This window comes from Hemicordylus capensis, chromosome 2 (assembly GCF_027244095.1).
Source record: "Hemicordylus capensis ecotype Gifberg chromosome 2, rHemCap1.1.pri, whole genome shotgun sequence".
NCBI lineage: Eukaryota > Metazoa > Chordata > Lepidosauria > Squamata > Cordylidae > Hemicordylus > Hemicordylus capensis.
The window spans coordinates 366300940-367454372 of NC_069658.1; the positions used below are offsets into that span (position 1 = coordinate 366300940).

The 1153433-nt window shown below is 43.2% G+C and overlaps 6 protein-coding genes and 1 long non-coding RNA gene across 18 annotated transcripts; 3 read left to right on the forward strand and 4 right to left on the reverse strand.

The window, feature by feature from the left end:
* Positions 1–13349: 13349 nt before the first annotated feature.
* On the reverse strand, positions 13350–66085 carry FBXO38 (F-box protein 38). 6 transcript variants are annotated; one of them, XM_053300398.1, is made up of 22 exons: positions 65975–66085; positions 65148–65327; positions 63645–63778; positions 59265–59428; positions 56870–57035; positions 56473–56610; positions 55776–55913; positions 53158–53251; positions 50567–50697; positions 49070–49240; positions 36415–36557; positions 34198–34423; positions 33379–33498; positions 31497–31676; positions 27299–28003; positions 23927–24027; positions 23287–23389; positions 22472–22638; positions 20524–20669; positions 16955–17058; positions 15897–16010; positions 13350–15006 (listed from the first exon to the last, which is right to left on the reverse strand). In XM_053300398.1, the coding sequence occupies exons 2-22, from the start codon at positions 65273–65275 to the stop codon at positions 14828–14830; spliced, it is 3552 nt and encodes a 1183-aa protein (XP_053156373.1). In that variant the 5' UTR covers positions 65276–65327; positions 65975–66085; the 3' UTR covers positions 13350–14827. The 6 variants fall into 6 exon arrangements, with proteins under 6 accessions (XP_053156373.1, XP_053156368.1, XP_053156371.1 ...); XM_053300393.1 differs by having other exon boundaries at positions 27299–28000; positions 65736–66056; XM_053300396.1 differs by having other exon boundaries at positions 27299–28000; positions 34204–34423; positions 65736–66055.
* Positions 66086–83815: 17730 nt separating this feature from the next.
* On the forward strand, positions 83816–127645 carry LOC128347843 (serine protease inhibitor Kazal-type 12-like). The gene is made up of 4 exons (XM_053303029.1): positions 83816–83927; positions 123878–123897; positions 125157–125278; positions 127479–127645. The coding sequence occupies exons 1-4, from the start codon at positions 83846–83848 to the stop codon at positions 127540–127542; spliced, it is 288 nt and encodes a 95-aa protein (XP_053159004.1). The 5' UTR covers positions 83816–83845; the 3' UTR covers positions 127543–127645.
* On the reverse strand, positions 95807–101098 carry LOC128347844 (uncharacterized). Its single transcript, XR_008317767.1, has 6 exons — positions 101030–101098; positions 100146–100197; positions 97590–97717; positions 97263–97314; positions 96699–96750; positions 95807–95940 (listed from the first exon to the last, which is right to left on the reverse strand). It is a non-coding gene; the product is annotated as an uncharacterized LOC128347844 (long non-coding RNA).
* Positions 127646–132534: 4889 nt separating the features above from the next.
* On the reverse strand, positions 132535–144822 carry IL12B (interleukin 12B). The gene is made up of 8 exons (XM_053293446.1): positions 144738–144822; positions 144015–144104; positions 143582–143869; positions 140719–140830; positions 138102–138310; positions 135498–135631; positions 134671–134822; positions 132535–132622 (listed from the first exon to the last, which is right to left on the reverse strand). The coding sequence occupies exons 1-8, from the start codon at positions 144820–144822 to the stop codon at positions 132535–132537; spliced, it is 1158 nt and encodes a 385-aa protein (XP_053149421.1).
* An 81420-nt stretch (positions 144823–226242) lies between these two features.
* On the reverse strand, positions 226243–765413 carry KCNIP1 (potassium voltage-gated channel interacting protein 1). 7 transcript variants are annotated; one of them, XM_053295925.1, is made up of 9 exons: positions 765170–765413; positions 286323–286355; positions 266333–266457; positions 246539–246608; positions 244698–244768; positions 244045–244152; positions 241469–241573; positions 241201–241263; positions 226243–233089 (listed from the first exon to the last, which is right to left on the reverse strand). In XM_053295925.1, exons 1-9 carry the CDS (start codon positions 765228–765230, stop codon positions 233042–233044), a joined length of 684 nt encoding a protein of 227 aa, XP_053151900.1. In that variant the 5' UTR covers positions 765231–765413; the 3' UTR covers positions 226243–233041. The 7 variants fall into 7 exon arrangements, with proteins under 7 accessions (XP_053151900.1, XP_053151902.1, XP_053151906.1 ...); XM_053295927.1 differs by lacking the exon at positions 286323–286355; XM_053295931.1 differs by lacking the exons at positions 286323–286355; positions 765170–765413 and adding an exon at positions 478937–478957.
* An 83562-nt stretch (positions 765414–848975) lies between these two features.
* On the forward strand, positions 848976–855660 carry LOC128345939 (uncharacterized). Its single transcript, XM_053298639.1, has 2 exons — positions 848976–852777; positions 853780–855660. The coding sequence occupies exons 1-2, from the start codon at positions 851071–851073 to the stop codon at positions 854167–854169; spliced, it is 2097 nt and encodes a 698-aa protein (XP_053154614.1). The 5' UTR covers positions 848976–851070; the 3' UTR covers positions 854170–855660.
* A 139727-nt stretch (positions 855661–995387) lies between these two features.
* Positions 995388–1022758, forward strand: KCNMB1 (potassium calcium-activated channel subfamily M regulatory beta subunit 1). Its single transcript, XM_053298641.1, has 4 exons — positions 995388–995519; positions 1008099–1008267; positions 1017440–1017632; positions 1020432–1022758. Exons 2-4 carry the CDS (start codon positions 1008131–1008133, stop codon positions 1020714–1020716), a joined length of 615 nt encoding a protein of 204 aa, XP_053154616.1. The 5' UTR covers positions 995388–995519; positions 1008099–1008130; the 3' UTR covers positions 1020717–1022758.
* Positions 1022759–1153433: the final 130675 nt, after the last annotated feature.

Sequence of the window (1153433 nt, forward strand, 5' to 3'; positions counted from 1 at the left end):
CTTCTTTTATTTTTAGACTATTAAGCTTTATAAAGCAGCTACATCTAGTGGTTGAGTATGACAGTGCTCTGACAGGTAATTCTCTTCTTTCTTTTGGAATTTAATATGCAATTGGTGGTGGAGCTCAGCATCCAGATAAAGAAAATACTGATATTTGTTGCTTGAGATACTTGTGTGTGCAAGGAAGAGATCTAATAGGCTTTCAAACATAGGAATGTGAAAATGTGTTAGATATCACTCTGTGGTTGGAATGTAGAAAGTTCACTACCATAGTCATGAGTATTAAACAGAACTTTAAAAAGTAAACCAATCAGTAAGAGCGACAAATTGCATGCCTTGTCGACTGGGGCTTGAATTTCCTTGATAATTTGAAATCAGTTATATGATCATCTAACTGATTTCAAATCAGCACTATTAGTGCTGATAAATGGTCTTCAGCAATTGGATTATTGCATTCAGAAGTTGGAATCCCTAGATTCCCCTTTTTTATAGCACCAGGATGGGTGTTCTTCCAAACAGTGCTTTAACCAATTGTGTTCATAACAATCATGGAAAGAATTGCTGAGTGAGAAGAGGAAACCCTTATAATTATCATGCCAGTTTGGACCAGTTTTCTCTCTAATTTTGTTCATCTGTGTGTGGAATGAGTTTTGTTCTGGGCAGTAGTATCAAGGCAGTGTGTGTGTGCATGTGCATTCAGAATGGGGCTTTCCTGATTCAACCTGAGCAGGATCTAATATTAACTGAGCAGACATCCAAAAACTTGTGAGTGGGCGCACATGCACACGCCTTAGAGGGAACATTGAGAAGGACTCCGGAATCCAGCTTCTCACAACTATCACAGAACTGAATACCGGTTCCTATAGGAAGAAGAAAACAAACACGCTTCTGCTTTTGACCCAAGACTAACCTAAAAGTCTCAGATGGACCCAATTTTCCCCCACAGCTGGGAGCATTCTGTTTTGTTGGTTTTTAAAATCAAAGTTCTGCACAAAGGTAATCTAAATTCTGCATCAAGCATAATGTTTCAGCCTCTGATATAGATCCTTAAGGTTAATCACATCTTTATATATTTGCTTCTTGTGGGAGGAGGAAAGAAAGAGTACTGTGAAGGCTGACCATCTGGAGATCCTGCTAACCTACACACAGAGGTGTGTGTGGGTGAATCCAAGATTCACTAGACAATACCTACACTTCCAAAATCTCTTTTCATTTTTAATAATAATGTATAGCAACAAAGACTTTCAGCATATATAAATATTCAAAGGAGAAATATAAAGGAAAGTGGGGAGAGGAAAGTACAAATGTACTTTGAGAGGGGTTATAGGAGTCAATGAAATAAAATGTCTTTCCTAGGTAAACGGATATCCCTGGCAACTTGGCAAAGAGACATCTTTTTAAATGGTGGTTTCATTTCTAGCAGGAAAGATAGAAACAGATTCTTACCTGCAAGAGATGATCTTTCTTGTGATCTATATTCACTCACAACTTATGTTCTGCACCTGCCCAGTAAGCCCCGTGAAAGAATTCCAAGTTCCATGAGGTGCAGTTCGGTTCTGCTGAATCATGCACATGGCGCACCAGTTATTTTCGGCAGGAGAGCACCTTCTCCTCAGCTCTTGATCAGCCACTGCGATGAGTGAAGAATGTGGACACACAGAGTCAGGTAATACTGTGGAAGTATCTTAGCAGTGGGGTAGGCCGGCTGGGTGTTGTGAGTGAACATGGATCACCAGAAAGATCACCTGTTACAGGTAAGCAACCTGTAACAGAATCTTTGAGATGATCCATGTTCCCTCACAAATAGCGAGCTCACTGAGATGATAGTGGATGCGAGGACACAGTGAGAGCACCTGTTTTAAGACCGCCCAACCAAAGTTAGCTTCTGGAGAGCTGAGGGTTGTCCACAGAATGCTTGATGAAGGGCAATTCTCCTTTGCAGATGGCTTTCTTGATGATGCCCAACATGCGGGCCGCTGATGTGGCCATAGTCCTAGTAGAATGTGCTTTGACCTGTGAGAGGCGCTTTATCCCCTGCTGGTGATAACACATGAAGACAAGCTCTACAAGCCAGAGTGACAGTCTCTGTCTTGAAATAGGTTGTCTTTCGGTCTCTCCTTTATAAGACACAAACAGTTTATTGGTCTGTTTGAACCGCTCTGTCCTAAATGAAATACTATTCATGTAGTACTAGCCAACCCCACACAGATAATCTGTGCGCTATTTGGGTCACACACACCCCACGCTGGCATGCCTGGCTTTCTGGCTGGCCCAGCAGCCATGGCCCCCCCCCCCACCGCCCAGTTTGCCCCCCGACTCGCCACTGCGGCCAGGCCCCAAACCGCTGCCGCCTCGTCACTGGAGCTGAGCGTGCCGCCTCCCTGTTGCCACCTCCCTGCCCGTTCCCTCCTGCCACCTCCACCGCTGCCTGATTCCTTGGAGTGGCTGGGCCCTCCTCCTGACCGCCGCCGCTTCCCCCAGCAGCAGCCAACGGCCTCCTGCAAGCCTCTGTCGCCCAGCCAATCTGGAAAGCTTCCACTGCCCAGCCAATCCGCTGGGTTGCTGGGACACATCCCCATGGGCAGGTCTATGAGGATTAATATTATAGATAAAAGAGATCTCCTGACATCCTAGAAGTGCATGAATTTTTTCAGGAGGAGGAGAAGGGTTTAAGAATGTAGGTGATACAATGTCCTAGTTTAGATGGAATTCAGAGACTACTTTTGATATGAACGATGGATCTGTCCTCAAAATAGAATTTGGGTAGAATATAGTGTAAGGGGAGTCAGCCCAAAGAGCTGTTAGCTTGCTGACACGCCTCGCCAATGTAATGCAACCAAGAACGCAGCCTTTGGACATAGGGACTTCAGGGAAGTAGAGGTGAGAGGTTCGAACGGCGCCTCTGTTAGGTTAAAACTTATGAAAGACTCCAAGTTTCGATGGGCTCCCTGACTGTTGGGAACAGGTTATTTATTCCTTTAAGGGATCTCTTTGAATTGGGTTGGGAGAACACAGTTCGTCCATCCCAGCCCAGAGAGTGTGGCTATGTGAACTTTGATAGAAGTTTCTGAAAGTCCCAATTGTTTTAGACTTCTCGAGTGTAAAAGGATTTGATGGACTGAAGCATTGTAAGGATCAAATCCTTTGGATGTAGCATATTGTGTGAATCACTTCCATTTGCATGTATAGTTCCTTCTGGTTGACTCCTTTCTTTCATTCACATCTAATAGTTGAGCCTCCAAACTGTTAGGTTCAATACCTGGAGATTGGAATGGAAGAAGTGGCCTGGCCCCTGTGACAGAAGATTTTAGCAGTGTGGAAGACGTTGGCTTGACCCTGAAACAGACATAGAAGGATGGGAAACCATGGCTGCCTGGGCCACCAAGGGGTGAGTAGAATGCACCGAGTCCTTTCTTGCAGTATTTTGTTCATGATCTTGGGAGGGAGGGAACAGGTAGTACAAGTGTTTCATCTGGGGCATCTGGAAATCATTTCCCATGAAGTTCTTCCCTGGAGGAGAAGAGTTTGAATTTATTGTTGTCCCGTGTTGCAAACAGGTCAATTGGTGGGGTTTCCCAGGTCTGAGAGATGTTTCAAAGAACCTCCAGATTTATCTCCAACTAGTGCTGCTGGGAGAGGTTTAAGTCCATGTTCAGGGCATCTGCCAGCATGTTGTCTGTGCCCTTGAAGTGTAGAGCAATTGGGTGCACATGGTAGTTTACGCACCATTCCCGCAACTATAGTGCTACGTTACAGAGGGACCAGTGGATTGTACCACCTTGGTGGTTGATGTAGGCAATTGCTGTTGTGTTGTCTAGGAGAACCTAGACAACTCAACCACTTGATTTTTCAACAGGGGTAGGGAGGATTTTAGGGCATGTAGCGCCAGTAGTTCCAGAAGGTTTATGTGCAGGGATTGTTGTTGCAGTGTCCATTTGCCTTGGGCATGGAACCCTCCACAGTGGGCTCCCCAGCCCTGTAGGGAGGCATCTGTTGTCACTGTGAGTGATGGGGTTGGAAGCTCTAAGGGCACACCCACGGAGAGGGAGTCCATCCTGGTCCACCACTGCAAGGATCATAGCACAGGTGGTGGAAGAGTCAGCCACATGTTCTGGCTGTTGGAATTCGGTCTGAATACTGATAGAAGCCAGCTTTGGAGCCTGTGCATTTGGAATTTTGAGTGAGTCACGGTAGATGAGCATGAGGCCATTAGACCTAGCAGTCTTTGCAGGGCTCGGGTTGTTTTTGTGTCAGGTTAAGAGTGAAGGAGGAGATCAGTTCTATGATCAACTGTCTCCTGTCCTCTGGAAAATATGTTCTCTTTGTCTCTGAGTGCAAAACTGCTACAAATGAACTGAATTCATTTTTGTGGTGTTAGGACCAATTTCTTCCAGTTGGGTCTTGTGGTTTCGCTCTTTGCTGCTGTCTTTGTTTTGGGTTGTATGGTCTCTTCAGGTTGTATTTCAAATACCTTTTGTAATCTCTTTTGTCAGATTATATAAATTAATATTTTTGCCTGCTGTAGAGCTTGTACTTTTGAGACTAAATCTGCTGTTGAAGGTTCAAAGTGAAAGTCCTCACCGTGTGGTAGGACCTTTCCAGTCTTTCATCAGTCTGTGTGCTGAACAAGCCTTCCTCCTCAAATAGCAGGTTATCAATTTTATCTTTCATGTCATTTTGAAGGGATGTTGACTGTAGCCAAGTATGACTAAGGGAGACAGCCCCCACGATTGTACAGGACTCTGTCTCGGTTAGGTGTTTGGCTGTGCTTGAAATGCTGGCTAGTGATATCAGCAGATTTGTTGAGGACTGCTTTAAATTTGTCATGGAACTCATCTGGAATATCTTTCATATCTTCTTTGAGATTATCCCAGACAGAGTAGTGGTATTTAGCCATGCAGGTCATGTAGTTGGCAATTTTAATGGCTAAACTAGATGTAGAATAAAATTGTCATCCCATAGTGTCCAGTTTCCTCCCTTCCTTATCTACTGGGGCTGAGTGTGTCTTGCCTGACCTGCTAACATCCCATTCATCCCTGGTGGCACAGTGGTAAAACTGCCGCCCTGTAACCAGAAGGTTACAAGTTCGATCCTGACCAGGGGCTCAAGGTTGACTCAGCCTTCCATCCTTCCGAGGTCGGTAAAATGAGTACCCAGAATGTTGGGGGCAATATGCTAAAATCATTGTAAACCGCTTAGAGAGCTCCGGCTATAGAGCGGTATATAAATGTAAGTGCTATTGCTATTGCTATTCAACCTCCAGCAAATTTGGAGAAGGATGCTTGAAGAGGAAAGGGCAGGAGTCCTTTGGGATTCTATAGATGCTTAGATGTTGCTGTGGAGGCCAATGGTGTAATCCCAAGATACTTTGGCAGAGTTGGCTAGAACTGGTAGCATCGGAAGAGATGCTGACGAACTGGCCATGAAGTCATAAACTGGGTCCTTGACTCCTTATGTTGGAGCTTTCAGTTCAAATCCCAATTCCTTTGCCATGTCACTTGTTTTCTGTAAGATTTGGTCTTCTGTGGAGGCAAACTGGAGGAAGGATTCGCTATAGTCTCATATGTGGAAGGGTCTGATGGATTCTCTGACTGAATGGATTCCCATTTGGAAGACAAGCTAGACTCATTTTCACCTTCAGAGTGCTCCTCTCGTCTGTATGGTGATTTCTCCAGTGCTGGAGAGTAGTGGACAATCTCTAGATCAGGGTAAGTGTGAGGAGTAGAAATGAGAGATGAGTGATTTCCTTATCAGAAGCTGCATCTGGAATCCTTGGCCTTTTGAAGGAAGAGTAAGTTGTAGAATGGTGCAAGTCCTCTCTCCCTGGCAGGTCTTTTTTTTGCAAGATCTCCCCTAAGTTTAATTGATTTCTACATTCTATAGTCATCACAATTATATGGTAGTTCAGGCAATGTATGATAGTAAGGATCTCTGTATTGTCAGAGACCTCTCATGTAGATGAGTCCAGGGCTCCTGGAGATCTCCAGTAAGTCCATAGGACAAGACATGGAGGAATAATGTGGAGCAGAGTGATTGTATCTTTCTCTCCAGGGGTAGGAAAGAGAATGAGTTGACCCCCTTACTGAGGATGCTGAAGGGGTTTTAGGAACTGGGACAGATTTAGGATCTTCATTATCTAGTCCATGTAGAGAAAAACCCTGGGAAGTAGAGCCTGATGGGGTGGTGGTAGTGGATCCCATCAGAGGAGGTTTTTTCTTGCAAAGTTGTGGATGCCTCTTTAGAAAAGAAGTTTCTTCCCTTACTGGAGTCTAAACGGATGATATGAACAGGAGACATGTCCAATGAAAAGTCTGTTCTGAGTGGTGACAGTGTCACTGATTTTGGCAATGTCGTCATGGAAATTTAAGTCAGTCCGACTATCGTCTGTGGTGTTGTAGCCATCACTGTCAAGTGATTTCTCAATAGGGAGGCAAAAGAAGTGTCAAGGTCAACCTGATGTCGGCAGCTGGTGTCAACATCGGCAATGTTCTCTATGTCAAGGGCTTGGTAGACTGCAGAGTGCTGTTACGCTCCAATGGTCCCCTTGTGCCGATGGCAAAGGGGTGTGCTGAGACACTTTCAATGCCAACATTGCTGCCAATGTCGATGGTTGAGTTGAGGTGTTGACAACATTGATAGATGGCAGTGCTTGGAGCTCAATGAGCCTGGTGAGTCCTTTCTTGCGATTCATTTTTTTTTAATGGTGTCTGCATCCATCGTCCTTACTTAGTGGCTCTGGTTTTTTTTGAAAGCTGAGTCTCCTTGTCCTACATCCAGGGGAAGGAGTTTGGGATCCAGATTTGGACAAATCCCCCAAAGTCTCCCTCGAGCCCAAGGGGAAATGGTCAGTCGATATTGATACCATCAATGTTGATGGAAGTGGTGACCTTGGTTATGGAGCTGGGGTTCGGAGTGTGGTTTCATATAGTGCAGCCTGGAGATGTAGTTTCCTGCTCTCTCGTTTGTTTTGAGAAAGCCAAACAAATCTTGCAGGACTGCACATTGTTTCCCCCCAAAGCAAATTAGGCACTCAGTGTGCCTGTCAAAAGGAAGGTAGTGTTCCCCTATAGGAGGCACACTTTAAAGCTACCATTAGAACATATGTCAAAACCTAGGGCGACAGAGAAAACAGAAAACAGACCATAGTTCAAAGCCAGAAAAGTCACTGATAGAGAATGAAGTCAGAACAGAGAAAACTGTCTGTAGTCAAAGCCAGAATAATGAAGCACAATGTTTTCTTCTTACAGGAATGGGAACAGAGCAAATCTTTCACAATGTAACAGCGGTCAAGAAGAAGAAGGTGCTCTCATGCGCAAACTGGTGAAACCGAAGAGCACCTCATTTCCAAGAGCTTGGAATTCTTCTGTGGGGCTTACTGTGCATTTGCAGAATGCAGGTTGTGAGGATACATGGATCACCTCAAAAATCCACTGTTCCTTTCCAACCCAAGGACAGCATCTCTCCAGTGCTACTTGCTGATGTCTACTGTGCGTATGTGTGCATAAACCCATTTGAGACATGCAACTATCTTATTCTTTTTTCTGTGTAAACCACAGGAAACTTTTGGTTGAAAAGCAGTATACAAAAATAATGATGCATTTTCTAATTTTTCCCCATGCATTTGCTTTGTAAACGAACATAGAAAATGTAGGAAGACTGAAATGGTATTTAGTCTAAACAGAAAGTTCTGTAAATAAAGACCAACAGGTAAGTATCTTCTGATATTACTGCATGTTCATCATGTGCTATTGAACATGCAGGCAGTATGTCAATCAATGGCAAATCTATGAATTTCAAACCCTTAATATATGTCAGTTTGCAATTAGTGCAGCATATTGCTTTAGGAACCATATCACTGCAACCTTTCTGCAAAAGGGAGAATGTTCAGTTCCTCAAAGTGAATTCCAGTCCATCTAGATGTGTCAAACTACGAACAGATATTTCATATTTACTGGATTTGTCCTAAGACCATGCATTTTGGGGAAATGATTCTTGACCTCCTGGATTCATTTTATATTTTACTGGAAATCTAGAAGTTCTTCTTGAGGATATAAAGATGATCATCTACCTTTTAAGAGCAGCAAGCCCTTTAAGATATAGATTTTATTATTTATTTAATGTATTTATTCGATGTCTATACTGCCCTTCCACAAATGGCTCGGGGCGGTTTACACAGAGAAATAATAAATAAATAAGATGGCTTATTTATCCATCAGAACCCCGAAGGGCTCACAATGGAACAACTTTGTTCACAGCCTGGTAGGGATGTGCCTGAATTGGTTCATTAGGGAAGCGCCAAACCAGTTTAGGCACCTGCATCCAAACTGTTTCAGCAGGGCAGAGATTGGTTCCTTTAAAAACCAGGTCCATACCTGCTCTCCACTGCCCCACTGCTTTTCTGGGCATGGCACTCATTTTCCAAAAGGCGACGCGCAGTTGCAGTGCTTTCTGGCAGCCATGTGTGCACAGATGCTGTGCACAGGTTGCTGGGAGCAGTGCTGCATTATTTTGAGGCTTTTTGGAAAGTGAGCACCACACCCAGAAATATAGTGGTAGGGTGGCAGCAGAGCAGGTAAGGACCTGCTTGCCTGGTTTTTAAATGCTGGTTCGGGCACATCTCTACAGCTTGGTTTCTGGAGGGTGTGGAAGTGATCTATATGGGATTACATTAACTATCATTAGGGCTAAAGGCAGGCAAGTGAACATCTGCTTTGAGAAACTGAGTATTTTCCTAATGCATTGGAACAAGAAGGTTCAAGATACTGTGCAAGCATATATTTTGCTTGGAAAAGCCTAAGAATTGCTGTTGCAGTAAAAAGAGGCTGATACTTTGCTATATAGAAAAGAATTGGATGTGTTAATGGATTATTACTATTATATTGCTTATCTTGTATCACTATTGAATAAAGAGAAGAGTTACTTTTAGCAAGTACCTCACTTCTGAACTGGAAGACCAAAGGGCAGGGCTGCACAACTTTGACATTCCTGTAGATGTTGGACTACAATTTCAACCATCCCAGACTACTGGTCAATATGGCTGGGGACAATGGGAGTGGTAGTCCAAAAACAACTGGGAGAGTTGATGTTGTGCAGCCCAGCCATAGGGCAACTGCACATCATATATGTTCTAAATGATGGTCTGGGAGGGTAACTGCATGTCCTGGGTATGCCTTGTGCTCTTTGCATACTTCTACTTAGCACCTATTACATCTTCAAACAAGTCAAACCTGCGAAAGCCCCGGGAAGTGATTGTACTAACATTGAGATTATATGCCAAAATTTGGATTGGTGGGTGTCTGTCCTAGCTTCCCTGTTTACATTCATAGGGAGTACTGCCAAAGTCCTCTCAGACTGGGGCGTAGCAATAGTCCCCATCTATAAAAAAGGGTGTCGAACTGATCCATCAAATTATAGACCCATAGGTTTACGAAGCATTATTGCAAAATTATATGCTAGACACACCTCTTCGCTAAGCTTATTGACTGGGTGGAAGCTCATAATGTTCTTGCTCCTGAACAAGTGGGCTTTTGCCAAGGGCAGTCCACTTCGGAGCAAGCATTCATATTACAGCATCTAGTAGAGAAATACTCCAGCAAGCCAGGCTCTGCCCTATATGCGGCATTCATAGACCTGAAAGCTGCTTTTGATTCGATCTCCAGAGATAGACTATGGGCAAAACTGCATGAGTTATCTCTGGATAAACACCTATTATTGCTGATTTATAGCTACATGAGAACTCCCGTTTAAGGGTCCGTTTGGGTGCACGGGGCCAAGTCTTGGCTGAAGTTCCCACTTCAGGGGTGAGGCAGGGCTGTATTCTGGCCCCTATTTTATTTAATCTGTCTGTCTGTCTACTGTTTCTATCATGAATATCCCCTCGATCCATTCTCCCAAACTGGCACATAAACATCTCACCATTTTGATGTATGCCGATGATATGGTCCTTATGTCCCTGACAGCTGTAGGCTTGAGACGGGCCCTTTCATTGCTTAGCTCCTACTGTGCTAATCGAAGTAAGAGCTTATCGAAGAGCTTATCGAAGTAAACTATCAAAAAACTAAAGTGTTAGTTTTTGCCAAGTGCCCCCAAACTCCCTATATGGTGAATGAATGGTCATCACTTGGAACAAGTCAAACTCTTTAAGTACCTTGGTGTGGTCTTTCATTTTTCGGGCCATTGTCAGGCACACTGAAATTACATTGTGCAGAACACTCAATCTTCAGCGCATTCAATTAGATCTTTCTATATTACAAAGGGGGCACTTTATATTCCAGCTGCTCTTAAATTATTTCGCGCCAAGGTTTATCCACAATTATTATATGGTTTCAGCTTGGCCCTTTTGGTAATTTTGTCACTCTGGAAGTTATCCAAACTAAATTCATTAGATCTATATTACAGCTTCCTAGATGTGTTCCTAATGCTGTCATTAGGCATGAGGTGGGCCTTGGCTCTCTGGAAGCAGAATATTGGAAATAAATTTTTGCATTTTGGCTGAAATTAGTCTTTTCCCAATCTGGATTTGCCCCCTTGGTATTAATTGATAATTTCAATTCTACTTGGAAGCAACTTGTTGGGTTTTCGCTAGAGATGGGCCTGGACCGGTCCAGAGGCCATTTAAAAAGCCTCCGGACCAGTCCAGACCTGGGCGGTTCGGTTCGGGTGGGGGGGGCTTCTTTAAGAGCGGCGGGAGGGCTTACTTACCCCTCCCGCCGCTTTCCTGCTCTTTCGCCGTAATCTCTAGATTAATTGGGGCGGCAGGACACCAGCTGCCCCCCCGCCCCCGGATTAGGGGCCAAATTGGCCCAAACTACTGCCGCCGCCGCCGACCACCCAACTGCCCAACACAAGGCCCTATTTCGGGCCAAGGTAGCCACAGGGGGCGACCTGATTAGGGGCCAAATTGGCAAAAACTACAACCGCCGCCGCCCGCCCGCCCGAGTCCTCACCATAAGAAGGCCCGCGTCAGTCGGGCCGATCAGGGCCCCACAATTCTAAAAGGAGAGGAGCTCGCAAACAGAGCTCCCCTCTCTGCAAAGTCTCAGCCTGAACTGGGGCTTTAGGCACAAAGGACGCCTGCACATCATATACGTTTTAAATGATGGTCTGGATAACTGCATGTCCTGGGCATGCCTTGTACTCTTTGCATACTTCTACTTAGCACCCATTACATCTTGTACACTAAATTTCTATTGTATATATGACCAAGCTACTTTGAGTAATTTCCCTCATGTCAGCCATATGGATAAAGTATGTGTGAATAGATTAGGTTAGATTAATTAGAATTAAGATAAATGAAAAAAAATTCTGTGTTTTTATCTCTAGAACTTGAATAAACCATTTAAACTCCCCTGCTTTGCTCTACTTAAAATTATGCATGGAGTGGAGAGGATGGATAGAGAGAAATTTTTCTCCCTCTCTCACAACACTAGAACCAGGGGTCACCCCATGAAACTGAAGGTCAAGAAATTTAGGACTGACAGGAGGAAGCACTTTTTCCACACAGTGCATAATTAATCTATGGAATTCTTTGCCATGGGATGTAGTGATGACCACCAGCTTGGATGGCTTTAAAAGGGGCTTAGACCGATTCATGGTGGACAGGTCTATCAATGGCTACTAGTCTGTTGGCTGTGGGCCACCTCCAGCCTCAGAGGCACGATGCCTCTTAATACCAGTAGCAGGGGAGCAAAAGCAGGAGAGAGGGCATGCACATACCTCTTTCCTGTGGGCTCCCCAGAGGCATCGGGTGGGCTTCTGTGTGAAACAAGATGCTGGACTAGATGGGTCTTGTGCCTGATCCAGCAGGGCTGTTCGTATCACTCTCCCCATACGCCAGGTGACTGGCATAATAAAATCAGCAGTTCTAAGCAAAATACCTGTGACTAAGAATAAGCAGAGAGACAGCAGGACAGCAAAATCTGAGCCATCCCCTCATGGTAATGGGGTCAGAAGGGAGCTACTGTACAAGTGTCTCGGTTGTGCTAAGAACTGCTAGTCCAGTCTCACAAAGTAGACCTTTGGGTTAAAGGTACTGTCAGTAGACCTTTTGGAACACATTACATGCAACCAGTGTTCCCTCTAACAGGGATTCCCAAATGTTGTTGACTACAACTCCCAGAACCCCCAAGCAAAAGTCAATATAGCTGGGGATTCTGGGAGTTGTAGTCAACAACATCTGGGAATCCCTGTTAGAGGGAACACTGCATGCAACCTGAAGGGATTCAAGACTTCACAACTAATAATCAAAGTTTTAGGCAGTTTAATGAAGAACTACTCTCTCTCAGCTCATTCATATCAGCGAAACCTTTTCGCTCTCAATCTTTAACATCACACTTTTCCAAGTTGTAAGCTTCTCATGCAAGTAGGGATCAAAGGCAAGCTGCTATCCTAATTCTAAACATGTGTCTAGCAGCAATTATTCTGGGGATATTCATGACCTGCCTTGGCAAATAGACTGGCCCCAATTGTCATTGAGCATTCTTAATATGAGTCATTGAGCATTCTTAATATGAGGTTCACTTACTTATAGGCTACTTTGGGACTTGAGAGGCATGGGTACTACACCAGTAATGTCTTATAATAGTGTCTCAGGTCCAAGAAATAAAAACCTGCTTCCTCATCTGGAAGTTGCCATTTACCCTTTTCCCCCAGTGTGCAAGTTATAGCAAAAATGGAGTCGTGTGCAGGGACGAGACCCCTATGTATGTATTCATACACTCACCTAAAAGGGATGTGCATGGAACCAGTTTCGTGCACTCCTGGAAGGGTGGGGTTCCGTGAAAGGGGCAGGGGAGGCACTGCCTACCTGCCAGCCCCCACCCCACTGTTCTTTCCCCATGCCAGAAAAGGAGCGCCGTACCAGTTCTGTGCACATCCCTATCATCTAATGCTTACACACTTATTTGCTTTAGTTTAAAAAAAAATGCAAGTAGTTTCCTTAAGTACTGAATCCTGTAACGCCAGAGAATGCACAACCTTGAGTGTATGCCCTTCACTCCTACCATTTAGTTACACTAATTAATGTATAAAATATAGTTATTACTTCAGACTGTCACCCAAAGCAGAGAGAAGAGCTCTCTAGAGACACAAATAATGGGAAAACATGATGGAAGTCAAATCATTCGCTGTTTCTATCTGCTAAAAAAAAATATTCAATCATTAGCCACTGGACCTTTTTATTTGAACCTTGATTATTTAAAAACTCCTTTGTCAATATATAACTCCTTATCACTAGCACAATATATAACTCCTTATCACTAGCATTCTTGTCTACGCAAATATGTGATTACAGAAGCATTTTGGATATCTCAATGCTATTGAGACAAAAAGAGATGTACTATACTATAATATCCATCTTCTGGGATTACAACATCCCAAATTACTTTTATTCACAGAATAGCACAACAATGGGATAGAAATGCATTTCCCATCACACTTTTTTTGGTTTTCATTTATAGCAACACACACACCTAGCCAATACAGTTGATAAAAAAATTGCTCATAGCCATGAACATAAAAATACGAATTAAATCAGTTGAGGTGTTAAATGGATTCAGTGTAGCAAATTAACATGACTCACCTGAACCAAGTATCCCAACTATATGATCTATTACCAAACCAAGAAACTGTGTAATAATTGCTGGCATCCAATGCTACTAAATTTATTTCACTGCTGTGGTTTTAGATAGAAAAAGCTACTACATGGTGATTGCCATTATTTAATCTATATATCCCAATCTTAATTTATCTTTTATTAGCTATTCATGATTATGACTTCACAATCCTAGGAACAGAGTCCTCTAACAAGCACTGTGCAGATCAGACTTGTGAAAACAAAAGGATAACTGTGAATTCAGGCAGAAGTAACATGAGCAGCCCCACATGGAAAACAAGTGGACCGACTTTATCTTGAATGGTTTAGGGATGTGCATGAACATTTCGGCAGGGAGCAGTACGTTTAAGCATGAAGCAGTTCCTTACCTGCTGCTCCACTGCTCAAAAGTCTGTGCGTGGCCGCAAGGCAATACCCAGCAGCCTGCGCATGATGGCGGGATGCTCATGGCTGCCTATTAGATGCGCCAAATCATTTTGTGAACATCTCTAGAATTTTTCATAATGTACTTGCATATTTTTTAGAGGACACTATACTCCAGAAAGAAGAAACAGTGACAACTTATTTTTAAATGTATTGCTTTTTATTAAGCTTGTACACACTTTATATTAAATTCTGAAATCTGATTGGTCTTAATTTGCATTCTTTATTTATATAAAGAATAAATCATTGGCTGTTTTTTTTTTAAATAGGTCACTTGCATGGCTGCTCTTCCCACTTCTGTCATTCTTCACTGCTTAAGTTCATCCAATTTAGTTCCCTTTGAAAAACGCACATGACTCAAAGACTGTTCAACAGATTTACTCGGACTGAAGGCACAGATTAAAAAAGACTCCTGAACATAGCATGTGGGGCTTTGCTTGTGGCAAACAAAAATACTGCTATGAATCATATGGGCTAAGAAATACAAACTTTTTCTCCCTTGCCATAATTAGTTGCCTTCATTAAAATGGAACTTAAATTAAATGTCATTATATAAACATATGAAATAAAGTCAACTTTAGGAAGATTCTTTTCCGATGCAGAGTCCTCAGCATACAACGCAACTTTTCATTATACATGAACTACAAACGCTATTCCAGTAGGCATTGGGGCAATAGCGAAGCACACAAGTTCCAAGACTCCTCAGTGCACTAAAACAGTGGAAGGAACCCACTTGTTTTCTTTGCTGGCAAGGCCAGTCAAAAGGTAGGAAAGGCTGGAAGCCTGATCCATTCAGATGTAATCATCCTCTACTGGCTCCCCATTAACATCGCAGTAATGGATGAAGATAGCTACCACCCGCTGAAATACTCCTTTCTTCATCTGACGGAGCTCAGAGATCTCCTCGCCAATTGTTTCCATGCAGATGTCTGCTGACAACTGTCCTTTCCTCCGGGGAGCATAAATTGTAGCTAAAAATATAAAAAGGAAGAACAGTAGCAAGAGGAATTCCCACTGGATTATACACTGGGGATTTAAAGTAAATAACAAACTTTATTCTTGGTCATATCAATCAAACATTCAGATCTATGTTAATACAGAGAGATTTTAAAATACAGAAATTCCATTGAAAAAACCAGCCTACCTGTCCATATTATTGGCTTTAAAAAATCCTTCCCTTAATTTAAAGCAGATGTCGCAAGCAAGCTGTATAATGGTCCTCAACTTTGGTCCCAGCAAATACTGCTACTGCCTTATACTACTCTTTGTCGTTTTGATTTTATTTCCCTCTTTCAAACTACCAAAAAACCCTTTCCCATTACTTTCAGGAAATATGGCAAAGTAAAATTTTACTTTTTTTTTTTTTTAAATAAAGCAATATTTATATGCACATTCTCTGAAACACTGGCACCCAAAGCAGCCATCAGATGCTAAAAACAAGACTTAAATTTGAACTGGAACACTAATCAATGTACTATCTAAACATGTAAAGCTGATACAAATCACAGAACACTGACATAAAATCACCACTTCGGCTGCCAAAAGATATTAACAGAACTCATTCAAGAGTCAGCAAGTTCCCTTGTACACAAAGATATCTTAACCTAAAACTACACAGCAGCAAAGTCACCCCATGAGCCTCACAATGAACAAGCGGCTGAGCAAGCAGCTACTGTAGTTCTCCCCATGGAGGTGACTGGGGAAAACAGTGGCAGCATTGTTTGGACATCCACTCATTCAGAGGGGCGGCAAAGGTTGTTTAGGAGTCCGCAGCAGCCCTGGGACAGATCGTTACACCTCCACAACACTGTGCATCATGTAAGCCACTCTCTATTAAAAAATAAGATTTACATCCACTTACTTTTTTCATCATCCTCAAAGTCGTATCTGGCATAGCCATTAGGCTCTGCTGTTCTGAGTGACCTCAACCAAGGGAAATCAGTAATCATGGAGTAGGGGGCACCATCAACAACACCTACAATAGTAACAATCAGAGAAAATAAGGACCTAAATGTGCTTCCTTTTTAGCTGTAATCCTCTTTCCTCATCCACAATTGCATTAAAATCCTTATGAACATGCCTGTACAAAAAACAAAAGCCCCAGGCAGATGCTTGATTGGAAAATGTTCTCATGGGGTGGGGGGAGTCAGTGATTGTACCCAGTGGCTCTTCCCCCTTGCACACCCAACGTCCACACATTATAGGCCATTATATGGCCTGCACATGAAAGCTCCCATTAGGCAATTAGTACCCTGCATTTGTATAGCTTTCTTGTTAGGCCACTATGCAGGCATCACCTCTAAAACTTGTAGCGCCTGGGAATACAGAGGAAATGGGACGAATGATCATGATTCCTTCCTCCACATGCATAAAACCTATTTCTTGTCAATTACCTGCAGAGTACTAAAGAAAGCTTCTTTAGGGAGTCAACACACAACACTTGTGTAACTCCAAGTTATTTTTGCACCCACACCAAAATCTCTCTTCTGACAGACAATGCATCTCTCTCTAAAGCCTTAGTCACATGTTACGTTCAACACACATACTGTGTACAAGTGTAAGTATGTACAGATCTGTAAACATGTAGATATTCATGTTACATTCCACAACAGTATGGTAGTACACTTCCTATCTGCATTTAGGCAGACTTGTAGCCATGTTCATTTTAAAAATGAACACATGTATAGTCACTCACACAAGAACATGTACATGTGTACAGACATCTGTATGCATATACAGCATAACATCTGGATAGGGTTTAAGTGTCTACAGCTATATACACTTTCATACTAGTTTATTTCCAAGTGAAAAGTCAGAAGGTACATTTTTTTGCTAACTCAGTATCTAACTTCTCGACAAAACGAATAGTTTTCTTGAGAAGTATATACATAGTTCTTTTCTAGCTCTCCAGAGTCTTACCTTCTAGAGTATAAATGTCTCTTCCCCAGGGGTACTTTGTATATTTTTTCAAGTCATCTTCTGTTCTCGTGGCTTCGGGGAAAAACTCATATTTAATGAGCTCTCTGAAGGACAAAAGAAAAAAGTATCACATTAATGGGAAATCTATAAAAAATTCACCCTGGAAAGTTGTGTTTACAGAATACAGGGACAACATTTCCTCAATTTAGATCAAATCTGCATTCCACGAGCTCACAAAGAAGGCCCCACACAGCCGAGGACTAGACTAAATCACTTAGATTCACACAATATACAAAAATGATAAGCACTCTTGATGTTGGAAGGGACAGCACTGAAACCATTCTCAAAAATTATCCTCAAGCTATATACAGTAAATTCTCACTATATATGGATCCAGCATCCACGGTTCCACGTATCCACAGTCAGGTAACTGACACCTGACCTTGGCATATGTGTGTGTGTGGGGGGGGGGGGGGCGGGAACCAGCAAGAAACATGTTAATTCCACATATCCATGGGTCGTGTAGCTGGAAATGACCTCTGAGCTTTCCGGCTGCCATTTTGTGGAGAAGAGCCATTTTGTGGCTTGTTTGTTAAAATGAAACCACCATAATCTTTCATGGAATTTCACTAATTTGGGACTGTGGGTAGGGGGCATCCTTGGACTCCTGAAGGCCCACAGAGCATGGTAGGGCACTTTATTTAGCCTATTTACATGTTTTTGGTGCCATCTTGCTTAAAAAAAAATAAAATCTGGGAACCTAAACCCAGATCCCATGGACTCAATGCCTCATTATCCAGGGTTTTGTTATGCATGGTAATAGGCAGAAACAGAACCCCTGGAGATAATGAGGTCCTCTTGTATGGGTGAACTCTGTTATATGTGGGGGTTCCGTTCTGTGGGGAACCACAGATAGCAGAGCCACGGATAACAGGGCATTAAAATCAATGGGATGGGGGAGCGGCTTAAGTTCCTGGGAGCTGGAAAATGGTGGGGGGTGCCCTACCATGCTCCATGGGTCTCCAGCTGTCCAGGAATCCCCCCCCCCAATCCCAAATTCCCCATTTTCCCACAAGCGGTCATGGGAAGAAATGAGTTAAAAAAACAAAAAACAAATTAGCCATAAAATGGCTCCTCTTTACAAAACAGAGGCCGTAAATAACCTCTGAGGTACAGTGGGTATAGGAAAGAATCACCCCCTTTGATAGACCTTAAATTCTGGTTCCCTTACATCCTGAAATGAAAACACAAAGAAAATTCCCTTCACCAGCTGTACTTATCCAATGCAACCTATAACATCCAACTGAAAAACATCACAATTACAGTCCAGAAAAAGTGTCAGAAATAAAAAACAAGAATTACTGAGATTGAAAAAGGATCACCCCCCCCAATGTCAATATTCTGTTGAACCACCTTTTGCTTTAATAACAGCCTTGAGTCTGTTGGGATACTTCTCTATCAACCTTGCACATCTAGACGGAGCAATATTTGCCCACTCCTCCATACAGAACTGTTCAAGTTCGGTCACATTGGATGGTAGGTGTTGGTGGACTGCTATCCTCCCTGGATCCGGTCGGCCCTCCAAACTGGATGGAAGAGCAAGGAGGAAACTGGTAAGAGAGGTTACCAAGAGGCCAATGGCCACTCTGAAGGAGTTAAAGGACTTCATGGCAAAGAGTGGTTGTTCTGTGCATGTGACAACAATTTCACGAGCGCTGCACAGATGTGGCTTGTTCGGGAGGGTCGCAAGGAGAAAGCCACTTCTCAAGCTCGTTTGAGCTTTGCCAGAAGGCACCTTGAAGATTCTGATGCCAAATGGAAAAAGGTCTTATGGTCAGATGAGACCAAGATTGAACTATTTGGCCTCAACACCAAACAGTACACCTGGTGTAAATCCAACGCAGCTCACCATCCACAACACACCATACCTACAGTGAAGCATGGAGGTGGCAGCATCCTGTTGTGGGGGTGTTTCTCTGCCTTGGGGACTGGGGCTCTCGTTGGGGTAGAAGGAAAAATGGATGGGGCAAAATACCGTCAGATTCTCGAAGAAAACCTGCTACCCTCTGCCAGACAGTTGAGGATGGGCAGAAGATTCACCTTTCAACATGACAACGATCCGAAGAACACAGCAAAATTGACCACACAGTGGCTGAAGGAGAAAAAAGTGAACGTCCTCATGTGGCCCAGTCAGAGCCCAGACCTAAATCCCATAGAAAATCTGTGGAGAGATTTGAAGATAGCAGTCCACCAACACCTACCATCCAATGTGACCGAACTTGAACAGTTCTGTATGGAGGAGTGGGCAAATATTGCTCCGTCTAGATGTGCAAGGTTGATAGAGAAGTATCCCAACAGACTCAAGGCTGTTCTTAAAGCAAAAGGTGGTTCAACAAAATATTGACATTGAGGGGGTGATCCTTTTTCAATCTCAGTAATTCTTGTTTTTTATTTCTGACACTTTTTCTGGACTGTAATTGTGATGTTTTTCAGTTGGATGTTATTTATAGGTTGCATTGGATAAGTACAGCTGGTGAAGGGAATTTTCTTTGTGTTTTCATTTCAGGATGTAAGGGAACCAGAATTTAAGGTCTATCAAAGGGGGTGATTCTTTCCTATACCCACTGTAATTTCTGGCCACTGAGGAACTGCAGATACATGACTTTTAACCCTTTTGTATCTGTGGATAATGAGGTTGGGTGTTAATTAGGCAAATAAATAGGGAGGTCCACCTGTAACCATATCAGTATCACCTTGAGTCAAAGAAAATAAACAAGTTCAGGGTTGCAGAATAGACTATCAATGGAGACTTTTAAGAGCCATATTAATCATCAGAATAGGTATAAATACTACCACATTTCAAACAGAGCTGAGGAACAGGGCATATTGGATACATCAGATTGCCACAATGTTGCTCACATTTTCTACTAATCAAAGTATCCTTAGAGTAACAGCAGGCCAGGCAGCTTGGCAAATTTGACAGACCAGCACGTTAGTCTTAACACTTGGGCAGCAAATCTGCTTGGAATGCAAGTAAGTTCAGTAAATCTGGAGTCACAACAGCTCTTTGATGAAAGGATGTGCATGAACAGCAGTTCGTGCACTCGTTCAGCTCCACGGAAAGGCATACAGGGACAGGGATCTTTATTTTAAAGGAAAGGAGCCCCTTACTTGCTCTCCGCTATGCAGCTTCCTGCTGCAGCAGTGCTTCTCCCAAGAACCCGTGCACAATGCCAGCATGTACATGGAATCCACACATGTGCAGGCATGATTCAGCATGCTGTTGCTAGCCATGTAAATTATGCCTGTGGATGCCATGTGCGTGTCTGCTCCACACGTGGGTTTTGGGAAGAAGTGCTGCATGCAGCAGCAGGAAGCTGCATGCAGCAGCAAGCAGGTAAAGGCCTGCTCTCACTCACTCTTTTTTTTTAAAAAAAGATGATGCTCCCTGCTCCTCTCTGCCACACTGACCCAGTGCACCTCAGTTTGTGCACATCCCTACCTTGACCTGCATATCTGAGCTATCTATATAATCCATTACAGATCTATTGATAAAGTGACAGACTTACTGATTAATATTTGCTATTGTGTCCATCCAGCTACGAATGCGCACCTTGTTGCGAACATTTGGAGGATTGCTGAATTCATGAATTATACAGATGTGGTATGGGTAAGGGCCACTAAATATCTTTTGTTCTAGAGTCAGTGTGTCAACCTGTGCAAAAAAGAAGACAGAGTAGCTTGTAACCAAGGGAAAAGAACAAAGTACTTCCACATAAGCTAAAGACCATATACAACCATCACTCCTACTTTGCTGATGAGGAGGGCCACACTTTGAATATCTTTGAAGGAAACAGTGAAGGGCAAAATGGCATGAACACGCTAGAGAATTTCAGAGCCATGAAGAAGATTAAGAGATTCTGCACAAAGTTTTCCAATAAAGCAATGACACTTCTGAAAAGCACAGTAAAATTTAAGGACTAATGGGGGGATGGGACTTAAGTTTACAGCAATATTTGAGCACAAGATACATTCTCTTTCCTGTTAATTTTTTTGTTTTTTTATACAGAGTACAATACTACTTCCTCTTTGGGGAATTAAATACCATACATGCCACATGTTTTACATCCCACCCACCCAGTATACCGCCCCCTGGTGGCAGCTCACAAATTATTGTGCTGTTATACAATATAATATATCTAGAGACTCTAGTTAATTCCAGCTCATTGCAGACCTTTCTGCTATAATTGATCTTATAACTGATCTTCATAAGTTAGCTTACAAAATAGAACCACCACAAAAGCATTATACATCTTTAAAACCTTAGTTAATTTGATTTTTTATCCAATTAACTAAGGTTTTAAAGATGTATAATGGTTTTATGGTTATTCTGTTCTGTATGCTAACTTAGAATAATCATTACCATCCTCATCTGCAGAAGCAGTTTGATAAGATCAGAGTTACTCAATTTAGCTTTTCATGTGTTTTCTGAGCAAGTGAACTTCTGTTGTATCCACAGGTGCTGTACAGGTGTTGTTCAGAGAAATGAGTAGGGATGTGCACGAAAGGCTTGTGCAGCTAGCCCTAGAACAATTCAAGAGATGTTCTACAAACACTGTTAATGCTATTGAGTTTAAAACAAAGTTTTTAACCTTCAGCAGGTGTTGGTTTCTTTAAGAAGCAGGTAAGCAGGACTTTACCTGCTCCTTCGCCACCCCACCGCTTTTCCAGGCACAGCACTCGCTGTTCAAAAGGCTGGGAGCATTGCTGCAACCACACACAACCTTTTCAACAGCTAGCGCCGCACCCAAAAAAGCTGTGGGGCAGCAGAGGAGCAGGTAAGGTCCTGCTTACCTGCTTTTTAAAGGAACCGATCCCCCACCCCACCGAACCGGTTCAAATGCTAGTGCCCGAACCGGTTTGGTGCTTCCCTAAGGAGACGCTGAACTGGTTCAGGCACATCCTTAGAAACAAGCATCACAAAGAACTGAAACAGCATTAATGCCATTAAGGGCACAACATGACAAATATCAGTATCATTATTATCAGTATTATACTGCATTGTATGACAACTGCAGAGAGTATTACTCTTCAGCCATGAATTTCACTGGGTGATAGGCCAATCACTCTCAGTCTAACCCTTACAATAAGCCTTACACTCTAACCCTTACAATATCCTGCAAGGATAAAAATGCAGATGTGTCAGGGTGGGCTGTGGGAACATGCACTGCCCTGAGTCCACTGGAAGAATAAACAGCAAACAAATATTCCAATGCTCTTGTTAAGTACATCATACTTAAACCTAAACACAACCAGTATATAGCATATTTCAAGACTGGTCAGAACAGCATCAAAATGACTGAAGCTAGCAACAATGGGGTCTGGCTTCAGAAGTCAGCCTTAACCTCATATTTGCAACTTTCTGCCATTTGGGTTTTGTATTTTAAAGAATGGCAGAAAGAGAAGTGAACAAACACAAGCAGCTTCATTCTGGTTACACGAATGCCATCTGAGTACCTGCTGCATTGGACGAAGGTAGATTATCCTGTTTCTCTCTGGTGGCATCCGCAGTATCTGATCCAGAACCTGATCCATATTTAATTTCTTACACTGAGCATAGTCAAATCGATTGACAATTGGTGCATTCTCTACTTTTAGGTGCTTTAGGACACGACATCTTGTGGCTACAAGTTTACAGAAAAACAAATGTCAGCAATATATACAAGACAATGCATGTGCACATTTATAATCAGATTTAGCCATACAGGTATCCAAAAATTGACCTATCCCATTACAAACACATTACATACAGCTAAGATTGTGCTGTCAGATTCCCAATCTGCATCAGCATTTAGGAAAGATTTCAACAATAATATCTGTTGAGCTTATTTTCATTTCCTTGCTTTGGTAAAAACAAAAATTAGGAAATAGCACAGTGTTCTCATGATTTCCCTAATTGAATTGGTTCATACCCTAACCCAGAAAGACCAGAGACAGAAAGTGCTTTTAGCCCATGAAGTGGCTAAAGGGAACATGGCTAGTTTAACAGGCAGCAATAGAATCATCTTTTGGGAGCAAAAGAAACACAGTAGTTTCAACTGCTCTCACATTATCTGCTTCTGTCTCAGTGATAGATCCATCTGGTCATGGAGGTCAAGTATGGAACTTTTTCAGAACTCATTAGTGCAGCTTTTATTTTCCACTACAAGTGTTCTTCACAGAATTAACCAAGAAGAAACCCTATGATGCAGCTAGTTTGGAAGAGGGATGGTCAAGTCTGGCCAAAGACAATTTTAAAACGGTGTCATGCTCTGACAATCAAGCACACATACCATGAATGAACATCATTTTTGGGCAGTCTTTCAGCACCAGATCTGTTATACCACAGTTTGTCAAGGTGATTCCAACAAGGTTTTTTGATTTCAGTGTCAGAACCTATGGAATTGATTTTTAAAATTAAAAGTCATTACATGAAGCACATGCACACACACACAAATGAACTAAAAGAAACCCAACTCTAAAACCTGGGCAGCAAAAGTCCTGTGACAGAGTGGGAGCAGAATTATTAACCAATACTGAAAAGGATGGGGAAATATTTGACAACATAGAGCTCTACAAATCTGCAGGCAGGACTGGTTAAACGGGGATTATCAGACATTTCATTCTCTTTTACTTCTTCCTCCTAGTCTCTTGATATTTGCAAGTCTTATCAGAAAGGAAGACACTGACTGCATATTTTGCTTGCAATCAGAGCTATTTTATCCAAAGAGCTTAGCAGTAAAATATGCAGAGAAGAAAAAAAAACAGAAAATAATTTGCTTCATATCCTTGTAAGTCAGAATATGATTTCTTTTCAGGTTGACAATGTTCTTGACCTTAAACCAAAACAGTTTGAAGTACTGAAAAGCACGCTTCCATTTAGACTCTCAGTGAAGTGATACAGGATGCAATTTGGAGCTAAAAAGGCTTTACCTGGACATGGTCATCCTCAATCACAGGGTCACTAGTGCTTGTGGACTTATCAGCTGTCCGTTTTCGCTTCACTGCATGCCTGGGCTTTGGTTTGGTCACTTCTGGGGGGCCAAAAGGAAATAAAAAGATTGAAATCTGTTTCCAATTTGAGCACAACTGTAGCAACATGACAAGAGCAAATCCTGAATGGTTTCTTAGAAAGTACTGTAGAGAATAAAACCCTCCGGAAGTATAATTCTAGAATGGTGGGGAAAGATCATTGGGGCTTGCAACTGGATGTTGGGAATAAGACAGCACCAAAGAGACAAGTGGTTTCACTCTTAACATTCCACTAGTTCAGGGGAAGGCATCATCCCCAGCCACAATAATTTGTGGCTGGGGATGATGGGAGTTGTAGTTCAACAACAAATGGAGCCAAGGTTGCCTATCTCTACACTAGTGGGTCCTATAATAAAAACTTAGGAATGACAATTCCAAGATCACCATTTTAAGTATATTTACTAAAAAGTGATGTATTGAGTCACATCCATCCAATTACACATTAAACACCAAGCGATATGGGGGGGAAATGCACTGCACAAGTGCTTAACAATAATACTCTCAACCCTGATATTTTCAGGTCTGAGCGTGCCTAACACAAAAGAGACAAGTACAAAACCTAGTCTGAAAAACTTAGGCTGGTGTAATAGACCACCAACACAAAATACTGGGCAGAGTATCATGTAATACCACATTAGTTTAGTCTGCTGGGGACAACATGAAGAGCAAGTGCCATATAACATTTTACAGATATGAGGAGACTCCTATGATGCGGAGTACTTGTGCACTGCATAGTCCAGTCACATGTCACAGACCCTGATACAAAATGGATAGCGGGGTGTTCTTATCAAGCAATCTTCTAGAAATCTGTGACCTATTCACCAAACAGATCTGCATCTGTTCCAGTCACAGAAACCAGTCTAGGATGTAAACTTATTGATAACTGAAGGAAAGGCAATCTCCTTTTGTTCAGTTATCCCCTGCTAACTGAAGAAGAGGGGCACCTTTTTAAAGTGGTGATTCTCTTTATTGAGCAGAGGGAGAGCAGCTGGTCCTATCCATCCCCAGCACAGTACCTCCAGTGACTGTTGCTGGTGTCTATCTTACATTTCTTTTTAGAGTGTGAGCCCTTTAGGGACAGGGAGCCATTTTATTTATTTATATCTATGTAGACTGCTTTGGGAACTATTGTTGAATATAAATATTTGTCATATTCATATTCCTTGTCAGTAGCACTTTTTACCTTAAAATATGGAATTATAAAAGAAGAGTGATAAAACAGAAATTCCAATACGTTGTGAGCAACACCTCCCATCGAAGGATTTTAAGGTTCCTTCCCACATTGCATTCCTATGACAAGAACACCCTACAAACATGAGTAAGTTCTGCCTTGCAAGGCCAGAGTTACACATATCAGGTATAGAGCCTAGCAAAGCTGAAGCATCTTTTGATATTTTGTAAATGGCTGGATAGTACCATCTGAAAATGGGAAGTTCAGTATCAAGGCCTGTGTATCCTTTTTGTTCAGAGTCACATCTAATTCATCTTTTCCCTGAGCCCACACACCTGCAGGGAAGTGACATTTACAAGAGCTCTGCTCTCTGAAGCAGACAACGGAACAGGATATGCAGTACAAATATCACCTCACTGTCTGAATGCAGCAGTGAAGCAAAGAGGATCTGAAGATGGCAATGCCTGAAAAAAAGAAGTTGCTGTCCTTCGAGCAATTACAAGGAAAAACTCATTTTTTTTAAAAAAAGGTCAAAACTACTCTGAATTCCTAAGGGCATTAAAACTACAATGCAACCTATATTTAGGGAGTAAGGAGGCACACAAACATGGCACTTGGGTACTAAGTTTGATGAACCTTTAGAGGTTATCTCAAACAAGAAAATGTGCTGTGAGACAAGGCTGACAATGTGTGTGTGAGTGTTCTTTGTCTGCTCACCATAATGAGAACTCAGCATTGTCAGACTTCCCAAGCAGCCTGTGCTAAAAGTTCTATGAATGTCATATTAGGATGGCCAGAGGAGGTAAGTAAAGAGCCATACTGCTGTTACTCATGTTAGACGTGAATATTCTAAAGTATTACTCTTAACACACTGCAGTCACCTCTCCTGGCCAGTAGAGGCATGATGAGCCATATTAATAGGTCTCTTGGTCAGTTAAGAGTTAGTTAGAACTGTTCAGTTGTCATTGAAGGCTAGTGCCTTTTTGGGAATGTTGTTCTATGTCTCTCTCAGTATGTGCTGTTTTAGTTTCATAATACATCTTTATTTGTTTTTGAACTCAACCTACTGTCTCCAGATAATCTCTTGGGCTAAACTTGCTTGCTGTGTGAGGACTTTAACATTTCTCCTCACACCCCTCAATGACTATATACTACACACTGTTGTAAAGAGTTACATGTGGGAAACTAAAAAAATTTGTGTTTGGTTTTAAAGCAGAACTACACAGAGAAATGCAGCTTCTTTTCTTCCCTTTACTAGAATTAGCTTTTAGCACTTAGCAATAGCAATAGCACTTACATTTATATACCGCTCTATAGCCGAAGCTCTCTAAGCGGTTTACAATGATTTAGCATATTGCCCCCAACATTCTGGGTACTCATTTTACCGACCTCGGAAGGATAGAAGGCTGAGTCAACCTTGAGCCCCTGGTCAGGATCGAACTTGTAACCTTCTGGTTACAGGGCGGCAGTTTTACCACTGCGCCGCCAGGGGCTCATTTTACAAGAAGACGACTGTTTTAAGATGCTATTAAGCATGGGGGTGGGGGGGAGACTGATGGAACTGCAATTTTACACTGGCAATGATTTGTTGCAGTGGCAGCTATGGCAATTTATAACTGCAAATTAATCCCACATATTGAGAATGACAGTAGTAACTAACTTACAGTAATTAATGCTGTGCATTTACTTAATAATTAAATAAATGCAGCACGCGCACATAGCATGAATTCCAGGTTTTTCATGAAAAGGCTAGTTAAGGAATAGCACAGTTTTATCCTGATTTGTTTTAATAAACCACAGTTCCCTGAAGCAACTGGAAAATGTGATTAGTTCAAAACTAGCAGCTTTTGATTTCCTCCTCTGGCATAAAGAGAAGGAAGGGCAGAGTCTGAGGAGGAAAGGCTAATTCATGAACTGAGCCACTGTCCCATATGCATACACAAATCAGGCTAACAATGAAGAGAGGCATTTCTGCTCTGACAATATATGCCTTTTGTGTCATGCACTGCTACAGAGCAAGAGTGTCATTACTTTAATATATCTGTCCCTTCCCCTAACACAAGTGTTAATGCAAAATGAGGAGTATGTAGATACAGCCATACCTGATTGAGACACCAGAGGCACATGAGTCAGTCTGCTTCTGGCTCTTGTTAGGGGCCGGCGGGGGTAATCTTCATTATATTCCATTTCCAGTCTCCCTTGCTGTGATCTCCCTTGCTGTTCCTCATCAGCAGTCCCACAGTCTGCCTCATTAGTCCTTTCATTGCTGGTCTCCCCAGGAGAACTACAGTTTGGTAATGTTCTCAGTGAGAATTCTGCCCCTCCCACTCTAGGCCCGTTCATACCACAAGCTCCACTGGTAGAAGGGCATTCACCATCCAAAACTCCACTAGTCCTCCTTTGCTGGCTCTGGGGCACATAGCACGAACACCTGGAGCATAAGGAGTTCTCTTCATTGTCCGCCTCACTGGAGCCTTCATTCTTGCAGAGACACTTCCCAGAGTCCTCTGCAGCTGCAGAAGGGACATCACTAGGGCTATTGGCTGTCCTTTCACCATCAGAGTTTTGAGAAGCAGTAGTGCCCGAGGTTCCTGGAGGTCCTGTGCCGCTGCCGCCACAATCCGGATAACCATCTTTGTTTTTATTCCTGTCAGTTGTTACATCACTGGCAGCTTTCATGTCTGCCTTAATCTGCTCACTGGTGACTTGACAGCCCTTTTCACAGCTGCTCTCCTCAGAAAGAAACAGCTTCACCCGGCTAGCATTGCATCTCTTCCGCAGTGGAGCTTTGCCTTTACCACTCACTGCTACAAACATCATTGGACAAAAGGAAAGAGTACTGTGAGGTGATGGTAAAAGCATACAACCGTTACAGCTATCAACATATATATATAATTACCTTGTAGGATACCTAAGAGAGCTTATCACTGCATCATGTTCCAGATAGAAAGTCCAGGATAAGACATCAGGCCACCCTGAAGTTACATCACCGGCTAAAGACTCATGTCCTGAACGTGTCTGCTAAACTAAGGTAGGAACCAGGACTTTGAAATTTATAGTTCAAAGCAAAGTTCTTCAAGGAGAAACATCTGGGGATTTTCAAGGGAAGCCAAACAAATTTCTGCAAGTCAAGGGATATTTTTCAGGGGGTGGGGGAGGGTTCTGCACATAAATAAGTAGTATTGCGCATAGTCAAACAGCTTAGAAGGCTCAAATTAATTAGAGGTACCTGACATTTTCTTACTGTAGCTACCTGGTTAGCAGTAACATCCTGCATAATAATATAAACTGCCTGCATAATAATATAAACCCTGCATTTATTTAAGGGAGAAATGCAATTATCTAGGCACTTCTTGTAACAGGTGGTATATTCTGGTAGGCCCATCTGCCTCTTATGCACTCACCTATAGGTATATATACACCTTTCAGACATTTATCTGGCCACCAGATATGAACCCAAAATGCTTACAGAAATGCACCTCCCCCCAATTTGAAAATACAGATACAGAGGGGTATTTTTAATGGGGCTTGCCCCCATTTTAGGTTGTATACCACAGTGGAACACCATAATCATAATGGAAACTGGAGAAAAGTTTTAAGTCCAAAAATTCAGGAAAGAGTAATAGATAATAAAAACACAGGAAGTGGTTTTCTCCTGATTAACAACATTGGTCCATCTAGTTCAGTATTATCTGCACTGACTGATAGCAGCTTCTCCAAAGTTTAAAGGTAGGAGTCTTTACCAGCCCTACCTGGAGATGGCAAGGATTGAACCTGGGACCTTCTGCATGCAAAGCAGATGCTCTGCGAATGAGTTACATCCTCAACATATGTGGTAAGAAATGAGAGGAGCTAAGAAATTTTAGAAGAGAATACTAATAAAAACCTAGACAAACGAGACGCCAAAACCAAACAGAAATAGAGAGAAAACAATGATATAGCTTAAGTATCTGGTAATCACAGAAATTTCCAAAAGATTCATGATCAAACTTGCAAGGTGACATACCAGATTCATCAGAAATAATAATAAACCTAATGTATTAATTATTGGTCAACATCTTAACACTGCACTTCTACAATGAACAAGCACAACATTGGGACAGCTGTCAGCTATCAACTGTGAGTTGGCAATGTAAAGGTCAATTCCGAAAAGAAAAGATAAAAGGCATCTGGGGCCGATCTGGGAAGATCACCTGTGTACTTGTATGCAGAAGGTTCCAAATTCCCTCCCTGGCATCTCCAAGATAGGGCTGAGAGAGACTCCTGCCTGCAACCTTAGAGAAGTCACTGCCTGTCTATGTAGACAATAATGAGCTAGATGGACCAATGGTCTGACTCAGCTTCCTCAGACTAAAAAAAAGTCATACAACCATATCTGCAGACTTGAAACATGGCATCATTGTTTCAAATCACCACAGAGAATTGATACGAGTGATGTGGACTGAAAAAATTTTGACTATCAAGTTTTCCCATTGCAACCGTTCTACTAAATTTTCTGCAAAAAACCCCAACCAAAACATTTCTAATATTTACTGCAAGAGAAAGAAAAACAAAACTAACGCTGTGTGATTTTCAGAGCGCTGAAAATTAAACCCGAGGTACATTGCAGTGCGCCTCATTTCTTTTCTTGAGCTGTGCAGGTTTGAATAAAAAATGGTGTTTAGGGAATACTTTTTTGTTTGTGGTTTATTTTGATAATGCCAAACCTGAAGAAAAAGAGTTTTGATTGGGATCACCATAGTGAATCCATTGAAGGAAAGTAGTTGCCAAATATCATGGAAAGATGTTTGAATTAAAGAATGAAAAGAGATTTGGCAATATTATGCCAAAATCATCCAGATTACATTTAACGCACTTTGTATGTGTATTTCCCCCCGTAATCAAATATTTCAGCTACTATGCTACTTGGGGGGGAAAGTTGAGATATTTACGCAACATATAAATATAGTATACTTTCGGTCTTTAAAAAACACAAACCTAAATAGCCAAACATGTCAAATGAGATTATATTATATTTAGGGCATCAGGCAAGTCTATACAGTAAACATTTTTTGTGGCGGGGGGGATCAATGCAAGTTTTATGAAAATGAGATAATACATGGGAATTTTTTTCTAGATAACCCACATCACTGAGTGCTGTAAAAAGCCAATTTGGGTTGCATCATATTGGATAGTACATGTGAAGCATTAGAAAAGGTAGCTGGAGAGTACAACCACCAGAATTCTGAAAGGAAGAATCATAGACCTATCAGATCACTCAAAAAGGAAATTTTGAGATGTCTGTTTTTACAAATCAGCAAAACTTGTGGCAGTATTCACCCAAAGTCATTACGGAATTCAGATTAAAACTGAAATGGGCAGCATCCAGACTAGTATGCCCAACAGGTGTCCCCAACCCAGCAAGTGAACAGACTACATACCTGGGGTTAATAATGTGGTGGACAAGGGGCGTGTGCATGCGTGCACACACAATAGACAAATGTGGGGGAGGGGGCAGGCAGCTGTGACAGGGAAAAAGGAGTGGAATGAGCTGCACTTGTAGCTCATTCCTAGCCCCCTGCCATTGATCAAGCCACGAACAATTATTGGATTGATGAGTTCCAACTACCCTCTGCATCATTAGTACAATGTGAGAATGGGCAGGACTGGGATCAGCCTGCTAACAGGGCCTGAGCACAGCCCTATCTGCAGTCTCCTTAACCCCTAATACTAGTCTGGATGCTGCCCCCAAAAACCAGAGAACTCAAAATCAACCTGCTCTCTATTGCCATGCTTACTAGTCATATTTGCCTTCTATCTGGTAGGAGGGAAACATATATGTTAAATCATTAACTGCAACAGACAATTCCACTGGTGGGATTAAAATTAACAAACGTATGCCTGCATGTGCGCGCGCGCACGCACACACACACACACACACACACACACACACAAAATCTGCATTTGAATACTCTGGGAACACTCAACAGTTATGGGGGGAAAATTGTGAAGTTCCACTGTAGAATCTAATTAGTCCATTACATATGTTGCAATGGAGTCAATGCTGCACAACAGTGGTTTTTGGGGCAGTAGCCACATCACCACTGTAATACAAGCAGGCATCCTGAGAGAATGATAAAGAAAAACTTAAGGGATCTGAAGAAATATGGGAAAAGAACAGACTTGAGGAAAATCTATCTATGGTTGAACCACAGCTGTTATTAACTACATTCCATAGAAAGCACTTATCTATGCTTTGAAGCACATAATGCATGAATATGACTTTTTTCACTGCACGCATGAAGAAGCAAAAATTCTCACTGGAGGGCTCCCGGATTTCCACTGAATCTCTGACTCTCTCCTCTCCATCTGAACAACTCTGTGCAATGCTGTTTGTAATACCGGATCTTGAGGCAGCCACGTTCTCATCTTCATCCTCACTGTCTGAGTCATGGACAGTTATAGGTGCAAGCTTCACATTAGGCTGAAGACCACTGGGCCCTAACCAAGACAAGAAGGTGCCACCCACAGATTAGTAGAGTTGCCAGAGATAGTGGCCTGCGCCCAAATTAAGAGTTGCATGTAAAAACCTTTCACCGTGCACAAATAGGAGAGCTGATTTCTGGTGAAATTCCCTTCCCTTTGCAGCTACCTGTGCCTGCTGAAAAATATGCTCTACAACCCCAAAATTGACCCTCCCCTCCGGGCACACATGGAAGTGTTCTTCACATGCATTTTTTAGTCTGGATATAGGCTACTGCAGCTTTGATTTTCCTTGGCTAGACTCCTTGTTCCTTGGAATTCTAAGTAAGTGTCCAGACCAGCTGGGATTTGCATCATCTGTTGTCATATCTATCAGGGGAGCTTCTGCAGTTCACACCACAAGACTGACTTTGATCACCTTCAAGGTCCATTCAAAATACCAACACCACACAATATAGAGGAATAGGGAGAAACAAAACATGGTGTATATACTCTATTGGATTTTGATCTGGAGTGACAGATGCTATATTGCCACTTTCCCCTCTCATCAGCTTCATTTTTCCTAATCATCAATGTTGAAACATCAATGTGCCAAATCACATTAAAGAGCAGGGTCTGCTACTTTATATATTCACTGCCCCCTCACACATGTTGTCTTCTAACCACAATTTCTACCATATAAATGCATTTTGCACTTGCAGCCAGTGTATTTGAACAAAAAAGAACCACATATAAATAAAATTAAAGCCACAAAGTATTTCACAGCAGCAGGGATCACCATTATAATTAGAAGGGTGGGTGGAAGGCTATTACAAGGGCTAACAACATTCCTGTTTGGTACATATAGCATGCCCTACCCAGGAAGTCTGTTAGGAGACATGCCATGCATTTCCCACAGAGTGTCTCATCGGGCCCACAAAGACATCTGTAATTTTGCTTCAACAATATTGTGACTAACTTAATGTACTGCCAAAAAGGGGGGGGGGGAGTTTGAGAAGAACCACCAAAAGACAGCTGGTACAATAAACTAACACCAATTCAGCTACAGCTTTCATGAGTGCCCAAAGGTGAAAACTTCATTGTGAGATGGATGCATTGGCCATGAGACCATATGTATATTCAAAGCAAACCAAGGCAGGGCAATCTTATTTCATAAATAAGCTATTCACAAAATGTTTATATGAACATTACATCATAAATAAAGCAAAGAGCTCCAGTCAACAACAATGGCTAGAGGAAGCTTTTGCAACTAGGGTAGAGCTAGCATAGCACAGCAGCCAAGTCTGAGTTTGGCAATCTGTAGAGAAAATTTTAAATCATCTATGAACTCACTAAATGGCCTTAGGGCAAACCACTAAGCCTGCACATCTACAATACTGGGGTAATTACATTGGCCTACCTGATAACAGTACTGTAAAAATTACTGTGATAATGCATGTGGAACTCTTTGAACACTTGAAATGAGCAAAACAGTATCTATGTTATTAATTTAAACCATGATGAGGTGGTGGTTAAAACCCATCAGCAGTTAACAATAGCTAACCAATAGATATGGTTACGTGTAGAGAAACCTTATGGTGTGGGAAGCTGGTTTTTACTATGATATCGCAACACTGTTCTGTAACTGATCTATCTGATTGTAATAAACTGATTGTAAAAAACACACCATTCACAGTGAACCAATGGACCTGCAAGGGAGTAATCCTGACAAAAAAATTACCTGCTTGTTCCTCATCAACCTCCATGGGAAGAAGTGCCCGATTAGTTGCAGAAGCTTCACTTTGGCTTTCTGCCACAGCCACTCCATCTTCCTGTGCCACCTCCTCCATATCATTCAATGCTGCAAAGGGAGAAAGGAATGACCCAGATTAGAAGAATGGAACAACTACTCTCCATAAACAAGCAGAAACAATTCACAAGCAATTGCACAGCAAATGTAGGAAGGCTGCAAATGGCTCCAGCTAGGAGAAGAGCATTCATCTTTGTCCATGAAAAACAAAACTAAAGAGCTCTTGGGTAATCTGGAAGGCACTTTGATCTATTTCTATATTCTAGCTTTTGATTTTGATAAGCCTCTGCCCTACATGAAATCATCTAACCTACTTCACAGGGTGGTTGTGAGGAGAAACTTAAGTATGTAGTACACCATTGTGGGCTCCTTGGAGGAAGAGCGGGATATAAAATGTAAATAATAAGTAATAAATAATCTACAGAGGATTATCAAACAGAAAATGTTTGAGGGAAGGAAAGGAAGAAAAAGGAAAGTATTCACTTTGAAGCAGTAGAACATTTACAGGGGCTACTATGCCAATGGCAATATCAAGTCCTCCTGGGATTGTTAAAGAGATCGCTCCCCCGGCCCCCACACCCACACACCAGAACTTGTTTTATAATCTTCTTGTGGCAAAAATGTATGGTCCGAAACTAGAAAATATTACTACAATAGGACAAGCCGTATACAACTGGGAGAGATCACTCTATCTCCCTAAGAGTTATGGTCTCGTGTTAATTGTTCTTTGTAAGTAAAATTGCTACTTGCATTTACCCTCTGCTGCAATCTGCTGCTCTTCGGCTCGTTCCTCCTGCCGCAACTCATTCTCCTCATTCTGGTCATTTGGCTGCTGGTGGTTGTTATGGTGTATATTGGCATTATTGTTCTGGTGATTATTATTATTGTCATTTTCATTGTTGGAGTTCTGATTGCTGACCAAAGCAGAGGAAACACCAATTCCTGTGCCTGCACTCAGACCTACACGAGCACATCCCTGAAATACATGAAGAGACCATGAGTGGCAACCCACAAGAGGCTCCAAAACAAAACAGTTTCATCACAACATATGGCTCCTTGAACAATGAGATGAGAGGTGGGTTACTGTTGTAATTACATGTCTGATATCTGAACTCTGCATAAGCAGCTTCTAACTCTGCATGGCCATTTCAAAGCTTCTGATCTGAGAAAATGAAGCATTTCGATGAGTCAAACACTTGCGTTCTTAACAATGAAGTGTACAAGCCAGACAATCAAGATGCCTTTAGTTATGCAAACAAGGCACCTCCACTGCCTATTGCTCAATATTTAACTGCTGCTTTTAATCTCCTCTTTTAATTGTTATAAGATTGGGCTTTGTATTTCATGATATTACAATTTAACTATGTTGGTTTTGTTTTTATAAACTGCCTTGAAAATACTGCCGAAGGCAGTAAAGACAGAATCATATAGCCAAGATTGGGAATGTGTTATCAGTCAGCACATAGTTAGGATACAGAAGAACATAATTTTGTGAAATTCATTGTATAAACATATTATATGCAGGCAAATTAAACACCCACAAAATGATGGGACAGTATATGAAAAGCTGATTTGCAGCCAGCTGAGCAAAATGCTAGAAGAGCATCAGTCAACACTTTCCTTCCTAGCTGGCTTTCTTTACCTTGGCTTCTGTCTTTCCCTCTCTCTGTCCCTGGGGAGCCTCACCTATGTTCCTGTTTCACCAAATCCTAGTGTGTCATTCAGTTGTGTGTCCAGACAGTAGCTGTACTGGCTGTTGCTCGCCTCTTTTAAGAACACGCTCACTCTTGACCCTTTATTTCCCAGACTGTTAAGGAAGGCTTTAACCTTCTCCCTAATGAGGGGTGTGCTGGTTGCTGGGCATGCAAATTGGTGTGAGATGAGGGTTGAGTTCAGAGTAGTGGCTCTGAACTACTAAGGCAGAAATGTCTCCCTGAAGCAGAAGACAGGAGCACTAAGCTCCAGCAGTTCTTATGGAGGGAAGGGCATTTGTGGGGCTCTTTTCTGGATGAAAGGCTGTGGATTTCCTAAACACACTGGGTAGGATCTTGAGAGTTTCACATGCACAAGCCATCCCCGCAACCAGCTCTTCATTCCCCTGAGCAACTGTTATCAGCAGCCCCCTGAGCAACTGTTATCAGCCATAGAGCTTGTTAAAGTGCACATGGCTAAAAGGGAAGGGAAATCCCTGGAAACCAAGCCAAGGCACCTTTCTGCAGCCAACTGCACTGCATCCACACCAGTGCTGATGCTGAAAATCTCTCAGTTCTCAGGAAGAATTGCTTGGGTATTTCAGTAAAGAAGGGGTAGATAAAATATTTCTGTTTGCTCTAGTGCACAAGCGATTCTCAGAATGCTACCCACTATTTTCTAACCCTCCCTCCCAGACAGTGAATCTCCCACCTGCGCTGTCAAGCAGTTCAGGAAGGCAAAGCAGACTCACTCACAGAAATGAAGGAGATTAGTTCAGAAGATATACAGAGAAATATGTAAACTAGACTTGGCCTTCTGGTTTCCAATAAGCTTTCAGCATTGTTCACACTTGGTGCAGCCCCACGTTAATAAAGGATGAGATTGCCTGGCATCATGGATCTCTTCTTAAAATTGAAATCAAACCAAGTGAAGGGGAAAGGAAGAAAACAAAATATAAACAACAAAAATTCTGATAAAATGAGATCACTGCAATGAAGCACCATCTTTTTCAGACAGAATATCCTTATAATCAGCACTTACCTGACAGGGCTATTTTAATTTGTAGAACTGAACTATTTTACTTCTCTACATTACTGTGTTCCCTAGCCAGTCACTGAAGTATTTAATTAACTTGAACGTTTAAAGCCAGTCAGCTGCAATACTATTTAGTTAATTAAAAGTGTTTAAAAGTGAGCACCAAATAGGTCTAATGTATTTCATATTTTCTAAGGATGTTTTAACACAGAGAAGTTTTTTGTTGTTGTTTTTAATTACCTTGGGAGGTTCCCGGAACATCTGGTCCAGAGAGATAAACTCCAGGCTTGGCAGTAACTCAATAAACTGACTAAAAGAGTCTAGTTTTATTGCATGACATCGCACTAAGGTGAGATCAAACAGCCGAGTCCATCTTGAATGATCTATGGAAAAAGACAAAATTGGCTCATTGCAGGACTTCTTACCTAATATATCTTCCATTAGCACCTTCTGGATTTGAAACAGTATGTTTCAAGAGCTCTTTGAAGCACTCTTTCAAATTTGCCTTTCTTCACCCCTTCAACCTGCTGGCATTCTAAAAAGCTGTATTTCCTGGTTATTCTGATGTATCTATTTTCTGTTGGGGACCTCCAACTACTTAGAATAGTAAATGCAAGTCATAAAGAGGGCTACTGAATCCTTTCTCCTAATGCAGTGCTCTTCACTACAAGGCCCAAGAGCCAGTGGCCCCCTCAATCCCAAGTGCAGGCCCTAATTGTTTATTCAGCATATGTGAAGCTCTGGCCAAAGCTCAATACTTTGCACAGTTTCCCTGATATCAGATGGAGATGACCATTCCCACTGTTCAGTGTTGTGCTTTGCCCAGTGCCTGGGGGGTGGGATAGCCTCCTTTAAGGGAAGCTGAGCCCTCGAGGCCCTACAGCATTTTGGAAGACGTGCATGGTGCTAGTGTAGCCTTTCCCAGCACTTTCCCTAAGAGCTCTTAAGAGAAGGCTCAATCTTCCATCATGGAACTTCCCAACATGGAGAAATGCACAGTACTGTGCAGAGGTCAGCACAATGGCTCTCACATTGAAGGTCAGTTTTGGGGTTTGTTTGTTTTGGGGGGGGGGTTGCCAAAGCGGCCCCTGCTTGAGAAATAGTGATGATCACTGCCCTAACGTTATAGTCACAAAAATGCCCCCATTGGTATTTGCTAAGTGCGTAATATGTAGTTTGGCTGTAGAACTCAAAAGAACGTAGTTCTCCAAAAATGTATTCTCTCAACTCTAGTAGAGAAAAACATAGCTAAATTCCAAATCAATAATATTGAAAATATTAAAATCTGGAGACTAAATTATATTTAGGTCAGTTATAAAGGTTCTCTCCCCATATTAATTTATTCTAGAAAGGAGCTTTGGTTACTTACTGTGAAGGCTTCCACTTGCTGTTGGATTTGAGGATATCTCATGTGGGTTATCCTTCCCACATGGTCCAGAGGCAAAACTATGCAAAATTGCTAGCAACACTTGAAAAGCCTGGGGAGGATAATCCTGTCCAGTTCTGAATAGCCAAGTCCAAAGATAGAGGAGCCAAGTAACATAAGAAAGGAAGTACATAAAGATTAATGTACACCTGAGTGCACAAAAAACCAAAAAAAAAACCCAATAAGTAAATCCCTGCACTAGACCCAGGTAGCCCAAGCGGGTGGGTCAAGATGTCCTCAAAACCAGCAGAAAGAAAATGCCTTCACAGTAAGTAACCAATGCTCCTTTCTCTTCTGCTAGATGAGGGCATCTCATGTGGGACTTGCCACTGCTGACTATCCATGGTAGAAGTGCCCTGGTATACTGCGGAGGGAGTACCTGTTGTAGCACTCTTCTGCTCTTACCGTATCTCATGAATGTAGATGGAGAAGACCATGTTACTTCTTTACATATTTTGGAAGGTGGAGCATTAGTAGAGAAAGCTGCCATAGCTGTGCAAAAACACGTAATGGAACGAAGCTTTAAAGACTCGTATGCTAACATGATACAGGCCTTAATCCATCTGGCTATGGTGGACAGATGTTTTTTGTCCCATGGACACTGGTGAGTAGGGAGACAAAGAGAGCATTTCAAGAGTGGAAGGAAGCTGTTTGAGATAAACCTTCAAGCAATGACAGACGTCCAACTTGTGCCAGGCACATTCCAAGGGATGAGATTGTTTTGGACAGAAAGATGGAAGAACAATGTCTTGTGAATGATGGAACACTAACGGAACCTTTGGCATGAATGAAAAGTCTGGAATCAGCCATACCAAGTTGGGAGGAAAAAATGCAGATGCTTGTTTACAGACAGAGCTTGTAACTCTGAAACATTTCTTGCTGAGGTTATTGCCACTAGGAAGGCAAGCCTGAATGACAATAAATGAAGTGGTATCGAATACATAGGTTCGAACAGTGGAGCTTGTAAAGCCTGAAGAACTGTGTGCAGATTCTAAGATGAAAAATGGGTAGAATCCTAGGTGGAGAGAGAGGCTGTCCTCCACACTTGCAGAAAGGACCATAGACAAAATAAAAAGCCCTTTTACTCCTTTCATCCCATCAGGCCCCAATTCAGACCAAGGGAAAAGGACAATTGGTCACAGTGCCCCACTGGAACAGAAATCAATTGCGACAGATTGTCAGTTCCCCTTGGCCTGAATTGAGGCCTGAAGGGATGAAAGGAGTAAAAAAGCCTCTTCCCCAAATAACTGAGAACTCTCAAAAGGCACTGGGGATAGATTAGAGTGAGAAGTGGCATCCACCTGCTAATGTTTTAGCCATACACTGAGTCGGGCCACAACTGTGGATGCTGTGGACCGAGCTGCAAAATGGACAGGATCCATGGTGGCATCAGCCATAAAGGCTTGAGCCTTTTGGATCTTTAAGAGGGTTTGTTTTAAACAAACAGGATCCTCAGGTGGGTTCTGAATCAAATCTTCTACCCAGAGAAGAGATGCTCGGGCAATGATTGAGGCTGCTGTTGATGATTGGATAGACAGAGATGAAGCCTCATGTGCTCTCATGAGTGAAACTGCAATCATTTTATCTGATGAATTTCTAAGGGATCTGTCTCCATCTTTGGGGACCACTGCCCCAGATAGGAAAGCCACCACTGGCTCGTCAGTGGGAGGAACCTTGAGAAGGTTTAAGGCCTCCTGAGGCCTTATAAAGTTTGTTAGCCATTGTATTAACCTTTCTGGTAGACGCTGGGTTAGCCCACCCTGTTTAACTGTGTCACTGAAGAATTCGGAAAAAGGGAAATTATTACCTCTATTCCTTTTTTAAAAAAAATTAAAAGAACAAGTGCTCTCTTAGAATTGGATGAAATATCTTGGGAGAGCTGTAATCCCAGAGTTCGCGATGTGCATAGAACCACGAGGGGATGGTTTGAAGGCTGGGCGGGGAGGGGGGCATCTTTAAGGGCGGGGGCAGGTGCACTTACCCCTCCCTCTGCTTTCCCCCCGCTGGCGTTCAGTTTTTGTAAAGTCTTTCAGGGCGGCAGCATACCTCCCTGCCACCCCATCTCCTCTTTGGCTGGAAGTACCTGGTGCGCTTTACAAAAACCAAGCGCCCGTGGGGGGAAAGCAAAGGGAGGGGTAAGTGCACCTTCCCCTGCCCTTAAATACCAACCCACCCATGCCCGCTTATGAACCACCCCCGCCCACTTCCGTGCACATCCTAAACTCAGATTACAGCTCTCCCAACATATTTCATCCAATTCTAAGAGAGCACTTGTTCTCCTAAAAAATAGAAAAAACAGGTTGCTTACCTGTAACAGATGATCTGGTAGTAGTCCTGGACAGTCATAATAGTGGGTTCTGCGCCTGCGCAGACCAGCTTCGGTTAGAATTCTATAGCTCCTCGAGACGCCTGCAACCGCCTACTGCACGTCACTAGCACCATCTAGCGGCGGTTGGTCGTCCTCATATTCAGTTTCTTGATGGCCGACGGCTCAAGGCATTCTCAAGTCCATTCCCTTACTCTCTCTCTCTCTCTCCCCCTCTTTTTATGTTGCTGTTGCAGCGGGGACGGATGGGCGGGTCTTATGACTGTCCAGGACCGCTACCAGATCATCTGTTACAGGTAAGCAACCTGTTTATCTGGATAGTGGTCCTGGACATTCATAATAGTGGGTGAATTACAAGCAACCTTGTTGGAGGAGGGCGCAACAAGCTATTGCAGCACCCTCTTTAGGACTGCCCGTCCAAAGTCTGCCTCTGCTGCATTACGGAAGTCCACAGCATAGTGGCTGATAAAGGTCTGGTGGGATGCCCAGGTGGCTGCAGCGCAGATATCGCTGAGACGTATGCCCGCCAGATGCGCCGCTGAAGCCGCATAAGCCCTCATCGAATGAGTGCGGAGCATGGATGGCGGGGTCATCCCCTGCAAGTTGTATGCCAGTTTAATCATCTCCACAATCCAGTGAGAGAGTTTCTTCCTGCTAGGAGACAAGCCTGTCCATTTACCCTTTTCGCAAACAAACAGGCTGGTAGTACGCCTAATCCTCGTAGCTCGGAGGTAGTACAGAAGGGCCCTTCGCACATCTAGAAAATGCATGGTCTGTTCCAGAGACGTCGCAGGATCCCTGAAGAAGGTCGGTAGCACAATGTTAGCGTTTAGGTGAAAATCTGAGACAATCTTTGTCCTGAACTCCGGATCCAGGTGCATAACAACCCGATCCGGATAGAACACAGTATAGGGCACGTCAATCCGCCGAGCCCGGCGTTCACTGACCTGTTTCGCAGTGGTGACGGCTACCAGAAAGAGGGTCTTCAACATCGTCAGCTTCAGAGAGGCCTTTGCCAATTGTTCAAAGGGAGCCTCCGTGAGAGTAGCCAGCACCAGTGACAAGCTCCAGTTCTCCGCTGGTGGCCTCACTAGTGGGTAGAGATTGTTGATACCTTTCAAAAACGCCTTGCACTTTGGATGGGAGAATAAAGTCGTCCCATCCCAGCCTGCATGTCTTGCTGACAGAGCAGACATATGCACCTTAATGGAGACGTTTGCAAGGCCAGCACTCTTTAATGAGGTAAGATAGAGAAGTACATCCTTGAGAGTAGCGTGCCTAGGTCTGAACCCCCTAGAGGCCGCATGAACACAGAATCTACGCCACTTAGCATTGTAACTACGTCTAGTTGACAGTTTCCTAGTATTCAACAGAATCTTTTTCAGTAACCTATCCTCCATGCAGTTAGGTTCAGAATGGAAAGATCCGGGTGACAGACCTGCCCATGGTTTTGAGTCAGTAAGTCTGGCCACCATGGAAGCCTCCTGTAGTTCCCCCCGCAGAGTCTGAGTAGACGCGTGTACCAAGGTTGCCTTGGCCACCACGGAGCGATCAGGATTGCCCGGGTGTCCTCCTGAAGTAAATTGGCCACAACCTTGGGCAATAGGGGTATTGGTGGAAATGTGTAAAACAGTTCCCCCGTACAACGGAACTGAAAAGTGTCGCCTCGCGACAAATGGCCGGTTCCCATGCGAGAGCAATAACTGTCACATTTCTTGTTCTCTTCTGTTGCAAAAAGATCTACTTGGGCTGGACCCCAAGACTGGAAAAGTTGATGTAAGATCTTTGCGTTCAACTCCCACTCGTGGTGGGGGAGAACAACACTTGTCTGCAGTTCTCTGCTGAGCGAGTCCGCCAGGCAATTGTGGGTCCCCTTGATATGTATCGCGACGATATGGATCGACTGGGGGATACACCAGTCCCAGATCTGCAAGCTGAGGTTGCAGAGCGACCTTGACACCGTCCCACCCTGCTTGTTTATGTAAGCAATGGCGGTTGTGTTGTCCATTTGAAGCAGGACTACCTGACCCGCTATGTGGGGCTGGAAGGCCTGCAGTGCTTTGAAGGCTCCCAGAAGCTCCAGATAATTGATGTGACTGCGGGTCTGCGGAAGAGCCCAGAGACCTTGTGCCGTGTAATGATCCAGGTGGGCACCCCACCCTGTCATCGAGGCATCCGTCGTCACTGTCACGGTGGGCTCTGGTAGCTTGAAAGGCACTCCACGAAGCAAGTTCCCCGTCTCGCCCCACCAGAGCAGGGACCTCAGAACCTGAGAAGGGAGCAACACCAGCTTGCTCTGCGGTTCAGCCCTTGGGAGTTAAGCCCTCAGGAACCACTGCTCCAACACCCTCATCCGTAGGCGCGCATACGGGACTGTCGCTGTGCAGGAAGCCATCAGACCCAGGAGCACCTGAACCTGACGAGTCCTTTGCAAGGGTGTTCCCTGAAAGGTGAGCAACAGAGCCTGTATCCGCTGGATGCGGTCTTCCGGCAGAAAGGCCATCTGTGCCAACATGTCCAGTCATGCCCCAATGTATTGGAGGCCGGTGGACGGGGTTAGGAAGGACTTGTTGTAATTGGCCTGGATGCCAAGGTCTTCCGGCAGGGACGTCACCAACGTCACATGAGCTTGGAGTTCCATCTTCGACTTCGAAGTCAAGAGCCAGTCATCGAGATATGGATAAATCGACAGACCCAGCGTTCTTAGATGGGCAATTACAACTGCAACCACCTTTGTGAAAACTCTTGGGGTGGTCGCCAACCCGAAAGGCAGAACATTGTATTGGTACAGGCATGTCCCCAACGTAAATCGCAGGTATTTGCGATGGGTCTGCCTGATGCCCACGTGAAAATACGCATCTTTCAGATCTAACGTTGCGATCCACTGTTCTCCATGTAGAAGAGAAAGGATGGCCTGCAACGTTGTCATACGAAATTTGCGAACTTCGACGTACAGATTCAGATGTCTCAGGTCCATTATGGGACATATGCCTCCATCCCTTTTCGGGATTTGGAAGTACCGGGAGTAAAATCCCGACTGTCCCTGCACCCACTGCACCAGAGAGATTGCCATCTTTTGCAGCAATTGATGCACTTCTTCCTGTAGCACCAGAGTTACGGGGGTGTACTTTATACCCGAGAAGGGTGGGAGTTCTTTGAACTCGATCGCATATCCCTCGTTCACAATGCGGAGAACCCAGCGATCCGATGTTATGTGGTGCCATGCTGGCAGGTAGCTGGCCAGTTTGATGGTATTCTGAAGTGGAGATATTGGGCCTTGAGATTTTGTTGTGCGCTACATTGTTGAATGTCCTCTCCACGGAGCAACTGTTGGATCTGTTGCTGCCATGTGCTAGTGGGCTGGTGCCCAGATCAAAGCTGCTGTTTAGGTTGCTGTGCAGCCTTATTACGTCATTGTTGGTTTGGCTTGTTTCTATTATAGAAAGGCCATTTGTTGTACCTCTGATATTGGCGCTTGTAGTCCCTGCAGTCTGACTGCTGGTAGAACTATTTGCGCTGGTATTGATGGTACGGTTGATACTTTGGGTTGGTTGCTTTCTGAGTCAAAAACAAACGAGCAGTCAGTCTGGACTTCTTCCACTGCTCCATCATTTCATCTGTCTTGTCAGAAAACAGGCCTTTCCCGTCAAATGGGAGGGTCTCAATATGATCCTTCATGTCCTGATGTAGGCTGGTCGCCCTCAGCCAAGCATGTCTCCGCAAAATAATGGATGATGTCAACATGCGCGATTCAGATTCGGCAAGATACTTTGCGTTTGCCAACTGTTGCCTAGTAGTAGACGTTGTCTTGGCAAAGGTGGTTTCAAACAGTTTTAGGAAATCTGCAGGATCCAGAGTGTTGCACTGTTCAAACAAGGTTTCCCACAACGAATGGGTATACTTGGCTTGGCAGGCAATATAGTTCACTATCTTGATGGAGAGACATGCGGTGGAATAGGTGCGGCGACCTAATCCGTCCAGCTTCCTTCCTTCCTTGTCCGCAGGAGTAGTATGCCTCCTACCCCCTTTTGCAGTGGTCACACAGTCCACCACCAGTGAGTTCGGCGTAGGGTGGCGAACAAGGTACTCGTTACTTTTCTCCTGGACCCGGTAAAGAGCCTCCAGATGCTTAGAGGTTGGGGCTGAGGTCTGTAGGACCTCCCACTCTGACTTTGCTGCCCGTGAGATGTCTAGCAGTATCGGGATGAAGACTGGATGTAAACCTGTGGCAGCTTTCATCATATTATAGACTGGGTCGTCCAACTCCAGTGTGTTCTGTTTCAAATCAAGACCCAAGACCTTAGCCATCTCAGCCACCTGTTGGTGGTAGCCCTTCATCTCCTCATTGGGTGATGCAGAGGGAACCACAGCCACATTAAGTCCTGGATCTGGCAGTTCTGGTTCGTCTGGATCCCCAGGGTCCGGTTCCGTGGTGTCGGACTCATAGGAGTCAGTCCCATCGTCTCCGAGATGGGAATGGGTGAATGTTGTCTAGGAGAATGCTGTACAGGGATGGGCTACTGCCACCTAGGCAAGTGGTGCGCAGGTGTATAACATGTGGGCGAGTCCCCAAGAACTGTGGACACTAGTGGTCTTAGTCTAGGCTGCCTAGTTAGTGTTGCTGAAGTCTGAGTGGCCACTGGTTGAGCTGGTGGCGGCGGTCGCAACGGTGCTCCTGGGAAGTCCGCTTGGAGTGACACTGAGCGGTGTTCTGGATAGCACAAAGAGATCTGGATCGCAGAGTCAGTCTGATGTACCTGACGTGTTGGAAACAGTGACGTTTGAGCGGCAGAGTCAGAGCAGATAAAGTGTGGAGCCCTTTGCTCGCGTTCATGAAGCCACTGAGTAAACAAGGAGTATTGCGCCCTTGGGATGGCGCAGGCATCATTCCAGTCTGTATGTGCCATCATAGGCGTGCCAGTAGCAGAGAAAGAAGGAGTCTTGGGAATAGGACCTTCAAAGACATTGAAGCCTGTAAAGGGTCCTGTGGAGCGCGTGCTCTCCTCTGACTCCAGCAAGCGTGTCAACCTGCGGGCAGATGCCCCACGTTGGAGAGGTGGTGTTTCCTGGTCGAAAGACACAACCTCCTCCATAGGCTCCACATCGGCAGTCTCCGCATCAAGCATGGTGTCCAAGACGACCGACACCTGTGTTGGGTCTTCGATAAGGTCGGCCGTCGTCGATGTTGACGGCTTAGTGTGCGTTGAGGCAGGAGCAGAGTATTCTGTCTGAGTCGATGCCGTCTCGGCTCTCAATGCCAACTGGCCGCCATCTTTCGACATCGAGATGCTCTCTCTATCCCTTTCAGGTGCAGAATGCCGTAGGGACAACGGTGTCGAAGGCGATTGTCGAGGAGTCGACGCCGGGGACAGAGAGAGAGCTCGATGCCATGGCATCGGAACCGTCTGCAACCCCGATGGCGATGGGGTGCAGGTCGAAGCAAGCCTCCGTTCCTTGTGTCTATCTTTGCGCTTTTTCTTCTTCGGGCTGCTACCCGATATCGTGGCAGCGCCTCTCTTAGCGGTTGCAGAAGGATCCGTAGGCTTCTTAAAAGCAACAGCCAGTTTTGCCGATGTCGATGCTGTGGCGCTCGGCGTCGATGCCCTCGATGTCGAGGGACGGCCGATTGAGGCTGTTTTCGGCTTTGCCGGATACTGGACTGCGAATGAGCAGCAGAACCCGGTTTCAATGCCGCGTCTTTCCGAGCCATCAGAGCCTCCTCCATAAGGAATACTTTCAATCGCGCTTCACGATTTTTGAGCGTTTGCTTATCAAATGTTAGGCAAAGGGGGCACTTCGAAGCATCATGAGCCTCGCCCAGACAAAAAAGGCAGAGGTCATGGCCTTCCATAGACGAGAGTTTTCCCCGGCACTCAGAACACCGTTTAAAAGTTGTTTTCTCCTTACCCTGCGGGGCACACATTGCAAAGGTGTCTGTTGGAGTTTGGCAAAGAATAGTCAGGCGTTCCTGGGTCAGAGAGGAGGGTAGCCGAGACTGAGAACACGCCGTGAGGGAAAACAAAAGTAGAGTGGTCAAACAGTCCGCGTCTTTACGAGTTTTTCCTTTGCATTCACGGTTCACCAAGTTGAAAACAATATCCGGAAGAGTAGTCAATTCAGTCCTTAGCTGTAGCCAGGGATTTGTAGGTTATTTAAAGTTTAGTTTTATTAACTGAGGAGCAAGCGTTTCCGAAGTCTGATCCCAACGGCGGTCAGAAAGAAACTGAATATGAGGATGCCCAACCGCTGCTAGATGGTGCTAGTCACGTGCAGTAGGCGGTTGCGGGCGTCTCGAGGAGCTATAGAATTCTAACCGAAGCTGGTCTGCGCAGGCGCAGAACCCACTATTATGAATGTCCAGGACCACTATCCAGATCAGAGATAATAATTTCCCTTTCCCCGAATTTTTCAGTGACACAATTAAACAGGCCAAAGAGGGGATGGGGCAGCAGGGAGGTACGCTGCTGCCCTGAAGGACTTTAAGGGTGGGGGGAAGCAGAGGGAGGGCTAAGTGCACCCTTCCCTGCCCTTAAAGTCTGACACCCCTCCCCAACTTCAAACCTACCAGCAGTGTTGAAACCTGTTCGTTGGCCCATAAAAGGGCCTCCGAAAAGGTTTGTGCACATCCCTAACCAGAGTGTGAAAGGCCTTATTCATCAATGGGGCAAAATCATCAGAGATAAATAACCTATGAGAATTAGAAAAAGAATCAAAGAAGCACTCCCCACCTCTTCGCTATAATCCTGATCTAGGTCCCGGAGGATCTCCTGGGATTATGGGTTGGGGGTTAATAGGTGTGGGGTTGGATCCCTCTTCCACTGGGTCCAGATCCCGGAAGCCAGGGACATGTAGGTGCTTATTCTGGCTGCGTGGATCTGGGGAGTCATAATCTGAGACCTCAGAAGAGTGGAGGGGGCTGGGGGGGGGATTATTCTTGTCCCTATTTCTTCCAGACCTAGCTGATCTTTTCCTTTTCTAGGGCTTGGGCTATCAGAGAAAGATGAGGAGGAAAGAGAGGCAGATACCCTTCTTTCTTTTGTGTTTTCCCCTTTTTATCTGCTGAAGCAATTCGGTGAGCATGTCTTTAAACCAAGCCTGCCACGCAGGTGGTACAGAGGATTGGAAGTCTGAAGGCATGGGAGGAGCGGGGTATTCAATTAAATCTACCAGGATTGTGGGGTGGGGGGCAGTACTCGATCCTGGTCTCACAGGCCCTGGATTGTCCTCCAATGTAATTGAGTGCGATGAATTGCCTGCCGAATGATCCCTCTGACCACCAGATACCCCGCCTGCCTCCTTTGATGTTCTGGATTCTCACACTCTTGTGCTCCTCTCAGCGAGGCCCTGAGGGCCCAATGATGCCACACCAGCCTGCATCGCAACTGTTCTGGTTTCCAGTGTGTGAAGGTTGGGATCGAAACAGGTGTTTTGGGCCTCAGTACTCTGTCCCAACGGCCCGTCCGGGACACTTAAAGACGGTGCCAGAGAGGATGGCTCTGTGATGGCCGCACAATCTGGAGCTGTAGTGGGAGGATTTTCTAGAACCATGGCTGCTGCTGTTGACAGGGCTGTGGGCTGCAATGTCCCTGAAATGTCCTGGCACTCTCGACAGGTCTCACAGCCTACCTGTTGGAGACCGAGAGTATCCTCCTTGTGATTCTCTGTGGTTGTGCAGCTTAGCAATGGCGAGGACCTAGTAGTGCTCAGTGCACTGCTGGAGGGTATGCATGGTTGAAATTGAGCACTGGTCTTCCCCTTAGGGACAAAAATGTTATGGATCTTGTGCCCTGGTTGCTGCATGGTTGAGAGGCAGACCCCAGAGAGAGAGAGTAAAGATTGAGAAGTCAAAGCAATGTTTTGGGTTTTTTTCCTTAAAAATGAAAGAGTAATGTTGAAAATTATGGAATATAGGATGGAAGTAGCAGATGAAATAACCAGTCAGAAGATATAAAGAGCAAGGATTTTGAAAGAGAAAGAGAAAGAGAGAGAAAGGCTCTCTCTGGAGCTGGACATAGGACTAAAGGAACTGGGCAGGATTATCCTTCCCATGTTTTAAGGCATTGCTAGCTATTTTGCATAGTCTTGTCTCTGGAGTACACGGGAAGGATAAACCACATGAGATGTCCTTATCCAGCAGCAGAGAAACAAAAGGTTACTGGGCTATACAGCTCACATTAATGCGTTTAAAACATTATATTACAATTGTTCCAACTCAACAGGCCCCCAAGGCAGTTTACAAAATCACTAAACAAAAAATAAATAAAATTAAAATACAGATTAAACAATACAAAACAACCTAGCAGTAAATCACTAAGGGAATCTATAAACTGGCTCATCAAAGGATTGAGGAAATAAAACCATTTTCAGCTGTGTTGAGCAGACAGGAAAGAGATAGTAACAAAACAGACTCCATTGGGGACAGTGTTCCAGACTTGGCATGCTACCACTGGAAAAGGGTCCTATCCCCACCAAAACTCTGAAAACAAGGGTGCCCAGAAGAGCATCTCTGAAAATATTTCAACAAATGGGCAGGTTCAATTGGAAGAATGTAGTCCTTCAGAGCACTACTTGACGCATATTGTTTGTTAATGCTATTTATCTCTCTAAGAGACATAGGCACGAGTATGGAAGAATTATAGCTTTATAGTACTAGTGCACAACACAGGGTGAAATTTATATTTTCAGTACAACCACAGAGGCCAAAACAGAGCTGGTCTTGTGGTAGCAAGCATGACTTGTCCCCTTAGCTAAGCAGGGTCTGCCCTGATTGCATATGAATGGGAGACTAGAAGTGTGAGCACTGTAAGATATTCCCCTCAAGGGATGGAGCCACCCTGGGAAGGCCAGAAGGTTACAAGTTCCCTCCCTGGCTTCTCCAAGATAGGGCTGAGAGAGATTCCTGCCTACAACCTTGGAGAAGCAGCTGCCAGCCTGTGAAGACAATACTGAGCTGGACAGACCAATGGTCTGACTCAGTATATGGCAGCTTCTTATGTTCCTATATCCAATAAATGGGGAATGCTGATACTAAAGATGTATGTCTATCACAGTACTGTAATGATCACTAACAGTAATCAACATAATTACCTAGAGGGGACTATTTCAATACCTTTACCAGTTGGTATTTTTTATGAACATAATACCTGTAATCCAACTGCTCGGATTATGGAGATGAGGACAGTTGTATATGACAAGGTATTTAATGGAAGAGAAGACTTCATTAACTGCTTTCATTCCAATGTCTGTGATGATTCCTGGATTTTCAACCACATCAGCCAAGCCATACTTCACAAGGTCTGCATTGATCATTTTACCTGGACACAAACAAAAAGATTTTAATAGTCTGCTCCTTTCAAAAATTATCTACCACAGTTTAATCTAGCCACTGGTTACATTTCTGCCAATAGGAATGGTTGTTTATCTGCTGGTCCCAAAAATGGGAACACCAAAGCAGGTGAAACTGAAGGGCTTCCAGAGGTCAAAACCCCACTCCAACTGACACTGGACTGTAAACATAGTTATATTTACTTTGGTTCTCATTTCTATTAAATGAACAGCCTTATCCACCAAAATTCTCCTCTATGCTACCACTACATCAGGAGAGGAGTGCACATTATCTTACAGGCCATACTAGATGTGACAAAATCTAGCTGGCTGGGGAAATCCGTGTGTGTGTGTGTGTTTACACTCTTGATTTGTGGGGGGAGGAGGAGGCTGGGCTCACATGCAGCAGTCACAGGCAGAGAGAAGGGGGAGAGAATGGTAGTTGGGAACCAGAGAAGATAGTCACTAACTGCTATTCAACACTAATTTACAAAGTTGCTTTAGGGCCTGTGAACATATTCTCTTCTTTATTTATAATATTTGAACACTGCCCCAAACTTTGTCTATGGGCAGTTAACAGTCATTATTCACTTTCTAATTATTCCCTACAGCAGAGCTTAATTCTCACACGGGAACTCTGAATGATATTGTGAAGATTCTCAACAGCAACAAATAATCCCCTCAAATCTGATACGGGCACAGTAATGTGCACTGAAACCATTCCAATCAGGGTTTTCTTGTATAAACCCCATGCAGGTCAAGAGAACCGCTGCAGAAAGGTGGGGGCTACTTTTACACTACACAAGTTTGTATCAGCACACCTGTGCTCTCTCCAATGGCCAAACTAAACGTTTGCGGGACTGTGTTAAGAGTAGGCTAAAAGACAGCCATGGAGGTCTGATCCCGATTGGGATTGTGGCATGCAGGGAGGGGGAGGTTAACTCTTTCCCCTCACATTGTTTTGTCACTGAAAACTGCCTGTCCAATGCTACTATTAGCTCCCAAAGTGCCTTCTTCCCACAAATAGTAACTCTGAGGATGTAGCACCATTGAGGCAAGTTTTGGAAGGAAAAGGGCTTCTAGAGAAAGGGTCAGCCCTTCCCTCCCTGGGTGTCTCAACTTGATCAGGGCTGTAGTCTCCCAGCCCTACAGCTGATTTGTGTGTGAAAAAAGGATTCTTGTGCTTGGACGCATGCCCCTTTATATATTCTTGTGGATGTCTCATTTAGCTCCAATGCTTTGAACCACATAAAGTAAAATTCAGATCTATCCTGATAAGTAACAGTAACCCAAAGAAAATCTGAAGGTTTTCATACATTGCAGCAAAAACTCATCAACATATCCAAGATTAAGTGTTTCAAACTGTGGAAATTCCAATTCTGCCATTTTCAATGCAGAGAATACACCATCTTTGGTTAAGGAAGGCTGGATTCGTACTTCATGCAACCTGGAAAGCAATGAAACAAGATGTGAGAAGTTTACATGACTAAGTATTTTCAGCTGTTAACTGTTAATATTTTGAGCTGCATTTGTTTTATAGATGAAAAATGCAGTACAGAATTAGCAGTGATAAAATTAGTAGCAGATCAGAGAAGTGATTAATGTCAGGGTGTAAATTAATATTTTATTTAACCAACATATTTATATACCGCCCACTACCAAAGTCTCTAGGCAGTTTACAATAACAAAACAATTATCACATCATGATCTCTCCCAATGGTTTCATGTAGATGTTAAAAACCATTGACGACAAATGGAGCCCTGAGTGACACCATACAAAAGCTCTCACTTTGGAAAACAGTCTCCAAGCAACACCCTTTGAAATCTGCCCAAGAGGAATGAATGGAACCACTGTAAAACAGTTCCTACACCCATCCCCCTCAGACGGCCCAGAAGGATACCATGGTCAATGGTATCAAAAGCCTCTGAGAGATCCAAAAGGATCAACAGTCACACTCCCTCTGTCAATTCCTAACTGGAGATCATCCATCAGGCCGACCAAAGCAGTCTCCACCCCATAACCTGTCTGAAAGCCAGTTTGAAATGGGTCTAGATAATCTGTTTCATCCAAGACTGCCTGAAGCTGAGAGGCCACCACCCCCTCTCAATCACCTTGGCCAACCATGAGAGATTGGAGACAGGCCTATAATTGCCTAACTCCGAGTGATCTAACGTAGGCTTCTTTAAAAGAGATCTGATAATTGCCTCCTTTAGAAAAGGAGGCATCCTACCTCACCTCAGTGAAGCATTTATGATCTCAACCAGACCCTCTCCAATACTCTCCTTACAAGATAATATAAGCCATGTTAGGCAAGGGTCAAGATAACAAGTGATAGCAAGCACCACTCCAAGCAGCTTGTTCTTGTCCTCAGGAGTCACAAAATGAAACTGGTCCAATACAATTGTGTGTACAATCTACACAAGAGGAGTTACAGGATGGCCCCACAGAAGACTCTGCATGATCAATGGTATCCAGGTCAGCTTAAATAAGAGATTTTGTCCACACAAAGAACTTATTCAAGGCCTCACAGTGGATAACTGATGGTTCCAAAGCCAGGGCAGAAGGGGTACATTTAAGTTCCCTCACCACACTCAACAATTCCGCTGGATGTGAACCCGTGGACGCAATTTGCACAGCAAAGAACTGCTTCTTTGCTGCACATATTGGCAGAGCACAGGTCTTCAGTTGTGTTCTGTGTTGTAGTAATCTAGCAGATTCAAGTCAAGTTCTTCTCAAGTTGTGCTCTAGTCGTCTACCTCGCTGCTTCAGCTCCCACAATGTTCCATATAACATGGAGCTAATTTAGAAGCAGGCCAGAGAAGATGTTTTGGAGTTATTGTGTCTCCTGCCCTGGTGAGCTCATGATTACAGTTCTCCACCAGGGCATCAACAGGGTCACTAGCAGAGCCAATCTTAAAACCCACCAATGTTTCTTGGAATCCTATTCGATCCAATAGCCTCCTTGGCTGGACCATCCTTCATCCCTGCAAAGTTAACTAGCGGCTGCAAGTCGAACCTTTACCAGGTGGCGGTCCGTCCATGACAATGGGGAAATCATAGGAGTCCCCACCCACGGAATACCTCCCTGATCAGAGCAGAAAACCAAATTGAGCATGTGACCCACATCATGTGTTCGTCCTGAGACCAACTGGGAAAGGCCCATAGTTGTCATGGCTGCTATGAACTCCCTAGCTACACCTGACAACTCAGTCCCAAAGTGGACACGGGAGTCACCTACCACCATATGCCTGGGCTTCTCCAATGCCAATTCTACAACCAAAGCAGATAGCTTGGTTAGGGATTCTGTTGGGCAGTGGGGTGATCAGTACACCAATAGAAGTCCTAATCTATCCCTGGTTCCAAGACTCAAATACACACACTCAACATAGGCAGGTGCTCTGACAGGGATCCTGGGAAGGAAGATGTCATTCTTAGAGAGCACAGCCATTCCTTCTCCTCGCCAACATCCCCTCACATGCTCCACAACAGAGTATCCCGTAGGGAAAAGCTGAGACCAAACAGGCCCACCAGCCTCTCCTAATCTGGTCTCTAATGCATACCAGATCAGCCCCCTCACCCACAATCAAGTCATGGATAATTTCTGATTTATTTTGGACTGACCTGCCATTGCAAAGGAGCAAGGTGAGGCTCTGTGGGTAGTTGGCACTGTTCCCCAAGGTCAAAGAACTGGCAGGACAGCTGGAAGGGGAAACAGCTATTAAGTTTCTGTTTTCCCTTCCACCCTGTAATGGCCTGCTGACCTGCCAATGCTCTTTCTTCTTCTGTTACCCACCACAGAAGAGTATGTGGGTAATATGTATTCCTCAAGTATGCAGAATTTACAGGCATAGTGGCAATTCACTGACAGAAAAAGCGAAAAGAAAACTACTCAGACATTGCAAATACCTCCGTGCAGCAGTTATGATGAGGTAACCAAGGTCCACTTCCAGAGCATTCTTGCAAGCTCCCAGAACAATAGTGTGCAAATTCCTAAAGCCCCCTGTTGGACAGAAAAGAATAGAAAAGCTATGGCTTGAATACAAAGACATCTTATGTTATCAGAAAGCACTTTTTGTTTGCAGCTTCACCAATTTTCACCAAATCAGCTTCACCAATTTTCACCAAATCCCTCCAGTCACTTCAGTCCCCTGCCACATTGTATTTGATCCTGGAGGATTCCTCAAACCTCATGGGAAGCTTTTCAGGGGACACAGTGGGCTGCAGCGTTATTAGGGATTTGGCAAAATCAGGGCCCTGCCTTGCAAGAAAGGAAGGACTTTCCACTTGTGCAATGCCATTTTTGGATCCAAGTCAATACATTTATCTGTCTTTATGGAACAAGATTCATCAGAAGAACTGTGTGCATAGCTAAGGGAGAAAAAAAAAACCCAAAGACATCTCCTCAAGATAAGCTATGCTATTGGGTATCAGCAAAGACCATGATGAAAAAGGCATCTCAGATTTGCTTTAACACATTTGTCTGGATTTTCATGAATCTTCATGTTGCAAAAAGCAAATGCTTTCCCATATTTGAAAGGATCTGTGTCTTCTTCAGCTGACCATACACAGATTGTGAAGTAGCTACTTAGATCTTATTTCTGAGTTGTGTGCATGCAGTAAGACAGACACAAACATTTAAATACTGTGAAGTGTGCACAGCTTTCCAACATGGAAATTAATTGCATGGGGTTTGGTGCCAAAGAGTACAAACTGCATTTCCACATCCATTAGAGGGTTAAAGGAACCTCTAGAACAGCAATGGATAGCAATGTGGTAGTAGGAGTCTACAGAAGGGGGCTTCCTTGGAGTGAGAAGAAGTGCCTTTTTGCTCACACAAGGCACCTTTAGAATAACCTTTGTCTTCAATCACCATGAGTCACCCTCCACACTGAACACTGCAGAGTTCCTGGTTGACAAGTGGGTAAAATGTGGGCCACACTGTTAGGTAGATTCACGGCTGGCTAAACAATCATACTCAGTGAGTACTTGTTAATGGTTTTACTTCCTCCTAGAGGGAGGTATCAAGTAGAGGGCAACAGGACTATGACCTGGGCCCTGTGCTGTCCAACATTTTCACAGAGGAGGAGACTTAGAGGAAAGAGAAGAAATGCTCAACAAATGTGCAGCTGGGGTGGGGGAATAACTAACACCTCACAATACAGACTCAAGAGCCAACCCAATCTTGACAGGCCTGAATATTAGGCCAAAACCAACAAGCGGATGTTCAATAGAGACATAAAGTCCAGCATTTGGGCAATAAAAATCAAGTGCACAAGTACTGGGTGGAGGAAAATGGCTTGGCAACAATGCAAAATTATCTTGGTGTCTTTGTAAACAACAAGCTGAATAGTGAGTGAGCAGTACAATGCAGCTGCTAAAAAAGCTAATGTGATCTTAGGCTGCATTAAGAACATAGTGTCCAGATCAGAAGAAGTAGTTGTTCCACTCTATTCTGTGCAGGTCAGACCTCACTGCAGTAAGTTCAGAGGAGAGCAAAGAAGGTGAGGTATCTGGAGTTGGGTATGTTTAGCCTGGAAAAGAGTGGATGGGGAGAGAGGATAGCAGTCTTCAAATGCATGAAGGGCTGTCACACAGGAGGAGGAGCAGACTTCTTATCTGCTGCTCTAGTCCTGAGGGTAGGACTAGAACCTATAGGCTGAAATTACAAGGAAGCAGATTTAGACTAGACATTAAGGAGGATTTCCTAACAACAAGGACTGCAACAGTGCAACAGTCTGTCTCCTGCAGTGGTAAACTCCTCCTCTTTAGATTTTCAAACAGAGGCTAGAAGGAGATGCTGTAGCAGTTTCCTACATTGGGCAGGAGCTCAGACTACAAGACCTCCAAAGTCCATTCCAACTCAACATACTATGATTCTAAGAATTAATATCTTATATAGCATCTTATATTAATCATCAACTTTTAAAAAAGAGATAGACCACTCTTACTTTACCTTAAATGCAATGTACATTTGTACATCAGTTGACCCTACCAGTGTTCCCTCCAACAGGGTTTCCCAGATGTTGTTGACTACAATTCCCATAAACCCCAGCCAAAGGCCACTACAGCTGGGGATGCTGGGACTTGTAGTGAACATCTTCTGGAAATCCCTGTTAGAGGGAACAGTGGACCCTACCATTACTTTTTTTTCAAGTCATAGATCACACAGCAGCAGTCCACCTGTATATGATTGTATGCTTTGGTTCACACACAGGGGTGAAATGGAGAAAGACTGAGGTTTACATCAGAGTGCATGTAGGGTGTACATTCCAAGGTCACAAGTGGACCAGCCCTAAATCTTTCATGTAGCCCTGCCCAAAGCAAAGTATTCAGGACTTATAAATTCAAATATTGGTTAAAGATAAAAGCAGAGCAAAATCTAGATTTAACTATTGTCTTCATCAGTTTTCAAGCAGCAACTGAGGCACATTCTAAGTGACAAGTCTTTGGAGCATTTAATTTTATAAGTGAATGCATGACGAGCTAATGGAGAACAATTCAGTTCCAAATAAGAGGCTGCATACCAGATCTCCAGCTATCTTCTACAACATGCTGAATAAGACCTCCTAGGAAGGGAACTCGAACTAATTCTAGATGTTCCAGGTTACGAGCAGAAGCCAAGCCTGTGACCAAGGGGACATACTTCAAAGAGTTTGTGGGTCCTACAGAAGGAAGAATTTCCCAATAGTCAGTATTCACATGGTAGAAAGGTAGAGGTTTTATGGCATAGCAGCATCTGCAAACATATTGTACTCTTAATGACAGCAGTTTTCTTGTGTGAATACAGATGACTTACCAGTACTAGAAAGAGAATGCAAGACAAAGACCCCTATCCCTTTTTCATCTACATCTCAACATTTTGGTAATCTGCACAAGTGCCACAGAGATTACCTTGGGAAAGGTGATAAACAATCAGAAACTTTCCTTATAATACCAAAAATAAAAATAAAAATCCAGAATTTTGACTTCCTTTACACTACCCACCACCAGTTAAACAAAACTGCCAGCAGATATGCAGTTCAATTATCATAACATTAAGTTGGCAGCAGAACAAATACTTAGCTTAATGACTAGCTTGTTATTTGAATTTGCTGTGAACATACAATTACACTCACTACTGAACATTGAGATGTTTGCACCCCTACTGCATTATGGGCATTTTCTTTCCCCCAGTGCAAATGCATGCCATTAAAAAAAACAAAAAACCCTTTGTCCTTTTACCTGCGCAATTTCTCATGACAAAAGTGCGTAAGCTGATACAAAGGAAATCTTTAAACGGCTGTGGTTTGGTGAGCCTCACCCACTTCAGATACAGGTGCCGCAGCATTGGGATGCAAGGAATGTCAGGGACATTAACTCCTAAAATGTAGGAAAACAAAAGGAGCAAGTCAGGTCCAATAACCAATCACACATTTCAAGGATAAACACAGAATGACAATCAAATTACAACATTGTCTGCAGAATGGTACTTTAGAGTAAAGGAAGCAGTGTTGAACTTAAGAATTCACCTTTTTCACTTGCTGACACTTCAAATACAACAAGCTGTGCAATGAAGCCCAACAACATTTCAAAAATGTTAAGTCTATTAGTAACAAAAGTACTTTACCAAAATTCTTACCTACTAAGTGCAAAGCCTGAATTTTAGCTCCTATTGGTATTTTCAGTTTGTTTTCAGGTGGAATTGGGAAAGCACCATTACGATTACGAAACTTCCCTAGGATGTGAACTTGTGGCATGTATGTCCAAATGGCTTCTACCAGCTCCAAATGGGAAGTCTCTACACCCTAAGCAGAAAAACAGAATGCAGTAAAGGGAAAGCACAAGTCATTATCTTAAACTCCCCCCCCCCCCAAAAAAAAAAGTTTATCTTGATCAGTCATTACTAGAGAAGCAAAAATAATCCTCAACCCATGGAGCTCTTCTGTTTCAAGATGGACAAACTGACCCAACTTGTCACAGGCAGTTATTAGCTGACCAGCCTACACTGGAAGTATTCATTAAAAGTAGGAGAGCTAAAATACATATTCAGTGCTATAAAGAATTTAAAAAGGTCTTTATTTATTTATTTATTTATTTATTTATTGTTAAAGTTGTATACCGCCTTTCATTAAAACAATTCCAAGTTTACACAAAAAATTACGAGGTTTTTTTGCGGTTTACACAAAAATTTAAAACAATTAAAATGTTAAGCTAAAATATAAAACAAATCTGACTAAAAAGATTTAAAATATAAGCATAGAAACTGTACAAAATACAAAGCAACAGCAGTAGAAACAATCATATAAAAGCCTGGGTAAAAAACCACGATTTAACATGCTTCCTAAAAGCTGTGATGGAGACTGAGGAGCAAATAACCACCGGGAGAGCATTCTAGAGTCTGGGAGCAGCAACAGAGAAGGCCCTGTCCCACGTGCATGACAACCAAGCCTCCATCAGTAGGCACCCGGAGCAGAGCCCCCTCAGATGACCTCATCAAGCAGGCAGCAACCCTTGGGAGCAGGTGGTCCCTCAGGTATCCTGGGCTGAAACCGTTAAGGGCTTTAAAGGTCAAAATCAGCATCTTGAATTGGACCCAGAAACAAACTGTACAAGTCAACTCAAACTGTACAGTTTGTTTCTGTACAAACTGTACAGCTCTTTCAAAATGGGTGTGATGTGATCCCAGCGGGCAACTCCAGATAAAATCCTAGCTGCCGCATTTTGCACTAGCTGCAGTTTCCGGATATTCTTCAAGGGCAGCCCCACGTAGAGCACATTACAGTAATCCAGCCATGACGTGACTAAGGCATGGGTAACTGTGGCCAGATCTGCCTTCTCGAGAAAGAAGAGTATCCAAAAGGAGTAAGTAGAAAGAAGCTCATGGAAGGGGACTTACCTGCCTCTCTTTGCCACAGCTATTCCCTGCACCCCATGTGCTCACGCAGTGTCTCTGCCTAGTTTCAGCAGATCCCCACCTCCCTCTACCACATGCCATCCTGTTTCCAAGGGTCCAGCTTTCTGAGGGTAGGTAGAGGGATGAAGTATGGAGACTAAGTGTAAGTCCCCTTTGGGGAGCTCGTATTTCTTCTGCTCATATATCTTTGAATATAATTCTATGGGTTTAAGCTTAGATAAGCTTTTCATGGGCAAAGTATTCCAAAGTGTCATAAACTGAAATCACACCACAGAAAACAAAGTATGGCCTCTAATGGAAAATTTGGAAATGTTGCAGAATGCAAAGAACCTGATTTTTATTTATGTATTAATTATTTTTAATTGGTGTTCGAGCGTTACAATTGACGAGTAAGTGACTGTGTGAGTTGTCAAAGGACAAATGAACATTTTGTAGTTTTCAGTCCCTCTCTACGCCTGAAGAAAATGACTGCCCAGAATTCTGCAGCTACTAACATTCTCCCTGCAATCTGATATACACAATAGACCAAAGAAAGCTTAACTTTGCAAATAAGTGCACAACTCAAATGAACAGTGGTGGCCGGTGCTGCTGGGTTAGACAACAAGCTGCTGCTACTGCTGCTGTCTGTCTGTCTGTCTCTCTCTCTGCTCACCCCACACATGGGCTGGCCAGTCGCCCAGTTGCCAACCGAATGACCAGCCTGCCTGGCTTGGGCAGGATGAGAAGAAAGAGAGGGTGCTGTGGCAGGAAGAGGCATCGAGACATGCAGCTGGGGTCTCCAGTCTTCACTACAGCCCTGGCCACAGTCAGCACTGTTCGCATGAATGGAAGCAGATATACATTGCTTTTTGTAACATATATTCCAGTTACAGAATTTTGACTATCTGGTAGTACTACTTTGGATTTTAGGACAGAATTCCAGTTTTAATTAAAACAGAAAACTGCAAGTAAAATCTAAAATCATTGTTGCTTTAGCTGCTAAAATGAAGAAAATGGAAAGTTAGCAATAAGATAAAACATGATATGTCTTTTTGTGGGAGTGTCTCTCTCTGACCCTAATCATTATCAAGAATCACAACTGTCAAATGAAGTACATTCACATTTTGAACATGACACGTACAAGCAGATTAGGGCAGGCTTGTAAGGCCTCTAGAACTCCAGGAATGCTGAAAGCTTCATAGCCCCGAACTCTACGCCTGTCAAGATGTCTGGGGTGAAGTCCATATAGTTGCTCAACGTCTGGCATCTTCTTCAGTAAGGTCAGGAAGCTGGAATCTGTGAATCCTGGGAAGAGGACAACTTTTAAAATCATCTTTGAGTAAGAAATGCCTTGGTGTGCAAGGAAGACAAGTGGTGCAGCAATTTTAATCCACAGAAAACATGTTCTGGGGCACAGCAAAGCATGTATTTGTTACTTCTATTTTAAAACTATAATATGCTATGCAAATAAGAAAAATGTACATTTAATTTTATAACTCTAGACCTCAAAACTAACAGCTGCAGAATGAAGAAGTTTTCCAACAGCTACGACAGAAAGGCTTGGTTAACATACAAGAAGAGGGTACAAGTGGCTTCTCACTCGTGAATGGAATACTAGTGTCCAAGATGGGGGAATTTAATAGGGAAATGTTCCAGCAAAAGTATGTACTTTTAAACACGTAGCAATTTCAACTGGGAGATTTAAGCACATATTTTATTTTCAGTTTGACAAGATGAAAAACGCTTAGCTTTTTCACCACAAACCTGTTAGACTTTTTTTTTTTTTAAAAAAAATTTTAAATGCTTTTATTAGTAATATAAGTAAAAAACAGAAATGTTATATCTCTGAGATTTCAACAAAAATACAAATTTACAAACAAGAACTTGTCCATCCAAAAGGAAAAAAGAAAAAGAATCCCCAATCATAAGAAAGATACAAAGGTAGTGATATTTTATATAAGATGTAATTAACTAGTCACGCAGAGTCTAAATCTAGGCATCCATATAGAGTTTTTGGCCTCCAAGGGAACCTTTGTTAGACTTTTTAAAAAGCATATTATATCCTTGCTTGTGTGTTTGCACATTGACTACGACCAGTCTTCCTGGTAAGTAAAGCAAGGCTGCTGGCCCACAGTTTCTGGTTCCTCCCCTTTTAAACACAGTCAGCATACTTTCTTTTTTCATATATATGACAACTTCCCGCAGACTCCCTGGCTCTTCAAGAGAACTCCTAAAAGCTAATAATTTTAGTCAGTTCTTGTAGCATTCTAGGGAACAAGTCCCATTGATCCAGAATGGTCTCATTTGAATATGGATGCCTACCTCATCACTACTGCCTGGCCTTGGTTACCTGATCAGTTTGTTTTCTCCTAAAATATAGAGATGAACAAGCATTACATGCTTCTGCCTTCTCTTCACTGTTGATGTCTGAATCAAATGATATGAACACTGGGTTCATATCTCAGTTTATTTCAAGGAAGCTGAACAGAATAAAACAAGACCATCCATTTCATCCAGTGATGAAGAAGCAGAGACACTAAACCCCTTCGTTTCATCTCCATTTTTAGAATAAATCAACAACAACAAATGTTTATATACCGCTTTTCAACAAAAGTTTCCAAAGTAGTTTACATAGAGAAATAATAAATAAATAGAATGGATCCCTGTCTCCAAAGGGCTCTCAGTCTAAAAAGAAACATAAGACTGACACCAGCAACAGTCACTGGAGGTGCTGTGCTGGGGGTGGATAGGCCCAGTTGCTCTCCCTCTGCTCAATAAAGAGAATCATCATGTTAAAAAGGCATCTTTTTGCCCTGTTAGCAAATCAGTTGATTTGGAGATCACAACCAATTTTGGCTTGTTTTTAACTGCAACTGGAAGTAGAATTCTTTGGAAGTTCATGGGGCGGGGAAGCGGGGCTCAGAGATGCTTTCAAGGCAGAATCAGAATTTAACTGTGGTCATATGTGACCCACTGAATCATATGCAACATTTTTGTGTCTTTTCCTTTTGATGTTTCTAACCCAGTAGTTAAAGTCTTTCTTCAAAAAGTCCTTTTCAGGGATGTGCACAGAACTGGCGGAGGGTGGGGCATATCTTTAAGGGCGGGGGAGGGTTTCCTTACCCCTCCTGCTGCGTTTCCTCCACTGGCGCTCCATTTTAAAAGCATCCGTTGGGGCAGCAGCATACCTCCCTGCCGCCCTGTGTCCTCTTCAGCTGGAAGTAACAGGAAATACCTGGTGCGCCTGCTGGGTGCGTGTGCATCACACTTGCACACTCACATGCTCATGTGCACAAGTGAGCACAACATGCAAGCACCCAGCATGCACACACACAAGCCGGGTACTTCCTGTTACTTCTGGCTGAAGAGGACACAGGGTGGCAGGGAGGTATGCTGTTGACCTGATGGACACTTTTAAAATGGAGTGCCAGTAGGCAAAACGTGGTGGGAGGGGTAAGGGCACCCTCCCCCACCCTTAAAGGTATGCCCCCCCATCTTTGAACTGGCCGAACAGCTGTTTGTTCAAACTGGTTCGGAGGCCATTGAAAAAGGGTCTCCAAACAGATTCGTGTACATTCCTAGTCCTTTCCTCAGTTATCCATCTACCAAAAAACCCTAGGTTGTCTTCCATATGTTCTATGTTTTTAGAGCATCTAATGAATTACAAGAAAATCTTCTTCCTGAAGTCTGCAATGCTAGGACAAATGTAGAACAGCACCATAGGATGTCTCTGTGGTCTTGTCTAGAGATTGTTTTGAGTTTCTTTTACTTGTAGGTCAGTGACATGCCAATGGAAAAAAATAGCAATTTTATGTATAATAGGTTCAGTAATGGGCCACAGTCTGCTAAATAATATTCTATGCAGTATATTTTTGCAAGATCTCTTTTTATAGGACATTGATGTCCTATGCAACACGTAAGATTTTATTTTTTGATGTTATTGCATTTAATTTTTTCTTTCTTCTGCCCCCAGTCTTTTGGCTTGTTTTCTTCTTTTTTAATTCAAACATTTTTGTTTAATTTTTTAGACTTCTTCTGTTAGGTTAATAATCTCAGGGCTTTATGTTTAATATTTAAAAAAACGTTCTTGCTTTATGACAAGTTTTAAGATTACTGCAACGCAGTTAAGAATAGTTGTTTCAACATTCTACCATTACAAGCGCAAACATTCCCAAAATGTTCTACTGGTCATAAAACTGAAGTCATCTGTCAAATCTGACTAACCATTTGCAGACTATGAGGTCATTCTCATGACCAACCCTACCCAGGTAGGACAGGACTAGCCCAGGTAGTGATGGCCATGAGAATTGCCGGCATCAATCCTGATCCCACCGCTTCTCAGCTCTGTTTTTGAACCTGGGCTAAAAATGTGGTAGGAGATTGTGCGCCTCCTACCTCACTGCCTAGTCGTGTGCTTGCTTTGGCTGTGGGCAGCAACTCCTGAGCTGCCAGCAGCCATCTGCACCACAGGGGAAGGAGTGTCCTGGCAACAGCCAGAGTTCCCAATGCACTGCACTGCTTGTGGGCTGGCATTGTGGGCTGGCAGCCCAGTGTTCTTCACCCTGCTTCACTGCTCACCACTGCTTGTTTGGGTGTGTGAGCGACAAGAGAACTGTTTGGGATGTGGTTCCTGTGGGGAAAGACAGGTAGGCTCCTGCCTTCCCCAGTCCCATCGTCATGAGAAAAACTTCATTAACTAGATAACAAGAGACACCACTCCTCCAGATATGTATGGTACAGATCTGATGTAAAAAGCCCGTGATACAACAGAGGCATAATTTCCCTTTTAAATTTGTTTAAGAATTCAGGTATATGCTGAAACATAATCCTGTTTTTGGAAGAAGAAAAGATCCATTATTGCCTGAGTCATTTGTCTCTGAAGTCCCTATAAAGACAGGGTAAAATAAAGTCAGAGTGTTTATTGCCTGTTGTGCCCACTGAGAATTCTGAAGCCAAAGCTGCAATAGTGAAGTGCTGACTAGCTGACTAATGCCGGAGAGTGACTTCCTGGTTCTGAACATAGCTGCTTGTTAAGGAGATTCTAGTAGCCCTTTTTAACAAAACAAAACAAAAACCAAGTTCCCTTCCCTCTCCCTTTCCTTGATGGGCTATTCTTTTCTCCCTCCAATGATATGGTGGCAAGGAAGCTTAGGAGCGGGATGCAAAGTGGGATGAGGTGGTAAATGGGCGGGAATGCCAGGTGGCAGAGGGCTTTGCAAGGGCACCCAAGGCACTGGCAGTCTGCTGTTGAACATGAAAGGCATGTATATCTACGGTATAAACTGCCTACGAATAAGGGGACTCCGCCTAGCCAGCATGGGTAAGAGCGATCGTTAAACGATCGCTCCCAATCAGATTCCCCTTCTTGAAAAGGCTGCAAATTCCTGTGCATACACAAAATGTTCAGAAACTAAAAGATAAGCAATGCCAACTTCCTGAGGTCCTTTTAAAAAACTAATTATATCCAAGTACAAAATATACCACAATGTACCATACTATCCAAATTAAGAGCAGCACTCACCAGTGGGCATGTACTCCCACCAGCGGCCTGCACAAAGATCTACAACTTTCACCACTCTCAAGTAAAGAGTCACAGCTTCTTTTAACTTCCGAGAGAGGCATTCCATGCACATGATATCCTGCAGGGGAAGGTACCTTAGAGAAAAAGAGAAAGACCAGGATTAATACTTTGTAAACAGCGTTGTTGCAGCAAATGCTGCTTTTTACTACTCCAGAAAATTAAAGTGGTATTTTTAAAATTAACTACCTTGAAAAAGGTAGACTCTGGAAAACATCAGGTTTTACCAGAACAATACAGGCTTCTCTTTGTTTAGTGTTTCCAAATGTCAACAAGTGTTTCTATAGTGTGTCCAAATGTCAACAATTGCTATGCCTAGCTCATGATGTGTTTGGGATAGCAGGGATTGAGGGAGGGCTTCTTCAGCAGTGCTCTTACCAGAACTTTTCTAAAAAGAGACAGCATTGTCCCCTTCTCAATACTGCATTAATAATCCAGCCATTTGGAAGTTTTCACCTGTGGCATCTTTAGTTAGCTTGGATGGGCATGGTCAAGAGCACACAAGGCTGTAACACTACCATCGATCTTCTCCAAAACCTCAGGCCACATCAAATGAATCTTCTGGAACACAGGGGGACCAGATGGTGCCCCCTGGAATGACAGTAACTGTAGTCACAGCAAACATGAGTAAGTTTATCTACAAAGTGACTTGCAAGCAGGCAAAGCAAATTGTTGAGGGCCTCCTCCCCAGCTCAGGCGGGGAGACTGATGAGCAGCAGAACTCCAATTGGTACACCAAAGCCCCAACCTTAAGGATAAAATCCTTGTATTACTTAAGAGGATATCAGGACAGGGGGATAGAATTCACAGTAAGTGACTGCTGCTCTCCTGGTAGGCCTGCTGCAGGCTCAGGAAACCCAGAAGACAGAGCTGAGAGCAATTCAAACATGCACTCCAGCACATCCAACCAGGTCACTGTCATACATACCAGGTCAGCTTGCTCACCTGGAATGAGATCCTGGATGAGAGATATTTTTGCATTCAATGACCTAGGAATGCTAGGTAATAGGTAGGCATTCTTGGGTTTGCATATAACAGCACTAATCTTACATTACACCTATCACTTGAAATGTTTCTATAAAGAAAAAGGCTCTCTAGTATCAGTACAGTACAAAAGAAAGCCTAACCTCTATTATTTTGACAGACAACCAGGCATTTGTTCCTTAATGCCACACTGAAGTGAAGGCAGCAAATAAGTGATCATTACAAGCCTACCAGAGGTATAGCACGACATAGCTAATAAATCATTACTTTTTGCTGTTTATGTGTACTAGCAATTCCAAAATTAGTAAATGTAAATCTGAAGGAACTGCATAGTCTCTAGTCACCCACATAAACAAGACGACTAAATAAAACCATGTGCACTGACATTTGGGCAGAATCTGATTTTTGTCACTGGGACTAAAGCAAATTATGCAAATAAGGGGGAAAGACCTTCTTGCCTACCTAAAGATATGGCAAAGCACTTCATGTGAAAGTTGGTTCATATAATCCTTCAGCTCAGCAGCTTTGGTACATACAAGGCCTTCCTTGCTTGTAGAACACATCTTCACATATTTTCGCCTCGGTCCCATTGTGGTGATGTCTGCCAGTTCAGTAGTGTCAGTGGAGGCAGGCACAGTGAAACTGAAACAAAAAATGATTACACGGGGCACTATAATCATCTGAATTAATGCACATGAAAAGTAACACAAGGCCAGCCAGTAAGATAACATTAGAGAAACAAAAACAGAAGCTACCATACAAGTATCTTTTTCTGAAGATATACAATATGATCTGTCTCAAGAACAAACTCTCAGAAACAAAAAAAACTTGAAAAAAGCCAATTAAGCAGAACCCAACTAGGCTATTTTGTGTGAAGTTACCAAAAGATTTAGCTAGATATCACTTCCTCAGCAGACAACTTTCAGGAAAACAAATGAAAACGACAAAGTTCAGAGGTACCCTAAAGACTAAAATATTTGCTGTGACGTGAGCTTCTGCAAGTTGCACGAAGTGGCCAGAAAAACTAGCTTGATAACAAGACGTATTTACATGTACATCGGCTAGCAGCTGCGTCCTGACCCACTCGCCTGGCCGTCACAGGCGACCTGGAATTGAGACGAAGCGAAAGAAAACATTGCAGGTGGGGGCGAGCGGTCTTCCGGGCCCCAGTCGCCAACGACGCCGGCGTGCCCCCTTCGTCCTTCCCGCGAAGCGGCCAGCGCTGTTCCCGTCACTCCGACCCGAACTGCCGAGAAACGACGAGGAAAGGGGGCGAAGGGGGCACTCACCCAGACTCTTCTCGGCCGGCTCGGGCTAGCTCCTCCCCTCTTCTCAGGCAGAAGCAGCGCCGTTCCGGACTCTCCTGTCGGCGCAGCCGTGATGACGTACACAAGCGGGCGGGGGAGGGAGAAGAAGGGAGAAGGTGGAAAAGATTCGGCTCAGAGTCCGGATGTCTCGCGAGCCTTAGGCAACCACGTCGCTGTGCTGATCGTCGTGGGCTGCTGACTGTGCGATGGAAGGGAGGGGAGCGAGCGGAATGTTGGTGTCTACTTGCTTGCTTTGGGGTACGGAAAGCAAAGGGAACAGCCTGGGAAGCCTTGAATCTTGGACTGCTTTGTACGTTCATATTGGACGCAAAAAGCATTCCCTTAGGGAATAAAGTTGGTGGTTCTGTGAATCTGCTCCTTCCTTCCGTTTAGGTGGGCTACGGTTGCGGTTCATCCAAGGGAACAAAGTGGGGTGCTCGCTGGTCTGTGAATCTGGGACCTCGTTGCAGGGGGTGGGGCGGAGGGTGGCTACAGAAGTAATTCATCTGCAACAAAGGGGGCATCGGGGGTTGTGCATCTAAGACGTCTTTGCCACTTTGGCTACAAGAAACTATCCATCAAAGGCAGCACTTTTAAAGGAGGGTTTCCTTTAGAGAATTAGATTTACGGTTTGGGGTTTTTGTTGTTGTTGTTTCGGGGTGGAGGTGGGTTTGGCTGTTCTGTGATCTACCAAAAATAGAACAAGCCAACCGAAGCCTCTTCTTTTGGTTAAAAAAAACGTACTAGGTATAAAACCTACAATATTCTCCAATTGCTCTTAGTTTTAAAATTAGGAATAGCATTATTTCCATCAGGATTGTCCGTTGAAGATTTTTTCCTGGCATGTGCCTGCAAATATCACCTATTTCAACTAAAATTCCCACTGGTTGAGCATTATGAGCAAGCTTACTATAATCACATTCTGTGCCCTGCTTCTAGGGATGTGCAGGAATCAATTCTAAACAGCCTGCCGAATCATTTTGGCAGGGTGGAGAGTGCTACCTTTAAGCGTTAATAAAGCAGGTCCTTACCTGCTCCTCTGTCGTGCTGCTGCATTTCCGGGCACTGTGCCACTCAGAAGTCTGCTCCACCCAGCAGCCTGCATGCACATGGCAGGGCGCACATGGCCATATGATTTTAATGCACAGATGATTTTCTGGCATTAAAAATCTGAATCTTCTAGAGCAGGCCTGCTCAACTTCGGCCCTCCTGTAGATGTTGGCCTACAACTCCCATAATCCCTGGCTATTGGCCACTGTGGCTGGGGATTATGGGAGTTGTAGTCCAAAAACAGCTGGAGGGCCACAGTTGAGCAGGCCTGTTCTAGAGTAACTGTTCTGTCTTGCTGAGTATTATGTATAGTCCCCCTGATTAGGGGTTTCCTCCCTCCACATCAACGAAACTTTATTTTAGCCATTTCTACTATTTGTGTGTGGGGGCGTGTCTCTGCAGAATTGTGTGCATGTGAATCTACTATTATCAAGTCTTTTCCATTCAAGTTTCCCCCGTACCTTTAAATATCTACCCTCTTTGCTTTTAATAACTTCCTCTATTTTCAGTTGCACTTGCTTTGTCAGAGGTATCATTACATCTGGCAAAGAGACATCACAGGAAACCCAGCCTGGGTTAAGCTGTCTGTGAGAACCTCTGGGATTGGGCCTGATCCTAGCAAGGCAGTGCCACCTAGCCCAGCTTTTAGTCAGGGTTAAGTGCGCCAGCACACCATTAAACTTGGCTCCCTGATCGTGTGCGAGCTCGGGCTGCTTCTAGCTTTCCCGCTGCCTGCCCAGTCATGTGAATAGCCCCACTAAATCCTTTCAAAAAAACTGGAACATATCCACATGCCTATTTGTATCTATCTTCTATCTATACATGTGGACAAATGTGTTGGTACCCCTCCACGAAAAAAGAAGAACCCACAATTGTCTCTGAAATAACTCAAAACTGACAAAAGTAATTGGCACCCATCATTGTTCTGCATTTAACAAAAATCAGACTTTGTTTTAGAGTTTTGATGCCACAGAATATTTCAAATAATCACACAAATGAAAATGGAAGGACAACAATGATGGGACCCTTAACCTAATATTTTGTTGCACAACCTTTAGAGGCAATCACTGCAAACAAGTGATTCTTGTATCTCTCAATGAGACTTCTGCACCTGTCAACAGATAGTTTGGCCCACTCTTCCTGAGCAAACTGCTCCAGCTGTGTCAGGTTTGAAGGGTGCCTCCTCCAAACTGAATGTTTCAGTTCTTTCCATAGATGTTTGATAGGATTCAAATCAGGGCTCATAGAAGGCCACTTCAGAATAGTCCAATGTTTTGCCCTTAGCCATTCTTGGGTGCTTTTAGCTGTGTGTTTTGGGTCATTATTCTGTTGGAGGATCCATGACCTGCTACTGAGTCAGAGCTTTCTGACAGTGGGCAGTACGTTTCACTCCAGAATGTTTTGATAGTCTTGAGATGTCATTGTTCCCTGCACTGACTCAAGTCACCCCATGCCAGACGCAGCTAAGCAGCCCCAAAACATAACCGAGCCTCCTCCATGTTTCACAGTAGGTATGGTGTTCCTTTCTTTGAAAGCTTCATTTTTTCATCTGTGGACATAGAGCTGATGTGTCTTGCCAAAAAGCTCCAGTTTTGTCGTTAAAAAGCCAGACAGGAATTTGCTAAAATGCATATTGACAAGCCACAATGCTTCTGGGAGAATGTCCTTTGGACAGATGAGACAAAACTGGAGCTTTTTGGCAAGTCACATCAGCTCTATGTCCACAGACAAAAAAATAATACTTTCAAAGAAAAGAACACCATATCTACAGTATAATTACAATTCAAATTACAATTCAAATTTGTCATATATAGTAATGTTTAAGTAAAATGAATAAAGTCTGAAGTTGAAGTCCTACACATTTCAAACTCTTCTTCTACTTCCCTTTTGCAAGCACATGAATAAAAATTCTTTTACGTATATTTAATTTATTGAACTTTTCTAGACATGTGATATACACAAATTGACTTTGCCTGGTCAATGATGGGATTCACCTACACACACATACATGGCATATATTTTGATAATTTTTTTTTAGTTTGCCTTCAAAATTAACTGATATCTTCAGTTCATGATTTATGTTGTTTGGCAGAGTGCTATTTTTATTATCTTTTTAAAATAGTATCACATTTTATGAAAGTATGTTTTAGAAATGGTACTCTTTAAGAACAGCCCTGCTAGATCAGGCCCAAGGCCTATCTAGTCCAGCATCCTGTTTCACACAGTGGCCCACCAGATGCCTCTGAGAAGCCCACAGGCAAAAGGTGAAGGTGTGTCTTTCTCAGCTGTTGCACCCTTTAACTGGTATTTATTAAGCCATTAAGACTAGTAGCAATTGATAGACCTGTCCATGGATTTGTCTAAGCAACTTTTAAAGCCATCCAATCTGATTTTCTGCACCTATCTACTCCCCACCCCCACCCCCATATTTTAAGCCAAAGAAACAAACACCTCTGCATATTGGGTGTACTGCAAGGTCACTGCTATGTCCACTTCTGGGCCCCACATTTTAAAGAAATACATCAATGAACTGGAATAGGTTGGTGAGAAGCTTGGAGACCTATGAAGAATCATTGAAAGAGCTGGGTTTACTTAGCCTGAAGAACAGAAGAGTCTTCAAATATATGAGGATTTGTCACATAGAAGGAGAGGGCTTATTCTCTGTTGCTCTTGAGGGCGTAACTGATAAGCTGAAATTACAAGGAAGCAGATTTAGGCTAGATATTAAGAAGACTTTCCTAACCAGAAGACTTTCAGTGGAATAGATTGCCTCATGCAGTGATGGCTCTCCTGTGCTAGAAGTTTTCAGACAGAGGCTGGGCACCATCTGTCAGGGATGCTGTAGTAATTTGCTGCACTGAGCAGGGGATTTGGTGCTGGGTGTTATCAATATGCTAATGACACCCAAATCTATTTATCCTTGTCATCAATATCAGGAAATACCGTAAATACCTGCCTACAGGCAGTAATGGGCTGGATGAGGGATAGATACACTGAAGCTGAATCCAAGCAAGACAGAGGTGCTCATTGTTGGGAATCATAATCTGCAAGATGCAATAGAACTGTTCTGGATGAGGTTACACTCCTGCGGAAAGAAGAGGTTTCTGGCTTGGGAGAGCTCTTGGACCCAGGTCTTGCCCTGGTGCCTCAGATTGAGGCTGTGGGTGTGCATAAAACTTGTTTGCCTAGTTGGCTTCGAATCCAAACCAGATTTGAACAGGACCGGGCATGTTCAGTTTTGCCCCCTTGAGCCGGCTCAGCTCTAATTAGGACTAGTTTGTGCCCAGTTTAAGGCTGGCAAGTACCGTTAAAATTTGTTTTAAAATAGACTTACTGCTGCCAAGGGCCTTGGTGACTGCAGGGGGTCTCTGGTGGCTCCCCCACCCCCACTGGCCTTGCCCCGAGTCTCCCCGGGCCGGTTAAATTCATTTTGGGGCCATTTCAGCCCTGTTTGTGCATGCAGCAATCACAGCCTGGGACATGCAAATGGCCCACATGCATTCACAGTGGCAAAAAAATGGCCACTGTGCATGCAAACAGGGCCTAACCAGCCCTGAAATAGGCAGGAAGACTTTGTGGGAGGCCGGAGTTGGGAGGAGGAGCTTCCAGAGACTCCCACATGGCAGCCACAGTACTCCCCGAGACTGCCAACAACAATGAGGAGAATGACCTGAAAACAATACTGGTAACCTTCAGGTTGGACTAATGCAATGCGCTCTGTGTAGGGCTGCCTTTCTATATAGATTAGAAACTTCAGTTAGTTTGAAATGCAGCAGCCAGATTTGTCTCTGGAGAGTTCACATTATGTATCCACATTATGTATCCTGGAGAGACCACACTGTGCCTGTTCTTAAACAGTTACACTGGCTGCCAATATGTTTCAGAGCAAAGTACAAGGTGCTGGTTATTACATTTAAAGTCTTGAATGACTGCGGTCTGGGTTACCTGAGATAGTGCCTTTCTCTGCAAGATCCCCAGTGCTCATTATGGTCATCAGGAGGGGTCTGTCTTTGAGTGCTACCAGTTCATCCGGTGGTGACCTGGGATGGGGCCTTCTTAGTTGTTGCCCCTAGGTTGTGGAATGTGCTCCCCGTGGATGTAAGAGGATTTTCTTGCTTGGAGGCCTTCAAAAGAAACTTCAAGAGCCATGTTTTGAGTCTGCCTTTTAATATCTAATTTTAATGAGTTTTAATCTGGTTTAAATGATTTTTTTTTAAAGTAGTTTTATAATGTGTTTTTAATGTAAACTGCCCTAAACCACTTTATAAATAAACAAACAATAAGTAAATAAATTAGAATAGTAGACCCTCAAGGTTGCTTCCAGCTCCAAAATTATATTATTCCTCTGCTCAGTCACATGCTTGGTAGAATAGGTCTTGAAGCTTCAAAGCCAAAAAAGGGACACATCAATCTCTATAGCCTATTTGTTATATCAAAGGCCACATTTATATAGATATCCCCAAAATACACAAATATCAGTCAAAAGGTGACATCCAAATAGAAAGGCCTTTATTCCCAGGGGCATCTGGTGGGCCACTGTGTAAAACAGGATACTGCACAAGATGGGCCTTGGGCCTGATCCAGCAGGGCTGTTCTTATTCCTTACAATCCTGTTTCATTCTCTACTTTGTTGGTTCTAGGAGTCCAAGGTCAGTGGTGCAAAGGAACGAGATCAAGGCAGGAGAGCAGCAGGAGAACAGGACCAAGGCTAGCTTCTAAGGCAGCACTGGGACTTGGAGAGTTCCCAGGAGAGCATTCATCAAAAGATAGGAGAATGTTGCTTCAACGTTTCCTTGTAGGATGTTGCCTGTAGTTTTCAACCGCACGTTAAAGTAGCCTTCCTGTCTGATGCCTGTCTCTAGCTTCACCCCAGGGCGGGATTAAGGGCAACTGATGCCCTAAGCACAGCCCAACAATGGTGCCTCCCCTCAGCCCCCTCCATTGCTTAACTGACAAGACATTAAGACTCAAGCAAATTATTTACTTATACCTTAATATTTATTTAAATTTTTTAAAGTTTTCTTCTAGATTTTTTTAAGGTAAAACACAACAGTTCCACTGCCTATAATTTCATATAAATAGCCACAACAGAAGGAATGGTTGAGAAAAATATTTCATCTTCAAGGTCAGACATCATAACATATGACTATCTTTTATGTGAAGTTTTATCAATATTTTTTACTGCTGTTTACAGTAATCTCACAAATCAATGACTTTTTGCTTCAGATACATAGTTTAGAGGTTTCTTGAAACTTTAGTCACTCACCGAGCCAAAGAAAACTTTTTTAACAATGCAGAGTAAAGTCAAACATGGCAGATAAAAACAATTACAAAAAATCAACTGAAGTTGAGTGTGGCAATGAAATGCAAGGTGACAATAAGGGAGGCAAAAAGAGAGTCTGAGGAACATTTAGCTAAAAGCATCAAGGGGAATAATAAAAACTTCTTAAAATACATCAGAAGCAGGAAACCTGCCAGGGAGGCTGTTGGACCATTAGATAATGAGAGAGTGAAAGGGATTATTAAGGAGGATATGGAGGTTGCAGAGAAGCTCAGTGAGTTCTTTGTGCCCATCTTCATGGCAGAGGATATAGAGCATATACCTGTTCCTGAACCAGACATTTCAGGGATGGAGGCTAAATAACTGAGTGAGACAGAAGTGACTAAAGATGATGTTCTAAACTGTCTGGAAAATCTGAAAACTAACAAATCGCCAGGGCCAGATGGCATCCATCCAAGAGTCCTCAAAGAACTCAAATGTGAAATTGCCAACCTCCTTGCAAAAATTATCCCTGCAATCAGGCTCTGTACTGGAGGACTGGAGAGTAGCAAATGTAACACCGATTTTCAAAAAGGGATCCAGGGGCGATCCGGGAAATTACAGGCCAGTTAGCTTAATGTCCATTCCAGGCAAATTGATGGAAAGCATCCTCAAGGAAAAAATTGAAAAACACATAGAAGAACAGGCCCTGCTGGGGAAGAACCAGCATGGCTTCCGCAAAGGTAAATCTTTCCTCACCAACCTTTTGGAGTTCTTTGAGAGTGTCAACAAGTGTGTGGATCAAGGTGATCCAGTTGACATAATATACCTGGACTTCCACAAAGCTTTTGACAAAGTTCCTCATCAAAGACTCCTGAGGAAACTTAGCAGTCATGGGATAAGAGGACAAGTACAAGTGTGCATTGCTAACTGGTTGAAAGACAGGAAATAGAGGGCAGGGATAAAAAGAGAGTTTTCACAGTGGAGGGAAGTAAGAAGTGAGGTCCCCCAGGAATCGGTACTGGGACCAGTGCTTTTAAATTTATTCATAAATGATCTAGAAGTAAGGGTAAGCAGCGAGGTGGCCAAATTTGCAGATGATACCAAACTCTTTTGGGTAGTGAAATACAAAACCAATTGTGAGGAGCTCCAAAAGGATCTCTCCAAAGTGGATGAGTGAGCTAATGTGGTTCAGTGTTGGCAAATGTAAAGTGATGCACATTGGGATGAAACCCCCCAACTTCAAGTATACACTGAGCTGTTGGTGACTGAACAAGAGAGGGATCTTGGGGTCATTGTGGACAGCTTGTTGAAAGTGTTGACTCAATGTGTGGCAGCTGTGAAAAAGGCCAATTCTGTGCTAGGAATCATTAGAAAGGGGATTGAAAATAAAATGGCTAATATTATAATGCCATTAGACAAAATGATAGTGCGGCCACACCTGGAGTACTGCATACAATTCTGGTCACCACATCTAAAAAAGGACATTGTAGAACTGGAAAAGGTGCAGAAGAGGGCAACCAAGATGCTCAGGGGCCTAGAGCACCTTTCTTATGAGGCAGAGCTACAACACCTGGGGCTTTTTAGTTTAGAAAAAAGACAACTCCAGGGAGACATGATGGAGGCCTATAAAATCATGCATGGTGTGGAGAAAGTGGATAGAGAGAAATTCTTCTCCCTCTCACATAACACTAGAACTAGGGGTCGTCCCATGAAATTGATTGCCTGGAAATCTAGGAACAACAAACAGAGGTACTTTTTCACACAATGCATAATCAACTTATGAAATTTTCTGCCTCAAGATGTGGTGACAGCCAACAACCTGGATGGCTTTAAGAGAGGTTTGGATAACTTCATGGAGGAGAGGTTTATCAACGGCTACTAGTTAGAGGGCTATAGGCCACCTCCAGCCTCAAAGGCAGGATGCCTCTGAGTTCCAGTTTCAGGGGAGTAACAGCAGGAGAGAAGGCATGCCCTCAACTCCTGCCTGTAGGCTCCCAGTGGCACCTGGTGGGCTACTGTGTAAAACAGGATGCTGGACTAGATGGGCCTTGGGCCTCATCAAGCATGGCTGTTCTCATGTTCTTATGTTCAGTGAAAGAGTTAAAGGCATGATAGCTAGGCGGGAAACTCTGTGGTGCCCCACTTCCCTTGATGCCCTAAGCACATGCTTGTTTTGCCTTATGGTTAATCCAGGGCTGCTTCACCCACTTTCCTGCAGGAGTTTAAAAGGGCAATGCACTATTCCACAGGCACTGGAATAGGAAGGTTGGAGAGCCTCTGCCCCAGCAGGCTGTACATTGTTCATGCCCTCCCTCAACTGATGGACTTCAGGACTCAGAGTCCGACACTGTGTCAAACAGTATGTTAAGCCAACATACAGTTGAGAGATCAGTAGTCTGCTGAAGAATCAGTTTAAGTACAGAGATGATAATTTTATTGAAGAATCAACAATTACAATTTTGATTGAAGAGAGTTTGTTTCCTTCTACTTTCCTGTGGGTGTTCTCTAAATTTGATATGGTCAGTGAATTTGACAGAAAAAAATTGATAGGGTCCTGGTCCTCATGTGGCCCACTACATTGTTCAAGCAAAATGCTATAATGTGACCCACCCCACCATTCTCCAACAAATATTTCAGCCATAAATTGAATGGAAATTGGGTTTCATTAACTTTGTTCTTACATTCTTGTGAGTTCAGTTGCTCTTTGTGTCCTCAAGAATCCATGTTCTAATGTTCTAATCTATGTTCAAGAATCCATGTTCTAAGGCTCTCCACACAAGCGGTGTGGAGATCCATAAGGGGTTTGGCAGGAAGAGTGGGCTTGACCCACTCTCCACACACATGAGCACTCAGCTCGCCCTGGCCATGTGACTCCATAATTGCCCCTCCCATTAAGCAAGATTAGCAAAGTGAGCAAATGTGTCATGGTGTGTGTGTGTGTAGGGGGATGATGCTTAACTTGCAGTGGAGGAGGGTATCCAGCGGTGGGGGTGGCTCCAAAATTACCTAGGTACACCCTGTATTCCAGTGTAAAAAGTAGTGCATTCAAATAATTCTTGCCCACATCTCAATGTAAGTTTTCCCTATACCAGATAGGAAGAAACAATTACCAAGGAGTGCATGCCAGCCAGCCAGGAGGGGTGATCTTGGTGTGCATGCCAGCCATCGGAGTGTGGTGGATTCTTTGATAGAGTTGGTGGTGTCGTTCCTCTTCTAGTTCGCTCACCAGTCAGCTGAGGGTGGTGGGGTTGATGGTCATGTTGTTGTTATTGGTCCTCCTGGTCCTCCTCTGCATTGCACACTAGGCAGCTGGGGATGGTGTTGGGGGTAGTCTTCCTCGGGGTTGCACACCAGCCAGCTGGTGGTGGCGGTGGTTCTCCTCCTCCTCAAGGTCTCACGCCAGCTAGCCTGGGGAGGTGGTATTGGTAGTTGTGGTGGTGGTGTCCTCCTCCTCTTCCTGCTTGTCCTCCTAAGAGTTGCATGCCAGCTAGCCGAGGATGGTGGGGTTAGTGGTAATGTTGTTGTTGTTGTTGTTGTTGTTGGTCTTCCTCCTCCTGGTCCTCCTCTGGGTTGTATGCCAGCCAACCAGGTGTGGTGGTCCTCCTCCTGCTCCTCCTGCACATTCTGGTCCCCCTTGGGGTAACACACTAGCCAGCTGGGGTTGGTGGTGGGGGTGGTCATCCTTGGGGTTGCACTCCAGCCAGAGCTGGGGGTGGTAGTGGTGATCCTCCTCCTCCTCCTCCTCCTCCTGCTCCTCCTGGTCGTCCTCAGGGTTGCACACCAGTCAGTCGGGTATAGTCATGTTGGTGGTGGTTTTCCTTCTCATTCTGGGGTCTAATGCCAGCTAGCTGGGTGTGGTGGTGGTGGTGATGTTCCTCCTCCTCCTGGTCCTTCTCCTGGTCTTCCTCTGGGTTGCACTCTAGCCAACCTTGAGGAGTGGTCCTCCTCCTCCTCTTGGTCATCTTCAGGGTCACATGCCAGCCAGCTGGGAGTGGTGCTTGGTGCTCCTCTTCAGGGTTGCCCACCAGCCAGCAAAGGGTGTTGGTGTTGGTGGTCCTCTTTGTCATACCCCAGCCGGTGTTGGTGGTCCTCCTCCTCCTCCTGGTCCTCCTCAGTGTCAGCCAGGAAAGGTGGTCCTCTTCCTCCTCATTGGGTCTTCTACACCAGCCAGCCTGGGCTGGTAGTCCTCCTCCTTTTCAGGGGTTGCAGTCCAGTCAGCAGGGCTGGTGGTCCTCCTCCTTGTGGGTTGCATCCCAGCCAGCTCTGGATCCTCCTTGAGGTTGAAGCATGAGAAAGAAGTTATTTATTATATTTTAATAATACTCCAACAATCTAATTATTTTCTTAAATAAAAATAAGCCAATATCCAAAAATCAACAGCAACCAATGAATGACAAACGTGCACAACTTTCACTTATTAAGCAGAGAACAACTTCTATCCTTACAGACACTTAGAAAACTGTCACTGTTTCTAGGAATCTCACAGACTGTGGTAAGCGTTTAGATTTTCAGACCAACTGCTTAAATAGTATTTTTTAATGGCCCTCAGTTTCAACTGCTTTATTTTCCTTTTGATTTCTTTATCCAGCCCCCCCACAAAGAGCTCTTGCCCCAAATGTGTTGAGTTTGCTTCATAAACACATTTGGTTTTGCACCACTTAATGAAGTGGGTCACGGCACAGAAGAGAAGCCCCTCCCATCATGACTATTACAACTCACCTGGTAGGATGCTGAAGGCATCCAGGAGAGGAAAACTTGCCGGTGTCCTTGAAGCCTTTAATTGAATTTGAAGAATAACCTTTCTGTTAACCCTGGCAGAGAAAAGCAGAGAAGAGAAGGAAGCAGCTACTCTTTCTCTCTCATTCAGTGACAGAAACTGCTTCAGAAACAGCAGAAATCAACCCCCTTTGCTGCCACAAGAAATTTCTGAGCAGTTGACAGTTAAGAGGACAGTTGGTGATGTAACAGAGGGTGCTGTCACAAGGAGAACACAGGGTATTCTGAAAAATCAGCCAGGCTTGGTTGTAAAGCCAGCAATTTCCCAAAATAAAGGAATATAAGAGAGAAGCTTGACTTGATTTTGCTGGCAGAATCTTGATTCTGCCTACTTAGAATTCTGAAGCCAAAGTTGGAAGGAGCAAATCCTGGCAATTTCTAGCAAGTGAATGTTGGAGATGCAGCAACTGATGTCATTGACCCTTAGCACCAGCACCCCTCTTGACCATTAGGGGTAGAGATAGTAAGCAAGGGAATCCCCTCTCTGAGTACACTTTCTCTGCTCTGCTTCCCATTTTGTTAGACTGATAGTCTCAGGTTTCATTCTCTGCTGGAGAGAGAGAGAGACTTCCTTCTTCTCCTTCTCCTGTTTCTGTATGTAGCTAGCAGCAAGGCATGTAGGCCTTATCTATCTCCCTACATAGATGGATTTACTAAATAAACTACTTTATTTAGAACCAGATTCAGTGTGGTGTAGTGTTTAGAGTGCTGAACTAGGACTGTGCTGACCTTATGAGGCACATGGGGAAAAGTTTTGCCAATAACCCTCTAGAACCTGTTAAATCAGACTGAAGCCACTTCTAAGTATCTGAACTTTATTAAGAAACAAGGGTTGCACACAGAATAAGGAATTGGGAGGAAGTCGGTTGAAATTGGAAGTAAAAAAAGGCACACAGAAATTCAAAAGAAAATACAAAAAGCATGTATTAGCACTGAGCTTTACCTTAGTCTATCAGTAGGCAGGTCCTTGCCTGAGAGCGTTAATCTCTACAGCTTCTCCCAGTGGAACATCCATTTGCAAATGAAAAAGGATGAACACTGGCCATGCCATTGACCTCTAGCTTTAAAGCCATGAGGGTGGGGGTGAGCTCACACCTGTCCTAGTTCCAAGAGAGCCAGCATGGTGTAGTGGTTAGAGTGCTGGACTAGGACCGGGGAGACCCTAGTTCAAATCCCCATTCAGACATGATACTAGCTGGGTGACTCTGGGCCAGTCTCTTCTCTCTCAGCCTAACCTACTTCACAGGGTTGTTGTGAGGAGAAACTTAAGTATGTAGTACACTGCTCTGGGCTCCCTGGAGGAAGAGCGGGATATAAAATGTAAAAAATAAAATAAAAATAAACTTTACTTCCATGCTTCCAGATAATATTAATTAGTAGTGCTCTCTGCAGCTGGCATAGATAAAGAAATCTCCTCTCCAAGCTTTCTAACTGTGAGTTCCTAGTTCTGAATATACGGGTTGGTATCTGACAAGGAGTGTTTAAGAGCACTCTGGTACTTGTATAGTTATACAGCCATTACCTTCCACTCTCTTTCCTTTCCTTTCCCTTCTCTGCCCCCTTTCTCTCACCACCACAAAAGGGGGAAGCAAAGCCTCTCAGAAAAATTTGGAATAAATTACTAGGGAAGTAGGTTCATTGATTCCATTAGAGCTTAATTTTGAGTAAGCACACAGAGGAATCAGGACCAGCAGTGATTCTAGGCAAGAATGTGGGTTCTCTTCCCCCCAATTCCTCCAAGCCCCTCAGCAAAGTATAGAAGAGCTCACTGAGGGGGAGGAACCCCATTTATTTAGGCTAGCTTTAATCATAGTTTCCACCAATTTACCTAGGAGAGACATCTGGCTGATTTATCCTGTCATTTTCTGAACATACTAGTCATTAGGCCCGTTACATGAACGGGCGCTAGAAGACCCAGCATCTGTGCTCTCTTTGGGGCCAGCTACCTCTCTCTCCTCCCACCCCCCGTCTCCGGTGGGGCCAAGTGCGGCCACCGCCGCCAGTGGGCCCAGTCCCCCCGCCGCGGCCGCCGCTGCCATCGGACCCAGTCGCCCCGCCGCCAGCGGGCCCAGTCGCCCCGCCACCACCACCACCCCGCCGCCGCCATCGGGCCCGGTCCCCCCGCCGTGGCCGCCACCGCCATCGGGCCCAGTCGCCCCGCCACGCATGCACAGAACAACACGCATGAGCAGAACACCTGCTAGAGACACGGACGCAGGTACCTTAGGGTTTTATTATATAGGATGCATATGAATATACATATGCAGGATAACATTGGTTTTGCAGTGCTGGCCACCTCCCAGTCCTTTGAAAGGGCCATGGCTAATGGGGAGGGCTTGGGAGGGTGATGGGTGACAAGGAAAGGGCAGAATTCACCTTCTGCAGCTGCAACATATGTTACTTTTTGCAATCCAGAAGGTAAAAATTAATACAGTAGTTAGGCCAGCAGGATTGTTGAGGAAATCCATGTTTTCGCAGTCTGCTCTGTGGTATGCGGTTCAATGTAAGCAAGTGTAAAGTGTTACCAAAATTGCTTCAGGGTGCTGGCTAGACACTCCAACTGTGCTTTTGGCTTAGAGTGGGGCAATTAGCTTAGCTTGGGGAGCAGTTCTGCTTCAATATGTCTTTAAGCATGTTTTAGTGTACCTGAAAAGATGAGGAGGCAGGAGTACAGAGCTCCCTGCCGCCCCAAGAAGATCTTTAAACGGAACAGTGCTGGAGGGGGAAGAGCGGCGGGGAGGGGAAGTACCACCCCCCCTTAAAGTAACAGGACCCCCGTGCCGGACCGGGGGACCTCCGGAACTTGCACACCCCTAGTTGGGAGCACATCACCCCCATTCTGAAAGAGTTGCACTGGCTGCCGGTTCATTTCCAGGTCCAATTCAAGGTGCTGGTTTTGACCTTTAAAGCCCTTAATGGTTTGGGCCCGGGGTATTTGAGGGACCTCCTGCTCCCAAGGGTTGCTGCCCGCTTGACGAGGACATCTGAGGGGGCCCTGCTCCGGGTACCGACAATGAGAGATGCCTGGCTGTCATGTACTCGGGACAGGGCCTTCTTTGTTGCCGCTCCCAGACTTTGGAATGCTCTCCCAGTGGCCATTCGCTCCTCGGACTCCATCATGGCTTTTAGAAAGCTTGTTAAAACTTGGCTTTTTACCCAGGCTTTTACATAATCGTGTTTACTGCTGCTTCTGTGTGTTTTTACTTGTTGTATTGTTTTTATGCCTCTTTTAAATATGTTTTTATATTTTTTAGCTTGATGTTTTTATTGCCTTTTTATTGTATGTTTTAACTTTTGTAAACCTCCTTGGCATTGTCTTTTAATGAAAGGCGGTATATAAATGCAACAATAAATAAATAAATAAAAATATTTAAGTAGCATCCTAATTCCAAAGTTTAGACAAGCTCTACCACTTGCCCGTGTAAATGCTCTCCCAACAGTTGTGCTCCATGGGAGATTCCAGGGTATATCATATGCATCAAGATTATGACCTTGTGGATCTGGTAACATTGAAACAACTGCTCATGTTCTTCTGCATTGTGATTATTACAGAGACATAAGACGCCAACTAATTGCCCCACTTTTGATTAATTTTCTGGGTCGTGGAGATGATTTTTATTTAAACTATTTGCTCACTAATCTTAATTCGGATGTTATTCATATTGTGGCCAAATATTGTAATATAATATGCCAAATGCGTATAAATGTAGTCTGATTTTATATGATATTATTATTATTATTATTATTATTATTATTATTATTATTATTATTATTTGTTTTATATTGTATTGCTGGTCTATGACCGAAATAAAGTTTTACTTACTTAGTATATATTTAATTCTCTAAGGCATACCCATGGCTAATCCCATGTGTGGCAGCTCTCACGAGAGTTCATGAGCAAAAGCACCTGACTGGGCAGTGGGGATTCCATATGCAGATAGGGAGGAGGAGCCTGTGAGAGCAGAAGCACCATGGTGATTGGGCAGTGGGGATTCCATATGCATATAGGTGGAGCCTGTGATGGTTAAGGTCAGTTGGAATGCAACTGATACAGGTCGGAAAATATTCTTGATTGTAGAGGAGAGGAATAGATAGATAGATAGATAGATAGATAGATAGATAGATAGATAGATAGTGGGCAGGGGTCATGAGGGAGGAAAGAGCCCCTTCAGGAGAAGGAGGCTGCCATTGTGTTTATTAGATGAGGAAACAAGATGGGAAGAGAGAGAGACAGAGAGAGAGAGAGAGGAAGACAGACAGAGGGGAAAGTGAGCGGTGGAGAGAGAAAGAGAGAGAAAGGGTAGGGAAGATAGAGAAAGAAGGAAGAGTGAAGGATGGGCCCGAGCCTGTCAGTGGCCTGAGGGGAATGAGTGGCCATGGCAGCGGCGGCAGCAAGGAAGGGTCCGGTCAACTGCTGCTGCTGCTCCTGTGGGGAAGAGCAGGAGTGGGGCTCAGGTGAGGGTGGGGAGATCTCTGAGGTGAGGGGGGCTGTGGCAGGGGGTGAGAGGAGCAATCAAGTACTAGTGCACAGATGTTCTGCACAGGTTAAGCTAGTTTATAATTAGATTGCCTCCACTTTTCCTGAAAAAAGAGGAATGTAAAAAAGTTTCACTTAAAGAGACTAAGGGACATAGATTTATAATTTAGGCAATAAAGATTTTTGCATGGTAGCCATCTAAAGATGCTTCAAGGAACTGCCATTTGATTCTGCTGTGTTTTAAAAACTGCTTCTGTATGAGTCTTATTTTTCTTAAATTAAGCAGCATTTCAGTTTAAAATCAATACATGATTTTAAACAAATAAACACACAAAAATGTTCTTCATTTTGACCAACAGCTCTGTGATATCTTATTTATAATATCTCCCATGCACTAGTTAACACAGATATACTCACCATTTTGCATCACAAAACAGACATAGATTGTTGTAGATAAGTGGTAACTTGCATGTGCATGCTGGAGGTTGGCCCTCTAGTGGTACTGGGAACCTACTGCATTCATCCTGTGAAAAAAAGTATGCAATGTTTCACATCTTTTGAAGAAATATATCTATCAAGATTTATAAACCTCATAAGAGTCTTTTAGGCCAATTTTACCATTAACCTCTATTATTTTTAATAAGTATTTGCTGTGTTAGGGTTCTTTTATGTTCCATTTCCAGTTTTCCTAATTCATCCTTCAGTGCTTCTATCTGCCCCCACAACTTCTTATTTAAGAAAGAAAAATACAAGTACAAAAATGATGAATATTTATACACCGCATTTCAGCAAAAGTTCCCAAAGCAGTTAACATAGAAATGAATGAATGAATTAATCAATGAATCAATCAATCAATCAAATGATAAAATGCTTCCCTCTACCCCAAAAGATCACAATCTAAAAAAGAAATGTAAGATAGACACCAGGAACAGCCACTGGAGGGATACTGTGATGGGGTTGGATAGGGCCAATTGCTCTCCCCCTGCTAAATTAAGATACTCACTATTTTAAAAAGATGCCTCCTAAATATAAATAAAAGGTGCCTTAGAAATATGAAATAATTTGTTCTTTCATATAAGCTTTTCTCACTTCCCAAATAATAGATTGGGAGCAATAATTAACTTGATGCATTCTTTAAAAAGATATTAATTCATCCTCACACTTTGTACAAAAATCTGAATCATGTAAAAGAATATCATTCAATCTCCATTGTCTCTCCCTTCTTTTGGTCCAGTCCAAAGTTATCAAAATTGGATTATGATCTGCATATATCTTGGGGGCTACATTTGCCTCTAACACTCTAGATGACAATTCTTTTGATATAAAAACCAAATCAGTCCTAGTACAGGTTTTATGAGATATAGATTTTTTGATTATTATTTTTTTTAAAAACCCTCTCTCTGTAGGATTTATGTCTCTCCAGACGTCTCTTAGGTGACAAAGTTCTAAGTCATCTTCATTTGCTTAGTAATGCATTGCAGAAGTATGCTGTACATAAATACGTAATGTAACATTTATACAAGTAATGGAACTGCCTAATAACCTCCCTATTGTACGAATCCTTCAGTTTTCCCATGTGAGTGATGGTAGAACATAATAAGAACATAAGAACAGCCCTGCTGGATCACGCAGTGGCCCACCAGATGCTGCTGGAAGCCTACAGGCAGGAGTTAAGGGCACGCTCCTCTCCTGCTGTTACTCCCCTGCAACTGGTATAGATATAGAAAGAGATTCACATACAGTTTGGGCAGGTCTGGCACCCCACTGGTGCTACAGATGGGTTTCAACTCCTCAGTGCAGATAAAAGGTTTGCCCTTCACTGACCCAGGATACTCATCACATAAGAAAACAAGCAGAGAGGCTGCAGTGGCCAGGAGCAGCAGCTGCTATTACTAGGGATTTGCGGAACCGGTCCGGCAGTCCACGGTCCGACGGTTTGGTCTGCGGGTTCATGGGTTCGTGATCAAACTGAAACCCCTCCCCCCAGTTCCGTCGGACCAGAACTGGACTGCCAGGTCCAGTCCGGCAGGTCTGCAAACTTTTTAAAAAGTTTTTAAAATGTACAAAGAAGTACCTGTAGCCCCTTTGGGGGGCTTGCTGTAGCCGCGGGGGGGGGTGTCCACACGGGTTCCCTCTCCAAAGAGGCCAAATCTTTGCCTTGGATTTCTGCTGGCCGGCCTCACCGAGGGCATTTGCACATGTGCGGCAGCAGCCAAAATGGCGGCCGCTCGCTTTTACAGAGGCCTGAAAGGGCCCAAAATGCTACACTTACCCGGCCACAGTGGTGATGAGGAAGGCTGGCAGGGGGAGAGGGAACCCGCACGGACCCCCTCCCTGTGGCTACAGCAAGCCCCCAGAAGGGGCTACAGGTACTTCTTTTTACATTTTTTTTTTTTAAAGTCCACAGATGGGGGGGTTTGATGGGGGCCGGATCGAACTGACCCTGTTCTCAAACTGAACCGGGCCAGACGGTTCCATGCACACCCCTAGCTATTACTTCTACTGCGGCCCAAAGGCAGACAACAGGGGAGGAAGCAGGGGTCTAAGAAGCAGTTTACTATAAAAGGTGTACACACCAAAAAGCTATACACACAAGGCATTGCCTCTGAGCATACACAGTGTACATTTCTCCCTTTAAGACCCGGACTTAATGGCTAATGTCTCTTTCTTAATGTGATTACTGGTCATTGACTAATAAAATTCATTCATTCATTCATTCTCTTTCTTAATGTACTGTTTACAAGGCAGAAGAGGAGGCATTATCAGCATTCTTGTTTTAAATATACCGTCAAATCTTATGTCCGTGGGTTGCTGTGGATAACATTATATTCTGTGAGAACAATCCATGTGCTGGGTGGTGGTGGTAACAGAGGTGAATTTACAGTACCAAAATATTACATTGTTTCTCATCCACATTTTTAAAGGGTTGTGTTTATTACCCTTCCTTCAACAACATTTTTATCTGAGGCATTGTTTTACTAATCCCTCATATAGTCCCTATGGGTTTTATGGAGCTTAATGCCTTGTAAGTGTGCATGTAGAATTACAGGCTCATTTATCAAAATGCTGCTTGAAAAGCATGGGTAATTTCGCCCAGCAGTCTCTTTATTAAAGTGCTCAGGCAAATGCTTCCAGAAAACCCCAGTGAAGTACAGCAAATAAACCCCAGAAACCATTTCCACTCAACATTAATAAACTACTATGCTGGTTTAGACTGCCCTTGAACATGAAAGTTCTATTTGATAGACAAACTCCCTGTGAATATAGAGGCTTCATATCCTCAGTATGGTCAAGTGAAGTTTCCATATTCACAGGCTGCTTGTGGTAGAACCTCGGTGTTCAGGAATAGTCTATACCAGATTGTTAGGTTTTTGGTGTTTGGTAGGAATGTGTGTCCTTGCTGTACTTCTAGCATGGGGTGATTGGTGTAAATGTTTACTCAGAAGTACACCCCCCCCACACACACACACACCGTGATTTTCTTTGTGCTTTGCTGAAGGAAGGATAAAAAAAGAGGCCAAATCTTTGCCTTGGATTTCTGCTGGTCCAAATTCCTAAGTGTGTTTACTCAGAAGAAGACACTGCCATTGAGGTGTCCCTATGTGTCACTCACTACAATCATACCAAATTTGGTTTAGATCACTTAGGAGGTCCACAAGTTAGCCCTCTTGTGCCTAAAATATTCACGCATCCACCATCTTGGATTGTGGTGGATGACATCATTAGAAAATACGCCATTGAGGTGTCCCTATGTGTTACTCAGTACAACTGTACCAAATTTGGTTCAAATCAGTTAGACAGTCCACGAGTTAGCCCACTTGCACCTCAAACATTTTGCGTCCACCATCTTGAATCAAGGTGGAGAACACCATCACAAACTGCTCTATTAGGGCATCCCTATGTATCCTTATGCCACCTTAAGTGGCGCAGCAGGGCTTGACTAACAAGCAGAAGGTTGCTGGTTTGAATCCTCGCTGGTACTGTATTGGGCAGCAGAGATATAGGAAGATGCTGAAAGGCATCATCTCATACTGCACGGGAGGAGGCAATGGTAAACTCCTCCTATATTCTACCAACGAAAACCACAGGGCTCTGTGGGTACCAGGAGTCAAAATTGACTTGACAGCACACTTTCTTTAATTTATGTGTCCCTACAGCTGTAGCAAATTTAGTTCAAATCAGTTAGGCAATTCACAAGTTAGCCCACTTGCGACTCAAATGTTTATGCACCTGCCATCTTGAATTGGGGTGGATATCATCACAAACTATGCTGTTGAGGTATCCCTGTGTGTCACTCACAACTGTATCAAATTTGGTTCAAATCGGTTAGACGGTCCACAAGTTAGCCCACTTGCGCCTCAAATGTTCACAAATCTGCCATCTTGAATCAGGGTGGATGGCATAATCACAAACTGCACCATGGAGGCATCCCTATGTGTCCCTTCAGCTGTAGCAGATTTGGTTCAAATCGGTTATGTGGTTCACAAGTTAGCCCACCTGTGCCTCAAGTGTTTATGCATCCACCAACTTGAATCAGGGTGGATGACATCATCATAAACTATACCATTGAGGTGTCCCTATGTATCCCTAAAATTGGACCTGATTTGTTTCAAATTGGACCAGTCACAGTGAAGTTGATGGGGTGGTACACACACGGACACACAATGCTGGGTGATCTCATAAGCCTACTGGAAAGTCAGCTAAAAAAGAAGGCTCTCGGTTTTAGTGGCCCCGTTTCTGAAGTGTGAAGGCTCATGCCAGTGGTGATTTTTGCTGATCCCCTTTTCTGAAGCAATCTCTGTGACCTGGAATCAGGTTGCTGAATTATACTTCCTGTTACTATTACTGTTAAAATACTAGTGGGATCAGACAGGTGTCAGTGCCAGTTGTGGCAGCATAGAGAGCTCAATGAAGAGCTGGAGGCTTTTCACACGCGTGTGCAAAACCGGGCTAAGGAAGCCCAGCCCAGTTTTGCATGTGTGTGTGTGTACCACCAGGGTCGAGGACAATCCTGACAGCACCATGGCAGTGAACCTGCCTATGGAGCCTTCCTCTAAAACAAGGTTAAGGGAGCAAGAGCAGTACTAGTGAACCTCAAGGAGGCAGTGAAACAACCTTTTAAGAACACCCCGTCCCTGATCACTAACCCTCCTCCAACCAGATAAATACAGACGAGTTTCTAATTCTCGGTATTGGGGAAAGTAATAGAGCCTGTGGTAGCATCCCAACGACAAAGAGTCTTGGATTATAATGGATTATATGGATTATTTAGACCTGCACCAAGAATTGGATAGGTGGAATCTGTTTCTATTGATCCTGTCAAACCTCTCAGCAGCAATTTATATTCTATTTATTATTTATTTAACATAATTTTATACTGCCCAAAACCTATGTCTCTGCCTATGTCTCTGCCATTTACAACAAAACAAAACAAATGAAAACAGATAAGGTTAAAACATTAGTTAAAACAAAATAAATGACAACAGAACAAGTTAAAACATTACAACAATTTAAACTTTTAAAACAATATTTTTTAAAAATGTTAAAACTATTAAAATAATATTTAATTAAAAGCCTGGGTGAACAAATGCATCTTTAAAGACTTTTTAAAAGTTGTCAGAATTGGGGAGGCTCTAATTTCATCAGGGAAGCGTGTTCCAAAGCTTTCGGGGCAGCAGCGGAGAAGGCCCATCCCTGAGTAGCCACCAGACAAGCCGGTGGCAACTGCAGACAGACCTCTCCTGATGATCTCAATGGGCAGTGGGGTTCATGACGAAGAAGATGTTCTCTTAAATACCCAAGGCCCAAACAGTTTATAGCTTATAACCTATAAAGGTTATAACCAGCACCTTGTATTTTGCCCAGAAACTTATCGGCAGCAAGTGTAGATCTTTCAATATTAGAGTAACATGGTCTCTCCGAGATGACTCAGAGACCATCCTATCTGCTGCATTCTGGACCAACTGTAGTTTCCAGACTACATACAAGGGCAGCCCCACGTAGAGTGCATTTCAGTAATCCAGTCTGGAGGTTACCAGTATATGTATCACTGTTCTGAGGTTGTTTATCTCAAGAAACAGATGCAGCTAGCGTATCAGCCAAAACTGATAGAAGGCACTTCTTGCCACAGCTTCGGACACCAGGGAGAGGCTTGGATCCAGAAGCAGCCCCAGACTGTGTACCTGTTCCTTCTGGGGAAGTGTTACCCCATCCAGAACAGGCAAATCAAACTCATCAACCCCGCACAATGAGTACCTCCGTCTTATCTGGATTCAGTCTCAGTTTATTATCCATCATCCATCATCACCGCCTCCAGGCAGGCATTTAGGGAGGTTATGCCTTCTCCTGATGATGTTGACATGGAGAAATAGATGTGGGTGTCATCAGCATACTGATACAACCCTGCACCAAATCTTCTGATGATCTCTCCCAGCGGTTTCGTGTAGATGTTAAACAACATTGGAGACAATATGGAGCCCTGTGGTACATCATACGGAAGTTCATATTTTGAAGAACAACAGTCTCCAAGGGACATCCTCTGGAACCTGCCTGAGAGGTAGGAGCGGAACCACCGCAAAGCAGTGCCTCCCACTCCCAACCACCACAGACGCTCCAGAGGATACTATTTTCGATAGTATTGAAAACCACCAAGAGATCCAAAAGGACCAACACACACACTCTGTCAATTTCTAATTGGAGATCATCCATCAGGCCGACCAAGGCAGTCTCCACTCCATAGCCTGCCCGAAAGCCAGTTTGGAATGGGTCTAGATAATCTGTTTCCACAAAGACTGTCTGGAGTTAGGAGGCCACCACCCTCTTGATTTCCTTGCCAAGCCACAGAAGTTTGGAGACAGGTCTGTCGTTGCTCATCTCTGAGGGCTCCAAAGTAGGATTCTTCAGAAGTGGTCTAATAATTGCCTCCTTAAGACAAGGAGGCATCCTGCCTTCCCTCAGAAAAGCATTTATAATCTCTACTAGGCCTTCTACTACAACAACCCCATGCCATATAGTATAAGCCAAGTGTCAAGAAGTAGGGATGTGCGAACGAGTTCAGATCTGAACCGAACCACCCCCGGTTCGGTTCGGATTCGAACCAAATGGGGGGGTTCAATTTGGACCGGTTCTGACCGGTTCTGACCAGTTCAGACACCCCAAAATTGGTAGGAAGGTAGCTGGCACCCAGGGGTACCTGTCACCCAAACCCCAAAGCAATCAGACACTCGTATGATATTTTATGAATTTTTGAAAAAAAAAATTCTCATAGGATATAATGGGACTCGAACCAGGGTATTGCCAACCACCCCCATGGGTTTCTATCCCATGTGGTACAGGGTTCTGTTGTTTGAGTGTGGATTCTATGATAGCATATTAGAGTGGATTCATGGTGTCTCACTGAAAATCTCATTTGCTATCATAGAAGCCACACTCAATACCTCAGAAACAACAGAACCCTGTACCCCATGGGTTAGAAACCCATGGGGGTGGTTGGCACCCTATGTGCACTACACCACCACTCGCTCTGGGCCACCCCAGCACCCCCCAAGTGCTCTTATGGGACTGCTGAAAGCTCCATTATGAGGAAAAACCTTAAAGGTAAACGTCAACAATTCACCAAAAATCAGCCCTCTGCCCAAAATCCTTTGAAAAAATTCAGGTAGCTTCCTTGCCCCTACCTGGCACTACCACCAACCCCACACTGCTCTAGGCCACCCCTTTGCCCCCAGTGACGTGAAGCTATACATTTGCTGACACCTCCATGCTTCTTTATGGAGAAAAACCTTAAAGACGCGTAAACTTCAAAAATCACTTAAAAATCACCCCTTTGCCCAATCCCTTTCAAATAATTCTGATAGCTTCCTTGCCAACCCTAGGAACTACCACCCATCACACTCCACTCTATGACACCCCCTTCCCCCCGACGTGAAGCTCTACATTTGCTGCAATCCTCATTATTCTCTATGAGGAATACAAAAATAATTTAACAATTCTCCAATAATCAGAGGAGTGTCCAATTGCCTTGGGATTTTTTGGGTGGTAGGCACCCCTGTCTGTCTACCACCAACCCCGCTTTTGTGCCCCTAGGTGCTCCACAATAGGGGATATGGACTGGTTTGTGTCCAATTATACTCTATGAGAAAAATAATTAAAAATATTTCAAATATTCATAAAAAATCATAGGGGTGTCTGATTGCTTCAGGGTTTGCATGGTTGTTGGCACCGGGTACTCCACAATAAAGAATAATGGCCTGGTTCGAGTCCCATTATATCCTATGAGAAAAAAATAAAAATAATTTTCAAAAATCCATAAAAAATCTTATGAGTGTCCAATTGCTTTGGGGTTTGGGTGACAGGAACCCCGGGTACCAGCTACCATCCTACCAATTTTTGGGTGTCTGAACTGGTATGAACCGGTTCGGATCCGAACCAGGGGGGTGGTTCAAACAAAACCAAAACCGAACCACCACCTCCTGGTTCAGACCCGGTTAGGATCCGAACCAAACCGGGTGAACTGGTTTTGTGCACATCCCTATTAAGAAGACAGGTGGTAGGCCGCACCGTTCCAATCAGCTCATCCACATCCTCAGGAGTCACAAACTGGAACTGATCCAACCTAACCACGTAAGGGGAGTCTCTGGAGACCTCCACATCACACACTGAAGTACTTCAGGAAATGGAGTCTAAGTTGGCCCAAATTCGAGAGATTTTCCCCACAAAGAATTCATTAAACACGTCACTGCTAGGGCTGTGCACAAAACCGGTTCGCCTGGTTCGGTTCAAATTCAAACTGGGTTTGAACCAGGAGGGGGAGGTTCAGTTTTGGTTTTGCTCGAACCCCCCCACTGATTCGGTTCAAATTGAACCTCCAAAAGTGGGTGGGGTGGGAGCTGGCAAGTGCAGTTATGGGGCTGCTGAAACCTCCATTCTTCCCTATGGAGAAAACTTTCAAAGGCACTTGGGGGATGCTGGGGAGGCCCAGAGTGAGTGGTGGTGTAGTGCACAGAGGGCGCTAACCACCCCCATGGGTTGCTAACCCATGAGGTACTGGGTTTTGTTTTTTCTGAGGTGTTCTGAGTGTAGATTCTTTGGTAGCATATGAGATTTTCAATGACAAAACATGAATCCACTCTCATTTGCTAACCTTAAAGACACGTAAACTTCAAAAATCACTTTAAAATCAGCCCTTTGCCCAATTCCTTTCAAATAATTCTGGTAGCTTCCTTGCCCCCCTTGGTCACTAGCACCCACCACACTCTGCTCTATGCCAGCCCTTTGCCCCCGATGACGTGAAGCTATACATTTGCTGACACCTCCATGCTTCTTTATGGAGAAAAACCTTAAAGACGCGTAAACTTTAAAAATCACTTAAAAATCATCCTTTTGCCCAATTCCTTTCAAATAATTCTGATAGCTTCCTTGCCCCCCTTGGGAACTACCAACCACCACACTCTGCTCTAGGCCACCCCTTTGCCCCCAATGTGAAGCTATACATTTGCTGCAATCCTCATTATTCCCTCTGAGGAATTCAAAAATACTTTTTAAATTCACCAATAATCAGAGGAGTGTCTGATTGCCTTGGGGTTTTGTGGGTGGTAGGCACCCCTGGGTTCCTACCACCCACCCCACTTTTGTGCCCCTAGGTGCTCCACAATATGGGATAATGGGCTAGTTCAGGTCCCATTGTACCCTATGAGAAAAATAATTTTAAAATATCTCAAATATACATTTAAAAAATTCATAGGAGTTTCCAATTGCTTCAGCGTTTGGCTGGTTGTTGGCACCCATGGGTGCTCCACAATAGTGAATAAAGGGCTGGTTTGAATCCCATTATACCCTATGAGAAAAAATAAAAATAATTTTCAAAAATTTATTAAAAATTGTACGAGTGTCCGATTGCTTTGGGGTTTGGGTGGTAGGTACCCCTCGGTGCCAGCTACCACCCCACCCATGTTTGGAGGTTCAAACCACTTTGAACCAGTTGTAACTAGTTCAAATCAAACCCCCCCTGTTTGGTTCGAGTTCAAACATGCAGCTCGAACTTGATGGCTGGTTTGGTTCAAATTCAAACCATCGAACTGACCCAGTTCAAATTCAAACTGGTTCGAGTTCGAACCAGTTTGCACATCCCTAGTCACTGCAGGTAATCAATGGTTCCAGATTCTGATTTGAGGGAGAAGGAGCACATACTTGCCCTCTCACAACCTGAGGAACTCGGCTGGATGTGAACTTGCGGATAGATCTTCAAATGCGCTCCATGTTGCAATCTGTCAGATTTGAGTCAAGTCTTTTTCCACTTCTGCTCTATTTGACTACCTTGCTGCTTTAGCCCCCATAATTCTTCCGTATACCAAGTGGTCAGTTTTGAAGTGGATCGGAGAGGCTGCTTAGGAGCGATCATGTCTACTACCCTGATGAGTTTGTTGTTCCAGTTCTCCACCAGGGCATCAGTAGGATCACCGGCAGAGTCAACACTAAATCCCTCCAGGCTTCTTTAAATCCTATTGCATCCAATAACCTTCTTGGGCGGATTATCCTAATAGGTCCCTCACTCCTGCAAAGGTAGGAGGTGATTGTGAGTCCAACCTTAACCAGATGGTGGTCTGTCCATGACAATGGGGAAATCACCGGAGTCCCCAGCCATGGAATACCACCCTGATCAGAGTGAAAGACCAAATCAAGCGTGTGATCAGCAATGTGCATCAGTCCTGAGACCGCTTGGGATAGGTCCATAGTTGTCATGGCCACTATGAATTCTAGAGCCATCCCAGACAGATTGGTCCCAAAATGAGCATTGAAGTCCCCCAGCACCACAAGCCTGTGCGACTCCAACACCAAGCCTGAGACCAAGTCTGTCAGCTCAGTTAGGGACTCTGTTGAGCAGCAGGGCAATTGATCAGTATACCAACAGAAGTCCCAATCCATCCCTGGTCACAATCTATCCCATAATATGTTATCCTTCTGGGCTGTCTCTTGGGATTTGGGCTTGGATGTTTGGTCTTGGCCAAACGTTTTGGCCAAAGCTTAGTCTTGGGAATTCTGGTCTTACCTCAAGGGGAAAATGCAGAAGATGGTACTGGTGGGATGAAGATGATGGACTATTGCTTAGTCCCTTGGCCTTTGACTTGTGGCATTCCACAGGTTCGATCTTGCCCTCTCCCCTATGTTTATCATCTATATGATACCATTGAGAGAGGTTACTTGGAAATTTGGGCTGTGGTGTTCCAAATGTATGGATATCCAGCTCTATCTCACTATGTCATCTGATTTCAGTGAGTAAGTAAACATCCTGAATCTTGGGCTGGAGGCAGTAATGTTACAGAGAAATAACTTATCCAGGTTTTGGCCATGGCCTGGGGGGCTTATGCCCAGTTTTGGCTGTATCCATTTCTGTCTAAGTCAGATCTGGCCATGATGATCTATAGGTCCTCATTGTGTTTAGATTGGATTACCAGGGCTGGCCCATCCATTAGGAATACCAAGCGCCTAGAATGCTAAGTACAGTAGTAGGCACCTCCACACCCACTCAGGGCCAGACTGGGGCCACTGAGAGGGTGGTGGGATGTATATGGGAAGGGTGCCAGGTTTTGAGCAGAATGGGTACTTAAGGGTGGGAGTACTCACTGCTGACAAGTGTAGCGGGGCTCAGGGGCACCCCGTGGGTGGGGCGCACCAAGAATATGCCCTGTTGCCCTGTGGGCCAGTCCAAGCCTCCACCCACTAGTTGCTTGCTTGCTATGTGGCCGCCTTCAGCCCCACCGCTCACTTGCTCACTTGCCCGTGGCCCCTGCCTCTGCCCTATGGATTACTGTAATTGATGGGAAGGCTTCTATTCAGCCCAAATACAAGAACCTTCATCCTGGTTCTGAAACGCCATTTGAGGTGTGCCTGTGCCTCCCATACTCCGTAACTCTGAGGTGATTCTCACGATCGCCTCAAAGTGGGCTAAGGGAGCCTAGCCCACTTTTGGGCAATCGTGTGCTGCAATGGGAACCACACGGCTCCCGGCAGCTAATGCTCATAAATACCCCTCCCCTAATACAAGGTTAACAGAGCGAGCACTCTGTTAACCTTGTCTTTTTGCTCATGTGTTGCCGCGACACACAGCGACACACAAATATACCCTCAACCGGGAGGCTGCAAGCAGCTTCCCAGGCTCGGGGGTCTCTCCAGGATGCGTGGGGCATCCTGGAACTTCCGGGGGCCGTGCAGCTCCTGATCCCCACAGCCCTCACAGGCTCCATGATGGGTGGCTGATCCGGCCGCCCAGGGCTGCCTTCCGATCATCTGTGAGGAGAGTGGGCTAAGCCCGCTCTCCCTTCAAACCCCCTTACAGCTCTTCTCACTGATTGTGAGAATCGCCTCTCTGTGTGTTTTCCTGTTTGTCACTAAAGAACCATTTAACACTATTTACAAATGAGAAAGCAATCTTCACACTTTTTATCCTGATGGTTGAGGCTATTCAGCAACATTAACATTATCAAGTCCCCTATCGCAATGCAAACCTCTCTTTGATGTTTACTATTTAATAGGATGGGAGAGAAATACACTGTGCACTTCCATGGAGGTCTCTTGACTTTCATACTCCAACTTGCATGCTCCAGCGATGGAGTAGAGTTCTCTTGGAACTTCTGGCTGGGACAGCTTTCAACCATGTCTGAAGCCTAAGATCCTGAGGCTATTCCCACAATCTCCCAAAGGAAGATTCCCACAATCTCCCATAAGGGAGTCCAGCCCACTTTGGGGCAATCATGTGCTGCAATGGGAGCTGTGTGGATCCTGGCAGCTAGCCTCATTAATTCCCCCTCCCCTGAAACAAGATTAATGGAGCGACTGGTCCATTAACCTTGGTTTTTTTTGCTTGTGTGTTGCTGCAGCATGGGGCGACACATGAGTAGACTCCTGACTGGGAGGCTGCAAGCAACCTTCTGGGCTCAGGGGGTCTCTCCAGGATGCCCCGCATGCTTGCTTGGGGCATACTGTAACTTCCAGAGGCCACACGGCCCCCAATCCCTGCAGCCTCCACCGGATCCATGACAGCTAAGCCCTCTCTCCCCACAGAACCCCGCAGAACTCCCTGCAGAACCTCACTAAATCCCAACGTTCTGTAACTAGGTTAATCACCTCCAAGACTCTAAGTATAGGATACAAGTAATAATGCTTTTGCTTTTGAACATTTTCTTTCAATTTTGATTGCCTATAAACGGATCCTTTAATTTTTACTTAATAAACTAGACTTTTAACTTGATTTTACTATAATTCATGTTTGTGCTGGGTTTTATACTACATGCAGTCCTACCAGTGCTGCTTTGGTCATTTTGCTACAGAAAGGTTCTAGGATTTGAGAGGTTTGCCTCTCAAAATTGGTTGCAAGGGGAATTCTTGCATGAACATGCCTGAATAATCCCTTGTGTGATTTGAGAATTAAGGGTCACTTTACAGGCTTTCAGCCTGCCTGGAAAGATTGATGGTGGCAGCAAAAATCCCTTTTTAGGAGGAGTCTTGGGTTGCAGAGGCTGGAAAACTAAGGTCTTGCATGTCCTGTGCTTCCATCCATCCTTCATAGTAACACACTGTATATGGGGCTGCCCTTGAAGACCATTCAAAAGACCGTTTAGATCCAGAATTCAGCCATGAATTCAAAATTCAAAATACAGTTCAAAATCTTATGGATTACATTGCATTGATCCTTCATGATCTGCTCTGATTAGCAGTCTGATTATTACCAGTCTGATTACCAGACTTCAGGGTGTGATTCAAGGTGCTGGTGAGAATTCTCTCACCTAGGAGATCCAGTTTGCCCCTTTTCTTCACATTCTCAAAATGTTTCAGTTTTGACAGGCTTTTGCTATAATTGTTCCCTGATAAACTGAGAGGTTTGTATATACCTTGACTAAATTTTAGATGAGGTGATTAATGCAAGAAACAAATCTTGGCTGGTTTTTAAGGGGGCATGTACATTTTCTAACCAATATCTTCAAGGTATAATGTGTTATGTATGTAATATGCATTGTGTGTATTTTATTCTAATCACAAACTGAAATAATGCCACTGGAAGATTTATGCTGAGATTTTGCTCCACTACATGTGACTGATCAAAGTTATAAAGGATCTTTGAGAAGAAGTCAAGACAAGAGAATGTGACTTCTCAACTGGAAAAGGTAGAAATGATTCTTTAAAGTAACACATAAATGGCTGGGTTGATAAGAAAATGAAGAGAGAGAATTTAGTTCCATTTACTTTATTTCATCAGGAAATCAAAAGAGCCTCTTCTTTACATTAGAAACTACAAAGACAGCATCTTTGCACAGAGGCATCAAACTAGGTCTTTCTTCTTTGATTAGCAATGCTTTCTGCTTTGTCCCAAGTCATCTATCACTTGTCCTGTGGGAGGGGGGAAAACAATACATTGACTTAGAACACTTGACTTAGAACACTTTTGGTTCGTAGAACCACAGTTTGGAAGATTGGGAACTCCCTTCTCCTTTTTCCACCCTCCCTTCATGTGCTCAGAGAGAACAGCAAACCATAAGCCCTACCCAGACATTATATAGAACATGCACACTGGGGGTCCAGTGTGTGCATTATTGAGGACAGGGACCCATTGTGCCACTGCGAGGAGCAGGGGGAGGTGCAGAGCTTTGACTGGACCTCTTGCATCTGGCTATGGCTTGACCAGAGGGAATTAAAGAGCATTTATCTAGACCACACATGGGAGTGAGTCAATAAATGCAGCCCATCTTATTAGCATGTCAGCCTCTATAAAAAATGGATTGCCAACGAGGGCCTTACAGAAAATCTCCTCATTTAGCTTTAGAAAACAGCCTTACTTTACCTTTGTGGCCTCTTTAAAGGAAGGAGGAGACTCATTAAAAGACATCTTGTGTCTTTTGTACTTTGATTTCCTCCCTCTCCCTCCCTCTCGGCCTCTTTCTCTCTCTCCCATGTTCATTGGGTCGGAACTGAATGAAATGGACTGAAACAAAGGTATCTTGTATTTATTTATACCATCTGTTCAGAGCTTGATTGCTATCTTCCATACCAACGAAAGTTTTGTGGATTCTGGCTTTATCATTTAGACTTTAAACAATATTTTAAAGAACACTATATATAAAAAGACTAAGCATAATAACTAGATTTACCTTTTTAACACATTCACCCTTATGATCTATGGTTAGACTGCCTCCACTTTCCCTGAAAGAAAAAACAATGTAATCAGGTTGCACTTCAAAAATATAGAGAACATGGATGCACAATGCAGGCAATACAAACATTTTTAATGTAGCAGCAAAAGATCTATCAAGAGACTGCCTTAATTGATTCTGCTGGTATAAAATGCTTTGATGTGTCTCTCTTTTATCCTTGGATTGGTGTCATATCAAGTGGCATGTTGGTGTTAGGGACCCACCAGGGTTGCTGCATGAGGTGAAAAGCAGCCTTGATGGTGTTGCACAGCAGGGCTGCAATGTGGTGGTTGGAAACAGTGCCCAGGCAGTTGGAAACAATGAAAGTAGTGCTGTGCAACTGCCCAGACACTTGTTTATGTCATTGAATGACTGCCATGTTACACAACACAGTCGGGGCTGCCTGTCATATTGCACAGAAGCCCCAGTGGGTACCTAACCTGATAACCATGGTGGTTATCCGCTGCTGTGCAGTATATGAGCCCTATATATAAAAAGGCTAGGCATAATAACTAGATTTACCTTCTTTTCACATTCGCCCTCATGATCTATGGTTAGATGGCCTCCACTTTCCCTGAAAGAAGAAAATGTAATACAGGTTGCACATCAAGAATGTAGGGAACATGGATGCACAATGCAGGCAATACAAACATGTTTATCAAAACCCCAAAAGATGTATCAAGGAATTGCATTAATTGATTCTGCTAGTTTGAAATGTAATCAACGTAACGTAATCAAGCCTGCCAGCAATCATCTTCAACCAGCAAACAAATATGCTTTATTTCCATCAACAGTTCTATGACCTTATTTATAAAATGACCATGCATTCCTTAACAGAAATGTACTCACCTTTTGGCAGCACAAAACACACATAAGTTGCCATATGTCACACCATTGCTGCCACAGATAGGTGCATACTTGCGTGTACATGCTGGTGGATAGCCTTTTGGTGGCACGGGATACTTACTGCATTCATCCTATGAGACAAGGTAGAGAAGGTTTCCCAAAATATCCAGTTCTTTGCAAGACATGCATCTACTATTGCTGTTGCTGCTGCTAGACTAGTAGTCAAAAGCATAATTTACTTTCCAGGAAAAAATTTTTTGAAGCTGTTTAAATGGGTTTCATAGCTATATATGCTAACAATACAGGAACAGAAGAAACACCTTGCTAGATCAGACCAAATGGCTTTCTAATCCATCATCACCCTATTTTCCTCTGTGGTTCTCTTTTCCACAGGGGCTCTTGGCCCATGGATCCAGGCCAGAAATACTGTCAGGGAGCAACAACATCCACTCCTAGAGCATCTCTAATTGAGTGACAGCAACAATACACACTTCCATCTGCCCTCGGGCCATCCTGGTGTGAGATGGAATACGGGGCTGGTAGGGCAGTAGGGAACAGCAGCGGAATCAGCTTGGCCTGGGAAAGGCCTTCACCTTCAACCCTGATTGAGACCACTTCCAGGCAGTGACTCTTCCCAGAGGCCGTCCCTGAGAGATCCCACAAATTTGAATGCACCGACATTTTCTCCTTTTGGAGCTAGTAGCAATCAGTGAGGAGGGTGACTGCCATTCCTGGGTGGAGAGGGTAGGGTAGGTGCACAGGTGTGAAGCACTATGTTCTGAATAAATCAGCCATGGCGGGAGCACATTTGGGGACTGGGTCTGGAGAGGAGTCCATAAGATTTCTTGATCCTTTGTGAAGTTTACGATCCATGGCAAGGTGGGAAATCTAATTGGTGCTGTGAATGAAGCAGGAGCCTTTGCTGTTGTCTACTGTCACACAGTGAGTTGAGCTAGGCCCAATATGAGGTGGGGGGAACATTCTGGGAGGCAGTGGGCAACCGTGAATGTTCCTTCAGATCCTCCACCCCAAGCCAGAGTGATGCCGGGTAGTGGTGCTGAAGGAATATTTACTTACTTACTTAACTTGTATACCACCCAAACCTTCATCTCTGGGCGGTTAACAATAACATAAAAACAATTAAAACAAATATAAAAGGTTAAAACAGTTTCACAATTTTAAAACAGTATAAAGTTAAAACAGTATAAAATTAAAACTACAAATTCAAAAAGCTGAAAAAGCTTGGGTGAAGAGATGGGTCTTCAGATGTGTTTTAAAAATAGTCAGGGATGGGGAGGATCGTAGTGCCAACTACTTTCCCAGCCACCAAGCGGGGGTGGTGTCCAGTGTGTGCATGATTGAGGGCAGGGACTCATTGTGCAGGGAGGGATTGATGAGGGGGCGGTATGATGAGGGGGCAGTATGATGAGGGGGCGGTATGAGTGAAGAGCTTTGCCTCAGGGCCCTCCCACATGTCGCTCTGACTTACATAGAGAGTTAAAGAGCTGTTTATGCAGACTGCCACGTGGGAGTTAGTTAGTGAATACAGTCCATCTTATTTGTGTGTCAGCCTCCATTAAAAAGGTCATGCCAACCAGGGTTGTACAAAAAAATCCCCTCATTTAGCTCTTATGTCCAACCAGTGAAGAGCCACAGAAATTTACAGAAAGTTATAGCTTAATGAGGTATCTGAATTCTTACATCTTTAAATTTCTGCCCGCCTAAACAATTGCTAAAAATGGAAAGAGAAAATGCTAAAAATGGAAAGAGAAAATGCAGGGCTATAGAAAGTGAGCTGTAGAGACACAGGATGAATTACTTATGCTCACTTATAAGCTTATCCAGAACATGCATAAAGAATATGCATAACTTCATTGTTCAGGTCCACTGAGCCCTTCACCATGATCATTTCCATTCTGTCTGGTTTGATGTACTTGTTTTAACCCTAATTCAGGCTATCACCAACTTACTTACCGTGCAGCTGCCACCCATAGAGGGATGGGGCATGTGCATTGGCCCTGTGTGAGTCCAAACAGCATCCTTATTTCTGCTGAGCTTGCAAAGGCTCTGGCTTTACTAATGACTGCCACATCATTGCAACAATGAGCCTTTCATTATTGCCAATGCAAGGCTTGTCACTGCAGTGATGACACGATCCTTAGACACCACGGAACTCCTTGTCCAATGGTGACTACAGCACTGGTCCATAGTACCAAAGCTGACTAAAAGTTCAAAGTTCATCAACTTATTCTCATGCTCTTCCTATCACCTGGGAAATGTTGTCTACCAGGGTGACCCAAGGGAGAGCCATGAGAATCCATGATACAATCTGTCAACCTCTTTCTATTTACGACAAAGCAACCATAGGGGAAAAGGGTTCTGGTGGACAAGTCCTGCCCCTTCCAACCACCCTGCCCCCCAAATACTATTATTCCCATTATGAAAGAGAAATATAGGCACCTGTATGATCCTTGTATTTCCCCCGCTACTGGGACTAATAGCAGTTTTGGAGAGGAAGGACAATTTCAGACTAAGACTAAGCATAATAACTAGATTTACCTTTTTAACACATTCACCCTCATGATCTATGGTTAGACTGCCACCACTTTCCCTGAAAAAAGAAAAGGAAATAAGGTTACACTTCAAGAATATTGGGAACATGGATGCACAATGCAGGCAATACAAACATTTTAAATGTAGAAGCAAAAGATCTATCAAAGGACTGCTTTAATCGATTCTGCTGGTATAAAATGCTTTGATGTGCCTCTCCTTTATCCTTGGATTGGTGTCATATCAACCAAATCATTTTAAACAAGTAAACAAGTGCTTGGTTTTGTTCAATGCTTCTTTTACTTCATGCACATTTCCATGTACTTGTTCTTACTTGCTACTCTCCAGTCCTCTGGTACAGAGCCTGATTTCAGGGATAAGTTAAATATTTTAGCAAGGAGGTCGGCAATTTCACATTTGAGTTCTTTGAGGACTCTTGGATGGATGCCATCCAGCCCTGGTGATTTGTTAGCTTTCAGTTTTTCCAGACAGTTTAGAACATCATCCCTTGTCACTTCTATCTGACTCAGCTCAGCTTGTTTTCTGCCCTCTCAGCTTTCCTCCACTTATCCTGAAAAAGGGTAATGTAAACAAGTTTCAGTTCACGAGACTAAGGAAAATGGATTCATAACTTAGACAATAAAGATTTTTGCACCGTAACCATCTGAAGATGTTTCAAGGAACTATCAATGTATTCAGTTGGATTTTTTTTAAAAAAACAACTGCTTCTATATGAATATTCTTTTTCCTTGATTAAGCATCTAACCAGTTTAATGGTCATAAAAACCAACCCATGATGTTAAACAAATAAATGCACAAAAATGTTCTTCAATGGCTCTATGACATCCTATTTATAACATTTTCCAAGCATTAGTTACAACAGATATACTTACCTTCGTGCATCACAAAACAGACATAAATTGCCATATGTCTTGCCATCACTGCTACAGACAGGAGCAAACTCCTTTGTGCATGCCGGAAGCTGGCCCTCTGGTGGCACTGGATACCTACTGCACTTATCCTGTGGGGGGAAAGTAGAGGAGGTTTTCCCAAATATTCATTTCTTTTGAGGAAATACATCTCTGAAGGTGTTATATAATTTCCACTCCCACATGATATTTAATTTTTGTGTCTCAGCACATTCCCTTCCTGATCACATGGGCGTGGCTGTTATCATCTGAAATGGTATAACAGTTTCCCAAAATATCCAATTCTTTGCAAGAAATATATTCATGAAGATGTATAAACCTCATGAGACTTTAAGGTCAATTTTACAATTAATCCTTATTATTTTTATATGTATTTGCTGCAGTAGGGTTCTCTTTGTTTTACATTTACATTTTTCCTAATTCTTCTGTCAATGTGTCTATCTTTTCCTCCTTTTTTTATTTAAGAACAATAAATACGAAATAATTTGTCCTCTCATATAAGCTTTGCTCACTTCCCAGATAATAGATTGGGAGCAATAATTAACTCCATCCATTCTTTTAAAAGATATTAATTCATCTTCACACTTTGTACAAAAACCTAAACCATGTAATAAGATATTATTCAGTCTCCATTGTCTCTCCCTTCTTTTGCCCCGAACAAAAGTTATGAGTATTGGATGATGACCTGCGCGTCTCTTAGGGGCTATATTTGCTTTCAGCATTCTAGATGCCAGTTCTTCTGATATCAAAAACAAATCAGTCCTAGTGCATGTTCTGGGTGGTGCAGAATAGAAAATAAAACCTCTCTCGATGGGATGTATGTATCTCCATGCCTCCCAGGTGCAGAATTCCGAAGCCATCTTCAAATACTGTAGGAACAGTTTTTGAAATTTTTTGCAATACTTGAACTATTTAATTTATTATGAATAACTCTGTGGGAAAGAAGTGTGTACCAATATATTACATGTTGACATCCAAAGGATTTATCCTCTTAAATTAATTAGTATTAAAGAACCTTAGAACATAGATTTGCCCGCCTGCATTCAAATGGCGCTATTCAAATCCCACACAGTAACTCATGCGTGGTTATTTCTGATATCTGTATTTACTGGGGGGGGGGGGTCCATGTGTGTGCGGGGTGCAGTTTATGAGCCTTTGGGAACAAGGGGACATATTTTCCTTACTATTATTTTTTTATCTAAACCACTTTAAGACAGTATGCATTTTTTTAGATTATGCCACATCGCTAGTGCCACAGACAGGCATGTAATCAGCCATAAAAGCAAAAATTTTGCCTTTTTCTAATTTGAGGAACTTACTGTGTTCATTCTGCTCAAGAAATTACATATTGCTTCACATTGATAAATAATACGCCTGTGTACATTGACCAAATTCTGATTCAGATTTAACTTGATCCAACTTAGACAATTTCAGATTCAGATTTTATGGGCTCTAGCAAATCAGATATTGAATCAGATTCAAAATTCAAATCTGAATTCTGACTTAAATCCAGATTTTCCCCCAAAGCAGTCAAGGGGAAAATTGGGGGTGGGGGGAATCACCAAATATCACTACTTGATGCTAGAGCCTTAAAACTTGCTTCATACATGGGGAAGGAGGCCTGAGCCCCATTAGTGAATTTTAAGAGAATTGGTAGATTCCCTGATTTTTTTTGAATTTTTGAATTTTTTGTTTAAAATGGCTAAAAGTTGTGTAATCTGGTTTGTTTCAAACCAGAACTTTACAAACACTTTTGAAACTGGATACCCTCCTTGGATCATCATTTCAACAGCGTGTGGAGGAATCTGCCCTTTGCCTTCATGAAAAGAGGTAACAGCATGCCCCTCTGTCCCCTTTTTATATTTCCAGAATGTATGGGCATATAGTTATGAAATCTGGCACACATGAAGTCCACATAGCAGGACTCTGTCTTATTGTTGTTGTTTCAAGCTATGAGTCACTCCTCTGATCTATGGTGAACTTTTCGGGGGGGAATTAAAACATGGCTAAAAATGGTGAAATCTGGCCTGTTTCAAGGCAGAACTTTGCAAAATGTTCTGACTCTGAAGTCCCTCCTTGGACCATCATTCCACCCCCATGTGGAGGAAACAGGTCATTCCTTTGATTTTATATTATGTTGTCTTCTTCCCCATTGCAGGAACAGGAAGACCATTTAAAAGGGATTAAAATGACTCATACCTTTTAATCCCTTAATGTCTAGAAGAGAAAGTGAGAACATCTTTCTAACCACAAAAATAGAAACATTCAAAGTGCTTTCACTTTTACTGACTCTGTGCTTCTGTGCAAAGCAAGCACTTGGAATGTGTCACCCCAGTAGTGCCACAGACAGGTTTCAAATCCTCAGTGCAGATAAAAGGTTTGCCTTTCATTGACCTGGGAATTTTTCACAAAGGGCTCTTAGATCACATCTCCTCTGGAATGGAGGGTGTGAGTTCACATATTGGCCAAATTTACCCTGAAGTCCCCATGAGCTATCCCAGGGAGCATTTAATACACGATTTGAGATTTTCATTGTGCGTTAAGAGTGTAGCTCAATTTATATCCAGGGTAAAATCCACTTTTTGCATCATTTTTAGGGCAAATTCAAACTCTCAGTAAAATCTTGCACTAAGCCACAGTAAACTCTGCTGTGTGGAAAAACCCCTGGTATACTCATATTTGTTCTGTAATCATCATTAAGGACAGTTTTAAGATGACTGACAGAATACTGTATACAGAATAACAGAATTGGCTAGTCCTGCTTTTCAAGCCTATTGATTTCAATGGGAGAGTAAAGCACACAAAAGAGGGGGTTGCTGAATGTATGCAGGTTTGAGGGGCAAGCCAGGATGTACAGGTCACCTGGAACTGCTCTGTGTGGGCCCCCTGCCACCTGGTAGGCTGTCTGCTTTTTTCTTCTCAACTCAACTTGCTTGTCCAGAATATCAGCAAGGGAAGAAAGCAAGCAGAGAGGCTGCAGTGGCCAGGTGCAGCAGCTGCTATTACTTCTACTGTGGCCCAAAGGCAGAGAACAGGGGAGGAAGCAGGCGGTGGCTGCTCTAGCCAGCTGGCTACCTCCTTGAGTGGCCAAGGGAATGACAACAAGAAGGCAGGTGCCACTCTGGGCTGGTGGTACTGATGCTGGTGCTCCTTGCCCCCCCCCCCCGCTTTCTCACCTGGATCACTAGACAAATGAGCAAGGTGAGAGCAGCCCTAGCCAGAGGTCAGGGTTGGCAGGGTGCCTTCCCAGGATGCCTGGGCCTGAATCGCTGCCTAATGATGCTGATTCCTGGCACACAGTTGGATTAGGGCCAATGTGGTTAAGGGAAACAATGAGCTAAGAGGGATTCAGAGTGTGGATGGGTCATGGTACAGCAGGACCAGAGTCAAGACAACTAGCTCTGGAGCTGTTGACCACCCTGCCAGCCCCCACTCCCTGCTTCCTTGCATAGTTGCTGCTGGAAGGCTGAGGGATGCAGACAGAGGGAAAGCTCAAGGAGTAACTCCTCACTTTGTTTGGTGGGGTGGGGAGGAAATACATTTTGGGACGGTGATATGGGTTATTAGGTTTGTCATGGGAAGTTCTGTAAGATGGGTGGGGGACTCTTTAAATGCTTAGTGGTGGAGCCCACCACTTCAGAATCTGGAGTCAAAGATAATAGCAACGTTCAAGGGGTTTCTGATGAGCTTTTATTCCATGGCAGTGTCAGCTATTCTTGACAGACACAAATAATTTGCTCAGAGAAGCAAGGAGCTTGACTCCAGCTCTCTCCTCATCTCTTTTCGTCTCCCTGTGATGTTGTGATCAGTAATCTGATTAGGGCTGCTGCCCAATGTGTGCCTGCATTGGCTCATCTAGCTGGGGAAATGCGAACAGAAACCCCTTGCAGAAATATGGCAATGGTTTTGCCATAGCCAAGCTTTGAGCAAGAGTAAACATTAATAAGTGAAGGCTGATTAATAAGTGAAGGTACTAACCTCAAGTGTCCCTTTACTGGTAGCATCTGAAATGGAAATATAGTATTCATTCATATTAAATTTATATTAGTTACAGGTATCAGCTCAATGAAGACAAGTCCATAAATTCAAAAGTTAAAATACTCGATTGTTTTCTAAAGCCTATTTTCAATAGTTTGAAATATTTTGAACTATTTATTTACTTTAGGTGTTCAAAAGGTTTCTTAGAAGGACCTCAGGTACTGTAATTCAGTTTTAATGGGGGAGAGGTACAAGCTAAGTTTATGCTTAGAAACCAAAATTTCTCTTACACACACAGCACTCTCCCCTCCCACCCCTCTCTCTCTCACACACATGGATCTTAATGGGAAATGTATATACCGTTTTTCAACCAAAAAAGAAGAAGAAGTTTACATACTCTAATTTACTTAAAGTAGTTTAAACTTAAGCTTACTTAAAGCTGTCCCCTTCAGCTGCTAAATGAGCAAAGAGGTACCTTCTAAAGTGGTGATTCTCATATATTTAGTAGGGAGAGATTAACTGGCCGTATTTAACCACAGTACAGCATCCCTCCAGTGGCTGTTGCTTGTGTCTACCATATAAAGTTGTTCATATGACTGGTGTTGGTGGGGCTGGGGAGGGCAGGGGAAGGCAGGATTGGTCCTCCCTCCCTCCCCCAATGATCCAGACTTGACTTTGGCTGTGTCGCTTATGCACCCACAGGAGCCATGCTGCAATAATCAGCACGGCCATCTGGCGGCCGGGAAAATGAAGCCTGGCCTCCAGAAATCCTACAATGCACCATGTGAGGAGAACAGTGCATTGGCTGATTTCCTTGCTGCCCAGTGGTGTAGCTGGGGAATGGGGGCCTGTGTTTGCCCCCAACCTTGGTGTCCCTGCTACTTTTAGGGAGGGGCGCTTATGCCAGCAACACTCCTTGCATGTGACATTGTGCACAAGGGGGCATGGCCAGAGCCCTTGAGGACCTGTGCAAGACCTCCAGAGTTCATTCCCAGCTGACACTTGCTTGCTGGGTAGGTCTATTATCCTTTCTCTCCCTCACAAGACCAGCTCTCCTCGCTCAAACAATCACTTGCTGGGAATGAGCTCCAGAGAGCTTGTGTGAGGAGAGCTGGTCTTGTGGTAGCAAGCATGACTTGTCCCCTTAGCTAAGCAGGGCCCACCCTGGTTGCATATGAATGGGAGACTTGATGTGTGAGCACTGGAAGAGATTCCCCTCAGGGGATGGATCCGCTGCTCTGGGAAGAGCAGAAGGTTTCAAGTTCCCTCCCTGGCTTCTCCAAGATAGGGCTGAGTGAGATTCCTGCCTGCAACCTTGGAGAAGCTGCTGCCAGTCTGTCTAGACAATACTGAGCTAGATAGACCGATGGTCTGACTCAGTATATGGCAGCTTCCTATGTTCCTCTGGGGCTCTGGCCACACACCCTTTCACATGATGTCACACACAAGGGGGTATTGTCAGAGCCCCGGAAGGGCTGTGCAAACCCTCATTTCCTAGTCATGTTCATTGCTGGGTGCACATTTATTTGCAGTGAACACAGCTGGGAAATGGGGACTGGCTGGAGTTTGGGAGGAGGGGCATTTCATGTGCCCCCCCCCAGGAGCTAGGTGGCTCAGATTCTTTGAATCCATCCACCCTATTATAGCTTCACCCCTCCTGTTGCCAGATTCTCTAGCTGCCTGACTCTATGAATGCTCGGGCTCCAGGCAGCTTGAGAGTTCATACAACTGGGGACTAGGGTTGAAGGGTGTGTTTGCACCCATTTACCTCAGTATAAGCCCAACTCAAAAACCCAGGTTACCCCAGTGAAGAGTACCTGGATCAGGCCCAACCCTGGTGCTTCACATGAGCAGCCCAACCCTGGCAGGGCTGTGCAAATCTGGGTAGGGCTGCTTGTAAGAATAACTTATATGTATGGTTTTAGATTTGAGGACAGAGAACCACCTTATTTATTTGCTTTATCTTTCTGTGTAAACCACTTTTAGAACTTCTGTTGGGAAAAAGTATATAATTAGCAGCAGCAGCAGCAATAGTAGTTTACACAGCAAAAGGAATGAGAAGATGGTTCCCTGTCCAGAGGGCTCACAACCTAAATAGAAACACAAAGGAGACACCAGCAAGAGCCACTGGGAGGCTCACTATGCCAGGCTACATAGGGACAGCCACTATAGTCCAGTTCAGGCATTCACAAAATCCCTGCTGATCATATTTACAGGACTTGAAAGGGGTGGGGAGGAATCACTCATCCTTCTGGCCCCACTCGTCACGCTCACTGCAGTATTCATCTGAAGAGACAGATGCTGTAAGAAATGGCACACTTTTTTGTGGTTGGGAGACTGGGGCTCTTGGTCTCCCAATCATGGAAAGGCACACAATCACCCATAAAGTACCTGTCTTTTCAGAGGAACACTGCAGGAAGCCTGAAGAGTGGGGATGGAAAGATGAGTGATGGGCAGGGGGCAGGACATCCGACCCATTACAAGCCCTGTAAGTAGAGTTGCCAGCATTCCATTGCCTGAATACGAGACACAAACTGAGATGTGTGTGTGTCTTGGGGCGGAGTCATCTGTGGGTGAGGTCATCCTAGAAGCCTGAGTAGCAATACATTTGTAAAAACAACAACAAAACAAGCCCCATGATTTCACAAAGCTTCTTGTTCACACAGACCATCCCATATAGACATAGAGCAAGTGTCCGGTGAAAAATTAAGAGAATCCTCCAGGTACACACACACACACACACACACACACACAACATCCCCACACCTTCTCCACAGAAAGCCTCACTGAAAGGCTTTTTTATCTGCCAGAAGTGGTGAGTCTGTTAGCAGGAGTCTGTAGGTCTATTTACATTTGATAAGTAAACAATTAGCAACCTGCAAGATGTAAATAAAACCAGGCAATTACTCCTGCACATTTGCAGAGCAAATGGGGCTTCTTTTGTGAACTTTGCTGTTTCTTTTACATTATAATATGGACTTCACCAAGACTTCAAAGGGCTCAATGCAAACAAACTGAGGGATGAGGGAGAGCCCCAGGCTCTGCCAATAATACAGGGAAAACAGCATCCCTTTTGGACAAAAGATTTCTGCCTCAGATATGGGACTTCCTGTATAATATGGGACTGTTGGGAACACTACCTGTAAGTATGTCCAGTGGGTGTTCTGTGAATGACTGAACAGGGTTTATCTTTCTGCTAAATATTATAAGAGCTAGCACTTTAAAAGATGCCTCTTTGTCCAGTTAGCAGGGGTAAAATAAATCAGAAATATTTCTGAGTCATAACTATTGAGTAACATCCTCAGCTGCATCTTTCAGAATGCAGTCTCTTCCTCAACAGTCTCTTCCTGTTGTGCAAACTGGGCTCAGCTAAACAGCTCATGACCTGCTCATGGCCCTGCCAATATGGCAGAGCCACATACATTGGCTGAATGTATTCAGCCAATAGTGGCAATTGGAGAGACCTATGCATGTCTCTCATTAATGCATGCAGTGGCCTCATTCCTCCCCAGAACTGCACACAGAATACGTGTGCTCTTAAAATCTTTATGATATTGCATCTTTCTTCAAAGGTAGTCTAGAATTTATCTGATGAGTACCATATCTTTGATCTCATCTAATACAGAAAGGGTTTGAAAGGAGCCATCATCAGGCCACTCACCCAAGGAAACCACTTACCTGAGAAGCAGCAGGAAAGCACCAGAATGTTTGCAAGTATGAATACATGTATTGTCTTCATGGTGACAATGCACATTCAGATCTGATGGTGCTAACCTTAGAGTGTGGAACCATGAATCTCCATGTAGTTGTGGCTTATATATATATGCTGATGGTACATCCTTCATCATGGTGACTATCTCCAAAGGCCATCTTTCACGTCAGAAACTAAAAATGGGTTTATTTAAGGGAATGTCCCTCCCAGTGAGAAGTGAAATACTAATTGCATATGTTATGTAACCTATGCCCCTTTATCTTTTTCACATCAAGCATACCTGCAAGTGAATTAGCCTGCCCTCTGGGCATTTTTTAAGCAACTGACCACACTCACTTTGAAAGGTTTCTGAGAATTTTCATCATGATTTCATAACAGCAGTCTGTAAATGACAGCAATCTCCAATGCTTCTATTCCCTGCAACTGGGGACCCCATAGATTTCTTCACATCTCATCAAAGACCATGCAAAATTCTGTCAAAATCCAGTATATGTTTCTGGATAGTTGTCTTTCTCCCATTTGACTCAAGCCCCTTATTACAGAATCTTTATGGGGAATTTCCTTCATAATCCATGCATTTCCCCCCTACCAATTGCTTGCATTTAAGCCTTTTAAAACTTGGAGGCCAGGATCCTATTCTTGAACTAATTGGGAATAATTCAGATAAAGCTAAGCATTTTAAGAAGTCATTTCCAATCTTACAATAGTTCAAAAATATCATAACCCAACGAATAATAATACAGTGATGATGATGATGATGATGAAATTGTCATTATTCTGCTTTTCAACATAAATTTCTTAAAGCAGTTTAGATACGAACAAGAATTTAACAATGGTTCTCTGGCCCAAAGGAGATCATGATCTAAAAGGAAACACAAGAAACACACCACCAGCAGTCACTGAAGGGATATTATGCTGGGCTGAATAGCAACAGTTACTCCCAACACTTGTTAAATATAAGATATCTACTATGTAAAGGTGCCTCTTTGCCCAGTTAGTAGGGATTACAGATAGATTTTGATAGTGAACGACACCAAATCACTGTGATCTCTTAAACTGCTTATGGCCAGAGGTGCTCTTACTATAGGTGTGCACATAACCAGTTGGCCCAGTTCGGTTTGAGTCTGAACCAGACTTGAACCAGACCAGGACAGTTCAGTTTCACACCCCCTCAACCCCACCCCACCCCGGTTCAGTTAGGGGGGCATCTCAATTTTTTTTTTAAAAAAAAATTAAATTAACTTACCCCCTCCAGAGGGTGCTGCTGTGGCCACGCAGGGGGGTGGTGGTCTCCAAAGTATCCCCACTCCCCTGATGGCCTCCTGCCCCAAATCACCCAGTTTCGGCAGTCTTTGGCCCATTCTGGGTTGGTTATCCATTGTGGCAGCCATTTTGCAGACCACCACACATATTCAATGGGCCTTTGCATGGCTGGGTCATGACTTGGTAATGCAGAGATGCCAATTGGGCATGCATGGTGGCCTCCAAAATGGCCACCACAATGGAGGATAGGCATGGAATGGGCCAAAGACTGCCCAAATGACAAGACAATGCTTTGTTTTTCAATGACAAACCATGAATCCTCTCTCATTTGCTACCAGAGAATCTACTCTCAGAATACCTCAGAAACAAAAAAACCCAGTACCCCATGGGCTTGTGGGTATGGGGGTGGTTGGCACCCTATGTGCACTACACTACCACTTGCTCTGGGACACCCCGGTGCCTCCAAGTGGAGTTATGGGGCTGCTGAAACCCCCATTATTCCCTATGGGGGAAAGCTTAAAGACGCACAAACTTCATGAATTCTTTAAAAATCACCCCTTTGCCCAATTTATTTGAAATATGGGTGGTGGCAGGCACCCATTGGGGCACTACCACCCAACCCATTCTTCTTTCCTCAAACCCCCTTTCTGTCTGGGGGGCTTCTGGGAGTGCCTGGAGGAGAGACTTCTTACAACTTTGCCCCCCCCCCTTTTCTTCCTCTTTATTATCTTATGTGTAATGATTAAGATTCCACATGCCCTGTTCTGTTTTCATTTAAAATATTTAAACCCTTGCCAAAACAAAATGCCTGTGGCAAGGACACTGCAAGTCTCTTTCAAGGTATATGGGAGGCACAAGCTTTTATGCTTGGTTAAAGCAAAAAGCATACACTTGCTATTAACACACTGGGAAGTATAAAAGTGGAATATGGGGAGGGTGAGGGTTTGAGAGATAACATGATACAGGAAGACATCCTGATTGACAGATTTTTAAACTTCAGATTTGCATTGGAAAGGAAACTAGTTGCAGTTTAGTAGGGATGTGCGTTTAGTTTCGGATACAAAACATGTTGTGCACAAAACAGGCCATTTTGGCTGTTTTGTAGCCAAAACAAAACACTCAATGCTCAAAACAGAAAATTTTGTAGCCAAAACAAAATGTCCCTGTTTCGGATACAAAATGTTTTGTTGTTTCGGCTGTTTTGGAACTCCATTTTCCAATCGCAAAAAGTCTTTCTCCTTCAGTCTCCATTTTGAGTTTTGACATCTGGTTGAATTTCCAGCCCTTCCAGCCCACAGAACTGCCAATGAAAGAATGGGCTGATCTGCTGGCAATTGCCTCCTTATTCCTTTTAAGCAAATTTAAGGGTAAATTTTACCCTCATTGGCTAGTGGGGCAGTGTGCATTTACCCTCATTGGCCAGTGGGGCAGTGTGCATTTCATTGTTGTTGTTTCATACTGTTGTGTGTAGATCAATTGCATTTCGGGCAGGGGGGATGTGGATGTGCATGACCTTTGGAAATCTGCCTGATTTTTTCCAAAGCTCTTCTGTTGATGTTATTTGGGGTGGATTTGGGGTAGAAAGAGAGCTTTGGGGGCAGAAGTGTGGTTCAGGTAGTAGGTTCATCTCTGATTTGACCGGAATTGGAGATTCTGCCTGTGTTGTGTAATTCTGGCTTCGTATCTGCTAATCTTCTTTGACACTGCTGTTATTTGCTGCTTTATTATTTCCAGGACTTCTCTAATTTTCCTTGAATCTAGGTGGTATTTTTGGATCAGATACTGTTTGGTGTTTTCATTCTTCAGCTTCTTGTCTTTCATGTCTTTCAATTTACTAGCATCTGATCTAAGCCTGGAGATTTTATTTTCTAATCTAATCTTCCATTTAAGTGATGTACTACTTTCTTTTTTTACAGGTCCACTGAACTTATATCCGAGCTCTTGTGTTGTTATTGTTGCTGCACTGTACATCAGTTGGTTTGTTTCTTGCAAATTACTGGTTATTATTTCTGCAAGTGCGGCATTTACATCTTTTAATGCCTGAGCAAGTTGTTTTTTGGCAACTGTTTTTAGAGCTGGAAGTCGAACCCTGGTGGTTGTTTGGTTCATGTGCTCAGTTATTTTTTGCTTTTCTGTTAAACGGCATTTGGGTTTTTGAGGTGAAGGCAAAGGGGTGGTGGCCTGGTTTTGATTTTGAAACAGTTCAGCAACAGAGGCATCCTCTATTTCCAACACCTCCTCCACCTGCACCTGAGCAACTGCTTCAGTTGGTGGTAATTCTTCTTCCATATCTTGAGCCTGTGTTGCTCTTTGCAGTTCTTCCAGCTCAACTTCTGTGAATACTTTATTTCTTATTATGAATCTTCTCTGGTCTGCTAGCCTTTGTTCTGTTATTTCTGTATGTGGATGCTTCTCTTTCCAAATTTGGTACATTATTTAAAAATAACCTCTTCTAGTTGGACTAGACTTTTAATAGCAGATCATTATTTCCTTGTTGGCATTTTTCGTATATTTTTTCCGGTTAAGCAACGTTTCTTCCAGTAACCTTGCAGTCTCCAGCCCTGGTTGCTCAACTGAAGATCCTGAGTCCTGCTGCCCACTTGCCACCAGATGTCCAAGGACTATAGCACCTGGCGCGGTCCTTGTTGACCCGGGCGACGACCGATCCGGTATAGATTTATTAAAGTTACGTCGCACCATATTGTTGATGGGAGAGGCACTCTCTGGCTCCTTTGGTGAGACCTGTCCAGTATGGTTGGACCTCTGGCATAGCTTTCACCTTCCTCAGAGCACACAAGCCGCACAACCACGCCAAGGTAGTGCCTCACTGGGGGCTTATTATTATTATTATTACTACTACTACATTTATATCCCGCTCTTCCTCCAAGGAGCCCAGGGCAGTGTACTACATACTTGAGTTTCTCTTTCACAGCAACCCTGTGAAGTAGGTTAGGCTGAGAGAGAAGTGACTGGTCCAGAGTCACCTAGGTAGTTTCATGGCTGAATGGGGATTTGAACTCGGGTCTCCCTGGTCTCCAATAATGAGGATTGGGTCATTTAGTGAGTTGTTGCATCATCAGAGTTTTTATTGAAATATTTATTGAATCCACAAATGGATGGTGTTGCTGCGTTGGGGTGCCACAGGATCCGAACTGCCGCACAATGCCCAAATAACGGCACCAAAAAATTGAGTGCTTTTGTTCATCAGTTTCACTCTTTCAACTTGTTTATGTGGGAGTATGTTGTTTTGTAGCCTTGCCATTCCCTGCTTCACCCGCATCACATGTTCTGGAAGTCTCAGTCCCTGTCTGTGGATGACAAATACTTGGGTGGGGAAGGGAGGGCAGGGCGCACTTGATGCTGCTGTTGTCTACTAGTCTGCTGCACATATGATGCCTGCTTCGGAAACCTGGCTCTTCGCAAAGCTCTGCTGTTGTTGTTGTCGATGTGTGAGCTGCCTGGTGATGCCCTCTGTGGCAGAATTGGGGAAGAAAGGGGTCTGCTGGGGCAGAACAGTGGGTTGGGTGGAAGTGCCCCAAGGGGTGCCTGCCACAACCCAGGTTCCAAAAGAATAGGGCAAAAGGCTGATTTTTTGTGATTTGGGGAAGTTTGAGTGTCTTTAAGCTTTCCCTGTAGAGGGAATAATGGTGGTTTCAGCAGCCCCATAACTGCACTTGGGGGGCACTGGTGTGGTGCTGAGTGAGTGGTGGTGTAGTGCACAGAGGGTGCCATCCAGCACCCTGGATTGCTAACCCATTGGGGTACTGGGCTTTGTTGTTTCTGAGGTGTTGAGTTTAGATTCTCTGGTAGCAAATGAGCTTTTTAATGAAAAACCATGAATCCACTCTCATATGCTACCAGAGAATCTACACTCAGAACACCTCTAAGCACACAAAACTCAAGAGCTCAGGATAACTGTAGGCATTAAAACAGACCACACAAATGCAGGGGATGCTTCTGAATAGGGGCTTCCTGCCTGACAAAGGACTGAGGGTAGGCATGCTAATAATTTAGGTGATGGTCTGTGTGGAATGAATGGTGAGGCAGGTCAACCTGGTAAGGAAGCAATGCAGATGGGGCTCTGGGTATGCCAGTTCACTCAGTGGCATGGAGGAGTTCTGATTGCATTAGACTGGGGTCAGAATGGTTCATTCATACTCCTCTGTATCCTAGGATCTTTGCTTGCCTGGTCAGCAATTCTCTATTACAGTATGAAGCTAGGAGTGCAGTTCCTGCCTTTCCCTAACTAGTAACTTCAAGACACAAGTTTCTGCCCTACATGACTCTCACGCGTGTCCAAACTGAATGCTTCGATCCAAAATGGGGGCTGCTCCAGGAACAACTCTACAGAGAAATAATACAAATGACTCCCTGAAAACTCCTGAAAGAACACTTTTCACCATGCATGCCCTGCATGGTGAAAGATGCCCTGAATGCAATGTTGGTGCTATCTGATCATTGTTTAGAACTCAAAGAAAATCTGTCTCAGAAACATACTGGTTATTGCTCCATAATTCCATAAAGATAACAATCTGAACCCTGTTATGAATATAAACTGAAACAATGTGGAAGAAACTCGATAATCCGGATGATCTAGTTTGTGAGAGAGAGCAATGAGAAAGATAGTTATGAAGGAGCGGGGTGGGTAGGTGTGTGGAAAGTGGAGATCAAATAATTTGTTAGCCTGGAAAACCAGTTCCTAGAAATTTCTTTTGCAAAACATATGGCAAACACAATAGTATATTGATTCACAACAACTGATTTAGAGAGGGCAAGTTGTATATTCCATGGCCACTGCACATGCAAGTGTGTCCTTGCCTAAAAGATGGTGGTCAGTCTCACCTATTGGCAGGAGTGAGCTAAGATTACCTGGAATGAGCCCCCCCCCAAATACATGTATCAAGCACCTGGTTGTTGTGTGGGACACATTAGCACATGCTCGGACCACTGAGGACTAGGGATGTGCATGGAACCGGTGGGGTGGTGGTTTGAAGGTGGGGGGGCATACCTTTAAGGGTGGGGGGAGGGTGGCCTTACCCCTCCCGCCATGTTTCCACTGCCAGTGCTCCATTTTAAAAGTCTCTGCCAGGGTGGCCCCTGCTGCCCCAGTGTCCTCCTCGGCCGAAAGTAAAAGGAAGTACCCAGCACATACACACGTATGTCACGCTTGCTTGGGCACATCACACGCACCAGGTACTTCCTTTTACTTCCAGTCGAGGAGGACACCCTGGTGGCAGGGAGGTACTCTGCTGCCGTGACAGAGACTTTTTAAATGGAGCATCAGTGGGAGAACATTGCGGGAGTGGTAAGGGCACCCTCCCCCACCCTTAAAGGTATGCCCCCCGCCTTTGAACTGCCAGTTGTTCAAACCAGTTCAGAGGCCCATCCCTAATGAAGACCAAACATGGCAGACCTGTTTCTGCATATAGTTCACTTTTGCTGCATCAGGGCTGCTACTGTATGTTTAAGGACAGAACAACTGCCAGAGTTTATATTTGATAGAAATGGGGGGACATTCCAACATAGTTTCTTTGACCCTGGAGGCATCCTGAGATCTGTCTAGCACCTAGTGAATCTAATCAATTTTGTTCTGTGTGACTCCTCCTGCATTCATTCTTAACTCTATTATTAAAATATCAAAAACCCTTCAGTTTAGGATGAGCTTAAGGGAGGAGAGCTGGTCTTGTGGTAGCAAGCAGGAATTGTCCAATTTGCTAAGCAGAGTCTGCCCTGGTTTGCATTTGAATGGTAAACTACATTTGTGAGTGCTGTGAGATATTCATCTTAGGGGATGGGTCACTCTGGGAAGAGCACCTGCCTCCTTGCATGCAGAAGGTTCCAAGTTTCCTCCCTGGCATCTCCAGATAGGCTTGAGAGAGACTCCTACCTGTAACCTTGGAGAATCTGCTGCCAGTCTGCGTAGACAATACTGAACTAGATGGACCAATGGCAGGGGCGTAACAAGGCTGGAGTGGGCCCAGAGACAAAATTTTAAAATGGGCCCCTCGCTGATACACACACACTTCACAATATATAGTCATGTGACTTGTCTCTGGGGGGCCCCTCAAGGCGTGGGGGCCCCCAGGCAGCTGCCTCCCCTTGCCTAATAGTAGTTACACCCCTGACCAATGGTCTGACTCAGTATAAGGCAGCTCCTATGAGTTAGTTCCTATTAAGAATCCTTTGAGTTAAGGTGCTCACAATTTTAACTAGTGCTCCAAAAAGTGTGGAAGTTACAAATTAAGATTGCCACCTTACTTTCTATGCCATTATGCAGTACATAGGAACATAGGAAGCTGCCCTATACCAAGTCAGACCATTGGTCCATCTAGCTCAGTTTGTCTCCCCAGACTGGCAGCAGCTGTCAAGACTTTGTACAACACAGTCATGTATATTATGCTGGATTTACAATTTAAGAAAAAAACTGGGGGAACGTGGGTAATAGAGGCAAGAACTATATCACAAAACCCATGAACAAGGACAAAGGCAATGATGACAGAGGCACAACGCAGGTAGTGACCAAATTAAACATATAATAACAAATACCCACAGGCACCCATATGATGACAATAAATAAATACAGTGATAAGGGCTAAACAAGCCCCACACAGTAAAGAATGTTGAACTGGCAACAGTCACTGGAATGCTGGTCATAAACGATGATATATATGGTGCTGCTGTGCTGAAAGACAGTCCTCAAGAATGCAAAGAGCTGCACTCTGAACAAAAACCTTTGCCTGAAAGGCTAGGCACAGAATTCTTGAAAGTAGAACTTGAATCTTGACAGACTTCCTAGGTTGTGGTCTGTTTCATAAGTATCTTCATCAGAAGTATGGTAATCTGTGCACCAATGATCATAATAATGAAGCCTCAATCACACAAAATACATGGTGAAAACATGTAATAAATACAAACACACCAACCTTAAATCTGGAAAAGCCTTGTCACTAAAAGCAACATCTCACCACTGTGCCTGCTCAGACATGCTATGCTCCTTAATGAATGATGTTTAAACATAGAGTTAAATATTCTCCCCAACCATCAATCAATTATACAATGAGTGGGAATATTGGACCAGCTGTGCTGATTTTAATATCCCTTTCTTTGTAATTTAATTATTTAAAGGAAACAGGAGAAGTCACAATTAACATTTAACCCATTGGGTATACATGTATTGAACTTGTGAATAAAAAATGATTCTTTTTGAAGAAGGATCCTCTGCTTATCTTGTTTGTCGAAGGACCTTGGTGTAAATTTAAACAGATTATCTATAGACATTGGCATCTTGTTTCTGTTATCCCTGGTTGTAAAAAAAAAAACCCTATAATGGCCTTTAGAAAAACCAAGAGTATAAGAAATTTTTTTACTCACTCAGATTTTACAGTAAGACCACCAGTGAGTAGGGCTGCACAAGGTTTCCACCCCTGTGGGAGTTGTGCAGCTTGTTCATTCAGCCTTCCCACCACTGAATATTGGGACCTGGGTCTGAAGAAACATGTTAGCTTAAAATTTTTTGCTAACTGTAAGATGAAAGGGACTGTTTATGTCATAGTGTGTCCATGTAATCTGTGGTATATTGGGAGCACTATAAGACCTGTGAAGACCCGTGTTCTTGAACACGGATCTAGGCTTAAGCAGGGGCGTATCTAGGGTAGGGCAGGCAGGGCACGTGCCCCGGGCACCACTTGAAGGGGGGGGCGCCATTTTGTAAAATTAAATTTTTAAAAAAATGTCTGCCAAAAACAAAATGGCCACTGTGCATGCTCAAATGGCCTCTGTGAGGCACTAGGTCATGCCAGGCATTGCAGAGGCCATTTGAGCATGAGCAATGGCCATTTTGTTTTCAGTGGCCTTTAAAAAAAAAGATTATTTTTAAAAATGGCCACGGCGTATGCTCAAATGGTACCTGCGAGGCCTTAGAGGCCAGTGGTGGGAGGGGGGACCTTTGCAACCCCCCCAGACTTTAGGAAGCCCCCCCAGGGACTTTGAATCAGTGTCAAATCCTTAATATTAAGGCCCAGTGGGAGTTTCTTGCTCTCTTTCTCTCATTTTAATTGTCTTTCTGAAATACTAGAATATATTCCAAGCAGTGACACAGTTTACTCTGCATATCCTTTAATTATTTACAGAGTATCTGGAAAAAGTCAAATTCTCCATTGATTTTTAAAACTTATGTAATGGCGATGCCACAATGCATAGCAGAGAATTAGACAGACACTTCTGTTTAGTTTTCCAAGTACACCTCCACATAGTATTTGAGTATTTCATGAGCCCCAGCATACTGAAATTTGTAGTTTCCCAGCATTTTTTGGTCTGGCTAAGTCCACTGCTAAATAGTTTTTGAAATATTAAAAGATTAACAAGCCTGACTTGTATTTTTCAGCTGATGTTATGGTAAAGTTTTCTGAAAGATGGGTGTCAGATGCTTGGACAGGGGGGCGCAATTTCAGTGCTTGCCCTAGGCGCTATTTTCCCTTGATACGCCTCTGTCCCCAAGTCTTGTAAATCACTTTCACAGTGTAAAAAATCAAGACTGAAACTCATGTTTATCCTGATTTTTTGGAAACATTCTTGAGTACATGAGAAACCTGTTCTTGGAGAACCTCCTAGCTATTCACTGTACTTGCCACTCCATCATAAAGATTTCATGATATGAGGCACCAGTCTGAGCCTCTGTCTGTATATATATATGCAAACATACTTCGGGTCCAAAAAGAGAAGGAAGCTTTGTCTATACACAAAGGTTAGCCGATCTGTGAGATTTGGTAAGGGAAGGGCACAAACTGAGAATCTACATGCCCATCTACATGCCCATGAAGCTCACAGCGATCTTTGTCTTTCTTGCACTGACAATGTGCTGTTTCTCAGGTATGTATCTGGGTGACCAAATGCCTTGAGGTTTTCTCTGAAAGAGAAGTAGTTCTTTCCCTGTGAGGGCCTGTTTTATTATGGAAAGCTACCTGTTGTCTTTGACCGATAGCATAAGACAATGGCTGCATTTACATGTAACAAAATAGCACTAGCACTAGCAATAGCACTTACATTTATATACCGCTCTATAGCCGGAGCTCTCTAAGCAGTTTACAATGATGTAGCATACTGCCCCCAACATTCTGGGTACTCATTTTACCAACCTCAGAAGGATGGAAGGCTGAGTCAACCTTGAGCCCCTGGTCAGGATCGAACTTGTAACCTTCTGGTTACAGGGCAGCAGTTTTACCACTGCGCCACCAGGGGCTCATTACTGGAGGTACAAAACTGGAGGTCCCTTCACTTCTGGTTTTTGGAATCTGTATGTCTCAATGCAGGCAACTGGAGTTTAGTGAAAAAATAGACCCTTGTTTTCCTTCCTGGACACCAATTTGTACCTTCAGTTATCATTAGTTTTCACTGCCTTCAACTCTGGTTTGACAGTGCCAGAGTTACATCCGAATGCTGGCATCGCAGTTTGCTCCTTCTACAAGTAGTGTTGCGGGAAGAAGCTCCCTCCTTGCTCTGGCTGCTATTCTTTCCTCATAAAAGAAGGAAGCCCCCGGCAGCCAGTTCCTCCTTGAGACTGCAGAGAGGGAGCTCTCCATTTCGTCCAAATGCAGATGGGAGAATGGGGGGAGGGAGCATGGAACCACAGATCCAGCAGACCCATGGTTCCATGTTACATCCAAAGGCGGCCAGTGTATATTTCTATGTTATAGTGAATGTTCAAAATTTGTGGTTGGAGCCTGAGAGAGCAGTGGCTGAATTGTGATTTGAATCAGAGCTCACTGTGCTAGCCGCTTGCCAGAATCACCACTTGCCAGTATATAGTTCTTCCAAGGGTGAATTCTCATTATTTTCTAGATCTACTTACCTGAATAATATGATACAGTATGTGCTTTATAGCTTCTTCCTTATATGCACAAAGCAATCTTATGCTTGTTTAATTAAGCTTCAGATAAAGGTCTGCCAGATAGAATACAACAAGAAGTATGGAGGTGAAGAGAACACAAGCTATGTCTGCCTCTCTGCTGAACTTGTTTGGTGATGATTCTCCCCTTTCTGCTTATCAGTAATCCTGTTCAAATGTTCATTTGGTTACAAACAAGTGTCTCGAAGGGGCTGATTGGAATTGTGCCTGCTGCCCCTGCCCAACATCCTTTTGGGTTCAAATGTATCATTTGTGTAGCATGCACCTGCATACGCTCAAATGCATATAGGATCCTGAACATGTCCTGGAATTCTAGAAAATGGAGGATCCCAAACTGTGCATACAGGAGCATATGTGAATTTGGGTATATACATAGGCTTCGTGCAAATGGTACATTTGAATGGGTGGAGGTTGAGGGAGATCTGATGGGTGCAACTCCAATCAGCTCCTGAAAATATGTAGCAAACCTCCTTGAGGTTTATTTTGTGTAGCAAGCCTCTTGAGGTCTATCCCTGCTAACTTGGCAAAGAGGCACCTTTTAATGTGGTGATTCTCTTTATTTAGCAGGGGGAGAGTAACTGGCCCTCTCCACCCCCAGCACAGTACCTCCAGTGACTGTTACTGGTGTCTGTCTTATGTTTCTTTTTAGATTGTGAGCCCTTTGGGGACAGGGAGCCATCTTATTTATTTATTATTTCTCTGTGTAAACCAACCTGAGCCATTTTTTGAAGGGCGGTGTAGAAATTGAATGAATAAATATGTAAATAAATAAATTTTGAGCAGGCAGACTTCTACAGTACCAAGCAACATGCTAAAAACATAATGAATTTAGTGTGCTACGAGGCTGCGTATCTATTTGTACAGTATTTTGATTAGGATCTGCATTGCTGTGGTAAACAGAAGTGAATGACTGATGGACACAGTGCCCTTCTTCTGATTATACAACTTGTACAATATCTGAGATGAGATGAGATGAGATGAGATGAGATGAGATGAGATGAGATGAGATGAGATGAGATGAGAAGCAGCAGTTCATGGGCTGCAATCTAAAGAAACTTGTTTGTCTAGATTTCTTTAGATTTTATGAATGGAGGTCCCCAGTTATATGCTCAATTGTAAACATATTCACCTAGAAATAAGTTCTATGAAGTTCAGTGGGGCTTCCCATCTGAAGCTGATCTACGTGTTACTCAGGTGGTCCTTACACATATCACTAGACTACAGGTACGGGGTGGGTGAAGCGACACATCAGGGGAGGGCTATGTTACATCTTTCTCTCTAGTATGCTAGTTTATAACATGGAGGTTTACTTGGAGTAATATCAGAAAAATGTCCCATCACTTGTAGTCTTCATTGGTATAGTGGTATAGTCAGGGCTAGCCTTAGGAGTGGGCAGTCACACAGGGCACCTATCTGAAAGAGGTGCTGAGTTGATAAACACTGATAAATTAATCGCGGGGGGAGAACCAAAGGATCTCCTCACCCACGGCACTGTTTTCTTAAGGCCAGTCCTCAGTATAGCTGAGAATTCTATCACTTCAGCCTGCTATCAACGGAGACTGACAGACCGTGCAAGGGTACGTCAGCAAAGTATGCAGCCTGTGCAACTGAGCAAATTGTGCAATCACAACGAGTATGCAAATGAAGTTACAGAAGAATAAGCCCACTGGGAATAATAAATGTTAGCCAGTATGTGGAATGTGTAGATTGGCACAAAATGCAGCAGCTTTGTCTGGGTTATGGAAAGATGTTTTGGAGATTATGATTGCGAGCTGTCTTTTGTATTTTTTTCTAATGTAAAGTCAGGGTAATAAACCTATTTTAAATAAGTAAATAGGCCATTAAAATATCATTTGTGTTCGTTTATTATTCAAAGGATATGTGTCCTGCTGTTTATACAGCACTGTATAATTAATTATACACTGTATCCTTCTTACAGTGGTTAGAAGTAATAAGTAAAAAATAAATAAACAAAGCCCCGCACTTACACACACTCAGAGATTAGCAGCCCTTTGACCAATGGAGGAGGCCATTGCTTCTGCCCAGAGGCGTATCTAGGAAAAATAGCGCCTAGGGCATGTACTGAAATTGTGCCCTCTGTCCAAACATCTGACACCCATCTTTCAGATAACTTTACCATAAAGCAGCTGAAAAATACAAGTCAAGCTCCTTAATCTTTTAATATTTCAAAAACTATTTAGCAGTGGATGTAGCCAGACCAAAAAATGCTGGAAAACTACAAATTTCAGTATGCTGGGGCTCATGAAATACCCAAATACTATGTGGAGGTGTACTTGGAAAACTAAACAGAAGTGTCTGTCTAATTCTCTACTATGCATTGTAGCATCACTATTACATAAGTTTTAAAAATCAATGGAGAATTTGACTATTCCCAGATACTCTGAAAATAATTTAAAGATATGCAGAGTAAACTGTGTCACTGCTTGGAATATATTCAAGTATTTTAGAAAGACAGTTAAAATGAGAGAAAGAGAGCAAGAAACTCCCAGTGGGCCTTAATCCTAAGGATCTCACACTGATTCAAAGACAAACTCCCCATTAATAGCCATATCATTAAGACATCACATTTAACTCACTTAACACAAGAAGCAAAGTAAGAGCAAATGAATACAATCTTAGCTCATAAGCTTCAGCTCAGTATTCACAAGCCCTGATTCTCTGTACATAGTGCCATTCTGAATATGTGTATAGTGATCTATCTATCTATCTATCTATCTATCTATCTATCTATCTATCTATCTATCTATCACCTGTAGCCCCTTCAGGAGGCTTCCTAAAGGCCGTGGGAGGTCTTCAAAGGTTCCCCCTCCCCTCGCTGGCCTCTAGGGCCTCATAGAAACCATTTGAGCATGTGCAGTGGACATTTTTAAAAATATGTTTTTTTAAAAAAAATGGCCGCTGGAAAAAATGGCCACCATGCATGCTCAAATGGCCTCTCTGAGGCCTGGCATGGCATTTCAGTGGCCATTTAAAAAAAAAAATTAATTTTAAAAAATGGCGCCCCCCTTCAAGTGGCTCCCGGGGCATGTGCCCTGCCTGCCCTACCCTAGATACGCCCCTGCTTCTGCCATTCCTGAGCAACTGGCAGTAGGAACAGAGAGTTCATTTCTGGCTGGGTTAGGGTTAGGTGGGCTAGGAAGGTGGGAAGCAGACTCCATGCAATTGCTCCTTTGCTGGCTGATGTATGAAGCTAGGTTGGTTGTCCACTTGCTATAATATACCCTGGGAGGCAGGGAGTGCAACTCCCCACTGGCCTTTAACTCTGACCAATGGGTACTTCTCTAAGATAGGAATCTTTCTCCAAACTTCAGCTGTAGATTTTCTAGAGGAGCTATTTATTTATGTTTACTGTGTGGTCTTGACAATTCTTAATGAGATGTTCCCTACACTTGGAACGAGCAAGGACCCTCAATACTGGGCCAGTTTAGGCTATACTCTTCTTCCTTTGAAGCAGTCCACATGATTTAAAAGGGGAACATGCCAAACACACATACTTCACATATATTTCCTACATGCCTTAACTTCCTCCCAATATGTTTCTATATTGCAAGGGGGCAGAGTCATCCAGACTGCCACTCTACATGCTAGGAGGATGTCAGTATGTGCAGGGAAACTATTTGTCATATTCGTATATATGTTCTTGGCATAACTTCACTTTTAATCATGTGGGCTGATTTTGGGAGGAAATTTATCATCAGAACTGACCTGCCATCCATGACATTCCTGCATTAAAAAAAAACACGCCTCCAAAGAGTACAATATTAATAGCTTCCAAAAATGGAGAATTATATCCCAAGATATCATGTTAGAAAAATGCGTATTGGGACCCTGATCGTGCAAGTTCTGTTTTTAAAAAGCAGAGGAACTTTTTAAATTTAACTTCTCTCTGATATTTATCTTCATGTCATGTTAGTGTTTGTTTTTTAAATTATAGGTATTGTGGAATCTAAAAAGGTAAGTGTTTCTCTTATTTATTGTCATATTTGAATTGAAGTGGTTAAAACCATATGTAGTTATTCACAATATGTTCATTCATGTTTGAAATTTTTATGAATCAGCATAATTTTCTTCAGTTCTTACCTTTCAAATTGACTGAAACTTTTTCAAAGACATTTCAAAGAATGTGAAGATTTTATTTGCTAGTTTTTGCAAATGATTCATCACTGATTTCATCTCTTCAAGACATTCACAGACCAAAATATATTTGCATTTCAAGTGTCCAGCAGTCCATTATGTTAGTATACATGGCAAATGCATGTTAGGAAAGCACCTCTTCATGTGGTGATGGCTACTTCTAACCAGAGGTGTAGCAAGGTTGGAGTGGGCCCAGAGACAAGATTTTAAACCCCCCCCACACTGAAGCTCAGCTCATGAAGTAAAGAAATCTTAAATGAGGCTGAATAGCGGTAACAACAAGCATAGTAAAATTGTGGCACATATAACCTATGTGCCACAATAGAATATCATCCTAAATTATTTTTTTAAAGGTTTTGTAAATTGCGGACGATGCAAGTCATTTAATGGTACTAGAGAAAGACATGCTGTTCTGGTAGCTCCAGGTCTAACACTCACATCAGTTTCAGAGGAAACTGACAGAAGTTTCCTACAACAGAAGGAAGCCCTGGGGGGTGCACAGCTGGGGCAGTCAGTCATGTGACTTACCTCGGGGGGGGCAAGGCAGTGGGCCCCCAGACAACTGTCTCCCCTTGCCCTATTATAGTTACACCCCTGCTTCTAACACCATATGTAATGTAAAAACATGGATTGGTGGTTTGGATGACAGATCAATTGGCGTGTCCTAATCACATGGCAGAAGAGTCTCCCCACATCCAGCGTGCTCTCCTGTTGTCACCTAATCTCATGTGCAGGTATCTGAACTGTCATCAGCACAAATTGTTGTTGCTATCTTAAACAGTGTGTAATGTGTGCAATTATAAGCAAAGGAGTGATGTGCCAGAAAGAGAGGAGATATGCATGCATACAGCCCTCCCCCAGGTGATGAGCATTTGCGAGGAGATGCGTCCTCTGAACTGGATCCTTGTCATGACTAAGATGTGATGGTGGCACATAGCTTCCACTTCTGTCCCTTGAGGAAAACTTGATTGGGGGCAGGGTGGGGGGAGAGTAACTGAGACATCAATTATTCACATAAGCCATAGAGGCAATTGTGTATGACTAGACATGATTAATCTTTTCTCTTGTTTAATGTACAGAAGAAGATTTGTGACAAAAATCCAAGTGAAGATACATTTGTGTGTCCACCAGCTGAGTCGTTTGTTTGTGGCTCAGATGGCAAAACATACAAGAATATTTGCCTCCTTGGCAAAGCAATGAGGTGAGATTGTGGGTTAATCATCCATTAATTGACTTTTTGTAACTGTCCCATCTTGGCTTTGAAAATCAGCATCTGATCATGTATATATCCCAGAGCAATTTTGGCTTTGGAGAATGATGCCACAATGTGGCATTGTTCAAGAGAGCTGGTCTTGTGGTAACAAGCATGACTTGTCCCCTTTGCTAAGCAGGGTCTGCTCTGGTTGCATATGAATGGGAAACTACATGTGTGAGCACTGTAAGATATTCCCCTTAGGCGATGGAACTGCTCTGAGAAGAGCATCTACTTCCATGCATCTACTTCTGTTCATACATGCAGAAGGTTCCAAGTTCTCTCTCTAGCATCTCCAAGATAAGGCTGAGAAAGATTCCTGCCTGCAACCTTGGGGAAGCCACTGCCAGTCTGTGTAGGCAATACTGAGCTAGATGGACCTATGGTCTGACTTGGTATAAGGCAGCTTCCTATGTTCCTATGCAATATTGCAGACACAAATGGAGATTGTAGTAAGTAGTAGGTCTGAGGGACATGTCTAAGGTACATGGAGCAACTTGTGGAGCCATTGATACATACACAGAATCAGTGGGGCCACTGTAGAAATTACCTCACTTGCAGCATCACCGCACTTTCCTCTATTTGCAGTAGTGGGGAGAAATACGGTAATGTTAGTAGTGCTACCATCCTTTCTCTACAACAGTGCTACAGCAGCAGTGGCTTCACAAGTTACTCTATTTCCCACATCACACCAGCCATTATTTTAATAGAAACAACATTCATAGAGTCTTTGGAGGAGGCGGTATATAAGAAAAAATTAAAAACATAAGAACAGCCTGGCTAGATCAGGCCCAAGGCCCATCTAGTCTAGCATCTTGTTTCACACGGTGGCCCACCAGATGCCACTGGAAGCCACAGGCAGGAGTTGAAGGCATGCCCTCTCTCCTGCTGTTACTCCCCTGCAACTGGTACTCAGAGGCATCTGCCTTTGAAGCTGGAGGTGGCCTATAGCCCTCCTACTCGTAGCCAATGATAGACCTCTCCTCCATGAAGTTGTCCAAACCCCTCTTAAAGCCATCCAGGTTGTTGTCTGTCACCACATCTTGTGGCAGAGAATTCCACAAGTTGATTATGTATTGTGTGAAAAGGTACTTCTATTTGTTGGTCCTAGATTTCCTGGCAATCAATTTCATGGGATGACCCCTGGTTCTAGTGTTATGTGAGAGGGAGAAGAATTTCTCTCTCTCCACTTTCTCCACACCATGCATGATTTTATAGACTCATCGATTGTATAGATTTCAATAAAATAAATTAATAATAAATACATTCCCATGACAAATATACATTTTCAGAAATGTTTCTGACATGTTTGAACTGGATGCTTGGAAACCTTCCATATAATTCAGCATGACAAAAAAGGTGACATTCTATGTGGACACTGTTAAAATGCAGCATCAATAAACAAACACAGCTCAATAAGTAAACAGCATCGTTCATAGATGCTACTTTTTTTTCCTGATGAGATCATTTTGGGGTCTCAAGTGGATAATAAAAACCCTAGTGGTAATTCAAATCTCAGATGCTGAAGGCGGCATCTGGCATCAATCATGTGTAAAATGCCACATATTCTCTAATGATATGTCAAATATTTATGCTATAGGTTTATGGAGCTGTTCTTGTTCAATGGTGATGATGAAATAATTCATTATACATTCTGATGAAAAAAAATGTATTAAGATTGTACCCATGTCCATGACTGTGCCAGGGAGGGTGGGTGGGTGGGAAGGCAGGGATGAACCTACCAGAAGTAATGCATGCTGTCTGAGCATTCACACGATCCTGGGTTAAAGGACACACTTGCAACCTTTAACCCAGGTAAAAGCCCAGGTTAAAAGCTTGGGCTACCTAAGCCTAGGTAGTGCTGCTTGTGTGATTCGCTTCATTATGTTCTTCATAACTCAGTATCTATTTGGCATCACGCATGCATAATGACTTCCTAATTCATCCCCAGAGAACCAAAAGGATGTAATATGTTTCTTGTTCCTCACTGTTTTTTTGTTTTTTTTAAGTAATAGAATATTGAAGGGCTACAATCTGACAGAAAATAGGCATCTTGTTGGAGTGGGCTCAAGAATGATTTGTTCTCCCAAAGTTTGTAAAGGAGAATTATGTGTTTAACTCTTTGTTTCTCCACTGATTTCTCTTGCAGGGCATCTTGTGGGAAAATTCGTTATGAACACCTTGGGCAATGTGTTGTCCAAAAAACCTCCTGACTGAAATCTTTACTTCAGGTTTCATTGACTAATACAAGTGAACTACATATATCAAATACTGAAAATGCCCAACCTGTTCCTTCAATAAACTAAAGTCAACACATTTGTTGCCTTTCCTTTTTGTATTCCCATTCCAGTGGCAGTCTCATGGTAACTGTGGCATGTAGCCCAACTCCTGTCTGAATTTAAAAGGATGCTGTAATATGGATAATACCCACAGTTGGATTAGTTGCATTGTAATCTGAGCAGAATAGTAGTGGTAGGAGAGTGAGCCATTAGGGATGTGCACAAAACCGGTTTGGCCTGTTGGTTTGAGTTTGAACCCAATTCAAACCAGAGTGGGTAGGTTTGGTTTTGGTTTTAGTTTTGGTTTTGCTCAACCCGCTCCCCCCCCCGCCACCTTGGTTCGGTTCAAATTTGAACCCAACTTGAACCAGTTCTAAAAGATTCTACATAGGATATAATGGGGACTCAAACCAGCCCATTATTCCCTATGCAGAGTACCTAAGGGCACAAAACTGGGGTGGGTGGCAGGCACCCAGCAATTTGGCACTCCTGCAATTTTTAAAAAATTTTTGGGAAGGTTTTTAAAAATTTTGCATTTTCCCCATAGGGAAAAATGGGGACTCGAAACAGCCCATTATTTCCTATGCAGAGCACCTAGGAGCACAAACCCGGAGTGCGTGGTAGGCACCCCTGTCTGTACCCAGGGGTGCCTACCACCCACCAAACCCCAAAGCAATCAGACACTCCTGCGATTTAAAATTATTTTTTGAATATTTTTTGCATAGGGAATAATAGAGATTAGAGGATGTCATAAGAACATAAGAACAGCCCTGCTGAATCAGGCCCAAGTCCCATCTAGTCCAGCATCCTGTTTCGCACAGTGGCCCACCAGATTCTGCTGGAAGCCACAGACAGGAGTTCAGGGGGTGCCCTCTCTCCTGCCATTGCTCCCCTGCAACTGGTACTCAGAGGCACCCTGCCCTTGAGGCTGGAGGTGGCCCCCCTTGCGGGGTGCCTGGGCGCCTGGGCACCACTATTGAAGATGAAATGAAAGAACATCAACCAATACATTCATTGAAATGTGGGTTTTATTTGGTAATGATTGGAATAATAATATTCAGGATGATTTCCAGCCATACATATTATTTTCACATTTGTAATATTGTTGTAATAATTGCAACTTTATACTTAATCATACAAAAAGTCACATCCCCCACCATGGTCCAAATCCATGCTCCCCCAATCTAGTGACTATTTAATATATATTTTTAAAAAAACAAGTTAAAGTAATAGGCTGACATCCTGCTAAATTACTTCATGGGAGTCCTATTAAAATTAAGTAGTCCTTTGGAAAATAAAACCTGAGTAGTACCATTAATAGTCTGAATGTCAGCCACAATCCATAAGAGGGATAAACTTAAAGAGGGGGAAATGTTAAGAACCGCATCAGTATGGGCACTGATGTTGACATATTCTTCACTAGGAATACATTAAGTTCATCTCTAACTGGAAAACTTAGTATGGCTTTGCAATAACTGCTTTATGGAATCAATCATTACTATTCTGATACTGGTTTATATCAAATATATAATCATTTACATAAAAGACAAATATACATCCTTCAAAAAATTTAAAAGCATACATCAATGAAAGTTATAAATATTATAAATTACAGGTGTAAGAAAGGAAAATATATTACTCTGGAAATATTAAAAAAGAAAATCCATTATTTAAATCTTGCACAATTCATATGAATAAAAACATGGCAATAAATAAGCATCAAGATTTATCTAGTCCTACATTTTGCTCCAAATTACTGTGATTCTTCCTCAGAATTATTATTCTTCAATAGCACCTTTTAAAACTTGGCACCAAACATAAACAAAATAAGACACAAGCCCTGCTTTCATGCTTACATCTAAAAGGCAAGATGCACGGGGCAGGGCTGGTGGTGCATGTGTATGTGTTGGGCTGGGGAAATCAGGATCACAGCTTCTGGCCCTCCATTTATAGACTACACATTCCAGTGTACATATGTAGGCATATGTACGAAGAGTCAGGATATCTTGAATGCATGGTGGATGGGGACAGTGATGGCTGATCCCCCCACCTCCACATGTTAAACTGTATATGCCACAAGACCATCTGCACAAGGCTAAGAGGGAAGGGAAGGGAAGGGAAGGGAAGGGAAATGGAGTCAGAAGAGGGAGATCAGTCAGACAATGCCAGAACATTGGACAAGGGTAAATTCTTAAAAATGCACTTGCATCCAGCCAGAGGTGCTCTTACCCCTGGACTTCCAGGCCAAAGTCCAAGGCCTCCATACCCTCTGGGGCCCCCCAAGTCCTTTTTAGTCTGTTCAGGGTGGTGTGGTCACTTTAAAAATGTGTTTAAAATATTGTTAGTGTGGGTGCAGGGGGCCTCCAAAAGCCTTTAGGTCCAGGCTCCAAAATTATTTCAGCGGGGTGCAAAATTGCACCCAGCTGAGGGGAAAGCTGATCTTGCCTTGCAAGTGTTCTTGCTGGGGATGTGACTACTTGACATTGCCAAGTTGCCTGTCCCTGAGTGGCATTCCCCCAACATCTGCAAGGCAATAGACAACTGGGGCAGAGTTATTTCAGGCAGGGGAATGAGAAGCAGCCTCCCTGCAGCTGCTTGTCTCTGACTGAGAGCTCACAAGCAGCTTGTAGTGATAATGGCCTCCCTCCCGGATCTCTGTTTAGTACTGCCTCTGGTAATCTCCTTCAACAGACTATAGTAACAGAAGTTCAATCTAATCAAACAAATGAAAGCATCTGCTGTCTATTGATGGCAAAGATGGGGGAGATGCATGCAGGCACATGCATAGCCGAAGCTTCATCCCAGGTTTTACTGCAGTTGATCTCCCAGCTCAACAGGCAAGTTGCAGTTTAAATGGAAACACGTGTTATCTGTTCGTCCAGATGGTCAGTTGCTGTAGCAGCTTTCAAAACTTTTCTGGTTGTATGTGGGCTCTCTTCCCTAGCTATGCCCTTGTAGGAAGGATTTCAGTTGTATGTTTCTGCATTCCTTTCTAACTTTTTGCTTATTTTGCTGTGTAATTCCATACAGATTAATAATATTTTATTAATATACTAGTATTTTTAAGCCCGTTATGATAACGGGCGCTAGCTTTCTATCCCGTCTTTTCTGTCTCTCTCTCTCTCTCTCTCTCTGTCTCTTTTTTCCCCCCTTGTCCCCTCTCTCTTTTTGTTTTTGTTGCTGTTGTTGTCTCTGTTTTTGTTCTTCCTTATTTTGCTTATACTTTTTGGGTGTGTGTGTGTGTGGATGAATAACGGCCCAAATGGCCCATGAGAAGGTGGCCGCCCCTGCCTATCGCCCTCCCGTGCACCCAGCTGCCGGAGCCCACCTTACCCGCTCCAGCCCGAAGGAGAAGAGAGGAACTCAGGAACAGAGCTACTCTCTGTGTTAAGCTGCTGCCCATACTGTCGCAATGGACGCAATAGGCGTCCTTTGCGTCCATAGCGGCAGTTTGAGCAGTGACTTAGCACAGAGAGGAGCTCTGCTCGTGAGCTCCTCTCTTTTCCCTTGGGCTGGAGCGGGTAAGGTGGTCTTCGGCAGCTGGGTGGGAGGGAGGGCGATAGGCGGGGGCGGCGATCTTCTCATGGGCCATTTTGGCCCTTAATCTTTTTTGCGGGGGAGCGGGGAAGGTGATTTTGGGCAGCTGGGAGGGCGGGTGAGCAGGCGGGGGCGATGGCTGTGAGCGGGCGGGGGCCTCGTTGGCGGCTTTGCCGCCACCTCGCCCAGCTTCCCTGTCCCCCGTCTCGGTCTTCCCCCGCCACCATTGCCCTCGCCTTTTTCAGGGCGGCCGCTTCTGGTTGCCTCGGCCTCCTCTCGCCGTGCCGCAGCCACTTTCCCCCGCCGCCACACACCAGCTAATGGCCGCCCGTGGCTGTGGGACACTGGTGTCTGCAGTCCTGTGTCCCTTGGGCTCTTCTGGGCCTGCGCTTTGCGCAGGCCCAGAACAGCCCAGGGAGGCAGGGACGCAGATCCCCAACGTTCCAAAGCCATGGCCACTCACTTAGCCTTTTATTATATAGGATTACTCTTAATAAAATGAGCTTGTTATTCCTCTAGCACTGCAGTATTTTTTATGTTGATATGCTTACATCACAACAACTGCGTAGAGAATAGTCGATGAGGAGATTCTCACGATCAGCAAAAAGCAGGCTAAGGGAGCCTAGCCCACTTTTTGCTGATCGTCTGCTGCCACGGGAGCCACATGGCTACCGGCAGAAAACCCTCCTAATTCCCCCTCCCCTTAGCCAAGGTTAGCGGAGTGAGTGTTCTGCTAATCCCATCTCTGCACCATGGCAACACATGTGGAGACCCCTGTCGGGAGGCTGAAACAAGCCTCCCAACCCTGGGGGTCTCTCCAGGATGCCCCGCGCGCTTGCATGGGGCATCCTGGAAATTCTGGGGGCCGTGTGGCCCCTGATCCCCACAGCCCCCACCGGCTCAGTGACAGAGCTGGCAGTTGTGTCGGCGGCTGATCCGGCCACCAAGGCTTCCCTTCCAATCGTCTGCAGGGAGATCAGACTAAGCCCGCTCTCCCCGCAAACCCCCCAAAGGCAAGTCTCACTGATCGTGAGCCTCGCCTCATTGAATGCTCAAATCCTTATCATATTTACTTTGAAAGGTATCATTCCTTTCCATGGAACTTACTCCATTAATGATTGTTAGGATCAGGGTGAAAACTATATCTGAATAGGAGAAATGTGTGCAGTTTGTGTTCATTATGATCAGATAAGAGGAATCTTGCAGTCCAGATTGTGCTAACTCTTGAGAACACTGAGAGCATTTGGGGCCTAGAGTCCCCACTCAGTATTTTAAAAACCTTTTTGTATTCAATCATAAATAGCAAATAATTACCATATTAACTACACGCACACACACACACACACACACACACACACACACACACACATTCACACCAGGTTTTCAGCTTCAATTCTTCTGACACTTGCATTTTACTATTTTTGCTGGGATGTCTTGGCTATGAATGTATGGTTTGCCATTCCTGGGAGATTGTTTCCTGAAAAGTGAAACAAAATGTTGACAGAGGGAAAATGAAACACTCTGCATCCCCACGACATACATGCTTGATAATTATGGGACAACTTCTTGCTGACAACAGGGACCGGATTTTCTCACTATTTGTATTGTGCCTCTGCCAACTCTATATGTTTTCTAACATTTATTCTCATTCTTGGTATGGAGGTGATCATGGAAGAGCAATAGGCTTGGTGAGGATGTGATGCAGTGAATCTTTCTAAAATGGCTGAGCAATTGGGAATGTTCTTTGGGTTTGTATGTTCTCACTTTATGCCAGAAAAAGAAAAGAGTGGGCATAAATTCTATCTCTTTTCACTTGTTAGTTCCAACCATCGTTTAACATTACATTTACACAGATTAAGCAGGCTAACTGCATTCAGCAGGCTAACTGCTGCAGGCTAACTGTAGAAACGCATGATCCGTGTATCTGTGGGCAGAGCTGGCTTAGCCATGCAGCTCTCAGCAGTTAGCCTGTTTAATCCCCCCTCCCCTTTAAAAGAGGTTAGCGGAGTGAGTCGCCACATGAGGAGACCTTCGTGTGAGCGGCCAATCTGGCCACCCAGAGCAAGCTCCCTGCTCATCTGTGGACAGAGCAGGCTAAGCCCATGAACCCGGTGGTTCTGACAATCAGGAGAAAGTGGGCTTTTAGATTCCCTTAGCCCATTTTCTACTGATCGTGGGAATAGCTTCAATATGTTGACAAAAGGAGAAGGGAGAGAGATGAAACCCATGGACTGCACCAAGTCTCTGAGCCATGATTTGAACCAGACTGTACTGTTCTCAGAAAGGGAGTGATAGCCAAGGGAAGCATGTATAATCAGTTTCTAGCATAAAAACAGCACGTACACACTGGAGATGGTCAATATTTTTCAAGGAAGTTGAAGATGACCGTCATGGGTAACTTCTTGTTTTTTGGACTACAACTCACATAAACCTTTGCCACAATGGCCAAAGACTGTGGATGATGGGAGTCATTATCCAAAAACAAAAACAACATGAGAGGATGGTATGATACAGACATCATCATTATTTATAGTGTACACACACATTTCTTTTATCCCATAGTCTTTCCTGGTCAAACAGGTATTGGAGGTTTTTGAAGCACTAGAATTACATGCAAAACCTGTTTGACCAGAGACAATGGTGGAAGGAGTCTATATAGCTTGGGCAATTGCCTGCATTGTTGAAAGATTAGTAATAGAATAAGCACACTTAAGTAGAATATACAAGGAACAGGCAAGAATTAGGTGGAATAAACTAATGTACATAAGAGAGCGTCTTCTGGCCTAAAATAGTTTCAGATTTTACAATTACTGGCTGACATCTTGACTAAATCTACTCAAGGAAGTCCCACTGAGATTAAAAAGATAAGTTAGGCATGCCTAAATTTTTATTTCAATGGGACTTCCTTGAGTAAATGTAGTCAGGATGTTGGCCAATCCATACAATTAATGTTATGTTCACATGTAACACGAAACCAGAGATTCCTTCACCTCTGGTTTCGCAAAACGTACTGAATGCAGGCAACCACAGTTAAAGTAAAAAATGGACCCATGGTTTTCCTTCCCAAACTCTATTTTGTACCTTTGGTTATCTCTTAGTTTTGTTGTGTCTACCTCTGGTTCCATGGTGCCAGAGTTATGTCTGAACGCTGGCACTGCTGTTAGCCTTCTGCAGGCTAAACCAGAGTTGAGGGAGCAAGCTCTTCCCTTGCTCTAGCTGCTATTGGCTGTGCAGACTGTCCTTCATGAAAAAAGGAAGCTCGCACAGCCAGCTCCCCTGCCTCTCTGCAGTCTTGCTGGCTGCAAAGAGGACGCTGTCCAGTATATCTGAATACGAATGGGAGTGTGTGTGTGTGTGCGTGTCGGGGTTGGGTGGGTGGGTGGGTATTATGTCCAAAGGTGGCCAAGGTGTTCACAGAGCCACCAAAATACTCAAGGGGGAAGTGGAGTTGATCTGACTCTGCCACATCGTTCCAGCTAACAAATCTTTTCTGCCCCTGAGATCAACGATGCCATTTAACCATACCTGCAAGGCTTAGACCACTCACTCCAAGCAGAATCATTGTCGCTGTATCGATCCCTGGAGCGAATACTGTACATTTCATTTGAATTCAGTCGAATGTGGCAGCTTAGGATGTTTCCATTTTTAAGTAGCGTAGTGTTATCCACCTCACAAATCTGAGAATAAAAGTACAAGCCACTGTAGTGAACTACAAAAATCAGGGTCCATAAGTGTGCAGACAACCTAGACAAATGCAGTTTGCATGCTGGAGCTGATCTGGGCTCAAAGTTCATGAGGTCATCACAGTACAATAAGAGAGGCTGAAATATTCATAGAGTGATAGCATCTACCTCTAAGTGAAGATTATGGAGGGAATGTTGTATTCTATCTAGTAAGCTTTTATGTTGTGTTGTTGAGAAATTTGTCCCAGTGGGGATCCTGTAGAGAGTGTGGGGCATGGAGTTAGAAAGGAAAATGGAGGGAAAGGTGAAGGAGAAAATGGAGTTATTTCTGAATAAACCCTTAGTTAACTCTGCATAAGATTAATTTGTGTTTATGAGGGAAGCAACTACAGTATAAAACAGGGGACAATGGGGGAATGGCTATCTTCATCAACCATCGGTTGTGATTTTTCCAGAAACACCTAGCTGGCGACCATTGGAAGGGAAACAAAATACTGGACTAAAAGGACCATGACTTAATCCAGGAAGAATATAATTCTGCAGAGAGTTAAAAAGTCTATCTCAGCTCCTCATTTTCGCGCCTTCAATTAATAACTCCTGTCATGTGTTTTCCCATGTGCATTCTAAAAAACCTTAAACTGAAGAACATATACTTACAGACAAGGTTACCCTTCTGTTGTGCTGTCCAACAGTTTTGATCTGGTATGTGAGCCCATAATAAGATTCTGGTGTGCTCCAGGTGTGAGGGAGTGTCCAATTCAGGCCACTATTGGTAATCCAGCACTCAGAAGTGTCAGGTTTAACTATAAGAGAAAAATATTTGAGATAACTGAGGTGGCAAATTGAAGTTAGGGCTGAGATGCAAGTGTGTGTGAACTATGTTCCACCCTGCCACAGAAGAAGCAATGGGGGTCCACTCATTAGGTCTCTAACTTGTAGAATCTATATATTTAAAAGGCTTAGGTCATATGTCGCACATCCCATGGTAAGGGGCACTTCTCATGAGAGTTGTCCAGAGGAGAGAGCAGGCACGGAGTAGGGCTGAATGGCGGATGGAGGGGCAGCGGTGGCGGAGGAGGAGGGAGGACTAAGGAGGAGGAGGCGCTGTGGCAACAAGGAAGAAAGAAGAAGAGACATTGAGCAGTGCCCTCCGGTGCCCTGACGAGTCTCCTCGTGAGGAGTACGGCCGGGGCAGAAGAGTGCACCGAGGGCCATCCGTACAGGCCGGGAGGGAAGTCCTGGCTATGCCGTTCTCCACATGAGGAGACTCAGCAGGCTGATGGAGGCCAGCCCTCAGTGCACTCTCCTGCCCAAATTGGCCATCCTCCTCACGAGGAGACTCGGCATGGCGACGTGACGGAGGCCGGCGGTAGGAGCTGACCTAGGTCATCACGATGCCTCTCTCCCTAGGAAGGTGATGGGATGGGGGGGCTGGGTGAGAGCGAGAGAGAGAGAGAGAGTTGGAGGGGGACAGAGAGAGAGAGTTGTGGGGGGAGAGTTGTGGGGGGAGAGAGTTGAGGGAGGTTTTGCCACTTCCGCTGCCATGCCGGATGGAAAGGTGTGGCTTAAGGAGGGGGAAGGGGGAAGGCAGGGCAGGGAGCCAGATTGTCCGGGGAGGGGTGAGAAATGGAGAACTAGGGTGCAGGTGTTCTGCGCAGGGCCAGCAAGTTACCTTTAAAAGTGCAGTGGAACTGATGGAGGTCTTGCCCATTAAACCCTGATAACCACCAAAGTCTGCTATAAGATTTACTGATCAGAGCGCCTGTCACCCAGGAGAGCTGTCTTGCTTCCTCTTCTCCACCATTTAAGGCAACAATCTCATTGCCTAGCAAGCATGTCATCACATGAGAGTTTTCACAGCTTCCATGAAGTGCAGGTAAATGGTGGCTAGAACCACATATGGCAATAAACACTATGCCTTCCTCATATGGAAAGGCCTTTGCAGTTTGACAGTAATGTGAGCTGACTTAAAGTACCAGGGAAGTTGGACCATCTCACCCTTTCCTTTCACCACCCATACTACTTCCGAGCTTCAAATGCTCCTACCTATAGAAAAAGGCTGCTCTGCAAGCTGCCAGTTCATACATTCCCTTTAGGACTATTTTGGTAACAACAGATGGAAGAGAGGGTGCTTTAAAAAATAAAAAATAAAAGACATTGCCTGAGTGTTCCCTCATACTCTGAGGTTCACATTTAGTACAGGACCACAAATGTTTCAAAAAGAGTCCACAGAGCATTCAGACAATTGCTTCACCATTTCTATTTTTCAATTTGTGGTGATAGAAGTCACCATAGCTGGGAGGGGAAAGAGCTGTCACAGTTTCTTGTATGGCTCATAAAAGAACCTACACTGCCTCCTAGTGTCAATATTGTAAATTACCAACCACTGTGGATAAAAGACAACATTCTTTTCAAATTATTTGATTTAAGTGCCACAATCTCGTAATATATCTTTATTAGGAACAACCAAAATGACATATAATAAGCAGCAGCTAGCTTTTTGAGTTCTTAAGAACCCTTCATTAGGCTAATGAATAGGCAAAAGAAAAAGAAAAAAAAAGAATAGAAGTGAAGGTATGGGCAGCTCCCTGTTGAAAGCCCCAGAAGTTCTGCATTTTATAAAAGCCTCAAGTCGGGAAGAGTTCAGCAAACTCTTATTAATCAGTTGTACTGGATGCTAAGCATGATCACAGGGTTTCTGTCAGGGCTTCTGGGATGAAGCAGAGTAAAAAATGGCTGTACCCCGCCCCACCCTCCCGGTGTGTGTTTGTGTGTGTGTGTGTGTGTGTGTGCACGCACACACATACGCCGGGGGGGGGAGCCATTTTTTACTCTGCTTCATCCCAGAAGCCCTGACAGAAACCCTGTGATCATGCTTAGCATCCAGTACAACTGATTAATAAGAGTTTGTTGAACTCTTCCCGACTTAAGGCTTTATCAAGGCTAAATCAAGCCGTTCAATTTCTAGCACTAGTCAGAGCATATAACTCCTTTTTAAGTACAGAAGTGAATAAGAAATATGCTAGTCTTTTATATTCCTCACCCCCCACAAACACACCTTTTGCATTTCTTATCATGCAGCCTGATGAACGGTTCTTAATAACTTGAAAGATAGCTTCTCAAGATTTTGTGTCATTTTTGCTTGGTATGAAAAATGGCATGGGTTTTTTTGGGTTTTTCTTTCTTTCTTATGTACCAACATGGCTACCTACAATGTTTATTTTCTTTACCAAGCATCTCCTGAAGTGAGAGGGCACTTTCTGTCTTACTCACTGATGTCTTTGATGAAGAAGGTCTGATTATATTCTTCATATGTGAATCCATAGAAAACATCAAGAAACATCATAATTGGCTCGTATTCTTCAGCAGATGAGCAAGAATTTTGTTTTCTGCAGAAAACTGTGTATGTTTCTGGATCCTGTCCAACAGGACTCTTCACAGGCTTCTCACAAATTATGCTTCCTGACGTTTTATCATTATACCTAGATTTAGAAAGACAGAATTGCATGGTAACTTTCCCAAACATTTAGGTGACTGTTAGATCCTGCCCTAGCACCAACTGGATCACCAAACAATTGTGTCTTGCCCTAGCACTCACAATCCCCTGAGCCTTCTGGGTCCTACAAAGTCCTTAAGGGGTAGAAGTGGGGAAGGCACTTATTACAACAGAAGCTTCAACTAGCTCCAGTACTCTGGGATGAGTAAAGAGGGCATCATGCCTGTTGTTTCCTGCAGCCACCCGGGGTAGGGATGGGGAGAAGAATGCAGGAGAAGGGTTTTTGGCGGCCAACTGAATGTTGGAAAATTGTCAGATTTCCCAAGACAATCCAACCAAACCAACAGCTTGCGGGGGGCGGGATGTAATGTCAGTCCCTCTGACAATTTTCCTGTTAGACCAGGTTGTATCAGGTCAGATCCAGCCATTTTGAGTGAATACAGGCCTAAGAGCTGGTATGCACAATACAGAGCCTAGCACATCTGATTACGAAGGGCGTCCACCAAGAACACACCCATGCTCAGTGGACCTTCTGGCGCCCTCCCAGCACATCCATTTATTGTGCGTGGGTTGGTGGGGGTGTTTATCTAAATCACTCCTTTGCATGTGCTCCAGATACCTGTTTAAACAAATATCTCCCCCCTCAACCCAAGTGTTCACAGATGATGTTCATACCTGGCAACTCAGTTAGGGTTAGAGCTGTCCATCACTTTTAAAAAGTTCTAAAGGAGTGCCAAGTAGGACACTTTGAAACAAGAATTTATCTGCAAATTCGAATTATTCATTTGGCATTTAATTAAGACCAGGGATTTGTCTCCTACTATAGTTTTAAATTAGCTTAGCAACAATAGGGAGATATTATTGCAGTAGTAAATAGCCATTGCATTATCAACTGTATACTGGAACTTAGCATTGAGATGTCTTGCATTTCATAGTCCTTTGCCCTCATATATACAATAAATCTACACATCTTTAAGGTACTAAAAGACCCTTTGTTTCAAAAATATTTCATTATTGCTAAACAAATTTTGTTTGTCTCCTGAGCAAATTATATTTTTCAGTTATTTCCAACTACTGTAGGTAATTAATGTGACCATTTGCAGCATACTCAATGCCATGGGAAAATCCAGAAGAGAGGTTTGGAGAGAAAATGATACCCTGTGTGAGTATCCAAGTACACCTTAATAAAATATTAGTACCTAGTTTCCGGAGGGCTCTGACGCTCGCCCGGTGTAATGCCTTAGAAACGGCTGTCCGGGAGGGGAGATACTGTAAGATCCCCTATAAGGAGCATGTCTGCCCTTGTGGTTCTGGGGAAGTGGAATCAACGGCCCATGTTATCTTGAATTGTCAGTTTTAATAGAACTTTGCGGGAGAGATATAGAAGTCCTTTTTTAACAGCATACCCCAGTTGTTCTGAGCAGTTCTATCTGGAATTACTTTTGACGGACCATTGGGATGTAGTATCCTATAAGTGGCGAAGTATTGTTTTCTGGCTAATAAGACTAGGATAAGAAATGTTGAGAAGCGAGATATGGGGTTGGATTGAAATAAATTTTAGATTATTATAATGCATGGAGCCCTCTGTTTTATGTAATGGATGAACTCGGATGTTATGGTTCTGTTTTATGTTTCAATAGTTTATTACTTTATTTGACCAAGATCACTTTTATGTAAAGCTTGCTTTTATGTAAAGCTTTTGTACTTTGTGTTTTGCTGGTCAAATGACCGTAACAATAAAGATTTGATTTGATTTGTATCCAAGCACAATTTCCCCCCTGACAATTTGTTGTAGAGCCAGATTAAGAAGCACAAAGTGACTGTTTGGAATGGGAAGTTTCTTGGCCAATAGATAATGGCCAACATCAAGACTAAGAAAGCACTGGTAGAGTGTTGGTGCATGAGGGCTTCTGAGAAGGGGCAATTTATGTTTATCTTCCCTTATCTCCCCTGTCCTGTGAAGCAGACTGTGACTCTTCAGGGTCAAGCAGCCCACAGGGACATATTTTGGGGAGTCACAGTTGGCTTCAGAGAGACAAAGAAAACAATGAAAATCCCCCCCCCCGAAGCATACACCATAACTTTATCGATCTGTATGTTGGTCAATGTGTGTCTTCATGATGGGCTGCCCTTCTGTACAGCATATGCAGTAATTGCAGTGTGATTCTGTGCTCCCACAGCCTCACCCCAGCTCTCAGTTTTATTACAGGCTTGCAACTGAGAGTGGTGCTTGCCCATTTTCTACCTGCAGCAATATGGTGGTTTGTAAGGTACATTATTATAGGAGCCCTACAGTCTACAGTCTGTGGATGTTTATTTACACACAGAAAGGGATGACCTAGCATTATTCTTTACACAATATTGCTTATAATGTAGAGGGGAAATGGATCTCACTCATTTCTGATTCCAAACTTCAGATCTGAATTCTGGCCAACTGGCTTCCATGAGCATATGAAGTTCCCAGCATAACTATTTGCTGCACATTTGAAGTAGGTCTCTTTTGTTCCTGTAATAAAACAAAAAAATGTACACTTAAAAGCAGTAGTCCTGTTAGACAGGTAGCTGCAAAAAAGACCAGAGGTGATACAGCATAGCAGAGGTTAAATCTAGTATAATTTCATGAGCATTTATAGGCAATAGTGAGGTCATTCACACAACTGAAAACTGGGTAGGTCAAGTATCCTAACCAGGTTTAGGAGCTGTGTGTGCTTCCAATTTTTTGTTGTGTGGGAACGAGCAACTAAGCAGGAGGCAGGAGAAATGATTGTGTGGAATCAAGGTAGGAGGAAAAGCTGGGTAGGACAGTACTGCCTTACCCAGCTTTCATACCCAGCATTTGACCAAGGTCGGAGGAAAAGCTGTCCTACTCAGTTTTTCTTCTTACCTCGATTCCTCACAATCACTATTCCCTCCTACCTAGTTGTTTGTTCCCACGCAGCCATTAATTAGGAGTGTGCACCAGGGATGTGAGAAACGATTTGTGTACAAAATGATTTTTACCCAAATCTGGCTGATTCAGGTGATTTGTAGACAAAACAAGTCACCCTGTCCTCAATTGCCCAGATTCGGGTACAAAAAAAATCATCCCAATTTGGATCCAAAATATACAGAGATTCAGACCTCCATTTTGTGGCCAAAGTGGGTTGGGTGGTAATATCCAATGGGTAGAAGCTACCACCCAAATTTCAAAGAAATTGGGCAAAGGAGTGATTGTAAAAGAATTTTTAATATTTACTGCTTTTTCCCCACAGGGAATAATGGGGATTTCAAAAGCCTTAGTAATAACTCACTGGGTGGGGTGTGGCCCAGAGTGGGTAGTGGTGGGTGGTAGTGCCCAATGGGTGCAAGAAAGCTACCACCCAGATTTCAAAGAAATAGGGCAAAGGGGAGGTTTTTAAATTGTTTTTGAAGTTGGAATGTCTTTGGGGCAGATTTGGAGCAGAAAGGGGGTTTTGAGGGCAGAAGCGTGAGTCAGGTGGTAGTGCCCCAATGGGTGCCTGCTTTCGAATAAATTAGTGAAAGGGGTGGTTTTTAAAGAATTTCTGAAGTTTGCATGTCTTTAAGGTTTCCCCCCATAAGGACTAATGGGGATTTCAGCAGCCTCATAACTCGTGGCGGTGGGGGTGGGGGTTGGGGTGTAAGTGCACTCTCCCCCATCTTTAAAGCCACCGCACCCCTTTAAAAATCACCCCTTTGCCCAATTTCTTTGAAATCTGAGTGGTAGCTTCCTTGCACCCATTGGGCACTACCACCCACCACAACCCATTCTGGGTCACCCTGGTGCCCCCTATGTGGAGCTATAAGGTTGCTGAAATCCTCATTATTCCCTGTGGGGGGAAGCTTAAAGATGTGCCTGCAAAAATTCTTTAAAAATCACCCCTTTGCCCAAAATCTTTGAAATTTGGGCCCATTGGGCACTATCACCCACCCCACTCTTTTGGCCCCAGTAACCTTTTTTTTTTTTTTTAAATCCCAATCAATTTGGATTAGGATTTAGAAAATTTGGGTACAAATCAAATCTGGGTGATTCCACGGATTTGGACCCAAAACAAATTGGGGGTGTTTTGATTTGGGTACAAATCAAAATGAAGAAATTGAATCATGCACAACCCTAGTGTGCACAGCTCTCAAACCTGGGTAGGGCACTAGCTTATGGTTTGGACAGCCTCACTGTATTACATAAAATGCATAACATGCGCTGAGAAGGTGTTATACAAATATGTACATATGGGCTGAGGTGAAGCACAGCATAAAGCACATGAATTGTGGTGGGAACAAACGATATCTGGAATGCAAAACAAAACACACACAACCTGATATAGCTACATGGTTATCAATTTGATAACATTTATGAAGACTAACCAATATCCACAGTGCAACAATGCAGTTTCAAGTCACACGCTTTGTCAAAGACGATCCTTTAAAAAACTTTTGAAAAGAGGAAGATGTTTCTGCAGAACACTGAATTTAGCTCCTCTTTGCAGAGCATATCAAGATGGCAACAAAAGAAGTTCTTGAGAATGTAATTAGAGTAAAATTTTAACTTGTGTCAACATTATGCATTGGCATTTTGGGCCAGAAAACAACAGAGCAGCTCCCTCTAAACATTTAGAGCACATCCAACTACATTTGAAACTGATCTCTAAACCAAAATTGTCTCTATTCTTTAAAAAATAAAAAATAAAAATTAAGAGTACAGCTCAAATCTAAGGAAGAATTCTGTGTAATGACAAAGTTTGCAAATTCATTGTAAGCATTTGTTGATCCTGATACATTTTACTGTCCCTATGAATTTCCCTCTGAATGTCGCTATGAATTTTTAAAGGATCCGGCAGTCAAGAAATATGCCATAGACTAGCACTTGGTAGGGTTGCAATGAAGGCCTTGGAAAGGATATTTAGATGCTGTGACATGTCTACAACTACAAAGATTAGAATTGTTTGGACAATGGTTCTCTCAGTATCTTCCAGATGGCATTTCACACAGTTTAAGTTAGGCAACACTGTTCCAGCTTTCAGAAGCCCTTAAATAATGCTTATAAATCATCCTACAATTCCAACAGAAATTCTGACAGAATAGACATGTATTCTAATAATTCTGACATTATAGAAGCATCCTGCTGTCATGTCTGATTAGATATGAGATAATCTGACATAGGCACTGATCTAACAACTCTGTCGGACCCAACATGACATATAGCCCTAATATTGATTAGAACTCCGTGCGTATCCTTAATCCATAGTCCTCATAGACTTACCTTCAAAAGGACTCAGCATTTGATCAGCGATTTTCCCAGTTGCATCTTTCTTCACAATAAGCACAGTAGCATAACACAGAATCTCATCTGATGTTTTATTCCAACAGGTGTAGTTCCCTGCATCCATGGGATTCTTGACTGTTATTTCCAAATGTGTGCCAGTTCCTTTCTGTTCCTGGTCTTTCATCCAATAAACCAATGCATCCTTCTTCTCAGATGTATTGCAGATAAGTGTTAATTTCTCAGATGATTTATGATCTGGAATCTGTAGTGATTCTACTTTGTAGACTGAACATTGAAAAAGATTTAAAAAAAAACGGTAATGATGAGTTCTGACAACATGCTCTTTAAAAATGCTAATATGATCACTATTTCTGTCAAGCCCTAGAATGTGCATACAGATTCAAAGCCAGGGAGAATGCACAATGCTTACCTTGTGACAGCTCATCAAGCTGGGATGCTCCACCCACTCCAGGAAGTGATACGGAAGATTTGAAGGCTCCAATCACCTGGCAAACAGGACCTGCAGGGAGAGAAAGGCAGGACAAATCAAACAGTGAAGGGAGATGGGAGGCAATAGGCAGAGACAAAAGGGGCAAGTTAAGGAGAGAGGTGCAGGTGGGGTTAGAACAAGCAGAATTTAAAAGACAGACCAGTTATGAGGCTGGCCAGGAAGGCCTACAGTCTTGGTCACAAAGACAGAAGCTAGGTTGGGAGCTGACAGAGTGTGCCAGCTAACAAGGAGGAGAACAAGGGTGCAATAACCCCCTCCCCTTTGTCTCTGAGGCCTCGAGACTGGAAAGAAGACTCCCCAACCAAATCTCCCCTTTTAAAAACTTGACAATAATGATTTCAAGATATGGGGGGAAACCAGACAAAAATAGTGCATGAGTACTAAGAGGCAGTTTCCCTTTAAGCAGCTCTTATCCAAACCAATAGAATTCAAAAAGAATCAAAAGCTTCAAAAGAATCTCAAGAGTTAGTTCTGGTGGGTGTGTGGTTGTGTGCACATGCACTGCTATAACTAACCAATGAGTATACTCAAGAGCAGGGGTTCCCAACTTGAGGTGCTCCAGATGATGCAGAACTTTTACAACGCCCATCATCCTCAGCCACAATAAATACTTTAAGGTATGTTTAAATATAGATGACTTACTCTTGTGCTTGACTTCTGATCTTGCTTCAGAATGAGTACCAATAACCAGTACAGAGATGAGGATGAGCAACAGATGATGTGCCATCTGTAAATGAAATACATTTTGGAATTATTATTTTTTTAAAGGATCCAAGAGTTACCAATGACTTGATTCCACCTGCATGGGATTCTACTTACAGGGCTAGAAATGGGTATGCAATAGGACCTAGGGATGCTCATGGAACCATGGCAGGGGGGCTCGAAGGCGTCAGGGGTCTATCTGTAAGAGCTGGAGTCCAATGGAGTCCATCATTGATGACCTCCATTGGGCAGCGGGGCGATCTGTACACCTACAGAAGTCCCAGTTTATCCCTGCTCCCCAAACTTAGGTACACACATTCCATATGGTCAGACACTTCCACAGGGATCCTGGTCAGGGAGAGATTATTCTTATAGACCACAGCCACTCCACCTCCCCACCCATGTCCCCACACCTGCTCCTCAACAGAGTACCTTGGAGGGAGAAGCTGGGAGCTGACTGGGCCACCAGCCTCCCAGAACCACGTCTCTGTAATACATACCAGGTCTGCCCCTTCATCCAGAATCAAATCATGGATGGTTTCTGACTTATTCTGGACAGACCTGGCATTACAGAGGAGCAAAGTGAGGATCTGTGGGAGGTTAGCACTGCTCCCCAAGGTCAAAGAGCTGGCAGGACAGCTGGAAGGGGAAACAGCTAATAGATTTCTGACTTCCCTTCCCCTATAACGATGTGCTGATCTGCCAACTTTACTTCTTTGAATAGGGTCTTCAAGGTAGCTGGTAGGAAATACAGACAAACCAAAACTGAGGTGATAATGGATTCCAAATCCATTTCAAGTGAAGTCCAACATATAGCACAATACTGTAGTCGTAATATAGGAGGTTTTTTAGAGCACATAGACAGCAGAAAGACAGAATTTGCTGTCAGTTTATTGAATGAAACTGATGACAAACACTCCCTGCTTGCCACCACAATGACTATCTAAGAATCCAACTGCAAGGAGAGATCAAAGAGCACTTTCCGGCATCTAGGATATGTGATCAGTTTCAATGCAAATTACACAGTCGTGTAAAAGAAAAATAAAGCCGGATTTAATCAATGTATGAATGATGCTACATTTCAGAACTGCAAGCAATCTCACCCAGGGGCTGCATAAAGTCCTGGGAACAAGATGGAACACCAAGCAAGACCATTCCCAAAGGGTATAATGGAAATCATTCTGCTTCCTCCAGCACTAACATCTGGCACCAGTTTCTCATATCAGGCAATAATGGGCTGCATGAGGGATAACAAGCTGAAGTTGAATCCAAACCAGACAGCGGTACTGTCTGTAGGGGGTCAGGATCTGAGAGATGGTTCAGTTCTGTCTGTTCTGGATGGGGTTATAATCCCACTAAATGATCAGTTTCATAGTCTGGGAGTGCCATCCGAGTCACACTCTCCCCATCAAGTTTCTGAAATAGGTTATCTGTCAGGAAACTAGTTTTGAAAATTTCAAAACCATTTCAAAACTAGGTCTGAACCACAACTGATGTGGATCCAAGAATTGGGTTTCCTCCAGGAACCCCTGCTCAGGCAATTTGCCTGGAAATTAAGTACAGGCCTATCAGTCCCCTCACCACACACAGACATTTTATAGCGACTTTTTAAAGCACAGGGTTGCTATTGTCTCCTTTAAGGATGTAAACATTTCTCTCTGAAATATAAGGATACAAACATTTAATAAGGATTTAAATATTTCTCTCTGTTCTCTCTTTTTAACAATGACAAATAGTCACTGACAAATAGCTATCTTTTGATTGTATTTTAGAAATCAAGATGACAGAAGTCAAGCAAGCAAGTAGCTAAATGCAGTTCTGAAAGGATCCTGTCAATTTTCCTTGGTATCAATAATTTAAACTGATCCTATATGCCTTAAGACCTATCCACTTAATGCCGCAGTGGGGAAATGACTTAACTAGCAAGCCAGAGGTTGCCAGTTTGAATCCCCACTTGTATGTTTCCCAGACTATGGCAAACACCTATATTGGGCAGCAGTGATATAAGAAGATGCTGAAAGGCATCATCTCATACTGTGCAGGAGGAGGCAATGGCAAACCCCTCCTGTATTCTACCAAAGACAACCACAGAGCTCTGTGGGCGCCAGGAGTCAACATCGACTCAACGGCACGCTTTACCTTTATCTGCCTTAAGAAGCAGACATATCAAGTACTCAATCAATTCTGTTCTAATGGCAGCACCAGGCAGATTACATGTGAACAGTTTTATCAGCAAAGTGCTTAGAAAATTGGTCACACTGGGCCGGTGAGGGCTCCAAATAATTAGAAGGGGTACAAAAATATAGCAAACGTTTCACTAATAGAAACTATGCCACTGGGTGGCAGCTTCCCAGTACAAGATCTCTTCCACATCTTTTTGATTAGTTCTAAGCTGTGTTTGCTCAGAATGAGCCCCAGATCTATGCTTTGATCAGATGATGATCTGTCTATGGCAACTGCAAGATACACATATCACCTAAACCCAGACTACCATTATTATGACAACTGCAGAATGCCAGAAAACATTTCTTTAGAAGGTGTAGAACGGCTTATAAGCAGGAAAAACCTACGGCTGCCGTGAAGGCCGTGAAGTCCTGAGCTGCGCCAGCCAGTGGAGTTAGCTTCACTATTCAGTTCCCTGAGAACAAGAGAACCTGAGAACCTAATCCTCAACACCAGCCTCAAGACCATCTCCATGAATTCAACACAACGTCTGCTGGGCAGTATGGTGGATTATGATTTTTTTTAAAAAAGGCGTTCTTACCTTTTCAGCAGTGATCCGTTGTTGTTACTGGAAGTGTCACCTCTATGAATGTGCTTACTCCTAAGAGTTGCTTGCCTCTTATATCCTTAATTCTGAAACCAAATAGATACTTGGCTTAACCACAGTGCCACAGAATGACAACACATGGAGTAAGTTCCTTATTTATAAGCAATATAATTCATGCAAAACCTCACTAAATGTCTGAGTGTCCCAAGTAATCTCTGAAGAGGAAACTGGATTATTTGATCGACCTTTAGGCTGTGCAACAGGAATTTCCTTTCCTACTTCATTCTTTTAGAGGCCACACACATAATAAAATAAATAAATACCAGGTGTGACCTCACTGGGAATCCAGACTATATTATGAAGAAAAGAATGGGAAAACACTATTACTATGCAAGAGTCAACAAGGAACTTTCTGTTTCAGGATAAAAAGCAAGAGGAAATAAAACTCTTACATAGATATGATGTAACTTGCAAATGTTTTTTCAATCACATAACATGTATGCAATCCAGACAATGTGTAAACATACTGAAGGTATCTACAAATATTCGTTTCTGAAGAGGAAAATAATTTACTTCTTCCTTTCCGGCACTAAAGGAAGCAGTGGCACTAGCTTGATGGAGCATGAGTAGCTGATGATAACTTGCATCTGGTCTAGACAGATACAGGGAGGAAGGGAGGGAGGGAGGAAGGAAATGACAATTACAAAGATAGGTCAATGCTGATGTGAACAGAACTTTGCACTGCCACCATCCCATGAAATGCTACTTAGGCATATATTAGGCCCATGTAGTCCAGTGTTTCTCAACCACTGGTCAGTGGACTGGTTCCTGTCTGCAAGGCACTGTCCATGAGGCATCACTAATAAAAAATCACCCCAAAAAACAATTTTGGGCTAGCGGGGGCCGCCACCAGGCGCTCTCTGGAGCTCATTTCCTGGATAATGTTCATTTCGGGCTCCGTGGATCCCGGACCCCACCCCCTTTACCCAAAATTGGTTTTTGGGGGGTGCCTGGGAGAGGAGTTGGGGATGAGGGAGCAACCCCTTTACTAACTGCTGGTCCAGGAAACTGCGCACAAATAATGTACCAGTCCACGACTCCAAAAACATTGAGAAACACTGGTGTAGTCAGATAAACCCAATATAGATATCAGAACAATATTGGAGATATCTAATTTATCAGAAATACTTCTGATCTTATATTTAGAAGCTTATACTGGATCAGAATGATCAAAATAACTCTACCCTAATACTGAAAATATATTGGGGGAAATATCAGAATATTGGATGACAAAATGGCATCGGAAATACAAAATGGCATCTATTGGTAGTTAGAACACTTCTTTTGCATGGCTGTTTGAAAGATGGCTACAATCTTTTGCCATCTGCAAAAAATTTTTATATCTGCTTGCCTGCCCACCGATGCATTTACCTATGTTCCAGAACGCAGAACAGCCTCTCCTTTCAAATAGCAGCAGCTGGGACTATTGTTCCTTGGAGGGTTTTTTAGTGTTTTTATAAAGGCTTGATAAGGTGTTCTTGTGTGAGAATACCTTGTCAAACCATTATCATTAAAAATTGGGGGAAATCTCTGTGGGAAAACTGAAAAAAATAGGGAATCGGGAATGGCTAAGCAGAGAGCTCTGAAATTAGTCACAAACTGTAGTTCAGGATTACAGCACTTTGTGTACTGTATGTTAAGTAAATCCATCCACCCATCCATTAATTTTTAATGATGTTCTTAAGGCTGATAAGGTGTTCCTGTGCAAGAACACCTTTGGGGTTTGACATAGATGTCTATAGGAATTTTGCCCCACATTTTATCAATTTGCAGAACTGCTATTCGCAGTTCCGCATATCTGTGGAGTGGCTCATTGACACCCTTTTTCAGTATCCATGGATATGGTTAAAAACCATGTATCCGCAGTTCCTAGAGGGCTGGAAGTGACCGCGGGGGTCATTTCTGGCCACCATTTTGTCTCTCAGAGCAAAACACAGACTTTCCCCTGTACTTTTTCACTTTGGGGTGCATTTTGCCCTTTGGAGGGCATTCCTTGACAAATTGGGGACCCGCACAGCATGCCACAGTAAGTTTTGGTCCATTGGGAGGGTCATTTTGTGGCCACTTTGGCACTTAAAAAAATTTCCCTCCACCCTGGACCTAACCCCACTTTCCCCATAGCCTATTATTCGTGGTAGTAGGTGAGGAATGGAACCACCACGAGTAATGCAGCGTGTGTGATGCAAGGTGATTTTGAGCACCTGCACTGGTTTAGTCTGCAAAGCAGTATGCTGAATGCATGCATCATAAGTCTGGATGTTGCCCGCTATTTATTTCACTTTTTACTCCGAGCACACACAGAGTATTTCATTAATTCTTACCATAACTACATAGGAGAGGAGAGCTGGTCTTGTGGTAGCAAACATGACTTGTCCCCTTAGCTAAGCAGGGTCCACCCTGGTTGCATATGAAAGGGAGACTAGAAGTAAAAGCACTATTCCCCTCAGGGGATGGAAATGCTCTGGGAAGAGCATCTAGGTTCCAAGTTCCCTTCCTGGCTTCTCCAAGATAGGGCTGAGAGAGATTCCTGCCTGCAACCTTGGAGAAGCCGCTGCCAGTCTGTGAAGACAATACTGAGCTAAATAGACCAATGGTCTGACTCAGTATATGGCAGCTTCCTATGTTCCTAAGATAGGCCAGTATAGTACCAGATTTGGGAATGGCTGAGATAGTGGCTTACTGAAAGCCACCCAGGTTAGGCTGAGACATGGATTTGAATTGGGGAAGTCCTGGGCCATAACTCATACCTTTTATGGCACTACACCAGCTACTACGTATTGCCCAAGAAAATATATTCTATTAAGTGATCTGGAGAGTTAGTTAAAGCTGATCCTTCAGCATTAAGGGCAGCATATCAATCTTTCAATCAACGCATAAATATGTTTATTATTTTTAAAAATCACATCCTTTTGAATCAATGCAAAAAACAAAAACTGGCTGACGTCCAGACTAAGTCATTCAATAGTACTATTTAGGAGTTACTCTAAAGCGCTACAGAATATTAATAGGAATTATGTTGTTTCAGGGTGGCAGCCACTTACTCCATTTAAAGCATCAATGCTTCTATTCAAACAAATCCTATGACACCATCAAATAACAAGAAGAATCAGCCTTGTCAGCCTGTGTGCTGTGCCAAGAATTGTGCCATGTTCAAATATATGCAGTCTAAAGTTTTAATAAGACTTGCTGCACAAATGAATGGGTGCCATTGACTTTTGGACCAGTACAACTTCAAGGAACATGCGGATACTCCTCGGGAGCACATTCATTAATGCTGCTGTTCAGGATCAGAATGAAGGGGTGAACATGTTGTCATCTAATGTGGTTAGAGAGTGTGTTGCACTAGGGGTCACACCTCCTTTAAATTTAACGGTGTGATCCAGGGAAGATGGATAGGAATGTAATTCATTTGGGTTTTGTTGGCACTGACTTGCAGTGTAATTCCGTGCCACCTCTATTAGTCCATTGGGGCAGCCTAATAATTAAATTTCCCACCTAATAATTAAAATAAAAACACATATATAATCTACACAGAGAGATATGCTTCCACTGGTGTTTTATACAGTGTTTCCTCCTGGAAGTGCTCATCACACATGATCACATGTTGTAAAGAAGCATATTGCTAGTATTTTAAAATGATGTCTTCTTACTATAAGAAAAGATACAACTAGTCTTGCAGATGGAAATGAGACAAACTGAAAGAGGGCTGGAAAGGGGACTGTCAGCCCCAGGTCTTTCTTAGTTTCTTAAGAAGAGTTTAGTTATTTGTTCTGATGATTTTTCTTTTTGGTACCATCATATTCCAGTAATTTGGAAACAAAGCTCTAAGCTTTTTTGCAATATAGATAAAGCAATACTTCTCTTCTCAAACAATGCAAGAGCTGCCTTGCTGGATCAGATTAAAGAGCCACCTGTAATGGTGTGATCCTACTCATGTTATGAGATTTGCCACACAGACCCTTCTTTCTGGCCCACCACTGTCTCAGGTTCAGTTGGTGGTGTCCAGGGACAGGCCCTTTTTAGTGGTGGCACAGTACCTCCAGAACGCCCTCCTCTGGGATATCCACCAGGCACTATAATCGGTGAGCTTGAAGAAATGTGTAAACCCTTCTTATTTCATGAGGCCTTTGATTAATTTGTTCAAGTTAGCCCCCTCAAGTCCAGTGTGCTGTCTGGTATTTTGTCCCTTTGACATTTTTATTAGTTGCTGATTTAGTTCTGCTCTTTGGGCTTTTAAATTTTATTTATTTATTTTGCTGCTGCAGCTGCTGTTGTTCTTGGGTTTTATTCTGTGGGGTGTTTGTGAGTGTGTTTCTCTTTTTTGTAAGCTGACTTGCAAGGCCTTTGGGTTTGAAAAGTGGGAAAGAATTTGAAATCTTTTAAATAATGTAATAATTCATATTTTTAATCCAACATTCTGTTTTCAGGAACAAGATTCAGATGCTTCTGAAAGCTCACAAGGAAGGTATTATCATCCACTGAATGGAATTCAATAAAAAAAAATACATCCAAATGTTCCCTCTAATTATATATTTGGGGGTATACATTATTTAACCTTGGACATGGGCCACCAAAGTCAGAAAACTGGACCTTCAACCATTTATATTCACATAGAGCCAGAACTGTACTACACAGAGGAACAGAGAGATGTTCACTGTTTCTGGATCATGCCTACCGTTTTGATAGAAATATTAAAATCACCTAATAAGTTTACTATTTATATTTATTTATATTTAGTAGTATGCTGTTATTTCAAATCTCTTCTTAAAATTCCTATGTTACTGTGCTCATAAGCTCTCTGGAAGCATCTGGAATGAGGTAGCCAAGACTAGGATTGGCAACACAGTTTTGAAAAAGGTAAAATTCAAAATGAATTCCAGGAGTACAGATCCTCCCCGCAAGCAACTGAGGAGTTCTCTTCCAAGCACTTGAGTACTTCCCCCTCATTTTTCTGAACTCCCCAAAATGTTTTTTCTGCCCCCCAAGTGTTTTCTCTCTCCACCCCAAAATAACTTTTAAGTGAAGAGTTACTCCCCAAGCTTTCCCTCTGACTGCACCCATGAACTTCCTCCCAAGGAGAAGCCTCTAAGAACTTTCAAGGGATGCTAAATGAGTTTCTGTAAGACAAATGAAATTGCTGAAGGGGTTTCTGCACATCTTTAAACATGACTAACCTAACTCCCATTTATTTTAACTGGATTTATAAATAGACAATTTAATCTGGATCAAGGTTTCAGCCTGCGATGTAATCCTTCTTCCAGGATCTGTTAGCAGCAGCAACAAAGGGAGGTTTCATCTTATGAAGAATATGTTGACATGTCTAGTTCTCTCATCTCCTAGATGAGTAGATACTCTTTTCCAACCAACCTGCCATTCTTCCCCTTTTGACACAAAAAAGTTCTGAGCAACACTGAATGACACATATTTCTGGGTTTTTATTTCATATACAGACATTTACGGTGTATTATGATTAATATTATAGCATATAGCAATGCGGTTAATACTTCTAGATTAGCCGGGACTAAATTTCTCAAATATCCTGAGCCACATATAGATGAATAGGCTGTTGGATGAGAGTGGAACTTCTTGAATTCTTAGAAAGTTTGTTGTGATCCAACAAATTCCTGAAAACTTAGAATTTTTACCTATGAAAGTACGGTTCTTATTAATATTTCCATGTGACAGGCTGATTTTCCATTATGATGTCATGAAATGTTATGGGGCAATTTGGAGGAGAGCAGATAAAGAGGAGATTCTCCTAATTCCCTCTCCCCTTAGATGAGGTTAGCAGAGCGAGCACTTGGCTAACCCCATCTATTTGATCATGTATTGCTGTGGCATGGCTCCGCGGTCAGCAATACATGAGGAGACCCCTGCCGGGAGGCTGAAACAAGCCTGGGGGTCTCCCCCCCGCGCTTGTGGAGAAATAAAAGGAAAAAAGGAAATAAAAAGGAAATAAACTTTTAAAATAAATTAAAAAGGAAATAAACCTTTTTAAATTCAACATTCATTGCATGCCAACAGTTATTGTACAAGACACATGGGTGATGTCTCTATCTGGTGGTCTTTTAAGGATGCTGCTATATATTTTAATTGTTATGTATTTCTGGTTTTAGTGCAAACTGCCCTGGGCCACTTTGGGAAGGGCAATATATACATTAAATAAATAAATAAAATATCTGCTGGAAGCGTTCTCAGAATGTAGAATATGATCTAAAAACAAAGTACTAGGAAGGAAGTTTATTTGAATAACTCACAAGCTTCCTAGATCAACAGGAATACACAATCCTTAGAAACATGGAAGCATTGGTAAACTGCCATGTGGATACCTATACATTCTAAGTAACAGAGGCTGGGTTTTCACAATCACAGCAGTCTTGGTTAAAATGTTAATCAGCATCAGCAAGCCTTGCAGAGCTGATGGTGTGAACCCAGAAATTCAGGGCAATCATTCTCAAACTGCTCCGATTAACCAGCATTTAGGTTAACTGGAGCAATTTGACCAGAATTGCCCTGAAATTCTGGGTTCACACAATCAGTTCCATGGGGCTTGCTGATCCTGATTAACTTTTTATTGTGAGAACCCAGCCAGACAAAGATAAAAGTGAAAATGGAACTAATATAGAGAAGCTGCGTTCATGAGATAGGGGATGGTTACCTAGTACCAGATGGAAACTGAATGGATAACCATATCCTGAAAAGGTGGAGGTACTGTTGGTAGGTGTGGTGCTTAGTCTGTCATGGATGGGAATGCACTATCCCTGAAAGATGAGGTTCATAGTACCAGAATGCTGATAAACTCAGCTTTGTTACTGAAGGCCGAAGTTGGTGGCATGGAGTGCCTTCTACCATTTATAGCTGGTGAATTTCAAACTGACCTGGCTAGATATAGCCTGGCCACAATTGCCCATGCTCCAATAACCTTAATATTAGAATGTTACAATGAGTGGTATATGCGGCTGCCTTTCAAGATTGTTCAGAAACTGTGGAGAGTACAGTTTTAGGTTACTAACTGGGGCCAGCCAATGGGAACATATCTTGCCAGTTTCACTGGTCTGTTTGTGAGAGTAATTCATGCCAGCAAGTTGATCACCATTTTTTTGTCTAATTGAATGTCAAGTGAAAGGGAAGTCTGTATAAATAATTAGCCACACATTTCTGCCAGTCAACAGGAAGTTATCTTTACTAATACAGGTTCTCCAGGAAATAGTTCAAGATGTTACAGGAAACTATACAAACTGGATTCCTTTGTGCTAAACATGTCTTGTATTGTTATGTATAGTATGAACTATTAGCTCTACAGGACAAAGAAGGACACTGTTATGAACTTCTGTTACTATACTTCACAGAAAGGTTCCTGCTGTGTCTTCAGGTTTTTCTTTAACACACACACACACACACACACACACACACACTAAAAACAGCATCATTAAAATGAAACAATGTTGATTTATTAGTTTATATTCGCTCTAACATACATAAACAATTGCACTATTTTGCTATTTTGAAATGAAAATTAAAAAATAGTGAGGGAAAAGAGGTACTGTAATCCAAGCCTTCTTTCCCTTTGTGGGGAAAGAAATAGACAGCAAAGTGTAATGGGAGGCTATTAAAAGGGCAGTTCAAAGACTTATCAGCACTAATCCCCCAGTTACACTAAATAGGAAAGCAACACAATTGGCAAAACCTGGAAGGAAGAACTGTCGAAGTTCACAGACTGTCCAAGAACTGTCCACAGAAGCCCTGAAAATTCTCAAAAGTATGTTTTCTCTTCATACTCAGCATGATGATGTGGCAACTGCATTTTATTGCAAAATAATTGCCACTAATTAAACACAAGAGGTAAACCACCACCACCTTAATGTGCGATGGGGATCATGCAGAAGAAGGCACTATCCCAGGTAACCCGGTCTTAAGCCATTTGAGCTTTAAAGGTAATTATGAAGACTTTGTATTTTGCCCAGAAACCTATTGGCAGCCATGCAATTGTTTTAAAGCAGGCATAATATAGTCTCTTTGAGAAACCCCAGAGATCAATCTAGCTGCTGCATATTGGACCAACTGAAGTTTTCAAACTACATACAAAGGCAGCTCCACATAGAACGGATTGCAGTAGTCAAGCCTAGAGGTTACCAGAGAATGCACCACAGTTCTGAAATCATTATCTTCAAGGAACAGACACAGCTGCCATATCAACCAAAGTTGATAAGAAGCGCTCCTGGCCATAGCCTCCACCTGGCATGATGGAGCCACCTGGGAAACCAGAGTGGGACCTGGGTACAGAAGCACTCCCAAGCTACACATCTGTTCCTTTGTGGGGAGAGCAATCCCATCCAGAACATGAAGATCTATCACGTCCCGTGAAGTATCACCCCTTATCATGAGTATCTCCATCTTGTTTGGATTCAGTTTCAATTAACTATACCTCATCCAGTCCATTACTGCCTGTAATGGAAGGTTATGCAATTTCATGATGATGATGTCATAGAGAAATAGATTTGGGTGTCACTAGCATATTGACAACACCCTGCTCCAAATCTCCTGGTGATCTCATCCAGCAGTTTCAGGTAGATGTTAAAAAGCATCAGAGATAGGATGGAGCCCTGAGGGACACCATACAATAGCTCTCATTTCAGAAAGCAAACATCTCCTAGCGACACCATCTGCAATCTACCCAAGAGATAGGAATGGAACCACTGCAAAACAGCACCACCCGTTCCCAGATCCCCCAAATGATCCAGAAAGATAGCATGGTCGATGGCATTGAAAGCCACAGAGAGGTCCAGAAGAACCAACAGAGTCACACTCCCTCTGTCCATTCCTTGGTAGAGATCATCCATCAGGCCAATTAATGCTGTTTCCACCCCATAGCCTGCTCTAAAGTTAGTTTGAAATGGATTTAGATAATCAGTAAAGGTCTCACAAGTCTCACTCTTGGCCTCACAACTGCCTCCTTCAAATATGGAGGCATCCTGCCCTCCCTCAGCAAGGCATTTATGATGTCAACTAGGCCATCACTAACAACCTCCCTGCTAGATGTTATAAGCCTCATTGGGCATGGATCCAAAGGACAAGTGGTAGTCTGAACACCTCCAAGGAGTTTGTCCACATCCTCAGGAGTCACAAATTGAAACTGATCCATTCTAACAGAACTAGAGGAATGACTGGACATCTCTGCAACTGACCTTGCCATAACTGTGGAGTCCAAGTCGGCTCAAATGCAAGAGATTTTATCCGCAAAATAGTTGTTAAAATTATCAGAGAAGGATGATGAAAACATCCAAATTTAAGGAGGAGGAAGTCTGAGTCAACCCACTCACAACTCTGAATATCTCCACTGGACACGAACTTGTGGACGCAATACATGCAGAATAGAATGGCTTCTTCACTGCATGTATTGCCACATAACTTCTATAAAAATTGTAATTTTAAATGTGGTTTTAGCCTGCTCTTTTAACTTGTTTAAATTTATTAGTCTTTTATTTTACATTTATTTTACATTGTATCTATTTTATGAATGTTGTGAGCTGGCCCAAGCAGTAGTCGAGGTTGAGGGGTATAAGTAGTTCAAACAAAGAAACAAACAAGCAAACAAACAAACACACTCTTGAACCCCATTATTCTGATCATTAGAATGTGGCCAGTGTGAAATAAGTGGAGTCAATAAATGTGGAGTCAATATAAGAGATGTATAGTAGGGAGTGACCTTTGGAAGAGTGGGATCCTGAGAGGCACCCTTAGACTCCCCAAAGAGAGATCTGCTAGTTCCTGAAAGACTAAAAAAACTACATTACCTAAAGAAGCACTGCAGCAATAAGAGGAAGACTCAACTAGGCAAGTCTCACGATCAGTAAGACTCGCCTGAATGGGGTTAGCGGGGAGAGTGGGCTTAGCCCACTCTCCCCACAGATGAGCATGCCGGCAGCCCTGGGTGGCTGGATTGGCCACTCACACAACTGCTGGCTCCATCATGGAGCCAACATGGTCTGCGGGGATCGGGGGCCACACGGCCGCCGAAAGTTCCAGGATGCCCCACGTGAGTGTGTGGGGCATCCTGGAGAGACCCCCAGGGCCTGGAGGCTCACTCCAGCCTCCTGGTGGGGGTCTTCTCATGTGTTGCCATGGCATGGAGACACGCTGCAGCAATAAACGATCAAATAGACAGGGTTAGCGGAGCACTCACTCCACTAACCTAATCTAAGAGAAGAGCTACTTAAGCGGGTTACCCGCTTTCAGGAAACCAGGCTTGCCTGCGAGCCCGGTGATTCTCATGCTTGCCCAAAATCAGGCTAGGCTCCCTGAGCCCGCTTTTGGCCGATTGTGAGAATAGCCTCAACATGTCTAATTTCACTCTTCAGTCAGAGTTGTGAAAGAGTAATCTTTCTCTTAATTATCTTTTGGTGTTTGATGTACTTAGTAAAAGCCTATCCTTTTAAATTAAAAAAAACCTCTCTGTGTATGTATTTTCCTTGTAGTCTTGAACATAACTGTTATGCTGGGCTACAAAAAGGAGTCAGGAGGGCATAAAGGAAAATCCAACTTGTTGAGTAACTGCTCAGCTCAAAGGGCTTCCTAGGAGCTGGATTTTTTATCCATGGAAAAAGTGGGGAAGAACTACCAAGGGAAGAATCTATGGGAACTGGGAACTCCACAGTTTCCTTAGTGGGAGATGAAATAAGCATAGGCAATTAACTGGAAGTTCCTCAAGGTCTTTGCCAACTCTGTAATTCTATGTGGCTGGTATTAGTTGCCAGTTGGGTAGTGTGGGCTGGGGCAATCACAGAAGCAGCTGCCATCATGGTTACGGCAGCGGGTGTTATTTTTTTTCAGAATCTTGACTTGACTTGGCAAATGATCCAAATTCAGATAGAGTTAATCTGAGGCAATCAGAAGAGTTCAATCAAGACTATTTTTGTTTAGTATTTTATTAATGTTGAGGAGCTTCAGAAAATGCTGCACAAAAAAGAATCTTGATTCAGTCAAATAGCTAAGGGATTCTCAATGTTGGGTCCCCAGATGTTATTGGACTTCAACTCCCATAATCCCCAGCCCCTGTGGCCTTTGGTTGAGGATTATGGGAGTTGAAGTCTAATATCATCTGGTGACCCAATGTTGAGAATCCCTGATATAGATGATTACACCAAGATTGTTGTTGTTGTTTGTTTGTTTTATGAATATACACAGACACACTGATAACAGAGGAGGAAAAATTGCAAATGAGCTTAAGTAATAGTGACCAGAGCAATGGAGACTTGCTAGTACATCTATTGTACTTTGGAAACAAGACCCGACAATTCAGATCTCCAAGATCCAGAGATGAACAGGATGAGCAGAATTTCTAGAAGCATCTTTGTATATGACATCAATCAGAAGTTGGGTTGACAAGCATTAACACATTGAGATAAACCTTGTCTGCAACAAACCTAATTGGTGTAATTAGTGTAAATAGTTTTTTAAAATCTACTGTTCCGTAATGGTTTTATGTAATGGCTAGGACCTGGAAGCAGGGGGAGTGCTTTCATCCCTACACTATAATAGCTTCCTGGTGTCCTGTGCCTAATATACTACCCCTAACACTTAAGACAAGACATCTAGTCAGATGCTTGTGTAACATCAATTGCACAACTTGTGAACATACACTGTTACTAGGCTGACATACCCTTGCACGGTATGTCAGCCAGTGAAACTGTTAGGATTTTGTGCTGGCAATGTAATGGCTAGGACTAAATCTAGGCCAAAATAGCCTCCCAATTTCACAATCCTTTTACACTTCCTTGTGATAATTTTTGCAAGGATTCCAAAGGGCATGGACATATTTTCAGAGGGGAGCCTATTACATCCTGCCTGATGCTTCTCTTGCACACAGCATGGTAAGACAGGTAGGCCGCATTCACATGTAACATAGAACCATGGGTCTAACGGACCTGTGGTTCTGCAGCTTCCTTCCCCTACTGTCCCATCCACATTCAGATGTACCGGAGAGCATCCTCTCTGCAGTCAGTGAGACTGCAGAGAGGTGGAGGAGCTGGCTGTGTGCACTTGAAGGGCAGTCCACACAGGACAGTTCATGCTTGAAGGACAGTCCACACAGCCAATCAGTCAGGGAGAGAGGGAGGAGCTCAACTCCAGTCTGGTTGAATGCAGCTTCCAGTGCTGCATTCAGATGGAATGGAGGCTCCATGGACCCTTGATTTGGAGCAAACTCACTACAAACTGAGGGTTCAAATTGGAGCCTTCTCAGCACAATCTCAGGTCATGCTAGTGGGATTGCACATGTTTGGACGTAGCAGTGAGGAAACCGCAGGTCCCCCATTACAAGTGAGTGTGGCCGTAATGTGTGTCTGCATTATTACAGAGGCAAACTCGGCTGATGCCTCCTGTTTGATCACATGACCCACATATCTTGGAGCACAGCACAGAGGGACAGGGAATGTGTCTCTCCATTGCTGAGGCAGCTGCACTCATGCCCCTGTTTTGCCACTCTATGCTGAGAGGGCAGGCAGTGAAACTGCTCCAGCACAGCAGAGCAAGTTAGAAAACACTGACTATGGTGCTTCAGCAATGAGGGCACATGCCCTCCAGTTTAGAGCAAAGGCAACATCAAAGGCTTAAGTTGTCCTCACTGGGAAAGAACAGCAGTGAAAAGCTGCAAACAGCTGTGAAGAAAGGTACTGTTTGGGGACTTTTCAGGAAACATTTTGAGCCCTTCAGAAGTCCCCTTTCCTCCATGAAAGTGTTTGCAGATGAAAGTTCAGCATAGCCCAAGCTTGTAAACAGGAAAGTATGAAGGAAGTAAATGACAAAAAAGAAACTTACAAATTTACTGCTGGTAGGCTTGACAGCCAGAGACATCTCCAAGCCTGAAATTCAAGAGGTGTGGCCTGCTGACATCACAAGGCTGCTAACTGTTGAATTACCACTCCCTCCCCCCCAAAGCCTCAATTACGGGGTAGAGTTTTCTCCAGGAGGATGCTGGCGGTGGGGAGGGTCAGGACAATATTTTAATCTTATTTCTGGGAGGAATTTTTTTCCTTGAGAAGACTGAAATGTTTTCTTTTTAAGAATGATGGGGGGGGGATGTTTTAAAGTAGTGCTTTGAAATGATATTGTTGCAGTCAATTACACTGCTGCATTATTCCTAGATCCAGGATTCAAAGGCAATGTTATTGATGATCAAATTGCTGCTGCATTTGTCTGGTTTACAAAATTATACCCTGCAACATTTCACAAATCAAGATAGGAACAGGCTTGTAAGACCACCATTCACTGGCTGATCTTCCCCCTCTACACACACAGTTACAATTACAATTATACATTGCTGAAGGCTCTGCTCCACCTGCTGTATTTGTTTACTCAGAACATGAGTAATTGAATTTTTAATGATTTATGGTCCTCTTTCTCATGTAGTCATATTTTTTTAAATTGTTGTAAGCCATCATGAAGGCTTTTGGGGGGTCAAAATCCTGACATAGCTAACTAGCTTGTGCCTCTCAGATTTAAAGAGACTGTTTGTTCTGGCAGCTGAAGCTATTTTTGAAAGACACAATTACCCAAAATTAAGGCTATTCACACAACCAAAAACTGGGTAGGACAAGTGTCCTACCAGGTTTGGGAACTATGTGTGCTCCCAATTTTTGGTTTTGTGGGAGCAAACAACTAAGTAGGAGGTTGCCTTTTGCCTGTGGGCTCCCCAGAGGCATCTGTGGGCCACGATGTATAACAGGATGCTGGACTAGATTGGCCTTGGACCTGATACAAGAGAGCTGTTCTTATGTTCTTTTGAGGAAGGAGAAGTCTGTGTAGAATCAAGCTAGGAGGAAAAGCTGTGTAGGACAGCTTTCCCTACCTTGGTCAAATGCTGGGTATGAAAACTGTATAGGACAGTGCTATCCTGCCCAGCTTTTCCTCCTACTTTGATTCCACACAATCACTTCCCCCTCCTCCTACCTAGTTGCCTGTTTCCACACAATTGAGAATTGGGAGTACACACCACTCCAAACCTGAGTAGGATACTTCTACCCATTTTTCAGTTGTGTGAATTAACTCAGTATGTTATCAGCAATTCATAAGGAGCCTTCCCAGCATGTGAAATAATGCCTTAGTTTCCATATGCACACATTTACATTCATGTACTAGAGATACTTCCCCATTTATTATTGATTGATTGATTGATTGATTGATTTGATTTGATTTGTATACCGCCCTTCCAAAATGGCTCAGGGCGGTTTACAATTAAAACAAACCACTAAAACAGTAAAGAGCTAAAACAATTTTTTAAAAAATATATAACAATTAACAATTTAAAAACATTTTAAAACAACAATTAAACAATTAGAGTGATTAAAAACCCCGAAATCGGGTTTTGAATTTTAAAATAAACCAGAAATTAAAACCCCCACAATTTAGGAAGCTGAGAAAGCTTGGGTGAAAAGAAGGGTTTTCAGGTATTTTTTAAAAAAATTGCCAGAGATCAGGAGGATCGTATCTCAGCAGGGAGCGCATTCCACAATTTCGGGGCAGCGACCGAGAAGGCCCGTCTCTGTGCAGCCACCAAACAATTTGGCAGTAACTGGAGACGGACCTCCTCAGATGACCTCAATGGGCGGTGGGGCTCATAACAAAGAAGATGCTCTCTTAGGTACTCAGGGCATAAGCCATTTAGGACTTTGTAAGTTATAACTAGCACTTTGTATTTTGCCTGGAAATCTATTGGCAGCCAGTGTAACTCGATCAGTAAAGGAGTAACATGGTCTCTCCGAGATTATCCAGAGACCAACCTCGCTGCCACGTACTGAACCAACTGAAGCTTCCAGACTACATACAAAGGCAGACCCACATAGAGCGCATTACAAAAGTCAAGTCTGGAGGTTACCAGCAGATGTACCACAGTTTTGAGGTCATTGATCTCGAGAAATGGGCGCAGCTGGCATATCAGCCGGAGCTGATAGAAAGCACCCCTGGCCACCGCCTCAACCTGAGAAACCAGGGAGAGGTGTGAATCCAGACCTCCATATGCATGCAGCAGGATTAGATAATAGGATTCAGAGGTGGCAGGGTGGACTGTACCACTGCCAGCAGATGGGGGATACCATGTATGAATGCTCCCATTCATTAAGAAACCTGTGCTCTCTGTAAGCAAAAGCCTAACAGATCTAGGAGAAAGGTCCTACATCAATCACTGTTATTCTAGTTTGCTATGTGCACAGGGATTTTTTTTTTTAACATAAGACTCATTCACATGATTGGAAACTGGATAAGACAAGCATTCTACCAAGTTTCAGGAGCTGTGCATGCTTGCATGTTTTGTTTGTGTGTGAGGAAATAACAAGGTAGGAGGTGAAGGTAATGATTGTCAACTAGCCTTCTGCTGATTGCTGGAGTGACTCTCCAGGGCCTATCCAGGTAGGAAGAGGCCCATGGAGGGCAACATTCTGAGGGCCCCCTGAAACCAGGAGCAGGGTTTGTTTACAGGTGAATTTTTCCTTCCATACAAAATGTGACACAGACAAGATATTTAAACATGTGGATGAGGAAATCCTATGTTTCTTTGTAGATTATTTCTGGCATATGCTAGCAGTAATGATTGCAACTTCCCCTTTGTAATGACTCAGCCTGCCTTTTAGTTAAGAGAACACAAGTGAGTGTCAGAGACATTTCATCTCATTGTCTTTTTTGGGTCTTGAGCTGTACTGAGAATACCCAGAACAGCAAGAGCATGAGATGTGGCCACTTAGGGCCATTGGCTTGTTTTTTATTAGCTGCTGAACTGAGCTGCTCAGCTGAAATGATTATTTTCTTGTTCAGTTCTGATCAAGCTTGCTTATCCACTGCATTTACATGCTACCTTTCTGCCAAGGCATTCAAGGCAGTTTACAATTTTAAAATAGTAAAATAACAGCAGCAAAGTTACCACAAAAAAGCACAGTTGTCTTCAGGAACTGATATTAGACTGGTGAATACAGTCATCTGAATCAAGGTTTAATGTGGGTTACTGACATCAGTTTGATTGTGTGAACCCACACCAAGGCTGGAATCTCAGATTCATCACAGGCCATGAACCATCTTGGTGTGGGTACACACAATTGTGCTATTGTTGGCAACCCACATTAAACCCAGATTCAACCGATTGTATGAACCAGGTCAGTATAGCTCCCTAACCAGGGCTCTGTTCTTCTTCTAATGTTTACATCATTATAACTGAAGGATGGGCTATAACATTTCCCCCCCCCTACATTTTAGTTTTGGTATTACTCTGAGCAGGGCTGACCTACTAATGAGGCATGGTGGGGTGGCTATTTCAGTGCCTTGATGGTGGCAGGGGTGCCCTGCACCCAACTCCACTAGCTGCTTACCTCACCATGTTCCCTCCAATAGCAGCCACTGGGCTGCCCCTACCCTATTTGCAGTGGCAGTGCTAGTGCTGCTGCTGTTGCCACACCACTTCCCTTCCTTCTCCTGTTGCTCATCTTGCTCTGGGGACAAGGAAGAAACCAAGTGGGAAAAGGAAGTGTGGAGGATATCATGTTTCCTTCTGATGCGATCCTCACATAACTTTTCAAAAAGTCAGGGAGCAGGAGGTGTGATAAAAAGAGGAAGTGTGGCAACATTGCTGCAGGGTGAGGAGAGAGGGGATAGAGGTTGGGATCGGGAATGTTTGCTGTGTTGGAAGGTGGGAGGTGAGGTTGGTGGAGGCAGCCAGCGGGCAATCTACTGCCTGAGACAGAAATTAGTGTCATGAACCCCAAGTCTGACCCTGGGGAAAGTGCAGAGGCCTTACAGGATGAAGAAGGGTTTGAGGGGGTCAACAGACACCACCAGGGTCTGACGGGTTCAACATAGGAACATAGGAACCTGCCATGTACAGAGTCAGGCCATTGGTCCATCCAGCTCAGTATTGTCTACACAGACTGGCAGTGGCTCCTCCAAGCTTACAGGGAGAAGTCTCGCTCAGCCTTATCTTGGAGATGCCAGGGAGGGAACTTGGAATATTCTGCACGTTTGCAGAATGTTTGAAGAATGCTCTTCCCAGAGCAGCCCCATCCCTTGAGGGGAATTTTTAGTGCTCACACAAACTAGGGTGGACCCTGCTTAGCAAAGGGATCTCTACTTCTGCCTCCACCCCCAGAATCTCCAGTATCCCCTCAATACACCCTTACTCTTATCCTCTGATTCAGAGGATGAGGCAAAAGCTATACCAGTGGATCCCCAGCTCTGTCACAGCCAAAACCCGGGGAATAGGGCACCAGCACTTTAGAGCTTCTAATGTTCTAGGTTTGGGCAGGGCTGCACTCCTGCCTCTATTCAAGGCTTCAGTTTCCCTTAGCCATTTGCTGATGCAACTTGGTTCTGAGTGTCCTTTGACTTGGTTTCCTGGACCCTGACTCCTAGAGGAGATTCTCATGATTGGCAAACAGCACACTAAGTGAGCCTAGCTCGCTTTTTGCTGACCGTGTGCTGCAATGGGAGCCTCATGGCTCCTGGCAACAAATCTCCTAAAGTACCCCTCCCCTTAACTTTCTCTTTTTGATCATGTGTTGCTGTGGTGCAGCTGTGCACTAGAACAACACATGAGGAGACCCTCTGCTGGGAGGCTGAAACAAGCCTCCTGGCCCTGGGGGTCTCTCCAGGATTCCCCACATGCTCACTCAGGGCATCCTGGAACTTCTGGGGGCCATGTGGCCCCCAATCCCCACAGCCTCCGCCGGCTCCGTGACGGAGTCGACAGTCGTGTAGTCGGCCAATCCAGCTGCCCAGGGTTGTCTGGGGATTGTCTGTGGGGAAATCGGGCTAAGCCTGCTCTCCCTGCAAACCCTCTTAAGGTGCGTCTCATTGATTGGGAGACTCGCCTCCCAGTCTGTTTAATTTTTACTTAGCTTTTGTTATGAATCCCCGTCCCTGTGTTCTTGCTCCTTGATCGTTGCCATGATACTCTGTACTATTCCTACTGCCATAGCTCTGTGTGCTTCCTCACCCACTTCTATGCCAATGTTGTTTATTTCAAGGACTGTGAAAGGAGGAAGATAGCTCAAGAAAAGAGCACACAAGATTCATTGAAAGAGCTTTGAATGACCTTGTGAAATTCCATCTGTGGGTTTCAAAAAGATTCAAATAGAATTTCCTTTCCCTGGTAGTTGCATCCTTGTATTGGGGCCTAGCTTAGAAGAGGCCCTAATTACCATATTATGTATTCTTATGCTACAAATTTATTTTTTTAAATTATTATTATTATTACATAATTTGCATGAATTTGCAAGGCATCCTGTGTATATGAAAGGGCCTTTGTTATTGCTATTGCCCCTTCCCCTCTCCCTCCTTCCTCACCCTCCCACATTGATGACTATGGTAACTGAAATTTGCCAAGGGACTAGGAAGAACAACAAACAATGTTATGGACAGTTATTGCTTATCATTCAAGGCTGAAGACCAAGATGACAACACACAACGGAAATATCCTGCAACAACAGTTGGGCTGCCAAAGATAAAGATTGTAATGCAGAGATTCCACAATATCTGAACCGGAGGGTGAGAACAGGAACACAATAACTTCTGAGACCAAGATCCAGATGATTGGCATCAAAAATGATATATTTGGGAACTGACCACCCCTAAAATCATCAAAGTGAAAGAAGGTATTAGATTTGGGGATCCAAGTCCACTGAGCAGAGGGCAGGTCCAGAAGACATGTCTTCATCTTCTCCAACTCTGCATCATCCCTCACACCCCAGATTCATGCACCCCCATCTTTTCATCGCACCCTAGCATCTGGATCATCAGGAGAACCTGGCACACTATCATAAATTCTAGACTTAACCAGATGCTAGACTTAACCAGATGCTATTAGACAGTCAAAGGTGCTGTACAAATCACTTTAGCTTTTAAGCCATGTTTTCTCAGGATTTTTTGTGTTTGCCACATAAATCAATTAGGCACATAAAGAGCTTTTTAAGTACAGTTCCCCTGCTAACTGGAGCAAAGAGGCACCTTTTTAAAGTGGTGATTTTCTTTCTTGAGCAAGGGGAGAGCAACTGGCCCTATCCAACGCCAGCACTTCATCCATCCAGTGACTGTTGCTGCTGTCTATCTCATGGGTTTTTGTTTGTTTGTTTGTTTAGTTTGTGAGCCCTTTGGGGACAGGGAGCTATTTTATTTATTTCTTTTTATTTCTTTATGTAAACTGCTTTGGGAACTTTTGTTGAAAAGCGGTATATAAATATCCGTTATCATCGTAGTATAGGTAACCCTTCCTCAAATTTCTTCTTCCTAGATTCATCCATTGGGAGTGTATAGCCATTCTAACTAAATATACAGCTTTTTTCCTTGAAGACTATCTGCTTTCCTGATGTAACCCCCATAGCTCTCTATAGAACATTCATCACTAACTGTACTTTAACCACCTGCAGATTAGCTGACTTACTGTTACTGTAAGTCAATAACAAATGTATTGGTCAGTAAAAGGCAAATAAAGGGTTAATTTTGGAGAGACACTCAATTTCCCTTCCCTCCTTTTCTCCTGTCTTTGGATTGGTTACTTCCACTGTAGTGACTGTATTTAATCCTAAGGGTTGCCAGCGGCTTGAAATAGAACACTGATAATGGTGTTGGACACTAAAATGTGTTTGCTTGATTTTGGTAAGATCTGTTGTTTGTTTTATTCTGTTTTATGTATTAAAGAGGTCTAAAATCCTGTTTGAATAATGAAAATATGTGTATATCATTGCCATTATATTGTCTTATTTGATGTTTAATCTTGTATTTTTATTTCTCTCTTTTGAAAAATAATGATTAGAAGAAAAGACAAGAGTTCCTTCTGAAGCAAAGAAAAATCCACAGTGTATTTAAGCAATATGGATAACTAATTATTTTTAAAACTCCTGGGGGGGGGAATGACTCATAACTGAAACTGGAACTTGATCGTTGGTGGTTTGCTTGGGACATAAAAAGTGGATTCTCTGTGAAACAATCACATGGTGCTAAAGCACAAAACTAAGTTTTAAACCTCACTTAACAGCTTAAGCAGTGATTATCTTTTTCCATTCCCCTCCTTTGCCCCTTTCTTAACTTTCCCCTCCTATCTTCAGAAAAAGGAGAACATCTGCAACATGGTTTCCATATATGTAATGTGTTCTTTAAAAATGAAAACTTGTTAAACCACAAATTTTTAGAAGTGTGTAGCTTACTAATCTGGGGTTTTGTTTTGTTTAAAGAAAGAGATTCCTATTTAACTGTCCCCTTGACATATTCCACACAGCTACTTATACAGAACTGATGTTACATTACATATTGATTTAATTTCAGTAGAAGAGTTGAACATGTGTCTAATTTTCAGTGGCTGAAACATGCCCTAACTTCTGAGAGAACTTTCTTATGCAAGAGATTCTGCAGTTTTGGAACTTTGCTCAGTGCTCTCTCTTCCTCACTTTGGAAATCCTTATTTGGGAAGTTGCCTGCCTTTCATAATTACACTGGGGAAAAATTTGCATGGACAAATTAGAGTCAGATGAGCAAGATCCCTTCTAAGCCAGAGGAACCTCATTGCATAGGCGTGCTGTGATGCATTTCTGAAGTTTCTTCTCATTAGGTCTAGCCACATAAAGAGAAGTGTGTGGCATGTGGGCTGTTGATGTAAGGTCTCTCTTTTCTAATGTCAAGGAAGCTCTGAAGCAGAGAAATTTCATTCTGACCTCATCAATTCATACCTATCGTAACTTCAGTTCATGGCAAGTAACTGTTGATGTATGTCAAGGGGATATATGAGGAATTTCAGCACTACAGTAGGAAGTTTTTATTTTAAAACAAAACAAAAAAACACCACCCTAAACCAGCAAAGTACACACATTCAGATTCGGTTTTCAATTGTTAAATGGTTTTTGTGGCTACTATATGTCAGAGCTCCACGCAGAGTTGCCAGTGTTTTAACCATCCCCTATTCCTATGCTTATAACAGCAATGAGATTTGCAGATATTCACAGATGTTAATTTTTACCCATGGAAAGCACCAGTTGTTTTCTCATTATTTCAAGCTATTAAAGGCAGAGGAGCAAGCCAAGACTTTTTTCTGGTGAGTTGGCAGTTACACATACATCCTCTTTTGAGACAACCCAAAATTTGAACTTGGATTTAAAGCTAGATATTCCAAAAAAAATTAACAAAAAAGTAATTTCAGTTACTTTGAGGCTACAACACCTGGGGCTTCTTAGTTTAGAAAAAAGACGGCTGATGGGGAGACATGATAGAAGTCTATAAAACCATGCATGGCATGGAGAAAGTCAATAGAAAGACATTTTTCTCCCTCTCACATAGCACTAGAACCAGGGCTCACCCCATTTCCAAGAAATCTAGGACCAACAAAAGGAAATACTTTTTCACAGACTGCATACTTAACTTATGAAATTCTCTGCTACAAGATGTGGTGGTGACAGCCAACAACCTGGGTGGCTTAAAGAGGGGTTTAGGTAAATTCATGGAGAACAGGTCTGTTAATGGCTACTAGTCTGAGGGCTATAGGCCACCTCCATCCTCAGAGGCAGGATGCCTCTAAATACCAGTTGCAGGGAAGTAACAGCAGGAGAGAGGGCATCCCTTAGCTCTTACCTGTAGGCTTCCAGGGCATCTGGTGGGCCACTGTGTGAAACAGCATGCTGGACTGGATGGGCCTTTGGCATGATCCAGCAGGGCTGTTCTTATGTTCTTGACTAGTTTCAGCCACCCAAAGCCTCCTCTTCAAGAAACATTAAAGTAGGAACATATTGTGGTGATAAGATATATTTTGAATTTGAATATGAGTTGAATTTGAATATGAGTGAAACTACATACTACTAGTTTCTTCCGTAAAACCTCGGGGGGGGGGGGAATCTGCTAAAGTGTGTGTATAAACTACAACAGTTAGAGAAATGAGATTTTCTATTTTAGAACATGTTTGAAAGCATCAGCCTGAAGAGACAGTGTTACAACTAAGGGATGTCTGATTATGTATGCCATTTTTTAGGGATACTATTTCGGAGTTCCACAGGAGTGAAAAGATTTCAATATGGAAGAAGGGACAAGATTCACAGCATAATTCAAAGGTCTGCTCTTGAAACTATATATTCAAAAAATACATCGTACAAAAAATCAGAGAGGTCATTCACATGATCAACCGGTATGGGGAGCTTGGGGGAAGGCAGGATCCTACCTGCCTTCCCCCAGATGATTGGTGCCTCATTGGGCCTCCACCACTCACACAACCGGTTTTTGGAGTTTGTGTTTCAAATGGGGCTTGTGTATAGCAGAGTACAGGTAAAAAGGTTTTGTTAGTAATTTTGTCCAGTGGATTAGAACTTGCAGTTAATCCAGGGACTGATTTAGCAGTGACCACTATTAGCAGGTGTGTGTTGAGATTAACCCATTGCATCAGGTGAACTGTTCTGAATTCTGCCAGATAGTGAGGCTCATTGACTGTGAAACTATTTGCTCACTTTTTTGCTGGTAAAGTCATGTAGATCTGGCCTGCACATTAAGTTGTCAATAGAATCCAGACTGAAGTGTCAGAAGCAGTAGTTTTTCACGGTTGTTTGGGTCATTCAAGGACTTTAAGGGCGCCTGGATGTTGCAAAAGCCCCCACATGGTCTTTAGAAGCTTGCCCACGATCCTGGCTGATCCAGGACAGTTTGAATTGAGCTCTAATGCCTGCTGGCTGAAATAGTAAATATCTCACTTCAGGAGGCAAGAGTCCCTACTCTTTATTGCATTAAAAGAGCATGTTATCTGCCCATTCCTACAGCCTCCTTTAGATATGGATTTCTTAGCCAGCTTTAGGTAATTCTGAACCTTCCATTTGGGGGGAAGATTTGTATATGCGGTTACAGAGAACTATAGGCACATATGGATTAATCCGTCTCTCCTGTGGTGATACTCAAGCTGTAGAAATTGGAGATGTGCAAACTGGTTCAAGTTTGAACCAGTTCGGTTCAAAGGTTCGAATCTGAACCAATCTGTGCATTGCATTGGCAATGCCGGAACGAGTTCAAACCAATCGGGCCTGGTTCAGTTTGAACTGGTTTGAAAGCGCTAACCTCCATTTTGTGGCATGTGTTGCTTGATTCATTTGCCGAGCTCATGCTTCCCTGATTGGCCAGATGAGTCTGGCTTTCTGTAGGCTGTGCAGTGGTGTCACTCCTTGAGAACTGTCACCCTATTGCCCAGCAGGGAAGGCAAAGGTGGAGGCTACAAAAGGAGGGATTTTCAAGTTTTATTTAAAGGAAATCCTCTGGCTTTGCAAAATCACTCTTGCTTCAATCCTTGGCTTGCTGTTAGGGAAGTGCACAAATTGATTTTTTTCAATTCAGTTTGTACCCAAATCAAATCACACCCTATTTGCTTTGGGTCCAAGTCTGTCCCCCAAATCAACCCAGATTCCATTTGTACCTGAATTTTCCAAATCTGAATCCGAATTGATTCAGGGCAAAAAAGGGGTTCTGGGGGCAGAAGAGTGGGGTGGGTGGTAGTGCCCAGTAGGAAGAAGCTACCACCCACATTTCAAAGAAATTGGGCCAAGGGGTGATTTTTAAAGAATTTTTGAATTTGATGCATCTTTAAGCTTTTCTCCACAGGGAATAATGGGGATTTTAGCAGACATAGCTCCATATGGGAGGCACCAGGGTGGCCCAGAGAGGTTGTGGTGGGTGGCAGTGCCCAATGGGTGCAAGGAAGCTATCATCCATATTTCAAAGAAATTGGGCAAGGGGGTGTTTTAAAAATGTTTTATGAAGTTGGCATGTCTTTGTGGCAGATTTGGGGCAGAAAAGGAGTTTCGGGGGCAGAAGAGTGGGTCAGGAGGTAGTGCCCCAATGGGTGCCTGCTACCACCCTGATTTCAAATAGATTGGTGAAAGGAGTAATTTTTAAAAAAAATTCTGAAGTTTGTGTGTCTTTACGTTTCCCCCCCCATAAGGAATAATGGGGAATTTCAGCAACCTTATAGCTCCACTTGGGGGGCACCAGGGTGGCCCAGAGCAGGTTGTTGTGTAGTGCACATAGGGTGTCAACCACCCCACCCCATGGGGCACTGGGTTTTGTTGTTTTCAGTGTCTGAGGTGTTCAGAAAGTAGATTCTCCGGCAGGAAATGAGAGAATCCACCCCTTTCACCAATTTATTTGAAATCTAGGTGGTAACAGGCACCCATTGGGGCACTGCCTCCTAACCCACTCTTCTGTCCATGGAACCCCTTTTCTGCCCCAAATACACGCCAACTTCAACATGGGTTTTTTAAAAATCACCCCTTTGCTCAATTTCTTTGAAATATGGGTGGTTGCTTCCTTGCACCCATTGGACACTACCACCCACCACAACCCACTCTGGGCAACCCTTCATGTGGGGGGCCACATGAAGCTATAAGGCTGCTGAAATCCCCATTATTCCCTATGGGGAAAAGCTCAAAGATGCGCCAACTTCAAAAATTCTTTAAAAATCAGCCCATTGCCCAATTTCTTTGAAATGTGGGTGGTAGCTTCCACCCATTGGACACTATCACCCAACCCACTTTGGCCACAAAATGGAGGTCCAAATCTCCAAATTTTTTAGGTCCGAATATGGGGTGATTTGTTTTGTAACCAAATCCGGGCAATTGAGCACTGGGATGGTTAGTTTTGTCTACAAATCAGCCAGATTTGGGTACAAATCATTTTGTACCCGAATCGATTTGCACATTCCTATTTGCTGTGCTAGCTGCTGCTTCTGCTTGTGAGAGTCTGCCTGCAGACATGTGCTGTGTTTGTTCCCTCCCTTCAACCCCCCTCTGTCTGTTTTAAGCCCCCCCTTTAAACCTTCCCCCCTGGTGTGTGTGTGTGTGTGTGTGTGTGTGTGTGTTTCCGCTGCTGGAATTTCCCCCCACGGAGCGAGTGAGAGACTGTCTCTCTCTCTCCCCCCTTTCCTGCTCTGGGCTGGCGGGGTGGGGAGGCTCTTTGGTCTGAGAGGACTCTTTGGTCCATTTCCCTAACCCCCACTGTCCCCCCACCTTTTTTGCTTCTGTGCTGACTGGTGGCTGCTGCTTTTAATTTTAGGCTGAGCTGAGATTACAGTCTTCAGCTCAGCAGCTGCGAGTTGCTTTATTTTATTTTGGGGTTTTTTTGGTGGGGGGAGGTTCTTGTTTCTCTGCAGCAGGTGCTTTTCTTTTTCAATCCTTTTCTTGCTGTGCTTAGCAGACTGCCTGCTCCAGAGTACTGAGCAGCCCTCTCTCCCACCCATTTCAGTGAGGGAAGTCCGGTTGCCATTTGGGGCCAAGTAGGATTTTTTTGGGCCACACCTGATTGGATTTGTTGTGGCCTTTTTTTTTGCCTACTTCTCACTGGAACCGATTTAGGGTTGTCACCTTTTGATTGGTCACTTGCTGATGAGTGTGGCTTAGTTTAAGTGTATCAATTGGTGTTTGACTGGAGGACCATGTCAGGTAAGTAGGCAAGCCGAGGAACAGCCCTTGCAGGTTTTGCGGCCCTTCGGCTGAGATCTGCTGCTACTCTGGGGCAGGCCGGCACCCAACACTCATAGTTTTGCAACCTAGGTGAGTACGGCTGCCTGACCTCCCCTCAGAGGGGTTTCACTCCATGGCTTATGATGTTCAGATTCATTCCGGGTGGAACTTACATGCAGTCTGCCAACCGGGGTTGGGCGGTCTTCCTTATGAGACAGACCCTTAGTTGGGGTAACCACACTCTGAATTGTTATGCCTCACTTCAGGATTTGTGTTATCTAAATAAAAAAGTGGCCCAAGTTCATCCTGCTATATGTGTCTTGTTATTGGGGCCTGGGTCTGCAATGTATTGTTGTGGGTGGAATGGGTAGGTAGGTTTTTTCAAACCAGGTTTTTTAGACCGCCCCCCCCCCCCATCCCACCGCTCAGTTTAAAAAAAATTCTAAAAGAAATTAAAAGCCCCCAGAGTTTGTGAATGTCTGAGTGCCATGTGGCAAGCAGAGCTCGCAGAAGGGTAGCAGGCAGTGGTAGGAGGAGTCCCCAAGCTGGTACAGGAGGCTGGGGTGGGGGCAGAGAAGACCACATGGGGCCCCACTGGTCCCCATTGCGGTCTTCTTTGCCCCAGGTGAGGCGGTTGTATGAGGGCTCTCCTATCTGGTGGAGTCTGCTGCCACCGAGCCAGGTCCAGGACCAGTGTTGGGTTCATCAGGTGCTGCTGCCCTGTGCAGACCCTGGTGGTGCCCCTGTGAGGCTATCCTGCCAGGGAAGCTGCTTCCATGGCAGGGGTGTTGGCGGCTGGCAGTGCAGTCAGATTTTCCCTCCCTCTTGATGCCCCTCCAACAATCCTCTCAACACTCAGTGGGGGCCATCCTGATGATGCCAAGGTCATGGCAGAGTCCAGTTCTGGGTCCGCCCAGTCTGGCTCCGAGGAGGAAGGGACTACTGTAGAGGTGGAGGTGCCTCCTCCTCCAATGAAGCCAGGCTATCCTTCTCCCATGCAGGGTAGAAGGGGGTGGGTGATGGTTGCAGGTGACCTCCAGCAGCCCCACTAGGTCTGCTCTCACCCAAAAGGCCCAAGACAGCATCCAGGACATTGGAGACCACCAAGAACAGCGATGTTTGGCAGCATTTTGAGATCCTGCTCACTGTGTTCACTGCAGGGCATAGGTCAGTCAGGGCAAGGATGCTAAGCAACTGGAGACAACCTCCATGTGGAGTCACAGCGTCACCTGGATCTCCTTGATTCCAATGGCAGAGCTAGTCGCAGGCGCACCTAATGTGCCTATGACTAGTGCTGACAAGGGCCGTGCACAGGCTTCCATGTAGCAGGACACACTGCCAGTCAAGTGGTGGATGCAATCATCAGGCAAGAAGCGTCCCAGTCATGTGGACCCTCGTCTCCTCACCTGCCTCATAGGGGAGATTATGGCCACTGATGATCAACTGCTTCAGTTGGAGAATGCTGGTTTCTGCCAGATACTTCAGATGCTAGCGCCCAACTACACCATCACCTCAAGGGCCTCATTCAACCAGAATGTGGTCCCCTTCATGTACAGATGATGCAGGGAGCTCGTGTCAGCCATGCTGCATGCAGCACTGGCTGGCACCAATGTGCATTTCACCACTGATCTCTGGAACAGTGTGAGTACAATGCAGTCTGCTTTCCTGGCCCTAACTGCTCACTGGTGAGGCCCAGAGAGCGGGGGGGGGGGGGAGTGTACGGTGCTGCCTTTGGCTCCAGCGCATCCCACATTGCATTTCTTCACAAGTGGGCTGTCTTGCATGTGGAGACCTTGGATGTCAAGTACACCAAGGAGCAGGTGGCACCCGTACTTGGCCGCCAAATTGAGGACTGGATAGGCGTGTTGCCACACCTCACCCAAGGTTTCATTGTCACAGACAATGGGTCCAACGTCTCTGCAGTGGTAGAGTCAGTGTTGGAGTGTGTGAACATCCGCTGCATGGCACACACACTCCACCTTGCTGTGAGGTACACCCTTGGCCTCAAGGAGGCGAAGGCATCCAGGGGACAGGGCCATCCCATGTTAGGTGCTGTTGCTGCCACAGCTGTGCTTGTGGTCAAGGCCTGCAAGATTGCAGCCTACTTCCACAGGAGTGAGAAGTCCAGGTGCCTGCTTCACGAGCTGCAGCATGACCATGACCTTCCTCAAAATCTCATCCTTAAGGAAGTAGATACTCGGTAGAACTCCACCTTCCTCTTGTACCAGTGCCTGCTGGAGAAGGAGGAGGCCCTCGGCGACCTGGAAAGGAATGAATCCTTGGGCGTATGGGACCTATCCAACGCAGAGTGGAAGCTCAAGTCCAAGATGGTGTCAGCACCCGAGCCTTTCCTGTTTGTCACGAAGAGCTTGTGTGGTAATGCCACTCCTCTGAGTCAGGCCCTGGCCCCGACTCTCCTCCTGGAGAAGCTGATGGGTGAGCTCCAGACCTCGCTGGCCATGCCAGAGAGATGTGCTCTGGCTTGAAGGCAGGCTCTGGTTGTCAACAGGCTGGTGGATGAGTTGGGTGACAGGGAGGAGTATGTCCTATCTTGTCTCTGCAACCCAACCTTTTTAAGGGCAATGTGGTTTGCGCGGATGACTTGCCCAGGTGGACGGACCTCCTGGTTAGGGAGCAGGAGGTCATGAGGACTGGCAGAGACCAGGAGGGTGGTGATGGTATGTCCCCCACCCCTTCTTCTTCCCAGTCTAGCAGCACAGCATCCTAGGCAGCGGCACCAATGCAACAGGCAGTTCCTCCCACTAAATCAGCCCAGTGGTTTAAGCGGGTGTGCCTTGGTGTCTTGCCTGGTTTGCGGATGGCTCAGCCTATCAGGCCCACCAAGGCTGCACAATGCATTACTCAAAACTTGGAAGAGCCTGTGGAGGATGACCCAGAGATGGACTGCACACAGTTCTGGGCAAACTACCACCAAGTCTGGATGGACCTGGTGGTGGTTGCTGCGCACCTCCTCTCCTGCCCGCCAACCAGCATCCAGAGTGTGGACCCGGCTGCACCCTGGCTGGTTGAGCAGTTGGTCTTCCTCAAGGTCAGCCTCCTCCTGCTTGGCTACCCTGAGCTGGACGTTGAGCTTGGTGAGTGATTGGCCCATGGTTGGTCCATGGTGTCAGTCACCTGCCTGGCAACAGCTTCCGCTCATCCCTCCCCTCCTTCCTCCTTCAGTCGTGCCATGTCACTGCATGCCTGCTGGTGCTGTGACATGACAACTGGATACCCCCCCCCCCGGCATAACCCAATGCTAAACAAGCCCCTGGTTCCACCTGACCACAGCACTCAGGGGGCCATGGGCGCACACAAAAACACTAGGCGGTTATGCCAGTGTGGCACTGTGTATATTTGTTGTACACATATATACATACTGTGTATGTGTTGGTTTGTAAATATGTAGATTAGTAAGTATGTGAATTTTTGAACGTGTACATAGGTGACTTGGGGGCAAAGGCAGCAGTGGGAACTGTAAAAATGTAGTTTTGTAAACATTTCAAATTGTAAAGGTGCAAATATGTGCTTGTGTAGAATTGTGTGTGTGTGTTTTCCCTTTCCAGTTTAGTTCTCGTACACACACACACACACACACACACACACACACACACACACCAAACATGCATGCACCGGTAATGATGAGTAAGCAGTCTACTGCCACACTACGTCATGTGTGGCCTTCAGTGGACCGGCCTCTGAGCCAGACGTTCCTCTCATTTTAATTTAATTAGTGCCCCCTCTCTTTCCCCTCTCCAGTCTAGCGCACGCACACACACACAAACATGCATACACCAAACACGCATGCTCATCTATGATGACTATGTGGTCTAGTGCCACATGTGCCACCTGGGGCCTGTGTGGCCTCCAGCAAAGATGTAGTGGACCTGCCACTCTGAGGCACTTTCTCCCACAGGCAAAACTCATACACAAAGAGAAGAGCAGAAAACCAAGGTGTGTTACTTTAAGTTCTCCTTCAATGTGGTGTGTTTTTGACTTGCCCCCCTTTCTTTGCAGTTTGCGTGCTGAGTTGGTTTTACTGCCTTGTGCTGTCTTGCTAGGTCTTGTTTGTGGCTGTTGTAATCCGTGGTGTTTGGTTTCAGTTTCCTTGGTTTTGCAGTTGTGCGGGCACAGCAGCAGGTCTGTCTCTGAGGTGGTCTTTTGGTTTTCAGCTTGGTGTCTTTTTAGCTGTGTCACTTCCTGTTGGTATTGAGGCCTGCTGGGGGGAAACCAGGGTGGGTGGTAGGCACCCATGGGTGCCAAGTGCCACCCAAACCCCAAATCAATCGGGCACTCCTGTGATTTTAAGTGATTTTAAAAAAAAGATTTTTGCATTTCTCCCACAGGGGAGAACGGGGATTTGAGGCTGCCCGTCTGGCCCATCCCCCCCCCCTTGGGGCATGCCTGGGCACCCCAAAGTGGGTTTGGAGGTATGGCAGGTTATTCCATAACTCCCCCCAGGGAGCCCCAAGCCGGTGGGGTTTAGGTTCTTCTCCCCCCAAGTTTTTTGTTTGTTTCTGGCCCCTTTAACACACTAACAGTCTATCAGAGTGGAGTGTGTGTGTGTGTGTGTGTGTGTGTGTGTGTGTATGAAAAGTTCTTCATATTAGGAATTCATTGAGATAATTCATATAGCAGCAAGTCCAAACACAAATTGGATTATTGGTTGCTGTATGAGTTCTCTCAATGAATCCCTATAAAGAATCTCTCTCACACACTCACCCAAAGAATCAATTCTGATAAATTGTTACTGTGTTAAAGAGGCCAAAACCAAAAAAATTCCTGGGGAGGACCCATAAACCCTACCAGCTTGGGGCTCCGGGGGGGGGGAGTTGTGGCACAACCTGCCATGCCTGGAAGCCCACTTTGGGGTGCCCAGGCAACCCCCAAGGGGAGTAATGGGTCCACCACAAATCCCCATTATTCCCTATGGGAGAAATGCAAAAACTGGAAAACTCTTCAAAAATCATTAAAAATCACAGGAGTGTCAGATTGCTTTGGGGTTTGGGTGGTAGTTGGCACCTCTGGGTATCTGCCACCCACACCAGTTTTGTGCACCTAGGTGCTCTGAATAGGGACTAATGGGCTGGTCCATGTCCTGATTATATCCTTTTTAGAACTGGTTCAAACCAGGAGAGGAGTTTCGAGCAAAACCAAAGCTACCCATCTTAGTTCAAAGCTTGTTCAAATTCAAACCAGACAGGCCAAGCCAGTTTTGTGCACATCCCTAGTAGAACTACCTCTCTAGAAATGCTCACCTAGCACCTTCTTTGTTTTGTTTCAGGTGTCAGCCAAAGTCAATCCTGTTTACTTGGGCTTTTAATGGCACAAGGTCCCTCTGCTTTGTTTTATTTGGTCTTACTGTGTGCTGTTTGCTGCTTTTATTTTATGATTTCCCCCTTAATCTTTAAGGATGAATACCCCTTTGATTAGACACACTATATCAATGAAAAGTTAGAATTGTATGGGCTGTCAGTAGAATTTCTACTCCCCCTGGGCTATGATAATGCCAGGGTGATCCTTAAGCAGTGCATTATCGATATGAAACACCATATAGATTTAGGCCAGGCATCAAGCTACAGGTGGTTTGGAGTGGTTAATCCCTTGCAAAAACCAGCCAACTACCTCTATAATCTGACATATCCAACCCACAGAATAGCCTTGACACTAGTACGGACCAGATATATGCCTTGCCCTCTGTGGTAGGTTTAGGAGGGCCCCTTATTTGGAGAGATTGTGTCCTTGTGGGAATGGTGATGTTGAAACAATCAGTCATGTGGTTTTCTATTGCTCTTTTTATTGTGATTTATGTCTTAGATTTATTGCTCCTCTTGTTTTTAGATATCCAAATGACTATGATGGGTTATTATTTTCTTATTTCTTATTTCTTTCCAATACATATACCGATGTCTCACATCTGGTGGCCAAATTCTGAATGGCTGCAGTCTCACATAGTGTGTTGGAGATGGTTAATACAGGCTCTTACTTGTTATCTTATTCCATTTTATATTAATTTTATGTAATAGTTCTTAATTGTATATCTTATGTGTACACACACACACTTGTATCGATATTCACTCTAATGGCTGTAATGGTCTGGTTGCGACCGGCAGTTATGTCTTTCTGAGAATAAAGTTTCTCTTAGAGAGAGTGTTGGCAGGGCAGTCTCTGGAAGCACAGACTCTCATCCCATTTCCACCCAAAAGGACTGATAGTCTTGATGGTGCCTATTTTTATTTCAGTTTCATCTTGCAGCTTAACCTCCTCTTGTGCAAGCCTCTTCACCCACAACCGGAAACAAATTAGCTACTTCTATAGTGTTACATAAGCTATGATGAGCCCAATGTGGGCAAGGTTGTTGACACTCATAAATCAAAGGAAGTGCATGCCACCAAGGGAAGTTTCCTGAAGGACACTGTAATTAACTCATCTAGAGTAACAATCCATGGGTTTCCTAAAGCACACACATGTTTCTACAGGAGAGATGATTGTTTCTATTTCCAGTGGAAGTGAAGTGGGAATATTTGCAAATATTAAAGAGACTTGATGAGATAATTCCCTACCGGATGTTTATGACACCATGCATAATGCAATGGGTGAGATCACAAAATCTGTGTCATGGGACTGAAGAAAGATGAAGGTGGGTGGGGCTTGAGATTTTTCCACATGATTTATTTATAATGTAACAAATGCACAGAAGTCAGGGCTGGCCCCAAGGTGAAATGGGCTGTGTTAGGCAGTGAAATTTAGGCACTCTTCAAAAGTAGCATTCTTCTAGGACAACAACAACAAAAGTTTCTCTGGTGGTGGTGGTGGTGGTGGTGGTGGTGGTGTGTGTGAGTGATGACTATCCTGAGGAGAGGGATCTCAGCTATTGCTAGAGTATAGTTGCCCATGTAACTAGTTTGCATGCAACTGGAAATCAGGTTAGTTATGAGGGCAATTGGGATGGTCACTGGGAGCAGTCAAAAGGCATTGATGAGCATTGGCCTGGTGGCAGGAAAAGAAATAGGGCAGCCTGTCTTTTTCAGGGCCTAAGATGAGAATAGTTTGCAAACCACCACCACACCCACAATTAATTACAATAGTTATTTTGCCAGCCAATCTTGATATCGGTTGGGTTAAAAGTTTGAGAACACCGCCTCTGCATGATCCCCACTGCCTATTACGATCATCAGGAAAAGTCTGGTTGTAGTTGCCAGCAGCCCATTTGGTGGCAACCCAAAGCTGGGTTTTCTTTAGGGCTGCACCAGGACTTTGGAATGTGCTCCCAAACCACATTAGTATCTCCCCATCTCTGGATGTTTTAAAGAAGCAGCTGAAGTCATATTTAGGCCTTTAGTTAAACAGTTTTAAAGTTTATATTTATAGTTATATTAAGCTGTTTTTAATGCTTTAATTGTTTTTAAAAAATTTTAGCCTACTTTTCAGTATGCTTATGAGATCACCTGACATTCCGTGTGTGTGTGTGTGTGTGTGTCCGTCCTGGCCCACCATTAACTTTGCAATGCCTGGACCAATATGGACTAAATTAGGTACAGATGTAGGGACACCTCAGCAGAGTAGTTTGTGATGATGTCATCCACCCTGATTCAAGATGGCAGACATGTAAACATGAAGCTCAACTGGGCTAACTTGTGAACTGCTTAATTGATTTAAACCAAATTTGCTACAGCTGAAGGGACACATAGGGATGTCTCAATGGTATAGTCTTTGATGATGTCACCCCAATCCATGATGGTGAACACATGATAGGTGCAATTGGACTAAATTGTGAACCGCCTAACCAATTTGAACCAAATTTGCTAGAGGTGTAGGGATGTATAGGGACAGCTCAAGCGCATAGTTTATAATTATAGTCATCCACCTTGATTCAAGATGGCAGACATGTGAACATTTGAGGTGCAAGTAGGAACTGATTTGGACCAAATTTGGTACAGTTGTAGGGATAGTGAAAGAAAAGTAGACAGACTGGTTCTTACTTGTATTATATGTAAACAGCCCAGAGACATGTTCATTGGGCAGTACAGAAATATGTAAAACTAAATAAATAAATATTAGGTGATGCCCATATAATGAAGACAAACTAGACAATTAATGGATTATATGAAGAATTGTCTTTATTAACAGATCAATATTCAATTGCAAAACAACTTAAAACTGCATATCTGGAAGCAGTGCTGCAAAACTGTGGATACAGTTTTAAGTATTTTCACAACTGCCTACTTGCATAACATTGTTGGAGCTGTCTGTATGTGCTCACTAGGGCCAGCTGATGGCAGCATCGGAGTTGTGCTGTACATCATATCAGCCAATGAAAATACTAGTAAATTGGTGCCTGATGACAGCAAGGTAGTGTGAAAGAGTCTGCATGGAATGGTAGAGAACAAAGAGGTTGAGAGAGACACCCAGGGCCTGCACACACAAACGTGATGCCACTACTTTCCATCAAATACATCCTCTAATCCCACCTATTACATGTGGCCTTTGGCTAGTGACCAACTTGCCTTCCCCTACTAACCATTACACTAAGATAGTGACTTGGGCAAGACCTGGCCACTAGGGCTGTACATAGAATTGGAACAATAGTATCCAATTTGATGCAGCTGCTATCTACAGCATTTCGCAATGCAGAATTGCTAATTTTGGCACCATTCAATATTTTCTGCATCAAATTTGGTCCCCTCAATTTTATTCAGGCAGAGCAGAAATGTGAAGGGGTGTGTGCCTTCTTCTCAGACACCCTGTCAAACATCAACCTGCCCTTTGGGGGACAAGGTCTTTTTGGGAATGCCTTCAAATAAGTGAGTGAATAATGCCTTCAAAGCTAGGATGCAAGTATCTACAGTATTCAAAGAAGAAGTATGAAAAGTGGTGGTGGGGAAGCTTTTTTGATTCTCAGAAACCCTGGTACTTCTGCATGAAATAGGGGGGGGCATCAAGTCCTACACAGTGCCCACCACCAACCCTAATAAGGGTTGTGCACAGCTCCCACAGCTACCAGCCACTCCCATAGTTTACTTCAAGGTTAAAACGAGGCTTTGAATCTCACCCCCCCCCTGCATTCAATACCACAGACAAAGAGTCAGGTGTTGTGGTTAATCCATTGGCTTGGGGAGACCTGCAATCAAACCCTTCCCAATTCAGCCATTAAGCTCACTGGGTTGCCGTAGGCCATTGACACACTTTCACAAGATTGCTATGATGAGCAAAGCAGAGAGGAGGAACCATATATGTCACCCTGTAATGTGTCAGAGGCCACATGTGCCAAAACAGAAGCAGCTCAGACGGCACACATTCTCTTAGCAACACCACAGACAATGGCCATGGAATGCTAGTGTATTATGGACAGAGATCAGATGGTAACAACAACTGCCTGGCTAAAACCCATTACCTATAAAAGTAAAATATCTTTACTTTATGTCTATACTCTCTATCTATCTATCTATCTATCTATCTATCTATCTATGACTTATTTAATCTACCTATAGAATTGAAGAAATTAAACTTTTAATAATAATAATAAAGCAGCCCAGTAGGAGCCTAGCTGTGGCTCTAATTTTGAAAGGAAAAAAAGTTTCAAAAGCTACATGAGAAAAAACTCTAAGGCAGGGGTTGACACTCTTTGTGCAGCACTAGCTGCTTTTAGCTGGCACTGACACTGATGGGTGCCCACCTGTCACTGTGGGGAGCACCACAATGCACCACACACTTGCTCAGTGCATTGCGGGAGCGACAGGGGGCAGGATGATGTGTCCCAACCCCCACACTCCCAGGCGAATGAGGAAACCATCTGGGTATGCAGGATTGCAGCCAGTGAGCTTCTGCTGCCTTCCCTGCCAACCAGCCCTGTTCACTGATTGTGAGAAAGGGCTCTATATAGAGAGACTTTCTAAACATTATGATGCTACATGTAATACATAGTAAAGCTATTCTCAAGCAGCAAAAACCAGGCTAGGGAAGCACAGCCTGGTTTTTGCTGTGCATGAGAACTGCTAGGAGCTCCAGCAGCAAGCCCTATAAAGTAGCCCACCGCTTAACCTGGGTTTGGGGGATCAGTGCACCCCCAAACTGGGCTAACTAACCATGTGTCAGCCGCGACTGCTTGCAGCCATGGTCAGCAGACTCGGGGGGGAGGGGGGGTCCCAGTAACTTATTTATTTATTTAATACATTTCTATACCACCCTAAATTCAAGTCCTCTGCGCCCTTGCATGGTACATTATTGGGGCTCTGGAGGGCACTACATAGCGGCATTTCCCTACGCTCGACCCGTGGACCTGCCAGGCAAGTCACCAGTGGCCTGCAGGATAGCCACCCACCCAGGGAAAGGTAAGGGATCCTCTGTAGCAGGGGTCAGGAAAACCCACTCTCCCCACAGACCTCCTTTTGGCACTTCACACTGCTTGTGTGGACGCCTCCTTAAACCAGAGTGAATGAAGACTTGGCACACTGCTTCTGAAAGGTTGATAAGCCAACTCCTGCTCTAAAGGGAGGGGGGATTTTGCTTTTCAAATGCTCATTTACTTCAAAGGAAAAGTTGACTCTCAGGAGTTGGGACAGCAGATATTCAGTCTCTTAGTTCACATATAATCCCAATTACTAGATTATCAGGACAAACAAGAGGGAATTTATCCTGCCTGTGCGATTACTCACAAGGAATTCAGGGCACTTGTGGGAGAGAGTGAGCTGGATTACCTGCTTGCAACTATGCTGTAAGAGCAGCTGTTCAGACATGTCAACATGATGTCAATGCTAAATATACCACAAACAAGTTAAAAATCAGAAAGGATTGAAACTGGTTCTTCTAGTTCTTCATGAATATTTCTCAAAGTTGGCCATCATTAACCCTACAAACCGACATACTGAAAGCTGCCTAAATTCAGATATTCTCCCCGCCATTCTCTGTCTGCACACCTTAGTGTTTTCATTAGTCCCTTCTGTCCTGGCTCCATCCAGGCTGATTAAAACGGCTTGTGTTTTAATGGGGTAGAATGGGGAACAGGGTGTGTGTGTGCGTGCAATTGAGGACTTAATTTCAGCAGCCAGCTAGTTGACCGGAGCCTAGAGCTCCCAAGCACCAAGCTCCCCTTTCAGCTTGCCTGCGAAGGTTGCTAAAACCTCCTTGCATTCCGTGGCGCCCCTTGCTTTCTAAGCTGGAAACCCATGGCTACGTTCAGAGAGTTTGTAGACTGCCTGGGGCAGAGGAGGGAGCAAGGTAGTGAGGCAGTGTGTCTCCTGTACTTCCTACTGTTGCTCCTATGCCAGTCAAACGACTATTCAGTCTGAGGACAGGAGGAAGGGCAGCCTAACGGAAGCCTAAAGCTTCTTAGAGAAGCTAGCTTGTACAATACATACAATACATTCCCTCTTAATGTATTTAATCTATTATTCAATATGTGGAAGTGGAGTGGATTTTTGTGTGGTGGGGAATGATCTGTGGTTTAGATACACTAACCGCCCTGGACCACTGGCCTCCTTCCCTGTCTTGAAAGTGTGAGGGGTCAGGTTGCTGTACTTGGTAGTGTCAAGCAAAAGGCACTTTGGACATGCTTGTGGGCTAGTTTTGTCTTGTTTGGGTTTTTTGGGGGGGTACATATTACATATTCATATTCCAGGACTTGGACCAGGCACAAATTCAACCTATCTGGAGATGGGGGTGGGTGGGTTATGAACTTTCTGTGGAGACCTTGCTTATTGCAAGGGAAGAGTGAGGAAGGGTCTCAGAAATAATTTTCTCCTTGTCCCCTTCACGTGTTCATGTTGGGAACTTGAGGCTGAGCCTTTAAAATCTGGTTTTGCTCTTCCTCTTCTCCAATATTGTTTTGCTCCTCCTCTTCTCCAAATATTCCCTCCAAGGTGTGGGAAGTTCTGGCTGCTGTTCAAAGAACAGTTTGAATTAAAGAACACCTGAAATATATACTGTCTTTGTAGTAATATGTTATATATAGAGAACGAGGGAGAGCGATCAGGCATTACAAGGCATAGACAACTGCTAGATTCACAGAAATATCAGACTCAGTTCCCACCCCCTCAAAACAACTCTTACTACTTCTGTCACTTGGTATACAATTACCTTCTTATTTTTATCTTAAAACATTGATACACTGCTTTTCTGTACACAATTAACATCCAAAGTGACTAACAAAAAAGAGAATAAAATACTAATTAAACCGATACAAGAAAAATCTAGTCATAGCAGTATCCACAACAGAGAGAGATCAGGAATAAACAAGTATAAATATAAAGCAAACAGACCCCCTGAAACAGATTTTTTTTCTTTTCAGTGCAGGAAAAAGCTAGGACTGGAGGAGGTCTCCACTGCAGGCTCTCCACTGAAACCTTAAGAAAGCAGACTGGCTTGTACAGAAAGAGATGATCCTTTGGACATCATGGTCCTAGACCAGTGATTCTCAACATTGGGTCCCCAGATGTTGTTGGAGTTCAACTCCCATAATCCCCAGCCCCAGTGGCCTTTGGTTGGGGATTATGGGAGTTGAAGTCCAATAACATCTGGGGACCCAACATTGAGAATCCCTGTCCTGGACCATTTAGTGTTTTAATGGTCAACACCAGCACTTTGAACTGGGCATAAAAGCAAGTAGCCAACAAAGTTGGTACAATATTTGTATTGTATGCTCTCTGTTATGTGTTTCAGTTAGAACTCTCATCATCGCATTTTGCACCAGCTGAAGTTTCTGAACATTTTTCAAAGGCAATCTTGCATAAAAGGTGTTACAGTAACTAGATACTAGTAGGGCTTGCATGACTGTAGGTAGATCAGATCTGCACTGGTTCCCAACAGTTGCCCTAGAACTAGATGTAAAGGAGAAAATAAGCTGTAGTTGTCCTCATAATATTGGACTCCTTATCTCTGGATTGCTTCCTCAGCAGTTTAAGCAGATATGGATGCATGAAAACAAAATTAAACCATGGAGAACCCCATAAGTCAAGGACCAAAGGGTAGAGCATGATTTTCTCAGCATGACTTTTTGGTACCTAACCTCCAGGAATGACTGCAGCCACTGCAAAACATCACCCCTAATTCCCAGCCCTCCGGATGACCCAGAAGGATGCCATGGTTATTGCTATCGAAAGCCACTGAGAAGTCCAGAAGAATTAACAGGGACACACTCCCCATGTCTTTCATTGAAAAGGACAACCAAGCCAAAACCAGGCCACATACTAGACTGAAAGAGTTTCGAACAGAAATCAGTTTTGTCTGAAAAACTGTATCATCCCAGATTTGATTCAGATCTGAATTAATCTGAATCTGAATCAATTTGGATAAAGAAAATGGGCCCCAGGGCCAAAATACTAGGTGGGGTGGTAGTGCCTAATGAATGGAGGCTACCACCCAAATTGCAGAGGGATTGGGCAAAGGGCTGATTTTTGGTGAATTGTTGAAGTTTACATGTCTTTAAGCTTTCCCCCCATAAGGTATAATGGAGGTTTCAGCAGCCCCATAACTGCATTTGGGGGGTGCTGGGGTGGCCCAGAGCGAGCGGTGGTGTAGTGCACATAGGGTGCCAACCACCCCCATGGGTTTCTAACCCATGGGGTACAGGGTTCTGTTGTTTCTGAGGTGTTCTGAGTGTAGATTCTTTGGTAGCAAATGAGATATTGCTTGTGTGGAAAAGAGTGGTGGCCATCTTGTGTCTTTTGCAGGACACAGACTGGTTAGGGTGGTCCTTTTAAGAGGATCAGTAGGAAAGAGTTTTGTGTCTACATGTCATGTTATGATGAATAGGCAGAGCCTCAAGAGGAATGTGGCAATGGTGTCTTTTATTTCCCATCGTTTTTGCTTAATCAGTTGTGGCACTAGCCAACAGATGAAGTATTGGATGATGCTTTTAAGGAATAAAGGTAGAACATCTTAAATTCTGTGGTCAGTTTATTCACAGATTATTTGGATCCTAATAACTAAAATATTATTCTTCTATCAACAGACCACAGGTAGATAAATTATTCAAAGTTAGAATTTATATGTATAACATGCATGATGATTTGAGAGCATTACATTTTATTTATTTCTTTTTAATTAAATGAGCAAAAGCATTCATGAGACAAATAGGGTCATTGTTAGAATCGACAAGGGAAATAACTAATTTTAAAAAACTCTTTTAAAAAAGAGATTTCTTGCATTGTTCAAAATTAAACTTGTCATGGTTAATTAGAATTCAAACTATTAAAACATTAGTGTTATTGATATTTTTTTCCTACATAAGAACAGACCTGCTGGGTCAGGCCCAAGGCTTATGTAGTCCAGCGTCTGTGTTTCCCACAGTGGCCCACCAGATGCCTCTGGAAAGCCCGCAAGCAGGAGAAGAAGACATGCCCTCTCTGTCTCCTGCTGTTGCTCCCCTGCAACTAGCATCCTGCCTCTGAGCCTGGGGATAGCCTATAGATGTAAAGGCTAGTAGTACCTGTTAAACCTGTCCTCTGTGAATTTGTCTTAGTCCCTTTTAAAGGCATCCAAGCTGGTGGCCATCACCACATCCCATGGCAGAGAGTTCCATAAATTAATTATGTTCTGTGTGAAAAAGAAATTCCTTTTGTCTGTCCCAATTTTCCTAGCAATCAGTTTCATTGAATGACCCTGGTTCTAGCGTTGTGAGAGAGGGAGAAAAAGTTCTATTTAGAGACCTCTATCATGTCTCCTATTAGTTGCCTTTTTTCTAAACTAAAAATCCCCAGATGCTGTTGTAGCCTTGCCTTGCCAGAAATCAGGGTCCTAGGCCCCTGATCACTTTGGTTGCCCTCTTCCTCACCATTTCCAATTCTAAAATGTTATTTTTTGAAATATGGTGACTAGAACTGTACACAGTACTCCAAATGTGGTTGCATGAATGATTTGTATAAAGGTATTATTATAATTCCTAATTATCCTAGCATGGAATTTGCCTTTTTTTTCTTTCACAGTTGCTGCACATTGAGTCGGCAATTTCAGTTTCACAAAACAGATCCCGCTCCTGTTCAGTCACCAACAGCTAAGACCACCCACCCCTGGAAGTGTGTTTTGTCAAGCTGGTGTGTTTTGCCCCTAAATACCTCACAATTAAAAATAGAGTTGTGGTCCTTGAAAAATTACTCTCCTAAACAGGTAATATGGCAGAATAGTAATGTGTAGCCTTCAGTTTCAAATCCTCATTTGTGAACAACCTTATTTATTCAGGATAAAATATGAAAGCATTTAATACCAGATATTTCACCTTTCTAGGACAACCTTTTTTCACTTCTGAGTTGAAAGCAAAAGAACTTCTTATTTGGGGGAGGAACTGCTTGCATAGGTTTCATAATATATTAATCAACGTCAATATAGTCTCTAAGGACATGTTGCGGTTTGGGGGGAGTTAATAGACAGTTGGTCTCAGGAGGAGGAGAGTCAGTCTTGAATCACCCCCTTTGCTAAGCAGGTCCACTTTGCACAACTACATGTGAGCATTTTAAGATACTCCCTTTAGGAGATGGGGCCACAGTTTAGTGAAAGAGCACCTGTATGCTTGCATGCGGAAGGTCACAGCTACACTTCCCCCCACACAAATGCCTAAACCTTGGAGAGTCATGACAGTGTAGGCATAGACAATACTGAACTGGATGGACCAATGAATGGTCTGACTCAGTATAAGACAGCTTCTGTGTTCCTAAAGGAAAATACCACTATTTTCAAGTTAGAAACTTAATACTAAATTTGAAAATTTCTAAGATGTTGGTTAGAAAACCAATGGATTTTTAGAACTTACAAAAAACAATATTTTCTGTTCTAAAGGCTTAAAATCTAATTTCTATTAAAAATAAATATACATAGATAGAACCAAAAAGGTCATAATTAAATTTAAAAATGGAAGTTGGATTTAAATAGTTTTGGGATCAGAATGCTGGGGTGTGTGGGTGTGTGGAAGCAATGCTATCTTAAATCATGATCTTTGGATATTAGAGAACTAAATGCAAATCTTTTGCTAAAACACCATTCCCATTGTCACACATATTCAGTAGTTGTTCATTCTTACATTGGATAAAATGCAATGACAACAGGCCATACGCCCAGATGAGGTATAGCTGTCCAAGGATTTTCTTTTATTCTTATTATTTCAAGACACAAACTAAACACAGCATCTGCTTTTTCTTTTTCTTTTTAATAATTGTGCTACCTTTTTCCTTTTAATGTTGTTATTTAAACCATTGACATTTTAAGACAAGATGTTTAAAGTCATTGTTATGTTTGTCAATTAGATCTATTCAAAATAAAAATACAAAATATAGTCTTTATAAATTTATTAGTTCTCAAAATCTCTAATAGATATTGCTTGATATCTAGTTTCTGTACCTGCTTTTCAACCCTATCCAAGTCCTTGCCCTGAATTTAAACTATGTCTGTATTAGGGGTCCATTTCCTTCGTTGAAGTTTACTGGGGGATATCTTGAGTCTTCCAATTGGTCGTGCTAGGGCTTGCACCAAAGTTGTTTTTGGATTTACTCTCTGTCTGTCTCTTCCCTCTTCAGGTTCCTTTTTATCTAAAATGGTCAGCCTAAATGCAGCCACTGCCACAGTCATGCCACCAGCCCCCTTTCTCAGCCCCCCTAATCCCACCCGTGACCACCTCCTTATTGACGGCCTCTGTGGTGAATCACTTCTTCTGCCACTGGTTCTCCACATCCTTAACTGGTGGAGGCCACTCTCCTGTTGCCTATCCCTCCCCATCCCCATTTGTAGGGAGGGTAGTTTCAGCCAAAGCGCCTTTTATCAGCTTCGGCTAATACGCCAACTGCAACCTTACCTGGAAAGAGATAGCTTGATCACAATTACTCATGCTCTGCTAACCTCTCACTTGGATTACTGCAATACATTGTATGTGAGGCTGCCTTTGAAAATGGTCCGGAAACTGCAGCTGGTACAAAATAGGGCTGCAATATTATTAACTGGGACTGGACATTTTGAGCATATTATGCCAGTGTATCATCAGCTGCATGGGCTCCCAGTCTGTTTCCAGACCAAATTCAAAGTGCTGGTTTTAACCTTTAAAGCCCTAAATGGCTTGGGACTGGGTTACCTGAGAGAGCACCTTGCCTCATATGTTCTGACTTGGACCTTAAGATCTTCAGAGGCCCTGCTCTGAGTGTCCCTGCCAAATGAGGTGAGGCGGGTGGCTACTAGGGAGAAGGCTTTTTCAGTGATTGCACCCCATTTATGGAACAGCCTCCCTGGAGATGTTTGCCTGGCTTCATCACTTTGTTCTTTTAGACACCAGATAAAGATCTTTTTGTTCATTCAGGCCTTTTAAATTTTGATTTTTAAACTTTTGTATTGTATTTTGTACTAGCTGACCTGACACAGAGCATCTGCTCCCCAGATCTCCCTCTCTCCCCATTCCTTCAGTCGTTCTCCCCACTCCCATCAGCCCCAATTCGTTCTTCCCCAACGGCCCGCCTGGCCACTGCTTGCTCTCCCTGCCCGGCCGTCAGCTGGGCCATTGCTTTCTCTTGCTGGCTGCTCACATTCCTCTCCCTCTCCCCTCACTCACAAAATCTTGCAAGAGCTGCCATGCATGTGATTAGCGGCATGTACACCTTAGAGAGAGAGAGAGAGAGAGAGAGAGAAATAAATAGATAGATAGATAGTGTGTGTGTGTTGTGATTTCATGTGTTATGTGTTTTTACTTGATGTTTTAATGCTGTGTTGTGAGCTGCCCAGAGAATAACTTGTTATGGGGCGGATAACAAATACAGTTTATTATTATTTATCATCCCTATTTTTGCTTGTGGGTCCCTTCTGTTGCAGATGATGATTAAGACTAAGTAATAACACACAGCTGAAATTAACAGAAAATATTTCTCTTTTAAAAAGGGAGCAAGAACACTCAAGATAGCAGCCTAACTGCAGCAACTGAACTGTTGGAAATTCTCTGTGGTGAGAGAATCCCTTTCTCAATATAGCAGAGTGCACAGAGGCACAACACAGCGGTAGATTAGTTAGGCATGCGTGTGTGCTGAGAGTAAAGTAACTTGGAGCCAATTCATAGTTTCAAATCAATATAAAAGGCATTTATTAAGGAACTCCATTCTAGATAGGAAAGTGAGGATTTAGGATCTCTAATCTATCTATCTAAGTGGATGCAGATAGATTCTGCATCCTCTCTGCACATTTGGTGCAGGGAGAGGAACTTGCCATGTTGCAAGGTAAACGGCCAGGTAGCAAGAGAGAGAAGGAGGAAGGAAGTTGAATCCCCTGAGATTAGCAATCTACGTTTCAAAGGGATAGCATGAGAGCAGTGGAGAAGGGATGACAAATATCTTGACCCTCTAGCCCTCTGACTTACTAGTCTGTCCTCCACTGTCTGAGGCAAGAGACAGCGCAAAGTCCTTTAACTTTCCAACATGAACAACAACGCTTTCAAACTGTCACATATTCAGGAAATCCTGAAAATCATCAGCTGACTCTCTTCTATTTATATACGTGGGTGTATGTATATATAATATACATGCACACACAGAGACTCAAACCTAACTCACATACTGTTGTCACTTCCACACCCTTTCGCAACAGTGGCTGTGTTCACACAATCACAAGGATCCTGGTTAAAATTAGTTAGTCCAGTGCAGCTGATTGTGTGAACCCAGCATTACAGGTCAATCCTGGTCAAACTGGTTCAGTTAACCAGCATAGATAACCAGAATGGTTAACTATCCTGTGTGCTTTCCCAACTGCAAGCTCTACAGTGGTTGGAAGTGATTCGGCTTGGCAGGATCGTATTCAAAATGTAAATAAATGCTAAAAACAGTTTGCTGCTTAGTTTATGGAAAAGCTGTAGCCATTCATATTGGCATCCATAACAATGTATTTTCCAGTCAGAGACTCTTCATACTGTTTGTGAGATGTGTTTTCTGTGCCCTCCCACTGCTCCATTTTGAGCCAATGGGATTGCAGAGGGGGTGGGAAGCAATGACACAAAGATGACTTGAAAAAAAAATATTGGTGGCTTTGGGCAAAACTGCTTGCAGGGGGAGCAAATAAATAAAAAGAAGGAATTGAGAAACTAAATGAAAATGAGCTTGCCCCTTTGTGCAAAAACCACGAACAAATTTTTAAAAGATCATTTCAGAAGCTTAGAGGTGACTAAGACATTAACAAATCCAAGGAGCTAGAGAACACATTTTTGAAAAGCCGCTGGCAGAGGGCTATCAGCAGGAGCATGAAGAAGAGAATGGCTGGCTGGGAGTGGGGAGGCCCTGAAAGCCAGCCCAGAAGGTGGGGGGGGGGAAGCTCTTCAGAATGCCCCCTCTTTTCTCTAGTTTGCTGGTTCTTGGGAGGATACAGCCAAGGAGGGACCCAGCTGTCCAGCCTGAGGGGAGGCTGATGAAAGGGCTCAGCCCTCCCTGGAGTTCTGTCAGGGGGCTTCACAATGTAGGGATCCTGATGCCATCCCTGACTCCTTGGGAAGAGGTGGCAAAGCAGCTGTGCTCAGAGAAAGGCCGGGGGCCCATCCTCTGTGGCCTACCAGCCCCACCTTCTGGAACTGCCGCTAGGCCCTGAGCAAAGAGCTGGCCACGGGCTCTCCTGCCATCCCCTCAGGAAGCCAGGAGCCTTTCTCTCCCCACTCCACCACACACACAGCCTGCTACCTCCCCACTGCCTTCCACACATCCTCCACCCGCTGCCACATGGTTCTGCTTCACAGAGGGAGCATTGATCATCGCTGGCCACAGACAAGGGGCGAGGTGGCCAGAGGGAGGGACCCCAGCAGCAGCGGCCAGATGCCACCACCTCCTCTCTCACTGCAGCAGCGGCTTGCCTTTCCCCTCCCGGGCACTGCTTACTTTGGAGCTGACACTCTGCCTGCTGGTTTATGGAAGCACCCACAGCAGATGTGCACAGCCCTTCTTCTCCGAGTCAAAATAAAAAGGAGTTGTGCAAAAACCAGCAAACAAATTTTTAAAAAATCATTTCAAAAGTTGAGAGGAGATTAAGATATTAACAAATTGTCAAGTTGCTGACTGAACTGTCCACCCCACCCTACATTACACCACAGAAACAGCAGAACGGCCCTTCTAAAATGGGAAAATACAGCTTTTTTGTTTTGTTTTGCAATGCATATGCAACATTGGAGGACTGAAATGCAGAGATACTGCAAAACCCAAAAGAAGGCATCAGATATGTGAATGGCACCTTGCTGTCAGCACAGGCAATGGGGTGTCAAAACACAGGCAGTACCGAAGCACACTTAGCAGATACATTGTAGCATGTAATCTGGAAAGCACCATGGTTAAATGCTGGTCATCTGAAGCAATTTGACCAGGATTGCCCTGAAATTCTTGATTCACACAACCAGCTCAGCTGGGCTCACTAATCTTGATTAACTTTTTAACCAGGATCTTTCTGTGAATGCAGTCAGTATGTGACATAATCCACAAATTTTATTTTTGTCTGCAAATGACAATGTTGCTCTCTGGGTATTGGCTTGGCAAGCGCATCTCTAATCATTTCCTCTGATGGGCAGTACTAAAGGTTAACAAATCCCCGATCTTGCATATAATAACATGCAAGATGATACTTTTCATCAATATGTTTCATTTGAGAATTAACTGTTTCAGTATATGCTAGTTTTATATAGCCTTGATTGTCTTCAGAAATTCTTGTAAATTCCATAATATTTAGTCCTAAATCAGAAAACTTTTGGCAAATCCAAATAACTTCTTGACATGCTTGAGCAGCTGCTATATATTTTGCTTCAGTAGAAGAAAGTGCAACAGATGTTTGTTGTTGACTGAACCAATGAACACTTCCTTTTCCATAGTGAAATGCATAGCCTCTAGTCCATTTGCAATCTGAAGCATCCCCAGCTCAGTTGGCATCCACACAAACAACCTTGGATCTGATGATGCTGGAAGTAATAATTTCTTGTGAATAGTTCCTTTTAAATAATGCACCAGCCTTTTCACCGCATTCCAATCTCTTTGACTTGGTGTTGGAATTTTCCTACATAAGATCCCAACTACTGATGTGATACTGTATCTAGTCGTGTCACAGTAGCACTGTATAGCAATTTTCCAATTGTCTCTTGATATTGATCATTATCTTGGTAGTAGAACTTGATTACAGTTGCTCATGTAGCCACCTTCCATAGGGGTTGTTACCTCCTTTGCATCTTTCACCCCCAAACATTCTAACATGTCAGCAATTTTATATTTGATTAAGAAGAATTAATTAATATCTGAATGATTAAGAAGATTACCACTCTCTTCTCTTTCTGTGTGAATATCAAAATTAGTAATGTTTCCTAGATCTTTCACTTCAAAATTGAATGATCACATGAGCGATTCCCTCATTATCCCTTTCTTGTTCAAAACAAGCTACTACATACATCAAGATTTGCATCTATCTACCGTCTTCTTGTCTTTTATCCACCATCAGTTTCCTCCAGGACTGTCTGGAGCCGAGAGGCCACCACCCTCTCAATCACCTTGCCAACCATGGGAGATTAGAGACGGATCTTTAGTTGCCTCTCTGAGGGGGTCCAAGTGCAGGTTTTTTCAAGTATGCTCTAATGATAGCCTCCTTAAGACAAGTTGGCATTCTACACCCATCCCCCCCCACAGGGAAGCATTAATGATGTATCAGATCCTGTCCGATACTCTGATTGCTAGATAAAATAAGCCTAGTTGGGCAAGGGTCAAGAGAGCTGTGAGATGCACAGTCTGAAACAGCTTGTCCACATCCCCAAGAATCACAAACTGAAAATGATCCAGTCTGACCACATAACAGGAATTTCTGGATAACTTCATACCAGACTCTGCCTTAATTGTAGAATCCAGTTCTACCCAAATACAAGATATTTTGTCCATGAAGAAATCATTAAAAGGTGTCACACCAATGGTTCTAAATTTGGATTCAAGGGGGAGGGGCTTGTACTGTTGCTCTCACAACCATAGACAATTCCGCAATGTGAATGCAATGCAGGCCAAAAAAAAATTGCTTCTTTGCTATGCAAATTGATAGAGCATAGATCTTCAGATGTGCTCTATGTTATGACCTGTTGGATTCAAGTTGAGTCATTCTCCATTTGCACTCTAGTTGTCTACTATCAGCCAATTCCATGCTGAAGTCCATCTCTTGCTTTGAGAATTCCTAGTTCTTTGACACTCCAGATGCATCTAAATCTTCATTTTCATACTGGTCTCTTGAAAACTCATAGCAACTTTATTCAGGTGGTTGTAGTGCACAACTCATCAGTGCTCATTGTCTTGGACGAAATGGTATTCCACCGGGGGGGGATGGGACGGGACGACTTAGATTTATGTCTGGAATATGGCTGTGCAACTGTCTTGAATGCCTAATAGATTGTTATACTGATTTGATGGCCAAAAAACCTGTCAAATTAAGACCAGAGTTAAAACTATCTATTTTGGCTCATGCTTCACAAAGCTGGGAAATTGGAACCTAAGGCTGATGCCTTAATAGTTGTGCATGTTCGGTAATGATGTTGTGTGTTATCACAATTTGTGCTCACTTACATATTGCTTTCCATGTGTCTACATGAATGTGGGGCATCTTTTAGGGATGTGCGAACCGGTTCAGAGGTTCGGATCCAAACCGAACCACCCCCCGGTTCAGTTTGAATCCGAACTGAACCGGGGGGTGGTTAGGTTCGAACCAGTTTGGACCGGTTCAGACACCTGAAAATTGGTAGTATGGTAGCTGGCACCCAGGGGTACCTGTCACCCAAACCCCAAAGCAATCGGACACTCGTACGATTTTTTATGAATTTTTGAAAATTATTTTTATTTTTTTCTCATAGGATATAATGGGACTCAAACCAGGACATTATTCCTTATTGTGGAGCACCCATGGGTGCCAACAACCATGCAAACCATGAAGCAATCAGACACCCCTATGATTTTTTATGAATATTTGAGATATTTTTAATTATTTTTCTCATAGAGTATAATGGGACCCAAACCAGTCCATATCCCCTATTGTGGAGCATCTAGGGGCACAAAAGCAGGGTGGGTGGTAGACAGACAGGGGTGCCTACCACCCAAAAAATCCCAAGGCAATTGGACACTCCCCTGATTATTGGTGAATTGTTAAATTATTTTTGAATTCCTCATAGAGAATATGAGGGGTGATTTTTAAGTGATTTTTAAGTGATTTTTGAAGCATATTAGAGTGGATTCATGGTGTCTCATTGAAAATCTCATTTGCTATCATAGAATCCACACTCAATACCTCAGAAACAAGAGAACCCTGTACCCCATGGGTTAGAAACCCATGGGGGTGGTTGGCACCCTATGTGCACTACACCACCACTCGCTCTGGGCCACCCCAGCACCCCCCATGTGAACTTATGGGGCTCTATTATAACTTATTATGAGGAAAAACCTTAAAGACGCGTAAACTTCAACAATTAACCAAAAATCAGCCCTTTGCCCAAATCCTTTCAAATAATTCTGATAGCTTCCTTGCCCCTACCTGGCACTACCACCAACCCCACACCGCTCTAGGCCATCCCTTTCCCCCAACGTGAAGCTATACATTTGCTGACACCTCCATGCTTCTTTATGGAGAAAAACCTTAAAGACGCGTAAACTTCAAAAATCACTTAAAAATCACCCCTTTGCCCAATTCCTTTCAAATAATTCAGGTAGCTTCCTTGCCCACCCTAGGAACTACCAGCCACCACACTGGACTCTACGACACCCCTTTCCCCCCCAACGTGAAGCTATACATTTGCTGCAATCCTCATTATTCTCTATGAGGAATTCAAAAATAATTTAACAATTCACCAATAATCAGAGGAGTGTCCAATTGCCTTGGGATTTTTTGGGTGGTAGGCACCCCTGTCTGTCTACCACCCACCCTGCTTTTGTTCCCCTAGGTGCTCCACAATAGGGGATATGGACTGGTTTGGGTCCCATTATACTCTATGAGAAAAATAATTAAAAATATCTCAAATATTCATAAAACATCATAGGGGTGTCTGATTGCTTCATGGTTTGCATGGTTGTTGGCACCCATAGGTGCTACACAATAAGGAATAATGTCCTGGTTCGAGTCCCATTATATCCTATGAGAAAAAAATAAAAATAATTTTCAAAAATTCACAAAAAATCGTACGAGTGTCCAATTGCTTTGGGGTTTGGGTGACAGGTACCCCTGGGTGCCAGCTACCATACTACCAATGTTCAGGTGTCCAAACAGATCCTAACTGGTCCGAAACGATCCGAACCGGTTCAGATCCGAACCGAACCAGGGGGTGGTTCGGACAAAACCAAAACCGAACCACCCCCTCCTGGTTCGGATACGGTTTGGATCTGAACCGAACCGGGCGAACCGGTTTTGTGCACATCCCTAGCATCTTTCCTGGTACCAGGCACTCTATCCTCCTGTCTGACTACACATCCCTGTCTCCTTTACCCAGCCTGGCTAGGCTTATCGGATCTGGCCTCAGAGCAGGGACAGGGACAGTATAACCCTATGCCTCCTCCATCCCAGGCTGCTTGCTCCTTGTGTCTGCCACTCTCTGGGGGCCCCTGATGCTCTCCACCAGCCAGCCTCTCATCCCTGGCCACATGCCTCCCCTTCAGCCTTACCAGGGCTCTGCTTCACCTCCACTGCAGCTGAGTCCCTGCACTTTGGCAGTCTTTCCTCCATCTCTCCCCAGCTGCCACCCAACCCTGTTGCCACTCTGTCCTCAGGGTTAAGGACAGCCAGCCTCACCAGACACCTCCGCATATAGATTTGTTCTTCAAAGACCAAAGAACAGAGTTGGTTTTTTTCTTTTTCTTTTTAAAAATGGGGAAGGAACAGAAGCACAATTACCCTTCCTTGCGCAGCAGAAACATTCTCTCACTTCATCCATCACATGTTGACTGATGTCATGCCATTTCTTCCAAATTGGCATTTGAAGAACAGTACCGCATAGGCTGTAATGTTATAGGAGCATGCTTTGGACTGGATTGACCAACACCATGTTCACTCTGATTTTTATGCATAGCAAAAATGGCAGGGGATTTTCAACATTTTGGGGGCCCACAAAAAGGTTGTTGACATTCCAAGATGAGGCGTGGGTGTACCTAATTCTGCAGCACGGTGTATTCATGTTTTTGAACTTGAAGAAGTGTTGTCTCTTCAAGTAATGACAGCAACCGCAGCTCTTATTGTGTTCTCCCCCCAACACAATTTCATTCAATAAATTTAACACATAACAATTGTTTGTACTCTTTAAAAAAATATTTTTATTTATTAAGAGAATAAAAAGAAGTAACAGAATTACATTATCATTCATCTTTTAAACTTCCAGCAGTTACATATGACATATTACATATGACAATCTGAGATTCTGCTAGGGGTGTGCACGGAACCGCGGAGCTGCGGTCCGGCACTGGGGTGGGGGGTTCCAATAAGAAATGGGGGGGCGTTACTCACCCCGGAGACAACCACACCGTAATTCACTGAGCAATCGGGAGGCAGGATATCTCCCTGCCGCCTGCTTCATTCCCCGCTCTGAAGAATCGTCCTCCTTAAGCATTTAGACCCTTCAAAGCCCTGCTGGCGCTCAGCTGGCGGGCGCTCGGCTGGCGGCCGCCCCAAGAGGACCCCTGCTGCCCCCAAGAGGACCCCTGCCACCCCCATCCTTAAGAAATCACCTCCCATTGCAAAGGGACGGCAGGAGAGCTGCCTGCCGTCCCCTTCCGCTTTGCCGGTCTGGCTGCAAAGGGCTTCTTAGAAGCCATTTGCAGCCAGACCGGCAAAGCGGACGGCAGGGAGTTCTTCTCCCACCACCCGATTTTTAAGTCGGGCGGCGGGAGAAGAACTCCCTGCCATCCGCTTTGCCGGTCTGGCTGCAAAAGGCTTCTAAGAAGCCCTTTGCAGCCAGACCGGCAAAGCGGAAGGGGACGGCAGGCAGCTCTCCTGCCATCCCCTTGCAATGGGAGGTGATTTCTTAAGGATGGGGGTGGCAGGGGTCCTCTTGGGGGCAGCAGGGGTCCTCTTGGGGCGGCCACCAGCCGAGCGCCCGCCAGCCGAGCACCAGCGGGGCTTTGAAGGGTCTAAATGCTTAAGGAGGACGATTCTTCAGAGTACATGAGGATGGAGCCGCCGAGCGGGGAATGAAGCGGGCGGCAGGGAGATATCCTGCCGCCCGATTGCTCAGTGAATTACGGTGTGGTTGTCTCCGGGGTGAGTAACGCCCCCCCCATTTCTTATTGGAACCCCCCACCCCATCCTCCCGAACCAAAACCACCCCGTGTCCGGACCAGTCTGGAGGCCTTTAGAATGGCCTCCAAACCGGTCCATGCACATGACTAGATTCTGCTTCCACGCTTTGCCAACCTTCACCCTCCCAACAGATATTACAGAAAGATATAAATCATACGCTAGTCAGCCCTCAATATTTAAAAAAACACCAAAATCTTGGGTGTGGATGTTGACCCTGTGCTATGCTGTAATTTATAAAAGGTTCCCAAATTGATACAAATGTTTCATCTGAATTATTCCACAAATAAGCAGTAACCTTAGCCATCAAGGTGTATTCCCATAGCTTTAGTAGCCATCCAAAGTCAGGGTTGCCTGTGATCGCCAGTTGGCAGCATAGAGAATCCTGGCAGCAGTAATCATATACAAGGACAACTCTGTGTGTTTATTAGGTATACAGGAGTTAGTCATATTTAACAAAAAGGTGAATAAGGAAATTTTATATTTAAAATTTGTTGCATCTTAAAGTGAATTTTCCCCAAAAAATTGTTGTGCTTCGCTACAAGTCCACCACATATGATAGAATGTCCCAGCATGAGTCTTACATTTCCAACAGTCTCCCGGGTAATTGCTGTCTATCTTTCTAATGGTGGCAGGAGTAATGTACCAACAAAAATACATTTTGTACCAGTTTTCTCTTAGGGTAAATTTAATATTCACCTTCCATTGATATTCCCATTGTTGAATATTGATTGTCCTGTTTAAATTTTGCATTCACTTAATCATGCAGTCTATAGTCTGTTCTGTTTCTGCATCGTATTTCAGCAACAACTTGTATATCAAACCCAATAAATGATCAACATTTTTTGGTTATTAATACTTCAAATTCTGTTAAGTCTCTGAGCTTACCACCTTGTCTTTGTATTTCTTTCTGCACTATCGAACTAATTTGCAAGTATTGAAACCAGGAAGGTTCCTCGGACCATACCAAAGTAAGAGTTTGAGTAGATTTAGGTTTTGCTTTTCCAGCAGTTAAACTTTGCCTACTATATGCCTTCTCTCTCCAAAGATTAAACTTATTAGATTTTTCTTATTTATGGGGGGAAAATGTTTAAAATGGATGCCAAAGATGATAGATCCAGGCTGATCCTTTTCTTACACATATCCCAGACACTTTGCAGACTGTTTCTGATTGTGTGGGATTTTATTTCCTGGTCATTTCTCTTTATGTTAGTCCATAAAAACGAATGTAGTCCATCTGACAGATCTGATCCCTCCATGTCCATTATTGGACCATATGGTTCTCTGATCCATTCCGAGATCCATGTCAAACAGCTGGCATGGTAGTATAGTTTCAAGTTAGGGACAGCCAATCCTCCCCATTCTTTTGCATTTTGCATAATCCTAAACTTGATTCTTGGCTTCTTGTAAGCCCGAATAAAGGAATTTATATGCCCCTCCCATGTGTTCAACATCTTATCTTCAATCTTAACTGGAATCATTTCAAACAAAAAATTCATTCATGGTAAAATATTCATTTTAACTGATGCTATCTTTCCCAGCCAGGAAAGATTTGGTTTTTCCCCACTTATTTAAGTCTGCTAGGATAAGATTCCACACTGGTAAGTAATTGCTCTTGATCAGGTCTTTATTGTTCCCTGTTAAATTAATCCCCAGGTATTTAACTGGTTTTGCTGTCATCAGAAATCCAGTCTTAACTTTAAAATACAATAATTCCATAGCAGACAGGTTCCATGTGATGATCTGTGTTTTGTTTTTGTTAATCTTGTATCCCGAGATCCTACTGTACTGGTTTATATGCTCCATTATTGCATTTAGGGAGGCCTTTGGCTGCGTAATTGTGAGAACCACATCATCAGCATACAATTTTATTTTATGCTTTTGCTTCGCCATCTTAATTCCATAAATTCTTTGCTCCTGCCGTATTTTCTTTCCCAAAGGTTCAAGAGCCAAAATGAACAAAAGTGGAGAAAGAGGGCACCCTTGTCTGGTATCCTTGTTGATGGCACATTTTTTTGATAGAATCCCATTTACTATTATCTTTGCCAATTGCTCCTGATAGATACTTCGAATCCATGAAAGGAAATTTTGAATTGTTGCTGAGTTTGGTACCTCAGTATAATATATCTACCAGCAGTATCCTGTATTTGTTCTTCTAGGGTCCACAACAAATCCTTGACATAAATCACCACTCCATTTTTGTTTTGTGTCCCCAGAGGCCACATAACTTTGGCCCAAAGATTTGGCCCAACAAACTAACATTACTCGTCATAATATGAGTTTCTTGAAGGCTGATGATATCTGCTTTCTCTTTTTTCAATTTCAATTTTTTCTCTCTCCTTTTGAATTGATTATTCAATCCATTGACATTTACATTGAATATTTTTATTTCATCCATGATTCTAAGTTCTTAAAATTGTTTTTCTTTTTGCGCTCCCCCCCTAAAAAGCTGAGGCTTGAACTCATAGGGTTTTAAAGAGCTCTATGACTTAACTAAATTAATATTATCTCCATATCCACAATAATTTCTGTCACGCTATTCCAAACTATTCCAACCCCCCCAAAAAATTATACAGAAATTTCACAATAATTTCCCTAATTTAACACACCAGTCACTGTGCTGAAATTAATTAGAAACTTAACAGAAGCTTCTATGCTATTGGATTAGAATTCTCTGGACAATAAGCTGATTTATGCTGTTTTAAGAAAACAACAGCTATCAAAAAAGGGAGAAAAAAGATTATCTAAAATCTCTGACAATTGCAGTTCTACAGGAGGCAACAGCTGTCAAAAAGGGGAGAAGAAAGAAAAAATTATCTAACATCTCTACCAATTATAATTTAATTCCATATACACCAGATACTAAAAAGCTCCAAACCAAACTGGAAATTAGAAAACAATAAACCCCAATTAGAAACCAATAAACCCCTCTTTATACAATACAGACATTCAATGGCACTCCAAAGTATTCAAAAAGCCTTGTGAAATGTTTGATACTCATAAAGTGAGATAAATTGTAGTCTGACTTCCTCTTGTGGCAACCAGCTGAGACTGCAACCCGATGAAACAAAAATACTCCAGCGGGAGGGGGAGAAGAGGAGAGGGAGAAGAAGGTCCATGTGAGAAAAATTTATTCTCCACTCACAAAGAGAAGATATCACATCAAGAGAGATTCATGCACTTGTAAGGCTGCTTGTTAGAAATAGTTCCGGATAAAAATAAGTTCCAAGTCTCAAGTTAAAAAGCCTCATTAAAAAAAAGTTGTAATCCATAGTGATTTATATCCCTTAGAGTTCTCCCTTTAAGTCCAATTAAACAGGGTAAGCTCCAGCTCAGCAGATCTTCTCAAAGTCACAGCTGTAAAACTCTTCCTGCAGAGTCATCCGTAATAATCCCAAAAATTTATATTTATAATCCAATCAATAAAAGGAGTGTGGGAATATTCAGAGAGGTGTGTGTGTGTGTGTGTGTGTGTGTGTGTGTGTATTTCCCTGAAAATAAGACAGTGTCTTATATTAATTTTAGCCCCCAAAAATGCACTAGGGCATATAAGCGGTACATCAGAAATTACTGCTAGGTCTTACTTTCGGGGTAGGTCTTACTTTCGGGGAAACAGGGTATATATATATATATATATATATATATATATATATATATATATATATATATATATATATATATATACCACTAAGTCCAGCAATTGTATCCAAAACTCACCAAAAAAAGACAAAGAAGAGAAGGAAGGAACACCTAGCTTTATCAAAAGATGCAGTAGAAGAAACCACCAGATTGTGGCTCCAGGCAGTTAAGCCATAAATCTCATAATTTGCCGCTAACCTCTAGCTTTTTGATATCTAAAAGTCTAAGTGCCTAATTGTAGTAACTCTGTAACAGATCAGCTCAGGAGGTCAGAAAAGCCACTTAGGAATGAACAAGATAAGTATTTTAGTCTTTAAACTTTGATTAAGTCCTGGTTGAAGAGAAAAGGCAGGGGGAAAGGTAGAGGGGAAAGTATTTTAGAAGTTCAAGAGATCAGCAGTTTTAGTCTTGAACTATATAGCAGGCAAATCTCTGTAATGAAGATGTACAGCAAGTCTCTCCCATGATCAGAGTTATGCAGATGGTATTTGCTTGAGTTCCCCTCTGGGATTGCCCGAAACATCCGAGATCCTTGAAGACACAAAATGTCTCTAAAGCAGCCCCCAGTCGGGAAACCAGCTCTTACTTTTGTAGCCAACCTTGACTGGTTGGGAAAATATATCAATCATGAGAGGAGGACTGTTTTTTTTCTTTGTTTGTTTGTTTTGGCCAGGTGGTGCAGCAAGGCACCATTTTGCTTTTTGCAATTGTTTGTACTCTTATTGTGTTCTTAAATCCTACTTGACTACACATTTTATAGGGCGTATAGATAGCTGCAAATCTTGAGTTTCACCATTCACATCCGAAGTAGTTTTCAAACTCTTCATCTGTTTGTAAAGTTCCTCATTGTCAAGTCTAGTTAAAAAAAAAATAAAAATCTATACTTTGCATATGAAACTTAATGTGGTTGGTAAATGGGGATTTTTATCAACACACTTTGAACTTAAAAGGCCTGGCTGGAAAACCATATTCTATATATGAATACGCATTTCACATAATTCCTCTCCAACTAGATAATAATTACCACAGACAGGGTTGTGATAATTAATAATACTTTGCATTTGTATAAACTTAGTGTTCAAAGTCTCTCACATGCTTTCACATGATGCTTTTACCAACTCTTTAGTAAGTATTATCACCATTTTGCAGTTAGGGAGCTGAGGCCAAGAGGAAGTGGCTTGCCTTAAGGCCACTTAATGAGATAACTGCAGAGGTGAGATTCAAGCCAGGGAATTCCTGAACTAGCTTATCCAAAACACTAGTAGAGGGGCTTTCCCAGATGGCGGGTTTAATCATGGGTTTATGTGACTTATTAAGAAGCTGCATAGAAGCTGCAGCCTGAAGCCAAAATAATAATTCTGCTGACATTCACATAGGGCGACTTTGATGTGGTATCCCCTCAGTTCCTTTTGAATTTTCCCCGTAGACCATTCATACTGTTTGCTCCCGGGTCTTCCTCTGGTCAATGGCTTTCTAGAATAGTCTCAATGCCACACCTCCTTTTTAAAAAACTACTATCCATGCATGGTGTGCACTTCTAAAAACTTTCATTTTAATAAATAGAAAACATTTTTTTTAAAAAAAAACTTGTTTTAAGGGGGTCATCCGCTAGATCACCCATCTGGTGGGGCCCCCTCCATCCCCACCCACCTTCCTGGCCAGAAACCAGCTGCAGAGGAGGCAAGGAGAGCAAGCCAAGCCAACTGGGCATGCAGATGGTGTGTGGATCCTTTTTTCTTTCTCTCTTCTCTCCCTCCCACCATTGGTTGGTGGTCTTGTGGAAGACCACTGATTCAGCAAAGATGATGGTCTTGCTGCTGTTCTGCATGGTCCCACCTGTCTGCCCTCCTAGCCAGAAAGCAGCTGCAGTGGAGGTAGGGAAATGAGATATCTGGATGAGCGGAGAAGCACAGAGGTGGGCATGCCGATCTTTCTCTCTCTCTCTTTTATCCCCCCCCCATGTGGTCAGTGGTCCTGTGGAAGACCACTGTCTCAGCAAAGACCCTAAGAACAGCCATGCATCCTGTTTCACACAGTGGCCCACCAGATGCTGCTGGAAGCCTACAGGCAGGAGCTGAAGGCATGCCCTCTCTCCTGCTGTTACGCCCCTGCTATTGGCACTCAGGCATCCTGCCTTTGAGGCTGGAGGTGGCCTATAGCCCTCCAACTAATAGCCATTGATAGACTTCTCCTCCATCAAGTTATCCAAACCCCTCTTAAAGCTACCCAGGTTGTTGGCTGTCACCACATCTTGTGGCAGAGAATTTCAAAAGCTGACTATGTGTTGTGTGAAAAAGTACCTAAAAGTGAAATGTGTTGTGTGAAAAAGTAGGAAAAGTGAAAAGATTTCCTAGATTTCCTGGCAATCAATTTCATGGGATGACCCATGGTTCTAGTGTTACATGAGAGGGAGAAGAATTTCTCTCTTTCTCCTCACCATGCATGATTTTATAGACCTCTATCATGTCTCCCCACAGTTGTCTTTTTTCTAAACTAAATAGCCCCAGGTGTTGTAGCCTTGCTTCATACGAAAGGTGCTCTAGGCCCCTGATCATCTTGGTTGCCCTCTTCTGCATCTTTTCCAGTCTACAATGTCCTTTAGTAGAAGAGGTGTCCACAATTGTACACAGTACTCCAGGTGTGGCTGCACCATAGTTTTGTATAAGGGCATTATAATATTAGCAGTTTTATTTTCAATCCCCTTTCTCATGATCCCTAGCAATGAATTGGCCTTTTTCACAGCTGCTGCACATTGAGTCAACACTCTCAGTGAGCTGTCCACCACGACCCCAACGTCCCTCTCCTGGTCAGTCACTGACAGCTCAGATCCCAGCAGCATATACTTGAAGTTGGGGGTTTTCATCCCGATGTGCATCACTTTACACTTGCCAACACTGAACTGCATTTGCCATTCTGTCACCCACTTGCCCAGTTTGGAGATATCCTTTTGGAGCTCCTCACAGTCTGTTTTGGAAAGAGTTTGGTATCATCTGCAAATTTGGCCACCTCGCTGTTTACCCCTACTTCTAGATCATGTATGAATAAATTAAAAAGCACCGGTCCCAGTACAGATCTCTGGGGGACCCCACTTCTTACTCTCCTCCATTGTGAAAACTCTCCATTTATACCTACCCTCTGTTTCCACAAGATCACTCAGCAAAAATCTTTTTTAAATGCAAAGAAAATTGCTGCTCTATCACTATGGTCACCCATCCAGGCCCTGACCAGACCTTTGTTTCAGCAAGGGGGTTGTACCTTGTGTCCTCAGGCCATTCAGGGACTTAGTTGTAGCAAGCAGCTTGGGTGACTTCCATGTTCTCTTTGTTCACTCTTGCCTAATGTGGGGAAGTGGGGCTGTCATGCATATGCCAACACATACACAATTCTGTTGTAGCTGAGGGGGGAAAGAGAAGATTCACTGATCTGTCTTCTGCATGTACAGAACAAGATGGGATTCCACTGAAAACCAGAACATTCTGTATTGATCAGGAAACAGATCCTCTCCTCTCCTTCCCAAGCTCAAGAGTTAACAAGTGTGTGTGTATGAGTGAGAGAAAACATGCATGCAAAAGCAGGTACATCTCAAGTCAGCTGTCTATTTTGGATCTCAATCATATATACAATTTGATGGTCAAAAATCCTGCCAGTTTAAGACCAGAATTAGGATTCAAGGTCCACAAAGCCAGGAAATTGGAACTTAAGGTTGATGCCTTATGAGACATGCCATGTGATCAGTAATAATGTTGTGCAATGTCACAAAGAGTTTATAACATACCCTCCGTGAACCTACGTACACCATGGGACATCTTTGTTGGTGCCACATACTCCATCCTCCCCATCTTGATTTAGGCGTCAAAGACCAAAGAAAAACTGTAGGTGCATGCGAAGCAAGTTTTTTGCCTTTATGAAAAGAGGGGTTTGAAAGAATATATCCTATATCTTTTTAATTGCACACATTTACACAGAGGTGTGTAAGTGTGCATGTGTGTGCGCACACATAAGCAGTTGTTTTTGTTCTGTGTCCTTGTGTGGTTGTTTGTGCATCTATCCATTCCATCTTTAGCATGCTTTGAAAACTGAAGAAATGGCAGTGGTGGAAAGGGCATCTACCCCCCTTTTCCCATGTCCATTCCCTGATATAAACCCATGATTAGCTCTGCAGCAGGGAAAAAAGCATATAGATGCTATTCCTTGCCTTTTATCCTCCACTCCCCAGCGGCAAAGTTAATAGTTTCAGGGACAGTAAAATCCTCTCCCAGAGAGTCACTTCTAGTCCTCTTCCAGAATGCCACTGCTCTGTAGAGCTGCTGATTGGTAGGTTTTAATGAAGAATCTCCCACATCACATCTCAGGGCTAAAACTAGATTATTGACCCTCACATTTATGACTGATGGAACTAAGACTTGTTAAATAAAAGTATGTTTAAATCAAATCAAAATATTAGCTCAGCAGAATTGCACTGTTAAAAAGGCAAGCCGTCAGATGAATTTTGATAGTGGTGAATAAATCCTCTTACAGGAAGATCAGGCAGATGATTAATCTTTATTTTTGAATATCTTGGCAACGTTACTCAGAAAATTCCAACCTTATTTGTTCGTTATCAGTTCATTCCTCGATTGGCTGCAGCTTTGGCACAGATTTGTGTTTCACACATTTTTGTTCTTCTTGGGAACAGATTTTGCTTCATTATCGTATCAATGAGCAAATGAAACCGATCTAGAGTGAGGGCAATACTTTTGAGTCCCTCTCTGTGTAGAAATAACCCCAAAGGGGGAGCACATTAAGTTAATGCTCACGAAGAGCGGTTCCTCTGCGGGGAGTGACTGTGCTGGGAAGTGTAAGTGAGAGTTGTGCAATGTGCATGGTTTTCAGCTTTGCCTTGGGGAGGAGATTCTGCTGTGTTTAAACTTATCTACCACCATCCATAGAAGGAGAGGCGCTCCCTTTGGAAGCCGCCAAAGGGCACTGCCTGTCTGAAATTTATTCAGAAGTGACCCAGCAAAGATTAGATAAACGTGACTTGCTGTTCTAATATAGGATGAATCCTCTTAGGGGGAAGTATGTTGGGGAAGGGGGACAGACTTCACTGCTGAATTAGTGTTTTTCAATGAAATTGTTCTTACCAGACAGGTATAAGAATATGTGGATCTCTCCTCCCTCTACAAGTATTCTGCCTACAAAATGGAAGTGGCAAATGACAATCTCGCATTTTTCCTCCAGAGAGAGAGAGAGAGAGAGAGAATGCAGAATATAATAAACCTCTCTCAAGCCCTGTTCTAGATTCACCCTTAGATCATACAGTAGATAATCTGTGTACTCCTTGCTGAAAATATAAACTGGTTAGGTGAGCAGGAGAAGCAAAAAGAAAAAAAGAAAAAAGAAAAAAAGAAAAACAGGTCTCTCATATGAGATTTTCAAAACAAACCATAAATCCACTCTCATTTGCTACCAGAGAATCTACACAGAACACCTCAGAAACAACAGAACCCTGTACCCCAGGGGTTAGAAACCCATGGGGGTGGTTGACACCCTATGTGCACAACACCGCCACTCACTCTGGGCCACCCCAGCACCCTCCAAGTGCTGTTACGGGGCTGCTGAAACCTCCATGATTCCCTATGGAGAAAAACCTTAAAGAGATGCGTAAACTTCAACAAATCACCAAAAATCAGCCCTCTGCCCAAATCCTTTGAAAAAATTCTGGTAGCTTCCTTGCCCCCCTTGGGGCAACCAACCCCACACCACTCTAGGCCACCCCTTCCCCACCCGTCGTGAAGCATTACACCTCCATTATACCTTATGGGGGGAAACCTTAAAGACACGTAAACTTCAACAATTCACCAAAAATCAGCCCTTTGCCCAATCCCTCTGCAATTTGGGTGGTAGCCTCCACCCATTAGGCACTACCATCCCACCCCACTCTTCCACCCCATATCCCACTTTATGCCCCAAATCTGCCCCAAAGACACTAAAACTTCAACAATTCACCAAAAACCAGCCCTTTGCCCAATCCCTCTGCAATTTTGGTGGTAGCCTCCAGCCATTAGGCACTACTACCCCAACCCACTCTTTAGGCCCTGGGACCCAAAATTCAAGTAGACATCAGATTGGACCTTTTTGCATTGAAGTCAATGGGAGGCAAAACGGCGGGAAATTCAAATAGATGTCAGAACTCAAAATGGAGAAGGAAGAAGAAGCACTGTATTGGCCACAAAATGGAGGGCCGAAATGACAAATTATTCAGAGCCAAAATGGGGGTGATTTGTTTTTGCTCCAAAACATTTCGGGAGGGCAAGAGGGTAATTCGTTTCGGCAACAAATCACCCAAAACGGGTAGTTTCAGGTACAGATGGTTCTGTACCCGAAACGTTTCGCACATCCCTACTGCATTCTACTGCTGCAGATTGTTTCTCCAACTTCCTGACCTGCAAACCCCCTGAAGGTACTTTTCTCTTATCAATCCTGGACTCTGTTGTTCACTGGATACCCACTGCTGCATGGCTCAGATCTCACCACCACTGTTTTTCTTGTCCTCACCAGGAGAGCCTGCACTTTCCTGGAAACAATGGAGGTCCTATTTCTGCAGTTACCTCCCCACCATACAGACCCCTGCTTTTACTCCAGCAGAGTCTAAGGCTATATTGCTTCACTGCCTTGGCCCTGAAGGCCAAAGAAGATATAGTCATTTGCCCTTTCTTACCAATTTGGAAGGGAATGTCGATTCTTATGTCGATTCTTATGCTCTTCAAGCCTTAGAAGAGGCTTCTCTTCAAGTCTACTTTGAATGAGGTTGCTGAATGTTATGAGTTCTATTCTGCATCTCAACTGCCTGGTGAATCTACTGATCAATAGATGTCACAGCACTGTGTGCCTTAAATGTAAACTATAAATTTGCCAGCTTTACTGATGAACTGATCAGGGATTAGATTGTTATGAAAAACTGCTCCAAACTGCATGAAAAACTGCTACTGGGAGGGAAACCTACCTTGGATAAAGTTACTGAGACTACTAGGAGGGTGGAAAATGCTCTTCACTGTTCCAAATTGCTCTCTTTGGTACCCACCCCAAACCAACTTCCTGAAATCCAGGCTGTACTAGAAGGATGGAAAATGCTAAATCCTTCCAAGCCTGATTTTCTCATATGGTAAAGTTAAGTGTGCCGTCAAGTCGGTGTCGACTCCTGGTGACCACAGAGCCCTGTGGTTGTCTTTGGTAGAATACAGGAGGGGTTTACCAGTGCCTCCCCCCATGCAGTATGAGATTATGCCTTTCAGCATCTTCCTATATCATTGCTGCCCAATATAGGTACTGCCCCAGAAAGTGGCATCACAGGGTAGCACAGGAGGTACCAATGCTACTGGTGTGAAGACTCTGCCCAAAAAGCCAGTTTTGCTCACTGTCCTGGTCACTTGCAGCAGATGCCAAAAAAAAAAAAAAGAAAGAAAGAAAGAAAGAAAGAAAGAAAGAAAGAAAAGAAGAGAAAAGGCACTTTGCTAAAGTTTGTGAAAAATCAGTCCTTTTATTGCCTCAGTAGGCTTTTTGTATGATCAAAGCCCAAAACCAATGACCACACCTTTTAATTCTTTGTTAAAGATTAAATGTTTTATTCAAAGACTTAAGGCATACAAAATGGTAAGTGTGTGGCAGAAGACACATGAAATAGTAAATGTGTGGCAAAAGATAAATTAAAATATAAGCATAACCAAACTATAACATTTTAAGAAGTGTGTGGCATTTGAAACTACTATTAAGAGTGATATTGTGAATAATAAAATCCACCCCAATGTCCTCTAACCCTTTTCATTACTAAATGGATCTCAACCCCTTAACCTATATCCCCAAGATCAATCACATTCACCCTTCTGTAAGCATGAGGTGTTCTCAAGCTTCTCACAAAGAAATCAGAAAAAACTAAACAAAGAATTAGCTACTCAGTGGATAGGTGAGTATATCAGACTATCAGTTCCATGGATGAAGCATATATACTTAGGATACTTGAGTTTTAATAAGAATTATTGCTGTGAAGGAGAGAATAGTTTGAGAGATAAAGCATTTTGGATAGAAAGAGGGAAGTTTCAAAGGGAGAACAAAGGAGAAGATGCGCAAGAAGGGAAAGGGAACACAGGGAGAAAATTCTTGTGTTTTCCTGATGACTTTGCATTTTATACTTTAAAGAATCAAATTCCTCCCCTTTGTCTTCTTAGGCCTTTGATTGGTTTCCATCTGTTGAGCCCAAGATACTCATTGGCTTATTGGGTTCCCTATTTCCATAGTTATTAGAAATCTCAAATTCTGTGTTGACCATGGGAACTGAATCCCATCAGAAATGATGTCCCACTTTTGACAGTGCTTTGTTTACTCCCTCAGCTAACTGCTACCATCAGGCCTTTTAATTCTTCTTCTCCATCCCACAATAAGGTACCAGGAACCATATACCAACTTGACAAGGTGCAGATGGAATGGGTCTTCCAGTTCCTTCCTCACATACATTCCAAGACCTGTAACTGTCAGCTGTACTTTCTGCCTTATCTTCAAGCACTCTTTGGCTAATTAGGACCAAGCTGTGCCTCTCTCTTGCTTGGAGGCTCTTTCTTCATTCAAACAAAGTTAGCCTATATATGGGTTCTCTGCTAAAGTCTTTCATAGTATCAAAACATTAGAGTTCCCCTTTTTTGCCTTCATTTGGTTCAGATTTTGGTCCATTGTTCCTTTTCAATACGAGCTTCCATAGTCCAGCATAGTCCAAAAATAGCCGATAATATAAATCTGCAGTCCACTCAATTACTGATTCACTATATGATGAGGAGGCAGGTGAATTACTTCCTGACATCATTTTAAATGTGACAGATTCAGTGCCTGCTTCTCCACATTGTCAAATAAAACTGGATGGCAATGAAGTGTGGATGATGGCCGATTCTGGTTTTCTGTACACTATCATTTCTCATCTACTTTACAAGAAACTGCTTACTACTACAGAACTGCACCTGTGGTCTTCAGACATCCATTCATGGGGATATGGAGGTTCCCCTATTGCCATAAATGGATACTTCACTGCTGTCCTGGCACATAAAGGATGTACTGCAGAAGGGAAAGTGTATGTGTCACCAAAAGAAGTCTCAATACGGTTCATCTACAGATGAACCTCTGCAGATGACCTAAATGTGTGATGGGGATCATACAGAAGAAATCACTCTCTAAGGTAGCCCGAACCTAAACCATTCCGAGCTTTAAAAGGTAATAGCCAGCCCTTCGTATTTTGCCTGGAATCATATTGCCAGGCAATGCACCTATTTGAAGACAGGCATAATATGGTCTCTCTGGGTTACCCCAGAGATCAGTCTGGCTGCCACATTTTGAACTAACTGAAGTTTCTCAACTATGTACAAAGGCAGCCCCACATAGAGTGCCTTGCAATAGTCAAGCCTGGAGGTTACCAGCTGATGTACCACTGTTTTGAGATCATTCTCTTCAAGGAATGGACGCAGCTGTCAAATCAGCCAAAGCCGATGGAAAGCACTCCTGGCCATAGCCTCCACCTGAGATACCAGGTGAGGCCTGGATTCAAGAGCACGCCCAAGCTGCATACCTGTTCCTTCTGGGGTAGTGTAACCCCATTTAGCACAGGGAGATCTAATTTATCTCTCAAATTCTAATCCCCCACAATGAGTACCTCCATCTTGCTTGGATTCAGCTTCAATTTGATGTCCCTCATTCAGCCCATTACTGCCCCTAGGCAGGGATTTCGGGAGTGAATGCCATTTCCTGACGATGACGATGACGATGATGATGACGGAGGAGGAGGAGGAGGAGGAGGAGGAGGAGGAGGAGGAGGAGGAGGAGGAGGAGGAGGAATAATAGATTTGGGTGTTATCAGAATACTGATAGCTCCTGATGATCTTACCAATTGGTTTTGTGTAGATGTTTAAAAGCATTGATGGCAGAATGGAGCCCTCAGGGACCATATAATAGCTTCCATTTCAAAAAGCAATTGTCACCAAGCTCAACCATCTGGAATCTCTGCCTGAGAGATAGGAGCAGAACCACTGCGGAGCAGAAACTATCCACAACTCCCTCAGGTTATCCAGAAGGATACCATGGTCAATGATATTGAGCACCACTCAGAGATCCAACAGATTCACACACTCTCAGTCAATTCCCTGGTATAGGTCATCCATCAGTCTGACCAAGGCTGTCTCAATCCCATAGCCTGTTCTAGAGCCTGTTTGAAATGAGTCTAGATAATGTTTCCTCAAAAACCTCCTGGAGCTGGTTAGCCACCACTCTCAATCACCTTGATTAGCCATGTAAGATTGGCCTATAACTATCCATCACTGAGAGCTCTAGGGAAGGCTTATTAAGAAGTGTTCTAACAATTGCCTCCTTCAAACAAGGAGGCATCCTACCCTCCCTCAGTGATGAGTTAATGATATTAACTAGGCCATCTCCAACAATTTACCTGCTAGATAGAAGCAGCCAAGTTGGGCATGGATCCAAAGAGCAAGTGGTAGGCAGAACCACCCCAAGTAACTTGTCCACGTCCTCAGGCATCACAGGTTGAAACTGATCCTATCTAATACTGCAAGAGGGATTAATAGACTCTGCCAAAATATTGGAATCCAAGTCAGCCCAAATTCAAGAGATTTTGTCCGCAAGGAATCCATTAAAAGCATTACAGCAGAACATAGTCTCCAGGGACTGGTTTGAAATTGAAGGAGCCTGAACCAAACTCCTCTCCTGAACATGAACCTGCAGAAGCAATGTGTGCAGTATACATGCAGTATGGACGTATTCAGTACGTCTCTGCTAAAACCAAGATTTCCCTCTAAGTAATTGCAACACTAAGTAGTTTAACAAAAGAACTTTGTGGATCAGAAAGTAAGAGGAAGGATCTCCAAGAAAGTAAATTTCAGTTCCACTAATAATGTTTACCAGTACCTTATCTTTAACTTGTCAATTACACTTATCTAAGTCTTCTCTGGCATTCACTTGCAAAGCATGGGCAGCTGATAGTTAAAAACAGACAATTATTTGTCATTTTTAGTACCACTATTTGGAAACAAAACTACATTTCCCAAGCTTGCTCCTGCTGCCAAAGGGAAAGAGGGAGGAAAAGGCCACATGATCAGTGTGTAGAGCCTAAAAGGGTTCTGCGGGGTGAGTGGGTTGCTCTCCCCAGAGACGATCAGAGGGCTAGCCCTGGGTGGCTGGATCAGCCACCCACATGATTACCGGCTCATGGAGCTGGTTTGGGCTGTGTGGATTGGGGGCCACTCACGCCCTGGAAGTCCCAGAATGCGAGTTCCTGCTGATTCCAGCTCCCTCAGCTGGGTCTCTTTCAGGTACTTCTCATTGTTTTGCCAGCTCCTGCTCCTGAAGAAGTAGCGGCAGCAGCCCACTGGGAGAAGCATCAATAGTCTTCCCCAGGCTGTGGGCCATCCTCACAGGCTGAGGGCACAAGACAAGAGCCCTTGAGCTCATGCCACTTCCTCTATGAGATCTTAAATAAGTAGTGCCTGCAGAGCAGGTGGAGAGAAAAACAAACACTGTTCAGGGCCCCATCCAGGCTGTCTCCAACACCTTTCTCCCACCCACACACATTCTGCCGCTAGGAGATATCTATTCTAATAAGTAGTACCTGCAGAAGAGATGCAGCAGAAAACACACTTCAGGGCCCTGTCCAGGCAGTCACCAACACCTGTGTAAGGATTCATTTTAATTGTTTGAACCACACGTTAGAGCAGGCATCCCCAAACTGCGGCCCTCCAGATGTTGCTACATCTACAACTACAACTCCCAGCATCCCTAGACACAATTTTTTGTGGCTGGGTATGATGGAAGTTGTAGTTCAGCAACATCTGGAGGGCTGCAGTTTGGGGATGCCTGCCTTAGAGAGACATATAACTGATTGTTAAGAGAATGCAGACTATTTTGCCATTTTCGGCTTATGCATGTTTTTCCTTCCTTGATGTAGGTGAAAGAAAGTCAAGAGGTTGAACTGAAAGGATGGGGCAATAATAGTGAGTCAGAACATTCAATTGAAGCAAACTGAATCCCATTATAAACTAGTTTAGCTACTTTTAGGTCTGCCAACACAGTTCAGAGACATAAGTTTGGGGCGGTATAAAAATATTCTAAATAAACTAAATAAACTAAATAAACTAAATAAATAAATAAATAAATAAATAAATAAATAAATAAAATAATTTTCCATTGACATAATATCATCATCACAAAGAAACAACTAAATCAGACTTTAAAATTATGCAAAAAGGCACAAATGACAAAAAGGGTTCAGTAAGCGTCTTACTTACAGTTCTGGAAAGCTAGAGGAGGCAACTGGTTTTCCCCTCTGGCATCAAGCTTGGCTATGATGATGTCATCAGTATGCGCATGCACACACACAGCAAGTCAAGCAGAAAGAAAGAAAGAAAGAAAGAAAGAAAGAAAGAAAGAAAGAAAGAAAGAAAGCTCCTTAATAACTAAGACACAACCATAAAATATTAAGTCATATGAATAGTGTTTCCTATGCTTAAATACATCTTCTCCATGAACTCTGTACCTTCAACTAATTTAATAGGGTTTCACTGCAGCAAAGTATGCAGAAAAGGATCCCCCCCCAATAATATTTCAAATAACTTAATATTTACAATGTAATGATCTTTCATCAAATCCATCTCCTCCAAAAAGCTTCAAAACTTAGGAAATAAGGCACATTTGGCACCAGCCCTTTTCTTATTCACCACAGCATGTCCGCAGCATGTCTAATAAAGAAGTCATTCAAACTTACAATTCAGGTGCTAGTGTTCAAGTGATAGATTTTAGCCATGGATATTACAGCTCTCACGTATCAGTTGCATGCAACCATTCCCTGGAAAACACAAAACACTTACCTGAGGCTGGAACTATCCCATAGGTATCAGGAGCAGGAAACTGAAGTTACCAAGTGGATGGAAAATATGAAATATGCACTGCATGAATTTTCTCTTGCTATCGCTTCATCGCTATAGGTGATTCAACCATTCCTGCTCAGACAAACTGGGAGCAAGGGGTGGGTCTCATTTGCAGTGAACAGTCTGTTGACTAATTGCACAACTAGGTCTACCCATAGCGACTGGAAATACAGGCTACTTTGCTAAAGGCACACTACTTATTAGTAGCCTCATAATTCAGAGAGAGAGAGAGAGAGGGCAGCTCCTGATGCTGAGATATGCATATCCTGATGCATATCTAGATATGCTAGTGAGAGATATGCTACCTATAACTCATGGCAAGGGTGAGAGCTGAACTAAGGTAGGGATTTCTTGACTCATGGTTCACACTTCCTGAGGCTCTCCTCACTTGCACCCTAACACAGGCTATGGAAGGCGGTGCATGAGAACTGCTGGGATTGGTCCTGATCCCAGTGGGGCAGCGCTGCATAGCCCCACTTTGAAACCCAGCTCTTAGCTGGCTCCAGGATTATGTGTGTGCTGGGGCTATGTTTAGCCCTAGCAGACACAGAGATGGGTGTCTAGACTGCCCATCTCCTTGGGGGAATTTCCCAATGCATCACATGTGTTGCACAGCACATGGTGGGATATCCGGAGGCTGGGATGCATTGTCCTGACCTCCAGATTTCTGAGCTGCATCTGGGAGCACAGTACACATTCCCAACAATACACTAGCACTTGTCTGGGTGAAAGGTGAGTTCAACCAGCCTTTCCCCCCCCACGCTGCCCACCTGGTCATATGAACCTTCTTCTCTAGGGTAGGGATTTTGTCTTGCCTTCTCTAGGGTAGGGATTTCCTGGCTCATGGTTCACACTTATTGTCTTCTCTTACTCACTTTCTCAAACTCACACAAGCATTTGTAATACTCGATCTCACATGCCCTGACACCCCTAAGTACATCGTCACTTACATAAACTGTGTCACAGGTTCAAGTCCCTGTGAACCACCAAGGGACTTTTTTGTATGGGGCAGTATATAAATGTATTAAACAAACAAACAAACAAACAAAAACAAACAAGCTATATCTTTTTCTTTCAAAAATGCAGGGTTACAGGGTCACAGAGCAGTCTGTGGCTGACCAGTTATTGGAGCAGCTAAGTTCTCTTTGGCTAAGAAATGGCTGAACTAAAGAAGCTCAAATGATACAGAATCATAGAATTGGAGGGGCCATGTAGCAATAGCAATAGCAATAGCACTTACATTTATATACCGCTCTATAGCCGGAGCTCTCTAAGCGGTTTACAATGATTTAGCATATTGCCCCCAACATTCTGGGTACTCATTTTACCGACCTCGGAAGGACGGAAGGCTGAGTCAACCTTGAGCCCCTGGTCAGGATCGAACTTGTAACCTTCTGGTTACAGGGCGGCAGTTTTACCACTGCGCCACCAGGGGCTCTTCCACTGCGCCACCAGGGGCTCTAGATCACCTAATGGATTAGGTGATGTAGATCACCTAATCCAATCTCCACTCAGTGCAGGACATCCAGTTCTAGAGTATCCCCAACCGATGGCTGTCCAACCTCTGCTGGAATACCTCCGAAGCGGGGTAATACCCCTCCGAAGAGGGTTATTACTCCGAAGAGCCCATAAGTAATGGATTCTTCCATTATCAAATTGCTCTTACCATTAAGAAGTTTCTCCTAATGTTCAACCCAAATTTATCCTCCTGCACCTTAAGCCCATTATATCTAGTCTTTACCATCATCATTATGTCCCTCCTCAGCCTCCTCCTTTCCAGGTAAGCATACCCAGGTCCTTCAAACTTTTCTTAAAGGGCTTGCTTTCCATACCCTCCTTGGAATCCATTCCAGTTTGTTTACATCCATCTGAAAGTATGGTGTGTGATTTAGGGAGAAACTGCCTAGGAAAATTCCTTGAAGTTTTTCCTTGGGAGGAAACCAGAAGTACTCTTCAAATTCTACTTTGGAGAAACTTCATTTCCAACCCTAGCCCAGAAGGGGATGCAACTTTGCAATAGTTTCTTCTCTTTGTCACCACATCATTTCACCCTGCTGACAAATTGGAAATCCTGACTGGATAACTGTGTCTGTTACCTTCTAGCAACAGCTGTTGTTATGAGCGGGGTGTGTGTGTGTGTGTGTGGCTACAGTCCTCCCATAAGAAGGAAGTCCTCCCATCAGAAGGAAGTCCTCCCATCAGAACTGACACACACAATTCAGAATCTGAATAAATCATATTGTATTGAATACAGAGAATTAGTATTTAATGATTTGGCCATATGGGGCATTCCCACATGACACTAGACACTTAAGATTAAACACATATCTAGGCACTACATAACCTACATTTTAAATTGACTGAGTGATTGAGTGATTGATTAAGTGCGTCAAGTCAGTGTTGACTCTTAGCGACCACATGGATAGATTCTCCAGGATGATCTGTCTTCAACTTAGCCTTTAAGGTCTCTCAGTGCTGCATTCATTGCTGTTGTAATTGAGTCCATCCACCTTGCTGCTGGTCATCCTCTTCTTCTCTTTCCTTCAACTTTTCCCAGCATTATGGACTTCTCAAGGGAGCTGGGTCTTCACATAATGTGTCCCAAGTATGATAGTTTGAGCCTAGTCATTTGTGCCCTGAGTGAAAATTCTGGACTGATTTGTTCTATGATCCATTTGTTTGTTTTCCTGGCTGCCCAGGATATCCTCAAAAGTCTTCTCCAGCACCAAAGTTCAAAAGCATCATTGCTTTTTCTATCTTGCTTCCTCAAAGTCCAGCTTTCACATCCATAGAGTGTCACGGGAAAAACCATTGTCCAAATGATTCTAATCTTTGTAGGTATAGACAATTAATGGCATCTAAATATCCTTTCCAAGGCCTTCATTGCAACACTACCAAGTGCTAGTCTGAGGCATATTTCTTGACTGTGAGATCCTTTACTGTTGATGGTCGATCCTAAAAGGCAGAAGCTATCCACCGCTTCAATTTCTTCATTATCAGTTCTGAGGCTGGTTACTATACCCATTGCCATTAGTTTAGTATTCTTTACATTTAGTTGTAGTCCCATTTTTTCACTGTGCTCCTTGACTTTAAATTATCTAGCTCATTAAATGAATTTAGCTATTTTGATACATATATGTGCTGGCTATATTTGTACTTATACTACATGCAGTCTATGGGGGGTGGGAGAAGGGCAGCAAACAAGGGGAAGGTGAGGCAGGCAGTGCCGGAGAAAAATTGGGCACACAAGCAAGAAAAGTCAGTGCAGATGTCCAGAAAGACAGTGAGGGAGGCTTGACATTGAACTTGGGTCCCTAAAGTGGCTTAACTTCAGTCAGAAGTCTGGAGTGATCACCTCACTTTGCTTCATGAAAAGGCTGCCTTTACCAAGCATCTTTGATTTAATGAACAAATTGACACAATTTGGGTCATGAAATACCAACAGGGGAAAAATGTAATTGGTTAGCAAATCCTATGTCTTTGAAGTGATTCAAGAGCCAAGCTGGGTCCCAGAGCATGATCTAAGGGCACATGTTACAGCCTCTTTGGTGTGGTCACTGCTTGGATAGGAGACTCATGTATGTCATCTTTAGGGATGGGGCTGTAGCTCAGTGGTAGAGAATATGCAGAAGGCCCCAGGTTCAATCTGTGGCATGTCCAGTTAGGACTGGGAAAGACTCCTATTTGAAACCTTGGAGAGCTGCTGCCAGTCAGTGTAGACAATACTGACCTTTGTGAACATAAGAACAGCCCTGCTGGATCAGGCCCAAGGCCCATCTAGTCCAGCATCCCGTTTCACACAGTGGCCCACCAGATGCTGCTGGAAGCCACAGGCAGGAGCTGAGGGCATGCCCTCTCTCCTGCTGTTACTCCCCCGCAACTGGTACCCAGATGCACCCCGCCCCCAAGGCTGGAGGTGGCCTACAGCCCTCCGACTAGTAGCCGTCTATAGATCTCTCCTCCATGAAGTCATCCAAACCCCTCTTAAAGCCATCCAGGTTGTTGGCTGTCACCACATCTCGTGGCAGAGAATTCCACAAGCTGATTATGCGTTGTATGAAAAATTACTTCAGTTTGCTGGTCCTAGATTTCCTGGAAATCAATTCCATGGGATGACCCCTGGTTCTAGTGTTATGGGAGAGGGAGAAGAATTTCTCTCTCTCCACTTTCTCCACACCATGCATGATTTTATAGATCTCTATCATGTCTCCCTGCAGTAGTCTTTTTTCTAAAGTAAATAGCCCCAGGTGTTGTAGCCTAGCCTCATAAGAAAGGTGCTCTCAGCCCTTGATCATCTTGGTTGCCCTCTTCTGAACCTTTCCCAGTTCTGCAATATCCTTTTTTAGATGTGGTGACCAGAATTGTATGCAGTACTCCAGGTGTGGCTGCACCATAGTTTTGTATAAGGGCATTATAATATTAGCAGTTTTATTTTCAGTCCCCTTCTTAATTATCCCTAGCATGGAATTGGCCTTTTTTTTTTTTTTACAGCTGCTGCACATTAAGTTGACACTTTCAATGAGCTGTCCACCACGAACCCAAGATCCCTCTCCTAGTCAGTCACTGACAGCTCAGATCCCATCAGCATAGACTTGAAGTTGGAGTTCTTCATCCCAATGTACATCACCAATGTGGACCAATGTTTTGATGCAGTCTAAGACAGCTTCCTATGTTCTGTGCTAAAATAAAGAGGAACACACACACCCAGGCCTCAATAACGAAAGGACATGAATAATTTGGAAGAACTAAGGCCACTTTATAGAATAAATTTACAATTAACCTGCAGTGAGGAACATACTAAATAGAGTGTGGGTACCCAGTCATTTGATCAGCCTCATAAGGAGGACTGCTCATGATATAGCAAAGGACTGTGTGTTGATTTAGCCTGGCTCCAGGTCCAGACATCATCACAACAGTGAAGTTTTATCTAGGGGTGTGCACGAAATGATTTTTGTGTTTTGATTTGTACCCAAATTGAAACAACCCCATTTTTTTTTGGGCCCAAATCTGCCCCCCCCATCACCCCTGATTAGTTTTGTACCCAAATTTTTCAGAATCACATTAGAATCAGTTCAGATTTTAAAAAGGGTCCTGGGGCAAAAAGTGTGTGGGGTGGGTGGGGGGGTAGTTCCCAATGAGTGGGAGCTATTACCCAAATTTCAAAGGAATTGGGCAAAGGGTTGATATTTTGTGAATTTTTAAAGTTTACACATCTTTAAGATTTTTCCCTTGGGGAATAATGGGGATTCCAGCAGCCCCATAACTCCATGGTGGGGGGGGGGGGGACCAGGGTGGCCCAGAGCAAGTGGCAGTGTAGTGCACATAGGGTGCCAACCACTTCCATGGGTTCCTACCCCATGGGGTACAGAGATTTGTTGTTTCTGAGGTGTTGTGAGTGTAGATTCTCTGGTAGCATATGAGATTTCCAATGACAAACTATTAATCCACTCTCATATGCTACCAGAGAATCTATACTCAGAACACCTCAGAACTTCTTCCCTGGCAGGGGAGGTCCTCCCCACTAATTGCTGCTTGCCCGCAGGCCCTGGCATATTCATTCATTCATTCATTCATTCATTCATTCAATTTCTATACCACCCCTCCAAAAATGGCTCAGGGCGGTTTACATGGAGAAATAACAAACAAATAAGATGGAACCCCAAAGATAAGAACCCCAAAGGGCTCACAGTCTAAAAAGAAACATAAAATAGACACCAGCAACAGTCACTGGAAGTACTGTGCTGGGGGTCGATAGGGCCAGTTACTCTCCCCCTGCTAAATAAAGAAAATCACCACATTAAAAGGTGCCTCTTTGCCAAGTTAGCAGGGGTCAGGCAGACTAGAGAAGTGCAGCCTGCGCCCCAAAGCAGGGGCGCGGGTGACTTGGGCAATAGGCCCATGCCGCCACCCCCTACCATGACCAGCAGGGAAAATAAGCCTCCCCCTACCTGGCATGCCTCTTCCACCCCTCCCAGCCATCTCTTTTAGAGCTTCTTTTAAACCCTGACTTTAAAAAGAATTTTTTTTTGGAAAGGATTGGGGGCGAGGGGCAGAGTGGGGTGGGGTCAGTGTCTCAGGGCAGGGGACACTCAGTTGGGAGAAGGGCTGATAACAAGGGCTGGGCTGACTTCAGCAGAGTGTGCCCCCCCTCCACACACACCCCAAGTGCCAATGGGTTGTGGTGCTTCTGCTGCAGTGCTGCTTTCTTTAAGGGTGCAGTGCAGGTGGGTGGCGCAGTGGGATGCTTTCACTCCCTCATTCAGTGCTACTTGGTGCCTGTCTGCCTGTAGGGGCTGTGCTGTGCTGGGCCCTGGCAGTAGAACAGAGATAGATAGACAGGCTAGGGAGGGATTCAGGGAATTTAACAGAAGCAGAGAAACAATGTATCAATTATAACTACTAGGAGGAGAGATGGATTTGATACAATGTCAATAACAAGCAGCAGAGCAGATACAGTATAACTAGGGATTGTTGTGGTGTGGGCCTACAAACACAACAAGATACAAATTATGGGCAGAGAGAGAATAATATAGCATATGCGCTTTATAAAATGGGCACAGACAGAGGCAGGCTTCTTTTTTAAAAAACAACAACACAAAAAGTGTGCAAAGCCTAGGCTGCAGAACAACAGCAATATTAATACTATTAGGGCACACTGGAGGACAGGCTCCTTTAAAAGAATGCAAATAAATTATTTGGAAGGGGGAAAAAGAGAATTGTTTTTTTAAAACCACAAGGCTATGCTACTCTCTAACCACCTATTAGTACTATTAGCTAGCTAATGGGGATCCCTATTTAAACTCTAAAGCTAAACAGAACCCCTATTTAAACCTATCCTAAATAACACACAACCTTTTAAATTCAGTTGCCAAACCTCCCAGGAAAAAAACCCCAAGAATACATAATTAAGACACACACACACACACACACACACTGTGTGTGTGTGTGTGTTTGGTGGTGGTGGTGGTGTGTGTGGAAATAATAAATGGGTACTCTCACTCAGTCTCTCGAAGGCTTCTCCAACATTGGGTCTCTGTAGTCCACTTATGTGGGTCTGGTCAGTCTTTCTTCTTCAGTCTTCCTCTTCTTCATATAAGGCAAAAGCCTCAAAAAAACTTTAGAAAATTTAGCGTGGGGGTGGCTGCTGGCTGGCCACAGATGGCCAGCGCTCTGGGGCTGGTATGTCTGGCTGCTTGCACAGGCAGGCAGCAGGGATTCTCTCAGCAGCAGGAAGAAATTTTTAAAAATCCGAAAAATATAAATAAGTAAATAAAATCTATTTTCTTCCAGTTCTTTTTCTCAAAAGAAAGAAAGAAAGAAAGAAAGAAAGAAAGAAAGAAAGAAAGAAAGAAAGACGGGGGAGGGGGGAGAAAAAAATCCAGGAGAGAATGGCACAGGTAGAGGCTGGCAGCAAGGCAGAACAATGTTTGTTTGTTTGTTTGTTTGTTTCTCTCCCAATCCTTTTTTTTCCTCAAAAAAGAAAAGAAAAAAAAAAAGGCTGAAAATGCAGGAGAAAAGGCAGGCTGGCAGCAAGGCTGAGCAATAGTGGCAATGCAGAACAATGGAGGCAATGGTGGGTGATAGGGGCAGCAAGGCTGAGCAATCAGGCAATAGAGCTCTCTCTTCTCCCACACAAGGCAGCAGAAAGGAAGAAATGGCCCCTGCAGCCCCAATAAATGGTTGTGCTGGTTGTGCTGCACAACACCCTGGTTGTGGTGCCCCAATAAATACCCTTCACCCTTGCTATTCTTTGACCCCACGCCCCCAGCCAATGAGGGTAAATTTAACCCTTAAAATTCCTTAAAAGTAATAAGGAGGCAATTGCCTGCAGATCAGCCCATGCTTCACTGACCAATCTACAGCCTGGAAGGGCGGGAAATTCAAACTGCTATCAAAACACAAAATGGAGACTGAAGGAGAAAGACTTGCAGCGATCGCAAAATAGAGGTCTGAAACAACAAAACTTTTGTAGCCAAAACAGGGACGACTAGTTTTCTATACAAAACTTTTGGATCTTGAGAAAGGGTGATTCGTTTTGGCTACAAAATAGCCAAAATGGGCTGTTTCGGGTACAGATCATTCTGTACCCGAAACATTTTGCACATCCCTAGTTTTATCCCTGCTGAGGGGAGGCCAGCCTGCCCCACCTGCCCCTGGCTGCAAAACACTGAGTGGACTGTTCCTTGGCTTGCCTGCTCACCTTAATCAGTCCTCCAGTCCAATATGAGCCGACCTACCCCAAGCCACACACTCCTCCTGCAAGTGGCCAAAACAGCCTAGACAATCAAGAGAATCAGTGAGAAGTAGACCAATAAAAAGGCCACCCCCCACCAATTCTTTCATTGTTTGGTTTAATTGAGTGTGACCCCCAAAAATTCCTACTTGGCCCCCAAAAGGCGACTGGATAACCCTCACAGAAACAGGATGGGCAGATGGGTGCCTCACCCCAGGGCAACCAAGAGCGAAGTGAGCCAGCAGCTTATGCAGCCACTCCCTCACATGCTGGGGAAAAAAATGGCAGCCCCCATGCCTGTTGATGGGGCCGGGTGCACAACTCTGCCCCACCCCCACTTTATTGTGAAGCGCAGCAGCAGAGCAGTCTTATGCCCAGTTTATGGTATTGGAGCAATGGGACTGCTTGGAGAATGAATACTATCATCCGCAGACCAGTAGTGAGGGATATCTTTAGCAAGAAAAGGCTTCTGTATAAACTTTAGGTTTAGTAGAAAAGCAGTAACTTTAAGTAGCCACACTGTGGCACCAAAACAAATAAAAACCCCAGTTTGTGTCTGAACTCTTAATTCGAAAGCAAACACATGAATGTTAACTCTGTAAGATCTGGCTACAGAATAAGGCTGCCACTGGTCATCCTGAAAACAGATTGGTCATTTGCCCCATCCAGTTGGACATTTTTTAATTAGATGCTCCATTCCAGTATGGCTATGGCCATGTTAATATACATGGTCATACAAGAAACACCTGACATTTTCCTTCTGGTCTAACAATAATCACATTATTGAATTACGATTGGGGCAGGTTCTGACTGAGATGTTTATGCAGGTGGAGAACATGGTGTGTGTGTGTGTGTGTGTGTGTATGTATGAACATATGAAACACACACACACACACACACACACACCCTGCATTTTCAAGTGATACAGTCCCAGGAGCCTTATACTATTCTTTTTCTGAATGTTTGAATTGCTATTCTCATATGCACTCACCTTTGAAACATAGCTGGCGCACCCACATCTCAGACTGTAAAGTGCTATATAGCAGTGTCTCCTTAACATTACATGTCCAGTGTGGTGTAGTGGTTAGAGTGCTGGACTAGGACCGGGGAGACCCGAGTTCAAATCCCCATTCAGCCATGATACTAGCTGGGTGACTCTGGGCCAGTCACTTCTCTCTCAGCCTAGCCTACTTCACAGGATTGTTGTGAAAGAGAAACTCAAGTATGTAGTACACCGCTCTGGGCTCATTGGAAGAAGAGCGGGATATAAATGTAAAAAATAATAATAGATAATAATAATAATAATAATATAATTATAATTATAATGTTCTTCCTATTTTTATGAAGCCATAAATGTTAGATGCCATCCCAGACCACTTCCTCCCCCTTTTGAGGAAATGAAGTTTCTTCATTTACCATGGATAGGGACCAGTTATGGTGGTGAACTGTTCTCCAAGAACTGAATTTTCAGAGGATCTACAAACAGGCATTAATTGGGGAATTCAGCATTCCTTTTCAATCTTTCCTGCCTCTGTGGTCCCACATTTGTCCCAACCCAAAAGCCTACCCTACAGACCCACTCAGTCAATAATACCATAAGACATGGGGTGGACTGCTCAGAGATGGAGTGTGTGCTGAGCAGAACCAGTTCGATCATGAACCAGTCCACCATGAACCAGGTTGGTTCAAGTGGTTCTGGTCCATCAGCCCGACTGGCCCAGCCAATGGGTTTGACCAAACCAGTTTGGAGACCCACAGTTTGTTCTGAATTTGGACTGAACTGCAGCAAACGGTTCATGCACATCCCTAGAAGAGAATAACTTCTGCACCAAAGTGCATTAGCTGAGGATGATGCAACTTCTCCTCTTGTTTCAGCTCTAGCACTTTCACTTGCTTATCCTCTCTTACAGAAGATCCATGGGTTCTGATGCCAGCAGGCCTTCCATTGCCATGAAGTTACCTGTTATTCATTCTTGTTAAGACTTTGTGTACACAAAGTGCCAGCCCCACCAACTGATATCAGTATCAATGATCTCTGGTTGCCCAAAAGCATTTGCAGGGGTCTCTTCTTCCCGCCCTTTCCCTGTGTCGAGTGGAGTTGGGCCTAAACATTCAGAAAATCACACATACACATAACTTTATGTACATATTATATTTTTATTATTAAAACCAAAATCTTTGAAAATGTTCAACAAAATATTATACAAATTACAGTTTGATCATAGTATTTGTGAAAGTGAAGCTATGCGTTGCTGCTCCAATAAAATGGCTTTACTTTATCATGAACTGTTGTTTTTTTTCTGATGTCCTTACAAACTATGGTGGCTGTTGCATGAAGAAGGAAAAAGCTGTAACACCACTGCACTCTTATGGATCACATTTCTTATGTCAACACAGTGGGGATGTTTTTCTGCAACATGACAACATTTCAGGGATGCCATTAATTTATCATTCCAACTGAACACTGCAGTATATCTCCAGTAAACCATCACAATTAGCATTATTCATGGTTGCTCATGGCATTGCTATGAGTAACAGGAAAACAAACATCAACAGTAAAAGACACATTAAAGTTTTTTTGCATCATCATTACTGGCATTTCTATTTTTAACAAACTGTTGCCCTTAAATGCAGGTGAACAACATTTGCAAAAAAAAAAAAAAAAAAAAAAAAAAGATATCCCTGACACAGAATAACTCATAACTAATGGAATCAGACAAATATTTTTGACACTGTGGAAACAATTACAATTATGAGCAGATCTGTACAATGGAGAACACTGACATTTCAAAATGGTAACCTAGAAACCAACCCAAAAACTACCTTCCACGTAATGCTGTTAAAATTGAGAATGATGCAAAAACAGTTGATCACAGTATTTCTCTTATTATCATCAAGTCTTCGTCATAAATATTGCAATTATGAACAATTATTAGGCTTCAGAGCACTAAAATGTTGGCGGAGAAATAATCCAGCCAAAATTAAACACTTTTGCATCCCACAGATGTCAATGCACACAACCATAGCTGTCTCCTAATGAAAGGAATAGAAGTTAGATGTAGACTGTAACTTTGGCTGGATCATGCTTATTGTCATAAATAAGCGTGATTACCAATACTATATGTCAACACTATACATGAATTTATTTGTCTTTTTAAACTATTAGTCAGACTACATTCTGTATTCATAGGTTCAGTCCATGGAATCTTCCTAGACAAGACATGGGTTCAGAATAAAACAACAACAACAACCTGGATTACTAAGGTCCCTGACATCATCGCAGTTTGAGTTCACAATTGGAGATAGTAATAAGGGAGCAATGGCTTCAGTCTTAGTATATATTAAAAAAGAAAAGATAACAGTAGGTGTGGGAGATCCTGCTTCCATAGCCTCTAGCAGCCCTCATCGCAGATTAGGAGACACTTATTCCATTTGATTATCAATTGTCCCATGATATTACTGGATAATCCAGCATTTTACTACTGATAAATTTTACTGTTGATTTTTACTACTGATTTCAACAGGATCAGGATCAGAATCATTGTGCTATTCAGTGGCCATGCCACATACAAATCCCCTGGTCCTGGGGGGAACTTCTGAATCCTGCATGAAATATATTCCAGCTGTGACTTGTGGAGTTTGGAATTTCTTGCAGTAGACCATGCTGAACAAGTTAAAGAAGTTGAGCAAACAACCTTAATTGAAAAAAATAGTGGAAGGAGACATTTAATGTTAGTGTTCAATGGGATAGAGCATGTGTGTTCTTGCATACAACAGAGTACTAATGGGAAGGCTGGTCATTGTTGAAAATGAAGAGGAAGTAGCCTAACACATATCTCTGAATTAAAAAATGTACTCATTCTTGCCTGCTACAAATTACTTCTTCAGCACCCAAAAATTTGCATTATAACAATAATGCACATCATAATAGCAGTTTTTAATGACACACAGGAGGTAGCAGGGCAAGTGTGTTATTGCTTTATGTCCTAAATTACTAACTATGGAGACAGATTCCCAAAGAGTATCCATTGTTTGTCCAAATAAGTATGGTAGCAGAAAAGAACTATAAATTTTAGGGATACTAATTGATTTAATGTAGCATAAGTTTTCCGCAGGCTTGGCCTGCTACATCACATGCATTGTGATAAATTCACTGTGACGATTCCACTTGGAATTCATTCAGAAGATAGTGAGCCTGTTCTCACAAGCAGCCAAGAGCAGGCTAAGGCAGCCAAGCAGTGGGAGACAAGTGGCTGCCACCGCTTGCAGAGCCCTCCTGCAAGTAACCTCATTTTTGTGGTCATCTGCCAGCCCAGGGCTGGGAGACTGGGGTCCCCGGCTGGCATTGGGGGAATCCCCACAATGCACTGTGCACTTGGACAGTGCATTAGGGGAGTTTTGGGTGGCAAGAGTTTTGGGCCGCTTCCTTTCCCCTGACCCTCCATGCTGCCGGCAGCTACTGGCAATCATGTGAGTAGGCGATTCACCCGCCCAGGAAGAGAAGCAGGATCATCTGCAGGGATGTAAGTGCTAGCCGCCTTCCTCCCCGCTTTCCTTTGAGCCCTTTCTCTCCGATCATGAGAAAGGGCTCAGTGGATCTCTAAATTGGGAGAGACCTCTTGGAGAACATGGGAAGAACAATGTTCTAGGGAGGATAGGTTCACGACATGTAGCAGGTAAAATCAGTGGGATTTTGTTCTCAGAAGCAAAGACTTAGCATTTCAACCATCCATATTGCGGTGCTAAGCATGGTATGTGTAGAGAGACAGGAGACACGGGGAGTTTTAAGCCACAGAAGTTCTCCCTCCTGCCCGCAATGCTGGGTTTGGATTAGTACTTCCATTGTCTTAAAACAGGGGGGTGGACTAGAGGATCCATACATTCACTTCCTAATAACTGCCCATTATTTGTCCAGATACACATTGAACACCCAAGATGCTATGATACATTGAAGCAGCTGAAAATGGTGAGGCGTTACTTCCAATCCAAATGAGGACTATAGGGTGTGACCCAGTCCCATAGTTTTCCCTGGGAAAGTTAAGCATGTGTTTCACTCCCACTGAAAGTCATTATAATTATAGATATTATTTTATTACGAACCCCCCCAACAATCTGTGATATAATAGTTAGTGCCCGGTAACACTTTTGATTTCCTAATGCCTAACTAGTGAGGGTTGCTGCTCCTGCATTGTTGTTTTGCAATTATTTGCAAAAATGCTGCAGAAGTGTGGAAATCCTGTAGTTTGAGTCTTTCCCATATTCTGAATCTGCAGTCTCTTCAGTGCTATATAGAAGAACACACTGTATGTCACTCAAATCCATATATTCATATTACTAATTTTTCTTTTTAAAAAAGAAAGAAAGAAAGAACTTGTGAAATAGGTGTCTGGCAACAAAGGAGAAAAGGGAGTCCTAAATCCAGCCCCACATTCCTCTCAAGCAGCAAATCATTGAAATTTTAGCTTGAAAAAAGAGATTCATGCACCAAAACTTGCTTGCTGGGTTGGAGCAGGGAACCACATAGGTAACACCTTCCTTTTCCAGGCCTCTGCACATGTAATGCTTTTTCATGGATCAGGGTGCCAGAGTTTACAATACTAGTCTGGGGATCTTTAGAGGTGGGGAGAACTGATCAACAGGTGAGGCTAGAGCCAGGAAGCAGGTGGGGCTATTTGGTACTGGTAAAAAATAAATAAATTTCCAGATCAGTATTTCAAAAGTATATAAAGGGTAGGATCCTTGGAGGACAAACCTTTAACACCACAAATCCAGTTTATGTTAGCATCAGCTATGTAGATCCCTGTACACATTTAGGCTTTACAGTTAATGTGCTTTATAAAATATAGAACTATGAGTGTCTTATTTAAAATATATTTACATTGCCAGTAAAATGTAATCCATTTGTAAAAAATATATGTAGAACCTTGCTGGAGATCTGATGGCCACAGAGGACGTAGTGTAACCTGAGCCACTTGCTGCTGCCCTTCCTTTTAACCAGTCACTGTATAGGCAAGGAGCTTTCCTAGGACATTCTGAATAAACTAGGCTCTTTTAGCTAGCCAGTCAAGATCTTGGCGCTGCTCCGTAAACAAAGCTTCATATTTTGCTTTAAAATGTTTATCTTGTCTTTTTCACTTCTAAAATTAAGAATCGGTTCTTACCTAACTTTCAGGATGGATGCTTTGTTATGTAAAAACCAGCATTGAACACTTAGATAGGGTTACACACATGGTAGCACATTATTCCTATCCCCAACTAAAAATCTCTGTCTGTTAGAATGCTTTCCTCTTATACCAGATGTACTTGACATGAATCCATTTGTATTGACAGTAGTTGTCATTCTTGCCCTCTGAGTCAACCCTACTTCACAGGGTTGTTGTGAAGAGAAACCTCAGTATGTAGTACACTGCTCTGGGCTCCTTGGAGGAAGAGCGGGATATAAAATGTTTTTTAAAAAATGATTATGGCTGTGTGAAGTAATCAAACCACCCTAATCAACCTAAAATTAGTGAAGATTAACTGCTACTGAATGGGATAGGAGGGCTCAATATAGTTGCAAGCCAAAGGTTTCATTGGTTGCAATGGGACCTGTGGTCCAGCCTTAATCAAGTGTACTTGGAATGAAGCCCCAGTAGTATCGACAGAATTTCAAACCATATTGCTTAGGATACCAGGCTTAAGGGCAGCTAATCTTTGTTGGATCAGAGCCATATAGCATAAATGGTAAGTACTAAATAAAATAATAATAATAATAATTCAATTTCTATACCGCCCTTCCAAAAATGGCTCAGGGCGGTTTACAAAGAGAAATAACAAACAATTAAGATGGCTCCCTTTCCCCAAAGGGATCACATTCTAAAAAGAAACTTAAGACACACACCAGCAACAGTCACTGGAAGTACTGTGCTGGGGGTGGATAGGGCCAGGGCCTATATACAATTGGAAACTTTAAAAGGTATATTTGACAGTGGATTAATACAAATCCTTCCTTTGAAATATTTAGAAACAAAATTCACTTTGAAACTGTAATTGTTTTCTTTCAACAGATGTTTCAGAATCAGCCAAAATAGCTGAAAATAATACAGGGACTTTAAAAACACCTCTTGGTATTTTATTTTGAAAATGATGCCCCTCGGGAGTGTTTCATTTGGAGGGAACGTTATCCCTCCAAAATGTTGAAGTTGTTTCAAAACCAATTAAAATGTTTCTTCTAAATACTTCCAGTTGTTCTCCAGCTGTTGCTGAACAACAACTCCCATCATCCCCAGCTGCAATTTATTGTGCCTAGTTATTGTACCTTCACTGTCCTAGTATACAATGAAGTGGGGTCAGTGGACAGCACCGGATATTATTTTGTATAATCAAAACTACCAACATGAACCTCTAGATAGGCCACCAAGCGTTGCTATCAAGCAAAGGCTCCTGTGAAAATGAACTGAGGTCATGTGCAAACAATGCTTTATGTATTGTGCCCTGAGTTTTCAAGTACAAAAAGCATGACACTCTCAATACTGAAACCAAACTCCTCTGACTTACATGAAGGATGAGAAGCTTCTTTGGAATTAGAGAAAAACCAGAGTACAAACTGAAAAGGAAAAAGAAGGATCAAATAATATGCCGGGCCTTTCTAAACAATCAGTTCTAAGCTTGCCCCTATTTGCAGGATTGTCCTGGAAATTGCCACTCAAAACCAGTGGTGCAATATCCAGTCCATATAAAACAGGGGATGTTGCTGCCTTGCTATAGAGCTGGTTGTTCTTGTTGCTATCCCCTTGCATTAAGAAACAAACAACCATGGAATCACATGGGTTCTCTTGCACAGGAAGGAGAGCACGGCCTGCAGAAGGGTTTCAGGAGAGAACTGGAACTGACTAATCTCAAGACAGTGTAAAGAATTCCTTTGTCATTTTCATTTTTTACTTTCCTCTCTCCACGGCAGCAAGTCCACCTTAGTTCAAGTACAAAACCTTGCTGCAGGAGTGATGGTGAGATTGAAGAGTCGCTCGCTTCCCTGTACTTTGCCTTGAGAAGGGTCAGTTTCAGACTCCGTGTGAGTCCCTTCTTGGCATGCAGAGTGCCAATTGTTAACAATATGGCATTGGCGTGTTGCGAGGATGCAGTTGCATTATTCATCATTAGTGAATGATATAATGGATACTAACCAACAGTTGCCATGATACTACTCTTGCAAACAAATTCTGACAGCCCTCCTAATCACAGCAGCTTTGCCAATGGGGAAAATAAATGCATGTTCTCAGCACAATCAGTTGCAGTCTGAATGCTGTGAAAATGCAATATCATTGAATGGCAGACACTTCCTGGAAGAAAGATTACTGAATCTGGTGCAAAATGAGCCACAACTCTGCCTTGGTTGCTCTCTAAGCTGTTTGAGTGGCCAGGCCCTAATTTAATCCACGCCCACAATTCAGCAAGATCTCTTTCAGCAGTGTCTCATTGTCAGTGCAAGGTATTAGCCCAATATTTCACCCTTTGATGATGATAAAAGAGTTTCTGCTCACAAGAGGTGGTTAAGCAAGCTACTGATGCTGTGGTACCATATGTAATCCAGCTTGCTAGAGCAAAAGCAGCAGAAGTTTTGTGATTAGCAAACAGAATGTTGAATATTGTTTTAATCATCATTTAAATTTAACGAATTCATTAAAATTTAAGCAGCAGTCTCTCTGGTCAGGTTTTATTAGCATGCTTCCAAAATGAAATAAATTTTAGTCAGTGTCTCTTGAAGGAGGCGAGATGGAGTTTGTTGCATTCAGAGACACAGCCCAGTTTGCGATGGCATACAAAATTCTTGCACATTGAGCGTGTCCGAGTAGTAAAAAGCTTTCATCGAAAGGTGGCAGGGAGAAAAAATCTTGACTCTTCTTCAGGGTCTCATTTCGTACAAAGTCTCAGATTCCTATGTTGCTCTTCAGCTGTGGTTACATGACATTTTCAAAAAGCTGTAAGGATCTCATGATATTGTCATCCTGGAAGTAACAAGAAAAAAAGCCATGCATATTTATGCAGCATATACAAAGAGTTCTGCCAAATCAGTAATCCTAGAGATGGACTCATTACAAGATCAAAAAGCATAGCCAAAGATAATGATGGCCTGATTCACACTGTGTGGCCTAAATGGAGACTGTGCATGGGAGCAAGCCTCAACATTGTACATTCTTCTCAAATTTGACTGAGCCCCATGGCACATGCCAAATGAGGCCTAAGCGCATAAATGCCTCCATGAGAAGTCTCCTCTCTCAAGCTCCATCCCTTTTAGGATGATTGATCACATTTATAAACTCAGGTCTCTGTTCACACTAGCAGTTCAATACGGGTCGAGAATCCCTTATCTGGACTGCTTGGGACCAGAGGTGTTCCGGATTTTGGATTTTTCCAGATTTCGGAATATTTTCATAAATGAGATATCTTGGGCATGAAAGGTTACTAGTTTTCCCGCCTTCCCTCCTTCCCCTTTCTCAGACCAGCTTGAGAAGCATGTGAGTGGCAGTGCTTGAGAGGCAGTAAACAAAAGGCAGATAGAAAAGCCTGAGGGGGGAGAACTAAAAGGGGAGCTAACGAGCTGAGGAAGCAACAACAGCGAGTTTAGGGGCCATAAGCGATCACTCCTGCAAACTTTGCGTCCCACCTAATCCCATCCCCAATGCTTCCCAGCCAATTACAGAGCCGCTGTAATGTTCTCTCCATGAGTTGAGGGCTTTTTGCTGCTTTGTTATACAATACTATATATTCTGTATATACTCTGTTAGCTGCTGAGTTGGGGCTGGGATTGGTTTTGGGGCTGAGGTTTTTGTGTGTGTGTGAGGGCGGTTGAAGCTACAAGCATGTTTTTTCTTCTTCTCTCGGTGTGGTATCTGGATTTTGGAGCTTTCCAGATTTTGAGAGTCTGGATAAAGGATTCCCGACATGTACATACTGGTGGAGGGAGTGGGCATTCAAGACTCTCACCCATGCCCCACCATGATAGGCGACAGCATAAACCAGGCTCATGTTTTATCTCCAAATGTATGTGTTCATTTCTGCCTTGAGAAGTCCACTGTCTCTCCACTACTCACAGAATCCCCTTGTCTATCACTTCACCTTTTAAGAGACCTTGTCCATCCCAAGGAATCAGCTTGTGCACCCTGCCTGCCATTTAAAAAGTTGCAACTGTCTTCCCCATTCATCAAGACTTTTGTAGGAAGCTGCTTTTCTGGTTGCTCTCCTCCACCTTTCTCCCCATCAGCTCCTCTGCTGCCCCAATCCACTTCACGGCACAGGATCAGGCATGATATCTTGCGAAACTGATTTTAAAGGATTTTAGACATTTTTTAAACCTTGGCTAGGAGTTACTAAGGCCTACTAGTACATGGTTTATAATATGCACCTGTTAATGGATATCTGAACGAGGATCATGCTGAGCATATGCTTAAATGTTTTGTGGAGTTGCAAGTGCAGGTAGCAGGCACTGAGGTAGCGACTGGTAAAAGCTGGAGCGGCATGTTTCCCATTCCACCACCCCTGCTTTGCTTGGTGGCATGTTTCCCATTCCACCACCCCTCCACACCTTTTTGGAGATGGAGGCCATGCTTCCGTACATGCCTTTCGAGCTTATCGAGCTTAGATCAGACTAATGTAGTGTGCTCTATGTGGGACTGCCCTTGAAGATGATACAAAAAGTGCACCTGGTCCAGAATACAGTGGCCACACTTCTTTCGAGAGCTGGTAGAAGGTATCATATTGCACCTGTTCTTAAGCAGGTGCTGCACTGGTTTCAAATAGTTTCTCAGCTCAAGAGAAAGAGTCGTTTTTAATCTTTAAAGCCTCTATTGGTCTTGGTCTTGGTCATCAGAATAAATGCATCATCCCAGATATTTCCCATGCCTAAGACTTCTAAGGAGGTCTTGTTATGAATGCTCCCACTGCCTACTGCCTGAGGGGCAGTGGAAGGTGGTAGGATCGAGGCCTTTCTCAGTGGTGGTGTCCCAGCTATGGCTTCCTGACTAGCTCACATGTTGCTTTCAGGAGGCTGCATCTATTAATCACACTGATATATCCTCTGATATATCAGAGGATTTACCTTCCAGCAGTATGGTGGGATATTATTCTTCCTTATTTGAAATTTAAAAAGACTGCTGCCTTGATAGGCAACAGCAGCTGAGTTTAAAAACTTCACTTTCTTTCCTGGCAGCTGACCCATAACACTCTAGAGAAGAAGGCAACACCATGGCACTGTGTCAATTCCCCAACCCATTATTGGGGAGAAATGGCCACAGAGAAGCTCATGGCACTGCTGGAAGGCAAGGCCCTCAGCAATCCAATCCATTCTGATCCAATCCATTCTGATACAGGGTGTATCAGGCATTCTTTAATCTGGACTGGGCCAGATCAGGCAATTTCTTCAGTGGATCTGGGGGGAAATTGACTGGAGAGGACGAGCATTGATTTGGTCTGATTATGGGTCCTAAAATTTACCAATTTTGCAAATGCTTTCACACAAACCTGGGTAAATGCCCAGTGCTACATACTGTCAGCCATCTGTCTCTTTAATCTGAAACCTTGTTTCTGGGCTGCAATGCAATATTAATAACTTGGGCTGAAGATACAAATGTCAGCAAGTGAACTTTGCTTTGACCTGTGACTGTGAGACTGCAATAGTAAACATGGAGTCAATTAGGCTCAAGCAATATTTTTCCCCTTCCTAATATGAAGTGTTCATATTAGGAAGGGGAAAAATATTGCAAGTGTTGTTTGTACCAAAGACTCCTGTTAATATCTCCTTTGCCATATTTTTCCAGCGTCAGCATCAGAAGGAAATCTAAAATGATATTAACTTCCTAGCACAATAATTTTTTTGATTATGGTAATCATGGTATCTACATTCAGCAAAGATAATTAGAATGTACTAATTGTAAGAAAATAAGAGCTCATCTCAGAGTAAATGATCCAGGTAAATGTTAGAAGAAAGTGCTTGTAATAAAGGCCCGGCAGTCTGCTTTTTTACTGGAAAGCAGTGCAAGGCAGGGATGATTTGGAGCATAGGAACATAGGAAGCTGCCTTATACCATGTCAGACCATCGGTCCATCTAGCTCAGTACTGTCAACACAGACTGGCATTGGCTTCTCCAAGGTTGCAGGTTGGAGTCTGTCTCAGCCCTATCTTGGAGATGCCAAGGAGGGAACTTGGAACCTCCTGCATGCAAGCAGGCAGGTGCTCTTCCCAGAGCAGCTTGATCCCCTGAGGGAAATATCTTACAGTGCTCACATGCAGTCTCCCATTCAAATGCAGACCCTGTTTAACAAAGGGGACAATTCTTGCATGTTAACACAAGACTAGATCTCTTCTCAGAAGCAAAAGAAGCAGAAGAGGAGTTAGGCATCTCCTCTTTCCTTGCCATCTCTGCACTTAACACCCCACCCCCATGCTGGACCAAAGAAGTGGACTGTTACACTTTCCCCACATGTTTGTTTGTTAATACTTAGATTCTAAAGTAACAGGAAAGCAATCCATATCCAGTGAATTGACTTTAATGTATCTGACAAACTATACTCTAGAAGTTCCAATTCTAACCTCTCTTCCATACACCCTCTTTGTTCCCTGTTGAATCTTGACCTTACATGATAATACTGTCCTATTCCTCACACCCATGTTTAGGATGTAGGAGGGAGATGGCACAGCCAGTGAAGGGGAGGGAGCTATAGTGTGGTTATAAAGCCATGAACCATGAGCCTTCTCCAAGTTGGTTCACTCCAGGGGCATAGCAACTATTGAGCAAAGGGGGTCAACTGTCCCCAGGCCTCAAGGGTCTGGGGGCTACCTAAGGTGACCCCTTGCCCCTCCTGCAAAGCGCTCACCAGCTGGGAGCATGAAACACTGGCTGGGGAGGGACTGACTCCCCCGCCCAGGCACTGGCCTCTCCCCCACATCCAAAGTCAGATGCAAGGGGTTGGGGCCAGTGCCGACAATGGGGCTGCGACATCCCCAATAGAGTTTCATTTCCCCTGTAAGTGGCTGGTGGAATCACTGAAAGGGAGCGCCTTTCCTTGGATACTCTCAACCACTAACAGAAAAATGCAACTCTGCCAAAGGGATGTGCAAACAGGTTCAGAACTGAACTGGTTCAAAATCAACTTTGAACTGGTTTGGTTCAAAGGCTTGGGGTCGAGCCGAACCACCTCCAGTTCAGCTCCATTTGGGGGGCTCGCAAACCTTTTTAGGGTAAATGCATTTATTTATTTATTTATTATTTTAAAACTTAGCCCCTCTGGGAGGGTTCTTTGAGGTGGTGGAGCAGTCCACGGGGGTTCCCCCTCCCCCTGCCAGCCTTGCTTCCTTAATAAATGGCCCCGTTTGGCCGTTCTTTGGCCTGTTAAGGCCTTTCCCCTGGTGCGGTGGCCATTTTGGAGGCCACCGCACCTGCACAATGGGTCTCTGTGTGGCCTGGGCATGACCCTGGGCATGACTGTGGGCATGACCCAGGCCACGAAGAGGCCCATTGCACAGGTGCAGTGGACTCCAAAATGGCAGCAGTGCTGGGGGGAAGATTGCATAAATACAAAGATAATGGCTGACATGACCAGCAACCCTCTTTTGATGGAAGAAGGGCTTCATGTCTGAAAGAAGCCTTCATCAGCACCCCTCCAATGAAGTATTTTTGTGCAGCAAATTGAGCACAGAGAGGGAGGAGTAATTTTCATTCTTTCCCCTCCCTCCAAAAGACCTTTCAAAGTGCTTTAATCTGCTTTACTTTTCACCAGAACCTTCTGTACTGAAATGTTAGGTAAAATAGTAGCCCTACCAACTATCATTTAAATATCCATCAAGTGTGTCGAGCTACCCCTAATGTATTTGAAAGAAGCCACAGTGACTACAGAATGGTCTTTTAAGAAAATGGGAATAACTCTGGAGAAGGTGCCAAGTGGTTCTAAAAGGCACTTCAGTTTCATAGGCACTGTAACACTGAAGAGAATGATTACGTGCACAAAGTGACTATTTCACTGTGCATATTTCTATTTTAATAGACAGCAGTGAACATTGCCCCCTTACATTATCATTATATTAGGACCTTCCAACTTCGATTGCAGTCTCTTCTCCATATACAAGAAGAAAGGCAGTAACTCCCTTCCCCCCGCTTTTGAAGGGGAAGGTCTGTTTAGTAGAGAAACAGATGAAACATTAGAGAAATTTTAAAAATCAAAGCTGACTGCTAAAACATTTGTGGGCCTGTTAACTCAACAAAACTATACAACAAAACATAAGCAATCTTACTCCTCCACTCAATCTTATGGGAAATACAGACAGAACTATAAGAGCCAGGATAAGAGAGATGATATGAAAACAGGAAGGAGCCAAGACAGACCTTACGCACTAAGGAACAAACAAAATTCTCCGTGCCAAAAATAAGGGGAGAGCAATAAACAGGGCCTTTGATACCTTGACACGTCAGCAACTGCCACTTCCAGCATAAATACTTTTACTTTCCAAACATTATTGGGCATGGGAAAAGATAACATCAGATGTGGGTACTTTCCATTATGGACTATTATAACTGTCCATAATAGAACAGTTATGCAATAGAATTCCACACAAAACCAATACTTCAAGGTATCAAATATACCCATCCAGATCTAACCTTATCAGATGAAATAAAGATACTCCTGAAGAAAGATGCCATAGAAACAGTTCTCCCACATCAACAGATAGGGGGATTTTATTCCAGATACATTCAAATACCGGGAAAAGATAGGGGTATCCGCCCAATCCTGAACCTCCTTTGAATGAAAAAGTTCATTCAAATGACAACATTCCAAATTATTTTAATACAGGCTATACTACCAATTCTGATAAGAGACAGGTGGTTTGTAGCCATAGATTTGAAAGACACATATTTCCATATAGGAATCTGGCCAGATCACAGAAAATATCCGATATTCACTATATACCAATACAGTGTACTACCCTTCGGCATTTCCACTGCTCCAAGGGTATTTACCGAATGTATGGCAGTCATAGTGAACCAATTTGAGAGGAAGGAGCATGCACCTCTTCCTGTATTGGGATGACTGGCTTCTGACAGCAAGTTCCCCAGACCAATTACAGGTGTACGGGAGGACTTGAAGGAAATGATGCCCTTGTTGCAAAATGTAGGCATAAAAGTCAACCACAAAAAAATCCAAAACACAACCCACAAGATTGATACTTTTCATAGGGTCAGTTCTCAATGCGGAACAGCAGAACACATTCTTACTGGAAGAGAGAGTATCCAAAATAAAACTTCACGTAGACATGGTGCTCCGGTATCCACATCAGACCACAAAGCAAATTCTATTGAGGCTAATGGCCTCATGCACAGCAGTTATTCAACATGCAAAATTAAGAATGTGGCTTCTGCAACTATGGTTTTAAGATGCTCTTAAAAGCCATAGCTGTAGAGAGTGCATTCTTAATTTAATCTCAAACAGGAGGTCAATTACAGACCCTCAGTTAACAAACTGAAATTAACATGGAGTCCTTTTTCACAATCTGTGAAAAAAGGCTTAAAGGGGCAGGAAATGAAGCCTCAAAAATCACCTCATTGCTTTACTGGCCAGGTGGATTGCCCACCCAGACAATTGCTGACTGCTACCGGCAGCAGGGAGCTTTTGGGGCTGGGATGCCCCTAGAACTCCCACAATGCATCACATGAGTGCGCAGTGCATTATGGGGATCCCTCAACACCTGCCTGGAGCCCCGCAGTCTCCCAGTCTCTGCAAGAAGCTGGGGCTGGCGGATGATTACAAAAAATGGGGCTACAGGAGTGCTTGGTGCCATAACCTCATTTTAAAGGTGGGTTCTGGAGGTGGGTTTGCCGCTGGGAGCTGTATGGCTCCCTGTGGTTCTGACTACCAGCCGAGACTGGGCTTGGCTTTCTTAGCCCGGTTTTGGCTGATGGTCAGAACAGCCTCATTATCTCAATCGGGAGATCAATTACAGACCTAACTATTCCAGAGAAATTGAAAAAATCACTCCCATGGTGGAAACCAAATTGTTGGCTAGTTATAGTACTACTATGACAAATATTTCTACACCACTTTTCAACAAACATTCTCAAATCAGTTTACATAGAAAAATAAATAAGATGAAGTACTAGGACCCTCCAGATCTTGCAAAGTCATGTACTACACTCTCTGTGTGGCTCAGAGTAGCACAGCACCTTCTCAAGTAGTGGTGTGCACAGAACCACGTGGCACGGTCTGGCACTGAGGGGGGGGGTCTAGTTTTAAGGGCGGGGGGTAGAACTTACCCCTCCCGCCGCTCTTCCCCCTCCGGCGCTGTGTTTTAAATTGAAGTTTTCGGGGCGGCAGCGTTCCTCCCTGCCACCCCTGCCCCCGTCGTTGCCCGGAAGAAGCAGTAATACAAGCACGCATGCGTGCGTCGTGGCACGCGCATGCCTGTTGCCGCTGTGCACACACGCGCGCCGGTGACAGGCACGTGCGCACCGCGGCGCGCACATGCATGCTTGTATTACTGCTTCTTCCGGGCAACGGCAGGGGCAGGGGCGGAAGGGAGGAATGCTGCCGCCCCGAAAACTTCAATTTAAAACACAGCACCGGAGGGGAAAGAGCGGTGGGAGGGGTAAGTTCTACCCCCCCGCCCTTAAAGGTAGACCCCCCCCTCAGTGCCGGACCGCTGGACTGGTCCGTTTCCAAACCGGTTCGGAGGCCTCCAACATGGCCTCCGAACCGGTTCGTGCACATCCCTAGCAAGCAAGTATTCGTTCGTGCACATCCCTAGCAAGCAAGCATTCCCTTCATTCATGCATCTGCTTTGCATCATGCTCTTCTCTGTGTACATATGTGCAGCCTCATCTCTGCAAACTTCAGCTATGTGCAACACTAGTGTATGGTGCATGTGACTTCTGCACTTTATCTTCCCTCTTTTTCCTCACCAGTAGTAAATGCAGTGTGGAGGTTTGAAGTTCATGAGGAAGGTAAGCCACAATTACCCAAACTGAAACTCCACATCCCAGCACTCACAACATTTGGATGAACTGAAATCTAAGTTTTCTGGCAAGAGACAATCTGTTTACTGGCTTTACTATGGAAGGAAGTCTAGTCTTACCTCCTGACATGACTCAATAAATTCATCCAAGGTTACGACACCATCTTTATTTTTATCCATTTTCTGTAAAATAAAAGAAGCCAACATTTGGCATTCATAACACCAATGCATTTGTAAAACACAGCATAAGCAAAACACAGCATTCAAATGAACTACACAGTTTTGCAGATTTTTACAGTTTTTACTGGCCAAACAAAACATACCTGAAAATATAGTTGCTGTCAGCTTAAACAGCAGGCGAAAAGTGCTGTGAGAAACAGGAAATTACCTGAAAGAATACTTCTACATGCTGCCTTGGAGCATCTTCTTTCAGCACTGGGTAAGTATATTTGCCCATCATGTCATAAATTGCCTTAACTATATCCATCATTTCCTGGAATCATGACAATCAAAATACAAGGGGAACATTAGCTACTGAAATGAAGCTGTGCCAGTGACAAATAGCAGCTTTATCCTTCTCTTCAGTATTGTGTTTCAACAAAGGTAATAAGCTAAATGTTTCATTTTTTTACATAAATGTCTGCTATGCCAGAATACAGGTGAATATTATGCACACCAAAATTAGTGATGAGTGATACACACCCTGCTCATAATCAGACTTGGAATTGGGTTCAGAAAAGAATTAACGATCCCAGCCCAACTCAGGAAAAAAAACAATCAAGAGTTTCAAGGTTCTGTTGTGCCATAATGATGTAACTGGGAGTGCAATTTTAAGTTGCAGGTGGTGCAACTTCCCAGCTGACTTTTCTTGCTGCTCCAGCAGTGGTAGGAGAATGGGGATTCCCCCACCTCCCTTGGATGCCTAACACACTGCAATGGCTGCGTTTCACTCACAAGGAGTGCAGGGGATTGCAGTTTTTCCAGTGCAAGACAAAATAGATATGTACAGACATTTGGCTTTGATTTTGAATAAGAAAATGCAATGTGTCCTCTAAGCCGCTAATGTAGATGGCTAATGCAGTGTTAACGACCATGATCAAATTCAATTCTTTGATGTATACATTAGGCCTTATGAATCTTAGACAATTCCATCTCAACGAAAAGGACACAGATTTCTCGCAAACAGTTCCTGGCACAGCTTGTGGCTCAAAAGAGATAATTAGTTCATTGAACATATTGAGGGGGGTTGTTGCCATGAATATCAGAAAAGTCGTTAGGGACTAAAATGGCCAAGTTGGCATATGGTGTTCCATGCGTTGTGAATTTATCTGTGAGTCTCATTATTACTGTGGCCATAAATGTGCTATGAACTTATTCCTTGTATTCATCTTCTTCCAAGGAAACTGGTTGGCGAGAGACAACGGAGACATTTTGTTCTCTCAAAACCTTGTTTCAGGCAAGACAAATCCAATAATCACATTGCTTCCTGTTGCCTCAAGATACTAGGAAGCCCATTCAGCACATTTGCCTGCAATTCTTTAACATAATCATATCCAACAAATCTTTCTATGCAGGGTGTGATCCAGCAAGACTTAAAAATGCTTCAGTCCGATGGATTTTCTTTGGAAAGAGACAAACTAAGCCCATACAATTGCTGCGAACTAAGCCCTATTCAGGTGTTAAAAAAACTGAATACAGCATGCTATACGTGCTAAACCCCTACATTGACACACTCAAAAGCTCTGCCCCTCCACTCTGTTCACTGTTGCAGCATTTGTCTACAGAGACAAACTCGTAGTAGTGAACAGTTGCTTCCTGTGGTCAGAACTCTGGGATGCCCCAGCCTTCTGCATTATGGGAAGAATCCATCCAAGAGTACAGTGTATGTTTTGGCAGACAAATGCTGTAAATTGTGGGCATTAGGGTTGGGGCTCCTGAGTGCATCAGCAAGCTCCCATTGTAGAAGACATAGTGGCTTTATAAGCTCTGTAGTTTGTAGTTTTATAGTACCCATATTTTATAAATATATAGCACAATTTTATTGTAAGGCAGTAATTGGCTTATAGTGATATTTTAGATTGTGATGTATTTTTAGCATATGATGTTGTTTTTTCCTTGTCCATGCCCTTGTATGTTTTTTATTCTTGTGCTGGTCTAGGGCTGTAATAAAGACCGATTGATTGATTGCAAGCAGAAGGCACTTGTAAGCGGTCTCTTGGGTATGCTGAACATGAGCACAGTGACCCCAGTTTTTATAACATCTGGACAGGACTTTTGTGTCAATGACATTGGTGCTGAGCCATAGCATACTTCTCTTCCTCTCTCTCAGAACCATACAACTTCAAAGCCCTTTAACGCCAGTCTGTAGCATTGCTGTGCCATTTCATGAAATTTTGTAGTTGTGGGTCTGACACACAGCGATTCAATCCTTGACTAAATCACCATAGATGTCCTAGACCAGTGGTTGCCAACCTGGGGGTCTCCAGAACTTAAGCTGCTGAACTACAACTCCCAGCAGCACCAGCTGTAATTTATTGTAGCTGTGGCTGATGAGAGTTGCAGTTCAGCAACATCTGGAGGTCCCTGGTTAAACCTGTGTCCTAGACCAAAGCCATCAAGTTTTTCTTTTTTTTTTTTAAAAAAGCAGAAACCAAGGCACCAAACAATGAAGATAAAGCACTCAAGGGTATTTTCAGATTTAATTTCTATCTGGAAAGACCCTTAAGTTTTAGGTAATCATGCAAATGATTACCTAACAAAAAGATCAAAAGGCAACTACTCATTACTTCCCTAGAAAAGAGGCATGAGTAGAGTTGGCTTTTGCTCAGAGCCCATAGAAGTGGTACAATCATCACTTGCTGATTTGTATTGGCATATTTTCAGTCAGGCATCAATTAAGTTCTGCAACATGGGTAAGGCGGTCTTTTTGTTCTGTCCCTTGTAAAGTTGCATAAAGAACCTCACCTCCTTGTTTATATAGCCATCTTTATTTATGTCATACAGATTAAATGTCCATCGCAGCTTTTCATGAACTGTTCCTCTCAACAGAATGGAAAGTGCCATCACAAAATCCTGTTGGCAGGGGAATACATGGGTATTTTAATGGAGAAAGAGTTTTCCCTGAACTTTTCTTTAGCAGAATATTTAACATCTGTGCGCTAAAGATGCCTTGTTAAAATATTCTCTACTTTCTTATATAATGCTCATTTATATCAGTTATAATCCTCAAACCTCAACAGATGGTTTTGCCTAGCAGGGAGTTTTAAAACTTTCTCCTAAAGGTGTGGGTGCCAAGTGGTTAAGCCACTCACATAAATTATCAAAACATTTGGATATGACTTCAGCCAGATTTTGTACTTGGAACTAAAGGTAGATGTAAAAAGTCACACACACAAAGGGTTCACTCTTCATCACGCATTTCAAATGCATCATCTCCATTCATCTTAATGAGATTTGCATGGCAGGCAAATCCAGTGGGTTTCACCAAGAATGGGAATGGATGCTGTCCTATACTGAATCAATGTCTATTGGTTAAGTGTACGCTGCCAGGCCTACAACATTCAAAGAGAAATGGAAAGGAAAGGGGTCAATAGGTGAGATACTCTTCATTCCTTTACCTCAAACTTCACGGATCCGTTCTGTGCTGTGTCAAATGCATTAAAGAGATAATGGGCATACATACTAGCATCTGAAAAATACAAAGGCAATGAGAGGGTGTATTGTTAAAACACTTTGAAATAACATATACAGAGCCTGAGCCAAATATTCTCCAGATTCACTTTTTCAGTCAAATATGGTGGTTTGGGCAAGTAGAGGTTATTTCCTTAATCATACCATTTTTGTAGCTGTATGTTCATGCCATGCTGTATGCCCATTCAGTACATGAACTATATGTTCATGCAATTCCCCCACCACTTTTTTTAAACTGCTGGCTACTTTTGTAGGCTTTTTTTGTTTTTTGTTTTGTTTAACTCCTCCCCAAGTGATCCCAGTCAGCCAGAGATCATATACTGGATCTCAGGACATTACAATTTTAAGTAACCAGTCAGATGTGCTGATTTGCTAAAGCCTCAAAGGCAAATGAAGACAATTTAGAGTGAGGATAATGTTTCCTGTGCAGGTCACATAGTTGATCGCAGCCAATCGGGATCACAAAATAGAATTTGTCATAGCCTTCTCAATGATTTCCATGCCTCCCCCTTGCTCAAAAGAGAAGGGCTTTACATTGCAAAACAGGCACCCCTTTTGGCTCAGCTCTAAGTGTAAGTACTTCGAAATTTTATCTTGAATGCTTGCAATTGTTCTGATTTTGCCAGATTGATTACTTGCTGGTACATATACAAACAGTGGTACATATGTTGGTGACCTCCAGGCTTGACAACTGTAATGCACTCTATGTGGGGCTGCCTTGGTACATAGTTTGGAAACTACAATTGGTACAGAATACGGCAGAACTTTGGGATAACCCAAAGATATCATTTAACATTGATATTAAAAGAACTGCACTGGCTGCCGAAATGTTTCTGAGTGAAATACAAAGTGCTGGTTATTACCTATAAAGAACAGCTTGGGTCCAGGGTATTTAAGAGAGCATCTCCTGCCTATTAAGATCATCTGGGGAGCTCCAGTTATGGGTACCTCTGGCTCCTTTGGTGGCTACTTGGGACCGGGCCTTCTCTGTGGCTGGGACAGTGCTCATGAATGCACTCCCTGTCAAAATCATAGCTTCACCATATCTGGCTGTTTTAAAAAAGACCCTTAAGTCACACCTGTTTTCTCAGGTTTTTAATTAATTAATTTTAAATAGTCTATTTTATCATTCATTCATTCATTCATTTAACTTATTTGTATACTGCCCACTACCAAAGTCTTTAGGCGGTTTACAACAGTAAAACAAACCAAGAAATGTTAAAATATATAAAATATCAAATTAATAATACCTATAAACACTACCAAATAGCTAAAAAATAGCTTGGTTGAAGAGATGGTATATCATTTAACCAGAGAGAAGAAGCAAAGACTTGAAATCTATTAATAGATTCATACTGCTTGCCCAATAATTCAGATGTAAGGTACGGTAGAAATAAGGGCCCTGATACCCAGGGAGGCAAGGCAGGCTACTGGTTTTGGTAAAGATAGTCTGTAACTATCTGTTCCTCCTGGTTCTTCTGGCAGACCAGAATATGAATTGCTCTGTTGCTCAGACTTGGGTCGAACCAAGTCAGAATAACCCATAACTCATCACTGGATTGAAGGGAACCCTCTGCAAGGTTAAGTCCATGTTCTTCAATATCAGAAACTAGTAGGCACTGAGGCCCCAGGGACCACTTCCAGGCTACAGTGTCACCTGCCTCTTTTTCATATACCTGATCTTTTGTATAATAGGAAATAATAGGAACTATTATTTTTATTTCAGAGAGAAACAATTTGCTTAAAAGACAGAATGTTATCCACTCACCCCCATGTGGGAAAAACTGTGCATAGATCTGTTTGAATGTCTCTTCATTAACAGCTCCACTGGGGCACTCCTATTAGGAAATAAAGAGTAAAAAGAAACTGTTAAGATTTCATTTGCAACACTACCTTTTCTCAAAGACAGCATTCATATCATAACGTTTCTGCCCACTGCGTGCATTTGGTAAAGAAGGGCACGTGCAAGAAGAAAATCATTTGCTTTGTTCCCCCCACCCCACTCAATTCATTTCATTTTATTGTCTCCATTTTTCCATTTGTTTTAATTATTTAAACAGTACTGTCATTCACATGAACGTGCTGGGGAGGGTTGGCAGGGAGGCAGGCTCCTACTCGCCTCCCCGCACATGATATCACATCCCCTCAAAGCTCTGCCATTCACACAGCACATGAACAGCCGAGCTGGGAGCCAGAGGACAAAGACCGGTCCTGGCACTCCACATGAGCAGCTACCAGCCAGAGCTCCACCACGCAGCTGTCTCCTTGTGGTAGTAGCCATTTCTTTATCAGAAGGTAATGTAAGAAAAAGGGTTGCCACTTCGCTGCCATTTTTTAAACTCAGAATACTCTGCAATGATGTAGATGGGTAATTTAAATGGCCACCACAAGGAGATGGCTACACAATGGGGCTCCATCTGAGACCTAGTTGTTAATCCACATTAAGCCTCTGCCAACATGCCAGGATCTCTATTGCACCGGGGGGGGGGGCATGTTTTTGGCAATCCCCCTCCTTCCCTCTGCAGCTGCCTGTGTCTCCCAACATTATGTTGGGGGTCATTCAGATAAATAGTTTCAGGAGGCAGAGGTAGCTGCAGAGAGACTGCCAAAAGTCACCTTCCCCTTCATGCAACAGAAAACCCTGTAAGATTGGTGGAGGGTTATCCTGCATGTTGTCCACTGTTTATTTGTATGAAAAATAACAGAAATGAATCACAGTGAATGATGTTGCAAAAAGGAAGTCCTCGTTTGTTGCATGGCATATTCATTTCAGTACCAATGGATATGGATATGGATATGAATGAGACCTGTTGTATATAGTTCCATTAGTTCTGAAAAAGCATATGCCTACTGTTGAGGATGTAACACTACTAGTAGTTTCAATCTCCCCTTTCTTAGCACCAATATGTGATTATTTTTATTTATTTGCAAATATTGTCCCACCATGCAGAGTTCCATGAGCCATGTCCACACTGCCCATGCTGCTGTGACCATTTAAAATAAAATCCACATCCTTGTACAAGAACCATGTGGTGCAAATCCTGAAAAACGGTGCAAATGCAGTCGCATGGCACTTCAGCTATTATTTCTAATGAATATAGTTTTGTACAACCGCATCTGCATGAGTTTTGGGGATTTGTGCAACAGCACTCTTGTGCAGCAATGTGAAATCAAATGCCCAAAGCAGTGTGGGCAGTGCAGAAATGCCTGTAGGACACTGCATGGCATGTGAGCCATTATAACCTACTTCTCAAGCTGGCTAAAATATCATAAAATACAATAGAACAGAATATCACAGCGACAGAAAAATTAAAGAGACTAGAACACAAGGTAAAACAACGAACAGGATTAAAATACAATGAAGTGGTATTTGGGAAGGCCAGGCCAGTCTGAAGAGGAAAGTGCTTGGGATGCACCAGGAATCTGGTAGGAAGGGTGCCAACTGGACATCCTATGGCAGGAAGTTTCACAAAGTAGAGGGCAGAGAGAACAGAGAAGAGAAGAGAAGAGAAGAGAAGAGAAGAGAAGAGAAGAGAAGAGAAGAGAAGAGAGACCCTCTATCATGTCACTGCTGAAGGAGGTGGAACACACAAGAGGGGCCCCCTAAACAAACCTATGGGATGCACAGGCTTGTTTTTGCACATACTATGTTCAACTTGAAAGGATTTAGTCCATGGGTAACGCCCTGGTCCATGTTCATTGGAGATGCTGCAAAAATCTAATTTGCCAAACAAGCAATCTGTTGCAGAGACCATTATGAATTAGGCTTCCCCCTTCCACCCCAGATACCCTAATTCCATTTGATTCTTACCATGCGGCCACCACAAATATTGTGTTGGGAAGTAACTGGTTGACTGCACATAAGTTTGAGAGACAGCCTTTTTCTTGCAGACAAAGTCTCCATGTTGACATACTATGTCTCTGTTAACCAGATGCTGGGAATAGTCAACATGGGAAGGTCATCAGCCTTATACCCTGTCTGTGAACTCTCAAAGGAATCAACTACCCATTGCTGAAAACTGTATGCTGGACCTTGGTCTGATTCAGTAAAGCAACTCTCATATTCTTATATTACTCCCACGTCAATATTAAGTATAGCACAATTTATCCAGATCTCAAAATGAAGAGTATGCTGTGTGGCTGTGTCTTCAGGATCACAATACAGCCAGAGTCATGTAAACTTAGATGGACATTAGTTGTTGAAAGGTGATGGGCCAGAACTGGCAGTCAAATCTGGGAATTCTACCTTATCATTTTGCTCTTTATCTCTTTTCTCTTCTTTGATTTGACCTTTTTCTAGTGCCACTACAGCACTAGAAAGAGCTCAAGAGCTCAACCAGAAAGCACAAGCAACATACTGGTAAAGAGTGCCTAAGCATTAGCAATACTTTTCATCTTTAGAGATGCAAAACTCCTGGGGAACAATTCAAGAGCAGCATTTTATTTTTCAGATGTTTAAATATCTTTAGGGCAGAAGATGCTTAGACAAAGAATGAAAAGAATGAGAATTAAGAATAATCCCTCACGTGCAGATACCACCTGCTGACAATAACAATGGTAAAAATTGAAGTGCTGAGGAGAGAAAGGCTTTTGAACAAGCAGACAATGAGTTCAATCCTGCCAAAGTTAAGCACTGTTAAGTTCTATTGATTGTACTAGGAGAATTAAGGACATGCTTAACCAGAATCAACAGACGTTCTTCTGAAAAGAGCCGCCTTTATACTGGGAAGCACTGTAGTCAGAAACCACAAAATCATAACCATGTATGAATTACTGGCTGAAAATACATTCCAATATCTGTGATCAATGTCCCCCATATCAAAAAACAAATCAAACCAACAATTCGAAATAAAGGGCCCTTTGTGATTCTGAATTGTTTAGGCGTTGATACAGGAAAAAGGTAATCTGGCCTTTGATTTTTCCTTTTAATTTTCAAGCCAGAAACATAGTACTTGAAGTATGTCATGTGAAGTATTAAAGTTAAAAGTATTCATTTATTTTTTAGCACAGTTAAGCAAGACAGCTTGGGTGATACTGATCTGTTGTCATAGTAGCCTACTTTCCTTAAGGAAAGTAAACTTATGAGACCACCTTATGGGACATCTTGTGTGTCCGTGTGTCCATTCGTCTGTCCGTGTCCTCACTACCAACTTTGCAATGTCTGGGCCAATATTAACTAAATTTGCTACAGCTGTAGGGACGCCTCAGTGATGTAGTTTGTAATGATGTCATCCATGCACCCCAATTCAAGATGGCAGACACAAGTGGGCTAACTTCTGGACCATCTAACTGATTTGAACCAAATTTGGTAGAATTGTAGTGAGTGACACATAGGGACACCTCAATGGTGTAGCTTTTAATGATGGCATCCACCCTGACTCAAGACTACACATTGCTGGAAACTGTATGCTGGACCTTGGTCTGATTCAGTAACGCAACTCTCATATTCTTATATTTGAACAAAGTTGGTACAGTTGTAGTGAGTGACACATAGGGATACCTCAGTGGTCCACCCTAATTCAAGATGGTGGATGCATGAACATTTGGGATGCAAGTGGACTAACTTGTGAACCACCTCACCAATTCTAATAAAATTTGCTACAGCTGTAGGGACACATAGCGATGTCTCAAGGGCATTTGAGGTACAAGTAAGCTGCTTTGTGAATCGCCTAATCAACTCGGACCCAATTCAGTGCAGTTGTAGTGAGTGACACAAAAGTGCACCTTAGCAGTGTAGTTCATAATGACGTTATCTACCCAAATTCAGAAAGTGGACATGCGAACATTTGAAGCACAAGACGACTAACTTGTTAACCACCACCTATTTGTAGCAAATTAGCTACAGTGTAGGGACACCTATCAAGCAACACTTGGTGCTTTCCTGCTCATTTTCCTACTTCTGACACTTCACTGAAATCACTGGCAAGATTCTAAACAAAACCTTATGAAATATCATAAAAAGGCTATGCAGCAATTGATCATCTAGTTTCGTTTGCAGTGACTGGGCTCCTTTTAGATGCATCTGCTAGTTCCAATTAATTTGCACCTAAATGGTCACAATTTTGTTTCATAAGAGACAAAAATGCTCAAGAGGCCTCATTAGTGGTTCAGAATAACAATAAAGCTTACTCGGAACGGTCATTTCTCGTGAAACCAAGCAGGTTTGCTCCTTAGTTTAATTTCTATTGGAGGCAGCATAGCTATGACAACTTAAAACTAGTTTATTAGGAACTTTGATGAATATTCTGTCTGGTTAAAATACATTAACACACATTACTAGAAATCTGTGCACAACAAAGGTAATTAAGGTGCTCCAATACTCTTCTATCATTCTATAATTTAAGTGTTCACAAAGTTGGGATATGAGAGCTTATGGGAAGAAGGTGCCACCTTTACTTTGCTTTGTGCTTTAAATATCCAATAACACCCACCACCCACCAGCATTCTGGCCACTGAAACATCCCATTTAATCCAATTTGCTCCACAACCTGAAGCCATATCCTCTTATCAATCCACGTAGTCTATGTCTAAATATGCTATACCGAAAACCACACAAGTGTTTCCTTAAAAACAACAGTTGATACAGAACTTCTCCAAAGAGAACTTTATGCTCAAATTTGGAAGGGCTGGGAGACAAAAAAATGGTGAAGCCACACCCCTGACTTACCTCATTACCCCTCCTTATTTTGGGATGGCATTCCATCTACCACCGGCTGGCACCCACTATCGTGTTTCCTTCAAACATTCCTCCATAACGATGTTATACAATTTTGTTCTGAGAAGAGGTTATGAAGGGGAAAGGACAACTGTCAGTGGAGAACACCATTTGTTCTCAAAACACTCCTTCGTATGATGCTATGTAATGCTGGCTCATACTGTGGCTCAAAGTGGCATTCTGGGGAAACAGGGGTAGCCACCAGAAGGAACACTGTGCTGCTGGTAGTAAGTTTACTCCCATCCCATAAAATTGCCTCCTCAAATTGCTAAAATACTGCAATTGTATTGCAATTGCAGCAGCCCTTGCAAAGACTGCAAGTTGCTCCTCCAGCTGGTGGATCAGTAAGTGAGCAGAGGAAGATGGTGAGGAGGCTGTCTTGATGATAGAGAGGCTTGTAGGGAGGAGAAGGAAGGATGCAGGATTTTTTGAGCTCAGATTTAAATCTAAGCCAGAGAAGAAATCAGGGCTGAAATGTTCACCTCTTTTAAAAAATGAACTTTTATGATCTCCATGTTTATTTTCAGTGTTGAAACTGGAGAAGTTTGCCAGCCTCATTTATTTATTTATTTATTTATTTATTTAAACATTTTTATACCGCCCAAAACTTACGTCTCTGGGCGGTTTACAACAAAATAAGAACAAAATAAAACATTCGTTAAAACAAAAATGGGGGGGGGGACACGCACATTACAACAATGTAAAAATTTAAAATAATATTTTAAAGCAGCATTAAAAGCTGTCAGAGATGGGGAGGCTCTTATTTCACTAGGGAGCGTATTCCAAAGCCTTGGGGCAGCAACGGAGAAGGCCTGTCCCTGAGTGGCCACCGGACGAGCCGTTGGCAGTTGCAGACGGACCTCTCCAGCAGATCTCAGTGGGTGGTGGGGTTCATGACGAAGAAGGCGTTCTCTTAAATACCCAGGGCCCAAACTATTTAGGGCTTTATAGGTTATAACCACCACCTTGTATTTTGCCCAGAAAATACAGTGTAGCCAGTGTAGCTCCTTCAATACAGGAGTTATATGGTCTTTCCGAGATGACCCAGAGACCAGCCTGGCTGCTGCATTCTGGACCAGCTGTAGTTTCCGGACTATGTACAAGGGCATAGAGCGCATTACAGTAATCCAGTCTGGAGGTTACCAGCTGATGTACCACTGTTTTGAGGTCGTTCACCTCAAGAAACGGATGCAGCTGGCTTATCAGCCGAAGCTGATAGAAGGAACTTCTGGCCACCTCCTCAACCTGGGACACCAGGGAGAGGCTTGGATCCAGAAGGACCCTCAGACTGCGTATCTGTTCCTTCCAGGGAAGTGCGACCCCATCCAGAACAGGCCCACCAAGGCAGTCTCCACCCCATAGACAGCCCGAAAGCCAGTTTGAAATGGGTCAAGATAATCAGTTTCATCCAAGACTGTCTGGAGCTGGGAGGCCACCACCCTCTCAATTACCTTGCCCAGCCATGGAAGGTTGTAGTCGTTCAAGTCCAAGGGATCCTGGGTAGGCTTCTTCAGAAGTGGTCTAATAATTGCCTCCTTAAGACAAGGAGGCATCCTACCTTCCCTCAGAGATGCGTTTATAATCTCTACCAGGCCCTCTACAACAACCCCGCTGCCAGATAATATAAGCCATGTCGGACATGGGTCAAAAGAACAGGTGGTAGGCTGCAAAGACAAAAGTTCCTATTTTAGCAACAGTTTTAGCACACTGAGAATAAAATCTTATAATTAAATCAAACCCAGGAAATAGCCTGCGAGAATGATGAGCAAGTGTTGACAGGGATGGGGTTTTTCTGTGAAATCTGCCTGATTCACTCACAAATACTATTATTACACAAATGTTCACTACAAAAAAACCCAACCCAGCTCACATTTCCTAATTTGAAGGTAATCTGTCCACAGTTGTGCTTCACGGTGATTTGATTTGGTGTTAAGATCTAAGTTTCTAGCAGATTAATGGCTTAGATACAGCATTACCAATTACCCAGGCCATCTGTAAAAAGGCATTTGTACAGTTCTCTCTGTACTGGACCATTTCACATGCTACAGGAAATTACATATTTCAGTGCTCCCCCATAAAACAAAACAAAACAAAACTCTCTGTATGTGGAAAGATGACATGTCAGAGAAAAAGTAATATACACATATATACATATACATTTCCCCTCCTACACAGAGGTTATCCCCATATGGGAAACATGTTGTTTGTGTGGCAGCCTACTGATCAAACCGGTATTTTTTCCTGTTTGTAAAATGGGAATTACAATGTCCAGTCTTAGAATTGTACATTACATTGGAGGCAGCTCTTGAGAAGGCAAGGCTCAGACTAGGGGAGGGAGCAACCTTTTTCTTTCTTTCCAAAATAAGAAAGCAAGCAAATAAATAAATAAATCAATAAACAACCAAATAAGAGGTAAAGGACAAGGTAAGTTTGTTGGGACTAGTCTTTTCTAGGGTTTGATTTCTGGCTGGCCAGGGTTTGTTTTTGACAGGGTAGTTTCAGTTTCAGTTTTGCCTAGAAACTCAGTGGGTGGGGATTAGCTGCAGGTGAGTCATACAGTGTATGGGAGGGGCCACATTCCTGAGGTAACTCCATTTGGAAGCAGCCCTTGAGAAGACATGGCTCAGACCAGGGGAACTTTGCAAACAGGATATATAACTTATATCAAAGGAGTTTTGTGTAGAGTTTAGCAGACAGGTTTGCAGGGTGGTGCACAAGCGGCCCCCCTTTCATCTAAAAGGAGACAGCTAGCACAAGAAGATGAGTACTACACCACTTTTGTAATTTTCTTGGAAGACAGAGCTTAAAATATTTAATGAGCTGACAACTGCAGCTAGGACCAAGCTTCCAAGAACACGAGCTCTACATATTATAAATAGCCAATAGAACTAGTTATGAAGGTAGAATGCCAGTAGGAGAGGGGTGCTTCCCAGAGTATTGCACAAAGTGTCGTATGTATGACTATCTGTCTGAGAGGCAGAGGTTGTGGGCTGTGTGCTTGGTGTAAAGAGCTCCAGGCTCTCAGGGAACAAGTTTATTCCCTCAGAGTCAAGATGGCTAACCTAGAAAAGCTCAGGGAGGCAGAGAGGTATGTGGATGAGACCCTCAGAGGCATCCCAGTCCCAGACTGAAATTTCCTCTGCTGTCATGGAGAATGAAGATCTCAGGGAAGGAGGATATCAGTCTGAGAAAGAGCCAGAGATAAGGAACCTTGGACTTAATCCTGAGTGGTGCCCAGGACCTGGAGCGAGATGTCAGATATGTAGAACCACTGCCAAACAGTGACCACAGCGTGAATCAGTTGAGCTTATATGCAAGTAAAGCATGCCAAGAAAATCTAATACAGATGCCTTAGAATTCAAAAGAGGAAGCTTCTCAAAAATGAAAGGACTGGTAAAAAGGAAGCTGAAAGGGAAATTGGATGGGTCAAATAACTCCAGAAAGCATGGAACTTATTTATAACCACCAAATTAGAAGCTCAGTTAGAATGTATACCAAGAAGGAGGAAAGGTACCACCAGGTACAGGAGTATGCCAGCATGGCTAACAAGCAGAGTCAAGAAAGCTATAAAAGGAAGGAAGACTTCCTTCAGAAAGTGAAAGGCCTGCCCAAATGAAGGGAAAAGAAAGGAACCTAAGCTCTGGCAAAATAAGAGCAAGGAGAATAAGGGATGCAAAAAGAAAGCTTGAGAAGCATACTGCTATAAGTGTCAAGGGGAATAACAAAAACTTCTTAAAATATATCAGAAGCAGAAAACTTGCCAGGGAGGTGGTTGGACCCTTAGATGATGAACAAGATGTAAAAGGGCTTATAATAGCAATAGCAATAGCAATAGCACTTACATTTATATACCGCTTTATAGCCGGAGCTCTCTAAGCGGTTTACAATGATTTAGCATATTGCCCCCAACATTCTGGGTACTCATTTTACCGACCTCGGAAGGATGGAAGGCTGAGTCAACCTTGAGCCCCTGGTCAGGATCGAACTTGTAACCTTCTGGTTACAGGGCGGCAGTTTTACCACTGTGCCACCAGGGGCTATAAAAGAGGATAGGGAAATTGCAGAGAAGCTGAAGAAGTTATTTGCATCTGTCTTCATGATGGAGGGTGCTGACCATATATCTGAGCTTCTTAGACTTGGAGGCTGAAGAACTGGGCCCATTTGAAGTGATGAGAGAGGATGTTCTAAACTGCCTTGAAAAACTAAAAATTAAAAAATTGCCAGGGCCAGATGACATCCTCCCAAGAGTTCTGAAGGAATTCAGATGTGAAATTTCTCATCTCCAAGAAAAAATATGCAACTTGTCCCTATAGTCAGGCTTTGTAATAGAGGACTGCAAAGTAGCTAATATAACTCCATTATTTAAAAAGGGATCCAGGGCGGATCCAGAAAATTACAGTGCAGTTAGCTTAATTTCTGTGCTGGGTAAATTGATGGAAGGCATATTTAAGGACAAAATTATATAGAAGAACAGGCCTTGCTGAAGGAGAACCAGCATGGCTTCTGCAAGGGCAAATCCTGCCTCACCAACCTCTTGGAGTTATTTGAGAGTGTCAACTGGCATGTGGATAAAGGTGATCCAGTTGGCATAATATGCTTGGGCTTCCAAAAAGCTTTTGACAAAATTCTCCACCAAAGGCTCTTGCATAAACTTAGCAGTCATGGGATAAGGGGACAGGTTCATGTGTAGATTGGTAACTGGTTGAAGGCCAAGAAACAGGGTAGGAATAAATGGACAGTTTTCACAATGGAGGGAAGTAAGAAGTGGGGTCCCACAGGGATAATACATGATAACCTGTGTAATCCTTTAGCAGGAAATAGTAAAGGGTGCTGCAATGGTTTGATAAATATTTTATCTCATACCATACATGTTCATAAGACTGGCCATAGCAGGTTTTGCTAGATTTAACAATCAGCAGTTTTATAACAACAACAACAACAACAACAACAACAACAGTAATGGGCTGGATGAGGGAGAATAAACTGAAGCTGAATCCAGATAAGACGGAGGTGCTTATTGTGCAGGGTCAGAACTCTAGAGACGATTTTGATCTCCCTGTTCTAGATGAGGTCACACTTCCCCAAAAGGAACAGGTTCTCAGTCTGGGAGTACTTCTGCATTCACATCTCTCCCTGGTTTCTCAGGTTGAGGCGGTGGCCAGGGGTGCTTTCTATCAGCTCCAGCTGATACGCCAGCTGCGCCAGTTTCTCGAATCAATGACCTCAAAACAGTGGTACATTTGTTGGTAACCTCCAGACTTGACTTTTGTAATGCGCTCCACGTGGGGCTGCCTTTGTACGTAGTCTGGAAACTTCAGTTGGGTCAGAATGCGGCAGCCAGGTTGGTCTCTGGGTCATCTCAGAGAAACTACATTATTCCTCTGTTGATGGAGCTACACTGGCTGCCAATAGATTTCCAGACAAAATACAAAGTGCTAGTTATAACTTATAAAGCCCTAAACAGCTTAGGTCCTGGGTATTTAAGAGAGTGTCTTCTTCACTACGAGCCCCATTGCCCATTGAGGTCATCCGAGGAAGTCCGTCTCCAGTTACCGCCAACTCGTTTGGTGGCTACACACAGGCGGGCCTTCTCGGTTGCTGCCCCGAGATTGTGGAATGTGCTCCCTGCTGAGATACGATCCTCCCCATCTCTGGCAATTTTTTAAAAAAACACACCTGAAAACCCATCTTTTCACCCAAGCTTTCTCAGCTTTTTGCATTTTTTAGGTTTTAATCTCCAGTTTATTTTAAATTGTTAAATAGTTTTAAGTTTTTGTATGTGTTTTTAACTTGTTTTATGCTATTGTTAACCGCCCAGAGATGAAAGTTTGGGGTGGTGTAAAAATTGGAAAAATAAAATAATAAATAAATAAACTTTATTTGTTGGCTGCCACATAACACGTTGTTCTCTGGGCAGCTCACAACACAGCATTAAAACATGAACTAAAAACACAACACATTAAGTCATAACAGACCAACAAAGCGGGGGATACAAAATACAATACAAAGCAATTTAAATCAGTTAAAATCAAAATTAAAAATCAAAATTTAAAAGGCCTAAGTGAACAAAAAAGTCTCTATCTGGTATCTAAAAGAACAAAGGGATAAAGCCCGGCGAACCTCACTGGGGAGGCTATTCCAAAAATGGGTTACAACCACTGAAAAGGCCCTCTCCCTAGTAGCCATCTGCCTCACCTTGTTTGATAATGGCACTCAGAGGAGGACCTCTGAGGAAGATCAAAAGGTAGAAGAACATATGGTCCCAATCTGGACCCTGAGTTCTCCCTGAAAGATCAGGTATGTAACTTGGGAGTGCTCCTGGACCCAAAGCTCTTTTGGTTGCTCAGGTTGAGGCAGTGGCCAGAACTTTTCCATCAGCTTCGGCTGATATGTCAGCCACGTCCATTTCTGGAGGTAAAGGACCTTAAAACAGTGGTACATATGCTGGTAACCTCAAGGCTAGATTACTGTAATACACTCTACATGGGGCTGCCTTTGTACATAGTCTAGAAACTACAATTGGTACAGAATGCGCAGCCAGATTGGTCTCCGGGACAACATGAACGGAGCACCTAGCACTGATTTTAAAAGAATGGCACTGGCTGCTGTTAGGTTTCCAGGTGAAATACAAAGTGTTGGTTATTACCTATAAAGCCCTTAACGGCTTGAGCCCAGGGTTTTAAAGAGAGTGCCTTCTTTGTCATGAACCCTGCCGCCTGCTATGATCATCTGGAGAGGTTCAGTTACAATTGCCGCTGGCTCATCTGGTAGTGACCCAGGACCGGGCTTTCTCTGTGGCTGCGCTGGGGCTTTGGAATATGCTCCCCGCTGAAATAAGAGCTCCTTCTCTGTTTGTTTTCAGGAAGACCCTCAAGACTCACCTATTCTCACAGGCTTTTAATTAGAATTAATTTTAATAATTTGTTTTAATAACAGTTTTATGTGATTGTTTTTATTGTTTTTTGTGGATTTTAATCAGTGATTTTTAAAATATCATTTTAAACTTTGTACACTACCTAGAGAGGTACATATCAGGTGGTATAAAATATGATGATAGATAGATAGACAGACAGATAGATAGATAGATAGATAGATAGATAGATAGATAGATAGATAAGGGGCAAGGCATTCCCTCAGGTAACATCACCCAACCAATTTAGGGCTTTAAAGGGCTTTTTATTATTATTTTAATTAACCCCCCAATTTAAAGCTAGCACTTTAAATTAAGCCCAGAAATTGACTGGGAGCCAGTGCTGCTGGTGTAATATGCTCAAAATGCCCAGTCCAAGTTAAGAATCTTACTGCCCTATTTTGTACCAGCTGCAGTTTCCAGACTGTTTTCAGATTGTATGCAGTCCTACGTACATACATTGAAATAATCGAAGTGAGAAGTTACCAGAGCATGACTAGCAGTAGCCAAGCTATCTCTGTCCAGGTAAGGCCGCAGTTGTTATATCAGCCGAAGCCACTTGAGCCTCTAGTGACAGTGCTGGTTCAATGAGCACCCCCAAACTGGTCCTGCAGGGGGAGTGCAACCCCATCTAGAACAGGCTGAACATCATTCACCCAGGCAGAGGAACCACCGACCAACAGTACTTCTGTCTTGTCTGGATTGAGTCCTAGCTTGTTCACCCTCATCTCGTTTTATATCTATTCCTTAAAAAGCTAGAAATCTGACAATTATTGTGGATGAGTACTGGAGCACCTGTTGGCAAGTGGGAGTTACTGGCAGACTTGGATAACCCCCAGATATGTCAATTTCACAAAACCTTAAGGGGCCAACCCACCCACCCCCTTCCATGTTAGTCAATGGGACAGAATATTTGTGAGCTTAGACAGTTAACAGGTGGGAGGAACAAATGGAACTGAGTAGTTGGATAAGGAAAGGAGGGCTTTAGAAAAAAAGAGCAGGGGATTTCTCAGCTTGAAGTATCCTTGCTCAAGACAGTCACTGCTTTCGCTTCTGAGATGGAAATGTTTTATATCTGCTCCCCTCATACACAGAAATAAAACTAAATAGATTTAACTAGTCGTTTATTCAGCAACAACTCCATTTTCTCCTTCTCCTCCTTTTTCCTTTCTGACTCCAGCCCCCACACAGGATCCCCACTGGGACAAACATTCAAACAACAAAACACAAAAGATAACTAGCAAGAATACAACAGGAAAGCTGTGTAATAATAACAGAAGAACAGAAGAAAATAATAACGGAAGAAAATTCTGAAGTTCTGGGGCTCCCACACCATTCATTTAACCTTATTCTATTTCTGTAAGCGAATAGGTTTGCCATTTAATCTCTGTGTTATAAAGTTACCCCCCCACTCGCCAAGTGCTAGTGAGCAAGTTTTGAAGGAATTTCCTCACAACTCTCCAACTGTACAGATCTGGAGGTTCAGATCAGTAGAAACATACTGTAGATCACGCTATACTATAGCATGTAGAGCCTTGCTTCTTAACATTAACTCTTGAAGCTTTAGGGCTGGTTGAAAAGGCGCTTGGACTGAGCACCAGTGCCACCCTCTCAACAAACAACAACAACAACGAACAATAAAAATTCACACATGACAACAGACTCAATTTAGAATGGGACTCTTGTCTTTGTTGCTAACTTTTTGTTTTGTCACCATGCTCAGCCACAGGCTCAGGAAAGACATGCACACAAGGGATATAGTGCAACATTTTGATGCAGGTCCATACTTCTAGACTTGTACTGCCAGAGAGAATACACGCTCCCTCCCAACAGGAACTTTTTAGGTTAAATTCGGACATCTGGCAAGTTTTCACTAGAGAGCAAACGAGAGAGAAAGAGAGAGAAAAGCCCAGCACTCTCTCATTAATTGAGCTCTACCTACCTCCTGATTTATTTACCTCCCCTCCTCCCTCTAGTCTTGGGAACAATGCTGGGAATCTGGCCTCAGCAATCCAATCAGAGTTTTCCTTAAATAGGATTTGTCTAGCTATATGGCCCTTGGGTGCTCCCACACAGTCCATGAATTCTAAAACAAAAAGCAATTATTATGATAGATTTCTTGTCCTTTTTTTCTTGGCCCATCTGTGGCTCTTCATCTGGGGGCCCACACTTTTCATTTTCAGTAACATACAAAAGGAAATCAGTCTAGGAGTTTACCTAGCTACAGCTACCTATGACCTATCATCTCACTTCTCTTATTCTACTTGACTCTCCCTTCTCCTGTCTGAGCCTACTGTCAAAAAGAAGCTTGTTACTTTCTTGAAGCAGTGGCGGCATGCTATGCTCATGTGATTCTGTAAAGCTGCCAGGCACCCTGGTGGCACTATAACAATAATACATGGGTTAGGGTATTGCATCCCCCAGCCCTCAGGGACATAATTTCAGGAGGCACAGGCAGCTGCACATGGAAGGAGTAATGGCCCCAAATCACACCCACACACCCACATGCAATGGTAAACCCAGCTGCATCAGCAGAGGGCTACTCTGGATGTCCGTCAGTTTTCCAACATGTCAGTGTTCTTTTGAAAGCTGGGCGGGGGGGGGGGGACCCAAACTGAATGCTTAAGAGAAGGTAATTTACAAAACAGTTGGATTTGGATGATTTGGTTCAGTCCTCAAAGATTACACACAGACACAACTTCTCTAACAGAGTTATACTGAGAGGCTGTTCTCAAGCACAGGGAAGCCCAGGCTAACGAAGCCAAGCTCAGTCTTGCCTGCCATGTGAGAACAGACAGGATTGCGCCCGATCCCAGCAGCACCTTGGCAGCAAACCTGCCAAGCCAGTCACCCTCTTAAATGGGGTTAAGGGAGCAAGCACTCCCTTAGCCCCATTTTTTGATTGTCTGCCAGCCCTGGCTGCTTGCTGCTTGCAGCCAGGGATGGGAGACTGTGGAGCGCCTGGCTAGTATAGCAGGAATCCCCATAATGCACCGCACACTCAAGCAGTGCATTATGGGAGTTCCAGGGGTCAGGGTGATGCATCCTCCCCCCCCCCAACTCTCCACATTGCAAGAGAAGGCAGTTGCACATCTGGGCATGCAATCTCCGCACCCAGACCAGAGGCATTCGCCATTTGTGGGGAGGTAAGCTTTTTGAGGCTTCCTCCCTGCTCTCCCTCAAACCCTTTCTTTCCGATCATGTGAAGGGATCAGAGTTCTAACTTCTAACAACAGAATCTTCTAACAACTTAATAATCCACTCCCTGGGCCATCCTTAACATGGGCTGAGGAACACGAGTTCAAAAAAAAATCTGTTTGTCCACAAAATCCTTAGGAGAAACAATGGCCATTCTTCCTCAGCATTGACAAAAATCACAAGGGATGAGTCAGAAAGCTATTTGCTTGCTGTTCATTTGGAATGCATGGATTCAGGCAGGAATCCACTCTGCAGGATGTCAGGGAGATCACACCTCCTTTAGCAACTGTGTGCCCCTCTCTAAGAGGCCCACATCTGACTTTAAGGACCATTCCACAAAACTCCGTTTCAGTATAGATATATCTACTTCCAGGAAAGATTAAGTGTTGAATAAATGTCAGATCCTATAAATTTGAGTGTGTGCACTTCTTAAAAAGAAAATAAAAAAATTAAAGCAAGTGTTGGAGTGTAGAGTTGGTTTTTTCCTTTTTCTTTTTTTCCTCTTCCCCCCTAATCTGATTGATTCATCCAAAACAAGGACATTACGCAACAGATACATCATCTAAATTCCAGAGATTTGAACTGAAAGCAACCATTTCCAAAATGGAAAAACACATTTGAGCACATTTTAAGGGTACTTGCATCTCTCAGAGAGATATGTACTATAATGTAGGGTTTCTGATACTTTGTTAAAGGGGTGCTCATCACTAAAATTTTGAGGGGTGGGAGAAAATATGTTTTTTGGGGACAGAAACTTGAGGGGGAAACTCCTTAAATGCTTGGAGGGATGTATATGCAACCCTGTTTTTTAAAACATGGATACCATTGAATACCAAGTATCCTTTCACTCAGATTGTCAGTTTTGCCCCAGCAAACTTGAGACTGATATAGTTTGAGTAACGTCTCCTGTAGGAGTCCAGAGAAATGGGAATATTTTTTGTTTACCATGCACCAAGATTTGGATCTATCTTGCCAGTGGAAAGCTTTGGAAAACAGATTGAGAGGAAGCATGGCAAAACACATTCCTATGATTTTAAAAAAATCATCAAGGTCTGCATGAGTAATGAAGCAATTGCACGATCACAACTCAACCACCGTATCAATTAACACTTGTAATATGAAATGGCTTGCCTTTCATTTTTAGCCTATTACAGTATACATTTATTTCAGTATTTTAAAGATAAACCTTCCAAGTTCTGTGATGAAGTAGAGATGAGATTAGATAGCCCTGTACTCATTTTGCAGTTTGGATTATTGTTAGTCTTTTATCTCCATGAACAGTGTATACAATGCCTTTAGAGATCAAAATACATATTATGACAAATACAGCATATCTATTTTAAACTAAGATCAAAATTTGGAGTAAATAACATTCAGTTTGTAATTAATTATAAGCACAAATGAAGGGCTTAAGGCTCTGACTTTTCAGCATTTCCAGATCCTCCTTCCTGAAGTTTCAGTGCACTAGGATATAAATCGTGCATAATGTCAAAAAAGCTTACAGTTGTTTTCTTGTTTCTGTCCTTTCTGCTTGCATGGTAAATCATTTGTTATAGTTTCTTCTATCTAATCCACTGATTCTTAAACTCTTGTCCTTGGGTATTAGTGGTCCATAGTTCTTCGGATGGTCCCCCAAACCACAAGCAACATAACAGGAAAAAAATGCTGAGAATCTTTTCCTAAGCAAGGACTAATGAATGCCAAAATAAAACTGCAGCCCTTCAGGACTTCCAAAGCAGCTGCACAGCATGCAGAGGAAATTTAGGCTGAATTTAGATGCCTTTGTGGCCTCCCCCGCAGTTATCATAAGGTAAGAAAAGGTGGTGGGCCTCAAGAAGCAAGAAGGGGGTCCACAATAAAACAAGGTTTAAAAGTCACCAGGTCTGCCACCTTTGTTTTTTCCTGACCTTGCTCCTGTGGCCTGATACACATAAAATAAGCAGGTAAATGTTTCCTACCCCATCCATGCTAAGAGGAACATAGGGAGTTGCCTTATACTGAGTCAGACCATTGGTCCATCTAGCTCAATATTGTCTGCACAGACTGGAAGCAGATTCTCCAAAATTTCAGGCAAGGTTCTCTCTCAGTCCTATTTTGGAGATGCCAGGGAGGGAACTTGGAACCTTCTCTTCCAGGGTGCTCTTGCCAGAACAGCCCCATGCCCTAAGGAGAATCTCTTATAGTGCTCACATGTAGTCTCCCATTCATATGCAACCAGGACAGACCCTGCTTAGAAAAGGGGGCAAATCATGCTTGCTACCACAAGATCAGCTCTCCTCCAATTTCTTAACCATATCTGTCAGCTAGTCTGCAGTGTTACTTGTACAAGATCATTACATTGTACAAGATCATTACTTGTACATGAACCATTAGCAAAGGTGGCAATTGTAAAAGTCACTCCTAGTCAAACCCATCTCAACTCCTATCTTTCAGGATATCAATATTTCATGTGAAGCAGAATAAACTTTGTGGAACACTACTACTGTTCTCAATAAATCCAGAGTGGTGGTATGTTACCACTCATTCTATCATAGATTTTGGCACACATTTGCTTCTGATCTAAGTAGCTTTGCTTGCTACTTAGCAAGATAAAATAGGTGACAAAGCCACCCCAGGGTGATGACACTTGCCCCAGCAGATTTTAATTGTCTATATGAGTTCTATGTCCTGGAAGAAATGCTCCTATCAATGCAACCGGTAACAGCAATTGCCATTTCACAATATTGTCATATTGCTGACTAGTTCTCATTCTGTGGATTCTAGAAAAAATGTTTAGCAGTGAAAGTATCTACTCAGTTCTCCCCATTTTGTATATACCTGTGGCTGAACAGATCCACCTGCCCCTCTGGCTGCAAGGAGAGTCTTTGGGGGTTAGGTCTCAGAAAACTCAGTGGAGGGGGTGGTTCATCACCCTAATCCTCCTCCTGCGTTGGTCTCTGTCACAGCCCCTCTCTGGAGGCCTGTGATTCACTATCTCCTGCCTCCTCCTTATTGGACGCCCCCATTTACATAATCCTGTGCAAATCATACAGCCCCAGCCACCCTTTATTGGCCACACCCCTCTTTATTGCCCCGATCAAGAATATACAAGCCACATCTATGGCATCCCAGTTCCCTCGCTTGGCCACCTCCCCTCTCCCGGAGGCACACCGCTGACATCATCAGACTGCACTGGGTCCCCCTCCCTCACTCCCAGGAGCTTCCTGGACATCTGTGCCTTCCGCAGCTTCTTGAGTGTCACTCACGCAGGTATGCCCCTTCGCCTCCTCCCCCCTGGGGCCTCAGGATGCCTCCAGAGCTTTGCCAGGCCGAGGCAATGCCACTGGGGCGGCCTCAGTAAGGCTGGCGGCTCAGACCACCAGACTTCCTGCAAGTTGTTTTGATTTTCTTGATGTACTACATTTCAATTACCCTTGCAAATTTTTCCAGCTGTTCATCCATTTTACCCATTCACATCCTGTCTTCCATCATTTTGCCATTCTGAGCTGAGCATTCTGTTTCCTACTCTTACATCCAAGCAGTACAGCACCGAGCCTTGAGGAAGCCACATCAAACCCTCTTTTGGTTTGGCATTGATTCTACAGCTGCAACTTCTCTTTTATAGCTTTCCAATCAAACACTACTACCTGCAATTCCTTCTAGCAACATTGTTGTGCCCAGCATAGAACTTTTCCAGTGTGACCAGTAGCACTGATACCTGTGTTACAACCTGTATTTAAAAGGTCCAAATTCTTAGCAATCAGTTTTGAAGCTGAGCACAAACCGCAAAAATCTGGACACAATACACATTCCCTGCTCCAGTCAGGAAATAGAAACAATCATCAAGATGTCAATTCCAAGATACTTCAAACTGGCAGTGCTTCTAATTTTTTACAGTAGGTAGAAATCTAGACCTTTGGCACAGTGATGTGCTGTTGGTAGAAGCATGTTCCGCTTTGTGCAAGGGCCACTTACGTGAACGGACTTCACAGAAGGAGGTTCTGCTCACAGTGTGCTACTGCACTGACTGCAGGTCTGGCATTATGATGGCCAGGCAGTCACAAACTCACTTACCAGCATACCAGTGGTGAGTGTCCCCAGCCTTCTGGCAAGCAGGACCCCTAGCACCACACAGATTTCCTCCCCAGAGCACCACAGAGATCTCTTTCTCATTTCCACTGCCATTTTTGAGAAGGTAAGCAACAGCAGGAATCCTTTCTGAGCAGTAGAAATGAGGCTCCTACTGTTTCATACCTTCCTTGTATTCCAATACAAAAGGAAAAGACTCGCTTCTCTCCTAAGCCCTCTGCCTGTGTGCCAAAAAAGGATCTGAAGGAAGAAAGGGTGGTAGTGGTGGCAGAGAGCACAAATGATGACTGAATAATGAGCTGGTCCTAAATCTGTAGACCCCTGATTTTGACAAAATCAAGGAATAGAAAATAAATACTGCTTTGAAATTTCCAACCACTAATAGTTGTGTGCCATCCATTTTGAACATCAGGTGAGTGGAAAAACAGGTCACAATTGCTGAGTAATTCATGAACTGCATATTTAATATCCAGCTATAGTTTTAAACACATTGTGATGATGTCATGAAAAACATTTATGCAGTTTGAAGCAAGCCTAAGATCTCTTGGCTACTGAAACAAGATATATATATATATGTATATATATATATTCTGTTTAAAAGCACATTAATGCACCACAACAACTTCAAATGCCAGCCACATCACTATAATCATCAATGTTTGTGTTCTTACATTTTTGAATCCTCTGTAAAGCACTTGAAGTTCCCTCTTTGTAAAATTAGTCTGTGTCTCAAGTTGTTCCAGTCCTTCAGGCCGGTAACATACTGTGGTCATTTCTAACTCATCTTCAGTTTTATCTAAAACCAAAGGAAGAAAAAGTTATTTGGTGCACTGTTTATGAAGGTGATGGAAGGAGTTAAATGTAATTCTGATTAATCTTGAAAAAATCCTTAAATGTAAAAAATAAAACACAATTCCAACCAGGTTCTTTTCAAATAAAATCAAAACCAAGAAATAGAAGAATGTCTCAAAATTTCTCTTTAGGATTCACAAGTCACTATTGTACTCAAAAGACTTTTAAGATATTTCCATCCAATAAAGACATTTTTACAGATTATAAAATGCTTCTATTCAACAAATACCTAAATGTATAAACACTGACTTGAAAATGTGGCTCAATTTGGTAATATTTCAAAGCAGTACTGATAACATAGAGTATACTGTAGTTGTTTCTGGGTTTAAGTGTATCGTGAACCAGACATGCTTAAACACAGTGGACAAAAGCTGAGATCCCAAGCACATCTGCATGGCAGTATGTACCATTGAAATCAATGGAACTTACTTCCAAGTAATATGATGTTTAGGATAAGGGTGGACAATGTTGACACTGAGCAGGCATGGAAATTACCCCCTTTCTTTTGCTGTGCAACAAAAGAGTTTGAAGGGTTGAAGACATTATATATTATTAGCAAAGGATCCGTGGAATTCAATGGGGTTAAAGTTTGAACTTCATACAGGTGTTGTTTTTTTAGCAGTGTAAAAAACAGCAGATAAGCAATGGGGTGGAGAAGTGTACAAAGTGCAGAATATTTTCACTGAAGTGAACATTACACAAAAACAAACAGAACATCATTGCACTAAAACATCTGCCTTTTCCTGTAAGTTTGAGTGCTGTTGCTATTTGCTTATTGGTGGTGCTTATCCATGGATGGGACAAAGGGCATCATTTTATTATAATGACCAAGGGGTCATTCACTGTATTAAACTAAGGTTTGTACCTATATATACAATTCAGATATATACCTTTGGTGGCCCAGGGACCTGTAGCAAAACATTCATCATAATTCCCTAGGCAAATGTCATCCATCTGTTGGGAATTTGCTGCTGCAAAAGAAGGGTGCTCAGGGCCTTCTTCAGGCCAACTTCTTCAGTATTCACAAGGTATTAATAACAAACAAGGCAATGTGAAACCATATGGTATCTCACTTCTCTTTTCTTTCTCTCTGTCATACCCACACATACATTGAACTACAACTCTAGCCCTGCTCAGGTGTTAAGAAAGAACACCAGTGGACATGCTTACAAGGCTGAAAGGGGGTTGGAAGTCCCGCCCCCAGACTGTCACTCACTCTCCCATGAATGCTGGGGCACCCCCGTCTCCCAGCCTTCTGATCACAGAAATGGAGGCAGTCATACTTACAGCGTTCACCTCTAAGCATGAAGAGTGGGGTGGGACTTTTGGCCCCCTCCCAGCCTTGTAAGCATGTGTGAGGGAGTCCTCTCTGAACATCTGAACAGGGCTTCTCTGACTGACTTTGCCACCTATGGGGACTATTCTTGGTGCCAAGGCGAATTGCTTCCATTGTGCAGGCACTCTTTGGAGAGGAAATGGTCAGCATCATAGCAATACTAATGGAAACCAGAATTTGCTTCTTCCCATACTCCTCCCTGCAGCCCCTAGAGCTGGCCAAAAAGCAGTTGCTGAAGTCAAAGGATCCTTGGCAATGGTGTGGGATGGGTGGCTGCAGGACCACTAGCTTGGATGGCTTTAAAACAAACTTAGACAAATTCATGGAGGACAGGTCGATCAATGGCTATAAGTCTGGTGGCTATAGGCGATGCCTCTAAATGCCAGTTGCAGGGGAGCAACAGCAGGAGAGAGGGCACACCCTCAGCTCTTACCTGTGGGCTTCTCAGAGGAATCTGATGGGGCACTGTGTGAAACAGAATGCTGGACTAGACAGGCCTTGGGCCTGATCCAGCAGGGCTGTCCTTATGCTCTTAGGGGAGGGATAGATGCACAAAGAGACATCCTGCTAGCAGAAAATATCTTCATGTAGTCTTGAGGGTCTATCTGGGGTTTTCTTCCTCCCCCTTCATCCAGCCATGCCATCTCTACACTAATGTCGAGGATTCCCTAACAACAGCTTTTGAGGCTTCAGGGAGGATGGTGGGAAGGGGACAATTGCTTGTGTGAACTCTGTCTTCCACTAACAGTGCTCTGGATGCTAGCCAATGATTTTAATTGTTAATTCTAGTTTTTTAAAGACATTAGAATATTTTAGAACAACCCTATATTCACTGTTCTCTCTGTCTTTTCCTCTTCAGTAGCATTCCACTAGAAATATTGCTATAATAATAGAAGAGGAGGAAAGAAGTGAGAGGGGCAATGTACATAGCTATTGTGCTTCCACAGTGATTTTCACTGTAGTTTGACATCAGACAAAGTGGGCCAAACCAATCAGAGGCTCCTTTCTGCAGCTGTTGCGGCTGGAGGAAGACAAGAGAAGCACAGGCCAGAGTGAGCTATTACTCAGTCAACACTGACAAATCATTACTCAATAATTAGCAGTCATGAGTACTGGTGGCCATGTGTGAGAGGACTATCAGGGTTCTTTTGGCCAAAGTCCCCAGTAACTGTTAGGTTTTCCCAATACTAAACATACCCCCTCACCCCCCCCCCCAAGAACATCAGACTATTTGGGTGGCAGTTGTAAAACCCAGACTCTTCCAATATTTGAAATGTAGATCCAGGGTTAGCCTACCTCAGACTTTAGCAGCTTCCTGACTGTAAATAACCATCATAAATAGTTACTACTCAAAGTGCTTTCCCTCCAAATTAAGCAGTAACCATTGAATTGGTTAAAAAACAAAACAGTCCAGGACTTCTTTTCATGTTTTCTTCTATATACAATCCTTGGGAAGTATAATATTTTTGTATTGCTATGTCACATTACAAGAAATCTAGACTTCTCAGCAAATGTAGAATTTGAATTCCAGAGTGTAATTCATCATCTTTACCTTGCCTTCTATGGTCAGATTCTTTAGAACTGCCATGGACCAACAACATTTTCCCAAAATGTTTTGCTGTGCAGAAAGACTTTTCTGTATTCACAGTCTATAGACGCATTTTTGTTTTCCAAGTTAGCAAAGTGAAAGAGTTAGTGTTCACACCAACTACCAAATGTAAACATCTTAAGGCTTTCCCCTCTGTGTTGATGTCATTAGAATTAACAAATGCGGCAATTAATTTTGCTGCTGTTCCGTAGCATGGACCTTGGCATTCAGCTCCACAAAGATAGGGCAATTCTGACTTTCCAGTTGAATGAAACATGGAACAAGAAGTCGAGCAATAAGGCCCAGTATTTACAGCCAGCCACCACCAAACTCAGGATACCACCGTCATATGAGCCGGATGTGTGCACTAGAGGGACACACCTTGTGTGTGAGGTTATGGGATATAAAGTGGTCAAGGGCATTCATAGCCAAATTGTTTTGCATTCCAGCTCCACTGGCCATTTGAGGGATACTGTAGCACCCATGACTTCATGCCCAGATGCTGTGGCTTTTGGCTTGACAATAAAAAGCTTGAGCCCTTGGAGAGGGCATTCCAGGATTTGGTGGTTGGCCACAAAGATCAGGCCCCTGTCATTCATCTTGGAGTGTATGCTCCATATTTTACTTGCAGAGTCAGGGCTGACGCTAGGCTAGGGCTGCTTGCTGCAGAACTGAAACAACGGAGCAATAAGAATATAATGAAATTAATTCAGGGTGAGGACGGGGAACCTATAGCTGATTTCATGAGCTGTTTAAATACTGAACACAGCATAAGATGACAGCTCTAGTTTTTCTCTGAAAAACTTAGGTTACTACAAATTTTGCTAACTGATTTCACATATCAAGAATCCAACCCAGAAATATGATATGTGAAGTTTGTGTCGCATCACTGAGTTAATGGTGCAATGTGATTCTGAAACCAGCAAAAATAAAGTGTTATTTTTGTAAAGGGCTTTGCAACCCAATGGGTGATCTAATTGCAACAGCATGTTAATTGCCTGTTTTGATAGGCAGCTCTTTCCAATGGGAGAGAGCAAACTGATGGCTGTATCTTTTAGTTAATTAGCAGAATGCCTGGAAATTATTATTGTATATACCTAGGACTTTGACAGAAACAATACATGCTTTAAATTGTACAGGTTCTCTTTGGTATTTGGAAGTGCCGATGGATTGGTTGGGGGAACACTTATCAGAGACACTTTCAGGGTTGCATATATTTCCTACTGAGATAATATATATCTAACAACATGTCCACTAAATGGTATGATTTACTGGATGTGTAAACATTGGGACTGCCCCCTGCCATGTTCATAATGGAGGGGAGAATAAAAATTCTCAATATGTATCCTAAAAAAGCTCCAAATGTTTGCCCTTTGTCTGTTCATGTATGTTCACTGCCCCACTCAGCGTTGCATTAGCAGCATTAAAAACAAACAAAATATAGAGGCTTCAGCTGGGGTGTGCAGATCAATTTGCCGTCAAATCAATTTGGGTTGAATCGGGGTGATTCGCAATTTTGGCCCCAAATCATATCATCCTCAAAATAGAGGGCCTGATTCAGGGTTGAAAAGAATCACCCCCGATTTGACCCAAATGAATTTGGGTGATTCCGGTGCCATTTTGAGGCCTGTTTTGCTGGGGAAATTGGCCTCAAAATGGCACTTTTCCCCAGGGAGAGCTGGTCTACCAATTTGGATCAGTGGGTATACCAGCCCTCCACTCAAGACTTGGCACATCAGCCCAACTCAGAGGACAGGTCTACGTGGCTGGTGTGCTAGGTCCAGAGTGGAGAGTTGGCCTATCCGATGATCCCAGTTGGTAGACCAGCTCTCTCTGGGAAAGAAACATTATTTTGAGGCCTGTTTTTCCAGCAAAACGGGCCTCAAAATGGCATGTGAATCACCCGATTTGGGTGATTCAGGGCCGATTCATCGATTTCAATGATCGGGGGGGGCCTTCTGTGATTCGATTCAATCTCAAATCAATTCACATATTTCAATTTGTGCAAACCCCTAGTCTCAGCCAATCAGGGATTGTTTACCATGGGAGAAACAACAGGTCACTCACCTGTAACTTTGATTCTTCTAGTGGTCATCTGTACTTTTACACTAATGGGCTATGTGCCAGCGCAGAGACCACATCAGAATCTAACAAGCCCAATTCTCCTGCCCAATTCTCCCAATTCTCCTGCTTTGGGCAAGAACCCCGCTCCCGGCCACTATATGCAGCTGCGCCACTCCTCATCCCCTCAGTCTCAGAGTCCAGCTTCAGTGAACTCCGCGGGAAGGACCAGAGGGCATGTAAAAGTACAGATGACCACTAGAAGAACCAAGGTTACAGGTGAGTAACCTATTGTTCTTTGACGTGGTATCTGTCTTTTACACTAGGAGGAAAGACAGAAACAATATGTAATCTGCCAGAAGAATTTTATTTCAGAACAAGTACATCAACCAAAAATGGATTGCAGGACACTCCTCCCCATCTCTGGCAATTTTCATAAAACACCTGAAAACCCATCTTTTCGCCCAAGCCTTCTCCGTTTCCTTTTTTTTTTTTTTTTAGGTTTTAATCTCTGGTTTATTTCTAAATTGTTAAATTGTTTTAAGTTTTTTGTATATGTTTTTAACTGGTTTTATGTTATTTTTAACCGCCCAGAGATGAAAGTTTGGGCGGTGTACAAATTTGATAAGTAATAAAATAAAATGATCATGATCATGATCATGATAATACAGCATCATTCTGTGCCTTGGCATCAATTGCATAATCACAGATAAATGAATGGGGCAAAGCTGAGGTAGCTGCCTGACATATAACGTCCAACGGAACCGCACGATCAAAGGCCGCAGAGGCCGCCACAGACTGAACAGAGTGTGCCTTAAGCATTGCAGGCAACTGTTTATGAGCCAATTGATAACAAAGCTCAATTGTGGAAACTATCCACCTGGACATGGATTGAGCAGACACTTGGGAGACCTTTACGTGGCCCATTGCACAGAACAAACAAGGCAGGAGATTTCTTCCATTAAGCAGACCTCTGAACATAGAAGGATAATACCCTTCGAATGTCCAAACAATGTAACCTCTCAGCATCCAATGATGGATTTGGAAAAAACTGAGAGGGCAAAGTGAGAGGGGATGAACAGTGAAACATCGACACTACTTTGGGCAGGAACTGGAAATCTGTCTTGAGTATGACCTTGTCCTTATGGAATTGAAGGTATGGTTGGTCAACCCTCAGGGCCCTTAACTTACTTAACCTCCTTGCAGAGGTAATAGCCATCAAAAAGGCAACCTTCCAGGTCAGGAGATGGGGATAAATTGAAGCCAAAGGCTCAAGTGGCGGTCACAACAGACCAACCAAAACCACCGATAGGTCCCATGCTGGTGACATGACAGGATCGTCTGGAAATATATGTGTTAAACCTTTTAGAAAACTTTTCATCACTGGGTCTTTAAACCTTAGGGAGTCTGGTTTAAAACTTTCATCCCTTAAGGTGTATTTGGCTGCCGTTGTGGTGCTTTCCCCGGTTGGTGGGGGAAAGCACCACAACAGCAGCCAAATACACCTTAAGGGATGAAAGTTTTAAACCGGACTCCCTAAGGGACAAAAGATAATTACATATATCTTGTACAGATGGATTACACACATCAAACCCATGCAGGGAAGCGAATGAACAGAAATGAGTCCACTTGTGATCATATGACTTTCATGTGGACTGCTTCCTGGCAGCAACCAAAACTTCCTTAAATCTCAACAGGAAGTTGGCAGGACCTTGCATGCTGCCAGGTGGAGGGACCGAACACCCAGGTGGAGCATCCGTCCCTTCTCCTTTGACAGCAGGTCTGGTACAACAGTAAGGCATTTCCAATCCATTGCCAAGTGTCACAGGGCTGGAAACCAAGGCCTCCTGGTCCACCATGGGGCTATCAGGATTGCCCTGGCCTGATCCACCCTCAATTTGCACAGGACCCTCGGAATGAGGGGAAACAGGGGAAACACATACAGTAGAGGGCCCATCCAAGATTGGGTGAAGGCATCACCTAGAGAACCACGCCCTCCCCTCCCCTGGAGCAATAGAGGGTGCATTGTGCATTGTCTCAGGAAGCAAATCGGTCTAGAGTTGGGACTCCTCAATTCACAAATATGTCCTTGAGAACACCTGGGTGCAATGCCCACTCATGGGAGACCACCATCATTCTTCTTAGAGTGTCCACGGATATTCATGGAACCTTGTATGTGAATCACCTGAGGCGACACTGCCACGCACCAATGCCAAAGGTCCAGAGACAGAAACATGAGACTCCTTGAAGACGTGCTGCCCTGTCGATTGACGTAGGCTTTTGCCGTTGTATTGTCTGTTTGCATTGTCACTGAGTGACCCACAGTCATGGTCAGGAAGCCCCTGAGAGCATTGAAAATGGCCAACAGCTCCAAATAATTGACGTATCAATTCCTCTCCTTGGGGGACCAATGGCCACTCAGATGAAACCCTTCTAGGTGTGCCCCCCAACTGAGCTCTGACCAACCAATCATGCGTCTGTCATGATCTCAAGGGCATCCAGGACTGCACATCTGGTGCTCGCCACAATGAGCCAATCGTCTAAATACGGTAGAACCTGCAACCCTCGCTCCTGCAGAAAAGCCACCACCGGGGCCAGGTATTTCGTAAAAACCCTCGGTGCTGCCATGAGGCCAAATGGCAAGGCCTTGAATTGATAAGGGATCCCCCCTATCTGAAATCGCAGGAAGAGACAATGCTGAGGGTGTATCAAGACGTGGTAATATGCATCTCTTAAGTCCAGGGAAACCATCCACATGATCTTTTCCAGGATGGTCATAATGGTCAGTACCGACAGCATTCGGAATCTTTTGTAGACCAAATGTTTGTTCAGGGCCCTGAGGTCCAGTATGGGGCACTGACCACCATCTGGTTTTGGTACAAAAAATATCGGGAATAGAACCCGGGGCTGTCAGGATTGGTGACCTTCTTGATCACATTCTTTGACAAGAGAGCAGTGACCTCCTGGTCCAACTCACCACAATTCTGGACACTGGCTGTGTTCCGCAAACTCTATGGCATAGCCCAAACGTATGATCATAAGGACCCACTGGTCTATAGTCACTTTGTCCCAGCTCACTGAAAATGGGGCCAGGCAAGCCCTGAAGCGTCCCGAGTCATTGCTTCTTTTAGAAGGTATTTGGGCACTGTTTTTAAAAAGTTGACTTACCGGGCTGGATGCCCGACTTGTATCTTGACTGGGATTTGTTGCCATGAAAGGACCATTCCGAAGGTGACTGTTGCCTTCTGCGGTTGATAAGGTGACCACTTGGCAGTTTTCTGCAGTTTGGTAGCCGACGAAGCATATGACATGGACTGCGCTGTGCTCCTCAATTTCTGAACTTTCTCAATCGTGTCATCAATCTGCTCAGAAAAAAAGGCTAGAGCCTTCAAAGGGCAGGTCCTCAACCCTACCATGGGCCTCATAGTTCAGTCCAGATGGACGCAGTCAAGCATGTCATCTGAGCGCCACGGATGTGGCCATCTCCTTAGCCGCACATTCCACCGAATGGCGGGCCGAATAAAGTTCCTGCTTCGCCACCTGAATAGGCTCGCCAAAAAATGCTTTTGCCTGATTCCTCTTGTCCTGTGGGAGGAGATCCAGGAAAGGACCCATCTTTTCCCACCCAAAGTGGTTATATCAGGCATTATAGGCCTGATAATTGGCCACCCTCAAGTGGAGGGCTGAGGCCAAATAAAGCCTTCTCCCCAAAGAGTCCAATTTTCTGCCCTCTTTGTCACTCGGTGCCGACTGGCTGTAACCCCCTGGTCCTTTGCAAGGATGCCTCCACAACAATTGAATTAGGGGTGGGATGATTTTTCAAAAAGGTCATATCATCCTGCAAATTGCACCCTGTAGAAATTCTCTAAATGCCTGTTAGGCTGGGAAAGAAGTTGCTGGCTTCTTCCAGTGATCCCACATGACCCGCAACTACGCTGGGTTCAGGAGCAAAGAGGCCAGTACTTTGGCCTCCAAATAAATAAGGCTGAATAACGGGTCTAGTTCTCCCTTTAGCTGGGTACCGAGGTTCACTCCCAAGGCTGAAGCCATTCAGGTCACATATGCAGAGTACAGATTGAAGTCCTCTGACGGGGAGACAGTCTTCGGGTCCACTGTATGTTGAGCGGGGACGAGCCCAGGGAAACAACTTCAGAGTCCTGGGAGCTAGCATTGCTCTCATACTCGGGATCCAGGGGAGCCAAAGGATCTTGTGCCATGGGCATCGAACCTGAAGGTGAGCCCAGTTTGCTATCTGGATTGTCCGGTACCGAAGTGGAAAGTCCTGCCGGCAATACTTGGATAGGCACTGTTGCATCACTGGGACCAAAGGGGGCAGTTTGCAACACTTGTTTCAATCCCTTGGGGAGCATTGTGGTGAGTGGGAATGTGGCCTTGCTTCTGAGTGTGAGGGGGGTTCACGCCAACCCCTCATTGTTACGGGCTTCCCATATGCGGGATCATCCGAGTAATGGGACCCATGGTGAGGCCAAGTAGTCCAAGTAGTCCAAGTAGTCAGACCGATAGTCCACCTGGTATTGATTGCACGACCCAAAGTCCCAGCACCAAGCGCCATAAGAAGACTCAACTTCACTTGAGGAGCAATATTCCGCCGCCTGGTATCAATCTGGATATGATTGATCGTGACAGTCACAGGACCAATCCTGTCTATAAGATGAGGAGTGTTCTTCTGAGTCCCAACAGGCACCATGGTCCCTCAGCGGGATACATTCCTGTTGCCTTTGAGGGGGCGACTGAGGCCTAGGCAGCCACGATGCATCTTCTGCGGGCTTGGTGGGGGAACAGGCCTCCTCCAATGAAGCATACCCCAGTTCATCCATCGCCACCGAAAGGTCTCTATTCCTGATAGCCTGATCGTGGGATAAGCCCAATGACTACGCAACCACAGGCAGGCTAGGCTGTGCTGACACCGACGACTTCTGTATGGGATGATCTGAGGCCACTTTAGTCTTCTTGACCACAGGGGCCTCCGATGCAGGAACTTCCTCTGTCTTCTTCCTCTTGGGTATAGGAGGGAGGTGTCGACCTGCTGGCAAGTCACGATGCAACTTCTTCTTCTTCCTCTTCTTCTTCTTCTTATTCTTCTTTATCTTATGTACTGAAGTTACAGGAATTGAAGATGATTTTGATATCAAGGTAGCCAAACACTGCAGAGGATCTTCGGAGCGCACCGGCACACTCAACGTTGTCAAAGGGACAACCTTAGGGGGTGTCGATACCAGTACCGAGCTCAGGTTCTCAGCCTCTACAGGAGTCGACACTGAATGCTCTGATGTCACCAATGAAGCCATTTTCATGGATCGCTTCAATGAAAAGGTTTCCAACGAAAGGAGAGCCAGGTCCCACAGGGCTGCGCACAGGCGAGAAGCCCTATTTTTGCAAGCCTGCATTGTGAACTTATGACTGTGAAGACAGGTCTTGACAATGTGGGATTCCCCCAAACACAAGAGACACTCAGTATGAGCATCTGGGAAAGGGATCTTCGATTCACACCAAACACACTTCTTGAAATTTGTCTTGCCCGGCATAAACGCCGAAGGCCGGGCGGCCACCACATTCCACCCCAGCTGGGATTGGAGCTCCGTAAAAAGGGAAAGACCGTAAAAACCAAAACACCAAACGCCAAGAAAAAAAGGCTATTATGCAATGAAATTTAAAAAACAAAGAAAGAAAACGAAGAAGCAGGGAGAAAAAACAAAAAGTGGATAGATAGATTCTACTCATTGTCAAGCTGCAGACTCCACAATGTTCACTGAAGCACGGACGAAGAAAGACTGAAGGGATGAGGAGCGGTGCAGTGGCTGGGGTTCCTGCCCAAAGCAGGAGAATTGAGCTTGTTAGATTCCGACAAGATCTCTGAGCAGGCACATAGCCCATTAGTGTAAAAGACAGAGACCACGTCAAAGAAAGGTCATAATACCATGTAACCAATCAGATTTGCTTTTCCTCTGAATGTATGAACATCATGACACATGATCATCATGACATTTTTAAAAAAGTTTTGTTGCAGTTTTCATTTTAAGATGTTTAATTATATGTTTTTGTTGTTGTTGTTTTACTTTTTTGAGCTGCCCACAGAACAGTTGTTACGGGGCAGCCAATAAATACAGTTGTTAGTTGATGATGATGATGATGATGATGATGATGATGATGATAATGATACTGCATAGCTAATCAAATTAGGCTACATGACCATGCCACAAAGCCAATTCAGTGTGAAGATACCAATTGAATGGGCAAACATTTTTGCCCCTATTCATAGCCTAGCTTCTGAAATGAAGAGGATGTTCATTTTCTGCGGGTGTTGAAATTCGGTCTTAGAGAAGGGTCATAGCTAAATGGGCTGGTGAGTACAGTGAAATTAGTTTTTCTTCCCTATTCCCAGCTGGCTTTGCACCATCCTCCTCCTGCTGTTCCTCCTTGCTGCTGCCACCTTCAGTTTTCTTGCCTTAGGTCCTACTTCATCCTGTTCATTAATCCCTTGCTTCTTTCCACTATCTGAATTGCTCCTTCTTTCAGGGCTGTGTTACTGCTACCCTGCTTCCCTTGCCTATTGCTTCTTCCTCCTTTCTTAGGTGTATGGCCTGGTTCTGTGCCTGCTCCCTCCCTCCCTCCAATACATTTCCTGTTTGCTTTCTGGTTAAGACAGACTGTCATTCTCAGATACTTTGTCAAGCTGGCTCACATCCAGTGGAGCCCTCTGCTGACAGAAGGCAAGCTGCAGACATGCAAAAAGCCTTTAACTTAGGATCTTCTGCATTAAAGGGTTTTTTTTTTTTTTTTTTTTTTTTGCACTGAGCCAGGCACGGAGGGAGTGAATGATTTTCCCATGTCAGGCTATGGCAGGTTAACGTAGTAGCAAATGTAGCATTTGCTATGGGCCCTGTGTTTTCGAGGGCACGCCCGGCTTCCAACTGGGAATTAAAGTTAAAACTTTACCTGTTTTATTTGGTCCATGTTAGAGAAAATATCCCTTTTCTGCTAAATGTGCCTTTTAAGAGAAGGCCCAGCACAGCATTTGTCCAGTGGCTGTTGCTGGTGCCTACCACATTTTTCTTTTTAGAGTGTGAGCCCTTTGGAGACAGAGAATCATCTATCAACTCTTTATTTTTCTATGTAAACCACTTGAGAATTTTGATTGAAAAACGGTATATAAATGTTCACTGTTGTAGTAAGTGTGAGTTTGTAGCTTGGTCTCCCATACTCCAAAATATAGCAAATGAAAAAATCAAATTACTTTACTAGGCAAGTAAATAATTTATGTTTTATTATTTATGTGCATTATTTTAAATTTAGGGCCCCTTTATAACATATGCTACAGGCCCCGCACTAGCTTAATCCGGCCCTGATGTCAGGGCTGTGGCCAGTCATTTCCCTTAGTATTTGAGAAATGAACTTAGGTCCCAGATACAAGATAGTTAACTGAAGTTCAGGCATTTGATGGTTTAGTGACCTGTTGTTTCAGCTGACTTCTCAGAAATAGGAGCTGGATGTAATTTGCATATTGGCTAGTGATGTCAGGACACTGAAGCTGGTTGTCCCTTGGCTTTCTCTTTCATAGTTCCTCAGAGCACATTCCTGGGGGAAATTTCTTTTTGTAGCAACATAGGAACTGAACCCAGACGATTACTTTCCTTATTACCTGTGTGCTTTTAAAGAGAACCTCTCCTGCTCAGGCTAGCAGTACAGCTCAGGAAAATGAAGCTTGCTCACTTGCAGGACATTATATTGGCAGATTATTTTGATGGTGGTAGGTAGTGCTACCTTGCTTATACCTCCAGACGGAGAGTGCATTTCTTCTGTTCAGTCACAAGGTGCAGCCATGACAAGGATGGTTAATGGCTGCTACCATTTCAGAAAATGTATTAGCTAATTATCTTGGAAAGTGTGAACATCAGCTACATTAGCTAATTTATTCATTTTCATAGCATTCCACTCCTCCTATATATCAACAGCTAAAATTATCAAAGCTTTTGTCTCATCCTAATTTATCTATCTTTAAATTTTTATACTGCCTTTCATTTAAACAATCTCAGGGTGGTTTACAAAACATTTAAAACAGTCTAAGACTATTGAACAGTTACACAATTAAAATATTAAATTGGAATATAAAAATCCAAATCTAATTAAAAGTTTTTAAAACATACACAATAGGACCATAAAATACAGAGCAGCAGCAACAAAAACAACAACAATAAAAGCCTGGGTTAAAAACCATGATTTCACTTGCTTTCTAAAAACTGTAATGGAGACTGAGAAGCGGATGCCCACTGGGAGAGCATTCCAAAGTCTGAGGGCAATAACTGAGAAGGCCCTGTCCCTTGTGCTTGCACCTCCCTCATTGTCGGCACGTGGAGCAGAGCCCCCCACCTGCCATGATTTTGTCAAGTCGGCAGAAACCCTTGGTAGCAGGTGGTCTCTCAGGTATCCAGGGCCCAAGCAATTAAGGGCTTAAAGGTCAAAAACAGCACCTTGAATTTGACTCAGAAACAAATTGACAGGCAATGTAGTTCTTTCAAAATGGTGTAATGGGATTACATTGGGCTACTCTAGATAGAATCCAAGCTGCAACCTTTTTGCATTAGCTGCAGTTTCCAAATATTCTTCAAGGGCAGCCCCATGTTACAATTTTCTAGCTGTGACATGACTAAAGCGTGGATAACTGTGGCCAGATCTGCCTTCTCAAGAAAGGGATGCAGCTGGTGCACTAGCCAAAGCTGTGCAAAAGCACCTCTGGCCACCGCCTCCACCTGAGCTTCCAAAAGCAGAGCTGGGTCCAGCAATACCCCCAAGCTGTGCACCTGCTCTTTCAAGGGGAATGCACTTCTATTTCTATACAAGTATGTAGTTCAACCATTTCACAAATGTAAGGGTCTCTCATTTAATATTGGCTTGGCCTTCTCTCGCAAGAGAGTTGTTAAATCCCTTTTTGGTTCCTTTAGTGGCTTTCATTAATACTAACGGTATGCTTTTCTCCTTTTTAATCCTGGTTTTCCCCATTCATACATCAATTGATTGACATAGTTTTTTCTGGCTTCTTCCAATTTGAGTAATTTGCAACAGCTTACGTGTTCTGCAGGGTAATGCATGGGCTCTAAGACAAGCAGCAACACTGCTGCGCAAGAGGGAAGTACCAGTTTTGATGACTGTTATGCAATCTCACATTGTGTGCTGCTTCCATTATTTCCAATGGAAGTGCTTTTAAAAACATCTTTAGGGCCCCAAATAGCATTCTCTCTGGGGAATCTAAAATAAAATATTCTACCTTATATTTCCCCCATGCTTTGAGATTAGCTGAGGTGGGCATCTCTGCCATCTGAGTTGTGACAAGTGTTTATCTGCTGGACGACTGTGCCGACACCCTTCCTATGAACTCCCTACCTGGGAAGGTCTGGATAGTCAGCACTGTATCTATGGTTAGAAGGGGTGAATCAAAACTTTCCTCTTGGGATTTTTTCAAGAGCTTTTCTTTCCCCTGTCTATTTTGACTAACATTTATTCTAAGAAACTGTTTACTGTTCATTCACAACTGAGTGCTGGAGTTTTCATCCTATGTTGCCTTTGTATTGATCTGGGTTTTGGGTTTTTTATAAACACACCTTGATTTCATTGTAATTGGTTTTTAAAGCTCTGTATATTATGATTGTAAGCCACTCGTGGGGCATTTTTGGCTGATATAAATAATACATAAATAAATCATGCTGTCTTGGAGTCCTTTGCTGTCTCTCTCTGTTTTGAAGCCTATAACTCTTTCAGATTTGGATGCACTAACCATCATTCATGCCTTTGTAGTGTGACTATTTTGCTCTGCTTTCTGACCTCTCAAATATGGTTCATATGTTGTGGCCAGCACGACATGTCCTGAGAGCACAAGGTGATCATTATACTAGTACTTCAGATTTTGCACAGGCTTTGTGTTGTTTACCATGCACAATGCAGGCACAATGTTAAGGTCAACACAATGTTATGTTCTTTACCAGGCACAATGCTAAGGTCCGCACAACCACTTCATGTGGGGCTGGGAAGGGTGGGGGGAAAGGCAGAATTGTTCCTACCTTCCTCCACATGACCTCCAGGTCTGGGCAAGCTGTGCTCCTCACACACCCACACAATAACCACTGTGGTGAGCTGCATGGCAATCTAGAGGCTGGGAAAGTAAAGTCTGACTTCCAGGCATCCCACAATGCACTGCATGAGCAGCACGGTGCATTGTGGGAATCCCTGAGGCCGGGTTGCTCCTTCCCTCAGCCTCTATGGTCACAATGGCTGCCAGCAGCCTGAACGGAGATGCCAGTGGCCCATATGTGCACACAACACGGCTATGCAGTAGGAAGGCACATGTATGCCCTTCTACCTCACTTTTTAGCCTGGGTAAACAAAAAACAGGCTACCTGGAGGAGGAGCGCTGGGATCAGGACCAATCCCAGCGGTTCTCACAACCTGGGTAGGGCTGCACTAGCCAGGGTAGACCTAGTCATGTGAATGACCTCGTTATATTATAAAGACCCAAGGAGATGTATCCCTACATGTTTTAGGACCTACCATCTCTCTGCCCTGTGTTGTGGTGTTCAGGGGATGCCTTTTTACAGTTTGCAGTGTGTGTAACACAAAAATTATAGCTTGTAGGAAGAATTCTCAAAGACTGTGCCCCAATCTTACACCTATGGTGAACTGTTTCTGCTGAGCTAAATCAATGAAGATGAGTGATTATATGAGTTGATTAAAACAGGACTTTAAAAAAAATTTAAACCTTAGAAAAAAATTGTCAGCAATAAAAACAAATTTCTGTGGAAAATTAATCCTGACTCAGGGAACCTTATGATTCTAGAATTCAAGAGCTAACATACTACATTGCTACATTGCCTCTGCCCTGATGATTGACTGTCCTTGCTAAAATTCGTATCTAGTTTCACTATGCATGCATAAAACAGCTCATAATCCATAGCTAGAAGTACAGTGTATTATCTTTAGATCAGTTAAGCTTAAGAGACACATAGGTTTCTATTGGACAAAAGCTGCTAAAACTCTATTACAGTAGTTAACAGTACCAACAAAGACTGTTTTTTAATTTTTCAATTTTTTCAATATCTGATGAAATATTGAAATATTGAAACAAGTGATTGTTTTAATGCAATTTTTTTTCCCATTTCATTGTCTATAGTTTTCTTTGCCTTTCTTTATGAACCACCATAGAGATATTTACATTGAAGGATGGTATAGAAATCTAACTTAGATAATAGTTACTGCTCATATGGACCAGCTTTTATATGACCAAAAAACCCAGCAACAATCAGTTCAACCACATGTAGTGAAAAAATGGGAATAAATTGCACAGGCAGAACATGTGGGTTAGTTAACTGAAGCCAAAGGGTGTCATGGTGAATGTAGTGCCTTAAGCCCCAGAGGTACCTATGGCACGCGCAAGAAATCTAGCCTGCTGTGATGTATGTCAGCACTTTACCTACAGGATTGTGCCAAAATAGGTAGCTTCACAGTGGCCAATATGCCTTTAGGAAGGTGTGTGAGTTATCACCACCTCATCATATATCAACTGCTTGCATGAGCAATTCACCACCTGATGTGATAAAAAATGATCCCACTGATTATTCACTACCGCATCAGGTGGTGATTGCTCATGCTAGCACGTTAGCACAGTGTTCTTCACTGCAAGGCCTAGGAGCCAATGGTGGCTCCTATTGACCCTGCCTGCAGCTCTCTGCCTAATTGTTTTAGGCCTGTCTGAAGCTTAAGCTGAAGTCAAAGACTACTGTTATCTTCATATAGTGCTGTGCTTTGCCCACAGTGCCATCTTGGAAGGCATGCCTGCTGCATTGAGCAGTGAAGTCCATAGAGCTCTATGGGAGGGACTACACTTCCAAATTTATTTACTTACTTACTTGTTTATTATTTATTTATTTAACGCACTTCTATAATGCCCCAAGCCCACATCTCTAGGATGTGGAAACAACAAGTTAAAACATTAGTTAAAATAAATGAAAACAAAAAAAAATTTAAACAGTAGTTAAAACAAAATAAATGACATAGTAAAAGTTAAAACATTACAATTTAAATTTTAAAAAATTTTTTAATGATGATAAAACTGTTAAAACAATTTTTAATTAAAAGCCTGGGTGAATAGGTACATCTTTAAAAACTTTTTAAAAGTTGTCAGAGATGGGAAGGCTCTTACTTCAGCAGGAAGCACGTTCAAAAGCTCTGGGGCAGCAGTAGAGAAGGCCCATCCCGAGTAGCCACCAAACGAACCGGTGGCAACTGCAGACGGACCTCTTCTGATGATCTCAATGAGTGGCGGGGTTCATAACAAAGAAGATATTCTCTCAAATACCCAGGGCCCAAGCCATTTAGGGCTTTATAGATTATAAACAGCACCTTGTATTTTGCCTGGAAACTTATCAGCAGCCAGGGTAGATCTTTCAGTACAGAAGTAATATGGTCTCTCTGAGGTGACCCAGGGACCAACCTGGCTGCCGCATTCTGAACCAGTTGTAGTTTCCGGACTACACACAAGGGCAGCCCCACATAGAGCGTGTTGCACTAATCCAGTCTGGAGGTTACCAGTATATGTACCACTGTTCTGAGGTCGTTCTGAGAGGAGAGCTGGTCTTGTGGTAGCAAGCATGACTTGTCCCCATAGCTAAGCAGTGTCTGCCCTGGTTGCGTATGAATGGGAGACTTGATGTGTGAGCACTGCAAGATATTCCCTTCAGGGGATGAAGCCGCTCTGGGAAGAGCAGAATTTTTCAAGTTCCCTCCCTGGCTTCTCCAAGATAGGGTTGAGAGAGATTCCTGCCTGCAACCTTGGGGAAGCCACTGCCAGTCTGTGAAGACAATACTGAGCTAGATAGACCAATAGTCTGACTCAGTATATGGCAGCTTCCTATGTTCCTATGTCATTTATCTCAAGACTCTTATGTAGCTGGCGTATCAGCCAAAGCTGATAGAAGGTAGTTCTGGCCATCGCCTCAACCTGGGAGACCAGGGAGAGGCTCAGATCCAGAAGCACCCACAGACTGCATACCTGTTCCTTCCAGGGAAGTGTGACCCCATCCAGAACAGGCAGATCAAACTCATCTCCCAAGTGGCCAAACAGTGGCTTACATCTGGATTAACATCTCTTTCAGGATAATAATGTGGGAAAGACATGATTTGGGGCAATTCTCTGTCTGCCAACCCTCAGGGCTATATTGCAGCTGAGCAACACACAGCTGAGCAACACACAGCTGCAAGTGAAGTGTGGATAATTATACTCATTGGCAGCCATTTTTTAACAAACCAGTTATGTTCTGTCAGAAACAAACATTTTTATGGAAAACTTAGCGTTCCTGCTTAGTTTCACTGTCTATAGGCTTTTCAATTCAAATTCCTAAATTTTACAGGAATAAATAATACTTACTGATTATGGGACTAGATAAATGAATGTTACATTATCTATATGATAAATCACTTCTCATCCTGTAATAGTAATTATGTAAAAATGTACTTGAAGTGTCCACCATTAGTTGTAAAACTGCCTTGAACTGTACAGATGGGGCAGATTTATTACTGTATGATAAAGGTTTAGTATAATAGGTGAAATTCGTCTTTCATTTTTATTAGCTACAATTTAAGAAGAACTCTCAGAAAGAATTACTTCCCGTTTGTGACTTAAATTAAGAGGGGTGTTTTTTTTAAAAAGTCCAAGGCTTTGATCCACCATAATTGTATGAGCAGCAGCCAGTGACTTCCTTGAATTTTTCACTGCAGTCACTCACACCACAGAAAAGGCAAACTTTTTTTCAATTTTAAATGCAAGTTGCTTCTTTAGCAGATCAAGGGGCTACTGTAAAATCATTCAAAAGGGCTGTGTATGTGGTTCTTCACAGCATGTACCTGTAGTTCCGTTCAACCACAGCCTTGCTTTTCCTGGCATCAAAGCCTCTCACTGCTGGATCTCGCCCAAATCTTTTGTAAGTTCCTCCAAGGTAATATAGCTTCATTTCTTGTAATCAATTGCAGTCACAGAAATTGTTCCTGGATCACTACCTGTGTAATCTGGTTCATACTAATCTTCCTCCAAGCAGGCTACATCCTATGCAGAATATACTTGGAAGTAAGACCCATTGAATTCAGTGGGCCTTAGATCTGAGTAAGCATGCATAGAATTGCACTACCATTTTATACAGCTTCCCTTATGAGAGTATGGAGGCATTTAGCAGAGCAAACCAGCCCCATATACAATAATCAAAACTGGATCTGTTTGATTTGAATTGTAACATTAAAGTTTGAGAACAAATTGTTGTATTCTTATTTACCACATTTTTAAATAAAAATTGTTATAAACAGCCACAGTTGGTACATTTGGGGGTGAGGGGATGACTGTGGTCACATCTTCAAGATTTGCTACATGGCTTACAAAAATGTTCTCTTAGGTTGTGCTCCCTGATGATGTGCTAAAAATTCCCCCTACGAATTGTGAGGAAATTTCAATAATAGAGCAGAGGGAGAATTTGATTTCGTGACTCTAATATCTTTAACTGTGTTCCAGATTCAGAGACTGTTCACCAGCTGTTGAATCACACAATCTATTCTGTGGCAACTATTAACACATCAAACTCCATATTAAATCGGGGGCATAGTACAGTGTCACAGGTCACTCAGTAAACGCCACCTCAAAGTCTTGACCTAGTTTTCCAGGTTTAAGCAAAAACTTGGCGGTAGGAAAGCTGTCAGAAGCATCTGTGTCATTGTTAGAATAATCAGGGGGGAAACTTCTTTTGAAAGTTAGTCAAATTGATTTAAATGTTACCTCTCTGAGACAGGTAATACCACCGGGCGAAGTCTAGGAAAAAGTAAGAAAACAATTTAACCAAAAAAAGAAAAATAAGACTACATACACTTTAAAATTCTTTTTTTTTTTCATTGTGAAACTGGATGAGTTCTATTCTTAATGTGAAGGGGGCCCTATTTTCTATATGGCAATATGTTTGATTCTCAGTCGCTGGATGTGACATTTCTCATAGCATGGCCCTATCAACTTCCCAAGATGGTGACAACAATTGACAGGCCTCCCTCTTCCCTGCATGGAACCAGATGACAATGAGTGACAAGACACAGCAGAAGGAAGCATGCTACAAGTCATGCAACCATGCAATCAACAACAAATGTTCACAGAGGGAGGACAGATCATAACAGTTCTGAGGACAATAATCCCAGAAATTGTGGCCATAAAGAACTTTCAAGGATGGAAGATACCCTTCATGCCATTTTAAATGTCAGTTAAGGACACAGGAAAGGTTGCCCCTTCCAACAGTGGGAAGGTTTAGTCTTCTGTTTCATGGTCAGCAGACTTGAGCAGCTGTAGGAAGGAAAAGTGATTTGTGCAAAGAAAGCAGCCTTGGGTAGATGTTGTTTTCTCTTATTAAAGTCATCAGAATAGTTGCGCATTGTAATAATAATTGAATGCAATTCCCATGTCCCTGAGGAGAAATAACATTATTAGCAATTCAGGGGTGGGGGTGGGGAGTCACTGGACTAGGATTTCATTGCAGTTAATTCATGTCCATTGTCCATGTTTTCATTTCAAAATCCTGTAGATGAGATTGCAGCCAACTCCAGCAGGAAAAATAGAGTGGGTTAGTGTATTTCAATATATGAATAGCCAAACTCTTTTAGCCTTACATTCATGCTTTAGAAAGAAGTCCTATGCTGGTGAAAATCTATCGCCATCTCTGTCACTTTGCTGATTCACTTTGTGCCATGGGAAACAATGTGTTAAGTGCCTTCCTAAACTCCTTTCTCATCACATTCTCCAGACTACAATGACTTTTATCTGCTTTCAGAAAGTTTCCAAATGGCTCTCCTATGGATTGCTTTTATGCAACACTTCTTCACATACAACCTGTGGTGTTTCATGAACATGTTGCCATTTACATCCATACTAGAACTGGACAAAAATTCTTCTTTTGCCCTGTATCATATCACCTGGCTTGCTTTCTTGAGCATTTCTGGGTGCATTTCTAAATCGATATCTTGTACTCCAGTCAATTCCGTTATGATTTGTAACTGGTACAGCAGAATATTACCATTGACCATTTTATCATCATCAGTCATCATCATCTATTATATGAGAGAAACTATACGGATGATCCTACTTCAGATGCAGAATGTTGGACTATCCAACATTCCAACCCATTCCACCTCTGAAGATGCATGACAGCATGTTCTAGGCAAGTCCTTTTAAAACAGATAATAACCATTCCAAGTGGGATATCTGTAAAAGCTTGTTAGCTTGTTAACAGGTGGATTATGATCCACAGTTTCTGTTTTCTACTGAAATCAGTTACCACAACTGTTTGCCCACCTCTCTGTTTGTCAGCCTCTCTGTCTAATCCAGTTTAGATTCATATTGAAGCAGTGAATTATAGTTATAGAATTCTCCTGGGTGTGCCTTGGAATGTGCGTCCCAGCGCCCAGCTGATTGGCTGGGTGGCAGACGTGCCTGATTGGCTGAAGCACACCCAGGAGGACTGGTTGCCACCACTGTGGCGGGCCCGACCCGGCCACCGAGGCAAGGCCCAGGATGGGGGAAAGAAATGGGAGGGGCGAAGTGGCAGTGGGGAGGAGAGGCGGCTGGGCCTGGAAGTGGAGACTGGGGCAGAAGGTGGCGGGGGGAAGAGGTAACCGCCAGCCGCAAAGAGCGCACAGATGTTCTGTGCAGGGTCGGCTAGCTATAGTTATTGCTTGGAGACATCATCTGAACTAACATCTCCCTATCTAAGAAATTATCATAGATCCTTACTGTAACACCATTTAACTTGCGAGAAGCATTTTACACAGATAGAATGATGGCTATGCAATACTAGTACATTGTCCGGCATGTACAGCCAAACGCAACTAACCAGTGGTTAAAAGGTCGGTGTTTCATGGTGGGAGGACATATACACAAAGGAAATAAGACCATTATAGTTTAGCTGAACTGTACTATAAAGCTGCAGTTCATTCCTTATGCTGCTTGATAAATTGATAAATACTGTTGTGCACTGTTGTATTAACATACTGTATAAAACAGAGATTGCTTTCTGAATCCCTGTGAATAATGCACACTATGGTTGACTTTCCTATCAATACATGCATTTCTTAGTGGGATCTCCCCAGCCGCCCCCCGCTTTGAAGCTGCTAGAATGCAAGGACAAAGACCACCGTTTCTCCTACAGTAATTTTAAGATACAAAAGCCTTTGAGAGTTTTTGGGAATAAGGATGGATGCAAAGATTTCTGATGCTGTCAGATTGCTCTGCCTTTAAGAGGAAAAGCTAACTGCAAATGAATTTTAAAAATGAGCAAACAAAGGTTCTAAGGGGAAAATGCAGAAACATTATTAGAATAGCATTTTACAGAAACAGATTTGTGACTTCAGTATTATAAACTTCTTAACAGATCTCTGCCTCCCTCATCTAATTTCTGTATGAATACCAAATAGGGATTTCTCTCTAGCTCCCTGTAGGATGAAAATGTTCAGGATACATTTTGAAAAACAAATCACGAGATTCAGGGTACATTGAAAATGCTTGTGGGTGCACTTGTTTTACTTCATTTTTTCTTTATTTCCAGGTCATTCATGCACTGCCATACAGGTGATTGAAGGGACATGCCCCCCATCCCCACTGCAATGAATTGAATAGTGGGATCCAGTGTTCAGGGGTTAATCTGAACCTATTTACTGGGTTCATTGAAAACAGATGTTACAAGCAGGGGCGTAACTAGGTTGGAGTGGGCCCTGAGACAAGATTCTTAAATGGGCCCCTCCCACCGTCACCGCTTACCTCTCCTTCCTCTGGCCGTATGTCTCTGCTAACTATCCCAACTAGTTGCAAGGTATAGATAACACGAAAGCAGAACCAACTAATACAACAGATTTATGATGGCGTATTGATACCAATTGCTGTTTGAATCACAATTATCTCCCCCTGCGTAGAAGATCCAACATTTGCAGTTCAAACCCAAACGCTGGGCTCCGTGGTTAGAGTGAATGGGACGATTCTGCTGGTGACGACGAGTGTGCACTAAGAGCCTTGTGGAGTAGGGGAAAGGGAACCCGAGTTGAAGCGGGGAGCTGGGCGGGGGGCAAGGGCAGTGAGGCATACCGGAGAGACTCTTGGCTTTGAAGCTGAGAAGATCACGCTTCAAATCAGATTAGCCTTCATAACAACAACAAAAAGAAGTTATTAGTTTTGAAGCTGCAGCCCAACGCACCCCGACAGCCTGATCCTATGCAGGTTTACTTGGAAGTAAGTCCCAGTGAGTTCAATGGGACTTTCTCACAAGTAAATGCGTATAGGATTGACACTATATGCAACCCTAGCCTATCTTCTTTAAGAGTAAGCCCCATTGCATTGAAGGGAACGTACGTTTGAGGAAACCCTGATAGCAATCGGGTGCTTAGAGACCAGTCTTAATAAGGTTTTACTTAGGAACAAGTCCAATGGATTTCAGTGAGAATTCCTACTAAGCGAGGTGTCTAAGGATTTCAGCCTCACACGCTGAAGTAAGTGCCACTGAGAACCAGGGGACTTGCTTCTGAGGAACACGGTGAGGTCGCTGGGAGCCGAGATTCAAAATGTAAAACCTGAACACGAAGCAATTTCAAAAAGCGGAGGAGATTGTTAATTAGCTTACTTAGAAACGACTTTACCTCTACTGATATTTGCTAGTTTATTCTGAATATTTCCAGTTAATAGAGAGGAGTCCATTCTTTTAACCGTAACTATAGCGAAATCACACCTGCAACAGCTTCCTAACCTGATGTCTAGCAAATAAATGATGTTCTTTTATTGCATCATATACCTCGCAGCAAGTAATGCCCGAGTTCACGCCTCGCCTTTCTCCCCGACATGCCCAAGAACAAGTAGAGCTGGGTGAGTGATTGAGCGAGCGCGGGCAGGCGGCGGGCGGCATCTCTTTCCCCAGACCACTGACTAGCCAGAACAGAAACCGGGCAAGAGATGCAGCAGCAGCAACTGCACGCTGCCACCAGCCCCGGAGCTTCAAAGGGGACCCAGCCAGCCGCGCTCTCACCTCGCATAGCCACCGCCCCCTCACCCACACGCTGAAGAGGAAGCCGCCTTCTGTGCTTCTCCCTGGGCTTGGGCGGGGTGTCTCTCTTGTGCACGCTCCTGTTCTTTGATTTTGAAAACCTGCCGTGAGCTTTCCAGGGCTGCCTCCTCGGCGGCGGAAGATCGGGTAGGTGCTGGGTGGGGGAGAGCCTCTGAGGGCCCCCCCAAGGCGGGGGCCCCCAAGACAACGGCCTCCCCCTGCCTAATTGTAGTTACGCCCCTGGTTACAAGAGCAGACTGTGATCCAAAGAAATCAGGATGAAACAAGAGACCCTGCTAGAAGACAGAAGCCTGACCATAGTCATCCATGGCTTGGAGAATTGTAATCTGCTCTCTGTGGGTCTGCTCAAGGAGATGGTTTGGAAACTTCAGCTTGTGTGCAGAACTTTGCTATGATTAGTGACAGATGAGTTTTGGCTTGAGAAGTCAGAAAGTCTAATGTGGGGAAAGAAAGGAAGGGAGGAAATTTTATTTTTCTAAAAGATTTTAGTTTCTGAATAATCTAAGTAGGTAACTCAATCTCTGAGGAAGTAGCTGCTTGTCCTAAGAGGTTTCAACCAATCTTCATTCTTGCAAAACCAGAACCCATTGCAACACTTGTAAACAATATACAGCAAAACATTCTGTACATCTTTCGACAAACTTCCTTATCAAAGACTCTTGAGGAAACTAAGCAGTCATCGGATAAGGGGACAAGTACATGTGTGGATTGCTAACTGGTTGAAGGACAGGAAACAGAGGGTAGGGATGAATGGAGAGTTTTCACATTGGAGGGAAGTAAAAAGTGGGGTCTCCCAGGGATCTGTACTGGGGCCGGTGCTTTTTAATTTATTCATAAATGATCTAGAAGTAGGGGTAAGCATCAAGGTGGCCATATTTGCAGATGATACCAAACTCTTTCGGGTAGTGAAATCCAAAACATATTGTGAGGAACTCCAAAAGGATCTCTCCAAAGTGGGTGAGTGGGCGACAAAATGGCAAATGCGCTTCAATGTTGGCAAGTGTAAATTGATGCACATTGGGATGAAAAACCCCAACTTCAAGTATACGTTGATGGAATCTGAGCTGTCGGTGACTGACCAGGAGAGGGATGTTGGGGTCGTGGTGGACAGCTTTTTGAAAGTGTTGACTCAGTGTGTGGCAGCTGTGAAAAAGGCCAATTTCATGCTGGGGATCATTAGGAAGGGGATTGAAAATAAAATGGCTATTATTATAATGCCCTTATACAAAACTATGGTGTGGCCACACCTGGAGTACTGTGTACAATTCTGCTCACCACATCTAAAAAAGTCACCCTCCATTTTCAATGTAGAACTGGAAAAGGTGCAGAAGAGGGCAACCAAGAAGATCAGGGGCCTAGAGCAGCTTTCTTATGAGGCAAGACTACAACACCTGGGGCTATTTAGTTTAGAAAAAAGACGACTGTGGAGACACATGATAGAAGTCTATAAAAATCATGCATGGTGTGGAGAAAGTGGATAAAGAGAAATTCTTCTCCCTCTCACATAATACTAGAACCAGGGGTCATCCCATGAAATTGATTGCCAGGAAATTTAGGACCAACAAATGGAAGTACTTTTTCACACAACACATAATCAACCTGTGGAATTCTCTGCCATGCGATGTGGTGACAGCCAACAAACTGGATGCCTTTAAGAGGGGTTTGGATAACTTGATGGAGGAAAGGTCTATCAATGGCTAGTAGTCGGAGGGCTAAAGGCAACCTCCAGCCTCAAAGGCAGGATAGCTCTGAGTACCAGTTTCAGGGGAGTAACAGCAGGAGCGAGGGCATGCCCCTCAACATTTCCAATGCCTTGTTGCAAATTTTTTTGCTTTGATATAGAGCAAGGACGTTGCATATCTGGCATGAAAAAGTTGCTATTTGGGGGGGGGGGGGTTGTTAGTTGCTGCGAGTTTACAGCCTGAATGCGACTTGCCCAAACGGAGACATTTTGCTGCTAATGAGCAGTTGGTCTGGAAAGGGCTCTGGTGGGGCACTGTGTGAAACAGGATGCTGGACTAGTTGGGCCTTGGGCTTGATCCAGCAGGGCTGTTCTTATATTATGTATTTATGTTATGTTATGTATGTTTGTGACTCCTGAGGATATGGACAAGCTGCTTAGATTGGTGAGGCCTACCACTTGTCCTCTTGACCCTTGTCCAACATGGCTTGTTCGATCTAGCATGGAGGTTGTTGTAAACAGCCTGGTGGATATCATAATTGCTTCTCTGAGGGAGGGCAGGATGCCTCCTTGTCTTAAGGAGGAAATCATGAGATCTCTTCTAAAGAAGCCTGCATTAGATGCCTCGGAGTTGAGCAATTATAGGCCTGTTTCCAACCTCCCATGGCTGGGCAAGGTAATTGAGAGGGCGGTGGCCTCTCAGCTCCAGGCGGTCTTGGAGGAAACTGATTATCTAGACCCATTTCAAACTGGTTTTTGGGCGGGCTATGGGGTAGAGACTGCCTTGGTCGGCTTGATGGATGATCTCCAATTGGCACTTGACAGAGGAAGTGTGACTCTGTTGGTCCTTTTGGATATTTCGGCGGCTTTCGATACTATTGACCATAGTATCCTTCTGGAATGTCTGAGGGTGTTGTGGGTGGGAGGCACTGTTTAACAGTGGTTCCGTTCCTACCTCTTGGATAGATTCCAGACAGTGTCTATTGGAGACTGTTGCTCTTCAAAATCTGAGCTTAAGTATGGTGTCCCTCAAGGCTCCGTACTGTCTCCAATGCTTTTTAATATCTACATGAAACCGCTGGGAAAGATCATCAGGGGATTTGGAGCTGGGTGTTACCAGTAAGCTGATGACACCCAGATCTACTTCTCCATGCCAACTTCTTCAGGAGCTGGCATATCCTCCCTAAATGCCTGCCTGGAAGCAGTAATGGGCTGGATGAGGGAGAATAAACTGAAGCTGAATCCAGATAAGACGGAGGCACTTATTGTGCGGGGTCAGAACTCTAGAGACAATTTTGATCTGCCTGTTCTAGAGGGGGTCACACTTCCCCAAAAGGAACAGGTTCGCAGTCTGGGAGTGCTTCTGCATTCACACCTCTCCCTGGTTTCTCAGGTTGAGGCGGTGGCCAGGGGTGCTTTCTATCAGCTCCGGCTGATACGCCAGCTGTGCCAGTTTCTCGAGATCAATGACCTCAAAACTGTGGTACATCTGCTGGTAACCTCCAGACTGGACTTTTGTAATGCGCTCTACGTGGGGCTGCCTTTGTACGTAGTCCAGAAACTTCAATTGGTTCAGAACGCGGCAGCCAGGTTGGTCTCTAGGTCATCTCGGAGAGACCATGTTACGCCTTTACTGATGGAGTTACACTGGCTGCCAATAGATTTCCGGACAAAATACAAAGTGCTAGTTATAACTTACAAAGCCCTAAATGGCTTAGGCCCTGGTACCTAAGAGCGCGTCTTCTTCATTATGAGCCCCACTGCCCATTGAGGTCATCTGAGGAGGTCCGTCTCCAGTTACCGCCAACTCGTTTGGTGGCTACACAGAGACGGGCCTTCTCGGTCGCTGCCCTGAGATTGTGGAATGCGCTCCCTGCTGGGATGCGATCCTCCCCATCTCTGGCAATTTTCAATAAACACCTGAAAACCCTTCTTTTCACCCAAGCTTTCTCAGCTTCCTAAATTGTGGGGGTTTTAATTTTTGGTTTATTTTAAAATTCAAAACCCGATTTCAGGGTTTTTAATCACTGTAATTGTTTAATTGTTGTTTTAAAATGTTTTTAAATTGTTGATTATGTTGTTTTTTATATTTGTTTTAGCTCTTTACTGTTTTAGTGGTGTGTGTTAATTGTAAACCACCCTGAGCCATTTTGGAAGGGCGGTATACAAATCAAATCAAATCAAATCAAATCAATCAATCAATAAAAAATGTACATAGACCAAAAAACAGCTAATAGTAAATATGAACAAATGAGCTCCACCATAAAAATTAAGAAAAACATCAAACAATAATTACAAAATATTATCAAATATTCATTAAGCAAAAGCATTTGAAATAAGTTCAAATTACTGAAGATAATGGTGCTATTCTCACGATCGGGAAAATTCGGGCTAGGAAAGCCTGGTCCAATTTTTTCCAATCGTAAGATCCACCGGGCTCGGCTGCAAGCCTGGTGATTCTCCAGTGGGTAACCCGCTTTGGCAGCCCTCCTCTTTGCCCGGGGTTGCGGAGCGAGTGCTCCACAAACCCAGGCTATCTGGTCATGAGCAGCCATGGCGCGGCTCCGTGCCATGGCTACTCACGAGAAGACCCCCTGGAGGGGAGGTGAAAAGCCGCCTCCCGGCTCCGGGGTTCTCGCCAGCATGCAACATACCCCCACTCCCCCCAGCCCCCGTCGGATCTGTCACGGAGCCGGCAATCATGCCCCGGGTCAGTATCCCGGGCTAATGCCCTGATCGTCTGTGGGGAGAGCGGGCTTAGCCCGCTCTCTCCACAGTATCATCCAAAGTAGGTCTCACTGATCATAAGACCCACCTCAATGTATCATTAGATTTGAAGTTTATTCCACAAACAGTACTTTGAAGATACTGATGATCTCCTTTTGAACTTCATAAGTAAGGGGCATGCCAATATGAGTTACTAGATGTTATCACATTGAAGGAGTAGAGTTATGGAACAGAAGTGGATTCAAAATCTAGCTTGTTAGCAGCCTGAAATGGGTTTTGAGAATTTACAGACTGAAAAATACAAAGTGGATCTGGAGTTCACTTCATTTGATCCATGAGTATTTAAAGTGGTTCTGGAGTCCACCTCAATTGATCCATGAGGATTCATCTGATGTAGAAGATTATGTGCATATTTTTTCATATATTAGAATATTTGATATATTAGAATATTATGCACACACAAACACACACACGGCAGTAGCGGCCAGTGCAGGCAAAAGTGGAGGGGGATTTTCCCTTTGCCTAGTCACACATCTCTCCCTGTAACTACTCCCTCTGCAGCTTTAAAAAAAAATTAATTAAAAGGGGGGAACTTTCCTCTCGCCCCCCTCCCCACAACTACTGCCGCGGCTACTCAAATATTGCCATCATAGGCAGATGCCTCCTCTGCCTCTGTGTTAATCTGTCATTGTTTGCCCCACTCCAGATATTCGTGCTTGCAGCAGCTATCAGAGAACTAGTGATGTTCTTCTCAGCATCAGCACATTACTGTGCATTTTGAGCCCCACTGTTTATCCTCTGGGAAGAGTAGATTTGGCAATGATTGTGTTTGCCTGTAAGAGTAATTTATCAATTTAAGTAGGTGGTAAAGCCAGATCTCAATAGCTTCCTGAGCTCTTAACTGGAGGTTGTTGTTGTTGTTGTTTACATTTTATATCCTGCTCTTCCTCCAGGGAGCCCAGAGCAGTGTACTACATGCATAAGTTTCTCCTCACAACAACCCTATGAAGTAGGTTAGTCTGAGAGAGACCTGACTGGCCCAGAGTCACACAGCAAGTATCATGGCTGAATGGGGATTTGAACTCATGTCTCCCTGGTCCTAGTCCAGCACTCTAACCACTACACCACACTGGTGTAGTTATGGCACACATGTTAATGCATTGGGGAAGGTCCATGGAAAGAAGACTTGCAAATGCAAGCTTGTAAATGCAGCTGTGGGGTGTGTGTGTGTGTGTGTGTGTAAGAGAGAGAGACAGATGTGAGTATGTGCGCGCACACACACACACGCACACGCGCACACACACAACCACTATAGATTGGATTTGGGGGATGTTTGCAATGCTGGAGGAGGGTTTTACTCCTTTCCATCCTGTGCTTGTTTCTCTAAATTGCTCTACCAAAAGTTACTATTTGCTGAGTAAGGGAACATATAAGTACAATATGAGTACCTAAAGCTAAAGTAAACAAGGAAGACTTGCAGTATGTAACTTTACTCATCACAGCTGTGCTGCAAATGTGCATCAAAACAATGGAGACACAAAACACACGAAAGGAAGTGTTCGTTCTGATACCAGAAATTCAGTCACTAAGAACATTAGCATACACAGAAGACATTAGCCAAGAAAGCTGTAATGAGCATTCATAGAAAAGGGTGTGGACTGTGGAGGATTAAGGAATCTAAACTAGCCATGCTTGCTAACCCTTGGGGAAAGAACTATGAAAAGACACCTTGGCGGATTCACCAGAAGGATTAACTCCCACACTCATCACCATAGCTTAGCAATTTTCTTGTGTTCACTATGCATTGACTAGCAAGACGCATGCAGCATGGTTTCCTGCTAACTGAGCAAAGAGGCACCTTTTAAAGTGGCAGTTCTCTTATATTTAGCTGGGGGAAAGGAGCTGGTCCTACCCAACCCCTGCACAGCATCCCTCCAGTGGCTATTTCTGGTGTCAACCTTATGTTTCTTTTTAGATTGTGAGCCCTTTGGGGACAGGGGACCATCTTATTTGTGTATTGTTTATTTTTCTGTGTAAACCACTTTGAGAACTTTGGTTGAAGAACAGTATATAAGTCGTAGTAGTAGTAGTGAGTGAAATCAAAGCTAATAAATTCATTTAAAAACTAGAGAGTATGCCTGGCTCAGTTACTGGTGACACAATGGCTTATATGGTCTAATTGCCAGAATTGAGCTACTATGTTCTGAACTGGCGTAGACAATGTGGCATGCTCTTTACATTGGGGATCTCCCTGATACCATGGGTGGGTGTGGGGGGGCATGTCAAATCCTGTGACACATTTAGTGCAATACCCAGTTAGGCCAACTAAGAAAACAAGAGTTAAGAAATCCCCAAGACAATACAGGGAAATGGGGATTTACAGTTAAGAAGGTGAAAAATGATACAATTTGGGAACAATATACTGAGATCTTCTTATGCATGTGCCCCAGTGAGCATGTATACACAAGAACATGGTAGTATTGCCATTCATTTAAATTGGGCTTGCTCCCAACATGTTGCTGCCACAACCTCCTCAACACAAACGTTTTACCTGTCCCTTTTCCACCAGGTCTTGCAGTTCTAAGTTTTTTCAGGTGCCATCAACCCTCTATGTCAGGGATCCTCAACGTTGGGCCCCCAGATGTTATTGGACTTCAACTCCCATAATCCCCAACCAAAGGCCACTGGGGCTTGGGATTATGGGAGTTGGAGTCCAAGAACATCTGGGGGCCCAACTTTGAGGATCCCTGCTCTATGTCACCAGACTTTCTATTTCCCCAAGGTAGAGGGCATACTTTCAGGGGTTGCTGAAGAAGGTATATTCTCTAGGCAGGGCCTGTGAACCCCAAGTCTCTCTGAAGATGGCATCCCTATGTTCCTCTCTATACCCATTCTGCTTAAATCCGTAATATAGAGGGCACATGGGATGGTTTGAAACCCACAGGACCATGGTGCTCTAAAGCACTTGCATCTAGAAAGGTATTTTTAATTAATAACACATACACAAAGAGAAGCATCAGAGAAAAACAGGGTAATGTAGAAAAAGGAATAAAAGGGTAAAAATAAGCTAACTTCTATAATCTAACTTGACACAGCGGGTAGTACAAATTCATAGGTGGACATATTGCTTTGCTACTTTTGGGTTTTTTTTAAAAAAATGAAATAAAAACATTACCTGTTTTTGATTGGCAGTACAAGTCAATCTGCAGAGTCAAACTAAATTTGATGCTGGATGTGGCCATATTATGACATGCTGAGGCCCTAAACTATGCCAAGCTTAAAAGGCCCCATAGTATTTGAAAATAGTAGCGATGTGCACAAAACAGATTTTGCATTTTATTTCTAACTCAAAACAAAATGTGGATGGCCAAAATGTTTTGACAAAACAGTGGTCAAACCAGTTGTTTTGACGGAACAAAACTCAAAACGTTTCAAAACGAAGTCGGAACACCCCATTGTTCCCCATGAGTAGCTCCAAGGGATACCAAAGTGGGTTGAGTGGTAGGGCATGATGTGTGCTACTTACCATAGGATTCTATGGGAGTTTTGAGAAAATGTTAAAAGTGTGTTTAAAACAGCCCGCTTGCACATTTCTTTTGTGGGTTGGGTAGTAGGTAGCATCCATCATGCCCATGGGGATGTTTTGAATTGGGACCAATGGGGTGTTCTGAATTTCCCCTTGTCCCCTATGGCTGGAAAAAGATGCACTCACAGACTGCACACAGGTTTTGCATTGCAATTTGCAACCCTGCCTTGAAAAGCATTGCCAAATCACACAGTAAAAGGGAATCTCTCCCTCCCAACACAGAACACACATATCAAACACAGTCCAAAAATGGCCAAAAAAGAATCACTGACCCAAAATCGACTGCCAGCCAGTGTCTGCGCTACATCAACATCATTGGCACAAGTTGCTCTCTCACACACAATTATGACTCCTTACTTCCTAGCATTGCAACAGATGCCACAGCAGCATCCTTACATAGCTGCAAGCATAGCCATAAGCTCAACTAGAGCAACTTCAGCCACATTTTGACTGAGTACACCTTAGGCATGTGTATGGACTGATTTTTGCAATTTAGTTAGAATTCAGACCCAATTCAAACCAAACCGCCAGTCCAAAAACTGGTTCAGTTGAACTGACCAGCCGGTCCGTTCAATTGAACTGGCCTGAACCAATCTGACCCAACCCAACAGTTTGAGGGGCTCTGCTTGTAAAGGTGGATCTGGTGAGGATTCTCCTTTACAAGCAAAGGGGAATCCTGACTTTAAAAGGTTTACAAGGGCAGCCGGGGTAGAGTGGGAGTGGCAAGAGGGCACCTTTAAAAGTAGGTGTTTACCAATCCTCTGGCGGTGGTGGCAGCCACTCCTCAAAACCCCTGTGGCTCCCTTCAGCAGCCCGGGCTGGGCTGAGCGCCAGGGTTTCAAGGAGCAGCAGCCACTGGTGGTGGAGAATCAGTAAGCACATACTTTTAAAAGTGCCCTCTTGCTACCCACTCCCCCTAGAAGCCGTTTAAAGGCAGGATTCCCCATTGCTTGTAAAATTCTCACCACATCCCCACTTTACAAGCATAGCCCCTCAGACCATCAAACCAGGCTAAACCGATCCATAATGTACAGGGATCAGTTCGGTTTGATCGTGGACTGGCCGGCCTCTCCTGGAGGCCAGTTTGGTTCACAATCAACCATTGAACTGAACCGGTTCATTGCACACCCCTAGTATACCTTGCAATGCAGATTGCAGAGCAGACCAGAGTAGTAAGTGAAGCACAAGTTAGTCTCAAGGCCAGACATGGAGCTCATCACAGCAATTACCAAGAAAAATTACACACATACACACACACACACAGCTGACATGGTCCATTTCTCACCACAACATTATCTCACAAACAAAACAAACCACATCTCAAGGAAGATAGGCACCCAAGTTCTACTTTTGTCAATCTGCAACCCAGCAAAACCAGATAGGTATAGCAGCAATGGCACAGCATATTATGTTGTGGTGCTGAGGAAACTACAAAGTCAAACCTTCCTTCCTTCCTTCCATCCTCCCTGCCATAAGAGACAGTAGGACAGTTCAGTCATGTCCTGGGCAGCTCAGCTCTGAACAGCTTGGAAGGAGCAGGGAGAAATGTGAGCAGCGCTTTAAGATATTCTCCCTGGGGGATGGGGGCACTCTGGGAAGAGCATCTGCATACTTGTGTATGTACAGAAGTTTCCAGGTTCCCTCCTTGGCATCTCCAGATAGAGGGCCGAGGGAGAGAATCCTGCCTGTAACCTGGGAAAAGTCTGACTCTGTGTACTGTAGAAAATACTGAGCTAGATGGACCAATGGTCCAATAAGAAACAAAGCTTCTAGACTCTTACCATGAGAAGAACTAGAAGGGCTCTCTCTGGCTCCCAGTTCCTTTAAATACATTTTGAAAAATTCCCTCTTTTTGGCTCCCCTGTTCCCCTAGTCAGTGGGGGCACAGTTGCCCATAACAACGCTTGATTTGTATGATAACAAGCCAACCAAGAAGCAAGGAAATCACAAGCCAATCACAAGCCAGTGCCAGAAAACCAACCAGCAATGGAAAAATGGGCCTCCAAAATGGCGCTCAGAATGTTGAAATATTTCAACACAAACTGCCCCCCCCCCCCCGCCGCAGCTTTAAACACTCTAAACAGCCCATTGCAGGTCAAAATGTTTCAATATTGAAATGTTTCGCACATCCCTACAAAACAGGTCAGAAGTCCCAACCCGTACATCTCTCTCTCTCTCTCTCTCTCTCTCTCTCTCTCTCTCTCTCTCTCTCTCACACACACACACACACACACTTGTGCTGTTCACAGTTACAACAGCATTATTCTGAAAAGGTGAATGCTGCCTGTAATTGTGACAGCAGGTGTTGTTCTAGATTTGATCCTGATATAATCAAATTCCAATATAACTTACAGTTTTTTAAATGCAGTATGATAAATAATTATGTAGCCATATAAGTATATTTTTGTTTTATCAGAATACTGTCTGTTTTTTAGTCCCCACCCCTGCTTTCTCCTTTATTTTTCAACCAATTACATAAAACTTTGATCATGTTTAGTATTCAGAGGCGCCTCATAGTGTTAGACCCTAAGCTGTAGCTTACTTAGCTTGTGCCTAAATCTGGCACTGATGCTGGGAGATCTACGAGCAGATCATGGTTATGTGTGTGGTGCAATCAGACCAATGGTTTTTTGAAAAAGGAATGTAGCCAGATGTGGAGGGGAGGTGAACTGGATGGTATGTGGGAAGGTACATTAACTTCCCTCTGCATGCACACACACACACACCATTTGCCCATTTTAAAACATCCACCTCAAAGTTGCTATTTGCCTCACAGGGGAAAATAACACAGGTACACATACAATACTGTATTCTTCCTCACTCAAGAAAAGCAGCCATTTAAAGTCGGGCCATTTAAAGTTAGAAACCAGTACAGGATGGGAAGGGTTAAAACAGAAAACCCTCCAGCACTATAAGCAACCCCATTCTAAAATGTATGCTTGCATACACCACAGTTGCATTTACAAACTCACATTTGCAAGGCTGCCTTTCCATTGACCTTTCCCAGTGCTTTAAATGGCTGCACCATAACCTTCAATCAAGAGCTCAGGAAACTTCCCAGATCTGGCATCACCATTTACTTAAATTGTGAAATTACTCTTACAATGCAAATGCAATCATTTCACCAACTTCATTTCCCAGAGGATCAACAGTGAGGCTCAAAAAGTGCAGTAATGTACTGATGCTGATAAGAAAATAACTGGTTCTCTGAGGGTTGCTGCAAGGAGGGAATATCAATCATTCCTGCTGGGGCAGGGCAAGGCAATTGTGCCCTGTGGGAATTTTTTCACCTAACACATTCCATTGATAGGCAACTGCAGTTGCTAATTTTGGCTATAGGAGGATATATTTAATACAACAGAAAAAAACAAAATTTAGCGGGGGATCTTTGGGCTGGAAATCACACTGCAGTCACTTGAATAGTTCAAACAATGATCACAGATTCAGTCCTGTAAGGAGCCCTACCATGCTGTGAACTGCATCCAGTTCTTCTGAAAAGGACAAGTATCATGGATCAGCCCTCATTGAGCTAGGGCTCCTGGCATTCCAATCTGTGTTAGGAAATTACCCTTGTAACTTTAGCTTTACAAGTACAGGTTGAGTATCCCTAATCCAGACATCCGAAATCTGGAATGCTCCAAAATCTGGAAACCACCACGGCATGCGCCACAGCGCTGACTCAGGTGCAGCTGAGCACCTCGTAAAAAAACAAAGAACAAAATGCCTCAACTCACTCGCTCGCTTTGGTGCTAGAGACTTTAAATAAAACCTAAAAAAATAAAATACAGTGTACAGTAACCTTTCATGTTTAGACTTAGATCTGATGCCCAAGATATCTCATTACAGTATACAAATATTCCAAAATCTGGAAAAGTCAGAAATCTGGAACACTTCTGGTCCCAAGCAGTTCAGATAAGGGATACTCAACCTGTACCATTTTCTGTACCTGACTGACTGTACCAGTTCTAGTGGGGTGCACTAGAACTGTGGCTTGGCCCAGTCTTATCTGGAGTCACTCACCTGAACCCGATATTATGAGATGTGGAGAAATTTCTCCAAAGCCGAAAACGTCTCTGAACTTTAGGGAAACAGAAACTGAAATTCTCTCCAAATTCCAGGGTTCATAGCAAGAAGAAATTCCAGATTTTTCCCCCAGATGTTTTTCTCCACACTCTTGGAAGAGATTGATTTACGAGTAGTTTAAAATGTCAACGCATGGCATTATATTTTATAAGAGAGTTTTCATATGACTACTTTTTCTTACATTTTTGTTCCACAAGTTTAGGCCTCTGAAGGACCTAAACCTTCATTCAATCCTGCACAATAAAAATCTGTTACCTCTATTCTGGAACAAAAAATGTGATTATGCATAACAGAGCTTTTTCAGATCCTTTTGTTCTGGTTTGTCCTGGGTGAATGAAAATGCCCCATTTTTCTGTCTCTCTCATTTCAGTTGAGCTTTCCTAGTAGAATTATGACAATATAATTTGTGGCACTCATGAATCCTCATTTTTGTGCTGCCAATGATAATATGAGCAATATGTTCATTGGGCTATGCCTCTGCATCTAAACCAGGAGTTCTGCACATTTTACATACTGAAATAAAATGACAAAGTAGCAAGTTGGTAATGCATCAGCCACAGCAAAAAGAAAAGAAAAAGAGCATTTGGGTAGATAATATGTGTGCATTTGAATATGTTTCTTACATGCATTATTGAAGTTGCATATGTCTGACAATCAAATATTTCATGTCTGTGGAACGACAAATCACTTTGTGTTTCAGTCTGTTAAAGGGAACAGCTAAATACATTCCGTTACTCCTCTCAAATTCCATTTGATGTTCCACTCTATATAAATGATAGCTCGTCATTCAGCACCGTTGGGCATGGGGGTGGGGGGCAGAATTGTAACAACTGGGAAGCAGGGGCCAAAAGGAGCTCTGCCATTCCTTTGAATAGTTTTTTTTTTAAAGAAAGATAGCAAGCTTGCCATTCTGCCACACTACAGATGAGCCTCTACCATTACAAACAATTAAAAAAGGCAATGAACGAAATAAATGCAATGTATTCTTTCATTCAAAACCTCTCTCCATTTGTTTCAGAATGAATGAAAATTGTATTTAAACTGTGCGGTTAGGAGCAGATGAATGGGTTCAATATGGTTGCATTTTCCATTTGTTGAGAAACAAAGGCACACCGCTAATTCACAGTAACTTAGATAAACAAATGTGTTCTTAATTCTCAGCCTCCCCAATTACATTTGACCTCTACTGATTAACTAACATTTTGTTGATTTATCTCCAGATTAAAGCATACAGTTCTAATAATAATGGGACTTTATCATCTAAGTTGATTTCTCATAGCACAAGTGCTAGCATTTATACAATTTCAGCTTGATACAAGATCATACCATTTACAGCACCAGTAAAATGTATTCAAATTCCAAGGAAATGTTTAGCAGAGACAGTGGCTGACATGCAGACTGGCAGGTGCAACCGTACTGACTTCCAGACTAAGGCTGCGCCACTGTGTGAGTGGGAGAAGGGGCAATTTTCAACAATCCCCTCTTCCCTCTGAAGCCCAGTCGGCATCACGGAAATATGACCATGAGGTTTGTGTGACCTTCGGGGATTATTTGCATGACACACAGTGGGTTTCAGCAGGAATAGAAGATCACTGAAAATTGCCCCTTCATCAGCTTGCACTACAGCACAGCCTTAGTCTGAAGTCAGCACAGTTAACCAGCACAGTGCAAGTCTGGATGCCAGCCAATATATATAAAAATACAAAATATACAAAAATACAATATATACAAAAATATATCAACTAGTATTGTCTATAACACGGTTTCTTAACTTTGGGCTCCCAGATGTTGTTGGACTACAACTCCTAGAATCCCTAGACAGGGCCCAAGGTTAAGAAACCCTGGTCTATAAGGTTTACTGTTCAACTCATCCCTAAAGAACCAATCCATCTTTCTATCCCTCCATTAATCCACTGAGGGGTTTTTTTAAACTCTTCTTATTCTCAATCAGGGTGGACAACACCAGAAGCACTTAAGATATGAAAAGACTTTAAACTTTCCTGGATAATCCTTGATCACTACATTTTTTTGTGCCAACAGAGTTCTGTGTTCTGAAAAAACTTGTCTGTCTCTGAGCTGTTTGGATACTCCAAACAACCCTTTTAAATGTTTGTAGGGGGGAGAGTTGACATGTACATCTCCCCCATTCCACTACAGCCTAATCACAGAAGAGGTGATTTGTCCAAACCACCCCTAAATTTGCAGTCTGTACTACATTAAAATGGCATTAAACTGTGCATTGAGGCTGTTTGGACAAATTGCCCTAATGTGTTGTTTAGACAGTGCTCTGGGTGGAAAGAAGACTTGTGCACCCATGCTTGACTCCCCTGCCCCCTCCACTTATTTAAAAGGGCTAGTTGGAGTATTTCTGGCACTTAATGAAGCCAAACTAGAAAGTCTGTTGGAAATATGGGTCCCATCTCTATCAGTGATGACCTGGAACTTTCTGGCAGTGATGCGCTCCCCCCACCAGAAGTTTGCCAGGCCATTCCTGGAATATATTTTGTCATTCAGTCAATACCTTTTCATGAAGCCAGAGTCTGCCTGCTGATACTGCTATTATTCTGCTTGCTGCTTTCTTGCTTGCTTGCTACTGCTGAGTACGTATTTCGCATGCATATTGTAAATTGTATTTTTTAGCCTACCTTCCTTAAGGAAAGTAACTTCATGAGATCATCCAGCTTTCTCTCTGTGTGTGTTCGTGTATGCGTGGCTTTGTCCCCCTATCAACTTCGCAATGCCTGGACTGATTTGAACCAAATTTGTTACAGGGACATCTCAACCGCATAGTTTGTGATAATGTCATCCATCCAGTTCAAGATGGTGGACACATGAACATTTGGGGTGGAAGTGGGAACCGATATGAACCAAATTTAGTTCAGTTGTAAGGACATATAGGGACACCTCAATGGCATAGTTTGTGATGATGTCATCCACCTCAATTCAAGATAGTGGATGCATAAATGTTTCAGGTGGAAATAGACTGACTTGTGAAGATGGTGATTATCAATTAAGATAATAGTGAAAAGAAAGTAGGCAGATTAGTTCTTACTAGAACTTCTTGTTGCACTTGTAATGGTATACCACCTTAAGCGTGTTTAAGATAGAAAATCAATATAGAAATTCAATAATAAATAGTCTTACTTTTTCAAATTAACCACAGGAGTGGAAAAGCAGGTTATGTTTAAACAATTTCCCTTTTGAGCACTTTTTTTCTGCTCAAAATCGATCCCTCCAAAAAACTGCTTCCCCAGCAGGAAAAAAAGAGGTTGGACTGGGACATTTTGAGTAAACAAACAGCAGGAAGAGAAAGTGTTACGCAGCTCCTCCATATCACTTTCCCATGGAAACTTGCAGCCTCCCATGGCTGCTTTTCAACTTAAACAAAAACAAACCCAGATGTCAGAATGCTCACGCTTCTTCAGCATGTTATCTAGTTTGGTGCACAGATAGCAAGCTAATAGTTAAGCATTTGGAAGAAACTACCTTCTCTCTATTCCGTGTCTTTTATATTATGCCTGACAGCTGTATTCTCTGATTATGTCACAGTGAATGAGATCAGAATCAGACATTCAGTATACAATGCTAAACAGCCATTGGCTCTTCAAAGTGTCTAGACTGCACTCTCAGAGGTTAACAAAGCTGTTCTATTGTCCCCTATTACTGAGACAGCTCAACAAAGAGACTGTATAAATCCTGTAATTCAGAGGCCATATCAGCTAAAACATTTCTATTATGGCCTGGTTGGATGATAAGATCCATTTCAAAAGGCAAGTTTGGAATGCAACACACAGTGGCTAAAGCAAATACAGATGAACAGGTATAAAGTGTGCATGAGTGCTTTGAGTTATTGAAAATGCTTCTCCCACTTAACCCCAAAAGAATGAAAAGAATCAATCCTTTCATTCCTTTCCTTCAAAGCAGGATATAATTTCATCCAACACACGCCTCTCTCACTTATTGCAACTTCCCTTTCCTTTGGCTGCCTGTAGAAGATCCCCCTTGACTAGTTTGTGAATGCAGAATTGTTTATTTGTCCAAGTTACCACTCCGATGGGAAGTGTCAAGAATATAAAATACATTCACCTGCATTTACTCCCAGTACATACGTGAACAGTAGCTGTTCACAGGGCCAGCCTTTCCATGAGGGGAGGTGAAGCAATCACCTCAGACAGCAGGTTATTGGGTACCAGTGAGGCAGCAAGATGCCTTTCTACCGCCCCTTAAAAGAAAATGGGAAAGAGAGCAAGAGTGTGTGCCCCAAGATGGTGGGGGAGCATTTGGTGCCCTGCCTCAGGTACACAGAGGTCTTGAGATGCCACTGGGTCAATATATCACTAAAACACTCTCAGCCTCCAAACATACTTTTCTTAATGAGACAAAAATGCAGTTTCTCCTAAAGACAGACTCCATATTCTTTCCAAGCTGACAGGATCAGTTTCTCTGTATAGCACATATATTTTAAAAATTCACTATGTTAAGAGACTATACAGATCTGGCTGTAGTTGCTGGTCCTTGGTAAATGCAAAGTATAGATTTTTACAGGGATGAATGTCATCAACAGATATATAGACAAATATTTATTTTGCAGTCCATGAAGCATGAAAGAAGATGATGTAGAAATGCATATTGTCTTCAGCTGGAACTTGGAGCCCTTGATAGAGTAATCTAGAAGCTAGTAAATTCACTTACCAGTCCATGAATTTCCTCAGTAGGGTTCAAGATTTAGATAATAAGAACTCCCATTGAAACACCAAGCATATGTCAGCCATATTAATTTAGTCTTTCTAGTTAAAAAGCAGGAAAATGACAACCCATGCTCATATGGCTTGTGCTGAATTTGACATTGCATTATCTTATACATGCACACACAGGGCCAAACTATCATGAGACACTAAACACATAATTATCTCCCGGTGTGTGTTTTTCCCCTTTAACAGCTGCTATTAGAGGCCTAATCCAGATCAAGATTGTGGTGTTGGGTGGGTGGGAGATTTAACCCTTTGCACACACATGCACACACACACACACACACATACACACTGTTTTCCTGCTGAATACCCCAGAATCAGTTCTTCTCACATTTCTGTCTGAATGTGCTACTTGCTACAATCTGCCTCCATTGGCTGTTGGGGGATGTTTTACAGTAGGAAAAAGGTGGGGCTTGGGGAAAGGCAGGATCCTACCTACCTTCCTCCAGATGATGGTCAGTGTCTCTTTGGGGCTCTTCTGCTCATGCACCCACATGACCAAAACAGTGACGGACAATGGAAGTGGGATTGGGAGGAAGAAGTCCCCTGCATCCCACAATGCATCACGTGGGCACCAGAGATAAAGCCCTCTCCGATGCAGAGGGTTCCTCTCCCTGGCAGGGGAGACATCATGATCATGATGGTGGTTTTCCCAGGGTGAGGCTCATCCATTGCATGGGTGTGCTGACCCCTGCAATTGGGACTCTATGGCCGCCACTTCTGGCAGTCATTTTCAGAGCCCCAGTGCTGCATATGACCAGAAAGTGAGGTAGGATTGACTCTGTTCCCCTCCTACATCATCTTTTGCCCAGGTAGCTGATCTGGGCTACCCTCAGGGCCGTCCCTAGTGGGGTGTGGGTCAAAGGAAATCGGCATATGCGGGGCCTCCTTAACATTTCATATCATTCCAGAATCATACCGATTGATGGCATGCAGTGTAAATAGTGTGCGTGAGGTTTTTGGACATGTCAAACCAACTTGGACATATAGTGCATTTCTAAATGAGTAAGTAAGTAAGTAAGTAAGTAAGTAAGTAAGTAAGTAAATGCACAACACATGCTTCACAGTTCTCACTCAGACTTTCTGGGCTATAAACCAAATTGAGCACAGTACACTTATAAATATATATTTATTATATATTGTTTGTTTGTTCCCAAATTTTTTGTAATTTTCTATCATGAAACAAGCCACTTATAGGACTTTCTTGATGGGGTTTTCTAATTTTTTTAAAAATTAAAAACCAACAATTTGTCCAATCCACTTCAATTTAAATATACATATTCCTCCCACCCTGCCCTACATCTCTGCTAAATACCAAAGCCCTATGCCAAGCATTCCAGATGATCTAAAGCCTGGGGCAGAAAGGTGGGTGTTTTACCCTTTTTTTATGTTTTACCCTTTTTTATGAAAGCAAAGGACAGATTCTTCCATATGGAGGTGGAATGATGGTCTAAGGCGGAGCCCCAGTTCCAGATATTTTTGCAATTTTCTGCAATGAAACAAGCCACTTTTAGGACTTTTTAAATGGTGTTTTTTTAAAAATTAAAAACATATTTAAAATCAACAAATTTCCCAATCTGTTTCAAATTAAATATTCAGAGTCTTCCCAATCTGCCCTACATAAGTATGTGCCCGATATCAAAGCCCTATGACAAGCCGTTCCCTAAATATTCAAAGTGTGTGGGGGGGGAATAACCACAAAAAGGAAATCACATTATACCTCCATTACTAAGCCTGAGGAGTCCAGTGGAGACAAAGGCTGGGCTGGGCAGGGCAGAGGGTCTGCCCACAGCGGTGGTGGGCAAGGGCAGCCAGCCCAGCGTTGGCCACTCTGCCTCCTTCCTTGCTTGCTTGAGGCTTCAGTGAGGCCTGCACTAGAGGCCTCTCTGGCAGCCCCGCCCACCCACCGAACAGCTGAGAGGTGGAGAGGGAAGGAGATGTAGCAGCTTGCCTGGAGGGAGCCTTTCAATCGCAGGCAAGCCTGTGCTGTGCGTGCATACACACACACACACACACACACACGGTCAGCTCTCGGGCTGGGCTGCAATTGCTGAGACTGAGACTGGGAGAGAGAGCAGGGCAGGCTGCGGTGTGCCCAGAGTGGGGGCTGTGCCAGCTCGGGGCTGGGGGCGATTGCCCCACCCTAAGGACAGCCCTGGCTATCCAGATCAGCAGCAACTGTGTCAGAAGGCCTCCTGGTCTCCCAGATGACACAGGCTACTTGGGTAAACCCTCTGCTACCCAAGAAGCTTGTGTCATGTGAATGGGCTCAATATCTTAAGGCTGTATCCAGCACTCAAACTACCATATATTAATTTCCTCTCTCTACCAATACACGTTGGTCCTGGCTTTGACTCTAGATTTTGCTCCAGTGTATTGCACTTGTTCCAATAAAGGGGACTTCAGTCCCATCAGTTCATTGCTTCAACTGCAAGTGAAGAGCATGGGTATTTGCTTATCCATCCATGATTCACTTTTCAAATTACTCCCTATAGCCCAAGGAAACCATTAAGCTAATGAGGTAAATAATAAATGGTCATCAAAACAAGAAGATAGTGAATAAGCCCTGCTGCTGTTGCTCATATTTACCCAGCAGGATGTGTTGATCTCTGCACTTCATTAGGAAAGTATATTTGATAATCAAAATTTCAGAAATTTCACCATAAAAGAACAGCAAATGAATAAAGAGTGAATTAACATTTGACGACTTCATGGTTACTACTTCTCTCAGCAGCAGCAGCAGCCGCCTTGGCAGGAGCCCAGGAAGTGTTCAGATTATTCTCTTTGCTAAAATTTATGGTAGAATTTAATGGAGATTTATTCATACTTTGCTGGACTATGATTTATTCCCTCATGCTATCATGCAAGGTGATCTCTCCTGCCAGTTCTCTAGATGACTTGAGTCCCTCTGTCATGCATTCTCTCCCCACTGCAGTTCCTTGTGCATCCCCACAAAACTTACCACTTCCACAAAGTGACTAAAGTCCAACTTCGCACGCACAATTTTGGTAACCCTCCCCAAACCCCTACAAAGTATGTCAGGATTGTTATCCCCAGATGGAAAGTGGCAGGCTGTATTGTAGTGCCTTATCCTTACCAAATGCCAAACATTGGCTGAGATTTGAACTGAGGTGTTCTTGCCTCAAAGCTCACACTTTTAGCAAATGTACTAAACCAGCAGTCAGAATGATAGTGGCTTTGTCTGTTTGTCTCTATGTTTTTATATTTTTTGGCAAGGGCTGTACATTGCTGACACATATTCAGCTTGTTATCGAGAATAACCTACAGGTTCTTTCTGCGCTGCTGCTTCCTAGACAAACATTCCCTAAGTAGTAATTGTGCTGCTAATTGTTCTTACCAAAGTGCAAGACCTTAGAATGCTGCTTATTAAATTTCATGCTGTTTATTTCTGTCTGTTAGCCCCATTGCCTGAGATAACTTTGAATTGTGGCCAAGTCTTCCGGTAAGATAATAAAGGACCTCCCAAGATGGAAAGAAAGTAGGGAAAGGGACTCTGGAAGAATTCCTCTAGAGACCTTTGTGACAGGTACTTCTGCAGTGGAACCTACATGCAGAGAAGACCCTTGGAACACATAAAGGACCTAAATAATAGCATTCATCCAAAGCATAGAGTGAAATTAAACAGAGTTATTGTTCAGTACACAAAGAACTTTTGCTGACAGTGTGGAATCTCCTCAGAACCCAGCATTACTTATGGAAATCAGGCCTAATGAGGTGGGGAATCTCTCTTCTAAATCTACCCCTAAGAGAGAATAATCTCAGAATTTAGAAATAGGCTGGTTCTTGAACAGTTGCTGAACAAGTGGTTCATTTGATCACACTGGCATTAGTTTCCACAGCAGCATTATTGCAAGGTACTGATGACAGGAACACACTAGAACTATGCAGAGCTCTTTTGATACATCTGGAAATTGCTAAGCATATTTTTCAGCTCTGCTGCAACAATACATGATCACTAAAGCACACAAGTCATTAGTAATCCAACTAAGAAAAGTAACAGGGATCATAGTTACATCCTTGTAAGAAGGATGAAGTAAAGTTGACGGTGGCCCTGGGGCAGCCCACTGCCTGCCTTTACAGCAGCCTCCCCCATGCCACATGCCTACATTCTTTGCACCAGCACCCAAACACACCAATGCAGGGGGCATGGCCCGTTCCTCTCCCTTGCTCGGTGGAGGAAAGAGAGAGAAAGGAAGCACCCAGCCAGGCAGCATTCTGCATGCCAGCTCAGAGAAGGTGAAAGGGGCCCTGGGAGAGGGCGAGATTTGTGCCCATCTCCCAAAGCCAGCAAGTCCTTTGTTGGCTAGCTGGGTGCTTCTTTTTACTACCTTGCATAAGTGAAGGAAGGAAGAGAAGCACTCATTTGTCAAACAAAGCCCAGGCTACTGGCTAGGAGAGGGTAAGGGGCCATGCTTCTATCTCTCCCAGCCGGCAAGCACTTCATTCACTGGTTGGGTGTGAGGGGGCACACTAGTGGCCCTGATGCCAGCAGTCCAGGGACATTTGTGTCCCCCCCCCTCGCAATTGTGGCTATGCCACTGGATTGTAAACCTGTCCTACAATTAATACACAGATGTAGCTTATTCTAAACACTTATAACAAGCAATTATTATTGCCAGGCTCCATAGATGACTTGTACTAGGAGCCCTGCAGATCAGAAAGAGATTTCCTGCTGCCTCTGCCAATAGGTCTGGTGGTTGGAGGTGGGACCTGAGGTGGTTCAAGCTGAGGCCCTTACACAACAGGCAAGAATCTCCTGGCTCAGAGAATCAGAGGAACACAAGAAGAAGAAGAGCTAGACAGCTGTTTTACTGCCTGCCCATCAATGGGTCTGAGCACTTGATAATTAAAAGCTCATCGCCAAATACCCCAGGCTTGAACCACACATTGCAACTAAAACAAAACTGCATATAATTATAAGTTAATACATTTAATGGATTTATGTGGTGCAAATGCTAAAGAACTGCCTCCCCACTTGCAAACCTTACTACTGACAACCCCATTCCACTATAAAGGCCCTCCTCTGGTCTCTTCCCCCAACACCAGAGGTACAGCTTCTGTGCACGGTCTCTTTGTGGCTGTAGCTCCATGGCAGAGCAGATGCCCTGCATGCAGAAGGTCCCAGATTCAATTCCTAGTTTCTCCAGGGAGAACTGGGAAAGATCCTTAGATGAAATACTGGAGAGTTCCTGCCAGTGAGTGTAGCAGATAGTACTGATCCCAATGGACCTGTGGCCTGACCTGCTATGTATTCCAAATACTCATATGTGGAATGACCTTCCTAAACTGGTGTGGCTACCCCCCCATTATTGTCCACCTTTAGACAGGCAGTGGAAATTGTTCTCCTTTGGCAAGTCTTTCAGGATGTTGTTGTTTCTGTAAAGAAAATTGTCATTTTATTGTTTTTGATGGAAGGGAGTTAATTAGTGCTGGTCTGAAAGTCCTCTGTTTTTGCCAAAGATATTCTTTTTGGTGAAAATTAAGAACAATCACTTTCGGGGGAGTGGGGAGGGTGGGCATCAGAGTGAGGAAAAGGGTTTGGGGTACCAAGCAACTTACCAGTGGTTCAGAACACCTTCTTCTTTTCTGTCCAAAACTGAAAAACACTGCCATCTCTGCAGAGGTGGCAGCAGCAGCATTTTCCCAGGCATTCTGGTGGGGAAATGGCAGCCAGAAGTTGTTGGGGAGGGGGAATCATTTAAAACACTTTTGCTACACTGTGCACAGAGTTAGCAGAATTTTTTCAGTTTTAAAAGACAGAGGTAAAACCCACCCTTTGTCAATGGTAAGCAGCTCCATCAACTCTGAAACTTTTTCAAATACTTTCATGCCCATCCTCAGACATATTTAACTTTCTCTCTGCTCACCACAGAAAAGGTCCCTTGCACACAACACACTTATTCTGAAAATGCCAGCACTAGTTTTTATTTGACTTTTTTGTAAACCACCATGACTGCATTTTTATACAGAAAAGTGGAGGCAAACATTTTAGTCATGAATAAATAAATAAATACTCAGATTCCCTTTCTCAGAACCTGGATTTTCTGAAGAAGCTCCTAGTTGTCAAAATTCACTAAGTGTTGAATACAAGGGCCTGGGAGATTACATGTTCATCAAGGGAAAGAAAGACTTGGGTGTTCAAAAGCAGTAATTGTCTCTAGTCAGTTGAAAGACTTATCTGATTTATATAATATGTTGCACTTCCTCATGACTAATTCTTGCTTGCTGCATCCAGTTTAGCCAAGTCTGCATGAAGTAATCAAATAAACAATAGTGATAAAGTCAGCTTGAATCAGTTAAACTAAATGATGAACAAATAACTACATCCTATGCAGCCAAGAGGGTATGGGAGCTGCTGATCTTGCTAAGATAGATACTAAACTCTGACCCTGAGCAAAGGAATTCACAGTTGGTACAACTGAGGCAAAAAAATCTTCAGAAATAAGAAACCAACTAGTGGAAATGTCCCGCCTCAATTCCTAGAAGTGCTAACTAATGTGAAGGCTCCTAGGCCTTTGAGCTACTAAGCACTGATACATTTGGAAGATACAGATTTTATTATTTATTTATTTATTTATTTATTTATTTATTATTTGCTTATTTAAAATATTTATATCCCCCTGCCCCTCCAGTACACCACTGCTTGGGATGGCGCACAACAATAAAATAGATACAATATACAATCAAAGTAATAAAATTAACCAAATTGAACAAACAAGTTAAAATATAAAGTTAAAAACAAGATTATATACCAGTTCTGCAACAATTACAGAGATTGAAGGGATAGAATCTAACAAGCTAGAAAACCTAAGTGGACTGGAGTCCTCCACAGAAACCCTGTGGGTGACTATACAAGGCCGGAAAGGAAACGTGCTACTGGGGACGTGCTATTGCCCTCCGGATCAAAATGCCGACAGTGACTGGGAGTTGCAGGAGGAAATCAGGGAGGCGTCAAGGAGAGGCAGGGCTGTAATTATGGGTGATTTCAATTACCCACACATAGACTGGGTAAATTCACATTCAAGTCAGGACAAAGAGGTCAAATTTCTAGATACGCTAAATGACTGTGCCCTAGAACAGTTGGTCATGGAACTGACCAGAGAGAAGGCGACCTTGGATCTAATTCTGAGTGACACCCAGGACCTGGTGCGTGATGTCAGTGTCATCGACCCTTTAGGGACAGTGACCACAGTGCCATCAAATTCAGCATACATGCGGGGAGAGAATCACTAAGGATGTCTAACACAGACATTTTGAATTTCAGAAGAGGTAACTTCTCCAAAATGAGGAGTATGGTGAAAAGAAAGCTGAGGGGGGAAATCAGGAGAGTCACTTTGCTACAGAGTGCATGGAGTTTACTCAAAGCCACAATACTAGAAGCCCAGTTAGACAGTATACCCAAAAGGAGGAAAGGTACCACTAAGTCCAGGAGGATGCCAGCATGGCTAACGGGTACCGTCAAGGAAGCCATAAAAGGGAAGAAGACTTCCTTCCGAAATTGGAAGGCCTGTCCAAATGAAGGGAACACAAACTCTGGCAAAAGAAATGCAAGGTGACAATAAGGAAGGCAAAAAGAGAGTTTGAGGAACATTTAGCCAAAAGTATCAGTTGGACCATTAGACAATGAGGGAGTGAAAGGGATTATTAAGGAGGATATGGAGGTTGCAGAGAAGCTGAATGAGTTCTTTGCATCTGTCTTCACGGCAGAGGATACTGAGCATATACCTGCTCCTGAACCAGGCTTTTTAGGGATGGAGGCTAGAGAGCTGAGTCAGACAGAAGTGACAAGGGATGATGTTCTAAACTGTCTGGAAAAACTGAAAGCTAACAAATCACCAGGGCCGGATGGCATCCATCCAAGAGTCCTCAAAGAACTAAAATGTGAAATTGTCGACCTCCTTGCTAAAATATTTAACTTATCCCTGAAATCGGGCTCTGTACCAGAGGACTGGAGAGTAGCAAATGTAACACCGATTTTCAAAACGGGATCCAGGGGCGATCCGGGAAATTACAGGCCAGTTAGCCTAACGTCCATTCCAGGCAAATTGATGGAAAGCATCCTCAAGGATAAAATTGTAAAGCACCTAGAAGAACAGGCCCTGCTGGGAGTGAGCCAGCATGGCTTCCGCAAAGGTAAATCTTGCCTCACCAACCTTTTGGACTTCTTTGAGAGTGTCAACGAGTGTGTGGATCAAGGTAATCCAGTTGACATAGTCTACCTGGACTTCCAAAAAGCTTTTGACAAAGTTCCTCATCAAAGACTCCTGAGGAAACTTAGTTGTCATGGGATAAAGGGACAAGTACATGTGTGGATTGCAAACTGGTTGAAAGACAGGAAACAGAGGGTAGGTATAAATGGAGAGTTTTCACAATGGAGGGAAGTGAGAATTGGGGTCCCCCAGGGATCTGTACTGGGACCAGTGGTTTTTAATGTATACATAAATGATCTAGAAGTAGGCGTAAGCAGCGATGTGGCCAAATTTGCAGATGATAACAAACTCTTCCGGGTAGTGAAATCCCAAACGGATTGTGAGCAGCTCCAAAAGGATCTCTCCAAACTGGGGGAGTGGGCGACAAAATGGCAAATGCGCTTCAATGTTAGCAAGTGTAAAGTGATGCACATTGGGACAAAAAACCCCAACTTCAAGTATATGCTGATGGGATCCGAGCTGTCGGTGATGGACCAGGAGAGGGATCTTGGGGTTGTGGTGGACAGCTCGTTGAAAGTGTTGACTCAATGTGCGGCAGCTGTGAAAAAGGCAAATTCCATGCTAGGGATCATTAGAAAGGGGATTGAAAATAAAACGGCTAACATTATAATGCCCTTATACAAAACTATGGTGCGACCACACTTGGAGTACTGCGTACAATTCTGGTCACCACATCTTAAAAAGGACATTGTTGAACTGGAGAAGGTACAGAAGAGGGCAACCAAGATGATCAGGGGCCTAGAGCACCTTTCTTATGAGGCAAGACTACAACACCTGGGGCTTTTTAGTTTAGAAAAAAGACGACTGTGGGGAGACATGATAGAGGTCTATAAAATCATGCATGGTGTGGAGAAAGCGGAGAGAAAGAGATTTTTTCCCCACTCACACAACACTGGAACCAGGGGTCACTCCATGAAATTGATTGCCAGGAGGTCTAGGACCAACAAACAGAAGTACTTTTTCACACAACGCGTTCTCCACTTGTGGAACTCTCTGCCACAGGATGTGGTGACAGCCAACAACCTGGATGGCTTTAAGAGGGGTTTGGATGACTTCATGGAGGAGAGGTCTATCAATGGCTACTAGTCGGAGGGCTGTGGGCCACCTCCAGCATCAAGGGCAGGGTGCCTCTGAGTACAGTTGCAGGGGAGTAATGGCAGGAGAGAGGGCACGCCCTCAACTCCTGTCTGTGGCTTCCAGCGGCATCTGGTGGGCCACTGTGCGAAACAGGATGCTGGACTAGATGGGCCTTGGGCCTGATCCAGCAGGGCTGTTCTTATGTTCTTATGTGTCTGCCAGACATCTCCCTCCCATGCTGCTCTTAAAAACACAGTACTTTGACATCAGCATCCCATTGTGCTAAGCCCCGTAGAAGCATGTGTGTCATTAACTAAAGCCAGCTGTCATAGAATGCTGCTTTATACACACGGCTGCAAACAGGTCAGAAGTCCTATCCCTGGCCTGTCACTCACCCTCTGAACCATGCTCTTCACGCTTTCCACAGTTTTTATCTGAAACACCCATTTCCATCATGGAAATTATCGTCACAGGTGATCACAAGCCTTTCCATCACAGGGATGGGCACAATCACACTAACAGCATTTGTCTCTTCATATGAACATTGGGATAAGTATGAAAAGCATGGTTGAGAGAGCGGGTGGTAAGACAAGGGTGGGGGTGGCATGACTTCTGATCCACTTGTGGCCATGAACACCTGAACAAGACTTTTGAGGATTTAACAAACAACTGACCCAAACAATTATTAAGTCATGATACCCCAAATCACATGCCTATAATAGAATGCCACATGGTGCTGCTGGCGGGGATGGTGCTAAGAAATTCGGATTTTGTAAGGTTGGAGTGTGGCTTCAAGAATCTAGGCATTGCCTGGATCAAAACTCACCCAGTCTGTCTTGAATTGTGGTCAGATAGCCTTCAGAAGCAAGCCATGATGTGAATAGGCATCCCTCTTACTTGTTCTCAGCATTTAGATGAATCATGTCCCTAAACACTGAGATTTCATTCCTGCTCTTTATGGTGAGCTACTTTCCTTGAAAGTAATAAGTGTTGCCCCTGGGCAGTGAAACATGTACCCCCTGGTTCATTTATGTTGACGTGAACTCTAAAGGTTGACCCGAGCTCCTCCAGGAATGGATGATTCAATCACTGGGACGGCGGGGGAGAGAATCCAGACTGTAACATTGTGGCTATGAATAAGTGGAGTTGGAAAGTGGTCATCGGGTGCCACAGACTGAGTTTCAGTTTTAAGAGATATTGAAGGGGCCCTCCTCCCACTGCCAGCTTTGCTAGAGATGCAGCAGTAAAAGGTGAAGGCCCTGCTTGAACCGAGCAAGCACCCCAAAGCATTAGACGAGGGTGGCTCAAGCTATGTGATCCAACTGTGATCCCTTTGCACAAGTAGATCTGAGAGACTTTCCACAATGTACTCAATAAATGAAGCCCTCACCGAAGCACTCTGAATTATAAATGAAGTAATTCAGCTTTAATTGTTTTTCTCTTTCTTGGAAAGGTTATGGAAAACTACCTATGTTGAGCCAAGATAATGCATTGCAAACGAACTTATTCTCTGCGGACCTCTTGCAGTTAATAAGGGTTTGACCTCATTGAAAAGCAACTTGGACATGTAGAGTTTCTTGATTTATTAATGCACCGATTTCTGTGTGTCAGCATGTTTTAAGCTTTCAGACAAGAAATGAATGAAGCATCCAGTTGATGGTAAATGGCAAATATAACATGGATTGAACTGAGGCATCAGAAGCAATTGACTAACTGAAGGACAGGCGGGCTTTGCGATATCAGTGCTCTGGGAATGAAGCAATTTAACAAAACATGTGATGAGAAATGTTTCATTTACGTTTCAAAGATGAAGTCAATTTCTGACTCAGGACCGGGCATTTGTATTTTATTTCACTGTGTGTCAGACAGAAGAAAGATGGATGGAATGACAACTCGCCTCTTAGGATTGAAGTCCCCCAGTGATGCATTAAAACTCAGCACAAGTGGACTGAGTATTAAGTCTGCCAGATTTCTTCAGACATTGATCGCCTTTCGATGTAATACATGGTTCTGCACCCCCTCCCACCACTCTCCCATACTCATTCAGAGATACTGGAGAGCATCCTCTCTGCTGTCAGAGAGATGGGGGAGCTGGCTGTGCAGCTTTCATGAAGGACAGCCCACACAGCCAATAGCAGACGGAGTGAGGGAGAAGCTTCCTTCTTCAATTCCGGTTTGAGAGACGGCTAACAATGATGCCAGCATTCGGAAATAATGCTGGCACCTCTGAACTTCAGGTGAAGGACATGAAACATTGAGAGAAATTCTGAGGGTACAATTCTCTGTTTGTGGAGAGAAACCACGGTTCCATTTTTTGCTTTAATGGCAATTTTGTGCTACATGTGAATGCAGCCGTTGTGACATTCCAGGGCGCGCGCACGAGAGAGAGAGGACTACAGATGCTTCTTTTAAACTTTAAATGCCATTTTTACAACAAACAACAACAACAACAAACAAAACATCCCACTGCTCTGTTGATTTATAGATGCAAAAAAGTTACCTTTGAAAGTAACAAAAACAGATGAAACACTTTAAATGAATGTGATTTTAACAAATGAACAGCGAAATAAACAGTGTTTAATGAAAATGAATGGAACAGAAATATGTTTCCCACACCTCTAATTGTGTATCTATGCAAAAACGTCAGCTAACCAGACTTGGGAGAGAGAAGATATCTACTTTGGGGCTCATGCTATAGAGCTATAGGCCACCTCCAGTCTCAAAGGCAGGATGCCTCTGAGTACCAGTTGCAGTGGAGTAACAGCAGGAGAGAGGGCATGCCCTCAACTCCTGCCTGTAGGCTTCCAGTGGCATCTGGTGGGCCACTGTGTGAAACAGGATGCTGGACTAGATGGGCCTTGGGCCTGATCCAGCAGTGCTGTTCTTATGGCAGTGCAGCTGGGAAATGGTTGGGCATTCATGAGCAATGGAAACAAGATCATAGCCTGAGGATGGAGATATAAGTGTGATCCTTACTTGTTACTGAAAGACTGTGTAACATAGTAGCTAGAAGTGTGAACTATGAATCGGATTCATATCTTATGTCAACCACAAACTGTCCAGGAGGCTGTTCTCACAAGCAGCCAAGCTTTGGCTGCCCATGAGAACTGCCAGGATCCAGGAGCTGCCACGGCACCAAATCCAGCTTTCAAGCCCAGCTTTTTAGCTAGATTAACTGAGTGAGCACTCCGTTAACCCAGGCTCCGGGATCATGTGTCAGCGTGGATTGCTTTCAACCCATGCTGACACAGAGATGTGTGCCTAGAGCACTCTCCCCTGGGGGAATCCCCCAATGCACCACGCTCATTGCACAATGCATTGTGGGATTCCCACAACCTCAGGAACGCCACACCGATCACTGCCATAGCAATCATGGGTGCGGCAGCACTGCCCAGATGAGGCCAGTTGAGGATCATCTGTGGGGAAGGTAGGCTTAACCCTGCCTTCCCCCTTACCTGCCCGCACACCCACGCGATTGTGTGAAAAAACCCCAGGTGACCTTAAGCAAGCCACTATTTTTTTCCACTTAGAATTATCATCATTCATCATCTTCCTTGGAATGATATGATCATAAGATAAGAAAAGGTTAGGTCTGCAAAGACTGTTGCGCACTTTTGCTGGCTACTCTAATGATAAGAAACTAACAGTTAACTACAAAAAAAACCAAAGGTTCTGGTTTTCTCTAAATCCAGGCAACTATATACATGGGTTATAAATCAGAACCACATTGAGCAGGTTTACAACTATAAATATTTAGGCATATTATTTCAATATAATCTAAATTGGAAAACCCACAGGCTGTCCTCAATTCATAAAGCCCGCAATACTCTCTGTGCCTTTTTGCGATTTTATTACTCTAAAGGGGGCCAGTTTGTTCCCATGGCATTCCAGGTATTTCATGCTAAGATTGTGGCCCAACTACTTTTTGGAGTCCCGCTATGGATCCAGGGAGTAACAGCTGAACTGGAGAGAGTACAGTCTATTTTTCTAAGAGCAATCTTTGCAATGCCTAGGTGCGTGCCTTATTCTGCTCTATGCTTGGAATCTGGGTCTTTCTCTATTGTCTGTAAAGCCTGGGAGCTTGATTTTGCTAGATGGAGTAAACTCTGTTCAGAGATTCAGGAATTTTCTTTTTTCCAATATTTATGGGTGGATTCTTATCCCAACCCTTGGCTAACTTATGTAAATAATAAAATTATGCAACTGGGCCTTTCTCCTTCAGAACGCCTCACTTGGGAATATAATAAGGTGAAGGAAATATTATTTCTCCAGTTGCACGATATTGAACGGCAGGAACTTATGTCTTCGGCCAATAGGACTTGCTCCCCTTTACATTTTGGGATTTTGCCACTTTGGGGAGATAAAAGTGCTAATTACTTAACAACACTGCATTTTTCTAAATTTTGGGTTTCATTTGCTCGTGCCCGGTTTAATGTGTTGCCCTCTTCTCTTTTGGAATGGAGGTTTGCTAAAGATCATCCTGTTACGGTTTTCTGCCCCTGTGGCGCTGGACTTCTGGAAACTGTCACCCATGTATTGTTATATTGCTCTTTATATTGGGATGCTAGAGAAGAACTTATTTCCCCTCTGTTACTCAAATTTCCCGGAAGATGTGATCTCTTTTATATACATTACTGTCTCGTGGATTCAAGCCCTGGGATTACAACAACTGTAGCTAAATTTTTCTACATTGCCATCAGGTTAAGGTCCCTATTAAGTGCTTAATTGCGAGAGCTGTTTATTGTTTTTAAGAAATTTATTATGAGTGATTGTATTCTGTTTTATTGTGTTTTAGCAATATTTATTGTATTGGGCATATTTGTTACTCCTATTTCTGCTGGCCAAGGGCCGTAATAAAATTGATGATGAGATAAGAAAAGGGTTTTGCTGAGGAAAGACAAGTTTAACGAGAAGGTTGATCACATTAAGGAAGATATGGAGAAGGATGTTGTGGAAGAAAAGGAAGTAGGGTTTTTCCAATAAAATACAGGAAGAATTAACAGAAGGTCTCAGGACTAAAACTTGTGGGGGAAACATTGGATGGTAAAAAGATCTGTCTGCAGCCTAAAAAGCAGATGCATAGGGAACCCAACATTTTTGTCAAAAACAGGAAATTAGCAAATCAGAAATGACCTCCTAAGAGGAAACATGATCTGCTTTCAATCTGACTGGCTTTACCTCTATGCATTCCTAGCTGACCATCTAAGACAAGGATTCTGTCATCATTGGAAGAGATTTACTCAGCCCATATTTCTAGGGATGTGGATGGACCGCAGAGGCATGGTCTGATGCTGGGGTGTGTGTGTGTTGCTTTAAGGGGGTGGGGTTGTACTTACCCCTCCCACCGCTTTTCCCCCTCCGGCACTTCAGTTTTTAGGGAAATCGAGATGCGCATGCGTAGGTGGCAAGTGCATATGCAGAAGTTACTTCCACTTTTAGCAGGCAACAAGGGGGTAGGGGTGGCAGGGAGGAACACTGCTGCCCCGAAGACTTCCCTAAAAACTGGAGCACCAGAGGGGGGAAAGCGGTGGGAGGGGTAAGTACAACCCGCCCTCTTTTAAAGCAACACCCCTCCCCCGGCGTCAGACCACTGGACTGGGCCACCTACAAACCGGTTCACAGGTCTCTAACATGGCCTGCGAACTGGTTCGCACACATCCCTACAGATATTTCTAATGCAGAGGCTAAAAGATGGGCATAATACTAGAGGAGAACAAAGAAAGTCTATGCATAGGGATCTCAGCAGCAGTAAAGGGAAAGTGGTACAGAGGAATAAGTGAGTAAGCAACAGCATACAGGATAGAGGTTAAATGAATTAATGAAATGAGTTGTCTAGGGATGTGCAAACAGGTTTGACATCGAATGTGTTCAATGTTGAACCTGTTCGGTTCAACAGTTTGGGGTAGAACCAAACCATCCCCTGTTTGGTCCGACCCTGGATCGAACACCCACCGACTGTTCACGGGGTTTGTGGATTTTTTTTGTGTTAATTTTTTTTTAAACTTACCTCCTTCGGGGTAGTTGTTGGAGGCGGCTGGGTGTCCGTGTGTTTCCACAGAGGTTCCCCCTCCCCCTGCCAGCCTCCCTTGCAGCCCAAACCGGCCCGTTCGGCCAGCTCTTCAGCCCGTTCGGGCCTCCCCCCTCTGGCGTGGCACCCATTTTGGAGGCTGCTGCACCTGTGCAATTGGCCTCTGCATGGGCTGGGTCATGCACAGGCCAATTGCGCAGGTGCGCTGGCCTCCAAAATGGGTGCTGCACTGGAGGAGGAAGGCCCGAACGGGCTGAAGAACTGGCTGAACGGGCTGGTTTGGGCTGCAAGGGAGGCTGGCGAGGGGAGGGGGAACCTCTGTGGAAACACACACACCTCACCGCCTCCAACAACCACCCCAAGGGAGGTACGTTTTTAAGAAAAGATTCAATTTTTAAAAAGTTCGCAAACACCTCCCCCCCAGACTGAACTGAACCGGGGGGGGGGGGTTTGAGGGGGTGCCAGACCGAACTGACCCGATCCGGTTCAAGTCCGGTCCAGACTCGAACCGGACCAGCCTGTTCCGTGCACACCCCTAGAGTCGTCCCATTTTGTCAATGCAGAACTGAGCTTTAAATCTAATGTGGAGAGAATCTGCAATCCAAGGAAGAAAAAGAGCATAGAGAAGTTAAAAAATACATATGGACAGGCAATTGGACAATAATATCAACATGGATTTCACTTAAGCAATAATCATACACAACTGAAATTGTCAGATGGTATTATTTGCCAGATTTTTATGCAATTAATTCCCCCGCTCTGTTTTTGCTTTGACATGACAACACATTTCTCTTAAAACACATGATCCAGAACACTAGCTCTACTATTGAAACAATGGTGAGCATGCAAAATGTGACTCATGACATATTGGGCATGGCCCAGCCAAGTTAGGCACTTTTTCAGTTCAACTGATTTCAATGAGAGAGAGAAACGTCTTTAAATCTCTCCTGTTGAAAGCAGAGAAGTTTAAAAGTACTGTACTTAGCTTTGGCTGTATCCTGCCCCTTGTCATTTGAAGTGTTTTACATTATATCTCAATTTATTGGTCTCCGTTTATAAAGTAAGAAAGAATGATCACATTAAACAAGCGGGGGGGGGGGATAGGATTGAGAGGAATGACTAAGATTGATAGTATAAGTGAAATTTTAAATTGCCCTGAAAATAGAATACAGCTTAAATGAAACATACTTTAAAGCAGTATCTCCCATGTTCATTTTAAAAATCCTTGTAGGGTAATGTTTGAGAGAATCCTCTTTTTTTTTTTGACCATTTAGTAGGACTGTACTTCAAGCCAAATAATAGGCACCACTCCTTTGGGGGCACACAGAGATGGGCAGTCCCAGCTGCCTGCCTCTGTGCAGCATCACACCTTCCTGGTGCAGGGGAGCGCCTTTTTGGGGAACAGAGCCCCAGACTGCCCCATAGACAGCTGGGAGGTATGTGTGGGCAGCATTTGGAGATGTAGCCCTTTCCCCAGAGAGCTAAGCACATCTCCCAGCCATTGCTGGGGCAGGAAGGAATCTGCTTCCCATAAGGAATCCCCCCCAACACATGACTAAAGTGTGCAGTAGTGGATGGAGACAGGTACACTGGCAGCAACCACCTCTGCATGGCTCCAGAGGGATGGTGTACATTCGTGCATGTTAGTGCAAAAGCTCTGCTTTTGGCTGACACTGTCTTCTTATTCAAACAGGTTTAGTTCCATGGGCTTCCTCTTACATAAGAGCATAGGATTGTAGCTGTAGAAGTGCAGCTTGCTTTTGTGTATGTGTGTGTTGGCTCTGCACTTCTAATTGAAAGAAACACAACGGATATAGAAAGAATGATTTCCCTTTATTGAGAAACAAAAGCCTTTACAGCACATTGCAGCAGGAATTCGTAGGTGGTTTGTGTCTCTTTAAATTTCATGACAGAACAGGGAAGAGAGGGAAGGATGTGGAGGTGGTGCTGAATCTCTGAGAGGTGATTGCTGTCAAACAGAAGTGCTTAACTGCAGTTATGGGCGAGTCAGTGTTGGGGCATAACTCTTTTGCAGCAAAACCGTAGTTATGGGCGGCGAACCATTGAGGAAACCCCAGGTCCCAAACGGAGTTTGTCAGAACAAACTGGAGTTAGCTTTTAAGGCTTAAGAGGAGTGCTGTGCATTCGGGCATACTAGAGTCAAAAGCTCTGGCAGCTTTAACTGCAGATAGTGTACATGTGAACACTTTAGTGAACAGTGTGGCCCACTGACATATTAACAGCAGTGGAGGTGCAGTAAAGCACTCACTAGTAAAAGGGGGCGGGGGGGGGGGGGAGAAGGCATTTGAATGAGCCATTGCTCCCTTTGGGTCCAGTCCTTAGTTGCCCGTTTTTTTCTAATTGGTTTCATTGCTTGCAATCAGATCAAAGATTACCTGACATTCCCATAGCAAGGTAGTGAGATGTCCCCAAATGTCCTCTTCTCGTTTTCAGGCTTACCAGAAGGAAAACAGCTAGGAGAAGCCTTTTAGCACTGAGTCAATCAATCTGACTCAATAAATTAAGTTGCATTAAATTTTGTAGCTGGACATTTCTGCACAAATTCACATTTGGTTTCTTAAGTTGCAAACTTAACCATATTTTACTTTTGAAATTCTGATGTCCCAAAAAAAAAATTGGCATCACAAATGCTGCCACAAAAGTCATTCATACAACTATAAGAAGCAGATTTTTTTTTTTAAAAAAAATGCAGAACTATTAGGTCTCCATATGTTTTGAAATATTCTAGCTCTTCATCAGGGAAATATCTGATGTGTTGAAATGGGAGGTATACCTTTTAAAAACCTACAGTTTAACCTGTGAATGAATTTAAAGCAATAATGTTAACCAATCTGCCAAATTCAGCACGTTTACACTTGAAAAAAGCCCATAAATCCAATAGGAACTTTTGTTCCTGTTCCAAACAGTAGTTAGGAATATGGGGCAGGTGGGCAGAGGCAAATTAAAAGATATAATTTGCAAGAAAATTCAGAGAGTGAGAATTTTGTTTCTCTAAACTTGATTTGTCAATACAAACCCTACCCACAGTTTTCTTCAGTAATACTACTAGAGAGGAATCCTTCCTTATTACCTGCTATCTGATGGAAATGCTGTTCTAAAGGTCAGCCCCTTCTCTGCCCTTGTAGCATAGTGCAGAGGTAAGTAGCTCCCCACACTGGCCATCCACTCACTTGTATTCATATTAAATCACAGCGTGAGTCAAAGGACTCTGGCCTTGTCAACTCTCATGAACTCAAAAGGTCCATTTCACCAGCTTCTAAAACCACAAAAGCTGCCAGTGGCCAAAAATAGTGAGCTCTTGGCTCAGAAGATATTTATTCATGGAAGTTCAGCTTGGGGACAACTAAGATGACACACACACAAATGATAGTGTGATGCCTAAATCGAATAAACTAAAACATGTGGGGGGAAATCATTTTTTCCTCTCTGAGCACCTCAGAGAGTCCATGTTCAATCTCTCCCTCCCCACCCCACTCCTTCCTTGTTTTCATGGGTTGCCTTCCCTTCTTTCCCAGAGATAATTTCCACCAGAGAGAAAGTAATAGGGAAGGATTTCCATCTATATTAGTACTGAAGAAAAATATGTCAGGCACAGAGCGTTCCCATAGAGTGGGTCGGGGGTAGGGGCGGGTTGTGTTTCTGGCACAACAGTGTCACCGCAACTAAGCTGAAGATTTCCAAGCATGTATTCCTCCTAGCCGGCTGAGGAACTGCAAGCACAAATAGGTGTTGTGCCTGAGCATCCTCTCCCAATCCAGCTACCTGGGTTGTGCATGCATACTCCCAGTCAGAACCAGTGGTAGTTCCCAACAGCTATCTGGAAGGTCTGAATGCGGTCCTCTCTGCTCCCTCCTCCACACAATAGCTGATTGACACTATTGCTGTAATCTGACAGAGGGGAGGTAAACACACACAGTCCTGACTCCTGACAGCTGTATATGTGCACTGCTGGATCAGGGTGTACATGTTTTCATGCGTACACAAGTATCCACTGATTGAGCTGAATGTTATCTACAGTGGAAAAGGGAAACCAGCATGTTTACGTTTACTTTTTATTGCCTCTTCTGACAGGCCACCTGCACGTCATTTCCATTCAAATTAAGCCTTCGCATCTCCGCCAGCAACACTGTTTTATCCTTCTCCCCCTTGGTGAGCAGTCAAGCTTGTCCTCATTCCAAAGGCTTCGCGGCTTTTATTCCTGGCATTTTGTTTCTGCTGGAGTATCAACAGCTTCATTGGTGCTCTGCTATTTTACAGAAGCAGCAGACTTTTCTTCAACTCAGTTGACTGAGCTAAGTGGAGCAGATTTTATAGTTATCACATTAGAGGAAACCTAACATATGACAGGCAAGAAATCCCTGCTGCCTGCCACAGCTGCTGTGCTTCATAACTCTCCTGTAGGTAGGCAAACCTGTGCAAAGCGCTGAAGTGGTTTACTGTAGCTCTTCTGGGAGTTGCTGAAGCCAGTGGAGTTAGGATTGATTTGAGGATACTTGTGGGACATACTTCTTACTTAATGGCACATATATTCAGAGATTTATGCCAGAGGCTTAAGGCCGAGATATCTGTCAGACTGTATTCACCCACACAAATCTGCCAGGGCTCTTTGTTCATCATCTTAAGCTCTGCTCGTGGCCCCACCATTGACTGAGATTCGGGGACAAGACACAGGACTTTTTCAGTTGCAGCCCCTTGGCTGTGGAATACCCTCCCTGAAGAACTTTGCCATGCTCCCTACTTTAGGGGTGTTAAAAAAAAAAAAAGAGCTCAAAACCTATCTGTTTAGAGAGGTTTTTAAAATATTTTAATGATAAATGGATGGACTTTATATTTTTTATTTTTGTTAATTTATTTTATTCATTTGATTTTGCTTGCTTGTTTTAGTTGATTTTATTCTATGCTGTGTTTTATTTCATTGTTTTAAAATTTATATTATTTTTACTGTTGTGAGTTGCCCCAAGCAGTAGTGTACTGGAAGAGGTGGTGTATATAAATTTTATTTATTTATTTATTTATTTATTTATTTATTTATTTATTTATTTATTATTTTACATATTTCTATACCACCCAAAACTTATGTCTCTGGGAGGTTTACAACAGATAAAAACAACATTAAAACATTAGATAAAAACAAAGCAAAAAATTTAAAACACAATTTAAAAAAATTTTAAAACAATTTTTTAAAACAATGTTTTTTAAAAACATTAAAAACAATAAAAACAGTATGAGTTAAAAGCCTGGGTGAACAGATGCATCTTAAAAGACTTTTTAAAAACTGTCAGAGATGGGGAGGCTCTTATTTCACTAGGGAGCCCATTCCAAAACCTCGGGGAAGCAACAGAGAAGGCCCATCCCTGAGTAGCCACCAGATGAGCCGGTGGCAAATGCAGACGGACCTCTCCTGATTTTCTCAATGGGCAGTGGGGTTCATAAAGAAGAAGATGTTCTCTTAAATACCCAGGGCCCAAGCTGTTTAGGGCTTCATAGGTTATAACTAACACCTTGTATTTTGCCCAGAAACATATTGGCAGCCAGTGTAACTCCTCCAATACAGGAGTAATATGGTCTCTCCTAGATGACCCAGAGACCAGCCTGGCTGCTGCATTCTGAACCAACTGTAGCTTCCGGACTACATACAAGGGCAGCCCCACATAGAGCGCATAACAGTAATCCAGTCTGGAGGTTACCAGCAGATGTACCACTGTTTTGAGGTCATCTATCTCAAGAAACGGACGCAGCTGGTGTATCAGCCAAAGCTGATAGAAGGCACCTCTGGCCACTGCCTCAACCTGGGACACCAGGGAGAGACTCGGATCCAGAAGCACCCCTAGACTGCATACCTGTTCCTTCTGGGGAAGTGTGACCCCATCCAGAACAGGCAGATCAAAATCGTCTCCAGAGTTTCGACCCCGCACAATGAGTACCTCCGTCTTATCTGGATCCAGTCTTAGTTTGTTAACACTCATCCAGCCCATTACCGACTCCAGGCAGGCATTTAGGGAGGTTATGCCCTCTCCCGACGGTGCTGACATGGAGAAATAGATTTGGATGTCATCAGCATACTGATAGCACCCTGCACCGAATCTCCTGATGATCTCTCCCAGCGGTTTCATGTAGATGTTGAACAACATTGGAGACAATACGGAGCCTTGATAGACACCATATAAAAGTTCAGATTTTGAAGAACAACAGTTTCCAAGGGAAACCATCTGGAACCTGCCTGAGAGGTTGGAGCGGAACCACTGCAGAGCAGTACCTCTCACCCTCAACCCTCTCAGACGCTCCAGAAGGATACTATGGTCGATAGTATCGAAAGCTGCCGAGAGAACCAAAAGGACCAACAGAGTCACACTTCCTCTGTCAATTCCCAGTTGGAGATCATCCATCAGGCCCACCAAGGCAATCTCCACCCCATAGCCAGCTCGGAAGCCAGTTTGAAATGGGTCTAGATCAGAGAATCTCAATGTTGGGTCTCCAACTGTTATTGGACTTCAACTCCCATAATCCCCAGCCCTAAGTGGCCTTTAGTTAAGGATTATGGGAGTTGAAGTCCAATAACATCTGGGGACCCAACACTGAGAATCCCTGGTCTAGATAATCAGTTTCCTCCAAGACTGTCTGGAGCTGGGAGGCCAGACCTGGTTTGGGCAATCTGGTTCATGCCACAGGCAGCGTCCCTAATAGGGCCAGAGATGGCCTCCCTGGTCAGGTGGAAAGCAGAGAATGCTGAGTCACTCCTGGGTCCCGATCCTGCAAAGCTGACACTGCCAGAGGCCACAATCCCACAGGTCAAGCAGGGGGCTGGCAGATGGTCTCACCCTCTCCCTCTCCTGCAAATAATAATAATAATAATTATTATTATTATTATTATTATTATTTTATTATATTATTTGCAGGAGAGGGAGAGGGTGAGACCATCTGCCAGCCCCCTGCTTGACCTGTGGGATTGTGGCCTCTGGCAGTGGCGGATTGATTATTATTATTATTATTATTATTATTATTATTATTATTATTATTATTATTAAATAATAATAATAATAATAATAAATAATTATTAATAATTGTGTAAACAAGAAATAATAATATTAAAAAGCAGCTTTACTGGGAACAGCCTATATTCTGCGACGATATCTATAACAACTGACAATAAAATTCAGCCATCCCAGGTCCTTGGGAAGGACTCGATGTCTGGATAAAACAAACCAGTCAATAACACCTGTCTGACTGTGTAAACAAGAAATAATAATAATAATAATAATAATAATAATAATAATAATAATAATAGAAGAAGAAGAAGAAGAAGAAGAAAGGTGCACAACTTCAGCCCTCCAGCTGTTGTAGGATTAGAACTACCATCATCCCTGACTACTGCCCACTGTGGTTGGGGATGTTGGAAGTTATAGTCCAGCAATAGCTAGAAGGCTGAAGTTGTACACTCCTGGTTTTTGCTTTGCGAGATAGCGGGGTCGGGGGGAGTTGCTTCTAAGGTGGTGTATAATTACATAATTGTATCAGATGTAAATATCATGGCTGAGATCCAAAGAGTCTTGGATGCACATAGTGTGCTTGTGGTGGCAGCAGTTTTCATACTCTACTGCACACACTGTGCTACACTGAATGCCTAGTTGAAGGGTCCCTGGTTCAACTCAAACCAGGCTTGCTTCGGAGGGTTGATCCAAACCAGACCAGACCTGGTTTGGGCAAGCTGGTTCAGCAACGGTAAGGGGCAGCTGGGCAGGGGTGGCAAGAGATGTAATAGACTCATTACCTAGTTGGCGCAGCTGGCAAAGCAGCCACTCACTGCCGCTTGCAATCCTGGTATGGCCCCAAATGTGTTCCTCCCTTCTTTACCAAACTGCCGACTTGGCAGCAGCTTGGCTCTTGGCTCTGGCACATGTGCAGAGACCAGAATGAAGTTGCTTCCAAGCTTATTACCTCTCTCACTGCCCAGCCACCCCTTGTAAAGGGAAATCCTCACCAGATTCCCCTTTATAAGTATATTGGCTGCCCGAACCACCAAACCAGTTCCAACGGACTGGACTGGCCGGTTGGTTCAACTGAACCAGTTCAGAGCAACACAATTCGGTTTGAATTGATTTGAATTCAAACTGAACCGGGTTTTTTGGTTCCATGCACACCTGAAGTTGGAAGGGAACCCCAAAAGACCCAGTGCTCATGGGCCTATAGATCTTGGCCATTATTTCCACATATTATTGGTCAGGCCCAATAATATGGGCCTGAACAATATAATAAGCAAGTTTCCATCCATGGTTCCCATGGTTGGAAAACCCCATCTAGTCAGATACACGGCTACATATTATTCACCTGCTTGGGGACAAGAAATACTGACTGATATCCTGACTAAATTTACTCAAGGAAATCTTACTGAAATTCAATAGTTCTTTGGAGCAACTTCTCAATAGTATTATTGAGTAACTAAGTCTGGATGTCAGGTCCCTTCAGTGTTCAGTGGCGGCTGGTGCAGGCACCGTCGGCAGTGGGAGGCACCTTTAATTGTGAATTAGTAGGTGCTTACCTCCCTTACCACTGCACTTGAAAGCTTACCAGCAGCAATGCGCCACCTAGCACCCGCTGCAGAGAAGGAACTGACTCTGCCACTGAGCTGGCCTCCACACATGCATGAAGTCCATTTGCTGGCCACACAAATGGCCTCTGCCAGCTGAGTGGTAGAGACAATCCTCTGCCACAGTGGGTGCTGGATGGCACACTACTGCTGGTAAAAGCTTTCAGGTGTGGCTCTTACTGTTCCCGTCACTCGTGTGCAGCTCTGGGCTCGATTCCGGCACTGCATATGAGCAGCCCTACCTAATTTTTTTTTCATCTGTGTGCGGAATAAGTTTTGTTCTGAGCGGCAGTATCAAGGCAGTGTGTGCACCCATGCATTCAGAATAGGGCTTTCCTGGTTCAACCTGAGTGGGATCCAAAATTAACTGAGCGGACATCCAAAAACTTGTGAGCAAGCGCACATGCATGTGGCCTTAGAGGGAACACTGAGCCTTATCCAGGTAAGACTTCCTTAACCTGGGTAGGGCTGCTCGTGTGCATAGCCTTATTATCATGTAAGCACTGTTAGTGTTTACAGTGCTAAGGGTATTCTCTAGGTCCTCTGATATTCACTATGCTGAAGTTTTTTGTTTGTTCTTGTCTGTAGTTTAAAGCAAAATTATTTATGCTGTTACAGAGAATTGCATTGTCAATGCTACTATTATTTTGTTCTTTTATAAATGGAAAAAGGAAAAAAATGATAATGTAGGGTTGCCCAGTGGGCATGGCTAACTGGCATGGTGGTGGGCACAATTCTGGTGCACCTCTCATAAGTTTGCTCTCTCTGGAGAGCATAATGCCTAAAGATGGCTGTACTGGTGGCTGGAAATGCAAATGGATGTGCAAGGCATTTGGCTTTTAAGAATGGGGAAGCACATCTGACCAAACACAAAGAATATTTGGATGCACATCCAATTTATGTGTATAGTTCCTAAAAGCAAGGATGTCCAAGACATCCCATGGAGCTTTCATGAATATCTGAGACCATGAAGTAGAAAACCAGAAAAACTGACAGAGATAAAGGATCAGGTTTCACACTTCCTGAATTGTTAACAAGAAACGAGTTGCATGATAAGAGTAAATCCAGAGTTCCAACAGCCCCCAAAGTATTACCTCCCTTATTTGCTTAGTCTTAGTAAAAAAATTCCATTGCAATCCATGAAGAAAAATAACTCTTAGTTTAGCATTTTACAATTACTATGTAGCAGGAAATTCATTAGATTAGAATTTAAGCTGTTTAGTCTCTATCAAACAGATTGCAGGCTGCACAGAACCAGACCTTCCCCTTTATTTGAGAAGAGCCTTTTAGTCTTGGTTTGCATTTAGCATTTTTTGTTGTTGTTCATGCCTCTCATTTTTCATCAGCAAAATTTCTGGATTAAATGTATCAGTCAAGTAGAACTGCACAGAATATTCAATATATATCCCAAGAGCATACAAAGGTAAAAGCCAGAGGGGGAAAACACAATCTTTTGCTGAGTATTAATGCCAGGAAATTGCACAAACTACAAACTATTTGAAGAACATCTTTATTTATTTCAGACTATTTGTTTTTTAATCACTTCAGGTTATATATATTTATATATGCACATTTGGTTTCAGCCTTGGGGAACACAATTTTTGCTTCTCTCTCTCCCTTGTCCTGATTTCTTTTTATACAAATTTGGGCTAAAGCAGGTGTAATCAATTGCTCAAACAGCATGATTTACAATATACTGTACTTGCTTCAATGTATGGTAAAGATAAATTTGAAATAAAGGTTTAACTGCAAGGAAGGCATGATGGAAAGTTTTAATCAATAAACTTATGAAATTATTTACGTTGCTACTGTGGGAATGTAATTGATTTTTGAAACTATTTTCTGCATTCATCCACACTATCTTGTTCTTAGCTCTGGCCAAATCAGCAACTTTGGAGGCTCACATATGTGTTAATAAAACGATTCACATCCCTCAGCCTTTCTCAAAACCAGACATAAAGCAAGAGGCTTCCATTTAATTATGGCTCATTTAGGATTCCAGGGATGTAGCTACCATTAAGTGGTGTTGGAGGGGGGCGGAGGAAAGGTCTCCCAGCCATCAGTGCCTGATGCTGCTGGTGGCCCCACCCTACTCCCAGATTGGATGTTCTTGCACCCCTACACCGGGCACCAGTGCACTCTTTCAGTGCCATGACTGCTTGGTGTCTCTTCTCTTCCTCATGATTGCTGTTGTGGCAAACACGCCCCTTTCAGTCTTCTCTCCAATCACATCCTTTGATAACTGTAGGATCTTTCTCCTCCTGTGCATGTTACTCACGCACTGAGCTGTAGATACAGCAAGGAAGGAGTGGCGTGGAGCAGAAATCAGTGATTTCCTGAAAGCCAGGAGTCAAAAGGGTGCCAAGAAGGGCCAAGCAGGCAACTTTGCCCAACCAGATTGTACCAACTGCAGCCCAGCCATGTTGTCCCCCCACCACACACTTTGCCCAGCTGGGTAGGAAACTGGGTTGGGTTTGTGTTGGGTCTTCAGTCAGAATCAGCAGACAGGTGGCTTGTTGACCCACTCCTCTTTCAGCTATTGCTGGTCTCCAGCCTCAATTGGACCAAGCAATTTTAAACAAAACAGCAAAAATGGGGTGGGAAGAAAAAGGCTGAGCAGAATGTTGAATCTCCCCAATATCTGCCATCAGTAACAGCCTTAAGATGAAGAAGCCACAGACAGCTCATGTTTATACTGGGACCAATTCAAATAGCACACAAAATCATGAGCTAGATTCCAGGTATCACAGAATTCTTTTTCAGGCAGAATGTTAAACAAATTGACATGGGAGAGGGCAGCAGGCATGATGCTGAAGGCCCAAAGTCTTCAGTTCACAATAGTCTTAATGGGGAGTGCAGGTGGCTTTAGGCAGACTGTACTAGATTCAACTTTTCTGAGCGCAAAACAGATTTCAGTTTGCCTCAGGGGTTGTGTATATTCTTCTTTTCATGTTATCACGGATGCTTCTCCCTGCATTTCTTTTGCTTTCCTCTAAATATTGTCCCCGCCCTTCCTTTAACTTGCTGCTTGGGGATTTTGTCTGTGGGATTAAAAGACTGCAAAAAGGAAACGTTTTTTGTTTTGCTTTTCACCATGTCTGCAGCAAAAGACATGAGGGGATGGGGAAGGAGTGGAAGGCGGAGGGGAGTGTGTGTTCAAATTGTCCTAAGACCCACTCCAACCTTGCTCTGCCCCAGCAGGATTTGCAACCTAAATGGTATAGTCATGGGGATAGGCTGACAAGGAACTATAGTGCTGACAGTAAGGCCAGCATCAGTTTTCTAATGTTTGTTCAGAGAGAGAGAGAGGAGAGCATGCTTTCATGTAAGCAGGAAAAAAACATTTCTTTTAAAAAAAAAAGTTGCAAAGGGACAGTTTCTAACTGTCACAATATGCTTATCTCCAGAAGTAAACCCTGACAATACATCAGTGGTATACTGTATTTTATACATGGAAAACCTTTCTTCCACATTGCTTCCAAAACGTCTAGAAAAACCATACTAGCATAACTTCTGATCTCCCCCAAGGTTCTGGTTGCAGTATTTGAGTTGTGCATTGCAGTTGTGTTCTTCCACATTCATGAGGCTGGAAGTATATACTGTAGCTGTGAGACCCCTCTGATTCCTAGCTGCTGCATTTCTGAATTGGCAACACTCTTAGCAGCAGTAACCTGCCTCTGCCTCTGGTTTTTGGCAGAATATATGCTATACTGTACAATAAAGTGCATTATGAAATCTTTGCTTGACAAGTTGCTTGTTTTGTGTGCTGCAAAACAGCTGTGTTTGGGGCCATTCTCATTTTAGCTCAAAAAATTCTAAATGTGCCCCCTTGTTCTATTTACAAATCATACATTAAGAATCTTGTAGCAGAACTTAAAATGGATGGGGCATCTGGATTGGAAACGTGTAATGAGGGAAAGAGTAAAACAAAAACACCCCCTCGCAGCATTGTGGCCCAAATCTGGAATGGGGTCTCCTGTAGCTGCATTTACTATTTTAAAATATTTTAATGTCATATGTTGTTTGACCCTCAGATTAACTCATTCAAATGAAAAGTCTTGAACAACCATGACAATTTCATTCATTTCTTTTAAATGCGGGGATAGATTTAAGGTCAGAAAGTGACAAGGAATCTGAAGCAAACTCAAAACAGGCAGAATGTGTATCTATCAAAATGATGCATTTGTCAACAACTTGTAATTGAGTTTTAAGATGGATAGAAAGCAAGCCGATCTACCCAATGTGTACAATCCCTGCCTGCCTGCCTGGGATGACTCTCTAGATCTGTCTGTCCTGAGAAGAAAGTAAAAGATTACAGCCCAGATCAAGGAGCTCATGAAGAGATTGCCAATGGCCTGAGATAGCTCAGCTATATCTCTTCTAATGTTGCTGAAAATAAATGCAGAAAAAGTTGTGTTCACAAGTTGTATTGGAAATCAATGAGACAGTACACAGTTAAAACTAAGCATGTATACAACAATTTTCTATTGGGCTGCCCCGCCTCCATGGGGCATTTCACCAAGCTAAAGGGCTCTTCCATCTGGTATGCATTTCTTCTCCCTCCCGCTTCTCTGACTTGGCAGCATGCCAGTGCCATCCCTGCCATACCACCTCTTCTTGATCCCACTCCTGGCGCTATTCTAACAGAACAGAAAGGAAACAGAAGTGTGGAGAAGAGGAGAGTTCTGGGAGTGGAAGGAAGAGGAGGGCTGCTGTTGTGCCAATGAGGAGTCAAGGGCTAGGATCAACTATATGGAATGCATGAGATTTGTGGGTCATTTTTCTTGTAGACCGAGGCTAAGGAGAAGAGTGAAGACATAAGCCTGAAAGGAATAGGAGGAGGTATAGATGAGGTGGTGATGCCCCACTGGTATGCTGCCCAGTAAAGGGGGCACCAGGGAGGAGGCACTAGCAGGTGCTGCACCTCCTGCCCATGCACCACCTGAAGCAACCACCTCAGTCAGCCTCATGGGTGGGCCAGCTGGGCTGCCAAATCCTGTCCTCCATCAACAAGTAAAGGGAGGATTCAGATGATAGTTGAGGTTGCCAAGCACAGCTAAGGTACTGTGCAATAGCTGAATGATGAGATCACAGCCTAAAGCCCTCCTGGCTCAACTCCTGCGTTTCAGAGGAATTCTCTATGTAGTACTGAGCTGCAGACTCATGCTTTGGCACTAACTTTTCAAAGCATGCATTCCAGAGGTGGTTCATCACCTAATTCAGCACAGCCCACCTGGGCTGTTTATTGCCCGAGATAATTACCCATTCTCCCTGACAACCCACCATATCTATCTCCAGCAATATTACTCCCTTGGACAGTTTACCTCAGTCCTCTACTCCCTCACAGTCTTAATTTTATACACCCCCAATTAGAACTCCCTGCCTTTATAGCTTAAACTCAAAGAACCGGTCTTGTAAACAGAAGATGTAATTTACACTTACTAAAGACACCAAAAGAAATACTAATCCCTAAGACTAGCATTCTAATAAACTACCTCCTATGCACAGCCCACCTGGGCCATTTGTTGCCCAAGATAATTACCCATTTCCCCTGACAACCCACCATATCACAATGCACAGTCCTGTCTAGCGCCTATACAAACAAATGTACTGTATGAAGTGAAATTGGTAGAATATGTAAATGTTATCCTGTTTATGAACGGGATCTTGTGATATTTATCTGTAACAGAATATGCTTCCTTCCTTGATATGGGACACAGAATCTGAGCAAAGTGCACCCATTTATGATAACACTAGCTTTGGCTTCAATCAAGGAATAACACCACAAACTGCTGAGTTTGATTTTCCAGTTCTATTTCTACCAGAGATAGTGGGAGGGAGGGCTTGAGGAAATGTATAACTATTGATCATGACCCTGAGTTTGGAAGGAAAATCCTTCAGTAGAAAAAATGATCGCAAAGTCTATTTTCTCCAAAGGAATTGATTGGAAGAGAGCTTTAAGAAGCTTCAAGGTTTTGCCCTACTAAATATATTTGGAGAGCGACATTGGTGCTGAATTCTTGGACTTCTTCATGGCAGTTTCTATAGTCATTAAATAAAATATCCAAGATGAGTTTAAAGAATGGGGCTTTATTCAATGACGGAATGTGTCCATTCATGATATGTATCTGAAACTGAGCTGACATTCTGTCCTCAGGAGTGATGGTCCCCTTCCCCATCAGCACAGCGGGGGGAACCATAGAGGGATTAGTGGGGCTGTGGTTTCCACAAAGTATGAATTAATCTCTGGGTTCTCTCATAACCCACTGCGCCTCATTTTCCATAGAACATTCCCATTATATCCACTGTGGTGCTAAACTGCCAAGCTGGGAGAAGGAAAAATTCCTCTGCAAATCATGCACTTTCAGGGTTGGAAATGCTTATCCTCCTGCTAGGATTGTCTTAAAATTTTAGGAGTGCTCTCTGCCTTTAAAAATGGCATGGCAAGACAGCTTCTCCCACATGGTGTCACAGGGGTGGAGGAAGTGGCATCCATTCAAATTATTTCATACAAGTTATGAAAGATACAAAAGGGCCCTTTCCGATCAGGAACTGGCAGCCATGCACACTTTAACAAAATAAAATTGCACTCATATTGTCACAATAGAGCAGTTCTCCCACCCCAAGGATACAGAATAATGGTGGGGTGGTTCACACATCCATGCATATCAACTGACTTCTCACTGTCTGGTTACTCAACACTTGATATCATGTTCTGCACTCCTCCACACTGGGAACCCCCACTGCTACCTCCAGAAGCTGGGAGTGAAAAGAAGGCACTGCTGTTATTCAATGGCAGCACCTCCTGGCTCCTACCATCCAAGCCCAGGTGCCTGAGATTTTTCTGAGGCACCTCTGATTATTATGGTGGGTGCCCAGTGTCAAAGACAGTGGTGGTATGAGTCAAACAACTCATGCCACTGCTGCCTTTATGAGCTCAGCCAGCTCCCAGGCCTGTCATCCCAACTAGTTCACACATGCAAATCACCATTTGATGCTGCATTGCGCTTGATGAACATGCGCTTGATGAGCATGCGTGTCTCAGGGCATGGTTTGAGGGCTTGTCTTGATATGGTAACCTCAGTGAAGTGAAGCAGAAAGTGCCTGAATGGGTGATCACCAGGGAACTCGATGTGCAACATCTTGAGTTCCATAACAGAAGAAAGGTGAGACAGAAACGAAATGAGACAGAAATGAAATAATCCACACATGTGCAAAACAGCCCTAAGTGTGAAGGCATGTAAAATTATTATCATAAATTCCAACATAATCACCCTTGTCTGCCTCTGACATTACATTCAACTTCTTATCAACAGAGTTGATAAGATTCGTATCAACAGAGTTCAGAAGACCTTATGTTATATAGACATATTGTAAGATTGTCATTGGGTCCCCCTAGACCTTTAAACATTGTGACTATAGTTACAACTGAGCTGTCCTAAGATACAGCTTGAGCTGTATCAGCTCAAGGTACCACTAAGGTGCGGTCTAACTTTCTAAGGTGGGCCAGACCACTGTTTGGCACTGTAAACTAGATTTTGACAGAAAAATGCAACATCAGGGCCTGGGGAGGAAGAAAGGGGGACAATTGCTCCAGGCCTCACACATGGAAGGCAGGGGTGGGGTGAGGGGTTCCAAGTATGGTTCAGTATTTGAAATGATAAGATTGATTATTTTCATTCACGGCAATAAAACATATCAGTTAAAATATAGCCCCCAGGATCAAGAGTTATTTCAGTGTTTTGGGTTATTACACTGACACAGTATGTAGTGGCTGACATAATGTGCAATGTTATGCACATGGCAGGCGCGGGCCGTGAGCGCGCCTCCGGGTGGGTGGCTTCTTTAAGTGTAAACAGAGCCGGTGCTCCGTGCTGCCCAGCAGCCCCCGTGGCAGGGAATCGCGTCTGCCACTCACCTGGCCACTGGCGGGGGCTTGCCTCCGTGGGAGCCAAGTGAGTGGCGGAGGCGATTCCCCACCATGGGAGCTGCTGGGCGGCATGGAGTACCAGCTCTGTTTACACTTAAAGAAACCACACACCCCCGAGGCGCGTTCATGGCCCACGCCTAGCACACGGTGGGACATAATAGTGCTGTTGTGCATGCACAAATGTTGGTAAATGGAATTGCAGAACAGTGCAGCTATTATGGCCGAACTGTTTCCACTTGTGTAATTTTTGTGCTTTCACAATGGTGCTCTTGCTCAACTGTACAAACAATACATTCTACGATGTGCATAACATTGCATAGTATGTCAGCCAGAGAGAAAGAGGAGAGGGGCTGAAATGAAAATTGTGCACGGTGGCCTCTCAGAGTCTTAAAAAGACCATGGGACTAACAATTTCCAGATGATTGACTCCTATCTTCTCCATGCTGGAAAAAGAGTGCAATACTGTAGTCTTTCCACCACCCTTAGTGGCTGGCTATAAGTCTGGTTTCTTTCTCTGAGGAGCTGGGGTGAGCAACCTGTCTTTCTTTCTTTCTTTCTTTCTTTCTTTCTTTCTTTCTTTCTTTCTTTCTTTCTTTCTTTCTTTTTCTTTCTTTCTTTCTTTCTTTCTTTTGCTCTGTGCTGGAAAAAAAATGCTGCAGGGAACCACCACCAACTGGCATATAAAAGTTGCTAAATATGAAAAACATCCTGATAAATTCAATACACGTGAAAGACAGTCAAGATCAATACAGTTTAGCTTTGATAAAAATGGCTTGCCTGTAAGATGGGACTTGTATTCCACTACCTGTCACATTCATACTGCTGAGGCAGCTTTAGGATTTGTAAGAGTAGAAAGACAAAGGCAGGAAACTAAGCGATGTAAGTCCTTCTCCAGACTCTTGACTCAGCTAATGCAATCCTGCTCTTGGTGCTTAGCAGGGCAGCAGCTTTTAGAAAAAACCAATGCAATCTTGATCTCGGGAATATACAGACATGCAGAGAGCAGTAATTGGCATGCTGTGGGCATGGATTTGTGCAATTCCTTTGCCCGTGGGCGGTAACACTAATTGTGTGCACAGGACCAACTTTTAGGTTCTGCAAACTACCCTCAGCTAAAGATGCAAGCTATACTTTTGTGCTCCCACATCAATCAACAAGGGAGCAGAAAGCCATGAATCTCCTTTAATTTTTAATATTCTCACTGCACACATATAGTGTGGGCACCAAGCCTCAGTTCATACATTCACCAGGGGTCAGTGCTGAAGTAGGATGGTGGGGGAAGCTACCCAGAAAAAGCTCCCGTGTAAACTGGGATATTCAACTAACTGTAGGAGGCTCTGTTTGGATCATTTATTGTCCTCAAAATCGGGAGGGAGGGGAATTCGGTGTAGTCCACTGTTTACAACCAGAGGCTATTGTGTGGTGGAGAGATATGCTGTTTCAGTCCCAGTTCCTGATGAATGTATAAATCAGAGCAAAGTGATCCAATTGAATAAATAGGAGGTTGCTTATTTAGTCAAAATTTTGCACCTTTCCAATTTGCCTAGTGCTATATCAACATGTATTGGCTGGGAGTTGTGTAGAATTGAACATGAGTTACAAACAGCTTGAGAACATTTTGTTTGAAGCTACAGAACCCTTGGTAGCCTGCAGTTTCCTCTGACTCACAGGAAATCACTCACATATCTAAATCACTATGGGGAGGAAAGGATTATGGTACATATCTGCTTTGAGACACACATAGGGAGAAGCAAATCCATTTTGGACCATCTACATATATAGGGTGACTATACCTGCAATACTCTTAAAGCAGTGAGGTCACTCTACAGAGCACGCTCATTGGGTTCAGATCAACCTATTTATTTCCAGAGAAAAGTCTGGAAAACCTCCGACAAAAAATAATTTTGTAAGTTTCAAGCAGAAGCTGTTTGGAAATCTATTATTTCACTGAGGAATCTCCCCTCAGCACCTAGAGCAGTTTTGCACCATTAACATCTAGTGGTCCTCACACAAAAAAGCTGAAGTATGAACATCTGCTTTCCTACCATATTAATGGTATGGTCGGCTATACTACCAAAACTTTTAGTTTGACAACTATAAATTATCACATGAACTTTTAAAATTTTTATTTACTTTCCGCAAAACTGAATTAAGAATTGCATTCAAAGCACCCAAAGTGATGTTCAAAATCAAAGTTAAAGCATGGATCAACTCATCATCATCAAACAAAACAACCATTAGACCAGCAGTGGGACTCAAATACAGTAATCATAAAACATAAGTTATAAACCTCAGTGCAAAAGGCACATTTCAGAGAAGCATGAAAATATTAGCAGTTCAGGAACTTTTAATGTAGGTTTTAATGTAAACCGCCCTGAGCCTTTTGGAAGGGCGGTATAAAAGTTTAAATAAATAAATAAATAAATAAATAAATAAATAAATAAATAAATAAATAAAAACAAACTCCTTTACTTGTGGCGCTTGACACAATTTGCCTTTTGCGTGTTCCCTGTATCTTATACTACAATCCAGTGCCTGGCACACTGCTGCTGTGATGTGGAATGTGAATCTAGAAAGTTGAAGACTATTAAGAAGCAACAAAGGTTGACCTTAGCACAAGGACAGCAGGCACAACAACCATTATTCCTCATCACTTTTTAGTTAGTTGGTGTTTTTATGGATATTTTAATCTGGTTTTTATATGTTTTAACTGTTAAATTCTTGGTTTGTTTTATTTTGTTTGTTTGTTTTATGCTGTAAACCACCTAGAAACTTTGGTAGTGGGTGATATACAAAATGAATGAATGAATGACTCAACATTGCCATCTGTAATCCCTACAAAGTGGGATCAGAACATCTCCTTGGCTGATACCTCCCCATATGAAGTCTTTCCACCCTTTATGTTCCTCTTTGCCCACGTCACACTTCTACTCATGGGGGACAGACGGACGGACCGGGAAGCTGCTTTTGCTTCCTCAGGTAGTGAATAGCTGGCTATTCCTCTAGCCTTCCATTGGCTCCTTCCCTGGAGGCTGGTTTAGTGTCACCAGCCCTGCTGATTGTGCTTATCCCAGGAGTGGGGTTAAGCAGTGAGTGGGTGGCAAATGGCTACTCTTGTGGCTTGTCTCTTGCATGGGCACATCAGTTCAAAGTGGTTTTCCTCTGTTGACTATTATCAATTGCCGCAGCTGTATCTAACAAAAATGGCTTGGCAGGAGAATATATCCACAGCCAGGGATTATGAAATGAACACAAAATCAACCAGCTAGGCAGGGGCACTTGGGTCTGCAGAGTAAATGTATGATTTGAAAGTGTAACGAAGGCAGAAAATGACAGTAGTTAAACCGTGTAGCAATGAAGCAAGTAATTTAAACTATTAATACCTTGAGTGTAATAGTAAGAATGTGCTAATCCCTTAGAGATTAAGAGATCAAGAGTAGAGCCTTCAAAGATGTGCAGAGGAAATCAATAGACTATTTAAGCCTGTGGCTATTGAAATGTGAAATAAAGCCAGCCAGAGAAGTTAAAACAGCATGAGATATATGTAAGATTACCGCCTCAGTATATTTAGTTTGCACAGTTCTGACCAAGGGGAAGAATCCAACACAATCCTCCAAACATTTATTCCAAAGTAGCCCCACTAACCTCAGTGGGAGGTCTTTGAAAGGAATTGCTTGAGGACTGTAGCACCAGCAGGAAAGTCAGAACTCTGGTGGAAGATAAAATAAAAAGGAGAAAGCAGTCGAAATGTAGTTGGGAGATTCTTACAGGAAGTGAAATCTCTCCCAGTAGGAGTGCTGATCTACATTTTCTGGACAAAGAAGCTGGGGGAGTGGGGCGGGTGCAGTAAGGGATCTGCAAAGCCTCATCACACAAGAGGACCTTGATCACCAATAACTGCTCTTGTCCAGAATGCCTGGATAGAAACAGCCCTCGTTATGACAAGAATTTGTTGCCTGGATAGAATGCCTGGATAGAAACAGCCCTCGTTATGACAAGCATTTGTTGTTAAAAGAACTGTGGGATTGCATTATTCTTTGAGGAGAGGGTGGCACATAAAAGCAGCTCTGGATTTACAAGTCGGAATAAATTATTTGTAGAAGCAGCTCTTCTTATTTAATGAGAAACCAATTACACTACTCCAACTAATTGGCTCACAGAAACTGGATTAAAGAACTCCTAATGAAATATTATGTCAAAAATTGTGTTTGACAGATCGCATAGAGAGAGAGAGAGAGAGAGAGAGAGAGAGAGAGAGAGAGAGAGAGAGACTCTTAGATCTGAGACACTAATCTAAGATGAAACTTTATCAGTTTGAGGGTAAAATTTCCCAGGAACCCCAGGCTTGTACACATTTAAGTCATCAAGCAAAATACAGACCCAGGGTAGGGCAGGCAGGGCACATGCCCCAGGCACCACTTGAAGGGGGGGCGCCATTTTTTAAAATTAAAAAATTAAAAAAATGGATGATTGCTGAAAACAAAATGGCCAACATGCATGCTCAAATGGCCTCTGCGAGGCCCTAGGCCATGCCAGGCCTCACAGAGGCCATTTGAGCATGTGCGGTAGCCATTTTGTTTTCAGTGGCCATTTTTTTTAAAAAAATTAAATGGCCACCGCACATGCTCAAATGATCTCTGTGAGGCCCTAGATCTTGCCAGGCCCTAGGCCTTGCCAGGCCACACAGAGGCCATTTGAGCATGCATGGTGGCCTCAAAAATTGCCACCATTCCAATCCTTGTAGGCCCGAACACGCCTGGAAATCAGCCTAGGACGAGATGCGGCAGTGAATTAAGAGGCCGGCAGGGGGAGGGGGAACCTTTGCAGGCCCCCCCACTGCCTTTAGGAAGCCCCCCAAAGGGGCTACAGGTAATTTCTTAAATGAGCCCCCGCATACTGGAATTTGTAGTTTTCCAGCATTTTTTGGTCTGGCTTCGTCCACTGCTAAATAGTTTTTGAAATATTAAAAGATTAAAGAGCTTGAATTGTATTTTTGAGCTGATATTATGGTAAAATTATCTGAAAGATGGGTGTCAGATGTTTGGACAGGGGGCGCAATTTCAGTGCTTGCCCTAGGCGCTATTTTCCCTAGATATGCCAACAGACCATAAGACATATACGCAGTGGTGAATTAATACATAGGCAAAGTAGGCACTTGCCTATGGCAGCAAATTTTGAGGAGCGGCAAATTTGCCTATGCGTTAATCCACCACTTGCACTTGAGGGGAAGGGGAAAGTTAAATCTACTTTGAACACTTTTTTAAACCGCTGCTGTGAGAACGTGGTGAGAACTCCCTGTGGGCCCACCTGCCTCCCAAATCATGACAAGTCATTGAGTCATCTTCATACGTGCATGTGGTGGGATGGTGGTGGAGATGGCAGCAAGAGCTCCTCCCATGGGCCCACCTGCCTCCCAAATAACAGGTCGGGCTGTTTCCAGCCCATTTGGGGCCTGTGCACACATGCACACACACAGAGGCATACCTAGGGAAAATAGCGCCTAGGGCAAGCACTGAAATTGTGCCCCCTGTCCAAACATCTGACACCCATCTTTCAGATAACTTTACCATAATATCAGCTCAAAAATACAAGTTAAGCTCGTTAATCTTTTAATATTTCAAAAACTATTTAGCAGTGGACGTAGCCAAACCAAAAAATGCTGGAAAACTACAAATTTCAGTATGCTGGGGCTCATGAAATACCCAAATACTATGTGGAGGTGTACTTGGAAAACTAAACAGAAGTGCCTGTCTAATTCTCTACTATGCATTGTAGCATCACTATTACATAAGTTTTAAAAATAAATGGAGAATTTGACTTCCCCCCAGATACTAGGGCCTTGCAGAGGCCATTTGAGCATGCGTGGTGGCCATTTAATTATTATTTTTTTCATTTTAAAAAATGGCGCCCCCCCTTCAAGTGGCACCCGTGGCATGTGCCCTACCTGCCCTACCCTAGATACGCCCCTGCGCGCGCGTGCACGCGCGCACCCACCCACCCACCCACACGGCCTGAAATGGGCTGAAAATGTTTTAAAAGTAGATTTAATCCCCTCGCCCAAGCCCTTTGCTTGTAAAGGGGAAGCCTTGCTGGAACAGCAAATCTCTGGTTGCCTATGGGCAGCAAAAAGCTTAATCCATCCCTGTGTATATGGTGGCCTGCCTGGTGTTTGACAGCGTTCCTGTTTTCCCCAGTCTCAGGTAGACAAAACAACTGTGATCTAGGAAGTCTTGAGTGAGTTGCATTATTTGCTTGGTGGGCTACATTCATGGAGGAGAATCTATAACTGCACAGTCCTGGTCTAGACCCAGGAATACTTGACCTGAGAGCTGCATCTGACACTTTCTTGGTGTTGCAGGCTGACCATCAGGTCAGTGCTGCTCTAGTATGCTGGTCAAGTCCTTGCATCACAGATGTGAAGAATCCCATAGGCCTTCATATTGTGTTGAGGAGTAATGTTGAATTACATGCTTTTCTAACAGCCCTTAGAAGGGCTCTGGGTGAGCTGCACTGTGTGACCCATGAGGACCATTAATAGAAAATGGATTTATACTGGTGTCAATTTGTGCTAGGTTTTATGGCTTTACTCCATTAGTGTTGAATGCCATTGTATCAGCAACACAGCAACTGCAGCCTGAAACCTTAGGATCATACAACTGAATTGCCTCTGAGTGTGGCACTCGATTTTGTAATTTATACACAATGCCATCCTCTGTATCCCCTTATCACACCTAATACAAAACAGAAAGCCTTGATATGCCAGCAGCTAATCTGAAGAGATGGTTTGAGCACCAGGGAAAATGAACAGACCGGAAAAATATGAAGAAGAGCATGCAACCTGACTGACAAACAGTGATGATTGTGTGGACAGAAACCAACCAGTTTTTCACAAGGATTTAATGAACACTGTCTAGTGAAAGTACTTATTTGCAGTATTTGTACCCTGCTTTCCCTACTAAGAGCTCAGAAGTGCTGACATATGGTTCTCAGGAAACTGCCCATCCCAGACAGTTTACAAGGCCAAATCTGCTTAGTGTCAGCAATACAACTGTTTCTTGGGCCTTCAAAATATTCCCAGTTGAACTGGGTGAATTTGTTGAGTATGTTAAGAATATGCAAGAATTTCAGTAACTAAACCTCCTGCTTACTTAGGTTAACAAAGGGAACGGACAATGAGATATGAACATTTCTGAAACAAGAATGAATTGGGGATGAAATAAGGCAGGATTTTCTGACTGTTGGTCAATACGACTTCTGCAAATGAAACAGCAAGTTTAACTGTCTCAAAAGTTCCACAATAAAAAGTTCAATTGCCCAAAGTTTAAACTAGTAAAAATTCAATCCCATATACTAGAAGATGTTTAGTTTTGGGCTACGTTTACATGAGTTTGGGGGAAATATCTGATTTAATTAAAGAGCATATAAAGTAAAAATATTCACTCTTGAGTATGAAGATTTACCCATCACTAGCGCTGGCTAAATCTGGCTTGGGTACCTTCAACTCTGTTTCTGCAGCATCAGCATTACATCTGAATGCTGGCACCGCAGTTTTGGCCCTATGGGACCGGAGCTGAGGGAAGAAGCTTCTTCCTCACTCTGGCCTGATTTGCTGTGTGGGCTGTCCTTCTGTCAAGAAGGAAATCCACACAGCCAGCTCCGCACCGCAAGCTGACTGCAGAGAGGCAGCTCTGCCTGTTGTCCAAACACAGACAGAAGAGCAGGGGAGGGGGTGTGGACCTGCGGGTCCGTGTTACATCTGAAGGCATAATCCAGGCAGAAATTGGATTTAAAGGTCTTTGTGTGCCAAAGAGAAACACTTCTGGGCATGCATGCGGGTATCAGTAACCGAGAGGGTAAAAGGGACTGCCACAGGTAGTGTGACCAGAAAAGCTGGAGTGAAGCTGCAGAATTGTTTTCTCCTTGCACATGGGGATCTTTGGATCCAAGACAATGTGCAAAGTACAACACACTTAGGTTTTGTTTGTTTTTTGGTTCCACATATATACTGATTGGTCACTGACTGAGCAGCAATTGTAGCCATATTCAGACTTTATATTGTACATGTGTACAGACACCTGCACACATTCTATGTGTGTTCATCATCTTAAAAGTGAATCTGGATTCAGGACTCCTCAAATTTGGGTACAGGTAGGAAGTGCACTACTCTATGGTACATAATAACTATAAAGTAATAACTATACAGTACACATGTAATAACGATAACGGTACACATGTAATCTAATGGTGCAGCAGGAAAGTAACTTGCCTAGGGAGCAAGAGGTCGCTGGTTCGAATCCCCGCTACTATGTTTCCCAGACTATGGGAAACACCTGTATTGGACAGTAGCCATATAGGAAGATGCTGAAAGGCATCATCATACTGTGTGGGAGATGGCAATGGTAAACCCTTCTTTTATTGTACCAAAGACAACCACAGGGCTCTGTGGTCTCCAGGAGTTGACACTGACTTGACAGCACAACTTTACTTTATACATGTCTGAACATAATAATGAATAACCATACATGCCTGTAGAAATGTACATGCATACATTGTACACAGATTGCACTTGCATTTAACATAATATGTGAACAGGGCTGACAGCATCTATTCAATCTGTGTACTTTCAAACAAAACATATTATCTCAGTGCAAGGAAATTGTACGATATAGAACACTTACAGTAGAGGTAAGGAAAAGAGATCTGGGACTATTTAAAGGCACTCTCTTGCCTTTTTAATTCTATGTCTGAAATCGCACAAAAGAAGGTCTGGGGTAAAACATGGTGATGTGACAGAGGTCAGGATTCTTGAGTCTTTAATTAGTAGTTCTGTGGAAGAGAAAATCTCTTCTACAGATTCTGCAGGTATGACTTTTTTCCACTCAACACTACTTGGTATTACTTCTCCGTTACAACTTTACAGGTACTGGTGTCCTGTCCTGTCATTTATATCTGTTACATCCTTTACATCTGGAGCCAGTGTGGTGTAGTGGTTAGAGTGCTGGACTAGGACCGTGGAGACCCGAGTTCAAATCTCCATTCAGCCATGAGACTAGCTGGGTGACTCTGGGTCAGTCACTTCTCTCTCAGCCTAGCCTACTTCACAGGGTTGTTGTGAAAGAGAAACTCAAGTATGTATTATTTATTTATTTATTTGATTTGTATACCGCCCTTCCAAAATGGCTCAGGGTGGTATGTAGTACACCGCTCTGGGCTCCTTGGAGGAAGAGCAGGATATAAATGTAAATAATAATAATAATAATAATAATAATAATAATAATAATAATAATAATATCTGGTCATTCTAGTGAGTTCTGACACAAATTAATCCTCAGAGAATGGTAGAGAAGCTGTTCTTCCTATTGAACAGGACAGATCTTATGCATCATCCATGCTTCCTGAAAAATCTCTGCTTACCTGTGTAATATCATGTCTTCGTAGAAGAGTTCCTTGCAGAAGCTATGCACTGGGAAACCAGAAAGGGATTTGCCAGAATGGAAATAAAATGCCTGCATCTCTTACTTTTCAAAAAGTAAAAAGTTCTGAGAATTTGAAGCCCTGTTTGTCATGGCATTATTTCATCACTTTTGGCAACTTTCCAAGAGTGTACATCATATCTGAGCCAGATCACTCTAAATTTAGGAGAAATAAAATTTATCAGCACTGCAAGGCTATCCCAGTGATTGATGGATGCTCTAGTAAGGGAAGCAGAACAAGAGCCAAGCTTAAAAACAACAACAACCCAAACCCACAAATCTAGCAGAGGTAGGACTTCTCCTCAAGAGATTAAAGGGGTTCTTCCTTCTTCCTCAGCTACAGATTACCAAAGGTCCATTAATTATTTTCCATAACACCAATTAAATGAGTGGGCCACCCAGAGCCTTTGCATGGGGCGGTATTAAAATGTTATAAACAAACAAACAGACAAACAAACCCCTTCATTCATTTTGGATGTTAACATTTTTATTCTCACAAACATACAAAACTGGAGATCCTCATGGCAAAACATTGAGGGCTAGGGGACTGAGGAAACATGACATCACCACAATAATTTCAACACAACCAGCTTGGAAATTTGAGCCTCATTTTGTGAAGAATGTGCATGGCATAAAAGACAATTTTATCTTGCCTTCTCATATTCCAAAAATTTGATAGGTTTGAGGAAGGCATAACTTCTACTTTTGCATTAGATGTTCTCCAGTTTAAATTTTGGGGTTGAAAATAATTTGGGGGAACACAAGTATGGAATATTTCCAGAAAAAACCCTCAACTATTCAATCTTGTTTGCTGCCATTTCCACCCAATGGACTGTTTTCAATCTTGTTCACTGCCATTTTCACACAATCAACTTTTACTGACATTTTCCTCATATTATAAGGTCACATTCTTCCTAGGAAGAATCAAGTGGGCAATCTTATAGAACATGGGTTCTCAAACTTGGGTCCCAAGATGCTGTTGGATTGTAAACCCCATCATACCCAGTCACAATGGCCTTTGGTTTTAGAATGTCCACTATGAACTCATGATATTACTTCGCCAATCAAATCTGGCTACATAACATCATTAAGAGCAATGAAGTCAATGCAGAAAAAGCAGATCCAACAATCTTGCAAGTAAAACGCATTGGTCATCACTATACTGTAGCTTGCCAATGCATAATCAACAGCATGATAGTGCTACAGAATTTAGGGTGACTATTTTAATCTATCTCCAAGGAGATTTTTTTGTCCATAGAAAGCTCTATGTAGAATGGGTCCAATAGATACAAAAAGCAAGCAAATTGCAGATCTTGGGGTCAGATTTCAATTGAGTATAAGATTTCTAGAATTTATTTAAATACCTTGACAATCATTAATATTTTTATTACCACTTGGTTGTGAACCCCCTATTAGATTTATTTGAAACAAATGATCCCCCTATAATTATTATTATTTGGTTGTGGATTTAGAAAAGAAATTCAGATATTCAGAAAAAGTAGTTCCCCCTTCATAGGGAATTTAAATCTTCAAATCTGGAAGTTCATTTCCACACACACACACCCAGTTGTTTTCCCCATCCTCTTTGGAACTTGGTCAATGACTGACATCCAATGCAGTGCAACACGGATGGTGCCAACCTACCCATTCTAGTGGGCTTGCAGTAAAGCACTGGCAGTCTTGCATATTTGTGCATGAGCACTAATACTTTGCCCATACTCTGGAAGTGCTAGTTAGACCAGAAACACTTCGCTTGAGCATAATAATGTGTTTCCAGTCTAACGACTGCTTCTGGAGTGCAGGAGCACTACTCAAATCATGTGCACTCTTGCGCAAAAGTGCAAGACCACCAGCACTTCACTGCAAGCCCACAACAGTGTGGGTGGATTAACACCTCCCACATTATGCTGTGCTGCATGTCAGCTAACATTCCTATAGATAGAATGAAAAATGTAAATTATAAATGAACATGAAAATTGTAATTCTGCATATTTTCACTATGAGATCCCTGGTCACTAATTTATTATTCCATGGTTAGTTCAGTTGGATGACATGTAGAATGCCACAAGAAGATACATTTTGTTGGAGAAATATATGTTTCAATAGCAGATTTTTCAGCCATACCAAGAAAACTGTTAGCAGACAAAGAGATTGTGCACACAACCTTGCTGGGGAGAGTGCGCAGGCTGCGGGGACAGCAGGAGCTCGCCTGCCTTCCTGGCAGACAATCAGCTGCCATCCTGTCCTCTGCCACACCATGTGCCCACACAAGGAGCAGTGCTGTGGAGGGAGATGGTGGGAAAGGGAGGACGCCCCCGCTCCCACATCCCAGGTTGCCCTGCGACACAAGCATGGTGTGGCTGCTCCTTCTGCCCCACTCGCTGACGGAAATGATGGTGGGCTGGAAGGAAGCTGTTTAACAAGGCGGCAGTTGCCTAGACGATCACCGCCCGAGGTTAAAAGAACTGCAGGTAAACACCGGGTTTAAAAGTGGGGCTTGGCGTGGGTGCAGTGCCAGGAGTGACCAGGTACTTCACACATGCAGCCTAACCCAGGCTGGGCTTCCGTAGCCTGGGTTAGGCGTGTGTGTGTTGTGTGTGTGTGTGTGTGTGTGTGTGTGTGTGTGTGTGTGTACCCCTAAAGTTAAGAGCAAAATAAAATAAAGTTGGTTCAACTATGTATGTTTTTAGTGGTCTGAACTTCTCTCTCTGTTTACTGTTTGTTACTGTTTATTTGTTTATTTCGGCCCAAGGCCAGCATATTAAAAAAACCAGCAAGAATAAATACATAAAATAGATTAAATACATTTAACATAAAATGGATAAAACATTAATGGCTCCCGATACCACACATATAGTCAATTCCATTCAACTTCTCTCTCTGAGAGATTTCCATCTGTCAATTTGCTTTTTTTAAAGCAGTAGCAGCCCAATCTACAGTTCTATTAAACTGAAATACTTGTGTCAGCAGAACTGAGGCACAATTCTCATATTGATTTTGTACATGGTGAAGTCTCCACAAGGTGACTCTTTTTTGCACAATGAACAGTTCTTTCTGGATGACTGTCTCCCACATGGTGATGTCTGGCATTCACCACATCCTGGAAAATAACTGAAAACGCAGTTCTCCACAAGATGGTAAATACCATCTCAAGGGAGCATATTGAGAAAAAGTTCAGTAGATATGCATGACCAAGAAAAGTCACTTTCTGACTGAATTCATTCATCACTAATTCAAATGTGTGGGTGGGTGGGCTTTTATATGATCATGTTTGCAGTTACTCATTTGTTGCAGGAATCCAGACATCTTACCTCCACTCAAGCTAGAACTTGCATTGTAGGGAATACAACATTCTCTCAACAATCAAAGTGCAGTATTTTGCTGCTGGGAGAAGTTTACTCTTCTGCTGGCTAATATATTAATTGCAATTGTGAGCACTGTATGGAATGTGGTTGCATGCTATGGACCTTTATTGGATAAGATCTGTGACCACACAAGTGATGGACTCAACACATACACATCCATGTCCACAAAATGTTGAGGTCATTTACACAACTGAAAATGGTGTCCTACTAAGGTTTGGGACCTGTGTGTGCTCTCAGTTGCCCAAAAGGTGGGTAGCTTTTCCTCCTACCTTAATAAAACACAGTCACTTCTCCCTCCTCCTACCTTGTTGTTTGCACCCACACAACCAAAAATTGGGATCAGACACCACTCCCAAACCTGGGTAGGACACAGTTTTCGGTTGTGTGAATGACCTCATTGTGTGTTTTTTAAAAATTATAATTAAACATTATTTAAGGGTTCTATGTCTTGTTGTTCGAGCACAGGACCAGGATCACTTATGTAGCCTATAAGTCCTAGTTAAATCTCTAAGAATAGTCTTGCTGTATTTGATCAGGGTCCTTCTCCGGGAGGTACATAAGCAAACAAGTATGGCAATGATGGCCATCCTCTCTATCTTCAACATATATTCTGAATTGGAAAATGCAGGTTCTGTTTAGTTATCATGAGTAACAGTCATTGACCTAGCCTGCATACATTTGTTGAATCAGAAGTCTGACATTCAAAAAATTCTAAAAGCACTTCCTTTTGCACCCCTGCTAACTAAGCCAAGAGGCATCTTTCAAAGTGGTGATTTGCTTATATTTAGCACGGGGAGAGCAACTGGCCCTATCCAGCCCCAGCACAGCATCCCTTCAGTGGCTGTTGCTAGTATGTGCCTTACGTTTCTTTTTAGTTTGTGAGCCCTTTGGAGACAGGGGACCATCTTCTTTATGGATTTATTTTTCTATGTAAACCACTTTGAGAACTTTGGTTGATGAGTGGTATATAAATATTGTTGTTGTAGCAGTAGAAGCCATGCTTATTCTTCCTCAAGTTTGTTTATCGGTATATAGCAGCCTTAGCCTTAATAGCCTTAATGTTTTCCACAAATTTACCTGAGAGAAGAAGCTAACTGGTGGCTTTGTAATGTCCTAAATCCCCACCCCACCTGGATACTTCAATTCAAACTGTCTTACGTTCGTTACCTTCCAGTTCTCCACTAAGGAGCTGATTCTAGTGTTACTCTTTTTAATCAAAAGGTCAACATGTTCGCATTTAACTAAGTTCTTTACAGATACTTAGATTATGGTCATCCAGGTCAGTTGACCTGTTGCTTTTAAAAGTTTTGTTAGGAGATTCCAGTGCATTCTAAGGAACACAACAGTTGTTTATTGGATTACATTAGCTTTTTGGGGTGGTTGCTTTTTTACAGGATTAGCAATATGTACGAGAAAAACAGACAGAGTGACTTCCTTCCTTTTTGCTAAAAACTGCAATAGCAAAACATGGTAAGGCATGACAAATCATTTTATTTGCGTACTTGGTTTGCTGAATTCCTCCCATCAGCATCACCACTGCTACTCAACAGGTAAAAGAAATACCTGAAGATCATACCTAATATCCCCAAAGCTTAGAGGATTCATAACCCCTTCCTCATGTGACATCACTGCAGTAACATTCTTCTTTCAGGATATTCTTTCTGTGTACTGTAGGTGCTGTTTGGCATGGGTCTGGGCTCAAGTTGGAGGTTTTTAGGAGGCCTGAGAGGAAATAAACTCAGAACTTTGAAGCTATTTAACAGCATGTTATACAACATGCTGCCAAATCCTAAGAGGACGGTTTTACAGCCTAAAAGGCAGCTGCAATTAACAACCAAAGCTGCAGAAGAGATGCAGTCCATTAGCACAAAGAGATATTGGATTAGCACACACTGCTTACTGCAAAGATTTAATACATACAACATTGCAGTGCTTCAACAAAGTTGAACTGTGCCATTGCGTGACAGGTTAGCCAAGACAACAAAAAAGAACTTATTCTGATTTTTCTTCTCATCCAGGTTTTCATAATGGCAGCAACCCAGTGAATGATTTTAAAACACAATTATATTCCGAGTATTCTTCATAAAGATATGGTACTGCTCTATGCTAGAGATTCCTCTGCAAACTGATTACAGCAATTTCATTTTTCTAGGAGTATGCGGTTGATACAAAACAGGTGATTTGTCTTTTAGAAAATAACAGGATTTCAGAATCGGAGCCACAGCAAAGAACAAACAGAAAAGAAATATTTCAGTCACATGGATGGCACTGCAAATGCAATCTGCTGCAGAATTTCATACTGCTTTCCTTTCCTTCGTAATGCACTGAGGTGAGTCCCTTGCTTGATACCATCTACCTTGATGGTTTATTAATGACAATTTTTTAAGACTTCTCATTGGATTTCATTTACTGTCAGGGTAAATTGATCTATTATGTTTTAAATAGGAAAGCTTAAGTGATTAGTGATCAACATTGCTCGGTAATAATTGTAAACAACATCTGTAGACCACAGGAAGAAAATTTTATCTTTTGTCATTCAAGACAACTTACAGTGCAATTGGTTTAAAGATGGGGGTTAATGTGAGAACAAACTTTAAGCCAATGTTGTTCTACCTTTTCCATTCATTCATTTCATATTTAATACTTGCTTGAGACATTCATAGGTAGACTCTCTGTGAAGCAAGCACTGCTTTTGTGCTCACATCACTGCAAACAGGTTCTCAGTATGGAAAACTTGCCATATTTGTTAGTCTACGCCAAAAAGGACTTCTTTAACTAAGGAAGGGATTGCCTACTTGTATTTATTTGAATTTCAAACAGTCACTTTTGTCAACAAATATATGCTTTTATAAATTTCATGAGAATTTACTGAGAGAGAAATGTGGCTGCTAAAGTTCATTTAACTAGCTAAAATAATTATTTCCCTACTGCCAGTTGCAACAAACCAACCTCTAATCTTGTCAACAACAAAAATTATGGCAGTTTTCATCTTATTTCTGTCATTTGCTTTTTAAGCATCAAAAGTTTCCTTTGCATCAAATACACTTGAAAGGATTTCTCTGGCACTAGGGAGCAAGTCCTACTGATCTGATTAGTATTTACTCTCAAGTAAACATGTTTGGGACCAAACTGTTATGTGATAATTACTAAACATAGTCCAGATCCCACTGTCTTGAGAATTAAGATAGTTTCCATTATCCAAAGAGAGGTATCTTCCACCAAACAGGAACTGAGGTATAGTGAAGCAGTGTACACGGGAAGAAACATGACAGCTTCATAATTAAGAACTTAAACATACCTCCCCCCCACCCCACCCATCTAGAATCCTGGAAGCTTACAAAAGCTCTCAAAAGCACAAAGCAAAATTCAGCACTGCAGAATTAAGCAGGAAAGAAACGTGAATGGAAAACAAGTATGAAAAAATGAGGCTTTAAAAAAAAATTCTCTCAGACTGCTGCTAGAGTGGTTTAAAAAAAAAAATCCTACAGAAAGGTATATAGGAGCTGGTAAAACTTGGAGGTTCTCTTACCATCTGACAAGTCAATTAGCCCAAGGTAGTGCAAAAGTTTCAGTGAGGAGCAAATCACCACCACAATTCCTAAAGTCTGGAGCCCTTCTGACTCTCCTTTGCTCCACATCCTTTAAGATCACACACAGATAGTAGCCTCTGGCGTGCTAGCAAAACGACAGGCAGGAATTGAAAGCTGTGGGAAAATCAGCTGTTTGAAGCTTTCCTTCCTGCTGCTCGATAAGTGCATGGCTCATTTTCTCTTTCGTCCCTCACTCGCTCTCCTTGTGCGTGAGTGTGATTCTCACCCTTTCCTTTTTCCACCTCCCCCCACACTCTTCCAATCCTTTCCGTTTCTACGTTGAAAGTCATCTATGATTTACTTTCCCTCTCTCTGTAGGCAATTGTCTCAAGAATTTATTCCTCTCATTTACAACTTAACACCAGGTTGTTTGCTAACCTCAGCAGCAGTGTTCTAGGTGAGGCCAGCAGTTACCTTGCACTTGGGATTATTTGGTCAACTCCAGCAATGGAGTTTTTCTAGTGCTGCGCTTTGTTGCTTTGTATGATAATAACAGACATATCCTGTTGGGAATGTTGAAGGAATCTAATCCCCTGACCTCCCCATTGTGATCCTTACTGTCTAATCTTCAAGAATTCCTCCAAGACTGCTTCAGACTGTCCATATGACAGAATTCAATACCCAAAAGTGGCCTGGACATTCCCTATCCCACTTGTTTGAAAGGGATACCTCCCTTTACTCACTCTTAGTCATTAGAACATTATTTTCTGGGTGACCCAGTTGACATGGGCAGAATACACTGAAATTCCAGCAATAACAGTCAGATTTAAATGGAACTTAATTCCACATACTCAGGCCCAAATGAAAAATGAGATGCAATAATGTGTATCTTTCCCCTCACTTAAAACAAAACAAAACAAAACAAAACAAAACCCACGAACAAATCAAAAGTAGCCTCAGGAGGCCAAGAGTTTGGATGTTCAGGGGAGGCATTGATTCACCCCCAGGCTGTTTTTCTGCTCAAACCTCCTCCTCAAGCTGTTTTTCCTCCTGTGGGGAGAAAACTCTGGGTACCTGTATCTTTTGTCTTCTTGGTATAAAAACAACTTGAGGCCAATCTTGAGGGAAAAGGGTGATGCAACCCTCTTTCTGCTGTCTGCTTCAGTTGACACCCTCCTCACCTCATATTCATCACTATCTACTCATGTGTATCTTTCCCCAAACTTTTTTTTTTTAAAGCCACCCTCCTGGGGTGGCCTTTTCTTAGGAAAAAAATTGGGGAAAGGATACATGTGAGTATATGTCATGTCCACTTTACACTTTAGACTGCAGAAAAGTTTCTAAAAGTTTTACATTCCTAGCATGTCACATGGAGACCACTGCAGTAGTGTCTCAAGAAAATCTGGCACTTTTGTAGTTCATCTTGAGAATGCTGCTGAGCAGAGACACCTTTTAAAGTGGCAGTTCTCTTATATTTAGCAGGAGGAAAGCAACTGGCTCTATCCAACCCCAACACAGCATCCCTCCAGTGGCTGTTTCTGGTGTCTACTTTGTGTTTGTTTTTAGATTGTGAGCCCTTTGGGGACAGGGAACCATCTAATGTATGTATGATTTATTTTTCTATTTAAACTGCTTTAAGAATTTTGTTGAAGAGCAGTATAAAATATTTGTTGTTGTAGTAGTAGATAGTAATGAATTTTTATTTTTATTTTTGAGGCCAGAATATTGTTTTATGAATCCCTAGATGTCACATGGGAGGGATAATGTCAGTACATTCAAACATCTGAAAAGACAGTTGTGTAACAAAATTCATATTAAGCAATGGTGGTTTCAAACAATAATGCAGCTAAATATTAATATGCAGGAACTCCTCCCCCCAATCCTCCCCCCAAACGAGTACACTCTCATACTCAAACATCCTTCCAAAGGAGTTGAGAAATATTTCTAAAGGTTTACCTCTAAAGGAGGCAAACAAGTCCTCAAGTATATAGAGAAGCTCTTCTCACGAACAGTGAGAAGAACTTCAGGCGGGTCTGTGGGGAGAGTGGGCTTAGTCCGCTCTCCCTGCAGATGATAATGACTGCAGCCCTGGGCAGCTGGATTGGCTGCCCACATGACTACCAGCTCTGTGATGGAGCCGGTGGAGGCTCCGGGGATTGGGGGCCGCACAGCCCCCATATGTACCAGGATGCCTCTGGAGGGACCCCTGAGGCTGGGAGGCTGGGAGGCTGGCTGAAGCCTTTTGGTCAGGGGTCTACTTGTGTGTCGCCATGCATCGCGGCGGTACATGAGCAAAAAAAAATGAGGTTAACAGAGCGCTCACTCCGTTGACTTCATTTAAGGGGAGGGGGAATTAGGCAGGCTAGCCGCCTTGCAATCACAGGGCCCGCGAACCTGGTGGTTCCCATGATCAGTAGAAAGTGGGCTAGGCTCCCTTAGCCTGTTTTCTACTGATCATGGGAATAGCTTCATAGAATTATTAACAGGTCATTCATTCAAAACAAGTCTGGGGGCAATTCAATTGATTTCAGTGAGATTCTTGAGTGAGTTTCTTGTAACTTCAGTCACTCAGTTCATGTAAGAAATAAACTGGCATAGTCATTTCCTGTGCATTGGCATGAACATGTATCTGACACTCTTTAGCATGCAGATTTTTAAAAGTTTGCTTCCTTCCAGACAGAGGAAAGGGGGAAAGGAAATAAATCATTTGTCAGCTGAGTGGTGGATTTTATGAATACGAATATGAACAATATTATATACCACTTTTCAACAAACATCCCAAAGCAGTTTACATATAAATAAATAAATAAATAAATAAATGGCTCCCTATCCCCAAAGGGTTCACAATCTAAAAAAGAAACATCAGATAGACACCAGCAACAGGCCCTGGAGGGATGCTGTGCTGGGGATGGACAGCAATAAAAACCTGACTTGGAAAATATAGTGGGACATGTTCACCATGGGCAACAGTGCACTATCATACCAGTTCAACTACTTTTTAAAAATTCTGTCTCCAGTCTGCTTTCTGTGGGGGACCAAATACAAAGGAATAACCTAATAATAAAAAATATTATTTAGGTTATTTAGATTTCTTCCAGTACAAGTGGCCCTCATTATTTGCGGGGGGGGGGTGTTGTTCTCGCCTATAACTGTGAGTATGGAAACTGTGAATAAATGAACTTTACCACTATGGGAATTTAGGCATTAGGTTTCTAACCACCACCACCCCCAAATGCCAAAAAAAAAAAAAAAAAAAAGTGGTAAGGGGGGAGAAATAAGAGTGGAAATGAACAGTACCTTGCTCTCCAGGGCTCCAGAAATGCCCCCGAAAATATTTGGTGAATATTCACCAAAAAAGTATGTTTGTTTTACAGAAAGTCTCAAAATGGCTCCATGTTGTATAATGGAGGCCAGAAGTGACACCGGAAGCCATTTCCAGGTCATTTCGGGCCACTCAGCAACCATGAATAGGTGAATTTTAGCCCATTTTTGTACAGCAGATAAAGAAGCCGGGTCTCTAAGACCCATCTGCGGATACGTGAAAATGCAGGTGCCAGGACTGTAGGTAATGAGAGCCACCTGTACAAGTAACTCCTGCATAGTTTCCAGTACCTTTAGTACAATATATCTTATATATGACCATTAGAATTCTCAGGTTTTTAAGCACAGTTTCCTTTCCAGGAGTTTTAATTCATGTTTTAATTCACACTAGTTTCATGGTGCTATGATTTGATTGCTCTCGGTGGGTGTAATCAATATGTGGAATTCCAGCACTGAGATTAAATTACACAATTAACCAAATATATCCTGCCAAATACCCACAAAGAAGCTTACAATATAAAACAAACAAAAAGCAATATTAAAATCAAGCCATCATTAACCATTATCTCCATGTAGTGTACACCCCTTTTCACACATTATGTTCAACACTTGTACAACACTTGTAGTGAAACTCCTTTTCACACATTATGTTCAACACTTGTACAATCTATGCAAGTGTACACAGGTACAGATCTGTACACAGACATAGTTATTCACATGTTATACTGAACACAGGTAGAGCAGTACGCTTTCTATCTGTACCATATATTTGAGGGTCTTGTACCCATGCTCACTTTTAATGTGAATGCAGGTATAGTCATTCACACAAAAACATGCACAGACGTTCAATGAAGGTATGACATAATGTCTGAACAGGCTTAAGTGAATGAATCATTCTTAGGTGCCATTATTTCAGTGTTAAACATGTACTTAACTTTCTCCTGTTGAATCCAGACGGTAATAAAAGCACTTAAATTTGTTTGGATCATGCCTAATATGCTTATGCCATCAACTATTATATATAACCACAGTGAACTAACCAAGAATTATTCACAAGCATGACATAGTGAAGAATTCTCAGTAACTGGCAATCTCTTCATAGGGAGGCACTGAGATTCATTGTATGAATTATTTATTGTAGAGAGGATTGTTTTTAAGCAGCTTTCTAACCTTCAAATCTTTATTCTTAACGTTTCTCATTATTCTTAACATTTGAAAACACAGTATTCATTTGTTTCATATATGGATGGATTGAGAAAACGGAAGGGGACAAGGAAAAGAATGTCTGGGAAGTTCCCATTACTCTTTCCTCTGGAGAGAATATGCTACCTTCTGGAATGCAAGAGAGATCAAACACAGCCCTTAATAAAAACAAACAAAATAAAATTTGACTAAAAATTTGTAAGTTACTATATCTGTACTTGCTTCTATAGCTTTTCTACCCCCCAGAATTACCTTTTTGTGAAAATTTGACCTCTACTCTGTCTGAGAGATTATCCAGTCTTTTGAAGTAGGTATTGGGGTTATAGAGGAGTGAACTGAACATAGACCCGGCCTAGTAGGGTCCTGAAGTGTGCACCTTAACCTTCTTCCATGTTAGTGAATGGTTGCTAATATTTTCTATGGGGTAACATAAAGCACTAGACTACTGAGGTGAGGGCAAAACCACAGGGTTGAAATAAAAATGTTTCCAAAATGAATACTGAAAGTGGGTTCCTCCAAGGAGAAACTGAAATTTGAAGAGAATGTTAGGATTCCTCCCAAGGAGAAACATTGGAACATTTTCTAAGATGGTTTCTCCACTTCCCTACCCTCAGTTCCTGATCCTGGAATCCCCATCCTCACTAACAGGAAGCTCAATGTGTGTAGAACACTCAGGCTATCCAGAGGGGTGGTTTTTTTTGCAGAATATAGGCCTTTTATTAAAAATATATATCCCATATACCATAGTGATGGGCATTTCAAACTTTAATAACAAATTTCAACCAAAATAGTTTTATGTATCACTCTCAAGTGAGACATCATAAAGGCTTTGGAGGTTTCCGCTGATATCCAACCCCTTTTTCTCACTGAACTAAACTGTCATTACACACACACACACACACACACACGAAGCATATTATTCTTCCAGAAGAACACTTCAAGGCAAAACATGAAATACATTCAAACTTTTCTTGCAAAGAATTTCCCATTCATGTCAGAAGACTAATAAATGAATAACTTCTCTTAATTGGGTTCGAACATTTCCAAACAAATTTTTTGTTTTGGGATATTTTGGGGGGTGGGGATGAGCAGCATTACAACCAATGTAGATATTTACAATTATATACTAAAAATGTTCAGTTCCCAGATGAATGACAGAACTGATGTACCTTTCCCAGTAGTGGAAAGAAAAATAGTACAAGATAAAAATGCTACAAAAGACCAGCTCTTAGGTTCTCATGGTACACTGTGTGCAATAAGTCAGTTATAATTTTGAGCAGAATCTATATGATGCTTTAAGTTGCATTATCTTTTGAATCCATCTAAATAAACAGTATTATGTAAATCAATCATAGCACAAAGTAGCAATGGTTTTGTGGGAACTAAAGTGGTCATACCAGTGAACTATACTGACTTTTAAAATGACATGATCAAAACCCTTTGAAATTTATTTTACCACAAAGTTGGTGAGGGGGAAGCTGATTTACTCCCTGAGACATGGAATTTCTACCTCATTCTCATTCAGGTGAATAAAGAATGCCGGAGATCCCGCCTGCATGCCTTTCTGCCGTAGTAAACTGCATGGAAAAATGCCAGACTGGACACTCCCTATCAAGTTAAGTGCTTTTTTAAAACTGTGAGCCCCAGTGAATCCTCAAGGCACCAAAACTGCAAAAAGACCACAGTTTGAAAACAGGAAGATTGTTGGAAACATTACAATGGCTATGTTTGCTTAACTTCAAATATGCTGCATGTTTTCCCTTTTGACCTAATGGCTATTTGTCTCGCCTTGTTTATGACAGAACATAAACTGAAGACTTCAAATTGTCTCACTCTAACCTCAGTTATCGCATGGTCCCCTAGAATGAACTTTCCATTATTATGTGTGCACTGCATTTCAATGAATGTTGACCTCGGAATTCTGACAATCTTCACAGCTTTTGAACATACTTACTTATGAATGCTGACAATCACATTTGGGGGACTGTCAACATTCAACAGCATATGAGTCTTTGAACATTACCAGAATTAGTATGGAATTGCCAATGTTCATATGGTCACAACCTACCAAAGGCTGGACCTTCACTGTATTGTTCCATTGACTTCAGTGATGGTTATCATGCAAGTCAGAATAATACACACATATGTCCACACCTACATTGTTGAACAGCAATCGTTTACAGTTGAAATTAACTCAGGAGCAGACCTCTTATTCCAGTTATGTGTATCTATTGTGAATTTACTGAGAATGGCATTACTGCTAACCTTCCTCTTGTGTGCCAGGGTTCCCTTTGAGAGTATGGAGGATACTGCCTTTGAAAAGGACACTAACATACTATGTCTGCCTTGGAGGTCAGAAGTAGCTATGGCCTTCTCTACAGCCATCCCTAATGTTTCTTTCAAGCATTTCCAAGAGCTTTCCCAGACAGCAGGCTCCTTGAGTTAAATTCTGCCAATATGTGAACGCAGAGGAGATGCGAACTAAAAGCTGGGTGTGAAAATCTTCCTGGGGGAAAGAGCAGTAAACTGCTACTGGATTTTCCAGCAACAATTTAAGACCTAATGACTGCAATTTGCATTTCTATCAGTGGTTCCAGGAGTAAACTGCTAGTTTTTAATGCATCTCAAATGCCAAAAGTACTAAGGGAACAGTTTTGGAATGATATTTCTGCATTGTTTATGTATATGCTTCCAGAAATGTAAAACAGAACAAGTATGCATAATTTGAAGATTACCTGCATTGATATGCCATCAGTAATATTCAAAGTAGCTACAAACATTAGGCACACTTTTTAAAATGTATTGCAGCCAAAGTAAGCACTCCCAATAGCTTAATTATTATTGTGAACATTTTCATCCTGCTTATCCTCTCTTTCATGCATCAGTCTCTATCACCAAAGCCATGCGAGGTTATAGTTCTGTTTCTGGAGAAAGGACAATCAGATTTACTGTATAATAGTACTTTGTTAATTAAAATATTTCTGTCCTGCCTTTTGACCTGAAGACCTTCAAGACATCTAAAAATACAATATAACAACAATAAAACAGCAATAAAATCATGAAACAACTAAAAAAGTACAGCAGATGTAAAACCATTGATATAAACCATTAAGAGGCAGCAAAATTCACGATCAGTTTGCACACAACTGCCCCCACCCTCCAAAAGCCAGATCTTTAGAAACATAGGAAGCTGCCTTATACTGAGTCAGAGCATTAGTCCATCTAGCTCCACCATTGATCTTCACTATTTTTCAAGCAGGAACCACATTGGGGAAAACAACTCCAATGTGATAGCCATTTCCCACTGTGCTGACCTTCACACAGTATTGAGTTTTTCTCAGTGCCGAGAGGAAAGAAGAAAAGAAGATGAGCCCTCTCTTACGAGCTCTGGGAGGAAAGCACTGGGAAGGGCTACACTTCCCAGCACTCTGTACATGCCTTCTAAGATGGTTCAAGGGCTCAAGAGGGCTCGGTTTTCCTTAAAGGGAGTCCCCCACCCCACCTCCAGCAAAGCGCAACACTGTACAGTGGGAATGGTTGCTACCATATGGTACCAGGGGCGCAGTAAAGAGTCTTCAGCTTTGGCTGACGTTTCACACAGGCCCAATAAACTATTAGTCAGGAAGTTGCACTTAAGATTGATGGGGGCTGCGATTGACCCCCAGGCCTTACAATGCAAAACACTTGTCTACACTGACTCACAGCATCTCTTCAAGGTTTCAGGCAGGAGTCTTTCCCAGCTGTACTTGGAGATGCCAAGGACTGAAATGGGACAAGGTTGATGCTCTCCCACTGAACTAGGGTCCTTTTAGCGCTTGAAAACTCAGCATCAGCACTTCCAATTGGGCCCAGAAATCAACAATTTACCAGTGGTTAGAAATCAGTACTGGAAAATATAGGCAATGCATTTTGAACTGCAGGTTTTGAACACTTTTAAAAGGCAGACCCACACAGTGCATGTTACAATAATGTAATCTAATATTACAGTTTTAAAAAACAAATGATCTTGGTCAGGTCTGTTTTGCTAGCAAAGGATACATCTGGCACACCAGCCAGAGCTGATAGAAAGCATTCCCAGACACCACCACCACCAACAGGACATCCAAGAGTACAAGTGGATTCAGGAACACCACCAGACTTCAAATCTGATCCTTAAAAAGTGCAACCCCATCCAAAACAAGTCTTAATCCGCAACTAGGGCTGTGCATGAAGCATTTTGGCACCTCTAATTCGAGGAGCCGAAATGCTTCAAGTTGTCCGAGCCGAATCGTTACTGTTCCCAACAGCCCATGGGCAGTGTCAGCATGTAAATGGTGTCTGCACACGCACTGATACCACCTTGAGTGGTCAACATGGTGTTGCTGACCACTCTAGATGGCATCCGCATATGCACAGACACCATTTAGGTGCTGACGCCACCCCCGGGCTGCTGGGAACAGGGAACGTCCTGTTCCCAAACACGGAGCAGCCACCCGGCATGACTTTTCATTACAGTTGTTTAATACAGACAGCACTGTGTTGGAGCAGTGAGGGAGGCGGCAAAGGAGTGATGGAGGAGCAGGTAAGACTTGTCTTCCTACTATCACCCACTATCCTACTAAGCACTATCCTATCACCCACTATCCCCCTCCAGATACACTTCATGCACATCCCTATCCCTAACTCTTGATCTACAGAAGAAACCCCAGAACTATATTTCCACCTTATATAAGAACATGAGAACAGCCCTGCTAGATAAGGCCCAGTCCCTTCCAGTCCAGCATCCTGTTTCATACAGTAGCCCACAAGATTTATTTATTTATTTAGATTTGATTTGATTTCTATACCACCCTTCCAAAAATGGCTCAGGGCAGTTTACACAGAGAAAAAACAAATAAATCAGATGGCTCCCTGTCCCCAATGGACTCACAATCTAAAAAAGAAACATAAAGCAGATACCAACAACAGCCACTGGAGGGGTGCTGTGCTAGGGGTAGATAGGGCCAGTTGCTCTCCCCCTGCTTACTAAAGAGAATCACCACGTTAAAAGGTGCCTCTTTGCCTGCTTAGCATAGGTAATGCCCCTGAGAAGCCGACAGGTAAGAATTGAAGGCATGCCCTCTCTTGCAACTGATATTTAGAGGAATCTTGCCTCTGAGGCTGGAGGTGGCCTATAGCCACCAGACTAGATCTGTCTGATGATAGACCTGTCCTCTGTGAATTTGTCTAAGCCCCTTTTAAAGTCATCCAAACTAATGGCCATCAACATGTCCGGTGGCAAAAAATCCCATAGATTAATTACACGCTGTGTAAAAAAGCACTTCCTTTTCTTGGTCTTAAATTCCCAGGGCTTCAGTTTTGTGTAATGACTATTTCTAGTGTTGTGAGCAAGGGAGAAAGATTTATCTCTGTCCACTCTTTCTGTTCCATGCATAATTTTATGCACGTCTATCATATCTCCCCATAGTCATCTCTTTTCCAAACTAAAAAGCCTCAGATGCTGTAGTCTTGCCTCATAAGGAAGGTGCTTGAGTCCCCTGATCATCTTGGTTGCCCTCCTCTGCACCTTTTCCAGTTCTACAATGTCCTTCTTAAGATATGGTACTGCATGCAGTACTCCAAACATAGCCGCACCATGGATTTGTATAAGGGTATTATAATATTATCATTTTTCTTTTCAAACCCCTTCCTAATGATGCCTAGCATGGAATTTGCCTTTTTCACGAGCTGTCCACCACAATCCCAAGATCTCTCTCCTAGTCTGTCACTGACAGCTCAGACCCAGTGTTCCCTCTAACAGGGATTCCCAGATGTTGTTGACTACAACTCCCATAATCCCCAAGCAAAGGCTGGGGATGCTGGGAGTTGTAGTCAACAACATCTGGGGATTCCTGTTAGAGAGAACACTGCTCAGACCCCATCAGTATATTTGTGAAGTTGGGGTTTTTTGCCCCAATATGCATCACTTTACACTTGCGTACATTGAACTTCTTTTGCCATGTTGTCGCCTACTCACCCAGTTTGGAGAGATCCTTTTAGAGCTCCTCACATTCTGTTTTGGATTTCACTAAACAGTTTAGTGTTATCTGCAAATCTGGCCACTTCACTGCTTACCCCAACTTCTAGATCATTCATGAACAAGTTAAAGAGCACTGGTCCCAGTACAGATTCTTGTTTGGATTGTGCTTCAGTTTGTTAACCTATGTTCTGTAAATCACATTAAGACAGTGGCTCACTAGAGAACAGTTTTCAAAATATTTTCATGTCTTTGTATAATCTTCTTTCTTTTGATATTGTTTCCTACTAGGTGTGGTGTTCGGCTGTGAAGCCAGTTTACACTGAATTGTCTATGTCAGTACCCAGAACCATTAGCTTATTTGCAAAACAGAGACATGTAGGAATCATCTAAATTATTGCAACCAAAGTACTTAATCTTATATTTGACAGCACTAGAATCTCATTATCTATTGGAATGCCAATTTATCAAATGTTATCTGCCTTTTGAGTTTCTTTATTCTATACAGCCTTGACTATTCAAAATTAATGTGTGCCTTTTGTACAATTTGTGGATAAAAGGCAGCAAGAATGACTGAATTGTAAAAATAGACTATAAACAAGCTAGCAGAAATTGTATTTGAGAACTCAGTAGGGTCACATATTCATTTAAAGCAATATCAGGAAAGCTTCAAATATTTGTAGCAAAATCTCCCCTCTGGAAGAGGTACAAATTAGAATATAACACATCTTAAAATAAAATTGATACACTAGAGGCCCCATTAGAGAGCCGCATTGATAAACCAATGTGAACCCAAGCCAATATCTTCTCAATGAGTGTTTTTGAAAGTACATTTGCTCTTTTCACAGGTGAAATCCAGTGAAGAATTAATGCATGGGGGGAAATCCCAGTGAAGAATTAATGCATGGCCGGGCGGGGGGGGGGGGAGAGTAGGATTGCACCTGTTGCTCCTCTCCCTCAACTCTACACATTCATGGATTCTGTCTCTATGACATAGATTTCATGCAGTAGGTCTGAATTCTCACAGCATTCAGCTGTAGTCCTCAAATAACATGCACTGGATTCTAGAAGCAATTTCAGCCCTGGAAAGTTCTCCAAGTATTGCCCGCACCTCAGTCAAAGGTGGTATCAGCAGTTGGAGGAACCACAGGTGCTGGGTCAAGCATTTATGAAGAACCATTCAGACTTGAAAAGTCACACACACACACACACACACACACACACACACACAGCCTGTGCACATTGGGATAATAGGAATTCCAATGTTGGAATTCCCTACCCCCACCACAAGGTGGCATTAGACCACAGGGCAAGGGCCCTGGGTAGCATCCTCATGGTGGGAGCCCTTTAAATCACTGTCCAGCACTGGTGTGGGGGTGGCTGGATAGCACAGAGGCAATCAGGAGTTCGGGGCGGGCAGTGATTGCAGAATCCAAGATCGCTCAGAAAATGGGCAGGCTTCTAGAGATTGTAGTCCCACACAGGACCTCTTCCTTTGAGAAGTCCTGCATGGGACTATAATCTCTAGAAGCCAGCACATTTTTCCAGCAGTGCATGGGCTTCCCAGGGAGCAGTTCCACACTTCCTGCCCACCCCCACCCTGTACTTCTAATCACCTCTGCGCCACCCAGCCACCCTCATGCCAGGGCTGCATAGCAATCTAAAGGGCCACCACCACCACCAGGACGCTACCCAGGGCACTTGCCCTGTAGTCTAATTTCTCCAGGGGTGTGTGTGTGTGTGTGTGTGTGTTAGGGAATTTCAGTGTCAGAATTCTGATTATTCTGAGTTGCATAGGCCTAAAACACACACACACACACACACACACACACACACACACACACACACACACAATCTGATTTGTTAATTACTGCAACCGAGATGCCATCAGAGGCAATGAAACTGGAAACAAGAAAGAACTTTTGGATCCATGCATCTGGAACACTAACCCCAGGAGGCCTCAGCTGCAGACAGCACTTGAGATCCCACCAGCAGCCAACCTAGACTGCTGAACACTTCAGCACTGACATTCTGTAACTGTTATTACAGCTACTGTATCTTGCCTATAACATCAAAGCAACTGAAGAAGGCAGAAGCCAAAACGTCTTCATATTATATTTTTGTGTAGTTAATCAACAATAAATTTATACTTTTCTTTTTTATTAACTGCACCCTTCTGGGATCCAGATATTACTTGTACAGAGTTCTGTTTGCAGCTTTAAAAAGTGTGTGTAAACATTAATAGCATTTCTGCAAATAGTCATTACCACTTATTTTGCCAACTGATCTGTGCAACTCAATGGTCAACATCCCCACTAAACAGCAGCTGCTTCCCAGGAAGAAGCATTCCCCACAGTATACCACTTTCTTAGCTCTTCAGAGCTGATTGCGCAGGAGTGGAGAGTGATTTTTTGCCAACCTCTGCTTCACCTAGAAGTGCCCTGCACCACCCAAATATATGTCACTAAGGGCTACATGGCCCTCAGGAATATATTTTTGGGTGGCACAAGTCACTTCTGGGAGAAGGAGAGACTGGTGAAAATCATCCCCCACCACTTGCAAAACCAGGTCTGCATAACTAAGTAAACAGTCCATTGTGGCTACACTTCTTCCCAGCACATGGCCACATGTTTACTGTGAATGTTGGCCAGTGACATTGGATACAGTACTGTATTCACCTGAATCCAAGATTAGTTTTTCCCCCAAGTTCTTTGATGTTAGAAATTGTGAGTGTTCCTTTTGGATAAATACTGGTATATACTGCATTTAACCTCTATTTTTAAAGAGCATTGTCTTAAATTCAGGGTCATTTTCTATTTGGGTAAATATAGTGTAGTGATGGGAAGGTTTTGAGGGAGGACTAGACCAATTGCTAGAAGGGTGGGCCTTTCCTAATAAGGAAACAAGCCTGGCAAATTTAAAGAACAAGGACCAATCCAGAGAACTGGGTGGGAACTATACACACAGTCACCTACTGGAGAGGTGAACACTTTGTTCTGCAGACTAACTGGGACCCGAGGAAGCAGCAAGCTGAGAGCAGCTGGGGAGATGGGAAGGCCGCAGCTGGTAAGTAATGACCAGTACAGTTAAATGTGTCAGGGAAGTTATTTTTATTTACTGATTGCTTGGAATCTGCATTGCCAGGTTAATGAAAACTCTCTCTTACAATCTGTTTTATGAAAAGACAGTTGCTCTTATTGCATGCCTTTTCTTTTAATCTGATAATAAACTGGAACTGCCTTAGTCACACGCCTTGGTAGGCCTAGGACTGCTCAGCCCTTTTTGGGAATATTTTGCCTCTTTACCCCCACCCCAGGAACCTTATATGGAAAGTGGGTTTTCACACACATCAAATTAAAGTAGATGGTGGCAGCCTACTGTGAATCCCCCCTCCTCCTCTGGTTCTGATACGAGTAATGATATATGCATAATTGTTTTTTGAAACCATTCAAGAGCAAAGCAAACTGAGGTTGCATATCTGACTGAATAAGGAGGACAGGATAAAAACACTTTAGCCAGATATCTCATCTGACACAATTAGAGCATAGTTTGCAAACATTTTCAAGTCTACCCCCAAAGTGCCCTGAACCTTTCTATTTTGTGGGAGGTAATGCATCCGCATGTGCTGGGGAAACCAAGAAATATTCCCCATCTTCACTGGCATCTAGTGTAATATTTATAAACCTTTATGCAACCCCAAAGAAGGGAGCTCAATAGAGCATTAAAAAGGCTAGTTGGATTTGCTGATGGAAATAAGTTGTTTAATTGAGTGTCCAGTGAAAAGGGTAAAAATAATTTGTTTACATAATCCCATTAACCAGGGCAATAAATGTTTCATTTATGCAATAATAAATCTTCTCCACTGATCATGAAATGATAAACTATTATGTGCAATTAAGAGGAAATTATTTAAAGTGGCAGGCATTTCTCACTCTTTATCAGAATGTCTTACATAGCTCATTCTGGAAGAGAGTTCCAGCATTACAGAGTTTCAGTCTTTGTCAACCCACTAAACGCAACTGAAAAGGTATTCCTGCTGATTACGGCAACATGTCATGATATAAATTTAACCTAAGGAAAACTGAAATTATTTGCATAATTTTAATCCAAGATAAGCATTTGATCTATCAAAAGATGGGATCTGTGTGTGGAAGTGATATTAATCATCTTGCGATCTACTTAACTACCAGTATGATTATATACCAGTTATAAAAGTTCAGTGATTAATATTCAGAAAAAAAAGAGATTTAGAAATCTAAATATCTATTCTGTTTAAGTCAAATCATAGTAGTAAACTTAATGTTTCTTAGAATGATTTTTCTATTTAGGAATGTGATTCTTGAAAAGACATTGACAAAGGGACAAACAATGTTGAATATTTTTATTTGAGGAGAAAACCCCTATAGAGAATCCTTTATAATTCTCCAGAAGCCATATGATAGAGACTTGCAGTCCCTCATATTGAGCTGTATTCTTCTTCTTCATTGCTTTGCTCAGTAATTATTGGTCTGATTTAAATAGGCTGTAGCTAACCCTGCTAACTGAGCAAAGAGACACCTTTCAAAGTGGTGATTCTCTTATATTTAGCAGCCCCCCCACCCGCCCACTTGGTTATAGCCACACCCCTGGAGAGAGCAACTGTCCCTATCCAGCTCCAACGCAGCTTCCCTCCAGTGTTGTTGCTGGTGTTTACCATATGTTTCTTTTTAGATTGTGAGCTCTTTTGGAACAGGGAACCTTCTTATTTATTCTTCTATGTAAACCAGTTTGGGAACTTCTGTTGAGAAGCAGTATCGAAATATTCATAGTATTATCAAACAGCAAAGACAAAAAACCCTTTAAAGTAACTCCTATAGTAACCAAAGAGAGAGATGAATAAGGAATCCATATATGCATTCAGCAGTTATGATCTGGAATAAATCCCATAATAAATTGAGCCCTGGAATGTCAATTTTAATTTCATTTCTATATAACAAGCAATTTTCTTTGTCTTCTAGACTCAAACTTTGGCAGGATTATGATTGTGTTGAATATGCAGATGTAATACGAAATGGAGACTGCACAGGTTTTCAGGAATGATTTTCAAAAAATTAAAGATAGACTTTCATCTTTGCTGCAGCTATATCATTTGAGAAATAAAATAAGTACAGATCAGTTGAATTAAAGCACATAGGGATTTCACTACTGTACTACATTTTGAAAATCTGTATCCTGAAGAGATGTCTTCGTTCAAAACTTGATAAGTTGCTTTTATCTTTAGAAAAAGGTGAAGGCAACCAATTAAAAGTGAAACTGGATGAATTAATTGGAGTTTCACTTTCCAGTGGTCAATGGAAAATGTATTTAATTCTGTGTCAGCATCAGCATGTATAAACATAGGCATGCCATTTTACTCCTATACTATATGTTCACAAAAGATTTAGAACCTACCAAATTCTTAGTGCTGACAAAGAAATGTCATCATGGCAGATTTTAACCATATAAATTGCCCTAAGATAGTAATATTTTGGAAAAACATTTTGAAATATATTATGGAAGTTACAGTTTATGAGATTCCATGTAACACAAGATCAATGTAACTTGGCAATGTTTAAAAAAATTCTGAAACAAACAGCAGATTGTGAGTTAATAATCTAGTGCTGGGGGCTCATATGTTAATTGCCTCCAAAAATGGGGGGGAAGGGATACAGATTGTCCATGATATCAGAGTGGCTTAATAGAACTTGGCCTTTAGCAAAAATGGAAAAGTTAACAACATATGGACGATCACGAGAAAATAGGATACATAAAGATAACTTCTATGCAATATGAAGTCCTTTTAATTTATCCAAATATGAACAGCACAACATGATTCAAAAGAGTTGGTAATGTGTTTGATATACATCTTCTGTTATAAATGAGCATAAGTGTGATGGATCTTAATTATTAGTGATAGAATGTATTAGAAGTATTAAGGTGCTATTGCCTTTATTGTATTTTCTTTTTCAAAGTAATGGTAGAATTATAGGTTTAAAATTATAGGTTAGTTTGTATAGGCATGTTTCATCTAATGACATGTGTTTGTCTTTTTTCACATTTTACATGTTTATGCCTGTACCTTCCTATGCGTATTTACACATATTTTTCTATGTAATTTTTATAAACATTTAATTTGTATAAAACCACTCAAAACTTCGAGAATAAAACCAACAAGTTACAAATCAATAAAGGAACAGGGTATGCTCCTAGACCCTAGAGCAATTCCATAAGCCTGTTGCAAAGAGGCACCTTTTAAAGTGGTAACTCTCTTATAGCAGGGCAGAGCATGTGTCCCTAGTCAATCTCAGCACAACATCCCTCCAGTGGGTGTTGCTGGTGTCTACTTCATGTTTCTTTTTAAACTGTGAGCCCTTTTGGGACAGGGAACTATCATATTTAGTTTTCTGTGTAAACCTCCTTGAAAACATTTGATGAAAAGCAGTACATAAATATTATATACTTCCGAATTGCCTCTTTTACTTTCCTGATATCCTTTCCTACAATGCACCAGGAAAGAAGGCAACATCATGAAATTGCTTCCTTTTCCTGGAACATTACTGGGCAAAAATAGCCACACCCTGTAACTCTATCCCCCACTCTCCCGCCTCATAATGGACCAGGAAAAGGATGCAACATTATGAAGTTGCTTGTTTTTCTGGTGCATTGTAAGGTGGAACCAGAAAAGAAAAGGTGACAATTTGAAATGGCACCATGGCAACTGCCCAGAAGACAGCTGATACCTTCAGAGAAACTGGCTCTTTATTAAACAGTAAGCCTCCCACCTCTAGCCCAATGTATCAAGCAGATACTGGTATCACCTTGATGCTATCAAAGCCATCCCTTGCATCGTGGGCATGGTGCAAGAACAGGCTGGATCAGAGGCATATCTAGGGAAAATAGCGCCTAGGGCAAGCACTGAAATTGTGCCCCCTGTCCAAACATCTGACATCCATCTTTCAGATAACTTTACCATAATATCAGCTCAAAAATACAAGTTAAGCTCATTAATCTTTTAATATTTCAAAAACTATTTAGCAGTGGACATAGCCAGACCAAAAAATGCTGGAAAACTACAAATTTCAGTATGCTGGGGCTCATGAAATACCCAAAGACTATATGGAGGTGTACTTGGAAAACTAAACAGAAGTGCCTGTCTAATTCTCTACTATGCATTGTAGCATCACTATTACATAAGTTTTAAAAATAAATGGAGAATTTGACTTTCCCCAGATACTAGGGCCTTGCAGAGGCCATTTGAGCATTCATGGTGGCCATTTTGTTTTCGGTGGCCATTACTTTTTTTTTTTTAAATGGCGCCCCCCCTTCAAGTGGCACCTGGGGCATGTGCCCTGCCTGCTCTATCCTAGATGCGCCCCTGGACCGAATCATTATCAAGCTTGGGCTAATACAGCCCTAACAAATAGCAACTGCAGAGAGTCCCTGTTCTGGAAAGGGCTGTGCTTGGGGCTGTAGGTGCTTGGGGCTGTAGCCTGCCTCTTTACCAGTATACTCTCAATCCACTGGGGACCCCTATCCAGCAACTATAACTTTTTTCTTTTTTAAAGCATACACTTGCAAAGCATGTTGCTGCAGCAATGAATAGTATGACCAGACATGAGTAGGGTAAAATATCTAAAGAAGTTCTGACTTCTTTAAACTAATTGATTACAGTTTTCTATAGTGGACTGTCCTATTCATTTTAAACATATTTAAATGATCAATCTTTAAATAGATGAAAACTATATTTTTATATAATGTATTTACTATCAGAGTGTAAGTGGCACCAAAGAAGGTGAGGCTATTCACATGCGCAGCAAAAACCGGGCTAAGGGAGCACAGCCTGGTTTCCGCTACACATGTGAACCACTGGGAGCTGTGCGCCTCCTGGAGGCAAGCCCGCTTAACTCAGGTGTTGGGCGTGAGCGTGCCCCAAACCCGGGCTAACTGATAGTGTCTCTACCATGGCTGCTTGCAGCCATGGCGGATACACTCAGGGGGAGGGGAGCTTACAGTAACACACACTGTATTATTGGGGCTACGAGCGTGGGGAGCTGCACAGCAGCACTTCCCTACTCCCGACCCCCGGAGCTGCTGGGCGAGGCACGGGCAGCCCGCAGGAGAGCTGCTGCTTGTCTGAGCAGGTGATCTGCCCACCCAGGGAAAGGTAAGGGATCGTCCGCAGGGAGGGTTGGGAAAACCTGCTCCCCTCACAGACCTCGAGGAAGCTCTTTTCACTGATCACAAGAAGAGCTTCATTGTGTTTCTTAGCTAGTGTGTAAGGTCCTGAACTCTGTCACCAGTGAGAAACCAAAAGCACTGTTCTTCTGAAAAGGGGTCTTCATGGAACAGTTCTTGGGGCTTTGTAATCTGAGCATTCCTGAGGTTTGCCTCACACAAATGTTTCTTGGACCTAGTTTGCCCACACAAGTGGGGAGGCAGTAAATGCTGGTCATTTCTGCCTCAGCCACAGAATTGCACCCACACTCTAGTTTTACTGATATTGCAAGTATAAGTCAAGGTTTTTGGACTGATCTGTAATCCCTACAATGCTGTCCTATCTCTTACTCAGGAGTCTGGTTGCAATAAGTAAAACAATGCTTAATATAAGACTTTTCTTTTCTTCTCTGTTGTTAATGACTAACCAGATTTTTTGTATCCTCAGGAGCTTCAAGCAACAACTAAAACTGTATTTAAAACTTCTAGGAGGTGTAGTGAACTATAATCTATTAAAAGAAAACCATATTACTCTATTATAAGAACAGCCATATTATGAAATATTTGCTTTCTCCCAGTCTGATCAAATAGCAGCTATTACCTGAAACAGCATAATCTTTCTGGAAAGAATGATAGTTAATTTTTTCCCATAATATTAATAACATTTATGTGGAGAAACCATAATGCTTCACTGCTGTGCAGATGTATCATGTATCAAGGCAAAGACAAAAATCTCAGTGATAATGGGCCAAATTATGCTCAGCAGTATAGGGTATGTTCATTGAGTGGATGCAATACATTCTCCAGTCCTACTGAAAGTGTCTCATGAAGGCTTCCTTTACAATGAAGAACTAGTTATGGTTGCGGTCTTTGCTAGTCACTGTTAACACCTTCACTGCAGTTGATATGAGCTTTACCCTGCAGCCAGATCTTCAAAACGTGACATAAAAGTGAGCTTATATCAATGCTAAAGAATTTCCTTTATTTATTCTCTTCTCTCTGGAAACACAGGAATGCAAACAATAATTGACAGCCATTCTATCTCATAACTCATGAGTACTACAATATTTATCTGCAGACCACTCATCTCTGATAATTTTTCCTGGAGCATGAAGTTCACTTCATTTCTTTCAACTGGATTGAAAGATCCTTGGGTCAGACTATGTTCTTTTGTTCTGATTATGTACAGTTCCTAGTAAAATACACCTTTGGTTTTTTCTGGATGGGATCAAAATTATGGAATTCCAAAGGAAAAAATCCTACTAAGCTAAAGTAAATCATAGATTATGCTGCAGGAAGTAGTCTCTTTTCCATTGCAGTTTTCACTTGATAAAATTAGTTAAATTGATTCCAAAACCTCTGTCATTTAAAAGTGGGCTCCAAATTTGGGCTGCAGATTATTTTTAAATTGCTTTTTAATACACATACTTCTGAAAACTGCAGATGGCAAGCACCGTTTTACACAAAGCATTTCTTCTTCTCTCTCATGCATGGGATGGAATGCCTGTTCTTCTAAGGCCATGCCTATGACATATACCATGCACACATAATCTAAAAACAAAGTATGTTTTTTGCTCAGCACTATAGTTTTAACCCATAAGCAAATATAAGTGAATCCATATGAATCACTGAGCCCTTTCTCAAGATCACAGATACCTGGGTAAGAGGGGGTTAACCGAGGCACCTGTGGTTGCCTGGGGCAGCAGGAGCCCTCCTGACATAGCAGCTCCAAACCTGAATAGCCCAGATCTGCTGTCCAAGTTTAAAATGAGGTAGGACAAAAAGAGAGCTGTCCTATCTCTTCCTTTTGGTCAACTGTGCCACCAAGTGGTTTTAACTGTTCCTGGGGAGCCAGAGGGCAGGTTGAGCACAAAGTCCCATGGCTTGCTACACCAGGCAGAGTGGAGCTGTTGCGATACTGGGGGCTGCCTCTCTGCTACACGTGCAATATATTGTGGGATAGCTGGAGGCCCCAGCTCCCAGTTTCTGCTCTGGAGAATGCTGATGCAGTGTTCGTGTAGGTGTGTGAGCTGCAGAGCCAAAAGGAAGTTCTGGTTGTCTCTGGGAGCAGTGAGGTGGGATCCTGCCTTGCCTCCAGCCCACCTGCATTTGGTTGTGAGAACAGCCTCATTGACTACAATTTCCATAATGAGGAAGCAGCCCCAGTTATTTCTATGATAGCCGTGCTCTCATGACCATCTTAATCTTGATTAAATGAGGATGAGTGACATTAGTGTGATTCTGATAACCTACACATGGTGGGAATCCAAGCCATATTTCTCAGCATTAAACAGGATATTTATGCATATTATTAGATCTGGGCCAATCATCCAGCCGGGTACCCTGACCAAGTTCCCTTGGTCATGAGAACCTACTCCCCACACCAATCCTTGCTACCTGAATGCCACCCATAGATGCCTGTGCCCAAAATGGACCATGCTCACTGATGCACTAACCTCTCACCCACACTCCATGGCCATGAAGCCAATACACCTTTGATTGCACGCCACCTAGGCATGTGCATGGAACCAGTTTTGCTAGCTTGGCTCAAATCAGGACCAGATTTGACCCCACCAGGTCCAGGCTCAGTGATGCAAATGGCCTCTGTGCATGCACAGAGATCAATCTAATGGTCTCGCTGTGTGTGCAGAGGCCTGAACAGGGCTGCAGCCAGCCCATGCTGTCATTTAGGAAGAGCCCCTGCTGCCGCTTGCAATGTCTCCACCACTGCAGCTGCAGTGACTAAATTTTGAAAGTAAAGTTTACCTTTTCTCTCTCCTCCCCTGCCCAGTTTACTGTAGGGAATGCCCTTTTCTTGTAAATTTTCTTGTACGCCCAGAGACTTAAGTTTTGGGTGGTATAAAAATATATTAAATAAATAAATAAAAATAATAAATAAATAATAAAGGGGAATCTTTGATGGTTCTTCGAATCGGGTTGGTCTGGTTCTAACTTTGATTTGGTTCAAACTCGGACCAACACTGAACTGGGCAGGCTTGATGGCAAGCCCAGCTCAGCGAGCAGCTCACACATCCCTAACCTGGCAACACACTAGGGGTGTGAACAAATCAAAATCTGTTATTTGGTTCAATGTTGAATTGAATCGCAGACTGCTCAAACAGATTCGTTGAAAGCAGCCAGCTTGGCTGGCTGCCTTGATGAATCAGCCCCAAATCACCCAAATCGGTTAATTAGTGCACCGGTTTGAAGCTCGTTTTGCTGGGAAAATGGGCCTCAAAATGGCACTTTCCCCCCAGGGAGAATTGGTCTATGAAGTGGGATCAATGGGTACACATCAGCCTGCATCAGAGGACAGGTCTACCAAGGTAGACCTCTCTTCCGAGGTGGGCTGATGCACTAAGTCTGGAGGGAAGGGTTAATCTATCCGCCGACCCCAATGAGTCTATCCGCTGACCCCAGAACAACAGGAGAGCTGGTCTACCAATTGGGGTCACCAGGTAGACCAGCCTTCCACTTCAGATGGATGTGGAATCCATCTTCTATACTTGTTTATCTAGCAATCAGAATAGCTCAGTCTAGTTTCTGAGGGTTCAACAATATCTTACTGAACATTTGGCCTGGTAGGGAGCATAGTCTTTATCATTTTCTATTCACTGCATCATTCTGGAGGAAAATTCCAGGTTTCAGTTACTGTACAAAAGCACCTACCAATCTCTTAAAATACAAAATAATTTAGAAAACACTATATTATGTGAAGTATGGGCTACAGCCCTAGTTAGCTGCCAGCACCTGTTTCAAAGTGGAGACAAGCTACCTTTGCAAATAACATGGACAAATTGGCATAGATTCCAACAACCAGTTGATCTAAAGAGGAAGATAGTTCTCTAATACTTCACAAAATACATAACTAGCTCACTCCTATAAGATGTGGTGCTTATGGCCAGTCTAGATAGCATTTATAAAGGATTAAACTAATTCACAAACCAACAGCTAAATGGAGTCTTCACGTGAAGAAGAACACTAAAAACCTCTGAATACGACACGATCATAGGAGCAAGCGACAGGAGCAGCTATTGCCTTCATGTGCTGCATATACACTTCTTAGAGACACAACTGATAGAAAAAGAATACTGGACAAAAGGACGCCTTGATACGATCCAGAAGAGATCTACTTATTTTTTAGTGTCTAATTGTAGCTCTCAGATATTCACTCATCATGTATAAAGTAGCACATTTTTATGCACGATCAGGGGCGTAACTACTATTAGGCAAGGAGAGGCGGCTGCCTGGGGGCCCCCACGCCTCGAGGGGCCCCCCAGAGGCAAGTCACATGACTATATATTGTGAAGTAAGTGTGTGTGTGTGTGTGTGTGTGTGTGTGTGTGTGTGTGTGTATCAGCGAGGGGCCTATTTTAAAATTTTGTCTCTGGGCCCACTCCAGCTTTGTTGCACCCCTGTGCACGATGGTGTGAACCACAGATAAAAAGTAACAGTGTCCAAAAGGAACAGTATTAGGAACATCTAATATTACACAAAATGATTGATGTGCCACAAGTATGCATCATCATACATATATAAATAAAGTGCCCCCCAAATGAAGTTACTCTAGTGCAATGGTCAAAGAGCAAAGCTATGTTTGCAATAAAACACTATAGGTTCTTTTCCTATACGTCCCACAAATAAAAACAATAGGCGATCTTTTAGCAAATAAGATATGAATGAAGACATATCCAAGCACAGGAAAGCATTAATATTTAAGAGGTTCAGGCCTGAGTATAAACCACTTGAAAGAGCTAAATATAAATCCTATTGCAGAATATAATACTGCCTGGAGTGTTATTTATGAGTGAAATGGAATTTATTTAGCCTAACATCCTCGATGGAGCAGTGAAATACTCCAATTTCAAAGAGAAATTTGAAGATTCTCAAAAGGGGATACAGGGCAGAATCTAGATTAGTAAATCATGACTAAGCACACTGCCGTCAATAAGACAAAATAGTAATGACTATGTTTCATTAGTTTCACTGGGATTTAATTATCACTAACCTAGTCTGGATGCTACCCATAGTTTGATACTTTTGTAGCTCTTAGAATTGCAGGTACAGCATCAGACTCTCTTAAATATATTGGCCATCATCCTGAATAACAGTGCATGCATGCTTTTAACAAAAGCATGCACATAGCATGAGCCTCTCCACTTCTGAAGCATAGATACTCTTGAGCAAGAGCACAACCATCTTTGCCCAGAGGTATAGGGACTATGGAGAGTCCCCTGGCCACCATGGCCGGGCAGGGGGGAGCACCAAAGCATGCCTTCAGCCAGGGCACCCCCTTGCAGCCTCCCATACCCAGCTGGCAAACAAAGTACTAGCTGGCTAGGAGCACAAGGCACACCCCTCTCCTCTCCAGCCAGTGTTTCACTTAAATGATGGCTGTGCTGGGGCAAAACACCCAGACAGATAGCGTTGCAATGAAATGCTGACTGGGAGGGATAGGAGACGATCCAAATGGATCTTCCCCCAGGCAGGCAGTGGCCACACACCCTGTATCTGATGTGCCTTCTCGAGGTGGCAGGAAAAGGAGCTCCCAATCAGTGATTCCATGAACCGCTGACTGGGGAAGGGAAGCTCTGTGAGGGCTGATGGGCCCCATCCCCTTGCATCTGATGTCACACGCAAAGGGCGTGGCTTGAAGCATGCATGCTTTGCACACTTTTGGAAGGAGCTCTTCAAAAGGAGCTCTTCTTCTTGGTTTGGAAGGAGCTCTTGACAAGACTCAGATCAGAGGAGGCAGCAAGCTTGGTTTCTTTCTAGAGACAAGAGCAAGCAGCAAGCACACAAACAAACAAGCAAATCAATCAATCAATCCACAAGGAAGCAAGGGGGAAAGGACAAGGTGAGCTTCTTTAGGGCTAGGCTTTCCTAGGATTTCTGGCTGGCTAGTTTCAGTTGTGCTAGAGAGACAGTGGGTTGGGATTAGCTGCAGGTGAGTCCCACAACGGCAAGGAGGGGCCACACTCCTGAGTTTGCTCAGTTTGGAAGGAGCTCTTGACAAGACAAGACTCAGTCCTAAAAAATATTGGGTCATGTGTTGCCAAGGAATGTGGAGCCATTCAGATTAACCTGGGCACAGGGGCGCAGGAAGGTTGGAGTGAGTTCTGGGACAAAAAGTGATGCTAAGCCCCTACCCCCTGTCTTCTTCTTCAGAGAGGTATGAAGGGGAGATCAAAGAGCAAGCCATCACGCCGCTGCTGGGCCCTCTGGATATTTGTCTCCTCACCTTGTTCAATTCACAAGGTACATCACCAGTGTCCTCTCTAACGTTTTTCATCTGTGTGCAGAATTAGTTTTGTTCTGGGTCACAGTGTCAAAGCAGTGAGTGCACACGTTCATTCAGAATGGGACCTTCCTGAGTCAACCTGAGCGGGATCTAAAATTAACTGAGCAGACATCAAAAACTGTGTGAGTGCACACACTCACATGTGCATGCCTTAGAGGGGACACTGGACATCACCTTGTGCCTGGCCTAGACACAAAGGATTAGGCCTGCTAGGTTCTGAGGTTCATTAAGCCAGAAAAAGAGAGAATACCTTTAAAGTATTTTACAGGGAGGAAAAACAAGTATAATGGAGGCTATAGCTTTGGCTTTTTACTATGCTAATTCAAATTCTTCTTAGGCTGAGTTTCCTACCTGATCTCTATCTAATGCCCCAGAATCCAAGTATTAACCATCTTCTAAGTCCACCACGACACTGATTCATACAGGCCAGATTCTCGGGATATACTTTCTTGTTGTAGAGTTTCTGGAACAATCTACAACTAAATCTATACCTTGCTATCAGTTTTTGCATTAGTTCAACACTCTCTTTGCACAAACAGCTTTGCCGTCCTCTGAGCTTCAGCTGGAAAAGAAAGAGCTTCACCAATTTAAATCTCATTCTTGATCTGAAATTCAGATGAGCCCAGCTTTTGTGCCTGCTGTCTGTACGAATTAAGAATAATCATTTAATTCCTCATGTATTATTGGTCCTAAGCTTCAGGATATGGTAAACAGCAGATAAATCATTTGCAGCCTTGCCGGTTTTTCTGTGCATATTTGCAAACTAAACCTTTGCCTGATATAAATTGCTAAGTATGTGTGAAATATGCTAATTCAGGAACTTATCTTTTCCAGTTTCCACACTAAATATGAAACATGTTCTTCTAGACACTGTAAATTATGGAAATCAATCTACAACTGCAGCACAACTCTAGTCTAACATCAAGACAACACTTCGTGAACCTCTGAGCTATATGTCCATGGTTCTAAACATCAGGTGGTCTACAAAAAAAATGCATGATAGCTGCAACTGAAGCAATCAAGGAGAACCTTGAAAATTGATAGGACATTGTGGAGATGCCTGTGGCAATATCACCAGCATTTCTAAGAGGCTGTCCTCTCTAGCAGAATGCCTTATTGCTGGTGCTAAGGCTGCCAACTGACTAGTTAAAAAGCTTGTCCTGCTTCTGTGCCTTAAAGGGCAGTATAATCTCTCAAAATCTGTAGGTGATTTTGCTTCATGCCTTGGAGGTGGGGGAAACATTCATTCTGTTTATGCAACATATAAATGGATATGGACATATGGATGGGGAAAACGGCACTATGGGCACTGGGTCCCAATATATTTGGCACATATTCCTCAAAAGTCGTGAACAAAGCCTACACATGTATATGTGCACAGACTCTCTCTATGTTATCGGGAGTCCTGTGTCTGGCTCCCACACTATCCATGTGTGCATGTCCACAGATGCATTACATGAACAAAGTGATTATCACTTGCTAATGCTGGCAGGCCAAGTTTTTGTTAAAGGTACAGCACTAGGAGCTGATAGAAAAAATGTGGCAGCTAAACAGCAAAATAGGCAAAAATAATTGTGCTTAATTAAAACCCTTGAAAAAGCTCAGGATGAAGCTAGTATAAAAGAGACATGTTTGCTATATTATATAAATGGCATGGAATTTGGCACCTCATATTAACTAATTAATTTTTGTTAGAGGCCTAAGGCGTTAGGCATGTCCAAGCTTTCCCACTGATGCTCATGCCTCTGAACACAAGCTTCCTTCCTTTCCCATTTCTTTCTTGTGGCTGTTTTTGCTTTGTTGTGCCTGCTTGTAAATCAATCACAGTGATATCCAGATTAGCCTCTGCTTATTAAGCAAGGGAAATGTTCAGTAGAGGCATTCAAAACAGACACCCACAGCAATGATTCTTCCCAAGTCAAAAGATTATTTCCTAACAAATGATGTTGACACAAAGCTATTCATTCCCTAGCCCTGCTGAGCTGAAACAGACGACAAAGAATTTTGGCTTTTCTTATGTTAAATTAAGGGCACCTTCCGATGGAAGACAAATGGAAGACAAATGTTTACCCCAATGGTCCTCCCTAGTAGAATGGTCCTCTCATGAGAGTAGTGGTCCTATAGCAGCCAGGAGTGTGGTTTGGTCTGCTTGGACTGCTTTGCCAGGGTGAGTCTTGCAAGAGCATCCTAAGTCACAGCGGGACAGACCCCCCCCCCTGATTCTTTACCCTCCTTCATATACATATACCCTCCTAGGAAGTCATCATGTTCCATTCCTTCCCTGAGTAACAGGAAAATAGTTCCCCCCAAGATCCCCCTCCCTCAGAATTGTGCTTGTGTTGGACAGTTTTGTTGTGGAGTTCTTAGGAGGCAGGTAGTGCAATCACTGTAAGAAGAAGCATTGTCTCTTCTGTGCCAAGGGTGGGCAGACCGTTCCGAAAAGGCACGATCGTGCTCAGCACACCCCTTCAAGATTGTGGCCAATTGCAGCCGATCTGATGATGTTTTATTTATTTAACATATTTGTATACTGCCCACTACTGAAGTTACTAGGTGGTTTACAAATATGAAACAAACCAAGAAATTTTAAAAACAATTAAAACATATTAAACATTCAAATTAAAGTAGCTGCCCATAAAAAAAACACTACTAGACAGCTTAAAAACTTGGCTAAAGAGATGTGTCTTCAGTTGTTTCCTAAGTCAACAGGGATGGAGCAGCTCTACACTCAGCAGGAAGCTTTGCCCATGGTATGGCAATGCAAGCTCTACAGAGTTTGCTGGGATCAGGTTGCTCAGTGGGCCAGGAAGAGGGAGGGGTTCCCCTCTCTTGGAACCAGAGGCTGCTGTAATGCAGTTGGACAAACATCTGCAATGCAATGGACGGTTTGAAATTGAAACCATGGGTGCATCAGCTTCCATTTCACGTTATGTGAGAATGCAGCCTCTGTCTCACACTTAGACTAAAACTGTTTTTTTTCCTCTGATCACTCACACTTCTTGCTGGATGTGTGTGGAGGATCAATCAGCTGAACACTCTCACATCAGCCACTCCTACCAGTACCCTCCTACAAGATTCAGGCTATGACTTTTCCCTGCAAATGATCTCTCAACCATTAGCAATAGCAATAGGGAACTATTAGCCAGTGATCTGCCTATTAAGAGTAAGTCATCTTGCATATGTAAGTGGAAACCTATTACCATATTCTCCTGAAAAATATTTTTGTTACTCATTTATGATAGTGGAAAATACAGGATAACTGGTGCTGTAAAAACTCAGTTATATGCTCAGTTGTAAAGATTCAGTTACATGTTCCATTGTAAAGATGATTCAGTGCCACATGAATACTGAAAGAACATACCACCTGGAAAGTTATTGTATTCCACACTAGGTCTCACATCTGATCAATTCCCCCCCCCCCATCTTGTAGGATCCAGAAAGTGTGGCTCAGCAGGAATCTCTTTGGAGAAGTATTGTACAATATAAATCAAATTCTGCTGCATGATTGGCCCAAGGAAAGTGGGCCTAAAATATGAGGCATTGTGGCACGCTTCCCAATAATCCCCACATGGCACCAACATGGACACCATGTTTGTGCTGGTGCCGTGCAAGGATTATTGGAAGGTGCATCGCCCCAGCAGGAAGCTGCATGGGGCAGCAAAGAGCAGGTAAGGACTTGCTTTCCTGTTTCTTAAAGATCCCAGGTCCTTCTTCCATGGCCAAACCACATTTTGGGCACATCCCCAATATACACGCACATATACAGGATAACTGGGCCCAAAGAGAGGTGTGAACTGATAAATCTCCACAGACTTTTAGTATTAAAGAGTCACATCCTGTGTATAAGAAGTTCCTTTGCTTCACTTTGTTCTGTTTCCTGCTGCATAAATGTTAATGGTAAACTAATGGGTACAGGGTTTTCGTTTTGGCTTTAAAGATGCACCAATCATATGTTATTTATTTTTCCTTGGTGTTCAAAACATTAGCTTCTTGCAAACTATCAACTCACTAGTATTTGTAAGCCCGTTTTAATAACGGGCTCTAGTGGGGTGGGTGGGGGTGCTGCTCTTGGCCTTGCGGGGCAGCCAGCAGCCGGTGCATGCAGAGCAGGGCGCCTCGGAGCCCAAGACCCGATGGGGAGAGTGGAGAAGGGGAGGCTGCCGCAGCTCACCATGGGTATAGATGTTGCCCAGTTCGGAGGCAGCCGGTAGCCCGTCAGCACGAAGTGGTTGAATTGCAGGTGAGGGGGGGAGCTGGCCCAGTTGAATTGCAGTTGAGGGGGGTTCAATTCAAGCGGTTGAATTGCAGGTGAGGGGGGGAGCTGGCCCAGGAGCCTGGGCCCCCCCAGGAAGGCCATGGCCGGGCTCCTCCCCCAGGGTCAGCTGCCTGACGGGCACCTCTGCTCATTTGCATGCTTCCGTGTAAGTCCCGCCTCTCCACTGCCGCCTCTGCCCTCCCCGGTTCCCGCTTGTTCTTCGTTGGTTTTCGGGCGTCTGGGGGTGTGTGTGTAGTGCTTGTTGTTAACTTTGTGTGTGTGTGTACTGGCAGGGCTGGTCCCGCCGCTGCCGCTTCTGACCTCGCTAGTTTCTGATTTTGTCTGTTTGCATTTGTGGCAGGGCTGGTTTCGCCGCGGCTGTCTCTGCCTTCCGCAGCTTCAGGCTAGTTCCACTTCTGTTGCTTCTGCCCTTCCCGGTTTCCGCCTCTCTTTCTTTTTGTTCATCATGTTTCCGTCGCCGGTCTCTTCTCCCCGCTCTAATCTCCTTGCCGCTTTTAGTTTCTCACTCCCGCCATTGCCGTCTCTGTTCTCCCGGTCCCCTCGCAGACCTGTCTCTTAGTTCTTTGATTTTTTCCCTGGCCTTTTTTGTTTGTTCCCTGCTGCTCTCACGGTTCCCGTGCTGGTGCCACAGCCCTCCCGGTTCTCCCGCTGCCGCCTCAGCACTCCCGGTTCCCCCGCTGATGTCTCTGTCCTCCCTGTCCCCCTCCGATTGCTGAACATGGCCGCCCGTATCTGGGCGGCCGTATCTTTCTCGGCGGTTCTGAGCATGCGCTCCGCGCATGCTCAGAACCGCCGAAAAAGACACGGGCAGCACGGCCGCACACTCAGGGTCTTTATTATAGAGGATGTGTTCACCCTTTATTTTCTCCCTTTTAGTTTATTTTTAATAAAAATGTACTGAATACATACACATTTGTGTTGGTTTTCTTCATAATATTTTCTCAGTTTTGGATTTCGATAGGAAACAGATAATTCCACAACTAAACTGTGGCTTTAAAGTTCATAGATAAACATTAATATTACCTAATCAGAAGTTCATATCTTGGTTGCAATATGTTACTCAGTAGCTGTTCTTTTACTTAGATTGTTCCAAATTTTCTTGTTTCCAGGTTAATGGATACAATCTAGAATTGAACAGTTGCCTTCACTCTGAAAGTGTATAGTTTAAATGCTGAAGCTCAACAATGTATTTCAGAAATAATCAATGGTACTTAACAGATTCTCTCCCAGAGTTTCAACATTACTTAGCAACGACATTTAGCTAGACAAGTCCTACCCCCCAATCCCACCATTGCTCTTGTCTACCCCAGAAATCCTACTGAAACCTAGTTCTTATTCAAGAACACTGCCACCACATTCTGTCTTCTAAGATTACTATCTGACATCCTGATTAAGGAAGCACTGGTACATCAGGAGAAATACCAGTGTAGAACCAGTGCTTCTGAAAGTTTCCAGACTAACACTGCACCAGTGCTAATGTGAGTATGGGGAATTTTAACAACCTTCCTTTTCCCCGGAAGCCCTCTGTGTCATCTGAAAATGTGACCTTCAGGGACATATTTTTGGCTGGCACAGAGCACTTCCTGAGGAAGGGGAGGTTGTTGAGCCAGCAGTAGAACTGAGGTAGTTGAACTTTTGGAAGCACTGGTGCTTCTCGCATTGTACTGGTGCTTCTCGCATTGTTCTGGTGCTTTATTAGTCAGGTCTTGGCCAGCCCAGTAACCAGGCCTCCCTTGTTAGGTGGGGCAACCACATTTCTAGGTGGGGCTTTAACTGATTTTTTCCCCTTCTCACTGCTAGAGGGGGAAGGGGAAGGCCTCAACCTTTTATATGTTATTATTCACATACCACTTTTCAATTGAAACATCCTAAAAGCAGTTAACATAGAAAAGTGAGAACAAGACAATAACTCTCTGTCCCCAAAGGGCTCACAATCTAATAGGAAACATGGAGTAGGCACCAGCAACAGCGGCTGGAGGAATGCCATGCTGGAACTGAATAGGGACAGTTGCTCTCCTCCTATTAAATATGAAGAGAATCACCACTTTGGAAGGTGCCCAGTTGACCCTCCTCCTCCTTACTCCTCCTCCATGTAAAGAGAGCATTAATGTACATAATAGGCTAAGGTCGAATTAACAGAACATTCATTATGAATACCAAGAATTAAATGACTAGTATATATTTTGCTTATAGAAAATAAGGATGTTATGCTGGACCAGGTATCTCAGTTTTAGATTCCACCCAAATAACTAACTTGTCCACACTACAGCTCCTAATAGTTTCTGGAAGAACAAAGTGGAAATAAAGACCTCTGATTATTCACATTCTTAAAACAAGATGTCATTCTTTAAATGGAGGCTGTCATTGTCATTTCACAGATTAAAAAGGCATTAAAAATCCTATGTGGGACAAAATGATGTTCTAGGTGGGACAGTGCACCCATGAGCCCCACCCTTCTCAGCCACTAACTCCTAAATAAAATACAACACCTGCTAGGAATGTTATTCTACTCATAACTACACCAATAACCATATTCCTGGGAACTCCATTTCCATATTCTTGAAAACTGTTCAGAACAGCATCACGGTATAAATCTTCCATATTATTTTTGACTAGTATTTTTTAGCCCGGGCGCTAGTTGCGTTACGTTTTCCCCCTATTATTTTAACGGGCACTAGTTGGGTTACGTTTTCCCCCTCTCCACCCGGCTGGGCCCACCGCCACCTCTGGCCCCACACTCTTGCCTCTCTTCTCCTCCCTCCCACCCCAATCTCTTGCCCTCTCCCCCCCTCCCACCCCTCTCTCTCCCCTCCCCTCCTTCTCCCCCTCCTGTCCCAGTCCCTCTTGCCCCTTTCCCCTGCCCCACTCCCACTTGCCTTTCCCCCTCCCCCACTCCCTCTTGCCCCTCCCCCTGCCCCACTCCCTCTTGCCCCGGCCCCTCCCCACGCCCCACTCGCTCTTGCCCTTGCGCCTCCCCCCTGCCCCACTCCCTCTTGCCCTTGCCCCTTCCCCCCTGCCCCACTCCCTCTTGCCCTTGCCCCTTCCCCCTGCCCCACTCCCTCTTGCCCTTGCCGCTCCCCCTGCCCCTCTCCCTCTTGTCCTTGCCCCTCCCTCCTGCCCTACTCCCTCTTGCCCTTGCCCCTCCCCCTGCCCTACTCCCTCTTGTCCCTCCCCCCTGCCCTACCCCCTCTTGCCCCTCCCCCCTGCCCTTTCTCCCCCCCCTGCAAGTTTTTCCCCTTACCGGCCCGCCGCTCCTCCTCCCAGGCAGCAAACAGTTAAGCAGCGGCAAAGCAGCAGCAGGAGGTGGTGACTGGGTCCTATGCTGGCTGCGGCGGGGCCGCCACGCCACGCACCCTGCCATGGCCGCTGCCGCCGCTTGTTCATCGTTGCAGGCAGCTGCTGGACAGCCACTGCTCTCTCCATTCCCACCTTCAACCCCTGGTATCGGGGCTCACTGCGGGCTGCCCGGCGGCCTCGCAACCACCAACCGTCGCCCAGCCGCGGCCGGTCTCTTCTCCCCGCTCTAATCTCCCCGCTGCTGCAGTTACTTATTCCTGCCATTGCCGTCTCTGCCCTCCCGGTCCCCTCGCGGGCCCGTATTTTTCCCCCTTCTCTTTTCTCCCCGTGGTTTGTTTTTTTTTTCCCCCGCTGCCTCCTCAGCCCTCCCGGTCCCCCTGCTGCCGCTTTTGCCCGTAGGCTACACGTTCTCAACATGGCCGCCCCTGTCTGGGTGGCCATATCTTTCTCGGACGCGCATGCCCAGAACGGCCGAGAAAGACACGGGCCGCAAAGACACGGGATCACGCTTTAGCTCTTTATTATAGAGGATTCCCAACACACTTAGTTGCTAAGTTTACAACAATTTATTAATAGTGTTTAAAAGTGCATTAATGTATACACTTATAAAACAGGAAACTGACCCTCAGTCTCTTCATAGCCCTTCTGTGTACTTTCCAAGTTACTGTTATCAAGAGGATGGCAGTTAGACCTTCTCAAGTTGTGCAGTTAATGGATTAAATCAATATGAATGGAGATCTTGCATAAATGCATTAGAAATAAATATAATCAGCCAAGTAAACATGAGGAGAATTGGGCCTACAGATACTTTTGTAATATATGTTCATACATATATGTTCATACACACATATGTTCATACTGTCATTTAGTACTTGTCTCCATAATTTTAGTAATTGCACTTACCCACAGATAAACTGTGGTTCTACTTCCACTGTTTGATATTTAAGCTTACTAGGTCTCTTGTCTCTGCATAAAGGGACATCATTCTCAAAAACACCCTGACGTGGATTTTAGGAGGTGGTAAGCTCCAATTTACATCTATGAGAAACAAAAGCATCACAAAGGGCTATCTCAGGGTGGCCACAGAGAGCAAGAAAACAGCCTCAGTCCCAAGGCAGTATCATCAACCTAGCCACACAGTTCACCAGAAATGGTGCCCTGCCCCTCAAAGAGCTCCATGGCCCTGTGCAGTGTGCTCTCTTGCTTTACACACCAGTTCACAGGTTTCTAACATACAGACTCTGCACATGGTGGGCACAGAAATGAGTCAAGTCCATCTCATTTCTCTCTCTATCCTTTAAAATGGCTAATTATCTTTACAGGTTGAGAGGGGGAGGAACAGGGGCCATTAGCCACTAAAGGAGAAAGACGATAATTATTTTATTTTTAAAATCCCTTAAGCTCTTCATTAAATGATTTGATCAGGGACTTCACAAGAACCTAAGTGAACTGTTTGACATGTCTTGTTGAGTTTTAATTAGAGTATGAGAGAAATTTATAGTTCTTTTTAGCTTGCTCTGGATCAATGGCTTAAAATGTATTCATCACACTTATTAATGCTCTGATCATAAAAATAATTTGCACAAGTATACTTGCCTATAAAGGGGACCATAGTCCCTGCAAAGCTAATACAACATTATTATTTGTGACAATGTATAGGCATGGAATAACTAGTCCCAGAGTTGGGAAATAACATTGTTTAAAAATATTGTTGCAATTTTTTTTTTAAATTGTTGTAATGTTTTAACTCTTCCTGTTATTTATTTTGTTTTAACTAATGTTTTAACTTTTCTGTTGTCATGTATTTTGCTTTATTGTAAACTGCCCAGAGATGTAGGTTTGGGGCGGTATAAAAATTTGTTAAATAAGTAAGTAAGTAAATAACATCACTGTCCTTAACCTCATAAAGGAATGAGAATTATCTAAACTGAGAGCAGAATTAGATGTGACACAAACATGAGTTTGCTACCAAAAATGGCTCTCTCATTTCAAGCTCCCCCTATTTGCCTCCATAACATGTAGTTACAGAAGCATGTGACATCATCATGTTTGGCATGCTGACATAATGTGCGGCAGCTTTGGAAAAGATCAATTCCATGTTTGGAATCATTAGGAAGGGGACTGAAAATAAAACTGCTAGGATCATAATGCCCTTATACAGAACTATGGTGTGGCCACAATTTGAGTACTGCATACAGTTCTGGTTACTATACTTCAAAATTGACAAGATAGAACTAGAGAAGGTGCAGAATAGGGCAACCAAGATGATCAGGGGCCTAGAGCATCTCCTTATAAGGCAAAGCTATAACTTTTTAGTTTAGAAAAAAGATGAGTGAGGGGAGATATGATTGAGGTCTATACAATTCTGCATGGTACAAAGAAATTGGTTAGAAAGAAAATTTTCTTCCTCTTGCATAATATTAGAACCAGGGGTCATCCCATGAAACTGACTGCCAAGAAATTTAGGACCGACAAAAAGAAGTATTTTTTCCACACCATGAATAATTAACCTATGGAATCTCTGCCACAAGATGTGGTAACAGCCATCAGTCTGGATGGGCAAGTCTATCCATGGTTACTAGTCTGAGGGCTGTAGGCCACCTCTAGCCTCAGAGGCAAGATGCCTCCAAATACCAGTTGCAGGGGAGCAACAGCAGGAGAGGGATCATGCCCTTAGCTCTTGCCTGTGGGCTTCCCAGGAGCACCTGGTGAGCCACTGTGTGAAACAGGATGCTAGACTAGATAGGTCTTGGGCCTGATTCATCAGGGCTGTTCTTTTATTCTTATGCCTTTCAGTAGCAGATAAGAATGCCAACAGGAAAGGAAAATGCATGACTTGATGACAATTAAGGTGACTGTGGCCAGGCTGACACAAGAAGAGAGAGAGAATGATGGGTGTGTTAGTAAGAGTAACAAACACAGTGAAAGGAACAAAGGCATCATTTATGTTAATTTTTGAAATGAGGCAACAATCACAACCATCCTGCTCTTAGAAAATGCATTCAGATGATAAAAATCACATTGGAAAATGTCAGGATATATAATCACATAGAATCATCGCATAGAGATGCACATATCAGGAGGTATGTGAAAATGATTTTTTAAAAAATCCTTGCCATGGCTAAAAAAATAACTTGCAAACTGGTCCTGAGGCTTTGGAAAAAATAATCACGCATTTGCAATTTATGAATCTAAGAAGAGGCCTGGAAAAATGAACAGGAGGAAGCAGAGGTCGGCACATACATGACTGACTCAGAGAACTAGCAGCTGTTGCTTCTGTCACTCAGTAAGCAGTACCAACATTGTGTTACCATCTCAAAGCACAAACTATGACATATGAGAAATCCTTTCAGTCAACAAGCCCTGCAAAATTTCCTATAAAAATAAAGCAAAATATTAGAAAAGGAGTTTTGATCAATAAATCATCTTCTAGGCATCTCTTCCCAGTGAAAAAGAACTTTTATATGTGGAAATCACTCCCAGACAGGGCTGTCTGTAGGGCATGGCAAGCAGGGTGACCATCCCAGGCCCCGCTCTTTTAACCCCCATTAGAATTACCTGGAAGGGGACCCCACACTGGCTGATTTGCCCCAGGCCCCGCACCCCGCCACGGCTCTCTAAGGATAGCCCTGCTCCCAGAGACAGGAACCCTTGTTTGCCATTCAGACTAAATTACTCCTGAGTAGTCCTATTTAAATTAAATAGTCCTTTGAGTAACTCCTCAATAATACTCTTGAGTAAATTAAACTGGATGCCAGCCACTACTAGCTTGAATAATAGAGCACTTTGGAGAGTGTAAAGCAATTCACAGAGTAATCTTTACCACAACACTTTAAATTAGGTCAAAATCACTATCCCCATTTTACAGAGTGGATGTGTGGGTTGCTTGGCAAATGAACAGCTATGGTGACATCTGAACAGAAGACTAAAATGGGGATTGCCATTCTTCCCAATTTGGAACTGGATATGTTTACCCCACTTTGTTGTTTCTTTCCCCACCATTATGTGGGGGATGGGGAAGAGAAGGGATAAACGTGGCAAATGGTTCTGAAAATTAGACACAACAAATGATTAATATGCCACCAGACAATGCTGCTACAGTACTCACAAATGAGATCTTTAGGATAGTGAAGGATATATCTATATCTATATCTATATCTATATCTATATCTATATCTATATCTATATCTATTTCTATTTCTATTTCTATTTCTATATATATCTCCTATATAATAAAACCCTAAGGTACCTGCGTCTGTGTCTCTGGCAGGAGTTCTGCGCATGCGTGGCGCACGCTTACGCAGCAACGAATGGCGTTGAGTCCCATGGGACTCCAGGACACCCTAGGGAGCCAGCCAGCCACACGGGGCGGGAGAAGGGGAAGAGCGAGGGCGGGTTGATGTCAGGGCGGGGAGAAGCAGGCTGGAGCCGCCAGGCACAGGCAGTGTGGCGGCAGCGGCGGCAGGAGGAGGAGGAGAGGACCGAGAGCAGTAGGTGGCCTAAGGGAGGTGGGCAGGGAGGGTGCCGGCCTTCCCTGCTATTGCGAGAAGCGCTGCCAGCAGGGGAAGGGAGGGGAAAGAGTGAGAGAGAGGCAGGCAAGGAAGGGGGCGAGCCAGTGGCTCTCCTGCTACCAGAAGCTGAGGGGACTCGCAGGCTGCCATCATGGCGGGGGCCAATGGCGGCGGAGCAAGCGGCCCGGAGAAGCGGGCCACGGCGGTGCGCCTGATAATCATCCTCCTAGCGCCCGTTAATGTAACAGGCTTCATGACTAGTATATATAGAGAGGGGGGGGGAGAGAGGGAGAGAGGATACAAGTGGACTGTAATATTTTACATATTTCACTTATGTGTAAGAACATAAGAACAGCCCTGCTGGATCAGGCCCAAGGCCCATCTAGTCCAGCATTCTGTTTCACACAGTGGCCCACCAGATGCCGCTGGGAGCCACAGACAGGAGTTGAGGACATGCCCTCTCACCTGTCATTACTCCCCTGCAACTGGTACTCAGAGGCATCCTGCCTTTGAGGCTGTAGGTGGCCTATAGTCCTCTGACTAGTAGCTATTGATAGACCTCTCCTCCATGAAGTTATCCAAACCCCTCTTAAAGCTATCCAGGTTGTTGGCTGTCACCACATCCTGTGGCAGAGAATTCCACAAGTTGATTATGCGTTATGTGAAAAAGTACTTCCGTTTGCTGGTCCTAAATTTCCTGACAATCAGTTTTTGGGATGACCCCTGGTTCTAGTGTTATGGGAGAGGGAGAAGAATTTCTCTCTATCCACTTTCTGCACGCCATGCATGAATTTATAGAACTCTATATATGTTTCACCTTATGTTCCAGTTATTGCCAAGAACATTACACAGACCTTTATCAATCTTTGGAGCCTTCTTGTCTCCCTCCTCTGGACTCACAGAACAGAACTATCTGTCTTGCCTATTTCATTTTCCTCTGCTGTACGATGCTATCCTGTTTTGCATTTATTTACAAGTAAGAATCCTATTTCTCACAAAGTCCCCACCTTTCATTCCCATTGCCCCAAACAACTGCAGTGTAAGGAGTAATATTCATTTTGATTTTGTTCATTCTTTGTTGCAGTGATTAGATAACTAGTAGAAATTAGTAGGTAGTCAAGGTAATGTGCTGAATACCAATGTACTAGGATTTACCAGCTTTTAAAAAAAGTGGTACTATTCCCTCCCCCCTCCTCTCTATTCACAGGGCAAGCAAATTAGTTCTTCTGAGAATATTGCCAGAAAGGGGAATAATAAGTGAAAAAACATACAATGAGAAATGTGCAACATGTCTGTTTTCTGTTAATTAGAAACAAGAGATCTCTTATAACTAATAATGCTTGAGGTGTCTATTCTTTGAAGAGGCAATTTTCTAATCAGCTGTAATTACTGAGGAAGAAGTGTTCTATCCCTTAAGAGTCTTCAATTTTCCCCCTTCCTCATGTATTGGCTCAGAGACAGTAAAAGAATATGGAAAGATACCAATGACTACCTGCATCAGAGGCATTTAATAGTTTTATAATGTGTTTGAGTGGAATTTATTAAATCTGCTATATTGGCCTTTCCAAGTCATTGTTATTTCAGGAAGTGAAGCTGTTTTTATTTTGATAAATTCTGGCAGGGAAATAATTGCTTTACAAGTACATTGCTGATTAATTGCTGATTTATGTTAATGATTAACATCACTAATGAAACACTGTTATGGAGCTCTTGACCTTGAATTTCTTAGATCTGATCAATGGACTGATCATTAAGGGTATATCTGTTTGACAGTTTGTTGGGCTCGATACTATTGCACAATGCTTAAAGTGCAGACAATGAGACAAAGCATGTGTCTCTGACCTTCAAAATGGAAAGTGTAGTTTGTAAATGTGTGTGTATGGAGGCCAACTAGTTTCTGCTGGTCCTATCATCGCTGCTGTACAAAAGGATCCACATGAAATGAAGCTGTGGGCCCAAGTGCACTGCTGGGATTGGTTATGCATGAGATATTTATCCATCTCCCAAGAGAACCTCTAGCTGCAGATGTGTCCATTAGATGTACAAAAAGGCCAGAAAAGTGGGCTTGCAAAGGGAACCAACCACTCTGCAGACACCCACTACATTGGTGGCCTTTCTTTCTTTTTCTTTTTAAAAAAAGCCTCTTCACAACCCTGATATACTGCTGATTTAGTGCCGTTTCTTGTACTTCATTGCATGATCTCAACCAGCAAAGGGTCACACAGTGAATATAACAGCACACCATCAACATGGCCATTGCCCTCACTCTGAATGGGGGTGGGGGGAGAAAAGGGACATTTCCCCATTGCCCAGCCAACCAGGCAATGCTCTCCATCTTGCTGTGTAATATGGGCAGCTTCAGCACCTATCAATGTTACACAGCAACACTTTTGACCCAGACATTTGAACTATGCATAATTATTGGTGGCTAGTTGAGATGGTTGCAGAATGTGGGTGAGAATCTGCATTTAGTTGCTCCAAAGACGGCTCATCTCACCAGGAGTGCCCCATATTAGGAGTGCCCTATGTGAAGTGCCAGGAGGGTTTGTGTGGGGAGAACAGGCTTAGCCTGCTCTCCCCGCACAAGAGCAGCCTCCAAGCCCTGAGTGGCCGGATTGGCTGCCCACACACCTACTGGCTCTGTCACGGAGCCAGTGGGGGCTGCAGGGATTGAGGCCGCCCGGCCCCCAGAAGTCTCAGGATGTCCCACATGAGTACGCAGGGCATCCTGGGGAGACCCCTGAGACAGGGAGGCTTGTTTTAGCTTCCCAGGTGTGGGGGGTTCTCCTCGTGTGTTGCCGCAGTGCGGAACTATGCCGCGGTGGCACACGATCAACTAAACAGGGTTAACTGAATGCTCACTCCACTAACCTCATTTAAGGGGAGGGGTAGTTTGGGTGGTTTGCTGCCAGGAGCCGCACAGCTCCCATGGCAGCAGACGACCAGGAAAAATCGGGCTAGGCTCCCTTAGCCCAATTTCTCCTGGTTGTGAGAATAGCCCCACTCTCTAATGTAACTTTCTATCAGCATTTCAGTAAGTTACTTTTGGCTACAATTAAAACCTGTTATTGGCTAAATAGGATGAATGTTCTACAAATAACCTTAAGACAGGCAGACTGACAGACACTGGACTGGAAGGTATGAGAACATGAGATACAATCAAACTATAAGTACAATTAAGTAGTTATCAGAGTTGTTACCCTTTATAATAGTTATCAGAGTTTTTACTCTTTAAATCTTTCTTTCTCTATTGCATTTTTGTGCCTGACAACGATAAGGCATTAAAGGTATTCACATGCACAGCCTAACCCAGGCTAGAGCAGCCAAGCCCCACTTTCTAACCCTGCGTTTAGTTGAGGTTAAGCGAACCAGTGGTTTGCTTAACCTCGGCCAGCGATTGTCTGGGTGATTGCTGCTGGGTTAAATGGCTCCCCACCCCCACCCCTGGGCTGCTGCCATTTCTGGCAGTGAGCTGAGGGAAGCAATAGCTGTGCCAAGCACGGCGGCTGCTCTGAGAGCAGCCACTGAGCTTGTGCCCCAGAGCACCCTGGGATGCAGGAGGGGAGATGGATGAGGCCCATATACCTTGCTGCTAGCTACATACAGGAGCAGGAGAGGGAGAAGTCTCTCTCTCCAGGTGAGAGAATAAACCTGAGAGTATCAGTTTAACAAAAGGGGAAGCAGAGTAGAGAAAGTGTAGTCAGAGAATGGATTCCCTTTCTCACTGTCTCTATTTCTAGTGCCTTTAGTGGTCAATAGGGTTGCTGGTGCTAAGAGCCGATGTCATCAGGAGTTGCATCTCTAACATAAACTGCATTGGTTAGCTATCCTGATCAAATGCAGTTTAAACAGGATTGCCCAGGATATCTGCGCCCTCACAACCAGCCCCATAAGGCTCAGCAATCCTGGTTAACTCTTTAAGAAGGATCAATCATGTGATTGTGAGATCACAGCCTATACCAAACTTGATAAGAAGCTGAGAGACTCAAAATCCACAAATGAATTGCATTACTATTCATTTACATTATTTGAGATTTCTAAGAAGAACTAATTTCCTTTGAGAGAGATATGAGAAAAAATCTGTTTGTGTTAATGGTTCAATTTCCGTGGCCCTATGTCACTGTTTTGTTGCAGCTGCCATGGGGTGCGGTGGGGACATTTTTGGAGTTCCACAACACAGCAGTAACATATCCAAGGGCCAAGCACATGGGGTGACTGATTTGTATAGTATTTCCCAAGCTTGCACCACTGACCCCAATGTGTTTTAGTTGCTGCTTGCATATGTGGCTGCTGCAATGTGGAGTTCCTGTACTGCAGAAGCAGTTCAGTTAGCAACCATATTACAGTAGTAACATATGAATCAGAGCTCAGTGTTTCTGTAGGGGTAGTGCCATCCATTTTCACTATGGAGGGAAGTAAGATCTTGAAATGGCATCAGATTCATAGTCTGGAATCCCTGGCAAAGGTGAGCCAACCATTCCTAGGGCACTACATTGTAGCCCCTTTGGGAAAGCAGTGGTTCTTTCTTAAAATATCTGGAAGGGATTAGCTATCCAGGGAAGACACACTGACCCTGAATATCATGGGTCAGCCTTCATACAGACATACCACTACTCTTTTTTCAACATCCAAATACCAACTATCATGCTACTTAGTGTCAAGTTCTGCCTAGTTTCCGCCTAACCCACACACGCAACTTTAAACTACGCAATCATTGAAGGTGTAATGGAGAGAGCACCACAGCAAAGGCTAAAGTATTCTATAACTCTCAAACTTCAAACAGGGAAGTGTGCAATGTCAATCCATGGCAGTTTATTTTATCTCTGTATTTACTTAAAATATTTATGCCATATCCTTTAGAACAAATCCTCCCAGAGTGGCGAACACAATCAATAAATGGATAAAGTCACAGTTTAAAAAAAATAACTGCAGCAATGCCCCTCCCCTCGCCTCATGCGGTGGGGAGGGCAGTTTGTCCCAGCCCCGCTAGTGACATGTGCCGCGGCAGCATTGTTGCTCTAGGTGGGAACTGCCAGCAGCAGGGAGGAGCGGTTTGCGGCGGCTGCCGCTGGAGGCCTTGGGGAACGCTTCACAGATCTCCGAGTGGCCTGTGCCTGGGCTTGGCAGCTGACCTATCATGGGGCCTGGCTGAAGGGGAGGCCTAGCTGGGTTTCGAGAAAAGGGGGCGTTGGTGGCTTGGAGTGTGCTCTGCCCTGGTGTGCTTTGTAGTCATGCCACCCAAGAAGGCAAAGAGCAAGACTGGGGGTCGGCCAGTCAGGCCCCCCAGGTGGCCTGCGCCCCAGCCGTCCTCATCCAATGAGGATGATGGGGACATGGTTATTATTTGGGGGTTGGTGCCGCGCATGGAGGCGTTGGAGCATGTCAGAGCATTGCGGCAGGATAAGAGGGCGGGCCCATTGAGGGTATCTGGCAAACCCAGAGTGAGGGGCTTTACCAGCTGGACCTGCTGTGTCCAGCACCTCTCCTGACCAAGCGGTCGTGGTTCCTGGTGTTTCTAATGTGACTGTCGCAGCAGTGCAAGGAGCAGGAAGATCCGGTGCAACATAGCCAGCAGCGCCCTCCCCCCGTCTCGGGTGAGCTTGAGACATACACCACACAGCAGTACCGGCCAGTGGACTATGTTGCCCTGGCCGATACCTGCCAGGGAATGGAGTTTTCCACCATGGTGGGCACCGTTCAAACAGCAGTGGGCCCCGGGGCCACTAGGGGTAGTGCCTGGGGTTTTAGCCAGCACGCAGGGGGCGGCGGGGCAGGTCTGGCAAGGCACGGCATCGCTAGTGGGTGCAGCTGCGGCGAGTTGGGCTTCTATCCAAGGGGTGTCCTGCCCTCATTGCAGCATGCCCCTTATGGGGCTGTGGGTCTCCCCTTGGGTGACCATCTGTTACCTGTGACTAGGGAAAAGATTTTAAAAGGGGAGTTTGTGGACATTTTTTCACTGCTCTTTAGGGAGCCCGAAGTGAAGCATAAGGAGGGGGAGTCTTGCAAGGACCATGAGGCAACTAAAAGGAAGCCTGTGGAGAAAACCTGGAACAACTGGCTTTCAGGTTATACAGTCTATATGGGGGTCATCCTCAAAGTGCACCCTGCCAGGGGCTGGCCCTGACCAAGTATTTAGACATTATTCATAGAGTGGTATCCGATTTTTCTGGAACCGCCTGGGTTCACTATGATGAAAGCTTTAGGATGTGGGCTGCACTTGACCCCACCCTACGCTGGGACACCCCCCTTTTAGAGCTTTGGGTGTTGATCATGTTCCCAACGTGCCCTATAGAGGGCAATAGGTCCGATAGTAGACACCTGCTCTCCTGACTGTTGGTCGCGATGTCCCCGGCTTGGGCAGGCTAGCAGTGGGTTCAACCCTGCTTGGTTTGCTAGGAGTACAATAGCAGTGGCCTCTGCAGCAGGGCGGCTTGCAGATTCTGACATGCGTGTGGCATGTGTGAGGCCAAGCACCCGAGTGCCAATTGCCTCTGGGCTAAAGGATGGGGAGCCGGGCCCAGGTCCTGGCCAGGTGGTAGCAAAAGGGCGGCCTCCCGACAGCCCCTGCAGGTAAAGGGACCCATCCCAGTTAGGTTACCAGTTCTAGAGCAGCTGTTGGTTAGTTACCCAGACAGGGAGGCAGCTGCCCTGCTGTGTGCAGGATTCCGCGAGGGCCTTAGGATATCTTCCACATCACATCAAGTTGCATTCTTGGCTAGCAACCTAAAGTTGGTTGTAGGCATGGAAGGGTTGGTTACTAAGAAAAATCGACAAGGAAGTGGTGGCCAGGAGGGTTTCTGGCCCATTTGATAGCCGCCGCCCCCCTTCACCAACTTGAGGGTCTCCCCTCTTGAGGTGTTCCCCAAGAAGACTCCAGGCGAGTTTCGCCTGATACACCATCTTTCGTGCCAAAAGGGTCTTCTGTCAATGATAGGATTCCTGACCACCTCTACTCCGTGCGTTATACCTCATTTGATGAGCCCGTGAGCATGGTGAGGGAACAGGGGGGTTGGTGCATTGCTTGCAAAGTGTGATAGTGAATCTGCTTTTCGCTTGCTGCCTGTGCATCTCGATTATTTTGACTTGCTGGGCTTTGCCTATGCAGGTAAATTTTATTTTGACCGGGCACTCCCCATGGGTTGCTCAGTCTCCTGTGCGGCCTTTAGCACATTCCTTGAACGGGCAGTCAGGCAGAGGGAGTGTTCTATGTCCATGGCGCACTATTTAGACGATCTTCTTTTTGCAGGAAGGGCGGGGTCAGCTGATTGTCACCACCTTTTGCAGTGTTTCATGCAGCTGACTAGGGAGCTGGTGTCCCCTTGGCACAAGGCAAAACTGAGGGGCCAACCACCTGGCTTTCTTTTCTTGATATTAAATTAGATACGGTGGCTTGCTGCTCTTGCCTGCCATTGGATAAACTGGCGGCCCTGAGGGCGCTGTTGGGGGCTTTGAGGATGGCACACAAGGTGACGCTTAAGGAGCTGCAAGTGGTGGTAAGCCACCTTAATTTTGCCTGCAGGGTAGTTGTGCCAGGCAGGGCATTCTTGCGATGCCTATGCAACCTCATGGCCGGCCTAAAAGCCCCACACCATAGGACTCGCATTACAGAGGGAGTTAGAGCAGATTTGGCTGTATGGGCCTCCTTTCTGGAGGGCTTCAATGGGGTGTCCATTTGGAGGGACAAGCAGCTCCTCGAGGCTGAAATGCGGCTGGGGGAATAGGCTTTGGTATCTACTTTTGGGGTAGATGGTGAGCGGCATGATGGCTGGCGAGTTGGGAGTGTGCTGGTATCACATGGGACCTCACCTTCCTGGAGCTATTTCCCATCATTGTAGCAGTGCACATCTGGGCTGGGGAGTTTGCTAACTCCACGGTCCGTTTCTGGTGTGATAACCAGGTGGTGATCCAGGTGGTTAACTCCCACACCTTGCGCTCCCCTTGGGTCATGGGACTTCTGAGATCTTTTATTCTTCAGTGTCTGAGTGCCAACATATGGTTTGTGGTTAGGCATGTTCCCAGGCTTCAGAATACCATCGCTGATGCCCTGTCTCTCTTTCAGTTGGACAGGTTCAGAGAACTAGTGCCAGAAGCTATGTTGGACCCAGAGCCCATGCCAGAAGCCCTCTGGCAGCTTGGCAAGTAGAGGCATGTCAGGCTATTGAAGCTTTGTTGGTGCCTAGCACCAGAGCTAGCTACGGGTCCAAGGCATTTGCTGCTTTCAAGGGGAAAGAGGGTTATGCAGATGAGTGGCCAATTCCAGCAGAGCAATTGATTCAGTTCCTAGTGTCATTACACGGGGCGGGTAAGGCCATTTCTACCCTGAGCGGCTACATTTCTGACCTTGCCTTTGAGGCGCAGGCTAGGGGCATTTGGGACAGCACTAGAGACCCATGAGTGAAAAGGATGCTTGAGGGCTGGACCAGGGGGTATCCTAGATGCCCGGATCAGAGGCAGCCACACACGCTTGATGTTGTGGCAGCTATGGCAGGTTTTCTGCCAGCGTGCTGCAACTCTCCATGGGAAGTGACACTGCTGAGAGCGGCTTCCTTTGTTTGCTTTGGGGGGGCCTTTAGGCCTAGTGAGGTCTTGCCTCGCAGCAGGTGCTTGCTTACTGACCGCTGTCTTCCATTTTCGGATCTGACCTTGATGAGTGACAGTGCCACCTTGCTCCTTCGCTCATCTAAGACTGACCAAAGGGGAAGGGGACAGATTGTTCACTTGCAGGCGGCACTGGACTCGCGTGTGTGTCCTGTGCTTGCTCTGCGGCAGTATGTAAAGTGGTGCCCCAACCCCGCAGGGTTCCTATTTGTGCACGTGGATGGGGAGCCCTTGACTCAGTACAGCTGTGGTCAGTCTTAAAAACCTCATTAGCCATGTCTGGGGTGGCTACATCAGGCTTTACTTTACACTCCTTCAGGATCGGGGCTGCAACCACAGCCAGTTGCATCGGCTTGCGAGCAGAGGGCATGATGTAGATTGGTCAATAGAGGTCCAAGGTGTTTCTGTGCTATGTGTGCTGATATTTTGCTGGCAACGGCTTGTTTGTTTACCTGTTTGTTCTTTTGGCAGGTGCTGGCAAGGCAGTGGCTCCAGTTCGGGTGCTCATCTGTGGCCATTCACTGGTGTTTTGGGCATTCAAGAGGGCCAGCACCTCCGAGTTTGGCACCCAGCTCGGTTTGAGGCAGTGAGCCAGGGTGTCCTGGCTGGGGTTGCATGGAATGCTCTGGAGCCAGTTGCTCCCTGCAGTTTTGGGAGGTCTTGCCTCGCAGCAGATGCTTGCTTACTGACCGCTGTCTTCAGTTTTCGGATCTGACCTTGATGAGCGACGGTGCCACCTTGCTCCTTCGCTCATCTAAGACTGACCAAAGGGGAAGGGGACAGATTGTTCACTTGCAGGCGGCACTGGACTTGCGCATGTGTCCTGTGCTTGCTCTGCGGCAGTATGTAAAGTGGTGCCCCTGCTAACTGGGCAAAGAGGCACCTTTTTAAAGTGGTGATTCTCTTTATTGAGCAGGGAGAGAGTAACTGGCCCTATCCACCCCCAGCACAGTACTTCCAGTGACTGTTGCTGGTGTGTGGTCATGTTTCTTTTTAGAATGTGAGCCCTTTGGGGACAGGGAGCCATCTTATTTGTTTGTTATTTCCCTTTGTAAACTGCCCTGAGCCATTATTGGAAGGGCGGTATAGAAATTGAATTATTATTATTATTATTATTATTATTATTATTAGTAGTAGTAGTAGTAGTAGTAGTAGATAGGCATCCATGTCCTGATGTTTTAGTTTTACATTTGGGTGAAAATGATCTGAGGAAATGAACCCGGCTCTCCATCATCCAGCAGGCCTCTCGTATGGCTGGAGTGGGTGCAGTGCAGAGTATGGCAGGGGGTTCATTCCTTAAGGTGGATAGAGCGAGCTCGATGTAAACCATCTATCGCCATTAGCAAGCTCATAGTGGCCTCTGGAGGGCTGGTGGTGGCACAGCCCAGCCTATCGGCCTTATTGCCCCATTTATTTAGGCCGGATGGAGTTCATTTGTCGGAAGTGGTGTGTGATCAACATCCAGAAGGGGCTTGTGGCGGTGTTGGAGAGTGTTGGGGCAGTAAGGCCGAGCTAGGCTGACTTCCTTGTGTGGCAGGGACAGTGCGGGTTTGGGTGGTAAGTAATTGGGTTGGAACATCGGTGAGCTGAGCACCCTTGGATAGTTGAATCGGTGATTGGACAATCACTCCCTTGTGGTTTGTGCGGCCCCGGGAGGATGATTCGCTATGAAACCAGCTTCAGGACATCACAAACCCTTGGGCTGTGCAGTCCAGGGTGTGAGAAGACCTAGAAGGATCCAGGCCTCCTTACGGGGTCGGCTGTGAAGGGAAGGGAGCAGGCTTACGCCTACTGTCTTCTGGATCCAGGGTGTGTCACTCAAGCAAGGCACGTGGGAGGACGAGTAAGTCCGAACCCAGTCGTTGCTAGGCCCCGCACTGTCTTGGGGAGGGGGGGTTCCCCCTATCCAGTCTGCTTAGCCGGTTAATAGTTTCAATAAAGCTGTGGCCCTTTTACCCATGTTGTCTGTGTCTTCTTGAGGCTGGGGTCTGGGGATAATAATCCAAGTTCCATGTAATGCATATAGCCACAGTAACAGAATCCACAAAACAAATCCACCTCCCAACTCAGATCACAAGGCTAGTGGGGTGAACTAGGTCAACCAACTTGGGTGAAGTAGGTGTAAACTCATGCAGAAAGCAAAGTAGTTCACTTGCTCCCAGAGACGCTCTTACCCCTGGACTTCGAGACTGAAGTCCAGATCTTCCACAGCCCCTCCCCCCACAATCCTCTTTAGTCTTTCCTGGGTGGTGTGGTCACCCAGCGGAGCATAATGATGCTTAATTTGCTTGCTCCCAGGTCACATTCCTACAAACACACAATAGTAATGTGGCAGAAGGTAGAACATAATGAGATCTGATTTTTACCATGTGAGGAAACAGAGCTTCATCCTAACATATTATTCTGTTCGGTAAGTCTTAACGCATTTTCTTGTACCATGGACCTATCCCGACAACTTAAACTTCAGAGATCATGTCTGAGCACTTCTAAAAGCCACAGTACAAAAACACAAGAGACTGATGCATAGGAGCAAATGGAATCTATGTATGACTTAAATTCCTTGTTCTACTAGCATGTTTTGGCATTATGTGTCCTTGCACTCTGGATTTTCAGAACACAGTGTGCCTCATTCAGGTACATTGTATTTGTCATAACCTCGAGGGTCATTCCAATATTATATGGGCTCACCATTAGGAACATTGGGAAACTTTTCTTCGTGTTAGTGGTTGCATATTAAGACCTACACTCCCTCTGGTTCAATAAAGCATTGTCTCAGTGTGACCATTTCTTTTGAGGAAAACCAAAGGACTACTCAGGTAATAAGGATTAGACAGTAATCTGGGGAAATGGGCTGAGGAAAGAGTACAGTGATTTATTTTGTTATGCTGTGTGTGATAGTTGCTTTTTAATTCTTTCCCTAAATGCAAACTGAATAGAACAAGCATTTAATAGTATGTTGACACTTTAATTAGCCTTCCATAACTAATATCCAATGGTTAAAATAAAAGACCTCAGACCCACAAGATGTATTTAAAAACTAAGGGACACATTTAGTATCTTTGTACATACTTGGTTACTGCAGTTATCAACTCATTTTATTAGAGTGGGGGGAAATTGCCATAGAAGATAAGAGTAAGCTTGTCTTTTACAGCATAGATTGCTATTCTGGTTCATTTTTCTCCAGTAATTATTTGTAAACACTTCTAATAAACATACTAAGCCAATATAAGCCATTTTCTTTAATGGTGTTTCTCAGCGTGGTCCATTTAATTACTTCATGGCTGGTCACAGTTTTGAGAAAAATACACTTATAGAAGTATAATTAAAAGTCAATATAACAACAAAAATCTGGGAGATACACTCTTTAATGGGATTATTCTCTATTAAAGGTAAAGTGTGTTGTCAAGTCGATTTCAACTCCTGGTGCCCACAGAGCCCTGTGTTTTTCTTTGGTAGAATAAAGGAGGAGTTTACCATTGCCTCCTCCCACGCAGTATGAGATGATGCCTTTCAGCATCTTCCTATATCACTTCTGCCCGATGTAGGTGTTTCCCATAATCTGGGAAATATACCAGTGAGGATTTGAATCAGCAACCTTCTGCTTGTTAGTCCAGCATTTCTTTGCTGTGCCTCTTAACATGGCTATTAGAACAGGACAAATTTTTTAAAAATCTAAAACCAGCTTTGGCTGAGGTGTACAAATGCATGTCAAGAAAGAGCATGGTGCAGCAGAGAGAGGTCATAATGGAGAATATCACGTCCCAAAATAGGGGTTCCCTAAATAGGTCATGTAGCCACCTAATGGCGCAGCAGGGAAATGACTTGACTAGCAAGCTAGAGGTTGCCGGTTCAAATCCCCGCTGGTATGCTGAAAGGTGTCATCTCATACTGCATGGGAGATGGCAATGGTAAACCCCTCCTGTATTCTACCAAAGACAACCACAGGGCTCTGTGGTTGCCAGGAGTTGACATTGACTTGATGGCACACTTTACCTTTAAAAAAGTCATGGAAAGACCTCATATTCTCTCATATTTGCACATTGACATTTGTTTTTCTAGAGAAAACTGTTGTTATCTCTGTTTGTTGTATTCTGGACAATAGCCATGTGCTGAACTTGGACATAGAATAACAACTCAAATTTGTGCCATAGCCATAGACTCTTTTTGTATTGCTAGTCTCCAGCTCTCAACTTCAAATACCCATCTGAAAAATTAGTGTTTATGATCTCTTTTAAATCATTGCTATGAAAGGAAACATGACAAACACTCCACAAATTTAAAAGTGTTACATAAATGGTAAAATAAGACTTTCATGACACATATGCACATCCTTTGGGTGTTTACATACAGGAGAACCCCATTATCCAGGGGTTCCATTCTGCAGGGAAGAGCTGTGGATAGCGAAACTGTGCATAACGGAGCATTAGGGCAATGGGAATTGGGTGGTTAGATTCTCTAGCCAGTGAAAAGAACAACAAAAGGGCAAAAAGTGGGGGAAATTGGGGGAGGGAGTGTCCTGCTCTATGTGTCTCCAGCTATCCAGCAATCCCCCCCCCCACACAAAGCTGAAATTTTCATTTATTTTTCAGTGAAAAATTGCAGTGGTGTTTTTGTTTGTTTTTGTTTTAATAACAACGAGCCAGAAAATGGCTTCCTTATTTAAAATGCTGACAGAAATTGGGAAAAGAGACAGGGTTTGTGGGAAGAAAGCCCTAAAGAGCTTACCTCCCCACAGACTATCACTCTGCCATCTCTGGGCAGCTCCAAGGGTTGGGGTGCCAGGACATGCCACTCTGCTCCCTGGAGCTCCAATACAATTGAGGTCAGCAACAACTCCCAACCAGTCCCTTCCCTTGCATCTGACTCACTCCCCACATATAAGGTGCCTTCAGGGCTTTCAGGAATCAACAGTTACCCAAATTTCCATAGAGTTCTACAAACATCTCAGATTGTCCTTGAATTTTCCCGCTGTGATTATTACAACTCATTGCCTTGTTTCTCAAACTCACAGACAGAAACTATTGGATTAGTTTCATACTAATATCTCCACTCCAGACTGAATGTGAAAAGGCTCTTTCTAACCTTTAAAAACGCAGCAATGGTCTCAAAACTAATGCGCTTGACACATTGCCTGAAAATTTACAACATTGTGACAAGGAGACGGGTTTTGTTTTGTTTTGTTTATGCCTTTAAGAAGCCTTATATCTGGCCAAGAGATTCACAGCCCATCTGTCAAAGTATTTAACCCCAATCACAATAAATTATCCAGTCAAGGCAAGCCACAACTAACTTCTTCTACAGAGGCGGCTAATTTGCAGCCTAACAGTCCCATCCAAGATGAACTACTCCAGCTAAAAAGTAAACTTACTGAAGTAATGCAAAATAGGGATGTGCACACATTGATTTTTTTATTCGATTTGTGCCCCAAACAAATCAACCTTGTTTTATTTTGTATCCAAATCTACCCTCTCCAAATCACCCTAGATTTGGTTTGTAGTTGCTTTTCAGATTCAGAGAGATTTGGTCCACTTAACAAGGTCCTAGGGGCACCCAATTTGGGCAGTGTGTAGGTCCTGATGGGCACCACCTACCACCCGTATTTCAAGACAATGGGACACTTGGTTGATTTTTAATGCATTTTTTGTTTTTACTGGTTTTGAACATTTCTGCCATAGGAAATAATGGGGATTTGATGTTGCCATATCCTAACCCTAAAATGGATGCCTAGGTTTCATTTTTTTTTAAAGAGCTAAGCTCTAGCCCATGTAGAAGTGGAGTTATTGAGCAAAATGTACAACTATTATTTTTCAAGTGTTTGGATTCTTTGGTGTACTGTATAATAACTTTTCCTCATAATGAATCCCTATGAGGATTCATTGCACACCTTCATTTCTTCTATTCATTTTGACTGTCACTGGACAGTGCCAACTGTTGCCATGTGCCAACTACATCCCTCCTCCACCTGCAAGGCAGTGGGGTACTCAGTTTAATTTTTAGGAATATTGAAATGTTTAGATTCTTTGGTGTCTAATAACTTTTCCTCATAATGAATCCCTATGAGGATTCATTATACGCCTTTGTTTCTTCTGTTCATTTTGACTGTCATTGGACAGTGCCAACTGTCAACTGCCATATGTCAACTACCCCCCCCCCACACACACTGGGGTACTCAGTTTATTTTTTAGGTATTTTTGAAGTGTTTAGATTAATTGGTGTCTTCATTACACACCTTCATTTCTTCTGTTCATTTTGACCCCACTGCTTTGCAGGTGGGGGTGGGGAATTAGTGGCATCCCATGTTCCAACTGCCCCCCAAACCACAATACACTAGGTACTCAATTTATATTTTAGGAATTTTTTAGGTCTTTAGACTCTTTGGTGTGTAATGAGTCCTCATAGGGATGCATTATGAGGAAAGGTTATTAGACACCAAAGAGCCTAAACACTTGCGGGGGGGGGGAATCCTAGAACATAAACTGAGTAGTACGCCACTGCCTTGCAGGTGGGAGGGGATATAGTTGGCACATGGCAGTTGACAGTTGGCACTATCAAAAAGACAGTCAAAATGAATAGAACAAATGAAGGTTTGTAATGAATCCTCATAGGGATTCATTGAGGAAAAGTTATTATACACCAAAGAATCCAAACACTTGAAAACTAGTGACCACACATTTTGCTCTATAACTCCACTTCTACAAGGGCTAGAGCTTAGCTTTTTTTTTTTTTTTTTTTTAAGAAAGCTGGGAATCTGGGGAAATTAATAGGAAGGATCTGAATCTCAAATCAATTCAAATCAAATCAGGTGTGATTCAATTTGTACACAAATCTAGTGTACATGATTTGTACACAAATCGATTTGTACATGAATCTAGTGAACCACAGGGGTGATTTGTTTTGTCTTCAAATTACCCGAATCAGCTAGATTCAGGTACAAATAGATTTGTACCCAAATCAATTCGCACATCCCTAAAAATAACTAAAGAAATGTTTTTCTCTCTCAAATTAAGTGGTTATCATTGTACTGTATAGTGTTACACTGTAAGCAAAAGATTGTGTTATTACCCAGAAATAAATAGATCTAAACCAGTACAAAACTGGTTCAAACTGGTTATTGAACCACTTTTTAAATTTAGTGTCTGAACCAGAACTAAACCAAAGAATTAAAAATACAGAGGAAACTGAACTGAAACTGAACCCAAACATTTAATGGTTTGACTCTCAAATGTCAGCCACAGATCCACACCTTTCTAATGTAAAGAACCCAGTCTGATTGTCAGCTGGCTGAATAAAACTCTCCTTCCATTTCATCCAGTCACCTATCTGAAATGACTGGAAATGCAAATGGTAAAACTATGCCAAAGATAGCCTCATAAGCCAAATTTCACCAGGGCTGGGGATGTGTTTCATCACTTCTAGAGAATTCAGTGAGAATTCAGTGAGGTTACTTATTGGATAACCACAACATATAGGATTAGATACAATGATGCAATGATTAGATACAATGAGATTATGAAAATTAATTATCTCATTTGAAGATACTTTTTGAGGGTAGAAGAGTTAGCAATAAAGTCTTGCCTAGCCAGCTCAGAAGACAATCTGCCAAAGAAGTAGAAAGGTCCATTTTATTATCTGGGTCTATACATCTGGTACTGTATATTCCTTTTCTTTTCCTTTTTCCTTGTGTGTGGGAGCTAATTATTTACTATCAGGCTGTATTCACACATAATGCAGAATAGCCGTCGAAGGGGTCAGAGGTTCTACAAGCGTTACGTGAGAATGAATGCAACTGCGGTCCTGTGCGATGACCCGAGATTTCAATTTTCTGCCTCCACTCTGAACCCTCAGGTTGTACTAGTTTCATTGCTACAACCCGAGGTTTGACGCAGCCTGTGTTTCGTTGAAATTCAGAACCGCAGGTTCCAGGTTCCCCTGGAACAGGAGTTGAGGAAGGAAGCTCTGGCCGTGATTGGCTGTGTGGGCTGTCCTTCATGGACAGCCAGTTCCCCCTCCTCTCTGTAGTCTCATTGACTGCAGAGAGGGAGCTCTCCATTACGTATGAATTTGGATGGAAGAGTGGGGGGAGGGGGGAGTGGAACCATGGGTTCATTGTACCCATGGTTCTGCATTATGTGCAAATGTGACCAGACTAACAATTGTGGAAAGATTGCATTTTTTGAATATTCCAATCACTCTGTTTCACCACTTCAGCAGCGAATACATTCCTGGACCAAGGATAACATTACAGTAGATAGGGTTGTGTAATGCAGAGTAATTTTAATTCTCCTTTTAGCTTTGTACTTTTTTAAAGGTCATTTATATATTGGTTTTACTTAATTGTGGCCTTAATATTTTTGCCCACCCTAAGCTCTTTGGCTAGCTAACAATTCAACTAAAATAAATTTAGAAAATGAACATATATCATTCTTTTTCTTTTACCTGTTCTAATAAATGTTGCATATGAAACAGGCCATCAGAATGAAGTGTTTTAAAGGAAAACCCTTTCTTCAAGGACTGAAAGAACTGGAAAGGCTACTGGGGAGTGATGAAGGGTTGAATCATCCTTGAAGTTTCTCTAAGTGAAATGTTGATTTAATTGGAAATAGTTTTTTTCCTCTGAATGTCAAGATGAAAGCAAATTGGAGCAAAAAGGATGAAAAGCACTGGATGGGAAAGTGGGGGAAAGCCTAGCAGACTCTGAATTTTTTTTACAAAAGCAAGCACCATATAATTCAATGGAAAGGAACGGAAGCTAGTTTTACTAAAAGACTCAACTGGGGATTTGTGAAGTTTTCCCAATTATGTCTGTGGATATTTCTGCCTTGCCAAAACGTGAAGTTGTTCATGACTATTTTTTCATTATGTAGTTGTTACAAGGATGAGATTTTTCAAATGGGTAATGTTAGTTTGCATAATTGTGCACATCTACCATAATGGTGTCAATTCTTACCAATTCAATATGATGACTGATTTGTTACTGCTTTATTATGGTTGCCCATTTAAGCACTGATTGACTAACTGTTGTTCAAAGACTGGATTACTGAGCAATCACTCTAATTCAGCTCAATTGACTTAATTGGGCAACATTCTGTTGAAAAAGTCACCATGTTTTGCCTTTCCCCCCAGGAAATGCCTGATAACTGTTCTGAACCCTGTAACCTTATTTGTGACATTTACCTGTAGCTGTACATCTACAGTTTTTGCATCCTTATCTCCAACCCCTGTCAAATTTGCTGCAGAAACACAACTTACAGGGAAGCCATTTTGTAGCAGATGGATGAGCCATTAGTTTAACATCTGGCAAATTGCTTTCCAGCATGTATAACTTGCATGTATAACTTGCTGACTATTCCAGTTCTAAAGGAAACTATACATCTGTGTAAACTTTGGTCCGAGATTTATGGTACCATTTCTGTCCTGCTCTATGTGTTTTTGGTAGCTTTGAAAATATGTTCAAATTTCAGGAAGGTGCTTTGTTCCCCTTTTGTAGTTATTGAGGTGAGTCTCATGATCAGTGAGACTTGCCTTTAGGGGGTTTGCAGGGAGAGCAGGCTCAACCTGGTCTCCCTGCAAACGATCACACGCAGAGCCCTAGGTGGCGGATCGGCTGCCCACACGACTGCCGGCTCCATCACGGAGCCAGCGGCGCTGCGGGGATCAGGGGCCGCACGGCCCCCTGAAGCTCCAGGATGCCCCGCGTACGTGCGCAGTGCATCCTGGAGAGACCTCCAGGGACAGGAGGCTTGTTTCAGCCTCCTGGTGGAGGTCTCCTCGTGTGTTGCTGTGGTGCAGAGCTGCGCCAATACATGGTCAAAAAGACGGGGTTAGCAGAGTGCTCGCTCCGCTAACCTCAGCTAAGGGAAGGGGGAATTAGGAGGGTTTGCTGCCGGTAATGCGTGACTCCCGTGGCAGCAGACGATCAGCAAAAAGCGGGCTAGGTACCCTTAGCTCGCTTTTTGCTGATCGTGAGAATCTCCTCATTATCTCAGTCAGAAGAGTGTGTATTTATTGCAGTAAAAATGTGTGTGTGTTGCAGATGGTTCCTAGAAATGTATAACATGGGCATCATTAATTTGTCATCAAAGTGTGAATATAGCTATTTGCATGCTCATATATTACCATTCAGTGCTAGGAGCCACCGAATAGTTAAGGCCAGGCATGGGCGTGTTTTTAAATGCTGAAAATGTAAGACAAACGTTAGGCAAATTGCCAAATGTTCAGAAAATACAAGAGAGTTAGAAACATCTTTCACTATGCAGATGCTACTTTTGTGCAGACGGAATGTGTGTATGGGAGGAGGACAATCAAGTCCATAGACCACACCCCTACATGTGTGCTGCAGGTGCACACACCTCTACGGTGCAGTATAATATCTGCACAGAACCTGCATGCATGAAGTCTATACAGCTGTAGGCTCTCTGCAGATGTTATAATGAATACTCATAGCAGTGGGGACAGAGACACAATTCCCCTTTTTCCAGCCAGTATCACTTTCTACATGGAAGTAAAGTAATGTATGCACAGACCTAGTATTTTCTTGTAGTGCAGGATACAAATTTAAGTTGAAATCATTTGCCATTGCCAGAAATATAGTAGATTTCCTATTTTTTATTATTATTTTAATATCTGCACTTTTTCATGTGTGCACTTGCACTTTCAACATGTGTACAGGTGGCCATTATTATCCGTGTGGGTTCTATTCCCACCAATTTCTGTGGATAACAAAACTGGAGATAATGAGACCTTGAGGCAATGGGAATTGGGGCGGGGGTTAGGTTCCTCTGGGTTGAAAAAAGATCAAAAAAGGCTTTTCAAAAGGCAGAAATTAGAGAAATAACATACTGTGCCATGCTCTGCCGGTCTCCAGCTGTCCAGTAATGCCCCCACCAAACCCCCAATTCCACATTTTTCTGTGAAAAATTGCGGGAATTGTTATTTGAAGGAAGAGCCACAAAATGCCTCCTGTTAGCAAAATGGTGGCTTGACATGACCTCGGAGGTAATTTCCAGCCACCTAGGAACCTCGGATAGGTAAATGTTAACCCTTTTTGTATCTGTGAATAACGAGGGTGGGTGCACATGGCCTGACCACAGATACATGGAACCGTGGGTGCCAGGTCTACAGATAATGAAGGCCACCTATATTTGTTAAGGAACCAGGATATGGGAAGCCAACACCTTTATTGTTCTTTGTAGAGTGGCTGTGAGCACTGTCATTATCAGCCTGGTTCAATATGAAGCTTGAAGAGGCCAGTTTCCTTAGAGGTTTTCTTTTATTTATTTATTTGTTTATTTGTTTGTTTGTTTATTTAAATTTCTATACTATACACAAATGCCCCATGGCAGATAAAATGCCCCCATGGCAAACCAAACATTAAAACAGTTAAAAAGTTAAAACAGCAATAAAACCAACTTACAACTGGTCGAAGGCTTGCTTGCTTAAATTAATCTTGAGAACTCTTTTAAAAGTTACCAGAGATGGGGAAGCTCTTACATCCATGGGGAGTTCATTCCAAAGTACTGGGGCAGCTATAGAAAAGGCACAATTAAGGTAATCTATAAAAGGAATGTTTGAGTATCCACTGGGAAAGTAATGAAAGTTACTTGGGGAAGAGTATGTAGGAAAGGCTCAATGAAAAGGGTTTGAGAGAGTGAAGGGAAAAGTAGGTTTTAAAAGAGAACATGGTGAACGGTTATATTCCCTGTTCAATTTATCAATATTCATCTGACTACTACATACTACATACATCTGTAGTATGTAGTCATGTAACTAGTCCGACATTTCAAAATCTGACCTTTCAAAACACATAGAAATTTAATATCCTTTTCTGAGGGATCCAGAAGTGACACAGACCTTGGAAAGTTCTAAGAACAAAGGAATTGGACACTCAGCTAGTACTGAAGGAACACAAGACCTGAGTCTGGCAATGTTCAAGGAATGTTGCTCCACTCCAGTAGCTTGTTGGAATGGACTGCTGATGGTTGCTGGTCCGCCAGAATGAATTGTAGGAATGTGCAAAACAATTCGAGCTTGAAACAATCTCAATCTCCTTGTTTCTTTGCTGGCTTGCAAGTTGTTATGATCCAAATCAACTGTTGTCATGGGCAACTGTGCCCCCATTGGCTGGGAGTAGGAGAAATGGAGGGGAAAACACAAAAGGAAGGAGTTTCAAATGTATTTAAGGGCCTGGAAGGTGGAGAGACCTTTCAGTGTGCCAGTGACTCTTGAAGAGGAAGGACATCAGGACAGGAAGGACAGAGACTGCAGCAGCACAGCAGAGCAGATTGGTGGTGTGTGGTTCTGCCTGGCCCAGTGGAGAGAGAGACAGAGAGTGCCTGTGGCTTCTCTCTCTCGCTCGCTTTTTTAATCCTTTTAGTTTGCAGTGCCAACTGCTTCTTTTTTCTGTTCTAATTTTTAAAAATTGTACCAGCAACTCCCATGGCTTTAATTTGGTGCTGCTTTGAATTTTTCTTCTTCTGTGGATTTTTTCTTCTACTTGTTTGAAGCCAGCCAGCCCCCAGTGGCTTTAATAACTGGATGCTGTTGTGATGGCTGTTTTTTCTTTCTTTTGCAGCCTCAAGATGCACCTCTTTGCTGCTGCAGCAGCTGTGTGCTTGGATTGAACTGCCTCCCCCCCCCCCCACTGCAGACAGGTGTTCTGTGACTTCTATCTGGTGCCCAGCCTGCCCAGGCTCCCTCTGTTTCCCTGGTGTGTCTCCCCCCCCCTCAATACTTTAAAAAATGTTTGGGTGGGTAGGTGCTTGACTGGTGCCCACCTGCCCTCCCCCCAGCTGTTGAGTCCCAGCCCGAGTGCCTCAGGGAGCAACATCTGGCCAGACTCCAACAGAAGAGACTAGAAGAAGGTGCCGGAAGGTAAGTGCCCCCTTCCCACCCTGGATCACTGGTCAAGTTATTAGAGAACTTAGAGTTCTTAATCTTTAGATATGGCCTAGTTTGGGGAATGGCTTTTAAATAGGCACTAGGACTATAAGACAGGAGGGGTGCTTAACTTAGGGGAGGCCACAGTAATTCATTTCCCCTTCCCTTAGACTTACCCCATTGGTGCTCACTGCCCTCCAAAAAAAAGCCCATCACCCAAATAAAGCCTGTCCCTTTATTTGGGGGGATTTAATTTTTCTAGCCTCTGTGTGCACACTACAGTGCTATAGATAAAACTATGTGTGGCACACACTGCATAAACAGACCACCCACCAACCCCATACCAAAAGGTGGTGGCTAAAATGGAGTATATAAAATAAGGCATCTAAATAAGGACACTAAAAAAGATAAAATAGTCAGCGGTTTAAAACTATGCAGAGCTGATGCAAGCAAATGGCCTGGCAGTCACGACCTGGTGGATCCTACATGCTACCATGCAGAACTTGGCAGTATTATTCGTGAAGGCTGGGTCTTCATTCGAAAGCAGCAACCATGTATAGCCATGGTTTGGGCAGCCAGGGTACTTGTGAAGTAGTGGAAATATAAGCTTGGCCCGAATGTCTCTGTAAAAGGGGCAAAAGAGGAGCACATGCTCTGTGGTTTCTACCTTCCCAGTGTCACAGGGACAAAGTCTCTCTGCAATTGGGATCTTTCTGTATTTGCCTTCCAATATAGAGGGGGGAAAGGGCATGACAATGGGCAAGGGTAAAAGCCCTTATGTGTTTGGGGATTTCTCACTGTGACAGGTATGTGTCAGGGGAGGCAGAACATCTGAGCCTTTCCGAGGACAGGAAGGATGGAACCCTGCCTAGGTCAGCCTGGCGCTCAGTGTCCATTGTCCTCTGTTTGATGACTGTTTTCTCCTGGTCACAGTCCATAGCAAGTAGGAGAGAGGGGGTTAAAGCCCAGGAGCAACAATTTCGTCCACACAGCCCTTTCCCAGGAAGATTGAAAATTGTTTTGTAGGGTCAGAGGGCTGAGGCATAATTTAAGCCAGAGGTTAAGAATGGACAACCACACTCTGGCCTCAACCTTTATCATGCCAATTTCTAAGCATAGTGTGGCATCTGAGACTCTCCCTTTTGTGTTGGGACAGGATTCGTGAGGTGCCCTTGTGGGTTGCACCTTACCTCGAGGGTCGTGTGTGTATGAAGACTGCGGATCAGATAGAGCAGAAGTTGGTTGATTGAGAAGGCTTCCAACTTCTCCCATAGCTTGATTCTGGAGACAGAATCATAACAGGCTTTAAGGTCAATTAATGCAGAGTAAAGGAAGGCTGAGTTGCTAGAAGAATTTTCAATGAGGTGCTGAAGCACCAGGCATTGATCAGTTGTGGATCTACCCTCCCTAAAGCCAGCTTGCTCCTCTGCTAGCAGATTTTCTTGGTCTAGCCAGTCCTTAAGTTTTCCATGCAGATATCTAGCATAGAGCTTGCTGATGGTGTTGAACAAACATACAGACTTTTAGTTGGTAGGGTCATCCTTTCTTCTCTTTTTGAATATGGAGACAATAATCACCAGCCCCCAGTCCTTGGGAATATGTCCATGAGAGTCAATGTAAGTCAAGCATGAGACCAAGACTGGAGATCACCACTGTATGTTGTTTTTTATAAGCTCTGAAGGGATAAGGTCTTCCCCGGGTGCCTTCCACACTCTGGTTTGGGAAATGAGACTCACTATCAGCCGTAGAGACTGATGGCCACCTAGGCAAGTACTCTACATTGGGGGGGGGGGCATCTTCCACAGTGGGAGGTTCTTAGAAGTCATAGCAGTCCGCAGCCCTAGAATCAAATGAGGGAACATTGCGGGGAGGATCTGGGAGACTCGTGGCACGGACAATCTATCTGGGGCGAGAAGAGCAGTAACACTGTTGAAGTGTGGGTCAGAAGCATGGAGCACTCCAGGGCACATATCTTGCAGAGCAGGAGCCCTGGAATCTAGGAGGCATTCAGGAGAGGCAGGGGGAAGCCTGAGAGACAAAGCTCCAGAGTTGTCTATTTTGCTTGCACTTTCACTTTTGGTTTCTGAATAGAGGTCTGATGGGTGCACTTTCAGTAGTTGATTGGGAGGGGGAGTTATCTCCATCAGGTTGGTTCTGCTGCCTATGTCTAAAGCATGACCTGCCTTTGGAGTTGAGGGGCTGGAGAGTCTTGAGATTGCATGTGGTTGCTAAATTTCCATATCCTGTCCCAGATCCAGATCCAGATCACTTCCAGAGTCTGAGGCTGAGCACAAGACCCCTTTTAATCTTGGCTGCAGCCTTATATTTTGCATTAGGGATGTGCAAATTGATTTGTGTACAAATCAATTTGTACCTGAATCTAGCTGATTCGTGTGATTTGGAGACAAAACAAATCACCCCTGTGGTCCATTGGCTAGATTTGTGTACAAATCGAACCACAACAGATTTGATTTGAATTGATTTGAGATTTGGATCCTGCCTGTTAATTCCCCCAGATTCCCAGCTTTCATTTTTTCAAAAAAGCTCAGCTCTAAGCTCTAGAAGGGGAGTTATGGAGCAAAATGTGTGGTCACTATTTCTCAAGTGTTTGGATTCTTTGGTGTATAATAGCTTTCCCTCAGTGAATCCCTATGAGGATTCATTACACACCTCCATTTCTTCTTTTCATTTTGACTGTCTTTGGACAGTGCCAGCTGTCAACTGCTATATGCCAACTACACCCCACTCCCACCTACAAGGCAGTGGGATACTACTCAGTTTATGTTCTAGGATTTTTTTCCAAGTGTAATGAAGTGAATTCATTACACACCAAAAAGTCTAAACACTTAAATTCCTAAAATATAAACTGAGTACCCAGGGGCTTGTGGGCTGGGGGATAGTTGGCACATGGGATACCACTAATTTCTCACCTGCAAAGCAGGGGAGTCAAAATGAACAGAAGAAATGAAGGTGTGTAATGAAGACACCAAAGAATATAAACACTTCAAAAATACCTTTTTAAAAAAACTGAGTGCCCCAGTGTGTGTGGGGGGGGGGAGGAGGTGTAGTTGACACATAGCATTTGACAGTTGGCACTGTCCAATGAAGGCGTATAATGAATTCTCATAGGGATTCATTATGAGGAAATGTTATTATACACAAAAGAATCCAAACACGTGAAAAATGACTGTACATTTTGCTCCATAACTCCACTTCTACAAGGGATAGAGCTTAGATTTTTTTTAAAAAATGAAAGCTGAGGATCCCTGTAAGGGTTAGGATATGGCAACTTTGAATCCATTTCCTATGGCGGAATTATTCAAAATCAGTAAAAACTAAAAAAAAATCATTAAAAATCAACCAAGTGTCTCACTGCCTTGAAATTTGGGTGGTAGGTGGCTTCCCCGTGGCCCTACCCACCACCTAAATTTGGTTCCCCTAGGACCTTGGTGAGTGGCCTGAATCAGTCTGAAACTGAATTGAATCAAAGCAAATACAAATTGAATATGGGGTGATTTGTGGGGTGGGGTAGATTTGGACACAAAACAAATCAGGTGTGATTTGTTTGGGGCCCAAATCAAATCAAAAAAATTGATTCGTGCACATCACTAGTTATTTTTTAATTGCTTAAAGGCTCTTTGAAACAAAACACATAGAGCAGAATAAGAAACCCAGAAAAATAAAATTGCTCTACAGTTGAAAGCAAGGTATCTGACTACTGAACCACTTCTTTTCAAGTGGATATTTATTTTAGGTTTTTTTTAAATTTAAAATATTTCTATACCGCCCAAAACATGCTTTTCTGGGCGGTTTACAATAAAAATCATTTAAACATTAAATCAATTAATAACTAAAATCATTTAAAATATTAAAAACATTTAAAACCCAGTATTAAAATTATTTAAAATATAAATCTAATTAAAAGCCTGCATGGATAAATATGTCTTCAGAGCCTTACCACTTGTGCTTAGGGGTTTGGTTAAGGCTTGCAAACAAACTTTTTTTTAGTTTTGGGTTCATGGTTCAGTTCCAGGGATCAATTTATCTGAGAATAATTTATGTATACTGAAAGTATACTTACCTGGAAGGAATGCCTATGGGAATTAATAGGATTTATTTTGGGAAGCTATTTGGACTGATATCCTGTACAATAGAATATGTGATAGAACAATTACTGCAACATTTTTTCTTAAGACTAAAATGCTAACAGCTTAGGGGGAAAATCCAGACTAACCCTCACTTGGAGCTATCATGATATTTTACACACCAGTAGGACTTCCTCCTCAAAAGTAGTCCCATTGGTTACACTGGATGCCCCCAACTTTTCCAGGCCACAGAACTTACAATAATTTAAGATTTCACTTCAGGGGAGTGTAGCAGTGGCACCCACATGCCAGGCATGGAACCCTGCATGACCTTGATGAGAACATGAGTTGTTAGCTAGGAAAAATGAACATTTCAAACCTCACACTAATGAGGATCCATACTTCAACATCTCAGTTCTCAGCATTTCATCTGAAAGGATACACTGCTACTGATCCAAAGGCAATCATCACAGGTCATGGAGCTGGTCAAGTGCATTGTACAGACCAGTCTCCCACAATCATCACATTGATTTCTTGTCAGCTGTCCTTGGGCACACACACTTCTTGGGTACACACACCAACATCTGTTGGCTAACCAAGCCAAATACAGATGATATTGGTTTCCTTTGTGAATGTGGTTGCATCTCTGGAGGTACATCTGTCTTCTTGTGTCTTTTAGTGCCTACATAGGTCAACTCATTGTTCGGGAGAGCCTGAACAATGATCAGGAGGGCTATACACTGGAGAAAAAGTTATCCCCCAAACTACAGGGCAGGTTCAGATGAACACAGCCATGCACAAGCAGTAACATCAGGGCTGCGGCAAGAACGCGCCTGACCTGGTGGCACTGGTGGATGTGCCCATGTGCTATTGGCACACCTTTTAATATCATGAATCTGAATCACCCCTCTACATATGCTTGAACAAGGTTTTGGAGTATATGTAGAGTACATGTAGAGGTATGATTCACCTGAAGCAACACCAAGTGCTGTTCCATGGCTGTACACATTGCTGCACAACTTGCAGGCCTACTTGTCTTTGTTGCAGTACTCCACTTTCCCCGGCAGTGGGTAGGATGTTTCTGCATCACAGCCTCCATATTTCCAAACCATACTTCTTTGATTTGCTTGGCATGTGTTTCCAGAAGGGATAGCACTATTGTACTTTTCCTGCATCAAGGCCTTAGGAAGAACATAGTACAGTGGGGGCCTGACAAGAATTTCCTAAAGGGAGCAGACTCTAGTTAGGCTGGCACAAAATGAGGTAAGATTACCAGTGATACATTAAGGAAAAACTCCAGCTCTTTTTCTGAATAAAAAGCTCTCATGGGAGTGTCTCCAAAGAGTGTGCAAAAACATGGAAAGCAAGGAAGTGAAGAAGAAGAAAAGCCATAGAGACTTGGGTGAGAGGTATAGACAGGAAATCTCATCCTCTGCTGGCTTCCAACGCTGCTTAATATAGTGAATTGTGAGAAGACTTGTAGTCCAGTATTGCAACATCCTTACCAGACGCTATTGATTGCAACAATCCTAAAAACCAAACACAAACAACAAGACAGAGGTTTGGAGACAGACTGGACAGAGCTACACTGTGGCAATCCATGGCTCTTCACATCATTGTTGTAGTCAGGTCATTCATCACAAGTGTTAGTGACATTCACAGTGTCAAGCTACAGAACACAATGTATACTACTACACCCCAAATTCCAGCCAATAAGACACACCCATCTATCATGATGCAAGGAGCCTATGGTGTGGGAAGCCTTTCCTACTTGAATGTGGGGCTATAACAATCAGTTGTCATGCTGCAGCTTAGCCTGATTGAGTAGACTCAATCTGCTACTTGCAAATCTGCTTTCAACATGCATTATTCTGTATATAAACAGTGGGGCTATTCACACGATTGTAGAAAATCGGGCTAGCCTCCTACAATCGTGATAACCACCATTTTCCTACAATCATGATAACCACCAGGCTCGGCTGCGAGCCAGTGGTTCTTGAGTGGGTAACCCGCTCAAGTAGCCCACCCCTTAAACCGGGTTTGCGGAGCAAGCGCTCTGCAAACCCGGGTTTTTTGATTGTGAGTAGTCGCGGTGCAGCTCCACACCACAGTTAATCATGAGTAGACCCCTGGCGGGAGGCTGAAAAGCAACCTCCTGGCTTGGGGGTCTCCCCAGTATGCCCTGCGTGCTTGCACAGGGCATACTGGTGCTTCCGGGGGCCACACGCCCCCGAACTCCCCAGCCCCCTCCGGCTCTGTCATGGAGCCGGCAAATGTGTGGGCGGCCGATCCAGCTGCCCAGGGCTCCTGCCCTCATTGTCTGCAGGGCCCGGCTGCCTAGGGATCCTGCCCTCATCGTCCCCACTCACCCTTCTAAAACGGGTCTCACTGATCATGAGACCTGACTCAGTATCTAGTTGATATTACTTGTCTGGTTGATGTGCAAAACTCTGATAGGACAAACAAAAAATAAGTTATGTAAAAAATAAAAATAAAAAACTTTAAAAGAAGTGATTGATGTGCCACCTTCTCAACAATTCCAAGTTCCAAGTTACAGAAGCGCCCAAGTCCGCGATATTCACTATGCTAGATATGCTAAACAGTTGATATTGCTGACCTTAGAATGAATGGACAATAATTAACTGGCTCTTCCTAAACTGAATTGAAGATCTGAGGTGAAATTTTCTCAGAGGCAACATCTAGACTGTCGTTCTCTAAAATATCTTTAGAAATAACTAGGCAGATGGTACTGGCAGGCCCTCAAAATGATTGTACAGCATATTAAAAATTAAAATCTGGATAACACTGGCACCAGTAGATATAATGACTGTAGCCAATGCATGGACAACAAGCCCTTAGCACTGGAAACTAGATCTGAGTCATGGACAGATATTGCCTCACAGACCCAATCAATAGACAAAATGCAGGATAATTTACAGAGTTGTGAGGGAAGTATAAAGAAACAGAACCATTTTGTTCATACGTGAATTGAAATTTATGAGGTATTGCAAAGCACAACAAAACATTTTACAGTTAATTTTTCTAGATTGTCCCTTCGGGGCTGTTTGAGTTTAGTTTTCAAATTCTCTGAGAGACCTGAAGCTAAAGATCTGTCTGGATAGTAAATATATGAAATTCAGCCCACCCACTATTCGGCTCCCCAGCCCACCATCCCACACTCCAAATCTCCCTTTCAGCCAACACAGTTACTCCTGTCCTGAAACCCAATGTCAGTTTCCCCCCTAATCCTGTTTTCTCCTTCATTTTACTCCTTAGCCCTTTTCCGATGTTCATTCCATTGAATGAATATGCATGTAGAGCAGATGCCTGAACTCATATTAGTATTAGAGAGCTTGGAGGGGAGATTTGCTTATCTACTCCGGCTGCAGCGGAAGTGCATGGGTGAGGACAATACTGATAATTAATACTGTTTGGAAACATTGAATTGAAGTTCTATATAAAGTAGTTCATTTAGGAAATCCATCAGGGAAATAGATAAAGCCTACATGCCTTGCTGCTAGCTACATTAGAAGGGAAGAGGGGAAGGGAGAAGACGGAAGTCTCTCTCTCCAGGTGAAAGAATGAAACTTGAGACTGTAGCCACCTTCAGATGTAATGCCAAACCAGAGGCAAACGTGCCAGAGGTTCGAGTTTGTGGTCATTCAAATGCATGAAACCACGGTTTCGTCAACCAACTGTGGCTCGGTTTTCAAACTCAAACCTGAATTTGAACCTTGGGTTTGTAGTGAGTTTTGCAGTTGAAACCTCAGTTTCCAAAGGGCCATTGTTTCATCTAAATTCTGCCTCTGCTGTAACCTGGGTTTTGTGCTGTGGCTTCTCCCATAACTATAGAGAGGGTGGCTCAGAGCAGCCCAGAAATGGGTCTGCTCTATGCCGACCACGCTTCTCACTGATCGCCTCTCTGAGCTTTTGCCCCACACTCCACCATTTCTGCACTCCTCCTGCCATTGCTAGGCAACAGGGACACCACATCCCTAGCATCCATCTATTTATAGGGAAAGAACTAGGGGAAAGTCTGCTTCCCCCTTTGTCTTATAGGCCCCTCCTTGTTTATCTGAACAAAAAAGATGGGATGACAAGACAGGGACAGCAAGAGTGGTCTCCAGCAATTCAGGACTGCAGTGGCATGTGCACAAACACATGAAGCCTCAGCAACAACAGAAATTGAACAGCTAGGTTGTTTACCCACAAAGGGCACACATGCCAGGCTGTTGGGGGAGTGATATCATGGTGCTTAGCAGAAATACCAAAGTGCCGACATTGCGCACAGTGGGGTCCCATCAATTGTAAAATGCAGACACTGTCCAGGCATCCTGGGAAATGGATGCCCTGTTGCCCAACAAGACAGCACATGTAGCACCTTTGAAAGGATGCCTTGCAGAGCAATCATGCTAGATCAGGTGTGTTATTAACGAGAGGGTTCCTTGCAGGTATGTCCCCTCCCCTTCTCCAGAGGGAAGCTGTCAAAACATTCTGGATGGTAATTCTGTCCTTGGCAACGCACGAAGGTGTGCATTGCAATTTGCTCAAGAAATCAAATCCAAAGGACAGAGACCAACACCGGAATTGTGAGGCTATGTGTTGTCTTTTTGACTGGACAAGTTTGCCACAGCTGGGGTTTCCACAGGTTTTTTCCCCAGATGTAGCACTGATGGGACCCCACTGTGCGCAATGTTGGCACTTTGGTATTTCTGCTAAGCACCATGATATCACTTCCCCAACGGCCTGGCATGTGTGCCTTTTGTGGGTAAACAACCAGAGATATCAGGAGCCCCAAATCAGTGGTAGCCCCTATAGCTGAATGGCCTACCTCATGAGAGTGTAGTCCAACAGGGACCCTGGTTTTCCTCTGTGGACTGGCCCTCTCATGAGAGGGCTAATTCTTGGCCAGCAAGCTGACACAGGGGCAGGAGTGTGTTGGAAAATTGTAGCAAATGGTTGCCATTTTACTCATATCCTGATGTCTTGGTGGACCATGGGTCCCTCTGCCCAGAATCTGGAAGTTGCCAAACTGCGGTTGAATGATCATCTGTGGAATGATTTCCAGCTTCACAGATAAACCACATGTTCTTCTACCCAAGGTTTCACGCTATGTCTGAACACACCCTATCAGTCTAACAAAGGGGAAGTAGAGTAGAGAAAGCGCAGTCAGAGAGGAAATTCCCTTGCTCACTAACTCTTCCCCTAGTGTCCAAATTGGTCCATAGGATTGCTAGCGCTAAGAGTTGGTGTCATCAGGAGCTGCATCTCCAACAATTAGAATGTCTGAAGAGAGCTGTACACACAGAGGGTTCTGTACATGTGAGTGTGAGGGTGTGTGTGGGTGGTCATGCTACCATCCCTTCAGGCCCTCTGTCACTTTGCTTTCAGCCACCCTGCATTATGGCTCTTTTTCTGTTCAATTTCCTGCCTCAAACTTCCTTCTACTATATTGAGTGAACATTTCTCCAACATTAAATACACTTTCCTAAATGTTGCTTCCCTCATTTATAACAAGGTGTTCATCATAATTTGAAATGCTCCTGTGCCAGGAATACAAGGACTATTTTGCAAAACTGGTAGTAGCATATACATTTGATTATGGCAGCATAATGAATACTAGTAGAAATAAAATGATGTAGCACGTGGTGAGAAACACAGATCCTGCCAAGCAATTCTTGAAAGGCCAAAGAGAAGACCACTTGCTCCAGCTTGGGTCAAGCTCTTTCCTCACACATAAGTGCTTCTTATGTCCTTGAACCAGTGTCAAGAGTGCTGCTTTTCCATTCTTCTAAATATGAACCCTTCTCCTAAATATTAAACTGAAAAATTCAGTTTCTTAAACGAAGAAACCAGTTTAAAAGAAAAGAGAAATATGATTGTCCATGTTTCTCTTTTATTTTCAACTGGTTCCTTCATTTAAAAAACTGAATCCCCCCCCCCGCCCCCAATACACAAGAGAACACATAACGAGGCTCTAAACAATGCCTAAATATTTTGAAAATATTAGTTGCATAATTTGGTAAGTTAATTACAATGCAACTAGTGCCATCAACTGAACCGAGTCTGTAGCATTTGAGTTAATTGTGTAATTAAGACCTCTCTCATAATTATTAAACCTAATAAAAAATATTTGTAAGCAATTCTGTATTTAGAGGATAAAGAAGAACTCTCTTTCAAATGAACAGTAGCTCGTTCTTGAGCTCTGTTTCAGAATTTTCAAACAGCATCCAGTTCCTTCCACTAATACACCCTGCTCCAGCAGTCTTTGTGCACTGGCACACAGCTGCTACTCTTGAAGACCTCTTCCATCAAATAGACCAGAGGTCCCCAGGTGGTCTTGGCCTATGACTCCCATCATTCTTAGCCACTGTGACTGTGCCTGATGCTGTCAATATGAAATAGTTGTAGGCCAAAAACCTTTGGGGACCCAAAGTTGGTAATGCTTAAAACAAACATTTGGCACTATGGCTTCTGGAGCACCAGTCACCTGTTTTGAAGAGAAGGAACTGGAATTAACCCCACTTCATAGTGACGATTGCTGTCAGACAGGTCAAAGCCAATCATATGATTTGATGGGAGAAAGCTTCTTGTGTGCACAGCCCATCCTTTACAAATATTTTTCCATTACTGTCACCTTTTGAAAAAGATACCACACATCCACAGTCCTGAGGTCTGTTCATCCTAACTTTTATGAACATTGCTGGCTAATTTTATATATTATGCTTTGAAGACAGTAGGTGGCTAGCGAAGGTTACAGAGGTTAACCCATGCCTGAGCCAAAACATAGTATTAGGGCCCTTTTCCTGCATTCCACACACACACTCCACCCCTGATGCTGTCAATATGAATGAAAATATTGGGGGATCTCGGTCTTGTGGGGCTCTGGGGCAGTATGCATTCCTTTGCTTCTCACCCCATTTGAGAGCCGATGTAAATCTACAGAATTGCATTACTCATTCATTCATTCATTCATTCGATTTCTATACCACCCTTCCAAAAATGGGTCAGGGCGGTTTACACAGAGAGATAATAAATAAATAAGATGGCTCCCTGTCCCCAAAGGGCTCACAATCTAAAAAGAAACATAAGATAGACACCAGCAACTTTCACTGGAGGTACTATGCTGGGATTGTATAAGGCCAGTTACTCTCCCCCTGCTAAATAAAGAGAATCACCACGTTAAGAGGTGCCTCTTTGCCAAGTTAGCAGGGGTTTAAGCATTAAGACTTACACTTTGGTTTTTGTGTAGAGGTGTGAGAACTTCCAGGTATAAAACTACCCACGTATCAAACTTTGCTTCCTTGAATACTGTACATTAATTTCTTGGGTTAAAAGCTGAAGCCACATGCTGGGTATGTTATCACACACAGTGTTCCTTCCTCCTGCTGCAGCTAACAAATAACTTGTAACATCTATCACATCCTAAAATGATATAGAAGCCTCTTCATTTACAGTGAGACACGTCCCACTTTTATTTTATGTTCTGTGACGTGAAATTCATTAAGTTCTGTGACATGAAATTCAAACTGAGGAAGACATTATCTGCAGGGGCAGGAGAACAGCATTATAAGTTCCATGTTCAGGTATGCTCATTTATTAATACTATTAAATAAATGGCCTACATGAAAGAGATTTAAGACAAGCCCCATTCAGACATTATGGTGTATGATTGCACAGATGGCTGTACACCTATACATGTTTTTGTGTGAATGACAGTACCTGCGTTCAGTTTAAAAGTGAGCCTGGATTCAGGACCCTCAAATGCATACAGGTAAGAAGTATCTGTGTTCAATGTTATGTGTTAATTACTGTACCTGTGTGCAATGTACACCCATAAGTGTGCTGTATATGACATGTAGATAGGGCTTCAGTGTGGTCCAGTTGTTGGACTTAAGCTCAAGACCTGGTTGTAAACCCACACACTATACCAAAGCTCCTCAGGTGCCAGGAGTGGAGGTGTACATGAATCAATTTTTGTGATTCAATCTCGAATTGAATCACAAAAATTTGAATCGATTCGTTGAACTGGCTGGCCATTGCACAGAGAAGGACAAAGCAGGGAGTACACAGCAAGCTGCCATTCAGCCGGTGGGGGGTCATCTTCCCTCACGGGCCCAGGGATATTTGTCCTTTCTTCCCCTACTTGTTGAACTATAGCTATGCCCCTGCAGACTGGCCAGAAGCTCCAGTTAGAGCTCCACTGGCCATGCCTCAAACCCTCTACTGTTCCTCTGCTTTGACCATCCCCTGAACCCTCAGTTCCTTCATTATCTCATTCTTACTTCATCTGTGATATTAGAGAGGGGCAAGCATCCCCTAGAAAGATGGCAACACCCTCATTACTGCACCCCTATGGTTACTTGAAGGAAAAGCACCTTTCATCAGGGCTGGACCAAGGCTCACGGGTACCCCAAGCGAAGCCCGCCCGGGCACCACCAGGGTACCTCCCCCCACCAGACCTGTCCCCTACCCGGGTGCACTCCCGGCCAAAGCAAGCAGGAAGGTGGGTAGGTGACACGGAGCACACACCTGCCCTCCTCTCAGCGGCAGCAAGGAGGGAAATGGAAGGAACTGGACATTACTGTCCTTTAGGAAGCTGCCTTCTATTGGTCCATTGAGCTCCGCCCCTCAAACTCAGTACTGTCTCCTCTGACTGGAAGAGGCTCTTCACAGTTTTAGAGCAGGTTCTTTCCTAGCCCTACCTGGAGAAGCTGGGAATTGATCCTGGGACCTTCTGCATGCAAAACAGATGCTCAGCCAATGAGCTACAACCCCATCCTCATCTTCATCCAAGAAGCACAGAATGCAGCTGTAGATTGTGTAGATCACCTAATGGAGCTGATGGATATGAGTTTGCTTAGCATCTCTGATATTCCATTTTAAGATTGTTATAAGCCGCAGACTTTCAGGGCTATTTCATAATGCTCAGCCACCTCCACCTTCCATTTTTCCTTTTTTTAAACACCAGCCTGATGAAGAGTTCTGGAGACCTCGAAAAGTTGCTCCAGATTTTGTGTCTTTTTGGTTGATATTTACTTGATTGTGGCTTTTTGATTAAATGCAGTGTTGTTATACTTTCCCCATGGGGTATAATTTCCATCAATGGAAGACATCAATTTGTCTTATTTATAAATCACCTCTTTGCCCAAAGGCACCTGAGGTGCTGCTGCTGCATAACATCAAAACCCCAAGGTTACCATTTAAATAATAAAATCATTAAAATACAAACAAATCTAACATCCTAAACAAAGCAGAAAACCACAAGGGTACAGATTTCCCAGGAGAAAAATCCAGACAATAAAATAATGAGTTTGCAAGCCACAAGAATCAGGGTTGCTGCTGAAAACATGGTGGTGATCAGATAACCAAATGCAAGATGTGCCCCCACCATCACCACCCAGAAAGAACCTTTTGGCACAGAGTGAGCTCATCATGATAAGGAAGCAGTTGTGTAATCCTTTTTCAGACTGTTCCAAAGCAATATACTGAGATAAAAGGTGAAACGGCCTTTTCGGTTGCTGCCCCACTTCTTTGGAACTCTCTTCCCCTCCAGATTCGTTTAGCCCCTTCCTTACTGATCTTCAAATCTATATTGAAGACTTTTCTTTTTCATCAGGCTTTTGCCCTGTAGTTTACCTATTTGGTTTTTGTTAGTTACTTTAGTTTTTAACTTAGAATGTAATTTTTAATGTTGCCTTGTTTGCATGTTTTTGTGCACCGCCCAGAGTCTTTGGAGTGGGCAGTATAGTAAGTAAAACTTTATTTCGGTCGTAGAACAGCAATACAAGGCAGTATATTAAATGTTTAAAATGAATGAATGAATGAATGAATGAATGAATGAATATTTCACAGTGGCTTGGAAGCAGCAATTTCACCTGCTGGATCCACAGAATACACGCTACCTACGGATAAATCTGAAGCAAGTTATTGCACCACAGAAATTTAGTATTATTTTGAAACCTACACCAGAAAGTTGGATATCATTATCAAATTTGTGTAAAACAGAAAATTCAGACATGTCATTTGGATGTTTCAAAGGAGCTCACCACTTCAACATGATAGATGCCTTTTCAATGTGTCTTCATAGACTTATATTTAGCATATTCTGAATATACCCTAGGGCATGATCAGGAAACAGCCATACCCAGAGAGGTGGACAAGAGATACAGTTCTGTTATCCTGGAGATGGGACTTCCTGGGTCCTTTTGACACATTTTTTTTTCACTCCTGGATCTTTTCCAAATGACAATTTACACCAGCATCCTGAAGCTTAGGGTTAGGGATGTGCAAACCGGCTCAATGTTGAGCCAGTTTGACGTCGAACTGGTTTGGTTTGACGGTCCAGGGTTGAACCCAACCACCCCCTGTTTGGTCCAACTCCAGACCAAACACCCCTGACTGTCCGGGGTTTCATGGACTTTCAAAAAATTATTTTAATGTCACTTACCCCCTACGGGGGAGTTCTTGGAAGTGGTGGGGGGCATCCACAGAGGTTCCCTCTCCCCCGCCAGCCTTCCTTGATCTTCGACCCATTCAGGCCTTCCCCGTCCGGCGTGGCAGCCATTTTGGAGGCTGCCATGCCTGTGCAATTGGCCTCTGCGTGGCCTGAGTGGCCTGGAGACGCCACCTCTAACAACTCCCCTGGAGGGGGTAAGTGACAGGGGGGAGGAAAGGTCTATGAACCACCCCCCGGACTGAACCAAACGGGGGGGGGGGTTTGAGGAGGTGCTGTACCGAACTGGCCCGGTCTGGTTCGAGTCTGGTCCGAACTCGTATCAAACTGGGCCAGCCGTTTCCATGCACATCCCTACTTAGGGTTGGGCTGCGTTTATACCTCAGAGGAATTTACAGCGACTTCACTATAGCAATAGCAAGTTGTTGTTCATATAGCCAGTGGCATTACTTAACTTTTTGCTTGACAATTTATGCTTAATGGGTAGTAAAGGTGTCCTTAAAAAGTTACACTTTTAAAAATGCTTTCCTCAGATACTCCATCATTTCTGCAGAAACATATGCAGAGACCCACAGATAAAGTGGTGAACCCTGCAATGAAGGTGTAGCTTTGAGCAGTTATCTGTGCCCTTAAGTCAACTTCCATCCATTCATTTCAATTTTTGTCCTTTTCTTCTTAAAATTCTTTGTTCCTCCAGCTCTTTTTTAACATTTAATTTATCGTTGGTATTGTGCAAGGCTGCCACTAGCTACAGGGTTTTTTTTTTTTTTTTTTTATCATAGTGGTCAATGGACAATTAGAAAAATTCATAACTTGGGAATGGCCATCCACTGAGCTCTGAAACTAAGTACAGTTCTAGCACAGGATAGCAGAACTCAAGTGTATTGAATATGAAGTAAATAGCTTACTCCTATTATCTTTAATGAACATTTTAAAGATGGGGAGTGTGTTCCACCGTGTTTTGTTTTTTATTTCCCTGAACTTGTGCAAAGTTGCCATCTGCCACCAGATGGTAGCCTTGTGCAGTATCAATGAGGACATTTTTTTTAAGGCAGTACACATTCTCCATCTAGAAAATTCATTAAAAATAAACAGATTGCCTTATGCACTTCATATTCAATGCATTGAATCCTGCCATCCTGTGCTACAACTATGCCCATTTTCTCAATGGATAACTCAATGGATAACTGTTCTTAATGTATGATTTTTTCCCTAATTGTCCATTAACTTTTATGTGAAAAATCTGTAGCTGGCTATAGAGACTTGTGGCAGCCTTGTGCAAGATTGTGCAAGAATAATTTGTGCGGCAATTTTTTTAAAAAAAATTATAGAGTTGGCCTTTTAAAAAAAAGGCATAGTAAAGGTTTTTTAAAATGCAGGTCATCCACTACACATGAGCACATGTAATCATTTGCTACCTGTCCAGAGGTAAATGCATACATAGAAAGGAGGCTGGGCACCCCAGCTTATCTGCAACCCTATTGTCCAGAAATGGGCCAGAAGGATGGCAGGGGAGCATGTTGTATGAACAATCCCAGCTTGGAAAACCCTTAAGGAACCCTAAGCAACTGTCTCCAACCTTGGTAAGATGTAGCAATGTAAACAGCCCCAGATTTACTCCTAATAATGCTTAAATATGCTAATTTGCACTTAGAGGGAATTTTTCTGCTCTTGTCCTAAATCATCCTAAATTAATCCACTTACTCCTGCACTAAATCTGAAAGTCTGGAAAAATTCCTGCAGGGTGAAGGAGACAGCTGCTCACAGGAAACACTGTAAAAATCCAGAACTTTAGCTTAGTGGTGATTGGGCAGCAGCATGTCCACAACCCGCCAAAGAGAGACAGACATGAATTAATTCTCTAACTCAGGTCTTATTTTGGATGAAAAATAAACATCAGTTTGAAAGCTGATTTTCCCATTGGGCAGTATGAAATGTAATTTGCAAGACAACTCAGAAGCCAAGCAAATGGTTCATGGTGAACAAGTCCGCCATGAACCAGGCCGGTTCAAGTGGCTCAGGCACGAACCAGACCAGCCTTCAGGAAGGCTGGCCAGTACATGATCAAGATGAATCGAGCCTGGTTTGTGGCAGACCAGTTCGGCGATTTGTACAGTGGCTTGTAAAGGGGAATCTGATGAGGATTCCCCCTTACAAAGGGGAATTATTCACAAAAAGCTTCTAAGGAGCAGTTGCGGAGGATAGCAAGAGCCAAAGCACCTTTAAAAGTAAATGTTAACATGCTTACCAGCGGCTCCAGTGGCCATGGCACTGCTCCTCAAAGCTGCCTGGCTCCAGTGAGGCGCAGCAGTGCTCTGCCCAGCAACCTGTGTGCAGCAGCAGCACTGCAGCAGCAGCACTCTGTGCATGCATGGAGGCCAGGTCAGTGCTTGAGCCACACATGTCACTGCATGTGTTAAGGCCAGGCCAGTGTCAGAGCCGCACAGCCACATGTTGGAATCCTCACCAAATTTCCCTTTACAAACCACTTTACATAGCTCCATGAACCGCAGAACTGGTTCAAGCTGGTTTGGTCAAACAGACCAGTCCAGTTGGTTGGTTCAGCCAAACTCATTCACGGACCTATGGTTTGGTCTGAATTTGGATCGAACCAAGGGAAACGGTCCATGCATATCCTTAATGTGTGCCTCTAGTCCAACTCTGTGGACCACCATGCAAAACTAATTGTTTGAAACTGCATGCACAATCTTCTTGCTGCATATCACTTGTCACAGAAAGCAGAAGATGTAGACAACGAAAATTATTTTGTTTCACTGTTGCTACACAATAAACACTGATGGAAATTACAGCCCAAGGGGAAAATACAACCACACTGCATTTAATCAAAAAGCCAGAATCAAGTAAATATCAACCAAAAGGACACAAAATCTGAAGCAACCTTTCAAGGGCTCCAGAACTCTTCATCAGGCTAGTGATTTAAAAAAGCAAAAGCCCTGAAAGTCTGCGGCTTATAACAATCTTAAAATGGAGTATAAGAGATGCTAAGCAAACTCATATCGATCAGATCCATTAGGTCTAAACAGAATCTACAGCTGCATTCTGTACTTCCTGGATGAAGATGAGGATGGGGTTGTAGCTCATTGGCAAAACCGAACACCACACCTGCAAGTCCAATGGTTCCCATGACCACTGGAAAGCAGGTTAAGCTCCCTTAGCCCATTTCCCACTAATCGTGGGAATAGCTTCAGTATATGCAACTACATGGTATGTAAATCGAAAATGCCTTCTCCTCCAAATGGAGAACTGAATACATTCTGGATATTTTTAAAAGTTAAAATGCATGTGATATGCAAACTCTTTGAACACCTCAACTTTAGAAATGGCATTTGTCTTTTTCCTTCCTAAGGCCTTGTTAAATGCAGCATCACACTATCTCAGTGTCCTGTCTTGATTTATCTTGGTAATCAGATACTCCTTTTCGCTATGGAGCCTCGCTCATTTCAGTGCTAGTGTTGGGGTCACCCTGACCCCAACACTAAACCCAGAGTTACCAACCCAGAATTATATGGAATCCAGCCCTGTGTCTGATTCCATTTTATTAAGGAATCAATTAATGCCTGAACTCAAGATGAACTGACCAGGCCTGGCATTCAGGTCACATGACTGCCTCTAGTAATTGCTCTGTGAAGGAAGAGGCAATCCAGCATTGCATTCTCAATGTTTGTGAAATGGGTACTCAAAAGAAACACAAAGGCCAAGTTTGGTCTTCTAGCCAAATGCTAAAATTTAACTTACTATCAGATAATGTCTCTGGAAGAAGCTAGGAGTTGAGCTCCTATTCCCTCCTGCAAAAAGTCTATGTTAATCCTTGTTAATGATTGCTCTGCTCTGCCCAAAGGGTTTAATCCTTTCTCTGTCTCTCTAAGAAACATCTACTATGTAGAAGTAGTAGTATTGTTACACCCGATTGCTGTCTTTAGGAATGATTTAATCATTGTTTCACACATATCGCTTCGATTGTTCTTTGCTAACACCTTTTAACACCTTCTGGGACCAGGTAGCAGGAGAAGAGGCTCATTTGCAAGCTCAGAGATACAGATTTGCTTTGGGGCAAATCTCAATAGAACAATCTCCTCCCCAAAACAGCAGCTAACAGGAGATGTAGCTCGCCCTGGACTGAGCTAATATCCTGAACTAATATCGATAATTAAAAGACAATATCCAGCGGATAACATGAATGGACACCTTTTGTGATCCAGGAGACTCAATTGACATGAAAGGATGAAACCACTATAAGGAGGGAGTCTCAGGACATGGCAATTAGCAACCTTTGCCTAACAAGCAATACTTGCTCATGAGCAATCCCAGAGTTTGCTGTCTAGCTGCGTAGTTAGCGGAAGCCTGGAACCTGCAGACAAGAGACCAAGAGACTGCTCAGTGATTCTTGCTGTGGGGCAAAGAACCAAGGACTTTTTTCCAGCTGAAGCCTGCATCGCTCTCAAGCTCCAGCAATGAACAAATCCTTTGAAGCCTTCTTCATGAACCTGGTGAGATGCCTATTCAATGCACAGCCTAGCCCACTCCCCACTTCCCTCCTCCCTACTAATCACTGCCATTCCCTTCATGAGCCCTCCCTTCCTCCTCCTTCTCTCTCTGTTTCTCTCTAAATGCTTTATTTGGATTTATTAGACAGCTGCAATTATTGATTGTACACACATATGATAGCTAGGCACACTGCATTACACCTTGAATCAGAGACATGTTTAACTTAGATGACCTGTTTGAATTTTATCCTGATGAGCAACTTTCTACAATAAAGCCCATTGAATCATTTAGGAGTGTTTTTGATCTTCTTTCTACTTTTGTGCCTAGACTATACATGGTCACTGTATAAAAGAACTGGCCACTTTGTGACACTGGTGAAGCCAGACTAATTTCATATGCTAGCTCTGGAGTATATCTAGTAAACAAATCAGGCTTGGTTCACAACACTAGTACATATTAATGCTGAAATAGCATTTCTTGGATATATGCTCTGGTGAGTTTTTGTGTTGCTGTAGTAGACACTCAGTAGCCCACATAAAGCATTATTCAACTGTCTTTATCATTGTGAAGCATTATTATGTTCTGTCCATTGTCATCTGATATAAGCTACAAATATCAAACTTCTTAGAGCTAATGCAGATGAATGAATGAATCTTTATTTTGATCACCCGCCAGAAACAAAACTATAAATAAAGGCAAATGCTAATCAATAATAACATTTGCAACAGATTAAAACTCACTCCGATTTCATTCTATATCTATTCTAGTACAACACACATCTTCTGTTGAACTTTACTCACTATTAAGCAGAACGTAGCAACATTTAGAGACATCACATCATTCAAATCCACTAAAAGATAATTTACATAAAATTTATCTGACCATCTTGGAAAGTCTTTTTCAAATGGCATCAAATTTTGAACCTGAATATCTTTGAGCTAATGCAGAGGTTACCTTGTGGTTTTGGGTCATTTCACATTATATTTTTTAACGTTTGTAAAGCATATCATGTTCAGGAATTGTGCAGTGTCCCCTGCTTTTCATCCTAGGACTCAATATGAAGTATTCCATGATTATCTGACATGTTTGGGGTCTCTCATTGCATTCTGACCTTTTGCATTATGATAATGAGGAATATTGCTCTAGTGGACATCATTCGTTCACCTGAGCAATTTCTGCAGTGGCTGGAGTTGCTAATTTGCATTTTACAAGTACAAATTTTGTGAAGACTATGTAGGCATTAAATTTCTATGGTTGTTTCTTAAATTACTGGCATTCCTGAGCATTGTGTACAATGATGCCTGAGCATTCCTGAGAATTGTGTGCAATGATATTTTGGAAAAGGGCAGAAACACAGGAAGAGTCAAGAGGCATACTCTTAACAAAAAACTTTGCATTGTGGGATATCCTTAAGAGAAAGTGGAAACAAACCCCTCAAAACATCTTCCTCAGCCCTTCTTATAATATGAACAATAATGCACCTCAGTGCCACAGATCTTGGCTTCATTCTGGTAATACATCCCCCTAGTTGGAATCCGATATTCCAGTTGGGATTTCAGTTGATGTGGAACTATGCCTGATTCCTAATATTTGCCGATAGAAACATGTTGGTTATGGAAATGATTTGTTCCTGAATATGGAAGTACACTGCTAGGTAATCAGGTTAATACTCTCATACTGTCATTTTACCAAATGTATGTAAATATGACATGTGCCACAGATAAAACACTTACCTCTGTAAGCATTCATCTGGTTCTTGTCTCATTTAAATGTGCTTATCATATGTGCTGGCCTGTGCACATACAGCACAGACATGCTCAATCAAGATACCGATCTCTGGCAGGTTAACACTACACCAGTATGAGCCAGTACATGTGTGAATTCATTTCAGTGAGACAGGAAATACACGGATTGCTTATATGGTTCAATGCTTTACCCATAGCCCTTGGCTTCAACCAGGCCTAAGGGGCTGATTATAAAAATTGACTCCAAATAGCTGGCACTGAGTGAGCATTTAATTATATTTTAAAAACTTCTCTGCCTATTTATACATTCAAGTCTGTGATTAACACTTTGGATGTTTTTCAAACTTTTGTTTGACAAAATCCATAAATAAAATGATTAACAAAAAATAATGAACTAGCTAACATATGGTAAGTCTCAATTTAATATCTGAAATCGTTAATAAGGAAGAAAAAATGTCAAGATCCTATTCAGTAATATGATATCTAACAGGTCTGGGTTCTATTTATTCTTTATTTCTTGCAAGAGCCTAATTGGTTACACTTACAGACACTTATACCATAATTTACAAAGTACAAAACAGTGGTCTGTGAAACTGTCTCATTCTCTAAGCAAGAATAGCTGTTTCTAGTGTCACACTTTTTATTCACAATGAAATACCCACCCCTCCCCCACTTTGGAATGTACAGTCCACAAGTACATTCCATTAACAGCAAGCCAGACACAGTGTTATGATCATGAGCAATTCCCCCTCAATATCAGGAATTTTGACCCAATAGGATATCATGAGAAACACAAAAGAAAAACAAATACAAATACAGCTAGTCATAGGACCTAAATCAAAAGCTACTTTGACAACCCAGACTTATGCTTGCCCTTTCCTAGTAACTAATTATTAAAAAGCAATTAGTAACATTTGGTTGAAATTGATTATTAGAAAATCAGTTCAGTAGTTTGAGTTGTAATGAACTGACTGCAGTTTTTTTGTGGGGGGTTTTAAATGGTTTTCTGACTGGCTTGTCGTTCATAAACATACCCAGTGATTTCAGTGGGACTTTTGTTTAAGTAATGGATTAGTAAAAGAAATGGGTAGAAAAGAGGCAATGAATCACTAAACATATCCACCAAAATTCGAATTTAATAACATTAAGATATTCTCATATTCAGCAGATAGTAACAATGAGGGCCTTCCCAGATAATAATTTTTAGAGCAATACAAATGTAGTTATTTAGTAGTTACTTTCTACTAAATTTTCAGGAGAGCAAAATACCTTCTTTTGTGGGCATTTCCCCCACTGTCATGCCACCATATCCTTCTATTAGTGAATAGCTATTTCTCTCCAGCCAGTGTCTGTGGTAATTGTGCCAGCAACATGAATGGTAATTTTACAAGTGTTTCTTTCTGAGTAATATCTGGAACATCACTGACAATCGACATAACTACATCACCATGCTGTTTTGCATTGTTTAAATTTACGCTGCTTTGATGCTGAACACTCTATTCGGCTGCTCAAAGCAGGCTGGCAAATGCCACCCCCTCATCTTCAGCTCTTGCCCCCCACTGCCCTGTCCCCTTACTTGGTGCCCAATGGCAGTGACAAGTCATGCCTGCCCAAGTAGGCGCATAGCCACTACCACTCCTCCTCCAGTACTGGTCTGAACATAGAGGAAGCTGCCTTATACCAAGTCAGTCCATCTGTCAATTCAGCTCACTACTGTATTTGCTGACTGGTAGTAGTTGCAGAGAGGAATCTTTGCCAGCCCTGCCTACTGAGCTACAAAGAGGGAAGGAAGAGAAGATGAAGAAAACAGAGTCTCCTCCTCCTCTCACAGCAGCAGTGGTAGCAGCACCAGCACTGTGCCTTGGTGAGTAGGAGAGTGATGGGGTACAACAGGATGCTTCCCACTATTTGCTGCCTTATGCAGCCCATTTCATGGACAGGCCATGGACAGGCCAGTCCTGTGAGAATCCTACCAACCATGAGAGTACAGTATTTATCTGGTTTTCCTATCCACCTCTTTACCACTAGATCTAATACTATTATTAATATTAAGAAACTGATCTAATACTATTACTAATAGATCTAATACTATTACTAATATTAAGAAGCACTTCAGATAACACAGAGTTGTCCCTCTGCAGCAGTCTTTCACATTTAAGTAGCTTTTAAACTCTGTAAAGGCTATTGTTGTGTTCTATGCAGTCATCTTTTACATTCTGTTATTTAGAACTTTATCCCAGTGGAGATCCTGTGGAGAGTGTGGGGGATGGAGTCAGAGAAAGAAAAGGAAGGGAAAGGAGAAGGAGAAAATGGAGTTGTTTCTGAACAGAGGCGTATCTACGGAAAATAGCGCCCAGGGCAAGCACTGACGTTGTGGCCCTGTCCAAACATCTGATGCAAACTTAGAAGAAAAACTGCTTTGTTCCAGTAGGGTGGGGAAAAGTAACTTAGAAGCGAAATACAAAAACAAGCCCACCTACCACACAAAATCAGCACAAGGTTCCTGTAAGAATTCAGCAGTAAGCTGGGTTTTCCAACAATCCCCAAACTTGTCGCCTCCCTATTGACTGTGCCATCCATGACTGATCCCTACAGGGAGCATAATTCAGAGGTTTTCAAATGTGTGCCCTCTGATGTTGATGGACTACAGCTCCCATCATCCACAGCCAAAAAACCACTGTGGGTGATGGATGTTGTAGTCCAACACTGGGGACCCATGTCTGAGAACCCCCTGCACTCAACAACCGAGAAACAAAGAAATAATTACTTTGACATTTATTTTTTACATTTGTATTCCACTCTTCTTCTAAGGAACTCTGGGTGGCATATATGGTCTCCCACATTTTAGTCTCAAATTCCCACATGCACCCTGAAGTAAAAGGTAAAGGTAAAGTGTGCACTTAAGTCGATTTCTGCTCTTGCCACCCACAGAACCCTGTTGTTTTCGTTTGGTAGAATATAGGAAGGGTTTACCAACCCTGAAGTGGTACAGTCCAATCTTTGGGGCTATACCACATCATTTTAATGATTATGTAGGCTAGAGCTGCAGTGGATCCGCCTATCACAAGCTCTTTAGACTTTGAGTAAAGATACTGTACTTGTAGGGTTACTTAGTGCCAAAACAGGAGAGAGAGAGAGAGAGAGAGAGAGAGAGAGAGAGAGAGAGATCATCAAAGCCTTTCAGAAAGAGCAGCTGGAACGGCAAAACAAACTCAGGGAAAATGTTTTTAAATATCAGCCAATCATAATTTCTCAATGTATGTGATTAATATATAGGAAATGCAACTGAACTGCAGTATATAATTTTGACACATCTAAATGTGAGCCCAATTTTACAGAATTAGTTCCTTCAGACATATTCAACATTCACTTGATTCCATTGGCCCAATAATTTGTAAGACCTTTGAAAGAAATAATGAAGAAAGATGGAGAAAGCATTTGGGAGTGGAGAAGTGAGGGTGGAAGAGGATCTGGTATATAGATCCAGAGGCAGCTGACAAAAAATTTAAACCAGGACAGTATACAAGAGGCCTACAGAACACCTCCAGCCTCAGAGGCACGATGCTCCTCACCTCTTGCCTGTGGGCTCCCCAGAGGCATCTGGTGGGCCACTGTGTGAAACAGGATGCTGGACTAGATGGGCTTTGTGCCGGATCCCGCAGGGCTATTCTTATGTACTTCAGAGAGGGAGCCAGCTTTGTGTGGCTCTTAATACATTTGTGTGTGCATTTGGCTGCACTGCAATTTAGGAAGAGAGGTATGAAATGGAGGGACTGTCTTGGGAAGAAGCATTTGTCAAAGGAAAATAAACACTAATAATCCTTAATTCCTCCTTTGCTCTCCCTCACAGACCTTCGCCCCTTTCCCAAGTGAAGTATAAAGCATTAAAAAGTGCTAAGAACTGTGCCCAGTGTGACAATGGCATTTCCTTGGTGTCCAACCCAAATAATTTGCTGCATTATGAATTCTCAGAAAACTCATTTACAAATTAGGTTATTATTCAGTCTGGATCCAATAAGCAGCATCTGTGCTCTCTGCATTACAAACACTCACACTGTATTGCCTAAAACTATTTTCCTCTTTGGATGCTGCTGCACTCATATTAATGTATAATGAAGTTTTCAGTTGCTCAGAAGTTAAAAAGGAAATAAAGGCCATTACATCGAGTGGCTTGTTCTGTTCCTATGGTTTCTACCTATATTACTGGACTTAAACATGAAACCTTTCCCTCGCTTTTATTTGGAAAGGAAAAAAGAGGGGAGGGGAACCACAACAGGGTTTAATTTTTATTTTTAAAAGACATTGGCCCATTTTAGCCATTGTTTCAGAAGTGCAACAAATGGCACTTAGTGTTCAGTGACTTTGAATATACATTGCCTCATCTGCATTGTCTGAAATATGCCAATCTGTTCTGTAAGGCAGATAGAAATAATTACAAATGTGGACTATAGCATTTGGTCCAGGCAGAAATATCAGTCCACAATCCACAATGAATATTAATTTTTAAAAAAAATTCAACTCCATATGTATAGTTTACATTCCCACATGGGGGGGAGGAGGAGGAGGATGGAGGAGATGGAGATCTAGCTGATCTGGATGATATGGAGATAGAATAAATTGCCCCTGTGGTCCATTGGCTAGATTCAGGTCCAAATCGAATCACACCAGATTCAATTCAAATCAATTTGAGATTTGGATCCCTTCTATTATTTCCCCCATATTCTCAGCTTTCTTTTTTTGAAAAACCCAGAAAACTAAGCTCTAGCCCTTGTAGAAGTAGAGTTATGGAGCAAAATGTGTAGTGGGGTCAAAATGAACAGAAGAAATGAAGGTGTGGAATGAAGACACCAAAGAATCTAAACACTTCAAAAATTCCTAAAAAATTAACTGAGTAACCCAGTGTGTGTGTGTATGCGGGGCATGTGTAGTTGACACATGGCAGTTGGCACTGTCCAATGGCAGTCAAAATGAACAGAAGAAATTAAAGTGTGCAATGAATTCTCATGGGGATTCATTATGAGGGAAAGTTATTAGACACCAAAGCATCTAAACATTTCAATATTCCTAAAAAATAAACTGAGTACCCCACAGCCTTGCAAATGGGGGTGGGGGAGTGTAGTTGCCACACGGCAGTTGACAGTTGGAACTGTCCAATGACAGTGAAAATGAACAGAAGAAATGAAGGTGTGAGGAAAGGTTATTATATATGAAAGAAGCCGAACACTTGAAAAATAGTGATCGCACATTTTGCTCCTTAACTCCAATTCTACAAGGGCTCAAGCTTAGCTTTTTTTTTGCTTTTTTTTTTTAATTAAAGCTGGGGATCCATGTTAGGGTTAGGATAGAGTGACTTTGAATCCCCATTATTTCCTATGGTGGAAATACACAATATCAGTAAATCAACCAAGTAACCCACTGCCTTGAAATTTGGGTGGTAGGTGGCACCTATGGGGACCCTTACCCACCACCCAAATTTGGTGCTGCTAGGACGTCGATAAGTGGTCCAAATTGATACAAATTTGAATCAAATCAAATCCAAATCGAATATGGGATGATTCGGGGAGACAGATTTGAACACAAAACAAATCAGATGTGATTTGATTCAGGCACAAATAGAATAAAAAAAATCAATTCATGAATATCCCTACTAGTGATCTCCTTTGCTCTGGTTGGCTTGTTGTCATTCAAATCAGAGTGTTGTCAGGGCAACTCTGCCCCATTGACTTGGGAGGAAGGGAAGAGAGAGGCGGGAGTAAAAACAAGGGAGTCTCAAAATGTATTTAAAGCCAACAGTGCCTGGCTGGCTTTACTCTTCTGATTGTTGGGAAGATCTTTGGCCGAGCTCCAGGAGCTGTTTGCTTTGGAGGATTACTCTGTTTCTATGTGGACCCCCTGCCCCACAACCCCTGCTTCTCAGATCTGCTACCCACCTGCCTAATGGACCCCCACCTGCATGGTTGGACCCCTGCTCAACTTTCTGCCACCACCTGACTCACCCGCCTTTCTGCTGACGCCACCTGACCCACCTGCCTCTTTTCACCTGACCTGTCCCCTCTTGCTGCCTGACCCATCCACCTTTCTAAATCTGCTGGCTGACCTGCCCACCTTCCCATTTCCGCATGACCTGTCCGTCAGACTGGTGAGCCCCCTGCCCTATTAAAAAATAATATATATATATATATATATAGAGAGAGAGAGAGAGAGAGAGAGAGAGAGAGAGAGAGAGAGAGAGAGTTAGCTCTTGTTAGTTTTATTTGGTGGTACTTTTTAGGTTTGGGGGAGTGCCTGTGTGTTTTTTCTTTTATTTGCATAAGTTTCATGTATGTTGTTGTTGTTCTAGGTTGTAGTTATTTTATTGTGGTAGATTTGGTTTCTCTTTGTGGTTGTTGTGTAGTACCCTGTTTGTGGTTGTTGTGTAGTACCCTGTTTCCCCGAAAGTAAGACCTCGCAGTAATTTCTGATGTACCGCTAATTGCCCTAGTGCATTTTTTGGGGCTCAAATTAATATAAGACACTGTCTTATTTTGGGGGAAACACGGTAGTTAGGTTCTGGTTCAGTCTTTGTATAAGTTTTTATTGGTTACTTGGGCCTGTTTTGGGGGGAAGGAAATCTAGGAGGTTGCAAGGCAGGTCTAGGAGTAGGGTGGTCAGAGGGAGGGGTATTAGAAGCACAGTTGGAATGTATACCAAGAAGGAGGAAAGGTACCACCAAGTTCAGGAGAATGCCAGTGTGGCTAACAAGTAGAGTCAGGGAAGCTATAAAAGGGAAGAAGACTTCCTTCTGAAAATGGAAGTCCTGCCCAAATGAAGAGAACAGGAAGGAACATAAACTCTGGCAAAAGAAATGCAAGGACACAATAAGGGATGCAAAGACAGAGTTTGAGGAGCATATAGCTAGAACTGTCAAGAGGAATAACAAAAACTTCTTTAAATATATCAGAAGTAGAAAACCTGCCAGGGAGGCAGTTGGACCCTTAGATAATAAGGGTGTAAAAGGGATTATTAAGGAGACAGCAGAGAAGCTGAATGAGTTCTTAGCATCTGTCTTCACGGTGGAGGATACTGACCATTTACCCTCTCCAGAACTGAGTTTTTCAGGTTTAGCAGCTGAGGAACTGGGTGAATTTGAGGTGGCAAAAGAAGATGTTCTAAATTGTCTTGAAAAGCTAAAAATAAACAAATTGCCAGGGCCAGATGGTGTCCACCCAAGAGTTCTGGAGGAACTCAAATGTGAAATTGCTGATCTCCTAGCAAAAATATATACAGGTAACTTGTCCCTACAATTGGGCTCTGTACCAGAGGACTGGAAAGTAGCCAATGTGACTCCAGTTTTCAAGAAGGGATCCAGCAGGGATCCAGGAAATTATAGGCCGGTCAGCTTAACTTTGGTGCCAAGTAAATTATGGAAAGCATACTTAAGGACAAAATTATTAAGCATATAGAAGAACAGGCCTTGTTGAATGAGAACCACCATAGCTTCTTCAAAGGAAAGTCTTGCCTCAATAACATTTTGGAGTTCTTTGAGAGTGTCAACAGGCATGTAGATAAAGGTGCTCCAGTTGACATAGTATATTTGGACTTCCAAAAATATTTTGATAAAGTTCCTCACCAAAGGCTCTTGAACATAGCAGTCATGGAATGAGGGGACAGGTTCATGTGTGGATCGGTAACTGGTTGAAGGACAGGAAACAGAGTAGGAATAAATTGACAGTTTTCACTATGGAGGCAGGTAGTAAGTGGGGTCCCCCAGGGATCGGTACTTTGACCAGTGCTCTTTAACTTGTTCATAAATGATCTAGAAATTGGGGTGACCAGTGAAGTGGGCAAATTTGAAGATGACACTAAACTATTTAGGGTAGTGAAATCCACAATGGATTGTGAGGAACTCCAAAAAGTTCTCTCCAAATTGGCAGCCTGGGTTAAAAAAATGGCAAATGCGGTTCAGTGTAAGCAAGTGTAAAGTGATGCACATTGGGGCAAAAAATACCAACTTCACATATACACTGATGGGATCTGAGCTGTCAGTGACTGACCAGATCTTGGGGTCATGGTGGACAGCTCATTGAAAGTGTCAACTCAGTGCGCGGCAGCTGTGAAAAAAGCTAATTCCATGCTAGGAATCATTAGGAGGGGGATTGATAATAAAAATGCTAATATTATAATGCCCTTATAAAAATCTATGGTGCAGCCACATCTGGAGTACTGTGTACAGCTTTAGTCACCCTATCTTAAGAAGGATATTGTAGAACTGGAAAAGGTGCAGAAGAAGAGGGCAAACAAAATGGTCGGGGCCTGGAGCACCTTTCTTATGAGGCAAGGCTAAAGCATCTGGGGCTCTTTAGCTTGGAAAAGAGGCAACTAAGGGGAGACATGATCAAAGTGTATAAAATTATACATGGAGTGGAGAGGGTAGAGAGAGATAAAAATTTTCTCCCTCTCTCACAACACTAGAACCAGGGGTCACCCCATGAAACTGAAGATTGGGAAATTTAGGACTGACAAGAGGAAGTACTTTTTCATACAGCGCATAATTAATCTATGGAATTCCTTGCCATGGAATGTGGTGATGGCCACCAGCTTGGATGGCTTTAAAAGAGGCTTAGACAGATTCATGGAGGACAGGTCTATCAATGGCTACTAGTCTGATGGCTATGGGCCATCTCCAGCTTCAGAGGCATGAATACCAGTTGAAGAGGAGCAACAGCAGGAGAGACGACATGCACATATCTCTTGCCTATGGGCTCCCCAGAGGCATCTGGTGGGCCACTGTGTGAAACAAGATCCTGGACTAGATGGGCCTTGTACCTGATCCAGCAGGGCTGGTCTTATGTGATGATGGTTTGGAGGGCAAGGGCAGTGAGGCAGTGACTTCCCAAGTTGCCCAAGTCCCCCTAGAGTTCATTGTGTGCAGGCTCACCTTTCCGCTGATGCCTGCTTCTGCAGCGCAGCTGCCTGTGGTGACTGAGGTGGTGGTAGTAGGCGGGATCCCAGCCAGGGAAGAAGGACCTCTTTTTCTCATGGTGGGGGAAGAGGAGATGGTGGAGGCTGCTAGCCTAGCTAGATCCCCCTCCTTCTCTCCACTGATCACCAGTGTCAGTGTGACCCCATCCCCCACACAGTACAAGAGCATGGAAGGGCTTGAGCAGGAGGATGTCATTCTTGTTGTCCCAGGGCCTTCATGGGCAGCGGAGAGCAGTGGGGGTGCTGGTGGGGGTCAACCAGCAGGCCCAGTAGCACCACCAGGACCCAAGCTATCCAAGACCGCTGGAAGCACTATGTGGGAGCACTTTGAGCGCTGTCAATGAGACACATGAGGGAAAAGTCTGGGGAGATTGTCTGGGAACATTGTCAATGTGGAGGCACATCAAACGGCACCATCTGGTTGTCCTTACTCCTGCTGGTCATACTAGGCGACTTTCTGTGCCCTCAACTAGCAGTGGCAAGGGACATGCTCCTGCACTCAAGCAGGGCATGTTCCGTGTCAGGCAGTGGGTGTGTATGGTGGGCACGTGGTCTAGTTGCCCAGTGGCACATCTCATTACTCAGGCCATTGGAGAGATGATGGCTCTGGACAACCATCCATTTCAGATGGTGTAGAATGCTGGCTTCTGCAAGCAGATCCAGCTTCTTGCCCCTGATTACAAAATCCCCTCATGCACCATCTTCAGTAGGATAGTGGCGCCCTCCATGCAGTGTTCCCTCTAAAAGATTTTATCAGTGAGTGGAATGAGTTTTGTTCTGGGTGGCAGTATCAATACAGTGACCGCATATAGGCTAGCTAGTGCCCTTCCCTCTGTACATGGGCACAACTTAATTGGTTAATAATGTCTAAAAGAGCTGCTTCTCTCCTTCCCCAACCTGTTTCAGATGACAGTGAGGAGTCAAAAAGATAGGGGAGTAGAACTTAGTTTGCCAGCAGCCAACTGGCAAAGTCAGAAGCATGGACAATGTTACACAGAAGAAGAAATGTGTGACCTCTGAATAGTAGCAGCAGGTACAAAGATCCACATCCTGGCGAGGAACTGTGGTTTGGGCGTGTGCAACCTGTCCATCGCATACTAAAAGCTCATTTCTGAGCTGCTCTTGACACTCGAGCCATTTCTCCTTGCAATGAGCAGCTTGAATGACCACTGGGGAGGCATATGCCCTCGCAGGTCAGTTGAGGACCGGTGTGGTGGATCATCTCAGCACCAAGTTGGGTCAATTGAAGGAACACGTCTTGGCATGCCTGTGTGACCCAACCATTAAGGGCAATGTGGTCACTCTTGATGTGATGCCCAAGTGAAGGACCCTCCTACTTAAGGAGGTGTGACAGGCAGAGGAGAGGAGGATGTGTAATTGCCAGGAGAAGAGTGCTGGTGCAGCTACTTTGAGTGTGCAGTCCACGCCTGGCTTCAGCATCAGCACTGCTTTCCAGTCCAGCAGTGTGGTGTCCCTGGCAGCACCAATGCAGCCAGCTGTGCCACCCATCCATTCACCCCGTGGGGATGCCTTGGCACCTTGCCAGGGATATGGGAGGCACTGATTACTCCCTGGACGGGTGCCGAGCACTACCTGCAGGAACCGGTGGTGGAGGACCCTGAGACATATCTCATCTAGTTTGGAGCAATGCATCGCTAAGTCCGGCTCCTCTCCTCCCCCCCCCCGACCAGTTTCCATAGTGAGAGGGTGTTCTCCATGGCCAGGGATGTGTTCACCCCATCGCTTGCATTTAGATGCTGGCTTGGTGGAGCAGCTGGTCTTCCAAAAGGCCAAACTCTCCCTGCTGGGCTACCCTGTGTTATGGAGGATGAGTGACTCATGGTCACCCTCACCCGCAGCAACACCAGCTCACCCTGGCCAACCTGACTGTGTCACAGTCTGTCTGTTAGTGCTGCTGATACACAGACACGTATTCATGCCAGTGACTCATGATGATGGACCTGCACCCCAAGGCCAGCACCCATTGGAGGCCATTGTGGAGCATAGCTAGTGTTTTGTTTTTGTTTGTTTGTTTGTTTTTTTGCTGGCTGGCTGGCTGGCTTGTGTTGGCACCACTAGATTTGTGAGGCTAGACTGGTGCAGGGCCAGCTCCTCTCTGAGGCTGTGGTGCAGCAGCCAGCATAGTTTTGTTTGGTTTTGTTTGGCTTGCTGGCTGGCTTTTATGTTGGTCACTTTAGTTGGTTGTTTTGTTGTTGTTAGCTCTCCTGCAGCACCATCAAACATGCATGCACACACGCATTGGCCCATGATGAATCTAGACTGGTTCCCTGGTGTGTTTCAGCCTGCAGGCTGTCAGCCAGGGCCCAGCCCTACTTGAGGCCAACATCAGGGGCGTAGTAAGGTTGGAGTGGGCCCAGAGACAAGATTTTAAAATGCGCCCCCCCCCCATGTCACTGAAGCTCAGCTCATGAAGGAAAAAAATATTGAATGAGGCTGAATAGTGGTAACAAAAAACATTATTTTAAAAAAGATTTTGTCAATTGTGGATGGTGCAAGTCATTTAATGGTACTAGAGAAAGACATAATGTTCTGATAGCTCTAGGTTTTAACACTCACATCGATTTCGGAGGATGAATACAACTGAAGGAAGCCCAGGCGGGTGCGTGGCTGGGGAAGTCAGTCAAGTGACTTGCCTCTGGGTGGAGGCAAGGCAGTGGGCCCCCAGACAACTGTCTCCCCTTGCCCTATTATAGTTACGCCCCTGGCCAACATACTGCAGACACAAAAAGAAGAAAGAAGACTTCTCAGGTGGTTTTCTTTTTTCAATCTGAGTGTGTGCGCATGCACACACACAATTCAATTCAGTTTGCTTTTGCTGGATCTTGGATGGACAAAGGCAGAAGAACTTGGTTGCCTTTCCAGGCTTTTCTGCCCTTCCTTCCTGAGAGACATGAGGTTTGGTCTGGTGTTCTACCGAAATCTCTGTCTGCTGTTGATTTCCAGCATGAGATTTGCTCCATGACATGTGTCTGTTAGCGTGCTATGTTCTGACTATGTGCATTCTCCATGTACTCTAAGAGTCAGGGACACCTAGTGGTCCACTGTGTGAAACAGGATGCTGGACTAGATAGACCTTGGGCCTGATCAAGCAGGGGTGTTCTAATGATCTTCTGTCAAAAGGGTGCCACCTACTGCTGCTGTAGCTATGGAATAATTGTGTGTGTCTACTCTGGAGAGCAACTTGTGGCACTAGCAATGACGTGTTGGTGGGCACTAGGCAGGGCACCTGGCACCATATGGCTGCCACAGAATCTGAGTCAGTTATTCTTTTTTGGGGTGCTTTGCACCATGTTCTGTGGGATAAATCATTTTTTAACAAATGTGTATGTGAAGTGTCAACTTTTAATTTGTGTGCTGTTTCTTCTGGTTCTGCCATAGGGAATAATGGGAATTTGAAACAACCCATTATTCTCTAAGGTCAGTGCCTAGGGACACCAAAATGGGTTGGGTGGTATGTCATGAAGGGTTGTACCTAACACCTGACCCACAAAGCAATCAGGCAATCAGGCTATTTTGAAGGAATTTTTGAATTTTTCATGGTCAGTAGGTCAAGGGTTGACCTGCAGATAACCCTGAAAAAATTCAAAAAATCCTTTAAAATAGTCCGATTGCCCACTTGCTTTGCAGGTTGGATGGTAGGTAGCACCATCATGATGTACCAGCCAAATCGCTTTGTTGTCCCTAGGCGCTACCCTCAGAGAATAATGCACTGGTTTGAATTATTCCCTATGGCAGAACCACTTCAAAACAGTTCAGATTTGAGCGGAACCCACAGTCCATTCGATGGAGCCAGTACTCGAACTGGGGCTCCCGGATCAAGTCCAGTTTGATAGGGACAGCTGCTCTCCAGATCAACCCACAGGATGTGTACCACATTGTGCAATAAACAAAAAGCACATGCCTGAAAGAAATGTACCAGCAGAGCATATATCTTCAGGTGACTCAAGGCAGATGAGTCAAGCTAAATAGCACAAGAGAACAAAGCAAGATATACCCTCACTAGCCAGTCCAAGTGGAAGGTAAACATTTTTATTGATTCCAAATGACCCCCAGCCACCACACTGCTGTTTGTTTGTCTGAATCAGGCTTTCAGTTGCTTCTCTACTACAGCAATGATGATAACTGATTGTTGAAAGGAAAAAAAACATGCTGTACTGTATCTTTATTTTCCATTACTTAGACTGTATGAGCTGGATTTGCTCATGGGCAGGTGAACCTGCCCATGAGCAAATCCAACTCATACAGTCTAAGTAATGGAAAATAAAGATACAGTACAGCATGTTTTTTTCTTTCAACAATCAGTTATCATCATTGCTGCAGTAGAGAAGCAACTGAAAGCCTGATTTAGACAAACCAACAGCAGTGCAGTGGCTGCTTATAATGCAGTTGCCACTCACCACACCATCATGAAATCCTTTTTTTTTTTTTTTGGTAATGGCATGGTGAAGATAATCAGGCCCAGGTGGTCATAAATTGTTTCATTTGAACACCTTGCTGTGCAGAACACTCTCCACATCACTGCATTACAACTGGTGACTGCATTACACCCTGCATGTGCAAATTAGGCCTTAAAAGGGATAAATACATCAATTTGGAGGAATTAGCTAAAAGACTAAGAGGCCAGCTTTCAAACAAGCACTCTACTGATAAAAGCAGGCTTTAAAAAAATCATTATTCCCTAGTCATCTAGTCTCTTTTAGAGTGTACTGCACAATCCCTTTGAAGTCAGTGAAAATGTCCTGTAGGGGTGTGCAGGAAAATGTCCTGTAGGGATGTCCTGTAGGGATGTGTAGGAAAATGTTAATGTAGGGATGTGCACCTCGATTTGCACTGAATCAAGGATGATTTGTGGATTCGACGGTGAATTGAATCACTCCATAAATGTAGGGGCTGATTCAAGGTCATGTGATTTGCATTGTGGCTGCCATTTTGTCTCTGTTTTCCCCCCCTTGCTGATGGGCTTTCTGGTACTGACTTCTGATTGGCTTGAAATCTCCTTGCTTCTTGGTTGGCATGTTGTCATTCAAATCAAGTGTTGGTATGGGCAACTGTGCCCCAATTGGCTGGTGGTGGTAGCGAGGAGACAAGGGAGTGGAGAGGCTAAAGGAGAGAGTTTCAAAATTTATATAAGGGGCTGCTTGAGCAGAGAGAGACATTGCTGTTTTGTGAAGGATCAGAGAGAGACTGCAGCAGCACTGAGAGAAGAGTGGTGGTGCTGGTGGTCTGGGCCTGACAGCTTGCCTAGCCCCCAATGAGTGGAGAGAGAGAGACAGAGAGTGCCTGCTGGGGTAGCTGTCTCTCTCTTTATTTTTCCTTTAAATCTGCAGTGCCAACAATTGCTTTATTTCTTTTTCTATGTTTTCTATGGCTTTACTTGGGTGCTTCTTGGAATTTTATATTCTTATTCTTGATTGAAGCCACACGCCCCCTTTCTCTTGTAGCCCCAAGCTGCACCTCTTCATTGTTGCTACACTCTGGACTGAATTTTTTTTTCTTTTCCCCAGACTGGTGTGCTGGGACTTCTGTCTGGGGCCCCGCCTGCCCAGGCTCTCTCTGACTGTTTCACTATTTTTTCTCAGGTTCTTTTTTGTTTGGATGGGTGAGTTCCTGACTGGTGCCCACATGCCCTCCCCCCAGCTGTTGAGTCCCGGTGTCTGCTTGGCCCAAGAGTGCCTCCAAAATCCAAAGACCCCTCTGAAGACACTGCCAGAAGACCACAACTAAAGACATCAGAAGGTGAGAGCCCTCCCCCCTGCCTTGGTCAGGTGATTGATTGTTACGTGCCAGCAAGTCGATGTCGACTCTTAGCAACCACATAGATAACGTCTCTCCAGGATGATAACTTGGAATTTTAGGTATCTCAGTGGTGCATTCATTGCTGTCGTAATTGAGTCCATCCACCTTGCTGCTGGTCAGGTACAGTTCTTTAAATAGGGCCTAGTTTGGGGAAGAGAAAGATTAAGTGGCAGGAGGGGGCAGGGGGGACTGTAGGCGAGGATGGGTGGATTAGAGAGAGGCCACAGTAATCCCCTGCCCTTATTTGCCTTCCCTTCCCTTTGAGGTGCCCGATCGTTGCTCGGTCACCTCCAAAAATAGACCCTGGCCCCAATAAACCCGACTTCTCTGTGGGCACCGCAATGCTATAGATAGCAGTATGTGTGGCACACAGAGCATAAAGAGCCAGTGTGGTGTAGTGGTTAGAGTGCTGGACTAGGACCGGGGAGACCTGAGTTCAAATCCCCATTCAGCCATGATACTAGCTGGGTGAATCTGGGTCAGTCACTTCTCTCTCAGCCTACTTCACAGGGTTGTTGTGAGGAGAAACCTAAGTATGTAGCACACCATGCTGGGCTCTTTGGAGGAAGAGCAGGATATAAATGTAAAATCATCATCATCATCATCATCATCATCATCATCATCTCAGGTGGAAGAGGAATGCTGCAAGTCCATCAAACAGTAGAGGAGGAGAAAAGAGGCCTTGAAGAATATATCAAGGACAGTGAAGAAGATGCACTTAAAATGGTCAATAACGCGAAACTATTCAACACCAATGAAACAAAGCAGGCCTACAAGAAAGAACAAGTCAAGAACCGAGCAGAAAAATGGAAAAATAAACCACTGCATGGTCAATATTTGCACAATATAAGTGGAAAATCAGACATCACCAAGACCTGGCAATGGCTTAAGAATGGCAACTTGAAGAAAGAAACAGAGGGTTTAATACTGGCTGCAAAAGAACAGGCACTAAGAACAAATGCAATAAGAGCAAAAGTCAAAAAATCCACCACAAACAGCAAGTGCCGCCTTTGTAAAGAAGCAGATGAAACAGTGGACCACCTCATCAGCTGTTGTAAAAAGATCGCACAGACTGACTACAAACAAAGGCATGACAAAGTAGCAGGGATGATACACTGGAACATCTGCAAAAAATACAAGCTACTTGTAGCCAAACATTGGTGGGACCATAAAATTGAAAAAGTTGAAGAAAATGAAGATGTAAAAATATTATGGGACTTCCGACTACAAACAGACAAACATCTGCCACACAATACACCAGATATAACTGTAGTCGAGAAGAAAGAAAAACAAGTCAAAATAATCAACATAGCAATACCAGGGGATAGCAGAACAGAAGAAAAAGAAATAGAAAAAATCACCAAATACAAAGATCTACAAATTGAAATTGAAAGGCTGTGGCAGAAAAAGATCAAAATAATCCCAGTGGTAATTGGCGCCCTGGGTGCAGTTCCAAAAGACCTTGAAGAGCACCTCCACACCATAGGGGCCACAGAAATTACCATCAGCCAGTTACAAAAAGCAACTTTACTGGGAACAGCCTATATTCTGCGACGATATCTATAACAATTGACACTAAAATTCTGGCATCCCAGGTCCTTGGGAAGGACTCAATGTCTGGATAAAACAAACCAGTCAATAACACCTGACTGTGTAAACAAGAGATAAATAGACCACCCTCAGGCCCATAGCCCCTTAAAGGCGTTTCTTCTCCCCCCCCCACCACATCAGATTTAGGGATTAAATGTTTTAAAACCCCAAGATATCTGGAAGGGTGCGAAGCAGAGTGAGAAGCATAATGGCAGGCAGAAGGAGAGGTGATGCTGGTTGTGGTGGGTGACGGCGAGAGGGCCCTACTTCCCAAGTCATCCCTGCTGCCCAGCAGCACAGCCACCTGTGGCAGCTGAGGTAGAAGTATCGTGGAGGTCCTTCTCTGTCAGGGAAGGTCTTTTTCTGGTAGCAGCAGAGGAGGAGGTGTCATTGGCTGCTATCTTAACCAAATCACACTCTCCATCCTCCCTAATCCCTGTTGGCTGTGCCCCATCTGAGACTGAGGAAGAGCAGGCAGAAGTCATTCGGGTTGTTCCTGGACCTTTTCAGCCCCAGATGGAGGGCAGTGGTGGTGGTGGCCCCCAGAACAAACCAACAGCCCCAGTACCACCATCACTAAAACAGTCCTGAACCAAGAGCAGCATGGTGTGGGACCACTTTGTGCTCTGCCTTAGTGACCTTGAGTAGGAGGACCTCATAGGACATCTTATAGTTTCAGGTTCCAAGTGAATAGAGAATACTACAGAGGTATCTTGTGTTTTTTTAATTTACAAAACTATAGGTTGGGGGGAAGGGCAGGAATTAAGAAGACACTCTGACAGTGCTTTTCTTTAAAGCTGTATCAGTTTTCCCCAGAGCAACAACATATCCTTGTTGTTTCCCTCAAGTTTGCTTCTTGGTAATAGGCTACAATAGTCTGTCTTTCTCATTACCCACATTCCAACTAATTCTCCCCGACCCTGCCAGAAACATCTATACTCATTCAGGCTTTCTTCTGGTTAGTGGGTGTGACCTGCACATTCCAGTAGCTTGGAAACCCATCAAAGATGATTGAGCAAGCAATCTCTCCATCTGTACAGAAGTCTGAGGAGATGGTCATCTCTTGACCTAATCAAACACAATAGCATTCACACTGCATAGTTCCCTGCGGCCCAAATAGTTGTACGTCTGTGGTCTTTCCTGTTTGAATTTCTTATAAGCTTCAACTTAAATACTCCTTTGCAGGTCTATGCCACACAAAAGAAATGTGAAAGGCCCAAGTTCAGAGTAACAACAGCCTGCTGCATTACGCTAACCTTTAAAAATGTTGGTCTTTAATGAGCTGGGCTTTTTATACACATACACTTGTAAATTTGGGGGGGGGGGAAAGGAAAAGAAAATGCCAGCCAATCAACTTAAATAACATTTAAAAGGTCAAAGTAGTTCATTGCTACTTTTGTAGCATTTTTGAAGACTTCTTAGTAACTTTTGAAAAAAGCTGGAGATAATCGAGAATGGCACCTGCTAAGACTCTTCTACTGATAATTAGGGGAGCAAAAAGTAAAAGTATCTCTAGTCTGGGATTACAGATTTCCTTACCTCCTTTTTTCATTTCAGCTTGCAGGTGAGGAAAAAAATTATTTTCAGGTATGGTCGTCCACACATTTTGAGGTTTTCAGCCCAAAGCAACCAATATCTAACCTTAACATTGGAAGTCCCTTTGGATCTTCATGACATATGAGGATCAGAACAGATCCCTCCCCCCCACCACCACAAACACACCTTCATTCCTGATACTGCATAGCAAAATTGATCATGGAGGCAGATCTGACCCAGTTCCACCCACTGCTCTTTTAATCGTCTTTTCAGAAATCTGTGGACTCTAAAATGGAGTCCAAGAGAGCTATCTACATTCTCCCTACAGATCTCCCCACTGCTCTTGCTCTCCCTTCATAATTACTGAAGGCACAGCTAAGGAGAGGAGTCTAGCTACGCTGGGAATGGTGCTTGGGGCTACAGAGGCCTCAGACCTTTCATACAAGAATTATGTGTCATAGTGGGAATTTTACTTTTAATTATGCCCAAACTGCCTATATCTAAGGCCTGTCATAGGGTTGCCAACCATCCAGAATTGACCTCCAAGAATTGGCATCAATATCTATTGAAAGCAATCACGGAGGTTTTGATCGTTTGATACTGGGAAAACACAATGGTAAAAATCCTCCAGGAAAAGCTTCAAGTCAGAGTTGGCAACCCTGACTTTCTACATGCAGTGCCTTTCTCACTGTGGCACAAGAACAAGAGGACCTTGACACAGAGTCAAGGAAGGAATTTTTACTTCCTGCTACAGGCAGGTAGAGGAGCCAGGAAGCATGTGTTATACCTCCAGCTACACAGAGAGGAGATCAATGAGTGGTTTCCTGAGGCGGGCTTGTTCAGAGCTTCAAGAGTCTAGAATTTTGCTTGCAATATTAGAAGGTTGCCACAAGAAGCAGTGAGGTGCTGGGCTGCAGAGCAAGCAGGGCATGGCACTGTATATCTGCAGGTTCTTTCTTATATCATTAACTCTTGATCTAGCTGAAAGGACAGCCTTACAGAGATGGTGGTGTGTTATACTCTTTCCCCAAATATACTTTTGATCAGTGCCTAAGAAAGCTTTTCCGTTTTTTCACAAACAGCACCTTCTGCAAAAGCAGCTAAAAGATTTCTTTTTAACACCCAGTACCCACATGGCACAGTGGGGAAATGGCTTGACTACCAAGCCAGAAGTTGCCGGTTCGAATCCCTGCTGGTATGTTTCCCAGTCTATGGGAAACACCTATATCGGGCAGCAGCAATATAGGAAGATGCTGAAAGGTATTATCTCATACTGCATGGGAGATGGCAATAGTAAACCCCTCCTGTATTCTACCAAAGACAACCACAGGGCTCTGTGGTCACCAGGAGTTGACATCAACTCGATGGCACACTTTACCTTTACCCACAGTTAAAGTACATTTTGATTATGCTGACAAGAGGATCCTTGTCTGCTTGAATCCAACTTCCAGCAGTCCATAAGAATTTTCCGATACATGCATATCAGAAGCAGATCAGATTCAGGACATCCAAGTCAGGGGATCCCACAGACCTTTAATATCAAATATAATATGAACACACGGAAAAGGCAAACATTCATTCATGCACCACAAATGTGACTACAACACCACAAGAAGTGGCCCTTTGCTGAACCTTTATTCACAAATTACTAATTGAAAAGGCCTCACTCACCACTTTGAGTAAAGCAGAGATGCTGGAGGGACACACAGAAACTAAACTTGACGATCTGAATATATGTACAACTTAGACTCACTGGAGGGCAAGGCTTAACCCACATATCACCATATCCCAAACCAGCCCATGTTGTATAATAACCCAACTATGCTTTCAGTTCAGTCACATGCATCTCAATGGAACACAGAAGCAGCCTGAAATGTTTTTCTAGATTCCTATGTATGATGGATCCCAGTATAACATGGATCTTTATCTCCCTCTGGTGATTGATCTATATAACTTGTACAAATCTGCTACTGACTGCAGAACATAACCCTTTATTAGGAACCACAAGTCACACTTGGTGTTCCTTTTCTTTTTATTTACCTTTGGTATCATGTAATCAAAACCAAGGAAATTGTGGATGCTCAGCAGGTAATTTGTAAGGTACAGATAGCAGCATAAACACTACTGGCAAATCACTGCAAATGTCAGGAAGGGAGGCACAATATGTGTTTCAGACTAATGTCCTGACATTTTAGTTATGAAAAAAGCAGAATAACATAAGCCAATAACATAAGCCTGTAGTAGTGTTTGGATTACAGCAGGCGGGGGACACCAAGGGCCTGGCCCTTTTATGCCAAATACTCTTTTAGAAGGCTATGGGGAGTACGTTTGGGCTAAAATTGGGAAGGGTCAGGGGATGTGACTAGAGACCCTTCAGCGCATAAAATAAGCATTGATTGTGAAGGTCATATTTCAGTATCTGGCAGCTACAGCATCCTGCCACCAAAGACTGCCATAGAATCAGTATTATCCAGAGTTGCTCGACTTTTAGTCTGCAATTCAATCACATGGATTTTGCAAGGGGGAGTTGTATATTCATGAACTGTATGAATTGTATATTCATAAGCACAGATCTCCTCCCATTGACTATCTATCTATCTATCTATCTATCTATCTATCTATCTATCTATCTATCTATCTATCTACTCTCATAGATGGGAGGAAGTCTTATTGCATTCTGTAGAATTTACTTACAAGTAAATGTGCATAGGACTGGGATGCAAGACTGTAAATCACAGTATTAAGATCAGCACCAGTGTTATACACTTGAAACCATCACAATCAATAGTTAAAGGCACACTCTGGTGATAAAGCCAAAGTTAATGTAGCACTAATTGTGCATAGCAGCACCAGTATATGCATACCAAACTGGTGAGGTTGTTCACACAACCACAAGGGGGTGGGCTGGGGGGAAGTCAGGAGCACTACCTGCCTTCCCACAGATGGCCATTTACCCATCAGGGCTCTGCCACCTACATGAGGAACATAGTGGCATACCCAATGTGATTTGTGGGGGGGCAGGGGAGTAAGTCAGGACCGAAAGGCATCCAACAATGCACCACGAAAGCAGCGAGGTACATTGGAGAAGCTCTGAGCTGCCTGTCCACTCCTTCCCCCAGCTCTATTATAAAGACAGCTGCCGGCAGCGCAGAGCCTCGGGTAACCAGAGAGTGAAGTAGTAAGATGCACTTAAGTGAGGTACTTCACTTAATATCTGGTAGCCAATCAGGGCTACTGGGGGGGGGAGTAGGATCTGTAGTGATCTGGGGGGCCCAAACTACCAGCCCTACGTGGGCTAGCCCTGTTCTACCCAGGTAGAGTGGGTCATGAGAATGGGCTCATAATCTTACCACTAGCATTGTATGAGAAAAATCTCTGCCCAAATATTATCCCATTCATCAGAGTAGCAGTCAACTGTCACTGATGTACTGTTGATTTTTTTTTTAAAAAAAACCAGACAAGTATTATGCATACAGATGATTACAAAAATATCCTTTGGGGGTACCATAAATTAACAATATTTTTAAAATATAGTCATTAAAATGCCTACAAATCAACATGAAGCAAAATCAATAACATGAAGGAAATAACTAATACATCACTCTCAGATGAACGATACATAAAGTAATGTTCTATTAATTCAGAATGTATATTAATTGCCAATCAGGTTTCACCATGTATAACATCCATGCTTCAAAAAAAAGTGGGGGGGGGATTAGAAAACAAGCAGTAAGAAGTTGTTCTGGTAAGAACAAATCTGAATATTTTCCATTCACTATAATCTTAATTGATAATTACCATCCTCACAAGTTAGCCCACTTCATCCTTAAACGTCCACACGCCCACCATCTTGAATTGAGGTGGATGATATCATTACAAACTACACTGTTGAGCTGTCCCTATGTATCTCTACACCTGTAGCAAATTTGATTCAAATCAGTGAGGGGGTTCACAAGTCAGCCTCAAACGTTCATGCATCCACCATCTTGAATCATGGTGGATGACATCATTACAAACTATGCCCTTGAGCCATCCCTATGTGTACCTACAGCTGTAGCAAATTTGGTTCAAATCGGTTAGACAGTCCACAAGTTGGCCCACTTGCACCTCAAACATTTACGCATCCACCATCTTGAATTGTGGGGGATGACTGCACAAACTTTGCTGTTGAGGTGTCCTACAACTGCACCCAATTTGGTTCATACTGGTCCAGGCATTGCGAAGTTATAGGGGGACACACACACACGGAATGCCAGGTGATCACGTAAGCTTACTTTCTTTAAAGATAGTAAGGTAAAGTCCATTTTGACTCCTGGTGCCCACAGAGCCCTGGGAAACATACCAGCAGGGATTTGAACCAGCAACCTTCTGGTTGCTGTGCCACTTAAGTAGGCTAATAAAAATCTTATAATACCAGAGTGCATCATTTCATCTGTAACAGTACGGACTGCTTCATTCTTCTCTTCTGTCCCCCTCATGTGCAGAGCCAGTGTGGTGTAGTGGTTAGAATGTCAGACTATGATCAGAGAGACCCACGTTCAAATTCAGCCATGAAACTCAATGGGAGATTCTGGGCCAGTCACTTCTCTCTCAGCCTAACCTACCTCACTGGCTTGTTGTAAGGATAAACATAACATGCACTCTAGGCTCTTTGGAGGAAAAGGGATAGAAATGCAAATAATTAAATAAAAATGTGCAAGCGGAACATGCCACCACACACGTATGTGAGTGGGGCAATATTTCCTTCCAGCAGCAGCTACCTATGCCACCACATGGAGTGTCACTCCAGAGGGCCACAAGACATGGGGCAGAATTTTGGGAGGACTGAGACTACCCCTGGAAAGGGAAGCTGAACATTAATTAAAAAAAAAAAAAAACCAACTCAAATGTGTTCAGACCAGTGGTGGCAACTTGGATCCAGCCCAATAATTAAAAAATATCTTTGAGACTTAAATGAACCATCGGACACAAAACTCACAGTTGCATAACAGGCATAAAAAGAAGTCTTAAAGGAAGTGGAAAACATATAGCCCTACTTATTCTGTCATAGACCTCTTTGGAAGCACACAACTCTAAAGTTCTCAAGATGTTATGCATGCTGTCCCTCATGTAACCGTTATTGAAACATACCAGAAAATAGTGATGTGTACAGAACTGGCTGGCCCGGTTCGGTTCAAGTCTGAGCCGGATTTGAACCTGAATGGACCAGTTCAGTTCGGCACCCCTTCAAACTGCTCCCCAGGTTAACGAACCGGGTTAGCGAACTTTTATTTAAATTTATTTATTTATTACCTTTAGCCCCTTCTGGGAGCTTCCTCTAGGCCGCGGGGGGGGGGGGAGGTTCCCCCTCCCCCCGCCGGCCTCTGTCATCACTGCCGTGACCCATTTGGCCGCTTTTTTTGGCCTGTTTAGGCCTCCGTATGTTGGCACAGTGGCCATTTTATCGACCGCCAAGCATACGCAAATGGCCTCTGTAAGGCCAGGCATGGCCCAGGCGTGGCAGCCATTTTTTTAAAAAAAAAATTAAATGGTCCCTGCACATGCGCAAATGGCCTCTGCGGTGGTGGACAAAATGGCCACCGCGCCAACATACAGAAGCCTGAACAGGCCAAAAAAAAGCAGCTGAACAGGCCACAGCGGTGATGACCGAGGCTGGTGGGGGAAGGGGGGACCTTTGTGGACTCCCCCATGGCCTAGAGAAAGCCCCCCAAAGGGGCTAAAGGTAAAAAAAAATGTTTGCAACCCCCCCCTGAACAATTGGGGGAGTTCGATTTGAGGTCGGACCAAACAGGGAGTGGTTTAGTTTGACCTTGAGCCTTAGAACCAAACTGGTTCGACGATGAACCTTCGAACATCAAACTGGTTCCACACATCCCTACCAGAAAATGATGTGGCTGTTATGCTACAACTTTCATATTTTTAAAAAAACCACAGTGCAATGACAAGAAGCACTTCTAGCCACTTCTGACCTTCAAATCTGAAACATTTTAATGAGCATAACCTCATTATTATATTATACACAGTATACAAAAGAAAACACACATGATTCCCCAGCTGAGTAGCGAAAAAGGGAATTATTATTATTTTATTTTATTTTATTTTATTTTATTTTATTTATTTATTTATTTATTTAAAGTATTTATACCCCGCTCCTCCAGTACCCTACTGCTTGGGGCAGCTCGCAACATTAATAAAATAGATACGATATAAAACAAAAGATTAATAAAGTTAAACAAGTTAAAAGACTAGGCTAAAACCATATTTTAAATTATATGTTTTTTAAAGTTTCAGATTAAAAGTCATTAATAAAAAGCCAAAAACTGAAAACTATTTTTTAAAAAGAAGAGTCTCTTCCTTAACTCATACTTTTAAAAGCATGCACAGCTTGACTTTCAGGTAAATGCAATCAGTGTTCTCTTTAATTTTTTTCATCTGTGTGCAGAATGAATTTTGTTTTGGGCGGCAGTATCAAGACAGTTTGTGAGCACATGCATCCAGAGTGGGGCCTTCCTGATTCAACCTGAGTGGGATCTAAAATTAACTGAACGGACATCCAAAAACATTTGAGCATACACATGCATGCATGCCTTAGAGGCAACAGTGACTGCAATATGTCCTCCCAATATCAGATCTTAAAGTTAAATTTATCCGGTTTTCATCATTAGTGATAAACAATGTACATAAAATGGCTGCTGCAATGCTAAGGGTGAAGTGGGAAAGTACTGAGGGCGGACCTAACGAGAATCTGACTAGAGCGGGAATGAGTAAAGTAACTGTAGAACCTGCTCCTGGGACTGGGTTGTTTGATTGACATGTTATGTATCTATTTCTAACTATATAAGACTTGTTGCAAATGCACCTTGCGGTCTTCTGTTCTTGGCCTAAACAAACAGGACACCTTCTTTGCAAAGAATAAATCTGGTATGACTCTTGCTACCCATTGCCGCTTAATTGGCTTTCCTCCGCTGGTAATGAACCTGATACTGGTCTGGCTAGTCCATGAGACCCCAGGTGGCATATGTAATTCCTGGGTGAGTGGTCTTCCAGGTTCCGTGACATTAGTTCCCAAAGAGTCTCTCTATCTTTGCAAGGCTACACAGCCGATTGCATTGATTAATGGAAACAAAACCACAAATGGCACACTAGTTAATGACACCAAATATATTTGTACTACCAATCATTCCATTGGTCTGCATTAAAGAGCAAAAACTTTAAATGGAAAATTAGGCAAAATCATAATTTTTAAAAAAATCTGGGGTAGTGGCATATTGTTCTAAGATGGGCCAGCCAGTGGCATTATTCAAAATGTGTTCTTTTCCCCCTGTTATGCATTTTTTAAAAGAAGGGAACGTCTGAGATAGAGACACAGAGAGAAACACAAACTTATAGAAGGAGGGATATTAGGGAAACAGACATAAATGCAAAAAGTGGATCCTATGTTGGAGATTGGAATTAAAGGAGAAACCCAGCTCTGAAAAGATTGAAGGCAAATGAGTTAATTGAAACCTGTATGCAAAGTTTTCAGAGATCTGCAAAAAATGAGTGACAGAGAGTATGCATAGCTGAAGTTTAAATCATATATAATCTGACGAACAGACCAATACTACAGTATGAAGCCAAGTGCACGCCTAAGAAACCTATCTTGAGTTTAGGTCACTTTGTTGCGATAGATTGTAGCTTTCTTAGCAAGAATGTGCATAATGCCTATAGTCAGTTCAGCAAATGGATCTTCGGCTATACAAAGGAATTGCTCTTCGATAACTATTCAGCACAAGCAAAAGCCTTGATATGCCTTCTTGGTACCTTTGGGCATCCAGTATTAGTGAACAATATGACTGACTGGTTCGAGTGAGACCTCTAGTTTGAAAAATAGTGTGTTCTTTTATGATTAGAAAAAGAACAAGGTAATTACACTTTGATATAGCTGGGAAAACAAATTATCCCTAAGGCAGCATGTCTATTTTCAGGATGCAATGTAAACAACACGAAAACAGCATAAGAATGATGGCAAAACTCACAAAGATCTAAATCATACTAGGTGCTGCTTTTGCTTATATTAGTGCTTGCAAGCACAAGATTAAAAAATGAAGCCCTGTCCAGTTGATACACAGCACCCACTCCCCTTCCCCAACATCCTTGGAATTAAATAAGATACTAAAAAACCCCAACAAAACACCTACTTATATACTCCAGGCAAATTAAGAAATTAAAAGCATATAAATTCATGTTAGTCCAGAGCTGTTAATGTGATATATCAGCAGGGACTTGGAATTCATTAAACAATACTGAAAGGGCACTTTAATGTATTCTGTATTAAATAACATGGTTTATACCCCTCCTGTATTCTACCAAAAAGAAAACCACAGGGCTCTGTGGGTGCTAGGAGTCGAAATCGACTTGACGGTACACTTTACCTTTATTATATTTATAAAATCACATTTTTACTTTCTTTCACTTCACATTTAAGTATAATAAAAACCAGGCAGAATCTTAAGCAAGGCAGAAGCAAAGGTGAAAGATTTAAACCTAAAAAGCTGGATATACGTGACAAAGAATGGTTTCTTTTTGGAAAGGGGTTTGATTCCTACTTGGGAGTTTATTCAGTGAGACATACAACTTTACAATATTATTCCATTTGTATGATAGATGGTGCTTCTTCCAGACAGTATTTACTTAATCAAAGTAAGAAAATCTTTGTAGGGACTTAAAAAGGAGCTTATTTATAAGTTCCTATATTTAATATTTTTGATTGTAGATACTTATTTTGATGAAGTAAACACTGTCTGGAAGGAGCACCACCAATCATAAGGTAAAAGGTAATGTGCCGTCAAGTCAATTTCGACTCCTGGAGCCCACAGAGTCCAGTGGTTTTCTTTGGTAGAATACAGGTGGGTTTACCATTGCCTCCTCCCACATAGTATGAGATGATGACTTTCAGCATCTTCCAATATCGCTGCTGCCCAATATAGGTGTTTCCCATAGTCATATCTTTCCCATAGGAAACATACCAGTGGGGATTCGAAACAGCAACCTTCTGGTTACTGTGCCACTTAAGTAGGCTAATAAAAAATCTTATAATGCCAGAATGCATCATTTCATCTGTAACAGTACTGACTACTTCATTCTTATTGTAGACAACTAAAACCTTGGATTATTTTTGCTACAAACAGAATGAATTTTTGAAAACACAATTATAATAAAACACATAGAAAAAGGGCCTGGAATCTTGCCCCCCTCATGTGCAGAGCCAGTATGGTTAGAATGTCAGACTAGGATCAGGGAGACAGCGGGGATTTGAACTGGCAACCTTCTGCTTGTTAGTCAAGCATTTCCCTGCTGCGCCACTTTCATAAAATGGAATAATGCTATAAAATTTTACCAGTGCGCCTATTTCAAAGAAATTGGGCAAAGGGGTCATTTTTAAATGGTTTTTGAAGTTGACATGTCTTTGGGGAAGATTCAGAGCAGAAAAGGGGTTTGGGGGCAGAAGGGTGGGTCAGGTGGTAATGCCCCAAAGGGTGCTGCTACCATCCAGATTTCAAATAAATTGGTGAAAGTGGTGATTTTTAAAGAATTTCTGAAGTTTGTGTGTCTTTAAGTTTTCCTCATAGGGAATAATGGGGATTTCAGCAGTCCTGTAACTCAACATGGGGGACACCAGGGTGGCCCAGAGCGAGTGGTGGTGTAGTGCACATAGCAAATGAGAGTGGATTCATTGTTTGTCATTGAAAATGAATCCACTCTCATTTGTTACCCATTTCCTCCCTCCTGCTGTCACTCCCCTGCAAATCATTTAAAAATCACCCCTTTGCCCAATTTCTTTGAACATGGTTGGTAGCTTCCTTGCATGCACTGGGCACTACCACACACCACAACCTGCTCTTGGGCACCCTGGTACCCCCACATGGAGCTATAAGGTTGCTGAAATCCCCATTATTCCCTATGGAAGGGAAATTAAAGATGTGCAAACTTCAAAAATTATTTACAGATCACCCCTTTGCGCAATTTATTTTAAATTTGGGTTGTAGTTTTCCCCCACTGGGCACTACCACCCACCCCAGACCTTTGGCCCCAGGACACCCTTTTTTTAAAAGTCCAAATCAATTCAGATTCAGAAAATTCAGGTACAAATCAAATCTGGGGTGATTCGGATGTGGGGGGGTCAGTTTCAGACCCAAAACAAATTGGGGGTTACTTCAATTTGGGTACAATTCAAAACAAAAAATTTGATTCATGTACACCCCTAGTTTTTGATGAGGAACTTTGTTGAAACATAAAAAACATAAAAGATACCCGATAGAATACAACTACTTACAGGAAAACCTTGTTACTCGCAGAGGTTCTGTTCCTCACCTACTACTGCGAGTAATGAAACCTTGAGTAATGAGGCATTATACCTATGGGAAATGGGGGTGAGGTTCCAAAATGGACAAAAAAAGGCAAAAAAGTAATGAAAAAACAGTGAAATAATGTGAAAATAATTGAAAATGTTTACTGTACTGTGCCCCACGGGGTCTACATATGCCCAGGAATGCAACCCCAAATTGGGAAATGCCTCTTCAACTGTAAAAAATGATGGGGATGGTTTTAACCCTTTCACATTCATGGTTAATGATATCGGGTGTCAAGTAGACACCCAGGAATATGTGGAACTGCAAATAGCAGTTCCGCGAATGAAGTTTGCCTGTTTTTGTTTAAACTTGCTTATAAGATGCATAGCCCTGCATGGCCAGGAGGGCCGAGAGTCCGCAAGAAGCTTTCACCATCTCTGCACTGAAGGCTTCCTTTGCACAGATGGCTGGGTGCAGAGAGGGAAGGGAATTTTCCAGTTTAAATCTGTTCCTGAGGGTTGTGCAGAAACTGGAAAGGGCTTTGGGAGGGAGGGGAGATACCCTGCTAATCAGTAGTATATTAAAAATACAAACTGAAAACTGTTGTAAACTACCCATGTGGACTGAACAATGTCTGACCATCAAAACCAGAATAATAGCCCATCTTTGATGCTCTGTGCTGCTACTTCAGAAGTAAGATCAGGCCATTTGGGATCTCCAAATCCAAGGAGATATGTAGGAGGAGAGAATTTCAGTAGTATCTCTAATTTCTGCTTGTCTCTTATGAGTAGGTAAACAGTTAATAATAGCTGGTTTTATTTGCGAAAAGCCAACTATCTGCAGGATTAGGAGGCATTTTTAAAAATAATAATAAAAAAAGAAATGGGCTTTGACTAGAGAGTGGAAATCTAAACCCTGCTGAGGAAAGAGGCATCTTTTAAAGTGGTGATTCTCTTAAATTTAACAGGGGCAGAGCAACTGGCCCTATCCAGCCCTAACACAGCATCCCTACAGTGGTTGTTGCTGATGTCTACGTTTCCTTTTAGATTGTGAGCTCTTTTGGGATAAGCAACATTTATTTATTTAATGTAAAGTGCTTTGTTAAAAAGTGGCACATATGAAGTAGTAGTAGTAGTAGTAGTAGTAGTAGTAGTAGTTTGGGAGAGTCAACATAATCCTGTCTCCATTTTTATTCAGCAGAGCCACAATTAAATTTTACACTATTCTGAAATCCCTAGAGCGTCCAAATTTTAAAATTCAGATTCTGGTAACAGAATTTGAGCTCAAAAATCACCACTCTGGAATTGAAATTTAATCAACATTCAAAAAGTGTCCATCTGAAATGACTGACTAAAGTTAATACAAATATTATTGAGTATTATTTGTACTCTGGGCAACAGAGTATTGCCAAACTCTGTTGCCCAGTCAAATTCTGATTGCTACTTCATGTGTGATATCAGGTAACATCAAATATTGATTGCTGCATATTTGATACTGTCACATGTTGATGACTACTGCAAAATCTTTGAATGTCAAATGCTGATGCCAAAGGGCAAATATGTGCTCAATAAATACATAGAGAATATTTGCAAGCATGATACAAAGACAGGAAAGGCAAAACCATTTCACTTCTAAAGTTCAGCACAACTTTAGGCTCTGTAGCTTTAAAGAAAAAATGTGAATTTAGCTCTCTTTGCAGAACACTTGCCCTGATTTTTATGGCTCTATCCTTCTTGATACAGTGCCAAAGTAATTAACATACACTGGATATGTTCACATTACAGACAAAACAAAAATACAATTTAATTATTATATTTCATTTTATTCTTCTCCCCACCCCCAACATGCATGTTCTCTGTCCCACTTTATTGTTGTCGTTTGTTCACTTTTCCTCAAGATTTCCTTGCAAAGTGGATGTGTGAGTGTGTGCGCATCTGGGTAATGCCATGCTGTGACATTCAAAGACAATTTCGTGTTTTCAAAGGGGGTTGGTTTGACATGCAAGTTGTACTGGGGATGATATGCAGTGGAACAGTGTTTGTTCTTGACTGAGCAGTGCTGTATTCCTTTTAAAGATCCAGGTATTTTTAGAGAGGTGTATAATTTAATACTTCAATGGATCTCCTGTCAGGCATCCTTGTACTATCTTCCTTTATCTTTCACTAAGATGTTTGATTTTCTTCAGTAATTGGTTTGCTGCATTTTTGTTTACTTTTATCAGAACTAAGTACAGAACAGTGGAGTTTGGGCTATCAGTCAAAATGGTCAGCAGTTTGTGAACAAGGACCGGTTTTGTCAACATTTCCCCTGCCGCATAAAGTTATATTGTTTGACTGGGATGGAGATGAGACCAGCATAGCAGTTTGAAGCTCTTACTGCAGATCTCTATTTGGATAGCTTGATGATATCGTTATTGAAACACTGCTCAGCTTATAAGAATAGTGAGAATGAATGAGAAATTGTGAGTCCAGCCCTCCAGCGTGTCTGAAGCAGTTTGATGAGGCACAGCCCCCATCTCCACAGCCCCAGCCTGATGGTATGCAAAGTACACTGTAATTTCCCCCCTCCATAGTCCCTATCTCCAGTCCACAGCCCCACACGCTCTCCACACCTGATGGTGGAAGTGGCCACCACTACTACCTCTTCTCTACTGAGTACACAATCTGTTCTCCATCTGCTGCCTTTTCAAAAGGCAAGGAGGATGGGACCAGTTCATTCACCTGGAGATAGAAAAGCAGCAGTGGTGGCAGCATAGCTGAAGGCAGGGCCTAGTGGCATAGTCAGCAGAGTTGAGCGCAGGGTAGCTACAACCTCACATGGCCTGATCCATGGGCTATCCCTCTGACTGAATAAAGAGATCGCCCAAGGATTTTGTGAATGCAGTGCCATTAGTATGCTGAGAATGTCCAGCTCTAACTGTCCTTGCCGTCAGGTACAAAGTTGTTGAGCTTCTAAATCAGTCTGAGGTGGATAATGGCCTGGATGGGGGTGGAACAACTTGAGGTGCTCCTAGTCAATAGGCTAATTCACGTGTAGGGATATAACCTGTGCTGGATGGAGTAGCAACCCCTTTTCATAATCTGGGCTCACCATCTGGATGTGCTTTTGAACCCTGCCTTGAACCTCGATGCCAGGTAACAACAGTGGCCTGAAGTATCTTTGCCAAGTTGGGTTACTAGTGTGCCAGCTGCACCCAGTCCTGGATAACGCAGATGTGGTCATGGCATAGCATGCCTTAGTTACATCAGTTTAGGTTACTGTGATACACAGTATGGGGGATGTCCAGAAACTGGAACTGGTTCAAAATGTTACAGTCAGGTTGCTGTGCCATTACTACAGTCTTCTCCCATAAAAAAACCTGCCCATTTGCTCAGATTCTCTTTGGAGGCCCTCCTCCATATATCACAATCATCCAAGTGATGTTTGGTTGGGATGCAATAGAGGTATTTTTAATTGGTCATGTCCCAGGTGTAGAGGCAAGCCTACCTTGTCCCTCTCTGATGGCCTTTTGCTGAAAGGCCAATTCCTTTATCTTTATTTTCTGTTCATCTCTATACCTTTTATTGTCCTCTTAACGTATAAGGTCTTCCACAGGACCCAAATCCCTGGCGACTAGGGACTGTTGTGGGGGAAGGCAGGAGTACACCTACCTTCCCATACACGATCTCCTGGATCCTCTTGCTGCACCACTCCGCCATGCACACGACCGCCATTTTGGCCATATCTGCCTTCTTGGGAAACGGATGTAACTGGCACACTAGCCGAATATTCTTCAAGGGCAGAGTGTTCTGGAGACTCGGGAAATGCACCCCGGCCTCCAGATATCCGTCAATAAACTGTGTGAGGAGAACAGACACATGACCAGGAACCCAGGGAGAAGGGGTCTCTTCTACCTGGGTAAAAGCCAGTGGGGGGGGACACTCAGGCTCCCCGGCAGCGCAGTGCTGAGCTTCACACGAGCAGTCCTACCCCAGTAGGGGTGGACACGCCTGGGTAGGGCTGTTCATACGAATAGCCCTTATATGTATTGCTACTATACTTTTAGGACTTTCTTGGTCTCCTTTTTTATGGTTGTATTATAGTTGTTTCATTATTTATAATGTTAGCTGCTTTGACCTATTTATTGAAAGGCAGGATATAAAGCTTTCTAATAAAGTTTCACAGGAGGGTATTGCTGGACACGGCTCTGCTTTTGGAAGCTCAGATAGAGGCAGTGGCCAGGGGTGCCTTTGTACAGCTTTGGCTAATGTGCCAGCTGCGTCCCTTTCTTGAGAAGGCAGATCTGGCCAATGTTACCCACACCTTAGTCATGTCACAGCTGGATTAGTGTAACAAGCTCTACATGGGGCTGCCATTGAAGAATATTCAAAAACTGCAGCTAATGTAAAATTCAGCCAGGATTTTATCCGGAGCTACCCACTGGGATCATATTTATATTCCAATTTGGAATATTTATTTATTCACACAAGTCAGTGTGGTGTAGTGGTTAGAGTGCTGGACTAGGACTGGGGAGACCCGAGTTCAAATCCCCCTTCAGCCATGAGACTTGCTGGGTGACTCTGGGCCAGTCACTTCTCTCTCAGCCTAACCTACTTCACAGGGTTGTTGTGAGGAGAAACTTAAGTATGTAGTACACTGCTCTGAGCTCCTTGGAGGAAGAGTGGGATATAAATGTAATAAATAAATAAATAAATAAAATTATTAAATTTATATACCAGCTTTCATTAAAAACAATCCCAATCCCAAAACAATCCCAAATTGCCTTGAGTTTGTTTTAATGTATTAAATATCATATAAAATTTAATTATTTTAAATTTTTATTTTAAAAAATGATAAATACATAAATAAATAAATTTTGATGAGGAAGTTGAGGGTATTGAGCCAGACCTCTCAACATTTTCTGGATTGGAATGACAATTCTAAGGCACCCGACACACTTCTTTTGCCTCAGGGCTGGGAACTGGGATGTAGGCACCTTGCGCTCAAGGGCCAAAGTAGGCCTAGGGCCACTAGTTGCTTATTTCTATCTCGATTCTGAATATTATTCTAAATATTTTAAAAGAAAATAGGAATTGCAAATGGTTCTCTGGGTAGGGAAATTCAAAAATTATCATTCAGATGAAATATGTGTGGACTATATATAAAGTATGAGGTATCCCACCCACCCCCCACTTCGCCCGAACCTCCACAGACACAATATTGCAGCATCCAAAGCTGCCCTCCTGGCTACAATTAAGGAATTGATTAATTGTAAACACAACCTTAATTGCTTGATTAGGAAACCTGCAGACTTTTCTCTTCTGCCTAGAAATGCTACTAAGTGTCGCTATGTACATGTAGGGAGCAGTTGGGAGGTTCAATTGCAGACTGAACTGGGAGTAGGAGAAACACCTTTTCCCCCATCCACCGTTGGAGCCTCTCAATGTCACCCAGCGGGGCTCACCCAGTTGAGGATCCTCTCAATGTTGTCTGGGTGGTGTGGGGCCTTTTGAAATCTGGACCTGGGCAGGATGCATTAGAACCCTTGGTAGCATGCTGTGACGCATTTGCACAGCACATTGAAGGTAAAGTTGCTCACATTTGCCATGCGTCGGACACTATGGCTGATGTAGGATCATTGGGAGAGGTGCCCAGAGTAAAATCTGGCCTAGTTTTGCTGGAAGAGCTACAGTGATTGGTGCCTGTGGTTAAAGTGTTCAGTAGAGTCCAGCCAATTATATGCATGCTTGACCCTTGCCCTTCATGGCTTATTAAATCTAGTAAGGAGGGAATTTTTAGCTGGGTCCAGCAAGTTCTAATCGTCTCATTGAGAGTGGGAGTGGTCCCAGCTTCATTGAAGCAAGCTATTATTCAACCACTCCTAAAAAACAACAACACCCAGTCTGGACCCAGAGGATGTAAATAACTATAGGCCTGTGGACAATATTCCCATCCTGGGCAAGGTGCTTGAGCGTGTAGTGGCTGACTAGCTCCAGACATTCTTGGAGGAAAAGGACTATCTAGATCCATTTCAATCAGGTTTCAAGCCTGGATTTGGAACAAAAACTGCCAAACCTGGCAAAAGGGGCCATGAGGAAGGCCAGAGGGGGGAGGGAGAACCTCCGTGGGATACATACCCCACCGCCTAAAGGAGGGGGAATCAGGTAAAAAATATTTTTTTCTTTTTTAGAAAAACCATCCAAAGAGCGGCCAAGTGGGGCATAAGAAAGGTTGGTGGGGGAGGGGGAACCTCCATGGACCCCCCCCCACCTCCAGGAACTGAGGGGAGTAAAGGTTAAAATAGCAATAGCACTTAGCAATAGCACTTACATTTATATACCGCTCTATAGCCAGAGCTCTCTAAGCGGTTTACAATGATGTAGCATACTGCCCCCAACATTCTGGGTACTCATTTTACCGACCTCGGAAGGATGGAAGGCTGAGTCAACCTTGAGCCCCTGGTCAGGATCGAACTTGTAACCTTCTGGTTACAGGGCGGCAGTTTTACCACTGCGCCACCAGGGGCACAAGTTTTTAAAAAAATGTTTTAAAAACTTTTCAGAGCTCACGAACCCCCCCCGGACCTAACCAAACCGGTGGGGGTGGGTTTGAGGGGGTGCTGGACCGAATTGGCCCAGTTGGGTTCAAGGCCAATCCGGCCTCAAATCGAACAGGGCCAGCCGGTTCTGTGCACATCCCTAGAAAACAATGCCTCTCCCAAATCTGCTTCTGGTATAAATATCTTATTTTTTAAATTATAAATGCTAACCTTGTAGGCTTGCTTTTATGTTGGGGGGGTCTATTAGTAGAATCTTCCCCTTGTGAAAATGGTTCATGAGAGGACTGAGAGGACACTTAAGCAAGTGATGAATACCTGAACTGACCCTAAAGGTCCAGTGTCTGAAAAAAGAAAGCAATTTTGATCACAATGACATCTCAAATAATTACAATTGCATCTCAAATAATATAACTGAAATTATTTTGTTTTAATGGGTTGTCCTTTCTCGGTAGTTCTGGGATTTGTTTGACTGTCTTATGTCCTACAGTTATCCCTTCAGCCAAATGTGGTTTTTACCCTCAGATCTACACAATGATATCCAAAGCACTTCTCCTCTTATGTGCCAGTAACTGTCACATCTGTGTGGAACGCACATAGCCACTGCATGAGACACAAGGCCCTTATCTCCTGGTTGAAAGGCAAGGGGTCAGTCACGTTTCCATCATACTTATCTGATTCTCCTGCTCCCCTTGTTGATGTTTTGGGCTTACAAAGTGTATGCTTACATTGGCTGCTATTTCTGTTTAACAGGCTGCCTGCCAAAGGAAGAGGTACCCTTCTGCTTCATCTGTAGGAAGAACAGGATGATACCATGATGCAAGCAAAATCAATTCCATACAAACCGTGAAAAATGGAAATATTGCAACAGCATTTAGAAAGGAAGTGAAGGGACCTGAATACTTAGACTCACACCTCACAATTACTGCAGTGTCTGATGCAGAGGTATCCAGCAACCCTGCTTATGTGGTTAGGTTGGATTTGTTTCAGTTTCTGACTCCTGGTGATGTAGATAAGCTGCTTGGAGTGCTGCAGCTTACCACCTTGTCCCTTGACCGACATGGCTTATACTATCAGGCGGTGGGGGTGGGGGTGTCAGTTGTTGTAGAAGGCCTGGTAGATATTATAAATGCTTCTCTGAGGGAAGACAGAATGCCTCCTTGCTTTAAGAGGCAATCATTAGTCCTCTTCTGAAGAAGCCTGCATTGGATCCCTCAGAGTAAAGCAACTATAGGCCTGTCTCCAATTGTCTGTGGCTGGGAATGGTAATTGAGAAGGTGGTGGCCTCCCAGCTCCAGGCAGTCTTGGAGGAAACGGATTATCTACATCAGGGCTACTCAACTTTAGCTCTCCTGCAGATGTTGGCCTACAACTCCCATAATCCCTGGCTATTGGCTAATCCCTGGCTATCTGGGGGCCCAAAGTTGAGAAGGCCTGATCTAGACCCATTTCAAACTGGCTTTCGGGTGGGCTATGCGGTCAGCCTGACAGATGATCTCCAATTGGGAACTGACAGAGGGAGTGTGACTTTGTTGGCCTTTTGGATCTCCTGGCGGCTTTCAAAACTAATGATCATAGTATCCTTCTGGAGCAGTGTTCTCTCTAATTTTTTTTCATCTCTGTGCGGAATGAATTTTGTTCTGGGTGACAGTATCAAGGCAGTGTGTGCACACATGCATTCAGAGTGGGACCTTCCTGATTCAACCTGAGCAGGATCTAAAATTAACTGAGTGGACATCAAAATATCTATGAGCAGCTGCACGTGCACACACCGTAGAGGGAACACTGTCCTGGAGCATCTGAGAGGGTTTGGGGGGGGTGAAAGGTACTTCCTTTGCAGTGGTTCTGCTTCCAACTCTTAGGCAGCTTGCAGATGGTATCCCTTGGAGACTGTTGTTCTTCAAAATCTGAACTTTTATACGGTGTTCCCCCAGGGCTCCATACTGTCTCCAGTGCTTTTTAATATCTACATAAAACTGCTGGGAGAGATCATCGGGAAATTTGGTGCAGGGTGTTATCAGTATGCTGATGATACCTAAATCTATTTCTCCATGTCAACATCATCAGGATAAGGCATAACCTCCCTAAATGCCTGCCTGGAGGCAGTGATGGGATGGATGAGGTATAACAAACTGAGACTGAATCCAGATAAGATGGAGGTACTTATTGTGCAGGTTTGGAACTCAGGAGAAAATTTTGATCTGCCCATTCTGGATGCGGCTACACTTCCCCAGAAGAAATAGATACACAGTCTTGGGGTGCTTCTAGATGCAAACCTCTCTCTGGTGTCCCAGGTTGAAATGGTGGGGTGGCCACAAGCAGGTGTGGCTCATGAACGCGCCTCCGGGGGGGGGGGGCGGGCGGCTTCTTTAAGGTAAACGGAGCCGGTGCTCCTTGCTGCCCAGCAGCCCCCGCAGTGGGGATTCGCTTCCGCCACTCACCTGGCTCCCACGGAAGCGAGCCCCCACCAGCGGCCAGGTGAGTGGCGGAGGCGATTCCCTGCTGCGGGGGTTGCTGGGCGGGACGGAGTACCGGCTCTGTTTACCTTAAGGAGGCCGCCCCCCCGGAGGAGAGTTCACAAGCCACGCCTGGCCACAAGTGCTTTCTATCAGCTTTGGCTCATACTCTAGCTATGTGCATTCCTTGAGATAAACAGCCTCAGAACAGTGGTGAATATGCTGGTAACCTTCAGACTTGACTACTGCAATGTGCTCTATGTGGGACTGCCTTTGTGCATAGTCCAGAAACTGCAGTTGGTACAGAATGTGCCAACCAGGTTGGTCTCTGGGTCATCTCGGAGAGATCATATTACTCCTATACTGAAAGAGCTACATTATGAGCCCTACAGATGGGTTGAGAAGAAATCTACAGTGTGATGGGGAATTAGATATGTGCATAACAAATCCAATCCACCCAGTAAGAGGAGCATCGATAGACTACATATACATCTTGGGCCCCTCCCCAAGAGTGAGGCCAGCCACAATGTGAGAGGCCCTGCACCGGCTGGCAGACAGTTTGGGTGGGGAGGGGAAGGTCTTGCCTGCCCCTCCTTGCTCTGCTGCTGCCCCCCGCCAGCTTTCCATGGCCCGGTGCGACTGCCAGTAAAGATCTGCTTGTGGCTAGCTGGGAACAGGAAGTTCACTCAGGGCACTCAAGATGGCATCTGCAGTGTGAGGTCGCCCCAACAGGGAACTTCCTGTTCCCAGCTAGCTACAAGCAGATCTTTACCGGCAGCAGAGACGGCATGGCTGTTTCTGTGTGATGGTGCCAGACCACAGAGAGGTATGGGGGGTATCAGCAGAACACAGGAGGGGCAGGTTAGACCTTTCCCTCCCCCATCTAAACTGCCTGCTCGCTGACTGACTTGTTCATTCTTTAGGAATAGACTGCTACTACATACAGAAGAACATTTCCACCTTCAAAGGGGTTTCCTCTAAACATTTTGTATCCCTCAACCATTTTTGCTGCATACCATCCTGAGGTATAGACCAATTTGAAATTAAACCAGCTATGAACATTTATATTGACTACAAACTGAGCCAGAACCCACTTTTGGACAAGTGGGTCCCCCCCCCCTTTTTAAAGATTTGTTTCTTTGAACCACTTTCATACAAATGTCTTACTGCTCAATGGTCAAGCTGCATGCATGAAAAATTGGCCAGTCCAAACAGGGTAATAGAACTTTTGCAAATAGCACTTTTGAATTCACTAAATGCTTTCTTGTTGTTTTTAAAGGTAGTACAATTATTTATATTGGGGGGAAACTGATATTTAACTTGATCTTTTGGGATCAGGACCACCACCCATTACATGCAGTTTGTGGACAGAAGGTATTTTGATATTCAGTTTTGCTATACAGAAACAAAATGACTCTATCCATCTCCAGAACAGCATCCCTGCAGTGGCTGTTGCCACTGTTGTAAAGTTGTGTATAAATATACTGCGAGGGGCCCATTTTAAAATCTTGTCTCCAGGCCCACTCCAACCTTGGTACACCCCTGGTCTAAAGTAAGAACAAAAACAATTGCTGTGAGTGCACTGGCATCTGTTAAAATTGTCACATCAAAAGCACAGAGTAGATCAATAGGGATCTTTTCAGTACATAAGCTCACTGGCCCATAGCGAGATTGCATAAAGAATAGTTTGCTCTCCAACCTACAACACTTGTAATGAACAAGTGTTGAAAAATTACTCCAGACAAATTCTAGTTCACAAGATGATGATAATAAGTATATTGTGGACAGTTTGTTTTTAAATAGACTATCTATCTATCATTGATAGATGGATAGATAGATAGATAGACAGACTTCCAAAGTAAGATTCCTAAACTAGAGAAGGCGGTATTAGTTGAATGGCATATTAAGGCATATTAAAGAGAAGCAGTGAAACTTGAAGCCTTATAGTTATTCGTGACGACATAGTATAAACACTCATATTCACTATTTTTCAAGGGTGGGGGTGCAGTTTGGCAAAAAAAAAATGATATAATGGCGATGGAATTCACATACTCCTGTTATTCTGATGAAATGCTTAGACCACATTAATATGTACAATAAAAAATAAAAGATCTTACATATTGAGCAAACACTTTTCAGTGTTCAAACATCATTGTCAATGCTCTATTTCAAACAGCTGGGAGCACTTGGGATTAAATACAGCAACAAACTAGATAACCAATCCAAGGACAGGGGGAAAGGGGGGGGGGATGAATATCTTTTAAAAAATTAACCCTTCTATTGACCAATAAATTTAACTGTCTCTCTCATTTTCTCCTTAACATTAATAGAGGGTTGTAACTGTTCAATATGCATAGCCTTATAAATCTTACACTTCACTATATTTCCTTCAATAGCCAGAATAAGTGCCTTGGTTTGTGCAACTCTTCCTTTATGATTTTCTTTCATATGTTTTACCCAGGGTTCCAATCCATCTTAATTATATTTGCATATCAGCTAAACGCTCTTTATACCTTTTTAACAGGGGGTCTCCCTGTCTCCCCAATATAAAGCTCTTCACATTCCATACATACAATCTTATACACAGTTCCCTTAACTTGGCACCAATCCTCCTCCTCCTCCCAAATCAAACAATCCCTCATCTCACATTAATGAGATCCCTCATCTCTCACTTGGATGGCTTTAAAAGAGGCATAGAGAAATTCATGGAAGACAGCCCAACTCTCCAGTATAAGAGATATCTTTGACTTGGAAAAAAGAGATTGAATTTTTTGAGGTGATTCTTACAATCGCCAGGGGAGGGGTGGGAGGGCACAGGAGGAAGTCTGCTCTTAACCTGCTCAACCTGGGCCCCCCAGAAGTTTTTGGTCTACAACTCCCATAATCCCCAGGCACAGTGGCCAATAGCCAGAGATTATGAGAGTTGTAGGCCAATATCTGCAGGAGGGCCAAAGTTAAGTAGCCCTGCTCTAGTCTCTTGACTAACATTCTCCCATCTAAACACTGGGAAATTCCTTCTCTCTCTTTCAGTCTAGTCAACCTGATGACTAGCTTCTTTACAATCCAAACAGTAGACACTGGCAAGCCAATCTCACCTAAGTTCCCACTTCTCACTGACGTGCTTTTATCAGAGGCTGGTTGAATCTGTCAGGTCACACAGCCACTGCTATTCAGAATAGGTCTCTCTCACACACTGAGGGTGTGAAGGAGCTCTGAGTGAATGGCCCTATAGTAGTGTTCATTATTTTGATTTGCAGCTTGGGTCAGACAAAAAGTATGTGACTTCTTATAAAAAAGGAAAATTGAAGAAAAATAGCAAAATATTGCTAATTGTCACCAGGAATCAAATTAATTGTGCTGAAAGTTCTGCCAAATGGCTAGAATGCTGGGAATGTTCAAAAACAATCAAGTGTTCACCCTGCACATGAAAATAAGCAAATAGCATTAAGTACTTCTGTAGGTTGGCATTCAGAATGGCATAGTTTTCCTATGTATAGCAAAACATGCCTTAAAACAAATTTTGTCAATAAGTAGTCACCTGCCATAAGAATTGCCTATGGGCAACATGTAGAGACACGTCTATGAAGTGAAAAAAATGGTTCACCTTTTCTTTAGCTGTTAATGTGCCACGACAACACAGCAAATGGGCTAGTACAAAGGTTCCTGGATCAATAGCTTTTGTGGACTTATTTCCAAGACTAATAAATTACTTTTAAAAAAGTAGTACACCACTCCTTTGTATTATAACCATCTTTGTGTTATAACCCCGTAAAAACATAGTGGCTGACATCCAGACTAAATTACTCGTGACTAGTCCCATTGAAATTAAGTTAGACTAACTTTACTAAATGGAACTACTCACGCATAAGTAGTCTGAATGTCAATCGGTTTGTGTTAACTCCCAGAACGTGGAGAGTTGGTTGTATCTATCCATTTCAATGTGCAGTGGTTTTCAACAGACAATTGCAAGTGGTTTCAAGAACCTGAGGAAGCCATATCTCAGATGCCACCAGTCCAATGCCTGGATGGGAGTGCTATATATGCTGTTCTTGTTCGTTCTCCCTCCCTCCCTCTCTCTCACACGTACATTTAGGAGCTCATCTACAATACTTTGAAACCCTTCCCATCTCTGTCACCCCAAATATCTCCTGCTCTTGCCCCCTACAACCCTCAAGATGCAGCATGGATGGTAGATGAACACTAACCCCTTTGTTTTTAGCAGTTCATTGCCCTGGAGGGCTAGTGTACAGAGATGATTCATTGTCGTTATGCTACTGAATGTTATCATTATGCCACTGAATTATCCCAGGAACTCTGCTTAGAACCTAACGCCAGAACTTTTTTTTAATGCCAAGAAGTTACTCAAACTTATTTCCAAAATAGTCAACCTGCACTAAAAAACATCATATCAAAGTATATTACCATACATATCATTTCGAAAAAATATAGTGAGCATACACGTCTGTCTGTATATACAGGATGAATATTTATGCATTCCCCTAAGAATCTATATCACTATATTTAATTCATTCCTTCAATTCTAGTTACTTGAAGGAATGTCAAAATATCTTTGTACATTTATTCATAGAGGGATAATAAACAAAAAACAAAGAAGCAAAAACTATTCAACCCGTAATGGAGCTGCAGATAGAATTTACTGTTCTCACAATCATTTACAACTTGTGATAACTGTGTGAGTATTTGCATTCTTTTGGAGGCTTGTGAAAAAGTGTTTTTCTATACAGCAAAGCTTGTTCTCAGAGGTCTGTCATTTGAATATAAATTGTTATCTTAACATGGAAAAATAGTGCAGCTTTATCATATGTGCTTCAAAACCTTGTCTTTCCCCCTTTATTTATTGTTATTATTAAATATTTATACCCTGCCCCTCCAATACCCTACTGCGCGGGGCAGCTCACAATATTAATCAAATAGATACAATGTAAAGTAAAAGACTAATACAATTAAACAAGTTAAAAGTCTAGACAAAAACACACTTAAAATTACAAGTTTTGAATGTTTCAAATTAAAATTTATTACTAAAAAGCTAAAAGCTGAGAACTAAAAAACCTACCAGATAAAGAGCACCTAAAAGCCTCTTTAAAAAGATGTATTTTTAATTGTGTGTTTTTTAAAAAACACTGAGGGAGGGAGCATGGTGAAGCTCTTCAGGGATCTTTTTAAACATTCAAAGCATCTAATAGGAAAGGATTAGGTCATTAAAATCACCTTCCTTACAGGCATATATTAACTAAAACATCCACTGAACTTTGTGAAGTTCTCTGGTTCCCAAAGTACTTGAATCTGCATTTATACTGGGCTGGAGTAATCTCCACAAATAATTAATACAGTAACAACTACACATTTTGTGATCTATAGTCTATGTACCATGCAGCAAAACAAGGCTGTTTTAATATGTATATATTCTAGTTCATCAAATGCTAGTGAACTTGTATTTTCCATTTTTAAAAAAACCAAAAAAACACCACCCCCAATTGATTCAAACATGCAGTCCCATAAAGGTTTTGCTGTCTTCTGGCATGATCTTTAAATTTAAAGCAGTTTTCTACACATTCAGCTTCCTGGCATCTATTTTGATATTTCTCTCTGTGGAATCTTATGGGATTCCCCCCCACCCCCCACACACAAAGGTAGCAAAGGTAACAAGACGCAGAGTTCCTTTATCAGCAGTACTTAAAGTATATTTACATTTTAGTCAGTACAGTAATGTTTTCTTGATGCACTCCTAAGGCTATCAAAATCAAAGCTAAAAAAGAAATGTTGATTAAAAACCTACTTTAAAAGTGCAAATATGCTGTAGATAGATTACATGGATAGACATATTCATGCAAATAACATTTTTAGAACAGTCAACAATGCTTCTGTAATCAATGCTTCCAGTAATTATATTTAAAATAGCAATTATATTTGAAATAAAGTTGCTAAACTGGAAGATTTGACTAACAAGTTATCATTTTTTTCTGGTTTATGGGGAAAAATTCAGTTCTGCAATGAAAATTATTGGAAAACATTTCATTATATCAAAAGCCTCCCCTCCCCATAAAGTCATCTCTCACTCCCCCACACCCTTTAAGAAAAAAATCAGATGCAAGGTCAGTAGGAAGGGAGAAATAAACATATATTTTTCAAGGTTTAAGTATCTCTTAGAAGAATGATGACATTATGACATATGTATTTCGGTTCCTATATTCCTCTCTGTACTGCATGCACAAAAGGTAAAGTGAAAATTCTTAGGTACAAAAGCTTTAAAAAAACCCTCAAACATTTTCTCTTTAGCATCCTACCTTCGTAAGTGTCTTCCAGGAGCCCCATATGCTCAAGAGCTTTCACAAATGCCACAATTATCACTAGAACAACAATCATTTCAAGTCCCTCCAAGTTCATCTTGAAATATTATTTGTGTGACAGCATCTTTTCACAGGGGAGCATCCTGACTTTGGAGTTAGAGCTTAATTAAAAAGCCTCTCCCAGTCCATGATATGCTACACAACCGGATACGATACAATGCAAAAGAAGTCCGGTACATTGTCACCATAAACCATTACTATTGACAGCAAGATGAAGAGAGGAATGCAAGGAAGTCATATCTTACCATGCCTGCATCACTTGCCTGAACGGATACAGATGTTTCAGTCTCTAAGGCAACAGAATATACAGGAGCTACTTTGTTCAGCATTCCCCCTCTGCTTCAGCCAAAGTTTGCAAAATAAAGGCTTAGCCGAATCTGAGGACATTTTCCAATCTTATACTGCAAATAAGCCTCAATTTTTGCATATGAAGACGCAGGCATATGTTTACTTTGATCTCAGTCTTAACTACCATGGAGTTGTTCATACCTATAACTATTGCTTTGCAACATAAATAACTGGCTACAGAACTTAAAAAGTGATATATTTAGAAGAGGATATTAACATGTTTAAGTATCCCTTTCCTAGTATATTTTGGAAAATCAATGCAAAATATTGATGCTGATCATAAACTGCTTAGCAAATGTACAGTATAATATTTTAACATAATTTAACATGCAATGGTAAAAAATGTGCTGCATGCTGGGGATTGGGTGGGCACAAAGTAAGATAAAAGCTTTTGGTTTAGCTCTTGGCGAAGCTATAATTGAGCAGATGGGTTCAAAGAGGCCAGGCTCCCCAGCTCCAGAGGGCCCTCCCAGCTACACCCCTCCCTATTATCTTCATCTTGATTCATCACACCTTCAGTATGACCTTTGACCAGAGGCATATCTAGGGAAAATAGCGCCTAGGGCAAGCACTGAAATTGCGCCCCCTGTCCAAGAATCTGACACCCACCTTTCAGATAACTTTACTATAATATCAGCTGAAAAATATAAGTCAAGCTCGTTACTCTTTTAAAATTTCAAAAACTATTTAGCAGTGGATGTAGCCAGACCAAAAAATGCTGGAAAACTACAAATATCAGTATGCTGGGGCTCATGAAATACCCAAATACTATGTGGAGGTGTACTTGGAAAACTAAACAGAAGTGCCTATCTAATTCTTTACTATGCATTGTAGCATCACTATTACATAAGTTTTAAAAATCAATGGAGAATTTGACTTTTCCCAGATACTCCGAAAATAATTAAAGGATATGCAGATTAAACTGTGTCACTGCTTGGAATATATTCTAGTATTTCAGAAAGATCGTTAAAATGAGAGAAAGAGAGCAAGAAACTCCCAGTGGGCCTTAATACTAAGGATTTCACACTGATTCAAAGACAAACTCACCATTAATAGACATATTATTAAGACACCACATTTAACTCACTTATCATAAGAAGCAAAGTAAGAGCAAATGAATACAATCTTAGCTCATAAGCTTCAGTTCAGTATTCACAAGCCCTGATTATCTGTACATAGTGCTAAACTGAATATGTTTACAGTGACTTATATTATATTATATTAATTTTTTTTAACCTGGAGCCCCTCCGGGGCGCTTCCTTTAGGACGTGGGAGAGGGGCATCTGCAAAGGTTACCCCTCCCACCACTGGCCTCTAGGGCCTCACAGAGACCATTTGAGCATGTGCAGTGGCCATTTTTTAAAAATATATTTTTTAATGGCCGCTGAAAACAAAATGGCCATCATGCATGCTCAAATGGCCTCTGTGAGGCCTGGCATGGCCTAGGGCCTCATAGAGGCCATTTGAGCATGTGCAGTGGCCATTTTGTTTTTGGTGGCCATTTTTTTTAAAAAAAATAATTTTAGGAATTTGTGCCCCCCCTTCAAGTGGTGCCCAGGGCACATGCCCTGCCTGCCCTACCCTAGATACGCCCCTGCCTTTGACAAAGAGCTCACATCTTATAAAAGAAAACCTCCCAGCTCCCACACCATAAAAAGTTCTGATGTTCATTAGTTCAAAAGAAAATTCTGCAAAAATAACCAAGCAGTCAAATGTCCAAAACTAACTGGGAGGGGGGCATTCAAATAACATGTACATAAAGTGAAAAAGAATCACAATCATAATTTAAAGAGAGAATAAAAGGCATTACTATAGCATAGCTATAGGAAGAATTTCGACTGCTAGTACTTGTCCTTGTGGAACTTCATTTTCTTTCCTACCTACATAGCTTCCTTAATTTATTTAAATCATTTAAAATTTAGCCCGTCCTATAAAAGAGTTTGCAATACCTCCTATTCATTGTCCTCAGCACATCTGATAAGTGTATTGTATTCTTTCTTCCTTCAGCCAAGCCACTGGTGAAGATATTGAAGAGTCCTAGTCCCAAAACACAGCTTTCAGAACACACCTCAGTACCATTTGTCCTAATCCACCAATTTTATTTTTGTTGCCTTCTACATGCTTTTTAAAAAAGGATCAGTAGCACATGACTACTTTACCATCATTTCTACTATTCTACACTTATCATGTGTGGGTGGTGGTTGTTATTTTTATACTAAGAGGTGGTGGTTATTTTTAAAAACACTATTGATTTCCATCACAATCCAATGAATAGGAAAACAACATTAAAAACAATAAAACTGTGAAAGGTAGCATGTTATATAGTGGCTAAAAGAAGCTTTTCTTTAAAAGCCTATAACATATGCCGTGTTTGCATCAACATTCAGTGCACTGTCACATTCCATTCTGTTGCAAGTCATTGAAGACAGCATGACTATGGAAAAATCTATATATGAAAAGGCTCTAGCCAGCCTTGAGATAGGATTGTATTGTGCCCCTGTGATGATTGGAATTGGATTCATTATGTCACTGTGTTAATTGCAAACTAACAGACTCAGTGTGTTTGTAGTTCTCACTGATGTTTAATGTCAATAAATCCCAGGGTACTCGTTACATCCTCTGCAAAGGCTTTTGTGGTCGTGCCAGAGTGTTTCTGGAAGACCTTCTTCATGAAGGCAGCACTTCACTTAATTATGCTAAGGAATATAACATGGTCCATACACTTAACTAAGGCAACCACATTGTGCCACTCTCATGCAACCAAAACCAAGGTAGCTGCTCTTCTTAAGGTTTAACTGGCATGGTATGCACACTGTGAAGGAAAAGGAGGGACAACCAGCTCTTCTATTATTCAATTTTGACAGAATTGTCTTTTACGCGTGGTTATCCTGGTGTACTAATCATGAATTATGCTTTGAAAACACTGCTGTGCTTTCCAGAGTGGTTCATGTCATTTTCCCATACCAGATCCCAGTATCTGGTATGGGAAAGGTTAAACTTCACCTTTTACCTCTGCTACCATAGCACCTGAAATCTGCTCCAAGCAGCAGCACGCCACCCAGAACCTCCTGCGATGGAGGATCAGCTCTGCCACGTACCTGGCCTCCGCACATGCATGGACAACATTTGCTGGCCATGCAAATAGCCTCCACCATGTGAGTAGCAGTGCTGATCCCCCGTTGCAGGAGGTGCTGCTGGGTGGTTTAATTTACACTTAGTGCCTCTCACCACCCCACTCCCCCAGTGGTTGTCGCTGGTATCTACTTTAAGTTTCTTTTTAGATGGAGAGCCCTTTAGGGGACAGGGGACCATATTATTGATGTAGTATTGGTGCAAATGCCTCACCTTCCGTGGTGTGAAACTGTCCTGTGTTGTGACACCATAGCCCCTTTTACTTTATCTGACATTCTATCACATTTGTTCCTTTTTGTCTCCCCCCCCCCCTTTTTTTTTTTTGCATGGTCGCAATACAATGTAAAAACATCAGAGGCATAAAAGGAAAGGGATAAGTCCTTGTAGTGAGGGACACATAGCAGGCTGGCATGTTGCACATATGAAGACAGGACTCCAGCCTCCTCCTTGACACATGAACAAAGCCTCTATAGCAACATGTTAGGATTTCTCAGTCTTTGAAAAGTCAATTTCCAGTTCTGTATATGGCTCCCACTTACTTCCTACCTATAGTAAAATGGGGATTGATCATTGCCTTACTACAAAATCACCATTTCATACTGCATTCACTATGCAAGACTTCATTTTCTTCTTCTAGCACGAGTATTTAAAACACACACAAATAAAAGCAACATATTTAGGGAGAATGTATCGATTTCAGTGTTTCAACATACAATTCATATTTACTGAAAGTACTGTATTACATCCAATAACTCATACAAGAATTCATTCAAGAATTCATTCAGTGCACAAAATTGACACCCAATGATTGTCTTCCCCTTTTTATGCTTGAAAGTAGCATAATCGGATGCATTGAGAATTTAATCCAAATGTAAATTAAGCCTTGGAAAACATGAATTGCTGCCTTTCCCAATTATTATACAGTACCAAATGAAAGTTCAGAAGAATAATGGCTAACTGTCCAAGGCCATTATTGCTGTGCTGTGCTTTATAATAAACAGAAGGAAATAAACTACATTCCATTACATTCAAATCCCCATTTACTTATTATTACACATCAATGCAGATCAGATCAGCAGTGCTTGATGTTCATTTTCAAAGTTCCCAACTCAAGAACAAAGAAGTAAACAAACAGGCTGTATACAAATATGGCATGTAACTCTGCAGCACAACCTGACACATTAAAGCAAGCTTATTTTTATCTCAACTCCTGTTTATGTAACTGAAGCTCAACATTACTCCTAGGAAGTGAGGAAAAATACGAGCACCTCCATATTACGGAACTCAAGAAACACTGCACTAAGTCATCAAGTTATATATTTTTAAGGGATTTGTGCTTATTGTATCCACAAATCTAAAAGAGTTCTGTAGTCTTATGTTCATAAGTGTGGTGTAGTGGTTAGAGTGCTGTTATAGGACTGGGGAGACCCGAGTTCAAATCCCCATTCAGCCATGAGACTTGCTGGGTGACTCTGGGCCAGTCATCCATCTCTCAGCCTAACCTACCTCACAGGGTTCTTGTGAGGATAAACATAACCATGTACACAGCTTTAAACTCCTTGTAATGAATGAATGACCTTCAGGGTCATCAAGGTTCATTGAATATATGAGTCCTTCACTGCCTTTATCAAGTAGCAGATTCCATTTCTACATGGCTACTCTGGTACTAAATCACAGCTGAAAAAAATTAATATGAATTTCTTATTCTTAAGATATCAGGAATCTATTATGTTTTTTAATGTCAGGGCTTCCTGCCGGCTATGGGGAGGGGTTGCGATTACTCACCCAGTCATGGGGCCAAGAAAACAGAGCCACTCTCATGTACAGTCAAAGTTGGCCAAGACCTTCCCCAGTTGCTGGGAAATGCCAGGAGACCAGTGAACTGACAGACCCTGGGTGGGCCAGCATGACCCAGCAGGTTGCCCCCTGGTGGTAAAGAGGAAAAGGCAGGGCCTCAACAACCAGTGAGACAGGCAACAGCTGAAGGAGGGGTGGTGGTGGAGGCAGCTAGATTGGAAAGGGCGGGGTCAGGAGAGATAAGAGTGACTTGGCCCTAGAGACTCCTGGTGAGGAGTGGTCTGACCTTTCTCCCTGATGGCTAGTGGAGGAACAGGGTGACAACTAACCCCCCCCCAGCACCCTTGAGGCAACTTCAGTAGACTTTGAACAGGAGCAGAAGAAGGGAAGCAGCTGGAGACCGAGTCCACAGGCAAGTACGTGACAATTTATTCTTGCAATATCCACAGAATTGCAATATGTCTCCCAATATAGCTATCGCATGGTAAGCCAGGGCACCTCCTACAGACTGGGACTCGAGTGGATCCAAATACAGTTTGGGTGATGGGACCTACTCAAGTTACAGATTAGGATATAACTCATGTAACTCTTGCTCAACAGACATGAGTCTTCACTGACCCAACCTCCTCATCAAGCAGGAGGTTGGGCTACATGGCCTACAAGACCTCTCCACCTCTGTCATTCTAAGATTCCTCTGCAAATGTTTGCTCTTCAGCAGTTTTCTGGTAGAGGTGTGGATGGATCAGGTGGCACAGTTCCATATGAATTTGGACCAAACCGTGGGTATCTGAACCAGCTTAGTTGAACTGATTAGCTGGGCTGGTCAGTCCAATGAACCAGCTCAAACTGGCCTGGTTTGTGGTGGTCTGATTTGCAACTAAACCGGTTTGGCACATCCTTGCACTTTCTCTCTGCAGTTTGTCCCAAGCTGTGATCTGGGGTGGGGTGTCATGGCCCCCACCTATAGCAGCAATTTGAATCCTGAACCTGATGAAAAGAGTCCAACTGGATTAGATAGACCATCACTGGACTTCAATCTAGGATCTGACACCAGGGTGAAGACTGGACCTGCCAGCCCTGAGACCCTGGACCCTCTGCAGAATGCCCCTCCCTGCCATGAAGAAGCATCCCCATCAGAAACCTCATGCTCCCCATGTGGAATACCAGTGCCAACAGGAGGCCAGGAGGGAACTGATGGAGGGGAGAAAGAGTGCCCTTTTCAGGCCAGAGGGCTGTCTATTTAAGGCTCTCTACTCTCCAGTGTGGAGACAGTGCCTGGGATGAGTAGTGTCGCTCTAGTCAAAGGAAGTTGCTCATTTGAAGTTATCAGTGGTCATGCTCATGATAGTGGTGTATAAAAGGGCCCTGTGGTTGCCAGGAGTCGACACTGACTCAACGGCACACTTTACCTTTTAGAAGAAGTGGCCAGACAGAATTTTTTCTCCCTCTCACAGCACTAGAACCAGGGGTCTAAAAGTGAAAATGAAACTGAAGGCCAGGAAATTTAGGACTGACAAAAGGAAGTACTTTTTCATACAACACATAATTAATCTATGCAATTCTCTGCCATGGGATGTGGTGATGGCCACTAGTTTGCATGACTTTAAAAGGGGCTTGGACAAATTCATGGAGGACCAGGTCTATGAGTGGCTACTAGTTGGTGGTTATAGGCCATCTCCAGCCTCCGAGGCACGATGCCTCTCAATACGAGTTGCAGGGGAGCACTAACAAGAGAGAGGGCATGCCCTCATCCACCTCTTGCCTGTATGCTTCTCAGGGGCATCTGGTGGCCCACTGTGTGAAACAGGATGCTGGACTAGATGGGCCTTGGGCCTGATCCAGCAGGGCTGTTCTTACATTATTAACTCTGATATTTCTTGTTCATGTGCCTTGGGTAAATGGAAAAGTATCCAGAGTAAAGGATTCATGAATGGAAAAACTCTGCTTGTGCAACAGGGGAAGCTGCTGGTTTCCAACCATTCCCCAACCCTCAGAAACATATTTTCAGGTGGCAGCTCGGGCTGCAGATGGAAGGGGGATTGCCAAAACTCCCCCACTGCATAAGCAATCATGGAACATTACCCCCCATGTCATGTTTCCTGAGCTCCTGATCATGGACAGGACAGTATAGGACAGGACAGTTGAGCACATGGTATGGATTGGTGTGTTTGGGATGAATCTGTCATGTGGCAAAATGAATGGCCTAGAAGGGCTTTTAGTCCTTTATGTGTATGCCTATAAAGTTACAAAGGACCATAAGCCTTTTTGGCACAGGTTTTTGGTTTTGGCAAAAAGTACATCCTTTTTGCCACATGACAAATCCATCCCAAACACACCAATCCACACCATGTGCTCTGCTGTCCTGTTTTTATCTGTTAGAAGAACTTATGAAACATGACACTGTGGGTAGCATCCAGAGCAAAGGTTGCAGGAACAGAACTGGGCCAATCCATGGACTTCAATGTGCCTAAGCATCTTAACAGCATGTTAGCACTGGAATTGTATATAGCCATTGTTCTAAAACTGCAAATGGGTTGTTTTAAAAATCCAAATGGTTTTATTTCACAAGAAGCTAGGTTCATACACTAACATATAATAAAAGAGCACTCATGTCAAACATAACATTATATTCTGGAAATATAAGGTCTCAACAGTAACTGTTTAAATGCCCTATAATTATTCTATTAGAAATTTTAAAAGGTATATAAAACATTCTCTAGTAGCAGCAAGACCTAAGATTTCTTCCAATGTATCCAAAATTCAGTAGGTTGATTTATAATAGCAGCAGTCATTCTAGAAAAGAGTTCTTAACTTTTCTGTTCACATCTAATAAAGCACTGTGGAGCTCGATGGGGAAAAAAATTAATTCAAAGAAAGATACCTCTCAAAAGAAAATTTGTCCAAGTATATTGGGAGTCATATTCCCTTTCAGCCAGCTCCAAAAAAAGCAGCACTAAACAAATAATGAAGATGCAGCAGCCAGCAGGTCGCCCTGACAAGCCAGAATTGACAGGAGGTTAATAGTCTGTCTTGTGGGCCTAAAAGCTCATTTTTCTAGGAGCAGTTCACACTCGGACTAACCACAGATGGACCTTTCAAGGTTACCAAGTGGCAATTTTTCTTTGGAGATTTTGCTTCAGAAACCTAAAACTAAGCAGCATATTCCAGTCCTGAAGATGCCCTTTGCGAGCAAATCAGATTACGTCACAGGCTTATAATTTGCTTAACTGAACTACCAGCGTTACAGACAATACAAACTTATTTCAAGGGCAGCAGCCAGATGAGTTGCTGATCCCCCGCCTGAATTATGACAAGATCACACCTGGAAGGCAAAGATGACCCACCTACAAAAAGAGATTAAAAACTCATACATATTTAGAGTTTGGTGAAGACAGAATGTATGATAACCATCTACCAGCTTCTGAAGTGTATAATATCAAGGTAGTAGAGGTGACACTAAGTGTAGCTTGAAGAATTATGGAATGAAGCAGAGCGAAAAGAACAACCAGGGACTGTCCTGCTGTTCTTATGCTGGTGAGAACCATGTGTTCTCACATGTGCTGGTGAGAACCATGTGATCACACATATCATGCTGGTGCATGCATCAATGCCATTTGCATGCCAATGCCATGCAAGGGCTGCTGGGAGCAGCATCCCATCGGCACAGCATGGCATTTTAAAGAGGACAGCAGCACAGCTGCAGCTTTTAAGTTAAGTTTTAAGCACAACAGCACTGCAATGGGGCAGTGGGGGATGGGGCAGCACCGCAATGGGGGCAGTGGGGCAGCTCACTGGAGGAGCAGGTAGGGCCTGCCTGCCTCCTTTTAATGATACCACTCCCCACCCCCTGGGAAGTGCATGAAGCATTTCGTGCACATCCCGAATTCTGAATCCAGCTTCTTCAAAACTCTTGTTCAAAACAGGGACATAGTGACCATTGACCGAATGGATCCGAAAAACCCGGGCCACCACGCCCCTGGGGCCACCCTGGTACCCCAGCCCCACATGTCAGACGCCAGGGCATGGCATAACACAGAAATGGGGCTGTGCAGCCCCATTTGCAAACTGCTTAAGTGGTCAACAGCGGGTTTCCAGTGTGGCCAGGAATGCATTTCCCTGTTTGGAAAGGCAGAGAGATGTGTTCATGGCCAGGCTGGGAACCCAGCACTGGCTGAGCCATGGCATTGGTGGGTTTTCCTAGGAGACAGGAATTCTAGGCACCTGTCTCGGTGTCTCCTCAGGCTAACATAGCTCAGGGAGACACATGATCTTGTAGTCTGGGTTAATGGCACACTGGCGCTGTTAACCCAGACTAACAGCCAAGCTAAAAATTGGGGCTACGTGGCGCTGCCCCACCAGGGTTGGGTCTGATCCTGGCAGTTCTCACATGCAGCCTAACCCAGGTTAGGCTTCCCTAGCCTGGGTTGGGCTTTGCATGAGAACAGCCTCAATATTAAATTAATACATCAACTAAAACAGACTGAATTATAAAATTAAAAACATACCAGATGTAATAAAAGGCATTCAAAAGCCTCTCTAAATTAATGAGTTTTAAGATCTTTTTTTAAAAAAACCTCTCTTTAAAGGAGCATGAAGTAGTTCTTTTGGGAGGGCATTAAAGTTGCCAAAGGGCCACAACTGAGAAGGCCCTGTCTCTAGTCCCCATCAACAGTTTAAGTAGTTTTTAATAGGTTTTTTTAAAACATTGTGCTAAATTTTAAAATTATTTTAATGTGCTAACATTTTAATTTTGTTATAATCCATATTGCTTTATAATAAACTGCCCAGAGATGTAAGTTTTGGGTGGTCTACAAGTGTGCTAAATGTTTTGCCAAAGTCTGTTTGGATGGGCTAAAACAAAAAACAGATAAAGTCCTTCTGACGGTCCTCAAACAGCTGGATGCTTAGCAGGTACTACTAAAATACAGATATATGCATCCGAGTGGTGGTGAAACATCTAAATTGGATTTGCTACAGCATCCAAAATGTCAAAGAGAGGAGAGCTGGTCTTGTGGTTGCAAGCATGACTTATCCCCTTAGCTAAGCAGGGTCTACCCTGGTTGCATATGAATGGGAGACTACATGCGTGAGCACTGTAAGATATTTCCCTCAGGGGATGGAGCTGCTCTGGGAAGAACCTAGGGTTACTTAGAGTTATTCTCTAAGCCTGAATCATCTTATTTTGTGCTTCCATTTTCAAATTAAGAAGTGAAATAACATTACAGAAGACATCTGTTTTTAAGAATTCCCAAAATGGGTCGATAAAATTGTTTAAGTCAACCTTGTGTGCAAGAAAGAGGAAGAGTTATAGAGCAAAGATGTGAAAGTACGACGAGTTCATTCCAGAGCTTTGGGGCAGCTATAAAAAAGGCCCTGCCCTGCGTCTCCACCAGAGGAGCTGGGGGCAGCCGCAGGCAGACCTCTCCTGAAAATCTTAATAAGCAGTGAGTGTCCTGAAGCAGAAGGCGCTTTCTTAAATACCTAGACCCAAACCTTTTAGGGCTGTATAGATAATCACCAGCACTTTGTATTTCCCAGAAACATATGGGCAGCCAGTGTAATATTTTTTAAAATAGGAGTAATGTGGCCTCTTTGAGTTGTCCCGGAGACCAACCTGGCTGCTTCCTGGTTGAATAATGTTTACCATATGATTAATGGTTTCTACTTTGATCAAATTTTGATTTCTCGTCAGCTTGATTTGACTTTCAGTGATGTCATTTTTTAATAGTGACCTATATCCAGTCTAGTGTTGTGCTAGTAGCATTATGCTAGTGCAAGGATGCCTCTCAAAGACAGGAAGCTCTATTTCAAACTAGTCCTTGCGCAACTACAGATGATGACAATTTGCATAACAGGTTGCACATAACAGGTTGCACAACCTTATATATCCTGGGAAAGGTTTTATATTAATGGTTGCACAACAACAGAGAACACCAAATTGTGTATGTATATTTTGTTATATGTCATTGTTCTGTTAGGTCAAGTTGGGTTTTTCAGGTGCATATAGGTATATAGGAAGCTGCCATATACTGAGTCAGACCATTGGTCTATCTAGCTCAATATTGTCTTCACAGACTGGCAGCAGCTTCTCCAAGTTTGCAGGCAGGAATCTCTCTCAGCCCTATCCTGAAGAAGCCAGAGAGGGAACTTGAAACCTTCTGTTTTGTTTGTTTTTAAACTACTCACAAGCTGCACTACCACTCCACTGGAACTGACACACTTGTAATTTTATTTTATTTTTACATTTATATCCCACTGTTCTTCCAAGGAGCCCAGAGTGGTGTACTACATACTTGAGTTTCTCCTCACAACAACCCTGTGGAGTAGACTGAGAGAGAAGTGACTGGCCCAGAGTCACCCAGCAAGTCTCATGGCTGAATGAGGATTTGAACTCAGGTCTTCCCGGTCCTAGTCCAGCACTCTAACCACTATACCACACTGGCTCAATGGGCAGAGAGGGAGAAATGTTACTTGTCCCAGGTTCCTAGTTAGGCATATTTGGTAGGGCTGTACAAACATATTTGTCCAATAGGAATATCGGGCCAATATGACCACTATTGGGAATTTTTGGAAGGATTTCCGACAGGAAAGCAGAAAGCCCTGATGATCAGAATATCAACTAAAATCCCTGCTGTCCTCTCAGAAATCCTTCTTCCAATAGTAATAATGGGGGTTGGGGAAAACCAAAGTTTCTCTCCAAGCTGGCTCAGAGTTGGTTTTTAAGTACTGCAACCCCAAAATTGAGGGATGGGGTACAACAGGAAACCCTCTCCCCCAGAAAGCACACACTGGGCCAGTGAGTGCTTCTGGGGGGTGGGGTTACCTTGCCCCCCTCATTTTTTGGGAGTGCAGTCCTTAAAAATCATGTTGGGAAATGGCTTGGAGAGACTTACTTTCCAAGCCAGCTTCTGATAAAGATTATTGGGTCAATACCGACCTGAACTTGAAGCACTGCCTCTGCAAAATTGAGTGGGGGGGGGAGAGGAACAAGATATTGCCTTTTTATTATCTTGCTGATATTATTAGTTATGATAGCCATATGGAACCTCCAGCATGCCACTGAATACTACTGGCTGTGGGCCACAAACGGGGGGGGGGCTATTGCCCTCGTGTCCTGCTTGTGAGCTTCCAAGCAGTTTCTGGCTGACAACCAGGGTAATAAATAGACTGAACTTTGTCTGATCCAAAAGGGCTCTTACATTCTTAAGCAATTTTGTTGCTCAGAGACAAAGGGGGAGAAGTAGAGAGGAGTCTGCTAGGCAACCACATCATAAAGTCCTCAACCATCTACAAGTTTTGGCCCGGCATTTTGAGCGGCATGTCCTATGTTTGCTGAGACTATATTTCTTCAACAAAAAGGCCAGGCTGTAGTTCATCCAGGGCAGCAGCTGGGCTACCTAGAAGATGACAAGACTGTCCAGGAGCTTACTGGTGAAAGCCAGCACTCGGGGGGGATCTGTTCCATCTGATGCTCCTCTCCTTTTTGTCATGCCAAGATGCCAGCGGAATCTCTCAAAAACAGAATGCCTTTTCTCTGAAGAAGCAACCAGCTGGTTATCCATATACTTTGTGCAGCTTGATTGGCACGCATAAATATACATTTCTTCTCAGCATGTGTCGTCTCACACTATAACTGAAATGTAAAGCAGATGGGCAATATAACAAACCATTTCCTCGCACCACTGATAACTATCTGCTATTTGTGAGGCTTTTGCTGTTATAGTGGCACGGAAGCAATATATACACAAAAACAACTTGTCACTCAGCACTGTAAATATTTTTCCTTCCCATGTCACTGATAATTCCATCCAATTTCCAACAGGAAAACATGAATGTATCAGTCATAGTTATGTGAGAAATTCACAGCCTTGAATTAAGATAAGCAGAACTGGCATTATTTAAAGCTCAACATGCTCTCCTGACAACTGTATTAGATAATAGGTGAATTTTAGCTAAGACTGCAATGCTTCTGGCTCAGATGACTTTTTGTCCTGTCAATGTCATTTTATTCCCCAAAAGGAATAAGCATGGCTCTTTGTATTCTTTTTGTTCTATGGCAATGACCAGTGATTGAATGCACATGATGATGTGCAGAAGGGGGTGCTCTGTGTCACAAGAGGGATCTGAAGACTCTCCGTCCAGACCACCTCAACTGAGCTGACCAAATCTTAGGAGGGAAGGAAACTGCCTGCCACCTGTGTAACTTTCCCTCCTCAACTTCAGGCTTCCTTTGGCTTCGAGAAAAGCTCCAGTGGACGTTTCTCCAGGACTTCCACCACCTCTTATAGCTGTCTGTCTCCAAAGTGCAAGCATTTCCTCTTCTTGTGCTTTTATACTTGCAAGTAGACTTTTGCTTATGAGTAAGTCAGTCAATCCTTATTATGGCCAGAAACCAGCAATGAGAGACAACCAAAATACATGTGTACGAAATAGTCATACAATGCTGACCCAAATAACCTAAGCAGAAGCTACCAACTTGCAACGGACTCTACCAGCCTAACCTGCTTCACAGGGTTGTTGTGAGAAGAAACTTAAGTATGTAGTACACCGCTCTGGGCTCCTTGGAGGAAGAGGGGGATATAAATGTTGATAATTATTATTATTATTATTATTATTATTAGTAGTAGTAGTAGTAGTAGTATCTTATTATTAATGTTTCAGGTAAACAGTAAGAGAATAGTATCAGGAATATGCAAAACCACACACCCCAAAGAAATATAACTTTCTAACGTAAAGACTGACTAAATAAACTATTCCATAAATTAATCTTCCCAAAGCCAAAGCCCTGGCTCCTTGCCCTGAACTCACCAAACTCCTGATGAGAATTCAAGCATCCTGCCCTCCTGTCTTTCAAGGATCTGCAGAGTTATTTTCCTACAGCCAAACTCCATGGCCACATGTCCTCCTGTACACCTCCAGCCTAGCTTCTTCCAACAAAGAACTCCCTTCTTCCGGGCAACAGCTCTTTAGGTCCCACCTACCTGGTGTGCTGATTTGCTCAGTTCACCAACCTGTCAGTCATGACAGGGTTCACTTCCAGTAAACTCTTTAGAGGGCAGGGAGCCTGGTCCCTACAGATGCCTAAATGTGCAACTTGAAAGGTGGCTGCTCTTATGTTATTTAAGTTTTCACAGATTTTACCTGGGAGGAACTCCATATAACATTTCTAGGAGAGCCGACCTTTACTGTATATACCACTGAACAGCAACATTCTAAAAAAAACCCTTGAAATCACAATCTGTGATGCACAGAAACTGCAGTCTAATACAGTACTTATGCCTGTGGAATTGATAATGATTCCCATTGGATATGCTAGGAAGGGATTCCCTGTAACGTTGAGGAAAGAGAGGAACGTTGATGCTCCCTTTTACTGTCGAATCTCGAGATGCTGCTGCTAGTGCCTTGAAAATGACTAGAATAATAGGTCCAGGAAGACCCGAATTCAAATCCCCATTCAACCATGAAACTCACTGGGTGACTCTGGGCCAGTCATGTATCTCTCAGCTTAACCTACCTCACAGGGTTGTTGTGAGAATGAAAAAAATAACCATGTACACTGCTCTGAGCTCCACAGAGAAAGAGCGGGATATAAATGTAAGCAATTATTATTATTATTGCAAGGAGGACTCCTTGGAATTCCAGTCACCATTTTGACAAACATGTTTTCTACAGGTAGCTGGACCAGGCAAAACTCTCTATGCCTGTGTGACCATTTTCTCTCTCATTGTGCATGTGTTTTGAAAGCTTTCAAAAGAAAAAAGTATTTTATAAACCAGAGCTATTATGTTAACAAAAAGAACAGAAAGAAGAGGTCAAAGCGATTAAAGGAACAATCCAAACAGTTAGGGCAGCAAATTGGAGATTATTGCACTTAATGCGATCAGTGTCAAATGGCAAAATTCCAGCAGGACAGGTCTGTGGTTCATGTTCATGTTCACGGTATGCCCTTTCCCTTCTCCTCTTGAATCATGCTCAGGAAGTTCTGCACAGTCAGCCAACTCCGTCTCTCTGAATGCAGGGCTACATGGTTGGCTTTGTTTAGGCATTACCTCCTCTCCCCAATATGGAAGCAGACTCATTAGTGCGAGGCTTGTCCTACAACAAACTTAATCAAATATGCTCCAGGACAAAGCAGATTTCCTCAACTAGGAAATTATGTATGGAAATTACTTTCAGGATGAGGTCAGGGCTCCCAATGTTCTAAATCTGAGACAAAGAACATTTCCATACAGGAGCTTTGAATTGGCTTTGAGCCTCTCGTGCTTTTTTATGGAAATGCCGTTAACATTCTTAATGAGGAAGACAATGTTGAAAAGAGGCATTTGTTGTGAGAATGAGCATTCTGGTCAATATAGGTTATAGAACTGCATTATACACTGATTAAAGCAACAGTTGGTCTAAGTCTCATCTGGGAAAACACCACAGGCACAAGGAGCAGCTCCTTCATTGGACAGAGCTGAGTGTTTACTGAATTTCAGCCCTCGCAAAACCTGACCGGTCAGTAGCAAAGGCACTATTTTAGTAGACATGTAATCAGATATGTATAGGTGAAGATTCCTCTGTATACAAGTCTGCAAGTGACTGAAAAGTCCAAATATAAATAATGACACTATACATCCAGCAACAGAGTCAAGAAGTTCCTTCCCATTATAGATACTATAGAGAGAAGAACCTACTTCTTCTCTCTATAGTATCTCTCTATAGTATTCTTCTCTCTATAGTATTCAGAGAGGAGAGCTGGTCTTGTGGTAGCAAGCATGACTTGTCCCCATAGCTAAGCAGGGTCTGCCCTGGTTGCATCTGAATGGGAGACTTGATGTGTGAGCACTGCAAGATATTCCCCTCAGGGGATGGAGCCGCTCTGGGAAGAGCAGAAGGTTTCAAGTTCCTTCCCTGGCTTCTCCAAGATAGGGCTGAGAGAGATTCCTGCCTGCAACCTTGGAGAAGCCGCTGCCAGTCTGTGAAGACAATACTGAGTTAGATAGACCAATGGTCTGACTCAGTATATGGCAGCTTCCTATGTTCCTGTGTTACTTACCCATGGGGACAGAGAGATCCCAAAATACGTACAAGTGATTCCTCTCTTTTTACCTAGCAACACTGGTCCAGAGCGGGGAGAAGAGGACGACACACCGACTAGAATAGAGATATTATATTCAGGAGATGGAAGATCTCAGCTGGTACTTTGGGTTCTCAGAAAAAGGTGTCTGTGAGACTTGGAGTTCTCAGAATGCATAATATGCTTAGGAAGGCCTTTGGAATTCTAGAGGGGTGATAAGGATGGCATCACTGACAGCTGTGTGCATGGGCTGGTGGTTTAGGTTGCATGTGCATTAGACGTTCTTATATCCGCTGAAGTTATTTTAGTTGTAAGCCAGTTCGAAAGCTCAATGGGGCATCTTCCAACACAGAATAATTTTTTAAAAATATAAAACAAACACATGTTTAACTGAGAAGTCTTGGCAACAGGCAGAATGACTGTCATGGGGAGAGAGGCAAGGTGGATTTTGACTGCAAGAGTTCTGATTATGTCTATGAATCCTGGGGGGAAACAGAGAGGAGGGGCATAGCTGGACGGAAAATGCAGGGCACAAAAGGGAGATTATAAATTATTTGTAGAAGAGATCAACATATACTAAGTGCTATACATTAATAAAATGCACTGGCCCTTATTTATTTATTTTATTTATTCATTCGATTTCTACACCACCCTTCCAAAAATGGCTCAGGGTGGTTTACACAGAGAAATAACAAATAAATAAGATGGATCCCTGTCTCCAAAGGGCTCACAATCTAAAAAGAAACATAAGATAGACACCAGCAGCAGTCACTGGAGGTACTGTGCTGGGGGTGGATAGGACCAGTTACTCTTCCCCTGCTAAATAAAAGAGAATCACCACGTTAAAACGTGCCTCTTTGCCTGAGAGGAAATCCAGAAAAACCCATACAGTTCTGTATCTGACATGGGGCGGGGGGGGGGGGGATCAATCCAGAACATCAGGCAGAGGAAAAGGAAATAGAGAACAGATGATTTAATAATTTCTTAAAATTCAACAAAAAGGAAGCTGGACAAATATCTAAAAGGAGAAACTGCCATCCATAAAGGATCAAGAAAGAGAAAGTAAGTTTAGTAAAGTTAATATCTGATGAGGAGGAGAATAGAGATAAAACATTGCAACAAACATAAGGAAGAAAGGTAGCAAGATCCTGAAGAGATTTAGAAGTTAGAAGTGTTTAAACTTAATGCAGGACAACAGAGGAAGCCAATGAAGAGAAGAATATGAATGTGTAACATGATTAAAGTCCAAAGAAAGAAACAGTTATTAAACTAGCAGAAAGTTGAGAACAGAGGTAACAGGTTTAAGCAGAGAGACAGAAAGGCTTATATATACAAGATTATGCAGGGATTGCATTAGGCTCAAGAGTGGAGAACTGCCATGACAACAGAACTGAATCACAGAGAGGCAAGGAAGAGGTCTGAAGTGTGCCCCAGGGCTAAACTGCAGGAGAAAGTAATTTAGTTCTCCCAAGCTTTTAATGGATGATTGATTTTTATTCTAGATGTTTCGTTGCTCCTATTGCTGTGTTTACTGTTGGTGCTGTCAATTTTGCAATTCTTAATATGGCATTATTTTAATACAGTGTTAGTTATTGAAGTTTACATTTTTATTAGGCACCTTTGAAGTTTTGGCTGAATGATGCCATAGACCCTTTTAATGAAATTATAAAATAAATACAGGTTATCTTGAGAAAAGTGCGCTCCCACGCATCGGTTCACAAGAGGCCAAACCACAGGTTATGAATGCATCTGCATCATTGTCAGGTTTTTGCACATAGCAGCCATGGGGGCATGCAGTCCAGCAAGATCATTACATTGGTGGAGGGGATTTAACTTTCAAAGAGGGTTAGACCTTATGTACCCGGTAGGGTTGCCACCACTGTGTTGGCTAAAATCAGGATAGGGACTCCGAGCTGGCTGAGTGGGGGCATGGCTACATAGGGGCAGGACTTGCATTTTTAAAAATGTTTAAAGCTGCCACTGAGCAGCAGCAAAGTGGGATGGTGGTGAGAGCTCTCCCGCCTCCCTGAAACTATGGGAATGGCTGCTCTCTGGGGCAGGGCTCACTGGGGTGGGCAAGCTGGTGACAGGCGCGCTGCAGCTAAATGAAAGGTACTCAAGCACTCATGGTCACTGACTGAGTGACAGGAGGGAGGGACGGAGTCGGAGAGAAGGTGGTGAAAGAGTTCCTTCCTCAGCACTCCCTTCCTCCCAAATGAGGCAGATGGGCATGCGCAGAAGCCTGAAATCAGCCCGTCTGCCTCATTTGGGAGGAAAGTGGGGCCGAAGAAGGGACTCTTTTGCCGCCTTCTCTCCGACTCTGTCCCTCCCTCCTGCAGTCAGTCAGTGGCCGTGAGTGCTTGAGTGTCTTCTGTTTAGCTGCAATGTGCCTATTGCCAGTGTACCCGCTACAGGGAGCCCTGCCCCAGAGAGCAGCCATTCCCATAGTTTGGGGGAGGAGAGAGAGCTCTCGCCACCACCTCGCTCCACCACCACTCAGCGGCGGTTTCAAACATTAAAAGAAAGAAAAAAATAGGTCAAAAGTGGGATAAATTGCATCCTGAACAGGATGAGCATTTCCCCACAGAAAGTAGGGACATCCCATACAATGCGGGACAACTGGCAACCCAGACAACCTCCATTTTCACACCAACAAATGGCTAGTTCACACACTCATCCAAATTTCGGATCCTGTCCATTTGGTAGGGGAGTGGACAGAAGCCCAGTACACCATATGCTTAAAATAATAGTAACAATGTCTATATGGTGGCTGTATTCACAAACGTTACATTCAAGCTGTAATCAAATTCACGAACATCCATGTTTCAAGATGGATGCTTCCACTATACTATACATATGATCTACAAGTCAAAGGAATCAGCAGGAGCTTTTCCACTGACTTCAGTGGACAGACAGTAACAATGTCCTTTTAGTGCTAAACTGATAATGACTAGCCTGTACAACAGAAGAAAAATAATCCATGTATGTCTGCTGCTGTTTTACCAATTTCAGTCAACTTCAAACCCTTCTGATAGGGATGTAAAACAAGCCTCAGGGGAAATCCCAACAGCAGTGCAGTCTGTCTAACTTGAAACTGCTGTTTTGCAAGCACTGTTCTTTAGAACACTACAGTATGCAGTCTGTACTGTGTTTGCCATATATTATTTCATTGTTCCAAGAATAACTTGTGGGGCTCATAAACTAACACTCAAAAAACTAAGACTTAGGCCCCATTTGGACATAACACCAAAGCAGAGGTAAGTGTGCCAGAGGTTTCAGTTTGTGATCATCTGAAAGCGTGAAGCCTCAGTTCTATCACCCAACTGCGGCTCCATTTTCACTCCCAAAACCTAAATGTGAACCCTCAGTTTGTAGTGAGTTTCGCTGCTGAAACCCAAGGTTAGCATTGTGTTGTCCAAATTCTGCCACCTGCTATAATCTGGGTTTCATGTGCAAGCTCCTTCCACCACCATAGAGAGGCCAGCTCAGAGCAGCCCAGAAATACATCTATTTTAAGTAGGGGTGTGCACGATGGCTTGGTTCGAGCCAGGCAAGATGGCTCCATGAGTTCAGGGTCAAACCGGACCGGCCTTGGCCAGTCCAAATTTGAACCAAACCAGGCCCAGTTCAGATCTTTACTGGTAAAGGGGAATCTGGTGAGCATTCCCCTTTAGCAGTAAATGGTGGCAGGGAGCTTCCTTAAAGGTAGCACAGGTGAGTGGGATGGTGAGTAATTTATTACTCACATCTTCCATCTGCGCCAGCAGCCACAGGGGTGGTGGCTCCTCCCACCCCCATCAGCCTCCCTCAGAGTAGCCTGGGCCAGCAGTGGCTAGGTTCAAACCTGTGCACACACACAGGGGCCATTGTAGTGACCTCCGCATGTGCTCTTCCTTTAGGGAAGCCCCCCTGTCACCCACTTTACTGATAAAGAGGAATCCTCACTGGATTCCGGTTCTAACCAGAACCCAAACTGAGCTGCATTTTGTTTCAACCAGAATCAAAACCAAGCCAGGCTGGCTCGGATTTGAGCCAAACTGGCCTAGCTGGTCTTGTGCACATCCCTAGTTCTAGGGCAGCTGAGTTTCTCACTGGCTGCCTCTTGGAGCTGATGCCTCACCCTCTGCCATCCCCATGCTCTTCCTGCTGCTGCTTGGCAACAGGGATGCTACCTCCCTGCATTTAAAGGGACAGAAGGGTATTGGGGAAAGCATGCCTTAAACAAAAGGAGAACAGATACATGCGCAAGGAGCCCTTTCATTGACCTAACACCTGATCTAGCCCCATACCTGAGGCTCTCAGATCTTATCAATGGAGTGTGGTTTCTTTGGTCTTCCTTGTCTTGCACAAAGGAGCAGGAGTGGGAACTAGACCAAGGGACATGCCCAAGACTCCTGGGGGAAGACACTGGTTATTGGACCACGGAACTGGCTGTCTGGTACTCCAGGAACAGATCTTATTGACTTCCTGGGAGTCATATTCCTGGGAGAGGATATGTATATTAAGGCAAGCAAAGGATCCTGGGGATTGGTTCACTGTAACCAAGGGCACCATGAGGCTTGCAGACCTGGGCAAAGCAGAGAGAAAGACCCATCACACATGTTCTTATGCTGGCTTGCCAACCAGAGAGTGAGCTGTCTTATGAGAGGGCCAGTTCACCAGAGAAAACAGAAACACTGTGTTTCAACTCTCCATCTGACTGCACTCTCATGAGGTAAACTTTTCAAAAATAGGAGAGCATGCTGTTGTGGGCCTCCCAGCCCTACTGGTTAACAATAGAACTCATACTCCAGACCTTCCCCCTTGCATCCAAACCTTCCAGACTTAAAAGTAGTCTGGGCCGCCTTGGGTTGTTGAGCAGTTCTGGGTTGGGTGGTGAGACAAGGAGAAACCAAAGATGAATCCTATGTCCCAGGCTAATCAGCTAGTACTGATTAGTGAATGCAAACCAGCCACCCTGGGGCACCCTGGAACAGGACACCCATAGATCAGAATGATCCCTGGCTATCCAGGTGACCATGAGAAGATAAACCAAGCATGGATATGTGATGCGGCGAGACCAGACTCTTTTAAGGGGCACTGATATTCTCATTTCTCAGCAGTCACTGGGACCAGAATGGATATTGTTGAGGGATCCTTCCCAGGGCTTTAGTGGAACTGTCAGCTGGGCTGGGTGGTAAAAGCCCTCCGGTCTGCACGTGTGTCTCTATGGCCAGGCACTCTCATGAGATAATGGTCTACTCAGAAGTAGGATCCATCTTCACTGCACTGGGAGCATCTCTTGTGTGATCAAATCCTGCTCTTGATGGATGGTTCTGCTCATGAAGTTTGGCTGGGATTGAGCATGCTTTCACCACAAGGAAGGGGCTGGGCCTTCTGTCTCCTACCAACTTGTACCAAAAATAGAGCAATACTACAAAAAATCGAAGCAGCAAATTCTAAGTAATCTCAACCTGTTCCTAGCAGTCCCATCCTATCCATACACACATAAACTCTCATGCACTGGATAGGGATGGGGGTCTAAGGGAAAGAAAAAAAGTAGAACGGGCTGGTGCGAGCATGTCACAAATGGCCATTGCCGGTAACATATTCATTCTGTGAGCATATGAGAAAAAGTTGAGGGATCACTTGTACAGTCTATCTTTAACCAGTACAAGTGGGAAGAGAGGGGCTTCCTCCCCAAGTGAGGAAGGCAGTGGTGCGACCGGTGTGAGGAAAGGGTTAAAATGTCTTTGGCCTGTTGTGGGCAGGCAAACACTGCAGAAGAGGCACAACTGCACTGAGCACACCACACCCCTCAAACATTGCGGCCAATGATTGCAGCTTCATTAGCATGCTGACACTTTGCCAACAGTTTGGTGACACGAGTGGAATGGAGCCTGCTGGGATGCAGCCTGGGCAGACTAGGAAGAAGGAGCTGGAGGTTGCCAAACCACAGTTAGTCAATCATCTGTGACATGATTCCCAGCTTCACAGATTGAGGTTTCTCGCTATGTCCGAATGGAGCCTTACGGTGCTAGAAAAAGAGAACTATTTGGCAAGGACCCAATGTCACATTTTATTGCCAATATAAAGTTATAGGAGGTTTTTTTCTTTGCAACTAAGGCTTTTTATCTTACATCAGACTAGTCTTGTTGAGGGGACAAAAATATTGAGGTATTTTTGAACACTGCAAGCTTGTTTCCTTAAAGGGTACTTGAATATAAGTTAGTTAGAACTTATAGCGGAAATAAAGGAACTGTTCTCTGGGAAGTCTAGAAGGAATGTTGCTATTGGTTCTATAAACCAGAGAGCAGAACCAATAATTTTGCTTGGTTACTTTGCTTTAGATATTGATTCTGAAAATGTCTCTAGAAGCTGTCAAAGTGAAAACTACACAGAATTCTGGTTTTAGAACGGGTATCCTCTACTGGAGAAACCCCTGAAGCAATATTATCTTTCAGACGAACATTTAGTAATGTTGATATTGTAAGAAATTAAAAACATTTCATCATATACTTATAGCAATTTTCGTCTCAGCATAAAACCAATTGCAACTCCAGCACTGGAAAAAAAGTGAATAACAGCTACGTTGACAGACTGCAAAAGCATAACCAGCAACAGATTATGTGAAAAATAAGAACGCACACTGTTTACAACAATGGCTTTATACCATTGTACAGTGTGCCTCATATCAGAGCAATATAATTTTCTATATCATCGTTATTAAATTTGTTTCCTGGATTAATTGAATGTACTCTATATTCCCTTGGATCCCCACCTCACTATTATTACACCATTAGTTCAAATGACTCAAAAACAAATCTTACGTTCATTTGTTATATGGTTCAGTCCTCATGCGGGGACTGTTCCACTGCAGTTGCTTATAAGGAGTTATTTGTATGCGAAACACCATTCCTCTTTGCCCTGAAAAATGAAAATTTACAATACCAGACAGAGCCCTTTAAAATGAGTTATCTACTTTCCCTGACTCTGAATAGGAGAAAATAATGTATTTATGTCACTGAGAAAATCAAGCCAACATTCCCTGTTCTGCTACGCTAGTGATCATGTTGTCTGCCAGCAAAACATGGTGGCAAAACAGGATGTCAGCCCAGTTGCCCATCCACTGGGGGTGTAGTTCTCTTTTTCTCCATTCAGAGTGAGGACAACAAAAAGGCTTTATTTGCTCTCAATGATGTCATGTAATCACATCTGATTGGATGGATGATGTGGCATCATCGTGCTCACAAGGTGACCCCCAAAAGAATCACACTGTGAAGCCACCCCCCTTTTTAAAGGCACCAGGAGAGAGAAGGGAAATGCAGTAGCTGTAAACAGCTGTGAAAAATGACCTTTTAAAACTCCCCTGCACTAGTATTAGTATGCAAAATACACTATGGGTAATTAAAAATATCATACTGGAGCTCAGTTATGGCCTTTTGTTCCGCCTTATCATATTTTCAGCACAGAATTTGCATTAGAATTAATGAAATAAAATAATTTAATTTAAAAGCACTTACCAGCCTTGCTTTATTCCATAGTACTGCATTCCTAGACATAAACAGGACAGTTTTCCTGGAAGCAGATGAACAACAGCAGCAGCGGGAGTTGCTTACTTCTATGTCTAGGCCTCATGTATGTTCACAGACTGGAGAAGCTCCTCTACAAAACCTCAACTGTTCTGATTTAGTGCTAATGATTTCACTGTCTTCCCACCAGACTAATATGATAAACAGTACTGGCTGATTATGCATAGTGAATGCTGCAAAAGTTGAGGCTCATCTCCTTATATCCTTTATTGTGTGGGAGCCCAGTTGTCAGTACTTAGAAGCCTTGAGGGCAACTTGGCTTTGCCGCTATTGGTTCTTGTTGTGGAATTAGAGCTAGAAGCCCTAGCAGTAACAGCCGGTGCAGGAACCACCAGGGTAGCAGCGAGAGGCACCTTTAAGCATGAATTAAAAGGGGCTTACCTCCACTCCAGCAACACCTGCAAGCTACTCTGAGCTGTAGCACACCACCCAGCAGTGGGGTATCAGCTCTGCCACTCACCTGGCCCCCAGCAGGGGATCGGATCTGCAGCAGCCAGGTGAGTGGCAAAGCCAATCCTCCACCGCAGGATGTGCTGGGCAGTGTGCTGCAGCTTGGAGTAGCTTGCAGGTGTTGCTGGAGTGGAGGTGAAGTAAGCACCTTCTAATTTATATGTAAAGGTGCCTCCTGCCGTCACCCCGGCAGCACCTGCACTGGCCGCTACTGAGTCCTAGGAATCAGGCATTGGTTCTCCGTGTCATTGGGGCTGCTGGCCAGAGGAGAGAATTACAGTCACTTCGATACATGCTACTTGTACAACAGCTCAGAATCCTTTAGCCCAGGGTTTCTCAAGATTTTTAAATAAGTGTACCCCCATTGGTCACAAACCTTCAGCTCAGGTACCCCACAGAGATGTTTAGTGTCTGACTGTCTATGCACACACAAATTTAAATGTTTCAGTTATGAGATGGGCCACTCCAGTCACTGGCTTACATCTAGACTTACTCATGAATGGAGGAAATGGAACAAGTTTACTTATCCCGTTAATTTCAATGGGAGTACTCGGTGCTAATTTTCTGAAACCTAACAGTCAGACTGAGGGGAGGGCTATGCTGAACTTGAGCATACAGTCATCCAATGAAGAGCAGAGGAGGAGGGTATTCACTCTCTTCCCCCACTTCTGCTGCAGACACATAGATGAGGATGCGTCAGCTCCAAGCTGTGATGCAGCAAAACAGCTGCAGCATGGGGAGGCAGAAGGGCTCTAAAGATCGCCTGGAAGCCCTTCAAGTACTCCTAGGGGTACAAGTATCCTCTGTTGGGTATCCCTGCTCTAAGAGACATCAAACAGCCAACCCATATTCTTTAATATAAAGCTCTAAAGGCCGGTGTCAGGGCCCAGTGAGAGAATTGTTGTTTTGCTCAGAGAAGGTCCCAGGTTAAATTCCTGATATCTTCATGTAGGGCTGGGAAAAGCCCTCATCTTAAACCCGGTTAGAGACATTACAAGCAGTGTAGACTGTACTGAGCTAGATGGACCAATGGTCTGATTCCGTATAAAGCTGCTTCCACTGCATCTTAGACTTCCTCAGATGATAGGTGTGCAAAATACCAGAAAATCTGGTTTGGCTCAGATCGAAATGGGCTTGAGCCAAACCGGGTGAGATTTGGCTTTGTGCACACCTTTGTGAACTGGGCCCAGTTCGGTTCGAACCAAGCCAGGCTTGAGTGGGCTTGGAGCTCTACTGGTAAAGGGGAATCCAGTAAGGACTTCCCTTTACCAGTAAAGGGGAAGGGGGGACTTTGCTAAAACTAGTTGGAGGAAGGGAGTAAATTTTTACCTTAAATAGTGCTGCTGTCAGTGGTGCCAGTGGTTGCAGCAGCTGCAAGGTTGGCCGGAGGTGGCAGTGGAGGTTCCTCCCCACCCCCGCCAGAGCAGGCAGAGCCAGTTCTGCTGCAGGTCAATAAAATGGCATGCTGCCACTCCCACCCACCCCCACGGCCACTGCAGCAGCACCGGCAGCACTTTTGAGGTAAAAATTTACTCCCCTCCTGCTCCAACTAGTTTTAGCAAGGCCCTCTGCTCCCCACTTTACTGGTAAAGGGTAATACGGAAAGGATTTCCCTTTAGCAGTACGTTCTGAGCTGGCTAGAACTGAACCCTTCAAATTGAGCCAGCTCAAACTTAATCTTGGCTCAATCTGATCTGGCTCTCACACCCCACCTCAGACTGGACAACTGGTCAGACTACCAGTTTTCTGCCTTCTCCTACGAGTTTGTCCACCCTTGAGTCTGAGTGCCTAATGGCCAGTGAGTTTCAGTGAGCCCTGAAATCTCTATAGTAAATCTACACTCTACAGATGAAAGTCCATAAAGTTATAGAAACATCCGAGCTATTTTTTTTATTTCCCAGTGTCACACACTTTTGCTGCGTTTAGTGAAACAACAAGGTTCACAGGAATCTTGGTGAAACAAAAAGCTTTACTTTTTCATAAAGTCATTTCTAGACTGTTGTATCATGCAGCAAGTGTAGCATGGATATGGTAGATAATTTCAAGCACTGAGACCCTAACAGTGTTTGACCTTCTAATGCTGAGAATCTTGGATCAGCTAGAAACAACACTATCTCAAAAATGCACACATCTATAAAAGCTTATTACATCTATTTTTAAACAATGAAATGAACTTCCCTACACTGTTATGACTACATTTTGGCTGTTTCCCCCTCATCAGCTTGTACATAGCCAAACCAATGACAGACATTTTATACATGCTGCTTGCTAACTGAAAAACAAGTTGGATAGTCACCTCCAACACCCAAAGCCACGGAGGTGAATTCCTAGAACTGGAAATCTGATTGTTTTTAAAGAACATATCTGATCTACACTAACAATATGAGGCAAGTATTTTCTTTCCCTCTCTGTAATGTGTAACAACTTCCTTGATCTGAACTTGAGCAATAATACCAGGCTGCAACTGGAGGAAAACAACCCAGACAAAACAAAGAACACCCCGGATTCCAACTCCCCACTTTAGCGTCATCTTTAGAGGGAACAGTGCTCTTTGATCTGAACAAACATATGAACAGTTTTCTAGACGCAAACAAAAGACCACACAGAAATAATCTGTGGTTACACAAATACAAGTCACTGTGACAATTCAGGAGGCATCAATTAGAACCAGTTGAAACTCCTGCCAGTTACCACACAGCAACCCTTGTAGCAGAGACCCGGTTCTCTGGACTACATTACATGTGCATTAGTTCACCATTCCTGGTCATGCTAAAAGAAAGAAGTAAAAGGAGGCAAACCCTGAAACAAAATACATTTTAGACCTGTAAAATGGCAAAAGAAAACAGGATGATGGTTCAATGAATCAAAGGGGCGGATTTCAATGCCAAGATGCATGGAAACTTGCTTGTTGCTAGCAGGAGTCGTTCAGAGCAGCAAGGGTCATGAAGGAAGCAAGGCATGCCTGTTCCATAGCAGTCATATAATGATTGACAAGAGCAATGTTCTTGGCCTGATGAAGGTAATCACTTTCAATTGGCTCACAAAGTAAGCTTTTCAGTGTATAACCTGTTAACTTGCCACTGCTTAACAAGAGGTCTGGAAGGAACTGAAACACTTAGAAGGGAGCTGATCTTAGAGGGGTATTTTTATTAAAAGCTGGAAACAGAACCACTAACTTTACATAGCGTGTGTGTGTGTGTGTGTGTGTGTGTGTGTGTGTGTGTGTGTGTGTGTGATATATATATATAATATGCACACTGGAGATGTGACTTTGTCACACTGGACTTAGTAACTCTCTTCCATGTAGCATTTACTCCTGGCCTTCAAGATGGACCCCTAAAAATATATGGAAAACAAATTCCATTCAGATTAATAGCAAAGCCACCACTGAGTTCAGCGGGGTTAAGATGATGTTGCTGCAGCTATTGTTAATTTGCTGATAGCATTGTCTGCATTTCAGACTTAAAGTGCCCCATGGCAAACTTTTAAGATGACAGTCTAACCTTGTTAACAGGCTGTGACAGCTTGAAGAAGGCTTACTTTGGTTCCTTATATCCCCCAGCTGCACATTTCACCAAAAAGCCCAAGCCTGACTTACCTGCAACAAAAGAGAAAAGAGAGAATGCATAGTTGTTTCATTGGATTAGTGCTGAAACTTCAACACAAATGTGACAGCAGGGACTGAAAAATAAATATGGAATCTTCTTCTTTAAAAAAAAAATCATAGCAGTATGACATACAACTTCCAAGAGTCTGATGATTAATTTATTTAGAGGATTTTCCCCACCATATAAATAAATGCAATAACCTTTTCATTTTGGTAATTTCATTTTAAAAGGATGTTCTGCTAAAGAGTAATCCATAATGTGTGTCAACCTTCCCCCTCCAGATTTCTCCTGTGCCAATATGTACTGATGGCCTGTTTGTAACATTCTCTCCTCCCTTTAATTTTATTTCAGTACCTATGCTGGCCTTCGGCTGAAATAAACAAATACATACAGTACCGAGACAGTGTAGTTCACATAATTTTCACTGAGAAAAATGACTCTGTATGGATGAACATGTCAACAGCATGTGGCTGCCTTTTTGTCCAATTTTAATTTCTTTTTTGAGGGGCAAACAAGGCGATCTGTCTGCCACTATGAAGCTGATAAATCCTTAAACCAGAAATGAATTCTAGATCATACACGACACACATAAAAAGAGGTGTCAGCGGCAGAGATATTAGATCTCTACAAAATCAGTTTTAAAGCAACTGACTTTAATATGAAGCTGGTCGTGGGAGAGAGGAGAGAACATTCAAGCATGAATTTTGTGCTTTGGACAAACCAAAGCCTATTTATTAGAAGCAATTTAATAACATTTGGCATCCTAGGCCTGTCGCATCACATATGTATTAAAAAACAAGAACATTGTCCCTTCATGTTATATACTCTTAAGCCCTCTTCAGGTGTTGTGTTCTCTGGGGAGAGCAGACACATGAAAGGCGCAGTGGGACTCTGCTAGCTGACCATGTCCCCAATGTGTTAGCTAGCTGTGCTCCCTCAACATTCAGTGTCTGCAGACTCAACTATTGGATGTAGAGGAGGTTCCTCCATGTGACTGAGAAGACTGACCATTCCAGAGCTCTCAGTCATGACGAAGGCTTCTGCCACATTCAGTACTTGCCTCTCTAGCAAATAATGAACATAAAGCGAGAGGGGACATGGCTAGCTGGTACTGGGGATTAAACTCAGCAGACACAATCCCACTTGTGCCCTCATGCACTGATGCCTGAAAAGAGCTTCTGCAATGCCATGTCACCACTTGCAACTAAACATGCTAGAAAAAGCAATGGTTCCTATTTTCAAAGTTGTTCTTGGGAGCTGACAGTCAGTTGATATAGCTGAATGGGAAAGGGGGACAATATCTTCCAAGGGTTTTTCTAAGGGTTGGTACGGAAATTTCATAAGTGTGAAATGCAGAGGAAATTTCAGGGTTCTGCCCAAGGAGAACACCTCAGCATTTTCAAGGGAAGCCAAACCGGTTTCAGTAAGACAAGTTTTAATTTCCTAGGGTGGGAAAGATGCTCAGGCTTCTGCTGCTGCCTTGCATTAAAAGGCACACAAATTGAAAAGTGCTCATTCACTAAAACTGAGACCAACCTTGTTTTGAGAACTGGCTAGCCTGGCAGTCTTGGTATGGTAACAGACCCTGTTTGGAAAGCAGCACCTCTGGTAGAGGAAAGAGTGGGAGCAAAGCAATGTCGCTCACTTCTTTGCAGTTTGGAGGGGGCAAATAGTAAGGAGGCCTTGTGTTCAAGGATAACGAGAGATCATGGTTGGAGATCAGAGGTCAGAATGCTGCTTGCTGGGATCTGCTTTATCAACTGAGGTGCCAAACCGCCTTTGGTCTCTTTGAAAAGCTTAACCACAGCTAAATGTTCACACACATTCAGAGAACTATTTGGCTACACACACACACACACACACACACACACACACACACTCTCTCCACATGAACGAAAGCTTTCCTTAGAATTGCTACAGGCTTTGCTCCTTTTTAAAAATAAAAAGAATAAAAATATTTTATTTTAAAAGTACAAAGACACTAAAACAAAGGAAAGACATATATTTAAATCCCAACATATTAAACAGCTCTGTGGAGCAGTTTGCTCTATTCTCCCAATAAGGTGCAAATAAAGATCAATTCAAAAGCCATTTTGCCATCACTGCAATTTATTCTACAATAGATGAGCTATCCTCCCTGTTCAAAATTTTGCATAACCATTTCCTCTTGCTTTATGCATGTAACATATTATTTCTTGCAAGTTCTTTTCAATCTTTGCTGTACAATAATTCAATTAACAGAGGTTTGAGATAAAGTCTAATTTTTTAAAATATTTACAGTTTTCTCTTATTCCAGCACACTTTTGCATGAGTGCAAATCCCATGAAAGGGACATCTGAGTGAGAGCCGCTTTTGTCTGTTTGTGTAATTTTTCAAGGGCCATATATAACCTTCTTTTTAATGTACTTGCCATTAGAGGACAGTACCACTTGGAATGCTTGGCATTAATCATTTGCTAGTGACAACGTGATGTAAAAATGGAAGAAAATCATTTTAAAATCAAAGATATAATAAGGAAATGCAAACATCTATTAATTTCTGAAAACAACCTCTCAATGTCTCCACTCCCATCAGTTTACAATAAAGTGCATGGGCAATGAGAACTTGTGTTTCTAATCTTCTAAAAAATCTGAGACTTTTTGACTGACCTACAGAAAAAGAAAACAATCAAAGCTGAAACAGCTACTAAGCCTGTCATCAATTTTGAAAATAATTGCAAGTATTAAGTAAGAGAACAATATCTTGCAACCAAGATCTCTGTAGTCCCTAAGTATGGTCCTTACTTTATTCTCTCTCAACATTACATGAAATCAGAGGCGCTCTTACCCCTGGACCTTGGGGTGCAAGTCCGTGGCCTCCTAGGTCCGGGGGTGCCTCCAAATGTTGGGGGGGCATTCCTGCCACCACCCCATGCCCACCCTGCCACTGCCCCAACAAGCTGATCTTTGCCATAATTGCAGCCACTATATGTGTGGCTGGGGATGAGGGGTGAACCAAGCAGAGCAGGTGAGAACCAGTGGGACACTGTTATTCCTAGATACAAATGAAACAAAAGGGACAGGGAGGAGGGATTGGGGTGGAGTGCTGTGTTCCCTCTAACAGGGATTTCCAGATATTGTTCACTACAACTCCCAGCATCCTCAGCTGCAATGGCCTTTGGATGGGGTTTATGGGAGTTGTAGTCAACAACTTCTGGGAATCCCTGTTAGAAGGGACACTGGGGGAGTAGCTGTATATTAAAGAAGGGTTAGGGTCTCAAGAATTGTGGGGGGGGGAGAATGGTAAACAGGAAGTTGAAAGGGAAAGTCAGGCGGGCCAAATCACTCCAAATAGCATGGAACTTATTTAAAATCACAATAATAGAAGAGTCAGGGAAGCTATAAAAGGGAAGAAGACTTCCTTCAGAAAATGGAAGTCCTGCCCAAATGAAGACAACAGAAAGGAACATAAACTCTGGCAAAATGCAAGGAGACAATAAGATATGCAAAAAAAGAGTTTGAGGAGCATACAGTGGTCCCTCTACTTACGAAATTAATCCGTTCCGAATGCACATTTGTAAGTCGAAAAATTCGTAAGTCGAAAAGCGGTTTCCCATAGGAATGCATTGGGAACGGATTAATGCGTTCCGGAGCCTAGAAAAAAGACCCAGACCCCCAGTAAGGCTTGCAAACTGCACAGGAACATTTCTTTTCAAGAATAAACAGGCAGTAAACAGGCAGGCAAGTCAAGGAAACCGCATGTAAAATTTGTAAGTCGAGGAAACCCCATCTAAAAATTTGTAAGTCGAGGAAACCCCATCTAAAAATTTGTAAGTCGAAAAAACCGCATCTAAAACCGGATCTAAAACTGCCGTTTGTAACTCGAAAAATACTTATGTCGAGTAGTTTGTAAGTCGAGGGACCACTGTATAGCTAGAAGTGTCAAGGGGAGCTGTCAGTGACTGACCAGGAGAGAGATCTTGGGGTCGTGGTGGATAGCTCATTGAAAGTGTTGACTCAGTGTGTGGCAGTGGTAAAAGAAGGGAAATTCCATGCTAGGAATCATTAGGAAGGGGGTTGAAAAATAAAAATGCTAATATTATAATGCCCTTATACAAATCTATGGTGCGGCCACATTTGGAATACTGTGTACAGTTCTGGTGGCAGTATCTTAAGGAGGACATTGTAGAACTGGAAATGTGCAGAAGAGGGCAACCAAGATGATCATGGGCCTGGTGCACCTTCCTAATGAGAAAAGGCTACAGCATCTGGGGCTCTTTCATTTGGAAAAGAGGTGACTAAGGGGAGATATGATTGAGGTGTATAAAATTATGCATGGAGTAAAGAGAGTTGCGCCTCTTAATGGTGCAGCAGGGAAGTAACTTGCCTAGGGAGCAAGAGGCTGCTGGTTAGACTCCCCCCTGGTAAACACCTATATTGGGCAGCAGCAATATAGGAAAGATGTTGAAAGACATCATCTCATACTGCGTGGGAGATGGCAATGGTAAACCCCTCCTGCATTCTATCAAAGAAAACCACATGGTTCTGTGGTCACCAGGAGTCTACATCGACTCGACGGCACAACTTTACTTTAGAGAGAGTGGGCATTTTTCTCCCTCTCTCACAACACTAGAACCAGGAGTCATCCCATGAAACCGAATTCAGGACTGACAAGAGGAAGTACTTTTTCACACAGCACATAATTAATCTATGGAATTCTTCGCCATGGGATGTGGTGATGGCCACTAGTTTGGATGGCTTTAAAAGCGGCTTAAACAAATTCATGGAAAGCAGGTCTAATGGCTACTAGTCTGGTGGCTTAATGAGAATAAATAAGTAATTACCTCCCTTTGCTCAGGAACACTACTAGATTTTGCAATCCTACACAATCTACATAACTTGACAACCACAGAGGCCAGGGAAGGCATGGAAGGCATTACTAGTCCAGGGCCCTATTTATTCTAGGGCTGGCCCAGCATAACAGCATTCTGCTGTAGAAGTAATCTTGGGCATAACTCGAGCATGTGAGGTATGGTTGCAGATTTATCTGCAGACAGTTATAAACAGTATGTCATTTGTGTGAAGTGGCTCTCCACATGGTTCTAGCAATGTTCCTTGCAGCAATGCAAGCCACAGAAAAGGGATGCACTGGAGTGCTCAAAAGTGCACATCTCTATCAAGAGATAGAGATGTGGAGGCCAGCAAGAAAGAAAAAGGGGAGGGAGGGAAACATCTTTTTCTAGAAAAAAAGGGGGGCCCCTGGGTTTTCAGCTGTTTTCCATTTCCCCCCCAGGCTTTCACATATCTAAATGGAGTTACTTGATGCTGACGGCTTGCCACCAAATGTTTTACTGCTTTGAGAGTCTTCCTTGCATGTTCACAGCATACATGTATGAATTAGGGTGTTCCTCTCTTTAAAATATTCAATGCTCATTCCAGAGTAATAAGTGTTTACCCAACAAAGCAATACAATTCTGCAGGAGAAACTTATTACAGCATCAATATTTTATTAAAAGTCAAGCTCATTTACAAGCTTCACTAACTCAATAGCTCAAACAAGTGCAGTAGATGTAAACCACATTCATTGCAGAAGCCTGTTTCATTTGACATGAGATGGTAAGCATAATGCTGCCCTCTGCTGTCTGTTCCTGCTCAGTATAAAAACAGAAAACTTGAAAATTCCCATAGAAGCTCAGAAATATGAATGGCCTTTCCACAGAATGAAAATTCTCAACCCTCTCCTCATGCTATACTTGGGCTAGCATTGATCCAGCACAAGGAAATCAATATCCTTCCCCCATGTACCAGAAGGTTGGTAGCCTTACTAGGGGATATTGCTTTCTTTCAGCCACACTCCCTCTTGCATACATTGTAAGTTTGGTATGTATCAGTCTGGAAACACAGATGTTATTGCAAGTCAACACGGAGACACAAAGATCTCACAGAGCCTACTTTCTTTTTTAAAGTAGTCTAAACACAAAGAACTTGCCCACTTATACACACACACAGCTTAGCAATCATTGCCCTTCTGGCTGATGGCAGGGAGTGCTTCCCTTTGCTTTGGCCCTGGGAAACTGGCAGGTATAGCAGAGAATACCTTTTTTTTTTTTGGCAGGGCGCAGCTTCTTTGCAGCTGCTTGAATGATTGATGTAGCCAGGTGGGATGTTCCCCTTGTCATGATGTTCTTCCTGAGAAGCAGGAGGTGCACCTTCTCAGGGGCCTTTAGGCCCTGCCTAGACTACCCCCTCCCTGATGCAACACTTCATTAATTGGCTGGAGAATCACATTTATCTAGCAATAAAACATAGGGCTGATTCTCACAATTACAGTGCCACCGAAAGCTGGGTGAAGGAGGGAGGAGGAGATGTGTACTCGATCATCTGAGCAGTGAAAATATCAAGTGGAAGAGCAGGAAGTTATCATATATGAGGAATCAAACATAGCTGATCAGCGCAGGCAGGTGACATTGGTGATGTTAGAGTTGATCGGGGTGGGGGTATTGACCAACTACAATCGTGCCTTGCACACGATCACTTCCCTGTCCTCCAATACCAGTTGAAGGGGAGCAACAGCAGGAGAGTGGGCATGCCCTCACCTCTTGCCTGTGAGCTCCCCAGAGGCATCTGGTGGGCTACTGTGTGAAAAAGGATTCTGGACTAGATAGGCCTTGGGCCTGATTCAGCAGAGCTGTATCAGGCCCAATGTAACCAGGATTTTTGTGCTGCAGACGATTGAGCATCAGCAGTATGCAGGTCTCCTTCACCCAATGTTTGGAGGAACTTTGATCATGAGAACCCGCCCATAGAATAATAGAATTGGAGGGGGGCTTGTACGCAATCTAATCCAAGCCCCTGCTCAATAAAGGAGTATTTCCTTGTGGAAAAACATGTACAATCTCCATACAATTATCTGTTTTAGGTGGACATATATCACACTCCCAAAAATATTGTCCAGAAAGGTCACAGCTATTTGAATTACCTCAGCAAGAAGCTGACCTTGCTTTTTACAAGTGTATTTCTTCACACAATTTCTACCCTGCCTTTTAATTTCAAAGAAATGTTCAAGGTCCCTTAAAAATCATAGTTGCCTACACAAATTCTGGTGCAACTATTGCAACAGTTCCTGAACAGCTGATGTGGCCACTGCAGTTGCTGAAAAGACTACAATTCCCAAGAAACCCTGTGTCTTTAAAAAGACTTACAAGGACAACAAGAACAAAACCTCCAGGTTCCAAAGCTTTACACAGTAAATTTGCAGCCTATTGAAATCCAGTTAGTTAACAACAGCCCAATAAGTTTCATGAGGACAAAAATGGAAGAATATAGCACATTTTGTGAACTTTTCTGGATAATTTGTATCCACATAGCAAATTGCCATTATTGTATATAACAAGTATTGTTCAATTGCATCAATTGGTCAGCTATTCATCTCCCTCTCCACAGCCCCACAATTCACATGAAGTACATGTGAACAATTTGGATAGTGGAGCTTTTATTATGTTATATCCTAGCCTGTCATGAATCTAGAGAATCCTAAAATCAGACACCTCTGTTTACATGGGGCCAACACAACACCAGTTACAAATCAAGAGAAAAATAAATAACTGTGTATACCTGTGACATGTAGGTACACATATCTAGATCCTGCCCTGACTCTTGCCCTGAAACCAACAAGTTAATCTAGTATTAGGATAAGTGGCTAAATTACTAGTATTAATCTAGTAACAAGTTAATCTAGTATTAGGAAAAGTGGTTTCCAGGACAAAGAGTACAACTTCAAGGTAGGTTTGAGCCAGGCATCACTCCTTTTAGAAATTAAGTACTTACAAAAGAAGCAATAAAGAACAACTAATTAGCAGAGACAGGTATAAGAGATGTGTAACTCATGTGAGAAACCAAGGTACTCATGAAAATATAGCATATTTGCCATAAGCGTCAATTCGTAGCTTGTGTGCCATATTATGGGATGAGATTTACAATATTCAAGCTAGGTTATCTGAAACATTCCTTAGTTCCTCCTCAATAATTTTGTTAAAAAGAGGCCCAACCCTTTGTGCCTTGTGAGGTAAACAGAATTAATCTGAGTTGAATACCACAACTGCCTGTTGATTGATGGTTAAGTTTGTAACAGCTCATTTAATCGGAAGTTAATGGATGGCCTTGGACTGCATTCTGGATAGAATCAGCCAGTGCAGCAAATGTCTGTTTATGTGTGCTTTTAACTCAAGCAGGGCTAGCCCTAGGGCTTTTGGCACCCTAGGTGAAGTATGACTTTTGTGTCTCCCTCCATATTCTGTACCATACAGAATATATTAACTGTGGAGGAGGGGTGCCAAAGTCATACTTGGCAGTTGGAACTGGCTGGAGCAGCAGTAGGGAAGGAAACAAATTATACCTTTATAAATTCATAAAAAGTCCAGCCGTTGCCACCCTGCGCCACTGCCCAGCTCGATATGGTGTTTGCCTCCACCGCTCACTTGGCTGATGCTCATGCACAGCAGACATTTGAAGGCTCAGTTTGGCAAAGATCTTACCAGACTGGCCTCTCAACTGGCCACTGCACATGCGCATCAGCCAGCTGAGTAGTGGGGTGGGGTGTGCAGATTCCACAGATTCCAGTTCAAGCTGGAGGTTGGGGCAGAAGCACCAGGACATATTATTTTTTTAAAGGTATAAACAGCTTCCTCATCACCACCATAGTTAGGAACATAGTTAGTGGGGATGATTCCACTGCACTTCTCATGCACATGCTCTTCCAAGAGCGTAATGCCGGAACAAAGCTAAGCTCTTTTCACAAGTGAGGCTGAATGCAAGGGCAACGGAGAGAGCCTGCAGGTATAATCCCATTTCCCATGGTACACACTGACAGTGCAGCAATGTAGGATGAGTACAACCCTGGGAAGTACAAAGTTTATGCTCTGTGCCAATGGGTTATTCTCCAACATTAAAAGCAATTTGCACATATTTTGAAGAGTAGGCCAATCTTCCGGCTCTTGATGGGGGCTCGATGGCCTGGGAGTTCTTGAGCTCTATGGCTACCATGGACCTATCTTAGATCATTTTGGGCCTGACCCATGTGGGTGGACACACCCTGGACCTGGTCTTTCTTTCGGGGCAATGGCAGGCAGATCTGGTCATGGGAGACATTGTCATCTCCCCCTTGCCATGGTCTGATCATTTTTTGGCAAGAATGCAGATTGTAGCGGCCCCCTGTCTCCATTGAGACAGTAGTACAACATGGATAGTCCACCCCAGGCACCTTATGGATCCTATTAGATTCCAGGAGGCTCTTGGGGATATCCCCAGCAATTTAGTGGGCATTTATCCAGCGCAGTTTGTGGAAGCCTGGAACATCGAGGCCACGAGAGCGCTGGATGAAATCGCTCCTAAGCATCCTCTTAAGGTTCATGGATCCCGGCTCCCTTGGTTTTCTGTGGAGCTTAGAGAGATGAAGCAGACCAAAAGACTCCTGGAACATTGTTGGAGGAAAACTGGTGCTGAAGGCAACTAAACACGATTGCCTGCCCATATTCGGGAATATTCTATGATGAGAAGAGCAGCGAAATCTCATTATTTCTCTGCTCTTATCGCATCAGCTGACTCTCATCCAGCAGCCTTATTCCAGATTACCCACTCCCTTCTCAGGAGTGTGGATCTGGTAATTGTTTCATGTAGCCGCTGTGATCAATTTGCTCGATTCTTTGCTGATAAAGTCACCCGCCTTCGGCTAGAGTTGGACTCTACCTCTACAGGATCTGATCAGATAGAGGAGACTTCACTTTGTGATTTTACAAGGGACACCTTTGAGTTTGTCGAGGATATGGATACAATTCTTTTGGGTATGGGTGCTGCAACATGTTGCTTGCACCCTTGCCCTTCTTAGCTGGTTAGAACAGCCAGTGGGAATGTTAACTCTTGGCTAAGGGAGTTGGTTAACTCCTCGTTAGGTGAGGGTTTTGTGCCAGCAGCCCTTAAAGAGGCAATAGTTCGCCCTCTCTTGAAGAAACCCTCCCTTGACCCTGAGGTCCTTGACAACTATAGGCCAATCTCCAACCTCCCTTTTTTATCAAAGGTGTTGGAGAGGGTTGTATGTGTCCAGCTCAAGAGTGTTTTGGAGGAAACCAATTACCTTAATTCTTATCAGTCGGGTTTCAGGCCTCAACATAGCATGGAGACAGCACTGGTAGTTCTGGTAGATGACCTTCTTAGAGGGTAGTGTCCCTCTCTTGGTCCTTTTAGATCTCTCAGCGGCTTTTGATGCTATTGATCGTGCCATCCTTCTCAACCGCCTGCGTGGGTTGGGTATCGGGGCACTGTTTTACAGTGGTTCCGCTCTTACCTTAGCGGGTGTGTCCAGTCGGTATGCATTGTGGACAGGTGTTCTGACCCATGGCCACTCCTTTATGGAGTTCCCCAGGGTTCAGTTCTTGCCCCTATCCTTTTTAACATCTATATGAAGCCTCTGGGTCAGGTCATTTGCCAGTTTGGGGTGAGATTCTATCAATACGCAGATGATACTCAGCTGTACATTGCCATCCCAGACCATGCTGGGGATGCTGTTTCTGAGCTTGCTCGATGTCTGGAAGCTGTTAAGATCTGGATTACTCAAAATAAGCTCAGACTAAACCCCACTAAGACTGAGCTAATTTTATTCAGCCCTCGTACTGACCAACAGTTGGATCCAAACCTTTTTTTGGATGGGGTGGTGCTGCCTCCAAAGGAGCTTGTCCATGACTTGGGGGTTTTTTAGACTCGCGCCTCCTGCTTGAACAATAGGTGGAGGCTGCAGCTAGAAGTGCATTTGCCCAGCTTCATCTGGTTTGCCAATTATGCCCTTATCTTGATCGGCAGGCACTAATCACAGTGACTCATGCCCTTGTCATCTCTCGCTTAGATTACTGTAACGCGCTTTACCTAGGGTTACCTTTGAAGATGATTGGGAAGCTTCAGCGGGTCCAGAATGCAGCAGCTTGTCTACTTATAGATGCCAAAAGATATGATAGGGTAACACCTCTCCTGCAGTCGCTGCACTGGCTACCCATTTGCTTCCGAATTCAATTCAAAGTCCTGGTTCTTACCTTCAAAGCCTTGCGGGGCTTGGCGCCTGTTTACCTACAGAATCGCCACTTCCATCCAGTTATATGCCGTCCTGTTAGATCATTTCAGTTGGCCCTTTTGTCGGTCCCTGATTTTTGAGAGGTTCGGAGTTCTAGGACCCACGAAGGGCTTTTTCTGCTGCTGCCCCACTTCTTTGGAATTCTCATCCCCTTCAGATTCATCTAGCCCCCCTCTCTACCAGTCTTTAAATCCTTACTGAAGACCTTTCTTTTCTACCGGGCATTTGCCCTGTACTTTGCTTTATTTCCTTTCCATTATCTATTTTAGTTTGTATTTTTAATGTAATTTTTGATTGTAATTTTTAATGTTACCTTATTTACATGTCATTGTACACCGCCCGGAGTCTTTGGAGTGGGCAGTATATTAAATGCTTCAAACAAACAAACAAACAAACTTGTTCACTGACAGTTGCCAACAAACCCTTCATTCTTCTGCTTGGGACCAGGTCTGATAGCTTTTATTAGGCATTTTTGTCATGAGAATCACACACTGCAACTGTGCGTCATCATTATTAGGATCAGCAGGACAAGGCAAGAAATGTTGAACTAATAATTATTTTGATATGTTACTCTTATGTAACTAATGTGAGCGAAATGTGTGGTCACTATTTTTCAAGTGTTTGGATTCTTTGGTGTATAATAACTTTTCCTCAATGAATCCCTATGAAGGATTCATGAAATATTACACACCTTCATTTTTTCTATTCATTTTGACTGTCTTTGGACAGTGTCAACTGTCAACTGCCATGTGCCAACTACACTCCCCTCCCAACCACAAGGCAGTAGGGTACTACTCACCTTATGTTCTAGGAATTTTTTTCAAGTATTTAGACTCTTTTGTGTCTAATAACCTTTCCTCATAATGAATCCCTATGAGGATTCATTATACACCAAAAAGTCTAAACACCTAAAAAAATCCTAAAATAAAAACTGAGTACCCAGTGGCTTGTGGGTTGGCGTACAGTTGGCACATGGGATGCTTTTAATTCCCCACCCCCACCCGCAAAGCAGTGGGGTCAAAATGAATAGAAGAAATGAAGTTGTGTAATGGAGACTCCAAATAATCTAAATACTTCAAAAATACCTAAAAATAAACTGTGTACGTGTGTGTGTGTGTGTGTGTGTGTGTGTGTGTGTGTGTGTGTGACTGACACATCAGTTGACAGTTGGCACTGTCCAATGGCAGTCAAAATTAACAGAAGAAATGAAGGTGTATAATGAATTCTCATAGGGATTACTTATGAGGAAAGGTTATTAGACACCAAAGAATCTAAACACTTCAATATTCCTAAAATATATATACTAAGTGGGGGGGGGGTAACTTGGCACATGGCAGTTGACAGTTAGTACTGTCCAATGATGGTCAAAAGGAACAGAATAAATGAAGGTGTGCAATGAATCCTCATAGGGATTCATTATGAGGAAATGTTATTTATACACCAAAGAATCCAAACACTTGAAAAATAGTGACTGCGCATTTTGCTCCATAACTCCACTTCTACAGGGGCTAGAGCTTAGCTTTTTTTAAAAAGAAAGAAAAAGACAGAAAGCTGAGGATCCATATTAGGGTTAGGACAGGGCAACTTTGGATCCCCATTATATCCTATGGCAGAAATATACAAAATCAGTAAAAACTAAAAATAAAATCATTAACAATCAACCAAATGCCCCACTGCCTTGAAATTTGGGTGGTAGGTGGCACCTATGGGGACCTATCCACCACCCAATTTCGAGCCCCTAGGATCTTTATAAGTGGTCCAAGTCAATACAATTCCAAATAAAATCAAATCCAAATAAAATCTGGGGTGATTCAAGGGGCCAGATTCAGACACAAAACAAATCAGGGGTGATTCAATTTGGGCACAAATCAATTTTTAAAAAACCGGTTCATGTACATCCCTAATGTATACAATGGGAGAGGAACAATCTCACTTTCCCTCTGCAGCCCACAATACCATCCAAAAATGTCCCTGAGGCTTGCAGGATCCTCGGAGACATAATTTCAGGAGGCACAGTGGGCCACAGAGGGAAGGGGAGATCAGAAGACAAATAACTCTTCCACCTGTCTTTTAGTATATGTAGCATTAGTCTTGCACATCTTTCAGAATATGTAACTTTAGTTTGGATGTCAAACTGCCACAACAGCAAAACAAAATAACTTAGGTTTGTGTGGGTGTGTATATATGTGTGCACATGTGCATTAGTGTGCACTAGAGAAAAAAATGAAAACAAACCAAGGTTTTTCCCCTCAAGACTTGCAGCAACCCAATAACAAACAAGAATTATGATATACGAAATGAAAATTGATTTTCCAAACTCATCTCCAAATGATAACTTTTCCTAGGTTTTTTCAGAAAACAACAGCTATATAAGAAAAATCCATCAAGTAACTTACAAGCCATTGTACTGAGAGCTTTCACAATTTGATGTGTCTTCCTTCCCTGACAACTTATTGCTCAATTCCTCTTTTCATTTAAAAGGTTCTTGTCTATCTCAATCTACCACACAGCAGTTGCAAACGTTTACAACTTCCCTTAATGTTTTTTTGTCATACATTTCAATAGCCTGCCCCCTGCTTTACAGGTACATATTTGGGAATAAGCTGTTTACAACACCACCAGCAGAAACACGAAAAACAAAATGAGCTCCTGCTGACATATTCCTGCTGAGTATTCTGTGAAGAGATTTTCATAGTCATTTACTCAACAGGGGTATGAAATTGTCTAAGACACAGAAGTTGGTTGGTAGAAGAGACTGCAGAAAACTATTAGGGGGAATCTCATCTTGCATGCACCCTGTTCCCCCTTCTCCACTGGTCTCAGCTGCTGGGGTGCACCACCATCTGGGACCTGGGCATGGGCAAGGGTGCTAATGCAAAAACCACGCAGGGAAGGCTCCATATAAGTAAGCCCATTATTTATAATGGATGCACTTATGGGTAACAGCTGCTGAGTGATCTGAGCCACTCTGAGCAGCTAGCATCCCTCCCGCCCACCCTCAAAAGAAAACAGCACATGGCTGGTAAAAGGTAACTTACAGTGTCCAAGCAGCCAGGGGAGAAAAGAGGCAGCCGATCTGGTGGGAAGCAAGGAACTTCCTGCTTCCTCCTTGCTCTGCTACTGGAGGGAATAGCCTGCTAATCAAGGCTATTCCCTCACCTCATTGCTTTGGGCACCCTGCATCACTGCCTCCCTGGATCAGACATAAAAGGGGAAAAGAGACATGGCCACATGTGCAGCAGCTAGAGGAGGAAGCAGATGGGGATTGCAAAACCAGTTTGAATCAAACTGGGTTTGATTTGAACTTGCCCAGTTCAAGCAGTTCAAGCTTGAATCAGACCACCCTTCCAAAAAAGGGAGCAGGTCTGAGTTCAAGGTGAACCAGGCCTGGTTTCAGAACGAACTGGTTTGGCCCAGTTCGACCAGTTTCACATGCTTGCAGGGGGAATCCGGTAAGGATTCGTCTTTATGAGCAAAGGGTTCAAACCCCTATAGGGTTGAAAAGGGAGGCAGGGGCAGGCGGGAGGTCACCTTATGTGCCATGGAGGCGGCAGATCCTCAGTGGTGGCAACAGGCTGGCAGGGGCTCCGCTAGGCTTAGGCTAGCAGGGGCCTGGTTCAGATCTCCGCACAAGCACAGAGGCCATTAAAGTGAACTCCATGCATGCTCAGAGGCCCTTGTGGCCTCGGGGAGCAACTGCCACAGAGGAGCCGCTGCTGCTGTGGAGCATAAGGTGACCTCCTGCCCGCCCCCACCCTAGCCCACCCTTTTCAACCCCATAGGGTCCCCTTTTTGCTTATTACTTACTGGATTCCTCTTTGCAAGCATGTTGAACTGGCTCAAATCAAGCCAAACTGGTTTGACCTGGTTCTAGTGCACAGGACTGAACCACTGGCTGGTTCTAATAAACCAGCTCGCAGACTGCTGGTTCAATTCAAATTCAGTTCAAATTCATAGCGGACTGACAGGAGCAGGAAGTTCTATGCCTCCCAGAAGATTGGCTGCATTTTTTTCTCCCCTGGCTGGCTAGACAATGTAATTTTTATTTTATTTTTAACTAAACACAGAGTGTTTTCTTTTTCTTTTCTGTCCTTTTTTTAAGTGGGGATGATGTATAGTCCCTCTTGCCCTAACTGACTGTCCACTACTGATCCGGGGAATGCCTTGTTTGGTGGCAACTCAGGACCGGGCCTTCTCTGTGGCTGCCCCAGGGCTTTGGAATATGCTCCCTTTGAAAATAAGAGCATCTCCATCTCTGATTGTTTTTCAAAAGACCATTGTCACATCCATTTTCTCAGGCTTTTAATTCAAATTAATTTTAAATTGTGTAATTGTTTTTATTCTGTGAAATTGTTTTGTTTTTACTGTGTTTTATATTTGTTGTGTTTTAAACTGTGTACAGCACCTAGAGATAAACATAGCAGGAAGTATATAAATACGATAGACAGACAAATAAATAAACAAATAAAGTATATTTGGGTAACATTGTGCCACTCACTCTCTAGAAGAGGATACCTTTAGAAAAATTTTCATTACCGTATCACTGGAAGAGAATCTTGGCAAAAAGAAAGAAACTCCTTTCACTAATATATTAGCAAAAGCTGCCTTTGAGCCCAGATGGTTTTCTCTCTCTCTTTTTTTAAGCAAGCAGAGTTGTATAAATAAGCATGCTGTGCTCCTCCAAGATTTTCAAGTTTATTATGTTAATTGCAGACAATTGATATAGCACCCAACAACACTGAGTGGACAAGAAACCTTTTTTTTTATGGTGGTAAGGAGGAAAGCTTATAAATAGCAAATTCTTAGAAGCAAAAGTGAAGTAACTTACACGTCAGGTCTCTATATTCTCAGAGGCCATAAACATTTCCCTTTCCCATGCAGTTCAAGGGACTTGAAAATGAGAAAGAGAACATTATTCTCTTTACTAACCAGAGGAAATCTCTTCAGCATTTCCTTGGGTTAGGAAAGTAATAACATCAGCCTAAAGTCCCAGAAAAAAAATGCTGGAACACAAAAGCCTCAGTTTAGTGATTAAGGCTGCAGGCTTGGAACTTATTGGGTTACATCTTATCTCAGCAACAAACTTATTAAAATAAAGGTTCCCAATCTTAGGTTCCCCAGATATTGGACTACAGCTCCCATCAATCCCATTGAGGCTGGGAATTATGGGAGCTGTAGTCCAACAAATTCTGGAGGTCCAAGGTTGAGAACTAGGTGGACACAGCCAAGCCATCTTAGCCTCCCTCTCACCCAGTATCCAGTGTGATTCATGCCTACAGAGAACTTGCTGTTAGTAACAGAATCTAATGCTTACACTATTCAAATCACTCTTGCAGGCAGCTTCAAATTGTTGTACATATAAATCTTCTGCAGAGCTTGTCTGATGGTACCCATAATGATTCATATGGGTGATTCATGAGCCCCTGGTGGCGCAGTGGTAAAACTGCCGCCCTGTAACCAGAAGGTTACAAGTTCGATCCTGACCAGGGGCTCAGGGTTGACTCAGCCTTCCATCCTTCCGAGGTCGGTAAAATGAGTACCCAGAATGTTGGGGGCAATATGCTAAATCATTGTAAACCACTTAGAGAGCTCCAGCTATAGAGCGGTATATAAATGTAAGTGCTATTGCTATTGCTAAGTGCTATATGGAACTTGCACTGGTTGCCTAATGACATCTGAGGAGAGTGACAGGTAGAAATTGTCTCCACAAATTATCTGGAATTTGCCATGGGCTTTTACGCACAGCAGGTTTTACTGCAAGTTTACTGAAAACTCAAATTTGTCCCAAAAAACTGCATTAAATAGTGGATTTTTTTACCCCAGATATAAATCAGGCTGCACTCTAACGCACAGTGAAAAACCTGAATTTTGTGTGAACTCCTCCCTAATAACTCACAGGGACTTTGGAGTAAATCTAGCTGATATGTTAACCCTCCATTCCAGAGGAGATGTGAGTTAAAGGGCTTCAAAAGCCCCATGTGAACTTTTGTGAAGTGAAAAAATCATCATCAACTTTATTCAGCTCTGAAGATGAAAACAAACAAAAGACATAACACTATACAGTACAGCCATAAGTTTCAGCTTGGTAACTGAAGTAATGCTATTGCTTTAGTTGGTAGAATATGAAAGCTGATATATCTTCACTATAAGGAAAAAGAAATGTAAGGAAAAATATTTTAATTTGGTGGCAATGTTCAGTCCCTGATATATCTATTGCAAAAAACAACAACAGCCCAGCTCTGATGAAAAAAGCCACCCACTCTATAAGAAGACAATTCAAAGGAAGAACCAAATTGTGTCTGATGTGGAATGTATGACTTTTATGCTGCATCTGTATATTTAAAGGATTGGGATAATACTGGGTTCCCTTTTTTTAGGATCAGTCCAAAACAGGACCAGTCTAAAACATGTTATTGTCTGAGACCAGAGATGTGAATTTTCTGTGAAAATTGAAGTCACGGGGGTGGGGCGTGGGGGATGGTTTCACTTTAAAAAACCACTATATAATTTTTCATGGTATCTTAAATAGATTATCTGATTTGGCATGTTATTTGACCTAGTTATATGGTTTTTAATAACCCACCCTACCATATTACTTTCCCAATGAATGAATCTTATTTGGATCATCAACCAGAAGCAAAAACAAACAAACAAATACTAATAGATACACAATGCACCTCAAAGGCTTTTGAAGTAGCAAAGCAGAAATTTTAGAAATGGAAAGAATTTCACAGAAAAATAAAGTATGGGAAAATTTGCCACCAGACATCTCTGCTGGAGACACCAAATTCTAAAAGCACCCACCCACTCCAACTAATGGGGTACACTCCACTACGAAGTTCTCTTGCACATATCTCATTGCAATAAATGTAAGCTGTACAAGAGAGTACTGCTCTTTACAGCTCATATTCATTTCTTTAAAGTTTAAACCATCTTCCATATTGCCACCCTTAAGGATGCCACAAATCGGCTGGCTGATCTTGCCTCGTGTTAGTACTACTTCTGCTTTATACACGGAATGTACTTTTTTTAAAAAAATCAGGGAGGGCCAACTTCTCAAGGCTGCTCTGCTCTCCCAAAACTGAGATAGATGGGAAGTAGTCTTTTGCCACACAGCTGGGGGTGCCCCTCCCCAACAAGGCAATGGTAAGGCAACAGTCTCAGGCAGCAAGTGCACCACGGCTGTCTGGGGCCAGTTCGGGCAGCCCATCCCACACACTCTGCAACCATCCCCTTGCCTGCCGACTGCCGCTGCCACCACCCCATATCCAGTTTGCCCCTTTGATATCCCACGCCCCCAATGGCCCCACTGCCACTTCCTTTGCCACCCCATCCCTCTCTTACTGGCCCACAGTTCACCCCTTTCTGCCTTCACCACTGGCCTCAGCTGCTGGAGTGCACTGCCACCAGTGGCTGTTTGCATCGTGTGAGGCAGCATGGAGCATGCCTCCAACAGTGCCAGTTGGTCTGTGCTGCTATGCATACGCCAGCTTTCTCCCTCTCTTTCTCTCTCCCACGGTCTCTTCCATCCATCACCAAGCTTGCCTGCTTTTCCTCCACGCCAGAAGGGTAGCAGGACAGCCATGAAGGATATTCCGAGGGCTGCATTCACCTGCCTAATCACATGGGCCTTTGTGAGTGATCAGAATCCACAATACAGTTGAAGAGTAAAGGCTTCCCAGTTACAGAGCACCTATATTCAAGCAAGACATTACAAACAAATGTGTACATTTACTGGTTGCAAACGTGTTTCATACAAAAATCCAAAAAATAAAGGCTGTAATGTTAAATGTTAAAATGGAATGTGCGTGTTATATTACTACTTGAAGAAATTTTTCTTTTTTTCTTTTAGCAAATGAAACTTTGTGCAAGCTTTTTAAACCACACTCACTTAAAATTGGATCAAGCTACCAAGGTAAAAGGTAAAGTGTGCCGTTGAGTCGATGTCGACTGCTGACGCCCACAGAGCCCTGTGGTTTTCTTTGGTAGAATACAGGAGGGGTTTACCATTGCCTTCTCCCACGCAGTATGAGCCTTTCAGCATCTTCCTATATCGCTGTTGCCCGATATAGTACCAGCAGGGATTCGAACCAGCAACCTTCTGCTTGTTAGTCAAGCATTTCCCTGCTCTGCCACTTAAAGTGTCCAAGCTACTAAAGGGCCAACTAAAACTGCTCAAGGCTGCCTCCAGTCTGTAGGCCACCAGTTTGTCGTCCTTGGTGTAAATGATCAGGTTCTAAAAGGTTTCACGATTGTAAGGGCACTCAAGCCCTATTCAGACATTACATTGTCCAAGTGTACAGATGTCTGCACAGTCACACATGTGTTCATGTGAATGACTGTACCTGTGTTCATTGTAAAAGTAAACCTGAATACAGGCTCCTCAGATGCATGGTATAGATAGGAAGGTTAGTGATGTACCAATGTTCAACAGAATGTGTGAACACTGTACAATCTTATGAATGTTCAACATAATAATTGAATGAAAAGACTGTAGCAGCTTCTTGCTGTGTCGTCCCCCTTATGTTTATCTTGCCAGGTCATTTCACTCATTTTCTTAACCTGCATCTCAATCACATTCCACTTTCTTAAGCCTTAGTTTAACCCAGTGTTTATTAGCACCCTAGAATCATCCGCTAAATCTCCCCATTCCCCTCTCTATGGGGAGATTTAATATTAACTCTATGAAAAAAAGAATATGATTCTGCTGCATTAATGACATGGCAAACAGTTAACAAAAGATACACACATACAGCTAGAAATGTCTAGTGTAACCTGGGGTTTGTTTTAATCCTGTCTGAACACTAGATGGCAATCAAAACTCATGAACCTCCTTGAAAATGTATCCTGGTGAAATGTTTGGGGTTTGTTTTTTTTACCCCCAAGACAATCAAAAGAAGCTGAGAGGGTCCCTTTTACATAAAAGTGGTCAGAAATGGGTCTGGAAATAACAGATAAAAATGATGGTGTATAATCCACACAGAGGTCTGCTATGCACAGTTGAATACTTCCAGGATAAATAATAGAGAATCTTACTTGGTATGTGAAATATCATTTTATGATTAACTAAGAAATTACCTAACAATAACTAGAACAAGATGGTCTGCAGAAAAAATAGATAGAACAAGGTAGTCTATGGAAATAAGGAAATATGAATGGAGGATTTATTAAAGATGGGGCTGTTTGGAGGAGTTAAATCTATATTTGGTTTGAAACTTAAGAGAAAGGGTTGTAACCAGTGACTTAGATCTTGAGACACATTGGATGCTATCCTGACTAACAAAGTGCTGGTCTTGTGGTAGCAAGCATGACTTGTCCCCTTAACTAAGCAGGGTCTGCCCTGGTTTCATATGAACAATAGACTAAAAGTGTGAGTACTGTAAGATAGTCCCCTTAGGGAATGGAGCTGCTCTAGGAAGAGCAGAAGGTTCCAAGTTCCCTCCCTGGCATCTCCAAGATAGGGCTGAGAGAAATTCCTGCCTGCAACCTTGGAGAAGCCACTGCCAGTCTGTGTAGACAATACTGATAGAGATGGACCTATGGTCTGACTCAGTATATGGCAGCTTCCTATGTTCCTATGCTGATGTCATTAATAACACTGCATGCATGCTAGAGGGGAGGGGCAATTTTTATCATTCTCCCCTTCCTTCTGAAGTCAACTGTGACTCCCAAATACATCTCCCTGAGATATGTACAAACCTCAGAGACATATATTTGGGATTCACAGAATCTACTGTGTCACAGAATCTACAGAATGAAGGGGAGATTGACGAAAATCGCCCCTTTCTTGTAGCGCACGTGCAGCATTGCATTCAAGTTGCTCAGATAAAGAGCCAAGTCCGAGTCAACAGTTTTCTGGGAATAGGTGGAGCTCTATTGACCTCTTGTCTCACACAATCCATGTTGAATAGGGAGCTGCACTATCCCACAGTAGTGGCTCTGCAGTTCAGCAGAGAACAAGGACTCCTTCCTCCCCTTGACCAACACCATGACACAAAGAGGAAGTAGCTGGATCCTGTTGTTGGTATTTGCTGGCACAGGTCTCCTCCTAACACTTTACGATGACATTACAATGCTGCATTAATCTGGTGGAAGGAAATCCATAGCACAACCTCTTACTTTTTAAAATTGAAAACACAATGCCGGCATCCAGACTAACAAGGCACTGGTGCAATGATCTTGCACGGGTGCTATGGGGGGAGAGCAATTTTAGTCACTCTCCCCTTCCTTCTGAAGACCACTGTGACTCCCGGAAATATGTCCCTGAGAGTTCTGCACTCTTTTCAGGAGTCACAGTTGGCTTCAGAGGGAGGGGGGGGGAATCATCTCTTCTCCATAGCAACAGCACAGTGTTAGCTGCTTCTTTACTCCAGATATCGGCCAGTCTCATGGCAGGTCACATACTCCCACCTCATCACCCACTCTTCCATCACTGAGACACTTGTTGCTAGTAGAGGGCCAGGCTTGCTTCTCTTTATCTAATCTTGCTCATTAGGGTGAAGAAGCTGTAATGGTGTGTGGGTTGGTTGCTGGGGGACTGGGTTGATGGACTAATGGTTTCTAGGGGACTGAGTTGCTAGGAAGAGAGCAAAAGTACCCAAGAGTGCAGGGAATGAATAGAGTCTGATTCAAGAGATGGAGTAGGAGCTTAAAAAAAAAAATCTCTCCTGCCTTTTCATTAATATGTCCATGTCTTCACACAGTGGCAGAGATTGCTTAGTAATCAATGGTTACTAATGGATAGTCACGGGTGGGGGAGGCTTCAAATTTCCCCCTCCCCAAAACTTCATCCCACCTGCCTATGAAATTTTGTGACGGTTTACCTATTACTATAGTATTAATGGGTATGTAGGACTTTCAGCTGCATAACCTAGTATCACCAGACCCTATCCAAAAAAGTGGGGTGCTTAGCATGCCATTCAGATCATTATGTGTGTGCTAGAATACAGCCACAGACTGCAAGCCAGTAAGTTTCTTAGGATTGTGTGCCCGTACAGGGACTTCCCCGCTCCTTCCTGCACATTGCAAGCAACAACCCCTGCGCCTCACATCACACTGCAAGTAACTTTTGAAACTGTCTCTGATCCCTTTCTCAAGAATAGTTTGAAATACGGTGCAGGTGGGCTCTGTTGCTCGACGAGAGAAAAACAAGCTCTGCTACTTTCAGTCTTCCTGCACATGTCTCCAAATCCTGGCCAGGGTGAATAGAAATGGAGAACAGTTCCTGAGTGCCACTGTACCAGCTTTGGAGAGTGGTAAAAACCAACAAAAATATATTCATCTTAAAAAAAGAAAAGAAAAAGAAAAGTACTGCAAAATTTCTGTGTAATACACACTCAAATCCCCAGGCTCTTAATGTGTATGTAATTTATGCCCATAACTACAGTACGAAAGCAGCAACTATTAAATTCCACAGAGTAAAGAATAGGAATCCCAGAAAGAAAAGAGAAATGTCTCTTGTGAAACTTGAAAATAATGAAGAAGAAACATAATACTTCCAAATGCCCCTCTTTCCATCGCCATGGACTGAGCCATCCCTCAGTACAGCTGTACTTTAAGCTGAATGCTGTGAATTCCAAGCAGACTCTGAACTATGCAGCTAGACTGAGCATGGGGCAGCATTTCCTCCCATTTAGTAGATATCAACGTATGAGTGTTTCTAGCTTGTAGCTAACAGTGTTCACTTAGAATCTACAAACTATATTCAACATATTCAACAGCGTGTGTGTGAGAGAGAGATAATGTTTGAGCCCTACTCCCATTTTGTGTATACACCAGCATTCTGTATTCTCAGATTCAACTGCAGAGGAAATCATCTCTTGCTAAGCAAGTCCAGGGAAAATCGGAATACCTGCCAGAGGCTCAAGACCAAAGATGGGCAAATATGACAGACAGGGAGCTGGGAATAATAAAGCACTAGTAAAGCAGAAGTCAGACAGATGTAAGGCAGGGTGAGGTTTGTCAGGCATGCAGCAGGCAGCCAAGAGCTGATAGTCTAGTAGCACACAGAGATCATCTGGGTCTGCCTCAGCTACATTGCCTAGACTGATGGAAAGCAGATTATTTAGAGGCTTTATAACATAAAACACCACTGCACTGGCTTTCTGGTGGCACCTTATTTTTCCAGCAGGAAGATACTGTGCTATTGTGTAAGATGGAGTTGCCTGCAGCTTCCTCCTTCAGACAACAGCCCTAGTGGTCCAGGTTGCAAGAACTTGTACCTGATTCACAGCACTCCTGCTCAGAACAGCGGAGGACCTGAAATCAATAATGAACTATGTTCAAAAGGGTTGAAGGGCTAGGAGTGTGCATGGACTGCGGTTGCAGGTCCAGTCTGAATTCAGACCGGTCTGGAGTCTGACAAATTGGTCCAGCGTTTTGAGGCAGACACAATTCCTTACCCAAAGAGGCCAGGTGAGTGACAGCCTCGCTACTGTTGTGCATGGCTGCGGGCGGGGGGGGGGAGAGGAACCTGCATGGTGTAGTGGTTAGAGTGGTGGACTAGGACCGGGGAGACCTGAGTTCAAATCCCCATTCAGCTATGAGACTTGCTGGGTGACTCTGGGCCAGTCATTTCTCCCTCAGCCTAACCTACTTCACAGGGTTGTTGTGAGGAGAAACCTAAGTATGTACACTGCTCTGGGCTACTTGGAGGAAGAGCGGAATATAAATGTTGTTTTAAAAAGTAAAATGTACTGCCTAGAGCGGCGGTCATGTGGGTAAGGACCAGTGTCTTTACTTTTAAATGTGTCACTTGCTGCTGCCCCTGGCACTGCCTTGAATCACCATACCGTTTTGAGGTTTGGCTGAAGTGGGCCAAAGCGGATGCTCAGACCAGTCAAATTCGGACTGGACCTTGGACCATGCTTTATGCACACCCCTACTAAGAACCCTCTAGGATCTTTATAGAAAAAAAGCATAGATCAATTCTCTATCAAGATAATTATGCCATAAATATTTTTAAAGCAGTTAAAGTATTCTTGAAATGCTGGAAGATATTTATCAACTATGTGTCTGCTTCAGCTTTCAACTGAGTATTAGACCATATGGCGTTAATTTTATAAGGCACATGACACCTACAAATATAAAAACTCCCTCTCAAGGACAGAGCACTATGTATGCGAATATATCCAAAGTAGAGCTTCATTACCCTAGTATGTCTATTGCGATTGTTCAGCTAACGGAATTTTTTTAAAAAACAATCAAAAACAGGATCTCATACATCAAAAAAAGGAATGTGTTTCTTTTGGACTCTGATTTTTAGGGTGAATTTTTGAAGCCTCAGCAGATCAATGCCATTTAGACAAAGCGGCACAGGCTCCAACCACTGAAGAGAGCTTGAACTGAGAAGCCCAAAGAATGGAGGCAAAAGAAAAGTCTGGGCAGACAGCCAAGGACTGATGCCAAAGGCTGAATGAGATCCCTAAAACAGTTAAGATTAGGATGAAAAACAGTATGAATAGAAGCTATATGTGAAGGCAGGAGAACCAATGTGAATTTCAAACAATTATGGCAGAGATGATATAAGGAGGACTATGGGGAAACAAACTTCTAGCTTGGTACAGATGACCAAATAGGGCATCACATTCCTCTCCATTATTTCTTGTTCATGCACAGCGTTCCAAGTCTATACTGGACCTCAGCAACCTGGTCATAGCAACCCACAGAGTATGGCTGTTGGACTCAGGAGACCATTGTGTAGCTGATCAAATACCCCTCTCAGTACTTCAAGACCACCATACTGGCAATGCAACCACACCCTGTAAAGACTAAAAAAAACCTCACCATTCGGTATGCCTTCCAAGCCAAGTACTCTCACCTAAAGGGCCTCCACATCACTTAGTTTCTGGACTGCTTGTGTAGAGCGTCGGGATCCATGCAGATCCCGGCACTCCTACCCAGCCTAACCCCACTCCTACACCCAGATCTTAGCCAAGGTTAAGGGAGCAAGCACTCCCTTAACCTGCCTGCCTGGATCATGTTTCTACTCGGGCTCCATGGAGCTCAAGGAGACACAGACGAATGCCTAGAGTACCCACCTGATGGGGGAATCGCCCAAGTCATCGCACTCATTGTGTGGTGCCTTGTGGGATATCTGGAGGCTGGGAAAATGAGTCCTGGCCTCTGTTGCTGCTGGCAACAGCATGGATAATGATCAGCGCTGCCCCCAGCAGTGCGGGTCATGTGGGCATTTGGCTCACACAACAAAGGGACAAAGATCGATCATCTGGGGGAAAGTAGGTTGAACCCTGCCTTCTCCTTGCCCTGCCCAACCAACTGCCCGCCTGTGTGATCGTGTGAATAGCCCCATTGTCTGCCAGGCAAGGAATATGCTACACTGACCAAAACAAACAAGAATGTCTGTACTAAATACCATTTTATATTTTCTACACAGAGCCTCACTGTAAATATTTTTATATATTCTTGCATCAGGTTCTAAGCAACTATTGAGCAAAGTTGTCTTTAAATTGAAATGGATCACTCAGTAAGCACAACACAGGATCTTTAATTATTGATCTTCAGAGGATTCTGAGGATGAATTCACATATCAATGTTTAGTCTTTCCTTCCTAAACATGAATGATTCCTAGATACATGATATCATGAAGAAGTGTACGATGAAGCAGCAGTAAACTTAGCAGCCATTATTGCAGTTTTCATAGCTCTGAAAGATCTGTTGTGAACAAGAAAATAATGTACCACCAGTTCACAGTACATGATAGCAGGCATTTACATGCTCAAGATCAGTTGCAAAGGTTACTGTGAGAACTGACCCCAAGAGCAAAACTACACATTACATTAATAATGTGCTTAGCCCAAACATGCTTAGTTTGGGTTTACTCAATAGCTTCCACAGTGTGAATGGGTTCAGTCCAGATTGGGACTGTGACTCAATGTTGGGAAGGAGATAGGAACCCTTTATCTACTCCATGGTGAACTCTTCTCCTGGGAACTCTTCTCAAATAGTTCAAATCTTTGAACTCTTCTCAAATAGCAGCTACAGTGGCCACTCTAGACTGGGATCATTATAGGGATAAAGTCCTCTTTCTTATCTCCATGGCCCTCATCCAAATTGACATCTGTGTGGCTATTATTGAATTAAAAAGCCGTAAACATATTATGGCTGCATTCACATGTAACATGGACCCGCGAGGCCACGCACCCTCCTCCACTATCCCATCCAAATAATGGAGAGCACCCTCTCTGTAGCCAGTAAGACTGCAGAGAGGAGGGGGATCTGGCTGTGCAGGCTTCTTTCTTGACTGAAGGACAGCCCACACAACCAATCATGCTGGAATTGAGGGAGGAGCTTCCTCTTCAACTCCGGTTCCAGGAGGCGCAGTCTGCGGTCCGGCATTCAGATGTACCACAAGCTGTGTCCAACTTCAGGTTGCAGCGATAAAACTCACTACAACCCAAGAGTTCAGACTGAAGTTCCAAATCTGAACCCTCGGTTTCCTCAACATGCCAAACTGGAACTTCCTGATTTCGGGCACAACATCTGCAGAATCACTGGCTCATTCAATTGCGGTTCCATGTTACATGCAAATGCAGTCTATGAACAGTTTGACACTTAAGATCAGTTCACACACCAAGTTTTTGGGAGTGTCTTTAATGTATTATTGTCATTAATGGGCATTCCTCTTTGTTGTTGGGTTGTTGTTTTTTATTAAAATGATGCTACCCTCTTTAAAGTGGGGGACACTTGAAAGGATCCCTTTATACTCCTAGCAAGCCTTCAGCTCCTTATGCTCCAGAATACCCCTATCCATTATATGAACTAATGTGTTATTCAGCCTATGAGCTTTATTTTCCCAGTGGATTTTCTCTGAAATGTGAAATTATTGACATTTTTCAACTGGACAGGAAATCATAATTCTGTTAATAGCTGAGTGGCCTGTAGTTCCTGAATTATAGTCCCTGCTCTCTCTTTAATAAGAGAACTATTGATTCCCACTCTTTGCGTGGGAAAGAGTGCCAATGAACAGTGAATGTAGCCGAAATCACTTTGCCTGCTATGCAGGACCAATTACATGTATCTAGAAGGGAAAGCTGTGTTTGAGTTCATCTTTGAAGGGAAAGCAGTGTCTGAGTTTATATCAGATTCTAAGAGCTTCTGGATATAATTATTAGAAGCAGTCAAATTAGACTATCAACCCCCCAGCCCCACCCCACCCCACCCCACTTTTTTTTTTTTTTTTTTTGCTGATAGTAGTAATAAGAATAAACTAGGTAGGCTGGGTGCAGAGCATCTGTGCCTCTGGCCAGCCTGCCCACCGCTGTTGTTCCCCACCACCACAATGCCAGCATACTCAACTTTCTGACTGACCGACCGGCCAGCCGCTCCCCGCTGCCCGCTTCTCACCCCCCACCCCCGCGCTTTCTGGAGGGCTGGCTGACCAGCCCGCTTCCTCTCCCCCCACCTCATACTTTCTGGCTTACGGGCTGGCCAGAAAGCTGGCCCGCCACCTCCTCCCACCCCCTCCTCCCGCATCCTCCTCCTGGTGGGCGGCCAGGCCAGGGCCAGGCCGGCCTGCCGCCGGAGCCTCCTTCTGCCTCCTCTTCCCGGCGGGCAACAGGGCCAGGGCCAGGCCGGCCTGCCGCCTTCTCTGGCCAACCAGCAGCTGGGATAGGCCAATCAGCCACCACCTCCTCTGGCTGACTGTCAGCCAGGCCAGACCAGCCCGCTGCCACCACCATTGTCTCCCATCCCTGTCGCTATCTCCTAGGCAGCTGATCTCATGAGAGCTGCCACACATGGGATTAGCGACGGGTACATTTAGGAGAATTAAATATACACAGACACAGACACAGACACAGACACACACTCAGACAGACAGACACACACACACACTTTCCTGAAATCCCAAAGTTCAAAGTTTAAAATCTTCACACTCGGAAAAATATGTGCCCACAGCTGCTCTTACTCAACACATATATTTGAGGGAAAGACTGTTTTTGTATAATTTGTTTGCATCATTTGCTGAACTGAACGAAGTATGAATGTTTAAACACTTCCAGTAATCACAGTTTGATTGGGTACTGTACAGAGAAGACACCTGTTGAAATGACATGTGAGAGAAGTAAAATATTTGAGCCCTATTCAGTCATTATGAAACTGCATAAAGAGCATGCATGGATATAGTGCACTGGCAAGCCCCACAACATGCACCAGCATGCTCCATTCCCTGCTTTTCGCAATCCCTGGGTAGAGCAGACAAATACTATATTTGTGGTGAGTAGGGACAGAGCTATGGAGGACTTCAGCGCAAGGAACAGGGTTTGCTGGTGCATTCTTGTTGATGCTGCAACCATGTAAGCTGTACGCTACCTGAGAGACTCATTGCCCCATATGTCCCTACCTGGACCTTGAGATCCTTTTCAGAGGCCCTGCTTCAAGTTCCTCTTTCAAATAAATCAGGGCAGGTGGCTACTACGGAAAGGGCCTTTTTGGTGGTAGCACACCATTTATGGAATAGCCTCCCTAGTGAAACTCACCAGGCATCATTTACTTTGTTCTTTTAGACAGCAGGTGAAGATCTTTCTGTTCACTCAGGCCTTTAAAAAATATATATATATTTTAAGTTTTTTAAATGGTTTGTATTTTATTGTAATGTTTTTAAATGTGTTTTAATTGCTTGTTTTACTCAGTTACTGTTTATTGCTTTACGTTTAGGAGAATTAAACACACACACACACACACACACACACACACACACACACACACACTTTCCTGAAATCCCAAAGTTCAAAGTTTAAAATCTTCTCACTAGGAAAAATAATTATTAGAATAATTTGCTATGAGGTGGCCAACAAATAATGGGAGACTACATGTGAGCACTGTAAGATACTCCCCTTAGGGATGGAGAAGAGCACCTGCATGCTTGCAGGTTGCATGCAGAAGGTTCCAAGTTTTCTCCCTGGCATCTCCAGATAGGGCTGGAAGAGATTCCTGCCAGTAACCTTGGAGAAGCTGCTTCCAGACTTTGTAGACACCAAGCTAGATGGACCAATTGAGAGCCTTGGTAGAAGGCAGCTTCATATGTCAAGAAGAAGAAGAGGAGGAGGAGGAGGAGGAGGAGGAATAGGAGGTTGTTGTTGAAGTTTCTTACAGTTCCATAATAAATAGGACCCTAGTTTCTAAGAAAAAGGCAGACTCTCACCCCATTCCAAATCTTGTCCTATCACATCTGCTTGTGGTGCTTAATGTTGCTGCATTGTTAGTATTTTGTCTTTCTCTGTGTGTGTGATTAAATGCCACAGTTACATCCCATCCTAGCCTATGCATTTATATGTTTGTTAACCCAGGTCTTAAGACAGGCCTGCAAGACATTTATTTTAAATTTATAGGATCATGTTTGGCAGGCAAATGAAATTAAGTAAATCTAGGGCTTGTTAAGAAGCAATAGCCAATAACAAAGTGATAGCAAAATAATAATAATTAAAAACAACAACAACCACCCCCCAAAACCAGAACTCTTTTTGATCACCTCTATTATTATTAACAGTGAGAGTTGTTTAGTCTGGAAATGGCAATTTGTAATATATTGATTTTCGCAATGTAGATGTATTAACTATTTCCATCTGTCCATTGATCTGAACAGGAGTGGAGAGAGGCTGGTGGTGGCCTGTGTTTGGCCAGCGCTGCAGCCCCCTGCCCCTGCCCCCTGTGTCTGACATCAGACGCAGGGGGCCGGCCAGCCATGCTCTCGCATCTGATGTCAGTCACAGGGGCATGGTCTCCCTCCCAAACAGGGCCGTGTGGACCCATTTGGGAGGGAAATCAGCTTGTGCTGTATTGGGTAGCGTGGGCCGGAGTGACACGGGGGTGGTGTTTGGGGACACGAGGTGCGGCCCCTGGGAGCAGCAGCCCAGGTTCTTTGAACCTGTTTGCCCAATAGTGGCTCTGCCCCTCGATCTGAAAGTTATTATACTACATCGTGGTATCAGGACAGGATGTGTAATCAAGTAAAGGTAAGTCAGTAAATCTGTGTAAGGCAGATAATTGTCCGTTAAGTCAGATATATATATATATATATTTAAAGGGAAAGGGGTCTTTGGGAGAAGGCAATTTGGAGTGGCAAAGCAGCAACAGGAGTGAAAAAAGCAAGTTGGGAGGGGAGATTGGAATATCCCCTCCCTTTCCCACTTCTCCATTCCAAACTGGCCCCTAGGAGCTTTTCTATAAAACAAAACAACTGTCCTGATTTTACATATAATGCATTTGTAATGTAAGAAGTAAATTGCCTAGGGAGCAAGAGGTTGTTGGTTCAAATCCCCACTGGTATGTTTCTTAGACTATTGGAAATAACTACATCAGGCAGCAGCAATATAGGAAGATGCTGAAAGGCATCATCTCATACTGCATGGGAGATGGAATGGTAAACCCCTCCTGTATTCTACCAAAGAAAACCACATGGCTCTATGGTTGCCAAGAGTCAACACCGACTTGTCACTACTTTACCTTTACCTGTAAGAACAAGTCTAGAGAACAGCTTCTTTGTCATGAACCCCACCACCCATTGAGATCATCAGGAGAGGTCCATCTGCAGTTGCCACCGGCTCTAGTGGCTGTTTGGGGATGGGCCTTCTTCATTGCTGTCCCGAAGTTTTGGAATGCTCTCCCTCCTGAAATTAGAGCTTCCCCATCTCTGACATTTTAAAAAAAATCTTTAAAGAGGCATCTGTTCACCCAGGCTTTTAATTAAATACTGTTTTAATAGTTTTAACACTGTTTTAAAAAATTGTTTTAACATTTTAAATTGTAATCTTTTAACTTTTTTGCTGTTGTTTATTTTAACCAATGTTTGAATTTTTCTGTTCTCATTTGTTTTGTTTTGTTTTAAACCACCCAGAGACATAAGTTTTGGGCAGTATAAAAAATATGTTAAATAAATACATAGAGGGCATTATATTAGGCCTGGAGTGAACAGTGTTCACTTCAGATGTTTCTAAAAAAAATATTAGAATGCTGAATGAAGTGGTTGTTTCTAAACAACAAATTGGTAGCAACAAAGACCAAACAATGCTTAGGGGGCTCTGGTTTTTGAAGTCTGCTTGTAGACAGTGCCGGGTTCAATGAAGGCTAGTGGTTAAATGAATTCCATATCTTAGAGTTGAGAACAGTTCAGTATGAAGAACTGATGGTCGAACTTAATGTCTACAGTTAAAAATAAAAGTCACCAACTAATATTTGGGACTGGAGCTGAGCTAATTCCGGCCTACCCAATTATAATGTTTTTTCTTTAAAGAGTTTCAAGGAAACACTTCAGATGTCGAGGAGGCACCCAGAAAGGATAAGTCAGCAACTTGCATACTTTATTTGTACTTCTATTAGAACACTGAAACAGTGACTCTTGTATCTTTCCCATAGTAACATGTGTGCTACATATGCATTTGGGAATTGTACATCTCCCAGTAGAAAAATGTGGAAGTTGCCATTTTTCATATTCTATCAGAAGTGTGAAAAGAAAACAGACAAATCACTCTGGCATTCTCTCTGTATGTTTCTGCAGAATATCTCAAGCTGTTGAAGGCTTTATATTCCAAACAAGGCTTTATGTTCCAAACTCAAATAATGTTGCAGCTGTTTCACCTATGGGAATGTAGACTAGGGATGCACGATCATCCTCCTGCTTAACCTAAAAAGGGCTCAATAATCTCCATGCATTCCAGTCAAACTTACACAAATCTGTGCTTTGCAAGCTGCCCTACCTTAAGGCCTTTCAAATACATATCTTGAGGCAGAGGGAAGATGGTAGCAGCAATACAGGTGGGCATTCTAGGACGCCTCCCCTTTCCTTCATCCCCAAGAAACATACTTTGGCCAGGAAAATACAGAGACAGTTGCAAACTATCTAGAATAGATCATGGCAGATAATCTTTTCACTCCAAGAATGAGACTATGAGCCCTTTCTTACAATTGTGTGAGAAGGCTAGCTGGCGGGTGGTGGGGAAAGTCCACCAGATATCCCAGACAGTCCACCACTGCCCCAGGCAGTGCAGAGGTGCAGGGAAATCCCACAATGCAAGTGCATGGGGCATTGTGGTAATCTCCCCAGCGATTGACAGGCACCTGTCAGTGTTTCAATGCTGAATGAAAGCAGCCGGCACTGAAACACGGTCAGGTAAACAGGGTTAAGGGATCCCTTGCTCCCTTTAAAGAGCCCAGTTTCTTAGCTGGGTTTGCCGCTGAGCCACAGGAAGCTGGTCAGCTCCCACTGGTTCCCATGGGCAATCAAGCTTAGGGCTTAGCTGCCCTAGTACAGTCTTGGCTGCTCGTAAGAACAGCCTCTATAAGTCCTTGGGGGGCCTTTTATTATTAAAACATTTTAAAAACTAAACTGCTTTACTCTTTGACTGAAAGACAAGCCAATGTGCTTTATGTATTGTTAATGATTTATGCTGAACTCAGGTCACTAATCAAATGATTTCATGAATCAACAAACATTTTTAGAAAACACATGAATACATTAACAAAGAGTCCGGTTTTCAGAAGCCACTCCACAACCCTTATAAGTTAAATTTGTAGAACAATTTAACTAAGTCTCACATTGGAGACACGATTGCCCTTCCAAGCACAGCTACATCAATACAAGATTATAACGACAAGAGGGCTGATCTGCTCCCTGATCGATGCTTTGACCAGGATTAGCTGCGCCTGCTAAATGATGAGTGCCTGGGGAATGCAATGATTCTGACTACTAGTGCTGTACTCTAGTCAAGTTTTGGCGGTTGGCCCAAGGTTTTCAGTTGGCAAAGAGATTGGAGTATCATACTTTACCAATAACAGAATATTCAAAAGAAGAAGAAACATTCGATGGGAGGAGCAGAATCAGATTTTTTTTACTCTTTCCACCCATAATCCAGAAAACCCCCAAGGTCTGACTCCTGCTCCAAAGCTATGAATTTACAGATTGTTTTTTTTATTTATCAGTTCAACACATATCTTAAATATATGTTAAAACAATGGGAAATATATTCTTTTAAGTATATTGGTAGATGGCATAAACTTGATGGTACTGTTAATGCCACTCCCTGAATACAAACCAGGGCTGTTTCTGATTATCTGCCAAATCTGAACTGAACCCAAAAACTGATCCAGAGAGGGCCTTGTTGCAGTCTTGCCTGAATCCCCCCTCCCATTTGCACTGATATTTTCATGGTTGGCAAAAAGAGAGGGAGGAGGTAGAAGGTACTTTAATGAGAAGTCCATGAAAGTACCTAGTTTTTGACCACAGGCTATCCAGACACCCAGCCCCCACCACTTACCTGCCAGCGGGGGGGGGGGGTTGCAGATGGGGTGCCCCAGATTACACAGCAGCCATGGCCAGCAGGGAGAAGAGGGCAGAAACACCTGCCCATAACCACGAGTACAGCCATTGGAGAGCTGGGGGAAGAGAGGAACTGGCCAATGATGTCAATCAGCTGGCGATGAACCTGGCACTGGGTGGTGGCATGGGAGTGGAAAGGAGAGCAGGGCTGGAGGCCCAAGCCAGGAAAGCCCCCTGCAATAAAGACACCAGGGAAGTGGGGAAGCTGGGCAGGCAGTGGCTGAGAGAGGCTGGGTCCCCTGGAGAGGGGCCAGCTCCAGAGAGGAGCCAAAGCAGGAAGAAGGGAGCCACAGCAGGAAGAAGGGTGGCAATAACCCCTCCCCTACTACTGAGGCCCGTCTAACACACCCTCCAGGCAAACCCTACAGTTGGTAGCACCACACAAACCATGAATATTCACTGCATATTTTATTTGACAATACAAATAAAAGAAGTGAACCAAAACCTAACATTTTTCAGTTGCCTGAACTGAAAGCTAATCTTACAAGTAAGTAACTTCAAAATACATAGTTCACTTCGCTGACCAGAAGTGCCTGGTGTGCATGTGCACACCTGCCCACAATGCACGCATGTGCACAAGGCACTTCTGCTCACTTCCGGGTCAGGGAAGCAATGGGGTGGCAGGGAGGTACACTGCGGCCCCATGGAACTATTTATCTGCAGAGCACTGGAGGGGAAAGTGCAGCGGGGAGGGGAGTGCACCCTCCTCCATCCTTAAAGCCACCCCTGTGCTACCATCTGCTAGAAGGGAGCCGGTTCTCTGCACATCCCTAATTAGCAGATCTTCTCCATGTACTTTGACCCCAAGTACAAACAGTTTTCCTCACATGAAGACAAGGAAAAGACAATCTCTACTGAGCTAATTTAATCTGTAAAGCAAGGGCTGGCAAACTTGACCCTTCAGCAATTGTTGAACTGCATCTCCCATGATCCCCAGCCACAATAAATTGTGGTTGTGGATGATGGAATTTGCAGTTCAACAACAGCTGGAAGGCTACATTTCCCCTCCAGTGGCTGTTGCTGGTGTCTAGCTTGTGTTTCTTTTTAGATGGTGAGCCCTTTTGGGAGAGGGAACCATCTTATTTATTTAGCCTGTTTTTCTATGTAAACCACTTTGAGAAGTTCTGTTGAAAAGTAGTATACAGGAGGACCTCAATATCTGTGGATTAATGATCTGCATATCTGTGGTCTGGTAAAAGACAACTGACCTCAGCATACAAAGGAAAAGGGGGGGGGGCATTGACCTCACATATCTGTGGGTTGGGGTGGCCAGAAATGGTCATTTCTGGCCACTATTTTGTGTTACAGAGACTCAAAATGGCTCCAATTTTTTTTAATGGGGAAAAAAACCAAAACCTGGCAATTTTTGGCCAATTTGAAGCCCTGAGCTGGGGCTTCTGCTAATATAAAGGGCAGGCTGGCCCAGGGGCTTGGGAGAAGAAGGAAACAGGGAACAGCTTGGGTGGAGCACTGACAGTTTGTTGCCTCTGCTCCACTTCTCTTCCAAGTGTGTACCATCTCCTGGGCTGTTGCTGAGCTGGGGCTTCTGCTAATATAAAGGGCAGGCTGGCCCAGGGGCGCGAGCCTCTTGGCGCGAGCCGAAGGGCGAGAGCACAAGGGCTCTTGTCCTTGTGGCTCTCAGCCATGGGGCGAGCTGCCTGGGGCCTGAAGACCTTTTTCGTCTGCCTTGAAGATTTGTCTTCCTTCAATTAAGATATCAGCAGAGATCGTATAAGCCTGGTCCTGGTTTTTAAATTAGCCAAGAAGCTGTGGTGGGTTAGTCTGGGGAGATGTGCCTGGGAGAGCAAAAAAGTGGGTCTGGAGTGGGGGAGGCAATATCACGGGTAGCGGGCAGAGGGAGGTATGGCGGTGGGAGTTGGACGGGCCGTTACTGGGGAAATCGGTCCAGGCAATTGAGGCCTGTTCCTTTTTCCGGCCCCTCTCCCAACCCTCTGACCCTAGGGAGCTCTGAGAACACTCCTTCGAGGATTAGGGTGCTGCTGCTGAATGCCAGGTCAGTTAACGCAAAAACATCTCTCATCCACGATCTGATTGTGGATGAGTGTGCTGACCTGGTATGCGTGACGGAAACCTGGTTGGATGCGCTGGGCGGGGTTGGTCTCTCTCAGCTTTGTCCTCCAGGTTTCCAGATCGTGCAGCAGCCCCGCCTCGAGGGTCGGGGAGGAGGCGTTGCGGTCATCTTTCGAGAGACTCTCCCCGTTTCCAGGTGCCCGGTCAGGCAATCTCAGAATTTCGAGTGTTTGTCCTTGAGGGTGGGCCTCCGAGATAGGCTGGGGATTCTGCTGGTGTACCGACCACCCCGCTGCACTTCAGTCTCCCTACCTGAGCTGGCGGGGGTGGTCTCGGAGGTGGCCTTGGGTTCCCCCAGGCTTATTGTCTTGGGGGACTTCAATGTCCACGCTGAGGTCCCATTAGTGGGTGCGGCTCAGGATTTCATGGCCTCCATGGCAACCATGGGCCTGTCTCAATTGGTATCGGGCCCTACCCACGTGGCGGGACACACTCTGGATCTGGTTTTTGCCAATCGGGAAATAAATGATCTGGAGGTGGGGGAATTTGAGATCACTCCCTTGTCATGGACAGATCATCACCTGGTGGGGTTTAGTTTGACTGCTCTGTCTGCCCTCTGCAGGGGTGGTGGGCCGATTAAGATGGTCCGCCCCCAGAGGCTTATGGATCCGCTTGGATTTCAGACGGCCCTCGGGGAGTTTCCAGTGTCCAGAGCTGGTGACCCTGTCGAGGCCTTGGTTGATCTCTGGAATGGAGAGATGGCCCGGGCTGTTGACACGGTTGCCCCCAAGCGCCCTCTCTGGCTTGGTGGAGCCCGTTCTGCTCCTTGGTTTTCCTCGGAGCTTAGGGCGATGAAGCAACTCGGACGATGGCTGGAGCGACGCTGGAGGAAGAGTCGTCATGAATCCAATCGAACACGGGCTAGAACCCATTTTAGGGACTACGCCGTGGCGGTGGAGGTGGCGAAGAAACGTTTTATCTCCGCCTCCATTGCGTCTGCTCAGTGCAGGCAAACAGAGCTGTTTCGTGTGGTGAAAACATTGCTCCACACACACCCCCGGACAATGGGGGAGAAGTCATCTACAGCTCTTTGTGATCGGTTTGCCTGTCGCTTTGCAGATAAAGTCGCTTGCATCCATGCTGACCTGGACTCAAGAGTTTTGGCAGTTCTGGCAGACGTGCCTCTGGTACCATCTGGTCCCGTTGTTTTGGATTCTTTTCGGTTGGTGCGGCCTGAGGATGTGGACAAGATCCTGGGCAGTGTGCGGGCAACTTTGTGCGCTCTTGACCCTTGCCCTTCATGGCTAATAAAAGCTGCCAGGGAGGGGACAGGCAGATGGCTGGAGGTGATCGTTAATGCTTCGTTAAGGGAGGGCAGGATGCCATCGTGCCTTAAGGAGGCGGTGGTAAGACCTCTATTAAAAAAGCCCTCCCTTGATCCCTCCAACCTGGACAATTATAGACCTGTGTCTAACCTTCCCTTCTTGGGCAAGGTGATGGAGCGTGTGGTGGCGTCCCAGCTGCAGAGGGTCTTGGATGATACGGATTATCTGGACCCTTTTCAATCTGGCTTCCACCCCGGGTATGGGACTGAGACTGCCTTGGTCGCTCTAGTGGATGACCTACGCCAGGAACTAGACAGGGGGAGTGCGTCCCTGTTGGTTCTGCTGGACCTCTCGGCGGCGTTCGATACCATCGACCATGGTATCCTTCTGGGCCGCCTCTCGAGTATGGGAATCGGAGGCACTGCGTTGCAGTGGTTCCGGTCCTTTCTTGAGGGGAGGGTCCAGAAGGTGGTGCTGGGGGACTGCTGCTCGGCCCCGTGGCCGTTGGCCTGTGGGGTCCCGCAGGGATCGGTCTTGTCCCCCATGCTGTTTAACATCTACATGAAGCTGCTGGGAGAGGTCATCAGGGGATTTGGACTGAGTTGTCAGCAATATGCGGATGACACTCAGCTCTATCTCTCCTTGTCATCTGATCCTAGAGAGGCGGTGGATGTCCTGAATCGCAGGCTGGAGGCCGTGATGGGTTGGATGTGGGCTAACAAACTGAAATTGAATCCGGATAAGACAGAGGTACTGTTGGTCAGTAGGAGAGCCAATCGGGATGAGGAGATTTTACCGGTTCTGGATGGGGTTGCACTCCCCTTAAAGGAGCAAGTACACAGCTTGGGGGTACTACTGGACCTGGCTCTGCTTTTGGAGGCTCAGGTGGAGGCGGTGGCCAGGGGTGCCTTTGCACGGCTTCGGCTGGTGCGCCAGTTGCATCCCTTTCTCGAGAAGGCAGATCTGGCCACAGTTACCCACGCCTTAGTCACGTCGCGGCTAGATTACTGTAATGCGCTCTACGTGGGGCTGCCCTTGAAGAATATCCGGAAACTACAGCTAGTGCAAAACGCGGCAGCGAGGGTTCTATCCGGAGCTGCCCATTGGGAACATATCACCCCCATTTTGAAAGAGCAGCACTGGCTGCCGATTTGTTTCCAGGTCCAATTCAAGGTGCTGGTTTTGACCTTTAAAGCCCTAAACGGTTTGGGCCCAGGGTATTTGAGGGACCGCCTGCTCCCAAGGGTTGCTGCCCGCTTGACTAGGACATCTGGGGGGGCCCTGCTCCAGGTGCCGACAATGAGGGAGGCCCGGCTGTCGTGCACTCGGGACAGGGCCTTCTCTGTTGCTGCCCCTAGACTCTGGAATGTTCTCCCGGTGGCCATTCGTTCCTCGGACTCCATAGAAAGCTTTTAAAGACTTGGCTTTTTACCCAGGCTTTTACATAATCGTCTTTTACTGCTGTTCTTGTGTGTTTTTATCCGTTGTCTTGTTTTTATGCCTGTTTTTAGCTTGATGTTTTTACTGCTTTTTACTGTATGTTTTTAATTTTTGTAAACCGCCTTGGGGTTTTCTTTTAATGAAAGGCGGTATAAAAATGTAAAAATAAAATAAAATAAAATAAATAAAATTATGGGGAGCAGAGCAACTCAGGGGGAGCAACTATGATGGTAGGCAGTCCCCCCCACATCCCCCCATCCGATGTTTTTAAGATGTATCCCCCCGACCGGAAATCTAACCCCCAATTCCCCATTGCCCTAATGCCTCAATATTTTTGCCATTTTAAAATTTTATTGATTTTTACAATATCTTAACAATCAAGTTACACTTAATTAAGTAAATGTCGACTTCCCGCTTACCAGCCTGCGCGGTTCTTGTTAACTATACATATAAGTCATTGCTATAATATTACAAAACATATATATGCCACCTTACAATTCGATTTTACCCTACCCCAACCTGCTGTGATACTAAATTTCAAACCCTGCTGAAAGGTCCATGTTAGGAAAATAGTTCTTTAAGTAAAGTAAGAAAGGTTCCCAATCTTCTTTAAAACATTCCAAGTTTTCGTCCCTTATAAGTGTTGTAAGTTTTGCCATCTCTGCATATTCCCAAATTTTTATCAACCAGTCTTCTTTTGAAGGCATTTCATTATCTTTCCATTTCATTTTGAAGGCATTTCATTAACTTTCCATATACTGTTCTAGCCGCTGTGGTTGCATACATTAAAAAAATTAAATTTCTTCTAGAGAACTCTCCTTGAGTTATTCCCAACAAGAAGAATTCTGGCCTCTTAGGAAATGCCATTTAAAAATTTTTCTTCAGCTCATTATATATCATATCCCAAAAGGCCTTTGCCTTCCCGCATGACCACCACATATGAAAGAAAGTTCCTTTACATTGTCCACATTTCCAGCATTTGTTTGAAACATTTTAATACATTGATGCTAATTTTTTCGGTGTCAGATACCACCTGTACATCATCTTATAACAATTTTCTTTTAAAGTATAACATGCAGTGAACTTTAAATCAGTTTTCCATAATTTTCCCCAAGCTCTAATGCCTCAATATTTGTGGCTTCCATATCCACAGTTGTACCATGGAAAGGAAACCCCACAAATATTGAGGTCCTCCTGTATTAGTAGCAGTAGTAGAAGGGGGAGGAACCCACCTCTGCGTAAAGCCTTCTGTTCCAAGAGATGAATTGAGTGTGGCTGAAATGACTGAATAGGTTCAGATGATGAATTTGAACTACACCTGAGAATGTGAAGCTTCACAAAACAAGAGATACTTGATCAAAGTAAGGAATACAAACATATTGGTCCCTACCTTGATTTTAAGGTCAGTGGGCCTTGTCTCAGATTCAAGCCACATATGAAACCTCTTCAGAAGTTATTATGAGGCCATCAACCATGTGAGGGGGACAGTAGGGATGTGCACGAATGGTTGCTGACCATACAAATGGTCGCTGTTCATGTGTGGAGGACATGTGCATGCCACTATTGCGCGAGGTCTGTGGCGGGGGCAGGGTGGAGGTCCAGCAAGGCTGCAGCAAGCAGTGGAGGAGCAGGTATGAACCTGCTCTCCCCCCTTTTAATGCTGCAGGGAATGTGCTGAAAATCAGGAATCGAATCACAATTCATGCACATCCCTACGGGACGGTGAGAGCAGAGATAGCCCAGCTTCAGAGCTGATTAGTCATGTTCCCAGGCCTTTCAACATTCAGTTCTTTTTCGCAGAGGCAAGTGCAATCAGAAAGCATCCCCCCACTATTTATTTAATGCATTTATTTAATGTAGAAAGCATTTCTCCCCACTGTTTAGAATCCTGGGCAGCCAGTACTATAGAATAAAGGGAGAAATTATTTTCATGTTCAGAGCTTGCCTCTGCAGACAAGTACTGAAAATACACAAGGCTGAAAATGAAAAGGCATGGCTATGGAGAGCATGATGTCCTCCATGGAGAACATGGCTAGCCAACACATTTTAATCACCTTCTTTACACCTTGACTTTCTACAGGGCCATAATGTATTAAGTGGGCTGCAAACATTTCTCTGTCTTCTCTCTCCAAGCATTCATAATGTAAACCTCTGTCTTATTCCCTCATCCTTCCTATCTTTACCCTGCATTTGAGTGGGCCTGTACTAGCAAAATATCTCAGAGGAGTCCAGCACATCCCTACACACACCCATCTGGTAAGGGGTGTGGAGAACCAGTTCAACTCAAACTGGGTTCGACATGAACGAGCCCAGTCTGAGCCATTCAAGTTAGAACTGGCCTGACCCCCAAAGAGAGGAAGTTGTTCTGTTGTGGTTGTTGCAGATTTGGTTGGTTTTTGTGTAGTTAGGTTCAGTCTTTGGTTGTTTGTGCTTTGGTGTGTAGATGGTTTAGGTTACTTGGTTTTTCTTTTTAAATTGGGCCTAGTTTGAGGGAAGGAATGTTGAGGAGGGTGCAGGTTAGGACTAGGAGCAGGGTTGTGGGCAGAGGGAGCGGCCATGCTGGTTTGGTGCAAAGGCAGCAAGAGCGGTCTACTCCACAAGTTGCTCAAGTCCCTCTAGAGGTCAGGCATGACCTATTGGTAACCCTGAAAAAAATCCAAAAATGCATTAAAAATAGCCGATTGCCTTGCAGATTCAGTGGTATGTAGCAACTATCATGACATACTACCCAACCCATTTTGGTGTCCCTAGACACTGACAATAAGGAATAATGGGCCAATTCAAATTCCCATTATTCCCTATGACAGAACCATAGTTAGGTTCAATCCCCGTTCAACCCCAGTTCAACTTTGAACCGCACCAGCGACCAGTGTGATAGAACTGCTACTTGAACACCCACTCACCCTCGGTTTAAGTTTGGTTCAAATTCAAACCCCACAGCAAGATCCTGGATAACAGCATTAGCTCTTTCATCAGTTCTGGTACTGGCAGCATCTTCTATATGTTAGTTTCATTAATACTGAGAAACATAGCAGACAAAACTGTAAACAACTTTAAGGAAGCAGTTCAGGCCTAACTCCACTGAAATATTGCCCCAGACATTCTTGGTGTCACATCTGTTATATTCATCTAATTCCCAGTGGATGCCAAAGGAATACATGGATAGAACCATATATACGAAATACTCACTTCCCCATGTTGTGAAATGAGATCTAAATAAAACTTTGTCAGTTGAATAATTTAATCACAGATTTAACTATGGGACTTATTTATCTTTCTCACCGTATTTTCTCTCTCTTTCTGTTCTCAACTGAGGAAACAAGGTTGGAGTTGTTCTCAAAAATGTTTGGTGGACCACTGGTGTGCACAGCTCCAAGCTCCATTCATTTCTCTGTTTTAATTTCTATAATATAACTCCAAAAGCCCAGATCTTTTTATTTGAGATTGAGATGTAGTGACTTGAGAATCAATATACTATGGTATACCACACACCTCAGTTGTAGCGCTGCTCTTGTTAGTATATAGAAACATATATGCAGTTGCTTAAACAAAATTTTAAAATAAAAAAAATAAGGCAGTGTTTGATTATTTATAACCACAGAACTGCTGCATGGATGCATAATTTTTAGTATGATACATTATGGCAAGCCTTTCCTGCTAGTATTACAAGAGACGTGGACACCTACCCCTTGGAGGAAAGTCCACTAAAAGGCCACTGAACAGCTGTCATGTCATAAAGTTCCATTACACTGTATCTACCATGCCAGATGTAACCCAGCATGTACCAAAAAACTCTTAGAAATTCTCTTTCCAAGCAGTAAACCTGGCCCTGCATTTAGTTGCAGCAGAGCAGCAGTCTGTTTAAGAATCTCTCTTCTAGCTTAAATCAAAACAGTAGGGGATTGGAACAGAGTATTGGAATGACTTGAAAGGCCATAGCATGTGGATGTTTGAAGACCCATTTTGTGGCTTATCTATTGTGATACTAACAAGAGCAGCGCTACAACTGATGTTCATGGTGGGTGGTATACCATAGTATATTGATTGTACATGGTACTCAGGGTAACACAAGGCATTCAACTCTAAAGCATTTTTATACCATACAATGCATGAAGCAAACAATATCTGAAGCGCCACCTGTATATATACATTTAAATCCAGAGCTACATCAAGATAGTCGATGCTCTATGCCAAGGAAACCAGATTTCCGGGATCACTAATTTGCAAATTAAATATAGTTTTGCTTTGCAGTATAGATTCTGCTTACAAAATCCAAAAACTTTGAGCATGTGTATAGATAATATTCAGATTGACAACCCCATGAGCTATAAAGGGACTGCTGCTCCCCATGGGCATGCTCTCCATGCATCCCCTTTATAATTGCATGTGTCAGGGCTGTTAATTCTGAACTTTTGAAAAAATATATATTATTTTGAACTGGCCCTTAGTGTCTGCAAATTATCTTGATAAGGAGAAATCAAGCAATTTGTGGTACATTTCCTGCTCATGATCAGGTTACAATATATCACGTGTGAACAACAGCAACACCCAATAGCTACAAACCCAACATGGAAGGGAGAGTCTCATAGCATTGACATCATTGTTACAAATTCATGTTTGGGGAAAGACGTGAAGTCTAAAACTAATATTTAAGGAAATGGCAGATGATCTAAAATCTCTTCCAATTAGCTAAATATAAAACAGACTGGAAGGAGTAAAAGAAAAGCTCAGAAAACTAGAGAGCTAGCTAATGTGAGAGATGAAAATCACTATGGATCCCAAGTCAGTACAGCTCTGAACTGGGCTGAGTGCTATTCATCTCAACCTTGGCATATCTATGAGCTACTCTCTAAAGAAGAAAAGGTTTTTTGAGCAAAAGGGTTCCACTTCAGCTAGTGCTCATGTAATCCTTTCTTCCTCTGGTAAATGGGTACAGAGTTTAACAGCTGTGGTAGGTGTGATTTCTAGAGTTTTCCCTGAAGTTATAAAAAGAACACAGAAGCAATGGAGGCATGTGTTGATGCAGAAGATCGCACTAAAATATTCTGTTTGTCCTTGAAGTCCTCTGGAGATACTCAAGTTCTAATAAGCAGAATTATAGGGAGAGCTGGGGGGGGGGGAAGAGCTGGGCTCGGAGATAGGGATGCTTTTTATAGAAATGTATTAATCACCCCCAGTTTTTAATTTTCTCTGCAGGACCTAGGGGCAACTCTGTTCTTCCCCTCTGGAGACAATTATCTGTTGTAATTTTGGATATTTAGCCACTGTAAGTATGAATAATCTATAACACAGGAAGATGCTACAGAATGCAAAAGGGCTGCTAGGAAGGGAAGTAGGCCCTTATTAGTATTCATTACAAATTCTATAATCACTGTTTGGAGATGGATTAATCACTAATAGCTCCATAGGCATATCTAAGGCTGTTGATAGCAAAACAGTTTAGCAAGAAGGGCTACACATAGGAATGGAAACAGTTTATATGATCTATTCATACTATGCAGCTGGTAGGCACTCAGTCCCTGCAAAAGGCAGAAAAATTCAAGCGCGGCACTTAGGGACAATGTTGCAGTGGAGATAGAGTCTCAGATCCAGACTATCAAAGTGGGCACAGAATGGAGAGCTGCATGTCTGCTTCAGCAGCCTTCCCCACTAAGACCGCACTCAGCACTCACTGGAGAGGGAGAAGTTTAGGTTTCATATCTTCCCCTCAGGTTGCCTCACCTGTACCTGTTAGAAATATGTCCCTGAGGCTCACACAGCCCACAGAGATATACAGAAATTGTATGTGTTACAGAATGCTTGAAGGGGAAGAAGCAATGTGCAACATTCAATCCCTGATAGCTCTTTCTCCCAGAAGCATTATGCGACACATGAAAGTATGTCCCTGGGGGATGTGTGACTCTCAGTGACTTACTTCTACCAATATCTCTGAGGATCATTCTGTAGGAATGCTGAATTTGCCCTTCCCACTGCGCTGGGCAATGTGCAACTAGTTATGGGCCTCTGAACCAGGCACACAGCTCACATTATGTGTCTGCTTCGGTTGTCTAGATCTGAGCCAAAATCTTCACACTTCATAAAGATTGGCATGTTGCTAGTTATACATTTTAAAAGCCAGTGACTGAGTAACATCTTTTGGGGGGCACTCTTGTGTGACCAAGATGTAACCAGGGTAAATAAAAAATAAATGATATTTTTTTAACATTAAAAATCAGATTTTTAAATTTGAAGCATTTTTGTTAAATTTTTAATCAGATATTTTTTATTTTAATAAAAATAATATATTTTAATCAGATAATTTTAAATTTTTCTTAAAACAATTTGTAAAAAAATGAACCCAGGTCAAAGATATCATGAGACTATTCTGGGGACCTCTGGAAAGCGGGCTAAGGGAAAACCACCGGGCTCACAGGCGAGCCTGGTGGCTAGCCTGCTTAATCCCGCCTAGTCTAAAATGAGGTTAGCAGAGTGAGCGCTCTGCTAACCCTGTTTTCCTGATCATGAGTCACCACAGCACAGCTCCACGCCATGGCAACTTATGAGGAGACCCCCGACCGGGAGGCAACAACAAGCCTCTTGGTGTCAGAGGTCTCCCCAGAATTCCCTGTGCACTTGCATGGGGCATCCTGGGACTTCCGGGGGCCAGACGGCCCCTGATTCTCGCCGCCCCTACTGGCTCCATGATGGAGCCAATAATTGTGTGGGTGGCCAATCGGGCAGTGTGGTCATGTGTGGGGAGAGTGGGCCAAGCCCGCTCTCCCCACCAAACCCTCCTTGAGTCTCTACGCTGCTCATGTGGAGAACCTCCATGAATAGTAATCACAACTTCTAATTATATTCTATAAATGCATTTGTTAACAACAGTATATGGAGATGAGAGACCTGATCAGTCCTAGTCTGCAGGTGGTGTACATGCACATACACAATCAAACCCTTACATATGAACATAAGAACAGTCCCGCTGGATCAGGCCCAAGGCCCATCTAGTCCAACATCCTGTTTCACACAGTGACCCACCAGATGCCCCCTGAGAAGCCCACAGGCAACAGGTGAGGGCATGCACTCTCTCTTGCTGCTGCTCCCCTGCACTTGGTATTTAGAGGCATCTTGCCTCTGAGGCTGGAGGTGGCCTGTAGCCACCAGACTAGAAGCCATTTATATTCCTGTCCTCCATGAATTTGTCTAAGCTCCTTTTAAAGCCACCCAAACTAGTGGCCATCACTATATCTTGTAGCAGAGAATTCCATAGATTAATTATACACTGTGTGAAAAAGTATTTCCTTGTGTCAGTCCTAAATTTCCCAGCCTTCAGTTTCATGGGATGATCCCTGGTTCTAGGGTTGTGAAAGAGGGAGAAAAAACTCTCTCTGTGCACTCTCTTTTCTCCTTTCATAATCTTATATACCTCTATCATGTCTTCCCATAGTCGCTTCTTTTCCAAACTAAAAAGCCCAGATGCTATAGCCTTGCCTCATAAAGAAGGTGCTCGAGGCCCCTGATCATCTTGGTTGCCCTTGTATGCAGCTTTTTCAGTTCTACAATGTCTTTCTTAAGATACAGTGACCAGAACTGCGCGCAAAATTCCAAATGTGGCCACACCATAGATTTGTATAAAGGCATTATAATGTTTGTATTTTTATTTTCCTAATGATCCCTAGCATGAAATTTGTCTTTTTCACAGCTGCTACGCACTAGTCAACACTTCCAATGTGCTGTCCACCATGGCCCCAAGATCTCTTTCCTGGTCAGTTTGGAAGTCCAAGTATACTAGAGCCCCTGGTGGCGCAGTGGTAAAACTGCCACCCTGTAACCAGAAGGTTACAAGTTCGATCCTCACCAGGGGCTCAAGGTTGACTCAGCCTTCCATCCTTCCGAGGTCAGTAAAATGAGTACCCAGAATGTTGGGGGCAATATGTTAATCATTGTAAACCGCTTAGAGCGCTTCAGCTATAGAGCGGTATATAAATGTAATTGCTATTGCTATACTATGTCAACTGGATCACCTTTATCCACATGCCTGTTGACACTCTCAAAGAACTACAAAAGGTTACTGAGGCAAGACTTGCCTGTGCAGAAGCCATGCTAGTTCTCCTTCAGCAAGGTCTGTTCTTCTATATGTTTTAACAATTTTGTCCTAAATATGTTTTCCATCCATTTGTCCAGTGCAGAAGTTAAGCTAACCAGCCTGTAAGTTCCCAGATTCCCCTCCCACTATCTCTTTTTGAAAATCAGAATTACATTAGGTACTTTACAGTCCTTTGGTACAGAGCCTGTTTGGTTACATATTTTTGCTAGGAGATACACAATATCACATTTGAGTTCCTTCAGAATTCTTGAGTGAATGCCATCTGACCCTTGCGGTTCAGTTTAGAACATCCTCTCTCGTCACCTCAAATTGGCCCAGTTCTTCAGCCTCCAAGCCTGAGAAGCTCAGTTCTGAGGTGACAAGAAACTCCCTTAACTCTCTCTCTCAAATTGCAAAGACAAAGAGGGTCAGTGGATAGAGGATTTGTGGGGTTGGAATAAATATGGGCAAGGGGAAAGATATAAATGCAAGAGGAGGTCAGAGTAATAGAAAGTGAAACAAAAAGGGAGCAAAACATTCATGAAGTCCTGAAGGAAAGGAAATGAAAGATTGTGCTGTCCAATCAGTGTCAATTCCTGGGGACAACAGAGCCATGTGGTTTTCTTGGTAGAATACAGGAGTTGTTTAGCATTGCCTTTCTCCCACACATTATGAGATTATGCCTTTGCCATTGTCACTGAAGTGAGCATCTGACTCTATCACCTTCCTATATCACTGCTGCCCAATATTTATTTATTGATTGACTGATTAAGTGCCGTCAAGTCGGTGTCAACTCTTCGCGACCACATAGGTAGATTCTCTCCAGGATGATCTGTCTTTAGCTTGGCCTTTAAGATCTCTCAGTGGTGGATTCATTGCTTGTAATTGAGTCCATCCACCTTGCTGCTAGTCATCCTATTCTTCTCTTTCCTTCAACTTTCCCCAGCATTATGGAGCTGGGTCTTCGCATAATGTGTCTGAAGTATGATAGTTTGAGCCTGATCATTTGTGCCTCAAGTGAAAATCTGGATTGATTTGTTCTATGATCCATTTGTTTGTTTTCCTGGCTGTCCATGGTATCCTCAAAAGTCTTCTCCAGCACCAAAGTTCAAAAGCATCAATGCTTTTTCTGCTTTGCTTCTTCAAGGTCCAGCTTTTGCATACATAGAGTGCCACAGGGAAATGCATTGTCCAAACGATTCTAAACTCTGTAGGTGTAGATACATCACAGCATCTAATATAGATGCCAAATATAGGTGACTACAAATATGAATTTACTAGGCACAGTCTGGGAAGCACACTGGCAGGGATCCAAACTAACAGCCTCTTGCTCCCTAGGCAAGTTGTTTCCCTGCTGTGCCACCGCAGCACCTGAGTATGTATTTCAGGGTTAAAGGTGGCCAGTTCAAGAAATATATGTTTGCTGATAAAGGTTTTAAATGAAGTCAAACCAGTAAAGCTGGTGGAAATCAACATTTAGATTTGTAAACCACTGAAATGGTAATCCTGTTTTTAACAGCAGCAGCCTCTTCTGCATGTGTAGAGAGAATTGTTTACTTCCTTTGGACTAATTCATTCCAAATTAAGAAATAATTTGGGAACTAAAAAAGCAGGAAAAGTTGTCTTTCCTTTCCAGATTATGAACAAACAGGAAGACAAAGGAGAATAATAACAACAACTAATATTTATATACTGCTTTTCAACAAAAGCTTCCAAAGTGGCTTACATAGAGAAATAAATAAATAAGATGGATCCCTGTCCCAAAAGGGCTCACAATCTAAAAATACACACAAGACAGACACCACCAGCAGTCACTGGAGGTACTGTGCTGGGAGTGGATAGGGCCTGTTACTCTCCCCCTGCTAAATAAAGAGCATCACCACGTTAAAAAGGTGCCTCTTTGCCCAGGTAGCAGGAGTCTAAAGGAGAAGACTGATGAAAATTAATCTGAAAAAGTTCCAGAAATAATTGCTTTATAATGTATAGTGTATACTAGGGTTGTACAAGCCAGATCCTACACCGCAATTCCCGGCCCCCACCCTCAGTAGGCATCAGAGCGTGTGGCAAGTGTCCTGGGTAGCACACTGGTGGTCGGGGTCCTTTAACTGCCCGCTCAGCACTGGGGCGGGGATGGCTGGGCAATGCAGCGATTCTCTGCAGCTTCGGGGGGTGGGCAGGGAGTGATGCAGGTCAGCCTGGGAAGGATGTGTGGCTGCTGGTAGGAATTGCAAGCTTCTGGGGATTGTAATCCTGCTCAGAACTCCTCTGGCTTGTACAGCCCTAGTGTGTACCTACCTTCTAAAACTGAAGGTAGCCTCCATATAGCTCTGAATGGTACTGAGTATGTATTAAGGTTATATCAGACAACAAGAATATGCTTTGCCTAGGAAATGATGATAAAATAGACTCTTCCTGACTAGTGATTTAAATCAGTACATTGAGTCTTCCTGAGAAGTGATTTAAATAATAATTTAAATCAATTTGATTTAAATCAAATCCACTCTCTCCATGTCACCCAGAGTGGAGAGGTGCCATTCTCAACAGCTGCTGTCATGGGCAGCCTGCCTGCTAGGCGAACTAGATGGTCACCTAGGGCACCAAGTGGGCAGGGGCAGCAATGGCCTAGGTCACGTGGTTCCCAGGGTTGGCCTGTGCCCTTCACCCATGTGGGTGGGCAAGCCTTGCAGGTGCTCTCACTCCAAAATCAGTGGTTGGAAGCTGTGCAGGTGGCCGCTAGGAGAGTAGGCGATAGGGGTAGGGGCAGGCGATGTATACCCTCTTGCTTGGCGTGCATACACATTTGCCTGCATTGACAAATTAGGTAAGTGAGCAGATGCCTGGGCAATGGGAGTGGTGCCTGAGTGGGTGGGGGATACCCCGGTGGGTTTCTCCAGGGGCAGTCCTGAGCCTTGGGCCAGCCCTGACTGCTGTTGATATATAGCAGATAAACTATTGTAATCTGAGCTTCCACTGAGGTAGGCTAGCTGAAACTCCATAGTTTCCTTGGAGGCACCTCTTTGCTTCCTTGCAAATAAAAAAAAATGTTTGCCATTACCTCCAATAGGGAAAAGTCATGTTGTGCTTGAGGACCTGTTACAGAGAGGCTAAAAGCTGTGCCTGCCTAACACTGAGTGTCCTGGACTCCACTGACAAAGCCAGATGCAGGGAGCAATGTGCCTCTGTAGAGAACACAACAACACACATTGCCACACACAGGGTCTCTGTAATGTACAAGCCTCCATTTCATCACCTGACACCTATCATGAGCATGGGCATTTCATAAGTATAATGATAAGTAGGTAGTGTGTGAAAATTTAGTCATGAACACCTCTGCACTGGCTATAAGAACTCACGCCTTTATTTTATCCACTATCATAGCCCATTCAGATTCTAGCACTTTCAAATAATAATTTGCAAGATAATTTTAATGATTCCAGTAGTGTTTTACTTTCCAGAATGTCAGTGAGGCACAAATATTTTTAGGGTGCATAGAGTTAGGCTGTCCCTTTACCTTTTTATAAATGCTGCCTCCCTTTATTACAAGCTAAATTTCATTCCCAAGACCAAGCGGTGGAAACCTCACAGAACTGAATAGAGAGAATAATTTTGCATAGAATATTGATTGATTTATCATCTACCCATTAATCTACCAGCGTTTTTCAACTGGAGGCTGGGTGGGTGAGAACAAACCCTTACATAAAACTATGCAAATCTATTATCTAACAAGAAATGACAGCAATGAGGTTCTTCATAAATGGATTTTAGACAAACTGTCCAGAAGTCTACTGGATTAAACGGAAAAACTACTTTCCTAATTCAGACTCTTAAACCTTCCTATGCAGTTGAATACTGAATGATATCCTACTGTTGCACAGAGACAATTGCCGAAAAATCTCATAGAAAGGTTATTGCCTCCTGTTAAATTCTATAGGCTTTTAAAGGTTAAGATTTGAATATCTAAGCTCTGAGGCTCTCACTCAGCAGTTTCAATCTTCAGTGTGCAGTTTGAAGCAGCATTAATCAGCCTGAAATAACAAGGCTCTTGCAGGCAGAATGATTTCTTTATTTCACTTTAATTATAACTTACAAATTTAATACTGGGAATTTGACAAATGGGCAAGCAGGAAGAATCATTGCTTTAAGGGCAATTATGGCCAGATTGAGCAATATATTAAGTTCAATGAAACACAATTCCTTCATTATAGGCATAGAAGGGGAGATATGTGCTGCCATTAAACCATCCTTCATGATGGCAAAAATCAAATTTGTTTTTGAAAAGAAATGTGGAGGTGTAAGAATGACATATCTGCCATATCCTGGAAACTGAGTTTGCCTTCCAATGATGCCATTTTTTGGTTTCACAATACACAGCACTGACTTCTCCCACTGACTTTAAGTACATTATTTCAACAGAAATGAAAATGACTATTCCTTCATTCTGCTATTCTTGGGGCAGAAAGACACATTATGGGAGACTCAGGGCTCTGTACTGAATAGTAGCTCTGTCTTGAGATCTCCTCCTTATTTTATAACATCTAGGATCACTTGCTTTGTGCCTGGACATCATCACATTGTGTTTTTCCCTGCCCCTACCATCAGCAGCCAACAATGGGGAGTGAAGCATATAACACAATATGAGAGGGTAAGGGATCAACATGGGGATGTCATTTTCAACAGCAGCCTCATGTCCCATGGAATGGAAATGCTTTCTCTAAACTAAAGAAGCACTAGGAAACAGTTCTTTAAAACTGCTTTTTCTAAACTAAAAATCCCCAAATGTTCTGCTTTTGGAGAAACTTCAGTGCCATTATTATCATTTTGGTTGCTCTTTTCTGTACCTTTTTCTGGCTCTATGATATTTATGTTTGATATGGGTGACCAGCAGTATTCCAATTACAGCCACAAATAAATTTATATAACAATGTTAAAATGTTGGCAATGTTTGACCCCATTCCTAATACCACCTATCATGGAATTTCCCTTTCTTCATAGCTAGTGCACACTGAACTCTCGTTTTCAGTGAGCTATCCACCATGATACCAATTTCTTTTTAATCATTGTGATTTCAGACTCCAGCAGTGTATTGGGGATGTGCGAGCCAGCTCGAGGTTAAGCCAGCTCACACTTGAACTAGCCTGGCACGAAGGTTCACCCTTGAGTCCGACCGAAGCTCAAAGTCGAGCCAAACCCACCAGTCCAGTTCAGGGGGTTTCAAAATGGCAGACTTGCTACCACTGCTGTGCTCCAGGGGGTGCTGTCACAGCAATGGGGAGGGGTCTCCTGATCTCCCTCTCCCCCTGTCGACCTTCTGCCAGCCATATTTTGCATGGTACGGGCCATTTTTGGCCCATTTTGCACCATTTCCAGCCTGTTACAGGCCTCTGTAGTGGCAACGGTCATCTTGGGGGCCATTGTGCATGCCCAATGGCTGCCGTCACCACAACAGGCCAAAAACATCTCAAAATGGGCCAAATATTTATTTATTTATTTATTTAATCAAATTTGTATACCGCCCCAAACTTTAATCTCTGGGCAGTTTACAATAACATACAATCAGTTAAAAACATATACAAAAACTTAAAAACAATTTAACAATTTTAAAATAACCAGAAATTAAAACACAAAAATATTAGGCAGCTTAGAAAGCTTGGGCGAAAAGATGGGTTTTCAGGTGTTTTTGAAAATTGCCAGAGATGGGGAGGGTCGTATCCCAGAAGGGAGCGCATTCCACAATCTCGGGGCAGCAACTGAGAAGGCCCATCTCAGTGTAGCCACCAAACGAGTTGGCAGTAACTGGAGACGGACCAAATATGACTGGGGGGAGGCTGGCAGGGGAAGGAGGGACATCAGGAGACTCCCAACAGATGCAACAGCACTCCCTGGAGCCCGCATTGGAGTCCACCATTTTTAAAAAAAATTGTCCCCCGCCGAGCTGGGCCTAAACTGGTTAGGACTAGATAGAGCTGGACCAGGCCTGGCTCTAGTGCGTGCAGAACTGGTTGATTGGTTCAATTCCACTTCTACTCAAACCAAACCGGATTTTCCGGTTTTGTGCACACCCCTATAGCGTATATGTGAATTTAGAAATTTTGTCTAATGTGCATCACTACACTCATTTACACTGATCTCTATTTGTCATATCGTTGCCCATTATCCCACTTTTTGCAGAGATCTTTTTGGAGCTCTTAGGAATCTGCTTGGGGTTTCACCATCCTGAATAATTTGATGTCATCCACAAACGTGACAATGACATTGCTCACCTCTAAATTTATGAAGAAGTTAAACAGCATCAGTCCCAAAATACATCTTTAGGAAACCCTACTTCTTACTTCCCTCCATTGTGAGATCTGCCCCTTTCCTCCTGCTCGCTGCTGTTTAACCATTTATTTTAATTATTTTACTTATTTATTACATTTATATCCTGTTCTTCCTCTGAGGAGCTCAGAATGGTGTATATGGTTATTTTCATCCTCATAACAGCCCTGTGAGGTAGGTTATGCTGAAAGATACATGACTGGCCCAGAGTTTCATGGTTGAGTGGGGATTTGAACTCTTCCCAGTCCTAGTCCAACACTCTAACTACTACACTATGCTGGCTCTCTTTACTAATCCATCAGATCATCATCATTTACTAATCTCATTTACTAATTCCTAAGAGCCCCATCCTCCTATCTCATGACTTGCAGTTTTATTTAGTGGCCTTTGGCGAGGAGCTTCATCAGAAGTTGGTTTAAAGTCTACGTATACAGTGTCTACTAAATCACCTGAGTTCACTTAATTGTTGACACTCTCAAAAAAATTCAAAAGTTTGGCAAGGCAGGACTTCCAAAAACCTTTTGATTAATACTAATTCAACAACTAATAATGCTTTCCATCAATTAATCTGGAAGAGACATTAAGCTAACTAGCAATGTGCATGTTCAAATCTATAGTGCTTACTCATTCCTAGGTTTGCAGAAGCCAAGCATCATGTCCGCCCAGTGGTTATTGAAGCAGCATGTAGCTCCAGGGGATCTCTGTAGATGGAATTTGGCTTTTAGATTGGGGCTTGTCGGGGCCTCCCTTCCTGACACAGGCGGAAGGTTGACATCAAGTGTTCCAAGAACAGTCTCTCACTCCACACATGAGACAACATGCAGCACTTACTTGTAACACTGTTTACTGGAAGGCATGCAAAGTAGCTGGAGTCATTCCATCTGGCAATAGTCCATGTCCCAAGATTGATACTTCATGGCCCAGGAAAAACTGTCTCCCTTCTTCAGGATTTATAATTAGACATGGCAGCTCCTATCTAAGACAGTCTTCCTAGTCTCCTCAGCTGCTGCATGAGCAACCTTACTGTGACCTCCTCTTCCCCCCGGCTTGCCTGACAGATGTCTTAAACCAGGGCAGGACTCCCACCACCCCCAGCCCTGGCACCAGGGGCAGAGAAAGGTGGACGCAAGTCACCCAATAAGTTACCTCCTGGCTCCCAGGACTCAGTTTCTCCTGCTACCAACCTGGGGTCTCTCAAGCAACTGGCACAGCATCTGCCCCTAGGGATGCCCTTCTGGGTGATAGGCAACCCCTCAATGCTCCAGCTGGACATTCAGTGCTGAAAAACTTGTTTACACAGTCAGACAGCTGTTATTGACTGGTTTGTTTTATCCAGACATCGAGTCCTTCCCAAGGACCTGGGATGGCTGAATTATATGGTCAATGTTGTTGCTGTTGTTATAGATATCGTCGCAGAATATAGGCTGTTCCCCGTAAAGTTGCTTTTTGTAACTGGCTGATGGTGATTTCTGTGGCCCCTATTAATTATTATTATTATTTCTTGTTTACACAGTCAGACAGGTGTTATTGACTGGTTTGTTTTATCCAGACATCGAGTCCTTCCCAAGGACCTGGGATGCCAGAATTTTGTTGTCAATTGTTATAGATATAGTCTCAGAATATATGCTGCTCCCAGTAAAGCTGCTTTTTGTAATTGGCTGGTGGTGATTTCTGTGACCCCTATGGTGTTGAGGTGCTCTTCAAGGTCTTTTGGAACTGCACCCAGGGCGCCAATGACCACTGGGATTATTTTGGTCTTTTTCTGCCACAGCCTTTCAATTTCAATTTGTAGATCTTTGTATTTGGTGATTTTTTCTATTTCTTTTTCTTCTATTCTGCTATCCCCTGGTATTGCTATGTTGATTATTTTGACTTGTTTTTCTTTCTTCTCGACTACAGTTATATCTGGTGTATTGTGTGGCAGATGTTTGTCTGTTTGTAGTTGGAAGTCCCATAATATTTTTACATCTTCATTTTCTACAACTTTTTCAATTTTATGGTCCCACCAATTTTTGGCTACAGGTAGCTTGTATTTTTTGCAGATGTTCGAGTGTATCATCCCTGCTACCTTGTCATGCCTTTGTTTGTAGTCAGTCTGTGTGATCTTTTTACAACAGCTGATTAGGTGGTCTATGGCTTCATCTGCTTCTTTACAAAGGCGGCATGTGCTGTTTGTTGAGGATTTTTCGACTTTTGCTCTTATTGCATTTGTTCTTAGTGCCTGTTCTTGCGCAGCCAGTATAAAACCCTCTGTTTCTTTCTTCAAGTAACCATTCTTAAGCCATTGCCAGGTCTTGGTGATGTCTGATTTTCCACTTATATTGTGCAAATATTGACCATGCAGGGGCTTATTTTTCCATTTTTTCTGCTCAGTTCTTGACTTGTTCTTTCTTGTAGGCCTACTTTGTTTCTTTGGTGTTGAATAGTTTCGCGTTATTGACCATTTGAAGTGCATCTTCTTCACTGTCCTTGATGATGATGATGATGATGATTTACAAGAAGCCATGGCTCATTCCAAATTTTATCTGAGCAGTGGGGCTGGGCTCTTTCTCTATATGATTTAACTGACCTAAACTCCTCTCCTGAAGCTATTTGTCCCAAAGGGAAAAGAAATATAGGCACAAGCCCAGTTCATCCCCACACCCCCAGTTTGCCCCCCTCCCACAGGAGGCTATAGAAACTTTGGGGGAGCAAGCGAGATTGGTCTGATCACTTCTTCTACTAGCACTGCTTGCTCTGATGAGAACTGGATCCCTTTTCAGTTAAGGTTTTTTAAAAGTTAAGGCTGCTTTTAAGTTAATAAAAGAAAGAACAAGTTGAACAACCTGCAGCCTACTTTCCTTTCACTGTTTCTACAACTGGATTAAATTTGGTTCAAATCGAGGTCCACAAATTTGATCTCTTGTGCCTCAAATGTTCATGGGTCCACCATCTTGGATCGAGGTGGATGATATCATTACAAACTGCACCATTGAGGTGCCCCTGTGTGTCACTCACTGCAACTGTACCCAATGTGGTTTAAACTGGTCAGACAGTCGACAAATTAGCCTGCTTGTGCCTTAGATGTTCATGTGGTTGCCATCTTGAATTGGAATGGATCACATCACCACACACCATGCCTTTAGGGCATCCCTCTGTGTCCCTACAGCTGCAGCAATTTTGGTTCAAATCATTTAGGTGGTTCACAAGTTAGCCCACTTTTGCCTCAAAAGTTCATGCATCCACCATCTTGGATTGGTGTGGATGACATCATCACAAACTATGGCATTGAGGTGTTCCTATGTGTCCCTACAGCTGAAGCAATTTTGGTTCAAATCAGTTAAGCAGTTCATAAGTTAGCCCACTTTTGCCTTAAATACACATCCACCATCTTGAATCAGGGTGGATGACATCATCACAAACTACACCACTGAGGTGTCCCTGTGTGTCACTCACTGCAACTGTACCCAGTTTGGTTCAAATGAGTTAGACAGTCCAAAATTAGTCCACTTGCACCTCAAACATTCAGATGTCCGCCATCTTGGAATGAGGTAGATGACATAACATAATCACAAACTGTGCCATTGAGGTGTCCCTATGTGTCCCTACAGCTGCAGCAATTTTGGTTCAAATCAGTTAAGCAGTTCACAAGTTAGCCCACTTTTGCCTTAAAAGTTTACACATCCACCATCTTGAATCAGGGTGGATGACATCATCACAAACTACACCACTGAGGTGTCCCTGTGTGTCCCTGTGTGTCACTCACTGCAACTGTACCCAATTTGGTTCAAATGAGTTAGACCATGATGTTGAGGTGTCCCTATGTGTCCCTACAACTGTAATCAATTTGGTTCATACTGGTCTAGGCGTTGCAATGCAAAGTTGATGGCGGGGGGGGACACAGATGGACGCACGGACACACACACAGAAAGCTGGGTGATCTCATAAGCCTACTGGAAAGTAGGCTAAAAAGCCACCAGGAGTTCTGATTCCATATAACTCAAGTCACAACTCTTTCAGTCCTTGAATGAAGTTATACTCTGCCACTTCTGTTGGACACATATATTACAGGGATTTGCACAAAAGATTTTGTGTTGTTTTGAACTTGAAACAAAACACAAATGGCTGAAACATTCATTTGAAACAACTAGTCTGACTGTTTGTTTTGAGGGAACAAACTCTAAACATCTCAAGTGTTTCGTCCATAGGGAACAATGGGGAAATGTGAAACATCCCATTGTTCCCCATTGGTAGTGCCTAGGGACACCAGGGTGGGTTGAGTGATAGGGCATGATGCGTGCTACCTACCACCCAACCCAAAAAAGAAATAGGCATGTGGGCAATTTTTAACAAATTTTAAAACCTTTTCCCCAAACCCCCATAGGATTCTCCTATGGCCAGAACAAGCTGCACTCACAGAGCGCAATGTGTTTTGCAAACCTGCCTTGAAAAACACTGCAGAAACACACAGTAAGAGGGAATCTCTCCCTCCCAACACAGAGCACACATATCAAACACAGTCCAAAAAATGCCAAAAAAGAAGAAGACGAATCACTGACGCAGAATCCACTTCCAACCACAGTGCCCGTGCTGCCGTAAAATCACTGGCACAAGTTGCTCTCTCACACACAATTATTACCCCTTAATGCATAGTATCGCAACAACTGCCACAGCAGCACTCTTAGCCGCAAACATAGCCATAGAGCAACTTCAATCACATTTTGACTGAGTACAACTTGCAATGCAGATTGCAGAGCAAAGGAGTGAGTGAAATACAAGTTAGTCTCAAAGCCAGACATGGAGCTCATCACAGCAATCACCAAGAAATATTATACAAAAAGAGAGAGAAAGCTGCTGCTACTGTCAATTTCTCTCCACAACACTATGGCCACCTTCAGATGTACCTTGTAACTGCACGCCCAATGGACCTGCAGTTTGCCTGCAATCCCCCGGCACACTCCCAATTACAATCTTCAATCTGGGAGTCAGCAATGAGGGCTGGACTGGCTGCGCAGGCTTTCTTTGACCTTGGAAGGACAGCAGCCAATAGAATTGAAGCAGCAGGAGAAGCTTCCTCCCTTAACTCTGGTTTGGGTGATTCGCCCAATCCAGACAACACAATGGAGGCTCCAGACCCTCGGTTAGTTGAGTGTAACTTAATTGCAACCAAGGGTTCAATCAGAGGTTGGGGTAAGAAACTGGAACTGTGGTTGGGTCACAGGACCACGGTTCCAATTATTCAGACATCATGGGGGGCCAGCCTGAGTTGACTTTGCCTCTGGTTTCCCATGACATCCAAAGGCAGCCTATCTTACAAACAAAACAAACCACAACACAAGGAAGGAAGGCACCCAAGTTTTGCCTTTGTCAATCTAAGATCCAACAAAACCAGATAGTTATAGCAGCTATTACACAGCATATTATACTCAGTGCTGAGAAAAAATCACAAAATCAAACCTTCCTCCCTCCTCTCCTGTCCTGATGTATCCTCTTGTTCAACAGAAGCACTGTATAAGGGCTCTCTCTGTCTCCCAGTTCCTCTGAAGACATTTCGAAATTCCCTCCAAAAATATTTCCCCTCCTTCTCCCTAGCCAATGGGGGCACAGTTGCCCATGACAACACTTAATTTGTATGCTGACAAGCCAATCCAGAAGCAAGGTGATTGCAAGCCAATTAGAAGCCAGTGAAAGAAAACCAACCAGCAAGGTAAAAACAGGCATCCAAAATGGCGTTGGGAACATCAAAATGTTCTGGTCATGATGGGGTTATTCTGCTTCAAACACAAAATAGGCCCTTTATTTAAAGGGTGTTGTGTTTCGAGCTTGAAATATTTGAAACGGTCCATTTTGAGTTAGAACATTTCACCGGCTAAACATTCTGCACATCCCTAATATATAAATAAATATATGTATTTAAAGGGTATATTTCAGAAGTGTTGGATATGTTATGGACCAAAGTACTTCTCATAAAGGCGCCCAATACAATAAATGGCTAGTGGAAATGCATGTGCATGGTGTGTGTGTGTCATGCATTCACCATTCATTATTACTAAGACACATTTAATTTCCCCTGCTGCTGACCAACTCCCACAAGAGAACCTGGATACCGTTGTGCAAATCCCCAGTAGCCTGACCTTTAATGTAACTTGTAAATGATGAAAACATGGTTGAGATGAGCTGGGAAGACATCACTGGTAAATGTTTTTAAACGGGAGGCATATCACTTCTTTCATTGTGTTTGTAATGGTGATTGATGTTTGCATTGTTTCTCCAGTAAGTCAAATTGTCTTGTTACTGTCTAGGAAGGGCATTTATGTAAATGAGGCTTAATGCAAAATGTTCCATTTCAATGAATTCTTATCTTCAGGAGAGAAGTGAACAGACTTCTCTAGGAAACAAATTAAACTGGCTTGTGTCATATAAGCTATGAGGGTCCATGCATTATCATCAGTATAGCAGAGTGTATATGTAATGAGTGTATTGCCCAAGCCTGCTTCAGTATGGTTTCAGGGGAAACGATTTAATCTGGCAAGTATTTCTTGAATGTGCATAATTACTTATAAACCCATTCTGAGTCTAAGCCTATTTGCTTCCTGATAATGCCATCAGGAGTACAACTGAGCTGAGGGGCATCGTTGTCCTTCAGTCTAGTCATGAGCCAAGGCCAAGCCCGTGAGCCCTGTCATGAGCCTACTGGTTCAGAGGTTTCCACATCCTTAACTTTTTCTGTCCTTAAAACTTACCTGGTGGAGATAGCAGGGAAAACTCACAACTGTGACTCCATCAGGTTCTAGATTCTGCTGCTATGAGCATGCATGAAGCACCATCTAAAGCAGGGCTCCTCAACTTCAGCCCTCCTGCAGATGTTGGCCTACAACTCCCATAATCCCTGGCTATGGGCCACTGTGGCTGGGGATAATGGAGTTGTAGTCCAAAACCAGCTGGGGAGCCAAAGTTGAGCAGGCCTGATCTATCTATTTATTTTATTTTATTTTAGTACATTTATATACCGCCCCATACCAAAAAAAGTCCCTGGGCGGTTTACAATATAAAACCAATTAAAACATTAACATCATTTACCCCTGGTGGCGCAGTGGTAAAACTGCCGCCCTGTAACCAGAAGGTTACAAGTTCGATCCTGACCAGGGGCTCAAGGTTGACTCAGCCTTCCATCCTTCCGAGGTCGGTAAAATGAGTACCCAGAATGTTGGGGGCAATATGCTAAAATCATTGTAAACCGCTTAGAGAGCTCCGGCTATAGAGTGGTATATAAATGTAAGTGCTATTGCTATTGCTATTGCTATCATTAAAATAATGTAAAATACAATTAAAATTCTAAAACTGAAGCTTTAAAACTATAAGCTAAAAGCCTGAATAAACAGGTATGTCTTTAGGTATTTTACCTCTGGTCTGTAAACAGACAGATCGATCTGCTGAACAACTTGTTAAATACTTACTTTCTGATGAAAATGTTTTAAATTTTAACTAAGCTTTAAAACTATAAGCTAAAAGCCTGAATAAACAGGTATGTCTTTAGGTATTTCTTTAAAAAATCCAGAGAAGGGGAAACACTAAATTCATTAGGAAGTGCGTTCCAGAGTCCCAGGGCAACTCGATAAAAGGCCCAGCTTTGAGTCACTACCAACTGAACCGGTGGCAACCACAACCGGACCTCCCCAGATGATCTTAACAGGTGCTAGGGTTGATGAAGAAGAAGGCACTCTAAATACCTCAGACCCAAGCCACTCTAAAGCCTAAAGGAAGGTATGCAGTGAGCCCTCCTTGCTGCTACAAACACTGTTGGTAGGTCAGTGTGGATGGGAAAGGAAAGAAGCTGTGGCAGCATCAGAAACCACTCACAGAAGAATGAAACCTTATTCATTCCTCATTCATTAATTCATTCATCAAGGTTATGAATCAGGCCTCATAAGAGGTCTGGATCTGATGTGTAATGAACTTCCCCACCATCTCCATAAACACAAGGATTCTGTCTTCTGCAGGCATAACAATGGTAGGTGGGTATAAAGCAAATCCACCTCCTAGTGTTACATTTCACATTTTCCAACCGTTGAGTAATCATCTCATTTGCCCTAGCACTACAGTTCCTCACTTAGACCTGTTCCATAAGTAACCTTTGTCAGGACAGCAGCAAGACCAATTATATGTCTTTGCATTTTTCAAACAATGGAAAGAAACTTCTTAAAACATCCACTTTCCATCCACTATCTGTATAGAAGTCTCCATAGCATGTAAACCCAAACTCAACAATAGCAGCATGTGCTTTAGAAGCCTGCAACTCATATAGCTCCACATTCGTTTTGGTTAGACTGTGATGATATCCAGGAAAGATATTCATGGAACCAGGGGTGAAGCCATAATTGAACGAGAAGGAGTGGATACAAATGTTCCTGGGTCCCTGAGGGAGAAGGACTGCCAGATCGGCGACATCCTGCTCTTTACTCTCCCCCTCCCTGAAGAATGGGGGCAAAAATCTTCACTTTTTGTCCCAGACCCACTACAACTTTGCTACACCCCTACATGGAATGGAATATCAGTTGCTAAGGTTCATAATTTATATAGTCCAAGTGTGGGACAGTTGTTTGTCTAAGTGTTAGCAGATACTGATATCTGGATTCACCAGATCTGTATCCAACAGGGATGGGCCTATAGCTCAGTGGCAGAGCAAATGCTTTGCATGAATATGGTCACAGGTTCAGTACCTGACACATTTAGGCAGGGCTGGGAAAGGCATGTCTGAAACCCTAGAAAGTCAAAGCAGCTGTCGGTCAGTGTCAACAATACTGAGCAATGCAGACCAGTGGTCTGATTCAGCAGAAGGCAGATTTTAAGATATTTTTTAAAGCAAATGCATTAGACACTTTACAATGCAAAGTACTATAGATCCACCCATACAAAACCACCACTTTCTTACATAGTATTCATTCATATTCTGTTTTTGTTTCCATCATGAAACTCAAGGAGGTGTACATGGCATTCCTTCTCAAGCAATCTCCCATTCAGGCACTGGGCAGAGCTAAGCCTGCTTCACTTCATCAAGGTTACTGCATCGTGTGCTTTCAGACCATGCCCTGGCTCCTAATGCCCTCTCTGTTTCCAAGAATCATTCCCTTAGTGAGGGTGGCTGACATGATGGGCAGTGATCTGTCAATGGAGTCAAAGCTGCCTTCAGGCAGGGAGCTTTCAGAATTGTTGCACTGCAGGCTTGGTGGATGGGGAGGAAGAACAAGAAGCAATTTTTGCTTATCTTTTCTCCCCACAAAAGTGCCGTTCACTGCCAGAAATGTGTGCATGAGGCCAGCATTGCACAGACATTACTATTTCTGGCAATGAACAATGCTTTCGCAGAAGGGGAAAATCACTTCCCATCTTCCTTCCCCACAGACTGCCCTGCCCATCAAGCTTGCAGGAAATCAATTCTGAAGGCTTCTTGTCCTCAGGCAGCTCTGACTTCACTGATGGATCACTGACCATCATGGCCTGGTCTAACCTGGCCTGGCATGTGTGTGCATAAAGTTACTACCTACCAATGCTGACCAATAGTACTGAGTAAATATTTATTTTCTTAAGCAATACAACAAGGCTGCAACTTGTGAGGCCATTTTTATCCATAATCAGATTCAAAGATACTCTCTGCTCTCTGGACTCTGTGTCTTTGGTGGAGATAAATACAGACAAGCAATTCCTTTCAGTCTCAAAAGAAAAACAAAGTTGATCTATTTACTCCGAGGCAACATGGGCAATACATCACTTTGATCTAAATCAAATTCACACTGATGTTTTACTCAGACCATATTAAAATGAATCTCTGTTGCTTGATCTATATGAAATATTTAGAGGGTATGAAGGATATTCCTCTCCTAGAAAATATGCTTTACTTTGCAGAATCCGTGAGCTGAAAAAGTTGCAGTTGGCTATTTTTTAAGAAACAAAGTTGGATTGAGTTTTGCAGTTTGTGCCAGTTCAAATTTCTGAATTCCACCATCTTGTACTCAGAGAAGCAAAACATCTAAAGCAGGCTATATGGACAATTGAGCCTAGTGTGAAGTTGGCACTAGGTCTGTGAGCATTCAGAAAATTTGGATTCAAATTTGGATCCAACCCAATCCAACAATATCAGAATGAGATTGTATGGGCTATGGCAATATTGGATATCAGATCGGATTTGGAATTCGAATCTGAATGCTGACTTAAATTCTGATTCCCCCCCATAACAGTTAATGGGGAAATTAAAGAAAAAGTGACCAAAACATCACTGGTTGGTCCTAGAATCTTGAAACTTGCCTCATACATGGGGAAGGAGGTCCAGTCCAGGCCCCATCTAGTGAACTTGAAGAGAATTGGTAAATGTACTGATTTCTGGTGAATTTTTCAATATTTTATTTAAAAATGGCTATAAATTTTTAAATCTTGCTTGTTTCAAGCCAGAATTTTACATTTTGGAAAACCTAAGACTTTCCTTGGACCATCATTCTGCCAGCATGTGGAGGAATCTGTCATTTGCCTTCATCAAAAGGGGTAACAGGATGCCCAACCCCCCTTTTAAATTTCCCAAATGGATGGGCATAAAGTTATGAAATCGGACACACATGAAGTCCACATTGGCAGGACTCTGTGGTTTTTCAAAGCTATGGGTCAACTCCCAATTTTTTAAGAAAAAATTTTTTTGCAGGGGGAAGTAAATTCATTTGATAAGAACGCCCAGCTGGATCAGGCCTGAAGCTTATCTAGTCCAGCATCCGCTTTCACACAGTGGCCTACCAGATGCCTCTGGGAAGACCACAGGCAAGAGATTCAGGTTTACTGAACCCTGCATGGCAATCTCACCAAAATGCATTGTGGGCATTTATTTTCTATATTGTTTTCTATATGGTTTTTAGTGCTGACTACAAAAAAAACCAACCCACCTACTGTATTATTTTGTGTTCCCACAGCTTAAACTCTGGTTCATGCTTTTTCCTCCCTTGCCTTCCTCTTTCACATCTCAGGCCTCTTACTTCTCTCCAAAACTAAGTATCTACCATCACTTTGATAGCATGACACCACTATTCAGATCCCTTCACCAGCCTCCCAGCCTTTCTGTCTCGAGCACAATTTCCTTGCCCCACTTATTAGCAGCCACCTCTTTCTACACAATAGCACAGCATTCTGGGTAGGGATGTGTGAATCGATTTGTGGCCAAATAGATTCAAATCAAATCTGGTCAATTTGAGTGATTAGATCTCAAATTGAATCCCCATTGGGACACTGACCAGATTCAACCAGCTCTGCATGAGGTCCATGAGCCTCAGGAATGTGTGCTTCCTCCAATACCCTCACTTGTGTTGGAAGTGAAGGACTCTGCGCTGTCTCATGTCTCAATGACAGAGGGGGGCAGATTAGTGAGTCAGAGGGCTAGAGGAGTCAAGACATTGGTCATCCCTTCTTTACTGCTCTGACACTATCCCTTTGATATGTAGATTGCTACTCTCAGAGACTTCCTTCCTGCCTTGCCACTTCCTCCTTCCCTTTCTTCTCCCTTGCAACACCCATGCTCCTCTCTCCCTGCACTATGTGTGCAGAGATGCAGAAACCATCCCTCTGCATCCAGCTAGCTAGCTAGATTAGAGATCCTATCTCTCCACTTTACTATCTAGAATGCAGTTCACCAATAAAGATTCTTTATATCGACTGGAAACTATGAACTGGCTGCAAGTTTCTTTTACTCTCAGCATAAACGCATGCCTAGGCAGACTCTGCTGTGTTGTGCCTCAGTGCACTCTGCTGTAATAGAAGGGTCTCTCTTACCAGAGAGAATTCCCAACAACTTGAACATCTACTTCCTAAGTTCAAATACGTCATCCAAACCCGCCAATCTGGTCTTATTCTAACCTATTTGCTTCAAATATCCCAAGATCTGTACCCAAGGTTTTAAATGAGTTTCAGCTCTCGGGTTATTTGAAGCAATTAGGTTAGAATAAGCTGAGATTGGCAAGTTTGGACAACACAACCAATTCTGGCTTATTTAACTTTGATAGCAAGTAGATGCTTGTGAGGTGATGAAGGGGGGGGGATGTATGTTCCCAAGGCTCAGGGACATCACATGGAGCCCATCTCTAACTGAGGTTCTGCGTGACAGCTGAACTAGTCCTATGTTAATTTCCATCAATATATAAACTTCACCAAATCTTAGAACACTGGCTGACATAATGACTGTGTGTGTTAAGACTAGGGGCATACATCAGGAATCCTTGTGAAACTCCTCCAGGCCACCTGCGCTGTTGCACAAGAGTCCATAGAGCCTAGACTGCTCTCTGTGCTCCATAAGGACTCTGCAACATCAGAAACATGTTGCTGAGGGGCACAGATGTATTTTCAATCTTGAGAGCCCTTCTGGAGTGCGGGGAATGCTTCAGACTCCAAGAGCTCTTGAGCAACAGTTTGCCAAAAGGAGACTGGGGAGTTGCATGGGGGCTCCCGGTGTATCCCACAGTCACTACTTCCAGCCCCAGCACAGCATTCCCCAGTAGTTGTTGCCGGTGTCTATCTTATGTTTCTTTTAAGATTGTGAGCCCTTTGGGGACAGTGAGCCATCTTTAGTTATTATTTTCACGTGTAAACTGCTTAGAGAACTTTTGTTGAAAAGTGCACTTCCCGATTTACCAACTTACATTAGGACATCAGTCATTATTTTTCATGGCCATTGCTTTAATGCCCATCATGGCCCAGTTAACTAGACTCACCATCCAGAAAATAAACACGAACCATTGGCTTTAAAGGTATTTGTTGACATCTAGCAAGAGAGCTAACTTATTTCTGATCAGTCATTATTCACACAAGGAATGCTGTGTAATCCACAAAAACACTTAAACCAGAAGATTTATGCAGATATTATTTCAGCCCTTTGATTTTAACAGGACTTTAAGTGGAAATCTGGCAGCAGATAATACAAACGTGTTAATAGTTATGAAGAGAGTATACAGTGACATTATATTAGACTAATTTTCCTGGAGTAATTGTGCAAGCTTTTCAGATGGAAAACTCAGTGTGCATATATGTTTTATACCAGAAAAAAAAGGAGAATCTATTCATTTTCCTATGAAGGAAAATGCTGGAAAGTGACAATACCATAAACAAGAAAAGTGATGACTAAACAGTGGAAACTTTATTAAATTCCAGCCACCTTATCTGTTTGTCACTGGAGTAAAAGGTTGCAGTGACACCCTCCTGCTCTTTCACATGGGAAATCACGTCATTGATAAAAATGCAGATAAAGTGTAACAGCATATCAATCAATCAATCAATCAATCAATCAATCATATCCAAAGCACAGGGTAAATCCCCTTGAATAGATTATGCTTTCTGACCCTGCTAGCATATGGGATCTTATTTTAAATCTTTCTTTTCTTGTTGTTCAGTGCAGTTGCCATATTGATCCTAAAATGGCTAAGATTTTATTGTGATCAATTTTATTTTAATCTGGTGACTGATTTTATTGCAATCCTTGAGAGAGATTATTTTATCTTCCATACTGTGGGCCAAACACTGCCCTGGACATTCTGACACAACTTGCTTAAGTGCATTTCAGTGGTTAATTTTGCTTTAAATCACTGTGATGTTTTATGACTCAAAGTGTAGTTTCCCGGTGGTCAAATATGCATGCACAAATAAGAATACAAATGTTACTGGAAAACCCATGAATTTGGGAAGTAGGGGGAAATGCACTTTAGCGCAGCTTCAGTTACATGCTAGAAACAGCTATGAAGCCTTGACAGCTTAATGTTCTGAAAGCCTTCTTCAGGTTTGTGAGTTTTCAGCATGAATTTGATTTTTTAAAAGCTTTCCAACACCTTTAGAAAGCTTCAGGTTTACCACCTGCTGCTGATCCTTTTAACAAACCCTTGGATAACACCATTTCATTAGAAAATTACTTGGGACAGAGCTCAGCATGACTTATTTTAGAAACTGTAACCTTAGCTGTCAGTGCAAAGAGTGAGAAAAAACTTCCTTTCTTCACAAAGCTTTAAAGCACAACTACAACTTGCCACATCAGTGTTCCTCCTTGTAGTATTACTATCACTATGTCAGCTAGCATTGTACATTTCCTGAATTACATTGAAAATACTTTGAGGACAATTTCCTACTTGTTCTAGCCATAACAATATGGTGCCGGTGGAGGGGGGGGACTCTCACATCAATATTAGCAACTAAATATAAAGCATACAGGCCACCTAATGGCACAGCGGGAAATGACTTGACTAGCAAGCCAGAGGCTGCCGGTTCGAATTCCCACTAGTATGTTTCTCAGACTATGGGAAACAATATCGGGCAGCAGTGATATAGGAAGATGCTGAAAGGCATCATCTCATACTGCGCAGGAGATGGCAATAGTAAACCCCTCTTGTATTCTGCCAAAGACAACCACAAGGCTCTGTGGTCGTCAGGGCTCTGCGGTCAACATCAACTCGAAGACACACTTTACCTTTACCTTTACAAAGCAAACAACTAACAATGCTATTTGGCCAAGTTACTCCTTTACAGCAAGTAACATTGTTTTATAAAAAGCTTCACAAACATTAATAGTGCACACTGCACATTGCTAATGACCTTATCCGAAATGCAAATATTCTTATTTCCAAAATGAAACAAGCCGAAACCCTGTGAACCAATAAAACCTTTAAAAACTGGTGCAAAACTATTTCTCCTGGATGTATCATACAGAAGTCAACCCAATAAGTAGTGCAGAAAATATTTCATTTCCTTTATACCTAAAAAAAGCAAACACATATTTCCTCAGCACAGGGTTTAATGTCCTTCTAAATACATCGAAGATATCATCTGTGTGGAGGTCTAAATGTCAGCCTTGCTTCATTGACGACTGGCATTCAAGGAGTAAACTCTTACACAGCTGCTGTATCTCTATGGATGCAAGATTGAAGACAAAATCATCTTAACTGTGGATATTCAACTTTGGGAAAAGTTGGTCAAAACTAATCAAATCTAATGTAACACGGATGCAATGATGTTTTCTACTCTATGGGTGCTGTGATGTTTTCCACTGTATGGGGGCTGTGATTTTCTGTGATGTCCCCAATTCTCCATGCAGCTTTCTCTGCCTCCCCAAAATAAGGCCCTGACCACAGGACCCTCAGCAACATTTTTCAAGATGATTTGCAGAGGGAAATAATTATGCATGCTTGCTCTTATATAATGGGAAAGACTGTTGAATTAGTACAATGTTAGCTTGGATGTTGGCCAATGCAGTGTGGCTCAGATGACAATGTAAGCATCAAAGAAAAGGAAGAAGGATTTTGTAGACTAGAAGCAAAATACTTCTCAGACAGTTTCTCAGTAGTCTTTACGGCAACCCCATAAACTAGAGACTAACTACACATTAAATATAACAAAATGACCCCAGGGCCACATTTCCTTTTTGTGGTTTATCCCCCTACACACCTTGAATATTTATGGAATGGCTTGCCATAGGGCTTTGGTATCAGGCACAGATGCAGGACAGATTGGGAGGGCTCTGAATCCTTAATTTGAAATAGATTGGGCAATCTTTTGATTTTTAATATTTTTTAATTTTAAAAAAAATCAAAAAATGTCCTCTAAGTGGCTTGTTTCATTATAGAAAATTATAAAAATGTCTGGAACTGAAGCCCCCACTTAGACCACCATTCCACCCCCATATGGAGGAATCTGCCCCTTTCCTTCATAAAAAGGGTAACCCCCTCCTCTTTTTGCCCCACCCTTTAAATCTCCTGGAATGGCTCAACATAGGGCTTTGATATTGGGCACAGATATAGGGCAGGTTGGGAGGGTCTGAATATTTAATTTGAAGTGGATCAGTCCATTCGTTAGTTTTTAATCAATTTCCCCCTCACTTCAGTAAAGTTGGCAGAAAGAGTTATTTCTAGCTGCAGAGTACTTCACATCTACTGAAAGTGGAGTTAACACCCAAATAAACAAACAATATATATTTAAAAATAAATGCCCTTTGCTCAAGTTGGTTTGCAATCCAGAAGATCTGAGTGAGAACTGTGAAGCAAGGGGGTGGGGCCTTCCCTTCATAAAAAGGGTAAAGCCCCCTCCCCTTTTTGCCCCACCCTTTAAATCTCTTGGAATGGCTCAACATAGGGCTTTGATATTGGGCAAAGATATAGGCCCAATAGGCATGTGTTATGGTCTTAACATTTTTCCTTATAAATGCACTATATGTCCAAGCTGGCTTGTGATCCAGGTGTGTGTTTGAATTGTGGAGCAAGGGACACGTGTTGTGTCCCAGTTGGTTTGTGAATGGTCAGGAATCCATTGGGGGTTGTGCAGTCTTCTTCTTCTTCTTCTTCTTCTTCTTCTTCTTCTTCTTCTTCTTCTTCTTCTTCTTCTTCTTCTTCTTCCAAATGCATGTTGGCTCACACCTGTGGATTTATAATGAATGAGCAAGAAGGCCAGGATATAAGTGCCAGGACTCTCAGTGCAAAATATGGTATGTCTGTGGAGGTCAGTGGGAAGTATCTTCTTCAGAATTTTTTTTAAACCAAAAAAGTTTCCAGCTTTCCCTAAACATGTTCTGGTGTAAGAAATAATGCATTGCATCTTATTTTGTGGTGGTGGCCGGGGCCTCCAAAGGAGATGGCGGAGACAGGGGGCTTCCAGAGGCCTTTAGGTCCAGATTCCAAAATTGCCTAGGTGCACCTCTGATTCTGACAGCAGTTTCCCCCCAATTTTTTTTTTAAGGGAGACAAAATCATCACCACCTCATTACTGTCCATGTTTGATGCAGAATAGGTCCAATAAAATGGATTAATTTGAAGGATGGTCACACACACTTTCAAAATGATAGACCCATCGTCAAAGGCTCTAGGCCAGAAGTGTCACACTGTAGCGCTCCAGCTGTTGGTGGCCCACCACCTTCATCATCCCTGGCTAGTGGTCACTGTTACTGGGGATGATAGGAGTTGTAAGTCAACGACATCTGGAGGGCTGCATAGACACTCCTGCTCCAGGCCCTCAGTATGCCATCAAGAACACAATGGGGCCCAGAGGCCTCCCTGAAGCTTGTGCTCTATGAGATCCTTCCCTAATCCTCCACTTTTCAAAACGTATTGAGGTGAGGTAGGAAATGTTTGTAGCAGCATTTGTAGCACGGAACTTGAAGCCAGTTCCTGAAAGCATGCCTATTCCTCTCTTTTCAAACTGGACAAAATAAACAGAGACAGTGGGGAATGCCCCTGGGAACTGTCACAACGGTATTGACTCAAGCTTAAGGTCCTGGTCCTTGGATGTTGCTGCAAATATGTCCCCTCCATCTCAATACATTTGGGAAGGGGCATGGGGAAAGCTCCAGGGAACACATGTAGGCTGAAACAGATCCATTTCAGGATTGTCCTGGACTCTGCAGGGCTCTAGGCCTCATCCAAAGCAGGCTGGCTCCATAAATTGCACTCGTTTGAGACTTTGGTCCATCATTAGAATATTTGTACCTGGGAAACATTTTGATTGTGCAGAATGATCGTAAGAATCTCTATACTAACAAGGATTGCTCATTATATTTGCATCACTTCACTGATCTTACTTTTGCTCTATCATCCCATCAATATTCAGCTAAACTCACCTGCTCAGTAATAATTAGGACCAAGGCCTTAAACATTCACATTCTGAAAGTGCTCTGCCTTTCAGGTTTCTCGCAAGTAATCGAACCTGTATATTTTGAAGATACAAACTCAAATTCCAAATCTTAAACCTAAAGCTAATTCTCCATGTTCTGTGCTACACTCTTAATTTCCCTCAGGGCAATAGAGTTCAATCTATTCTGATCAATTTTGTATCAGAACCTTTCCTTCCTACCAGGAGAAGCTCTATTCATGCAAAGCAGCAAAGGGAAATATCAACAAGCATATGTTTGAAGGAATATTATGATCAAATATGAAATGCCAAATTATGCTAGTACAGGGAATTAAAAGCCATTATTTTTGTACATGAGTTGGATAAATAAATACCCTGTGGGATGTTTTAGTGCTGCCTAAAGACTGGAAAACTAATACTATTGATCCCAAGAGCTTGATTAGCATCTGATGATAATCGAAACTTTAGTGTTCTGGAATTATTAGAGTAATTCTTTTAGCAGGAACTTACAGAAGCTGTACTTACCATTCTGAAAGCTTAGGCTCCAAAGTAAAAGCAAGATGCGTGATACACACATGTAAGGCAGTGATAATAGATGGCTGCCAGTTTTGAAACCGTTTCATTGGCTTCCAGTCCATTTCTAAGCACAATTCCAAATGGCCCTGACTTCTTAATTTAGGTGGGTGGGTTGAAGAGAGGGCCTTTTCATAGTGGCAACCCCCCCTATGGAGGCTCTCCCCCAGGGAGGCTAAGCTGACACCAACCTTAGGTATTTTATTTCCTTAGGTATTTAAAAACACATTTTAACCAGCTCAATTTAACTTTGTGGTGTTTCATTTGGCTGCTGTTTTGTTGTTGTCATGTGTGATTATTTTGCTCTATTGTCTTTATTATTACTATTAAGATTTACTATTTGCTATGTAATTTTTGCAATATATATAGCAAAAGGAATGAAAAGATGGCCACTTGTCCCAGAGGGGCACAAAGAAGAAATACAAATGAAACACCAGCAACAGCCAGTGAGAGAGATGTTATGCTTGGATGAAGTGGAATTGCTATAGGTATCCCCTGCTGAATATATTCAGAAGTCAGAGGCAGTTGGAAATCAGCCCTCCAGGTAGGAGCAGAATCCTGTCCACTATAATGTAGTGCCCCAACCCCAATGCATCCTAGTAACAAGTTGCTCATTAATTGACTTTCTTTAGCTTATCTCACTAATGAGGGGTGGTGGGGCAGCTGCCTCAGGTGCAGATGGATTATTATTATTTATTATTTTTGCCCTGGAGTTGAAAACATCCAGGAATCCAGGCTGTTTAGAAACAGCTAGCACAGATGCCAACTGTGCTAACTCCAACTTCTTTCCCTTCTGCATTCTTGATATACATTGAAAGGAGATGAGACAGAAACAGAAAGATGCATACAGGGGAGAGGTATCCTTGGATATGCATCCCTCTGCTTCTGGTTCTGTCATTCTGTCAGAGTGGATCAGTTGCTAAAGTTTGGTGCACATGAGGACACAGAGAAAAGATCTGCGAAAATTATCCAACATTTATTGGAAGGAATAATAAAATTATCTGTATTTCACTTTGGAGAATTTTGGCTCCAACACAAGGTAGACCAGCACTCACTCAGTCTTGACTCCCAACATATAAGGTGGGTGAAATGACATACTGTTTGTTCTTATTTGGAAATATAAGTGTACTTGAAATTGCTATTTCTTTGAACATTCCACAGCTCTTCAGAGGATTCCATAATGGAGAGAGCTGGTCTTGTGGTAGCAAGCATGACTTGTCCCCATAGCTAAGCAGGGTCTGCTCTGGTTGCATATGAACTGGAGACTTGATGTGTGAGCACTATAAGATATTCCCCTTAGGGGAAGGAGCGGCTCTGGGAAGAGCAGAAGGTTCCAAGTTCTCTCCCTGGCAGCATCTCCAAAGTAGGGCTGAGAGAGATTCCTGCCTGCAACCTTCGAGAAGCCGCTGCCAGTCTGTGTAGACAATACTGAGATTGATGGACCTATGGTCTGACTCTGTATATGGCAGCTTCCTATGTTCCTATGGGACCCTAATGGGAGCATCCCATTTACAGTATTATATTGTACACTATACCTCTAAAAGAACTGTGCAAAAATTTGATTTGTGTTTGTCAAAAGAAATATGGCGGGGGGGAGGGCGGGAATCTAATTCATTTCAAAGTGGAAAGTGACACTGTTCAAAAGGAGGGTTCCTTGCAGTCATGAAATTTCTACAAAACTTTCATTATAACATTGGTAATGTGAATAGTGACAGCACTGGATTGCCCAAAGTGTCAAAATGGCTTTTTATTTGCATAAATATATTCCACATGTTAAAACAAGTTGTTCTAGTAAGAACTAATCAGCCTACTTTCCTTTCACTCTGTCTACAAATGGACTAAAATTGCTTCAAATTGAGGTCCACAAGTTAGATCTCTTGCAGCTCAAATGTTCACGTGTCCACCATCTTGGATCGGGGAGGATGACATCCTTACAAACTACACCATTGAAGTGTCCCTGTGTGTCACTCACTACAACTGTACCAAATTTAGTTCAAATCATTTAGACAGTTCTCAAGTTAGTGCACTTGTGCCTCAAAAGTTCCCACATCCACTATCTTGGATCGGAGTGGATGACATCATCACAAACTACACCACTGGGGCATCCCTATGTGTCCATGCAGGCGTAGCAAATTTGTTTCAAATCGGTTAGACAGTCCACAGATTAGCCGGCTTGTGCCTCAGATGTCCATGCGACCCCCATCTTGTGGATGACATCATCAGAAACTATGTCATTGAGGTCTGCCTATGTGTCCCTACAGCTGTACCAAATTTGGTTCAGATCAGTTAAGCAGTTTACAAGTTAGCCCACAGGCACCTCAAAAGTTTACATGTCTGCCGTCTAGTATCAGGGTGGATGACATCATCACGAACTATGCCATTGAGGTGTCCCTGTGTATCACTCACTGCAACTGAACCCAATTTGGTTCAAATGAGTTAGACAGTCCACAAATTAGTCCGCTTGCTCCTCAGATATTCACATGGCTGGAATTGGAGTGGATGACATCGTAACACACCACGCCATTAAGGCATCCCTATGTGTCCCTACAGATTTGGTTCAAATTGGTTAGGTGGTTTAAAAGTTAGCCCACTTGCGCCTCAAACATTTATGCATCCACCATCTAGGATCGGGGTGGATGACATCATCACAAACTATGCCATTGAGGTGTCCTGTGTATCACTCACTGCAACTGCACCCAATTTGGTTTAAATGGGTTAGACAGTCCACAAATTAGTCCGCTTGCTCCTCAGATGTTCACATGGCTGCCATCTGGAATTGGAGTGGATGACATCATCACACACCACACCATTAGGGCATCCCTATGTGTCCCTACAGCTGTAGCAGATTTGGTTCAAATCGGTTGGGTGGTTCACAAGTTAGCCCACTTGCACCTCAAAAGTTTATGCATCTGTCATCTTGGATCAGGGTAGATTACATCATCACAAATTATGATGTCGAGGTGTCCCTATATGTCCCTACAACTGTACCCAATTTGGTTCATTTTGGTCCAGGCATTGCGAAGTTGATAGAAGGGACACACGGGGACACACACATGCACCCACACAGAATGCTGGGTGATCTTGTAAGCCTACTGGAAAGTAGGCAGGAGAAAGCACAAAAGGTTGCTAAAGAATATAGAGGGTGAGCAAAAGAGGTCAACTGGTGATGCTTGATGCCAGCTGGGGAACAACACTGAATGCTGCCGAGAAGAAGAAAGGTGGTGATCATCACTGGGCTTTCAACCTGGCAGTGAGTCATGTGGCTAGGGGAGTGGCCAGTGGCATGCTGGCAGGGCAGCATCTGTGCCTGGCTGACATAAAGGGTGGGAAGGCAGGGTGGCAATGCTTGTTGGCTTCAAGCAGCAGCCTGCCTCAAGCTGCCACTACCAATAGTAGTCAATGTACAAGAACAATTTTAACAAGTCTTTTGTAAATGTGATTGCTGACAACCAATCTGGCAGATTTGCCATATACAAATAGTCTACTTCCCCTACCTCTAATTGACTTGCTTAGTGTTCTTGCTCTATCATCCAAATGGAGTGCAGTAAATACCTGCATTCTAATTAGGGTAGGCACCAACATTTCAAAAAAGTGAAATGCAAAGAGAATTTCAGGATTCCACCCATGAAATATCTATTTTTAAGAGGAGTCAAATGACAAGTGGAATGTTTTCTATAAGACAAGTTGAATGTTTAAGGCAATTCCTGCACATCCCTTTTGAGAAGCTGTGTGCATCTAACTGATATTTAACCTATGCCGTCTCACTACTTACTTAATGCCAGTAGATATTTTGTTGATATCACTTCCCTGCTCACTCCTCATTCTTTACTAGTGCTTTTGAAACAATATAAACTGCTGATGCACAGTATCACACAACTAACACATTCTAACTTATGGATGATATCCTGTAGAAATGTCAGGTAGTGCAAATGGAAAAACAAGAACCCTGAGTTATAAATGTTAATGAGCTTCAAGAACATGCAACACTTAAACAATGAAGGGAAAGGTTTTGACAGCAAGAGGCGCATACATCCGCTGAACATGTAGACTCACACCAAGGATATTTCCAGCTCCATGTTCACTGTGCAATAATTATTGAAAGCCAGTGTGCTAACCATATTAATTGTAATAAAAAGCCACAGGAAGAATATGAGTCACTGCTAGTTCCCGGAAAATCATCTTTCTTCATGGAGTAGAAAAGCCTTTGGCCAAATGCAAATGACCCTCTTGAAACAGGTGGCTGTGAAAATAGTGTCAACACAAGCTTTGCATTTGCCTTTTTTAATATCAAACATTATTTGTTTCCCCTGCAAGGTGACTAAGATAAACCCAACAACAAAGAGATGGCAATACCAGGTTGTATTATGCAATTCAGCCCAAATACGATTCTGGAATAAATCAGCATTCTTGTGAGATGGATTTGCTTTCTAAAATATTTTAATCATTAGAGTGGAATTTTTTGCCAGACAGCAATCCTGACATGTTTAATAAAATGAAGCTATTAAGATAATATAATGAAAATAATTGGTTGGGGCTCTGTGTGTGTGTGTGTGTGTGTGTGTGTGTGTGCGCACACACACACATGCGTGCATACATGTGTGTGTTTTAAAAAACTGTATTTCTGAATGGGTCTAATTATTTCTCAGGATTCACAAACAATTTTATTCTTACAGAATAAAATCACAGATATAAAATCATGCTCTCGTGGCTGTCTAGAAAACTATACCTATAAGGGTGCAGAAAGAGTTTTAGGGATGAAACATCTTATACTCCGGCATGGAGTTTCGGTAACTGGTATAAATCCAGTATTGTGGTACTAAATCTGAATGTTCCCTTGTTCTATTTGGGAGTCTGAAACAAGACATGCAAGTTCCAATCCTATCATTATGATCTTCATACTCACTGTAATGGCAGCAAGTAGGAATCAATGATAATGAAGGGGCTGCAGGCACTTCCATGCAAATAGCATGTAAGTTGATAGCATGGCAGCTGAGATAGCATGGCAGCTGGGGCTGGTCTACAACCACCTGCTCCCTGGGGAATTGGGCCTTCCTGTAAGAGCAGAGCTTGCTGGCGGTGAAAAGGACAAGCCTGCAGGAGGCTCCCATGTTATGGTGGTCTGTGTAGTTGAGGCAAACGAACAGTTGATTTGAAGCAAGGAACTGGGGTGGCAAGTCTTGGCATGCAAGTCCTGGGCCCTTAAAATGTCCAGTTGCCCCACTGGGTGTAGGAGGGCATTGGAGAGAGAGACAGAGCATGTAAAATAGAAAACAAGGTGAAATAGTCACAATTTCCTGCTTCACCTACAATTCAACCCCAGATTCCTGCTTTTTAGTGCATACCCCTTTATATAGTTGATTTATCCACCATCATTTTCCTGCCAATAGAACCAGTAAATCAAGGAGATTTGGGGTAATAATAAGAAGTGAAGAAACAAAAATACACATATTAAAAATGGAAGAGTAAAGGAAAAGAGGAAGAAAAACACCAAACCTCCTTTCATTATACAAATGTGAAATCTGTCAATGGGAAATTTCCTAAATATACTAAAGATATTATTGACTATCTCCAAGGAACTCAAGGAAGCCCTTTCAAATATTATGTACTTGCCCCATCTCTTTCTTTTGCAGCCAAGTCAACCTCTGGACCCAAATTATAGAATTAAGTTAATTAAGGTTTTGGTGCATTATCTTATGGGATGTGGATAATGTATGATGGCTTCCTTGGAAAGCATGTGTTCCATTGCAAAGGGAACATGGGTTTGGCCGACTTGCTTTTTTGCATCTTGCCCAATGCATGGGTCAAACAAGTACTGGAAACTTCCCAGGACTCACATGTCAATCTTAGTTTCAGACTAAGGAATATTGTTTTGGAGATGAAATTGAAATTAACCCCTATTTCCTTTCTTGACAAAATATTGTGTAGACATAAGCAAGGCCCTTTGATAAGGGATGGGGCAATCGCTTAGTGGTAGAGCATCACTTTGCATACAGAACGTCCCCAGTTCAATCTCTGGCATCTCTAGATCTCCTGTCTGAAACCTTGTCAGGCTGGGGCCATTAAGTGTAGACAATAGGGAGCTAGATAGACCAGTGGAATAAGGCAGCTTCCATATATGGTTTCGAAGTGGGGGTGCTCAAGAAGCATAATGTGCAAATTTCTAATTGAATCCACCCCGCTGCCCCCCCCAGTTCTTAATACATATAAGCAAGTGCTGCCTCTCAAGAGGGGATGAATTCTTGTTAATTACACTGAGAGATACTCCAGCATTTCAGCCAGCTGCAGAAATTCAGCTGCTGTGGTAATTAAATGGGCTTTATGCCAGCACACCTATACAGGGAATACTGCAAGAAACAGGTGCTGACAATCCAGCTGGACTATGTTCATCATACCAGTTTAAAGTAAAGAAAGTATATTTAAAATATGCCTCATATAGGATATTTAGTCTTCTCACCTCAGTGAAAGGCACCCTAGTTCTCTTAGCTGTCATAGCTCCAATTTGTGCATTTGTGACAGTATAGAACAGAATGGCCTTGCGTTCTATTCTTCATGCAAACCATACTTTCCACACAGCTAAGCCTAAGAAGGCAGCTCACTGATGCAGTTACTCCCATGTCACCATACCTGATATTAGTGAATTAATAATGGACTAACCTTACTCCCAACTGACCTGTATAGGCAAGTCCCATTTCCAAATGCTGAGTGTAACAAGTTTCTCAGGGAGTCAAGCAGGTATGTTACCAACTGCCAATTAACAGAACGTTCTGCCATGCTTACAGAAATAAACTGTGTATTTCAGTTACACATACTTAGGGTACAGCCTATACATTATCATAGGGCCCAAACGACACAAATATATATACACAGACAAGTATATACAAAGCCAGTGTGGTGTAGTGGTTAGAATATTGGGCTAGGACCTGGTTGACTGGAGTTCATATCCCCATTCAGCCATGTAACTCATTGGGTGATTCTGGGCCAATCATGTATCTCTCAGACTAACTTACCTCACAGGGTTGTTGTGAGGATAAACATTCCCATGTACATCGTTCTGGGTTCCTTGGAGGAAGAGCGGAATATAAATGTACTACTACTACTACTACTACTACAAATAAACAAACAAACAAACAAACAAACTAGTTGGATAATGAAGGAGGTTTTCCCAGGGTGAGGCTCATCCACTGCACTGCAGGTATGCTGACCCCTGCAATTTCCCCAAATGCAGGAAACTCAACTTTATGATTTGTGGTAGTAATCAAGACACAGTAGGATCTAAATTATAAATGGCTTGTAACAGCCTGTCCCTCAACTACAGATTAAAAGCAACCCTGTCAAAACTGCCCCTGTCCTCGACAAGCCCCAAGGGAGACCACCGAGAAAGAACTAGAGAGAAATTGCCGACCCAGAAGCACTGGGAGGTTGTGGTGTGTGTGTGTGTGTGTGTGTGTGTGTGTGTGTGTGACATGAGGACCTTCAAGATTCCTTTCAACTCTAAGATTATATTATTTTATTATTCTAGTATTGCACTAGTGTACCATTAACTTCAATCAGACATTATTAACAGAAGCTCAGGCTGCACTAACATACAACTTCCCGCCCGATGTTGTCACTCCCTCAGTTCCTCTGACACTGTAGCTCATGCTTATAGGTTCATCTGAAGAGACGAATGCTATAAGTATGATCACTGAAAGGCACACAATCATGCTTGCAGTGTTTGTCTCTTTAGACAAACACTGCAAGCATGAGCTACAGCACTAGGGGAACTGAGTGTGTGACAGCACCCGGTGGGGCTTCAACACACTTTCAGACATACTTTTCACACGAGTACAGGCTCCATTAATAACATCTGAATGAGTCTATTGTTTCACTAATGTAAGTGTTTAAGGATGTTGCATGAAAAAAGGAACTTTGTGACAGACCAGTTCTTGCACTAATGGAAGACATTGCACTATTCTTAGCACAACAAAGCTAACTGTTGTACAATCTCATACATATTCCAGGGAAGGATTTGCACTACCTGTTGTACAACATTACAGAATAGTGCAAACCACTTAGAGGTATGTATTTTATCACATGAGGCAAATGCAATACTAGCCTGGCTCCTGCTAATAGTCTCATAGTGCCGTTCATCTCGGGAGGAACCTTAAACTCCCTTTTTGCTTATCATCCAGTAAACCCCCACCAATTTGTGACTTGAAATAAAAGCAGCAAAAGCCAATGAAATGAGGCCTACATCTCAATTTGGATTTTAAAAAACCACCCTATAAAGGGCAATCAGAATCACCTGGGAAAGGGCCAAAAAGAAGGGGGGGGTGGGCAGGCACACTCATTGACACACTCTAATTCTGAATGTGCAGCACCAAATGGCTTCTCCTATTTATGCCCAGCTTCCCCACCTCTCAAAAAGGCAAGGTGGGAGCACTAGTTAGCATTCAAACAACAAACTACCTGCCTTTTCCTGCCTCTGTGCAAAATTCATGTCATGAAGGCCCCCCTTTAAGCTGAAATTTCCAAAGGGCCAAACTATATTTTAACATAACTTTAACATAATAACATACAGTAGATTATGTAGGCCTGAAGGTTGTGCCAAAGACTTCACAGGTTCTGAGGAGGAAGCAACTACCTAAGTTTGGTGAAAGTGGATGAGGAAAAGTCACAGGGATGGTTCAGTGGATGTTTTTTGACCTCAAACCATCCCATGCAATTAAGAAGTGAGATGTGCATACCTGTCCTGACATTTCTGGACATCCTCCCATGTTCCTTTGTTGGGTTTTTTTTGTGGGTGATAGTGGTTCTTGAACTGCTGCTCTTTACACAAATCATTTAAAATAGTGCTTGGGTCATGTAGAGAGCAGCTCTTTGGGCTAACTAACCCCCCCCCCACACACACACATGCAATAAAGGTACATGCTAGGATGACACCAAAATGTTAAGGAAAGACATCAGGATGGGGATATAGTATACATTAGAGCAAATACCAGCTCATTGTGCTACCCAATTATTTAAAAGAACCACTGTTCTTTATCATTTTCTGTATCACCAGTGACCTTGTTAGGAGATTAGGAAGTAGTGTTAATGACAACATTGAGCTGGGTCTCACGATCAGAGACACGCTGTTTCAGAAGCTAAGCCCGCTCTCCCCGCACACGAGCAGGGAGGGAGCCCTGGGCAGCCGGATCGGCCACCCACACGATTGCCAGCTATATGACGGAGCTGGCGGGGGCTGGGGCTCAGGGGCTGCGTGGCCCCCAGAAGCTCCAGTATGCCCTGCACGAGCACGCAGGGCATACTGGGGAGACCCCCAGAGCTGGGAGGTGGCTTTTCACCTCCCCTCCGGTGGTCTCCTCGTGAGTAGCCGCGGCATGGAGCCGTGCCACGGCTACTCACGATCGGAAAGCCCGGGTTTGTGGAGTGCTCACTCTGCAAACTCGGGCTTGGGGGGGGGCGCTAAAAAAGCAGGCTAGCCACTTGTAAGCCACCGGGTTCGCCTGCGAGCCCGGTGGTTTACACGATCAGCCAAAATCGGGCTAGGCTCTCCTAGCCAGATTTTGGCTGATCATGATAATAGCCCCATTGTTTACAGATATTCTGGTTAGGTTAGGGATGTTCATTTTTACAACATAAATTCCAACATTGATCTCAACCCTCTATGCCCACAATATCTTCCCATGTTTTTCCTTCAAGTTTTTCTGACTGGCATATGAAAACACATGCAATATTTCAGCCTGTGAAAGACTTCTGCCCACTATTTTCTCTCTGCCATGACTAAGAGAGTTCCAGAAAAGTGGATGCTATAACCTTGTAATCCAGTAATACAAGCCACCCTTCTAGAGAGTCTCAGGAATCCTTTTAAGTCCTTTGATACATCCAATCTCTCCAAAGCCCCGAGTAAATCGAAGGCATTTATTTTGTGTCTGCAAAGCTTGCAATACTCCTGGAGAGAGTACACTCGTACATATTTTTTTTCGACCCACATTTAAACTTCATTACTTAACTTGTTTTTCTCCCATGGCATTTGAAGTAAATCACACTGGGAGGCTGTTCCTACGAGCAGCCAAGACTGGGCTAGGGCTGTCTGTGGGAACTGCTGGGAGCTGCTCGGCCTGCACTTTGGTGGCAAATCTGGCTATGAAGCCAGGCTCTTAAATGAGGTTAAGGGCGTGAGTGCTTCAATTGACAATGTGTCAGCACTGGCTGCCAGGCACCTGCCTGTCGGGGGGTGGGGGTGGGGTCGTACCCCACAATGCACCATGAACTCAGAAATTGTGGGATTTCTAGGGACAAGGAAGAGGCATCCTGATCCCCGCACCTCCTCATTGTATGTGGCAGCCACGGACTCTCTGGGCACACGATCTGTGCACCCAGCAACTCCATGGTGCTCGTCTGTGGGGAAGGCAAGCTTCTGCTGTCTTCCCCACCAATTGCCCTCAAGCCTTCTCACTCAGTTGTGAGGAAGGGCTCAGGGTCTGATTGCTATGTAGGTTTATGAAGTGTTCTAATGGACATTTGCAAGTATAAATACATTTTATACTCTGCATCACTCTAAAACTAGATTAAATTTATGTTTATAAATATTCTAGTCATGTTTTTCTATTATGGGCACATTTTGTTACTCAATAAGTGTATCTCATTTCATCATGAACAACGAAATGTCTGGAGACAGTTGGCAGCTGATAGTTGTTCTAATCCGTTGGTCCAGTAATTAGCTCCAAATGCTATGTTCATGAAGCCATATTCTTTTTGATATACCCTTAACACTGGAGCTATTTTCTACACTTGACCTATTATCTAAATGCCAGGAATCTTAATATTTAAATGACAGGAAGACTAGAACAAACTGCCCTCTGAATTACAACTATAAATCCTTTAGACTGAGATGAATCATAGGCTTTGCTTGTCTTTATCACTAGAATGCTCCTAAGGGGATCTTCCACGCGATCAATGAAAAGTGCAAAAACATGTAAAGACCATGCACACAAGCAGCCAAGCCCAGGCTAGGGCAGCCCAGCCTGGGTTTAGCTGCCCATGTGCACTGCCAGGATCAAGCCCGATCCTGGCATTACCCTCACGGGTAGCCCAACTTTTAACCACAGCATTTAGCTAGGGTTAAAGATGTGAGCATGCTATTAACCCTGGCGCTTGGGCTACAAACAGCCTGAGCATATACAGAATCAAGCACCTAAAGCGCCTGACTCCCAGGGCAATTCCCTAATGCACATTTTGGGATTCCTGGAGGCTGGGACTCATTGTCCCAGCCTGCAGTGATCCACACTGCCAGGAGCAGCATGGATTGTGTGGGTGCACAAACAGCCCAGGGGAGAATCGACTATTGTCTGGGAGGAAGGTAGGTCCATCCCTGCCTCCCTCCCACCACCACACCTGCCCTGTTGGTCATGTGTGCATACCCTTGTAGACTGATTTCTCATTTGCATTTAACAGGTCTTCCCTATAGACTGCATTCTGCTCTAGAATAAAGCCCATAGTAAATCTAAGGCCCTTAAATTTCTCAGCCTCCCAACTAAAATGGACTGGATCTAAAACCAGAAACAAACATTATTCTTATCCTGAACACTACATGGCACATGGTTATTCTGCATAATATGTCATTGTGGGCCACTGCGGGATTATTATTGGTGATGATCAGCATCACAATTCCTCTTGCCACAAACACTACTTGGAGTATTTTTTTCCCTTTTTCCTTCTCTGGAATTTCTTTATTCTGCCACTTAACTCCACTGTAGGAATGTTCATCAAGGCACTAACATCAAGGTTATCATTCCTCCTTCATTGTCACACCCACGGCAATTTTTGTTTAGATTTTAAATATATATATATATATATATATATATATATATATATATATATATATATATATATATATCTACTATCCTGGAGCATAAATATAACCAGGTTTTCCCTTTAAAAAAAAAAAAAAAAGCAAACAGCAGCATGCTATCAGCAATCTTCCCCAAAGCAAACCTTCCTCATGCCTTATTACTTGAGAGTGGGAAGCAGCAGCATCACTACTCAAAAGAGACTTACCAGAGTACCACCCTTTCTTCTGCTTTTCATCCCAAATTAACAACCTTCCCACCCAATGCAAAACACACAGACACACACACAAGTTGTTCTAGCAAGAATTAATCAGCCTACTTTCCTTTCACTGCCTCTACATCTGGACTCAATTTGGTGCAAATCGAGGTCCCCAAGTTAGATCTATTGCACCTCAAAAGTTCATGTGCCATCTTGGATCAGGGTGGATGTCATCATTCCAAACTGCATCACCAAGGTGTCCCTGTGTGTCATTCACTACAGCTGTTACAAATTTGGTTCAAATCTGTTGGACAGTCTTAAGTTCATGCACGTGTGCCTCAAAGGTTTATACATCTGCCATCTTGGATCAGGGTGGCTGACATCATCACAAACCATGCTGTTGGGGCATCCCTATGTGTCCATTCAGCTGTAGCAAATTTGGTTTAAATGTTTGGTTAGACAGTCCACAAGTTAGCCCACTTGTGCCTCAAACATTCAGACGTCTGCCATCTTGGAATGGGGTAGATAACATAACATAATCACAAACTACACCATTGAGGTGTCCCTATGTGTCACTACAGCTGCAGGGCATTTTGTTCAAATCAGTTAAGCAGCTCACAAGTTAGCCCACTTGCAAATCAAAAGTTTACACATCCGTCATCTTGAATTGATGTGGATGACATCATCACAAACTATGCCACTGAGGTGTCCCTGTGTGTGACTCACTGCAACTGTACCCAATTTGGTCCAAATGGGTTAGGCTGGCAGTCCACAAATTAGCCCACTTGCACCTCAGATGTTCACACGGCTGCCATCATGAATTGGAGTAGATGACATCATCACACACCACACCATTAGGGCATCCCTATGTGTCCCAACAGTTGTAGCAGATTTGGTTCAAATCTGTTAGGCGGTTCACAAGTTAGCCCACTTGTACCTCAACACTTTATGCTTCCGCCATCTTGGATCGAGGTAGATGACATCATCACAAACTACTCCATTGAGGTGTCCCTATTTGTCCCTACAACTGTTCCCGATTTGGTTCATATTGGTCCAGGTGTTGCGAAGTTGATAGTGGGGGGACACATGGATACACACACAGAGAGAGAGAGAGAGAGAGAGAGAGAATGCCGAGTGATCTCATAAGCATACTGGAAAGTAAGCTAAAAAGCCAGTGGGGGAGGGAGTCATGTCTGATTCCACTCATAACAATGATCATGAAATGACTGGGATTTACTGCTTAGTAAACACGCTTCAGATCAGGCAACAAAAATATAGCTTTCTTTGGCTTCAGACACATACAACACACATATATTTAAGATTTTGAATAATGCAGAGAATACCACTGAGAGTATAATCCAAGGAAGCTCCATCTAGCTAACCTGTGATGTATATTTTATTGTGCAATTATTTGTTCTGGAGCAAAGCACTTTTCTCCTTGTTTTCTTTGCACAGAAATTTAACCTTGCTTTTTGTAGCAATTGATTTCATGCTTCTGTGCACACACGTTCCCATGCACTTCCAAACAAACAGTTTCTCCCAAATGACTTCATCTAGAGAGTATGTGAACATTCAAAATCAAGCATCGTTTCAGTAGTCTAAAATGCTGCATCTCATGTGCATGATGGTCCAAAGAAATCATTCAGTTTAAACTTATCATTAAAAGAGAATATTAACTCACATGTTGATGATTATATTAGATAACTTACATACATTAATCAGTGCATAAAGGCATGACTACTGCTGTGACAGATGCATAGCTGTGTGAAGCTATGCTATTCATCAATATTAAACATCACCTTTGATACCCAGCTAAGAATTCAGTGAATTAAGTAACATTTGGGTTCCAACTTCAGTTCAGCAAGAGGCTTATGAGCATACCTTGTGCACAGCAGAGTGACAACTACTAAGACTTAGTTGGATGTGGATTTATTATGCTCCATACATGACAGAAAATGCTTTGACCCTAACAAACCTAAGAACAACCTTGGGAGTATTCACTGGGAAATTGTGTAAATCATAACTGAATGGCATGGAGATTACTAGAAATGGGTGACTGGTTAGATGGCAAGAATTATGGCTCCCATCAGCTAAGACACTTGCGTTTTGACATTTTAGTGAAAGCCAGTTAAAATTACACTACCTTTTCACATTTTAGTAAATGTCATAAGACCAAAACCTAGAAGAAATAGCTATTTCAGATTTAGTGTATACTAATATGTTTGTGCTTCCAAATACTCTGTGTGAAATTGCAATTCCTGCAGTACAGTGATTTTTCAATTATGACTGCTAGCAAATAACTGACTCAGTTTAGGAAAATAGATAGAAGGTTCCATTCTATCACAAAAATCCTGCAAATGTGGGGAAAAAGATTGCAGATAGGAAAAAATGTGTTCCTATTTGTCATACATATCCCTTTCGATGATGACACCCTTGGGAAGAGTTGCAGTTGTAGAGAATGTTCCACAAGATGGCTGCTCAGCTTTCCCACTCCCATCATTGTTATTCATAGATTTCTAAAATCCCATTAAAACTCTGCCTACAATGTGAATTGCATGTGTAGGGGTCTTTAGAAACTCAACTAGTTCAAGCAGAAACTTGTATATATAATCTCACAATGAAGAGGATAACATTCTGGGAATGTATCATGATGGGACTGTTGGAAATATATGCCTTCTCTGCTCATTTAAAAGTTGTATCCTCAATTTCTTTCAAACCTTGCCAATATTTATTGCTCCACAAACATTAAAGAAATGGCAGAGCAAAATCAATAACTTTATGTTTTAACAAGCAAACTAAGTTTAAAATTACACTATCTCCTTAAGAAGTGTGAATGGCATAAATCTTACTTGTTATGGTTACACTTCTCAGTTTAAGGGATTGTTTAATTTATTGGGGGAACCAAAGGAAAAATATTGGGTTCATATGGATGTGGTATAACAATAAATGGAACCATACGATGCTCTAATACAGGGGTTTCCAACCAGTGGTGCTCCAGATGTTGCTAAACTATAATTATTAGCCACAATTATTTGTAGCTGGGTATGATGGGAGTTGCAGTTCAGCAACCTCTGGAATACTGTAGGTTGGGAACCCCTGCTCTAATAGGAACTATTGTAAGATATTGGAAACTATAACCCATTTATAGTAAGAACACTAAGTTGATAGAGAAAATGAAGGAAGACTTTATCCCTTCATCTGTATATTAGCTGCTTCCAGATTACATCCATTACTTTATCAAAAATGTACAAGATAGACGTTCAAAAGATGGAAAGTGCTATGTGTGACTACTTTACCTGTATTAGCCACAATGGCCAGGTGTTAGATTACAAGTAGTAGTAGTTCTTTTATTGCAGCCATAGGCCAAACCCAGTGTTAGATTACAATAAACTGAAAGTATGAATAGGTTATGAAAAAATTGTCCTGGATGCAGTTCTTGAAGTTAATTTTTTTAAAAAAGAACTAGACACATATTTAATGAAATCAGCTCGGCTGGCTTTGAAAAAACAGTCATTTGTACAAAGGATTACATTTTGTTATCTATAACAGACTGATATTTTAGGCATGCCTTGTGAGCCGACATACATAATAGCCCAGAATAAAGACTTCGGCAAAGTCTTAGAGTAAATCTGTGGTCTAAAACAGGGTTCTCAACGTTGGGTCTCCAGATGTTATTGGACTTCAACTCCCATAATCCCCTGCCCCAGTGGCCTTTGGCTGGAAATTATGGGAGTTGAAGTCCAATAACATCTGGGAACCCAACATGGAGAATCCCTGGTCTAAAATACCATCCATTTGATCAACGTTAGAGAAAAGAATTGCAGGACTATGAGTAGATGATATTTCACATCCAGAACATTGACTATATTGACAGAAATTCCAATATGCTGGAAGAATTGTGATTTAGTAGGTTACCTACACAAGTGATGGCCATCCCCCCAAATACAAATCTTCCAGGTTACAGTAAACAACAAAATGGCAGTAATGACAGACAGACAAATTCCTTTAATCGTGATTTCTGGGAATGAGAACATGTACTTGAAAAATACAATTGCCCAACGTGTTTCAGAAAGGCAGGGCAATAAGCAACTATTTATTGATTGTACTATTTATTGATATCCTGCTCTTCCTCCAAAGAGGACACACATGACTCTGAACCTGGGGTAAACTCTCAGGCTTGGGGCCAAGGCAGCGCCAGAATCAGTCTCAATCTTGGCCCTCTACATGGGCAGCCAATGTACACTTGTATTTTTTAAAGTGTAAATTTTTTTATTTAATTTTTAAATTAAATTAAATTAAATTTTTTATACATTTGCCCTTTAATTTTTTGTTGTTGTTTATTTATCCGGCCCCCCCTTAAATCTCAGATGCTGTTCTTGTTTGTACAATGCCTTGAGTGGTTAGATAGATAGATAGATAGATAGATAGATAGATAGATAGATAGATAGATAGATAGCCAACCAACCAACCAACCAACCACCCTAGTAGGCTGAGAGATAAGTGACTGGCATCAAAATCTGCTGGAGAGTTGTGTTTTTTCAAATAGCTTTCCCACTCCTAGCTTCTCTTTGGGGCTCTCCCTCTCTATCCTCTGGCTTCTAGTTCCTTTAGTGGTGCCCCTTCCTTTTCCTGCTGTTGAAAACATGGCATATTAAGGGATAATTTACTCATTGATGAAAATCTCAAAAAGCCCAGGAAATGTCTGTGCTCGATCATCAAATACAATTCATATGCTATACAGAGTGACTGTTCACATGAGCAGCCAAGCCCAGGCTTGGGCAGCCCAGCCTGGGCTTGGCTGTCCATGTAAAGGGCCAGGATCGAGCCTGATTCTGGTGCTGCCTTGGCCCCTAGCCTGGGAATTTACCCCAGGTTTGGGGTCATGTGTGTGCAAGGGCTGCATGCAGTGGCGCACACACCCAGCCGGAGACCAAAAGCATCCGGCTGAGGGATGATCCTAGTGTGGTGCATCAAGGGATGCCGGAGGACTGTGTGCCCCCCCCCCCCACCAGCAGCAAATTGGGTTGTGTGTGTGATGTCAGAGTCTATGGAATTATTTGTTGAAGAAAACCTTTACTGTACATACGATCAGGGGGCCGCAGCAGATTCTGTTTACAAGATCAGATGAATGTATTTACATCATAGGAAAGTATGGTGTTTAGGGGTGGGGTGGGCCAGTAGGTGCAGTCCCAACCTTATATTTCACAAGTTCATTCTGCACAGATGAATGTGTGGATATGGCTATAAAGAATTCCTAGCCCACAGTCTCAAGAATACTTTCAGATTTTTTTTTTAAAGGTTGCTATTCATTTGAGTCTCGCAAAAGGAACAGCGAATGCTTTTAGACTTCAGTTCTGTCACTTGCATATTGATTAGTTCTATCCCTTTATGGGTTCAAGCCATATTATATTATTGCTGTTGTTGCTGTTATTGTTGTTGTTTACACAGTCAGACAGGTGTTTTTGACTGGTTTGTTTTATCCAGACATCGAGTCCTTCCCAAGGACCTGGGATGGCTGAATTTTATTATCAGTGTTGTTGCTGTTGTTTTAGATATCTTCGCAGAATATAGGCTGTTCCCAGTAAAGTTGCTTTTTGTATTTGGCTGGTGGTGATTTCTGTGGTCCCTATGGTGTCGAAGTGCTCTTCAAGTTGTTTTGGAATTGCAACTACGGCGCCAATTACCACTGGGATTATTTTGGTCTTTTTCTGCCACAGTCTTTCAGTTTCAATTTGTAGATCTTTGTATTTTGTTATTTTTTCTATTTCTTTTTCTTCTACTCTGCTATCCCCCGGTATTGCTATGTCAATTATTTTAACTTGTTTTTCTTTATTCTCGACTACAGTAATATCTGGTGTACTGTGTGGCAGATGTTTGTCTCTTTGTAGTCGGAAGTCCCATAATATTTTTACATCTTCATTGCCCTTTTATCTCAAACCAGGATAGGTCTCAGTTGGGCTTTGACCTCCTTAGGTAAGTATATCGAGAAGGAGGCTTTAGAGATCAATTATTCTAAGACCAAGATAATGGTGTTTTCAAAGCACCCCAAAATCTTTAAATGGACAATAAACGGGCATTGTATTAAAAAGGTTAAGGTTTTTAAGTATTTGGGGGTAGTATTCCACCAAACTGGAACACGTAAAGCCCATCTTGATTATATTTCCCAAGGTGCTCAACAGACGGCAAATATGATTAAGTCCTTCTATTACTCTAGGGGTGCCTTTTTCATACCAGCGGCTATAAAATTGTTGAAGGCCAAGAAATATCCACAAATTCTTTATGGGGTGCTGATCAGTCCTCTGGAAAATTTATCTCAGCTTGGAACAATACAAACCAAATTCCTGAGGGCTATTTTTCAGGTACCCAGGGGTACAGCAAATGCCGTTCTTCGTGGGGAAGCAGGGCTCACCACTTTGAAAGCAAAAGTATGGTTTTGCATAATAAAATTTTGGTTAAGCCTGCTCTTTTTTCCGGCTGGTCTTGCCCCTTTAGTGTTATCAGACAGTTAATGGAAAATGGAAATTTTCAAATGGAAATCAGCATTGAAATTAAAATTGCATCACTTGGGCACGTCTCAAGAAGATCTTATTTGGCAAGGATTAGAGCAGGCACTTTGCTTTGTGAAGCAATGGCTCTGAGATATAGATTTGCAGGAGGAGTCCGCACGGTTACCTAAGGGAGTTTACTTAGGTTCTCAAACTTTTAACTATAAACCGGCTGAATATTTAGACCAGGTCTTGGTACCAAAGTTTAGGAGATTTCTGACCCTCGCGCAATTGAACGTTCTCCCTTCGGCAGTACTTGATGGTAAATTCAAATGACTTCCTAATGATCAGTGTTGTTGTCCCTGTGGCTCAGAGGATACAGAGTCTATCACCCATGTTATTTTTTATTGCCAGTTGTGTAAGGACGATCACACCAAATTCACTGTTCCTATTTTAGCCATTTATCCTGGACACACAGACCAATTTTATTTGGAAATTATGCTGGCCAATTTTAAACCTGTAATTTCAGATAATGTGGCAAAGTTCTGTTTTGTGGCGTCAAAGCTCCGTAAAGACTGTATTAGTAATTTGAATAGTTGTGTGATTTTGTAAACTTTTGAAATTTTTGAATTTTTCTTATCAATGCTATTAATTGTGATTGTTTGTTAATCTGGTCTGTGACCGTAATAAACTTACTACTAATTATTGACTGGTTTGTTTTATCCAGACATCGAGTCCTTCCCAAGGACCCGCGATGGCTGCATTTTATTATCAGTGTTGTTGCTGTTGTTATAAATATCGTCGCAGAATATAGGCTGTTCCCAGCAAAGTTGCTTTTTGTAATTCGCTGATGGTGATTTCTGTGGTCCCTATGGTGTTGAGGTGCTCCTCAAGTTGTTTTGGAATTGCACCTAGGGCGCCAATTACCACTAGGATTATTTTGGTCTTTTTCTGCCGCAGCCTTTCAATGTCAATTCGTAGATCTTTGTATTTTGTTATTTTTTCTATTTCTTTTTCTTCTATTCTGCTATCACCTGGTATTGCTATGTTGATTATTTTGACTTGTTTTTCTTTCTTCTCGACTACAGTGATATCTGGTGTATTGTGTGGCAGATGTTTGTCTGTTTGTAGTCGGAAGTCCCATAATATTTTTACATCTTCATTTTCTTCAATTTTTTCAATTTGATGGTCCCACCAATGTTTGGCTGCAGGTAGCTTGTATTTTTTGCAGATGTTCCAGTGTATCATCCCTGCTACCTTGTCCTGAATTTGTTTGTAGTCAGTCTGTGCGATCTTTTTACAACAGCTGATTAGGTGGTCTGCTATTCCTCCAAGAATCCCAGAGCGATGTATTACATAATTAAATTTCTCCTCACAACAACCCTGTGAAGTAGGTTAGGCTGAGAGAGAAGTGACTGGCCCAGAGTCACCCAGCAAGTATCACGGCTGAATGGGGATTTGAACTCGGGTCTCCCCAGTCCTAGTCCAGCACTCTAACCATGACACCACGCTGGCTCTCTTATTATCATAATCATTATTATTGTTATTATTTACCCATTCAGAGAGGTGTTATTGACTGATTTGTTTTATCCAGACATTAATAACATGGTGATTCTCTTTATTTAGCCAGGGGAGAGTAACTGGCCCTATCCACCCCCAGCACAGCATCCCTCCAGTGACTGTTGCTGGTGTCTATCTTGTGTTTCTTTTAGATTGTGAGCCCTTTGGGGACAGGGATCCATCTTATTCATTTATTATTTCTATGTCTAAACTGCCCTAAGCCATTTTTGGAAGGGCGGTATAGAAATCGAATTATTTATTTATTTATTTATTTACACAGTCAGACAGGTGTTATTGACTGGTTTGTTTTATCCAGACATCAAGTCCTTCCCAAGGACCTCACTATCCCCTCTGTTGTTTGTAATCGCCATGACTCCACTTTCACAAATACTAAACAAAACAGGCCTCGGATACCAAACATCTAAAACATCAAGTAAAATCAACCATCTAATATACATGGATGATCTGAAGTTGTATGGAAAGACCCAGTCAGAAATTGAATCCTTGCTAAACACTGTCCGTATATTCAGTAGTGATATAGCAGTAGAGTTTGGACTAGACAAATGTGCTGCATTAATAATGAACAGAGGGAAAATAACAAAAACAGAAGGAATAGAACTGCCCAATGGAAGCAACATCAAGAACCTGGAAGAGAAAGAACATTACAAATACTTGGGCATTCTCCAGGTTGATAACATTGCACACACTGAAGTTAAAAGAAAAATTGGAAGTGAATACATCAGGAGAATTAGAAAAATCCTAAAGTCCAAACTCAATGGTGGGAACACCATACATGCCATAAAAACCTGGGCTATACCTCTTATCAGATACACTGCAGGAATAATAGACTGGACCCAGGCAGAGCTAGAGATGCTAGATCGTAAGACCAGGAAAATAATGACCATAATCATGCACTGTACCCCCTCAGTGATGTAGATAGGCTATACCTCCCTCGCAGCTCATGTGGAAGAGGAATGCTTCAAGTCCATCAAACAGGAGAGGAGGAGAAAAGAGGCCTTGAAGAGTATATAAAGGACAGTGAAGAAGATGCACTTCACATGGTCAATAATGAGAAACTATTCAACACCAATGAAACAAAGCAGGCCTACAAGAAAGAACAAGTAAAGTACCAAGCAGAAAAATGGAAACACAAGCCACTGCATGGTCAATATTTGCACAACATAAGTGGAAAATCAGACATCAGCAAGACCTGGCAATGGCTTAAGAATGGCAACTTGAAGCAAGAAACAGAGGGTTTTATACTGGCTGCACAAGAACAGGCACTAAGAACAAATGCAAGAAGAGCAAAAGTAGAAAAGTCAACAACAAACAGCAAGTGCCGCTTTTGTAAAGAAGCTGATGAAACAGTGGACCACCTAATCAGCTGTTGTCAAAAGATCGCACAGACTGACTACAAACAAAGGCATGACAAAGTAGCAGGGATGATACACTCGAACATCTGCAAAAAAATACAAGCTACATGTAGCCAAACTTTGGTGTGACCATAAAATTGAAAAAGTTGTAGAAAATGAAGATGCAAAAATATTATGGGTCTTCCGAATACAGACAGACAAACATCTGCCACACAATACACCAGATATAACTGTAGTCAAGAAGAAAGAGAAAAAAGTTAAGATAATCGACATAGCAATACCAGGTGATAGCAGAATAGAAGAAAAATAAATAGAAAAAATAACAAAATACAAAGATCGACAAATTGAAATTGAAAGGCTGCAGCAGAAAAAGACCAAAATAATCCCAGTGGCTATTGGTACCCTAGTTGCAATTCCAAAACAACTTGAAGAGCACTTCAACACCATAGGGACCACAGAAATCACCATCAGCAAATTACAAAAAGCAGCTTTACTGGGAATAGCCTATATTCTGCGACAATATCGATTATAATAACAGCAACAACACTGATAATAAAATTCAGCCATCCCAGGTCCTTGGGAAGGACTCGATGTCTGGATAAAACAAACCAGTCAATAACACCTTTCTGGCTGTGTAAACAAGAAATAATAATAATTCGATTTCTATACCGCCCTTCCAAAAATGGCTCAGGGCGGTTTACACAGAGAAATAATCAATGAATAAGATGGACCCCTGTCCCCAAAGGGCTCACAATCTAAAAAGAAACATGAGAAAGACACCGACAACAGTCACTGGAGGTACTGTGCTGGGGGTGGATAGGGCCAGTTACTCTCCCCCTGTTAAATAAAGAGAATCACCATGTTAAGGTGCCTCTTTACCAGGTTAGCAGGGGTTATACAGTGAACCTCTATATGGGTTATATAGTGACCCATATAGTCAAACAGGAAGTGTTTTTCACCTTTATTTGACCCAACCTAAGGAAATCAATGTTTAACTCCATATATTTGTACTCAACATTGATTTGTGGTTCTCATGAACTTCTGATACTGAAAGACCAAGATATGCTTGTTACATCCAAAGCTCTTTTTCTTTCAATACTAATTACTTGGCTCTATTCTTTAGGCAAGAAAACTTCCTGTGCTCGAATTACTGTCAATGCTGCTCTGAGAAAATATGTCTAATAAATACCATGTAGTCTAAACTTATCATAAATTATTTCCTCACTGATATATTTGGTGAACCGAAGCTGTTCTCACAAGCAGCCAAGACCAGGCTAGGGCAGCTAAGCCTGGGCCTGGCTGCCCGTGAGATCTGCTGGGAGCTGAATGGCTCCCATCAGCACCTCAGCCGCAAACCGACATAGGGAGCCCACACGTAAGCCAAGGCTAAGGGCATGAGTGTGCTCTTAACCTGGGTTAACTGCTTGTGTGTCTGTGCTGGCTACTCCCAGCTGTCACCAGGGAGATTCCCACAATGCACCTTGCACTCACACAGTGCATTGAGATTCCTAGGGTCCAGGATGATGCGTCTCATGAATCTCCACGTTGCCTGCAGGGGTGGGCAGCGACTCATCTGGGTGCATGAGCCACATGCCCAGCAACTCTTCTGTAGGGAAGGTAAACTTCTGCAGCCTTCACTGTCACCCGCCCTCAAGCCCGCTCATGGGATTGTGAGAAAGGGCTCACCATCTACCATGAGAATAGAAGAGCATGAAGGAAATGGACGAATTAGCATCATTGGGCAGTACAAAGATTTTTGCTGCATCATATTCCCTTTAAAGTTTAAACTCCAGCCTTTGGCTGTGACCACAAGCTAATGTTTCGGGGCAGGGTGAGGAGAATAGAGCTATAATGTCTGTTTCATTACTTGTCGGCTTGATTTATGCTTGCAGCTCAAGTAGCCAAGCCCTCCCTGGACGGGGGGAGGGGGGTATAGACAGGAGGGAGAGAGAGAGAGAGAGAGAGAGAGAGAGGCACTTTCTAGGCTGGTAAAAACATCATCTTCCATGATAAAAAGAAAATGATGCTTTGTTATGTTGATCAAGGCTTTGTACTTCAGTTGCCTCATAATATTCTGATAAACAGACCAAGCAAAGTGTTATCATTTCATGGCTCAATATCTGCTGATTCCCAGTTATACAAGTTGATGAAGGGAGTTTAGCCCACTTTCCAGTGCTCGTGGGAACCACTGGGCTCACAGGCAAGCCTGGTGCTCCTAAGGCGGTTAGCCCGCCCAAACCACCCTCCCCTTAAATGAGGTTAACTGAGTGAGTGCTCCGTTAACCTGATTTCATTGCTTGTGTGTTGCTGCAGCATGTGGTGACACATGAGTAGATCCCTCATCGGGAGGCTACAAGAAGGTCTTGCGTGGGGCATCCTGGAACTTCCAGGGGCTGTGCAGCCCCTGATCCCCGCAGCCCCAGCCGGCTCCATTATGGAGCCAGCAGTCGTGTGAGTGGCCAATCCAGCTGCTCAGCTACGAGTGCCTGTTCATCTGCAGGGAGAGCGGGCTAAGACCACTCTCCCTGCAGACCCCCCTCAGGCGCTCCACACATGTCATGTGAAGCACCTCTATGGGTTTCACTGAAAAGAAAGATAGTTACTTCTTATTTATAGAAAGAGCACTTCTTATTAATGTAATTGTGTTCCATATTGTTCAGGAATGTGATAGTCTCATCACAGATTGTTTCACAATTCAAACATATGCAGTACAACATACTAGAGATGGTTGTAATGATCCAAGATTTGAACTAAAAAGGGGGTTCCTCTCCAACAAGAAACTGGTTGGAACCACAGATCCTGGTGAGGGCAGAAACATTTCCAGAGAGGGTTAAGGACCACTTGCTTGTCAGGTGTCTCTGGGTTCACTTTGGAGATAACGAGAGACAGAAATAAGAGAAAGCCAGCATGGAAATACCGAGAGAGAGAGAAATAAGAGAGAGCCAGCGTAGTGTAGTGGTTAGAGTGCTGGACTAGGACCGGGGAGACCGGAGTTCAAATTCCCATTCAGCCATGATACTTGTTGGGTGACTCTGGGCCAGTCACTTCTCTCTCAGCCTAACCGACTCACAGGGTTGTTGTGAGGAGAAACTTATGTAGTACACCACTCTGGGCTCCTTGGAGGAAGAGCAGAATATAAAATGTAAATGTAAATCATCATCATCATCATCATCATCATCATCATCATCATCATCATCTACTACTGGGAAAGGTCCCAGTCAGGGGTGTATCTAGGGGTAGGGCAGGCAGGGCACGTGCCCTGGGCGCCACTTGAAGGGGGGCGCAATTTTGTAATTTTTTTTTTTAAAGGCTGCCAAAAACAAAATGGCCACCGTGCATGCTCAAATGGCCTCTGTGAGGCCCTAGGTCATGCCAGGCCTTGCAGAGGCCATTTGAGCATGCATGGTGGCCATTTTGTTTTCAATGGCCATTTTTTTAAAAAAATATTTTTAAAAATGGCCACCGTACATGCTCAAATGGTCCCTGCAAGGCCCTAGAGGTGAGCGGGGGGGGGAGGGAACCTTTGCAGACTCCCCCCATGGCCTTTAGGAAGTTCCCTGAAGGGGCTACAGGTAAAAAAAATTAATATAATGTAAGTCACTGTACACATATTCAGTTTGGCACTATATAAAGAGAATCAGGGCTTGTGAATACTGAGCTGAAGCTTATGAGCTAGGATTGTATTCATTTGCTCTTACTTTGCTTCTTGTGATAAGTGAGTTAAATGTGATGGCTATTAATGATGAGTTTGTCTTTGAATCAGTGTGAAATCCTTAGTATTAAGGCCCACTAAGAGAGAGCAGTTTCTTGCTCTCTTTCTCTCATTTTAACTATCTTTCTCAAATACTAGAATATATTCCAAGCAGTGACACAATTTACTCTGCATATCCTTTAATTATTTTCAGAGTATCTGAGAAAAGTCAAATTCTCCATTTATTTTTAAAACTTATGTAATAGTGATGCTACAATGCACAGTAGACAATTAGGCAGGCGCTTCTGTTTAGTTTTCCAAGTACACCTCCACAAAGAGCCCCTGGTGGCGCAGTGGTAAAACTGCTGCCCTGTAACCAGAAGGTTGCAAGTTCGATCCTGACCAGGGGCTCAAGGTTGACTCAGCCTTCCATCCTTCTGAGGTCGGTAAAATGAGTACCCAGAATGTTGGGGGCAATATGCTAAATCATTGTAAACCGCTTAGAGAGCTTCGGCTATAGAGTGGTATATAAATGTAAGTGCTATTGCTATTGCTATTGCTATTTGGGTATTTCATGAGCCCCAGTGTACTGAAATTTGCAGTTTTCCAGCATTTTTTTTGGTCTGGCTATGTCCACTGCTAAATAGTTTTTGAAATATTAAAAGATTAACTAGCTTGACTTGTATTTTTGAGCTGATAATATGGTAAAGTTATCTGAAAGATGGGTGTCAGATGTTTGGACAGGGGGCGCAATTTCAGTGCTTACCCTAGGCACTATTTTCCCTAGATACTCCTCTGGTCCCAGTAGTCTAGGAGCATGCAAGGCAAGAGTCTTGCACAGCTCACACCTCTGCCTTTACCTATTCCTTTTTGGATCAGAACCCTCACAAGGTTCAGAATCCACTCCACATAGCATAATGGAAGGGCTCTGATCCAGTGAACAGTTGGGGAAAACACTGCCACCTCCACAGACCAGCGACCTTTAAGACACAAAGGAGAATTAGCACAGTTTTCCTTCCTATCACCCCATGGACCTGCAACAGCCAAGCCTGGTCCACAACCCATGGCTGAAGGTCTCTGATCCAGAAAGGGGTGGAAAAGGTAAAAATGCCAACTGTTCCATGGATCAGGTGGAATACAAGGTGGCAGTGTTGCAGTGAACCACCCCACACCCCAGTGGCTTGGACTCGGAGGATAATCAGAGAGCCTTTTAGGTGGTGTTATACCCCTGATTTCCTGAAGGCCTCCAACTCTATGAGGGTCTTGTTTTTATCTTCCTCTCTCTCAGTCCAATATTTTCTTCCCCTCTCCTGATCCATTACCTCAAGTCATGAGATAACAGATTCTGTTTTGCATTGTATGACTGAACGTTTTTGATACAACGAGGGACACTGTAAAACCAAAATCACCACTTTGCTACCTTGTAAGTCACTTGTGATGCAATTGCAGAGACATCTCTCCCTGCCTCACTAGCTGATGGCTCCTCTGATCCCATGAAGCGGTGCTGTTTTTACATTTCCCTTGACAAATCAGAGACCTTCAGTCATAAGATGCAGAGTCCACTCTTCATACTAAATCTTTGAAGCCAGTAAACAGCTGACAGCAGGAGGGAGGAAAAATATCTCCCCTTTGCTACCTTGCAAAGCCATAAAAATGCAAGGTCTGTAATCCCAAAGGTTTCTGATTCAGTAGGCAGGAGGGAATGTGGTTTGTTTTTGTTTATTTTTTTACTGCCCCTACCTGCATCACAGACTTCTATTATGAATTTGGCTGCTTACTAGCTTCTGCAATCCACTCCTGAATTTTGGCAGAATTACTGCATTCTACTCTCAACACTGAATGAAACTCCCCAGCCCTAACTGTTTTACATATGAAATTTGCTACAATTAAGCAGCAATCATAATCATAATCGATAGAACTTAAAGACACATCATATAGATTTCAATAAATGTGTTCCTACACATGACCCAACAAAGCTGGACACATCTCTTTTGTTACTAATTTTAATTCACTGGATTTATACAATTATTTTAAAGAGGTGGGTGAAGTTAACCACTACAGACAAGAGCTTAAAGATGCAATTCTATACACACCTAACTAGGGTAAATCTCATTAAACGAAATGAGATTTACTTCTGCACAGAAATGCCAAGGATTGCATGTGAATATATCTAAGACACTGAACACATCAAAGCTATGAGAGTGTGTGGAATTACTTAAAATTACACTCATTTCTATTACATCCTAATTCTTACCTTTAAAAATGTCTTAGATGGAGATAAAAGATTTGCAGGTGTGAAAGTATGACTTCCTTGCTTGCTGCTTACAGATAAGAAACTGCCTTTATCTGGACCTTACAATTACCTCTCTATTATACAAGCATGGTTTACACAGTAGGGATTCTCTGGGCCAGCCTGCATAAAGATAATGCCAATAATTTAGCACTTCTTTCTGACACGAAGAACACAGATTTTGTCAGAGCATTTTCAGCCCACCAGCCACGGACTTCCTATCATCATGACACAATGTGCCCATTAAACTTGTACTAATTTTGGTTGAGAACGTATATACAGTTCAGAAGATGTACTTTACTGTTAGCATGTAATAGCCCAATTTTATGTATGTCATCAGGGTCACTTTTGTTCTGCTGCTGAAAATTAAAACTAGAAATGAAAAGGAAAAGCACTGGGAGAAAAGAGCATGCACCTGATGACATCTAAAAATCCAAGGACGAAGATTGCAGTCAACTCTTATTCCTTGACATCCCATATATCTCATCTATAATAGCAGAAAATAAAAGAAAACTAGTGAAAAAATCTATTTGGATTCATTAATATCACATTTCTAAATGTGTCAAAGGGAAAAGGTTATAAAAGCAAGCAAGAGCAACAACATTTAAGATGCTTCTGATTTCCTACCTGAGACATCTGATGTTTCAGGTTGAATAGTAGATTCTACTCTTTATAAGTTCTAACTATGTATTCTTGTTAAGCTTACTGACAATACAGCTCCTTAAGGACTGTCTAGAAGTTCTGTCTAGAACAGAGCAAAGCAGAGCAACTAGATAATGTCAGATATATAGTCTTGCAGAATCTCTTTTAAAAAATTTAGATTTGAGCTATTTAGCAGCTCAGATTCAAAAACATCTTAATTTTCGAAAGAGGTAGAAGGTTTGTGGCATTCATAGGAGGGATGAGCCAAGTGTTTTATTGTGAGAGAGTATGCTCAGTTCCACCCTTAAAGAAATTGCCTTAACTGACCTTAACTGACTGATTGCTTAGGAAAACTAGAGAAGATGAAAGTGGTCAGGGGAACATTTCACAATGAGGGAAAGAGGGAGACCTCAAAATCAAGCACTTATGATTCAAAGCATATGAGCTGGCAGCCCGAAATTTATAAACACCAAATTGTTTCTAGATTTAGCTGAACATTAGAAAGCCTAATGTGGAAACACATAAATGGTTTAAGAGCAACGGTGTAAGCTGAGCATTGATCATTTCTGACTGAAACACAGTGATGGCACAGAAGGACAAGGAGATCAAGCATGATTAAAGGTCTACTAGGGAAAAGAATATCTATAGAACAGCATTTGGGCTGTCCATTCATTGACATCAATGTGGGGAAACCAGATATCACCTAATGGAACTGGAGGAAAAAGATAGGGATGTGCACAAATTGTGGTTCGAACCAAAGTTTGAGCACATTTCAGGAGTGGGGCCAGGAGCTTTAAGAGGAGAGCAGGTCTTTCCCTGCTCTCTGCCGCCCCATGCAACGTCCTGCTGGAGCAGTAAGCATCCCAAATAGCCCCAAGCGGTGTCAGCAAGCACATGGTGTCCACACATATGCTGGCACCATTTGCATAATCTGTATGGTTTTGCTGACCACACAGACATGTGCATGCTGACACTGCTTGCTGCTCCAGCAGGAAGCTGTATAGAGTAATGGAGAGCAGGTAAGGACCTGCTCACCTCTTTCTTAAAGCTCCCAGGCCCTACACCCCAAATGTGCTCAAACCGCAGTTTGTGCACATCACCACGATGGGGCAGGGGGAGAAAAGAGATCAGGCTCTATACTTACTTTGACCTGTGACAGCTTTAGTCCTTGATGGCTAATTGGTCCAGTTATTCCACTTTGTCCTTGAACTATGAACCATTTTTGTACTTAAGAAGGTCACTGAATCTTATACATATGTTTCTAAAAGGCTACTTGGAGGCTTTTCTTTTTTCTTCCCAGTTTCACACTTCTGCCTTTGAATTTCAGTTGGAGTTAAATTATTATTATCATTATCATTATTATTATTTATTTACACAGACAGGTGTTATTGACTGGTTTGTTTTATCCAGACATCAAGTCCTTCCCAAGGACCTGGGATGGCTGAATTTTATTATCAGTGTTGTTGCTGTTGTTATAGATATCGTCACAGAATATAGGCTGTTCCCAGTAAAGTCGCTTTTTATAATTGGCTGATGGTGATTTCTGTGACCCCTATGGTGTTGAGGTGCTCTTCAAGTTGTTTTGGAATTGCACCTAGGGTGCCAATTACCACTGGGATTATTTTGGTCTTTTTCTGCCACAGCCTTTCAATGTCAATTTGTAGATCTTTGTATTTTGTGATTTTTTTCTATTTCTTTTTCTTCTATTCTGCTATCCCCTGGTACTGCTATGTTGATTATTTTTACTTGTTTTTCTTTCTTCTCGACTACAGTTATATCTGGTGTACTATGTGGCAGATGTTTGTCTGTTTGTAGTCAGAAGTCCCATAATATTTTTACATCTTCGTTTTCTACAACTTTTTCAATTTTATGGTCCCACCAATTTTTGGCTACAGGTAGCTTGTATTTTTTGCAGATGTTCCAGTGTATCATCCCTGCTACCTTGTCATGCCTTTGTTTGTAGTCAGTCTGTGTGATTTTTTTACAACAGTTGATTAGGAGGTCCACGGTTTCATCTGCTTCTTTACAAAGGCGGCACTTGCTGTTTGTTGTTGACTTTTCTACTTTTGCTCTTCTTGCATTTGTTCTTAGTGCCTGTTCCTGTGCAGCCAGTATTAAACCCCCTGTTTCTTTCTTCAAGTTGCCATTCTTAAGCCATTGCCAGGTCTTGCTGATGTCTGATTTTCCACTTATATTGTGCAAATATTGACCATGCAGTGGCTTGTGTTTCCATTTTTCTGCTTGGTTCTTGACTTGTTCTTTCTTGTAGGCCTGCTTTGTTTCATTGGTGTTGAATAGTTTCTTGTTATTGACCATTTTCAGTGCATCTTCTTCACTTTCCTTTATATATTCTTCAAGGCCTATTTTCTCCTCCTCTGCTGTTTGATGGATTTGCCGCATTCCTCTTCCACCAGCCTATCTACATCACTGCGGGGGTGCAGAGCATGATTGATGGTTGTTGTTGTTGTTTTGATTTCTATACCACCCTTCCAAAAATGGCTCATTTTCTTTTTCGGTTTACACAGAGAAATAACAAATAAATAAGATGGATCCCTGTCCTCAAAGGGTTCACAATCTAAAAAGAAACATGAGATACACACCAGCCACAGTCACTGGAGGTACTGTGCTGGGGGTGGATAGGGCCAATTACTCTCCTCCTGCTAAATAGAGAGAATTGCCATGTTAAAAGGTGCCTTTTGCCAAGTTAGCAAGGGTTATTAAACTTTATGCTTAAATTAAACTTTATGCTTACCATTCACCTGAGAAGTGCCAGCCCACCCCACAAGACAAATGGGCTCCCCTGCTTTGGTTCAGATTTTAAATTAAAAGATAACAGAAAGATAACTGCCCACTTTTCTCCATGAACTGAGCTCCTCAGTTCATCCTACAGTGCAGAACGCTCCTCCAGGGCTGGCTCCAGGTTTGGGTGGACCCCCCAGACTAAATCCTTTTAAGAAGCCTCTGCATGACTTACAGCCCAGCCCGCCTGCCACTGAGCTCCTGGTTCAGCAAGATGTCCAGGGGCATCATTGCAGAATACCCGGATGCCCGAGCACCTCATTATACATCATTTGGGCAGGACATTTGAGAATGTTTAAATAGTTGCTCTGCTGTGACCGCCACTGAGTAAGATTCCCCCACAGGGGTCTAACAAGCTTACTGGGCAGCACTGATGTCAGCAACGCCTTCCAAGCCACTGCAGGCAGCAATGCTATTTTATGATTCTCAGATGTCCCAGTCCCCTGAGAATTCTAAAATGGTGCCATGATTCCAGCAACATGCAGCAATGCTGGAGAAGGAGTTGCTGTTGTGTCTGTCTGGTAAGGCCACCAAGGCTGAGAGAAGGAGGAAGGAGATCTCACCAGGCAACAGTAGATATTCCTCCTATAGTTGTGCTGCTCCTTACTGCAGCAGCACTGGGCAAGCAGGCCTCAGAAGTAGGCTGTGAGCCCCATGCCAGTTCCCAAGTGAGCTGACCTCTGATACATGCCCCAGCACACTCTTTACAACATGGAACAGTGGGTAGGGGTAGTGGCGGCAGCAGCAGCTGTAGGAGGACTCATTAGGAAAAGTCTATTCAAGACTTGCATTAAAAAAAATACTGAAGATGATTTTCTGATAGTAAGAACACAAGAACATAAGAACAGCCCTGCTGGATCAGGCCTAAGGCTCATCTAGTTCCACATCCTGTTTCACACAGTGGCCCACCAGATGCCGCTGGAAGCCACAGGCAGGAGCTGAGGGAATGCCCTCTCTCCTACTGTTACTCCCCTGCAACTGGTAATCAGAGCTATCCTGCCTTTGAGGCTGGAGGTGGCCTATAGCCCTCCAACTAGTAGCCGATGATAGACCTCTCCTCCATGAAGTTATCCAAGCTTCTCTTAAAGCCATCCAGATTGTTGGCTGTCACCACATCTTGTGGCAGAGAATTCCACAAGTGGATTAAGCATTGTGTGAAAAAGTACTTTTATTTGTTGGTCGTAGATTTCCTGGCAATCAATTTCATGGGATGACCCCTGGTTCTAGTGTTACGGGAGAGGGAGAACAATTTCTCTCTATCCACTTTCTCCACACCATGCAAGATTTTATAGACCTCTATCATGTCTCCATGCAGTCGTCTTTTTTCTAATCTGAAAAACCCCGAGTGTTGTAGCCTTGCCTCATAAGAAAGGTCCCCTAGGTCCCTGATCATCTTGGTTGTCCTCTTCTGCACCTTTTCCAGTTCTACAATGTCCTTCTTTAGATGTGGTGACCAGAATTGTACTCAGTACTCCAGGTGTGGCCGCACCATAGTTTTGTATAAGGGCATTATAATATTAGCCATTTTATTTTCAATCCCCTTCCTAATGATCCCTAGCATGGAATAGGCCCTTTTCACAGCTGCCGCACATTGAGCCAACACGTTCAACGAGCTGTCCACCACAACCCCAAGATCTCCTGGTCAGTCACTCAGAGACCATCAGCGTATACTTGAAGTTGGGGTTTTTCATCCCAATGTGCATCACTTTACACTTGCCAACACTGAACCACACTTTCCACTTTTTGCCCACTCACCCAGTTTGGAGAGATCCTTTTGGAGCTCCTCACAATCAGTTTTGGATTTCACTACCCGAAAGAGTTTGATATCATCTGCAAATTTGGCCACCTCGCTGCTTACCCCAATTGATTCACAGAAGCTGGAATTATACGATCTGAAAATGCTGAAAGCGGTACAACTGACATTTCACAAAAGGATGAAAATGATGAGGATGCAGACTATCCTGAAACATTAGATGAGACCTTGTTAAACTTTTTTTATTTTGGAGAGTGATAATTCAGACTTTGAAGGTTTCCTTTGAAGTACAATTTGAAATTCATATTTTTTGGAATGTGATGTGGGGGAAAATGCAACCAATGTTTCCTTTGAAGTGCAATTTGAAGTTTATATTGTGATGTGCTTAAAAATAAATAAAAGAATGTTTCCCTATGACGTGAAATGGGAAATTACTTCTGCAATGTGATATGTTTTTTTAAAAAAAGTTCAGCATTTATGTCTTAATTTCCTTTCATTGCAGTCATTTCCTTTCATTGCATTAAGACTGATGAGAATATGGGATACAATACTTAGCTGCAGTAAAATTTTAAACTTAGCTGTATGGTAGTAAAATGTTAAGCGTTCAATACAACAACAACAAAAGTATGAAGCCCCCCTCTAGCTTTGGTGTTTAGGCCGATGCGGCATTTCTGCTGGCTTTCTGAAATTTTAAAGTCTTTTTTCCCTTACTGCAGTATTTACACCGATCCAGTGTTTCTGCCAAAACCTATGGTCATACGATGAATATTTATATACTGCTTTTCAACAAAAGTTCCTAAATTGGTTTACATGGAGAAATAAATAATAAATGAATAGGATGAATCCCTGTCCCCAAAGGACTCACAACCTAAAAGAAACATAAGACAGACACAAGCAACAGCCACTGGAAGGATACTGTGCTGGGGTTGGATAGGGCCACATGTTCTCCTCCCACTAAATACAGAGAATCACCACTTTTTAAAAGGTGCCTCTTAGCTCAGCTAGCATTACTGAGCAATTAAAACAAAATTAGAGGTGAACAGAGGAAAAGATGTTGTGGCCACTCTGACTACAGCATTGGACCCAGAGCTACCAATCCAGGATTATGTAGAATCCAGGCCTGTGTCTGGTTCCATTTTATTAAGGAATCTATTAATGCCTGAATTCAGATGAACTGACCAGTACATGACACCCAGGTCTCATGACTGGTTCTGGGACAGAGGGAAATTGCTTTGTGAAGGTAGATGTAATCTAGCATTGTTTCTCAGTGTTTGTGAAATGAGAGACACAATGGCCAGGCTTGGTTTCCTGTCCCACACGTATCCAAATGCTAAAATTAACTTGCCCTCAGGTAATGTCTCTGGGGGAAGCTAATCCCTTACCTCCACTGACAGGATGCTTATCTTGTTGATGTCACCTATATTGTGCCTTAGTCAAATGTATTGATTAACTAGCCTCAAACATGTACCCCTTTGCTGTTACTTTAAATATTCTTTTGTTATAATTACACCCTAGTTGGATGTAAACAATAAGTAATTTAATTGCTGTCTCACACATATAGATCTGATTCTTTCCTAACACCTTTGACTTTTAACACTCTTGGGACCAGGTCGCAGAAAAGTCTGGGGACAAGAGAAGATGTAGATTTACTTTGAGGAATGTCAATAGAACAATATCCTTCCCAAACAACAGCTAACAGGAGATGGAACTCAGATCTTTACCCTGGATCAATCCAGAGGGTAACAGCAATTAACACCTTTTGTGTTAGGAAGGATGGTGATATTTTGAGTAGACTCTATGGAGATCAAAGGAAGAAACAACTATAAGAATTTTGTTCATGGAACAGAAAGCTAGCAAGCTTTGCCTAAGCAGCAGATCTTTGCTCAAGAGTGATCCCAGCGTTTGCTGCTCAAGCCATGGGGCTAAAGCAGGAACTCTGTCCAGGGAGAAGGGACTATCTGTGACCTCTGCTGCGCAGTGAGAAGTCAAGACTCCCCAGCCATGATGCTCTCACTCTCAGCCTCATTCTGAGCATCTGCCACCAGCCTGCTTGAATGTTGGAAGCTTGCATAGTTCCCAAGCTCCTGTTCGCCAGCATCAGTGTTTCTTCTCCATCTGAAGCCTCATCGCTTTCAAGCCTCGGACCCTGGTAATATGCTGCTTCTACAGCCTTTGATCTCTCTTTCCTCCCCCCTTCTTCCCCTCCCTCTTCCCTCTACTTGTTGTTTTTATCTTGTTGCAAACCACCCAGACGTATGTTTTGGGCGGTATTAAAATATGTAAAATAAATAAAAGTAAAATAAATACTAACTCCTGATTCCCCAACCATCCCACTCCTGTACCTTCCCTACCTTCCCCACCCACCCACCCACCCCCATCTATATGTGAATTGTGTTAGGCTTTAGGAAGATTTAGTGCTGACCTCACCTGCATCCACACACATATGATAGTTAGGAACACTGGGTTGATGTTATTACTAGCCATGACTAAAATATTGTTTGTAGTTCGGATTGATTAGATTGATGCTATTGTTCTTCAATAATCAATAAAGCCCATTGAATCATTTCGGAGTGTTTTGTGTCTTCTTTCTACCTTTGTGCCCAGACTATATATGGTCACCATATAAAGAACTGGTCACTCTGTGACACTGGTGAAACCAGCCTAATTTCATATGCTAGCTCTGGAGCATATCTAGTATATAAATCAGGCTTGGTTCACAACAAAGATTGTTTTAGCACAGGGTACCCATATCTATATGACAGTTATACCAGAATACTGAAATTAATGGGACCAAGACAAGTTAGACAACCTATAAATCATTAGATGTTGGAGGACTTGGGAATCAGTGCTGACTGGCCTACTGGTGACTAACCACTATTCTAGTGCCCATGTAAAACCATTGTTGTTTTTGAGTGCATGTCATTGCTTCATGTTTTCCTTGATGTGCAGGGCACCAGTGTACTAGCTGTATAGCTTGTGTAAGAGATTTTTGTCACCCCAAAATCCTGCAACCAGGAATAAATGAGGGCTCCAAAAATCTTCACATTCACTGGGTTCTTTTTATGGTGCTGGCTGTCAAGAATCCCAAGACCCAAGAAGACACGAGGAGAAGAGGAAAGGATTATATTTAATCAAAACATATTTATTTCCTTACCAATATTCAGATGAATCACAGCATGCAGCAAAATTACTTCTCTCACACAAAGCAAACACAAAACTAACAGCCTAGAGACACTATATACCATACCCCAAGGGAACCTCGGCTTGTTCCTCTTCTTTTGCTAGATGCTAGGTGCCGTCAAATTGATTGATCGGATCAACTTCCTCCTTTCCTCCTCCTGTGAGCTGTGCCTGAGCCACCCTCCCTGAGGGAGAGAGCTCGGTGGGCCTGCATCTACTGCTCCCACCGACCCCCTCTTGCTCCAGATCAGGGTCCTAAGTACCCCACCCTATCTGCCCACGCACCCGACAGTGATTGGCCAGAGAGAGGGGTCCTGACCATTGATGACCCATGGCTAACCCGTTCCATTTGACATCTTACACCATTGGCCAGGGAAGATGTCATCGGCCAGGGGAGATGCGAAAGAGGAACAAGGTGCGTGCCAAACGACCCCTCCTCCCAATGGAACATCGAGCCCTGGCCAGTTTCTATCTGAGATATCGGAAAATGAGGAAGTGTGTCCAAGCCGACAGGCCGACTTTCACTAATATTAGACAAAGGCACTAGGTGGGGGCCGCCCTTGACAGCATGGAAAGTTTGCTGCAACAGAAGAACCTGGCCTTCACTCATAGGAGCCAAGACCAGGGCCTAAATTGTGTCAACCAAAACTCATGTCAAGCATCTATTCAATACAATGTGGTTAATCTATCCATACATCTATTTAATATAAAATTGAGCCGAGCAGGCCTTACACTTGGCTTGGAAAAAAGTAATCGTTGTTTACTTTAATTTATATTATTAAAAACTGTGCAGAAAGACTAGCTTTTAGGTAAGCTTTCCATGTTCTATATAAATAATACTCTTCAGAAGATTGGATTTAAAGTATATTATAGTTTGCAAGCCTAAAATTTTGCCCATACATCACTTGCCTGGATCAGATACTTTGCTGCCTTGCCATTGCCACAACTGTGTCATGTTTCACTGGCTGCAAAGCATGCACACATTTCCAATTTTAATGAGCAAAATAAAAAGCTCCTTATTGCTCGTACTTCAAGGTTCCCAATATGTCATATTACCGTTCTGTGGGTTGAAATTGAGTGTTAACATTAAATTTCTCCTTCCCAGATAATTTCCCAGATGAACAGCTATAAAGGTTTTGAAGTAATATTTTTGCTTTTTTTCCCTTAGCGTGAAATACAATAATACTGAAGACATCAAAACCTAAAATTCATCAGGGTTTTCTTCATATTGTGATAAACTTTTCATTTTCCACAGTCTCAAGAAAATGCTGAAAACTATGCTGAGGTATTTATTAAAAGGAAATGTAGCTTGCCCACAACAGACTATTATTATATTTATATTTATTTTAAATTTTTAAAAATGTATACTGCCCCTCCACAATGTTTCCAGGAGAGAAAAAACCCACTCATAAAATATCTTAAACAACAACAAGATTATGAAACAGCAGCTAAAAACAGTTAAAGCAAGGCCTGAGAAAAGAGAAAAGGTCTGCATTGCACTGAAAGGACAACAGTGTAAGTAGGGGCACACCTAGGTGATTTTTGGGCCCGGACTGGCCCTTCCGTGAGCCCCACCCCGTGCAAGGCTCCCCCCTTCGTGAGACCCCCAAAACCTACTGTGGCCCCAAGGTCCGGGGGTTTGAGCACCTCTGAGTGTAAGCACCAGATGAGACTTCCTAGGGAGAGAACTCCACAACTGGGGCTCTGCAACTGAGAAGGCCCTCTTCCCCAGCTGCAACCCAGCTCACCTCAGACAGACAAGGCCTGTGAAAATGATCATAGTGTATGGGAAGGTTAGTGTGAGAGCAGGTGCTCAGTCTCAAGCCCAGGTCCCAGACTGTGAAGAGCTTTAAATATAAGCCCCAGAACTTTGATTTGTGCCTGGAAATGGACCAGGAACCAGTGCAGCCACTTAAGCACAGGCAAGATGTGTTCCCAATGCTTGGCTCCAGTGGGTAACCTCACAGCAATGTCCTGAACTAACAGCAATTTCCAGACAGTCTTCAGAGGCAGACCCATATACAATTCATTACAGCAGGGATTGACAGTTCCAAAGTGCCAGCTCACTCTGGCACCTGGAAATTTAAGTGTGGTGCCTGAGCCAGGTGATGGAGGAGGAATGAGCAAGCAAGGAGGGTGGAGGTTGTTTCCTTCAACCAGCCCATCAACTGCCTGAACCAGACAGATGCAACCAGAAGATATGAACAAGCAAGGTAGTGGGTCCCCCCCTCATGGGATGGAAGGCATTGTTGGGGACAAGTGGTGAGTCTGTCCATCCCCCAAGGAGTAGGTGGAATTGCTGGGGGCCAACAGCAAGTCCCTCCCATGGAGCAGAGAAGCTCCTAAATGTTTCAAGCTGCTCCTAAATTTTTCTTTACAATCAAAGAAAACTTGTTGAGACCTGCATAACAATAGTGTAATTGCGTAGAGTCTGACAGTCTGTAGTCTTTTCCGTGGCAGTCAATTATCATGAGGACCAGATTGGAATTATATTTGTGTACCAGAGCACAAATACGACTGAGCTCTCCATCACTTTCCATCATCTGGGAGGCTTAGGAACAGGGGTGTACACAGATTGGTAGTGGTGGTTCGGTCTGAATTTGGATCGAATTGTCAAACCACCACTCTGCGAACAGGTTTGGTCAAACTGACGAACCAGCTCGAACGTTTTGGAGCAGTTTGTGCTCAAACCACCCGAACCGGCTACGAACCAGTTTGCGGAGGACTAGTTTGGTCGCAAACCGGCTCTGCACATTCCTGCTTAGGAAGCTGAGTCAAGTTAGAATTTCCATCAACACTCCAGGCTATTAAGTCAGCATTTCTAACTTGGCATATCATTTAAGCAACATCATAAAGGAATTAATAACATCAGCTCAATAGCAAAATGGCACTTGCGAAAACACCTGAACAAATGAAGTAGTGCTTGCCACTGCTCTCTATCACATATACAAACAGAAACCTACAAATTATTAAACCTGCACAGCTGGAGCCTTGTTCGTGTTAAGCACCCTGTGTGACATTCCTACCAGTGCTTTGCCAAACAATAAATAATTATAATAATCATAGCTCTAGGTGTAGGCATTCCAAATGAGTTTATCTTATGCATATTCCATCATGGAAAGGCAGTTTTTATGACCTAGAGCAAGTTGGACAGCTCTTTATGGCCTAAGATGACAGGAAAATGACAAGATATTACGTCTCTTTTGTAGTGACTAGCAACTGGCAATCCCTGTGCCAAATCTGGCCAAGAATGCAGTCAGCAGTAAGACAATGGAAAAAGAATCTCCTTGCCTGTTTATTTGTTACCTGACACCTACAAGGCATCACCACAGTACCACAGATATGGCACACTTAAATCACTGTGTTGTAAGAAAGAAGTTCAGACACACTATCATACAATATGCCACAAGGGTCACCAGTTTTACTACTATTACTACAAATATTTATATACCGCTTTTCAACAAAAGTTTCCGAAGTGTTCACACAAAGAAATATAAGCAAACAAACTGTTTTACCAGCAGTGCAACTTGACACCAAATCATACTTGGAAATGAAGTGTGGTTCCATTCAGTTCCACGTGCAACACTGAAGCACTGCAGAATTGGGTTAGAAGAAAGAACGGCTGCTCAGTTTGGATCATTGGCAGCAATATGTTTCTCCAAACCTTACCGTCAGGTCAGCAGTTTTATCTGACCCACTACATTATTATTGTCTTCTCTTCAGTGCTGCAAAATACCTTTAGAAATTATATCTGATTTTAACAACTTTATTTGTTAGCCATCCTATAACAAATTGTTCTCTGGGCTGATTTGAACTGTAACAAGATTAAGGACTGATCCTATATTTGGTCCCTCACTAGGGATGTTCACAAAACTGGTTTGCCCAGTTTGGTTCGAATTCGAACTGGGTTCGAACTGGGAGGGGGAGGTTCGGTTTTGGTTTTGCTTGAACCCCACCCCCACCCCAGTTTGGTTTCAATTGAAAATAATGGCTTTCTCATGGAGACCTAAGATTCGCACTTGGAGGACTGAGGGACAACTTATTGAGCAGGTATTATTTTTTAAGTACCTAGGGGTAGTTTTCCATGCTGGGGGCACTAGGAAGGCCCACATGAACTATGTAGCCTCCAATGCCCAGAAAAGCTCACTCGCCATTTTACAGTACTTGCAATCAAAAGGTGGCTATTACTTACCAGCAGCTTTAAAACTATTCAAAGTCAAATCACTGTCCCAACTACTTTATAGAGTGCAGCTGGGTTTCCCCCCCAAATATAACAACTCTGGAATGTGTGCAGTCAAAAATTTTGAGAACTGGTCTTAATATCCCAAGATCTGTTTCAAATGCTGCTGCCCGTTTGGAGACTGGCTTTATTAGGGTGGAGGCCAGTGTCTGGATTACTATACTTCGTTACTGGCTCAAATTAATTTTTCACCCAGTTGGCCTGGCTCCCCTAATTTTACAGGATGATTATGGCTCCAGGTGGATCCAGTCTATTGAGGCTAAAATAGCTACTTTGGGCCTCTCTGTTACAATTCTGTCCAAGCTGGGATTTGATCAGGCAAGGTTGCTGGTTAAACAACGAATGTTCGATTCCGAACGGCAAAATGACCTTGGGAAGGTCTCCAAATTTTACATCCCAGATGAAAGAAGATATCTAGTTTCTGCCATGAATTATTTTACTTGGTTGGAATTTCAGAGGTATAGGAAAGCTTTTACCTTGGCTCGCTGCCACTGTTTACCCTCGGCAGTTCTAGAAGGGCGCTATAGAGGGGTTCCATTTGCTGACAGACTTTGCCCTTGTGGGCTGGATCAGGTGGAAACTATTGAACATGTTTTATTATTCTGTCTGTTTTATAAGGATATTCGTGAATCCTTCATCACATCTTTGCTTTGTAAATTCCCCAGTTGACAGGAACAATTTTATTGTTCCTTGTTGCTTTCGGACTCAGAATGTTTAATTACATCTAATGTGGCTAAATTCTGTGCTGCTGCTATAAATATACGTCACCGTATGGTTAATAAGGACATTTGAGTGTTTTAATTTTTATTATTACTATGTTTCTGATTTTATAAAAAAAAATTGACTAATTTTAATTTTAACCTGTTCTAATGATATACACTCTATCTATTGTTATAGAATTATAACCTTTTTCTTTTGTTTTGGCTTGTGGCTGTAACATTAAAGAATTTGAACTTGAACTGGTTTGAACACCCAAAGCAATCGGACACTCTTACAATTTTTCACAATTTTTTTTTTTTAAAAAAATTTCCTCATAAAGTATAATGGGACTCGAACCAGCTGGCCCAGAGCAAGTGGTGGTGTAGTGCACAGTGGGTGCCAACCACCCCCATGGGTTGCTAACCCATGGGGTACAGGGTTTTGTTGTTTCTGAGGTGTTGTGAGTGTAGATTCTCTGGTAGCATATGAGATTTTCAATGACAAACCATGAATCTACTCTCATTTGCTACCAGAGAATCTACACTCACAACACTTCAGAAACAACAAAACCCTGTACCCCATGGGTTAGTAACCTATGGGGGTGGCTGGCACCCTCTGTGCACTACACCACCACTCACTCTGGGCCACCCCAGCACCCCCCAAGTGCAGTTATGAGGCTGCTGAAACCTCCATTCTTCCCTATGGAGAAAAACCTTAAAGACAAGTAAACTTCAAAAATCACTTTAAAATCATCCCTTTGCCCAATCTATATATTTAATCCTCATAGACGTGCCCGTCCTGCTGTGTGGAAAGTGTGTCCTGGCACTCAGCAGTTGCCTCGGCACTCAGCAGGCGGCACCACTCGTGACTCAAGAGCGGTGGGCTGTTTGGGGAAGCCAGCAGCAAGGCAGCCGGCTGTTTAGGGAAGGGGGTGGGCAGCTGGTAGTGAAGGCTGGGTTGGGAGGGGAAGGGGTGGCGAGGCAAAGCCCCAGTGCCCGTTGGAGGCCTGGTCAGGAGGGGAACGGGGAGGGAGGACAAGAAGCCAGACTGGGGCAGGAGCCAGGGGGAGGGAGGGCAGGATGAGAGACTGGGGCAGGAGGGAGTGTAGAAGAAATAACCGACCAATCGAATTCCCCCAACTAAACCCCAAAAAGTGAGTAAACTACCGCACAGAAGCTCTGTGAGGGTTGAACTAGTTCCTTTGAAATAATTCTGGTAGCTTCTTTGCCCCGCTTGGGCACTACCACTCACCACACTCCACTCTAGGCCATCCCTTTTCCCCGACGGGAAGCAATACATTTGCTGAAACCTCCTTTCTTCCCTATGGGGAATTCAAAAATACTTTGAAAATTCACCAATAATCGGAGGAGTGTCTGATTGCCATGGGTGGTAGGCACCGAGGGTAGGCACCCCTGGGTGCCTACCACCCACCCCTCTTTTGTGCCCCTAGGTGCTCCACAATAGGGATAATGGGCTGGTTCAAGTCCCATTATATCTTATGAGAAAAATAATTAAAATATTTCAAAAAATTCATTAAAAAAACCATATGAGTGTCCAATTGCTTCGGGGCTTGGGTGGTAGCTGGCATCCATGAGTGCTCCACAATAGGGAATAATGGGCTGGTTCGAGTCCCATTATACCCTATGAGAAAAAAATAACCCCCCCCCCCGCAAAAAAAATCATTAAAAATAGTACGAGTTTCTGATTGCTTTTGGCGTTGAGTGGTAGGCACCCATGAGTGCCAACTACCACCCCACTCACTTTGGGAGGTTTGAACCAGTTTGAATCAAACCCCCCCAGTTCAGTTAGAATTCAAACCAGCAGTTCAAACCTAATGGCTGGTTTGGTTCGAATTTGAACCATCGAACTGAACTGGTTCGAATTCAAACCAGTCTGAATTCAAACTGGTTTGCACATCCCTAGCCCACACTAGGGTTGCCCAAAGCTGGTGGCTGGTCAGAATCTGGGATCTGTCAAAACAGCTAACACTCTTTGGAAGATTTCCTGAGAAAGTGAGGTAAGATGGTACATGCCCACCTCAACCTGATAGAAAGAATGAACAAAGAGAGAACTTGGGATGTGTACGAATTATGATTTGAAGGATGATTCGTTGTAACAACAACAACAACAATTTATATACCACTTTTTAACAAAAGTTTCAAAAGCGGTTTACATAGAGAAATAATAAATAAATAAGATGGATCCCTGTCTCCAGAGCTCACAATCTAAGTTAAAAGACCTAAAAAGGGCTCAAATCCCCTGCATCTTTAAAATGGAGGAGAGCAGGTGCATACCTGCTCCCCTGCTGCTTGCCGCCACTTCCTGAATTGGCGGTGCTCCTCCCAGCTATCTTGGTGTGCCAGTGATGCTCTCCCCCAGCTGCCCCTGCATGACACTAATGTGCATGCATGGCGGCCATCTGCATGGTCAGCATGGTTGCTGGCCAGGAAATGGCCACCACACATGTGCGGAGGTCACATGCATGCCAGCATCACACAGGGGCAGCTGGCAGAAAGTGCTGCCGGGATTCCAAGATAGCTGGGAGGAGTATCACCGATACAGGAAGTATGGTGAGCGGCAGGGGAACAGGTATGCACCTGCTCTCCTCTGTTTTAAAGGTGCAGGGGATGTGTTACGAATCACCCTTTGAATTGCGATTTGTGCATATCCCCAAAGAGAACAAAAGACATGCAGCTTTTATTGCTGACTTGTAGGATTGCACTGCTATTTCTTCTCATCTGATGCTCAACCTGTATATTTGTAAAGAATCAAAACAATACTGAGACTTCATAAGTCTCTATGATATTTTCCCCCAAGGAAACCAGAATCTGGGTAGTAGTACCACTCTAGAATTTCTCACCAGTTAGGAAAATGGGGAACACTTGTAATATATATTGATAAAGACTGCACACTGCTTCAAACACCTGTTCAGCCCACTAAACTCATCCTACTGTAGTCAGTCATGGGCAGATCCTTTGTCTGTTTGCCAAGCAACAGAGTCACTGACCTATTGGTTGGTCCTTACTGTTAGTGCACTATCTGCTTCTGCCTAATGTAATGATAAGGATGTCTTTTGCATTGTATTGTCCACTTATAAAATTGATTGTAGCTCTGTCATACTGACAGGTGAGCCATTATTAACAAGATAATACTTGGTGTAATTGTGCATGGCAATCAATTACTTGTGTTTTAATTGTACCACTTAAAAAATGTGACTCCATCAATATATTATGCTCGTGAGTTTGGGAAAGGAAGGAAAGTTAAAACATCAGAGTGATTTTAAGTCCCACTTAGTTTCATAGTACTTACCTCCACATATGCAAGCTTAGTTTTGCAATAGCTGTGTGTTTTTGTGTTATGAAAACTTCACAACTTCTTCTGAAGTACCAATAATTCACTTTCTGCCAAAGCACTGCAATGAAATACTGCACAAGAATCAGAAATCTGTTCCTAACACTGAAAGTACTCTCAATGTGCTGTTCAGAGTGAACTAAAAGGGTTTGGAAGTTTAAATCATTTACTATGTACCTGAGATATTTTGCAGTAAATATGCTCCATCTGGTCAAGCAGATTCCCAAAGGCTTGCTGATTAGATTCTGATCTACTTGCATTATACTAAAGAGAAATTCAACCTTTTCCTTATAAATAACCAAATAGACAGGCTATGATCAATCTTTCCATCTTCACTGTGATGCAGTATATAATGAAGGCTGTTACAATGTCATATTATACTTCAGCCTTTATTCAGCATCAATAAACTAATGTAAGAGCCCTACTGTTCTGCATTCATAAGCTTCCTCAACATCCAAACTGTTTATTCTTTCCAGATAACCTCACACTATGACATCTCAAACTCAGATAAAAGGAATATCAGCCTCTGATGCCACACAGCAGAAGCTTTGTTACCCTCACTTCTATGGCAAGAAACAGAGCACTGCATGCAAACTCTTGCTTCAAACATAGGCTGAGACACAAGTAGGATGAAAAAATGAACCCTAACTAGCCAGTTTTATGACAGAAGTCGTTTCCCTACTGTGTGGTGGCATTCTATTGTCCTCAGAAGGACAGTCTTAGCTTACAGCAAGACAAAAGAAAAAAGAAATCCTCTCCAGATTTCAACAAGTTCCGAAAGTTCACCATGGGCTCAACAGATTATGCAAATGAGGCAATTTATGCAAATATTATACAGCTATTTGAATGGATTTTTAAAAAATTTACATTATTACACATTCTGCCCAGTTTCAGCAGATTTTCCAATGGAAGTACTTCTTTTTTTCCATTCCAAATGCACATAAAGTGAAAAAGGCTCCTGGGGACAGACAGGCAGTAAAGAAAGCAAGGTTTGAGATGGATTCCATGGACACAGAAAACCAAGGACACAATGGGAAAACCATTCATACCAGCCATAGTACCTCTTTCTGGTTGATGTGGCTTTAAAATCTTTTTAAAAAATAAGGCAGTAGGGGTTTCATATAGTGCAGTCGTGCAGGGTTAGGCCGATTCCAAAATTATGAAATCAGAAACATTACAAAATAGTTTTCTTAGGAAGCTATTAGCCCTGACACCCAGCACACCAACAGCCTTGATCTAGGCTGAAGGGATTTTTTTCTCTCCATTAAAGCCCATTTTCTCCACTAGAGCATTGTGTTATGCTTAAACTACCTGAAGATGTTAAAAAGATTCTACAGATAGACTTTTATCTAAATTATGTTATGATCAGTCCAGCCGGAGTTTCTAGGCTTCACACTCTACTCCAGTCTTGTTTTATTTCTGTACCTCTGCTGCCTGCCTTGCACTCAGGTTTCAAGCCTTCATTTTTTTAGTTATCATGTTTCTCTAGACAGAAAGCCTATTTTAAATTGTAAATTTTCAAAGCGGAAGAAGCTCTAAAAAGAAAAATCACCTAAGACTTTTTACCTGGCAAACATTTCTGAAACTCAGACAAGCTTGAATGACCATCCATTTTCAAGCAATGCCCATGGCTATGCTCAGTGGCAGATAGTTCCAGACTCCTCCAGCCAAGTGGTTCCCAACCTTTGTTAACAAGTATTCCGTCCCACCCACTTCTGTAACAAACTTTCAGCTCAAGTACCCCATAGAGATTTTTTTAGTGCTGTGTATGTGTGTGTGTTGTGCACAAACATACAAACACACACCTGAATATTACACTTATGAGACAAGCTACTCCTGTCACTTGCTTACAGTCAGGCTAAGTTACTCATGAATACTCCCACTGAGATTAATGGGACAAGTTTACTTGTCCCATTAATTTCAGTAAGACTGCTCAATAATTTAATCTCATAACTGTGAGATTTAAATTTGTGTGTATGTTTGCATCCACATATACCGTATACATAAAAACACAAATTTAAGTGTTACAATTAGGGAGATAGGCGACTACAGTCATTGGCTCACATCCACACTTAGGACATGTTGGCTTCAAGCCAGTGATCGTCAGATGGGGAGAAAATAGTGTGGCTGCAGTATAGAGAGTCAGGAGTGATCCGAGTAACCTATGGGAACCCTCCAAGTATCATCTGTTGGAAACCCCTGCTCTAGCCCAACATCTGTGGAGCAGGGTTCTAATTTTTTTCATCTGTGTGTGGAATGAATTTTGTTCTGGGTGGCAGTATCAAGGCAGTGTGCACACATATATTCAGAATGGAGCCTTCCTGAGTAAACCTGAGCAGGATCTAAAATTAACTAAGTGGACATTTAAAAAGTGTGAGTGCACGCACATGCCTTAGAAGGAACATTGCTGTGGAGTGATGGAGACCAACGATCTGACTAATTATTTATTGTATTGTCCAGTGTATTCAGAACTACATTCCAAACTACTTAGAACCATATTAGCCTGTTTGCATTTTAGAAGTGCTCCAAACAAGATATGTTACCTCTTATCTAGTTCATAAGGTCTCACTTCTTGCTGTGGCAGCCCTTCAAATTTTTGCAAAAACTATTTCAGAAAATGCAATGGACAGCTGTGGTGAGTGGTAAAAATGTAATTTCTAGTATTACATTATATTATTCCAGAGTGTATGTTGTTGTATTTATGCTTTGTTTGACATACGTTTTTGAATTTCATTTTAGTAATGGTTCGGGTTTTTCTCTGCAGTAGCCTTTTACTAAAGCAATAAAGGATTATCAGAAGATCACACAAAAGCCCTTTTCAGGTATACAGAGAAAGTACAATGAATGCACAGAGAGCGTCACTGCGGTGGCATTCTTCATGTATTCGAACAAGTATAGGAGAAACCACATGCTTAAAGCTGTAGACTCAGAGGGTTCTTTTCATATGACTGTGAAACTGCCCCATGTTTCTAGCTTTTAAACTTTGTTCTACAGCCATTGTAGTACAGACCTCTTTCTCTAACACTAAAATTATATGAGAGAGAGAGAGAGAGAGAGAGAGAGAGAGAGAGAGAGAGAGAGAGAGAGAGAGAATTGAAAAATATTTCTGAATATGTGAGCAAGAGAGAATATGTGAACAAGAATATGTGAACAAGAGAGCCTATTAAGCCACTGCAGCAGCAGGATTATATGCAGGCAGAGTAATTTATTTTAATTCGGCAAATGATAAATTATCAGTAAGTAGCAATACACTGAAAGGCATATTTCTAGATGTTTTGCCTTAAAAAAAAACCCTTTTTTCTTACAAGATATTTTCTTGTTCATGTTGTTATGGTATAATTACATAATGTTTCATAGTTCTGTTTAGACTGTATTTTGGTCAGTAATTCTGAACAGAAAAACAGAGTTTTGAGATGAACTTTCTGTTTTCTTAGCCAATGTGGTCATATTAATGTTTTATTTCACTGAGCTTGGAATACAACAAAACACAACGCTTACCAAGATGTGGCTAGATATTTTGAAATTCAGGGTGGAACTACATTTTAGAAGAATGAATGGACTGCTTTCCAAACTAGCATCCCCATCAAACCGCCCTGAGCCATTTTTGGAAGGGCGGTATAGAAATCAATCAATCAATCAATGAAAGTATCCTCTTCCCTCGTGTAACATGCTGCATATCGTACCTCATGTTCTGACATCATGTTCTGACGTGTAATTTCTGAAAGTTTTAAAAATCTTAATTGCTGTTTAGATTTTTTTTAAATTGCTATAATTTCTGAATACAGTATGTTAGGTTTTTTTTAAAAAAAATCTTGTTTTAATAGCTGGTCTTGTTTGTCTTTGTTTTTGTGAACCACCTGGAGCCTCTGGAATCAGGCAGTACATAAATCAAATAAACAAATTTCCTGTGCATTTCCCTGTCCCTGTTCCTGTTCCACATCATTGGCTGATGCCGGTGGGGTCCAGAAAATTCTTGTTATAATGATGTTAGGATATGAAGTGAATTGCCCTACATGTTGCACAGGGAAGGAGGAAAACTCAAAGGGTTGTCTCAGATGCCTCAGTTAGCAACTTGAAGCCAGATTCTGCCCTATGTAATGTAGTTACGAATTTGTCCCTAACCATTTAGGAGAGGAGTCAGCTGAGTGAGCTCAGGGGTTAAGGTCTCCTATCTGTCAGAGGCCATTAATGTTCGGTTCTCTAGCATTCAGTACTGCTGGCAATTTGGGGAATGACTTTTTTGCTCCATTTCAGCAGTTGTCACTTCATATCAGAAAAGAAAACACCACCTACGTTTATTTCTCCATCACATCCCCATTCAGATTATGGTGGTGATAACTTACCAATATGGTTGCTCCCCATTCCTCCAAGTGATGAGAACTCCAGGGGAAGTTCTCACCTACATGGTTCAGTTTCCTTTGGATGACAATTATGGTATCTTTGCAATATATATTTCATTTAGAGATGTACAAGCAGAACTTAGTAAAATCAAATAGTCTTCTAAAACCACCACTGATATTGCTTCAGTTTTCCAAGCACAGCAACTGCTTCAGCCTGCAACCCCCAGACTGTTTCCACGCCGGCTGAATTCATTTATTTTTGCATGTCTAACTCCAAATTCAAAGCACAAAAGTGGTTCAAAATTGTTTCTTTGCTACCCTTGCAACTGAGCATCACCTTCCAAAAGCAAGAAAGAGTGATTTCCAGCTTACACTTACACACACACACACACACACACACACACAAAGGAGAAGAAAGTTTTGATCCAAATGTGCACTTTGTTGAGTTACATTAAAGGGTTGTGTCAGGCCAGAGATTCAAGCCCCATTTCAGCCTAAGGTTATTGGCAAGTATGATTAAGGAATGTTTATTTCTGAAAGACAATAGACTCTTGTACATTTTTGCAACAGAGATGCCCACTAGCCACATCAAAAGTACTGGGTGCCATTTATATCTGAAAATTCCTGTTCAGTATGAAATTGACTGGGATTTAAACCCCCTACCTTAGGTGATGCAAATAACAGGTTTAACAGAGCTCTGGTTTAACAAACCAGAATACAATATTATCCACCAAAGGTTGAGAAATATTAATCAGGAACTTTAATTCCAAACTCACTACAGAATTTCAAGCTAGGAAAGGAAGGTTAGTCAGTAGGACTTTAAATTCAATAGGAGAATATAAGAGTGTTCAGAATCCTATCTAGTAAGGATATAATTGAATGGCCTTCACAGATGTGGTTTCTTTGATATAGCCTGTACCCTCAAAATGAGATATCTGAAAAAGCTTGTCATCTTAAGGATCAGTTGAGAGTTTGTCCTTAAAGGACAATGCTAGAATGAAGACAAACAAGCTAAGAAGAGCTCTGACATTTGCCGTCAGCGTACAAATAAATGGATTTTTCTCTTCCAATCTAACTTTTTACTCAATGTATCCAGGCAACAGAAGTCTTTGAATTCAATAACAGATGTTCAAACCATAGCATACCCATAGAAGATAGCACAACATTCCGTCAGCCACGGCAAGCATTGTTAGGGTGTGGGGTGTGTGTGTGTTGTACATTTACCAAAAGATTCATTGATTCATTAGGCATTCTGCTAAGCTTGGTATGTTTAGGTTCATTTAGCATGAAAAATCTGTTCTATGTTTACAGCATTCCACACAGCATATGATCTTATACTGCAGTAATAGACTGAGGCACATGTCAAAATAACAGAGAATGACACTATCCTGTTAGCTTCCTGGGAGGCAGATTCAGCAAGTTCAAGGTACAACAATTGCTATTGATTGCAACAGCCTCTGGCCCTTGCTGAAATTATGTAACTTCAGAGGAGTCTAAACATACAGCAGTTCCTTCTATGAAGCTACAGAGCAGAAGCATGTTGTTCTAGTATAATCTAAGCTGAGTTTCATCCCATACATTTGAATATTCAAAAGTTCTGGTGAGCATATAGGATTCAGAGAAACTGTATGAGAAAAGTCTCAGCCATTTCTCTTTGGGCAGAACCCCAACATTCTGAATTTCAGTTTCTCTTTGGAAGAATCTGGAAATGCTCAGACTCTTGGGTCTCATTGAGAGTTTCATTAAGATATCAACACTCTTACAAGTGCTTCCTAATAGGCGTGTGTCCTGAACTTTGGAACATATGCAACAATGCCTCGATTGTTAGACAAATCTGGAAATAGATTTGCACACATGCCCTTCAACAGGGGACTCAAATGTGCACTCAGAATGGTTATAAACTCCCATAACCATTCATCCAGAATGATGGACGTGGCACATACAAAATATACAAATGTTTCCCTCTTAGTTTTTTTCTAGTAATGAGTGTAAACGTTGTAACGTGATAGATAACTATTCTGGATGGGGTCACACTTCCCCAGAAGGAACAGATAGAGAGCAGTACAACAGGGAATAGGGAATGTAACAGGGAATTCCAGATGTTGTTGACCACAACTCCCAGCATCCCCAGATACAATGGCCTTTGGCTGGGGATGATGGAGTTGTAGTCAACAACATCTGGGGGTCCCTAATGCAGGGAACACTGGTAGACAGGGCCCCTAGATCCAGATCTCATCTTAGTGCCTCAGGTTGAGGCTATGACCAGAAGTGGTTTTTTAAAAAAATCAATTTCAGTTGATGAGACAGTTGTGTTCATTTCTTGAAGAGAATGAACTCAAAACAGTAGTGCACTCACTGGCAACCTTTAGGCTGGACTACTGCAATGTGTTCTGCATAGGGATACTTTTGTACATAAACCAGAAAATTCAATTAGTTCAAAATGTGGCTGCCAGATTGATCTCAGGGGTATCCTGGAGAGACCAAATTATGCCTGTTTTTTTAAATTGAACTGGCTGCTGATATGTTTCTATGTATAATGTACTGGTGATTACCTTTATGGTAATTTCATTTAATCCACCAATTGTACTATCAGAGGGGGTCTGATGATAGACCCATTTCAAACTGAGTGGGGCTTTTCAGGCGGGCTACGGGGTTGAGACTGCCTTTGTCAGCCTGATAGATGATTTCCAATTGGGAATTGACAGAGGGATTGTGACTCTGTTGATCCTTTCGGATCTCTTAGTGGCTTTCAGTATCATTGACCATGGTATCCTTCTGGGTCACCTGAGGGAGTTGGGTTTGGGTGGCACTGTTTTACAATGGTTCCCTTCCTACCTCTCTGGCAGATTCCAGATGGTGTCACTTGGAGACTTGCTCTGCAAAGATTTAGATCTGCCTGTTCTGGATAGGGTTACACTCCCCAGGAAAGAACAAGTACTTAGCTTGGGAGTGCTTATGGATCCAAACCTCTCTTGGGTCTCTCAGGTTGAGGCTATGGCCAGGGCTGATTTTTATCAGCTTCAGCTGATATGTCAGCTATGCCCATTTCTGGAGGAAAATAGATTCAAACCTCCAGGCTTGACTACAGTCAGCTATGTCCATTTCTGGAGGGAAATGGCCTTAAACAAATACTGGTAACCTCCAGACTTGACTGCTGCAATGCGCTCTATGTGGGGCTGCCTTTGTAAATAGTCCAGAAACTACAGTTGGTGCAGAATGTGGCAGCCAGACTGGTCTCCAGGATAACCCAAAGAGACCATATAACACCAATCTTAAAAGAACTGCACTGGCTGCCAATATGTTTCTGAGCGAAATACAAAGTGCTGGTTATTACCTATAAAGCCATTAATGGCTTGTATCCAAGATATTTAAGATTGCTTCCTTTGTCGTGAACCCTCCCACCTATTAAAATGATCTGGGAAGGTCCGGTTACAGCTGTCACCAGCTTGTTTGGTGCTTACTTGGGCCTTCCCTGTGGCTGCTCTGGGGCTCTGGAATGCACTCCCAGTTAAAATCAGTGTATTTCCATCTCTGGCTATTTTTAAAAAGACCCTTAAGACTATTTTAAGAAGACCCTGAGACCCCTTTTTTCAGGCTTTTAATTAATTGTTATTAGTTTTATATCATAATTGTTTTAATCATTTTATCCTGTTTTTACATTTGTTGTATTTTAACTTATGTACACCACCTAGGGATGCACATGCCAGTGTTGTGAACAGGCTGTACCACACTCCCTGCAAGGAGAGAGAGCTCACACAGCCCCTCCCAACTAGCCAACAAAGGCTAAACTTCTCATCCTTGTTGAGGTCATGTGCAGTTCAGGATTGGGGAGGGGAAAAGATGCTACTCAAATTTATAGTTTCATATGTTTTATTAAGGCAATTGGTTACATCAGTCAAAGCAAGCAAATCAATCAATTAATTTCCCAGTGTAGTGTAGATAATTCAGTAGCAGCTAAAATCATTAGCTCTCACTATTAAATGAGTATTGTGTGTGTGTTATCTTCAAGCTGTTCTTAGCCAAAACAAAACAATTCAAAACTTCAGTGCAAGTGAAAAGAAAGAGAGGCTGTAAATGGCCAGAGGGAGAAAGGGGGGGATGAAGAGAAAAAGGGGAGGAAGTGGGGAGGGGGAGATGGGAGAGAATGCCAGTTCAGGTTTCAAGTGAGAGAAGGAATGATGCGAGTGGAGAAAGCGGGGGTGGGGGGAGTGTGGATGAGCTGATTCACAGAACAGCTGACAGTCCAAGGCTGGGAAGAGACAGAGACTCACTAGAGAGTAGAGAAAGGAGGGAGAGGGAATATAGAGGGGGAACTGAGCAGAGATGTTAGTTAAAAGAGACTGAGCCATAGGCTGTAATTGCGGTTCGAGAATCATAATTACTGGGTCCTGCAAATGTCCAGATGTGGAATCCAAGAATGTAAAGCTCGAGTGTGCATAAGGCTTCCACCCCTCAGATGCCTCTGGCAGGGTGATAGGCTATTGAATGGAAGTCCTTCTGATCCCCAGAGACTGGAGCCACTTCCAATCAATAAAGAGGGTATTCCTCTGGGATGAATGGCCTGCTAGGCATGGACTGCCTTCACAGGACAGGGGTTACACGCTCCTCCTCCCATGGAGTAAGAGCATGTCTTCCCTCATGCTCCCTTGTTGGTTGGTTGCGGGTGGGTTGAGTTGGCTTGTGAGAGAGAGAGAGAGAGAGAGAGAGAGAGAGAGAGAGAGTCCTTTTATACCTTTTTCCAGGTTTGGTATCCATATATCATATCAGAGACAAACCTATCATTTTCTTCATGTCTCCAGTCAAGTATCAATAGCCCCCTTTCCCTCCGGATCTTCTCTGTCCATATTTGGTCAAAAAGCCCAGTGTCCAAGTCATTTATCTGACACTTGTTTACTGAATCAGACAGAACTGTTTCCTTTTGATGTTCTCAAAACATTCCTGTTTCTATCCAGAGTGACAGGCCTGTGGTCAGGCTAAAACAGATTTAAGGTGCCTTTCTGGACCCAAGAAAGTGTTAGTAAGATAAGATGCACAGAATTTTAGCAGTTAATTTTGTGTATCTGATGTACCCCTAAAATATGCAGGTACAGTTATCTATGAGTTGCTTCCTAAAGCTTTCTAAATGTGATTACTCTTAACATTTGTAATTTCAAGCTGAGTCTCATGATTACCCTTGACATAGCACAATGCATAGACAAATTGCAGAGTGGAGATGGGCAAGCTTCCTCCCTCTGTCAAACCTTGAACACAGAATAAGCAATTTCATTCAGTTACTTTGGTTCAGCAGAGCTAAAGTTCACACTGTGGTCTCCTCAAAATGACAATCCCAGATACAGGCCTAAGTTTAGCCTTTTGGGCTCTCAGTGCTGTTCCCAACTCAACCAGAGTGCTCACATCACCAGGCAGTATAGAAATAAGACAAATGCACACAAGGCTTAGGGCTAGACCAACTCAATTCCCACCAGGTACTAAGGTCATCAGAAGAGTTCCATCTCCAACTACCACCAACTAGTCTGGTGGAGACTCAGGACTGGGCCTTTTCCATAGCTGCCCCTAAACTGTGGAATGTTTTCTGCACAAAAATCCAAGGCTTAACAATGCTAATGGCCTTCAAGAGAGCCCTTAAGACTAATTGCTTAGGCTTGCCTTCAGTGGTTTTTAAATTGTTTTAGCTTCTTAACAGTTTCAATTGTTATTTTGGTTGATTCTTAATTTTTGTTGTTCTATTGTTTCTAAACCACCAATGGCTACTAGATGAGGTTATATTAAAATGTAATAATAAATCTCTACTTAGAGAGGACCAAGAAATAACTCCACATGTGTTTGAGGTACTTTCAAGCCATCAGTAAAGCTAAATTTGATACATATCTAACCTAAATACTATGAAAGCCTGCAGGAGAGACATTTGGATTTCCCAAGAAATACTGCAGAAGTCTGAAACTAGGATATTTTCCTATTATTCTAATTGCCAATCCTAGGACAGAAACAATTGCCCCCTGATTTAGCAATCCTATTTGTATGCTGTGAAAGGAGTTTGATCCCCCTTTGACCAACCTCCTTTGAGTTTGCAGAAAGCCATACACACTGGAAGGAAAGTCCATGATTCCAGAGAAGGGGTGCATATTTGTGCATATATAAAAACCCCAAGGGGTGCATATATAAAAATACCAAGTTAAAAACACCCATAACTGAAAATCACACACAATTAAAAATGGATAAACAAATTAAAATGAAATCAATTGAAAATTCAACTAACACTGAACACAGTGTTGTTCTTCTAAACACCATCAGAGATGGTGCAGATCTTATTCAGACAAGGACCCTCAATTTTGGGGCCACTATAGAAAAGGCTCACCACTGAGCTGCCATCAGATCCAGTAGGAACTGCAGGCAAACCTCCTCTGACAATCTTAGTGGCTGGAGGAGTTTATGACAAAAAGGCATTCTCTTAAAAACCCTGGGACCAAAGGGTTTCCATTAAAGGGTTAAAGGGATTCCATTCCATGCTTGCAGGAACTCTAAGAACAGTGTCAAGCCAGCACAACACATCATCATCATCATTAATATTATTTTTACATTTATATCCTGCTCTTCCTCCAAGGAGCTCAGAGCGGTATACTACATACTTGAGTTTCTCCTCACAACAACCCTGTGAAGTAGGTTAGGCTGCGAGAGAAGTGACTGGCCCGAAGTCACCCAGCTAGTATCATGGCTGAATGGGGATTTGAACCCGGGTCTCCCCGGTCCTAGTCCAGCACTCTAACCACTACACCACGCTGGCTCCTTCTGAAAGGAGAAGGATCATTCTGAATCCTATCATTCTGAAAGATGAAAGGCATCAGGGTCTATTTCCAAAGTTAGTGAAAACCCTTTTGAGATAAGATGTAGGCGAAGAAGATCCATATTCAGGACCAGCTTCTTATCCCTCATTGCACAGAGTACATTTTATGTTCAAATGCAAAGTAAAACATGTGGGATAGGAACACACAGAGCAGTTTCATATATTTTGAACAAGGCTAGTAGTAGGAGAAACTAGTGAATTCAAGAGAAGATGTGTGTATTGCTTTCTGTACATTGGGTTGTATTCTCACCCTAAACATAGGTTATTTTCCCAGTCCCTGCTCTGCACAGCAGCCCCTCGTGCCCGCCCCCACAACTCACTCCTGAGATAGTGCGGCCCTTTGGAGGAGGATGGGATGTAACATAGAGAGCTGTCAAAGGGCAGGACTAGCAAAAATCCCCTCTTCCATGAATCATGAAAGCCCAGAAAGCTCTAAAAGAGAAGGATGTTTGGGCTGTGTTATGGATAAACAAAACGTGAGAAGAGAGAGTTCACATTCCCTGGCCCATTTTCTTTGTATATCCAAAGTCACTCAAAGAATCTGCTCATGATATCTGGTCGATTGATAGAAACATGTATAAACTCTGGCTAAAAAAACAACTCTTGTAAACAATATTGATCAGCATTTGTAGGAAGGTATTAAAGCTAAATCATAGGAATCTTCAAAGAAATTAAGAAGAGGTCAATGATATCAGGGAGTCAGATGTTTAGTCTGCTGCTGCCATACCTTTGACATTAGATTATTGATTAGAAATTGGATTGAAGTTGCAGAACTCTGGCTTGGTCTTTTGATTAGAAATGACCAAGCGGTATATGCTGCACCAAGGTACTCTTCAAAGGTAAGGCTCCTCATATTACACAGTATCAAAACAGGTCATTTTCCTTCCATTGTCACTGGGGAAGAAAGTTGAATATGGATTGCACAGGACCCAATCAACACAATTTGGTTTGCCAGATAGGTTGACCATGGCAGAATCCAGAAGAGAATAAAATGCTAGAATTCAGCAGAGAAGCTCCATGAAGCAGAGCCTCAGACAAAATATAGATAAAAGAACACCTTTGGAACGGAAATGCAATCTTTTTTACAAGCTGAAATGAATTATCTTGTTTTTCAATGGGTTCACATATAGTCTTATTTTATTTTATTTTTTATACCCATAGGGGTATAAAAAGACTTCTTTTCAATTAAACTTCCAGGCTGATGAAATGAAACTACTAGTAACCTAGGTAAAAAACCAAGAAGCTTAAGGAGAAATTAAACCTTCTGACACTTCCTAAGCAATGCAGTTAGGGCAAAAGCTAAAGATGGTGCTCATACAAATAACTGAAAGTGATGTATGCTGTGAATGCTATGGATTTATTATTCCATATACCTAGCAATGTCATTCATTGCCTTGTATAAATGATCCAGTATACATTGGCTGCCCTCTTAACTAATGAGGCTTCCATACAGCCAAAGGACACATGTCTGCAGTGGCTGTCCTCCTTCAGCAATGGGCAAGACGGAAGTGGGGGAATGTGGTGGTGGGAGAAAATGGTGGCAGCGGGCGGGGGGAGAAAATGGCATCGGCGACCAGTGAGTAGGCAATGAAAACGATGGCGGTGGTGGCAGGAGGGGAAGAAAATTGTGGTGGTGGACGGGGAAAGAAAACGGCAGCAGCGGGGGGAAACAAGAGGTGCAAATGCTCTGCGTTCAGCCCAGCTAGTATTAAATAATTGTTGAGTGTGCAGCTCACCAGATTGTTTCATGGCTAAGACGGGGATTGAACCTTTTTTGAATCAATGTTTTACATCAGCTAGACTATGGATGGGTGGGGTGGGGGAAAATCCTGTATAGAATCTCTAAATGGTGGTGAGGGCATAAGAAAGATGTGAAAAGCAGGAAAGTCTTCTGTTACCAAACCAAAACAGGAGGATTATATGGGCAACAAAGGGCCCTTCTCAGCCTAGAGTGGTTGGATGGCAAGGGGGTTTATGCATCCAAGTTGCTGCTCCCAAATTAAATGGAATGCAGCTGTTGAGGGGGCTATGAATCCTTCAGCTGCATGTGTGTAGCATTAGTTAGGATGTCAGCCATTGAGCCCATCTGAGTTCAATGAAACTTGCTGCTGAGTTTACTTGCTTAGTGAGTTTACATTCTTAGGATTGGAATGCATGTGGTTAAAAGTCAATATAGATATGCATACATACATACATACATTCAGTATATATGTGTGAGTGTTGATTTCAGGAGACAAAACAAAAATGTTAGGCATGAAGAAAATTGGTGCGGTGAGGTGATGCAGTCAAAAATTATTCCATGTATCTAGCAAAGCCATTTATCTCCTTGTGCAGATAATCCTGTGCATATTACATCAGTTTTAGTTCAGTGGAACTTGCTTCCGGGTTTATATCCTTACATGTTGAATTTACATGTTCAGGACTGGAGTATAAGACAATGTACTTATTTTATGTAAAGGAAAATCTACAGTTTCATATACAGTAAGTCAATGAGAGATGGGCATGATTCTGAATCTCTGCCCCCAGTGCAAAATGAATTGTAGTAATTGTAGCGAATTACGGCTTGCCAGCTTATGTACCTGAAGAAAAATAGTCTTATAGAAAATGTAAAAATGCTGTAATGCTGAGCATCCCAGATGTTTTTTATAAATATCCAAAACCTGAGTTATGGACTGGTGAATGTCAGTATTCACACAAATACAATTGCCTTTATTTACTGCTATATGTCAAAAGAGTGGGCAAACCTGTTTTTAGAAATTCCTGCAATTAATCTTGGATTCTCAGCATTCACAAGTGAATACCTACCATAACATAGACATATATGTTACTTCCAGTACTGTTGCTTTTGTCTATCTTATGTTTCCGTTTTAGAATGTGAGCCCTTTGGGGACAGGGAGCCATCCTATTTATTTGTTGTTTCTCTTTGTAAACCGCCCTGAGCTATTTTTGGAAGGGCGGTATAGAAATTTAGAGAGAGAGAGAGAGAGAGAGAGAGAGAGAGAGAGAGAGAGAGAGAGAGAGAGAGAGACACTTGTTACCTGTCACAATCTACATATGGTTTAGGTCTTTTTTTCCCCTTTAAGGAGGTCCTTTTAATATAGGAAATTCAGTGTGTTCCTGTGGTCCTCAGTTTCACAGCTCTTCAAATTATATGAAAGGTATCAAAGCAGATGTGGGGGTAGGGTTGGGTTGGGTTGTGGGGGAGAAGCTCTTGTTCTATGTTGCCACGGCCTTTTCACACCTTCCAGAATTTGTTTTAACTCACACATGCAGAAGTGCATTGCTAAAACCAAAGCCAGCCTAGATATTGTAGTAGAGAAAAACAAGCTTTTTGGCTTCTTCCTTTTTTCTCAACCGCCCACTCAGTTGACTCAGATTAATGCAATGTGACCCTGGCTTTTATAAATAAATAATTGTTTCACAACTTGCTCATATTTTATAACCCTATTTGCACATTACATTCAACACATGTACAATCTCACTACAATGAACACATATACAGATCTGTATGCACATCCAGACCCTGAAGCTATTCTCACAACCGGGTGGGGAATAAGAATATATGCATATAAGTGAGAATTTCCTCACAGTACACTGTGAGAAAAATTTCTTAGCGGACTACACTGCATTCTACACTGCAATCAGTCAAATGATAGATCCCAACGTATCTTCCGCACTGCTTCACTTTGGTTAGCATGCTCCATTTTGAAAAGCTTTCTTTTTTCCTCTGCTTCTTTATTTCAGAAGTGCTTGCTTCACCTCATCCTTCAGGAAAAGTAACGATCTTCCCTGTGTACTTATGGCAACTATACTGATTGGCTGTAGTGCAGCTCTGCAAAATGCTTAGCTACAATCAGCTCAACAGGGAGCCTTTTTACTGCATATGCTTCAGTAAATTAGTGTTATATGTTATCGTATTTAGTATATTCATAAATTATACTTTCCTAGTGTATTTACACAGCCCCAATGAGAAAGAGGAATAAAAGTGCTGAATGCAAATCCTGCGGAAAGAAACTGGCATGGCATTATAGGACTCTGCTCCCTATACTGCACGCCTAAGCGCTGTGAGACACTGAGCATACAATGAGATTTGCCAAGCTGTAGTCACAAGCCCAAGAGCTCCATTGCAACCTCTTTGGGGAAGGCTTAATACTTACAGGGTATAAACTAGCCTGCATCATCCATGACCATAAATTAAAGGAATTAAATGGTTGTCACCTTGGCATCAAAAGCCACTTGAACACAACCAACTATATTTACCTTTGATAGCCTTGATGATACCTTTTCCACATCTCAGTAAGCCAAAAGCAGACTGTGGATCTGGATTTTGATACAAGAATTCTGAGGTAAAGCTTCTTGCTGAATAGGTTCCTTACTGCTTTATTTTACTGACGGTGAGTTACACAATCTGCTATGGAATTTAGCCTCTGGACTGGGCTTGGATTTTGTCTAATGAAGGCAGTCAGAACTGTTATGATGTTACTGAGTGTGTTACATCTAGTGCGAATCTTTCCTTTTCAAAACAAGAAGTTTTGAAAAGCATATTCACATTCATGTTCACCAGAAAAGCTTTTTGTGGTGACTCGAGACTCAAATGGGAAACTATTTACAGTCTGTCATCACTAAAAATCTTTTCCTTTTCCTGCTTTTCAGACTTGGTTGTCTCCCGTTTGACAGAAATTATTCTTAGAAAATGCCGTTTTGCTCAGCTCCACAGAGATGTTTTTGTCTGCCAAATGTTGTTTAACAGCAGATATTGTGGGAAAAGAAAGTACAGCTCAATTCTTCAGAAGCTATGAAAGTACAGGCCATGGGCCCTTGTAGAAAGGGCCTGATATATAGCTTCCATGATATGGAATCAAGGAACTGCTTTGGAGAGTCTACAAATACTATGTGCTTGGGATTCATCATCTGTGCACCTTTTGCCACTTTTCTGAAAAGCTGTGGTTTGAGGCATGGTAGATGTTGTTGATTGGTCTTGTCATTCAAGTGGAACCCTTTGGGGCTTGCTGCAGACATTAATTTGAAGGAAATTCTTTTGCAATATTTATGTGGTCCCTTTCAGATATCGTTTCAGGGATGGGGTTAACTCTCCCAATGGAACAACCCTATCATCCCTGCAAGGATAAGCGAAAGGGGTCACACAACGATTTCAAATATTATTTCTAAGGCCGGTAACACAGATTTTCATCATTAGGGTCTTCAGAATGAAGTCCATATATTGGAAAATGAATGTAACCAATCACCTAGAATACAAGATCACTGCTATTGGTTAATCTTAAAGTCTCCCCGCAGGAAGAATGAAGTGCTTCAACTGTTCCCATGCAGCCAGTTCTTCTACTCCAAAATCTTACAAGGACTTCTGACACAGAGTTTGAATACATCTGCTCCTGGGGGGATTACAGCAGACTAGGAAGTCAATTTTGTAGTAGAGAAATTCCTGATGCCATGTCAGACACAATTTGTTTAATGAGAAATACTCTAAAATCCCAGTTTTTCACCTTAGAGCATTGCTACCCTTTTACTGAAATAAATCTCCCTTGGAGTTGTGTGTTCTTTCCTGGGATCTTGTTTATTCTTCCACTAGGGAAAACCCTTCAGCTGAAACTCTTCACACCACACAGCCTTGGTGCTGACTTTCTTTTCAAAGGTTTTGTGTAGAGGTTATGCGATACATACAGTATCCAAACTGCAAATAGGCTAACATGGCTACTCTTCTAGAATGAGTGCCTGACGAAGATTCTTCTCTCCTCACAGTCTCCTCACAAACTGTTGTTAGCCTTTGTAAGGTTACAGCCATCCCTTGCCAACCACGCATTCCCCAATTGCAATTTTAAGTATCTGTGACTAAGAAATTGTGGCAAGACTCACCAACTTCAACCTGAGTATCCACAGTTTGGCGAGATTTCTTGATAATTTCTTTTTGGGGGGGCTGCGATTTCTGGGGGTCAGGGGTGATTTTTGGAGGTCGGGGTGATTATGGTGCTCAGGGGTGATTTAGGAGGCTCAGGGAGTGATTTTCAGGGTTCCCCTTCACTCCTTTTACTGACTCATTGTAGAATGGAAAATTCCTCTATTGTTTTTTTCTATTGTTTTCTACTGCTGAAGTTGGTGATGAGTCACTTATCTACCAAGGGCAGACAGGGTGGGGGAAGTGGGTATGAACGGACTAGCTTCATTAACATAGGCGCCAGATGATAGGATCACTTTAAACTGTAACTCGTCCTGCTTCTTAGAATGTGAAAGAATCTTCTCTTAATTTGCTTATCTCTTTTCTGTAAGACCGGAACTCAGAGCAAAGTCCAGCCCAGAGGCAAACACATGTGTTAATGAAGTAAACTAATTGGTTCTAGGGCAAAATGTTAACGCCCAGATGTGTAACAATGCCAAGGTTTAAAACCCCCAAAATCGGGGGATTCGGGGCTTCTTTTCTGGAGGGCCGTGAGGCACCAGGAAGGGGTCACAGCGCTGTAATCAATAAACGGTGATATTGCTTCCTTCAACCATCCTTGTCTGTCTGGTTTATGCTGACTGGGTTCCCCCAGGTAACATAAACTGGTGCCGTGACTCGGATGGTCGGCTGGTGAATTACCTGCCCATCGGTGGCTGCTTGGGGGATCCTTTCTCACACCGTGGGAGAGCAACCCTTCAGGCGCCACTCCTCCCTTTTGAAAGGAGGAAGGTTTTGACCCCCGACGACGTGAGACCTAAACTCCCAAGCCCACCGAAGACGGGCGCGGAACGAGGCACACCAACGCAGGAGTCCGGACAGGTGGAGTATTAAGGGTCTCGAGACAAAGGGGAGCCAGGGAATCGCCCACCCTGTGCCAAGAGCCGCTGTAGGCAGAGGGCACTGCCTAGAAGCAGGACGGGCTCTGGGAGGAAAAGGGAGGTTGTGTGAATGTGTGCAGTTTGAAAGATATTTGGTGAGTGCAGAGGGGGACCCTAAAGAGGGGAACCCACCGTGAAAGTGGTCCTTGCAGTGGCAAGGCGGGACTCCTGAGTAAGTCCTCTCTCTCGGCGACGAGAAGGGGACCCAAATCGGAGGTGCGGGCTGTGAAAGTTGTCTGTCTATAATCCCTCTGTGGCTCACTGCGGGACCCCCTACCCGCAGTCCGTTTCCCTCTCCTATTTGTCTGTTTGTCTTGAGTGAAAGAGAGCACAATTCTGTAATTATGGGTGGGGGTGGGTCAAAGGTATGCACCCCACTGAACTGTATGGTCCAGAACTTTAAGAAAGGTTTCACTAGAGATTATGGCGACCCACCCTGCAAGCCTGAAATCCTGGTTAGACACTGTACACTGAACTGGCCAGCCCAAAGTCCAACTTGGCCGGCAGATGGAAGTTTTGAGATAGATGAGATTCGCAAGGTTCACATAACAGTGACTGAAAGCCACCCTGACCAGTATGCATACATAGACCAGTGGATGTTGAACGTTATAGAGGGGCCAAAATGGCTACAGGACTGCAAGAAGAAACAGGGGGCAAAGACGGTGCTAGCGCTCCGCACCAAAGGCAAGGGCAAGGTACGAAAGTTGGAGAGAGAAGAGGCCTCGGCACCACCACCAAGCGCGTTACCCCCGCCTCCACCCCAGCTCCTGGAGCCTGAGGAAGAGCCAGAATCGCCCCTACCGCCTCCACCCTACAACCCGTTATACCCCAAAGTTCCCCACCCGAGCGATCCTCCATACCAGTTCAGGCAAACGGAGGAGCGCATACGGTATGCGAAAGAAAAAGAAGAAGAAGAGGCGAAAAGGAAGAAGGAACAGGAGCGTTTAGAGTGGGAGAAGAAGAAGGAGGCTGAGTTCAGAGCACGTGAGGCAGCCGAACAGGAAGAACTCAAGCAACTACAGGCTAGGGTGGAAGAATTGGAAAAGGAAAGGAAAGAGAAGGGGGGCAAGGAACAGTTAAACCCAGATGAAGGAGAGGGAGTGACCATGGCCCCCCTGCGTGTAACCACCTTCCACAGGGACAAAGGGGAAGCTGTGTACCAATACCAGTATGTGCCTTTTTCGTCTGCGGACCTGCTGAATTGGAAGCGCACCACCAAGACCCTAACTGAAGACCCTAGGGAGATGCTGGAACTTTTCGAGACGATCATGCGCACCCACCGTCCCACCTGGGGAGACATACAGACACTGATGCACACGCTACTGTCTTCGGATGAGCGAAGTCGAGTCCAAGAAGGAATGAAAAAGGCATTAGACGAACAAGCAAAGAAACTCAAATCAGAGATAACCCCAAAAGATTTATATGAGCTTTATTTAGTAACCAAAGACCCTGATTGGCATCCAGGCGTGGGGAAGGGAGATGAGTTTCTGGCCAAGTATCGGGACCTAGTACTAGAAGGCATGAGGGCGGCTGGACGAAGAAATATCAATCTCGCTAAAGTATCGGAGGTCCTGCAGGGACCCCAAGAGGCACCCGGAGCATACATGGAGCGGCTGAAGGCAGCCTACCGGCAGTGGACAAGCATCGATCCAGACAATGAAGGAAACCGAAGACAGATCAACATGACCTTCATAGCTCAAGCCCAGAAAGACATCCGTCGAAAGCTGCAGAAAAGAGAGGAGGCGGTGGACATGCCCGAAGAGATGTTACTGGGATTGGCTAGAAATGTGTATGCAAACCGGAGGAAGAAAAACAGAGGAGGAATTTATTTAGTAACCAAAGACCCTGATTGGCATCCAGGCGTGGGGAAGGGAGATGAGTTTCTGGCCAAGTATCGGGACCTAGTATCGGGACCTAGTATCGGGAGATGAGTTTCTGGCCAAGTATCGGGACCTAGTATCTGGCCAAGTATCGGGACCCAAGTATCGGGACCTAGTATCAGAGGAGGAAGAAAAACAGCAAAAGGCTGCTGTTGTGATGGCGGCTGCCATTAGAGGGGAGTTGCCAGGAAGACGGGGGCGAGGTGGCAGTACTAGAGGACGTGGTCGAGGGGGCAGAGGAGCCCATCAGGAACGTTTGGGTCGCGATCAGTGTGCAATCTGCAAGAGGCATGGGCACTGGAAGAATGAATGTCCAGAAAGACCTGAGGAGGGAAATGCAGACAGAGGGCACAGAGTTTCGCGAGTAATGGCTGGACGCGCGGAGGAAGAGGAGTGACGGGGCCAGGGTTCATTGCACCAGTTACCACTCACCCCGGAACCCATGGTGACTTTGACTGTACAGGGGAAGAAGGTGCCATTTATGATTGATAGTGGAGCTACTATTTCAGCCATTCAACACCCAATAGGAGAGAAGACTGCTATCAAGTTACCAATACAGGGAGCCACAGGCCGCAGTAACTCCAGGCCCATCTTTGATGTGGACAATTGCAGTCTTAAGGGGAATACCTTTAGACATCAGTTCGTGTGGCTCCCCGATTGTCCAATGAACTTATTGGGAAGAGACATTCTGTGCAAATTACAAGCCACTTTAACTTTTTCAAAAGATGGAAGCTGTACCCTCGAGACGCCACAAGGGGGGGATGTATGCACAATAGAAATGCCCAAAGAAAAGGCTTGGAAGTGGAAAGCCTGGTGGGATGGGAAATCGGAAGCCACCAGAGTCTTGATAGCGCAAGACATAGCAGAAAGCTTGCCAGTGCCTAAAGAGGTTTGGGCAGAAAACGGAGGATTTGGCATGGCCATCAACCAACCCCCTGTGTGCATTCGAATGAAGCCAGGAGCCATACCCGCTAATATACCACAGTATCCAATCTCAGAAGAGAAAAGGAGGGGAATCCAGCCAATTATCACAGCATACCTTGAAGAGGGGATACTACAAGAGTGTCAATCTGGATGGAATACCCCACTCTTCCCAGTGGAAAAGAAGGAACCAGGCCGTTACAGACCAGTGCAAGACCTGCGGGCAGTAAATGCAAGAGCTGAACCCATGGTAGCCCTAGTGGCTGACCCATACACCATAATGAGTAGAGTACCAGGCGCTGCTAGATGGTACACAGTACTGGACATTAAGGATGCTTTTTTCACAATCAGATTAGCACCTGCCTCGATCCCTATCTTCGCTTTCACCTGGCACACCCCCCTGGACTCCCCGGGACTCCAGAACAAGCAGATCTGGCTAAGCTGGGCCAGATTGCCACAGGGTTTCATACACAGCCCGAGTTTTTTTTCAGAAGCTTTATCTAGAGATCTGGAGGGTCTAGTTGTACCCCCAGGGGGGGCAGTCTTGCAGTATGTGGACGATCTTTTACTCGCAACAAATACGGAAAAAGATTGCAAAGAACTCACTATAGAGGTGCTTAAAAGACTTGCAAACTGTGGCTATAAAGTATCCAAGAGCAAAGCCCAACTTATACAGACTACTGTAAACTATCTGGGATTTCGGCTGGAGGAAGGCCAGAGATACCTATCAGGAGAAAGAGTAGAAGCAATTTGTGCCATTCCAGAACCCAAATCCAAACGTGGTCTGCGAGCATTCCTTGGAATGACTGGCTATTGTCGCGTCTGGATACCAGGCTACGCCCAGATAGCCCAGCCCTTGTACGAGGTGACTCGAGGAGAAGGCGAGATGCTGTGGGGAGAGGATCAGAAGAAAGCGTTCCAGGAACTGAAAGACATGCTAACGAGGGGCCCAGCTTTAGGACTCCCAAACCTCACGCTACCCTTTACGCTATACGTGCTTGAGCGGGGGGGGGGTTAGCAAAGGGAGTCCTGACACAGCAAGTCGGACCCAGTATGCGACCCTGCGCATATCTTTCAAAAAGATTGGATGCAGTAGCAAGAGGATTCCCTCCCTGCTTGAGAGTTGTAGCTGCAGCAGCTGTACTGTTACAAGATGCAAAGAAACTCACTTTCGGAGCAAAGACTACAATAGTCACTGAACACTCCATTAGATCTTTGTTAAAAGAAGGGACTATCAAGTGGATGACAGGCTCTAGACTCATGAAATATCAACTGATGCTGTTAGAAGACCCAGAGGTCGAATTACAGGTGACCACCAGTTTAAATCCTGCCTCATTTCTACCCGATGAAAATGCAGAAGAGGGAGAGACGCATGATTGCCCAACGCTGTTGCAACAGACCTGGGCAGTCCGATCTGACCTACGCACGGTCCCACTGAAGAATGCAGACCTGCAGTGGTTCACAGATGGGTCCTCCTTTGTAGAAAATGGGGTGAGAAGAGCAGGATATGCCGTGGTGAGTCTAGTGGACACTATCGAAGCTCAGCCGCTACCCACGGGCACCTCAGCCCAGCTAGCAGAACTAATTGCAGTTACCAGAGCCTGTGAGATGGCAGAGGGGCAAACTCTGAACCTCTATTCGGACTCAAGATATGTACACAACATGGCACATGCGTACGCTGCACTGCATCATGAAAGGGGCATGCTAGATTCTAAAGGGAACCCAGTGAAATACCAGCTAGAGATCCAGCGGTTCATGGACGCCATGCAGCAACCCCGCAGTCTGGCTTTTATGCACTGCCGTGGACACCAGAGAGGAGGAGGGGAAGTGGAAAGCGGCAACCGTAGAGCTGATGCAGCAGCTAAGTTAGCTGCACGCTCAGCCGAAATGATTATGGTGTCCCTTATTCCAGACCTAGCTACCCTGGAAGAGGAATGGGAGTATGGAACAGAAGACAAAAAGCTGGCAGAAGCCCTGGGAGCCGTGAAACAGCAGGGGAAATGGATCATCAGAGGGGGGAAGACACTAGTCCCCAAGGAATATGTGACAAGACTTGTGGAGGGCTTACATGAAGGCACGCACATGGGGGCAGAGACTATGTATGAACTCATTCGGAAGAAGTATTATGCAAATTTGTCTGCTCATACCCGACAAGTAGCCAGGAAGTGTGTAGAATGTGCTAAAGTCAACCCCAATACCCGGCCTCAAGGACAAGCAGGGCAAGTAGCAATGGGGGCCGGCCCGATGGACATTATTCAAGTGGACTTTACAGAGATGGTCCGGCAAGGACCCTATAAATATCTCCTGGTCATTGTATGCACGCTAACTGGCTGGGTGGAAGCCAAACCATGCAAGGCAGAAAGCGCGCAGGCTATGGTTAAATACCTGCTTAACGAACACCTGCCCAACCACGGACTGCCAATACAAATTAACTCAGACAATGGGGGGGCATTTGTGAGCAAAGCAGTACAAGACGTTTCTAGGGCATTGGGAATACAATGGAAACTCCATTCCTCGTGGAACCCACGAAGTTCCGCGAAAGTGGAACGTATGAACAGGACACTCAAAGATCATCTAGTCAAGCTAATTGAGCTCACACAAATGAACTGGGTGGCCCTGTTACCATACGTACTGTTTAAAATTAGAAACACACCAAGGGGAAAGGAGAAATTAACTCCATTCGAGGCTATGTATGGGAGGGCGTCACCCATCCTACGTACTAGAGTTGAGGACCACCCCCCGTCCACGGCCCAATGGGCTAAGGTCCTGCACGATGTACGACACTCCCTACAAGAAACCATCCCCATTCCTATTGTGGATCCAGTACACCCCTATGAAGTGGGAGAATGGGTGTGGGTGAAGAAATGGAAGGTAGAGCCTTTGAAACCCAGATGGGGAGGTCCATATCAGATTCTGTTAATCACACCAACTGCTTTAAAATGTGCAGGAATTAAGGCGTGGGTCCATCATACCAGGGTTAAACGGGCAGAGGCGCCTATCTCGTGGGTTGCACAGAAGACTGGAGAGACTAAGCTGAAGATACGTCGCCTACCCTGAGTCTACCCCCTGCTACACCCTACCGGAACGGGTGCACGTCTTCGCACGGGTCCAGGGTACATCTTTGGAACGTCCCTACGGGTGTGCCCATACCTGGAAGCGGCACACCCTTTGTACGGACCACCGGCGGGGGTGGGAGAGAGAGTGTTATTTCCTGGTTTCAAGCTTGTAACTAAAAATGTGGTCTCGAACACTGTTGTTTTTATGGGTAATAGGAGTGAATAGCACCTACAAGGTTTCCCACCCGAAAGTCCCTGGGCTTCAGACTGTAATCGGAGCCACATCCCTTAAAGACTGCTGGGTTTGTACTCATGGTGATATACATTCTGAAGAGAAGGTAGCTCTGGTGGCGGGCCCCATCCCCCTAAATTGGTGGGTTCAGAAACCCAGAGTAAATTGGTGCTCCCCCTGGATCAGCACCACCGAATTGGCTTGGCGACCAACCACGGGAGGGGGGAACCGCCAGACCTACCGCTACCAGAGGGAATGGAAACGAAATTGGTATTCAAAAGGGGTCCCGGAATATGAGGTTGAAACATTAATTGGCCAGAATCCAATTTGCATTGAGAACAAAGGGGGACCGGGACCCAATTTGGGGGAGATCTCCTACACTCACTGTGCCCACACATGGACGTTTGATAAATCCCTTGGCGAATTCACGCCACGGGCTGACGATCATGGACCAGACCAGGAAGAGTGCGATGGGGATGATCCCTCTGTGGGCAAATATCCTGGATTGTATGGGGGAGAGATGACCCTCACCTCTGTAACCCTATTCAATTTCACTGAAGGCCACTGGCGGGAGGAGTCGAAATTCCTATGGAAAAACACCCTATATGTACACGATCGGCTAGGTATCCTGATCAACAAAACACAAACCAAGCATGACACGTGTGATAGTAAACTTAACACGTGGGAATCCCCTTTCTGGACCCTCTGGCTGAGCATAACCTGTGCACACCACAAAGACCCAAATGTAACACTTTCCTGGTTCGGGGGAAGGGCCAGCAAGTCCGGACCCTTCAGCCTTGACAGAGAATGTGGAACGGCCCTGGGCATAGGAGAACGAAGAGTAGGGCCAATGAAGTGGGAAACGGGGGACGTCCTGACCCTGTCCCTGCTCGAACACGGAATGTACTGGCTCTGTGGTAAAAACGCATACAAAGCACTGCCACAAGGTTGGAATGGCAGATGTGCCCCTGCTTATCTAGCACCCAAAGTAGAGATCCGCAAGAGCCTAAATGCCTCTGAAGTTTTGAACATGGGCAGTTTCCTGCACCGCCTAAGGCGTGGCGCAGAGAACCCCCTTGTGGTCCGCAACACCGGATTCCACCAGGCTTGGCGGGCTATGCTACCGGGACTTGGGGTGATTGAGCTTGAAATAGCGGTCAAAAACATCTCAAAGGAGATGGAAAAATCTTTCAATAGCACTCTGAAAATGTTAATGGAAGTTCAGCAAGAGGTTGATTCATTATCAAAAGTGGTTGTGCAAAACCGTAAAGCGCTCGACATTCTTGCTGCTCAGCAAGGAGGTGCCTGTGCTTTGATCGGGGAGAAATGCTGTTACTATGTAAATAATCAAGGAAAAATTGATCAGGAGGCAGCCAAATTGAAGGAATCGATACAGGTCTTTCACAACATCGGCCAACCCCCATCTGGATGGGGAATATGGGAATGGCTCACGAGTTGGCTGCCAGACCTAGCCTGGCTAAAGTCATTATTTGTTGTCTTTGTTATCATTGTTATAATTTTGCTAATGCTACCTTGTATAATACCTTGTTTAACTAGAATAATAGAATCTGCTGTTTCTGCCATAGTTAGAAAGGAAACCGCACCACTTATAAAAACAATGTATTCTAGTCTACCCTTAAAGGAAGAGCCATAAAATGGGCTCTTGAGGGGGGAGATGTAGAATGGAAAATTCCTCTATTGTTTTTTTCTATTGTTTTCTACTGCTGAAGTTGGTGATGAGTCACTTATCTACCAAGGGCAGACAGGGTGGGGGAAGTGGGTATGAACGGACTAGCTTCATTAACATAGGCGCCAGATGATAGGATCACTTTAAACTGTAACTCGTCCTGCTTCTTAGAATGTGAAAGAATCTTCTCTTAATTTGCTTATCTCTTTTCTGTAAGACCGGAACTCAGAGCAAAGTCCAGCCCAGAGGCAAACACATGTGTTAATGAAGTAAACTAATTGGTTCTAGGGCAAAATGTTAACGCCCAGATGTGTAACAATGCCAAGGTTTAAAACCCCCAAAATCGGGGGATTCGGGGCTTCTTTTCTGGAGGGCCGTGAGGCACCAGGAAGGGGTCACAGCGCTGTAATCAATAAACGGTGATATTGCTTCCTTCAACCATCCTTGTCTGTCTGGTTTATGCTGACTGGGTTCCCCCAGGTAACATCATGGTGATGGGGGGATTTCCCTCTATTTTTAACTGTATTTTGCTGTCTTTTCATGCAGTTCTCCTAACCCCCTGCTTGCCATTGATGTCAATGGCTCGTCAACCGTGAGATTTTCCCAGAACAGAACGCTCATGGTTGGCGAGAGATTACTGTATATGAACAGACATCCACATGCAGCCACATGCCTCAGCCTTTCTGTATTCCAACAAGATCAGCCAGTTTTGAATGGTAAGGAAAGTCCTCCAGTTTTCCAGTGCTCATTGCTCAGTCCTCAAATTGTACAGATGGCCCTCATTATCCACAGCCCTGGTACCTGCAGTTTTGCATATCCACGGTCTGGCAATGGAGACCCGTTATTTGTGGATACAAAAATTGTGAAAATTTGCCTATCTGTGGTTCCTGGGTGGCCAGAAAGGACCTCCAAGTTCATTTCTGGCCACCATTTTGCTGAACGGAGCAATTTTGTGGCTTTTTTTAAAAGGACCCTGCAATTATTTGTGGAAAATCTGCATAATTGGGGGTTGGAGGGGCATTGCTGGGCAGCTGGAGACCTGGAGAACATGGCACAATACATTATTTGACTTATTTCTGCCTCCTCCCCACTTTTCTGCCATTTTTTGACCCCAGCAGAACCTAACCCCCCCATATTCCCATTGGTTCAAGGTCTCATTTATCTGCAGATGCAGGCAAGAATGGAATCCCTATGGATTTATTTATTTATTTATCAAACTTCTATACCACCCAAACATTCATCTCTGGGCTGTTAACATAAAACAATTAAAACACATATAAAAAGTTAAAACAATTCAACAATTTAAAATCAACCATAAAATTACAACAGACAATTTTTAAAAGCTTGGGAAGCTTGGGTGAAAAGATGAGTTTTCAGATGTTTTTTAAAAATGGCCAGAGATGAGGAGGATTGTATCTCAACAGGGAGCGCATTCCACAATCTCGGGGCAGTAACCAAGAAGGCCTGTCTCTGTGTAGCCACCAGACGAATTGGTGATAACTGGAGACGGACCTCCTCAGATGACCCCAATGGGTGGTGGGGCTCATAGTGAAGAAGATGCTCTCTTAAATACCCAGGGCCTAAGCCATTTAGGGCTTTATAACTAGCACTTTGTATTTCCCCTGGAAAACAGTTGGCAGCCAGTGAAACTCCATCAGCAAAGGAGTAATGTGGTCTCTCCAAGATGCCCCAGAGACCAACCTGGCTGCCGCATAATGAGGGCCACCTGTACATTGCAAAAATTCTCCCCAAGGAAAGCCCCAGGCCCTGCTTCTAGAAACATTTTTGAAGGCAAGGGTTGAGCTGACACAACCTTTAATGCTAAGAAAAATAGTTCTTTAGTTCTTCTGTCCCTGCCCCACTCTGGAACTCATTCTAATTTAAAACCAGTCAAGGCATGAAGACCAGAACACTGGAAGAATTCTTAAAAGGCTGAAAAGTTGCCTTTTCCTATAATTCAAACATCCATTCCCTAAATAACAGGCCAAATAACAGACTCAGATTGAGGTGCACCTCTTTTTCTATCCCATCATATCAGTGATATCAGTTCACAAAGGGATCCACCATCAGTAAAATCCAAAAAGCTAAGGTACAAATAAGGCCATCATGGCAATTCTGCAATGCATCATTGTAACAATTTTGATAAAGTTATAGCTAATGTGATAATGGCATGTAATTTATAATGTAGTTTGCCTCACAGCTAATACTTGGGCCTGGAGTGTGCAGTAACAGGAAGACAACTATGTAGATCATGCTTTTTCCAATGTCTGTTAAGGGAACTTTGATACATCTCAGTAGAAAAGAATTAATTAAGCATTAAGAGAAGCTATCCTTAGGAGTCACTCTAGACCATTTAGCAAAACTTTATCTTAAAGTTAAGTCTAAAAATACATCTATTCAGCAGTCTTGTTAGGTCACCATGGTGAGAAAATGTTGACAGCTTACATAAAAATGCATTCACTTGCAGTTCATAAATTTGAGATAATTTCCTAATGCTGGAGTGGCCTTATTGGGTACCATGATGAAGAGAGCTGTCATAAAACCCTTTCAAAGCACTATTGGGAATTGGCATAAAGGTCTAAAAGGCTGAGACTGAAATAAGTTTAGATAAAGAAATATGGTAGCAGATTCTGAACTTCATAACTCAATATTTTTCTCTTTTCAAGAAAAGCCCCCAGTGTGTATTTCACATAACCAGAGAATTACAAGCCATCAAAAGACACCTTGTATTACCTCCTCCTCTCCACCCCCAACTGCAAAGCAAGAGCACCCAACTGAGTCCCTAAAGAACATCCTACACAATTTCAACTACAACACATTAATAGAGAGAAGGTACCCACCCCACCGCCTCCAACAAGGCCTGTGTCGCCCAAGCAGTTTCATATGACTGAAGCAAGCAAGGCAAACCATATGCTACATGGGAAGGCAAATATGCAATCAGGAATCTGGTTTGCCACTGAAGTTTTTTCTCTTCCTGCCCCTACACTACCTTTAAGGATTTTAATCCTTGGGTGGGGGGTGGGGGGCATTAGTCTTAAAACAACTTATACTAAGAGCCTACTTAATGTAGAGAAAATGTCTCCCCACATAATTTTACAGGCAACCCTCTCCTGATTTCAATACTTTTAGAACAAGAACCACCAGAGGATTAAACTCTTACTAAATTATTTCTCACTGGAAACTCTGGTGAGAAAAATGCCTGGTGTCTAATCCCAGCTAGTGACTCACTTTGTGCTCGCTTTCAGGGCTGGCTCACTAATGAGGTCCAGAGAGGTTGCCACCTCAGGTGGGAGATTGATGGAGGCAGCAACAGGTTTCCAACACCCAAGGACTGAGCTGCCACCCTCAGAGGTGCACAGGTAATTTTGGAGCCTGGACCTAAAGGCCTTTGGAGTCCCCTTCTCACTGCAAGGTAAGCATCATCCCCCTACATACACACTATTCACCCAGCTTTCTGTGTGTGTGTCTGTGTGTGTGTCCGTCCATGTATTCCCCCCTCTATCAACTTCACGACGCCTGGACCAATATGAACCAAATTGGGCACAGTTGTAGGGACACATAGGGACACCTCAACAGGATAGTTTGTGATGATGCCATCCACCTCGATCCAAGATGGCGGATGAGTAAAATTTTGAGGCACAAGTGGGCTAACTTATGAACCGCTTAACTGATTTGAACCAAATTTGGTACAGCTGTAGAGACACATAGGGATGCCCAAATGGCATGATGTGTGATGTCATCCACTCCGATTCAAGATGGCAGCCACATGAACATCTGAGGTGCAAGAGGGATAATTTGTGGACTGTTTAACCAATTTAAACCAAATTAAGTACAGTTGCAGTGAGTGACAAACACAGAAACCTCAACAGTGTAGTTTGTGATGATGTAATCCACCCCGATCGAAGATGGCAGATACATAAACCTTTGAGGCGCAAGTGGGCTAACTTCTGAACCACTTAACCGATTTGAACCAAATTTGCTACAGCTGTAGGGATACATAGGGATGCCCAATGGCGTGGTGTGTGATGATGTCATCCACCCCAATTCAAGATGGCAGCCGTGTGAACTTCTGAAGCGCAAGCATGCTAATTTGTGGACTACCTAATCAATTTAAATCAAATTAGGTACAGTTGCAGTGAGTGTCAAACAGGGACACCTCAATGGCATAGTTTGTGATGTCATCCACACCAGTTCAAGATGGCAGATGCGTAAACTTTTGAGGTGCAAGTGGGTTAACTTGTGAACGGCTTAACCTATTAGAACCAATTTTGCTACAGCTGTAGGGACACATAGGGATGCCCCAATGATGTAGTTTGTGATGATGTCATCCACCCCAATCCAAATTGGTGGGCGTGTGAACTTTTGAGGCACACATGCACTAACCCGAGGACTGTCTAACCAATTTGAACCAAATTTGGTATATTTGTAGTGAGTGACACACAGGGACACCTCAATTGCAGAGTTTGTGATGATGTCATTCACCTCAATCCAAGATGGCAGATGCATGAACATTTGAGGTGCAAGAGATCTAACTTGTGGACCTTGATTTAAACCAAATTTAGTCCAGTTGTAGAGATAGTGAAAGGAAAGCAAGATGATCAGTTCTTACTAGAACAACTTCTTTTAACATATGGGACATATTTATGCAAATATGCATAACAGAAACATTTCAACACACAACTTAACATATTCCCACCCCACATTTAACATATTCCCATCCCACATTTTTCTCTCTCCACTCCCCACCGTCTCTAAAGCACGTGGCACAGGTCATCATCACACTCAGTTGCCTTGCACAGTGCAGGCCAGCAGTGATGACACCAGCTGGGACAGTCTAAAGAGTATTTGGTGTGCCCCAGAGAGCATAGAGGCCCTGGACTTTGGCCCTAAAGTCCAGGGCTAAGAGTGCCACTGGCCACCCTACCCCATAATGGCACTATCACTGCCAAACATCATCACTGCTCCTCTTGTCCCATCCTACAATGCTCCCTGCTTTTTCAAAAGACAGAGGAAGGGGAACAAGGCAGAGGTATGAAGAAGGTATGTTGAGCTATCTAGAATACACTGCCACACTTCCACTCCATTCCCCATCCTTTATGTTTTGAAAAGGCACAGAGTGAAATTGGATGGGAATAGTGGGAGGAGGAGCACTGCCACAGTGACAACCCACCACCAGATCAGAGAAGAGTGGGGGGAAAGATCAGAGTGGAGGGAATTTGCAAATAACCAAACACATAAGGACGGACAGAGAGAACTGGAGTGCAGTGCACCCAGCACAACATGGGTGTCAGGGCAGTGGCTCACTATGCACCTGAACGATCGGTAAAGCTAGCTCGCTTTGATATATCTTAGGTTCCAGTCAAAGAAGCTTTTATTTTTCCAGGATTTAAAATATTTGAATGTAGTGATTTAAGACTGCTTTCATTTGCCACTTTATTATTTTTGTTGCGGTTTAACAGTTTAAAATACAGATAAAAACTCTAAAATGTAAAAGTTAAAGCTATAAACTAGAAGCCTGACTAAACAGGTAAGTTTTCAGGTCCTTCTTAATAACATCCCCAAAAGGGGAGGCTCTAGTTTCATTAGGAAGCACATTCCAAAGTCCTGGGGCCATTCTAGGAAAGGCCCAGTTTCAAGTCACCACCAACTGAGCCAGTGGCAGCCACAACTGTGAACTACCATGCAAATGTTTGTATTGAAAGATAATTTGTATATCCTTAAAACAATTAAATAAACAGAGACTGCATTTGATGGTTATTGAAAATTTAAAGCTAAAGTGCAGTTAACAATGTTGGCTGGGCTACATGAATTCAGATATGAGCTTGATTATATCTACATGTTGCTACAAAACTATTGTACAAAACATGTTGCTACGAAAACTGATAAAGCAATTTGGATTATAAATCTCAGTGAGTTTGGTATACCAATATTTTCAGACCTCTAAATTACAAATATATATGAAAAGATGGGCTTTCCTTTAGGAAAGTCCCAGCTCTGATCTTGACTGCATACCTAATATCATAATAGTAACTCCTATTATTTATTTTTGTTTTTTAATTTATAGACCACCAACCATTCCAGTAAATATGTCCAAATGATTCTGCAAACATATTTCTCCAAAAATACTGGCCTGCATCCAGATTCCAGAATGGTCATGCTAATCTTATAGGAGAAGATATGTGCCTCTGGGTGGTTTGTGGATCTCCACAGTGTGTTGCAACCACTTGCAGAAGACTTCTCCAGGACGTATGCAAGAGCTTGTGCAACATATTGCACAACACCTTGCACATGTCCACATTTTCTGCTAACACAAGAATTAGTCTGGAACAGGGGTACTTTTCCTTTGCACAACATCTTTATGCTACATCCCCACACTAGCACAACACTAGTCCGGATACAGGCCTCTTAACCCCTGCTCTAGGGTTGCCATCTTGGGAGTTTTGAAATGGATTTTAGACTATTTTTAATCCTCTCCAACTATTTTCTTATTGGAGGGGATATCCGGAGTCCTAGCCATGCTGCCAGAATTTGCCTGCCACCTCCTGCCTGCTTTGCACTTTTCTTCTCAGCTGCTGACTGCTGTCCAGCAGAGAAGAGAAAGAAAAGGTTCAAAAACCAGCCCTGCGTTCTCCCAGCAGCAGCAGCCTGATTGGTCCTCCTTATCTGAATGCAGTTGCCAGGCGAGGAAGTGACTGGAGCTGGAAGTCGAAGTTAAGTCTGCTGGGCTTCTCTCCCTCAAAGAAAGAAAGAAAAAAACAAAACCCCAAAACGTGTGTGTGTGTGTGTGTGTGTGTGTGTGTGTGTGTGTGTGTGTGTGTGAGATTTCTTCCCCTCACTTAGAAGCCATTAAAGTTTAGGGCAGCCACGCCTGGGTTAGGCTGTGCATGTGAAGCACCGGGAGCGGGGAAATTTGAACTGAACTGCCTGAACCAGTTCTGTGTACACCCCTAGAAATATGTATGAATATGTATGCATTTGCTTGGCCTTGATAATCATAAAAGCAGGATGATGTTATTGTGAGTGTTACCACATCCACCAAACAGTTTTAAATTGTACTTGAATGTCAAAAGTACAATCTTAAATGTCACGGCTGTTTCATTTAATGGCCCAAGAGACGCATTAAAAAGCACTAAAAAAGTTCTTTAATAACCATCCATGACACACTATTAATTATTGATAGACTACAGCTGAATTATTTCAACCAGACCATTATACTAATACCAGATTTTTGAGGGGGCGGGGCAGGGCAGGGGGTTCAAACATTTTCGCAGTATGAACATCAGCAATCAATGCATTGGAATGAATTGGCTTATAATATCCGTGTAATGCTTTTCCTTTAAACAAAGGTGATGCTGAAAGTCAAAGGTGATGCTGAAAGCATTAGCCAGAATTAATAAGGAAATAGAGGGATCAGAAATTTAAAGAAGTAGCAGCGTTTGTTGGAGTAGCTTGCAAGGGTCTCCATCAGGCTATGCGGCCCATGTTTATTCTTCAATTTGATTTGAAAGAACCATTTTTTAATATTATGGCCGTTAGTAAAGAATTAAGACTAATAATAATGCACAATTCTGAAGAATCTCCCTTTCAATGGCCTACCAACATAACAGCTATCCAATCAACATGCTCTTCTTATCCTCTGTAAGAAGTGGCACTTAAAGCTCTCTTCTAACACATGAAATATCCTGGATTCATACTCCAAAAAGTTTATGTCATTATCTCCAACTCCTATGAGTGCAGAACCTTATAGAAATAACAAAGTCCTTCTGTACTTCCCCTGCCTTCTGCATTTTGTTGTTGAAAGCATAATATGAAGTGAACTGAAATATTTTACTTTGACCTGTACCCCCATTCATTGGCTTGCATCTTCTTGATCACTATAGCCAGATCAGTCCATGTTAAAAGTAATTAGGGGAGCAACGCACACCACCTGAGAATGACACACTTATGTCAAGCTGATTTTATGGCATGACCTTAGCAATTAAAATAATTAAAACTGCAGGATCAGTCTATGCAGAAGAAGGTTTGAGTATTTAAAATAGCAAGCTGCTACTGACATGCTTAATTTATAATTCATGACCAAGCCTAGCAAGGTTATGTTTGTGCTGTTTTGCTTTAAGTTGGTTTTCCATTCAATCAATGGGAATGGTAAGGTGTTCATTGCATTGCAAAATTGATAATGTGGTGAATTTGCTTATTTAATTGCATTTTAATACCACCCCATCCAAAGGCTCTGGGTGGTGCACAACAACAACAACAACAAAAAGAAAACAAACAATCATTTAAAACATCAACTTAAAACAATATACAAACAATTTAAAATAATTGAAAAACAGTTAAAAATATTTAAGAACAATTTTAAAATTGTCCAGAACACCCCGGAGCACCAGACCTAACAAATATCTATATCTATATCTATATCTATATCTTAGTACATTTATATACCACCCCATACAAAAAGGTCCTTGGGGGGTTCACAATATGAAACCAATTAAAACATTAACATAATTGAAACAATTTAAAATACATTAAAACCTCTAAAACAGAAGCTTTAAAACTATGAACTAAAAGCCTGACTAAACAGGTATGTCTTTAGGTCCTTCTTAAAAACACTGAGAGAAGGGGAAACTCTAATTTCATTAGGAAGCGCATCCCAGAGTCCCGGGGGCAACTCTAGAAAAGGTCCGGTTTTGAGTCGCCACAAACCGAGCCAGTGGCAACCGCAACCGGACTGCCCCGGAGGATCTTAACAGGTGGTGGGGTTGATGAAGAAGAAGGTGCTCTCTTAAATACCTTGGACCCAAGCCGCTTAGGACTTTATAGGTAATAACCAGTACTTTGTATTTCGCCCATAAACTTATTGCCAGCCAGTGTAATTCTTTTTAAATGGGTGCAATATGATATCTTCAGATGATCTCAGAGACCAGCCTGGCTGCTGCATTCTGTACTAGCCACCGTTTCCAAACTACATACAACGTAGTGTGCATTGCAGTAATCAAGTCTGGATATTAACAGCATATGCACCACTGTTTTAAGATAATGGAAGTAGCTGGCGAATGAGCTGAAGCTGATGAGAAAGCACTCCTGGGTAGTGGTGTGCTTGGTTTTGGTCCGGCCCCATTGGAAAGACCACCGGACTGGTCCGGTGCACGCGTTCGATTTTTCAACAGACGAGCGCCGGAGGGGGGAAAGCAGTGGGTGGGGGAGTACTACCACCCCCCGCTTAAAGTCACAGTCCCCCCCTGCCAGACTGGGGGGGACTCCGGAACATGCACACCCCTACTCCTGGGCACTGCCTCAACCTGAGAAATCAGGTTGCACTCCCTCGGAAAGAGCAGGTATATAGTCTAGGAGTACTGGTAACTGAAGGATCCAAATACTCATTCAGGAGAGGGGGAACATGTACTAGCCCTCTCACAACCCTAGACAATTCCACTGAACATGAGCTTGCAGAAGCAATGCTGGCAGAAAAGAACTGTTTTCTTTGCTGCACCTATTGCCAGAGCACAGATCTTCAAATGCACTCTCTGTTGTAATCTGTCAGATCTGAGCAGAATCTTTCTCCACTTGCACTCAAGCCGTCTACCTTGCCACTTCAACCCCCATAGTTCTTCCATATACCAATTTAGCAGCCAATTTAAAAGCGGGTCAGAGAGGGCGCTTAGGAGCAATTGTGTCTATTGCCCTAGTGAGTTCAATATTCCAAGTCTGAACCACGGCATCAACAGAATCGCTGGCAGAACCAACCTTAAAGCCTTCTAAGGTTTCTTGGAATCCTATGGGATCCAATAGCCTTTTTGGATAGATCATCCTAATAGATCCTTCAGTCCTGCGGAAGAGGGTTGAGGCTGTGAGTCCAACCTTAACCTTAACCCATGAAACACCTTCCTGATCAGAACAAAAAGCCAAATTGAGTGTGTGACCAGCAATGTGAGTTGGTCCCGAGACCACCTGGGATAGGCCCATAGTTGTTGTGGCCACTATGAACTCTTGAACTGATCCTGACAAATTGGTTCCAAAGTGAACATTAAAGTCCCCCAGAACTACCAGTCTGGGAGACTCCAATACTAGCTCTGCAACCAAGTCAGCCAGCTCAGTTAGGGACTCTGTTGGGCAGAGGGACTAACTGTATACCAACAGAAGTCCCAATCTATCCTTGGTCTCCAGACATAGGTACACACATTCAATATATAGGCCAATTCACTGTCAGGAGTCCTAGTAGGTATTAAGGGCTCTCTTGAAGGCCAACAAAGAACCCAAGCCAAGGATTGCTTCTGGGAGTGCATTCCACAGCCCAGGAGCAGCTACAGAGAACGCCCGGCTCTGAGCCACCACCAGACATACTGGTGGTAACTAGAGATGGACCTCTCCAGATTACCTTAATGTGTAGTGGGGATCATACAGAAGAAGTCATTCTCTAAGGTAACCTGGACCTAAGCCATTCAAGGCTTTAAAGGTAATTGAAGGCTTTAAAGCCATTCAGGGCTTTAAAGGCACTCTGTATTTTGCGAGGAAACATCGGCAACCAGTGCAACTGTTTAAGAACAAAAGCAAGGAGAAAGGGGCAGTCACAGAATGAAAAAACCAGTGGAGAAGGGGAAGGGGATTCCCACTGTGACTACAGGATATGAATATAGGTTGTCAAACAATAACAATGTAAGCAATATGTATATTCAAAAATAGTGAAAAGGTCTACAATCAATAATTGATAATCCATGACATAAACATGATAAACAGTGTACAAAAAGCCTTCTCACAATGTAAAATATATAGACAGAAGCATATGCATTAAGGAAGGAGGTGGCTGCAGTAGGCAAAATGGACTGCAAGGTGGAGTGGGCAAAGTCACATAACAAGTTCAAAATCCAGATGGAAATGGCAAATGGCCAAAGCACTGCATGAAACGTAATGTCCAAAGGAGTGTGGAATTCCTCAATGGCAGATACTCAATGCTGGATCAGTGATAAATGCCCACTGCAAGTCCAGGAGAGAAAAACCCTCTACATGAATCAGGAATGATTCATGAAGGAAGGTGGAACGGCTCTTCCAGATGCACCGTTTCGCCCAAAGAGCTTCATCAGCCTATGTAATAAAAAACATACAATGTGCAATATAAACAGTAGTACAACCAGGGATAAATCCCTACATTAAATACATTGTAAAAGGAATACCTGAGTAAAAGCCTGGAGGTTACCAGCTAATCCACCACTGTTTGAAGATCATTCTCTTCAAGGAATGGACGCAGCTGTTGAACCAGTCAAAGCAGATGAAAAGTGCTCCTGGCCATAGCCTCCACCTGGGATACCAGGGCCTGGATCCAAGACACACCCAAACTCCATACATTTTCCTTCTGGGAGAGTGTAACCCCATCCAGCACAGGAAGATCTAACACGTCTCTCAGATTCTAATCCCCTACAATGAGCACCTCCTTCTTGCTTGGATTCAGCTTCAATTTTTCCCTTATCCATCCCATTACTGCCCGTAGGCAGGCATTTAGGGAATTAGTGCCATTTCCTGATGATGACAAGGAGAAATAGATTTGGGTGTCATCAGCATACCAATAAACAACCTGCCTTGTAATGTGCCTTGACTCATTACTTGCAGAGGCAGTAAAGTTTTCTTCCCTTTCCAATTTTCACAAAAGCCATTTTGTGAAAGGCTTCAACATGGATTCTAATTTTTGGCCACTATATGAATACTAACACTGACAAATTTAAGTTTGTTCTCGTGACAGTCAGGGAGCTAAATTCAGGCTAAACTTTACACATGTAAGTACATAGCGACATTGACATTGAACAAGGGGAGACAATTGCCCCCAGACCCCAAGGGTCTGGGGGCCCTCCCAAGGCTCCCATGGCAGTTTCCTCTGTTCCTGTTGAACATAATCAGTAGGCCTGTGCATTTTCAAACATCAGATTTTAGAAATGGTCTGATATTGGCCATTTATGAGAATACTGGAAATAATTCCAATCCAAAATAGGGAAGCCTATTTCAGACTGGAATTATTCAAAATGATTTGGGGGGTGGAATTTTAGAGGAAATTCAGGATTTTGGAGCACAAAATTATAGTGGAAATACAAAATGGGGTCTGCATTTCTCTCTCTTGATCGCAGCTCGAGAGAGAAAAAATCATCATCTGCCATCTATTTGCCTGCCCATCCATCCAGTTATTTATTTATTTAGCCAATTATTTGCTTACTAATGTAGAAATCAAGTGATAGATTATCAGATGTGACATCACTTTTTCCTACAATTCTTGGATGTGAGAACAATTTCTGGGTTACTTTTAAAAATTCACTAAAATCAGTGATTAACAGATTTAATTTAAATTAAATGCACTGAGAGCTACCATCCATACCTAGTTGTGTGCCAAATTTCAGAGTTCCCTGCCCATCCATTCTACCTCCCCAGCAATTTCCTCCACAACCTCTATGGTGTTTTTTCGTAATTTTTTTAAAACTGAAAATGTTTGGATTTACAAAAGGAAATCAGATACTGGAAATGATTCTGAAATTCAGAAGGGTCCAAAGGACCCAAAACTGAAATCTGTGGTTCTGGATTGGCTTTTGATCCAATCCAAAATTTGCAATTTTGCACAGGCAGTGAATGTGCATACAGATCTATACGTGCATACATTTTACACAGGAACATAACTAGTGAAAAGGGTTAGAGATGGCCCAGATTCTATGTACATACATGCACCATAAACTTTGAAAACTCTCTCATCATGAGATGGAGACGTTTGATTTCTAGACTAGACAGATGCTGAGTGCCAGGGAAATGCAGCAAGAGAGGCAGAGGTTCCCAACAGACATCCTACAGGGCAGGAGTGGATGTTAAGAGCAGTGCCAGGGGGAGGTGGTAAGAGGCACCTTTAAGGAGTATTAAGCAGGTGCTTAACTGCGTGTAAGCAGCATCTGCAAGCTGACACACTCCACCCACAATCCCACGCAGGGCGGGATTGGAGCCTCCGCACACACGCAAGAGACTAGGGCCATGCCGCATCTGCGCTGGATACCAGGCGAAGCGCCGCTGTCCCACGCGGGATTGTGGGCACATCGCGGCAGCTTGCTGGTGCTGCTTACACACTTGTAAGCAGCTGCTTATTATTCCTTAAAGGTGCCTCTTGTCATTCCCCCAGCGTTGCCCCCACTGGCCGCTCCTGCTACAGGGATGAGGGAGGATGCATTTTTGCCTCATTGAGCAGGCTGCCCCAACCTGCTTCTAGGGTAACTTGAGTAATGAATTCTGCCAATGCAATTCAAATTGTACACTCCAACAGATCCCTGGAGGCAAGTTAAAAACTTTGACCATATGCTTTCTTCCACAGAGACTGCTTTCTACTTTCAGGCCTAAAACATTAGTGAAGGAAGTTCGTTTGATAACATAAGACTTCTGCTGAAAGTTCATTATGAAGGGTTAACGCTTTCTCTACCAGGGAGAACATTTGCTTCTACATTGATCAGATATAATGTGGGACAATACAAATAAAAAAATTACACAAACACTGATTCTAAATGAGCAGAAGCAGATGTTTCCAGAATAAATGCAAATAGGGAATGACATCTGGATGTACTGAACAGCCCATCAACAAGAACCAGGATGACGTATAGATTCATTTACAGGGCCAGTGTGATCGCAGAAGAGTGGGGGGGGGGATCTTGATTGATTTTCTTTCAGAAGGTAATTATATTTTCATTTCATTAAGATTGTGGCTGCCACTGCAAGCTCTTGTGTACACCAAGTACGTTGATGGCATGATAATAAGCCATAACAATCCTATTAATAAGCTCTTCAACCCAAGCCACCCACTTGTGTGGCACAAATCGCTGCCAAAAGCTGAGACTAATTTTATTCCGCCTGCAGTGTGACTCTTACCAACCCCTCTGGCAACATCTTGTAAAATGAATACCTAAAACACTATGAGCAACATTGAGAATAGCAAGTGCTTTGGGGGTGAAGGCTCTAACTTGATTTTTGAAGTGCCCCTAATCAAGCCAAGTGCTCCATTTAATGTGACAGCAAATGGCTTTTGAACTGAGCATCCTCTTGCAGTGTTGCAGCATGAAGGCAGCTCAACAGCAAAGGCAAAGTCATTATTTATTTATTTAACATATTTTTATACTGCCCAAAACTCAAGTCTCCGGGCAGATTACAACAAAGCAAATAAACAGAAAAAGTTAAAACATTAGTTAAAATAAATGACAAAAGAAAATTAAAAACATTAGTTAAAACAAAATAAATGATCCAGTAAAAGTTAAACCATTACAATTTAAATTTTAAAACAACATTTTAAAACGACGTTAAAACTATTAAAACAATATTTAATTAAAAGCCTGGGTGAACAGATGCATCTTTAAATACTTTTTTAAAGTTGTCAGAGATAGGAAGGCTCTTATTTCAGCAGGGAGCATGTTCCAAAGCTTTGGGGCAGCAGCGAAGGCCTGTCCCCGATTAGCCACCAGACAAGCCTGTGGCAACTGCAGACGGACCTCTCCTGATGATCTCAATGGGTGGTGGGGTTCATGACGAAGAAGACGTTCTCTTAAATGTTACCATCAAAAGAGCCTGCATTCTTTTCCTGGAGTATTCCCAGATGGGGCTTTAAGCTCAATTCTCTATCAGAATGCAGGGTGTGTGTTTGCACTTAGGCAGGATTTGCACTGAAGTCCATGTGAGATATTGGGGAGTAATTCACACACAACTCAGGTTTTTCCTTCAAATTTAATCTTAGCCCAATTTATGTCCGGTTTAAAAAAAAAATCCACTTTTTGCATAGGGTTTTTTTGGCAAATCTGAAATCTCAGTAAAGCCTCGCAATAAATCTGCGGTAAAGCCTGCTGACCTGGAAAGCTCCTGGCCAATTAAAAACTTGTTCAACTTGGTTTTTATTTCCAGCTCTTCCTTAGGCCTAACTCTGGATATCCCTAGCCTATCTGACTTGGTATATATCACATTGTGCTCACATTCCCTTCTAAGTATTTGCCTGTTACCTCTCAGACTGTGCTCCCAGCCCTGGCATTCATCACCAGCAAAACAATGACTGACTGATATGGCTGACAACTGAGGTAATAAATGTCTGCTGTGTCTACATCTCTTCCTCTTTTGTGCAACCTCTTTGGATCTAATTCTGAAATCAATTATCTCTTTCCCCAAATGGCCTTTACTTTTCTCCATTCCAGTGCCACTCTCCAAGACTCACATTGATATAATGCCTTCACTCATGGCAGTCCTTTTGCAATGATTCCCATAAAGGGAAACATTATGTAAGAACTGACCATGTATGCTTTTCTCTCTCTCAGGAAAGATCTTTGTACACAATATCAAGCTGCTACTCAAGTAACTTTCCTAATTCATCTGTATTTCCAGTAGGAATGAATACAATAACCGGTCAGAAAAGGTGAGATCTGTTTTTCAGGGTCACAGAATATCTGTTTGGCCCCTTCAGGGGTGACTCTAGAACCACTAGTTTGGGGGAGCAAAGGGGTGGCAAAGAACACTCTTAGAGGAGCAAGGATTTTGCTATACATTCACTGTTATAATTGTTAGTTTATTTAACTTATTAATGAAGCTTGCTTGACATTTTTAAACTTATTCAGAAAATGGGCCAGATTCCTCTTGGAAAACACTGTATTTTTGGATTAGGCTAAATCTCCTAGTCTGCATTCAAGGTTAGTTTTCTCTTAGATCAGTACCAGGAGTACCACTGAAATCTGCAGGCAAGATGACCCCGTACCTCCCTGCATACATGGTCTCACCCAGCCCACTTCCTGGCCAGGAAGGAAGCTAAGGTATTGGCCTGGCTTCTGAGAGGCTGGAGGAGTCTCCTATCTACCTAGCTGTACTGCCTTCTGCTGCTTGTTCTGGGGTAGAACGGTGAGCAAATGAAGCTTCTTTAAACAACAGAGGTATTTTAAAATAATTAATTCAAGCTGTAGGGCCATAATATACTGTGACTGTATTGTCTGACACTTGGCTGTAAAGTGCAGTCTGGTGGATGAAGCAGGGAAAGGGGAAGCAGGAAATTTGTGGGGGGGGGAGCTCTTGGAGCCACCCCTGGGCTCCTTGGATTCAGTCTTTTCCCATCTGTGCTACAGTCTCTTCCTCACTGAGATCTCCAACATATTCATTACACTGATAAATATGGAATTTGTAGTGTACTATAAGCTACAGAACCCATAATACAGCATGATAGGAACTGAAGCATACATGTGTAAGAGTTAGGGATGTGCACAAAACCGGAAAACCCAGTTTGGCTTAAATCGAACCAGACTCTAGCCGAACCAAGTCTGGTTCGGTTTTGTGCACAGTCAACCCGTGCCTGGTTCAGTAGAAATCCGAACCTGTTTGGGTACATCTTGAGGGGGTGGGGGCAGTAAATTTGTTAAAAATATGACAGACTTACTGCCACTGAGGGCTTTGCCGACCTTTGCCGGCTGCGGGGGGGTGTCCCTCTGGTGGCTCCCCCCAAGTCTCCCCAGGCCATTTAGGGGTCATTTCAGCTCTCTGTGAATGCATGGCAGCCATTTGAGATCCAGTGTGAATGACTGTTGCATGCGCACAGAGGGCTGAAATGGCCCAGGAAGACTTGGGGGGAGGCCAGCAGGGGGAGGGGGAGCCACAAAGGTCCCTGCCCATGCCCGCCACAGCAACCTCCAAGGCCACCAAGGCCTTCAGCAGCGGTAAGTTTATCATATTTTTAATGAATTTACTGCCCCCTGCACCCCTCAAGCCGGGCCCAGCCAGTTCAGCTTGAGCGTTTGAGCAAAGCCAGTTTATGTTCAAGCCGGCCTGACCTCGAATTGGCTCACACACCCCTAGTAAGAGTATCTGGATCCTATAAAATATTAAAACTGGTAAAAGATAGTTCAAAGGTGACCAAATATATATAATACTCCCTTTCCCAGTTCTGGCATACCGTTCTGCTTTACAAGAATTTAGTAGCAAATTAAGTTATGATTTTTAACTCTTATGCAATATTTCTCAAATCTAATTTTATTATTAATTTATTAATTAATTAAAATATTTCCATACCACCCAAAATTTGTGTCTCTGGGTGGTTTACAATTTTCACTGAAATCATAATTTCTTACATGGAAGAATGATTAAACTGAAAAATCCCCAGTCCCATTTCCTCCTGGTACCTCAGAAAGTGGTGGGGATTGTTTAAATAATTACATTATTTCCAATATACTGTTACTCAAGTGGGCTAACTTGTGAACTGCCCAACAGATTCGGAACAAATTTATTCCTGTTGAAGGGATAATGAAAGGATAGTAGGCAGATAAGTTCTAACTAAAACTTGTTTATAGTTTTTCAGAACTTTCTTTCCTCATAGAACATTATACCCAACATCCTCCTAACAACCATTCAAACATTTAGTTTCCTACATGTATATGTTATATATGTAAGAGCTTCCATTTTAAATGTTTCTGTGACTCTCCTTCAAAGTTTTGGAATTCGTATTTCACATTTAAGGGGACTGTAAGAGAAACATGAAACATTGTTTCATCCTTAGGTTTAAAAAGAATAATGCAGCATTTGTTCTTCTTTGTGCTACACATTCAGAACATTGCACACTACATCTTTAAAGCTCTTTTATCAACTTCCTGAGGGGAAAATGGTAAATTTAATTTGTGTTTTTAAGAAGGCGTTTTGTGGAAGAGCAATATATAGTGATGTGGTGATGTAGGTTGTACATATGCTGCCTCATGATCAGAGCTGTCCCTAGCGGGGTGCGGGGCTGGGGGCAAATCAGCATGTGCAGGCCCCCCTTAACATTTCAAATAAATAAATAACATACATTTTATGTAAAACCAAGACACAAACATACAGTTTAACACATCTGCATTCCAAACTTGACTCCCAAAATTCAAGTTGGAAATCACCATACCATCATCCATCCAAACTATTCACAAATGCCCACCGCTCCTCCATTTCAAAGGAAGAAAATAATCAATCGTTAAACATTCTCTCTCTCTCTCTCTCTCTCTCTCTCTCTCTCTCTCTCTCTCACACACACACACACACACTCCCTGTGACACATGCAGTATTTTTACACATGGGTTCTTGAGGGCACAAACAGCAACTGAACTCAAAAATATGTAAGAATACAAAACAGGTATAGTTATGCAAATATACATTAGCAGAAACATTTCAACACACAACTTAACATATTCCCACCCCACAAATTTCTTTACTCACTCCCCCTTCTGTCTCTAAAGGGTACAATATTTAAGAAACTGAATTTGCAAGAATGTAAAGATGTAAAAAAGAAAAACAAGGCAATGTGGGGAGAGGAGAGAAATTGGGATTTACGTCTCACCATTCATAGCTCTCTTTCCCCCACTCACAATAACATAGCAGACCAAGAGTTTCTGGACTCCCTTACTCATTTTCAAATTGTTTATTTGCCTGAGGCCTGGACCAAATTGATAAATGTTCACTGTTTTACCACCTTTCCAGCATCAGTGGACCAAGCTTTAGAGCAGGGGCAAATCAAAGGATTACAGAAGAACCCCAATGCTGAGTAAGGAGGTAAAGTGACTGCATGGAGAGGGAATGGGGGAGGGGCAAGTGAAAGATGGTGGTGTGTGTGTGGGGGGGGGGAGAGATCTGAGGCACAGCAGGAGAGCAAGAACACAATCCCCTAAGGAACAGAACAGAAAGTAGAGCAAAATCAAACCAGAGTTCCAAGCCCAGAGCTCCATGCCCAGCATTCCCTGCTGGCAGTGCCCCTGCAGGCACAGGTTCATCCCCACAGACTAGAGTCCCACTCCTCTATCTGCATAACCTCCGGTGCCTGCCGGGGACACTCTCCACTCTGCCCCCAAGCATGATCCTTAAAGGTGCGGGCAGGGCAAAGGCAGCTCAAACTGGCAAGTTGGTCTCGCTTGCTGCGGCTGCTGCAGTGTGAAGCCTCACTGCTGCTAGCTCTCTCGCTTTGCAGCAGCCTCTGCTCCCTCTCACCTGCCCTACTACTGCTGCCTTTGTGCAATCAAGCATGGTATGTGCCTTGTCATCAGGCTGGGGCCCCGCCCCCAAGCAAATATGGCTTCCGCCACCATGCCAGGAGCTGAGGCGGCCGCGAGGCTGGTGAGCAGCAAGGCAGGCTGCTCACCGTTTGCTCAGTGTGCACTGCCGTCGCTGCTGGCCACCACCGTGGAGCCCGTCCAGGTGGGGCCCAGGGCAATGGCCCTGGCCGCCCCACCCTAAGGACGGGCCTGCTCATGATTTACTCTTTCTCAGTCAAGTCTTTTCTTAAAACAAGTTTTCATATTGGACATGAACTTCCAGCTTCCACCAACAATGAGGACACAGATATGGGGATCTGGGTGTATTTAAATGCCAATCCCAATAAGGCCTTTCACAATATCTATAATCGTACTTGCAATCACCTCTATCAACATGTAACTTTTCTCTAGTATTACCTTCATTTAATGTGTAATGTTATGCTGGTCTCTGACTGTAATAAAGGTTACTTGACTACTGAAGAGATTATTATGCAGAAGCTACAGCTGTCAAACATTGTGACTGCTCATTTTTCCTGTTCTATCCAATCATGCCCAGTTATTTACATTTTTAGCCAGTTCAGCTCACAATACCTTCAACATATCTGCTCCTATTCCTTAAATATACAGGAGAGCAAAAACCCAAGAGAATAGCAGTGAAACACCATCTAATTGGGGGCGGGGGGGGGACTGGTTTATATTCAGTACAGAAAATGTTTTACATGGAATAAAAAGAGAAGACAGCTATATTTCTTTTAGATGTAACAAGGAAGTGCTATTATGCACACCATGAATTAAAACATTTTAATGGTGACCAAATAGTGCTGTTGGATTAATTATATTTATGTAGGCATATTTGCAAAATATTTAAACTATGTTTTCAAAGGTCCCTGTACTTAAGAAAATAAGATATTCTAGTACCTATATTTATCCAGCCAAATATACTTTCTCCAACTAAGAACAAGGATAGGGTGGGTTCAGCCATCATGCAGAACATGGTTTATTTCATCTAGCGATGGTCAGCTTGTACGTCTGAACCCAGCCCAGTCAAGAAATTGTGGTTTATTTCAGGCAGTCAAACCATGATCTGAATGCAAGGTTTGAAGTTAGGTGGGTTTTTTTTGTCCTAACCATGGTCTTACATGATGTCTGAATCTGAAATTGTGGCTTAATTTTGGTTTGGTAAGCCTAGATTGTGGGAGGTAAGCAGAAGGGGTGGGATCCAAACAAGCAATGATATGTTGAAACAAACCAAGATCTATAGTGCTAATCAAAGTTGGTTAAACAAATTTTAGTTGAAATAAACCACGCTTCAGTTTTATGTCTGAGCCTGCCTGTGAAGAAGGAAGGCATGCATCAGACCATTCATTAAAAAGTAATAGACCCACATGGTTGATACATCTGTTGTCTTCTGGATGGTCTCATTTTTCATTCTCTCCTGCCCCCATGGCACTGTCTCAAATCTCTCAACAAATTAAGTTGAATAAGTAAGTCTGAATACTCAGAGTTTGGAAGGATTTTGTAAAAAAAACAAAACCCCAAAAACCAGATTCTCAGACTTTTGCATGAGACTAGCTTAAAGCTTAACAGCTAAAGGAAAAATCTCACTGCTTATTTAGATGTGATTGAGGACTTTTGTTTGTTGAAATAACAACCGTTACAAACAGGGTAATAAGAGCACTGGATGTCTGTTCATCTGAATGAGCATACTAGGGGGAGTAGTATTGCATCCACGTGTTTTCAGCTGAAGATTTGAGAGTCTATACATGTACAAACTGTACATGCATAAGCTCTGATTACACAATCAGGAATGTTTGCATTGGCAAGGTCCCACATTTCATGGTCAGAGCTTATGCATGTACAGTTTGAATGTAAGTAGATTCTTCCAGAGCATCAGCCGAATGCAAATATGGGGAAATACTATAGTTGCAAGTGACACAATCTCATTCCCCTGTATGCATGTTCAGACAAATGTCTGAACAGTTCTAATGTAGGAAAGAGGAAGGTACATTAGGAATAGGGATAGTTCCATGGGCAATAATGCCTGCAGGCCTTAAAATCACATATCCACTAATGTTCTTCTTGCACATTTCAGAGGCTCCACTCCCATTACCAAACTGGTAAACTCAAGGGGTAACTGAGTATGTACTAAGATTCCCTCCCTCATTTTTATTTGATTTTTGCTTTCAATTTTTTGTTTTAATAAGTTTTGTTTTTCTTTTGCTTATCTTTGTTTTGTTATTATATTCATTCTTTTTTATTTTCCCATTCATTTCCATTTTTGAAAGAATGAGAAGTATATCTTGCTCTAACTTGTAATCACACAACTCAGACACTCTATCACTCTTCTTGTGGTGGCCATCAGGGGTGTGCACACTTGAAAAAAAAAATTGCATTCAGATCAGATCTCACCCAACCCAAAGTAAGGGGCATTAGTTTGGGTCCTTTTGGACATTGAAGGATGGAATCTGTAAAATCGGGTCAGTAAAACTGGTTTTAAAAACCCATATAACCCTAAAGGGAAGGGGGGGGGATTGCGGGAATGGGGCAGATAGCCCAGGAGCTCTCAAAGCGTACACACAAGAAGGTACTGATGTCTGGTCTCTGTGAAGTGAATCCAACCATCCTTTGATTTAAAAAAAATATATTATTAAGTAACTAAGAAATACTCACAGAGAATGTGAAATAAAAGTGACCTAACATCTGAGAATCTCAGGGGAAGTGAAGTAACATAAGAGAACCCACCACTTTTGCTTTCAAGTATAGTCCATTGGGGCATGGGCACTTGCCTACCACCCCACTGCTGATAGCCACAACAAGGAGGAGGAGGAGGAGGAGAGCATTCAGCAGGGGTGGAGAGTGCCCTTTGCCCGTATCCTCCAAGTAAGTAGGCATGTGGGTGAGTGAGCAGGCTGGTGCTCCCCATTTCTGTTGTCTACCTGTCCACTTGCTCTCTTTGCTGGCTGTCTTTGCTGCTCCTGCTGTTGAGCCAGCTTGCTGCAGCACATAATGGGAAGACGGCTTGCCATGCCACATTATAATGGACAGCCAGCCTGCCACAGCACACTATAATGACATTTGCACATCATGTGGTGATGTCATAATGCGCCAGGGCAGGTTGGCTGCCCCAGCAGCAGCAAGAGCTGTGGGCAGAAGCAGAGTGACAAGGAGAGCAAGTGGGGATTTCTGCCCACTTGGATGATGGGAGGTACTCATCTGCATGGATTAAGGGGTGGGGGCGCCAAAGCCAGGTTTCACCTGGGGTGCCAGAAATCCCCAGGCTGACCCTGTTCTGTTACTGAATATGAGAGCTTCTAAAATTTATATACATATATTCACAATCTTGCTTGTTGTTTCTATGAATAGAGATGTCAACATCACCATTTCCCCATGGGGGAAGCACCATGTCATATGAATTCACCAGGTGAACATGGTGCACAGGAGCATGTGGCTAATTACAGTGTTTATTTTGCTTCTCATTGTGCAATGCTACCCCTTTACCGGCCAAATAGATGCTTACCAAATGATGGGAGTCCTCCTCATGGCTCGTTCCCATCACAGCTCTTGACCCTGCTTTCCCACTGATCCCTTCCCATCAAGAACTGGTTCTAGATGGAAACTCATCTGTCCAAGCAGCTGAAGAAGCCCTCTCTCACCTCAGACTGAACTGATGGTGGAACTGATGGCTAGTAGGCACCGGGCATTTCCCAGTGGGGTTCCTCTATAGGTAAGCAGAGCATCCTCTCCCTACTAGGTGTGCTAGTAGGGAGGTATTTGTCTTGCGGCCCAGGATGGAGGACCCAGTTTGTTTAGGTCACAAGATAATCAAAATCGTTCAGGGGCTGTTAATACAGGGTTTGTATCCAGAATCATCTATACTTTTTATTTTTTCTTTACACAAAATATGGGAATCCCATTGTGCTTTTACTGGAGTTGTCACCGTACTTGACCTATGGTGTAGTTTTGAGGTTACTGCTAAGGAGAAAGATTGTTTTGAAAAAAATGTTGAAGGATCAATGACATTTCTCAGTGTGTGTATGTGATGGGGATTGTGAAAGCAACACAGAGTAAATCCTCTCAACATAAAATGCTGATAGAGGAATTCAGCAGCTCTTCTTGAGAGAAACAAATAGAAAATGTTCTAATTAAGTCAAGATAGTGGCAAAATGTCTCAATTTATTCCATAAAACCCAGGATTCAGCCATATTATAAGAGCTTACTATCTCAGCTTACTCCCAAATGACCACACTTCTTTACCTACTTCCAATAATGACCATGCTGCAGTTTGGACCCTATTTATTTGCAGACGAAACAGAAGCAAGGGAAAAGCTTGCCACTGTCAAAGAATTATTTTCTTTGACTTCATAATGCTTTGAGTCCATGTGTTCCCCTTGATCAGGTTTTTTTTTTTTAATGTAATCATTTGCAGAGCTGGAGGAGTAAATAGAAACCTGATTTTCCCCCAAGACGAAAAGTGTGTGTGTGTGCGCGCACACATAATTTAATCTTTCCTTATGAATTCTAAGTAGGAAATCAGGCATTCATGAGGGTGTTAGGATCACTGTGCAAACACTGCATTTCCAGGAATTCTCTTGTTTGCAATTAAATAACATTGTTCACTGAATTTTTCTTATATCAGTCAATTATTTATAGTGTCCATCTTTTGCATCTGCAAAGAGGTCTCACTGAAACAATAAGCATTTCCTTTTATCCTGTCACAAATTTCTGCATCAAAGTGGTGCATCCCAGCAGGAAGTCTCTTATACAGTGACCTCTGCATTGATTCTTTCCACTCTGAATTAACTGCTCCCTATGCATAGGCATGCATACAGATAACTACAGCCATCCCACATCACTGATTTTTATGAAGAGTGTCTATTTCAACCCCTTTGTAAAAATGCAGTGTACTGTGCCCATTCTGCACTAACTAATATTTCACCAAATGTGTCAAGGAGAAATGTATTAGGAAATCTTAATTAAGCTTTATGAAAGGAGAACCATCTTGTGTTTGATATTGTTGCAGTGACTACATAATATGGCTCTTTGAGGGTCTTTTTAGATGGGGTTGTATAATGGAAACACATCCACGATTCTTGGATTTAGTTTTTACAGTCAAGTGATTGTGCTAGATCCCCTAGAACTAGAACTCCCCTACCAGCTGCAGGGGAGCAACAGCAGGAACCAGTTGCAGGGGAGTAACAGCAGGAGAGAGGGCATGCCCTCAACGCTTGCCTGTGGCTTCCAGCGGCATCTGGTGGGCCACTGTGTGAAACAGGATGCTGGACTAGATGGGCCTTCTTGGGCCTGATGCAGCAGGGCTGTTCTTATGTTCTAGAGAGGCAAGGGAGTAATCTTTTCTTCAGTCACATTTATTGCAACACTGCCAGAGGAAAAAAGCAGCTCCAATTTCTTGCCTACTCTTCTGCATGGTGGGTCTTCTGAGTGGTGGGTGTAACTTCTCCCAATTTACCTTAAAAAGTATCCAGCAGGGCTGTCCTTATGACTGTGACAGGCTTCTCCTTATGTGCTATGAAGCTTCTAGAGCACCAGATAATTTGGAGGTTTAGCACAGCCCAGGATGCATCACCCCCAGGTCATGTTAGGTCTCACCTGCTCTGCTCCAAGGCCTCAGATGTGGCGAGGGAGTGGCAACACTGATGTCTCCTCAGTACACCAGAAGCCTCCAGGCATGGGTGGTATTCTGGGATGATCCCCAGCTGCCCTATTCTCTTCTCATATGTATTCCAAGAACAGGGACATAATTCAGTGGCGTAACTAGGGAAAACGGCACCCAGGGCAAGCACTGAAATTGCACCCCCCCCGCCCTCCCAGCTTCTGATAATCACTCCTCTCGCCCCCTATTCCTCTTCCAAGACCACCTTTTTTAAAAAAACAACCATACTTTTCCCCTACGTTATTTTCCAAAACGCACACACACACAAAACGCACAAAAGGATGCACTTCTCCAAAGGTTGGGGTAATAGAAATAAGACTCACAAACAAGCACACATACAGAGGAATGAACTCCATGGAATATGCAGTCCAATTCTAAACATATTAGCAGTGGGAAAATAGATCTTACAAAATGGGGTGGTTGCCATTCAGCAGGCATAGGCTGCTTTAGTTGAAATGACAAGCTGCAGCCAAGATGAGATTTTAAAATGGCCCCCCAGCACCTCAAAGTCCAGGGCCTCCACACACCCCAGGCCCCCAAGGATTTAAGTCTGATATTTCAAAATAAGTATGCTGCCATTCCAGGCTGGAACATGAGCACCCTGAACAGAAGTATTTCTGCAAGGGCCAGGGGACAGAATGCAACATTTTGGTTCATGCCCCCAATTTTCCCCTTTAATACTGAACTTGAGTGGTCTTGTGGCTTATCAGTTTGGAAGTAAAATGAGGCTACCCAAAAGTGAATGGCAGTAGTTTCCACATAGTGAGAGAACCATGCAGTTAATGCAGAAGTATATACATTTAATTAAAAGAAAAATACATTGAAAACCCCACAGCAAACCATCTCAACAAGGATCCATGCTCAGTGCCTTTCAGAACTTATGGCACACTGAGGACAGTTGAGCCAGGAATACCAAATGTGTGTACTGTACTGGAAGAGAAGGAAAGTGAATGGAACAGAGAATTCACCAAATTTAGCTCCTAACAGCACAAAGAATCCTAGAGGGGAGATTGGGTTTGGGTGGATTTGCAGGTTAAAAATTTCCTCTCCCTGCACTACACAGAAATGTTACAGGAGTGAGAAAACAGAACAAAAGATACTTTCCCCCATTTGCCATTCTCCAGAAACATCTCTGACCATTGGCTATACTGTATAGGTTTAGAAGCACTCAAGCACTCAGGTTTAGAAGTGAGAGTCAGCCCTAAACCCCTTTAGCATTTTACAGCAAGAGAAACTTTCAGGAGAACTGGAAAGAAAAAATGGTATTTGGTTCCTTTCCCCCTCCTGCAAGCCCCAGAAAGCTCTACAAGGGTTCCTGAAGCCAGCTTCTAGGCTGGCTAGAGCCCTACTGTTTGGGGTTGTGAACACTGTTGTGGGCTCTCACTTGCAAAAGCGTATATGCTAAAACAGGTTTGTGCCTAGGATGACCAGATGCAATCAACAGCTGCAGAGAGAAGAAACTGTTGGCAGACTTGCCGTCTTTTCCAGCCAGACAGGAGAATCAACTTGCTGCCAACTCCTATTACAGCTCCATACCTTGCCCAGCTCTGAGCCACGGAATGAGCTCCTGTTCAGCGCTCTCAGTCAAACTAAACTCCGACCGAGGAGAAACCGAGAGGCGCGCACACCTATTGAGGAAACGGAGCTTGTGCAGTCCCCGCACGTTTGCACGCAATGCAAGTCAATGGATTGCACTTCAAAGGGAGAAGGTTCAGCACGGTAGTAGCTGGAATCGGCGTTTGCAGAGGCAGAACCCGGAGAAGCCGCCAGTACAGGAGAGATTCTAACTCAAGTGGCGGCCGGTGCGATGCCAACAGCCATCCACGCCCTTGTCATTCTTGCACACACGCCCCCAGGGGAAGCAGCTCGCGTTCACACAGACACGTGGAGGAGGAGAAAAGGAGGAGAAAGCTCCCCCACTTGCCATCTCCCTTTCGGCACGTCCAAACTCTGACTGGGCGGAGAGAGGAAACTGGAGCGTCCCCCTGAAGTCTCTTTCTTCAGCCAGCTGGCAGGTACTGGCGGAGCCTCTGCTCCTAGGCACCCATAGGACTCCTTCTGGAGAGGGAGCTCCCCTCGCCGCTGCCTTCCTCCAACCCCCTCTGGCAGGCAACCTCCCCGAAGCACCTCCGGCCCCCCCAGCAGTCACCAGATACTCCGGATACTCGAACATGTAGGTCATGCCAGGCACTTTCGAAACAAGATGTGCTAACTTTCCCGGAGCGCACCCCGCCGCTCGCGTTATCTTGCAAGTTGTGACTCTTCTCCGTCCTGTCCTCCATCTCATCGTTCCCCTCATAGCTGGACTCCGAGCAGCTGAAATGCCGCCTCTAGGAAGCGGGAGGGAGCCCCCCGCCGCCCCCGAGCAACCCGGGGCTTCCAGTTTAAGAGGATCTCTGTCCTGCTGCTTCTCCCCCTCCCCCTCCCCCAGCCACAAACCCCTCGGCCCTCGCCTTCCTTTCTCCATGTGACCATGTCTCCGAGAGTCCCGCGGCCGCGAATTAAACAAAGGTGCGGTCCACTTTTAATGACGCGACAGCACAGACAATGACAAGCCACTGAGGAAGGCACACTGGGGGGGGACCTTCCTGCTAGCAAGTTGCGCGGCGCCCGCCCACTCTCTGCTTTGGAGAGAGCAAACTTTGCAAAGCTAAGTAATAAGAAAGAAAGATCTTCACACACACACACCTTGTCCTTGGCTAACGCCTTGCTTTATTGCGTTGTTTGTGATTGAAGGCAGGCTGAGGCAGGCCGTTAAAGATATCCTTCCTCCGCTGCACAAAGCGCTGCGCTGGTCTCTCCAACACCCTGCCTCGTGGTCGCTGCGTGAGGAAGACGAAGTCCACGAGGCACCAGACACGCATGTGCGGCATGTTGCCAGGCCAGACACGCATGCGTGACTGGTGGGGGGGCGCCATGGGCGGGGACGCCACGTCATCAGCGGAGTGATATGGATGTGACTGATGGTCCCACGATGCCGATTCGCTGAAGGGCAGCAGCAGCAGCAAGCAGGCAGGCACTCATGACTCAGTGTAACTTTAGGCGCCTGCGCCGCGGCGGCACCCAGAGCAATTGGGGAGGCGTGCTGGGACCCGGGGAGGGGAAGGGGGACTGCTAATGTGTCCCACACACACTGCCTGCTGCGCAAAAAAAAATTTTGAACAGAAAAATTTTTTTAAAGGAAAGGCAGGGGCTCGAAGGGGGCACTTTTTGGTGCCCCCCATGTGGTCAAACAGAGTGGCGCTGGGGGCATGTGCCCCCCTGCCCCCCCTATCATTACGCCCCTGACATAATTAATCAGAAATCAGCAGGCCCTGGGCAACTCTCCAAAGGCCTCCACCCCAACCAGAAGCTGTGGTTCTAGCCTAGTTAGGAGATCCCTAGCTCAGCTATTTAATGTCAGATCTTACTGACAGGAAGCCTAGGGAGGGATACCTGCCTTTTCCATACTCATGGAATTGTAGGTTGCTAAATCCTCATTCTCCACTCCCTGCACTCTGCCACTTCTCAGAGAATGTTAAATATACTGAGCACAGCACAGATAAGTGCCTCTCTTCAATCAAATTAATATTGAAGCTAAAACTAATTCTGTGGCAGGTAATGAGCATAGACAGCTCCTTCCTTATCTAATTTGCTGTCACAAAAGTAATCTCTCCTATTAATATGGTTGTGAAGAACATACCAAAACATTAAATTCGCAGCATCACAGTGGTCATTCAAACCTGTGTGCTTGTGGGAATTATGATGTTTCTTCTCTTTCAAGTGTCTGTGTTGCATACTGAAGCCTCAACTGCAATGCAGCAGAGCAGAGCAAGTGACAAGGCTTAGAGTCGGATGTTAATGGTGTGGCATGTCACACTTGCATTTGGAGGAATTTACAATCAGCAAGCTACTGAATTTCTAGGGGGGGATGCAGAAAGGTCACCAGATTAGGGTTGCCAGCCCTCAGGCTTGACCTTTTCAAGAAAATGGCATCAAATCTGCAAGATGACTGGAAGTAATCCTGGAGGTTGTCATGTCTTGATATTGTGACAAATATTGAGGGAGGCAAATCTTCAGAAACGGCTTCATCCAGAGCTGGCAACCCTAAGGCTGTTCTGATACACAGTCTCAATATTCTTCCAAGAAAGACAGGTGCAAACAAATTACTTGTTGTTGCACATGTTTTCTTGTGCTGTTCTTATCAACCTTAACTAAAACAAAGATTCATCCAGTCCTAGGAATGGTTGGAAACAGCATTTAATGTGGCAATAATATTTGCTATGGTTACACTTGAGTTACAGCAGCATGTCTAACAGTTAACAGAAAATGTGAATGCCAGATTGTGTTCTTATTTATTGATTTATTTATTTATTTGATTTGATTTGATTTATATACCGTCCTTCCAAAATGGCTCAGGGCGGTTCACAGCATAACATGCAGTATATATGTGCTAGCCATCTCCTGCCAACATATGTACATGGAGATTAATAAACAGACATTCTCCATTCATTCTCTAGCTCTTTGCTACAGGAAACGCTGGTGCAGGCATGGCAAAAATTGTTCTGTAAAGTGTGAAGGATGTAGTGTAAGAGTCCTAGGACCAGCACAATAGAATACCTTGTGCAAACAATGTGCATTGCTGGGCAAGTGCTTTTATGAGAAGGGAGCAGACATACTCCACTCACATATGCCACTCATATAAGCCGTGTTCACACATGATGTTCAACAACATGCAACCTATGTGCAGAGTATGCATGTACAGTTATTCACACTAGACTAGTTCATCCGCTACTAGTTATTCCCACTAGATACTTCATCTTGCAGCCCAGTAACGCACAATAAGGACATGGGTGTTCCATGAGCACACATGTCCTTCCCCCACTTCTGGCATGCCAGAGCCCAATTCATTATTGCTTGGGAAATGGTTAATCCAAACGGGCCCCTCTACAAGTGCTACAAACAATAAACTAGTATTTGTCAGATGAACCTCTTCCCCCACATGATTAGGGAAAGGCACCCCAATGCATTGGGGAGTATGGGTGTGCACAGAACTGTCTGGCCTGGTTCAGTCCGGCCCCCATCGAACACCCCCTGGTCCGGCACAGGTCCGTGAACTTTTTTTTTTTAAAAAAGTAAAAGTAAAAGTAACTACCTGTAGCCCCTTCGGAGGGCTTGCTGTAGCCGCAGGGGGAGGGGTGTCCTATGAGGGTTCCCTCTCCCCCCGCTGGCCTCCCTCATATTCCCTTTGCACATGTGTGATGGCAGCCAAAATGGCCACCACTCACTTTACGGAGGCCCAAAAGAGCCAAAAAGACTACCTTTACCCGGCCGTGGCGGTGATGGGGGAGGACGGCAGGGGGAGAGGGAACCCTTGTGTACCCCTCCCCCCTGCAGCTACAGCAAGCCCCTCGAAGGGGCTACAGGTAGTTATTTTTACTTTGGGGGGAAAAAGTTTGCGGACCTGCTCTCTGCAGCTTAGCCCGCTCTCCCCGCAGACAATCTTCCGAGGATCCCTGGGTGGATGGATCAGCCGCCCACATGACTACCCTGGAAGTCCCAGGATGCCCCGTGTGGGCATGCGGGGCATTCGGGGGGGACCCCTGAGCCTGAGAGGCTGCTTGTAGCCTCCCAGTCAGTGGTCTACTCATGTGTTGCTGTGCACGAGCAGAAAAAATGAGGTTAACAGAGCATCCACTCTGTTAACCTCATTTAAGGGGAGGGGGGATTAGGTGGGCTAGCCACCTTGGAACCACCGGGCTCGGTTCCGACAATCACCAGGAAGTGGGCTAGGCTCCCTTAGCCCACTTTCTGGTGATCATCAAAATAGCTTCCGTGTCATTCTGAAGGGAATTCCAGAAACAACACTCTCCTGAGAAATTGCCACAATTGGACCCTCATTTATGACATCTGAGAATATGTTGGATAAAATGAGAGGGGCAATTTGGATCAGCACTACTAGTGGTGACAAAAAGTACTGCATGGTTACGTGTTTGTTTTTTAAACTTCATATACCTTGCACAATCACAAGGGTCATGGCAAGAGCTCCATATTTGCAGCATGGCAACACTCTGCCCCAACCTGCCAAAGAGAGTTAAGGCTGAAAGATTAACAGAAAGCATGGATGCATCCTCCGTAAAGTGTAAGTGGCCTTGAGTATGCAGAACTGTATAATAGGTTTGCTGTTTACACAAATACTTCTAAGCACCTTTAACACCTTTTTCAAACTCAGGGTTTTTATTTTGTTTTTGCTCCATGAAACTAAAACTCTTTCTCTGCACATGCAGTGAGATGGACTGAATTTTTGGGCAGATGTATTTATTTTTGAAAAGGTATTCCTACTGATAGCATTTTTCATTCAAATTCTACTGTTCGTAAAGCATGATATTGCTTTGCAGAGTCTCATCTGACAGAAACACTATTAACTCTACAGGTAAGTGGGACAAAATTCATCCTAAACTGCTATGAATATGTAGTTGTGGTTAATCCTGTGTTGGGAAAAGCTTTTGCAGACACAATATGAATAATTTCTTGCTTCTGATAAACACCTCAGAATAAATAATGCCATATCTACTGAACAGTCTGTGAAAGAAATGTTGGAGCCTCGTAATACTTGGAGCACCTTAATCACTGAGCCACGTATATTTTCATATCAAATTCATTTTTCAGTTTATCTAATCTAAGAACAGGAGAAGAGTCCAGTGTAATCTGATTATGATCTTTTATTCCATGATATAGCAAATGTCATGTGCAATGGTGTCACAGGATATTGTCATGAGTTAAAATGAAATATGGGGTAAAGTAATTCAAAGGCAAAGGATGTGAATGTTTCAGAGCTATCTCCCAAACGTGGATGCAGATAAAAAACTAATTCAAGAAACAATTCTCAGATATGCAGAAATATGTACACAAACATATCTACCGAGACTTAGTTTTCTGTTTCTTAGCAGGAAAACATTTGGCTAATTTTGTGCAGCTATTCACATGACCGTTTGGAGAGCAGGCAGGAAGAAAGGCTGCAAAATATTACCTTCCCCCCAGACGATCCTTTGAACCTTGCTGAGCAGCTCTGAGCCAGGCAGCACAGAGCTCTGGAGGGTGAAATGACACATCCACCCTTATTGAACCACACAATGAGTGTGGTGCATTGGGGGATTCCCCCATCAGAAGCGTGCTCTAGGTGCCCATCTCTGTATCCTCCGGCTATGTGCTGTATCCTCAGGCTACGTCTCCACAAGATCTCAGCTCCCTTAACTTTGGCTAACAGCCAGGCTTAAAAGTGAGGTTTGGCTGGGCAGGCGTGCCAGGATCCGTGCAGATCCCAGAGCTGCACACAAGCAGCCTAGGCTGCTTGTGAGAACAGCCTCAGAGTCCCTTCATTCCATAATAGTTAAAAACTCTGTACTAATACATTATTCATTACAGTCCCTATACTAGCAATTAAGTGACAATTGATTAAAAACCCCATTATTCAGTGTTTACAGTCCTTTAAGCCTGTACCAGGCATGCTAGCCCTCTCCTTTAGCCTCACAGACAAACCAAATTGTGGTGTGGTTAACTCTGTTGCTATCAGCAATGTTCTACCTTCTCGTGCCTAGATAAGTCAAGCAGGGGTGGTGGCACTGTTCCCTCTAACAGGGATTGCCACATGTTGTTCACTACAATTCCCAGCATTCCCAGCTGCAATGGCCTTTGGCTGGGGATTATGGGAGTTGTAGTCAACATCTGGGAATCCCTGTTAGAGGGAACCCTGGGTGGGGGAAAGGCAGAATACAGACCACAGTTAACTGCTGATCCCACATTTATTACATCCCCCCCAATATACTTGAAGCTTATTGTTAACTCAATTATTTATTGCTATTGGCCACAGTCAGCAATTTAGTGTGTGGTACATCATAACTGCTGCAGATATATTGGCTCTAATACATTGGCTAAAAGACAGTCACACTTAAGTCTGACTGAAATCAACAGCTTAATTTAGTTATGATTGCAGTGGAACTTAAATTGGATTGGAGCTTTTGTGGTTATCCTAATATTTTGTGTGTGTTTGTGTATGGTTTTTTTTTTTAGTTTATGCCTTCTCCCTAACCACAGAATGACTGATCCATAGAATGACTAATAATGACTGAATATATTAAGCTGCCTTATATTGACACTAGTACTGTCTACTTGGAAGATTAGACTAGATGCAACAAGAACTGTATCTTCACATTTCCCTATTTCAGTAGTCTTGTTCATGTTGTACATTTCAGTAATCTTGTACATGTTGTGGACATGTACAGATGTCTGTACACTCACACATGTTTTTGTGTGAATGACTGTGCATGTGCATGTATTCATTTTAAAAGTGAGCCTGGTTACAGGCCCCTCAAATGTATGGTACAGATAGGTAGTATACTGCTCTACTCGAGTTCAGATTAACGTTTGAATAAGTGTACCTGTATACAAATATTCATTAGGCCAGATGACCCTGGGCCTCCAAGGTGGAGGCGCTCTGCTGGCTGGGTGACATCTTGCTTTTTTGCTCTCCCCCTCATGCCTCTCTGAAGGTGGTGATGGCTTGGGTGGGGAAAGCATCTTCACTCCAACCTTGTAACACTCCTGCCTGTGAACACTGTACACTTGTATGAGTGTTCAAAGTTATAGCCCTATTCACACATGATGAATAAGATGCTACAAGTGAGTGCAGTGTGTAAATCAGGGCCAGAATTCCCGCCCTGACCCTGTCAGTCATAAACGACAGCATGCCACTCAAAGTTAGAACAGCATTCATCTGAAAAGATGAATGCTGTAGCCATGATAGGTGGGGGCTTCCAAGATCAGGAGGCACGAACGCCTCCACGGAACCCCATGGAAATTATAACAAACCCTCACTCTCTACCATGGTCCTGCTCAGGATTGGGTGTTCCATGGCTCTTTTTCTTTCTTTCTTTTAAAGACAAAAGTGATGGTGTGTTTGTCATCATACCTAGTTTGACTCTGAATGGCAGTGGATTTCCTAGGTTCCAGTCACAGGCCTTTTCAAGTCAGGCAAAATTTGGAAAAGTTTTAATTGCAGATGCCAGAGTTTGAACTCTGAACCTTCTATATGCAAAACATGTGCTCTATCACTGAGCTATAGCCCCTCCCTAACTTTATCATCTTATTTTTATGTTAATTTGTTGGTGTATATAGAAGCTTGCCTTGTGACAAGCTGAGCATTGAATATTTTGGCTCCCTCTAGTCTATGATCATATGATATTTAGTGAAGAGAAACTTGTAATTATGTCACCACTATATCTGAGCTGTCTTGGTAGATCCATACTGTTATTCAGACAAACTCCAAAAGCAAAGATAGGTTGGGGAAAAAATGCAGACTGGAATTCATGCAGAGGATGAGCCTGTTTTCAAACAAGCCTGTTTTCAAACTTTGCATGTTTGTAGTGTACCACAACTCAGTTTACCAGGATTGCACAAACACAATGGCCACCAGGAGATTGCATGCTCTCTCATCATCACACTCTATTTCTCAAGCAGGTCCATTCTATGGTATTAGTGCCCTCTAGTCCTACACAACCCCTCTGAAGCATTTGCAGTGGGAGCATTAAGTGAGAGTCAGAGTACATGACAGTGGGTTCGAAAACTGTTTTGCCGCCTCCACTACCAACAAAATAATTGGATCCTAGTAGAACAAAAGAGCTGCTAAAAAGATCAACTTAGTTCCAAGAAATGGAATGTGTATCATGTTGCAATTATGGCCTATTCTGACGGGTAACTGTTCTGCAGTTTGGAAAAATGTTTTAAAGCCCACCCTGGCCCTCCTTTAAGGACATCTTTTACAGTCTTCAGTGTGCAGTGTATGTATGGCCATTGCTTTTTAGGAAGGGAGATTCACTTGATCAATAAGGTTGTTCAAAGGCTTTGTGGATCTGGGAGGTAGGGGGAGTTATGCATTCTCTATGAAGTTGACAGCACTTTACAGTCCATCGCCAACAAATCAGTCTAGATCAGATGTGTATTCTTCTTGCGGGGAATGGTTTGCTTACCTTGAGGTTGCACATTATGGTAGCTAAGAAAGTTGAGCCTAGCATATAAAGGTCCATAAGGTGTCTTGTATTTGCAAATCTTAGGTATATAACTGAGCCTTTTACATTCTTTTCTTATAACCTTTATTAAGAGTAGAGTGGGCTGTTTTAGTAGTTATTGTTGTTGTGCTAACCTGTAGGGATAGTACTGAAATTATTATAGCATATTTATGTTTCTGCATATACTGAATAATGTTGATTTCAAATGGTAGTGATTTTTAGCTATGACCAATACATTTGTATCACATACCTAAGTAAGTCCCTGAAGTACCTGTTTAAAGCCCAGGTTACATGAGATACCAGGTACGCAATACACGTAACCATTCAGGCCTCCAAACAGAATGTTTAAAGTATTTTACTTAGGTTCTGGTCGCTGTGTACACAGAGTCTGCATACTGATATAGCTTCCCTTTGGGCCACAGGTTGCTGGCAAGGATAAAGAAATACTAAGCCATCATTTTGTCCTTAGCTTAAAGTAAACAAGGATGAAAGATTTGTTCTTTACTCAGAGCTGTAGAACCTTCACCTGCATCTGTGTGTTTTACAGCTTAGAAATGCTCTCCGTGTGCATTGTTAATTTAAGAGGCATGATAGCTGTTTTCAAATGACAAGCAAGGGAGCATATTCATATGGAGGTGGGGTGTCAGGATCACATCCAATCTTGATGCATTCATCTAGATTCATGTGCAGAGTCTACATGTGTACATAATCTGAAAAGGGTTAGTATTTGTGAGAATTGAGACTACTGGGCAGCAGTCCATGGAATAACCCCTGGGGACTGACTTGCAGAGATTTCCTCAAACTACCAACATTTCTACCAATATCTTGCTAATTATTAAGGAATAGTGCTTTAATTACTTGTGCTCTCTTTTTTCCTAACATAATATACTGTTAAATTAATGTAGCATGAATGGCCCTGCATTTGTATCAATTAAAGCTAATAAGATGTTGAGTCTCAATAATATCCATGTAACAGCAGTGACTGAGAAGAATATGAGACAGTGAAACCTGCCTAGTGACTAGCAACACAGAACACACGTAACATACACTTTCACTCCTTCTGTGCACATCCCAATCAATGAACTCAGACTGGCTTGCTTCAACTAATAAGGAAAGAAAAGGTCAGTGCAGTGTGGAGAGATTCAGGATCTCCACACAGGTGTTGTTTCTTGTGAGAGCTGAAACAAACAAAACTTCATGGAAACCACTGAAACACAATTTTTGTTCATGGAATATATGGCATAGATTATATTATGGCATATGATATTCCAATGCTCTTGATGAGTTTTATGGTTGCACATAAGCAAATAGCCATGTACACACCTCTTGACATTGACTGCTATTGTATCCATCGGTCCATTGTGCATTAAATAATATAATGCCATTTTTCAAACACCACACAAGGAAATCTTCCTCTGGCCTGTTCTAGATTATCTGAACAATGTGAAATACATTTCCTACCAAATATGACATCAAGTACTGCAGATAAGATGTTAAATGAAACAGCAGTGTTGTAACTCATCCACAAAAGAACAACAAATTGGAGGCCTTCAGCGGGCAGGATATTCCAAAGTATAGGTGCTGCCACTGAGACGGCATGGGTCACATCAGGTTGTAGGTCCCAGAGCAAGGGACTCATCTAAAAAGAATGTGGGCACTGGACATCATGTAAGTAGCATTGCAGAAGTGCAATCATGTGAGTCTAAGTCATGAGTCACATCAAGTTGTAGGTCCCAGAGCAAGGGACTAATCTAAAAAGAATGTGGGCACTGGACATCATGTAAGTACCATTGCAGAAGTGCAATCATGTGAGTCTAAGTATTTGTACTCTTACACAAGAGCACCAGCATTTTTTAGATGTCTGCAGTGGCACAGGCGGGTCAAAACCGCCTGTGTTACATGGCACAACATGTCGGCCAATGCTGTTTGCATGATTTTGTTGAGAAGATTATGGTGATCTAGTATGAGCAGCCTTGAGCCTGCACCCATATTGGAGGAGAAAGGCAGGATAAGAGACGTTCTAGTAAATAAATAAAGTTATGCCATTATCCACTTATCCCAGCTTTGTGTATATTGCTTATGTGGTGACATGTACTTCTTGCAAATTCTATCTTCCAAACATAAAACCCATACAATGCACTCATTTGACAACCTCTTATTTGTTATGTATTTTAAAAGCCAACTTAAAGTGAGTACTGCTAAATCTGACCCTATTGTGTAAGGAAGCTGTTTAAAAACTTTTAACATGATAATTATTTCTTCCACACTGATTGCAGGTTAGGAAATACCAGCTTGTGTCTAAGCTTTTTTCAAATGTGGCTAGCTTCAGAAAACACTGAGTGAATCAGGCAGCAGAAAGAAGAAAATAATTTTGCCCTGTACAAGGTTATTGTAGAACTCTAGATTTTTCTTAGACATTTGCCCATCAAATAACTAATTCCATTATATTCCACTGTAACAAATAAAAACTAGGAAAGGTGGTAAAGATATTAAGAGACGGAGCCTATTTAGTTCTGCATTCTATATAGCCTCATTCAGATGTTATTAAAAAGGAGAATTTAGCAGAAGTCCTGCCCAACGTGTCACAACTCTGCTGCCCCCAAGCTTACAGCATTCAGCTGAAGAGACAAACACTGTAAGCATGATGGCAGGTGCATCCATGAGGAGACACAGGCAACCAACCCTATTGCTAATGGGAGTGCCCACCATCACACTTACAGTGTGCGCCTCTTTAGACACCATAAGTTTGTGGGATGTGTAGGGACAGTGGAATGATTGACACACATGAGCCAGCGTGGTGTAGTGGTTAGAGTGCTGGAGTAGGACCGGGGAGACCCAAGCTCAAATCCCCATTCAGCCATGAGACTTGCTGGGTGACTCTGGGCCAGTCACTTCTCTCTCAGCCTAACCTACTTCACAGGGTTGTTGTGAGTAGAAACCTAAGTATGTAGTACACCGTTCTGGGCTCCTTGGAGGAAGAGCAGGATATAAAATGTAACAACAACAACAACAACAACAACAACAGGCAGGATTTATGGTAAGCTTTCGGCGGATGTACTGCGCAGCCTTCTTTTTAACAATGTTTGAATGAAGCATATGTCTATACCCAAGCACTACCTGATTTTGTCTGTACTCAATGACAGAAGGAGCTGCAACAAGATACGTTTTTTCCTTCTAATACCTTCATATTTTTAAAAATGCATGGTTTAATCTGATATTCATAAAAACAAAATAATAAAAAAATGCTATTTTATCTTTGGCTTTTATCAAAATGATTTTTGACCCAGTACTGAAATTTTAAAGTGCTGCTATTTCTTGCTAAAACAACATTGCCTTCCCAACTGGCTAAATCATTATGCTGTTTTTTTATTATTAGTTTGCAATTCTGTCATGGTTTTGAACCTGAAAGGGGGAAACCACTTTGTTGTTTGGCTTTTGCAGTGGATATAACTACAGCGGTTGGGTAGGTCTTCAGTGTCCTGTGTTTCTTGCTCTGCAGATTAGAAGACAATGTCCCTCTTCATGTATGTGATGTGTACACACAAACAAACAAGCACACACACACACAAACACACACAAGATGTGCTCATATGTCACTGGGGAGTGTGTGAAAATCATAATCATGTGGGCAGAACTGGTTATGTGGGTCATTTGCCAATCAGCACCCACCACAAGAGAGATGAGAATCGTGTGAATAAGATAGGCATGATCAATTGTTCTATTCACATACAATTGCCCATCACTGGGGAGAGTAAAGCTCAACTGTGTAATCATGTCAGAGATGCATGTTTGCTAGATTCTTAACATGTGACCATTTCTAGGGAGACATAAATACTGACCCACACAATCAGTGCTAGCATTTGAGCCTTACCACTTATTATGTGGGCTTCCAAGATACCACCTTAATATGACCATGTTCTTTTAACTTCAAAATAAATATCATATTAATTTATCCCAATAACAAATGTTCAAAGGTGTAAGGTTTTGTTTACATTATATCTCCATTTACATTATGTCTCTAATGCTCTTTAACATCTACATGAAACCGCTGGGAGTGATCATCAGGAGATTTGGTGCAAGGTGTTATCAATATGCCGATGACACCCAGATCTATTTCTCCATGTCAACCTCACCAAGAAATGGCATATCTTCCCTTAATGCCTGCCTGGAGGCAGTAATGTACACATATCAGGTGGTATAAAAATATGATTGATGGGGGGCGACAACTGTACAACAGATAACAGACTGAGGTTGAATCCAAATAAGATGGAGGTACTGACTGTGGGAGGTCGGGACCTGAGAGATGGTTCAGATCTGCCTGTTCTGGATGGGGTTATACTCCCCCTGAAAGATCAGGAACGTAGCTTGGGGATGCTCCTGGACACAAAGCTCTCCCTGGTTTCTCAGGTTGAGGCAGTAGCCAGGAGCGCTTTTTATCAGCTTCAGCTGATACACCAGCGATGTCCATTTCTGGAGGTCTATGACCTTAAAACAGTGGTACATATTCTGGTAACCTCCAGACTTGACTACTGTAATGCAGTCTACATAGGGCTGCCTTTGTACATAGTCGTAAACTACAATTGGTATGGAATGCAGCAGCCAGATTGGTCTTCGGGATAACACAAAGGGACCACATAACACCAATTTTAAAAGAACTGCACTAGCTGCTATGTTTCTGGGAGAAATATAAAGTGTTGGTTATCACCTATAAAGCCCTTAACAGCTTGGGCTCAGGGTGTTTAAGAGAGTGCCTTCTTTGTCATGAACCTGCCGCCTGTTACGATCTTCTGGAGAGGTCTGGTTACGGTTGCCGCCAGCTCATCTGGTGGCAATCCAGGACCGGGATTTGGAATATGCTCCCTGCTGAAACAAGAGTGGTTCTCATGGTCCACCGAAATTGGGCTAAGCTCCCCTAGCCCGATTTCGGTGGACTGTGTGAATAGCCTCTCTGTTTGTTTTCAGGAAGACCCTCAAGACTCACCTGTTCTCACAGGCTTTTAATTAGAATTAATTTTAATAATTTGTCTTAATAACTATTGTATGCTATTTTTATTGTGTTTTGTGGATTTTAATCTGTAACTTCTATATTGTTCTTAAATTTTGTACACTGCCTAGAGATGTATATATCAGGCAGTGTACAAATATGATAGATAGATAGATAGATAGATAGATAGATAGATAGATAGATAGATAGATAGATAGATTATCTAAACTATCAAATCTATAGACCACCCCAAACTTCCATGTCTGGGCAGTCTGGCATATCATTATGCCTTGGATACAAAGGTGAAGCTGCAACTACTGGAAAAAAGAAAATCCCAGGACACTTCTAAATTCCAATTATGAGATAACCCCATGTATTATGTTAAGATGGGGTGAATAAAGACTACCCTTTGCCAATTTACCATGATGTTCTTGTAACCTTTTGGTAAACTAGCTGTCTGTGATGTCCTAGCCAGGTGGTGAGGAATGTCCTATCACTCTTTGTGCCCATGCAAGGTGAGTGGGGGCAAGGAAGCAGCTTCCTAGCCAGGTCTGACCACAGCAAGACCTGGCTAGGCAGCCCTTGGGATGATAGGAGCCCTTGGCTACAGAAGAGGGGCTTTTGCTGGGAAGGAGAAGACAGATTTCACAACCTTCTTTCCCTCCCAAGCCTACATACATTAATTACATGCTTGACTCCTGTATGGTGTTTGTTCCTCTCTTTGTTGTGGTCCCTGTTGACTGCCAGTTGTTGTGGCCAGTTGCTGGGCTCTTCTTTTCCCCCACCTCTCTATTTTGCTGCTTGATTTAGGTTTTTCACCTTCTTCTCAGCAAGTGAAAAATTCTTCCTCTGCTTTGATTTATTCCATAATTTCACTCATAGAATATATTTTAACAAATGGTTCTGGGAGCAAAGTAATGGTCACCATTCGAGGGAAAGGCAGGGCCTGATCCTGCACTGCCATCCTAGGCAGTGATGTAGTTGCAAATTCAGAAGCGGAAACGCTCTCCATGACCGACCCCATGGCCATGCCCACTCCGACAGCCAGAGAAGTCAAGAAGTACTGGCATTCCATCTCTGTGTCCCCCCTCCACTACAGCCCTTATCCTAGGGGCCCTCTTAAGGGACTTTGGGGGCATAAGGGTAGGGCCAACCCATTTCAGGGGTATATGTAACATCTACAGTTCTCAAGTGGGTAGGTGTGAGTGGCTACAGTTGATCTAGGCCATCTGCCATATGGATTCGTTTCACAGATATTCTTTTGACACTCCTGCAGATGTACTTTGATGTCTTCTGTCAGCAGGCAAGCTGACAGATCTTCTCTATGTCTATGCCCCATATCCAGACAATTCATGGAAGCTGTACTTAATACAGTTGTGGTCTTTTTAAAATCAGTTTTGGGTTTATTCTTGCCCCCAGTGCCATATTTCCAGTTGTGGGTACAAGATTCCCCTCATCACTTATACAGATACTCTTCATACCAACAGGTTACATGCATGCTGTGGTAAGTTACCATTTGTCTGTATTCATCCACCCACAGTTGATAAGACAGTAGTGCTTCTGATACAGTAGTGCTTTTCAGTGCAGGCATAATTTTAGCAGGACCTCACTTATGCTTCCAACCACACACTTCTTAAACACATTCCTGTGCTGAGTCCTAATGGAGATTCAGCTACTTTTCACAGCCCTTTAAATATGCCCTGGAGAAACTGTAAACCAGTTCTCACTGAGACCCATTCACAGTTTAACAAATGAAGAACAATCACTTGAGATTTTCAGAGGCACCAGCAGATGTGGATGCCTAATCCATCTAAGATTAAGAAGAGCTGCATGTCCAAATGTCCACAAGGTGGCTGGGTATCTCTGTTTCAGAGCCTAATAATCACTTTGTTAAAATTCTTTTATGAGTGCCAAATACCAGATTCAACTTTGCACTGCAGTCTCTCTGGAGGGCTGGCATGTCTTTTCAAATACGATGATTGTGTTCTGCTCTGTAATGAATCTTTCTTCATACAGTGCACTGAGATGAATGTAGGGTATCATCATTCCTTCAATAGAAATGGGATGTTCCTGCAAAATGCTATAATCCAATACTGAAAAAATGCACCAGGTGCTGGTAATTAGACTATTAGTGAATTTTACACAACAGAATCCCTTTTTGTTCCAGTGTTCTGAACTCTCTTTTCAGACATGATTTGGAGCTTTCTATTGTGAAATCTGGTCCATAAATATTCCCATTGATTCCTTCTGTGAGGACTGTGTTGAAAATTTGCATGCATCCTGCTTGCAGCCATGAATATTTCAATTTGGGAATCCAGCTTCCTTTACAAGAAAGTATGTAATAAAATCAGATGATAATTTATCTTGTCGCCTCTGTCATGGAACAGCTCAATGTCTTTCTTCATTTTATAGCTGGTGGAGATCTGTTTGCATGCGGAGCTAATTCAACATTCATTCAACAATCAATTTCCAGGATATTTTTTTTAAGGCAGGTTTTTGGTGTGTGTTTTTTAAAACTCTAAGGACTGGAAGAAAATCTAAAAAAAATTATATAGACATTTCTGTTTTGTATGTGCAGTTTTGTATGTGCAGTTGTATCAAATCCAAATTTATTACTTAGTCGTGCCAAAGAGCATCTGCCAGTGTCCCAGAGCCATGCCACTGAAAGCCAACCTGTTCTGTTCTTGAGGCTGGTTCAAGAAATTAGAATAGCTCTTTAATTCATCTAGCTCCTGGCGGGGATACCTCAGGTAGCAGATTCTGAGACAGTGTCAACCATCACCAAATTATCAACTATTTCATTTATTACGTTTACGACTATAGAGAGTACTATCTGAATTTCCCACCCTTAGACAGCAAAGTTTCTCAGGGTAAAGAAGAAGCAAGGCACTGGTTGCAGTAATGTTACTGGTGCCTACCTTATGTTTCTTTTTTAGATTGTGAGCCCTTTGGGGACAGGCAGCCATATTTATTTATTATTAGTTTTCTATGTGAACTGCTTTAATAACTAGTATTGAAAAGCGGTATATAGTAGTAGTAGTAGTAGTAGTAGTAGTAGTAGTAGTACCAGTAGAGACAAGGCCTGTGCAGCTGGATATATCCAATGTGGATATAGGTACAATATCAGAAATAATTATGATCCAATATTTAGAAGCCTATCGGATCAGAATTACTGGAATTGCTATTGTAGTATTTTAAAAAATGGGAATCTTATCAGAATATCAGAAGACAAAATGGCGTTGGAAATAAGAAATGATGTCAGCACCTTTCAGCAGTTAGAGCAATATTCTTTTGACATTTGAAAAATGCCAGCAAACTTCTGCCATCTGCTTGTATGTCCATGCATTTACTTGTGTTCCACAGCACAAAACAGCCTCTCCTCTCAAATAGCAGCTACTAGGGTTATCTTTCTCCAAAAGGTTTGATAAGATGATCTAGTGCAAGAGCACCATTTTATCACCCAAAAAGTGCTCTTGCACAAGAACACCCTTTGAAACCTAAAAAAATGATTAAACAACAAGGAATGAAACAATTTACTTAAAATTCAATACACAGAGTCCTGTCATCCTGAACCACATGTGTGCCAAATTCCAGAGCTCTCTGTCCAGCCAGATTTCTGAATTTTCCTCTTTTTCCATAGACATAGATAAAATTCTTTTCTGGTTTTTGTCAAATTTCCAACCCTTGCAGTATTTGCAAGGATCCCAAAATCTGATAGTTACTGGATCATTTCCAATATTTTCCATTGTGGACAGGACTAGCAGAGATCCCCTCTTTGCTAAGGTCAAATAACAGAGCAAGCAGTTTTTAATAGAGGAAGTTTTTACAAGAGTCAGGTCTTACCACATGAAATGTTCTGGCTTACGGAAAGAAGCTTTTCTGCTGACCTGGCTGTTTGCCCTGTAGAGGTCTGTTTTGGCCAGCAGTATCCAGGCTGAATTCTCTATACAACCATGAAGAAGAAAAATAACCCTACCAACAGATCTGTACATATGTCTGTCCAAATGCATGTCTCTGCCTGTTGATAACTGTTCTCACCTAAATGTTAAAGTACGTGTTATTCCTATGTTTCTTATAATGCAATGTAATTTTATTAGAATGTCAATGGGCTTGTGTCCAGGCTATTAGAGCGCCTCCTTTATTATGAACCCTCATGCCTTTTATGATCTTCTGGAGAGGTCCGGTTATGGTTGCCACCAGCTCATCTGGTGGAGAATCAGGACCAGGCTTTCTCTGTGGCTGCCCCAGGGCTTTGGAATAAGCTCCCTGATGAAAGAAGATCATCTCCTTCTCTGTTTGTTTTCAGGAAGACCCTCAAGACTCTCCTGTTCTTGCAAGCTTTTAACTAGAATTTTACTAATTTTACTAATTTGTTTCTACAGTGTTTTAAGCATTTTAACCTGTGATTTTTAATATTAAAATTTGTATACCACCTAGAGATTTACATATCAGGCGGTATTAAAATATGATAAATAATAAATAATGGATTTTTAAAAATGAAGTTATACTCATGTTTCTAAATGGATTACATAAAACATTCAGTTCAGATAAAAGATTATGTTCTTTATGAAGCATTTAGATTGTATGCAATTAAAGAAAATGTACAATGAATTGAAATTTTCAGACTACTACAGTAAAAAGGGGACTGCATTGCATTCTAATGGGCTAAGTCAACTGAACAAAAGGTGAGGTTATCCAGAGGTGATAATTATGTAAGAAATTATGCATATCTGATGTACAACCCCCGTTCTAGGGCACAGGAGCTCAGTCAGCATTTGCACACCAGTACATTTATAGATGGCTTAACCGTTAGGTCATTTTGTCTGGGTTCTTGCTTCTTTAGAAAATATGTTTGAAATGTTCACAGCTTGCAAAATCACCTCTAAATTTTATGTTTGCCCACTGCTAGCCATTTATGTGTAACTGACTTTCTATTAATATTTTTCCTTTTAATTATGTAAAGATTTTTATTTCTTTTTTGGTCAAAGACCGTAAATAAAGTATGATTATGATGAATTTCCATTTATAGTAATTTATTTGCCTTGAGTCCCCAGAAGTTGTTGAACTACAATTCCCATCATCTCCTTCCGCCATTCTGGTTAGGGATTATGGGAGTTGTAGTTCATATCTGGGATCCCAAGTGCTATATGCATGGGAAACACACATCGAGATGGCATATGTTACCAAGGAAGGCTAGCTTAGACAAAATATCAAATGGTATTCCAACAGACAGATATTCACCCGCATTTTGAATGTGAAAATTTTTCCTCAGCATTTGAGGTCTGCATACTTCTCAATGTTTCCATTTCCTGAAACATGATCAGCTGTCAACTTCTCAATGCTAAATACCACTACATATCAGCTATTAGATAGCCACTAGATATAGCTATTATGTCTTACAAGGCAGAATCATATAACTTCAAGTGGTGGCTTCAAAACGTGCCTCATCATAATGACTCACCCAAGATCTGCTTCCCTAACCTGGTTGTGCAGGTGTAGGAAAGGAATCTTTGGCTCACTAGAGGCTACAAATAACCTGATGTCCAGGTGACTGAAACCACCATAGGCCCATTTTTAAGTGGCTGTCACAGAGTAAGTGCCTATGTGGTACCATACAATGCCACTATAGTTGGGAAATGAATGCACTCAACAACGTAGCATTTATGAAATTCAAGAAATGATCACGAATCTATCCAGTATAAACTTCATAAGGCAGAGATGCATCTTCCCTCCTACCTATTCTGTGGACGCAACTCAAGTCATCTGTCTAGCCTTAAGTCAGGCTGCCTCTTTTATGGTCCATCTCTTCCAATGGCATTGTACTTGACTAAAACAGCTGAAACAATTTACCTCATCCAACTCGGATGTATTGATTGCTTTTAGAGGTGAAATTACACTGTTCTATTTAATCAAGATCCAGGACATAATGTGAAGGTACATGATGCAGCAGTCTTAGTGATGCTGAGCAGGTTTGGCCCTAGTTGGTGACCAGATGGACACTACTTGAAAACCTTGTGCACGCTGTCTTGAATGAATACATACATAAAGAAATAAACCAGGTATAATTACACAGTCACAATCCCCAAGGCAGACCTTACGCACAAGAGAAGTGAGGCAGGGAGAATGAGGGATAATATAAACCTGGAGATGAAACATGAAACCAAAGAGCATGGGGAGAAAAAACAAGCAGTTAAAATGCATGAGGGGAAAAAAAAGATATGAACACTGTTTTGGAGTGTTAATTAGTCTGGACTAGTCAACCAAATGTGTGACCTTTTGAATACCACCACAATGCAATTTCTAGATATTTTATCCTGGCACTGTGCAGAGCAAGGCATCTTTAAAACAAAACAACAACAACTAAAGTCAATCAGATAAGCGTTGCAAGGTGTTGTTTAATGCAATTCTCAAGTGACAGAGTGCATTACCATGTTTCCAACAGTGGCACTAAAGTCCCCAAGGTATAGTCGTCGTCCCCGTTTTTTCTTTTTTTAATGATGTGCCTATGCAAGCAGCATTGAAACAATTTAAGTGAAATGCAGGACATAATTTTAATAAACAAATACGTATGTGTATAAATCTGCTTTAGTAAAAAGGGAACTAGAGGGATTTGTTTCCATGTTATTCTTGTGAGCTATACTTGTCTAACTGCGCTGCACATATATTTTACATCAAAACCATATATTAGCATTAAGGTGATATATAGATCCAGTTGAAGCTGGATCTTCTAAAGCATTTTGCATACCCAGCTAGTGCCAGGCTTCTAATTGGATGGATGTCCTCTGCATGCCCCATTAGACCTTACAATTAAATAACTAGCATTCACCAGCAACATTTGTTCATCACAAATGTTATATTATTTATATTGCCAGAGGGCACATTAAAATGTTTTTAAATTATGAGCAATTTGGCTCTTGGCATGCATAGTGCCTTGGTTCAGTACTAAGAGATTTTTTTAAAACTGTTCAGGACTGTGCCTGAGTTATTATAACTTGTTTATGCCCTTTAGTTATGATATAAATTTTGGAAACAATGAGATGCAAAAAATTTTTGGGGGGCGGGGGACAAACTCCTTTATCCTCATGTGGGTATGCACAGATTAAAAAGACACTAATAATTGAATGCATATATGGGAGTGCAATGAACGTACTGTCTATGCTTCTGACATGCAGCTTAATATTTAGACAGAACTCTGTGTGCATACTACGCCTCTTTTGTGGGATTGGGAACCCTGGATTGCACTGAAAACCCTGATTGTACAGAGAAATCTGTACTGCATGGGAAGGTTGGACTAAAAGACCTCAAAGGTACCTTCCAATTTCCAATTCTGCTTCTATGATATTAAACGGAATGCATTAACTGAATTAAACTGAATGCTGAGAGCACTGACAGCAGGGCCGGCTCAAGCCATTGGCCAGATTGGCCTCAACAAGGGGCATCAAGGGGATAATGGGCATCAAAGAGAGCCAAGCCAGACCTCCATCATCCTACTCCACAACATCTAACATAACCTTCCTTCACCAATTCCCTAACCTTATCTGGCTCAGGAGATAGGGCCACTTTGCATCTCACCACCCAGAGGGGAGGAAATTAGAATAGTCTTTGAACAAGGACAGGCGTGAGCTCGCCCCCTCCCTCATGCCCTTAAAGCTAGAGGGCAAAGGCCTGCCCAGTATTCACCCTTTTTCATTTGCAAATGGGTGTTCCACTGAGAGAAGGTGTAGGGATTTATGCTCTCTCAGCCAAGGACCTGCCTACTGATAGACTAAGGTAAAGCTCAGTGCTAGTCACTTAGTAAATACTTTTTGTATTTTCTTTTGAATTCCTGTATGCCTTTCTTTACTTCCAATTTCAACCTACTTTCTCCCAATTCCTTATTCTGTTTGCAACCTTTGTTTCTTAATAAAGTTCAGATACTTAGAAGTGGCTTCAGTCTGATTCAGCAGGTTCTTGAGGGTTACATGCAAAACTCTTCCCCATGTGCCTCCTAAGGCCATTCGCTACTGTTGAGTTGTTTTCAGAATAATATCTTGTTGTCTAGAGTTGGTTTGTGTGGACACTAGCTATACAGTGCCTGTAAGTCCCAAGCCGGACTCTAGCAGTGGCTAACCCTGGTCAGTGGCTTAGATTAGTCCTCAACTGGTGGCAGCCTACCTTGAAGGAGTGGCGTGCTCCTAGATTTGGGATCACAGCAATCTCTCTACTGAGGGTAGATCCCAGGAAAGCATAGAGTCACCCCTGTTTTGTCACAATTGGCTGACAGTGGGTGAGATTAAAATTGAATTGTTTTGCAAGAACTTTGCCAGAAGCTGACTAAGAGCCAGAACCAGGTTGCACAGAAAAGGGGGAAAGGAGTAAATAAACACTCAGATGAATATGATTTCTGTTCAGTTTTAGTCAGGGTATTAGGAATCAGTTTGGGGGTTTCAGTAAGGTGCAAATCCCTACTGGGGCCCTTCCAGTGCAAGCCAGGCCCCAGAAGCTGCCCAGACCGCAAATGAATTGAACAACCCCCAACAAGACTTCCTTGTGGGTGTTGCCTCACAGATTCAAATGCCATTCCTGCCGAGCATCTGGAAAGCATAATTATAAATGAGAAGGTGGAAAGGGGATGGAGAGACTCTGGCACTGACATTACTTCCATGCATGAAAGCCTTGTAAGACCAGAGATGATTGTGCCTAAGAGAAGTTGGGCAGTTAAACTCTTTGAAAGCTTGCCAATATTTGCCTAAATTACCGGGAGTGGGTGGGTCCCTGGACAGTTACTGTGCACAAGGATTTACAAACTCTTGTTTTGATTGGAAATGATCTGAGCACCCATGATTTGCCCATGAGGAAGAGGGGTTACCTCGAAACTGGTTCAGAACCCGAAACTGGTTCTGAAACTGGGTGCCTGTCAGCACTTCTACAGAGTGTTATCAGCTTTACAGAGCGTTATCAGTCATTTCAACTTGACACTTAGATAGAGTGGAATCTGCGATTCTTCGTGAACTGCATTTGAAGATATCCACTTTGTTCCAGCTTGAGTTGAATCTTCAGAGACCCTCAACAGTGATTTACACCAGTCAGATTTTTTGGAGTCTCTTATTAGAGGGACCTTTTGCTTCTTTATGACCCATTTCAGTATATTACAACGGGATTTCTATTGGCATTTATTGAGATACGTAAGCATGGACATATGGTGGTTATCACTCAATGTATTTATTTTACTTGCTATCTCCTGATGTATGCATATATATGAGCAAACAGTTGATTTATATTTATTTATAAACTATGTATATATAATGTATGTTTGTATATTTAGTATCTTGGTACTTTACACATTCAAGTGTTTACTTTTATTGTTCATAGTGTCATGATTATTTCACATTACGGTCTTGATTTTATGTATTATTATGTTTTCAGTTTATATATTAGGTTTTTCAGCATCTTCAAGGGAAGCAGTTTTCTTTATGATAGTTTAAATGTGTATTCTCTCTGGAAAGTCCTATAAAAGGTTCAGTAAGATAAACATAGTGAATTGTATTCTTCATACTTTATCACATTAGTCTGACACGGGGGATTTCTTTGGTTTTGGTCTCTTGCCCTGTGTAGTCCCTAGTTTTGGCACCAGGTTGCCCAATATGCCTGTGTCAGTATGGTCACATGCAGCCAGGCTCCTAAAAGTTCTAATGAGGTGGCACCTAAGGATCCAGAAGCCCTGCTCTCAGGCCTACCAAACCTCACTGAGGACCAGCCACTTGCATCACTCTCAAGTACCAGTGATGCCATGCAAAAGGAATAACTGGTGCCCAGGGTTAACCCAGAGACCAATCCAGTAGTGGAACAAGAGGATCTTACTGTCCAGATCTTGCCATATTAGGGAGCAGAGGAACTCAGTGCAGCCAGCCCAAAAAATGCATATGAGGTCTGCTTGTGGTGAGGGGGAGAGAGAAAGAGAAAGAATAGTGTATTGGATGAAGCACAGCAGGATCAGTAGCCCAATCCAGGCAGCATGCACAATCTAACAAGGTTTGTGAGGGTCAACAAGGACTGGGATGGCTGCTGTACTATCCCTAGCAGCAGCAGCAATGGCAGAGGGTAAATGCCTGGCTTTTTTGGAGCACAGCTCTTGGCCAGCAGCTCCCAACCTCCCCCCACCCTCTCTCTCTCTGAATGATGAATTATTATATACTGCTTTTCAACAAAAGTTCCCAAAGAGAAACCGCTTTCTTGCTTTGGGAACTTTTGTTGAAAAGTGGTATATAAATTATTCATCATATTTGTATGTAGTGCACAGACTCGCTCTGCTACAAGAATGGCGGCAGCATCGTCAGGGGGCGGGGCTTGGTGACATCAGATACAAGGGTGTGGCTTGGGGGCACCAGGGACTATTTTGGCCAAGGGCACCAAAACCCCTTAAGCCGGTCCTGACTGACTCTTTCAAAGTAATGTATGCACAATCCTAAAACGTTTATGAGGAGGAGATGTTGATGAGTGGGGCAAAGTACCTTTGAGGAAAACTGGACTCTTACATCTAGCCTCTACTTGCTGTGAACTCAGAAGATTTCATGTAGGTTAAAAAAAAAAGTTCAAGTTCTCCTGAAATGCATTTCCTTATGGCTCTTCCTGGACAGGCCAGACAGAAACTAGTATTCTTTTTGCCTAACAAACCACTCCAGATTGAATTCTAGAAAGTATGCCCACCTTTCCTGATTCCGTAGGGGCCAATGATCAACACAGGACAAAAATGTATGCAAACTGTATTTATGCTTATGAAAAATGCAATACTTACTAGTCTAAATTATTTTTGTAGAATTATTATATTTACTGAGCAAATTGTCTCTTAAAATTAAGTCTGAAATAATCTAGAAATTACATACTTGCATACGGTAAATGGGATGAACATCACAAGGTTCAAAAAGATAAATAAAAATTCCTATAAATATGAGTCTTTCATGTCCCTTTTCAGGAATCATAGTTCAAAGGATGGGGGGAAAGGAAATTCCAAATCAAACTAAAGGGAGTACCTGAATTATATAACTGCATTTCTCTTTTAAAATTATAGAGATATATACAGCAGGTTTAAAGATGGATAAAGCAAGCCTCACAAACACCAGCCCACCTGCAACAGAACAGCAAAAGCAGATAAAGATAGAATGTTGCCTGCGACCTTCAAACTCAGAACACCTTCCTTGAATCTCTAATTGCAGTTTCTCAGCATGGGTCACCTGTCTTTGCTTCTTCCTAGAGTGACATTTCATTTCCATACAATAGCTCCTAGGAAGGTAGAAAGTGTGAGATTCTCCTCCTAGCAGCTTAATCTGTCGACTGAATCAGAAGTGGTGGTATGCTAGTTGGAAATATTCAAATATCACAAGCCTGACCTCAAAACCTCAGATTAAAATGAAGTTGGTGATGTGAATTTCAGATGTTTTAAAAGGTTGCCTACTGAGCGCTACTTTCATTTTGGTACACATGCTCTGCAAAACCACAGCCATGTATGGAGCAAAACAGACGTGTGTGAGATCATAATATATGATAATCTATACTTTTCATTGCTGGGAGGCTGAAAGATGCACTTTCTAAGAGTGAAGTATATGTCTATGCTATGTTTCCCATGAATCAAGGGGTGTACACAGGATTACTTAAGCCCTTCAGACACTGAGAACATTAATACAAGGACCAGGGAGACCCGAGTTCAAATCCCCATTCAGCCATGATACTAGCTGGGTGACTCTGGGCCAGTCACTTCTCTCTCAGCCTAACCTACTTCATAGGGTTGTTGTGAGGAGAAACTTAAGTATGTAGTTCACCGCTCTGGGCTCCTTGGAGGAAGAGCGGGATATAAATGTAAAATAATAATAATAATTATTATTATTATTTCTTGTTTACACAGTCAGACAGGTGTTATTGACTGGTTTGTTTTATCCAGACATCGAGTCTTTCCCAAGGATCTGGGATGCCAGAATTTTATTGCCAATTGTTATAGATATCGTCGCAGAATATAGGCTGTTCCCAGTAAAGCTGCTTTTTGTAATTGGCTGATGGTGATTTCTGTGGCCCCTATGGTGTTGAGGTGCTCTTCAAGGTCTTTTGGAACTGCACCCAGGGCGCCAATTACCACTGGGATTATTTTGGTCTTCTTCTGCCACAGCCTTTCAATTTCAATTTGTAGATCTTTGTATTTTGTGATCTTTTCTATTTCTTTTTCTTCTATTCTGCTATCCCCTGGTATTGCTATGTCGATTATTTTGACTTGTTTTTCTTTCTTCTCGACTACAGTGATATCTGGTGTATTGTGTGGCAGATGTTTGTCTGTTTGTAGTCTATTATTACTATTATTATTATCAGCATCAGCATCTAGCATATTTCTATACCACCTGATCTAGAAATCTCCAGGGGGTGTACAAGTTAAAAATATAAAAACAATATAGAACAGTTAAGATTCATAAAACAAATACAGATCTCAATCAATAAAAACACATTAAAATTTCAATTTCAGTTTTTAAAAAAGGGATAATGTCCTTGGGGTCATCCTAAAACCAAACAGAGGAGGAGATGGGGTAGCCACAGAGAAGGCCCAGTCCCGAATCACCACCAAAAAAGTCAGCGGCAACTGTAACCAGACCTCTCCAGATGATCTTAATAGGTGACAGGGTTCACGACAGAGAAGGCACACTCTTAAATATCCGGACCTAAGCCACTGAGGACTTTATAGGTAATAACCAGCACTTTGTATTTCGTTCAGAAATGTATTCGCAGCCAGTGCAGTTCTTTCAAAATCAGTGTTATATGGTTCCTTTTGGTAAAACCACAGACCAATCTGGCTGTTGCATTCTGTACCAACCGTAGTTTCTGAACTACATACAAAGGCAGCCCCATGAAGAGTGTGTTACAGTAGTCAAGCCTAGAGGTTACCAGCATATGTATCACTGTTTTAAGGTCATTTGTCATCAGAAATGGACATATCTGGCATTATCATATAGATGATCATTTTAGAAGTCTTCGGCATGCTGGCACACGCTCAGACAATCCATGCTTGCTCCAATGCAGCATGGATCTTTTGAGGCTGGGACTCGTTGCCCTGGCCTCTGGGCAATGATGAGCACAGCACATTGGGGGATACCCCATGAGATGCGCACTGTAGGTGCCCATCTCTGTGTCTTCTCAGACTGCATGAGCCTGGAAGCTGGGCTGTGTGCACAGTCCCAGCAGCCAGGTAAAGGGAGCGCTTGCACCTTTAATCTTTGTTAAGAGCCAGGCTTGAAAGCAGGGTTAGGCAGGCAGATCCCAGTGCTGCACACGACCAGCCTAACCCAAGCTGGGCTGCTCTAGCCTGGGTTAGGCATGAGAACAACCTTATTATGTTGCATGTATGTGCACAGCAGGTGTTTTTGTGTGAATAATTTTACATTTTTAAAGTCAACCTGGAGGTAGAGCAGGGTACAAATACAAAGCGTTCTGCAGACATGCATTGAACGGAATGTGTGAATAACTGTATTCTGATTTGTATGGGCATATACTGCACACAGATTGTACACTGTTGGACATAACATGCGAGCATGCAAATAGGGTTTTTAGGCATATGGTATGTCTCTTCTTCTCCATAGCAGCTTTGAGTAGGTAGGAGGGCAAATACAGGTAGGAGGGCAAATACTTTTGCTTCACTGAAACTGTATTTTGAGGTACAATCCTCAAACACATTTAAGTAGTCCACCTGACCACTGGCATAACAGAAAAACAAATTTGGAAGGGGCCTCATAGGTCATTCAGTCCAACTCCTCTTAACTATGCAGGAATCCAGAGCTATAGCATCCCCAAGAAGTGGTTTTCTAGCTTCTGAAAACCTTCAGCTAGGGAGCTGACCAAATTCCTAAGTAATTGGTCAAACTGCAATTACCATGAAGATCTACTTCTGCCCTTTGTTGCAGCGGGTAGGAACTAAATCTAATGGGCTTAAGTTAGAGGAAGGTAGATATCAGTCAAATCTCTCTGAGAGGGCAGGGAACAATTCTTTTCAGTCATCTATGTGACAGCCCTTCGGATGTTTCAAGAGGGCTAACATGTGTCCCCCCACCCACCCACTCTCACCCAACCAGTCTTTTCTTTTCCAAACTAACTATAACAAGTTCCTTCAACCTTTCCTCATAGGGCTTGTTTTCCAGACTGCTGGTCATCTTCATTGCCCTCCTCTGAATCAGTCCCAGTTTGCCCACATCCTTCAAGTGCCACATCTCAAACTGGGTTGGGACCGTTCTGATTAATTCAAACAGCAGTTCAGTGGATGGTCCCTCTAAGCAAAACTGTTGCCTTAAATCAAAGTTTCAGTCTCCTGATTCAAAACACAATATATAAAAATTGGCTTCAGGAAATGAATTTTCATTTAATAATCCCACCAGTAAAACTGTTTTTGAATGAAAAATCGGAAATGCAGGGCAGTTAAATTATGTACAATCTGACCTTGCTACATTTTTCCTGTTTAAAAAAATCTTGTAATCATTCTGTGAGGATGTTTTCATGGCCAATCTAACCCAGGCTAGGGACGCTGTTGGAATCTGATTCTGGAAGCTGATGAGAACTGTTGGAATCGAGCCCAATCCTGACGGGCCAGCATTGCCTAGCCTGGCTTTTTAGTCCAGCTGTTACCTGAGGTTAAGGGAGTGAGTGCTCCCTTTACTTAAGCTACTGGATTATGTGTTCACTGAAACTCTATTTAGCCCCAGCAGACACAAAGATGAGTGCCTAGAGTACCCATCTACTGGGGGAATTCCCCAATGCATTGTGCATGTCACATGGTGCATTGTGGGATTTCCAGAAGCCAGGACACACCAGGGTCTAGGACAACTCTCTGCGGCCAACTCACTGTGGGACACCTCAACACAGCTGACTCACTGCAGGGACAACTCAATGCAAATCTCCAACAAACACTTCAAAGCAGCTCCCTGCTCTCTCTTCATTCTCCTACCTGGACAACCGATGTAGCTATTCTCGAACCAGTTGGATGCTAGGAGATATGCCCGTTTTCAATATGCAGAGCCAAGCTGCATGAATACTGGCATATCCAAAGCTGTACCTGGCTCGCTTCTCCAAAGCCCTTTTTGTCTTAATGCAGAAATTCAAATCAAGGAGGCTTAGAGCTCAGCTCAGCTGCATGAGTATCGGCATATCCTGACAGGAGCACACTTCCCAATCCTATAGAGAGAGCAGGGAACTGTTTTGAAGTATGGGGCTCTATCGGGCTTGCTGGTTGCGACTCATATAATTCAAATAAAGTAATAATTGTGTGTCCGCTGGTTGCTGGCAGGAGCAGGCTGCTCTCCGCCTCCTTTGTCCACTTCCCATCCCAATAGACAGAGCAGGGAATGTTTTGAAGTGCGGGACACTTGAAGTGTGGGGTGGGCTGTTTGTTTGCAAAGAGAGAGCAGGGAGCTGCTTTGAAGTGTTTGTCAGAGATTCACATTGAGTTGTCCCTTCAGTGAATCAGCCATGTTGAGGTGTCCCACAGTGAGTTGGCCACAGAGATTTGGCCGCAGAGAGTTGGCCCATTCCCGACACACCATCCTTGCCTCCAGAGCTGCACACTGAGCCAGCAGTGCTGCTCATCTGGGAGTACAGTCTGCGCTGCCATAAAACTCCAATTGCTCATCTGGGGGGGAAGGTGAGTGTAATCAGCCTTACCCCAAACCCTCCCGCTGACCCACCCGGTCTAGTGAATGACCTCTATGATTGAGTGATTGATTGATTGATTGCATGAAAGAAAGAATGAATGCAATAATTTTACTGATTCAAAGGACTGAGGTTGAAGAAGCCTAGTTGATATCAGTTAATGGTGGAATTACACTGAGCAAGTATTGTATTTGGAACTGTCCCAAATTTAGAAGGAATCTGTCAGCTGATATAGTTGGCTGATCACCAGTTATCCTCTTTAATATGACAATACGAATGTCTTGACTGTGCTTGAACAGTGACTGAAGTGGAGTTTATTCTTAACAGAAACAAAAGAAGGAGAAAATATCATGAAGGTAAAGCCTGCATTTGTACACAAATGATCATGTGCACAACCAAATGTGTCTCTAAACGCTCTGAAGTTCCAGGCACCCAGTACTATCATACACAGTACAGTCAAATCCAGCTCTATCCTTCTCCACCTCCACCCATCTCTGAGACACCGAGCAGTCTTAACTAGCAAATTCTAACAAAGTCTGTCTTCTGTTGACATCCCATTCCACTCTGCTGGCATCATAATCAGTCATAGCTGTCATCCCCATATAGTCTTGTTATAAATCAAGTAACTGACAATACCCACTGTATTCATTTTCAGTGAATGCTGCTCTGTGACTAGGTTGCAGATACCTACCTTTCGACATTTTGCCTTTTTTTTTTTTTTTGGCAAAACTTTCTCACAGCACAGTAAGCAAAGTGTGTATTAAAAATAATGAGATGCATAATTAGTGCTTATTTCTGCCTCAGCATTCATAGTCCTATCTTCTACACCTTACCCGTTATTAGACATCTATGAAGTCCTCCTGTACAGCAATTGCAAAGGTTCCCATTACTTATCCAAGAACTGGTCTTGTGGTAGCAAGCATGACTTGTCCCCTTAGCTAAGCAGGGTCTGCCCTATTTGCATATGAAAGGGAGACTAGAAGTGTGAGCTTTGTAAGATATTCCCCTCAGGGGATGGAGCCACTCTGGGAAGAGCAGAAGGTTCCAAGTTCGCTCCCCGGCTTCTGCAAGATAGGGCTGAGAGAGATTCCAGCGTGCAAGCTTGGAGATGCCGCTGCCAGTCTATGTAGACCAGTTTCTTAACCGCTGATCCGTGGACCACTAGCAGTCCATGATGAGTTGAGTGCTGGTCTGTGCCTTCTCTCACCACTGGCAGCTTTCCCTCTCCACCGGGCTCCCTCCCCCACTTCCCCACCATTTTTGCTCGCCTGCCTGCCTCCTCTGCCAGTGCCTGCTGCTGCTGCTGCAGGAATGGCTGTGGGGATCTGTGAGCCTTCTACAGCCTGCCCCCCAGTGGTGGCAGCAGCGGCAGCGGCTGATACAAGGTCAACGCCATGGCCTGCTGTCTAGCCCAGCGTCGCTAACCAACTGTGAGGTGCACTTGTGCAATTAAAAGACTTAACTGCACAGGCGCGCCTCGCAGTTGGGAAGTGATGCCAGGCCAGACAGCAGGCCACAGCGTCACTCTTGTATCAGCCACAGCTGGGCGGAGGGGTAGAAGGCTCACCCTACACACACACACAGCCATTCCTTCGGTGGTGCAGCAGCGGCGGGCCCTGGCAGAGGAGGTAGGTGGGCGGGAGACAATGGCAGGGAGGGGGGAGGGAGGGAGCAAGCCCAGCAGGGAGAGAAAACGCTGCCGGGGGGCGGGGAGGGAAAGCTTCTGGTGGACGGGGACCTCCGGAACTGCCAGAGGACATGGACCTCTGGAATGAGGGAACGGACTGGGGCAGAAAGGAGGGGGGAAGCGGTGAGGAGAGAAAGCATTTTATTTAAAGAAAAATGAATTTAATCATGTATTTTGTACAGATTTTATTGTATTTATTTTATTAGAATTTTTAATTTAATTTAATTTAATTTAATTTAATTTAATTTAATCTTGGCCTGCCAGAACTTCAAAAGTTAAATTTTGATTAAATTCATTTTAATTAATTTCACTTTGATTTAATTAATTGATTACTTTATTTATTTCATTATTATACCACCCTTCCAAAATGGCTCAGGGCAATTTACCATTTAAAAATTGTTCAAAAAAAGAAGTAAAAAATATATAGCAACTCATCCCTATTAGTCATCTTTATATGGTTTTAATAATCAGCACCCTAAAAACTGACCTTGGCCCCCATGAGCCAAGTCATGTTCCATTTTGGCCCACCAGGTCATTTGAGTTGTGCATGCCTGTAGTATAGTACTAATAGATAAACTTGAAACCCCTTTACTAACTGCTGGTCTGGAAAACTCCACACGAAGAATGTAGTGGTCCATGAAATGCCACACGAAAAATTTAGCGGTCCTTGACTACAAAAAGGTTGAGAAACACTGCTGACTAAACTATACATCACAATTCTTTGCTATGTGCATAAATTCATGTCAAACTGCAGAGATTATGCAGCAGATAATATGATGTGGGTAATCTTCCCTAAGGTAGGAAATCCACTCTTTTATGGAATTAACACATTACAGAGAGCCATGGATGCTCTTATATACACATGAAACATTTGGGGAACATGGACTTACCCTTTCACTTCATTTTGGAGAACAGCTTTGCACTGTCAATTGGATACATGTTTCCCCTTGCTTTGGACAGTGAAACTCTGGACTTCATGTGAACTTCAGGTGTGCATCCAAGCAGCTGTGCACACAAAAGAACCTCTGGATGAAGTCTTATATTTTCATCAGTAGTCCATTCTGCATTCATCAGAGGAACCTGTACATCCTAAAGTAATAAGGATGCACTTCATCCTCATTGCTCACACTCAGGTTCTTGCAGACCATGGTTTAGGGAATCTACACATGGGAATATGCACCCCATCTAATTAGTGGTCATTATTACAGGTTGAGTATCCCTAATCCGGACATCCGAAATCCGGAATGCTCCAAAATCCAGAAACCACCACAGCGTGTGCCCGCAGAACCAAATAATGACCACTAATTATTACAGTATTTTCACATGAAATCTGAATTTCATCTCCACCTAAAATGCCATGTTTGAGTCTAACATGACCAGCAACATTATTGCATTGAATATTTTCTTGCAATTAGTTTTCATTACATTTACAGCTACCTGTAGTTATCATAACACTGAATGTTTATTTGTTTTTATACTTTAAATAAAACCTAATAAAATAAAATAAAACAGTGTACAGTAACCTTTCAGGTTTAGACTTGGATCCCATGCCCAAGATATCTAATTACAGTATGCAAATATTCCAAAATCTTGAAAAGTCAGAAATCCGGAACATTTCTGGTCCCAAGCAGTTCAGATAAGGGATACTCAACCTGTATAAGCACTCTTGTACAAAATGCTTTTCCATTTTCAGCCCAGTTATTAGTCTCAAAATGTTGGAAGTGAAGGACTATACGCTGTCTCTTGTCTCAATGACAGTGGAGGACAGACTAGTGAGTCAGAGGGCTAGAGGGTCAAGACATTGGTCATCCCTTCTTTACTGTTCTGACATTATCCCTTTGGAATGTAGATTGCTACTCTTAGGGACTAAATTCCTTCCTTCCTGCTTTGCACCTCCTCTCTCCCTTCTCTTCCTGTTCCTTCTACCTTGCAACATGCAAGCTCCTCTCCCTGCACCATGTGTGCAGAGATGCAGAATCCATCTGCATCCAGCTAGCTAGATAGATTAGAGATCCTAACTCCTCACTTTCTTGTCTAGAATGGAGTTCTCTAATAAATACCATTTATATTGATTTGAACTGGCTCCAAGTACTTTACTCTCAGCATACACACATGCCTATCTAAATTCTGCTGTGTTGTGCCTCTGTGCACTCTGCTATAATGAAAAAGGGTTTCTCTTACCAGAGAGAATTCCCAACACAAAACACAAAGGCAGCTTCTTGTCCTAGAAGTTATGTATTTTATGTCTATCTTCTGAAAAGCTGAAAACCTTGTTATCATGGTGATATTGCTTCTAATTCCCAATTATAATTGGGATTATATGGTTGAGCCAGTGTTAGTTGCCTGATTTAGTTGTCACTGCCAACAGTAACAGGCTCAACATGTATATGGAGACTTTCTTGAATTTAGAGATGTGAGTATTGCTTCATCTTCTGTTATGCTTTTACAATAATAATATTTATTTATTATATTTGCTTGTAGGAGAGAGAAGAGGAGGGACAACTTCTGCTCCTAAGCAGACCTGAGGGTGAGGGACTGGGTGCCTGCCTGTCTACTTCTCCTTCTGCCCCCATTTGCCATCTGTCCCCCAGGACTGGCTGTTGTGCTGTGGTGAGGCTTTGTAGGTCTGGGACCCAGGGGGTGACTTGGTAGTTTCCTGGACTCCATCTGCCTAGAGCTGCCTGTTTAGGGCCATATAGGGTGCTGCCAGTAGCCGTAGGCCTGCCACTGGTGGGGTCACCCCTTTGGGGGAGTGTGAGGGCAAGGGCCAGGCTTCCTGCTCCAAGTACTCGCATATTGTGGGGGACTTAATAGTTTGGCTTCTATTTTAACGGAGAGCTGGGTGAGATTCTTTTATAATGTGTATGGGTTTCACTGGAGATGGGGAATCAGGGAGCGTATCCACTGATTATGGGGTGGCAATTCAGGTGGTGGTGGGGAGCAGAAGAAGTAATGTTGGCAGGTCAGCGGGACATTAGAGGGAAGGGGAATCATAACTCTAATAGCTGTTTTCCCTTCTAGCTGCCTTGTCAGCTCTTTGACCTCGAGGAGCAGTGCCAACCACCCTCAGAACCTCATCTTGCTCCTTTGTAATGCCAGGTCGGTCCAGAACAAATCAGAAACCATTCATGATTTGATTCTGGATGCAGGAGCTGACCCGGTTTGTATTACAGAGACTTGGTTGGGGGAGGCTGGTGGCCCGGTTTGGTCCCTGCTTCTCCTTCCAGGGTACTCTGTTGAGGAGTAGGTGATGGAAAGCAGGCATGGGGGTGGAGTGGCTGTGGTCTATAAGAATAACATCTCCCTTACCAGGATCCCTGTTGAGGTGTCAGACCATATCGAACGTATGTACCTAATTTTGGGGACCAGGGGTAGATTGGGACTTCTGTTGGTGTACTGATCGCCCCACTGCTCAACAGAGTCCCTAACTGAGCTGATAGACTTGGTCTCAGGCTTAGTGTTTGAGTCCCCAAGGCTTGTGGTGCTGGGGGACTTCAATGTTCATTTCAGGACTAATTTGTCCGGGGCAGCTCAGGAGTTAATGGTGACATAACTATGGGCCTATCCCAAGGGTCTTGGGACTGACGCACATTGCTGGTCACACACTTGATTTGGTCTTTCACTCTGATCAGGGTGGTGTTCCGTGGGTCGGGATTCCTGAGATTTCCCCATTTGTCATGGACAGACCATCTGGTTAAGGTTGGACTCATGGTCACTTCCCACCTTCGCAGGGCTGAAGGGCCTATTAGGATGGTCCACCCAAGGTTATTGCTTCCAATGGGATTCCAAGAAGCCTTGGAGGGATTTAGTGTTGGCTCTGCCAGCGATCCTGTTGATGCTCTGGTGGAGAAATGGAAGAGCAAACTCACTGGGGCAGTAGACATGATTGCTCCTAAGCATCCTCTCCAACCCACTGCAAAATTGGCCCCTTGGTATACAGAAGAACTACAGGGGCTGAAGCAGCAAGGTAGATGATTGGAGCTGAAGTGGAGAAAGACCTGACTCGAATCTGACAGATTGTAAGATAGAGGACATTTGACGATCTATGCTCAGGCAATATGTGTGGCAAAGAAGAGATTCTTTTCTGCCTGTATTGCATCCACAAGTTCATGTCCGGCAGAGTTGTTCATGTTATTGAGAGGGCTAGTATGTGTCTCTTCTCCTTTGAATCAGAATATGGAACCATCGATTACCCGCTGTGACATTTTTAATGAATTCTTTGTGGGGGAAATCTCTCTTATTCGGGCTGACTTAGACTCAGTCTCCACAATTACATCAGTGTCTCCACAATTACATCAGTCTCCACAATTACATTGGTGTCCAGCAACTCCTCTTGTGTGGTTAGGTTGGATCAGTTCCAGTTTGTGACTCCTGAGGACGTGAACAAGCTGCTTGGAGTGCAGCATCCTACCACCTGTTCTCTTGACCCTTGCCTGACATGGCTTATACTATCTGGCAGAGCGGTTGCTGTAGAAGGCCTGGTAGAGATTATAAATGCATCTCTGAGGGAAGGTAGGATGCCTCCTAGTCTTAAGGAGGCAATTATTAGACTGCTTCTGAAGAAGCCTACCTTGGATCCCTCAGAGCTAACTAACTACAGGCCTGTCTCCAACTTTCCGTGGTTGGGCAAGGTAATTGAGAGGATGGTGGCCTCCCAGCTCCATACAGTCTTGGAGGAAACTGATTATCTAGACCCATTTCAGACTGGCTTTCGGGCCGGCTATGGGGTGGAGACTGCCTTGGTTGGCCTGATGGGTGATCTCCAACTGGGAATTGACAGAGGAAGTGTGACTCTGTTGGTCCTTTTGGATCTCTTGGCAGCTTTTCGATACTAATGACCTTTGTATCCTTCTGGAGCATCTGAGGGAGTTCGGAGTGGGGGACACTGCTTTGCAGTGGTTCCACTCCTACCTTTCTGGCAGGTTCCAAATGGTGCCCCTTGGATACTGTTCTTAGAAATCGGAACTTTCGTATGGTGTCTCAGGACTCTGTCTCTGACGTTGTTTGACATCTACATGAAACCACTGAAGATGCACCAAATAATCAGGAGATTTGGTGCAGGGTGCTATCAGTATGCTGATGACACCCAAATCTATTTCTCCATGTCAACCTCATCAGGAGAAAGCATAACCTCTCTAAATGCTTGCCTGGAGGCAGTGATGGGCTGGATGAGGGATAACAAACTGAGACTGAATCCAGATAAGACAGAGGTACTTATTGTGCGGGGTCAAAACTCGAGAGATGAGTTTGATCTATCTGTTCTGGATGGAGTCACATGTGCCAAGAAGGAAAAAGTGTGCAGCCTCGGGGTGCTTCTGGATCTGAGCCTCTCCCTGGTGTCCCAGGCTGAGGTGGTGGACAGAGGCGCCTTTTATCAGCTTCAGCTGATACACCAGCTGCGTCTGTTTCTTGAGATAAATGACCTCAGAACAGCTAGGACAAAACAATGAAATAATACAGCAACATGTGGGTAACTTCAGGCATCAGGAAATGATGAATAGTTCCACATACGTTTACTGTAACATGGCATCCTTACTATGATTACAATGTAATTATTCCTTGCAGCTTCAAGGTCTATCATGTCATCCACATCTCACATGTGTTGTGAACACGAATATTTATATACCACTTTTCAACAAAGGTTCCCAAAGCAGTTTACATTGATAAAATGGTACCAAGAGAGCCTGTTTGGGGGTTCCCCACAGCACCCTTATACTTAGTTTGAGGTTACCAGCTGGTAGTTCCCACATTTTGCTGTTCAGATCCCGTGGGATGGTGAGATCTCTAATAGGTTTTCATGAGCTAACTCATAGGGCATGTTACTTGGTGTGTAGCCTGGGAAATGGTGGCTAGCAGGTCAAGTATAATTTTGGGATAGGAGTACCTTCCTGAGTCATCCCCTTGATTGTTTTCAGGTGGGGAATGCCAGAGTAGACATGATTTAATCAAACATTATTCTTTCAAGGTATTCTCCCTATGTATTTATAGTATTCCTGAATATATGTATACTATGTATAGCCAAGTATCCTCTCTGTGTTGGCACAGTGGATCAGAGCAAGATATTTCCTCCTCAGGAAGGACCGATAAGAAGGTAGCAGGTCATCTGCTCTGCTAAAGAGCATGTTAATGGCTGGCTCAGAGCATGGAAAACTAGCTTGTTAACATTTAGTCAATCCCAAGTATTCAAAAAAGATTTAAGATAAACCCTCATGCACCTATTGCTTTTGCCCTACATGAGTCTTTTAGACCTATTCAGCCTATGTACCAAAAGGAAGCACACTCAGCACATTTGAATAGGAGAATGATATGTCCTGGGCTTTATCCCTGTTGTCCAACTTTTCAAGGTGTAATCAGCATAATGCCCTTGGGCAAGATGTTTGCTATAAGTAATCAAGACACAATCAATTGGTGTGTCCCTACCTCAGATTCACCAGGTGTTTCTTCTTCAGATACACCCGCTACCTATCGCTACGTCTTGGCATTGGCACTTCCATCTTGCCTTGCCTTTCGCTCCTGCTTTGCGCCTCCAGACTGGCCCTTTTTCCTAACCCAGTCTGTACAGCCCTCTTGGCTGTGAGATCCTGGTCTCTTGAAATCAAACCCACTTTGGATTTTATCTGGTTCCCAGACCCCTGCCTGGTCCCTGGGTTCCCGCTCTTGCCTATCCTGGGGAAGAGAGGCCCCTCAATATAGATGGAGCCACATGGGTCCAAACACCCCACCAGACGGATTGAGGTAATGGCTAACCCCTGCTCTCAAACCTCTCACTCATTTCCATTTTGCTCCTTCTAAAATCCAAGACTGTTTTCTCTGAAGACCGTTTCTCTCCTGCAAGCCTTGAGTAAACTTAATTCAGAAACTCAAGCCAAATTGCCTCTTTTGAGCCTAACTTAGTCTTATTGATCTGTTGGTTTTGTTAGTTTTGCTAATAAATATTTTTGCCTATTAATCATGGAGAAGAAAGTGAAATATTTGGGTGTTTGGTTAACAAATAATAATTCTTTGTTGTTTTCTAATAACTATGTTAGAACATGGAACTCAATGAAAAATGATTTGCAAAGATGGTCCAAAATGAATCTATCTTTAATGGGAAGAATCTCAGTGGTGAAGATGAATGTTTTGCCTAAAATGTTATTTCTCTTTCAGACTATTCCTATAATTAATAACATGACTTGTTTTAGGCAATGGCAGAAGGATATAACTAAGTTTGTTTGGCAGGGGGAAAGACCAAGAATAAATTTTAAGAATTTAACAGATGCAAAGGAAAGAGGTGGCCTTACCTTGCCAGATTTAAGGTTGTATTTTGATGCTGTATGTTTGACATGGCTAAAAGAATGGACAACATTGAGAAACCCTAGAGTTCTTGATCTGGAGGGATTTGACAGAAGGTTTGGATGGCATGCTTATTTATGGTATGAAAAAAGTAAAGTACATAAAGATTTTTTGAACCACTATGTAAGAAGGAGTTTAATGAGGGTATGGTTAAAATATAAAAATTGGTTAGAACCAAAAACTCCGTTATGGATATCTCCGATTGAAGCTTTATCACGTAAAGAAGTAAATATGCAGGTGTCTGGGGGTATTTATAGAGATCTGTTGCATTTTCATGGAAAGGATTGTAAGTTAAAAACTTTAAATGAAATACAAAATGTGGTAAGAGATTGGTTTCAGTACTATCAGTTAAATGAGATTTATAAGAAATACCTTAAAGTTGGATTTGAGGATCAGATTTTGAATTTTGAGAAGGAACTATGTCAAGATGATGAAAAATTAATTTCTAAAATGTATAAATTGTTACTTTTAGAGGAGACAAGAGAGGAATTGGTTAAAACAACTATGATAAAGTGGGCTCAAGATGTTGGACATAATATAGAAATGGCAGCCTGGGAAAAGTTATGGAAGAATGATTTAAAATTCACTGCTTGTTATACTTTGAAGGAAAATTATTATAAAATGATGTACAGATGGTATTTGACACCAAAAAAACTGGCATTAATGTATAAAAATGTTTCAAACAAATGTTGGAAATGTGGGGATTCTGGAGGTACTTTTTTTCACATGTGGTGGACTTGTGGGAAGGCTAAGGCCTATTGGGATATGATATATAATGAATTAAAGAAAATATTTAAAGTGACATTTCCTAAGAAGCCAGAATCCTTCCTGCTAGGAATAACACAAGGAGAAATTTCTACAAATAATTTCTTTTTTCCTGTATGATTCTACAGTGGCTAGAATAACATATGCACAGAAATGGAAGACTAATGAATTGCCTTCAAAAGAAGAGTGGCTGATAAAAACTTTGGAATATGCAGAGATGGCAAAACTTACAACACTGATAAAAGATCAAAGCTTAGAATGTTTCAGGGAAGATTGGAAATCTTTTTTGTTGTACTTAAAGAATTATTTTCCTAATAGGGATCTTACAGCTGGATTTGACGTTTGAAATGCAGGTTTGGGTAGACTAATGGTTTTTTCTTTTTTCTTTAAGCTTTAAATTTGTGTGGTTTTTAAAAAATTAATATTATAATAAGGTAAACTTTATAGTTTTTATTTCACGAAAAGAGGTGCGCGGGAAGTCCAATTGTGTTTATTATGGATGTTATGATTATTGTTAGAAATTAATAAAAATTAAATTTCAAAAAAAAATATTAATCATTGTTTCTCTTTCTGTGCCCCTAAATCCTAAAAAAAAATCTCATTCTATTTTTGAACTTTAACCTCTCTGTTCAATTCTTTTTGTGAACAAAACTTTGCACAAATATATTCTGAAGGTGGGCTGCTCCATTCAAGCTCGCTAATTCCCCCAAACAAGCTTAAAATATAGCCAGGGGTATCTGCCAATTACTCGGGAGCAGTTCCATTAACAATAAATAAATAAAACTAGCCAACCCTGCACAGAGCATCTGTGCGCTCTTTAGGGCTGGTGGTTCCCCCCTCCCCAACTCCTGTGCCAATCTCTCCTGCCCTCCACTGCTCCACCTCCTGCCCTCCCCACCCCACCTCCTGCCCCAGTCTTTCCTGCCCTCCCCCACCTCCTGCCCTAGTCTCTCCTGCCCTCCCCCACCTCCAGCCACACTCTCTCTGCCCCTCCCCCAACTCCAGCCCCAGTCTCTCTACACTCCACCACCTCCTGCCCCAATCTCTCTTGTCCTCCCCCACCTCCTGCCCCACTCTCTTGCCCTCCCCCCACCTCCTGCCCCTATTGCTCCTGCCTCCCCCCATCTCTGCTGACCCCGCCTCTCACCCCACTGGGCAATGGGCCACCATTTTTGTCCAGAGCATGTCAGCCATCGGGCGACCCCGCGGCACTCGAAGGCACCTCTCCTCCCTGCTGGTCAACCGTTCACCTCCCTCAGCCGCAACCTCCCCCTGTCATGCCCTCGAGCTCCGACAGCGAGGAGGAGCCAGCCAATTCAGGAGTGTCTGAGGGGCAGAGCCCAGCTGTCAGCATTCATGAAACAGCTGTGGTAGATCCAACTAATGATTTAGAGCAGGCACGGCAACCTGAGTCAGCAGAAGGCGTGGGGGACCAATGTGAAGAAGAGCTAAGCAATGAAATACCACTGACTCCACAACAGTGCAGGCTCATGAGACGTAGAATGCAATTAGAGGCTGTTAGGAGGAGCAAACGCCTGTTGCCGAGGGCTGACAATCCTTGAATTCCTACCAGCTGGGAGCTCTCAGCTTGCTCTATAAATCACATCTCCAGCCTCCTACTCATTGCTGAGAATCAAGGTTCGTCAACATTCTTGTTGACAGCGTTCAGCCAAGCCGTATCCGATTTCAGCAGCTCCGCTTGCTTCGTGAACTTCCCTAGCAGCTGGCCAGACCTTGACACCCCCAACCGCAACCCCTGTGGAGTCTCACCAACCACCTCTTGGCACGCTCCTCCCTCCCACCCTTACGCATGTCTCCCCCTCTGGGCCCGCCATTGGTCATGGATTCAGCAGCGAATGGCTTGCCACATCCCCACACATCCCCCTGGTCTGTCCACAGGAATTAATACTATAGATAGATGGCTCCCTGTCCCCAAAAGGCTCACAATCTAGAAAAAGAAATATGTTAACCAGCAACAGCCACTAGAGGGATGCTGTGCTGGGGATGGATAGGACCAGTTGTTCTCTCCCTGCTGAATAAAGACAATCACCATTTCAATTGGCTCCTAATTCAAAAGAATTGCTATTATTTTTAATCAACAACTATTATTACTACTTCCTACATAATATTTTTTCTTGTCATGGGCTTGGAAATCTATGCAGATAAACGCATTTCTGTCATCCATCATTTTTAGAACTTGGTAATTTCAAGAGTTCTTTAAAACCCTACACACGCAACAAATTAAAGCTTTCATGTCTGCCTGTTTCTCATGAGATGGTATACCCAATGGGAAACTATGACTGGTGTTCATACTAATCAGGTTATTTGATAGTCGGGCATTCCAGTGGAACTGAAATTTCTCCTAGAGCTATGGAAAACTAAGTTCAGTCTTTTAATTAAAAAAAATATTCATTATGAAAAAAACTATAATAAATATATGCAATTACCAATGCAAGTTTTATGACACATATTTTTCCTTTGCCTTTCTTATAAGCCAATAGGAATTTATTGTCAGGCACCTGTATCGAAAGTATCCAAAGTCTATTGAAATAAGTGTACCAGCTGCTGTCTTAACATCTCAAAATTCAACACTATGAAGGAAAAAGAATGTTGGAAGAGATCTTTAATTGCAAAATGGACTTTTGCAAGTGAAGTCCAGGACCTCCAGGGTAGCGTTCTATGAAGTGCTACAAAAGGGCTGGGCTCCACTTGAACCAAGATGGAAAAAGAGAAAGTTTTAAAATGATACTGGGGGATTGCCAACAGGAACTGGGTGGTATTTGGTTCGGCAAGCAAAATCCCCTAAGGTGCGAGTGTGCAAACCTTTCAAAAAAACCAGGCAATCAAGATGATCAGGGGCCTAGAGCACCTTCCTTACAAGGCAAGGCTACAACACCTGTGGCTTTTTAGGTTAGGAAAAAAGATGACTGAGGGGAAGACATGATAGAGGTCTATAAAATTAAGCATGGTGTGGAGAAAGTTGATAAAAAGAAAGTTGATAAAGATTTTTTTCCCCTCTCCCATAACACTAGTAGCAGGGGTTATCCCATTAAACTGAAACACCAATAGCAGGGGTTATCGCATGAAACTGATTGCCAAAAAATTTAGGACTGACAAAATGAAGTTCTCTTTCACATAATTAACCTATAGATTTCTCTGCCACAAGATGTGATGACAGCCAACAGCCTGGATGGTTTTAAGAGGGGTTTTGATAAATTCATGAAAGACAGGTCTATCAATGGCTACTAGTCTGATGGCTACAAACCACCTCCAGCCTAAGAGGCAAGATGCCTCTAAATACGAGTCACAGGGGAGTAACAGCAGGAGAGAGGCCATGCCCTCAGCTCTTTCCTGTGGTCTTCCCAGAGGCATCTGGAGGGCCACTGAGTGAAATATGATTCTAGACTAGATAAGCCTTGGACATGATCCAGCAAGGCTGTTCTTATGTTCCGTTCAGCTTTGAAAAAAGATATTGTCACTATTTAAAAGATAATAAAACAATGTATAATTATAACTGCACTGGCCTAGAGCAAAAACTCTCCCCAGACCTTGAAAATCATTGCATACAATCTGCAAATAAATTAAAATATCACTTTCTGAAATAACTTTGAAAGTAGGAAATAAAAATGCTAAGAACAGCATGAAGAAAAATCTAAAAACAAAAGAGGCCCAGCAGCACTGGGATCATTTGAAGCAGAATATAAAGGATGAAAATCATTATGGAAAAACTGGAGGAAAGAAAACCTTGCTTTCCCTGTAATAACTGGACTAAACTGATCATTAAATCATAGTATTTACCTATCATATTATTAGTAATGTATTTTCCAAAAAATAATAATGTTGGGATAAATAAATAAATAAATAAATAAATAAATAAAAATATCTAGGAAAGGGTATTTCAGTTCCATCAGTCAATTCTCAGATTTGATATTTGTAGTCAGTAAAATTTAATGAGAGTACTGGCATACAGCCAACTAATGACGCAGTGGGGGAATGAAAAGAGCAAGAGGGTGGTGGTTCGAATCCCTGCTGGTATGTTTCCCAGACTATGGGAAACACCTATATCAGGCAGCAGTGATACAGGAAGATGCTAAAAGGCTTCATCTCATACTGTGCAGGATATGGCAATGGTAAACCCCTCCTGTATTCTACCAAAGTAAAGCACATGGCTCTGTTGTTGCCAGGAACTAACACCGACTCAACGGCAACTGGCACACAGGCCCCGAAGCTACATTTACATCAAGAGTTCACACAAAATGATAATTATGATAAGTTTAGAAAGTGGAAAGTTTTCATTCCCACTTATGGATCTGACTAGGTGGTCCATGAAAAGATGGGCCTTTCAGATTCCTTATAGATTTCATCATGTGGTGAATGGGGGGGAAAACATTGTAAATTAGATTTAAGTAAAATAGAGTTATTTTACTAAACAATATTCAAGTAGCAATGGCTATCAGGCATCAAAATCAGACTCCAGTAAATACCCAGTTTTTACTCATTCATTGACAAGGGATAAGTCACTAAAGCAGATGCACATTTGCTTGTGTATATTCTGAATATATTCTCACATCTTGTACCTTACGGAATCTCACTTTCACTTTACAGGAGAAATGTCTAAAGACTGGTCTTAATTTACTTATTCAAGGTGACATTACATTTGTAGCCCAATAAAGAATAGGTCCCATTGAATTAAATCAGATCACCAACGGAAAGGGACCACTGACTTCAGGAGGACACAAGAGTGGCTAACAAGTAGAGTCAGGGAAGCTATAAAAGGGAAGAAGACTTCCTTCAGAAAATGGAAGTCCTGCCCAAATGAAGAAAACAGAAAGGAACAAACTCTGGCAAAAGAAATGCAAGGAGACAGTAAGGGATGCAAAAAGAGAGTTAGAGGAGCATATAACTAGAAGTGTCAAGGACAACAGCAAAAACTTATAAAAATATAATATAAATATTTTCCCAAATTTTTGGTTCAAATGAAAAATGTCTTAGATAGGTGGGCCATGGTTCCATTTATTATTTGAGGAAAATAAATGTGGTTAAGATGTATCTAACACTAAGGCTTTTATATATTTTAAGAGTCCTTACAATTACTGTACCTTTATCATATTTTAAGCAAGTTTATAAATTAGTAAATGACTTCTTATGGCAAAGTCACCCACCCAGATTTTCACTCTGTAAACTTCACCCATCTATTGAAGAAGGTTGATTTAATTGCCCACATTTTCAGTCTTTCCATGGGCCATTTATTTTATCTTCAGTTATTTATTTATTTATTTATTTAATTTATGTATGTATGTATGTATTTATTTAATTTATTTGTGTAAGTATATATTTATTTATTTCTGGGCAGTTTACAATTAAATCAATTAACATTAAATCAATTAAAATATAAAAGATTAAAAACATTTAAAACTCAGTATTAAAATTATTTAAAACTATAAATCTAATTAAAAGCCTGGGTGAATAAGTGTGCCTTCAGTGCCTTTTAAAAAGTTGCCAGAGATGGGAAGGCTCTTATTTTAGGCTGGAACAATGTGTCTGCTGACATCTTGGGAGCTTCTTGGTTCATTATTTGTTCATGGATAAAGCAGCAAGGTATATATGGAGAATCCTAGGCTCTAGACATGGCTTTGATCCTTTTCAGTATGAAAAACTTACATTGTGGGTGAATCCCAGTTTGAAGATTGCCCAGAGGTCTTTTTTACTGGGCCTCTTGCAACGACATTACATTAGATCAATTGATATCTTCTGAAGTTGTTTTTTAATCCTTTGAGACTTTGAGAGCTGAGTTTGATATACCTTCAAATGCTAGCTGGCAGTTTATCCAGCTAAAGCATTTATTGTCTTTGGTCCTGATGCGATGGCAGCTTCTGAAATTCCATCTTTATTAGTAGTTTTGGAACGTTTATTAGATGTACCTAAGCCTGTAACTTCATTCTATCAGAACTTTAAATACATTGATAAGATTGATATTGATTATATTCAAGATCAATGGAGGGTTGCATTGAATGTTTTTGCTGACACCAGTTGTTTCATATCTTTCAATTTACTAGCATCTGATCTAAGCCTGGAGATTTTATTTTCTAATCTAATCTTCCATTTAAGTGATGTACTGCTTTCTTTTTTTACAGGTCCACTGATCTTATATCCGAGCTCTTGTGTTGTTATTGTTGCTGCACTGTACATTAGTTGGTTTGTTTCTTGCAAATTACTGGTTGTTATTTCTGCAAGTGCAGCATTGACATCTTTTAATGCCTGATCGAGTTGTTTTTTGGCAACTGTTTTTAGAGCTGGAAGTCGAACCCTGGTGGTTGTTTGGTTCATGTGCTCAGTTATTTTTTGCTTTAGTTCTTGTTGCTTTTCTGTTAAACGGCATTCAGGTTTTTGAGATGAAGGCAAAGGGGCAGTTGCCTGGTTTTGATTTTGAAACAGTTCAGTAACTGTGGAATCCTCGATAATTATTAATTATTATAATTATTTTGATTTCTATACCACCCTTCCAAAAATGGCTCAGGCCGGTTTACACAGAGAAATAACAAATAAATAAGTGTCTTAGGATAATTAAAAATACACAATAGATGTTAAAGGTCAGAAAGGCCATTACTGTTGAAATTATCTCTTTGCTAGTGGTGTTCATTTAGAGAACACAATAGCTTACAGGCAGACTCAGCTCTTGTCAAATCAGAGGAGGGAAAGCCTGAAGGTAAGCCTGGGGTCAAGGTGATCTCTCAGAGTAAGAACAGCTGCAGTAGGCATTAGGCAGTATAATATGACTCACCCTGGCCTATTGTTCCCTTCTATGGCCAGAGCTTAGTGGTGGTGTGTAAGCTGAATCCAAACAAATCAACTCCAAAAGATGGCTGTATGTATCTGTGTGTGTGTGTGTGTGTGTGTGTGTGTGTGATAATGGAGTCATAATGGAGAGAGAATTTCCGTAGATATAATTAAGAAATGCAAGGGTGAGAAAAGCTGTACTTTATGTAATCCAAGCTTTGACACAACTGCTAAAGATAGACAAATCTTATCTCTTTTGCATTGACTCTAGCTGGATTTCCAATAAGTCATAAGGACAATAGCATAACCTCTGGTTTCCAAGGGTCCTTACTGACCATCAAGATACCTGTGTCAGGATCTTTCAGATCTCGGACAGTGAATGACAAAACCAAGAGACAGGAAATGGGATTTGGTACAAATAATATTTTATTTGGGGAATGAAATTCAAAGGTAGGGTCAAACAGGGGAACAGTGGTCAGCAATAAGGCATTTTAATCAAATTAACAGTAGAAAAAAATGAACGGTAAAACATTTAAGACAGGACAATATTAGAGTGCTTTGCCTAGATAGGGTAGTAGCCAAAAGGCAGCATGCCTTGTAAAACTTGTGGCATCCCAATTCCTCGCTGCCTGACCTGGCCCAGGGGCCCTCTAGTTATACCTGAGTTGGCCATTGTTTCCCAGTGGAAGGATTCAAAGGGGCTATTCACACAGGTGCCATTCATGGATGTCTTCTGATTGGGCTTAAACAAAAGTCTTCCTACCAGCAAATGCAAATGGTAAAGTCTGGCCAATTTAGAGCTTCCTCTTTACAGCAACAGAATTGGCTTGACTTGATTTGAATTCCGAGGTATAGTTGATGGAAACGTTCCTGAGCAAAGAATTTAATTATGCTGACTTGCCACTTAAATCAGACTTCTTTTAATAAAACATTCCAGGATGGTTTGGAGAGGGGCTATTCAGGTAGCTAGAAGTTATGCTATTATATTGTGACTCATCAGGATGCTTTCCACAAGAAATTATCTGAAGAAGGGGTGGGGTGAGCAATGCTTACCCACACTTTTATACTTTGATTAGCTAGTATCATAATGAATGCCCTCTTGCCAGGATGTTTTCCAAATGGTGATTTTCTCCTGCTTTGCTACCCTTAGGGTAAGGGGGAGTTCATATGAAGGAGGGATTTACAGCAACTCCAGTACAGTAGCAGCAAGGTGCCATTCTGCTACAGCCAATGATTTTTTCATGACTATTTATGATGATCCACCCTAGTACAAGATGCTAGAGACATGAATGTTAGGTATGTGCCCGAATAGGCTTTGGCACTGGCAGGGGTACCAAATCCTGCCCCAGCGCCGAAACGTTTCGGAGGCCTTTACAATGGCCTCCGAAACGTTTCAGGCACAAGCCTAATGAATGTTTGAGGTGGAAGCAGGAACCAATCTGGACCAAATTTAGTGCAGTTGTAGTGACACATAGGGACACCTTGATGGCATAATTTGTTATGATGTCATCTACCCCAATTAAAGATGGCAGATGTGTGAATGTTTGAGGTGGAGATTGGCTAAATTTTGAAGATGATAATTATCAATTACAATTATAGTGAAAGGACAGTAGACAGATTAGTTATCAGAATTTCTTGTTTTGGTTTGAGAAGGTGGGTGGGTGTCAGGGGGGAAAGTCTGCTGTTGATCAACCCAAGATTTGAAAAACTGAACAAACCGTAATCAACTGCAATAAAAATCAGCAATGTGAACAGTCCAGATTTACTCCAATTTATGCTTATTACACTTTTACATATTCATATGCACTTGAACTACTTTCATCCTAACTTGCACTGCTTACTCCCACAGTAAAGTCCCTGTATGGGAAAACTCCAGCAGAAATATTTCATGACCAAAAAAGGGCCTTTTTCAGTTGTCCTATAAGCAAAAATAACATAGAATAATTTATATTATTTATATTATTTTTGCTGGCCAATTGGAGAAGGCATATGAAGAGAGAGAGAGAGAGAGAGAGGCTTCTAGGTTGCCAACTTTCTCCATGACCCAGTCATGAACATGCATTTCCTCAAACAGAGATGTTCTGATCTCTGGCCCAACATTTTCTCAGGTTTGTTTGGTGGTAACCAGGAACAAGTCTGAAATTCTGGAATGCCCTCCCTCCAGCCCCATCACACAGGGGCGTAGCAAGGTTGGCGTGGGCCCAGAGACAAGATTTTAAAATGCCGCCCCCCGCCCCCGAAGCTCAGCTCATGAAGTATAGAAATCTTAAATGAGGCTGAATAGTGGTAACAAAAAGCATATATCTATATCTGTCTATATATCACCTATGTGCCACAATAGAACATCATCCTAAATTATTTTTTTAAAGGTTTTGTAAATTGTGGGCGATGCAAGTCATTTCATGGTACTAGAGAAAGACATGCTGTTCTGGTAGCTCCAGGTCTTAACACTCACATCAATTTCGGAGGATGAATACAACTGAAGGAAGCCCGGGCGGGTGCGCGGCTGGGGGAGTCAGTCATGTGACTTGCCTCTGGGGGGCCCCCCAGGCAGTGGGCCCCCAGACAACTGTCTCCCCTTGCCCTATTATAGTTACGCCCCTGCCATCACAGGCAAGTTTTAAAAGGCTATGAAAATTTTTATTCCATGAAGCTTTACTGAATGGCTTTCATTAGCTTCTTACAGCTTTCCATTTTATCCTTTTTACATATTTTGACACATTTCGCATCTGCTCCCATTTTGTGTGTATCTATGTTGATATCTTTTTACAGTTGTGGTGCTTTATGGTCTGTTCTCCCTGTTGCTTTATTAGTGGCTTCTGTGATTATGTTTTATTTGCCTTTTTTTTTTTTTTTGCTGTTGTTACGGACCATTTATTAAGTATATATTTCCATTACAAAGCATTCAAAATAACATCCATACTATAAGGGGAAACAACACAACTCTGCCCCTGTACTGAATGGGGCTGGCCCTCCATTTTGTCAAGGGCACATATTAACCAAATAAAATATATCAACAGAATCTCTCTGTTGACACACTAACAGCTTCCCAGATGTCACATGGAGCTGCTGTCAGTTAATATTTGGAAGGCTTACTACCAAGGATTAATGAATCACTGTTTTCTTTTATGTGTGATAGGGTTTGTTAGTAAAAATAAATGGAAATTGAGAGATTGAAATTTTTTGGTGAGACTCAAAGGATATTTTTGTAGCTAAGGCCACAAAATTTTCTCAATGCTTTTGTTTAAATGTGAAAATTTTAGAGTGAGTTCTTTATCTAAATTTATGTCAGTTTCTTTAATATTTATATGATTGTCCTTATATGAGGTCCCACTTCTCTACAGAACACTACAGAATAAATAAAGGTGCTTACATCAAAATATCACTTAAATTTACAGAGTTCCAAAATCTAATAGGATGCAAACAATACAAAAAAATGCAATACAAAAAAATAAAATCTTCTTCTTTTCTAAATGAGGCTTTTGTTATAATAGCCTAGGTTTTTAGTACTGTAGTTCTGTTGATGTGAGGCATTTTATTTCTCTGCAAGGATGTGGACAACCTTCACACACTCACCAGAGGATTTAATTTGGGCCAGGCATACAAAGTAGGACAAAAAGATAAAGAAATGCCTGGAAAAAAGGTGTGAACAATTCAGTAATGGAATTGTATCGATTATTGCTATTATGAACTTAGCTACACATTATTTTTCCATTGTCACAGGTGTACCACAGGAACAACAGCAGAAGATGGAGGAGAGATCAGCTAAAGTTGCATTTTACCACTGCATACATCGGAGGGTCCTTGAGTTCACAGGGCTGACTCTCAAGTTAGATTATTCCAAAGGACTGAATCATAAGGGTTCAAGTGCTCTCCGCCACTTACAAGCTTTGGCTTCATTGATTTTGCCAAATCACTTGTTCATATGATGCTTGGGGGGGAATATAGCCATTTTTCCAGATAAAATAATTGCATTTAATGCTGTAACAACAGGCCTTATGAAGTTTAATTTTCAATTCTATTATGTAAGATAAGCACAATACTCCTATCTGAATGTGAATAAATACATTAAAATTAGACTGAGAGTTTCCAATGCTGTTTTATTCATTAGTTGCATTCTCATCTCTTTGATTCCCCACACTCTCAACTGTACAGTGTTAGGTCTAGAAACATGTGCTGTAAAGGGCATTTGGGATCCCTGCTGCTGAGAACACAGAGCATGTCTGGTTGAGCAAACCGGGCTTTATGTACAACTGTCAGCCAAGTGAGTGCACAGCACTGAGCACAACGATGTGTACCAAGGCAGGCCTGGTCTGCACCTGCAGCTGAGTAAGGCTAGTAGAATTCTGAAGTGGTATGATACTGGAAGGCTGCAAGCCCTGCTCATTCTGGTACAAATGTGACTGTATAAAAAAGGGATACCAGCCAAGATTATTACTTCTGAACCCAAATCATAGCCCCAGTCCAGTCTCCCCCCACTCCCGTCAGCCCCAGTCCGGTCTCCCCCCCCCCCCCCGGTCAACCTCAGTCCGGTCCCCTGCTTCCGTCAGCTTTCCCTCACCATCCACCCACTGGTGCTTTCACACACTGCACTGCTGGCCAGCCTGGCTGCCTCTTTCCCCTCCAGCCCGCTGACCTGGCCGCCTCTTTCCCTTCCCACCTGCTGGCCGGCCTGGCCTATACATATTCCAAAAAGCAGAAACTGCATTCAGTGATTAATGTCTACAACTCTCCTTGTTTATTCTTGGAATGAACTGTGTGTATCTGTGTATTAAGATTGTGAGCTTCTCCAATTCAGTTATAAACCATACATTATTTAGCTATTTTTAATGTGTCAAACAGTGTTCATCAGACAGTGTTTGGCTAAAGTGATTTTTGCCACTACACATTTCCCAGTTTTTCTGTTGTTCGTGACAGTGCTGAGCAGGAAACATAAGCAAATGCTTATATTAAACACAAATCACTATAATTGCTTATATTATATTTTCAAATATGCAAAATTATTTTAACGTGAATTATATGCAAATGGGGGTTTTGCCATTTGAAAGAGACAGAATGTGAATGTAGCTCTTTAAGGCAGTTCTATTGAAGCACACTGATGCTCTAGGTTTTGATGCACTAGTATCAGATGCCACACTGATGCACTAGTTTCCATTTGGATCGTCCACTCTGAGAAATAAATTATATATATAGTAGAACCACTTAAGAGTGTTTTCAGTTCATGAATAATGTTCACAGTTCACATGTGACAGTCATATTACCAAATTATGACACTTCTTTCTGCATGTGTGTGTAGAGTATAGAAATTTAGAGCTGCGATAACATGGAAGGGAATGCCAGAATGGTTGCGTCACTGTGCCAACTGGACTGTACCAGCTGGTTAATAGAAGACTGTCCACCATCCAACACCATTCGCTGTTAATTGTGCTGTACTTCCTTTTCTCCCATCATTGAGCAATTCTTGGCTAGGCTACCTAGCACATACGAGTAAGCGAGGCCCTTTAGGGCAAGAGAAATTAAGGATCCTAAGCCATATACAGGATGTTGTGCGTTTACCAGATTTCATCAAGAATATTTAATTATTGCAGTGTTGCTAGGCAAGAATCTGCAGCAGTAAGCCAGAAACTATTTCAGCAAAGCCTACCCACCTGCAAGGAGATCAGAATAAACTAACTTTTCTGGCTGATTTGCTTAAAGGAATCTTTACCAGCCACATGAAATACTGCCAACACATTTGTAATTCTGTACTAGGCTGAAAGGGATACAGTTTCACCAAAAGGAGCATCCAAAGCTGAATGGGAAAATCCAGAGTTATTTAAAAATAGGAATCATTACATACTTATTTTAAAAACTGCTATTTCAAAGGTTTTATACATTTTCAGTAACAAACCCAGTCTATTCCATTATAGTTGTCTTCCACAGTCTGCTACCACTACATTCCCCATCCATATGGCACCCTTACTCTTAATAGGGGAAAAGGAAAACCCTATTTATGAAGCAAAATTGCCATTTGAAAAGATAAGGTTGGCAAATCTCCCTGGATTCTGAAACACATATTTTAATATCTAGTCAGCAGGACATAAAAGCAGTAAGATAACAACCATACAGAAGTTCTTAAGTAAATTCTTAGTAAAATCCCTAAGGATTCTAAGAGTTGAAGAATGTGAATGGGTTCCTATGTCTGGATTTACAGATCATCATCATTAGTGAATGAGTCTCTCTTATACAAGTTTCACTCATTAAATTAAACTGATATATTAAGATCAGGTTTGGAATGCACATTTCTGGCCATTTGTGGGCCATATTCCCCTCAGTCAGCGACTAACTGGTGCCTGAGCACTCTACTGTTTTACAGTCTTACCAACAAGTCACAACATTACAAAACATTTCATGACACAACAGGAATATCATGTCTATGTGAAGGCAGTAGGCAGCTGTAACCAGACATGAAGTTTGCTCAAACCTACAGTCCCTGCAGCAATCTGGAACCAGACATAGGGGTTGGACCCATAGCTGAAGCCTGCAGTGTGACTACTCTGTTCACTAGACAAGGGCTCCTAGCATGTATTTGTTGCCTAGCCAATCCAAAGGCCCTCATACTTGCTGGGTCATTACAGAGGCCAAACTCAAAATGAATTGCAAAATCCTTGAATCGATTTGCCATAATAGCAGCCAAAACAGGCTGTTTTAATGAATCAAACTCAAAACGTTTTGAGTGTTTCAATCATCATTTTGAGGTCTGTTTTTCTGAGGAGAGCTAGTCTACCAATTGGGGTTGGTGGATAAACCAGTCCTCCAAGGTGGCCTAACTAACCCTAAGTCCAGAGTGTAGGGCTCGTCTACCCACTGACTCCAATCAGCAGACCAGCTCTACCTGGAAAAACAGGGAGAGCCGGTCTGATTGGGGTCAGTAGGTAGACCCAGGGGCATAGCAAGGTTGGAGTGGGCCCAGAGACAAGATTTTAAAATGGGCCTCTCGCTGATATACACACCAAAACACACTTCACAATATATAGTGAACTCACACTCCCATCCCCATTATGAATACGGTGAATATCTAGTTCACATTGAATCTGGGTTTTTTACTCTCTGCTACTGCCGATCTCCAAGAGACTCAACATAATTGATAGGGGGTGCAACACAGGCGGGTGGGGAGTCATGTGACGTGCCTCTGGGGGGGCCCTTGAGACAGTGGGGCCCCAAGCCAACTGTCTCCCCTTGCCTAATGGTAGTTACACCCCAACCAGTCCTCCGTTCTAGACTTACTGTGTCAGCTCAGCTTGGAGGACTGTCTACCCACCAACCCCAACTGGTAGACCAGCTCTCCCCGGAAAAACGGACCTCAAAATTGTGCTTGAAAAACTTGAAACATTTCGAGTTGAAACAGGGCTATTTTGTTTTGAACTCAAAACAGATCCTTTATTTTAAGGGCATTTTGTTTCAAGCTCACAATGGCCCATTTTGAGCTCAAACTGATTCAAGCTCAAATGGATTTGCACATATCTAATGGTTGTTCCTGTGTGTGCCTGAAGATGGCTCTGGGACTTGAGTCCTCACACAGCCCTGGTGGGTAGTTCAGACCATGAGGCTCTCATCAACCCAAACAAGATTTTTTAATTGCCTTTTGCTGGTATTCTGGGTGCACAGAAGCATGCTATGCAATAGGGAATCTTTATGTAGAATTCACAATTGCATGGAATGCCTGCACATATACAAACATATGTGTCTAGGTAACCCTTTTCAGACCACTCAGTTACTGGTCAGTGATCAGCTACTGGTCAGTGATGGGCCAGATAGATGCAATGACCCCAAGTTCAAACTAGTTGACAAGAGCTGAAATTAATAGAAAAGCAATAAAAAAGTTAAATATCCTGCATGCCGGTTTCTTGCACAAGTGGAGAAGAACGTCAAGAAGAGTTGTTCCCAGTGCTGCTGTGATAGTGGAATCTGAACTTCTGCTGTGATAGTGGAATCTGAAATTCTGCCTTAAGTCAGATTTCTGAAATGTGGGGTTGTTTTGATGGAAGATTTTCTCTCTCTGAAACCCCATATTTTGTTTTGTTGAATTTGAAGGAGATTCAAGTCAAGCTTATTGTAGATTATAAAAGATAAGGAGCAAATTTGTTGACTATGAGAGCTGAGGAGACTTCAGCCTAGAAGGTGACTCCTAAAATGACAGGATTCCAATGTGCTTCTTGTCACATTCACAGTTAATGCAGATTATGCTTGACAAAGGTGTAAAGTGCAGAACAAGATGACAGGCCTTGGGACTGAGCATCCAGGCATGTTCCCAGAGGAGATAAAAGATCTTACTAAGAGTCTCCAGCAGTCAAAACGGAAGTATAAATTGAACTTGAGAATTAATAAAGGCTTGACTCTAACCCACTTTTATCACAGCTGCACTATCAGTTCCACTCTATCAATGTGCCAATGCAACATGAGAAGTGTGTGTGTGTGTGCGCGCGTGCGCGCAATCAATATAACTATCATTATTCTGGCAAGAAATGCTACAGTTCCCTTGCTGTTTAGACTTGCAGCCCATGCCCCATAAATTCTGGCTCAATTTACAGTCTAGGACGTCCTATAATAGCCTTTTCTTGCCATCCAAATCTAGTTCTAGGTTTTTAAAAAAAAAATTTAAAAAAATTTTAAGCATCTGATAGTTTGGGAGGCTGTTCAGATGAGCAGCCAAGCCCAGGCTTGGCTGCCTGTGAGAACTGCCAGGATCCAAGTGGATTCCGGCGGTGCCTCAGTGCCAAACCCTGTGCCAAACCTTTAACCTTTAACCTGGCTGCCGGGATTGTGTCAACAGGGGTGCCTATCTGCTGGGGGAATCCCCCCGTGCACGACACTCGGTACACAGTGCACTGTGGGATGCCTGGAGGCTGGGACAAAAAGCCCCTGCCTTAGAGTGATCCATGCTGCTCCACACTGCATGGAGCAGCGGAGATCATGTGGGAATGCAATCCATGCTCCCATCAGGCAAAAAATGGCCATCCTGGGGGAAGGCAAGGTTTGCGGAACTTTCCAACTGCCTCGGAGGTCATGTGAATGGCCCCAAGATTTTTCAAGGAATAGAAGAAATTTACAAGAATCAGGGCTCCATTTCCTTTTGTTATGTGGAGATATAGTGGGATAGTATGAAGCATTCATTGCTACTGTACAATAAAGAAGAGTGCAAATAAAATTTGAAAATTCATGCAGCTTTCAGAATGAAGGCAACCAAGCTACCCAGCATAGTTTAAATGACTGCAAAAACTTGCTCTTGGGTCACTTCCATTGTATTTTTATTCTATTCTATACATGCTTTCACGACCCTAAGCCTTCAGGATAGATGGGCTATAAAGGTAACAAAACAGCACCTGTGTATTTGAAGTTATATTTGTCAGGACAGAGAAAGACACTTTGTTCTACACAGTATCCTTACACAAGCTTTGTACAAACCAAGGGAAGAAATACCTGTCCCAATACTAAAGTTGAAAAAGTGATGGAATCAGTTGAACAAAGCATACTGAAAATAGGCAAAAAAAAATTAATTCCTTTGTAAAGAATGAGAGGACAGGTCCAGTTCGCAAAATGAGCCCCAAATGTTTCTCAAGGACAAATCCAGTCAGGATGATTCTCTGCATAGGTGATTCTCTGCACATGAATTACAAAAGAGATTCTCAGCATTCAAGGTGTGTGCAACTTATATCTTTTTTCTTAAAAACAAAAAAACACCCACCACAAACTGCATTCTTGAATGAAGATCATGCAAGTCTTTGTAGAACAAATCAGCTTTAATGACAGCACCAAACGACATAGGTATTACATCCCTTGCTTTCAAAAAAGAAAAAGCTTCCTGCAGATGAGGAGCAATCAAGACATAGGCAGTGATAGCAGAGAGGTATCAGGGTATCAAGAACAGCCAAAAATGTCACGTAAAGAAGCAGGTTGGGGAGAATACAAAGAGAAGCACAATATCATTGTACAGAATTTTGAAAGTGACAATGAAATGTAGAAAACAGATCTAGTACCTCAGAAGCACTCCAAGTGTGGAATATGCATTCCAAATGCTACATTAGTTATTATTATTATTTATTCAATTTCTGTACCGCCCTTCCAAAAATGGCTCCGGGGAGTTTACAAAGAGAAATAATAAATAAATAAGATGGATGAATAGTATAAGATGTTATAAATAGAATGACTGACCTAATGGTTCCTGTCTGCATCCTAGCAACACTTCAGATATACTGCTGTTGAGCCGAGAATCAAGATAATGGAACTAGGAACTTAAAGCAGAGTCAGGAACTACTCCTTAGCTCTGACCTTGGAATGAAAGGGAAACTGAGATCACATGAGCTACCCTGCTCTTCAGGGCTATAGCCACCCAGCAGCCCCTATGAAGGAAGTCATCAGTGGTTTCTGACTGTGCAACAGCTCCTTGGAGTTCCTTCGCTTCACTTCATTAAGCCTGCTTGCACCTGTTTGTTTATTATTTTATTCCCTTTGCCTTGCCCTGACCCTCTTGAATTTGCCCTTCATCCTACATCACCTGGATTCTGCCCCTTCACTGCATGATTGCCTTTAACTTTCCTAGCTGTGTCTTCACGGCTAACGTCTGTGTCTAACGTCTTGAGTTCTCAGACCTAGGTCTCCTGCCCCACCCATATCTCTGCCTTCTGACAAACAGCTGATGAAAAGAAAAGAAAAATAGCCCAAGCAGCATTGCTTTATAAAACCAGAGTTGGTCAGGATGACTTCAAATTGCTTTTGCATCCCTGTTAGTTCCCAAGCAGTCGCAGCAGCCAGAAGCAAAAGATGATAATACAAAAAGGAGATAATGAGAACCAAGGGATGGAGAGACTGTAAGCATAAAAGGAGTAGAGGAATAAATTGAAAAGGACACACCTATGCAAAAAATAGTAATGAATCTTGTTCAAAGCAAATGTTCTAAATCAAATATTCAGAGCAAACATCAAGTCATCAAATATGCTGTATTCAAATGTTTGCATTCATAGGAACTTTATTATATATATTTTTCCTGACGTGCACATTTGCTAACTCTACAGTCAGCAGTTTGTTATTTTAATTATTCGTGCAATTCATTACTTATAGTTCTGTTGGAAATTCTGGAAGTTGGAGGCGCATGTCATGTGATCAGGGGAAGGGAATCGTTTTTCAGTTGAATGGAGTAAATAAAAAGTTTCGTGAAGAAAAACAGGGATGCTATAAACATCCATGAATTTCTGCTTCTGAGGGGGGGAAACACATATTTGCTGCTTTGAATAAGTACGCCCGAACAGGCAGGCAGTTTGATCATACCATCAGCTCTTCCCCTCAAAAGCAGCAACTGGAAACACAAGTGGATGTGCAGTTAAGCCAGCTGAGGATAATAATACACATATGTGCAACAATGATTCAGATATGCCCCATGCTTATCTGTTAGTTAATCTGTGATTCTGAGTAGGGAACATGTTGCACAACTAATCAAATTATGAATCAGATGCATGGATTTTACAATAATCATACAGATCTGCATTTTGAAAACTACATGTCTCATTATACAGGTAAGTGTCCTGAACATGTAATGTCAGTGTATCAGAAGGTTAAAATGATTTTTACACAGGAATAAAGAAACAGGTTTTGCATAATTCTAAACAAAAGCAAAAACAAAACAAAAACAAAAAACAGGAATAATGAAGATGTGAAATACAGAGGAACAAATATCCCTCTGAGCAAATATGAGAGGCAATGAATTCAGGACAAACTTTGCATGAACTCAAATACAGGTCATTCGCTGAAGCATAGAAAATACCCTATTTCATTTTATGAATATCAAGAGACCAATTCATTTCAGCTGCAATAAAAAGTACAAAGCAAATAGAAGGAATAAGGCATAGGGAGTGAGCTGTAGTGGAAAAGCAATTAATATATTCAAATATTATCAAAAGAGGATTCTGGGAGCTGACACCAGGGCATGACTACCCTTTCCAAGTTCTTTGTTAGGGGCCCCTTGAAAATGTCTGGAACTGGCCCTATGGGAGCCTACAACTGACTAATCATTAAATGCTTTTGCATGTCTCCAATGGATTAGAGTGTGATATTAAACTGTCTCACAAGCTGGCACCAATCCTATGTGAATTGGAGCCCTGGGCATTGTTAACAGGAAAAGGTTAACCTGTTTAAGCAGTTACTTCACTCCCTCAGCAACACTCTGGCTATTCCATCCTTGCCTCCTGGAAAGTTCCCTCTGGCAGCAACAAGGCTCTTCCCCACCCCTACAATCTACATGGGGAGAAAAATATCATGTTGGATTATTACAGTGTCACAAAGAAATATGTGGGCTGTTAATTATTCAAATATTTGACAATTTTGAGAAATAACAGGGAATTTTCCCCTAGCTGGAGCAGGAAAATGAGAACGGAAAATGAGCTGCAGCAGGGTAGTCTTTTGTTGTATTCTATCCAGTAATCTTTTGTATTTTGTTGTTGGACATTTGTCCCAGTAGGGATCCTGTAGAAAGTGTGGGGAAGGAGTCAGAAATAAGAGACGGAAAAGAGAAAAGGAGAAAAATGGAGCTGTTTCTGAATAAAGCTTAGTTAAACAAACATAAGATTGCTTTGAGTTTATGACGGAAGCAGCTATAAAACACCTTTGCTGCCACACTGATCTGTACAAGCACCCAGTTGTCACAAAAAGTGACAATATAAAGCACACACATGGGCTACAGAGTGAGCCTGCTGAGCAGCTAACAACTGCAGTAAGAAACGGAATATGGCTGGGATGTGTTGTTACACAAAGAGCTCCACCTATCTGCAGTTGTGTGCTGGGTCCTAGAGGGACAATCTGACTGGCACCGATTGATCCTGCTATAAATATAGACAGAACTTTACTTTTACACAAGAAACTGATATGATTCCCCTCCTTTCCCCACCACCAAAATAGCTCGGGGGGGGGGGGCAGACAGTTTCATGAATCATTTTGGTTTCTCCCACATTTGTGTCAGAAATACTTGCATGTGGACATTAAATGAGGTCAATCACACAATCAGAAACTGTTCTGCCTGGGTTTGCAAGCTGTGTGTGCTCCCAGTTTTCGGTTGTGTGGAAGCAAGGTAAGAAGAAAACCTGGGTAGAAGTGATTGTGTGGAAGCAAGGTAGGAGGAAAATCTACCCAGGTTTTCCTCCTACCTTGCTTCCACACAATCACTTCTACCCAGGTTTTCCTCCTATCTTGCTTCCACACAACTGAAAATTGGGAGCACATACAGTTTGCAAACCCGGGCATAACACAGTTTTTGATTGTGTGAAACACAATTCTGTGTGGTCTTAGTATCCCACTGCCCACACAGGGGTTTACAGGTTGTTTGAGGTGATATCAAAAAGATCCAGGAGCACCATGGTCCTTGGACAGCTCCGAGTACAGGAAATTAGCACTTTAGCTAGTGTCAAGAAAGATGTCAGGGAGGCTTTTCTCACAGATAGCTCAGCCCAGGCTGCTTGTGTGGAAAGCCTGGATCCCAGCACTGCCACCCAGCCTAACCCCACTCCCAAGCCTGGCTCTAAGCCGAGGTTAAGGAAACAAGTGCTCCCCTAATCTGGATGCTGAGCTCATGTGGTCTTGTGCATGACGGTGGCAGCGTGGCTCCATCACTCACCTGACCTCTGCACATGCTCAGAGGGCCAGGTGTGATGAGATCAGCTCATGTGCATGCACAGAAGCCAGGTGAGTAACAGAGCCTTGCCCTTGCCGTGTGTGGGCTGCTGGGGGGAGTGCTGCCACAGCAGGAAGCTACCTGGAAACCTTACTTTTAATGGTGCCGCTCGCCGCCTCCACCGGCATCGCCTTGAACAACGGGACCAGTTCAAGGTTTGGCCAAACTGGTCCCATCCAATTCACCAAACCGTGGACCAGTCCAAATCTGGACCACTGGTCAAACCACAGCCAGTGCACACCCCTAGGATCTGCACCCCTGCCCAACATACTATCTTCCATACACACCCGCCCCTGCCACAATAACAATGTTTCGGTTCCACCCCTACACCCACCTGGGCCAATCTCTAGCTTTTGGTTTGCCCTTCTCTCTCTCATTCACTCCAACTTTCTCTTCCTCTCTGCCAATTGGTCAGCTTAGTGGAGGTGTGGCCATATAATTTTTAGTCTCTCTGTTCAGGTGTTCAGTGTCTTTGTTCCACCTCTCGTTTGTTTACAAAGCTCTTTCCTGAGGCAGTCTCTTTTGCTTATCTTCCCCAGCAATATCCTCCTCCTAGAATTCAGCTGCATTAGCAGCAAAGGAGTCTTCACACCTTCCCCCTAATGCCACCTCATTGAAAATAAATCCCCACCTTACTGAAAATAATCAAGCAGCTCCTGTCATTTCATCTGCTGGCTTGTAAGAAGGTCTGCTTGCGCCAGACCATGAAGAGGTTCTGATGATATTTATTCACATAATATCAGATTGAAAGGGGTGGCCGAAAAGAGAATCCTCAACCACAAATTGTTTTTCTTTCCTCACTTCCTTTCTCTACTCCACCTTGAGGCTCTTCACATGATTAGTGTGAAGAGCCTCTAGGGGGTTTGCAGGGAGAGCGGGCTTAGCCCCCTCTCCCTGCAGATGACCAGCGGCCACCCACATGACTGCCAGTTCCATCACAGAACTGGCCAGGGCTGGGGAGTTTGGGGGCCGCGTGGCCCCCGGAAGCTCCAGCATGCAAGCGCGCAGGGCATGCTGGAGAGACCCCCAAGCCGGGAGGCTCGTGTGTAGCTGCTGCACGGAGCTGCGCCGTGGCTACTCATGATTTTAAAAACCAGGTTTGCGAAGCGCTCGCTCAGCAAACCTGGTTTAAGGGAAGGGTTACTTCGGTGGGTTAACCGCCTGGAGGGCACTGGGCTCGCCTGCGAACTCGGTGGTTCTCACGGTCAGGAGAAACCGGGCTAGGCTCCCCATGCCAGATTTCTCCTGATCATGGGAATAGCTTCCTTGAATTGTTTCACGGACAAATCTCAGTGATTAAATGGAGGGTGAAAGGATTTTCTGTGGCAAAGAAACCTGACTTAGTAGGTATGTTCTTGGGCAGTGAAAATGCTTAATTTACAGTCTGTCATGACATAATTGTTATCAAAAGCACGGTTTTAGACACGCTCTATTAGGAGAAGCTGTGAATTTGGACTATGTTAGTTAATCTTTAAAATTAATTTTAGTGGTTTCATCAGTTGCAAAGTACACAAATAACTTGATCAGGAAAATGGGATTTGCTTATGTGGTCAAATACATTAAGGCTCTCTACACAAGCAGTGTGGAGAGCCTAAAGGGGGTTTGTGGGGAGAGTGGGCTTAACCCGCTATCCCTGCAGATGATTGGCAGACAATTGAGTAGCCCACCCCGGGCAGCAGAGCCATGCTGTGGCAACACACAGGACCGAGTCTCATGATCCGTGAGACCCGGTTTTGGGAAGTGAGCGGGAAGGGACCCCTGGGCAGCCGGATCGGCCGCCCACACGATGGCCAGCTTCAGGACGGAACTGGTGGGAGTTGGGGAGCTTGAGGGCCGCGCAGCCCCCGGAAGCCCCAGTATGCCCTGCGCGAGTGCGCAGGGCATACTGGGGAGACCCCTGAGCCAGGAGGCTGCTTTTAAGCCTTCCAGCCGGGGGTCTACTCGCGAGTAGTCGTGGCCTGGAGCCATGCTGCGGCTACTCACAAGCAGATAGCCTGGGTTTGCGGAGCACTCACCCCGCAAACCCGGGCTAAGGGGCGGGCTACAGGAGCAGGTTAGCTGCTCCAGAACCACCGGGCTCAGCTGCGAGCCCAGTGGTTCTTACGATCACAAAAATTGGGCTAGGATTTTCCTAGCCCGATTTTTGTGACCGTAAGAATAGCCCCATTATCTTTTGACCCGGTTTTTCGGCGCTCTTGCTCTCGCACCTGAAACCTGGTTAAGCAGCAGGCTCCGTAAGTGGGCTTGCCAAAGAGCCGCCAGCGGGAGCCATGCGGCTCCCGTTACTGTACATGAGCAGCAGGAACTGGGCTGGGCTCCCTTGGAAGAACTGAATATGTACACACAGGAATTAAATCTTTCTTTCAAATAACTGTGAAAAGGTTTTTCTGACTATACCATATGGGAAATAGAACAATACTAGCAAATTGAAATTTTAAGATCAGCAATGGCATAAACAATTTGAGGATACTTAATTATTTATATACCCTATATTTTTAACTTTTTAAAAAAATTATGATTACCTGGTTGTAGCTTCAGATTAAAAGAACCTAGGTTGTATAAGTGTTTCTCAACCCTTTTGGAGTCAAGGTCCGCTAAATTCTTCGTGCAGAGTTTCAAGCACTGCTACATTCTTCATGCACAGTTTCCCAGATCAGCAGTTAGTAAAGGGGTTTCAAGTTTAAGTCTGTCTATCTATCTATCTAACAGACTTCTATACTGCCCAAAACTTACATCTCTGGGCAGTTTACAATTAAAATAATATAAGCATTAAAATCATTAAATTTCGAATCTTTGGCAAACATGGAATATTAGGGGTACTCAACCTTGGGTCCCCAGATGTTGGTGGACTTAAACTCCCATAACCCCCAACCACAATGGCATTTGGCCATTATGGCTGGGGATTATGGGAGTTGAAGTCCACCAATATCTGGGGACCGAAGGTTGAGAACCCCTGAATCTAAAAGCTTGGGTGAACAAATATGTCTCCAGTATGTCTTCAGGATGTGCGGGGTGGGGGTGCTTGTGATTACTCAATGGAGGGGAGATGTTGGGCCATTAGAAAAATTCAAAAGCTACATTGGGCCAATGAAAACAACACACAAGCAAACTTTTGAATTCCCCCAAACTCTTCATCAGGCTGGATGTCAAGTAAAGAAAAAAAAAAAAAAGGAGGTGAGAGGAGAGCTGGGCAAGTTGTCAGTAGAGCCCAAAGTCTACAGTTTAATCCTCCCTTGATGGAGATGGAGTTTTAGCAAGAGTTGTGTTGTCACAGGGCTGGATCCAGACCACGTTAGTCAGGACCACCCACTGAAATTAATTTAGTCATTTCTCATTTGTGTCAATGCTGCTTGGTCATGATCACTTGGCTTGATCTGGATCCTGCTCTTAGATGTACACTTTGTGAGGCGGACCTAATGAAACCTGCACAGCTCCTCCAAAACTCCTTAAAAACAGTTACGTGGCAGGTGCTGGGAATAGTAGTTTGTTTGTTTTTTAATGGTGAAAGAAAACGTAAAGAAGAGCGGTGGGGACCTGGCGTTAAAGGGAAGGGGGCGATTCTGAGATGGCAGGGGGTGTGGGGCATTGTAGTAGTGGATGCCTCATCTTCCTCGCTGGGGAGACGAGGCATTGTTCAGGGTGGGCAAGGCAATGGTGCACCGGACCGCGCTTGGAAGGTCGCCTGGGTCCAAGAGCTGCCGCCATTGTGCTTGCACACCAGAGTGTAGCAGGTGTTCCCCCATCCTTTCTCACAGCGCACACTTCTGTGCCCCCCTCCCAACTCCCCTGCATGCGACAATCGCATCAGCCTGCCTTTGGGGCCACACAGCTCACGTGGTCCCACATGCTGCCCGCGCGTCACTGCAAGGTGAACCAAGGCAGCCCTCCTCCCGCCCTCACCATGGCATGATCCTGACCAGAGGTTGTCCCCCCCACCCACCCAGCAAGATCATAAAGGGGACCGCCGTCTTCCACCGGAGGTGCAGACCAGGGGATTATAGGGGGCTGAGGGACCACAACACCACACCAATAATATTCCCCTCAGGGGATGAATCCGCTCTGGGAAGAGCAGAAGGTTTAAAGTTCCTTCCCTGGCTTCTCCAAGATAGGGCTGAGAGAGATTCCTGCCTGCAACCTTGGAGAAGCCACTGCCAGTCTGTGAAAACAGTACTGAACTAGATAGACCAATGGTCTGACTCAGTATATGGCAGTTTCCTATGTTCATATGTTCAATGCAAGAGGGAAACAGCATTCCCTCTCAAGGTGCCTTGGCCGCAACAGGCAGCTAGTTTTAAATCAGTTGGGATCGGACACAAACCGCGCTGGGCATCAAATCCCCAGGATCACTTTATTCCAGTGCCATTCATCCAATGACCCTTTTGCATGAACGCACAAAATAGTATCTTGCCTCTCTCTCTCACCATGCCGCCTCCCTCCACCACCTAGCCCTCCTTGGTACGTTTGCTTGCTCCCCCTCCCCCGAGGAAGGTCCACCTGCACTCCCTTTCTGCAAAGCCCAAGCCAAGGTGGCCCTCCTCCTTCCCTCCGCCGCTTAGCCCTCACCACAGCATGATACCAACCAGAGGTTCCACCCCCTGGCGAGGTCACAAAGCGGACCGCCATCTTCTGCTGGCGGTGTAGACCAGGGGGTTACAGGGGGCCAAGGGACCACAACACCCCACCAATGCAAGAGGGAGAAAGCATTCCCTCTCAAGGTGCCTCGGCCGCAACAGGCATCTGAGTTTCAATCAATCAACCTTTGGCTGCAAACAATGAGCATGCAAGAACCAGCAGCCCTTCAAGTGGTGCCCACTGCCATACCTTTTCCTCGATGCCCCCACGCTACATACAGTTTGAATCTGTAAAGATAGGCAATAAGATAGCTGTAGGAAGATCTCAGCAGCACATGGAGGCAAGGCGGAAGCAAGGTCCTGCGTCTCTGTGATACTCCTCCACTTCCTCTTCCGTGCCATGTGCAAAATTGAGGAAGTTAGTGCCTTGATTGCAGTTGTTGGGGGGGGGGGGTTTGACTCCCAGTCAGGGACCGGCACTCAACCCTTCGCAGATCAGCAGCGGTCCAGGGACCGGTGGTTGAGAAACTGTAGAAGACCTTCCAAAATTCTCTGGTTCCATTCTAGGTTCTGTGACCCAAGTCTTTCTTGAGGCTATATTTTGTGCTTAGTCCTTACTGGTCTCATTTTTGTGAAGTCTGGTTATGAGCAGCTTAAATGAGGAAAATGCACTCAGCTCATGCTCAGGTTGCATATGTTTCTTTGTTATTGCATCACTTCATATTGAAGTCCTGCTTCAAATTTAGCGTGCTTCGGGAGACATGGGAGCAGATTGGCACTGAAAAGAAGAGGACCTGCATCACAGCTATACTTTTCGCTCCAACACTCTTATGTATGCACAGTTTCACATCCACTTAAATGAGCTTCCAGTAGAACTTCCCTCTTTTCTTCTAGTAATGTTGCCTTTCACTGCTTTTATCACAAGTTCTTTCTTCCTTCAACAAGAAATTGCTTTTCATTTCATTTTTAATTCGTGGGTGGACAAGTACCCACCCACAAGTACAACTAGTGCTTCTTGGGGTAGAGGGGGCAGGGGGACACATGCACACCTGAAGAAAAGGCCAAAATCAGAGGTCTGTTCTTGGGTAACTGCAAACTCTCTCTCTCCCTCCCTCCCTCTCTCTCTCTCTCTCTGGATTTAATTGAATATAAACTATTAAAGCTTTTTTAAAAATCTAAGCAGTCTAAAGCAAGGCAGATAAACTTGGATTCCACATCTACATAGTGGGAGATTTTGCTACAAGCAGCTGAAGTCTTCTTATTTGAACTGCCGATCTTCTCCCATAAGTGATGAGACAAACTACAAGGAAAGGTTAGTCCCACTGGCATCCCATGGACTGGATCAGAGACTCTGAAGCAATATTATCAACCCCCTAGATGTCCTATCAAATGTTAATGAAGGTGTGGTTCAAGGTTGTCTTCATCACTACTGTACTTATAAGAGTTTCAGAGGTAGAGCTATTCTACACTTAAATGTTGCATAGCTATGTGGGTGTTCTATATGGAACTCCAACCATGTCACATAACAGAGGGCCAAAACACACATCAAACGTGTTACTTGGCCTTGGACGTGTTTGTTTTCTAACTTTAAAAGCAGCCACATGGGGTGGGGGCCTGGTGATTCCAATTGGGACTCTGCTGGAGGGAAAGGAGTTCTTAAACCTTCCTCTCCACCATGCGTCTAAGAAGGGTCCACCCTGATTGCATTAGAATGGGAGACCTTGCATTGGCCTTTGGCTGGGGATTATGGGAGTAGTAGTCAACAACATCTGGGAATCCCTGTTAGAGAGAATACTGCTGCGCACTGGAAGATATTCCTCTTAGGGGATGGGGCTGCTCTGAGAAGAGCACCTGCATACTTGCATGCAGAAGTTCCCTCCCTGGCATCTCCAGAATAGGGCTGACAGAGACTAATGCCTGCAGTCTTGGAGAAGCAACTGCCAGTTTGTGTAGACAATACTGAGCTAGATGGACCAATGGTCTAACTCAGTATATGACAGCTGATCCATGCTGGAGCTCCTTATGTACATGTCAAAACTTGCCATTCAGAACTCTTCAGAATTGGTCTGCTGTGCATTTCTTTTTTCCTTTCCCTAAAGATTAAATGCACATTGGATTTTGTGCATTCAATTTACTTTTAGAATGCATTGTTATACTGCTGGTTTGACAATAGCCATTGCTTTGTTTTGCACATTGCTTGTTAATAGCTGAGCATAGCTAATGCTCAGCCTTAGAAAATACCACCTGAAGTTTCTTTCAGTAGCAGGAGCACAGATTACTTCTCCCACAAAATTCTTGGTTTTTTGTTGCTGCTGTTCTGGTATGTGTATAATTTGGACTCTGTGTGAGTTGTTACATTCTTTTGCCACATCCTCTATGGTGCAATGGAGTACCCCTCTACTGTAATACTTACCCACTATTAAAAATAAGGGTTTTTTATGCACAGACTGCCCTTGCAGTCTATCAGTTCTGTGAACTAGCAAAAGCATCAAGGAAAGAGGTATGCTAAGGTAGTGCTTCACTCACTCTCTCATACACCTACAAAAAGATAATCTGCTGCTACACATGGAGATTCTATTAATCAGCAAGCACATGGATGAAGAACTGTTAAGAGGCACATCCACAGCTCACCAAAAATTGTCCCAATAACTGCAGGAGTTTTGTTGTGTTGGTTTCTTAGTTGTTGTGTGAGTATAATTCTGGCCTCAGGTGCCAGAAGCCTTGTAGGGAGGAGGAGGCTTTAACATCTGCTTCCCAGAGACAGAGGCTGCTCAGTGGTGAGAGCCTATGTGGTTGCTGTCTGCTGTTGTCAGCTTGCCAGCCTGTATGCCCCCTAACGTGTAGGGCTGTGGCTGTTGCCCTGCAGGCGAATCTATGCAGGATCGGGGCCAGAGGGGGTGAGTCAGCAGTTCCTGAAGGTCAGCTGCTCAGAGAAGCCATCTTTCTGGGCTTATAAAAAGGGCTGCTGCCCTGTGGCAGTGGGCCTGTCACCAGCGGGGTTGCCACAAAAGGAGCAACACCAAAGATGGTCACCCCTTTGGGAAAGCCACCTCGGGGGGCAACAAGAGTGAGAGGCTGGTGATATTTTTTGGCTTATGTTGTTTTTCAATCCTAGGTGTTTCGGATGCATCTTGGTTTGTCTGGGGATGGGGAGACAGGGGGAGACTGACCTTGGGGTAGCTATTTCGGTGGTGGTGGTGAGGAATAGAGGACGTAAAGTTGGCAGGTAAGCACGTCGTTACAGGGGAAGGAAAGTCAGAAATCTGTTAGCTGTTTCCCCTTCCGGCTGCCCTGCCAGCTCTTTGACCTTGGGGAACAGTGCCAACCTCCCACACAACTATCACCTTGCTGATGCCAGGTATGTCCCAAATAAGTTGGAAACCATCCATGATCTGATTCTGGATGAAGGGGCAGACCTGGTATGTATTACAGAGACTTGGTTTAGGGAGGCTGGGTGCCAGTTTGGTCCCAGCTTCTTCCTCCAGGGTACTCTGATGAGGAGCAGGTGCAGGGATGTGGGCGGGCACAGTGGCTGTGGTCTATAAGAATAATCTCTCCCTGACCAGGATCCCTATGGAAGTGTCTGACCATATTGAATGTGTGTACCTAAGTTTGAGTACCAGGGATAGACTGGGACTTTTCTTGGTGTACCGATCACCCTGCTGCCCAATGGAGTCCCTAAGTGAGCTGACAGACTTGGTCTCGGGTTTGGCGTTTTAATCTCCCAGGCTTGTGGTACTGGGGAACTTCAATGTCCACTTTGGGGCCAATTTGTCTTGAGAGGCTCAGGAGTTCATAGCGGCCCTGACAACTATGGGCCTATCCCAAAGGGTCTCAGGACCAATGCACACTGCAAGTCACACACATGATCTGGTCTTTCACTCTGATCAGGGTGGTGTTCCGTGGGTGGGGACTCCTGTGATTTCCCCACTGTCATGGACAGACCACCATCTGATTAAGGTTGGACTTATAATCACACCCCACCTTCACAGGGGCGAGGGTCCCATTAGAATGGTCTGCCTGAGAAGGTTATTGGATCCAATAGGGTTCCCAGAGGCCTGGGAGGGATTGAGTGTGGGCTCTGCTGGTGATCCTGTTGATGCCCTGGTGGAGAACTGGAGTAGCAAGCTCACCAGGGCAGTAGACATAATCGCACCTAAGCGTCCTCTCCAGCCCGCTTCAAAATTGGCCCCTTGGTATACGGAAGAACTACGGGGGCTGAAGCGGCAAGGTAGGCGACTGGAGCGCAAGTGGAGAAAGACTTGGCTCCAATCCGACAGATTACAACATAGAGCACATTTGAAGATCTATGCTCTGGCTATACGGGCAGCAAAGAAGCAATTACTTTTGGCCAGTATTACGTCCACAAATTTACATCCGGCGGAGTTGTTCAGGGTTGTGAGAGGGCTAGTGAGTACCCCTCTTCCCTTGAATTAGAATTTGGAACCATCTATTACCTGCTGTGACATGTTTAATGATTTTTTTGTGGATAAAATATCTCGTATTCAGGCCGACTTGGATTTAGACCTCACAATTACTACAGTGTCTGAATCGGAGGTGTCCAGCAACTCCTCTTATGTGGCTAGGCTGGATCAGTTTCAGTTTGTGACTCGTGAGGATGTGGACAAGCTGCTAGGAACAATGCGGCCCAACACCTGTTCTCTTGACCTTTGCCTGACATGGCTAATACTATCTGGCAGGGAGGTTGTTGTAGAAGGCACTGGATGGGGTCACATTTCCCCAGAAGTAACAGGTATGCAGTCTGGGGGTGCTTCTGTACACAAAACTCTCCCTGGTGTCCCAGGTTGAGGCAGTGGCCAGAGGTGCCTTTGATCAGCTTTGGCTGATAGACCATCTGCACCTGTTTCTTGAGATAAATGACCTCAGAACAGTAGTACATCTGCTGGTCACCTACAGACTTGACTGCTACAATGCGCTCTATGTGGGGCTGCCTTTGTACGTAGTCCGGAAATGGCAATTAGTCCAGAATGCGGCAGCCAGGTTGGTCTCTGGGTCATCATCTTAAAAGATCTAGGCTTGGCAATCCAAATTATTTCCCCCAAGAAAGATGTCACTTTATTCTGATGCCTACTGGGTTCTGATGACACCACTGAGAGTGTGATGGGTGCCAATACCTGTCTTCAATGCCCACTGCTTCCCTCCCATGCAGAATCCTCCAAACTCCTTCATCTTGCTTGTCTAGGAAATGCTTTATAAAAAATTATTATTGTTATTTGTACTTACCCCCGGCCGGGGAGGAGGGGTTTTCCAAGGTGCAGGGGTCTCTGGAATTTCCCCCTTCCCCACCAGTCTCCATTATGTTTCAAATCGCCCTGTTCAGGCAGTCTTCAGCCCATTCCAGGCCTCACCTCCATCACGGCAGCCTTTTTGGAGGCTGCCATGCATGCCCAATGGGAGGGGGTAAGCACAATATTTATTTATTTATTTATTTATTTATTTATATTTTTCACAAAACCCCGAATGCAAGGGGGGCAGGTTCCGAAGGGGTGCCAGAACGAACTGGCCCAGTCCAGTTCAGGTCCAATTCGGACCCATACCAGGCCAGCTGGTTTTGTGCACACTCCTACCCGTAAGTAGGTGGTTGGAAGGAACTGAGTTCCACTTCAGTTCAGATTAAAATCCATTAGGGCCATAATATTTACCTCATATTTAAGGTATTAGGAGTTGCTAAGAATCCCATTCTGAACCAAGGAAATACAAACTCTGGCAATGTCACTAGTTTGAAGCCCATGCTTTTGTATTCCTATTTTCATAAAATATGAACTGATTTGATTTTGTTGTTCCAGTTTGTAAGTAATGGTTATTATAATGCACATAGGTATATAATGCAGGTGTGGCATTAGCCCTGCTAGGTATTCAGACAGAAACATTAAAACAGCAAATTCTTCAACTTAGCCAGTAATTTTTTGGAGGAGATATTCCTAAGGATTCAAACCTGGCCTTTGATGATGTTGGTCATCTCTCTTCTCTGACAAAACCGTTACTATGCTAACAATAAAATGATCCTTTAAAAAAAAAAAGCAGTTAAACATTCATAAGATTTTTCTACCATGTGTGAACTTTTGAACTGCAGATTTGTTGCATTCATTGGTAGAGTCTTTGTAAGACTCGAAGAGTCAGCCTTGGCTAAAGAAAAGATGCAAATCAAGCAGTGGAAAATGTTACTGCCTTAGGCATCCCTTGGATCCTGTTCTATTTTGTTTTTGTTTTTTAAATGGTATACATTTGCCAGCATTTCAGCATGGAGGGTCATGCTGTGCCATGTGCTGTGCACTGATCCATGTTAGTGATGATTAGAAATGATAGTATAAAATCTCAGATATAATTTCTCCAGTCACTTCACATAAAGAGCTCAACATTATTTAATTAACCCCTGATTGAAAAACAGCTTCTCAAATTGTTGCACATTGAGATCATCCATCCAGAGAGGTTTGCCTGCACTTCCCACCAGCTCATCCAGTGGCTACACAGGGATGGCACTTCACTGTTGCTGCCCAGAGGCTCAGGATGCACTCCCTGCTGAAATAAGAACCTTCCCATTTCTGACAACTTTGTTAATGTCTTTGAAGACTTATTGTCTCACCCAGTTTTTTTCAGTTGATGGTGGTTTTAAATTGCTTTAAGGTTTTCATTTTTGTCTTAATTTGTTTTATATTGTTGTAAACTGCCCAGAGATGAAAGTTTGGGGTGGGCTACAAATTTGATAGATAAATAAATGTGCTAGTAACATAGAAATTAAATCTGTTCAAAGGATTTTTTTTCTACTTGATCTCATAATGAACCAATGACATAGCTAAGTATACTGGTTCATTTTCCCCCCATTCCCAGGAGAATTATTTTTGAAATATGCATAGATCTGCTCACCAACAGTATATATTCAGTAATCCAAAAACCTTTGGTTTAAAATGAGACTTAAGATGCTTTACACTTTCACTCGTGCTCTAAAAGAATGGAAATTGCAAGTTAAGTTGCCCATCTTAGCTTATGTGCCACATAAGCTATAAAGACTTTGTGCAATCTAGTATGGGCAAACACTTGCGGGGGTTCTGTTTCTCCCTACCACCGTAAGTAACAAAATAGTGAGTAACGAGGCATTATGCCTATTTATGCCAGCGTGGTGTAGTGGTTAGAGTGATGGACTAGGACTGGGGAGACCCGAGTTCAAATCCCCATTCAGCCATAAAACTAGCTGCGAGACTCTGGGCCAGTCACTTCTCTCCCTACTTCACAGGGTTGTTGTGAAAGAGAAACTCAAGTATGTAGTACACTGCTCTGGGCTCTTTGGAAGAAGAGCGGGTTATAAATGTAAAAATAATAAAATAATAATAATAATATTTGAAAAGGAGAGTTAGGTTCCAGAATGGACCAAAAATATGGAAAAATCACACGAAAAAGCAGCACAAATGGTTGTTTATACCGTGCTCCCATGTGCTCAGGAATGACCCCCACAAACCATGAAAAATCACAGGTAAAATGGTTTTGGGGTTTTTTTAAAAAAGAAATGAGCCACAAAATGGCTCCTCCTGAGGAATGGTGCCAGAAGTAACCTCTGCAGAGGTCATTTCCAGACCTAGGAACCACAGGTACGTGGGTTTTAACCATTCAGTATTCACAGATAATGAAACCGGGTGTCAGTTAGACATCCATGAATACATGGATCCGCAAATAGCAGTACCACGAATAATGTGGTTCTATTGTATATGATGTTTGCTTTAGAAATGAGGCTCCATGCAGCCACACTTTGTCTTGATCAGGGACGCACCAGGCAGAAATTCATCAGAGGCATCTCCTGGAAATGATTGGGAAAGCTGCACCTGTTAAATGTATGCCTGGATGCATTTCTCCCCAGCCCAATGTCCAACTCAAAGACCAAGGCAAAGTGTGGGTTCATGGAGCCTCATTTCTAAAGCCATCATCATATATCAGACTGCATATGATGATATACAGTATATTAATATAATGATATTAATAATGTCATATCAATATTTTAGCATATTTATTGTTCTCTTACACTTTAATAACTTTTCATCTAATGTTTTATTTAAAGTCCTTGTTAATAATTTATACACACACACACACACACACACACTATGCACTATGGAGCACAGACCTTTTCACCTTAAAGAAACATGGAATAAACCTGATCCGGAAAGTTACTAAAGTAATATGAAAGTTCAGAGATAACTATAATCCTAGGTTAATAATAATAATAATAATAATAATAATAATAATAATAATAATAATAATATGCGTAGGTATATATATGTGTGTGTATGTGTATGTATATGTGTGTATATATATATGTGTGTGTGTGTATGTATGTGTGTGTATATATATATATACACACACACATACATACTCATATTTATTATTTTTATTATTATTAACCTAGGATTATAGTTATCTCTGAACTTTCATATTACTTTAGTAACTTTCTGGATCAGGTTTATTCCCTGTTTCTTTAAGGTGAAAAGGTCTATGCTCCATAGTCACTTGGCCGGCATACTTGGCTGTGCAAAATAGTTGTCATAGATTGGCTGACATGGATGGAAGAAAAGCTTATTAAATAATACTTTCATCATGCAAGCTTTTAACATTTAAATGATCCTGTATGTCTTGGCCCTTAAGCTACTGCAAAGTTGAAGAATTCATTGCCAGACAATGGGACAGATAATTTGCTTCTCCAAGGCTAATAAATGATGACAAACATTATCAGGTACTCAGATAGTCCATCATGGAAAAGAGTAGTCTCTGGAATTTCTTCTGTTACATAAATGGCATGTTTACATCGTCCAAATGTCACACTTTTTCATCCATTCCCAAGTGGATACTTCTATGCCATAGTTTGAACTATTATCAATCTGAAGGACTTTAAAATGATAGTTTAGCCTTAAATTGACATAACATGTCAACTTAAATGGACACTAAAAAATTGTGGAGAGTTCATATAAGTTTACACATTTCTTCAGGTTAGGAGAGAACAACAAAGCATGAAGTTGTATACAGAAGACATAGGAACATAGGAAACTGCCATATACTGAGTCAGACCATTGGTCTATCTAGCTCAGTATTGTCTTCACAGATTGGCAGCAGCATCTCCAAGGTTGCAGGCAGGAATCTCTCTCAGTCCTATCTTGGAGAAGCCAGGGAGGGAACTTGAAACCTTCTGCTCTTCCTAGAGCGCCTTCATCCCCTGAGGGGAATACCTTGCAGTGCTCACACATCAAGTCTCCCATTCAGATGCAACCAGGGCAGACCCTGCTTAGCTATGGGGACAAGTCATGCTTGCTACCACAAGACCAGCTCTCCTCTCCAAACTCCTGTCTTCTCCAAGACAAACTCCTCTCCTTTCCTCTCCTCTCCTCTCCAAGACAAAGGGCTGCTATCTAAAAAGAAACAAGGTAGAAGTCCTGCAGGGCATGCATAGATTATGTGAAGAACCTAAGAGAGTTCCCTGGGTTGTGGTCAAAGAACTGAACAATATTTTCTGTCCTTTCAGCTGTGCTGGAGAAAATAGACCTACAATTTCTACCTTGAAGCTGCTGAAGCCATTCTCCAAGGTATTCTGTGCTGTATATTTGCAACATATAGTGGTATATCAGTGAGTGCTAACCATAAACATGCAAGCCAAATGGCCCTTACATATGCCTGAATGCTAACTTCAAGTATCTGCAATGCTTCATGTAACCCACTATAGCTGCAGTCCATTTATTTACTCACCATCATCTACTATAACAAACAGTGTCTATAAACTGGCATACACAAGGCATCAAGGCTAGGGCAGTCCAGCCTGGGTTAGGAGCAAAAAAACGTGTTGTGCCAGGATCTCTCCCGATCCAAGTGCTGTTATGCTACCTAATCCTACTTGTTGCTCTGGTCTTTAGCAAGGATGAAGAGCATGAATGCACACAGCCCAAGCAGGCACCTAGAACGCCAGACTCCCGGGGGATTTCCCCAATGCACTGTGCTTGTCACGCAGTGCATTGCAGGATATCTGGAGGTGAGGACACATTGCCCCAGTCTCTGGAGATATGTGCTGTTCCAAGCAGCGCGGATCATGTGGGAGTACAATTTGGGCTGTCCCACCAGTGAAGAAATATGGGGGTGGGAAAGGTAAGTTTGGGACAGACTTTCTGCCTGCTGGCTGGTCATGTGCATAACCTTATTGTATGGTTATCATGATGGTTCATTACATTGGAAGCATGTAATGACATCTATAGAAGAATAATTCTATTGATCCATTTAATCAGTTCTTTCAACACAGCCCTTAACACAACGGTTGTCATCAATGTTTACAAAAAACTATAACATTAATTGTTTCCCACTTGGTTCATTGTAGAAATGAAAGTTCAGATACTGGACGTATTGTGATTACCAGAATGACACAGGTCTAAAATGAATTTTCTTCAGTCAAACAGGCATCCATATAGAGGCTACTTTAAATGCAACTAAATGGGAGCTATGCCATGTCAAAAACTGTTCAAAAACATGTCATTTGGGTATGCCAATTTCACAAGACTGGTGCAAATAACTGTTTATACTTTGAAGTGCTTTGATGAAATTCACATGGCAAGCACTATGCTCAAGCAACTCCTCGTGCATCAGTGTCCACGTGATTTGGATTTCATTTTGACCTCATATGCTGCGTGCTTGTAAGACCTTGCCCTACAAGAACACTGATTCTCCACTCCTACCCAACCAGAAATGGAATGTGAGAACATTTCTGTCATCATGCTGGTAGCAGGTGTCAGTTCCCCAACAACCTACTTTGAAATCTGATTCTTCAGATGCAAGCACAGAAATTGATAAAAATCCATTAAAACTTTTAAACTATCTAAGCTTTTTAACCCAGCTTTATACTTGGGTGTTTAAGATGCAGTACAGAGATATAAAATATCTGTGTAAATATATAAAATCATATAAGTATGCCTTATTACGCAGGTATAAGTGGCTCTTGGGTAATATTTAGCTGAGAAAAGGTGAAGACCATTAATTGACCTTTTCCACACAATGTGAATTATGTCTAGAGAACTCAAATTGAGTTCTCCTCTGCTTGGCACTTCTAAGAGAGGAAGTAGTTCTCCTCTGGTATATAATGACATTCTGAAAATGAGTGAAGCATATCGTGCTGTAGTAAGCTCCACATGAACATCTGTTTTAGGAAAATAGGTAAAGGCTACTCTTCAGAGTACATACTCCCACTCCATTCTCACCTTAATTCATCCCCTGCCAAAAAAAAGGGGTGGGGGAGGACAGGAGCTAAAGCTTATTAAGAGTCTGAAATGGTATATGGTGTACCTGAACAAAGAGAGGGGTGCATTGTGGACTCCCTTAACACGACTGGATTTCAGAATATCCTATATTTTAAAATGCAGTGGCTCTAAGATTACTATAACTGTTTAAAGGTGGCAAGCACTCACACTAATCAATGTACATTTAACATGACTCGGCCCAAGACATTTATACCAACAGCTTGAAATCATATGCATTTATAAAAAGTAAGCATTGTAAAACGATCAATAGATGCTGTATATAATTACTTTTGTGAGTGATTGGGGGGGGCGGCCTTGAATAACAGTCTGATTTAGATGAAATAGTGGAGAAAGAGTAACTGCATCATCAATGTCCAAGGGTGCTTTATGGAGTAACAAAAAGAACGGGTCCCTTACAATTTGAATTTTGAAAGTAAGGGAGATAAAATTAGAGGGGGGAATAGAAATGTAACAGCCAAAGGGGGGAGGAAATAATAATAATAATAATCCCCCCAAAGGAGGTTAAATAAAATAATTATTATTATTATTATTATTAATTATTATTATTATTAGTGCCCCCAGTGAGGCACTACCTTGACGTGGTTGTGGGGCTTGTGTGCTCTGATGAAGGTGAGAGCTATGCCAGAGGTCCAACCATACTGGACAGGTCTCACCAGAGGAGCCAGACAAAGAGTGCCTCTCCCATCAACAACATGGTGAGACGTAACTTTAATAAATCTATACCGGATCGGTCGTCGCCCGGGTCAACAAGAACCACGCCAGGTGCTATAGTCCCTGGATATCTGGTGGCAAGTGGGCTACAGGACTCAGGATCTTCAGTTGAGCAACCAGGGCTGGAGACAGCAAAGCTACTGGAAGAAACGTCGCTTAACCGAAAAAAATAAACAAAATGATTGACAAAATGATTTTAGAAAACTGCAAGAGAAGAAAAACAAATCTAAGTGTTGCATGGATTTACTACAAGAAAGCCTTAGATTCATTGCCTCACACATGGATACTAAAATGTTTAGAAACAACTGGTGTCAGCAAAAACATTCAGATATTTATTTTAAAAACAATGAGCATGTGGAGTAAACAGTTAACAATCAATGGCGAGGCACTTGGACTGGTTAGCATTAGAAGAGGCATTTTCCAAGGGGGCTCACCATCCCCTCTATGGTTTGTAATCGCCATGACCCCACTTTCACAAATACTAAACAAAACAAGCCTCGGACACCAAACATCTAAAACATCAAGTAAAATCAACCATCTAATATACATGGACGATCTGAAGTTGTATGGAAAGTCCCAGTCAGAAATCGAATCACTGCTAAACACTGTCCGTATATTCAGTAGCGATATAGCAATAGAGTTTGGACTAGACAAGTGTGCTGCATTAATAATGAACAGAGGAAAAATGAGAGAAACAGAAGGAATAGAACTGCCCAATGGAAGCAAGATCAAGAACCTGGAAGAGAAAGAACATTACAAATACTTGGGCATTCTCCAGATGATAACATCGCACACACTGAAGTTAAAAGAAAAATTGGAAGTGAATACATCAGGAGAGTCAGAAAAATCCTCAAGTCCAAACTCAATGGCGGGAACATCATACAAGCCATAAACACCTGGGCTATACCTGTTATTAGATACACTGCAGGAATAATAGACTGGACCCAGGCAGAGCTAGAGACGCTAGATCGTAAGACCAGGAAAATCATGACCATGCTCTGCACCCCCGCAGTGATGTAGATAGGCTATACCTCCCTCGCAGCTCAGGTGGAAGAGGAATGCTGCAAGTCCATCAAACAGTAGAGGAGGAGAAAAGAGGCCTTGAAGAATATATAAGGGACAGTGAAGAAGATGCACTTCAAATGGTCAAGAACGCGAAACTATTCAACACCAATGAAACAAAACAGGCCTACAAGAAAGAACAAGTCAAGAACCGAGCAGAAAAATGGAGAAATAAGCCCCTGCATGGTCAATATTTACACAATATAAATGGAAAATCAGACATCACCAAGACCTGGCAATGGCTTAAGAATGGCAACTTGAAGAAAGAAACAGAGGGTTTAATACTGGCTGCACAAGAACAGGCACTAAGAACAAATGAAATAAGAGCAAAAGTAGAAAAATCCACAACAAACAGCAAGTGCTGCCTTTGTAAAGAAGCAGATGAAACAGTGGACCACCTGATCAGCTGTTGTAAGAAGATCACACAGACTGACTACAAACAAAGGCGTGACAAGGTAGCAGGGATGATACACTGGAACATCTGCAAAAAATACAAACTACCTGTAGCCAAGAATTGGTGGGACCATAACATTGAAAAAGTTGAAGAAAATGAAGATGTAAAAATATTATGGGACTTCCGACTACAAACAGACAAACATCTGCCACACAATACACCAGATATCACTGTAGTTGAGAAGAAAGAAAAACAAGTCAAAATAATCGACATAGCAATACCAGGGGATAGCAGAATAGAAGAAAAAGAAATAGAAAAAATCACCAAATACAAAGATCTACAAATTGAAATTGAAAAGCTGTGGCAGAAGAAGACCAAAATAATCCCAGTGGTTATTGGCGCCCTGGGTGCAGTTCCAAAAGACCTTGAAGAGCACCTCAAGACCATAGGGGCCACAGAAATCACCATCAGCCAATTACAAAAAGTGACGATATCTATAACCATTGACAATAAAATTCTGGCATCCCAGGTCCTTGGGAAGGACTCGATGTCTGGATAAAACAAACCAGTCAATAACACCTGTCTGACTGTGTAAACAAGAAATAAATAAATTAATAATAATAATAATAATAATAATAATAATAATAATAATAATGCAAATGTAGATACATAGGCCAGATTCAGATGTAACACAAAACCAGAGGTTTCAGAACTCCTGGTTTGGTCAAACCACAACCTTGGTCAAACCGCCAACCACCAACCTCCTGTTCCGGGAAAGGGGATCCCCTCCCTGCTGCTCTACCACTGAGGCCAATCCCTGCAAGTTCCATGGCCAGACTGGGGCAAAGTGTCAGCACATCGCTGGAACATCCGCAATTGTCCATGATCTCAAAGGGGGCATGCCAGGCACGATCATGCATTTTCGGCATGGACCACCTGCCCTCGGCAGGGAAAGGGCATTTAAATACTTTTAAACACCAAGCCATGCCAGTGCTTCTTCTGAAAGAGAAGGAACCACAGCCCACCCCCCAAGAGCCCTGCACACAAATAGTCCCACACAAGCACAAGTGTGTGTGTGTGGGGGGGGTGCTGGTTGGGGCAACATTTCCCCATTACTCTGGAAAGGGAAGGGAACATGGAGACATCCCAGCTAGGAGGGGATCTGTATATGAGAGAGAACAAAATATGCTGGTGGGTCTGTCCCGCCATGACCTTTTCTGCCATGTTCCGCCATGCTGTTGTGAGGGATCACCTCATCACAGTAGTCCATGATGACCAAATTACACTCCTGCTCCACTGGTAGGTTGCTGTCAATGGGCTCGCCTTCTCATGAAAGGGCCAGTCTACTGGGGAGGACCATGCAGCTGTGACCCCTAGGTCTCCCTTCGGACTACATGCTCATGAGTTAAGCTAACCTACCAAAGGGTCCCCCTTGTGTGGGGCCCCCAACTCTCCATGGTAAAAATAGAACAGAATCACTGCAAACCCACCTCCCCTGTGAAGCCTTGAAAGTACCCAAAGGAGATTTTGACGCTCCAAGTGTCAAAGCTGGGTGGCGTGCGTGGCCGGGGCAGACAACAGGTGGATGGATGGATCTCCAAAACCAATTTAAAAGTCCTAAGTCCAATCTGGCATTGCACCCTACGTAGGTCTGCCAGCGCGGGGAATTGCGGGAGTGGTGAGCCCTGGGGTCACCATTTTGGGGCACAAGAAAGGGTGCACATGTCCATATGGGCAGAGAGGCTGGCGGGGGGGGCACGCTTTGACAGCTACTTGCAAAACTAAATGCTTGGCATCAGTCACCAAGACAGGGAGAGCAGTCGCTGGGGTACCCATCCCCACATTTTTCCTGCATAGAGCAACACTGTCTCGATATAGAGATCCAATGGCCTGACCCTTTCGGGAGAGAGCAGTTCATGGGAGAAGGGGATGTTTGGCTGTCAGGCATCATTAGAGATTTTGCTCAGCAATGCTCTCCCATCCCCCTTGATGGTCCTTCTCATGAATGGTAAGGGGCTGTCCACATGGCCTGGCCCTCTCTTGAGCCTGGGTCGGCATGTTCCACTGCCGTCTGTGAGCACTGCTGAGGCTGGTGACTGGCTCTGCTCATGAGTAAGCCTAGAGAGCACAAACCCCCAAGGGGAAGGGGCTGAGCCCCCATTCCCCAACCTTCCAGTGAAAAAAATAGAACTTGGCTGCTTGAGAATCCCGGATTGGGGCTGCCTTTTAAACCCAACACTGGATAACTCCCCCCACCGCCCCCAGCCATTTGTTTCCTCCCGGCACTGTGATGGGGTGCCCTGCTTATGTTGCCACCTGGAGTGTTTGTGCTTGTGAATATACATGATTGTTGCTTCCTTCTTGGTCAGCAAAGCACTTAGTGCCCATCCTTGTCATCCCAGCCCCTTTCCCTCCTGCTTGCCAGGTGGGACGGCAAAGGACTAAGTGGGAAGAAGGAATGCCCCTGTGTGACTCTGCTGCTTGACAGGCTGACAAGTTTGGGATGGAACACAACTGCATCCCTGTTGCTGGGCAACTGCATTACTGGATTGGAGGCAGGAGGGGTGGGACTGGTGCTCGGAGAGGCGGCCAGCGAGAAGCACCACAGGCACAGAGCAGGCATGATCCCAAGTGCATCTGCGCTGCTATGATTGCAATTTGAAAATCAGCATGAAGCATCACACATCCAGTTTTCTTTATACTCAGCTTACCATTTTAAGCCGCTAGAAAGCAGCAACAGGATGATATGCCCTGGAGCTGGTAGGTGACAGACCTGTGATTTATTTTGCGGTTTGTGGATCATGTGGTCCAAAGTCAACTGCTTGATCAAATTTCTCCTACTTAGAGCTCAAAGTGGGAGAAAAATGGAAATTGGATGGTTTTGTTGGAAATTAGGCCAGGCTCAGTTGCAGCCCATGAAAAGAAGTGGTGGTGCTCTAGGTTCGCCTGAAAAGAAATGGGATGGCATCACTTAAAGTTCTGTTCCTACTAGAATGAACAGAATGAATCTGATGACCAGAACCACATATTTACTCGCCACTGAAGCAGCCATTCAGGCTTTTAAAATATGAGATGGAGCTGTAATGACTGCTCTGCTAGGATTTCTCTGAGGCAGATACAAATTTGTAACACAAGCCCGCTCCCCTGCCACAGTCCCATGCTTGCTTTGAAACGCTGGGCCACTCCTTCATGGCTGGTCAGAGGGAAGCTGCTGCTATCATGAGGCTTTCCAATCTGCTGGCAGTACAAAGCATTGTGGGAAGGCATGGAGACCCTGAAGGACCTTCGACTCCCAATTTCTGGCTGATGTGTTTTCTGGGTTTGCTGAGCCAAACAGAGGTTCTGCTTCTGTGCTGCTAATGGGGTAAGAGCTCTCCAACTTACCCCCAAATGATCATGTGAACAGACCTACTGTTTCCTGAAATCCCATGCAACTTCAATTGATGGACGATGGAAACCAGAGACCTAACTCATTTACTTGCATATATTTTGGCCCTGTAAATCTATCAGCAGCCTCACTGCCACGGTCCTTCAGATCTCATCAGGCTATTCACACATAACATTGTGTGCACGTACAGGCAATATGTGGGCATGTATTATAATTATTAAAATGAAATTTATTTAATGCTCTTCAGGTAAAAAGTTTTCAACGTGATCTTCACTGAAGAAGCAGTAAGATGTGTTCCTGTCAACTAAAAAGGAACACAAGGGAGACCCCAACAAAAGCCACTGAGAGAGATGCTGCTGTGCCGGGTTGGATAGATACAGTTGCTCCCCCTTGCTAGAAATAAGAAACTATTTTTAAAAAGAGCTTTTTAGCCCAGTGAATAAATTAGCCCAATAGACATCGTTTTGTATGAATGACTAATACATGGATACATTTTAAACATTGGGTTCTTCCAAAATGTAGAGTACAAGTAGTATGTACTGCATAAAACGTAGCATATGAATACCTGTAGGCCTGTACAAATCAATAACTATGAGTTGGTTCACACAATACTCTGAATGTCCATCTAATCCTAAATGAGTGTGTGTGGAGGGGGTGACAGCATGGGCATGTATTCCTCCCTCCCCTCCACTTGGCACACCACCTCTTACTCATGCATTCAAAATGCATGAATTAAATGCTGCAGGCTTTAATTGGCACATTTAGGGGCAGTCTGAATAATTGCACCTCCCCTTGTAATTATGGTAGGAAGATGGTGGAGGGGAATGTTAGCACCAGACTCTTTTCTCCTTGCTAGGAGAGGCAGGTCAGAGTATTATCCAAATTGACTCTATGTGCACACTGAATGCAAGTGGTAGGAAATGTGTCTGATGTTTATGGTGCTAGTCCCTCCTGCTACTACCCTGCTTGGTCCTCCTGCTTGTGCAAAGGAAGAGTGACAGCAGGAACTAAGGAATTCTGGGAGTTATAGTTCTTGAAATAACATAATAGTTAGTAGGGCACACCTCCCCTCAAACTACAGCTCCTAGAGTTCCCTGTAGAAAGGTGTCCATATACTCTCTGTCTCTTTCCTGAGGTGGGGCGGGGGTGGGTGGGCCAGTAGCTCACTTTTCAGAATGCTTCTTGTTCTGTCTTGTTCTGATTGGATTGAGCAAATCTTGACATCTTACAAAATCCAGGCACCCAGCATAGATAGATACAGGAAAATAAGCTTGCATAAACATCTTCAAACATGATCTACAATTAAGCTTCACTGTTTTCCGTCATGGTAATAGGTTCATCAGAGTGTACCTGCCCTCCCGAACTTCCTACCATGCTTGGGATCACTGTTCCCTCTAACAGGAATTCCCAGATGTTGTTGACTACAACTCCCAACATCCCCAGCTGCAGTGGCCTTTTGCTTGGGAATCTTGGAGTTGTAGTCAACAACATCTGGAAATCCCTGTTAGAGGGAACACTGCCCTCTAACCTGAAGTTGTTAGCCAGTATCCCAACTTGAAGGGCTTCTCATCACTAACATTTCTAGTTCTCAACAAGACAGTTGCTACTCTACAGACTGAAGTCTTGTTGAAGTCCCAGGAACAGCACTGTCAGTGTACCCGTTTGAACAGATATATACACATATTGGGATTTATGTCATGCACTGATTTCCTGGGATTTCTGTACTCTTGCAAAACTGTTACACTAGCCAGCTTCAGCATTCATGTGATAAATAGCACATTATGAGTGTATTTACTATGCATCTCCAGCAGTTTCAGGAGCCTGCTACTTGCTAATGCAATCCAGGCTGAACTGTCAAACCTAAAGACTCTAATCCTAAGCATATATACCTGGAACTAAATCCCATTAATATTAATAAGTCTTGCCCTTTAATTCCTGGAATTGATGTAAGAAACAGGTTTAAGACAGAGGTGTAAACTACTCCAACATGGCTAATATTTAATAAAGCCAACTTGCAAAAAAAGAAAGTATCATTTTAAAGATAACATTTGAATAGCAAGCACATTTGCTGTTATCCACTAAAATTCAGTCAAGAGCGAATGAGCTGCCATAGCAGCATTGTGATGTGATGCTGCCATCCATGATAGCTCAATACATACGAGTGCACAATATATTATGTTCTTCTGCACTGTGTACTTATACAAGGTGCACTTTAAAATCTTCACCAGCTTTATGTGTTTAAACAGCAGCTGTTCTAAACACACACCACAATTACAAAATCTATTTGCCTCAACACCAAAGAACAATACTAGACATGATTCAGGGCGGGGGGAGATGTCCATAACTTTATCATCATTCATTATTAATTGCAGGGGTCTAACACCTTCACCCAACAGTGTGGGCATTATCTTTGTCAAAAAAATTCTAGATCATCCCTTGCCTCAAACCCATATCAGGTGATCACACCCTGGCTCAAAACACTAAAGCAGCCCAAGCCTGAAGCTTGTCCATCCCAGCTGACCCCCTACGAGGGGTCACCACCAGCCATAGAATATTTGGGGTTGGTTGGCAGTGCCACTGGCATTAAGGAGAAGTCTAACTGAACCCTTCATGCCATTAAGTCTCAAGAGATCATTTGTATGCTCCTTCCATCGCTCAACAATGCTTTCCTTAGGGTGCTCATCAGTTTTTTTCTGAACTTTTCCCCTCATCCACTGTACTTACTAGCAGTGGCCTAAAAGCTCCAACTAACTACAAGAAGCTGTGTGGAATAAATGCAACAAACAAACAAAAACCCACACCTTTAATAATGATGCTTGACAACAGCCAAACATCCTGGGAACAAACAATTTGGAGTCTGCTTCCAATAAGATGACCACCAAGGCTCACAGTACCCCCAGAGAGGAGGAGGGAGAGATGCCGCTCAACAAGAGTGAGATGTAGGGGAGAGGTAACCAAAGAAATGGCTCCTTGGGTTCTCACACAATATCCAAATTAACTAACCAGCCTCATGCCATTCTTGCAAAAAGCTGCGTGGGGCAAATTCATTCCCCATAACCAGACCGAGTGGTGAGCAATATTACAGAAATTGAGATTGCACAATCTTAACTCTAAATTTTTAATTTTTTTTGTTTTGATTTATTAAGAATATTTTAAATAAATAAATGTCCATGATTTTTAAGTGCTTGTTGTCAAAGAGGGTGCAAGAAAATTATTATTAAAAATATCTTTAAAAATGACTTTTCAACAACAACAAAAAAGTTCTTAAGATGGATCCACATAGCAAAAGGAATGAAAAGCTGGATTCCTTCCCCAGACGGTTCAAAGTCTAAAAAGAATCTCAAAGGAGAGGAGACACCAGCAACAGCTGTCATGGGATGAAAAGGGACAGTTGTTCTACCACTGCTAAATATAAGAAATCACTACTTTTTCTTTTTTTTCCCTTTTTTTAAAAAAAGGTCTTTGCAACCAATATGAGTATTGGAGGGAAAGATCTAGGTAAAATATTGGATAAAGAAGAATGGTAAAGAATATGACAAAAATTCTTCTGTTTTACTTTGAAGAAGGTAAGGTATGGTATGCTGCACTGATATGAATTAAATACATCTTTAAAAGGAGATGATGGGTTAAGATGGAGAGGGTGTGAGGAAATTATGCACATGTGGTCTTTTCAGTATATTCAAGGATTTTGGGAATGTGTTTTAGAGATTAAAAGAATGGCAGGACACAGATAATGTTTGCATGAGACTCAAAGGCCAGCTCCCAGTAAAATGAGGGCCAGGGGGCAAACAAACAGGCAAGGAGCAGCCAGCAGGAACCACATTCTGCTTAAACCATGACTAATCTTGATCCATGGAGAATTGAATGATTTGGCCCTATTCACACATTATGTCCAACACACGTGCATAGAACCTTTCCTGCATTTGAGGGAGCCTGCAAGCCACTCAGGCTCACTTTAAAAATGAATGCCTGCACAGTTATTCACATAAATGCATGCACATGTGCAACATAATGCCTGAATAGGGCTTTATTGGCAACAAAAAGCCAAATTAACCTGTTAGTAGCAAAATGGTGAGTGACTCAAGCATGGCGGGCCAGTCAGGTGTTAACTATTCTTCAGTGGAAGAACAAATGTTGGGACACAGTGATGCAGACACTAATGGATTTAGTACAGATGGTCCATGGTTTTCACAAAAATGGGCAAGCTTCTTGGTAAATTGGACAGTCTCACTCAGTTTTCTCAATAGCCATCAATTAGAGTGGATCAGACTAGACAAATATATGACAACCTATTTGTTGTAACTGCAAGGTTTTACAGCAAAGGGTTGAAAGGTTACAAGTAAAGAAATTTGTTATGGTTGAGGAGGAGTTGTTCTAATCTATATAGCTTTGTTGTTTTTTAACATTATGAAAAATCCAAATAAATTCCATGTTACCCAAAAAAAAAAAGTGCCTACTTGAGCAATGGAAGCATCTCTCTACATTTCAGTTAGATGGCAACAGCCCCATACTCATAGATGATTCACTACAATTTGTCCAGAACGTGGCTATTCTATGTATAGATTATTTAAAGCTTACTAAACATTGCCAAAAAACCAAAATTGGGACAAGAACTAACCTTTAAAAATAAAATGTATACACTATTCTGATGTTTATAAATAATACTAAAGGGAAATATTTATATAGGGAAATATATATTTACTACTACTTTCAGGACCATCTGCATCCATCTACCTAACTTCCAGTTCATGACTAGCAGAAGTGCTTAGATACACCAGCATTAAGTATGAGTAAACACATTGATATATTTTGGGCATCCAGTGGAAGTTAATCCAAATTCTTGATTGGATCCAGAGTTGAGCAGGCCCCTAGGCCCAGCTACACAACAGTGACAGGGCCTAGGGCTCTCATGTGTCAACAGTGACAGGGCCTAGGGCTCTCACAGTCTCTGCTTTTTAATCCCAGGAATCTCACATCCCTACTCCTTACTTTGCCCAACTTACCAGATTCAGAGGCACTCTTATCCCTGGACTCCAGGGCCTCCACAACCCCTGGGTGCCTCCAAATCCTTTTTAGTCTGTCCCAGGTGGTGTAGTCACATTTAAAATGTGTTATAAATACTGGGGGCGGGGCCTTTCTAAAGGCCTTTAGGTCCAGGCTCCAAAATTACCTAGGTGCACCTCTGACCAGATTGTGGGAAGGATGGCTCCTGGGACCACTACAGCAGGAACTGAGGTTCTAGATACCCTGATGGCCAGTGACACTGAAAATGTCATTCCCATGGTTCCTGCAATCCTCTGGCAGCATTCCTCTCTGTCACAATATTTAAAGCCTGGAGGTCCTAGTCCTATCCAAAACAAAATGAAGGTTCAGTTTGATCCTTCATTTAAAGCCCCTTCACTTTCAGTCTGATATTCTCCTTTGCCGTAACTCTTGCAGTGAAAAAGAAGCTTGCCCTGCAACAGCTGAAACAGCATCTCATGGGATGCAAACAAGACACAGCTACCTTGCTGTGCTCTCCTTTCCTCCTAAAATGCCCCTTTCTATAGTTTTTCTCTTTCACAAGCTTGCCACAGCTGTAGGTAGTGAGTGCCACTCTCAGAGACCAGAGAGTACAGCACAAGGAATGCAAGCAGTAGTCCTCACCTCACAAGGAATGCAAGCAGTAGTCCTCACACACTTCAGACCCTTGCTTCGTGTTCTTATTTGGAGGGTTTCCCCAATAATTAATGCCTGCTGTTCTGTACCAGACAGCTGAGCTCTTTATCGCCCTATTGTGTATTTCTTGGTTTGAAGGTTCATGAAAATACTCAAGACTGCAGTTGTTAGGGCTGCAGATAAATGCTTAGATATATACACTTTTTGTATAAATTTACTCAGATCTCATCTCTCTGAAACCTAGGAAAAATTTCAATTTCTGTAAACTGTTTTTTTACAAAAAATATTTTTGAAATAAACTGTGAATTTATCTGATGCTGAATCCATTGAATTGTGAACAATCAATTTACATGTATTTTGTGAATAACTGCTTTTGCTCAATGAGTGTAAAACATCCACATATTTTGGCATTTTAAAAAAGCTATTTTTAAAAGCTTCTGAAAAGATTCCTCTTTTCATTGTGTTCTTCTGGGAAAGCAGCCTTGTGATGCTTTGAGGAACCTAAATATTATTCTAAAGCTACATGATTATTTCATTCAGCATAGGGAATTTTGCAAGTCAGCAGGTTAACAGAAGAGCAATATAGCACTTTTGCACATTCCAAGAGTTGATACACTAACTACACAGTTACTGGCTCCTTTTGCAACCTTTGAGAAGGGATTTTTGCTCTGACATGACAAGCTGCACAAGCTCTCTTTTTGGACATCACAGAAAAACACAAAAGCAGGAAATGCAACTCATTGGTACTTCTGTTTCAACCTCTGAAACCACAGCACTCATTAAGCTCTTCTCGGGCATTTGTTCTGGAGACAGTGAACATGCATGTGTGCTGGGATGCAACCCAGTACTAACTAGATCCAATCCGGGCTGCTTCCAAGCTTCAAGATACTTTGAACAAATTGTACTCCCTCTTACCGCAGTGCTCGCAAGAAAATCATTCCACCACACAAAGGCCTATGAGTACCAAAGTGGTTTCAGAGATCAGTACTGGTCCTTCCGAGGGTCCTGGGCCATCAGCAACTGCACAGTGATGCTGACGCCAGCCTTGGCTCTGATCTAAGCATGTCAGTTAGGAAATCTGAAGACAGTCCTCCACACACACAAAACAGTACACACACAGGCTTCTCTTCAAATGTTCTAATGACTGTACATTGATTGAGGGTGGTGGATACCAACCTCAATCGATAATAGAATGTCTTCTTTGCTATGAACCACGCTGCCCATTGAGATCATCTGGATAGGTTCGTCTGCAGTTGCCATCGGCTTGTCTGGTGGCTACTCGGGGACAGGCCTTCGCCATTGCTGCCCTGAGGCTTTGGAACACACTTCCTGCTGAAATAAGAGCCTCCCCATCTCTTACAACTTTTAAAATGGCAGTCAAGATGCATTTGTTCATCCAGGCTTTTGATTAGATATTGTTTTAATTGTGTTTTTAACAGTTTAATATTTTAAATTAAAACATTGTTGAAATGTTTTAATCTTCTAATCAGTTGTTTTTATTGTTTTGTTGTAAGCCACCCAGAAACATGTGTTTTGGGCGGTATATAAATGTGTTGAAATAAATAAATAAATAAATAAATAAATAAATACCAACCTTCCTCTCCGGCATGTGGGAGGAAGGCTATTACATCTATAGTTCAAGTGAGAGCTATGATTCCCGAAATGGGCAAATATAGTTGACACTATTCTGATTTAATCAAATGAATGCACCAAAATCGGCTTTACAAAGACAGAATTGCCCAGTGAACACACATACACTATCATCCTTGGAATGAATGCTTGAAAAGGGCTTTTATCTATGAGCTTAAAGTATCAAGAGGTGTTCTAAAAAGAGAGAGAATTTTGAAAGTCTAGTGAACTAAATGCACAAGGGCACTGAAGAACAGAGAGAGAAGAGTACCCCACTATAAAGAGGCATGCTTTTATTTTAAAGATAAACTTGGCCATTTGGATCAAATACTTGACTTGAGATAATGATCAGTTTACTTCAGAGTACATCTGTCAATTCAACTTATCCGGGGATTGTTATAATAAGAGCAATTAAATCTATTAGTTAAAGCCAGAGTTATGATTCCAGAAATGGGTAGACACAGTTGACAATACTCTGATCTAAATGAATGCACCAAAATTTGCTTTATAAAGACAGACCCAACTACTTCCCCTGGGTAGCCCTCTATGTTAAATCAGGGTGCTTTTCTAAAACTATTAACAGAAATCAAGAACTGATCATCCAGTTCTAACACATCCAGTTCTAAAGGTAGGTCAGAAACCCTGCTAAAAAGTCATTAAAATCAAGGCACTATGCAGAAAGCACAAAGAAAAGGCAACACCAGTGATGAACAATTCTCAGAATTCCTAAGAATTTCATGAGGAAGAATTTTTATTAGAGGAACAACCAATGTTTGAATGGATAAAGATATAAGATGGGATCCAAAGAACTAATTTATCTGAGCCAGCTTTTCCCTTTCAACAGCAAATCACCATGCCATGTCATAAACTATTTTTGATTTCCCCCTCAGTTTCTAAAGGAGTTGCCATGCAGCACAGGAGACAGCTGTTCAAGAAACACAAGTCCAAAGCTCCTTTGGGCATGCAGAACTAGTGATGCTTTCCTGTGGACCCAGGCCTTAGGATGTGACTTTTTCAACAAATGTCCAACAACTAGCTCTGCCAAAATCAGCAAACAAGTACTGGTTTATTTGGCTTCAGATCTTGGCTGGAATATTCTTACCTAGCGAAAAATCAGTAGATATAACCTGTGTTGGCTTTCAGCACACAGGAAGTATAATTGATATCAGTCAGGTAATCATTTTTCTAATACAGTATTAATGGTTTGCCAAGTAGTACAGATGAAGTATAGCCAACCCCCCCCCCAAACCCTCATTATTTGTATTTGTCCATACAGTGGGTGGTAGTAGCTTGACAACAGAGGGTGACAGTACTTAACAGACCAGTTCACAGAAATTGGCTCTGTTCATTGGGCTATACATTCTACTAATTGATATTGTCAACAGATAACATGTTCCTTTATTCTTTGGAAGGACAAAAATTCTGTCCAATCCTAAACTATAAGGACATCAGGAAAGATTAAAAGTGTCTCCAGTCATCTTTTCAAATGCGTCATGCTCAGAAAATGTAAGTGACCACCTCCATCCACAACATCCAAAGACTACTCCTGGAAAACTATCACTATCACCTGCAGCTGAAAGAGTACCACCAGCAAATTTCCATAGGACCAAAGTAAAAGGTAAAGTGTGCCATCAAGTTGATGTTGACTCCTGGCGCCTACAGAGCCCTGTGGTTGTCTTTGGTAGAATACAGGAGGGGTTTACTATTGCCATCTCCTGCACAGTATGAGATAATGCTTTTCAGCATCTTCATATATCACTGCTGCCTGATATAGGTGTTTCCCAAAGTCTTGTAAACATATCAGTGGGGATTTGAACCGGCAATCTCTGGCTTGCTAGTCAAGTCATTTCCCCACTGTGCCATTAGGTGGCAAAGCACCCCTTAACTATGTGAACAATTTTTAGGGAAGCAATCTACCCTTAAGCTATTTCAAGTCATTCCCCAAAGAAGAGCCAACTGATGGCAACAAAGGAATGAATAAATTATAAATTAGGAAAAAATGTTGATGCAAACAAGGCTACAGTTTTGCACTTAATCTATTTCATGACATTCACAGAGCAAGTCAGAAGTGCAGCCTATGTGTACAATGCAGATGGCTAGCAAGTTCCTAACTTGGCTATTTGTATCAAAAACCTGGCAATTTTTCATATCCATATGTACCAAGGACAACGATTCCTGGGGGAATTCTGTGTTTGCGCCACCTCAAATGGCTTAATTTATGATCTGAAGTGTGAATATTCCAAAACATTATCCTGCACATTAATAATTGACAAAAATTATATGGACTGCAATTCTCTTCAAAGGATGCTTAAATCCCAATGAGATTTTGGTGTGCAAGATTGCATGCGTGCCTTTGAAAAGATATTTTGACCATGTCCAGACAATAGCTAAAACCAGTTTACACTTCACATCCTTACAGCATAAATCCACCAACTTGCATTTGTGATCCACCTCCCACTTCTTCATGACTATTGTCCTCTGAAGCCTGATTGAGTTGGTTGATCCCCAAAAAGAAAAGAAAAAGTAACTTTGGAAAAGATCACATTGAAAGGCTGAAATCTAGCACACAATAGCATTCACACTGTAAATGCTGTTTGTGATGCTGGTTCAGAAGGATCAGAACTTGTATTAGGGAGTGCCTGAAGTTAAAGCCAAAAGCCCTCCTCGCCTTGTACAAGCTGCTCTCTCTCTCTCAGCCCCACCCCCTAGTGTGTCTCCAAGTTTGTGCTTCCCAGCGCGCCCTGCGATGCTGAGCTAACCCCGCTCAGAAAACACAGCAAATAAACCACCCACTCTCTATGCTGAGACTTCCTGGAATATTAGCATGCTAGATGCAAGACTTGTCGATTTAAGGATTTAAACCAAAAAAAAGAGAGAGAGAAAGATCATCGGAATGCTGCTTGCTTTCTCTCTCCTCTTGAACCTCTCACACTTCATCCTCTTAGGGAAATATATGCCTGTCTTTCCCCTCTACCCAGCCACCCTTCTCCAAATGAAGAATATTTGACATGCACTCACTGACAGCATTTCTTTCACTACAGTATAAGGCATCAATGTATTTCTCCCGTTTCTTTAACGCAGTCCCCAAAGGCAGCTGGAAAAGATGTTGCCATATGCTCATGCTACTCCCCAACGAATTAACAACACAGCACGGGACTGGGAGTAGACAGATCTCTTCCGCAAGAGACTTGCCCAGCAGGCAGCCTCGTTCTCCTCCGTCCACCTCACACATGTCTGCGTGCAGGATTACAACGTTTCCGAAAGCAGCATTCCCCCCCCCTTCCAAAAAAGCAACCACCCTAAAGCAACCCTCTCCTTTTTACAACCCCGAAAAGACACAGACACATGCACACAGTCACATCCACATGCACAGCCTCCCTGTCGCCTTCTGCAGATCGCTCTCCACAATCAGCATAGCTGTGTTAGTTGCAAGTGGCACATGCTTTGCTTTTTCTAAAAACAAAATGAACAGTGTAACATTCAATACTCACAAATAGACCTCAGCAGAAAAGGGAGCGATCATCCTTACCTTTAGAGGGTCGTCTTTGTCTGGTTTGCAGAGAAGAGAACGTGCCCATTACAGCACCCATTGCAACTGCTACTTGGGCAAGGGGCTATAATTATTATTATTTTTTTTTGCTGCTGCTGCTCCCTCCCCCCAGTGAATTTTTAAAAAAACCTGTTTGAAATATCTACTAGAAGGAAGAGGAGGAGGAGGCAAAAGCAAAGCACTGCAGCTCAGCGTTCAGCAAGCATTAAGCTTTGAGATTCCGCCCCCCCCCCTTCAGTCAATACACATGCACTGACTCACAGCCGGCTGCACTCTTATTATTCAAAACAGCTCCCCATCAAAATTTAAATGCTAGGTAGATTCCCGCAGACCAGAGCTGGCAGCAGATGCATCAAAATATTTACTGGAGCACAGCCACACAAACACACAGGCTAATTCTTCCTCTCATTCCCTCATGGCTCCAACTAGAAGCCTGGAGGTCTACTACAGAGAAAGCATCAATGCATCTCTTGCATCGTACACTAAACTACCATTCTGTAGGCATGGCAAAGGTCTCGACAGATGCCAGGGGACTCAGGCGGAGCACCAGTCTTGAATGAATAAATGAGAACTTGCTGAATGGAATATAATAGTGAACCAGCTGTCAAAGTTGTGTGTGTGTGTGTGTGTGTGCAGAAAGCTCATTCCTGCTGATTAATGGTCTTACTAAAAAGGCAGGAAATAACACTCATTTAAACTCTTCCTAGAGAGAGGACTCAGGGAAACCAAGAGCTCTCAGCAAACACAACCACTAGTAAATTGCGCCATGGCTGGTCCACACTCTTGCCTTACATGTCAGATACATATGTGGCATTTGTCTCCGAAAATATCATTGCAGCTAATTTCACTATTGCGAAATACATGCACACACTGACAGTGTAGGATGGACATTCTTTGATAGCAGAGCACCGTTCCCTTTCCCTGGAAAGCACATTTCCAATATAACTCTTCATTATCTAGGCTCCAATGGATCGATTCCCTTTACAATCCATTTTGTTGCCCCTGCTATATAATTGCAGAGCTATGTAAATGAGCCACTCTTCTATTTGCATGTCTAAGGCTCAGGCTTTCTGTCCATTTTGGGTGGTGGGTGTGGGGTGTCAATCTGATCATACAGTTGCCTTTATTTAACATTACCATCTCCCATTTCACAGTCAGGTTTTGTTGAAAATCTGTTTTTCTATTGCAATATACTTCATTTTGCAATAAGAATTAAAAAGGGGAAAGGGTCAAGGAAAATCAAGCCTAATTAGGTACAAATGGAATCAGTTTGCTGTTCAGACATACTTTCAATAGGGTAACATTAGTGGTTGTATTTCATGGTCTTGTGGAAATGCCCTGTTAGACAACAGACCAAAAGTACTCTGTCCAAGCAGCTTATTAGGTTATTTCTGTAACTTTTGAATGAACTTTAAACATTTGAGGTTAAACTGAGTTTTTATTCCCAGAGAATTAGCTTTTGCTTTGTTCACAATATTACATACACACTAGCACTGAATCACTGTTGTAAAAGTTAAGAAGACATCTCATCCATTGCCCAGTGATACCCATCTTCTAATTCCTTACTATGTAAAGCACGTTGAGAACTAGGACCGGGGAGACCCACGTTCAGATCCCCATTCAGCCATGATACTTGCTGGGTGACTCTGGGCCAGTCACTTCTCTCTCAGCCTAGCCTACTTCACAGGGTTGTTGTGAGGAGAAATGTTAACAACATTTGTGAAATGTTAACAACAACAACAACTTGTTTTAGTGTTATATACATATTCTAAATACAGTAAAAGATGCAAGAGTTATGCCCCGGCTCTCAAGCTGTTGGTGAACTCCCATCACTCCCTGTGGAGTAAATTGTGGCTGAGCATGATGGGAGTTGTAGTCCAACAACAGAGTCTCCAGTTGGCCACTCCTGCTCTAAATAATAAAGACAACCAGGGAGAGGGCTGTGTAAAAACATCCAAAGATTATATTACTTAACAGAAGAAAAGCATACACAACAGAGAACAGATGGGAGTAGGAGACAAGAATCAAAAGAGTACAGTGAAGCGAGGTCACCATACAACACCAGAAGTTGGCTCATAGTAAATCAAACACTTTCCCCATATAAGCACCTACTGTAGCTGCTGTTGACAAGTTACACGGGTGTTTCGGGGGAAAACCTCTCTCAAAGATTGGCCTGAAGCATAATAAATATTGCTCTGAATAAAGGCTTTGGCCCTTAAAATCAATGAGCAATTGCTCTTGTCACGATAAACAAACACACACAATCCTACACAATGTTCCACACTGTGACTCATGAATTGAGAGCAGCAACATTGCAATGCTAAACATAAATGCTTTAAAATGAGTCGCCATACATACAAAGAGAGAGGCCACACTGAATACACCAAGTGGAAATTAACTCCTTTTGTAATGCATTCAGGCATTTATTGGACTTTACCCCCTCCTCCAAAAGAATTTGATTGGCATAGGCCAAATGAACAGGCCACCTACATAGATGGGGTTAGTAGGAAATAGGATGTCATGTGATGAAGCCTTGAAGGGTACCAGGATAGCAGGAAGAAACCAGGTTGTCGTGCTGTTTATATATCTTTTGCAGCTTCAGTGACAGTTTCTTTCTGTTCTCACAGAATATCATGCTCTTCTGGCTGAAAAAGAGGTCCAACTGAGAGTATTTTAGGAGCCATCTGCTTCTTACAGTTCAAGTTTCCAATCATACCCCCACCTGAACTTCCAGTGCCCTAGATATTACTGTTCTACACAATGGTGGAGCATCATTTCAGCTGTACGACCTATCTACCCCCTATGCTCTCTTCAGATCTCCCTACACCCAGCCCTCTCTGCTTGGGACACAGAAGGGAAGAGAGCATGTTTTAGTCTGTCAATTGAAAAAAGTAACATGGTTAAGGTAGTTCAAAGTGTAGAAAGGATAAATACAGATGACCATTTAACAAGTGGTTGTTCTAGAAAGTGTATGTAACCAACCCATTGGTAAGCTAGTTGTCTGTATCATTGTTTCAACATCATTGCATCAACTGTAAGACGAATTTTAGCCTACAGGTGAAGATGTTAAATTATCGCACGTATCCACTCAATACACGAGATTCTGTAATGTCCAGAATCTAGACTTTCTCTTACAAATTGGGAAAATACTGCAGTGCAAATTTAGCCATGTGGGAATACATTGCTGCTTCCCTTAATTTAAAATTTAATTGGGAATGAGGGCAAAGTTTTTCTTCGGAATTAATTCCTGGTGGAATGCTGATGAAAAATCATTTGGAAAAAGAGAACGTTTTATATACTACTTTTCAACAACAACAACAACAGTTGCTGGCCCAGTATAGCATCTCTCCAGTGGCTTTTGCTGGTGTCTGTCTTATATTTCATTCTTAGATTGCAAGCCCTTTGTGGACAGGGATCCATATTTATTTATTTTTATTCATCTATGTAAACTGCTTTGGGAGCAGTATATAAATATCAGTTGCTGTCATAACACTAGATGAAATGACACAGGAAAAGAGAGAGGGTGTATAGGAATCAAAAGGAAAAATAACTAGGAGACAGATAGGAGCTAGGCAGGGAAGAGTGTGAGAAAATGAAAGGTGAGAATGTGCAGTACAAAAGGTACAGGAGCTACTCAAGTAAAGCCATTTAAAAGTTGGGGCAATTTCAAAAGGTCTAACTAACAGTATTTGAGCAGAACCTTTTGGGAAAGCAACATATTCAAGATTGCCTTGGAAACTAACCTTAATTGTCAATGCATAGAATGGGCAGCCATTTAACATTATTTTCTGAAATACTCTTCTACAGGTCCCTTTGCTAAGAGTCACATGCTTCGTTATTAGGTATTAGAAACATTCCAGGTCTCAGCAATTTTGCTACTTCCTTCCCACAAAGGTTTTAAATTACTATTAAAACCTCTTCATATTACCGTTCCATAGCTAACAGCATAGCAAAAATCATCTCCTTAAGCAAGAGCCACCCAGCAGTATCACTGAACCACTGTCTGGAACAGAGCCCATCAATCATTGAAACATCAGGGCACAGCACAAGTTTATCTGGCAGTACAAAATGTGCCGATTGTAGGATATGGCTGGCAGGCCTGTCCACTGCAAATATGTGCGAGTGAGGGTTGGACACACGTCAACAGTTAGATAATTAGATTAGTTGAGGCCTAATTTAGATGACATCAAGTGGCTGCCTGTTCGCACTGTTTTAGTGAAGTGATGCTGGAACTGCTGCAGAGAATGCAACTACCCTAGCAATACAGTATCCTATCTAGTGTTTTCACAAAGAATGGGAGAGCCACCATTTCAGTCCAACTGCTGACTGACAAATAATGCTGGTAAGGGAAGAGAGCTGGTCTTGTGGTAGCAAGCATGACTTGTCCCCTTAAGCTAAGCAGGCTCTGCCCTGGTTGCATCTGATGTGTGAGCACTGCAAGATATTCCCCTCAGGGGATGAAGCCGCTCTAGGAAGAGCATCTAGTTTCCAAGTTCCTTCCCTGGCTTCTCCAAAATAGGGCTGAGAGAGATTCCTGCCTGCAACCTTGGAGAAGCCGCTGCCAGTCTGTGTAGACAATACTGAGCGAGATGGACCTATGGTCTGACTCAGTATATGGCAGCTTCCTATGTTCAATTTGTGCTGCATGTCCACAACGGGCAGTTTGATGATCCTCTGGCGCTGGTTTTCTTCATTTCATCACCTGAGAATCTCTATTCATCCTTCTCCATCATCTCACACTAAGGGCAATAGAAACATGGAAGCAGATTTGAGTGCTTAGAGATTCTAAGCATTTTGCCAATCAATATTTTTATGTAATATTACTAATCTTTGATATGGCTATTGTGTTGCATAGTTATAGCACAATGTGAAAGTCTTGTATGTCTCTCATGTGGTAATTTATTTTTCCATCATCACCTATGAACACGTTCATTGTTCAGACACTAAGGAATGTGATGAAGAATGTTGCCAGTGTGTTTTCTCTCGCTCAAGAACCAAGCAGAGTTATGTAACTAAAAGTCATTTACTTTTAAATCACTTCAGCTTCAATGCCCTTCCGAGTCCCTCCACCTCCTACTCTGTGTTGTAGTTACAAGCACTTCCTATTTAATTTTAAATATATATTCCACTCTTCCTCCAGAGAGCCCAGAGCAGTGTACATGGTTATGCTTATCCTCACAACAGCCCTGTGAGATAGGTTAGGCTAAGAGATAAATGACTGGCTCAGCCACCCAGAAAGTTTCACAGCTGAACAGGGATTTGAACTCAGATCTCCCCAGTCATAGTCAAACACTTTAACCATATCATCAGTGCCTTCCTTTTGTGTTAGTGAGTTATTGTTCCTGTCAGCTCCCCCCACCTACTTAGTTTCACATACAAAGAACATGATGCTTATCATTTGGTTGAAGAGTGCTGAATATTCTAGAAAGAAGCCAACAAGTGGATACCTTGCTTGTTCCCTAAACCTTTAAACTGAATTACAACCTTTCCTGTTGTTATAATAACCCAATGTATATCACAAACATGTTGAAGCATGAAAAGAAAGGCTTTATCATTCTCATTAACAGGATTCAGGGCACATTTTCATTTTTGTAAAATTTGGCTACATGTGTGGAGCACAAAAGTTAACGAATGGTTTTCATTCTGATTCAGAACAGGAGTTACTGATTTATATGGTTCTTCTCTCAGAAGTGCCTGAAAACTAATATTAGAAAAGACAAGACAAAAGAAGAGCCAGGCACCCTAGGGCACTAACGACTACATCAAATAACTGTTCACCTTAATTTTGCAGTGGTACCATGGGTGAATTTTTAATTAGTCATCATTATATTCTGCTTAGGTTCTTCTGTTGTATCCTGGACTTAATTGGGTGCTGTCAAGCAAAAGGTGTAGCAATTAACCAGTTCTTCAAGAGATTAAATTAACTTTTCAAATGAGCTTCTTTTGAAAAACGTATGACAGAAAAATTATTGCAGTCAGATATTTGTTTGCCCAGAGCTGCAGGTCCAGATTTGGTTCTCATTTAGAGACCGAGAAGGATGGACCCTGTGCCCCCAACTTAGTTCATTTATTAATTAATCCAGAAAAACTGTATGTGCTGCTGGATGTCTGGAAATTAATCCAGAGCTCCTGAGTTACTTACAGATTAGGAGTCATGCCTCAGATATATCTAGTCCCTGTGGTCCTTCCAGTAACAAATGTTTAGGCATGTGCTTGGGGCTAGAGGTCTCATATATCCAAAAGAGAACCAAATGCACACACAATCTTACATCATCATACCAACACCTACCCACTCAGTTTGACTGGATTTCATAACAGCTCTAGGGTAAATGTAAAGTATGAGACAATGGTAGCTGCTAGGGCATACAGTTAAATCCACATTGAACAAAATTCAACTTTCATTTCCCTCTGAAAACAGGAAATTGCAGAATATATTTGCACGAAAACAAATATAACAATAAAATAAAATTATCAAAATTAAAAGCACTTTACAAGTATGAATGCATTGTTTAAATGTCCGATTAGCAGAAAGTACCAGCTACAGAACACAGTAGGCAGTAGTCTATAAAACCATGCATAGTGTAGAGAAAGTTGACTGAGTGAATTTTTTCTCCCTCTCCCATTTCACTAGAACCAGAGGGTCATTTCATGAAACTGACTGCCAAGAAATTTAGGACCAACAAAAAGAAGAACTTTTTCACACAACCTATGGAATTCTCTGCCACAAGATGTGTTGACAACCAACAGCCCGGATGGCTTTAGATAAATTCATGAAGGACAGGTCTATCAATGGCTACTAGTCTGACAGCTATAAACCACTTCCAGCCTAAGAGGCAAGATGCCTCTAGTTTCAGGGGAGTAACAGCAGGTGAGAGGGCATGCCTTCAGCTCTTTCCTGTGGGCTTCTCAGAGGCATCTGGAGGGCCACTGTGTGAAATAGGATACTGGACTAGATAGGCATTGGGCCTGATCCAGCAGGGTTTTCTGCAAATAAAGTTAAAACATCACTTTTAAAATGACTTTGAAAATGGGAAATAAAAATGCTAAGAACAGCATGAAGGAAAAACAAAAGAGGCCGCAGCACTGGGGTGATTTAAACCACCCTGAGCCATTTTTGGAAAGGCAGTATAGAAATCAAATAAATAAATAAATAAATAAGCAAGCAAGCAAGCAAGCAAGCAGAATATAAAGGATGATCAACATTGGGGGGGAAATGGAGGAATTCAACCCATGAGAAAATAACTGGACTAATCTGAACATAAAATCATAGTATTTACCTATTGTATTATTAGTAATGTATCTTCCAAAAAATAATAAGTTAGAAGAAATTCAAAAAAATAAATAGCTCTAGGAAAGGGTATTCAGTCCCATCAGTCAACTGTCAGATTTGATATTTGTAGTCAGTAAAATTACATTTTACTAAATGAGAGTATTGGCACACAGGAGTCAAAGCTAAAATTACATCAAGAGTTCACACAAAATGAGAATTATTATAAGTTTAACAGTGGGAGTTTTCATTCCCACATATGGAATGGACTTGGTCGATGAAGAGATGGGCCTTTCACATTCCTTGTAGATTTCATCATGTGGTGAATGAAAGGTGGGGGGGGGGCTGCCCGGCGAGGCTGGCTGTCCTTGCCTCTGAGGACCGGGTGTTGAGGGGATGGGTGGCGGCCGGGGAGAAGTGGAGAAAAGACTGCCAATGGGCGGGGACTCAGCTCCAGTGGAGGAGGAGCAGAGCACTGATAAGGCTGAAGGGGAGGCGTGCGAGGATAAAATCAACAGCATGCCTCCCAAAGGGAGAGGGTCTGAGCAGGAGGAGGGAGAAGGGGGAGAGGCATTGGCAACAGCTGTAAAGGCTAGTCAATTACAGGGAATAAAGAGGGGCCTTGGCCCCGTAATTGGGGGTGGACGATGCATAGCCTGTGAGGAGGCATATTATTATTATTATTATTATTATTATTATTATTATTATTAATTTGATTTCTATATTGCCCTTCCAAAAATGGCTCAGGGCTGTTTACATAGAGAAATAATAAATAAATAAGATGGATCCCTGTCCCCAAAGGGCTCACAATCTAAAAAGAAACATAAGACAGACACCAGCAACAGTCACTGGAGGTACTGTGCTGGGGTTGGATAGGGCCAGTTACTCTCTCCCTGCTAAATAAAGAGAATCACCACGGTAAAAGGTGCCTCTTTGCCAAGTTAGCAGGGGGAGCTGTTTCCCCTGTCCGGAGATGAAAGGCTGGCTGGTGGACAGTGTCAGAGGCAGTCACAGGAAGCAAGCAGCCTGAGATTGAGGAGGCACAGGGTGATGCTCAACCCCCTCCCCCTCCCTGCTCTGAGGCTGGACCCGATAAGCCTAGCCAGGCTTGGTAATGGGGACATGGACATGTAGCCAGACAAAAACATTGTAAGTTAGAGAGTTAAGTAAAACAGAGTTATTTTATGAAACCATATTCAAGAAGCAATGGCTATCAGGCACCAAAATAATACAGCAGACTCCAGTAAATATCCAGTTTTTATTCATTCATGGGCAAAGAACAAGTCACTAGAGCAGATGCACATTTGCTTGTGTATATTCTGAATAGATTCTCACATCTTGTACCTTACGGAATCTCACTTTCATTTTACAGGAGAAATGTCTAAAGACTGGTCTTAAATTACTTGTTCAAGGTGACATGACATTTGTAACTCAATAAAGAAAAGGTCCCATTAAATTAAATCAGAATCCTTTGTTTGCGTGTGCACCGACCCACAGAGAGGAGCATTCATCTTAGCAGTGTTTGAACTTTCATATAAGTCTGTAAGTGACTGACAGGTAAAAATCCTTTGGGTTTTTGTTCTCAGCTGTCAGCCAAAGACCCTAAGTATTAGGGAGTTCTTAAGAGAATTATGCCTTCAAAACTACATACTGTATATACATATATAAAACCCAAATGTCTCTCAGGGTTAAGAGTGCAGTTTTACTTTCTGCTTCAGATTAAGGCCAATAAGCCAAGCTTGTAAAACATACTTTGCTGCTAGCTGGGATGACTAGGGGACAAAATAAAAATGGAGGACTGCATTTTCCACATCATATGGCTGCAACTCCCAGCATTATGTGTTTCCCACCCCCCAAAAAAGCATTCAAATTGGGAGTGCCAGATCACCAGCTGGTAATTCAGGTCACTGAGCAGATCTGCACCAATTTGACGACACAGTGGTCATTCTGCAGACTATCTTTTGCTTCCCAATAGCATTCTACCTTTTGCTATAGAACTGTGGTCAGGAACATAATGGCTGTTACAAAACCTTAGGTATGTACCTTCTCCTCCTGTCAGATTAAATCACATCAGATGAATAAAGAAAGCAGAACCAAAAATGATTTTGTTTATGCAGAGGATAAGGCTTTCTTTCCATCAAGATGGATCTGAAGGTGGGTGGCGGGGGGATCTAGATTAGTTCCCAGAAACGGGTTATTATGAGAGCAGAGACACATCCCCATTGTGCACAGTGATTATTTGGCTAGGAATGAAATGATAGTGAATGCAATCCATGTTTTGAAATAGGTAACAAGGACTTCAAAATCTGAATTGTGTCTTGAAAGTACATAGTGCACACAGAGCTATGTCAAATATTTAAAGGGGATGCTTCTCTTGTGGATTATGAGCAAATGCAGATGCTCCAACAGAGACCACAGCAGCTTTTTGGGGATACATTAGGTAACGGCAGCTTAATTTTGGGAGGTATCTGCTTTTGGTTTTTCCTGTTGTTCACAAGTTTAAAAAAATCAATGTCCATGTTGTAGTATACATTGCATTCTGCAATGCAGAATTTAAACACACAGAGAGAAGGAGTAGAGAGCACATATATACATCAGGGGCGTAGCAAGGTTGGAGCGGGCCCAGAGACAAGATTTTAAAATGCCCCCCCCCCCACTGAAGCTCAGCTCATGAAGTAAAGAAATCTTAAATGAGGCTGAATAGTGGTAACAAAAAGCATATTCTCTCTCTCTCAATGTGTGTGTGTGTGTGTGTGTGTGTGTGTGTGTGTGTGTGTGTGTATATATATATATATATATATATATATATATATATATATATATTCCTAAATTATTTTTTTAAAGGTTTTTTAAATTGTGGACAAATGCAAGTCATTTAATGGTACTAGAGAAAGACATGCTGTTCTGGTAACTCCAGGTCTTAACACTCACATTAATTTTGGAGGATGAATACAACTGAAGGAAGCCCGGGTGGGTGCGCAGCTGTGGGAGTCAGTCATGTGACTTGCCTCTGGGGGGTCCCCAAGGCAGTGGGCCCCCAGACAACTGTCTCCCCTTGCCCTATTATAGTTACGTCCCGATATACATGCTGGCAAAAGGCATGAGTGCTGAGGACTAAAATACCTAATTAATAATGCACAGTGCCAGCAGTGGGAGTCTGGGTGGGTGGGTGGATGGATCATATGAACTGTAAACTGCCCAAAAACACGAATTTTGGGTGGTATAGAAATATGTTGAATAAATAAAATAAAATAAATCATATGCTGCCTGCAATCTTGGAAGCCTTACCTATTCATGGTTGCTTTGATTGGATGAATATTCAGGTCCAAATACATGAGTACACATTTCATTACTCTGGGGGAAAGGACCATTTGCTTACTGAAATTTTCACAACTTTGTTATTTAAAAGAATAAAGATAAAGATGAATAGTGGAAAGTAATCAGTTCTGCAGTGACAAAGCAGATATCCAATCACAGACTGATTTAAGAACCAATCCCTGCAGAAGCTCACCAAGGTCCAGAGCTGGAATCTGTTTTGTAGGGAACAGATCCAGTCCAAACATTGAACATACATAATAACAAGAAGAGTTTGTCCACAGTCATCTTGCCCATTTTTACCATACTGAGCAATTACAGTCAGATCACAAGTATCTGAGACAGATTTTCAGTTCATCAGAACCAGAGACCGTGCACCTCTATTTTGAGAGACTAAAATCTTCCTTCCACCAACACATTCTCCCTGCACCCCTGCTGTGCCAGCCTTGCATAATCATGGAGACACAGGGGATGTGGCTGGCATGGGGGAGAAAGGTGCAGTAGCCCTCTCTTCCTCTTCAGCCCATGAATCACTTGCTTCACGGGCTGGAGAGGGTGAGGGGGTGATGCACCCTCCTCCCCAGCACCAGCCACATCCCTTGTGTCTTTGAGATGATGCAGGGAGGAGCAGCATGGCCAGTGTGCAGTAGTGTGTGCCACCTGAACAGGCGGAATTGGAGTGTGGTAAGATGGCACTGTGGCATGGCATTTGGCCCCCCTTGCTCCTTTACCACTACATGCCTGGTTTCAGATTACATCTGAACCAGCCCACTGTAACTACAAAACAGCTATGAAGATCAGTTCCATCACTGTTAGCACGTCTAGAAGGAAAGACATATGAGCAAGAGTTGAAAGGGCTCAACTTCCATTAACAAAAATAGACGCGCAATCAATGTGCTGAAATTACTTTAAGATAGATCTCTTCCGCTAAATTCTACAATCTATTGTCCAAAGGCCCAGTCGTGAGTCTGCCACTGATGCAAGCTTCTCTATTAGTGGTTGTGTAAGCACAGTGAAGTACTGTCAGAAGTTCTGCCTAAATCCTGAGCAGAGCCCTACAACCTATCAATAGCATTACCAATAGGATGTAGGGCTCTGCCAGAATTTAAGTAGAACTTCTAGCTATACTGCACATGTGCAGTGTATTTCAGGAACTGTTTTAATTTAACTCTTATGTTTGCAAACCCACCCAGGCCACAACTGGAGCCTGAAGGTTTTTGTGGTCCGTTTCATAGTCTCTCCGCAGTGATACTTACCATCCACCAGCACCCATGTTCAGGGCGGAGATGCCAGGAGAACATGCCCACCTGGACATGGAACAATGTTCATCAATAAAGGATGTTCCAGTGCACTGTTAGGATGTCCTTTAATTGTGCGAGATTGGTGTTTGTATGAATCACCCCTCTGCATGTGCTACAAAACCTTGATTAAGCAAGTGGTCAAAGTGTGTACAAAGGGATGATCTAGATTATCACCTCTCTCACATGTTTAAAGGAGGTTGAACCTTTTAAAAGGGACAGTGTCGATGAAAAGTAGCTGTAATAAGGATACTAGAATGAATGGTCAAAATATATATCCCATAACAGACAAAAATGAAGCATTCTTGTTTTAGGCTGTGCCTGTGAACAATGGAAGTGGAAAAGCCACTGCTTCCACCATGTGGGATAGCTGGCATTCCCTCCCCAACCAACGAATTTTGGAAGCATTCTTTGAGATTAAAACAAAAATCTTGATAAGATTTCACACACACACACACACACACACACACACACACACACACACACACACCTACAAGTTTATAAATCTAGTTTCCTAATATAACTCACAGAATATCAAAACTACATATACATTAGGAATGACTAGAGACAAAATCTAGCATTCTGCTAGCCAGACAGATGTGTTATGGCCCAGTATTTTCACACAAATTGAGCACAAATGAGCAACTGGTATGCATAGCAAGAAAATAAGTACTGCATGAGTATTTCATAGTGACAACGGAAGAATCTGCAAGCAAGTACAGATATTTAGTCCTAGGAGGATCCTTTGAAAAATGATCCTTCTAAGAGGATCCTTTGAAAAATTAACCTGGATACACAGAATACACAAAGGAAGCAGAGTGGTTGAATAAGAGTGTTGAGAGGAGGTAAACTGCAATTTAATCTAGTACACCTGTGTTGTAGATCTGGCCAGCACTCATCTCAGATGAAATAACAAAGAAAAGCAGTATACACTGATGTCGCTACAGAAACTGCATCTTGAAACATATATTCAAGATTTCCTTAGTTCCAAACCCTAAGGCTGGAAATTCTGAACACAGGTAGAGTGCCTAAATCTAATTGACTTCAACATGATTTAAACAGCCTAATTGTGCACAGGATTGCAGCCTAAATCACAACAGGGTTATCTACCTAAGTGGCTATACGCTCCAATGGCAATAATGGCTCAGTGAATGTCATTGTCTATCCCTCCCCTGGGTACAGCCAGCCTATAGAGCATAAATCTGGGATACACACCACTGATTACATGACATGAAAGAACTAGCAAGTTTATTCTGTCCATTCCCATCCATCTAGCATACATCTGACACTCTGAATAGAGATGTGTCATGCTTTAATCAGGTTCCATTTCCAAAGACATGGAAAATGCCAGTGGGTTAGAGAGGATCATATAAATAGCTGAATTGATCACTCTGAATGAGACTGCAACCCTTCCTGCCAAAGCAAAGAGAAGCCATGACAGCAATATCAGAAAATGAGAACAAGAAATACGGAAAGACAGTTTTACACTGTAATTAGATTAGCCTCAGTGCAATCATGTATAGGATCTCTCTTTTAATAGGTTTCAAGGACACAGTCAACTGGTGCTAAGGACCTGGCTATGTTATTAGTGTACAGCTCTAAGAACACAGAGTGCCAATTTCCTGACATGGCACATTCTGGGATTTAGGTGCTCTCTTGAATATTGGAGAGAAAGACAAAGTGCCTAAAGATGTTTAACTAGAATTTCAGCAGCATCCTGTGTGTGGCAGAGCTTTAGAGCCTAGAAGAGGATTCTCCAGAGCTGAGCGCTAACCTGGATCCTCACAATCTGGATATATGGCAACATTCACAGTTGACAACTCTTTGTGACTCCAGGACACTGTGATAAATCAATAGGGAGATCAGATGCAAAAGCAAGGCAGGGCTGCTGTGGTTTTAAAGAGCTGCCTAGAAGAGGGAACTTGGGCTGGTGAACTTTGTCATGCTCCAGCATGAGAAGCAGAACCTACTGAAATTCCCACTTCTATTCAAGATACAGTAACCCTGATGCAATGTATATGTGGTCACTCTACATCAAACTGATGATGTGAATCAATCAGCAGGCAGGGATGCGGTCATAGCTCAGTGGTAAAGCCTCTGCTTTGCATGCAGAAGGTCCCAAGTTCAATCCCTGGCATCTGCAGGTAGGGCTGGGAAAGACTCCTGCCTGAAACTGTGGAAAGTTGCTGCCAGTCAGTGCAGATAGCTAGTCTGACTCAGTATATGGCAGTTTTCTGTGTTCCTGTGTGAACTGTTTTTCTGGCCCTCTGAATACATGATTGTTCACCAATCATCCAGGCTAATTGCTAAAGCAACAGTACTGCTGCTAGCTTTCAAGGGTGCATTTCACCTGACCCTAATTGGTTGTCACTTGAATTAACTCAAAGTTATTCAATATTATATTTTTATACCAGTCCTATTGCTTTCTTCTCTTCCACCCCTGCTCTCTCCTTGTGTATCTGAATTTCACTAAGCCTCTATTGCAATTAGTCTCTCTTATGAAGCAAAAGCGGGCATTCTATTTCTATGCCGCCGCCACCCTTTTTCTGTGGCTGTTCATATTTGTCTTTTGGCTACAGGGATTATTTTTAGCAATAATTAAAATGGATTATTTTAATATCATTGAAGTTGCGAACAATGGCTTGTTTTACATTCTTAAGTAATCTTAACAGTGCTCTGTTCCTCTCTGAGAGCAGGAAGAGACATAGTTGCCAGCAAAGGCTGAGAAGCAAAACAATAGTGTCCAATTTGCATAAATTGATGCACCCAAACTGGAGAGATGCTGAAAGACCTGCTTTGCCCATCTCTATTACTTGTGCAGATACAGATGTGGGATATCTCTGGCTGCTTCACATATCTGTGGAGAACTCATAACTCAAAAGGGAGAATGAAAGAAAACATACATAACAATGGTGAGGATTCGAAGTCCTTATTCATATTATGCAAGTGAATTGCAAATCCATCTTCCAGTGAGATAAGTGTACTCTCAGCTATATTCATATTCGTGCAATCCAGAGCAGCTGCCTTGGCAACTTCTTTCTAATGTGGCTCCCATTCCTTTAACAGCTGCCCTACAGACAAATGTTTATCAGGTGAAGTTTAGTATGTGATTTCATGCCGGGTATTAAAGAGAACTCCTTCTTCGCTATGAACCACACCACCCATTGAGATCATCTGGAGAGGTTCATCTGCAGTTGCCACCAGGGTTTGTCTTCTCCGTGGATGCCCTGAGGCTTTGGAACACACTTCCTGCTGAAATAAGAGACTCCCATCTCTTACAACTTTTGAAAAGGCAGTCAAGATGCATTTGTTCACCCAGGCTTTTGATTAGATATTGTTTTAATTGTGTTTTTGGTAGTTTTGAATTTTAAATTGTTGTAATGTTTTAACCTTTTTATTTGTTGTTTTTATTGTTTTGTTGTGGACCGCCCTTGTGTTTTGGGCAGTATACAAAGGTGTTAGATAAATATAAATATAAATAAATAATCCCCATGTCACAAAAACATTGCCTGGTATGACTTTCTGCCTATTATGCAACTGGTCTTTACCACAAGAGCCCTTCCATAAAAATAATTTGGCAATTCTGCATTCCACCACTGACAACCATCATGTCTCCATTCCAAATCCATTGTGTGCCAAAAGAGTTTCTACAAGAAAGGCCATATAATGGCTCATAATGGAGATACTTGAATGTAGTACTAGGAGAGGAGAGCTGGATATCACATGGGAGAGTATTTCAGTGGACGTGCTGTGGGGGATAAAGGGGACACAAGGGAGGGAGGCAGGGAGAGAAATAGGTGATTTTATGGAAGACATAGCTATAGAGCAAAGTTTTTGAATGGAGGCATATAGAGAAAGAACAGAAGAACGATATAGAGGAGCCAGAACATGGAGTCATTGGAAAGTAACTAGAAAAGGTTAAAGTAAAGATGAAAAAAGGATAATGCAGTGAAGAGAGCGGTATAGAAGATTATCTTAAAAGAAATAGGAAATGCGTTTCTACTCACCATTGTTCTCACAGCTTTTGAGACAGTGTGAAGAGGATGCAGGGAAGCCAACAAGAAGAACATTACAAAAAGTATGAGGAAAGAATAGTGTGAATTCTAGATGCAGTGATCAAATGAAAATTGCAAGGATTGACAAGATATATGGAGCAAAACAAGAGTATTCAAAGATCTCAAGAAGAACAAGTCACATTATTATCAAGCAAAAAGCTTGATACAACAAGCAAAAGCTATGTTGAAAACAATTGAGAGGAAGAGAAAACCAACTGAGTTGAGGACATGGATATTTATACAGTACATTAAGGTGAAAACAGAGAAAGCAGCAGAGACTGGGTCAAGAGGAGGAGGAGAAAGATCAGGTCAAACAGTCAAAAGGTGATTTTGAGGACAAAATGAATGATAATGGAACAAAGGAGAATATAAGAAAATAAGCCAGGATTATTATTACTGTTTGCGGAGGAATCCCTACAGAAAGAAGAAATGATGAAGGAATAGAAGCTTTTATAAAACCTTTGGGAAGTGGTGAGAAATATATAATAATTGAAACCATGTTGTAAAAGTACGTAGCATGTGAGGACAAGTAAAAGAACAGGAAGAGAGGTGGCAGATCTGGTAAGGTCACTGATGGGAAGGAAGTAAAAGGCGGCTTGCAAGGCAACACAGGAAAAGGACGGTGGGGTGGGGGTGTGGACTATGCAGAACAACAGGGATGAACAACATGTTTGTTGCATTTCTCTTATTACAAATGGATTCTAAGACAGAAAAAATGAGTCCACTCCAAAAATTTTGATCTTGATACACCAGTTTGCAAGACAGTTCACAATACAGTACTCAAATGTATTTCAAGGTGAGCTCCTATGCTTAGATAATGGTCTACAGCAGGGGGAAGTAATCTTTGGCTCACCAGCTGTTGTCAAACTATAACTCCCATCATCCACAGCCACAATACATTGTGGCAGGAAATGATGAGAACTGTAGTTCCACAACAGGTGAAGAGCCAAGGTTGTCTGCCCCTTGATGCATTCCTGATGCATTCCTGTAGATGTGTAAAATTTAAAAAATTTTTTTTAAGAAATTCTGCTGAAGCAGTTTAAAAAAAATTAAATTGACACTGGATTTTCTTAATGTATAAATTGTGCAGGCATACTAGTGCACTCTGTAGGAGTGAAAAAATAAAAAAAAGTTTTTAAAAACTTCACTAAAACATAGGTAGGTTTTTATTTTTGTTTGTTTGTTTGTTTGTTTCCACGTAGGAGATGCATACCAATTCAGACTTTTCAACAAAAAGTGACCTTGCTATAAAGTGTTTGCAGATGCTGTTCACAACTGCTAAACCATCTACTGTATAATGAAATGAGGTGAGTTCATCCACCACTGCCTCCTTACTCTGATTTCAGATGTTTTAAATCTTTACTTAATTAAACTCCAGGCAAGTCATTTCTTTGCTGGATCCTTAAAGGTACCCACCCACATCTAAACCTTATAGTTGGATGTTTGGCTTTAATTTGTATTTGAACAACATCACATTGTACTTTAAACATGAAGTTTCTCAAATTGCACATACCTCAAGCACCTGATGTAATCACTGTAATATTTGTGACAATTTATTAATTTATTAAAGATTTATAGCCAGTGAAGTGATGCTTGTTCATTTATGGATGTCTGTCATTCTTGCAAGGCTACCTGAAAGCAGGGCTCTGATGATCACAGCATCTTTCCTGATTAGTTCCTTCTAATATTATATTACATTTTATAATTTAATGCATTATAATTTTATTTTGCAAGTTGTCAACTAAAAATTGTCCTGTAAATCTCGTACAGATCATTTTTAAAGCAATGCCATCCAGCTAGCTACCAATTTCAAAGCATTTGTTGAAGTGCAATTCATTCAGTTGATACTATTTATTTGATTTTATATACCACCCTTCCTAAAGTGGCTCTGAGTGGTTTACACTAAAAAAAAAAAGCATAACAATTAAAAGCAAAAACCAATTAAAATATATTAGAATTACAATGAAAACTAGATAACATTAAAACTGGATATCATTAAAAGCCAGGCTAAAAAAGATGGGTCTTTAAGGCTCTTGAAGGCCTCTAAGGAAGGCAATCCTCTTATATCCACAGGGAGCATGTTCTTGTTATATCTACCGGAGTGTGTACTTGCCTAGGTTGTTGCACATCCTGTAGCAAAATCTCACTTTCCTTTCAATAGTGTTTATTTTTATTGATCAGAGAGGTATTATTTGGCACATAACTGACTAGCAAGATATTTGAGTTGATCGTCTTTTAAAAATTTATCCTGGTGATATTTGGCTCAATGACAGTGACAGACCAGGAAAAAGGAATTTCATATTTTCTCCTTGTGGGTGAGAACCATTCAGTTTCGGTTCAACTTGTGAAATCTATCAAAAATAAATCACAGCTCACATTCAATATAGTGGAGAACAGTCACGCCATTAAAAGGCACTTTGATAAATTCTTGAAGGATTTTTTTTTTTTTTAAAGTCCAGCAACACTTCAGAAATGAAGATGAAATAGTTACTCCATCTGATGTAGGCTACCTTTTGAAGACTACAGTTTTATCCTTCTTGGTGGTTGAAGAATTCATGATTATTCAGTAAGGCCATGTAGTTACTCAGGCAATCAAAAGTTTGAAGTACTTAGCAGAAGTGGGGCATTTTCATATGACAAAAATACCAGATTTTTCTTTACTCTACCTAGCTCAGTTCATGTAATATCCATTCACACATACTGGATACGTGGAGATAACCCATACCACATTAGTGTTATTCTTTCTTTTTAACACTTCAGTACTGGTGATAGAAAGTGCACAATATTTCATCAACCATGCAAGAAAGGAAATAGATCAAAAGTCAAAGGTTTATTATATTAGAGGGCAATATGTGGAATATATGTGGAAGAAATGGGGTTCCTGGACTTTTTGTAGGGTTTTTTAAAAGGGCTACATGAATACTCAACAACCAGTCTGTAGACTGGTGCCTGTCCATGAGGTGCTGGGTAATGGTCATCACTAATAAAAAATTCCCCCGCCAAAAAACCAATTTTGGGCTGGCGGGGGCCACCACTGGGAGCTCTCTGAAGCTCATTTCCAGGCAGCCCTGGCTGCTGGATAATGTTCATTTTGAGGAAGTGAAATGAACATTATCCAGCAGCGAGGGCTGCCTGCCTAGAAATGAACTCTGGAGAGCTCGCCTGGACTCCATGGACCCTGGGCCCCACCCTCTTTGCACCTGACATCACCGGGGGGTGGTGGTGGTGGTGGTGGTAAGGGGGGCAACCCCTTTACTAACTGCTGGTCAAAGAATGTACCGGCCCATGACTCCAAAATCATTGAGAAACACTGTTCTAGAACGTGAGTGACAAGGCATGGGAGCAGTCAACCTCTAAACAATTCTTAAAAACAATAAAACCATGAAAGGACACAAGAAATAAGAAGATGAAGGCAACATAGACCTGTATGAAATGAGCCAAATTCAAGAATATGCACAGTCAACAAATGCTAGGAAGAACATCCTCCAGGGCACCACTTCAAATTTTAGTAGTGATGGGGTGGGATTCTCACTAAGATTTAAAGGCTTGTTCTTCATTTATTTCAAAATTAAATTGCACAAAGCAGTAGTTTTAAAGAGTATTTATTGTGATTATTCTCTAATATTTCAAAATATATTATGAAATATAATAATCTGGAGTAGAATAAGGACTCTTTAGGTCATCCAAGCTTTTAGCCCTTAGAGGCATTTCTCCCCATTGCATTGCATATAATTTATTGCTTAGGAGTTTTGTTCTATTGTGTTGATTTTAGTATTTGTTTGTCTTTATTTTGAACATGTATTCTATTGTGTTTTAAAACTTTTGGTACACTTTTTGCCTTAGAATTTTTTTAAAAAAAATGTATGTACTACCTTAACTTAATAAATGAAAACAACAACTATAACGATGTCAACACATATACTTTTCAAGTTTGCTTACCAATGACAGAAGTTCATTTGACTGGCTGACATGCCCCACAGCACTATGAACACAGAAGAAACCACTGTGGGACAGCAAAGAGGCTGTTGTGGAGTTGCCACACAGCTTTGTTGCACAGCTCAGAGGTGATGAAGGGGGAGGGCTGATATTTTTTGCTGCTTGCCACTCCCTCCATAAGGAATTTTCACTTCCAAGAATATGCCCCTGAGGGTTGTGTAGCCACTCCCCCTCCCCTTAGCTGTGCAACATGAATGCATTGCAGCTTTGCCTCTTTGCGATCCCAAAATACTTCTTCCACAGTCATAGCACTGCAGGACAGGTCAAGCATCTTAGAGAGTTAGCCTCAAAATTAAGTGCCCCGAGAAAATCACATGTTGCATTTGATGCCCAGAGAGTGAAGGTCATGGTCCTACATCCTCCCTAAATTGCATGCTCTGGAAAACTGATTATTTCCTGAACACACATCACGCCTTCCCTTCTCTATGCTCTACTGAATGGGATTTATGGAAAAGGTGCAGCAGAGACATAACTTGCCTAGGGAGCAAGAGGTTGCTTGTTCAAATCTCCACTGGTAGGTTTCCCAGACTATGGGAAACACCTATATCAGGCAGCAGCAGTATAGGAATATGCTGAAAGGCATCATCTTATACCTCGCGGGAGATGGCAATGGCAAACCTCTCCTGTATTCTACTAAAGAAAAGCACATGGCTCTGTGGTCACCAGGAGGTTTTACAGACAGGGCTCCCCCTGCCCCCCCCCCCCAATCCACATATTCACTGGACCAGGACAGATAGGGCTTTGCTTTCCCCCAAAGGAAGACTGAGAATTCTGGCTTAGCCCGAGGTATGTCCAACTTAAAATAATCCTCTATTTCCAGTGGCTTTTGAAAAAAACCTTGATGTTTCTGCTAAGCTCCGATGCTTGTCTTGATGTGCATAGGGGAGCAACCAAGGACAATGTGAATGCTCCACCCAATCCCCCGAATTAAACTGTCTCGAATCTGCTGCAAAGTAGATTCACTTCTCGGATACATTTTTGCAGCATTGCTGTACAAAGTTAGTGGTTTTTATTTCCCTTAACATCAGTCTTGATTTGCCTGCTGGTTTTAATATCCCAAAAGAAAACCTGCTGAAAGGTATCAGGTATGTCCTGATTTCACATTGTTACAAGCTACAGCTGTAATAATGGTGCAAAAATAAAATACTGCTGTAGAAGTAGTTCTCTTAAAAATTAAAGACTACAATGAGCCTTTATGGCATTTGAAGGACTAGCATACTTTCTGTGGCTTAAGTGTTTGTGGACCAGATTCATCAGATGCACAAGACCAAGGCTGCCTCCAGCTGCTGTTGGACTACAGCTCCTATCTTCCCCAGTCACAGTTGCCAATAGTCAGGGATGATAGGAGTTGTAGCTCAACATCTGCAGGAGGGTTTAAGTTGTGCAGCCCAGCACGAAAGAGAAGCATTTTTGCCACGAAAGGTGAACACAGTTAACTTTCTGGAATACTTTATTTGAGAATCTTTAGAGCAATCCTGGACTATTAATCCATTCAAAAAGAATGGGTGAAATGATCCTGCCATTTCCCCCATTTGAGACAGCCAATATATGTTGCAGCTTTGTCTTTCGATGAAGCACTTTTCACTATTTTACTATGACGCAGAGCACAGGTTGGAGAGAATGGCCATGGAGTAGCATTCTCAGTGCTTCCTTTTTATTGATGCAAGTACATCGGAAATCCCTCCCAGCTGAAAATGTGAAATACAAGCTGTCTTGAAAACTGACGTACTGCAAGCATAAAATGCAGTTAGCTCTCATGTTCTGTTTGTTATGCTGCTATTCAAAAACAATTTCTTGTTCATGCTGCACATTGATCACAATCATTCATCAAATGCATTTCCTTCTGGAGGGAGGAGGTTTGCCCAATAAACATTACAAGGGTTCAAGAATTTGGGTTTGGCTGTCACACACTCATTTATATTCATAAGTCCTAATAAGGAACCTGTTTACATACTGCATATAAGCATTCATGCAGAAACAGATGCAAACACAGATCAGCATTATCCAATACATGCCTCTGTAATCATCTTCACTGTTCAGTCTGTCCAGCATAAGTGATGGAGGAGGAGGAGGAGGAGGAGGAGGAGGAAATGGTGAAGTCCACAAACACCACACAGTTGACAGGAGACTCTACTGCTGTGTGGAAACAACCATTATGCTTCATCTAGATGTTACTACGTGTTTGCACAGTAATTCAACCTCAGTATGTGGCAATAATACAACAACAATTGTATGTATACAGCCACCCTATAACAAATTGTTCTCTAAATATGCACATTGTTTGAGAAATTTGTATTAACAAAGCTGGCATACACAGATAAATGTGAATGGCACCGACTCTTTCTCCAGTATTGCACAGTGACCAACAGATATGACAGACCACATGCTATATCGAAGTTATAGGAGAGCTAGCCTGGAAATAGTTTAAAATTGCTCAGTGTATTTCAGATGCACTCTGCTTCAAACCACATCACGTTCAGATTAGCAAAGCTCTCATTTCAAGCTCCAGGAAGGTGCTGTGATCCTCACTCTCGCATTCAAATGTTTGGACTGGCAATGGCAGCAGGGAACACTGTAGGGAGCCATGTTATACTATTGACAGTATATCTCCTGAAATTTTTAAATCTAATGTAGACTGGTGGGCACCGGTTCTTGCTGCTCTTTTTACTTATATAGACTCTACTGGCCATATACCTCATGATTAGGGTACTGCAATTGTTGTACCCATTTTCAAGAAGGGGGATAAGAATGTTCCATCTAATTATTGCCCTATATCCTTGTTAAGGGTTGTGAGCAAGCTCTGTGCCAAGCACCTTCTTTGGAAACTGCATGACTGGATGGAAGAGCATGGCACACTGGGCGATGAACAGGCCAGTTTCAGATCAGGGCGCTCAATTACGGACCATATATTAACTCTTCGTCATTTAGTTGATAAATATGGCAGCAAGCCCAGGTCTTCTTTGTATGTTGCATTTACTGATTTTAAATTGGCTTTCGATTCTATTTCAAGGTCCACCTTATGGGAAAAGCTTGCTCAAACTAACATTGATAGGCGGCTTCTCTTTTTAATGTGTCATTTACATGAAAATTCCAACATAAGGGTAAGATGTAACCCTAAAGGATCCCTGTCTCAATAAATTTCTACCAACAAAGGAGTTAGGCAGGGGTGCATCTTAGCACCCTCACTGTTTAATCTTTATGTTGACGATTTAGCAGCCAACTTAATGGATCCAGGGTTTCATCCTCCATCCATTTCAGGAGTTGGAATTTCACTTCTTATTTATGCGGACGATGCAGCAATCATGACTAGATCCCCTGTTGGGCTTAGGAGAGCTCTTAGGCAGCTGGGTTGCTATTGCAGGGATAATCATTTAATTATTAACTACCAGAAGTCTAAAGTCATGGTTTTCGCTAGAAGGCCTAGAGTGTTGCATTGGCCCATTGAGGGCCATCGATTCGAACAGGTCAACATCTACAAGTATCTTGGTCTGATTCTTCATGCCAGAGGGTCTTGGAAGGCCCACATGGATCATGTAGCTCAATTGGCACAAATGAGTTCTGCTGCCATTTTGAGATTTTTTTTGTACCAAGGGTGGTGAGGTTAGACCAGCTGCCTTAAGGTTATTTGTGGCCAAATTTAGGAATCAGCTTCTTTATGGTGCCCAACTTGGCCCGTACCCTTCTTATAGGACGTTGGAAATTGTGCAATCTAAATTCATCAGGGCAGTTCTTAGAGCCCCTATATGTTCTTCTAACGCAGCGCTGAGACTCGAATTGGGGATTCAGAGAATTGAAGCCAGGACATGGATCTTAATCTTAATTTATTGGCTTAAGATCAATATTTTCCCCTCAAGGCTGGATCTCTCTGGTCCTGGCTGATAGATTTCAGTCATCTTGGATGCAAGCTGTCCAGAATAAAATTTCAGCCCTGGGTCTCTCTCAAGATTACCTTTCTCTGCTAAGTTATAACCAGGCTGTACAGGTGCTGAAACAAAGAATTCTGGACATAGAATATCAGAATGACCTTAGTCTTATTTCTGACTATATCAGGAGGAGACTTGATTATCCTTTTGGAGGTTCGTCTTATTTATAAACTTTAATCTACCCCCACCATCAATGGGTTTTTTTCAGGGTGAGACACGATTTACTGCCCTCTGCAGTACTTTCTGGGAGATTTTTGAAGGCCCCAAGGAGTGACAGACTTTGTCCTTGTGGTCTAGGGGAGGTTGAAAATGTACAACATGTTCTGTTGCATTGCTTATTCTACAGGGATATACAACAGACTTTATTAACTCCAACTGCATTATCTTTACCTGGTCGTTCAGAAGAATTTTATGTTACTTTTTTGCTTGCAGATAAAGTTCTTTTCATTACGTATAAGGTGGCTAAGTTTTGCTCTATTGCTATTAGGACTCGACAGCAACTAACTTCCTGTCCTGTCTTCTAGATTCTTGGCTCAGTTAGGATGTTGGATAACAGCTATCTTTATATGCAAATAGGATTTGTTCTCCTTCTGATTATTACTATTGTTATTTTATGTATTCTTTTTTATCCGTACTTTTCTGTAATGTTTTAAATTGCATTGCTGATCTTTGATCACTGATAGTAATAAACGAAACGAAACTAACACCCACCAAAACTGCCATCGAAACCAGGAAGTGATGCTCTCGTTGAGCACCTGGTAACTTCCTAGAAGAGGATGCACTTGCATTACCAGCTTTATCCTAGTTCTGCCACAGCAGCTCCATTGCTGCATATTGATTGCTCAAAGCTTTTCATTCCTTTCTCTTCTTCCAATAGGACTGTTGGAATGCCATGTGACCTGGTTGCCCATGTGGCCATGTGGAGTCTGGCGGAGAGCGCAGCGTCTCTCCTTTGGGTCTTGTGTCTTCCCCCAAAGGAAGTAGGGGTGAGATGGTTCAAGGCCAGTCAGGTCCCAGTAGGGTTGAGCAGCTGAGGCAGGGAAAGTATTGTCCAAACTGGCCCTTTTATTTCTTTAATGGAAACATTCTGTTATTTGTGTATGTCAATAATAAATGTCTCCTCATGATTAAGGCAACTAGCACATTAGAGGGTTCTGCTAGGCTTTTCTCTCCTCACATTAATGACTTTGTCCTTTTGGCCAAGTCATTAAGAAATAATACAATAACCTTTGGGGCATGGGTAGAAAAGCTAAGAAAATATAGTAAGTTTCGGAGCTGCAATTCCACTTTGAGAGACCTCAGAGAAACACCTGACATTGACCATTGTGGCTACTTTCCCTTAATACTGTAGACTAAAGCCAACTAGGCTCAAGAACAGCATTTGAAAACCAGCTTCAAAGAAAAAATACTTTGTGGTGGTCATCCAAATATAACAGCATTTCTCCTCATCGGGACATACAGTTACCCAAATGTTGCTATGTTGTTCAATTGCATGAGTCTGTAACTCTATCTGGGCAAATGGTTTTCATTAACTTTCTCATCTCATGAAGGATAATACACATCCTTGAAGAAAGAGTGATTCTTTTCATACAGCTATGATCTTCTCTAAAATGTCAGACATATATATCATGTAGCATTAATTGGAAGAAAGTTTCATTTGGAAGAAATTACTGGAAGGGGAAATAAATGACATGACATCCTTAATGATACCAAATAATTGGAGATGATTGCTCTTCATTTTCATTCTGATTCACATTTATATTATAGTAGAATGCCTCAGAAGCAGACAGGATGGGTATTAGAATGTGATAACTGGTGAGAAATTAAACAGACAACAACACGCTACACTCCTTCCTGTACAAATGGACTATACAAAAACCACAATTAACTACATTTATATATTAAAAAGCAAAAACACTCTCTCAAGAACATAAGGACAGTCAGATAGACCATATTGCCAATAGTATCTCTTTTACAGACTCTTCATTTCAATAATTACCAGTGTCAGATGCCTGTGATATGCATCTGAGAAGGGTTGACTCCCCTTCCACCCACACAGATATATGTCCTGTTATAATGTGCAAATGTATCTTAATGTATGCCTATTCTATTTGCTTCTTTTAAACCTCTTGCTTATCTATTTAAGATTTCCCTTCCTTGCCTCATTTTTAGCACTTAGCTTGCTGGAACTACATAAAGATAGTTCATTCAACATATTTTTAAAAGCCACGGACTACACAGAAAACTCTTTTGAATACGACTGCCACCTCCCTCCATTGTACTGTGGCTCATCAAATAGTCAATTCCTTCCAAGAATATTACAGTCCGGACAAAAGCATTTATAGCATTAGTCTAAAATCTTATTCATTCTCTCTCACTAACCAGAGTAACATGCAAACATCAGATGAGATCAGTTTGCATTCGCTTGTTTGCTTTTTAGTTGGCCGAATATTAGGAATTCAAGCAGATGGAAGCCATATCCAGGTGATCAGGTTTGCCGCCTTGCAAAATGTCATTGAGTTTGAAGGCCTTTTAACATAAGTGATCAACTTATTTTCATACCCATCATTATTATGGGGGAGGAGGAGATGCAGAAGGTCTTTGTATTGTAGATTGAAGTCCCTATCACTGGAAACCTAGTGATGGGTAGGTATTGCAACCAATTTTCCATGTACAATGCTTTATATTTCACCATATGAGTGAGTGGCAATAACTCCCTGTATGGGAGAACATGAAGGTATGCACTCAGGCACACTGTTGGTATGGGGCTAAATCTTCCACCTGTCGCATGGACCACAGGTTTTGTGGGATGCAATCTTTCAACTCAGCTCCAAATTGCAGCTTGTTTATTTTGTCCTACAGAACTCAGTGGGAACCACAGAAATAACCTAAATCTGCTCCATATGCCTATTGCCACATATCATCTGAATCATTTCTGCTACATTGTGTAACACAAGGGGAATGAAGTGCAAGTGGCTGTAACATACTGATTGTAAAGTATTATTATTTATTGGACATGCCACTTTTCAAGGGAAAGTATAAAGGATACTGGTGGGTGTTATACTATTTGCTCTGCTGTTCTACCCAGATTAACTCTTCCCTGAGAACAAATAACATTACCTGTCTATCTATCTATCTATCTATCTATCTATCTAACTATCTATCTATCATATATCATATTTTTATACTACCTGATATGTACATTTCTAGGCAGTGTACAAAATTTAAAATATTTAAAAGTCAACGATTAAAATGCACAACACAATAAAAACAATAGCATAAAACAATTATTAAAACAAATTATTAAAATTTTATCATGAGAACATGTTAATTTTCCAAAGCCTACAGAAGCAAAGGGAGTTACTAGTCATGCAATAATGATATCAAAGAATGAGGGTCTAAAATAATGATAGCTGAAATGTTATCCTTATGGAAGACTGAAATGAAGTTACGATTTGCTGTTGTGGCATTAAACTTGGATTGGGAATGAAAATAGTTAAGTGAGAGCACTATTATTTTTCAGAATGCATGATTGAATTCTCATTATATTATTCAGATATTTGTGGAGGCCAGGTCACAAAACACAGAGTCACAGTGCACATTACAGAAATTCTACAAAAGAAAAAAAAAATGGGACAGATGCTAGAACAGACTATGTACTAGTGATAGCCTAATTGCCACCCCACTTCTCATGGAGAATGCAGTGAGATTTGTTGGTGTTATAATATTATCAAGTTAAAGCAGATGTCAAAACAAGAAGGCTCCAGATGCATGTTAGCAAATAGATGTCAGCCATTTGCAGATTAAGGTGACAGAACAAGAGAAGGCAAATCACAATGTGTAAATGAAGCTGGTTAAAACTTGTGGACAAAATGCTGAGAGTCAAGAAGAAAGATGACAGGAGTAGGTGTCTGAAGATATAATGGAAACAACAAACTGGATATAGTGGAAACTCACCATAGGCTCTTGAGTAAATTTAGCTGTCATAGGTAAATGACAGCTTACTAACTTACTAACCAGTAAAGATATCTTGAGGCTCTGGTAGGTAGGTCAATGAAAACATCAGACCATGACAGCTGTGAAAAAGGCAAAATTCTGTTCTAGTGATCATTAGGAAAGGTAGCAAAAATAAATCTGTTAATATTATAATGCTCTTATACGAATCTATAGTGTGGAACACTGTGTACAGTTCTGGTCATTGCATCTCAAAAATGTATATAGAACTGAATGTGGTGAGCGTTGTAGAACTGAACTGAATGTAGTGAGCAGCCACAGCACAGATTCTTCTCATGGCAGGGGTTCTCACTAAGGGTGTGCAGATCAATTCACTAGCTATTCAATCTGCTGTGAATCGGGGGAGATTCACTTGATTTGAAAGACAATTAGGCAACCAAGAAGCAAGGAGATCTCAAGCCAATTGGACGCCAGTGCCAGGAGACCAATCAGCAATCGAAAAACTGTGAGACAAAATGGCATCTATGACACAAATCTCTAGACTCAACCCATGCGAATTGGGGGTGATTTGATTCGCAATAGGATCAGCACCTTTAATCAAGGGACAATTCGATTTGTGAACAAATCAGCAAATTGCCATAGATTAATTACAGGCTGTGTGAAAAAGTACTTTCTCTTGTTGGTCCTAAATCTCCCAACCTTCAGTTTCATGGGGTGACCTCTGGTTCTAGTGTTGTGAGAAAGGAAGAAATATTTCTCTCTGTCCACCCTCTCCATTCCATGCATAATTTTATACACTTCAATCATTAGTCATCTCTTTTCCAAGGTAATGAGCTCTAGATGCTGTAGCCTAGCCTCATAAGGAAGGTGTTCCAGGCCCCTGATCATCTTGGTTGCCCTCTTCTGCACCTTTTCCAGTGCTAAAATATCCTTCTTAAGATAGGGTGACCAAAGCTATACACAGTACTCCAGATGTGGCCGCACCATAGATTTGTATAAGGGCATTATAATATTAGCATTTTATTTGTAGTCCCCTTCCTAATGATTCCTAGCATGGAATTAGCATTTTTTACAGTTGTTGCACACTGAGTCGACACTTTCAACGAGCTGTCCACCATGACCCCAAGGTCTTTCTCCTGGTCAGTCACCGACAGCTCATATCCCATCAGCATATATGTGAAGTTGGGGGTTTTTTGGCCCCAATATCACTTTACATTTGCTTACATTGAACTGCATTTGCCATTTTGTCACCCACTCACCCAGTTTGGAGAGATCTTTTTGGAGCTCCTCACAATCTGTTGTAGATTTCACTACTCAAAATTTTAATGTCATCTGCAAATTTGGTAACTTCACTGGACACCCCAACTTCTAGAACATTAATGAACTAGTTAAATAGCACTGGTTTCAGTACCGGTCCCTGAGGGACCCCACTTTTTCCTTCCCTCCATTGTGAAAACTGTCCATTTATACCAACCCTCTGTTTCCTGTGCTTCAACAGTTACCGATCCACACATGAACCTATCCCTTTATCCCATGAGTGCTAAGTGTACTCAAGAGCCTTTGGTGAGGAACTCTGTCAAAAGCTTTTTGGAAGCCCAAGTATACTATGTCAATCAGATCCCTTTTATCCACATGCCTGCTGATACTCTCAAAGAACTCCAAAAGGTTAGTGAGGCAAGACTTTCTCTTGCAGAAGCCATGCTGGTTTTCCTTCAGCAAGGCTTTTTCTTCTATATGTTTAACAATTTTGTCCTTAAGAATGCTTTCCATCAGTTTACCTGGCACCAAAGTTAAGCTGAGAGGCCTGTAATTTCCTGGATCCCATCTGGATCCCTTTTTGAAAATGGGAGTCACATTGGCTACTTTCCAGTCCTCTGATACAGAACCTGATAGTAGGGACAAGTTACATATTGTTGCTAGGAGATCGGCATTTTCACATTTGAGTTCCTTCGGAACTCTTGGGTGGATTTGTTAATTTTCAGTTTTTCAAGACAGTTTAGAAAATCTTCCCTTGTCACCTCAAACTGGCTCAGTTCTTCAGCTGTTAAACCTGCAAAGCTCAATTCTGGAGAGGGTATATGTATCTGCTGCCGTGAAGACAGATGCAAAGAACTCATTCAGCTTCTCCGCAATTTCCTTATCTTCCTTAATAATACCTTTCACACCCTAATCATCTAAAGGGCCAACCACTTCCTGTCAGGTTTTCTACTTCAAATATATTTAAATATGTTTTTGTTATTCTCCTTGACACTCTTAGCTATATGCTCCTCAAACTCTCTTTTTGCATCCCTTATTATATCCTTGCATTTCTTTTGCCAGAGTTTATGTTCCTTCCTGTTCTCTTCATTTTGGCAGGGCTTCCATTTTCTGAAGGAAGTCTTCTTCCCTTTTATAGCTTCCCTGACTCTACGTGTTAACCAAGCTGGCATCCTCCTGAACATGGTGGTACCTTTCCTACGTCTTGGTATACATTCCAACTGTGCTTCTAGCATTGTGGTTTTAAATAAGTTTCATGCTTTCTAGAGTGATTTGACCCTCCTGACTTTCCCTTTTAACTTCCTTTTTACCATGCCCCTCATTTTTGAGAAGTTTCCTCTTCTGAGTCCAACACATCTGTGCTGGACTTTTGACAATTCTCTACTCACTTATAAACTGAATTGGATTCACACTATGGTCACTGCTACCCAATGGTTCTGCAACTTTGACATTATTTATTATTTTATTATTATTATTAAAACTTTTATACCGCCCTTCCAAAAGGCTCAGGGCAGTTTACATTAAGACACCATTAAAATCAGTTAATAATTAAAACAAAAACTATAAATCATAAAACAAAGATTAACAATTAAAGACATTGTAAAACAGCAATTAAATAATCAGAACAATTTAAAAACAAGTTTTAAAAAGCTGAGAAAGCCTGGTTGAAGAGATGTGTTTTGAGAAGTTTTTTTTTAAATTGCCAGAGATGGGGAGGCTCGTATCCCAGCAGGGAGCGCATTCCACAATCTCGGGGCAGCAGCTGAGAAGGCCTGTCTCTGTGTAGCCACCAAACGGGTTGACGGCAACTAGAGACGGACCTCCTCAAGTGACCTCAATGGGTGGTGGGGCTCATAGCGAAGAAGACGCTCTCTTAAATACCCAGGGCCTAAGCTGTTTAGGGCTTTATAAGTTATAACTAGCACTTTGTATTTTGTCCAGAAACCTATTGGCAGCCAGTGTAGCTCCATCAACAGAGGAGTAATGTGGTCTCTCTGAGATGACCCAGAGACCAACCTGGCTGCCGCATTCTGAACCAACTGAAGTTTCCGGACTACGTACAAAGGTAGCCCCACATAGAGCGCATTACAGAAGACAAGTCTGGAGGTTACCAACAAATGTACCACTGTTTTGAGGTCATTGATCTCAAGAAATGGGTGCAGCTGGCGTATCAGCCAAAGCTGATAGAAAGCACCCCTGGCCACTGCCTCAACCTGAGAAACCAAGGAGAGATGTTGATCCAGAAGTACTCCCAGACTGCGAACTTGTTCCTTATGGGGAAGTGTGACCCTATCTAGAACAGGTAGATCAAAATCGTCTCTAGAGTTCTGACCCTGCACAATAAGTACCTCTATCTTATCTGGATTCAGCTTCAGTTTATTCTTCCTCATCCAGCCCATTACTGCTTCCAGGCAGGCATTTAGGGAGGATATGCCAACTCCTGAAGAAGTTGACATGGAGAAGTAGATCTGGGTGTCATCAGCATACTGGTAACACCCAGCTCCAAATCCCCTGATGATCTCTCCCAGCGGTTTCATGTAGATGTTAAAAAGCATTGGAGAGAGTATGGAGCCCTGAGGGACACCATACCTAAGCTCAGATCTCAAAGAGCAACAATCTCCAATCAACACCATCTGGAATCTGTCCGAGAGGTAGGAGTGGAACCACTGTAAAACAGTGCCTCCCACCCACAACACCCTCAGACGTTCCAGAAGGATACTATGGTCGATAGTATCGAAAGCCGCCAAGAGATCCAAGAGGACCAACAGAGTCACACTTCCTCTGTCAATTGCCAATTGGAGATCAACCATCAGGCCGACCAAGGCAGTCTCCAACCCATAGCCCGCCCCAAAACCAGTGTGAAATGGGTCTAGATAATCAGTTTCCTCCAAGACCACCTGGAGCTGAGAGGCCACCGCCCTCTCAATTACCTTGCCCAGCCATGGGAGATTGGAAACTGGCCTATAATTGCTCAACTCTGAGGGATCTAATGCAGGCTTCTTTAGAAGATGTTTAATAATTGCCTCCTTAAGACAAGGAGGCATCCTGCCCTCCCTCAGAGAAGCATTTATGATTTCTACCAGGCCACCTACAACAGCCTCCCTGCTAGATAGAACAAGCCATGTTGGACAAGGGTCAAGAGAACAAGTGGTTGGCCTCACAGCTCCAAGCAGCTTGTCCACATCATCAGGAGTCACAAACTGAAATTGATCCAGCTGCATCGTACAAGAGGAGTTGTTGGACACCTCCAGTTCAGACATCAAATTAATTGTCGTGTTTCCATCTAATTTGGCCCGAATCCGAGAGATTTTGTCTGTGAAAAATTCATTAAACACATCACAGCGGGTGACAGATACTAGTCCCCTCACAACCCTGAACAACTCCGCCGAACGTGAACTCGCAGAGGCAATATGGGCAGAAAAGAACCGCTTCTTTGCCACACCGCACGTATCACCTGAACATAGATCTTTAAATGTGCTCCATGTCGTAATTTGTCAGATTCGAGTCGAGTCTTCCTCCACTTGCGCTCCAGTCACCTACCTTGCCGCTTCAGCCCCCTTAGATCTTCCGTATACCAAGGGGCCAATTTTAAAGCAGGACGGAGGGGACGCTTAGGAGCAATTGTGTCTACTGCCCTGGTGAGCAAATTGTTCCAATTCTCCACCAGGGCATCAACAGGATCACCAGCAGAGCCAACACTGAATCCCCCCAAGGTTTCATGGAATCCTACCGGATCCAGTAACCTCTTCGGGCGGACCATTCTAATAGGCCCCTCACCCCTGCGGAGGTGGAAAGTGGTTGTAAGCCCAACCTTAACCAGATGGTGTTCCATCCATGACAATGGGGAGATCGTAGGAGTCCCCACCTACGGAACACCACCCTGATCAGAGTAAAAGACCAAATCAAGTGTGTGACCTGCAATATGCATCAGTCCAGGGACCACTTAGGATAGGTCCATAGTTGTCATGGCCGCTACGAATTCCTGAGCTGCCCTGGACAAATTGGTCCCAAAATGAACATTGAAGTCCCCCAGCAACAAAAGTCTGTGAGACTCCAACGCAAGTTCCGCGACCAAGTCCGTGAGCTCAGTAAGGAATTCCGTTGGGCAGCGGGGCGATCGGTACGCCAACAGAAGTCCCAATCTATCCCTGGTCCCCAAACTCAAGTACACACATTCAATATGGTCCAATAGCCTAACAGGCACCCTGGTAAGGGAGATGTTATCCTTATAAACCACAGCCACTCCACATCCCCTACCACAAACCCCTCACTCGCTCCTCTACAGAATATCCTGGAGGAAGAAGCTGGGACCAGACTGGGCCACTAGCCTCCCCCAACCAAGTCTTGGTAATACACACCAGGTCAGCCCCTTCATCCATAATCAAATCATGGATGAGTTCTGATTTATTTTGGACCGACCTGGCATTGCGGAGGAGCAAGGTAAGGTTATGTGGGATGTTGGCAGTGCTCCCCGAGGTCAAAGAGCTGGCAGGACAACCAGAAGGGGAGACAGCTATTAGGTTTCTGATTACCCTTCCCCTGGAACAGCCTGCTGACCTGCCAATGTTACTTCTTCTATTCTCCACCACCACCGGAATAGCTGCCCCACATTCAACGAAGGCGCTCCCTGCCTCCCCATCTCCAGACACATTACAACTTCAACCCAACTTCAGCACAACTTAAAACTGATTAAACAGAAGCCCCACTATTGAATGCCTCCCTCTATACAAATAGTTGGACAAAATGTCCAGCCCTCGCCCTTGTTTCTCCCCCAAAGGGGTGACCCCCTTTGGTGTCGCCCCTTTGGTGGTGACCCCGCCGCCACTGGCAGTCTTCCTATATCAGCTCAGCAGGTGGAACCAGGAAAAACTGCCCAGTCACCCTTGCAGCCCCAGTCCTGCAAAGCCTCTCCACAAGCAGTCCTGGGGGAAGGCAGATGGCAACCAGGGGGGCAGAAGAGAAGAGGCAGCCAGGCAGGCACCCCCAGCCTCTCACACTGGGGTAGATGGTATCCCCTTCTCCAGCAGACATCTCGCACCAGGTCCTGGGAACCACTCAGGATTAAGTCCAAGGTTGCCATCTCTCTGATTGGTTCCTCAACTAACTGTTCCAAGGCACAGTCATTTAACATGTGTAGGAATTTGGCCTCTTGTTCCTTAACTGAATGTGAACTTACCCAGTCTATGTGCGAGTAGTTGAAGTGGCCCATTATTACTGCTCTGTCTCTCTTTGATGCCTCTCTGATTTGCTTCTCCAACTCCAGGTCACTCTCAGCACTTTTATTAGCTAGTGAATTGATCTGCACACCCCTAGTGAGAACCCCTGCCATGAGAGTAATAAATGCTGTGGCTGCTCACCACGTTCACATGGCTCTTCCCAGAAACTGGGGCAATTGCTTTGAGGGGAAGCCACAAATGCAACATCAATTCCAAAATGATAGGCTTCAAGAGACCTGATGCCAGTGTGAAAAAGCAGTGTGGAAAAGAATATGGGCCTCTCTTCTTAAATCAAGGGTCTAGGAAGCTGCTGTACTACGGTGGCGGGCCCCCATCCACCACAGTGTAATATGAGAAGGGCCTTCCAACAGAGTCTATAGTAGAAGAAGCCACCTGAGACTCTCCAGCTGTTGCTGGGCTAGGCCTCCAATCACCCTGAGCTATAACTGCAGCTGGGAATGATGGGAGTTGTAGTCCAACAATAGCTGGATCGCTTTCTTTTTGTGCATGGCATCAGTTTTTTGCCCCGTAGAAGGTCTGTAAAAAATCAAACTAATCCGACAGAGAAACATTACATCTGTTAATTAAGAATATTATTATGGTAAATGGGCTCACTGGGGGCAACGGAGAAGGCTACTCTTAAATGCTTCACAGTCTCTCAGGAGGGAAAAATACTGCATCTCAAAGGCGGCGGCTGGCTGGAATTAAATGCAAGAGCTGGCATCTCCAAATGCGCTGTTCAGCTGCTATAAAGCTTTATCAGATTATATTGACATCTTACTATGTTTTATGAGACAGCAACTTGGATCCAGCTGTGGAATAAGCATGGCATAATTTCAGTAGTATCCAGCCCTCAAAACCAAGATAATTAAAACAAAACCCCAGCAAACTGTGAAAAATGTGAACAGTCAGATCATTTATTCTGCCAACATGTGTGTTTATGTGACTCTAATGACTCAACTAGTTTAGCAAGAAAGGCCTGAACCAAACACTTAAACCAAACCCCAAACCCAACTTTAATCTAGCCACACCTATATCATATTGATGTGGCTATTTTATTAAAGCTGGTGTACCAATGCACAAGAATTCTGTTGGTTCCTTAGAAGGGGTACATTCAGCAAGTTATGAATAAATATATGGAGAAGCAGCCTTCAAACTATCAAAATGGATGTGTTTCTGAAAAGGAATTAACCAAGTACAAACATTCACACTAGAACAATAAGGGCATCCCGAGCTCTTGAACACTCCAATATGATCAGAACTGGAGCCATTCATATATAGATTGTTAGAGCAAATGTTCTGAAATCCAACGCATTAACTACAACCCAAGCCACCCTTGGTTAGCTCAGTCTGGGAAACAATGGAGGGCACTGTCTAGTGACACCCTCTGGTCTTGTGCCACCCCCTGGATGGCATAAGAAATTCCCATCTCTTCTGTCACCAAGGCTGCTGATTGGAAATCGGTGTTCCAGACAGTTCAGCCTGAATATTAACACCAGAATCCTCTTTGTCTGGGAAATCAGGTGACTCTGTGGAGAGTCAATCATATGTCAGTGCTTTCTACAAAAGCCCCATGAGCTGCTGTGTTTGCCTTGTCACGGAAAGAAGCAACTAGGCAAACCCCAATTGCACGTTTAGAGTGACTTTCTAGCCAGCTGGCCTTTGTGCCAGTTGCCCCTCTCTGTTCCAGATGCTTGCCACCTATTCAGCAGTATATCAGGGCAGCAGGGCTCTTGACCTTGCCATCACCCAGATTTGGATTCTGAAGACAGAAGAACTAAACATACACATGCTCTTACTTACTCCTATGTTACATATTGAATAATGCTCTTGCTGGTCTTTTTGCTGCAGTGAACGCTGCTTGTGGTTTAGCAAAATTCACTGCAGCAGCAATTGTTGGCAAGCACACACGCACACACACACCAGTTGCTGTGGGAAAAAGAAAGCCCTTCTTAATGAGCTATCCTTGCATTTGAACCCATCATCTATAGTTAGAGGACTATCAGAAAAAGACAGAACTTTTAAATAACCTTTTAACACACACTGAATAAAACTACTCAGTCTAATTAAGCAATGACTGAAGCGAATAGAACCAAAAAGCCACCCAGCTTTTTGTGATAAAAGCACTCAAATATCAGTGATAAAAGCACTCAAATATCAGAATAGGTATCAAAATTTCCAATGTAATGAAGAGCTCCATATACAGTGCAAATGTTCATAACACACATTAGCACATAAAAGTCCTCCTTTCATGTAGAAAAATACATTGTGGAAGATGCAATTATATATGTAATAATTATTTCATACTGCAAAATCCATAAATGAACTGGATGGCAGATGCATGCATAAAGTAAATATTAATGATCCCATGATAACATCAGCTTTCCAGCATGACCTCATAGAGGTCAGTGAACGTTAAGTGTCCATATCCTCACAGAATGATTTCATCAATGCTGGGAAGAAATGGAAGAGAGTGCAAAACGACTCACAAAATTATGGCGGAGACCAGCATGTGATTAGAGCTGCCAAATACTGCTGTGTGGGAGAGGCAGAGAGAACACATTCTAGGGGTACTATTTTTGGTGGTATCTTCTTGGAGATTGTAATATCTGCTCCAGGGCGACTCAAGAACAACTAGTTTGGAGGAGGAAAGGGTTAGCAAAGAAAACTATTAGCAAAGCGAGGATTTAGCGATACAATATATATTAATAGGTAAATAATATTGTTAGTTCATTTGCCTTATTAATGAAGCTTGCTTGACATTTTCAAATTTATCCACTAAATAGGCCAGATTCCTCTTAGAAAATGCTGTCTTTTTTGATTGGGCCAAACCTTTCAGACTGTTTCCCAAACTAGTTTTCACTTCCTGTCCTAGACCATGTGGCAGGAAAGACTGGGGTGGGTGGAAAGGTCAGGACCAGACCAGATAAAATCTGCTGGGTAGATGACCCTGCACCTCCTTGCACACATGATTTCACTCAGTGCAGTTCCTGGCCAGAAAGGAAGCTACAGGGCTCCTGGGAGGCTGGAAGAGTCTCCTACCTACCTGACTGCACTGGCTTTTGCTGCTTGTTCTGGGATAGAGGAATGAGTGAATGAGTCATTTAAAACAACAGAGGCATTTAAAAATAAACCATAATAAACCATAATCTGGCTCTTGTTCCAGTTTGATGGAAGGTGGAGTGTGAAATTTTTTGAGGGGAGCAGGGGAGCACCTGCCACCCCTTGGAGTCAACTGTGGTCTGTTCTCACTCTTGGTGTTCATGAAGGTGCTTGGCTTTAGTCACCTGAGTCTGAAAAGCTACAGTATAATTAGCATGCTGAAGAAGGAGGTCTACCATTTCTATTTTTCCCTTCAGAGTCTGATGACCAATCAGCCTTAAAAGTGTTGTGATTTTTAAAAATTGGAACATTCTTACATTTATTAAGATGGTACCAAAATACCAGCGATGTAGGTTAAAAAAAAGTGTTGTGATGTTTTCGCTTAAAAAATATTCATATATTTCATGCACCTGGTGATTAATAATCTCTTCTGCTTCTCTGAATCTTTCCAAATTTATTTATTGTTAAATTTATATACTGCCTTTCATTAAACAAATCCCAAGGTGGTTGACAAACATTTAAAACAATAAAAGGCTATAAAAATTACATAATAAAAATGTTAAAATGGAATATAAAAATACAAATCTAATTAAAAGTTTTTAAAATATAAAAAATATAACAATAAAATACAAAGCAACAAAAACAACACTCATATAAAAGCCTGGGTAAAAAGCCAAGATTTCACTTGCTTTCTAAAAACTGTGGTGGAGACTGAGGAGCGGATGCACACCGGGATACATTCCAAAGTCTTGGGGCAATAACTGAGAAAGCCCTGTCCAGTGTGTACAACAGCTGAGCCTCCACATACTAAGCCTGTGCTAGGGATGTGCAAGCCAGCTTGAGGTCAAACCAGCTTGCACTCGAACTGGTTCGAGGGCTTGCCCAGGTCCAGCTTGAGGTCAGTTCATTTTTTTAAAGTGAACTTACCACCAGCAAGGGCTTCCATGGCCTGGGGGGTGGGTTGCTGCTGTGGCTACACGGGGGTTCTCTGGCAATTCCCCCTCCTCCTGCCGGCCTACCCCGATTGCCTAAAGAAAGGTTTGGATTGTGTGACGGCCTCCAAAATGGCTACAATGAGCTCAGAGAGGGTTGCGACAGCCCCCAAACAGGCTGAACTGGCCTTTGGGAGAATGGGGGGAGACCAGCGGGAGAAGGGGGGACTGAAAAAGGGGCATGCTGTTACCCCTTTTGATGAAGGCAAAGGACAGATTCCTCCACATGCTGATGGAATGATGGTCCAAGGAAGGTCTTCCATTTCAGAAGTTTTTGTAAAGTTCTGGCTTGAAACAAACTGGATTTCACAATTTTTAGCCATTTTTTACAAAATTCACTATATCCAAAATTTACTAAAAATTGGGTGATTGGCCAAATTCACTACAGAGGGCCCTGACATTCTTTCCCACACATGTGGCAGGGTTCAAGGCTAGGAAGCCAACTAGTGATTTTTGGTGATTTTTTTCTTTGTCCCCATTCATCTTTATCGGGGGAAATCCGACTCCATTTTGCTAATTCCAAAATTCCAAAGTATTTCTGAAATTAATTTTGATATTTTGGAATTAATTCTGACTTTATCAAAGCAATTAAAAACAACAGGCAGGAGGAGCCGAAGCATTTAAGCTAATATGATTTATGAAGTGTTTAATCCAATGTGATTGCAACTGTATCACCTTTCTCTAGCATAAAAAGAAGCAGAGAGACAAGCCCACTCAGGGCCAAACTAGATGTTCCCTTAAACATGTAATTAACAGGTAGGTTCAAACATGGAAGCTCCTCTGCTGTGAAAAAAGCGGAAGTGGTTGGGAATAGGGAGCAAACGCACATTGGGATGCATGCAGAGAGGAGAGGCACATTCCTCTTGTACAATTTTCTGGCCAAAAAATCTCCCTCAAAGCTGCTATAGGCCTCCAAAGAGGCCTATTTTGTTGTTCCCAGCAAAAGCCACTTCAACAACATATCAAGGCTCAGGTGAGATTTTTGGTGGGGAAATGCCATGTGTTAATCGTCCTCCCTGTGTATTACTGTCCCAATGTGAATCCACACCTCAGTTGTTTCCCCTCTTAAATTATCTATTAATTACATTGAAGGGAATATCTAGTTTGGCCCACAGTCATTGTTCTAAGAGAGAGAAAATCTTGTATACCTGCATGGCTTCTGTTTTGAAGGTTAATTGGAAGGAGGAAGTTCCACTGAAATCAAAGGATTTTCAAGCAAGTCTGGGTGCAAATAGGAGGGTGTGCTAGCTTTTATTCAGTTTAGTATTTGTATTGGTACAAATCTGGAAAGGGATGGGACTTAAAATTAAAAACAACAACAATTTTGCTTTATTTAAAAGTAGTATAATGATCATTGAAGGAAGAAATAAGGAAGTGGGCACATTAGCAAGGCAGGGTTTCCACATACTACATTTTCAGACTTCAGCCTCGATGAAAAACTGCTGTTTTGTAGTAAAACTGTTTTGTAGCAAAAGAACCACCACCTTCAGGACAGAGAACAAATGTAACAAAGCATAGCTAGAGGGCTGGAAGAAGCCTCCCCACTTCCCTAAAGGGAAGCTATTCTTTCTTGCCTTCAAGCGGTACAATCACTGTTCACTAACATTTTCCAACTCACACTTACACAAATAGAAATCGATCCAATCCATAGGACAGGCAATCTGTAGTTGTGGTATTAATTAGGGCTGTGCATTTGGACACTTAAAATATTGGTAAATTTGCAGTAGCACCCCCACACACCCCTACCCCCACTACTGCACAGAGACAACCACCAACATGCAGTCCCAGGGGTGTAGCTATAATTGAGCAGATGGGTTCAAAGAACCCAGGCCCCTCAGCTCCTGAGAGCCCCTCAGCTCCACCACTTCTTATTTTCTTCATTCTCTCCCTCTCTCAGAGGGGCCGCTGGGGAGAGGGGCAAACACAGTCCCCCACTCCACTAGTTACGCCCTTCCCCCCTGATCCACCCCTCCATATTCTCCTCATTATCTCTCTCACTCCTAGGGACCACTGGGGAGAGGGGTGAACACGGGACCCCTTCCCCCTTGCTACGCCCCTTTGTAGTTTCTCACATTTCCAACATTGGGGGCATCTTATTTATGTATGTATTTATTTAGTACATTTATATACCGCCCCATACAAAAACCACTGGGTAGTTCACAATATAAATTGTGAATTCTTGAATGGTAACTGGAAAATGTGGGGTCAGCCGGAGGGGAGGTACATGTATGCTCCACATGTGCTCCAATTCCCATAGAAGAGACCTCCTCAGCACTGACTGGGAATGTGAGGAACTGTGCAGAAATAAGAATGGTCACCTTCAAGTGATGGCAGGATGGTGCTTCAAGTTAGGGATGTGCACAGAACCAGCCAAAGGAAATTTGAAGGTGGAAAGGGTTGACTAAGGGCATAGGAGGGTGCACTTACCCCTCCTTCCACTTTCCCCCCGCCGGCACTGGGCTAGCAAAGGGTCAGTTGGGGCAGCAGTATACTTCCATTCCGCCCCATTGCCTTGTCGGACCCTATGTCACCGGAAGTACCCAACATGCCTGAGAGCGTTGGTGCATGTGCTTGCACATCACACTTGCAGCTGTGCATGTCGGGTGTGCAAGCACGACATGCACAGGCGCCAACATGTGCAGGCGCGTCAGGTACTTTCGGCGACGTAGGGTCCGACAAGGCAACAGATTGGCAGGGAGGTACTCTGCCACTCCAATGGACCCTTTGCTTATGGAGTATCAGCAGGGGGAAAGTGGAAGGAGGGATAAATGCACCCCCCACCCTTAAAGTCAACCCCCCCACACCTTCAAACCAGTGGAACTGCCGGTCCTTCAAACAGGTTTGGAGGTCCATACAGGACCTCTGAACTGGTTCCGTGCACATCCCTACTTTAGGTTCATAGGCATCAGTGCCTCCAATGCACAGCCCTAGTATTATTATATTTTATTATTAGGAATATTTATTTGCTGCTTTTCAACAAAAACAGTTCCCAGAGGAACACCAGAACATATCTTCTATGGAAAACAATGAAGCAGAAAGTCTGATGAAATGTCACCTGTGAGTTCATATTAGACCTAGCATCAGTCAAACCAGAGGTGAGGGGCAGGGAAAGACAATATTAGGGTAGTCCCATTGAGGAAACACAGCACCAGTGCCCCTTGTTGTTCAGACCAGTGAGCAAGGCTGACCTGGAAGATTCTATAGGAATCAAGGAATACTACACCATCCACTCTGGATTTTTGTTGTTGTTGTTGTTGTTGTTGTTTGTTAAGTAGCAGCTTCCTTGCTGGCTTGTCTGCTTTCCCTGTCACTCCTCACTTTGGGGGGGCAACAGATGATGATGCCCTCCCAACATCCCTCTGGTTCAGGACCCACTGTGGGCTTCAGTCCCAACAATACACGACACTGAACTTCCCCACCCCAGACTGTACCTTCTTGTACAACTGCAGCTCTTCATACTAATTGGTTCTCTCTTCATCGGTGCTTGCTGGTAATACTAGACAGAAATGTTTTCCAACTCCTATTTGGGTGTTTGAGTGCTTTTTCTTGTCTACAATAAAGTAGCTAAATAAGACAGTAGCTTACATTTCTGTAGTGCTTCATCAATCAGTCTTCTCCTAGAAGCTCTAGACAAATCCTGTATGTTTTAAAGACATATGTCTTGCTTTAAGTCCTTACAGAAGTGATCCTAGCAAATCAACTAGGATTAATATTTCTGCTGAAATGGAAGATATGGCTTCAAAGGCTCTGCTAAACACAAATTAACACCAAATGCATTTTTCATTCCTTGTGAAAAAAGAAACAAAAACATACACACTGGCCAAACTGATTTACTAACAAAATCTGAAACTAGCAGGCTGGGGAGCTATTAAATATTTTCCTCTTCATCAACCACTTTAGTTATTTAGAGAAACAATCTAATCCCCATCATAGCTTCTCATCCATAACAATGTTAATTGCAGGCCCAGCTTTCTGCATGTAGAGGAGGCATCCATCTGCCTCCATGCTGTGCATTACACTTATTTAAAAATTGCTACCACCTACAGTATCAATGGGGATTTTCCCCTAGAAAAGCTTCTGGATTAAGCATACTAGTCATTTACCTCTGCCACCCCTGAGGAATCACCAGCCAGAAGTTCAATGAATATCCACATTGCAAAAAGCTTTATTGGTGACTTCCATGTCAGCACTCAGATTCCCAAGAATAAGAAAATTAACCAAGAACAAAGTAAGGAGTGTGGGGGAAAAGTCATTTTAGAACCACTAAGGCAGGAGTTCCTAACCCTGGATCCACTGATGTTGTTGAAATACAGCCGCACCATCTCCAGCCAAAATAGTGCGGCCATTGTGGCAGGGAATATGAGGTTATACATGTTGTAGACATTTCCTGCTGGAATACAGAAATAGTCTCCAGCAGTCAGACAATAATATTGTTCATACAGCAGCACCACCACCAAATATTTATATACTGCTTTTCAACAAAAGGTTCCAAAGTGGTGTGGGGTGTGTGTGGGTGTGTGTGTGTGTTTGTGTGTGTGTGTGTGATGGATCCCAGTCCCAATGGGCTCAGAATCTCAAAAGAAATATGACAGATACCAGCAACAGTCACTGGAGGCACTGTGCTGGGGGTAGATAGGGCCAGTTACTCTCCCCCTGCTAAACATCAAACATGGCTGATTTGGTGGTTCAATGTCGAACAACCCACAAACCGAACTGGCCCCTGTCTGGCCCGATCTCAGACTGAACACCCCTGAAATATGGCTGATTCGGGGGTTGGTGTTAAAAAACATTTTTTAAAGTTATAAAACGTACTGCTTCCCACTCTGGGGGCTTCTCTGAGGCCACAGAGGGGTCTCCAGAGGTTCCCCTCCCCCTGCCATTTAGGCTGATTTAGGCTCCTCCATTTATTCACAAGTAGCCCGATTTGGGTGGTCTTCAGGCTGGAATGGCCTCACCCCCATGGCAGCGGCTATTTTGGAGGCTGCCACAGAAGTGAGGCCTGGAACAGGCTGAAGACTGCCTGAACTGGACTATTTGTGAATAAATAGGCCAGTGGGGGAGGAGGAACCCCTGGAGACACACACCCCTCGCCCATGGCCTTGAAAAAGCCCCTGTTGGGAGGCAGTGAGTTTTATAACTTTTTAAAAAGTTTTTAAAAAAATTTTAATACGACCCCCCCGAACTAAATCCAGGGTGTGTTCAGGGGTGTCCAGAACCAAGCATGCCCGGTCCAGGCAACCTGGTTTTGTGCACACCCCTAGTGGTGCATTGTGCAATAACTGGAGGCCAGGACACATTTTCCCAGCCTACAGAATGCTGAGCCGCTCATGGCAGCACCAGTCATGGCAGCACAAGCCATGTGGCTGGAAGTGCCCCTGGATCATCTGGGGAGAAGGTAGGTGCTCTCCTGCCTTCCCCCCACCTGCCCTCCCCATCCCAACAAAAGGTTGCCTGAATGACCTTTTCCTTTTTTCCAACACTCTCTTAAAAGGATTGAACAACTATGCTATATTTCACAAACACATTAATAGTAACCTCTGGTTCTATATCCTTCATTATACACACACTTCAAAAAGCTCTCTTTCTATCTAGAAGAAAAACAGTCACTGTAGATTAATAAAAGTGGGGGCATTACAATGTAGGGTCTAACTATTATGACTAGTTAACACTTTTGTTTTACCTTTAATGTTCCTTAATACATACTCTGGGCTGGATTTTTAAAACATTCACTTGTGTCCTAGGCAGGGGAATATTATTTGTGCAGGAATGACAAGGCTCTCACAGCAGAGAGAGATTTGCATATTTTGAAACAATTTAGGATGTGAAATGTCTTATGTAGCCTACTTCCTAATATATTACTGACATATGCTTACTTAACATTTGACTAATGCTTTCTCTTGACTCAAGAAAATAAAACTATTTAAAATGGAATATTAAATCACTTTTGACTGGACAAAGATGACCTAATAATTATGAACTCCATTTCAATTAACTCTGGGAAGTTTTCCTGACACATCCTGCCTTGAGGATCTGAATAAATGGGAAATTAGTATGTAAAAGGAAAGCTTGGCTTTGAAGTGTTGCTGTGCTGGTACAAAAATGATATTATTAGCCAAGCTGTCAAACAGGTCCAATGAAAGTCAACTAGCAGTTTGACTGTGAAAGATCAAGGGCATGTAAGAAGGGCCACCAATGGTGATTAGAGCATCAAGCATTTTGGACCTCCTGGACACGGTTGTCTTTTCAACATTCTGCATTGATATTTGTTAGAGATAAACCAAACAGCACCCTGTTCTCCACCCCACTTTTCACTATGCTATCCACAGACAGCAAAAATAGGAGGACATTTGATTTGTGAGGTGCCCTGACAACTTCTTTTAAAGTTTGGCTTTTAGTATACTGCTGCTGATGAGAGCTGTCTTTCGTTTTCTCATTAGATTTCCCCCCTCTTTGCCACCTTTTTTGGTGGTGGCAGTGGAGGAGGTGGCAGCAAAAGTGGTGGTAGTTGTCTGCAGATAGATAGATAGATAGATAGATAGATAGATAGATAGATAGATAGATAGATAGATATTTTATTTCAGTCACTGACCAGCATAAAATGAACAATAGATAGTAACATCCAATTAAATTATAAATTCTTTGCGAATTTTACAAACAATGTAACAAAACTTGGTCACATTACCAGAAACTGTTTCTTTAAAATTGGACAACAGATAGTCTAAATAAAACTCATCAGTGTGGCCAGGAAACTTCTTTAACAGCGGAGAAATAAAATTTAAATGAATATCCTTGTAAAAAGTGCATTAAAGAATCACGTGTGCAGTAGTATCTATATCACCTGAGCTGCATGGGCATAAGCGAGCTGAATATGGTAACTTTTTGAACTTCTCCTCCAGAACTGCAGTAGGGAGTGTATTTAGGCGAGCGAGAGTTATGGCTCTCCTGAATTTTGCAATTAATAAGTTGTTTAGATATTCTGCAGGTCTTACATTTAAGGACTGATTGCCTATATGCAACCCCCTCGGCAGCTTTGCTAATTCATCTTGCAGTTCTGTATCTAAGACATGCTGTTTAATAACCCACGTGGCTTGGTCAAAACCCATCCTAATGAGCTCTTCCTGGGGGAGACCATAAAACTGTCGCTTGAATTATAGTGCCACCTTCCATTTCTTCGGGTAGCTATCAGCAAGTGTTAAAGGAGCCAAGCCCCCTTGGGAGAAGGTCAGCTCCAGCCAAAACATAATGATGCTCAGCCAATGTCTCGTTTCTAACCTGAAGACACCTGCCTCACGCCTAAGTACAGTATTGGGAACACCACAAGGAACCTGGAAGAAAGCTCTCAAGAATTTAGTTTGTATTACTTCCAGCGAGGTGAAGTTCTCGAAAGGGCCCAACTGGGCACCATATAGAAGCTGTGGGTAAACTTTAGCTGTAAAAAGTTTTATAGCAGCTGGAATAAAGAGAGCACCCCTGGTAAAAATGAAAGGATCACTTTAGCGGATTGTTGGGTGTTTTGGGTTACATAATTGAGGTGTGCTCTTTGGCCTCCAGCAGAGTGAAAAATGACACCAAGATATTTGAAAATTTTCACTTGTTCAGTTATATGACCATTCATATGCCATAAGTGAGGCTTGGGTCATTTTGTGAAGACCATCACCTTTGTTTTTGAGTAGTTAACTTCTAAGGCCTCTTTTGCACAATAAGCACTTAATGAAGCAAGGGCCTGCTTCAGCCCAATTGGGGTATCTGATAACAAGGCCGTATAGTCAGCGTAGAGCAGAATCGAGAGATGTCTGTTCGCCAATTTGGGTGGGTGGAAATCAGGATCGTTTAAGTGTGATACCAGGGAGTTAATATAGAAATTGAATAGAATTGGGGCCAGAATAGACCCTTTTCTGACACCCCTTAGATATGGTATTTCTGCCATTAGATGGCCTCTGGTGCTGCAACGCACCCTCAGGCATCTGCAGACACATCTCACCATTTGCCATGAACTTTCCCACAGAAAGCCCCAGGAATAATGCCACATAGCAGCATTCCAAGGAGGCATCTGTGGAAATTTGAAGCCATCAGTGTGGGGCTTCACCCCTCACCCAAAGCCACTTCAGACTACAGTTGCCCTACTAGTGCTGGTGCCAAAGAGGAAGTAAAAGAAGAAAAAAGAAAGGCAAGCTTCAATTAGCCAGAGGTAAGATGCCTCCAAAGATCTCTCTACCCCACCCCACTTTGTGTTTCCCCAAGTTCCCCCTGCTCCTTCAACTCTGAGACAAAAACCCTTCTGTGAGGATTTTCCATTTAGGCTTAGCTCCAAAAAAACCCCCACTGCTTGTTCACTCCAAAGCACTTCCACACATTATACAGAAATTGCCACCAGGAAGAAGCTGCTGCATCCACAACTGCACAATCAAGGCCAGCTGGAAAGATGATTGTTTGAAGCAACAGACTGCAGCAAGGAAAAGGTGGAAGGGGTTTGCTCCCTTCATGCTTCTGCATTGCACAACAAACCTTACCCCCCAATGTGTATTTGAAAAGGGCAGACACATTCATATAATACACATGGATGCAGTCATTCTAGTACAGCTGTTAACTATGACTAGCAAAACGCTGATACAATAGTATCAGTGCGATAGTATCTCCAAGCTGCTTGTGCAATCTATGGTTGCCATAGCCACTCTGTTTATGGCCAGAAGTAAATCCTTTAAAAGGAAACTGACACCGCCTTCAGACATAACACCGTGGGTACAATGGAGGCTGTAGTTTTGTCAGACGAGGTAGATGAGTTCACGGATTGGCAGGAATTTGCAATAGCCAGAACTGAAAGTCCTATAAACCTTTTAAAATCGCAGCAATGTGATCCAGAAGTAGTTGGCTGGAAAGAGGATAGGAATAGGCCTAAAATAAATGGACAATGGATTGTGGATGAATCAGGAATGTTGTGGATCAAGTTGGATAACTAGTCCTTATTGGGTTGTACCAAAATGTGTTAGGGAGCATTTGGTAAGTATGGTACACAGTCAGGGTCATGCAGGAGTGGATGCAACCTATGCAAGGGTGTTGCAAACAGCTCTTTGGCCAACCTTGAAATCAGATGTTACATCTTGGGTTTGTACTTGTATACCTTGTGCTCAGTGAACCCAGATCGAGTGCATAGGGGTGACCGCTTGGCCACCAGTTGAATGTCTGGTGCGTTCTCAGCAGTGGATTATGACACAACCCCTAGACCACACACAGGCAGGTAATTGTTATCTTTTAGTCTTTCTTGATTGTTTCACAAAATGGATCCAGGCACATAGAATAAAATTGCACTGACTACTGCTAAGAAATTAGATGTTTATTTCATATTTGTTGTTCCAGAAGAAGAACTTTCTAGTAACTTGACCAAGATAAAGGAAATCTTGGTACAGGTGTGCGCCATGCTTGGTATAAAGCAACGATTACATATACCATATCATCCCCAGACTAGTGGCATTTCTGGAAGTTTGTTCTCCTCTTTACAATGGTGAACAAGCTTCCAAAATCCATTCTAGCACCACAAAATGTCTTAAAAGAATAATGCTTTTATTTTGTATAAATAGCACTCTCATGTAACTAATGAGGTGATTGCCTGCCAGTAGATACAGCTGCTTTCCTAATAATAATGGTTGTTATCCATTCTAGACAGGAGATGCAGAAGATTCAATGCTAAGCTTTCAATATTGGCAACTTTCTCTTCTCAGATTTATAAATTATAAATTTAGTTTATTGGATAATGTCAGATGAAAAGAACAGGTAGAACAGTTTTTCAGTGGGGTAACAAAATCCTAGCTAGCAGACATGAATACTGAATAGCATAGTGGCTAGACAGTATTCCTGGAATTCAGGATGGGTATTGTAACTCAATCTTGCTTTTAATTACTGCTTTGATAGGGTTTGCAGATAATATTATCTACTGTATGAAATACAGAAGCACTCAAACACAAGAAATGGAAGTCCAATGCCATGACCTTTCCTCTGCAAAAAGGGCACATGGCAATGTGATAGGAATGTACATTTGAGAGGCAAAGATCAGCCTAAAAGTATCTGTGACACAGGAGTAACATAAACTGTCCTTATTTATCTGTGCCACTGGCATGCCTACAACATATGGAAAGACACCAAGAAGTTCAGAAAAATGCTGAGACAAAGCCCCCTGAACTTCAAATGAAGATCACCCACCAAAACTACCAAATGTGTATGTCTCAGACCAGAAATCAGTTTGAAATGAATAAAAGAAAATCAATTTCTTCCAGGAATGTTTGAAACTACCATGTGACTGCTCTATCACCTTGCCCAGAAATGACAGATTTAGCTGGCCGAATCAACTGTCTCTAAAGATTATTTTTAAGGAGAGGCTTGATAACCTTCAACTTTACTGGTCAGCACCCAATTGTCAAAAAGAGATGCACTATGGTTCCAGTTAGTCATGGTCCCAAGTTGCCCACTGCTGGCTTTATCAACTAATTGAGACAGTAGCAAAAGTGTGTGTGTGTGTGTGTGTGTGTGTGTGCATGCGTGTGCGCACATATACCATCCTGTAGGCAACAATTTTTTGGTGTGCTTCACATTTTTTGAGTATTTCTGCAAACCAATCTCTGCAAACCAATCATTTTTATATTCAAAATATTGGGCAGATTGAAAAACCAAGCAGCATATTAACTCATAAAGCTTAATTAAAATTACCAGTAAAGCTTAATTAAGTAAAAGTACTAGTTGTATCTTTCAAATGCCTTAAAACAAAAAGGAAAGGTGATTGCTTATCCCCAAAGGCTTACAATCTAAAAAGAAGCACAAGGTAAACTTCAGCAACAACCACTGGATAAATACTGTATTGAGCTTGGACAGGAATGTTGCTTCCCCCCTGCTAAATAAAAGAGAATTGTCCATTTAAAAGGTGCCTCTTTGCTCAGTTAGTAGGGGCCACTGAACTTACTGAATGTAACTAAGGTTAGTGAACTTAAATTAGGGGTAACCAATAAATCATTGATGTGCAGATGGTTATTGGATTGAGAGAGTTAGAAGTCAGACTAATATAACTTTTATTTAGCCTTAGCTAGAATATAAAATTAACTTCAGGTGGTATTGAGTGTGAAGGGCAAGCAGGGATATCACCAGGCTTAAAGCATGTCCCTGGAGATGAAATGCTCAAGCTGCTGCAAAATGAACAGGGTTTTTAAAAAAAAAAAAATCTTTTCCTAAGTGTCTGGCCTAGTGACCTATTTATCCCTTGGTTTGCAGCTTTGCTAACTAATTTGAGACAGGAGGAGATATGCTACAGCAACCATTTCTAAGGATTACTGGGCCCTTTAAGCAGAGAAAGGAAACATCACCTGTAAGATTAAGGTATTTATTACTTGCATCACACTCTACCTCCCTCAGAAGACTTCTGCTGCTGCAATTTGTCACTGTGCAGAGAACCTAAAGCTAAAATCAAGGGAACTTCAAGAAATCCCACAGGCCTTTGGGAGTGAGCATAGTGCTCTTCCAGACTCTTCTCAGAAAATAACAGATTGGGTTGGATAGAAGCGAAGAGACAGGGAGAGAGTGTGTAAAATTTAACTCTGCCTAACCAACTAGTGTTACTGCTTTTGTTATCTTGACAGTTTTATCTCAAGAGTCATGGGTCAATTCTGACAGTAGATTATTGACTGACTGTCCTTGTTATTGTGGATAAACTTGAGATGAGGCAGCACAAAGCCCACACCCAGAAAACTGGGGAAATTTGATATTCCATATTAAAGGGATCTATCTAGGGCTGTCTGTCGCATTCCTATACCACCTGACATTTCCATCCCTATGAGGTATACATAAGTTAAAATACAACAACTATAAAAGAAGATAACAATATAGTGATATAAAATCAATCAAAATTCATTAAACGCCTGAGAAAACAGGTGGGTCTTAAGGTTCTTTCTTTAAAAACAAAACAAAAAACAGCCAGAGATGAGAAACTCTGATTTTAACAGGGAGTGCATTCCAGAGCCACAGAGAAGGCCAGGTCATGAGTAGCCACCAAACAAGCCGGTGGTAGCCATAACTGGACCTCCCCAGATAATCTTAATAGGCAAGAGGGTTCATGACAAAGGTGCTCTCTTAACCCTGGACCAAAGGGCTCTATGGGCAATAACCTGCATTTTGTATTTCACTCGGGAACATAATGTATGAATCTAGATATGATTCAGTCTTGAAATTATCTATCTATCTATCTACAGTTAGTGAAGGCAGAAAAAAGCAGTATGTTCCATGTACGGGGAAGGTAAAACTCAGTTAACAGGGATGAGCTTCCAAATTGTAAGAATTTATATTATGATGATGAATTTCTATATCTAAGCCAGGTAGTCAAAGTTGAATGCATCTTTCCATAGGAAGGAGCAGGAAGGTGCACTCCTCTCCATGGCACAATGACCTGACATATGGAGCATGTGGTCTATTGCTCAAGTGCATATGCACCTGAATCTTGCTGAAGTGAAATAATTGTGTGAAACGGACATCAGCATGAAGCACCCACTTCATAACGATGTCACCTGCATGTTGAGGAAAAGGTAGACACCTACTGCATCACCATGCAGAGAGAAGTGCTATCACAGTGAACAATGTATAAACCAGGAAGAAGAGTAGAGGCAAGATATGTTGTTTAGAATGAAGTTGTGTATCTGCGTGACTGATCTTCAACAAGTAGAATAGGCTTTGGGTTTGCAACACTTGTTTTCTTGTAATATTCTAACACACAGATTGCCAGCTTACCAATGTAATGAAATTTGCTCACATCATGTTCTAAAGTGCACCAATATAGAGGACTGTGACTGAATTTGCAAAGGTCTGTGATTGCTGTTGCTCCACCCCTATGTTACTGACATCTTCTACTGCTAAGTGAAGACATTACTTCTATCTACCTATCTATCTACTTGCATGGATTACTAAAACAGATGAGCAATTTACTAAGGGCTGATATGGGCAATACTTTACTGGCCCTAGCAATTAGAAAGGGAATGCACCAAGAGAAGACCCATTTGAGTATGTCCCAGTGTCCTCTGGCACATTAATTTATTGCATTAATGGGGCGGGGGGCTGTTCATTTGAATGGCCCATGTATCTGGACCAAGCATCTGTATGTAGCGCAGCCATTTGGATGAACAACTCTGCACAATAAAGCAATGGGCTAGAAGGGTATTGGGATACCTGTGGGAAATATCCCAGTGGGTGCTGTCCCAGTATATCTCCTTCCTAACCACGTAGGCTGGTAAGGTATAGTCCAAACTAGTTCTAGAGCATAAACATGGAGAAAACCTTAACACTTGATAAAGTCCCCAATATTTAGTGCACATTTAAATGAGTGCATCCTCCCCTCCCCCCAAAACCCCACCTCACAGCACACATTCATTAATACATATGACCAAGCAAAACTGTGGTGCAAAACCCTTACAACTTGATCAACTAGCCATTTGTAGAAAATACAGGAAATGAAACTATGTGGGGGAAAAGGGTAATACCCTTTTAATCCTACTTTGGTCTATTTGTGGGAAAGGGTTATCCAATGCAGCAACTGGACACCTTTCACTCCTAACCAGACTCTGCGGGGTTGTGTTCTTAAGAAAAATAATGTAAATCAAGTGGAGAAAGGAGCCGCATGAAATGTGAGAAGCAGTAGCCACTGAATTCTGTATATGTTCATACATTTCTGTTTTCCCCAATGCTTTTCATTTTCTTTTCTTTTCATTTTCATTTTCTATGCTTTTGATTTTCAGAGTTTCATAACACTTTTCATTTTCTATGCTTCCTTTCTGAAGTCAGATCAGTGAGGCAGGTTTCTCTGAAAAAGCTTCTAACTCTTTGTGGCAGTGCTTGCTCACAAAGCTCCATCCGGTATGCATTTTGCTTTGATTAGGTTGCCCATTCCAGGCAGAAAACCCTCCATAAGCCCAAGAACTGCCTCCTCCTGCCATGCCAATTTATTTCATTAACCTTTTCTCACATAAAAGGCACACATTAGACATTAATCCCATTTAATAGCAATGAAAAAGCCTTTAAAATGTCTTAAACACACCATGAACTCCTAAGATTTAAGGAGCATAGCCCAACCTTTAACTATTTGTTGAAAAATCCATGAAAATATCAGCACACAAAATAGCAGCAGGATATATTTTTAAAAAGCAAACTGTGTATAACCAAAAAAAAAAAATAAATTAGAAAATGGTATATTGAAAATCTTCTGTAAAGGTACATCAACACTTCAGAAGGTTAACTCTCTCTTTAAAAGAGCATCACTCATTCATTTGGAGTGCAGGTAGTTTAGGTAGGAAAAACAGACAAAAATGGGCTTATTTGAAAATAGCCTCTTTTTGAATTCAAGGAAACATTGCACTTAATTTTCATCAAATCCCTGTTTATTTTGTCCACCAACAGAGGATTTATTTGTTCCTTACAATTTTCAGCTCTTCACCTTGTTCAAGATTGCTACTATTGTCTTAACATTTCCCTACATTTCCATTCAAGATTCCTGAAATTGTGCCATTTCAAAACCCTGCAACACTCAAATGGGCTTAAAGTCCTTAAAATGTTGTAGTTAACTTTTATACAGTAATCAGCTTTAAACATCCAACATTAGCTTATCTGTAGAACACAGATGCCATTTTTCCCAACTTCAAATATTTCCTTTCCCAGTTACCAGATATCTGTAGGGAGTTTTTTTCTTTGCTTCCACACAAATGCATATACAAAGACGAAAATATACATAGTTGCCAAGAGCTGCAAACATTTCCCAAAAGGTACCAAGCAGAGAGTTCTGATTGACTAGATTTATGCATACAAGTATGCAAGACCTTTGAGAGATTACCTTCTGAAAATGAATTCAAACCACTTTCAAAAGATGAAAAATCTATTCTGTTGCCATATAGATCTATATATTTGCCAGGCCTTATGAAGATAAACTGACAAGTGACATCTTCCTGTTCCTGAGTATAGAAACAGCAACAAATAGACGCTCACCTATTGAACCTGTTTCTCCCATAGAAGGCAATGAAGGAAAATCACCCAAAGTATCCAATTCAATTATTAGAGATGATAGCCTGTAGAAAGCTAGGCGTGCTAGTGAGGCACGGATGTCAAGAGTTTCTTATAAAACATGCTTCCCTTCCTAAAGCAAAATTGTAGCCAAAGAGAGTAGGAAAAAGTCTTTACTAAACATAGACTAATCTTCTTTGGTGGGGGGAGGCGTGTGGAATGCTCTCGAGTCTACTCAAAGATGAGAGCCCAGAAATGGACACTCTAAAAGGCAAGTACACAGTTAATCAGCAAGCTACAAAGGCCAGAGATGATGATAAAAAACTCCACTGCTGAACTTATCTCCAAATGGATGCTGTCCATTTAATGCTGTTCTCAATGTACAATTCATCAAGTGTCTGGCTGCTTCTGACCTCAATTACAATGTCCCCTTTACAAGTTATTTTTGAAACAGACTGTTCCACACTTTTGCTAAAGCCACACACAAAAAGACTAATAATAATAGCTGGGATTTATATAATCCAGAAAAGTATCCAAAGTGACTTTATAAAGTTGAGGAAATCTTTTGCCTTTCTGAAGGCAAATGAAGATACTCTGGGTCAGGGTTTCTCAACATGTGGGTCCCCAGATGTAATTGGACTTCAACCCCAGTGGCCTTTGACAGGGAATTATGGGAGTTGAAGTCCAATTACATCTGGGGACCCACACATTGAGAATCCCTGCTCTGTGTAACTAATTTGATCAGAATACAGCGCTAAGAGCCCTATTCTGATAAGTGTTAATTGGCTCAGGGCAGTATATAAACCGGTAATAAATCAGAAGGGTGGTATATAAATTTAATAAATAAACAAGTGTTAATTGTTCAGGATGGTACTGGTTATGTGTTTCATTCTCAGAAGATTGATCAATATGCCATTCTTCTTTCCTTCAGCATCAGGAAAAGGAGCCACCAGCTTTCTATGTGTTCCGCTTAGCAATCACTCCATATGGAGGATTTGGTACATCTGAACCTGTTGTAAGTCTCTAAAACACTACAGAATCCTACTCTAAAATTTCTAGAGCTACACTCAGAGGTTACTACACAAGAGAAGATAAAGTTAAAGAAGAGAAGAGAAGCCTTAGCTCAGTGATTGAACACCTGCTTAGCATGCAGAAAGTCCCAGGTTCATTCCAGACATCTTCAGGTAGGGCCAAGGAAGACTCTGCCTGAAGCCCCAGAGAGCCACTGCCAATCAGGTTAGACAGTGCTAACCTAGATGGAGCAATGATCTGATCTGACTTGGTTTAAGTTATGCTTACATATTCAGGGTATATGTGAATATGTACCTTCATATCATCTGGACGCACTTGAAACAAAGTCATGCCATACTTCCTTACAACTTGTGCCTCCAAGAAGGCCATTTCTACATGATAGCCCTCTTCTACATGGGAGCAGGCAGAGAGAAAGCTTGAGGAGCAACTCCTCACAAATTTTGTGGGGAGAGAAGAAAGATCTCTTTGGGTTGAAATACAGGTTATTAGGTTTGGTGAGGAGAAATCAGTAAAATGAGGAGGGACTCCTCGAATCCTTAGGGCAAGCCACAGTGCCAGTCAAAAATGTTTGCTATTCCGACTGGACTGATTAGGCTACAAGGATATATGATTCCCTTCTCACACATATTTTGTTCAGCATCAATACCATATGATTGCCAAGTTTTAATTTCAAAAATAGTGGGTTAAGCTGAGGCAAGGGGGAAAGTATTTGACAGGTCATGAGCAGAGCCTGATGGGTTCAGGGATGAGGTCAATAACTAGAACTACCTTATTCATGAATTTTGCTGTAATTCAAGAGGGGGAATAGTCTGACCAGGAGAGTATAATTAATTGTAATCACTCACTAAGGCAGAATCACCAACTGGGCTGCTCTTAATTATACAGATATGCATCTTCCTTCTGGATTAAAACATACAGTTTAATGGAAAAGGAATGTAATAATACTGACATTCTTCAGTGGAATCTTTCTGCTAAATTGAAACTTAGAAATTATCCACACAACAAACATGACTGATGGGTTAGGTGAACCAGTGGCCACAATGGCACCTGAGCCACCACAATACTTTGAATCACCCCGTTGCACATAATCCTAGCTGAACTCCCTCTGTACAACATTCAGTGTGGCCTGAATGAATGGGAGGAATTTTGCCCCTGCATTTTGTATGGTTGCCGCCATTCTTGTTCTGCTACAACAGATACCTACAACAATGCTGAAAGCAGGGCATGGACGCCTCTTTCACACATAATGGCAAATGGGAGGCAAATGTGCCAGAGGTTAAAAATAGTTTTAGTGCAAATGCAGAAAACTGTTCTTTCATCACAGAACCGCGAGTCAGCTTTAGCCCCCAAAATCTGAATTGTCGCCTTAGGTCTGTATTGAGTTTAGCCGCTGACACCTCAGGTTTGAAGGCACATTCTTCAGCCATGTTCTAACTGGGGTTTTATTTATTTATTTGATTTATATACCACCTGACTCCAGAGGCTCCAAGCATAAAATGATTGAAGGCAGGAAGCTCCTCCCCCTCTCCTAATGAATTGGCTGCCACGGCTGTCCTTCATACTACACACACAGCCATTGCCTCCACCTTTGCAGTTTCTCAGACTGCATATCGGATCGGTTGGGAGAGTTTGAGGTGGGGGGGGGGGATATGTGCAAAGGTGGCCAAAATGTAAACTAGATTGAAACTTACTTGGTTTTGCAAAACACAGGAATCTCGTGATCAACGTTTTGATGAAGATGATTACCAATTGTTAGGCCATTTCGGACACTGTGTTCCTGGATTTCCTTGGGCTCCTTTGCAAGGAGAACATTACTGCAAGCCTGCTTCCTGCTCCTGTAAATTGCTACTGTCCAAATGTGATGAAGAGCAGGAAGAAAGCATTTTGTGTCATTTGAAAAAGAAAATAAGGGAAGCTGATATTTTCATCTAGCCAAGGGACAGCCTGGCTCCTTGGAACATCGGCCTGCACTACTTCAGTTCAAACACAGTCTGTTCTTTATCTGATAATGTGCACTGTCAGTGACCGGTACTTTCACATCTTAATTTTTCAGTTTGCTTTCAGGTCCCTCCTCATGTTGTTAGCTGACACCCTATTACCTTTATACTTAACAGCAGGGCAGTTCCAAGACACTCCAGACCCCCTCCCTTTTACACTAGTTATCCAGAGGACACTGGCACAGAAAAACTGCGAGAAGTCCCCATGGCAATGCTATTGATTCAAGTAGTGTGATTTTTCCTGTGTGAAATAGAACAATGACTCAAAAGCTGAGTTCAAAAAATAACCCATTACAGGCAGCTACATAAGAGGGAGCCCAGTGGGCCAGGTGATGGGGGATAACGATACGTACTAATTCTAGTGAGACATGCTAGTAAAACTAATGCTCTTTTTTTTAAAAAGGGTTTTTGAAATAGTAGCCATACACTAACAAAGCGGGCTGATGATTAGAGGAGAGAAGCATCCTTATCATATTACGTTCATAATCTTGTGAGTACAAATTCAATAAGTAAAGTGCTCTAAAAGAAGTGCTCAGTATAATATATTATACTGAGAGACTATTCACACACACGTGCAAAGCCAGGCTAAGGAAGCCCAGCCTGGTTTTGCTTGTGTGTGTGTAATCTCGGTGGCACTGTGGGTGATCCATTCTTCAACATCCATGCTGAGGCTGCCTTGTCTGAGGTGGCTCAGAATGACAACCATGGGACTGTCCCAACATGTTGCTGGCCCAACACATGGGCTTTAAACTGCTTTGCCTGTGCTGCCATATGGAATAGTCCTCTGTGGCAGCAGCACAGCAGCATGGTGGCCACTCCCCCCCACTCACATTATCCCTCACAAGGGGGGGGGGCACCCAGACAGGCTCAAAGCTCAGCTCAGCTCTGAAGCCAAACAAGTTCTCCTCTCCCCCTCATTTCAGGCAGCAAATTTATTTTTCAATTTATTACATTTCTGGCTGCCTGAAATGTCGGAGAGCTTGCACGGGCTCTCTGGAGCTTGAGGCCACATTGCACGAAAATGAGGGGGCATGGAGAGCTCGCTTGGCTTTGGAGCGGAGCCGAGCTGTGAACCTGCCCGAGGGACCCCCTTGTGAGGGATAGTGTGAGGGGAGGGGGAGGGCAGTGGCCAACACACCATGGCCGTGCAGCGACTGCACCACCACCACAAAGGAGTATTCTATATGGCAGCACAGGCACAGCACTTTAAAGGGTAAAGAAAAGGGGATAATCTTCCCTCCTCACCCCCCTTCACCCTCCCTGAAAGCAGCCCAGCCATCAAGACTGCGTCCTATCCCATTCTGGCAGCAGCAATTTTGATAGGCAAATTGGGGGATTTTCCTTCACCCCCCCTCCCCACAGCTACCCCCACCCCCACCTGAGAGGCATGGAAAAATTTGAGGAGCAGCCATTGCTGCTCCTCAGATTTTGCTGCTATAGGCAGATGCCACCACTCCCTGTGCCTTAATCTGTCTATGGCTGTGATGCATTTGCACAGCACTTTGAGGGTAAAGTTGCTCGCATTCGCTATGAGTTGGACATTATGGCTGATGCAGGATCATTGGGAGAGGTGCCCAGAGTAAAACCTGGCCTAGTTTTGCTGGAGTAGATTCAATTATCAGTCCCTGAGGATGTGGACAAGGTGTTTAGTCAGGTTCGCCCGACCACGTGCGTGCTCAACCCTTGCCTTCATGGCTTTTTAAATCTAATAAGGAGGGAATTTCTAGCTGGGTCCAGCAGGTTCTAAACACCTCATTGAGAGAGGGAGTGATCTCAGCTTCATTGAAGCAAACTATTATTTGACCACTCCTAAGAAACCTAGTCTGGACCCAGAGGATGTAAATAACTATAGGCCTGTGGCCAATACTTCCTTCCTGGTCAAGGTGCTTGAGCATGTCGTGGCTGACCAGCTCCAGACACTTTTGGAGGAAACAGACTATCTAGATCCATTTCAATCAGGCTTCAGGCCCAGATTTGGAACAGAAACTGCTTTGGTTGCCCTGTGGGACAACCTATGTGTGTGTGTGTGGGGAGAGAGAGAGAGAGAGAGAGAGAGAGAGAGAGAGAGAGAGCACACACGCGCAACCCTGTTAATTCTTTTGGATCTCTCAGTGGCATGCGATACCATTGACCATGGTATCCTTTGGGATAGGCTGGCTGAGTTGGGTGTGGTAGGCACTGTTTGGAGGTGGTTCCACTCCTACCTCTGGACCCATTCCCAAAAGGTGGTGCTGGGGAACTACTGCTCAACCCCTTGGCAGTTATGTGGTGGGGTTCCTCAAGGGTCCATTCTTTCCTTATGCTATTTATGATCTACATGAGGTTGTCAGGAGATTTGGCTTGAGGTGTCATCAATATGCAGATGACACTCTGTTGTATCTCTCTTTTTCATCACATGCAGGTGAAGCGGTGACTGTCCTGAATCGGTGCTTGGATACAGTAATGGAATGGGTGAGGCTCAAACTGAGACTCAATCCAGACAAGACTGAAGTACTATTGGTCGGTGGTTTCTCGGCCCATGTGAATGATGTTCAGCCTGTTCTAGATGGGGTTGCACTCCCCCTGAAGGACCAGGTTTGCAGTCTGGGGCACTGTCCAGCACTGTGGCTTGGATGGAGCACCTTTTATCAGCTTCGGCTGATATGCCAGCTGTGACCTTACCTGGACAGAAATAGTTTGGCCACAGTTACTCACACTCTGCTAACCTCTCGCTTATATAATGCAATGCATTGTATGTGGGGCTGCCTTTGAAAATAGACTGGAAACTGCAGCTGGTACAAAATAGGTCTACAAGATTATTAACTGGGACTAGACATTTTGATCATATTATGCCAGAGGTTCATCAGCTGCACGGGCTCCCAGTCCATTTCTGGGCCCAAAATGGCTTGGGACCGGATTTCCTGAGAGAGCACCCTGCCCCATATGTCCCTACCTGAGAGATCCTCCTCCAGGTGCCCCGGCCAAATGAGGTAAGGTAGGTGGCTACCAGGGAGAACCCTTTTTTGGTGGCTGCACCTCGTTTATGGAATGGACTCCCCAGTGAGGTTCACCTGGCTTCATCACTTTGTTCCTTTAGATGCCAGGTAAAAACCTTTTTGTTCACAAGGCCTTTTAAATTTGGGGTTTTAAATTTGGGTTTTCAGATTTGCTCTGAGTTCTAACTAATTTTTAAATTAGTCTTGAAGCTGCTTTGTATTGTATTTTGTATTTTTTTTACCTTTTTCATGCCTGTTATGATTTAATCTGTTGTGTTTTTATTGTATGTTTTAAACCTCTGTTGAGCCACCCAGAGAACAATTTGTTATGGGGTGACTAACAAAGTTGTTTTTAATTATTAATTACTACTACTACTACTACTACTATTGAGCAGCACTGCCATAGGTGGACCTGAGTATGATATGAAGACACACAATATAGGTCTAGCCAAGCTGGTCTAGACCATGGGTTGGAGACCACCTGGAAAGAACATACAAACTGTACAGAGAACAAGGGAGAAGTATAACAAATATTTTGACCTGATCATTTAATCAGTAATAATAAAATCCACTTCATTAAAATTTCCATGCATCTGCGAAAGGAAAAGTCAATAAGTAAAACATCTAAATATATTTCCAAAAGAGCTAGAAACAATATGATATTTATGGATAGATAACTGGAGTGGCTGCAGGCAAATGGGAGGTAGCAACAGACTTGGGGTAATATATACAGGCAAGCAGGTGGATGAAGGGTGGAGCCTATGCAACTCAGTGACTCAACCACAGGCTGAAGAAAACATGCACTGCAGAGATATACAGCAATATTTTGTTGCATATCCATTCTTGTATGACATATATACAGTTTAAAACTGATCCAAATAGGTGCTAGGGCTTTCATTCTATGAGTCTGCTCAGCCACAGCATGGAATGTGGCACACGTGGCTGCAGGGAAGGAAGGATGGAAACACCTTTTACGAGTGGACAGAAAGTGTCTGCCCAATTTCTGAAAATCCCCATTTCCACTTGCAGACATTCATGCACATCCCACACTGTTGCCGATGGTCCCTTATCTCTCAGGAATGGTTTTGAGTGACTCTGGGAGCAGGAAGGGATAGAGAAAATATTAGTTTCCCTGAGTTCTGTTAGCTTGGATGTTCCCCACTGAAATTAATGAGACTTACTTTAAAATAAAGATGGATTGCCATAGAAAAAATAGGATAGCACTACTATTAAAAATAAACCTATTTCATTATCTGTGTTTAGGTCTGTTTAAAAACAGATCCTATTTGTTAATGTCCAGCATAGACACTTGACCTCTTATTTGAGCTCCATTACTATTCTTTCAAAGCATCTCATGAACAGAGAGAGTTAAAAGTCATTTCCACTGATACTCTTCCTCACAACTCTCTGCAGCTAACTTCAAACTTTGAAAAATCTTTTTACAGGATATTGCAGGCAAGAGGGTATCTGCTAGCCTGAGCCTTAAGGCAAAAGGATATCAGCTTAGCTAGAGGATATCAGCAAACCTCTATTCCCTTTCAAGTTTGACATTATTCGATGCAGCTAAGTAAGGCAGTAGAAGAGACAAATCCTCATTTGAAGCAATCACCCTTTTAAACATCAGACAACTGTATTTGAGGATTAAAATGCCAGTGAGCGCTTTCCATTTTCATCTAATTCAACAACTGAGCAAAGATCTCCACACATTTCAGGCCCCTATATATCCAGATACATACCACTTGCGGGAGGGTTAAACATCCTCCCCCATTCATGGTCCCAATCCTGGAAGTCCCCCACCACATATAACCCTGAAAAAGAAGCATGACCACTGTTGGGCATTCTCAAAAGGATTTCTGATAGGGCAGTAGGGAGCCAATTTACAGACAAAATGAATCCAAAGCCACTCCCAATCTGGTTTTTATGCAAAGAACCTCAGAAAACAGGGGGCAGGGTGTGTTTGGGGGGGTCCAAGTTAAACCACCCAGGAAACCTCAGTTGGTGCTTGCTGAGGGGTTACCTTGGGCTTACTACTCAATTTCTTGGCTGTAGTGCTTAAAAACCAGGTATGATTGGCTTGGGGTCAAAGTTTCTCCAACCTGCGTCCCATCCTGAACTTTAAGCACTGCATTCCCAAAACTGGGGTATGGGGGAGCCAATCTAACCCCCAGCAAGCACCCACTGAACCAGTGGGTGCTTATTGTAGGATTACCTTGCTCCACCCCTCAATTTTCAGGGCGCAGTCCTTTAAATCCAAACCTGGAGTGAGCTTGGAGAGACTCTTTATCCAAGTCAGCTTCTGATAACTATTATCGGGTAAATGCTGGCTGGATACTAATAATGATAGTGTTGGTGAGGCCCTATTGGCCTCTCCATTAATCTTTTTCCATATCGTTATTGGATCATCACTTACCTGGCATTTATTTATTTATTGTTAGATTTTTATACCACCTTTCCTTAAAACAATCTCAAGGCAGTTTCCAAAACATTTGAAATGAGCCAGTTTTGGAAGGGCGGTATATAAATTAAATAAATAAATAAATAAAAAATAATAAAACTATAAAACAGTTACACAATACAAATATTGAATTGGAATATAAAAATACAAATCTAATTTAATTAAGAGTTTTAAAAACATACAGAATGAGAACAGAAAATATAGAGCAGCAGCAACAAAAACCACTCATTTAAAAGCCTGGGTAAAAAGCCAAGATTTCACTTGCTTTCTAAAAACTGTAATGGAGACTGAGGAGCCGATGCCACTGGGAAAGCATGCCAAAGTCTGGGAGCAATAATTGAGAAGTCCCTGTCCCGTGTGCATGACAACTGAGCCCCCTTCATTGTTGGCACCAGGAGCAGAGTCCTCTCCAATGACCTCATAAAGTGGGCAGAAACCCTTGGGAGCAGGTGGTCCCTCAGGTATCCAGGGTCCAAACTAAAATCCTAGCTGCCACATTTTTGCACTAGCTGCAGTTTCCAAATATTCTTCAAGGGCAGCTCCACATAAAGTGCATTACAGTAATCCATCTGTAGCATGAGTAAGGCATGAACAACTGTGTGCAGATCTGCATTCTCGAGAAAGGGATGCTGCTGGTGCACTAGCCAAAGCCATACAAAGGCACCCCTGGCCACCACTTCTACCTGAGCTTCCAAAAGCAGATATGGGTCCAGCAATGGGACCCCAAGCTGTGCACCTGCTCTTTCAAGAGGAGTGCTACACCATCCAGAAACGCTTGAATCCCCTCAACTTGATTGGCTCTTCTACTGCCCAACAGCACCTCCGTCTTGTCCGAATTCAATCTCAGTTGATTAGCCTACATCCAACCCATCACTGACTCCAGCCCTCAATTCAGGACACCTACTGCCTCCCTAGAATCAAGTGATAAGGAGAGCTAGAGCTGAGTGTCATCTGCATATTGCTGACAATCAGATGACCTCTCCCAATGGTTTCATGTAGATGTTAAACAGCATGGGGGACAAAACTGAACTCTGTGGGACCCCATAGGCATATGGCCAAGGATCCAAGCAGTAATCCCCCAGAAACACCATCTGGACCCTCCCCCTGAGAAAGGACCAAAGCCACGCCAAAGCCTATATTCAGGAGGTGGTCCAGAAGGATACCATGGTTGATGGTATCGGATGTCACAATGAGAGAGGTCCAGCAGAACCAACAGGGACATACTCCCCCTGTCAAGCTCCCAGCGTAAGTCATCCACTAGAGTGACCAAGGCAGTTTCAGTCCCATATCCAGGCCCCTAGTTCTGGAGGATCAGACCCACTCCAAGTAGTTACCTGTTAATGGGAAAACTTCAGATGGTCAGACTCTCTTCTGAATCTCTAATTGCTGTGGGGTTTGATCAAGCCAATAGAATTATAGAATGTTTCTTAGATATCGAATCACAAGAAGAGAGAGGCAAACTCTCTAACTGCATTAATAATTGGTAGGTCACCTCAATTTTAGCTCCAGCAAACTATCTTTATAATCTGACATGTCCAACCCATCAGAGAGCCCTCACCTTAGTTCATTATAATGTTTTCCCATCAGCTTGGTTGGAGGAGAGATACAAAAAAATACCCTATCACCTGTGCAAGTGCTCCTTTGGATCAGACCAAGTTGATAATTTGGCTCATATTTTACTTCATTGTAAATTTTACAGCACTACACATAGCAAATTGATTTTACATCTGTTAGAGAACCTTCAGGGAAGACCAATGGACTTTTATGTAAGCTATCTTATTGTAGATAAGACTGTATTTGTTACTTCTTGTGTCGCTATATTTTGTGCCATTGCATACAAGATCCATCAATCAATGGCGAAGGATCCCCCTATCAGTTAGGTAAGGATGTCCCTAATAGGTAAACTTCCTTTACCTAAAATGCAACTGTGATATCTGACAGACTGTACCATCCATCTGTCATTATATACAGAATGTCAGTTTTGTATATAATGCTGGAATCTGGTCAAGTACCGTAATAAAGACATTGATTGAGTCCCATATCTAGGAAGGAAACCAGATTAAAAGGGATCTAGATAATCCATATCATCCAAGACCCTCTGTATCGGGGACTCCACCGCACACTCTATCACCTTGCCCAAAAAGAGAAGGTTAGAAACAGGTTTATAGTTGGAGGGATCAAGGGAGGGATTTTTAAATAATGGTCTCACCATTCTACTCTCCTAAAATTGCAGGTACTGATATTCCAATTCTTTTATACGCAGATGATGCAGCAATCATCTCACGCATGCCAATTGGGCTTAAAAGAGTGATAAGGGCCATAATCCAGTACTGCAATGAGAACAGTCTGGTTATTAATTACCATAAATCCAAAATTATGAGGTTTGCAAAACGTGGGAGATTACAAAAATGGATTGTTGATGGAAACAGAATTGAGTGGGTGTCTAATTTTAAATACCTTAAATTTTAAGTAGTTTTTCACCCCATGGGGATTTGGAAGTCCCACACAGAGTATACTGTGCAAATAGCATTGAGGTCATCAATGGCTATCAAGAGGTTTTTCTATACTAAAGGAGGAGAAGTAATTCCAGCAACCTTAAAGGTTTTTGAAGCCAAAACTCTAGCCCAAATACTATATGGGGCACAAGTGGGTGTCTACCTCAACTGAGTTTCCAAAGAGCAAATTCAAACAAAATTCTTGCGTGCTATTCTGGCTGCCCCAAGATGTGTGCCTAATGTAGTGCTTATATTGGAAACTGGGATGCCCAAAATTTAGGTGAAGGCTTGGAAGTGTAAGATCAACTTTTGGCTTAAAGTTCAGTTCTTTCCAACAATTAACTCCTTTGGTTCTCTTAGATGACCATCTCTCCAAAGGGAAATTGGAAATTACAAGAAGTTACTGTCACGGGGTCTTTCAGTAGAATTCCTTATTTCCTTAGGCTATTAGCAAGCCAAACGGATATTTTCTCAATGGGTAGATGATATAGAATATCAAAATGATGTTAACAGAAAGCCCCAATACATGAGGGACTGGGCATTAAATTTTGTATGGGAATCTGCCAGTTATTTAACAATGCTTTCCTTCTCTAAGCTGTGAAAGAAATTCTTCAGAGCAGGGCATAAAGTTCTCCCCTCTGCACTCTTGCAGGAAAGATACTTAAAATTGCCATTGGCTTCTAGAACCTGCCCATGCGGGGCAGAGGAGATAGAAATGGTCCAACATGTCCTGTTATGTTGCCCCCTTTACAAGGACTCCCGTACAAGATTTATTTCCCCTCTATTAGAGAGGTACCCAGACACATTGGAGGGGTTCTATACCAAGCTATTGTTCTCTGATACAAATCAAACCATAACCCAGACAGTAGCTAAATTTTGTGTAGCAGCAGTGAAAATACGACAACAATTGCTACAGTCATGATCCAGTTGGTTGTAATATTTTTATGTATTTATTGTTTGTTTTAAATTCTGCATTTGATCTTTAATCAAAATAAACATTGATTTGGTCTTACCATCACCTTCTTAGGCATGGTAGAATCTTGCCCTCCTTTAATGATGCATTTATTATAGCCTCCAACCCTCCCTGGCAGATTTTATTAGCAATGAAGGGCAAGTGTCTAGAATGCACAACATTGCCTGGACACTGCCCAGGATTTTGTCCACATCCTCAGGCTGCACTAACTGAAAAGAATCCAACATAAGAGGACCAGATGGTACCAGAGGCACATCTGCTGGAACTGCCAAAACCCTGGAGGCAAGCAACTTATCTGCAAAGTGACATGCAAACTGCTCATAATAGGCTGTAGATGGTTCCTCCCCCATAATCTGAGGGGATGTGTGGAGCAATAGTTGGCACAAAGCAGATGCAATGGGGCTGGAGAAAAAGCATTTCTTAACCACCCCCACCACCATGTAGTAGTCCTTAAAATGGGCTCTAGACCATGTTCATTCAGATTCATCACAACTTTTCCTCCAGCATAATTCCAGCCGTTGTCTGAGTTGTTTCATTGCCCTAAGCTCTGAGGAAAACCAAGGAACAGAATGGGCTCCACCAAGCCAGAGAGGCCATTTAGGAGCGACCGTGTCAACGTGGCTTTCTCCACGTTCCAGAAATTCACCAGGGCCTCGACAGAGAGTCAGATGTATACAGGAGCAGGCATGAATCCAAGTCAAAACAAAGGCCAAGGCCAGGAAACCAGAGTTTCACAGGAGCCAGGTAAAGTCAAGGCTAGCATGTTTGCAACTATGTTGCTTCAGCAGGTTTCTAATCTGAGTCTGTATATAGGGGAAGTGGACTTTAGTCTGCCCCTTGCTCTGGAAGGTTAGTGAGCTTAAAGGGACTGGGGGTTGAAATGTTTATCCCCCAGTTAATTAGTAGATTAATAAAGAAGCTACCCACTCTAGTTACAGAGTAGTTGCAGAGTTTAGTTGTTGCAGCTATTTATAGAAGACACATGGAGATTCTTGTAGAATAAATACGAAATATTTATTGGTGAAGTACACTTTGGATAGGAAAGACCTAATCCTAATCTATAGAACTACATAATCAATAGGTAGAGAGAGATGTTTCCATCTGCTCTCTAAGAGAAAAAGAAGAGATTCTGACTCTCAACAGGAAATACCTGTAGAGTCGTATCAGGGTCATAGAGTAGAGACAGGTAGAACAGCTAGGGAGACCCTTACTCACTATCTTTACTCCCAGTGCCCCTAGTGGTCATTAGGATAGTTGGTGCAAAAGTTCAATGCACTGGAAGTCCATCTCCATTATAAAGGTAGGGTTGGTTCTACCTCATCTGATGAGTGACAATTACTCAAAATCTGAGGGGTTGGGCAGGGGTGCATCCTCTCTGGTCTTAAAGGAAGTGGAGGGGGAGGAGGACTCTACAGTGTAATAACAGATTTTTAATCAGTGCGAGTGCTTTTGATGATGTGCTACTTTCAAGCAGTTATAGCTCAGTCCTGACGTTCCCAGTAATGATAGCAGGGCCAGTTCAAGCTCCATATCCCTGGTTCCTCAGCCAGCATAGCAAGGAGCTGCCTCCAACCACCTGGCAGTGTGCAGAGTGCCCTGTTCTTTCCTCCACCATCACTACTTCACCTCCTCAGCAATCTTCCCCCAAGTGTAAATTAGAGTGCAGAGTTGGACTACAGCCCAGCATCTTACTTCCTCCTGCTCCCTTTTTCCCAGCTTGTGAAAATGCAGAAAGCAAAAGCAGGAAAGCAGGAGGAGGAGTAGCAGTTCTCACACAAGCTGGGGGTAGTGGTGGTGAATGCAACAGGCAGCGAGGGCACCGGGCACCGGGCACCACTACCACATCTCATTAGCTAGCTGACCTTGAATGAGAGAAAGCTCAATGCACTAAGACCTTTTAAATTGCCTCACTTGCCGTTTTGCTCAGTATAATCTTCTTGCCTCATGGGAACAAAATATCCCATGACTTTTTGATCTTTTCAGCTTCACTGAGTCTGGTTTTAAAAATCATTATAGAAATGGATTTTCCAGGGTGGGCGGTGAGGACTGGTACATAAATACACTTACTAATCCTATCTTGTTCCTCAGCTTTGGTAACAAAACCTGTGATGGGTGATTGAAACACACATTTCCACTGAGAACACTTCAACAAAAGAGGTTTAAGTTTATTTCCATAGGGTGTCCCCCAAACTAAACTGTTTTCTCTGTCTTCCAACTTCCCAGTCATCAACAACATTATCAATTGTGTCTATATTTTTATATGGAGAGCCCCTTGGTGCAGAGGCCTTGTGCTTTATAAAGTACAAGGTGAATGGATGGGGCTACATAAATAAGAGCCACCTAATGGCACAGCGCAGGAAAGTAACTTGCCTAGGGGGCAAGAGGTTGCTGGTTCGAATCCCCACTGGTATGTTTCCCAGACTATGGGAAACACCTATAGGATATAGGAAGATGCTGAAAGTCATCATCTCATACTGCGTGGGAGATGGCAATGGTAAACCCCTCCTGTATTCTACCAAAGAAAACCACAGGGCCCTGTGATCGCCAGGAGTTGACACCAACTCGATGGCACAACTTTACGTTTACATAAATAAACAATCCACCAGAATTACTGTTAATAATGGCTTGATATAAAAGGAGGACCAGACTAGATGATATGCACATTGCATGATTGGGACTTAGGTGTTTGCTCTTTTAAAATGTAAATAGGAACCCGCAAGGGCACAGCTCCAGGTCTGAGGGCCTGAAGAGAAGGGAGCTTTAACCCTTTGTCCCTGTTACAGCAACAACTAGACACACACACACACCCAACCCGGTTGTTATTTGTCCCAGATTGCTTTTCCTTCACCACAACAGGATCTTTTCAGACTGTGTGCCCCACTTAAAATCAATCTCTTATTTATTTCGCTGTGTAAACCACTGTGAATTTTTTGGGGTCAAAAGTTGGCATATAAATATTCTAAATATCATCATTCTAAATATTTAGAGCCCACCTCCACACATCTGGAGGAAACCATGTTTAAGAATATAGTGTGGCTTTTAAAACTCGGTCCCGGTATCCCACACTGTAGAAATCAAATGTGTCTGATCTCTGTTAAAAATAATTTTTAAAAATTAAGTCCTGGGACTGAGCGATGGAAAATAAATTGAATTTCCCCCAACACCAATGGACTAGCTATTGAGCATTTCCAGACAGCAATTTATTCTAACATGAACACAAATTGCAATGAGAGGTTTTCCAGCAGGCTTTTCAGACAGCAGGCTTTACCACAGGTTTACCACAAGGCTTTACTGTGAGCTCGGGGTATAAAGGATACTTCTACAGAAAAAGAGGATTTTTTTTACCCCGGACATAGATTGGGCTAGATTCCAATATGGAGGGGAAAACCCAAATCGTATGTGAAGTGCTCTCTGAAATATCGCACAGACTTTGGGGTAAATGTGGCCAATATGTGAACTCACACACACACACACCCTCCCAAGTAAAGTTGTGGTAAAGTTAGCATCTGAAAAAACCACAGGGGATCCAGGTGATGCTAAAGGGTACCACACTATTTCTTAATGCCATCTTCTGGTCATTTGCTGACTATCTGTGAAAAATCCATTGAAAACCTCTCTCTTTTAATACTGCTTTAAAAAGGCAAAAATTGTGTTCTTTTTGGAATAATTACACCCCCAGGCCCCAATGAAGACAGGACATGCTTAAATGGAGTAAAATAGGGCCACGTGCAATGAGGTACCTACCTAACCAGAGTGCAGGTACTCCTCCCATGTAAGACAGCCTCCTAGGAAGGGCTGTCTCACACCAGGTCAAAGGGCCGGCTACTGATTATGTCACGTGCCAGGTCTTGACATCCTCTCACTGCGAGGCTTTCCCCTGCTGAGGGGAGGGTGACACAGCCCAACCCAAGCCTCGTGGTTGTGAGTTGAGCCACCCCACCAGGCGTGGTGAGTGGAGCCACACACCCCCAGGAGGGGGCATTCCCAACCAGCCGGGCAAAAAAACCAAACAACAACAACCCTGAAGGACTGTCCCCTGGCCCCCCTCACCTCAAACGGTCCTCCAGCCAGACACCATTAATCAATCTACCTAATCCACACCCGCACTCTCCTGCCAAGTGACTGATCATACCTTTAATGCATAACTATGACCCAGCCCCAAAGGACACAGTGAGAAGTAGGCAGAAAAAGGCCACACCAAGCACCAATCTGGTGCGACCTCAAAATTCCTACTTAGCCCCACTTGAGACCAGATATCCCTCACTGAGTACAGGGTGGGCGGGTGGGTGCCATGCTGCGGAGTGACTGGGCCAAATACAGGCCAGCCGGTGCTGCAACCTGCCAGGCCCCTTCCCTAATTGGCTGATCCTGGCCATCTGTGAGGGGAGGCAAGATGGCAGCGCCATGCCTGCCTCACAACCCTGCACCCCACCCCATCATGGGGTGGGCATTGTACCCCCAGGCCCCAATGACACACTTAAATTGAGTAAAATAGGGCCACTTTATTGATGTACAGCAATAAGACTCGCAATGTGGTACCTAACTAACCAGAGTGTGGGTACTCCTCCCATGTGATACAGTCACCTATGGAGAGCCGTCTCACATCAGGGCAAAGGGCCAGGTGCTGATTCTGTCAGGCATCAGGTTCTGACATCCTCTCACCATGAGGCTTTCCCTCGCTGAGGGGAGGGCAACACAGCCCACCCCAATCAAAGCCACAGAAGCCACCCCCCAAGGAGGGGCCATTCCCCCTCCCATTCCCAACCCTCTGGGCTGCAAAAACCCTGAAGGGCTATTCCCTGGCTCCCCCTCGCCTCAAATGCCTATCCGGCCAGACACCATTAATCAATCAACCTACCCCACACCTGCACCCTCCTGCCACAGAAGCGGGGCAAATCTCTGTTTTGCCCTGCTCTCCTCCACCCCCACTAGCACCTCCTGAATACCTTGTTGCAAGTCCCAGAGGAACAGCTCGTCCCCGTGATCAGACAGGCGTACTCAATCTCTCCTGAACAGCAACCAGCCTGGACCTGACAAGTCCAGATGTGGGAGCACCCTCCATCCAAAGTGGTGACCCCCTGCCGGTGTTCTTGTTAACCTTCCAATGTGCCAGACTGAACACAGCGGAACCCCTTGGCCAACAGAACCCCTCGGCTCTGCCAGCTGTTGTGGAACCATGTTGGTCCTGCCACTGCATAGACAGCTAACGTGGCTCCTTCCCCTGCAGCAAGCTGATGTCATCAACCCTCAGGTGAATCACTAGGAGTATAAAGGCCTTGCCCTACAGCAAGCCGCTGTCATTGCCCCCAGATGAATGACTAGCACATGTGTTGGCCTCAGCAGTGAACTCATCCAGCAGCACTAGGAGAAGGTCGACAGTGTTCCTCGATGCCCCCAGCCAGTCCATCTCCATGTCCCCGCGAGGCTCTGGCCGACTATTTGACTGGCCCCAAACACATAGCTGTGACCGTAGATGAGTACATGAAGAGGGGAAGGAGGCCACCAGTGGTCTGCAAAACAAAAACCAGTTAGTGCATCCATCTGAGAGGCCCCCTTTACCCCCATAACAGATGTATGTAGTGCGGCAGGTGAGCAAACGCTGTGCCGCTGAAGAAGCTGCCTCGATCCTGAAGGAGTGTGGGCCAGCTCCGCCCATCCTCCGCAGTGCCTCGCTCAAAGACAAGCAGTGTTATGTTACAAATGAAAATGACTTGTTTGGGGCTCTACAAAGGAAAGAGTGATTGGGCGCAATCACAAGTCATGAGATCTTCTGACACCATCACCGTGCTCCTTGTAATAGTAATTAATCAAAAACTTTAAAGCTGCGTCCCAATGCAACTGTTGCCTTCATGCTGAAGGTGTAGAGCCTACCTCACGTAAAGGAGAGGAGAAAGCGTCACAGCACCCCCAGTCCATGGAGCCTACCTTCAACAAGAGAGAAAGAGTTGCAACCCCCCATAGCAGTGCTTCATGTTGCGCTGGCCAGTAACAAATCTGGAAGACAACGTCAGAGACTAAGGTCCAGCAATGTCAGCAGGCACATGTCCAAAAGAACAGGGGACTGAACATGAGACTACGTCCCCATACACTAGAATTGAATGGTGTGGCAGTGAGGAGGTTTGGCAAACAGGTTATGGGGAGAAGCCATGAAGAATGCCCACAATGTACAGAAAGCTGTACATCGCCACCAAAGCTTTTGAACTGTCGTCAAAGTATCCAGCACCCCTAATGTTGAAACAGGTGCTACTGAAATTTGCAGTGTTGTGACTGGTGAGCAGACTTGCAGTGAGTTCAGGCCAGTGAGTTCAGGCCAGACTTGCAGTGAGTTCAAGCCAGTGAACCTGAACCAGAGCCGTTCACGGAGGCCCAACAATGGGAGTCAGTGTAGGTAGAAATGCATGTATGAATGTATTGTTGTATCAATCAGATGTAAACTCTTCTGAAGTTATGTAGCACAGAAAAAAGGGACGTATTTTCAGATTAACCTAAACCACTCAAACTAGAGGGTCTGGTTAGGCAAACCCCGAGGCCAACTGAAAATGTGAATGGATTCTTATCTATCAAAGAAAGAATGGATCACTACATGCGTTATCTCATAAAGCTTCCTATGCTCCCAGTCCACTAGGCTTGCCCCACACTGTGGAGCGACTGGGCCAAATAGAGGCCGGCCGGTGATGCAAACAGCCCAGCCCCTTCTCTGATTAGCTGATCCTGGCCACGTGCAGGGGAAGGATGGCGGTGCCATGCCTGCCTCACATGCTGGTGGCACAACCCCACCCCCGCCCCATCACACTAGTGCAGCGGTGGGGACCGGCATTGCTCTCTGGAAATGCTTTGCATGTGTTTCAGGTAAGAATTGAGTGTAGAAGTCCTCTTGGATCAGTTCAGATCCTGCTGGCACTCAAAAAAATTATTTCAATTAACGAATTAAATATGTTAATAAGTGTTACTAGCCGACCCACACGGAGCATCTGTGCACTCTTTGGGGCCGGCTGTTCCCCCCTCCCTCCTGCCCCACTCTCTCTAGCTCTCCATCCCTCCCCCTCCCACCCAATTCTCTCTTGCCCTCACTCCCCCTCCCACTGTACTCTTTCACCCTCCTTCCCCCTCCTGCTCCACTCTCTCCTGACCTCCTTCCTGCCCCACTCTCTCTTGCCCTCCCTCCCCCTCCCTCCTGCCCCACTCTATTTTGCACTCCTGCCCCACTCTCTCTTGACCTCCCTCCTCTCCCTTTTGCCTCCCCTTCTGTTCTTCCCCCAACCCGCACTGAGCATTTTACCTCACTGGGCAGCCATTTCCAGCTGGACTTCACTGCCGCCACAGGCCCTCCTTACCAGGCGGCCGAAAAGGGCCCCGTTGCCGCCGTTCCTCCTCCTGGGCAGCAAACAGGGAAGTCCTGCCTCCCGTTTCCCTCCTGTCCTAGCCTCCAACAGGTGCCAAGGCTGTGCCCCACCACCCGTTTCCCACTCACCCCCTTTCCTGCCGCCACCTCCCACCTCCGGTGGCCAGGCTGGGCTTTGCCGCCGCCGCTTCTCCCTCATCCGGGACGGCCTGGCCACCGTGATGACCAATCCTCCTGGGTGTGCCTCAGCCTATCAGGCGCCTCCACCGCCCAGCCAATCAGCTGGGTGCTGGGATGCACATTCTAAAGGCGCACCCAGGAGGATTAAATATATAGATTTTTTTTTGTTTGAAATGGAGCAAAATCCAGCAAGCATGCCTCTTTCCAACACATGCACAATGCATTACAGGTACAGATATGAAAAGAACTGGGACCAGGGCAACATGGAGAATGCTGCTGCTCTCTGCTGTCAGTGTTTGCTGCTCTCTCTCTCTTCATGCGCCTTCTCTGATTGGGAAGTTGGCGGCCAGCATGGTGAAGCGGCTAGAGTGCTGGACTAGGACCAGGGAGACCCAAGTTCAAATCCCCATTCAGCCATGATACTTGCTGGGTGACTCTGGGCCAGTCATTTCTCTCTCAGCCTAACCTACTTCACAGGGTTGTTGTGAGGAGAAACCTAAGTATGTAGTACACTGCTCTGGGCTCCTTCGAGGAAGAGCGGGATATAAAATTATTATTATTATTATTATTATTATTATTATTAATAATAATAGATTGAGGTCCCTAGAATTGTGGAGAATCATTTGCTGCTAGTCTTGGCAATATGCATGTGTAATCCTTGATGCCTGATCTGGGGGCTTGAAGAAAGGGCTTTCTTTTAAAAGGAGCATATTCCTAAACCTCTCCAGTTGGTATGGACTCTCCTCTAGTCCAATCCATTTCTCATTGTTATATACAGCATCTTTTCATGCAATGTGCCCACTTTCCAAAAAAGAGATAGTGATTAAAACATAAAGAGGGTTTTAAAATATTCAACATAGACATTTAGCAGCACAATTTTCATACATAAAGGACAGAGATAGCTTGGCCACAATTACTCATGCTCTGGTAACCTCTCGCTTGGATTATTGCAATACATTGTACATGAAGCTGCCTTTGAAAATTGTCTGGAAACTGCAGCTCGTACAAAATAGGGCTGAAAGATTATTAGCTGGGACTGGATGTTTTGAGCATATGACTCCAGTGCTGCATCATCTACACTAGCTCCCAGTCTGTTTCCAGGCCCAATTCAAAGTGCTAGTGTTAACCTTTAAAGCCTTAAATGGCTTGGGACCAGGTCACTTGAGAGAGCGCCTTGCCCCATATGTCCCAACCTGAAGGTCATCTTTGGAGGCTCTCGTCCGAGTGCCCTTGCCTAACAAGGTGAGGCAGGCAGCTACTAGGGAGAAGGCCTTTTCAGTGGTTGCACCTTGTTTATGAAATAGCCTCCCTAGTGAGGTTCGCCTTGCTTCATCACTTTATTCTTTTAGATGCCAGGTGAAGACCTTTTTGTTCACTCAGGCCTTTTAAATTTTAAATTTTGATCAGATTTTAACTGTTTAAAATGTATTTTAAATTGTTTTGAATTGTATTTTGTATCCCCCCCTTTATTGGGTCTGTTATGATTTAATTTGTGGTGTGTTTTTATCTCATGTTTTAATGTTGTGTTGTAAGCTGTCCAGTGTACAATTTGTGATGGGGTGGCTAACAAATAAAGTTTATTAATTTAATAAATATTATTATTATTATTGGATGTAATTGACTTTTTATAATTAAAGGGGGCTGTGAGCCTATCAGGGCCAGGACAGGGACCTAGCAATGCCCCTTTCAGGCTGAGTCCTAAATTGTGCAGAGGAAATGCTTTTGGGTTATGTCCTGAATCTGGACAGAGCATGAGATGTGCCTAAGGAGTGCTCCATGCTCTAACTGGATACAAGAATACCCACTTTTAGAATCACTGGTAGGGCTTATGTTGTCCACTATGCATATGGACATCTGGAATTGCTGTTGGTCACACTACATTTGAGAAGCAAGAGGACATCTTCATTTAGAAACTGAGGCATCTCAATTATCACCTAATTCCAAGCATTAATTTTACATTGCCTAGGAATAAGCAAATTCTCAGTACATTATTAATTACCATGTACTGTCACATTACCTTAAGCAATGAATTCACATAATTTGTTAATAAGCTTTTACTGACAGATTTTTTTAAAACATAAATTCATGTAAAAGCTGTTGGAAACACTGCTGATAATGATTTTTAGATTTTTTTAAAAAGATATTTTCATTGTCGAACCAATGATTCAAATTACATTTAAAAAACATTTCTAATACTCATGAATTCAAATTTGTTTTCTTGCCTCACATATTTTCCCTTTCATTTTCTGAAGTATAATCATGGTTCACTGACTCAGTCTGCAAAGAATCCAGCAAGGAAACTATTCCCATAATGATGTACAAAGAATGAATCACACAGGTCTTTAATCGCTTTCCCCTTTTATTTGCGCCTGCATTTGAATTAATGTTTTTTTAAAAATCAATTTTATTTGCAATTTAATCACAAAATCACTTAGATGGATGACAACATCAGTCCCATGAGAAAAATAAAATAAAATAAAATAAAATAAAATAAAAAGAGGTGGTGGAGGAGGAAGGAAGTTTGTCCTAAGGCTTCAAAGTCCTTTCATATGCTGCAGAATGAAAAGTGTGCACACACATATACACGCTAGATCAGGACTTGACAATTCCCAGGTGCCAACTTGTCATGGTGCCTGGAAATTTAAGTGTGACACCTGGTGGCTGGACATAAATTGAAATAATAATAATAATAACAACAACAACAACTGGCAATGGCTTAAGAATGGCAACTTGAAGAAAGAAACAGAGGGTTTAATACTGGCTGCACAAGAACAGGCACTAAGAACAAATGCAATAAGAGCAAAAGTAGAAAAATCCACAACAAACAGCAAGTGCCACCTTTGTAAAGAAGCAGATGAAACCGTGGACCACCTAATCAGCTCTTGTAAAAAGATCGCACAGACTGACTACAAACAAAGGCATGACAAGGTAGCAGGGATGATACACTGGAACATCTGCAAAAAATACAAGCTACCTGTAGCCAAACATTGGTGGGACCATAAAATTGAAAAAGTTGTAGAAAATGAAGATGCACAAATATTAGGGACTTCCGACTACAAACAGACAAACTTCTGCCACACAGTACACCAGATATAACTGTAGTCGAGAAGAAAGAAAAACAAGTTAAAATAATTGACATAGCAATACCAGGGGATAGCAGAATAGAAGAAAAAGAAATGGAAAAAATTACAAAATACAAAGATCTACAAATTGAAGTTGAAAGGCCGTGGCAGAAGAAGACCAAAATAATCCCAGTGGTAATTGGCGCCCTAGGAGCAATTCCAAAACAACTTGAAGAGCACCTCAACACCATAGGGGCCACAGAAATCACCATCAACCAATTACAAAAAGCAACTTTACTGGAAACAGCCTATATTCTGCAACGATATCTATAATAACATCAACAACAGTGATAATAAAATTCAGCCATCCCCATTCCTTGGGAAGGACTCGATGTCTGGATAAAACAAAGAAGTCAACACCACCTGTCTGACTGTGTAAATAAATAATAACCAGGACGAGTGAGTGAGCAAGCACAGTAGGCAAATATTCACTTCTCCTGCCTGAGCCAGATGGACCAGGCATGACCAGGAGGAGGAGGAGGTTAGTAAGCCAGGCAAGGAAAGGGAGAATTCCCTCCACCAAAGGAGAGGAGAACATTGCTGGGAGTGAGCGGCGAGCATCTCCCACCCCATGGAGTAGAGGGTGGTCTGGCTTCTACATTTTTGATTGGCTCCTATAGCCAAATAAAATTTGTCAGGCCTGCACTAACTTATTCAATGCATTATGGTAATTACAAAAAATAATTGCCCCTCCCCACCACCACCAAGAGAGTGCTTCAAAAGATAGAGCTATAATACAGGAGAAAAACTTCACATTACAGGTGGGCTTGTTCTTTTAAAAGTCAGTATTTATATGGAGGAGGAGATGGTTACTTTTTAATTCTTTGTTATTTCTTTCCTTGAGCTCAACAGAAACCTCTTGAGCTCTTGCACATGAACTCATCTGCTATACCGTACTTCTGCTCCTGCTTTTTTAATGAGAGAAACAGAGTAGGCAGAGATGTGGATCAAAAAGCAAGCTTTCCATTTCATATAAAGCTTCAGACTAACCTGGAACAGTGAGAGTATTTATTTGAGAACTCCACGAGCTTTCTCTTGCAACTTGTTTTGTTGTAGAATTTATCAAAGGCTTTCTAATATTGTGAAGAGGCTGGAGGCTGCTTCATCTTCTGCAGCCTTCAAGTGAAATGTGTGGTGCATTATTAGGGAGAGTCTGGACTTGTAATCTGGTTAGTGCCTGCCGTAAGAAGCTTACAAAGATTGCATCCTCCCTTTGCTGCATTGCCACATGGATACAACTTTCAGTAGCCTCTAATGGAGCTGTAGCATAGGAAACAGCCCTTCACGTGCCTTACATGAAGGGCTGCTTCCTATGCTGCTACAGCTCAACCTGTTTGTTGACATGTGTGGTGAATTAATACCCCAGTAACTAAAGCTTTGGATGGTATATTTCTGTAACTGTGGCATTCATGGAGCGCACAAAGGATTCTTCAGCAGAAATGAAGTAATCCTGTCAATCTGTTTTAGCTGAGGTTGTGTAAAAATTCCAGTGCTATTCCTAATTCAAAGTATTCTCTGTATTCCTTATACAGAGCTGGTTATACCGACCTGCCATTAAAAGTGTTCAGGCTCAAGTACAAGCTCAACTCTCATGTGAATCTCAAACTTAAGGCTAAAGTTTTAAAAAAACCAAAACCACTGAAGTCTAGAATAACATACCTGAATTAATGTCCTCATAGGCACACTGTTCAGATTTTATTTTTTAAAGGACACTGTACTCACATACAGCATGAGCCCCAAGAAAGATCACATGTGAGCCCCAAGAAGAATCACCCTTCCCATGCTCTCTACCCTTACGGCATTTGTCTGAAGAGGCAAACATCATAAGTATGAAGGCATAGACATGTGATCATAAGCCTAGGGCACCCCAGCCTTCTGATCATGGAAACAAGCACGTTGGGAAAATGATGCTTCTCAATGTTCATGTTGTTGGGGACCCCCCCCACACATTAAACCCAGAATCCCAGAATTGTGTAGGATTCAGGCCTGTGTCTGATTCCATTGTCCACAGATAACGTCTGTGGAAGAGGCCAGGGGCTGAGCCCCACTTTTCTGTTACAAGAAGTCTATGTTAATCCTTGTCAATGATTGCTCTGCTATGCCCAAAGGGGATACTCAGTTGCTGTCTATAGAAACTCCACTCTAGGAAAACACCTGTAGATTTATTCCTTTTTACTAACACCTTTTAACACCTCCTGGGACCAGGCCCCAAATCTGGGGACAAGAGAAAATGCCCATTTGCTGCTCAGAGATACAGATTTGCTTTGGGCAAAATAGAACATCCCCTCCCCAAGATAACAGATAACAGAAGATGGGATTGAGATTACCCTGGACTGACCAAATATCCTGAGCTAATTTTGATAATTAAAAGCCAATATCCAGAGGATAACAGGAATGGACACCTTTTGTGATCCAGGAGACTCAAATAGACATCAAAGGATGGAACCACTATAAGAAGGAGTCCCTGGACATGGCAGATTAGCAATCTTTTGCCTACAAGCATGACTTGCTCATGAGCAATCCCAGGGTTTGCTGCCCAAACCGCGGGGCTAGAGGCAGGAACTCTTTCCAGGGAGAAGGGACTGTTTGTGTCTTCTGCTGCGAAATGAGAAGTCAAGACTCCCCAGCCATGATACTCCCAAGCAATCTTGCCTAACAAGCATACTTGCTCAAGAGCCATCTCAGATATGCTGGCCTTGGGCCGAAATAAACAATACTACTAAGAGCCATCTCAGAGTTTGCTGCCAAAGCCAGCAACAAGCAGGAACTCTGTCCATGGACAGGAACTGTCTGTGACTTCTGCTGCGCAGTGAGAAGTCAAGACTTCCCTAGCCATGGTACTCTCACTCTCTGCCTCGCTCTGAGCAAATTACCTGCTTGACTGCTAGAAGATTGCATCACTCCCAAGTTCCTGTTCTACAGCTACAGCATCTCTCCTTCAGCTGAAAGCCCCACTGCTCTCAAGCCTCTGACCCTGGTAATATGCTGCTCCACAAGCCTTGGATCCCTCTTCCCTCCTTTCTACTAATCACTGCCATCCCTCTCCTAAGCCCTCCCTTCCTTCCTTCTTTTTCTGCTTCTCTCTAAATGTTTTATTAGGATTTGTTAGATTATTAGATAGCTGTAATTACTGATTGCACATACATATGTTAGTTAGGCACATTACGCTACACTATGAATCGGAAACATGTTTTTAGTGTGGGTTATTTTATCCTGATGAGCAACTTTCTATAATAAAGCCCACTGAACTTTCTGAGTGTGTCTCTCTCTGTCTCTGTTTGTGTGCCCAGATCCTACATGGTCACCATCTCTAAGAACCAATTCAGTTTGTGTATGATGTGACTTTGCCTCTTTCCCTCTGAGCATGTACAGAGTGCAAAACCAGGTGTAGTTCACAACAATGTGTGGAGCCAGAACTTTCAGGCATGCTCTGGGACATGCTATACATGAGTGCAGCATCCTTTTAAAAAATGTTTGAGCAGGGCTTATACTTTATAACAACACATAAGCCCTATCCAGTCATTCAAAAAGTGGGTATTCTGTATCCAATTAGAACATGGATCATGGGAGCATTCCTTAGCCACATCTCATGCTCTGCCCAGCTCCAGGTCTTAACCCAAGAACATTTGCTCTGCACAGCCTGACATGGGTGTTGCAGCGGGCGCATGCGCCTGTGTTATTTCCAGTTTTGGAGAACAAGGGGGCAGAGGCAGCAGGGAGGAATGCTGACGCCCCAAAGATTTTGCCAAAAACTGGAGTGCCAGAGGGGGAAAAGCAGCAGGGGGGGGTAAGTACACCCCCCCCTTAAAGCAAACACACACACACCCCGCCAGTGGTTTGTCGGACTGCCGGACAAGCGAACCGGTTCGCAGGCCTCCAACATGGCCTGCGAACTGGTTCATGCACACCCCTAGTTAGGAGCTCTCCCCCTTCCTCCACTGCTGCACTTCCTTTCTGCAAGAAGTCATGGAAGAGAGAGGTGGCTGGTGAGATCCGGGGCTCTGAGCAATGCACTGGGGGCCCATGCTCCATGGGCCACCTCCTAGTGATGCCCTTGCAGCCTGAGCATTCTGGGAGTTCATCAGCACAGGGGCAGAAGCTAACCATCATGCTCCTGTTCCTCCTCTACCTGTGTGCAGCACACTCAATTTTAGAACAACTGAAAAGGATTACAGAAAACAAGTACAAGGATGCTTGGAAGACTTATCCTTAACATTAGGGCCTGGTTCAGACATAAGATGGAGCTGTGGATCCAATGCACCTGCAGTTCCATGCCCCCTCCCATCTGCATTGGGACACTGGGGAGAGCTGCCTCTCTGCGAGACTGCAGAGAGGCAGGGGAACTGTCTGTGTGGGCTTCCTTCTTTCCTGAAGGACAGCCTGTATAGCCAATCAGGCAGGAGTGAGGGAGGAGCTTCCTGGTTCCATGGGTCCCAAACCGTGGTTCCAGCATTTGGATGTAATGCTTGCACTGCAGAAATGGAGTTTGCAGCAGTGAACTCCACTCTGACTGAAGATTCAGAGTGGAGTTTGGCGAGGGGAACTGCAGGTCACTTTCCCCTGCAAACTTCATTTCCATGAATTCAGAAGTTTGTTTTAGGAAACTGGAGATGAAGGGACTTCCAGTTTCCTGTTATGTTTGAACTGGCCCTCGGAATGATTCACACATGTACATATCTCTCTGAATGGCTTTCAGTGGGCTGTGTAAAGCACCTCTACTGAAACATATGTTAGTGGAGGTGTAGCCACATCATACATAAACTCTGCCTGTGGTAATCAGGATATGATATCTTGCATGTATGAAATAGCTATCATTTTCTGTCACAGTCATCAAGTAAGGAATATGAACAGGACAGAGGGCAGGATATAAGGTAATTTGATAAGGGAAAGAAAATAAAGTAGGCATAAACTGCAGCACAAAAGAGGTGAGGAAAGTTGTTCAGGCAGTGCATTTTGCCTAAGAATTTAAAAGAGGCAAACAAAAGAAGTGGCTCAACATATAGCAAAGCAGGAACTAAAACAAAAAGTAGCACAAACATGGGACTAGAATAATGGAGGAGAGCAGTAGAATGGGCTGCACTGAGCAGTGACAGAGAAATTCCAGGAAGGTTCAAGTTTTTATTGATCACGACATGCTGGGTGTCTCTCTTCCAAGAGCACACACTCAAGCTTTTGGCAAGAGTCTTTTATACTGTTTACATACAGGTTATTTATTTATTTATTTATATTTATTTTTGCATTTTTATACCGCCTTTCATTAAAAAGATAGCCCCAAGGCAGTTTACAAAAGTTAAAAACATACAATAAAAACACAATAAAAACATCATGCTAAAAGTATAAAAACATATAAAAACAGGCATAAAACAATACAACAGATAAAAATACCCAGAAGCAGCAGTAAAAACGATTATGTAAAAGCCTGGGTAAAAAGCCAAGTCTTTACAAGCTTTCTAAAAGCCGTGATGGAGTCCGAGGAACGAATGGCCACTGGGAGAGCATTCCAGAGTCTGGGGGCAGCAACAGAGAAGGCCCTGTCCCGAATGCATGACAGCCGGGCCTCTCTCATTGTCAGCACCCGGAGCAGGGCCCCCTCAGATGTCCTCGTCAAGCGGGCAGCAACCCTTGGGAGCAGGCGGTCCCTCAAATACCCCGGGCCCAAACCGTTATAGGATTATAAGATTGAGTACAGAGACCAAAGTTTCATGGTATACACCAATCATACTAGAACAAGCAGAATAAAGCATAGCCATGGGTAGACAACGTGAACCAATTACAAGGCAGAAATAAGCAATAATGCACCAATCAACTTTAGCTGTGCTTATGCCTAGTCAGGCAGGGCAAGCTATGGTCAACAGGTGGGGCAGAGTATTGTTTCCAAGAAAAGGGGCCCTGTAACATCAGGGTGCATAAACTTGTGACCTTTAGGACTTATGTAGATAACACAACTAGGTGAAAGGAAATAATGGAATTTTCCTTCAGCAGCAGACAGTTTAAGAATATGGGTAAGAAGATAGTGAAGCTACAGTCAGGGATGAGAGAGCGTTACGGTTGAAACTGATGTGGAAAACTGTTACAGAGTACTGTTACTGCAGTGTATGGTCGATACATCAGTGTAACTGTGGGGATATCCCAATATCTACATCACCTACAAAGGACTTCATTATAGTTTCAAAAGTTGTTGGCACATTCAGCATTTTTGAGACTCTGGAACATGGATTGTGTCTTTTGGAGATCCATGAATGTGATTACAGTATACCTTGAATCATAGCTTTCATATCTATTAGAGCAGAGTTGGATTTGTAAGTTGAGCCACTGTGAAGATGACAAACTCAAATCATCAGTTCTCTCTTGAGATATGCAGCAATCAAATCTGCTGCTGCTGTTAATTTGTGGTGATAGTTATTATAAGATGACAATGAACCCTTCACAGTAAGCTAGCCTGAATTATTTAGGCATCTTCTAACATCAGAAATTATTCAGTGTAGCCCCAAAGCTAGTAGTATCATACACACCCACACACCCACCCAGCTGCTCTGATGCTTTCTAGCAACTTATTCTTTTAAATCACTCCAGTGTATACTTTAAATAATATTTTCATGATATAGTTCAAAGAATTCCATGTGCATTATCTTAGAATCCTCACAGCAACCCTATGACAAAATTCTACCACAAACACACAACGTTCCAAATCAAACCCCAGTCATGCAGCACTGTCACTATGACGACATCCACAATCAGGGATGCTTTAAACTTTCCTGGTCACTAGAATGAACAGCCCTTTTGCTCAGAATTTATTCTCTGCAGAGAAAGGCTTATTAAGGTATTTGGAGAAGCAATGCGAATGCCTGGATCATCCCCTAGCTTATGGACTTCAGCCTTTCAGAATATGCGTGCATAATGCTCTACGGCAACATAGCTTATAGCAGTGACAAGATCAGCATCTCCTGGAGCTTTTTCAGATGGCGACTTTACCTTGGGTGGCTGTGCGTTCACATATCGGCCAGATTTACCCCCAAAGTCTGTGTGATATTTCAGAGAGCACTTCACACACTATTTGGGGTTTTCCCTCCATACTGGAACCTAGCCTGATTTATGTCTGGGGTAAAAAGAATCCTCTTTTTTGCATCGGGGTTTTTTTCTATTATGCCCCAAACTGACAGTAAAGCCTCGCAGTAAATCTATGGTAAAGCCTTCTGTTTGAAAAGCCTCCTGTCCTAAGCAAGGCTTCTCCCAGATGAACCAACACAAGGGAATCAAAGTGAAGCTAAGGCTGGATTAATGACCCTGGCTGTACATTGTCCTTTCTGCATCCTGCCAAGCTCTTCACATCCTCATTCCAATGAAGCACTCATGTATCTTTGAATGTCATTAGCCTTGTTCAGTTGATCAGATCCAAAGGACAATGAATGTATGGTGTGGGAATCAGAATTGTACCCCACCCCCCGCATATTCATCCAATCTCTGGCAGACAGTTTAGGTATATAAAAGCTATAGACACTGACCCTGTCTGCATGAGCTGTACCCTGCCACAACAACAACAACACACCACTTTCCCTGTATTCAAGCAGCCGTTTTAAGTTGCCGTTTTAAGTTTTAAATCTAACTCTTTCCCCTTCTAGCTCAATTAACATTATTGTGATTATTTTATTTATTATTTATTATTATTTAACTTTAACTTATTATTATTTAACTTCATTATGGGTAGAATACAGTTGTGTGATTGCCTGTTATGTAATGTAAGTGCTGATGAGGGGCATAACTTCCCCCCTGCCTCTTATATGCTTGGGTAGGAAAGGGGAAAAAAATCCAAAGAGAAAAGCCAGCCGATCGCAGCCGCTCTAGGCTGCGCGGCTTGTTTGCCCTCAGCCCCACCCCCTGGAGCACGTGGCACTGGGAGCTAGCTCCCATTGGCCCGGCTCCGTCTCGGAGGCGGGGCTAGCAGCAGTGAACCGGCAGCAGGCCTGTGCCGGCTCAGTCCTTCCCTGACCGAGCAGAAGGAAGGACGTGCTGCTGCTCGGCTTCGGGGCCTCCACGTGGCTGGCTGGGTACCCGAATCGGAAGCCGGAGCAGGAGGCCCACGGGAGCGGAACGTCGGGGAGCAGTGCAGCGGCCCTTCGAGCGAGCAGCGGATTGGAGCGGCTGGGCGGCCAGGGCCTCTGTAGCCCGGCCGCCTGTGGTAACGGGCTCTGGGGGGATCACAGGAGAGGCTTTTAAGTCCTCCTCGGAACGGCCTTTGATCTTCGGGCCTCTCCACACAAGGGCTTCTAGGCCCCGGCAGGCCCAAGCTGCCCAGCATCGAGTGAGGGCAGCAGGCCGCCCCAGGCCCTCAGTAGGCCGCACCAGGCCTTCAGCGGGGGGGCAATTGACTAACCCGGTCATCTGGGGGAGGGTTGATTGGACGTTGGGGGTGTTGGCTTGAACTGTGTGAACCCCTTCAACCCAGGGCCCATTTAGGCCTTCTGCTAAGGGCGGCCTTTGCCTTTATTGTCGGGCCTGTAGGGCCTAACCCCCCCCACACACCCATTTTGGGGGCCTGCATTGACTAGGCCTCCCTGGTGGGCTCGTGGGCCTCCCCTGCCGGGCCTAAGCTTCATTTGGGGGCCTTTCAGTGGGGCTGGGCCTTACCACGGCTGGGTGGGGCAGGCGCTGTGACTCATAGGCCTTCCTTGCCAGCGTAGGCCTCAGTCAGCCTTGCGCCGGCCAGGTCACTCGTTTACGCACTTGAGGGCAGGGTACAGGCCCATAAGCTTCATCCTTTGGGACATGGGCCCTAAGAAAGCCCCAGTTAAGAAAGCCCCAGTTAAAAAGGGTGGGAAGGCTCCAGCCAAGAAGGGTGGCAAGCCAACGCGGCCACCTAAGAGGCCAAACGCACCCGCCGAATCCTCCTCCGACGATGAGGGCGATTTGGAACTGGGTGCCATCAGGGCGTTTATAGCACGGCTGCAGGCCCTTGAGAGGCAGCGCACCACTCTAGAGGGCGACGAGGCGGGCGGGGGGCCTTCGGGGGTGCCCCCACATGCAAAAAAGTCAAACAGGGCGGAAAAGAAGGCAAAACTAATGCAGGGCTTTGCTGACCGTCTAGCAGCTTTGGAGGCGGCGGCGGGAACTGCCCACGAGGAACCAGCGGGGATCACGACACAACCGGCGGACTCAGGACCAGGAGACGGCAGGGATGACAATGGTGAGTCCCCACAGGGGGCCTGGCCGTGGGGACTGCCCTTTAGCACCCCCTACGGACCATACGGGTGGTTCCCAGGGCCAGTTAACTGGGCATCTCCACACGCCACCTGTAATCAGGTCTGGCAAGGGGGGAGCGCTGCTTTGCCCACCCAGGGGCCAACGGCACAGTTCAGCTCTGCTTGGCATACTGGGGATGGGCCCGTACCCTTGGGGGACCACCTCCTTCCAGCAGTTAAGGAACGGATTTGGAAAGGAGAGTGCATTGACGTGTTCCAATTGCTCTTCAAGGAGCCGGAGCCACTGGAGAAGGAGGGGTCCCAGGGGAAGGACAAGGAGAGGACAAAGCGGAAGCCCATTGAGCATAATTGGGCAAATTGGGTTTCGGGGTACACAATCTACATGGGTGTTCTGATGCAGAAATATCCAGAGCGGGGCCCCGCTCTTGTTAAGTATTTTGATATTATACACAGAGCCTTCATGGACTTTGCTGGTAATGCCTGGGAGCGCTACGACCAAGCGTTCCGCGAGCGCGCCTCCAGCAATGCGGGTATATCCTGGGAAAGGCAGCACCCCGAGTTATGGCTTCAGATTATGACACCCGCGAGGCCCTTGGTTGGCGAGCGCGCCGACAGCGGGCACCTCATTTCCAAAACACCGGCAGCGTCAGCGGCTTCGGCCTCAGGCGCACAGGGGGTTCAAGGTCCCCTGGTGTGCTGGGAATTTAACAAGAACGGGAAGTATGCCCGCTCCCCGTGCAAGTACCAGCATGACTGTGGCTTCTGCGGTGGGCGGCACGCCAGTATCTACTGCCAGCGGGCCAAAGCCCTTAGGGGAAAAGGGGGATACCAAGGCCCGGGAGGGGCAAAGGGCCCAGCAGCCACGGCTGGAAAAGGGCCCCAGCCCAATTAAAATCCCGGTGCTCCGGAGGCTGCTGCGTGACTACCCCAACAGGGAGCGCGCACGCTATATTGAGGATGGTTTTGTGAAGGGGTTTAGGATTCCGTGCCAATCCAGGCGGGTCCATAGTTTTGCACGCAACCTAAAATCGGTTAGGGGGATGGAACACATAGTAGCGAAAAAGATAGCCAAGGAGGTGTCTCTGGGGAGGGTGCTGGGCCCCTTTGACAGGCTGCCACTGCCAACATTGCGGGTATCCCCTTTGGGCGTGGTCCCTAAGAAGGCGCCGGGAGAGTATAGGCTTATCCACCACCTGTCCTACCCAAGGGGCGACTCGGTTAACGATGGGATACCGGCGGACCTTTGCTCAGTACGGTATACATCGTTTGATGAGGCTGTGGCCATGATCAGGGGCTGCGGGCCTCGGGCACTGATGGCGAAGTGCGACATTGAATCCGCCTTCCGCCTCCTGCCCGTGCACCCTGATGACTTTGACCTTTTGGGCTTCGCATTTAAAGGGGGATTTTACATCGACAGAGCCCTCCCCATGGGATGCTCGGTCTCCTGTGCGGCCTTTGAGGCTTTCAGCTCTATGCTGGAATGGGCACTGCGCCGGAGGGCGGGGCTACGCTCCTCCGCTCACTATTTAGATGACTTTATTTTCGGAGGAAGGGAGGGCTCTGGCCAATGCCTACACTTACTGCGCTCATTCAGGGCACTCTGCGGGGATCTGGGGGTGCCACTGGCTAAGGACAAGACAGAGGGCCCGACCACGAAGCTTACATTTCTGGGGATAGAGCTGGACACGGTGGGACAGCTCTCACGCCTCCCCGGGGACAAGCTCAGCATCATGAGGGAATTGCTCAGGGAATGCAGAGAGGCTAGGAAGGTAACGCTACGCAAATTGCAATCGCTGGTTGGCCACCTGAACTTCGCTTGCAGGGTGGTGGCTCCAGGCCGCCCCTTTCTAAGGCGCCTGTGTGACGCCATGGTGGGGTGTAATCGACCCCATTTCCTCATTAGGGTGTCTACCGCCATGAGGGAGGATATGGGGCTCTGGCTCAGGTTCCTGGAGTCCTTTAATGGGGTGTCATTCTGGCGTTCTTCCCAGCTGCTCGAGGCCGACTTCCAGGTTCAGTCAGACGCCGCGGGCGGCCTTGGGTTCGGCCTGTACCTGAGAGGGCGCTGGTGCGCGGAACGATGGCCGGGCAGCTGGTCGGAACGGGGAATCACAAGGGATCTCACCTTCCTCGAACTCTTCCCCATTGTGGTGGCGGTGCACATTTGGGCCGAGTCCTTCAAGGACTCGGTCGTGCGTTTCTGGTGCGATAATTTGGCCGTGGTTCAGATTATTAATAGCCAGACTTCCAAATCACAGAGGGTGATGGGGCTGGTGCGGGCCCTGGTTCTAACATGCCTTCGCCATAACACGCTCTTCACCGCCCAGCATGTTCCAGGGGTGCAGAACGAGGTGGCAGATGCCCTGTCTCGCTTCCAGATGCAGCGCTTCCGGAAGCTGGCACCTGGAGCCGCCAAGGAGCCCGAGCAGGTGCCCGAATGGTTGTGGAACCTTGGGATGTAGAGGCGTTTAGGGCCATCCAAGCCTCCATAGCGCCCAGGACACGGGTTGCCTACGACAAAAGGGTCAGGGCCTTTCTGCAGTTTAGAGCTCAGGTAGGATTGGTCCATGTGTGGCCTGTGCCGCCGGAACAGCTGATGCAGTACCTGGTGCACCTCCGTGCCCAGGGGCTGGCGGTGAGCACCATGGCCGGCCATTTGGCTGCGCTGGCTTTCTTTGGGAAAGCAAGGGGCCTCCCCGACCATTCTGGGGACTTCAGGGTCCGGCGCATGCTGGAGGGCTGGGCGAGGGAGACGCCCGTGCAACCTGACCGACGTAGGCCGGTCACCCCAGAGGCGCTGCAGCTGGCACTGCGGCAACTTGCTGGGGTTTGTGCGTCTCCTTATGAGGAGGTCCTGTTCAGGGCGGCAGCCTTGGTTGCTTTCTTCGGGGCCTTTAGGGTTGGAGAGATGTTCCCCAGGAGCAGGCGCGGCCCCACGAGTAGGGTACTTCAATTCAGTGACCTCACCGTGGGTGCTTCCCGGGTGGTACTGCACCTTAGGTTTTCAAAAACAGATCAGAGAGGCAAGGGGCAGAGTGTCGCGCTGCATGCCGCTGGCGACCCGGGCTTGTGCCCAGTCCGTGCACTGGAGGACTACACGGAGGCCAGGGGTTCAGCTATGGGGTGCCTCTTTATCCACGCTAATGGGCGCCACGTGACCCAATTCCAGTTTTGGGCGGTGATGAGGAGAGCCTTTGTGGCGGTGGGGGTGCCTACCCAGGATCTGGCCCCCCACTCCTTTCGGATTGGGGCGGCTTCCATGGCTGCTCGGATGGGTTATTCGGGCCCGGAAATCCGGCGGCTGGGCAGGTGGCGGTCAGCGGCTTACCGCCGATACGTGCGGTAGATGGGCGCATAAATTCTGCCCCACCCCACCCCCACCCACGAACCATTTATTTGTGCCACTCCTAACGCTTTCTCCTCTTGCGCAGGGCCTCAGTCGGCTGGGCCGAGGGCGGCCGGGCAGCGCGCAAGAGTCCTCATACTGGGCCATTCCTTCATTTTCTGGGCACGCAAGTGGGCGCAGAGCGCCGACCCTGGAACCCAGCTTGGTTTGGGGCGTTGGGCCACTGTGGAGTGGCTTGGCCGGCGGGGCATGCGGAGGGCCCAGTTCCTGCCGATGCTGCACGAGTTCCTGGAAGGGAATCCTGTCCCGGATGTCCTGCTGCTGCATTTTGGAGGCAACGACCTGGTGGACCAGTCTGGCATTTCGCTCTCAAGACAGATTGCCCAGGACCTGGTGGTCGCCCTCTCCTGGTGCCCGGGGCTGGTGGTCATCTGGTCTGACATCACTCAGCGGCGAGTCTGGAGGGGGGCGGTGAAGCAGAACAAGGTAGATAGGGCTAGGCGCGGGGTGAACGCGGCCATGGCGCGCTTCATCGCCTCAAAGGGGGGTGGGTGCATCCCACACAACGACATCGCGTTCTCGCTCCCCCAGTTATTCAGGGGTGATGGGGTGTACTTGTCCCCCCTTGGTATGAGGTATTTCTTAGACGATCTGCGGCTGGGGTTGGCAACAGTGCTGTTAGGCCTGTGGGGTGGCGGGGCGTCAAGCTAGGCTGACGCCCGCTGTGGCGGGCACAGTGCGGAGGTGAGCGGCTGATGCGGTGCGGCACCTTAGGTAAGCTTTAGCTGTAAGGTGGAGGGGCAGATCCCTTGAGGCTTTACAGATCAGGGATGCTGCCTTGCTCCCACCTCCCTGCAACCGACACCCTTCCGTATGGCTTTACAGCGTCGGACAGGTGATGTAAATTGCAGGGTCCTGACCTTAGGTCGGCAACGAAGGGCGCCCCCTTCTGGAAGGTGGGCCGCCTGGAGCCGAGGTGTCTGTGCCATGAGATTCTAGGGCGGGGGTGGCCACGTGGTGCCCCCCCCATCCGAGCCCGCACTGTTGCTGCTCTGAATGCCAACCCCAGCTGCCGTGCCTGTGCAGGCACTGTCTTAAAACCTTGTACCCCTAATAAAGTGACCAGTTCCTCCATAATACTTCTGTGTCCGTGTCTCCTTGGGTCTGGGTGCAAGCCAGCCGATCGCAGCCGCTCTAGGCTGCGCGGCTTGTTTGCCCTCAGCCCCACCCCCTGGAGCACGTGGCACTGGGAGCTAGCTCCCATTGGCCCGGCTCCGTCTCGGAAGCGGGGCTAGCAGCAGTGAACCGGCAGCAGGCCTGTGCCGGCTCAGTCCTTCCCTGACCGAGCACCCTCCCTCCCTCCCTCTGGCATAGGTTGGGCTTTGCTGGTCGCCGTTTGGGGCCAGGCAGGAATTTTTTGGGTATACGCTTGATTGGCCTTAGCGTGCACCTTTTTTCGCCTGCCTCAACCTATACCAGTTAGTAGCAAGGTTGCTTAGCGGGACTGATTAGTTAGCCAGGGAATAGCTTGTGGTCACTTTTACCACGGGGTTAGCGGGCACAGTGCGGAGGTGAGCGGCTGATGCGGTGCGGCACCTTAGGTAAGCTTTAGCTGTAAGGTGGAGGGGCAGATCCCTTGAGGCTTTACAGATCAGGGATGCTGCCTTGCTCCCACCTCCCTGCAACCGACACCCTTCCGTATGGCTTTACAGCGTCGGACAGGTGATGTAAATTGCAGGGTCCTGACCTTAGGTCGGCAACGAAGGGCGCCCCCTTCTGGAAGGTGGGCCGCCTGGAGCCGAGGTGTCTGTGCCATGAGATTCTAGGGCGGGGGTGGCCACGTGGTGCCCCCCCCATCCGAGCCCGCACTGTTGCTGCTCTGAATGCCAACCCCAGCTGCCGTGCCTGTGCAGGCACTGTCTTAAAACCTTGTACCCCTAATAAAGTGACCAGTTCCTCCATAATACTTCTGTGTCCGTGTCTCCTTGGGTCTGGGTGCAATGATCCATTGGTACAGCAACTGCTGATCTTGGATGTGAGCACACCTGCTGAGTCTATAAAGCAGAACAAAGTCTCCCACAGAGCAACCTTGCTACATTGTAATGCCAGGTCAGTCCAAAACAAAATGGAGATCATCCATTATTTGATGAAGGATCTGACCTGCTATGCATTATGGAGACCTGGTCGGGGGAGGCTAGTGGTCTAGGTTGATCCCAGCAGGATATTCTGTGGTGGAGCAGGTGATACAATGTGGGTGGGGAGGTAGTGTGGCTGTGGTCTATAAGGACACTGTCTCCCTTACTAGAATCCCTGTTGGGGAACTAGCCCTTTTTGATTATCTGTAACTAAACCTAGGGATCAAGGATAGATTGGGACTACTGCTGGTGTACAGATCACGTCATTGTTCCTCAGAGTCTCTAACTGAGCTGATGGATCTGGTTGCAGAGTTGACATTGGAGTGATCTAGATTGCTGGTGGTGGGATACTTCATCATTCACTATGGGACTGGGTTGTCAGGAGCAGCTCAGGAGTTCATAGTGACCATGACAACTATGGGCCTAACCCAGGTGGTCTCGAGACTGACTCATGTTGCTGGTCACATGCTCTATTTGGTCTTTTACCCTATCAGTGTAGTGTTCCATGGGTAGGGACTCCTGTTTTTTCCCCATTGCCATGAATGCACCATCTAGTTAAGGTAGGATTTGAAGCCACAACCCACCTCTGTAAGGATGAAGGACCCATTAGGCTGGTCCAACAGAGAAGGTTATTTGATCCAATGTGATTCCAAGAAGCCTTGGAAAGTTTTGGCATTGGCTCTGCTGATGATTCTGTCGATGCTCTGGTACAAACTTGGAATTATGGATTCACTAGGGCAGTAGATACAAGGAGGTGAGTCTCACGATCAGTGAGACCCACGGGAGCCGCTCTCCCCGCAGACAATCGAGGCCCAGGTTGGTCGAATTGGCTGCCCACTCAACTGCCAGCTCCATCACAGAGCTGGTGGAGGCTGTGGGGATTGGGGGCTGCACGGCCCCCAGAAGTTCCAGGATGCCCCGTGTAAGTGTGCGGGGCATCCTGGAGAGACCCCTGAGCCCAGGAGGCTGCTTGCAGCCTCCAAGCCGGGGGTCTCCTCATGTGTTGATGTGGTGTGGAGGCGCTCCGTGGCAATACATGATCAGGAAGCCCGGGTTAGTGGAGCGCTCACTCCGCTAACCTGGGCTAAGGGGAAGGCTACTTTGGCAGGCTAGCCACCAGGGAACCATCGGGCTCACCTGCTGGTTCTCATGATGACTGGAAAGCGGGCTAAGTTCCTTTAGCCCACTTTCCAGTGATCATGAGAATACCCTCAATATCTCCTTAGCATCTTCTCAGACCTGCTTCAAAATTAGCCCCATGGTATTCAGAAGAATGACAGAAACTGAAGCAATGAGGTAGATGACTAGAGCGCAAATGGAGAAAGACCAGACTCGAATACCACATGCTACAACATAGAGCTCATCTGAAGATCTACACTCTGGTGTTCTTTACTGCCTGCACTGTAACTGCAAGTTCTCATCCAGCAGAGTTATCTAGGGTTCTGAGAGACTTGTATTAGCCTAGGCTAATACAAACCTCCCCCTTGAATCCAAATTTAGAACCATTGGTTACCCGCCGTGATGCTTTTAATGATTTTTTGTGTGTGGACAAAATCTTTTGTACTGGGGCCAAACTGGATTCTACAATTAGGGCAGAGTCCATTATGAAGGTATGCAGCAACTCCTCTTATGTGGTCAGACTGGATCACTTTCGGTTTGTGACTCATGAGGATGTAAACAAGCTCTTTCAGACTCTGAGTCCTACCACCTGCTCTCCTGACCCTAGCCCAACTTGGCTTATTTTCTCTAACAATAAGATTTGATTGTTAGATAAAATAAAACAAGATAAATGTCAGAGAGGGTCTGATAGACATCATAAACCTTTTTATGAGGGAGGGTATGATGTCTCCCTGTCTTAAGAAGGCAACCATTAGACCATACTTGAAAAAAACCTACATTGGACCCTCAGAGTTAGGTAACTATAGGCCTGTCTCTAATCTCCCATGGCTGGGTAAGATGATTGAGAGGGTGGTGGTCGCTAAGCTCCAGACAGTCTTGGAGGAAACTGATTATCTGTGCACTTAGTATTAGTATACCCCCAAAAGACACACAATTCCATGGAAACTAGCAAATGGTAAACAGCGTGACTTTTGGATGAACGTTGGCATTTCTGACCTCAGTCACTGCATTAGTGGCCTCTGATTTTTACCACAGTAAAGAAACAATACATGGCAATCTAATCACCCAATTTCTAGGCTTTTTTTTTAAACTACCAAGCACAGTTTTCTCAGTATATCACTGTGTACTTCACTATTGTCTCTTCATTACTTCAATGTATCATTTTACACAGGCACATTATACAGTATTTAACTGAGAGGTCGGGGCAAGTAAAGGGAAGAACTAATCACAAGACACATAGAAGAATGACTTTGTCCTGGGTCTAAAGGAGAACTGGTTATGAAATGCAATTTGGAGTTTTTTATACAATGTTTTGATTTCGCTTTTTTTGTGTGGTCTGCCTAGGTTGACCCATAATGCTCTGGGCTCAAAAGGTTGTGTAAAATCTAGCAACTGCTGGGATTGTGCTGATCAGTTATTTGTAATGTAACTATTTCATCACATTTAAAGCTTTTAAGACTAGCTAGCAGAGACTCATCAAAAAGTTGTGTGAACAAATCCTTAATGGCTGAAACCGACTGCTGTAGTTCAAAATGTATTTGTCACCACAGAAGGGACATTTTTAAATGACAAAAACCGGCTGTGCTATGCGAGAGTAATAGCTAGACCAGGATGCTTTGGGAAGTTTTCTTTTGTATTTCATGATACTTACTAAGGCTGTTCTCATGAACTGCCTAGCATGGGCTAAGCTACTAATTAGGGGTGTGCAAGCCGGCTCGGTTCAAGCTGGGCTCGATGTCAAACTGGCCAGTTCAAGAGGTTCAGGGTCAAAATATAATAACCAAGTTATTTTATTATTTAAAAGAATATTTGAACCAAGCAAGTTTGATGGGGGGGGTGTCTAATGGTAAAGGGAAATTCGGTGAGGATTTCCCTTTACCAGTAAAAGGACAGGGGGGCTTCATTAAACCCAGAAGGGAAGTGAGCGAGTACTTGCAAGTCCCATTTGTGGTGGGGGATGGCTGCAGGGGTGGCAGCAGCTCCCGCACACCCCACCAGCCTCCCCCAGAGTAGCCTGGGCTAGTGGCGGCCTGGTTCTGACCTTCTTTGGCCTGAGTCAGGCCTTTGCGCTTGCACAGGGCAGAGGCCATTTATGTGACCATCTCCCACCAGTTCCAGATATCAACTGCAGAAAAGGGAAGGTTTGTCCAGCCTTCCCCCCTGCCCTACCTCCACTCATGAGAATAGCCTCAGTATGTTTCAAGACTCATTCAAAGTAGATTATCTGGAACAGACAAACTAATTTGTTTGTCAGCATGAAAGCTCACATTACAGTTTATCAGAGAGAGATCTGAAATCACAGCAACAACAGGAATATGACAGTGATATATCGCGTCAGCTGAAGCTCTTCCCAGGAATAAAGCATCTTGATATTTTAGAGCAAAGGGGGGAAACTATAAGTATTATACACACACATAGCACATCTGTCATGTGGCAGTGATGCATTTCGCCTTCCGGTGTTGCCAATAGCTGTAATTTCGATCTCTGGGCCTAAAAAAAAAAAAGTTAAAGCAGACTGGTTTGGCAGTCTCTCACTCTTTAATTCATTTTTATGCCTATTCACGGCCATTGTTTCCCCAATCTGCTTCTGCTTCCTTGGCATTTTCTCTCACTTAAAAGGGTGTCTTCACTGTGTGATCCAAACCTATCACAGATCACATACACTGTTCCATCTAAGGTTTGCACGTGCACACAAACCCCCAGGCCACCACGCAGCAGTTTCTGCCAGGCGCGCAGCCTCTGCTGCACCCACCACCGCAGCCCAGCTGCCTAGCAGCCTGTTTCCCCCGCTCCCTGGCCGGAAAGCATTGCCCCGTTTCCCCTCTCCCCAGCCAGGCCTCCTCCTCCTCCTCCTCTCCCCCCCTACCAGGCACAGCAGGCTTCCCTCCCGCTTTTAACCTCTGAAAGCCCACTGTGCGGTGTGGCAGGATGAGGGGGGGTGGCGGCAAGCTCCTTCCACCTTCCCTCCTCTCAAGTCACTGCACGGGCTCTTCTATCTGCCGCCCGAGGAAAGCCGGAAACGACCTGCAGACAGCAGAGCCCATCCCCATGGCAAAGGAAAAGTGGGCAGGCATTACTGACCTAAGACTGCATCTTTAATGCAAGAACCTCAGGCCATATACTTGGTAGCACCATTCTGTGCAATGAGATTTGCTCTCTGGAAAGTGTTCACCAATACGGAAATGCAAGTCAAACGGTACTTCAAAGTGCTATTTTGGCTTAACAAAAATCAGATCTGAAAAGGGAGAGAGAGAAATGCAGAAAATGCTGGAATGCAATGGGTTTCCAGTGATAGGGTTTGGCTACTCTGTAATAAGCAAATGAATGAAGGATAGCAATTCCAGAGAAAAGAGCTAGTGTGGGAAACTACCATGGAGATCAGAGTGCCCATATCAGCAAATACCACTTCTTCACAGTGAATATTAAATTACTTATAAATATGCATATTGCATTTCACACAAAACAGATCATACATTATGTTTGCTATTTTATAAACATTCGCACTGAGTACCTGTTTTGCATTAGAAATTAGCAAGAGCATACAGAGCCTCCGCTGGAAAAAAATAAGTAAATTTACAATATTCCACCCTGTGCAGAAATCTCCGGGGATGGCTCTCCCAGCATCTGGCAGCTCTAAATAATTGTATCTACATAATAGGTATCAGTGAAATGAATCTGCTTCTTCTCAATGAAAGCATTGGATTGTTGCTGTTTATCTGAACCATGGATGCCAATTTAATTTGTGTTTATTTCTAGCCTATGAGCACAGACCATTTCCTTGCCCGTCAAAGAATACAAGTTCATACTCTTGTTAAAAAAGAATGCATACTCCATATGATAATTCAGCTACAAGTCAGTCTATTTCCAGAGTCATGGAAGTATATCCACTCCAAGAAACTGTTACTTATCCAGTCAGGCATACAGGGCTCATTTCCTCTAATTGTGCAAGTACTTGACATTTCATGATACAATGATGCAAACTTCATATGCAAAGTAAACAAACATGTACAAATATGTTTAGAAAGAGGCCCTAAAATATAAGCTACTAGCCAGGGGCGTAGCAAGGTTGGAGTGGGCCCAGAGACAAGATTTTAAAATGGGGCCCCCCCCGCAAAGTCCAGGGCCTCCGCACACCCCAGGCCCCCAAGGATTTAAGTCTGATATTCCAAAATAACTATGCTGCCTGCAAATACATTTCACTGAATACACACACGCACACGTCACAATATATAGTGATATACATTGAGTACTATACATTTGTTTTACTTTTAATGCCTAGAACACACTAGAAAGATGAATTATTAAAATGGGCCCCTCGCTGCAGATTAGCAAAGGAGACTTTCAACCATGCAGGGTGAACCTATGTTTGTTTTCCCAGAATTCTGAACAAATTCAGTCAAGTTTGATTGCAAGAGGTTTTTCACAGGAGGCTTTTAAAGCCCTTTAAGACACATCTCCTCTGGAATGGAGGTGCTGCATTCACATGTTGGCCAGATTTACCCTGAAGTCCCTGCAAGTTATTGGGGAGCAGTTCACACACAAGAAAAATAAAATAAAAGCACCACACATGCTTCACAGTTCTCACTCAGACCTTCTGGGTTGCAAAACAACTTGAACATAAGTGCATTTATAAATGAATGAATGAATGAATAAAATTAATAAAATACTGTTCCAGAAGTTTTTGCAATTTTCTGCCATGAAACAAGCCACTTATAGGACTTTTTAGATAGTTTTTTTTAAGTCAGCAAATTTTCCAAGCTGTTTCAAAATAAATATTCAGAGACTTCTCGGTCCCTCCCCCCCCCCCGCCATCCAAGCCCTATGGCAAGCAGATCCCTATATATGGGGGGGGGGGGGCGGGAAAGGTAACCACAAAAAGGAGTTCACACTCTACCTGGCAAATGCTGGTCTGGGTTAAGCAGGGCAGCAAGGGGTCTTCTGCTGCAGAGAACACTCTGGCTGCCTCCTCCTTCCTGGCTTGCTTGGGGCCTACTCGAGTTCAGGCTTCACAGAGGCCTACACGGAGGCCTCCGTGGAAGCCCCGCCCACCCGCCGATCAGCTGAGAGGCGGGAGAAAAGGAGCTCTTTGCCGCTTGCCTGCTGCTTCGATTGCGGGCCAGGAGAACAAGCAGGAGAGACGGCGAAGAGGGCAAGTGGCTGAGAGGCTATGGGGCTGGGCAGGGGGCAATGGGGAGTCACATGAGGTGCCCCTGGGGTGCCCCTCCAGGCAGTGGGGCCCCCAGACAACTGTCTCCCCTTGCCCTATCATTGTTACGCGCCTGCTACTAGCTTTGAGTACCTGGCATTGCTCGGGTTTATGGTGCAAGTTTCTCTTTGTCATTGCATCCATCTCCGTTTTCTGGACATACGAGTTGTATATCTGTCTGTGCGAGGTGGTTGTTGGCATTCCTGGGTACTCTATGTTACTCGTAGGATCCTAGTCACTGTGCATATTTGGTCCTGATAGCTCAAAGGTGTGGGAATGTACAGGGAATAGACAGACAAACATTCAATTTTAGAGAGAGAGAGAGAGAAAGAATAAACCAACTTAAAAAAAACAACACCCAATGTGTAATCTTCCTCTCCTGCAGGCTTCTGGAGGCTGCAGTCCAGTCCAGTCCAGTGGGTCGGTGGGGGGCAAAAGCAGGCAGGCAGGCACCCACACTCTCATCCTGGGGTCTGTCTGGGAGGTTGATGTTCCCCTCCTGCAGGCTTCTGGAGAGCTGAAGCCACTGGGGTGCTACTGGATCCAAACCTCTCCCTGGTTGCCCAGGTTGAGGCAGTGGCCAGAGGTGCTTTCTATCAGCTTTGGCTGATACACCAGTTGCGTCCGATTCTTGAGATAAACGACCTCAGAACAGCAAAGGCTCACTGACCCCCAGACCTTGGGGACCCGGACTGGTCCTCCAAGGTCCGGGGGGGCATGGCCAGGGGCCACCTCGTGCCTGCCCCCCCAAACTTCCACTGTTTTGTTTTTTATTCTTACTGTGGTGATGTCACGGGCTCGTGATGATCTCAGTTGTGCAGATGCGCCTTGCAGTTTGTTAAAGACGCTGGCCCAAATGTTTGGGACTAGTGTCGCTCTGGTCTCTTTGCTGCTGGGGTGAGGGGTGGAGAAGGGAAACAGATTGCTCTGCTCTCCCCCCCCCCCACAGCCACGGTAGGAATAAAACAAAACAGCGGAGGTTTGGCAGGGCGGGCCCCCCTCAAAGGTGGTTTTGGGGGACCTCACAGCTGGGCAGTCTGAGCACCCAAATTACCTTGGTGTGCCCCTACAGAACAGTGGTTCATATGCTGGTAACCTCCAGACTGGATTACTGCAATGCACTCTATGTGGGGCTGCCCTTGTATGTAGACCAGAACCTACAGCTGTTTGAGAATATGGCATCCAGATTGGTCTCTGGGTCATTTTGGAGAGACCATATTACACTGGCTGCCAATAGGTTTCCAGGCAGAATACAAGGTGCTGGTTATAACCTATAAAGCCCTAAACAGCTTGGGTTCTGAGTATTTAACAGAATGTCTTCTTTGTCATGAACCCCACCACCCATTGAGATAATCAGGAAAGGTCCATCTGCAGTTGCTACCAGCTCATCTGGTGGCTACTCAGGGATGGGCCTTCTCCCCTGCTGCCCTGAAGCACTGGAATGTGCCCCCTGCTTAAAGAAGACCCTCCCCATCTCTGACAACTTTTAAAAAAAAACCTTTAAAGATGTATCTGTTCACCCAGGCTTTTAATTAAATACTGTTTTAATAGTTTTAACATTGTTTTAAAACATTGTTTTAAAATTTGAAATTGTGATGTTTTAACTTTTTTGCTGTTGTTTATTTTAACGAATGTTTTAATTTTTCTGTTGTCATTTATTTTGTTTTGTTGTAAACCACCTAGAGACTTATGTTTTGGGTGGTATAAAAATATGTCAAATAAATAATAAATAAGTAACTAGAAAAGAAATATTGCAGAAATCTGAAATACTAGATACAGTTACTAGATACAATTTCCCAATGCAGCAAATTAAAATTTTTATTTCCAAGACAAGCAAGGCTGTTTCATGGAAATAGCCCTACAGAACAGGCATCAGCTCTTAAAATGTGCTCAGAGTTGGTACAGCAAGGTAATCCATTTTTGTGTATTTATACACTATCTCCACCTTCAGGCTTAAGGTGTGCAAACCAGTTGGGTGCAAACTGGTTTGGTTCAAACCCTGGTTAGATTAAAACTGGGGTGGGGGGTTCCGAGAGGTCCGGGTTCGAACCTGACTAGTTTGTATTGGTTCGTGGGTCTACTCATATAGGGGAATCCTGTATGGGCCGGGGGGGGGCGCTTCCTACCACTAAAGGAGATGAGAGAGAAGTCGGGGTACTTGCCTTAAGCAGAGGCATCAGTGGTATCGGGGATGGTGGCAGCTCCCCTGGCAGCCTCCTCCAAAGCACTAGTGGAGGCCACTGAATTGAAGGCATTTTAGTGACCTCAGTAAAATGACCTCCATGCCAAATTGGGCTGCAGCCGGCCCAGGCTACTCTGGAGGAGAATGGTGTGTGGGGGTGGGTGGGTGGGAGCTACCACTCTTGCTGCTGCTTAAGTGAAGTACTTTACTCCCCTCTCACCCCCTTTAGCGATAGCGACTCCCCTCTCACCCCCTCACTGGATTCCCCTTTACTAGTAGAGGGGAACTGATCTGTGATCCACTCTGAATGGGTCTGGCGATCAAACCAGACTGGGTCCGCTTTGACAGGAACCAGAACCAGATTGGGTTGGTTCGAATTCAAACCAAACCAGCCTGGCTGTTCTACACACATCCCAATTAGGGCTTCTTGGTTTTCTTTTTATCTCTAAGCTTCAATCCATCCATTTACTTGCAGTTCTCAAGGACATGGTTATGGAGATTGCTTCATGTTCAAAGAAACCTGGAATAAAACTGTTAAATTACCTTTGTGTACATTTGCATGTCAGGAGAGAGGGAGGGAGGGAGGGAGAAGGAGGAAAAATACACAGCAAGAGAGTTTGGGGAGGTTTAAATGAAAAATATATACTGTCTAAGATACCGCCCTGAGCCATTTTGGAGGGGCGATGTATAAATCAAATCAAAACAATCAATAAGATTCAGACCTGGGCCACTTAATTAGGGTAAATGAAACTCTGGTTTGGAAAAATAATAAAGATATAACATGAGATTACATCTTATGGGTGAGATAATGAGGTCATTCATACAACCAGTCCTACCCAGATAGATCAGCACTAGTCCGGGTAGGGCTGGTCGTGAGAACCACCAGGATCATTCCCGATCCTGGCATTTCTGTGTCAGAGAGTCTGGGTTTTGTTTCCAGGCTAAAAGTGAGAGAAAAGGGCACATGTGCCCTCCTCCTTCCTTACCCGGCCATGTGGAATCTTGGGCTGCCAGCAGTCCAAGCTTCCATAGAATTAGGTGGAAGGAGCACCCGGCAGCACAGAAATCCCCCAATGAATTGCCCTCCGTACATGATGCAGGAGGCCAGAGCCTGCTTTCCCCTGCTCCCTTGCAGCTCAGGGATCACTTGATCATCATGTGGGTGTGTGGCATGAGTAATCCCAGAGCAGTGAGGATCATGTGGGAGAAGATAGGTTGTGTCCTGCCTTCCTCCCAGCCCTGCCAAAAATGGTCATATGAATGACCTTTATAAGTAAGAATACATTTTATGGATGAGTTAAAAGAATATTGCAATTATTAGTGAAGCGCATGTGTAGGGGGAGGGAAAAAGAGGAAAAGTGGAAGAGTGAAGATGTGTGAAGGAGAACCACATGCATGTTGCGTATGTGTAGATTACAATCAAAACTTGCATTTCTACAAATGTTTATTCTAGTTGACCATTTGAGAAAGGATGCTCAGAGTCTGTTAGGATACTGAGACTACTTAAAAGGCATAAGAATAGCCCTGCTGGGTCATCTAATCAGGCATCTTGTTTCCCAAAGTGGCCTACCAGATGTCTCTGAGAAGCCCACAGGCAATGTCCTTAATTGGTGGGATAATCACATACAAATTTAAAATTGCAGAGACTGTCATTATACATTTGCAATCACCCTGATAATTTGTGGCATGTAAAGAAGGTAAGGGAGAACTCCCTCCTTTTGTCCTTCATGAATCATCATGAATGTATGTGATGATAGGCCCTCAAGACTCATTTCAGTCACCTTGTAGTCTGCAGCTAGGTAATTCTGTAGCCTAGACCTTAGGCATGTGCAAGCTGGACTTAACATCGAGACGGACTTGACATTGAACTGGACTGGTTCATGAGGTCCAAGTTCGAACTGGACCTGCCCCCCAAAGGGGGGTGCTGGTCTGAGTTCAAATCAGACTGGCCCCTGGTTCCAAGAACCAGTTCATGGACCGGTTTGTGTACACGTGTAAAGAGGAATCCAGCAAGGATGCCCCTTTACAAGTAAAGGGGGATTCCCTAACATGAGGTGGGGTGGAGCAAGAGTACCTTTAATTTAAGTGGCAGCAGAGAACCTCTGGAGGTGGCAGGGGCTCCTCCAAGCTGCCCATTTCAACATGTAAGTGAAACATTTCAACATGTAACTTCCCTTCTGTTTCTTTTTAGATTGTGAGCTCTTCTGGGACAGCAAACCATTTTCTTATTCCTTTGCTATGCAAACTGTGCTGGAAAATTAAGAAAGCATTTCCTTAACCTTTAGAAAAGCCGCATAGAGAGGAGATCTTCCAAAACTGGTAGCGCATGGGGAGAGGAGAAGCAGGTCATAGGCACATACTATGATCCTATGGCTTTTTCTGTTCTTTTGAGAGAAGTTAAGTGATGCTGCTTGCACATTCAGATCTCTGAATCATAAGAGGGAATGAGGCCAGAGAATAGCATCTTGCAGCCACAGGATCCAGGAGACTATCCCAGAGCTGGCAGCAAGTACATTTTGGAGGGTGATGACCTAAGAGCCACATTTTAATTTAGTGTTCAGATTTTCCTACGTGACTGTTTTAAAACAGCTGTTTTAAAACCTTTTGAACTGAAGGGCAAGATATAAAGCTCCCACCCCACTAATAAAAGCATGTGTTGCTTTCTCTCACTTCCAAGCAAAGTAAATGGTCTGCTTTAGAGGCTGGCCGGGTAGGTGGGTAAAAGTTAGCACTGGAAAATTGTTCTTGGTAGTGGTGGTGTGGGAGGCGGGGGGCGGGGAGCAAGCCCTTGGTTTGTGAAATTTCCCTTTGCACACAAAGTGGGTGGCTCACATTTTAAGTTCCTGCCTGTGAGGTGCTGGCTGCTGTTGGGGGACTCCCAATACTGATGCGGAGATGTCACTGTGCAGCACAAAGTGCAGGCGCTGGAATGGCCAGGTGTAAGCAGCTGTCACTGGCTCTGCAGCCTTCTCACCTGACCTGGCCCCACCGCCCCACCTGAAACAGACTGAGCAGGCTGGCAGGAAGCTGACAGCAGCACCACTCACCCCTCACTGCCCATCTCATGATTCATGCTCAGCTGTCCAGCACAGGTGTCCATGGTGCTGTGGCATGGGCCAGCGGTGGCCCACTACACCACACCCAGCCCCAGGACGTCAAAAAGCAGGATTTGGGGGCCATAAGGCCTGCGGGGGACCAGAATTCCAGGAGGAATGGTAACAAGGCTTGTAGATGGGCCCATTATAACTGCCACAAGCAGAGCTGGACCAGGATCTTAACAGGCTGAGTAAACTGGCTCAGTTTGGCGCCTTGAAGCAGAAATACCACACAGGGGGCCCCCAACAGGTGCAGAAGCAACAGGACATTGCTTAGGCTTGGGGAAAGAAAAAGAAAAAAGGAAGCAGGCCCCTCTCTCCATCCAAAGGCATTATCAGTGCTGTGCAAGTGCTTGCCAAATTTGTCTGGAGATGCAGAAAAAAACAGACCTCATCCCCAAACAGACTGGAGAAGTTTTGAGTCCTTTTCATGCAACCAACTGCATATATGGAATGAGCAAGGAGTGGGATCATAGCAGCAGGCCCCCGTGATCCTCCACACATCATCTGCTGTTCAGTGTGTTGCCTACACATGCACATATTGTCATTGAATATGCATCCTCTGCACAATCAGGAATCCTGCTTTTTACAGGTTCCTAATTTTGCTGACAGTGGCAATGAATACCTGGAGATCAAGTGTGAGGACTGCTAAAACAATTCTACTCCATCACTTTCCATACATTCTGACTACATCAGGTTTGGTCATATGCACGGACAGGACTTTGGTTGGAGTGAGAAGCAGGAAACAGACACATTTTCTCTAGTTTGGGACCATTTTGGGGACCATGAAAGTTTGCTGCTTTCATGCAGATTTTGATTCTAACCCCAGGGATAAACTATGACTTAAGAACAACCCTGCTGGATCAGGCCCAAGGCCTATCTAGTCCAGCATCCTGTTTCACACAGTGGCCCACCAGATACTTCTGAGATGCCCACAGGCAAGGAGTGAGGGCATGCCCTCTCTCCTGCTGTTGTTCCCCTGCAAGTGGTATTGAGCGGCATCTTGCCTCTAAGGCTAGAGGTAGCCTATAAACACTAGACTAATAGTCATTGACCAAGAGAAACTCAGTAACATTATGGTAGATATAAAGTTGGTTCCATCATATCCAGATTTTATATAGGAACAGCACTCTTCAATGTAGATGCATTTTGTGGGGTCAGCTCAGTGAAGACTTCCCAGTGTTCTGGAGTATCAGGCAAATTTGCATCCTTGCACACATTTTGTTTAATATATATCTAAACAAGAGTGCTCTGAATGTTCCAGATTGTCACCTCCCAAAGCCTGGTGGCAGGAATATCTGCGTTATTCTGTCTATGGATGATGCATTAATCCTACCCTGTTCTAAAGCTGTCCTTCTAGACAAGTTTTTCAATTCCAATTGCCTCTAGGTAAATTATGAAAAAATCTGACGTTTTAGACATTGAGCAAACATTTGCCCAGCAGTGGTGGCTGCTGGATGACCAAATTCTAGCAAGGTCAAATGTTTTAAGTATTTAGGTGTTAGCATCATCATACTGTCTCATGTGATCACATGAGCCAGTATGATAATGAGACAGTATATCAGATAAATCTATATCTATCTGACATAGCAAAGCTGTGACAGCTTTGCTATGAGTCTCCCCACCATATGAGAGAATGTCAGTTTATCCCAGAAGCTATTTACATTTTTAATGCGAGGGTCTCTATTCAAATGTTTTATGGATTTGATGTCTAGATTAAGGACATTACCATAGATCCAAACTGTTTACCCACCTGGTTTTTTGAACACTTTTACACATCCCAAGATGCATTTCAAATGCAGTAATCTTGCTGCAAACCAGCAAAGGCCAACTTGTGGCAAGGAGACCGGGAAGTGTAGGAAGCAGGCATCTCGGATTTAGCCCGAATGACGATGTTTTAGGAGACTTGCCCCACGTGCCTATAGTAACATGCCAAACAAGCTATCTCTATGAAAACTGACCTCTGTCAATACTCAAGAGTTAGACAGACAGACAGACAGACAAAGTGGATTGCTTTCCTTACTGTTCTGCCATATTGCCTAAAGACAACCTATCTAATAGGTTCCAGATGCATATATCTGCCCCTACAGCTTTCAGAGGAATTTTTCCATGCCTATCAACTTCATGCTCTAAACAATTGCTCTAGACTCAGCATATGCACACTTCAGTCACTCTGCCCTCCATCTACATGGGACTCATATCACTAAAACTCTGTCTCTGAAGGAACATGTAAATAACTTGTCAAGGCACCTCAATGCCTCTGTCTTGGTCAAGACAGGGAGGGGTGTCGGGGGGACACAAAAGGAGGGGTGGGTACCACATAAGAACACTGGATCATGGTTAAGTGATCAGTATTTTTCTTCTATCTTGCATTTCAATATATCCTAGCATTTCAGCAATATAGTGATATACCTTGGCAAGCACTAGTAGTACTATGGCACGATAAGATGCCCCAAGTTAAAGTGTTGGCCAGAGATGCTTTCTACCAGCTTTGGCTGCATCCATTTATTGAGATAAATGACCTCAGAACAGTGGTACATATGCTGGTAACCTCCAACCCGGACTACAGCAATGTGCTCTATGTGGGACTGCCTTTGTACATAGTCCAGAAACTGCAGTTGGTACAGAATGTGGCAGCCAGGTTGGTCTCTGGGTCATCTTGGAGAGACCATAGTACTCCTGTATTGAAAGAGCTATACTGGCTTCCAATAAGTTTCAGGGCAAAAGACAAGGTGCTGTTTATAACCTATAAAGCCCTAAACAGCGTAGGCCCTGGGTATTTAAAAAGGATGTTGTCTTCGCCATGAACCCCACTGCCCATTGAGATTATTTGGAAAGATATGTCTGCAGTTGCCACTGGCTCGTCCAGTGGCCTTTCAGGGATGGTCGTTGCTGCCCCAGGACTCTGGAACGCGCTCCCTGCTGAAATAAGAGCTTCCCCATCTCTGACAACTTTTTAAAAGGCAGTTAAGACACAATTGTTCACCCAGGCTTTTAATTAGATTTATAGTTTTTAACATTGTGTTAAATTTTAAATAATTTTAATGTTTTAATGTTATTATCTTTATATTTAATTATCTAAGATGTACCTGTGACTAATCCTATGTATGGCAGCTCTCGCAAGAGTTCGCGAGCAGCTGCCAATTAGCCATGGGGATGGGGGAGAAAATGGCGGTGCTGCCAGCCAGCTGGGAGAAAAAACAGTGATGGAAACTGGCTGGCCGGCAGAGAAAATGGTGGTGGGTGATAAGAGGCGGTGGAGGAGGGGAAGCAGCGGAGGAGAGGAAGTGGTGGTTGGCTGTGGAGTGCAAGCAGCAGCCAGGCTGGCCAGCAGAGGAAGAAGAATGAGCTGGGGGTGGGGAGAACAAACTGGGGCTGGGGGGGGTAGAATGAAATGGGGCTGAAGTGAGGGGAGACAGGGAAAACTAGGGTGCAGATGCTCTGTGCCAGGTCAGCTAGTTTTGTTTTAATTTGTATTGTTTTATTGTAAACTGCCCAGTTTGGGGCAGTTTATGTCAAACAAACCAGCTAACAAATGAAACTATATAATGTGTTCACAACTAAGTCGCAAGGAAACATGCAGTTTTTCACTGTGATCCTGAAAAAAATCCCAGTGTTCATGTTTTTCATTTCATCATGCTTCCCCTCAGCTTTACTGGTCATTATGCTGACATATGTCCTAAGATCATTCAGTACCAACTGACCTCCACACACAAAAATCAAACCTATATAACTATTTTTCCATCACTACCTTCTTTAACTCTGTTGTGTGGTAAGGCTAGTTAAGTATATCTTCTGCTTACAGCAATATTTAGCATGTTCTTTGAAGCAAGATTTATCATTTGTACTGCAGGGAGAGGAAACCCAAATCCAGATTGTGTATTCAGAAGCACAAGAGGCTTCCTAGCAAAAATAAATAAAAGGCAAGCATTAAAACTGGCAGAAATTCAAATGCGCATCTCTAGTTCCAAAGCCAAATGGAACTTTGCTCACCTACATTTCTAAATAGATATTATTAGAAGTAAAACCATGAAGACTCTTTTCAGCACAAAGGCATCCATTAACTATTTGTTCCTGAACTTCCCCTTCCAACAGTTATCCTCTATAATAAAGCGCTTGAGTCTGATCCCGTGTCCCTGCCCGTGTCTTTCTCGGCCATTCTGGGCATGCGCAGAGCGCATGCCCAGAACGTCCAAGAAAGATACGGCTGCAGGGACAGGGGCGGCCATGTTGGGGCCAGGAGGAGGAGAAGCGGCCGCCACCAATGCCGGGAGGAGAGTGCGGGAGAGGCGGCGGTGGAGGAACGGGTAACGGAAGGAGACTGACAGAAGGGGAGGCGGAGGGAGGAGAGCCGAAGATGCCTCCCATCTCTGTCTCGGCGGGCTCAGGGCCTCCCCGGGTGTGCTCAGGCAGGCAAGGGGTGCTCGGGACCCACAGCAGTGGGCCTGCTGCTCTGTGTGTGCCTCGGAGACGGAGGTGGGCACATGGGAGCCCCGCTCTGCCTCTCCAGCAGCCCTTCGGACGCCCTTCTCCACTGCTGTAGGGGAGAAGGAGGGGAGCCCCCCCACCCAACGCGCTCCTCTGACCAAGGAGGCAGGCGGCGGCAGGTAGGGAAGGGTTAAGCCAGGAGGGAGCGCGCTGGAGGGCAGCAGCAGCAGCAGCAGCAGGCATGCTTCAGAGGAGAGCTGTGTTCGTGCGAAGGAGGCAAGCCATTTCCCGCCGCACCGCAGCAGCCGCCGCAGCCCAGCGGGGCTCGGAAACCTTTGAGACCAAAATAGCTCGCAGGAGTTAGAAGTAATAAGGTGTGCGCCGCAGCAGCGGCCTCTTTCTCCGGCGCTGCAGGGCTGGCAGGAGGTTGCGAGACACGCTCCCTGGCAACAAGGCGGCGGCGGCAGCTGGGGTGTGCGCGCCCGCCCCGCTGCTGCTGCTGCTTTCTGGGGGGATGAAGAGCCATTCCCATCAGCCCCATGTTGTGTAAGAAGGCTGGGGATCCTGGAGTGGGGGTCTCAGCCCGGCAGGGGGGTGGGGAAAGGCAAGAAGAAGTGGGGGAGGGGGAAGGGCAAGAGGGAGTGGGGCAGGGGAGGGGGAAGGGCAAGGGAGTGGGGGAGGGGCAAGAGGGAGTGGGGAAGGGGGAGGGGCAAGAGGGAGTGGGGCAGGGGCAGGGGGAACGGCAGGAGGGAGTGGGGCAGGGGGAGGGGAAGGGCAAGAGGGAGTGGGGCAGAGGGGAGGGGAAGGGCAAGAGGGAGTGGGGCAGGGGGGAGGGGGAAGGTCTACTAGCGCCCGTTAATTTAACGGGCTTAAAATTACTAGTGTAATATAAATATACAGAATGATATTGTGCTCCTCATTTCCCTCTCAGATAAGCTATAGATATTTACTTGAGGCCATATTATTTTAATTTGGAAGTAGATTACCAAGGAACTGAAATGCATGCAAGTGTAAGTAATCAAGCACTGAAATACCATGTCTTTAAAAAGGATATATTCAATACACAACATAGTCTTGACATCCAGTAGGCTTTTACAGTACATAATATTTCAAGTTGACAAATACTGGGCTTGTTTAGATGACATGAAAAACTGATGTCGAACCAGAGTTTGATGGTGAGCCCCTTCCATGATAACCAGCATTGGTTATGTTGTGTGAACCCATCACCATCAGCTTCAAATGAACTTATGGTTCCAGAACCAACATCTGTACTTGACTTCAACTCTTGGTTACATACTGGCTTCAGAACCATAAGTCAGGAAGAATAAGTGGAATGACACTGATGCATTTGTATGACCCAATCAATGTTGATGTCAGGCTCACACATGCTCCTGGGGCTCTGATGGTGGCAAAGCTGACATTCAACATGACATATGAAGCTGCCAACTACTTGCACAGAGCTAGAGGCAGATTGTTTTCAAATAATTAATGGAAACTTCATGGAACAGATGATGTGGGCGCTTTATTAAGTAATGTGCCCACCTTTTTTGCACTGAATCACCAAGGCAGGTGGCAACTAAAGTTTAACAATTGTTAAATAATACAAAACAATACATTTTAAAGACAAGCTTATGTAATGCCAAGTTCCTGCCAGAATAAAAATGTTTTAGGTGCTCTACAAAAGCCATTCATGAAAGGAACAGGAAGGCTTTGCTTGGAAGGACACTTCACAAAACAAAATTCAGGTTTTCATATCTTTTATCCCATGAAAGAAAAGGCACCTTGGGAGGGCAGAATTTTCAGAAGTGAAAAACTGCAATAGAGGAAGAGGTAAAGAGCTTTTCTCTCCACTTGAGAGCCTTCCAAGGCAGCCCCCATGATGGTGGTGTAAAACGGGGGCAGCGGGGGTGGAGGATCTCAGGGAAAAACTTCTCTCTCTCTCTCTCTCTCTCTCTCTCTCTCTCTCTCTCTCTCTCACACACACACACACACACACACACACACACACACACACGGTCATATGTTTTTCAGCTCTTAGCATAACTACTATTTTTGTTTGCTGGCCCTGCAGTTGTTTTCTTGCTTCAATGTTTCTTTTAAGTTGCAATCTTGGCATAATGGCTAGTGTATCAAGTTTGGATGGGGAGGGTTCAGGTTCAAATACATATTCCTGTTAGACTTGGGTGCAATTACTGGAGTATAAAGGTACGCTTGCCATATCAAATCATACAAATTCTGGAGCAAGTCCCTTTGGAATATTTAGAGTGTGGAGGGCAAAACTTTCCTAGCTGCTGCTTCTGGATACTGAAATGTGGTGAATTATGAAGTCGGGCTGTAAAATGGAACTTTTTCACACAGGGATTTTAAAGCCCTTTGGCTCTCATCTCCTCTGGAATGGAGGGTGTGTGTTCACATATCAGGCAGATCTATCCCAAAGTCTCTGCAAGCTATTGGGGAGCACTACCCACATGATTCGAGTTTTCCACTGCATGTTAGAGTGCAGCCCGACTTATAACAAGGGTTAAAAAAAGATCCACTTTTTGTTTCAGGTTTTTGGGATAACTATGAGTTTGCAGTAAACTCCCAGAAAACCTCCCAGAAAACCTGCAGTAAAGCCTGCTGTGTGGACAACTCCCTGGTGAAGTGGCTCAACTTGGACTGAACTGCTTTGACTGCTTCACCCATCCTCTCCCCTATTTTGCTTACAGAAGGAGAGTAGGTGGAGATGACATGGAGCGACATGGCCTCTGTTTGAAAAGAACTGCTGGAAGAGGAGTTATGTCATATAACTCCTCTTCCTGTAGTCCTGTGAAAGTTGCAAGGCTTGTAGGGAATCAGTCTTCTCAGAGGCTGTGGTCTCTTTTTCAGGGGTCGCAAAGACTACAGCTCCCAGCCCTTACTGCACCACTCTTCGTGATGTGCTAAAGGCACAGTCCATCAGATCATTCCCATCCACAGAGGAAAGAGAGTGGCTGAGAGGGAGCACAGCCTCATGCTCTGGGCTACTGGGATGGAAGGAAGTCTCAATTCATTGCTTGCTGAATGCTGCCTAGTGCTGCTGGTGGAAGGGTGAGGAGAGTTTGCATTTGGAGTGCTCATGTCAGTCATGTTTATTTACGGTCATAGACCAAAGGTTAAAGCATACATCATAATACATAAATGATATAATAGTAATATATACAGAGATACAATATTATCTTATCCTAATCAGCAGTTTCCAGTTTGCTTAATCTGGTTTACCATCTGTTGTCTAGCATTCTTAGCTGCCTCACAAAACTTAGCAACTTTAATTGTTACTTCCTCCTTCTGATCTGAGAGCAGAAAGTTGACATAGAATACATCTGTATGTCCTGGGAAGTCAGCCAGTAATGATGAGGAGATATAATGAGATCGAAAATCCCTATAGAAGAGGTGGAGTGCTCATGGAAATGCATGGTGGGGAGGGATGGAGCTTTTTCAAGCCTTGTATTGGCTGGGAAGATTAAACTATTGTTTGCTAATTTTACGAGAAAGAAAATCTTTTATTACTGAGTTAATATAAGCAAGCTGAATAAAATAGTTCACCCTAGTAAGCAATGGGTGAGAGTTACATAAACCTTACTGCAGAAACCTCTATTTAATGAGATCATTATATCAGGCTGGTCTTACAAATGCTTTATGCCACCATGTAACATTCATTTATTTAACTTGGATTTGCATTCTCCTCTATGCCAAAGAAGCAATAAAATAAACTCTGAAAATTATCTGTTGTAAACGATTCAGAGCACACCTACCTGCCCCCCACCAAAAAAATTAATTACATTTCCAAACATCCATTTAATTGAGGCAACTGAAAGCAAAGCACTTACATTAAAAGAAAGAACAGTACTGTATACCAATAAATGTATGCCTTACTAATTAAATATATAGCATGGAAATCGAGCCAGGAAATCCCTCAGCTGGCTCAGTGTATTCATTAAAAGAGCGCTCGCGCTCTCTCCCTTTGTTGTATTATTGGCAGCCTCCAACTTGTTTACAACGTGGGGTGGAGGGCAGACTGAACACTGGCACAGACAATCTATAGATGCAGAGTCAGAGACAATCATATCAGAGGCTTTTCAGAGTTTCAGTTTTTCTGGTCTTATGGGAAATCAAGCTGGTAGTCTGCCTTCTTCCTCTGGGTTGCTGCCTCTAGCACAGCCTTTTCAGTTTCAAGAATTTCTCTCTCTCCCAGAGCAATTCTCAGTTCCCTCAGGCAAGTGATCAGAAACAGTCGGTAAGTGGCTGTAAGACATACTGATGAGTCTTTGAAGGAAGCAATGCTTTATTCTCCAGAACATCTGCATTCCATGAAACAAACTCCAGTTGCTATAATTGCAATGAATGTTGTTCATGTGTTATGAAAGTCAACCATTAGGAATGGGTTGGGGTTTTTTTGTTTTGTTTTGTTTGAGAAAGTTATTTTTAATGAATGGGAGGCAAAAGAAGGCAGGGCCAGGCTTTTTCTTTTAAATCCATTTTCTGTATTTTAAATGGCAAAGAGGACTTCCCTGTTAGTGCTTCCAGTGGTGATGGAGTTTTTGTGCATGTTTATCCTAGGTGAATGGTGTAAGTTCTCTCTACAGTACCATTCAGATGAATGCATGTGAGAGGAGCAGGATTCTGGTTAAAGGCCCACTGTATCATCTGAACAGTCCCAACATGTACAGCTGTCCCTGACCACATATAGGCAACCTACACAGGGAGTGAGGTGAACATGTGAGAGTCAGGGGTATAGAACTTGCCACCACAATCCTGACCACTCTGCCCCCACCCGCCCTAGCCATGCATTTACATGCAACAGTCTTCTGAATAATGCTTATGTGGATCTGTGTACAGTATATTTATTAGATATCTTTTTACAGACCTTTCATTTTCTGAATGTGCTACCCCATATCTAGAGGCGAACTGGGCTCTTAAACCAGTTTATGGTGCACAAAATCAACAATATTCATTAAAACATTAAACAACAGAATTAAAATGTAAGGAGCTACTCCACAATCTCTCCAGAAATCCAAATATCTCACAAAGACCAAAGTACTAACTAAAGGTCAGAATAGATCTGGCCAGGTAGATAATCTGGGCAAGGTCCGAGTTCTAAACTCTCATCCTTATGCCAGTAGATGAAGGAAGATGACAGAAGCACAGATGGGAAGAATTTTCATCCAGATATTCACAGGGTGAATATTGTAGCATTTTAATGAGTCTGTGTCTACTCTGATGAAAGACACTTGCTCTTTGTAAGTGCATACACACAAGTTGAACAGGCCAACACAGTTCCATTCATCTCTCATTCCCTGTTGAATTAGCCCCTTCAATTCTCTCTTTCTTTCTCTCATACACATCCAAGCACACACATATGTACCTATATATGTAGAGGTGAGAAGAGGAACTTCTTGAGGGCTCCTGCAATCCAATCTTGAGATGAGGAAGCTTTGCTTTAACATTTGGCAGATAATGACAAAAGAGGCCCTCTCTACACATTCCTATTTGTGTACATTCTTCAAGAGAGGCTGTTTGGGTGCATTATTTAATAGACATGTTATATTGCTTAGCCTGTTCAGTTCTGTCTACATGGGAATTGCTACTGAAAATGGCATCACTAATTTATTAATATTTATTAACTCGTTGCACAGAGCTTTATTTTAAGTGGCCCTTGGGTACTAAGTCTTACTCTCGCTAAGTTATACTTATCTGATACACCAGAGTGATCTCTTCCCACTACCTCATCTTGGCACAAATTAAGATTATTCCAAAAGAAGCATGTTAGACTTGCTCTTTATTACTAGAAATTGCCATGTTGGCAAATGCTTTTCTTGTAGTTGGCACCCTATTTCTTCTGCTTCATGTGCCCAGTTTATTTTGCACAATTCCTGTTCTGGCCTCTCGTTCCTCGGCCTCCATGATGGAAGCTCAGTTGCAGAGAAAGCCACTAAGGAGGCATGGGAACTGAAGGATCCTAAAGTGCAAGCCCTCACCACTGCTTCTGTGAGTAAACATTATCTCTCTACCATAAGTGTAGCATTTACCATCTCTTTATTTAGCAGGGGGAGAGTAACTGGCCCTATCCACCCCCAGCACAGTACCTCCAGTGACTGTTGCTGGTGTCTATCTTCTTTTTAGATTGTGAGCCCTTTGGGGACAGGGAGCCATCTTATCTATCTATCTATCTATCTATCTATCTATCTATCTATCTATCTATCTTTCTCTGTGTAAACAGCCCTGAGCCATTTTTGGAAAGGCAGTAAAGAAATCGAATACACACACACACACACACACACACATATATATACTGCCTTTCCAAAAATGGCTCAGGGCCGTGTGTGTGTGTGTGTGTGTGTGTGTGTGTGTGTGTGTGTGTGTATATATATATATATGAATGAAACATTCAATATACCGCCGACTCCAAAGACTCTGGGCAGTGCACAAAAACATGCAAAGCAAGACAGCATTAAAATTACATTCTAAATTAAAAACTAAGGTAACTAACAAAAAAAGAAAAAACCAAATAGGTAAACTACAGGACAAAAGCCTGGCAAAAAAGAAAAGTCTTCAACAGAGATTTAAAAATCAATAAGGAAGGAGCTAAATGAATCTGAAGGGGAAGGGAGTTCCAGAGAAGTGGGGCAGCAACCAAAAAAGCCCTTTCACGGGTCCTAGCACCCCGAAGCTCTTGGAAATCAGGGACCAACAGAAGGGCCATCTGAGAAGATCTGACTGGACAAGATGTAACTGGATGGGAGTGGCGGGTCTGTAGGTAGACAGGCGCCAAACCCTGCAAGGCATTTTGAATGAATCAATAAGTGATTTTGGGACCTCAAAGGAAATGCTGAGCAAGTTAGATTCCTTGCATCTAAAAAAGGGGGTGGGCATACATGTTTAATTTGAAAAGGAAAATGCAGAATCTCCAGTATAAAGACAGTGGCTGTTTTGCCAGCCATGTAGGAGAATTACAGGACTATTTTGCTGAATTTAAAGCAGCAAGACAGAAATTTACAGAGAATCAGAAATTGGAAGCTCGTTTCTAAGCATGCCTCCCAGTCATAGTAATATAATCGGGCAATTGGAAACCCACACTGCACTAACGTTTGAGATAGCAGTGGGAACTATTTCTTCTGAAGCAAGCAGAAGACAAGTTTTGAGTGCTCGCTACGATGATGAATTGGCAAGTAACTTTGCTCTTAACATGATGCTTGGCCATGCCAGAGAAAACCCAAGGTGGAGAGGGAATGCCACGAGAGGAAATCGCAGGGGCCCTCATCTGCATACCAAAAGCTCTGGCTCCATTGCCAAGGGAACTCAGTCCAGAGGGAGAGGTCACATGACGGCTCCCAGGGAGACCGCTCCTGGGATGTCTGAAATGAGGCCAACTGGGACTAATGTCTTTAGATGTTTTCTGTGCAACCACTTCAGCCACAAGGTGGCGAACTGTCTCAAGAATCAGACAAGAAAAGCTGATTGTACTGAAAGAGATTTAAAGTACTAGTCAGTACTTTGGTATTTTGGATTTCTGGAGAGATTGTGGAGTAGCTCCTTACATTTCTAATTCTGTTGTTTAATGTTTTAATGAATAATGTTGATTTTGTGCACCATAAGCTGGTCCAATGACATAACAGAAAGGAAATCCACCAGCGGTAACATAATTTTCTATGGAGATGGAGCCATAAGCTGGTCAAGTACCAAGCAAGACATAACAGCATCATCTACCACTGAAGCAGAATATGTATCAGCTGCACAGGGCTGTCACGAGATACAGTGGCTTTATCAAATACTGAAAGATCTGGGTATAGATCTACCACAGCCTGTACCAGTGTATGAAGACAACCAAGACTGCATTCAACTCTCCAAACAAGAAGATGTAAAGAGGCATACCAAGCATATCGATGTGAAGTACTATGTAGTGAGAAATCTGCAAAAGAATGGACTAATCAAGCTGATCTATTGTCCAACTAATGAAATATTTGCAGATCTACTCACTAAGCCACTACCAAGACCCTGCTTTGAAGAACTGAGAAAGAAAATTAATCTTATAGACTGAGTCACAAGACATCGAGAGGCAGTGTTGGAAGTGAAGGACTCTGCGCTGCTTCATGCTTCAATGACAGAGGGGGACAGACTAGTGAGTCAGAGGGCTAGAGGGGTCAAGACATTGGTCATTCCTTCTCTCTACTGCTCTGACATGATCCCTTTAATATGTAGATTGCTGCTCTCAGGGATTTCCTTCCTTCTTGCCTCTCTTCCTCTCTTCCTTCTCTTCTCCCTAACACACACACTCATCTCTCTCTCTGCACAGCATCTCTCTGCATCCAGCTATCTAAATAGATTAGAGATTCTATCTCTCCACTTTCCTACCTAGAATGGAGTAGGGATATGTGGAACTGGTCCGGCGGTCCACAGTCCGACAGTTCAGTCCGGGGGTTTGTGGGTTCATGATCAAACCGAACCACCCCCTGGTTCCGTCGGACTGGAACCGGACCGCTGGATCTGGTCTGGCAGGTCTGCGAACTTTTTTTAAAATTTAAAATGTAAAACAAGTACCTGTAGCCCCTTCGGGGGCTTGCTGTAGCTGTGGGGGGAGTCCACATGGGTTCCCTCTCCCCCCGCTGGCCTTCTCATCCCCGCCGTGGCCGGGTAAGCAAAGTGATAAGGAAGGCTGGTGGGGGTAGAAGGAACCCGTGCAGACCCCTCACGGCTACAGCAAGCATCCCTGAAGGGGCTACAGGTACTTGTTTTACATTTTAAATTAAAAAAAAAAAGTTCACGGACCGGACCAGGGGGCAGGGTTTGATGGGGGCCAGACCGAACTGGCCCGGTTCCGTTCGAGGACGATCCGGCCTCAAACCGAAGCGGGCCAGACGGTTCCGTGCACACCCCTAGAATGGAGTTCTCTAATAAAGACTTCTCATATTGCTTTGAAACAATGGACTGGCTACAAGTTTCTTTTGCTCTCAGCAAACACATGCCTCAGCAGACTCTGATGTGTTTTGCCTCAGTGCATTCTGCTGTAATAGAAGGGTATCTCTTACCAATGAGAATTTCCAACAACATATAACTCCTCTCCCCCCCCCCCCCAGTCTCTGCAGTACACTGCATTTCAAATAGGCATTTATGGCTGTAGAAGAAGCACTGTCTGAAATTACAGACAGTGTAATTACTTTTAAATTACATTTGAAAAATGTTGCTTAAGTTATGCTATGCAAATATGTCACCAGGATTCACTCTCTGCAAGCACATTACATCTTCCAAATTCTATCCAATACAATGGTCATCCAGGTAATCTTTCTTAAATATTTAAGATGCAATACAAAAGCCAAAGAGCAACCATTGTAAATCAGAGAACAGAAATGCCCAAAGCACACAACCTTTTGTTTTTAAGTGGAAAAGTCTTAGGAAATTTTAGATGGATATACTCCACTCATATCTAGTTATTTACTGTTCTTCCAACAAAATTAAGATTTCTAATGTTTCCACATGGTAAGCTTTGTCTCTTGAAAAAAATAAGCAAATTGGAAGTCCTAAATATCAGGAAAAGATGCAGAAATATAGTAATTAGTAATGTATTCCTCTAGTCAAACCATGGGAGACTTTAGGCAGTTAAGAACTAAAAGTACAAGCACACTTTTAATTATACCAGCATTTTCTCCTGATTTCGCAGTGATGAAGGGCTAGAAAAGCAATACTCACTAGAAAACTCAAGCAGAGAGAAATACATTTGCATGACCTCAAATTTATTAGGAGTTTCCCCCCAATCCGTAAAGTTTTCATCCTGTAAAGTTTTGTGACTTGGCTTAACTTTAAAACTTTAGGTATACGGAAATTCAAATGGTTCCCATATGAAAAACTATTCATGGGGTTTTGCTTTGTTAATATGCTTGTTCTGAACAGTATTAAAAAACAGTTTTTTATACTGTTCAGAACAAGCATATTAACAAAGCAAACCCCCATGAATAGTTTTTCATATGGGAACTATATGAAAAACCCATCCATAGAGGTAGGCTGATGTTAGCATAAGATTTAGAATCATCCTGTCAAGTGGTAAGGAAGATTTTATGTGTGTGGGGGGGGATCTGTAAGGACCATTAACTATGCTACTTACATTGGACTAACACTTGTCCCAAATGCTAGCTTTAAAAAGGGCACTTGAAAAACAATCCCTTCTAATGAAGAACTCAGGTGGCTGAGTGCCTATTAGACTGGAAGCAAAATGGGTCCACCCCACGAGGAAGGTAGTGATTTGTACATGCATATGCAGAAATCTATAAAAATGTCTACAAATTAAAAGAAAAAGATGGTTTTAAATATCCCAAGATGGCCCTGTGGACTTAGACCTTGAGTGGCCATGACCTAAGGTATGCTAAGGGTTCTCAAGTCAGATTGCAAGCTGGTTATAAAGATAAAAATGGAGGACAACTGTGGGAAAGAGGGAATTGGGCTGCTAGAATAGCTCATAGAGGAATAGCTCATGGGCTGCTAGAATAGCCTAGAGGAAGGATACATGGCATGCCATCAAGTTGAAAAAGAAAAGAAAAGAATCCTGTGTACTACACTGGGATGTTTCAGGAAGAAGGAAATATAGATATATAACAATAATATAGAACAGCAGGGGGATGGAACAAAGTGTCTTTTTGCTCCCTGGCCTGCCCTCCGCACACACCAACGTCAGTGCAAGCTTGGTTTCCAAATTGGAGCTGAGCCAGCCCTTTGCCTTGATTTGCAAAGAGGAACAGATGTGACCTCTGACCTGGGTCTGCAACTCCTTGCCTTTCCAACTTGCTCCCACCCCAGGTGGGCTATGCAGGGCAGACAGTGTGCAGCCAGCTTCTCCCACTGGCCTTGCCATCACTGCTAGCCCAGCACCAGCTCTCTCTTACTCCCCCTCACTATCTCCTAGTATCAAGCTAGAGCAGCAGTTATGAGGGGAGACTGATGGAGAGAGAGAGTGAAGCTGGATACTTTGCTGAGCCTACAACAGAAAACAGTGGCACATGCCAGAGGCTGGGGCAAGAGAGATGGCATTAGGGCTAGATGAGGAGGAGAAACAGGGCAGCATGTTACATTGGCCTCAAATGGCAAAGGGCACTGAGCCAGCACTGTACTGCAGGATGATCTCTGTCTGAATGCAGCAAAAGTTAGCCCTACTATTAGGAGTAATTCTCAACACTGGCTTGTTTGTTGTTTATGGCAGGTTTGTGACCAACATTGCAGCCAAGCGTTAGAGAGAAATCCACCAGACTAGTGAACAGGGAATTCACAAGAGTGGACAGGAGAGCCATGTTCTGCAACACTGAGCAGGGGCGTAACTATAATAGGGCAAGGGGAGACAGTTGTCTGGGGGCCCACTGCCTTGGGCCCTTCCCCCCCAGAGGCAAGTCACATGACTGACTCCCCCAGCCGTGCGGCTTCCTTCAGTTGTATTCATCCTCTGAAATTGATGTGAGTGTTAAGACCTGGAGCTACCAGAACAGAATGTCTTTCTCTAGAACCATTAAATGACTTGCATCGTCCACAATTTACAAAGCCTTTTAAAAAATAATTTAGGATGATGTTCTGTTGTGGCACATAAGTTTTATATGTGTGTGTGTATGTATGTGTGTGTGTGTGTGTGTGTGTGTGTGTGTATGCTTTTTGTTACCACTATTCAGCCTCCTTTAAGATATCTTTACTTCCTGAGCTGAGCTTCCATGAGGGGAGACCCATTTTAAAATCTTGTCTCTGGGCCCACTCCAACCTTGCTATGCCCCTGCCACTGAGCACCCACTACTAGATCCTGTGCATCTGGGAACAGGGAGACAGGCTTCTTATCCCAGGTTGGATAAGGAGGATAACTGCCAAGTAGTCTTTAATCCCAGCACTTTTCATTTTAGAAATTAAGCACACAGTGCTGGGCAAAATCGCAGCATCCTTCCCTTAAGAAGCAAATCCAGAATTTTACTATGGCAAAAGCAGTTTCTCCATTATAGCCATCACAAAAGAAATCCACTTTCTTTTAAAATTATACAGTTGCAAAGGCAGGCAACAAACCCTAATTTTTCGGGCCAAAGTAACACTTATCCACAAGCGATTGCAATATTTTGCTCTGTTTGCTTTTAGCACATTCTGTCATTAGATTCTGCAGGTGATTAAATGCTGCAAATGCTAGGAGAGGAAAGAGAAATCATCGTGTTCTATATGCGGACTGTGCTGCACTCTACTGTGTGCCTGTGGTATTGGTCAGGGATACAAAAGAACTCTCCAGAAATGACAAAATTGCTAACAATAATAAAGAGAATGAAATATCCAAGTGATAAAGTGCTTCTGTTATGGTTTCTTGGTGTTGTTAATGATCCTGAAAAGAAGGCTGTTTGCCTATAAGTATAATGATATTGAGTAGATACATTCAGAGCCCAAATACAAATCAGCCAGGGGAGCCTTGATATTATAAGATGCTCCAATATAATTCATTCAACTGTGTAGAATGTTCCATAATGCACCCAGACACAGTGTTATCACTAGAGCTGAGCTGAAACCATCCAGTCTTACTATTTCAGTGACATGCTCACATAGGAGGAACATAAGCCCCCCACCCAGCCCTTACTGATTTTGGGACCCTCTTGAATTGTATATTAATCTTAAAATAACAATGAAATCATCAAACAACACTAATACAACTAGCACAGGAAAGCTTGCAACCTTGGCTCAAACAATGGTGTATAAGCCCCGAAGGGCTGTGACCTAGAGATGCTTTAGCTGAAAGAACTGTACAATCCCATAAGGCCTAAAGAACATGACTGAAGAAGAAACTGGACAGACACCCAGTGATAGACCCCTGCTAACTGAGCAAAGAGGCACGATTTAAAGTGGTGCATTTCTTATACTAAGCAGTGGGAGACGAATTGGCCATATGCAGCCCCCACACAGCATCCTTCCAGTGGCTGTTGCTGGTGTCTACCTTATGTTGTTGTTGTTTTTAGATTGTGAGCCCTTTGGGGAACAGGGCTCCTTATGTATTCTTCTATGTAAACCACTTTTAGAACTTTTGTTGAAATTGGTATATAAGTGGTGGTGGTGGTAGTGAAGAAGAAGAAGAAGAAGAAGAAGGGCTGAGCCCAACTATAAGAAAATGTCATGTTTTGGAACAAAATTTCAATCCAGACTGATGTTAAAGTTAGTGGAGCACATTTTATGTCCCAGAACTGCAAAATAACCAAGTACACCTGTTTGTCTTGTGTGATATGATCTGAGATAAGTCGAATTCAGTCATGGTATGTTTGCCAGAGAGAGCGCGCGCGAGAGGGAGAGAGAGCGCATGCATGCACACATAATGGATTGCATCAGGAGTGGCCTTCACTCAGAACACATTTTGGAGCCACTGTTGTAGGAATTAACAGGCTGTCGAACAAGAGTCACAACTATTATTATTTAGGACATGTGTATATACTAACCTATTTTCTACAAAACATTCTCAAATAAATTTACATAGCAAAGAAAAGCTTGCCTACATGCCTGATTCAAGTTCAGGTTATGGCTGTCTTGTCCTCAGAAGTAAAGCAAAGTGGAGGTACTCCTTACACAAACACAGACCAGGCTAGGAACAGACGGCAGTGACAAGTCAGAAAGGTTGCTTTTGACACAGTTCTTTCCAGAGATAACTGGTTTGATGACAGCTCTACACATAACAGGAGAAGGCTCTATGGAGTTATCCTCCCCCTCACCAATGCCATTGCTGACCTTGGCAACAAGACAAAATGAGCCTACAGCATGGTAGTTTTTCTGAGATTTGTCCCTGCCCCCAGTTTTTATATACCACCAGCACCAATGCCTTTTGGCCACACTGGAGCATGGCCGCCGCAAGATGGGTTGGTGGTAATGGTGGATCAATGCAGTTCTGCCCTGACTCCTTCGTATGATAAGGTAGAGGGGAAATGAGGAAAGAGCCTTCACCAAAGCCTGTATTCAGCCCACTCCACTTTAATCCAATTACAGTGACAACCACAGTGATAGGCTGTAGGGCAGAACCATTTACAAGTCATAATTGTAGCATATGAACATTCTTAATGTTAAGAGCATATGCTCTTAAGCATATGAACATTCCTCATCACCCTGATATCCAGCTCAAATCTGTGTTTGGTTATTATGAGGGAGTTGCACTGTGTTTAGCTTCTGATTTAAATCATATTAAAGCATATTTACAAACAGTCATTCTGTTTGAGCAGCTGCAAAGGGTCTTGGATGATATGGATTATCTAGACCCCTTTCAATCTGGCTTTCATCCTGGGTTTGGGACAGAAACTGCCTTGGTCACCCTAGGGGATGACCTATGCCGGGAGCTGGACAGGGGAAGAACATCCCTGTTGGTACTGCTGGACCTCTCAGTGGTGTTCGATACCATCAACCATTCTGGACCTTCTGGTATCCATTCTGGACCTTCTGGTATCCATTCTGGACCACCTCTCAGGTATAGTGATCGGGGTGGTGCGTTGGAGTGATTCTGGTCCTTTCTTGGGTCGAGGGGGTTACATAAGGCAGTATTGGGGGACTTCTGCTCGATTCCTTCGCCCCAGGGGTCCTGCAAGGCTCAGTACGTTGAAACTGCTGGGAGAGGTCATCAGGAGGTTTGGACTGTGAGCCAGCTATTGTGGATATTGTGGATTCTTAAGAAGGCAGATCTGGCCTTCAGTCACCTCACAGCTGGATTACAGCAATGCACTTTACATGGGACTGCCCTTGAAGAATATTCAGAAACTTCAGTTGGTGCAGAAGGCATCTGCCAGGGTTCTCTCTGGAACTGCTTGCTCAAAGCACATTCCACCTATTCTGAAAGAGCTGCACTGGCTGCCGATTTTTGTACAGATCCAATTCAAGGTGCTGGTTATTACCTTTAAAGCCCTTAATTTGCTTGGACCCTGGATACCTGAAGGACCACCTACTCCCAGGCAGTCTTTGGTTTCTGCCTACCCAACAAGTTATCAGAGGGATCTTCGCTCCGTGGGCTGACATGGAGAGAGGCTAAACTGTTGTGCAGGCAAGACAGGGCCTTGTCTCTTGTTGCCCCCAGGCTCTGAAATGTTCTCCCAGTGAATGTCCACTCTGTGACATCTGTGGCTGCTTTTTAAAAAAACACAACTAAACACCTTGTTGTTTGTTCAGGCTTTTGCCCCTTAGGGCCTGCTTCTAAGGGTCTCTTCCTGCTTCTGTTTGTCTTTTTTATGGTTGTGTTTTGGTGTTTCGTGGTTTTTACTGTTCAACTGAGGTTTTAAATGTGACTTTTGTGGAGTTTTTTGTATTTTAACTTTTGTAAACTTCCTTGGGATGTTTTATGAAAGGCAATATAAAAATTGATGAATGAATGAATGACTGAATAACATTCTGATAACATCTACAGTAAATTTCTTTCTCTCAAATAAATAAGACTTTCATATACTAATGTGTGGCAGAAACAGTACAAACTTCTGGCCCAAATATTGCCATCTACTTTGTCCAAGAAACTGTTGTGTGTATGTGTGCGCACATGCATGTGCATGAATGTGCATGAGTGTCCCAGGGAACAATTGATTTTTGATTGATTTTGAGCAGCTCTTTGTCCTGCTGCAAAAGCACAATTTAAAATGTTTTCAATATAGATATGCAAATCTTATTTAATATGTTTTTCTATATTTTACCATATTAAGGAAATGACTCCCAGATTTATAATGGCTCTTACTTATTCTGTTGTGTTACACGTAACTAATTTTTAAAACCACCTTCAAAACCAACAAATATTAAGGCCACGACACTACATAATCTTATTATATCAACTTTAATTGGGCGACTACTCAAAACATATGCCAGATATCAACATGGATTTAAACATGCTTAAACTCACTGAAATCAAGCACATTTAAAGTTACTGAAAGTATTTAGTAGATTCAAGCCACATAACTGCACATAGCATTGACAGCAGTCCCAAACAGTATAATTTTCCAGATTAAAAAATGTAATTCATTTGCCATTTTAACCAGTTTTGCTGCAGTAATAACAGCCCAACTTCACAGACTCTGAAATGCACCCTAATTGCATTTTATAAGACACATTGGATATAGGCACTTTTCAAACAGCACATTAAAATAGTTGTGCAACAGGTTAACATCAACATTTACTGCTGCTCAATGCAATGGTTCCTTTCCTTTCTATACATGAAATCACGATAGCTCATTTCAGTGCAATATGTGGACAGCAGGGAGCAGTGTTATCTGACTTATTCAGACATGGACTTTCAAAACAGCTGCTTGTTTTCTAAATGAAGGAGGAATTAAGATGTCTCAGATTTCTATCCAACACAGACTGGCAATTGAAACAAATTATTTCCATGTCCTGCTCATAGGGCCACATGCTGCGTAGTCCAACACAGCTATCAAAGAAGAACCAATATGAAGAATCCCTTTCCCTTGCCAACCAATAATAGGACAAACGCGGGGAGGTGTAGTAAATAGAAAGCCAGACAAGAAAGTTTCTTGACAACAGAAACCCAGGGTATCTGAGATGTACTCAGATGTTCTGGTGCATCATGCAGAAGAGCGGAGACAGCTGAATTAATTTGTAGATTGAGTTTAAAATCTCAAGGCTGGGTTATGCAGCAATTGATCTGTTAACTGATTTCAAATAAACATTTTGGTGTCTCTCCAGCTTTGCTGGTGGGGCATAGGGATAAAATAGGCATTTGGAAATAAGAAGGTATATTGACTGATTAAAGAGTTGATCATCAGCATTTTCATTTTCTAGTTAAAGAAGCAATTTTGTTTAAATAAGTTTGCATATTACCAAAACCTCAATGTAGGTGCCTTTTGAGACACAAAGAGAGCATAAATAAAAGCTACCCACTGTGATTAGAAAGGAAGGTCATATTTAACCGTAATACTATTATTGGTAATTTCAAGAAGCTGATGGATTTTCCTTGCCTTAGCTGTAGGAAGCAGCCACGTTTTCAGAAGAACATTTCCAGCATGATCATAATATACCTAGAAGTATAATCCATTGAATTAAATGGGACCTGCTCCTTAAGAAGTACATTTGTAAACATCATAGCATTAATTGCCTAAATATGTGCAACATATGACTTAAAAAGATACTGAAGATAAAGGGTTGTATTCCAAGGACATTTTGCACACGCTCCAACTTGGTTCACTACACCTTACAATTGAATCCCAGGTTCATAGCCTAGCTTGTTCACAAACTATGATTAGAACAAACTAGGGATTGAGTTTAGACATCTCAACAAATGCCAGCATATTATAAACTATGAACCAAGTTTAAAACTTAAAACATAACACATGCCATCATGTGTGAAAGCAACAAATCAGAAACTACTTCAATGTGTATTTCTTTTGAAATTATATGTTCATGCAACACTCAAAAGTAGACAAATGAAGAACTGATCTCAAGAGGATTTGCCAATGGCTCCAATTGTGCCCAAAGCAAACATTTCAAATGAATTTGGAAACATCCAAGGAATTTCAAAGGAAGAAAAACAAAGACAAATGGCTAAAGTTACCAACGTTTCTCTTGATAAGGCCACATCAGGGCCGGTGCTAAGGGTCTTGGTGCCTGCCCTGCAACCTATAAATCAGCGCCCCTCTCTAATTTTTTTAAAACTGTGAATGGAATGAGTTTTGTTCTGGGAGGCAGTAGCAAGGCATTGTATGCACATGTGCATTAATATGTGCCACTATAGATAATAAAACATGTGTGTGTGCGTGCACACACACGCGCATACACACACTCCTGAGACATGAAAGGAAAGAAATGTATTTTACAATTCTAGTCTACTATTAATAAAATCAGATTTTTACTTTCTTTCATTCCAGTTTATGTATAATAAAAACAAAGTAAAATCTAAAGCAAGGCAGAAGCAAAGTGGAAAGATTTAAACCTAAAAAAGGAGCATATACATTGCAACATCCAAAAGGTGGCTTAAACATCACTAGGGGTGTGCAATTCGGGTATTCGGTGATTCGGTTCGGGACCCGAACCGAATCACCCCTGTTCTGTTTTGTGCCCGAATATGGGCCACCCGAATCACCCTTGATTCGGTTCGGATTCTGATTTAATCCGAATCCGAATCCGAATTGATTCAGGGGGAAAGGGGGCCCAGGGGCAAAATTTTGGGGTGGGATGGTAGTGCCCAATGGGTGGAGTCTACCACCCCAATTTCAGGGGCATTGGGAAAAGGGCTGATTTTTGGGGAATTTTTGAAGTTTTAGTGACTTTGGGGCAGTTCTGGGGCATAGAATGGGATCTGAGCAAAAGGAGTGGGGTGGGGTGGTAGTGCCTAATGGGTGCAGGCTACCACCCCAATTTCAGGGGGATTGGACAAAGGGCTGATTTTTTGAGAATTTTTGAAGTTTTAGTGACTTTGGGGCAGTTTGGGGGCAGAAAGTGGATCTGCCCCAAAAGAGTAGGGTGGGGTGGTAGTGCCTAATGGGTGGAGGCTACCACCCCAATTTCAGGGGGATTGGGCAGAGGTTTGATTTTTTGGGAATATTTGAAGTTTTGGTGTCTTGAAGTTTTGGTGTCACACTTCTGAGGTGTGAATTCTCATTCTATCATAGCAAATGAGATTTTTTTCAATTAGACAACTCTCATGACCCCACTTTCACTTTTTCACACTCTCAATTACTATGAATATGAGGAAGTAATCAATTTAGCACAGTTCACCTTATGAAGACAAACCTCAGAAATTCACCAAAATTCACCCCTCTGCCCAATCACTCTGAAATTGGGGACGGGTGATAGCCTTCACCCATTAGGCACTATCTACCAGCCCACCCCACTCCTTTGGGGCAGATCCACTTTCTGCCCCCAATCTGCCCCAAGACACCAAAACTTCAAATATTCCCAAAAAATCAACCCTCTGCCCAATCCCCCTGAAATTGGGGTGGTAGCCTCCACCCATTAGGCACTACCACCCCACTGCACTATTCTGCCCCAGGCCCCACTTTCTGCCCCAAAACTGCCCCAAAGACATGAAAACTTCAGAAATTCCCCAAAAATAAGCCCTTTGCCCGATCCCCCTGAAATTGTGGTGGTAGCCTGCACCCATTAGGCACTACCACCCCACCCCACTCTTTTTGCCCAGATCCCATGCTATGCCCCTGAACTGCCCCAAAGTCACTAAAACTTCAAACAATCCCCCAAAATCAACCATGAACCAAACCCGAATTTTTCAGGCCCAAAATTCGGGTGATTCGGCTCGGGCCCGAAAAATATCGGGGGACATCGGGGGTGATTCGGTTCAGCCCCAAATCACCCGAAATTGCTCATTTCAGGCACAGATCGTTCTGTGCCCGAATTTTTTTGCACATCCCTAAACATCACCAGTGAGTTTCGGGGAATATTAGACTATTCATAATGTAGATTACATAGCCTATGGTGTGCATACTAGGAATAGAACAACAAAGTACAAAACACACAGAGAATCAGAACAAACGTGGTCCCAGGAGGTCATTACAGCTGCAAGACATTCACTTTTAAAGTAGCCATGGACCAAACAAATTCTGCTGGTAACTGCAAAGTAGACCTTAGAATGAAAATGCTTTAAAATGAAATGAGTGTGAAGTATTAATGTGTCCCACTGCTTGATGCTCTATCTGTAAACATATTTTGCTGTTTTAGCTTCCCACTGAATAGCTAAAGACCTTCAGTCCTAGGATGACTGCTCTTACATTTTTTACAACAACTACTGGAATAATAGTATTTGTTAATAGAACACTTTTAATTTGCTATCTTTAAATTACAGCTTTTATTACAGTGCCCTCGCAATAACCTGATCAGATAGGTTATTCAGATATTATTCACTAGTGGCAGCACCGTACTTGTGTGGGGATGGGGGAGGTGCTTACCACCATGCCCCTTCTTTGGAGCGGCCCTTCTTATTCACACTTTATAGATGGGATATTGAAGCTGTGAAATAGTTACCCAAAGCTTTCCAGTGAGTCCATGGAAGAGCTACAACTGGAACTTAGTCCCAAGAGAAGCCCATGGCTTGCTGATGCGCACCACTCTAGCAAGAGATTCAACATGGCCTCTGATAGGATGGTTTGCATTGTTTATTCAAATAAAATAATTGCTGAGTGCGGTATTCTAGAGAGAGAAGGCGGCATCAGTAGACTACAAACAGAAAGGCATGTGGAAATGTGTGTGGGGGGAATATTTGTCCCTAAATAGCTCTCTCTCTCACTCCTAAGGTGGGGGGATTTTGCAAGCAAAAAGAAAAGAGTGCATACCACCAGCCCCATACAAAGCACACATGTCTGAACCTCCAACGCAGAGAGACGCGGTACATTTGGGAAAGAAACAGAATCAAGCAGTGTGAAGGAAGAAGAGATGGGTGGGGGAAGAAGCACCTTGCTCAGAATAGCTGCTCCCCGCTGCCCCCCATGTACCCCCACCCATGGAAGCAAGGTCTGGAAAGCAGAAAGGGGCAGAGGCAGCTTCTACCCCCACCCATGGAAGCAAGGTCTGGAAAGCAGAAAGGGGCAGAGGCAGCTTCTGTTAGACATTCTTGAGGGGAGCCCACCATTATTTTGTCCCTGCTGCTCCCTCTTCCCCCTCTCGGTCTCTCTGCCCCTTATCCCAACCAAGAAGCAGTGTGGTGGTTCCAGTCCAACCACGGACAGGGCTGGGGGAAAGAGGAGTTGCCGTTTCTGCATATAGCAGCAGGGCATGGGCAAGCGTCACCACCAGGGAAATGAGGAGGAAGTTGAGCGAGCGGTGAGGACTGGGAAAAGGTGCAGGGGGGAATGGAGCAGCAGGTGCCCTCCCAACATCGGCACCCCCCTGTCATGCGGTCCTTGCTTACCGTGTTCTGCCAGGCCTGGGCCACATGTTCCGAAGTTGCTTACCAAATTGCACCTTAAGCAGAGTTGTTCTGAGCCAAATCAGGAAGCTCTCGCTCAGGCAAAACATTCAACAAATCTCCAGGGAACCAAAAAGTTTAAATAAGAATGACAATATTTCTTGTAAGAGTTTCACAAATCCAGGGCCAGTGCCAGACTATGTTGCACTCTTGGCAAGGCTAAGTACACCCCGCCCCGCAAAATTTCAACTTCGATTTTCAAAAACAGATGTTTTGTAGAAAAAAATTGAAAAGCATAAAACTTGAAACTGCTAAATTTAAAATGCAAGAATAGGTAATACATCAATTTTTTATTATCTTTCTCAAATACAAAAGAAAATATTTTGGCACACAAATCATTCTGAACTAGAAGGGCACTCGGTAGAGCGCATACCTCCACCAAGGGCAACACAACCCTCAACACCACATCAAAATCTCACTTTGTGTGCAAATTTTGTCACCAGTTCAATCAGATGATGTGCTGATGCCTTTTCATGTTCAATTGATACAGTTGCCAAGCCAACTAGTCTCATTTGCAACTTTGTTGAGTTTATGTAAGTTTTTGTAAGTTTGAGCTTTGAGAAACTATGTCCATCAATTGCCACTGATACTGGAAGTATGGTCCTTAGAGCAACGGAAACATTAGGCACATTATCCAGGAGTTTTTGTTGTAGTATGAAGAGAAGTACTCCTTGGGGTGGCATAGACTAGAAAAATGAAATAAAAATGTATGAGATCACTGTAATACAATTGAATTAAGTTTAACAGTACTGTTAGTGTTGTAAACAATGAACTGGTTTTTTCCTCATATTTCTACTCATTATTCTGGTTTCTCACACTCTTAACACATTGTCATTCTACACTCTGTGCCCCTCTGAGGTCTACACCCAAGACGGCTGCCTAGTTGGCCTAATGGTAGCACCGTCCCTGCACAAATCTTTAAGAGGCAGAAAAGGGAATTATCTGCATAAATCCTAGAGAGTGCAAAATGACAGCTAACAGTAGAAAATGGCCTTTTCACCCGGAGCTGTCTCTTATTAGCGAAAATTTTCTCTGGCTTTATGAACTAGTGGATCCATTACATAGTATGGTAGACAGAAGGAAGTTGTTGTAGTCATATTGTACTTGCCTTTTTATAAAAGGGTGTGTGTGTGTCCAAATGTGCTCAAAACTGTATAACAATGATGCAATTTCACATCCACACAGTGTAACAAAAATGTGTTGCCAAAGTTTTCTGATGCTTTAGAAAATGAAAAAAATTATATTCTGTCAGCAAATTTTGCTGAAAACAGATTTGCTATGATGAAATCCCAGTAATGAACTCCAAAATGCATTCCTCTGAACAGACAGGAGAAGAACATCACTGCTTGGTGCTTTGTTCTGATCAGAAGGTAAACAACACCTTTGAATGATTCCTGTGCCTGACTCTATTAGCACTTTCTATATTGTTTTTTCTACCACCAGGCTTTGTTATTCTTTTATTTGGGAGCTTTAACAGGAAAATGATCGGAAAGTAAGCCAATGAAGGTGGACATGCAGCTATGATGAACCACAAATAAGTTTGACAAGTAAAGTGGATAAATAAGAAGTAAATAGGATGTTTAATTCTAATTTAAAATTCACCTGTACATTTTCATTACAAAAATAATATACATATGGCTTCTCTATCAAACTTTTAACTGCATCTCATTTGTATTCATATCACTGAAGTGATGTTTGAGAGATGCTAGTGTTCTCTGGGGCACTAGTGGATTATGCATAGGTGCCGTTTAGGGAAGGTCTAAAGGGAAGCTACACATAGCACCCACCCATGTTTCTGGTCATGTGTGATCATTCCTTAGAAAAACATGCAACTCTGGCCATATGACTGGTGCAAGACAGACCTATACCAATGATACAGCTAATTACTGATGAATTATTAATAGTGTCATCAATGCCTCTCTGAGGAAGGGCAGGATGCCTCCTTGTCTCAAGGAGTCAATTGTTAGACCACTTTTGAAGAAACCTGCATTGGATCCCTTACTACTGGGCAATTATATAGGAATGAGCACAAAACCAGCCTGGCTAGTTAGGTTATGGCACTGGTCAAATTGGACCTGGTCTGGTCTGACCGCCGAAACTAGTTTGAACTGGCTCAGAGCTCTACTAGTAAAGGGGAATCTGGGGAGGATTCCTCTTTACCAGTAAAAGGACAGGGGGGCTTCCCTAAACCTAGAGGGGGTGGGAGGGGAGTAATGTGCAAGCTGTGGGGTGGTAGGGGCAGTGGCACCCCACTATCCTCCACCAGAGTAGCCAGGTCACGCAGATGCCTGGTTCGGGCTTCTGTGCATGCACAGGGGGCATTTTAGTAACCTCTGCACATGCACTGAGGCCATAAACTTGACCACGCAAATGGCTGCAGCTTGCACTCATAAGTACTAAATTACTTTCCCCCTGCCGACTCTAGGTTTAGGGAAGCCACCCTGCCCCTTTACTATCCTCACCATATTCCCCTTTACCCACAGAGCTCTGAGCCGGCTCTTTCTCCTTTACCAGTAGAGCTTCAAACTGGGTCCATTTTGAATTAAACTTGGACTGGTTCGAGGCTGGTCCTGAACCTGCTGAACTGGCCCAGTTCAACATCAAGCTTGGCTTGAAACAAGCCAGCTTGCACGCTCCTACAATTAAAGGCAAGCCCCAATCTTCTTAGGTTAGGAGATGATTGAGAGGGTGGTGGCTTCTCAACTCAATCAAGCTGATTGAGAGGGTGGTGGCTTCTCAACTCCAGTCAGTCTTGGAAGAAGATTATCTGGACTCATTTCAAACCAGCTTTTGCATGGGCTATGGGGTGGAGACTGTCTTGGTTGACCTGATAGATTATTTCCAATTAGGAATGGACGGTGAAGTGTGACCCTGTTGGTCCTCTTGGATCTCTTGGAGGCCTTTGATACCATCGACCTTGGTAACCTTCTGGACCACCTGAGGGGTTGGGGGTGGGAGGCACTACTTTGCAGTGGTTCTGCTCCTACCTCCCAGGTAGATTCTAGATGGTATTGCTTGGTGATTGTTGCTCTTCAAAGTGAGAGCTATTATACAGCATCCTATAAGGCTCCATTCTATCTCCAGTGTTGTTTAACATCTACATGAAACAGATGGGAGAGATCGTCAGGAGATTTGGTGCAGTGTGTTATCAATATGGTGATGACACTCAAATCAATTTCTCAATATCAGCTTCATCAAGATATGGATTAACCTTCCTATATGCTTGCTTGGAATCAGTAATGGGCTAGATAAGGGAGAACAAACTGAAATTTAATCCAAGCAAGGCTGGTTTAGATCTGCCTGCTCTGGAGCGGGTTACACTGCCCCTGAAAGATCAGTATGTAGCTTGGGAGTACTTCTGGACCCAAACTTCTCCCTGATATCTCATATCAGGCCAGGAGTGCTTTTTATCTTCTTTGGTTGATATGCCAACTATTTGTCTCATGACAAATGACCTTAAAACAGTGGTGCATATGCTGGTAACATTCAGGCTTGACTACTGCAATGTGCTTTATGTAGGGTTTCTTTTGTATGTAGTTCAGAAACTGCAACTGGTGCAGAATGCAGCAGCCAGGTTTGTCTCTGGGGCCACCTATAGAGACCACATTACTCCTATTTTAAAGGAACTACACTGGCTGTCAATTAGTTTCCATGCAAGATACAAACTACTGGTTATTACTTATAAAGCCCTGAATGGCCCAGGGCAGAGGTGTAGCTATAATTAAGTGGACGGGTTCAAAGAACCCGGGTCCCCCAGTTCCTGAGGTCCCCCCAGCTCCAACCCTCCCTATTAAAAAACAAACAATAAAATAAATTATATCCCTCTCTCTGAGGGGCCAGCGAGGAAAGGAATGAATACGGCCCCCCTCTCCCCTAGCTACGCCACTGGCCCAGGGTATTTAAGAAAGAGCCTTTTTCTTTGTGAATCCTGCTGCCTATTAAGATCATTGGGGGAGGTCCAGTTGCAGTTGGACCTTCTCTAGGGTTGCCCTGAGGCTCTGGAACACACTCCCAAATGAGACTTTTACTTTATGATGTTTTAAAGTTTTATTTATGGTAATTTTAATCTATTTATATGATTTTTAGGTTTTGGTTGTTTGATTGGATTGTAAACCACTCTAAGCTTTCATACAGGAAGGTATATATTTGCTGTTTAAATGCTATTAAAATACACTGCTTCTTCACTAATTATCTTCAAACATATTCAAGGGTGGACCATTGAACATTGCTAAACATTTCTTACTGAAATCTCTTGCTTCTCTCCCCACTGAAATCTGAATAAGAGACCCTGGTCTTGATCTTAATCTTTCTCCACGATCTCTTTGCATCAGAGGTGAGTGTGTTAAAACCCATACCTTGTTTCACTTTATGTATTCTGTTCTGAGGGGATAGGGAGGAGCAAAGCTACCGATGATCCTTCTGCCAGAGGCTCCAAAGACCTGAAGATCTGTTTTCTGTAATCATGCAGAAGGAACCACCCTCTGGCAAGGAAATTCAAATGTTGTAGCTACATCTCTGGTCAGATGCATGCATCCAAGTATGAGTCTAGTGTCTAGAATGAGAATCCTTCATAATCTTTGAATAAAAGTTTATTAATTCCATAGGAAAGTTATCATTGTGAACTTCAAAATGATATTCAAAATGACAACCACCTTGGGATTGTTTTAATGAAAGGTGGTACATAAATGAGACAATAAGTATACTCTTAGACACTTCTCACTACTTCCCAGGTGGTGAGGTGCTCCAAGCACCCAGGACCTGGTGTGTGATGTCAGTGTCATTGACCCTTTAGGAAACAGTGACCATAGTGCAATCAAATTCAACATACATGCAGGGAGAGAATCACTAAGGAAGTCTAACACTGACATTTTGAATTTCAGAAGAGGAAACTGCTCCAAAATGAGGTGTATGATGAAAAGAAAGCTGAAAGGGGAAATCAGGACAGTCAGTTCACTCCAGAGTGCATGGAGTTTACTCAAAACCACAAGACAAGAAGCCCAGTTAGATTGTATACCCAACAGGAGGAAAGGTACCAATAAGTACAGGAGGATGTCAGCATGGCTAACAGGTAATGTCAAGGAAGCCATAAAAGGGAAGACAACGTCCTTCCGAAATTGGAAGGCCAGACCAAATGAAGAGAACCGAACACAAACTCTGGCAAAAGAAATGCAAGGTGACAATAAGGGAGGCAAAAATAGAGTTTGAAGAACATTTAGCTAAAAGTATCAAGGGGAATAACAAAAACTTCTTTAAATACATCAGAAGCAGGAAACCTGCCAGGGAGGCAGTTGGACCATTAGACAAAAAGGGAGTGAAAGGGATTATTAAGGAGGATATGGAGGTTGCAGAGAAGCTAAATGAGTTCTTTGTGTCTGTCTTCACGGCAGAGGATACTGAACCAGGCTTTTCGAAGATGGCAGCTAAAGAACGGAGTCAGATAGAAGTGACGAGAGATGATGTTCTAAACTGTCTGGAAAAACTGAAAACTAACAAATCACCAGGGCTGGATGGCATCCATCCAAGAGTCCTCAAAGAACTCAAATGTGAAATTGTTGACCTCCTTGCTAAAATATATAACTTATCCCTGCAATCAGGTTCTGTACCAGAGGACTGGAGAGTAGCAAATGTAACACAGATTTTCAAGAAGTGATCCAGGGGTGATCCGGGAAATTACAAGCCGGTTAGCTTAACATCAGTTCCAGGCAAATTGATGGAAAGCAACCTCAAGGATAAAATTGTAAAGCACATAGAAGAACAGGCCCTGCTGGGAGTGAACCAGCATGGGTTCTGCAAAGGTAACTCTTACCTCACCAACCTTTTGGAGTTCTTTGAGAGTGTCAACAAGTGTGTGGATCAAGGTGATCTAGTTGACATAGTAGACCTGGACTTCCAAAAAGCTTTTGACAAGGTTCCTCATCAAAGACTCCTGAGAAAACTTAGCAGTAATGGGATAAGGGGACAAGTACATGTATGGATTGCTAACTGGTTAAAAGACAGGAAACAGAGGGTAGATATAAATGGAGAGTTTTCACAATGGAGGGAAGTAAGAAGTGGGGTCCCCCAAGGATCTGTACTGGGACCGGTGCTTTTTAATTTATTCATAAATGATCTAGAAGCAGGGATAAGCAGCGAGGTGGCCAAATTTGCAGATGATACCAAACTCTTTCAGGTAGTGCAATCCAAAACTGTTTGTGAGGATCTCTCCAAACTGGGGGAGTGGGCAGCAAAGTGGCAAATGAGGTTCAATGTTGGCAAATGTAAAGTGATGCAAATTGGGATGAAAACCCCCAACTTCAAGTATACGTTGATGGGATCTGAGCTGTCGGTGACTGACCAGGAGAGGGATCTTGGAGTCGTGGTGGACAGCTCATTGAAAGTGTCAACTCAATGTGCGGCAACTGTGAAAAAGGCCAATTCCATGCAAGGGATTGAAAATAAAATGGCTAATATTATAATGCCCTTATACAAAACTATGGTGCAAGAACACTTGGAGTACTGCGTACAATTCTGGTCACCACATCTAAAAAAGGACATTGTAGAACTGGAAAAGGTACAGAAGAGGGCAACCAAGATAACTTCATGGAGGAGAGGTCTGTCTCCTCTTAACTTGGCAAAGAGGCACCTTTTAACGTGGTGATTCTCTTTATTTAGCAGGGGGAGAGTAACTGGCCCTATTCACCCCCAGCACAGTACCTCGAGTGACTGTTGCTGGTGTCTATCTTGTGTTCTTTTAGATTGTGAGCCCTTCGGGGACAGGGATCCATCTTATTTATTTATTATTTTTCTGTGTAAACTGCCCTGAGTGTCGTAAATCTTTTAGATTGGCTAACCCAACAGGATTTAAAAACCCCTTCAGCACTCCCCCTGTGAGTTAACAGAAAGTAGCAGTGAAGCTGACAAAGGAAAACAAAAAGGCTCACAAAGAAAATAGTAAATGAATCAAGTCCCCTAAACTGAACTAGGTACCACCCTCTAACAATAACTGAGTAATAACTGAAAAGAAAACAAAAGAGCAAGGAATTAATGGAACAAGAACACAGAGCAGGAAAGAACAGAACAAGGGTAAACTGGAACTCGGAAAAGATGAGAATTCAAAATAGAACATGGTCCGCGGTCAGTGAAAGTTGCTAACAGCATTGGTGGAAATCAGAGACTGCTTGCTATATGGCTCAAGGGAACCAGCAGCCAATCAGGCTTCCCTGAGTCAGCACTTCTGATTCCTCTCTTGTGATCTCCTGCGCCTGTGTGTCTCCCACTGAGCTTTCCTCTTGAGACGTCTTCTCAAGACAGGTGAAATCCCAGCCTCCTCCTGATTAACCTACCCCTGATCAGGATTCATGTCTGACAGCTGTTCTGATTCCTCAGCTCCAGAGTCTGGTCTCCCTGCCAAATCCTGTTGCTGTGCCTCTGAGACCTCACTAGCAGGTGATTCCTCCCGTTCCTCCTCTGACTCTTCTGAGTCAAAAGTCTGAGCAATGACACTGAGCCATTTTTGGAAGGGCGGTATAGAAATCAATCAATCAAATCAATCAAATAAATAAATAAATAAATAATCAAGGGCCTAGAGCATCTTCCTTATGAGGCAAGGCTGCAACATCTGGGGCTTTTTTGTTTAGAAAAAAGATGACTGTGGGGAGACATGATAGAGGTCTATAAAATCATGCATGGTACGGAGAAAATGGATAGAGAGAAATTCTCCTCCCTCTCCCATAACACTAGAACCAGGGGTCATCCCATGAAATTGATTGCCAGGAAATCTAGGACCAACAAATGGAAGTACTTTTTCACACAACGCATAATCCACTTGTGGAATTCTCTGCCACAAGATGTGGTGACAGCCAACAACCTGGATGGCTTTAAGAATGGTTTGGATAACTTCATGGAGGAGAAGTCTGTAAATGGCTACTAGTCTGAGGGCTATAGGCCACCTCCAGCCTCAAGGGCAGGATGCCTCTTAGTACCAGTTGCAGGGGAGGAACAGCAGGAGGGAGGGCATACCCTCAACTCCTGCCTGTGGCTTCCAACGGCATCTGGTGGGCCACTGTGTGAAACAGGATGCTGGACTAGATGGGCCTTGGTCCTGATCCAGCAGGGTTGTTCTTAAGCACAGCACTATAGGTGTTAGTTTTCTTTGGATGAGAAATTACTGGAGATTTAGAGTGTCTTTCTAATTTAATTTTCAAGTGTAACATAAGTGTAAGCAAATAGACTCTTGCAGCAGATGGAACAATTGCTGTTCCTACTGCTGGCTTCTCAATTATTAGACATTAACATATGCTAGTCAAGGGGGCAAGGCAAGGAAATGGCTGCAATGAAAACATCATTCAAAGCAGCAATGAGCCCAGCCCAGAAGAGCAGTGTCAGAGCAAGCAGCAAAGGGTGCACTGGTTATAGAAAATCCATTGTAGGGCCATTTGCTTTTTGGCTCAATTTATACCTTACTTATTCTTGCTATAATAATTGCTGTAGTTAACTTGTTCTCAGAAACAAGGACATGGCTAGAGATGGGTGGAGGAAAAACCACAAATTGTCTTTTATCAGGAATGCTACTGGAATGTCCCTGGTTCTGTTCTTCGCTGATAACAATAATTGGCTTGGTTCTATCATATATGGTGGACCTGCGGCAAAGCACAACAATTTTGGGGGGAAATTCATACCAAGATGCAACAAATTTTAAACATAAACTTCCCCTATTCACCTGAGCTTTTTAAAACTAAATATAACCAAACCTGGTATAGCTACCAAATACACGGAACTATCTTTATACATGATTACAGCTGCCAGGATTCTTTATCTTGCTAATTGGTGGTCACAGATATTCTTGACTTTCTATGAGGGCCTATTAAAATTATCGGAGTATGCTTCGATGGCTAAGGTCACTGCCTACTTGTGGAACTATTCAGATGAAACATTTGCCTTAACTTGGGAAACTTTTACACATTTCAATATAGCACAAGGTCAACACCCACATCCGAGATTTGGTTTCTTCTAATACTGATGGCTGATTAGTGAATTTCTTGTATTTCTACTTTTTGTAATATCCACTGCAAGCGAGAGGAATGATAAAGGGTGGAAGTAGAATTTTGAATTGTCTTTGTAATATGCCATATGAAATAGTTGGAAGTTCAAGAGAGGATAATGTAATAATGTTATTGCTTTTATTTTCTTCTTTCCAAATTAAAATAAACCTCTTTTAGGGGGCAAAACAACAACAACAACAACTGGCCTGAGTCATGTTGTTTGTCCCTTTGTATAAAAACCACTATCTTGCTTCTGTCCAGGGTTGCACCATTTTTGGAGTTTCTTGTGCCCATATGCTCATATGTCATCAATAAAGCTTTACATTGCATTTGGACCCACAGTGCCACTGCTCAGTCATGTTCAGGACCAAGCTCTGGCTGAGCAACAAACGGGGTCTTTTTTACCCACAACACTCTGGATAAGGTGGCGCTGAGTCCTATGTGATAGAAAATAAGGGCCTCCCATTGAAAGACAGTCTCTGATTACTCTAATGTCCCGTGTAGTTTGGCCCTAGAACTGGTACAATGTAGTGGCCAAGAGACTGAGCTATAGATCAAGTCATCCTTGTATGAATCTTGCCCTGCTATCTAGACACTAGGTAGTATTAGTCAAGCCACTGAATCTCAGGCTCACCCTCCTCTGCAAAAAGAGTAATACTAATACTCACTTATTTTCCAGGACTGCTGTAAGGATTACAAGATAAGCTTATGCATGGGAACAGGGGCATTGCTAGGTACTCAAAATATCTGGTCCCCACTTCTGATAAACAATCACGCCCCTCCAAGAATAGTTAAGTCTGACTCCTCCCCAAAGTGAAACTAAGGAGACAAGTGCTGTATTGGGGGCCAATGCATCTGTTTTGTACCCAGCACAAGTGCACCTTTTAGGAGCAGAAAGAGATGAAAAGTGATTGTTTCTGCTGGAACAGCAGTGGCCGCAGCAACCACACACCTCCCATTTGAGAATGAAGTGGCTGATGAGATTTGGGGGTCTGAGCCATTCATTCGGGGCTCAAGCCTCATGGGCCAGCCCCTAATGGTGCACTTGCATGTGAAGCACTTTGAACATTGAAAGTGCTATATGAAATGCCAAATATTTTCCAAATCAGAACCCCTCATTACTATATCGATGTACTCACATTGTAATGCTATACATCTAGCTAGTAAGAATAAAGAATGTTAAGTAAAGCCTTACACTGTTTTCTCCATACTACATACAGATCAAAAGAATTGCATTTGCATAAGCACTGAAGTCAAGTGCGTAGAATTTCAAAACCAGTGAGACCACAATTTGATAGCTTTCCCAGAATGAATAAGATGAACAGCGTCATTTGGAAAATGCACTGGAGACTGTTAGGAGGAAGATATACAAGAAAGAGCAGTTGCAGGCAGCAACCAAGTATTGCATCTTTCTTGGCAAAGAGCAAGAAACATAGACAGAAAAAAGAGGGGATGCAAATATCAGGCAGGGTCCTGGAGAAACTGGTAGAGCTAGTTCAGGATGAAAGAGCAATGAAGTGGAGAAGCCCACTTTGAGTACACAATTCTTATATATGCAGTACAAAGAAGAAAATATAAAGTAGGACATAGTAGGGCAATAGAATCATTATTTACATATGTGAAAAAGAGCACATTAGAGACATTAATAAATAAAAGGTGCTTTCAAGGGAGAAACTGAAGGCTGAGCAAGAGAAAGAATGCTCAGATCTTTCCCAACCACCGTTTTTCTACTTAATTCTGACCCTCCAGTGGCTTTTACTCTCACAGAGTTGGATGATATGATTATCTAGACCCTTTTAAATCTGGCTTACATCCAGGATATGGGACAGAAACTGCCTTGGTTGCTCTAGTGGATGACCTATGCTGGGAATTAGACAGAGGGAGTGTGTACCTGTTAGTTCTCCTGGACCTCTCTGGTGTTCAATACCATCAGCCATGGTATCCTCGTGGACTGCCTCTCAGGAACAGGAATTGGAGGTACTGCTTTGGAGTGGCTTTTGTGCTTTCTCGGGGGGAGGGTCCAGAAGGTGGTGCTGGGGGACTACTGCTTGGCTCCATGGACTGTGGACTCCCGTAGGGTTCAGGTTTGTCCCCCATGCTGTTTAACAACTACATGAAACTTCTGGGAGAGGTCATCTGGGGACTTCTTGTCAGCAATATGCAGATGACACTCAGCTCTATTTCTCCGGTCACCTGATCCCAGGGAGGTAGTGGAAGTCCTGAATTGGGGACTGGAGGCCGTGATGGGTTTAAGATTTAATCTGGACTAGATGTAGGTACTGCTGGTCAGTAGGAGAGCCAATCAGGATGAGGAGATTCTACCAGTTCTGGATGGGGTTGCACTCCCCTTTAAAGAGCAAGTGGGGCTATTGCTGGACCCGGCTCTGCTTTTGGAAGCTCAGGTGGAGACGGTGGCCAGGGGTACCTTTGCATGGCTTTGGCTAGTGTACCAGCTTTTGGCTAGTGTGCCCTTTCTCAAGAAGGCAGATCTGGCTACAATTACCCACACATTAGTCACGTCAAGGCTGGATTATTGGAATGTGCTTTATGTGGGGCTGCCCTTGAAGAATATTTGGAAACAACAGCTAGTGCAAAATGTGGCAGCTAGGATTTTATCTGCAGCTGCCCACTAGGATCATATCACACCGATTCTGAAAGAGCTGCACTGGCTGCTAATTTGTTTCTGGGACCAATTCATGGTGCAGGTTTTAACTTTTAATGCCTTTAACAGTTCGGGTCCTGGATACCCGAGGGACTGCCTGCTCCCAAGGGTTGTTATCCACTTAACGAGGTCATCTAGGGTACCAACAATGAGCGAGGCTCGGCTGTCATGTACACAGGACAGGGCCTTCTCAGTTGTTGTCGCCAGACTCTGGAATGCTCTTGCAGTGGCCATTTGCTCCTCAGTCTCCATCACAGTTTTTAGAAAGTGTGTAAAATCTTGCCTTTTTATAGGATTGTTTCTATTGCTGCTTTGTATTTTTTATAGTTATACTGTGCATGTTTTTTTGTTTTAATCAGATCTGTATTTTATACATTCCTATTCTTATCATGCATCGTAGTGATCGTGGGAGAGGTGGTGTCTTTTTCATGTTACAAATATACTGAAATTCAGACTTTATTCTGTTCATGTTTTTAATGCTCAAACACTTTCCTTTCAGCTATTGTGTCAGCAAGCAGCAATCTTGATGCTGTGGCAGTATTACCCCAAGGATGAAGGCTCCTTATTTCCCTGTGTGTGATGCAGAACCTCTAGCTAAACTGTGCACTGAATCCAGAAGCATGCAGCTCTCATATCATCCTCAGCCGCCATACAAGACTCTGCCTTCAGCAGCCTCTTTCTAATACCATCTCTCACTGGACGGGATTAGAAATCTACATTGTGTCATCTACTTAACTGAGCACCCATTTGGCCAGTCTGAATCGTGGACTTTCTCTTTTCCTTGAAACAAGTACTGTACTCAGTGACAACAAATATGCAAGGCATAATCAGAACAGGAAAGAAACACTGGAAATGCAATTTGCTCTTGAAGACTGCTTAGAGACTAACAATGACAAAACAGAGGAAAATACTCCTGCTCAACCAAAGCAATTATGATCATTTTGTTATCTTGTATAAGCAGCTTTATATAAATACTTGGGGGGAAATCATGGGGTAGTGCAGACTTTCTCAAATAAATAACAGGTTTCAAAAATATCATTTGAACAGCCTGCTGACAATTAAGAGGCTGGTGCTACCATCAGTGTATCAAATTATTATCCCAGGGCTTTATGACAATGCTACATTGATTGCATTATGAGAAGTGAGGTAGATCTAGGATATAGACAGTGTGTCTCACACACAGGAACAGTGAATTATTTGGCACTGTTGCCTTCGGTACAACCCAGAGCAGCCATTATTTGCTTGGGGGGTGGGATGCAGGCCTGTGTTAAGCACCTTTCCAAGAAGCTGTATAGAAATCTGTTAATAATCTTAAGCTATTAGCAGCTAGGGAGAGTCTGAAGTTAGCAGTCTAGGCTAGAGATGTTCACAAAACCAGAAAACCTGGTTTGGCTTGAATCAAACTAGACCCGAGCCAAACCGGTACGGTTGGTTTTGTGCACACTCAAGCCAGACCCAGCTTGGTTTGAATCAAGCCCTGCTCAAGCCGGTTTGGAAATTACAGGTAAAGGGGAATCAGGTAAGGATTCCCCTTTGCTAGTAAAGGGGGGCAGCAGGGGGATTAGCTAAAATGAGCTTGGGTGGGAGAGGAGTGAATTTTTACCTTTAAAAGTGCCAGCGGCAGATGTGGCAGCCATGGGGGTGGGCAGCAGTGGTGGCTCCCCATCTCCACCGAAGTAGACAGAGCCATTTCACCATGCATGGAGGCCATTTTAGTGGCCAGCACACATGTGCAGAGAACCAAACCGGGTCCAAACTGGCCCTGCCTGTTTTGGCAGGGGTGGCGAGTCACCGCAGCTGCTGCTGAAGCTGCTGGCAGCAATACTTTTAACAGGGGCGTATCTATAGGGGGCAGGGGGGGCACGTGCCCCGGGCGCCACTTGAAAGGGGGGCGCAATTTCTTAACATTAAATAATAATTAAAAATGGCCACCAAAAACAAAATGGCCACTGGGCATGCTCAAATGGCCTCTGTGAGGCCCTAGGGCATGCCACGCCTCGCAGAGGCCATTTGAGCATGCACATTGGCCATTTTGTTTTCAGCGGCCATTTTTAAAATATATATATTTTAAAAAACGACCACCGCACATGCTCAAATGGTGCCTGTGAGGCCCTAGAGGCCAGTGGGAGGAGGGGGAAACTTTGTAGACCCCCCACAGCCTTTAAGATGTCCCCCGAAGGGGCTACAGGTAATTTTTTTTTTAAAAAAAAATTAATATAATATGTCACTGTACACATATTCAGATTGGCACTATGTACAGAGAATAAGGGCTTGTGAATACTGAGCTGAAGTTTATGAGCTAAGATTGTATCCATTTGCTCTTACTTTGCTTCTTGTGATAAGTGAGTTAAATGTGATGTCTTAATAATATGGCTATTAATGGTCAGTTTGTCTTTGAATCAATGTGAAATCCTTAGTATTAAGGCCCACTGGGAGTTTCTTGCTCTTTCTCTCATTTTTACTGTCTTTCTGAAATGCTAGAATATATTCCAAGCAGTGACACAGTTTACTCTGCATATCATTTAATTATTTTCAGAGTATCTGGGAAAAGTCAAATTCTCCATTTATTTTTAAAACTTATGTAATCGTGATGCTACAATGCATAGCAGAGAATTAGACAGGCACTTCTTTTAGTTTTTCCAAGTACAACTCAGCATAATATTTGGGTATTTCATGAGCCCCAGCATACTGAAATTTGTCATTTTCCAGCATTTTAACCTGAGCTATTCAAACAAATTAATGATAGCCCACAATTTGGATAGTTTTAAAAAATAAATCTGAAGTGGTAGATAGGAGCTTGACCACATGTATGATATTGGTAATTTTTGTAATTTTTTAAATTTTTAAAATAAAAGTTTTCTGAAACGTGTGTCAGTCAGATGTAGTGGAGGGGGGTGGCGGCAGGGGGGGTGCAATTTCAGTGCTTGCCCTGGGCGCCGTTTTCCCTAGCTATGCCACTGACTTTTAAAGGTAGAAATTCACTCCCCTCCAGCCCCAACTCATTTTAGTGAAGTGCTCTGCTCCCCAACTTTACTCCCTAACCCCACTTTACTGGTAAAGGGAAAAATCCTTACCAGGTTCCCCTTTACCAGTAAGTTCTGAGCTGGCTCAAACCGAATCAGGCCTGGTTTGGCTCGAATTCTGGCCAAACTGGGCCCAGTTCGGTTCAACCCAAACCCTTTGAGTCAAGCCAGCTTGAACTTGAGCCTGGCTGGAGTCCAGCCAGCTTGCACACCCCTAGTGCAACAGACTATACAATGTGTAATTGCCTGTTTGAAGGGCACTCCATCTGCCAGGATGGAAAAAATCCAATGCAGGACTTGCTTTTCCTAGTATTTTAGGAACAACACCACTTATATAGCAGTGCTTAAAATTATGGAATGGGATGGCCTCTAACTAAAAAGTAAGTGTGTGTGTGTGTGTGTGTGTGTGTGTGTGTGTGTAACGGATTCTAAAAGGATATTGGCTGACATGCAGAGAACATTACAGTACTCATGAGTAGTCCCATTGATATGAACGGGACACGTTAGTCATGCACTTTAATTTCCTTTGGAGTACTCATGAGTAATTTAGTCTACATCAGGCTTCCCCAACCTGCGGCCCTCTAGATGTTGCTGAACTACAACTCCCAGCATCCCTAGTCACAATTTATTGTGGCTGGGTATGCTGGGAGTCGTAGTTCATCAACATCTGGAGGGCCGCAGGTTGGGGAAGCCTGGTCTACATCATCCAATATCTTGCAGACGTCCAAAAGTGATGCATGAACTGTGCTTGATATTACAAGGCAACAAGTGGCACACCTCCACACACAACTTTAACAAGCTCCAGACCTCAGTTCTGCTGCAGTCCTACTTACTCCTTTTGCAGCATACAGTTATGAGACAGGGACAAACCAATTATTTCATATATCATAAATTCATTTTAGGATCACAGAGATTGCTCATGCAGAGGAAATTAGGCCTTTCCAAGCTCCATTTAAAAAATTTTTAAATCTTAAATACTTAAATCTTACTGATTTCAACAAGACTTTAAACTAACTAGAATGAACAAAATCCCATGAATTTATCGGTTGCCAAATTCTACCATTTCATACTACAGGTGAGGGACTGAATGTTTTGATTGGCCTCAAGATAGAAATAACCCCTACATATTTCAAGTATGTATATCAGGGGGAAAGATAAGCTATAACTTTCATCCTTGCATACTCGCTCTGTGTGCATGGAGGGGGGTCCTTTATATGCATGCAAACATTTCATCCTCTATGGGCATTCTGAAGTGGTATAATTCAGCAAGAGATGGATCCAGAAGACTTGATTATTAATTCTCTCTGGATTGCATTAACTTTTATTCTGAGTTACCTCTGGCTCCTCCCCTTTGGGGGGATAGTTGGCCCTGTGTCCAGAATGAGGGTCTGCCTTGGTTTGCATTTGGCAGGGTGACTACATGTGAGCACTGTCTGCTGTGAGATATTCCCCTAGGGGGTGGCGTCATAGGTCAGTGGAAAAGCATCTGCCTTGCATGCAGAAGGTCCCAGGTTCACCCTCTGGCCTCTCCAGCCTCCAGGTAGGGCAGGGAGAAACTCCTGCCTGAAACCTTGGAGAGCCACTGCCATTCAGTGGACAATACTGAGTTAGATGGGCCAATAGCCTGCATTGATATAAGGCAACTTCCTATGTTATATATCTCAATTGTGGCCAGTTAGCCTCTCTCCTAATTGGTTTAGACAGTGAAGATTCCTGGCCACTGAGCACATCCTTCAGTTAATGTGCTTCATGTCTAAAGCAGAATCTCATATTTTTAATGGGATACTAAATACTTAGAGATCTTAGCTCTGCTGCAATTACTTCAATATAAGACCATGGATAATCTACAGTCAACAATATTGCTCAGATTTAGACAAAGTACTCCCTATCAGAGTTCCCTCTAAAAAAATTTCAACAGTGAGCAGAATGAGTTTTGTTCTGGGTGGCAGTATCAAGGCTGTGTGCATGCATGTGCATTATTATGTGACATTATAGATACCACACACCCACCCATCCCAACACACACAAAACATAACTATGGAAGGAAAGAAGTGTATTATTTTACTCTTCTATTTATAAAATTGGGGTTTTTACTTTATTTCACTTCACATTAAGTCACTGAACACAGTGATTAATTGCCTTTTAAATTTGCATTCAAATGCAAAGCAGGGCAAACCCTGCTTAGCAAAGGGGACAATTCATGCTTACTAGCTACGACAAGACCAGCCCTCCTCTTTTCTGCAGGTTAAAAGACAAGATGAACATTCCTCTTGTCCTTGTTTCTGTACCCTCCAACACCATCGTGACCTTTCCTTGAGCAAATATAGGACTTTGTATTTGTTTCTGTAGTGTTTCATGTTATTGGTTTGGCCAATATTATGCACTATGTGAAGAAGTAGTTCCCTTTGTCTGTTCTAAATATCCTGAATAACTGAAATAGCCAATCAGTTTCACTGGATGACACCCGCCCCCCCCTCTAATGTTGTCCTCTGATACATTCGGTTGCCCTCTTTTGCACCTTTCCCAGCAGTACAACAATCTTTTTTGAGATGCAGCAACCAACCCAAGTATGGCCAAAGCACAGAAACTCCACTCTCCTCTTCCTCGACCACCCATCACTGTCGCCAAACAAAACCACAAGATAATGACATGCAACATTCTGCACAAAATTCTTCATTAAACAAAATTAATATCAGACTGTTACTGTCTGAATCCACCATGTACTATTCCAAGCAACCCATGAGTAACTGGATCTCTTTAGAGACACTGGTTTGGATGGAACAGAAGTTATTTTATTTTATTTTATTTTTTGAAAATTCAGAAATGAAGCACAGGAAGAAATGTATTGTCCTGGTGGCCTCAAATGCCATAAATTCTTTATTATCTGTACCCTGGTTACATAAGCAGCTGTTCCATTTTAAATGCATCATGCAGGCAACATGAAACATTTATTTAAATGGCTGCACACCACACGGATTGTGACTTAAACAGCCTTTATATATTCCTCATTTGAATCAAGCCTGACAGTTGGGTAGGCAGAACCTTTCTAGTGGCTCATTGGAAAGTCACAAAGACCAACAAATAAAAACTTTTTCTCTAGTAATGAAAAATGTATGCACTATGTGGTACTCATTTGTCTGTTTGTGCAAAGAAAAAGAAAAAACCCTTCTAAATCTACAAGCAGGTTCTTTCATAGCAAACTGGTATTCACATTTTACAGATGCAATTGCATGCACAATGTTATTGCTATTCAGTTCCACAATCGCTATTACATCTGGCTGCCTTGCCTTAATATTGTATGGATTTCTAAGCAGGGACCACCCTGGCTCAAAAATGTAACAATTTCTTGGGGGGCGGTGGATATATTGTATATTAGACTTTGCCAGGGCCTTTTGTGGGGGCACACAGACATTGCAGGGAAGTACTCCGGGCCCAACACATGGAGCACCCCCACCACCCCCATCCGAAGCACTGCTTTGCTCTTTTCCTCTGGGTCTGAGCTAACATCTGTATATTTGATAAAAGATTGTAATGAACTAAACTGTTCTGTATTTGAAATGATCAAATCATCCAAGGCAGTAAAACTAATCAGTTGTGATATAACTTCAGGATCAGGAGTTACTTCAGTATTTGGTGTTTTCCCCACACAGTCATTTACTGGGCCATTGATTTCAATGGACAATGGTGGTCCTGTGTTCCTCCTGCAGATTTAATCAACATATGGCCCCTTAAATGACTGCCTTCTCCTGGCTTGGGTGATAGCCTGGGTAGAGGGTGTGGCAACTGAATCAGCTTACCATCCTTTACCAGCAAGGAATACACTGGCTCAGCTAAAGTTCTTGATAGGCAGTATAGACAACGTTCCCCCCTTTCAAAATCTCACAAGCTTGCTGTTCAAAAACTATTTAATAATGGGGAATATCCCACCCTCCCACCCAAAAAAACCTACCCTCCCACCCCCAAAATCCCATAGTTATGGAGTAGACATGTCCTGTATAAAAGGCTCTAGTTGGCAACCCTAGCAGCCAGGGAGAGGAGTGCTGCTGCACTGTTAAAGGCTGTCTTTCCACTGCCTGCATAGTGCATTGTGGGATGCAGGAGGACTTCCTTCTTTTGATCCCACTTTGGGGTCCGCTGCTGCACCAGTTGTGTGGGCATATGAGTGCCAGAGCTTCAAAGAGGTTCCAGTTGTCTGGGACAAGGTAGGTATGATCCTGCCTTCCCCAAGCTAATTCCCTGCCACTTTGGTCATGTGAACAACCTCATTGTCTTTTTGGAATAAGCAAAACCTTCCAGTCTGCTTTCCAAGCTAGTTTTCTCTTCCTGTGCAAGATCATGTGGCAGTAAAGTCTGGAGTGGGGAAAGAGATCAGTACTAGGCCAGCTGAGATCTTCAGGGGAGATGGCCCTGCACACATGGGACCGGGTCTCACGATAAGTGAGACCTGGTTTAGGGCGCTGAGTGAGAAGAGCGGGCTAAGCCCACTCTCCCCGCTCACGAGCGGGCAGGGAGCCCTGGGCGGCCGGATCAGCCACCCACATGATGGCCAGCTCCATGACGGAGCCGGTGGGGGGGGGGAGCTTGGGGGCCACGCGGCAAGTGCGCAGGGCATACTGGGGAGACCCCCGAGCCGGGAGGCTGCTTTTAAGGCTCCTGGTCGGGGGTCTACTCACGAGTAGCGGCGGTGCAGAGCTGCACCATGGCTACTCACAAGCAGATAGCCCCAGTTTGTGGAGCGCTCGTTCCGCAAACCCAGGTTAAGGGGCAGGCTACAGGAGCGGGTTAGCCGCTCCAGAACCACCGGGCTCGGTTGCGAGCCTGGTGGTTCTTATGATCACAAAAATTGGGCTAGGATTTTCCTAGCCCAATTTTTGTGATCGTAAGAATAGCCCCATGGTCTCACTTTCCTGGACTGCTGACAGGCAAGCAAAATTCAAAACAAAATCTGAGAATTTCCTTACTATTCCTATCCCTATCCTGGGAGAGAAGCAATTCTACACAGGCACACAGTCCTGCTTCTAATTTTCAAAGAGACTGTTACAAGACACAAAACAGTTCTCGTTTTAGTCAGTGCTCTCAGTAGTGATATTTGTTAATGGTACTGCTCCCGGAGAATTGGCAAATACCCCTCGTTAGATTTTAGACTAGTGTTGGGAACTAGTGAGCTTGGATGGAACAGTCCACCTCAGAATAAATTTGTTTAAAGCTTTGGTCTTGGAAATAACTGAAAAGAGTTGAAGTTCAAAAACAGAATCAGGTTTATTTTAGGGTTGAGAGATACAGGAAAAGGTGGACAAAAGAGACAGAAAAAGGTGGAAAAGTGGACAAAAGGGACAGAGCAAAGAATACATCTTTATCCTATTCAAATTTGCTGGGTGTGCTTCCTTCCAGTACAAATGGTGAATAGGTCTGAGTGACCTGTGTAGGGTGAAACATAATGCACACATCAGGGCTTATCTTGTGTTTTTTAAGAACACCTTGGAAATGACTAGGAATTAACAAGTTAGCTTCCCGTGCCCCAAGCCAGCCATTAACATGCTTGTTGGCAGAGACAATGACCTGTTACATCTTATTGCTCCTTCCTAAGGAGGTGATAAGCTGACCTGATCTGATGTGCCAACATAGGGAGAGTATTTGGCTAGTTCGTGAAAATAATAGCACTTGATTAACTCACGTCTACACAAACTTCCTCACCTGAAAGCAATCAAAGGGGTGAGAGCAGGGATAATCCTCCTGCATTCTTGGGTTAAACATGACCTGAGAACCACCATTTCCCAGGCTACATACCAAGTGACCTGCCCTATGAGTTAGCTCATGCAAACTGAATGAAGATCTCATGGTCCTGTGAGATCTGAAAGGCAAAAGGTGGGAACTACAAGCCTGTAGCTCCAAACCAGGCCTAGGGGTGCTCACCTGGGAGCCCCCAAACAGTCTCTCTTGGTGACACATTATTGTTCTCATTTTTCTTGAGTCAAAGTTAGATCACTGCATATAAACCACAATAATCCTCAATCTTGGAAGCAACAGTAGTTGTGACAGTTAATCCAAAACCCAAGAAAAGAAAAGGAAAGGGGGGGGGGAAGAAAAGAAAAGAAAAGAAAAGAAAAGAAAAAAGAAAAGAAAAGTTTGTCTTCCTCTTGTTGGTTTGTTCAGTACGATTTCTGTTAATTTACATTGATTAACGCTGAAAGCAGAGGCAGTACAGCAACATTCTACTTACTTGGTAGCTGTTGTCATTTTTAAGTCTCAGATTTTTCACCCAAAGAAAAAAGGAGTAAGTGCATGTATTAATGCTGACTGAAGCACTTCAGAAAACTACTATTCAACAATACACTATCAAGGGCAAGACAACACAGCTACAAATTGACTCAGCTAAGTTGAAATCACTAGAGTTATGTTAATTAGCTGACGATTCAGCTCACAGGACCAAATTTTTGGGAGGCTGACGATGCAGAACAGTTCTTTGGAGGTCAGCAAAAGATCGCAGCTATATGAGACAAAATTGTAAAGTTCTTTTTCCACCTAAATATATTCCCTCCTCAGTGGCTATTTTTAGTTTAGCAAAATACATCAACCATCTGTAGCAGTTCAGTTGTTGGATGATGACCAAGGAGACCTGAGTTCAAATCCCCACTCCATTTTTAAGCTTCACTTTAGTGACCTTGGACCAGATACTGGCCACATTCAGATGTAATCGATATTAACCATGTGGCTGGGGTTTCAATATGAAATGCCAAATCATGCCACAGACGTTCACCAAACCACAGCCAGCCAAACTCCAGTTGCAGGAGCAGGGAGCCCCTCCCTGCTGCTCAGCTTCCGAGGCTAATCCCAGCAGGCTTCATGTCCAAACTGTGGGGGAAAGTGTTGCCATGTCAGTGGGGTGGCTGCAATTGGCTATGACCTTGAAGGGGCATGCCAAGTTTGATCGTGCGTTTTCAGAATGCTACGCCCACACTTGACAGGCAAAGGGCATTGAAAGCTCTTTAAATGCCATGGAATGCCAGTGTTTCTTCTTCCAGTGATGGCACTGCCATCCCCCACACTCTGAAAGTACCAAACAAGCATGAATTATCCGGTGGTTTTGGTACCTAGGGGTGTATGTGGAATCCCACTTTCAAATGTGGCAGAGCAAATCCACATTTGCTAGATAGGGAGGGCAAAGGATGCTGGTGATGCGGGTGGGGGTTGTCACAGCACAACAGAGAAGATGTTGCAAGAGGTGACCTGGGCAAAGTAGTCAATCCAGACCCATCTTAAATCTGCTGTCTGGTAGCTTGCTGCCCAGTGGGCTCACACTCTCATGAGAGGGCTAGTCTACTGAGAATATGGCTGTGCTGTGCCCGTAAAAGGGTGATCCCCACCCGCGGACTGTGAACTCATGAGTTGAGCTGCCCACTAAACCACCAATCAACTTAAGGGGCCCCTGCTTTAGGGTGGCCCCACTTTAGAGGGCCCCCAACTCTCTATGGTAAAAAAAATAATAGAACTGGTTCTTCAATATCTCCCTCTCCCTGAATCCTTCTAAAGCCTTGCACATCCAGAGGAGATTCTGAAACCCCATGTGCCATAGACTGTCTGTGTGCATGGCTGTGGAGTGGACCAATACAAATTCAAAACTCTTGGGTCCACTCCCTCTGTGCACCGTATGCAGATAAGAGGGCACAGGAAACCATGGGAGAGGTCACTTTCCTTCTCCCCCAACCTCAGGGCAGCAGGGATGACTGCAAGGGCCTCAGGTGAGGATGCACCTGTGCACAGGTGTAGATAGGCAGGGGGGCTTGTTTCCACAGTAGCTTGGTCGCTGTTCCTGGGATCAGGAGAGCAGTCTCTGGGATACTCCTGCCCACCGCTTCCCAACACACAGCAGCACAGCACAGCCCTACTTAGAGCACGCATGTCCTGATACTCTGGATCAGTCCTGATCCTGCTGGCCCTGATCATGAGTAAGCAAGGGTTGTAAACACTCCACCTCCCAGGGGAAGTGGCTAGGCCGCACTTACCCACCCTTTCTTTGTAAAAAAAAAGAAAAAAATCCAGAAAAGATCCCCCTTAAACCACCCACCCTTTCCCCCGTGCAGGCCTCCATGCACCCATAGGCCATCTAGATGCTCCCTTTGTGCATGTGCAGGTCACTAAAAGGGACTCCATGCATGCACGGAGGCCTAAACTGGGCCAGCCGTGGCCCTGGCTATTCTGGGGGAGGCTGCAGGAGTGGCGGGAGAGCCACCGTAACCTCCCCACAACCACTGCTGCCAATGATACTACTTGTAAGTACTAACTGACTTCCCTCCTGCCCCCTCTAGGTTTAGGGAAGCCCCCTGCCCCTTTACTGATAAAGGGGAATCCTCATCAGATTCCCCTTTACCAATAGAGAACTGAATCGGTACAGTGATTCCATTGGAATGGGTTTGGTTTGACTGGAACCCAAACCAAATTGGGCTGGTTCAAATTTGGTTTGAATCCGAATCGAATTTGAACTGGTTCTGTTTGAGTTCTGGTTTTGTGAACATTCAGTATTGATTTTAGCAGCAGTTAAAATTTCCATCACTGAAAACTTGAAATGATCTACATCCAACACAATTTGAACTAAGGAAATTTGAGATATTAAGTTAATGACTGATGTTTCTCTAGAAATTATTTTGAAAAACCAAACAAAAAGGTTCTGTGGTGACATTGACACCTTTTAATGTACTGGCATGGTATGTTTCATGATAATATGCAATCATGTGCTTAATTTTATTCACTTTCTTTACAGTTAGATTTCTATACCGCCTTGCATAAATTCATCCCAAGTCAGTTTACAAGGTTAAAATACACCAATAAACACCATAATTCTGATGCACACCCACTGGGTTGGCTCAGATATTACTCTGATGGGTCTGTCCTAATCATGTGGGAGATACTATGCACCATCTCCCACCACCTAATCACATGGGAAGGCAGCTCGCACATCAAGGAGAGGGTCAGACAATCCACCCACCGCTCCCAGCTTCCCCATTTGATTGCAAAGGCTGGTCAAAGTATTGTGTGGAAAATAGCCCTCTGTTTTTCCTTGTACAAAGATTAAATTAAAATGAAGTGATGCACAACAGATGAGTAGCAGGTTCCAAGTTCCCTCCCTGGCAATTCCAAGATAGGGCTGAGAGAGATGCCTGCCTGCCACCTTGGAGAAGCCGCTGCCAGGCTGTGTAGACACTACTGAGCTACATGGACCAGTGGTCTGACTGGCAGCTTTCTATGTTCCTATGACACAGAACCTTTCTATAAGCTTGTAAGAGGGAATGGACACATGAGTGAAGTAGGGGAAAACACGTGGGAGAGAGTTGGTTTGAATATGCCAGAGTTGTTAAAAACATTGCAGCACAGTAATAAAGGGGTAGGTGGGTGTCAGAAGAGAGTTCCAGTGGTAAAGGCTAACCAAGCAAAAGGGCATAATCAGGAAATGCAAGGTGTAATGTTGGGTTTATAAAAGTTCAAAGAGAGAAATAATAAAGTCCCAGCTAATGGCGCAGCGGGGAAGTAACCTGCCTAGAGAACAGGAGGCTGTTGGTTTGAATCCCCGCTGGTGTGTTTCCTAGAATATGGGAAACTCCTACTGGGCAGCAGCAATATGGGAAGGTGCTGAAAGGCATCATCTCATACTGCACAGGAGATGCAATGGTAAACCCCTCCTGTATTCTACCAAGAAAACCACATGGCTCTGTGGTCGCCAAGAGTCGACAATGACTTGACGGCATAACTTTTCCTTTTTTCCTTTATTGTGTGTGAGCAAAAGAGGAAAGACATTTTAAAGTTTAAAGAACAGAGGGGGGAAATCAATGGAGAAAACAAAGGAGTAACACTATCGTAACAATGGGATAGATTACACACACACACACACTCATCCTCAAAGCAATCTTATTACACAAGCTTTCATTATTACATTTTGCAGCTGTGAAAACTGAAATAGAGAACAGAATGACCAGACAGAGAGTTCCTGAATGTGCTGGGATTGGAGAGGATGAGGTGGGATAGTGATCCAAAGGGTAGCAGTCAGAAGCAGAAAAGAGGAGTGTGTACCTTTTCATAATGAGTGAGCATTTGATGGTTCCACTGTTTTACTTAATTTTCCTGAGCTTTAAAGCTCCACAAAATTAAGCCATCACCATCATCATCTCCCCTCTTCCATCCACTTCTTTTTACTGCTTTATGTATATTGTCTGTATATAATGCAAGCACAGCTGAACAAATTCCAGCCCTGACCCCTGGGAGCATGCAATTTGTTTCCAAGATGAAAGTGAGCAAGCTAATAGCTGGCAATGATGCTGTTGCCAACATAATGAGAGCATATTCTTGTTTTATGTCCCTGTTTGTAACAGCATTCTAGGTGCCACATGAGAAAACACTGCAGCTGAAATGCTAACAATATTACATTTTAAAAGGGGGGACTGAAATCTTACTCTGTACTGAAAGCTATATCATCTTAGCCTTCCTGATGAATCAGCTTTCCATGCATCCAAGAGTTGTTTTTCGTTTTCTATATACTGGCCAGATTCCTCTGTGGCCCCCAAGACCGGCTTTTCCAAAAGGCAATGAGGTCTTTTGGAAAGTTCTAGAAACTTATGCTCTAGGCAGACATTATTACAGTCACTGAACTGTGTTTGTGTGGAGGGAGAGTATCAATGGGATAGGGCTGCACATTGAATAATAATAGGATTTAATTTGATACAGCCTTATTGGCAGCATTTTGCATAATATATTTTTCAATGCAAAATTGCTAATATTGGCACCACCTGATACAATATTGTCCCTATCATATTGGGCTGTAATGAACACCATGGTGCATCAGATCATTGGATGGCTGTTTGCATGCTTTTCTCTGTTGCTGATGATGTCACAAAATGTGCTTGCAACTGAATCTGATGATGTGTCCTATATGGAAAATGCTGAGGGGACAAAGAGAGCAGTGATGTGATTGACATATCTGATTCAGTACCTCAGGCTTGCAGCTACTCCAAGCATGCTGCAATTGACTCTGATCTAGTCACAGAGTTTGGGAAGAGGGACATAGATATTTTGTATATTACAAGGTGTCAGAGCCAGCATTTCACCCTTCTTGCCAGTGACTCCAGTTCTTAAGGAAGCATTGGGAATATGCTGCTGATTGCTGCAGAGAGGGGAGGGAGGGAGGTCTGTGATTTGATTCTAGTTTCTGAGTTCTCTCAGTACTAGTTTTGGTTCTTGTTAATCTCATCTATCTATCTCTATTCAAAGAAAATGTGTGAAAGTGTAGGGGGAAGGTTTGCCTAATTCTCAAACCCTGGTACTTCTGCTTGAAATTGGATGATATCAAGCCCTAAGAAGGGTCTGCCACCAACTCTAAGAGAGATCTACCATGCCTGAAAATTTTATCCAATTCTGATGTAAAATAATATATTTCCTATGAGTCATATCTTATGGAACAGTGCATCAACAATGACACATTGAATGATTCAATCCTGGTTTAATTATTGAATGCATGATTGGATAATTGCTTGCATCAGACCAGAACTAGACTGAATCTGATAATTTCATACATGCACAGACCTACAATGGGAGTACACTGGCTAGCCTTGTTCACCATGCCAATACAGCTGCTGGCCACATTCACCAGACATCCACGCATTCAGTGCTTGTCTGCATAAGGGCAGCACTGAATACAGCAAAGCATATTCTGCATGATTTGGAATCCTGGACAGTTGAAGAAACCCTAAGCAGAGCGGACAAATTCACTGTGTTGCATCAGATCTCCAGAGAGAGGTCCCACCCCACAAGATACCTTCAGCCAACTTGTGCTTTCTGGATCTAAAATATTATTGTTTCTTATGCACAATCTGCCAAGCACTGGTCACCAACCTCCTCCACACAGTGACAAACCAGTTCAGGAAACATCCTCAGTCATTAGGTAGCATTAACATTCTTCTCATCACATGTAGGACTCTAATCAGGCAACAGTTTAATGCAAAACCATGGTGATAGGCCAATGCACAGTAATCAGGCAGCAAAACCACAACAGCATTTTCAGGAGTGCATGCAATGCAGACAGAACTTGTGCTGCCTCAGCACTCCTTTCCGGTTATCAGAGCAAATATTTAAACTATCTAATGAAATCCCCAATGAGGATAAGGCAGGGTACAGTTCATAAGCATCGTTTTCTCTCTGCCCTAATACATTATTCACATTATCACAGTCTCTAGGAAATGACAAAGGCATAGAAAGGAGGCCACAAGGTTGCTCCAGAGATTAAAACCCATTTGTCATAACAGAAATGCCCTTACCAATTAACACTATATACTGGCTTGAAGGGAAGTGAGCACATGATGTAATTTAGAGGAACATAAAATGCTCGCCTCTCCTCTTTTTCCATAACTGTTTTGAGTTTAACATCCATCCACAGACATTCTTTTGAGCAGCCTCTCCAATCCCTACGGAGGCAATTTTCGTCCTTTACAAAGTTAGCTCTTAATGAAAACACACCACTTAGTTACTAGATCACAGTGACTCCTGGGGTTTGTGGAGTAGTTACTTCAAGGAACAATTTCCATAATCTTGCTCAAAGGGTGTGATTTAAGAGGCTGAAGGCCTCCCCCCCTCCCACATACACACACACCTGCTTTCCTCAGGAAAATGCACAGGGAAACCCTTTCTTGGTTTCATCTGGCTGGTCAACGAACTCATAGAGACTAGTAAAGCTTTGTTGAAAAGCGGCACATTAATAGCAGCTGCAGTAGAAGTAATTGTTATTCCAGAACTCCAGGGTAGCTTCCGCAGTTGTATCATTCTGTCACACTGTAAGGAAGATTCTACATGCATCAGGTACAGATTAAACCACCCAGAGATGTGAGTTTTGGGCAGTATAGAAATTTAAAAAATAAAAATATAAAAATAAAGAGTATAACATATGGTAAAGCACCTGTCTGTATCCACCCCGTGTCAAACCCATAAGTATTTATGGCTGAAGGATGGAATGGGAACCCATGTAGCCATGAGGTCAACCAACAATCCTCATGCCAGCCCACCCACGGCCCACTGGTGTCTGTACTTTCTGGTTCTCCCTGCAGCCAGGGAAGGTCCCAGCAGGCTGTACCTGGGAGCAGTGCAGCCTCCATCCTTTTGGCCCCATGACCAGGTGAATAATTGGGCTCTCCTGTATCTGGCGGGATGTCCCAACATGGAATAGTTAAAATATCCTGATTACATATACTTAAAAGAAAACATATAATGACCAGTGCCAATGTACTGTTTTGTGGGTTTTTTTTAAAAAAAATGTATGGATTTATTATTTTATTTTTATTTATTGAATACATTTATATACTGCCCCAAACACAAGTTCTCTGAGTGGTTTAGAGGACAATAAAAACAGCTAATACAAGATTAAAACATTTCAACAATTAAAATTAAAAAGTTAAAACTATTAAAACACAATTAAAACAGTATCTAATTAAAAGCCTGGGTGAAAAAATGTGTCTTGACTGCCCTTTTAAAAGTTAAGAGATGGGGAGGCTCTTATGTCAGCAGGAAGTGTGTTCCAAAGCCTTGGGGCAGCAATGGAGAAGGCTCATCCCTGAGTAGTCACCAGATGAGCCGGTGGTAACTGCAGATGAACCTCTCCAGATGCTCTCAATAGCCGGTGTGGTTCATAGATTCTGGTTCCATATTGGCCACAAGCTGTAATCTTTTTTAAAAAAACTTGTAGGTTTCTATAGTAATAATCTCCAGAGTACTACCCACATGGGCAACCTGCAATCAAAAATGAAGGTTCTGCCCGCTCCCTGCTTGCCTAATATGAAGCCTGCTGGGATTAATATAGAAAAAAATTTGTTATGAACCAAGCAGAATTAATGTCATTATGTTTGAGTAAACAAATTAGTTTTTCGGCAGAGATGAGGGAATTCTAGCGGCTGGTGTCATCCATAGCAAAACAAGGCACATCTCCCAAAGGGCATGTTGCCTTACGCATGCTAAGGTTTAAATGCTAGTCACAACGCAAAGGACAGCAAGCAGGGAATGTAATATTTCAAGCACTTATAGGCAGGATGATTCATTCCAAATGAGGACAAATTCAAATGAGTCATTGAAGTAGTTCAGTTCAGTCACCTAAACCATAGAATGTGGAAGCCTTTCTCCAATATTTATCTTTTACAGTCTATACATCAAAACCTAACATTTTGAAAAGGATACCAGACATATCCCTCACATTTTGACAGTGATAAATTGTCAGATGTAATACTTTCTAGTCAGAAACTCCCTATATGAAATTAGGATAAATGGAACCCCTGGGCTCCTTTCTGAAAGGTTTTTCCAGAACCAGGCAACACTCATTCCATTTATCCCAAATTCCACAGTGGATTATGGCATGTGGAATGGAATCTGTTGTTGCTCTATACGTTCACAGGGAAGCATAGTGTGACTTGGGACTAACAATGAAGGCCTTTTGAACTGTTCATAAATAGTTGTAGTTTCCACCCCCATCCCAACAAATGCTAATTTATTTTAGTGATGTGCGCAGCACTGCCAGCACTGCCCATCAGCTGCTACTGTTGTTGCACACGTCACAGGCAACCTCAGCAATGTTGCACAACTACTTAAAACTGCACACACACACACACAGTTGCACAGCACTAGTTTCATTGGAAACAACAGAAGTCACACTGCGTAAATGCAAGCAACTGCCCACTTGTGCAATACTACCAGGGCTTCATGTCACCTATGCAAGAGCACTGGCTAATCAGCAGTGTTGGCATCACATTGTTCATCATATTGGTCAGTTTCTTTTTCCTGGGAAATGTTAGCAAAGTCATTAGGCACTTGCAAAAAACAGGCCATACTCTTTTGATAAAGCAATCAGTCATACTGTTATAATGGACAAAGGACATGTCAAAACCCACTCCTGAAATGTTCTGAACTAGCTGGGCCAGGTGCAGAGCATCTGTGCCTCCAGCTGGCCCACCTACCACCGCTGCCCCCCCCCCCACGCCAGCATGCCTGGCTTTCTGGCTGGCCAGCTGGCTGCTCTCCCTCTTTCCCCCACCCCATGCTTTCTGGCATGAGGGCCATCCAGAAAGCTGGCCCACCACCTCCTCCCACCCCCTCCTCCTGGCGGCCAGGCCAGCCCACCACCTCCTTCTTCCAGGCAGCTGGGCCGGCCTGGCCCGCTGCCGCCTCCTCTTCCAGGTGGCCAGCTGGGCCAGGCCGGCCCTCTACCTCCTCGGGCCAACCAGTGGCTGGGCCATGGCCAGGCCGGCCTGCTACCACCGCCTCCTCCTCCTGGTGGGCAGCCGGGCCAGGCTGGCCTGCCACTGCCTCCTCTGGCCAACTGGCAACTGGGCCAGGCTGGCCTGCCACCGCCTCCTCTGGCCAACTGGTGGCTGGGCCAGGCCGGTCCACTGCCACCACCATGGTCTCCCATCCCCATCGCTATCCCCAGGCAGCTGCTCTTGCAAGAGCCGCCACCCATGGGATTAGCGACGGGTATGTTTAGGAGAATTAAATATATAGATTCTTCTTGGGTAATGAAAATTTGCCTTGACTGATTGATTGATTGATTGATTGTTAAATTTATATACCGCCTTTCATTAAAGCAATCCAAGGCAGTTTACAGCAAAAAATTAAAACACAAGATGGTAAAAAAGACACAATTAAAATATTAAGTGGAAAAAATATTAAACAAATCTGACTAAAAATTTAAAAACAAAGGCATAAAAGCAGTACAGACTATAAAGAGCAACAGCAGAGAATCAAATAAATGCCTGGGCAAAAAGCCAAGATTGAACACTTTTTCTAAAAGCTGTGATGAAGACCAAGGAGCGAATAGCCACCGGGAGAGCATTCCAGAGTCTGGGGGCAGCAACAGAGAAGGCCCTGTCCTGCGTGCATGACAACCAAGCCTCCCTCATTGTTGGCACCTGGAGCAGAGCCCCCTCAGATGACCTCATCAAGCGGGCAGAAACCCTTGGGAGCAGGCGGTCCCTCCGGTATCCCAGGCCCAAACCATTGATGGCTTGTCCATGCAATTTATACTCTATCAGGCTAAGAGCATGGGTAGTGGTGGAACCAGAAAAAACTGAGAAGGGGCAAAATTCATCTATAGGTGATCTGTGGCCCACATATTAGATTTCTGAAACAGAAATGGGGTGGCAAGCCACTTGGGGGTGTGTCCAGTTTGAAGTTGCCCTTACCTATGGGTAAGAGGAATGAATAGAATGAAGGTAAGTTTTATCCTTATCACAACTCAAATTAATAAATACAATGTCCTTCTTCCCCTTGGTCTTCAGGAGAACAAGGAAGACAATTCCCATGAGCCTCTCCAGGCTCCACTTGCTCCACCTCCAGGCCTCATGTCAGCACATAATATTCTCAGCAAATGCTTGAGAGCCCACCACTGATGCTTAGGACTTCCCACTCCCGCCCCCCCGCCCGTTTAAATTTTTCCCTGACAGTAAGCACTAGGAGATTTTCCAGAAGGCCACTTACACTTGAAATGGTATGTATAGACTTGGTGTGCATTTATATGAGCAGGGTTTTGACACCGTCTTGTATACAGGAACAGCAAAGTGCTGTTCGCACTGCCACAGCCTGTATTTGAATCTTATCTTGAGGTTTCGGGTTTACAGCGGTGTATTTGTGTGAGAAAATAGTAGCCAATTTACCTTGGGTTGAGAAACCTTTGCTGGGTTGGTGTGTGTGTGTGTGTGTGTGTGTGTGTGTTGTTGTTGTTGTTGTTATTTGCAGTGCCATATAGAGGGGCCCCACTGATGTGACCATGTGTTCCTGTTAGTCGCATGAGTCTGTCACAATGTGTTTTGGACTTCCATTCGTTCAAATTTTCTTTGATCTCTGCCTCTCAGACTTTGTAATCAGCCCTTTTCTTATTTTTTCTCTGTGTTCTTGCGCAAAGCCACCAGTAGCAGCTCCTACCATTTCTTTTGTTATTGCTTTTTCATCTGCTTTTGCTCAGCTCCTTCCTCTATTAAAGTTAATTCCAATTTGATTTTAGTTAATTTTCATTTATCTCTGCTTCTCAGCCTTTTAAACCAGCCTCCCCCCCCCCCCAAAAAAAAGATTCCCTCCACTCAGTGTTCTTCTGCAAAGCTGCTCCCACTGCTGGCAATCTTGTGCAAATTCACCAAGAAAAAAAAATTGGAGGGGGGTGGTGCACATCATCCTTTTCTACCTAAAGGTGACCCTCTGCAACCCCAACGGCCAGAATGGGGCAGGAGGAGGGCAGGGAGAGCATGCTGTATGAGCAGTCCCTGCTTGGAAAAAGACGCAGGAACCCATTGCCAAACTGCATAAGGGATAGGAATTTAGCTTTACTACAAACCATCCAATGATCAATTTGTTTCTTGTATTTACACTTTGAATACGGACATACAAAATTGTGAGATCTTTCAACATTACCTCCCGAACTAAAGCTCGCAGTCCAGAAAGCACCCAGGAGGCCAGAAAACTCACATTTTATTTCTTTCAATTCCCAGTCTCTTTTCAGCGTTGTTCCTGAACACCACTATGTTGGGGAGGCTCCTTGAGAGAGTTAAAACGGCAGCAATCTTAAGCCTGCACTTTCTCCTCTTCCTCCTGCCGCCACTGTTCTTGCTGCCTATCACAGCAGAAATTTGAGGAGGAGAAAGGATGGCAGCGGCAGCAGCAGCACATCAATTCACCTGCTCCAGTGTGACAAAAACTGTACATTTAAAATACCTCTTCTTCTTCTCCTCCTCCTCCTCCTCCTCCTCTTTAAAAAGTGTTTTAGTGGAAGAACTGTTTGAGTCATCAGTGTTTACTCTGTGGCAGCATTTGCCTCTCCTGTAGCATCTGGTTCTCTCATGCTATGTTGTAAATTTGACTGTCTGGTACTTTATGTACATTCTACAGCCATTTTAAGTTGCTACATGCAGTAACTCTCAACATTTTGAAGTAGTGCCTACATTTACTACATAGCTTTAAGTCATGCATATAAACTGAGACAAATATGGAATGTGTATAGCACACCAAGGATTTCTGCAACAGAAAGCAAAGTGTAATACCATGAACATTTTATCAACTAATATCATGCATTCCCTTTACCTGTAGCCCTTGAGATGTAGTTGCCAAAGGCTTTCTATGACTGTTCCTGCACCACTGAAGTTACCCCATGTTTTTCACCTATGTTACTATTAAAGAGGATCTCAAATATGAGCGGAAGGGGAAACCTCTGTCTGGGGTCATGGAGATCTGCTGCCAGTCAGAGAATACAGTACAGTAATAGGCCCTGGGCTCCCAGCAATGTATGAAATCTAACAAATGAGGTAAGCAACAGAAGTTATGGGCAAAATTTAGAAACAGATTTTAGGGAAAAACAAACTATGATCACAAAGGTACAACTAAGCAAAATGGTGACAATTATACACATATTCTTTTTATATACACCTGGCTTTTCTCAACCTCTGGAGGCGCTCCTACCCACAGTCCCTCAATGTTCTTTTAGCTTCAGTCAGGCCTGACATTTTCACCGCAGATCTCTACTGCTCAAGATTTGTCACAGCATCTCACATAAGGTAAGCCTCCTTCTTTCCAGGTGTCCCCTCTTCTCCTTATCCTCGGCTTCTCCCACAGCCTTCCTCAGTTTCTCTCTCAGTGGGCCTTTTTCTCATCTTCTCCTCAGTAGCTCTTCCCTCTTTTCTTAGCCATTGGCCTACCTCTACTCTACTCTACTCCCAGTTACTCTCTCCTTATGGACACTGCATGCTAGGCTGTGTTAAGTTACAATATTATAACCGGATATGAATCAGTGGTCTGATTCCATACAAGCAGCTCCATATGTTATGTGTTTGTATTTGCCCATTAGTGTACAAGGAGCTTAAGGCATTCAAATTAGGATGGAGTGTACAAATGGTATTATATTCTGGGAGTTTTTAGGCTCTGAACAAACAAATACCTACCTGAAATGTGGCTACAGTCAAAATACCATTAAAAATAAATATGTTTGACAATTTCGGGGGCAGAAAATAGCTGTTATGTTAACCTTCTACTCATTTTCCAAGGATTTGGGCAAGTCTGATAGGAACAAAAACACTAAACAAACATACTAATATAGTTCATTGTGGGGATGGATCTGAATACTAACAAGGTTTTCAGAACACGGCATAACAGCACAATTTTAAAAACATGTACAGGTGACCCTATCAGTGGTTTCAACAACCATGGTTTCGTGTATCCATGGATGGGTCTCAGAGACCCGGTTTCTTCATCTGTGGTATAAAAATAGGCTAAAATTCACCCATTTTCGGGGAATGACTTCTGGTGTCATTTCCACCATTTCACAGTGCAGAGCCATTTTGTAGCTCTTCTTTTTAAAAAAATTCCCACAATCTTTTGTGAAAATTGGAGGAATTGGTGGTATGGGAGGGCATTGCTGGAGAGCTAGAGAGTAAAGTAGAGTGCTTTATTTCTCTTATTTATGCTCCCCCCTCATTTTTTAGCCTTTTTTTGGTGTGTAGGAACCTAACCCTTAGATTCCCATAGGGGTAAGGTTTGGTTATTTGTGTTATTTGTATTCACGCCTATAGGTGAGAACAGAACAAGTAGGATCATTAGCGAACTTTAAAAGAAGATATGAGAGAACCATTGTTCAGATGTACTTATGTTTAATAAGTCTGTGGCTTTTCGGTGCATTTGAGTTTACAAAGACATAGAACATAGGGAGCTGCCATATACTGAGTCAGGCCATAAGTCCATCTAACTCAGTATTGTCTTCACATAGGAACATAGGAAACTGCCATATACTGAGTCAGACCATTGGTCTATCTAGCTCAGTATTGTCTACACAGACTGGCAGCAGCTTCTCCAAGGCTGCAGGCAGGAATCTCTCTCAGCCCTGTCTCGGAGAAGCCAGGGAGGGAGCTTGAAACCTTCTGCTCTTCCCAGAGCGGCTTCATCCCCTGAGGGGAATATCTTGTAGTGCTCACAGATCAAATCTCCCATTCATATGCAACCAGGGCAGACCCTGCTTAGCTATGGGGACAAGTCATGCTTGCTACCACAAGACCAGCTCTCCTCTCCACAGACTGGCAGCGGCTACTCCAAGGTTGCAGGCAGGAATCTCTCTCAGCCCTATCTTGGAGATGTCAGAGAAGGAACTTGGAACCTTCTGCTCTTCCCAGAGCAGCTCCATCCCCTAAGATGAATATCTTACAGGGCTCACACTTCTAGTCTCCCTTTCATACGCAAGCAGGGCACATGATGCTTTGCTAAGGGGGACAAGTCATGCTTGCTGCCACAAGACCAGCTCTCTTCCCTTAAGACAAATGCATACAAATGAGAACTCCATTTTATATAATTCCCAGAAATCATAACAATGCCCTTGTTTCTTGCATAGGCGGATATGGTAAGCACTGGGTAGCAGGACAGAAAGACACTCCTGGGAAAGGTATGGAAAACTCGTGACAACTTCTAAGGAAGAGCATTAGTGCATGAAATTAAGTGAGAAAACTACATTTAGAACTGGTTCCACTTGAAATACTTTGCATTTCTAGTAGAAACTATTCCTTTCCATTAGTGTTACAAATTTGAACACCCTAAGGTTACAAAGATATTGGCCATGGACAAACAGGCTCCAATTATTTTATCAGTTTCTTGAGTCAATTTGCATTAACCCCAATCAAATTCCGATACACTGGATTATGTTGTGCTGAGACGAGACAATAGCAATACAAGCTAAAGGCTACCTAATGTATAAACACTTTGAAATACTTGGATCATTTTATACTTTGTGTAAATCAGTCTTAGTCTATCCTTGCCAATAGTGAAGGCAGCATGCACTAGAAAAAGACAAATGGATCTTACTTATATATTAATGCCTTTAAATCAGGACTGCACAATTTAAGGCCCTGAGGCCAGATCTGGCCCACAAGGTCTTTTTTGCTGGCCCCTAGGTAGAGATATCCTGCTGCAACAGCAGGATGCATCAAAAACAGGGCCAAATTATACATCCCATGGAATTCCATGCAATTTTCTTCTAACTTAAAAGAAAAAAAGGATTGGGGGGAGGCACCTAGAAGCTGCAATCCGGATAGGAGGAAAAATGAGAAAGAGTGCTTAATAACACCCCGCCAAGAAATTTTCCTTTCAAAACTGCTTTTTTCCCCATGGGAAAAAAGATACAGGGATCTCCATCTTCCACTCTAAGGTGTGGGGGCTGAGGGAAAGCTTTGAGAAGGAACATGAGCAAACCCTCCTCTCCTGCCTTTTGTCTTATCTTAACTGTAGCATCCAGCAGCTGCTTTTGTGTTTTCTTCTTCAAAAGGACATGGGGAAGTATCACAAAACTCTTTGCAATGTGCAGTCCGGCCCTTGGTTGCTCCACTCTGAAAACTTTTAGACTGAAATCCAATTCTCCAAATAGGTAGTTGATGTTGCTGAGCTGGTAGAAAGGGCCTGGTATGACAGAGTGCAACAAAGTAAGATGGTGATGAAAGAGGGTTCAGTTCCTCTCACCCATCTGCTGCCTTTGTTATAAAAATCAGACTTCACATCCACTCCCTCACTTTATGGGGCAGAAACATGAACATGATACATGAATGGAGAAGATGACAAACATAAAATTTGTCAGCCTTGAGTAACTTGCTGCCTTTGGACTACACCTCCCTTCATCCCTGACGTTTGGCCATTATGGCCAGGGATTTTGGGAGTTGTAGTCCAAAGATAAGTTAATCAAGACTGAAAACTGTGGTTGCTGCCATGTTATTTCACAAGGCCTTGAGATTCAGAAGATTTTTGTGAAGTGAATCAAAAGTTACTGTTCATATCTTATGTAAGGAACTGACCCAGCCAGCTCAAGTGAGAGGAATTATCACTGATTCACCCCTCCCTGTAATCCTGGCAAGTCAATTGGGTTTAAACTTTATTAAAAAGAAAAGAAGAATTTCTGGTAGATTGTATCGCTGCCACTAATTGCTTCTTAGTAATTTTCCCTAACTGGAAGAGAGTGGTAAAACTTCCCGTTCAAACCATGCTTTACCTTGCTAACAGGCAAAGATAAAAACATGGTTGGACTTATTTATATGCTTAAGTGGGGAGCTGTAGCCAGCTGTTTAGGGGCAGGTGGACAAGAGGCTTCTCCTCCTGCTCTCTCAGAGTCAGTCAAACACTCTGAGAGGGCTTTTAAAACAAAGAAAACAATTTATTGCTTTATTATATAAAATAAGAATAAGCTGGTTCAGGATTTCACATGTAGATGTTGCAAATATTATTAGCTTAGTGGTTACAAGAGTATTCAAAATGCCCAGATGTTCTCAGGTGGTGCTTAACTTGTTCATTATTAGACTGAAGTTGAAAATAGGTAATTGCAAAAGCAGATACTTGGGAATACAAAGCAACACACACAAAGCAACACACAACAACACACTTCTAACACAAGTCTTACTAAAAACACTTTCTCCTAAGTCTAACCTTCTGAAACCATAAGCCTTGGCTCCCTCCCCTTGGACGTCACCAGGACCTAGGTGAGACCAACTCCCTAAAATCCCTGGCCCAGGGACTTGCAGAACTCACCCTATGAGAATCTGGCAAGACTCCATTGCTCCTCTCTCAGCTGGGCATCTCTTCTTCCCAGAACCCCCTCTGGAGCCCTCTAGTCGCGCCCACCTGGTTAACTAATTAGGTCATGGCCTAGAGTCTCCAGGCTGTCAATCAAGGTCAACTGTTCCCCCTGGCCCAGTTTACTCTATCAGTGCTGGCTGTCTGCTACAACTTAAAAAATGAATTTAAACAAATTCCACAGAAAGGATACTATGAAAGTCATAAATACGGAAGCCCCCCTATCCCTAGTCTTCCACAGATAGCAGTAAATGGAATGAGTTTATTGTATCAAGTGGTTTTGACAGTATGTATATTTCAGCTGTAGCTGCTGGGTATATTTTTATAAACACTCTCTCTCTCTCTCTCTCTCTCTCTCTCTCTCTCTCTCTCTCTCTCTCTCTCATATTAGCCATGTTCAGTCTCCCAAACAAAATACTACATATGACTTACAAAGTTTTAATTGCTTCTCCTGTACAGTATGAGCATATTTCACCAGGCAGAAAAATACTTATTCTCATCTTTGTGCATCATTCACAGAAGCACACATTTATTTCCCATGTATTATTTTACTACAGCATCACTTTTCCTTGGCTGACTGGAAAGATAAAAAGGTAGCAGGAGCTCTCCAAATAACATTAAGATGTCAATCTCTCAGGACAGAACCATTTCCCTGCTTGGGAAGATATCTTCCATTTTTAAGGGAGAAGGCTCTCATGGCGGCGGCGGGGGTGGGGTGAGATTCACCAGATTCATCACATTCTGTGTGGATCACAGCTTCCTCCAGGGGAAATACAGTCTGTGGAAACATCTTAATTATCTGGAGATTTATTGGGATGTGGTGCATCCTCATAATTTTTTCCAGGATGAGGAGCAGCAGAACTCTTTGTGGGTTCTGAGTAAAGAGCAGCATATAAAGAGCAGTGGCAGCAGAGCACCTGCTACTTGGGAGAGCTCTCGCTCCTTGCTTGAAATGAAGCCCTTGCAAGTTTGCCAGCTGGTGAGAGCTCTGCTTCAAGTGACAGAAGGAAGACATCTTCATTTGAATTGGAGCCCTTTGCCAGCAATTTTGAGAAGTCTGTAAAGTGAGTACCATCTAGTGGTGTGCACGGAACCGTGGCATTCCAGTTCGCAGCCGGGGGGGCTCTTTAAGGGTGGGAGAGCGTGCACTTACCCCTCCCGCCACTTTCCCCCCACTGGCGTTCCTTTTTTGAAAAGCATACCTCCCTGCCACTCCTTCCCCTGTTCCTCAGCCAAAGGCTTCAGAATGTGTGATTGTGTGTGTGCATGGTGTACATCGCATGCGCACATCTGACATACGCAAAACACGCACATGATGCAATCACACATTCTGAAGCCTTTTGCTGAGGAAAGGGGCGGCAGAGAGGTACGCTGCTGCTCCAAATGCTTTTCAAAAAAGGAGCACTGGAGGGAGGAAAGCGGTGGGAGGGGAAAGTGCACCCTCCCCTGCCCTTAAAGAGACACCCCCGGTGTTGAACCATGAATCCTGCCCCCAGCAAACCGGTTTGCGGGCCTTTAGAATGGCCTGTTAGAATGGCCTTTAGAATGGCGTGTCTGTGCACATTACTAGCAGGTTGTCTCCTATTTAACAACAACACACAACCACTTTCTCTTCTGCTTAAAAGAAATAGCAACAGAGAGAGGGGAGGGGAGGGGGAGGGGGAGGGGGAGGGGAGGGGAGGGGAGGGGGAGGGGAGGGGGAGGGAGAGAGAGAGCGTGGAAGAGGAGGACCAATCAGTGACTCTATTCAAGATCTGGTCTAAACTACACCAAGGAGTTCACACAGCAGACTTTACCATGAGTTTTCTGCAAGGCTATACTTTAAATTCAAAGTTATCTGAAAAACCCAATGCAAAAAGTGGATTTTTTTTTAACCCCGGATGTAAATCGGGCTGCACTCTAATGTGCAGTGAAAAACCCAAATTGTGTGTGAAGTGCTCCCTGATAGTTCACAGGGACTTTTGTGTAAATCTGGCTGATATGTGAAGACATGCCCTCCAATCCAGAGGAGATGCAAGCTAAAGGGCTTTAAAACCCTGTGTGAAAAACTGTTCTCAGGATGTGCCCCAGGAAACAAGCTGAGGTAAATGCTTTGCGCTTGATATCGCCATGCTTGATATTCCCTAATTATCATTGTGGAATACTGAAAACATTATCTTGTTCAATAATTCATTCACTAGAATTAAAAAATAGAGATCCCAAAGATGAAGTGCTAGTTTGTCCCCACACAGAAAATGGGACATATGGCGGGGGTGGGGGTGGGGGTGGGGGTGGGTGGGTGGGGAGAGAATATGAATATGAAAGAATCAAAACAAAACTAAGTAATATATCTTGTGGCCACTGCACAAAATTAACATCCACCAAGTAAAAGACAGCACTGCTAGATGCAAACTTAACAAGTTACAAGCCACAACCAGACAAAACATTATTCTAGTAGCAAAGTATGGTGGTTTCTGCTCAAGTGCCTCAATACTATAAGGTGCTTTCCAGATTAAACCCTACAACAGTGTCACTACGGATCTGCTAAGTGCAGGGGAGTAGCAAGGTTGGAGTGGGCCCAGAGACAAGATTTTAAATCCCCCCCCCGAAGTAAGTAAATATAAATATAAATATAAATATAAATATAAATATATATATATGGTTTTGTAAATTGTGGATGATGCAAGTCATTTGATGGTACTAGAGAACGACGTGCTGTTCTGGTAGCTCCAGGTCTTAACACTCACATCAATTTCGGAGGATGAATACAACTGAAGCAACCCTGGGGGGGGGTGCGCAGCTGGGGGAGTCAGTCATGTGACTTGCCTCTGGGGGGTCCCCAAAGCAGTGGGCCAGACAACTGTCTCCCCTTGCCCTATTATAGTTACGCCCCTGGCTAAGTGTGCTTCAGCTTCTGTACTTCCTGTGTTGTGAGACCGCAGTCCCAGCACTGACAGCAAGGTGCCATTCACATTTCCGATGCCTTATTTTGGATTTTATCTTTGCGTTATAGTGCTACAATGTTGCACTACATTGAATTTTCCCATTGTCGGAGTTTGAGATTCTGGGGATTGTTTTCAATATGATCCTGCCGAGCTGAAGCATTTTACCCCTGTTGCAGCGCGTAATCTGGAAACTGTGTATCCAATTAAGTGGGAAACAAGAAAAACCATCATACACAGAGAAGTAATGACTAGCTTGTTTACTGCTGTATATTTCCAGGAGCTGCTGAACAAGAAGGATCTTGAACTGTAAATTTTGACAGATCTTTTCAACTCTTTACTGACATGGATCACAGTCTTGTAGCCAAAGCATGCATGTAAAATTGATGCAGAGGAGAGATTAAAAGCAGTACACAGCAGGTTCAGTCCCAGAGGGAGGGTGGGAAAGCCACAAAAAAATCATTTTAAATGTATACTATGCCACAAAATTCTTACAAAAGGATTTCCCAACAGTAGTTTGCTAATAGTAAATAAACACATTTTGATACTGAAATAAGTGAGACTTATTTTATTTATTTATTTATTTATTTATTTATTTATTTAACATATTTTTATACCGCCCAAAACCTAGGTCTCTGAGTGGTTTACAATTTTCTGGTAAACACAGGGGCAGATTAAGCTTTTTGCTGCCCATAGGCAGCCAAGGACTTGCTGCCTCCACTGTCGCAGCGAGGGTAGGGGTGGTGAGGCGGAAGTCCCCCCTTTTCCTTCTAAAAGCCACTGTAGTGGCAGGATGGAGACAGAGAAAGGAGCACAGCAGCAGCTGTAGGGAGCAGGGGGCCAAAATGGTCCAAAAATGGTCCAAAATGGATTGCAGCTGGAAGGAGCCCTCCATCCTTCTGCGTGGCAATGCTGTGCAGCAGCACTGCTTTAAGGTAAAATGGGAAACTTTCCCCTTGCCCATCACCACCTTCCCCACTGCAGCCACTGCTGCCCCATTCCACCGCATAGCGGCATTTTAAAGTAAAGGGGGTAACTTTCTCCTCCTCGCCCCCCTCCCTGCAGCTGCCACTGTGCAGCCTTCACTACCCCATCCTGCTGCTGCGGTGGCTTTTATAGGGTAAAAAGGGGGACTTCCCCCTCGCCACTCCTACCCTCATTGTGGCTGTAGCCTCCCCTGAGAGGGGCAGCAAAATCTGAGGAGTGGCAAAATTTGCTGCTCCTCAAATTTTGCCGCTGTAGGCAAGTGTCTGCCTACTTTGCCTCTCCTTAAATCCACCACTGGGTAAACAGATTTAGTATTAGTACTGGGCTAGAAAAGTATTAATACAAATTATGTAAGATTTGGAAAATAAGATTCTTGGAGAAAAAGCACAAACATTAGAGGCTGAAATCCAGAGAGTCCATTGCATGAGCTGAAGTCACTTCTGCTTGCATAAGTCTTTCCCTACACACAATTTATACTGATTTCCCTTTCTATAACAACCCACCCTCCCAAACAGTTGTGTATATTGATTGATTGATTGATTGATTGATTGATTGATTAAGTGCTGTCAAGTCAGTGTCGACTCTTAGCGACCACATAGATAGATTCTCTCCAGGATGATCCGTCTTCAACTTGGCCTTTAAGGTCTCATAGTGGTGCATTCATTGCTGTCGTTATATCTCTATAAACTATAAGGTAGTGCTACACATTCACTCCCCACTTTTCTGAGAGGTGAGAAGTTCAAAGGGTGCTATCTGGATTCTAGCTTTCTTTGGAGGAGAGATCACTGGAGGCTTATGGTATCTTTGTAATGTTTGGTTTGTTTAGTAGATGAATTTAATTAGATCAAATTGACATAGCAGAACGTGATATCAGATTGCCTGAGAAAAAACTCTGCACCCTAAAAGTGCTTCAACTCTTTTGTCAGCTTCTCCAGTCTCTCTCTGTCTCACCTAGAAGCTGCTGTTTCATTTCACTGTACACACACACACACACACACACGCACACACACACACAAACCCCTCTGCTTGCTGGGGTGGGGAGAATGAATCACCTGACACTCTCACATCAAGCCCTATGACCAAGTGGAAGATGTATGCCATCTTATAAGACAATTATAGCTTCCCCTCAACGGTAATCACTCAACTATTAGCTCACCCTAAGAAACTTTTTACTGGCCTCCTAGACTAGACAGTGAGCAAATTCATTACATGATGTTGAAAAACACTTATCTGTAAAGGAAGTAGTACATAAATACAGGTAGTACATATAGAACTTTCCATGATCCCAGCAGCTGGGAAAAGTGGAACCATGGAAATGAGGCTGAAGTTGTTTCACTGTGTGCACAGCACAGTTACTGTAAAGAGACCAATTGTATATATGAACAATTGTATATATGAATCCATCTTCAACCTTCTGTAAAACAAGAATACTTCTACACTGAAAGAATAGGCAGATCCAGTTCAATTTAAAATCAACTAGACAATCTTGTAAATTGCATACTATAGGATCCCTCCTCAGTGGCTTGCCTTTTAGTAAACTTAGCAGGATTTTTTTTTTAAAGAAATGAGGCATCTTTTTCTCTGTATACCCCTTCCCAGTTAGATAACTGCCATATATGTTCAGCACATCAGATTATGCTCACTCACTGATGAAACACATTTACAGTCAAGGCCAAACTACATGTTACATTCAGCATGTGCAGTTTATTCTTTAAAAATCAGCCACAGGGGAAGATCCAGAATGGGGCTATGAAAAGGGAAACCTTCTACTATGTTCCAGTCCAGATTGGGTCCTCTGCAGCTTTGCCTTGGGAAGGAAGTTCCCACTGGTGCCAATGGGAGTTTCTCTTGTGGAGCAAACAGCAGCAACCATGGTGGCAGCAAAAGGTTAATGTCCTGCTCCCTTGCACATCATGGTCCCAGTCCAGATGACTCTCCTGCCACAACTGCTGTTTTTGAAAGTGAAAAAAACAAAGCACAATTCCCAGTTCATGCTTAAAGTAATGTGTAATTTGGTCCTAGGAAAAGGTGTTCCACCCATTACTATGTAAACCTGTTTCCAGTATGGTATTAGGTATACTTTCCTGGCCACAATTATCTTCTCAATATGACATCTCACAAGTAATACATAGAAAAGGACACAAAACATCAACATAACCACCCAGTTTCATTAGTGCTTAATTTCAAAAGCAAGTGATATTGGGATTCTTGTCTGGAAGCCCTATTGTGAGCCCAGATGAATTTGAGCTGGTTGCTCATAAGGGAAAAGCACTCAACACACATATCTTGCAGAACTTAAGTCTATCACCATCCTGATCAGCTCTGGTTTAAATTAAATACCGCATTTTGCCTCAGTCAGTGGTTGCATCTATGTACAGTCCCGGATGAATGAATCACCGTTGACTCTTGAAATCAAAATGACCTCGATGAATTGTCAGGGGTGGAACAAACATCAGCTGACTATCACACAAACAGAGGTTTTCTAAGTAAGTTTGTTCATTTCAAAACTGCATGCACTGGAAACAATTAACTACTAACACTTCCACCTGGAAATAGTTCTGCCAACCCTCCCTGCCCCCCCCCCCAAAACCAAAAAACAGAAGGTAATATTTCTCATATAAAGAATTGCCCCATGTATCAGGAGATCTTCTCCAAGAGGTATCTCCTAAAGTTAATGGCTCAGAAATGCAGCAAAACTATTCAGTAATTTAGGGATTATATAAACTGATTCTACACTACTAACTGGGACAAGAGGCACCTTTTAGTTGCTCTCTTGTATTTAGCCAGGAGAGAGCAATAATTCTTAACTCAGCAAGGCATGTTGATAGTATCTCCCTTGTGCTTCTTTTTAGATAGTGCCTTTAAATTGTGCCCTCTGGGACAGGGAACCATCATTTCTTTCCAATGAAATTCAGTACAACAAAATATAAAGCAACATAATAAAATAACACAAATCATTTCAGAGCAGAGTAGAAGAAACACATCAGTTCATATCTCCAAAGCTATGCCCAACGAAGAAACTTTTCACTTGCCTCCTAAAGGCAGGCAGAGACCAAGTGCGAAGGTTCTTTGGAGGGCAGGCACCACAAATGAAATTCTTCAAATGCTGCTTTTGGTTAATATGGGAGTATTGTTTTCTAAAACATGGAGCAGAATTGGGTGAAATTCCCATTTGTTAAATGGTACAAACCAATATATGCAAACGAAGGTTGACTTTGCATAATTAGCCTGTCTCGTTCCTGAAGTCAACCCAAAGGCCAACAGCTAGACTGGCTCTTGTCAGCAAATTCACATCATCTTGGATTGAACACATTTGATTCAGCATATCGCATTCCAAAATCAATAAAAACATAATTGTTGTATTGGGCTGAAGTTTGCCATTTTTTGGTTAAGAGCACAATGTTGTTTTTGGCCCTAAAGTACTATGGAATTCTATACTGGAGATAAACTATCCTTTAATTGTCTATTGATTTGTCTTAAGATTGTTGTCTCTTCAACCCAAACTCAATATATTGACAAAGAATGTATACCTTAATAGGATCTCTGTGGGTACACTGAGCTAGGTTTGGGAGACAAGCCTTAAGAGGTGGTTGATAAACATCTTAAATCAGTTAAGTTCTACAGCGAGGTGGATGTCCAGTCTGCTCATGATTTTACTCTCGAACCTAGCCCTTAAACTTGATACTTTGAGTTCTGGCACCAGACATTCATTATGGGGTTCAGTATTATGTGACCCACATATTAGATTTAAACCAGTGCATTTCTTTCATTTTGATCTGACAGATTATGATAGGATGGTCAGAATACCAGATAGATTACTTCTGTACCTTAATTTGGAGCTGTTCTGTGCAATTCTAATACTACTGACATCTGTTTTGTAAAATGAAACAGACACAAGCCACACACTATTTTCTGCACATTGTTTAGCTATTTGTGTAGTTGTATCCAGAGGCGCTCTTAACCCCAGAGCTTGGGGACCCAGTCCATCACCTCCAAGGTTCAGAGGGCCTCTAAAGGCCCAGGGGGATCTCCTGCCACCACCCCAACCTGTGCCCACCCCACCGCTGCCCCGCGGCACTGAAGTGCGTTCCGAAAGCTTCAGCCGAAGTTGAGCTGAACAGGACTCCCCCACCCTGTGGTGGTGGTAGTGGCGGTGGCAGGCAGAGCAGGAGCAGCTGCTGGGCCTGAGCATTCGGCCCAGTGGCCCTTGAGAGCTGCAAGGCGCTCCAGCTTGCCTGCACAGTTGGAATAGTGTCACAAGCCCATGATGGGCCTTGCAACACTCTGTTCCAACAGCCCAGGAGCACTGGAACGCCTCACAGTTCTCAAGGGCTGCTGGGCTGAACGCTCAGACCCAGCGGCCACTCCCGCTCTGCCTGCTGCCGCCACTACCACCACCACGACGGAGGTGGGGGAGACCTGTTCGGCTCACTCCTTACCCCAGTCATGCACATGGTGGCTAGAATTATTGAAGTATTCGGCACTGCAGTATGCTTCTGGGGAGGCCTTCAAAAAATGCAGGTTCCCTTTGACAAAAAACTTTTTAAAAAACTTTAACTTTTTTTTTACTTGCAAGGGGTGGGAGGACAGCTCCAAAGCCCTTCAGGTCCAGGCACCAAAATTACTTAGGCACATCCCTGGTACTAACCCACAATTCTGTCCACCGTGCCCGCTGTCACACATACACAAAAAAGACTCAGTTCTAAAGTTTTTGAAACATAATAGCCTGCTTTTCTGGAATTAAATGTCCCAAACCCTCCTTACTTACAAGTAGTATCAGTTGTACTTGGCTCTGTTATAATTGTGCAGAAGCAGAAGAACATGGCCATTGACAAAATCACATGCCCTACTTTATTGGCCCATGGAGTGGGGCTGAAGGTTCCTGGGAGGAGATAAATTCACATTTGTACACTTCTCAGAAACTTCTTTGCTCAAATCATTAAAAAAATGCAGTGTATTGCAGATCACACTGGCCATAACCACACCTTTGTTGCCACGTCCCAGACTTTTGTACAGTTCTGACATTGGTCTTGTCCAGTGAAAAGAACCCATATTCTTCAGTTTCTCTGTCCCCAGAAAACCTTTTAACTTCTCAAAAAAAGTGGCTCATTGAAAGTAAAATGGATGGGTAGGAATGGTACAACAGTAAATCCTAAAAAGCAACACACAGTTCTTTACGTAGGTAATTCTGCAAGGAAGAACTTAATGGTGAGTCCGAGGCAGAAGACCTGCCCAGAGTCAGAGACACTGACATAGGTCATGGGAGCACTTGGATGCTGAAAAGAATAAACAATCTCAGGATTGAAATACAACTGAGCTCTGAAAAATCCGTTCCAATCTGAAAACACACTATGGTAGAGGATATAGAGAAACCTTAAAACAAGAGATTTATCTCAGAGATAGGACTTCTGTTTACTTTTGTCATTTATTGTGGTTTGTTTGGTGGTTGCTTGCAGAGTGTCTGATCTACTGATATAGATAAGAGTCTGATCTACTGAAAATAAATGTATTCATTGCATACGTAGATGCTGATTTGTGCTGCTTGGGTGGCAGGAAGGACATGAGACATAATGCCCAGAATGTGATTGGCTAACTGTCTTTTGGTCTAGTTATATTAAAAAAGGCTTACTAGAGCAAACCAAAAGTCCATCTGGTAATGGTCACCTGTGGCTAAGGAGATGCATCTAGGAGGCTCATAAGATGGGCATGAAGTCAATAGTTCTCCCAATCTGTTGCCCCCTCCCCAGCAATTGGTAGCCTGTGTCATTGCAGCCTGTGAATATGGAGGTTCTATTTTGCTATCCTGTCTAACAGCTACTGATATATCTATCTATCCTCCAAGAATTTGTGGGATCCTTTTAAAATGCATTCAAGCCATCAGCCATCATCATAATCATCCAAAGCTCTATACTGGTTTCAATGAAGCAGAGATTTCCTGAGGGACAGCTCTTCCAGAGTGAGCATTAAAGCTGTGGAGTTAGTATATACTTAATACAGAATTATGGTAGCACTTTTGTGTGTTGACTGCTTTAGCATTCATCTGCATGTGTTTAATTCTGGCACTGCACCTACAGACCTGAGTATTTGGTACTTGCCAACATGGTTAGAAAAATGGGAACACAATAAGAATAAATGGAGATAGAATACACAGAAGGAAAACACAGGGTGTCCTCAAAACAACCAAATAAGTCAGTGGTGTGTTTTGCAATTAAAACCTTGTGGGGGAAAATTAAAGTGAGGTTATTTATTCCAGTTTGGTGCTGCAAATGCTTTTCACTGGATGTTCTCTTCATCTCATCAAGAATGCATTCCTTTTTGAAGCACTCCAATGTCTACATGATTCTCCTGTAAAACATAGTGCTTTTTGTCTCAGCTTTCTTGCTGAAGATATAGGCATGCATTTGAGTATTATTAATCTAGAAGATCTGTAGCTCAGTAAGAAAAATTCATACACTGTATTTGGCCTGCAGTACAATATCAAACCCCTCCAAGATCCCAGGGAACTAATGACGAAATCTGCTTGTACTGAGACAGAAAAGCCCATAAGCTGAGCTCAGTATAAAGTAGTTTCATACACCAATATTCTAGATGCTTGGCAGAAAATGGGGCACATGAACTGGGATCTCCAGCAAACCTGGAAAGCATCAACAAGCACTAAAATGTGAAGAGGAGAAATGCTAGCATCATAGCACAGCATTCACAGCCAGCTGCCAAGGCCCAGCACCCAGAGGGGGGGGCATCTCAGATGCCAAGGAGCCCCCCGAACCAAACCTGAAAGGATTGGGCCTGAACCATGACTGGTAGCTGGGTAATCTCCCAACTTTCATACACACAGAGAGAAATTATTTTGGTCGTAGACCAGCAGTACAACAAATAATAAAACAAATAAAAAGAATAAGATAATCATGTAAAATCAGACTACATTAATACACATTTGGCATATTATATAACAATATTTGGCCACAATATGGATAACAGCTAGGTTGAGGTTAGTAAGCAAATAGTTTAAATAAAAATCATCTCCACGACCCAGAAAATTAATCAAAAGTGGGGCAATTAATTGGTGTCTTATTTCCTTGTAATATTCACAATATAGGAGAACATGAGCAGTTGTTTCAACTTTACCAGATCCACAAGGGCGTAATCTTAATGCGTATTGTGTACCCTGGAATCTCCCATGCAGTACGGCTGTTGGTAGAGCATTTACACGGGCAAGTGTTAGAGCTCGTCTAAACTTTGAGATTAAGATACTACTTAAATATGTAGCAGGCCTAAGCTCAGTACCCTGTTGCTCCCCTGCAACTGGTATTAAGAGGCACCGTGCCTCTGACGCTGGAGATGGCCCACAGCCACCAGACTAGTAGTCATTGATAGGCTTGTTCACCATGAATCTGTCTAAACCCCTTGTAAAGCCATCCAAGCTGGTGGCCGCCATGACCACATTCCATGGCTACCCCTGCTAACTGGGCAAAGAGGCACCTTTTACCTTGGTGATTCTCTTTATTTAGCAGGGGGAGAGTAACTGGCCCTATCCACCCCCAGCACAGTACTTCCAGTGACTGTTGCTGGTATGTGTCTTATGTTTCTTTTTAGAATGTGAGCCGTTTGGGGACAGGGAGCCATCTTATTTGTTATTTCTCTTTGTAAACCACCCTGGGCGGTATAGAAATCGAATTTTTATTATTATTATTATTATTATTATTATTATTATTATTATTATGGCAAAGAATTCCACAGATTAAATATGCACTGTGTGAAAAAGTACTTCCTCTTGTTGGTCCTAAATTTCCCGACCTTCAGTTGCATTGAGTGACCCCTGGTTCTAGTGTTGTGAGAGAGGGAGAAAAATTTCTCTGTCCACCCTCTCCACTCCATGCATGCATAAATTTATACACCTCGAGCATGTCTCCCCTTAGTTGCCTCTTTTCCAAGGTAAAAAGCCCCAGATGCTGTAGCCTAGCCTTGTAAGCAAGGTGCTCTAGGCCCCTGACCATTTTGTTTGTCCTCTTCCGCACGTTTTCCAGTTCTACAACATCCTTCTTAAGATATGGTGACCAAAGCTGTACTCAGTACTTAAGATGTGGACGCACCATAGATTTGTATATGGGCATTATAATATTAGCAGTTTAATTTTCAGTTCCCTTCCTAATGATTCCTAGCATGGAATTAGCCTTTTTCACAGCTGCCACACACTGAGACAACACTTTCATTGAGCTGTCCTTCACGACCCCAAGTCACCGACAGCTCAGATCCCATCAGCGTATATGTGAAGCTGGTAGGTGTTTTGCCCCAATGTGCATCACTTTACACTTGATTACATTTAACTGCATTTGCCATTTTGTCGCCCCCCGCCCACAGTTTGGAGAAATCTTTTTGGAGTTCCTCACAATCCGTTATGGATTTAACTACCCTAAATAGTTTATGTCATCTGCAAATTTGGCCACTTCACTGGTCACCCCAATTTCTAGATCATTTATGAACAAGTTAAAGAGCACTGGTCCCACTATGGTCCCTGGGGGACCCCACTTCCTAGATACCTCCATTGTGAAAACTGTCCATTTATCCCTACTGTGTTTCCTTTTCTTCAACCAGTTACTGATCCACACATGAACCTGCCCCCTTACTCCATGACTGCTAAGTTTACTCAAGAGCCTTTGGTGGGGAACTTTATCAAAAGCATTTTGGAAGTCAAAGTATACTATGTCAACCAGATCACCTTCATCCACCTGCTTGTTGAAACTCTCAAAGAACTCCAAAAGGTTAGTGAGGCAAGACCTTCCCTTTCAGAAGCCATGCTGGTTCTCCTTCAGCAAGGCCTTTTCTTCTATATGTTTAGCAATTTTGTCCTTAATTATGCTCTCCATCAATTTACCTGGCACGCAACTTAAGTTGACTGGCCTGTAATTTCCTTGGATCCCTTTTTGAAAATTGGAGTCATATTGGCTACTTTTCAGTCCTCTGGTACAGAGCCTGATTGTAGGGACAAGTTATATATTTTTGCTAGGAGATCGGCAATTTCACATTTGAGTTCCTTTAGAACCCTTGGGTGGGTGCCATCTGACCCTGGTGATTTGTTAATTTTAAGTTTTTCAAGACATCTTAGAACATCTGCCCTTGTCACCTCAAATTGGCCCAGGTCCTCAGCCGCTGAACCTGAAAAGCTCAATTTTGGAGAGGGTATATGGTCAGTATCCTCCGCCATGAAAACAGATGCAAAGAACTCATTCAGCTTCTCTGCAATCTCCTTATCCTCCTTAATAATCCCTTTCAGACCCTCATCAGGGTGTGATCATCAACTTCCCAGGGGTGTAGCTATAATTGAGCAGATGGGTTCATAGAACCCTGGCCGCCAAGCTCCTGAGGGCCCCCCAGCTCCAGCCCTTCCTATCTTCTTCACTATCTCCCTAACCCCCAAGGGGCCGCTGGAGAGAGGGGTGAACACAGTCCCGCTCTTTTCTAGCTACACCTCTGTAACCAACTCCCTGATGCTGATGCTGCATTGACTTCCTGACTTCTCATGCTGCTGAGGCAGCAAATGAAATAAAAACCTGCTGAGTCACCAAGGTAAGATAAGGAGCATCACCAAGGTGGTATTAGGTCAACTGGAAGCCCCCAAAGGTCCCCTTAAACCTGGAAACTGACTCAGGGGGTAGCAGTGCTCAAGGTTTGCCCATCTACCTTCCCCTAACTGAAATCTCCAGAAGAATGTTGGTAACAATGGTGAAGACTAGGAGAGGGGAATATAGGGAGAAGTAGTGAGTGGGCAAACACTCCTTGTCAACTTGTCGCTACTCCCCTTCAAACTGTAGCCTCCCCTCAGATGTTTAACACAGCCCACCTCTGGGCCTTCATCAAACATCCAGTTTTTCCCTTATGTGTTCCATAAGCTATAACATGCCTATAAAATCCAACAGTTATTGTGTTTTATAATGCAAGAGCAGGCCACTGGAAGTGACCCTGAAGAAAATAGTATCTTTGCAGGCAGTCTATAAGAGCAATCCAAGTCTGAAAAGCCTATGAAGTCTGAGCATGGCTGTGGGAGTCATCACAGCTCCCAGCTTAAATATGTGCAATGGAAACTCACAGCATAAACTGAAATTGAGCAGTCTGCCCTTCAGAAACCTGTCATAAAAAGTTAAAATAGTGGCATAACTGAGCACATATATATAGGTTGCATTTGGCTGTCAATTATCTACAGCAGAGCAGCAAGGAAACTTCTGTTATTGAGATTTTTCTTCTTCTTTAAAAGCAGCAAAGGTTCATTGCAGGGCAGGAGACAAAGCACGGGTTTTCTCAAGCTTTGCAAATCAACATTTCATAGAAAGGAATATATTTGGGCTCCCACAGTGGTTTAATAAATTAATGTGCCAACATGTACCTTCCAGGGAAATACATTTATTTATTTAGCATGTTGCATTTGGTTCTCCATACTCCAACAAAGAATGCAGACCATATACATTAATTAATGTATACACAAAATGCAAGTTGCTATATAAACTGTACAAATTATTATAAATCCAACATTATAATTGATCAGCTAGGAAAGATATGTGCATTCATGTTCCTGCCTTGGAAAGTGAACTAGCTGATTTTCACAAATGCAGTATTTGCAATGCCATCTCTTCCTGCAAACTTTCTAAAGTGGAATAAACAAGGTAACTTGAATGCTTTGCACTGGGCAATTGTACAACCCTAGTTTCCAGGTATACCATGGCAGACACAAAACTACTCTGAATCTGAATCTTTAGGAACATAGGAAACTGCCTTATACCGGGTAAGACCCTTGGCCTATCTAGCTCAGTAGTATCTACATTAACAAACAGTGGTTCTCCAGGCTTGAAGGCAAGGGGTCGTTTTCTGGATTCCCTGGAGATGCTAGGGGGGTTGAATATGGAGCCTTCTACATGTAAAGTATGTGCATAGCACTGAACAGCTGCCACTCTCCCATAAAAATTGTTACCCTGTACTGCACCCTATACTGCAGCTGGGGCTTGCTTAAGTGAATTCATGGCAGAGGCAAGTTTCAAAGCAGGAAGGCTCCAATTCATAGCTCATCTCTTAGCCATGGTTCAGTTTGACCCTGAACCTGTCGAGCTAAGACATTGAGCCCAGCTCGAATCGAGCCGGCTCACACTTCCCTAATTATTGGTCCAAGTGAGCTTTTTGGCTGGGATGGGATTTGAATCTTGGACTCCCTTATCTAAAACTTTATATACTGTCATTTTGACTTATGTTGACTATGGTGCAAAATCAGTGAACAATGGTAAAATTAGCAATCACCACATATATCTGGATAAACATTGCAATGTGCCTTTATTGTGTTTCTAGCTCAACCAATAATGTGTCTTCATTGTGTCCCTAGTTCAACCTTTTCTGGATTCCCCTTTACTAGCAGAGCTCTGAGCTGATTTGAACTGGCTCAGTTAGAACTTGAATGGAGTCTGGTTCAACCGAGGCCAAAACTGAACCGGGCTGGTTCAGATTTGAGCCAAACCGACAAAACCAGTTTTGTGCACATCTCTACCAGTAATTATTTTACAACACAACCTACTTCACAGAATTGTTGTAATTAACATTTAATAATCTCACCTACACCATACTGAGCCCTGTGAACCGCAAGAAAAGAGAAGGTAGAAGCTAGATGAGGAAAAAGTTAACAATCCTAGGATGAAAACTTAGCCTTTGTTACAACTCAGAATGTGCAGGGGGGAGGCAAGATGCTTCCAAAGTCACTGGTAGTCTTAGCTTTTCAGCTGGACAGGGCTTACCACATACAAAGCAGGAGCTCTACTCAAGTATTTACTTTCCATGCACAGTAACTCCCCTGTGCTCCCTGTGGTTTTAAATCATTTTTAAAAAGTGACTTCAAGCTCCTCATTCACAGTTAGCAAAAAGAAACTCTGCAGATAAATGTTTATTCTCATTAAAACAAATAGAGAGAAGAGTCCTGAAGCATAGGAGGTTATTATTAATTTCCTTTGAAAGTGCCCAGTAATAAAAAGAGAGGTCTAATTCAGCTCCGAGAGAAATTGGTCTCTCTCAAGCACCCCTGTGGCTAAAGAATTAATTGGCAAGTGCTTTCCAATTAGATTAATTGTTTCACTGCTTACTCTTCGGGTCAAGAGAGAGAATCAGAAGGAGAAGCTGGTAACACCAAATGCAGCAGTTCCTACCACTTTGCGTGTTGGTCTCACACAGGAGTAGCATCTCCCTTCCGCTCCCAATATATGCCCCTTTGCTGGGTGAAGCAGCACAATGTGTACTGCTGAACAGAAAATGACATTTCTGCAGGCCCTGCAGTGTAGCAGCACTGAGCGTGCGACTTTTCACTCCCCAGGGAATCCATAGGTCACCAAAGCTAATAGAGGCAGAGGTCACCAAGCAATGAGAAACAGCAATATTGCCTGTGGGGAACAGAGAACACAGGCACCTCACTAGCTGCACACATAAACCTTTAATGAACTGACAGCTTAAAGTACTTAAATTTGACTTGAAGCTATTCTCATGCCTCACCATCCTTCACTTGTGCTTCTGTCAAAAAAGATAATAGTTGTAAAGGAATTGCTAGTCTTCATTTGAAGGATCAATAGATGAAAACTGGCTCGCAAAAAAGACTGGGCCCTTGGGATAGAGGATAACTATATTCATTGTCTTTCCAAGGCACCTCATAGCAGTTGCTCAAGTGCCTGGTGGGTTCTGTAATACGCAAGGGCCCCTTTCAATCTCACCTGTAGCATCCTAGGAGTTGCTGCAGCAGGCCTCCTCCCAATGCCACATGACAATTCTGTAAGTCTGAAGTACAGAGAGGAGACCAGACAATGAAGTCTAGTCTTCCCTTGCCAACCCTGCTTCAGTTTATGGAAAGGGGACACTGCTGTGCAAAGAATCTGCATCATGAACTTGTCCCATGTGGTTTGGGCCTTTCCACTTAACTATATCTGCAATAATTCCCACATTGCTAGAAGAAAGGTTGGAAGAGACCTCAGACTCTGCAAAATGGCCTTGGGAAAGGCAGCTAAGTTTCTTCTTGGGTCATACCTGAGACAGGCACAAGAAGCCGACCCTGCAGGCAGTATTGCCATACCCATCTCATCGCTGTACCTAGCATCTCTGGGTACTCCAATTTCCTGCTCTCAATACTCTGCCTCAGTGCAACTATTTCACCTAAAGTAACCTGCAGTTACACTTTTGTGTTAGCTTTAAGAATACTGAGGGAGCTCTTACAGTAAAATATTTTAGTGTAAGTCTCTGGATTAATTTGTATTGCTTATGCTGACCTATGACCCTAATAAAGATTGATGATGATGATTTGTATTGCATCCAATATCCAAAGTTCAACATCCAAAGTTGCATCCAAAGTTCAACAAGATTTGGTTCCCGCTTGTGTCTATTCCTCCATCTCTATACTCGTGAATGGGGTAAGGTTGAAAGAGACCGATTTGGAGCCCCCTCTTGATCTTGTGCTGTTCATTAAGTTGCATTAAGAAAAGAAAGATACAGGCACCCTTAGTAAAACATTATGGAACTGAATAACAAAGTAGAAGATTTAAAGTTTTGCTGCATCAAAAAGATCAAAAATAGCAATGACAATCTTTACCATTCCCTAACACTCCAAGAACTCTTTTGGATACACACACTCATAGATAAAAATACACATTAAAACTTGGTCAGAAAACACTGCAGAAAAGCTGTACTGAGGGAGAAATAAAAACAAGCAAGAGAGCAGGCAGAGGTAAACTGGTTTGCTAGTTATTTACTTACTTTCTGGCCTTTGTTATTAATTTTTATATAAGTATTTTAAAGATAAAATTTGGATGTTTATACTATGTATGTATGTTATAATGATTATCTGATCTCCATGGAACTATTGATATGGAATTACATATAAATATAGTAGGCAATAAGGAAGCAACAGAAATTGTCAACCTTAAGTCTCTTAAGAATGAGTAGATTTAATGTGATAGAAAACTATGATTAACCACTGTGATGATTATGCTAATTGAACATACTTGTGAGAACCATATTTAAAAGCTGGGAAACAGTAGTATCATCATGACAAAGGAAGTGGATGTCTCCATTTTGAGATACAGGAACAACATATGATAAACACACAGTAGGTGAGAATGATACTGTGTGTGTGTGTGTGTGTGTGTGTGTGTGTGTGTGTGTCTATCTCTATCTCTATCTCTATATATCCGTTCAATCATGTCCGACTCTCGGTCACTCTATGGATCACTGCACTCCATGCTGTCCTATCTCGGACAGCTTCCTTTAAGTCCGCTATGGTCATTCCAAAGTCATTTTTTATATTATCCAGCCACTGAGTACAACGCCGTCCGTCTCCTTCTCTCACTGATCATTCCCAGCATAATTGTCTTTTTGAGTGAGTCAGCTTGCGTGATATGACCAAAATATGTCAGTCTATGTTTGGTAATCTTAGCTTCTAGCGATATTATTGGTTTAACTTGATCTAAAACTTCCTTATTTGTAGTTCTCGCTGTCCATGGGATATGCAACAATCACCTCCAGCACCACATCTCAAAAGCCTCCATCCTTCTCTTATCTGCCTTCTTCAAAGTCAAAGTTTCACAGCCATATGTGGCTATTGGCAATATTATTGTATTAACCAATCTGTATTTGGTTAGGAAATGAATATCTTTGCTCTTCCAAATATTACTCTCTGGAACTCTCTGCCACAGGATGTGGTGATAGCCAACAACCTGGATGGCTTTAAGAGGGGTTTGGATGACTTCACGGAGGAGAGGTCTATCAATGGCTACTAGTTGGAGGGCTGTGGGCCACCTCCAGCCTCAAGGGCAGGGTGCCTCTGAGTACCAGTTGCAGGGGAGTAATGGCAGGAGAGAGGGCACGCCCTCAACTCCTGTCTGTGGCTTCCAACGGCATCTGGTGGGCCACTGTGCGAAACAGGATGCTGGACTAGATGGGCCTTGGGCCTGATCCAGCAGGGCTGTTCTTATGTTCTTATGTACTCATGCTGATCATTGCGGTTCTTCCAAATGCTTTATGCCTCCTGATCTCAGGGCTACAGTCACCACATTGATCAATTTTAGAGCCAAGAAAAACAAATACCTTTACTACCTCAATTATCTATTATTGATCTTCACTCTGCCTTGTGTATTCTCTGCAGTTGTCAATATCTTTTTCTTGATATTAAGGTGCAATCCAAATTTTTCACTTTCTTCTTTAATTTTTGAAGTTAACCATTCTAGATCTTTCTTGCTTTCCACGAGCAATGTCATATCATCTGCGTAACAAAGGCTGTTAATATTTCAACTACCAATTTTCACTCTAGTAGCAGATTCTTCAAAATGTGCATTTCTCATTTCCAGTTGATCCATTAAGTTTTTTGGCGAAAAAAATACTGGTGTAGGTCACCAAGTCTTTCTTCAGGCCAGAGCCGTGTTAGCCAGGACAAGTAAACTTATACTGTTCACCCCTCCACCATGATGAGGTAGGTGTATATCTATCTATCTATCTATCTATCTATCTATCTATCTATCTATCTATACACACACACACACACACACACACACACACACACACACACGGTATGGGTCCATGAATGGAGAAGTAATATTAGATCATTTTGGATACAATTGATAGAGAATCCTGGTGACTATCAACTGTAATGTATTACAGTAATGATATGGCCATATAGCCACCTCCATTAGGAACATGCATGGATCATATTGAGAACCATATCATGGTGAAAGTAAGTTTTTGAAAGAATTTTTTGTTATGTAGATTGTATTAAAGAATTATCTATATTATGCAATTGAAGAAGGCAAAGGTGCCAAAAGGCATCTGGCATAGCTTCAAGAAGCATTAAACATATTTTCATTGGAGAAGTTGATGATGTTGCATGGCATGGTGCAAGCCTACCTCTTGCCTTATTGATCCTTGCCCAACATTGCTTACACTATCAGGTTGAGAGGCTGTTGTAGAGGACCTGGTAGAGATGATAAATGCTTCTCTGAGGGAGGACAGGATGCCTCCTTGTCTCAAGGAGGCAATCATCAGATCAGTTCTGAAAAAGACTGCCTTAGAGTTAAACACTACAGGTCTGTCTCCAACCTTCCGTGGCTGGGCAAGGTGATTGAAAGGGTGGTGGCCTCCCAGCTCCAGGCAGTCTTGGAGGAAACTGATTATCTAGACCCATTTCAAATTGGCTTTCGGGTGGGCTATGTAGTGGAGACTGCCTTGGTCAGCCTGATGGATGATCTCCAACTGGGAATTGACAGAGGGAGTGTGACTCTATTGGTCCTTTTAGATCTCTCGGCAGCCTTCAATAGTATCCTTCTGGAATGTTTGAGGGGATTGGGGGTGGGAGGCACTGTCTTGCAGTGGATCCATTCCTACTTCATGGACAGATTCCAGATGGTTTCTCTTGGAGACTGTTTTTCTCCAAAATCTGAACTTTCATATGGTGTCCCTCAGGGCTCCGTACTGTCTCCGATGTTGTTTAACATCTACATGAAAGTGCTGGCAGAGATCATCAGGAGATTTGGTGCAATCAATATGCTGATGACACCCAAATCTATTTCTCCATGTCAGCCTCATTGAGAGAAGGCATAACCTCCCTAAATGCCTGCCTGGACGTGGTGATGGGCTGGATGAGCAATAGCAAACGGAGACTGAATACAGATAAGACTGAGATACGTATTGTGTGTGGCTGGAACTTGGGAGACTATTTTGATCTACCAGTTCTGGATGGGGGGTCATACTCCCCCAGAAGCAGGGCTGTCCCTGCAGTGGGGGCTAGGGGTGAATCAGCATGTGTGGGGCCTCTTTAACATTTCAATCTAATATGCATTATATGTAAAACACAGACACAAACATACACAATTTAAGTTGCATTCCAAACTTGAATTCCAAAACTGAATTCTCTTGCAATAAAAATCTCATTTGAAAGAAGACACTTGGATTCCAAAAACTTAGCTCAAAGTTGGATGGCGGCCATTGTGTAGTTAGACAATCCATTAGGAGGAGGGAGGGGAGCTGGTCTTGTGGTAGCAAGCATGACTTGTCTCCATAGCTAAGCAGGGTCTGCCCTGGTTGCACCTGAATGGGAGACTTGATGTGTGAGCACTGCAAGATATTCCCCTCAGGGGATGAAGCTGCTCTGGGAAGAGCAAAAGGTTTCAAGTTCCCTCCCTGGCTTCTCCAAGATAGGGCTGAGAGAGATTCCTGCCTGCAACCTTGGAGAAGCCACTGCCAGTCTGTGAAGACAATACTGAGCTAGATAGACCAATGGTCTGACTCAGTATATGGCAGTTTCCTATGTTCCTATGATATATGTTTGATAACTTGTGGGGAATGCAGTAATCCTTCCTAATGACCTACAGATACCAGGTTTTGCATGAACAACCTGGTCACTGAAATTAGCTGAATGCACTATTTGCACTAGAATATGCTGGGGGGAAGGTTTAAATATCATTTTGATATTTAAATATCATTAAATATCAGCCCAAGCACACATACAATCCCAGTGCTGGGGTTCAAGGCACGCTCACGCCCTTAACCTCGGCTCCAAGCTGGGCTTCAAAGTGGGATTAGGCTGGCAAGCAGCACAGGATCGATGAGGATCTCAGCACTGTACACAAAAAGCCTAACCCATGCTGGGCTGCCCTAGCCTGAGTTAGGCTGCTTGTCAGAACAGCGGTTATTATTCTTTCTATTCTAGCAACCCACGAAGCTTCCTATTGCTCGAGAGGTATTTGGCTAATAGACATGTTTACTTCCTGTTCTTACATAAAGCCGTTTTATGTTTCTATTATGACATGCTAAATCATTTGACAACAATGTGCTTAGGATAAAAACTTCTTGTAGCTCCCACTGGAGAGTGCCATGACAATTTGCAGTTATCTACTTTTTAAATTTATACACAGAGGACAAGTCCATAAACTACTACTACCCACAAGGCCTATCAGGGGCACTATGCCTCTGAATACTAGTTGCCAGTTGTGGTTTTCCAACATGTTGATTTTCTATGGAAAACTGACATAAAATTTCTACCTGGCTGCTTGGAAAATGTTTGATATATGGTGAGGGGAAACTAATAGGGTGAAGGTGTGTGGTGGGTTTTTTTACAACACAAACATAGGTTAAACAACATGCCAATTAGATCACAAATCTATTTAGGGCATCTGGAAATGTTGTATATTTTTAAAGGAAAATGTAATGCAAACTTTATGAAAATGAGAGGAGTTTGCATGGGAAAGTTTCCAGAAACCTTTCTAGACATTTTTCCAATTTTTCCCCCAGAAAACCAACATCTCTCCTAGCTGCTGAGAAACAATAGTGGAATTGTGCTACTTGACTACATGCCCCACTTCTTCTGAGCTTCCTAGAGGCATCTGGTTGGCCACTGGAAAACAGGATGATGGGGCCTGTAATCTGGATATTTTTTATACATCCTTACCCCATGGTTTAGCCTGGATACATTTTTGTATAAGATATTGAAAATTTTTAGCTTTTTACCCCGACCACTGTATTTATCACACAATTCATTCACACTGAGCAAACCACAGGGATAGAGGAGAGCTTAGCCAATCTAAACAAGACTGGCTGGTTGTCTCATTTCTGCATGTGTGTAATTTCTTAAGGATTGGCAAATGTCATTATGGGTGTAATCAGTACCTTGTTCATAGCACTCGCCATCTTACTAAGTCTTTATTAACTAAGGCCGTGACCTCTCACTAGCTTAAAAAGGTAATTAATTATTTATAAGTTGAATAATGAGCAAAATTGTTCTATTAACAAGGAGTCACAAATTGGGTTAGTGACACTTGAGACTTTATCCAGAGTTCTAGACACAATTATCCACCAGGGCACAACCTCAATCAAGTGAAAATACTGCAAAGGGGAAAGATGTAACCAGAAATCATGGCCTACAATACAGCAGCGATATAGGAAGGTGCTGAAAGATGACATCTCACACTGTGCGGGAGGAGGCAATGGTAAATCCCTCCTGTATTCTACCAAAGACAACCACATGGCAACGAGTCGACACTGACTCAAGGGCACAAGTTTACTTTTATGCTGCACATACAGCCTTCACGTATGTCTACTGATGATGGAAAAGCAACACATAGCCCCACCAGAATGTAAGTTTATGCAGAGCCTCAGCAAAGAACCATGCAGACATCATACAGCTCGTACATCCCTATGCCAAACCCTTCTAATGCTCTTTTCCAGATTCTGATTGAACAAGCTGCCAAATGCTTAGTGCAGCCATATTCACATTATGGCAATGTGACAAAGTTTTCTACCAAGACAAACAGCTATGATACTAGCCTGGCAGTTTGCCGCAAGGATAGCATTCATGTAACACAGAATGCTTGGAGATAAAATAACAAGTTGTTATGGTATCTCTCCTAGAATCTACTATTTGAAAGTCAGAATCTACTATTTACATAGGAACATAGGAAGCTGCCATATACTGAGTCAGACCATTGGTCTATCTAGCTCAGTATTGTCTTCACAGACTGGCAGCGGCTTCTCCAAGGTTGCAGGCAGGAATCTCTCTCAGCCCTATCTTGAAGAAGCCAGAGAGGGAACTTGAAATCTTCTACTCTTCCCAGAGCGGCTCCATCCCCTGAGGGGAATATCTTACAGTGCTCACACATCAAGTATCCCATCCATATGCTACCAGGGTGGACCCTGCTTAGCTAAGGGGAAAAGGCATGCTTGCTACCACAAGACCAGCTCTCCTCTGTCAGACACATATTCGGTAGAAGACAGTAATAATATTAACTAAAGAATGAAGCCTATTCCTGTATCTTACCAATTAATAATTGTACAGTGTAACCAGTTCTGTAGATATATCTAACAATGTGTCAATTACTAGAGTTGAAAGGAAATGCTGCAAATTTTTGAAATTTGATAGATTTTCAAATCTCACAATTTGGATTTTGAGGTCAAATGTTGAATTACAATATTCCACATTTGAATTTCAACACCAACCTTTGAATTTGTATTTGTTTTGATCAAATGAATGCAATTCATATACAGTCAAATGTGATCTACTGGCACTAATTCTGATCAGATATTTTCAAACACAAATAGTGACAGCCAAACATTAGAGTGCCACATGCTGAATTTTGAATCCTCACCATCATGTTTCACAGAAGAGAGTTTTGAAGATAATTTCTTGGTACATTTTCATTCCAGATGGATAACTAACGGAACAAGTTATTTTCACAAAATGGGTAGAAAAGATTTGTTTAGCGAGGAACCCGTGACTCTTTTGTTAACTATCAATATCTTGATAATTAATTCAGATGCTAGTTCTCCAGGAGTGAACACTCTTGAGATCATTCCTCCTGCTCAAGAAAATCTCATGAATGCCTAATACTTAAAAAAAAAAAAAAGCTCTGTGTTTCAATCACACCAAAATGAAAATACTTTTTGTGCTTAAATTGTGTTTGTATTCCAAATATGTCCTTTATACTGGAAACTGCATCCAATTTAATTAAATTAGTGTTGGAGCTTTGAATTTAGTTTCAAGATATTCAACTTGTAGTGTACTATAGCTTCTTGACATTTGTATTTTATTACAGAAGACATCTAAGCAGAGAAATAGAAGAGGCCCCTTTTGTACTGCAATGCAGGTGTGCACATTGGATTTATGCTGTATAGCACAGACTGCGGTAAAAGCTTCTGTGAATTGTAATTTAACCCTTCCGAGTCATATTTTTCCCTTCTGTATTATTCCTTAATAGTATCTCTTTCAAGTTCATGAACTGTTTTATTATTTTTTTAAATCATTTTTTCAGACAGATATAGAAGTAAAATTGAAACACACAAAACATCCATTATAAATAAGTTCACAGATAATTCAATTTACACATGCTACAAGAATAGCAAAATAATTAGAAATTATTGTGCGCACACCTTTTATGTAATTTTTCTTTACCCCATTCAATTATTTATTGTTCTTTTGAACAGAAGAGGACTCTAAATGCAATGCTGATGTACTGAGGGGTGGGGGGAAGGAAGTCAGGGACTGTCTGAGGGGGCAGGTGGGGGAATTGTTCTCTCTTAGGTTGCTGCTTTCATACAGCCAACTGACTCCAAATCAGTTCACTATCAAAAGGAGAGCATAATGCTTCTAGGATCTATTGATTAAGAAGATGGAACAAATCACTAAAGGGAGTCTTCTGGGTGTCTTCTCGGGATTTAAAAGAGATGTACATGTGTCTTTATTTTTTAAGCTTGCCACTTCCTTGCTTTCCAAAGTTGGATTTGGTGGTGGTGGGTGGTTTGTTGGTTTTTTTTTGGAGCCCTGGCGTTCATAGTTTGGATCCAGAGTAGACTTCTCCTTGATCAACAAGTCTTGCCCGCCCCCTAGAAAAACTGCTTGCAAGAGTCAGGGATCTTCCAAAATGGCGAGACGCGCAATGCAGAGGGCACAGCAAATTTTTGGAATGCAGCCCTAAGCCCTACACATTTAGACCAGTGCAAGCTGAACTTCCTCCTCCCTCCAACTCTTGGAAAGTTGCTTCTGAGAGTCAGGGGGAAACCCTCTGAAATGGAGTGGGAGGTGGTGCAGGTGGCTGCACGGGAAGGGAAAATTGGCAGGATGCACAATAGCACCCAAATTCTGTTGATTTGCCCTTCCTACTGATTCCATCAACACCACCTACCACTCAGAGGGCTCTCTGGCCTTCAGCAGCTTCTTTCTAGGAGGAGGAAGGGGAGGAGAAGTTCAGCTTGCACTACTCTGGAGCAGTATTCTCTCATTTTTTTCATCTGTGTGGAGAATGAATCTTGTTCTGGGTGGCATTATCAAGGCAGGGTGTGCACACATGCATTCAGGGTGGTGCCTTCCTGATTCAACCTGAGCGGAATCTAAAATTATTGAGTGGACATCCAAAAACATGTGAGGGGGTGCATGTGCGCATACCTTAGAGGGAACACTGCTCTGGAGGTGCAGTGAGGGCAGGAAGGACAATGAAGTAAGCTTGTAGTGTTGGGGGTTGTAATTTTTATCCCTCAGTTAATTAGCAGAGCACTAAAGAAGCTTCTCACTCCAGTTACAGAGTAGTTTGCAGAGTTTAGTTGTTGCAGCTATTTAGAGAAGACACATGGAGATTCTTGTAGAATCAAATACTAAGTATTTATTGGTGAAGTACACCTTTGGATAGGAAAGATATAATCCTTAATCTAAAGAACTACATAATGAATAGGTAGTGGGGAGGGGAAAGAGAGATGTTTCCATCTGTTCTCTAAGAGGAAAGGAAAGGGTTCTGACTCAGCACAGGAAATACCTGAAAAGTTATATCAGGGGTCATAGAGTAGAGACAGGTAGAACAGCTAGGGAGACCCTTATTCACTCTCTCTACTCCCAATGAGCCTGGTGGTCATTAGGATAGTTGGTGCAAAAGGTCAATGCACTGGAACTCCAACATGCAGCACTCTGGACTTTGACAAATGCATTTGATCTTAGGACTGTCACAGTATTGTCAATACAGGACTGTACTGTATTGTCAAAATTTGCTATGCTGCCTGTTAGGCTGATCTGACCCTTGCCTACTGAATTCAATTCATAAATTGTGAGGGAGCTAGTATGAACCCCCTCCTCTTGAACTTAAACTTGGAACCATCGGTCACTCACTGTGATGTCTTTAACGACCTTTTTGCGGATGAAATCTCTCAGATTCAGACCGAGCTGGATTCACAGTTACTGCAAAGTGTACTGTGGAGATGTTCAGCAACTCCTCTTATGGGATTAGATTGGATCATTTTCAGTTTGACTCTTGAGGAAGTGGACAAACTGCTTCAAACTATGAGTCCTAAAACCTGTCCTCTTGACCCTTGTCCAACCTGGCTTATCTCATCAGATAATCATTATCAGAGAGGGTCTGGTAAATATTATAAATGCTTCTCCGAGGGAGGGCAGGATGCCTCCTTGTCTTAAGGAGGCTGTTATTAGACCACTTTTGAAGAAAGCTACACTGGATCCCTCAGAGTTAGCTAATTACAGACCTGTTTCTAATATTTCATGATTGGGCAAGGTGGTTGGGCGGGTGGTGGCCTCTCAGCTCCAGACAGTTTTGGATGATGCAGATTATCTAGACCATTTCAAACTGGCTTGGGGCTATGGGGTTGAGACTGCCTTGGTCGGCCTGATGGACGATCTCCAACTGGCTATCGACAGAGGAAGTGTGACTCTGCTAATCCTTTTGGATCTCTCTGCAGCTTTCAATACCATTGACCATGGTATCCTTCTGGACCGCCTGAGGGAGGTGGGATTGGGTGCACTGTTTTACAGTGGTTCCACTTCTACCTCTCTGGCAGATTCCAGATGGCGTCACTTGGAGACTGTTGTTCTGCTAAGCAAGAACTGAAGTGTGGAGTCCCATAAGGCTCCATACTGTCTCCAATGCTTTTTAACATCTACATGAAACTGCTGGGAAAGATCATCAGGAGGTTTGGTGCTGGGTGTTTTGCTGATGACACCCAGATTGACTTCTCCATGCTGACCTCATCAGAAAATGGCATATATTTCCTAAATGCCTGCCTCAAGGCAGTAATGGGCTGGATGAGGGATAACAAAATGAAGTCGAATCCAAATAAGATGGAGGTACTGATTGTGGGGGGCCAGGACTCAAGGGATGGTTTAGATCTGCCTATTCTGGAAGGGGTTACACTCCCCCTGAAAGATCAGGTACGAAGCTTGGGAGTGCTCCTGGACCCAAAGCTCTCCCTGGTTTCTCAGGTTGAGGCGGTGACCAGGAGCACTCTTTATCAGCTTTGGCTGATACATCAACTTTGTCCATTTCTAGAGGTGAATGACCTTAAAACAGTAGTACATATGCTGGTAACCTCCAGGCTTGACTACTGTAATGCGCTCTATGTGGGGCTGCCTTTGTACTTAGTTTGGAAACTACAATTGGTACAGAATGCGGCAGCCAGATTGATCTCTGGGACAACACGAAGGGACCACATAACACCAGTTCTAAAACAACTGCACTGGCTGCCAATATGTTTCTGGGTGAAATACAAAATGCTGGTGATTACCTTTAAAGCCCTTAATGGCTTGGGTCCAGGCTATTTGAGAGAGTGTCTCCTTTGTCATAATCCCTGCTGCCTGTTATGATCTTCTGGAAAGTTCCGGTTATGGTTGCCACTAGCTCGTCTGCTGGTGATCCAGGAATGGGCTTTTTCTGTGGCTGCCCCTGAAGTTTGGAATAAGCTTCCTGCTGAAATAAGAGCACCTCCTTCTCTGCTTGTTTTCAGGAAGAACCTCGAGACCCTCCTGTTCTCTCAGGCTGTTAATTAGAATTATTTTTAATAATTTTAAATACTTGTTTTAATAATTTTATTTCTATTGTCATGTATTTTAATTTGTGACTATTTTAAATTTTGTACACTGCCTAGAGTATACATATAAGGTGGAATAAAATATGATAAATACATAATAATTAATCATAAAAATAATTAATCCCTTTTTAAGCTGACCTGAGATCATTTTAATACACTCCTTTAAGTGTGTCCATTCATATTGGCTAACGCACCGCACAGCGAGTCACCTGCCTAAGTGACAAGTTAGCTCACCGTTTCCACTTTCTAAACCCTGGTTTGTGAAAGCAGAGAGGCTTCGTGGCTACAAAGAAGTGTATCTTCACACTCCGGCTGCTCCTCCCATTATTCCCGATGGGAATGGAATTGGCAGCTAGTGTGCTAGGATGCAGTCCTTAAGAGCCACCGTGCCTCCCCACCTTCACAAGCCACACACGTTCACCCTGTTCCCGGCGATCCCTCGGAGTGAGGGAGATATTGAAGAAAATAGGGAGGGATGGAGCTGGGGGGCCCTCAAGAGCTGGGAGCCCAGGTTCTCTGAACCCATCCAGTCAGTTACAGCCAAACCCATGCTGCAGGGTTTAAAGGAATTCAGAAACAGCGAGCTCTCCTGTCCATTAGACAGTGGCTCACTGTCCAGCAAGAGATCCTCTATATTTGACATGCTGTTAATCAGTGCTGGTATAATTGTAATAACTATTCCCCTTGACAGAGCATTACCATTATCCAAGAGCCCTCTTGCCTTGGGCCAGACTGCTTTACATTATGATTGATATGCTAGGACAGTAAAACCATTCTTTAAAATAAAGCTTTAGCTCACTTTAAATGTCTTAGAACCAGAGATGCACCTAGGTAATTTTGGAGTCTGGACCTAAAGGCCTTTGGAGGGGCCGCAGCAGGAAGTTAAGCATTTTTTAAAAAAACAAAAAGATGTAGGTTCTTGAGGGCACAAACCACACCACCCAAGATAAGACTAAAGAGGAGTTAGGGGCCCCCAGGGGGTGTGGAGGCCCTGGACTTCAGCCCCAAAGTCCAGGGCTAGGAGCGCCTCTGCTTATAACTGCTTGTCTTATGTTACTTCAAGAGGAGTTAATCCAATATTTTCATGTTCAGCATAACCCATAGTCTTAACAATAGTCAAAGCAAAATTATGTGAGCCATCATATTTATTAAATAATTTAAAAAACTTGTTTTAATAACTATTTTATTTTTTTATTGTCATGTATTTTAATTTGTCTTTTAAATATTTTAAATATTGTACACCGCCTAGAGTTGTACATATCAGGTGGTATAGAAATATAATTAAATAAATAAATATGCAGCAGCAAATAATTCCATGGATGCAGAGACACAGGCTCTTTCTTAACAGCCCTTCTTGGCTCTTCTTAACAGAAGAGAGCCAGCGTGGTGTAGTGGTTAGAGTGCTGGACTAGGACCGGGGAGACCCGAGTTCAAATCCCCATTCAGCCATGAAACTAGCTGGGTGACTCTGGGCCAGTAACTTCTTTCTCAGCCTAACCTACTTCACAGGGTTGTTGTGAAAGAGAAACTCAAGTATGTAGTATACCACTCTGGGCTCCTTGGAGGAAGAGCGGGATATAAAAATGTAAAACAACAACAACAACAGTCTTCAGAAGGCTGAACAAACCCATATCCAGACATGGACAGCCTAAGGGCTACTGCATCAGTAGAGGTAATGGCAGCAGAAATTCACAGACACAGGATGATGATTCGCACATTGTGAAACTGGAGAAATCTCAAGCATGTTGCACACAATCATCTTTTAATAAAAGAGTCACTTATTACTCATTTCTTCCAGCTTCTTCCCTCAAAACTGCAGTTCTTTTCCAGGTGGGGTAATTCCTCCAACTAGCATATGCATACCTGTGTAGAATGCAGCGGTGCAGATATCATAGGCATTTGTGTGAGAGGAACTATGGCACTGCTTGTGGGGAAAAAACGAATTCATAAAATGGAACTGGAATACACAGAGAGAATACCAAAGCTATTTTGTGAACTTGGCCATTTTTTGGTCCTTAGTGGTTGGAGATGGTCCCATCTCCATATGCTAACACAGCACAAGAGTGCTCAGCAAGTACTAGTGATGCCTACATCCTTTCCCCCTCCACAACACTTTCCTGCCATTACAGAAACTTAGCCCTAAAGTGGTAAAATTTAAAAAGTGTTGATCAAAACTTCTTTTGATCAACTCTCCCCACCTCTTAACCATAACACTGGGATGGGATTTTGTGCTACTTCTACTGCAGTGGCAAGATCCCAAGCTGTCTGTACCTGGAGAAATCTCTTTTCCTTTAGATGGAATGTTATATAGAAAGGAATCAGAGATGACACAGCAGAAGTCTTTTAAATCAAAATTTAGTAATGTATTCTCTTAGGGCAGCACGGATTTTGCTTTGTCTTATCATTCCAAATATAACATCCAATATTTTAATAGTTTATTATGATCACACAGTACATTTTGCAATGCATTTAGAATTTGAGACTAACAGAGTGCAGTTTTGAAGAGAAGGAAATTAATCAATGCTCCAGTAAGTGGACAGTTGGATTATCAAACAACAGAAATATACAAGTTCGAAATCATTTTTGCACAGGATTGATATATTGCCTGGAAGCAACCCTGAGCAGTTTCCATAGTAAAGCTTGTAATCCTATCAATATTACAATATACCAGTTTGGAAGAAAAGATCACATTTTCCCCAAATTGCATTTTCTTTCCCCCCGTATACAGCCTATAGGGATCAGTTTTAGGATTAGCAGTAGCATCCTCCCTCTACTGCGCTGACCTCCTTTAACATGACCCTGTCAGTTGAAAAAACGCTTGTTTGTATTGACAGTCAGCCATAGTCACCACTATTGGAGGCAGAGTTGATGGTGGTTGTATGAGAGGCAACAGCATATAATAAAACTTTGCAGCAGAACACACGTATAACTGTACCCACAGAAGAGATGCATAAGCCCCTACTGCAGACTGATCAGAAAGAGGGAGTGTATATCACTTTTTAAGAAAAGGGCTGTTTCTCAGTTTTATCATACTTATTTTAGTTTTTGGCTATAATAAATGTAATTATAATATATTATAATTAATGTAATAATAAATTTATATGACAAAGTTTAAACATTTCCAAATTTTGATTATAACAAACATTAAAAGCATGTCACCAAAGGAATATAAATAAAAGGAATGTTGCAATGCAAATAAAACTCCATTGACAAAGCAATAAACATTCAAAACACAATTTTTTCCTAGAGAAAGAATTAAGAAAAAATAATGGGATAACACAGGTTAGTGGACATAAATACTAAGTTGCATTTTTTTAGTTTTCAGTGTTGGGTTTTTAAATTAGGGTTTGGTTTTAATTACAACATTGTTTAACTATATGGGTGTGTGGGTGTGTGTGTAGTGTGTAAGTGTAAAAAGATAATCTATGCCAACAGTTATCCTACAAAGATTTTTCTCTAAAATTTGGGCCTTGCCCCCTGCTAATATATTCTTCTATTACACAATCCATCAGATCAACATTTAGGAAGATAGGAAGCTGCCTTCTACCGAGTCAGACCATTGGTCCATCTAACTCAGTATTGCCTACACAAACTGGCAGCTAGGGATGTGCACAAAACCAGTTCACCTGGTTCGGTTCGGATCCAAACCGGGTCCGAACCAGGAGGGGGTGGTTCGGTTTTGGTTTTGTCCGAACCACCCCCTGGTTTGGTTCGGATCCGAACCGAACTGCTTTGGATCTCAAAAAGTAGCTAGGATGGTAGTTGGCACCCAGGGGTACCTGTCACCCAAACCCCAAAGCAATCGGACACTCGTACGATTTTTTATGAATTTTTGAAAAATATTTTTATTTTTTTCTCATAGGATGTAATGGGAATCGAACCAGACCATTATTCCTTATTGTGGAGCACCAACGGGTGCCAACAACCATGCAAACCCTGAAGCAATCAGACACCCCTATGATTTTTTATGCATATTTGAAATATTTTTAATTATTTTTCTCATAGAGTATAATGGGACCCGAACCAGTCCATATCCCCTATTGTGGAGCACCTAGGGGCACAAAAGCATGGTGGGTGGTAGACAGATAGGGGTGCCTACCACCCAAAAAATCCTAAGGCAATTGGACACTCCTCTGATTATTGGTGAATTGTTAAAGTATTTTTGAATTCCTCATAGAGAATAATGAGGATTGCAGCAAATGTACAGCTTCACGTCGGGGGGAAAGGGGTGTCATAGAGTGCAGTGTGGTGGCTGGTAGTTCCTAGGGTGGGCAAGGAAGCTACCTGAATTATTTGAAAGGAATTGGGCAAAGGGGTGATTTTTGGTTAATTGTTGAAGTTTACGTGTCTTTAAGGTTTCCCCCCATTAGATATAATGAAGGGTGTATCGCTTCACGTCGGGGGGAAAGGGGTGGCCTAGAGCGGTGTGGGGTTGGTGGTAGTGCCGGTTATGGGCAGGGAAGCTACCTGAATTTTTTCAAAGGATTTGGGCATAAAATAGGGTCACCATATTAAAGGGACCTTTCCAGTCCCTTAGTTACCAGTGATATGATATGAGAGGTGGGGGCGTGCATTTTGACAGCCTTAATTCAGTGTTGTTGAGTATGGTTGCCAATTCTGACTTAAACTTTTTTTTCCAGCGCTCTCTCTCTCTCTCTCTCTCTACCATATTACAATCTCCAGGATTGCTTTCAGTCTTGGCTATGAACCTTTTCAATTCTTGGCCACTTCATAGCCAGTCCTAGAGCCCTAGCACACCTAGATGAGTTCTGCTAAATACATTGACTGTTCTTTAAAAGATTTGTATTCATGGATGTGTCATCAGTCAGACTTCAATTGTGTGAATAAAGCAGTTCCTGTAGGAGCAATCAAAAGAATCAGGGTACGCGATTCATATGATTTATCAACAAGGAGCAAATACTTATATTAATCATTAGTGTATTATTAACCATTATATCCAATATCAATTATATTGGCCTCTACATTTTGCAAAACATTCATTGTATTTATTCCTGGAAAACTGACATACACAACATGTCTGTTTCCAGCATCACTTCTACAAGTGAAACGTAAGGGATTTTGTTAGCATAATGCCAGCTCTGAATGACAATATGATCAGGCAACTGGAGCTCTTTTACTGTACTGTACATAAGCAGTGTCTTATGTCATTCCACACTATCGCAGCTCTTTACATTACTGAGAGAAGCACAGAGTCCTGTGGCACCTTAGAGACTAACACATTTATTGTAGCATAAGCTTTCATGGACTACAGTCCACTTCATCAATGCATGAAGTATAATCCTTTGTAGGCAAGTGAATGAGAGAGAGACGTGATTCTCACGATTGCCCTGGGCAGGCAAAGAAAGTGTGCTGGTGGGGGGTAGAGGCTGCTTTCAATTTACCTTCCCCACAGACAACCAAACAGGTCGTCTTTGGCATGCCTCCCGTGCACCCACACGGGCAGCCCTGCTCAGAGATGCACAGAGCAGGGCAGAGGGATCTGGGGCTGAAACTTGTTTTTCCAGCCTCCAGGAATCCCACAATGCAATGCATGGTATATGCATTGCATTGGGGGTTACCCCATCAGACGGGTGCTCTATGCACCCGCCTGTGTCTCCTTGGGCTGAATTCAGCCTGAGAAGACACACAATACCTGGTAGCCGGGTTAAGGGTGTGAGCGAACCCTTAACATTGGCTAACAGCTGGGTTAGTTAAGAGGGTTAAGTGGGCCCCCCACTTCTCATGACTAGCCTTACTCTGCCCGGGCTGCCCCAGGATGGGTTAGTCTGGTCATGAGAACAGCCTCAGAATGTATATAAGAATACCGGGGGTTTTCACTTCTGGATCTGTCCTACAGGAGATCATGAAGGGACAAGCTTGGGGCCTTTTTTTGACAAATATCAAAACAGGATAATAGTAACAAGGATGGAACTCCTGAAACCATTTGAGAGTTCAGAAAGGAACACAGAAAATATGTTTAATGGTGTTATAGGGCAATCACAGAAGAGCTACATTCAGACTGGAGGTACAAAGAAAAGGCACCCCATGGGCTTGTGGCAGAAGCACTCATATATTTTCTAAGAGAAAACCATCAGGCACAGCTGCCTGTCACATCACTTCTGATGCTCGTGGCCTGTTTTGAGGCCCAACCAACCAATCAATTGCAATTTGAGGTAGAAGGCCCTTCTGTGTCTCTTACGGTACATTGATACCGTCCCTTGATTGGGTTACAACTCTACCAGTAAGAACATACGGAATATAAATCACAAGTGAGTTAGATTTAACAGCACTCCATTGCAACTCTGAAGTGCTTAAGAACTAAAAAAAAGCTGGCCTCATCTCTACCTGCAAGTACTATAGGGCATTTAGAATGAGGCTTCATGGGCTCAGCACTTGCAAAAGATGTGTTGCTATGGCTGATGTTAAGAAAAAAGTGAATAAAATTGCCAGTTTCTGTTGCCCTCTGAAGTACTATAAAAGGTGATGGCTGTTTCCTGTTAGAAGATGCTTCCCTTTTCCTACTTCCCCAAACATCAGACACTTTTAAAAAATGGATTTTTGCACAGACAGGGTAAATTTTATAATAAATAGTTATCAGGGCTTTTTATGCGAACATAAAACTTCCATTTCCATACAGTGGCAAAATCTTTCATTTCAGATGACAAGAAGAAACTGAAAATACAACAATTTCTGGCTACAAGTCTTCAGAGGGCTCTTCAAACTTACTGAAATAACCACTTTTTTGCACTATGATAAATTTGAGAAAAGGACTTTTTTTGGACTATCATTGGAGGAAAAATCTCAAAATTAAAAAGCTAAAAGTGGAAGTACTATGTGGGTGGCTGGTTAGCTGGCTATGTGTACTTTTTTTTTTCCAAATTCAATTTTTATTAATTTTAACAGTATTAATATTATCATTCATTGCAAATACACACAAAAAGGTGGACTTCCCACACACATCTCTTTGTGAATCATCAACTATAAAATTTACCCTTGCTATAATAATAATTCAAAACATAAATTCAAACCCTTACAAACATAGCTAATCTACCCAACCTGCAGTTTTTTACTACCGTAAATTTCAAACTCTGCTGTAAAGTCCATAGTAGTGAAGTAATTCTTTAGATACAACAAGAATGGCTTCCAATCTTCTTTAAAACATTCCAGGTTTGGGTCTCTTATTAGTGCTGTAAGTTTTGCCATCTCCGCATATTCCAAAATTTTTATCAGACAGTCTTCTTTTGAAGGCAGTTCATTACTCTTCCATTTCTGTGCATATATAATTCTGGCCGCCGTAGAAGCATACATAAAAAATGTTAAATTAGTTGTAGAGATTACACCTTGTGTTATTCCCAGCAGGAAGGATTCTGGCTTCTTAAGAAATGTCATTTTAAATATTTTCTTTAATTCATTATATATCATATCCTAATAGGCTTTAGCCTTCCCACAGGTCCACCACATATGAAAAAAGGTGCCTTCAGAATGTCCACACTTCCAACATTTGTTTGAAACATTTTTATACATTAATGCCAATTTTTTTGGTGTCAGATACCATCTATGCATCATTTTATAATAGTTTTCTTTTATAGCATAACATGCAGTGAATTTTAAATCATTTTTCCATAACTTTTCCCAGGCTGCCATTTCTATATTACGCCCCACATCTTGAGCCCACTTTATCATAGTCGTTTTAACCACTTCCTCTCTTGTCTCCTCCAGAAGCAACAGTTTATACATTTTAGAAACTATTTTTTCATCATTTTGACATAATTCCTTCTCAGAGTTTGAAGTCTGATCCTCAGATCCAACTTTAAAGTCTTTCTTATATATCTCATTTAACTGATGATACTGAAACCAATCTCTAACCAAATCTTGTATTTCAGTTAAACTTTTTAACTTACAATCCTTTTCCTGAAAATGTAACAAATCCCTATAGGTTCCCCAACACATTTGCATATTTACTTCTTTACGTGATAAGGCCTCAATCGGAGATATCCATAATGGAGTTTTAGGTTCAAACCAATTTTTGTATTTTAACCACACCCTCATTAAACTCCTTCTCACATAGTGGTTCAAAAAGTCTTTATGTATTTTACTTTTTTCATACCACAGATACGCATGCCATCCAAACCTTCTGTCAAATCCTTCCAAATCAAGAATTCTAGGGTTCCTTAATGCTATCCATTCTTTTAACCATGTCAAACAAACAGCATCAAAATATAACCTTATGTCTGGCAAGGTAAGACCACCTCTTTCCATTGCATCTGTTAAATTCTTAAAATTAATTCTTGGTCTTTTCCCCTGCCAAACAAACTTAGTTATGTCCTTCTGCCATTGCTTAAAACAAGTTAAAGTGTTAATTATGGGAATAGTCTGAAAGAGAAACAACATTTTAGGCAAGACATTCATTTTCACCACTGAAATTCTTCCCATTAAAGACAAATTCATTTTAGACCATCTTTGTAGATCAATTTTCACTGAATTCCATATTTTAACATAGTTGTTTATGAACAACAAGGAGTTGTTATTTGATAACCTGACCCCCAGATATTTAACTTTCTTCTCCACTTTCAACTCACTTATTTCAGAGAATCTGTCCTTGGTTTTCTGATCCATATTTTTAGTTAAGACCTTGGTCTTAGTCTTATTTATATAGAATCCAGCCAGCTGACCAAATTGTTGTATTTTATCCAAGAGTCTTTCAATCTTGTCCATTGGATTCTCTAAAAACAGCACAACATCATCTGCAAAGGCTCTCAACTTATAATCCTGTTTCCCAATTTTGGGTATGTGTACTTAGCTTGCACTGGCTTTAGTTAAACTTCGTATAGATCCAACACAGAAGGGTATTGAGGTCATTGGCCTCTAGTGGACCACTTGAAGTGTGGTCCTTCCTGGGCTGGAGGTGTTATCCTGTTCTTTGATCATCTCTTTGTAAAACCATAAGTGTGAACAGAATCTCCTGGAAATTTTAAACATAGAACCAGTTTGGATGATATCCGGAACTGGCCATTGTAAACTTGTGGTGGGGGGGAGCTTGAACATGCAACTGAACTGCTCCTTGTGAAATTAGAAAGCAACATGTCAGATATTGGATAGGGGAGACAAACGCACCCATGTCCCCACCCCCCACCACACACATCTACAATTACCAATTCATTGCAGGTGTATTTTCTGAACCAATTTTTTATTTATAAAAAAAAAATACAATGACATGTATTAACAACTCAACCGAAATTATCTTATTGCCTGCTCCTGTCAGAGTTTCCCCTACCCCAAACCTGGGAATTATCTTCGTCAGACCTAAAAAGGGAGATGCCCTCAAAAAGTTACCATCACATATTCAGCTCTATCCTATTATTCTAACACCTTCTGGGGTATAAATAGTTTAATGGCTCTCAGTGTTGCAGAATTATCAGTGTGGAATCCTCATCTCCAAACCTCAAAATGTTCAGATTTTTATCCAAAATCTTGGTAAAGGGTAAGGAGAAATGGCAGCCTTAGCCTCTTTAATCCTTGTCTTTTTTCACAGCAGCACCATAAGTGACTTGACTTCAGGAACATGCCTTGAAGAAACACAACCACTATGTGGCTCAACCATATCCCATGCTCACCTCCAGGTAGCAACAATACCACATGCTGTCCTTCATGTCTAACTAGCTTGAAAGGGGAGTGAAACAGCCCACAATCCACCTGGAGAAAATGAAAATAAAGGGAAGGACACATGCTCTTCCACACACTTCAGTGAATTACTTCTACAGTGAATAGGGAACTACTTCTGGGAACAGAGGGGAGGGAAACATGACTGAAACTCTTTTACACAGCAAACCACTCATGATTGGAGCAACAACAAAGCAGAGGAAATCCACCCTTTTCTTCAGCCAGGATGAACTGGCATTGCTCTTGAATGAATAATTTTGCCTCACACTTCTGTTAGATGTCTTGAGGAGACTTGAGGACCCCTCCAATGTGTGATAAATCAGTTTTGAAAGACAGATCACTGGAGTGATATTGCTTTGGATTTTGGTCTCCATACACTAGGGCTACATGAATATTATTACATTTATAGTAAGAGCTATGTACATGTAATCTTACATTTGAGAACAGGTCAGAAAAGCAGAGGGTTTTTAAAAAGCATATCCAAAAGTGAAACACACTGTAGTCTATTGTGAGAATACAGTATCATATGCAGGTTCTTTCACTTCCAAATTATTTCATTTCCCATTTCCCATATTTCCAAAAGCGCTTGATCATTTTGCTCAGCAAGGTGGTACCCTGAACACTTGCTTTACATATCCACCTTTAAAAAAAATCGGTACCAGAGATGATAAAAATCAATAAGGATAGTCATTTTGGCCTGTGCAAACTAGATGGAACTTGGGCCTGATCCAGCAGGGCTGTTCTTATGTTCTTAATTAACACCATGCAAAGCAAGTTCTGTCATCTGCTTTCACAATGTAGAGATCAAAAGCATCTTTCCATACGGTATTTACCTAGAGCCAAGACTAGGTTTTTTCCAAGTTCTTTGATGTTAGAGATCAGAGGGTCATCTTAAATTCAGAATCCCTTTCAGGTAAATACAGGCATATCTGTAATTTAACCTTTACTTTTTAAGAGAGTTATCTTAAATTCAGAGTTGTCTTCTATTGGGGTAAATATGGTAATATCCTGGAAGCATCTTGATAAGCCAATCTCTGTTACTTATATTATAGGTTCCCTGTACAGGACTAAGAGTGCCTGAAGGAGTGCTTATAATATACCAACCTGCCCAGGCATTAAAATCAGCCATGCGAGCCCTGCTCTACATAAGAACTTAAGAACAACCTTGCTGGATCAGGCCCAAAGCCTATCTAGTCCAGCATCCTGTTTCACACAGTGGTCCACCTGATGCCTCCGAGAAGCCCACAGGTAAGATGTGAGGCCATGCCATCTCTCCTGTTGTTGCTCCCCTGCAGCTGGTATTTAGAAGCATCTTGCCTCCAAGGCTGAAGGTGGCCTATAGCCACTAGACTAGTAACAACTGATATTGATAGTCATTGGAGCTATTCTCACGAGCAGCAAAAATCGGGCTAGGAGAGCCTAGCCCAATTTTTGCTGCTTGTGTAAACCACCGGGCTCGCAGGTGAGCCCGGTGGCTTACAAGCAGCTAGCCCGCTTTTGTAGCCCTCCCCTAAGCCCGGGTTTGCGAAGTGAGTCCTCCGCAAACCCGGGCTTCCCGATTGTGAGTAGCCGTGGCTACTCATGAGTAGACCCCCGGAGGTGAGGCGAAAAGCCACCTCCCGCCTCTGGGGGCGGGTCTCACACAGGGCATACTGGAGGTTCCAGGGGCCACTCAGCCCCCGAGCTCCCTAGCCCCCACCGGCTCACATGTGGGCGGCCGATCCAGCTGCCCAGGGCTCCCACTCTGATCATGAGCAGGGAGAGCGGGTTTAGCCCGCTCTCCCAGCTCTGCTGCAGAAACTGGGTCTCACTGATCATGAGACCCGGCTCACTGTCTTCCAAGGATGGTGCTTTCTCTGTAGTGGTGTCATATCTATGGAATCCCCTTTCCCCACTATGGAGATATCTATGGAATCCCCTTCACTCACTCAGAGGCCACCACTCTGGCAAACTTCAAGAAGGCTCCAAAACCATCTTTTTCCATGAGGCTTTTAATTTAATCTCTAACTGCTGCAGAAATTTATCATCTTTTTGTTTTGTTTTTGTTGGGAGTTGCTTTAATTTCTGATAGGAAGTTTTTGTTATATTTTATTGTAGCATAGCCACCTTCATAAGTCACTTTGTGAGGCCTTTGCAACCACAAGGCAGGATAAAAATATCTTAAGAATTACTTGACAAATATTCGCATTGTTATTTCAAGTGCTTACTTTCAAAGGCTGCCTGAGGAACTTTCACATTAATTGCTTTGCCTAAAGAAATATATTCATCTAATCTACCCATGCAGGAAGGCAGGAGGTTTCTTTGCATCACCTAATCATGTTTCCTGGACAGAACAACAGTCTCTGATACTTATAACATCTTTCTGGCTGACAGCACTGAAAGAGTAGATGATCATTATCATCAACATCATCTCCTCTCAACTTCCTGTTTCTCTTTCTGTTGAAATATAGTTTGCAAGCTTCCTGGGCAGGCACTTGCATTTGTGCTTAAAAACCTCTGTAAGCTACCATGTATGCTGACGGCACTGTGATAAGAGCATTGCTCAATACTTCAAAAATGCCAGGGAAGAAAAAGATCGCATGGGACCATCTCTATCATATAGACACTGTATAGAGTTCAACAAAGATAGTCAAAACCGAGACACGTTTTTGGAAATATGGTTTCCATTTATTGAATATATCAATAAGGAACGTAAGTTTGCACAAATAAGTTTGTAACCCTCCATCCATTCATATCAAATTTTGGAATGATGTTCTTTCTGGAATTTAGTTTTCAATTGCCTCCTATCAAGTTGTACCTGCATGCTCAGCAACCGACAATCTCTTCTTAACACTGGACTTGTGTATAACCTCAAATGGCTCTTAATTTCTGGCTTACATTAGAGTTTTTATTTGTGTTATTTTCCATTGCTGCACAGTTTTTACACATGTGCTGTATTTGTTGAAAATAAAATAAAATTTCAAACAAAAAAAAGATAGTCAAAAGCTAGGTGCAAGATCTTACAGTTTTAACTGTCTCCTTCAGATAAATTGCCAACATACTAAAGCAGCCCCATTCAGGAACCCATGATTTCCCACTACAAGAAAGGGGCGGGGAGGGGGGACCTCTAAGAGCTTCAGACTCATGTGTTCTCCCTCCTCTCCTTTCCCTCTTCCTGCTTCAAAGGAGGACATTCAAAGCTTTTCCCCTTTTACTTCAACTACATAACGCAGTTCCACATTATGTACAGCCTCAGAAGTGCTAATAGGCCGGGTTCAGATGTACAGGATAAGTGCAGTTACAGCTGGTGAAAGTTGTAACTGCAGTACGCCCAAATGCACAAAACTGCAGATATGGGCCAAAAAGCTAACTTCATTTTGCATCACTGAATTGCAATTGGAACTTTTGGTTTTCTCTAGCTTTGCCACCGACTGCAATTTTGCTGCCAAAGCATGACACCCAACTGCTGACTCAACTATAACTGCAGTTTTGTGCCCATTTCCAAACTGAAAACCATAGAGGTGGCGGCACAGACCCACCTGAGGATGTGGCTTCTTCATGCTTTCAGCACTTCTCACTGGCAGAAAACCAGCCACATCCCTCCTGTCAGCCATGCATCTATGGAGTTCCCAGGCTACAGGAATGCCGCCATGCCCCATTCCAGACTGTCCAGCCTGTCAAACCACACAGCCGCTCAGGGGAACCTCCGGTTTCCACTCTGTCCCTTGGTCCCCCAACCTGGCAAGCAGTAGGGCAAAGGCATGGATGGGCAGTTAGTGCTTTGCTTCCCAAGAAGGGAGCAACTGTCATGTGTGTTCATGAGCACAAACAAGTTCTAGTTTCTCAAGGAGAAATGGAGGGGAAGGAGGGCCCAGCCCCTTCCCTGGATGGGGGTATTTTCTCCTAAGTCTTTCTCATGAGAAGAACCATCTGTGGGCACAAATGCAAAATTAACCAGTTGGCCTTCTAGTTGCATGAGGTGGTACTCTCTATGTGTGCTGCACAGTGCCCCATCTGCTCTGTCATGAGAGAGGCAGACTAATGGGAGCAAGGGAGGATGCTCCATGCAGGAAAGGTGCATGGACGGGCATTTGGGCAAGTGCTGTCCTGGTCTCAGTGACTGCCGCCAAGCCGCTTTCAGACCTTGCACCCTGCCAGCCTGCATGCCCATGTGTAGGTGTCCAGGCCTAAAGGGGTAGCCCACCATCCCAGGGCAGCTAGAAACTGGGGCTTTCCTCTCCCAGGAATCCCTGCACTGGCAGACCTGTGTCTGGCACCACACCAGGCCGGATCCAGAAAGCTTGAATGGGTATATGGATTAGTGCCGCAGCCTCTGTCTGCACCCTCCATGCACATGCTTTGGGTGGGGGTGCTATTGTCAGGCAGAGATTCCAGAGCAGCTTAGTTCTATTCTTTTCACAGAAAGGTTGGGGCAGTGGGACCCAGCCCCTTCCCCTTCTTGTGATTCATGTCCCCCCAGGCTTACTCATGATCAAGGTTGGTCACCAGAGTCAGTCTTAGATCAACTGAGATCCTTCTTCAAGGATACAGCCACTGGCCAGGCATGAGAGTGACAGGCTATTGGGACACCCCTGAACAACTCATAAGAAGGACCACCAGAGGGGAGAAGAGAGAACTGTTGAGTGAGAACTCTACTGATTACAAAACATCCCCTTTTCTTATAGACAGCCCTCTCATGAGAGTGTCATGCCATAGGGGCTCTAAATAGAACAAGCTTGCTTTTTGGATGGGGAATGGTGCCCCAGAGAAAATTCTCCATGTTTTGGGAACCACGGCCAATCTGCTGCAAAAATGTGTCCCCTGCCTGCCCACGTGGAGATGCACACATCTGCCCATGCCCCTCCCCATGGGCAGTGCCACCATCCTGTGGATGCTGGAAACCAGGGCTCTCCACTCCTGGAAATCCCCCTGCCTGGAAATCTGCATAGTGCACCACGCCGGACCTGAGAATTTTGAATGATTTGAAGGGTCTGTGCCGCAGCCTGGTGTCCTCACCATCCATGCAAATGTTTTGAGTGGGTGGGGTGCTATTGGCAGGCTTTGAAAGGCAGCCTCCACAGTACAACGTAGCCAATTGCAGCCACCCCAGTGACGCTTTGCCAACAGTCTGTCCACAGAGCTGGGAGTAGGTTTGCCAACATTTTATTACCAGAATGAGGGAAACAAGTTGGGGGGTGAGGCTTGGGGGGAGGGGCGGCCAGGAGGTGTTCAAGAGACTGAGTATTAGGGACATATATATTATTGAATTATATATATACTAGCTGGCCCGGGCATCTGCGACTCTAGTTCTCCCCCTCCCTCTCGGCTCTCCCCCCATGACTCATCTCAGCCCTCCCAGCTGCCACCATTTTCTCCCCCCCCCCGCCGCCGTCTTCTCTCTTGCACGAACTCTCGCAAGAGCTTCCACACATGTGAATAGTGACGGGTACATCATTTATGTGTGTGTGTGTGTGAGAGAGTCAAAATCATGCATCACCCAGAAACCTACAAGCAAATTCCTATCTGTCTTTTGCCCTCCCTAACTAGTCCCCAGATTGAGGGTAGCCAACCTGGGAGTTTCTAGCTGCTGTTCGACTATTGTTCCCATCACCCTGAGCCACAACAGCTGGGAATGATGGGAGCAATAGTCCACCAGCAATGGCAAAAGAGCCCCAAGTTGGCCACACCAGTCAATGGACCGGGTCTCATGATCAGTGAGACCCGGTTTGGGGCAGTGAGCAGGGAGAGCGGGCTCAGCCTGCTCTCCCCGCACACAAGCAGAGAGGGAGCCCTGGGCGGCCGGATCGGCCGCCCACACAATTGCCAGCTCCATGTCAGAGCCGGCGGGGGGTGGGGGGAGCGGGGGGCCAATCAGCCCCCACAAGCTCCAGCATGCCCTGCGCAAGCGCGCAGGGCATGCTGGTGAGACCCCCAGAGCCAGGTGGCGGCTTTTCGCCACCCCTCCGGGGGTATCCTCATGAGTAGGTGCGGCATGAAGCCGTGCTGTGGCTACTCACGATCTTCAAAAACAGGTTTGCGGAGCACTTGCTCCGCAAACCTGGTTTTAGGGCAGGGGTTCTTGAGCGGGTTACCCGCTCTAGAACCACCAGGCTCGCAGCCAAGCCCAGTGGGTCTCATGATCAAAGGCTAGCGGAGGCTAGCCCAATTTTCTTCAATCGTGAGAACAGCCTCAATGACTTGCAGGTGCTCCTTTCGCCTCCAGCAGAAATTACACCCACAGAAATATCCAGGTGAGTTAGCAGAAGAAGAAGTCTCAGCCTCCTCCATGCTCTGGCTGGAGTCTGGAGACAAAGCAACAAGACAGCAGCATTTCCTTTTTGGGAACCAGGGGAAAGAAATAACTCTTAAAAGTCTTCCCCCACCCGCCCCCATTCTTGGTTTAGGTTGTTGCAGCGAGGAGGAGAACGCTGGCAACATAAATTCAATACAGGAGCCAGAGAGAGAGCTCAGCCATTCAAAAACTACACACAATAAATATGCTCATTTCTAATTCCCCTAAGGCACTACAACAAGAGTAGCAGAGCAGTTTTAGTTCGCTCAGAAAAAATTGGGGGAGGGACAAGAGTGGGGTGAAATTCACATGGAGGATGCATGCCTCCTTCCTTTCCTCCTCAGTGCCAGCTAAAAAGGTTGTGGCACCCTTGGCCAATTTTGCTCAGGCACCCCACCCCAATTTTTGATATAGTTTGTCTTCTGAGACATCACTCAGTTTTATTGTTTCTCCCATAAGGAATAATGGGGATTAGATTATTTGATATCACATGGATTCTACATAGGGATTCATTATGTAGAAACTATGTGCCATCAGAGAATCCAATACTATTGATGTCAGAGAATCCACATGTGTTGGATTCCCTGATGCCACATGGATTCTGCATAATGAATCCCTATGTAGAATCTATGAGACATCAAATAATTCAACACATGTGGATTCTCTGGTATTGGATTCTCTGATGGCCAGTTGCTTTCTCCCTTCTAAATATAAGAGAGTCACCAGTTTAAAAGGCACCTCTTTGCTCAGTTAGTATGAGAGAGATGAGTATCTGACCTAGGGTTACCCAGTGAGCTTCATGGCTGAGCAGGGAGGGACCTGAACTGGTTCCAAGGCATTCCCAATCAAAACCCAACATTCTAACCACCATGCCTCTCAAGTGTCGGTTTGCTTACCTTGGAGTAAGTCCCATTGAGTACAATGGGGTTTACTTTTGAGTAGACATGCATAAGATGCTCATGATACTATGGGAAAGGAAAAACCTGCAGTATCAAAGCTGGGCTGCTCACCTCTTTTTCTTTCCTTAAAAAGAGCTTTCAGCTTCCCCCTCATAAAAAAACAGACACCCAAAGTGTAACTAATTACACCCTCATATATCCTTCCTCAAGGGGTCTCTCTCCCTTCACTGCAGTGCACTCCAGGCAGAAGCAACTTGGTTTCCTCTCTCCCTTGCTTAAACCTCGGCTCAACCCCCACCCCAATCACCTTCACAGTCCCCAACCCCAAGCAGAGGCAGCCCAGAGCCCACAATGGGCTTGTCACCTCCTTGCTCACCCCCTGCCCTCCCCGCATAGCAGCACCTTCCTGCACATTGGGGCCAGCAATGGTCAATCAGCAAGGGGAAGCAAAGGCAATAAATAAGTAATGAAACAACTTACAGGGGCACCACCAAGGCTTGACTTTGAGGGAGGGGTGGAAGGAAAGGACATTGCATGTTGTTGGAGGAACCTGGGAGAAGAGAGGAGGCAGAGCTGAGCCTCCAATTTGTGCAGGGGGGCTAGGATCAGGACCCATGGTGGTTGCTGTGTGTAGGCTTGCATGGTGCAGGCTCCAACCCCCTCCCAAAAGATCCTCCCAGCACTGACCTGCTCCAGGAGGACTAGCACATTCCCTGTCCTCTCTGGTGCTGGAGCCTGGGACTCCCCATGCGATTCCCTCCTCCACTCCTTTCCCAGCCTGCTTTCCTCTCCTCTACCTCCCCATCAAAAACCAGTGTGAAAGATCTACCTCCCTGACTGGCTGCTAAGCCAATCAGCAGCCAATAACTGAGGCAGATTTCTTGCCCTGGTGGTTGTTGTTTTTAACCAGGGAAGAGGCAGAGACATAAGGCAGGCTGCTTCTGCTTCCCACTGGCTGGCTGCCAGCCTGCCTCTGCCTGCTCCCAGCCACCAAAATGCAGGAGAAATGCAGTTCTGAATGGGATAACATTTCCTCCGTGAAATGAGAGACGTCCCTCTTAATTCAGGACAGTTGGCAAACCTGGCTGGGAGCCCCAGTGGCAGGGAGGGGCTCCCCTCTCCTTCAATAGCAGTTTTGCAGGCTATGGTTTGTTGAACATCCACGGTGTGAATTTGAATTAGGAACTGTAACCCTGGCCGTGATTAAAACATCTCAACCCAGCCTTAGTATCATTACAAGCCGTAACTACACTTTGATTCTGTCCCAACATTATGGCCTGTTCTCAGGGGTGGAGCTCTCATTGGGCAAACAGGTTCAAAGAACCCAGGCTGCACCCAATCAGGGGCCATGCTTTACAGCCCCTTCATGGGTTAAAAGGCTGCCGCTGTGTTCGCAAGCCTCAAGGCTCTGTTCAGGAGCCAGACCCTGTTCCCCCGTGTCTGACATCAGATGCGGGGGTTTCTAGCTAGCCCTGTGTCTGACATCAGATGCAGGGGGTGGGGTCAGCAGGGTGGCCGCTGGTGGACCTGGTCCGCTGCTGCCTGTTCTCATCCTAGTTACTTAATAAACTGCAGTTCTCAGGGTTTGTATATAGTGTGGAACTGCAGTTTGTTTTTAAAGTGAAAGGAAAAGCTTTCACTCTCCTCCTCTCACATGCAGAGGAGGGGGTGCTTCCTGTTAAATATGAACAGTTGAGCGTTGGTTTAAGCAAGAGGAAGAGAAAAACAAAAAGATGTATTTCCCCTTTCAGGGCAGGGCAACATCATACCAAATCAAAACTCTTCCATTACCTTGGGAAAAATATCATTTTAATTTGAAGTCACAGGATTTCCTCCCCTGATCACACACAAACATTACAAGAGAAGCATGGTTAACCTTCCTGACAATGTTATCTTTATAGTGGATTAAAACTCCCAGTGGTGAAGGCAGAGCTGTAGTAATCTTGTTAACTTTGTAAGAAGTATACAGTGAAGCAAATAAAAGGCCTACATAATAGGGTCTCCTGTATTGGATGCAAATTTATAGCTCCAGGAAAGCAACAATCAATCTCATTATATATGGATGATCATAAATTTTCATTAGCTTGGGTGACAAAAGAACTTTAAATGGGGGACGGGAAGTTTCCTTTTAATTTCTTGCATCAGTGAGAAACCCGTGGACAGAAAAAGATCACAATGTTCTCATTTGCTATCCAATGAAAAGAGAAGCATCCTTCATTCATTCCCACAAGGTGGATGGACCAGATTTTTTAAAATCCTGACTTTGAGATAAAAGGAGAAAAACCACTGATCACACATTATTTGTGGGGAACTAGTATTCTCCCAAGCAGTGTTCCCTCTAATAGGGAATCCCAGTTGTTGTTGACTACAACTCCCATAATCCCCAAGCAAAAGCCATTGCAGCTGGGGATTCTGGGAGTTCTAGTCAACAACATCTGGGAATTGTAAAATCAAATGAGATGTGTTGATAACTATTGAGTCTTCCATTGGAGAAATGCAATGGCTTGCACCCAAGGGTGTTCTTCCACTGGCACAAAGCCTCTTTTCTGCAGTTGTCTGAGGTCTTCCTAAACAATGAGTTGTACATCAATCATGCCTCAGGAAGACAGGAAGTAAAACCTCTAAAGTAGCTGGTAATATCCGGTTGTTAGGCATGTTGCACCAAAACCACCTGTTCCATTCCTGTCTTGCCTCAGACAGCATCAGATTGAGAGAGCTCTGATCAGCCAGAATTTTCAGGCTTGTTTTTTCCTTCCATTTTCTTCCCTCATCTTCCCTCCTTTGTGCCAAGGTGGCAAGGGAGTCTTTACTTTTTCCAAAACTTTTGTTTAAGTTGCAAACAACGGCTCTGTTTTTCTTCTGTTAGTTTATATTTCTCTTGGCTAACCTTGCACTCGACATGGAGGCATCACATGCCAGGGACCTTTTAGGGGGTTCCCTCTCAGAGGGACCCCATTCTGAGGTTCAAACATGTCCCTTCAAAGAGGGTAACCACGAATTGCATTCCCGCATTACCAAACGCTCCCACTCTCCCTCTCCAAAAGATATGGGCAGCATCCCAAATCCTCCTGCATCTCCTGTCACTTCAGCAGTACCCTCTCCTACGGAGCCTGAAATACCTGACAAAAAGGCTTCCAAAAAGTTGAAGCATCTAAAGGAAGAGGGTTCTAAGCCCTCCAAAAGACAAACACAGCCACACAAATGTACTAAGCGGCACAAAAAGAAACAAAACCCAGTCACCCCTTTGAACAAATGCTTGCTACTCCAGGTTGCTACTCCAACCGCAGCACCTTCCACCCACCATTTTATAAGTCCAAGGCAGCATGGATGCAGTGGCTTTTCCGACAGGCAATCTATGCACACCCGCAACAAAGACTACTGGAAACCACTGGCATCTAATGTTGTAAACCGCCCAGAGACTTGCGTTTTGGGTGGTATACAAATATGTTAAATAAATAAACAAACTGACTGGGGGAAGGGGAACCTGGCTCGCCGGTCATTCCCCCCGCATTCCAGCCAGCAATGCCAGCATCCATGGGTACTTTTGAACTTCCAACCATGCCTACTGGACCTTTGCCAGCACAACTCCCCATTCCAGCTGAGGACATGAGTACCATCCCTTCAGGGAATATTGTTCCACGTATGCCGGTTGCCCCGGATTTGGAGCTGTGGCTCAAATACTTTATCCAGAAGGAACTTAAAGCTTTTTCTCCCTCCACACCTCTTCCTCTGCTTCCATTCCCTCCTTCCAATACAGCTCCAATTCCTGCTGCTCCTGTTCCTCAATGACTCAGATTCCCTGCCAAACCTGATTTCCGCTCCAGGCTCTAGCCCAACAAGAGGAATCATTCCACCCAATGAGAGGGATCAATTCTTTCTGAGAATACTAAAACATAAAAGGAATAAACATCCTCTACACCCCTCTTCCTCCTCTTCTTCTAAGGAGGAGCCCCCCACCCAAGAGATCCGTCCACCCTGCAGAACTACTCCGAGTCCTTCTCTACGACCTCCCAATCCTCAGCCCAAACTACTTATCCCTATTCTCCCTCCCCCTAGTTGCCCCTCAAAAGCCTCCCCAACTTCAACCCCCCTCTTTCTCCTCTCACTCATCTTCTGATACTCTAGGGGGAGAGCTTTCGGAAGAAGAATTTTCCTTTCAACCGACTAACTCAGTCCAACTGTTTGTCGCTTCTGATTCTGAGATCTTATTAGCCAAGGCACAGAAAGTCATTAAGGATGTTTCACCTGATGCGGTTGCCCAACCAGAGCTGGGCTTCAACCAAGTGGTTTTTCCCTCCACCTCAGCGACTGCCTTTTCTGCCCCCTTCCCTCCTCTATTTAGGGATACCATGCTGTCTGAATGAAAAGTGCCTTTCTCCACCAAGGCCTCTACCCCATGCCCTAAAAAGCTCTATACCCTTCCTGATGATGTTATGGCTTTGAACGAAATTCATGAATTCAGTCCTGCTAATAAGAACTCTAAAATAGATATGTAATTTTAAATGTATCTCAAATATATGTCTCAAATATGTCTTAAGTATGTAACTTTAAATATGCCTCAATGCACATTGTAATACCAATAAAAAAAAGGGGGAGGATCCCTCAGGCTTTGTTGGTTCCTCCTACTGTAGATGCACCTGTAGAAAAATTGGTGTCGGGAACACTCATGAATAAAGATGGAGATAAACAGCTCAAGATCCCTGATGATAAGAATTGCGATTTTCTCCTTTGTAAATTTCATGACATGTCAGCCATAGTCATTAGAGCAGCTGCTTCTAACTCCATCTTTGCATGGACATCAGTTTTATGGGCAAAGGTGATGGTCCAACTTATCCCCCCCAGGACAAACAGCTTAGACAGGGGATTAACAAATTAGCTAAGGCCGTGGCATTCATGGCCAAATCTAGTTTGGATTCATTCATTCAATTTCAATTTTGGATTTGGATTGTATCCAACATGTGTCCAGGTCCATGGCAGCAGAGATTGCAGTTAGGAGATGCCTTCGGTTGAAGAACTGGAAAATCAACCCCAAATCCAAACTCAACCTTGCCTCTACCCCCTTCTCCGGGACAAATATGTTTGGAGTTGCTCTTGAACAGGTCCTAATGGAGACACAAGACAAGAAAAAACAATGCCCATATCCAGAAGGGACTACATCCACACATATAGATTCTCTTCTACATGTGTGGCTCTATAGCCATATCCTTTCTGGATATGGGCACTGCTTTTTTCTTGTCCCATGTCTCTACTAGGACCTGCTCTAATAATTTCCATCCCTAGATGTCCTTTCCTAGATCTTCTACCAACCCCTTCAGAGACTACAGACTGTTCAATACCAACTACAGAGCTTCCTGGAACCAGCAAAGGCAGCAGGGATACCAGGGAAAGAATAGAAACCAATCACCCAGACAGTCTTTTAAAACTGGGTTCCAGCAAGAATAAAAACATATGACACCCTACTGGTTGGAGGCCGGCTCAGACTCTTTGCAACATCATGGAGCCAGTCTACCTCCAATGCCTGGGTTCTGGAAACAATTTCCCAAGGTGTATGTCTGGAATTCATTGCACCTCCACCCAAGGTCTACACCCCTACACCAAATTCCAAGAATCTAACAGAGATGCAGTAGATGTCTCTACAATTCAACATCTGATCCAGATCCAGACCTTAGCAAAGGTACCTCCAGCAGAATGATGGTGGGGCATCTATTCAATCTTATTTTTGGAACTGAAGGATGGCTCATGGAGGGCAATTCTAGACCTCAAGGGCCTGAACCATTTCATCCAGAAACTATCCTTCAGGATGGAGTCACTCCACACCATCAAGGAGGTAGTACACAACTTAGAGTTTCTAGCATCCATAGACCTGTCTGAAGCGTATCTCCACATCCCCACACACCCTACCCATCTCAAGTATTTCAGATCAACGACCTAAATTATCAGATCATGGTGACCTTGATTGCCTGCATGAACATGGAGATGGTCCATGTACACCCGTACTTGGATGGCCTTCTGATCTGCTCTCCATCCCTTCTGCAAGCCAAGAAGGATGTCCAGAAAGCCTTAAATCTGCTCAAGACCCATGGCTTCATAGTAAACTGTCAGAAAAGCCACCTCGTACCCTCTCAGTCCCTTCAGCACCTCGGAGACCTATTCGACACCTGTCGGGGCATTGTCTCATTACCGCCAGACTGCAGAGACAAAATATCCGTCTTGGTGTTTCCTCTTCTCAATAGCCCATCAGTGGACCTCATCTTACTAGCCCAGCTGCTGGGCTCTATGATATCCTACCAGGGGTGCACCCCCTGGGCACGTTGGCACTCCCAACCAGTGTTTCCTCATGTCACGTGACATATTTCAGTTAATTTTAGATCCCGCTCCAGTTGAATAAGGAAGGTCCCACTCTGAATGCATGTACACACACACACTGGTACATGTGCACACACACTGGAACACACACTTGCTACTGCCACCCAGAACAAAACTCATTCCACACACAGATAACAAAATTTAGAGAGAACACTGCTCCCAACCCCTTCAATGGCTGCTCTTTCCCTTCCAAGATCTGATCATGACCAGAACCCCCGGGTTTATCACTCTAACTCCAGAAGTCCTCCAATCTCTACACTGGTGGGTCTCTCCTGCGATGCTACAAGGTCTTCCCCTGTCTCCTCCAGACAAGATTGTCATCACCACAGATGCAAGCCTGTTGAGATAGGGAGCACATTATCTCAGTCAGTTCACACAAGGAGCCTGGTCACCCCAAGAAGCCTCAAGGAGCATCAACTGGCTCAAAATGAGGGCCATCCGCCTCTCCTTCCTGCAATTCCTTCCTCTGCTATAGGGTCACCACTTCCTGGTTCACACGGACATGTTTGCCAAGTCTCATCTCACAAACCAGGGTGGTACCAGGTCCGTATCCTTGATGAAGGAAATGGCTCTTCTATTCATTTGGGCAGAGGAATACCTAGCCTCCATCATGGGTGAGCATCTTAGCAGGGTGGCCAACCTGACAGCAGACTGACTAAGCCTGCAGAATGGTTCCTACACAGAGAAATGTTCCATCAAATCACCACCAAATAAGGTCTCCCAACTGTGGACTTGTTTGCCTCTACACTCAACCACCAGCTCCGGAGATTCTACACCAGGTTCCATTCTCCCTTGGCAGAAGCGACAGATACGCTGATGACCCCTTGGTCTCCGGGACTCCTGTATGCATGCCCTCTGTTTGCCATCATAGCCAAGGTCCTTCAAACGCACATTCTAGAGGGTGCAAGGATCATACTCATTGCCCCATGTTGGCCCAGAAGGCCATGGTCCTCGGACCTGGTCCCCTTGTCCACCATGGATCCGTGGCCAATTCCCGTTCTCTTATCACAGGGGGCCGTACTACTTCCGGATCCAGATTGGCTCCAACTTTACACTTGGAGACTGAACGCACCTCACTAGAGCATAGTGGCTACACAACCTCAATACAGAACACCATCCTAGCATCAAGGAGGCCACCTACCAATCGGATTTATCAAGCCACTTGGTCTGACTTTTTAAGATGGGCATGCAGAAAGCATGTTTCTCCTACTGTGGCAGGGATCCCTGAAGTTCTCTTCTTCCTTCAAGAGGGTTTAGATATCTGTCCCAACATTCTGCATAGACAAGTTTTGGCCCTTTCATCGGTTCTTGACCCAGCATTCCAAAGGTCCTCCTTGCTTCACCCTCACCTCAGATGATTCTTTAGAGGAGCTAACAACCTGGTTCCTCCTCCTGTACATAGATACCCCTCTTGGGACCTCAACAAAGTCCTGAAAACCCTTACTCAACAACCTTCTGAGCCCCTATGATCAGTACCCTTAAGACTTCTCTCATACAAGGTCCTCTTCCTCATGGCCATAACCTTGGATTACAGGGTGTCAGAATTGGGGGCCCTGCGTAAGGAACTCTGTCCTTTTGCCCATCTCCCGTACATCCTAAACAAAAACGATGGCACACCTTGGACCTCTGGAGAGCTCTCCTAAACTACTTGAGACTTACCAAACCACATCATTGTTCCAACTCCCTTTTTGTCTCCTTCCACTCAGCTTCCCTGGGAATGAAGGTATCCAAGACTGCACTTGCTAAATGGATCAGGGCACTATTTCCTTAGCATACAAATCTCTCCGACTTCCTGTTCCATGGAGCATCACTATGCATTCTTACCCGTAGCACCAGTACTTCAGCTGCATTCTCTGCTAATGCCCCTCTCCAGGTTATTTGCCAGGCGGCCACATGGTTCTCCACATCACCATTCATTAAGCATTACAAGATTGCTTCCTTCTCTGCTCAGGCTACTAGGGGCCATACAGTTTTACAGCAAGTGGTTTTTTCTGCTCTCTCTCTCTCTCTCTCTCTCTCTCTCATTAACCGTTGCATCCTAGCTTTCTATATTTACCTAGCTTGACCGGGGGGGGGGGTGGCGCCTCCAATCTAACTACTGAATATTACCAACTACTTTAAAGTTTCTACTTCCTGTCTTCCTGAGGCATGATTGGAGCACAACCCATTGTTTAGGATGACCTCAGACACTGCAAAAAAGAACTCTTCACAGGTAAGACCAATGTTTCTTTCAGCTCATGAAAGAAGAGTATTTTATTTATTTATTTATTTATTCATTTGATTTTTATACCGCCCTTCCGAAATGGCTCAGGGCAGTTTACAATGAAAAACAGAAATCATTAAAACCAATAACAATTAAAACAGAAATATAAATATGAACACCAATTTAAAAATATCTTAAAAAACAAACTATCAGAACAATTAAAACCCTGAAAACCAGGTTAGCTTTAAAACAATTACAACTAATTAAAAACCCTGAAAGGCCAGGCCAAACAGATGGGTTTTAAAGGCTCTCTTGAAGGTCACTAAGGATTTAAGATTATTAATTTCTGCTGGGAGTGCATTCCACAGCCCGGGAGCAGCTACAGACAAGGCCTACCTCTGAGTCGCCACCAAACGAACCAGTGGTAACTGGAGACGGACCTCCTCAGATGACCTTAACGTGTGGTGGGGATCATGTAAAAGAAGGTGCTCTCTAAGATATCTTGGACCCAAGTTGTTCAGGGCTTTAAAGGTAATAACCAGCACTTTGTATTTTGCCCGGAAACATATCGGCAGCCAGTGTAACTGTTTCAAAACAGGCATAATATGATCTCTCTGGGTTGCCCCAGAGACCAATCTGGCTGCCGCATTCTGATCTAACTGAAGTTTCCGGACTATGTACAAAGGCAGCCCCATGTAGAACGCATTGCAATAGTCAAGCCGGGAGGTTACCAGCTGGTGCACCACTGTTTTGAGGTCATCCTCTTCAAGGAATGGGCGCAGCTGTCGAATCAGCCAGAGCTGATAGAAAGCACTCCTGGCCATGGCCTCCACCTGAGATACCAGGGTAAGGCCTGGGTCCAGGAGTACTCCCAAGCTGTGCACCTGCTCCTTCTGGGGGAGTGTAACCCCATCCAGCACAGGAAGATCTAACTCATCCCTTAAATTCTGATCCCCCACAATGAGCACCTCCGTCTTGCTTGGATTCAGCTTCAATTTGTTATCCCTCATCCAGCCCATTACTGCCTGTAGGCAGGCATTTAGAGAATGAGTGCCATTTCCTGAAGAAGGAAGGGAGAAGTAGATTTGGATGTCATCAGCATACTGATAACACCCAGCAGCAAATCTCCTGATGACCTCACCCAGCGTTTTCATGTAGATATTAAAAAGCATTGGTGACAGAATGGAGCCCTGATGGACTCCATATAACAGCTCCTGCTTTGAGGAGCGACTGTCACCAAGCTCCACCATCTGGGATCTACCGAAGAGATAGGAACGGAACCACTGCAAGGCAGTGCCCCCTATTCCCAACTCCCCTAGGCGACCCAGAAGGATACCGTGGTTGATGGTATCGAACGCCACCAAGAGATCCAAGAGGACCAACAAAGTCACACTCCCTCTGTCAATTCCCCGGTAAAGGTCATCCATCAGACCAACCAAGGCTGTCTCAACCCCATAGCCAGCTCTAAAGCCAGCTTGAAATGGGTCTAGATAATCAGTTTCCTCCAAAATTGCCTGGAGCTGGTTGGCAACCACCCTCTCAATCACCTTGCCCAACCAAGGGAGATTGGCCTGTAGCTGTCCATCGCTAAGGGATCCAAGGAAGGCTTCTTTAAGAGTGGTCTAACCATTGCCTCCTTCAGACAGGGAGGCACCCTCCCCTCCCTCAGCGATGCATTTACAATATTAACTAGGCCACCTCTAACAATCTCCCTGCTAGGGAGAAGCAGCCAAGTCGGGCAAGGATCCAGAGAACAGGTGGTAGGCTGCACCGCCCTAAGCAGCTTGTCCATATCCTCAGGAGTCACAGATTGAAACTGATCCAGTCTAATACTGCAAAAAGGATTGCTGGACACCTCCTCCATAGACCTTGCAGAAATAGTGGAGTCCAAGTCAGCCCGAATACAGGAGATCTTATTCGCAAAGAACCCATTAAAGGCATCACAGCAGAGCAACCCCGGGGACTGATTGGAAGTAGAAGGAGCAGAAACCAAACTCCTCACAACCCGGGATAGCTCCGCCGAGCGTGAATCTGCAGCTGCAATGCACGCAGACCAGAATCTCTTTTTCGCTGCGTGCACTGCCACCACATAAGCCTTCAAATGGGTCATGTGCTGAATCCTGTCAGATTCGAACCGAGTTCTCCTCCACTTGCGCTCTAGTCGCCTACCCAATCGCTTCAGCCCCCGCAACTCCTCAGTATACCAAGGGGCCATTTTTGAAGCAGGTCGGAAGGGACGCTTAGGAGCAATCGTGTCTACTGCACTGTTGAGTTCCCTGTTCCAGGTTCCCACAAAGGCATCAACAGAATCACTGGCTGCACCAACGTCAAAATCCTCCAAGGCCTTTTGAAATCCCACTCGGTCAAGCAGCCTTTTTGGACGGACCATCCTTATAGGCCCACCACCCCTGCAGGGGTGGATTGTGGCTGTGAGACCAACCATAACCAGGTAGTGGTCCGTCCATGACAATGGGGAAATCACTGGATCCCCCACCCACGGAACACCCCCCCGATCCGAACAAAAGACCAAATTGAGTGCATGGCCGGCAACATGAGTTGGTTCAGAAACTAATTGGGATAGACTCATAGTTGTCATGGCCACTATGAACTCCTGAGCCGCACAAGACAAGCCAGCCCCAAAGTGGATATTGAAGTCCCCCAGCACCAAAAGTCTAGGAGACTCCAACACCAACTCCACGACCAGCTCCGTCAGCTCAGTTAGGGAGTCAGTTGGGCAGAGGGGTAGACAGTACACCAACAGAATTCCCAATCTATGCCTAGTTCCCAGCCTCAAAAATATACACTCAATATAAGTCAGCTGTCTCACAAGGGCCCTGGTAAGGGAAATGATATTCTTATAGACCACAGCCACTCCATGCCCCCCCCCCACTTCCCCTGGCTTACTCCATGACAGAGTAAAGTTACACTATGAGAAAAGTAACACTATAGTGGGTTGTGTATAATGAGTTGTGTGCCAATCATGCCTCAGGAAGACAGGAAATAAAAACTTTAAAGCAGTTGGTAATATCCGGTAATATGGGAATGAATACCAGTTGCATGGGAGTAACAGCAGGAGAGAGGCCATGCCCTCAACTCCTGCCTGTAGACTCCCATTGGCATCTGGTGGGCCACTGTGTGAAACAGGATGCTGGACTAAATGGGCTTTGGGCATGATCTGGCAGGTCTGTTCTTATGAAACCTAGTGGCCCCTAGTAGACTCCTGCCCTGGTCCTAGAATCCCTTCCCTCATCTGCAAGATCCCAGGAGCACAGGAGATTCTGTGTCAAAGCCAAATTCCAACACCAGAGGTGAAGCACTCCCCTAGCTGCTCAGAGCCTCCTACCTAATGCACCTTCTCAGCTGGAGTGTGAGGCCAGTTCAAGCTATGGATCAGGAAGAAAAGAAAGCCTCCAGGAAAATCTATGTATTCACAAAGAACAAGAGTAAATGTTACTGATCCTGTATTAAATTAAAACTATGCCATCAGAATCAGCTACCCTTGAGGTGCAAAATCCTGTTTAATATTTCTATGTTATGGCAAACCTTGACACATTTTATTTGGATCTAGGGGCCAACCCAAAGAACGGACACAATGAAATTACCAGAATTGATGATGGACATTATTGGCGGTGAAGGGGATTCTTTTTATTCCCTTTACATGTAATATACTCAGAAGAGAAACAGAGCAGCCTGGGACAAATAAACATTTTATTGAATAATTCTGCCTCTGAATATCCTAGTCTAGGTGCCACGGTTAAATTTATAGGTGCCATGGCTCCCTGGCTCTTGGGATTTGTCATGCCCTATCTTATGAAAGGATCAATGGCCTGACGATGAATGATAACCATGCCGTTTTAGACTAAATGTAGCAGAGAGCAACTACATGCAGACCTGGGAACCAGCTTGCACCTTAAATGGACTGATCATGGAATCTGAGAAAGCTCCAAACTGAAAAAAAGAAGCAAGCATTTTATATTATTCTGAGGAAAGGTCCTCCTACACAAAATACTTCAGTATCCACTTCTAAAGAACTTTCTAAAGTTCTTTAGAAGTACTTTAGAAGATACTTTAGAAGGCTAAAGTATCCACTTCTAGAACTTTCAAAATTCACTTAATTGCCTTTCAGAATGGATCATTGCTTACATTAGTAGAAATACATATTTTATTTATTTATTTAGCATATTTTTATACTGCCCAAAACTTATGCCTCTGGGTGGTTTACAACAAAAGCAAAAAGTTAAAACATTAGTTAAAACTAATAAATGACAAATGAAAATATTGGTTAAAATAAACCAAAATGTTAAAGCATTATACGAATTTAAAACCTTAAAACAATATTTTAAAATGAAGTTAAAACTATTTAAAAGGTATTTCATTAAAAGCCTGGGTTAACAAATCTGTCTTTAACTATTTTTTAAAAATTGTCAGAGATGGGGAGGCTTTTATTTCAGCAGGGAGCATGTTCCAAAGCATCAGAGCAGCAACTGAGAAGGCCCATCCCCGAGTAGCCACCAGACGAGCCGGTGGCAACTGCAGATGGACCTCTCCTGATGATCTCAACAGGCAGTGGGGTTCATGCCGAAGAAGACGTTCTCTTAAATACCCAGGGCCCAAGCCATTTAGGACTTTATAGGTTATAACCAGCACCTTGTATTTTACCCAGAAACTTATTGGCAGCCAGTGTAGCTCTTTCACTACAGGAGTAATAAGGTCTATCCGAGATGACCCAGAGACCAACCTGGCTGCCGCATTCTGAACCAGCTGTAGTTTCCAGACTACATACAAAGCAGCCCCATATAGAGCGCATTGCAGTAGTCCAGTTTGGAGGTTACCAGCATATGTACCACAGTCCTGAGGTCGTTCATCTCAAGAAACAGAGGCAGCTGGCATATCAGCCAAGCTGATAAAAGGCACCTCTGGCCACCACCTCAATCTGGGAAACCAGGGAGAGGCCTGGATCCAGATGCACCCCCAGCCTGCGCACCTGTTCCTTGGACTTCAATTAGTGGACCACGTGTTTCACAGGCTTGTCAGCATTTCCTACTGCAGGTATCTAAAGAAGTGCTGGCAGTCTTGTGAACATATGCAAACACTTAAAGTTTCACATTAGCACTTTGAGAATGCAACTTACATAGTTTCTAAAGTAAGCTTAGACATCTGCAGCAGCATAAGCCAATTGGAAATAATGACATACAGCTGCATAACATGTGGGTCAGTGCTGCTATACCAAGACAAGTTCTGATAAGAACTAATCTGCCTACTAAGGATGTGCAAACTGGCTCAACATCCAACAGGTCTGGCTTGAGGTTGAGCTGAACCCCCTGACAGGCTCAGGGTCAGTTTGGGGGTTCTTCAGTTTTTTTTTTTTAAAAAAACTTACCACTGGGTTCAGCAGCCTCAGGGGATACTGCCATGGCCACGGGGGGGGGGGCTCCAGTGGTTCCTGCTCCCCCACTGGCCTCCCACGGTCATTTAAGGGCTGTTTCGGCCCCTTCTGAGGTGGTGGTAGCCATTTTGGAGGCCGTGACACATGTATCCTGGCCATTTGCATGGCAGGGTCATGACGCAGCCACGCAAATGGCCAGGATGCATGAATGGTGGCCTCCAAAATGGCCACCACAATCTCAGAAAGGGGGTGGCCTCCAAAATGGACACCACAATCTCAGAAAGGGCCAAAACAGGCCTTCAGAGACTGGGGGAGGCCGGTGGGGGGAGGCCGGTGGGGGGAGGGGTAACCACCAGAGATACACCCCACAGCTGCAGCAGCACACCCCCAGGCCACTGAACCCAGTGGTAACTTTAAAAAGTTACACCCCCACACTCAAGCTGGGCCCAAATAGTTTCAACCTCTAGCCCAACCTGGCCTAGCTTGCTGTGACAAAACCAGACCAGACCCAGTTCAGCTCAAGTCCAGTTTGATTTAAGCCGAACCTGGTTTCCCTGTTTTGTGCACACACATACTGCCTACTTTCCTTTCACTAATTAACATCCTCACAAGTTCGCCCACTTCTGCCTCAAATCTTCATGCATCCATCATATCAACTGTAGATGGATGACATCACCACAAACTACACTGCTGAGCTGTCCCTATTTATCCCTACAACAGTAACAAATTTGGTCCAGATCAGATAGGAGGTCCACAAGTTAGCCCACTTGCACCTCAAATGTTTATTTTAGCGTTGTGCATTTTGTTTTTTTCCAGTTTTGTTTTTGGCCCGAATCCAAATACCCTCATTTTGTTCTTTGTTCAAAATCAGCCAATCCGAAACACCCCAGTTTTGTTCTTTGTTCAAAATTGCAAAATCTGAATCCGAAATGTTTTGGATTTTAAAAAATGGCCCCGGGGCAAAACTAGTGGGTGGAGGTGGTAGTGCCCAATGGGTGGAAACTACCACCCAAATTTCAGAGGAATTGGGGAAAGGGCTGATTTTTGGTGAATTTTTGAAGTTTAAGGTTTTTCCCATAAGGAAGAATGGAGGTTTCAACAAAAGTATAGCTTCATGTCAGGGGGAAAGGGGTGGCCAAGAGCAGAGTAGGATACATGGTAGTGCCCAGTGGGGGCAAGGAAGCTGCCAGAATTATTTCAAAGGAACTGGGCAGAGGGCTGCCCAGGTTTATGTGTCTTTAAAGTTCTTCCCCATAGGGAATAATGGAGATTTTAGCAGGCCCATAACTGCACTTGGGGGGCACCAGGGTGGCCCAGAGTGAGTGGTGGTGTAAAGCACATAGGGTGCCAAGCACCCCCATGGGCCACTGGTTTCTGAGATGTTTTGAATTTAGATTCTCTGATAGCATATGAGAGTGGATTCATTGTTTGTTGTAGAAAATCTCATATGCTACCAGAGAATCTACACTCAGAACATCTCAGAAACAACAGAACCCAGCAACCCATGTGGGTGGTTGGCACCCTATGCGCACTACACCACTACTCGCTCCCGGACACCTCAGTGCCCCCCAGGTGGAGTTAGGGTGTCTGCAGAAACCTCCATTATCCCCTATGGGGGGAAAACCTTAAAGATGCATAAACTTCAACAATTCCTAAGAAATCAGCCCTTTGCCCCATTGCTTTGGAATCTGGGTTGTGGCAGGCACCCCTTGGGGCACTGCCACCCAACACACTGTTTTGCCCCTCAGGCCCCCTTTCTGCCCTGAATCTGCCCCAAAGACATGTCAACTTCAGAAATTCTTTAAAAATCAGCCCTTTTCCCAATTACTTTGGAATCTGGGTGGCAGCAGGCACCCATTGGGGCACTACCACCTGACCCACTCTTCTGATCCCAAAGTCCCCTTTCTGCCCCGAATCCACCCCAAACAACATCAACATCACACATCAACAACAGCAGAGCTTTGCAAAGAACCAGGCAGATTTCCAAAGGTCATGCACATCCACATCCCCCCACCCCAGAAATGCAACTGATCTACACACAACAGTGTGAAACAACAATGAAATGCACACTGCCCCACTGGCCAATGAGGGTAAATTTTACCCTCAAATTTCCTTAAAAGGAATGAGGCAGTTGCCAGCAGATCAGCCCATGCTTTCACTGGCCAATCTGCAGGCTGGAAGGGCTGGAAATTCAAACATATGTCAAAACTCAAAATGGAGACTGAAGGAGAAAGACTTTTCGTGATTGCAAAATGGAGTTCCAAAACAGCCCAAACAACAAAATGTTTTGTATCCGAAACAGGGACATTTTGTTTCGGCTACAAAATTTTCTGTTTTGAGCATTGGGTGTTTTGTTTTGGCTACAAAACAGCTGAAATGGCCTGTTTTGTGCACAAAATGTTTTGTATCCAAAATGAAATGCACATCCCTAGTTTATGTGTCATCCATCTTGAATTGGGGTGGATGGAATCATCACGAACTATGCCATTGTGGTGTCCCTACAACTGTACTAAGTTTGGTTCAAATCAGTTCACACTTGCGCCTCAAACATTCAGGTGTCTGCCATCTTGAATTGGGGTGGATGCCACCATCACAAACTATGCTCTTGCTGACATAGACACAGTGAAAGCTGGGTGATCTCATATGCTTACTTTCCTTAAGGAAAGTAGGCTTTAAAAATACATATTTTCTGCTGTCTGAGTTGCATTAATTTCTGTTCACATGATAACGAAAATAGCCAAGGAAGCTTCTAACATTCAGATTGCACATCCAACCCCTGAGGTTCCCCCCGCTTTAATTCTAAACTGGTACTCAATGTGAATATCCACACTAATCTGTGTGGATGACAAACATCTTAGAAGTTTTCCAGCTCCAGATCCACACCTGCTCTTTCCCGGGGGTGGGGGAGAAACAGGCACCTGTATCTTCCTTCTTATAGGACTAAAAGTTTGACTGGTGGGTACACACAGGCAGGTCTGAGTGGTTATTGCTCCCGTTCTCCCTCCCATTGGGAATTTGCTTGGCACCTTCACTCAACTTTAGAAAAGCTAATTCTTTACCTTTGAAAATGGATGATAACATTGTTGCTGATTGTTATGAGTGTTTTATTGCTCTCTATTGAAGTAATGATTCTTATGCTCCTTTTAATTATTGTTTAGCTTTTTTGTGGGTTAGAAAGGCAAGATAATTTTTTTTTACTTAAATAAAAGCAACTTGGGTTGATCTGAGGTGGAAAAAGACACATTAAGTCATCCTCTCTGTCAGATATTGCAGCCCGGTGACCTGCTTTAGGTAGAAGAAAACACCAGAGTGGATGTAGCTTGTGCCTCGTTTTTTTCGCTGATTCAGACATGGAGTACGTTTCAGAAGTAGCACAGCTGTTGCACTCAAGTGCAGGGAATACAAAGCTAGTTAGATAAGTATTTCAGCCTTATTTGTGGGGAATCCTCTCTTCCCTCTAAAGAGCCAGTGAACTGTGAAATGAGAAAATTGTCGATCTTGGTAAAACCCAATGAGGTTATTAACTTCCCCACTTCTAATTGAAGTATATTAATAGCAAAGTAAATTGTCATTTTAATGGCAGCAATGGAAAAGGCAAAGCTATGGAAACTGACCAGAGAGAATTCAAGCTATTTGCAGATAATTGCCTGGTGAGGGTGTTAATGCCTGAAGCATAAGCCCATGTGGAAAAAAGGCAGGCCACAATTTTAAAGCCTGGTAGCTTATCGTACTGCTCATTTAAAGGACCAGATATAGATCTGAAGTGTTGAATGGTGAATATTCCAGCTGTAAAAGGATGACTGCACTGATATTACTCAACATTAGTTTGCAATAGCCCACTGAAGAGTGAGAATTCACTGTTTGGGAATTCCATTCCCCACCATTCGATACAGGTTTCCCACTGATGGCTCATAATAGTTGTCAAATTGTTCTAAATAAACCAATAATGAAAATTCAGCTGACAATTTCAAACCAATCTGTAGAATTTAGATTACTCCCCTACTGGCTTCTTTCATCCTAGTGTGTGTGTTTGTTAGAAGTCAGCAGCTAGTCTAGTATTGCGAAGAGACTACTCATGCTCAGCCACAATCCCAGTCTAATATTAAGCCCTCTCAGTGTTTCCTTGGGAAGAGGCTGTCCTGGAGATACGATTTCCACAGTATGTGTTTAGATACAGATATATAAGCTGAACATGGAAGAGTGGGCAGTGATCATGTCTAAAACAGCACTAATTCCCCTCACCTCTAGTGCAAAGAACATGTGATTTGAACTTCCCAGTCCTGCTTTTTGCAAGTCAGTTGCAAGACACAGAATTCCACCACTTGCCTGCCCCTTTGATGGCTACATCCAACTGCTCAGCTGTTTCTCTCTGCCTTCTGTTGCATGTGCCCAGCAGAAAAGCCTTCCATGCTCACAGAAGCAAGCATCTTCTAGCCAGCAGTTATCACTAGGAAAGTGTAGTCAGCCTCTAATGACAAAAAAAAAAAAGTCAATAAAAAGGATATTTCCTCACTTTGGCAGCTGAAACAATATTGTGTGAACCAACACGCCATGGGTTCAATCACACAACCTTCAGCAGCACTGTTTTGGAGCCACTGAGACAGCTGTGAATTGCAGCAGGATTCTATGTGTGTGTGGATTGTATTATACATCTGGGCATGGCTGGTGTCAGGGGTTGGCATTGTTGGGTAGCTGTCAAGGGCCTACCACGGATCCCTGAGATACCTCTGTGCCCATAGCCTTCACATGGTGCAGCTGATTGATTGGTTCTCTCAGTAAAACTCAGGAGAGGGCCCATGGCAAACTGCCCTCAATGAGCCTCCCTAAAACCTGGAGTTCACTCAATGCTTGTGTTAAGAAAAAGTAACATTTGCATCCACATTGGTCCTGCTGTTGGGCTTCATTAGCAGTGCATACATTGTAGCGAACGGCTAGGAACATATGAAATATTTACTATACATTTAAGAATTAACTTATAGAGAGGTTTTAAAGTTAACTGTCAAAGTCACCAGTGGCACCTTTGTGGCTCAGATATTTTGAAAACTATGTGAATTAAGCAAGTGCTTGCATCAAGTGCAGTAAAAAATAGTTGGCTGTGGATTTGGTATTTCAGAAAGTGATTCTTGCTAGAACATGTTTTCAACATACAGAATGCTTTCCCCTCCACTAACCTGCTGAACTCCAAACGTTGTGGTATTCTGCTTTAAACCCCAAACAATCCTATTTGTTTACATTTCACACTTCTAAATCCCTTTGCAGTTCTTTAAAATGTTAACCCATCCACACTAGTCTTTCTAGCCTTTCAATAATGTTCTTTAAATATTCACACAGAAACAGGAATGCATAGATCTATAGTTGCCTGTATCCTTGAAGAGTCTTTACACTGGTTCCTTTTGTTGGACAGCTAAGGTTTTTAAAAATTTATTTATTTATTTTATTAGATTTCTATACCGCCCTTCCAAAATTGGCTCAGGTTTTTAAGGCTATGGAGCCAATTACTTTTTAGGTTTGGGCCTTCCAACAGCTAAAGGGCTTCCATACATGCATGTACTCGCGCACGCACACACCTTGCTAGGCATCTGGATTTACTTACTCATTAGAAAGTTTAGGTGATAACTAGATATCTTCCCTAACTGGACAAGAATGCATCAGTCAAGGTATAAGAACTGAAGACGACAGACTGAATGTGGAAAAACCTGAGCCAAATGAACATCTGGGGTGTTTTTTTAAAAGATGGAATCCCCTTTCTGCCATTTGTTTGTTCTTATTCTCTCAGGGATGTTGCTCAACCATGAGCAAACATTTTCCAGTGGCAGCATTGTATCTGAACAGTTCTTTGGGAAAGAGAGAAAGTTTCATATTCTGATCTTTATCCAAACATCTACAAGTCAAAACATGCATAACTCATTTAACTATGTAAACAAAAATCTGGGCATGATTCTGCAGTGATGTGTATTTGTAAAAAGACAGATTTTGCTCATCAGTGTTTGGGTTGATGTGTAATTAAAAAGATGACATGCTCTCAGTCATATTAGGATGAAAACTTGCATACAGAGATTACATTAGGGTGTGCTATGGCACAGGTACCTCAAATTGGTTCTCTTTAGAATTGTGCAGTATTGCTTTAATAAAAGTGAGAAGAGGGGTCTGTGCTTGACACTGCTTGTAATGCTGTAGATCCCTGCTCCACAGCAATTAGTCTTTAAAGGACTGCACACTTCCATACCTTACCATTTATGGTAATATAAATCTCATAATAGGAAGCTAAGCTAAAAGTTCAATCCCAGCAATCAGAGCAAGGGAGTTCTGTAGTTTTCACAGCTGTGAATCTGTGCTTGAATCCCAGTACAGAACAGGCTCTCACTCATTAGGATTTGACAAAAATTTCATGACTTAAGACTCTCCGAGCAAGGACCAGTTTCACAAATTCTGTAAGTACCACTTCAGAAAAAAAGTATTTTCTTCTTAGGAAATCAAAGGAATGTTGGGTTTGGTTTAAAAGAAAAAGAGCAAAAAAGTTTTTGAATGTAATATTTGAAAATCTTCAAGGCTTCTGAAAGCTGACGAGAAATCCCTGAAGGAAATGGGCTTCCTTACCCTGATGTAAATCATACAGCAACCGGAACAAATAAGCTGAATAATTTAGCACTCATGTTGTTAATACCTTGTGAACCACACAGTGGTAAGGCACCAATATAAGGGAGAGTGCTTTGCTTTAGCTTTGTTTAATGAGCGCTTTTGCTTCCACAGCTATTTTTTCAAGGGCCTCCGTATATTTCGCCTTCATATTCCAGTTTGTTTTCAGTGGGGTAGACATTATTTTAGATCCAACTGAATTTGATAAACCTTGTGCTAAGCTCAGAAGAGAGAATCTAGAGCTCCCAATACGAGAATCTAGAGCTCCCACACCATGTAACAACAGATCTTTCTTCACTTTAACTAATATATTCGCCCCTAAGGATAGTTATGAATTGTATTAGTTAGATGCTAATGTTAAAAACAAGTGTCTAGACTAACCTTCACTTTGAACAAAGTTCACAACTTCAGTAGTGCATATCATTCTTAACTTTCATTTCTCATGATATACAATCATTTACGCATATCATTCCCCAACACATACTAAATATGTCAGCCTTCAGTATATATTTCTTCCTTTAAGATTCTGCTGTATAGGAGAATTAGTGCACACAGTAACTAAAATTGTATTTTCGCAGAACCTTCCCATGATCACAAAATAAACGGCAGCACCTTTCTGTGGTTGCAAGCATACAACAGCTCCATGGTTTAGACAGCAGGTGCATAAAGGTTCTATAAAGACACCTGCTTTAGTTAGCATGAGCAGGGTTCAACTTGTGCCAGGGTCAGCCATGACCCTGGAAGATGGTTACTAACCCCTGGAAGTGCTCCCAAACAGTTTCAAAACGCATATTCAAAATGCAGTGATGAAGGGAAGAGCTTCTAACTCAAAAGGTGGCATTTCCAGCCAAACTTAAGCCTGGACTACTCTTTTGCTGGACGTTAAACACAAAGTACATATGCTGCAATGAGGCAGCATGTGCAGAGTAAGCTGAAAATGGTAATGTTCATCAGTTTGTGCATAGAGCTGAAGACCTAGAGAGGCCTTCTTTCTTCCAGAAGCTGTGATGTGAAGATTGTCAACCAGCAACAGGACTCTAAGCACAGGTCTTCTATGAGCTAGGGAGGCCTGCATTTGTATTAGAAACCACAGGCTTCATGTGGACCAGGTACATTATCAGCATTTCTGTTCTATCTCTCCCACTATCCCTATAAAACCTGCTGCATGTAGCCTAAAATACTCTGTTTCAGACTTTGCTTCTGCCTTATGCTCTAGCCTGCATCACAAGCAGACAAAAACATACACAGATCCAGTACCTTGGCTTCCTCAGACTTTGTAGCTACTTTTCACCCTTCACTTGCCTTCTCTGTCGGTACAGGGCTTCCTTGTGGAATTTGACCTCCACTGGAACAATGTATGTCAATAACAGCTAGGAACATTTTTGGAGAATGCAACATACGAAACTAGCATGTAGACACTGTGTCAAACCAACGTGGTAAAATGCTGGACACAACAAAGCTTCAGATTCTTATTCCTTCCCTCTTGTGAGACCTTGGCTCCACAGAGGGATGTAGGGCTCCTAATTCTCACAAGAAGCTTTTTACTCGGAAAAACATTTAATGCCTGGAACTGAAATGCAGGGCTAATTTAGCAATATGTTGGTTTGAACTCTTGTTTTGCTTAAAGTGCAGGAATATATCACACATCCTGTGCATCTTTTATAATCATAGGGATTAAAAGATTAAATACAAATTTAAGCTTCCAATAGAAGAGGTCAAAACAAGGAAGGAAGAAAATAAAGTCAAAGCAAGATTTTAGCAAAGGAACAAAAGGTCTGAGCACATGAATTATAACCTTCTGCCCAAGATACTGGCAGTAACAGATGTGGTTATCCTTTAGTCCCTGAAATTTAGAGCAACACTTCATTGCAACATGTTATTTTCACCCGAGCATCTTACAAAAGTAGTTAGGGGTGAACTATTTTTGGAGAGCCTACTGGGCATAGTGCTCTATTCCTTCCATTATCTGTCACATAAGGTTGATTTTTAAGACAGCAACACTAGACAGCAGGGCACCTATACAAGGTAACAGATCAAATAGCTTTGAGAAAAAGGAGCGTGTCTTGCACTCCAATTCAAATAATAAGTGTAGAGCAAGAATTCACTGTTTTCTTTGCCACTCGCACATGGCTTGGCTCATGATAAGTAATGACAGGGCCATTCACATGACCTACCAGGTGGGGGGAAAGCTTTCCAAACACTCAATGGGAGCCCAGAAAGTGCTCCCACATTACCAGCCTTGCTCCATGCAGCAAAGGCATGGAGCAGGGCAGGTGGATCTGAGGCCGGGACTCGTTGTCCAGGCTTCTGTGAATCTCAAAATGCATTGCATGACACACACAAAGCACTAGGGGATTCCAATGCTCACCTCTGTGACCACTGGAGCTATACATAGCCCCAGCAAACACACAAGCAGTTAGCACAGGCTAAGGGAGTGCTCGCTCTCTTAGCTTTGGCCAACAGCCAGGTCTGAAAGTGGGGTTAGGCAGCACTGCTGTGCGGGAATCGGGCCCGATCCCAGTGGTTCTCACATGCAGCCTAACCGTAGCCCATGTTAGGCTGCATGTGAGAACAGCTTCACAGTATGACCCTGTGAAGCTGACCTAGGAAGGAACATAGGAAGTTGCCATATACTGAGTCAGACCATTGATCTATCTAGCTCAGTGTTGTCTACACAGACTGGCAGCGGCTTCTCCAAGGTGGCAGGCAAGAATCTCTCAGTCCTATCTTGGAGATGCCAGGGAGGGAAATTGGAACCTAGATGCTCTTCCCAGAGCGGCTCCATCCCCTGAGGGGAATATCTTACAGTGCTCACACTTCTAGTCTCCCATTCATATGCAACCAGGGTGGACCCTGCTTAGCTAAGGGGACAAGTCATGCTTGCTACAACAAGACCAGCTCTCCTCTCCCTGGAAGATTAACACACTAAATTGGCATTAAATTAAAATGAAGCCACAGAAAATTAAAATGGCTAACTGGACAAAGAGGCACCTTTTAGTGGGGTGATTCTCTTTATTTAGCAAGGGGGAGAGTAACTGGCCTTATCCACCCCCAGCACAGTATCTCCAGTGATTGTTGCTGGTGTCTATCTTATGTTTCTTTTTAGATTGTGAGCCCTTTGGGGACAGGGAGACATCTTATTTATTTATGTATTTATTATTATTTCTCTGTGTCAACTGCTTAGGAAACTTTTGTTGAAAAGTGGTATATTGTTGTAAAAGCCAGATAAATGTTCTGTAAAACCAGAACATATTGAAAGTTCTGGCTGAGTAAAAAGGTTTTCACTTGATGGTTTTCTATCCATTTTAGTTATCTATTTATATCTATGTAAACCACTTTGGGAACGTTTTGTTGAAAAGCGGTATATAAAGATTTGTCATATTCATATTAGTTTGCTCTAGAATCGGAGACATAACCACAGAGGACTCTTACTGCACCACCACCACCACAGGCAACAGCTCTCTTTCAGTAGAAACAGAGCTCTGGCTGTCAATGTTAAAATATATCTTACAATCTGAACTCAAATTCCAAGCAAAATCACCTCCTGGTCACAACCCACAGCATACAAAGAGCATGCACAAACAGGGCTGATTCAGAGATATCTACTAGTCCTCTCAATCACATGTGGGAGGAGTATGGCTGTGCTTATGAACCCCCCACCCCACCCCACTTAATCACATGGGGGAAGCTTTTGATGAACCACCAGGTAGCAACAAGATGGGGATGAGAACTGGGTGGCTCACCCTCCCCCATGCTTTTAGGTTGGTAGTTCAACATCCCATGTAATTCAGAGAGTCTACAAGAAAGTTTAGAATGCAGAATCATTAGAAGTCGCTTCAGAGATTTCTAATTTGCTAGCACATCAGCTGTACTGATAAAGGAAGCATAGAGGCTCCATCTAATACAGAGCTGAAAATGATTGCACTGTAAAGTTTATTGCTTCCATTTTAATGGGCATTGGTGCTTCATATATTTATGTGATCAAACATTAATATTGGGAATGAAGTTTTATTTACTATTATGATGACATTTACTATTCAATGAAGCATAAATTATGCTTCAGACATTGTGCAAAATGATCTACAATATTGCTTGCCCTATACATATCATGCACACAAACCTACAGACAGCAGTCAGCAAGCCATGAATTGTTCTGGCAGTAATAACATAAATACCAAAATGTGTGCAGTTCATAACCAGTTCCCAAGGCCTAAGTGCCTGTGTTACAAGTACACATGTGTATGTCTGTAGCAGCAGCAACTTCTGAAAGGACCACGAGGCATATTTTCATATTCCCCAAAAGCCATTTGTCCCCCTGCAGGGTTATAGTTACATGCTTTGAGGACAATTTGAAGCAGGGAAGTGGGGCTGCCAGGCCAAACCCTTTTACTACCCACTGCTTTTAAAAATCCCCCTAGCCATTTCCCCCACATAAACTAGGATTTGCAAGACCAAACCAGAGTTTAGACAACAACAGGGAAGGCATGTTTTGGAAGTACATCTCATACTTGCCAACATGGCCCTATTTTCCCATTCACTTGAGTGGGAAAATAGGGAAACATTGGTAGGTATGACATCTTTCCTATCACCATTGCTTCTCCAAATTACTTCTCAAATCTTTCCCCTCACTTGTTCAAACACAGTAGCAGTAGTTGCTAGGGCAGTGGTTCCCAACCTGGGTTCCTCCAGATGTTGCTACAATAAATTGTAGCTGGGAATGATGGGAGTTGTAGTTCAGCAACATCTGGAAGAACATAGGACTATAGGAAGCTGCCATATACTGAGTCAAACCATTGGTGTATCTAACTGAGTACTGTCTTCACAGACTGGCAGTGGCTTCTCCAAGGTTGCAGGCAGGAATCTTTCTCAGCCCTGTCTTGGAGAAGTCAGGGAGAGAATTTTGAACCTTCTGCTCCTCCCAGAATGGCTCCATCCCCTAAGCAGGATATCTTACAGTGCTCACACTTCTAGTCTTCCATTCATATGCAACCAAGGTAGGCCCTGCTTAGCTAAGGGGACAAATCATGCCTGCTACCACAAGACCAGCTCTCCTCCCAGGTTGGGAGCCACTGCCCGAGGGATTTATTTTGTGTTTAGCCTTGTTCAGGTGCTATATAAACTGAGAACAGTGTACAGTGTTGTACACTGAGAACAATGTTCATTGAGGAAAATGTTCAGCATCCCCTAAAGCATGTTTGGAAACCTCACCCTCATGTCCCACTCTATTGCAGCATTTATCTGCAGGGACCAATGGTGTACTAATGGAGAGAGTCTTCTCATGATCGGAATGCTGGGGCACCCTAGTGTTCCAATAACAGAAGCAGCTCTCTGTGAGCATAGCATTGGTCTGTGCAGGCAAACACTCTAACCATTGAGAGCAGGCACTGGGTTTCAGAGCCCATCAGCATGAAGATGGGGCTTCCAGGCATACTTTGTGGGGCACTGCCCACAAATACAGTGTTGCCACTTTGCATAATAAGAGGGCTTGCATGTGCACGCATCATGTGGTTAAATCCTCAAGCTACATTAACAGAATTAATCTCACTGGTAAATATCTACTGAGAAAATATTCCTATGTGCATAAAGACCATGTATTCCCAGTTTTTCTGTTTCACACATGTTCAGGTTATGGACTTTATGTATACAAGAAATATCAAACTGCTAAACAGTCTCTTCAGGACTCTAAGTCACAGGCTGCACATGTTTACGCATTTTTAGAACTGGTGGCTGTGATGTTTTAAAAATAGTTAACCTCCTTATGCAATTGAACTTTCTTGGATTATTTGCTGAAGTTCTTGAAACATTTCCAGGAAATACCACTTCATACTGATGGCTGGCCAGTTAGTCAGGAACGGCCCTTATTCCACATCAGATAATATGGAAAACATGGGCAATGATTCTGAAATACATTAGGAGGATTATGTATTTTCTTACACAAGAAAATAGTAAGATACTGTTTCTAGTAGAACAGCCTCTTTCTATGGCCAGCCTCTCTCAAACATCCTTGTTTGTAACTGTTACTTCCCAAGGGCAATGAAGAGGTTGTATCTCCTGCATGCAATATATGCACAGATTCCAGATTTTAATAACTATAAATCTTTAATCAATTTAATAAATCTAAATTTTAATAACTATAACAACTAATGTAAGCAGGAGGTAGGACACCAAGGTATGAGCTGAAAGGCCACGTGAGAAGCTTTCATGTACTGATGATGCTTCCCTTCATATGTCAGTTCCCTCCCTGCAGCCTCCTGAATAATCACTCTATTCTAGGGAATCCTCTGATACAACCAAGGAGCTGCAGTCAGAAGATAATACTGGGGGAAATCTCCATGCAAGAGGGCTTAAGCACACACATGGGTTTTGGAGGCAAAACCACAGTGCTGTAGAACTCTGAGGAATTTCGAGGAGATCAGCTGTTCTATCATCACAGCAGCACTTTTTCATTTCTGAAATAAAACAGAAATGATGTCTGACTGCTGTGATTGTATCCATGTCCAGACAAACAAATTTACATAGAAGGTTCTCCACCTGACCCTAAGAGGGACTGAGTGGGAAAAAAACCACATGTGTGACATGATCCTTGGAAGTGCCATCAGATCCCGCTTGCGTGTGCCACAAGCAGGGTGAAAGAGAGAACAAGGTATATCAAGTGACACATACTTATAGGATAAAAGCTTTTGGCAATAGAAGGGATGTGGAAGCAGTATTTTATCCAGTCTTGCTGAGCAAGTTATTAATGCTAATTTAACAGGCACCTCCACTTAGTGCTTTAGGAAATCTGGTTAAGTCATGATTCCTTTCTATAATGGAAACCATTTCCTGTTTTTATACACTTCTGTTTATTTTTGCCCCCACACATCTGCCTCCCAATGTCATTCTCAAGGACTCACATCCACATGGTTATAGGAATGTCCATCACTGCCCAAATCCCTAATCATCAGGTATCGGGGGCTAATGTCTTACTGCCATTTCAAAATGAAAGCTGCTTCTTGGGAAGATCAAGGAACTCTCTTTGAATTGCAGTTATTTGCTTCTCTTGAAACTTGCTCTTTTTTGAAACCACCAGAGGAATTCCACTTGTATTTTAGGAATTCATTGGGTGCCCCTTGAAAATACTTAGGTGTTTTTCCTTGGGAGGAACCCTAAAATGAACTGTGAATTTAACCTTTTCAGTGTTCTACCAACTCAAATATTTTTGGGTGAACCTTTTAAAGTTAAATACTCTATTGGGTCTCAAGCTTAAAAGTGAAGCAAAGTGTTAGCCAGTGTTAAGTGTAAAAGTTACTACTATTGGACAAAAGTAAACATGTACCTAGAAGAACTATGCTAGATGGGATCTCTAATTTTAGTATATTAAAAAGTCAACACAACACTTAAAGTTTTATTCTACTAACCTAACAGAATGATGTAATGGAAAGAAAGAAGCACTGCCATTTATCCCTTTCATAACAACCCTCAAATGAGTTGGGGGGGGGGACAATTGCATAAGGAATTGACATTTGTATTTCTAGGTGATCTTGAAATGGCAACATTCTTGATAATTGCTTTCAAGATGCAAATAGTTCATACAATAGTTCCATTAGTCACAATAAATAGGATCTATTCTTTTACTTCAATGCTTTGCTGATCTGGGACATTTAAAGGACTGTAATCTAAACAATATGGCAAATCAAAAGTTACTGTGCAATCTTTCCTTACCTACACAATTAAAGGTGAGAATAAATGCTTATTTTAATTAGATTATCCCATCTATACTTTAGAAATGTTTTAAAATGCATTTGTAAGAACTGGAATATAACAGACAAGAGTTGCTAAGGCACTCTTTTTAAACTTTAAGGACAAAACAGTGTACTACTCTTCCACACTGACTGGAGATAGTACATACACTTTGCATTATGAGCAAGTTAATAGCTCCTCATGAAAGGAAATTTATTTTTAAAAAATTTTATTTTTACATTTATATCCTGCTCGTCCTCCAAGGAGCCCAGAGCGGTGTACTACATACTTGAGTTTCTCTTTCACAACAACCCTGTGAAGTAGGTTAGGCTGAGAGAGAAGTGACTGGCCCAGAGTCACCCAGCTAGTTTCATGGCTGAATTGGGATTTGAACTCGGGTCTCCCCGGTTGTAGTCCAGCACTCTAACCACTACACCACGCTGGCTCTTTTTCCCTTCTGGGAAGTTTCCCTTCTGAGGTGCATCCTTATATACATACATTCAGAAATGAGTCTGCTAAACCAGGGTTGCCAGAACCTAAGGGGTATATTTGTGAGTCAAATGGGCCCTAAGCCAGAATTTGGATTTTTAAAAGCCAAACCTAGCCACCTAGTCTGCTACAGCAGCACACTCACTGCAGATGGGCATATATACCATCTTCTCCCTTTGACAAAGAATATAATCTTTTTCCAGATGGGGGCGGGGTTGTGTAAAGCTGGATTTGCATAGCACTGATTGACCTTTGTATCAGTCAGAAAAACCATTTCCCTTACTTTCTCGGAATGGTATTCAAAATACAAGACACAGAGGAAGAAAAAGAAAAAGCATGCATTGAACACGTGCTTAGACAGAAAACCACATAAAAGCTTGGGGAAATAAGCCACATGCATGAAGCAGACAATTTGCCTGAAGTATAGGGTCAAGATATCTTTTAATCCAGAAGCTGTACATCCAACAATATAGAACAAAGGTGAGGAAAGCAGAGCTTACTCTACAACTCCTCCACCCACACCCCTGGTTTTGAGATAGGTCTCTATACAACCCTGGACTCACGTTTAAAACATAGGAATTTTTATATTTTCTTTCGATAGTGCCATGCAAATCTATAACACAGATTCGGTAAAAATGAAGGTTGATGTCCAGTCTAACACTGCACACAAATAATGCTTCATGTGTGCAAAAAGAGAGGGTGATTTCCCCCCCTGATCTCCATTCCCTCAGCAACATTCTGTGCCTCCTGAAAATATATCCCTGAGGGTTGTGGGGTCATCAAGGACATATTTTTGGAAGACACCAAGGGCTGCAAAAGTAAGTGGTGGGGGGATTGGTGAAAGTTGTTCCTCCCCACTGCACATAAAATATTATTCAGTGCACAGAACATTAGTCTGCATGTCAGCCAGTGTACAGAATACATAGTTCAATTTGTTAGTGGACAAGAACGTTGAATAAAACTCTTCTAGGATTGTTAAAGTTTCTACAGACCTCATCTTTACAAAGTCTACAGAAAGTATTAAGGCCTAACAGTTTTGCAGGCATAAAGCCAATATGCTGATACTAATTCTGCTTGCTCCTCAATTAACTATATTGTTCTTCTAACAGAATGCTCAACTTGAGATTTAGGCCAGGAACATGCAATGTGTGGCTTTCCAGATGTTGCTGAACTCCCATCATCCCCAGCTGTAATAAACTGTGGCTGGGAGTGATGGGAGTTGTAGTTCAGCAACATCTAGAGAGGCACATGTGGCCTACCCTCAATTTAGACCATATGCCTGTGCTTTTATCAGCATTGCACTGATAGATCATTAATCATGCTCATTTGGCTTTAAAACAGTGGGTTGATAATAAGGGACTTCTAAACTCAATTTCTGTTGACCAAAGCAATAAAACAATTCAGTCTCCTTCAAAGATATCACTGAGGTCTAGAATGACCCTTGCTTTAAAGGATCTTCTAGGCCAGGCCTGGACAAGCTGCCAAGCCAAGAAGCTATGAATTGCATTCAGCACCGAGTATGCTGTCTGCCTGGGACTAGAATAAGGAAAGAAAAGCAGCAGGCTAGGCCACAATACAGAACACTTTTGGCTCGGCAGTCAGAAGTTGTGCAGGTTTGTTCCCTCCATGACTTTACAGAAAATATCGGGCAATTTCTCTTAGGAGAGCTGTTTAGATTAAACTTCTCTGATGCTTTTCAATTTGAATTACATCCTGGATTTGGGACTGAAACTTCCTTGGTCACCCTGGTAGACTACCTATACCAGGAACTATATAGGGGAAATGCATCCCTGTTAGTTCTGCTGAACCACTCAGTGACATTTGATGTCATCAACAATAGTATCCTTCTGGACTGCCTCTCAGGTATGAGGACTGATGGCATATTTGAGTGGTTCTGGTCCTTTCTTGAGGAAAGGGTTCAGAAGATGGTGCTGGGGAACTTCTGCTTGACCCTTTGGCCATAGGGCAAGGGTTCAGTTTAGGCTCCCATGCTCTTTAAAATCTACATGAAACTGCTGGGAGAGGTCATCATGAGACTGGGGCAGACGACTCTCAGTTCTATCTCACTTTGTCATCTGATCCTAGGGAGGTGTTGGATGTTCTGAACAGAGGACTGGAGGCAGTGATTGGTTGAACGTGAGCTAGTAAACCAAGACTGAATTCAGACAAGATGGAAGTGCTGTAGAGCAGTAGGAGTCAATGGACAAGGCAATTCAACCATTTCTTGTGGGGGTAGTAGCATTCCTCTTGAAGGAGCAGGTGGGACTGGGAGTACTGCTGGACCCAGCTCTGCTTTTGGATGCACAGGTGGAAGGGGAGGCTGAGGTGCCTTTACAAACTTTGGCTGGTGTGCTAGCTTTGCCCCTTTTTTCTTGAAAACACAGATCTGGAATGGCTTAGTTATGTCACAGCTGGATTACTACCATGCGCTCTATGTGGGGCTGCTGTTGAAGAATATTCAAAAACTTCAGCTTCAAAATGCAGTGACTAGAATTCTGTCCAGAGCTGCTTGCTGGGAACATATTGTGCCCATTATGAAAGAGCTGCACTGGCTGCTGAATTGTTTCCAGGTACATTTCAAGGTGCTAGTTGTCACCTTTGAAATCCTTAACAGTTTGGGTCCTGGATACCTGCTTCCTAATGTTTCTGCCCACTTGACTAAGTCATCAGAAGGGGATTCTGCCTCATGTGCTGACATTGAGAGAGGCTTGATCATCATGGATGTAGAACAGGGTTATTTACCCCCAGGCTTGGGAATGCTCTCCCAATGGACATCCATTCCCTGGCTTGCTGCTTTTAAGAAGCAAGTAAAGTCCTTGCTGGCTGATTCTTTTTTGCTGCATCAGTTGCTTTATTGTAGTACTAGTTTTAATTTTAATTTAATGGATTTTATTGATGTATTTTAATTCTGTAAGCCACCCTGGGATAAAATTTATGAAAAGGGTAGTATAAAAATCTAACAAAATAAAGTTCTTCCCAGATTAAGAAGATTGCCCCCCTTCAATATCCCCAGACCTTGTACATATGAACTGCATGTCACACGTGCATGCACACACAGAGAGACCAGTGGGCTTACACCTTTGCTGATGGAGAGGAGACAGTGTTTCTCAAGATCTCTGTTCAGATGTAGAATCAGAGAGCTTGAGCAGACCTTGTGGGCCATCTAGTCCAATCCCATGGTTGATGCAGAGAATCCAAAGCTAGACTATGTCCAATGGCTGTTCAAACTCTGCTTGAAGCCCTCCAGAGAATGACAGCCCACATGTCCCCTTGGCAATTGGGTCCTTTGTTGATATCAGGGAAGGATCACTTCAGGGATACATTCCTCTTTAATGAGGAAGTCACCTTTCTGCAACCATACTTCAAAGTGGAGCATCACAGTACAATTCCTTCTGGACTTCATGTGGATAGCTATATAATATCTATGACTGCATGCCAACTTTCAGTACAAATTATGAATGTCCTTCTGTTGACTGGCTATATTTTGTCTAACTTCAGCTCACGGCAGGTTCAAATGATACGGTATATAATGCATTAGTGGCTGCTGGCAGACTTCCTACACAAAGTACCCATCATTGCTATAAATACTACCAGTGCTTAGATGACATTGCAAAAGCACAGTTCTAATGAAACAGAGCTTTAGGTGAAGTACAATGAGTTGTCCTCCCCTACACACCCTCAGCAATTATGGCATTTAGCAAATACTTTTCATATGTTTTCACTCTTTAGTGCCATTGAAAATGTGTCATCAATAAAGGTTCTACATACATTTGAAGTGTACTTGTTATTCTAGCTGTGCTGAACTAAGCACCCTAAAGTTCATGAGCTTATAAGTTACAAGCCTTATAACAGGTCAACCAATGATCACTAAGCAAATAAATTACCAACATGTCCTGTTCCCAACAGCTCTTCCTATATCTGCAAATAAGATACATTAGACTGGCTTCATTGGAAAGCTGGTACATAGAGGTCTGAGCATCTGACATTTGGCTGCTAATGTCATGCTTGAAGATATGAATTAAGCTAATTATTTGATATCACATGCTACATACTATTTGATTTATTTTAGAGCTTTAGTTCAAGCAAAACAAGTATTCGCAGGATTTTGTCAAACCAGGATAATGTCAAACATGATTACTTCTTCTTTCTTTTTTCTTTTTATACAGAAATAAAGGCAACAGAATCCATCACAAGAATCATGTTGGGGAAAAAGCTGGTGACATCACAGAAAAGAGGGGAGCCCAGGGCAGCCTGCCTGGGCTTTGGAATGGTGGCTTGTTCAATGATTATGTATTGCTTCATCCTGATTGTCATCGTTCCATTATACAGGAGGAGGTGAGCTTGTTTAACATGCACACATTTGGTTATCTTTGTCAGTATTCAACACCATCCTCCATTCTTTTAGACTAGAGTGCAGTGCATTCTGGGTTGTAAAGCAACCACCAAGTCCATTTCGAAGCTTAAGATTTAATGATGTAGTCCCAATTTGGACATTACTGGACAATTATGCATGTCCTATGGTGGAGTCTTGAAAAAGCACCTCTCCCCAAGAAATACACCTAACAAAATACAGGAGTGGGAGGGGATTCACACTAAGGTCCATATGTGAAATGGACTCATTCTTCTCTCTCAGAATTGGGGGACCATGTATAGATCTTCATGAGGCCCATATCACACATTCCTTCAGGTTTGGGGGAAGGAATTATGTACACTCCCTCTTGCTTCACACAAATTGCATAGCTGGCTTAATTGTAGTACATAGCTCTGGACAATAATGTCTCATCAGTTCGAGGGTTTATTGCACTTAGGAAGCAGTTGTTTATTAGCAACCCATCTATATAGACCCTCACTGCTAAATATCTATGCCTAATGAAATGTCCATCTACAGACACATTAACTTGAAATCCATGTTGCTTAAATGGTGAACTTCTGGAAGGGTTTATCCTTGTTGTCATGGCTACAATCTGAACAGTCATGGTATTCTTCATAGTGACAGCTATAACATTTCTAGTTGGCCACAGTTATTAGTTAAATATCCGGTACATCCAGTGAGCTGTGCATGTCACGAAAAAAGGAATTGGCCTTAAAAAAAAAAATCAAGTCTGGATCTCTCTATTTCACGTTTCATTCTCCTATATATTTAATATGTGAAGGCTATTCATGAATAATATTTACTGCTGTTTGAGGGGGGAAATATACTACCACAAAAGTAACATGCTTTAACACTAACAAAGACAGACTTCACTGTGCTGGGAAACTAATACCAGAAACCAATGAAAACCTACAAGCAAAGCAAATGAAAACTTGCTAATGTTCATTCCAGTGCTTGAGTTATAGGAGAAGAATTAGAAGCAGTGTTCCCTCTAAGGTGTGCACACACTCACAAGTTTTTTTAAATGTCTGCTCAGTTCACTGTAGAACCCATTCAGGTTGAATCATGAAGGCCCCACTCTGAATACATGTGCACACATACTGCTGCCCAGAACAAAACTCATTCTGCACAGAAATGGGGGGTGGGGAATAGAGAACACACTAATTAGGAGGCCCTTAAATGAACTCCATAAGCCCCTCATTTTGAGCAATATCATACACTTCTGTAGTCTTGTCTCTAAAACAAGTCTCAAATGGGCCAAGCCCTTCCTGCCCCTCATTATGCAAGCTGTGGTTCATTCATGCAAAAAGCCCCATTAACACAGAAGCATGAACTGTATGTAAATTGGATTATTTAGCTCTGCTGAGAGCATTACTCATATGAGGATTGTACAAATGTGGCAAACACACACACAACAGAAGATATTTTTCATACACTGCTGCTGCTGCTTCTATGTACATCCCAATTTCAACACAAGTTTCCAAAGCGGTTTACACAGAAAAAGTAAATGAATACGAGGGTTTCCTGTCCCTAAAGGGCTCTCAATCTACAAAGATATATAAAGCAGACACCAGCAACAGCCACTGGAGGAATCTTGTCCTGTGATTGGATTATCCAACTCCCACCCATTCAACAGGAGAATCCCCTCCATTCTGGAACCTGATAATCCTTTGCAACTTCAAGATTATACAACATCATCTCATTTACACACTGTTAGAATACTCCCATTACCTTCCCACTGCACATCTACTCCCAGTGCTGCACTGTTGAGACATATGAGCTATTTGGTCCTCAAGTACTCTTAGGGGTGTACACAGAACCGTACTGGACAGTTTGGTTCAAATTTGAACTGAACCACCAGTCTGCGAACTTGTTTGGTTTGTGCAGTCGAAGCAGGTCAAACCTGTTCAGCCCAGTTCAGGTTGATATGCTTGTAAAGGGGAATCTGATAAGGATTCCTCTTTACAAGAAAAGGAGATTCCAACATCTAAAAAGGGGTTGAAAGGACAGGCGGGTTATACCGCTTTTCATTAAAATAATCTCAAGGCAGTTTACATGTAAAATGACACAAGAACTAAAAACCATTTTAAAAACTACACAATAAGAATTCAAATTGAATATAAAAATATAAATCTAATTTAAAAGTTTAAAAATTTGTACAAAAAGCTACAAACTGGCAGCAAACAGGGTGCTCATTTAAAAGCCTGGCTAAAAAGCCAAGATTTTACTTGCTTTCTGAAAATTGTGATGGCAACTGGGGAGCGGAGGGCTTTAAAGGTCAAAACCAGCACCTTGAATTGGACCTGGAAACAGATTGGCAGCCATGATGTGAAACAGAATCCGTGATGGAATCCGTGAGAGAAACAGAATCCAGCCGTGATGTGACTAAGGCGTGGGTAACTGTGGCCAGATCTGCCTTCTTGACAAAGGGACGCAGCTTGTGCACTAGCCGTAGCCATGCAATGGCACCCCTGGCCACCATCTCCACCCCAGATTCCAAAAGCAGAGCTGAGTCCAGAAGTACCCCCAAGCTGTGCACTTGCTCTTTCAAGGGGAGTTCAACCTCATCCATAACCTGTAGAATCTGCACATCCTGATTCGCTCTCCTACAGACCAACTGTACCTCCATCTTGCCTGGATTCAATCTCAGTTTGTTAGCCCATATCGAACCCATCACTGCCTCCAGCCCCTGATTCAGGATGCCCACTGCCTCCCTAGCATCAGGTGACAAGGAGAGATAGAGCTGAGTGTCATCTGCATATTGCTGATAACTCAGTCCAAGTCCCCAGATGACATCTCCCAGCAGTTTCATGTAGATGTTAAACAGCATGGGGGACAAAAGCAAACCCTGCAGGACCCCACAGGCCAATGGCCATGGAGCCGAGCAGTAGTCAACTAGCACCACCTTCTGAACCATTCCCCAAAGAAAGGACTGAAGCCACTCCAAAGCAGTGACTCCAATCCGTATACTTGAAAGGTGGTCCAGAAGGATACCATAGTCGATGGTATTGAACACCTTTGAGGGATCAGCAGAACCAACAGGGACTCACTTTCCCTGTCTAGATCCAGGCATAGGTGACCCATTAATGAGACCAAGGCAGTTTCAGTCCCGTATCCAGGATGGAAGCCAGATTAAAGCAAGACTAGATAATCCATATCATCCCAAATCCTCTGCAACTGGGACACCACCACACAGTATCACCTTGCCCAAGAAGGAAGGGTTAGAAACCAGTCTATAGTTCACTAGGTTGGAGGAATCAAAGGAGAATGCTTTTTTAACAAACAAACAAACAAACAAACAAACAAACAAACAAACAAACAAACAAACAAACAAACAAACAAACGTCTTAACATAAGAACATAAGAACAGCCTTGCTGGATCAGACCCAAGGCCCATCTAGTCCAGCATCCTGTGTCACACAGTGGCCCATCAGATGCTGCTGGAAGCCTACAGGCAAAAGGCAAGGGCATGCCCTCTCTCCTGCTGTTACTCCCCTGCAACTGGTACTAAGAGGCATCCTGCCTTTGAGACAGCCTATAGCCCTCTGACTAGTTGCCGATGACAGACCTCTCCTCCATGGAGTTATCCAAACCACTCTTAAATCCATCCAGCTTGTTGGCTGTCACCACATCTTGTTGATTATGTTTTGTGTGAAAAAGTACTTCCGTTTGTTGGTCCTTAATTTCCTGGAAACCAATTTCATTGGACGACCCCTGGTTCTAGAGTTATGTGAGAGGGAGAAGAATTTCTCTCTATCCACTTTCTCCACACCATGCATGATTTTATAGACCTCTATCATGTCTCCCCGCAGTCATTTCTATCATGTCTCCCCGCAGTCATCTTTTTTCTAAACTAAGAAGACCCAGGTATTGTAGCCTTGCCTCCTAAGGAAGGTGCTCTAGGCCCCTGATCATCTTGGTTGCCCTCTTCTGCACCTTTTCCAGTTCTGCAATGTCCTTTTTTAGATGTGGTGACCAGAATTGTATGCAGTACTCCTGGTGTGGCCACACCATCATTTTGTATAAGGGCATTATTAGCAGTTTTATTTTCAATCCCTTCCTAATGATCCCTATTCAATCTTCCTAATGATCCCTAGCATGGAATTAGCCTTTTTCACAGCTGCTGCACATTGAGTTGACACTTTCAATGAGCTGTCCACCACGACCCCTAGATCCTTCTCCTGGTCAGTCACCGACACCTCAGATCCCATCAGTGTATACTTAAAGTTGGGGCTTTTCATCCTTTTCATCCCACTGTGCATCACTTTACACTTGCCAACATTGAACCACATTTGCCATTTTGTCACCTACTCCCTCAGTTTGGAGAGGTCCTTTTGGAGCTCTTCACAATCCATTTTGGATTTCACTACCCAAAAGAGTTTGGTATCATCTGCAAAGCTGGCCACCTCGCTGCTTACCCCTACTTCTAGATCATTTATGAATATATTAAAAAGCAGCAGTCCCAGTACAGACCCCTGGGGGACCCCACTTCTTAATTCCCCCCATTGTGAAAACTCTCCATTTATACCAACGCTCTGTTTCCTGTCTTCCAGTTAGCAAGCCACACATGTACTTGTCCCCTTATCCCATGACCACTAAGTTTCCTCAGGAGTCTTTGATGAGGAACTTTGTCCAAAGCTTATTGGAAGTCCAGATATACTATGTCAACTGGATCACCCTTATCCACACACTTGTTGACACTCTCAAAGAACTCCAAACTCTTCCTCCAGCATCATTCTAGCCATTGTCCGAGTTGTTTCATTGCCCTCATCCCCGAAGAAAACCAAGGAGCAGAACAGGCTCCACCAAGCCAGAGATTAGGGCATTTAGGAGCAACTGTGTCTATAGCTGGGCTGCTTCCACATTCCAGCAATTCACCAGGGCTTTTACAGAACTGCCAGTTCAGGACACTGGAAACTTCACGAGGGCCGTCTGGAAACTGAGTGGATCCATAAGCCTCCAAAAGTAGACCATTTTAATTGGTCCACTACCCCTGCAGAGGGTAGATGAACCAGTAAAACTAAGCCCCACCAGATGATGTCATAATGTCCATGACAAGGGGGTTATCTCAAAATTTCCCCACCTCCAGTCATTTATTCCCTGGACAGCAAAAACCAGATTCAGATCTATGCCCTGCCATATGGGTAGGGCCTGATGCCATTTGAGGTAGGCCCATGGTTGCCTTTACAAGCATAGCCACCCAAACCGGTTGAACCGAGTCCAGTTCAAACTCAGACCAGCCCCCTTTGCGGGGAGGCAAGGTGGTTCATGCTCAAACCAGCAGAACTGGCCTGGTTCAAATCAAACCAGGTCCAATTCAAACTGGCTCTGCACACCTCTACCATCTGTAGCCTCATAAGTCCAATTTCTCTACCTTCTCATCACTGCTCTCAAGTTCATAGCACAGCCCTCCATATGCTTGCCTTGTTTTTGATGTCCAAACTGGCTCTGCACACCTCTACCATCTGTAGCCTCATAAGTCCAATTTCTCTACCTTCTCATCACTGCTCTCAAGTTCATAGCACAGCCCACAATATGCTTGCCTTGTTTTTGATGTCCAAGGAAGTTTTACTTTCCAACACCCACTTTCCAACACATAACTCACAGCAATTTGCCCACTTCTTTCCCATATTAAAAAATGTGTAGGCATGTTCATCATAGATCCCACCATGAGATTTTCCATGACAAACCATGAATCCATTCTCATTTACTACCAGAGAATCTACACTGAGAACACCTCAGAAACAATAAAACCCAGTACCCCATGGGTTAGCAACCCATGGGGGGGGGCGGGTTGGCACCCTCTGTGCACTACACCACCACTCACTCTGGGCCACCCAAGTGCAGTTATGGGGCTGCTGAAACCTCCATTATTCCCTGTGGAGAAAAACCTTAAAGATGCGTAATCACAAAAACAAATCACAAAAAATCAGCCCTTTGCCCAATTCCTTTGAAATAATTCTGGTAGCTTCCTTGCCCCCATTGGGCACTACCACCCACCATACTCCACTCTGGACCACCCCTCTGCCCCCCACCCCGATGTGAAGCAATACATTTGCTGGAATCCCCATTATTCCCTATGAGGGGAATTTTTAAAAAAACTTCAAAAATTCACAAATAGTCGCAAGAGTCTCCAATTGCTTTGCTGTTCAGTAGATTCACTCCTCCCAGTTTTTTGTCCCTAGGTACTCCACATAGGGAATAATGGGCAATAATAAAAATTTCAAAAATTCATTAAAAATCATAGGAGTGTCCTATTGTTTGGGGGGGTTGGTGGTAGTTGGCACCCATGGGTGCCTACCACCCAACCCAGTTTTGGAGGCTCAAACTGGTTTGAACCAGTTCAAACCAGGTTCAAATTCAAACCAAAGGGGGGTTCAAGAAAAATCAAAACCAACCCTCCTCACCCCAGTTCGAATTTGAACCAAACTAGGGAAACCGGTTTTGTGCACACTCCCAAAGGACACCACCACTGCCATACATTCCCATAAAAAAAATAAAACACATATCACTTCCCCCAATGTTTTCAGAGATGTAAATAATTCAAGTGAATTATTCAAGATTATTTGATTACATAATCGTTTTTACTGCTGCTTCTGTGTGTTTTTATCTGTTGTCTTGTTTTTTATGCTTGTTTGATATGTTTTTAGCTTGGTGTTTTTATTGCTTGGTGTTTTATTGCTTTTATTGTATGTTTTAATTTTTGTAAACCACCTTGGGGTTTTCTTTTAACGAAAGGCAGTATAGAAATGTAAAAATAAATAAATAAAATAAATAAAGTGTCAGAAGTACATGAGCTCCAGTGAAAAAACTTGTACATCATGAAGAAACTGCAGAAAAGTCTATCCAGCTGTATAATCAAATAACAATTATCTTTATTCTTTTGAGTTGAAATGAATAAGGGGATAAAGAATTATCATAAATGCAATTCCAGTTACATATATTGTTGGATTTACAATTAATAAGGGGAGTGGAGAAAACAAGGCGTACATAGCCAGGAATCAAGGATCAAGGAAAGAATCAAGGATTCAGTTCACCAGCCCGACAAAAAGATCTTAGTGGTCCGATGGTTCTATTTACATGTGTGCTGTTGTGAAGAAACTACACTAGCCTGCCACATTGCATAAACATGCTTATTTACCTGGAAGTAATCCCCATTGAATTCAATGAGACTCACTTCTGAGTAGGCATCCATAAGATTGCACTGTAATTTAAGTACCATTCTTTCATGTAGTCTGCTGTAAACAAAACTAGGGATGTGCATGAACTGAAGACTAGGAATGTACATGAATTAGTTCATGCACTCCTGGGAGGTGAGGAGGCTCCTTTAAGGGGTAGTGAGGGTGCTCTTACCTGCCCTGCTGCTTCCCCCCACTGGTATTATCCCCCAAAGTGTCAGTGTAGTGTGTACCTGCTTGCAGCCCCACTGAACGTTGTACCAGATATGGCCAGTCTGCAGTGGGGTAAAGCGGGGGAGGGGGGTAAGGACACCCTCCCTGCCCCTCAAAGGACCCCCATGCCTCTGAGCTGGCTCAAATGCCGGACTTCTGAACCAGTTCAGTGCTGTACAAAAGGAGCACTGAACCGGTTCTTGCACATCCCTAAACAAGACACGTGCATGCCCCACTTTGAAGCAATCATGTTACAATTGTCCAGACAGCGGTACTTCTGTTTTTAAAAAAGTGGGGATGCATGCAGTCATAAGGAAAGCAGAAGGAGAAAGAGGCTGCTTCTGCAACAGGCCTCTGCCTATGGGGAGAGCCCAATCACCACGGCAAACACTTCGAAGTTGATTTTCACCATAGTGTTTAGCTGCCATGCAGGGAAGCAGGTCAGATGCACTTGTCTCCTTGACTGGGCTCTCCCCATAGGAGAGCCCAGTGGCATAGGCAGCCCTGCTCACTCTCTGATTTTCTCCCTTGTGCCTTGGATCCTGGCCATAGGAAAATGTAGAGGGGGAGGGGGGCTGCCTCCACAACTGGGCTTTGCCTACAGAGAGAGTCCAGTTAAGGAGGCAAGTGCACCTGACCTGCTTTCCTCCATGGCAGCTGAACAGAGAAAAGCAGTTTGGAGGCACTTGCCTTGGTGATTGGGCTCTCCCCTTAGGCACAGTCCAGTTGTGGAGGCAATCCCTCATTGCCCTTTGCTTTTCTCTCTCATGGCTTGGATTCCTCCGTCATGGTTTGTCTCCAAGCCTTGAAGAAAGCAGCAGGAAGAGGGCACCCTCTTTGAATGACTGGGCTTTCCTTACCCCACCTACCATGATAGCACAAGGATTGAGGCTGCAAGGTAGGGAATGGAGGAAGGCACTTCTCTCTGTTCATTTTGCACTCATCACTGATTAGCAGATGAGTGCATTTCCAGAGGCCTGGACATACAGTAGCATTAAATTTATTGAGCATATATATTGCAGCCATGGAATTCCAACAATAGTTAATTTTTTTTTATTTTAGAAGTATTAATTGTTGGTGAACGTGCAAAAAATATTGGAAAATAATTGCTAGATTTCTATTATTATTATTATTGCTACTCAGTCAGACAGGTGTTATTGACTGGTTTGTTTTATACAGACGTTGAGTCCTTCCCAAGGACCTGGGATGGCTGAATTTTATTATTGATGTTGTTGCTGTTATTATAGATATTGTTGCAAAATATAGGCTGTTCCCAGTAAAGTTGCTTTTTGTAACTGGCTGATGCTGATTTCTGTGGCTCCTATGGTGTTGAGGTGCTCTTCAAGTTGTTTTGGAATTGCACCTAGGGTGCCAGTTACCACTGAGATTATTATTATTATTATTACATTTATATTCTGCTCTTCCTCCAAGGAGCCCAGAGCGGTGTACTACATACTTGAGTTTCTCTTTCACAACAACCCTGTAAAGTAGGTTAGGCTGAGAGAGAAGTAACTGGTCCAGAGTCACCCAGCTAGTTTCATGGCTGAATGGGGATTTGAACTTGGGTCTCCCCGGTCCTAGTCTAGCACTCTAACCACTACACCATGCTGGCTCTTTGTCACCCCACCATCATATGAAACACCCACCACCATTGGCAAATGGAATATTTAAATATGTGAACTATGTACTTGATTGAAGTCTGAGCTAAATCTTTGGAGTGAGAAATTTTCATTTGTTTTTGCAGTGTCTGGACCAAAAGAGGTTTATGCAAAGTGATGAACACCAGCATCTATGAAAACGTCCATTACCCATTCATTGAGGATTCTGAGGAGAATACTTTTCACTATCCATGTCTGGAAGTCCAGGTCAATTTGACTCCACTGGGACAGGTGGTAATGCTCTATCACACAGAGAAGACCGTGTACAAAAACCCTAAGGTTTGAGTTCTATCCATCAGAAATCCTCTTGATACCCAATCTTTGATTGCACAGCTATTTAAAAGAAGAGTCGGTAATCCAAAGATCCAGATGCTCATGTACGAAATATGCATTTGCTTCCCTTAGTCTTAGGGGCAGGGGTGGAGACAGCAAGAAGCATCAGACTCTTACATGATGTTTGCCATTCCCAAATTTTGCTACCCCTGGATCAGAGGAGGGATCAGGCAAAAGAGAGATGTTTCATGCACCATGCATGTGTTCTGTCAGGTTATGCAATCCTTGATTACTATTATAAAGCTGGAACTAATGTTTCTCCAAAGTGAAATTCAAGAGAGAATTCCATGATTCCTCTCATGGAAAAATGAACATTGGAGAATTTCCCCTGGTCTCTCCATGAAATCTCTGAACCGGGGATGATGTTACAAGCAAGCAGCAAGTTCCAGCACAACACTGTCCCATATACATGCATTGTATGCTTACCAGAGATGCACAACCCAGTGAGCATTTGTCTGTAGATGCTCATTTGTCTTTATGCCTATGAGACATAAAGAGCCAGGCAGCATACCAGACTCAGAGCCTTTTTATGCTGACTGCAAGGACTATCTGCACGAGTAAGTGCTTTCAGGTAGTCAACAGCTGAACACCAGACAATTTATAATCTACCCATCTTGCATCTGATGAAGTAGGCTGTGAATGTTTATGCTTAAAACACATGTTAGTCTTTAAAGTGCCACAAAATTCTTGATGAGTTACCTGGCATCATTACAAAATGAAGTCAAACGCCTTCAGCTTCAATTCAAACTACCTACAATGCCCCATCAAGGCAGCCTTAACACAAATATGATTTTCTCCCCAAAAGGGGATTTTTTCAGGTTGAGTTGTTTTACACATTCGTTCATTTTATTTTGGACCTCATTTGTTATTAGTTTTGGTATCTTGCAGTAATTCATAGTCAAGCAGGGAGTCATTTTATTTACGCTGAAACCTAAAATTATCTTGATAATTGAGCAATTAAACAAATTTCCCTAAGCTTAACAATTACTTCAGAGACATGAGCAGTTGCTTACACTTTCTGTCTCAGGCACACAAGCACAATGTGGAAGAGAGATAATAGCAAAGGAGCATTAATTCTCGATGGGATTGCTTCTTTTAAGTAGGTATTCACACATTTAGGAGACAGCTTTTATTTTTATAAAAATAAGATGCTCCAATGACCTCAGGGAACATAACTTGAGAAAGGCAAATCACAAGTGTTCTATTCAGTATAATATCAGGTAGTAAAGACACCATAGTTATCTGGATTGCTAAATGTCTCATAAATTTCAAGACCTCTCTGATAAAGTAAGCAAAGTGTGCCATCAAGTTGATTTCGACTCCTGGTGCCCACAGAGCCCTGTGGTTGTCTTTGGTAGAATACAGAAGGGGTTTACCATTGCCTCCTCCCATGCAGTATGAGATGCTGCCTTTCAGCATCTTCCTATATCGCTGCTGCCTGATATAGTAGCAGCGGGGAGTCGAACCGGCAACCTTCAGATTGTTAGTCAAGCATTTCCCTGCTGCGCCATCGTACTGAGGTCCCAAACACTCCTTAGTATTTATATAGCATTTTCTCCATGTTCTCAAAGTCACAGATGTTCTTTCATAAAACCTTGCTACCAATCTGAAATGTAGGCAGCAGAGAGGGAGCTAAGGTTGGGGCTTGCCTAAGGAAACCTACGGAGTGTTTTGGTGGAGACGATATTTTAATTGGTATGACTTCCTGCCTTGGTCTCTTAAGCACTGAATATTCTAGGTCCATCTTAAATGTAGTACCAGGCATGTTAAAACTGCTTAGTGGTACACAAAACTGGCTTCACATTTAAATTGGGCTCTTATTTTGTTCATTTATTATTTGACCACAGTCAAATACATATCAACATACTGTTGAAATGGGGGTACCCATTGAAGTGTTCAGACAAATCTGTGTAGATTGGGAGGCAGCATTTCTTCCCCTGAATCCATGTCCTGGCAGCCTCAATTGCAATGAGAACACCTACACAGATTATAGTTTCTGTGTACACAAAGCTGATGGCCACAAGGAAGTCTAGGGCAGGTGCAATCCCACTTTCCCTTCATGTGTTCATTTTACAGTTTCTAATCACATAAAAAGGGCTTTCCTGTCCCGCTTGCAGGAATATATTGGCCCTATTTAGACCTCCCCACTCACATGTTCACTGAATGCTGAGGGATCATACTCCAACCATGTGTTGTGATGAAGATCTAAAGAGAGCCTATCCATGTGTAGGGTCCACTTTCTGGCCTTCATCCCAAGATGTGGTGATGAGGGACCAGGTGGGCATGCCAACATGAGGGGCAAGGCTAGCATACACAACCCTGCTCTTCATTTATTCACTGATCACATGGATAAGGGAGGTGTGAACAGGACTTTATTTTAATTTTGTCACCTCCAGTTTTTCATAGTAACCATTATATCAATAGGCAACTCACCCTTTGTCATGTAGTGAAGTATGCTGATAACTTGTATTACTGTGTATGACTAGAAGATATCCAGAAGTACCTTTAGAAATCAGCCATAAGTCAAACCTATCAACATTTCAGAGAGCGGTACATACATTAACACACAATAATGTGTTGGAATTCAATACAGCAATATACAATACATTCAAAACTAGTTTATGTTGTGCATAGAAATGATGGGCTGTAGCAACAGACCTATAAGGAGGAAGGCCTCAATGTACTGCTTATCCTGCCACTGGAACAGCTGCTAAAACCAGTATCCTGGGTTCTTTGTTTTTACAGTGCTCCTACATCCCCCCAGATGGGGAGGATTATCGTGAAGCTCAAAAGTGTGTGGAATCAATAAGAGACATGCTCAGAAAGCAGCCAACATTTGATTGCCATTATGATCCATCAAGAGAAGAAAAAAGTGCCATTTTTGAGAGATTATATCGTCCAGAACATATTAACTGTGCTTTTATATGGTCAACTTTAATGTTGATTGGTGGTGCCTTGATTGTTATTCTGGTGAAACTAAATCAATATGTTGCTGTGCTTTCTACTTCGCAAAAACGAATAGGTAGATAGCATGGTCCCAATATCGGCCTGTACTTTATGTTTGCTTATCTGTATCTCAGGGAAGCTAGGTCCACTCTCTCAAGTTTATACACTTAAGATTAAGAAGACATATGAAAAACTCAATATGGTTCCCAGCTAAGAATCCATCAAATCACATTGCTTTAAGCACTATTTGAGAGGCTTGTCCTCAAGTATTTTGTTCATGTTACTTGTTTAGAATTATGCTATGGTCAGATATGTGGGAAAACACCTCGATTTTATTTTCATGTGCATGGTTATACTGACTATACATATTCTCAGATCATTTTAATAAGCAGCGATTGTCATAAGCCAACTCAGCACAGAGTGATTCAAACAGGCATAGGCTTGAGTCCTCTGCAACACTATCTGAAGGCTAGTTGAAATTAATATCAATTCCACAAGAAAACAAAGTATTTCTCAAAATTCTGATACAGCATCCTTTTTGCTGGGGGAAATGCACATGGGATTTTTATTTATTTATTTATTACATTTTATATCCCGTTCTTCCTCCAAGGAGCCCAGAGAGATGTACTACATGCTTAAGTTCCTCCTCACAACAACCCTGTGAAGTAGGTTAGGATGAAAGACAAGTAACTGGCTCAGAGTCACCCAGCAAGTATCATGGCTGAATGGGGATTTGAACTCGGGTCTCCCCAGTCCTAGTCCAGCACTCTAACCACTACACCACCCTGGCTCTCATAGGGTTATGGCGCCAGGCAAGTGATCAGTGAAATATCAAACTGATCATTTATTATTTGACACGTATACCAATGAAATGCACCACTGTCATCCAATATTAGAGTAGAATTTAGTGGCCTACATCCAGACTAGCTCTGCACTGGTACAGCAATATTAACTTCCAAAGGCTGCACCACTGTGGCAGGAGGGGAAGGGGTAATTTTTGGCAAGCTTCCTTTTATGCTAAGCCTACTCTGGTTTCATGAAATATCCCTTAGAACTGGCTTTAGAGGAAAGGCGATCACTGAAAAAAATCACTCCTTCCAGTCATGAAACAGCACTGCCTTTATCTAGAAGTCAGTAAAGCTGGATCTGCATAGGCCTGTTCTGGATGTCAATCCATGTCTACACAACCATGAACACAGACACTTATGGAGGGGAGGGCATCCCCAGCTGACAATATTAGGGATGTACAGAAGCCAAGGGAAGCACAGCCAATTGTGGGAGCCAAACTTCCAACTTCCACCTGAGCCAGCAACTACAACAGGAGCTTTCAAGTGCCATCTAGGATAATGCTGTGCATCCAAGTGATGTTCAAGGAAGCAACATAGATATTCCTGCTGCTGTCCCTCTATTCTGTCACCATCACTGCAACAGTAGGCAGTTTTGTACAGACAGTCCAGTCAGCAAAAGCCTACCCACTGCAGCAGTGGAGACTAAGTCAGGCAAAAGAGCTCCCTTGGCAAATCACTCATTCCATATTGCGAAAAGCAGCTGAGAACAAGGCAGCAAGCCAAGCCATGGATATCCAAGCAATGGCTTAGACAGAATTTTCAGAGGCTGCTGGGCAACATGCTTACTGGACTTTTTACTCTTTAGGACTGGACTGAATTTTTATTTCACAAGAAGATTTCAGAGGAAAAGTAGGGGGTTGTGGGGACATTTTGTGCGCTGCTTGTCATCTGTTCTCTCTCTGATCTTCAGCCACAGCAGTGCACCAATCTTTTTTAAACATATGGGCTTCCTCAGACAATTCAAGCAAGTCAAGGATTACACTGGGTACGTGTACGATGTCATCATGAAACTCATCAGAGCTGACTATGTGGCATCATCATGCAATCAAATCAGAATGAATGGGTGAACATTTGCACCTTTTCACATTTTACAGATCCCACCTGAGGAGGGAACCAATGTGGGGGAGGAACAGGATTTCATAAAATGTGTTTTAGTTCACTCTTTTCCCCGATATGTTAGTACAAGAGCATATGAATAGCTACCTATGTGGTTTTTCTCTCTATATTTTTTTGCAAAGTATTAGCCAGCGCTTAAATAAAGCTGTTTCCCAAAATGTTTTATTATCTCATGTGTCAGCATTTGTCAACTATCAAACCTTCAGGATTTGCAGTTATTCAGTCTGGGGAAAAAGAAAAGCTATCCCTTGACAATAAGGCACAGACCGCAATTTTGAATGTATGCAAGATTAGCATGTAAAGAAAGTGAAGCCAAATGTTGCTGTCACCGTACCCTGAATTCCAGAGTTCTTAAAGGAATTGTTAAACCCCAAGAAAACTGGAGGCTGGGAATGCATTCAGGCTTTTTGTCCCCAATTCCAGTCTAATCAAACTATGTGGTCCCTGTATCTCTTTTCTCCACAAAAAAGAGAGACTTCTTTTTACACATCTTTGCTCCACTTAGATACAAAGCTGGCCCAGACAGCACTTTTAAGAAGTGCAGAATATAGAATCACATAATTCTGTGGGATAATTCATATGTTACACTTAGCCATGGATGTGTGAACAGATGTAGTGACTGACAACAAGTGGATTGTTGTCAGTCACACGTATTCTTAAATATTAATGATACATTGTTATGTGATTTGGTTGAAAGATGTTCTCAGATTCCCCTCTCCCTCCACCACCACCCCCGGTAGATATCCCATGAAGCATCATTTTTTCTTTAGAAGGAAATACTCGGTCCTCTTCCAAAACAGCATCATTGCTAAAAACAGCTTAGGCATATGAAGGACTCTACTACTTGGAGAGGCAGCCAAAGAAACATAATCCTAGATAGTCTCCACAAGATTAGCCACTCTGATAGCTGAACAAACTGCCCAAGCTGACTGAGGTGGTCTACTTTAGCAGCATTCCACATGATACCATCACAAATCAATATGACACCACGAGAGAAGCCTGGCATGCCAGATCATCACAGAATTCAGGATGCAAATTCTTGAGGTGGAAAGCAGGAGTCTCAACATGTCAGTAACACGTCCTACAAACACACACAAACATAATTTTTATTATTTTATTTTTATTTTTACATTTTATATCCCGCTCTTCCTCCAAGGAGCCCAGAGCAGTGTACTACATACTTAGGTTTCTCCTCACAACAACCTTGTGAAGTAAGTTAGAGAGAGAAGTGACTGGCCAAGAGTCACCCAGCAAGTATCATGGCTGAATGGGGATTCGAACTCGGGTCTCCCCGGTCCTAGTCCAGCACTCTAACCACTACACCACGCTGGCCAAACATCATGAGGGCACTGAACAAGTGGGTGTGAGACAAATGGGCTCAAAAGACAGGTCAAAAGCAGAAATGAAATGGAGCAGAAATACATTTTTAATCAGCTTTACATATCAAATTCCAGAAACAAATGTGACTGAAATCTAGGGCTGAAAGCAGAAATGAAAAATTGAAAGGCGACAAACTACATACACACACACACACACACACACACACACACACACACACACGCACACATAGTGGCTTTACATATCAACAGATCCTTGATCTGCCAAATGAGACAGCAAACACACAGCATGAATGTGCTAAAAGAAAGGCTTATGAAAAACATGAGCAAATGCGATTGAAATCCAAAGCCGATGAGAACTGAGTTGCACCCTTGCAGTTTGCACCCTCACACCCTTGTGCAAGAATGTGTGTGGATTTTTTTTTTTAAATCATTTTATATGAGTGACAATATTTCAGGGATGGGTGGAAATGGGCTGTAAAAATCAGCAAATCATTGTAATGCGAGTGAACCGTCCACACCTGACCACACTGCAACACATGAAAAATGGGGCAAACCTCCTACAACAGAAAAATACAGCTATTTTCCAGCATCTCATTTACAACGTTGTAGGGCTACAGCACATCAAGAAAATCCAAAACAAGGCATGGAAAATATGAACGGCAACCTGTGATGACAACAGCGATGTCATTACATGGGCAATACGGAGGGACACTTAGCGGACACGTTGCGAAACTGTTGCAGTGCGTAGTCTGGAAAATGCCCTAGAGCAGGGGTGGGCAATCTTGGCTCCTCAGCTGTTGTTAAACTACAACTCCCATAATCCCCAGTCACAATTTACCTCTGTTCTAAGCAGCTTCTCTTCTCTACACCCTCAACTTTATGGAAGCTCACAGAGTCGTTTTAAGCTTTTGTTACCATTATATTTCTGAATACCCAGAGAGTCCTGCAAGTATGTAAAAGTCACTATATTATAATTGTTGGTGGCCTCCATTTGCTTCCAAATAGAGAATGAACTAAAATGACTGAGTGCCTACTAAAGGGAACAAAATGTTGCAGTGTAGCCTCCAAGCCCTATTCAGGGCTCCAGCCACTCTTCAACAAGAACCTTATAGAGCTGTCCAGTCTGTGCAAGGGAGGAAGCAGGGGAAGTTTCAGGAGGAAGAAAGAGAAACACAAACGTTGTGGACTGCTCCTGCTGTGCCGTAAAGCACTAGAGGTCACATTTGGGGTTGGCTGCCAGCCCCAACCTCAGCACCTTACTATACAAAGGGAAGGGAAGTGGAGAATGGGGAATCAAAAATTTTCCTTTTCTCCTTCTCCCCCTCCCCTGAAACATCCTTGTACAGCACTGGTTTTTAGTCTGTTTTCTGAAAGGAAGAAGACACTCCCTCTCAAAACATTTGCATTTACCATCCACTTTTGCTTTTAAAGTCCACAAGTTCTTAGCACATGAGGGGGATACTAGGGGACCCCCAAAGCAGGTATTTTTATTTTTTGCCAATCTTCCATGTTGGTTCAAAATGGCAACCACTCAAAATATAAACAATACTGCTTTGTGCCAACTGTTTAATAGAAGCCAAATTCCAAAGCACAGGAAAGGGTTCAAAGTAAGAGTCACCATATTCAAAGAAGTGAAAAGTAGAAGAACAACTTGTTTAACCTCACAGCACACAATCCCCATAAACTTCATTTCATTACAATTAAGCAGTCATTAGGGGCTTAGACAGAGTCATTTTAGCTACTTCCCAGGAAGATCTACAAAACCTAGTCATAGAAATAACAAAAAGCAAAGAAATGGGCCTTAAAATAAATGCAAAAAAGATTAACACAATGCATATAAGTAAAACGAGAATTCACCTCAAAATACAATACAATAACAAAAATCTAGATCAACTAGAAAATAACTTATCTAGGGAAAAACCTTTATCATGGTAATGACCAAACAAAAGAAATCCAAAGCCACACAGAACAAGCAAGAACACAATTTAACTAAATGAAGATCTTCCTCTGTGACAGTAAACTAGATTTGCAACTCAGAATGATAAAATGCTACATCCAGCCTCTTTTGTATGTATGTGAAACCTGGACCATCAAGAAAAAAACAAATAAAAAACTGGAAGCCTTTGAAATGTGGTGTCTCAGAAGAATACTCAAGATTAAATGCACCAGCAGAACAACAAATGAAGAAGTACTTCAAAAAGTAAACACACAAATAATACAGACGATCAAGCAATGTAAACTGGATTATTGCGGACATATCCTCAGAGGAGTAAATTATCAAATACCACAACTAACGCTAGAAGGAAAGCTAGCAATAAAAAGATCAATAGGAGGGAGGAAGAAGAGATGGATGGATGACCTGAAAGAATGGCTAGAAATGGACAGAGAGGCTATCCTCAACAATTCTAGAGACCTCAATCTATGGCCTTTGCTGGCCACTGACCCCCCAATCAGAGACATGAAGGGGGGCACATGAAGGGGGGCGCTTAGCCTTAGCTTCTCTCCCCCACTCTCTTTTTCCTGCAATGACATCTGTGCCCTCAACATTCCATAAGGTCCTGGAAGCTTACTGGGATAGAGTGAGTGAGTGAGTGATTAAAATGTTTTTCTTTTAATTTACAAACTCATATACTTCTGTGTACTCAAGTATGTAGAATCCCTCATTTTGGCTCACCTATTTTGCTTTAAGCATGCTTAGATGATCAACTGCCTATTTTTCATAGGTTATTGATAAGACAGATATAAAGTTCCTGGAGAGTTAAGCAAAGATGGAATTTCTGAAGCTACCATATACTTAAAGTTGTGCCGATGAGTCAGTGTTGACTCCTGGTGTGGCGACCACAGAGCCATGTGGTTTTCTTTGGTAGAATACAGGGGGTGTTTACCATTGCCATCTCCTGCACAGTATGAGATGATGCCTTTCAGCATCTTCTTATATTGCTGCTGGCCGATATAGGTGTTTCCCATCGTCTGGGAAACATACCAGTGGGGATTCGAACCAGCAACCTCTTGTTCCCTAGGCAAGTTACTTCCCCGCTGTGCCATTAGGTGGCTTGCACCATATACTTAGAGACCATCTCATTAAAGAAGCCTTTATATGCAGAAGCATTTCCCAGTCTGCTATCATTCCAGAAACTGAACTTGGAGCCCTGTTCTCAGAAAACATGTGCTCTGCTCTGAGCTATACCCTACGGAAAAAGTTAATGTTACCCACCCCTGTAGCGGATTAAAGCCTTTATCTCAAAGCAAGCCCACGTGAGGGGAAGAAATATGCCGAATCATCGCGCTATACTTTCCAAACAAAGGCTTATCCCTTACACTTTCCTTTATTTTCTGCTAGTTTCAAAAATGGCTGCTGCTGCTACCATCCCTCTTTATCTCAGAGTTTGTTGCACCCTGGCTTGGGGTGGAAATTCCAGGGAAACCCTCCTTCTCTTGCTAAGGGAAAAATACACAAAAATCCTCCTATGTGCAAGCCTACACATGGTGAGAAAACTGGCAGATTGCTGACCGTCTGAGGAATGTGTGCACTAAAATGAGCCCCCCCTTTCAGCCCCCCACTTCCTGAATCAAAAATCCACTCAAAGGTTTGTGAAATGCAAAGAACAAAAAAGAAAAAAACTTTATTCATATGCTACAGACTGGTTCTGTCTGAGGCTCTGTCAGCTTTTAGTTATGCGTAAAAATACTCAATGGTTACAAGAATACTTCAGAAAGCACCCCAGTCACAAGGAACAGGGATGTAAGAAAATACAAAAGCACCTTTAAAAGCTTGCAGAGTCTTTTGCAACACCCTGGATGGATGGGTGCAGGCTAGCATTTCTTAGTTTAGTTAAGTTACAGGTGAACAATCAATAGACCAGTATCAGGAATATGCAAAACACGCACACAAAAGCAATATAACTTCTAATGCAAAGTCTGACGTAAACTTTTCCCTAGGCTACACTCCCCGAAGCCAAAGTTCTGGCTTCCCTCTTGGTTGCCCTTTTCTGCTCCTTTTGAAATTCTATAACTACGATATGGTGACCAGAACTGTATACAGTACTCCATATGTGTTGCTGGTGATAACAACTCTTAGGGCACATTATAGCGCAAGACACCTGTGCTTATCGCATTTCCCATTATTATAAAGTTTTAGCTTTTGACTAACTACCTGTGTAGTCTCTTCCCCACCCCACGCTTAGATGCAATACTGCTCTAAGTAATTTAAGTAAGATTTAAATAAGAGATAGAGGTCTGGAGGGCTGCTTAATGGTGACAGCCATGAAAAATAAAGAATTCTACTTGGTGGCAGTGGAAAAGCTTGCCATTTAAAAGGGCTGGCTGAGACTAGGCTGTGACAGAAACTTTCAATCTTCTCCCTCAATTTGTGGTGGAAGGAAGCATGTGTGCCTGATAGTACTCATTTGCTTTGCTCATCACAAAAATATGGTTTGTCATTACATATATGTATGAGATGCTTCCCTGTGCCATTTCCAGCCAAGGTAAAGTTTGTTTTGCTTGGGGAAGGTGAGTAGAGGGAGACCAGCAAGGAAGCCTTGTCAGAGGCAGGGTCCTGATCCCATTTGGGGATGAACAACTCAAAACAGAGCCAGACTTTCCAAGCAGGAGAATGAAGTTGGCACCAACTTCTCTCTCTTTGAAATCTCACACCATCCCTAGTACCTTCTCACTTGAAAATTTTACCCAGGTGCTTTTTCACATGTGGCTTTCAGCTCTTGGAATATTTGATACTTCGAATAAGAATCATGGCATTATGCTCCCTCTTTTTAGTTGAAGTGAAGCAGTAGCCAGGGCAGCTCAACAGCTGTAAACTCTCTGCCCTGGCTCTCTACTCCAAGCAGGAGGGACTTTGGATCCAGGATCCCTCCGAACCTGGCAGCAGAAGGAGCTGCAATGCAATCCCATTAGACAGCACTTTTTTACATTAAGGTGATCACCAGGGGCATATCTAGGGTGGGGCAGACAGGGCACGTGCCCTGGGCACCACTTGAAGGGGGCGCCATTTTTTAAAATTTTTTTAAAAATGGCCACCAAAAACAAAATGGCCACTGCACATGCTCGGCTGGCCTCTGTGAGGCCTTAGGCCATGCCAGGCCTCACAGAGGCCATTTCAGTATGTGCGGTGGCCACTTTGTTTTCAGTGGCCATCTTTAAAAAAATTATTTAAAAAAATAGCCACCGCACATGTTCAAATGGTCCTTGCAAGGTCCTAGAGGCTAGTGGGGGCAGGGGAACCTTTGCAGACTCCCCCCACAGCTTTAGGAAGCCCCCCGGAAGGGGCTACAGGTAAAAATATTTTTTTTTAAATTAATTTAATATAAGTCACTGTACACATATTCAATTTGGCACTATGTACAGAGAATCAGGGCTTGTGAATACTGAGCTGAAGCTTATGAGCTAGGATTGTATTCTTTTTCTCTTACTTTGCTTCTTGTGATAAGTGAGTTAAATGTGATGTCTTAATAATATGGCTATTAATGGCGAGTTTGTCTTTGAATCAGTGTGAAACCCTTAGTATCAAGGCTCACTCGGCATTTCTTGCTCTCTTTCTCTCATTTTAACTGTCTTTCTGAAAGACTAGAATATATTCCAAGCAGTGACACAGTTTACTCTGTATATCCTTTAATTATTTTCAGAGTATCTGGGAAAAGTCAAATTCTCCATTGATTTTTAAAACTTATGTAATAGTGATGCCACAATATATAGTAGAGAATTAGACAGGCACTTCTGTTTAGTTTTCCAAGTACACCTCCTTTGGGTGTTTCGAGCCCCAGCACACTGAAATTTGTAGTTTTCCAGCATTTTTTTGGTCTGGCTACATCCACTGCTAAATAGTTTTTGAAATATTAAATGATTAATGAGCTTGACTTGTATTTTTCAGCTGATATTATGGTAAAGTTATCTGAAAGTTGTGTGTCAGATGTTTGGACATGGGGCGCAATTTCAGTGCTTGCCCTAGGCACTATTTTCCCTAGATATGCCTCTGGTGATCACTGGCTGCCACTCCCAGTTTATCCGGGTGGGGGGGGGGAGAACACCAAATGACAGCATTTTTTTAAAAAAACTGGGGACAGAAATCAGGATAAACACGAATTTGGAAGGGAAACCTCAATTGTGTGTGACATGCTCCCAAAGATCTCACACTGATGTCGGTGGGAATCTGATCAGTGTGTAAACGCACACTCCCTCTTCTGGGAGAGGTAAAAAAGCTCCAGTTTCTATTAATCATGCCAGTGGTATAATTCATTCATTCAGATCCTATTTTTAATTCAATAACAGGAAAACAAGATGAGTAAGCATAAGGTAGAGAACCCACACATTGATTTCTCCCCTAACCCCACCCCCAATTACAAAATCCTATTCACTTCCTTGAAGGTCCACAGCATTGCATTCTGCTGCTTTCTCAGAAATAACAAAATTAAAGAGCAAAATCACAGTTCATGAACATAAATAAGGTGTGTTTCCAGATCTGCAGTTTGCCAAGCTAACAGGCAGCTCTTTCAACAATCCTGGGGGTTCTTAATCCCAGGCTCACCTACAACACAGACATTTGATCTTCCTGTTTCTTGACCCCACACAGTGCAGAGAAATTGCCTGTGCTGGCAATGGTGGCTTGCAGGTGGAATTCTCTTTCCATTTATTACTGCCTGTTGAGCCATGCAAATCAACACAGTCTGCTGTTCGTGTTTGGTTATGCAGGTAATATGCACAACACTTTTGTGGTTAGCATCCAGAAAGAAATGACAGCCTCTTAGGGATGCTTGCTTTCCCCCAAATACCTATCAGTTAATAATCAGAACACCACCACTGCCACCACCTCCTTCCCCCCATTCTCCTCAGCAACATACACATCGGTGTTTTTATTTCAGCATTTTATGGTTGAATGCAAAAGGTGCAAAGGAAGCCCGAAAACATGTTTCACAGCTACTAAGTGTGAAAAATCACATAATTAGTTGTTAAGGCTGAACTAAGGGACTGCTTCAAATATGACAACATTTCTACACAAAAGGTAAATGCATGCAGGAAATAGCATGCAACTTGTGTTTAGATCTGACAGTGTGACAGTTTAGGTAACATGTCCTCAAATACACAGGTGTGATTATTATGTCTGACAGTGAACAGATAGGCTCCACACTATTTCCTCTATTTTTATTAAGTTATTTAATGTTTAGCCATATAAGCCAGCACTCAGCAAAACCGATCCTCAAGGCACCTTGCAACAGAAGTCATACACCAATAAATATCTAAAATTGCTCCTCTGTCCCTAGATCACAATATCTGCTGGATGTTCCTTGCAATTAACAGATGAAGTGCCAAGGTGGCTTGTAATTTTCTGTTCTGGATTCCTGGATTTCTGGATTCTGCTTAAGACATTTACCACATCTTAAGTGACCTTATTATAGAAAACAGATGAGAATCTTATGACAATCAATAATTGCAACTACCCAACAGAAACAGACTGCTAGCTGCTACAGTGGTACAATGCAGTAAGGCAATTATAATTCCTCTTCTAACACACTTCCATGCTATAGAATAGTTTTAGGAGTGTGCGCTCCTACTTTGTTGTACACTCAATCCCCTGTGAATGCATATGATACTTGATGATGTCAGGAACAAGCAATGGGAACAGCCTGGGGAATAGTTCAATTTCTGGTCATTTCTGCAGCATGACAAGTTCAACACTACAAATCTAGGTAAAAATATACAGATGGGAATGAAAAATGTTAGAAAGTCAGATGTGTATGCTGGATTTCAGGAAAGCTGGCTTTAATGAGCTCAGAGAAAAGCTAGATAGGATCCCATGGCTAAAAATCCTAAATGAAAAAAGTGTCAGAGAGGGATAGGAGATTCTGAAAAACAAGATACTTGAAGGCAAAATCACAACCAATTCCTATGCAAATGAAAAATGAGGCACACCTAAAGGAACAAATGCAAATGCACAGAGACCTCTGAACAGCTGAGAAATCTGGAACCCCATGCTGACCATACAAATGGCACCGTCGCATGTGTGGTGGTGCCATGTGGGGGTTTATTGGGATGCACACTGCCCCAGCAGGAAGCTGCATGGGGCAGTGGAGAACAGTTGCTCTCTTTTTTCTTAAAGTTCTCTGTCCCATTTCCCAAGAAGTGCTCAAACTGCAGTTTGTGCACATTCCTAATACCGAAGGAAATTGTTTCTGAGATTGCATCTGCACTGTTTAACCTTGAGACATTCTGTGGAATAAGTGAGGTGCTGGAAGACTCAAGAAGAAGAAATTATGTTTCCATCTTTTAAAAAGGGAGAAAGGAGGAGCCAGGAAACTACAGACCTGTCAGTTTGACATCAACACCTGGCAAGATCCTAAAACAGATTATTAAACAATCTGTCTGTGAGCACTCAGAAGATAATCTGGTGATTATCTATCTTTAAATTTGTATGCTGCCCCAAACTTCCGTCCCTGGGTAGCTTACAACCACATAACTAACTTGGTAACCTGCTAAACTGGCAAAGAGGCACCTTTTAACGTGGTGATTTTCTTTATATAGCAGGGGGAGAGTAACTGGCCCTATTCACCCCCAGCACAGTACATCCAGTGACTGTTGCTGGTGTCTATCTTGTGTTTCTTTTTAGATTGTAAGCCGACAAGGATCTATCTTATTTCTTTATTATTTCTCTTTGTGAACCACCCTGAGCCATTATTGGAAGGGCGGTATAGAAATCAATCAAACAAACAAACAAACAAACAAACAAACAAAAACACAAAAGTAAAACCCTTATCACAATTTAAAACCACAATTAAATTAAAAAGCTTGGGTGAAAAGCTAAGTTTTAAAGGACTTTTAAAAAGTTGTCAGAGATGGGGAGACTGTCATCTTGACAGGGAGTGCATTCCAAAGACTGGGGGCTGCAACAGAGAAGACCTGTCCCTGTGTAGCCAGCATACAGGCTGGTGGCAGCTGGAGAGAGACCTCTTCAGATTATCACAATGGGCGGTGTGGCTTATTAATTATTATTATTCTTCATTCAATTTCTTTACCATCCTTCCAAAAATGGCTCAGGGCGGTTTATAGCAAAGAACCCAGGGCCCAGGCTGTTTAGGGCTTTATAGGTTATAACTAGCACCTTGTATTTTGCCTGGAAAACTTATCGGTAGCCAGTGTAGCTCTTTTAATATAGAAGTAATATGATCTGGTCAAGATGACCAGGAGGCCAAGCTGGCTGCCACATTCTATACCAATTGCAGTCTCCAGACTACATAAAAAGTCAGCCCCACACAGAGCACATTGCAATAGTCAAATCTGAAGAATACTGGCATTTATACCACAGTTCTGAGGTTGTTCATCTCAAGAAACGGACGCAGCTGGTGTATCAGCCACAGCGATAGAAATCACCTCTGGCCACTGCCTCAACCTCGGATACCAGAGAGATGTTTGGATCCAGAAGTACTCCCAGACTGCACACAGGTTCCCTCTGAAGAAGTGTGACCCCATCCAGAACCAAATCATCTCCCAAGTTCTGACCCCACACAATAAGTACCTCCATCATATCTGGATTCAGTTTCAGTTTGTTATCACTCATCCAGCCCATCACCACTTCCAAGCAGGCATTTAGGGAGGTTATGCCTACTCCTGATGATGTTGCCATGGAGAAATAGATTTGGGTATCATCATATTGACTACACCCTGTACTGAATCTCCTGATGATCTCTCCCAGCAGTGTCATGTAGATTTTAAAAAGCACTGGAGACTGTTTGTAGCCCTGAGGGATGCCATACAAAATGGTAGGGCATGGATTTGTCAAGGAGAAGACATGCCAAACTAATCTTATCTCCTTGGGGGGGGGCAGAGTTTATAGTTTAGTAGGTCATGGCAGTGCTGTGGACATGGTACATATCAAATATTTATTTTCAGCAAATCATCAAAAGAAACCTTGCACAATATCCTTGATGACAAGTTGGTAAAATGTGGACTAATATGTGGACACCTAAAATGTTAGGTGGATTCACAGATGGTGCCTACAACCTTACCCAGCAAGTAAGGGGAGAGGAAGCTAGTCTTTTGGAAGCAAGCATGACTTGTCCCCTTAGCTAAGCAGGGTCTGCCCTGGTTGCATATGAATGGGAGACTAGAAGTGTGAGCACTGTAAGATATTCCCCTCAGGGGATGGAGCCTCTCTGGGAAGGGCAGAAGGTTTCAGGTTCCCTCCCTGACAGCATCTCCAAGATAGGGCTGAAAGAGACTCATGCCTGCAACCTTGGACAAGCTGCTGCAAGTCTGGGGAGACAATAATGAGCTAGATAGACCAATGGTCTGACTAAATATATGGCAGCTTCCTATGTTCCTAAGTATTCTTTAATGGCACATCTTCCTGGCATTTATCATAGTGCCACAGGGCCCTTCCTCCAAGAGGGTGTGTCATTAATGTCCCGAGCCCTGTACTGCCGAACCTGGAGAAGGAATGCTTATCAGATTGACAGATGACATGAAGTGGCGGGAGGGGTGTAAATAATTATCACTTTAGAAGACAATCAAAATTCAGCCCTGTCTGGACAGGCTTGAACATAGAGCCAACATCAACAAGTTCAACTGAGACAAATGTAAAGTCTTGCATTTGGATATGGAAAATTAAATGCAGACGTACAGGATGGAGGAAACCCGACTTAGCAGCAGTTCATGTGAGAGGGACCTAGGCATCTTAGATAACAAGTTAAACATGAGCCAGTAGTGTGATGCAGCTATTAAAAAGGCTAATGCAATCTCAGGCTGCATTAACAGAAGCACAGGGTCCAGATAATGAGAAGTCATCATTACCAGGGACAAGAAACTGTCTGAACATCACTGAACAAGGGCTAGATCTCCTTGAACTCCTGAGGGAAGGGGGCCCACTGGCAGGATAACAGGTTGCCCTTCACTCTTTCTCTTCCACTTCCCCAACACACAGGCATGCTAATGGCTCCTAACAGGGGCTCTCACCTTGGCTTCAAAAAAAGATGAGTCTCTCCAGGAGAGATATGTGTTTAAAATATATATTTCTGAGGCAGGGCGGGTGCCTGTGTGTATGAATGCACACATGCAAGAGAGAAAGTCTTCAACAATTGTGTGAAAGAGAAAGCAAGACCCAAGAACACAGAGTTTTTCACCATATCTTTGCACTTTTTCTGTAGGAAAGAAGGTGACAGAGAGCAAGGGAGCAGAGGGCCCACCTTCACTTTTGTCCCAGCACCAATCTATTCTGCACTGGTGAGATCCCACTTGAAATATTCTGGGCCTCAGATTTTAAGGAGAATATTCAGTGCTGGGCATCACATTTTTAAAAGGATGTTGATAAACGGGGACAGGACAGAAGATAGCATCCAAGATGGTGAGGGGTCTGAAAACCAAGTCCAGTGAGGATGATTGAAGGAACTGTGTATGTTTATCCCAGAGGATTGAAATCTACGAAGATGTATTAAAGCTATCTTCAAATATCCCCATCGCTCGTTGAGGTCATCTGGTGAGGTCCGTTTCCAGTTACCACCAGTATGTCTGGTGGCAACTCGATACCGGGCCTTTTCTGTAGCTGCTCCTGGTCTATGGAATGCACTCCCGGCAGATATCCGCAGTTTAGGCTCGCTGTCAGCCTCTAAGAGACCCCCAAAAACCTATTTATTTGGCCTGGCCTTCCAAGCCTTGTAAAGTGTTGTTGTTTAAAAATATATTTTAATTGGTTTTAAATAGTTTTAATCATTTTTGAATTGTTTTTATATTGTTTTTAGCATCATTTTAATTGTGGGTTTTATGTCTTTTAAAAAGTTGTTGTATACCGCCCAGAGCTTCTGGATGGGGCGGTTTATAAATGTAATAAATAAATAAATAATAAAATAAAATAAAATAAAATAAAATAAAATAAAATAAAATAAAATAAAATAAAATAAAATAAAATAAAGGGTTGTCACAAAGAAAAAGGAGCAGATGTTCTCTGTTGCTCTTGGGGGCAGGATTAGAACCAATGGTCCTTTCTAACTCTAACATTCTATGACTGATCATGGAGGGACATGTGCATGAATGCAGTATGCATGAGAGTTGTACTGAAGCAGGTATTTGGGGAAAATCTTTGATAATCTCCAATTTACAAACATGTACCAGGAACTCCTGGACATAATTTCATATCTGGTTTTCATCTAGATCCAAAAAACCCCAACCAAACTGTTATCTCCAAACTGCACTGATTTTTTTTTACTTCAAGCAGAAAGCCATTTGCTCAGATCAAGGGGCCAATCACTTTACAATATATCATATTTTTCAAGTAGAGATGAAACCAGTATTCACAAATATTTGAAATTCCAGAGAACTCTCCAATTTTTGCGACACCAATTTCCTGAACAAGAAATTTCCAAGCAAATTCAAGTTCACAATCTAAGTGTGAAATGTTTAATTCCAAATTCAAATGTCTTCAGCTTGCTGGCATCTCAGTTGTTTTGATTGCAGCAGATATCACATATAAAATCTTATAAGCTATCCATTTTCAAGTAACCGAGTTAGTTATTAGCAAAGCCTTGACAAAACAGAAGTCTTGTATAGAAGTATTTTGTATAGAAGTATTGTATAGAAGTTTTTTGGGGGGAAGATAAAATCTGGAAGAGCGTTCCAAAGGGGAGGCACCATTACCAGGAAATTACCATATTATCTTACAGATCTTACTACATTTGAAGAAGACCACAGCTGGACTGCATTTGTCAGTCTTACAGTAGAAGGCACATGGGAGAGGGAATAAATGTTGCCATGAGTGACTTGTTATTGGATTAACTAGGGGAGATGGAACAAAAAGGCAAGTACAGTTCCTTTCCTCCTGATAAAAGGATTGTATGAAGTCTGTGTGCTCATAGGTTTCAGGGGCGTAACTATAATAGGGCAAGGGGAGACAGTTGTCTGGGGGCCCACTGCCTTGGGGGCCCCCAGAGGCAAGTCACATGACTGACTCCCCCAGCCACACACCCGCCCGGGCTTCCTTCAGTTGTATTCATCCCCCAAAACTGATGTGAGTGTTAAGACCTGGAGCTACCAGAACAGCATGTCTTTCTCTAGTACCATTAAATGACTTGCATTGTCCTGAATTTACAAAGCCTTAAAAAAATAATTTAAGATGATGATCTATTGTGGCACATAGGAGATATATATATATATATATATATATATATATATATATATATATATATATATATATATACACACACACACACACACACACACACACACACACACACACACACACGCATGCTGAGCTTCAGTGGGGGGGCATTTTATAATATTGCCTCTGGGCCCATTCCAACCTTGCTACGCCCCTGATAGGTTTACAGGAAATTGCAGAAGGCAGTGTCAGTTTAACAGCAACAAACAGCAGCATGAAGTGAACGACCAGAGGCATATATAGGGTATGGCAGGTATGGCACATGCCCTCGGCACCACTTGAAGGGGGGGCGCACTGCTTCCAGCAACAGAAGCATCCTGCTGGGCAGCTCAGAGTGCAGGGCCCCAGTGCAGCACGGAGACACAGAAATGGGCGCTCTGTTGCAGGTGGAGGCAATAACATAACCTCCTCACTGGCAGCGGACCAGCCCCGGGAGCACCGTCTTGACATGCCTTTAAAGGGCACAAGCGATTTCCCAGGTGCGTGCCTAGATATTTCCCACCAACAAGCTCAAGTGGCTGGTGCATTTGCAGCTTTCATTACACAAGGAGAAGAAGGCACCTCTCCCTCCCTCCCCTTCACCCAGCCTCCCTCCTTCTCCTTCCCTCCCAGAGTATTTAGTTTAATTCTTAACAGCCACATAATTAGAATTTGGATTTCCATTAATTTTCTTTGGGCCTGCCTGCAACCATTTGAAAATCACATTGGTAATTAACGTGATACATTACTAATTTTGCCAAGCACTCACTACATGCATGAGCGTTTGGTAGACCTCGTGCCTATTAGGATTGGGAAGGGGGAGGCAGAGAGAGACGGACAGACTGCAGGAGATGGGGGTGCTGCCACGAACTCCCCACACCATCCAGGCAAGAGGCAAGTCACATGACTGACTCCCCCAGCCCGGGCTTCCTTCAGTTGTATTCATCCTCCGCAATTGATGTGAGTGTTAAGACCTGGAGCTACCAGAACAGCATGTCTTTCTCTAGTACCATTAAATGACTTGCATCGTCATATTATTTATATATATATATATATACACACACACACACACACACACACACACACAGTGGTCCCTCGACTTACGAACTACTCAACATAAGTATTTTTCGAGTTACAAACGGCAGTTTTAGATCCGGTTTTAGATGCGGTTTTTTCGACTTACAAATTTTTAGATGGGGTTTCCTCGACTTACGAATTTTACATGCGGTTTCCTTGACTTGCCTGCCTGTTTACTGCCTGTTCATTCTTGAAAAGAAATGTTCCTGTGCAGTTTGCAAGCCTTACTGGGGGTCTGGGTCTTTTTTCTAGGCTCCGGAACGCATTAATCCATTCCCAATGCATTCCTATGGGAAACCGCTTTTCGACTTACGAACTTTTCGACTTACAAATGTGCATTCGGAACGGATTAATTTCGTAAGTAGAGGGACCACTGTATGTGTATATATATATATATGCTTTTTATTACCACTATTCAGCCTCATTTAAGATTTTTTTACTTCATGAGCTGAGTTTCAGTGAGGGGGGGGCATTTTAATATCTTGTCTCTGGGCCCACTCCAACCTTGCTATGCCCCTGTCTTGAGCCCTACAATCTTTGCAGGGGCGGGATCTCTAAATGAGCAGTTGCACCTTCTGTTCCTGAGCTTGTCCAGAATAGCACCCCTCCTCTCTCTCTCTCTCTCTCTCTCTCTCTCTCTCTCTCTCTCTCATCACTGTGTACCACAATGACCCACTTCATCATTAACAGAGCACTATGAATTGCAAAAGTGTCTAACAGTCATTGTTTTGTTTGCCTCATACCAACCCTTGATTATCATGGGTGAGAAGCACTAGTTTGCCAGATTGTTAAGTGTCAGATGTTTGGACAGGGGCACAATTTCAGTGCTTGCCATACGTGCTATTTTCCATAGATACACCTCTGTGAGAACAACCATGAATAGATACTATGATCACAATGTATCACTGTACAACAATAGCCATTTTCTCTATTTCTGTATTGCAAGAATCCCCACCCAACTGAACTCTGCTACTTGCTCTACATTAAGTGGGAGTAAGCAAAAGCTATTTTTACCTTGGGGTCCTAATTCTGCACTTGGCCCAAACCCACCCACATCCACTCACTCCCAGCCTGGCAGGATACAGCTGCACAATCTGATTTTCTTTATCACCAGACAGTGTCAAGTCTGCTCAGGTGGTCTCTGCAGATCACAGGATCAGTTGAGAGGATAAACTGGATCAGATGCCTGAAAATTCCACTATCTCAGGTGCTCACTCGTGCCTCTTTACAGTCTCATTAAATGAAATAATGCAATTAGTAATGCCTTTTACAGCTTTTTTTTTTAAAAAAATTGCTGGCTGTAGATCAACAGCTGAAACCTGAAAGGAGTGTCCAAGGGAAATTAAGGTATTCATTAAGTAATTAAGTCCATAAATGAAATTATCCAAGTGGCTGCATGCCTACTTTGAATTTATATGCCATGAAGTACCACATTATGGGAATTACTTCCTAATGTTCAAGACCACAGAGGTCCTGCACACAGTGTTCAGGAGCAGCTCCAGCAATGACCCTGGAAAAGACCAAGTTTCCAACCCAATGGACATCAGGTTGATAAAACTGTCTCTAAAAACATTCTAGTTAAGTGGCTACAGGCCTTACAATCCAGCCAGCTGAACGTACAATAGCTTCTAGGTATGGTTGGCAACAAAGGATTATAATTTGGGGGGGGGGAGACTTTGTACAAGACAGACTTAGAGAAGCTTTGCACAAGATGGACATAGGCCGTCTAATTTTTCACATTAGGAGTCGCTGTTTGAAATTGTTCTCCATACTGGAAATGCACATGCCAGAATGTAGGATGTCAAAGTCAGTCTGCAACCTTCCTTCTGGAATGGTAAGCTTAGAGATGCTTTCCAAAATTAGTGAGTGAGTTTTAAAACGTATTCCCTAAGATAATTTGTTATCTAAAATATTGACATACTGCTTTTCAACACTGAAAAAGTCACAAAGCTGTTCACATAGCAAGAGGAATGACAAGATGGTTTTTTGTCCCCAAAAGGCACACAAATCTAAAAAGAAATCCAAGGAAAAACACCAGGAACAGTCACTAAATGGACACCATGCTGGGATTCAAAGCATATCATTACTCTCCCCCACTAAATGTAGGTGTGCTGCCACTTGGAAAATGTGCCTCTTTCCCCAGTTAGCTGGTAAAGGAGGTTCACTTTTAAGAAGAATGTTGATAGCCTGGAAGGGATACAGAGGCAGGCAGCAAAGATGCTGAGGGGGTACTCTGTTCCTCCTGAGGGCAGGGTCAGAACAAATGGGCTGAAATGGCAAGGAAGCAGATTCTCTCCCCCCTAAGGGCTGTTCAACAGTAGAAGAATCTGCCTGTACAATGGTGGGCTCTCCTTTGCTGGAGGATTCCAAGCAAATGCTGGATGGCCATTTGTCAGGGATGCTGTATCTATTTTCTGCACTGAGCAGAGGGTTCGACTAGAAGACCTCCAAGATCCTTCCAGCTCGGACATTCTACAATTCTATGAGCTCTCATAAGAACAGGCTGCAAAAGCAATTTTGTATCTTGAACAAGAATATATTCTGGGGGGCAGGGGCGGGGGGAGTACAATCATCACTAGCCACCAATCCATTAGATTTTTAAAATCACTTTGGTTATATGTGCTAGTCCCAGAAAATATGGACAAGACTCCTAGTCTTTAAATAAGGAATACAGGTAGACCTCCCTATACATCAATTGAGCATCCGTGGTTGGGTAACTAACACCCGACTTCTGTATATGCTGGGGGAGAAGGCAGGAAAGGGGTTAATTCAACATCTCCACAAGTCTGGGCTGGCCAGAAAATAACCTTGGAGGTCATTTCTGGCTGTAGTTTTGTGGAGAAGAGCGATTTTGTGGCTCGTTTGTTTTTTTAAAAACCTTGTGATTTTTTTGCAGAATTTCAGGGACCTTGGGTCTGGGGGCAGTGGCATCCTTGGACTCCTGAAGGTCCATGAAGCATGGTAGGGCACTTTATTTGGCCCGTTTTTGCTTGGGGGGTGCTTTTTAATAAGTCCGTGTTAATGTTGATGGTACTGCTCCCAGAGAATTGGCAAAATACCCTGCACTACATTTTAGGCTTGTGGGGAGGGGGGATTATCTAGCTTGAAATGGAGCAGTCCAACCTCAGAACACACAAATAAATAAATAATTGTGCAGAGCTTCAGTTGCAGAAAGCATTGAACAGAGAGATTAGAGTTCAAAAATAGAATGAGGCTTATTGAAGTGCTTTTAGGGGTAGAGGAAGAGAAAATAATGGTTAATAGGCAACAACATTTAACACTAGCAAGACTAAAAGATTAACAGGACTATGTTACAGCTCACAAAGAGGCAATTTGGCTTCTGTTCCCAAATAAAGTTCACTCAAGGCTGGCAAGAGAAACAGACTTTGGATTTTAGAAGGAGTAAGAGGAAAGTGAGTGAGAAATTTGAGAGCAGGAATTAACAATTACCTCAATCCTTCCTGAGGGGTGCTGTAAACCCTCATAGGTAGTTCGTTATCGAAGGGCTTCTCTCCTCCGAGGTAAGCAGGAACAGGAACCCAGGGACCAGGCAGAGGTCTGGGAACCAGAAAAAATCCAAAATGACCAGAATCTTGCAGCCAGGAGTGCTGTGCAGACAAAGTTAGGAAGAAAGACTGGTCTGGAGGTGAAAGGTGAAGCAGGAGCAAGAGTCAAGGCAGGGCAAGATGGAGGTGCCAGTGCAAAGATGTAGTGAAAAAATAGCTGGTGGATCCAAGGAAGAAACACCTGGTGAATCTGGGAGAGAGACATGGGAGACCCAGGAGACACATGGATTGATTGTGTCTTGATCTCTTATAGGAAAAATCTTGCCTGAAGGCATTATGCTGATTGCACCTCGAAAAGGTGGACAACAGGGACAAAGGATAGGATGAAGCATTGTCCTATTCAAAAGTGAGGAGTGAACTTCTTTTTGAACCAAGGCTGAGAAAAGTCTAAAAGACCTGTGTAGGGAGAAAGGAAATGGATGCATCAAACTTGACCTGAGAGCTATCATCCCAGGCTGTGGGTCAACTGACATGCCCTAAGAGTTGGCTCATGCAGACCAAAATGGAGATCTGGTGGTCCCCTGGGATCTGAGCAGCAAATGTGCAAGCTACAAGCCTGTAGCCCCTAACTAGGTAGAGGGGTGTGCCAGGGAGCCCCCAAACAGGCTCTCATGGTAACTTCTGGGAACCTAACCCCCATGATCCCATTGACTGTAATGCTTCATTATCTGTGGTTTCGTTACCCATGTAATAACCCCTTGGATAATGAGGTCCACCTGTAGTTATTATTCATTTCTTATCTAATAGTAAATAATGTGTTATCCCCCCTGAAAAAGACACAAAGCATGTTTCTTCTACTGAAGTTTGGAACCTGTCATTGCAGCTCAAAAGCAGAAATTTAGCCAAAAGCAAAAGATTGAATCTGCTACTCGTTACTGAACAGAACTCAAGCTTTGAAATATATTCTCCAAACACATAAGTGATTTTTTTCTTAAACCTAGTAGAAGATAGCTGAAATGGGTACTTTTAAAATGCAAAAGCATCTTCTTACTAACCATCCCACTTTGCAGTTGTTATCTCTGAACGGGAGTCTCCTGAACAATGAGATGCAAGATACTAATCGGCTACAAGAAAGTTAATCAGCAAATGCCTTGCAAACTTTCGCCTTTCCAGAAAAGGACCAATCACAAGCCACCATAAAACTAGGGGTCAGTTTGGATAACATTCTGTATCAACCCGCATAAATGCATGGCAGAAGAGTGTGAGTGTACATGGGAGCCCCCTACCACAAATCTACTGTTGCCTAATTGCACGTGGGACAGTTTGTCCATCTATCACATAACAGAGAGGCAATTCCACCCCTGTGTCAGCAATCTGGCCACTTGGTAGGGAAGTCTAAGATGATATTTCAACAAAAGACCAAACTGATTTGCAGAAGCGAAACATGGCTCAGAAATATTTCTGTCTTTCTGACTCAGGCTGAAAGCTGTCGACACTAGGGATGACAAACATTGTCTTCCCGCGGCTAACTGCAAACTGTAGACATGCTTTATAGTCCAAGCTGATAACTCTCAGCTGGCAGGGATTCAAGGCTTATCAGCAAGAGGCGCTTACTTCTCCTGATGATTTCCAGCTGTGCCTGCTGTGCCCACCTCTGCTGTGGAGTCAGTGGGGGTTGCCTGCACAGCTCATCCTCCGGTTCGTCCGTCGCTGTCTCTGCTGCCTCAGACTGATGTGCCTGCTCTGAAACATCAGCCGGACCTGCCTCAGCCGTCTCTTGGGAACTGACAGCAGGCTCTGCCCGTCAGGTACCCCTGCATCGGCTGAAAGGCTGTCAGCTTCCCCTTCCTCCTCGCTATCTGAGAGCGAGGGCGTGACACTCTGCCCCCTTGATTTGTGGATGGATGGAGTAAGGCTTCAGTACTGGGACACAGTGATATGTGGCTCTGACACGTTGTCTGCCTTCTGCAGAGCACTCAGTGGGTGTGCAGTCCTAACTTGGCCTGGTCCACATAGGAGGAAACAGGTCTAGCAAGAGATATTGAATGGAGAGCTGATCTTGTGGTAGCAAGCATGAATTGTCCCCTTTGCTAAGCAGGGTCTACCCTGGGTGCATTTGAATGGGAGACTACATGTGAGCTCTATAATAAATTATCCTTAGGGGATGGGGCCACTCTGAGAAGAGCAACTGCATACTTGCATGCAGAAGGTTCCAAGTTCCCTCCATGGCATCTCCAAGATAGGGCTGAGAAAGACTCCAGCCTGCAACCCTGGAGAAACCACTGTCAGCCTGTGTAGACAATACAGAGCTAAATGGACCAATGGGCTGGCTCATTACATGGCAGCTTCCTATGTTCCTATGAGATATGAGTAGGTGATCAACAGGCAGGAGCTGCATCTGATCCAAGATGAGGGATTATGGTATGGTGAAAAAGGGTGGTCAGCGACAGGTCCTTAGACAGATCATAGGGAGCAAATTACTCAATCCAACAGGTTCCTATATCCATCTGAGCTTGTATATATTCCCTGGGCTGGATTTCTTCTCCAAGGCTCTTTTCCCTTCCTGAGGAGTTGAGAGCCTTCAAGGAGTAATTCCATGGCCTGGAACCAAATACTCAGTCACATGTTAGCTCCCACTAAGTGCACTGCCCATGTTAATGAGCAGGTATTAGGGAGTGCAAGGCTCTTGGTGGCAAGGGAGCCAATCCCATGGGAAAGTCCAGCTCCAAGGTTGCTACGAATACGGCAGATATTTATATATCGCTTTTCAACAAGAGTTCCCAAAGCAGTTTACATAGAAATAAATACATAAGCAAAATGGTTCCCTGTCCCTAAAGGGCTCACAATCTAAAAAAGAAACACAAGACAGACACTAGCAACAGCCACAGGAGGGATGCTGTGCTGGGGATGAATCAGGCCAGTTGCTTTCCTCCTGCTACCTCTGGGAATACCAGGTCAGGGAGTTCTAGCATACTGTACAAGTGGCTTATTCAGAGAAGGGATTCTTATGTATGTATGTATGTATGTATTTAACAGATTTGTACACCGCCCCAAACTTCCATCTCTGGGAGGTTAACAACAACATAAAAGCAAGTTAAAAAAAATACACAAAAACTTAAAACCGTTTATAATCAAGCACAAATTAAAACCTAAACAATTTAAAAAGCTGGAAAAGCTTGGGTGAAGAGGTGGGTTTTCAACTGCTTTTAAAAAATTGTCAGAGATGGGGAGAATCGTATGTCAGTAGGGAGCGCATTCCACAATCTTGGGGCAGCAACTGAGAAGGCCCGTAACCATGTGGCCACCAGGAGAGCTGGTGGCAACTGGAGACAGACCTGTCCAGATGACCTCAATGGGCAGTGGGGCTCATAATGAAGACATTCTCTTAAATACCCAGGGCCCAAGCCATTTAGGGCTTTATAGGTTATAACCACCACCATGTATTTTGCCCGGAAACCTACTGGCAGCTAGTGTAGCTCTATCGGCAAAGGAGTAATATGTTCTCTCTGAGATGACCCAGAGACCAACCTGGCTGCCGCATTCTGCACCAGCTGAAATTTCCAGACTATGTACAAAGGCAGCCCCACATAGAGCACATTGCAGAAGTCAAGTCTGGAGGTTACCAGAATATGTACCACAGTTTTGAGGTCGTTCATCTCAAGAAACAGACACAGCTGGCATATCAGCCGAAGCTGATAGAAAGCCCCACTGGCCACTGACTCAACCTGAGATACCAGGGAGAGGTATGGATCCAGAAGTACTCCCAGACAGCGTACCTATTCCTTTTGGGGAAGTGTGACCCCATCTAGAACAGGCAGATCAAAATCATCTCTAGAGTTCCGACCACGCACAATAAGTACCTCCGTCTTATCTGGATTCAGCTTCAGTTTATTCTCCCTCATCCAGCCCATTACTGCTTCCAGGCAGGCATTTAGGGAGGATATGCCAGCTCCTGAAGAAGTTGACATGGAGAAGTAGATCTGGGTGTCATCAGCATACTAATAACATCCTGCACCAAGTCCCCTGATGATCTCTCCCAGCGGTTTCATGTAGATATTAAAAAGCATTGGAGACAGTATGGAGACCTGAGGGACACCACACATAAGCTCAGATTTTGAACAGCAACAGTCTCCAATCGACACCATCTGGAATCTGTCCAAGAGGTAGGAGCGGAACCACCGTAAAACAGTGCCTCCCACCCCCAGCACTCTCAGATGTTGCAGAAGGATATTATGGTCGATAGTATCAAAAGCCACCAAGAGATCCAAAAGGACCAACAGAGTCACACTTCCTCTGTCAGTTCCCAATTGGAGATCATCCATCAGGCTGACCAAGGCAGTCTCCACCCAGTAGCCCACCCGAAAACCAATTTGAAATGGTTCTAAATAATCAGTTTCCTCCAAGACTGTCTGGAGCTGAGAGGCCACGACCCTCTCAATTACCTTGCCCAACCATGGGAGGTTGGAGACAGCCTATAATTGCTCAACTCAGAGGGATCTAGAGCAGACTTCTTTAGAATAGGTCAAATAATTGCCTCCTTAAGATAAGGAGACATCCTGTCCTCCCTCAAAGAAGCATTTATGATTTCTATCAGGCCTCCTACAACAGCCTCCCTGCTGTTGGGAGCCTTGTCCACAAGCCATGTTGGACAAGGGTCAAGAGAACAAGTGATAGGCCTCATTGCTCCAAGCAGCTTGTCCACATCATCAGGAGTCACAAATTGAAACCGATCCAGTTGAACCACATAACAGGAGTTGCTGGACACTTCCAGTTCAGACATCACAGTAATTGTGGAGTCTCCATCTAAATCAGCCCAAATACAAGATATTTTATCTGCAAAGAATTCATTAAATACATCACAGCAGGTAACTGATGGCTCCAACCTCTGATTCAAGGAAGTAGGGGCATGTACTAGTCCCCTCACAACCCTGGACAACTCCGCTGGATGTGAACCCACAGATGCAATACAAGCAGAAAAGAACCGCTTCTTTGCCATACGTATTGCCTGAGCATAGTTCTTAAAATATGCTCTATATCGTAATCTGTCCGATTCAAGTCAATTCTTTCTCCACTTGTGCTCCAGTCGCCTACCTTGCTGCTGCTTCCCCCGTAGATCTTCAATATACCAAGGGGCCAATTTTGAAATGGATCAGAGGGGACTCTTGGGAGCGGAATATTTGTTTATTAAAAATTTCTTTTATACCACCTCCTCCAAAGACTCTAAGCAGTGAACAACAATACCAATACCAATACCAAAAAATCAAAAGGGCAAATGCCTGGCAAAACAGTGTACAGCTTCTAGATCCAAGGAAATAAAAAGACCTAGGCCTCCCATTGGTCTGCCACCTTTCTGGCCTGGACACACATAATTTAAACAAGGATTATATTTTTAGGTATATAAAAATCTTCTAACTTCCAAGTTTCCTGCATAAAGATATCAAATTGTGTTATAAACTTTAAAGAGGTTAAATGCAAACTTTTTAAACTCTACCCCATGATATTCCATGAGAGGAAGGACAAGCTGTGGTTCAGAGTTAATTGTCAATTCTGGGCAGTAGCTGGGGTCTCCCCTGCTAAAGCCTCGATGGGAAAGCCACTGGGGGCACCTACTGAATTAACATGTAGGTCAGTTCAAGTTGGGGGCATTAAAGGCATTGGTTGTTGGTTCAGGCCTAACAAGGGGTCAGAGGCTTGTTGTAATGAGGGTGGGTTTCCAGGGCTTAAGATCAAAGAAGAGGAATGAACAGGTTGCTCATGGAAATCCTGCAAGGTCTCTATCCATGTGATAGATGAATATTCCCCACCTATTCACATACCTCCTGTATTTCCTGAGCCAAAGACTTAGTCAAATCTGCCTCCTGTATAGGATCCAAACCTGGCTGAATGCACGGATTTCTATTTCATAGTCATGCTGAGCACTAGGCTATCCATTTGTAATATCCAATGGGCTTGCATGGGTATCTCTGGGGACGAAACCTTCAGACAGAACCCCCTTTAATGCCTCACCCTCAATAGAGGTTGCCTGTTCCACATCCTGGGGTATTATTTAATACTACTGTCAACACAGTGTCCTCGTTTATCTGCTGGGCTGAATCGGGCACTGGTTGAGTCCTCATAACTTGGACATTTTAAGTCAGAGTTATCTGCCCACTTGCCCAGTTCACTTTCTTTCTGTTTGACCATTATTGAGATCTGGTTAGCTAATGGTTGCACCGAATCCCAGGAGCTACAGAACTCTCTAAAGGTCCTTATAAGCTCCTGAAGATTTTCAGTTTCTGACAGAGAGTATTTCAGTTTCACTCTAATGTGTGCAATCCACCATCTCAGACCTCCTCCATCAAGCCACAGGCATCTGGCGCTGTTCATTGGCATCGGACGACTGCCCTGATGTTGTTGAAGTTTGCTTTCTCTCTCCAAGGCCACCTTTCACAGCTGTGTGATTATTAGTAAGTCTCTTGCCTCTTAATTTACATGGGGTGTGTGTGTGTGTGTGTGTGTGTGTGTGTGTGTGTGTGTATATGAGTCCCGAAAAATTCTTGTAACAAAAATACGATAATAGTTCAGATGTTTAGAAATATAAAAGAGTTTGTCTGGTATTTCAGTCTTATACAATGTAATTACAAGAGTTTTGTGATAGCCAAAATCTGGTAACCAAAAAAGAGTTTTAATGTCCAATTGTGTCAGTTTAGAACCCAGCAATTGGCTTAAAGACTGACAGACCATTATTGAATTTCCCCATTTGTTGCAGTTGATACTGTAATCTTCAATAAACAAAACAATTTGGTTTCTTAATAGGACATGAGAGTTTTTAAGTTATTGGGGCTCAAATTGGCAGAAGGGTTTCTCCTTAAGTTCACTTATTTGGCTTTACCCCTTTGTCCCTCCTGGCTATTGTTTTCATTAGATGGCTCATCCTGCCTTTGTTTCTTCAACGTCTTAGCTATCTTCCCCATTGCTGATCCTAGACCCTCCATCTTACGATTTATAGCTGATGGATTTTGTCAAAATGATTTAAGAAAGTTTCTGAGATTAACAAGCTTTGTTTGGAAAGGATTTCTGAAAGGTACCTGAATCCAGTGTCTTCTCTTGGGTCCTGGGCAGCTCGGGATGAGCTTCTAATGTTGAGGAGGAAGTCTCTAATGACAAGGCAGTTTTCATTCTTCATTAGAGACAGCCAGCTGTTGCTCCAGAACAGCTGGATTTTGTTGTCACAGATCTATTACTAATAAGGAATGTATCTGTGATTCTCTCAAGGTCTTTTCCCTTTAAAAATCATCCAGATGTAACTGCTTACCAGCTTTACTCCACTTCAGGGGCTTGGGGTGATGTGCACAGTCATTTCTTTGAGCCTATCCTCCTCAGCAGATAAACTCTATCCACTGATTTGCTAATGATTATTAGAACAGCCAGATAGCAGAGAGCGAGTTGGAAACAACACACTTAAGATTGCTAAAATCTAGCAGTCCTACTTGCAATAAACTAGCAAAATAAAATAAAAACCCAGCTGAGAGCTCTGTGAGAGGGATGTTACCTCACCACCATCTTATTTCCAATCCCTCTATGCACTATAGCAAATCTAGTAGATGCTTTAATTTGAGGAAAGCAGCTAAAAACAATAACAGGGCTACATAAGGGTATCCTTCTCATGCTGCCTTTTCAAAAGCTAGTTCCTTACTACCTGTTAGAATAGGAGCTGTGGCTTTCTAGTGTTTTGAAGGATAAGCAAAGAGACAGGGAATGTTAAGTAGTGGGAGAATTTGATACTTTGTTATGAAACACATTTGGACAACCAATAATTGTTCATACATTCAGTGAGAAGCACTGCCAAAACAGGTAAACCCCTGCCTCTCCATAGCTTCCAGTGCTAACCGAGTCCTCCGCATGAGCACTAGGGGTGTGCATGGAAACGGGTGGACCGGTTTGGTTCAAGTCCAGACTGGACTCGAACCAGACCGGCCAAGTCCAGTCAGGCCCCCATCGAACCACCCCGCAGTCCGGTCCGGGGGGATTCACGAATTTTATTTTTTAAAATAAAAAAAATAAAATATATAAAAAATACCTGTACCCCCTTTGGGGGGCTCCCTGTAGGCCGGGGGGGGGGGCTCTGCAAAGGTTCCCCCTCCCCCCCAAGCCTCTGAAATCACCACGTCGGACAGGTTAAAAAGCCTCTATTGGGCCTCATAACTGCACACAGCAGCCATTTTGGCTGCTGCTGCACATGTGTAAATGGCCTCTGCAAGGCCTGGCATGCATGGTGGCCATTTTACCCCCCCCAAATGGCCAGACATGCACAAATGACCTCTGTGAGGTCATGGGCCATGCCAGGCCTCGCAGAGGCCATTTATGCATGCACACAGTTACGAGGCCCGAATGGGCCAGAAAGAGGCCTTTTTACCCAGATGTGGCAGTGATTTCAGAGGCCAGTCGGGGGGGGGAAGAAACTTTGAAGACACACCCCACACACACGGCCTACAGGGAGCCCCCCACAGGGGCTACAGGTATTTTTTAATTTTTAATTTTTTAAAAATTGCAGACTTGTCCGGAGGTTTGTTCCAGTCCAGATGGAACCAGTGGGGTTTGGTTTGATCCCAAACCCCCGGATTGAACTCCTGAATCCCTGGATCGGTCTGCACATCCCTAATGAGCTCTGAAATGCACAGACGTTTAATTTGTGTGACTGTGTGATCTTTCCCCAAGGTTTTTATTTTTTGCGGGGGGGGGGGGGAGGTGAAGAATCATGCAAAGCAAGCCTTAGACCATTTGGTGCTTATTATGTGATTCACATTGATTCACACTGTTTATTGGAGGTGTGCCACAAAATTGGCCGCCTGAGAAGCTTAGTAAGTTTATTTTGGTCAATTGAATTGGCTACCTCTTTTTCATATAAGTAATATGTGTTGACAGGGGGACTCCCCCCTTTAATAATCAGTTTATGCTGTTCTGTTAATGGATTCTGATATGAGTTAGCATATTGTGAATAAATGTATTGAGACTGAGAGGTTGTTTTTTCCAAGATTGGATATTTAATGCAGCCATTTCCATGTTTGTTGCTATAGTCATTCCCCGGGAGGCGGTGGGAGTTGTCCACTCACAACACATGAGGAATATAAATAAAAGAGCCATATTAGTCCTAACAGCAGCTTTGGTTGTCTTGTACTGCTGGATAGTAGTTAGATAAATAGAAGATGTAGTTGACATGATGCAGTTCAATACATTTTGTGTGCAATCCTGGGTTCAGTATTCACCATCTCCAGAAAAATGTCCTTTGGTGGCAGTGCTGTGAAAGACCTCTGCCTGAGATTGTATTGACAGAGTAGATAGTGCTGGACAAAATGGACTCATAGTTTGACTCCGTATAAGGAAACATCATATATTCATAAACTGAGCTAGGTTTGGAGCATGGAAGTGATACCAAGATTGCAATAGTTTTACTAAATTTGTTTCCTTTCTATAAGTCTTACTAATTAGTTTCCTTTCCATGAATTTTGAGAGATACAAAATTGACAAGTCAGCAGAAGCAGATTTAGTCAATTTTGGACACTTCTCCCACTCTCTTTAGAACAAGCTTCTATCTTGATAAATTGTAGGTTACCAGCTAAGATCCAAGCATTCTAAATCACTCATGATTGTTGCAAAAAGACACTCAAATTCTGAATTCCAGCCAGGACTGCAGAGCTGTAATACAACAGGCTGCTAGTGGGAGATCTCCCCTTGTGAATTTGTTCCCAGTGTCTTGCAATTCCTCCTTGGCAATTCTGCTTTAATTTTTCCTCTACTGAATTGCCATCTGCTAAAACTGCCTCAGCTGGGATTTCCAACTCTGCCATCTCGCTGGTTAAAATTGATTAGTATACATTTCTAGACTGCTTCATGCATGAAACAACAAATGCTGGTTGATCAAAGAACGGCCAAAAATATGCCAAAAAAATGTACCATGTCATCTGAAATATGTAGAACAAAGAAGGGAAGTAGATGAGTTCTCTTGCAAAATAAGGAGAGAAAATAAGCAAAGAAAATTACCTAATGAAGCTAATACAAAATCTGTTTGCCATGATTAAATGAGTTAAAGAAAGTTTTGAAAAATCTACTAGGCAGAGCAAAGGTCATAATTTCAGACATACTTGCAATACAGATTTACAGTCTCTGTTCAAAGATGTATCTCTTATTTAGGCTGCCATTCTGTGGCCTATTCACCTTTCTTTGCATCAATGATGCAAAGGCTTGTTAAATTTAAGGCATGTTAGATATACAGAACTCCAAGTATTCCCTATAATATGGATGGGAGAACCATGCAGTCAAAGACCTGTGAAAAGGAAATATAGTACTTGGGCCCATTTCCTGCAATATGCCTGAATGGTGTTAGCTAGAAGCCACTTCAGAGATCGCAGTTCAGGTGCCCTCTTAATGTTTTTAAATGTAAAGTACTAATGTATTTAATCAAGGATCAATGAACATGGTCTTACCTTTGAGGAATTCGGACTTTCCATCAGCTGACCTACTTAGCAAGCCTCAGATGTAAAACAGGGTGCAGCTCCAAGACTTGAAAAACTGAAGTTCAGTACATTCCTTTGCCATCATTCCTATTTTATTTATTTATTTAAAATATTTATATCCTGCCCCTCCAGTACACTACTACTCGAGGTGGCTCACAACAATAGAAGAGTTACAATGTAAAATAATATAAAATAATAACAACCAAATTTGGTAAAGTTAAGAGTCCAGGCTAAAACCACAATCAGAATTACCACAGGCTGTTGAATAAGTTTCAAATTAAAAGTTATTTAAAACGCCTCTTTTAAAAGAATGCAATTTTAGTTGTTGTTTTTAAAACAATGAGGGAGGGAGCATGGCAAAGCTCTTCAGGGAAGCTGTTCCAAAGCCAAGGGGCCCACAACTGAAAAGATGCTGTCTCTAGTTCCTGCCAACCAGATTTCTGTTAGTGGTGGGGCCTGAGATGATGAGTGGAGGTTCATATGAGTGTAATTGGTCCGACAGGTACCCCAACCCCAAGCTGAATAGAGTTTTAAAAAGGTCAAGACTAGCACCTTGAATCTACAGGTAGCTCAGAAGCAGACAGGTAACCAATGAAGCTGCCATAGGAAGCTGCCATATACTGAGTCAGAACATTGGTCTGTCTAGCTCAGTATTGTCATCACAGACTGGCAGCAGCTTTTCCAAGGTTGCAGGCAGGAAGCTCTCTCAGCCCTATCTTGGAGAAGCCAGGGAGGGAACTTGAAACCTTCTGGCCTTCCCAGAGTGACTCCATCCCCTGAGGGGGATATCTAACAGTGCTCACACTTCTAGTCTCCCATTCATATGCAACCAGAGTGGACCCTGCTTAGCTAAGAGGACAAATCATGCTTGCTACCACAAGACCAGCTCTCCTCTCCCTACTGCAGGATGGGTGTGACATTCATGAAGTGACTTGCGCACACGAGCATCCTTGAAGCAGCATTCTGGACCAGCATTCTGAAACCATCTTCAAGGGCAGCCCCACGTAAAGCACATTGCAATTGTCCAATCTGGATGTTACCAAAGCATGAGTGACTGAGGTCAGGTCCAACTTCTCCAAGTAGGGTCATAGCTGACGTACCAGCTGTAACTAGTAAAAAGATATTTCTGTACACCGCCGCTACCTTCGCCTCCAAGGACAGTGTCAGGTCCCAAATGAGATGAAACAACAACTTAAGATAGGATCAACTGGTTACAGCTTGAGGGGGCAGGCAGCCCCCTCAAGGTGCTTTGGATTTGTTAATTGGACTTTAAAATATGGATTTTGTCCCTACTGTAACTATAGCTCTGTTCTTCCAAAATGCTGAAATTCAATTTATAGTCACCGAGATAGAAATCCCTTGCTACACCATGCAGAAATTAAGCACACACAGTGAGCAACATAACACTTATTGCCCAAAAGTCTTTGGGAACATCATGATGATGATGATGATGATGATGATGATGAGTAACTGGCCACATAATTGTATCATACGTATAATAAAACTAGGTATCATAGAAATCTGCCTCATCCCAAGTCTGAAGACTGGTCCATCAAGTTCAGTACTGTCTGCTCTAACAGTGGCTCTCCAGAGCTTCATAGAATCATTTCCCATATCTACCTGGGGATGCCCGAAATGACTGAGAAAAGTCTGCGTCTCTCACATTAGAGTACACCTGTATTAGCTAGAAGCTTTATGTTCTGTTAATAAGAGTTTTACTCTTATTCCTTCATCCACCATAGAACTCCAACTATCCAATTGGTAAGACTAATTCTTCAGCATTATCCTTGCTTTGGAAAATATATGTTTTGATACACATTGGTTGACTCTACAATTCTTAGACAATCACTACTTTAATTTCTAATGGCTTCTTCCCAACTGTAGTCAATGAGGTTATAATGACTCTGGAGTAATGGAATATATTGGCAAAAAGCCTTAGGTTAAATGGGACAATGTGATTTTAAGAGCAGATTGATGTCTTCATAACCCCAAAACACCAGCCCCAAGTGACGCTTCTGCATCCAACAGGGAAAAATCAACGGAACAATGTTTAAATACAAAACCTGTTAGCAGACTTTGAAAGAGCACTGAAGGCTTTGCATAAGAAACAGCACAGCGAGCCTAGCCAGACTCCAGACGTTAAAAATGTGTTCCGTTAATACAAGCAAGAGATGGAGCTGGATTGCACTGGTCTTGTGGTAGCAAGCATGACTTGTCCCCATAGCTAAGTAGGGTCTGCCCTGGTTGCATCTGAATGGGAGACGTGATGTGTGAGCACTGCAAGATCTTCCCCTCAGGGGATGAAGCCGCTCTGGGAAGAGCAGAAGGTTTCAAGTTCCCTCCCTGGCTTCTCCAAGATAGGGCTGAGAGAGATTCCTGCCTGCAACCTTGGAGAAGCCGCTGCCAGTCTGTGAAGACAATACTGAGCTAGATAGACCCAATGGTCTGACTCAGTATATGGCAGTTTCCTATGTTCCTATGTTCCTATGCTATTTAGCAGCATCTCTGTGCAGTCTGGACCCCTGGATTACATAGGGTTCTCTAATCACAGGTTGAGATATGCTCACACATCAGCTCTGCTCAGAATACATGTGGGGCAGGGAAGGGATGACATGCATTAATAAGTAACTATATTTTTATCCTGCTTTTCAGATAAATATCATCTCCCAAATTAGCTCACAACAATAAAAACTGATACAGGCCATGCCCTCAGGCTACAAACTAAAACACACCTCAAGACACTAGGGTGGGACCCCAAATTTCTCCAAAGTGACACATTTGATGGATTCAAAATGGGGCCACACTTTATTAAATTAACTGCAGTAAATCAGCAATGAGGAAACATTTTCTAGCTTAACTAAAAGTGAGTGCAGGAAACTCCTCCCGCCAGGAAATAAAGCCCTTCAATATCCCCTTGCTGAGTGCATCAGCCAGACTTCAGCAGCAGTCATAAGACCACTCACTTCCCCCTTGTCACTCCAGAGTGAAATTCGAGAGAATTTCAGGATTCCAACCAAGAAGAAACATCAGAGAATTTTCTTAGACAGCTTCTCCATATCCATGCAAGACAGGGGCGTAACTATCATAGGGCAAGGGGAGACAGTTGTCTGGGGGCCCACTGCCTTGAGGGGCCTCCCAGAGGCAAATCACATGACTAACTCCCCTAGCCGCGCACCCGCCCAGGCTTCCTTTATTGTATTCATTCTCCAAAATTGATGTGAGTGTCAAGACCTGGAGCTACAAGAACCGCATGTCTTTCTCTAGTACCATTAAATGACTTGCATTGTCCACAATTTACAAAACCTTAAAAAAAATGTTAGGATGATGTTCTATTGTGGCACATAGGGTGTGTGTGTGTGTGTGTGTGTGTGTGTGTGTGTGTGTGTGTGTGACATCTCACACACACACACACACACACACACACACACTATGCTTTTTGTTATCACTATTCAGTTCATTTAAGATTTCTTTACTTCATGAGCTTCAGTGAGGGGGAACATTTTAAAATCTTGTCTCTGGGCCCACTCCAACCTTGCTATGCCCCTGATGCAAGACACAAAAGGGAAAGGAGAAGAGCGGAGAGAAACAGTAAAAGAGGGAAGATCCGTTTGAAATCACAAAAAAGCAGCAAGCGGTCAAAAGGCACTTATATCGAACTGGGACCAGGCTAGTCTTCTTTACTGGTGTTCTGGCATGGATGGAGGCAATACTGCTAGCCATACCCCCTTGCTCCTCTGACTAACTGCTAAGCAATGTTTGCTCTAATTTTTGCGTGTGTGATTAGTTTTGTTCTGGGTGGCAGTATCAAGGGAGTGTGCGCGCACATGCATTCAGAGTGGGGCCTACCTGATTCGACCTGAGTGGGATCTAAAATTGGCTGAGCCAATGTCAAAAAAAGTGTGAGTGTGTGCAAATCTTATAGGAAACACTGTCCCTGAGGCCAAAGTATCCTTCCCATAAGTTCTGCAGCCCCAGAGCAACTGTTTGTTGAGTCTCATTGCAAGATTGGCTCCCGATGGCAGTCAAAAGGTCCTGAAATGGCTACAGAATTCTGTGCTCCTGTCAGCAGTAGAAGGATGGTTATAGCTTTCTCCTTTTCCTTGATCAGTCCTGAAATAGTGGGGCAGATGAGAATTTCGGACTGGAGGATTACAGGGCAGCAGAACAAATTATAAAATGAAAATGTCATTTTGAACACTTAATAGATCTAGTCCATTTAAAAAATAATAATCTCTGCATAATGTTTCCCAATAGTCCCTAGGAATAGGGGTGTGCATGGAACCGGTTGGCCTGGTTGGGTTTGAATCTGGACCGGATTCGAACCCAACCAGGCCAGTTCGGTCCAGCACCCAATCGAACCCACCCCGTTTGGTTCGGTTCGGGGGGGGGGTTGTGAACATTTTAACATTTTAAAAATATATATTTTTGTACCTTACTCCCCTCCAGGAAAGCTGCTCCAGGAAAAATAAGCTGAGAGTTTCAGAACAGAAATGACAACCACCATGCAGGCAGGCTTCACGGAGAGGAGATTGCCCTTAAAACTAAAGTTACCTGCAAAAGAGCAGTCACGAGAACAGATTCAACACCACATTTCTGTTATTCTATCCTTGACACACTGTTTATCTTTGTATTGAGACATAATTTCTCTGTCAGAATGCAAGAAATCATCCTTCAAGCTGACATTTCAGTTCTCTATTCCTGCCAGTGGCATATATTTTCTGTGCCTTGCACACATGCACACACACACAAACTGAGCAAAGGAGATTAAACTCAAAGGCTTAAAATGGATGACACATCTTAATATCAAATCCAGAATCAGACATTCATTTTACACCAGTGTACTTTTGAATATGAAGATAAGGTAGATTCCCCCAAGACAAATTGTGTTTCCTGAAAACAGCAGTATGAGAAAAACATAGACTGGGGGTGGGGCAGGAGGTGGAGAGTATATAAGTGACACTTTTATTGGTTATCTATGCATGTCTTATACACTCTTTCCCAAAACTAATATTTTTTATTATCACCACCACTTTTATTGAAGTTTTCATATACTGAAAATATGGCAATATACACACATGCTCTTATCCAACCCCACTAAGAAGGAAGAAAGTGGCACGCACACACACACACACACACATACACACACACACACACACACACATCAGCCATTCTTTTCAAACTTAAGTTATGACCACTAAATACCACTCCAAGAGGCTGTTCTCACCAGCAGCCTAGCCCAGCTTTCCACCATTGGAGAGCTAACTAACTTTGGGCCACTAACAAACCAGGCCAAACCAGTGACCAATATCTAATAACCAAGTCAGGGGTATGAGCCCTAGCAAGGTGGTCACTGCTGTAAATCATGAGGCACAGATACACTTCCAGTTCTGACACTGACCAAGCAAGACGCTTCTCTTGGAGTCTCCAAGAGAAGACCTGCAGAAAGCAACTGGAGGGACTCAACAACCACCCCCCACCCCACTGGATTAAAGTGGGAGGCGAAGAAGACTCAATCAGCCCAGAGAAGTCAGCTCCTGCTGCGAAGGGGTGCGGGGAAGCCGAGGTCTCTTCGTGCCAGTCGAGCAACAGGGCTAGAGTCAACGAGAGTACTGCAGTGTGGAGTTCAGGCTGTCCTGAAACTAAGCTTGGAAGCGTTGCAACTTCTATCAAATGCAAACAAGCCAACAAAGGAATTTATTAAGAATCTCATCTAAAAGAACAAGGAGAACAACAACTTGCGAGATAGAACCTTATTTAAACAATGCTTTTTGGAAGCCTTTGGATGTTGGTATGGTTGAAATCTCACAGCCCCACATGGACCGAGACTAAAACTTTATAAGCACATCTACAGGAGAAGAGGAGCCAAAACTTAGTAGTAGTTTCGAAGAGAGGGATGACTAACTCCCACCCCTGCCTTTGTGTTTTCAAATCGTTATTAAATCTGCTAAAGTAAGCTAAAGTAATCCAAATCTTGCTAAAGTTACTCAAAGTAGCCCAAGTTACTATATTATTAGCTCACAATAAGCCCTAAGTGCAAAGACTCGACACTGGGGATCACTAAGGTGAATATGGTGAACTTCCAGGTGTTTTGAAGAATGTGAAGTATATCTCCCACCTTCTTTTTGGACCTAGCTGAATTTCAACATGAGTCTACAAATGCGAGTTTGGGTCGAAGGGAGCCTGTGACTATATTTCCAGAGTGAATGAACAGATACATCTTGAGCGAAGAAGAGTTAAAAGAGTCAAAGGGTGAAGTGGAATTTAAGTGTAAATTACACTTTCCCTTTTGTAGTCATAGGAGGTGCATATTGTTTAAAGAGTTAATTCTGTTGTAAACATCCAATATGTTACAGTAGGTTATGGTTAGTATATTAGAATGTCTAAGAATAAGAATATTCCAACTGGATCACAAACTTACATGGCTAGAAAACTATCAGTGGGAATGATTCCCCAAATGGATAGGTCCACTGGTTAAATCTGGGAGTTACTTCAAACCATAAATAGTAAATTAGACACAAATAATGAAGTGGTACAATCTATGGTCCATAATATGCAAACTCTTAAAGAGGACATACAACAGATAAAAGCAGATTCACAGGTCTTAAAGCAAGATATGTTGCAGTTTAAGGAGGTACAAGTGATAAAACAAGGGATTATAGACAACTCAAATAAATGTAACAACTTGGAAGAAATAAATAAAAGGATAGTGGAGGATACTAAACAAATTTATAAAAAAGTAGACGCTGCAGATCAGGAGATAACGGAGTTGAAAAAGGAAAATGAAGAGTTACCCTGTTTCCCCGAAAGTAAGACCTACCCCGAAAGTAAGACCTAGCAGTAATTTCTGATGTACCACTAATTGCCCTAGTGCATTTTTGGGGGCTAAAATTAATATAAGACACTGTCTTATTTTCGGGGAAACACGGTAGCTGATCAACTTGCAATGTTGCAACTGGTGCAGAGGGAAAAAATGCCTAGAATAAGGGGAATTCCAGAAAGCACAACTCAAAATTCAGCAGATTTGCTGAAAAATGAATTAGCCAAACTTTTGCAGATAGATCTACTTTATATGGAAGTACTTATTGAAGATGCCTTTAGAGTAAATGCCACTTTTTCAGCCACTCACAAGGTGCTTAGAGATTGCATAATTCAATTTAATTCAAAATCTACCCGAGACCGTATTATACAAGCCCTTTTTCAAAATAAATGGGAAATTAATGGACAAACAAATATGGTGATGAAAGAAATCCCAAGATGACTTCTTCGGGAATGAAAAGACTACAGGGATTTGACTGATACTTTTAAAACAAAATAAAATCCCCTTTAGATGGGAGTTCCCTCAAGGGGTTGCCTTTACCTATAAAAATAAGAAATATAGATTAACTGAAGACTCTAAAATAAAACAATTTCTCCGCAGGTACAGGAACGATCTTCAGGTCTCAGGGGATCTCCAAAAGACACAAGGCAATAAATAAGGGGGGCGGGTTTAGCAAAACAAATAAATAGTCAGTATGGAAATAAAATTCTTTTCCTTAAATGTAAATGGCTTAAATATAAAAACAAAACGCCCAAAAAATTTCCATGATCTAAAGAAAAGAAAATTAGACTTGATTTGCTTACAGGAAGTGCATATAAGAAGGAGAGATAGAAAATACCTACAAAACAAAGCACTTGGCCAGCAATTTGAAACATTATATATTAAGAAAAAAGGGGGAGTAGTCTTTTATATAAAAGACTTTTTAGAGCCAAAACTGATATATAAAGATGATTATGGAAGAGTTTTGATAGTAGAAATAAAGGTTGGAGACTTAAAATATACAGTAGTGGGCATATATGCCCCTAACGAGGCAAAAGCAGATTTCTATAGAAAATTGGAAAAGCAACTAACAGAGACAGATAGGCAAAGGATTATATTAATAGGAGACTTTAATTGAATTGTCTCAACACAGGCTGATAGAGATTCAATAGACTTGAGAAAAAATGATGGGAAATTACCAAAAGCCTTTTTTTAAATATAGGAACATAGGAAACTGCCATATACTGAGTCAGACCATTGGTCTATCTAGCTCAGTATTGGCTTCACAGACTGGCAGCAGCTTCTCCAAGGTTGCAGGCAGGAATCTCTCTGAGCTCTATCTTGGAGAAGCCAGGGAGGGAACTTGAAACCTTCTGCTCTTACCATAGCAGCTTCATCCCCTGAGGCGAATATCTTGCAGTGCTCAAACATCAAGTCTCCCATTCAGATGCAACCAGGGTAGACCCTGCTTAGCTATGGGGACAGGTCATGCTTGCTACCACAAGAGTCTTGTGACAAGACCAGCTCTCCTCTCCAAATATGGTTGAGCACTTTGGTTTACATGATATATGGAGAATCAAAAATACAGATGCTAAGGAGTATACTTTCTTTTCAGATAGACATAAAATGCACACGAGAATAGATATGATCTGGGCTAATGCAGATGTGTCGAAAACAATCAAAGATATTGATATATTGCCAGGGATATTTTCTGATATTTAATGAGAAGAGGTTTCTTCTCAATCAGTTTCCCAGGGTTCCCGTGTTTTATGTTCTACCTAAAATACACAAACCAGATCGCCCTGTTAAGGGTCGCCCCATAGTTTCCGGTTATAATTCAGTCCTCGAACCACTTTCCATCTATGTTGATCATCACTTAAAACCATTTGTTGGACAGATTACCTCTTAAATTAAGGATATGAGGGACTTCATCTGTAAGCTTGAAGGAATGGTCCTATCTGATTCAGCCATTTTGGTGACTCTGGATGTGGTGTCTTTATACACTAGTATCCCTCTGGAACAGGCACGCCAAGTTGTAGAGTCTCTGTTACTGATATGATCTGATCCCAATCCCCCCACATATTTCCTTCTTGAATTAGTGGACCTAATATTTGAGAAAAGCTTTTTTAGGTTCCAAGACTGGTTCTATAGCCAGATTAAAGGTTTAGGTACGGGTTGCACATTGGCACCTAGTGTAGCCTGCTTGTTTATGGCCATGCTGGAGGACAAACGGATTCTAAATCAGAGGGATAATCCTTTTTATGAAGATCTGGAGGTATGCAAGCGCTATATTGATGATGTTTTTATTGTGTTTAAGAACAGGGATAGATTTATGGAATTTTTTGATTGGTTGAATAGCCTGCATCCGGACATCAAGTTCATTTACCATTGGGATGCTTATCAAGTTCCGCATCTAGATATCTGGGTCCGGGTGGGGCCCGGGAGACGACTCACTTTTGCCCCGTTCAAAAAACCTTTACATAATAACGCTTATTTACACTTCAGATCCTATCATCCCAGACATCTCAAGCAAGGTTTGCCGTAGGGCCAATTTTTACGTATCAGACGTAACTCTACTTGGGATGCAGATTTTGAGAGGGAGGCTGAGATTCTTGAATGACAACTTATCCAGAGAGGATACCCTCCGGGAGTGGTGCACAGTGCCAAAGTCCGTGCCAGGCACAGGGATCGTCTAGAGCTCCTTAAGGATCAGCCTCGGGAGAGAATACAAAGAGTCTTCTGGTCAATCGATTATATCCCCCTGGCTTTTAGGATTCAAAATGTGATTCGGAAGCACTGGCACATAATTAATGACATCCCAGGTTGTCAATCTCCACCCATCACAGCCTTCCGCAGGACCACCAGCATCAGGAATATTCTTACCAGAACAGACTGTTTAGATTCCCATACACCCCTGCAGGTCACGACTGGTTTTTACCCATGTGGGGGATGCTCGGTCTGCCCTCTAGCAGTTCACACCAAAGAGGTGCATCACCCCATCACTGGTGTTTCCACACCACTTAGATTTTTTGCTACCTGTAGGACCAGGGCGATTGTATATGCTGTTGTATGCCCATGTGGGAAGTGGTACATTGGCATGACTGAGAGATGTGCATGTGTCAGGATTGCAGAACACAGGTCTAGGATCAACTCACGAGTTATGGACGCACCTCTGGTCCATCCATCTCAACACGTGAGCGATGACATCCGGGTTTTTTGTGTTGCATGTATACCAAAGATGCCGGTTCCTGTCTGCAGATGTCCATCAGGCACTTCTGCAAATAGAAGCTTCCTTCATTTTTACGTATCAAACGTTGGAGCCAGCAAGTCTAAATACTCATTTAGAACTGTCCAGCTATTTGTAGGATAATTACCCTTATGTTCCTGTCAGCTTTTTCCTATTCTGGAACTTTGTTTCCACATTATTGATTGTCTGATGATATTTATTTAGATTGATATGTCTCAGTCTCCCCCTTTTTTATCTTGTGTATGAGACTTGTGTCAGTTGCATGGTTCTTTTCCCCCCATCTCTCATGTTAGACGTATACCTCCTCCTTATTCTGCTTTTCTCCCCCTTTTTTCATTCTAGACTTTATTAGGATGTCCCGTGAGGTATGTTGCATCATTGCAAGGTATTTTTTATTTTTATTTTCTTATTATTTAGTATTGTGGACCTTGTCACCTTTATTTATTGGTTTTGTATGGTTTGTTTTTCTATGTCTATTGATTTATTGCTGAGTCATTTATCTGCATGTGCGCATGCTTGAAGGTGTTGTTTATTACGCCATTAACGGCTGTGGGTAATTTATTTCACATAGATATAAATGGGGGAGTTTTCTGTAGATACTAATGCCGGAGAGGACTGAAAGGCTGTGTCTAGCTAAAGAAATAAGATACCGGCATTCATGCTGTTTTGGAGGTTTGTATGCTGTTTCATATTAGAGTTTCTTTCTTATATATTTATTGTGGGATTCACTCCTGGTTGCTCTCATATCTTATTCTATACTGTATACTGCTTGTATACAGGCGAAACGGCCTTTATCCGGAAGAGCCGTCCACTGATTTATCATGATTGTTTTCTTTCTACAAGGGCATGCAGAGGGCTTTACCTTTGACCAAGTTCATTTTACTTATGACAGCGTTCTTGACGGACTTTTTGCGTTCAGTATGTTGATGACTTTATATCCTTATTTTTGTATTCATGGTATTGGTCTTTTGCCATTGAGGATTTTTACATCTCCTTTTGAAATTACATCTGACAAAGCATATCTGTCATCTGCCACTCTTTTTGATATGTGACTTTGCCCGTTTTCCCCCTACAGTCCCAGTTTTTGTCGGCTTATCTAGACCTCCTTTACAAATTGTTTATTGTTTCCACATATGTTATCATTGGTGCGTTCAGCTATATGAGAAGGCATTTTTTGTATCCTGCATTACGTATTGGTTTTCTGTATACATCATTTGTATGGCATCATCCTGTTTAGTTTCATAATGATTGTTTATTAATGTCACTGGTTAATTATTAAGGATATTTTCTGACCATAATCCTATAGAATTAAAGTGGAAAATTGGAATAATAATAATATTAATAATAATTATATATATAAAGAAAAACTATCAATGGAAATTAAATGAGTCCCTTTTGAATCACTCTAAAATTGTGAAACTAGGTTTACAAAAACTTAGAGAATATTTTGAGATAAACCTAAAGGACGATCTACAAATGAAGACAGTATGGGATGCAAGTAAGGTGGTGATGAGGGGTTTCTTTATTCAACAAAATGCATACTGGGGGGAAAAGAAAAAAGAACAAGGACCTAATCCAGATTCAAATTAAGGAATTGGAAGGGGAACTAATTAGAAAAAAAGGTGACCAAACTTTAATACAACAATTAAAGGTATTAAAACAGAAATATTCCATGTTGACAGTGGAGGAGATGGAAAAAAACTTAATATTTCTAAAACAGAAATCTTTTGAACAGGCAAATAAACCGGGTAAATATTTGGCCTGGAAATTAAGAGTTGAACAGCAAAAGAATTATATAACGAATCTGAGTAAGTCCAGTGGTATTATTAATCAACAGTCAGTAATTAAAAGAGAATTTTATAAATATTATAAGGAGTTTTATTAAAAAAGAAAGAAAGAAAGGTTGATAGAAATAAAGTAGAACAATTCTTGCAATTAAGGAATTTACCAAAATTAAACCCTAAACAACGGGAAATATTGAATCTTCCAATTTCCAATGAACTAGTTAAGGGTGCTTAATGTGAACAAAGGGCGGGGGAAATCGCCAGGACCAGATGGGCTCTCTATTATATACTACAAAGCTTTTAGTGAAGTATTGTCTCAACAATTACAATGGACAATGAATGAAATTATCATGAAGAGTTGGTTCCCTGATTCATGGAGGCAAGCGACTATTACATTAATACCAAAACCTGACCAAGATCAAACTCTGGTTAAAAATTATAGACCAATCTCCTTACTTAATAATGATTATAAATTATTTGCTTCTATACTTGCTAAAAGAATGGAGGTGGTCTTGGTAGAGTTAATTCATGAAGATCAGGCTAGATTTCTACCAAAAAGGCAAATAAAGGACAATGTGCAAACTGTTCTAAATGTATTAAAATATTATGAAAAGCATAATGATAAACAACTGGCTATGTTATTTTTGGATGCAGAGAAAGCGTTTGATAACATCTCCTGGCAATTTATGTTGAAAACCCTGGAAATTGTAGAGTTTGGAGCTAATTATCTAAGGGTGATTGGGTCTATATATTCTGAACAAAGAGCAAACATTAAGGTAAGGTTAATGGAGAACTTACAGATTCTTTTAGTATTCAAAAAGGTACTAGACACGGTTGCCCCCTGTCTCTATTACTATTTATATTGGTCTTGGAAACTATGTGCAGGATAAGGGAAGAGACCAAAATACAAGGATTGTCAATAGGGACACAAAGATACAAACTAAGAGCCTTGGCAGACGATATAGTGTTGTTTTTACAAGATCCTTGAGAGTCAATTGATACATTATTGGAAATATTAGAATCATATGGGAATTTAGCAGGGTTCTATATAAATAAGGGTAAGACAAAGGTATTAATTAAAAATATGAACAAAGAAGATATTGAAAAAATTGTCTTGAGATCTAGTTTCAATGTGGGGGGAAAGGTAAAATACCCAGGAGTTATGCTTACAACAAATAATGCCTTATTGTTTCAAAATAATTATATTAAAATCTAGAAGGATATAAAGATAGACTCATGTAGATGGAATAGATTGAATCTATCATTAAGTGGAAGAATTTCTGTTATCAAAATGAATGTTCTTCCTAAAATGCTATATTTCTTCCAGACGATACCAATAATAAATACAATGTCAATTTTTGATCAATGGCATAAAGACATAAAGAACTTTATTTGGCAGGGCAAAAACCCAAGAATAAATTTTAAAAACCTAACAGACGACAGGAAGAGAGGAGGGTTTGCATTACTGGATTTTAAGTTATATTTTGAAGCAATATGCCTAAGCTGGATGAAAGAATGGATTACATTAAAACAATCCAAGACTGTTAGATTTGGAAGGATTCGATATAAGATATGGTTGGCATGCATATTTATTTTATGATAAGGTAAAAGTAAATAAAGACTTCTTAAATCACTATGTTAGAAAAAGCTTATATATGTATGGTATGGATGAAAAACAAACTTGTGCTAGAAACAAAAATCCCACTTTGGGTATCTCCACTGGAAGTTATATCTAGAAAACAGAAAAATATGCAACAGACGTGGCCTACGTATCGACAACTGCTTGTTCCCCAAGGTGCAAAATATGAACTTAAAAAATTAGATCTTATGCAGGATTGGAATATTTCTTGGTTTCAGTATCACCAGATCAGCGCCTTATTCAAGCAAGATTGCAAAAAGGGTTTTAATCTATCAAAGTCAGAATTTGAACAACAGTTGTGTGACAAGGAAGACAAACTAGTTTCTAGTATGTACGATCTGTTATTATTGGAAGATACAAGAACGGAAATAGTGAAAACTTCAATGATCAAACGGGCTGAGGATTTTGGTTACAATATAGACTTGAAGAAATGGGAAAAACTATGGATAAAAGACATGAAATACACTGCCTGTTCTAATTTAAAGGAAAATAATCTAAAGATGATGTACAGGTGGCATTTAACTCCTAAGAAGTTGGCTTTAATTTACAAGAACTTGACAAACAAATGTTGGAAGTGTAAAAAAGAGGAGGGTTCCTATATACATTTATGGTGGACTTGTAATAAGTCTAAAAGCTATTGGGATGTAATATACAATGAGTTTTAGAAAGTGTTTAAAATGGCTTTCCCTAATAGCCCAGAAACAATACTATTAGGTATTGATAACAGTTCATTGCCTAGGAAATACTGGATCCTGTTTATGTATCTGACAGCAGCAGCAAGATTGGCATTTGCATACAAATGGAAAGACATCCATTGCCCGAATAAAGAGGATTGGATACTTAAAGTGTTAGAGTTGGCAGAAATGGCAAAGCTAACAGCATTATTAAGAAATAAATTTGAAGTATTTAAAAGGGAGTGGGACCATCTTCTTATTTACCTAAAAACATATTATAAAATAGATTTCTATCAGGCTTTTGAGTGGTAACTAAAATGTTTTAAAAATGCCCTAGAGCTGACTTTCGTACGATTTATCGGGTGAAGAAAGATTAAATTGCAGGCAAGACTTGAGTATTGTAACTGATACTTGTTCTAATGATGATATGGAAGTCCCCTTGGTGGTTTTTTTGTGTTTTTTTTTTTTGTTTGTTTGTGGGTTTTTTTCTCTTATTTTCTTTTGGTGTGTGCGTGTGTGTATCTTATGTTGTGAAAAATTGAATGAAAAGTTATTTTTAAAAAAAATAAATCATGAGGCACAGATAGAACTAGGTTCATTGGGCTATATCTTCCACCCAGAATAGGAAGACCATGTTACAATACCAGAGGAGATGAGAAAAGTCCACTTCACACCTTCTACATCTCTAGCAGCTACCATTCCTTCTAACACCAAGGGTAAAGAATCAAACAGAGATTCTATGGTTTAACACACAATTTTCCATTGTATCAGCTGGAGTATGATATCTAACATGGACTTTGATACTGACAACAAAAAGACATCACAGGGAATGCCAGAGGAAGAGTGGGAAAGTATTGCACCCAGACCAGTTGCCCCACTCATTGGTGAATTATATACCGGAAATTAAAAGAAGGCTTTAGTCCAAAACATGCTTTCTTGAAAATTAATCAGTCTATCTCCCTTCACAAACCTTATAAATGAAAGAGATAACATAAACCACATCTGTTCAGTAGTGGGAGAGGTGGCAGGAAGTTTTGACCACTGCATTCTACAGTGTATTGTCTTTTCCTTGGACTTGCTCCCTGGATTTCTGGTTATATCCTAAAGAATGAATCTGGAGCACATCACACATTCTGGGCTGCCATTAGCAACTTATGCTGTCTATATGAATGGTTGCATTTGGTTTAGGCTTTCCCCTGAGAATTGAAAGAGTGCACTTGCCTGCTTATGATCTTAAATCAACTTCTAACTATAAATACAACATAGCACAGTCCATACAGATGAGCCAGAAGGGAGGGCAGGAAGCTATTCCCAGCATAAAAGAGTTAGTATTAATTTGTATTTGACTTTTAATTTGCTTATTTTTTAAAAAAGAAAACACCACATATACATACAACCCTGGGCATAATTGAAGTTAATCTTAAAACAAAAACCCTCTGAATTGCTGCTTTTTAAAAGAACCACCTTTCCCCTCACCCCCAGGCTTCAAAAATTTACCACCACCTATTTAAAACTTAAATAGTATGGTGGATCTATATATCAGCCGCAACCAGATTCTGAATTTCTGAGCTCAAGATCAGAAACTCACTGTGCAGCTTGTAGAATAGATCACATACACTGAAAGAGACAAGTTGCACTTAAGGACATTTAGGGCACACAGGAATTCATACTACTAACTTATTATCATGCAATTACTTGTTATTATACAATATAGCTATTTGATGCACATTTTACGAAAAAAGCTTTTAGAAAAGCAATAGAATAAGTAGGACATGCTTGCTTGCCATCAGATTAAAAAAAAAACCAATTTCCATTGGGATTGCATTCTAGCAAATGCTATTTTCACATCAACCTTCAGATACCAGTGTTGTCATTCTAAATGGCCTCTCAGCTATTTTTTTTTAAACACAGGTTCTTCTAACTAGTATAAAGTCCTAAGCACAAGATGTGTGATGGAATTTGTGGCATTTTAAGGCTTATAATTTATTTGTTTGTTTGTTTGTTTAATTTAACATATTTTAATACCACCCAAAACTTAGGTCTCTGGGCGGTTTACAAAATAAAAACAAAAGTAAAACCTTAAACAAAAACAAAACAAGAAATTTAAAACACAAATTAAAATTTTAAAACAATATTCTAAAAACAACATTAAAACAATTAATACAATATCAGTTAAAAGCCTTGCATCATAGTGCATAAAACATAGGATTAAATCCTGCTCCTGGTATACGGATCATTAGTTCTCAAATCATTTTCCTGGCACACTTCATCATCCTCAACTCCAAACCAAAACTGACTAGTGCCATCTGAGTGAAAACCAAGTTTTTGTTCAAAAGAAGTGTGGAGACTGTGGAGACTTATATAGGCTGTGGTACTAGGTCCCAGATCTCCTATTAAAGGGAGCTGTATTAACAATTGGCAATAAACAGGGCCAGCAGACAATGCTATTGTATCTATAGCCATTCTAATCTCTAATAGGCCTCCACTTCCACATGCACCACTAACCTCCATCACTCCCATGCCTTGTCCCTCAACTGTCCAGTTTTGGCCTTGCACTGTAGAGCTGAGTTGCCAAGGTCATGCAATGTAATACTTTCCCTGGTGCACTGCCCATTTATTGCAGAGATCTAGGTGTATGGTGCCTATCTATTTGAGAGAGATTTTGGCATGATACTATCCTGTTTATCGTATCTGTATACGGCCTTATATAAAAAATCTGTAGGTGGTGAAAAGGTGAAGTGTGCCTGCAAGTCAATGTCGACTCCTGGCGACCACAGAGCCCTGTGGTTGTCTTTGGTAGAATACAGGAGAGGTTTACCATTGCCATCTCCCATGCAGTATGAGATAATACCTTTCAGCATCTTCCTATATCGCTGCTGCCCGATATAGATGTTTCCTATAATCTGAGAAACATACCAGTGGGGATTCGAACAAGCAACCTCTGGCTTGCTAAGTCATTTCCCCGCTGCGCCATGGTGTACACAATCCAAATTACAATATAAGAGGATGGCCAGCAGTGGGAGGGGGAATGCCCATGGACCTCCCTCCCGTGGCCTCGGAGAAGCCCCCTGGAGAAAATAAGTATTTTTTAAAAAACTTTTTGTTAACAAAACATTTGTGAAATCCCCCCAACTGAATTGAAGGAGGTTCAATGGTGGGGCGGGAACCAAACTGAACCTCTCCGGTAGCAGTTCAGACTACTCACCTATCTCTTGGACTAACCTACTGTCCTCACAGGGTTGTTGTGAGGATACATAAAACCATTCTATTTATTTAACCATGTACACCACTCTGGGCTCCTTGGATGAATAGCAGGATATAAATGTAAATATAAATAAATAAGTACTTAGAGAAATAATTTCTAAGGACTGGGTGGTGAGGGGTTTTAACATTAAAAATTGGCATCTCTAGCAATTAAAAAACCCCTTTTAAAGCCATTACCAAAATCTCCGCAAAAGGTAAGATGAGGAAAAGCAGGCATAGTGATTTATCAGGCAAAGGCCCACAGAGGTTCATGATAAAGAGGAACCATTGAAGTATATGAAACAGTTAAAAAGCCAGGCTGCATTCCTCTTATTGTAGCATTTTGGCCAGTTTTTCTTTAAGTGTTTCTGTTGGGTGTATGAAATGACAACCAGTTATCCTCAGTGGTCTCCGAGAAGGTTCTCTACATCACAAGAACCTACACATTCTATTAGATGCCTCATCTAGGTCAAACTATCCTGCTCATTAAAATCGCAACTTGTGAACGGCACTCGTCACAGCTGAAAACTGAATTCACAGCAATGCTGCAGGTGCACACTGCTATTAATATATATTTATAATGCTGTTTCTTCCAGCCTTTCCCCCCACTGGATGTGTTTTAGGTGTGATCTCCCCATTTCCTTATGTATATGCAAATCTTTTATAAGTTAGGCTACTCCAAAAGTTAAGATTGTTGTAGAGCACACAAGACATATATTCTTCCTGCATCAAATGCATGACATGCATAATATGCTCCCCACCCAGCCATGGCACTCATTGAGCAACGCTGGGCCAGTCACTATTTCTCAGCCTAGCCTTCCTCACAGGGTTGGTTGCTGGGTGATAAAGTAGGGAGAATACCTTGTGTGCCATCCTGAGCTCCTTGGGAAAGAGTGGGATAAAAATGGTAACAATAGCAACGGGATTCATTGTATACACGGAGTACATTATGGGTACTTTCTCGCAACACACACACAATGCAACCTGTTTTCTTGTGAGCTTTGGTCTGCTCCCTCCTCCTGTTTTCTGGAGGCTGGACAAAAGCTGCTTTTTAAGCAAATCTTGCCAGTGTTTAATATGGGATGTACTTGAAGTTTCACTGTTTTGATACTGTCATGAAATTTGCTGTTGATTCTTTTATCAAGCAATTTGCATAACTTGTTTTTTGTGATTGTGAGCCACTTTGAGTCTTAGAGAAGAATAGAATATAAATGTGTACGCTGGGGAAGGTGTTGTGTCTTGCTTGTTCACTGTGTGATGTATCCCAATTGTGCCCCCAAAAGCAATATTTTAAATCTGATTGCTCTAGGCTGTCATTAGTAAGCTATGATATTGGCCATCTAGCACGGGGACCATGAGTAATTTACTTCTGCTAACAGGAGTGTGTCTCTTGTCTTTTAAAAAGGAAGACATAAGAACATAAGAACAACCCTGCTGGATCAGGCCCGAGGCCCATCTAGTCTAGCATCCTGTTTCACACAGTGGCCCACCAGATGCTGCTGGAAGCCTACAGGCAAGAGGCAAGGGCATGCCCTCTCTCCTGCTGTTACTGGAACTCAGAGGCATCCTGCCTTTGAGGCTGGAGGTGGCCTATAGCCCTCAGACTAGTAGCCGTTGATAGATCTCTCCTTCATGAAGTTATCCAAACCTCTCTTGAAGCCATCCAGCTTGTTGGCTGTCACCACATCTTGTAGCAGAGGATTCCAAAAGTGGATTATGCATTGTGTGAAAAAGTACTTCCGTTTGTTGGTCCAAAATTTCCTGGAAACCAATTTCATGGGATGACCCCTGGTTCTATTGTTATGTGAGAGGGAGGAGAATTTCTCTCTCTCCACTTTCTCCACACCATGCATGATTTTATAGACCTCTATCATGTCTCCCTGCAGTCTTCCTTTTTCTAAACTAAATAGTCCCAGGTGTTGTAGCTTGCCTTATATGAAAGGTGCTTTAGGCCCCTGATCTAAGACTAATCTAAGATTAGTTGCCCTCTTCTGCACCTTTCCCAGTTCTACAATATCCTTTTTTAGATGTGGTGACCAGAATTGTACACAGTACTCCCGGTGTGGCCACACCATCATTTTGTATAAGTGCATTAGAATATTAGCCGTTTTATTTTCAATCCCTTTCCTAATGATCCCTAGCATGGAATTGGCCTTTTTCACAGCTGCTGCACATTGAGTTGACACCTTCAACAAGCTGTCCACCACAACCTCAAGATCCCTCTCCTGGTCAGTTACCGACACCTCAGATCCTATCAACGTATACTTGAAATTGGGGGTTTTCGTCCCAATGTGCATCACTTTACACTTGCCAACACTGAACCGCATTTGCCACTTTGTCGCCTACTCACCCAGTTTGGAGAGATCGTTTTGGAGCTCCTCACAATCTGTTTTGGATTTCACTACCCAAAAGAGTTTGGTATCATCTGCAAATTAGGCCACCTCGCTGCTTACTCTCACTTCTAAAACATTTATGAATAAAAAAGCACCGGTCCCAGTACAGATCCCTGGGGGACCCCACTTCTTACTTCCCTCCATTGAGAAAACTCTCCATTTATCCCTACCCTCTGTTTCCTGTCCTTCAACCAGTTAGCAATCCACACATGTACCTGTCCCCGTATCCCATGACTGCTGTTTCCTCAGGAGTCTTTGATGAGGAACTTTGTCAAAAGCTGTTTGGAAGTCCAAGTATACTATGTCAACTGGATCACCTTTATCCCCACACTTGCTGACATTCTCAAAAAACTCCAAAAGGTTTGTGAGGCAAGACTTACCTTTGCAGAAGCCATGCTGGTTCTATCCCAGCAGGGCCTGTTCTTCTATGTGCTTTACAATTTTATCCTTGAGGATGCTTTCCATCAATTTGCCGGAATGCACGTTAAGATAACCGGCCTGTAATTTCCCAGATCGCCCCTGGATCCCTTTTTGAAAATTGGTGTTACATTTGCTATTTTACAGTCCTCCAGTACAGAACCTGATTGCAGGGATAAGTTATATATTTTAGCAAGGAGGTCAGCAATTTCACATTTGAGTTCTTTAAGGACTCTTGGATGGGTTCCATCCAGACCTGGCCTCCAAGTGCACAACACCTACAGTTCAAAAGGTCAGGTCCTGTCTGCTTGGGGCGCAACCCATATGACTGCAGGATGAGCTCCTCAGGTTGTGGAAAAATAGTGCCTAGCCTTCATGTGTTTAAGGTTCTGTCTGTACAGCACCTACATGTTTATAACCTAGTGCACAATCTGTAGTTCCATTTTTCCAGGATACAAATTACACATTTGGGTGTACACACTGAGGTCTTTGCATAGCCTGGTCCTCCAATACGCATTTGTTTGTATGTATGTGTGATTATTAATGCAGAAGAGCAACACTGAAATTCAAAATGTATGAATTTTCACCCAGGGATGGAATATTGGGGTGGTCTGCAAGTATGAGAAATAAAATGAGATTTCCACCCCCACCCATATAGAACTTATTTTTGCACTACAAACTATTTAAGCAAGCAAACAAGATTTTCACTTCCTGTGTGAAGACACTTGGAATCATGTACAGTACTGCACACATTTCGTCCATATTTACTATGTAAAGCTGTCTCCAGTTCAAGGAGAGTTGGAAGTCTAAAGTATTCTGCAACCTTCTTAGAGTAAATGCAGGCATTAAGCTTTGCTAGTACCAAGAAATCTGGCTATATAATTTTTAGGCATCTTCAGATATCAGTGAAAAATGTCCAGTAACACTCTCATACCATATGCATTTGCGATTTCCCCCCAAGGCTTTGAATTCATAACTCAGTTGATGGGACCACACACAACAGGAGGTGACAAAAAATCATTTCCATCACTGTGAGTGAAAAACTTGCTACAATATATTTCATGCTATTGGGGGGCAAAACAAATCCTTTATCCTTAGCTCAACAATCAGAAAAGCTAAAAGGAATTTTTAAAAAGGTAAACACCACATAGCCTAAATGTTCTGACAGACCTATTCACAAGGTAATGCTTGAGCTAGAAAATTGATTGTGCAGTTTAAATCCATTTTCATCCCCATATCAAATGTATATATATTCAACCTTTAGATTACTGGAACTAAACTTGGAGTTGCATCTTATTCCAAAAGTAGTGGCTGACATGACAGGCACTCCTCTATCAATGGTAGCAACCTGCAACTTGAATGGCATCCCTGACAGCGTAGTGACAAGGTTGCTGTGAAATGACTTTAAACCACTTATGGGCAGCAGCACAGTGCTCCTTTCCATTGGGAAGTGCTGCCCATTATGTCAGACAATGAAACCGCTGGGAAAGATCATGTGGAGATTTGGTGCAGGGTGTTATCAGTAAGCTGATGACACCCAAATCTTTTTCTCCTTGTCAACATCATCAGGAGAAGGCATAACCTCCCCAAATGCCTGCCTGGAAGCGGTGATGGGCTGGATGAGAGATAAACTGAGACTGCATTCAGATAAGACAGAGGTACTTATTGTGTGGGGTAAGAACTAAGGAGATGATCTTGATCTGCCTGTTCTGGATTTCACACTTCCCAAGAAGGAACAGGTACACAATCTGGGAGTACTTCTGGACACAAACCTCTCCCTGGTGTCCCAGGTTGAGGCAGTAGCCAGAAGTGCTTTTTATCAATTTGGCTGATACTCCAGCTGCTCCCATTTCTTGAGATAAATGACCTCAGAACAGTATTACATCTGCTGGTCACCTCTAGACATGACTACTGCAATGTGCTCTATGTGAGGCTGCCTTTGTACATAGCCTGGAAACTGCAGTTGGTCCAGAATGCAGTAGCCAGGTTGGTCTCTGGGTCATCTCGGAGAGACCATATCACTCTTATGTTAAAAGATCTACACTGGTTGCCAATAAGTTTCTGAGCAAAATATAAGGTCTTGGTTATAACCTATAAAGCTGTAAACAGCTTGGGCCCTGGGTTTTTAAGAGCACATCATCTTCACTTTGATCTGCACTACCCATTGAGTTCATCAGGAGAGGTTTGTCTGCAGTTGCCACCGGCTTATCTAGCGGCTGCTCAGGGATGGGCCTTCTCCATTGCTGCCCCGAGGCTTTGGAATGTGCTCCCTGATGAAATAATAGCCTCCCCATCTCTGACAACTTTTAAAAAGGCAGTCGAGACACATTTCTTCACCTAGGCTTTTAATTAGATACTGTTTTAATGGTTTGATGATTTTTAATAGTTTTAACATTGTTTTAAGTTTTAAATTGTAATGTTTTAACCTTTTACTGGTTGTTTTTATTGTTTTGTTGTAAACCACCCAGAGACTTGCGTTTTGGGCGTTGTATACAAATATGAGAAAGAAAGAAAGAAAGAAAGAAAGAAAGAAAGAAAGAAAGAAAGAGCGAGCAATGAGATTTCATACATTTGGGAGATGGTGTTACATGAAATAAAAATGCAGGAGAAAGTTGCAGCACAGTATTATTCTCACTGAGCTGATGACTCTGTTTCTTGATCCCATAAGTGGACTGTTCAGCTGGTGTTCACATAAGTCATCCCCCCACCGCAAAGATCATGTACAATTAACATGTGTGGAAAGAGTCCAGTTGCTTGACCTTCAGAACTTCTGAGCAGTGCCCATGTGTTTCCAAGTGTCCACATACAGGCTTTGCCTGTGCAAGCTATACCCTGCATTCTTGCACAGTACAGACCAGAAACAGGCAAAACTTGTGCATGTAAGTTCTCTTCTGAGGAATGCATGTAGGTCAGGGCCAGTTGGCAGGATCCTGACCAGAGGCATAACTATAGGGGGGGTAGGGGGGGCAGGGGGCATGTGCCCCGGGCGCCATCGTTGCAGGTCACGTGGGGGCGCCATGACCCCCACCGATCCCCAAAATTTTGTTTAAAAAAAAATTTTTTTTTTTAATACAAATTTCTGCGGCTCAGCCGCAGCAGCAGTCAAGGGAGCGCATCGGCGGCACCCCCTCCTCCCCCCACGAGCGGTTCCCCCCCCACCATTGCTGCTGGCCTGGCTGGCTTGGCGGCGCCGCGGCAGGTGCCTTTCATGCTCACTCGGCGTGCTGAGTGCCGAGTGCAGTGACTTGGTGGCGCCGCGGCGGGCGCCTCCTGACTTCCCCACACCACACATTCATTAGAGAGACTCTTGCAAAGACTAAAGTGTTTTTTTAAAAAAATTTAATTGTTTTATTATGTGTTTTTGATTTTAATTTAATCCACCCGAGCCACTTTAGGAAGTGTGGTATATAAAATGAATAAATAAATAAAAGCACGCCGAAGTGAGTTCTTACTGCAATGTAAATTGGTTTTCTGTATCTTCCTGATTTTTACCATACATCAGATGCAGATGTGTGCTGAAATAGTTATATGTATCCACCCAGGGACATACAGAAGTCCCCCATGGCCAACACTAAGTTATGCTAGTCACAATTTATTGCAACTGGGAATCATGGGAGCTGCAATTAACAATATATGGAAGGCCACATTTGCTGCCCTAGGCAGGGCAGAGTCCAGTACCACAATCCCCCCCACCGTTCTCCATTACATGCTGGCTCTCTGTTCCTGTCTATTAAACAAAGCCCATTGTCCTAGGAAAAGGGCAGGAGAAGAAGCTTATCTCTGTTTTCAATCTCTCTGCTTTTAACATAACAGTATATAAGTAGCAAAGTCAATAGCTATTGCAGATGGCCATACATCAAGGCTGCAATCCTGTGCACTTTAGCCTGGAAATATACTACACTGAACACTGTAGGAATTTTCTTTTCTGAATAAACATGCAGAGAATTGGGTTGTATGTATTTTAAAGCAAGTCTTGATCATCTCTCAAAGGGGTATCAGTCAACACATGATGGAGTCCATTGATGGCACAACAGTTACAACAGGAAATATGCATATTTTGAATCACTTCTAAATGCCCTTTTTTGAAACACTGACCTTATAAACATGTGCCTCAGCAAAATGAGTAAAGCAAAGCAAGAAGAAATTTAAAGAGAAAAACTGATGAGTTTAGGAAGGGAAGCAGGCAAATAGGCTGATAAACTGAAGTCTTCCATGATAATGGATTGGAAAAATACCAATTTCAAACCTAGGGATGAAAGAATCATAGCAAAGCTATAGTATTCTACATCTCATCTAGAAAGGGGGAAATGGTTAGGGAGACACTATCTCTCTCTGTGTATATATATGGAGAGAGCCTGGACTGAGAAATAAATTGAAGAAAAATTCTTCTGTTACATCAGTTTTGCTCATTGTCACACACAGAGATTGGGGCATTAATATCATTTAAATCATTTTCTGCCCCTCATCCCAATCTTTACACTTCAAAATCAATGGTTCAGTAATGATAGAACCCCAGGAACAATTTTTAAAAGGGAGAAAATACAAGCAAATAGATCTTTTAGGTTTCAAATGTGCTGTGATGCTTTCAATGGGTTCTTTGCGGACAAAATCTCCTGTATTCGGGCCGACTTGGACTCCATTGTTTCTGCAGAGTCTATTAAGGTGGTGTCCAGCAATCCCTCTTGCAGTATTAGATTGGATCTGTTTCAATCTGTGATGCCTGAAGATGTGGACAAGCTGCTTGGGGGGGGTGCAGCCTACCACTTGTTCTCTGGATCCTTGCCCAACTTGGCTGCTTCTAAATAGCAGGGAGATTGTTGGGGATGGCTTAGTTAATATCATTAACTCATCGCTGAGGGAAGGTAGGATGCCTCCTTGTTTGAAGGAGGCAATTATTAGACCACTTCTTAAGAAGCCTTCTCTAGATCCCTCAGTGATGGACAGTTATAGGCCGGTCTCCAATCTCCCATGGTTGGGTAAGGTGATTGAGAGAGTGGTGGCTAACCAGCTCCAGGCGGTTTTGGAGGAAACTGATTATCTAGAGCCATTTCAAACTGGCTTTAGAGCGGGCTATGGGGTTGAGTCTGCCTTGGTCAGCCTGCTGGATGACCTTTACCAGGGAATTGACAGAGGGAGTGTGACTCTGCTTGTTCTTTTGGATCTCTTGGCAGCGTTCGATACCATCGACCATGGTATCCTTCTGGATCGCCTGGGGGAACTGGGGATAGGAGGCACTGCTTTGCAGTGGTTCCGCTTCTATCTCTCAGGCAGATTCCAGATGGTGTAGCTTGGTGACAGTTCCTCTTTAAAACAGGAGCTATTATATGGAGTCCCTCAGGGCTCCATTTTGTCACCAATGCTTTTTAATATTTACATGAAACCGCTGGGTGAGGTCATCGGGAGATTTGGTGCTGGGTGTTATCAGTATGCTGATGAAACTGAAATCTATTTCTCCTTATCATCATCTTAATCATCAGGAAATGGCATTCACTCCCTAAATGCCTGCCTACGGGCAGGGGCATAACGAAGGGTGGGCAGGCAGGGCACGTGCCCTGAGCGCCATTGCAGGGGGGCGCCCAAAGTGCCTGCCATGCCCCGCCCCTCGCCCCCAACCACCACAATTTTTTTGAAAAAAAATTTTTTTTACATTTTTTATCCCCCCCCCTCCGCCTCCCCTAATTCAATCCCACCACTGCCACCAGGGTGGCTGGCCTGCCCGCACCCCCACCCTTTGCACAGGCGCCACTCAAGTCCGGGTGCCGGTGGAAGGGTGGGCACTCTCTCATGGGCTGCAGTCCTTCCGGGAGTGCCACGCCCCTCCTCCACTGGGAGCCCTCCGAGCACTTGCCATTTATTTCAAGCAGCGTTTGCTGCCTGAAAGCTCTATTCCCCTTTCTCTCCCTCCAGAGAGGAAGAGAAAGGAAGAACAGACACTTTCAGGCAGCAAGCCTGCCTGAAATGAGAGACTGAAGAGCTCGCTCGGGCTCTTTGGAGCTTGAAGCCATGCCCCCTTTGTGCGAATGTCACATGTAAAGGGGGCATGGCCTCAAGCTCCAAAGACCTGGAGTGAGCTCTTCCACGTCAGGCAGTGGTGGTGCTTTGGAGGGCTGCAGCTGAGCTGAGGAGGACACAGCCAGGACTGGTGAGAGACATGGAGGAGCCCTCAGTCTCAAGTAATCCCATCCTGGTGCCTCCTTCTGCACGCCCCCCCCCCCCACCCTTTCCTGGGAAGCTCCACCACAGCCAGCCCTGCTGGAGCAGTCAGTGCCTCCCCCCACCAGCTGCCCCTTGATGCCTTCCCCATACACTCCCTACTCAGAACAGAACAGTTCAAGTTCCTCTTGCACTTAGGCAAAGCCCCAACGTTCTCTCCTCCCTCCCTTTTTCTTCTGCCTTCCTTCTGCTGCTCAGGGACGGGTGGGTGGGTTTCTTTTGTGTTTCTTTGGTGGCGAGATAAGCAGGCAGGCTGTGTGCTTATTTGCATGAAGTGGTGACTTGCCTAGGAGTTAAACTGCTGCTGCTGACTATTGTGATTTGGAGGGGGACCGATTAGCTGTTTGCATAAATGAAGCAAAGGGATTCTCAAAGTGGTGACTTGCCTAGGTGCTAAACTGCTGCTGGTGCCTATTGTGCTTTTGGAGAAGAGCCTTGCTGGGGAGGGGGACCACAGTTGTTTGTTTGTTTGCATGAATGAAGCTGAGGAATTCTCAAAGTTGTAACTTGATTAGGAGCTAAACTTTGCTGCTATTTGCTTTTGGTTGCTGCCAGCTGTTTACAAACGTCCCCACTCTGCTTTTTGGTACTGTATGCTTGCCACTTTTTAAATCAGCTCTGCTCCTGCACCTTTAATAGCAGCCCAACTCCCAGTAATGAAGCAGGTGACACTTCCACCCCCTGTATTTTCATACTAGGAAAGGCTTCAGTTGCTAACTTTCTGTTTCTCACAGACTGCTGTTCAAGTCACAGGAACAAGACTGGTTAAAAAAGGTGGCAACCCTATAGACTGTGTTGTGTATATTGTTCTTCGTTGCTGCTATTTGCTTTAGATTGCTGCCAGTGGTTTGCAAATGCTTTTTGATACTGTATGCTTGCCACCTTTTTTAATCAGCTCTGCTCCTGCACCTTTAATAGCAGCCCAACTCCCAGTAATGAAGCAGGTGACACTTCCACCCCCTGCATTTTAATTCTAGGAAAGGCTTCAGTTGCTAACTTTCTGTTTCTCACAGACTGCTGTTCAAGGCACAGGAACACTGGTTAAAAAAAAGGTGGCAACCCTATAGACTGTTGTGTGTATTGTTCTCCATTTCTCTGCTTCTGGAATCAGAGTCAGGATTCTTCAAATAGAAGGGTAGGCTGCTTCTAGGTTGCACTTATTTGTGAAATGGGAAAGAAAATGCCTTGCGTTCTGGCCTCCTGCTACATACATTAATTACTGTGTGGAGTTACCAACCATCTAAGAAATAATGGTCTGCTCGGTCAGATGTTTGGACAGGGGCACAAATTCAGTGCTTGCCCTAGGTGCTGTTTTCCCTAGATACGCCTCTGCCTATGGGCAGTAATGGGCTGGAGGAGGGATAACAAATTGAAGCTGAATCCAAGCAAGACGGAGGTGCTCATTGTGGGGGATCAGAATCTGAGGGGTGAGTTAGATCTTCCTGTATTGGATGGGGATACACTCCCCAGAAGGAACAGGTACACAGCTTGGGAGTGCTCTTGGATCCAGGCCTCACCATAGTATCTCAGGTGGAGGCTATGGCCAGGAGCGCTTTCTGTCAGCTTCGGCTGATTCGACAGCTGCGTCCATTCCTTGAAGAGAACGATCTCAAAACAGTGGTGCATCAGCTGGTAACCTCCAGGCTTGACTACTGCAATGTGCTCTACGTGGGGCTGCCTTTGTACGTAGTTTGGAAACTTCAGTTAGTCCAAAATGCGGCAGCCAGATTTGTCTCTGGGGTAACCCGGAGAGACCATATTATGCCTGTCTTAAAACAGCTGCACTGGCTGCCAATATGTTTCCGGGTGAAATACAAAGTGCTGGTTATTACCTTTAAAGCCCTGAATGGCTTGGTTACCTTAGGTAACCTGAATGGTTACCTTAGAGAGCACCTTCTTCAGTATGATCCCCATCGCTCACTGAGGTCATCTGGAGAGGTCTGTCTCCAGTTGCCACCGGTACATCTGGTGGCGACTTGGAACCGGGCCTTTTCTGCAGCTGCTCCTGGTCTGTGGAATGCACTCCCGGCAGATATCCGCAGTTTAGGCTCCCTGTTGGCCTTTAAGAGAGCCCTAAGTTACTGTACACCGCCCAGAGCCTCTGGATAGGGTGGTTTATAAATGTAATAAATAGATAGATAGATAGATAATGCAGGATGCATCAGTGCAGCAATTCTGTATAATATGCAATTATCAGTTACAGACAATGGACAGGATTCACTCAGACTAAGTGAGTTGTGATGAAGCACCATTGAAATGAATAAGATCATGACTAACTTAAGTCCCTTTAATACCAGACTGCCCAATCTATGTATTTATGCCATTATTCATTTATGTTTCTGCTAGCACACAAGTCACAAACTATTTTCCACCAGAGAACCAGCATTAATTATAACAGCATTAATCTTATCTTTCCCCACTCCTATTTGTTTTGAGTAACGTCCCCAGACCAGTTCGGCAACTCCTTAGAGAAGCGTCGAACTGGTTCGGGCACCAAGGTTCGAACCAGTTCAGTGGAGCAGGGGGCAGTTCTTTTAAAAAGCAGGTAATCAGGAACTTACCTGCTTTGATCAGGACCTTACCTGCTCTTCCGCCACCCCACCACTTTTCCAGGTATGGCTGTTCAGAAGGCCATGTGGCTGCAGCGCTGCTTCCAGCAGCCTGTGTCATCAGCATGTTTACATCCAGAAAAGCAGTGGGGTGGTGGAGAAGCAGGTAAGGTCCTGCTTTTTTACAGAAACCGACTCCCCCCACCTGAACCATTCGTGCACATCCCTGTTTGTTTTACCCTAATTTAATATACACTGGTTGAATGAAGAATTTCTCTGAGCATCAAGAATTTGAATCCCACACTAAAGTTTCAGGATTTTGGCAGTAATGAAGATTTCCACAAGCAAACAGTTCTTTGAATGATGCTTTACATAAGGCAGTGATGTTTTTCTCTAGTTTATCTGACACCATAGATTTTGTTTCCTAAATCATACTCATCTTTTCAAATGATATGTATGTTCTTATTAGACTATGATGCAAAGTGACAAATCAAACTGCTGGAAGAAGTTCAGTTCATTGCATTCAAATCATATTGGGACAATTCAATCCTTTTTATCATAAAGATCCATTTGTTGTGGATGCTTTTAGAGTGCCACATAAACAGCTATTACAACTTCCTTCAAAAAGTAGCACAGGAATATTTTGACCACAGCAGATGAAGGCTGCAATACAATACAATATATAGTTATTTGACAGTAAAGATGACTGACTTAATAGGTCTAGCACTGGTAGGCAAGCTTAAAGATGGAAAGTGAGATAACTATCATGCATATTAATATTTTGTACCTTTCAGATAACTACTGAAAACTAGAGAGAGATACTGAATACACCAATGCTACTACAAGGTAAATATTTAAGAAGCAGCACAAAAATACAAGATAAATTTGGTAAATCACTTGGACAAGTTCAATACAAGTTCATGACTTGCACACTTTATAGACAAACCTCTGCAACTTCTTACCTGCACATACTCCACCTAAGGGCAGATGTCAAGCATCTTTAGTTACAACCTATAAACCCATTCCACTGTGCTGTAAGGAATTATAAATATCTGGGAGCGGTCTTCTGTGAAAATGCTTCTTGGGGGCCCCACTGTGAGCATGTTGCAACTAATGCCCAGAAGAGTGCCTTTGCTATATTAAAGTCCCCCACACCCCAGTGGTGGACAATGTATACTGGCCACAATTAAGGTTTGTGAGGCTAAACTGCTGTGCTTTCTCAACATCTGTATTGTGCTGTTATCTATGTTATTCATAATTTTAAACCAATGGAGACTGTCCAAAATTTGTGTGTCATATTCTCAGTCCCTACATGCATGACCAATGTCATTTTATGGTTGAAGGTTGGCCTAACAAGAGGGAGGCCAAGGTTTAGTCTGTATGTAACTTTTGGCTTTATTTTATTTTTATTTATTTTTTGCCTGACAGGCCTAGCTCCTCATGTTTTAGAAGATAGTTTCCAATCCAGTTGGCATAAATGCCTTTATGATATGCTGGGCAAGTATGAGTTTACATTCCAATTTGTAATGCCATTGGGACTTGCTGCTAAAAGACTTATAAAACATCACATTGTAGATATTGAGAAGCAGAGTGATCTTGGAATGATCTCTGCAAAAAAATTTCTTGGTGTTTTCCAAGTTATCCTAGACCAGCATATTATTTAACCTCATTAACTCTTCTGTCCCAGAGAAGGGCCTTTTCTCTTGCACAGTTCAAAGCACTCCCATCTGTAGTTGGAGCACAGGTATCAAAAAACTCCCTTTAAGAGTCAGATATGCCCCTGTGGACAGGTCATTGAGTCTGTGACTCATGTTCTTGTATATTGCTCATTTTATAGAGACATTTGTACTTCTCTTATTTCCCATCTCTTACTAAACATGCCTTGTAGAACGGATGATGTATACATCTCTTTTCTTTTTGCCAATCACTCCCATAACACAATGTGTGGCTAAATTCTGCATGGCTGCATGTAAGGTTAGGTCCGAGCTGGTTTGAGTTATACCTCTTAGTACTATGGAGTCTCTGATGTTATGTATTTGTACTTCTGTGCTGTTTTTGTGTTATTGGGTCAAACACTGTAATAAAGTATAATTCATTCATTCACTGAGCTACATGCATTCAGTACTACTATATTTAGGAGACAAATTCCTTCTGGCTCCCAATGCATCTCACCTTTTATTGCTCAACTCATTTGAATTTGTTTCCAAAAAGCATCTTATTGGGGGTTGGCAAATGAAAAAATATGGCTGAGCTGCAGAGGGTAACAGGCTCGCAAGCAGTGAAATTAAGCAATTTGCTTCCCAACCAAGGTCTTGCTCTTCAGATAGCTAAGTTGAAAATCTGAGTTCTTAAACAGCAAGGCAGTCAGCCAGCCATTCTATATCATGTAAGTAGGGAAAAATCCACCGTGGATACTGTGGATTGTAGTACAGGGCCCTATTTTACAACTGCTTCCCTCATAAACACAAAGCAATCCTATGTATTTAACCAAGACTTTGTTCATAAAACTCCTCCATATTCTTCTTCCCCTGTCTTTTCTTTCTGACTCCACCTCCAACACCCTCTTGAGTCTAAAGGATCCCCACTAGGACAAACTTCTAACTAACAAAACGTAAAAGATTATTGGATAGAATACAACATATCCCTTCCAACTTCAATTACTTCTAGCTATGAACTCTCATTCTCAAGACCCCTTACCTCAGCTGACAGTAGACAAAAATCAGTAGCTTTCCCAGACAGCAGGCTTTACTGTGAGTTCAAAGTTGCCCCCAAAAACAGATGCAAAAAGTGAGGGTTTTAACCCCAAATATAAGCCGGCCTACACTCTTAATGCACAATGAAAAACCCAAATTATGTGTGAAGTGCTCCCCAGTAGCTTGCGGGGGCTTAGGGGTAAATTGGGCCGATACGTAAATGCACACTTCCATTTCGGAGGAGATGCAAACTATAAGCCTGGTGTGAAAAACCTCCAGATCTTCATGGGGCCAGAAAGGGAGTGGGAGGACAGAACTCAGGCTCCCTCTCATCCTAATACTTTTGCCCTCTTTAGATGTTATCAGAGAGAGCAGTGCTCAAGCTTACAGTGGGAACAGAAGTGAGGAAGACCCATCGCCCTGCTGTCACTCACCCTCTCCTGCCTGACAAACATACTTACAGTGCCATTTGTCCAAAATGGGAGGTGCCATAACTGTGTACATAACTGTGTCTTGAGTTCACGCTGGTAATTTTTCTACCAACAGTTAACACCATATTGGCAGCCAGCACACTTAGCCTAAGCAGACATCTATTTTTGATTGTCATGCCATTATTCATTGCTTTAAGACTGTATCTCTGATTATTATTTTTAGAGTGATGCTTGCAGCCTTACGTTTTAAAGACAGCTTAATTAAAGTTTCATCTGTTTTGAGGCCAATGCCAGGAAGTTATGCAAGTGTGGTGTGCCAGGTTATGAGCCAAGCATAGAAGGCATCCAGAATAAGAGGAGGCAGGCCATTCAAGAAACTGGAGGAAACAGTTTTACCTTTGCAGCAGAACTCTATGTAGGTGGCTGGCAAACCTGTATGATCTCCTCAGGGGCCCAAAACGGTACTAGACCAAAGAGGTTTACCATTGCTATCTCCTGCGCAGTAGGAGATGATGCCTTTTCAGCATCTTCCTATATCACTTCTGCCCGATATAGGTGTTTTCCATAGTCTGGGAAACATACCAGCGGGGATTCGAAAAGGCAACCTCTTGCCAGTTCAAAGATGCTGAAAAGGCATCATCTCCTAGTGCACGGAATATGGCAATGGTAACCCCCTGCTGTATTCTACCAAAGAAAACTACATGGCTCTGTGGTCACCAGGAGCTGACACCGAATCGACGGCACAACTTTACCTTTACATTTTCTGAAGAAAAAAGACAAACACAGTTTCAGGCAGTCATGAACTTAACAAAAAGCGTTGAATTACATTATCTGCACATACAGCACAGCCATTCATTTCATAGCTGGGACATAGAAAGCTGCCATATACTGAATCAGACCATTGGTCTATCTAGCTCAGTATTGCCTTCACAGACTGGCAGCAGCTTCTCCAAGTTTGCAGGCAGGAATCTCTCTCAGCTCTATTTTGGAGATGCCAGGGAGGGAACTTGAAACCTTCTGCTTTCTTCCCAGAGCGGCTCCATCCCCTAAGGGGAATATCTGACAGCACTCACACATCTAGTCTCCCTTTCATATGCAACCAGAGCGGACTCTGCTTAGCTAAGGGGACAGGTCATGCTTGCTACCACCAGATTCTAAAACAGTATGTTGAAAAAGAAGCCCTACTGAATCTATTTGTTCACTGAAAGAGGGAGGAGAACAGAACTTCATTACTATTACAACTCCCATCATCTCCAGCCACAATTTTTATATCAGGGGATGATGGGAGTTGTAGTTCAGCAACATCTGGAGGCCCCCAGGTTGCGAACCACTGACCTAAACAGTCTTCAAGGAAAATGCATCGCACAGTTGCTTCAAATTCTTACGACCTCTTCCAGTTGTTTTATGCAGATGTTTAGAACATAGTAGTAACATACATAACATTAGTAACTACTCATGCAACTGAGTATCTCAGCATGAAGTTTTTAACACTTCTCAAGCAGGAGCTGTACCACAACCGTGTGGTGCATGGAACTCCCAACCCAGATAGATGAACAAACAGTTTAACATAGACAATGGAAAATTGCTGAGAGATAAAAGACTATCAATGGGGACATACTCCCCATCACCTGATAAATTCACAGCACTGTATAGGTTTGGGTTCGGAGATCTTGGTTCATGTATCTAGTGCCAACATGTGATCTCACTAGATTGCAAGCCTTGGAGGTAGGCTGTGCACATTACCACACAAGCGCTATTAATCATCTTAACAGGATTTAATGTCTAATAAGAAGTTACCAAAGTTTGTCTTTGGAACCATTTAAAAATTGATTAAGAGCAGCATAAATTCCAAGATTGTTTCCATATAACATTCTACACTGCACCACCTGTAATTGTACACGTATACATATGGTTGTTACACTATTATGTTATACCTGTGGTACTTATATATAACCTCCACCAAGTATTGTCCAAAGCAGGTGATCCATCATGTTGAACAAGCACTGTAATATTGGCTGATCCAATGGAAACTGAAAGCTACAGGACCAGTGTTCCCTCTGATAGGAATTCCCAGATGTTGACTACATCTCCCAGAATCACCAGCTACAATGGCTTTTGCTTGCGGATTCTGGGAGTTTTAGTCAACAACATCTGGGAATCCCTGCTAGAGAGAACACTGTACAGGAGGGTCCCCTCTTCCAATGAACTAATAACTTCTCTTTGTAGTTGCAAACTGTTTAGTAGGGCTATGCATAGACAAAGATATTGGAACCAATCTCATTCCAATCCAATGCATGCAATTTTCAAATTGTGCATTTGAGCATTGTACCAGCCCAGACTGAATCATTTGATGCATCATTATCAGGTTGATGCATCATGTCATAAAATTTAATGGGAAATCATAATATATTATTGCAAGACAGAATCTGATAAGATGTTCAGGCACGGTAGTCTATGGGTGTGCACAAGAATGGTTTACCCAGTTTTATTTGAGTCCAAATAAATTTTGTGCCACACAGCTCAATTTCGAGCAGGTTCAGGGGTTCTAAGGTTAAACACAGCCTTTAAAGGACACACTGCCAGGTCCGGAGGTGCTGCCGCGCCCCAGGTAGGTCTCTGCCATCTCCCCCTTCCCCCACTGGCCTTCCCCTGCTCATTAAAGAACCATTTCAGCCTGTTTGGGGGCCATTCCAGCCCTTCCACCAGTGAGGGAGAATTTTGGAGGTCACCACACAGGCCCCCTGGCCCCCAGGGCATGCAAATAGCCAGGGCACATGCACAACAGCCTCCAAAATGCCCACCGCCACTGGGTGAGCTGGAACAGTCCGAAAACAGGCCGAAATGGCCCTTTAACGAGTGGGGGAAGGGCAGTGGGGTGGGAGATGGCAGAGACCCCCTTGCGGCTGCAGCACTACCCCAGACCTTGCAGTGAGTCCTTAAAAAAAATTTAACCTTGGAATCACTGAACCAGCTGGTCTTGTGGTAGCAAGCATGACTTGTCCCCTTAGCTAAGCAGGGTCTGCCCTGGTTGCATATGAATGGGAGACTAGAAGTGTGAGCACTGCAAGATATTCCCCTTAAGGGATGGAGCCACTCTGGGAAGAGCAGAAGGTTCCAAGTTCCACCACCACCACCACCACCACCCCCCAGCTTCTCCAAGATAGGGCTGAGAAAGAGACACCTGCCTGCAACCTTGGAGAAGCCGCTGCCAGTCTATGAAGACAATTCTGAGTTAGACAGACCAACCATCTGACTCAGTACATGGCAGCTTGCTATGTTCCTGTGTGGGGTGGGTGGGTTGGCTTGAGGTTGAGCCAAACTGGACCTGGTACGGCTCATGCCAGTTCGCACATTCCTGTGGCAGACCTCTCAGAATGGATGGTGAAGCCTTGAGGGTATCCCTATTTTGTGCACAAGTGCCAGAGCTTCAGAGCACCAACAAAATTCCACTCACTGTCTACCCCTGCTTTTGCTTTTGAATATATACATTCCAATGAGGTCAGTATTTACTTACACCTTCCCTTGGCAAACAGTATCTTCACACTATTCTGCTAAGAGGTCATGTGCAGAATAGTGGAGTTTTGGCTCAGACACCTCATAAAATTATAAACATTTTTATCATTCTTAGTTTTTAGCTTTAAGATTTTAATTTGGAATTTTAAAAGCTAATTTTGATTGTGGCTTTAGCTTGGATTTTTAACTTGTTTAATTTGGCTAATTTTATTAGTCTGATTTTATATTGTAACTGTTTTATAAGTGTTGTGAGCTGCCCCAAGCAGTAATATACTGGAGGGGCGGGGTGTAAATATTTTAAATAAATAAATAAAATAAAATCCCACAAGCACTGTGACTGAAAGGAAGATAGCCCAATTGTACGGTGCTTGGAGCAGCTACAAGCCTGAAGCATTGAAGGAGAAATGTCAATCACATCATTGCTCTTTCCTCCACCACCATCCCAGGCATTTTCTACACATGGCACATGCCCAGTAAGCTCTGCTCTGCTCAAAGTGTGCCATCGAGTCGGTGTTGACTCCTGGTGACCACAGTGCCCTGTGGTTGTCTTTGGTAGAATATGGGGGGGGGAGTGTTTACCATTGCCTCCTCCTGCATAGTATGAGATGATACCTTTCAGCATCTTCCTATATCGCTGCTGCCCAATATAGTCTGGGAAACATACCAGCAGGGATCTGAACCGGCAGCCTCTCGCTTGGTAGTCAAGCCATTTCCTGCTGCGCCATTAGGCGGCCTCTGCCCTGCTTACTGGGCATTTATATTTAGCAGGGAATATCCAACCCCAGCACAGAATCCCTCCAGTGGTTGTTGCTGGTGTCTGGTTTGCGTTTATTGACAGAGTCCTTTGGAAACAGGGAAATATTTTCTTTTCCACATAAACCATGTTGACAATGTTTTTATTAAAACGCAGTATATAAATAGTAATTACCAGATTTGACAAGCAAGTTTTGTGACAGCAGCAATAGAGAAAAAGCATGTAAATAGCCACCCAATTTGATTAAATTCTATATAGCCTGATATAATACAGAAAATGTTGGGTGGTATCAAAATTAGATATTTTACATGCAAAATGCTGCCAACAGAGACTGTATCAAATAGAATCCTGTCATTGCTCCAATTCAATGCACAACCCTATATAATCAAAACAGACTCAGTTTTTCCTCTCTCTGTCCCAAGAACCAACTAGCAAAAGGTGCTCCCATGCAATCCCAATGGCAAAAATTCAGAGATTCCAATAGCCATGTTGCTGCTTGCCCCGAAGCCTATCACTGAGCTAAGTTAGAAGCATTAAATGGCAATTTCCTTGCACTGACAATTACAGCATAATCAGAGAATACTGCTAGATTGCATATTGCTAAAGTTAGGCTTTCATCAGTATTTAGGATGCAATGGACATTCAAAAGGAATGCAGCTGATTTTTCTCTCTGCACATGGTTGATGCCATGCAGGACAGAAAGCAACTGTTTGCCAACCAACATTACTCCCCTCCTATATTTAATTTCAACTCCTAAGGGACATTTGTACAGATTAGAACAACTGATTCCTCACTGGAAGTCATATTTTGTGAGGTCACTCTTACCTATTCTTGTATAGTTCTTTTTAAAATGAAATTAAAGGACTTGCTGGAATAGTTAGATTAAAAACTGCAAAGACAACCACTCAAATATTTAAACCAACTTGGCAGCCTCACCATTAGTCCATCGAAACCACATCTGTGGCCTTACTTCATTTTCATTCCCCTTTCTGTCTGCTGCTATCCGTTTCCTCACCCCAAAGCAGCCTCGTCATGTTCCTCTAATTATGCAGCGGTGCCAAACTGAGGCCCTCCAGATGTTGCTGGCCTACAACTCCCATCATCCCTGGCTACTGGCCATGGTGACTGGGGATGATGGGAGTTGTAGGCCAACAAGAGGGTCACAGTTTGACACCCCTGCTTGAAGTCTAATGGGAAGGAAAGCTGTGGGGACTGTCCTAATTCTTTAAAACTGATACTAGCTACATGGTGATCATCCCTGTCCAAGGATAAAAGTATGAGGAAAGTAATATAAATTAACAACACTGTGTCACTTTAAAAGGACCAATGTTTCAACAGGAAGTTTTCAATTTCTTGAAGCAAGGATTGGGCACGAATGTTGCACACACAAAAATACTTCACTAACAATCAAAAGCATCAGATAACATTACACCAGAGCTTAACACACCAAGTTAGCCCTCTGCAGTTAGAAAGAACAGAAGCCAATCTAATCCATGTAAGCATACCTTTCACGGCCAAACTGGCAAGAGGCCAAGGTCTATGCCTGCCATTAATAAAAGAATAAGATGCCTCAGTGTGTTGGCTGTGAAAAACTGATTTCCAATGCACAGAAGCCTACACCACAGCTGGACTCAGAAGGCCCTGCTGTTAAGCAAATTGTAAATAAGGTCACAGTGTTAGAGGGTCAACCCACTCCGAAGGAAGTCTCTTTGCTTGCTTACCATCCCTTTCTTACAAGTGATCGCAAAGATAAAGCAGTAACAATTATAATCTACCTATCTATTTGACTGAAGTCTCCAATGCATAGAGTGGGAAGGCATATACAGTGGCATTCTACAGAAGTAAGATCCCTTGTTTTTAATTAAGTGCTTTCCTAAGATGAGTAGAAGCTTTATGTTTCTGAATTTTTAAATATCACAATTTTCCACCCCAAGTCAAAATTGCATCTTAAACATGTACTAGACTTTTGAACACAAGTGCAGTACTTTCCTTGACATACAGTCTGTCACCCCTTCCTTCTGCACAACCATCCAGATTTTGAGTAGACGAACAAATTGATCCATTGATCCTTTATCTTCTGAAAGGAGATAAAAAGGTTGTTCCCTCAAACCAAACTTTTGACCATCTATAGAAAAACCAGGGACTATATGGCTGCTAGCAAATGCCACATTATCTGTTAACATTCAGTGGAAACATTTGCAGCTATAGAAAACTTCTAACTACGGTCATCCCTTGCCAACCGCAAGGGATTTACTAATCGTGGTTTTAAGTATCTGCAACTGGGAAATTGTGGCAGGTCTCACCAAATGTGACCTGAGTATCCATGGTTTGGAGAGATTTTTTGGTAATTTCTTTGGGGGGGGGTGATTTCCAGGGCTCAGGGATGATTTCCAAGGTTTTGGGAATGATATTTTTCTATTTTTAACTTTATTTTATGGTCTTTTCTAGTGGTGTGCACGGAACCAGCACCTGCTGGTTCGAAGGTGAGGGGATCTCTTTAAAGTTGGGGGAAGGTGCTGTTACCCCTCCTGCTGCATTTCCCACTCTGGCGGGGTAGCAACGTACCTCCTTGCTGTCCCAGTGCCTCCTTGGACCAGAAGTGACTGGAAGTGACTGCTGCACATGCACACAGTGCTTACACATGCATGTCTGCTCGCTTGTGTGCATGGCATGACATGCGCATGTGCAGCGGCAACTTCTGGTCACTTCCAATCTGTGGAGGCACCAGGGCAGCAAGGAGGTATGTTGCTGACCCACTGGAAAAATTTAAAAGGCAGCGCCGGCAGGGGAAATGTAGCGGGAGAGCACCTTCCCCCGATCCTTAAAGAGATCCCCCACACACATTTGAACCGGTCAAACTGTCAGTCTTTTGAATTGGTTTGGAGGCACAACTGCTTCCGTGCACATCCCTAGTCTTTTTGCATCCGCGATTCCCCTAAACTCCGTTTCCCATTGTTTTTACTGCCTTGCCAACCATGCGGTTTCCCCAGAAAGGAACATTGGTCCTACCGTGAAGGGTTCTTTTTCCCTGAAGTAGGAGATCCTCAGTGAGGGTAGTGGACTGCGCATGCCCGGAGACAGAACTGGACCATGTGACTTGATTGTAGGTGGAGCCGCCTCCTAGCCCCAGTTCCAGTTCTGTCTCGCTCAGGACAGGACGTAGGAGAGAGCTTTGTATGATGGATTCAAGCGATATAGAACATTAAACAAGGTGTAGAGAGAAAACAGAGACTAGAGAAAAGGATGCTTAGTGGACAACAGAGAGATCAGGGAAAGAGATGCATACTGAACCCTGAGAGTCAGCAACGTAGAACCGCCGTGTATCCAGTCCCACGAGAAACACCCTTTTATATCAGAATTTAGACTCGCCTCTCAACCGGGCGGGCCCGAGGATCTCCTACTTCAGGGAAAAAGAACCCTTCACGGTAGGACCAATGTTCCTTTTTCCCCTGAGTAGGAGATCCTCAGTGAAGGACATACCTAAGCCTATAGAGTCCCCCAATATCCCTGGGAGGGAAGATGAGAGTTAAACTACTTGTTGTAAAACTGTACGACCAAAGGCTGCCTGAACATCGGATAGGCCTGAGATCTTATAGTGACGAATGAAGGGAGTTATAGAGGACCAGGTAGCGACCCAACAAATTTCATTTAGTGGGACATGAGCAGAAAAGGCGGCCGATGTGGCCGCACTTCTTGTGGAATGAGCCGTGACTCCTCCTGGGGGAGGCAGGTGAAGGGCTTCATACGCAGAGAGAATACAGGCTTTAATCCAGCCCGCCAGTGTTGTCTTAGAAACCCTGGTGCCCAGAGCATGAGGTTGGAAAGAGACAAAAAGAGAATCAGTTTTTCGGATATCTTTGGTCCTGCGCAAATACACATGCAGGGCCCTACGCACATCTAAGTTGTGCCACAACCTTTCTTTGGGATGGCTAGGGTTAGGGCAAAATGAAGGGAGAACAATGGTCTGAGTCCTGTGAAAGGCGGTATTGACCTTAGGTAGGAAAGTAGGGTCTAAGTGGAGGATAACTGTGTCAGACTGAAAGGCACAAAATTCTTCCCTCACTGATAGAGCGCCCAGTTCAGACACCCTGCGAGCGGACGTGATTGCTACCAGGAACAGCACTTTATAGGAAAGAAGTCTGAGTGGAATAGAGGAGATGGGTTCAAATGGATCCTTTGTCAGGGCATTAAGAACGCGGTTCAGGTTCCAAGATGGAAAACGCTTGATGGGAGCCGGTGCGAGATTAGTCGCGCCGCGAAGAAACCTGCAAACGTGTGGATGGAGGGACGGTTGTTCGCGCATCGTGGAGGAAATGTCAAGAACTGAAGCCAGTGCGGAAGCTTGTCGCTTTAGAGTGTTAGGGCGGAGGTGAAGTTTGAGACCTCTTTGTAGAAAAGCGAGGACTTCCGGTACCCCCGCTCTAAGCGGATCCTTGTGATGCTCTCTGGCCCATTAGATAAAGGCTTTCCATGTGGCTTGGTAGACTCATTGGGTGGACGGCCGCCTAGAGACTAGGATGGTATCTTGGACCGATTTGGGGTAACCTTTTGCTCGTAGTTTTTCGCGCTCAACCTCCACGCGGATAGTTGAAGCCACCGAGGGTCGGGGTGATGAAGAGGACCTTGATGGAGCAGGTCCTGGCAGATCGGAAGACGCCAGGGAGGAAGCGTGGCGAGGTCGAGGAGGTCGGAAAACCACAGCCTGCGGGGCCAGAAGGGGACTATGAGGATCATCTCCACCCTTTCCAGTAGCATCTTCTGGAGGACCCTTCTGATGATCAGAATGGGAGGAAAGGCGTATAGGAGGCCTGTCGGCCAGGGAGAATGGAGAGCGTCTGTTGCTTCCGCCAGAGGACAGTGGTATCTGGACATGAAGCAAGGGAGCTGCCGGTTGGCTGGCGACACGAATAGATCCACCAGCGGTTGTCCTAGGACTTTTGATATCTGAGAGAAGACCTTCGGGTGCAGAGCCCATTCCCCGGGGTCCAAGGACTTCCGACTGAGCCAGTCTGCCAGATCGTTGTCTTCCCCCCGGACATGTTCGGCGATGATGGACCGAAGGTTGGACTCTGCCCATTGAAACAGTAGGTCGGACTCTGTCATGAGGATTTTGGATTTGGTGCCCCCCTGACGGTTGTTGTGAGCCTTGACGGTCACATTGTCTGTCCTGAGAAGAACATGGCGGTTTCGCAGTATGGGTTGAAAGTGAAGGAGTGCCATCCGCGCTGCACGAAGCTCCAGCCAGTTTATAGGGTGTTTGGCTTCTTCTGTCGACCAGGTGCCCTGTGTCATTTGACCCTGGCAGTGGGCTCCCCATCCCGAGAGACTGGCATCTGTTAGGATGAGGCGACGAGGTTCCATCAGCGTCCAGCCTTGGAGGAGGGCCCGGGAGAGCCACCAATGCAGCGAGTGTCTGACCCGTCGGGAGATAGGCACTTGAACTTGGGAGATTGCCATGATGGCGTCCTGGTAAGGCAGTAGGGCCCACTGAAGCGGCTGGGAATGCCATCTTGCCCATGGAGTACACTCGAGGCACGCTATCATCGATCCCAATGCTTGTGCCAGAACCATGACATCCTCCGTGCGCTTGTGTAGAAGGGGTTGGAGCTGTGATACAATCTTTTTTCTTCTTTCGTCTGGGAGAAAAATCTTTCCTTGTGATGTGTCGAACAGCGCCCCTAGGTGGACCAGACGCTGAGTCAGATTCAGATGGCTCTTCTCTTGGTTTATTACAAAACCGTGGTCCCGTAAGGTCGTCAGGGTGTTTTGGATATCCTTGAGGGCCTGGTGTCTGGAATGTGCCCTGATGAGAAGGTCGTCCAAAAAAGGGTGTATGTGCACCCCCTGTAGCCGGAGGTGGGAGATCGGGGAGGCCATGATCTTGGTGAAGACCCTCGGGTCCGATGACAGGCCGAAGGGGAGTGCCCTGTATTGGAAGTGTAGGCCGTTGTAAGAGAAGCGCAGGTGTCTTCTGTAGTGGTTTCTGATGGGCACGTGTAGATACGCTTCTGAGAGATCGACCGATGCTAGATAATCCCCTGGACGAATGGCTTCTTTTATAGTGTGGAGGGATTCCATGCGGAATTTCTTTTTTGTGACAAAGTGGTTGAAGGACTTGAGGTCGAGCACAGCTCTCCAGGATCCGTCCTTCTTGGGTACTAAAAAGAGGATGGAGTATGTGCCGAGAAATCTTTGAGCGGATGGAACGTGCTCTATTGCTGGTATCTGGAGTAGATGGTTCACTGCTTGAAGCATCAGCCGATGCTTGGCAGGATTGCTCGACCTCGGCGTTGGAATGAAGTGAGGGTGAGGGGTGGACGACAACTCTATAGCGTAGCCATGTGTGACGGTGTCTATAACCCAGGCATCTGACGTTGTGGAGAGCCATGTAGTGGCGAATTCTGCAAGCCTGCCCCCCACAGGGACGGCGTCATTGCTTTCGTTGCAGGTAGGAAGTGTTAGGCTGTTTGGGGTCAAAACCTCTTGAGTTGCCCCGAAATCTCTGCCGCCATTGGGTTCTGCCGGATCCCCTGAAGAAGGGGTGCCTGAAGTCTCTGGGCTGGTCGATCTGTGACGGAGCCTGTCTGTAAGGTCAAAAGGAAGAACGTGAGCCGCGAAAAAATTGCCTGGATCCCCTGCTTAATGAAGGCATGGCCTTCTTTTTGTCCTGGGTTTCGACCAATACCGGATCCAAGGCTGGGCCAAATAGATCCGTGCCGGTAAAAGGTGCCACCATTAAAGCCAGTTTGGATTTAGAATCTGCGTTCCATGGCTTGAGCCACAAGGTACGCCGAGCTGCAACCCCAGCTGCTATGGCTCTGGAGGAATGCTGTAAGCAGTCCAGACTCAAATCGGCTGCCAGGGTAGAGGCTTTGGCGATCTTATTAATGCCCTGTCGTAACTTGGGGAGCTCAGGAGGAACTAATTTGACTAACTCCTTAGCCCACAGGACAGATGCCCGAGAGAATATGGAATTGGTCGTGGCCATCTTGATGGCGGAGGCAGATGCATCGTGCACCTTTCTGAGAAGGGTGTCGCAGCGCCTATCCTCCTGATTTTTTAGCTGTTCTTGGCCCTCTGCATGGACTATGGCGCCCGAAACCATTTGTGCCACGGGCGGATCCACTTTAGGAGTGTTTAACAGCTTAGTTACCTCTGAGGGCAACACGTAATGCTTCTTAGGAAGATTACCTGCTGGTCTAGTGGAAGCGGGGCGCTGCCACTCCGCACACATCACCTTGCGGAAAAGGGGTGGAAAAGGTACTGCAGGTGTGGAAGGTTCCGTATCAGGGAATACCTGAAGATCCAGCATGGTCGTTGATTCAGCAGGAGCTGGAGATGAGATGTCATTGATTGTGCGTCTAGCCTTAGAGAGTAGGACCTCAAAATCTGCTGAGGAGAAAAGTCTAATAGAATTCGAGATAGGAGGCAGCACTTCCTCTTCGGATAGTTCGCCTTCCTCCTTTTCTGAATCTATGGGCCCAGAGGGGTCCAGAGGTATGGGATGTCCAGAGTCACTCCCTGAAGGAGTGGTGGTAGTATCAGGGGCTATGGGTACCTGGGGGGGTGGGGTGGGTACCTGGGGAGGGGAGGGGAGTGGAGGAGGGAGAGGAGGGTTCAGAGGAGGATTCAGAGGGTTTGGCTGTACAGGTCGCTTCTTGCCCCTACTCCGTTTGCTTCCCTGGGGGACCGGGGAAGAAGAATTTGATGAGGAACTCCTGCGCCTGCGTTTTGGTCTGTGTGCCAAGATCCTGGGAACAAATAATCCCCTTTCTGAGAGCGGAATGGCCCTGCACCTTGGGCTGGAGTTGGGCGGTGAAGATGACAGTCTATCAGCCCCCTTTCGTATATGAGAATGCTTGCCCCTAGAGGTGGGAACCACTAAGGGGTTTGATTGGTCATTTGCAGTAGGGATTGGTTGTGAGTGAACCCGAACACCTGACAACAGAGCCGCAGGCGGCTCTAGGGAGAATTCTCTTCTAAAAAAGTCCCTCAGCCATTGAGTGGCCCCAGGAGAAAAAGGGTCCTTACTCACGGGAGAAGGCGCAGGCAAGGGAGGATCCGGTCTAGCGGGAGGTCGATCAGGCAGTAGGGAGGGACTGCGCGGACAAGCCGGTTCCCCCTCAACCACTGAGCCCTTGCAGGGCGGAGGAATGGTTGCCGGGATCGTGCCCACCGGGCTCCGGTCAACCACCTCTAAAGCGGGCTGTTTGCTCGATCTTTCTGGAGCTTTCGCGCCATTTTTGCTTAGTTTCACTTTCAACCGCCGACAAACGGCTTTAATGAGGAGCCATTCACTAAGGCGCTTTCCAGCCTCCGCTTTAAGGGAACTCTCTTTTGCTCTCTTTTTCCATTTTTTCGGTGGGTCCCCAATGTGTTTGGTCTTTTTATGGGCTTTGGCTGGAGGCCGATCTGCAGCCCGTTCCCCGGCCGCTCCAGACACCGAAGCGCAGGCGGAGGGTTCTACCGCTGCGGCGGGGAGTTTAGAGGACGCCGCTTTAGGCGGGAGGGAGGAAGAACGGCTACCCAGGTCCTGCGGTAGCGGGGTTCCCTCCGAGAGGGACCCTTGAAGAAACTTCTCGGCATGTGCCAGCTCCATAATAATAAATAAAATAAAGATAAGAGCGCAACTTTAGAAAGCCAATTAAGCCGAATTATAAAAGAAAAAGAAAGTATTTTTTCCTGGCAATTTGTGGTCAAAAGAAGCACAACTCCCTTCCCACCCTTGCACACAGAGAGTGAGAGTAGAAAGGAAAGGCAAAGCGATTCAATAAGTGAGGCAAAATAGCAAAATCTAGCAGAGCTCTCTCCTACGTCCTATCCTGAGCGAGACAGAACTGGAACTGGGGCTAGGAGGCGGCTCCGCCTACGATCAAGTCACATGGTCCAGTTCTGTCTCCGGGCATGCGCAGTCCACTACCCTCACTGAGGATCTCCTACTCAGGGGAAAATGGAACCCTTGTGGTTGGCGAGAGATGACTATTTGTTTTTTTAAGTAGAAGGCATCCTGATTTTTAAAAAGAAAAATGCATAATGGGTTGGGCAAATATTTTCGGCTAGACGAACACACTTTGCTCATGCAGTGTGCATGCAGTGCCCATGCAGTCAATTCTAGTGACATTTTTTGTTTCCACTCAGCTCTGTGTGCCCATTAAGTTTTTTCAATTGGGTCAAGTAGCAGCTAGGGAGGTGATTTTCAGCAGTGAAGCAGTGCAAATGGAAAGGAAACCTAAAGAAATCTCCTTGAGATTGTTTTAATAAAAGGTGGTATAAAGATTTAACAATAAATAAAAATAAAATAAAGCAAGTATGAGACAGCATACAGACACATAGATTTACAAAGTCACACATTAAGGTCTGACCTGAAGTGTGTGTACATATGGGATATATCGTGCTTTTAACATCTAACAGAGACGTTTGGTAAAAAGAATCTGTCCAGCCCAGTCAGCAGGCTCCTTTGCCTTTGACAATTGCTAAAGCCAAAGCACCATTCAAGACCAGACAATGGCAACTTTTGCAGTGAGAGTTAACCCAACACTGGAAGGCAGGCTTTACAAGCATCTAATTGAATCCAAATGCATTATTTAGTGGTAGTGGCTAAAAAGCCATGTTCGCAAGTCAAGCAGAACCACAAAACGTCTCCCTTTCCTTGCAGAGTTTATTTTCAACCCACAGTCACTACCCATCTAGTTGGACATGCCTACATGAGAGAGCCTGAAGAACCTCAAGAGGCAGTGAGGCAGCACACAAAGAATTACTCAAGGGTAGGCATTAGACAGTAGAGTAAATTCCTTTAGCTCACACATTCACTCCAATTCCTGGGCCTGCTCCGAGCAGCATCAGTAGCTATGCTTTGCATTTAAGAAAGAAAATGAAATACTTTACAGGTTGACCTTGGCAAATGCAGTCCCAGCAATTGCATTTTTGTTTATTAGCAGTCGGGCAACTGAAACCAGATATCAGCATATTGGGGAAAGAAAGGGTTAAGAACCATGGTTCCTAGGTGGCCGGAAGTAATCTCCAAGGTCATTTCCAGCCACCATATTGAAGGAGCCATTTTGTGGCTCAATTGTCAAAAAATAAATAAATGAAAAAGCATTTTTCACCACAGTTTTTCATGGAAAAAACCCAGCAAGATTTGGCATTTGGGGGGACATTGCTGGAAAGCTGGGGGCCCACGGAGCACAGCACTTTCTTTCCCCACTTATCGCCATTTTAAACTTTTTTCAAGCTTTTTTTTTTTTTCCCCTGTAGGAACCTAACATGTTTCATGATAAATTCATGTACACTCCCCACTAAGTGCTATCAGACGTCCATTGTGTAATGGGGGGCGGTCAGTCAATTGTGCAATATCCAATACACTAAGCACAAAAGGTCATGGTGGGGAAATGCAAGAGGTGAAGGTTGAGGCTGAAGTAGAGCACATATTAATGGAACTCAATGCTGCCAATTGTTCAAACAGATCCAGGCTAGCAAGAGTATAAGGGCCAATTAAGGGAGCCAGAAAACTTGTTGCATCATTGAAAAGAAGCACATCCCTTTCAAAGCAAGCTTGAAAAGACTAGATAAAGCGATTCAAGCACAGTATGAAAGTTGTGGAACCCACCACTCCACAGAGCCTATTTTCAGAACAGTTTCAAAGCAGACCATCACCAAAAAGGCCTTCAGTTCTGGGGGAGACTAAGGGAGATTAAAGATGGACGTATGCCAATCTCACAGGGTGGGTAGTGCAGGAATAAAACCAAGGGAGAGCAGGACAACACAATCAAACAAACTCCTCGAGTGCAAACAAGTTCATAGAACCTATTAATAAAAGGCACAGACAAATTGCCAATTGTAAAGTTGTATCCATAGGCGTAACGATAGGGGGGGCAGGGGGGCACGTGCCCCCGGCGCCATCTTCACGGGTCACGTGGGGGGCGCCGCCATGACCCCCGCCGATCCCCCCACAAATTTGTTCCAAGATTTTTTTCCAAAAAAAATTCTTTAATACAAATTTTTACACAGCGGTCCCCGCACGGCCCCCCGGCCCCCCCTTGCTACTGGCCTGGCTGGCTTGGCGGGCGTCGGGCGCCTAAAGTTCACTGTGTCGACTAGTGTTGATGACGACGACGATGACAACTCATCGGCAGAGGCCCTCTAGTGGCTGCTTGCCTGCCTGCCAGCCAAGTCTCAGTCTCCTCACGCACGCACGACTCGGCCGGCGTGCTGAGTCGCACTACGCATGCGTGTGTGACGTCCGTCCTCCTCCTCGCCTTATGCACGTGGCGCGGTCCCAGCCGGACGGAGAGCGTGAGGGTTGGCTGGCAGGCGCAGGCAGGAGGGCCGCCGTGCTCCCCGCACCACAGTTTGCACAGCGCACCAGCAGCAAAGTCAAAGGAGCCAGCACGCAGCAGGTCAAAGTCTCCCAGACAACACGCAGCTTTTTCCCGCTGCCGCCGGTCCTTCAGGTGCTGACTCTGAGTGAATCATTCAAACGTTGTGGATGGAGGGCGGGGGCGGGCGCCGAGGGAAAATAGGAGGCCTACCAACAACTACCCCCCCGCCTGTGCTGCCTAACGTTTGGTTGGCCCGAAGACGTGATCGAGGGAGGGTGCTTTTTTCCCTGAATCCTCCTTGCCTTGCTCGGCTCCAAGAGCCGAGACCAAAACTTAAATTCTGGCCCGGGGGGCTCATCAATCGTCCCCAATTGCCGCTTCCTGGGCGAAAGTGAAAGCAGCTCCTGGGCCGGGCGGGGGGTGCCACAGCAGGGCTTGTGTGCCGCAGCGGCAGCGCCGCCCCCTCCCTCCCCCCGCACACGCCTTACCTAAGAACGGCAGCAGCAGCAGGAGGGCTCCCCGCCGGGATCCAAGAAGCCAAAGGCAGCTCGAGGTGTGCCTCCCCCTGGTCCCCACTGGAGCCTTGCACAACGGAGCCTGCTGTGTGTGAGGAGGACCTGAATGAAAGCAATGCCGCTTCAAGGCAGGCAGCCAATCCTGAGGGTCCCCACCAACTTTAAGCATTTGACCATTCTTTTTTACTTCTCTCCTGGAGGCACTAATTGAAACTTGTTCCTAAATCTTTTTATTTGCTTTCACTCTTCTCCTAGCTATAACCCTGCATGTGTGCAGCCGATTACCTCTGCTCCCCACGCCCTTTTAAGGGAATAGTTGACTCCCCTCCCCCTCCTCTCTTTCACCCAGCCGCTACTTGTCTTAAGAAGACACAGCAGCTCTTACAATGAAACTGTAAAGACTTGAAGCTCTTATCTCGCTTAGTTCTCGGTGTGTTGTTTGTTTTCTCAACCATGGCTGCAGGAAGATAATGAATGGAATGGAGTTTAAAGCGTTGATTGGGAAGTATAAGGTGCTCTGTGTGTGTGTGAGAGAGAGCAAGAGAGAGCGGGGCTTAAAACGAGAGAGAGTTGATCCTTCACAAAGTTTAATTATTTGTCTGATTTTGTAGTTTGAAACAGGAAATAACATGGATTTAGCAAGCTTAAGAGCTACTCTGAGCACATTAAAAGCATTGTGCATTATTAGAATATTTCAGCCTTTCAAGAAATGTCCTGTTTAGGGGATATGTGGTTTCCCTCCACCCACCCTCTTCAAAATACTGCCATTAATTAAGAGGCTGCTGGAATGAAACAAGAATGGGGAGAGGGAGAGAAACCCTTGTGAAGTTTATACATATATTACAGTTTATGTTTAAGTTCAGCATTGATGAACTCCTATACACCAATTGTAAATAATTTACTTGTAATAAATCCAATTCTCTACAGATGGACTTACATTCAGGTAATATGTTTAGAAGGATTGTAAGATTATAGCATCTGGATTTCTTATTGATTTCTTCTTCCAGACAAAGTTAAGCAATTTTAAGAATCATTTATTTCAGAGGGAGAGAACTAAGAACATGTTTAGTCACCTCACCACCCGAAATTTAAATAACTCAAAAGCTGCTTCATTTTGCCTAGACCTAGTTTGCCCCTAAAGCTGCAATGGGCACTTCTTAAATGCTGCATCCAAACATGTAGGATTCAGCATTCTACTAAGCTGACACAAACAAAAAGAAAAATCACAACTTCACAAGCAACCCAATCCTGTGCCTATCTACCCAGAAGTAAGTGCCACTGAGTTCAGGGAACTTGCTTCCAAGTCAAGGAGCATAGAATTGCAGCCTTACAGTAGTCAGCTCTATCAATGGCTATTAGTCTGAGGGCTTTAGGCCACCTCCAGCCTCAGGGGCAAGGAAGGTGCAATTATAATGTTCATATAGTAGTGCCATAATTTGTTAATTAAAGATTAACGAGCTTGACTTGTATTTTTGAGCTGATATTATGGTGAAGTTATCTGAAAGATGGGTGTCAGATGTTTGGACAGGGGGTGCAATTTCAGTGCTTGCCCTAGGCGCTATTTTCCCTAGATACGCCCCTGGCCTGATCCCGCAGGGCTGTTCTTCTGTTCCTCACTGGGGGTTGCCAGTTTTTCAGCCTTGCTTCTGCATCTGTGGCTTTTAATAGCATCTCAGCCTGTGTAAGTTGAGGGATAAACATTATGGATGAGCTGTGAAACGTTTCAGCTGCAAATTTCTGCCTGTCAAGCAACTATCAAACACACAGCTACAGAGGCTTATTGGAAAGTTGGTAGCCCTGGTGTGGCTTGTTGTGCTATCAAGTTGGTTTTGACTCCTGGCACCCACAGAACCCTGTGGTTTTCTTTGGTAGAATACAGGAGCAGTTTACCATTGCCTCCTTCCACGTAGTATGAAATGTTGCCTTTCAGCATCTTCATATATCACTGCTGCCCGATATAGGTGTTTCCATTCGAACCCGCAACCTTTTGCTCCCTAGGCAAGTTACTTCCCTGCTGTGCCATTAGGTGTGGCTTGTATTCCTTGTAAATCTAGGAGTAGGCAGTTGTGGGGGGTGTGTGTGTGTGTAGGATCTTGATTATGGAAGTTGGCTGAGTGTCAGGATGGGACAGGTGTCTTGTGTGTGTGCTGCAGTAGTATTTAGGAACATAGGAAGCTGCCATATACTGAGTCAGACCATTGGTCTATCTAGCTCAGTATTGTCTACCCAGTCTGGCAGCGGCTTCTCCAAGGTTGCAGGCAGGAGTCTCTTGCAGCCCTGTCTTGGAGATGCTGCCGTGGAGGGAACTTGGGACCTAGTTGCTCTTCCCAGAGTGGCTCCATCTCCTGAGGGGAATATCTTCCAGTGCTCACACTTCTAGTCTCCCATTCAAATGAAAACCAGGGTGGACCCTGCTTAGCTGGGGGGCACGGCGGGGGGGGGCGCAATTTCAGTGCTTGCCCCGGGCGCTGTTTTCCCTAGTTACGCCTCTGGTTGTATCAACTTCTAAGGTGCAATGACAAGGTGTCATTTCTAGGATTTCAGCAATTTTGAGCCATGGCATTAACACCTCAGCAGTGCTCTGTTGTAGTACCCTGACACATTGATTGTAATACAAGAAGTGCTATACTGTAACGCCCACTTCTAGAATTTCCGTTTATGATTCTGATTTTAACAAGTCAAATAAAGTATAGTCTACCCACTTTAGGAAATATTCAGAAACATGTCAAAGCAACTAATTAGAAGTTAAAGCCAATTGGGGGGGGGGAATGATAGCAAGAGGTAGATTTACAGCTGTGTGCTTTGTGTATGTTTTGGATTTAAGCTTGTTTTAAGCAGAAATCCTCAGTGAATATTCATTTGAAGCAAAACATGGGCAACCTCAACATGTTTTTCTGCCTATATTTATTCTAAATCAGAAGTTGGACCAACACAAGGAGGCAGAAATTTGATATTACTAAATATGTACATTTGGCTGTCCTACAGCAGTACACACACAGAGAGAGAGTTATTTCTCTTCCAGAAATCTAGCACGTAGAACAAAAAACTCACCCCCACCCCCAGAACACTTTCCTTCCCCCCCCCGCCGGTGCCACTGCTAGTTGATAAGATTGATCAATTGCAGAGCACTACCTTTCATAAGAAAATTCTAGCTCACAGGTGTTCTCAGTTTATGCCTATAGATCACTTAAGAAATATTCTATCATTTGTATTCTGAAGTATGTATTTGGTCAAAAACATACCGATTTATTGATGCCACTGTCCTGGCCAAAAGGACTCTGATATATGCTTACAACATTCCAGTTCCCAGAAATGGCTCTCATATGGTCTGTATAACAAGATATTTTATAGGAATATATCACAGTATATTATAGGAATATATTAACAAGGAAGTATGTCACAACTTACAGGTACCTACATGCAATTAATGATCAATCCAGTTTGTTTCTCATACACAAAACAAGACCTTATCTAGTATGTTTAAAGATTGGTGACCACAAGAGAACTTTTTTTAAAAAATGGAATCCAAAGAGTTAAGTGATGTTAATTATGTTGCACTTGTGATTATTACACAGCTTGTCTGCTTACTGGGGATTTGGGAATGGAGGGCAGAAGAAAAGGCTGGGAGGGCAGGATGTCTAAAGACTTATTTCACTGGAAAAGATAATTAGGCAATTAAAATAAAGACAAAAAGTATCAATTGCCAGCAACCTACAAATGCTGCTGCAGACATGAAAAAGCCACACAAAGATCTTTAAACAAGGATTTTGAATAAACCAGGAGCCAAAAATGGCACAGTATAGAACATGTAACATACTGTAGGTTATCCATGTTTGTGAAGGGAATTCCCAATGAATCAACTACCAGTATATCTCCCTCCATTGTGTTATAAATTAAAACATAGTCCTTCCCACACTGTTCCTCTCAAGCTGCCCCTACCTGCCCCAGCTTAGTATGAACAGGAACACAGGAAGCTGCCATATACTGAGTCAGATCATTGGTCTATCTAGCTCAGTATTGTCTGCACAGACTGGCAGCAGCTTCTCCAAGCCTTATCTTGGAGAAGCCAGAGAGGGAACTTGAAACCTTCTGCTCTTCCCAGAGCTGCTCCATCCCCTGAGGGGGATATCTTACAGTGCTCATACATCAAGTCTCCCATTCATATACAACCAGGGCAGACCCTGCTTAGCTAAGAGGACAAGTCATGATTGCTACCACAAGACCAGCTGTCCTCTTCCAAGAATGGGCAGGCTCTGTTCATGAGTGACGATGTCACCTTCTGAGAACAGCAGTGAGCAGATGTGACTTTGCTGGGCTATGACATCACTGATACAAACATCTTCCATTAGGAGCACATATAGAATGATAAAGCTGCTTATAGAGAATCCTGCTTCAGATTCACTTCCATCTCCCATCCAGCAATCCTTCTTGCAGTATTAGATTGGATCATTTTCAATCTGTGACTCCTGAGGATGTGGACAAGCTGCTTGGGGCGGTGCGGCCTACCACCTGTTCTCTGGATCCTTGCCCAACTTGGCTGCTTCTATCTAGCAGGGAGATTGTTGGAGATGGCCTAATTAATATCATAAATGCATCGCTGAGGGAGGGTAGGGTGCCCCCCTGCCTGAAGGAGGCAATGATTAGACCACTCTTAAAGAAGCCTTCCCTGGACCCCTTAGCGATGGACAGCTACAGGCCAATCTCCAATCTCCCTTGGTTGGGCAAGGTGATTGAGAGGGTGGTGGCTGACCAGCTCCAGGCAGTCTTGGAGGAAACTGATTATCTAGACCCATTTCAAACTGGCTTTAGAACGGGCTATGGAGTTGAGACAACCTTGGTTGGCCTGATGGATGACCTTTACAGGGGAATCGACAGAGGGAGTGTGACTCTGCTGGTTCTTCTGCATCTCTCGGCGGCGTTCGATACCATCGACCATGGTATCCTTCTGGATCGCCTGGGGGAGTTGGGGATAGGGGGCACTGCCTTGCAGTGGTTCCGTTCCTATCTCTCAGGCAGATTCCAGATAGTGGAGCTTGGTGACAGTTGCTCCTTAAAACGGGAGCTGTTACAGGTGAAACTCGGAAAATTAGAATATCGTGCAAAAGTCCATTAATTTCAGTAATGCAAATTAAAAGGTGAAACTGATATATGAGACAGACGCATTACATGCAAAGCGAGATAAGTCAAGCCTTAATTTGTTATAATTGTGATGATCATGGCATACAGCTCATGAAAACCCCAAATCCACAATCTCAGAAAATTAGAATATTACATGGAACCAAGAAGACAAGGATTGAAGAATAGAACAATATCGGACCTCTGAAAAGTATAAGCATGCATATGCATTCAGTACTTGGTTTGGGCCCCTTTTGCAGCAATTACTGCCTCAATGCGGCATGGCATGGATGCTATCAGCCTGTGGCACTGATGAGGTATTATGGAAGACCAGGATGCTTCATTAGCAGCCTTCAGCAATTCTGCATTGTTTGGTCTCATGTCTCTCATCCTTCTCTTGGCAATGCCCCATAGATTCTCTATGGGGTCAGGTCAGGCGAGTTTGCTGGCCAATCAAGCACAGTATACTGTATACTTTTCAGAGGTCCGATATTGTTCTATTCTTCAATCCTTGTCTTATTGGTTCCATGTAATATTCTAATTTTCTGAGATTGTGGATTTGGGGTTTTCATGAGCTGTACGCCATGATCATCACAATTATAACAAATTAAGGCTTGACTTATCTCGCTTTGCATGTAATGCGTCTGTCTCATATATCAGTTTCACCTTTTAATTTGCATTACTGAAATTAATGGACTTTTGCACGATATTCTAATTTTCTGAGTTTCACCTGTATATGGAGTCCCTCAGGGCTCCATTCTGTCACCAATGCTTTTTAACATCTACATGAAACCGCTGGGTGAGGTCATCAGGGGGTTTGGTGCTGGGTGTTATCAGTATGCTGATGACACCCAAATCTACTTCTCCTTTTCATCCCCAGGAAATGGCACTCATTCTCTAAATGCCTGCCTACAGGCAGTAATGGGCTGAATGAGGGAGAACAAATTGAAGCTGAATTGAAGCAAGATGGAGGTGCTCATTGTGGGGGCTCAGAATCTGAGGGGTGAGTTAGATCTTCCTGTGCTGAATGGGTTTACACTCCCCCAGAAGGAGAGGGTGCGTAGCTTGGGAGTACTCCTGGACCCAGGCCTCACCCTGGTATCTCAGGTGGAGGCCATGGCCAGGAGTGCTTTCTATCAGCTCCGGCTGATTCGACAGCTGCGCCCATTCCTCAAAGAGGATGACCTCAAAACAGTGGTGCATCAGCTAGTAACCTCCTGGCTTGACTATTGCAATGCGCTCTACGTGGGGCTGCCTTTGTACGTAGTCCGGAAACTTCAGTTAGTTCAGAATGCAGCAGCCAGATTGGTCTCTGGGCCAACCTGGAGAGACCATATGATGCCTGTTTTAAAACAGTTACACTGGCTGCCAATATGTTTCCGGGCAAAATACAAAGTGCTGGTTATTACCTTTAAAGCCCTGAACGGCTTGGGTCCAAGATATCTTAGAGAGCGCCTTCTTTTACATGATCCCCACCGCACGTTAAGGTCATCTGCGGAGGTCCGTCTCCAGTTGTCACCGGTTCGTTTGGTGACGACTCAGAGGCAGGCCTTCTCTGTAGCTGCTCCTGGACTGTGGAATGCACTCCCAGCAGAAATTCATAATCTTGATTCTTTACTGTCCTTCAAGAGAGCCCTTAAAACCTATCTGTTTGGCCTGGCCTTTCAGGGTTTTTAATCAGTTTTAATTGTTTTAATACCAGGTTTTCAGGGTTTTAATTGTTTTGATAGTTTGATTGTTTTTAAAGTTGTTTTAAATTGGTATTTATATTTGTATCTCTGTTTTAATTGTTTTTAATGCTTTCTGTTTTAATTGTAAACCGCCCTGAGCCATTTCGGAAGGGCGGTATATAAATCAAATAAATAAAATAAAATAAAATAAAATAAAATAAAATAAATCTCAAGCATGGAACATAAGAAGCTGCCTTATACTGAGTCAGACCATTGGTCCATCTAGCTCAGTACTGTCTACACAGACTGGCTGTGGCTTCTCCAAGGTTGCAGGCAGGAGTCAGTCCTATCTTGGAGGTGTCAGGGAGGGACCTTGGAGCCTTCTACATGCAGATGCTCTTCCCAGAGCAGCCCCATCCCAAGGGGAATCTCTTACAGTGTTCACATGTAATCTCCCATTCAAATGCAAATCAGGGCAGACCCTCCTTAGCAAAGGGGACAATGCATGCATGCTTGCTACTCAAGACCAGCTCTGCTCCATCTGATGGATGTACGTCTATCCTATTCAGAAAAGGGATAGATGCTACCACTGGTTTATATTGCTGCTCAACTATTAAGCTCCTTGGTGATGTTCTGCCACTCACCATCTTACAGCCCTCAAGATTCTCATGAGACTATATTGAGATAACCTTGTGTACACTGCCCTACATACCACAGAACTGGAGATTAGGGGAAAGAGCAATTAACTAGCAGATTGGCCCATCTATGTTAATATGATGGACTTTGTATTTTAGATGGAAAATATATATATAAGCGAGAAGTGTATGAAATAATGAACACAGCAGAGGAATTAAGCAAGGTACTCTCTCTCTTGGGATCATCCAATTAAGTTGATTTGGTTCACAGTGAAGGAAAGCTCAGCAAGAGAGCAGAGAGGTGGGGACCTGGCTGTGTGGGCTTCCTTCTTGACAGGACAGCCTGCACAGCCATTCGTGCCAGAGTGAGGGAGGAACTTCCGTGAGGCTGAAACTGCAGTGCCAGCATTCAAATGCAATACTAGTACTGCAGAAATGGAGCTTGCAAGCAATGAAACTCCACTCTTACTGAAGGTTCAGAGTTGGGGGAGGGAATCTGAGGACCCTTTCTGCTGCAAAATCCATTTTTATTTTTATTTAATTCTTTTATATACAGCCCACTACTAAAGTCTCTAGGTGGTATTTTCCTGAATTCGGAAATGCAAGTAGGAAACCGGAGGTGAAGGGATCTCCGGTTTATTGTTGCATCTGAGTTTGGCTACAGTTTTACATTTGGACTTGTAATGAGTCATTAGGTTCAGCTCCTGAGAAACCACTTGGCTTAAATCAATCTGTTCACAGTGAACATAGCATAGCAAAGGATACTCAGCCCCTAGAGATCTCTCTGTTATGCAACAAAACCAGAATCAGGAGTAAGTGCATATCTCATTTTCTGAGGTTGACACATTGTCAGTAGAACTGGACAGGAGTCCAGTATCTAACTCACTTCCCTCAGTTAAAGACAAGCGAACACCCAATAGGCCTAGGGTTGGAACTAGGAACTTTTATAGAGGACATGCAACTATTTTGGGGATCAAGCAATGTTTTTTTGGATTAGGAGGAAGAGAGACTACTTCGGGGACCAAACGACTTTTTTTTTTTTGGCATGTGTTGTGGTGTCCAAAGTTCTGGGGAGCAGCTGGAACATCTTGTTTACTCAGGACATTTTGCTCTCATGAGCAGCTTCTCTTTATCCATCTCCTTCCCCTGCCAGCATCCTACTGAGCATCTTTCCAATCGGAAAGCCGGAGTTGAGGTTCTTCAGTAACAGGTAGGAGAGTCGGTAGCTAGCAGCTGCCCTGCCTCAAGCCAAGAGGTGAGAGTAGGCTGGATGTCTGGAGGAGGAGGAGGAGGAGGAGGACGAGGACGACAGAGGACTAGGTGGGTCCTAAAAAGGTGAGGAATTTACAGTTAAGCAGGGACCTTAAGAACTCTGCACCTAGACAGCAGGCTGAGCAGACATACAGCTCACCTGATCATCAGCTTCACAGTGGTGAGCTGTATTTAGTCTCAGTTTATCCAACATTTATCAAAATATGCATATATAATACCAATAAACATATGCAAATTTATGCAAAATAGAGACTTCTTTGGTGAAGAGTGTCCTTTATTTCCACTCCTTTTGTCATGGATATTGACTTCTTTCACCATTGGGACCTGGCAACCGTAACTAGGCCATACAATAGTCTGCCACTAATTCTGCTTCTGCTGTTTATGCCTTTGCTATGTCTGTATCTCACTGTCAGAAAGTTGCAGAGCAGAATTAAAGAGGAGACATGATTAAAGTTTTAGAAGTTCTTCCATTCCTTGGAGCACACGAACATCTAGATGCTGGAACATTTGCAGCATCTAGATCTAGAACATCTAGATGCTGGAACAAAGCTGGAACATTTGCAGCTTTGAAGTGAAACGTTGCCACAGAAAAAAAAAGGGAGATCAGAAAGCACATCATCATTCCCACAAGAGCAGAGCAGTGGGACTCCAATACTGGCATCTGTGAAGCACTGCACATGTTCTAGCTATCTGTACTGTTTAGGGGAGCCACAAAGAGGGTCACACCCAACCCAGCAATGTGAAGCATAAGATCTCACATGTAAAGATAAATTTAATATAAGAGCTCATGTATAAGAGACCAACAGATTTTGAGCTTCATCAGGAGATAATTACATCCAGAAACAAAAGGACATCTTAATATGCTGGATTTGTACTGGTAGCCGTGCCCCCTTTAGAGGACCCTGGGAATTGTAGTTCTGTGATGGGAGGGCAGTTTCAGCATCAACAAACTGCTATTCCTCGGACTCGGAGAAGAACCATTAAACTGGTATACATCCAAATAAACTTCTTGTAGCCCAATTTAAAAAAAATCAATCTAAATCAGTTTATAATGGTCCACTCCTCCCCAGTGTTTCTCGGGGATGGGGTGGGCTTTTTGCCCCGGTCTTTGGAAAGGCAGGAGGCATGAGCTGGCCAGCCATTGGCTGGAGGGCCATCCAGGGGTGGGGCTCAGACTGCTGATGCTGCTCCCAGACCACCCCAAATTCAGTCCTTTCTCAGGAAGCAACCCCTCCCACCAATCCCTGGTGATAATGTGGGCTTCTGTTGGTCGCCCTTTTGGGGGCCAGGTAGGAATTTTTTTCCCCAAAGCCATGGGTTGGCTTTGTTCGGGGGGCTTTTCTGCCTACCTCACACTCAGTGGTGCACCTAGGTAATTCTGGAGCCTGAACCTAAAGGCCTTTGGAGCGCCCCCTGCCAAGCTGCAAGTTAAGCATCACCTCTACAAGTTAGGCATCTCCTCTCTCTCTCTCTCTCTCTCTCTCTCTCTCTCTCTCTCTGTGACACATGTGGGTTCTTGAGGGCACAAACAGCAACAAATATATTAATGCAAATATGCATTAGAGAAACATTTCAACACAAAACTTAACATACTCCCATCCCACATATTTCCCCCCATTCCCATTCTGCTCCTAAAGGATCCAATATTTAAGCAACTGAATTTGCAAGAATGTAAAGGTGTAAAAGACTCTGTGCAGATATACATTAGTAGAAACATTCCGAGGGAATAAGGCTTCGTCTGCACTGGGACACAGATCTAAAAGAGCCCCTGCCTTCTGCCTCTTTCTCTCCACAGCATCTCCAACCGGCAGGATGTGCCATGGGGACAAGAAGGCAGCAGCCCCAATATTAGCCTGGCTGTTCTTTACACAAATAATAAAGCAAAACTGGTCACCTCTTCAAATACTCTGGCCACATACAGCTACAGTCATGCTTTTCCCCACATCACTTTTGAAGTTCCAACTGATTATGACAATACCCTTATTAAATAGCCTACATCTCAACTATGACAGAGGGAGGTGTGGCAGTAAGGCAACATTCAGAGAGTAAATAATAAACCAATTTTACAGCACTGTCATACATACATATATACACACACACACACACACACAAACAAACTATGGAGGAATAGATAGATAGATAGATAGATAGATAGATAGATAGATAGATAGATAGATAGGCTCCCTTTGCTTCTGAAAACCCTCCAGTACATTTCACTATATTACATTTAGTGAAATTCAATAAAAGATTTTTCAGCAGATTCAGACAGATATCTGAGCAGTATCACTTATTCAAATAAGTAATGCTAAGGATAGGGCAGGGTGAGAAGAGTCCAGGAAGACAGGAAATTGGGGAGGTGAGGAGAGGCTGTTACTGTGGAAGGTGGGGTAGGAAGAATGGGGGCAACAGAAGAAAGGGGAAATAAAGAGGGGGCAACAAAGAGGAAGAGAGAAGGGACAAAGTAAGGGGGCAAGGAGGAGACTAACAATGGGGTGGAGTAGGACATCCAATTTGTTTAAGAGGGGGGAGCAGCAGTCAGCAGATAGTTGTAGCTGTGTACTCCCCACTATTTTGCGTTTTGTGTCCTGCCTGCTAAGAAGGGTGGAAAAAGAGCTACGTATTGGGAAGAGGGAGGGGAGGGAATTCCCTCGATAAGGGGGAAGACAAAGTGTAAGGAAAGGATTATTTTCTACTTCAGTATCCTGGGATCAGGAGATAGGATTGAAGGATTCCTTCTCCGTGCTCTGACTCTCTGGGCTGTGAGCTGGAAAGGCTGCAACTTTGTCAGAGCCCTCTGCTCCCAAATAGCAGACACCACCCCCCACCCAGCCTGCAGAAAGTGAGACTTGTCCAGTTCCCTCGCTTTAACTCTTTCCCTGCCAGTTCCCCAGTAATCTATGAAGTCAAATGGCTCTTAGCAAGTGAGAGTTGGAGCAGTCTGGGTTTGAGCAAACATGTGTACCGTAGTTTCGTTGTAGAATATCAGCGCCCCTGCTGGCAACCCTACCTGTGGAGCCACCCAGCCTTGCGACTGGTGTGGCACTGCCTGCTGGAGCCAGGCTCGCCTGAGCCTCAACAGAGACTGAGAGCAGCGCGTGGGTGCTGCCACTCTCTCTGGCCCCTTGCGGCTGAGTCAGCCAGGCTCTTCACCTTGCTGGGATCGCTGCTGCTGCTTCCCTCACGTTAGAGGTGCCGGTACACGTGCAACTCCTGTTACAGATAACTTAGCATGCCACACTAGACAGGCAGACGGCTGCTGACCACCCCCGGAGAGGGATGGGGGTTGGGGCACGCATGCAGCTGGCGTTTCCTTGCCCCTCCGCCCCCCGCTCCCTCGAATCTCTCCTAGCAGTACATGATCGCCACCAGGCCGGGCCCATGCACCTGGCAGCGTGGGGACATTTGGAGGGCTTCTCTGCCCCGTGGACACCAGGCAGCAGAGACAAAGGAAACATGGCCGCTAGTGACGGTGGCAGCGCAGCCTCCCCACTGCCACTTGGAGGCCCCTCGCCCGCCCACCCCCCAAGCACTGTTACACTGTGCTGGCAGCCCGCGCAGTCCAGATGGCCACTGCCACTTAGCGGCCCCCCTCACTCAGCACAGGGACATTTGGAGGCCCTCCCCACTGCCAGGCAGTGCACACACATTGCAGCCAGGCCTGACCAATACAGGCACATGGCGGGAGAACTACCATCATTTCAGTTGGCATGAGACTCCGCTGGCAGAGGACTGGACCTGGGTCCCAAGGTCTGGTCCTCAGAGCACCCCTGCTCACACTATATGCCCTAGTTAGTTAATTAGGTTGGTTTCCTTGGTCACAATGGCAGGTACAGTGCAGTTTCTTGGGTAACTGAGCTCTGGTGTGCACCTTTCAGGCACACATTTGGCATAAGGAGGAATCTTTGCCAGTCCCTAGAGGCTTTCTGGCTCAGGGAATGCTGGTTGATGGCTTACTCCAACCTGCTAATGGAATCAACAACCTTTAAGGCTTTACGGCTTGGGGATGGTGCATCCTACAGCAGTTGCCTGAACATTAGGTTGGCTAATATGGGCAGCAGGTGACCTTAGGCCAGATGCTGCCTGGAGTGGAGGTGTCTCACTCTAAGTCTTAGTCTGGTTGGCTGGTGTGTAAGCAGCAAGTCTTTGGGACTGCACTGTTGGGGTGGAGCGCCAATCCTCTCTCTTCTTGTTATTTACAATTAATAAAGTTGTGACCCTATTTTTAATCCATAATCATGTCTCATTAATTGTTGTCCGGGTGCAAAACTTCTCTTTCCACACCTGGCAGGAGTAATGGCAGGAGAGAGGGCATGCCCTCAGCTCCTGCCTGTAGGCTCCCAGTGGCATCTGGTGGGCCACTGTGCGAAACAGGATACTGGACTAGATGGGCCTTCTTTGGCCTGATCCAGCAGGGCTATTCTTATGTTCACCTTTATTTGCTCCTGGAATAGTTTACAAATTCATCAGGATTTACTTCTGAATAAATATGATCAGGATCAGACTGTACAAATCCTTGTTAAGAAGTCACCATATTGGCAGCTTTGCCTGTTCAAGGATGTTGCATATACAATCTGGATTGAAATAAGTCTACGTTTGCACTTGATTGCTAGCTACTGTATGTGTTCTGCTTCTCTGCTTACTCAGAAAGCATGTCTCAACTTTGTTAGTGCCGATTTACATAGTTGCTAATATGCAGATCTAAAAAAAAACACGCATGAGGTAGCTCCTCTGAAGTGTACCCATCAGCTAAAATGGTACAAGACAAACACACAGCAAGACCTTTTGAGCATTTTTGCTGTATACCTGGTATCCAAAGAGAGGACAGCTTTGTTGAAGGACAGAAGGTTGATGAATATGACTAATATCAATTCCTCTGGAGCACAAAGCTTCAAACACACAAGCAATTTCTCTTCTCAGAACACAAGCAGAAATTAGCACACCAGGAAACCAAAGGTCTGAATTCAAGAATGTGTATGGCGGTGGGGGGGGCACCATCACTTTCCCCTCAGCATTGACATGTGATAATCCAGCATGGTATTTGTCCTGCAAACTTTTTTTTTTAATATACTTTTATGAAACGGGCACCTTGGCAGTAATAAAAAGCTGCTGAAAAGCTGCTAATTGCGACATGTTTTTCAGTGGCCCTGTTCTCATTTCTCAGTGGGATTAAACAGCCTTCCTATGCAAAAAGTGAGTGGACAGCAGAAGCCCAATAAATGGAAAAGTAACATTAAGGAGATGGCCATTTTAACATAAACCGGATGGAAACCATAATATTTTGCAAAGAATAATTTTCAAAAACTGAAGTAAATCATCTGTTATCAGATTTTTGAATCTACTCATCAGAAGAATGAAGAACCAAATGGTTTAACTCCCCAATATCCATTAAAAGAAAAATGTACTAATATGTTATTTCTTGTCATTTTGGATCAGCTGTTAAAACACATCCCTAGGTACACATTGGGTTCTTTTGTGGTGATATATAAAATGGATATAAATGCTCATTTGCTCAACAGCCAGTAAAACCAAGTTGTACTTCTGAGGTTTCTAATTCCACAAATAAAAGTTTTAGTTTTCCAATAGTTTTAAGAGTGTGTTTTTAAAAGCTCGAGGGGGACCTTTGTTAGAGAGAGAGAGAGAGAGAGAGAGATTCAACTAAGATAACTTTAATGAGTCTCAACAGCTTCATTAATAACAAATCTTCTCCCGTTTCAAAAAAGATGGGCTGAACCCAACAAGACAAACTTTCAAGAAGTCTCAGCTAGACAGCTCTGCTCAGCAGAAAGCACTGCTGAGTAATTAACAAGAAAAGAGCATTAAGTACAGATGTCCTAAAGTTCAGACAAACGTGAATAGCAGCAATGAAGATGCATCCCTGAGAAGAAGAAGTCACTTCTCAGAAGGAAAAAAGATATCCATTCCAGTTCACCCATCACTGCAGCTTAATTACTGGGGTGGGTGGGTAAGGAGAAAGCACATTGACCCTTCCCATCTAAAAATAAACGGATTCACTCAGCTGATTCACGCTTCACTCGAGATAGCTGCAAATGTGCAAGATGTATGATCACTTCTGAAGCACTAAGCCATGCATAACTAAACATAACTAACCGCCCTCACTTTGGATGCAAGGATTTTTATATACAAATGCAATCATCTCCTATGACAGACAGCTTCTAAATCAACGATGCTGGCAGAATATCAGCCTGACAGGAGATGAAGACAGTTTCCCCCAAATCTCGGTTTGTTGGACACTCTCATGCAACGACTCCCTGAAACTGCACACAAACTGCTCTTAGAGCCAGCACCAAAGAGAGAGAAATCATGAATGAACACTGCAGCTTGAATCCTTGGAAGCCCAAAACTACCTCAAGGAAGTTACCAACAGTTACATAAGGCTAACCAGCCTCACTTGCATCCCTCACTACACATCACTTCACTCCAAACAGCAGCAGCAACATCCCCAAAGGGACCAAGATAATTTCAGCCATAATAAACCTCCTTGATTGGCAACAGCAGTCTCAATTTCCCTCAGCTAACGGAACAGAAAATTGCTCACATTACCTTGGTTGAGAGTGCCTGTGACGAGTTTAAAGATGGTCTGGACACATTTCACAATCCCGTGCTTGCATCTCTTCGAACAGCCACTCATGATGGTTCACAAGAGAAGGAGGAAAGCTCTTCCCTGTCTCTCTCTCCTTCAGCCCAGTCGAAAGAGTCCTTTCCAACTTGGAAGGCACCAAACTCTGCTCTAAGGTTCTGGTAGCAGCAGCACTTCAGTGCTGAGAAAGATTTCTCTAAAGCTTTCAGGAATGGTTGCAGTGGAGGCTGATTTGTACAGGCTGTGTTAAAGGTACAGCTCAGCCCAAGCAGCAAGATTTCATTTTCCCCTTTACTGTATAGTCTACACTTCTGCTACAGGATGCCCCTGTGCTTTTACCAGCCCAGATGGTACTTAGTAAGTCAAGCACACAGGGAGCCTCTGGAGAAAGCAGCAGGGAGGAGGAGTTTGCTTATACCAAGCTTTGCTGACTGTCTAACAGGGCAGTGGAAATGCAGCAATTAAGTCAGAAGGCTGGTGACTACTGCACCGAAATGCTGCTATTGAAAGTGCATCTTTTGGTTTCACGGACCATCCTTTGCCCAGCATCCCTTCTCCTCCCCCTCATAGTCAGGGGAAGTATTGCTCGTGAATGGGAAACGCATGCAGAAGGATTGGCTTGCAGTAAGAAGATAACTGTGATGACCAACAACAGCTTGCCTTCAGAAGTCCACTGCAGCTCTGGCAGGAGCTGTGACTAAGAAGTCTGAAGCTGCTTCCTCTCATACTTGCTTTGGGTTTCCAGTTTAGGCTTACCACTCCCTGCCCCACCCCCACTTTGTTTTTGCTAGCCCCTGAAACAAAGCAGGTGAAACTGTTCAGCAGCAGGGAAAGCTTCACCTGCTTAACTGCTCTGTATATTAAGTTAGTATTGAAGCACAGGAGCAAAGCCAGTAAAAAGTTAGCAACATTCCAGTTTGGGACAACATACAGTTTTGCCTTTGCACATATGAAACCAATTCCTAGCCACCTAATGGCACAGCGGGGAATTGGCTTGACTACCAAACCAGAGGTTGCCAGTTTGAATCCCTGCTGGTATGGGAAGACTATGCAGACTATGGGAAACACCTATATTGGACAGCAGCGATATAGGAAGATACTGAAAGGTATCATCTCATACTATGCAGGAGGAGGCAATGGTAAACCCCCGCCACACACACACACCCTGTATTCTACCAAAGAAAACCACAGAGCTCTGTGGGTGCCAGGAGTCGACACTGACTCGACAGCACACTTTACTTTAACCAATTCCTATGCAAGCCTCTTCCTCACTGATTCCAACAGCTGAAAGGTTGTCCCCATTCACCAGTTGCTGCATTTCTTAGATTCATTGAAACAGGGAATGCAAACAGAGGGGAAAGCTTGAGGAGGAACCTATATCGCCCCACAAGCCCCAACTGGAGGAAAGCAAAGGCACTTTGGGATTAGGTTTAGTTCAGTAAAAGGAGGAGAAGCTGCTCCTAAAATACTTAAGGTGGGTGATCTGTAGCGCACCCTAAAGTGGAAATAGATGCTTTCTCTCATCATAGAACTACAGTATATCCAATGCATTCATTCTATTGCATCCATGTAAACTTTTTGTTGCTATTCTTGCCAATTCTTCTGAGCTTCCCTAATAGCACTCTGTGCTTCATTAGTGCTCCTAACAAGCTCCAGTTGCTCTGACAATTCCAGGCCTAAATTATCATCATCCCCCACACCATGCCTCCTTGAAGAATGTTAGCCCTTTTCCCAATTAGGGGTACAGTCCACACAAGGCTTTTGAACCCCTTTAACTCACATCTCCTCCAGAATGGAGGGGTTGCACTCACATATCAGCTAGATTTACCCCAAAGTACCCTGCAAGTTATCAGGGAACAGTTCACACACAATTCAGGTTTTTCACTGTACAGAGTGGGTTAGAGTGTAACCCAATTTCTATCCAGGGTTAAAAAAAAATCCACTATTTGTGTCACTTTGGGGGGACAACTTCAAGTTTGCACTGCGGTAAAGCTTCCCTGTAAACTCACAGCAAAACCTGCGGTGCGTAAAAGCCCCTGGTGATGATAGCTACTGCTTTTTAAAAAAAAAACTGGTCATGATGCCATGCCTTGAATAACTACTACTATTATTGCTTTCAAACAAAGTTCCCAAAGCAGTTTACATAGATAGACAATATAAATAAAATTATCTGTCCCCAAAGGGCTTACATTCTAAAAAGAAACATAAGGTAGACACCAGCAACTGTCACTGCAGGGACACTGTGCCAGGGTTGGATAGAGACAGTTTCTCTCCCCCTGCTAAATATAAGAGAATCACCATTTTAAAGTGCCCCTTTGCTCAGTTAGCAGGAGTTTAACAACAACCTGGCATGCAGAAATTACATCATTTTCTCTTTTAGAGAGAAAATAGCAAGAACTGAGAACTGTTTCATGCAGCTGCTACTATATTCCTTCATCGGCAGTTGCTGTGAAAGGCACAGGAATAGGGCTACTAAAAACAGTTAGCAATCCGAGGTAACTATCACATGGTCTCAGAAAGGAATTTTATGCTAGCATCAAGAGAGCATCTTGTCTGGTATCTTGGATGCAATGCTCCTGTGTAAAGGAACAGCAGTGAATATGTGTTGTTGTATCATTGACTTCTTCAGAATCTTTAAGCATCTGGGTGAATCACAAAGAGCAAACACTGCACATGCTAATAAAATAAAAATCAAGCTTTGGGTTGCTTATCAAGGTAATCCAAATTCTATGCTAAGAAAAAATAATTCTGGAACCAGCAGAGATTTTGCACATTGGAACTTCACATAGTTGATGTATGTGCATCACTTGTTCAGCTTCTCTAAGAGCCCTGAAGAGCATGACCAGTGAAAATCTTATCCAAACTTGAGTTTTAAAAAGAAGTAGAAGAGAAAATCAGGCTGGTTCATGGTGCAGGTCCAATGCAAAATTATGTAGCTGAGCATAATATACCAAGTCCTAACAATGGTGGTGAGAGAAATGTAGTTCATACCCCATAATGTATGAGTAAGCAGGTGAGACTATCTCAAACCTTCACTCTGCTTCTTACACAGAGAATAACACTACAAATAACAGGTAGGATGCCCTTGTTCCTTTAAATGTTGCATGGTATTAAAAAACATCAGCAGGTGCATCCAAGGGGTCATTATCCTTCAATGCAGTTGCAGCCTTGCTTGTGAGTTCAAATGGAAGCTTTAAGAATGTCCCAAATGTAGGGTTATGCTGGCCACTGCCTTTAGGAATTAATGTAGAAAAAATGAAAACAGGAGTCTATAGTTGGAGAATCCTTTATTGCATGGGTTGTATACTATCATACTCTCTCATCTGCCCCCCTCAAGAGAAAATGAGCTAAAACATTTTAGATTTTCAAAACCAGCTCTCCTTGTGTGGAATAAATGTGTTTACATTCAGCTGTTCAAGGCTCTGCCCAGTATGCTCCAAGCTGTTTCTTGAGATTACCCCCTACCAAAAGCAAAGCCTATCGCCTTTATTACATGTGCACAAAAGCTGCTCTCAGTATTTGTTTGCAGACCTGTTCTCTCATGGAATCTAGAATCATAAATTGACCCCGACACATACACCCTTGCCAGAACCCAAGAGGATTTTGTTTTTAATTGCTTTGTACAGTTGTAAATGCTTCCCAGGCTACAAAAGGAAACATAAACTGCATCTGTATTTCAGTGTATGGGTAATGTGTGTGTAGCATGGCCAGACCTATGCATGTTTTCTCAGATAAGTAATGGGACTTGGTTCCCAAATAAGTGTTCATTGGATTACAGCCTTACCATTTCACCATGACAGTTTCTCCTTTACACCCAGTAAGGTAAAGACAAAGTGTGCCTTCAAGTTTGACTCCTGGTGCCTACAGAGCCTTGTGGTTTTCTTTGGTAAAATACAGGAGGGGTTTACCATTGCCTCCTCCCACGCAGTATGAGATGATGCCTTTCAGCATTTTCCTATATTGCTGCTGCTCCGATATAGTACCAGCAGGGATTCAAACCAGCAACCTTCTGCTTGTTAGTCAAGCATTTCCCCACTGTGCCACTTACGGTGGCTCATTGCCATATAGGGACCTAAGTATTTTTTACAGGCGGGGAGAATCAATTGATGCAAATTAAGCTAAGTTTTATATAATATGTAGATACTCTAAGGGAAATAGCTAATATAGTTATTACTAAGGTTGCCAACTGACCAGAAAAATGGCCTGATCTTCTCCTGTGCCTTTATATTTGGTCTGATATGCAAAAATGAGCAGGCAGATCTTTTCATGGCATGAAGTTACATATTGTCACCTGGAGCTTTACTTTGGGAGTGTTGGTTTGTATTTACATATTGGCCAGATTTACCCTGAAGTCCATGCAATATTTCAGAGAGCACTTTACATGCGATTTGGGTTTTCCCCTTTGTGTTGGAACCTAGCCCAATTTATGTCTGTGGTAAAAAAAAAATCATTTTTTGTGTTGGAGTCTAGGTGGCCAGATTTGGCTTTTTAAAAGCCAAATTCTGGCTTATGGCCCATTTGACCCATGAATATACCCCTTAGGTTCTGGCCACCCTGGTTGGAGTATCCGTTATGCCCTGAACTCACAGTGAAGCCTGCTATCTGTAAAGCCTCCTGCTAATTGCTGCAGGTCAAACTGTTAAGCTACAGGGGCTGGGTCAACAGTTGGCAACCCTATTTGTTACCTACTAGGACTGTGCAAAGTTTCAACAGCAGAACTGTGCCAAACTGAACTTTTGTACAGCCTTTTACATACTGATGTGTGATTTATTATTTTAGTAAGCATTACTAATGTGTAGGGGGAAAGCTATGCATACTGCATCTATAAACTAGAACAATTTTCATCATGTGAACTGAACTGTTTTATTGTGCCAACATTTTATAGTATCTTTATGGTATTCTGGTATATGGCTGCTGTGTTTGCTCTGCTCTGTTTTGTCTGGGTTTTATTGTTTTGTTGCACACAGCTCTGTAGGCATATGCATCTTTTAAATGAATAAATAAAATGAAGTAAAACAAAGTATTAACAACTGAATCCTATGGAAGACAGGCATCATAGTTGTAGGACTTAACAGCTAAAGTTGCATTCCCATGCAGGCTGACTTGGAAATGAATCTCATTTAACTCATTGGACAATCCTGGCTGTAAGTCAAGAAAGGAAGTCTCACAGAACACCCCTGGCTGACATCCAGATGAGTGTTGTGCTAGCACAAGAGAGGTTGCACACCCCTGAGTTTGCAGAACTGTGCAAAGTTGTGGTATTCTGTATATACAACTGCTAGGAAAATACCTCCGTAGGGATGTGCACAGTTTTTGCATTTTGTTTTGAGCTCGAATAAAGACACAAATGACTGAAATGTTTAGTCAAAACAATGGCCGAACTGGCTGTTTCAATGGAACAAAACTCTGAAGTTTTTGAGTGTTTTGGCCATAAGGAACAATGGGGAAACTTGAAACACCCCATTGTTCTCCATGAGTATCTTCTAGTAACACCAGAGTGAGTGGGGTGGTAGGGCATGATGGCTGCTACCTATCACCCAACTCACAAAAGAAATGAGCAAGCAGGCAATTTTAAACAAAATTTTAACCTTTCCCCCCCCCAAACCCCCATAGTATCCTACAACAGCAAGCTGAGCTATAAGCTCAACTTCAGTCACATTTTGACAGAGTATACCTTGCAGTGCAGATTGAGGAGCAGACCAGAACAGTGAGTGAAGCACAAGTTAGTCTCAAGGCCAGATGTTCAGAGGCATAACTATCATTAGGCAAAGGAAGACAGTTGTCTCAGGGCCCACGGCCTCAAGGGGCCCCCAAAGACATGTCACATGACTCCCCATTGCCTGCCTGCCCAACCCCAAGGCCCCTCATCCAGTCCCCCCTTGCCCTGTTTGTCCTGGCTGTCCATCTAAGCAGCTTGTCCTGCAAGCTGCTAGAGCACCTTCTCTCTCCACCTTTCAGCTGATCAGGGGGGCTTCCAGAGAGGCCTATGCATAGGCCTCACTGGAGCCTGAAGCTGTCCAAGCAGCCAGCAAGCAAGGAGGCAGGCAGGCAGGCAGGCAGGCAGAGTGGCCAGCGTTGGCTGCCCTTACCCACCACAGTTCTCTGCAGTAGGGATGTGCACGGTCCGGAGCAGTCCGGACTGGCACCGAAGGGGGGGCCTTACTTTTAGGGCGGGGAGGGCTTACTTACCCCTCCCGCCTCTTTGCCCTCTCCAGCGCCCGTATTTAATAGACTAACGGGGTGCTGGAAACCAGCCGCCCCCGCCCCCCCCGCCGCGAGCAGATTTCTCCGAAGACTACCCATACCCCTGCCGCCGCCGTAGCCCGCCAGCCAGCCAGCCCTTCCTCCCTTCCTCCCAGCTGCCCGCCCGCCCGCCCGAGTCCTCACCAGAATGCTTTGTTAAAAAACGAGAGGAGCTCCCGGACAGAGCTCCTCTCGTTACGAAGGCCTGCTGCAGAATGAATGCGCTTTGCGCGCGCGCCCATGTGCGCGCCGCAAAGGACGCCGATCGCCGGAAGCCCGGTCTACCCAGCCGGGAAAAGGCCGGGTAGACCGGGCCTCCGGCGATCGGAGGCCCGGTCTACCCGGCCTTTTCCCAGCCGGGTAGACCGGGCCTCCGGCGATTGGCGTCCTTTGTGGCGCACGCATGAGCGTGCGCGCAAAGCGCCTTCATTCTGCAGCAGGCCTTCGTAACGAGAGGAGCTCTGTCCGGGAGCTCCTCTCGTTTTTTAACAAAGCATTCCGGTGAGGACTCGGGCGGGCAGCTGGGAGGGAGGGAGGAAGGGCTGGCTGGCTGGCGGGCTACGGCGGCGGCAGGGGTATGGGTAGTTTTCGGAGAAATCTGTTCGCGGGGGGGGCGGGGGCGGCTGGTTTCCAGCGCCCCATTAGTCTATTAAATACGGGCGCTGGAGGGGGCAAAGAGGCGGGAGGGGTAAGCAAGCCCTCCCGCCCTTAAAGCAATACCCCCCACCCGGACCCGGACCAGCAAGCGCCGAACCGGTCCGGCAGTTCGGCCATTCTTTAGAATGGCCGCCGGACCGGTTCGGACTCACCCCTACTCTGCAGACCCTCTGCCAGTAATGGAGATAGAATGTGAATTCCTTTTTGTGGTTAAACCCCTACCCCCATATAGGGATCTGCTTGCCGTAGGGCTTTGATATGGGGGAGGGGACTGAGAAGTCACTGAATATTTAATTTGAAACAGATTGGAAAATTTGCTGGCTTTTAAAAAAAAACTATCTAAAAAGTCCTATAAGTGACTTGTTTCATGGCAGAAAATTACAAAAACTTCTGGAACAAACAATATTATATTTATATTTATTCATTCATAAATGCACTTATGTTCAAATTGTTTTGCAACCCAGAAGGTCTGAGTGAAAACTGTGATGCATGTGTTGTGCTTTTATTTTATATTTCTTTAGAAATGTTAAGCTGGTTGGACATGTCAAAATACCCCACTCATTTTATTTATTTATTTATTTATTTGATTTTTATACCGCCCTTCCAAAATGGCTCAGGGCGGTTTACAATTAAAACAAACCATTAAAACAGTAAAGAGCTAAAACAAAAATTAAAAAATGATATAACAATTAAAAACATTTTAAGTAGTAGTAGTAAATTTATTACGGTCCTTAGACCAGCTTAACATTTAAAATAATACAATTATAATTTACAAAATATTCCGATTGGTAATACAAGCTCTACGAAGTTTGGATGCATTTTAAAACAATTAAACAATCACAGTAATTAAAAACCCTGTATTTACACTGTATGTCATAAGTCAGTATGATTCTGTTTAATTTTAAGGAGGCCCTGCACATGCTGATTTGCCCCCCAGCTCCACACCCCACCAGGGACAACCCTGCTTCTGAGCACCTGCAGGGAGTGGTTTTTATTTCAGTACAGTGAGAGACCACAACCAGCTCTACTTCCACATTGGGGAGCAGGGAGAATGACTTTTAGAACAGACTAGGGCGTAACCAGAGGCGTATTAGGGAAAATAGCGCCTAGGGCAAACACTGAAATTGCACCCCCTGTCCAAACTTCTGACACTCATCTTTCAGATAACTTTACCATAATATCAGCTGAAAAATACAAGTCTGAAGGTCACATACAAGTCACATATATGAATATGTGTACAGTGACTTATATTATATTATTTTTTTGAAAAAAAATTGCATGAAGCCCCTTTGGGGGGCTTCCTAAAGGCCATGGGGGGGTCTACAAAGGTTCCCCCTTTCCCCCCCACTGGCCTCTAGGGCCTCACAAAGACCATTAGAGCATGTGTGGTGGCCATTTTTAAAAATATTTTTTTTTAAATGGCCATTGAAAACAAAATGGCCACTGTGCATGCTCAAATGGCCTCTGTGAGGCCTGGCATGGCCTAGGGCCTCACAGAGGCCATTTGAGCATGCACTGTGGCCATTTTGTTTTCGGCAGACATTTTTTTAAAAAAATAATGTTAAAAAATGGTGCCCCCTTTCAAGTGGCGCCCGGGGCACGTGCCCTGCCTGCCCTACCCTAGATACACCCCTGGGTGTAACTTCAGGAGCTCCTTGAGCCCAAGCATGTCTCATCACCAAGAAGAGGCAGATTCCTTATTCTCTCCCCCCCCCCCCGCCACCTTTTTTTCTCCTGAGGAATTGTGCTAATTCTTGCTCTTTTCTCTATTTCTCCCCACTATCTACCTTGCTTCAGTGGGACTTACTGGTCTCCTATGGGGAGCAAAATATGCTGGGAGCATAAATTAGTTTGGTTTACATCCCTGAGCACGTGCAATCCTATATGCATTTATTTATTACATTTATTTCCCGCCCAAACAAACATCTCTGGGCAGCTAGCAGGATGAATGCAATGTTGACAGTTGAATGTAGAATGTAGACAGTTGAATGCAATGGAGTTTATTTTTAAGTAGACATGCTTTCCTTGCTAGTAAGTCCTTTAGGTTTCAATGAAATGTGCTTCCAGCTAAATGTGGTTAGATTTGCTGCCTGAGGCTGCAGTTCTCCACACACTTACCTGGAACCTTTACACACAGCAGGCTTTACTGCAAGTTTACTGGGAGGCTTTACTGTGAAATTGAAGTTGTCCCAAAGAACCAACACAAAATCGTGCATATTTTTTTTTGCTCTGGATATACACTTTAACGAGCAGTGAAAAACCTGAATTGTGTGTGAACTGCTTCCCAATAACTCACAGGGACTTCAGGGTAAATCTGGCCAACATGTGAATACAGCACCTCCATTCCAGAGGAGATGTGTGTTAAAGGGCTTTAAAAGCCCCGTGTGAAAAACCTCCTGGAATCAAATTTTACTGAATTTATTCAGAATTCTGAGAAAATGTACATAGGCTCACACTGCATGGTTGAAAGTCTCCTTTGCTAATCTGCAGCGAAGGGCCCATTTTAATAATTAGTGTTTCTAGTGTGTTCTAGGCATTAAAAGTAGCATAAATATATAGTACTCAATGTATATCACTATATATTGTGAAGTGTGCGTGTGTGTATTCAGTGAAATGTATTTCCAGGCAGCATACTTATTTTTAAATCCTTGGGGGCCTGGGGTGTGTGGAGGCCCTGGACTTTGAGGGGGAACCATTTTGAAATCTCATCTCTGGGCCCACTCCAACCTTGCTATGCCCCTGATTTGGATTACAGCAATCACCAAGAAATATCACACACATTCACACAATTACCACTATCCGTTTCTCACCAGGACATTATCTCACAAACAAAACAAACCACAGCTCAAGTAAGGCAGGCACCCACATTTGAGATCTAGCAACACCAGATGGTTACAGCAGCAATAGGACAGCATATTATACTCAGTGCTGAGAAAACCACAAAATCAAACCTTCCTTCCTTCCTTCCATCCTGCCTGCTACCAAGAGAGAGGGGAACAGAGCAGTCATGTTCTGAGCTCAGCTGTCTGAAGACTCTAAACAGGATGGAAGGAGCAGGAAGAAATATAAGCATTAGTGTCCGGCGTCTTCTACTGGAGTCTGGCCAGGTGCTGCTCTTGGAAGCGCTCAGGCTGAGCAGACACTGGGACTCAAGAGCTGAGGGTAGAGCATGTGGGTGCCAGGCAAGCACCCACCCACAAAATAAAAATAAAATAAAAAAGGGTGGGGAGGGGACAAAAACAACAAGGAAACAGAGAGAGCCTGGAAGGCTTGGCACCAGACTTACAAAAACAAAAAATGAAATCCAATCCAGGCACACAACAGCAGCAGCAAAGGCGCAGCTTGGGGCTGCAAAAGAATTTTTTAAACAAGTCAGCACAGCACCCCAGTTAATAAAGTTACTGGGGGCTAGCTACAAGAAGAAGAAACCACAAGGGGGGGAGGGTCCATAGCAACAGCAACAGTAGCACCCACCAGCCAATAGGCTGCTGGTACAATTAGTTTTCCTTCTCTCCACTGGACCAGCCAGAGCCAGGCCATCACTATCAGTCTGTTTTTTGCTACTGTAGTCTTCCTCTGATGTATCTTCTTAAAGAGAGGCACACTTTAAGGCTCTATCTGCCTATCAGTCCCCTTAAATACATTTTGAAATTCCCTCCTTTGGCCTCCTCCCTCCCTCCTGCCTTCCCTCAGCCAATCAGGCACAGTTGCCCACGACAACTCTTGATTTGTATGATAGCAGGCCAACCAAGAAACAAGGAGATCTCAAGCCATTTGTAAACCATTGCCAGAAAACTAATCAGCAAGGGAAAAACAGGCCTCCCAAATGGTGTTCAGAACATCAAAACAGTTTGACTAGAAATGAGGTTGTTTCATTCTAAGCTCGAAACAGGACCTTTATTTGAAGGACATTCTGTTTCAAGCTGAAAACATTCAAAACAGCCCATTTCAAGTCAAAATGTTTTGACATCGCAAAACATTCTGCAGATCCCTCCTTCTCCAGGACACATACAAAGCTGAACAACATCTTGTGTAACGTGTTGTTATGCAACATGTTGTGCGATGTATTTTCAATATGCTGACATCTTCCACTAGACCAGAACTAGTGTTTCTTGGAGCAATGTCCTTGCCCTATGTCATTGCACTAATGCAACAGCATTAGGCCAGAACAACACTAATCTGGTTGTAGGCCAGTGTGGTTTATTTTGACTAAATGTACAAGCTATACTTCTGCTGCAGTTGAGGGGCATTAATGCATTTCAGCATCTTTCCCCCATTTTAAGAACTGGAACTGGAACTGGAATTGGAAATGAGGAGTTCAGTGGTCCTCTCCCTCACTGTTTAATAGGTCTTTGGGTTGGTATTCATGAACCATGGTGATGAGAGAGATGAAACTGGGTAACCATCTTCCTGCTAAGTAAGAAACATACCCTGAGAGGGTCAGGAGATATTAATCCTGCTCCACACAGAAAACACTTTGGGCCTATGCAAGCATGATGGGAGCAGGTTCATCCTGTTTGTTGTGGGAGGATTCAGCCAAGACAGAACCAGTGCCATTAGGGTTACAGCTATGCCTTTAACAGTGGCTTGATATGTCGCAGTTAGCAGATGATTGTGTGATAATAAAACACCATTATGGAAGCCATTGGAAAGTTATGTCTGCTTTGGTTGGTTCTTAAGGTACTTCGAGAATTACAATGGTGAATAAGAGAACTTGGGGCAACATCTGTAAAATGTGAATACTACAGTTTACCTGTCTAACTGGGCTAGGAGGCACATTTTCAAATGGTGATGCTCTAATATCTAGTGTGGGGGGGAGCAAACTCGCTCCCTTTTCAACCCAGCATTGTGTCTTTCCAGGGACTGTTGCCAATGGCTGCTTTTCTTTAGATTGTAAGCCCTTTGGGGACAGGAAATTATTTTCTCACATCTTTTGCTATGTAAACCACTTTAAACACCTTTTTGTTGAAAAGCAGTATATACATGCATATTTTAAGACACTACTGAGGGTTTTGCACAAAAATAGTGTTGAACAGAGCTGTAGAGTCATGAAAAGGCTGAATCATCATTGTCAAATAACATCCCTGAAACTCTCTACACATTCTTTATTTGGTGAGGATTGGTTGCTCTAGTAAGTTACACTTGCTCATTTGCCCCCATAACTTTACAAAAAAGTAGGAAGGAAGAAAATGGCCCTAGGTCAACCCTTAAGAAAGGTTAATGGATTCTACATAATGCAAACCTGCCAACATGTCCCATGTTCCCATTTCACCTGAATGGGAAAATAGGGACATGTTGGCAGGTATGTATAGTGAAGAGGTTCCACTTCCACCACCTTTTCCTTTATGGATGTGTTGGTCATGGTGGCTCTCCATGGGCAGCAACTGAAAGCCAGAAGGTTGCAGGGGAAAAGAATGAATCGCTGATCTTGAAGGCAATTTCTGCAGTGAGGGCTTTCACTTAAGATGACCCAGGGCTGCATTCTGTGCCTTTTAAAACATAGTATAGCTCAAAATAGAATGTGATTTGGCAGCTAAAATTATTTTGAATGGCATCTGATACATTTCATGTATATCCTACTTTGTTATGACCCTGTATATTGTTTACAGTTATATCCCCCCCCTTCCTTCAAAGAGTTCAGGGCAGCTTACATGGCTCTTTTCCCCACCCTTATGTTTCCTTCAGAACAACCAGCAAGGTAGGCTTGGGTAAGGACTGGCCTAAGGTCACCCTGTGATTTTCATGGCTGAAAAGGGATTTCGACCTAGTCAGAGGCGCTCTTAGCCACGGACCTTGGGGATATGGTCTGTGGCTTCCTGCCTCCAGGGTCCCTGCAAATGTTCGGGGGGGCATCCCAAGAGCCCTGCCACAGCTCCATGCCTGCCCCGCTGCACCAATATTTGCCATTTCCTCAGCTGGGGTGGGGGGGTAAGCCGAGCAGCAGGCCTCCCCCGTGGTGGTGGTGGTGGTGGTGGGTGGAGCAGTTGGTAGGCCTGTCTGTCTGGGCATGCCAGCCAAAGTTTCCCAGGAAAGAGTGGGTAAGAATGTGGAACAGCTTGCTGCTCTGGAAAGCCACTGCTCATTCTTCCAAACAGGCTGCAGATGAGCCTGCTGCCTAGAGGGAGAGGGGAAGAGGACACACAGGTGAGTGGGATGCTAGTTGGAACTACCACTTGCTTGCCTGCTTCGGGCAGTATGTGGGCTCTGGGAAGGCCACCCCCAGAACATTTGGAGGCCCCCACCGAGAAAGGAGAAGTGGTGGCATGGCTGCAGGTATTTAAAAAATAATAGTTTAAGGGGGGTCCTTGCTGCAGGGTAGGGTCCTCATGGAGGTGGCGAGGCCTCCAAAGCCCTTCAGGTCCGGGCTGATTTTGGACCTAGGTGTGCCATTCTTCCTAGTCCAGGATTCTGAACACTGCACCACACTGACTCAAGAGCCATCCTACAAGATGGCTCTGTTTTTCATGTTCAATGGATAATTTCTTTTTGGATAGCTGTCTTTCTACCTCACCTTCTGTCAACAGGAATACAAAAAAGATTAATGCTTCTGCACATACACAAGGGCTCCCCTTCTTTCCCAAGCACAGTTCATTGTGTTGCATCAGAGGCTGCTTCCAAAGATTCCCCCAACTTTGGGAATGATTTGTTAAGCCATGCACAGAAGGTGGCCTCAGAAACTCAGTCATGCATAGGCAAGTTCCATCCACCCCTTTGAACCCTGGCTGCAATCAATTTATTTAAATTAGTTCAATAAAAGAAATGAATAACACACACTTACCTGGGAGGGAACCCAATTGAGCCCAGTGGGGCTTACTTACAAGTAAACAAGCATAAAATTTGACTACCCAGTACACAAAAATAGTGCATGGGAAATAAAGCATGTAATAGTCTCTGTTAACAAGCAGCATTTTCAGCTTGTGTTTCTAGGTGTTGATTGCTCTATAAAGTTTTAGATTCTGTATTATTTACTTTTATGGCACCTGGACAGTCTTCATAACTCATTGCCTATCAGAGCCCTTGGTTGAAGCAACCCCTGTTTATATCAGGCATGGAATTTGTGCCAGGGGAGTGCTCTAAGTATTGAGCTGTTTGGGCATTAAATAAGTAACATGTTGCAGATGAAGGCCCTGTGTGCTATTGACTCAATGTAATACTTGCCAGTATCCTAACATTTCTGCTTTTACTCTTCAATCAAGATAATTGACACTAGCAGAGTCACAAAATGTCTTTCCAGCATAAGTACTTTGAAAAGAAGGTCTGAACATTAATGGTGGGAATATGAACAACTCACTCCCTGAAGGTGTAATAAATGATGTTGAGATTACAGAACCCAGTAATCCCAAAGGACTTTACAAGCCTTGAAAACTCTAGTACTGAAGTATTGCTGATAAACATTATTTTATCTTAGGGCATGTGCATATGTACAATTTTTTGGCTGGTGATGCATTGGCTGTATTCCAATCTGGATAATACATTTTGTCATTTCAGAGTTTTATGGAGGGTTTAGCTTCTTCTTTTTCCAGTGCTGAAGTTGTTCTCTGCTCTGCTCATGCTATGTGTGAGAGTGAGAAACAAACACATGTGCACAAGTTGTTGACTACCAGTGAAAGCTATTCTTAGCATATTCAAGAAGAACAAAATGAATAAAGTTGCCACTAAAATTAACCTAAAGCAGAATTTGGGTCTCATTACAGTTCTGGGTGTACTGAAATACACTTTGCTTTATTGAGATAATTCACAGTCCTCAAGGCTGACATGTTGAGGCGATTCTCACAATCGCCAAAAAGCGGGCTAAGGGACCCCGCTCTCTGGCGAGCATGAGAACCACTGGGCTCGCAGGTGAGCCCGGTGTCCTCAAAGCGGGTAGCCCGCTTATGGAGCCCTCCCCTTAGACAAGGTTAGCGGAGCGAGCACTCTGCTAACCCTGTCTATTTGCTCTTGTATTGCTGCAGCATGCCTCCATGCCGCAGCAACACATGAAGAGACCCCCCACTGGGAGGCTGGAACCAGCCTCCCGGCCCTGGGGGTCTCTCCAGGATGCACTGCGCACTCGCATTGGGCATCCTGGAACTTCCGGTGATGGTGCCTCCGTGATGGTGCCAGCAGTCGTGTGGCTAGCCAATCCAGCTGCCCAGGGCTTCCTACCTGATCGTCTGTGGGGAGAGTGGGCTAAGCCCGCTCTCCCCACTAACCTGCTCTAGTCTTGGCGAGTCTCACTGATTGTGAGACTCGCCTCAGTGCCTCCATAATGCCGCATCTCTGGGTTGCTGAGGACTTCTAAGGCTGCTCTGACACTGTTTGGAAGCAGTGGTTGTGGAAGCAGCATTTCTGCAGGTTTCCCCATTTGTGACAATAGGGTAAACTGTGGAAATGCTGTTTTCACAATGGTTGCTCCAGCCCTGCATTGGGGCTGCCTTAGAAGTCTGCAGTAGCCCTGGGTCAGAACTGTATGGCTTTGTAATGCTGCACATTCCGCCAGCCATTGTTTTCATATTTACAATAAGCATTGTGTAGACTTTTTTTTAGAGATGTGCATGAATCATATTTTGCTGTTCGATATGAGCTAGAATCAAATTGCAAATACTAGAACTGATTCATCAAAATTGTGGCTGTTTTCTGGCTAATTCTAATGGATCAACTTGAATCGATCCAAGTTATTTGAGTGATTCAGCCATAGGGAACAAAGGGGAACTTGAATCACCCCATTGTTCCCCATGGATAGATCCTAGGGACAGCAAAGTGTGAGGAAAGCTTAAAAATTTGTTTAAAATTGCCTGCTTGCCCATTTCTTTTGTAGGTTGGGTGGTAGGCAGCATCCATCACACCATACTAGCCAACCCACTTTGATGTCCCTATGACCTACCCATGGGGGACAATGGGGTGATTTGAGTTCCCCTTTGTTCCCTATGGCCAAAATGAGTGCACACATTTTACAACCCTGCTTTGAAAAATAATACAGAACATAAGCACACAGTCCCTCCCAACACAGAACATACATTTTTCAAGAAACAGTCCAAAAATGGCCAAAAAAAAATATTCACAGACCCAGAATCCACTGCCATCCACAGTGCCTGACTGCAGCTACATCACTGGCACAAACTACTCTCTCTCACACAATTATGGCTCCTTACAACAGCTGCCACAGCAGCACCTTAGCAGCAAGCATAGCCATAAACTCAATTAGAACAATATCTTCAGCCATATTTTGACTGAGTACAACTTGCACTACAGAATGCAGATTGCAGAGCAGACCAGAGCAGTGAGTGAAGGACAAGATGAGCCATCCCTCCACCTGGTGAACGATGGCCCCTGACAGCTCCTCTGCCATTGTCCAGCACCACCATATGCAGCATAGCCCACCTGTGCTTTGCTGCATGGGAGTTCTGGCTACACCACCACCAGCAAGTGTCCCCTCACTCTCCTGCCCTCACCAGTGCACCATGAGGGACAAGAAAGCAGTGTGCCTCCCGCTGGGACTGGTTCACAAATAGGGATGCACAGGACTGGTCCGAGAGTTCGTGGGTTCATGATCGAATTGACACACACACCCCAGTTCCGTCCGGAGCGGAACCGAACCGTCGGTCCAGTCTGGCAGGTCCGCAAACTTTTTTTAAAAAATTAAATTAAATCAAAAGTAACTGCCTGTAGCCCCTTCAGGGGGCTTGCTGTAGCCATGGGGGGGGGCTCGTAGAGGGCATTTGCGCATCTGCGGTGGTGTCCAAAATGGCTGCCGCTCGCTTTTACGGAGGCCTGAAAGGGCCAAAAAGACTACGTTTACCTGGCCGCAGCAGTGATGAGGGAGGCCGGTGGGGGGAGAGGGAACCCTTGCAGACCCCGCCCCCCACAGCTACAGCAAGCCACCCGAAGGGGCTACAGGTAGTTACTTTTGATTTTTTAAAAAGGTTTGTGGACCGGACTGGGGGGGGGGGGCGTTCGATGGGGTCCAGACTGAACTGGGCCAGATGGTTCCATGCACACCCCTATTCACAAACCCCCAGTGAAGTGCAAGTTGGTGTCAGGGTCTGCTGTGTGCAGCAGCCCTGGCATGGCCTCCCTGGATGCCCAGTACAGGGAGGGTGCCACCCACCAGTTGGAGATGGTGCATGAGTGGATGTTGTAGTTGGGGTCAAGCAGTTGGAGCAGCTGACGGAAGCCAGCTTTCTCCATCACCTGGAATGGCTGGTCGTCTAAAGCGATCATCTCCCCAATGGCCTGGGTGATGAGATTAGGTCAGACTGCTTGCCCACTGACTATACCCACTGAGCGGGCAAGCTTTCCTACTTGGGACCAGGAACAGGTGCCTTGCCACACCTATTCAAGGACACACCAGGACTATTGTTGTCAGCAGGACCAAAGTCCCCCGGGTGATGCCATCACAGCATCTCCGTCATTTTAAGATGCTTAGGGTCCTTACCCCTGCTGACCTGCAGGCTAGGGCAGAGTGAAAAACACAAAAAATGTGTGCTGCATTGCTAACACAGCAGTGTTAAACTTCTATCCAGTGCCATTTGTTTGCCCAAGACCAAAGAGAAGTTCCTTGCTTTCTATCAATTCCCTAAAACACTTACAAAGACAGCTGTAAAGGACTGTTAGGGAGGAACCCCCTGACAACTTTTGCTACTCTTGTCAAAATTCGGGAGATTTCCTTCAAAATTCTGCAAATTTACTCCAGGAGCAACAGACTAGCAAAAAAATAAAAGTCAATTCATAGTGTTTGAAGTAGGGATGTACATGAAACAGATTTTGTGATTCATTTTGAGCCCCCCCCCCCAAACTGTGAAACCCTTCAATTGATTCATCAAAACAGTGGCCAAAGCTGGCTGTTTTGACAGATCAATCTCAAAACACTTCAATCAATTTGAATGATTTACTGAAACAGCAGGCTGTTTTGACAAATCAACTTCAAAACACTCAAATCAATTTGAATGTTTTGAGTGCCATTTTAAATCCTGTTTTTCCAGGGAGAGCTGGTCTACCAATTGGAGTTGGCGGGTATACTTGCCGTTGTTGGGATATGCAAAAGCTGCAGCCTAACTTACTGTGTATAGTTTGCATGAATTCTGCTATGAAACCAGAGGGGGCACTGTAGCTTCCTTGGTACTGGTTGGGTTAGCAAGAAGTTTCTATTCTCCTTTTTGTTCCTGTGTGTGAGTCAGGAAGTTCTGTACTGACCTCTAAGCATTTGTCTCACAAGTAAAGTTGTCTTAAACCTTTCTCTGGTGTTTGTTCTGAAAACCATGTGGACAGCTCACATTCTGAAACAGGTTATGGGCCCACACTTCTTCAGAATAACCCAGTATACAGCCCAGAATGACCTTGAAGGGCAAATGACCTTGAAGCAGCTTGGAAAGAGCAGAAGCCACAAGGAGACCCTCTGAGAGGAAGCCTTCTGAATGCAAGTAAGCTAATCTATGGTTTTTTCAAAAGAAAAATGCAGCTCTTAATTTAAGCTCTCTGTGGGAAGGCTGCATAATGGAAATTATCAGCTATGGAAGTTTAAAGTAGAAATGCTTCTAAGGATGACTTGTGGAAGGTTACTAACACAGATAGACCAGCAGCAAATCCCCAAGAATGGTATAGAAAAGACAGGCAGGCAGGCATGGGCAACCATCAGTCTGCTAGTGAAAGATAACATATTGATTCACATAAGGAATCAGGCTACAGCAAAGGGCATGTGGAATGCATTAAGAAATTTGCATGAAAGAACTGGTTTGAACAGTAGACTATTCCTTTTGAGGAAACTCTACACTGAGACTTGGGAAGAGAACAGAAATGGAAAACCACATAAATGCCATGTTGGAAATGGTGGCACAATTGTGTGGAATTGGGGAAGAAATAAAAGACAGCCACAAAACAGCACTATTACTATGTAGCTTGCCTGACTCCTATGGTGCCCTCATTAATGCCCTTGAAGCAAGGCCTAAGAAAGACCTGACACAGTACAGTGTAACTCATCCCAGGGCTGGTGCATTGACTCTGGTGCAACTAATCACATGATCAGCAACAGAAACGTTTTCACAGAATTGTCTTAAATAATAAGGAAAAGACTTATCTTGCAGATGGAAGAAGTATAACTGCAGAGGGAATTGGACAAGGATTTCTAAACTGCACCAAGACAGATGGGGGCCTCCTTGCTATTCCAGTAAAAGTGCTATATGCTCCTGACTTGGAAGGTGGTCTCTTATTGATTAAGTGGATGGCAACCAAAGGACTCACCATTAAATTCCAGGGCAATGAGTGCACAGCCCAAGAGGGGACAAAAACCCTGACCAGAGCAATTGCAGATGAACACCTGTATCACTTAAGCATAGCAACGGAGCAGGTGAAGCTCACCACACATAAGCAACACGACAACTACATTCACCTATGGCATTGGCGTCTTGACCATAGGCACCCTGAAAGTGTAAAAGAACTGGCAAAACAGCACCTGACAAAATACTTTGTGATAGCCTCTCCAGTGACTATAGCACTTACATTTATATAATGTAAATATAATCCGCTCTATAGCCGGAGCTCTCTAAGCGGTTTACAATGATTTAGCATATTGCCCCCAACATTCTGGGTACTCATTTTACCGACCTCGGAAGGATAGGAGGCTGAGTCAACCTTGAGCCCCTGGTCAGGATCGAACTTGTAACCTTCTGGTTACAGGGCAGCAGTTTTACCACTGCGCCACCAGGGGCTCTATGAAGTGTGAATAGCTCTGAATCAGAGCTAAGGCTACAAGAGCAACACTTCCCAAAGCAAGCCAAACCAGAGCTTAAAAACCACTTGATCTCATACACAGCAATGTATGTGGGCCTATGCAAGTACCAACACCTGGAGGCAACAGATACATAGTGACCTTTATAGATGACTTCTCAAGGTATACAGCCACCTATTCATGAAGCACAAACATGAAGTGTTGGAAAAGCTACAAGACTGTGTATCCATGGCAAATAACAGATTTCAGCGCAAGCCACTTATACTTCAGACTGACAATGGGGGCAAGTTCACAGGAAAGAAAACTGAGGGCTCATGGAGTGGAGCATCACAAGACTGTCCATAAACACCCAAACAGAATGGAGTGGCAGAACGCAAAAATAGGACCCTAACAGAAAGGATTAGACGCATACTGACAGATTCAGGTCTACCTTAAAAATACTGGGGAGAGGCAGCAATCACATCTATATATTTGCAAAACCGACCCTTCTCCACAACAGTGAAGAAAACCCCTATGAACTGTGGTATGGAGAAAAACTCAGTGTGGAACACATTAAATTATTTGGGTGCAAAGCATATGTATACATCCCAAAAGACAAATGTACAAAGCTGCAAAACAGGGTAGTGGAAGGAATTCTAGTTGGCAACAGCAAATGCTCCAAAGGATACAGAATTCTAGACCCAAACACAGATAAAGTGACTATTTATAGTGGTATATAAATAGTTGCTGCTGTCGTAGTATAAGTAACAGTGTGACATTTGAGGAAAGCTTTTTTGATGATGTCAAGACTTTACAAAAAATAGGGATAACTACCCCTGCTAACTTGGCAAAGAGGCACCTTTTAATGTGGTGATTCTCTTTTACTTAGCAGGGGGAGAGTAACTGGCCCTATCCACCCCAGCACAGTATCTCCAGTGACTGTTGCTGGTGTCTCTCTTATGTTTCTTTTTAGAATGTGGGCCCTTTGGGGACAGGGATCTATCTTTGGGGAAAGGATCTGTCCCTTTGGGGACAGCGTGTCAGCCATCACTTGGGTTGGGGCAAGACAGGCCCACTGCATGCCTGATGGGCCAGAGGCCTACCGGGCCTGGCAGTAGCTTGGGCCAAGCTAATATGAGCCGGACTGTGCCATTGCAGAGCAGCCACTCAACCCATCCCATCCTGGGGGTGGTTGCCTGTAAATCTCCATGGGCCACCAGGGAGGCAGCCGCACAAGGAGGTGGGACTGTGAGCAACAGGACCCTGGGGAATGGTGGGGCAAGCAGAAGGAGAGGAGACAAACAGGGTGGAAGGATGGGATTTGGTTGGAGGCTGCAGTGGCAGGGATAGGATGGGTAGAAAAGTAACTCCAGGCTACTGATGATGTCGGTCGCCAACACAGAGGGACTCCAGGCCTGCCAGTAGAGAGATTGGACTAAGGGCAGACTAGTGGCTGGGGGTGGAACAGGGTGCTTTTAACCCCCTTTATAGCCCTCTGAGGCCAAAATGGAGCAGCAGGGCTCCACACTATTAAAGTCAGCTTCAATTATTTGGCAACCTATTACATTAGGACATGTTATTATTAAGAATATATACCAATTTTCAAAAACAGCAGCAGCAGGAGTAACGGCAACAACAATAACAACAAATCTCAGAGCAGTTTACATAGAAAAAGGGAATAAGGTGATTCCCTATTCCAAAAGAACTCACGATTAAAAAGAAACACTAGGTATACACCTGCAACAGCCACTGCAAAGATGCTATGCGGAGTTTGGAAAGGGACAGTTGCGATCCCCTGCTAAAAATATAAGAGAATCACCACTTTAAAAGGTGCTTCTGAACATATGCCCCCATTAGAAGCAATATATGTTCAGAACCTCCACATTAAGGAGGTTTTTTAAAGCTTGGAAGGCTTTAAAAGGGGCTTAGACAAATGCATGGAGGACAGGCCTATCAATGGCTACTAGTCTGGTGGATGTGGGCCAACTCCAGCCTCAGAGACACGATGCCTCTCAATACCAGTTACAGGGGAGCAGCAGCAGGAGAGAGGGCATGCCCTCAGCTCTTGCCTGTGGACTCCCCAGAGGCATCTGGTGGGCCACTGTGTAAAACAGGATCCTGGACTAGATGAGCCTTGTGCCTGATCCAGCAGGGCTGTTCATATCTTCTTACATTCTTAACAGTATTGTTAATTTTGGTATTCCATTAGTCTATGTATTCTTGCTACTTCCTTCATTTCCCTGTAGTTGTCTAATTTCATGTGCTGCTCTTTTTTTTTTTGCTACATTAATTATTTTGAATAATTATTTTTTCTTTCTCTGTTGCTTATGGAAAATAGTTGCTCTCTGGAGCAGTGCTAAAATTTGAGAACAGTAGCCAGGAAAGATCAGACAAGAAGAAATTGTCCTCTTGGGTAATACAAGTCCCTCCACTGGCAAGAACTAAAACATTTTGGAGAAGCTAAGCAACTTCAGACTAGAGATGTGCAAATCGATTCAAGCAATTTGAGCTTGTAATGGGGTGTTTTGAGCTTTTTAAAAAAATCATCCTTAAAACAAAGGCTCAAAACAAAACAGTCCCGTTTCAACTTGATCAATTGAAGTGTTTCAAGTGCCATTTTGAGACCCGTTTTTCTGGGGAAACCTGGCCTATTGATTGGGGTCGACAGGTAGACTAATTCCGCTCTGGAATTAGTGCATCAGCCCATCTTGGAGGACTGGTCTAGACCAGATGAGACTACACTGGACCGTTCAGCTAAAGTCTCCATTATACAAGAAACTAGCAAGGCTCCATTATACAAGAAAATGAATAAGGAGCTCTTTCTAAGAAGATGGACTTTACACAATATTTTATGTGCTAAACTCAGTAGACACATGGAATATTTTTTTTTAATAGTTCCAGGAGTTTAACAACTTAAAGATGAAAGTGAGATATGTTCACAGTCAGTGCTATACCATCAGAGCAGGGATTTTAAAATCAATTTTTCTATAGCTTTAATGTAATAACTTGCAGGACAATCAAGAAGGTAAATCCTTTAATCTCTTTTGTATTGATTTTTAAAGTGTTATTAGAGGAATATAACAGTGCTTCACAGTTTGTATGAACACAATTGTTTGGCGCATCATCATTGCCACGGCTTAATTTTCTGAAAATGAAATCAAAGAGCCACTTGGGCCCCGTACATGTGGTCCTAAAATGCTTCAGGAGAATTTGAAAGCAAAAGACAAATTTAAAAATTGCCCTTTACTTACTTGTGAAGTCCAGGGATTTCAGTATAGATTTGATGAGGAATAGCGAGCTCACTATGGTTTAATAGCGTCCCCTATTTAGAATATTGGAAAGGGTTCCAGTAACAGGCTACAGTAGTAACATATCAGACATATGTTAGAGAGGAGAGCTAGTCTTGTGGTAGCAAGCATGACTTGTCCTCTCAGCTAAGTATGGGTCCACTCTAGTTGCATATGAATGGGATATTAGAATTGCCAACACTGTAAGATATTCCCCTTGGGCAATGGAGACACTCTGGGAAGAGCAGAAAGTTTCAAGTTCCCTCCCTGCCTTCTCCAAGATAGGGCTGAGAGAGATTCCTGCCTGCAACCTTGGAGAAGCTGCTGCCAGTCTGTAAAGACAATACTGGAAGACAATAATGGCAGCTTCCTATGTTCCTAAATATATTGATTTACCATTTGCGCACATATAGCTCACAGATAACTGTAATTCACACCCCTGTATAAACTGCAGAAACATAATTTGTATTTTTAAAAATGGATAGCGTGCACCCCTATATTGCCCGAATCGGTGATCACTGCTTGGGAAAATCAGGATTATTGTTGCCTCGGGCACTGGGAAACAGCCTGGGGAGTTCTCCCCATTTGCCCCCCAGTTGCCCTGCTCATGCAATCAGCAACCAGGCTCAGTGGTAAAGCAAGCAATAACTAGGGTGACCTCATCCTGACTCTGCTCCTTTCAAGTTCTTCCTCCTCCTCTTTTCCAGGGGAGGCAATGGGGAGACTACAGTCACATGTATCCAACCCATTTAGAGCTTTAACAGTGATAACCAGTCCTTTGAATTGTCCCTGCAAGTAAACCAGGAACCAGATAAAACAATATTGTGGTACTGACCACCATACTGTGCTCTCCTTGCCCCATATGTCCCAACTCAGTGCTTAAGATCCTCTTTGGAGGCCCTCTCCTCTGGGTGCCCCTGCCAAATGAGGTTAGGCAGGTGGCTACTAGGGAGAGGGTTTCTTAAATGGTTGCACCCTGTTTATGGAGTAAGCTCCCCAGTGCGGTTCACCTGGCTCCATCACTTTCTTATTTTAGATGCCAGGTAAAGACATTTTTGTTCTCTCCGGCCTTTTAAATTTCTTTTTAAAAAATTATGATTATAACTGATTATTTTTTTTAAAAAATGTTTTTAATGGTTTTTGTATTGTATTTTGTGTTTCCTCCACCCCCCCTCCAGTTTTTTTGGTCTGTTATCATTTAATGTGTGTATTTATCTCATGTTTCAATGTTGTGTTGTAAACTGCCCAAAGGACAATTTGTTATGGGGCAGCTAACAAATAAATATTATTTTACTACTACTACTACCGGCCCCTGACAGCCACATGGCAGCAGCATTCTGCACCTGCTACAGTTTCTGAACACTCTCTAAAAGTCACCCCCCCCCGCCCACACACAGCATGTTGTATATGTTAAATTGCATTATACAGAGTCAGACCATTGGTTCCTCTAGCTCAGTACTGTCAACACAGAGAGAACAGCTCTCTGGGGTTTCAGACAAAGAAGGGTCATTTTTCTTGGTCATTATTATTTTGTATTATTGTTGATCAAGGTGAGGACAGGGGACTCCAGAAGATTATCAAAAGAACATTTGACATTTCCTAAATGGCAAGGAATCAGAAGCCAGCCTAATGTCAGTTCTCCATTGTCCATTCGTAAGATGTCATTCCTTTCCCAATAAATGTCACCTCAAATTTGCCAGGTAAGGCAATCCCTGTCTTTCTTGCCTGCATAAGCATTAAGTGGTCACATAGAAGAAGCTACAAATTGTAAGGCCTCAGATTTGGCCCTAAAGGTGTGTTGCAGCACAGATGGTTTATTTATTTATTACATTTCTATCCTATACTCTTCCTCCAGATAGATAGCAAACACATTTCTCAGGATAGCAAAAATGTTTATTTCTCTCCCTTGTTGTTTTATTCTCACAACAACCCTATGAGATAGATTAGACTGAAGGATAGTGAGTGGATATCACTGTAAAGATTTGATTTTCCTGGTCAAGACCTACATTCTTGCCATTACATGGTGCTGCACCTCAAGGCTTGGGAGCATCTAGAAACTCTCCTTACTGTATGATAGTAAGCAGTGAGACTGGGGTTTTGTGGCACAGCAGCACAAGCCATGTTGACCAAGCAGGTAGTAGCACCTGACAGAAGCACAACTGGTAGTGCACAAGGGCAGTGCAACAGCAAGGATGGTAGAATCATGCAGAGTTGGCTCTACTAGGGGTGCGCAAACAGATTCAAGGTCAAACAGGTTCGATGATCCAGCACTGGACCAAACACCCCTTGGTTCAGTTCAGCACTGGACCTATACCCCCAGCTGTTTGGGGGTGTTCACAAATAAAATAAAAAGTCCAGCCAGGCCAGCCAGTTTTGTGCACACCCCTACACAACTGGGGGTTCCTTTTGAGCAGTGACCATAGCATCCTGCACCCTAACCCTTGCTCCTCTCCAAGGGATGCTTTCTTACAGGGCTAGAATTTGTCCGGTTGAATGCATTGGCTTCAACTATGGATGGTCCCTTTCATCAAGGCATTGAGAAGTCTTTGCATATTCCATATGAATTCAGATCCTTCTGAGGTGGGCAGAGTACAATCTATCTTCTATCTATATTATTAATTCCTGTAAACAGACCAGGGGGATGCGTGGGGATGTGGCAAGCCCTGCCCCCGCTGCAGCCACGACCAATGGCGGGACCAGAGGGGGAGACACACACAAGGGTGGGAGAGAGGAGCGTGTGCCAGGAGGTAGTTGGCAAGACTCCACAGGGCTCGTGATTGAGGGAGGTCGTGGCTGATGGAGGAGAACAGTTGAGCAGCTGAGGGAGGAAGGTGACAGTTGACCGGCTGAAGCAGGGAGAACAAGCCAAGGAGAAAGATGGAGGACAGGCAGTGGGCAAAGCCCCACCCCATTTGGAGGGCCAGGACGGGTGGCAGCCAAAGCCGAGGAGGAGGATGGACCTCGCTGCCATTTGGAAGGCCAAGCCAGGCCAGGACGGAGGAGGACATGGTACATGAGAGACTGGGGCTGAAGGTGGGGGGAGGGCAGGTGGCCGGGACAGGTGGGATCGAGGAGGACATGGAGCAGGGGAGACTGGGGCAGAAGGTGGGGGAGGACAGGAGAAACTGGGGCAGAAGTTGGGGGTGGGCAGAGGAGACTGGGGCAGAAGGTGGGGGTGGGAGGGGAACGGGCAGTGGGTGAAGCCCCGCCGCCCGTTGGAGACTGGGGCAGAAGTGGGGAGGCGAGTTGGGAGTGGGCAGAATGTGGGGAGGTAAGAGGTGAGCAGGCGGTGGGTGAAGCCTCACCACCTGTTGGAGACTGAGGCAGAAGGTGGGGGGAGGGAAATAGGCAGCGGGCGAAGCACTGCCGCCTGTTGGAAACTGGGGCAGAAGGTGGGGTCAGGGGAAAACGGGCAGCAGGCAAAGCCCCAGCACCCATTGGAGACTGGGGCAGAATGGGGGAGGGCAGGAGAGACTGGGGCAAAAATGGGGAGAGGGGGGAGAAACTAGGCTTGAAGGTGGGGGGAAATGTATTGTTGCACAGGTGCTCTGTGTGAGGTCAGCTAGCTTGTTTTATTTGCTAGCATCTCACCAATGGAGCTTGGTTGCTTTCCATCCTTGAAACACCCGGACAAAATGCTCCCAGCTTGCCTAACTTTGTAATTCAGATCAGGAGGGCACTATGACGAGACTTTTGGCCTCAATACATAATTACATGGAATGTAGTTTGTAAGGAGATCGAGTAGTCTCCTCTCAACCAAAAATCAGAAAATTAATGTCTAAAAAAATGAAAACCTGCACACGAACAGATACCAGCCTGAAGTTGATAGCTCTTGTCTGAGTAATGCCCTAGTGGTGTGCCTTGACTCCCATTATGTCGGTCCTAATCACACACACACGTGTGTAAGTGGGAGATTAAAAGCAGCAGGAGAACCCAAGCGGCATAAAGACTCTCCAAAGGAGTCAGGAGGGAAACAAAAAATATTCAGAAAGTAGAGCTTGGCAATCTGCAAATTAAATTCAGCCCTAATACGCTTGCAGCGATGAATTACTGCCAATATTTTAACAACATCCTTTCAGAATAGCTGTTCTCTTTAGCTCTCTGATAAGCTCTGTGTCCTGGGGCAGTGCATGCTTCAGAGAGGATAGAGAATACGTCTTTTGATTTCCCCAACCATTTGCAAACACCTCAGCTAAAGAGAGAAAGAGTGCTGAGCAAGCCTGATTCATCCACAAATCTGGGGAGGGAGGGATGGAGGCAAGATATGATTGCAAAGGCCTGTTGCACATTGCTGTAGGACGTGTTCAGACATTAATGTAGAATTCTGCCAAGTCCTTACCTCTGCTAAGATAGTCAGTGTTCAGGATCCAGGGCATGGGCACCTACTGGCAAAGAGAAGCTGACAAGAGGGTGCAAAAAGACATCCAATAGCTGTGCAGCAGCAGAAGTGACCCTCCCCTCCCCTCCCCTGTGCTCAAGAAAATTGATAACAAGACAAGATACCTGGAGTACCGCAAACACGTGCACGCATCTGCTTCCGCATGTACACCCGGTACTTCTGGCCACTTCCAGCCGAAGAGAGGGAAGGGGCAGCAGAAGTTCACACTGCCACCCTGAAGGCTTTTATGGAAACTGAGCACCAGTGGGTAGAGAGGTAAGTGTACCCTCCCCTGCCCTTAAAGTGGCACCCCCCACTTCAAACTTCACCCCCCCCCCAGTTTTTGAACCTGTTTGGAGGCCCGTAAAAGGGCCTCCGAACTGGTTCGTGCACATCCCTAGTAGTAACCTGGTGTAGACAGTTCTGGCCATAGCTTTCTGCATATTTGTGCTATGTGATATGTGTTTTTTTTTTAATTCAGTCCCACCTAGCTGGGAGTTTCTTCAGATTACAAACAGACCTCCAAGTTTCAGTTCTTCCATTATCTTCCTATGAGTCCAACATATCCTGCTTCTGTAGCTCAGCATGTACCTTACAGAAGCTCATCTTTGCCGAAAATTAGAAGAAACGCTTCCTATGAAAGAATAAGGCAATAGTTGCATTGAAAGAGACAATATTGTTACAGTATGCTTAAAGAACCTCAAATGGGAGCTTTCCCAAGGCTCTGAACCAGGGCAGGATCACTTTTGGGATCTTGGAGAGTGACATGATCACCTCTCAACTCACAATATCTGTACTTCTCACTTAACCAATAACCAGTATCCTTGCTGGAGATTTTATGCAGTCAGTGGTGGTAGCTCTAAATGAGATCCCAACATCTGTTGTCTTGCCTCTTTTTTCCTTGTCCATGTACAACTGCTTCTTTAGCTTAGCATGAATGTACCAATCTATTCTTTCAGAAAGTAATAGGACTCTAGAAGAAGAAGAAAAGAGAAGAAAGGCAACCTTGTTGCAATACCCTTTAGAGCTCTGTTGGCAGTCTGTTTCCATCCAAGCTGTGGAGCGATGTTAAGGCATTTTAAGAGCTGAAAAAACACAAAAGAATGAGAGCTAGAAGACTTCATGGTTGTAACACCAATCTTACCACACTGTGCTTAAGGGGACCAAACACAAAGGAGGGCTGTGCTCCTGTACCTTTGTGCAGAAGAGAGAGGAATTTGACAGTTGTAAGCCACATTCTCACAACCTAGTCATGGTTACATAACTGTGATTGGTGAGGCCTACATGCTACTGTGGAGTGGATCACGATAGCCTGGCATTTCCAGGCAATCAAAGTTTAATTACCAAAGTTAACTGGAATTTAACCAGGACTGCTAACCAGGATCCGAGCAATTCCAATGAAATGCCAGTTAACTTCAGTGATTTAAGTGAGGTTGCCTGGAAATTCCAGGTTCTCACTGTCATACCTGGGCAGGAGTATAACAAAATAGTAAGGAGCACCATTATCTATCTATCTATCTATCTATCTATCTATCTATCTATTTATTAAATTTATACCCCGCCCAAACTTACATCTCTGGGCGGCTAACAACAATTTGTGCGGCTAACAACAATTAGAGGCAGATAGAGTCCAGATGTGTTGAGCCAGTGTCAAACAAGCAGGAGGTCTGGAGCCAAGGAATCAGATTACAGGAATGAACCAAGCCAGGGTCAAATGCAAGCAGGAGGCCAGTAGTCAGGAATCAGTTAACAGGGAAGAGCCAAGCCAGAGTCAAACGCGAACAAAATGTCAGAAGCCGGGGCATCACACAGCAAGAACAAGGAACCGGAGTAAGTCCCACAAATGCAGTTGCTTCAGCAAAAAGAAGAGGCAAACTGAGGCCTTGAGGAACAGGTTCTGGTGCCTCATCCTCTGAGGACAAAGGTATGGGAGTGCTGAGAGGGTTGGAAATCAAAGGGGACACTGTTGTTGGAGGTGGAGGCTCCTCAAACCCCTCCTTCTCCTCAGAGTCCTCTGTGTCAGAGCCCAGCATTGTGGGGTCAGGTTTAGGGCTATTGGCTGCCTCCACCACCTAATTCTTAGGGTCAGACCCAGGAACCATGGGGTCCGGCTTGGGGTTCATGACACTCATGACCCACTCTGTGGGAGCATGCAGGCCTCACCAATCATGGTTAACTATTTAACCATGATTGGTCTGGTCCTGGGAATGCAGCCATAGCTTGTCATACAGGAATTAAAAAAGGTTACCTCTGCCAACATTCCCTCTTCTACACAACTAAAGGTATAGTTGCTCGGTTTACCTTCTACATCTGTTGGTCTTACTCTTTGATAGAAAACATAACATATAAACTTATTACTTGTCTTACTCTCCCAGTAAAACCGACATCCAAGTGTGCTTAGGACTTCAGCTTAAGAAAGATGGAATTACCAGACACTACAGATGATATGGTTTTTGTATCTTTCATAAACATGTAGCAGAGAGAATTTCAGCACCTTGTCATATGGGTGAGAAAAAGCAGTACCTGCCGACACTCCCTTTTCCACACAATTGTTTAATGGTTTAGAGATGCTGTCTTTGGCTGCACCTGTACATCTGTAAGAAGAGGAAGAGTCAGAATCTGGTAGTAAGAAACATTTTATTGCATACAAACCCATCTAAAACTGTTCTTTAAGGGTGATTAATCACCTGGTGTTCCAGTCTGCCATGCTGTGTGTAATAGTTAACAAAGTTGTGGCCCTTTTCCTCTATACTGAGTCTATGTTTTCTTGAGCTGGGGTCTGGGGATAATGTTTTATTTTTGTTTAAAATGTTTTAAATTGTTAGCTGTTTTATTGTTTTAATTTGTTTTAGCTTTTTACTGTTTTATAAGTTGTTTTAATTGTGAACCGCCCTGAGCCATTTCGGAAGGGCGGTATATAAATCAAATAAATAAATAAATATAAATAAATAAATAAAACACTACTGTTTTCCGGCAGAGGCAAAGAGGGAAAACTAGATAATAGAGATAATAGAGATGTTTTAAATTCATTTTGAATTTGAATTGAATTCTGAAAATTTGTTTTGAATTCTAATCAAATTTGAATCTGGTCCAAAATTTTGAATCAAATTTGAATCGATTGGACTCTGTTTTGTTGCCTTTTTAAAGCAATCAGGGCCCTGAATGGTTTTTAAAATGTGCCAAATGGCTCTCAAATAGAATTTGAATCACATTTTAAAAATTTGATTCGAATTGCCCTTTTAAGGGGTTTGGTTTGGATTCAAATCACTCAAATCACCCAAATTCAAGTCAAATCAATTCAAATTTGAAATTTGAATTGATTTGCAAATCCCTACTAAATAACAATGTTTTTTCAGCCCATTGATGACAGAGCTGACTTGTATGGAGTCACACAAACTTCAAATGTCTTCATTCAAGTGCTGCATTCTTTCATTGCAATATGCACTATGCATTACACTATTCATGCCACTTTCCACCTCCTACACAATTCTGTTTCTAAGCTTGTAAAATAAAGCATGGTTTAGCCTGGCATGTGGCTGCAATGATCTTAATTTTTCAACAGTCCGTGATGAATTGAACCATTCATGCCAAAGATCTCATCACCAATTTCTTCTCATTAATCTTAGTTATGCACTTCACATTTATTTTACCAATTTTTGTGGTGTCAGTAAAGTTTTATTGCTGCTTCCCTTATACATACAAGGAAATGTTATGTAGATTTAACTAAAGGTTTATTCAGCAACAACTTGATTTTTCTCCTTCTCCTTTCTCTTGTGGCAGCAGGCATGACTTGTCCCCTTAGCTAAGCAGGCTTCATCCTGGTTGCATATGAAAGGGAGACTAGAAGTGTGAGCACTGTGATATATTCCCCTCAGGGGATAGAGCCACTCTGGGAAGATCAGAAGATTTCAAGTTCCCTCCCTGGCAGCATCTCCAAGATAGGGCTGAGAGAGATTCCTGTTTGCAACCTTAGAGAAGCTGCTGCCAGTCTGTGAAGACAATACTGAGCTAGATAGACCAATGGTCTGACTCAATATATGGCAGCTTCCTATGTTCCTATGACTCCTCCCCCACAGCGATTGACTCTGAATCCTCCCCCCACAAATGTCCAAACAAACAAATTGCAAAAAATTTCTGGATGGAATACAACACAAAGGAAAAATAGCATGTAGGATTAGCTGCTTAGTCATCTTAATGGAGCCTTATAACTAGCATTTCCTGCCCAGAAACTACATTTTTATGAAGGCAAAATGGCTAGAATGAGTGCAGTAAACCTAAAACAATTGCATAAGAAATCTCTCTGGATTAATTTTTCTGTGCCTGTGTGCCATTGCTTCTCATCTCCTGTAATGGGCTATCAAACCCATGAATACCTGGAGAAATAATTCAGAAGTCGCAGCAGAGAGAGAGAAAAGGGATTTACTGTCCTTTCCCACTAACATTCTGAGTGTTATTTTTCAAGAACGGAATGTTTACTTCAGTTTTGTAAGATCATTGAAAGCGATATTGTTAAATGTTTTAAAAGACTATCATACATTACACATATAACAAAACCCAAAGACTTGATCTTTTAACATGTGGATACAAATACTAAATTCTCTAGCCTTACAGCTATCCAGATATAATTTTTTTTTTGAGAGAGAGAGAGAGAGAGAGAGAGAGAGAGAGATGGTATTACCTCTCTTTCTGTTCATGTCTGGCCTTAGGGACTCTACTCTTCATTAAGAGATGGCCTTCTTTTCACCTGAAGTGCTAATGAACTGGTTAAATAAATGCTCCCAATGTAGTCCCAATGTGTAGAGCAAATAAGACTGAAAGACATGGGTTCTCATTATCAGGTACTGCTTCATAAAGAGTACATCTTATAGTTCCATTCTGTCTGAGATGCTTCAGTATCTTTAACTGGGTATATTTCACACTATTATAAGTGTGAATGCAAGTTCTGTAGAAGCATTCACTATGAACAAATTAGCCATAAGGAAAGATTAATGTTGTTGTAAAATACATTCACTGAATTACATCCTTTCCCACCTTTCCTTGCAGCCATCTTACATTTGGGCATTAGATGCCTTATGGTAGACACTTGCTTAAAATTAAATGATGCATCTCATTCTAATAAAAAGTAGCTTGTACATAAGGAAAGTTGTCACCATTAGAAAGAACTTATTTGAGGCTCAGAAAACTTCATCATTATCCATCCTCTCATCAATAGTCTGGGTGAGCAGCATTGTGTTTCTGATTAATTAGTTAATTAATTGGTTTAAAAGCAGCATGTTTAATTAGTTGGGCATTCTAATTAGTAGACAGCTCTGCCAATTTAACAAATAAATCAATAAAGCTTTGCAAATCTCAAGTACTCTGTACTACTACTTTCTAGCCTACATTTGTACCACTTTCTGCCTGACACATTCATTTTGTTATGGGTGTGCACAAAACAAGGTTACCTTGTTCCGTTGGAGTCTGGACCAGACTCAAACCAGACCAGGCATGTTCAGTTTTGCCATTCACGAACATCCCAGTTCAGTTTGGGTTTGGCGGCGTGTGTGTGTGTTCGGGGTTTTTTTTGGTTTTTTTTAAATTAAACATAATTAAACTCACCAGGTGGCTTCTGTGTGGCTGTGTTGGGGAGGCTCCAGAGGTTCCCCCTCCCCCACCAACCTCAATTTAATTCAAAGTAGCCTGGATCGGGCAGTCTTCAGCCCATTCTAGGCTTGTCCTCTGTAGTAGCAGCCATTTCGGAGGCTGCCATGCATGCCCAATGGGCCTCTGCATGGCCAGGTTAAATGGAGGCTGGGGGGGGGGTCTTTGGAGACCCCCTAGTGGCCATGCAGAAACCCACACTTTCCAGGGGGTGGTAAGTTTAATTATATTTTTTTAAAAAAAAAATTTAAAAATTAACAAACCCCTGAACCCAAACCAGGGATTGTTCGGTCCAAGATCAGGACAAACAAAGGCCAATTCAGTTCATGGGTGTTTCAACACAGCACCACTGAACCAGCCGTGTTTGATGTTGAACGGGTTCAAATTTGAACTCATTCACACATCCCTACATTTTCTGTGTATATGGATTTTCTTTTACATGGGAGAACATTTGATCTTCTACCTGCAGACTGAAGTAGTACAGTCCAATAAGCGATAATTCAGGTAAAGCTGCTGATGTTATATTTTGAGACTGTTCACATGGGTAACCCTATCTGGGCTTGTACAACCCTACCTGGGTAGGACTGCTTGTGTAGAGCACTGGGATCGGGCCCAATTCCAGTGCTGTCCCACCGAGTAACCCAAGTATTATACTCGTGTTATTACCAAGGTAGAAGGGCATGAGTGCGCCTTTCTGTCCGAGTCCCCCTGGTCATGTGTCTGCTCGCGTTGCCTATAGCCTGAGCAGACACAGAGCCAGTGGCTAGAGGGCCTGGCTGAGGGGAAATCCTCCAATGCACCATACTGCTTGTGTGGTGCATTGTGGGATTTTTGGAGGCTGGGAGGCATTTTCCCATCTTCCAGATGGCCATACAGCTCTGGGCAGCATGGCTTGTGTGGGTGTGCGAGCTGTGCGAACCATGTGACCTGAAGAAGAGAGGATATCATCTGTGGGGCAGGTAAGAGTGCTCCTGCCTTTCTCCCCAGCCCTCCCACCCCACTGTTGTGGGTCGTGTGAAATACCTTTTTGTCTCTTAACTGCCTTTGTAATTTCCAGTAGGTGTAGGATATCACCCTGCAGTGTGTGTGTGTGTGTGTGTGTGTGTGTGTGTGTGTGTGTGTGTGTGTGTGTTCCCCCTGTCATCAACTTCAGAACACTTGGACTAATATGAACCAAATCAGGCATAGTTGTAGGGACACATAGGGACACCACAACAGTGTAGTATGTGATGATGTCATCCACCCCAATCCAAGATGGCAGACACATAAACCTTAGAGGTGCAAGTGGACTAACTTGTGAACCGCTTAACCAATTTGAACCAAATTTGCTACAGCTGCAGGGACACATAGGGATACCCAAATGGTGTAGTGAGTGATGTCATCCACTCCAGTTCAAGATGCCTAACCAATGTATACCAAATTACATACTGTGGCAGTGAGTGACACACAGGGACACTTCAGCGGCATAGTTTGTGATGATGTCATCCACCCCGATCCAAATTGGTGGACACATAAACTTTTGAGTTGCAAGTGGGCTAACTTGTGAACCACTTAACTGATATGAACCAAATTTGCTGCAACTGTAGGGACACATAGAGGTGCCCTAATGGTGTGGTGTGTAATGATGTCATCCGCTCCAATTCAAGATGGCAGCTGTGTGAACATCGCAGGCACAAGCAGGATAATTTATGGACTGTCTAGCCCATTTGAACCAAGTTACGTATAGTTGCAGTGAGTGATACACAGGGACACCTCAATGGCGTAGATTGTGACAATGTCATCCAACTCAATTCAAGATGGCAGACATGTAAACTTTTGAGGTGCCTGTGCACTAAATTGTGGGCTGTCAAGCCAATTTGAACAAAATTTGCTACAGCTGTATGGACACATAGTGATGCCCCAATGGTGTACTTTGTGGTGATGTCATCCATCCTAATCCAAGATGGACTGTCTCACTGATTTGAACCAAATTTGATACAGTTGTAGTGAGTGACACACAGGGACACCTCAATGGTGTAGTTTGTAATGATGTCATCCATCCCAATCCAAGATGGTGGATGCATGAACATTTGAGGTACAAGAGATCTACCTTGTGGACCTTGATTTGAATCAAATTTAGTCCAGTTGTAGAGACAGTGAAAGGAAAGTAGGCTGATTAGTTCTTACTAGAACAACTTGTTTAAATTCATTTATTCATTTAAATCTGGTATTTCTTAGAACTCAAGGAGGTGTGCAGAGCGTTTCCAGGCAGTCTCCCATCCAGGCAATGAACAGAGGAACAGCTGGGGTGCTTCTTCAGAAGGGTCATTTAGCATTTACTGCTAAGACATGGTTCTTCTGCTATCAGCTTCCAGTATATTTAAGTTGGTAGCTCCTCGTGGAACGTAATATCTATTATCTATTTATTATTTATTTATTGTATTTCTATCCCACCTGATATATAAATCTCCATGTGGTGTATAAGTTAAAACATAATCTAAATTTTTTTAAAAATAGTTCCAATTCATAAAACAGATTAAAATGTCAATGAATAAGAACACATTAAAATTTAGATTTCAATTAAAAGCCTGGGAAAACAGATACATCTATAGTACTGGATTCCCCTTAATAGTCCTGCTATTGAATTCCCTATGCAAGATTCTAAGTATATTTACTTAGAAGTAAGTCTCATTTGGTTCAATGCATTTACTCCCTAGAAAGTGATCATTGCACTAACAAATGTTTTCCTGTATCTTTTAAAGCAGCTTCTGCTACTGACCCTTTAATTAGCTGCTTTCAAGTCACTTCCAACCTCCACAGTACTGAATCATTCCTTAGTCAGTTCCTTTCACCTGGGGCTGTGTTTTTATTTGTTTCTTCTTGGCAGCTGAAGCAAATGCTTGTTCCTATATTTAAATGTTATTTTTATTAATGCAACTGTATCAAAAGCCTAATCACACTGTATTATCATGCCTCGGCCAATGTGAATTTTAAAAAGGTCTTACACTGTTTCCACAGCATACCTATACTTGGACTTTTGTGGTCTTCAGGGGAAGGGAATTTCAGAATAAAGGGTTAGCTAATGAGAATCCCTCTTGTGAAACCTTTATGTCCAAGATTTCATTATCCTGAAAAGAAATATTTAGGTTAATACAACATAAGGATGTGCATGGAACTGTACATCTTTAAAAAGAAGTACAAAATTTATCCTTTCTTAGGATAAATATATTTGAAATTTCAACAATGCCCAAACAAAATAAAATGGCCTTAAAATCATCTCATTCATAGCATCATGTATGAAAGGCTTGGAGAGAGCTGTTCATGGTCCTGAATCTGGACTGCTCGTATGTTAACCACATAAAATTTGGGTGCAGTACAGTATACTATATCTATATAGACAAATTGTGCTACACAGGAAAAAGTCAAGAACTTCTGGGGGGGGGTGGATTCATTTCAGAACTAATGCTAATGGTAACAAAATGAGAAATGAATCACTTAATTTTTGGTTATTCACCCATTTTAATTTATTATTTATTTTATTATTTATTTATTCAATTTCTATAGTGCCCTTCCAAAAATGACTCAGGGCGGTTTACAGAGAGAAATAATAAATAAATAAGATGGAACCCTGTCCCCAAGGGCTCACAATCAAAAGAAACATAAGATAGACACCAGCAACAGTCACTGGAAGTACTGTGCTGGGGGTGGATAGGGCTAGTTACTCTCCCCCTGCTAAATAAAGAGAATACATACAGAAGGAACAGGTTCACATTTTGGTAGTATTTATGGACCCAACCCTCTCTCTGATACTTCAGGTGGAGGCGGTGACCTGGAGTGCTTTTTATCAGCTTCGACTTCCAACTGCACCCTTTCCTGGAAGTGAGTGACCTTAAGACAATGGTGCACATACTGGTAACCTCCAGGCTTGACTACTGCAATGCACTCTGTGTGGAGCTGCTTTTGTACGTAGTCTGAAAGCTGTAATTGGTGCAGAATGCTGCTGCTAGATTAGTCTCCAGAACATCCCAGAAAGACCATATTACTCCGATTCTACAAGAACTACACTGGCTACCAATAGGTTTCCAGGCAAAATACAAAGTGCTGGTTATTGCCTATAAAGCCCTTAATGGGTTTAGCCCATGGTATTTAAGATGATGCAGTGATCCTTTCCCAGTGGTATAAGATGATGCAGTGATCCTGATCCCAGTGGATCCTTTCCCATCGTATTTAAGATGATGCAGTGATCCTTTTCCATTTTAGTTAAAAAGAGCCTTAGCAGCTTTGGTCATTTTTTTTTTTTTGAGAAAACATTTTACATATTAACTAGCCGACCCTGCACAGAGCATCTGTATGCTCTTTGGGGCTGGCAGTTACGTCTCCCCTCCCCAACCTTCTGCCCCAGTCTCCACTTCTGGGCCCAGCCGCCTCTCCTCTCCATCACCACTTCTCCCCCCACCCCACTTTCTTTCCTCCCTCTTGGACCTTGCCTCTGCGGCCGGGCCCACCGCTGCCTCTGGCCTCTGCGGCTGGGCCCACCGCCACGGCAACCAATCCTCCTGGGTGCACCTCAGCCAATCAGGCGCGTCCGCCACCCAGCCAATCAGCTGGGCGCTGGGATGCACATTCCAAGGCACACCCAGGAGAATTAATATAATAGACTATCATAAGATCAAAATTATGTGGTTTGCTATAACTAACAAAAAAAATTATTGGACGATCAATGGTCACGTGATTGAGCAAATAGATTGTTTTAAATACTTGAGTGTAATTTTCCATTTTAAAGATGGTCTGTACCCCCACAAAGAATATGTGAAACAGAATGTGCAAAAAAGTTCCTCAGCCATTTTGGCTTTTTATAGATCTAAAGGTAGACAATTTATCCCTTCTGTAGTTAGATTATATGAAGCTCAGGCTCTTGTTCAGCTGCTCTTTGGAGTTCAGGTTTCTCCCCACCAGG

Excerpts from the sequence above, each read along its gene's own strand:
- LOC128347843 (XM_053303029.1), top strand. The coding sequence starts at position 83,846 with ATGAGGAAGGCTGGCAGGGGGAGAGGGAACCCGCACGGACCCCCTCCC. Across the intron at positions 83,928-123,877 it reads GCCCCCAGAAGGGGCTACAG|GTATTGTGGAATCTAAAAAG; the intron begins GTACTTCTTTTT and ends TTTAAATTATAG. Across the intron at positions 125,279-127,478 it reads CTCCTTGGCAAAGCAATGAG|GGCATCTTGTGGGAAAATTC; the intron begins GTGAGATTGTGG and ends TTTCTCTTGCAG.
- KCNIP1 (XM_053295924.1), bottom strand. The coding sequence starts at position 355,803 with ATGTGGAGCAAAGGAGAGTCAGAAGGGCTCCAGACTTTAGGAATTGTG. Across the intron at positions 244,153-244,697 it reads ACGGATCCGTGAAGTTTGAG|GATTTTGTGATGGCACTTTC; the intron begins GTAAAGGAATGA and ends CCCTGCCAACAG. Across the intron at positions 241,574-244,044 it reads ATGGCTATATAAACAAGGAG|GAAATGATGGATATAGTTAA; the intron begins GTGAGGTTCTTT and ends TCATGATTCCAG.
- KCNMB1 (XM_053298641.1), top strand. The coding sequence starts at position 1,008,131 with ATGTTGGGGAAAAAGCTGGTGACATCACAGAAAAGAGGGGAGCCCAGG. Across the intron at positions 1,008,268-1,017,439 it reads GTTCCATTATACAGGAGGAG|TGTCTGGACCAAAAGAGGTT; the intron begins GTGAGCTTGTTT and ends TTGTTTTTGCAG. Across the intron at positions 1,017,633-1,020,431 it reads CCGTGTACAAAAACCCTAAG|TGCTCCTACATCCCCCCAGA; the intron begins GTTTGAGTTCTA and ends TTGTTTTTACAG.
- FBXO38 (XM_053300392.1), bottom strand. Across the intron at positions 55,914-56,472 it reads TGTCATGAGAAATTGCGCAG|GACCCACAAACTCTTTGAAG; the intron begins GTAAAAGGACAA and ends TTCCTTCTGTAG. Across the intron at positions 34,424-36,414 it reads TGTTCCGGGAACCTCCCAAG|GGATGTGCTCGTGTAGGTCT; the intron begins GTAATTAAAAAC and ends CATGTATTTCAG.
- LOC128345939 (XM_053298639.1), top strand. The coding sequence starts at position 851,071 with ATGCCCGCTCCCCGTGCAAGTACCAGCATGACTGTGGCTTCTGCGGTG. Across the intron at positions 852,778-853,779 it reads CCGCCAAGGAGCCCGAGCAG|GGCCTCAGTCGGCTGGGCCG; the intron begins GTGCCCGAATGG and ends CCTCTTGCGCAG.
- IL12B (XM_053293446.1), bottom strand. The coding sequence starts at position 144,822 with ATGGCACATCATCTGTTGCTCATCCTCATCTCTGTACTGGTTATTGGT. Across the intron at positions 135,632-138,101 it reads CTTCTTCATCAAAGACATCA|TTAAACCTGACACTTCTGAG; the intron begins GTGAGTAAGACA and ends TTTCTCTTATAG. Across the intron at positions 132,623-134,670 it reads GAGTGGTCTAAGCCTTGCAG|GAAACAATCTCCCAGGAATG; the intron begins GTATGGTTAAAT and ends TTCACTTTTCAG.